Genomic DNA, 1,065,036 nt, shown 5'->3' with positions numbered 1-1,065,036 from the left:
TCCATCTGGCACAACCCATCCCTAAAATACAGGGGTAAGGTCCTAGACATGCACGATTGGTATAGTCAAGGGATATCCACAGCCAGGGACCTTAAGAACAAGGGCGCTGATGTAACATTCGACACCCTGAAGGGAGAGTACAGCCTAAACAGCGTAGAACTATACAACTTCCTGAAGATAAAAGTCGCAATAAGGAAGGCGAACCTCAACACCCAGACACCCTCGATAATACAGCTGGCTAACAGCCTGAACACGCTAGGACACCAGGTAGCACACCTATACAAGATCCTAGGCCCCAAACACACCAAACTTAATGACAAGGTCATAAACTTCTGGGGGGAGGCAGCAGGTCAAGCACTCAGTGAGGACGCTAGAGCAGAGCTATGGAGGTCCACGAGTCGGAAAAAAGTGACGGCCACACTGAACCAGACAAAATTCTGGCTGATACACAAGGCATACTGGACACCAGCCCGATTAGCCACCGTAGGCATCAGAGACAGCGACGTGTGCTGAAACTGTGATAAAGAAAAGGGAGACTTAGAACACCTCCTACTAAAATGCCCAAAAATCAAGGACTTCTGGGGGAAGATCAGAATACTCATCCATGAGATCACAGGCATAGACATACAAACAGACCTCGCAAGCCTGGCCCTAGGGTTCACGTCCCAGGCAATCACAAAGGCAGAGGACCGGGACCTCATTGATCTCCTGCTAACAGCCGTAGTCAAAATAGTCCTAACTAACTGGAAGGACACATCAAAGGCGGCTCCACAGGCGTGGCTCAACTGGGTCACGTTCCTCAGGGGGGCGGACAACATCACAGCAAAACACACACCGAAAACGCACAAGCAGTCGACCATGTGGGGGTCCTTAGACCACTACCTGTCATCACACAAGCCACCGTAGGCGTGAACAAGATACATCTGAGGGCGCTTGCTGTCACAGCTTTGTGATAACAGAACACCGTGCACATCTCCTACTTTATCTATATCTTTCTCCACTGTCCCCCCGGGGCGCGGGGCGCAAGACGATCGATCACAGAGACGTACAAATGCCATGGAACACCAAAGGACGGAACACGAACTATGAGACTATGAGACTACGAACTGGCGAACAATCTCAAGAGTACGGCCTACCGTTCCCCCCCCCCCCCCCCCGCCCCCCCCCCTTCTTTCTTTATGTCCTCCTTTCTCCTCTTTGGCCTATCTTCTTCTTTCTTCTTCCACTCATGTATAAGCCTCGTCCATGTATGTAAATTTATATTTTTCTATATACAATAAAGAATTTCAGAATTTAAAAAAAAGAAATATGCCATGCTGTTCGTCGGAGTGTACATTTAAGCACCAGTTTTTTCTGGGCACAATTTGTTTTATTTTTGAGTAGTTAACTTTCCACCCTGAAAGTATGATAAATGCACGAAAATGACCTAGAATTAGAAAAAAGCTGGTGTCTGTCCTTGTGCTGCGGTTCATGGAGTTCTCTTTCCAGAATGATATATTATTCATTAGAGGCGGAGCAGCCGGTGGTCACGCTCTATTGTGCGGCACGAGCTCAGGGTGCGGGGAAACGGCGCCTCCCAGTGAAACTATCTGGAGGTCAACTGCGGGCATTGGTTCCCACTCCAGCAACTTGCTGCTTCTGTACGGCATGAGCTCGGGGTGCCAGGAAACGGCGCCTCTCCGTGAAAACTCCTACAAAGAGGTCAGCTGCGTGCCCTGAGCATGAGTTTGGTCCCCACTCCAGCAGCGTGCTGCTTCAGAGGCTGTCCCCTCCTCTGCGTGTTTAGTGGCAAATGCAACCCCCGCGCTTGGTGAAGCCTACACACTATGCACAACCACTATGCATTATATTTTAGCCTTGTAATCTGATTTCTCAATGTGAATCTCGTTGTCATATGACAATCACTGAAATAACATCAGCTTGTGGGTTCTGTCAGAGCATCTGGTATAGGGAGGTGAGGTGCCCTCTACTGTGAGAACAGAAAATAATGAAATAATAATTAAAAACGAATCACCCCCACTCGGTGTAGTCACATTGACATGGTGCAAAATGAAAACACTGCAGCGCCGTGCCAGCTTTGCTGCCTATAAAAATAATAGGGCGTTGTGCCCCTATCAGTATGTGTACGAAGTTAAATAAAGCACATCTTTTCCCACTTTGCTGCAAACTTTGAAATATTATAGTCAGTGCAGCTTGTGATGATTAGTGTGATAGACGTGAATCCAAATTTGTAAAAAAAAAACTAAAAAAAAAAATATTTACGTTGAAATAAGCAGTCTTCAAACAAGGTGGACCCCAGACTCTTTACAAACACATTTCTTAACTTGAGGTATAGCGACGCGTATTGGCAAGCCAATTTTATACTGTGCTTTATTGTGAGCATAAAACTCCATCTTTGGTGTATAGACTTGTTTATATTCTCACTCGTTTCATTAAAATGACCCTGACTATCCCGACACGGGACACCCATCTACAGCCATAAATATTCGGTCTCGTTTTCTAAATGAGAGTCGCGCAGCTCCTAACAGCCATCAATTTGAGATCAGACAGTGCAATTCTAATGGAATTTGTCGGCTTGTCTTGTTTTTAGCATGCTGTGATCGGTGATATATTCAAAGTAATGATACATGTGTATTGGGAGACACATTTCTGTTCTTAAAGTGCAAACAGCAAGCTTCATATCTTTCTTGGAAGCCAAAGTGAACTCGTTTACATTGAATGACTCACAAGGTACAGTCACTCTTGAGGTTAATTTCTTTCCTTGGCAGAACATCGTGCTCAGCCAAAATGAAAGTGCTGCCTGCAGGTTAGGCCACATTAGTAACTAGTCAGAGAGTTTGTCTTTATATCCCCGTGTTATGAAAGTATTTATCAAAGTGCTCTTTCTTTGAACATGTTAAAATGATCCAAGGAAACTTAAAGTAGCTTTTCATGAAGAGTTTAATGCATGAATCAGAGTTGAAGCACAGCACATCATAACAGGTTCAGGTACAGGTATCATAAAATCAGTTGGCCTGGAATCTGGAACCCAGGATGTAAGATGCAGGCACGCATCATACATTCCAGGCAGCAGATCCAGACAGGGAAAGGCAATGGGACAGAACAAGGCAGAAAGAAAATACTACAGAATGCAACACATCTTACCCCTAAAAAAAAACATTAATCCAGATATCTGCTGGGAACACACTTTTGCCTATTGGAAACTTTAACTCTAGAGGCAACTGAGGAATCTAGATGAACAGAACTGGGAGAGGGTAAAAGAGGAAAAACATCAGGTCTCCTCAGGCAAATACCCTGAGTGGAGGAAGGAGAGAAACGTACATTTTCAGGATTGCAAAACTTAGCTACTCTGCGGACGTTCCATACCCTACCGTCTTGCGTGGCAACGCTATTTTTAAAGACTTTAACTATTTTGATAGGAGGGTAAAACTTAGAAAGACCCTTGACGAGAAAGCCAGGCTTTCTAATTCGTACCCAATCCCCCACCACAAAGTCATTATCTTTAGCTTTCATTTTGGAATCAAACAAGGTTTTCATTTGTAGTTGTTTGTTTTCAACCCGTTTGGCCACAGCAGCAAGGTCACAAACAGAGTTATTTACATCAAGTTTTACATCAAGTTTTTTAATCCACCAGGGACATATATCAGAAGGAGGCTCCCTACCCTTAAGGAGCTTGAAGGGACTAACACCGGTAACAGAGTGGGGGGTGATACGATATGTCCACAATCTTTTCCTCACAACATCCACCCAGTTATCATCCGAAGACTGCACAACATTCAAACAATCCTTAAGAACACGGTTAAAGCGTTCAACTTGGCCGTTTTCCCTAGGCTCATAGAGAGAGGTGGTGTAATGTTTGATACCACAAGCACTGAGGAATTTCTCAAAATCATCTGACACAAGTTGAACACCATTATCGGTGACACAGGTTTCAGGAAATCCTTCCCTGGCAAAGACTTCCTTAAGGAAAAGAATGACCGATTGAGAAGAAACAGAACTGACAAACTTGACTTCGGGCCACTTGGAGTGGTAGTCCACCAGAACTAAAGCATACCGAGCATTAAAAGGCAACTGTTTAAATGGACCAGATATATCAAAACCCACTTTCTGCCAGGGAAAGGTGGGCCAAGACACAGGCTTGAGAGGAGCAGAGGTCACATGAAGCATCTTATCACTGTTAACGCAATGCGAACAGTCTCTCACCAGCCTATCCACCATTTTGTCCACTCCCGGCCACCAAAAGCTCTCCCTAATTAGACGTTTCATCGATGACATGCCGATGTGACTCTGGTGAGCGAGAAGAAGAATCTTCTCTTGTAAGGATTGAGGTGGAATTAATTTACCAGATTTGAAGAGTAAACCAGAAAACACTTCAATTTCCGAAGAAACCTGGCAAAAAGGAGCTATATCTGGAGAAATACCCTTATGGGGTGGCCAACCATTCCTGACAAAATCAAACAGATGTTGGCAAACCACATCCTTGCCAAGTTCAAGAAACCATTCATCTTCCGACAATGAAATAAACTCCTTGGAAACACAATCTCCAACAGAGGCAACCACATCGAGGTCAATATCCATCTTTGGAGACTCCTCACAAGGAAACCTTGAAAGAAAATCAGCAGTCACATTACATTTACCAGGAACATACACAATTTCGAAATCATACTCTTGAAGGCGTGAGGACAAACGAGCTATACGCGCAGTGGAGTTCCATCCACCTCCAGGAGATAAAATCCCAACTAAGGGTTTATGGTCGGTACGTAGTACAAAACGATTTCCCCAAACATAATTCCTGAAGTGCTCAACAGCCCAAATGCAGGCCAGAAGTTCCTTTTCAATTACGGAGTACCTTCTCTCCGTGGGAGACAAAGTCCTCGAGGAGAAGGCAACACACCACTCATCCTTACCTGATGACTGACTTAACACACTACCAATGCCATAAAGGCTGGCGTCAACAGTAATAATGCACTTTTTATTGACACAAAAGGACTTTAAAGTAGGAGCATTAACAATTTCCTCTTTGATTTGTTTAAAAGCTTGTTCCTGTTTCTCTGACCAAATGAATTTAGCTGAACTCCTAGTAAGTTCTCTGAGAGGTTCCATTTTGTTCGCAAAATTTTTGATAAATTTGCTATAATACTCGCAAAGTCCTGCAAAAGAAAGTAACTTTTCCTTGTTGTCTGGGGAAGGAGCCTTAACAATAGCATCCACAAGGTTTTTTTTTGGTACAACTCCATCCCCTGAAAGCGAATGGCCCAAATAGTCTACTGTCTTACAAAAAAACTTGCACTTACTAGCTTTGATGGTCAAACCAAACTTCTCCAACCTGGAACAAACCTCCCTAAGGTGACCATCATGCTCAGAGATATTTTTAGAAAAGACAAGAATATCATCTTGAAAGCATTTGACGTAGACATTCAGATCCCTGAAAATGTGATACATTGCCCTCTGGAAAACAGAAGCGGCTGACGCTAAGCCGAAAGGCATTCTTCTAAACTGAAACACACCATGGGGAGTGATGAAGGCGGTGAAATGTTTTGAGTCTTCCGTGAGCTCTATCTGGTGGTATGCAGACCTAAGGTCTAAAGTGGAGAACACACAGGCACCATCAAGCATACATAACATTTCATTTATGTTAGGTAACGGGTGACAATCTGTAACCAAACATTTATTTAACGCTCTCAGGTCTACACACAACCTAATAGTTTTGTCGGGTTTAATCGCCAAAACAATAGGCGAAACCCATTCGGAGGATTCTACCTCTTCAATAACACCATCTTTAACCATGTTGTCAAGCATGACTCTGAGTTCCTCTCTGACACTGATGGGAACGCCCCTCAACTTCTGCTTCAGAGGCACAGTATTAGGTTTGACTTTGATTTTATGCATAAAACCAGTCAATTTCCCAAGTTTCTCGGAAAAGACATTGGGAAAGGCGATAGATATCTCTTTAGACATGGATGCTAGATCATAGTCCCCATCAGTTATAGCAAGAACACATACAGGATCCTTTAACCTAGGATTTAACGAGATCCCCAACTTAGCTTGGTCCCGCCAACCTAGAACATTCACACCTTTGGACGCTACATACATCTTGATGATAGCTGAATTATTTTTAACAATAATGGGGACTTCTTTAAAACCAATAAAACTGATCTTGGAAGTATCAAAATTGTAGGCATCGATATCAGGTTCACACAAAGAATTCACATCAATTAAGTTACCAAATGACTCCACACAGTAATCATGAGTGATTATGGTCCACGGTGAACAGGAGTCTACCATAAGTTCAAGAGTTTTACCTAGTATGTTCACTGAACTCTTAGGAGGAGGCAAAGTATCTGCAAGTGTCACGTCGAACGAAGATTGTATGGAAATTACAATACCAGACTCTCTGACTAGCAGATCGTCACTCTCTCTCTCCGCAACATAAGACACATTACTATTAGCACGTCTGGGAGTGGCATAGGAAGGTTTCTTGTAATCATTAACTGGCTTAATCGAAGTCTTACAATATTTAGAAAAATGTCCAGTGCGATTACACTTATTACATTGTCTATTCAGAGCAGGACACTGTGGAAAAGAAGCTATGTGATCCGGACTTCCACACCTAAAACAATAAAATTGTTTACCTTTGCCCTCGTATTTGTTAGAACTTTGAGTTTTAACATTCACAGTGCTAACCTCACCAGTGGATGTGGACGGGGCAGATTGAACAGAGGCTTTGTCTAAAGATTTGATCCATTTGTCGGACTGTTCTAATGCTTTAGCTGTACTAATGGCAGTTTCTAAACTAGGATCCCCTAAAATCCATAACTGCTCCTGTACTTTTTTGCTTTTCACATGCACCACTATTTGGTCTCTAATCATTTCGTCGGTTATAAGACCAAAATTGCAATGGAGAGAAAGTGCACGTAAAGCAGTTAAGAAATCATCAAAGCACTCATTCTCATCTTGTACTCTGGTATAAAACTTGAACCTGTTTAAGGCTACACTGGTTACTGGTTTAAACCTTCCCTCTATTCTGTGTACAGCCTCATCATAAACATTAGAATCCCCACCAGATCTCACAGGAGGTAAAGTTCTAAAGACAAGTTGTCCTTCTGAGCCAAGACAATGTAAGAAAATGTTCTTTTTCCTTTCCGCTGACATCCTTTCGCCATCCATGGCTTTAAGGTAAGTAAAGAATTCCTCTTTCCACCTAGTCCAGGGGATGGGTGGATCTCCTTTGGTTTGCAAAAACTTTGAAGGTGGGTCAAATTGCATAGTGGCTAGAGAAAGTAAGGGTACTTCCTCCAATCTTTAACTAATGAAAAAAAATTATCACCAAATAATAATAGACACAAAACGAATAACGTAAATAGGGCTTAACAATAGTTCTTTAAGTGGTACAGTCACCAGTTCGAAGAGAAGAGAGAAATCCTTTCCTTTGAATTGAATGAAAATGCGGCAAAAGTACTTGAAACTGAAATCAAAACGATAATAAAGATAAATCTGTTATTATTTTCCCATCCGGCGTATATATACAGTTTTATTTTACCTTCCGGCGAGTAGAAACGTTTAGGAAGCCTCGACAATGATTCTTATGCGTTGCCGTGTATTCCGTTGTTATGGCAACCAAGATGGCGCTGAGGCGTGCAGCGTGAAGGCAGGAAGAACGCGTCACGTGATCACGCAGCGCGTGATGATGACGCAGCGCGTGTAACGAAGAAGCCTCACAGCGCGCGTCTGCAGAGGAAGTCTCGCGCAAGCAAAGCCTCGCGCATGGAGAAATGTCGAAAAAGGCTTGAAATTGAATAAAAGCAGTTTTATACTTCACCGGATCGCCGGAGCAGAAGCGCAGGAAACATCCGGAGGAGCGCTGAATAAAACGGTAGAAGCGATGCTTTTTGAAGAATCTTTGTAGTTTTCTGTTTTCAGTTGGTAAAACGAAAAGTTTTAAAAATAGGTAGGAAAACACTGGTAGCTCGTAAATTTTCGTAGTTTCGATGTAGAAGCATTAACCAGTGCTGTCAAGAAGAAAAGGCTGATGAATATGTATTACAGGTTTCTTCCTTAGTACGTAGTTTCAAAATGAATAATTCTGCTCCTGTGCTCCAAGGATGGTGGCAGAAATAGTAGGGTTTACCTCGTCGCCAGTAAAATGATCCAAGGAAACTTAAAGTAGCTTTTCATGAAGAGTTTAATGCATGAATCAGAGTTGAAGCACAGCACATCATAACAGGTTCAGGTACAGGTATCATAAAATCAGTTGGCCTGGAATCTGGAACCCAGGATGTAAGATGCAGGCACGCATCATACATTCCAGGCAGCAGATCCAGACAGGGAAAGGCAATGGGACAGAACAAGGCAGAAAGAAAATACTACAGAATGCAACACATGTACAAAGGGAACCTCATAAAAAGGTTCTCGTTCACTCTGTCCTACTTGGCTTTAAGAATGAAAGATGGCACCCTCTGCATTCTGCTTGACTGATGCTGTGTGTTTGTGCAGTAGGCAGCCCCTGCTTCAAAGGGTTTAGAGCGCTAATTATCTCAAAGTGACACGGCGGAGAGGAGAATAGGAAAGCGAGATGGCCAGCTCGTTTGCCAAGGGGCCCGTCCCTGGATCCCTTAAGAGTCACAGGGAACACAAATGTGGACTAAGCTGGTGGTCTGAATCAGGGTCTTGTGACAGGTCAAAGGTTTTACCCTTCCCACTCCCTGTTCCTTTATTTGACTGTAACAGCAAAAAATATGTCGCAAAAGAAGCGGTGGGAGCGCTGCTACCAAATGCATCCTTTCAGACAAAAAGGTGGACACTTCCCATAGGAATGTTTACATATTTAGCTTTACGTAGTGGTATGGACAGGGCCTACACTTCTTGCCTCTATACATGACATGAACTTAAAGTGGGCTTAAGTTAGCCCCTTTGCACATGACTGGCTGGCTCTAGCGTCTATCTCAGTTGTCTCATCTTGATTCAGTGATTTTCTTCCTGTGTTTGTCCCACACAGAAGAATTTCAGTCTTGCACTGTTTTGATGGATGAGTTACATTTTTCTTTGGAACACTAGGGGCCTTCGTCGAAATCAAGGAATACCAGCTGAGTTTAATACAAACCATCACTTGTGAAAGAATAGCACACAGAGGCACAGATGGACAGAGCACGTGGTAGGCCGGCATCTGATATGCATCCGTTTAGACTGACAGTTTTGCCAGTCACTGTCTTTATTAGAACAGATTCACAATTGCTTTATTAACCATCCTGCTTTCTCAAATTTGCTTGAAAATGCACCATTTGCCCACTCTTTAAAAAACAAAATAGCAGTTGCAAAGCGCCCGAACCCCCTGTAGGTGGTTCGGGCTCAACCGCTATGCTCACTCACCGCAGTGCAGTATGCAAATTGCTTTACACTTCACCACTTTCAAATGTCACCAGCCGCCACTGCTAAAGCATGATATTATTGAGTATTCTTCTGGTCCGACGCCATGGCAGCGCCCAATAAGGACAGTGAAGGATCTGTACGTGTATGCGTTGACATGCGTCAAGCAAACAAGGCACCTGATAGAGAAAAACATCCAAGTCCACATATTGCTGACATGATAACTCAGTTAAATGGTTCAACGTCTTCTCTTGCTTTGACTTAAATAAAGGTTATCATCAGTAGGAATTCAAAGATGATTGCAGATAATTTCGACATTTTCTACACATGTTGGTCTATTTCGTTACAAGAGACTCCGTTTTGGTGTGTCATCGGCTGCAGAACCTTTCCAAGACGTCATTCGATGTATCATACAGCCTGTTGTGAATGCAATAAATTATAGCGATGTCAAATATGATTTTCGGAGCTACACAGAAAGAGCATAATAAAGCTATCACACAAGTATGTTGTTTACTTACTGATGCAGGTTTGACATTAAATGCAGGCAAATGTAAGTTCCACAAAACAAAGTTGAAATTCTTTGGCCATACCTTTTCAGATGGGGGCATGACACCTGATCCTGCAAAAGTCCCAGCACTATCAAATGCCAATCCCCCACAAGATGTTTCTATACTATTTTTGTTTCTTGGCATGGGCAGTTACTGTTCATAATAGATAATAGTCTTTGCTACTGTAAGTGTTCCAGTACGAGAATTGATGAAGAAAAATGTTTCATTTGAGTAGTTGCAAGAATGCGCAAAACGTTTTAAGAAAATCAAACAAGCCATTGAAAGTCCTGCTGAAATGGCCTAATTCAATCCACAGCTTCATACAGAGGTTGTTGATGCTAGCCATGTTGGGTTAGGTGCCTCTCTTGCACAGCACAGTGGACATCCAAATGCACGTACGCATATTGTGGCATGTGTGAGGTTCTGTAATTCTCGAGCCTGACTCCATTTTGTGTTGCCCTCACGTAGGCCTGTGAAAGAGGCCCGGCAAACACGTGGCCTGGCCTTCTGGATCGTGTATACAATAACTAGGTTTCTTTCGACTCTGAATGAACTGCAGAGAAACTGACCTCGCAAAGCCAATTTCCCTTGGTTTGATCCTTGTCTAAGATTGCCACTTAATGTTCAGGACCTCGTTAACCTTTAGTTTCCTTGCACATGTTTTATCTTGTTCAGCATCTATTACTGTTTCCTTTATGTTCTGACATTACATGGGTTGTGCTTTTCAATTATAAATGTGTCCGGCTTGCAAAGATTGAATTTGGGACATTCCTAATAATTTACTTTTGGGTTGGGTTACTGTAAATTGGGTTTTTGTTAATGTGATACTCAGTTAGAAAATGTGCCCTATTGGTTAGAATTTTGCGCAGTGGGTGTACATTTATAATGACAATATGGTGTTTAAAAGGAGATGTCTTGCCTTAGTAATTTGTCGGTCTCCTAGGAATATACATTGTGATGTATTGATGGGATTTCTGTTACTAGCTGCAGCTAATAAACTTGGTCTCTGACGCCACCCAGAAGTATTCCGTGTCTCTGTATACCAAGACAGGTGGAAATCGAAGATTTCAGGTTTGTCCCTGGCACCGCTGGGTTCTGACCCGGTTCTTCAACTGGCGCCCAAAGTGGGGCGACTTCAGCGGTACCGGTCCAAGCCCGAAGATTGTGAGGAGCCCCGTGAGGAAACTCTGGAGGAGGGCCCCCACTCCATCGACCCCTTTATGTCGAAAAGTGGACCAAAGGTCTTTTCTGCAAGGCTTCCCCCTTTCCAACGGCTATGACCCTCGTGTGACGATTTGTAAGGCGAGACGTTAGACGGTCTTCTGGTGGAGTGACAGACATTTTGGTTAAGTATAAGTGGGTCGCTCCCACAACTTTGTTTTGTTTCTTGGGTTTTGATTCGGCCATTGCAATGGTCGAAGCCGAGGGGTTCGTATATTTACGAGTGTATCATTTTTTGATACCCTTTGAAGTTTGAAACCAGACTAGTGAGCAAGATTCCTGGTCTTGGTAAACTTGGTAAATGATTTGTTTGTGGTCTTAATAGGGATTCCCGATTGGAGGATTCGTGTCCGATACCTCCGGTTGGAACTCCAACTTATGAGCTTTATTCGAAACATGGCGTGGGTTCCATTACCTTTAATGAGGTTTGGGTCCGCTACACTAGGAAGGACGGTGTTTTACGATGGCCCCCACATGGTAGTTTTGAAACAGAGATTTTAGATAACTTAGAAGTTGCGCTATTTAGGAAGAAAGCCCGGCCGCCGATGTTTGACTTTCCGCCTTTGGTGTAAGGAAGCCAAACAGCGAGAAATTAAGCAAGCGAAAAGAGATAGGAAAGAAAGGAGTATGTCAGTAATTCAAGCTACTATGCAGTTTAAGGACGAGGAAGAAGATCGTACGATTGAAGTGTCAGATAGACAGCATTGCATGGCCATTGACAAATGTTATCCGGCTTTGCCACCTCCCCTTTCAACTGTGACTGAAGACCCTGAAAAGGATCCTTTGATGTCGCATCTACTGAGATTACCACCCCCTTATGCGCAGAGTGCTACAGCACCTCCGTTACCTCCAGTTGTTGCACCCCCTGTTGTTGTTCAACCCCTGCTGTTGTTCAGCCATTTGTTGCTCCACAAGTGGTTCTTCCTCCTGCGGTGCAGCCCCCTCTAGGGCCGCCAGCTTTGTTACCAGCCTTGCCTCAAACTCCTTTGACTTACACTGCCTTATCTTCGTATTCTCTTACTTCTGTCCCTATGACTCCTATTCCTCAGACTACTTCGTCTCCTGTCCTTATGTCAGCTTCTTCTCCTTCTGCTCGACAAAGAATGACTGAAACTGTCACCAGTCTTTTGTCTCCTCTCTTTGGGTTACTGAATAGGACCCCTGTTTCTGAACGTAAGCAGAGACGTAGTCAGTTTCCTGGTCCCGAAGAGCGGGCAGTGTTAGATCTCCTAGCTCGTAGATGGGTTTCGAATGCTTCCAGGTACAGTTTACAAGCGGTTATGGATGTTTTTCTACAGTGGGAAGCACCAAAGCAAAGGTGTGTTTTTGATGTCATGTGTACCTTTCTTGGTCAGGAGTGGGAAGATAATGAGTTGGGTCCAATTCCGTTGGACTTGATTAATGTTCAGTCTGAATTTGCTAAGGGAACGATAGTGGGTTTAGATGTTGAGGTAGCGGTAGAGACAATACTTACTTTCAGGTCTAGACTTCCACCTCAGTCATTGTTCGAACCTGATCCTTCTGTTAGGAGAAAAGTGAAGCAGTATCCTATGCGAGAGGTTCCTCCAGTATGGAGAGAGGCAGTTGAGGCTGACATTCCTAATGGTGTTTTGGCTGCACCAGCACATTTTCAGCGAGTGTGAGTACATGTCCCTTGGAAGAGAGCAGAGGTTTTGGCACTTAAGCAGACATTGCCTGACCCCCGTAAAAATCCTGCTGGTTATTACAAGGAGTTGTCTCAGACAGTTGATGCGTGTGTTATGAATTTAGCTGACATCGATATGTTGATGCGTAATGTAGTTCCTCAACCTTTGTGGGTGAAGATCCGTCACGAGGATCATGTGCAAGAGTTAGGAGAAACATGGGTTAATATTACTGCTGCAGATGGTAGACAGGTAGGGGGTGCTAAACCTGAGCCTTTAGTTGCAGAACTACCTGGTAGGATTGTTAATTTAATGAAAACTTTGATGCCTCCTTTGCGAGTGAATTGGGACAAGTTAGCAGCATGCAAACAAAAGAAAGATGAGAGTGTGTCCGATTTCTTCACTAGGTTTGAAGAAACATTCATTGATCATAGTGGTCAGGACATGAGTACAGAAGGTGGTCAGAGGTTGTTCGTAGATAAATTTGTTTTTAATTTACTCCCCGAACTTTGTAATAAGTTAAAGGACTCTGAGAGTTCATGGGCAGTTTCTTCTTCGGCCCAGATATTGGCTACTGCACAATACTATGAGAATAGAGACAAAGATGAGAAGGATAAAGTAGAGAAGAAGACTAAAGAATTAAAAACGAAAGTTCTTTTGCAACAGGCTTATCCGCCTCGCCCTAATCAGCGTCAGTTTCAGCAACCCCCACAGTTTCAGAAACCATTGCAGACACCTGAGTCTTTTGTTCCACGATTTCCGCTAGTCCCTAATCAGTGCGCTTATTGTAAAGAGGAAGGTCGTTTCAAGAGTAGTTGTCCGGTCTTGCTACAACGTGTGAATGGTATGTCTGGTCTGAGAGGTCGTGGTGGTTACCAACAAGTACCTAGGGGTCAGGGACGTGGTACGTTTCCTCAGAATGAACGTTCCTTTTACCCCCCAGAATTCTGCAAATTATTTTGACCGACAGAATGTTCTGAACGTCCAGTCTGCGCAGTACTACGTTGATGAGTATTATGTTGGAAGCGAGAGTGCTGGTTTTAATGATAGCTAGGACAGCCATGGACAAAGAGACGGAGTAGTGTCCGTTCCAGTAGACCAGAGTGGGCCTTATGTTGAAGTGATTACATCAGGTGTGGCAGAACCTTTTCTTTTGGATACTGGTGCCACAAAGAGTTCTATCATGCACTCTAAACTCCCTGGCGCACATTTGTCTGGCTTGACGAATGTTTCGGTAGGATTTTCTGGTGTCCCAGTTAGCAACCCGGTTTCTAGTCCTTTGCCCCTTTCTATTGGTCCTTGTGAATTGGAGGCTCCCCTTATTCTAACGACTGGTTGTGGTGAGAATTTGTTGGGTTTCGACTTGTTGAAAAGATTGCATGCAACATTATATTGTTCTCCGTTGAAAAGTACATCTTACCTTGGGTAAGAAAGTGATCTCCCCGATGTATTTGTCTAAGGATTGCCTGCCACTGGAATAGCGTTCTCTCCCTGATACACTTTGGGCTACGGGTCCTAATGATGTTGGTCTTTTGCAGATTCCACCCTACGTTGTTATGCTTAAATCCAATGCTAAATTGCCACGCATTCCTCAGTACAAAATTTCCAGTGATGGTGAAAGAGCTCTTTTAGCGATTATTTATGATTTGGTTGAGAAAGGTGTGGTTGAAGAAACTTTAGGTAATGTGTGTAACAGTCCTGTTCTGCCTATTCTTAAGCGTACTGACTCTTCTCAGCCACCTGTGTATCGATTTGTGATCGACCTTCGAGAGGTCAATAAGATTGTTGTGCCACAGTTTCCTGTTGTTCCGGACATTACTGCTTTATTGACTATGGTCCCTGCCTCAGCCGCTTGGTTTTCTGTGATTGATCTGAAGAATGCTTTCTTCAGTATTTCGATCGCTGAGGAAAGTAGGGATATTTTCGGCTTCTCTTTAGGAGGCCGCAGCTTCCGGTTTAAGCGAGCTTCTCAAAGATATTGTGAGAGTCACTCCATTTATAGTCAGACTTTGAAAACTCAACTCGATACTCTTGTGTTGCCTTCTGGTGCTACTCTTATCCAGTACGTTGATGATCTGCTAGTGGCTGCTGATAATGAGGAGATTTGTAAAGAGGTTACTCTTTCTTTGCTACGACATTTGTCTGACCTTCATCATAAAGTTTCCCCTTCCAAGTTGCAGTATTGTCGACAAGAAGTGACCTACTTAGGTCATCTCTTATCGAAGGAGGGAAGACGATTGACCCCAGAGCGTATTCAAGCGATTGCCCAAATGACTGTACCATCCACACAGAGAGAAGTGCGTGCTTTCTTGGGTATCACCTCGTATTGTCGGCAGTGGATCCTGAACTTTTCTTTGCTAGCGAAACCTTTGTTGGCACTTACTCTCAAAGATACACCACACCCTCTTCCTTGGTCTGATGAATGACAGAAGAGTTTTTCTGAATTGCGTGATGCATTGTGTTCTGCTCCGGTGTTGGGTACCCCTGACTATAGTAAACCTTTTACACTTTATGTGCACGAGCAAGAAGGTTGTGCGTTGTCAGTGTTGACACAACAGTTTGGAGACAAGCAGCGCCCATGTGCGTATTTTTCGGCTACTTTAGATCCGGTAGCTAGGGCGTTGCCTGGTTGCCTAAGAGCTACGGCAGCAGCAGCTGTTTCCATCCGACAGTCTGCTGGTTTGGTATTGGATAATACATTGATTGTGATGGTCCCACATGCAGTGGATACCTTATTAAACAGGACGAAGACTCAGCACCTTACTAGTGCACGTCTGTCAGGTTACGAGTTGACGCTTTTGGCTAGTCATGTGCACATTAAGAGGTGCAACACATTGAATCCAGCTACATTGTTGCCGATTTGTGTAGAGACAGATGATCAAGAACAGCATGATTGTTTTCTTATGACAGAGGAGGAAAAAAAGGGTAGAATTGATGTGAAAGATACTCCTCTTGCAAACCCTGATGGTACCGTATGGGTAGATGGTTCATGCTTTAAGCTTCCGAATGGAGAGACGACTGCAGCATATGCTGTCACAACTTTGTACACGATTGTTGAAAGCACTTTTGTCCACAAGAACGACAATACATTCTCGCGTGGGACTTAGCCCATACGAGATTGTTTTTGGACGCCTGGCGAATGTTTGGGGTGTGCCGAGGCCAAGAGAATACAGCGATATTGAGTACCCTATGTTGGTTGACTATTTACATGATTTGACTGCTAAATTGCGTGTTCTTCACCAACAGGTTCATGATACCTTACCTTCAGCTTCTGTTGACGCGGGACATGCGATCCAACCCGGCGACTGGATTCTGATCAGGAACTTCCAGAGGTCCAAGAACCTACAGCCGAGGTGGACTGGTCCTTATCAAGTGCTGCTAGCAATGAGGACCGCTGTGAAAGTCTTCGGGAAAAAGAGTTGGGTGCATGCCACCCACACGTAAAGGATACCTCTGCCCTTACTGTATGATCAGTGGGTCCGGGAAGGTGTTGCCGATTCTGAGACTGAAAATGTCCCGAGATTTGTGCCTTTTAGTGATGCTCGTTTGAAATGGACTCAGTCGGAACGTGCGGATGATGAAATTTTGCAAGAAGCTGTGCCGCCGCATTTGAGACTGGACACTACGCATCCGGAGATTCTTTTTCAGGATCAAACTGTGCCGAATAAAGAACATTATAGTTTAAGGCCGAGATCTAAAAAAGTACAAATAAAGTAATATTTTTTTGTGTATTGTGCTCTCTCAGACAAGAGACTATTTTTCTTTTTGCTTTTTCGAACCACCATCCGGGTTCAGCTGCAGGGTCGTGGTATAAGACTTAAGGGGTGAACCGCGAATTGACGAAAGGTCTGTGGTTCTAGGTTGTCTAAGACGCCTGGACGCACACTTGAGTGAAGAAGGAAAATTGCCACAAGCAGCACGTTAGAGGATGGAGTCTTTTGTACCTGAGAGAGATGTTGAGAAAATAGACCTTAAAATGAAATTCTGTACATTGATACGTAGCAAATGTTTTATAATATCATGTTTTTTAATGTTTTTAAGTATTACGATAGCTTATGTGGGATGGATTGTCTATGCTACACAACAGACGTTTGCACCCACTTCCCAACCTATGCTTTCTTACACTACTGTTTCTTTGCATCAGTTCTATACGTTGCCTGAACATGAACAGACAAGGAGGTCGGAATTTGTCAACAACTTGGTCATACAGTTGTTGCATCAGCATCAGTTAGTAGTGAATACCACTAACTGTTGGGTTTGTGGTCTTATGCCGCATAAGACCAATAAGGGTATGCCATATTTGGTTTTGCCTTTTTCTTTTAATGGATCTGTGTGGGCTTTACAGACTATGTTTATCTATGCAAATGAGATACGCCCTTCACGTTCCCTTAAGGATAACTCCAGCAATAGTGCCTTGATAAAGGGAATAGTAGATATGATCCGAGATATCGATGCATATAATGCTATCCCTAAGGATGAGATGCAGGCTTATGTTGGCTGGAATTTGACCGGATATAGTACCAGCTTGACTGAGAAGGAGAGACGAAAAAGGTCTCCCCCGATTCGGATTGTGCCCCATCAAGGTTATTTTAGTTTGCAAGGCACTGGTCGAAATCCGAAAGCTCAGCCAGGTAAGAGTGTGTGTGTTCTCACCTATGTCTATTCGTCCCAGACTTCTCCACCGTTCGTACCAGCTAAAGGCACATATTTTGTTTGTCACGACAGAGCCTATACATGGTTGCCACCTGATTTTTCAGGTACATGTTATGTGGCATTTTTGCTTTCCCCTACATATACTACGGCTCCGGACTATCATAGAACTAGATATGGTAGAGGGGTCTTCGATAAGGAAGATACTGCAGGACAAGAAGCAGGAGATTTCTTCAAGGGTTTCCTGCCCTTTTGGGGTCCTATGATCAATAGTGGGCATATTCGACAGCTTGTCCACGTTGTTGAAGCTACTATTAACAAGACAGCAGGTGCTCTTAGTAATGTTACTGCTGAGCTTCAAGCGGACCGCCTTATGACGTTGCAGAATCGTATGGTTTTAGACGTCATACTTGCAGATCAAGGTGGAGTATGCAAATTGATCGGATCTAGTTGTTGCATTTACGTACCAGATAATGCTCCTACAGTGTACCAAGCCATCTCTAGGTTACATAAGATCTCTGAGTTTATCCATGTAGACAAAGGAGACTGGTCATTGACGTGATGGTTTTGGGAATTGCTGTCTAAATGGGGATGGAAGATTTTGACATTCCTTGGTATGATTTTGGCCATCCTTTTCTCTTGTTGCCTTTGCATCCAGTGTGGTCCCGCCATTTGTAGTCTTTGTGCTACTATGTGCGTTAGGAGACCTGTCCCGAGAGAAGTAGAGAATAATAGGATGATGCTACAGCAACACTTAGATGACCTAATGAAAATTGATATGGACCTAGATTCAGATTAACATGAGTTTAGGTTATTGCCTACGTAATGGCAAAAGGAGGGTCTGAGGTTCTGTAATTCTCGAGCCTGACTCCATTTTGTGTTGCCCTCACTTAGGCCTGTGAAAGAGGCCCGGCGAACAGGTGGCCTGGCCTTCTGAGTTCATGCATACATTAACTAGGTTTCTTTCGACTCTGAATGAACTGCAGAGAAACTGACCTCGCAAAGCCAATTTCCCTTGGTTTGATCCTTGTCTAAGATTGCCACTTAATGTTCAGGACCTCGTTAACCTTTAGTTTCCTTGCACATGTTTTATCTTGTTCAGCATCTATTACTGTTTCCTTTATGTTCTGACATTACATGGGTTGTGCTTTTCAATTATAAATTTGTCCGGCTTGCAAAGATTAAATATGGAACATTCCTAATAATTAACTTTTGGGTTGGGTTACTGTAAATTGGGTTTTTGTTAATGTGATACTCAGTTAGAAAATGTGCCCTATTGGTTAGAATTTTGCGCAGTGGGTGTACATTTATAATGAGAATATGGTGTATAAAAGGCGATGTCTTGCCTTAGTAATTTGAACAGTCTCATAGGAATATACATTGTGATGTATTGTTGGGATTTCTGTTACTAGCTGCAGCTACTAAACTTGGTCTCTGACGCCACCCAGAAGTATTCCGTGTCTCTGTATACCAAGACAGGTGGAACTCAAAGATTTCAGATGTGTCCCTGGCACCGCTGGGTTCTGAACCGGTTCTTCAACAGGAGACGCACCTTTTGCCTGGGTCTTCCTCCAGACTCCAGTCGCGCCACTGGGGAGAATCACACTCCTCGTTTTATTCCTCTCATGCAAGGGGGGTCTCCATTCTGATATGTAGGGGTCTCCCCTGGCAAACTATTCAGGCACTCACGGATCCCGATGGTAGATATGTAATTCTGGTTGGCTCCTTGTTATCTCAACCCAGGATGATCGCTGCTGTATACTGCCCCAATTCAGACGATCCCGATTTCTTCAATCACATATGGCATCTTATTTCTTCCTTTGGCCCGGCAGCTATTCTCTGGGGTGGTAGATTTTAATGTGACCCTTTCAGCGGTACTGGACCGCTCTGGTTCTCATCCCATCCACGCGCTACCACATCACTTCAGTCCATACTTACTGACAACTCGCTTTATGATGCCTGGCATCATGTGTGGCCTGATGCCCGTGAGGGCACTTGCGTCACCGGGGCTCGGAGCTGCTGGTCACGCATTGATCTATGGCTCACCTCCCCGGACGTCCTCACCTGGCTTATCACTGCAACCCATATGGCGCGTACCTTTTTGGGTCAAATCAGCCTTCGTCTCCCTAACTCCCCACAGCGAGCATTCACATGGCGGCTCCCTCCAAACGCGCTCCGCGACACTGTCTTTTGCGATGACATCCAAACAGCAATCACCAATTATTTTGATCTAAATGTGGGCTCCGTAGAATCTCCTTCCGTTCTCTGGGAAGGCTTCAAAACAGTAATAAGAGGCGAGTGCATTTCTAAACAGGCCGGTGTCCTCCGTTCTATCTGTACCACTCTGGCAAAGTTGGAAAATGAAATCCGGGATCTGGGTGCTGCCCAGGCTTCTAGCCCCAGCCCGAGACCCTCACGCTTTAAGAGGAAAGCACACTGAATTTCCTGAAGAGGCTGATAGAGAACCTGCCTTCTGGGCAGAGAGGCCCGAGCTCGTTGCTTCCGGGAGGGCGATCAGCCTGGAAAGTCCTTAGCCAACCCCCTATGCCCTCCCCGTGCTGCCTCGTATATTACTGCTCTCAGCAATGGGGGCCAGCTAGAACCACCTCTCCTGAAGAAATTAAGGCCTGCTTCATGGATTTTTACTCGCAGCTCTATACTGCTGCCCCTGTCACCCTCGCGCAAGGCCTTCTTACAATATTTCGAGACTATCGCGTTGGTATGGCTGGAGGATTATCATCGGAAATTCTTAGATGAGCCCTTTACTAGGGAGGAGATACTCGCTGCCATCAGCTGCTTGCCTGGTGACAAGGCTCCCTGTCTGGATGCTCTTCCAGCCTCTTTTTATAAAATGTATGCATCGCTTTTAGAACCGCATTTGGCTGCTATGTACAACAACTCTTTTGATAATGGCCTCTTTCCTCAGTCCCTCCGAGGCAATGATAACGCTGTTACTCAAGCCAGACAAGTCAGCCGACTGTCGCAATTCATATCGCCCCTTCTCTCTTATTAATACTGACAATAAAATCTTCGCTAAATTAATCGCCTCTCGCCTTCTTCTACTCTTGCCTCTCATTGCCCTCCCTGACCAGTCTGGTTTGATTCCTGGCTGGTCCACCAGATAAACCCCAGCCTCCCCGCAGTGGCCGCTCTTCTAGATGCCACTAAGGCATTCGACACGCTCAAATGGCCCTTTTAACTTTTTTCTCCTACCACGCATTGGTTGTAGCACTATGGTCATACCAAAGATATCTCTTCTATACACCCGCCCCTCAGCTCGTCTCCGTATTAATGGGCAGATAGCGGAGCCCATCTGTATTGAACGCGGCACTCGGCAGGGATGTCCTTTGTCACCTATGCTCTTTGCCATCGCGATGGACCCCTTGTGGCCAGACTCCAGCAGCATCACACTCAGAGGGGTATAGTTTTCTCAGCCCGCTCCCTCCTGGTCTCTATGTATATGGATGACATCACTTTGTATGTTTGCCAGCCTCAAGACAATCTTAGCCCTCTTGTAGGTGAGATAATATGCTTTGGTGGACTGTCTGGCATACAGGTGAACTGGAGTAAGTCCGTGTTATTCCCCCTTATGGATCCCACCAGACCATTTTCGCCTGACTTTCCCTTTATATGGGCCTCTGGCCCCACCCGCTACCTGGGTATCTGGCAGAGTAGGGACCTGGATGACGCCTGGAGATCTAACTTCGGGAACGCGGTGGATTGGCTAGAATCCCAAATTCCGCATTGGAGTCGGCTTACATTGTCTCTTGCCGGCCGCATAGCCATTGCTAGGATGGTGGTTTTCCGAAATGTACCTTTTTTTGAACATCCCTATCCTCCTCGCTGCTAATTTCTTTCCCAAACTACGTTCCTTGATCATCTCTCTAGTTTGGGCCGGTAAACAACCTAGAGTCGCGTATGATATCTTCACTCTCCCTATGTCGGTAGGGGGTATGGGTGCTCCTAATTTCAAGCTTTACGCCTAATGTGCTCAGGCCAGCTTTCTGCATTTTTGGATTCACCCCTCCCCTTATCAACCACACGTGGCTGTGGAGACTGATATTGCATCCCCCTGGCCGCTAACCACAGTCCTTTTTGCCCCGGCGTGTCGCCCGCGGGCAGAAGTGGACACGGTTGAGACATTGCGGTGGGCCTGCACCGAATCTCCAATCTCCAGATGCTGTCGGCAAATGCCATGCTGATTGTGCGTCATCCTGCTTTTCCCCCTCTCCAGCCTTCCAGCATGTCCAAACATGCATCACGTCTGGGCCTGTCGAAATTGGCAGATCCATATCCCGGCAACACATTCTATTCTCTTTCCGCCTCTTCTGGTCCGCTGGACACACTCTTGTTTTATCAGTTACGCGCTATATGCCGAGAGTTACATCCTACGTTCCCCTCAGCCTCCGCCTACGATGCCAGCCCTCAATTTCATATACACATCCCCGACTCCACACGAAATAGTCACTAAATTATACACCCTCACGTTGTCGTCCAATTCCATCTCCACTGATCGGGCGAGCGTAGCGTGGGGCGTGGACCTGGGCATGGACATCGCCCAGACCAACTGGCTCTACTGCTGCAATCAGACAAAGAAACTGTCACCCAACTACTGGCTTCGTCTTATTCATTTCAAGTATCTACATAGGCTATACCGCACTCCTGTCCAGCTTCACAAATTAGGGCTCATACCCAGCGATGGTTGTATGCGCTGCGCTGCCCCTGCTGCGGACTTTGCTCATCTAGCATGGCTATGCCCCAAGGTGTCAGAATTTTGGCAGGCGGTATGCGCCGCTATCTCCGAGATTACCTCCGCGGCGGTGCAGCCCAATCCTCAGCTGTGTCTGCTAGGCATAGTAAAATTCTGCCCGGATGCTACTCGCCACTTGATCGCAATGCTGCTTGTGTTGGCTAGGCGTAGGGTGGTCATGTTCTGGGGTCCACGACCAGCTCCTAAATTCGCTCATTGGCTTGAGGACGCCTCGAGAAGCCAGACCTTGCTATCGGAATTCTGGGACTTACTACCTGCGAGGTCTCTTGCAATTGACATATGGGGGCCTTTAGTGACATATCTCCATTCCCAAATTCCCTCGAGCCGTGCTGCCTCTCTCGCGCACCCCGCCGGCACCCCGCCAGCAGTGGACGCCGGTGCTGGTCAGTGACTGCCTCCATCTATCCTTCTGCCTCCCCTGTTCGCTGCACTTTCCACCATCACTGCAGTGGTGCCCACACCTCCTCTTAGCAGGGGATAAACATGTTCATTTTGTTGTCTCAACATTATCACACAGAATTTGTCCTTTGCATTTGGGAAATGTCTTTACATATACGATATTTGACTTGGAATCCACTGTGTTTGTTGATCTGATCTGATGCAAACGGTTTTCCGACTGTTTTGAACTCGTCAATAAAGGTTTTGAAATTTTAAAAATCAAACCAAAAAAATACCTTTTCTGGGCTGTTTCTTCGAGGTTAACTCTGTCAAAGGTGCTATTTTACTACCATAAACCTCAACAAATCTTCTGTAGTACCCATTCAAGTCAAGGAAGGCGCTGGCTTGGGTTTGTATCTTAAGAGCTTCCCAGGCCAGAATTGTCCAGATCTTGGGCTGGAGAGGTTGTACATGGCCTCCACCTACTTGGTGGTCCAGGAACATAACCGAACCTTGTTCTATCTGGCATTTGCTTGCCTTGATAGTCAGCATGACTGTTGTAGGGCTTCACTCCAAGAAACGGGGAGACCTTTTCCCCCCAACCAGGGCACAGCAATGTTATGCCGTTTGGCGTATTATACTCCATTTTCAACGATTTACATATTTTTTATTCCTGCGCTTCTCCTTCTTTTCACTCTCTCTGTGATTCAATTCCACACGGTGAAATATGCACCATTTTTCCAAGTTTCCTTTGTTCAAAATATGCCCATCCGGACCTCAATATAAGAACACAACAGAGATGCTATTCATAAGAGGCGTTTATTCAAATAAAACCCAATGCATTTCGGGGTAAGATTGCCCTTCGTCAGGGATCACTAAAAGATTAACAATGAGACCATAATCAGTACACAGTAATATTACGATGCATCACAAATGTATTAACTCAGTCCTGCTTCCATATTACGTCATCTCTCTATTTTCTTTTCCCCCACAGTTAAATCATATGTGAGAGGTACGTGCCCTTACTTTTCTACCGGTTACCTCAACAATCAAATGGCATTTACTTCCTCTAGTTTGTTGCTGTTTCTCCCTCAATGCTTAACAAAACTTTGTCCCTGGCTCAAGTCCTCTCTGAAAGGTCAATCTGCTCCTTGCAGTTCTGCCAGGTCAGGTAAATCTCTCAAAGAAGTAGCCTTCTGCTCAGACACCAGACCTTCTCCTTAGGGTTAGGCTCCTTCTGGGCCTGTGGACCTTGGGAAGTGGCCATGCCAGACTTCTTGTCCTTCTTCTTGCAACTAGGGCCTTGGAACATTTTTGCAGGCTCCAAGGTCCATTGACTTTCCCTTAAGCCTTCTGTGCTCTATTGGAGACACATACCCACTCGAGGGACTCAGCATTGCTGCATGACTACTGGTCTCCACCTCTTCCCAGGCAGACGTTTCAAGGTCGTTGCCCAGTAGACACTCCACTAGGATGGAAGGAGAAATAGACACTTTCTTAAGGTCAGTAACCATTCCCCACTCAAAGTTTACAACAGCTACAGGATGAGACTTTGTAACATTGTCAGAGTTTACTATCTGGTGCAACTTAGCAGATAGGATATGAACTGGAGAAACCAGCTTGGCCGTACCCATTGTGATGCTGGCACCTGCATCCTTTAGGACTTGGACCACACCCCCATTGATTCTTGCCTTGTCTACTGTCTACATGTTGCCATACTGACAGACCAGTGAACTTGAGTTCAATTTCCTCCCTACGCAGTGGCTTCAGTGTATCCCTTGCAACCCCCGTGGACAACTTCTGCCTCCATCCCTACACTTGCAATGCCTTTGGGAGAGTCACCAGATTCTATTTACACACAGTATCGCCCCCTTGAGTCCGGGTTTCTTACAGTCATAGCACACCCCAGCCTTTGTAGGGCCAAAATTCTTTCCCAGGTACCACCTCCCTTGGAATGGGATGTGTCACTGTTGTCCCCCTTTGGCATCTTTTGGGGATTCTTCGGGAGCATCTGACCTTTTATGCTTGGCCCCATCTTTTCTCTGAATGGGGGCCTGTTCTACTTTCTTGGAATCGCCACCTTGGGACCTCTTTGCACCATAGCTATCTTTTCCAGCTCTGTAGGGCTTAATAGCTTAGAAGACTCAAGACTCATAGAAAACTTTTACCAAACATTTTGTAACTTTTGTCGACTTTGTGACCTTTTACTGTAAGTCGGTAAACTACTGGAAAATGGGACGTAGGCAAAAACTTTTGAAACTTTTTCTCAGCTCTGAAAATGGCTACTATCTTATGAATTGCCTGTTAAAGCTAAACACATGTTTGGATCCCACCACTAAGCACCAATGTGAGGATTGTGATGTATTGTACCCTTACTGTATAATACATTGCCAAACTGTCTTGGGTAGAATCTGACTGGTTTGTATCCTCTTTAGCTCAGCCGTGGGTAGCTGTGGCTTTGAGTAGCAAAGCTTAAATAAAAGTACTTGTGTAAAGCATTTAGAAGGATGGCTCGGGTACTTGGACGGAGAGTGCAGAGACCCGGCTGAGACCGCGCAGGAGCAGGCGCAATCGGAGGAGAGAGCAGGGCAGGAGGTCACCTTCAGCTTCTCAAACTGCACAGGAAAGGAGAGATGCCCTGCAAGCGGTGTCGGACATTTCTGGAGTGGTTCATCAGACTCAGGTGGCGGACCCGGGCTCGAGACAGGATTCGGATGAGGCGGAACCAGGGGGGTCGGATGAGGCTTCGGACAAGGACATAGGGAAGCGGCTCCGGATCACGCTGCAAACGGCGGATGGCCTACTGGATGAGTAACTGCGAGCCGTTGAGTACCAGACAGTAAGGGGATCTGCGGGCCCAGTGGGGTGCACATACTGAGGGCTCCAGAGGCCCTGTGCTCTGGGCGCCCAGAGGGGCATCTGTGCTCCGCATCTTATGGAAGGAGATGGGCCTCGGGCCTGATTGTTGTTGCGGGGTGGTGCTGCCAGGGGTGGGGTGGGGGAGGACTGTTACTGGCCGGGATCGGCACCTCTGGTGGGATGGGTTTTGGCTGTCCGGGGGGCTGGTGAGTGGACACCTCCTCGATCTCACGCACTTCGTGAGTCTCTGGTAATTACCAGAGTTTCCCTCATATTCGGGGGTGGGGTTTGGATGGGTGACAACTGTTTGATGCCTGTTCTGGGGGTGGGTGGGAGGGGCGTTGGTTGGGGATGTTATGGGGCTGTTGAGTTGCTGGGTATTGTCAGTGTGCCGGTGAGACTGTGGGGGTTTGGACTGCGCTATGTGCCCATTGATGGCGGCTAGATTGGAGCTGAAGTGCATTACCTGGAATGTGCGGGGGCTTAACTCCATGAGGAAGAGGTATAAAGTACATGCATATTTGGTCCGGAGGGGGGTCCAGGTGGCTTTCTTGCAAGAGACGCATTTAACTCTGGCGGAGGGCCAAGCTTTGCAGCGGCGATGGAGAGGGCAACTCTTCTATACTACTTACTCTGCGCATGCTAGGAGGGTACTCATTTGGGTGAGGGCGGGTGTCCCCTTTCAACCGTTGATCACTAGAGTGGATCAGGACGGGAGGTTTGTGGCAGTGTTGGGGAGGCTGGATGGCAGGGATGTGGCGTTCTGTAGCGTATATGCCCCCAACTTTGATCAGGCAGCGTTCTTTTCCGTCTTGTCGAGTCGACTTTCGGATGTGCTTGTGAGTACGGTGTACATGGGTGGGGATTTTAACTCGGTGACAGACGTTGAGTTGGACCGTTCTCATCCGCCGCTGGCTCGATCGGTGGTGCGTAGAGTGGCTGCGGTCCGGAGAGACTGGCAGGACCGCTGGGGACTGCAGGACGCGTGGCGGACGTGCCATCCCACGGATAGGGATTATTCGTTCTACTCGGTACCGCATGATTTACATGTGCGTCTTGACACGTTCCTCTGCTCAAGTGGGGCCCAGGAGCTCACGCATGATTGCGAGTACTTGGCGCGGACCATATCGGACCATAACCCTTGCCTGCTTACGGTCATTTGGACCAGGCAGCGACAGCCGGTTCCTTCGTGCCTTGCTGCCGTTCGGTGCACTACAAGAGACGTTCGGGCTCCCGCGGGGTGACTTCCTGTTGCACGCGGCTTTGGTTGCCGGGATTCAGAGGCGTTGGAAGATGGGGCTGGTGGAGCCGCCCACATCACTGGGCTGCCAGTACGTAGTGATGGCGGCTGGCACGCATAAGGCCATCACATGCTTATATAGGAGAATGGCGCTAGCTGAACCCCCTCCCCTTGATGGGCTGCGGGAGCGCTGGGAGGCTGACCTGGGACGGCAGATACCGGAGACGACTTGGCCCCAGCTAGTACGTAGGGCCTGGAAGGGCACCCGAAATGTCCGGTTCCAGCTGGTTCAATATTATACGCTCCATAGGGCATATTGGACACCGGCCAGGATCCATCGAATCTTTGGAGGTGCGCAGTCGACCTGCCCACGCTGCGCTGCAGGGAACGCTGACTTTGCACATATGTTCTGGTCATGCACGGGGCTCGGCACGTACTGGATGGATGTTTCCGCTTGCCTGAACGCGGTCACGGGTCGGCAGATTGATGCAGACGCGGGTGCATGCCTGCTACTTTGGTTTCCCCAAACTCCTGCCACTAGGGTCACTAGTAAATTTTATGATTTGGGGTTCATAATGGCCAAAAGGGAACTTACCCTACACTGGAAATCTAGAGGGGGACCCAACTTCCTGAGGTGGCGGAGGTGTTTCCTGCAATGGGCCTCATCTGAGAGCACTCTCCGGTTGCAGTTAGCTAGGCGCGCAGCTAATGATAAGGCGATGGAGACGGCTAGGGCGTGGAGCGCACTAGTGATAGAGTTGCAGTCGCTAATTGAAGCTGATGATGGGGGGGAGACTGGTGAGCCGGCGAATAGGGCAGGGGACGCAGGACGGGGCGGGGTGGCAGCTGCAGGGATGGAGGGAAGAAGTTAAACTAAGAACCGGAGGCAGGGAGGGGGCGGATTGAGCGGATTGAGGGGGTTACCGGGCCCCGGGGTTGTGACGCTGGACTTTGACAATGCTGGATTATACCTGGAGCTCTATGTGGGCGGTGAATAAAGGGGAGTGCCACCTGCTGTTGTAATGTTGGACCAATCGAACCGTACTTGGGGATGTGAGGCACACTGACAAGGGGGGGTGGGGGTAGAGAGGGAGGTGGGATGCTATGTTTAGGATTTGTTGAATGGGTATGTGTGTACTAGGCGGGGAGGAACAGCATATGAGTGGGATGATCTGAGAATTGGAATTGTCTGTTTTGTGCACAAAATTAATAAAAAACAGTTAAAAAAAAAAAGTAAAGCATTTAGAAGCACCAAACAACGAAATAAGAAAAGCCATACAACACGTAAGAAATCCAATACCAATTAATAAATATAGATTATATTTTCATGAGTTTTTAAACACCAATGTGAGCAAAATATAACAGGGGGTTCCGAAGTTATATTTTTAAAAGCAAAATGCAAATCTCAGCTTTTTAGTTCAAAGCACAAACAGACATTGGTAACTGTAACATTTAGAAACTTTTGAAAAGTTAGAAAGAGTTGTGATTGGCTACTCAAGCCCGACTAGGGTGATCAATCTTGACAGGGAGATGGGCAAGAGGGCCATTAATTAGTATTTTGTAAGTTACCTGGTCACCAAAGTCCAGTTCCACACTAAACATCAAGACTTGCATAGACTTCAATGGAGTGGTTCTGATGCTGGGGATGCAGGATGCTGAAAGATGCTCTGTGTACTCCATGGTTGACGTGATTGTCCTTGCATTTATTCCTCCACTTATCGGTAAGGTGGGACAGCTTTAGCTAGAGGGGTCGGTGTCCTTCGAAGTTCCCTTTGTTCCAGTAGATGGCCTGCTGTGGTTGGGCTACCGATCTTCGTACACAATGGGCCCAGCGATCAATCAATCAATCAGTGAACTTGTACAGCGCACTACTTACCCGTGAGGGTCTCAAGGCGCTGAGGGGTGGGGGTGGGGGTGCTGCTACTGCTCGAAGAGCCAGGTCTTGAGGAGCTTTCTGAAGGTGAGCAGGTCTTGGGTCTGCCGCAGTTGGGTGGGGAGGGTGTTCCAGGTCTTGGCGGCGAGGAAGGAGAAGGATCTGCTGCTGGAGGTTGTTCATTGGATGGCGACCACAGTGGCATTGCCTGTGCTCCTTTGGTGACTCCGTTCGCCAGAATATAAGTCTCCCTGCGCTGAACTGAGAAAGCGCAGCCTGCTGAGGCCTACGATACTGCAGAGTCGAGTTGAGCCTCTGTGAGAAGCGCCATGGACGAACTGAGGCAGGTGTGAGATCCCACTCCGTTGCAAAGGTGACGAGTGATCTAGGAGGGTGGCAGTCTCCTCAGGAAGGCTTGGACACATTGTGTGGATCGCGCACGGCCTGGGCTGCGGGGGAACAGAGACCTCTTTGGGTGTCGGCCCGGTAGTGGTGACGTCGCTCTGCACCGAGGCCGAAGGCATACTTTGACGAAGTTGGACCTGTGCCGATGCGGAATACTAAGAGGGGGAAGCTCCCAGAAACATAACCTAGCTGCAGACAGGAGACAGGGATTACATACAACTGCACGGTCTAGTCTTCGAACAGCGGAATCCCTGGGGGTGGTGGCCCTGGTGTCGGGTGACCAACGGACACTGCAGCACTCCTCCGCGGCGAGTGCAGATACAAGTCACACCTTCGTTCCTCTCTGGATATTGTAGGTCTGATCGGGCTTCCACGCGTAGTGGTGGAGAGGAACTGGGACCGAGACATGCTCCCTACCCCACCAAACAAGGGAGGAATAGCCTGGGAATGGTACAGTGCCCAGCGGCAGCATTAGATTGGGGAGGAGACTGATGTCTCGACAGCGAGTGGCCTGGGGGCCTCAGTGAAGATCGTCCTGGTGGTTGAGACCTCCCTTTGGGGTGGCCTGCTAACGGGCCGTGAATCCGCATGAAAGCATTATATGGCTGCACTGGACTCAAGATAGCACAAACCCCCAACAACTAAAGAAGGAGAGAAGCAACCCCTGGGGACCGGAGCACCCCGCTATGAAGCTGGACGTGGTGCGAATCTATGTGCAGCCAAGGGACCTAATTTGTAAATCATAAGGCCCAAAAAGGAATAACTGCCCCAGTGCTGGTCGGCCTGCAGACACAGATGTGGTGTTCTATCGTATGGGCTGAAGTATACATAGAGTCCACCCTCCCGATCAGTGCTATTCAGCGTGGATGAGGCAATCTACCCTTATGCTTGATGCTGAGAACTGGCCACTGTGGAACCTAAGGCATGATTAAATAGGACACATCAACACAGGAGTCACTCACTATCGGGCAGCAGCGGCAGCAGATGCCCGGCGGCCTAGGTTACATGAAAGTGACAATCCAGAGGGCTTAGGTGGAACCCATAGATAAAACGAGGACCCTGCACTGGATCGCCAACAGACACAGGAAATTGTTGCCAAGTTGAGGTCGACTGCAGGGCAGACACCCCAAAAGAGTAGCGATCAAGGCGATTTTTGAGCGGGCCAAACAAAATGGATGAGCAGAAAGGAGACGAAGCAAGCTAAACTGCCATTCAACCCCAGAGACCGCCCGAACCCAGGGAGACAGTGATTAACAAATGGCAGACCAACCTTCTAGTGCTTCACAAACCTTCGATGAAGACCTCATATCCCTCTTAATAACAATGAAAAAAAACTTACCTCAGTAGACACCATAATGGACTCCATGTGCAGCTGTATGGACTCCATTGCCCAAAAATTAGAGAAACATGACAGCGGCATTGGGGATGTTGAACAGAGAATTTCCAACCTGGAGGATACAGTAACGGCCAGAAAGACACAACTAACTCAAACGGAGTGCTTGTTAAAAGTTATAGCGTGCCAAGCAACACTCAGTCAGCAGGGGGGGCAGGTGGTCAGGGGGACCACTCACCATCCTCGATGTCGGAGGCTGAGTAACTTACTCCAATGAAGATTGATGTCGAACATCTCAGAAGGCCAAATAAGGGACACCGCTACTGAACTGCCAAGACTAAAACACCGTTTGGAAAGTGTTCTGCTGTTGATATGAAGAATTTCCTCAATGTCATTGTGTTGGAGAGCGGGCTGGACAAACAGACGAGGAGGCTGTATATAGTAGGCCAGTTGGACTGTTTTTATTTAACACAACACAGTCAAGGTAATTTTTATCAGGTATTTTCTTTGGGGTTTTCACGGCTGCTGTTCCGGGTCTTCTTCCTTGACGGCTCTGGGACTCCTCCGGTTCCAGTGGGGGCGTCTTTGTGCTGGATGGTCCTTCCTGGGGAGGCTCAGAAGAGGAAAGAAATAACAAGGAGCCGTCAGTTGTTTCTGGGTTTCCCACTTTTCAGACAATACCGTCTCCGTCACCACACCAGGTTGGTGTTTAGGGATAGAAGGGTCTGGAAAGAATGTGATGATGGGCTGGAGAATGCAAGGGAAGGCGGTGAAGGATTATTCTGGAGGGTAGGCCGTGCACAGGGGTAACAGGTGAAACGAAGATGGGTGTGAAACAGAGGTGCCACAAATAACTTCTTGTTCTAAGATATGATACGTTAGTGAGGATGAAAAATAAATGCACCCCTCCTAAGGGCCTAATGAAATCTTGCTCTCTCACAGAGCGCAATAGTAAGGATAAAAAGGAAGAGAAAAAAAAACACGATATGCAAAACGGGGAAAAAAAAACTCCACCCTTTTTATCTCACGAACCTCCCGCCACCCTCCTGTACACCCTTAAACCTCCCGCTTCCCCACTCCCTCTTTCCCCAGATTCGGAACACTCAGCGGCTCCGCCGCAACTTTCCAGAGTTGCGGCCGCTCTTCAGCCACCTCCGGTTGGGCACACCAGTCCTCGCACCACGTCTCATCTTCTTCCCATTCTCCTCCGACTTCTCCTTCCTCGTCTTGGTTCGCTCTGCACTCCTTCTTCCTTCCGGCTTCTTCGCATCCGTTGTTGATTTCACTGGCCCTTTTCACCTCCTGCGAGGGTCTTTTTCCGGGGTTAGCCCCGCCTCCTTCCACTTCGACAGCGCAGGAGTCATGACGCGGTACAGGGAGAGGATACGGGGAAGGAGTTACTTTTGACAACAGCGTCTTCCTGCGTTTGAACCTGGTTGAGGCCATTTTGACTGTTAAGCCCTTGTGACAAAGTGTGTGTGTACAATCCGACATCAGGCACGTCAGGTTTGGTACCCCCTCACACATTGCATATCTGAATATGACTTTTTCAGCTTATTGAGCATATACTCCATTATGCCCGGGCACCTCCCTCCCTTTCTTTTATCACCGGTTGGGGAGGATGGGGTTCCAGTACCCTCTGGTAACACCTCATAAGGAGATTCCTTTACTACTTTACTACCTTTTCACCTGTGTTCAAGTTTTTCCTCCTCTTTCTCTTTTTTCTCTTTCTTTCTTTGTCTCTCTCCCCCCTTCTTTTCACTATTAAGACCAACTTTTTTGGCTATTTATGACTAGGGAGGGTCAGTCAAGACCTTTGCTTACCTTATTGTTATTTAACATTCTTGTTGGGAAGGGCGTGAAAAATAACTCCAACAAGTTTGGGTTGTCGCTGTGGGAGGGGGAAGGTAGGGGATTGTTTGTTTGAGCACACAACAAACATTCTGGTTAGAAATGCATTGCAGTCACTAGAGCATGTACATATGGGGATGCCTTTTTGGTGCCAGGGTGTAACTATTTACCCTCTCTTGATACTCTGATGAAAGAACAAAAGAGACTAGTAATAAGCTGTATGACCTGGAATGTACAAGGTTTGGGGAACACATGCAAAAGTAGGCAAGTCTTGGCTTATTTAGATAGACATGGTATTCAAATAGCTATGCTACAGAGACACATCTCCACTCAATAACACCTCCCACATTTGTTGCTAGATGGGCGGAGCATAGATGCTTTGCATCTTATTCTACTTATTCCAAGGGCACAGCGATTCGGGTTGAAAAGCATACACCGTACATACACGTACGTACATGGGATCTCTACAGGATTCTCAGGGGCGGTACAGCCTCGTGTGGGATAAGCTGGCCTCTTATTCTGTTACATTATTTAGCTGCTATGGGCCCAATACTGATGACCCGGTCTTCTTTGCCAGTTTATGGGGTACAATAATGGCCACAGGGTCTACTTACATAATCTGGGGAGGAGATTTCAATACAGCCTTAATACCCACAATTGATAGATCACATCCCCAACCTAATCATTATACTGCTACCCAACGCCAAGTACAGGACATTATTACAATAAACTGCCTTTTAGATGCCTGGAGGCATTTACACCTGGGTCGAAGAGGGGGAATCCACTACACCACAGTGCATTCTACATGGTCATGTCTCCACTACTGGATAGTGTCCAGAGGGCTGAGCCCCTGGCTGTCCTGGGTTGAACATCTTGCACATACATACTCAGACCATTCTCCAGTGGAAATGAGATCGGCCCTTACGGTCACTTACGCCCTGACTCGGCATGGCGATTACACCCAACAACACTAAAGACTTTTTTCAGCCTAATATAGACCCAGTCGATCACTTTTTTTTTTTTGGCATTTCCAAACATTACATCTTACAGTAAATATTACAACAATTACAGTAACTTTTCAGAACTCTACTGCATTACCACACTCTTCCTCCTTCTTGGCCTGTGTACAATTTATACTAGCACTATAACATTATACACTATTCGGTGACTCTCTGTTACCGTTAAATAATCCGTTAAGTATTGCCAGTAATCTTTAGGTCTTGATCGTGCTGGTAGGTCCTCCTCATACGTTTTTAAAGCGTCTTTACAATAGACCATGTCCTGTATCCATTGCTTGCTCTTGGGTGTTAGCTTCCCACCCCAGCACAGTGGCCCTCTGCGTTTGGCCATAAGTAGTGCTATAATACAAAATTTAGGCTTCAAGGCTTGTACTCCTTGCACTAGACCTAACAAGCACGTGCGAATATTGCAGTCGATCTGGCTGTCTACCATCTTCGCCAATAACCGTGTCACCATCTGCCAATACTCCGCCACCCCTCCACAGTACCACGCTAGGTGTATAAAATCTGCCTTTTCTGCTCCACATCTCTTACATCTAGAGTCAGCAAGTAGCCCAAACTTGAACAACCTTTTTGGCGTGTGATAAGTTTGGTGTAGGTACTTGATATGTATCATACGCAAGTTTCCATTTGGGGTCAGTAGGCCCATAATTATACCTGCCCTGGACCACTCTTCTTCTGTTAATGGTGTGTCTAGACAGTCATCCCATCTTTGTATAGCTTTATGTGCTGTGTTTCCTATCTCAGCCTGTATTGCCGTGTATAGCTTGGAGACTAGGTGTGCAGACTCCGGAGTCGTAATCAGCAGTTGCAGTGTTGACATAACTGGTGGTTCTAATGGGTGTAGACCCAGTCGATCACTTGACTACAGTGTGGGAAGCTCTTAAAATCACCTTAAGAGGGATTTGCATTGCTAATGGGGGAGGCGTTTCGAAGGATATACGCTCAACACTCACTCGACTCGAAGTATATATCAAACAAATGGAGTAAGAGCTCATCCACTCCCCGACTGCCACAACACGACTTAGACTTAGAGACAAAAAGTCCAAATATAGGGACACCATAGAACGTTAATGCTTATTTTAAAGCCCGCAGGTATGGTGAGGGGGAGCAGCCTGAAAAGGCACTTGTCGATCAATTCCGCAAGCCCTGGTTTTCCAATTAAATTCTGGAAATTCAGGAACCAGAGTGAACAATCCTCAGGGACACACCAGATATACTCCAGATGTTCACAAACTACTAATCTTCCCTTTATACCACGAAGAGACAACACCCAGTGGCAATTTCACCTTATTTGGAACAGGTAGCCCTAGGCTGGCTTGTGGAGGCGCAAAGAGACTTCCTCTCTGCGGAAATAGAGGAAGAGGAGATTTGAGTTGCGATAATGCAGCTCGGATCAGGTCTGGCTCCAGGGCCTGATGGACTACTGGACAAATTCTATAAAGTGTATGTTGAATATCTTGCCCCATCTTGAAGAAGGTATATGAGGAGGCCAAAGAAACTGGAATACTTCCCCCAACCATGTGGGAAGCAACAATCATTTCGCTATTGAAGCCTGGGAAGTCAGCCAATAAGTGCGAGTCATATTGACCACTTTCTCTGATTAATTATGACATAAACATTTGAGACAAAATACTGACCAATAGACCTAGGGCTAGATGTCGGTAATTTCCAATTACCGATTCCTTAATACCGAATTGTACCGATTCGGTATTAAGGAATCGGTATTTGCCATGTAGGTAAAAATTCGGTAAAAAATACCGATTCGGTAAAAATCGCTAAAAAATAGTGATTCCATTGAAATTGGTAACAAATTACCAAAAATCCGATACTGAATCGGTAAATACCGATTCGGTACATACCAAATCGGTAAATACCGATTCGGTAATTAAAAAATCCAGATTTTGTCGAATCAGCCAATCCTGAGCAAGCACATGAACTCTCAACAAGGAAGTGGCCACACCCATGCAGGTGCACTGAATCTGTAGCTGTTGGAGAGACAGGGAGCAGGAGCAACAGCAGAGGAGCTGCACAGCCAACACCCAGCTCACTCAGAGGAATTGCACCATGGCCACACCTGAGGAAGGGAAGGATGCTGCTGGGAGAACAAGGAAGCACAAGTTTAGTGAAAGGGAGTTGAAGGTCCTCATTGAGGAAGTAGTTAAAGACCATGACCAGCTCTTTGGAAAGAGATCACTAAGCGTCCCAGAGTCCCAGAAAAGGAGCATTTGGATGGCAATTCGGGAGAAAATAAATGCAATTGGGGTCACACAACGCTCAATTGAAGATTTAAAAAAGCGACGGTATGACCTGAGGGGACATGCCAAGGAGAGGATGGCTGAGCGAAAAAAACAAGCGGAGAAGACAGGTGGGGAAAGCTCCACAGCGCCTGCTCCTACTGCCCTGGACCAACTTGTAGAATCCATCCTCCAGCCAGAGAGCGTCAGTGGCATCGGGGATGTGGATAGCTCTGCGACACCATCCAAGAGACAAGGTAAGTCACATGCACAGCACAGCATGCTGTCTCCCCTCCCTAACCCCAATCCCCCTGCAACAATCCCACTCCAGACCATGTTTTATGTACCACCAGCAATGCATCATGGGGAATGTAGTCCCCATTAATGAGTAGCAAACCAGCCACACCCCAATAAGCATAGGCAAGTCACACACATCAATAGATGAGATAGCAGAGGACAGACAGCGAAAATGTGTATTGTGAAATTTATTAGCACACAGTTGCTGCAAGAAAAGTGAGTAATACTACATTCTGTATCCACAGGCGGAACAGCGCCACAGGCTGCAGAGGGGGAGACTGCAGATGCCCCCAGGGAGGAACATAGAAGTGAGGAGGAAGTCATGTCACCTCCAGACATTGCACCAACAACCCCACCACCACCACCACCGTCAAAGAGGTACACAGTGGCCCCACTCCACAGCCATCTGGGGCACAGTCCCCCGTGGTGGAAAGCATCACGGTGCCCGTAGACTGCGTCAGCAGTCACAGACTCCTGATGCAGAAGGAAGTGTCTTCTCAGGACTGGAGGGCCAAATGCTGAAAGTCCAGCGCCTGCCGGGGAAGGCAATGAGGGCCATTCAGAGACAGATAGTGGCAAACAACAGGAAGGTGGACAACATGAAGGAGGACATCTATTGCCTCAACAATACTGTTGCTGAGGGACTGAAGGAGGTATCGGAGGCAGTGAGAGAGCTAAGTGGCAGGATGGATGGGGAGCGCGCTGCAAGGCAGAGAGACAGGCAGGTGATTGCAGGCATCACCAAGTCCGTGAACAGGCTCTGCAAAGCGACCCACGTGCTAGGAGATCTGTGGCCATGCAACTTGAGATGGCAAAGTGCAGCCGTGAGGTAACCCAGTGTCTGGTTACAGTCACCAGTGCAGTAGAGGTGATGCAGACTAACCAGATTGCTGCCACTGGTTCAGGGGATGTTAAGGAGAGTGAGGAGGAAAGCAGTCATACCACTGAAACCCCCCCTTGCCAGAGAGCAGGAGACGCAGTGTGAGGCATGGGTCTGCTGCAGGACACAGTGCTGCTGACGAGAGTCTGCATGTAGGACGCAGCACTGGTGTACGAGGGCGCAGGAGATAGGCACGGCCCTCTAAAGACATTCTGTTGTGGGTGAAGTAACCCTTTTGGACTCATAACTGGTGTTACGGTGTGCTGGACAATTGCCTGTTGTAAGGTATATTAAACCCCCTGACACAAATGCATCACCTGGCTTTGTCTCATTACTTACTCAGAAATAATTTTGTGTGATCTCTGACCGTCTCTGTCTCCCATCTGCTGTTGCAGCACCGCCTGCTGCGCTGTGCTGTGGCTGTGTACCTTCCTCATCCTCATCCTCCTCTTCAGAATCACACATTTCCACAGGTGTACCCTTCTTAGTGGCAAGGTTATGTAGCATGGCACATACAGCTATTATTTTACAACACATCAGGGGCTTGTACTGCCGTGCACCTCCACTTTTGTGCAGGCAGCAGAACCGGCTTTTGAGGAGTCCAAATGTTCGCTCAACCACACTGCGTGTCGTTCTATGTGCAACATTGTACCTCCTTTCAATTGGGGTGGATGGGTGCAGGTACGGAGTCAGGATGAAAGAGCGAACCGCATAGGCACTGTCACCTGTGTGTGAGAAGTAAGTAAGTAATTCACAGTCTACAATCGCAGCAACAGGTGTATACTTCAGGGGGTGTCACATGTACTTACCTAGCAGGTAGCCTTCTCCAAATTCACCAGCAACGAGACGGGTATAGATCCCACTGTTCCTGAATATGTATGAATCATGGGTGCTCCCTGGAAATTTTGCGACTATGTGCGTGATAATGTTATACGCATCATATATGACCTGTACATTTATGGAATTTGTGGACTTGCTATTGCGGTAGATGTACTCAGTCGCAGCAGGTGGGCAGATTGGTATATGTGTCCCGTCAATGAACCCAATGACATGGGGGAACTGGGCCTTCTGATAAAAGTCCAACTTGGTCTTCAGCAGTTCTGCCTGTGTGCTGGGAAATTTGATGTAGTGTGCCATCCTTTGCAACATGGCATCCAGGAATTTCCTGAAGAAACGCGTCAGGCAACTCTGTGAGACTCCACCTGCCACAGCTATTACCCCTTGATAACTGTCAGATGCCAGGAGGTGCTGGCAACAGAGTACCTGTACATGAGTGGGTATTGCGTGCGCCCTTGGTGTCTGGTGCTCCAGGAGTGGGTGCAGGTCCCGTATCAGGTCCAGGATGGTGTTTGGGTGTAGCCTGCACCTCTTATGGATTTCAGCCTCAGTCAGTTGAAAGAGTGTGATAAGCACTCTGTGCACGTGCTCCTCCCGTCTCCAGATCCTCAGTCCTGCTGCTCACAAACGTAGACGCCTTGCTATCACGTAGAGGGCCGCCATTGTGTTCATACTGTTGCGTTTTGGGGCTGTTTTTATGCAGTGCACCTGATTACCACCTGCTTTGAGTCAGTGCTAATTACCGATTCTTAAATACCGATTTTCAGAAAATTCAGTATTACCGATTTTTGGTACATCGCATTACCGAATTTTTACCAATTCCTTATTTACCGATTCAGTATTTTTATCTGCCAATCGGTAAATAAGGAATCGGTAACTGGTTTTCCTTATTTTTACCGAATCCTTATTACCGATGCAGATCGGTAATACCTACATCGCACATGGCTATATACCGGTCGTAACGCTGAAATTTACCGAATTTCGGCGTTACCGACCGGTATTTGCCCACCTACATCTAGCCCTAAGTCTCCCCTTGGAATCACTTGTGCTACCAGACCGGGCTGGTTTTGTTCCTGGATGCGCGACCTCACACAACTTCTGCGCTCTTTTTTCAGTAATGCAGGACATAGACCAGGAGATGGCGGCTGTCGCAGTCTTTTTTGGACGCATCAAAAGCGTTTGATTCGGTGGAGTGGGATTATCTCTTTGGAATACTCCTACACTGCCTGGCTTCCTATCATGGATACAATTATTTTACCTGCAACCTCAAGCGAGATTATTAATAAATGGCGTAAGCTCAACCCCCTTTCTCATTTCATGTGGCACGTCCACTCTCCCCTCTCTTATTTGCGCTGCCAATCAAACTACTAACGGTCATGCTACAGCATTGCGAGTGTGCCTTTTGCTACCTCACTAGGCATATATTGGTATCCCTCTATGAAGATGATGTCACATTATATGTCCGAGAACCACAAATCAGTCTCAACCCCATGCTATGCGAATTTATAGCCTTTGGCATACTGTCAGGAGTCAACATCAACTGGAAGAAATCCCAGATATTTCCACTCACGGCAGACGTCCTCCCTTACACACTAGATTATCCCATTGGATGATGCTCCTCCAAAGCGAAATACCTAGGGATAATGATACTAGAGACAAGACGGAGATAATTAGAGCTAACTATGGAAAGTACCTTGAGGCCTTGACGGATTCAATTACTAAATGGATCACTTTAACTCTGTCCATGGCAGGTAGGATATCCCTGATGAATTTGTTATCCTTCTTAAACTGCTATATTTATTGCTCAATATACAATAAAACCCTGGCTGCAATTTCTTCAAAACTCTGAAATCTCAAATGATAAGACTTGCTTGGGGTGGTAAGCAGTCCGGGCTGAAATGGGAAACATTGACGTAACCCTTCCCACAGGGCAGCTTTGAAGCACCTGATTTAGAACTGCACTACCTATGTGCACAGAAACACTTTGCAACATACTGGTTCGAGCCTCCTCCATACATGCCACATCTCGAAGTTGGGCAACGCCATACAGAACTGACACCACTGTCAGGATTCATAGCAACGTGACCCAGGGAAAGAGAAACTGATCCCACCACAGTGGCATGCACCGTGATTGCCTGGCAGAAAATCGCGAAAAGACTCGGTTTTGTGCTCACCCCTGCTTCCACTTTTTCATCACCCCAACTTAGAAGTGACCCAGTAACTAAGATGTCATCAATTGCTATGTAAGGCCAATATTAAGACTTGGGGAGACCTGTATGCTGATGGGATCTTCCAAGCGAAAGAGCATTGCTTTCAAGATGTAGAACCCACATTGATGGATCTATTTATATATGTTAGATTAAGACAGAGTGTTAGGGCCCCTATGCCCATGTTCTCCAATGAACCACCTACATGGTTTCCATTGCACCGTCTGTTACAATGTGCTACCTCTACATGTGTGATATCCCTCTTATACCACAACATACAGATCTCACAACACGAGGACATAGCGAGTTCCCGTCTACACTGGGAGGCAGAACTGGGTCAATCCCTAATTGAGAAGCAATGGGATTACTGCTGTAAACAGAATGGATACATCTCGGCCAGCAGTCGTCTCCGCATCACACACTATTAAGTTTCTGCATAGGCTATACTACACACCTGCCAAAATGTGCACATTCCGGTTATGTGATAATGACACCCGGGACCGCTGTGGTCAGGAAGGAGCAGACTTCCTCCACCTTGCTTTGGACTTTGCACTCCTTAACCAATACTGGCATCAGATATTCAAGGTATTGGGACAAATGGCTATGACCCCATTACTGGCATCGCCTAACACAGCGTTGCTGGGCTATGCAGAAAAGCTCCCATCTACATGTAGGAAATACGTGGAGCTTAAGTTGCTGCATGAGAAACATTGGGTGGTATGTAGATGGAGCAGGGGCCGGGCACCTAAATTTAAGGAACGGATACTGGACCTTCTCTTTTAGCAAGAATGCATATTAAATTATGCGGAGTTACTCCCCTTTTCCTCCAGATCAAAAGACATATGGGACCCCTTGCATGCCTACCTGTTGGCCAATCCTGATATCTCAAGGGAGTGGGACAGATCCACCGGCAGGGATGCATGAAAGATCTGTAATCACATAGTTGGGGCGTGACTCCCAAGACACAGCAGCGAAAGCATACTCACTATTTCAGAGATAGTATGAAAGATCTATTCTTGGTGGGAGGGATAACCTTTAATTCGGCTGAGAATGCGAGCTGAGAGAACATTCTGGGTACATTCTTTCTCCTAATTAAACTAATGGAATACCGTCCCGTGACTGTGTATGCCATATACAGAAATGTGAATTGTAATACATGATTATTATGCAACATGGTATGTTGTCATTGTGTTCTTGGGGTGACATGTCCTTACAATTCTTATATAAACCATGCACTTGTCTGATTGTTATGTTTGCATGCACTTACCCAGATCTGCTTTTGGAGTGTGACTTACATTCAGCTACCTCCTACATATGATTTGTCTTGTTCTGTGATATATTTTGTTATATATCATCAAGATTATTTAGCAGAAACCAACATAGATTATCATCTTCCTATTGATAAATTACCTGTACTTAACACTTTTGAAGTAAGTGGTTGTTTTAGAAGTGCTATATAATTTTATAATACTAATACTGAAGCTAGGTGTGCAAAGAGTATATGTAAGTTGAGTGAAATAGAACTTGAATTTATTAGAGAATATAACAGGAAGCAAATTTGGAAAGAGCAGAGGAAATTAAATCTAGGTTCAGAGAAGAGATAGTGAGTACGAATTCACAGTTATACCTTAGACTTTGGAAGGAGAATGAAGGAAATGTGTGCATGCCATGAATAAAACAAAATGAGTAAGACAGACCAATGACGAAATATTGCCCCCTGAATCACTATCTGTCTCATCCTTCCTTTCATCCTTTCCTTTGTCTTTTTCCTATCTTAGGGGGTCATTACGATGGCAGAAGTCCCGCCACCGTGGGGCAAATCGAACCACGACCGTGGCGGGCACAAAGACCGCCCACCACGGATCCGCCAAAGGCAATCGTTAGAATTGCCTGGCGGAGCAGTCAGCATCAGTAAAATGGTGGTCGTGCCTAGCAGGTACCGTCCACCAGATTCGGATGCTGGCCGAAGCCAGCCTTTCCGTCGCGGGTAAACCGCCATTGAAAGGCAGGCGGGGATTGGTTTCAGGGGCCCGTTGCAGGCCCCCCTTGTGTGGGGGGAGTGTTTGTGCACTGGCGGGGGTACCCATAGTTCCCCCATACATTTCACTGCACTAAGTGGCAGGCACCGTGTGGTGCCTGTCACGTAGTACAGTGAAATGCACAACATGCATGTTTAACATCATAGCAGGTGCTGCAGTCAGCAGCACCCGCCTCCATATCCATACTAATATTATAAAGAGAGAGCCCAAACCTTTGAGTCGGGTAATCTCAGTAACCACAGCACCAATCACAACACCCAATACACCGTTGGAAAGGGCAGTTGCAGCAGAAGGACATAGGCTATGCAGACGGCCACCATATACATTTAAAAGGTAAAAGAACCGTGCCAGCAAAGTAGTCCCTTGTGGGCGTGTCTGCGTTGTGCTGTGGGCGTGGGCTGGGGACGTGACTAACGCTGGTGGCGTGTGGTACGGCCATCATATCGTGGGCTGTGGGCGTGTGCTGGGGGCGTGACAAACACTGGGGGCGTGACAAACGCTGGGGGCGTGTGTCCGCCCTTCATGCCATGTGAGTCGTACATACAAGCGCCAATTACATTGCTGCACAGCATAGAGGGGCATGCTGGGGGCGTGACACGCTGGGGGCGTGAGAAACGCTGGGGGCGTGTGTCCGGCCTTCATGTCATGTGAACGCAATTGCGCCGCATCAAGGGGCCCGCTGGGGGCGTGAGAAACGGTGGGGGCGTGTGCTGCGTTCCGCCCTTCATGCCATGTGGGTCGTACATTAATCAGAAGATCGTCTGCTGTGGCCGTGTGCTGGGGGCGTGACAAACGCGTTCAGCTGGAGGCGTGGTAAGTAACGTTACTGCAGCCTCTCCTGTGCGCTGTTACTGAACTCTCTCATTCAACGAAATTACACGCGCCTGCTACCATCAACCAGGGCTCTAGCCGGGCTCAGGCGGCGGATCAGTACACTAATTGCACGCGCCTGACAACATCAACCAGGGCTGCATCTAGGCCTCAAGCGGGGGAACACGCAAATGAGCGTGTCTGCGGGGACAATTACTCGCTGTCACTCAACTCTCTCATTAAACGGATTTACCCGCTGCTGATAACTCTCTCATTCAACGACATTACACGCGCCTGCTAGCATCAACTAGGGCTGTAGCCGGGCTCAGGCGGCGGATCACTACACCAATTACACGCGCCTGCTAACATCAACCAGGGCTGCAGCTGGGCCTTCTCCGTCCCGATTCTAATTAAACAAAAAATGTTGTCTACCGCGAGATTTTAAAATAAATTGCCCTTGCAAAATATACACATTACACACATTCTATTTCATACCCGGACAACGTCGGGACGGGCTGCTAGTTAAAATGTAAAATGCGACTGCCACGGTGGCAGTGGCATCCTAATTTGTAGTGCAGGACCGCCGCATGCACTGCGGGCGTTCCCAATCCACGCAACGATGGCTGTCGGACAAAAGTCGGACCGCCATTATAATGACCCCCTTTTAATCATTTCGATTTCTCCCCTGGCTCAGTGGTAATACCTGGATACAGCCTAGTTCCCTCAACTATAGCTTTCCTCCATCTCTACTGTGCTGCACTCCATCGAGCATTTGCATAATCACGCATAGCTCTTTTAGTCTTATCCTGGTATTTCATGCTCTTACTGTCTTGTACAATTTTTTCCACATACTTAAGGCTTCCAACTGTGGGGGTCAAGGTGGTTGCTTCAAGTAAGATAGCTTTTCTCTTAATCTATCAATATTTCTCAGTTGAGAGGTACCATATTTTGGAAAACTCAATGGACCCTCTTTCTCAGTAATCTTGCACCTCTGACGAAGCCACAAATGTATGTAGTCCCAATTCTGCAATCATATAATATGCAGGTGTACCTTCAAGTGGTGCCTCTTCACTTTTCTGTATCGGAATTGTCACATCACCCCTCACAAAACTCTTAAAGCTTTTAAACCACTTCATTTTTGTAACAATTCACCAATAACATGTTCAGCAATTCAATTCAATTGTATGTCAGATCTCTTTTCTCTATCCTTATTACAGTTTTATTTCTTGAAGACTTTTCAACCAATCTCAATGCAATATTCACACAACGGACCAATCACAGCGTGGCACTGTGTATCCTTTATTAACCAATTACAGCGCGACAGTATATCAACTAGCCAATCCCAGCGCAAAACTCTATGCTGTATCACCTCACTCCTTGCTGTAGTTCACCCTCCTTTACAATTACAGTTGTATTCACAATTCTACAAATGTAAACAAACGTAAATAAACATCCCTTGTCTGCTCCACTAATTCACCAATCAAAATATTAATGTTTTTACATCTGCTGACTTTTCACAATCAGACTTTCACATTCGCAAATGAAATCTTAACCAGCGGGAAATTACCTTTATCAATGCAGCTTCACCCTTTGCATAATCAGGTTCCGACAACATCAATCCTTATTACTGCAATCACAACAGTTTATTAGTGTCGCTTTCTCAATTGTGTAGTTGAACTATACCACAATCCTTTCCAGACAGGAAAAACCATGAAGTGTCTTCTTCACTTTTCTCAATATTGTATCTTAGACTACTTCTTAGTCTGACAATCTCTTTCAACTTCTTTACAAATAACACATAAACATCATCAATTCAATCCAATACATAAACTCCAAAATCTCACTAATTAATACATTAACCACTGCAGGCCTCGGAAAATCCTGAAAATGTTACTAGACTAACTTGAATAATCTACTCGACCTAACTGGAATATACTTGACCTGTGAACTTGTCTCAAATTGTGTGATCCTAGTCAAATATTTTGTCTTATGGAGCCGTATTTTTTGTCATTATCACATTCAAATATGCAAGTTCACTATTTCTAATGTACAAAAAAACTCTTTATTTACTAGACTAAACGTTTGCTTAAGGTATAATAAGAATCAAGACCACATATAGGGTACACATGATCCCTGGCTTGCCTCTTAGTTCACTAATAACATTGTTATCTGGACAGGAGCAGGAATATTTTGCAGCTCATGTTTAAAAACTCACTTTTTTATAAATATATTACTAAAGCATGATGTGGTAGTGCACTTTCATTTACAGATAGCCTATTTTCTATTGAAATGGCCACAAAACATTCCCCCCCAACATGTAGTTTTACTAATAAAACTATATAGAGCATAAACAATGTATGGAAATTGAGTTTCAGCAAAAATATTTAACGTTTCCAGATCATCAAGTAAAGTGTTCTGATTTCATTTGATTCTATAAAAATCTTTTTTTCCACCACAGAATTACAAATATCTGTCTTCATCTCTAGTGAAATATATTTGAAATTTTTGAATGTATTACCTTTTTCCGTGCTGTGTTAGAAACAAAATCTGAAATCCTACAGCCTTTCATTTCACATGCTTTGCACAGCAAAATTGTCTCACAGTTCACCTTACAAAATCCTCTGACTTCAGTCACAGAAAAAATAGTAAATGTTGGAAGACAAACTGACATTTGAGCTCTGTTTCTGAAAGCAAGCAAATGTGACAAGATAACAAGATTTAAATGCATCTTTATTGTTCATTCACTTTGTGAGCAAGCAGAACATCTGTTGTCAGTTCGACAGAACAGGAGTGTAGGAACTAAAAATAGCTCGTCCTGAGTAAATCTGGCTCGCTATAGCGAGTGGGTTTGTCGAGCCCTGATCACAATTTATGACGCATCACCCTATTAATACTCACTCACAACTCCAAAACAGTAACCGCCTTTGGAGTGTTTCCTTACTTCACTGCAATCGACCTCTGCCATTGTTTATGAGAAGATCAGGTGCTATACATCAGAAAAATCAGTATCAAAATACTATTTCTCAGTTCACTCTATGATGAGCGTTTTTTTGTTTTAAGGGTTTTATTTTAATTTTAAAAGTTTAGTAAGTTCTCATTTAATTAGTTAAATGCATCAATCAAATGACAAAATTGATAAGAAAATATGGTTAGAACAAGTCATAACAAATAATGCGTACAGCATGTTCCATGAAGGATTGGCTATATATTTTAGGGATTGGGGGGAAATGATGTCAGCTGAACGCATAAAAAGTTTAAGTTCAAGAGGCAAGAGTGAGATAAGGCATGAAGCTCAAATTCAATCAATCAATAATCTGAAGAACTTCTCATAAAGAGATGTTTAAAGGGGCTCAACAGACTGAAAGCAACAGAGAATAGAATAGGATAATGTGCATCAGCAGTAGCATCTGCAAACAGCAATAGGGCCTAGGAATCGGCTACAAGCTTGCTCTGGGCTGGGCCTACTCTAACAACACGCACTTTTATAAAATAGCAGAAATCAATGTTGCAATGAACATTACATCTTCTTCTTCTCGCCTCCAATAGGCTCTTTTTTTCCTTTTCCACACAATTGTGACATCCCTCACAGACTTTAATCTCCAAGTGTGCAGCTTCTATGTTTCAAAACTAGACTACCCATGGAACATGTTCTCATTCGAGTCGTTCGAGTCGTCAGCACTTAATTTCACTACATTTCTAACCTTCTAACAAGACAAACTGTATATTAGTTAATTAATTGAACTATGCAAAATAGAAACATCAGCTGCAACGAACATATTAGTCAGCACCGCATCGTTTCATTATGAGCGATGTGTTAATAAGTTTAAACAAGTTTAAGCTGCATTTTAATATTGTGAAATTCCCCTTTTCTCACTAATAAGCACAGCTTTTATTAACCCCTTTGCTGCGAGGCCCCCCCCCTCTTTTTTTGGCTATTTGAGGTAGTTCGCGCTTAGGCCCCTGTAACCTTTGGACCACATAAGGTATCCACGCTGAATTTGCGTCCTTTTCTTCCAATATCATGGGGATTTTTTGGGATACCCAGGGTTTGTTGATTCCCCTGGTGGAGACCCAGAGATTAGCCAGAATACAGCTACATTTAGTATTTTGGGGGAAATATTAGAAAAAAGTGCTGCAGAAGAAAGTGTCTGTTTTTTTCCCTGCAAATGGTACCAACAAAGGGTTTGTGGAAACAAAATATAGAGTTTAGAAACAGTAGCTATTTGCACATTTCCGAAATTGTGGGTACCCATACTAGCTTGTGAATTATAGGACATTTTTCAGTGAATTCTTTTTTACGCATTGTCTTACATTTGGAAGGCATACATGCATCAAAAGTCAATAGGTAAAGCAGTTACTCTACAATTCTGTGTTCCGCTAAGTCTCCAAATAAAAATGGTACCTCACTTGTGTGGGTAGGCCTAGTGCCCGCAGCAGGAAACGGCCCAAAGCGCAATATGGACACAACACATCTTTACAGTGAAAACTGACCCTTTTTTTGTAAAGTGCCTAGCTGTAGGTTTTGGTAGCTAGCTCTGCCAGCACCTAGAGAAACCTAGCAAAGGTATACATTTTTTAAAAATATACACCCAGGATAATCCGGAATGGGGTGACTTGCCTGGCTCTCATCAGGTTCTGTTACCCAGAATCCCTTACAAACCTCAAACTTTGTCCAAAAAATAACACATTTTCCTCACATTTCTGTGGTGAAAAGTTCTGGAATCTGCATGGATCCACAAAATTCGGCCCACCCCGCATTCCCAAAGTCTTCCAATTAAAAATGGTACCTCACTTATGTAGGCAGGCGTAGTGCCCGTGACAGCAAACAGCACCAAAACGCAACCCGGACACACCACATTTTTATAGAGAACACTGACCCTTTTTTTTTGCAAAGTGCCTAGCTATAGATTTTGAACCTTATCTCTGCCGGCACCTAGGGAAACCCAGCAAACCTATACATATTTGAAAACTAGTCACCATGGGGAATCCAGGATGGGGTAACTTGTATGGCTCTCACCAGGTTATGTTACCCAGAATCCCTTATAAACTTCATCATCTGATACAAATGATACCTCACTTGGTACTCAGACAAAATATCGAAAATAAAATATCGTAAAGACAAAATATCGAAGTTAAAATATCGAAGGTAAAAAATATTGGGAAGCAAAAATATCGGATACAAAAATATCGTAATAGGTAAGTAAGTATAAATATCGACAATAATAATATCGTATGACAAAATACCGACAATACAAAATATCGTGTAGTAATGGAAAAAATAAATAGTATAGGAAAAAATATAATAATTGTACATAAAAAATTGATTAAAAGGTCTATATTAAAAAAGTAAAATATATTTAATAAATTTTTTTTTTTAAACATATCTAGTTTTAGGAGCGGGTAATTGGGTTTATAGGGGATAAGGGTGGGGAGTGTATTAAAATGTATGTAAAAATACATAAAATAATAAAAAATATGAAAAAAATTTTTTTTTTTAAATAATTAAATTATTAATATTAATAAATAATAATAGATATCAAGTTTTAGGAGTGGGTTATTGGGTTTATAGGGGATAAGGCTGGGAAGTAATCTAAAAATAATTAATAAATTAATATATGTTTGTAAAAAATTTTTATTAATAATTAATTGGTAAATAATTAATATTAATTAGTTAATTAATTAATATAATGTTGTACATTATTTTATATAATAATTAATTGGTAATTAATGAATATTAATTATTAAATTACTAATTATAATTTTGGACATAATTTTAAATAATAAATAATTGGTAATTAAATAATAATAATTAATTGGTAATTAATTAATATTAATTAATTAATTAATATAATTTTGTACATAATTTTAAATAATAATTAACTGGTAATTAATTATTAATAATTAGTTAATTAATTAATATAAATTTTTACATAATTTTAAATAATAATTAATTGGTAATTAATTAATATTAATTAGTTAATGATATTAATTAGCTTCATTTAGTTAAATATATATTTTTTACTTATTGTAAATTAATTTGGAAAAAATAATATTAATAATTAAATTTATTTATTTACAGCTAATGTGCTAATATATTTACTTTATTGTTATTGTTAATTAATAATTAATTTGTAATTACATAATAATAAAAAATTTTGGGTAAAGGAGTATTGTTAGAGTTCAGGGTCAGTTTTCAGTTTTTGGGTAAAGGGGTATTTTTTGGGTTCAGGGTCAGTTTTCAGTTTTTGGGTAAAGGGGTATTTTTAGGGTTCAGGGTCAGTTTTGGGTTTTTGGGTAAAGGGGTATTTTTAGGATTCAGGGTCAGTTTTCAGTTTTTGGGTAAAGGGGTATTTTTTGGGTTCAGGGTCAGTTTTCAGTTTTTGGGTAAAGGGGTATTTTTAGGGTTCAGGGTCAGTTTTGGGTTTTTGGGTAAAGAGGTATTTTTAGGGTTCATGGTCAGTTTTCAGTTTTTGGGTAAAGGGGTATTTTTTGGGTTCAGGGTCAGTTTTCAGTTTTTGGGTAAAGGGGTATATATAGGGTTCAGGGTCAGTTTTGAGTTTTTGGGTAAAGGGGTATTTTTTGGGTTCAGGGTCAGTTTTCAGTTTTTGGGTAAAGGGGTATATATAGGGTTCAGGGTCAGTTTTGAGTTTTTGGGTAAAGGGGTATTTTTTGGGTTCAGGGTCAGTTTTCAGTTTTTGGGTAAAGGGGTATTTTTAGGGTTCAGGTTCAGTTTTGGGTTTTTGGGTAAAGGGGTATTTTTAGGGTTCAGGGTCAATTTTCAGTTTTTGGGTAAAGGGGTATTTTTTGGGTTCAGGGTCAGTTTTCAGTTTTTGGGTAAAGGGGTATTTTTAGGGTTCAGGGTCAGTTTTGGGTTTTTGGGTAAAGGGGTATTTTTAGGGTTCAGGGTCAGTTTTCAGTTTTTGGGTAAAGGGGTATTTTTTGGGTTCAGGGTCAGTTTTCAGTTTTTGGGTAAAGGGGTATTTTTAGGGTTCAGGGTCAGTTTTGGGTTTTTGGGTAAAGGGGTATTTTTTGGGTTCAGGGTCAGTTTTCTGTTTTTGGGTAAAGGGGTATTTTTAGGGTTCAGGGTCAGTTTTGGGTTTTTGGGTAAAGGGGTATTTTTAGGGTTCAGGGTCAGTTTTCAGTTTTTGGGTAAAGGGGTATTGTTTGGGTTCAGGGTCAGTTTTAATTTAATGTACGCTGGATTTGGTATAGTAATAATTAAATTATTAGAGTCCAACATATACTCACATTTAATATACAGTGCAAAATTTCTAATAAGATTGTTACATTATAGTAAGATAATGATACAAATTGTTCAACATGATTGTAGAAACATTATTTTTATTTATGTTTCACAAATAAAATGTTATTTCATAACAAAAATATTTTTATTACATTTGGTTTTATAAACATATTATATAAACACAATGATAAGCAACTATACAGAAGCATTATTATTTTCATCCTTTTTGTAAAAAAAAGAAAAGTATTTATTATCTGTTTTACATATTGTAATTTCAGAAAGAAATGTAGAAATAACAAAAGTATTTTTTCCACTTCATTTCAATACATCAAATATTTATTATATAATTCACACATTTTTTACACATTTTTCAATTATTATAATTTGTGACAATGTACTTATATTTCTAGATATTGTTAACATAAATATTATTCTTTTTTTAATATGTATTTATTACATTCATTTATATATTTGTTAATCAAATCATTGTAGGATTAAAGTAAATATTTCTTTACAATAATAGAAACTTAATGTTTATTTTTGCCTATTTAGTTAAGTATAGATATTATATTTTATACTTGGGACTATTTTATTGCATTTGGGTGCTTTATTTTGTAACCGGGTTAGGTCGTTTTGGGTTATTTGGAAGAAGGGCTGATCGCGGTTGGGAGACACTTCACGTCGCTTCAGTTAAGGTTTATTTTATATGTTTTATGTGTATTTTAATGATGTTTTGAGATTAGTGACCTTATATTTTGTGTTGTTGAATGTGAGGGAGTTATGTTTTAGATTTCGAAAACAGATAATTACTTATGGTATATACACGTAGTGTTAGTTAGTTAAATCATTATATATAGAGTGAATTTTAGTCTTTTACGGTATATCTACAAGTGAAATCATCAATTTTAATATGTTTGTACCTAATTACTAGCTAATTAATGTGGGTGGGAATGTCTGTTTTCTATGTTTTTGTCATAGGTGTACGCTACATCGGAAGTTCCGTTTTTTTTAAAGGAAGTGTTTGTTTGTTTAATTCAACACTGCTTTACAAACACTTCTTTACATTTTTCGGTTTTGCTGGAGCGATTCTTTCTATTTTTCCAATTTTTCGGGTTTTTTATGGTTATTCGATGGCTCTGGACAACGTGGATGTCTTAATTTTGGAACAGTTGTATTTTTACATTTTTTTGGGGGTTAATTTTGCACTACCTGGATTACTTTGGTGGAGAAGGACGTTATTGGATTGACAACATGATTGGTAAGTCCTTGCTTTCTTATTTTGTGTGGGTGGGTAATGTTATTTTTATTATGGAATTGTTTTTTACTTGTTATTTAGTTTTAATGTGTGCATATATTATAATAATATCTCTATATATTGCATACATTAAATACTTTAGAAGCTCACGTTACATATTTTTGCATACTTAGGTGATACTTTTAGTGTTTTATAACATTTTGGGAATTAATTAGAGTAGTGTTTTGGCAATGATGGTTAGGTATTCTATGCCTTTTGTACTAGGGTAAAGTTTAACTTGTTCTTCCAGGTACTTGTGCATTTGTTTATTTTGCTTTGATGTTTTAGGGACAAGTTCTGTTACAGATTGGTCCATTCTAAATTCCTGGTAGCTCTGTTCTTTCTGTAGGCATTTAATGAAATGTTCTAGAGTTTGTTTGGTTCTGCCAGTTGATTGTACAAATGCATTGTGCCAACCTTCCACTGCATTGTTAGTTTTTGATTCTCCGTTAAGGGTACTTCTGTAAACGTTCCACCAGGGTATGAGGAATTTGGGATTTCGTCTGTGGCCAGATCTGTGGAGTCTGCCTACCCAGGTGTCTTCAAAGTAGTCGAGAAATGGACTTAATTTAGCTTCATTTTGTTTGTAGAAGGGGCTGTCTATAAGAATGTTGTAGTGTTCAGCTACGTCTGTTTCAGGGACATAAGCAAGTGCAATGAGTTTTTTAATTTGGAAAGCAAAAGATGAGTTTGTAGCATATTCGACACTTAGGGTAGTTTTTTGAAGGTGTCTCCATAAACACTGGTTTAAATGATAATAGCAGCCTTGAATGCAGGTATGGGGGTGGATTTTTAGGATAGTTGAGAGCATTGCTTGCTCAAAATCAAGAATGATTTTTTCAGGAGAAAAATCATTAGTTTTTTGTTTAATTATATTTATTAATTCCATATATGTGGAATTATTTTTGTTTGGTAATAGTGCATATAGCAAAGGTATGTTGCAGTTGTGGTAGAGGCCATGTATTGTGTATATTTGGAAAAATGGTTTGGGACAGATGTTAAATGTTCCATCCATCATCCAATGTTGGCTTTGCTGCAGTTTAACTAAATTCATATTGGTACCAAAAATTATAAGCCTTTTGTCATTGTTTTCGTTGTCGTAAACTATAAATGGTTGTTTATTTAAAGTTATTATTTGGTTAGCAGTTAAATTTATATCCTGATATGTTCTGGGAGATGGTGTTGTAGCAGTAGTAGCTTTTTTAGTTCGTGCTATAGTTCTTTTTAAGGAGAGGATATTTGGCATTTGAGTTGTGGCAGTTTTAGGGATTTTAGGAATGACTTCTTTTAAAATGAAATTTGTTTGCTTTTGGGAACCTGTACTAGCTTCTTTTATATTTTCCAAAGCTGTTCTAACTTCTATTTCAGTAACATTAGGTGGATGATTGTGTTCCCTAGTATACAGTACTGTAGCTTCTCTAGTTGTTGCTCTGCCATAGCACTTGTTAGAATAATATTTACAACATTTCCAATTAACTTTCATGCTATATTGATTTTCTTGTGTATAAGTGTAACCCATGTAGCATAGTAATAGTTTTCCTTTCTGGCTGGTCACAAATTCGGCTCCTTCGGTCATTTTGTACTTTGTATATCTATAAAATATATATATAATAGTTAATGTCAAATTAAATGTGATAAATAATCTATGTTAGTGATAAGTAGGAATGTTTATACTTACGTGTTTTAGAATTTACAGCAAAATTAGGAGTTGCTTGCTTCTTTTGTTGGGGATAATTGTTTGTGATGTTGTTGTAGCTGTTATGAAAAACATGAAAGTAGTATATTATTAATTAATGTTTCGGTACATTTGCAATGTTAGAGCTCATTTCTACTACAAAAGTGTATCTTCATGATTCACATTGTGAATATACTTACATATTTTTTTAGGTTGGTCTTTGCCAGTATAGTTGTTTCTTCAGCTTCTGGAGAGTAGTTTGTAGTGTTATCTTAAATAAAAAAGGAACATATGTGTTAGAATAATCACCATGTTGGTATGTTTTTTAATAGATTATCTGGTAATTATGTTCTTTAATATACTTACTTTGTGATTAGTATCTTTATTATTCAGAATGTGGAGTTCTGTATTATGTCTGTATATCTATTCGTTGTGTTTGCTCTGTAAATAAACAATATATAATAGAAAATAATTAGAACAGTTCTAAATGTTTGTATTGTTTTTCCACATTTATTTCAGTTGCATAATACTTACTTAGTAAAATGTATTGGAGAAATAGTACTGATGTCCTTAGTTCATTAGTAGTGCAGTTTTCAGTAGTAGAATCTACAGAAAAAAAGGAATATGTGGGGCAAAAGTCATTATTTCTGTGTGTTTAGATTTATGTGCACATAATGAAACAATGTGAAATTACTTACATAGTTATTAGAATCTGTATTCCTATGCTTTGTTCACAGTTATTTTGAGTAGAATATTCAGTAGTCGTTGTATCTAAAAAAAATAGTTTCATATAATTATTTAGCATGTTAAGTAGTATGAATAGCAAAGGGGCACTGGGTATTTAGCAGGTAAGTAAGTAGTAGTAGCAAATAATGCAGTTTCTATTTTATTTACTTACTTAGAAGATGTGATAGTAGGTTGATAGTCTGGTTCTTCTAGTTGTTGTGCAGCAATTCGGATAGAGATAAATCTCCTTCAGTGACTTTTGGCAAGTAGTTTGTGTTTAGATTTTAATTGTTTATATAGGGGAGTGTCAGTAGTAATTACTTTGCTATTGGTTCATTAAAAAAATTAGGTTTGTGATTGGTTAGTTAGTATATTTGAATTTCAGTTGTGATTACTTTGTAATAGAAGTGAAAAACCAAAAAAAAAAAAAAAATTATACAAAGTAGTATAGAATATTTTTATATGTGTAGGTGATATAATTATACCAATAGGATATTTTTGACAAATTAATAGTGTGTCTATAGTATTAATTTAAGTATTGTGTGTTTATTTAGATGTGAAAACATATAAAACGTTAATTAATTATACAAACAGATGCATATAAAAAGTCGATATAGCTGATAATCCGATATTGAAGTGCACGATATTTTTGATGTCGATATTATAGTTAATGTCATTATTTTTTGTAGATAGCGATATTTTTGTTTTCCGATGTTAATGTAGTCGATATAAAAGTAAACGATGTTTTTGTATATCGATATTAAAAAATCGATATTTGTGTATATATCTAGTTAAGTATAGGAAGCCGATATATTTGATTTCTATATTTTTGCTCCGATATTTTTGTACGTCGATATTGTGAATGTCGATATTTTGTCAGACATTCACCTCACTTGTGTGGGTGGGCCTAGTGCCCATGACCGGACATGGCCCGAAAGGCAATGTGGATACACCACATTATTACAGTGAAAACTGACCCTTTCTCTGCAAGGTGCCTAGCTGTAGATTTTGAACCCCAGTTCTGCCAGCACCTTGAGAAATCTAGCAAACCGAAACATTTTAAAAAACTAGACAACCAGGGAAATCCAGTATGGGGTGACTTGTCTGGCTCTCACCAGGTTCTGTTACCCAGAACCCCTTGCAAACCTCAAACTCTGTAAAAAAAAACATTTCCCTCACATTTCTGTGATAGAAAGTTCTGGAACATTGGCGTCACTATGGGGATGCGGGGGGTGCGGACCGCACCGGGTGACCCCATCACATGGGGTGACTCCGTTCCAGTTTACATCGGACTCACCAACAAGTCGTAAATCTGTGTTTTTTAGTCTGAACGTGCAGAGGGCCAGGATTTCGGTGTATGGGAGGCCCGGGCTGGCCTCAACCTTGAAAAATATGTCAACAGCCCCTGCGCATCGCCCCCCACAGGCGCCCACCCCGGAGCTATAAGTCTGCAGTTTTGCGGCAGGGTGCGTATAGCGTGACAGCTGTTTGACCATTACATTTAAGCTGCGTTGCTAATTATTTTAGAAATAATGCGATTTATGTGGACAGGAAATGGATGTCTGCGTCAGGCTGTGGGCATGGAGGGGAAATTAGGTTGATATGGGTGGCACAAAGTAAAGGCCCGATTGGCACGCAGTGTGCTGGCAAAGCACTTGAAAGGTAATTACTAAACTTGGTGTTCGCGTAGAAAATAGATTCCAGCCTCCAAAAACCATCTCGGTCCCGCCCTCACTGCCCATGCCATAGGACTGTCACACTTGTGGCTGCATGGAATTCATTATATGTGTCTGCTTGGGGGTGAGGAGTTCAAAGAGTGTCCCTGTCAGTGGGAGGGTACCCCTCTGGACACAACCAGGAGCTCTCCGGCCAGAGTACTCTGCTAAGGGGGCCCCTGGAGCTTGCCCCTCCCCCCCACCGCGGGGGCTGCGAGGGCCTGTGTTACACCCCTGGTCCCTGTAACTGCATCCTTGATTGATGTAGAGTGTCACCTGCCCCGGTTTTAATGGGGACATGCCCACCTGTTTCCAATGCCACCACCTCAATCGAAATTCCGGTTGGCTTGATGGAAATAAGTTGTGATGGGCCCAATGCTATCGGGTGATGTTTGAACTTTGAGCGTATATGGAACCGCTTTGAAAAGGCATTTGGTTCCTTCATTTGCACTGGTCGTGGGTGTCTGGTGATGTGACCATTAGGAGACCCCTTGTTTTTTTCGCTGGACGAGTATAGTCCAGGATGCAATCCGCTTTATACTGTCAGTAGATTGACCTGGAAGAGGCAGCTCTGGGCAAACAGACATGTCTGGACCCTCACCCTCCCCTGAAGCAAAGGCCTGGAGCCGCCTGCTCTGGCCTCGGATTGTGCGCACCACCAGGCCGCAGCCTGCCTGTGCCTTCTGGTTTCGAGTGGTCAGCTGGGAGGATGCTGGGAGATTTCGGCAGATGTCGACGATGCAATCCCTGCTTGACAGTCTGACGCCACCTGTGATCGTGAGGCTGCAGAGGTGAGGGTAGTCCTCATCCCGGCTGCAGCCAGATAGTTTACCTTCTACCAACACCGGAAGCAACCTGTAGATTTCAGCAAGTTCTTCTTCAGATTTTCTTTCCAAAGGAAAACTGTACAGCCTTTCATTGCCAGTCAGAGAAAGTAATGTAAGATGCTGTAAGAAAGTATGTTGTGTTTCACATACTTCACACAGACATCGGGTTGTGAAACGGAAAATGAATACCACACACCCGGAGGCAGTGGGACAGCGGGGCCATGCAAATGTGGACAAAATGAAACTGTGTGGCTTTTTAGGCGGGGCTACTACTGAGGTGAATGCTACTAGAGTGACCCAACAAGGGGACTCGGAGGAGGTCCATCTTGGATTCATGATGTAAGTCGTGAGGGGGTGACACCATGAGTTACCCGCACTGGGTGACACCAACCCTAGTGACGCCGCTGTTCTGGAATCTGCGTGGATCCAGAAAATTTCACCCACCCTGCATTTCCCAAAGTCATCCAATAAAAATGGTACCTCACTTATGTGGGCAGATCTAGTGCCAGCGACAGGAAAGGGCCCAAAACGCAACGTGGACACACCACATTTTTACAGTGAAAACCAACCCTTTTTTTCAAAGTGCCTAGCTGTGGATTTTGAACCCTAGCTCTGCCGGCACCTAAGGAAACCTAGCAAACCTATACATTTTTTAACACTAGACACCTAGAGGAAACCAGTATGGGGTGACTTGTCTAGCTCCCACCAGGTTATGTTACACAGAATCCCTTGCAAACCTCAAACTTTGTCACAAAGAAAACATTTTCCTCTAATTTCTGTGACGGAAAGCTCTGGAATCTGCGTGGATCCACAAAATTCCACCCACCCTGCATTCCTCAGTGTCTTCTGATACAAAATGGTACCTCACTTGTGTGGGGATGGCTAGTGCCCATGATAGGAACAGCACAAAGGGCAACATGGACACACCACATTTTTACAGTGAAAACTGACCCTTTCTTGGCAAAGTGCCTACCTGGAGATTTGGAACCCTAGCTCTGTCGGCACCTAGGGACACCTAGCAAACTATACATTGTTAAAAAGTAGACACCCAGGGGAATCCAGGATGGGGTGATTTTTGTGGCTCTCGCCAGGTTTTGTTACACAAAATCTCTTGCAAACCTGAACTTTGTAAAAAATGAAACACAGATATCTCACATTTCTGTGATGGAAAGTTCTGGAATCAGTGTGGATCCACAGAACTCCACCCACCCCGCATTACCCAAAGACTTCCGATAAACATTGTACCTCACATGTGGGGGTAGGCCCAGTACCAGCAACAGGAAACAGCCCAAAATGCAACGTGGATACACCACATTTTTACAGTGAAAACTGACCCCTTTTTTGCAAAGTGCCTAGCTGTAGATTTTGAATCCTATCTCTGACGGCATCTAGGGAAACCTAGCAAACCTATACATTTTTTAAAACTAGACACCCAGGGAAATCCAGGATGGGTTGACTTGTCTAGCTCTCACCAGGTTCTGTTACCCAGAATCCCTTGTAAACCTCAAACTTTGTAAAAAAAAAACACATTTCCCTCACATTTTTTGTGATGAAAAGTTCTGGTATCGAGGAGGAGCTACGCGGGCATCCAAGATGGTCGCGTGAGCAGAGGGCTCCCGAGACCCGTGCCGCCCTTCCGCAAATATCCTTATCATATCCTTATTTTGAACTTGGGCCTTTGAAGATGAACTCTCGTGGACCTCAACATCCTTTTCACAATTGAATTTGGGCGTCAGGAGCTGTTTTTACATCAACTTCCATTTTTCCGGCCTACCCCGGACGTGGCCGGGGTGCTGGGTTGTTTCACTGGCCGGGGAGTAATTGAACAACAGCGGCTGGTGAGATCCTCCCCGGTCGGCCTCATCCCCACTTTCGGTTTCGCTTTTCATGAAAAGCTCCGAGTTGCTGACACTCTCTAAGACCTATTCCGGACTTGGCACGGCTTTGCCTTGCTGTCGGCCTCTGCCTCTCCAGAGGTTTTTGTCCCCCCCCTGCTCTGCTGCTATTTAATCATCTTTGGCTCCTTTCTTGTTTTTACTGGCCCCACCCGGTTCGGTCATTTTCACCAGGTCTAGGGGGCCCCTTCGGGGCACTGCTTCCAATATGGCCACCAAACCGGAGCTGGAGAAGCGCAAGACAAAGACGTCGGTCCGCGGGGGGGGCATACCCAGACTAACGTCATGGATAGATACACCCAACCGATGGGAACCCCCGGTGGTACCGGTCGTATTCTTGACGACCCCAGGGCTGACCCGAACGTGCCTGCAGATGTCTCTCTTCGAGAAGTCATGGCGGCCATTACCAGCATGCAGGCCTCTATGGGACAGCAATATGAGGCTCTCGTATCTAAAATCGACACTGTGGCGGTGGATGTCACGCTGATTAGAGCGGACATGGCCAAAACTAATGAGAGAGTGAAGGAGTTGGACTTAAAGACCTCCAGCCTGATCGCTGATGTCACGGATGTGCAGACTGAGATCGGCAACCTGAGATCGTCGCACGATTCGATGGCCCTTCGACTCGAGGAACATGACAACAGGGCCAGGCGCAATAACGTGCGCATCATTGGTGTGCCGGAAAATCCTGATAACTCTGCTGTCGATCTCCTGGTGGAGGACCTGGTCCTGAATCATCTAGCTCCCGCCGGACTCAGCAAGTTCTTTGCGGTTGAGTGTGCATACCGTTTCCCGGGCGGGAAGGTGAAGCCTGGTGCCCCCCCGAGACCGATTGTTGCTAGGCTCTCCCATTTTCGAGATAGAGACGCTATTCTCCAAGCATCTCGGGAACATGGCCCCTTGAAGTTCGACAATAACACCGTGAACTTTTATCCGGACTTTACTCCTCAGGTCCAGCGACAGCGACAGGGGTTTCAGGGGGTGAAGAAACGGCTACGAGACCTGGGCCTCAAGTATGCTATGCTGTTTCCGGCTCGGCTCCGGATAGAACATGGGGAACGAACCTTCTTCTTTGACCGTCCGGACAGTGTCAGTGACTGGCTTGATTCTTTGCCGAAGGGGGATGATCGATCTGAGCACCCCGGTGGAGCCGAGGGGGGCGCGTCGGATCAAGAGTAACATTATGATTCCTGACGTCTGTTCTTTATCGTTTTTCATCTGAGTTTTGCTATTTGCTCTTTTATTATTGCTTTTAATGGGCCCAGGGGTGGCGTGGGTGTAGGGGACTTTTCCTCCTCCTGGGGTTCTTTGTGTAGACTAGTTTAATGATTGGGCGACAGGCACACTGCAAGTTGGGGTGGCTTCTAGTTCGTATGCAGGGGTACAGGGTGGGGGGTGTTGTAACGGGTTTTTGTTGGGGGGTGGGGGATGGGTATGTTTGTTCCTTTGTTTCCTTCACAGGGCACCGTATTATCTGCTTAGCTCCTTCTCCTGCGGGACTTAGTGGGGGTGGGGCGTTGGTTCCTTCTTGGGATGGGGGGTAGTGAGTTGAGACTACTATCCTGGAATGTCAATGGTTTGGGAGACAGGATAAAGCGAGGGGTGGTGCTGCAGTTCCTTCGACGGCACTCCCCTGATATTGTACTACTGCAAGAAACGCACTTAATTGGGAATGCTTGCCAAGCGTTGAATAGACGTGGGTATCGATTGGTCGCACATGCCGGATTTACCTCTGGCTCCAGAGGGGTGGGGGTTCTGATTAGGTCCTCTCTTCCCCTCGAAATCGATGATGTAATGCTTGATGATAGGGGTCGCTATGCTGCTCTTTCTGGGAGATGGGAGGGTAAGACGCTCTCTGTAGTCACCGTATATGTCCCTCCAGGCCTACAGGCCTCTACCTTTACTGACTTAGGGCGGCTTCTTCTGGGGCTGCCTGAAGGTTTTCTGATTCTTGGCGGGGACTTTAACTCTGTGGTTTCCGGCACTTCTGATCGTTACCCCCCCACTCCCCCCCCCCACCCCCCCGGGACTTGCCTAGGTCCCAAATGTGGCTCAATGAACTGCTCGAAACCTTTGGGTTAACGGATGGTTGGAGGCTCATGCATCCTACACAGTTACAATATACGTGCCATTCCGGGGCTCATGGTAGCCTTTCCAGGCTTGATTATTTCCTTATGCCTGCATCACAGTCGTCCTCCATTAGGGAGATCCGCCATCTTCCCAGGGGCATTTCTGATCATTCCCCCCTTTGGTGTAGTGTTGAGGCTGGGGTGGGTACTGCAGGTAGAGTTGTTCCTATTAATCCGTGGTATCTTCGGAATCCTGCGACCCGCTCCGCCTTGGTAAAGGCTATTGCCTGTTACTTTACTGAAAATGTGGGGTCTGTTTCTTCCTCTATCTCATTGTGGGAGGCGTTCAAGACTGTGGTTCGTGGGCATTCATTGTCATTGATTGCTGCTGTTAAAAAGGCTAAATGTGAAGAACTTGCATGCATCGAATCTGAAATTACTGTGCTTGAGAACGATCTCGATGGTGATGTCTCCCCTGCTATTTTGCATTCCCTTAGCTTGAAACAGGCAGACTATAGAGCCCTTGTGACTGACGCTGCGAAAGTCATGAATAGAGAGCAACAAGGTAGAATTTATGATGTGGGTGACAAAGCGGGTAAGTTGATTCCATGGTTGGATAAGAAAGAGAGGATGAATCGGGTCGTGCCTGTGATTGAGAAGTTGACTGGTGAGTGCGTTACTGACCCGGTGGGTATTGTTGGGTGTTTTGTGGACCACTTCCAGACGGTGTATGCCTCGGTCAGTGACAGGGATGAACGTGACTCTCAGTTATTGCTGCGCGATATTGCCTTACCCTGCCTCTCTGATGAGGATAGGGCCTTAATGGATGCTCCTATCACGGTGGACGAGGTCGCAGTCTTCATCCGTGCCCTCGGTCGGGTAAGGCCATGGGCCCCAACGGCTTGCCCATTGAGCTCTATAAGCTGCGGCCGGACAAAATGGCGCCTCACTTAAGGAACATGTTCCTTGAGGCCCTTGAGTCTGGTGTCCTCCCCGTCGATCAGCGTCTGGCCACTATAGTTGTGATTCACAAGGAGGGTAAACCACGTGATCGTTGTGCCTCGAATAGGCCTATTTCGTTGCTTAACGCCGAACCCAAAATACTTGCTAAATTGTTGGCCACTCGTTTGATAAGGGTGATTGGTGATTTGATTCATCCGGACCAATCCGGTTTTATTCCGCACCGGAACACCGCCCTTAACCTCCGGAGACTACATGGAGTCCTCGCGAGAGCTGGGACTCTGACTGAGCCGGCCATTTTGGCGTCCCTTGATGCCACTATGGCTTTCGACACCATCGAATGGCCGTACCTTTGGGCTACTCTCGCTAAGTTTGGGTTCGGTCCGACATTCATCGCCTGGGTCAAGCTTCTGTACGAGCGGCCGCTGGCCCAGGTGGTTGTTAATGGGAGGGTGTCTGGCACTTTCACGCTTGGCCGAGGTACCAGGCAGGGCTGTCCATTGTCCCCGTTACTTTTTGCCCTTGCTTTGGAACCATTAGCTGAATGGCTTCGCTGGGAGCCCTCGTTGAAGGGCATCCGGTGGACTCCTGACTTTGAGGACCGAATATCGCTATATGCGGATGATATCCTCCTCTACCTCACATCCCCTCGGAAGTCCCTTAATGTGCTCTTTGATGTCCTTACCTCCTTTGGGAAGAACTTGGGCCTTGTCATCAACTGGAACAAGTCCTGTGATTATGTTTTGGCTGGAGAGCTTCCTCCGTTGCCCAGTAGATTCCCGATCCAGTTAGCTACCTCCGGCTTTAAGTATTTGGGTATTTACATCTCCTTGGATCCCGCCGTTCGATACGACCGTAATCTTCGAGCCCCCCCTCAGCGGCTTAAGCTTGATGTTGTTCGATGGCGCCGGCTCCCTCTGTCACCCTTGGGGCGTGCGGCTCTCTTCAAGATGATGTCGCTACCTAGATTTTTATATGCCCTCCAGAATTCCTACGATCCTATTCCCCCTGGTTATTTTCGAGAAGTGGAGGGCTTTCAGAGGCGACTGATTTAGGATGGGCGTGCGCGCATTGCCCTCTCCAAACTCACTCTTCCATGGTACGATGGCGGTATTGCCCTCCCGGATATCAGACGCTATTACTGGGCCTCTCAGCTGAGTGCTATTAACCACGCCACCTATGCCCCCGGTCTGACGCCAGCCTTTGCAATGGATAAGTGTCTTCTGCCTGGTGGAAATTTCAACAGGGCGCTGTACTCTAAAGAACCCTATAAGACTCTGCCGGACCCACTAAAATTGCTGTGCGAGTGTGGCGTGATGCAAATGCTGTTCTGGGTTGGAGAGATAGATTGACCCGTGCAACTCCGTTATATGACTCGGATGGTTTGGGCAATTTGTGGAGGTCGAAAGGTTTTGTTAAATGGGACATGATAGGTATAAGCAAGATTGATGATCTTTGGTCCAAAGGGAATGTTAAGACTTTTGAGGCGCTTAAGATTGAATATGATTCAGAAAAGGGGGTGGTGATGAACAGAGTGTCTGAATTAAGCAGACCACTCTTACTGAGTCCAAAGATCAGGGCTTGATCCATCACCGTTATTTAGCTCACTGCCCCATCCCAGCTCAGAACCTGGCTATATGCAAATTAGTCTGTCCCTGGCCCAGTGCATCATGGGAACAGGGCAGACCAAACTACCAAGCCAATTCTTCACCAGAAAGGAGACAAGCTACCGGGGACCGGTTTCTGGCATTTCAGCCTCGTCGGCCCGGCTTGCTTGAATCCTGATGGAGCAGTGAGCAAGGGACTCATGTCTGAGTATACCCTGCCACACCTATAGTGGCCAAAAACGATTCAGAAAAGGGGGTGGTGATGAACAGAGTGTCTGAATTAAGCAGACCACTCTTACCGAGTCCAAAGATCAGGGCTTGATCCATCACCGTTATTTAGCTCACTGCCCCATCCCAGCTCAGAACCTGGCTATATGCAAATTAGTCTGTCCCTGGTTCTGAAACTGGGATGGTGCAATGAGCTAAAAAACGGTGTTGGATCTAGCCCTGATCTCTTGACTGGGTGAGAGTACTCTGCTTAATTCAGAGACTCTGTCCATCACCACCCCTTGTTGTAAATAATTTTGTCCACCCTAAGCGTGGAAGGGTATACTCAGATGTGAGTCCCTTGCTCATTGCACCATCAGGATTCAAGCAAGCCGGGCCGAAGACGGCTGAAATGCCAGAAACCGGTCCCCGGAAGCTTGTTTCCTTCCCAGTGTAAGAATTGGCTTTTGTAGTCTGGTCTGCCCTGTTCCCATGATGCACTGGGCCAGGGACAGACTAATTTGCATACAGCCAGGTTCTGAAACTGGGATGGTGCAATGAGCTAAAAAACGGTGTTGGATCTAGTCCTGATCTCTTGACTGGGTGAGAGTACTCTGCTTAATTCAGAGACTCTGTCCATCACCACCCCTTGTTGTAAATAATTTTGTCCACCCTAAGCGTGGAAGGGTATACTCAGATGTGAGTCCCTTGCTCATTGCACCATCAGGATTCAAGCAAGCCGGGCCGAAGACGGCTGAAATGCCAGAAACCGGTCCCCGGAAGCTTGTTTCCTTCCCAGTGTAAGAATTGGCTTTTGTAGTCTGGTCTGCCCTGTTCCCATGATGCACTGGGCCAGGGACAGACTAATTTGCATACAGCCAGGTTCTGAAACTGGGATGGTGCAATGAGCTAAAAAACGGTGTTGGATCTAGCCCTGATCTCTTGACTGGGTGAGAGTACTCTGCTTAATTCAGAGACTCTGTCCATCACCACCCCTTGTTGTAAATAAGATTCGAATTTTTTTTCGGTATGTCCAGGTACGGCATGCCTTGTTGTCAGTCTTCCCCAAGGGGACGGAGATCCCCGAGTCCTCGCCTCTGGAGGACCGTATCCTTGATGGCTACGTACCTGACAGCACAATTTCGCTGATTTATAAAAAGCTCATTAACAACAGAGTCGACTTGCTTGTGCGCCTTAGGGCCTTGTGGACTGCTGATGGGTTGGAGCTGGACGATGAGGACTGGCAAACGGCCGTGTCCTCCCCTAAGGAGGTGGCCATCCCTGCTCGCCTTCGGTTCGTCCAGCTCAAGATCCTACAGCGAGTGTATGTCACTAGTCCGAGTCTGGTACGTATGGGGCACTCGGTGGATGGTCTGTGTAAGCATGAATGTGGTATGAGTGGCACCTTCCTTCATATACTGTGGGAATGCCCTGAGGTGGCTAGGTTACGGGGGTCACACTCCTGCCTGAAGCCAGACGCTGTCTCCTCAATGTATGGGAACCGAATGATTATAATACTGCACAGATCTGTTGGGCAACCCTCTGTAACATGATTGCGAAAAGGGACATTGCACAATTATGGGGTTCCCACAGACTGCCCACTGTATCTGCATGGAAGGAAAATATGGACTGGTGCATGTTCAGAGAAAAGACGGTGTACTTGTCCCGGGGCAGACCTAAGAAGTGGAACAGAATTTGGTCTCAATGGAATGCCTATCGTGGGAATATATGTGCTCCCCCTCTCGATTTTGCCCTTAATATCCCATTGTCTCCCTAAATGACATTCCTGGTCCTCGGACTTTAAATGTATGTATTCAATGGTTTCCTTGCTGCCCCCCACCTCATTCTGGAATTGATGACTGTAATCCTGTATGCATAAGACCTGAGATTGCTCCCCGCTCTTACACGCTTTCCGAAGATGACTCTTGCCCTGTGAAGTGTATTATGTTGTTTGTTATGTTTTAATTTCAATAAAAACTTTTTTTTAAAGTTCTGGAATCTGCGTGGATCCACAATATTCCACCCACCCCGCCTTTCAGAAAGTCTTCCAATAAAAATGATAGTTCACTTGTGTGGGTAGGCCTGTAGGAACAGTCCCAAAAGGCAAGGTGGACACACTATATTTTTACAGTGAAAACTAACCCTTTTTTGCAAAGTGCCTAGCAGTAGGTTTAGAACCTTAGCTCTGCCGGCACCTGGGGAAAATCAGCAAACCTATATATATTTCAAAACAAGACACCATGGGGAATCCAGAATGGGGTGACTTATGTGGCTCTCACCAGGTTCTGTTACCCAGAATCCCCATCAAACCTTAAAATTTGTAAAAAGAAACACATTTTCCTCACATTTCTGTGATGGAAAGTGCTGGAATCCCACCCCGTATTCCTCAAAGTCTTCCGATAAAAATTATACCTCACTGGTGTGGGGAGGCCTAGTGCCCGCGTCAGGAAACAGCCCAAATGGCAACGTGGACACACCAATTTTTTTTTATTTCCTGAGTTTTTAGACAAAAAAATATATGCAAACAATTACAATTGCAATAAAAGGAAGAAACAATAAGAGACAATCTGTCACAGTATACATATGTCTGATGCAGGGCAACTTCCTGCAATTAGTGTACAGAGGCGTTGTTCTATACAATAGAGGGGGGCGAACGGCCCCTGGAGGTCCTTTGTAATCGTGTCTGGAGTGGTCTGATATTAATACAGGGTTACACTGTGTGGAGACCAATTCCAGGCAGGGCCCAGTGGCGACCCACGGCTACCTTATATCTAGTCAGCACTTGGCAACAAATCCCCTAAGGATAAATCAATATTACCTTTCTATTGTCCCATGATGCATTACCGTTGTGAGAGGGGGAAGTTAGTACCTCAGCACTCCTATTTACTCCTTACCCACAGATAATCCTGGTATAGACTCCAGAAAGTCTAGGGGCGGCTTTTGGGGGGGAAGTAATTCACTATGTAACTCAGACTGTGTGTTACAATATAACATGTCCCGGGACCATTGTGCTATGGTGGGGGGGGGAATCCTCTGGCCCAATGTATTGGTACCACGCGTTTACCTATTAATAATCCCATCTCTACAAGTTGGCTTACTCCTTTACGTATATGTTGGGTGAATCCCAGGAGAGCCAACAATGGGTCTGGATTCAGGGGCTCTCTGGTAATGTCGCTAAGTTTCTAAAAAATAGCTATCTAAAAGTTGGCAACGTCTGGACACAGCCATGCCATATCGAGAAACCCTGCAGGCTCCATACTGCATCTCTCGCATTTCGCTGTGTCTCGAAGTCTGTATTTATGTAGACAGATTGGGGTATAATATACTCTGTTTATAAACTTGATGTGAATAAGACGTTGTTGCTCGTTCAGTGAAACGCAATGTGTGGCTTCACAGCAATAATACCAGGAGTTATCGTCTATTACTTGGTCTAGATCGGGTGTCCAGCCAAACCTGGCTTTAGTGAAGTAGTTCTTCCTATAGTCCTGAGCGAGAGTTTAAAAGTTTAAATACTGGAAATTACCTTCTGAGGGGACTCTGCCCGCAACAGAAGGGAGACGGGGGCAACCTCTAGTGGTTCGATCAGTTCGTCACCCAGCATATCGCGGAGCACGTGTCTAACCCTACAGTAATGAAACATCACCAACGGAGTGACCTCCTGCCCGTCCGAGACCAAGTCTTTCCATCCCCGCCCCATTCCATCCTCAAAGAGATCACCTATGCAGGAAATATTAAGTATCGAAAGTGCTCTCAGTACCTCTGGTTCAACAAGCACAGGTGGCCACAAACACAGGTCGACTGGAGTAAGGGAAGACTACAGAATAGAGGCCGCCTGTCGCTTCAAAATATTGCTCCATGCATGTGCAGTGGCAGTAATTGAATAAAGTGTGCCAGCGTGTCTATGTGGGGCTCGAAACAAGAATGTAGCCAGTGGGGAAGGCGTCGCCATGACCTTCTCTTTATGCAGATGAGGAGGGACGTTTGTTGATGTAGCCAATAAAATGCAGGGAGACATTGTGCCGCATGATAATAGAGTTTCATGTCCGGGGCGCCTAGGCCTCCCCCATAGCATATGGGAGTGTCAGAAAGTCCCATCGGACCCAGGGTTGTTTACCGGCCCAGGCTAAGTGGATCAACAAGGACCTAAGTTGTTTAAAAAAGGGAGCAGGGGGAACCATTGGTATGTTATTAAACAAAAACAAGAATTGTGGGAGGACCACCATTTTCATGAAGGCGATGCGGCACATAAGGGATAGCGGCAAACGCACCCATCTGTTAACGTCATCCTCCAACTTTGCCATTGCCTTACCATAGTTCTCTGTTAACACCACTTCAGAGCTGGTGTGTACCTGAATACCCAAATACCACACAGAGTCTGTAGTCCAGTGACGTGGGAATTCCAGCTCGATAGGGCCCAACGATGCCATAAGGGGTAAGACTGCGGATTTGGCCCAAAGACACACCACATTTTTACAGTGAAAACTGACCCTTTCTTGGTCAGCATTCTAGCGAATCAGGTCGATTCCCCTTAACGCTCCTCCCTATTTAAGGAGAGGACAGGGAAGCGCGAGGTTTCTAAGGTTACCCGCAGCGCGTCCCTGATTGCGGTGGGGGAATAAATTAACAGAGACAGCCCTGGTGACAGTCCTGGACGAGATGAGAATGCCTGCTGACACTGGCCAAGTGGTCATACAGGTATTACTGGACATGTCAGCCGCATTCGACACGGTTAATCATAAGATCCTACTAGACAGACTTAAGGAATCCGAAATCAAAGATATAGCACTTAACTGGTTTCAGTCAAATCTAACAGATAGACAGCAGGCAGTGGTTATCCCACAGTTTGCATCTAGAAATATTTCTATAAAGCATGGAGCCCCTCGGGGATCATGATCCTATTCAACATCTACCTATGTCCCCTCATCTCTATTATCAAATCTTTTGGAATTGAAGTAGTGAATTTCTGTGATGGAAAGTTCTGGATTCTGCGTGGATCCACAAAATTCTACCCACCCTGCATTCCCCAAAGTCTTCCGATAAAAATTATAGTTCACTTGTGTGGGTAGTCCTAGGGCCCATGACAGCAAACGGCCCAAAAGGCAACGTGGACACACCACATTTTCACTGTGAAAACTGACCCTTTCTTAGCAAAGAGCCCTAGCTCTGTCGGCACCTAAGGAAAACCCAGCAAACCTATACATTTTTCAAAACTAGACACCCGGGGGAATCCAGGATGGGGTGACTTGTGTGGCTCTCACCAAGTTCTGTTACGCAAATCCCTTACAAACCTCAAACTTTGTAAAACAAAAAAACACATTTTCCCCACATTTCTGTGATGGACCGTTCTGGAATCTGCGTGAATCCACAAAATTCCACTCACCCTGCATTTCCCAAAGTCTCCCGATAAAAATGATTGCTCACTTGAGTGGGTGGGTCAAGCACCCAAAACGTATTGTGGCGACATCAAAATTACCTATCACAAAAAGACCTGGTTTTGAAGCGGGGGCACCTGGGTTTTTGGTCCCGGGCTGAGCAGACATCTAGGGAAACCTACAACACCCACACATTTCTAAAATCCAAACACCCTGGGGAGTCCAGTGAGGTATGGCTTGCTTGGTTCACCCAATGTTTTCATGCCCAGAATCCTCTGCAAACCTCAAATGTAGCTGAAAAAAAATCAGGGGGGAGAAGAAAGACTGTCTGGGTCAAACTTTAATGAAGGGAGCAAAGGCCCTTGTCCAAGGGGCCGCTCCCCCCACCCTAGTGGCTAGTGGGTGAATCCTTGCTTGGGGATCGCCCTCCTGCGGTGATGCCCAAGCAGGGATGCACTAGGGAAGGGTACCATTGGAAAGGGGAGCGATACCTCTCCCAAGGGTTTCAGTTCTCTGGGGGCTAAGATAGCCACATGAGCACCGACACATTGAACCTGAAACTAAGTTTCAGTTTCATTTTCAATGCAATGACGTCAGCGCGCCACACGCTCAATCGTCATTGCATTGGAAATAAAAAAACGGCCTTGGGAGGTTGGGGAAGCTCTTCCCCACCTCCTGTTGGGGAAGATCTTCCCCACCACTGTTTGCAGAAGAGGTATTTAGTGCCACTGTATTTATGACGGAATGGTTCCGTCATGAGCACTGGTGCTCATGACGGAACCATTCTGTCATGAGCACCGAAAGGGTTAACTTCATGACTAGTTTAATGGCTTAAGCAGCAACATTATCCTAAGTTTAAATGAAACATTTATGCATAAAGAAAATATTTTCTGCACAATCTCAATAAAATAATATGCTAAAAGAGGTCAAATTCAAGTGTTGAGTGTGTACACAAATATTAATTTTTAATCAAAGATAAAGTGTTTCTAGCAAACATTTTAAAATGTTATTGTTATTCAGGAATTTCTGTAATGTGATGTAAGGCTTAAGTACCTGACCCGGGCCAGGCGCATCGAGATCGCCAACTCCCTGCAGCTGAACGACACTCAGGTCAAGATCTGGTTCCCTACCTATGCCGACTTCATGGGCACTCACGAAGATCCCAGAGAGGATCCACAGCGCCATCACCGTCCTGCTCACACCACATAGGAGGCACTTTTGACAACTAAGGCAAGTTTAATTTTCCTCCAACTTGGCTGCCTTGCATTTTGATAACTCGAACTTCAGTCGGTGACTTTTATTTTTATTTTATTTTTTACTTTCACTTTATTTATTTTACTGGCCCTGTATGTATTTAAATGCTATGGACTCCTCAACATAATTGTTTAATTTAAAATGGCCGCTTGCTGGTGTGTTCCCACTACCCTATGACAACTGAAAGAGGACCATAGTCCCTTCAATCACTAAACAGAGTAATAGGACTCACCAATGCTAGACACTAACAAAGGACTATATATCCGGGCAACAAGTCATACTAAGGATTCGGCCATCTTGGAATGTCCTCATTACATTGCTTTAGACCAGGGGTACTCAAAGTACGGCCCGCGGGCCAGTGGCGGCCCGCCTGGCCTTCTTTGGCGGCCCGCGGACCTTGTTCCCATTTCACCAACGTTTTTCCCAGGAAGTTAGTAAACCGAGAAGATGGCCGCAGGATCATACGTAGTGAATACGTATACAATACCTATTCACTACGTTTGTGACTGCGGCCATAGTCTCTGCTTACTGCTTGCCTCTAATTGGCCTGCCTCTGTGACGTCACATGCGTCACCCGGCCGGCGCGAAGAACAGGGCCTTTAAAAGTCAGCTGTAACTAGCGCTTTACAGCTGACTTTTAAAGGACCTTTGGGAAGCTTCCTGTATCCATGGTGACGACGTCCTTGCCCGAGCCCTGGAGGATCTTTGCCGCTTCACCTTGCTGCCTGCAGCCCCGGAGGATCTTTGCAGCAGCCTTCTGTACTGGAGAATATTCAGTGCTACTTTACCTGCAGGTATGTGCTCTGAGTCTTGCCGCCCGCCATGCTTCTGACACCCGCATGTTCCGCGATTCCCTCGTCGGTCCCCTTGTTTCCACCTCCCCACACTCACCCACTATCATTAGCGTTGTAAAGAAAACAAATTGTGAGCATGGAGGCGTCTGTATTGAGGCACGAGCCAGCCCTCGCCTGTGTGCAAGGTCTTTCTACAGAGGTCGCGAGGGCCTGGCTCGTGCCTCAAAACAGACACCTCCATGCTCACAATTTGTTTTCCTAACCTGCAGGTACTGTCCTGAGTCTTGCCGCCCGCCATGCTTGTGACCCCGCATATTCTGTGTTTCCCTCCTCGGTCCCCTTGTATCCACCTCCCCACCCACACCCACTGTCATTATCGGTGTTATGAACAAAAATTGTGAGCGTGGAGGCGTCTCCCACCTCACGGGGATGCCAAGGTAAGCACCGCAGCCACCGAGACAATGCACACCCCTTCCAGCCGGTGTTAATAGTGGAGGGGGAGGGGTGCTTTTGCATAGGAGTGACAAACTTCCCCTTCGCACCTCAAGCCTCGATGGTGCCTCCTACATCCCAGCACAGACATTATGGCAGCATTGTTAATCAGGATATCTACATGTGGTTCTTCTTCGTTTATCTTCTGTGCAAATTCACTGACAGATTTCAGAGATGCCAAGTCAAGGTGCTTTGCAAAAACGTTCTGACGTTATGGCTGAGAGTTTTTCCACGAATCTCTTTTGCTGCTTCTTCACATTTATTCATGTCCCGACAAGCCAAACTAATTTTGCCTCTTGAGTATGATTGTGCCGCCGATAGCAGTGCCTACCACGGACATGGGCAACAAATACTTATTCATGGTTGGGTGATCAGGGCACACCTCAAATCTCACTTATGTCTATCCTGCTTTCCTTTTTCCGTGATTCATACCCCATGCTGAATGAACTGCGCGCGCATGAGGGAAGCATTTTCTGGTTAAGATTTGCCTTTGGGCTATGACCTCCAGAGCAGAGGGTGTAGCCAGGATGTCATTTGGAAAACAAACAAATTGTGAGCATGGAGGTGTCTGTTTTGAGGCACGAGCCAGCCCTCGCCTGTGTGCAAGGTCTTTCTACAGAGGTCACGAGGGCCTGGCTCGTGCCTCAAAACAGACACCTCCATGCTCTCCAGGCATCTTCTGTGTTTCCCTCCTCGGTCCCCTTGTTTTCACCCCACTCACAAGACTTGAAGGGAAAAAAAACCTTTATTTATCCCATTTTACCTAGATATAGTTGTTTTTTGTTACATTCTTGCGCAGGAACATGCGTGTGTATGCAATGGGCTCACTAGACTTGCCAAAACAAATTAAGGAATAATTTGTAGCTCAGTAAATGCCAAATGTTTAGCGCTTTTCCATTAAATTAAATCAAATGTGTGACTGCATGTTACACCTTCTGTAAACAATGCAGTCTGTTGAAGGCTGCAATCATTGCCCAACCTGCAACTTTTACTGTGTTTGACCTCTGACGAAATGTTATCCAGTTACTATGGGTTGACAACTGATTTCATCAGGGAAACTGTGTGCACATTATTTCTATCTATCTCTCATCCCCCTCTCATCCCTCCCTCTCTCATTCCTCCCTCTGTGTGAGGTGGGTTCTTTTGACTACATCTGGCGTTTTTTTGGTTACTTTACCCATCTGGGAAAAAGACACTGCACCCTGGAAACATGCCTCCTGCACAGGAGGGGGATGTGTTGCTCTGTTTTCCACACGGTCCCGTTGTATTCGTGCTTGAATGAAATTCCGATTGCATGATCAATGCCTGGCAGTACATTTGTTGTAATGTGTTCGCTAAGATACCTATGGGTGAGCGTGCGCTGGTATGTACGTGTGTGTGCATGCCATTTATTGGTTATAAAAATGCTATCCTTCACAGACAGAGGTCAAAGTCAGGCTGTGTTTGGTGACCAGTTGTAGCTTGTTCTTTAACATCTCATCCCTCCCTCTCCCCCCTCTCCCTCTTTCCTTCCTCCCTCCCTCTCTCCCCCAACCCTCTGTCTCTCCCCCTCTCTCCATATCCCTCCCTCCCTCCCTCTCTCTCTCTCTCTCCATATCCCTCTCTCTCCTCTCTCCATATTCCTCCCTCTCTCACACCTCTCTCTCTCCTCCTCTCTCCATATCCCTCCCTCTCACACCTCACACATATCTCCCCCTCTCTCCTCTCTCCATATCCCTCCCTCTCTCACACCTCTCTCCATATCCCTCCCTCACACCTCTCTCTCTCACACTTTTATTTATATATATATAAAAAAGTGTGAGAGAGAGAGAGGTGTGAGGGAGGGATATGGAGAGAGAGGTGTGAGAGAGGGAGGGGTATGAAACCTTAGTGTGTGTATATATATATATATATATATATATATATATATATATACATACACACACACACTAAGGTTTCTTATCGAATACCTGTCAGTTATTTCAAAGCTCCTATTTCAAAGACAAGAGGTTTAACTCTGTATTATTATTATTTCCCATAATTCACATTAAGCAGATAATGATGTATTATGTGTCTCACCAATCCCCTCTCTACAGGCTTGACCATGCTATCTGAGCCTTTCAGATTCCTTTAGTTTGACAGCTACTCCACACCAAACAGCACTGTCCTAATTAGCTCCTCCCACATGTTTCTACTCTGTATCCTTGTACTGTGTGCACATGGGGTCTGGTGGCTCAGTGGACTAATGCGTCCACTTCAGGGCCCTGTGTTCTAGCTCATGGTCACAGGTTCAAATCCCGGCAGGTCCTGCCTTTCATCCATCTGAGCTCGATAAAATGAGTTGGGTAGCTACACAAATCTGTTATTCAGCGCTAAGATACCTATGGGTGAACGTGCGCTGGTATGTACGTGTGTGTGTGCATGCCATTTATTTCAAATCCCTATTGAGTGACACATTTCCTGCATTCCTTTGGTGTTGCTCACAGATCTGTTGCGAGAAGTGGTGTCGGTCCAGCGGTCGTAACGCGGTGTCGGTTCAGCGGTCGTGACGCAGTGTCGGTCCAGCGGTCGTGGGGCGCATCGGTCGTGGGGTGACGTCAGGTGGAAAATCAGATTCCTGGTCCTTGTTACTGATTTCATAGTAACAAACTAGCTGGAGAGCTCCGCAATGGCCTACAGTCCAGTTTCTAAGGCTAGCAAACGAACTAGATCAATACAGAATGAACACAGAACCTTCCGGGAAGCGTGGGAAGAAGAGTACTTGTTTGTGGAATGCCCAAAAGAAAAAGCCACCTGTTTACTTTGCAAAGAGAAAGTAAATGTTCTTAAGAGGTATAACCTTGAACGGCACTACAGAACGCGGCACTCTGGATTCACTGCGAACTTCCCACTGAACTCAAAACTTCGTTCTGCAAAAGTGGCATCATTAAAGCAAGCACTTCTTTCCCAGCAGAAGATCTTCCTTTGCCAGATGAAAGAATCTGAGGCTGTTACAGAAGCGTCTTTCAAAATATGCTACTTGCTTGCCAAACATAAAAAACCTTTCACAGATGCAGAGCTGATGAAGCAATGTTTCTTTTCAGCAGCAGAAATTTTATTTGACAGCTACACTAATAAAGCCAGCATTTTAAAGGAAATTGGTACATTGCAGCTATCAGATTCAACATGTGCACGCAGAATAGAGACAATGGGACAAAACGTCAAGGAGCAGGTGATCGAAGCAGTCAGAGAGTCACCGTTCTTCAGCATTGCCATGGATGAGTCAACAGACATAGGCGATGTGGCCCAGTTATTAGTTTGGGTGAGGTATCTGGACCAATCGCGTCATCCCAAAGAAGAGCTCCTCTGCCTTCTACCACTGCAAGGGCACACAAAAGGAGAAGATGTACTGGACAGTATGTGCAACTACTTTAAAACAAATAACATACCACTGAACACTCTTGTCAGCATAACAACGGATGGAGCTCCTGCCATGGTAGGCCATGACAGAGGCTTCGTATCTATGCTTAAAAAGAAGCTCATAGGACAGACTGTGATAGACTACGACTGCATTATTCACCAGGAAGTGTTGTGTGCAAAATTAAAACATGGAGAACTGAATGTCCTAAAAGGTGCAGTGAAAATTGTTAATTTTATCCGTGCCAAAGCTCTGAACCATAGACTTTTTAAAGCAATGCTGCAGGAATCTGAAGCGGAACAAACTGACGTCTTGATGCACACTGACGTGCGTTGGCTAAGCAAAGGGAAGGTTCTGGAGCGGTTCATCGCATTGCTTCCTGAAATTGTACTGTTTGTGAACAGTAGAGGCCAATCGTTCCCAGAACTAACAAATGTGAAATGGCTTGTTATGCTCCATTTTCTTTCAGATCTTTTCACACATTTTAATACTCTCAATTTGACCCTGCAAGGTAAACAACAGCTTGTGTGCTCCCTCATGAATGGTATTTATGCTTTTGAAAGTAAGCTTGTGCTATTCAAAGAACAACTGGATGATAGTGACTTCACCCACTTTCCAAAACTGTTGGCTGTAATGCAGAGGTTTCCAGAGGCACAAGAAATTCTGGCAAACCTTGACCCTGGTGCATGTCTTGAGGAAATTTCTGGGGAGATCAAACGACAATTTTCGCAGTTCAGAGCCCTCACCCCTCTGTTCAGGCTGGTTGAAAACTCCTGGATGGTGAGTGCACGGAATCTTGATGTTGTTGCCCTTATTGGCATGGAAAGGGCTCAAGCAGAACTAGAGCTCATTGACATGCAGCACAATTCAGCCCTTGAAGCATCTTTTTTGGGGCAAGCACCAGAAGAATTCTGGAAAATTGTGCCCCCTGACAAGTTTCCTCTTCTTGTTACAGTGGCCCAGAAGGTACTTTGTATGTTTGGGTCAACCTATGCTTGCGAATGTTCATTTTCCACAATGGGACTGTTGAAGAGCAAACTTAGAAATAAACTTACAGACATACATCTGGAGCAGCTCTTAAGGCTTGCCGTTTCCAACTTGGTACCAGATTACAGAAAACTAATTGGTGACATGAAATGTAAAATAAGTTCATAGTGTTTGTGCTTAACATATCTATTTTTGGGACTCTGAAGCCTGTGCTGCACTGGGCATGTGCTGAATATCCGGTTGCTGCAAATTGCCATGCAATCCCACTTAAGATTGCCCTTGTCTGCTAATAAAAAAAATATTATAAACCTGTGCTGCATGTAGTTACATCTGCTTTGGAAATACAGCATTGTCTAGTAATGTTTTGAAACCGGACCATTTTTTTTTACCCCCTCTAGCCCCGCCCCCAATGACCCCGCCCCCAAATGACCCCGCCCCCACCGGTGCGGCCCTCGGCCACAAACCACACTGCAAATTCGGCCCCCGAGAGAAAGTTAGTGAGTATCCATGCTTTAGACTGATATCTCACATAGGTACTCCAAAGACTAGACTTTTTGACCACCTCCTGATCCTCACTCTATTCTGGCGGAGTCCGAAATGCATACATGACTGACTCCTGGTGGAGCTGCTCCGAAAGCTATTGGGGAGACTGGCTCTGGCACACCGCTATGGCCGTCACCTACCCAGCCGGACTTTGGACATTTGTCTTGTTTTCTTCCCCGCTGCTGTCTCCACCTGTGGTTTACCAGCTTTCCCCGTTCTTTCTGATCTTGATTTTCATGTTCATCTGTTTTTTTGGAACCTTATGTAAAGCCGTTGAGACGACATGGCCATTGCCCGGTGGAGCTGCTTGGTTCGGCTATAGAGGAGTCTGGCGCCCGCGGCCGTCACCTACCCAGCCGGACATTGGTGCATGGCACTCCATGTCCTTTCGCTGCTGTCTCTTTATATCTTCCTCCGAGGACCTCCTCTCCCTCTCTCAGAATCCCTTTTCTTGTCCCCATCTCCCTTCTCACCCTCTCCTCTGATCCTGACCTGCCATCTTGTTCCGTCCTTTGTCCGTTCCTTTCTCCCTGCTCCCACTCATTCCCACGTTTCCCTTCTCTTCACCCCCTTTTCCCTGACCCCTATTTTCCCTCGCTCCCATTGCACCTTAATATCTTTTGTTTTTGTAATGATCTAATCATTAGATGTATCGGTATAACCTTATTTTTCCTCTTCCTCGCAACGATCTTTCATGTAAATTTTGTAACGTTTGTAATATGCTAAATGCTAAATTCCTCATGTGACTTGTAACTGGCGTAATTATATAATTTTGTGGAAACTTATGTAAAGACGTTGAGACAACATGGCCGATGCCCGGTGGAGCCGCTTGGTTCGGCTATAGAGGAGTCTGGCGCCCATGGCCGTCACCTACCCAGCCGGACATTTGTGCATGGCACTCCTCGTCCTTTCGCTGCTGTCTCTTTATATCTTCCTCCGATTACCTCCTCTCCCTCTCTCAGAACCCCTTTTCTTGTTCCCATCTTCCTTCCCACCCCTCTCCTCTGATCCTGACCTGCTGTCTTGTTCCGTCCTTTGTCAGGTCCTTTCTCCCTGCTCCCACTAATTCCCACGTTTCCCTTCTCCCTCTTTTCCCTTATCCCTATTTTCCCTTGTTCCCATTGCTCCTTAATATCTTCTGTTTTTGTAATGATCTAATCATTAGATGTATTTGTATAACCTTGTTTTTCCTCTTCCTCGCAACAATCTTTCATGTATATTTTGTAACGTTTGTCATATGCTAAATGCTAAATTCCTCATATAAAGCGCTCTGATACCTCCGGGTCTAGCAGCGCTATATAAAACTCTTAAAATAAAATAAATAAATAAATAAGGTCAGCTTTTAACATTTTATGCACGTCACAGCATATTTGGTCAAATCACTTGTAAGCTACTTAAGACATTTTAAGGCTATTACTAATAAGTAAAGTTGCATTCTACGTGTTGCATTTTTTAATGTGGTGTCAGTTCAATTTAAATTGCAAGATAACATCGCACTTGACTTTTGACTATACTATTTCACACTTTAATAAAAAAAAATCCCTTTCAACCCTCTTAAATAGAGCATCAACAGCATATTACCAAAGACACGAAATGCAACTTATTTGTGGTGACTGGCTGGTCAAGTTCTAGTGTATCTCTGTAATGTGTTTCATCCATCCACTCCTAGAAGGCTAGCTTCCACACTCACCCCTACACCCATATATCAGAGGACACGTGGCCCTGCCAATAAATGGGGCCGGGCGCACGTGCCCCTGTGCCAGTTCCAGATAGTAACTCCCTTTGTCTGTGTGATCATTATAATAAGTGCACGGGGTGGGGGGGGGGGGGGGGGGGCGGGTGTCTAGGGTAAAAGCCATTTTAGGAATTTGAACTCCGAAAAATTTAAATCTAACGAAAATGCAATGTGCAGAAAGCAAAATATATACATATTAGAATCATACTTGGGTAATGAAATCACGACATCATTAGTAAGTAACATTAAAACAAAATATTGTTTCAGTTGAGCATAAGGTCGGTTTTGTGCATTATTGTAAATATTTTGCTCTGCGACATTTGTGTATCATTTCTCCCGTTTAAGTGAACAGAAAATACACAATTTCCGTTTCGCGATTAAGTAACACACAAAACATCCCCCTGTATCATCTGCATACCAGTCAAGTGCCTCAAAAACCTGTCACTAGATGCGCATACGTTTCATTAGTACGTCACCGGATACAGGAAGTCCGGCGCGTACGTCCGCACGCTCCTGACGTGTGGCTGTCGGGAGCGTGCGCGCGCCTTAGGATGCCTGTCATGGCGGGTGGCGGGAAAAGGAAATCGTCAGGGTCCACAGAGCAGGTATAAATGCTTTGTGTACGTCACTGTACGTACAGGATCGTGACTGTCCGAGAATGGTGATTACGGGGCGAATGTTATGACTTATGCGCCGAGCGGGTGGGCGGTAGAAGCTTAAAGATCCCCAGCGGGTGTTTTTGACCGGAGATGTTTGTACTAAATAGTAAAGAATATGCTGCTTCATTATAGTGAACCCCTCTTCTAAGCAGTCCCAACTATGTTTTTGCTTACTGGAGTGGCATCGTTCGTGAAGAATGGCTTTAATTTGTAGCGTTCCTTAAAAAGTGAGAGTGCGCTCTCTATCAACATGTAACTAGGGTGTGTGGCAGTTTTCTTTCTTTCATACATGGGAATACATTGTTTTTCTTACAGACATGCGAATAAATTGTGGGTGAATATCATTGTTGTAAAGACAGAGGCTTCATTTGTTACAATAACCTAAGCGATTCATTTAAGTTGTGCCAATGTAGCATTGTTTTTAGCCTGACTCAATCAATTCAGTAAACGGGTTCTCTTGGTTAATTTCTAATGGTAATTGTATTCATAATGTATACTTTTCTTTGTCTGGTGTTAGCTAAGACCAATTGATTTTTAATATTTTTATATTTATGTATATATATGTGTGTGTGTGTGTGTGTGTGTATATATATATATATATATATATATATATACACGTTAATTACATTTATATGGCTCTTACTACCCCTGACGAGGCGGCAAAGGGCTTTTTCGGCGAGTAGCATGCTACTCCGGAACCCCTAAAGTATTAGTAGTGGATTAGTACAGTGAAAGTAATTTGAGCGGTGGATGTGTTAGTCCGTTATTTGGGTTGAGCAGGATAGTAGAGGGATAGAAGAGGGGAAACTGTTTGCATTTATATATTGCTTGCTACCCTTGATGGGGTGTTGAAGCACTTTTTGGGGAGTAGCATGCTACTTTGGACCCCATAAAGGATTAGCAGTGAATTAGTATAGTGAAAATGGGAAAGTCATTTGAGTGGTGGATATGTTAGTTATTTTGATAGTTTCACAAACCCCAGAACATCTGTTCACATTCACATTTTTCTGCAGCTCAGCATTCAGCAGTTACTCGGCTTTCTTCACTTATTGGTTAACGCCACTGATAGTGAATGCATTCTGCTCTTTCACAAGAAGCACTTCTACCCACTAAAGTAGATCTGTTTATGTTAAAGCTAGTGTACACTGTGTGGCTTTTGAGACCAATATTTTTGCTTTTAGACTTTTTTTTTTTTAACTTTTAACAATGATGAAACAAAACACTGTGTGAATGGAAAAAAAAGCTGGAAGTCCACACTTTGGTTTTGCCAATGCTTGTTATGTTTGCCCTGTAATGCTGCTTGGGCTTTCATGGCAAATATATTGTATTCTATAAAAACATATGCTCAAGAGGCTTTGTTTCATCCTCCTTTTAGTCTTTCGCCTGAAATGTTTAGCCATTGACTTGACACCTCCACAGCCACAGCTACAACTTGAATCAGCCCGGAGGATTATTTTCTTCTCGCCTTCTTTTGACTGTTTAGGTGTATCCTTCAACTTCAAATTGGTGCGATTAGTTTACACCTGAAAGTTGCTCTCGGATGTAAGATGTCGGACCATGTTCGGTGATCTAACGGGCAGACCAAGGCTACTAGGCCCAAACATGGTGGTAGAGGTAGTTTATCACTGTTACATACATTTTTTTTTGTCCTCATACGCCAATAAAGATATTTTCAGTATTGATTATACCTTGAATCTTTATGGAAGCTCTTTCTGCAGACACCCAGTATAAATCTCACGGTACCACCATGTAAACAGTCATCTCAGTCTCCCACTTTACCAGACCCTTAAACTGATCTTAGGGTGGATCCTTCCGCAAAAAGGCATAATCATTGGACAAAGTTGTTATAATCCATCGAGCCAAATTATACAGGGAGTCCAAAAATGCTTCCTTCTCTTCCATGCCATACTATCCAAACTAAGAGTATGCCTGATTGCCCTAATCCAATCTGCATATATCGGAACACTGGTGCTTACCCACAGTTTGCATATTTCCCTACGGGCTAAGACAATTAAATAAAAAAATAACTTGTTGCTGTCTCGAGGTACATTTTCATAATTAGAAGGAATTAAAAAAAAAACTTGTTGCGTACTAACCTGTATTTCATACCCAAAGAGGGCTTTCATACCTTCTTAAATTTCAAACCAAAATTCTTTAAGTGCGGGACAGGTCATGAACATATGCAGGTCATCTGCTTTTTCCAGATTGTACTTTGGACAACAGGGAGTAGGCCCCTTCGAACATTTAGCGAGCCTAGCTGGAGACCAATATACTCTATGAAGAGAAAACAAGTGATTCCGCTTTAAATTGGCAGGGGAGACCGTAAGATGTAGTAAATCAAAGGATACTTGCCATAAGTTCTGCAAGTCGACGTCCAGTACTTGATCCCTCCATAGCTGTTCTGGAAGGGCGAAGTCTCTATCTTCTTCCTCGAGTATTGTCCAATAGAGGACTGATGTTTTGAGTGATCTAGGTGTCTTCATTAAAAGCTCATCCAAAACAGTCTTAACACCTTTATCCCCTGTAACAGCCTGGGTCCAGCTTTTAATTTGTAAATACTTGAATTTAGATACATTTTTATCCGTAAGAACAGAAATGTCTTCCCAACTCAAAAGGTTACCTTCAGGCAATAACTGGCCCCATGTTCTGATGTTTGCACTCTGCACAGCTATAGATAGTAAATCTTTAGTCCATTCAGGAGAGCCAGGTGAGTCCCAGATTGGGGCGATAGCGGAGTAATATGGGATATTCAGCGCTCTCCTAACTCTAGCCCACACATATGCCATGTCTCTAAGGACCTTTAAACGCACTTTTTTAAAGTAACGCATGTCTCCAAACTTAAACAAAAATGCATTAGATCCTCCCTGGATCTCAGATAACATATTTTGAAACATAAAGTCTGTTTCTGTCTCCCCTAGGGTATCAAATAATCTTACTCCTGCCTTCAATAATAAGGTCCAGGCATATACTCTCAGATCTGGTGCGCATAGTCCACCCTTGCTTTTCTTTCTACAGAGCTTTTTCCATGAAATCCCTATGCCTTTTGAGGCCCAAATAAAGGAGTTCCATTTGGCTTGAATCTTAGTTTGTCTGGCTTCTTTAAAGGTGAGTGGAATATTCTGGAATATATATATTAGTTTAGGTAGCAGCATCATTTTTACTATATTGATTCTTCCGATTAAGGTCAGAGGAAGAAATGACCAGCTTTTTAAGGATTCCGCGATTTCTTTCTCTGTTTTTTTTTTGCATATTTTTTTTCGCAAGTTGATTTATGTCCTGCGTAATTTGAATTCCCAGATATCTAATTTGGTGTTTCAAAATTGGAATGGGGTTAACATGGGTTATGTTCTAGCACATACATTCTGATTTAGATTGGTTAATCAGATATCCAGAAACTTGACCAAACTTCTCTGCTGCTTTGTATATAAGAGGGATTGATTTGATAGGGTCAATAGTGTACAGCATCAGATCGTCTGCATATAGAGCGACTTTTTTCACCCAGTTATTATGTTTAAAGGGTAGGATGTCTTGGTCTTGTCTGATCTTCTCTGCAAATGATTCCATATATAGATCAAAGAGCAGGGGTGAAAGCGGACACCCTTGTCTTGTCCCTCTTTGAATATTTATAGGAGAGGATAAACTCCCGTTTATTAATAATCTAGCTATCGGAGCTTGGTAAAATGCTGCTATTGCCCTACAGAAGTTTCTGCCTAAATTAACCTTTTCTAGTACTTTAGCCAAAAATTCCCAGTTAACGCGATCAAAAGCCTTTGCGGCATCTAATGTGATAACTGCTAGTGGAACTTTATATTGAGAGGCAACATCTATTGCACCCACCAAAGCTTGTGTAAGATCTTGTATAGAGCGGCCTCTGACAAAGCCCTTTTGATCTAAGTGTAATAATTGCCCTGCTGCCCCGTTTAATCTCTCCGCTAATATTTTTGTCATGAGCTTATAATCAGTATTAAGGAGGTAGATAGGCCTGTATGAATCACATTGAGATGGTCTCTTCATTGGTTTTAAAATAAGGACCACTATGGCATCATTCCAAGAAACAGGAATTTTGCCTCCTTCCTCATATGTAGAAGTAAACAGCAATTTCAAAACTGGTATTATTACAGGTTCTAGCACTTTATAGATCTCGGAAGGTAGCCCGTCAGGGCCTGGAGCCTTGCTTCTCTTGGCAGAATCTATCGCCGAGGCTATTTCAGTGGAGCTGATTTCTCTGTTAAGATTGTTGGAAGCCTGATTATCTAAAGCTTTAACCTGGTATTGGTCTAGCCATGACTGTATTAATTGCTTTTGTGGAAGGAGATCTTCTCTATAAACTTCATCAAAATGATGGTAGAAAGCCTGATCAATATCTGTTCTTTTATCTGAGATCACATCCGTATTTACTATCTGTACTTCCTTAATAGAATTCTTTTTGATGTCCTTTTTTGTTTTCCAGGCTAAAAGTTTTCCGCTGGCCTCCCCATATTCAAAATGTGCTAATGAGCTAGCCTGCCAACGTTTTCTCAGCCTTCCATCTAAATAGCTGCTCCAACTGTAATTTACACGTTAACAGATCTTTCTTATTGTTCTCTTGATATGTCAGGCTGGGATCTAATACAGCTTGTTCAAGAACCTTGATTCTTGCTTCAATCTGTGAGATTTGCGCCTTATATGCTGTATGTTTTGCAATCTGAAATGTTTATAGACGCCCTCTCAAAAAGGCTTTATATGTATCCCAGACAACCGGGAGTGTAGCAGTACCTAAATTAAAAGTAAAAAACTTGTTTGATTCCTTAAGCAATTTATCTATTACTTCTTCTTCCAACAGAATACTTCTGTCTATAGTCCACCTCTTAACCAACTGTGGAACTGATAATTTTAGGGTTAGAGTAACCGCTGAGTGATCCGAAATGTGGGCGCCAAGATGTTTTATCTCCTCCACATACTGGCCTAGGTGTTCTGCGATCAAGAAAAAGTCTAGCCTAGATTTATGCCGTAATTTCTTATTATGGAATGTAAATTCTCTTTTTGTGCCATTTCTTTGTCGCCAAATATCTTTCCAACCAAACTGGGTGATCGCATTAGATACTACAGCTCTAGTTTTAGGGTAATGTGAGAACCTTACAGTAGTTGATTTATCTAGCTGTGAATCAAGTACTAAATTAAAATCTCCTGCATGAATCACCGGATCCTCATAATCCAAGAGTTCAACAAAAAGGTCTTTAAGAGGAAGGGTATCATCCAAATTAGGACCGTAGTATCCTACGATCGTAAATTTATAGGCATGTTGCTTTATTTTCGCTATAACCCACCTCTCCTTTTTATCAGACTTAGATTGTAGCAAAGTTATCTCAGAATTAGATTTAATCAATGTAGCCACCCCTTTAGTAGCAGTTTGTTGCGAAGTGGCTGTCACCTGCTGGATCCATTTTTTTTCCCCTAAAAATATCTCTTAATTCTTGTTCGGTGGAGTGGGTCTCTTGTAAAATAAAAATGTTTTCAGGTGCATCCTTTAAATACTGAAGAATTCTCTCTCTTCTGTGCTTGACCCATAACCCATTGTCATTCCACGAAAGAATCTTAATCTATGATGAATGTGCTACCCTATCTTGCGCTATTTCTCCTAATAAAGGTGTACACAATGAAACTTTGAATATGGCGAATTGGACATTTTTTTGTTTTCCCCAGATGCTCCCCACCCAGTGCCCTCACCTCCCTCCCCCCCCCCCCCTGTCCAAACCCTCCTGTGCTCCCCTGGAGAACCCCCCCCTCCTTTTTCCTGGCCTGCTTGGGCCATTGAGACTCTTCTTCCCGGGTGTCTACTCAATATATATTGAGAGCAGTGAAAATATATGGCTGAAATTAATAATAATTGATGCATGAGCTAAAATTTTCAGTAACTTCAATGTTTGTTGTTTTGCTCTCTTAGGTTGTCGTCTGTAAGTAATTGCTTTCAGTGATGCCAGAAATTTGAGCTGGGCGGTAGCGCCAAGTTGTTTGAAGGGCTCTAGCAGTTTACCAAGCTCCCACTGCCTAGAGGCTGTAATGGAGGACACATCAGATCTAATCTGATAAGAAAACCCATCTGTCAAGAGTTCACTGGTTCTTAACGCCCTGTTAAGGATCTCTTCTTTTAGGGTATAAGTCAAAAAATGTACTAGGATCTTCCTAGGTCTGCTTTTATTTGGATTCAGCCTGAATGGGTCTCTGTGAACTCGTTGAATATCTTTTATTATTTCTTTTTCTGATGTCTCAAGTTCAATGGTTTGTTTAATCAATCTGGCCACAAAAGCTTTGATATTTCCCCCTTCTGCCCCTTCCGGAACTTTTAACAGACGCAGATTATTTCGTCTTTGTGCGTTTTCCAAGGACTCACTGTTACATACATGCCAACATTTTGGAAGAGGAAAGTGGGAGATTTTTAAAACCTAACTGGGAGCGTGTATTTCTCCCATTGACTTCTGTTACGTCCTGCATTGGGTCTATTGCAGTGAATGGGATTTGCAAGTGTGCTAATGCAGGATTGGAAATCAGAAATTCAAATATAAGTTTTTTTCCATACTTTTCAGGAGAACAGAGAAATCGCTATGACCGGCAGAGAAAGTGTGGCAAAAATGGTGTGCACTTGCTTGCAGGAGCAGGTTATCAGTCATACAAGTCCATCCCCTGCTATCTGAAGCCCACTGAGGAATCGGGTTTTTTGGATGCATGAATCGGGAAGCGGGAGATTAGCCTTGAAATCAGTAGTCTCCCGCCTGAATCTGGAGGGTTGGCCAGTATGCTGTTATTCTTGGACTTACCCTATTATGGCTCTGCAAACTGTGCGAAGTATTAATAACCCTTCCTGATTTACATTTTAGGATAGAGAGGATTAGTTGTCACCGGTTTCTCAGAGAGGTAGAGTGGGGGAAAGGGCTCCAAGGAAAATACTATTAATAGTACACCAAAAATAAATATACATTATAAAGGATACAAAATACACAGTTGCAGAATCCTATTTTCTAACGGCGTGGGTACAAGCCCTTGTCTTTCCTGTAATTGCTCTCCTTCCTCAATGGCCAAGCTTCTCGCTATTATTGTTCTAAACCCGTCTGTGGGTTTAGGCTAGATTAGACTTTGGAGCAGTTCGCTAAGATGTCACTGTTTTAAGCATATAACTCAGTTAAACATGTATCATTCCTTTAGCATCAAACAGCAGTTTCTAGTGGATGCACTTTTATCATTATCAACCTGTGAACCTTTGTGACTCTTCCCCCCCCGCCCCCCTATCATGAGGTAATCCTTACATGGTATAACTGCAGGTTTCTAGTGACAGTGGGAGAGGTGTGGCGCCGCGGCCAGGGCGACTGACGCTGGAATCTGGGGACCCACGGTTCGATCCCCGGCTCCGGCGGCAGGTTAGCCCAGCACCATGTGACTCTGGGCAATAGCTCGCTTAATCTTCCCGACGGCCCCCCAGCGCCTAGAGACCCTTACGGGTGATTGTGCGCTTTACAAATGTGGACTTTACAGTCCTTGTGTGTTGTGGATGTGGTTGGTAATGTGGTCTGTTCATTGTACGCCTGCAACAATCGCCTTTCTAGATGTCCTCACAAGATGAATTTAATGGAACCAGAGGTAGAGGAGTGGGGCAGTGGCCGGAGCATCTGACTCCGAAGCGTGGGGATCAATGTTCGATTGACGGCAGCTCAGCATCATGTGACTCTGGTCAATAGCTCACTTAATCTCCCTGACTGCTCCCAGAGCTTTGAAACCCTTAAGGGAGAGAGCTTAAAGATGCTCAACAGCCTAAGAGGTGGTTACTGTTTCTGACAATATTTTTTGTGGTGATATCTTTGGGCAGTAGCAGCCCCGGGAAAAATTGGATTCTCTGCTTTGCGTTGAACCAGTCCTCCTGTCCTCATCGGTGGCGACGACACCAGGTTATCAGACCTGCAGCTAGATGACACGTTTCTGGCGCAAACTTGGTACAAATCACTTCATTAACGCAGAGACACAGGAGGACCTTTTTGACAGTGGGGGTTTCCAGGCATTCTCTATGGGGTCTTCCGCTTTTTGTGCACCCTCCCGCCCACCCCCCTGTTGGGAACACAAGAGCCTCCTTCCCACTCTCAGCAGGCAGGCTTCTAGGCAGACCCCTAGCTCCTCCATAACAAAGATGTCCCTTTACCTTGGAGAGACTGTCTCTCAGGCAGGTATCAGCCCAAGTTACACAGCAGCTCTGCGCGTACTCTGCGGAGCACTCCCGTTGTCAAGAAGTACTTCGGACTGTTTAGATCCAATTTTAAGCACATTTTCTGGACCGTGGTTGTGGATCCACAGTCTCCAGCTTCAAAACTGTTCTGTTGGTTCTGCGTATAAAGTGGTGCTTCTCACAGCAGGTAGTATGGGGCTGACTCCAAACAGGATAATTCACAATGTGGGCACATTAAAGTAAGGTTTCTGCACCTTACTATCATCAACCTTCATGAAGCAGCAATCTGAAACGGACAAATGTGCAGGCCTGGCCTACGAACTTCCTCAATTTGAAAAACAAACTGCAGTCCTAACCTTCCCCTTTGCTTATTTGCAGCCTGTTCTGCCGACTGGTATGTAGGGCAGCAATTGAGGTCCTTAACTTTTGTCTGTCTTGGCACGCTTGTGTACAAAACCCTAGCTGTGGTTCAGAGTCTTCATTTCTCTTTCCACAGTTAACCTCCAGATGTTCTTTGGCCTGCTCTCTTCCGTTTGCCTTCTAGGTTCCAGTGAAGAGCTGTTTGTGATGGAGTTTAGTTCTCTTCTGATAATGTGTCCTATCCATCTCCGTCTTTTTCCCATAATGACGCGTTGTTATGCTCTTTCTTGCATCTAGTGAGCAATTTCTAGTTGGAGATGGTTTGTGGTCTGAAAATGTGAATGGTTCTTCTCAGGTTACTGGTGTGAAAGGCTACCAGTTTGGTGATGTCACTTTTCAATATCTGCCACTGCTCAGATCTATACAAGAGTGGACAGAACACAGCTCTGGTAAAGCCTCAGCTTGGTGGCGGTGCGGTGCTTAGAGGATTTCCCCACATTGTCCACCCTCCAGAAGGCATTCTTGACCTTGTTCAGTCTGCTGTTCATGCCCCTATCTGCCAAGCCGTCATATTTGATAGCACTGACTAGGTGAGCGAGCATGGCTAGGTCTTCTCTAGCCACCTTGATTGGTGAAAGGTTTGGGATGTTGAGTGGCATGACTTCTGATTTCTTCATATTGATCTTCAGGCCCGCTTGCAAGACATCTTTTTCTGCATACGCTGGTGTATGTGAGAGGTCAAGGCTTGGTCATCCGCATAATCAAGGTCCTTCAGGTTTATAGAATAAGGTTCATATGATGCCGCTGGCTTGTCTTCAGTTGTGCGTTGCATCACCCAGTCGATAGACCAGGTTGACGAACAATGCCCACATTGCTGTCTCACACTGGTGTGTAACCTTCCCTTGATGTGAAAATTTACTCTGTACTACTACTAAATGGCAGCGCTCAGGAGAATTAATAAGCAGTCACTTGCTAACAGTCTTAATGGAATTTCTGCAGGTAACCCTATCTCCACCCTCCTCACTTCAGTGTCTGGGTCTCACCCTCCAACTTCCACTCTCTGGAGTTTATCCTCATTCTCCATCTTGTGCCAAGCTACAGTTCAGGGTATCCATGATGTATTCCACTGACTCCAGTACTCCGACTCACACACCGTCTAATATCGTGCATATGTCATGCTCACTGTAAACCCAGGATGTTAGTGCAAGGTTCTTTTTTTCACAGAACAGCAGAACTTTGCGGTAGTGGGGACAGTAGGCCACAATCTAATCGAGATTAATAAGTCTGGTCCCACTGAGGTTCGCTACAACTAGGGCAGAGCAGTAGTCCAGATCTATTATGAGGGCACGCTGAATGTGCCCCTCCAGGTCTTAGGGTAGGTACTGAACCACTCCTTGTCAGAGGTCAGCCTAGGCCTCTGGGCCCACACTAAATTACCTGTGGTCAGGGCCAGCAGTACATCAGGATGCTACTTTTACAAGCAATCTGTACTCGGGGAATGGCAACTTTTTTCTTTTTACTATGCACAGGAAATTCCCCTCCCAACATTAGACATTTAATTATTTCTAATCTGTGCACTGTTTACACTTAGGAATTGAATTTGACTTGCAATGGTGCTTGATCAATTAATGGAAAGCATATTCTGTGCATATTGTAAAGGACTTTTCTTTCAACCATTAGCTGCTTTTGCTAACGAACCCTCAGCCGTTCGCTTGGATAATGCGTCACAGCTTGGATTAACACACATTAGTATTTAGACTCTCTTTTCTATTGGTTTCTCAGCCTCCATTGAAATGCATGAGGTACAAATTTACATCCCAAAAGGACACTTTCGGAAAATACATAATTTACTCATTCATGCACTGTATGCCCAAAGCAACTCTTATTTTTTTTTGTTTTATATAGTCTGAGTGTTGAAGTATTGGCTTTGCTAAACCTAGTGATTCATTTATCTGTAGTAGACCAAGGAGCATTTAGTTCCGCTGCCCCAAATGTGAACTTCCACCTCTGCCAAGGTATTTGGCTGAAGTATAGAATGCACCCATAACTATTTCAATAGTAGTAAATAGGCTTATAAGAACATATATATTAAGTTGAAGTGTAGTCTTTCATGTTGTACCAGTCTGACAGATGGGACAGAAAATCATCCGACAACACGGAAGTTAATCTAGTGTATTTATTGCGATTGTTGGTAACGGGTAAATATGTGTTGCAAGCTATCCAAGAGAGAGAGCAATTCCAGTTTGTTACTGACAAGGTGGAGTTGGAGGCCAAAGGAAGAGCCAAGAACACTACTCTACCAAGTAACTACCTGGGAGAGCCCTACCCTTGTATAATATTGCTATTGTAAATCAGACCATTGCAGCTCACATCATTGTATGAGTATGTGTTTTTCATGATACTATTTTGGTAGAAGGCAACAAGAAGCATATGTAAAGAGTCAGGAGAGTTAACTTTGCATTGGAAATTATGGTAAGTGCTTTAGAAAACTATACTATGTTACTGTGTAACACTGTTTTTGTGTCTTTGTTATGCTATGCTTTTGTTACTCATGTTACTGTTATATGTTATACTAGGTTCCAGTAACTATTGTAATTTTGTAACTTGCAACTCGCTGATCTTCATGTGAAGCGCTCTGATACCTCCGGGTCTAGCCAGCGCTATAGTAAACTTTGCAAATAAATATACTGTGGATACTCTTTAATATATCTTCCACTTAAAAATGAGAAAAGAAGGTATATCTTCCACTTAAAAATGAGAAAAGAAGGTCTGGAATTCTGAATCAAACATTCTTCCAAAGCAGCAGTAGTCCGTTATTTGATTCTCCTGTGTTGTACGAAAACTTCCCCACAGAGCAACCATAGCAGCAACATACTGCATTCACTTGAATCGGAAATGTTAAATTTAAAGCCTGTTCTATGGAACAGGCTGAAGTATAATGTGCACTAAGGCATTTTTCCAAATATGAAACCTGCAATAATTGTTTTTATTTCACCAGATTTCTCTGTAGTTGGATCTCCGTGCATAAGCGTGTGCTGGTTTCATATTCAGTTTTGTTGATTACAGAAATGATAAAACGTATTTAAATATATCTATTTACTTTCTATGAAATGTATGTTTATGTTCCTTATAAGTGACTACGTTCAAAGGTAATACAACATTTAAAAAAATAGTAATATTGTAAATCTGACCGAATAATGAGGCAGCTATTTAAAAACTATAGAAAGTCAGACTGCTGAATTTTCATGCGTTGGAAACCCATAAAATATATAATACAAACACGCAAAAAGGAATCGTTTGGGGACTCCTTTATTTTAGGGACATTTAGAATTTAAGATGAGACATTTCATTTACATGGATATCCTGCACAGGAGAGTGAATGATTCTAAACCTGCCTTCTTCAGCCATATGTCTCCCAGTCCGTGCACTTTCTATGAGCTAGGTAAATACTCTAGTTATTTATTTTTATTGTTTGCTCAGGTTCTATCAACACAGCAAAAACAAATATTCAGCATACATCAAAATGCATGTAATGTATAGTTGATTAGAAGTCTGCAATCTTCACAGATATCTGTTAGAATAAGTCAGTGATATGTATGTTTATACTGTAAACTGCAGCATTTCAATAGTGTATAGCTGTCCAAATTACAAATGTAATTGGTCAAGCTTCAAAGTATAACCGTTTTGAAGTAACACAATGGTATCTCACATTATGACTGAAACACATTGGCAGCATAACTTAGCTTCATCACTGGGCGCCTAATAATATCCTTGATGTTTTACAACTTGTGTTCAGACATTCGTTATAAAAATAAAAAAAGGTGATATTAACATTTCTGTTTAATTTCAGTGTGAAAAGGCTGCTAAAAATGAAAAAAAGATGCGGTCAAACCAAGCTAGTTTTCCAGACACCCTGAGACAGGAGGTGGAAAGTCTGTATAGACTTGGGATGCCAGAAGATTTCTATCACTTTTGGACATTCTGTCAGGCTCTTGATCCAAAAAATACTTGTGGTAGGTGACAAATATAATCTATACCCCTTAACCCCCACTAAGTCCTGCACTTAAATCCGGGTAAAAGACAGGCTGAGCAGACCCCCCCCCCCCCCAAGAGTGGGTGGAGGGGAGTTTGCAAAGTGCTGCTACTGTGAATGTGAGGTGGGATTAACAAAGTGGTTGCTGCTGAGAGGTTTAAGCGCCCATGAGGAGTTGGGCATAGGGGACATGGAACAGTGACCCAGGCACATGGCAGGCTCCTGTTCAATACATCTAAAGTCTATTTAACCCTTTGCGGAAACATTGGTCTCCTCTCACAACGTTAAACTAGATCCAGGCAGCTCACCAAAGGTGATATCCTACATTGGTTGGGTCCTGACAATTGTGGAAGATCAAATAAAAAAAGTGCCCAGGGAGAATAATATGCTGTGTGATCCTGTGATCTTCTAACCTGTGCTTCTCTCCTCAACACCAAAAATGTGTGCAGATCACTTTGTGAGGCTTCTCCCACGAGTACCTCATGAGCTACTGATCGCTTTCCAGCTACCTGCAAGTAGCTCTCCTGTGTGCAGCTAAGCCTACTTAATTAGAAGTTTTTGATTTGTTGAATTATTTATTATATGTATCCCAAAATTGTAAAGTGTGTACTTGAGACAAAAACTTGTGTATTTTCAGAACCAATGAGCTAATCTTTGAAATGGTTCAGTTTCCAAAACATCAAGCAGCTTTGGGGAGACCTATTACTAATTATCTTGGTTCATTGGGCATTGTGTTATCCGTTTGAAGGCATTCCAAATTAATAATGCCTTTTTGCATTATTTCTGGCAACCTTGCCAGCTGCACTGAAGTGATCACAGCTGGTAATTTGCATGGGGTGGCACTAATGTAATCTTGTTAGCTGTGGTCATTATTACAGTACCAAGAATATTAGTAGCTTTGTATAATTTCCATTCAACAAAAATAGCTCATATTACTAAAAAGGTTGAAGACCCCTGCTTTCCATTCTGTGTTGACCCTGTAAGAATGCAAACTAGCTTTCTCTGCTTTGACATTAGCTTTACCCTCTACCATATTTCACTGTATAAGGCTAAACTATTAAACATTTTGCTTATTATCCTGTTTTGGAAAGCTGAAACTGTTCCTAATTGCGAGACTCCTTGCTCAAATTATGTCGCTCACCTTTTAGACCGAGAAACGCAATGTTCGTATAGGCCTCATTTTATGAGGAACCAGATGACCTCTCACTGTGGAGTTCTGTATAAATACTGGCCTTGTCTTCAGTCTCCGAAGGATTCTGGTGGTTGATGTTCACCATCGGTCAGCACACCACCTCGGCGCATACAATTAAATGTGTATTCTGGTACTCGTGGCGTACATTTCTTTTATCTGCAACACTATTTTTCTGTTCAAGAGTATATCTAACCCCCGCCTCTTCCAACCAACCCCCATTAGGGTTGTCCCTCCCACCTCGTAAGACATGGTCATTCATATCCCAGTAGTAGTCTCTTCTCTGCTTTTGTTGCCACACTTTAATTCTGCTGTGCCTCAGGGAAAACTATGTTCAATATACTCATTACTCTCCATTTAGTGACCAGTCAGTACATGACTGTCTATCCGGCGCAACAAATTCCAGAAGTTGCACCTCTAGGGTTATTTCACACTTCTCTGGATGGTAACTCATTGTTTATAGTTCTGATTGCTTTCTGTCAGCGTGCCTCATATGGAGAATATTTTTTGAGTTGCATTTTTTGGGACGTTTGGTGTCCTTACCCTCCAACTCCTGCTTGTACACCATAACGTTCAAAATATAGATACTCTGCTACCGGTATTGCATAAACCCTTGGAGATAAGGTTGGTCTCTAGGTGAGGCGTGTAGACTGATGCCTTTGGAGTTTCCCAGCTTTATGCTATTCAGTAACGTTGATGTACTAAATCCCCTGGCTGTAATGCACCAATATGCTTAGGAGGTACCTGAGGAAGTGAAAAATAGTGCAAGGCTGTGATAATGTATACCTTGTGGTCAGCATCAGCGCTAGCACCTAATAGTTCTAGGTTGCATTTCAGACTTCTATTATGTGGCTCTGTAGAAAGTTGCTGGCAGTTTGGATTTTGATAGCTTGAGCTTATTGCAGTGAGGATGTCTGGAAGGAGCATCATCCTAAATAATAGTGTTTCCATACAGTTACTAGGGCTGTAAGTCCTACACACCGAGAGCTGCTGGTAATTTGAAATGTTGTTGCTCTAGCTATGCAGATTTCTTTACATAGATTGTAGGATTGGTGTGTTTTAAAAAAAAAAAAAAAAAAAAAAAAAAAAAAAAAAGTGTGGCCCTGGCACTGTACAGGTAGATATCAAAGTTCCTTGTAAAATCGCATTTCCGAGCAATTAGAATTTGTCCTTTTATAGACACTTTGGCTGGCACAGCAGCTAGTCTTGCACTTGTATAGCACAGCTCCAGAATTCTCAAAGGTTTCCTTGATCAACAGGCGGTAAAGTGGAATTGTGCAGTTTATAACTTATTTGTAGGTGCAGAAAGCTTCTTCATAATGGGTCTGCAACTTGATCCAAAAAGCGCCTTGTAATGTTCCATGAGCCACATGACTTAGAGAAGCAGTGGTTACCATGTTCCTGCCTTCGGTTTTTTATTTGTGGTGCATGAATTTGCGAAATCAGGTTCCTTCTCATAGGTAAGTTAAAACTTTGCTATCTTAAGCATCCATAATCCGAAAAGGACGCCATTCCACTGCCATAGTGGACAGTGGTGGGGGAGCAGGTGCTACGTGGATGACCCCAAAGAGAACCCCAGCCCATGCCCTGCTTAGTTAACCTCTCTCACTCCCGGCCAGGATCCCTTTTGTTAAAGTCCCTCCACCTCTATTGCGCCAGTATATGCTCCTTTTATTGTTCTTTCCAGTTGTCCGATGGCTTGCCCTTCAATGGCGAATATCTTCATGGACTGAAAACAAACTAGTAGTGAGAGCTACTTAGTAATCCAATCATTAAGTGGTCAAATGAAGTTACAGTTAATGTGCCTCAGCTTGCCTAGTCCAAGACACTCCCATTACCAACTTTCCTTCAACTGTCTTCTAATCGGGCTTCTCAAGTTCTTTTCAAGCTGCCCCCTCCCTGAGATTCTCCCCAGTCCCCTGCTTCTGTAAGGTTTCTTTTGTTGTAGCTATTCCTCAGGCCTATGATGGCTGTTCTGGATTCCTCCATGCACTTGCCTTTGGGCTTGTCTGGTGTTTTTTCTTTTAGCATGGCGCTCCCTCCAAGAGCCAGTGACCCACCAGGAGGCAATTTTAGCCAGACAAATTGATGCTTTACCTATTTTGTAGTGTTTGCAAACTCTTTCATAGAAGGACTTTATAGCTTGGAATGACCCTTCACCCAGGAACTTTGGCGAGGCTCCTTAATTTGCCCCGATAGTTTGGCCCTATACAACTGCTTTATAGTAAGAAAGATCTCTTAATTTTGTTCATGTGGATTCAGCCTTCTGCTCCTCAGCTACTCTGTGAAGCCTCTGCGCTGTCCCAGTTAGGGGTGTTTCTGGGGCTCAGTCCTGTGTCACCTGAAGCTTATCCCCTTCCCTCTTAGAAATATCTTTTTGCAAGGGGGCTTGACAGGGTTTTTCACCATTCTGTTCGAGTTCCAGGTTTCCATCAAGATGTGCCTCAACTGTTGGCATCCTTTGGATGTGACTGTTTAAAGTAAAGCTTCTGAGAGGGATTTCTTTCACCGGAGAGAACCAAAAACCTGCAATACAGAAAAGTCTTTACTTGGTTTTAGATCTCTTAGTCACTGCAACAGACTGTGGTTAGCCAAAAAAGGACTCCTTTCTGCTGTGGCTTTCTACTTTATGGATTTTTGCTACCATGTATCTGGCTGAATTTCTAAAAGTTTATTGATCGTAATCCAGAGACTGGTTCATGCTACCCCAGTGGTGCCTGTGTGCGGTTTCCATTTCTAGATGCTTTCACAAACTTGTTGGTGCAACTCGTATTTTTGGTGGTTTGATATACTCTTATTTGGAATATTTTGATATTGGCTTCATTATTTAATCCCACTTGCGTGTTTAGGACTCCTGCCTGATGTGGTCTGTTGCCATGTTGGTTACTGAGAACACAGTGATTGTGTTATGGGGATTCCTTTCCTTCATGGGGGAAATCTTGTTTTGCATGTGCCTGTTATGTTTGACAGTTTTTGTTCGTCTTGCTGCCTCTTAATTATAAGGTGTACTGATGGCATTTGCTGTTGCCGGTGCCTTCGACCTAATGTTCTTTTTCCCTATATGAATGATGTGGTTCTAAAGGCAGCATTTTGTCTTTAAAAGTGTCCCCTGTGCATTTTTCTGGCTAGGCCAGGGTGCTTTGAAATCTTCCCACAGATGTGGAGGAAAGGGGTACTGGAGGTAAAAGTGAAACCAAAGTACCCACCTTAGTAATTCTTGCCCCTAACTACTTTTCTCCAGAATGCATACCAACCCGTTACATTCTTTGCGTGGCCAGGCTGCCCTCTAATGGAAAATGATGAGCAGACATCTAAGATGCCTGACATGGCACAACCACACATGGAGCCAGTTGTCTATTTTTCATAACTAGTTTTGATATCTGTATAAATACTGGTTTTGCTCTCCTGGTTTGGTCATTGCACGAGTCTGTGGAAAGAGGAGCGATGGACTGACGACTTACAAGAGACATCAGGGAGAGTAGGTTATACTTGTGAGTATGTAAATCTTATAAGTTAACAAAACATTAGGGTCTGAGCCCCACCCCCCTCAAAACCATGTCTGCAACATCCGATTAGCTTTCTTTCAACTCGGATGTTTTCATGAATTGAATTTCTGCTTGCACCAAGAACAGCCTTTGAAGACGTTCCATCCTTTAGAAAAAAAAATTTTTTTAATCTAGTTTACAGTGTTTCCTATCAGTATAAATTCCAATAGACCATTCATTAAAAACATGTTTTAGTGTGCAGTTTCTTTATAGTGACATCAGCGTGCTACAAGAAGGAACGGTAATGCAATTTTTGTTTTTTCAGATGCTCTCAAATCAAGCCTCGGGCTTCAGCTTGTTGGTCCTTATGATGTGCTCGCTGGGAAACACAAAACATCAAAAAAATCGGAGTTAAATTTCAACCTACACTATCGGTTTTTCTATGATCCTCCTGAATTTCAGACTGTTGTTGTTGGCGACAGCAAAACACAGTACCATATGGGATATTTTAGGTAAGACACTGCACAGGTGTTTTGCTTTGCCACTCTTTAGAAACGTATGTTTTGCTGTTACTTGCTAACCCAGTGCTGTGCAGATCAGGGTCATTTTTCATTTATGTGTACGCTTTGGGGTGTTTTACAGAAGTGAGGCAGAGGTTTACTTGCATGATGCTGTTTGCTATAAAGCTGTCATTTCATTCTACTTCATTTCACCTTAAAATAAAGTCTGTTAATCAGTAGTTATTGTCTGAGGTTAATTGGTTCAATGTTGCATATGTTTTGGTAAATACATAGCAATGAAACGTTACTTTCAAATTTCTGATGAAACCAAAATACACTCTGGGGCCTACACATCACTCCACTGATTACAAATATCAGTCTGAATGTAGACTCCGCTTCTGGAACACTTGGTTGAGGGAACTATGTTCTCAATAATATGCTTTTAAGCCCAAATCAAATTACTTTTATTCATAATTGCCCACTCGTTTTTTGCTCACAAGCGATTGGGCCTGAGGCACCGACAGACCAGTAAGTTTCCCAACATTTTTTCAGTATACCCACCCTGTGCAAGTTCTCCAGATTGTTGGTACATAGTTAATTGTTGAGGTGGCTCTTATATTGATGGATACATGGTTTAAGTGATGGTCATCTGAGACCGATTTAAGCGTTTCCCTTTATCTTTGTGTGGAAAGAGGGAAGATGGTGGTGTGTTTTGTACGCATATTTCTATGTGCGTGTCCTAAAACCTTTTTGGGAATGGTTAAAGTGACTTGGTAACACTACCACCTTTATTCTGATGTTTTGGCCCATGGTAAAAATAGTAGGATGGCACGTTTTACTGGTTTAAGGCTGCGTTGATATGTGTCACTGTATTTCTTGTAAAAGACACACAGTTGATGGACGGAATGCAGAACAAATTAAAACATTTACACCAGTCAAGAGATCTGTTTTAAATCCATCATTCTTTTGCTCACCATGCCACCCCAATTTAGACCTGGCAGTGGAATTAGTCCAGCCCGAACTGCCAAGCCAGGTACTCCCTGGACCAGAAACCAGCATCCTAGGACCGGTTTCGGGGTTTCACCCCATATCAGCCAGGATAGCTTGAATCCCGTGGCATCGTGAGCCCCGAAACCGGTCCTAGGATGCTTGTTCCCAGTAAAGGGAGGACCTGGCCTGGCAGTCCAGGCTGAACTGTTTCCATTGGGCGCAAGATCAAGACTGATTTGCATATGGCTGTGTTCAAACTGGAATGGCATGATGAGCCAAAAAACTATGGATTTAGGCCCAGATCTCGGTACTGTGGTGAATGTATGACCTTGTTCTGCATTCTGTCCATCAATTGTTCTTTTTGAATTTGTCTCACTGTATCTCTTATGGCAAATTTGTGAGGACCACTATTAGGGCACAAGCATGAGGTGTTGGCTTGAAAGGGGAAACAGGATGAAATTGAACAAACTAGTAGTAGGTTTAATTTTATCTGTCACAGATCCATTGATTAGTAGACTTGCCCTTGACATCACTTTTTACCTCGTTCAAAAAGTGTATCTTAGATCTTAATACACATAGTGAGTTGTTACAGAAAACTGTTTTTTCTGAAGTTAGAATTTCACTCTTATTATTTTTTATTTTATAGAGTTTTACATAGTGCTAACTAGACCCGAGACACAGGGTATCGGAGCGCTTTACATGAGCACCAGTTTTTTTGACAGATTAACACATCCACGGGAAGATTGTGATTTGCCCAGAATCACAGGTTGAGTCATTGCTGATACTCTAACCCGGTTCCCCAGCTTCAAGGTCGACCCCTCTAGCCGTAAGGCTACAACACCACAATAAGACTGTACCTGTCGCTGTCAATTAATGGCCTTCTTTATTGAGCGTCTCCTTAAACGAGCTCCTCAGAGTGCAGTATTATAATCCTCCACAGCAGAGAAAGCTCTTGGGGCAAGAGTTGTATCTTTTGTATGAAGTTTCATGTTCTGGCACTTTCTGTTTCCTTTTTTGCCACAATTAAAATCTTCAAACATTCCGGTATTTTTATTCTTCCAGAGTCTCAATCTGCTAAATTGGGTGTGGAGGTCACATGGCCTCTCAGTACTTGTGAAATCCTCCAGAAATGTTTGAAGCACTGTAAACTAAACCTTTTGCCAGACCCAAACCTCCCTTTTTTTAATGCATATGTCACCCCAGGGTAGGGCCTGAACATCACGGAGGGCAGAGTGCAGTGTATTTAAAAAGTGGACCTCTACTTTCAATATTTACATGTCCCAGTAGAGAAAAAAATTGTACATTTGTTTTTCACTACTGCAAGGCCGATCGTCCCAATAGGATAACATGGGGATTACCATATTACACTTTATAAGTGTAATTTCCAAATGGGAAGAGATGGTTGATTCACAGTTGGTGTTTCCGGAATCCCAATTTAAAATTCCAATTTATGGGGAAGTCTGATTTTAAATCACAATTCTGGGAATGTCACTTTTAGAAAGTGGCATTTTCTTGCCTAAGCCATTTGGTGCCCACAGCCAGTCTCTGGTCACATGACTTGGTGTAGATAACAGTTGGGCTTCGTTTATTCCTCCTAGACAGCCACACACAATAGGAGGGAGGACCAGGGCCCAGCCTCACGTAGATCTGAATAGGCTGTGTCCTGTCTCCACACAAAGGGCTGCATACCCCCTGCCGTTAGTCTGAAACCAGGGCTGGGAAGGCCAAACATCTGTGCACTTCTAAGGCACCACACTTGAAAGGCACAACTGTGTATAAAAAAAGTACCTTGGGCACCACCACTTCAGTACACTAGACCTGTGGATAATCTGCCAGCAAAAAAGACTGCCGTGCTGTTGAAGGACCTCCACTCTGATGGCTTCCTGCTTTGCTATACAGAACTGCTGCCCTCTTGCCTGGGTTAGGGAGAATGGAACTGCATCTCTTGAACCCCGAGTGACTCCAAGAGCTAGTTGACTGGCCTCCTGATCTGAAGCCTCCGTAACAGGCTTCCTTCAACCATGCACCTGGACTCTGCAATCTGTGATCTTACCCGGCCAAGTTGTTCCACCCCAGTTCTGACCCCTTGGATGTGGGCCTAATGTGCTTGCTAGCGGAACAACACACCTTCTCTGCGGAGCAACGTATCCCCGAGCAGAACTGATGCATCTCCACTGCTGAGCAGCGCATTTCCAAGCAGAACCAACTTATCACCGCTGCTGCGTGGATTGGATCCATTGCAGAGATCTGCATCACCTCGGCAGCCATCGGAACGGACACATCGTCCTGATGGCACGGTGCATCCACAGCCTAGATCCTCTCCGACGGCTGCCTCAAAGCTGCTGGATTCTGCATCGCAGCTCCTCGGAACCACTGTATTGCCCACTGGGTGCCGCATCCCCAACGCTGGTCTTAGCATCACAACCCCCATCAAAGGGATCCTCTAGGAAGCAAAATTGCCTTGCACTGCAGTCTTGCCTTATCCCATAACTGATACATTGCTTCAGCTGCACGTTGCATCTTCAACGCTAATCCACACAGGATTTATTGTACACTGTAGCTGGCCCATGCTCCATTACGGTTGGCCTGATCTCTTGGCGTTGCCTCAGTTCACCGCAACCAGATATCCCTGATTGGCGCTTTGTCGCTATTTTCACACAAAAAACTTTCAAATTCAGTATCTCCAGTTCTATTAAATGAATTTTTGTTGTTTTGGTCTACTTTTATTTTTTTTTTAAATACTCAATTTTTCTAAATCTGTTATGGGATTCTTTTGTGGTGTTTTCATAGTTTTACTGTTTGAGGTGTTTCACAAATGCTTTAAACATTGCCTCTGAGTTAAGCCTGACTGGACTGTGCCAGCTACCAACAGGGTGAGCACAGGTTAATTTGGTTGTGCCTTACACTGGCAAGGATTGTGGTTGCTTCTTGACCATACTTTACACTCCAGCTGCCCAACAACTAAACGTTTTACTGTCCCAAATTGAAGTATTCGAAAAAAGTACTCAAACGTTGTAAATCTACTCCTAGTTGAGATTTGAATGTAACATTGTCTGTTTTGCCAGTGCTCTAATTAACATTGTGGGCAAGGTGAAAAAAACTAAACTGCATGGTAAATTTGAGAGGACATTTGGAATTAATTTGTAGTGGTCTTGTGTTTCATAATCACCAATAGCTTTTAGAATAGTTTGGAATTATACATAAAATAGAATCTTATGCTCTAGATTGAGATTTGGCATGCCCTAATGCTTGTTTCTACACTGTTAATTTTCAGGGACTCTCCAGATGAACTACCAGTGTTTGTTGGGGCAAATGAAGCAACAAAAAATGGAACCATTATTCAAGTTGGCGATAACATTTTTGCTGCGGTCAGGTGAGAATGTAGCTATTTTGACTAATAATATAATGTTTCTTTGCTCCAGATCTTTTAGACTCGAACTCTAAAAGCTTGTCCTTCAATCCATTAAACTGACTTTTTTGTTCTCCTTTGCCAAGTGAATCCTTTTAATGAGAGCACTAGTGTGGGATTGTGAGCTTGTTCCTTAGTCCTGTCATTCAAAGAAGTCTGATACTGCTGCACTTTTGAACTGCCTGCTGCAACCCCCATGCTAGTTTGTGGCAGAAGTGTTTTTGGATTGCATAATTACATTGGTTTATTTCAGCTATGCTTGTTTCCAGCTACAGTTATTGTTCCATGAGTATAGATGTGTATGAATTGTGATAAATCTCTTAACTGATATCTAGTCTCATGCAATACTATGCTTTTAAGCACCCCTTATTAGCTTTTTTTTGTTCATATACAGCTGATTTCAAATATGCCATCTGGGGTTTCCAGTGCTGAGTGGCTCTCGTAGGTAGGAGGATTCTAGTACCAACATTGGTTAGGACTACTTGTGCTGTTCTAAAAGGCAGTTGTTTTAGAAATCACTAAACAGTTTGCCACATAGATGATCAATGTGTCGTAACCTTGGTCAGTTCTATTTACTCTGATTTTATAGATTCACAACACTGAAGAGGAAAGCCGATGCTCATCTTTACTGAATTAAGAGTTTTCCTGCAAGGGCCAGATCCTTCAAATGATGTAAATTTTTGGGACATGCAAATCCAGTGATGACTCTAGTAGTACAGAAGAGCTCTGCATTTCTGGCATCCATATGGAACAGCCAGGCGTATAGATTTCAGAGTTTATCTGTTGATGGTAGGCACCTGTATTCTGAGGCTGACCTAATTACAGGTTCTTCTGAGGTGATAAGACATTGGCCTTTCATCCTCTGTTGCCAAGCAAAATCTAGTTCTAGTACAGAAATGAAATGCATATGTAGTTCATGTTCAACATGAAGGAATAAGTCTGTTCGATGGCACTTGTGTGTTGCACGTTCTTCATCAATGCAATAACTAATTTTTCCTCGACCTTCACATGGTCACTCAGTGCTAAAAGCTGGTGGATGAGGAGCATTACGTCACAAATAAGGTCAGCACTGAAGACCAATTGTGTGTGTGTGTGTGTGTGTGTGTGTGTGTGTGTGTGTGTGCGTGTGTGCGTGTGTGTGTGTGTGTGTGTGTGTGTGTGTGTGTGTGTGTTTTTAAGAAGTCTTTTGGTATTTTTATTTTTTATAAAGCGAAGGATAGCAAGACAAGACAGTGGAAGGAAAGGGCACCACAGTGCCAACAACCAGGTTCAGAAATCCGTGTAGATCTACTGTTCTTCTCTAAAAGAAATTCGTTTGATATTTTTTTTCTTTCTTTTTTTCTCCTCATTTCATTATAACAGAAAGCTGTACATAACTGGATGTGATTTAGTTAGGAATGCTAATAACGTAAAGCCCCTGAGATCCCACTGCATCTTACGTTACATCTTTGCTAATGGAGGTCTCCATCTTTCCCAATTTATGCAGAATCCTTGATGTCTGCCATTGGACGCAAGTGTCTGACTTTATCTTTCTGAGAACTGTGAAAGCCTTAAGCCACTGATTGATGACATAGATACAACTCTTGATGCGACAGTCGTCTGGGTCAAATTTTTACTTTCTACTATGTCTATCTTCATTACAAATTGAATAGTGTTTTGAGGGACTACAATAACCTGTCTTGTATATTGAACTAAGTTCACTAGTCTCCCCTGTGGGTGGGAAATCACACTTTGCAGAGTTATGGCCAAGTCGTAACTTGAGCAACACTACTAAAATCTTACTTTGTTTAAAGGGGAAAAAAGCTTACAAAAAAAAGGTTAGGGATGGTAATATCTTACATTACATTAAAAAAATGTCACTGCAAACCAAACATTAAAGTGACCTGCATAGTTAAGGAAAAATATCAGTTAAACGTAACATTTTAAACAAAACTGAAATTCACCAGTTATAGTTTACTGAGCTAACAATAACTCACACCCCGCCATGCCCTGCGTATTGAATCACTCATGACATGTTCAATGACATAATGACATCATTGTTCTTGCCTTTGCAATATTGGCTTTGCTGATATTCTCTGGCAATGCAGTACATCATCAGTAAGAAGGAAAATGTTTTTCGCTGATGCTTACAGCATCGTCAAAAAGAAAGAAAAAAAAAAAAGCTTAGTGATGCTCATGTACAAATCTCAACATTAGTGGCTCCTACGTGTTTCTTTAATTTATTGATCAAAGATTACATTGCGTTTTGAATGGATACAAAAATGATGTTTGCTTGTGCAAAAGTGGCTTTTTTAGAATTGGAGCTTGCCAGCAGCAAATGGCAGTTGGCAGGTCCAGCAATTAAAAAAAAAAATAAATAAAAAAAAAAAATCCTATGAGGGTAGCTACAAAGGAATGGGGGGCGGGTGAAGCATGTGAGAGCGTGAGGCAGACTGTGAAGAAGTTATAAAAATATAAAGAAAGGCAAGGAGGAGGAAACAATGGACAGGTGTGGGTGATGTGGGGCACGTGAAGGGTGGTTGGAATAAAAACCAACAGACCGGGGCAGGGACTAAGTGAAAGATGGGAGCAACAGGGAGCACTCTGGAAAGTGGATAGGGGCAGGAATTTGTGAATAGGGTAAGATCCTGAAAAATCATGCGCGCTCATGAAGTGCTTTAAGAAAAAAGTAGTTCTCGAAATCTGAGCAGTGCAGGGACAAAGGGCAGCCAGTCAAAAGGGTGGTAAGGTTATGCTCCAAGGGAGGGACCACCACAAGAAGAGGAAGGAATGCCGTTGAACAAGAAGCAAGGAAATACGAGTTTTACCTAGCCAACAACTGGAAGCAATGGTCAAGCTCTAGACCCGTTGTAAGTATTTGGGTTAGCCCACAGAGTTCTTTGTCTGAAGAAAATTCTGAGGATTGAGTACTGTTATCTAACATCATCACTTTGAAACAATTCTACTTAGAGTGTAGACTAGTAATCGGACTCTTAGCTAGATTCATTCTATCCTTTACTGAGGAAAAGTTCTTCCCATATCATGTTGTGAAGCATCATGGCTTATTACTATTCCAGGGGTGGTGTAAAACTGATACTAATCTTGAAAGGTCAATAAATAGTCTAGTAATTGAATGTATTTATGGATAGATTTTGTGTGATCAGCAATGTAAAGAGATATAACCTAAATGAAAAATTGCCTCGTTCGTTATTGGAGATTTTTGAACACTGTAAATGTGGAATACTTTTATATGCATATAAACCGGTCGAAATGTACTGAGCATATATTTAATAAAAGGAATTTAATAAAAAAATAGACTAGTAGTATCCTGACCTTGCTTCCTTTATATAAAACCCAATTCTTTTTTTATCACCTTTTTAATAAAGTTTTCCATGGCGATTTTTCAGATTCACAGAAGATTTGACATCAACCTTTATTAAGGAAATTGGACAATAGTTTAAGCACAAAAAGGGTTCCTCCCAAATGTGTGGATTGCCGTTATAATGGACTCTTAACTCTTTCCCAAAATGTCTGTTTCTGATATTGTAAATTTTAGTCTAAAATGACACCAAGATCTCTTAAAATGCCTTATTTAATTCGATAAGAAAGGCGCCCGGGCCTGAAGTTTGCCTATAAATTATCCTATAAATTATCCTATCATTGCATTGTTGATTTTTTTCACATTTTTCCATGTTCCGTTTTTCTCTGTTTAGTGGGGGTAAGCATGGTATAGTAATCCTTTTTAGGTCTCGCCTAGTGACCTTTTGGAATCCGTCCGTACTTTTTTGGAAACTCGTGGATGTACTGCACTGTTTTAAATGAGCCCTCCTGCATGTACAGCATTTACCTTTGCGGGAGGGAGCAGCGGTGCCATCTGTTTGCAATTATCGCGCCTGCCGCTGCTCGCTCCCTTAAGGTAAACACTGCACGTGGCTTTAACTTGCAGGCCCACGCTTGTTGAGTCAAGAGGTTGCCAGGTATACATTACTGTTTGTCAGATGCAGAGATACATTACTGCCAAGCGAACATTCAGAACTGCATCGCCTAAATGTTTCCCAATGTTGTTGCATCAGACCCGTCAGTAACTCGCTGGGGCAGACGCACAACAAAAAAAAAAACAACGCAGGATGGGGGCGTGAGCCTCCTCACTCCCCCACCGCTGCTAAACAATAGTGCTGAATAGATTTTATTTTTTTTAAACGCTTAAATGCTGCCTAAAGCCCAATTGCAATCATCTGCAACAAAAACCTCATCAGAAAGAATAAAAAGAAAGCTGTCCGCCTCGAATAAACAGAGAATCATCTGGGCCCAAACGACTTTAGTTATCTGTGGAAGCCCTCGCCACATCCACTGCACTGGCAAAGCAGGGCCACCCGCGTTAGCAATTCCAGGAAGTGTCCGCTGCTCCCAATTTTGCCGGAAACACTGTCGCCCCTTATTAATGCTTGGAAGCCACAGTTACGCTCTTTAGCATGGAGAACTCTCAGCAACTCTCATAAATGCCTGGAAGTCACGGCTGCTGTAATTGGCGCCCAGACATCAGTTCTTGCATAAGCATTTGGTAGCCACAGCAGATTTAGTCACCAATAAAAGCGTCAGACACACTGGTAAGCATTTCAAGCGTTGCTTCTCTCGGTAGCATCCAATTGCGCTGTTACCTTTAAACATGTTGGACACACAATTATGGTAACAAAAAGTATGTTGCCTGTGTCCTACTCTTCAGAATTTCGAAACCTCTAGCTACTTGTCAGCAGCTTTAGTGCAAAGCTCAGCTTCTCTTGGCGACTTAAATAAGCATCAGACGCGAATGGCAGTAATGGTGGAATACACAACACATTTTTAAGGCCTGGCTCTAGAAATCTTTCTCAGTCAAACCAACCTATTATTACCAATAAGTTTATGAATACAAATTGTGGCATCTGACATCACTCCAAAGTAGTATTTCGATCATTCTCTTGCTATTGTCAGTTTGCATATGTTTTTACGCCTTCTATTGCAAACCAATATGCTCAGTAATCACTAATTTATCTCAAACCTAATACATCGACCCGTTGCCACTCAAGCTGTGCCCTTGCAGACATTCCAGCGTCCAGGTGCTGAGGAACCGCGGGCAAAGCATGAGGGTGGCTTATTACTGTTATCGAGCAAGGAAGCTTTCCTAGCAGAGGTGGCCAAAGAAGCTAGGCACCGAAGGACTAGCCTCGCAAGCTCACATGCATTGCCCAGGGACCTGATGATTTTATATTCCACACGTACTGGCCACGGAGCCTTTTAAAAAGCCTCCTGAGGGATTTGTGGTGACTCTGTGGAAGCCTTGCGCTGCTCCTGCTGGCAGTACCAGGACGAAGGTCAGATGGCAAGCAGTCTGAAATGTCTGTAATTCCAACTTTACAACAAGCATTGGCATAGCCAATAGGTCTCGTTTTTTGGGACCGTACAAGTTTTTAGTTATGCAGCACAATATCCTTGGTGCAACAACATCAACTGTTGCATGGCTAAACACTTATAAGGTCCCAAAAGCGAGACCTATTGGCTATGCCAATGCTTGTTTTAGAAGTCTTTTGTTTGCTTGTCATTGATGCCTTTTTATTTTTTATTTTATACAACCTTGTGTACATTTTCTGAAAAATCATTTGCAGTTGAGTCATCACTCGAAGTTGTTTCCTTTCTTGTCTCTGGTCATAGTGATAATGTTTTTTATTTACTCCTTTGTAAGTCTTTGTTAATAAACAAGCACACATTTCTCCTGAATCCCATATCTGCTTTATACTCATCAGGGTTTTTGCTTCTTTTAAGGTATACATTTTGTTTGCATCATATTGTTTTACAATGGGGTTTACACTCAAGTTGAATCTCCCCAGTGTCTTCACCTCTCTTTTTGGTCTTGCACTCCGTCTCCTCTAGTAATTGTTTCCTCAGTGAATTTTATCATTTCTCAACCGTTACTAATGTCATGTCTTTCTTTAGATTTGACATTAGGAAGATGTACATCAATAGGCCTAGAAAAGTCTACTTGCTATGGTAAGTAATTTTTCTAGGGCAACCTATTTTAGGGCATCCTGGTGAGAGAGTTTGAACTGGCGAAGAACAGGGGTTCTGTTCATTCAGAAAAGTGAATCGGCAATAAAAATGCCTTAAATCTTGTTTTTATTTACATTTGCTGTGTTCAAAGACAGAGGTCGCATGTCAGCTTATTCCGTCTTACAAATTACTTATTACTTTATCCTGGAGATTGGTGATTACTTTCCTGTCTCTGACTGCAAAGTTAGAGGATTTTGTGATCTGTCTTTAACTCGTGGGAGTGCAGGCAGAGTGAAAAGAGGCTGTAGAATTTTCAGTTTTGTTTTCTCTAAGACACAACATTTAAATAGATTGCAAATTAACTGTACAAATATTTCAAAATATATCCTCAGTAAGGAAATAACTTTTTTTTATAATTCTGAAGTGTGATGGAAACAGATTTTAATATGATCAGAACTCTTTCCTTGGTGATGTCCAAGTGTTCAATATTTGCTGACACCTGATTTAAACACATTGTTTGTTTGTAGCTATATAGTTTAATCATTAAAACTGCTTGTGAGTGGCAAAGTTTGTTGACATTTCAATAAAAAATGTGCTGCCTGTAAATGATTGCGTGTATCACATCATGCTTTAGTGATGTATTTTTTAAAAGTGAGTTTTAAAAATAACTCCAACTTCCTGCCCTCACCATGATGTCAAAGCTATTCGTGATCTAACCTCTTCAGTGCTCAGGATAGCCCCCAGCTGTCCGTCACGGTGGGCATGTGCGGCGGACGGCCCCTGGCCGACCGAAACACGCCCACTCAATAATTCTCCCGCACAGCGTCGAAGGGGCTAAAGAGGCAAGTCAGGAGTCCCATGTACACTATATATGGGCTTGAAACTTCTTATTCATGGAGCAAAAGTTGTCTAATTAAACAAAAGATTATTTCTACAGCAGATGTTCTGAACTCGTATATTTGAATGTTCTCATGTTATAATGAAAAAAAGGTTACTTGGTGAAAATAAATATTTGCTTCCAATAACACAATTTAGGCAAGTTTATGGCAAGGGCATTACAGTTAAGTCAAGTAGATTATTCAAGTCCCTAGACCTGCAGGTCTGGTATGTGTTCAGATTTGTTTTCAAGGTCTTCATCTAGTCTTTCAAAAATACAGTGAAGATAACCGAATACAGTAGAACCTGTAGTCCACTCACTCCCCTAGATGATATAATGGCTAGCAGAAATGTAGATTTCCTGGTAACAAAATGTCATGAATTTAAGGGCTCAACGTGTTGACTCATGAGAAAGGTTAGGACTAAATTTAGATCCCATTTGGAAACTGAAAAAAGGGTTTGGGGAAGCTTAGTCTGTATGTATGTATGTATTTAAATGTCATGCTACCCAAGACGAATATTTTTTTTTTGTCCTCATTTTGCCAAGTCTCATTTTTAGTCTCTTCCTATCTCTCTTTATTCGGTGTGAAGGCCATCGCCATCAAAGAGGAAAAGGAGAACTCCTTAAGAGGGATGTTGTTACTGGTCCCATCTCCACTTCTATCTGTGCGCCCCTGCTGAAAATGTCTGGAGACACCAGAGCCGCCAGCACTATTTGGCTTAATCATTGCACCCGCTTGTCTTTTCTCTCCATTCTAACAAAGTGCAGATCTTATCTCTACTTCCTGCATCACAGGCCATATCTGATTCGCTAGTTAATATAACACTCTTTAAGCAGTCAGTAAAGTTCAGTGGATTTTCGGATTTCCCCTTCACACATATTTTGCGCCTTGCCAATATTACCGCATAAATGGTAAACATAGAACCAACCTCCTTCTCCATCCCTTCTTCTTGCGAGAGCCATAAGAATATTAAATGTGGGCTTACCTTCATCTGTTTCCCCGGACCGCTCCTAAAAAATGACATACGTTCAACCAATATTGCGTAATTTTTGGGCATTCCAGGAACATATCTACTTCATGCTTACATCTTGGGCAGCAATACTGATTACCTGTGACCTTCGACAACTTCCAAGAAGAACAATAAACTCTCTGAACAGTAAATAAGTGATTACGCTTTAGTGAGGGAGGTTTTACAATTACTCGCAGCATAACGAAGGAGTCCATCCACAGAGTGTTTGCTTCCTCCTCCCTAAATTCTTCGCCCCATAGACTTCTAATATCCGCGTCAAAGGTATCCTCTGCTTCTACGAAGGACCAGTACCAAAAGGAAATGTCCTTCTTCCAATCATCTGTTCTTGTGAGCTGGTCTAACCTCCTCCTGTGTCCATTCTTGAGTTACCCACCAGGAGCCTAATTAATAATATTTAAACCTTGTCAGTTTCCCCATAATCAAGTTGCTGAGTTTCCCAACTCACTAATGTTATCCTTCAGAAGGTATCCCCAATAAAATATGCCCCTGCTTTTAATGGTTGGCTCAATTGATCTTTCAAGCATTCGGGGGTGCCCAGAGATTCCTAAATCGGTCTGTGTAGAATAGTATGTAAGTCGCAATTGTTTCCGGACACACATCCATGTTCTTAATGCAGCGCTTAAAACCTTCAATCTGACTTTATTTTTTTTAAACTTTGGGTCTCCGTACTTAAAAAGGAAATAGCGCTGGCCTTGACTAACATCCCTCGGCATTGCAGAAAATAATAAGCTCAAAGATGACCTATTGGGCTTATTTGCTAACGTACAGATTTTTTTTTTTAATGAAAGGCATAGCAATAAGCAAGCCGATCCGGTAATGCCATTCCCCCCGCCCCGATTTTCTTCATCAACTTCCTCCATGCTATCCTGGGTCCCTTTGCCGGCCATATATAACTCTCCATTTTTCTCTGCATCTTGGCTATATCCTCTTTCCTGAAAGTTAGAGGGATAGAATTAAAAAGAAAAGTGGCTTTCGGGAGTATAACCATCTTTGAGATTTACCCTGCCGTACATATTTAATGGTAAATTCACCCATTTTAACAATAAACTCTATCTCCTGGCTCACTTTCTTCCAATTCGCCCTCGAAATATCCTCCAACTTCTGTGTAATTATCACACCCAGGTAGCGCATTTGGGTTCTGTCTCCTTGAATATTTATTCTCTCATTCCATTGCATAATCTCTGTTTTAGCTTCATTTACTTTTTATAACCAGAGAATGAGCCAAACTCTTCCGCCCTTCTCATCTAAATGGGTATCGCCTCCTGGGGATTAAAAGTATATATAATCAAATCATCTGCGTATAACCCCAGTTTTACTTCAAATCTATTAAAGTTAAAAGGAAGAATCGCAGTGTACGCCCTGCGGAGACAGGTGACATCCTTGCCTTGTTCCTCTAGTTATACTAAACCAATTTGTTAGCTCTCCATTGATCAACCCTTTGGCTCTGGGATTTTGATACAAGTTTTTCACTGCCTCTACCATATTTATTGGGAAATTAAAACCGATTAGGACCTCCCAGAGATACTGCCAATTCACTTGATCGAATGCTTTGCACTACCAGCAGGGGGATTTTTCTTACTTCCGCCAGATCTACTGCTCCTAACATCTCGAAAGTTAGCTCATTAAGTTGCCTCCTAGGAATAAAACCCCTCTGAACCGGATGCACAACCCCTTTTATCACCTTAGCTACTCTTGAAGCCATTATTCCCGATTTGATATTATAATCTGTGTTTAAAAGGGATATAGGTCTGTAAGAATCAACCTTTAGCCGATGTTTATTGGGTTTTAAAATGAGTGTAATGGTAGCTTCTGACCAGGAGCTAGGAATACTTTCTCCCCCACTGTATAGCCTACCTGAAAGAGACACGTTGGTGATAGATTCCTTACCTTAGTATATCCCCAGGCGTCAGACTGGATCCAGAAAGTTTTGCTTAGCAGTACCCCTGCGCGTCAGTAGGTGGCGTCCTGCGGCTCTGAGTCCTTGACTGGTGTCGTCCGTTCCGAGATGACGTCAGAGAGTACTTGGGTGCCACCCATGCACGCTGACGTCAGTTCTTTCTTTTTCCGCATCAGTAAGCGCAGATCCGGAATGAGCACGTACCTTAGTCCCTTTTTGACTGCTATTTTGAGACTTTTGTCTTGCCCTTTTTCTCCTGGTGCACGTAGGGATGCCCGGCTTAGAATCTTGTGGGGCCTGTCGCCGTAATATGTCGGTGGCGGACTCCCATGATGTTTGCCTCAACTCCCTGGAGACCGACAACGACTCCCGGGACTGTCGAGCCATGGCCCCGAAGGCCTTGCGGGAGCGGCGTAGGAAATTGCTGGAGGTCCAGTATTCGTCACACCGCTGCTCTGGATCTAGTGGCCGCTCCCGGGACCACTCACGGGATCAGAGCCGTCGCTCCTCTGGCTCCAAGTCTTCGCCTTCGGATTCCGGTAAGCAACACCATAAAAAGGTCGAAGAAGCGTGTTCGCTCTCCTACGTCCCCCCCCCCGTCGCTCCTCGGAGGCGGACGAGGGGGACAGGGGCTTCGCCCCTGCGGCTCCTCTGGAGCCTGAGAGTCCCGCAGCCTACCCGCCATACCCGGGTCAGTCGGCAACTCCCGAACAGGTGCAAGAGTTTCTTGCTGCCATGGACCGCCTTTGGGCCCCGCGCTCCTGTGTCCACATCCTGTTGGCCCGGCGGCTCCGCCACCAGCTCCACAGGATCCTGCGACGTTGGCTCTGGCTCCGGCGCCACGAGGTGCAGCGTTGCCGCTCCGGCCCGACCTCTCCTCCACCCTCGGCGCCGCACTGGGGGCCGTTTATCCCTCCCTTTCCCCTGGTTCCTGGACCATTTTGTTCCGACCTGGGATGCGCATTGGGAGGGCGCCGCGACCGGCCCCCTCCACACCAGATGCGGCTGAAGACTGGGATGGGTCAGAGGATCCTCTTGCCCGGCAATGTGACTCGGAGAAAGATTGAGTGGACGACTTGGAGGATGCAGGCGACCTCAATGTCTCCTCTGATCCAGGGTTCGCCTCTCCCCTGCCTACGGTGGAGGAAGGTGCCTCCTACACAATGGTACTCCATCGGGCTGCTGAGGCCCTCAACCTTGACCTCCTCACAGTGGCCCTCAAGACCAATCTCCTCACTGAGGTGCTCCAGATGGCATCTACTTTGTCTGAGCCGTTGCTTCCCTTCAATGATGCCCTTACGGAGGTCCTCTTGGGCACTTGGTCAAGGCCAGCCAGGGGGGCCCCGGTGGATAAAAACCTCACCAGGCGCCACCGACCAGTGCCCGGTGACCCCGCCTTCTTGACCACTCACCCTACACCTGAGAGCCTGGTCATTCAGGCCTAGACGTCACAGAGTGCCTTTCCCACGGCCCAACGGATAAGGACTCTAAAAGACACGACCAGTTTGGGAAGCAGTTGTTCTCTTCGGCTAGCTTGGGGCTGAGGTTGGTGAACACCGCCTACTTGTTGGGCTGCTACTCCCACGCAGTGTGGGATGCCGTTGCTCATATGTTGCCTCAGTGTCCTGAGGAGGTGCAGGCTATCCTTTCTCAGGCGATTGCTGAGGGTAAGGATGCGGCTAAGTTCGCCATTAGGTGTGGATTGGACACTGCTGACTCATTGGGCAGGGCAATTTCTGCGAGACTGTGGCGTTGCGACGCCACACCTGGTTGCGTTCAACTGAGTTCTAGTCCGATGTCTAGAGTTCACTCATGGGCATGCCTTTTGATGGCACCCGCCTGTTTGGCGACAAGGCTGACAGTGCCCTAGAGCGCTTTAAGGACTTGTGGGCTACGGCCAAGTCCTTAGCTCTTTCTACTAAGAGCTCAGCCACTCCTTCCTTTCGTGACCAGGGTAGAGGCACCCAGGCATGCCCATCTGCCAAGCCTGTGCAGAACTGGCTTCAGCGTGCCCGTGGTCGTGGTTTCTGCAGGGGCGGGGAACCAGCTTGCGGGTCCGTCCACCTCCACCCCCGCTGCTTCCACCTCCAAACCTTCCTAATCTGAGCTTTGGGGAGCACCCCACGCCGGTGGGTGGTAGGATTCGCCACCACCTCCCCCACTGGAGCGAAAATACTTCGGACAAGTGGGTGCTGCAGATAATCTGCCAAGGTTACTCCCTTACCTTTCAGTCCTCCCCTCCAACCATGCCACCCTGGTGCCACCGCATGTCTGGGGATCATTTGGTTCTTCTCAGACAGGAAGTCACGGCCCTCCTGGCCAAGGGGGCCATCGATCCCGGGCAGGAAGTAGGGAGTGGTTATTACCACTTCTTTCTTGTCCCCAAGAAGGACAGGGGGGGGGGGGGCTTGCGCCCCATCTTGGACCTCCTGGGTGTCAGTCGATTCCTCCGGAAGGAGAAGTTCACTGAACCCTGGCTCAAGTCCTAACTGCTATCGACCCTGGAGACTGGATAGTGGCATTGGACTTGCAGGACGCTTATTTTCACATCCCTGTCCTGCCTTCACACCGGCGCTACCTGCGGTTCACGGTAGGCTGGGAGCATTTCCAGTTTGCAGTGCTCCCTTTTGGCCTTACCAGTGCCCCTCGGGTGTTCACGAAGGTGATGGCGGTGGCTGCAACTAATCTGAGTAGGTCCGGGGTGTCAGTCTTCCCCCTACCTCGATGACTGGTTGTTGAAGACGGGTTCGCCCCAGGCAGTCGTCAACCACCTCTAGACTATGGCCGACCACCTGCACTTGCTGGGGTCCTCCATCAACGTGCCGAAGTCTCACCCGAGTCCCTCTCAGAAGCTCCCCTTCATCAGAGCAGTTCTAGATTCGGCGGCGTTTCGGGTTTATATTCAGGCTATGATTCTGATCTTTCGGCCCCTATCCTGGGTTTCGGTCAGGATGACCCTCCGGCTCCTGGGCCTGATGGCCTCCTGCATCCTGCTGGTGATACATGCCAGATGGCCTATGCGGGCTCTGCAGTGGGACCTGAAGTTTCAGTGGGCGCAACGTCAGGGCAACCTGTCCGATCATGTTCAGATCTCGGAGGGCACTGCATGACAATTGCAGTGGTGACTCACGAATCTTGATTGGGTCAATGGCAGATCCCTCTCCCTTCCCCAACTGGAGCACACATTGGTGATGGATGTGTCCCTCCTGGGACTTGGGAGCGGCGGAGATCAGAGGTCTCTGGTATCTGGCGGAGTCCTGGCTCCATATCAACCTTTTGGAGCTTCGGGGGATCCGGCTTGCACTGAAAGCATCCCTTCCCTCTGTCCGGGGTAGTGTAGTGGAGGTGTGCATAGACCACACCACCGCCATGTGGTACTGTAACAAACTGGGTAGGGTGGTGGATCCTATGTGAGGAGGCGCTGTGCCTCTGCACATGGCTGGAACATCAAGGCATTACCTTGGTGATTAACACCTGGTAGATTACCTGAACGCCAGGGCAGACAAACTCAGCCGCCGGTGCTTGATGGATCACGAGTGGTGTCTGAACTCTGACGTGGCGCAAGGTCTCTTTCTGTGGTGGGGAGAGCCTTGGTTAGATCTATTCGCCGCCAAAGAGAACGCGCACTCATCAGTTCTGCGAGTTGGAATTTCCAAGGCGGCATTCGCTCGGAGACGCTTTTCGTCACGAGTGGAGCTGCGGTCTGTTGTACGCCTCTCCGATAATACCACTTCTGCCCAAAGTGCTGAAGAAGATCAGGCGCGACCGGGTCCATGTCATTCTGGTGGCTCCGGACTGGGCTCTTAGAGTATGGTATCCCGAGCTACTCAATATGAGCATCAATTTCCCCACGATCCGTCTGCCTCTTCGGGAGGATCTTCTGTCGCAGCAGCAGGGGACGGTCCTCCACCCGAACCTGTCCAGCCTCCACCTCCATGCATGGAGATTGAGCGGGGACCGTTGACTGCTTTCGACCTTCCTACTGAGGTCTGTAATGTCATTCTGGCAGCCAGGCGTCCCTCCACTAAAACGGTATACGCCTGCCGATGGAACAAATTTGTGGCATGGTGCACAGCAAAATCTGTGGATTCCCTTTCTGCCCCTCTTTTTGAGCTTCTTCTGTTTCTTCTATCTTTGGGCCAGCAGGGCTCTGCTCTGGGCACTCTCAAAGGTTATCTTTTTGCCATCTCCGCCTTTCTAAGGCTTCCCGATCAGCCTTCTTTTTTTAAGCCCCCGGTTGTTAACCATTTCCTCCAAGGCATTACACACAAGTTCCCTCCCGTGCCTTTCATAATGCCTCAGTGGTACCTGAATCTTGTCTTGACATACTCCATGTGCACTCCCTTTGAGCCCCTTCATAACTGTCCCCTACATCTTCTCACCTTAAAGACGACTTTCCTGGTAGCTATCACCTCTGCCAGAATGAGTGAGCCCCAGGCTCTTTCTTCTAAACCTCCTTTCTTTTCTGTTCATCCGGACAAGGTGGTTTTAAGGCCCCATCCTTCTTTCTTGCCAAAGGTTGTCACGCCCTTCCACATCAGGCAGACCATCACTTTACCCACCTTCTTTCCGCCTCCAGGGAGGAGGAGAGGCTCCCCGTCTGGACCTGAAATGTGCGCTCGCCTTCTATCTGCCGCGTACACAACAGTTCCGGGTGGATGATCAGCTCTTTGTTAGCTACGTAGGTGCCAAAAAAGGTCTGGCCGTGCACAAACGGACCATCTCCCGGTGGGTCGTTCTGTGCATCAAAGCATGTTACTCCTTGGCCAAGAAGGAGCCTCCTGTGGGGCTGCGTGCCCATTCGACCAGGGCAACTGCAGCCACTACTGCCTTGGGACGCGGCGTTCCCTTGCAGGACATTTGTCGGGCAGCTACGTGGGCCTCGCTGCACACGTTTACAAAGCACTACTGCCTTGACAGTCCGGTACGGAGAGACTGCTTCTTTGGCCGTTCTGTGCTCCGTGACTTTCTGGTGTAACCTTGTTCGCAGCCCCACCTCCGGGGTTGGTATTGCTGAGGTATCTATTCTAAGGTAAGTAATCTATCACTAACGGGTCTCTCAGATGCACAAGTTACTACTTGTGTGTAATGATATATCTGTAAGAGACATTAGTTAGTGATAGCTTCCTTACCGCCCCACCCATCCTCCCCGTTCTGCGGACTGATTACTAGGGTTAAGGTCATCCCTTTCAGGGCCCTAGTTTTATGCACCAATGGTCAGTATCTTGCATGGCTTTGCGTTCCTGGCGCAGAAAGTCGTGTACAAAACTGACATCAGCGCGCATGGGTGGCGCCTAAGTACTCTCCGTGATGTCATTTTGGCGCTGACGACGCCAGTGACGGATGCGGAGCCGCAGGACGCCACCTACTGACACGCAGGGTTACTGCTAAGCAAATCTTTCCGGATCCAGTCGGACGCCTGGGAATATTCTAAGGGAAGGAATCTATCACTAACTAATGTCTCTTACAGATATATCGTTACACAAGTAGGAACTACAGTAGTTAGAAAATATTCCTATGTTTTCTTTCCCAACTCTCGAATCACTATTTCATCTAATAATACGGTCCTGTCTAGCGTCCACCTCCTTAGCCCTTGCTTTTGATAAACATTTACAGACATTACCACTGCAGAATAGTCTGATCAGATTGCTGGAATATGTGATACTTTTTCTATGTCCTCATATAAAGCTTGGTCTACAAGAAAAAACTTCTATACAGGGGTGATGTCTATACTTTTTACTGTAGTAAGTAAAATCCCTTCTTTCCTTATTCTGCCAAATATCTACCAAATTAAATTCTTGCATCATACTCTTTAATCTTACGAAAGCTTTTGGTGGGGTAACATACTTCACGCGTGATGTTCTGTCTAGCTCTATATTGGAACTAAATTAAAATCTCCTCCAAAAATTACAGGTGCTTCTGTTTCCAGCAAACCAGTTTAGAGCTTTACAAAGGAGTCCTGATTCTCCAGTATTAGGGGTGTCTTTCATAGATTCACATGCCTGAATCATTCCCCGTCGTCGGAGTGGGAGTCCCACGGTACATAAAAAAGCAATAAAATGCTATAAATATATAGTAATACCAATAGAAATGAACCAGGAAGTAAAACAGCCAATGGTACAGTAGGCAAAAACTTCCCATCTATGACTATCACAGTCATTTTGTATAGTCCAAACTACAGCCAATCAGGCGCCAGCACCCACCAGAATGTTCTCCCCAGAGGCTCAGGCTCTCAGATTTTCTACCGCACGTCGTGTGAAGGGAGTCTCCCTGAGCTCTGCTCAGTTTTTCAAACTTCTAACTTCATCTGTGTCTTCTCTTCAGGATGTCTTCAAAGAAATCTCTCTTCAGAGCCTGTGACTGCTGTGGTAAGCCTCGGCTTTTTGAGAAGGATCCACACAAAAAGTGTATCTATTGTCTCTACCCAGACCACCAGGCCTCTGATTGTAAGATCTGCAGAACCATGCCTCAGAAGACTCTCAGAGATAGAGAGGGTCGTTTACTGCTGTGGTTGAAGAGGCTAAAGGATTCTTCTAATCCTGTTTCTGAAGTAGGCAGTGTCACCTCTGCTTCCACTTCAGCCTCCAGGAAGAGATCTGCGCCTGAGGGAATGTCATCTCCCAAGGCTAAACTGCCTAAAAAACAACCACCTGCTAAAGGACTGGATCAACCTTCCACTTCTCAGGCTGTCCCCACCTCCAGGGGCATGGAAGGCGCTTCTGCTTCCTCAAAGGGGAAAAAACTCAAGCTTACCCTATCTTCTGACAGGATGTTACCACAGAATTCATCTCCGCCTCCTGTGAAGTCTTCTTCAGCTTCCTCGTCGACGAGAACGACGACTTCAGTGACATCTACGGTAACATTTTCATCTCCTAAACCTAGTATGGTTATGTCCTCGTCTACGGCATCTCCAACGATGGTTTTTGTTTCTGTGAGGCCTATTTCGTCGACGTCCGTCGTCGACGCCTCGTCGTCGACGCCTTTAAAGGCTTTACCGCCGACGAAAAAGACTCCGTCGACGAGCTCGTCGTCAGGCTCTACGCCGTCGACGAAAATAACACCGTCGACGAGGAGTGACTCGTCCACGAAGACGGTCCCGTCGACGAGGAGTGTCCCGTCGACGAAGGGTGTCCCGTCGACGAAGAGTGTCCCGTCGACGAAGAGTGTCCCGTCGACTAAGAGTGTCCCGTCGACGAAGAGTGTCCCGTCGACGATGGGTGTCCCGTCGACGAAAACTGTCCCGTCGACGACGAGTGTCCCGTCGACGAAAGGTCTTCCGTCGACGACGAGTGTCCCGTCGGCGACGACTATTTCGTTGCCGAAAAGTGTCCCGTCGACGAGAGGTGGTCCGTCGACGACAAATCCATCGGAAGTTAACCCTCCGACGACGCCGCAGTTATCCTCATGCACGGCACTACAGGTGTGGTCTCCGTCGACGGTGTTTTTAACACCACGCCAAGCAGCAGAACAACTGCGCAACACTGTAATGAGGCTTTCACCCCTGCGTGTTTCACCTCACAAGGTGTCCTCTGAAGTCCCAGACCAACTACTGGATTCTGACAGTGACAATGAGATGGTCCAGAATACTTTTGGACAAGCCACTAGTCCATCGGAGTTACATATTAAACTTCAGGATGATGAATATGAGGATCCTCACTCTCCTGCTGAAGTATCGATGCCTGTCACTACCCCTGTTGCTCAAGTGCCTTTGGATTTAATATCCAACTTGCAATTTATGCTGGACGATTACTATCGGAGGTTTCCACCTTCGGAATCGGCAGGTTCTGGACAAGCAACTCCAATTTCGGAAACGCCTCCACCCGTGCTCCCATCGGTGTGCCCACCTTCACACCCACAACCTGCTCACGAAGAGGACCCGCAATCCTCGGAAGATGACGACCAACGGGAAGAAGGAGAAGTGGATGATTTATCGGAGTGGGAGGACTATCAGGTCCAATCTCCTTCAACATCTCCTCAGACTGCGTCGGCCTCCCCTCCTGTTGATGTAGCAAATTTTCACTTGCTGATGGAGCGTGCAACCGCACGTTTTCATATGAAAATGGAGCATACTCAACAAGAATGTTTCCTTTACGATTTTAAAGATCAGCCCAGACGACAAATTAGGACAATACCCATTGTGGAATTCATCTGGAAGGAAGGTGTTAAGGTGATGTCAACGCCGGCTTCCATTCCTCCAGTCTTGCCAAGAATTGATAAAAAATATAAAGCTCCAGACAAGACGCCTGCCTGTCTCATTGGACAAGCAAAACTTGACTCGGTAATTGTCCAGGCGGCCCAGAAAAGGGCCAGAAATCCGTCCTCTGCAGTTACGGCGCCGCCGGATAGAGATGGCAGACGCCTAGACTCAATAGGAAAACGAGTTTCCACCATGGCTGCAACGACTGTCCGTGCTGCCAACGCATTAGCCATCTTAGGTCGTTACGACCGTCAAATGTGGTCTGACATCTCACCATTTATTGATCTCCTCCCTGAGCCATCCAAGGCGGAGGCACTCCAGATTCTCAATGAAGGTCAAAGGACCTCTGAAGAGATAATTGATTCAGCTGTTGATGTGGCATCTACAGGTTTTCGCCAATTAGCAGGGGCTGCGGTTCTCCGTAGACAGGGGTGGTTACGTTCCACTGCCTTCAGACAGGAAGTACAAAACCGAGTTCTAGACATGCCATTTGATGGCGAATATTTATTCGGCCCCAAGGTAGAGGAGGCCTTACAGACTATCAAGAAGGATACCGAAACGGCCAAATCCTTGGGCACTCTACAATTTCACAAGCCGCCCTTTCGAGGAGCGAGAGGACGAGGAACGTCCTTCAATAGAGGTGGATACCAGCAACAACATCAACAATCCTCATACCGTCAGGGTAATCAGCGCTACCAAAATCAGCGCTACCAGTCTTATGGGCAGAAAAGATCTCAATACACCCCAAACAGGGGTAAGGCTACCTACCGCGGCAAGGACAAGCGACAATGATATTTTTCACCTGCCACCACCGTCTTTCCACCCTCTCAAAAGACTTGGCGGAAGAATCTCCAAATTTTACTCCAATTGGCAGTCGATAACAACGGACAAATGGGTCCTGGATATTGTCGCCAGGGGCCATGCCCTAGAATTCGAAAAATTTCCCCCAAATGTACCGCCAAAGGGCCCGCCTCCAGCTCACCTGAAGGAGCTGCTTACCCAAATCAAAATGATGATACAAAAAGGAGCTATCGAGACCGTTCCTCAGAGGATGAGAGGACTAGGATTTTACTCCAGGTTCTTCCTGATCAGAAAGAAGAACGGGGAGTGGCGCCCGATCCTCGATCTTCGTGCATTAAACAAATATCTAAGGAAATTGACGTTCCGGATGCTCTCTCTTCAAGAAATTTTGCATCTACTAACAGCAGGAGATTGCATGGTCACCCTAGACCTCCAAGATGCATATTTCCACATCCCCATCCTACCTCGCCACAGGAAATTCCTTCGCTTCAGGGTGGCTGGCAGGGACTACCAATTCAAAGTCCTTCCTTTTGGACTACGGTCAGCTCCAAGAGTTTTTACGAAGGTTTTAGCTCCAGTAGCTGCGCACCTCCGGCTGGAGGGAATACAAATTTTCCCATATCTGGACGATTGCCTTATAAAGGCCAATTCTCATGGCACCGTTCAACGTCACCTTCAACAGTGTCTCCACCTGTTTCAGTCTCTAGGCCTGACAATAAATTTCTCCAAATCCCAAATGCAATCGTCTCAAAGAATAGCATTCTTAGGAGCAATGTTGGACACTCACAAATGCAAAGCTTTCGTCTCCAAGGAGAGACAAATGAAAATAAGTCGGCTAGCACAAGATCTCATGCAAAGAAGGTCAGTTTCTGTCCGACTTTACAAATCCTTTCTGGGGATGGCATCGGCTTGTATTCCATTACTTCCAAATTGCCGGCTTCAAATGAGGCCGCTGCAGGAGGAACTAGCCTTGCAGTGGCAACAGGTTTCAGGCACTTTCGAGGACCTCATTCAAATCACACCACTCATGAAGGAGTCTCTTCTGTGGTGGACACAGAGGTGTCATCTCAGTCAGGGTCATGCGTTCCTTCAAGAACCACCAAGTCTCACCATCACTACAGATGCATCCCTCGAGGGCTGGGGGGCCCATCTGCAAGGCCTCACGATCAGTGGCAAATGGACTGTGCAACAGAAACTGTGGCACATCAATCGTTTGGAACTGAGAGCCATTTTTCTTGCCCTCAAGGCGTTTTGTGCCATCATTCAGAACACCAATGTGTTGATAAGAACAGACAACACAACAAGTATGCACTACGTCAACAAACAGGGAGGAACTCGATCTCTTCTCCTGTCTCAAGAGGCGCAGGAATTATGGACATGGGCTCTTCACCACAATGTACAGTTGCATGCGGTGCATGTTCCGGGAACGGAAAACGTCCTTGCGGATGCACTCAGCAGGACAACAATCACCAACCACGAATGGGAGCTTCACCAGAACACAGTGGACCACATCTTTCATCAGTGGGGTTGGCCAGACCTGGACCTATTTGCGACAAGTACCAACAGCAAATGCCTGAGCTTCGCCAGCTGGCACCCCCACAAGAATTCTCTGGGGAATGCATTCTCCCTCGATTGGTCCCTGAGGTTTGCGTACGCTTTCCCACCGATTCCGTTAGTCCCCAAGGTTCTGCGGAAGATGAGGAAGGAACCTTGCCGACTGATCCTGATCGCGCCCAGATGGCCGCGCCAATATTGGTTTACGGAGCTCCTCCTACTATCAGAGAGCAAACCAATTCAGTTACATCCAATCCCGAACTTGCTCAGTGTTCAGGAAGGTCAAATCTTCCATCCGGACCCAGCATCGCTGAGATTAGCGGCTTGGCTCCTGAACACCATGAGTTTGCACACTTGAACATCCCTGCAGACTGTAAAGAGGTGTTGGCCAAAGCTAGAGCACCCGCAACCATCAAGACTTACAGTCTCAAATGGAAACGCTTCTGTATCTGGTGCCGTTCAGCAGGTGTTCACCCTTTTTTGGCAAAGCCTGAGGAAATTCTTCCTTTTTTCTTGCAGTTGGCACGAACAGGTCTGTCCCATGCTACTTTGAAGGTATTTCTGGCTGCAATATCCAGATATCGACAGGATGGGTCCAATTCTCTGTATTCATCAAGAATTATCCAACAGTTCTTTAAAGGCCTCTTCAGAATGTTCCCTCCAGTACGTCGTCCACCTCCTTTGTGGCATCTGAATGTGGTCCTGGGTCAACTCATGCGTCACCCATTTGAGCCCATCCATCGAGCTGACTTGAAGTATCTTTCGTGGAAGGTATCACTGCTTTTAGCCTTAACATCCGCCAAGAGAGTTAGTGATATCCAAGCTTTCACTGTTCATCATCCTTTCCTCCAATTCACTAGCGATTCTGTCATACTTCGCACAAATCCCAAATACATTCCTAAAGTACCTTCGGATTTTCATCTGAACGAACCTGTTGTTCTTAAATCATTTTTTCCAGACCCGCAAACTCCTGCGGAAAGAGCTTTACACTCGCTTGACATTAGAAGATGTCTTAAATTCTATCTACAAAGAACTTCTGCTGTACGCACCTCTGACCAGTTGTTCATTACCTACGGTGCGATTCGTAAAGGGCAGGCAGTATCAAAACAGACTATTGCAAGATGGATATCTGCTGCCATTGCCTTTTGCCATGCACAGGCTGGGAGACCTTTACCATCTGCGCCCAGAGCGCACTCTACAAGAGCAGTCTCCTCATCTACGGCCTTATTCGCTGGAGTCCCACTTCAGCAGATCTGCAAGGCGGCGACTTGGGCGAGTCGCCATACCTTTACCAGACATTACTGTCTAGAGTCCATCAGCGAGGCTGATACTTCTGTGGGTCGAGCTGTTCTACGGAATCTGTTTCATTAAGGTGAGCCTCTGTTTCCCACCTCCTTGTTTTTCTGCTGTCAGACGCTTCTTATGTTATGTTTTCACATATTTTCTTGATTGCATTATGTTATGCTTTATATGATATGTGTTTATTCTCTTTGCATTGTTATTTGCATTACTAGCTGACAAGCTGGGTGTTATGAGCGTCTGTTCAGCAAAGATATGTACTGCTAGCTACTCTGATTCAGGCATGTGAATCTATGAAAGACACCCCTAATACTGGAGAAGAACAATAGTTACTTACCTGTAATCTGTGGTTCTCCAGTATTGGTGTCTTTCATAGATTCACATGCAACCCGCCCACCTCCCCTCAGAGGCTTTCTAGGCTATTATGGTTTACCTTCACTCCTTGCGAGAAAATCTGAGAGCCTGAGCCTCTGGGGAGAACATTCTGGTGGGTGCTGGCGCCTGATTGGCTGTAGTTTGGACTATACAAAATGACTGTGATAGTCATAGATGGGAAGTTTTTGCCTACTGTACCATTGGCTGTTTTACTTCCTGGTTCATTTCTATTGGTATTACTATATATTTATAGCATTTTATTGCTTTTTTATGTACCGTGGGACTCCCACTCCGACGACGGGGAATGATTCAGGCATGTGAATCTATGAAAGACACCAATACTGGAGAACCACAGATTACAGGTAAGTAACTATTGTTCTTATCTTCGTTCAGCCCGTAGTACACAGCGCACACCAAGGGCTCATCTTGTATTAGGATTGTGGCTACCAACCATCTTCCCATGGCATCCGTCTCATATTTCACTACTCTAATTCAAAAAGTACTCCTTATAATAATAGCCACACCTCTTGAACTTCCCCTTTGGTCTGAACAAAACACCTCTTGGGCCCAACGTACTTTACAAAAACACTGCCTACACTTCTCCCTCTCTAGGTGCGTCTCTTGTAGGAAAATAATTTGTGCATCGCTCTCCTTTTAAAAATTCTAGCATCCTATATGCCTTTTTTCTACCCCTTAGACCATTTACGTTGCATGTCAGAAAAAGTATTTTTTTTGTGATTACCCATACTCTACTTCTACTTTCCCCACAACTTTCCAACTCCTTTGACATATACCCTTTATTGTGCTTATTAGTCTTCATTTTCTCTTTTGATTTCAGCATCCTGAGGACATTTTTGTTCTTCTTCTCCCTCCCCCCCCCCCCCCCCTATGCTCACCATACCCTGCGCCCCCCCGGGAAACCCCCTTTTTACTCCCTGGGCACTGCAACCTGCCCTTTGTGGTCCCCCATTCCTGAAGAGAGTGAATTTTAGATGAGAAAAACAGCTCTATATATAACTTTATACAGTACTATATGAGCATTTATTTTTACTCCAGTCTACTATATCGCTATACTGTATCCAAAATGCTCAGCCCTCCATCTGTCAGAAAAACATCTACTTCTTCTTGATTTTGGAAGTTATACATCTTGTTAGGCCACATTACTTTCAGCAATGCAGGGAATCTCATCTGCACCTGGGCACCCTTACTCCGGAGCTCACTCATTCGAGATCCCAACTCCCACTGCCTCTGTACTGTTCTCTTGCCCAGGTCTGACCTTTATTTGGTAGCAAAATCCTTCATATTTTAAAGCTCCCTCTTTCAAAGCTCTTCCCAACACTAATTCTTTCACTGCATATGCTTGGAAATTGATCAGATTTCTTCCTGGCTGAATTCAATCTAAACGGGTCCCTATGGACTCTTTGGCTCTGATTCTCCAATTCTATGTCCCGTCTATCTCTCAGGACCCCCTCTCGTAATAGTTTACATATGACAACTTTAATGTCTTTTTTCTTAGACCCTTCTGGTATCTTAAGAAGTCTCAGGTTATTACGCCTAGCCTGCACCTCCAGCCTCTCCATGTCTTCCTCTAATGCTCTGTTCTTTCTTTTTAGTTTTTCTAATTACCTTGTTTTCTCAGTCATGGCCTCTGACAAAGTCTTCACTACACCTTCCAGTATGCCCGTCCGCTGTGCTATACCATCGACTTTTCCTTCTAGAGCCTCACACTTATCCTGGATTCCTTTCTGATTTGTTTCTGAGATCTCAAATTTTGTCAGAACGTCTTGTCTTAAGCTCCGGAACATCTTTTCTACCTGACTCTCCAACCCTCATACAGCTTTTTCAACCGCCCCTCCAATACCTGTACTTGGTCCTGGGGTAGTCTCTATACCCGCACCTATCTCAGCAACTGAGACTGAACCCGTGCCTGTCGCTGCGACTTGTTGATTCTCAAAGTCTCCAGAGTTCTCGTTTCTTATGGTGTGTCTTTGATCATGGGGGGGGGAGGGGACTCGCCATGAGTCATAGATGGTGTAATACTAGGGCGATCCTCTCCCCGTCTCTTCGTCCGCCTCTTCAACTCCCCTCTCAATCTAGTTTTTCCCCTGCACCTCCTTATCTGGCTTTTCCGATAGAACAGACAATCTATTTTCCAATAATATTGGGGTAGTACATATTACCCTCTTACTCCCCTATCTAGATGGTGCCGCAATCTGCTCCATTATCTTAAAGCAAAAGCTTAGAGATGGAAGGGGTTTTGTTGAATTACATGTCACCTTAGAGCTGCACCTTTTAGGTTTTCCTCCTGGTTTTACACCTTTTTTCTTCGGGGTGACCAGGGCCGGAGCCAAAACTCCCCCACTTTCCCCCCTTTCCTTTGGCTCTTCCTCCTTGTCCTCCTCCTCCACCAACTGACTCCTGAATTGAACGCAGTTTTACTCCCCACTCTAGAGACTCTTTCTACCATCGGACCCCCTCCAGATAGATTTTATTCCTTAGCTGGGATTGAAGCTAGGCTGTATCTGCATTGTATGTCTCTCCCTGCAGTCTGTGTACCTCCCCCTGCATGCACTCACCTACTTCAATGACCTTGTCACTGGATAACATTTCTCCTCCCGCCTACCATCTGGCGCAGTTGATACCTCCTAAATGGGGGGTGGGCGGGGGGGGTCATCCATCTCCTTCTGGGCTGTCCACACCCCTGCAGGGCCTCCGTTTCTCTCCTGGCTCCTCTCGTGCACTTGACAGGTCTCTCCCAATACCTGCTGGCCGAGAGCCTGGTCTTCCGCCTCGCTGCCATCCCAGCCACCGTCTTTCCCATCTCTCCATTGTCGGCTCCCCGCATCTGATGCTGACGTTGCCTCCTCTCACCCGGAACCTGACCAGCAGGGAGGCAGCTGGCGTCTTCCTCCAACGGTTCGGCGCTCTGCTCCAGGCTCCTCCACTAAATTTAAGGTCTACGCCGATGTGTGGTAGGTCTCCTTTTGTTTCGATTCTTTCTTTAAGTTCGAATTTCTATTTTATGACGAACTGCTTGATTCTAACATGGTGGTATATGCGTGTGAGTTTAATTCCTCAAATATCTGCCGAAATCCTCACATCGCTCCTGTTCTTTCCCTCCTGTCCCGCGACGGGCGTTAGCCTGCCGCCATGTTTTCCTGCCCCTCCCGATAAATCCGCCAACTAATATTTTTTTGCCTAGTTGGTTTAAAAGCCTTGATTATCTATTAAGAGGGACTAAAGAAAAAGTGCTGCTGTTAGCTGTGCTGGAGATGACCTGCACCAAAAGCTTTCCAGAGATGTGTTTTGGGACAGTTTTGTGCATCCGAGGGGCACAGTCTTTATTTTTGAAACTCAGGCTTGTCCTGGGTTAACTTAAGCCACTTTTTTTCCATCTGGATTTGTTGATCTGGAGTCGACCAAAATCAATGCTTTAGGGACCATGACAATTGCAGCCAGCACGTCAGTGGAGGCCTTGGTGAATATGGCTAGTATTTCCTCTTCAAAGGCTTAACCTACTTTCTGTGAGGAGCTTGCTTTGGAAATAGAGGATTCAATACTGGAATATGCATTTTTTTCTTTTTTGTTTGTTCCCATGCATACAGTAAACATTAACTATGATGTACAAACCACAAATCCAACAACTTAAGATACCCAGATCAGCTATGTGTTCCCAGAAGGATTAACAAATTCACTATTCTTGAATCATTTCTACCCTTTGGTTAGTGGACTGGCCTCTCAGGAGCCTTGCTACAGAGTTCTGCCAACATATTTAATATTTCCTCTCACAGATCTTCTGTGGGGTGCCTGTGCACTCACACTCTCTTCTCCATGCAGTGTTTTGGCCCTAGCTTTCACCCACTTCACCACCTTTCAATTTGTTATAGGGTGGGCCTTTAGGTTAGCACCAGTGCATCGCAATAGTCTCTCTTAGCCAATACGACACAAGGTCCAGGAACGTATTGCCAGCTACTTTGGCTTCTGGCCGCAAGTAGAGCTGGAGTGTGCATACCTCTAACTGGTCTTGCTATGGCGAGTTATAGGCCATTCTGGTGAGTTGACAAAGAACAGGTGTTCTGTTCAGTCAAAGTGAATGAGTAATAAAGATGCTAATAAACTTGTTTTTATCTTGACACATTTGCTCTGTGTTCTGAAGTACTGAAAATTATATAATCCCCTCCCAACAATTATCATTACATTACCAAGTCCCTTACCATTACCAATAAGCAGTCGGTCGGCAGTGTAGAAGGTTCAAGCGTTTATTAGACAAACACAAACTCTGCCAGAGGAGCTCCTTGCGACCTGACCCAAAAGGTCCGCCAAGAAGACTGCTGGCACATTGTCAGCACATCACATATATACAATTGCGTTGGCACCGGCATGGCCTAACATGGAAAAATACAAATTGGTACAAGCTAGTACAGTAATAGGAAAGCCCATATAAGGCACACAAAGAGCTCCTGATTTCGCTCAGGCAGCAAGGTCAGACGGGTGACTCCCTTCTGTCTTCCCAGAGACAAACCACCCTGCACCCCTCCCGGAATGTGCTTATCGGCCCTTCCTCGGCTAACTACGACCTTGCCGAGCCTACCGAGCTGAAACAGCAGTTTCTGCAACAGTTGGTTTCTTTCCCAGGAGCAGGGCTTTTAGAGCTAAGGGAGAATAAGGCCTGTGCATGTACGACATTAAAGAAGGCCATAGTATGGTATTCATATAGCGTAACGCGGCATGAAGCTAAGTGAAAGTAAATACCGTAAATACTAATTATGCATGTCTACAGTGTGAGTTTAGTGACACCATGCTAATCCTAACATATCGATTATCAATACTACGTGATCAGGAATCGATTCTGGTACCTCAAACCCTCCTTTTAGCGTGGTGGCGCTAAATGACAACAGACATCTACTCCTCGAATATTTCTTCATCGATGACCATCATATCATGTACCTCTTTCTGCAGCATTTGGGCTTTAACAGCAATAGGGGACGGCACACACAGAGTGGTGATACGGGAAGCACAGTAAGAACAGCAGGCTGGACCACAGTGCATCAAGACACAGCACGTAAAAATGATGGCAGCAGCTCCTCCTAAAATTAACATTACCTTCCATCCCCATGTGGCCAGAAGTCCCCAAAACCAACCTGACAATGACCAAGACCCATTGTCAACATGCATTTCGGAAGCAATGCGATGCAGTTTCTGGATGGCTAGATGGACGGAGGGGGCGGAGTCAGGAATATATACACAACAAGAACTGCCGATGACGCGGCATGCCCCACCCCGATCAGCTAAGATAACGTCTAGAACCATTCGATTTTGAAGCGCTACAAGGCGAGTAGCCTGAATTTCCACCGTTAAGTTTGCTAAAATATCAGTAGTGATATTAATGACATTCTCCACTATTCTAGACAGTCTCCTAATTTCCCTACTATTGAAAATAGGCCCCCAAAAGGGTACTAGACCCTTGCTGAAATCCGTAAATTGCTGCAAGGAAGTATCCGTCTGATCAACTTCAGTCATATCGAGCTGTCTACGTGCTCTGTGTAAGAGTGTACTACGGGAATGGCTCGAGGTCACCTCGGTGAAACTTGCTATCGGTGTGCTTGTGATTGGAGCGGCTGTATTCCCATGATACGACCGCATCGGGTATAACTGATGCATTTTATGATAGTTGGAGGGAGCCACATAAACAGGGGGAAACAGAAAGGACAGATAACAGCGTCCCCCCCAGTTTCGTGGTAGCCAAGTGTATGCATGTTCCCCACACACGAAGTACACATTGTGGGGAGTAATCAAAGGAGGGCTAATACGTTTTCGCAGTCGATAGGTATAATTGCAGATGCTATTCCCCATTTGTACCTTACCTATCCCTTGCACACAAAATCCTGCAGAAACATTCAAAATAGGGATGGGGACAGTGCGGTCTCTGGTAACATTTCGTTCGATGAAAATCTGAAAGTATTGAGTGGCATTAAAGTCTTTAAAATCATACAGTTCATCTTGTAACCAAGGTTTGTTCATTGCCGCTAAATACAGCTGTATACAACCTTGTGGGTCAATTATCACCTTATCCCCATGTCCTGTTCTATTATAAGCATAGTGCGTTCGAACATAATCAAGAATAATATTATGCTCATTGACATCTAGATCCCTGAAATGCTCACTCCCATGCCGGTATATCGCCAGAAACAGTTTGTACCATGCTTCACAACTACCTAGATAAGACAGAGGGCGGGAGAGAAATAGATCATGATTGCGCACTACAGTAGGCAGGAGTCCACAAACCCAACAATCCGTGGCGTTAGTAACATTGTGCGTCTGATGCAACATTTCTATGAATACATTTTTAGCATATTTTTGGCGATGTCTTTCTTTGTGGGGCGCTAGGGTAAACAGGAAATGTTCGGGAGGTGCGGCAGTAGTGGGCAAAAACTTTTGTAATGGGTATTTATGTTCTAGGTATACAAACAGACTCATGAACACAGCTACTATAACAGTTATAGTTACAACAAAAGCTATTTTGACCTTCGTGGTCCATGTGGAAAACATTGGCTCATAAAAAGGTATGCGTCTAGGCGCAATAGGAAACTCTTCTTCTAGGATTACACGACCAAAAGGGTACATTGCTAGCTAAAAGTCCAGAAATAGGCCTAGCAGTCCGACCTGCCAGAGGGTTTCTTCGTTCCTGCGTCCGTCAGAGTCTCACAGGCAGACTCGTATCCCTATTCCAAGGTAGAAGCCATATCCGTTTGAACAGAACCTTCTTTCTGAACAGAGCACAATGATTGAAAAGTTCCAGCTCTCAACGAGTTCAGTCCAGTGTCTTGCTCAGCGCTCAGACCGGTAGTCTAGCAAACCCTATCTTATGCAATGAAGTCCTTCCCTATCTCCTGACAATGTGGTCTGAGGCGCCGTGTGTCGGCCTTCTGGGCCGAAGATTGTATCGCTCACGACCCAACACTTCAGGGTCAGAAAAGAGCACACCCGGGGCTTTCCGTACTGGTGATGTTTGGTCGTCTGGGGTACTTGAAACAGAATTCAACGCTATTGCACGCTCACTTGCAACTTCAGTGGAGACCAAGTCATCTGATCTCGCCGATCCTTCCTGTAGCCTCCGCTCAATCTCGCAGGCGTCAGAAAAGGGCACAAATGCATCAGCTCTTTCAGTTTCCTGTGTTAGAATTTCCCCTGGACGTGACCGCTCACCAGGGAGTGGAAGTGGTAGCCGTTTCAGATGCGAAACATGTATCCAATGTTTGCGGCCATCCACTTTAACAGGCCGTCCGGGTGGCCAACAAAATCTGCCGTGGCTCAGACCATCTAGGAGCCAAGCTGGTGTCTCGCTCGAACTTTTTGACCAGGACCCACTGACCGGGCTGTAAACGATGACCGGGGCCCTCTGGCAGTGGCTGCAGTACAGAAGCTACCTGCTGATGAACAGAACGAAGGTCTTTAGTCAAAGCATACAGGTAATCAATCAACATAGGATATTCAATATCTGCAAAAGAACGAGGTCGAGGTACCCCCCACACGTTAGCAGGTCTCCCAAACAGTATCTCATATGGAGAGAGACCCGAACGTGAGTGCGGGGTGACACGTAAAGACATAAGGGCTAGAGGTAAAGTGTCAGGCCAGTTCAACCCCGTGCTCTCCTTTATTTTTGCCATTTTCAATTTTAGAATGCCATTGTACTTTTCCACGAGCCCTGCTGATTGGGGGTGTCGGGCAGCATGGAACTTTTGTTGTATGTGTAAGCCCTCGCAGATATGCCGCACAAGGGCCCCATGGAAATGTTGCCCGTTGTCCGACCAGATCAAGCGAGGCAATCCGAAGCGAGGCACAAACTCTTTCAGGAGAGCTTTTGCAGTTGCCAATGCTGTGTTCTCCTTAGTAGGGTATGCCTCAACCCATTTGCTAAATGCACAGACTACAACCAGTACATATTTGAGATTATTGACGCGGTCCATATGAATATAATCCATTTGGAGCACTTCAAAAGGCAATGCAGGTGGTGCGAAATTCCCGGCTAAAACAGTTTCTCCTTTTCCTGGATTATGCTGCAAGCAGACCATGCAATATTGGACCAAACGGACAGCCGTCCGTTGGATATTCGGATTATTCCAAACTGGATCTAAGATCCCACAGATACCTTTTGCTCCTATGTGTGCTGGTCCGTGTGCCATTGTTACCACAGCCTGTACTAATGCATTGGGCAGTAGCCATCTTTGCTTTTCAGTCAAGTCGATCCAACAATTATTTTCATCCAATCTCCCTATCTCTTGTTCCCATTTCTCTAGTTCCGCTGGGGTGGCTTCCTTCTGTAGTATTCTCACACTTTCCATAGTATTATCAAATAATCCACAGTCTCCCCCCACCCATCTAGTAGAGGAATGAACGTACATGGGTGACATCAGCGACTGAGCTGTCTGCTTGGCCACCTGGTCTGCAAAAGCATTGCCTTCTCCCACCTCGTCCACAATCACTTTGTGAGCACTGCATTTGATAATAGCCACTTTCTTGGGGAGAGTGAGAGCATCCAACAACCTCAAAACCAGCTGCCCATTCTGTATTCTCTGACCGTGTGAAGTAAGGAAACCCCTTTCTTTCCACAGCCGCCCAAAACTATGGGCTACGCCAAAGGCGTATTGGCTGTCCGTGTAAATGTTGACCTCTAGTCCCTCACTCAGCTCACAGGCTCGTAACAAGGCCATAAGTTCAGCGGCTTGGGCTGATCGGTGGGGTAGTCTGAGTGTTTCAACAACTGTTTTCAGGGTCGTGATCGCATATGCAGCTGTCGTTGTGCCATCTGTTAGTTTGAAACAGGAACCATCCACATATAGCTCTCCCTGGGGTTGGTCTAAGGGTGTGTCTGTGAGGTCAATTCTACCCTTGGTCTCTTCCTCTGTGCGATATATGCAATCATGTAAATTAGTGTCCTGTTCACTCGTATGGAGTGGTAACAATGTGGCTGGGTTCAATGTTGCACATCGAGTAATCGTAATATGTGGTGCAAATAAGGTCAGCTCATACCCAGTAAGGCGTGCACTCGTAAGATGCTGCGTTTTTGTTTTATTTAGCAAGGTGTCTACTGCATGCGGCACCATTACAGTCAAATTGGAATTTAAAACGAGTCCTTCTGACTGCCGGATGGCCACTGCTACTGCAGCCGTAGCCCTCAGACAGCTAGGAAGTGCTCTTGCAACATTATCCAATGTTGCTGATAAATAGGCGCACGGTCTTTGCTTACCTCCAAAGGCCTGCGTTAAAACAGACAATGAACAACCGTCGACCTCGTGTACATATAGTACAAAAGGTTTACGATAATCTGGAGTACCCAGAACAGGGGCAGAGCATAAAGCAGTTTTTAGAGAGTCAAAAGAGAGCTGACATTCATCCGTCCAGGGTAGGGGTTCATGCACATCTTTGGTAGTCAAATGCAACAAAGGTTTAGCCAGAAGTGAAAAATTAGGTATCCATTGGCGACAGTAAGATGTGATGCCAAGAAAAGCGCGGACTTCACGCTGCGTGCAAGGTACAGACATGTTAGAAATGGTAGCAATACGTTCAGGTGTTAGTCGTCTACCCTCCTTCGATAAGAGATGACCTAAGTAGGTCACCTCCTTTCGACAATACTGAAATTTAGATAAGGATACCTTGTTCCCCTTGACAGCCAAATGGTGCAGCAATTTAACCGTAGCTTTTTTACATCCATCCTCTGTGTCAGATGCAATGAGTAAGTCATCTACATATTGCAAGAGGACATTGCCATCCGGCAATTCTAAGTCATCCAACAGAGCCTTCAGAGCCTGGCTATATATACTCGGACTTTCAGTGTAGCCTTGAGGAGCGCGACAGAAGCGGAAGCTGCGTCCGGATATTGAAAATCCGAAGATCTGTCTGCTATCAGGGTGGATAGGAATGCTGAAGAAAGCATTTTTCAGGTCAATGACCGAAAAGTACTGTGCAGTCGGAGGAATCATGGTGAGAATGGTAGTGATATCGGTCACACAGGATACTGTGGTACCACAATTTTGTTAACGGCTCGCAAATCAATCACAAAACGATAGGCAGCACCCATCTCCCCTTGGTCATGGTTCCTCTTCAAAATCGGGAGGATCGGGCTATTGCAAATATTGGCGTTTGTTTCTTCTACAACCCCTTTGTCAATCAGCTCCTGAATGATGTGCAATAAAGCCCGTTCCCCCGCCGGTGCTATTTTGTACTGTGGGATGCGTGGTAGTTTAGCGCCTTGCTTCAATGTGATGTGAACTGGGGGTATGTCCAGTTCACCCACATCTGCGTCCCCTGTCGCCCAAAGGGAGGTTGGGACGCTATCGAACTCCGGTGGGAGTCGTTAATTTTTCGTAAAACATTGTTTAACAGGTGTTACAGAGGGACGTATAGTTAAATAGACCCCATCCGCAGAACAATGTATAGTAGCATTCAATCTTTTCAGCATATCCAATCCCAACAGATTCTCTCCACAATTCGATGTCAATAAGAAAGGAGTGTCCATAGTGGCTGGACCAATCGTAAAGGGGATAGGTTTAGAGATGGGGCTTACAACGGGGACTCCAGAAAAACCCACCGAAACATTGTTTTGCCCGGACAGAGCTGCCCCTGGAACCAATGATCGAGCAACGGAACTGTTCATTGCTCCTGTGTCAATTAGAAAATTTTCAGATGTCCCCAACACTTCCCCTCTGATGTAGGGTCCCCTCTGATTGACCGGAATTGACACATGGCCCCCCCTCTGTCCCTGGCTATCCTATACTGGGGCATATTCATCATCATTCCCTTCGGCATAGTCACCATGGTAGTATTGTCTGCGTTGGGGGTTATCAAAATGATTCCTTTCTGACCTGTCTTGTTGAACGTCTCTGTGCTCGTCTCTATGCATATCACCTCGGTCGGGGCCCCCTCGTCCTCTACCTCGTCCGCGAATCGCTGCGTTCTGGGCGGCCAAGTATGGACACTGAGCCTTCCAGTGTCCCTCCTCTTTACAATAGGAACACTGGTTGATGCCGATTGACGGGGCTCCTCCTGAACCCCTTCCTGTCCCCGCCCCTCTTGTCATTGGGCCCCGACTACCTCTACCTCCTCCTTGCCCTCGAACCACTTGCTGTAACAGTACTCGAGTCTTCAGATCCTTAACCTTTTTATCCACCTTATCCTTATTCTCATTTTCTCTATGCTCGTAGTACTGGGCCATGCTGAGGATTACAGACGGGGAAGAGGTAGTCCAGGTACTTTCTGCCGCCTCCAGTCGTGCTGAAATTTCCGGAGCCAGGTTCGTAACGAACCTGTTAACGAACAACCTTGTGCCCCCTTCTGTGGCCAAATCTTGCCCACTAAAATCAATAAAAACCTCTTCGAACCTGGTAAAGAAGTCGGACACACTTTCGTCCTTCTTTTGTCTACAGGCGGACAGTTTATCCCAATCGACTTTTCGGGGTGGGATCAGAGTATGCATAAAAGTTATTATTTTCGCTGGAAGAGAAGTTATTTCCACTCTTGGTTTGTCCCCTGGTTTGCGATCCTGGTCCCAGCCCCTTAACTCCTCCCACGTGCCACCAAATTCAGCATGATTAGAATCGTGCACCTGTCGCCATATATCAACCGGTACTAGTAGTCCGAAGAACAATTCAACATCGGCTAAAGTCATTACAGCGGACGCAGCTGCTTCGGTCAATTCTTTGTAGTACGCAGTAGGATTCTTTCGGGGATCTGGCAACTGAGATTTCAACGCCAGTACTTCACTTCTTTTCCATGGGGTATAAACCCACTGTTCCTGGAACCGAGCCGCCACCCCTTGTCGTATGATCGCCTGGTTACCATCTCGTTGTTCGGGGATTTCGGGATGATAGATTGGGTGTACTTCTCGCATAGGGTGTTGCGTAGTCCACTGTGGACTTTTCAAGAATAATCTGTCGCGATATTGTACCAAAGTGTCTACATTCTTAAATACTTCTTCCGGTGTTAGGCTAAATTTATGGGCCCAATCTCTGATAGTATACAGGATCTGGGGGGCTGTCCCGTCCCTAAAGTTTATTTCCCAAGACCCAATGAGCGAATTGGACATCTCGTATAACACATGTTGTTGCATGACCGGCTCTAAATCCTTCACAGTACTCCATATGTCAATCAGGGTATATACTTCATTCCGTACCCACTTGATAGCCTGGTCTCCTAATGCTTCTTTTTCGCCATATTCTACAGATGCTCTAGTGAACAATCGCTTGCTATCTAGGCCCCCTACAGCTCCCCTCGGGGTCGGGTCAAACCCCCTGGGTGTAATACAAACTCGGGGGGAGGATATCTCCGGCATAGGGAGACTCAAGTGCGTCTGAGGGGAAGTGATCAGTTGTGTAGACTCGGGGACAAGCGTAGCCAAGGCCCCACCTTGAGGAGAGGAAACATCGTTATTTTGTTCATGGGTAACGGAGCCCCGTTCCTCGGGCGCAGATGCCCGTTGTCTAATTTCTGGCTGGACAGGTATTGCAGGGTATATACGCTCCGGGGCATATGGTGGGGGAGGCCTTGCATTTAACAATTCCTCAATCTCATCTTCCGCCCCTTCTCTGGCTACATAACATTGGTCTACCTGAAGTTTAAACCGCCTGTCTGCAATTTCAATATTTTGTTCTACCTTATTTTTATCATATGCGATAGCCTTCTGGGTAATAGTCTGTCCCTGCTCTATCTTCATTAATTTTTCAGATCGAATGCGTCGTCTCTTTGCTTCTTTCTGCCATTTGTTAAGGGTGTCGAACATCGACTGGCGGCTGCGTTTAATAAAAAGACGTTCTTGTAAATATGCCAGTTTTTGTTCATCGAAAGACCCTGTTTTTGGCCACTGTAATTCTATATTGTCCTTAGTGTATTTATGCCACAGAGAGTTAAAAATGAGGGGGCCAATACCATGCTTACAATACATAAAGTGGCTAGGTGTCCCCTCTGGGGGGTTCGGCTGACTCTCGTCTAACCTCCCTTCCTCACTATGGACACAACCAAAACACAATTTGCTAAGGCACGGCATATCGTATTATCTCGTTTCTGGCTGAAAAGGAATTTCTCCGTTAGTACAAATTCAACAAAATTAAATATCACGTTATCTTTGCGCTCTCATTCTCATGGCCATGACACCCATCATCCTCACATCCGTATTTTCCTTATACATCAGACAAACGTAAAACGTGACACATAAGTTCCAGCAATTGCAATCGAAAAAGTGGAGCCCGTCGGCTCCCACTTGTGGAGAACTCTTCTGCTAATTTATTCAAAAGGCTGCAAAAACACGACCAACAACAGTCTCGTCCTCAGACTGCCTAAAGATAGTTACACAGGTTTTAAACCACAGACCGGTCTACAGGCCATCCGACAGCATTCATGGTTCACCTCCCGAACTGTTCTGGCTAAGCCCGCGTTTCAGCGCCGCTCCAGATTTGTCCGGGTGCTACCCAATCTCAACCATCGGCTTTCCCGAGAACAGTCCGGCCGAGCAGGAACCGCAGTTCCCCTAGGCGTATAATCCTTATCTTTAGTGTACCCAGAGCGTTCGCACGTGCAGTTCCACACTGCCCCCGTCGAACCTCCGACCAAATCCTCTCTGTGACAACTAATGCAAAGTCAGAGTTTCTCCGTGACCATGGGCCACCAAATGCTTAAATCCCGCTATTTAAATCTGCATATGCAATTCAACATATAACGAGACACAACACTCACCTGGTGCACGCAGGTTTGCCGGAACGTTCTTCACTGCCGACGTTTGCCCAGTATCAGCGCTGCAGGTTCTCGGGTTGCACCCAAAGGACTCCGGCGTGGGGTTACTAGCAGCTGAAGCCCTCCGGACCGGGAGGGCAGAGCAAAACCCCAATTTCTTATGCGTCTGGTCTGCAACTCTCCCGATCAAGAGGACCCCTTTCGATGTCGCCTGTGGCTACACAGGGACGACCCCAACGCGGAGTCCCGGCGGAGTCGCCAACTGTAGTACTGAAAATTATATAATCCCCTCCCAACAATTATCATTACATTACCAAGTCCCTTACCATTACCAATAAGCAGTCGGTCGGCAGTGTAGAAGGTTCAAGCGTTTATTAGACAAACACAAACTCTGCCAGAGGAGCTCCTTGCGACCTGACCCAAAAGGTCCGCCAAGAAGACTGCTGGCACATTGTCAGCACATCACATATATACAATTGCGTTGGCACCGGCATGGCCTAACATGGAAAAATACAAATTGGTACAAGCTAGTACAGTAATAGGAAAGCCCATATAAGGCACACAAAGAGCTCCTGATTTCGCTCAGGCAGCAAGGTCAGACGGGTGACTCCCTTCTGTCTTCCCAGAGACAAACCACCCTGCACCCCTCCCGGAATGTGCTTATCGGCCCTTCCTCGGCTAACTACGACCTTGCCGAGCCTACCGAGCTGAAACAGCAGTTTCTGCAACAGTTGGTTTCTTTCCCAGGAGCAGGGCTTTTAGAGCTAAGGGAGAATAAGGCCTGTGCATGTACGACATTAAAGAAGGCCATAGTATGGTATTCATATAGCGTAACGCGGCATGAAGCTAAGTGAAAGTAAATACCGTAAATACTAATTATGCATGTCTACAGTGTGAGTTTAGTGACACCATGCTAATCCTAACATATCGATTATCAATACTACGTGATCAGGAATCGATTCTGGTACCTCAGTTCAGAGACTGACGTCAGAAGTCAGTTTACAATTACTTTTACTACTCTGGCTGCAGAGTTCCAGGATTTTGTAACGTGAACTGTCTGAACTACTGTGCGGAGTGTGAAATGAAAGGCATTAGGTATCTGGTACACACATTTAATTAGCTAAGAAGTTCATCCGTAAAACTCTATATAAATACTATGGGGAAGCAAGATATAATCAGGAATTAGCCAAAGTCTCTGTGAAACAATATATATTAATGAAAGGTGATGTTGAACCCACTTTGTGTTTAACTGTTAGTTATCTTTTAAAAGACCTCACACGTTGGGAGCGTAGTCTTCTTTTCCGATCAGGATCTATACAATATCTGCTGTGTTTTCCTATAGGCTGCCAACCCAATATTGAGAACTTGGATTGTCCATGTGGGAACCTAGGGAAACAATCGATACTACATTTTTTGTTTTTCTGCTCCTTTTATCAAAATATAGTATGCAGCTGTTGATACCGTTTTTCAGAGCTAAGGGCATAAAGGACTTTAAAGTAGCCTATAAAACTATTTTCCAGCTTAACCCCTTCTGAGCGTAACGTGCCGTGCGCTGATGAGCTGAGCTCGTCATGTAACGCTGTAATTTGAAAAACGCAGTGGGAAAACCGCTAGCGCGCATGCGGTTAAAGATGCACACGATCATATATCGTGTGTGCACTTTCTTGAAAATGGCTATCCGCTCTCGTTCATCTATGAATGGATGTCTGTTAGACTAGGTTGTATTATAGCGATACAAAAGGGGATGATGGACGGAGCATTTGAGCAAATCAAACACTCACCCCCAGTCAACTGATCTGGGTTTAATCCATCACCATTCTTTAGCCCACTCAGCCACCCCATTTCAGACATGGCTATATGCAAATCAGTCGACCCTGTGCCTCACGGGAACAGTCCAGCCCGAACTGCCAAGCCATGTCTTCCATGGACCGGAAACAAGCATCCTGGGACCGGTTTCGGATTCATAATCCTCATCAGCCAGGCTATCTTGAATCCAGTGAGCAAGGGACTCACGTCTGAGCATACCCTGCCACACTTAGGGCGAACAAAGCGATACAAAAGGGGATGATGGACGGAGCGTTTGAGCAAATCAAATCAAACACTCGACCCCAGTCAACTGATCTGGGTTTAATCCATCACCATTCTTGTTTCAAGCCTGTACAATAAGTCGACGGCGTTTCGGTCCCACTACTTAGTCATGGGGACCATCATCAGGACATTTATATTTGCCTTTAACATTATAAGCCTCTAATGCCAGAATCGGGCGCTATTGAGGTGGGCTGCGCTTCATTGATTAAAATCCGCGGTACCAGGAGAAGACCGGTTCAGTCGGTAGTGGAATCTGTTTCCACCGTCGACTCATTGTACACCATATACAAATGCTTGATTTAAATGTTATATGTAATGGTGTTTAACTGATATTTCTGTACACTCAATACTTTACAGAAATCGCTGCTTTTGCCTTGAAAAGCCATGCTCTTTTCCTCTGTTTACCTTTTGTACTGATCTGACTCTGTTTGGGTACAGGCTTGTGCCCCACACTGGTGATTTGTTGAAGGTATTCCTGTGTATGAAATATTCCAATTGAGTAAAAAATTGAAGACCTCTGTCCGGCTGGACATGTCGCCCGAAATATGGAACTGATTCAGTCTATATATTCATTGCTTTGCATATAATTCTTTTGCGTGGACCGTTGTTGTTTCACAAAAAAAAAAGCAGGCCCACCAGTAGCATTTGCATTACTCGCCCTGGCACATAGTGTACTTTACTAGTAAAGCAAACATACCAATAATGGACAGCCAATCTCCATTACACTTTACACAGGGAGCACTTGCACAGTGACACTGTTCAGCAGTGGCAAAGTGTCCAAAGCATCTAAATTGGCAACACATGTCAGAAAAAAGGTTTAGGGGAAAAGCTAAAAGTTTAGGGAACTTTAGTAAAAACGGGCCAAGTCCCTCGGGTTCCTAATTTGGTCGGATGTTGACAGTGACCATTTGTGTTTAATAAAATTCTCTCTCTCGCTCTGTATCGGGTTACTTCAATCAATCAATCAATCAGAACATTTATATAGCGCACTACTCACCCGGAGGGTCTCAAGGCGCTGGGGAGGGGGGGTCCGCTACTGTTCGAACAGCCAGGTCTTGAGCTGCTTCCTGAAGGCGAGGTGGTCTTGGGTCAGGCGGAGGTGGGCCGGGAGGGCGTTCCAGGTCTTGGCGGCCAGGTAGGAGAAGGACCTTCCTCCTGTTGTGGCTCTTCGGATGCGGGGGGGATGGCGGCGAGGGCGTGGCTGGTCGACCGAAGCTGGCGGGTGGGAGTGTAGAAGTTGAGGCGGCTGTTGAGGTATCAGAGGGCCTTGGTTGTGTAGGGCTTTGTGAGCGTGGGTGAGGAGACGGAAGGTGATTCTCTTGTTGACCGGGAGCCAGTGCAGGTCTCTCAAGTGTCCGGAGATATGGCTGTGTCGGGGGGGTGTCGAGGATTAGTCTTGCTGAGGCGTTGTGGATCCGCTGGAGTCTCTTCTGGAGCTTGGCGGTGGTTCCGGCGTAGAGGGCGTTGCCGTAGTCAAGTCTTCACTGTGAGTGGAAAAAATTCTGCTCTTTCACAAGGGCCATATCTGCACATAAAGTAGTCCTGTTCACTGCCAGTAACTACTGTGGCAGTGTGTGCTTTGAGACCCAAAAACTATTTTTGCTTTTGCCAATGTTTGTTATAATGGTGAGGGCCCAGCAGCTCCCACAACAATAAGGTTTTACAAAAACCATGGCAGAACAATTCATAGGCACACCTAAAAAGCTGACCACCGATTTTAGACCTACTGGCTTTGCCAATGCTTGTTAATTTGTGTTTCACATAATCCTATTGAAACTGGTTACACTGATTTTCCATTATGAATATTTTGGGGAAATACTAGCATGCTTCAAAACATGTTACTAAATGATGCTGCAAAGAATTAGTGCCTGAAATTATTCAGTAGTTAAGCAAAATGTATTTTGTTGCTGCTTTCATTTTTTTATGAATATTTTATTTTGAAAGAAAAGAATCAATCTTGCGTTCAAGCTTCTGCAAATATTTGATTCACACCAGAGAGCATTATACATAGCCTCATATTGCTAAACATTGAAAACGTGTATACACATTTTTAAACTGAAACCACTGTCAGTAGTGCAGTCAGAGCTTACAACGTTTACTTAGAGCACTCGCACTAATAAATGCTTACAATTAATAAACCATAAATACCAGTCTGAACAGCATTAACATAAGGTGATATATTTGCCTATAACTGCAGACAGTGCCCTTCCCTGAGCCATAATGTGGTACTGCAAACTGGCAGCCAAAAGTTTATGCTGCAGGGAGTTGGGCCTGCTTGTCCCAAGGACAAAATACACATGAAACTTTGTTTCCCTTGAGCCCAAACAATATTTCCTGGGGCGTCCGGCTACAGGAATTCCATATCCTGGCTGAAAACATTGCAGTGAGCCATGATAAATGCATATTAAAACATTGGTCAGAAAAGCATTCCAAAGTTTCCTGAACAAAATTAGCTAAGTGATATAAACACCATTGAGAGCATACTATAGAAAAGCACACATTTGCAGAAAAACAAACCGGGCCTGGAGCCAAAAAACAAATTCCTGTATGACAAATAAGCACATTACCCAACTCCACCCAGGCTTCGGAGGGAAAACAAAACAAAATTGCTATAAATCAAACACTACTATGGCGCAATCTAAACCAAGTGAAGCCCAAACATACAAAAGAAAGAAACATTTCTTGAACACAACTAACCAGAAAAGAGGGAGACTAAGAAGTACCTATCGTTTCTGAAAGCCAGTTAAAAATAAACTAGAAGGATGCAATGATACCAAACACTCCCTCCCACTTTTTGAAAAATAGTGCAGCTCTGATTGGCTAAGCTTGTTATTCTGTGCTACAGAACTTGCATTCTGGGAATTGAAGCCCTGGGCTCCTAGTCAAAACTGCTGCATTCTAAAAAGAAACAGATCATGGAATAAATCGAGCACATAGAGCCAGGCTGCAAAAACGCACTGCACATCACAATCCAAAGTGATTAGCTAGCATTATCCTCTACCTTTTTGTGATCTAGTGGTGTTTTCCACCCATGGAAACCATGCTCCTAAACATTTACATGGGGAGACAACCTATGCTTGAGACTGCTCCCCCTGTTCACTAAATCAACCTGGTGGTCTAGTGTGTCCCTTCCTTCCACCCAGGAAAATGGAGGATCAAGCCAGGGAGGGATTGGGGGGGGGGGGGGGACCAAAATGCAACAATTGTCATCTGGTGGAAGCGACCCTTAGCCAGTGGGCTGCTCCCAATCAACAAAAGTACCCTTATGGCCCGGTGGGGGGGTGGGGTGGGGGGGTTCCTGCTGCAGGATCCGGTTCCAGCAACAATCCTGCAGCAGGAATGCACAAAAAAGGCTTTGGGTGAGGAAAGGAGAAACATTATTGCTCTGGTGTGATTCTTCCCACCTGATCCCTCCCTAGCGTGTGGATCCTATCCACATATGATCCTGCTAAGGGACATGTTGGAAGCAAAATGGTTCCCAGTGCTTCTATAAGCAGTATCTGAGTGCTGCCACTCCGTGCACATGCTGTCATGATTGTATCGCCAAAGGAGGGGTCTGTGGGGGCAAGTGTGAGGAAGGTCCGTGCTTTGGCACCTGAGACACAGTAATTAGGACGTGTCCTGCACCTGCTTAGCACTCAAGTGGTTAATTTGTGGCTCAGCGATCTTCATGGCTTGCAATGTTGACACAAAAGGTCACTTGTTAGGCCCTACTTTGTTTACTAATTGCAACAATATATCCTATAATAAGGCACAACCTGTGCCATGGATTGCTCATTTTCTAGTTTCAATTGGTTTTTTTTCTTTACCCTCCATAATTTTAAGGTCGCCATGTAAAAGGAATTGGAAATTAGTGCACCCTAAAAAAGTGGCTGAACAACTGAAGCAATATCTCACATGCATCTCGTATGCAAAATTAAACCTTCTCTAGAAAAAAAAAGTAATCCATTAAACCCAGGTTGGACTTTTCTGACTTAACCCGCTTTTACCCAGTATCTCTTCTACCTTACTGGTCAAAGCTGCTGGAAACATTTGTATTTAACCAATTACAATGCCATGTGAAATCTCATGCCCTTCTTGATTCTTTACTTGCTGGTTTCTGCCCAGGTCGGAGCATTGAGATGGTTGTCTTATCTATTGTCAATGACATCTGCACTTCGTTAATAACTGAAATCCTGGTCTTTTTTAACTTCTTGGGTGCATTCAACACTATCCTATAATCTCCAGACTTCGACGTAAGGATCTTATATTCTACACTTACTTGATTCTATTCCTATCTTTCGGTACCAAGTGATGGGAATTCCACCCTATTTCTCGAAGATCAGAGTATTCAAATAGGGTGGCCTACAATGTTCTGTACTTTCACCCTTGCTCTTTAATATATTTGTTTTCCTTAGCCCAATTACTATCCAAAACTGTTGTAAAATTCTATAAGTTCTCAGATCACACCCGGCAGTTGAACAGAGCTCACCCTCATTTTTTTTTGCCTTACCTCATACCCTCTATTGGAGGTTGGCGAAGAATTCCTCAGACTGGCTCCCTTCCAGACCAAACTTCTTGTGGTGCTGGAAGGCACATTGTCACAATGCCCTTAATGCTACTGTACACAATTCTTTGGATCGTCCTGGATTCTTAGATCACTCTCTATAAAAGTATGCCTCACCTGTTTCTACTATCTAAAAACCATCTGCAATATTTTGCCTTTCCTAAACCCCCCACCATCAAATAATCGTGATAAATATCCTGATTCAGTCCTGTGTTGAGTAGAGGAATTCTTTTCTGCTGGCTTCTCCTGCTACTTCAGTTAATCTTCTTGTTCAAAATGCTGCTGCACAGTTAGTCTACAACATACTGACATAACATCCTATTTCACCTGTCTTGAAGCAGTTACACTGGCTCCTTGTTGCCACGGATTATCTTTAAGGCTATGGCGATTGTTTATGGCGTTCTATATTTTGATTCTCCTAACTTCATGACCGCTAAATTGCGTATTACACCAAAGATCAAACAGCCTTTCCCTTTGGAATATTCCCAGAACTAAAACCATCAAATTTGGTGAGGTTTTGTTTTTCCTTTCATTTCCTTTTCCTTCACTACAGCACATCTGTGGAATTCTTTACCCCATCTCTTTACATTGAACCATCTTTGCTATGTTTTATCCATCGACTTAGACTTGCGTGATCCTCAAGCAACTAACTCTAAAGGTTCTTGTCATAGTCAGACTGCTCCCTGAATTTTTATAGTGCCATGAAACTTTGGTATGCATGCACTGTATAAATAAATTTAACATAACCGGATCATCCCATCACCTTCCAACCCATCAAAAGCCCAATTAAATCCTTGGTACTTAGTGCATCCAATCAAACAGATTTTGTGGTGCAGATGATAAAACTTGTGCAATTTGTAGTGTGAAACTAAACTCCTTAGTAAGCTGCTTGTAATTTCTTGAAAACACAAATTTCTAAGCAGTATAATGTAAGTCTCTAATTTGTGGAACGTGTGGATAGCATTTTGATGGATTCCAGCTGCCACGTATTGACACTGCACTATAGAAACTAAACCTCTAACCATATACTGCATATTTCGGTGCCTTTTCAGTGTAAACTGATCAGGAGAAATGCATCTGAAAACCCGGTCTCTCCAAGTGGCAGGTAAGAGTTTTTCATAGCAAGAAATCACTGTTTATAGGGCCTGTCTCTAGTGTAGGCATAGTAATGTTATTCCTTAATCATAACATATTTTGAGTTCTAGATCAAAATAACTAAATAATGGGAAGTTTTTCACTGAGGGATTTTGAGTGACTGGAGATTAGCGAGCTACAACACCGGTTCTCTAAAGCAATTAAGTTAGAGTACCAATATTGATATTCCCATTACAGGTAATAAGTGATGTTACAAATAGAATGGAAATAAATTAGAGACTTTATACAGGAATTGCAGGCTTCATTGTATTATGTATGGAACATGTTCCTTTTATTAATTCCTTTCATACTAGACCCGACTAGTAACCAGATTTCTTTTTGCATTATTCCATTTATGTAGATATTATCACAGTATGACTTGTACTATTAATTTTCTGTAATTAATATCACAGTAGGATTTGATTGTTTAGGAAATAAGAACACATTTATGAAAGTCTACTTAAACAATTTTAATCAGATTTTGTTTTCAGTAATCAAATATAGCAGTGTATGTAATAAGGCTGCAAACGCCACATCTGTAAGATGAATAACTCAGATGGGTTTGTGTTGTGTGATTTAGTAATAAAATGTCTTTTGTGCTTACATTGCATATTTAGCTAAAGATTAGGAATTCAAGACTTGAAGTGAAAGGACACTTCCTCAAAGAAATATCTTGTTGCTTTTGCTACAGCCGGGTCTGGTGGCTCAATGGACTAATGCTTCCACTGCAGGGGCCTGTGTTCGACCTCATGGTCACAGGTTCAAATCCCGCTGGTCCACTCAGCCTTTCAACCATCTGAGGTCGATGAAATGAGTACCATTGAGTTGGGTAACAATAAACATCTGTTATTCAGCACAACGATACCTATGGGTGACCGTGCGCTTTGCAAATACACGTTGTGTTGCAAGTTGGTGAGACCGTCGTTTGAAAGCACCACGAAACAAAGCTCCTACACATTTTGTGTTCTCCGGTCTTAGCAAATCTCTGGAGGTATACATAATATATTTTTACATTGTTTTATTCTACATTTCTTACATGTGAATTTATTTTTGTGCACAGATCATTGCTTTAGCTTCGGTCCAATTTGTCCAGACAGGCCTTTTCTTTAGTTACAAATTGTACCTTTTGTTTAACGATTAGCATTCGACCTCATGTAAATGTATTCTACATTGTCACTGAAGAATAAAGAACTATAAGAATCCTTAAAATGATAGTACTGTAATTTAGAATCAAAACTCTGGAGAGCCAACATGATTGATTTAATTGAGTTCTTCATGCCTGTCTTTGTTTGGAATCTCGTTGCCGTCTGATCATCCCATTTATAACCCATAAAGTATTGAGAAATTGATCATGCAGTTCGTAATAGAGTAACTTCAAGTAAGGTTTTTTTTCCACCCAGGTTGTTTTTATCTAAAAAGCTTAAAGAAGTGTCCGATAAAAAGACATGTACCCTTTTGAAAGACCTGGATGAAAAGCTGTGTGGGGCAGCTGAAGACTATGGTTATTCACTAGAACAGAAAACCCTCAAAATGAAACAGAGGGATAAAAAGGTAATGGCTCAACATTTACTTTTAAGCTAAAATTGGGTAAACCGTTGAAGACTATAAAGATGGAATTTTACAATCCGTTAAGGATTTCTCTTGTTTTGTGGGGAGTGAATAGAAACCCAGTTTTAGCAGTCTTTGTGGTTTTAACGTTGTCGAGTTTGGGCACTTCAAGGCTGGAATTTGTATGGTTTTCAATTGTTTGCTAAATATTGAAATAAGTTAACTTAATTCACATTGTTCCCAAAAAGAAATCTGGCTCAAATTTTTAACTTTTGAGACACGTCCCTCTGTTGCTGTCCATTTGAATGTTACACATAAAAAAGGCTCAACTGTTGAACTTTTGATACATATCCCTCTGTGGACGCTTCATCCTCCTGTAAACCAGGCTGGACTGTTAGCCGGGTAACCCTGCACATGTCCGGAGGGGTAAGAACTCGCACTGGGACTGGAGGTGTCCTGCCGAAAGGGAAGACTGACAAATCGCTCAAAAAGATGGCTGCCGATCAGGTAACCGCGAGATTGGATAGTGTGCTAGCCGCCATGGAACGCATGGAACAGTCGCTCCAATTGACCAGAACATCCTTGGAATCCAAAATAGACAGCGTCGCCATAGATCTCACCCACCTGAGAGACGACCACAGGAAACTAGCTGATCGGACCAAGACTCTGGAGGGAACAGTGACGGAACTCAAACCCAGAGTCACCCAAACGGATAAACAAGTGCAGGACCTCCTGAACAGAGTAGAGTTCCTGGAAGAACGCGCTGAGGACGCGGAAGGGCGAACGAGACGCAACAACATCAGGCTCGTGGGGGTCCCGGAAAAATGGGAGGGCAATAATCCTGCCCAACGTGTGGAAGACTGGCTCAGAGACATGCTACCAGAAAACACACTCTCGCCCTATTTCGTGGTGCAACGGGCACACCGCGTGCCCACGAGACCACATACCACGGGTTCTAACCCGAGACCGCTGCTCTTCAGGATACTGAACTATAGGGACAGAGACACGATCCTGAGAGAAACTAGACGACTCGGGGAGATTCGTATAGATAATGCCACCGTGATGTTCTTCCCGGACTACACTATTCAAGTGCAACGTCAAAGGCACAATTTCTTGGATGTGAAACGGAGACTCCGCACAGCAGGCCTCAAATATTCCCTACTCTTTCCCGCGAAGCTGAGAGTGGTGGCGCGGGACAGGACCTACTTCTTTAATACTCCTGAAGAAGTCCGCGAATGGCTCGACAGCGGTACGGACACGGCGCCCAGGCACTCACAGGGCTATGAGGCGCGACCACGGACGCGAGGGCCGAGGCGTCGTCACAGGAACAGGAACCAGCAGGCCCGCCACCCGGAGGAAGCAACGCTCCACTCCCCGCCAGCAGATCAAATGATCCAGGAACAACAGGATGCACTCCGGAGGGTCTCCCAGTTGAGCAATTCACCAACATCGGACGTCATACCGGACGCCAGCCCACGGATAGTTCCAAGTGATGATGACGCTATCTACGGAATACCGGACTCCCAGTTGTCCGTAGACCTGCCAGATGTCACACCGCAGACGGCTGACTTGCTCCACTGAAATCACACAAGTAGTCCTACCGAACCCTACTGGGGCGGCGGAGACGGAGCTGAGAGCCGGTTAGACACTGGGACGTTGCGAGTGCGGGCCATCGCCCGAGATGTCTCCTGCCGCCCCGGTGATGGATGGAGTGAACTTGACGCAGTGAGTATTCCCCCAGCCACATAGACGCTGAGACGGTAAGGCAGTGGTGGGAGCATGCTGCAGCTCTTCCTATTCTCTCCCCCATGCCCACTGCCCCTAACGCTCAGACTTTCCTATATCAGAAGCTTGGGTGGTGAGATCTGCTCTCCTTTCCCCCTGCGTGATTAGCAGACCTGAGGCCCCGCAACAGGGGGCGGCGCTGTATCCCCGAGCAATGACCTTGGCTGCATGGCGCACACAGCCTATGGCCCGGGGGAGGACCAACGATCTCCTTTCCTTACTTGACTACGTAGACCGCCGAAACTGCGACTAGCACACATTACCCCCTAGACTTGAGTATTGTTTCTTTGCCTTCTTGGGTGTGTTTGGACGGTGACATGTTGCGAAGCCGACCTTTTGGTATTTGTTACTGTTTTGCATTGTTTGGTCATTATGATTCTTATCCCGCCCTCACCCTCAGAGATTTGCCTAGCCTATTCCTCCATATGCCGGTACCTGTGTCTGATCTGAGTGGGGGGGAGGGGGGGCTGGGGGACTTGTGGACGTTCTCACCTGGGGGGTGGGGGGTGGGTGGGGCGGGTACTTCTTGCCGGAGCAGTGAGTATGGCTGAGATCAAGATATGTACGTGGAATGTCAGAGGCATGCACACACCGTCGAGGCGCTACCAAATCTATTCTTACCTGAAACGTCACAAATTTCACGTAGCACTGTTACAGGAAACACACTTAAACAGGGCAGAGGTACACATACTGCGCCGCAGATAGCGCGGACAGATTTACGCCACGGAGTACTTTTCTTTGCTCACGGGTCGCTCATATGGATCCGACCGGGCACCCCGTGGGCGGCCATAGACACACAGATAGACACAGAGGGTAGATACGTGATGGCCCGAGGCAGACTTGATGGGCGCCCTGTAGTGCTTGCCTCTTTGTATTCCCCGAACACTGACCAGGGCAAATTCTTTGACGGCCCCTCCGCGACACTGGCACCCTGGCATGGGATCCAGTGGATTCTTGGGGGCGACTACAACTGTGTCCTAGATGTGAATCTGGACAGATCTTCCGCACCCCCGGCCAACGCCCAGACGCACACCACCACGAAAACCATTCTCAATTGGGCCATGCAATGGGGTCTCCATGATGCATGGAGAGCACGCAACCCAACAGCACGGACGTATTCCTACTGGTCAGGTGCGCATGCCCTACATGTGCGCTTAGACCGATACATGATCATCACTGATATTCTCCCATTGGTCAGGGACACGCAATATATGGGCCGCACACACTCAGATCATAACCCCCACACACTGGCAATTGCTTGGGAAAATCCCCACCCACCTATCCCCACCTGGCGCCTCCAACCAGACCTCTTACTAGACGCGACCTTCCGCGACTCCCTGCTCACGCAGACGGCTCAATACTTTGAGCTCAATGCTGACACGGCATCCTCCCCCCAGACCGAATGGGATGCATTTAAGGTGGTGACCCGAGGACTCTGTCTGGGAACGCAGGGGCGCATGCGGCGACAGCTCGAAGACGACCTGACACGACTGGAGACTGAGCTGCTAGATCTTGAGCGCACAGCGGAGGGGGATGCAGGCAACCGACTGACGGAGGCCACAGCGGAACATGGTCGCCTCTTGGAACGCTTACGCAACATTAACTTCGCGGCACACTCTGCCCGCATGCACCGACAGGGCGATAGGCCTGGCAAGCTGCTAACTTGGCTGATTGCACGGGAAGATCGTTCGGCCCCCATTTCGGCAATACAGGCAGAGGGAGGTGGATTACTTTACACCCAGCGCCAAATCCACGGGGCATTTACTGGTCACTACTCGGGGTTGTATCGCTCCCGGCTGTGTGTCCCAATGTCTGCCATAGCCGAATATCTCACACCCTTGCAGCTGCCCACCCTAACAGCTACGCAGCAAGATGAACTCGGAGCACCGCTGGACCCCGAGGAACTCCGCGACACCATTTTCAATCTCTAGAATGGCAAGTCTCCGGGACCGGATGGCTTGCCAGCCGAATTCTACAAGGCCGCCTCGGACATTCTTATTCCCCATCTGGTGAAAATGTACACTGCAGCCACGGACGACTTCTCCTTGCCTCCGACGCTTAATGAGGCTACCCTCGTATCTCTGCTCAAACCTGACAGGGATAGCGAGCGGATGGGATCCTACCGCCCCCTAGCCCTCCTCAACACGGACTATAAAATCCTTGCCTCCACGCTTGCCCGCAGACTGGCCCCTGTGGTACCCGCACTGGTACACCATGACCAGAACGGGTTTGTACCGACGCGCCACACGTCTCACAACATCCGCCGTCTGTTCCGCATACAAGAGTACGCCACACGACGGTGGCCGCGCGCCGGGTGCCTGGTGCTGGACCTGGAGAAGGCGTTTGACTCGGTGGAATGGCCTTACCTGCGAGCGGTCATGGACAAATTTGAATTGGGGGACGACTACGAGACTATGGTTGGCCTCTTATACCGCAGACACACGGTCCGCGTCCGAACAGGTACACTGCTTTCTGACCCTATTCGTGTGCAGAGGGGCACCAGACAGGGCTGCCCCCTATCGCCCTTGCTGTTCTCTTTAGCTGTGGAACCCCTAGCAGCGATACTCAGGTCCCGAGGAGCGGAGTGGGGTATACCGATGGCGGATGGTCTCCATACGGTGTCATTATATGCAGACGATCTCCTCCTCTATATCAAAGATCTAAGTGATGTTCCGGAGTCCCTCACTGACATTTTCTGCACTTTTGAGGAAATGTCGGGTTTGAGAGTAAATTGGGCCAAATCAGGGGCCTACTCCTTTGACCCAAATGCTCCCGAGAGTGAGATACGCATCGGTGGCGAGAGACTACAGTGGTATCCCACGACATTCAGATATCTTGGGATTCACATTTACCGTGACCCTGCGGATATACTAGAGGGGAACCTGATGCGAGCAATCGCATCCATCCGATCGCAAGTTGGGTTCTGGAAAACTCTACCACTAAACGTTCCTAGCCGCGTGGCCCTGACGAAAATGATAGTCCTGCCACGGCTACTATACTACTTTGCTAATATTCCATCCTATGTCCCCAACCGGGTGTTTCGAGACCTCGAAGCTATACTACGAGACCTGATTTGGAATAAGGGTCGACCGCGCATTGCGCTGATGAAATTATATATGCCCACTGAAGCGGGAGGACTGGCTGTTCCCAATCTTGAGCTGTATTACCTGGCGGCGCAAATGCAGTGGGTGTCAGGATGGCTAGGTGGTAAGAACTTGGGCGACACCGCCACAGACACCGCTGTCTGGTCCCAGTTGCAGATTCAAGTGCTGTTTCACCCGCTGACCCAGACTCCCTGCCCCCGCAACTATATCTTGCAGTGGCGCGCGGATGTTTCTTACGCTGCCTGCGCCTGACCCGAACGACAATACCATATGCCCCGATACTCCCTCTACTGGGCACCCCGACTGCGACGGGGGCTCTGACGGTTGCAAAACTTGATAGCTGGACCACTGCGGGAGTGGAAACGCTGGGGGATCTGTACTCCGATGGCGCCCTCCTCCCCTTCGCCACTCTTGTGGAAGACATCTCTTCCAGCTGGACAGTTCCTCTTACACGCGTCCCTCACCCACACACTGACTGCCGCCTGGGGTGACATATCTGACGAGCTGCCCACACATCATTTTATACAATACCTTCATGTTATGAGTAATGGCACGCACATAATCCACTGGCTAGCACAGGCTCTCCTCCTTCACACTCATCCCGCCACCGTGCAACGGACAGAGAAATGGGCGACAGACAGGGGGAGGGATTGGACGGATAAGGAGTGGGCGATAATCCTGGTTGGCCCAGTTAATGTCCCACGTAACCCTCGCTTCAAAATTATACAACTCTACATACTACACCGTGCATACCTCACCCCAGACAAAATAAACAGATATTTTTTAGTCACGGACACTGCCTGCAGCCGCTGCTCCCTGGTGGGAGCGGACCTTCTCCACATGCTCTTGCTCTGTCCTGCCCTTCAACAATACTGGGATGGGGTGACTGCGCTGCTCACACATTGCACTACAGAACACGTGCCGAGGACTTGGGAGGCCTGCATACTGGGACACTATAAACGCACACAGCTGACTAAAGTCCAGGCCCGGTACTGGGATCTCGGGCTGATCACGGCCAAACGACTGCTCACCAAGCGGTGGAAAGCCGTCACACCTCCTCCACACATCCGACACTGGAGCCTATGGCTCACAAACTGGGCGCGAGCAGAGAGCACAGTCCTGAGACGAGAAGAGACAGCGGGCCTTAGGAAATTCCCAATTGCACAACAATGGGACGACATCCTCCAATCCTTTCAACAGAAATGTGTGGAACAGGGGATCACGTGATGAGATATATGCTACCCCCCCCCCCCGTACCCCTCCCGGCAGTGGACACTATGGGGAACACCTGCACCCAACAGACTTCCCTACTCATATGATTTTCCTTTCCCCCGCTCCCCAGCACCCACGCATCATTGCACCATCATATATACTACACTGATCGCTACCTGCGCGACTCCCATGTCTCGATCAGCACACGCTACATGCCTGACTGTTCCGCAACGACGTGTGCATTGCCCCTTCCGCGCCTACGCCCCCACACGTCCAACTATTGTCGGGGGTCCTGCCACGGGTTACCTCACGAACAGTACTGTACTACCGCACTTGACACGCCCTTAAGGTGGTGATCCCCCCCCTTGTGTACTTGACATGCAGGCGGGCCGCACACTATGGTCTCCTGCCTACCCACCCACTCGACCGCTACTGATACAATGACACCGCACTTCCTTCCCTGAACACATGGCTATCTTTACCCCCTTCCCCTTCAACGTATATTTCCCATGTTACTGTTTTGAAGTTTTATTGACGCACTGGTCCCGCCCCCCCTTTGGACCAGGCTTTTCGAAGTTGACTACTATACACGATACACCATGGGGCCTTTGAGAATAGCAGCCATAACCGAGGTGATCCTACCTGAACGCCAATACAAACATCAGACACCCTCGTTAGGGTAGCTAAGCTATATAGATATTCGCTCACCGACACGCTTAAGATGTCATGCAACCTCATCTTCCACTACCGTTGTCCCGCGCCCTCCTGGAGGGTGAACTTAACTAACATTCTTTCCCATGACCCACATGTGTCACAGCGGGACGCTATCCACCTGAAGACGTTGATGAGAGATAGCATGACTCGGTACCAAAGGTTCACACAAAAAAAGAGAAAACCCTACAGACCCATTCCACTATATTACCGAATGTTTGTATGATTGAGCAGTACTAAAATGGATCAATTTACGCCGCCGAACCTCAGGGTTGTCGGCCTTGAGGCTGTGTTCATCCACTACATACGATACAGTTCTCGATGTACGCGGCTGGCCCGGATGGGTTGTAAGCTGACTGCTGTGTATCATACAAGTTGTATAATAAAGGTCTTAAAATATTTAAAAAAAAAAAAAATAATGAATCATCAAACCAGCCAGGTGTCAACGTAAAACTGGTTTAGATTTGCTGAGTGCATTCTCTGACCTTTTTCTCAGTGCTCAAAACCACACGGAGCCTTTTAGATAAAATGCATTATCTAATCTAATGCATCTATTTCACCACGCCACTTCGGTCCCCCCAACCGCCTTCCATCCCTGTCATTGTTATATTGGAGTGCACTGATACACTGCATGCTAGGAATGACTTCCGGCACAAAGATGAAGTAGTCAGTACTGGAGTGGGTCAGATAACTCCCCCATTCATCCAAAAGAAACAAGAATACCGCTGTGGTCACTCCATTCCCTCCCTGCGGAAAGATACGTCTAGGCGATATTGCGTTTGGCTTATTTTATTGTAAGGGTAGTTAATACAATAAATGCCTTGATTACGCCTCCAAGGCCTCTGGGATTCTGTTCTGTTCTTCTCCCTTTATGGGGTGGTTTGTTGCAATCGGGTCTTGTTCTCCCATCTCCTTCTCAGCTCTCCATGTGCAGAGATGAGGCGGCTAGTAGTTCTCGAGGCAAACCACAGGGTAGCTATCCATACTCACACCTTCCGTGTTCACAGGGTTCTTTTTTATTGTGCCATCACTGTGATGTGATCCCCTAATCGTGCTCACAACAACCAGATGTGCCTTTCTGGGTTTAGTGGTTGCCCATTATCGTGGAAGGTTCCCTGAGGCCCGCCCACTAGCTCAGTTTGGAGAAAGCCCTACAAACTGATACTTTCCTGAAAACACGGCCATCCAGGGCAGCCGCGTCCGGAGGCACAGTGTCCGCTTGCTCTCTGGTACTGCTGGACTTAAGTCCACTGCTTCTGTAGCGGTCGTTCTTGTCCTCTTACTGGTCTGGCTCCGTTCTTGTCTCCCATGTTCTTCCCACACTCGCGATTGATGTCTTCTTCCACAGCAGACCTCCCGGCAACCTACGCCTACTTCCGTTTCTCCTACGCTACCATCCAGAACAGCTGCACTTGACCAGCAGTGCACCGCACACCATAGTTCTGGTCCTTCCATTATGTTGCCGTCTGGATCCCTGGACCACGTGACCTCCCGAGTCACTGGAGCATTCAAGGACCCGACTGCCATTGGCTGCCAAGTTGAAAGTTGCGGATGCTGGACTAAAACCACCTTTCATCTGAATTTTTTATCTGATTGCATCAACAAAACAGAGTCCTGTTCAACCCTTTACTGCCCACTTTTGCGGTCCCATTTTGCATCCTTGACTGCATTAAAATCTCCCATCACAGATTACTGATGGTGTCTCTGAAAATGAGTAGCTCTCCCTTTTTAGGTCTCACCTATGCAGCGCTTGTGTTGTCTCTTCGAGACATGGTCTATTCAGGATAAGGGCATGAAGGTCTGCCCACTTTCCACCCATCTTTTTAATTGGCTCCTGTTCCTGTCCTTTGTAAATGGTGGCTTTTCATTGGTCAATAGACTTAGTAGTCCCTCCTTAGTACCGTCTTTCCTCTTCTTGTAACCTCCCGTGAGGAGTCCCTGTTACATGTGTTGTCACTTAGTAGGCTTCAATTAGAGCCTACGAGCACTATTTGCATAAGTAGGTTTGTCCTGCCTGCACACAAGCGGGACACGCTCTCCCTTAACGCTTTTTTTTTTTTTTAAATCATTTCAGCTCAACTCTAAATTGAATGGGAATGCATGTCAATCAAGAAAAGCAAATCTTGACTCCAATTTAGTTATTGCGTTATCCCTGAGCAATTCTAGATACCTCCAAGGCAAAAGTCTATCCTTCTGATGACAAGTCTTTTTAGCTCTTCATCTGATAGTGTCCCAATCTTCTGACATTGACCGTCCAACTGTGAGAAATTTAATCACTCCTGGGTGCCATGGTATCATGCATTTTCCTGTTACCGAACAATAGAATGTATGTGAGATTGTGGCAAAAGAGGACCAATGATGACAATGTCAAGGAAATGGGAGGGCAAAGTCACACTAACTCCTCATGCAACCCAGTCTCAAGTGGTGGAAGAATCCAAAGAACCTGCTACATGGCATGAACTATCAACCAGTCTGAGATGTCCCGTCTCAGCTGATCGTAACTGATGACAAGATCACCGGTTGGGGTGCCTACATGGATCATCTGCAAATTCATGGAACTTAGTTTCATACGGAAATGGCAGACCATAGTAATCTACAGGGACTGAGGCAGAGCTTTCCACACAATTTTTAATACAGCCTCTTGCTTGTCAAGACAGACAGCATGACAACCATGCATTACCTGAACAAGCTGGTAGGAATAAGATCCAAGGCTCTATCTCTATAGACTCAGGTCTTTTGGAAGTAGTAGTCCGGAACTTGAAATTCACTGCAGTTCATCTTCCAGGAATTCAGAATGGTCAGACATACATTTCAGGATGACCACAAGTGGGTTCCAAACAATTCACTCGTTCCCAATGTCTTCTACCAATGGGATTTTCGTTCAGATCTATTTATAAGTGCAGACAAAAATAAAAAAGCCTGATGTCACCAAAAGAAATGACCAACCAGTAATGAAGGAGAATGACCTATGGATCCGACAGTAAAACTTCTTTATACTTTCTCACTGATGCCCCGAAACCAGCACTCCTAATTAAACTGACTTACTCAAGAGACAAAATGATCATGATAACCCAGAAGTGGCCCCAACAGTGGTGGTATATAGACCTTCTCCACCTGTCGGCAGAAGAACCACACAAAGCTGCAGTTCAGGCTGGATCTTCTGCACAAGTTCAGAGGCCATATGTTTTTTTTCTCAAACTGCCATCATTCAATATGGCTGGCTGACTTCTGAAGTCACTCTGTATGGTCACCTAAGCCTTCAATAGAAGTAGATGGACAGTCTGAAAGAACCTAAGCGTCCATCCACAAGTTCTTAGTATTCTTTTAAATGGAAGAGATTCTTCGGTGTTCTTAGAGCAAGTTTGCCCTATAGCCTGTTAAGAACAAGCACTGGCATAGCCAATAGGTCTCGCCTTTGGGACTTTGTAAGTGTTTAGCCATGCAGCACATTATCCTGGGTGCTGTGCCACACTGATTGAAGAGCTATGCCAAGCTCACATTCTGGTATTTGCAGGCCACATTAATAGCATGAAAAGTTAGTCCCAGAAAAGAATACATGGCCTGGCCGCCCTTATGACAGTGAGCATATTGGAAACTCGAGTGGTAATAGGGGAAAACAGTGGCTTTTATGTCGTGAGATTGTACATTAAATAAGAAAGCACTGGGTTCTAGGTGCAGGTGGAATTTAACGGATCTATTTGCAGCAGGCTTTAAATATTTCACGAAGGTTCCTGAGCTTGGACCAGGACCTCAAACATAGTGAATTAAAGACTTTGAAATTATGACTACTGGTCACACACTCCACTGTTCCAAGCACCTATACAATCCAGCTGAGTATCTACAGTTTTATGAACTATGGGCAAAACTTGCCAGGGTTAAAATGCAAACATTATTTTTTACTATTCCCTAGGAATGTGCTAAACTGTTTATTATTTTTCAAGAAATTCAAAATACATTTCACAAAATAACACTTTTTGAGCGAAGATGTTTGCCAGTGCCTTGCATAATTTTCCACGCGAGTGCACGGTTTGGTTGTAAAACATAAGGCATTAATACCCTTGTAAAGACCTGAAAGCAGTTTATATCAGAGAGGCAGGATGACTTAATTATATGATTTCTATTTATTTACTGTGCTTCAATAAAACTAGGATTATTACTAACCTTAAACTGTAGCTTGGCCCGCGCAAATCTGCAATAGGCATATTAACCCACTGAGGTATCTTGCTGGAAATAACATGGCAAAGACAATAGAAGTCCAGGAGGCTTAGCAGACTTTAATAGCTGGAGGTTCTTCAGTGTGTGGGTTTCAGCGGTTTCCCAGATAGGGGGCAATTAGTATGAGATTTCAGTCTAGAGCCAGCTTTAGCCTTATGTCCATAAGAGGTCGGGAAAATGGAGTACATAATTGGCTAATATAAAACACATATTTGCAGCACACGGAAACAGAAGCTCAAAATAAAAAGCTATATAAGAATAGTTATTTTGATTATTACAAGTAAAATACATCAAGAAGAGCACAAATCGAACGAAAGTGGGCAACTTATGGTTTGAAATAAATCAAAGACGTTTCCATCCCTCTAGCCCAAAATAATCTAGTAGCACTCCACAAGACCTCAGTACAGTCCACCAGCAATCAGTTGAATATAATAGCCTTCCATTACATAACCCACACCAAACACGTGTATTTGCCCCACCATATTTCTGAATTTTACCTTCGAGTCAGACTTCACATCTAGCTTCTCTAGACGAGTCCAAAGTGAAAGCGACGGCGATATTAAATAAATGAAGGTGCTTTGTCATGCTGTGTTGGGAGGCGGGAGGGATCTGAAAGTACCAGCGATGTAAATCAAGGCACTTCACCATGCTGAGGTGGGAGTGGTACTCTGTTAAAAAGGAACCAAGTGCTGGCACACATGGTCTCAAATATCCTGCCTTGTTTCAATAGGTGCTCATAATGCGGACATATTAAAAAAAATCTTCACCCTGTCAAGAAGTTTCCGTCCTCTCCTTCTGGAAAAAAGCAGCAAGGACAATCGTGTGTGTTAAAAAGCATTTTCAAATATCTTGCTGAGCACTCAACATTGAAAGTATCACGATTCCATAATTCAATCCAAAGTCATTAAAGTTGCAAGTCCATCTTCATACAATTAGATTCAAGACACCAAGGTCTAAAGGTACATGCGATGATTTCAATCCATTTCCAAATCTGGCCAGTCTGCCGAACACGGTAGGACGGAGATGGGAAACCCGAACATGCTATGATTAAGCTTTGAAACTTGATTCTGGACTTTGATATTGGGACGACGAATCTCATGGACTAAAAACTTGGTATTCGGGTGTTGAAAACTACATAAGATTTAATTTCTACATTTATGAACTCCAACTATATATAAAAACGAGATCTGCTTAATATAGCCCTGAGGAAGTTGTCTTGGCATATGATTGATGCCCGACGAAACACGTGTTGGCTGCAGAAGTTGCTTGAGATTTGAAAATAAAAGGATCTACATCACGTAACTTGGTGTTTTGATTTGGAACCACTATTCCCTGCAATTAGGTACCATACCTCCCCAGCCGGTCCCACGGGAGCAGACTGCGAGGTCCGTCAGGGAACCTTTTAGGGTAAGGTCACTTAAACAGCCCTCCTCTGATTACACAGCACCTTTTTGGATTTGTTTCTTTGTCACCTTCCACCGATGCATGGTATGGCATGAACTAGTTGGTCACATCAATGAGATGCCAATTTTTTACAATGTCTATGCTCGGTCTCTAAAGATAAGCACGGTTAGTGTGTGTGTGTGCTCTCACTATGTTTTGAGGTGAAACTTCATTTATGCAGTTATCCTGTATAAAGGCTTCTATTCCATTTCTACAGGTAACTATACTGCAGCAGGACCGATTGGCCTGCACCCCGGTATTATTGACTAAATAAGGTCGTATACCTATTTGCAAGTTTTTGACCCTTCACTTAAATATATTTTTTCACTGTGTGGTACAATCTAACTAGGTCCTGAAGAATTGCCACTAGGCATGAAACATGTTGACCAATAATTGAGGGTAGTAGTTAAGTTTACTCTGACAGTCTTAGGGTAATTTGTCTCCCCTCATACACCACCACCCTCTGTTTTTAACCAAGGGAGTCTACCACGGGAATAAAATTAGCGTGTGGACTGACTCACCTTTTTTAATTAAGCACTCACGTCACGACCACACTCCCCAGGCCCTCACACACGCATGCACCATATGGCGGGAACAAAAGATCTACGCTAAAGAGCCCCGGTTTCGGGAGCCCGTCAGACATTGCAGCGCCAGTCTGACGAGGAGCAGAGCCCATATGATGAAGCATGACACCTAGCTTGCTGGGTGTGTGAGGGTTCTAGTTCCAACTAGGGGATTCCCCCCACTTACTAGCACACAACCCCTCTCCGCCACTCTTCCCGGGGAACTTTGTACATCCCCTTTTTTGCTACAAGTCTTTGGACGAGTACACTGGACCCCGTAAAATATTGTCCTACCCCAGTCCCCCCCTTTTTTGTATTGATAGTTTTGCGCGAGAGCTCTCTCGTGGGACTTTGAGGTTACCTACAGTAATTCATTTTTACTGAGAGGACCATAGTGTGTCCACTGATACATATCACGTACAGTTGGCCTTCCGTATCACTTTCCACTACTATTCAATTACCTAGACCGGTACATACAACACCTCACTATGGAGGATGTACCGGGTCTGAGTTTAGATGAAGAAACAATCGAAGAGGCCTTGAGATCAGCTCCCTCACTCTTTGGAATGGGTGGAGCTACTGCCTCCAGTGCTGCTACTGAGGATTGGGTTACTATAACTACCCTCAAAAAAGAATGGCTCAGGATAACTATACACGGGGAAATGATGATGGAATATTTAAGAGCCAAGGTAGCCCCCCAGGGCCTTATCGTGAACATCATGCCGAGATTGTTCCTAGAAGACGGTCAATTCAAGGTGGACTGGTGTCACATTTCTTGGAAATGCACTAAAGACCTCTTGTTTCTGATTGTAAAAACTGCAAAAAGATTGGCTGACGCTTTATTAGTTAAGATCACAGCTATTGAAGCTACACTCCAAAGCACTATGAAGAAGACTCCATTCACCACAAAGTTGGCCGAGATCAACCAAGAGATCACTGACAACCGAGAGTATCTCATACAACAAAAAATGACTAAACTAAAAAAGGACATAGCCAAATTTGACAAGGAAAGGGTATATCCCTACCTTAAAGATGGTTACAGTAATAACAAGAATGGCTACTCCACTGATGGGAGCTCAGATAATGACAGCCGGAGGGGCTCCTCTGGCAGTGATTCTAGTGATAACAACCGACCCAACAATCGTGGTAATCAACCTCGTCCAGGATGGAACCAAATGCCAAACAATGGCCAAATGTTCCAAGGACCCCCACAGATGCCCCCGCCTTGGCAGTACCCCTTTTACCCTCAAGGACCCCCCCCAATTTTATCCAATCAACCCACCTTTTTTAGGCAGAGGCTGGGGCAGAGGAAGAGGGCGAAAGCGAGGAGGGCAAAAAACTGTCCAGTGGCAAGATCAACCATCTGCACAGACAGCGGTGGAGACCAGGAGCACAACCAGAGGCAGGAGAGTCTGATTGTGAATTTGTCCAGCAGAACACTTAGCACTCTGGAAACTAATATCCTTGAGAAAGGACTAGGCTTTGTGCCCACTCCAATACCTGATAGCTTCACTGAAACATGCGAAGTAAAGCAATTTTTCAGGAAGGTACGCCTACGATCCTTCTTTGCAGACAAACCAGAGCAGGACAAAACAGACACTGGTCTACGCAAACCATCTACCTTTACGCCATCAGACTCTATGGTTCCACCTGAAATACTAGCTTTTGAGAAGGCAGTACTTAGGAGCTTAGACAATAAACCTAACACTACCTCTTACAAGAATTTGACTAAAGCTGAGAAAGAAGCTGTTGTTGAACTTGGAAATGACACCAGCATAGTGATCAAACAGGCAGATAAAGGTGGGGCCACTGTGATCCAGAATCATGCTGATTACGACACCGAATGCAGATGTCAACTCTCTAACATCACTCATTATAGACCACTCAACATTGACCCCACTAAACGACTCAGGACTACTATCACGAGTCTTGTGCTTGAGGGCGAGACTAATGAGTGGATTTCCAAAAATGAAGCTGCATTCTTAGTCACTGCTGACCCGGTCATCCCGTATTTCTACACCCTCCCCAAAATTCATAAGGGTGTCACTCCAGTCCCTGGGAGACCGATTGTCTCTGGCATAGGCTCTCTACTTGAGCCCTTATCAAAATTTTGTGACTCTTTTCTGCAACCAGTGGTGAAGAGAATTCCTTCTTTTCTACAAGACACACGAGACGTCCTCCGCCTCATTGAATCCTTTGAGGGGAGGGGAAGTGTGGACCTCCTCCTCACGATGGATGTTGAGGCGCTATATACTAATATCCCCCAACAGGCTACTCTGGAGGCAGTAGAGTCCACCCTACTTTTGGAAGATTGGTCTTCTCCAACCCCGGTTTCATTCATCATGGCATGTGCTTCCTTGGCTTTGACTGAAAACTTTTTCCAATATGGTTCCCAACTCTACCATCAGATCCAGGGGACCTCTATGGGTTCTACATTTGCTCCAAGCCTGGCATGTATCTACATGGCAACCTTTGAGGAAAGGGTTATTCAATCTGCACTCAACCCCTATCGTGATAACATCACCCTGTGGCGCAGGTATATTGACGACATCCTTGTCTTTTGGAAGGGTGATCGCAGTACCTGTGAGGCCTTCTGCAGTTGGATTAATCTCCAAAATCAATATCTTAAGTTCACGGGAACAATGTCTACAACCACCATCCCTTTCCTGGACTTATGCATTAACCTCAATCCTACCAGTCTGAGCACGACTCTTTTTCGTAAAAACACGGACAGAAACAGTCTTTTACTGTTCCAGAGCCACCACCCACGGGCCCTGAGGGATAACCTTCCCTTTGGCCAATTCCTCAGGATTAGGAGGAATTGCTCAGATACAGCAGATTTCCAACGGGAAGCCACTCTGCTTCAACACAAACTACAGGACAGAGGGTATCCCACCAGACTAGTAAACCAGTCACGCAAAAGAGCCCTGAATAACCCGAGAGTGACCCTGCTGGAAGAACATCCTAAGGCCCAAGATGAGTTGATAACGTGTGTCACATCCTTCACCCCGAACTCTACATTTCTCAAGAAAACAATAAATAAACATTGGCCATTAGTCAACTCGGGTGGGCTAGGAATTCCAAACCCCAGATTCGCTTTTAAAAGAACTGCAAATCTTAAGGATGCCCTAATACACACACGCCCAAGACAAAACACCACTGAAAACCAAAGGAGGCTGTGGGACCTTCCCCCAGTGGTGGGTCATTTCCCTTGTGGCGGATGTGCGGCATGCCCTCAGACATCCCAATGTAAAGAAGTCAGAATTACTGATACATTCTTGTGGCAACTACGTAAGCACACTAATTGTAACAGCACCAAGTGTATCTATATGATTACCTGCCCTTGTGGCAAAAACTACATAGGAATGACCATGAGGCACATTAAAGTGAGGATTTTAGAGCACAAGAGCAACATCAGGTGCTTTAAAACACATACCAAACTATACGAACACTTCTTTCAAAACAAACACCCAGCAGACTGTCTGACCTGGTTGGTTTTAGAAGCCCATCCAGCCATTTCCAAGCAAGCCCTGTTCAGGATTGAACAAAGATGGGTCCATCGTCTCCGATTGGACCTGGTTGGGTTCAATGATTCTGTCCCTTGGATGTCCTTAGGCCTGTAACCTAGCTATCCATGTACTTATGCGAGATACATGCCATACAATGCTATGCCTTTCTGCTGTATCTCTCGAATTATGAAACTCATTGGCTAGTAAACATCAGGGTATTTGCATTGTTTCGCTTATTCCCTCAACTATATAGCTTAAGAGGGAACTGCTAGTATCCAACTTCTCTGTCTGTTTTATCTAGTGATCTTTACCTCTCAAAGATGGCCGCCACAGTCATCAGACCGCCCTGTGGTTAGGCTCCCACCATCGCAACACATGCGCAGTCATGGGGGGGGGGCGGGACCACAATGGCGTGTGACGCCTAAGCAGGCAGTGCCTATGGCACTTAAATATTGCCCCCGCGAAGAGCTAGTTACCAGCTGCTCTGCGTCATGAACCTGACGCCGCTCGTGGGGTAGGTGCATCGGTTTGGACTGCTGCCGCCGAAGGTGAGATTTTCTCAAGCAACCGCCCCGGTTCGCCGACCTCCGACCAGGTAAACTCTGCTGTGCCTTCTTACTCGGATCCACGAGTGTGTGGGTCTCTGGGTGGCCGCTTCTTGCTGCACCACGGTGCGGCTCGCGGTCCTGGTGTGCGGGCGGGCGCGGCCGCGGGGCTTGGCTGCTCTGCCGGCCCGCGCTGGGTCTCTGATGCACGGTCTGGGGCGCGGCGCGGGTACGGCGGGCTCTGGGCTTGGTGGTCGTTGCTCCCGCCTCACGAACGGTGTAGCCCTGGCCGAGTGAGGCAGTCGGGGACATACCGGATGACTCTAGTGCTCGGGGTACGAAGGAATGTACAATATCTTACCCTGTCTCCCGTTCCATGTGGTTAGTCAACACCTGGACTACAGTACTCCAGCTAAAAATTATAATAGAACAAACTATTATTAAGTAACCACTATTCCCTGCAATTAGGTACCATACCTCCCCAGCCGGTCCCACGGGAGCAGACTGCGAGGTCCGTCAGGGAACCTTTTAGGGTAAGGTCACTTAAACAGCCCTCCTCTGATTACACAGCACCTTTTTGGATTTGTTTCTTTATGTCACCTTCCACCGATGCATGGTATGGCATGAACTAGTTGGTCACATCAATGAGATGCCAATTTTTTACAATGTCTATGCTCGGTCTCTAAAGATAAGCACGGTTAGTGTGTGTGTGTGTGTGCTCTCACTATGTTTTGAGGTGAAACTTCATTTATGCAGTTATCCTGTATAAAGGCTTCTATTCCATTTCTACAGGTAACTATACTGCAGCAGGACCGATTGGCCTGCACCCCGGTATTATTGACTAAATAAGGTCATATACCTATTTGCAAGTTTTCGACCCTTCACTTAAATATATTTTTTCACTGTGTGGTACAATCTAACTAGGTCCTGAAGAATTGCCACTAGGCATGAAACATGTTGACCAATAATTGAGGGTAGTAGTTAAGTTTACTCTGACAGTCTTAGGGTAATTTTTCTCCCCTCATACACCACCACCCTCTGTTTTTAACCAAGGGAGTCTACCACGGGAATAAAATTAGCGTGTGGACTGACTCACCTTTTTTAATTAAGCACTCACGTCACGACCACACTCCCCAGGCCCTCACACACGCATGCACCATATGGCGGGAACAAAAGATCTCCGCTAAAGAGCCCCGGTTTCGGGAGCCCGTCAGACATTGCAGCGCCAGTCTGACGAGGAGCAGAGCCCATATGATGAAGCATGACACCTAGCTTGCTGGCTGTTTGAGGGTTCTAGTTCCAACTAGGGGATTCAGCGCCAAGAAACCGCATGGTAAAAGTGCGCTATAGAAATGTTTTTAAATTTAAATTCAAATTCCCCCCACTTACTAGCACACACACCCCTCTCCGCCACTCTTCCCGGGGAACTTTGTACAACCCCTTTTTTGCTACAAGTCTTTGGACGAGTACACTGGACCCCGTAAAATATTGTCCTACCCCAGTCCCCCCCTTTTTGTATTGATTGCCGAGTGGTACCCCTGATTAGAGTAAGCACCGAAGCGAGAATTATCGCGTCCACTGACCCAAGTCCACGACCCTGCCGCGTCGGGAATTGAACCCTGGTCCCGGGCCGACTTCTGCTCCCGGGTCTGCCGCCTCTAACCAGTGAGCCACACTACTCCACTTGCCACCATGCCAATACAGGTCTTGACTTAATCTGATCCTCGATAAAAGGGCTCCCTAGTTCGCTGTGTACAATTGCCGCTGAGGTACACTGAGGGACTTTTAAAATCCTTTGCATATATTTATTTTCCTCAACTTGAAATTGTTCCACATTCACATAACCCCAGACTTCCGACCCATATACTATTCTTGCACACCCTATCGAGTTGTAGAGATTCAGGATCTGTTCAGGAGACCAGCAACCCAGCCTGCGGCCGTAATTTGCTATGGCACCATTTGTGGAGATTAATTTTGAACATCGATCCTCCACTAGTGATTTTAATTTGAGTGCCCTGTCGAACAATAACCCTAAATAGGAAAAAGACTTCACCTTCTCTAGTGTGTGGTGCCCTATCCTATAGGAGAAACTTTTACACGGTTTTGAACCTGCTAACATCACAAACGATTTGCCCAGGTTTACTGACAGATCCAGACTCCCCATGAACTTAACAAAACCGTCGATTAGGCATTGCAGGCCCCTCGGAGTGCGTGCAAGCAGAACCGCGTCATCCGCATACAAAAGCACCAGGATATGATGCAATCCTACTTTTGGGCAGTCCGAGTTCAGGGCCAACAACGCCTTCTCTAGGTTATTTATGTAGAGCGAGAACAGAAAGGTGCTAGGATGCAACCCTGTTGCACTCCACTTGTGCAGGATAATGAATCTTTGTTCCCCCCCTCCGTGTTGTAACATACCCTAGCTGTTGTGTCCTGGTGTAGTTCACTCAAGATGTTAATCAGGCCTAGGTCTATTCCCATGTCCCTCATCAGGCACCATAACTTGTTCCTGTTTACATGATCGAAGGCCGCGGCCAAGTCCATGAAGTGCAACAGTATAAGGTCCTGCCTCCCTTTTGATGTCTCAAGAGATGACCCTAAAGCTCTTGCACCTGAGCTCTAAGAGATATGTTTTCACAAGAGCCCCTTCCTCCGCCCTTAAACCAACTGACCTCCCTCTGCTGTAGCGGTAATTGCTGACCTATTGTAGCCAATTACTACTTCCTTAATTAATGGCCCGCCTCCGCTCGCAGATGATAAAGCAGCCCTTTTCTGCTCAGGGTACAATGAGTGGAGAAGAACAGGGCCTCCTCAAAGTTTTGGGGAAGATCTTTTCTATTCAGTATGCACTTTGTTTCCTTTTGTGTTTTCAAGTTCCGGTACCTCTTTGCCCTGCAACACCTTCACAAATGAGGGTAAAATGTAATACTACTCAGCCTATTCTTGTGAGAGCCACACACCATACGACCACGATCCAATTAAAATGTGTCAAGATATGGGCACTAGAGAAGGCTATAATTAAATCTTTTGTTTCCTTCAAAGGGGTGTGGTCCGAATAAAAAGTTTGCACCTTTCATTGGAAAACAATGCCTACAATTAGAAAATGGACAGAGGGCTGATGAGCAGGGTATTAAGTGGGCCGGATCTTGCCGGTGCTCAGCACTGGTAGTTCTAAAAAGCAGGTGCTGTAATGGGTCTGTTTCGGGCTGTCCATTTTTGCCCTTACCCTTGGGGTGAAAAAAAACCTTACATCTGCAGCAATACCACCCTTCACTGCCTTTGAGGTAACTTCAAAGAGACTCATTATAGTTCTTTTAGTCTCATCATTTCAGAACTGAAGTATTTTCAATAATCTATGCAACTTAGCCATAGTTGTTGCTTATGTATCTTATGCAACTAACAGCCATTGACAAAGCCAATAGCCCTAGCTTGTTGTAATACATAGAACGGTTGATGGGATAGTTTTAAGTGTTAGTGGGCAGAGGTCAGATGAAAATGCTCATTGAATGATTTCAGTGAAGAAGCTCTTGCTCAGGGTAGAAGGGATGGAGGTAAGATATTTTTGGATAACGGTATGTTGCGGGTTTAACAGTATGAAAGCTTGTTGGAATTTCTGGATTGTAATGGCCTTCGATAATGTGATTACTAAAGAGAACAACATTGCAGGAGTGTATTTGATAGCAGACGAAAGGAAATGTTGGAAGGGGGTCAATGTTTAGGAAAAGTTTAAAGGACACATTTCAGTGAGGTGATGCACTGGGGGAGCCTGGCTACGTGAGCAATGAAGGGGGAGCCTGGCTACGCGAGCAATGAAGGGGGAGCCTGGCTATGCGAGCAATGAAGTCGGACGTGCTCCGAGTTCCATCACTGGCTCCCCTTCCCGGCCACATATATCCGGCTTAAAACACTTTTGGGGCTGGACGCTTACCTGCTCCAACCCGGAGCTGACCCGGATGGCGCTACGAAGTCTGTTGCTGCGGCAGACATCGGAAACCTTGCCCAGGCATAGATGAATCTGGGGAGGCCGGCTGCTGATGTCCTGGGGGAGATCCTCACACCAGACCGAGGATTCGCCCCGCCCAACAGGCCCAGCAAAATGGCGATGTATGGCGCTATGATTGCCTGATCTCCAGCCAGCAATGAATCAGACTTGGGGGGCGAAAGTAATTACCGATGCGGAGACCTCGTAGAGCCCAATGCTGCGGTCACCTCAGCACACGACAAGTAAGTATGGGTGAGTTTCCACGGAAACTGTCGGCACCCTGTGGCCCGATGCCGACGCTCTGCTGGGAGCCTGAACTACACAGTAATCAGCAGACAGTTGCGAGTATAGCCGCACTCTGAAGCTGTTTAAAAGACTGCCACATGCACTGGTGAGTGAGGCGGCATTGCTCAAGACCACCCGCGAAGTGCTAATGAGCCCGGAGTGGAGAAGGGAGCGACCAGCTGTGAGGCACACCATCAAACAACACAGCAGACTTATAGTAACCCACAATGCTCCCCCAGTTGAAACAATGTTTAAAAGCTTAACAGCGCCACTTGCTAGCTGCATATCGCTGACGGAGCCCGCAGCCTAAACAGGGAGTGTGCGGAGAGCACACAATGTCGGCAAAAGTGAAAGCGTTTCACTTGCGAGCAGCGCCAGGAGCGATATTTGCTGCCATATGGTGCTGCAGGCTCCCGCAAGTGAATCCCCACACGTGCATGCGTTGCCATTGACGGCAATAGAACGCATGCACGTTTTTGGCTGAAAAGCCAAAGCAATTGCAAAAGGTCTTTTTGCCTATGCAGCTCGTGCACGCTGCGTAGGCAAGACCTAAAAAGCACTATTCCCATACATTCTTGATTTAGCCAGGTTAGGCTTACAATTATCCTCAATGAAAGACTACTTTTATGGCAGTCATTACTGCCTGCAAAATAAAATGCCCTTCACAAACGTTTTTTTTCTTTCAATATGTCTCTAGTTTAGGAATCCTAAGGGGATTTAAAATCTTTCCTATTGCCCTTTCTCCAGAGTCATGTGTTCACCATTTGAACTTATTTGCAAGAGTTCCTTACAGCAACATTTGTCGCAAGCTGCTTTCCTTGTGGATATAGCATCTGCACATAGGGTCAGTGACATACAAGTATTATGTTTCCATGAGCCATATAAAGTTTTTAAAAAAGGGGTCAGCAAGACCCATCTGAAATTTGCCTGGAGGTAATTTTGGATTTTCACATCAATCAGACTATTTCATTACTGACTGTCTTTCAGAATCCCCTATTCCAGCAGAGAGATTGCTCCACATATTAGATGCCTACTGGAGCACTTCCCTCGCGAGAATTCTGCCTCGGTGGTCGCCAGTTCCATGGTGTGCGTGCCAGGCGTCGATCTCTACGGGTCCTAAGTGTCTTTTTTATTTGTATTAAACCATGCCTAAGCTACACACTTCTTGTCTTTGTACTCTGGAGATGGAAAAAAATTATACACGTTGTATGTGTTGGAGTGAGTTTTATTTAGTACCACACTGAGTGCACCGTCTAAAGAGGTCCTTCTGCGTCTCCATCACCTGGTCATGGTCATTCCCGACAGGCATGTGTGTACTGGTAGCCAGGTAGTCGGCTCCTGGCACCTAGGACCCTTGGGTGTCATCTACTGGATCTCTGGTCACGTGTTTTTATTTGCGGTAGGCTGCGTTCGTATAGAATGCTGCAGAGCTCCGATGCAGACTGTCCAAGCCCTATTGCGGAAAAAAACAAGGGAGCCGTTGAACATGGGGAATACGTCAGGTTGGGGGTGGTAACAACACAACACTGATCAAAAAACTTCCTCGAGAAAAACAACCTGCAGAGGCTGGGTCCAACACTAGATCGCAGGAGTATACATCTATGTGAATCTACAGATGTACACGCTCCGAATAGATTATTACAGGGTGAGTAACATACTCCTTTCAAAGCTTGAGGACTCACTTGGTTTCAAGTGAGACCTATTGTCCTCTTTCCCTTGACGCTTTCAGCGTGATGAAGTGTCATTCCACTAGAATAGCAAAATACAGTCCGAAACTGTTAGTCACTGACGTTTCCGTAACCCACAGTCCACATACTTTCATCCTTTTAAAAATGAAATCTAGGGTGTTCCTGCTTTTGTGTGCTGTCCCTTTTCGGGTCGAGCCTGCAGTCAGCGCACGTGTCGTCACTTGGTAACAACCTATTGTATTTAACAAATACAACTATAAAAGGGAGATTTAAGCTCTCTCTTTAGACAAATCCTCTCCAAATCAGAGAAAACAGATAACGATTTTGGTGGTTCTCGCTCTCTGACCTGTCAATTTATGGCCCCTTTTTTGGTTTCACCTCCAGAATCAATGTATCAAGTATGCAACATGTGTACCATTTTTTTATCAACTCATCAGTTGAACAAACTCTCTCAACCTGTTTTCCCATTTTCGGGATTCTTTACAAAATCCTGCCACATTTGCATTTTCTGCACTTGCTGCATAGATCACCATGTGTTGCATAATTTGCAGATTTTAACAATAAAAAAAATCTAACTCTAGCAAATCAAAAGTTAATAAACTAAAAGTCGTGTCATGCAGTTGTGGGGCCTTAGCTAGGGTACGCTGGTCACCTTTCAGTTTCTGATGGCGATAAACTGGCATTAATGATGTGAAACCCTAGCCTATGCAGTGTTTGTGACGTGATTGAAATACTAATCAGAATGTGACACCATTTTTCGTTTCTTGCTCTATAATTTAGTCAACCCTCTTCTAATAATAATGTGGCCGCATATAATAATAATAATGTGGCCGCATTATTCAAGGGACCAGGCATACATCTACATGTCACGTAATTATGGCAATGCCCTTTACCTAGGCCTAGCCAAAATTGAGGCATTAGTATTCAGGTGATACCGAACATGGCAACTTGCCATGTATTGGGTCTGCCTCGTAGAGCACACCTTTCAGCCCACATTTCAGACGATACGATGGCTCTCAAGACCCTGTCATTTGTGTCGTAGGCCCTTGCTCGACCCCTCTATTATTTCCGGGAAAACTTTTATTTCTCTTCCTGCTCAATTTACGGCCAGCTCCAACCATTTTCAATTCCGCTAGATTTGAGACATGGCTCCCCTTCTTTTCCTTTCCTGTAGAAAATCTTTGACATGTTAGCACTGTCGGTATCTGTAGCAAGGCGTTCATTCGCTGTTCAGATTTAAAGTTTTCTGTTACGGTTTTACAAAATAACGGCCAGCATGCAGCTACATTTGTTTTCTTCTTAAATTAGACCCTGCTTCCACATAAAGAACACTTGTGCCCTGTCGCGTAACCAACGTCCTACAATAAATGTATTTTGATCTAAATGTGTCTTGCATGTACAATCGTCTCCACCGTTGCACCTTTGTATTTAATTGCCACTGATTTCGTCTTTCAACTTAGGTGGTGACTAAATCATTTCATGGAGCTGGCCTGATGGTGGTGATAGATAAAAATGATGTTGGTTACAGGGAGCTTCCTGAGACAGACGGTAGGATGAAATTCAAAACGATTCAAAATGTTTCGGTTTCATGTTCGAGTGTATGTGGGTTTTAATGTACTTAATTGGAAACCAAGCCTGCTTTCTACCATTTCCAATTTCGGCATATTAATGTATTGGATAATTCATTTATTCTCATCATTGGACTGTGCATTCTCGCTGCTTTAATGTTGCCTTAGTAACCTTCCTGTCAACCGCCAGCTTAAATTCTGATGGCGAACCTAAGATTTTGCGTTGTTTTTATTAACATACTGAAGCATTTTGTCGCATTTAAACATCACAAATTGCTTCCCAATTGCTTCCAACCAATGCAAAAAAAAATTGAACTGTTTTAAAATGAGACTGTTATGGAAATGTGTGACTGATTACAAATCACCCCTGATGATTAATAATGAATACATGGCACACTGCATATGCAGAGTCTCCGAAAGAGTTGGAACACACCTCCTTTATCTATTTCTAACTTTTTGTAGCTTATTTATTTAGTTTTTGTTTATTATTTTAGTTTTGCAAGACTTTTACATGTGAAGTTTCTTTTGGTCTACCCTTTTTGCGCCTCTTTGCATGAGGAGTGAAGGCTTTATGGGGGTCGGTTGTGTTAGATCTCCTGTTCAATTTTAACTTTGTTTTGCATTCTGCCCTGGGAAGCTGCTCATTATAACACTTGTAGTCTTGAACCTAGCATTTGAAGTCCAGCAGAGGTCCTGGAGGAGAGCATGCTGACAGGATCAATTGTCTGTGCCGATCTGCACACTAGAAAATCTTAGGGTGCGTGTGCGCGGTATGCTGACCCGAACAGTTCTGAAGATATTGGACAACCTTCATGTTTCCTGCCATGCAGGAGTCATTAATTACCCAGGACTTGGCACTAAGCTTCTAACAAAGATTAAGATCACTGGGGTGGGAGAAGTTTTCTGAAATGCAATCCGGCATGTGTGTTGAGAAATTGTCATTCATATTTTGCTTCTGCCCACCACAGCATACAGCATGCCCACTTTAACCATAGGCTCCCTTCATTTTGAGTGACTGAACAAAGCGTGTGCACATTGTTTGACATCCACCCAAAAATACTTCCTTCTCTTCAGTGATTCACAGTTTTTTTCGTTTTAGTTAATTTTCTATATAAAGATTAAATGGTAGCCATTGATTTTGCATCCACTTCAAATAGCCAGTTAAATGAAGATTTACTTTGACTCCTTAAAATGTGTTTAGGTGATATTTTAACTTAGTAGATTCCTCCTATTTGAGTGCATGGTTACCTGTGATCTATTCTCTGTCCTTCATAGATAATAGTACAACCTATCCGCAGATCTATAGTGTTGGCCAATTTCAATAAAGTAGCATGATTCAAACCAATTCCTAATAGCGGTATTAGTTTGACTGCTATCTTAGTATACATCTTGTCAAATTCAATTGCGCTTACATTGCTCTTTAGTAAATCCTTCATAATTTTATGCAGATTAAATCAAGTTTCTGCTGTCATTGGTATCAGCGAAGATCATTAAAGTTATGCAAATTCAAACATACTTCTCTGTGTTATCCGTACCCCTCTATTGGCAAAAGGTTTCCCCCCTGGTGTGTACAAAGTGTAATAAATAAATACGATGATCCAGATAGTCCGGATTCTTCACACAATAGCTCATCCTTCAAGAAATACCATAGGAGATTATAGCTAATCCCTCAATTAGAATTAAGGATTCTAAAAAATCTGACCGTTCTTTAAGGAACAGTCTGTGTATGGGATCCCTATACTTGCAGAAGACATCTGCAGAAGTGGGCTGTGACACAGTGTTGGGGAGTGATTATCATCTAGATCAGCTCTACCAAACAACAGGTCTGCGAAAGAGTGCTATGATCATATATCTCGATCCTAGCCGCGTGAACCTATACAAGTTAAAACATTATAAAGTGAATAGGGTGAAAAATGTGTGACCCTCCACAGAGTAAAATCAGAACCGGAATCCCATGGAAAAGACCGTCATTTTAAATTTTTTAAAAATTCTTTTTGAGAATAGGTACAAACGTCATCACGTTTACAAAATAGTGAGACCAATAATCAATTTACATTACAATGTAACATTTATACATTGGTACATGCTGCCTTATACAATGTGGCACGAGTTTCATGTGGTTGGAATCAACATACAGTTCATGTTCAGTCACTGCTATCCACTGATAGATCGTCTGTCGGTAATAAACAGATATTACCTCTAAAAACGAAAAGACCGTAATTGACCCTCCTATGTTCTTGGTCCATTCCTATCTATTCTTTTTTATTATGTATGGAAGTGTGTGTCTCCAAAAGGAGGTTATTATCCTATGTGAGTGGCTAACTCCTCCCCACTGTTCAGTCCGTGTGGTATCTTAGTATTTAGATCTATTATGTATCTTGATTCTAAGGCACGTAAGGTACCTGCTACATAGAAATTAGATGGCAAGTATACAAATACAAAAAAACGTATTTTGGTAAACTAAGAGAGTATAAGTCACAACAGGCACACCCACACTTTCTAAGCTCTCAAAAGTGTAACCTGGGCAGCTTAAAGGAGCTGTTTTTTACCCCATTTTGTGGCTCAAACTTCAGAAGTAGGTGCTCCTAGCGCAATGTGCATGGAGAAGTGCAGCTCAGAGTATTGAACATAAACCAGCAGCAAATCCAGTCTTCAAAGTGCCCCTGCACTAGCAAGTGCACTAGTGCATAAACAACTTGTACCAGTAATGTTGCTCACCCCTGAAATAGCACCAGTAAACCCACTCATATTGGCACTTGCACCACTAATCTCATTTGCATTTCTACTCTTGCTAGTACTTACAACTGTAACTTCACTTGGATTTGCAGTAATACATTGCAAAGGTAACCTCAAATGCATCTGCTTTGGAACTTGCACTTCCATCCACATGCACGTGCAACCTCACTCCTACTCTTGCACATTTACTGCAACATGCACCAATACCCTCGCTTACATCTCACCCACGTATACTCTGGCACTTGTACCAGTAACGTCAGTTGCAAATGCATTCATACCTTCCCTGACATTTGCACCAACCCTACCACTTGCATTCACACCTATACTAGGGCTTGCACCAGTAACCTCACTTGCAAATGCACAAGCACGGGCATTATTATTCACACCAGGATTGATACTTGCACCAGTAACCTCTTTTGAACATTCATGCACATCCACTTTGGCTCTTGCACTCACACCTGCACTACAACTTGCTGCATTGTGGCTTTCAGAACACAGCCTAATGCACTCACATCACATGCACTCAAACTATCAGATGCATGGCATCTTATTGAAACTGGCCAGGATGACATTGTGGATCGTAAGGTGCTGCAGCACTGGTTCCATGGGAGGGAACACAGCACCCTATAGCCCAGTGGGGACAGCGTGTGCCGCAGACTTGCCAGGCAAACATTAATGAATATATATTTATTTTCCGTCTCACAAGTGCCACACAAAAAAACTTTGAACTCTTTATGACCGGTGCATCCAACGTGAGCGTGGCCTCGCGAGTCAATTTAAACCACAAGTTCCATCGGAACGAACTGGAGCACACAACTGGTTCTGCACAGGTAATTTATTCGACATCCAGCAAACACGTTTTGAGAATTCTCCTTTTCTCAATGCTGCTTAAAAAAAGAGGATGTTGCATACAAGTCGTTAAATACATCTTGAATAGCCCCCATTGGATAAACAGAGGACGCGGAACAGTTCCACCTGGTTCATTCCGACATCCCGGACAGAACCGGCCCCATGCTCATTCTGTATCTGTTTGAGTACGTTCTGTAGAACTGCCATCAAGGGAGTGCCATGACAAAGTGTGTAAACCGTGGTAAAAGTTGTCCCCCAGGAATTGTAGTCTGCGATAGTGGGAACCAGACCATTCGTTAAGCATATAGTAAGAATTCTGTGCTTGTCTTGGGTTTCTGGGCAATCCAAAAGGGAATATCTTTGTGATTAGTGGGCAGTTTGCTCCTAACAGAATTAACAACCTAAGGGCTGATTAAAGACCCAGCAGGTGGTTGAGCCTGCAGGCCTGACCAGCTATTAAAGCATGTAAAACAAACCATGTAAGACATCTATGTAGGCCGACTGCAACATTATACAAACCGTGCGTCTGAACTAAACTAACAGCATTTAAATCCGAATATGGGGTATAACCCGCTAACGTCGGCCATGTGGCCCCGTCATTACTTGAGGGGCCCATTCGAACATTACCAGGGACATGGGGAAGGGCGCCATTAAACCAGGTCTAGTGTTCCCAAACCGTAAGAGGAACTTCAAGAAGTGCATATGGATGATATGTAACCTGTGGTACGGTATAATCATGAAAAGTAGTGTCATAGCGTCCACAGCTGGAAAGGTGACCCACAAATAAACCTCAAAGCGGAACGCGGCGTCCGCCTCCGCTACAAAAATCGCAGGAGCTCCTGCATTAGGGACTCCATGCTGAAGCAAATGTTTAGTAATCAGTGGGTGGTGGTTAACATTAATGGCCACAGGATTAGCTGTAGCGAAATGGAAATGATTCAAATAGTAGCAATGTGGGTATAAAAGCTTTTATTATTCAAGCTTGAAAAACCACCAGAACTGGTAGTACCAAATCACCACAGATGTCTCCGGGCAAAGGTGCAAGGGTATTGTGGCCCAGCACACACACACTACTCTGGGTTCCAGAAAATAAGTACTTGACCAAACGTTGATGGGGCCATGTTGCTGGGATTCTGCTCTAGAACAGAACTATGCTTGGGACCATGGAACATCAGCATGTAGGGACTGAGTCATCCTACTATCTCAGTATACATGAACCCGAGTCAGTCTAGCTATAGTGCCTTACTTGCCCTCCTAACCATACCAGGGAAGCAAGTGAATTGGCACCCCAGAGCACAACGCTATACCCTCTCAGCCTTCGCAGTATCAGGCACACCCTTTCGCTGCCTCACTCGTACTTATCCACAATAAAATAAACAAGGGACACGAAGAAAGTTTAGAATATCCATTAACAATCATGCTCTGAAATGCGGTAGACGTGCCACAATTAGAAAACAAATGCATAATAAAAATACTGTTAGCTTGGTCATTAATTCATATACTATGAACAGTGCTGTCATTTTGAGACAGAATAACCTAACCCCTCCCCTGCTAGTATAGATAAATGATTGTATGAAAGATCTCTGGGATTTTTCAGCAGACCCTGTACCTCAGCATACACAGATGAACGCTCCACATCTCCGCAAATGCAGTGTTCTAGTCTCAGAATTTTCGTTACATCTGTGTTTGCTGCTCATGTACTTATCTATATGCTAGCACATGTATACACATAAACAGCTGCATTCTTGTGTTATGTCTTGATGCTAGTGCTTGGCTCGAAAGAATAACAAGGGACGTTGTTTGACCTGGTTGGTGGTGCCCAGACTAAATCCCAGTAAAAGAACAAAACGCGAAAACCTATGCAGATTCTGTGGAAAAGTACAACATGGCACAAAAGCAAGCATGTTTTTATACTAGGATGTGCAAAGGAAAAGGAGGCCTACAACGGGCACAGTTAGGCTAATTTAGGAAAAAGTACAATGGGCCATGCAGAAAACAATGGACGTGTTTGACATGGCTCATGTCACGGACTGCCCTCAACACACCTACTCTATAAAATCTGAACTATTATTCAAGTAATCAAAATGATTCCGATGGATTCTGTGAAATCCCTAAAGCATTATTAGAGAATCAGTGGAGTGGACAGTGTTCATTTAATTTGTTGGATTCTAAGTGATAATTACCTGGTTCTTCTGGCATGATTAAGAGTAAATGGCAAAGACAGATTGAGAATCATTACTTTGTTATGGGAGTTTGTCATCCTAGGGCAGCAGTAATCGAGATACCCATTACCTATTAACAATCTTATTTTAGCTATAAACAAAAGTCATAAACATGCCTGAATGAAAACCCTGCATGTCTATCTAAAACATTTTAGCAAAAGGTGATGACATGGACCAAAAGCACTGGGATAACTAAAAGTCAGGGGTACTATTAAACTGGCCACATAAACTGGTTGCAATTTGTGACCATTATTTTTCCTAACTATGTGGAATTTTGTAATCAGACCTACGTTCTTTTTTTTGAGTTTAAAAAGCTTTATTAAATGAAATTAAGCAACGTAAAACATCAATACATCTATGAACAATATCAAACAAGTAAAATGCATCCAATAATAAGAGTGCAAATTGAAAACGTACCCCAATAAAGGGGGGAACCTCATACCAATGAACAATGCTTTTATAGGTTTTTTTTTTTTAAAGGGAGAAAAAGAGAGTAAAGAGGGGGGTTAAAAGGGGGGAAGAAGAAGGGAACATATGATACAATATCACATTATCAAAATTGAACAAATAATCACTAGAGAAAAGATAGGGACAATTAAATATTCAGGAAGCATGTCTAGATAGATAATTCGTTAAGGGAGACCATAATAAATCTCTTTTGATTAGTAAAGGTACAGATGTGGCATAGGCACGATCAAGTCTGTGATGGTGACAGAACAAATTCCACCAAGCATTATAAGCAATTTTTGTAGTATCCTTCCAATTTGTAGTAATTATTTGAAGGGAAAGTGCAATACAAAGATCAATACATTTACAAACATGACATGGAACAGTCCATATGGAAGTCAACCCACCCAAGAAAATATGAACAATTTCAAATGGAACATCATTGGATAAAATATTAAGTGTGGACCACACGCGGGACCAGAGTAATTTAACCTTAGGACAATAGAAAAACATATGTAATAGATCACTATTATCGGAGGAACAAGACCAACACTTTTTAGAATCTAATAGTTTAAATGTACACAAGCCAGAGGGGGTATAATAAAGCCTATTATAAAAAAAAATAAAAGATCTGTGTAGTGCTAGCTGAGCGGGAGACTGTATGTATTTTAGACCAGATGGAGTCCCAGATTTGTGGGGAAAAGGCTTGGCCTAGATCCAGTTCCCAAGCAGGTTCCAATTTGGATTTGGGCCTATCGATAGGAGAATGTGATAATAATCTATAAATAGCTGAGGCTCTAAAGGGAGTAGTAAAATCTGGTGGAGAGAAGAGGAGGGAGGTATCAGAGGAAGATGAAATGTCCTGTAAAATAAGGGAGGATAGGGTAGGAGTAAGCAATTTGAAGTGTGAGGAATGTTTGCTAGTTATACCAAAGGAATCACTGAGGTCCTGAAAGGTTTGTTAGGAATCATTGGTGAGTAGATGTTCAAATGTAATAATGCCTTTGTCAATCCACTCCTTCCAGAAAAGCGCTCTGTTATTGAGTTTGAGAGATTTGTTGTACCAAAGCGGAGTATACAAGTGACTATCAGAAGGAGAGGAAAAGGAACGAAAAAGTAAAAGTGTTAGGGCTTTAGAATGCTTGAAAATGGGGGATATAAATTTTGCAGGAGGCTGAGACAACCGAGTTGCAGTAAGGAAAGAGAAGGGAGTAAGTTGAGCTAATTCTAAAGAGCTCCAAGCCGTTAAAGGAGAGGAGGACGAATCTGTGAGAAAGGGCCAAATCTGTTAAAGGGTAAAAGCAGAGTGGAAACGTGAGATATTAGGAAAACTGACACCACCTAGGTTCTTAGGTTGTTGAAGACGTAGAAGCAAAACCCTAGCTTTACGATTATTCCATAAAAATTTCACAAGAAGGCGATTTAATGGATTTAAAAAAATAGTGAGGAAGAGAGACTGGAAGCATGGACAGATAAAAATTAACAATTTAACAATGGGGAGCAACATCATTTTAATGGTTGATAAGCGACCCCACCACAAAAGAAAAAGGGGGGTCCAACGTTCTATGAGAGAAGAATGTTTTTTAAGAATATCCCAATGATTGATTTTGATGGTCTTTCTAATGGTATTAGCATACAAAATACCTAAACACTTGATAAATCTAGTATTCCATTCAAATCCCGAACCCTCGAACATATGAGGAAGGCATAACCTGTTAAGGGGAAGGACCTCTGATTTATCAATATTTAATTTAATTTATAGCCAGAAACTAAAGAATATTCATTAAGTAATGAAAAAAAAAGCGGGAAGTGCATCAATGGGATTTGAGATGTAAAGTAAAATATCGTCAGCGTAAGCAGTAAATTTAATATCAACATCTTTGTAGATAAAACCGGAGTAGGAGGGGGACCGTCTAATTTTTTCCAGAAAGGGTTCTAAAGCCAAAATGAAAAGGAGAGGGGAGAGAGGACAACCCTGTCTGGTTCCTCTATGGAGAGAGAAGTAATCTTATTGGGTGCCATTAACCCAGATGGAAGTTTTGGGGTCAGAATACAGTAATTGAATGTAACTGAGAACAGTAGGACTAAAGCCATGCCAACGAAGCGCTCCAAACATAAAGTCCCAATTAACTCAATCAAAAGCTTTCTCCGCGTCTAAAGTAATCGCGGCAACAGGGGAATCCATTTTGGCAGCAAGGTGAATAATATTTAGAATGGTTCTGGAGTTATCAGTTATGGACCTACCTTTAACAAATCCGGATTGATAAATATTGACCAGGTCAGGAATAACTGAATTAATACGAATAGCCAGAAGTTTTGCATACATTTTGCAATCCGTATTTATAAGGGAAATAGGTCTATAGTTTTTACACAGGGAGGGATCCTTATCCTTTTTGGGAAGAAGACAGAGCATTGCCGGTGTAAAGGAACCGCTGGATGCACCTGTAGCAAGGAAGTGATTAATTAAATGGAGCAAATGTGGAATTAAAACTGTCTTAAAATGGAGGAAAAATCGCACTGTAAATCCGTCCGAACCAGGGGTTTTATCCTTGGGAAGAAGAGAAAGCGCATTGAGAATGTCATTTCCCAAAATAGGGGCATCGAGGGAAGAAAGATCAACCAGGGAATCAGTCGTTTTAGGGATAGAATGAAAGAAGGAATCTAGTTGTTCAGGAGAAGGATTGAATTCTGGTGTATAAAGGGAAGAGTAATATTGAACAAAGCAATCAAGAATCTTTGCATCCGAGGACTGGGGAGATCCCTGAGAATCCTTAATAGCAACAATCTTAGACTTCTGCTTTTTGATTTTAAGGTAACTCGTTAACGATTTACCAGCCTTATTACGTCCGCCGTACATTTTGGCTTTAAATTTGAGAAGCTGGTTAGAAGCAGAATCCCAAGAATGTTTATTAAATTGCATCTTAGCCTTGATAAGGGAGGAAAGTGAATCAGGAGAATTAGTAGTGAAATAGAGATGTTCAAGGTCTTTAATTTGTTTAAGAAAAGAAGATGCATGAGTAAGTGCCTTTTTCTTCTTACGGGATACAAAATCTATAACACAGCCACGGGCAGCAGCCTTGAATGCATCCTAAATAAAGTGGAAATCGGAAGATGTATCCAAGTTGTTGTGAAAAAATTCATCCATAAATTGTGTAAAATGGCTGGTGAAATTAGGGTCAAGCAATAGTGAATTATTGAAACGCCATCGGCGAGAAACAGGATAGGGGAATGGATAGTCCATATCTAAAATGACTTGGGGTTGATCAGAGATGAGGATGGAGCCGATTTCAGAATGAGTCATAAATTGGAAGGCATGGTGTGAAAAAAAATGTAATCAATTCGGGAATGTGAAGCATGCACTGGAGATAAAAAAAGAAAACTCTAAAGAATCGGGGTGGGATATTCTCCATGAATCAATTAGGCCTCTAGAGGAAATGGACTTGTGGAATAACTTTTGCATTTTATTAGGGACATAGCGTACTTGAGATTTGCGATCCAAAAAAGGATCCATTGAGGAGGAGCTTCGCGCGTAACCAAGATGGTCGCGTGAGCACAGGGCTCCCCGGACCCTCGCCACCTCCACCGTCTATCCTGACTTCTATCCTGATTTGGACGACGGGTTGTTACTGGCACAGCCCTGCTGATCAATTATCAGTTTACAGAATTTGATTTGGACTTTGGGAGCCGGAGATATGGATCTCTGACTTTTTCAGGCCTGCTCCATGGCACTGCCCCGGGCTCTGCTTCTTTGCCAGCCGGACGGTAATTGAACAACAACGGACCGCCCGAGTCCTGTCGGCTCGGTTGTCTACTTTCGGTTTCGTTTCTCGTTCGAGGACCTCCTTGATTCAGCCTGAGTGGCCTGTCTCGATCGTCTTCCACTCTACTACTTCTCGGAAGTGTGACTTTGGCCTACTTTGGTTCACTGCCTGGCGAGAGGTGCTTATCTCACCCTTCTCCTTGACGCTGGAGACTTGGTTGTAGCCATTTTTACCCGGTACCAGGCTTCCCTCCGGGGCTCCAGATCTAAAATGGCCACCAAGCCTGAGGGTGAAAAACGCAAGACCAAGCCGGGTGTCCGAGGGAGTTCTGTGCAGACAAATGTCATGGATAGATATACCCTTGCCAAGGGCTCGCCGGGAGGACCGACTAAATCCCCTACTACTGCTACAGATGACTCCTCGACTGGTGAGGACCTGTCGCTGCGGACGGCAGCAATACGAGGCCCTGTCTCATAAGTTAGACACGGTCGCTATTGATGTTAATCTGATCAGATCAGATCTGATCAGATCTCGCGAAGACCAACGAGAGGGTTAAGTCCCTTGATCTTAAGACATCTAGCCTCACGACCGATGTCTCTGACTTGCAGGCCGAGGTCGGTAACCTACGATCCGCTCAGACTTATTTCTCGAGATGCCTGGAGGATTTCGAGAGCCGTGCCCGGCGGAATAACATCCGTCTGATCGGTGTCCTGGAAACATCCGGGGCCTCTTCGGTGGACCTACTGGTGGAGGATCTTGTATTGAATCATCTAGCACCCAAGGGCCTTAGCAAGTTCTTTGCTGTGGAACGTGCGCACAGGATCCCTGGAGGCGCGCCGAAATCGGGTGCCACTCCGCGTCCTATCATCGCTAGGATTTTCAACTTTCGGGACAGGGATGCGATTCTACAGGCGTCACGCCAGTCTGGCCCGACTGCTTTCGAGAATACTACAGTCAGTTTTTACCCGGACTTTACCCAGCAGGTCCAGAAGCAGAGACTTGGTTTCCAAGGGGTGAAAAAGAGGCTGAGAGACAGAGAAATGAAGTATGCTATGCTCTTTCCGGCCAGACTGCGTGTGGTCTACAACGAAAGGACATTTTTCTTCGACCATCCTGGGGCCGTAAGTGACTGGCTGGACTCGCTGCCTATGGGGCAGGATCACTCTGAGAACTTTGGACCTTCCGGAGGTGCGGAGGGCGGCCCGGTGGAACAGGAATAGGGATCGTTGCCGGCCCCTTGTCCATTGAATTGACTTTTCACTTTGGTTTGATGCCATGATTGTTGCTGCTGACACCTGGTCACTTTTGGGGGTGGGTGCCTCTTCCTCCTCTGGGGTTCTTTTCGTAGATTAGTTGGGTATTAGGGAGACAGGCACACTGCAAGTTGGGGTGGCTTTTTAGTCTCACGCAGGGGTGCGGGGAGGGGGGTGTGATGTACGGGGTTTTTCGGTGGGTTGGGGGGGTTGGTGTTCATGTTTCTTAGTTATTTACAAGGCACTGTAATGACGAGCTTCGGTTGTACTTTGTTGCACTGGGTGTGGAGTGGGGGCGGGTTTCACTATTGGGATGGGGGGTAGGGGACCTCGACTGTTGTGTTGGAACGTTAACGGGTTGGGGATAGGATTAAACGGGGTGTGGTGTTGCAGTCGCTGCGACGTCTATCCCCTGATGTTGTTCTGCTCCAGGAGACGCACTTGCTTGGTAATACATGCCACGCATTGAATAGGCGTGGTTATCGTCTCCTGGCGCACTCGGGTTTCACTTCTGGATCCAGGGGGGGTGAGCATACTGGTCCGTAACTCCCTCCCTCTTGCTATTGGCGAGATCATCCTTGATGATAGGGGACGGTACGCCGCCATTGTTGGGCGCTGGGAGGGGAAGTTCATAACTGTGGTCTCTGTCTACATACCACCCGGCCTCCAGACTACTACTTATGCTGATCTGGGGAGGGTGCTCCTGGGAGTCCCAGAAGGTCTGCTTGTGGTGGGCGGGGACTTTAATTCCGTAGTTTCGGGGATGTGTGATCGTTATCCTCCCCGGGAACTCTCCAAAGCTCAGTCCTGGTTGGGCGACTTCCTTGACACTCTGGGGCTCACCGATTGTTGGCGCTTGCTTCACCCGGGGACATCACAGTATACCTTTCACTCTGGGGCGCACGGCAGTCTCTCGAGACTGGACAACGTGCTGATGCCCTCCTCCCAGGCCTCCGCTCTACGGGAGGTACGACATCTCGCTAGAGGTATATCGGATCACTCCCCGGTGTGGTTGGTTGTGGATGCGCAGCTGGGGACGGGAGGTCGTGTGGCCCCGATTAACTCCTGGTACCTCCGTGATCCCAAGGTTAGAGTTGAATTGATTAAGACACTTGACCACTACTTTGCTGACAACGTTGGCTCCGTCTCCTCCTCAGTCTCGTTGTGGGAAGCATATAAAACTGTAATTCGAGGCCAGGCCCTCTCTCCGATTAGTAACATTAAGAGGAGTAGCCGAGCTGACATTGTCCGTATCGAGGGGGGAAATTACTGCCCTGGAGGGGGGAACTGGAGTCCGAGGTTACCCCGGACGGACTACATCTGTTGGGTCTCAAGCAATTTGAATATAGAGCGTTGGTCACAGATGCTGCGAAGGTAATGAGCAGGGAACAGCAGGGACGCCTGTATGATGTTGGTGATAAAGCTGGGAAGTTGCTTGCCTGGCTGGATAAGAGGGAGAGTGCGAGTGGGGTGGTCCCTGTGATTGTTGATGTGAATGAAGTGCTTCTTACTGATCCTGTGGAAATAGTTGAATGTTTCGCTGAGTATTTCCGGGGAGTATACTCCCCTGTGTCTGATAGATCTGAGCATGACTCCCACTTGCTTTTGCGTGACATTGCGCTGCCCTGTTTGTCTGCTCCTGAGAGGGAACTCCTCGATGCACTGCCCACGGTAGAGGAGGTTTCGACCGCCATTCGTTTGGTTCGCTCCGGGAAGGCCGCGGGTCCTAATGGGCTTCCTATTGAGCTCTACAAACTCCGTCCGGACACGATAGCCCCGTATTTACGATCGATGTTCCTGGAATCGCTAGAGATGGGTACCCTCCCTCCTGACCAGAGACTAGCTTCTATAGTAGTGATTCCTAAAGAAGGCAAACCCCGCGACCGCTGCGCCTCCTATAGGCCGATATCGCTGATTAACGCTGAACCGAAGATCCTGGCCAAATTGCTTGCCAATCGCTTGGTTACTGTTATAGGCGACCTGGTTCATCCGGACCAATCCGGCTGTATACCACACCGCAATACTGCGCTTAACCTCCGGCGACTACATGGTGTCCTCGCACGGGCGGAAACGTTGCGGGAACCGGCCGTCCTGGCATCCCTGGACGCCACTATGGCGTTTGATACGTTAGAGTGGCCATACCCATGGGCGGTCCTTGCTAAATTTGGTTTTGGTCCGGTTTTCATTAACTGGGTGAAGCTGCTTTACACTGACCCCTTAGCTCAAGTGGTCGTGATTGGTCGAGTCTCTGCTTCCTTTGCGCTGGGAAGAGGTACGCGCCAGGGCTGTCCTTTGTCTCCTCTTTTGTTTGCCCTCGCCTTGGAGCCGCTTGCGGCTTGGCTGAGGTGGGAGCCGTCCTTGAGGGGCATTAGATGGACTCCGGAGTTTGAGGACCGCGTATCCTTATATGCGGATGATATCCTGTTATACCTCACGTCGCCGCGAAAATCGCTGATTGTCCTTTTTGACGTGTTGACCTCCTTCCGTAAGAATTCTGGCCTTGTCATTAATTGGTCGAAGTCTTGTGTTTATGTTCTCTCGGGAGACGCTCCTCTTTTGCCCCGTGGCTGTCCTATTGCGGTAGTGCGGGAGGGATTTAAATACCTGGGAATCTTCGTTACCCTAGACCCGGGGCTTTGTTATGAACGTAATTTGTTGCCCCCTCTCCGGCGCCTTTGCGCTGATGTCCTTGCTTGGGGTAGGCTCCCTCTCTCTCCCCTGGGAAGGGCGGCGCTCTTTAAGATGATGTCGCTACCCCGGTTCCTTTATGCGCTGCAAAACACCCTTGACGCTGTACCTGCTAGTTATTTCCGGGAGATTGAAAGTTTGCAGAGACAACTGTTGTGGGGGGGCCGCTCTCGTATTGCTATCGCTAAGATGACGCTCCCGTGGTACGACGGTGGCATCGCGCTCCCTGATATCCGCCGCTACTACTGGGCCTCGCAGTTAGGGGCTATTAATCATTGTACCTACGGGCCCTCGCCAAACCCGGCCTTTGAGATGGATAGGTGGCTGCTGCCCGGTGGGAGCTACGATAGAGCTCTTTATGCAAAATCCCCTGGTGTGAATCTCACGGGCCCTAGCAGGGCGGCAGTCCAGGTTTGGCATCGTGCTACGGTGGCTCTGGGCTGGGCGGACAGGTTGACTCGTGCGACCCCGTTGTACGCATCGGACAAACTTTGCTCCCTTTGGCGATCGAAGGGATTTGATAAGTGGGACGTCATCGGTATCAGTAAGGTGAATGACGTTTGGATCAAGGGCAGGGTCAAGACGTTTGATGAGCTGAAAACTGAATTTGAGTTGAATGATAGAGAATTCTTCCGGTATGCGCAAATTCGACACGCGGTCCTGTCTGTCTTTCCCTTGGGCACGGATATACCGGAGGCATCCCCGCTTGAGGATAGGATATTAGATGGGTACGTCCCTGACAGCACGATCTCGCTTATTTACAAAAAGTTGATCAACTCTAGAACCGACCTATTGTGTCGCCTTCGTGAGGCATGGACTAGTGACGGGCTGGAACTTGATGACGAAGATTGGCAGGCTGCGATCTTCTCCCCTCGGGAAGTGGCGATCCCGGCGCGCCTCCGGTTTGTCCAGCTTAAAATTCTCCATAGGATATTTGTGACCGGCCCCCGTCTTGTACGCATGGGATTTTCTGAGGATGGACTGTGCAGGCGCGGCTGTGGTTTCGTGGGAACGTTTCTCCATATCATTTGGGAGTGTCCTGTTGTGATGCGATATTGGTCGCGTGTGCATGAAGTTATGAATGAGGTCACGGGTGTGCGGTCGATGCCCGAGGCGAGGAGATGTTTGCTGAACGTTTGGGAGCCGAATGATTATAGTGTGGCGCAGCTTCGATGGGTGACCTTAGGTAATATGATTGCCAAACGAGATATCGCACAACTATGGGGTGCCCAGAGACCGCCGACAGTTCTGCTATGGAAACAGAATTTGGATGGGTGCATGTGCAGGGAAAAAACAGTATATGTTTCTCGAGGTACACCTCGCAAATGGGGGAAGATATGGTCTCAATGGAATGTCTATCGTGGTGAGATATGTGCTCCTCCCCTCCTGGACTTGGATGCGGAACTGATGTCTCCCGGGCCCAACGTTTCCCCTACGACGAATTAGACATCTTGATTGCTTTTTGTCCCTCTGCCCCCCCCCCCACTCATATGATGTGTTCCTAAACTCGCTTTGTAGTGCACCTTCTGCCCCCCCGCACGATGCGACACTGTATAGTAAAGTGATGCCTTGTTTGTGTTTGTGTTTTTGTTATTGTTTCTGTATTTTGTTTTTTATCTTTAATAAAAAGTAAAAAAAAAAAAGGATCCATTAATTGTTTACAATCCCCCCCCCCCCCCCCAACAATCAGATCATCACGTACATTAGAAGAAAGAAGAGAAGAAAACTCATTCCAAAAGGATAGGTCAACACCATTAGGGTCATATACATTGCAAAAAGCAAGATGAACATTATTAACAATACTATCCAAAAACAACCATCTACCATTAGAATCAGAAATTTCATTTTGTATTTGAACAGACAAAGATTTATGAAATAAAATAACACAATTTTTGTTGTTAACAGCTGGAGAACAATATGCTTCTCCAACCCATTGTTTACGCAACGAGGATAAATCCTGTGAAGAAAGATGCGTTTCTTGCAGTAAAGCTATTTGACATTGCAGACGAGCAAGATGAGACAAAATGCGTTGTTTCTTAATAGGGTTTCGGAGACCCTTAACGTTCCAAGAAATAATTCAAAAACCTTTCATAATAGGAGAAGAAAAGAAGCATATACCAGTTAAGAAAGATGGAAGTGAGATAAGAAAAGTTGAAGTAAACAGTGAAAAAGGAAGAAATACATTGTAGCTTGATGAAAGGAATGAGAACAAGATGAAGCCACCAGAAATATGAAAATAAAGAAAAGGCAGAGAGACAATGCATTACCACTATAGAGAATAGCAAAAAACAAGCATTGGAAATGCAATAGGGCTCGCATTAGGAAAGTTTGAGCTACTGGTCTTATAAATGAGTTTTTTATTTATGTGTATTTTTTAAAATAGCTAAATTAATAGCTTTGTCATTTACAATGCCAATAGTTATAACTTTCGCAAATGTGACACCTATAGCATTTGTAATGCAACATGTTTTGTATTTACGTGACTTAGATGTATTGATATTACAAATAACAATGGCTTTTAATTTTTTTAAATAATTAATACTTAAATAATTTATTTAATTTGTAATGGCAATAGCTTAAATTTTTGTAAATAACTTTAGTGAAGATTATGTTCAGTGTTTTTTATTGTGACGAAAATCCAAGAACAGAAGTGAAATATTAACATCTTTTTGGGATTTGTAATAAAGCGTGAAAGCTTGAAAACAGTTTGAAACATTGAAAGAACATATTTGAACCAGTGATGCTGTGGTTGCGCTGAGTGATGCTGTGTGTGAGGGTGAGGATGAGGGTGTGTGAGGGTGAGGATGAGGGTGTGTGAGGGTGAGGATGAGGGGTGTGAGGGTGAGGATGAGGGTGTGTGAGGGTGAGGGTGGGTGAGGATGAGGGTGTGTGAGGGTGAGGATGAGGGTGTGTGAGGATGAGGGTGTGTGAGGATGAGGGTGTGTGAGGATGAGGGTGTGTGAGGATGAGGGTGTGTGAGGGTGAGGGGGTGTGAGGGTGAGGGGGTGTGAGGGTGAGGGGGTGTGAGGGTGAGGGGGTGTGAGGGTGAGGGTGTGTGAGGGTGAGGGTGTGTGAGGGTGAGGGTGTGTGAGGGTGAGGGTGTGTGAGGGTGAGGGGGTGTGAGGGTGAGGGGGTGAGGGTGAGGGGTGTGAGGGTGAGGGGTGTGAGGGTGAGGGGGTGTGAGGATGAGGGGGTGTGAGGATGAGGGTGTGAGGATGAGGGGGTGTGAGGATGAGGGGTGAGGATGAGGGGTGTGAGGATGAGGGGGGTGTGAGGATGAGGGGGTGTGAGGATGAGGGGGTGTGAGGGTGAGGATGAGGGGGGTGTGAGGATGAGGGGGGTGTGAGGAGAGGGGGGGTGAGGATGAGGAGGGGTGAGGAGGGGGTGTGAGGATGAGGGGTGTGTGAGGGGGTGGGTGAGGGGGTGGGTGAGAGGGTGGGTGAGAGGGTGGGTGAGAGGGTGGGTGAGAGGGTGGGTGAGAGGGTGTGTGAGGGTGAGAGGGTGTGTGAGGGTGAGAGGTGTGTGAGGGTGAGAGGGTGTGTGAGGGTGAGAGGGGGTGTGGGGTGAGAGGGGGTGTGTGGGTGAGAGGGTGTGTGGGTGAGGGGGGTGTGTGGGTGAGGGGGGGTGTGTGGGTGAGGGGGGGTGTGTGGGTGAGGGGGGTGTGTGGGTGAGGGGGTGTGGTGAGAGGGGTGTGTTGGGTGAGAGGGGGTGTGTGGGTGAGAGGGGGTGTGGGTGAGAGGGGGGGTGTGTGGTGAGAGGGGTGTGTGGGTGAGAGGGGGTGAGAGGGGGTGTGAGGGTGAGGGGGTTGAGGGTGAGGGGGGGTGTGAGGGTGAGGGGGGTGTGAGGGTGAGGGGGGTGAGGGTGGGGGGAGGGTGAGGGTGTGTGAGGGGGAGGGGTGTGTGAGGGGGAGGGGTGTGTGAGGGGGACGGGGTGTGTGAGGGTGAGGGGTGTGAGGGTGAGGGTGTGTGAGGGTGAGGGGGCTGTGTGAGGGTGAGGGGGTGTGTGAGGGTGAGGGGGTGTGTGAGGGTGAGGGGGTGTGTGAGGGTGAGGGGGTGTGTGAGGGTGAGGGGGTGTGTGAGGGTGAGTGAGGGTGAGAGGGTGGGTGTGGGTGGGTGTGAGGGTGAGGGTGAGGGTGTGGGTGTGAGGGTGAGGATGAGAGTGTGAGGATGAGGGGGTGTGAGGGTGAGGATGAGAGTGTGAGGGGGTGTGAGGGTGAGGGGGTGTGAGGGTGAGGGGGTGTGAGGGTGAGGGGGTGTGAGGGTGAGGGTGTGTGAGGGGGTGTGGGGGTGTGTGAGGGGGTGTGGGGGTGTGTGAGGGGGTGTGGGGGTGTGTGAGGGGTGTGTGAGGGTGAGGGGGTGTGTGAGGGTGAGGGGGTGTGTGAGGGTGAGGGGGTGTGTGAGGGTGAGGGGGTGTGTGAGGGTGAGGGGGTGTGTGAGGGTGAGGGGGTGTGTGAGGGTGAGGGGGTGTGAGGGTGAGGGGGTGTGTGAGGGTGAGGGGGTGTGTGAGGGTGAGGGGGTGTGTGAGGGTGAGAGGGGGTGTGAGGGTGAGGGGATGGAAGGGAGGGTGAGGGGATGGGAGGGAGGGTGAGGGGATGGGAGTGTGAGGGGGTGAGAGGGTGTGAGAGGGTGAGAGGGTAAGTGAGGGAGGGTGTTTGGGTGTGAGGGTGTGTGAGGGTGTGTGAGGGTGAGAGGGTGTGAGGGAGTGTGAGGGTGAGAGGGTAAGTGAGTGTGAGGGTGTGTCTGAGGGTGAGAGGGTAAGTGAGGGTGTGTCTGAGGGTGAGAGGGTAAGTGAGGGTGAGCGGGAGAGAGTGAGCTAAGGGGGCGGAAGAAACGTCCGCAGGGGAACAGAGACAGAAGAGCGATGCACAGAGACAAAGGGGATGAGACGAAAGGGCCAACGAGGGAGATACAATTGAAAGCTAAATGCAATTGTGCTGTCATTTACCTTGAAGCATTAGATTGGCACAATAACCAAATCTGTCTTGTTTTCCTCTGCCTTGCCTAAATACATTTTGTATTGGGGCTTTTATCACTTAGAGAAGTGAGTAGAGCTGTTGTACACATGGCATGACTGAGCATATAAGGCCACCTATGAGACTTTGTGAATTCAACTAAATACATCTGTCCCTTGGTGGCGTTGTTTCATGGCGTGTATTAAAGTTTCCCATTGCCATCCCACCAGCAAATTCTGCAGCCATCAGCCTATTCCATTGTTCGTTTTAGAAACTAGGTCAATAGTGAGCATAGGTTAATTAAAGTTTAAAAAGCTGTTCTGTGATACCCGACTGCAAACACCACCAATAACTCCAGGGGTTAATTGTAGAATAAAGCCTCACTAAAGTCTCTAACATGTCCACTTCGGAACCAAAAGACCAGAATTTTAAAAGCCAGCATAGCTTAGTGAGCAACTAACTTTAACTCTTAGTACCACACACCATTACTTGCCAAAATTGGGAGTAACTAAATATGTTTTTGTTTGTATTTGTGCAACCGTGTAAAGCTCTTTTATTCAGTTGCTCTTTACTTTTTCATGATTGTTTGACATCAGATTGATAGACTTCAGTCAAATTTAAGTAATGTTAGGCTAAACGTGCTTCCCGGTGGGGCAAGGAGAGTTAAGTGGAAAGGTAAAACGAGTATGGTACAGAATGGGAGAATGTGTAACAAAGAAATAAAATAAAATGGTGCAGTGGCATCTGAAGATATAGAACTTGGGTTCTGAAATACTTACAGATCAGAAAGCACCGTAATATCTTGGTAAGTTGTTTGCAGGAGAAAATCTATTAGGGTGCTCATCCTGTAGCCGGTGCTTCCAGCAGCCATGACGGAACCCAGAGGAGGGGGCAGAGGAGTGGAGGATGCCGCTGGTCTCCAGTTGCACAGGGGCCATGATGTTGTTGGAGCCCCAGAGGTTGAGTGCCCGAGGAAGGGACTGACAGTAACTCCAGTTACTCCTGTACCCTGCAACTGGTGCACAATTTTATACTACGCCCTCTGTCCGCTCCCTGGGCAGGGTACGGGATTTCTGCAGGCCTTTAGAGAGAGAGGTGGAAGCTGCTTGGAACTGGCCAGTAACAGCCTGCGAGAGGCTGCTGTCAGCCGGTACCCATGGTGTCCTAGTGAAGGCACCTCCAGTGCTGTATTCTGCTCTGTTGGACTGGACTGTGTGCCTCTCCGTGCCCTCTAGGTGGTGGAACGGCAGTGGAAAGGGCTTTGTTTTTATGACCGGTGTGCAAAGAGACGGTGCGGAAGTGTTTTTTTTACGAGCTCAGCTCATTGTCGAGAGATCGACATGCAACTGTGGCATATAGGAATGCTGCCCATGGCTACAGACTATGTACTGTATCTTTTGTTTACCCCCTAACTCGAAGAAATGAGTTTACTTAAAGCAAATTCCAGCTGTGTAGGAGTTTTACACGGAGATTGCACACACACACACCGACACCTCCGAAGGGTTCACCGAACAGCGCAATGATATTATTTACTGCAGGCTGGAGTGGCACTGAGAAGCAAAGTCTTTAACAATCTGCGATAGGGCATTTTATTTCCAAATAGGCCTCCTGCTGTCACAGTCAAGAGTCCAGTCTCACTCTCAGCAAACAGTACTCCATGTTTGCAGGTTCGAACGGAAAGTGAATAGAGGAACCAACGGGAAGAGGACACTGCCTGGCTCATTTGTTACTTTATTGCAAAGTAATATTTTAGTGGCGCAACCAGCATTAAATGTTAATAATTGTAAACACTAGACGGCACCTTTATGTTTTAATTATGAAGTTGAAATTGTAACCGTTTTTGGATGCAATTGAGCTCGTTACTTAAAATGTGAAAAATCTGATACTACGTCAGCTATTCTATATTAATATTGCTGTCTCTTCCCATGAATGAAAGTAGTAATTTTATTCCTTGAATTTGAGTATTTTATGTAGCGCTTAAGTTGAAAGTTAATTAAAACAAGCATCAAAGAGCATAAAAGGAGACTGAAAGTACGGCCGGCCGGCCGTGAATAATTAGGGGAGGACAAATGCCGGCCTGAGGCAGAGCGCACGCTGAGAAGCTTGAGGGAGGCTGGGCTGCCTTTGATGTGGTAATGCCAGGCAGGCAGGCGGCTGGTGGCATTGTGCACTTGCTTTTTAGGGCTTGCGCAATGACCTAAAAAGCACATGCACTGCAAGAAATCGCCAGTGAAATCGTGCTTGGTTAAACCCTGGATAAGCTACTATAGAGCTTCGCCAGCTATGCGCATCAGCAGGCAAGCCCTAAAAAGCCAAAAAGGAAGAAAGAGAATTAAAAAAGTAATAACAGGGAAAGAAAAGCAGAGGGAAATAGAAAAAGGAACATAGAGAATGAGAGAATCAATGGAGAGGAGGGAGGAGAAGAAAAGAAAGAGGAGAGGACAGGGGAAAGGGGAATAAGGAGAGGAATGGGAGAAAATAACTCCTGAGAGATAGAATAAGAGAGGAGATGACAAAAAGCCAAAGGACTTTAGCCATAAAAAAACAAAGAAAGAATGACAATGAAGTGAGGGGGAGCAGCGAGAACAAGACAACCGCACGTGCAGAAGTAAAGAAGAAAAATATGGTTACATAAACGATAATAAATGGGGAGAAACAGAAAGGTCATAAAAACCACAAGTAACCATTGAAGACAAAAGAAGGGAACTTACCAAACAGATGGGAAGGAGGGGCAGCAAAACGAAAGGCACAGTACAAAAATCGGAGCAGTACAAAGAGGAGTTTGTTCAACAAGGACTACAAAGGAGGAACCTATAAAACGAGAAAAAATAAAAAAGGAATAAAGACAGCAATATAACAGGGAATTAAATGTTGAACAACATTAATGAACAAACATGGAAACATTAAATTTAAGGTTTGCTGAATTCCATGGATTCCTCTTTGTGTGTGAATGAATTTACGTAGGTCAGCAGGATCATCGAAGCTGAAAGTTCTTTCTTTATAAGTCACTTTGAAAAAACAGGGATGGATGAGGCCATATCGAGCATTCATCAAACGAAGAGCTGGTCGCAAATCCAGAAACTCCTTACGTCGAGCCGCCGTTGGTTTGGAGACATCCTGTGTGATAAAAACTTTATGACCAGACCAAAGAAGCTGCTTATGCTGTTTAGCAGCATGAAGGATAGCCATGAGGTCGGAATAAAGAAGGAAATAAGCAATGATGCCCCAGGATTTCGCAGTAGAAGAGGAATTTTTCAGTCCAAGGCGATGCGCCCTTTGAATATTGACATCTAGATGCTTAGGATGGCCCGTAATGGGGAAGGACCGGAGTCTTCAAGAATTGGATAATGTCCGACCCCTCCGAATTTTCCGGAATACCATAAATGCGCAAATTATTGCGCCGATTGCGATTTCCAAATCCTTGGAGGTCCTTTTGAGCAGGTCAACTTCCTTGGTAAGACTGACAACCCTGGATAACACATCCTGAGCATCACTGACTTTTTGCTCCACATCAGTTAATCTCGAATCCAGACTGGACCATTTGTCGTCTAGTCTCTGGAGAGTTGTAGTAGTATCCGTCATAAAGGGGCGTATGAGACTCAACTCCTCCATAATGTCCTCCAACGTAACGGGAAGTGGGGACTTAGAAGGAGATGGGGTGTCTTTTTTAATGTGTTTAGCAGTAGCAGCAACATCTTTGTGTGAAGCAGAGGCATTGCCGTGGACCTTAGAGGTATGAGGAGGCTCCATTGCGATACAAAAGCGTGAAACACCAGTCAAACCAGAAGGTAATTGTAGCAGAGGATCGTGAAGAAACCATCAACAGGCGGGCAGAAAACAGACAGATCACTGAGGCAGCAACCGTGGTGTTAGGGTAACAAGAAGAGCAAACAAAGAGTGAAACCCAGCAGGAAAAAAATTTAAAAATACCCCTATTGTAGACCTGTAAGCGTGTAGCGGCACCTGGGAGACATACCAGCATGGTAGAGGGCCATGTCGCAATTAGAAGAGTGAGGTAAGTGAGCAAGTCCAAAACAAAAAAGAAGGTAGCAAGAGGGTTTTCGAGTAGAGCAACATAGACTGTAAGCTGGGGCAACAAGTCCAGAAAAGTCCATAAAAATATCACTCAAGTTGTGGTAGAACATTAAAAAAAGAAAAAAAAAACGCTGCGTGGAGGAAAGCTGGAAAAAAACCAAAATGGCGGCCGGAACCGAGTGGAGAACATTTTGGTCCCAAATTAGCAAAAAAGCGTCATGGTAGAAGCGGAAATCATACCCATTTGTTGGGGAGTGTTTCCGACATCAGAATCTGCCGGTTAGAGGCCAAAACGCTGCCGCGAAACGGACCCTTCCGGAATGTGCGCTGCTCGTCAGCACGGAGCCTCTCAGGGTGCGGCCATGCTTGTTCGCCGCGTCGCGCGACTCTCCCCAGACCTACGTTCTAATTCCTAATCGGGAAGAGTTCTAAATACATCTGCCTCATTATTATTTATGAGGTACTTTGCAAATTGTGATGCAGTCCGATTGGAAGTAATCGTGGGGATGATGGTCTACTAGAGTCCTTCCAAATATGGAATCAACAAGGAGTCACACACTCATTTTAAATATTACTGACTCCTAAAATGGATTTAGTACATAGTAAAAAATATTTTTGAGGTCGAAAACTGCAATTTGGACTTTAGTGACTTTAAAAATATTAGTACATCTGGCCACATATTTGCTCAAGATAAGTCAATCTGGTAAAGTGGGAGAATAAAAACTGCAATAAAAATTTTTGTTCCCAGGCTCTTTACTTAAAGTATACTGGGAGTGTAAACCATGAGAATGGGTGCTGTATTCAAATATGTAATATCCAATGTTGGGTGTCAGTCTAGTTTTCTTATTGCACACTTTTACAAGCTTTAAGCATTATTCTAAGTTCTTGCAAAAAAATACAGAGGACAAAAAACAGAAAACGAATAATTGTCCAAGCTCACACACCATACTCTCATTCAGAGTCCAGGATTAAAAAGCATACCTCCCAGTTCCATAATTTCTAACTTTCCCACTAGATCACACTTGATGTGGTTCTGATAGCAAGGCATAAAGAAGGCTGTCCCTGAGGAACTGCCACTGTTTGTGGAGCCAATATTTGAATGCAGCGTTTATTATGAGCATTTTTTGTTTAAGTGGTGCAGGTGGGGCTAGATGCAATATTACTTATTGCCATGGCTAAAATCAACTGACCAGCCCACATTGTATTGGCTGCAGTGCAGATGTTTGCCCAACCTAGTGATCGTCCATCTTGTTAGGGTTTCTCATCCGTTGTATTTTTACTGCACTTGCTACCTACACTTAGCTTGGTTTGAGTTCATAGTTGGCAGATAAGGGAATAATACCGGTAAGAACAGGGAAGCCTATTATCTGGTTTCTGAGACAGAACGTGGTTACAGGGCAGGAGTCTGTGTGGGTACTATAACTCATCACTGGTGTCTTATGGCCTAACGTATAGTTGCCCTACTATTGAATAACCCAATCACTCCCATTGACACTTGTCTCACTAAAGACAGTAAGAGCAAGAATTTTAGGCCAAATTCCAGGAAGTGGCAGAAGGAATGGATACAATATGAGGGGGCAATCACACTAGATAAACTCATTGCCTGGGCAGAGATGTACTTTTGTAACAGCTGTGTCCGGATGTTCTGTGGATCAACAATGAGATATGCGTTCGGCCAACTATCACATGTTTGAATCCCAGTTGTTTACTCCGCATTTCATTCTTCTAATGTCATTAAAATGCGTGACATTGAGTTATATAATGATAAACGGCTATTATTTTGTACTAAGTAGCTCTTCAAGGTGAATGTGCACTTTATAAATACATGATTATGCTAGAGACTTGGGGCTTTATTTTAAAGACCAAAATGAGATAAACTCAAAAAGGAATGCTACTTATAGTCCTCTCCCCGACCAAAAAAGATTCTGATGCCTTGTTGCACAAAATGTGAATTGATAATGGAAAGTTGGCCACTTGATAGCTTTCCTATGTCAACTACACAGCCCAAATCCGTTAAGCACAATACTAGACTGTGCTCATGAATTTGCCTTGGATGCCTATAAAGGATTTGTATTATTCAAGTGAATGTTGTAGCTAAAGTACCTAGATCCTTGCTAACTTTTCCAGTCTGGCTAATCCTCTTTTTTTCATGATTCTGCACCCTTCATGCAACTCTCATAGGAGCTCTCCTAGAAGAAATCCACTCCCCATCTGAAAAGGAAATCCTTGTGGTATTTGTCCGGTGTTGAAATTAAGTTTATGCCTGATGTAGGGTGAACAGAATTGAAAAGACTTTTCAGGAGCGAAAGGATAGCACTTGCGAAAGGCATCAGCTTAGATATCCGACCCAGGGAAAGTAGAGGGTCACAAATGTTCCATATGAGCAGTAGACCTGAGTTGAATCCACGAGGCCCAGGGGGTATCACGTGCCACAGTTAGACAATTCTACAAGGCAGAGGGAGGTTCAAGGTTCAAGCACCAGAGGAGGGGCCTCTCATCAAGCGTTTCCATGGCCCTATGGAAATGCAAAGGAAGCAAAGCAGTCTGAGAAAGGAGCCATTGGGCAAAAATAACAGGGCGTAAAATCCCCAACTCGCATTTCCTCTTACCTGGAAGTGCTTATATAGTGTTCTTATAGGAGCTGTGCTTTTCTGCTCTGTGGTGTTCATCACGTTCTGATGCTATATCCCTCTCAAAAGCAAACGGCAGTTTTATGCCCACTTCTGGGCTAAGTTCGCCAAACGGCCACCATGTTTTACCTGGGGGTGGGCTCAATTTGCTGCAGCCAATTAAAATAGTAACTGTAGTCACAGGCTTCCGGCATATCATAGGCCATCACTTATTTCACATGTTGAAGACATCCGCTTCTGATTTCGTGATTGACTGTCAGCAGGAGGATGTAGCAATTCTCTCGCTAGTTTACCGTAAATTCATGCCTAGTTGTCCCTCTGACAAAATAGACATTAAAACTGCTTGCCCTGAAAATAAATCTGGATGTCTCAGTAGATACAATTTCCCCAGATTCATGTTAATCCTTGACTGTGCTTTTCTGCTTAGTCTCCCAGACTCCCAGTTACATCACTATATATCCCCAACACAAACCAGAAATCCTTATGAAATAGACTCTCTGGGATCTTTAGAGAAGCAAAATTTGAAATTCTCATAGGAGGTGGCTTAAACCTTGTCATGGGTTTTACTACACAGTTATACAAACATGAGGAAAATAAATACAATTGTATAATCTGTGTAGTACCCTTGATGAATTTCAAAAGATAAAACTTTTTTCTATATATACCTGTGTTTTTATTATTTGTTTTGTGATTGGTTTATTGGTTCTTATGTCCTCACAAGGAACAAAAATATTTCTTAGATGACATTTTAATAATATCTCTCTGGCGAGTTTATCAATCATTCTTGCAGTTAAAAATATATATCAAGGGGGCGTGGCTAGCAGCCAAGCATGGCGGCAGCATAGCGTAAGAGCTCCTGAGGGCACTGTGGCCTAATCATCAATCCGACATAATAATCCGGCACATTGCTCACCTGAAGCGGCGGCGGTCGGGACCGGGTTCGAAGCGGTACCACCCGATCCGCTTTTGAAGACCAACGGAGTCTGGTGGCTGCTCCGACACCCACTGGCACACTTGGGCCTGCATCTGGAAGAGAAGCACCGGAATAGAGTGATCCTCTGGCCCCGGCGGAAGTGAGACCGGGCCGGCCTAATTGTGGAGGCGCTTCCCGGCGCCCAGCTTACACCGCAGACCCACTCACGGAGGAGACCGGCACGGCTGCTAAACCTCCTGAGACGCTGCCCGGAGGTGCGGCCACCAGATACGCCTGTCAGCATCTGCCCCTTACAGCCGAAGGAAGACGGACCCCGCAGAGGCGGACGGGGGCGAAGCAGCAGACAGCACAGTACAGTACGGGACCGTACCACACACCAAAGAGACCGTGATCGGCACGAAACGGTAGCAGATGACGGAGCGCGGCCACAACGAGCACTAAAAACACCGCTTGCCCCCTGGAACAGTCCGGGCCCACGTGACAGAGCCCGGCCGGCGACTGTGATGACAGGTACCCCCGGGGGACCGGCAAACACACCGCCGATTTGCAAGCAATAGCGGAGGGGGTGGCGGCGCCTACCCTGCGCTATTAAGAACGGCAGTCCAGACACAGTGAGGAACCAAAGGTTGAGACACCGAGTGGCAGGCACCCTGCCGAGGCCCCAGACTATCAAATTCAGTGCGTGGCCCACCTGTAGTGCGACGAATACCCAGCGGGACGTCCAGCTAGAGGGTGCAGCATCCACCCTGTTCCGGCCCGGTGACCTCACATGGAACACGTGGAACGCTTCCTCCTTGAGACAATGCAGGAGGCGGGCAGCGATAAATCAGACTGGACATTGCGCATTTACAGAGTAGGGAGCAGCCTTCATTGCAGATACTAGAGCGGAGTGCCGGTTTGCACTGAGAGAACCCTATCACCAATACATAGTGAAACTGCAACGAAACAGACTATGCGGTGGCAGGTGGATGAGAGAAAAGTTCCCCACGGCCTCTAGGCGACACGGTTATACATCGACCCACTGTTCCCTGTCCCACACGCGCCAGACGCAGTTCATTGCAACATCTCGCCGCGACACAGAGAGGGACGAATCCGATCCCCACAAACCACAAGGCATGGCGGGCAAGAATAATAGGAGTGGGTCCACACAGGCCAAGCTGGACAAATTTGCCTACAGCCAACATGCACAATCACAGTCCAGTGGGCGGAACTCCACGGGAACTTCCCAAGAAACAGACGGGACCAAGAAGATAACACTAGAAGACATCATGAGAACCCTCTCGGACGTCAAAACTACAGTGGGTTCCATCTCCACTGAAGTCACACTACTACGAGCGGATTTTCAAAAGATGACCGAAAGAGTGTCCCAGGTGGAGGTGGTCACGAAGTCTCTTGTGGAGGACACGTCGGAACTACAAACGGCCATGGAACGTATGGAGAAAGTCACCAGGCTTCTACAGGACAAGCTGGACGACCAAGAGGGGCGTTCTCGAAGAAATAATGTACGCATCCTCGGACTTCCCGAAACGGAAGGTAAGGGAGCCATGGACCTCTACATTGAGGACCTCCTAAAAACCAAATTGCAACCGAAAGGGCTGTCCCACTTCTTCTCCGTGGAAAGAGCGCACAGGGTTCCGGGCGGAGTACCCAAATCAGGAGCTGCTCCACGGCCTGTACTGGCTAGACTCTTCAATTTCAGGGACAGGGACGCCATCCTGCAAGCGGCAAGGGTCTCCCCGCCTGTCAAGATTCACAACGCAACTCTGGCCTTTTTCCCGGACTACACGGCGGAAGTGGCCAGACGCCGCAAATCATTCACGGAGGTGAAAAAAGCGCTGCGAGACAGGGAACTACCATATTCCATGTTATTTCCTGCCAAGCTACGGATTGTTGCCGATGGGAAGACGTCGTTTTTCGACACACCAGAAACGGCTCAAGACTGGCTTGATGGTTGGCGCCAGAGGGGGCAACAACATCGTCCACACAGAGAACGACCCAATCAGCGTAACGGCAAGCAACTGAGCGGACAGGCCGACCACTCGACACGTCAGGATGGCCCGGAAGAACCTGAGCTTATCGCAACGCAAGATCTCTTCGACTCGGGGCAACCAGCCCCGATCTGATGTCTAACTAAATCTGAGAAGGACAGGGTATGGCACGATGGACCTGGGCCCGGCGCGGCTGAGTAGGGTGGGCACAGTTAGTGCCTGTAAGGAACTCACCAACCCCACGAGCAAGTAAGATAGTTGGGGGAGGACTAAAGCACTCTGCAAAGTTGGGGTCACGGGCGGGGGTTTGTCCGTGGAGCAGGGGAGCAGGGAGGGGGGAAGGGGATAAAGTTATGTTGTTCACGTTTCTGTTTTTAGCCATCACTCAAACCACACGATACACTACCTCTCGAGGTATAGCCGCACGCCTGCGCACCATCATAACACATCAAGTCTGCATTAACCCAAGCGTCACAGTACAGGTAACACTATCCCGACGTATTAATGGCCCGACCACTGCATGCAACGCCCGCCGGGAGTGACTCCGGGATGGTAGAGGTACCCCCACTGCGCCTCTTAACTTGGAACGTCAGAGGCCTAGGGGACAAAATAAAGAGGGGGTTGGTATTGCAAGCCATTAAGCGACAGAGCCCGGATTTGGTCCTACTCCAGGAAACACACCTGGCGGGGACATGTAAAGCGCTTGATAGGCGTGGCTATGGGATGGAGATGCATGCAGAATTTACCACCGGTTCCAGGGGGACAGGGATCCTAATGAAAAAGCCGTCGCCCTTTATCATCACACACCGTGTGGCGGACGACCAGGGTCGTTTCGCAGCTATACATGGCCAATGGGAGGGGAGGCCGCTAAATGTAGTCTGTCTATATACCCCCGGCACTCCACTCCGTAGCGCTGCCTGCCCTAGGTAAATTCCTCCTGGACCTACCTGAAGGGGACACGATCATAGGGGGAGACCTGAATGCCATAATGGACCCGGCGATGGATGCCTTACCCACCAGAGACAGTTCAAGAAGGAATCACTGCCTGACTTTCTGGAAGCCTTGGGCATCCCCGATGTGTGACGACATCTGCACCCCGCGGCGACACAATACACTTATTACTCAGCAGTACACAATAGCCTATCTTGCATAGACTACTTTTTATTCCTGGGGGTTGGGCTGGGAGCTGTGGACAAAATAGACATCCTGCCCAGGGGTATATCTGACCAGTCACCAATCACTTTGTCTCTCACCACCGGGGAAAAGACATGCGCTAGAATCTACCCAATATATCCGAATTACTTAAAAGTCCCTAAGATCCGGAAGAAACTCAAACTAGCGACAACACATTACTTCACAGAAAACACGGGCACGGTAACCTAACCGTCAGTCTTATGGGAAGCATACAAAACGGTCCTCAGGGGCGCGGCAATAGCATCAATAACAGGACACAAACGGGACTCCCGGCGAGAACTCAGAGATGGAACTGACACTCAACGACGCGAACACTGCCCACATGGCGAATCCCACCCCTGCCACAGCGCACACATTGCAACTAAGGCAGCAGCAATACCAGACCCATCTCAAAACGACAGTTCAGGGCTACATCGCCAACACTGCACACAGAATTTATGATGTAGGTGACAAAGCGGGAAGAATGCTGGCATGGTTGGATAGGAGAAAGGGGGGTGCGAGGGGTATTCAGAAGCTTCACACTACTGACGGCCGAGTACTGACACACCCGGAGGAAATTGTGCACACTTTAGCAAATCACTTTCGAGAAATATACACCCCGGAACATACCATCTCCGCACAAATGGCATCAGCATCGCTAACTGCAATTGACATCCCCAGTATATCACATGAGGTTAGGCAAGACCTAGAGATGGACCCGACAGAGGAAGAAATACAGTTGTCGATTCAGGCATTGCAGTCAGGCAAAGCATTGGGCCCTAATGGACTACCTGTGGAGTGGTACAAAGCAATGGCCTCGGAGCTTAGTAGGCCCCTGTTAGCAATGTATAAAGAGAGCAGGGACAAGGCGGAATTACCGCTTGACCAATGCATGGCCACGATCATAGCTATACCGAAGCCGGGAAAACCACCGACTGATTGTGCTTCATATCGCCCAATATCCCTGCTTAATGTAGAGGCCAAGGTTTTGGCCAAACTTCTGGCTAACCGTTTGTTGCCACACCTGCAAGCCCTGATACACCCTGACCAGTCAGGCTTTATGCCTAATAGAAGTACAGCATTGAACCTACGGAGGGTCCATGGGGTATTGGCTCGTACGCACCTCCTCTCGGAGAAGGCAGTAATTATCTCTCTCGACGCCAAAATGGCTTTTGACCTAGTAGAATGGGAATATCTCTTTGAAGTTCTTGCACGTATGGGCTTTGGGCCGAAATACATAGCCTGGATACGACTCCTATACACGAAACCGGTGGCACAGGTGGTAGCCAACGGCCACATCTCGCTGACATTCCCATTGGGCAGAGGAACTAGACAGGGATGCCCCTTATCACCCTTACTATTTGCATTGGTACTCGAACCCTTGGCAATCCTGCTTCGGACGACACCCTTATTCAGAGGCATTAAATGGGAGGAAGGATGGGAAGACAAAGTATCACTATATGCAGACGACATGCTTGTCTACATGGTCGACCCTGATGTCGGAATCCCAGCCCTGCTGGATCTTTGCAACACACACGGGAGGTCCTCGGGCTATACCTTGAACTGGTCGAAATCAGTGATATACACACTGAAGGGCCCGGCACCAAACCTGCAGGAAGATTGCCCTTTGGCAACATCGACTTCCTCCTTTAAATACCTGGGTATGGTCGTCACACAGGATGCACCAACCTTCTTTATTAACAACTTGAAACCACCTATGGAACGCCTGCGTGCAGACGTTAAACACTGGGCAGCTCTGCCTCTGACCCTCCTAGGGAGGGCAGCCTTATATAAGATGATGGCACTGCCCAGGTTTCTCTATGTATTAGAAAACACCCCGCATCTTGTCCCACCACGATACTTTAAACAAATTGCGGCGTTGGTCTCCAACTTGCTCTGGAACGCTGGCCCGGCACGTATAGCCTACGACAAACTGGTAAAAACTTGGTATGAGGGGGGGATTGCACTGCCCAACATACAGCTATATTACTGGGCAGCTCAACTAAAAATAATCAACCAATGGCTCCACGCCCCGAGAGACGACCCAGCATATCGAGCAGACTGGTCACAGCTAGGGTCAGATTGCATGCTCTCGGTGCTATATAATAAACCGCAGCTTGGTCACCTGACTGGCCCGACGCGACACACAGCGACACTGTGGCACATAGCACAGGCACGACTGGGCTGGAAAGGGAAAATCACTAAAATGACACCACTGTGGGATACAAAGTCACTGGGGTCCCTGAGCATATGCAAAGGATTTGCACACTGGGATCTTATAGGCATTTCCACAGTAGGGGACATGTGGGACAAAGACACAGTAATAACGTTTCCACAGCTTCAACAACAATATAGCCTTAGATCCACGGAGACATATAGATATGTACAAATCAGACATGCACTGCTCCGGGCGATTCCAGCGGGCACTGACATACCGGAATCCTCGCCACTGGAGGATAGATTACTAACAGATTTTATGCAACACAAAGCGACCTCTCTTACCTATAAAAAACTAATTAACAACCTGGAAGACCCTACACTGAAACTGAAAGAAAAATGGGAAAGGGAAATAGGTGAAATGGATGAATCAGAATGGAATGAGGCATTAGCCTCCCCGAGAGAGGTGGGAATTTCGGCAAAATTCCGACTGGTGCAACTAAAAATTTTACACCGCATTTATTATACTAGAACATTTCTCCATAAAATACATAGAGCGCCACACCCCTTTTGCCTGCGGGGCTGCGGGGAGGAGGGAACACTGTTCCACATATTGTGGGACTGCACACGTATACAGGAATTCTGGAAACCAGTAATGCGTACTATCTCCCAAACAATTAAAATCACGGTTTTGCCTGCACCACGCACATGCCTCCTAAATATCTGGGATCCCAATGACCTGGACAGATATGGACTAATCTGGGCTACGCTGGCCATGACGGTGGCTAAGCGAGACATCGCGCAGAAGTGGGGGGCTCCGGAACTACCCACGGTGAACAGATGGGCTAAAAATATGGATGCGCTAATGGTTACGGAGAGGGCGGTTTATGTCCTACGTGCTTCCCCCCGTAAATGGAACAAGGTTTGGGCAGCTTGGAATGTCTATAGAGGGGAGATATGTGACCCTTTGCCTGAGGGAGAAGACGTAGACTCCGAAGGGGAGGATGAGTAATGAAACGACAAGGAGATGATCGCCTGTGAGGACCGAATGTAATGGTGGTCTAGAACAAGATGACGGAGTAGTGATGGGAGGGAATGCAGGCTTAGCTTTTGGACAGAAGGATAGGATATCGCAAATAGACGTGATGGCTAAGTTTGGGGGGGAGGGGTAGTTTCATTAGGTTCATTATGATGGGGGGTAATGTTAAGCAGCACAGTCGGGAAAATAATTGGTAAAATCCAGCGAATATGGATTGGACATATACGAATGGTTACACCCGCCTTAAGGGGGGTAGATAAAGTCACTGTTTGAAATTATATGTTACATATTACATGATGCGGGAAAGTTACTGTGACCAAAGGGGAATTATGGATAAATGTACCAAGATAAATGCTTGATATGCCTTCATGTCAATAAAGATTTAAAAAATATATATATATATATATATATATATCAAAAGTAATAGAACCAAGTATTCTAAATAAATCCCTTGAAGGTGCTTTTTACCCTTTTACATGGATTATATAGTGTTCATAGCCCCTTGGATTGAGAACCATCAGCTAAGGGACACAGTTGGGATGGCTCTTTCTTTGATGCCACTCAAAGCACAAAATGATAAATATTTGTCTTTTAGTTTCTGCGCATAAGAAAACAGTGCACCAGAATGGACGAAAACGTTCCTCATTAACTCTGAAGATTGTAAAGATTCTTTCAGCATACCATCTAACAAGTGGCAAGAATCTCCTACAGGGAAGCACTTCAGCTCAGGTATCAATTTTGACAGGTCATCACACAACTTTAAAGAAACCAAGGATGCTGGAGGGGCCATCCTTCCTGCAGGCAGGAGCACGTTCCCAATAACCAGTGATTGTTATGAACTTATTTTTACTGAATTTCATAAAGTTAATACACTTTGATTCCAATTAATTGTTTCTTTTTTAATTTGCATTCTGGTCACTGAGGACATCAAATTGAATCCATAATTCTTTATGCATCACGTTGTACTTAATCCATAGTATGTTCATATACCCAATGCATTTCGGGTCGGAACATGACCCTTCATCAGGGGTCACTTAACAATTGTTCTAAATATGAAACCAAAGACTTCATCATACAGCCCACGAGTATTTCGCTTTGATTAACACAAAGTACCTACATCCAAATAATGGAGGCCATAAACATTACATCAGTGATGAAAATAGAAGAGAAACCGTGTTTGCCGATTGTCGAAAAATGGTCAAATAAGGAAAAGAAGGAAAAAAAGCTATGCATGTGTGCTTAAACAAGCAAACTTTTTTTTATTTGTTTATTGACATTTTCAAAGACAATAACAATCTTACAGAAAGATGGAATAATTCGGAAATGACACCATATTAAGCAGTGCAGTGGACTTTAACAGTACTTTGGTGTGAAATAGAACATCATCACAAGATACGGTGCAATCAAAAGACCAAGTACGTCGTATAAGGGACATAGGCGAGTCATTTCAGGCAGGCACATAGATGATACATCACTTCATAATGAACAAGGAAACTTTTAAGTGCAAGTAGTGCCACGTTATCATCGTCATTAAAAACAGACGGCTGCCAAACGAATAAGAGTGGATCGTGAATACTTGCGGCTCATGCTTCTGTTACACTAAGAAGTGAATGTTCGAAATTGCGACGGTAATGCGTGAACTAAAGTGCTTAAACCGTTTGTGCTTCTTAGACGGTGACCGCTAATGCTTATCAGTCTTCCAAGCATCATTTATCCTGTAATTATTTTTTAAAAATGCCTGTATTCAGCGCTCGCTCACCCAGGCCGTGACCTAATTCAATAGCAAAAGTGCAGCAACAACTGCAAGGTTTTTAAAACTAAACGCGATTAATCTTTCCGAAATAACTCCGACAGTCTACGTGCGCTTTCGTGGAAGTTGATACGTGACATGAACAAAATCAAAAGTTAAATAAACGCCGCAAACGAAAACGTCTTGAGGGGGCAGTGTTTTTGTGTAAAAGGCAGTGAATAATACATTTATTGTTGAAAAGCCCAATAATAACAAGCAAATGTGGCTAATAGAAGCTGGATTCAGCTGCAATTTTCAGAAAATCAAAATTAACATCACATGCAAGTAATATTAGGTTTAAAAAATGAAACCATGTCAAATAAAATTAATGAATATCCGAAATTCCACGCATTATAGAAAGCATTTTTATTCAATTCTATCATTCATCCCATGCAGTTTCATGGCTTGTAATTTCTTGGTCCAAAGAAATTCATATCTTGCCAACATTTTTTGTGGATCAGTGCCTTGTTTTGGTTTGAGCGCCTCCAGTATAGTAAAGCGGAGTTGTGCAATGTTGTGTCTTCTCACACACTGACATAAGAGCAACATCAGAAACCAAAATATGAAATCCACTGTAGCAACCCATTGGATTGAAGCAAGACACAACATTGCCCAACTCCGCTTTACTATACTAGAGGCTCTCAAACAAAAGGAAGAAACAACCATATTTTAGTGGCCTCCCTAAACAACAAAACTCAAGCAGAATAATCTTAGTCCAGACTTTCTTACTGCTAGCTTGTGTAACAAAGTTACATTGTATTGGCCACTTCAGGAAGAAAATAAATGACTCTTCTATTCTTTTTCCTTTCTTTGAATGGCATTTAGTTTGTGGTTGTGCAGGTGTTTTTTCAGGGTTTGTTTTCACTGGTGAGGGCTATTTCTCTTTCAGTGGGGTTTTATCAGTTATTATAAGATTAGATCTAAAACCCAACAGCTTAATTATGGGGCATATGTACAAAGAAGTGGTGGAGTGAGGCGTTAACCGTCTGGCTTAACGCCGCACTCCTCCACTTCAGAAACGGAAGGCTGTACCATATTTACAAGAATATGGTGCAGCCTTGTGTTTCCCGCTGTGCTGGCGCTACACTTAGCTGCCTAGTGCCAACGCAGGTGCTCTTGCACTATAGTGCAAGGGAGTCTGTGTGCAAGGGAACATTGTTTATGTAGGAAGGTGTCCCTTCCTGCACATAAACAATCTTAAAATGCAGTTTTGTCATTTCTATGTGTGATGCAGCACTCATGGAAGTTACAAAATGTTTTTTGTTGTTTTTAAAGATTGTTTATGTGCACGAAGGGACACCTTCATGTAAATGGCTTTCTTGTTTGCAAGGGGAAGCTATGAAAGTGCATTGCCTCATGTATTGGAATTTTAAGCTATTCACTAGTTTCTTACACTGCACTGTGGCCTTTGATGAAGCCGACAGTCACTCGTAGGCAGAATTATTATAAAGACCTTACAGATTGAGATGCATTCCTACGCTTAGGTGGGTACGTGTGAAAATGTATCCTAGTTACAGATGGTTGTCTAAATCCATACTTCTCACAGACTAAAAGTAGGGATGAATTTCAGCACCCTTTTTTTTAAAATATATATTTTTTTTGCGTATGGGTGTTTTTACTTGCCTTCAAAGTAAAACTGCCCGTTTTCCACCGGTGTCGGTTTAAGATAAGAGCATCAATATCACATATACTGATGATCTTGTCTGTTTGTCTTTGATTCCAGTTCACCAATACAAACAGGCCAACTAATCTACTAGCAATGAATCTAGAACCAGAGTCATCAGCTGACTATCGGACGAGAATATGCAAAATGAAATTGCAGACCACCTCAGAATTACTCTTATTTGGGATTTCTATTGTGTTGAAAACTTTAGCAGAAACTGTGTATCTTCAATGCTGCCTTTACCTTGAAGAAACTCCTTTTGAAATTTAGTGGGGGATTCTTCTACAATTTGCAATCAGCACAGCATGCACACCAATTGCTCATTCCTTCTAAAAGTAACCTATGCAAGAGGAATACATTTTTATTTTCTTGGCTGTTCTTATTGATGAAGTAACCAGTAGTCTAGCGCATAAACATAAAAGCTCAGCTGATATAGTGTTTTTTGCTCCATGAAAGATCCCTATGGTTCTGGTTACAAAACCGATTTTTAAAATTACCCTAGTTGAGCAGCAGCTATTGTGGAATATTTTGAGGGCATGGGTAGTCATGCAGATAAATGGCACAGAACATTAGTGGAGAGGAGTATAAATGGCACTTTTCAAGAGTGAGTATTTAGAGCGTTTTGTGTCAGTAGAAATGGGATTTTGAGGGACCAACAGAATACTATTGGTCTGTATTTCATAAAATGCTAAGGTATTTAACATGTGTGAGATCAAAAAGGAATAGCCTATTTGTGAATTTACATAGATTCAAGACTGTAAGACAGGGTACAAACCCTTTGTTTGTTTATGAAGCCCTCACCCACCAACCTGGTTGGTGGCATGCTTCATCATCGGGCCCACCCAGTGACACTGAGTGTGTCCCGGATGTGCTTTGATGCCGGAATACAGCGGAGCAGATATGTTTCTGAGTGTGCAGTCTAGTGACATGAAGGTGAAATTTTAAATCTATACAGGGGTCCCAGTACCCGAGGGTAAATTATATTTTAATAACTGGGTCACTGTTAGCATTAAAAAAGGCTGTTGTATGTTATAGGAGTGTTAATTAGGGTCTCCTACATCCAGGTGTGGTCTACATGTTTCAGCCAGGCCTAAAACTGGCTTTCCTCAGGACCAAAGTGTGTAGGTGCAAATTACTTGATTTTAAGTGATTGTGTGATTTTGAATAATGTGTAGCACTCGCTAAGGTGCTTTACATGTGTGAGGGGGATTCCCTCTTAGAGCATTAGTTGGCTTGTTGCCAAATTTGCCCCATGGAGTAGTCTGGCAGAGGAGTGGACCGAAAATTTCGGTCAGTATCTGCATTGAACCTCTTGTTGTCTCTACGGCCTACGTGAGCTTATGGAGGCCGCAGAGACAACAAGAGGTTCAACGCAGACACTGACCGAAATTTTCGGTCCGTGTCTGGTATAAGGACTAGCTACCTAGTCCTCTCTCTCTCCTTTGATAGTGATATAAGGTATTTAACAGCACAGCTATATGTAGGAATGGAAATTTGCCTAGCACTGTAAAGGTAAGTTTCAATTCTATTAAGGACACGGAGGCGAAGATTATGCTTATCTTTCTTCGACTTTATTAACATTAAAATTTCATAGCAGCCAGAAAGACTTCATTATCCATTTTCTGAATTTATCACAAGTAAAACATGAAGAAAAACCATGAGTAAAAAAATGAATAAAAAACTGCAACTCCCATAACACCAAGGGAGGTTCCCACAATAAGTCCTTCTATAGTGTCCAAAACCAGCATATAATCCTTTCATTTTGTCTGTCCCTCCTCTTTCTTCGCGCAAGTCACGCCAAAGGCTCACTGGTCGTGCTTCGAGCCGTCATTTCCTAAACAGAGACAGCGCAAAGGTTTCCAATGAGCAAAACCCTACTCAAAGTAGGCAACAAAGTTTCAACAATTGCATGCGAGAAAAATCAACCTTACCAATCACAATACCCAACAAACATTGCCCTTCTAATAAGCAAAATCGGTTACTTACCAATATACGGGTGGATTTGCACGAGACCGTGCCCCGGGCGGGATAATCCTCACCTCCGTGTCCTCAATAGAATTGAAACTTACCTTTACAGTGCTAGGCAAATTTCCATCTATGTCAGGACCAGAGGCTCAGATTATGCTAGTTTAAAGCTTACCTACCACCCCCTTAGAGACGTCCAAAAACGGTTAGAAGTAAAATCTCTTGAAGGTAGAATCCAAGGAGCAATCCTCACCATGCATCAAGTCCTCTAGACTGGCCCCCAGGAAAAAAGCTTTGGAAGCCATTGCACCCCTGGTTGAGTGAGCCCCAAACTGCTTTGTGTCAATCTCCACTTCCTGCATGACCCAACGCACCTACCTTGCTATAGTGGGGAAGGAGACCGTTTTGTGCGGTTTTCTCAAGGCGATAAGAAGTTGTTGATCTTCTGGAGGGTGGAATTCCTGAGTTATTTCCTCATATGCCTTGAGACACTTCACGACACACAATTTTGGGACATCCGGAAAAGCCAGGTACGAGACCGTCCGAGTAAGAGACTTAGTGCGATGTCCCACCGTGAACACTACCCCATCCGGGGAAATATCAAACGCACGAACATTAGAAACTCTCCCACAGGAGATTAAACATAAACGCATTGCCAGTTTGGGCGAGATTTCTTTCAAAGAAAGATACTTATTTGGCTGCCAGGACATCCGAAATCACGGACCTTACCGCATTGATTGAACGGTACGCCAGGTTGTCCGTCTCTAAATCCGCAAGAAAGTTCAAAATTGGAACGACACCTGCGACCACGGGATCCAAATCCCCTCAAACGCAAACAAACCCATTTTGTCCAGGCGGACTGATAACACTTTGTGATGCTATCTGCCCATGCCTTTGGCTGAAGCTTTCCTGTCAGTCTCGAAAGGCCCGGGTGTGACCACCGCTGCCTGAAAGCAGCCATGCGATGAGGCGAAGAGACCCTTGGGTGACCAGGTGATGCTAATCCCTGTCCGGAATCAGAAGGAGATGAGGAAACCGGGGGAGTAGGATTGGAGAACCCCAAGAAAGTTCCAGAAGAACCGGAAACCAAACTTGCGACCTCCAACACTGTGTTACCACCACCACCCCCACTGCCTCTGCTCCCTGACGGCGAATCTGGGCCGCCGTCCTTATACAATCATCGAGAATGGGGGGAATGCGTAACCCTTCTCCTGACTCCAATCCTGAGAAACGCATCTGTGGCTGAAAAATCGCGGGACTTAGTGGTCCCGATGCGAAGAGGTCCACCGAAAAAGGTCCCAACAGGCTGTCTAACCACCGGAAGACTTTAGGGTCCAGTTTCTACAGACTGGAGTCGTATCGTAGAGATGTCTTGAGTGCCAAGTCGCAATCTGATTGTCTTGGCCAGGAAGGTATTCTGTCGTTACCGAGATGTGATGAGCCAAGCAGAAACCCCCAAAATCCTTTGCCAGGTTCGCAAAGGCCCGGGAACGAGGACCTTCCAGATGGTTGACGTACCGGACCGTGGAAACATTGTCCATCTTTAACAGGACACACGACCACACTCTGTCCACGGTCCAACATCGAACTGCGAAATAATCCGTTAGGAGCTCTAGACAATTGATGTGAAGGATCTGCTCTTCTAATGACCAAGCACCTCCGGTGGAGAAATCCCTGCACGGGGGCACGCCATCCTGAAATGCTGGCATCGGATTCTATGATCGGGTCTGGAACTGACCCGAAAAATGCTTGCCCGTTCCACGCCTCCATGTGCGCAACCACCACGCCATCTCTTACCTTTACTTCCACAAAGAGTGGGGCTGACTGATCGTACAACAAACCTCTCCCTAAATGTTACGCTTTCAGGCGTTGTAGGGCCCGATAATGCAGAGGTCCCGGTAAAATTACCTGGATTGAAGAGGAAAGGAGACCCACCAGCGGGCAGTTTGCCAGAGAGATGTATGATTTTTTATATGGTCTGACGCAACTCGGGACTAATCTTGACCATCTTGCGTGACGGCAGGCTCAAAGAGGAATGGATGGAATCCACCACAAACCCGAGTAACACTATACTCTGAGAAGATCTGAGGAGCAACTTGTCCTCTTGATGATGAATCCCAGCCCTTGCAAAAAAGACACCATTTGTTGGAGCTGTCTGGATAAAATCCTGGGACACTACGCCATGAGAAGAATGTCGTCCAGGTATACGATCATGCATATGCCCTGGGCTCTGAGAAATTCCACCGCTGGATGGAACACTTTTGAGAAGCACCATGGTGCCGATGAAAGACTGAATGGAAGGGCGATGTACTCTTAAATCGGATCTCTCCAGCAAAATTGCAAGAAATTTCAATGAGGGTTATTAATGGTGATCACCAAGTAAGCGTCCTTGAAATCCAGCCTCACCATCCAATCGGACGGCAGCAAAATATCCTGAAGGAGATGAATCCCCTCCATCTTGAAATGCCGGTATATCAACCATCCGTTGAATTCCTTGAGGTTGATAGCTGGGCGACGCCCCCCCATCAAACTTGTCCACTAAGAATATGTTGCTTAGAAAACCATTGGGATGCAGGGCTGCCCTTGCGAAGCAAAGCGGAGACTTCTTCATCTACCAGCTGTGCATCGAAAACTGAGAAGGAAATGGGGCGCGGAAAATTCTCCTGCTGAGGGTGTTCATAAAACTCGTTATGAAAAGCTTGAATGGTTTACAAGACCCAAGCGTCTGCTGTAATACCCGCCCAAGCGTCTCGGAAAGCTGCTAGCCTACCCCCGATGCGGGCCTGTGCCACTGGTAGTACACTTACCACTGGAATTGCCTTGTCTTGTGGGGTAAAAGTTACTGTAGTTGGCGCTGGTATTGTACTGTCCGCGACCGGAGCTTTGTCCAATGTTGGGAATTTGTTGGAAACCACGGCCCGCCGAGTGGCCCCTGCTTCGGTCGACCCCGTGGAAAACCCGGGGGCTGAAGACCCTTTTTATATTGGACTCTGCCTTCTCCAAAGAGGTGAATGTAGCCACGAACTTACCTAGCTCTTTCACAAAAGGGTCGCCGAAGAGGCTCCCTGCGCACTAGCCCCCACCTCCAAGGAGGCCAAATCCCCGAGTTTGAGGTCCAGTTTAATCAACTGGGAGCGGCGATGCTCTGTTGACAGGGCACAATTTGCGTTGCCCATAAAATTAGCTTGTTAAGCCCATTTGGAAAGCACATCGGGAGATATAGGGGATCCTGACACCTTATACTCTTCTGCCATATACAATATCATGGTCATAGGACCAATGGCATCTAAAAGTTTATCTTGGCAGGAACGCCAAGATCGATCAATGCCCTTCTGAGGAGCCTTCATATACTTTACCAGGAAAGTGGCCATTTTGGAGTCTAACTCCGGGGTGAAGGCAACCTTCCCCTCCAGAGTGGGCCTCGGGCACTCTGGCATTAAACACCCAGAGCCTCCTTTTCCAGGGGCTTGCGGAGGCGACCAGCGACAAATTTGGCTACCTTGTCACCAGGAGCCCAAGTCGCAGACTGGGGATGGATAATCTCATCCGGGTCTAAGATGCCCGAATCATCCCCGGAGTTGAGGGAGGACCAGCCAGGCACAATGGGTGTCAGGGGAACTGCCTCATCATCCGAATCCCCCTGAGAATCCTCATCAGGTTCTGGAGAGCCCGGGTCCGAAGTCCCCGGTCCGAGTCCCCTGGGGTTCTGTAACGGGGGGCAGGGGAGGCAGGTGTTACTTTGGCAAGGAAAGCTTTTTTTAAGGAGTGCGAACGTGTCTTTATCTACCCCTCCAGTACACGGTTTTCTTTCCCTCAAGGCAACTCTTTTTGTGAGGTGGTGAGCTCTCCCCAGATGTGGGGTCAGCAGGAGGAGTAGAAGGTTCAACACGGGCCTGCTCTAATTTTGGACACTCCTGAACAATCCTGTGTGACAGTCGTTGTTCCATGGGCCCAACCACTTTGTGCATTACCTCATAAATGGAGGAGTCCAGAGCCTCAAAAAATGTGCCATCCCATGGAAGGTACTCTTCGACCTCATCCTTCTCATACACATAATTTTGCTCCATAATGAACGAAAAAATGTGTTTATAATGGTTTAAAGTAAGGCAACCCTGTAGGCACAGTAAGCCAGAATTTTGGAGCTGGGAACCCCAGAATACTGTGAGGCAGACTGGAGGACTGCAAGAATCACCGCGCGGCCCCAAGGACCGCAAATAAGGCTGCACCTACCTTAGCGCGCACCATCACTCAGAAGAAACCGTCAGGGTTAAGCTGCCTCCCTGTGTGCCAAAACTCAGGATAGAAGTGCAAGCAAAAGCGTCCAGAGGCATCACCGCGGGACAGAGCTGCAATACAGACCCCTGCTGGTGCGTAAGTGTACTAAAGCAAGGAATACAGACCCAGCTGGGTGTAATAGGAGAGGATAGCGGGGGACACGGCTCGCCTAGACTCTACTCTCGCAGCGCGGCTCCTCTTCTAAAGAAACTGCAACGCAGGAGCAACGAGATAGGCGAGACCCCCCAGCGGGCCTTCAAAGCACCACAGTCAAGATGGCGCCAGTCGCATAAGGAGAGCAAACGCTCCTGTACCCGGCAGAGAATCTGGAATTCAAACAATGAATATACAAGGCTGCAATAGCGAACACTATTCCCCAGCGAAAACAGAACGAATAACGCCACAGGAAATGAATAAATACAGTAAAACCGGCAATACAACGCTTAACAGAAAACCAGAAGAAAAAGGTGTGACTTCTGGCTGCGAAGCAGCGAAGACAGAGGAGGAACAGACAAAATGGAAGGACTATATGTTTGTTATCGATGTGGGAACCTCCCTTGGTGTTATGGGAGTTGCAGTTTTTTATTCATGTTTCTTTACTCATGGATTTTATTCATGTTTTACTTGTGATAAATTCAGAAAATGGATAATTAAGTCTTTATGGCTGTTATGAAATTTGAATGTTAATAAAGGCTAGACTTGTTGGATTTGCCAATGATTGTTTAAAGAAGGGAACTGATTGCGCACATTAAATGAATATGCACTGTCACCACATATAGCTGGTTTAAAAGCTACAAAAACTGTTTCTGGCTTGATCAAAGCATGGCATTGTATACTCTAGTTGAAGGGTAACGGCGTTACAAGTAAGTTTACACATTCTCGGCATTCCTCCTACCACGTGACACGTCTTAGTACTTTAGCCTAACAATTTGTGAACTTACATAGGACCCTTGTGCATATAAAAATAAAGCAATCAATATGTATGTAATAATGGTGTTCCATCATTGACAGACTCTACACTTCATCCTTATCGTTTTGAAAAGAGTATTCGTATACTATAGTTAATTACTCTTTAAGGGAGCCAAGAGGTTGTTGGGTGTTGCCTTTTGTCTTGATGCGAGATTGGCAAAGAACGGTGGGTCATTGGTTCTGTTTTTGGTGCTAAAAGTCTAAAACAAAAACCTATTCCAATCATCCTCCTTTTGCCACTCCACCATAATGAAATTATTTTAACTGAGTACACAAGATACCTAAACTTGAGCACACCGAAAATGAGAACCCGGTGTTTTCTATGCACTATCATTCTAGCTTCATTATGTTCAAATGAACAGGAATCTACCGTTCTGAGGGGAGCACACTGAAGATATCTAACTCGTCTGTGTAAAATAGTTATGCAAGATATTTAAAACCATAGTGCAAAGGAAGAGCATCCTTCCGTGAATGTTGGGGTGAACTTGAGCACATGATGAAGAAGGTAAAAAGATGCATTTAGAGCTGCTTAGATTAAAGAAATGAATCTTCTTGGTTGGTAAGTTAATTTTTCATGGCAAATTGTCAAACTTCCGTTAGTTGCTTCATTAAGAAATTAGTTTTAAATTGGTCTCCAAAAAGCAATCAGTGTTTCGTAATGCAAGTTTTAAGTGACTTTGGTATCGTAAAGATGTCTTGTCATTTCAGCAAGCCTCAAAAAAATATGCAAGGCCATTGTCGAAGCACCCAGTGATGACCTACGGATGAAAGCGTTTGCACCCATTCAGGAAATGATGACTTTCATTCAGTTTGCAAATGACGAATGTGATTATGGCATGGGATATGAGCTTGGAATAGACCTCTTCTCCTACGGGTCACATGTGAGTATTACATCAGAGGACCTTGTACAACCTTGATGTTTAGTTATGTTGTTTTTGAGGGTTGACTTTTGCAGTGCTTTTTGTAATAATCCTTTTTTAGGTCTTGTCTAGTGCTGCAGCGCATGCGCTGCTCGATTTGCGAAGCAAGCTCCGCCCACTCCCCGCCGATTTTTTTAATTGGCTTGGTTTTCAAATGCTGCCTTCCTATGGGCCGTAGGCTTCTAAGTCCCCCCCTCTATGACGACCATGTCGTCATCTGTGTCCTTCCATGGCTACTGGCCCCTTTACTGACAGACTACTTTCCTCCTGTGCCCCCCTCCTCCCGCAGCACCGATGCCTTCTCCCGGCCGCCCCTCCCCCCTTTGTGCCTCTTTGCATGCACGCATTCAGTTTGCAATGCAATAGGTCTCGTGTAAATGCGAGTCCTATTGCATTGACAATGCTTGTTGGAACTCGCCCAGCTAAACTCCTTGGGTCACAGTGTCTCCCTTCCTCTAGCAAGACAAGAAGCGTCTTGATCAAAACGCAAAAAAATACTTTATCCAAACTTGTTTGAAGTTTCTTTTGTTTCTAATTGACCAGAGGATGCGGGGCAGCCAGAGCTTTCAGTTGTTTTTTGTGCCCCGTTCCTTGATGATTAGCGCATAAATCGAAATTGTTAGCACCATGATTGCCAGAAATGTCTAAAAAGAGGTAATACTTCCAAAGTTGTTGGGTACAGAGGGCATCAAATGATATGTTGCCCCGGGCTTCTAAAAATCTGTAAAATGGCAGTAAGAGGGCTAAAGGGTGCTGGAGCACTCTTGGAGCACGCAGTGGGTGGAAAATAGTTTTAAACATGTCAATGATGGCCAGACAGAGAGGACGAGCAAAGGGGACCCGCGATTGTGGAGACGCGCCCTGCTGGATGTCTGGAGTGTGCCAAGGACACGAGATGGATGGGAGTGAGGGTCATAATTTGCTTGAGGTGGTCAAGGTTGCTGGAGGCACGTGAGAATGTCGAGGAGTCCCCGTCACGAAGGAGCAGGGAGGAGGCTTGGCACCTCCACTGAGGGCAAGAGAACGCTCAAAATGTTTCAAGGATTGGAGGTTTGAAGAGCACTCTAGACAGATGAGGCTCTATGGATATCAAAGACCTCGGTACGCATAAAGTGAGACCAGATGGTACCCAAGTATGTAGTGGATGAGCGGGAGGTAACTATGACTGCAGGGGGGTACTAAGAGTGCTCAGTTGGGATTGTGTATGGAGGCCCAAATTGGCACGTTCTGAAAACCCTTTGGACAAGGGTTTTTGGAACTTGCCGACATAGGACTGCCAAATTGCGGGAAGTCGCTAGAAGCTGGAGCCGAACTCTGCAGAGGTCGGGTTCATCCGGGTTGGTGGCTCCGGATGCCTTCCCCATCACAGCTGGGTGTAAACTCTTTTGTGTGCATCCGTGGATGGCAGATTTGACCCCACAATACCAAGCATCCCTAATCAAACACTCCTGCCGTCCTGCTAAAACAGAGCCGGCCATGTGCAAACTGAGCCTCCTTTCACTGGTCCAGCTTTAATCCCTTTAGGCGGGGCGCGGTGATTAATGTGATGGAGCTGTTGCCTCATCTTCCATAGCCACGGCCTGTGGGTGTGGGCCTCAGAGGGGCTCTCGGAGACAGCACAGCTGTGTTTAGAGGCGGTGTCTGTCAATCAGGGGACTCCCAGATGTGACCCGTCTGAGGCTTGCCCGCCCAGGTATAAGAAGGTGCCTGCACCCCCCACCTAACACTTCTGTATAGATGCAGCAGTAGTTCCAGTAAGCACTGATACAGGATCCGTGCCCTCGGGCGCAAGCAGTCTCAGCAGAGAGGCCTAGAGGTAAGATAATTATTTTAAAACAAGCATTGGCATAGCCAATAGGTCTCGCTTGTGGGACCTTATAAGTATTTAGTTTTGCAGCACAATATCCGAGTTGCATAATCGGATATTGTGCTGCAAAACTAAATACTTATAAGGTCCCACAAGCGAGACCTATTGGCAATGCCAATGCTTGTTAGATACATGAAGCCAAAATTACAAGTGAGCATGTTACAAAAGCAAACGTTACGTTACATGAGACAATAGTGACAGTTGTGCAAGTATCAAGAGCAACAAAATACAAGAGGTAGCAAACGATATGTTCTTAGAGGAAACAAGCTTCTCGGCATTGCTGGTTGGGGGAGTGGGGGGGGTGGGCGGGGGAGCAGCAGGCAGATGCGAGTGGAGCGCGCGCTGGAGAGGGAGGGGGTGGGAGGACTAGGCAGCGGGAGAGAGGGAGAAAGGAGCGCGAGGGAGGCGTTTTTAGATACATGAAGCCAAAATTACAAGTGAGCATGTTACAAAAGCAAACGTTACGTTACATGAGACAATAGTGACAGTTGTGCAAGTATCAAGAGCAACAAAATACAAGAGGTAGCAAACGATATGCAATAGCATATCTGAGGGAACACGGCCTGGGGGAAGCTGGCTGGGGAGGGGGAGGAGAAATGAAAGGAAGGCTGTGTTTGCGGGGAGAGAGAGGGGAGGTGCTGGTGTGGGAGGGGGGAGGTGCTGGTGTGGGAGTGGGGAGGTGCTGGTGTGGGAGGAGTGCTGCTACGGCAAGGCTGTGTTTGCGGGGAGAGAGAGGGGAGGTGCTGGTGTGGGAGGGGGGAGTTGCTGGTGTGGGAGGAGTGCTGCTAGGGGAGGAGAAGCCCTGGCCGTGAATGCTCGTGCATGTTCACGTGAACTGCAAGAAAACGCCCGGCTGAAACCCCTTAGTTTGAAGAGGATTTTGCCGACATGAATTCGATCCTATCCATTCCTGCGGAATGGGACAGGCTCGACCTAAAGAACCTGGGAACCCAATAGGTAACTAAGGACGCTGGGTGTCAATTTTATATTGTAACAATGGTCCTTTGAAAAACACATGCATAATGGGAAAATAAATACAGACCAAGATGGGCGCTATATTCCACAGTGTCCAGCCGGACACAGAATTTAATCAAATAAATAAATGTTTCATCATTTGTAAGAGCAGCCAACAATAGAGTGGGACGCAGTCCTGCATCCAATACAGAAAACGGAAGACAAATACATACGAACAGTAAGAATATCAGGCAAAAGACAACGGAGGCTTTGATTCAATTAGAAAATTTGACAAGTTATCCATAATAGTATCCACACTAATATCACACAATGGTTTAATGCGTGGACGCCTGGATTGTTGAATATGGTGACAGCTAAGAACCTCATCTCAGCAATATGAAGCTTTAAAGAACCGAAGTCGTCCTGAAGACAAAATCACATTGGGAAGGGGACATACAGGAGCCTTTATCAGACAAATAATGAAATAAGGCATGCACCTAAGTAAGAGAAGGGTCTAGCAATGCTCGCCTAAAGCTTGCACATTTCTATATACTGCTATACAAAATGTACCCTACTAGGCCAGATATATTTCCTAGATGCAAGATGGTTGGTGCAGGGTTTCTACATATGATTTGGTGTTGCATTGAGGTGAAGCCCTATTGGAGGTAGATATTTAAGAAACTAAGGGACACGTCCGGTATTAATTTATTGGTCCAGCATTACCATTTGGGGGGGTTATCCCAGCCCCATAACTAAGAAAATGAATCAATACTTTGTTGCGCTCGGACTACTGTTGTCAAAAAGGAGAATAGACATTTGATGGCTGTCAACTTAAGAACGAACAATACAGGCATGGATCCAAGACATGTCTGAATGGGCAATGGTGGAAGAAAGACATACAAGAGAGACATGGATGGATGAAAGCACTGACGAAGACTGCATGATCTGGGCTGAATTGTTACAAAAAGTGGTAGCCTCTACATCGTTTGATTTCTACATTGGGAGCTCTTAGGGGAATCATTTGGCCCTGGAGGATAGGGGAATCACTTGGCCCTGGAGGAAAGAAGTACTAGTAGGCGGGAGAAATAGGTTTGGACCCAGGACACTGAGATACATCCGGGACTGGATGGAAATGAACCTGCATAGTGGTCGAGACATATGCCATGTAGACTCCATATGAATATCATACTGTGATCTGTCTAGACTGCTGTATGTGTATGTTAACCAGTCACTTGTGGAAAATTTTTATTTATGCACCGGGTGGATGGCTCAATACATATTGCTGGCATGCTATACACCCAACTGTGTTAGATTTGTTTTTGGTCACATTGAAAAATGTAATTATATTTTTTTTAAAAAGCACCGCCATAAATGCTAAGTAATGATCAGATGCTTCATAGCACTGTTGTCGTAAAGTGGATATTGTTACTAATGCACCTCTTTTGTGTTTTTCATGTTCACAGTATTTCCATAAGGTGGTGGGCCAGCTGTTGCCTCTTGCCTACAACTTGTTGAAGAGGAACTTGTTTGCAGAAATCATAAGTGCCCATTTAGCCAACAGAACAAAGGAACATATAGATCAGCTGACAGCATGACCCAAAGAGAAGCATATACCTGTTGTGCTTTAGATGCAGTAAAGATTATTATTATTTTTTGTTGTTAGTTTACTTAGTTTTCTAATAAAAATAAATGTAAAAAATGCAATTAATGTTCGGGTTGTACTTATGGCTTATTAACTCTATTTTCTCAGTGAAATTATTTCAGTGAATAAGCAAATTATTTTATTATTAATTCAAGCTACAATTGGATGGTTGAAATAACATACTCCGTGGCTCCACTCTGGCCCCATTTATGGGCATCCTATATGCTGCAGCATACTGCATCCATTGTCTGAAGAAATGTGACCACATCATCCCCATCCACATAGCATTCCATTGGTTGCCCTTGCCAACCCACTCCATCTTCAAAACCAGCTGCATCCTCTACAAAACCATCACAACTACCACTGCCTAGCTGTCTGGCAAGCATACCATCTCTGTTGGCTCTAGGCACAACAGCAGCCAGGACAATATCAGACTGATGACAAAGAAGTACAAAAAGAAAACACAAGACCAGGGCCCTTCTTAGTATATGCACCCAGGATCTGGAACAAATACCTAAACCCAACAGCGCTCCCCCAACACAGCTCCAATTTACAAGAGAGCTGAAAGCATACTTCCTTAAAGAATACTACATCATGATGCTGTAACAGTCCACCTACACATTAAGAAACCAGCAATATCACCAATCTCATGTTAAGTCTTTGCCTTGCGTCCTGTACAGCACATCACTACCTTTTGCGCCACATAAATACCACATACATACAGCTGACCAGGAACAATTTGGTGAACACTGGTACCATGTTTAAAATAATGTTTCACTCATTAAAAACAACAGTGTGCTTGTTATCCGAATGGTTATATTATGCTCTAGATAAGTATGTAAATGTGCTAAAATACACGGAGTAACTTTTTGTGTGTGCTAAAAATACTTCAGATACAAAACAAATCATTTTATTGAAAAGTAAGCTTACAGATTTTTAGCAATCTTCTTGCGCACCAGTAAGTGGTGTATGTAGTTCTGCGTGGTGTCATCCAAACCAGAAGTGACGTGCTATATAGGCTCGACCACCAGTACGCTCACCTTGGTTCCTTCTTTTCTGAGCGATCAGCACAGAGCCGAATAAGCTTCCCACAGTCCATTTTAGATTGAATATTTTCGACCTTTTGTCAAACTCAACCAGTGTACCTTTTTTTTCTCGATTTTTGGACTGTCCTTGCAGAAACTGACTGGTTTCAAGCTGTGTGGTGCCCAACACAGCCAGATGTCTTTGATGGATCCCCACAGGTGTCTGTGGTGCCTGAACTGTACCACAACTCCATGGCCTGCACAGATTGCAGGGCCATGAATCCAAAGGCCTTCCTAAAGCGGACCATGAGGATTCTGGCCGCGAACCACACCACACCCCACCGAGCATTGCTTCAGGTCGCATTCGCAAGGGAGGCCTCTGGACTGCTCCCAGAGTCGCTTGTGCCCATCATCGTCTTGATCCTGAACTTCTTCAGGTAAGACCAACAAGAAGTCATCAAAGCGCTCTTTGACCTCTCTGCGTCCGTCCTTTTCATCGGATGACACAGGGAACAACACAAAAAATCCAGCCCCCGCTCTTACGTGGTTCCTGTGGAGTCGGCATCTGGTCTACTCGTTTCCCGCATTTTCCAGAGTGACCCCTGTTCAACTTCTGAGTTTTGAGTCTCATATTTGGGCGGTCGAACCCCTGGAGCGCCTTTGGGCCCCATGGATTCAGAAGGGACTCCGACTGGGCGTCTGCCGGCAGGTCCTCCATCTGCACGAGTCAGGCCCTCCGCATTTGCTGGTGGAACCAGATCATCCCCAGCCGTGACTTTGCAACGTCCTCCGGGAACTCTTCCAGAGACGCCGTTCCAAGCACCACTGATGCTGATCCCTATTTTGATGGTGGTCAAGAGGGTGGAAGAGGTCCTGGACCTTCAGCTGCCCATGGTTGAGCTCAATACCAGTGTTTTGATGGAGGCGTTTCACCCTGGGGCTTCCCCTTCAGACCCCCTACTAACCCTTAATTAAGCCTTCACTGATGTCCTACTTGGGCTGGGCCAAGCCTGCACAGGATTATTTCTCAACCCCGCTGTCCTATGTCCAAGGATTCAGCCTTCTTCTCCCAGCATCCCACCTCCGAGACCTTGGTGGTCCAAGGCTCAACCTAAAGTATAAATCCCAGCATGTTCAACACCTGTCCACTTGATAGGGAATCCCAGAGGCTGGATATCTCTGGAAACTGGCACTGTTCTCCGTGAACACTGTGTGCTTATTGGGCATTATTTCCTCACTGTGTGGGATACAGTTGCACAGGTGCTACCTATGGTCTTAGATAAGGCCCGAGCCATACTTTACTGCATCTGTCCCTACAGCAATAGCCTGGGAACGTTCCTGATCTGATGCGGATTGGATATGACCCAGTCACTGGCCAGAGCCATTGCTTCCACTGTGGCTCTCCGTCGTCATGCCTGACTGAGGGCAACAGCCACATTCTGACCCTTCCATGGCTATGGTACAGGCTATCAGCCACATCTTTTTTTTTTTTCCCCTAGCAACCACAGCCAGCAGGCACCACAGTCCTTTCAGGACTGTGAACATGGCTCCCACAAGCTTCTTGGAACCAGACTCCACTCCAGGTATCACAGTCCCTTTGTGATTGTGGACGTGGCTCCCACAAGCCCCTAGGAACCAGACTCTTGTCCTGAATCCAATACCCCCGCAGCTGCAACCTCAAAGCCTCTTTACTTTTCCCTCCTACCATCATGGGCTCCCTTTTGATGGAAGAATTCTGCACCACCTACCCCAATGGTGGAAACGACTGCAGACAAATGGGTGCTTCAGATTGTCTAATGAGGTTATGCCCTACTTTTGCAACAGAACATGCCACCACCCAGTGATCGGCTGACAGAAAACCTCTTCTCCATTTTCCAACAGGACATACTAGCCCTTAAGGCCAAAGGAGCTTTTGCGACGGTGTTGGCATCAGAAGTAGGTTATGGTTGATATTTCTGCTAATTTCTGGTGCGGAACAAGGATGAAGACCTGTGTCCTATCCTAGACCTATGCCATTTGAACAACTTCCTAAAAAAATGAAAATTTTAAAATGCTCACTTTGGCTCTGGCACTTAAAGCCCTCGAGCCTGGAGACTGGATGGTGGTGCTGGGCTTGCAGGATGCCTACTTCCATTTCCCTGTTCTACCTACCCATAGACATTAACTGTTGTTCATGGTACGCCAAGAGCATTTACAGTTCGCTGTGCTGCCCTTTGGGCTCACCAGCTCCTCTAGGTTGTTCACCAAAATGATGGTGGTGGTTGTAGCACATCTGCAGAGGTCAGGGATTCCAGTCTTCCTCTACCTCGACCACTGGCTGTGTAAGGTGGGTCTTTCCATGCAGTTGTCTCTCCTACCTCCAGACTACAGCAGACTTCCTTCATTCTCTGGGGTTCCGAAGCCACGCTTGATTTGCTCTCAGATGCTCCCTTTCATCTGAGCTATTCTAGATACAGTGCAGTTTCAGGTTTATCCTCCGAAACAGCGATTCCAGGATATTATGGCTATGATTCCAATGTTACAGCCTCTATCATGGATTTTGGTGAGACTGGCTCTGAGGCTGCCGGGCCTCATAGCCTCCTGCATCCTGCTAGTAAAACATGCCCATTGGCATATGTGGACTCCACAGTGGGGCCTGAATTCCCAGTAGGCACAGCATCAGGGGAATCTCTCAAACTTGGTCCAGATATCCATTTGGGAAAGGTTGAAGTAGGAGAACTGGTCTCTGGCAGAGTCACACGGGCCAGGCACAGCATCAGGGGAATCTCTCAAACTTAGTCCAGATATCCATTCGGGAAAGGTTGAAGTAGGAGAACTCTGGTCTCTGGCAGAGTCACACGGGCCAGTTGCCACAAGTATTTTCTAGGGGAATGACCCTGAGCTATGACCAAACATTAAAACTGTAGAGTATAAGTGCATGGAAAAAGATACAGTATGCTAGGTTTTAAAGCGCACAATACTTTTTGATGCGTTTTTTTTCTTTTATCCCCCTGGATATCGTGGTACAAGAGGATAGAGTATCAAAAGGTAGGTGCATATACAGAAGTGTAGATTTACTGCTTCTAGAATGGTTCTGTCATGAGCATAAGTGCCAGTGTGCTCGTGACTGAACCATTCCGTCATGAGCATACATTAAAAAAATCCCTCTGTTGTAAACAGCAGAGGGATTTCACTTTTGTTTTGCTTTAGGAGGTGGGTAAGAGCTTCCCTAACCTCCGAAAGCATAGTGTCTGTTTTCATTGTAATGAAGATGGCGCAGTCGTCGTTGCAATGAAAACGAAACTGAAACTTAGTTTCAGTTTCATAGTTTTGGTGCTTGTGGGGCTATCTTAGCCCCCAAGCACCAAAAAACATGGGAGAGGTATCGTTGGAAAGGGGAAAATCTCCAGTTTCCAATGGCATCCTTCCCTAGTTCATCCCAGCTTGAGGATCGCCCTAGGAGGGCGATCCCAAGCAGATATCCACCCACTAGCCACCAGGGAGGGGGGAGCAGCCCCTTGGACAAGGGCCTTTGCTCCCCCTATAAAATTATGCCAGACAGCCTTTCTGCCCCCCGGAGGGGGCGGAAAGCACCCTAGGCACCAGGGATTTGTTTTTATATGCCAAGTGTGGGGGTTCCCACCTACCCCCCCCCCCCCAAAGAAGACACAAGACTTTCTGTCTAGTTTTCAAAAATTTACATGTTTGCTAGGTTTCACTAGGTCCTGGGCTGTTTGCTTTCGCTGGCACTAGGCCAACCCACACAAGTGAGTTATCATTTTTCTCTGAAGACTTTGGGGAGTGCGGGGTGAGATGAATTTTGTGGATCCATGCAGATTGTAGAACTTTTCACCACAGAAATGTGAGGAAAATGTTTGTTTTTTTACAAAGTTTGAGGTTTGCTAGGGATTCTGGGTAACAGAAACTGGTGAGAGCAAGACAAGTCACCCCATCCTGGATTCACCTGGGTGTCTAGTTTTCAAAAATGTATAGGTTACCCTAGGTGCTGGCAGAGCTAGGGCTCAAAATCAACAGCTAGGCACTTTGCAAAAAAAGGTCAGTTTTCACAGTGAAAATGTGGCGTGTCCACCTTGCGTTTTGGGCTGTTGCCTGTCGCGGCCACTACACCTACGCACACAAGTGAGAGAATCATTTTTATCGGGAGAATTGGGAGAACACAAAATTGTGGAGCAACTGTTATTACCTATTGACTTTCAATGCATTTCTGCCTTCCAAATGTAAGACAATGTGTACAAAAGTCACTTTGAAAAATGACCTATAATTCACATGCTGGTATGGGTACCCACAATTTCTGAGATGTGCAAATAGCTACTGTTTCTAAACTCTATTTTGGTCGCATTTCAGAAATACATAGGTGACTTTCATACCATTTTTTTCCTGTTTATATTTTTCCAAATTAATTGCTATATACCCGGTACACAATAAATAACCATTGCAAGACGGTGCTCAGTTACTGGCTCTGAGTTCCTCGGGTTCTTGGTAAACCTACAAGTCTTCTATATCCCCAAAACCAGAAGGGTCCAGCGGATGTAACGGTATATTGCTTTCAAACATCGGTCATACTAAGTAGAAGTTACAGGTGAAAATGTTGGCACAAATGGCAGTTTTTTTAAAAACTCATTTTCAATTTTTTCTATTTTCAACTTTTTCTGTATGAAAACCTTGAAGGATCTACACAAATGACCCCTTGCTGAATTCAAACTTTTGTCTACGTTTCAGAAATGTATAGCTTTCCAGGATCCATCATTGCTTTCATACACAGTTTTACCATTCTCCAGTATTAGGGGTGTCTTTCATAGATTCACATGCCTGAATCATTCCCCGTCGTCGGAGTAGGAGTCCCACGGTATATAAAAAAGCAGTAATATGCCATTTGTACATAGCAAATAACAGTTATAATAAACCAGGAAGTAAAGTAGCCTCAGCTACCAATGAAAAACTTCCACATTAGTGACCATCCAAGTCATTATGTTAGACCAAACTGCAGCCAATCAGGCCACAGCTCCCACCAAGGTATTCTCCCCAGAGACCCAGGCTGTCAGATTTTTTACCGCACGTCGTGTGATAGGGAGTCTCTATGAGCTCTGCTCAATTTTTTCTCTACTCTTGAAAGTTCTCACTTTCCAACATGGCTACATCTAAGTCCCTTTTCAGGGCCTGTGATTCTTGTGGCAAGGCAAGGCTGTTCAAGGAGGACCCGCATACTCTATGTATATAGAGAAGTGTGTATGTATGTGGAGAAGTGTGGCTCAGGGGTTAGAGGCGGCAGACCCGGAATCTGAGATCGGTCCTGGACCAGGGTTCAATTCCCCGCCCCGGCGGGTCTTGGGCTAAAAATTCCACGGACTCGATAATTCTCACCCCGGTGCCTCCTCGACTCACGGGTTCACACTCTGCGACTCTGGGCAACAGCTTGCTTAATCTCCACAACGGCCCCTCGCGGCGGGATGCCTGACTTTCACCTTGTGGATACCCTGCTATCTCACAGGGGAATATCAGGAAGGGTTCCCTAAGCAAGCACCGGGACACCTGCTTTGCGGGTAGCTGTGCGCTATATAAGCTCAACTACATACATACATATATACTGCTTGTATCCTGACCATCAGGCTAAAGAGTGCAAAATTTGTCGCACTTTTCCTACAAAAACCCTCAGGGACAGAGAGGGTCGCCTGCTCCTGTGGATACAGCGGAATAAGGACAAGGATTTGCCACTTTCTGAGGTAGGAAGTTTGGCCTCTGTCTTCTATGGGATCTAAGAAAAGAATGGCTGAGGGTAAGGTGACTACCCCTAAGGCAAAGGTGGCGAAGCAGGCCCAGCTCACTATTGACGCTGATGAGCCCTCTACCTCAAAAATGAAGAAAGCCTCTGTAAAATCTGTGAAGCCACCAGAATCTAAAAAGACTGTCTCTATTGTCACCTCAGAGGCCAGTTACCAAGGCAGCAGCTTCTCTGCCGGTTTCCTGTCAGACAGCCACTCCGGTAACTTCTACCATGACTTTCTCCTCACCTAAATCCTCCTTGGTGATGTCCTCGGCGTCCTCTCCAACTTTTGTCCATGTCCAGATTCGTCCCATCTCGTCGACGAAGAAGGTCTCTCTGACCGTCGACGAGCCTCCGTCGACGACGCACTCATCAGCGTCGACAAAAACCTTGCCGTCGACGACAGCTTTACCGTCGACGAAGAAGACCTTACCGTCGACGAAGGTGCCGTCGACCATCCCATCGTCGACGAACAAGACCCTGTCGACCATCCAGCCGTCGACAAAAAAGACCCCGTCGACGACCACGTCGACGAAGACCCCGTCGACGACGACGATGGTTCCGTCGACGGCCCCGTCGACGAGAAAAATAGTTCCGTCGACGACGAAACACATCTCGTCGACGAAGTCTCAACGACCACAGTTGTCGACGGAGCGCTCAACGACGGCCACTGCATCGCTCACAACAAACTCTAAGCCACAAGATATCCCAGTGGCTCAGGACAATCCAATAACCCCAAAGCTATCATCTTGCACGGATATCCAAGTCTGGTCAGCAAAAACTAACGTGATCTCGCTGCCATCTCCAGCCACCACTGCGGCACTACTACAGAAGCACCCATCCCAGTCTGCATGTATGTCGCCACTAACAATGCCAGACAGGCTCTTGGACTCTGAGGTAGAGGACTCTGGTGATGATTTATTTCAAGCCAAAAGTCCATCTGAATTGCTTATACTAGTAAAGGATCAGGAAGAAGAGGAGCAAGTGACACATTCACCCAGGTTGGATACTGCACCACCACCAGGGACGCAAATGCCTATGGAACTTTTCAAAAATTTAATGTCCATGTTGGACGATTACTATCGCCGTTTTCCGCCCTCGGAGTCTGGCGACTCACATATCTCGTCCCCACAGCCCAGAGTGGCCACAGATTCTATGCCTACTATACCTGAAGAAACGGGGCATAACCTACACATACCGGTGCCCTATAACCAAGCGGATGATGACATTACTGAGGAGGAGGCTCAGGAAGAAGGTGAATTAAATGAATCAGATTTGTCGGAGTATGAAGATTATCAGGCTGACTCACCTTCTCCAGATGACCAACCAAAGGCTGACTCACCAGCGGTGGATATTGCGAATTTCCTTAGGATTATGGACAGTGCCACCAAGAGATTTCTCATTTCCATGGAGACTAAACAGGACAAATGTTTCCTGTACGACTTTAAGAACTTGTCTCAGAGGCAAAGTTGGTCTATTCCTATTATAGACTTTATTTGGAAAGAAGGTCTAAAAATCATGGCCACACCAAATTCTTTACCTGCAGTCTTACCTCGAGTGGATAAAAAATACAGAGCACCAGCTTCTTCACCTGCTTGCCTGATTGGCCAGGCCAAGACGGAATCGGTCATTTCGCAGGCAGCTCAAAAGAGAGCAAAGAACCCGTCATCTCAAATCTCCACTCCAACGGACAGAGACGGGAGACGACTCGATACCATTGGAAAAAAGGTATCAACGATTGCAGCAACCACAGTTAGGGTTGCTAACTCTATGGCAATTCTGGGCAGGTATGACAGGCAAATGTGGTCTGACATATCGCCTTACATTAAGAAACTGCCTGAACCGGACTGGTCTGAGGCTATAAAGATCCTGCAAGAAGGGGAGTGTGCATCGTCGGAGATCATTGACGCTGCAGTGGATGTAGCAGCTACAGGATTCAGACAGTTGGCAGGAGCCGCAGTCCTTCGAAGAGAGGGATGGTTGAAATCTACATCCTTTAGGCAGGAAGTACAGGCCAAGGTGTTAAACATGGCTTATGATGGCGAGTACCTATTCGGCTCGCATGTGGATGAGGCTTTGCAGGCCATCAAAAAGGATACAGAAACTGCACGATCTTTGGGTACTCTGCAGTATCGCAAATCTTCCTTTCGTGGCGCAAGAGGAAGAGGAAGCTTCTCAAATAGAGGAGGATATTACCAACAGCGCTCCTATACAAACACCCAATACACCCAGAGGTACCAGCCATATAAGCAACAACCTTATGGCCAAAGACGAAATACTTATTCACAGCCCCGAGGAAAAACCACATTTTGGGGGAGAGACAACACCAACAAGAAGTGAGATTCACTTCCTGCCGCCAATGTGTCCCAGCCAAAAACGAATTGGAGGAAGAATATCCCTACATTGCTCAAAATGGTCAAAGATTACTACAGACAAATGGGTGCTGGATGTGGTGTCCAAGGGCCACATATTGGAATTTGTAAAAACCCCTCCAAATTCACCACCAAAGGGGCCGCCCCCAGCACATCTCAAGGAGCTATTCATCCAAATCAATGCAATGATTCGAAAGGGGGCAATCGAGAGAGTACCTCAACACCAGAGAGGAACAGGCTTTTATTCTCGTTTTTTCTTGATACGCAAAAAATCAGGGGAATGGCGCCCAATCCTCGATTTGCGTGCCCTCAACCAATACATCAAAAAATTAACGTTCAGAATGTTAACTCTCCAAGAGATCCTCCAGTTTTTGGCAGAAGGGGACCACTTGGCAACACTCGACCTTCAGGATGCCTACTTCCACGTACCTATTTTCCCCAGACACAGAAAGTTCCTAAGGGTTCAGAGTGGCTGGCAGGGATTTCCAATTCAAGGTGCTTCCCTTTGGACTACGTTCAGCCCCGAGGGTATTCACAAAAATGTTGGCACCTGTAGCTGCCCACTTACGATTGCAGGGTATTCAGATATACCCATATCTGGACGATTGCCTTATCAAGGCCAATTCCTACGACACAGCAAGCGAACATGTCCAGAAATGCCTTTGCCTGCTTCAAAGCCTGGGGTTTTCAGTGAACTTCGAGAAATCGGATCTGATACCATCACAAAGGAAGTCTTTCCTAGGAGCAACGCTGGATTCCAAGCTCGCTCAGGTCTTCATTTCAAGCGAAAGACAGGACAAGATCCGAACAATGGCAACTACCCTCCTCAGAAAAGAGTGCGTTTCTGTTCGGAGATTCAAATCTTTCCTAGGGATGATCTCATCATGCATCCCTCTCACTCCAAACTGTCGTCTGCGGATGAGACCCTTACAAGAGGAACTCAGTCACCAATGGGTGCAGGTATCAGGCTCCTTCGAGGACATCATCACCTTAACACCTCGAATGAAGAATACAATCCTGTGGTGGAGTCAGAAACGCCACCTGCAAGTGGGTTGTGCTTTCCTCGCAGAGGTCCCCAGATTCATAGTGACCACGGATGCCTCACTAGAAGGTTGGGGCGCTCACCTTCAAGGGATGACGATCAGTGGCAAATGGGACACTCATCAAAAGAAATGGCACATCAATCTGTTGGAATTAAGGGCCATTTTCCTCGCCTTAAAATCCTTTCAGGCAGTGCTAGAAGGCTCGACAGTGTTAATTCGAACAGACAACACAACGAGCATGCATTACCTGAACAAGCAGGGGGGCACCAGATCAGCCCGATTGTCTCAACAGGCTCAAGAGATCTGGATTTGGGCTCTGGATCACGACCTCAACTTGTCAGCGGTGCATGTTCCAGGAGTAGCCAATGTCCTGGCAGATTCACTGAGCAGATCCAAAAACAGCACTCACGAATGGGAACTGCATCAGCCAGCGCTGGATCGGATCTTCCACAGATGGGGTCACCCCGATCTGGATCTTTTCGCAACATATCAGAACAAGAAATGTACCCACTTTGCGAGCTGGATTCCCCACAGAGAATCTTGCGGGGATGCTCTGTCAATGAATTGGGAACGGATATTTGCCTACGCCTTCCCGCCAATTCCGTTAATTCCCAAGGTCATCAAGAAAATGAGGAGACAACCGTGTCGAATAATTCTGATTGCTCCACGGTGGCCACGACAATATTGGTTCACACAGCTTCTCCTTCTGTCAGAGCGCGAACCAGTCCAACTGCCTCAAATTCCGAATCTTCTGACAATTCAAGAAGGCAGGGTGTATCATCCGGACCCTCATTCTCTGAAATTATCGGCTTGGCTCCTCAACACCATGAATTTGCACACTTGAACATTCCACAAGACTGTCAAGAAGTTCTGGCCAATGCTAGAGCGCCTTCAACAAACAAAACTTACAAACTCAAGTGGAAGCGTTTTTGTGTTTGGTGCCAAACTATGAATTTACATCCCATGAATGCGGAACCGGAAAAGATCTTACCTTTCTTTTTGCAGTTGGCTAAATCAGGTCTGGCGCACTCAACACTTAAAGTGTTTTTAGCGGCCATATCACGATACCGTCAGGATGGTACGAATTCTTTATACTCCTCAAGAATAATCCAGCAATTCTTTAAAGGTTTATTTCGTATGTTTCCACCAATACGTCGACCACCTCCATCATGGCATTTGAATATAGTACTGGCCCAGCTTATGCGCCATCCCTTTGAGCCTATCCATAAGGTCGATCTCAAGTTCATCACTTGGAAGGTTGCATTATTGCTGGCATTAACATCAGCCAGAAGGGTGAGTGACATGCAAGCGTTCACATCTAAGCCACCCTTCTTGCAATTCACACATGACTCTGTGATACTGCGCACCAACCCGAAGTACATGCCCAAGGTACCATCGGATTTTCATTTAAATGAACCAGTGATACTGAAGACATTCTTCCCCAATCCGCAGTCACCAGCTGAGCGGACTTTACACACTTTAGACATTAAGAGATATCTTAAATTTTATCTTGCAAGAACAGCTGCCATCAGAAAGACGGATCAGCTATTTGTAGCGCATGGCAGACCAAGACAAGGCTGTGCTGTGACAAAACAGACTATCGCCAGGTGGGTCTCATCCACGATAGGGCTCTGCCATCAACAAGCAGGTAAACCCTTACAGACCTTACCTAGAGCGCATTCTACGAGAGCAGTCTCCTCTTCAACTGCTTTGTTTGCTGGTGTGCCTCTCCTGCATATTTGCAGAGCCGCAACATGGTCCAGCAGACACACATTCACGAGGCATTACTGTCTGAATTCTGCAAGTGATACCGATGCCTCGGTGGGGAGAGCAGTCCTGCGTAATCTTTTTCAATAAGGTGAGCCTCTGGTGATCTCTCCCACCTCCTTTTGCTCTTTTGACGCTTTCATATGTTGTTGCATTGCTTTATTTTCATGCATGGAAACTGTTCTTTGGGCGTCTAAGAGCGACATATTGTATTACTGCTAACTACTCGGATTCAGGCATGTGAATCTATGAAAGACACCCCTAATACTGGAGAAGAACAATAGTTACTTACCTGTAATCTGTGGTTCTCCAGTATTGGTGTCTTTCATAGATTCACATGCACCCACCCACCTCCCCTCAGAGTCTCACCCAGACTGTTAAGATATTTATATATATATATATATATACTCTGGTACACTCCAGTGCTACAAAAATCTGACAGCCTGGGTCTCTGGGGAGAATACCTTGGTGGGAGCTGTGGCCTGATTGGCTGCAGTTTGGTCTAACATAATGACTTGGATGGTCACTAATGTGGAAGTTTTTCATTGGTAGCTGAGGCTACTTTACTTCCTGGTTTATTATAACTGTTATTTGCTATGTACAAATGGCATATTTCTGCTTTTTATACCGTGGGACTCCTACTCCGACGACGGGGAATGATTCAGGCATGTGAATCTATGAAAGACACCAATACTGGAGAACCACAGATTACAGGTAAGTAACTATTGTTCTTAACTGGAAAGGGGTTGAAAGCACCAAAAATAGCAAGAATAGGCTATGTCCCAGAAAAATGCCACAAATGTGTAAACATTTTTGGTTTACTGACAAAAGTTTGCTTGTCTCTGAAAGCTGGGAATATGGTGATTTCAGAACCACAACCCCTTTGTTGATACCATTTGCAGGGAAAAACTAGACGCTTTCATCTGTAGCCCATTTTTCCCCAAAAAATAAAAATATTAGCGGTATTTTGACTAATTCTGGGGTCCCCTCCAAGGGAATCCACAAACTCTGGGTACCTTTAGAATCCCTGTGATGTTGGAAGAAAAGGACGCACATTTGGCGTGGATACCTATTGTGGTCAAAGAATTACAGGGGCCTAAGCGCGCACTAACCCAAATAGCCAAAAACAGGCTTAGCACTGGGGAAGAGGGGGGGGGGGCTTGGCGGGGTGGGGGGTAGGCCTAGCAGCAAAGGGGTTAACAATATTAAAGAAAATAAACTTTGAAACAACATTTTTGATATAATCTCTTTTAGAGAGTAGCCAATCAGGAGTTCATACTAGGACTCCCCTTTTTCAAGGTGTCATTCAGTAGATGTTTATAAGTGCCTGGAGTGGAGCACTACCACTACAGTACTGTGAATTTTGAGTTAAAAAGTCAGAACTGAGGAGTGCATTTTTGGAATTGTTCTATTCGTTTGAAAAGCGTGTTTTAAACATTTTAGAGCTGCAATAATGGGGAAACTGAATAGAATTTACACGTCATTTTACCGTGTAAATTGGAAATGTCCCACAATTAATATCACCATGAGGTGATGGCAAAAGATGGATAGTTCACTTAGATCTGATCGAAAGCACCAGTCAAGACTGCATGGACTTATAGCAGGCTTTGACATTGGCATACACCACTCATAGTAACAAGCAGGTTTTGGAAAAGGTGCTGTATAAAAGGTGACACTGTGAGACATCGACCAGCAACACAGGTAGTCATAATAAAGGATAGAGGACTGTGCAGACCTGAGATAGGTCCATTTGGGACCTGTGGCCTGGCAGAGGACGCTAGTTCCCTTGCCAGTTAGAGGAGCCATAGGGGGACAGGCAGCAGCACTCCCTCGAAGGCTCTAAATTGGGGATCTTCAACCAGTAGCTTGTGTGAGCTACTGTAGCTCTCCAGCTACCTCTGAGCAGCTCACCTGTGTGCAACCAAGCATATTGAATTAGAAAGCTTTCGCTTCCTTGAATTATACAGATAAAAGAATAGAAATTATCCAACATTAATTTTAGTAGCTGTCAATGCGTTTTCATTAAACATAAGTAGCATCTCAGTACAGAAAAGGTTGGAGACCCCTGCCCCAAGTGGCGATTTCACGGTTTACATCTAGAATTTTGCTTGCTCTGTGATGACCTCTCTTTCTGATGCTGCTTCTATATTAGAACCTATTTGAATACTACACAGTACTCCACTTCCAGAATTATAGATCTTCCCCTTTCTTTCCCATGTACTAGACTCCTTGCATAGAATCCTCAAGGTGGCATCCTCTACCTGCCGACCATTGCTTGGATGAGCATGCACTTTTCTGGGTGACAAAGAAAGCATCAAAGCCTGCCAGGTGTACTACAAATGGAAAATATTACTTTCAGAGGGATTGTTTGGCATTACTACAGGTGTGGATCAAAGCATGTAGTAACAAATAAAAAGGAGGTGCCATTGTTAAGCAATTATTTAAGCAGTAATTTTGATCAAGTAGCAATGCGTAGACCCTAATACGACTTTAAGAACCTCTATGCAAGGTGATTTTTGGATCCTACACGAAGATTCTTTTAAGAAAGTAAGAGGAAAAATAGTGCTTTGAAAACACATTGGGCCATCTGTATTGGCAAAAAATAAGCTATAAATTCCACTTAAAATCTCCAATCACCTTTTCTTTGTGTGTATCCTGCTTTGATTTTGCTCTTTGAGGCTCTAATTTACTTTCTCTCCATCTGTCCCCGCTGCCTCCCTCACACCTTTTCCCCACAACTACTTTTTTGCCACTATCTTCCCCTTCCTGTTTCTCCAACTCTCTTGCTTTTTCTATTAACGCTCCTTTCTTTTTATCTTTCGCCTCTCCCTTTCTAGAACCCCCTCTAGGTTCAGACTTTTGATTACTCTACTCTAACGCAATAGGCTAATCAAAGCGCTATGATGCTGTGGGGAGCGCAATTGCGATCCATTCCCAGTCACACTGCGAAAATGGATACATCATCCAACTTATAGTTCCACCTATAAATTTTCTCCATGTAAAACCATATTTCCTCCACGTTGTATACCAAAATCTTTGTACTCTTTTTAATCCGTATGCATGGTTTTTTGCATTTTATCTGCTTCTCATATTCTAGATGTGTCCATCCGGACCTCTTCAAGAACACGCTCAAAATGCAAGGTTTGTTCCAGACAGCATTTCTTTATTAACACCCAATGTATTTCGGGCCAATACCAGCCCTCCGTCAGGGGTCACTGCAGATTAACTATTTAAGAGAAAATACGCTGTTACTACATTATCCTTTATATGACATTTAAAGATTCAATTTATCACCAAAAAATGTTTTGCTTATGAAGCCATACAAACACAAAACCCCTTCCCACATCAATAACTTCATCCCCCCAACACCAATCTGTCCCCTTCCACCACTGAAATGTGCCATAATATATGAATCATCCCACGTTCCCCACTGTTACCTAACAACATCCTTTTAAAGTAGAACTTCCTGTGCCAAACCCCTCCATCATCTAATTAATCCCATTCTCCCCATTCCATCATTCCAATCGCCTATAAATCAATCATACTCACCGAGCTTACAACTCTCACCCATCCACCTCACTAGCCTCTCACGCATTCACACTTTCATGCAACTTCCTGAATTCATGTAATCAATCGTACCCCCCCACCAAACTCACCCGTCCACAACGCTAATCTCCCGCAAATTCGCCTGCTCCTGTTACTCCCAGTCTCCACTGATTACACCATAGCTTCTAACACTCACACGACATCCTCCAACCGCTTCAACTGTGAAAAACATACCTGCCAGAACCGTATTCCTCTTCCCTCTCAACATCCACCGCTATAAAATGTGATCTTCCACACGCAAAACCGCCATTTAAAGCCACTTACTCGCAAACAAATCTCCCACCTCCGTGTGAAACACTGAATCACCGGACTCAAGCCACGCCTCAACTCCTTAAATACTTCAACTCCCATAACCCACTAGGTCCCATAGTCATAATTGCCCAAATGAACTTAAAAACGGAACAAAAAAGAACGTAATTAATTATATGTATGAATGCAAATGTTAAACTAGCATAAGTAGTCTGTGTATCCGCTCCCAAAGTGGAACAGCCTAAAATATGTAACTGTTGTTCTAAAGAACATGCTGTACATGTGGTGATGGTAATAAATCTTTGCCAAAGTTATCAAATGTTCCGGGTGCAAAACCAACAGAGGGACAATTAACAATAAATAATTAGAAGCGGTGGTATGCACACCGTTACTTCCCATTCTTAATCCTTATATTTCAACAATCGTCCGGAAATTGCGTGGTTTACTGGGCATGTGTCTTGCCCTGTGGCACACTGTCATAACACGATGCTGTGGGGAGCGCAATTACGATCCACTCCCAGCCCACTGCGAAAATGTATACGTCATCCAACTTATAGTTCCACCTTTCTTTTTTCTCCATGTAAAACCATATTTTCACCACGTTGTATACTAAAATCTTTGTGCTCTTCTTTTTAATTCGCATGCATGTTTTTTTGCATTTTATCTGCTTCTCATATTCTAGATGTGTCCAACCGGACCTCTTCAAGAACACGCTCAAAACGCATGGTTCGTTCCAGACAGCATTTCTTTATTAACACCCAATGCCTTTCGGGCTTTTACCAGCCCTTCGTCAGAGGTAACTGCAGATTAACAATTTAAGAGAAAATACGCTGTTACTACATTATCCTTTATATGACATTTAAGTATTCATCTCATGACCAAAAAATGTTTTGCTTATGAAACCGTACACTTACTTTTAGACAACAGTGGTCCTTAGGAAGGAAGAAAGTAGAGAACAATAAAATATAGACTCAATCGTAGCTATATTTGTTTTGACATATCCAGCCGGACAGAAGTCTGATATTTACTTATAAATCAATTGTCAAGGTATTATACAATAATACACAAGGTGGAGCACAAGTCTGTGGCCTATTAGTCACATAAATACATACAAACAGGGGGCTTTTAGGCAAAAGCTTAGGGTTAGTTGCACTTAGGATTAGGAAAATGTCAAAGTACAACAAGAGTGAACCACAACACATTTAGTACATATGAATTAACTTGTATAAGGTGTTTCAAAAGTGTCGACGGCGTTTCGATCCGCCTTAAGCGATATGTGGATCATCATCAGGACATAATTACTATGCCTAAAGGTAGCCTCAATTGCCTTGGGAAAGGAAGGGAGGAAAAATACTAACAAATTGGGAGTTAGGAATATCCTCCATAAAGCACAATCAGATAAAGGTGAGAAAACGCTACATGCATAGGCATAAGGTGAGGAAAGTCATTTGATCAACGTTGGAATGTTAGAAGAACTGTAAAGCATTAGGAACCAATTCCATGGAGTGAATGCTGATTAAAACCATAGCTAGGAAATTAGAAGCTTTAGAAGTTACTATTAGCGACCAGTATGCCAAAAAAAACAAAGCTGGTACAATAACTCTGAGGGATTGAAAACATTGAGGGATTGAAAACATTTGAACAATGAGGGACTGCCTATGTAAATACAATCAATTAAACGATGATAAAAGCATCAAGACAATATACATAACATGCAGCAACAAGGTAACATGTTAATGATAGTAAGGAAGTGCACTCTGGAGTGGTACGTGAGGTGGGCCAAGTGAGGGTCATGCTGTCTTACCGGTTCAGTGGGACGGCAAGGACGAGGTGTTGCAAGAATAAAAGAATAAGAGAGTGCCCGCTTAATGGGGGACACAACATATGATGTGTTTGATAGGAACGTCCCTCGTGGAGGATAAGGAGCAGTGTCCTCGTGGTGGCGTGGATAATCGCCTGAACCGTACGAACACAAAACCCCTTCCCAAATCAATAACTTCATCCCTCCAACACCAATCTATCCCCTTCCACAACTGAACTGTGCCATCATATATGAATCATCCTACATTCTCCACTGTTACCTAACAACATCCTCTTAACATAGAACTTCCTGTGCCAAACCCATCCATCATCTAATTAATCCCATTCCCCCCCATTCCAATCTCCAATAAATCAATCATACTCACCGAGCTTACAACTCTCACCCATCCACTTCACTGGCCTCTCACACATTCACACTTTCATGCAACTACCTGAATTCACGTAATCAATCGTACTCCACGCACTCACTCATTTGCCGGAGAGTAGTGTTGTGAATGGGTGAGTTTGGTGAGTAAGATGGATTACGTGAATTCAGGAATTGTCATGAAAAGTAACTGACGCCAGCCTGCCGAGTTGGGGCCTATCACGGACGTCAATTCAGACTATGCCACGCAGAGCTGACTGACGTCAACACTGGCACACAGGCGTACTGCTTGCGAAAAATCTTTTGGATCCAATCTGAAGGAATCTGCAGAATCTCTACCAGATAAAGCCTGACAGAACGTTTGTAACTTGTTAGTGATTTTTATATATAGTAAGACTCATATATACGCATGAGACCGAGTGTCTCGGATGTACCTCAACAGGCATGGTTATTCTTAGGATGCAATTTGATGTCGGACTGCCAGGTCTCTAAGACTCTGCCTAGATTCACCTCCGTGGAAATGTCAACAGGGTTCACACAAACACGCTGATTGAACCCGCTGCAGGATACTGCAGTAGAGCAAGAGGAGACGGAGGTTGGAGGATAACCACACAGGGCATTCAGTTGACATGCCGAATGACTAGGACAGGGAGACTCATCTAAGGTACAGTCAAATTTGCATGCAACTGCCCTTACTGTGACTAGAAATAATTCACGGGGGAATTATCAACGACCAGCTCCACAATTCAGACCAAATTACATGAAAACAAGGAGCCAAAAAATGTGGGATTAAACCCGCTAGATAAAGCGCCAATCATTAATCCAATCCAATCATTTAATCTAATCACAAAGATTAGATTAAAACAATAATTTTTAAATAAAGACCCAGTAGAGAAAGTGAATAATTCAGGACTGAAGCCACCATCAATATGGACTCCGGCCCGCAATATGGTAAATAAAATTTTAGAACTTTTTGAAAGAGCAGTTGAAAAAGATATAGAGGATCTCCTTAAGGTAGAAATCAAAACATAACAACAATCTGTCCAGAAAATGTAGGGAAGCTCTAAAAAATTTGGAAACGTGAGAGTCTGACTATAAAACCGGGAGACAAGGGGGGGAAGTATAATCTTGTTAAATACTGAAGATTATAACAAAAGGATGCGGTCCCTCCTAGAAGTAAAAGAACACTATAGAAAGTCATCTCGGGAGGAATGGAAGAACCTTCAAATTAATATCAAAAGACTCCTGGATTTAGCGAAGGAGGATGACATTATTTGTGCGGATGAGTATGAATATTTATATAACTCTCACCCAGTTTTACCGGCGATGTATGGACTACCAAAAGTCCACAAGAATATACAGGACCCCCGATGAGACCCATTGTCTCGTGTCTAAACTCCCTAACAGAACCTCTAAGTATCTATGTAGACACATTTTTGAGACCCCTGGTGTCGCGACAGAAATCATATATAAAGGACACCACGGATATGATCAGAAAGTGGAAGGCCTGAAATTTGATGGGGGCAATCAATGGCTAGTATTCCTAGAAATTGAAGCACTCTATACAAATATACCGCAGACAGCCACAGTAGAAATAGTGAGGGAAATTTTAAAAGATGAGAATGGGGACCGGTCTGAACATTCCTACTTTGTAATAGAACTGACAGAGTTGATTTTGACAAATAATATTTTTATATTTGGAGATGATCTTTACTGCCAAATCAAGGGTACCAGCATGGGGGCTACATGTGTTCTGAGCCTAGCTTGCCTCTATGTTTGAAAAAAACAGATCTACAACGTGGCAGCCCCCTTCTATGAAAACTTTTATAGACGATATATTTTTTAATTTGGAATGGGGAAAAGAATGAATTATTAGAGTTCATTGAATGGCTAAATTGTGAGGATCCTAATGTAAAATTCCCCTCCACTATAAGTCAACATTACTGTGACTTTTTAGATATTAAAATATTGAAAAAGGAAGACCATTTGGTGGTTGATCTTTTCGTGAAGCCCACAGACAGGAACACCATCCTACATTACAATAGTGATCACCCCAAATGCCAAAAGGATAATATTCCTTTTGGCCAATTTCTGCGGCTGCACAGAAATTGTTCTGACAAAAGGGACTTTGAGAAACATGCAGAGAACTTGAAAAAGAAACTATCCACTAGGAGTTATCCTAATAGAATTGTAAAATAGGCCTACAAGAGAGCAAAATACTATAATCGTGACTCCCTATTTGAGGACAACAAGAGAGAACAAGCATTTACAATGCAATGGTTTCGCCTTTGGAAAAGTTAGAGCTATTGGCATTGTAAATTACAAATTTTGTATTTATGTGTTGGTTTTGGAAACAGATAAATAAATGGCATTGTCATTTACATTGCCATTAGCTTAATCTCTCCCAAATGTGAGACCTATTGTGTGTGTGTGTGTGTGTGTGTGTGTGTGTGTGTGTACACACACACACACACACACACACACACACACACACACACACACACACACACACACACACACACACACACACACACACACACACACACACACACACACACACACACACACACACACACACACACACACACACACACACACACACACACACACACACACACACACACACACACACACACACACACACACACACACACACACACACACACACACACACACACACACACACACACACACACACACACACACACACACACACACACACACACACACACACACACACACACACACACACACACACACACACACACACACACACACACACACACACACACACTCTCTCTCTCTCTCTCTCTCTCTCTCTCTCTCTCTCTCTCTCTCTCTCTCTCTCTCTCTCTCTCTCTCTCTCTCTCTCTCTCTCTCACTCACTCACTCACTCACTCACTCACTCACTCACTCACTCACTCACTCACTCACTCACTCACTCACTCACTCACTCACTCACTCACTCACTCACTCTCTCTACCATCCTTGTGGGGACTATGTGTGAATACCTGCCTTGTGGGGACTTACCTTTCCCAATGTTTTTAAAACACACAACTAACAGAAAAATGTTAAGAAAAAATTCATGATACAGGATCCTGATTCAAATTTGCAAATATATTGTTATTTAATTGTGCGCACAGCACCATCCTTGTGGGGACTTGAACACGTGCTACCATCCTTGTGGGGACCTAGTCCATAACACTATTTGTGATTGAATACAGTCGAAGGCACATGGCTAAATGTTTATTTTAGCAACAATATACACAAACAACATTATAATATATTCATATATGAATTGCTGCATATATAATAGGTGTATACATTAAAGGCAGATTATCTTAATGTGCCAGAAAATACCATATCATGCTTAACGAAAGACACTTAAAGCTGCATTTAACCTATTTATTAGTGCTTAAAATCTTAGGAGATAAGGGAACTAACCATAAAGAAATTAACATATGGAACAAAGGAATATGGTCAAGTGGAATCCAGAGCTTGAGGAGCTGCTGACATTTTTAGCAAAATAGATGTTTAAGTTCCCACAGAGATACTGAAATAGTGTGTACATTCAAAGCTTGAATCCCATTATAAAGGGTGTGAATCTAATGATGTTCAAGTCCACACAGAGGTTGTCTGTAATTATAGAAATGCTCAAGTCCCCACAGAGATAGTGTGTTATCATAGAGATGTTCAAGTCCCCACAGAGATGGTGTGTTATTATAGTGATTTTCAAGTCCCCACAAAGATAGTGTTGTATTACAGTGTTGTTCAAGTCCCCACAAAGATAGTGTGTTATTATAGCGATGTTTAAGTCCCCACAGAGATAGTGCATGAAGGTGATTGTGTTTAAGTCCTCATTAAAATAGGGCCCGATTCACAATGGTACACTTAGACAAAAATTCTAACTTTTGTACATTTCAGTTTCAACAATGTAAACTTAGACCAAAAGTCTAACTTTACTACTTTTCAGTATTCAAAAAGCCCCATACAGAGAATGCAAAGCTGGTGATGCTCAAGCCAAAACAGAGCTTGTGTGTAATTAAATGAATGTTCAAGTCCCCACAGAGATGGTGTGTGACTATAGTATTACCACGGTCACCAAATAGAATATGTGTGATGATAGACATGTCCAGGTCCCCACAGAGATAGTGTGTGATTATAGACATGCCCAGGTCCCCACAGATATAGTGTGTGATTGTAGACATGCCCAGGTCCCCACAGAGATAGTGTGGGATTATAGGGATGCCCAGGTCCCCATAGAGATAGTGTGTGATTATAGACATGCCCAGGTCCCCGCAAAGATAGTGTGTGATTATAAAGATCACAGGTCCCCATAGAGATAGTGTGTGATTATAGACATGCCCAGGTCCCCACAGAGATAGTGTGTGATTATAGACATGCCCAGGTCCCCACAGAGTTGTGTGTGATTAGAGATGTTTAGGTCCCCACAGAGATAGTGTGTGATTATACTCATGCCCAGGTCCCCACAGAGATAGTGTGTGATTATACTCATGCCCAGGTCCCCACAGAGATAGTGTGTGACTATAGTATTACCACCACGGTTGCCAAAGAGAATAGTGTTCTTTAGATAGTCATTGGAAGTTCATCCTGTCTTTGTATTTCACTTCAAAGGCAAGTAATGTTTGCATTGACCACACACTTCTAAAGCACAGGATTTTACATTGCATATCATAATAAGAAATAACAAGTGTTACACTCCCTTACCACCTTTTGATTTGAAATCTAGCCACAAACAGAACATGATCACCTGTTTAAAAAAAGACCTACAGAACTTCCCCATGACCCTATTCCATTAACTCTGCAAATTAGGTTGTTTATAGGCTTTTATTTTGCGATAAACACTCCCATCCTTGATAATAAAACCCAACTTAGATCCAAAAGTCCCCAGTAATTATCGGCTCATACCATGTTATCCCAAACTGAGCTAGATCATTGAGAACCCAGTAGGATCACCATTGCAAGTGTACTGCAACAAATACCAGTTATAAAATACCTCTCACGCTTGGACAGTATTACTGACTATTAGTGGATTTTCAGAATGATAAGACAGAGGGGCATCTGTACAAGCCCCTATTGCCACCACAATATCACTTTTTCTGACGTTGTGGTGGCGTTAGGGGCTTAGCCTTATTTACCAGGCAGCATTAAGCCACTTACCGTGGCTTAACGCGGCCTGGTAGATAAGACCCCCTTTTATGCTATTTTTAGTGTGAAAGGGTTGGGCAGTGGATGTTGGGGAGCGTCTCACCGCAACACCCATTGATTTTGACGCTGCCCTCTATGTACATAGCAGGCAGCGCCAAAATTAATACTAGGGAAAATCTGGTCTTCACTTGGCAAAATGAGGAGAAATGCATTATGTTCCCTCGTTTTTGCATTTTCCATGTGTGCTGCCTTGTGCAGTACACATGGAAAAAGCAAACAGCCATGGATTGTTATGTACAGGAAGGTCCCCCTTCCTGTACATGAACAATCTGTAAAAAATTGTCATTGTGTGACTTTTATGTGTGTTACATGAAGCAGCACACATAAAAGTGACAAAATGGCATTTTAGGATTGTTTATGTGCAGAAAAGGACATAGCCAATAGGTCTCGCCTTTGGGACCTTATAAGTATTTAGTTATGCAGCGCAATATCCTTGGTGCAACAACATCAACTGTTGCATGGCTAGACACTTATAAGGTCCCAAAAGCGAGACCTATTGGCTATGCCAATGCTTGTTAACTAGTGTGTTTTCTCTGTGGAGGCAACGGCCAGGTGAATATACTTACTCTGCTCTGACACCAAGAATTACTGTAAATTTCTAGCGATGGAATTGCTATTTGTAATGTGATAGCGCGAAAAGACTGCAGGGTATGTAGCTGTCTCAACACTTTAATTGATTTTCCTTTTTATGTTACAGCATACAAACTGGTAACTTTTATGTATTTATAATTTTACAAGTGCTTCCTCTATCTGCACAGACTGTCTCTTGGCAAAGCAACACTTGTTACCTCTGTGACATAGAAGCTTTTCTCGGGAGGAAGCAGAAACACATTAGATGCCCTGTTTTGGGCTCATTTTAAACCACCGTACTGAGGGCCAGATGTAGGAAGGCAAATACCGGTCGGTAACGGCCAATTTCGTCCGTTACCGACCGGTATTTGGAGTTTGGGATGTAGGTGCATGTTAAAATACAGATTCGGTAATTTTACCGAATTGGTACTTTTACCGTTTCGGTAAAATACCGTTTCGGTAAAATTACCGAATCTGTATTTTGATATGTAGGTAGCGGTTTAAGAATTCGTTATTTACCGTAAATAATGAAAACCCTTTAAAAAGCATGTTGTTTGCTTTTTAAACAGTGCCATGTTGCAGACATACATGCCCTAAAGGCATGTATGTCTGCAACATGTGCACCCATGCACAATTGAGGGGTGCAACAGGGTGTCAAAGTGACACCCTGCCACCCTTCAATGTTTCCCCCAATTACCGATTCGGTAATTACCGATTCATACCGATTCGGTAATGAAATCGGTAAAATTATCTACATCCCGATTGCCAGTTCTTAAATACCGAATCGGTATGATTCGGTATTTAAGAATCGGTAATCTGGGATTTCCTACATCTGGGCCACTGAGGAGTAGTAAAAGGAGTGCTTGGAGACGTGGGGGTCAGTGCACACTGAGGGATCATGGTTCCATATTTACTTATTTCTCTGGTCTATCTCATTTGTTTGGAGAGTGAACCCTGTGTCCTAGGTACGCGGAATGGTTCCCACAAGTCCTGAGGGACAAGAGATCCCAATGAATCAAGAGTGTATACTGCATACAGTGCAGAGAAGGAGAGAAGTGAGCTTCAACACCTGTGCCCTAGTTCACACCAAATTTCGGCTGCGCATGCACACGTGCTGGGGAATCCCGGTGTCACGGGGCGACATTAAGGACCAATCCTAGGGCATATTATATGTGAGACAGAAAGATCTCAAGGTGCTTTTACAGGGCGTCATTGATGTCCTGATCTGTGCTGCCCCGGAGTGTGGAGACGGCATTCACAGGAGGGGACCAAGACTCGACAACCCACTGTTTGAACTGCATCTACTGAGCGCAAAGGTATTGTAGCTGATGTCCGGTTCTGCCACCATACAACTGCCCCCACTCCCACCATCGCGTTATCAGAGCTGCAGGGCGAGCGGGACCATGCCGAGAGTCGAGTCGGAAGTCGCAAAATGATTACAATATAAAATGGGGAAAACACCAACACATATAGACGATAAATATGCACAGTACAGTTCCCGAGATTCAAGAGACAAAATGTACAAATAGTAATGCCCACATGGCTGTCGGAACAGAGATATGTGCATTTTGTTTTTAAACACGAACAAGTTAGCTCAACACATAGTCTGAGTGTTCTCCGGGTGCAAATACAAGAGGTAAAGTGGTTGCAAGAAATAGAAACTGTAAACAGAGAGGCAGGTGCTGAAATAGAATATACTAGAGGTCCACGATATAGTGCCGACCTGGATGCAGAGATCAAGGTGGCGCGTTACACAAAGCGTTGTAAAAGTTGTGAAAGTGCTGCCTGTGAAGGGAGGGGTCCAGATGACAGATTGCAGTAGTGATGGTTACAGGTGAGAGTATGTGTGTGTGTGGGGGGGGCTGTAATGTAGACAGTACTAGAAAAAACACTCCGCCGTTCGAATTTTGTATCCTACATACTCCAGTCACAATTGCACATGATAATGGTTTCGTTTTCGGGTACGGGGGGAGGGTGATTTGCCACAAATCACACAACGTTTTTGGCTAAAAGTTGGATGCCGGTACTCGAATGACAGAATCTTCAACACTAAACGTCACTCATAAATGTATCAAGAAAGAGCACCTCTATGCGGTGCATATTCCACTTTAAAAACGAACGTCAGGGCTAATTCTTGTAAAAGTTACTGCCCTACGTGGTCATGTGAATTTAGTTCAAACCGTGGCCACGGCCAGTTTGCATCGGCAGGATTTGTTTTCAAGACTTCGAAAAATTGTGTCGGAACATGCGTGTTTTCGGTAAACAGTTTAACTCTTATCTGTCGGGCTTGGAGCGAGATGACTGCCAGCTTACTGTAACACAAGGCTCATCACAATATTTTGAGTTTTCACCAATAACTCACGCCCGTTTATCCTGTTATTTAAAGAACTGCGCCCGACGTCAGCAGAAAACATTACACAGAACTTTTTTTTAGTTCACATTGTTGTTTCACTCAAGCTCCTAGTAAAACAAGAAAAAAGCGCTTGCGCTGGAGCAGGGGGGAGAGATTCACTCGTGGGAGCGATAATTGCGACCACATGGGCCGCGCGCTCCCGCGAGTGGATCTCCTGACGTGCATGCGATGCCATAGAAGGCAATGGCAACGCGTGCACGTGCTTGGCTGAAAAGCCTAAGCGCTAGGAAAAGGTCGTTTTCCTTTGCAGCGCATGCGCTGCGAAGGCTCGACTTAAAAAGAAAGGCCAAGAAACACCTACCATCGATGCCTTGAGGCTTACTGCAAAGAGATGGGTTACACCCGGAGTCCGATTGAAAAAAAGCCCACAACAGAGATTGCTCGAGATTCCTGGTTCATGGCCTGTACCGAGTAAGTAAGTATCCTTTGAGATACAGTTCTTGCATTCTGAAATTGCAATAATGTCCTCTCCTGTAGGATATATCTTAAAGCCATGGCTTAATACAGCAGGGCTTAACACCAGATAAAATAACCAGACGTGGTCTACAGACAGACAGCAGAGCCATGTTTCTGGTTACAATGCTCTGCTAGATGGTGCAGTTACACACTACAGAGCACTACTCAGGCAGCTGGATGATGAATGTTTTTAATCATTCTGAGTAGCAATAGACATAGAAATTAGAGCTAACACAGAGTCAGTGTTGTACGTTTTTAGAATGGAGGAATATAAAATAAGTCCTTAATGAGGGAATATGTTTGAACTGCTGGCTAAACCCATAGAAAGAATGAGGCTCACTTAAGAGGTATTTTCTTGAAGTGTCTGTGTGCCCATCCCTTTTCAACTCAAGGTTGATGGGCATGTGATACAAAGAGCTTGTTTAACAGTACAAAAATTCATTGGGTAATTTAAAATAAATGTTTCCCCTTTTTGCCCATATATGCCTTAGTCTCCAGGATTGTCATTTTTCAATTCCCCGAATCGCTCTATTTGTAGTGTGCATTGCCTTCAATCGGAGGACTTAAGAAAGTGCTCCAAAATAATGCTCAGCGTTTATCTTGTGAAGGGATCTGAGAGTTGGTTGTCACTATTACCTAGTACAAGTTCCTGAGACAGCTGCAGACACAGGCAGGAGGATTTTTGTGAATTAGAACATTTACTATAAACACACTGATGCATTTATTTTTACTATACACTTTAAAATCACACACTTGGCTTTATTGTTTTAACGCAAGATAGCGCCAAGCTGTAATCCGAGTTAGCCCAGTTGGACACCTGAGTCTCAGGAGTTCAGGAGCCCCCGATGTTCCTTCTTTCTCAAAGGTGTGCTGTCTTCACAGCAGGGCTATTCCCTAGTATGGAAATCAACTGACTTCAGGAGGTTCCAGCACACAGCCTGTTGAGGTGCTAATGGTTACTTTGGTTCCTTTGTTTTGCACCAAGGTGTATTTATTTGTATACAACTACTTAGTCCTAAGTCCTGCCTTATATTTCATCTTGAAGCAGGTGATAGTAACATCCAAGCTGCAGGACTGCAGGAAAGATTTTATCTACAGGGTGGAGCAAAATCTGTCTTAAATACTTTCATTCATCAAATTCAGTGTGAAAAATGACTCTTTATGAGTCATGACATTGTTTTGTTTCATGTTGATGTGCATTCATGTTTATTCCATGTGCTATATTTAATGCCGAAAATCTTCATAGACATTTATGAAATTGTTAGTTATTTCAAGAGGACTTTCAGATTATAATAAGGAATTATAATACAAAACGAGGGCACTTCGTATTTAAAATAATACCTAAAATATCGCATTTCATTTTTTTAAGAAAAAGGTTGACGGCTTCTCTGATAATGTGGCTCAGAGTGAAGCGGATTTACAATATATAGAAGTGCACCTTGAGGCTCTATTGTGAGGAATCAGGTGTGTCTAGATTGCTCCAGCCCTGACGAGTGGAGTTCCCAGTCTGGGAGACTGCGAGCAGGGAACCACATTGTTCTGGGTGTAGGCTATTGTGGACACTTAAATATTGCGCCCCAAGGATGGGGTCCCCATGGTGATCACTGGGCACAGATCTGTAGCCTAAGACTGGCACACATTTGCAGTCTCAATTTGGTACATAACACAGTATGGATTTTTGTGATTTTGTATTTAACAAAAGAATTGAGTAGCATAGTATGGTTATTCTTTGCTGTGAAATAAGATCAATGAATAACCAGTTTTATTTCAAATGCAGTGTCCATGGAGGATAAACACAACATAAACACATATATGTTTATAGCCCCAAAGACAGTGACATTAAATTGTCCATATATAATGATAGTGATAGTTATGGTGGGGCAAACGTGAACACACATTTAGAATTAATAAATAGTGGTGTATATCTAAGCATGCGCGTAGACATGGTTTAGTGAGTAATGATTCAAAGCTGGGCATGTAGTGAAGATTTCTAGGTAGTGGTGCAAATCTGACAATATACTAAGAATTAATTATCATATATGCAAACCCAAACAGGCACTGTTGATTACTGAGTCATGATGGACATCTCAGCATGAGCTGATGATTATAGAGAGATAGTGCAAATTCCAATACTTACTAAGGATTACTAATGGCCGGTATAACTATGAAGAAGCAGATCTGAATAAACAAATTAAAAGCCAGACCTATTGGCAGGTCAATTAATTATATTCCCTGCAATTCATACTTTCTAATTAAATTAAAAAAAATTCAATATTTATAGCCCTACTTTGACAGGTATGGGACAAGTAGCTATTACACTTTTGGAGTTGGCAGTACCAATGTTCAAAATTATGATTTTATATAGATCAAAAGCTATAAGCTTGGCACCCCACTACTCAGAAGCTTACAAAATCATCTCTAGGGTGCCTCGAGGTACATGACCCCTCTAACCACAACCATCAGCACATACCTCAGCATGCTTTCCTACACCAACGTCACACAATTCATACTCTCCCTCTCAGACATGAACCCCAACACAAGAAACAAGTTCATCACTTGCATGACGAAATCGCTAAGTGGATGAAAGCTGACTTTCTCAAACTCAACACCAACAAGACAAATGTAGTGATCTTCACCATACCATGGGACTCCACCTGTTGGATGGCTGCACTCATACCCACAACCACACCTAGCACCAGAACCTCGGAATCATCACTGACACCAAACTGGCAGTGACAGTACAAGTAAGCACAGTCATCCTGCTTCCACACCCTAAAGATGTTGAGGAATATTCTATGGCTCCTAAGTAACACCAGAAAAGAATGTCACCCTCACCACCAGCAAACTAGACTACTGAAACATTCTCTCTGGTCGTACGATCAAGCATTCATTCCGGTTGTATCACCAAGCATCTCACAAGAAGACAACAAACCATCCAAAATGTGGCAGCCAGACTCATCCTCAACCCACCACGTATAACCCACATAACATCACATCACATCACATCCCAGGGAGCTCTGACTCCCAATGCACAAATGTGTGCATTTCAAACTTCCCAAACACATGTTCAAGCCACTACACTACTTAGGCTCCACTTACCAGGTCACCCACCTCTCCTTTCACCCACCACCTAGTCACCTACACTCTGCAGTACGATTCACACACATTCTATGCATGCACAGAACCACAGCATTCTCTTACATAACACCTAAAGCATCAAATGATCTTCCATTTCACATCAAACAGAGTCTTCTATCTTCTTGAATTCCAAAAGAACCTGAAGATCTGTCTCGACTGGTTTCGATGCACAGACACCTGGTCCTCACTAGAATTCCATCATGGATGAGAGTACATTCTACAAATACACATACCATTTTTGTATATGGCACATAATTATACTCTAGAAAACAATAAATACATGAGATTACATACATACCACAACCTGAAGAAAATTAGGAATATTGGATTGAAATGTCTTTCCCGCGCACACACAATTTGATGTAGCGAGTAAGTTAAGACCAGAGCCTAGACTTCTGTCACAAAACATTGAATTCAGTAATCAAATTATTTCCTCCTGTACTGGCAATTTATATGAAAAAAATGCATTTATAGTATGGCATATGTAGCTGGTGAAGGGCCGAAATGCATTTATAAATGGGTATTGTGAAACTCTGTGGCAGTGCTAAGGATTGAAGAATGTGTGAAGATAAAGCTAAAAGTAGTGTGAGATAATGTGCTTAAACCTTAGTGTTAAGTCTATGGATGGGGGAAAAGTGAGTCGGTGCAATCTGGCCCATTTGGGAGGTGTTTCTGTTTTGATTTTTTTTTGCTGAGTTTTATATAGCACGAACTAGACCCGAACTGAATCGGGTATCAGAGCGCTTTACATAGCACCAGTTACGTTACATGAGGACACACATTAATTTTTGTTAGGCACGGGGAGATTAAGTGATTTGCCCAGAATCACAGGACGTTTGGCGTCGTTACCGAGACTCGAACCCAGTTCATCCAGGTCCGAGGTCGAGCGCCCTAGCCATTAGGCCAACTCCCTCTCTTGTGTGTATATGACAGCAGCTTTCCAAAATTTGTCACAGCAGCAGTATAGCTGTGTATATGCCTAGGTAGGTGGGAAAAGTGTTAGAAAAGATGTTGCTGTTCATGCATGTGGACAGTAGGAGTGTGAGAAATTCATGTGATTTGCTTTTACGCACTTACACAAACTTTTATGAAAATTATACGAAATGCACAATGTGAATCCGGCTTTTAGTGCTATATTTTAGCACAAAATAACCAATAAGTCATTTTTTGACACATGCACACATTCTGCAGCATATTATAGCTCAAATAAGACAATTGGCATGAGCAATACCTGCTCACGTTCTGTTTGTCCGCATTCCTCCTGAGTGTTCAACATAAATGTTTGTAGCAAATGCCACATAATTAGGTGATGTGACTTCATGGCATACTTTCAGGGATTTTACATCACAAGTGCAACACGAAATTCCCCAAATTACTCAAACTATGCAAGGGTAATTTACATTTTTCTCAGGCCTAGTGGACATCTACCATTTGGATTAGACTACCAAACAGTTTAAAGAACACTGAATTTTGGCATTGGAGGTGTCCAGATGTGAAAGAAGCTAAGATGCGAGGGAGCTGTGGTGGGGGTCAATCATGGATTAACTATAGTAAATACTCTTGCCTTCACACAGGACCATTAAAAGAGCTACCCATCAGAATGGCTATTTTCTAACCAGAAACAATATAAACTCTAATGAATTCACTGTGTACCAGCAGAGGAACAATCATTGTATGGTCAGCTATAGTCGGGGCCACTGGAATTATGAAATTGTGTGGCAGCAGCGATTTTAACATGAGTATAGATATGCCGCATTGGTCACAGAATCCACTCTCTACCGCATAATCTGCAGATTTTAACAAAAAAATTGTTTCTTGTTTGAACGATTCAAAAGTTACTAAAAAAGAAGCAACATCTATTGCCACGCAATGGAAGGATCTTTGCAAAGGTTAACTAGTCACCTTTCTGTTGCAATTACTATATTAGGGTGGTAAACTGGTTCCAAAGAGGCACAGCCAATGCACTGACAGTGTTACCAAGTTCACAAATGAGAAAAGAATCAAGTAATACTATTAAAAAATCAAATGGGCGGGACGAGAAGAGGGAATCTGCCCAGCTTGTAACAACTTTTACAACGGGGTAGACCCTAAGAACTCCTTGACCTAGGTCAATTAAACAGGTACATGTATAGATGGTCGGAGTCTGATATAAACAATAGGAATAATCTCAAAATAGCACTTATTTTTCTCAATGAAATACTTTCATTCTATCAAAGGCACCAATGTGGCTCAACAGACGAAAAACAGGTCAATATGTTCAGTGCATATTTATTTAGCACATTTTATATTTGTGAACTGCATAAATTTGATCCACAATGGTAGATAATATTGCAATTAATGCATTGACAATATAAGCTTAGAGACAGCACATTTCTATATATTAAGTGAATTCAAAAGTGTGTCAATGCGCTCAAGGTGCATAGAGAAAGGGTATTTAGAAGGGATGGGTAAGTGGGGGTGAAGGTGGGGACCGGGTAAAGGTGGTGTGACTGAGTTAAAATCACAGTGAGGAATGAAAAGCCTTTACAGCCTATATACAGATCTAAAGGTTCCAAAAACAATCTCAAACATAGGTTCCGTAGTTATACATTATTTAGTCCTATGTTTGGAACAGTGAATAGTAACAATAGTCGACGTTTCGACCCCTGACAGGTACGGGTGATTCAGAACCTCAGGATGGGGTCTTCATCAGGACGTAGGGGTATAACAGGAGCGCCTATAAATAATGCGAAAATAATGAATGTATCTCATACTCCTATAAAGTAATTAATGCACTAGAAATTGGGTGAAGCGTTACCTACTTCGCATGAGGCCCGTTTGGGCCTGCAGCCTGGGGACCTTCCAAGGTTCCTTTCTGGTGCAAGAAGTCTGTAATTAAGTAAAGCGGTATAAGTACAGTGGGCTGGCCCACCTGGGATGAAACACCAGAATAACACTATAATCAAATGTAAAAGGGGGAGAACTTACTGGGAGCTTTTCGTTCAAATGCGTGGGATTGTTATCCACTGGACCAGCCGGTCCGTGGTGGAACGCCGTATGTCTCTGCAAGAGAAGTAGGGCATCACGCTCAGTAAAAGGAGTTAATCTGTTTTGGCGCGCCAAAAAGTCACAGGGGATAGTTTCATAATAAGCGCGGTTAGTAAAGAAAAAGGCCATATGTCTCTGAGGGGAAAATGGGTCTCAGTACTTCGCGTGGAACAACATTAATGCACCCAACGTCATAGAGAAAGGCTTAATAACAGGCGCGGTTTCCCGCTTATGGAGTGAATGGGTCACACTCCTTTGGATAGATCATTGTTACAGTACCCAAAACGAGAGGGGAATGGTTTATAACACGCGCAGTGCGGACGTGTATAATTAGCAGCATTTATCTAATCACCCAAAGGATTCGGTCCGGGATATCCCGGGACGCCCGACCCGGTGAGGGCAGTGTCAAGGGGGGCACTGGCTCACTCCGCCGGTCTCAGTGTATTTGGGGCGCGCTTGATGGTAATGCGTGTAACAATTAAGGAAACGCAACCGCGGCAGGAAAAGCTTTCCGTCATTACAGGGATGTTAATCAAACACGCTTCATAGACGTGTAAGCCTAGAGCGGTAAGGTCCAGGAGGGAATGTGGCCAAGGCTCACCTGGTTAACCGCAGCGCTTGTCTGTCTATTTCCTCTCCTCTGGCTGTCAGCAGTGAAGGGAGCCGCCGCGCGGTGCCGGCGCTAAATGCTGCTGGAGGGCTCGCCCTGCTCTGGCCAATCAGCCACGAGTGGCCCAGGGGATAGGGAAAAAGAGTTGTTGTTCGCTATTAGGGGGCTGTTTCTGAGCCAAGGAACTTATGTGCAGTCAAAAATGGAGAGGCCAAGTCGGTTGGTTACTTATTGATCTAATATGTACCGGCAAATGACGTAATGCATTCCGTTTTATACATATGCCCTTACTGCAATGTCCCATGTAGGGCAAGTGAGACAAAAGCAAAACTTGTGCGTGGCCTAATTTATCAGGAAAGTATCCACATAAGCCACTGGGGGCGACACGGCTCGGTGTCATCATTACGGTTCGGAGGTGGTGATACATAACCAGAGCCAGGACATCAATTCATTACGTGTAAACATTGTTAAAATTGTACATTCGGTCAAGTGCAAAGGACCAATACATAAACACATCATTCTATAATATTGATTGACGCGGTGTAATACAGTGTACATAACAATGGGATGCTGTATGGGTATTCAAAACAAAGGCATCATTACAGCCTACATTAAGGCATTCAGTAGCTGGATCAATCCGGATCTAGAAGGGCCATCTGGGAGAAAGTGGTTTCCAGTTCATTAAGGCCCCTTTGCACAGAGTCAAAAGATTGCATCCATTTGCATTCACGCACATTGAGGATAGAGTTGAGATTACCACCCCGTGGGCCCAGTGTGATTTTCTCAATAACCACCCACTTGATTGATTCAGGTGTATGTGAGTGCTCCTGGAAATGCTCTACAAGGGGGGCTCCCACCGTTTTGCACCTTATTCTGCTGCAATGTTGTAGCACACGGTTCTTTATCTTTTGTTTAGTCTGGCCTATATATATCATTCCACAGGGGCAAAAGATTGCGTAAATCACCCCTTCGGTGTTGCAGTTTGTGAAAGTTTTCAAGGGCACGGACAGACCATTGTGTGTTACTGTTCCAGTCTCTAGGCACAGTTGACAGGCCTTACAGCTTCCGCATTTATGGTTTCCCACGATGGCCGGAAGGTTCCACATTGATTGTATTGTGGGAGCAGTCGAGCTATGTAACATGGAGCATACTACCGAGTCTCTAATGCTCTTTGCTTTCCTGAAAGCATGCATTGGTAGATTGGGCATCTGGAGGGTCTTTGCTACAATATTCCAGTACTTATTCACTATCTTGCGTACTGCATTGCTTTTACAGCAGTAGGTGGTCACGCAAATCATCCTGTCCTCCAGTGGTTGGCGCACCTTTGGTGTCAGCAAGGATTCTCTATCGCTGAACCATGCCCTTTTCCGCGCCCTCTTGACCAGCCTCTTCGGGTATCCTCTTTCAATGAGTCGGAGGATCAATTCATCAGATTCATGAAAATAGTCATCTTTCATCGTACAGTTCCTCCGGATCCTGAGGAATTGTCCGAATGGTAGGTTGTCTCGAAGGGCCCGGGTGTGATGACTAGAGTACTGCAGCAGGGTGTTTCTTTCTGTCGGTTTCCTGTACAAGGTGGTAAAAAGGACTCCCTCACTTTCCTTAATGGTTATATCTAGAAAGTCAATGGAATCGTTACTACAGGTGCTGGTAAACTGGATGTCGCTTGATTGAGCATTGAGCCAGTGCGTGAAGGCCTCCAATTCTTGCTTATCACCTTCCCATATTATCAGTATATCGTCTATATACCGACGGTACTCCACAATTCTCTCATGGTATGGATTGTTGGAACAAAGGACCCTGTGTTGTTCGTACTCGTTCATATAGAGTATTGCCAGATCTGGGGCAAAGGCCGCCCCCATAGCTACTCCTTTCATCTGCATGAAAAAGTCATCTTGGAATAAAAAGAAGTTTTTAGTCATAGCGATCTCAAGTAAATCAGAGATGAATTCGGTTGGGACTTCCGCTGGTTGTGGACGGGATTCCAAAGCCCTTCGTATGGTTATCAAGGCTGGTTCTTGGGGAATGCTCGTGTATAAGGACACGATGTCCATAGTTACCAATAATTGTTTCTGTTTGTCAAATGGACGTTGGTCTATCAGGTTGATCACCTGCATCGTGTCTCTCAAATAGGTGTCGGTGGCTTCTGCCAAAGGCTTCAGGAACACATCTATGTATTTGCAGAGGGGTTCGAGGATAGACCCACACCCCGATATAATCGGTCTTCCTGGTGGTTTGGTGGGGTTCTTGTGGACTTTCGGTAGGACATAAATCGTTGGTATGCGTGGTTGGTCCACATTGAGATAAGCATGTTCTTTCTCAGAGAGGAAGCCAGCATCCTTTGCTTTGGTCGTAATAGCGACAATCTGTCGTCTGATCTCGTTGGTGGGGTTGGTTGTCAGGCGCCGATAGCTCACGTTGTCCCTCAACTGTGAGTATATCTCCTGTTTATAGTCCTCCGTCCCCATGATGACGATTGCTCCGCATCTGCCGGCTTGATGACCAGCGATTTGTTGTTTTTGAGCCCATCCAGCGCTGCCCTTTCGTTCTTGGAAATGTTGTGTCTTATGTAAGGCCTCTCCTTCCACATCTTGAGTACGTCGTTCATCACAAGGCTTTCGTACGTCAGAATACGGTGGTTCGTCATGGCAGTGTGGGGTGTAAAGGTAGAGGGCGGCCGTAGCTGGGTGAACTATCTTAATTGAGTGAATGGTTTATTCAAAAAATAGCCTCGGAGGCGGACCTTCCGGAAGAACCTGGTCAATTCTGTTTTGATGGTGAAGAGATTCCCTTGTGAAGTTGGTACGAAAGAGAGGCCCTTACTCAGGACTGCTGTCTCTGCTGGGGAGAGTATCTGTTGAGATAAATTCATGATGGGGCTTGGTCTGGTTACCAGCGGTAAGTCTTCTTCCGTGTGCTGATTTCCCCGTGGTTGGCCTGTTGGAATCTCACCTGCTTGCTGGTGTTGTTGTAGCCTTGTTGCCTCGAGTCGTCCCAGTTCTGAGGGCCTTGGCCTCTGTTCGGTCGTCTGTTCCATCCACCACCTCTCCCTCGGGGGGGTCTCCATGAGTCGTTCTCTAAAAAAGGCTGTTGTTGTCTGTTGGAGGGATCCTGTGCCGGTTGGTACCATTGCTCTGGGTTTTGGTAGTTGCTTGGTCCTGCCGTCTCGTTGTCACTTCCTCCACTGTACGAGGAGTCTGAGAAATTGGTGTATCTTCTCCCTCCTCGCTGGCCACCTCGGTAACCTCCTCTGCCTCTGTAGAAAAAACGCCCCTGAGTATCTTGCTTGAAATAATCCTCAGCTAAGTAGGGGTACGTTTTTTTCTTGTTATAGTATTGTATGTCCTTTGCTAATTTCTCCAATTTTTTGTTCTGAGTTTCAACGTCAAAGTCTTTCAATGTTTTGTTGAGGCGATCAAGGGTATCCTTCGCGCTCACAAATGCTGAATGACTGGCGATCTCCTCCTTTAGTTCTGCAATTTCTTTGCTTAACTGTTCCACCTGGTCTCTTGCGGTCTCGACTCCTAGGACCATCCAATGGCGGGAACAGTTATTCGCCACAAAACTGAAGCCCTCTTTGAATTTTGGATCATCCACAAAGATTGCCGGCTCGTTGCGGACTTGCAATCCCGTGGGTATGACGTTTGCCCTGAGATATCCAGTGAGCAGGTGACCATGTAATTTGGTGCGCACTAATTTTTTCTCGAGACGTTAGAGTTTATTGATTTTCTCATTGAGTGAGAAATCAACTGTGGTGGTGTTGGTTGAGAGAAAAGCTGTACCGGTGTCCCCCCCGATTAGTTCTCTAATGTGATCCTCAGTGTAAGAGAGGGTTTCAGATTGAAGCATGATAAAGCCCTCAATTGAAAGTGGTGCACAAATGTCAGAAAATTAATAGAAAGAAAGAACCCTCGCAAGACAGCTCTTGCACAGAGAGTAGTGAGTTACAACGGGGTAGACCCTAAGAACTCCTTGACCTAGGTCAATTAAACAGGTACATGTATAGATGGTCGGAGTCTGATATAAACAATAGGAATAATCTCAAAATAGCACTTATTTTTCTCAATGAAATACTTTCATTCTATCAAAGGCACCAATGTGGCTCAACAGACGAAAAACAGGTCAATATGTTCAGTGCATATTTATTTAGCACATTTTATATTTGTGAACTGCATAAATTTGATCCACAATGGTAGATAATATTGCAATTAATGCATAGACAATATAAGCTTAGAGACAGCACATTTCTATATATTAAGTGAATTCAAAAGTGTGTCAATGCGCTCAAGGTGCATAGAGAAAGGGTATTTAGAAGGGATGGGTAAGGTTCTGAATCACCCGTACCTGTCAGGGGTCGAAACGTCGACTATTGTTACTATTCACTGTTCCAAACATAGGACTAAATAATGTATAACTACGGAACCTATGTTTGAGATTGTTTTTGGAACCTTTAGATCTGTATATAGGCTGTAAAGGCTTTTCATTCCTCACTGTGATTTTAACTCAGTCACACCACCTTTACCCGGTCCCCACCTTCACCCCCACTTACCCATCCCTTCTAAATACCCTTTCTCTATGCACCTTGAGCGCATTGACACACTTTTGAATTCACTTAATATATAGAAATGTGCTGTCTCTAAGCTTATATTGTCAATGCATTAATTGCAATATTATCTACCATTGTGGATCAAATTTATGCAGTTCACAAATATAAAATGTGCTAAATAAATATGCACTGAACATATTGACCTGTTTTTCGTCTGTTGAGCCACATTGGTGCCTTTGATAGAATGAAAGTATTTCATTGAGAAAAATAAGTGCTATTTTGAGATTATTCCTATTGTTTATATCAGACTCCGACCATCTATACATGTACCAGCTTGTAACAACAGTAAAGAAGATATGGTCCATGTCTTGTTCTTCTGCCCTGCCTATAGTGTAATACGGAGATCCTGGCTGGCACCGTTGTGCAGAAATTTGGGCTTAAAACAATGTGCTCAAGCTTGTAGAATTTTAAGATATGATACTTCACCTCCTATTGTGTTCTCGGTTTCCCGCTTTTTATATGGTATGTGGCGTAGAAGGTCTACTTTGAATAATCGTGTTAAATTGTGATCAATTGTAATGATTGTTATCTTTCATTTGATAACTTATTGTTTAATAATTTTTTTAACCAAGGTTCTTAACTATTTATGTATTTTATCTTGTATGTACATATTTTATTTGTGCTTTTATGGCCTTCGGCCGAAATAAAGTTATCAAAAATATATATTTTTTTTAAATCTGCCATCTTTTACTGCATAATTTCCCTTTTCTTGCTGCATAATCTGCTCAAGCCTGCTGCATAATTTGGTCCTCCCCTGCTGCATAATTCCTGTGCCCCTCGCTATAGCATATGCCTGAAGAGATCACCCAGGTATTCCGGGCGCAACCTATAGAAATGGGCATTACACCACTGGATGGCTTGTCTCTCGATTGCTGAATCAGTGCACTGCATTTAATCAACAAAAAAACAAAAATAATAGGAGACATAAGAGGCCTCAGTCATAACATGTCCAGGAAGACAAAATACAAATACTATTTCAATAGGTAGTGGAAATCAAATCAGTGAGCAACATGGAATGAAATGCATGTGCTTTGCTCTTTGTAGTACTAAATGAATTGCTTGGAATGCAGAGCGCCCTACATATATGATGGCCCTCCTCTAATTTAACAAATACAACTTTTTGCAAAGTATTGCAATGTCTCAAGAAAAAACAAACATGATTTAGAAGCCAGTGACTTTACAGAAGGTCACAAAAGCACTTTGACGCCTTGTCAGGGGTAGTAAACGCTATATAAATGCAATTAAATAAATAAATAAATAAATAAATTGCAAACTCAACTTGTTCAAATCCACAAAGGAAATTTAGCAGTCAACGCCTACAATTTTGCTCTGTGACGTTTTAAATACAATTTTAGTGAAGGAAGTAATACAAGTTTGAAATCTGATTTTGCAGGGAGTGCTTCACAGGTTAACTAACACAAGAGTGCCTGTGTTACTCTACACCTGCTACATAAGCTGTTACCTTTTTTGAATTGATCAGGGATGTGCATTGCCATCCACGGCTAGGAATCGTTTACAATTTGGCTTCCACATAGCGCTTTGCTTTTGACCTTGTATGTCTGCGTCCACTCTGTTTGAGAACAGCCTAAGTGGGGGGAATCCTCGAATTGTTTGAATATGGCTGTGCTCACCATTCTCTTTGATTATCTTATTCAGGCCTTAAATGAGGTGCCAAAGTGCGTTAAATTGGTTTCGGAATGTGCATAAACTAATGAAAAAGAAAACTGCTAAATTGCCTCCTGCTACACCATGTAAAACCACGTTATATTTTTTTTAACAGCAAGAGAACATGCTCATCATAATTCGGGCCCTACAAAACAGCTGTAAAGAAAATCTCTCCCCTTTCTCAGGCGACAGGTGCAAGAGCAGGGCGTTAGCAGTTCCTTCTGGGCAGAGGACTTCCTGGGCAGCCGTCAGTGTTAATGTATGCAGATCACAGCCTTTGTGTTTCGGCTGATCACAGAGGTGAGCCTCAAGTTAGGAATGAAAGGAACACCTCCCCTCCCCCAACCTCCAAACACAGGTTGCTTGCAACAACGAGGGCCACTCTTGAAAACATAATATGGACACTGAATTTAACAAGGCAACCGTGGAAGACCCATAGTTTGTTTTGCATGTGACAATTTGTACCATTAATAGGTATTTGACAAAGGCTGATACATGAAGCTGGCATTTCTTTGCTGTCATCCAATAACCACATGATTATGCACTAGAAATTCCAGGGTGACAACACAAAAACTAAAGTTAATAGTTTTTGGTACATTATATTTTTTGTTAGTGAAGCAAACGAGAGGGAGGACTTTGGTGCACTACATGCTGGCAAATAATTCAAGTCTAGTTATTCATCCTTCAATGTAAACATTGCAGGTCTAACCTTCCAGGACTCAAACCTGTGCAGGTTTATGTAGCAGAAACTCGACCCGAAGGCATTGAAGTGCTTTACACAGCACCAGCTACGTTACACAAGGACACATTAATGTTCCTAGCCACAGGGAGAATAAGTGACGCCCAGAATCACAGGGTGTTGAGCTGACACTGAGCGCCGAGAATCGAACCTGGATCCCCAACTATGGAGTCGGCATCTGCTTTCTTTTATTAAGCATAAATAGCTGAGCACAGGAAAATAAAGCATCGAGCCTCGAATGTACATTTCACTCAAGACAGTAAGAACGGCCCTGGGGAGGAAAATGGAAAGGGAATGGGGAAAATAGTAAGAGGAGCATAGGGAGAAATGGACAAAGTCAGAGAAAACAGAGAGAGATGGGGAGAGATACAAGTTGAATCAAGATTTAGGGAGAGAACGACGTGGTAAAAGTCTTGGAGACAAACAAGGAAATGGGGTAAACAGGAGAGAGAGATTTAGAGATAAGGAAAGTCAAACAAAACCAGGGAGAGCAATAGACAGGGAGAGAGAAAGTCAGAGATATGGGGAGACAGGGGAGGGCACAGGAATGACAGGAGAGGCAGATAAATTAAAGCTAGTGAGAGGCATCGAAAGATAGAGATACAGAGATAGACAGGGAACAAGAAAGAAAGACAGAAACAGAGAAAGACAAGAAGGGAGAGAGAAGAAATAGGGAAAGACAGCCAAATATGAGACATATGTGACAGTCAAGGAGAAACAGGGTTAGAATTGGCGAGAGAGAAATAAAGCCAGATAGTGTCATAAGGAGGGAGAGATAGGTAGAGACAAAAACAGTGGGCGAAAGACAGAAACAGAGATGGAAAAATAGGAAGAGAGAAAAAAAGAAAGACAGGGAGAGATGTGAAATCGAAATGGAGGGAGGAAGTGGGAGAGACAGTAAAAGACAGGGAAAGAGTAAGACAAGGAGAGGGGTGGGTTTATGAAACATACTAGAAGACAGGAAGGAGGACAGAAGGAAGAAAGGAAGGAAATACACACTGAACTGAATCTAAATGCAGTTCTATCTAAAGCTATTTGTCTGTCCATTAACCTCTATCTCACTCTCTCTTGATCCCTCTACCTGTAACAGAGACATCTTTAGCTACATAGATCGGTCTTTGTCTATATTTGTTTCTCCTTCAATCTATCCTTAGTAGTGCATCTGTCCATCTATATATCCCTTTATTTGTATGTACATCTGCACATCAGTCTGCCCATCCCTCTATCTAGTTGTAAATCTGTTGATCAGTCTATCTATCTGATTTATCAAAATTGTATCCACCATACATCTGAATGCACTTTCGGAAATGAGATCCCTGGCCACACAACTGGGAATGGGTGAATTTTACCCAGCAACTGACGTGAGAAGGGGGCTAGCAACCTCCCTCAGATTTTAGGAAGATAGGAACAGCCATGGATTACAACCATGCTGAGACATCGGAGATAGACAACTCCAGCTTAACACAAGCGGACCGATCATGCTTTGCAGTACAAGCAATGGATCCCACTATGCATCAATTCAGTACCCGCCATCCCACCCACATGAAGCCATGCACACCCCTGACCATCAAGTTGGCAAGACCTCTTGTGTCCAAAACATTACATGTACTTAGAGTGGACTTTGGGACAGCCACTTGCTCGTGATTGGACAGCCATTGTTGTTTATATCAGATGTCTTGATTCAATGGCTTTTCTCCCTGTCCCTGTTTGTTCCACCCTGGGGCATTTTGATCTCACAGTGTTGTGAGTGAATGTTTTTTTATCCTTCTTCTGCATACTTGTGGAGCTGGTTTTTATTTTAGATTTAACATTCCATGGAAGTGCAGGTATTTCCTTCCTGTCTATATTTATTGGTTTACAATGGGTTGGCATCTGCAAAATGCTTCTGCTCCATTTGCTTCCTTCTGTATATTGCACTCTTTTATTTTCACTTTATTTACATTTGAATTTACTAATCTAGCATGGTTGGCCGCCATGTTAGATTAGTACATTTAAAGCAGAGGCTTGTGTCATGACACATTCTTGTGTCATGAAGCTCATTCACACATGCATTAGGACACACATCACGGCAAACACTTGTGCATGTGGCATATTGCCGGCCTCCTTAAAATGAGGTTTCTTTAACCGCATGCGCGCTAGCAGTTTTCCCGCTGCGCGCTGCGATTCGCAAAAACCCTCGTTACGTGACAAGGTCAGCTCGTCACACGCGCAGCGCAGGTAACGCCCATGACGAGCTGACCTTGTCACGCGCGTCGAAAGGGTTAATAAAAACTCTATTGCAAGATTGTGAACCATACATCTGTTAGTATGTGGTGGCCATGATATTCAACTCCCCACAGAGGTAGTAGTTATGATATTCACATCCAAGACATGCAGAAATAGTGTGTGATGAGAGTAATGGCCAGGTCCCCAGGGAGATAGTATGTTATAGTGTTCTTATTCAAGACGTGCTGAGATAGAGTGTGCTGATAGCTGTACAAGTCCCCACACAGATAGTGTGATTACTGTAATGACCAGATTGTCTCAGTACATGATAAAAGTCATGTTCAAACCTTCACACAGATAGTATGTGATGATAGACAAGTTTAAGGTCACACATATATAGTGCACTAATCAAGTTCATGTCTCTGAAGAGATAATACGTGATTATAGTAATGCTACGGCCCCCACTGAGATAGTCTAATGATAGTCTAATGATTGTCCCGTCAGAGTTTATGCATCATGATAGTAATTGCCAAGCCACTTCCGAGACCATGACAGACAGTGAGATGGAGGCCTTTCCTGTGTGGGGACATCAAGGAAGATGAACTAGCAATGCCCTGGACAGTATGAGTAAGGGGAACGATAAGTATGATGATTGCTTTCCAGTTCAATATTATAAATTAAATAAAGCAAAGTTGGTACCACTATTATACAGGTGTACAAGGATGCAGTGGTGTTTTTTCTAGGCATATGAGCTGGCAATCACCTTAGAACCATTATACATCTACAGTGGCACGTAAAGAATGAAGCAAATGACAAACTAGCAATATTGCTGGTTGCAGAAAAGGCCTTTGACTATGTAGAGTGCAGGTATCTATTCATGGTAATAGGTAAATTGAGTCTGTGCAGGGATTTCATTGAAAAAGTGCAAAAGCTATATAAAGTGACTGACTCAGATAAACATTTGGAGCTTTATCTCACAACCGTTCCTCATCTTAAGGGGCACTAGAATGGTCTGTCCTCTGTCCCCACTCTTGTTTTACTAACTCTGTTTTTATTTGAGATGGCAATCACACAAAGCAGAGACATATGGAGCATAATAACACTTCTGTTTTATGCAGATGGTATTGTGGTTGCACTTGTAACGATCAAGGTTTCCTAACCAACATTAATGTCCTGATAACTTTTTTACAAAATGAACTGGTCTGTATGTAAAGCTCTGCCCATGACAAAAATCACAACAGCAGTGTTAGGCTGTGTGATGCTGAGAGCGTCGATCCACTGGTTCTGAGTGACACTGGTCCAGCTGTGGAGTGGGGCACTGGGGCAGTTGGGGGTGGTATGGGGGCGTCCATCTAGGGTGAAGTGTATGATGGAGTGGTCTGCCCAGGTGACTTCTGTGGTGTGGCTGTATCATATTCCGTTGATGGACGTGAAGATGGGGTCTAGCGTTTGTCCTGCTTTGTGTTTGGGGTATGTAACAAGTTGCTTGAGTCCAAAGTTGTCCAATCTTTCCAGTAGGTCAGTTAGGATTTTGTCTCAGATTACTTTAGTGAATCGGGCCCAAAGTGTTCAGATTCTATGGTGAGTGTGCCGTGTGACCTTACAATAGAAATATGCATGGGCTTTTTACTGACATAAGTGTCTCCAAGTGGTACTTCAGCATGTGTAGTGATACCGGGGCCCGAGCATGTAAAAGACTCACTCCCCTCAATTATGATAGTGTTTTACAGCATAACCTTTAAGCATTTAAAGTCTGACAACATTACCCACCCACACTTTGAGCTTTTTCGCAGATGTGCTTTGTGAGCCTGGGACTCTGACAAGTGTAAATAAACACTTGCGCTCTGGTCTTTTCTTCACCTCTGCCCTCCAGTGGCTGCTAAATGCATGGGCTGATGGAGGCCGGTCCCATTAGATGCTGTCGGTGTTTGCTGGGTTACATAATGAGAACCACGATTCCCAGATAAGGGGGATACCGCCTCAATGATCCCGAGATAAGAACGGTTGTCAGCAGCCCTGTTGTGACCACCTCAGCAGTCGCAGGTAAAATGTGATGGATTGAAGTAGGACAGGGGCCTTTTCAGCAAATCACCAGCAGTCTAGAGCAATGGGCCATCTTCAGGCCTGTGGGGCTCACTCTAACCTGCACCGTCACTCAACAGGGGCGAACGGCGTGCCATATGTCACCCTCCCTGATACTCCAACTGCCTCTCATTCATCAATCCATTGATGAAAAGCCTGATGTCAGCAAGGCATCAGCATTCATGGAGCACCCTTTTTGATGCTGCCTTGCTAGACTACATTTTGGAATAACGAAAGGTCGGAGCCCCTACAAGCGGAAAGCAAATTATTCCTACTGCCAGTGCTTTAAATGGCCCGGTATTCACCGGTACTGAGTATCGGCACTTCTCAGATTTATCACTCTGAGTACTAGCACTTCTTTACTGCCGTTGAGAGTACCAGTACTCACGAAAAAAGTAAGGCTCATTGGCTGTGCTGGTGAGCCGGAGTGGACTGTGCATTTGGCAGCCAAGGCGCCGCTTCTGCAGCCCCGATCTGAGCCCCAGCTGAGCTATTCAGCAGGGCTCATTTGAATAATGAATGAAAGGGAGGGAGGATGGATGGATGAAAGGGTGGATGATGGATGAGTGAAAGGAGGGGTTAAGTGACAGGGTGGATGGAATGAAAGGGTGGATGGAATAAAGGAGTGAAGGGGTTGATGGATAGATGAGCGAAAGGATTAATAAATGAGGAAAGAGTGGATAAAAAGATGGATGAGTGAAAGGAAGAATGGATAGGTTTTGAGTTGGATGGATGGATAGGTGTTTATATGAAGGGTGGACAGACAGAATGGTGAAAAACTGAATGATGGATGAAAGACAGAATAGACGACAGAATGTAAATGTTAAATGGTGGACATCAGCAGGTAAATGGTAGGATGAAAGGATGAATGGATAGATCTGTGGAAGAGACAAGAGATATCTTCTGAGGAGGGTCATGATGATTTGCTTCATTTGCTTGGTGCCATAAGAGCTTTGGTGTGACGTGGGGGTATTTTCAGTTTCTTTCTACTCATGTGCTGAAAAATATATGGTTTTGTGCCAAACAACAGCAATTAACAGTATGGCATTGAGAAGGTGCATCTATTGCAAAAAAAGGAAATGTTAACATATTATAGCATTTCTCTTTCATTTTTGTGTAATGAGTTAACTTGCTTTGTTTATATAAACACATTTCTCATGTGTTTTGATGTGTCCTGCAACTAATAATAGAAGTCATGAAGTATCATCAGGTCTTACCTTTAGCCCCGCCCCCTCACTACACCTCTAGCTCATTTTAATGAGTACCTGCACTTATTTTTCCTATTTAAAGCACTGCCTACTGCCATATAGGGATGTATGTTGGGACGTTTTCTCAATGTGAAAAACTACTTATATGATTATTCCCTGACTGTAAATGAAGAGGTAAGTTAAAAAAGGGTGCATTGGAATGTGACCATTGTAATTACGAGTGAATGAGATTCACTCAAGCATCCCATGTATCACTTTTTGTGCTGTTCAACTTGGAGGTTAGACCACTTCTCAAAAGTATAAAATTATATTATACCCCTTGGTACGATATGGCCTTGCGATACTTATATGGATTTGTGAAGAAGACGAAGGATAGCAACTATTGCTTTTGGAGAAAGTGGCTTGTATCCGCTTGAGTTACAGAAAACAAAATTGGAGCAGGATTACAAATGCTTGTTTTTAAGGCTTCTGTATAGTAGGGATCTAGTTGGTCCTGTGAGAGCGTAGGAAAGCGCGGGGAAGGAATTGGTCCAGTCTGTAAACTTGGATAGCCTCGGCAACCATGCTGGTCCATTAGTTCTTTTTTTTTTTTTTTTTTTAAAACCTTTATTGAGAAACAATATCAGTACAAGCGCAGGCCTACAACCACACGGGCCGGCCGCAAAATCAGGAGAGTCAAAGAGGAGCAACATCAATGTGTACGGTAAAAGAAAGAATACAGGATAAACGTGGAATAACATCGCTACATAGGAAGCGCCAGGATAAGAAAGGTTTCATTTTATAATATATAGAGGAGGCAACGGCCATATCTACCAGGGCGTCATGCAACATATACAGAAAAAGAGGGGGGGGGGGACGGGAGGGATACAGCCCCCCACGCAGTCAGATAATCACCGTATTGCGAGACCCAAACACAGGCTATGCCCCTAAAAGGGTTCAAATATAAAAGACAAATCATGGCAAACAATTGAATGGGACGCCAAATAGACAGCCCTCCAGCCCCGAAACAGGAGAAAGTGCCGACGCATACGAAATGAAGGAGATAAAAACAAAAGGACATAGCCCACCCCCTGGAAAGAAAGCAAAAAGGGACCATAGAATAAAACAAACTAAAATAACAAAATACCCTCCCCACCCTACATCACTGTAATGGCTATGGCCTACCCCACTAAACAGCGTGCCTGTCGCCCAGAGTCACCCGAAATATAGAAAAAGAAGTATATAAAAGAAAGAAAGAAAGAAAGAGTGGAGGAGGAGAGAAACAGACCCGCTCTCGAAGAGCACTACTCAGGCCGCCCAACCCCTGACCCCATCATCGATACAGGATACACTCCGAACATCCCCGACTAACCATCAGCAACCCAGCGGCACGAGTAACAACCGTCAGAACATAGGAGGAGACACCCCCACCCCACCCCCCCCCCCGCCCGGCGTAATGACAAAGTTCGCTTCATAGTACCGTCCTTCATCTCCAGTCTCAACAGTATACGGCATCACGGTGATTGAGAGGGAAAGATCAACCTTGTCCCCGGCGGTCAAGAATGTCGACGTGGTCCAGTAGCACCGCAGCCATCTTGAATGGAACAAGTAAACCGTGTAACCCCAGGAAATCAGGATATCGTCTCAGAAAATCTGTCCAATCCACTGTCAGGAGCGCAGCAGCGATAGAAATGTAGACATCACCCAGGAACAACCTGCCCAGCCCAGACGGCAGCAGCAGCCGCAGAAGAGCGTAGAAAGCGCCAGTAGTCATCAAAACTGGAGTATCCAAAGATGGCGTCCGTGGACGAGACCCCACACACTGAGCAAGCACCCATACATCCGACCGATGTCTCCCCGTCGCGGACAGCATTGGGGGGGTATCGAGAGCGCAGATCACTAGTCTCTCCGGGCACACCAGGGCAGGCAGTCCACCATAGTCGGGCACAGGATGAGACTCAGCGCCACACGGTCGCAAATGTGCGTGGGCAGGCAAGGACATAACAGGGAGAATCGAATCCAAACTGCGCTCTAGGTCACAGGCAGTTGTACACATGGCAGTGTGAAAATCCTCCAGGGCCATCAGAATATCCAGAAGTCGCACTGGCGCCACAGGAGAAAGGGATGCAACGGAGCCTCGCACGGGAGCCTTAGAAGCTTGGCGCAGCCCACAAGGTCTGCCATCCATTTCACCATCACCAAGCTGTGTACCTCCCCGCACACCGTAGAACACCTTCGGTCCAGGGGTACAAAGGGAACACCGCCCAAGTTGTACCAGACAGGCGTAAGTGCGGCCGTCGGAGCAGCCATGTCAGCAATTATAGCCAAGGATCATGAAAAAGGGGCTCCGATGACTCCGTCCTCAAGACGGCTCCCCCTGCGTCGCGGAGCGAGATCAAAGGCACTCAGAGACATACAGGAGGACGGGCGGTGAAACAATGTACCAATCGCCGTCAGTGTATCCCCTGCGGATTGAGAAGCCGAGCGGTGAAAGGAGACACACGGGATGCAGCCGCAGCATTCCGCCGGCCGGGCCAGTCCAGTGCCGGCCACAGCAGCCGCTGTAGTGTGTGTAATGGCGGCCGCACCCGGAGAACAAAGACCCGTCCACGCCGGGCAGCGCCAGGAAGAGGCGAGGGCGTCCCACCGCCGTCACCGCATGGAGCAGCGAAAGAAACGCACCATCGGAGTCGGGGCCCCCTCCCGCACCCGAAATCAGAACTTAGAATCAGGATCCATGCCTCGACAGGACACGGGGCGGGAGGGAAGCGAGAAGGTCGGCGGAGCCGAGGGATCAGGCGGCCATCGCGGCTGCAGGCTAGGCTCCTCCGGTCCATTAGTTCTTGATCTGCTGAATGCCTCACCTGGTTTTAAACGTGGCTGAAGGTGGCTGAAGGTGGCATTCAGCTCTACGCCACTGGCACATTCGCCCACTGAGCTATCTTTCTAGTTTGTGAGCATTAGCATTTTTAATGCAGTTCTAAGCCATGCTGCGAGGTTTACCCTGCCTAAGCCATATGTTGTGGAAATATGGAGATATAATTCACATCTATGGGCTACAGCATTTAGTTTCCATATGTATCGCCTCATCAGGGGTTCCTAAGTGCCATATAAATAAAAAGCAGACAATAAGCACTCCAGAACGGACCAGCTGACCATTTATACTTAGTGAACAGTTATTGTTTACTCCACCCATCAAGTCATAACCGTAGCTTCAGGAGGAGAGATTAAAGAGAATCTATTTACAATTAATCAATTGGGACTTGTACAGTGGCTAATCAACCTCGAGGGTATCCAGGCGCTAAAGATGCGTTTAGAATTAAAGGAGTGCGCCCTTTAATTCAGGAACGCGTTTGGTGTGCTGATAGCCGAAAAGCTGTATATGGCACTTTCAGTCAGATATTTAACATTTTAGCGAACTGTATATGTTAAAAGTGAAACTGCAAGTCACACAACACAATTTGCTGCTGGGTAAAAGCCAGGCTGACGTTGTCACTCATTACTAGTTAGCCCTATAGTCAGACTTATACAACTGTTCCAATTGTAAGGCACACTCCCTTTCCTCTCATTCTCTTCCTCTCTTTCTTGTCCGCTCCTTCTGTCAGTCTCTTTAACTTTAAATCTTGGTCTCATTTTCTTCCTCGCTCGCTCCTATCCTCTCTCGAGACCTCCCATTTCTTTCTCCTTCTTTGTCTTTGCATCTTTCTCCTCCTCCTTTCTCTTTTTGGATATTACTCCACCCTCTTCCCTTCATATTCCACTACCTCTATTTCTCCTTTCTCCCCTCTTCCTGTCTCACATTTTCTATTTTGATCCCTATATTTTTTTCTTCACTCGTGTTTGTTGTCCTTTTCTTTTTTGATGTTTCATTTCTCCTCCTCCTTTCATTTTACTCTCGCTCATTCTGTTGTATTTCACTTCCTCTATTTCACAGTTTCTTTCCTCTCTGTCTGACACTCTCTCTCCTCTTACCTTGAGCTCTATATTCATCATACTCCCCTTGTTATTTATGCTCCACTCTCAATACTCTATTCCCCTGAGCCACAGGTTTTGCGTGTTAGACCTTTAAACCGCGCATGATGAGCAACATAATTTTTAGTGCCGCAGTAAACGTACCAAAGTAAAGACGTGTTCACTAAATTACTTAATAAGACAAGTAGAAGAAAAGTAAATTGTGTTTACACCACAAAAGCCTTTGTGATTGGCTGCTTTTACTGCTTATTATAGGTAATTTTTAATTGTGTGCACGGTTTAGGAATTGGATGTGATGCAATAGTTGTTGTTGTTGAACTTCTATCATGAAGGGCAACATAGATCGGTTCTGATGACTTAATAAATCCCCAAAGTTTTTAAGATGGCATTCTCGCACCCCACCTATTGACTTTTGAAGTGTTATCAAAAATCGCATTTTGTGCAGAGATTTGTAACACCACAGTGCTGGGGTTTAATTGCCACTACTCATTTGCCCAGGTCCTAGCACTATGTACTCCTGTCTACAGAAAAGCGATGTAATCCTCAAACAAAATGGAAGCTGGACTGACTAAACTGACCATATGCATACTGATCCTCCCCCTTGACTCCATGTATGGTCAAAAGATGTAGCTACACCAATATGCATTCTTTCCAGTAAAATGTGTAGAAGTGGCCCTGAGGTGACAGTTAACTATGGGACAGACTTCTAATAAGAAAACCTGCTGTCTATGTAATCTCTATCTACAGTGAACAACACTGGCCTCACAACATTATAGGCAGCTTTATTTAATAAAAGCCAGATTGGTGTTAATTGTTCCCTTCGTTCCTAGCATCTAGAATTCAGTATACACACATTCTTGTTGTACATAGCCTCCTTACATCCTCATTGGCACATGAAATCACAGTAGATGTTGGAACACCCAGGATAACGTGCTGCATCACTAAACACTCATTAGGTGCCAAAGGCAAGATCTATTGGCTATGACAATGCTTGTTTTGTAGGCACTGGGAGAGTATGTGAATTGCCCAGAATAACAGAATGTTGAGGCGACATGTCCCATACTCTTCCAATAAATTTTAATGACAAATAAACCTCTGTATGAATTAATGCCTGCATCTCTAAATTACACAAACTGTTTTATTAATGTTTGTAAAATCGCTATCAGAGGTAGCCTGGGTTCAGTCTCTGGATGCCTAAACCTCGTTCTGCTCTCAGTGTCCCAGTCAGTCACAGCTCATGTTGCCTTTCCCTGCAAAGGTGCCGTCTTTTCAGCAGGGCCCATCCCCCAGTCTGGGAGAGTTTCCTGTTTCAGGTGACTCCAGCTCGCTCGCCTCTTGACCGCTAATGTCCCCTTTGTTATGCGCGAAGGTGCATTTGCATACCTGCGCCTGGCCATCCTGAAACCTTACAGTTTTTTTTTCTTCAGGCAGCCTGTATTACCATTCCAAGGGGCAGAGGAAAGGCTATTCAAATCGGGTAAAGTGATTTCTCTTTGAGCAGACTTGCAAAGTTGTTTTGCTTAAATCCTTGCGCATAAAGTTCACAGGCATGTTTTTCAAACCATTCATTTCACGGACTCCGCTTTAAAAATCACATGTTTCAAGTAAGCGCGGCATATTCAGTAAAGTCGAAAACATTATGCAAGGCAAATATCCAACAAATCGTACATTACTGCTCCTGATTTCTTCCTCGTAGGACTCGGAGATGCTTCAAAACCCCTAATACCACTGCAATTTAAACTCAGCACTAGTACAAGTTGTGGAGGGTAGCTATGCGCTTAGTAAAAACGAAACACCATTTATTACTGGTGTGTACATAGACAATTGTTTTCTGTGCCCCACACGAACTGTTTCAAGGTGAAAGTTAAAAAGGGCATTTTTAGGAAAGTATTACTCCATTCAAGATAAAAATGGAAGTTAAAAGAATCCATTAATTGTATGTGCAAATGATAAATAACAAGTTCTGTCCTTTTCTTGCAAACACACTTCCTTCATACCAATGTAAAATCTAATCTGATTTAAACGGAAAGAGGGCACACATATCTCATCCCAAGAATTTTTACTGGCAGAATTTTCATCAGGAAAGAATGGGGAAACATACATTTTGCACATTACCTCATCCCTCAGTTCTAAGTGCAAAACTGAGAACAGTGAGCACATTACTCATCAGTAATGACCGTACCCCTCGCGTGGTTTATTTATAGCTTTTTTATGCAGCATGCCTCTTATTGAAGTGGCATATTTGTGCACTTTGCAAACGAGACAAAGCAACAGTATTTGCTCTTAGATTAGCCCTCACATTAAAATAAGAGCAATAGGTTTAACCATTGGTTAAATTGATATGATTTCAAAATGAGTGCTGTGCACTTCAAGAATAGAATATTCTTTTTCTCCCTAAATGATATGTGTTTCGGATTGTCCAAACTGTGAAGGGTGTATATATGTAAATTGCAGGTGTGAGGGGACAACGGGCACAAAGGATGCAATAGTGGCCAGCCTGACATCCAGCACCGAAGCACCATGGTGTCTGCTGCATCTTACGAAGCACTACCAAGTATCCATGTGGCAATGTATAGTGCAAACCTAGAGCAATTGAGCTTTCAGCAAGGGTGGGAGCCCTACCTAATGATCTTGGATCAGTTACACTGAATCAGGAGGTTTGTAGACAGTGCATCCATCATGTGTAGAAGTGGGATGACCAACTGGCATTGGTGCAAATTCAGGACAGTGAGTGTAAAAATTCAGGACAAAGGGTCAAAATTCAGGACACAAATTCAGGACAGGAGGTCAAAATTCAGGACAAAACTTCAGGACAATAGGTACGTTTTACAGACACATCAGAGGTCGCACATTAGTATATAAGTAAACCCAGCCATTTCCAAACGTATTCAACCATTTGCAAACCTATCCATCATGTATCCTTCCATCTATCATTTCACTCATCCGTCCCTTCATCCATCCCCTCATCCATCCTTTCACTCTCCATTATCCATCCATCCACCCTTTCACCTGTACATCTGTACACTTATCCATCCACTCTTCATCCCATCCATCCATTCACTCATCCATTCAGCCATTTACCCTTTCACCAATCCAGCCATCCTTTCACCTACTTATCCTTCCACCCATCCACTCTTTTAGTCATCCATCCATCCTCCCTTTCTCTCTCCATCGACCCTTTCACTTAGCCATCCTTCCATCCATCCACCCACCCATCCATCTACTCATCCACTCATGAATCCATCCATTGACCCTATCACTCATCCATCTATCATTTCACTCCTTCACATATCTATTCATCCTTTTGTCCATCTACCCTCCCTTTCACTCACTCATCCATCCTTACATCCACCCTTTCACACATACGTTCATTCATTCACCCTTGCACTTATCAATCCATCAATCCATCCATCATTTCACTCATCCACCCACCCACCCATCATCCCCCCAACCATCCACCCACCCACCATCCACCCACCCACTCATCCATCCTTTCACCCACCCACCCACCATCCAATCCACTGATCCATCCTTTCACCCACCCACCATCCACCCACTCACCCATCCATCCATCCATCCTTTCACCCACCCACTCATCATCCATCCATCCTTTCACCCACCCATCATCCATCCATCCATCCGTCCTTCCCCTCATCATCCATCCATCCATCCCCTCATCATCCATCCATCCTTTTCCCTCATCATCCAACCATCCTTCTACCCACCCACTCATCATCCATCCTTCCCCTCATCATCCATCCTTCCCCTCATCATCCATCCATCCTTTCACCCACCCCCTCATCATCCATCCATTCCCTCATCATCAATCCATCCATCCATCCTTTCACCCACCCCCTCACCATCCATCCATCCACCCTTCCCCTCATCATCCATCCACCCTTCCCCTCATCATCCATCCTTTCACCCACCCCCTCATCATCCATCCATCCATCCTTCCCCTCATCATCAATCCATCCATCCTTTCACCCACCCATCCATCCATCCTTACCCTCCGTCCATCCTCTCATCCATCCATCCTCTCATCCATCCATCCCCTCATCCATCCATCCCCTCATCCATCCATCCATCCCCTCATACATCCATCCTTCCTTCCCCTCATCCATCCATCCTTCCCCTCACCCATCCATCCTTCCCCTCATCCATCCATCCTTCCCCTCATCCATCCATCCTTCCCCTCATCCATCCATCCTTCCCCTCATCCATCCTTCCTTTCATCCATCATCCATCCTTCCCCTCACCCATCCATCCATCCGATCCATGTATCCTTCCCCTCCATCCATCCATCCATACTTCCCCTCCATCCATCCCCTCATCCATCCTTCCCCTCATCCACCCATCCTTCCCCTCATCCATCCATCCTTCCTTCCCCTCATCCATCCATCCTTCCTTCCCCTCATCCATCCATCCTTCCCCTCATCCATCCATCCCATCCATGTATCCTTCCCCTCCATCCATCCATCCATACTTCCCCTCCATCCATCCCCTCATCCATCCTTCCCCTCATCCACCCATCCTTCCCCTCATCCATCCATCCTTCCTTCCCCTCATCCATCCATCCTTCCTTCCCCTCATCCATCCATCCTTCCCCTCATCCATCCATCCTTCCCCTCATCCATCCATCCTTCCCCTCATCCATCCATCCTTCCCCTCATCCATCCATCCTTCCCCTCATCCATCCATCCTTTCATCCATCATCCATCCTTCCCCTCACCCATCCATCCATCCTTCCCCTCATCCATCCATCCTTCCCCTCATCCATCCATCCTTCCCCTCATCCATCCTTCCTTTCATCCATCATCCATCCTTCCCCTCACCCATCCATCCATCCCATCCATGTATCCTTCCCCTCCATCCATCCATCCTTCCATCCATACTTCCCCTCCATCCATCCCCTCATCCATCCTTCCCCTCATCCACCCATCCTTCCCCTCATCCATCCATCCTTCCTTCCCCTCATCCATCCATCCTTCCTTCCCCTCATCCATCCATCCTTCCCCTCATCCATCCATCCTTCCCCTCATCCATCCATCCTTCCCCTCATCCATCCATCCTTCCCCTCATCCATCCATCCTTTCATCCATCATCCATCCTTCCCCTCACCCATCCATCCATCCCATCCATTTATCCTTCCCCTCATCCATCTATCCATCCATCCTTCTCCTCATCCATCATCCTTCCCCTCATCCATCATCCAGCTACCCTTCCACTCATACATCCAGCTATTTACATTTTCTCTCCATCCTTCCCCTCACTCATCAATCCATCCATCCTCTCTCATTATCCATGTATTCAATCTTTCATTTATCCATTCACCCTTTCACTAATTCATCCAGCCATTCACCCATCCCTTCACTTACTTACTCGCCCACCTTTCCGTATTAATTTTGAGCTGAGCCCTTTTGAGAAGAGGCCCATCAAGAACTTCACCCTCGCTGCAGGGGCCGTTCCAGGACTGGGACACAAGCCACCCAGGGCGGAGACAGGATCCACCACAGGGGGGGACAAGAGCCATCACAGGGGGGGGGACAGGAGCCATCACAGGGGGGACAGGAGCCATCACAGGCGGGGGGAGGGGGGACAGGTGCCATTACAGGAGGGGGAACAGGATCCACCACAGGGGGGGGACAAGAGCCATCACAGGCGGGGGTGGACTGGAGCCACAACATGGGGGGACAGGAGCCATCACAGGCGGGGGTGGACTTGAGCCACCACATGGGGGGGACAGGAGCCATCACAGGAGAGGGAACAGGATCCACCAGGGTGGGCACAGGGGTGGGCATGCAGTATTCTAGAATCATCTTGGGCTCCCCGCCCCCTCCTGCACAAGACAACGAGAAGACAAGCTCTCTGTCCAAAATGCCATTCCCCCACTGTGATGTACAGTACTTACAGGAGATACTCTAAGAGTCCACATTTGTAAAGCGCACAATCACCCGTAAGGGTCTCTAGGCGCTGGGGGCCGTCGGGAAGATTAAGCGAGCTATTGCCCAGAGTCACATGGTGCTGGGCTAACCTGCCGCCGGAGCCGGGGATCGAACCGTGGTCCCCAGATTCCAGCGTCAGTCGCCCTGGCCGCGGCGCCACACCTCTCCCCAGAACTGATTGAACTGATTGTCCTCCATACTTTGTTAATCAGTGTAGGTGCGATTGTGCCATTTCTTTATTTTCTTACATTATAGACTGCATGTTTGAAGAACCGAGGCTTGCTTACAATTTAGTGACAGTAATTAAGCTCGGTGGAGAGAAGCACCTGCTGCCTCGGTGTAATCAGGGGTGTAATCTGGCCGAGTCTAGGATGTTTGGGGCCCTGGGTAGAAATGGAATGTGTGAGCCCGACTCTAAATAGCATTGACATGATGCATTCAGGGCTGTTTGCATGTGAATAGATGTCGCTGCTCCTGAACCTGCAGCCCCTCCCTCTCAGTCACCTTCGAAGCACCTCTTAACAGGTCATCAAGGGCTGGAGGTGTGAGGGTGGCCATCCCGCTGTGCCTCTCCAATGCTGCTGAGTATCTGAGGAGCTTTGGTGCAGCATCAGAGTGAAGAAGGGAGGTGGGTGCAAGCTGTGCCGGCTTTAGGGTGAGGCAACCGGTGCCCTGTTAAAATGACGGACAAATGGCGTCCGTTAAAGAATCCTTCACCGACAACGGACAGACGGCCGAAATTACGGACTGTCCGTGAAATTTACGGACGGTTGGTCACCCTATGTAGAAGAGGTGTTCTCTGAAGAGATGTCAGGAGTGTGTGCTCCACAGAAGACCACCAGTAACAACACCTTTAAATACCCAGTGATTACTGTGTTTTTTCAGTCAAAGCAGGCAATAGGAACAGTACTCTTAGGTGATTTTCCATTGTTGATGCCTTCAACACTAATAAATGCAGTTAGACACCTGGCTAGAAAATGCAGAGCGGTGTGCCTTGAGCGCTCCTGAAATTTCAAGAGAGGCTTGAAATGCAGAAAAAAGAATGGTCTGAAGTGATGTAAGTCAGAGGATGTGAAAGAGACACAGCACAGTTAGCCATGTACATACAGTCTAGTGAAACCTAGACTATTGCGGAGAATGGATAATACCACTTGAAAATGAAAGAAGCCCCACGCTGGGATGAAAAGCCTGAGGGGGGGATGCTATCTACAGGACGGCTTTAGAGCGGTGCAGCTGGTGAAGCCACACCTGGCGCTGAGCTCAGGGATGGGCTGTGTTTAGAAATAAGGTATGAGCTTAAAAGCACCTGCTGCAGAGTTCTTTGTGTGTATATCAGTTGTCAGGCAACAATAAAAATATCAAGATAACTCTGGTGATTAATCTTCCTGCTGGAGAGAGTTCAGAGTTTTTTCTAGTGGTAGTTTTGATTCATCTGAAAGTAGAGCAGAGGGTTAATATTGGAGGTGGGCATAACTCGCGTAATTAGTGTAGCGGAATCAAGCGGAATTATCTAAAAATTCGGTGAGATTATGCATAATTACGCAAAAAGAGTAATTCTATGTTAAGTTCTATTTCATAATGCAAAAATACACCCTTGTGTCCAAAAATGAGTATAAGAAATCTTTTTATGTTAAGAAGTAGTGCTAAATGCAACAGAACACGAATAGCAAAGGAAATGAGCCAATCATGCTTACGAAATGTGCTCCTGGGGTGGGGTTTTCAAAACATTTACCTCCCCCGTATTTGGCACTATTTTCTTATTGCCAAATGCCCCCCAAACAGCCGTAACGGGCGTGAACAGGCATTTAGTGCTAAGCAGTAGCGCTAAATGTGCTGTTGCAGATGAATTTTCCCTCCAACTTACTCCCAGCTTCTTGTGCTAAATTCCATTTTGGACGCAAGGATGCATTTTACATTGAGAAATAACACTAAATGCAGCAGAACACGAATAGCAAGCTCAATCAGCCACTTGCATTCACTAGGTGTGTTCTCCTGGTAGGATTGTTTTTCCCCAAATGACTCTAAGTTACGGGAGCAGGTGTAATTGCATTATTATCGGTATTTCTACGTCAAAGAGTACCTACCAAAAAGGAATTAAAAAAAATTACTCTGATTAGCGTGATAAAAAATTATGCCCAGGCCTAGTTAATATGCCTACTGCAAAGAAAGTGTACCATGCAGACAAAAGGACTGTATTTTATGTGAGTTGCTCAGTGGATAACGGCTCTTGTTGCAGAGATCTTTTTCTTACTTGCAGTTCATAAATTACTATCTTAAATAGCACAGTGACCAATTAACTTTCATCAGAGCTGCATGCAACTGTATGGTATAGGTTAGAATGTTATGTTTTCCCCCAGACTTTCATTATCCTATTATTGCTAAAAATGGTTTGTTTGGATAGTAGTACATTTGGATTAGAAAATCGTATCCCAACCACTGTGGTATGTTTTAAATCCTGAGTTTGTGCGTCTCCAGAAAAAATACTCAATGGATGACATGCGATTCCTACACCTCGTAATCCTTAGTGTCTTTTGTAGCATTACCTACATATTAATTTAGAGTTGTATGATTCATTGTCTCTGTATAATGTGTGTGATGTATAATGCTCTGACAACCTACACTAGTATCAGTGGTGCAATAAAACAAATGCATGTGAGAGAGGGGCTATGAAGAGATGAGGGGCACATTTGAAGGGTTGTAGTGAGGTCATCCATGCAGAAGGAGGTCATGGGGGCGCACCAAAAAAGACTGTTGCACCAGGCACCATTAGCCCTGAAGTCGACTCTGGCTAGCTAGTCCGCCAAAGGATGGTCACAGTCTTGGAGTGAATTGACTTTGTCATAGCGAAAAAAGGCAAGGGCTCTGAACACTGGGCTTGAATAGTCCTCTAAGTTCTTTGCAAAACATGATCAGAATCATTTACTTTATATCACAGTGCAGTGCCCCATCATTCCTTAATTGAAGATAAAGATCACATGGCAATAGTGAAGTGTTCCAACTCAAATAGATTTTAAAAATGCTCATAAAACCACAATTTTCAGACACAAAACGACTAAATTCAATAGCAGCATCATGTAAATACGTTTTTTTTTGTAGAGAAAAGGTTAATTTACATTTAGAATATTTGGATGTATAAAGGATTATGGAGCTTTCCCTTTGAAATGTGCATCCTTTCTGCTGCTAGTATTTGTTTCTGGTGAGCAATGTGTGTTTAAATGCAAAGTGTGTTTAGGACTGCAGTACCACCTCCTGCCTACGGGGACAGAGCGAGCAAAAATATAAACACACTTTATGAAACACAGGTCCCCACAAGGCAATTTTTTCAAAAGTTGTAAAAATTGACACAGATGTTCCTGAAGTCATTTTTAATCATTTAGAAGACATTACCTTGTGGGGACCTGGGTTCAGGTCCCCACAGCGTGAGTGTGTTATCATGCCCAAGTCCCCACAAGGATAGTAACTAACTAAAGCAAACAAACAAACAAACAAACAAACAAACAAACAAACAAACAAACAAACAAACAAACAAACAAACAAACAAACAAACAAACACAAACACAAACACAAACACAAACACACACACACACACACACACACACACACACACACACACACACACACACACACACACACACACACACACACACACACACACACACACACACACACACACACACACACACACACACACACACACACACACACACACACACACACACACACACACACACACACACACACACACACACACACACACACACACACACACACACACACACACACACACACACACACACACACACACACACACACACACACACACACACACACACACACACACACACACACACACACACACACACACACACACACACACACACACACACACACACCCCCCCCACCCCCCCCCCCCCCACCCCCCACCCTCCCCCCCCCCACCCCGAGCCAGACATACACACACACACACACACTGCTTGCCAGCTACGGTAATCCTGGACCCACCTGTCGATGCCGGCCAAGGCCTCGCGCTCCGTGGCCGTCAGGCTGGGGCGGTCCTCCTCCGGCTCGCAGGCTTTTCCCTCCGCCATTTTCTTTTCCTCATTACAGAGAGTGGCGGAGTCGGTGAAAGCAGCGGAAATCGACACCCCACACGCCCTTCCACATGCGCAGCCAGTGATGGGCCGTTGCCACCGAGCACCTACGGGCACACGGACAGCGGGAGGGGGGCGGGAACGGACAGCGGTAGGGGGGGCGGGAACGGTCACACGGACAGCGGGAGGGGAGCAGGAACGGGCACACGGACAGCGGGAGGGGGGGCAGGAACGGGCACACGGACAGCGGGAGGGGGCAGGAACGGACAGCGGGACATGGCGCAACCCATCCCTGCAAACAACACTTTCAAAATGGCCAAAACAAACCTTAAAAAAAAAAAAATAAACCACCGCCGCATGACGTTGTTAAAGGGGCGGGATGAGTAAAAATCGCCGGAACGCCCACGAATCTGTTCCCACAATGACTGACTCATCTCTGTTCCAATGGCTAGCCTCCATTTATGGAGCTAGCCAATGGAACAGAGAGGCGGGACAAAGCCACATAATGTTGTAACATAGGATTTCGCCTGCGCGAACGCTGCTGCGCAGCGGATTGCCAGGCGAAACCTAAAAAGGGGGAGGGGGATTCTGGATCCTCAACCAGGGGAGGAGGGACTACTGGTTGCTCCCTCTGATAAAGAAAAAATGTCCAGGAGTTTTTGGGATGCTAGAAGCCATGTCAAATTGGACAGGGGCAGCACAGGCCCCAAACGGGTCAATGACTAGATCACCTTCACCCTGTAACAGCTTCTACTAAGAGGTCATTTATATGGAGACCCTCCCTGTCCACAGAGGCACTGCAGCCGGATGTACAGGACCTTTCCGTCAAAGCAGCCCCTGGGACCAGTGGAACCAGCGACTGGGCTCGAGCTGCCCGTTACTCAGATCTAACAATCAAGGGAGGACATACCGGACCACAGGTTAGTATTAGGCATTGAGGGCTCTTGCCATCATTCCTAGTCTCCTCACCTTAGGCTTGCCCTGCTGGACTCGATGCAGGGCTGCCAAGGGTTAAACCGAAGTGCGCTTTCTGGCCCCAGTGGCAGATCGGTCTGGCGAAAATAGTCACAATTGCCGGAAAAATTTACTTAATGTAACATTTACTTTTGTACAACAACACCAGAGAGCATGTGCTCCAAACGCATTGTGCCACTGGTACAAGTCTTTGAGAGGATACACAAAATCAGGGCTCATTTTAAACCAATATGAAGGAGTAGTCTTTTAGCACTGAAGACAGAGTCCTTGAGGGTCAACCACTGGCATCTCAGAGATTAATCCTATGAAACAAGAAGCTGAAATCAGAAGAAATGTACACAGAAGAAGCAACAGCAGCTCATTCAGTTATCGAGGAAGACGTTCCTTGTGGTGGACCTACAGAACCACTTACAGGTAGATTCATCAAGCCAAAATCGGCTCGCAAATGGCCAGATTCTGAGAATCTGGCCCTTTGCGAGCGCTATTTTTGCATTTGGGATTCATCATCCCAAATGCATAAATCGCAATTATAAAAATCGCTAAATTGCGAAGAATTGCATTTAAGGAATCTCAATTAGAGATTCCTTAAATGCAATTCATGAACCTTTTTAAAATTGCGAATTCGCAATATGGGGCCGCTATTTACCGCGAAGTCTAACTACGTGGTAAATAGCGGAAACTTAGAAAAATTTTCTACGTTGTATGTTACACACACACACACACATGTCCTTTGGACATGTGTGTGCGCAACACCAATGTACATTACCATTTCAGGGGTGCTACAGGGTGTCCTTTGGACACCCTGGCACCCTTGAAATCGCTTCTTTATTTGCGATTCGCTAATTGCAAATAAGGAATGACTCCCCATTTATTCCTATGGGCCCTGAGGCCCATAGGAATGAATGGGAAAGCCATTCCTTATTTGCGATTTGCAATTAGCGAATCGCAAATAAGGAAGCAGTAGAAATCGCAAAAAATATTGACATTTCTACATGCATCCCGTTTTGCGAGTCTTTAATGAATTCCTAAGGCTGTCTTGTACACAATCATTCATTCATATGTGTAATAGATCTATGCACCTATGGCAGACTCTCGTTTCAGACACAAACTTATACAAAGCGTTGTCAAAGGCAATAGTTCGAGCCTTAGCCAAGCAGCATTTTTAATTTATATTCATGCAGAGATATGCAACAGACATTAAAAATAATTAAAAAGTAAACCCGTTGCCATCTAAAGATGGTGTGCCTATGCTTGCCAAAAAAAAAAGTAATGATGAAATGTAAGTAGAGATTGGTGTGCCCACCCAGGCACCGAAGTGGACTACTTTATAGGCTGATGCCCAGATGTGCAAGAAAGAAATGCCATCACTCACAGAGATGGGAGCCAATCACTGAAGTGACCCGGTCAATTATCCCAATTCTGTAGGATGTGTTGGACGACGGTAAAATATGAATGACGCATGAACAGACCAATGGACGGAGAAGGCTGACCAAAAGCATGTGTGTAGGTATATATAGACATGGGCATTTATAGGATTATTATTGTATTTTTTGGGAACTCCTGTGTAAGGCGAGACAGCTAAAGCTGCTTCTGTACCAGAGCTAAACACGTACCATGCTGTCTTAACGCAGCACAATTACAATGCAGCGCATTCATGTTGGCGACAGCTGGTGGCGGCACGACCAGTCCCTCGCCACCGTGCCTGTCGGTTCGGAATTGATGCTAAATGAACAATGACGCCCCACTTACATTGATTTGTGCAGGTCTGCAGAGCCCCCTCATCTGCGCCTCTGAATTCCCACCAGACTAATTCAGACGAGAACAGACCAAGCGTGAAAATCAAAGCACACGCAAACCCATGTTTCACCAGACCGTCGCCAAACCACCCCCTCCCCCCACACAAACTGCAACTGTAAATTAGCTGGGCCGTCGGCTCCGTGAATTCACAGCAAGGTCATTTAAAACCCTGCCCAAGAGCGAATGGAGTAGACGCGAGCGCAGTCTGCAAGCGACAGACTCCCGATCTGAGGTGGGCTGTTCCTTTATTTCAGGGTGTCCGTCCCAATACCAAATGCGCAACAAATCAAGGAATACAGAAAAAAATGTTTCGGAATAACCGATTCATTTGTAGGAAAGCAGTCGGCAAACCCTGGTCTAAGGTCAGAAGTAACTTCACGTGAAGAGTACATCACCAAACGGAATCGCCCTTTGCATGGTCTTTCGTCATAAATAACTTGGAAATCGCCCCAACGCCTCTGTGCTCGCCAGGACAGAATGTCATGCTCACTTGGAGGAAACGGTGACGTTTATCAGTCTCAAACAACACAGACAGGCACCCGTGCATGGATAAATGTGGGGAAAAAATACTTTTAAAACAGTTCAGAAAAAATACCACTATCAAATGTGGAAGTACCAAAAGCAACACTCGTAAATTTGACACAAAAAGGGGGGCAGAGGCTTACCTCATGGCCCTGGTAGACGCTGCTCGGAAAGCACAGCGTCCTGTAGGGATTCGGGGGCGTGCTCTCCCCTTCCCATTGGCTGGAAGGTAAAATTCCAGCCAATGGGAAGATGAGAGGGCGGGACTTAAAAAAGGACCCAGAAACGCCCCCGAATCGCGTCAAGGCGGGCCCTGAACTGAGTGACGCTCCTCTCCTCCAATGGCTGGCCAGCATTTACGAGGCCAGCCAATGGAGAAGAGGGGCGTGTTCAGGCCCCCATACTTCTAACAAAAGATTTTGGCTCCGCCCACCCACTGCTTACGCAGTGGGACGGTAGCCGAAACCTAAAAACAGGGAATGGACAAAATAACATTTGTTACAAACTTCTCTACAGTCAGTAATAAAATTAAAAATATTAACAGGAATTGGAGTTTCTTGCAGGATAAGAACTCAGTACAGATAGAAAAACTGCTATTCTCCTTCAGGAGAAATAGAACTATTAGAAACAGATTGGTCAAGACATACAGAGAAAAAAGTGGAGCACAACCGAGAGGTATAGATACAAATAACAAAATAATTGCCACATTTCCCTGCATTACATGCTTAAATGGTAGGTCAGTACTAACAGGTCAGAAAATAACCCTTAATGGTGCTGAGCACATTTTTAAGGAAATGTTCAATTGCAGATCAAAAAATGTAATTTACTTAATCACGTGTCCCTGTGGGATGGGATACGTAGGTGAGACTATGTGAGAAATCTGTGTCCGCCTGAATGAACATAGATCTGCAATACAGGTTAACAAGTGCAATGCTCCATTAACGGAACATTGAAGTCAATATAAACACAAAGTGGAAGACTTACGCTGGTGCATATTAGAAAGAACCGAACTGTCCAAGAGAGGGGGTAATGTAGATGGAAAACTAAAAAATGCGGGAACAGTTCTTCATGTGTAAATTTAAAACATTTACACATGGTTTAAATAGCCGGGTAGAGTGGGAGAGGCTATACAGGTAAAGAAGTGGGTACTATGTGCCTTTAGTATAAAGGAACAGGGTGTATTAGCATCCTGATTGTCTAAACATTATGATGAATATAATGATAATTCCTACTAATATTAGTCAAAGAAGGGATTATTTAGAAGGTGGGAATAGGCACCATAGTGGGCATAACGAGTATTGCTCCTTTAAATCCGGTGACACTGTGATAAATAGATATGTTGAAGAGGAGTGGTAAGCATCACGTATTAACCTCAATGTGAGTTAAGATTAACATCTATATGAAAAGGGCAAGAGGATAAAAAACAGGCCCGTAGTTTGAGTGGATGAGTATTTACGTGCTGTTTAACTGTGTCTCTTCAATTATGGGTGGTAAAATTTAGCTCCGGGGATGTTGACGATGGCCCGGCCCTTGATAGACAATTGAGACATGAGAAAATACAAATTGGCAGCGTGTTAAAAAACCGAGTATCGGTCCAAAAATATTTATGGAGACAGCGTGGGCATAAAGCAACTAACACGCACCGTGAGATAGTAACATTAAAATATGTCCGTTGATTTAGAGGTGAGAGCTCTGAGGGATGGGTATGTGATTAAAACAAGGGTGTCCCGTGGGAGACATAAAGCGGAGCTTAGACTTGCTCCAGTAGGATTTTTATTTTAAGATAATCGTGTGAATAATAGGCACACACACGGAGAAGAATCCGGGAGTAAAGCAACATTGAGGGTATTGAGGCTGTGACTAGTGGCGTTTAGTGTAGCGGGACCAGTGCCGGTCCTAGGCCTTCTGAGGCCCCGGGCGAAAGGGAAGATGTGAGGCCCCTCCAAGTGACATCACAGAAAGTGACTTCGCAGGACTTTTGATCTTAGTTATTTGGCATCAGTGAAGCAAATTAATGTGGATATCAGTAACATGGACAAAAGTAGAGGGAATGGAAAACAGGTGAGCAAATATCCATGAGTGTAACACTTGGCGTCTCCTTGAATGATTTGTTGGACATGCCCCCAAATTCCTATATAAAAGGCTTTTTTGAGAGATTTTGAAAATGTAGTGCCTGGCGAAAGGAAAAAGAAGGGGGAAACTTCACTGATCTTTACAATGATCTCCCGAGGCACAATGTGAGTGCTGAATATTGGAGGTAATTCTAAGCCTGTGGGAGGGCCACAACAGCAAATGAGGGAGAGGTACGTATGGCATCAAGCTGGCTCTATTACCATAGAGGCTATTTGTGGCATGGGGGACTCGGGAAACAATGCTTGGCCTGGAATATTGCCACTCATTATTGACATATTTGGGGCACCGAGGGCAATTTAAAAAAAAATAGTCTACTCTGTGTAATGGACAGGTTTCCATGGCACACCATTAAAGCTCTAGAATATTACGGCGTCTATGATGCTTTAGCAAATGTTTGTGAAAATTGTCCTTTAAAATGCCCATTTGAGCCCTTTTTCAAAAATTTCTTGTAAGAGAACCCACACAAATTCTCCAAGAAAAAGCCTCTCTCTTTACTTAGAATTTGAGGCTAGTACTGATCCCACCACTTTCAAATGTTAGCAGCCGACACAGCCTCGCAGTGGACTCTTCGGGAGACACTATTCAAATCAAGCTTAATGTGAGATGGAGTTTTCTTTGACAGAAGTGATTCAATTATAAGTCTTTGGGGCACCAGTGGCCCCAAAATGCCAAGTCGGACCTATGGGTGGGGAACATGATACCTGAGTAAACAATTTGATGAGGAGACGTCTTAGGAGTGTGAGGCGACAAGCTAAAATGTCAACAGTACTGTAAATGTTGACCTGTCATATCTAGGTGGCCCTTTCCACAAAGAAAGGGCTCATGTCATGCCTTCAGACACAGATCAAGTAAGGATAACCCACATTAGAGCAGACATTAATGATAGAAAGTAGATGGTTGATCCTGCATTTTTTTTTTATATCTTACTCTTCCTTCTATGGTCTTGCAATTAATTTATTTGTTGTATACCAGGGGAGGTCAGGTAGCAGATGCGCAACAGGCTGCACGTCCCTGCAAGCTGTGTCTGTCTCGGCTTCCTCCCACGGGGTCCGAATCTGAGTGAGATGCCGCCTTTACGAATTAGTTCTTGTCCTCTCTTGACGGCGACAGACATAAGTGTGACAGAAACAGAAGGGACCGAAGCACAAGGAGACAGCACACTGCAGTGCATGCTGTATGTTAATTAAACCCCCTAACGCTGTTCAGCATAATAAAGTAGGCTGACAGGAAATATTATGAACATGATATTAGCACAAGATTAACTGATCTGAAGAGCACATTGTCTTTCATTTGGTGTGCTGCACCACAATCGCACTGAGCTACGATTTCATTCTTTGAACTTACAACTGCATGACTACCTCTTTGTAGTGCCGACAAAAAAGGCAAACCTTCAATTGTTGCAGTATGTTTGAGGGACACAGAAAGACATAGATCCTCATAGATAAAGGGTGGTCACAGTGCCCTAGCATGCCAGAGATTAAATTACACATTGTTCTTCTCAGCATCGATCGATCTTTAGACGACATTTTAACTTAAGTTTAGTGTATATAATAATATATAATACGATGGATTGAACTGAAGCAAGCAGGTCTCTTACCTTAACGTAGACAGTCTGACTCAACACGCGGACTCAACGAGGAGGATGGGGCCCGCGACGACGTCGTCCGACTCCTGTCTGCAGCTCTGCCCTGCCCACGCGGCCCGCCGCCCGATCCGAGTTAGTAAGTGACTGACTGACTTTCAGCCAGTGCCAGGTCACGTATGGCGTGTGCGCATGCTGAGTGCGTCACACTGAGCGGGGGCTGGCCATAAAAATCATGTCCTGGGCCGTCATTGGTAGCGCTTTCGCGCGCTACCAGATTGACGGCCCTGGGACCCACTGCCACTGTCACCTGCATGAGGAAGAAGATTCAAGGCCGGCGACGCCGGCATCACGTCACCACCACAGGGCACGCACCACCACCACCACCAACCAAGCTAGGTGGTGGGGGGTGCGTGCAGGCGTCTTAGTGTGGAGAACGAGGCCTGGCTGGTAACTGCAAATAAACACACACACTCGATATTATTGGACGGAAGAATGCACTGTGCTGTGCTCACTGCGCAGCGCTTTTCCCCATCATCATTTATTTATTCCCGCAACTGCGGGGCCGGCGGCCGGGCCCCCCTGAGCGCGAGGCCCTGGGCAGCTGCCCATACCGCCCATGGCTAGGACTAGGACGTAATACGTAAGAAATTAAGCCCAGACATAGCAGGGTTGTTCTTTCATGATGTGTTAAGAATAACGCGGTTGAGATCAGCAGTGATTATACGCTGCAATAACCGATCAGGATATGCATTTTAATAGGCAGTAAGCACTTACAAGCATCTGTCAGGCTATATATAAACAAAACGTAGAACATACTGAGAAATCGGCAGAAAGCATGCACTGTAATTATTTAAAAGCATATTTAAATTAGTAAACAGGAGGTATCTATTTGCCTTCCATGGGCCCATAAGGTGCCAAGCACACGATGGAGCCACTGGCCGGTTTTGAAGAGATATTGTAAGGCACACACCAGTGAACACCAAGATGGTGATAAAAATCCAGCGAATAAACTTGTGCATTATGCAACTAGTAGCCACATTAAAAATATAGGGAAGATGTGGTTAGTAGATAGTGCCACAGACATAGATAAACTGATGTTGTGTCTTTATCTTATAGCGGAACCCGGGGATAATTGATTAAATCCCTTGAAAGAAAAAGAAGTGGTGATCCGATTTTGCAATTTTTAAAGCCCTATGGTGGAAGATAAAACACCACATATCGAAGGGTGAGCGGTTCTTTCAGAATATGCTTAATATATATATTTGATTTAGGCCACTAACTAATTGATTTTAATATGGGCCTTGATAATATTTGATTCTGCATTAGGTTTTATGAATACATGAATAACTGACAAGATAAGGTTTTCATCAGTAGGAGATGAAGATTGAAATATCTTTTTGAGCATCAAATATAAGGGTGAGTGTATTAAGATATATCCCACTAGAGAAATGAATGGAGGACGTGAAAAGAAACTAAATAAATACATTTCCCTCTGCAGTTGCCAAAATTAAAAAAATTGGGGAATCTGACGGCAGTCTTCCTAGATGATCCATCAGGGACTGTACTAAAGTTTTTAAAGGTATGCACCAACAGATGAGATCAGGTCTGTTTGTGAGATTTGTGAGCACAAGTAAAAGACTAATGGAAATGTATAAATGTTAGGATGTGTAATACGAACTTTACCCTTGATTGAAGTAGGACAACAAACAGTAGATAATTAGAGGTGAAAATAAGGATTGTGCTTGACTTGATATATAATTGTACAATGTTTTGAATTATGACCCAATGTACATAAATGATTCTGGACTTTTGTATTTTCAGATTAATGTGTTTTTAACTGTCCTGAAGAAGGTGGTGCGATAGCAGGATCCACCGAAACGCGTCGACAATAAACCTCTGTGGTTTTTTAAACTTTTTTATAGATATGTTTGCAATTATATGTGGAAACTTAGGAATTATGTATTGTAATGTGAGATCGTGCAGCAAATGTGTTATTCCAGCAAAGACACTCACTGATTTGGTGGAAATTGAGAAAGGAAATACTCTAATCTGTTAAAATTGTTGAGTTATTTTTAATTTGTTTTAATAAAATAGAACACAATGTACAATTGGCATAGTGAGATTGTATATCCTTATTGAATTTAGCGCCTTTTTGTGGTTCTACTTACAAGGGGGTATGATAAGTCCCAGCATGATGGGTATGTGGTTTGAATAAAGAGTATTGGTACGTGGTGTGTAAGTGATTTGGTCAAACATAATATTCTTAGAATAGGTATAGTAGGAGCCACCAAGGGGACAATTTTATTTAACCACCACGTTCCCCTGGTTACAACCTCTTTTGCGATGAGAGAGAGTTGCTGCCCTACGGCTATACCTGGAGTTCAGGCTGATTTGGAGAATAAAGGGCATACCACTATGAATAAAGTCATTGAGAAGGAGCATTGAATTAGGGGAGTATCAAAAGAATTGCCCATCGAAGTAAGGGTCTGGAAGGGAAGATGGCGGATTGACTCCGCGCTCGAGAATGCTCCCTCCTGCAACCCGCTGTGAGCCCGGGGGTGAACGCTTCCAGATGCGTGCCTGCTCTTCCCACGTTGAGATTAATGAAAGGATAGGCTACGTGGGATAAAAACAGCACTAGAAAAAGTGAGCTTTCAGGCGGGGTAAAGAAAAAAGAAAATAATTTACTGCTAATATGCTGGATTACATTGCTCCAGAAAGTGGTGCACGCTGGTCGAGGTGTGGTGGTTCTCGCTGGAACTACTTCAAATGCTCTCACCTGATCCAGGGAGAGTCTTAGGGGGCGAGGCAGCAGCTGCAGATGAGAGAATGGCCCCGCAGCACACCGGTAAGGGATGAAGCGGTATGGAGTTGACCGCGGAGGTTGGTGAGGCTGTGGGGTGCCGGGATGAGAGAAAAAGGTGCAGTATTGATGAAGCTGCTATACCAGAAGAGCTGCTGGGGGATGGAGTGATACTTGGTGGTACTCCCGGCGGAGATGATGAATCTAACTTGCGGCCAAGGCTGGGAAAACCGATATTGAAGCTCCTGCAATCTGGTAAGGCTACAGACTTACTCTGGTCTTGTGATACTAAAAACTCCAGTTCAGGTTTTGCAATGGTTGAGTTATTGAACGCAGCGATACAGGAGGGTAATGGAGGCGAGGTAACATTAGACCCATCAGAAAACCAGGCAAGGAGTACTAAGGAGGTAGGGCATATGTCTGAAAGATTGCACAGCGAAGAATAGAATAACGCCTGCAATGTCAGCAATGGAGTTATAGACTTGTCTAAGCATTTGAATGGTAGCCTTCAGGGCACTGACTATATTTCAGTAACAAATGGTGACTCATTTACTGACAAAGATCCATTGAAGGCTGTTCAAGACTTGGTGCACGGTCAAACTAGTCCTTTGATTGAATTTGCCATTCAGCCGATCTCTTTAAACTACATTCTGAGAAGTCGTATCAATGATACAGGAGCTCCCAGTAGCCCTAAGATTAGCCCGCCTATAGGAGTGAAATCAAAGGGTCCTAAAGTTATAAGGACTGGCAAAGGAGGAAAAGGTTAGGCGGCAGAGCAAAGACCCAAGTAGCTAATATGGTGGGACGCTTGAAGGAGGTGGTTGCTTGTACTGCAAAGGTTGGCCCTGGAGTCAGTCCCTTATGCAAAAGTCGATGTAAAGGCTATTGTCTCGAGGCTAATTCTGGCAATACTGACATTATGACAGTGACTGCAGTAGCGGATGGAGAAGGAATTGCGCCCAACCAATGGCGTAACGAAATTTGAGGGGGCCCCCCTGCAAACTACATGGAGGGGGCCCCCCCTCCCATCCTCCGTGCCAGTCTAGAGCTCTCAGGCCAGCGACCCGCCATACTGCAGGGGATGCGGGCAATTGTTACGCCACTGTCACCAATACAGCCGTGATAAGTAACACTGGATGGTGGAGTTAAAGGTTGGGCTTAGTCTGCCCGCAGGCTATCATAGGTGGCGGTCCATTCATTACAGGGTCCCTGCCATCAGTACGCCAGGGAAGTTTGCCCAATTTTAGGTGGGTTTCCTGATGCAGACTCCTGTCATGATATACAACGTCGGGCCCACTCATCGTTCAGTTTTGACAAAAGTGCATCCACTGCTCCTTCTCGTTTCTGTTTTAAAACATTAGACAAAGCGACAATGCAGTATTTCAAAAGCAGATGTAACTACAAAGAGCACATTTTGATAATACATTTTTATTAGTAGACAATAGCAATCTTAAGAGGCATTGCATAGCTTCATTCTCACTTTGACCCTAATTCCATCACAGTCTCTCTCTCTCTGTCAGTCAGTCAGTCAGTCTCTCTCTCTCTCTCTGTCAGTCTCTCTATCTCTCTCTCTTTCTGTCAGTCAGTCAGTCTCTCTCTGTCAGTCAGTCAGTCTCTCTCTGTCAGTCTCTCTCTGTTTTTTAGTCTCTCTCTCTCGGTCAGTCAGTCTCTCTCAGTCAGTCAGTCTCTCTCTGTCAGTCTCTTTCTTTCTGTGAGTCAGTCTCTCCCTTTCTGTCAGTCAGTCTCTCAGACAGTTTCTCTCTGCCAGTCTCTCTGTCAGTCTCTCTCTCTGTCAGCCAGTCTCTCTCTCGCAGTCTGTCTCTCTCTCTCTGTCAGTCAGTCTCCCTCTCTCTGTCAGTCAGTCTCCCTCTCTCTGTCAGTCTCTCTCTCAGTCAGTAAGTCTCTCTCTGTCAGTCCCTCTCTCTGTCAGTCTCTCTCTCAATCTCTCTCAGTCAGTCTCTCTCCCTGTCAGTCCCTCTCTGTCAGTCTCTCTCTCTCAGGTTCTCTCTCTCAGTCTCTCTCTCTGTCAGTCTTCCAGACAGTCTCTCTCTCTCTCTCTCTCTCTCTCTCCTCTGTCAGTCATTCTCTCTCTCTCACAGTCATCCAGTCTCTCTCAGTGAGTCTCTCTCTCTGTCAGTGACTCTCTCTGTCAGTCAGTCTCTCTCTGTCAGTCTCTCTTTCTCTCAGTCAGTCTCTCCCTCTCTGTCGGTCAGTCTCTCTCTCTCTCTCTCTGTCGGTCAGTCTCTCTTTCTTTGTCAGTCTCCCAGTCTCTCTGTCAGTCAGTCTCTCTCTTTCTGTCAGTCTCTCTCTGTCAGTCTCTCTCTCTCAGTTTCTCTCTCTCAGTCTCTCTCTCTGTCAGTCTTCCAGACAGTCTCTCTCTCTCTCTCTCTCCTGGCAGTCATTCTCTCTCTCTCACAGTCATCCAGTCTCTCTCAGTGAGTCTCTCTCTCTCTGTCAGTGACTCTCTCTGTCAGTCAGTCTCTCTCTGTCAGTCTCTCTTTCTCTCAGTCAGTCTCTCTCTCTCTGTCGGTCAGTCTCTCTCTCTCTCTCTGTCGGTCAGTCTCTCTTTCTCTGTCAGTCTCCCAGTCTCTCTGTCAGTCAGTCTCTCTCTTTCTGTCAGTCTCTCTCTGTCAGTCTCTCTCTCTCTCTCTCCTAGTCTCTCTCTCTGAGTCTGTCAGTCTCTCTGTCAGTCAGTCTCTCTGTCAGTCATTCTCTCTCTCTCTCGCAGTCAGCCAGTCTCTCTCAGTGAGTCTCTCTCTCTGTCATTGACTCTCTCTGTCAGTCAGTCTCTCTCTCTGTCAGTCAGTCTCTCTCTGTCAGTCTCTCTCTGTCAGTCTCTCTCTCTCCTAGTCTCTCTCTCTGAGTCTGTCAGTCTCTCTCAGTCAGTCATTCTCTCTCTCTCGCAGTCAGCCAGTCTCTCTCAGTGAGTCTCTCTCTCAGTCATTGACTCTCTCTGTCAGTCAGTCTCTCTCTGTCAGTCTCTCTCTCTGTCAGTCAGTCTCTCTCTCTGTCAGTCTCTCTCTGTCGGTCAGTCTCTCTTTCTCTGTCAGTCTCCCAGTCTCTCTGTATCTCAGTCAGTCAGCCTCTCTCTCTCTCTGTCAGTCAGTCTCTCTCTCTCAGTCAGTATCTCTCTACCTCAGTCAGTCAGTCTGTCAGTAAGTCAGTCTCTCTCTCTCTCTCTCTCTCTCTCTCAGTCAGCCAGTCTCTCTCTCTCTCGCTCTGTCGGTCTCTCAGCCAGTCAGTCTCTCAGTCAGTCAGTATTCAGTGTCTGAGTCAGTCAGTCAGTCAGTCTCCTACTCTCTCTCCACTCTCTACTCTGTCCTCTCTATCTCCACTGTCTCACTCTCTCTCCACTGTCTCTCTCTCCACTCTCTCTCCACTGTCTCTCTCCAATCTCTCCCCAACCTCTCCCACTCTCTCTCCACTGTCTCTCCCTCTTTCCACTCTCTCTCTCCAACCTCTCCACTCTCTCCCTCCACTCTCTCCCTCCACTCTGTCTCCACTCTCTCTCTCCACTCTCTCTCTCTCTCCACTCTCTCGCTCTCCACTCTCTCTTTCCACTTTCTCTCTCCACTCTTCCCACTGTCTCCCTCCACTCTCTCTCTCCACTCTGTTGCCACTCTCTCTGTCTCCACTCTCTCTCCCTCCACTCTCTCTCCAATCTCTCCACTCGCCCTCCACTCTCTCTCTCCACTCTCGCTCTCCACTCTCTCTCTCTCCACTCTCGCTCTCCACTCTCTCTCTCCACTCTCTTGCCACTCTCTCTCCACTCTCGCTCTCTCAACTCTCTCTCCACTCTCTCTCCCTCCACTCTCTCTCTCCACTCTCTCTCCACTCACTCACTCTCTCCAATCTCTCTACTCTTTTCACTCTCTCTCTCTCTCCACTCTCTCTCTCTCCACTGTCTCCCTCCACTTTCTCTCCACTCTCTGTCTCCACTATCTCACCACTCTCTTGACACTCTCTCTCTCCACTCTCTCTCTCCACTCACTCTTTCCACTCACTCTCTCCACTCTCTCTCGCTCCACTCACTCTCTTCACTCTCTCTCTCCACTCTCTCTCTCTCTCTCTCTCTCTCTCCACTCTCTGTCTCTACTCTCTCGCTCCAATTTCTTCAGTCTCTCCACTCTCTCTTTCCACTCTGTGACCACTCTCTCTCTCTTTCCATTCACTTTCTCCACTCTCTCTCCAAGCTGTCCACTCTCTCTCCACTCTCTCTCTCTCCACTGTCTGTTGGGACAGCAAACAAGGTGTATTGCTCTACCGTGGCACATTACTTTTAATAAGTCCAAATAAGACGATCAAGACCCAAGACGTCTTCAACAAATATAGCGATTTTTGCCATAAGACTCACTCAACCCTCTTTGCAGCGCAGCACCCTTTCCTTGTTATCGGTCCTTCATTTATGGGAACTGCACACGTAGGCAGTGATTTCTTGACAAACACTTGTATTCCAGTTGCATCTAATGGTAACTTCTCAGATGTTTCTTCGTGCATCAGGCACTTTCTAACGACATTAAAAATTCTCAGCACAGAGAATCATTTTCAGAATTTGAATACAGAATCATTAAATAGTTGTTTCTAAACAAGGATCAAAGTGACTTTATTTCCCATCCACAAAGTCACATATTTATAAGAACACCGAGTACTGGAAAGAAAACCCAGGGCCACTTGCAGCCCCCCCTGAAAGCAATCAGCTCTATCTCCGGGTTTTGACAACTAATGATAGGTTGTCACTGAGTGTGCAGGGGCCATTACCTCGACAGCTGCTAAGACAGCTCAGCTGGTTGAGCACTTGCTGCTGAGGTCTGTAAGTGACCTGAAGGTCACAGCTTCCAAGTCGGTCAGGCCGGACTCAGCCTTTCATGCGGGAGGGGAGCAGCACACCTGCTCCCTTGGAGGGGAGCGCCCCATATCTGGTGAATGCTGCATGCACGTTCTGCGTGGGTGTAGGGTACACTACACACCAGCCCGTCTGCACCTCAAGTCTTTAATCATCACAATGTGAAACGCGAGGTGTAATTAGGGGGGCGGCGGACCAGAGTGCCCGGGCCGGGTGCCCTGCATCAGAGTCAGACAGAGGAGGCACCTGGCAGCACGACTGCACCATTCTACCCTCCCAATTCTGCTCCCATGACATCATCACATCGTCATCTACCTGGTTGAATCTCTGGTCCCATGGACACTTACCCTGGCTGTACTTCTTCACGGACACCCGAACTTACACTTCAGGGGTACACGTCACGTCCTCCGACCTCAATGCAAGCGTTCCACCTCACACAACCTCCCTACCCGCACAGACATCCAACGCCGCGCCAGTGCCATTCACCATCTCCCTCCCCCCAGCCCATTACCAACACCTGGTCCTTTGGAATGATAGTGATACCTTCCAGAGTTCACACACCCACCACCCACTGGCCCTATAATATATTTATTTATGCACCGACACGTGAGTAAGTTTGCATAACTTCTTTATTAGCCGGAGCGCCGGGTAACAATGACCGTTCTCGTAGCGGTCGGCGCCTCTACAAGATGGCCGCCTTCCGCTTCCTCCTACGCCCCTTCCTGTTCCGGCGACGGAACAACTAGACCGTCACCACATATCTCCCCCCTTTTAAACAATGCAACGGATATAACAATAGTGTCCTTACTTCCAGTTCATGTCAAAATCCTTGAACTTCTCAGGTACCTTTACAGTCCTTCCCGCTCTGGTTCTCGCCGCTTCATTACCACCTTCTCCCAGTTCCTTTCTGTTCAGACTGCCTTCCGCACTTTCTCTCTCTCTTTCAATCACTCCCTCGTTGCTCTCTTCCTTGCACCAGCTCCTCGTTCCCTCGTTCCTACCACCTTCGCCTTCACCGTCTTCCACTTGCTGCATTCCTTCTTCGACTTTCCCATTGCGCCTTCTGCTACATGCTTCTTCACCCTCATCTTCTACGTACTCCGCGCCTTCTTCCGATTAATTTCCCCACTTGATGATCTTACTGCATTTCGCCATTCTGTCCTGTGACCACACTTTCCCATCACTGAGTAGGGCCGAACGTGCGTAGGGCTCCAGCACTTGCAAAGGCGGTGAGAACTTGCTCTCCCCCTTTCTCTTGAGGACCGCTAGCTTCACCCTCACCCATTCACCCTTCTCCAGTTCTGCACCTTGCACATTTCGTTTCTTGTTGAAGTGCGTCGTGTATATTTCTTGAGCTCTCTCCAGATTTCTTCTGACCACTGCAGGTGACCACCTGCTCTGCACCACTAGTTTTCGCCACGCCAGGTTGTCTCTGGTGAAGGCCTCCCTTCCCCTCAGGACTTTAAACGGGCTGTATCCCGTGCTCCCTGGGGTGATCCGATAGGCCCAGATCATTTTCTCCAGTTCTTTCTCCCAGTCCAATCCATCGTTTATTGCCGCTTGGATGGTGCCCATGATTACTCGATTGAAACGCTCCACTTGACCGTTTCCGGCAGGGTGGTAGATGGGCGTGTGTTTGACTTCTATCCCATTCCTGGTTGTGAAGGCACTCCACTTGGCGGAGGTGAATTGCGGCCCATTATCGCATGTGACAACTTTTGGAATACCTTCCCTGACGAACGTGGAGCGTAAGAAGTTCACCACTGCTTCCCTGTCGACGTTCTCCGTTATTTCTACCTCCGGCCACTTGGAAAATCTATCGATGAGGACTATGGCGTACTTCTGTGTTCCTGCTTTGTTGAGGACAGGCCCCAAGATGTCCACTGACAACATTTCCCACGGGCCATCCGGGACTGGGAACTTTCCCAACGGCGGTCTTAGCATGCTCTGAGACTTGTCTGCTCTGGCACATGATTCACACTGCCGTACATATCGTTCCATCTGAGCGTCGATGGCCGGCCACCAGTATGCCTGTCTTGCGAGGGCCTTGGTCTTTGTGATGCCCTGGTGTCCTTCATGTAGCAAGGCCATCAAGTGATTAAGTATGCCACGCGGTGGGACCACTTTGTCACCTCGCAATAGGAATATCGGGTTCTCTGCCAACGACAACTCCTCTCTTACTTCCCAGTATTTCCTGAGTTCTTCTTTGAGGTGCCTCTTTTCCGGCCATCCATGGACCACGTACCCCTTTACGGCCTCCAAGTCGTCATCCTCCTTATAGGCTTCTTCCCATTCCTGGGCACTGATTACGTTCTCTGTTTCCTGGATGGTGGCTATGACGTATCCTTCCCACCTATGTTTCTCGTGGTTGTTAGCCCCTTCCATGGCCGCTGCTCTGCTGAGAAAGTCCGCTACCTTGTTTTGTGGCCCCGGGATGTGCTCCACTTCGTACACATAGTCCAATAACCTAAGTGTCATCTTCGCGATTCTAGGGGTCGCATGGGCATGACCGCTGGAGGTAAGCACCTTGACTAAGGGCTTGTGGTCTGTTCTGACCAGGAATTTCGCACCCCACAAGTACTGCCTGAATCTTTCCGCGGCCCACACCACTGCCAGCATCTCCTTCTCGATCACGCTAAACTTTTCTTCGTTGGGCGCGAGTGACCTCGAGGCAAAGCTGACTGTAGACGTGTCTCCATCCTTCGACTGCTGCATTAGCACCGCACCCAGCCCACGGTCACTGGCATCCGTCGTTAAGATAGAAGCTGCTGTTGGGTCAAATCCTTTCAGGGGAATGGCGGCTCCCATTTCCTGTTTGAGGTTGTCGAATTCAGTCTGTTCCTCCTGGCTCCATATGAACTTGTTCCTTTCCTTCAGCAGCTGGCGCAAGAGATGTGTCTTCGTTGCGAAATGAGGGATGAACTTGCTGTAATATTTGGCCATTCCCAGGAATGACCGAACGTCCTCCTTCTTGCTCGGAGTGGGAGCATTCAGAATGGCATCCATGTTGGTTTTCTTCGGTTCAATCCCTTTTTCACTCACCTCGTGACCTAGGTAGGTGACTGATTGCACTCCGAACTTGCATTTCGTCAATTCAGCCGTTAGCCCATTGTCCTGTAATGTGCGCAGCACTTTATGCAGTTTCTCGTTGTGGTCCTGCTTAGTTCTTCCCATGACCAAGATGTCATCTTGGAAGAACTGTACATTTTCCACGTTCCTCAGCATCCTGTGCATCATCTTCTGAAAAACTGCCGCCGCTGAGGCCAGGTCAAACGGCATTCTCACGAACTCGTAACAGCCGAAGGGCGTGATGAAGGACGTTAGGTGGCAGCAGGATGGATGTAGTTTTACTTGGTGGTAGGCCGACGACAGATCAACCGTTGAGAACCACTTGATGTTTTTGGTCTTCGCCAGCATCTCGTTTATGCGGGGAAGAGGGAATCTGTCGATCACGATATTCTTGTTCAGTTCCCTGAGATCGATACACAACCGCACTCTGCCGTTGGGTTTCTGGGCCACTACCAGTGGCGAAAGCCATTCTGCACTCTCTATGGCTCTGATCACTCCTTCTCTTTCTAGCCTGTCCAGCTCCTTCTGCACTTCTTCTCTGCAACGGAACGGGATGTTCCTTACCTTATGCACTACTGGTTTTGCCCCTTCCTTCAGTTTGATGAGGTGTCTGTACTTGGCTAATTCACCGATTTGACCGTTGAAAACTCTAGGGTACGCTCTGTGCCACGCTTCTGCATCATCATTCTCTTCTCTGTCCAATAGTAGGATCTTCTCAATGCCTCCCGGGTTGAGTTGTATTCCCAACGCACCCTGGTCCTTCCAGCTGAGTACTGACGGGCCTTTCTCTGCAATGTATAACTTGCAACTTGCGTGGCGCCCCCTGAACTCAAACAGTAGGGGGCAGTATCCCAACATGGGGATCTTCTGTCCGGTATATGTGACCGGTCTCAAGTCCATCGGACGTAGTTCTTCCTCCATGTTGGGGGCAAATTTTTCCTCCCACACGCGTCTCTGTATGATGGAGATGGGAGCACCGCTATCTGCAATAATTTCTATGGGTACCCCTCCGATGTGCATGTCCAATCTTGGCTTGTCCGACTCAGGCCCATCCATCTCTAGTACTTGCACGTCAATGTAGAGAATTTCTTCCAAGTCACTCTCTTCCTCTTGGTTGTCCACGTTCTCTTGTTGCCCTTGGTCGACGTATCTGACCATGGCCCCTTTGGGCTTGCGGCGGCACACTTTCTCATAATGTCCGAACACGTTGCAGTATGAGCATCTTACTCTGAATGCCGGACATGCCTTGTCGTTGCCGAGGTGCGACGTGCTCCCACATCTGTAGCAACTCGGCCGCCCACCTTTGCTCGTTCTCTGGTCCGATTGATTGGATGGGGCTGGACGTCGTCCCTCTTGATACTTCCATTGTTCTTTCTGCTTTGGCCGTTCACTCTTCCCTTGCGTCGTTATCTTGCACACTGTTTGCGATCCCCCTGTTTCCTTCTTGGCGGCTTGTGCACAACGTTTAGACAGTTCGACTTTTTTCACCATCGCCCAGATTTCTTTGAGGGGGGCATCCCCATTTACCCACAGTTTTTCTTGGACATGGGTGCTGGTTGTGTGCATGATGATTTGGTCTCTGATTAAGTCGTCATGCAGCGCGCCAAATTTACACGTGAGGGCTAACTTTTGGAGGGCCACCACGTACTCATCCACAGACTCACCGCTCCTCTGCTTTCTTTGGAAGAAGTTGTATCTGTCTATGGCGACACACACCACGGGCCGGTAGTGTGCGTCGAGATCTTTAATGGCGTGGCTGAACACATCTGTATCTGCGGCGTCCCTTTCCACTTTGACTATGGTATCGTATACCCTAATTCCTTCAGGGCCCAAGTTATGCAACAATATCTTCTTCCTCCTCTTACTAGAAAACGGGGCATCGCCTTCCTCCTCCAAAGCATCCAGGTAGTTCAAGAAATACCTCTTCCAGTCTTCCCAAAGTCTTTCCGGTTCTCCGCTCTTCGTTAGAAAAGGCACCAGCTGAGTGAGGGAGGTGGACTGGACCGCCATTGTCTGTATGCCTCTCTGGTTTGCAACAGCCGGGATGACCCGACCGGGTGGACTCCCTGGTGTGGTTTGCTCGGCTGCGTCCCCTTTGCTGTGCTCACCGTCGCTCTCTGCTCCGCCTTCCCTTCCAGGGGGACCTGGTAACGCCTGTAAATTTTTCCTCTTGGGTGGGTTTGAAGAGCCTAACGCCTCTTTGCCTGAACGCTGCTCCGCCAGCTTGCCGGGTACACCTTCTGTCGAGCCTAGGTGATGCCCTCCAGTGGGTGGCTAGGCACCCCCTGTCTTCTCTCACTGCTGCACTGCCTGTTACTCTGCAGCCCCTGCACCAACCCAGGGTGTGTGCATCAACGCTGGCTCCTTGGTGTCTCCCTTTCGTCTGCCTGCTGTACAGTGGTGCCCTATTTCCTCCCTTGGGCCTTCCCTTTTCTGGCAGGGCTCCAATTGCGTACTTGCTGCCTTTGTGGGAATAGTGCCTGAGAGCCGGCGCCGTTTCGCGCCCTTGCCTGCGCAGGTCGGGACCTCTGCCACGCTCCGGTTTCGGTTTCTCCCCAGGTGGCGCTGTGCTCGAGGGCGTGTGGTGCACGGGGTTTCACTTCCCGGTGTTCGTCGCCATTATAATATATTTATTTATGCACCGACACTTGAGTAAGTTTACATAACTTCTTTATTAGCCGGAGCGCCGGGTAACAATGACCGGTCTCGTAGCGGTCGGCGCCTCTACAAGATGGCCGCCTTCCGCTTCCTCCTACGCCCCTTCCTGTTCCGGCGACGGAACAACTAGACCGTCACCACAGGCCCCTGCCTTCCAATCCAACTACTGCTGCTCCCCTCCACATTTGATTTTACCTCACGAATCGATTAACAAACGTTCTCCTCTTATGGGCCGCTACCACACCTCACAGACGCCCATATATATGCCCCGTTCGCCCTATGCCATTGAATTAATTGCCCATTCAAAGTTCTACCAGTCCTGAGCTGAGCTCTACTAATACGCACAGCGCACACCATCCTGATGCGTCACACCCAGAGCGCAAGGCTAGCAATGCAGGACAGGGCAGGGGCCGGGGCCGGGCAATTTCAATCAGGATTATAAGGCCCCGCAGGTCAGTGTCACTGCTGTCAGGACGGTGACGGCAGGGACAAACTTACTTAAGTTCGGACAGTTTGTCTGAGCGGTGGGCGGCGGGCCTGGCTGGCTTTCTCTTCTTCTAATCTCTTCTCTTCTTGTCTTGACTATGGGTGGCTTGGGCTTGGCCTGGCTCCTTGGGGTGGGCGGGCTATGCGCGCCTCTGGCCCCTGATGCCACACCTTGTGTTTACGCCGCCGGCGATTGCGCATGTGCTGTGCCGAGTGCCGACAAATGTAATGAGGGCATCATTGGTCACTACTCACGACACCAGCCAGCCAGTCCTGCCCTCAGCCCCCCACACCCCACGCGCATACGCGGCGGAATTGAAAGTGAAAGAAAGTCAGGACTGGACAGGACCGACTGGGAGTAAACAAGTGTGTGTGCGCGCGCATCCACAGTCTGTCCCGCCGCCTGATTCATCGATCGATTCGGCATTTATAATATTTGCATCAGAGTGACTGTGCCCGGGGTGCCGTGCCACTGACTGGCCCTGCCTGCATCAGACAGAGGAGGCTGACAGAGTGCCCCGGCCGCCCCCCCCCCCCCCAATTCGGACTTGACTTGACTCTCGGGGCGCGGGGGCGGGGCCCGCCCCGCACCATTTCGAACTCTTCTCGAAGTCAGACTCAGCCCGCCCGTGCGTGCACAATAACATTTAATTCGAATTTTCGAACTAGAACGAAGAACTGCTGCTCAGTGCTCACAGTCGCTCACTGACTCCCAGGGCCCCGGCGGCTGGGCCCCCCGGCCCGCCCGCACCATTTAAAAAACGAAAGACTGAGACTCACTGGGGCCCCTGCCACGCACCGCCACCATTTCAAACTCACAGGGGCCCGGCTCGGGCCCACGCTGCGCACCATTTTTTCACAGCCTACTGTGTGCGCAAGTAGCATGCAGTCCTGTCAAGCGTCACGCAACAGGTGTGACGCTCACGCATTTCAGTGGGGTGATCCGCATCACCGCACTGAATGCATTTGTCACGCATTTTTGCACCTGTGCCAGCGCGCCAGCAGCTCCTGTGCCCAGGCTCTCTCTACTGAGTGCTGCTCTTAGCCCGACTAGTGCCTAAACAGTTAAGACTGCAGCAGAGCTCTCTGAGCTCGTGAGCGGCGCCGCGCTACAATGAATCACTCTGCTCTGCCAGTCCGACGAGTCTGTTGCCCTGGAAACTAGAATGCGAAATGGTGAGTCTGCAGGGGGGCCGGGCCGCCCGATCATCGATACAGCCTCAGAGCTGTCAATCACACTGGCGCACCACATAGGCCAGGATTAATCCGGATGTGCCGGCCTCGGATTAGGGCCGTCACGTCCGGAGGAAGCAGGAAGTCCAAAAGCGGCGGGGGATTAGAGTGCGGTGCACGAGACTCAGACGCAGTCTCGCATGATCATGGCCTATTTGAAAGCTAAGCGTCATGAGCATACATGCCCCGAGAGCCTGTCACAGCTCTGCTCAAGCCCTGTTTCACTGTCCGGTGCCCCGTGTGCCACCACTAAACAGTTCGATCCCGGCTGGGACTCCGAGGAAGATGTGTGAAAAATCTTCAATGGCCTCGAGCTCTATACAATCAATCATACGTCCACACGGCGTGAGTTAAACCTCACGAGTAGTGCTGTGCATGTGCTAGCCGCCATAGACAGGGCAGCGTCATTTTAGCAACCACTGGGGTGTTTTTAATTTTCGTACAAACTAAATCATGCAGGCCCGACCCCAGAGAAAGTAATTTCTGTCACCCGGGCATGCCTTCCGGAATGAATCCTAAGCAAACAGCTGCTGCGCTGGGCTAAATGAAACATGATTTCTAACATCATAATGCTGATAGGGACAACAAAGGCCATCGGCGAGGCTCTACTTCCTCAATGCTGGAATAAAACGCGGGCAAGTTGTCAAAGCAGAGACGGAAAGGTGCAGCCACTTACAGACTACAGGAGCACTGCCAGCAAGCACTCATGCTCTAAATCTAAGTTGACATCGTCACGTGCTGTTGCTGTACCCTGTCCATGCAGGGCCTAACTTGTGCCCCGGACTCCCCACTAACAGGATGAGTCTCATAGTAGGAGGCGGAGCAGGTGTCACAGGCTGAGGCAATGCAGCAGGGCTTGCTCTGATTGAAGAAGACACGCACGCAGGCAATCTCCAGGGTCCCGCAGCAGCAGCTCTTGGTGGATCATTCTATCAAGAGATTTAGTAAGTCATATTTTAATATAATGTACTCCTGCCATGATTTAAAATGTTTATTACAAAAATGGGGAGGGGGCCCCAGCACAGCATAGCGCCATGCAAATGGCACACTAAAGTTGTCTGTGTTGTAAATACAGGGCCATCTAAGGTGGGAGTTTTGTCTAATTAAACTAGCAGATGTTTTGATGCATTATTAGTTCAAAGGGTTTAATATCCGTGCTTGACAGTACAAAGCAGCCTGTTTTATTTTCACAACACTAAGAGACTTGCTTAGTAAAAGTCACAGATAAGTAGGGTTTTTAAAGTTCCCGCTGGATAGAGGTCATACTGTTCTCTACTTGCAGTTTTCACTCACCATAGAGTAGTGCAGAGGGTTAATATGCTTGCTATAAAGAAAGTCTACCAGCATATTGCAGAACTGTATTGTATGTGGATAGCTCAGTGGGTTGCTGCTTTTGTCACATAGTTCCCTTTGTTACTTGTGGTTCAGCTGGAGCGGAGGTTGGGGTGGAGGGTGCTGGTTATTTAGAAATTAAAAAATAGCTATAAAAGCACCTGCTGCAGCGTATGACTTTCATGTTGTACTAATGAGTGTGTTTTCTGATATTTGTCTGTTTCCATGGACTTCATTGCCTGATTTTGGTTGCAAGAAAGTGTCACTTTAAGTGTCACATTTAGTCACTGAATGTCTCTCATAAATCCACTGAATCTATGAAAATGTCAAACATAAGCAATCTGAAACATTAACAGCTGTGCTTTATTTTGTGTAATTTCTGATATTTATATGTGTCCCTTGTCTTCATTGCTTGATTTGCTTGCGTGAAAGTGTCACTCATATTTGCGGAAATGTCACTCATAATTACACTGAAATTATGAAAATGTCACACATAGCCATCTGAAACCTTGGCAGCTATGAGCATGTATTATACGTGAGGGGCCCCTGTGGGGCCCCCGGAGCCAGTGGCCCTCGCGGGGGCTGCGGGGCCTTGTGTTACACCCCTGCGCCCAACATGGATACATTGCCACTGGAAGCAATCTTGCAGGATGAATTTTACGACCAGGATGAGTCACTTAGCCGTTTGAATAATAGTTTATTCGATATACCAGTAACATCGGCAAAATTAGCAGTTCAAACAGTACAATTAGCACAAGCAGCGGAAAGTTTACCTTCCAGCTCTTTGGTATCTACATCATTGGCTACGAGTTCGTTAGCACCGTGTGTAGCCTTAGAGACAGAAAAGTTTATCAGTGGTCAGCAAATCGGCTGTGTGCGAGGAACCATCATTGGCTAAAATAATGCAAGCAATGGCAGCTCAGAGAGCAGAAGCCCAAGAAAATTACCAACAGGCTCAAGTCGATAGCCAAGAAATAAAGCAAGCTCTGCTGGAATGTTACATCTAGGGATACTCCGCTTTCTAATGAGGTCACAGAGTTACAGTGGCGAGTAGCAGCAGTTTAGGAGGCTAACACATTTACTGTTAAACTTGCAAAATCACACGGTTGTGAAAAAAAAAAAACTTGCAAAATCACAGGACTCTCAAATGAGGATTATACAAGCTAAGCTCGAAGGCTTGGAAAACCGGCAACCGTGACAGAAAGCTTTTCCTGACTTGGCTGATTGGGATATGAATACTTTAGTTCAGCGAGCACACTGGCTACCATTGTTTATTTCACAAGCGAATCAAAACAAGTCCAACTTTGCAAGGCCGATTTTGGTGTTTTTGGGCATTTTTTTGGTGCAACAAGCAATATATCTAAAGGCACGTTGATCTGCCACCATAATGGTGGACCCAATGTCAATATTTGTGAGATTTGACCTATGTAAACAAACAATGGACAAAAGATGGCGGCTACGTCAATTGATGGACCCGTTCAAGGAAGTGTGCCCGCAAATTTTTCTACAAGAGCCTGCGTCTACATTTTTTTCAGATGAAAATGAAGCTCAACAAGCCCTATCAGAATGGCAAGCTGCTGTCAAGAGCGGACAGAAAGGGCAGAAAAACTGAGGATACTAATAAGAATTATATAACAACAACAACAAAAATATTTTGTATTTATTCTTTCTGGGCTAATGGAGGGCTAAAAGAGAGAAACAATCTTTGCCTGTTTAGGCACATGGAAATTTACTTTATAACAGTATAATTATAACACTTACATAGTTTGATATCTTAAGTGCTGTTATCTGTTGTTATTAAGTATTGGTGAAAAAACCTCTTTTTGGAAGTTCGGGCGGGGCTGGGGGCTGTGGCTTGCAGGGTTTGCGGGGGTGTAGGGTGGGAGCGTTCTCCTTATGCTGTCAACGTGGGACAGCAGAGAAGGGGGCAATTAATTTCCATAGGTACAGGGGGGGTGGGTTGAGTGGTAGTGGGAGGGTCAGATGAGACTACCTGGCTGTTTCTGGTCAACGTTTTTTTAAGTGAACGGTGGGAAGGGGGCCAGGGTGGGTGGGGTATAAATAGTCATAGCATAGATAAGGTGGTACTGGTAGAGCACAAGGGAAACGGAGGCGCAAAGAAGGAGATGCATTTTGTTTTGTTGAAAAAATATGGTTAAATGTCTGATTTAAAATGTATGTGTTGGAATGTGTCTGAGCTTAACAATGCTGGCAAGCGTCGTCTGGTAGCAGAGGAACTTTGGGTATTTAAGCCTCATATATTGGGGCTATCTGAAACACACCTTGCTTTTAAGGACAGAAAGTATCTAATGCAGTTGGCATATGACATAATTGTTTATACCCCGCAATCAACTTCTATTCGAGGGGTGGCTATTTTGAAATCCAGAAATTGCCGTGTTACGGTGCTTCAAACAAAGGCTGACTCGATAGTAGCTATGCCCAATTAGCAACCATATGCCCATAGTCATTTGCTACGAATACACCCTGTTAGCCTTAGTATGGCCCCATGGGAGCCCTTGGTTATTAGTCAATTAGCTAACTTAATGCCACTGACCCGCAGATATCCAACTTTCAATTTTCCTTGACCCTAATGTATCTTTACTACCGTGCGAGGCAAGTACATGCAAAAGGGCCATACTCTTTATTTTCTCGTCAATACTATGTTGCATTTTGTGATCTATTCGATTGGATTATGAATCAATATCCCCGTGTAGTTATGCTTCAGCGCCTATGCCATCATGTTGATAGGCACGCCCTGAGTACACAGGATCAGGTTGTTGACCAGCTGATTGTATGGTTGTACCACATGAACCATTTCCTGAGTGTCACATTAGCACCTATGCCAATATGTGTGATAGGCACGTGTTTAATTTACATATGTAACTTTTTGTAATAATTTGCCAACTCCACTTGTGTAAATTTAAATGTTTTCTAAATGTTTGGCAATTGTTTGGTAATCTGGAGTCGATCACCTTCTGACACCTATGATTGACCTAATATGATTATGTGACAAGGCCCCCCCAGCTATTTTTTCACTGGTACATTTCCCAACCTTTTTCCAGCACTCAGCGCTTTTTCCACCATTTAGTGTTTATAGTGTTCTTGGCCCTTCATTAACCTCGTACATGATTAGTACTCCAGAAAAGGTTTTTACACAATGCCATCTAATCCGTAGCAAGACGTTCTTCGAGTCTTTCTTCATTGACCTTCACGCATTTGGCATGAGCACAACGTGCACACGCTCCGGCGGCTTTGTAAACAGCTCGTCCCGCTTCACTAATGACGGCCGGCATTCATTCACGACTCATCAACTAATCAGATACCGCGGGTAGCAACCAGCACCCGAGTGGTTTAATTGGATTGACTCCCTCGCATTTGACTAACCATGATGTTTAGACACCACGGGTAGCGGCTGGCACCTGGATATGTGTTTTTTGTGGATCTCTTGAAGCAACAGTACATTCTTTATCTTACACAGACTGCGTTTCACGACATAATACAACTCCCCCTAGTGTGAAACTTTGAGACTCACGAGACAGTGCCCTAGCTCTTTCCCTGTCCTGAGGAAGACCCTCCTGTAAAGGCTTACACATCCCTACCCTGTCGTGGGATCGATACATCAACAACAGATCCCCCCCCCCCACCAGCTTCTACCCCGAGCTTGAAAATTGTATTGCCCTTTCGATAGAAGCATGGTTGTCTAATTCTTGTGTACATTTATTTGCAATTGTTTCTGGTTCTTGCTATTTCCTTAAATAAGAATTTGAATAAGGATATTTTGACCTGTGCTGTAACACACTACGTAACCTTGCACTATCTCCCAGGATTTTACCCTCCCACCCCTATTTCCCCTCTCTTGGGCACCTAATATTGGCATTATGTTAACATGAGCTGTGTGCGCAGTTTTTTTGTTGCGCAGGTACTTTGTGATTAAATAACAATGTACACTTTATCTGATTCTATGTGTTTATGCTTCCACTGAATTGTTTTTTACTGTGCATTGTATCCTGGGACCCCTCTTCCCTTAGTACTATCGAAAGGGAGGTGGGCGCTATCACAGTTTTTGGTTATGGATGTAAGTTTACAGTATGTGCAGTATATGGCCCTAATATTGACTGTCCTGATATTTTTGTGTATTTGTGTTCTGAAATATTGGATTGGGGTGGTGATCATTTGGAAGATGCTTGGAGGAAATTAAACCCAACGGTGCCGTACACATTTTATTCTCACCCGCATAAAATATATACTAGAATAGATATGATTTTTATAAACAATAGGGCTCGTGAAAATGCATATATTGAGATATGCCCAAAAATAACATCCAATCACAATCCAGTGATGCTGACAATACAGGCTCGATCTCTTCTTGGCAATCCAGAATATGTTAGATACATGCAAGGAATATTGGGGGAATATATTAAGAAGAATTTAGGCACAGCACCTATAGCAATAGTCTGGGACTGCATGAAGGCCTTTGTTAGAGGGGTCACGTTGCAATATATTATGAAGCAGAACTGGATAGGGTTACGTCAACTGGAACAAGAACATACGCTCTATTTAGATTTGGTGTTATACAAAACAGAGCCACCCAATATTCCCAAAGGGACTGGGTATATTACATAACAAAATACAAAATGTCCCTGTAGGAATTATTCCACCATTAATGTTTAAATTATTAGTTAGTCGCCTAAGCGATCAATGGTTTCACAGAAGCAAGGAAGAAACAGAATTAAACTGTTCCTTATTATTCTGTTAAAAATAATGATATTGAATAATTTTTCTCTTTCTCACACACAATGTAAAATATGGCAACAGAAAATACTACTACATTTGCAAAATCAATTAACAGTAGTATATGACAACTTTTGCTAATAACATGGAGAAAACCAATACCATATTCTAGAAATTACTTTCCATGATACAATCAATAGAAATTCAAATGATGATACATCCATAAGCAAAAAGATGTCGAGCGTCGACGTTTCGGTCCCCGTTGGTGTACATCATCCATAGGACCATCATCAGGATCATACGTTGCACATATAAATCTAAAAGTAAATGTACATATAAATATAATATAATAGTATCCTTGCAGAACCAGCATCATCTACTTATCCCAAGGAAATTCGACCTCTGACCCATATCCTACGTGTACGGAGTAGATCAACCTCCACCAAAAGAAACCAACAATTATGTGCCTACTACCAAAGCAATTAAAACTGTGACCTATACCCTCAGTGTATTGAATAGATCAACCACCACCAAACAAAAGAAAAAGCCAGCACTCATGTGCCTACTACCTTAAGATCAGTGAATTTAAGTCAACAAAATCTTACCAAAGACCTCCAGCCGGAAGTCCTAAGACTTAAAACTCTAATATCCAGTTGTCTAATGAAAATCCAGTTGTCTAATGAAAAGAAAAGAAACCAACAACAGCACAATGTCAGTGACATGCTGTCCAACTCTAAATTATCAAACATGTATAGCATAAATCACTTAGGAATCCGCACTTACAGATGAAGTCACAGTATCTTCACCTAAATCGTCCTGAACATCGGAACCAGACTGCCACCCAAAGGGAGGAGCTTTGCACGTTACCTATAAATAAAAAAAAAACACATTAGTGCCGGGCACAACGCGCTCTATGAAAGTACACTTGTTAAACCCCAAAGCCTCGTTATACAACTTGAGGTTAAGGACCGGCGATGTCACTTACTTAATAACGCAAGGGGAGCACCGCCGTTACTAAACACTCGACTACCGCGTCCGAGAAAAGAATGCCGCCACTTCCGTGTATATATGCTGAAGGCGTAATGGCGTCATGCGTGTGTAAATCTTGCGCCATCTTGGTGAAGCTAGTAAAGTAAATGAAAGCCCCCTATGAGTCAAGTCAAGTCATAAAATTTATATAGCGCACTACATACCCAGAGGGTTTCAAGGCGCTTAGGAAGGGGAGGAGGATTATTTGTCAAAAATCCACGTTTTAAGCTGTTTTCTGAACGCTAGGTGATTCTGGGTGAGGCGAAGGTAAGCGGGGAGTGAGTTCCATGTTCTGGCAGCCAGGTATGAAAAGGATCTGCCTCCCATGGTGGTCTTGTTGATGCGAGGTACAGTGGCGAGGGCTTGGCTGGAAGAGCGAAGTTGGCGGGAGGGGGTGTAGAAGGACAGTCGATAGTTGAGGCAATCTGGTCCGATGTCGTAGAGTGATTTGTGTGCGTGGGTAAGCAGACGGAAAGTAATCCTCTTATTGACGGGTAGCCAGTGGAGGTCTTTAAGGTGACCAGAGATGTGTTCGTTGCGTGGGATGTCTAATATTAGCCTGGCTGAGGCGTTTTGGATTCGTTGTAGTTTCTTCTGGAGTTTAGCGGTGGTACCTGCGTAGAGGGTGTTTCCGTAGTCCAGTCGGCTCGTGACCAGGGCATGGGTGACTGTTTTCCTTGTTTCGGTGGGGATCCAGCGAAATGTTTTTCTGAGCATGCGAAGAATGTTAAAGCAGGAAGAGGATACGGCGCTGACTTGTCTGTTCATAGAGAGTGAAGAATCCAGGATGACGCCAAGGTTCCGTGCGTGGTCTGTCGGGATGGGTGCATTTCCGAGGGCTTCCGGCCACCAGGAGTCGTCCCATGCAGAGGGAGATTTACCTAAGATGAGGACTTCTGTTTTGTCTGAGTTTAGTTTTAGACGGCTTTGTTTCATCCATTCGGCAACTTCTTTCATTCCTTCGTGTAGGTTAGTTTTGGCGGTGCTGGGGTCATTGGTGAGAGAAAGGATTAGTTGAGTGTCATCCGCGTAAGAGATGATGTTGAGGTTGTGTTGGCGGGCGATGGCCGCGAGGGGGCTCATGTATACGTTGAAGAGGGTGGGACTGAGTGAGGATCCTTGTGGTACGCCGCAGATGATTTCAGAGGCCTCGGACTTGAATGGTGGGAGGCGGACTCTCTGGGTTCTTCCGGTGAGGAACGAGGTGATCCATTCCAGTGCCTTTCCTTGGATTCCGATGTTTCTGAGGCGTTGTAAAAGGGTGCTGTGGCAGACTGTGTCGAAGGCTGCAGAGAGGTCGAGGAGGATGAGGGCGACTGTGTCTCCATTGTCCAGTAGAGTTCGAATGTCGTCTGTTGCTGCGATGAGGGCGGTCTCAGTGCTGTGTTTGGCTCGGAAGCCAGATTGTGAGGGGTCGAGTGATTTGTTGGCTTCGAGGAAGGCGGCGAGCTGGTTGTTGACGGCTTTCTCGATGACTTTGGCCGGGAATGGAAGGAGCGAGATGGGGCGGTAGTTTTTGAGTTCGGTGGGGTCTGCTGTTGGTTTTTTCAGAAGGGCGGTGAGTTCAGCGTGTTTCCAGTCTTCTGGGAAGGTAGCGGAGTTGAAGGAGCAGTTGATGACGTCTCGGAGGTGCGGAGCTATGATGGAGTCTGCTTTGTTGAAGATGTGGTGAGGGCATGGGTCTGTGGGGGATCCAGAGTGGATGGAATTCATCAGGCGGATGGTGTCCTCAGTGGAGATTGGGTTCCAGGCGTTAAGGGTGTTAACGAGGGGAAGATGGTCAGCTGATGGTAGGGTGGGTTGGCTTCCGGGTTGGTTGTCAAAGCTGTTGTGGATGTCAGCAATCTTGTTGTGGAAAAAAGAGGCTAGGGAATCGCAGAGGGTTTGAGAGGGGGTGATGTCGTTGGAGTTGGCCGAGGGGTTGGAAAATTCCTTGACGATGTTGAAAAGTTCCTTGCTGTTGTGGGCGTTGTTGTCAAGTCGATCCTTGAATGCTGTTTTCTTGGCTTTTCGGATCAGTTGGTGGTGAGTACGGATGGCGCTTTTGAAGGCGTCCTTGGTGTTGGTGGATGGGTCTTTTTTCCAGGCCTTTTCAAGGGAGCGGCACAGTTTCTTGGAATTCTTGAGGTCATCGTTGAACCATGAGGCCTTCTTGATGCCAAGTTTGTGTTGACGTTTTTTCAGTGGTGCTAAGGTGTCGGCGGTGTTGGATAGCCAGAGGGTGAGGTTGGAGGCGGCTTCGTTGGCGTTAGAAGAGAGGGCTGGGGAGGTTTGAAGGAGCGATGTGGAGATCTGCTCCGTGGTGATTTTGTTCCAGTTTCTTTGTAGAGTTGGTTGGAGGTGGATGATGGGTTTCGGCTTGTTGTAGGTGAAGTGAACGCAGCTGTGGTCAGTCCAGAGGAGATCCGTAGTGTGGCTGAAGGAGACATGGTTGCTGGAGGTGAAGATGGGGTCGAGTGTGTGACCTGCGATGTGGGTGGGGGAAGTGACCAGTTGTTTAAGTCCGAGGTTGGCGAGGTTGTCCAAGAGGGTGGCGGTGTTGCGGTCGTTGATCTTTTCAAGGTGGAAGTTGAGGTCTCCCAGAAGGATGTAGTCTTTGGAGGGGAGCGCGTGTGGGGTGATGAAGTCCGTGATGTCTTCACTGAATTTTGCGCGGGGTCCTGGTGGTCTGTAGAGGAGAGTGCCTCGGAGTGTGGTTTTGGGGTCGATGTGGATCTGGAAGTGAAGGTGTTCGGAGTTAGCGAGGTTGGCGTCAGAGCTGGTTGAGATGCGGATTGATTTCTTATGGACGATAGCGATTCCTCCTCCTGTATGGTCTGTGCGGTCCTTGCGTGTGATCTTATAGTCATCAGGGATAGCGATGGCGATGTCAGGGGCAGAGGAAGCGTTCATCCATGTTTCCGTTAGGAAGGCGACGTCAGGAGAGATGGTGTCTAGTAGGTTCCAAAGGTCAATGGCGTGCCTGTGGACCGAGCGGGTGTTGAGAAGGATGCATTCTAGGTGGTTGGGGTCGGTAATCTGTGATGTGGTCGCAGCGGAGATGTTGTCGGTGCCGCTAAATTTGCAGGAGAGGCAGGAGAACGGTCCATGGGTGCGTCCAGGAGCGGCTTGGACGCAGTTGGGGGCGCGACCGGGGTTAAAGGCTAGGAGGGTGGCGGCATCGTAGGTAACGCGGGGGGGCTGGGCAGCGCGAGGGGCAGGGGGACTGGCGCTGGGCGCGGTCCAGGCGCGGACGGGCGTAGACGGGCTTACCTTTGGCGCACCTTCGGCGCGCAAGGAGCGCGATCGCTGCGCGTTATCGCTGCGCGAGAATGCATATGTCATATATGGAGGAGGGGGAGGGGGCGAGGGAGGGTCAGCAGGGAGGCGGGGCGGGCTGTGGGGGCCAGGCTCTGAGGCACCAACAACAACAAGCGTAATATGGCGTCAGCGTAGGGAAAAACGAAACTGGAGGTAGGCTGGGGCTCAGGAAATTGACTAGGCTAGTTGCACAATCGCGCTCCTCGAATCAGGGTTCCAGATCAAAGCGCCGTGACTACAATGCCCCCAGAGCGTTGCAATGCCCAGATCTAGAAGCACCGTGTAAATAGTCCCCCAGGAGCTATTTAAATGTCTCAGTAGCGTCGCAATGGCACTCGCACTGCAGCGCTATGTAGAGAGCTTAGGCGCTAGAAAAGGCAGAGCACAAATACAAAGCAGCTGATGAGTTAAATGTAGACGATACCTCGCAGGAGCAGGACACAGGGAGCGACCGTTTCTGAACTAGTCAGGACGGTCACCTGAGTGTAGTTCTTCACATGAGTGAAGAACTACACTCAAACAGCCGGTCATGACCGATGCTCTTAGCGTACCAAAGATGGACAATACAACATAGGACAAGGTTGTCAAAAAATGCCGTGAATAGTGCCTTCATCATGTAGGCGGCCATCCTGGAATGGGTCCCCGCTCCCATAGATCGACATACCAGCCACTAACTCACACAACAATGACTACATTTTTAAGATAGCCACGCTATACAATTTATGACAGACAATCACAAGGAAAGCCGAAAATCTAAAGTTGCCAAATCATAAGGTGGCCACAGTATGCCACTCAATCAAGGAATTCAGTCCTTTATCAACAGTGTTACACATCCAGATCCATTTATTTTCCCTTAGGGTAAGTAGACGATCCACATTATGGTAATGTTTGTTATTCTTGATTACATCAATTACAAACCATTGCATTTCATTCGGCAAATGTAATTTCTGCTGGTAATGTTCTACCAGAGGAGCAGTTGTAACATTGCATCTTATACGGGACTGATGCTGTAATACCCGTTTTTTAACTTCCTGTTTGGTTTTGCCTATATATGACAACATGCAAGGGCATTGTATACAATAAATAACATTTTTAGTGTTACAATTTGAATGATGGAACAGTTTGATTTCTTGTTCATTCACCTTACAGCTTTTCGTTGATTTCGTGGTCGCACATGCCGCACAATTACCACAGGGGTAATGCCCCGTTACTGGTGGCAAACCCCACTGTGATTGTATCGTGTTGGACGCTGGCTCCTTATAGGCTTTCACCAAGAAATCTCTTAAGTTTCTACCTCTTTTGAATGCAAACCGAGGTTGCGTCAAATGAGTTTCTACTTTCCTGATCAGATGCCAATTGTTATTAATGATAGAACCAAACGTAGTGACACATGTGAGGGGCTTGGTGCCAAACTCAGTCACATCAATCTCCTCTTTTTTTGTCAATAGCGCTTCACGATTGTAATACCAAGCGCGCTTCATGGCATGTTTCACCAATCTACAAGGATATGCCCGCATCACTAATTTAGATTGTAGGATTTTAGCCTCGCGAAAATAATCATCCTTCTTGGTGCATTTGCGCCAAAGGCGCAAAAACTGCCCAAAAGGGAGGTTATCGCGTAAACTACGCGGATGGTGGCTATCATATTTTAAGAGGGTCTTCCTTGATGTCGGTTTGGTGTACAGACTCATAGCTTAGGTGTTGTGGTCATTATAAATGGACAGATCTAGAAAGTTAATGGAGGATCTGTCACTTTCTAATGTGAATTGTAAATTGCTATCCTGTTGGTTCAACCACTCATGAAAGCTTTGTAGTGCTTCTTTTGTGCCATTCCAAACTAGACAAACGTCATCAATGTATCGGAGATAGTGGCGTAAATTGTCAAGGTAGGGGTTATTGTTGTATTTCACCCTTTCCTCGAAGGCTGCCACATAAAGGTTAGCTATATCTGGCGCAAAAATGGCGCCCATGGCCACTCCTTTGAGTTGGCCATAGAAGTCCGCTCCAAAAATAAAATAATTCTCATTTAGGGCAATCCTAGCACATTGGACTATAAATTCTTTGGGAACCTGATGTGGACGTGTCCGTGTTTCCAGAATGTCATTTATTATTGAGAGAGCATCCTCTTGCGGAATGCTTGTATATAGGCTGTTGATATCCATTGTGACCAAAATGTCACTAACTGGATCAAATGGTTGGCCTTAGAGTTTCACAATCACATCTCTACTGTCTTGGGTGTATGCTCTAGTCAGAGGGACGAATGGTTTTATAAAGTGGTCTACATATTCAGCTAACGGTTGGAGGATAGACTGGCACCCTGCCACAATAGGTCTACCGGACGGGCTTTGGCTATCCTTATGAATTTTTGGAAGCGTATAAAACGCTGGAATGGAATAGTCATTTTTATTCATATAGTCAAACTCTGTTTTGCTTAACCACAACCCCTCTACACCTAAAGTTGTTAGTGATCGGATCTCTCTCCGTATTCTCATAGTAGGGTCCCCTCTCAATTTTTGGTAATGTGTTGGATAGTTAAGTTGACGTAACACCTCACTGTCATAGTATGTTTATTTTGTACAATGATCCCACCCCCCTTATCAGCAGGTTTCACTATAAGATCATCCCTGGTACACTGCTTCTTCCCAGTGGTGGTAGATGCAAAGCGGAAGTGTGCCTGGGATTTATTGAGGCTTAACAGCAGTGCAAGGCATAACTCAGACCGACCGTCAAGGGGGAGCAGGGAGTCTGGAAACACATGCTTCAGAATATGAGCATAAACTGTGTGCTCCTCAGAGCTGACAACATTATGCTTAAATGCCCCCTCACCCGCCCCACACACACACACACAACGCCCCACACACACACACAACCACATACACACACACAACCCCACACACACACAACCACAAACACAACACAAACACAACACACACAACCACACGCATAACCACGCACACAACCACACAGAACCAACCGTCAGTGCACATTTTCACCAAGCACAGACACCATCAGTCATCAGTGCACGCTTTCACCAGGCACAAACACCACCAGCTGTCAGTGCACGCTTTCACCAGGCACAAACACCACCAGCCGTTAGTGCACGTTCCCACCATGCACACACACCACCAGACGTCAGTGCGCGTTTTCACCAGGCACACACACACCACCAGCCGTCAGTGCACGCTTTCACCAGGCACACACACACACCACCAGCCGTCAGTGCACGCTTTCACCAAGCACACACAAACAGCACCAACCATCAGTGCACGCTTTCACCAGGCACACACACACCACCAGCCGTCAGTGCACGCTTTCACCAGGCACACACACCACCAGCCGGCAGTGCACGCTTTCACCAGGCACACACACCATCAGCTGTCAGTGCACGCTTCCACCAGGCGCACACACCACCAGCCGGCAGTGCACACTTCCACCAGGCGCACACACACTACCAGCCATCAGTGCACAATTTCTACAGACACACACCACCAGCCATCAGTGCACAAATCAATTGTTAACGCATCCACAATTAACTATTGTAACAATAGCAGTATGGCGCACTTTACTTTTAAACATATTCATTTAAAGCGCAGCATGCCACCATTGCTACAAAAATACAATACACATTTTTTTGGCCTACAATTTATAGACTTTTGTTGCAATTGGTGTTGCAATATTTAGCAATGCCAATAGCTCAAACTTAGTTAATGCGAGACCTATTGGATTGTAAATGCTTGTTGTATCAGGTGGCCTGTGGCCCAGACACTGGGTTTTTGCTATATAAAACGGCTGACCCTAACTACTATAAGAGGGTTCGTTTTAAGGTGGTTAGGGACATTGTTAGAATATGGCAGTATGTTGCTATGGCATATTCTTTTCCAAAGCTACATGTGTATATCAGGCTTTGGGGAAACCCCTCACTACCAGAGACATTTCATGACTTTTGAGAAAAGGTGGCAAAGTAAGGGTTTAGTACAGCTTGGGCAATTGTATGATGTGCAAGGGTTCCGGACGTTTGCCGCTTCAAAAGAAGAGTATGGAATATCGGACAATACATTCTATAAGTATTTGCAAATTAGAGAATATTTTATTCAGGGACTTGGTTTATTACAAATACCCTTTTCATCTGAGGTTTTGTCCGCGTTTCTTCAGATTATAGGACGAGGGCAAATAGGTAAAATATATCAGGCACTGCTAGCTAATGCAAGTGATGATGGGATGCAGATTGCATGAAAGGTAAGTTGGATGTTCAATACAGTTATAACTAAAGAAGATATACAGGAATCGTTGGAGACTATAGATTTAGCAGTCGCATCCATGAATCTGAAATTGCAGCAGCATCGTGTTTTATTCATGCTATACTACACTCCTGAATTTATCGCCAAATGGGCTGTGAACCAGTCATTTTTACCTAAATCATATTGCCCGAAATGTCAGGCATTCGCTGCCGACTTAAGACACATGTTTATTAGTTGTCCTAGGGTTGGGATCAACCATGTTTTTTCTTTGTTAGTAGGTCACGATATCCAGATGACTGAAAGGGAAATAATACTGGGGATAATTGAAGATCGGGGTTGTTTTACTGGATTATCGGTCCTCGTTTGTGTATTGCTCGAGTGTGGATCGAAACAACCAGTCCTAGTATTAAGGATTTTTGGGTCCTGCTGAGAGAGATATATATGAAATGGAGATGGCGCTCGCAAAACTTAGAGGCTCACGTGCTTGTTAAAAAATTCAAACGAGTATGGTCTTGTATTCAGTGGGATTGATGATTGTGCTTATATTAACAAATTTAAGTTCATGATTCCTTTCGATTGAAATGTGTATTGTAAGCTTTGTCCCATGTGCTCTTTCGTACTTATGTTGGATTGTGTTAATTGTAATTACTTACGTACTTGTTTCTGATGTACTGAATTATGCTATGGTTAATAAAAAATGTTTAAAAAAAGAATTAGGGGAGTATCAGTGCGAAGAGAAAAATAAGGATACCTCCACAGCAGTGAGGAAAGTGCAACCAGCAAATCTAGAAATCAGACAGAGGGAGATAACAAAAAATCAACACAATACTAGACTTCTGGAAAATATGTCTAAATATGTCTAAAATAAACCTAAGCCTATAAAATAACACACAGCAGATTGAAGCCCTGAAATGACAAAATAAGCAATTAACGGAGGCCTTGGAGAGGCTCAAATTACACACGAGAAGAAACATTTGAATGCTGGGTATACCAGAGAGCGCCGAGGTCAGCAACCTTAAGGAAATAGTAGCCAGAGGGCTGGCACAAGGTCTCTTAAAAGACAGACAGGATGTTAATATAGAAGCTAAAATACAGAGAGAGCCCTATAAGCAAAGGAAATTTCCTGGAGAGTCTTAATTGATTTTCACATCTTTGCTATAAAAGATCTAATCATAAGCAACACATTTAAAGAGAGTTCCTTAACTTTTCACAACTTTTCTTATCGGATTAGATCAGATGTTGGAAGGATTACTGCTCTTAAACAATGGGAGTTCGGTACTAAAAAGGATGAGGTGAAAAGCCAAGGGTCAAGAAGTTTCCAGCCGTCCCGAAGGTGATGTAGAAAAACGAAATGACCAATCTCAGAGAAGGAGGCTGATGAGCTAATTAAGAAAATAAAGCTTTACCCCTAATCTGATGAGTATATATGATTGAATGTAGGGTAGACACTGATGTTTAATTTAATGCATGAGGCACATAAGCGCTTCCAGGTCCCTAATGGACTACCACCACTAATTGACACATGAATGCAACAACCCCCGCACCCCTGAAAAGAACCTAAAGGTGAGCAGATGACGCCAATTCAAGCAGGGCGGATTCCTCAGGGTATGTGTGGGTGGGAGGATGGGTATAATGGGGAAGAAAAATAATAATCAAGGCACCGACCAGACAGGCTTATTTTTCAATGGGAACTAGAGATATGGCTCTGATCATTACCCACAGCTGTCTTCTGGTGAAAGGAGAATCAGAGGGCTGTGTCTTAAGATAGGATGACTTTCAAAATAATAGGTAAACAGATAGATGTCCTCACACAGAACATAAACGGTCTAAAACGTAAGAAAATACAGAGATTAACTGTGGAATATCTTCAGGGCAATAAAACCCAAGTTATCCTCTGGGAGATACCTTTAGAGAGAACTGAATGCAGGGCCTGTTTTGAGAAACGTAGGTGGATACAAAACATAATTTGCACAGATCCGGTGGTTAGTACAAAGGGAGTAGCCATAATCATTAAAAAGGATGCAGGTGACTCAAGCATAAAACAGAGCGATCATACCACCCTAGTAACAGCACACAAAATGGAGCTACTACGGTCCTAACAGTGATGATCCATCGTTCCTAAATGCTTAACAATTCCAACTGCTAGAAGCAACAGTCCAGGTGATTATAAGAGGATGGGGTGGCTTAATGTTATCTAAGATAAATAGCTGGATCGAACCTCCAAATGACATTTTATATCTACTCCCTAAACAAGAGTGTATCTGGGGAATATTATACAAGATCTAGGGCTAGTATATATTTGGAGAATGATGGTCGGTGGGCAGAAAAGCTTTTTTATTATTATTAAAAGAATGGGCATCACTTATTGACTACTTCCTCATAGAGAGGCGAAATTGTTCAAGTTTGTTTGTGACCCACATTCCAGCAATATTATCAGACCACTCGGCAGTGGCCTTATCCCTAGAATTTCCAGCAGTGTTGGGCAGTACTAGATTGGCTCTATAAAAACCATACTTCAGAACAAAGGTGTTATTAAGCACCTTAAAAAGCAGTCCAAAGAATTCATAGGAGAGGTAATAATGAAAATTTCATATGAGCATAGCAAGGGGAGAGCGTCTGTAGAAGACAGTTTGTTGACAGAAATTGCTCAGAAAAAAGGAGATTAAGAGTTTTTCAGGTATGTCACCTCTTGGGGTCATTAATTTGGGAACTTAGTTCGAGCTGCAAGGTCAGTTTCCAATGGGGGCTATATAAAGGATTCGGGAACGGTGAAAAGCCAATGAGCTACAACACTTAGAATATGGTGAAATAGAGTGGGACACTCCTGGCGTGGAAGATGAAATATGACAAGGCCAGAAACAATATTGACACATTGAGAGACCCAGAGAATGGCCCAGACAGATCAGGAAATACAAGCAGTTATGTTAACGCACATCTCACATATTTATACGGGGGATATTAAGTCAGACCCACTGCAGGTTAGAGAATAGCTGTCAGATAAGAACTTTTTAGCGTTGGGGAATCAAGAAATTGCAGGTTTGGAAAGAGAAATTACAGAGGAAATACTGGAACAATTGGGAAGACTGTTATGGCCACAGGCCCAGATGGGATTACTGGAGTATTGTACAAGACTATTACTTTTACTAGTCCTCGTTTGGAAAATCCTTTTTAACCAAATATTCTTAGAAGGAAGAGAGATCTACCCTCCTGGCAGCTAGGCACAATTGTCTTGACCCTGAAACCCAAGAAAGATCTGGCTAAACTGGACTCATACAGACCCACATTTTTCCTTAATCGTGACCATAAAATTGTCACCAACATTATAGCAAAAAAGATAGCAGGTGTAATTGGGATAACAGTTCATCCAGATCAAAAAGGCTTTATTCCGGGCAGGTAGCTCAATGAGTTGACACATCTTTTAATTGGAGCGATTGATGTGGCAAAGATGTACAAGAGACCATTGACAATAGCAAATTTAGATCTCTTTGACTGGGGGAACTGATCATACGTATGGAGGGCTTTAATTGTCTAGAGATTTCATACAAAGTTTATTAATGCAATTCAAACCTTGTATAGATCCCACCCCTGCCAGAATATTAATACATGGGGAATTAACTAGTTCTCTATCACTGTTTTTGTTGAACCACTATAAACTATCATGTCCTGTGTTCATGCCATTTGGCTACTAAGATTATGCTATTTGCGGATGACATTCTATTGTATAATGTCAATCCAACATCTTCTATTCTTAAACTTCAAGTACACGCTGAAACATTTGGGAGCGTCTCAGGCTATCAAATAAATAAGGAGATTACTAATGTCATGACAGGGGCTAATAAGGAATATACACTGGGGCGTCAAGATGCAGATTCGATACTTCAGGATTTTCGTTTCACAAAGCCTGGAACATCTGTCTAATCACAATTTGAATAAGGCTTATTGAGCAATAGCAGCCCTTTTGAGGAAATGGGATAACCTTCCTTTAAGCGTTTATGGAAGAACCAATTTGATTGAAATGATGGTTCTCCCAAGTTGTCTTTTCTTTCCAATACAATACCCGTGACATTTCCTAAGGATCTTATCAAAAAGATACCGGGAAGGGTGAGAAGCTTGATATGGGCTCCTAAAGGAGTTAGGCTTCCGTGGAAGAAATTGAGGGAGTATATAAGGAAGAAGGGCTACCACTTCCAGATTTTCAGATATATTACCAAGCTTTTCAATTTAGGAATTGTAGGGGCATATTCTCAGGGAACTATTGCCTAGTTAACGGCACTTTATCGCAGCCAAAGTCACGATAAATGTATTGCCCCATTCACAAGCTAGTGCTAACAGCCCATAGCACCAGTTTACCTGCGATTGCAGCCGCAATAAACATCGTCACAGATGACCCCCACAACTATCGCTAATGAGATGCAGAGTAAGCGTTCCCGAGCAAAAAGCCGCAACAACACCACTCCCCAACATTCTCAACGACCAGCCAAATCAGCAATATGATCACAAAACATGCGATAAGGCACTATAGCAGCAGGAAACTAACACCTGCTCTGACCTGGTGTAAAGTCGCACCACAGCCGGCACCACAAAAGGGAGCCAAGGCCAGAGCCACACCTGAAGAACAACAGATGCCATGGAGCCACTGATCATGCAGCCCGGACACCCAAGAGGGCCACAACACCCCCCTCCTCCCCCCAGGACCCTTCCTCCCGCCCCCCCCTCCTTCCTGGACAAAGACATGCCACATCAACTACACGAATCATGTACCAAATAGTCTGCCTGATGTCGCACAATTATATCTGGTTACATGCATGTGTCGACACAAAAATGAGCATCACCCATTCACCTTCGAAGCAACAAATGAAAATGTATTAAACCAAACAACACAGAAATGAAGACACATGGCAGCACCCCTCGGGACACTCCGTAGATCACAGCCTGCAAGACAAAAATCATGATGAGAAGGTGTGTCCTGCACACATCAAGGGACAGAGAAAGGGCGGAGGAGAGAGAGAGAGGGAGCGAGCGAGAGCTAGACGGACAGAGAGGGGGAGAGAGATAGACAGAGGGGGAGAGAGAGATAGACGGACAGAGAGGGGGAGAGAGATAGACGGACAGAGAGGGGGAGAGAGAGAGATAGACGAACAGAGAGGGGGAGAGAAAGACAGAGAAAAGAAGAGAGGGACAGGGAGAGAGAGTGCTGACACTGCGCACCCAGGCCACATTGCCCACCTGCTGCCACCGGTGTGTCTCCAACCACGTGCCGTTATGTAGTGCAGTTCACCAGGTCCCACATCTGAGACTGACCCGTCATCTTAAACAGAGTCCAGATACATGAATGGCAAAGTACATACAATTGCACACAACATCATCGCCTGTTCGCACCTGCGCACCCAGGCAGCTGCACCCCAGCCGCTCCCGTTGCCAGCGGTGCATGTTCGCCCCTGCGCACCCAGGCACTTGCAGCCCAGCCCCTCCCGCCGCCCAGCAGTGCAGGCCCACACCTGTGCACCCAGGCCTCACTGATCATCTTCCGACACTGGCGTCTGGAAAAGAGGGCCCACCACGTGCCGCTGCAAGCTACAAGCCCGGGGCACACGGACATGGCATCCTCCACACCATGCAGCCCCCCCTCTGCAGGCCACCAGATCTCACATTTGGTGCTGGGTCTTGATTTCTCCATGGAAGAGGACATACAAGTGCACCCGGTATCATCGCAGGCGGCATACCCGCTCAGCCTCATCCGTGCCACTAATTTTGATTCAGGAGGCGACATCACGTGGCAGTAGGCCCGCGCTGCCCGCTGGCTCAGGCCTACACTGCGGTCCAGCAGGGTACACAAAACCTGAGCCGTCCGGACAGTTGGGACAGGGCATCATCACAGGCTGAACACTCGCTCAGCACTTAAGGTGCCCCTACCTCAGTGCACCGAAAGTCACCGTCCCGTGGCGGTGTGCCTGTGCAGGCCGCAGTGTGTCCGGTGCCATCAAGTCTGTGCCTTGCTAGTCATGGACCCTCTATGAATGGGTATCGTGGTGCGGATGCCTTCATGTCCCCTCTGGGCCTGCAAAATGTGATGTTGCAGGCACCTGGGCCCCCATGCCTACATGTACACCACATGGATGCACCCCGAGTGAGGTTTGAAATGGCGTCGTGCACGTGCGCCCGACCCCTTTCATTAGCAGGGTCACATGTGCTGTGACGCGTGTGCTGGATGGGTGTGGTGTGGTGTGGGTGTATACTAGCCATGAGGGAGTGGCCGTGGTATGCTGACAACTGGACCTGTGAGCAGCAGATCACTACAGGGAAGTCCTGGCACAAGTAGCGTTGTTGTTCCCCCCCTGGAGCGTAAGCATAGTGGGTTGACCTGCATATGCCAGTCCAGCATGATGGTTTGAACAATGACCCCGGGGCTTTGGGCGTGGTTCTGTACGGGGCTCGACAAGGAAGTAACTAATGCGTGTTTCGCTGTTATTGCGTTGGCACCACCCGGACAACATTCGGCAATGTGTCACCCTGTGACCCAAGTCCAACGGCATGAGCCACATGGACGTAGGGGGAATTCACTGACCCTACATTCATCAATACTACCACACATGAAAGACCATAGACATGACACATCTGTGTAATTCGGAATGTTTAATGCACATTCAGTGGAGTGTTGCATCTGGAGCAGTACAGGGCCATACAAACCCCACTTTACAATGTTGGCCCATGGAGGGCCAGCCAGAGTCCTTCAGGGAATGACAAGTCCAAAGGAAGAGGAAGAGTTCAGTCCGCAGTCTGTTTGCTGTGACATTGGCGATCAAACAGAATATGACAGTCCATTGCAAGGTCCAAGGTGAGTGTTGCAGAGTATATCAGGGGACAGTGGAAGGTGATGATGCAGAGGGAAGAACCAAGCTGAAACCGGCCATATGGCGGAGATGAATGCTACTGCGTCCTTACCACGATGACGCTTTCATCCGCCTCTTCGTCCTCTGCTGTTCCATGTGCCTCACGTGTGGGTGGTGCTGGCCTTTATCCAGCACTGTGTGGCAGTAACACCTCAGGGGCCGGAGGTGGAATGTCGGCCGCATTGTGTGGCACTGACACTTCAGGAGGCGGAGATGTGGATGTAGTGGTAGCAGCAGCATGCATCAGCACCAGGCCTTGTGGCAGCAATGCCATGAGGATGGTTTTGAGGTCATTGAAGAACCCAGCTACCACTCGTTGGTGTGCAGCCGTGGCAGCCGCTCTTTTGGCCCGCTTCATGGTCTCCATGAGTCTCTGCATGTTTCCCACCTACCGGACGAGCTCGATGGAGCCACTCTGACTAGTCCGTTATTCTTGTCTCGGAGTCAGGACTCTGGCGATGTCAGCCATGGTTCATTGGAGAGCATGGAGCGCACTGTGGGTGTACGTTAGGGACTGTGAGTGGTCCCTGATGGGACTTAGACACCCACGTATGGCATCTAGTTTGTCTGCCATGCGGTCTAAGCCCACTCGCACCTGTTCAGCCAGCTGCTCCTGGCATCCCAACACACGGCGTTGGAAGGCCATGTGTTCTTCGTGGGGGTCCTGGGAGGCAGCCGTAGTGGTGGGTGCTGCCTGCTGTGTGGTCTTTGCAGGGGGTGGGGTGTCCTCATTGCAGCTGGGCTGCCCTGCTCCTGGAGGTGGGCTGCTGAGGTTGTCAATGAACTCTTGGCGGGCGTCTGAGTTGAAGCTGTGGTGGTCCTCTTCATCATCAGAGAAGAGAGGTTCGGGCAGCTCTGCAGGAGGTGTTGATTGTCCCTCTGCAATGTGAAGGGGAGATGCAGTTTAACAATGTGTTCACATGTGTGTTGTCACATTTGACATGTTTACATACATTCTGCATGACTGTGTACATTGTGGCTGATTGTCAGGAGCTGCCTATTTGATGGGGGACAGTGGACATTTCGTGTGTGTGTTTGTACTTGTACATAGTCATCTCACATTTCCCTGCAATGCCACTTGTGATTTGCCAGTGTCTACACCCCTTCGGCACCAGTTGTGTCCTGTGTTCTGTTGTGGACGTGTTGCGGTTTGTGCCATATTGTTGTCAGTGTTGCTGTGATCTGCATGTTATGTGTGTGTGTTGCATTTCGGGGGGTGGCCCCTGCTGCTTTGTTTTACTGCCCCTTATCCCTTTTCTGTGATGTGGCTTTGCCTTCTGTGTTATGCAGTGCTGAGATGTTGCATACTTGGGTACATTGGTCACTTGGTGGGAGTTGGGGTCTGGGGCATGGTTTGTCCGCAGATGTCCTCAGCTCAATTGTGCATGTGTGCCATTGTGCCCATCTCCCCCCAGTCCCTGGTTGTTACTCACCCTGTTGCTGTTGTGTCCGGTCATGTTGAGCTGTGTCAGGCCCCCCAACTCCAGTCACCGTCTCCCCACTGATGACTGTGGACACCATTTCCTCCATGTCGTCCAGCTCCTCCTCTGGCGCAGGACTCCCACCTCCAGTCTGCATTGCTGCCTTCCGGTTGTTGGCGAGTTTCAGCTTGGTTTTGAGCTTGAGGTCATCCCAGCGCCTCTTGTCCACTCCCACTACATTCACCTTGTCCACGATGGACTGCCATAGTCCATTTTTGGTTGCCAATAAACACAGGGGAGTTCACGATAAGTTGTTGAAGGTATTCTACCACCTCCGTTATCAGGATCCTGTTTTCTTGCGGACTGAAGTGTTTCTTCCTACTCTTCTTCTCCTTGTCCTTCCCTGATCCCGAGGTCCCAGGCAGGTCCTCCAGGGGGCTTGTGAGGTTCTTGTTCTCCTCCGTACTTGCTCCGGATACATCCATTGTGCTTCGCTGTTGTTTGGCATTTGTCCGTTTTTTTTTACTTTCATGGGGATTTTTCCCACCTGACGCGTGTGGATTGCAGGCCTGTTGCTGGTTTTCGCTGATATTAGTATTGCGATTGGCCTCATCGCAGATTTTTTTGCGTTCACGTTTCGCATTTTTGCGGCGTGGCGTTGATTTTAACGTGGTGAGTTGATGTGTTATCTGGAGACTATCACATGGTACCGCCGTGTTGAGAATGCTTGGTTAACACAGCGTGATTTTCCCGCGATAGACTGCGATGTTGGAAGTTGCATCAAGTAACTTTTGTGATTACCGCACATTCTTGAGAAAATGCCCCATAGAATGGCTATTAAGCCAGGCAAGTCACATTTTTGACATGTTGACACAGCAATGTTGGGGGGAATCTAGACAGGAGAATTCTCATACAAATTTGAAGAGCCGAAGTTTTTCAAAAAAGCGAAACTCAAGGTCTTGTTGGCAGATCTAAAGCTCTGGTGGAAAGACCTTTGACATCCATTACTATACTTCCCTAGCTCTGATATTAGACTCACCTGGGATGCCTGAAAGGGATAAATTGAGCATCCCCCTCAGACAAGCGGGGCGACATACCTAGGGTGACCTTAGGAACTGAACTAGGTTGGTGGATTGGGAGAAGATGTCAGAAATATGGAAAGAAAGTTGTCAAGGTTGATATACTGTCATGGTGGTCAGAACAAATGTTGACAGAAGAGTATGACCAGGAGCATGACAAAATACTAATCAAAACAATTAGGGTACAGAAGGAGCTTACCTTCTGGTATAGGGAAAGTGTCTCACCGGAGAACAAGCACTTGGCAGAGCTGTATCAAGTATGGAAAGGAGACTTGTGAAGAAGACCTATGGCAAGTATCTTGGAGCTTACTTTGTTTTACAGTAAGGGCTGCTGCTTTAAAGAAGAACCATTTCTTTACTCTGCAAAGGGTATACTGGACTCCTCAAAGACTCGCTAAGCTACCTCTAAAGTAGATCGTAGTGTAAGAAATGTAAGCTCCCACGAGCTGACAGCCACCATAAATCCGTGGATTGCCCAAATCTGCATTCTTATTGTGAGGCAGTAAGTACAAACATAAGTGAATTAATGCAGTGGGAAATTAAGGTAAGCCATATTTTAATTTTGATGGGCGTCGACCCATCAATCAGTGGTCGACTGAATAAGCCCCGGCGAAGACTGATGTTTTATTTAATCCTGTTGGCAAGGAGAGACATCTGCAAGAAATGGGTCTCTGAAGATCCCCAATAGCAGCTAAAACAGCCAAATTATGTAAGTCAAATGAACATAGCATGTGACCCAAAAAGCTTTTATAATATCTGGAGGAACTTTACTCTATGGCAGCTTATCCAATAATTACACTGTTTACATTGCGGTGCCCGGGGTTAGGCTCTTGTTTATCTATGAGCAGCATCTGCACGCTAACGACCCTTGTAATCAGTTGTTCCGACGATTGAAGACACAATGGGCACAATTGGAAATAGTAGACAGTGAAACAAAGACAAAAATAAAAAGAGTGTTTCCTACACAAATGAAAACACTGACGCATCTTCCCATACCTTAGATGTCAGTTGAAACTGCAAGCCATCCTCACACGCATAATCTCCAAGCTTGACAATGCAGTCTATACCTTGGTGCACCGGTAGTCATACTATTTAAAGTATTCTACTCATTCATCCAAATTGCTGCCACAAGAGTTATTTTCTGCCTTCACCCTAGAGAACACTACTGCAGTCTTGTAATCTAGCCACGGTCTACCTACAGTTAGAAGGGCAATGTTTAATGCACTTTGCATTGTCCACAGAGCCTCCCAAGGACAAGGACCGCTTCACCTACAAGTTAAGTTCAAGCAACACAAACAAAATAAGATACTGCACTCCAGGTTTAAACTACTTATCATACCACCTTACAATAAGAAATCCGTAGGAGGCACTGCTTTCCCAGTAAAAGCCAACATGTTCTTGAACTCACTACCAGTCAGCATTCAAAGAATCCAAGACCATAAACACTTTAGAAGACAGTTAAAAGCAATGGCGATCAGCTACATTTCAAAGTGGTGGAACGTGCAAACTTCCACTGAGAGTCTATCTGGTGGTGCCTGGCATTTATTGTTTAATCCAAACTTATAAAACAGGTTACCCCATCTCGGCTGAGCGGTTTATGTAAAGCGCAAATCACAGAAGCTAAACTGCAGCTTCCATTGACAGTTTATATCGAGCGCCATGTGGTTTATACACCGAGACAAGCACGCGTGCACAGTTTATACTGGTCTATAAAGATCTGTATCTGATCTACGCTGACTGGTTTAGTGCACAGTACCTACCTCCTGTTTTTGATGGCACCAACCATTTGTTTTCCTCTAAACCAATTGAGGATGAATGGTGAGTTGGTACTGGTGTCCGGAGAGTGTAAAGCACACAAAAGCTCAGCACTAGGGTTCTGGGCCTTCCTCCAGTCCTCCAAGCATGGCATGAGTGAGGTCCCCAGAGCTAACTCCCCTAACCAATCCCTATGCTGCTCTTATGCTGATAACCAGCATGAAAGCAGAGCCAAGATGGGTTGGCGCTTGTGGGCTCAGTGCTCATAATCGCACTAGGGGCCTGTGCTGTCTATAAACCTAGCTCTCTAACACAGTCCTGAGTTAAAGAAGTTTAAATAGTGCATGTCAGGCTGACTGTCAGACTGACTGTCACAAGACAGCTGGCCAAAGTGACATGCGCAGTTTAAACTGGTGTAGCCAGGCACCACTCCTCGCTGCTCCCAGTCTGCAGTGAAGCAATAGCCCGCCCTACAATGCCTTCACACTCGCTCCATTCTTGTTTCATCTGGCGGTCTCTGGAGTGACTAAATAATTTTTGAAGCATATGGATTACGAAGATGGGATACTTTTATTGGATTACTATGGATCACTTGGGTCAAAATGTGAAAGTATGGTTTAATTACGAGGAGTGTTTCCTCATTTCAACAGTGCAGCAGCTGGGGACGCAAATGGCGTCCTCTTCTTATATCTTCATGAAAGCTGTGTGGGGATGAGCACAGCGCTGTTTTGCACGCATCATTTTGCAGCCACAGCAGAAATTATAATATTGAGTAAAGGGAAGGTGTGCACACGCAATCTCACGTCAGTTTAGTTCACACTTCCACGACCAGCCAAACATAGTTACTTCTAAATTTATGGACTTAGCCCTAATACTTGCAAAGTGTGAGATTACAATGAAATGGAAGGCCACCAGGAGCCCCCAGGTCGACAGATGGAACAAGGTCCTACTCTTATGCGCTGGCTACGAAAGTGTAGTCCTATTCCAAGAGGCAAAGAAGGGGTGCAGCACAACAGATAAGGCTAGAGCTTGGAACACCTTAGTGGAATGTCCAAAAGCATCTGATACTGAGTCCCCTAATAGTTCCATACTTTCTGAGCATACCCCTGGGGATGCCTGAGTGTTATTGGACATGAATGGAGGATACCGGGGGCTTAATACATAGGAGATGAGTGGTGGGCCTCTACTGCACAGGGAACATAAATGTTCATTTGCTTATGTCATTGGCATGGGGGCAGTGGTTGGAAGATGAGGGAGGTAGTTGGGTAGGATGGTTTTCATGCTCCTGGTGCTAGGGAGGATGCTACTGCTGGTGACAAGGATGGGATCTGTTACCGGAAGAAACAAGACTGCTCTCCTTGACAGTTTACCACACTCCAGCAAACTGCTTGTGCGTGCTACATGCACCCACGTGGATGAGAAGCAAGTCGACATTGGCGTGTGTGGAATCAAAGCTCCACTCCAGCCCATATATGGCCCTTGAAGAAGCTGAAGGCTCTGCAGAGAAGTGCATTAAAAAAATAAAAACACCAGTGACCCAATAGTAAGGCCGAATAAGCGATATTGCACCACAGAATAACATGAATCCATCATCGATACAAGGCACAACACTAAAGGCAGCCACAACCATGTACAATGCAGAAAGCTAAAGGCAGTGATGAACGAGCACGAGGGACAAAACTGTTACTTTCCGTCAAGATGGAAGATGACGCTTTACGACCGCCGATCGGGCGTGACGATCCAAGTACAAGCACATGGCCAATGCTTGCATAAGATACCAGCCCAGAATAACAGCTGCCGTCGTCTGAAGAGCATATGCTCTCGCCAGAAGTAGAAAAGAGTGCAAAGTACAATGCAGCTGCATTTCTGAAACCACCACCTCCATTCGACACCGCTTTGAAGCAGAATACTGGCATCAGGTGGACTGCATGGATGGAGAAGTTTGATGACTTTAAAGATTCCCTGATGTAGCTGTGTTTCTATAGTAATATTTAATTGTATTATATAAGCATTTTCTCATTGTTTACAGTTAAAGAATTTTATTTAGCAACGTTTATCTCTTTAGATATATTTTAGGCATCTTGCATAATGAACTGTTATTGTTTTCCTGCCCCATCCCTTTTCTTTCTTTACCTTTTTTCTTCTTTTTGTCTTTCATCCCTCTATTTTTTTTCCCTTCCTTTTCCCCTTCTATATCTTGTGCTTTATTATTATATATTGGATTGCTGTTTATTTTGTATTTTGATTATAATGTACGTTTTCTGGTTGCAATCTTTTCTTGAAATAAACTTCCTTTTAAACTAAAGATTCCCTGAAGAAATAGATGATAAGAAAATCATTAAATATTTAAAGAACCTTGCCCGTGATGAAGGAAAGAAGTGCTGAAGAAAATCTCGCAGACCGATGCAATATCATTTTTTTTAAAACAATTTTTATTGGGTTTTACAATATCCACATTGCATAATCACCATCACCACCAATCAATTCAAAAGATCGATCCCCACACATGCTGGCTGCCTACATTCTTTAATATCCCCAAATCGTTCCATTATGACTTCTCTGTGGCGCCATATGTAGTAAATATTGATACCTATATCCCAATGTTACACCAACCCCCATACAAATAATACTCCCCCCCCCTCTTCCCCCTCCCCTCTCCCTCTCCCCCCACCGGTGTGATGCATCATATAGTGTTCCGCTCCCAAGGTACAGGAGTCCCTATCCTGAGATTCAGTCATTGCTCCTGGTCAGGTTCGGGGCCGTCTAGTAAGGATGTCACCTCTTCCCCAGCGCCCTCCGTCTGGTAATATCGCAGAGCTTGCACCAGCGTTTCCCATGCCGTCGCTGCCTCCAGTCCCTTCTCATTGTTCATTCTCCTAGCCTGCCGGTATCGAAGTATGCTTTCGCTGCCTGCCCATTTCAGGAACTCAACTCTCCACCACCTGCCTCTTGGCCCTATTGTCGCCTTCCAATGCCTCGTGATTTCTCGCTTCGCTAACAGCAGCCCCATGTCCACAAACTTGCTCGATATTTTAGTTTTCGACGTATGGGGGAACCAGTGCAGGATACTAGTGGCCGCGTCAAAAGTCAGCTGTCTCTCCGTAACAGAGTTTCCCCTACATCTCCCAGTAGTCCCCTAACTCGGGGCATGACCACAACATGTGCATTAAGTCTGCTCCTATGTGTGTGCATCTAGGGCAGGCCGCCTCCACAACTGCAAAATATTTTCGGATTTTCCCCGGCGTCAAGTATGCTCTATGGAGAATGTAAAAGTGTACTAACTGGAATCTCGCATTTCTTGTGCTCTTCCACGCCCTACGTACAATGTGTGACCAAGCCGTTTCGGGGATAGCCCTACCTATGTCCACCTCCCACTTCTCCTTCAGTGTTTCTAGGGGCATTAGGCCTTCCGTAAGCATTCTGGCATAGAGACATGTTACCGCCTTAAAAGTCCCAGTGGCCATTGTGGTGTATTGGCATGCCATAGTCGTCGTGTGTTCCACCTCCTACTTCTCCTTCAGTGTTTCTAGGGGCATTAGGCCTTCCGTAAGCATTCTGGCATAGAGACATGTTACCGCCTTAAAAGTCCCAGTGGCCATTGTGGTGTATTGGCATGCCATAGTTGTCGTGGGTTCCGCAAGTCCTACTCGCCAATGCGTCTGTATTGCTCTAGTCAGTGCCGCATGTAGCAAGCTATCCTGGCTGAAGACGGCTGATAGCCAGAAACCGGTCGCAAATTTTTTCACTGCGCTGCAATTATCGTCCGTTAATCCAAGGCCAATAAGTGTTGTCCCTTGTGATCACCATAGAAGGTTATATATCTGGCATTAAACCTTGTGTCCTGAAGATGGTCTAATGGACTGAAGCCAATGAGACCGAAACGTCGACATTGCCGTCAACTCCAAAAAATGTTGGTATTTAAACCATATTTATTGATCACAGGATAATATTGGTTTTGTTATCTTTAGGAGCTGACGTCTGGTTATGAATTGTGTGTTCAAATTTATTTGTACATCTCTTCCATAACTTTTTTGCTGACATTCATTGTATTGCTTTGTACCCTTCTCTGTTTTTTCAGATAAAATTCTTCTTTTGACTAGGATCCTCCGTGTGCTTTGCTTCTCTTTTGTGCTTTGTTAATTATATATATATTGTTTTTGGTTGTCTTGCTGGACACCATGGAGTCTGATGATTTTGCACTGACTCACAAGCCACTCTTTAATTATAACCACTTTTTGAATTAAGTGAAATCCCTTGTAGACATCCTCCTACTTGAGCATGTAGCAAGAAGCCCCCCTAGGCAGATCATATCTCTCCTGCAGTGTCTGGAATGGCATCAGTGTCCCGTCCTCATATAGGTCGCCTATTACTTGTATCCCAGCATCCTCCCAATCTAGCAATGATGTCCAATCTCCACCATGTGGAAGTGCCGTCACCATTCCCAGCGGAATCTCAGGTGCATATGGATGAGGTATTCCCGACCTGCGCTGAGAGCGGTTCCAGCAGAGCCGTAACGTCTTTTCCTCCAAATGGAGGTCTTTAGGGTTCAATTTCTGCTGCATCACTATAAAGGACAGGATAAAGCGCAGAATTCCTCTGTTTCTCTGTTCCGCAGGGCCCCTAAACTCGCATGCTATTGCCTGCGTTAGTATCTGAAGGTGAGCCGCTAGATAATACAACTCAAAGTCCGGGACTGCCAATCCCCCGTCAGCTTTGGGCCGGATGAGCGTTGCCTGTGCTACACGGCGTCTCCCCGTTCCCCACAAAAAGCTTCCTACCAGAGATCTCAGGGACTTGAACATAGAGCATAGGATCTATATTGGGAGAGTTCTAAAAAAATACAGTAGCCGAAGGAGCGCTACCATTTTCAGTAAAGCTACCCGTCCTGTTACCGACAACGGAAGAGTGGACCAAAATGCCATACTACCCTTCAAGGCCCTCGTAGTCCTGCCAACATTTCCGTCAAGCATGTCGGCTGCAGTGTGGTAAATATGGACTCCTAAGTATTTCAAGCAAGTGGGTTCCCATCTCACCTCTCTCTCCGTAAGCGGCCAGCTCTCGCCCTGCTTCACCAGGAACAGACACGTTGTCTGCCAGTTTACCCTCAAACCCAATATAACTCCAAAGTCTGACAGCAGGGCGTCCGCTCTCGTCAGCGCCCTCCCTGCATCTTCTAGGAACAACAACAGGTCATCAGCATATAGTGATATAAACTGTCGTTCTCCTCTACACTGAAGTCCTTCATAGTGATCTCCCATTCGAATCCTGGCCGCCAATGGTTCTACAGCCAAAGCGAATAATAAGGGGGAAAGCGAACAACCCTGTCTGGTACCTCGGGCAACCGAGTATTGTGCGGATATCAATGTTCCCACTTTCACCCTAGCCACAGCAGACGCATAAAGTATAGACGTCCATTGCACAAAATCCGATCCTAGGCCGAATCGATTCATCGTCCCGTAGGGGTATCTCCATTCTAGACTGTCGAATGCTTTCTCTATATCTACTGATAAGACCATGGGTTGTGGGGCCTCCCGCTGATCTTCCTCCAGCAGTCTCACTAGTCCCCTAATGTTTGTGGATGTGTTCCTCGTTGGTATGAAACCAGCCTGGTCCTCGTGAACCAGCGCGGTCATATGGTTTAAGAGACGGGTCGCCAAAATGCTGCTCAATATTTTATAGTCCGTTGTCAGCATCGAAAGCGGGCGGTAGGAAGCGGGCTCGTTCCCTCTCGACCTGGCTTTAGAAATGGGATCACCAATGCCTCCTGCATCGAGGAGGGCAGTTGACCCAGTTCTTTTGCCTCCGTATAGACTTCTAGCAGTCTCGGTGCCAACAAGTCTATGAACTGCCCATAAAATTCTATTGGCAATCCATCCACTCCCGGTGTCTTGTTCCTGGCCATGCGTTTGATGGCGCTCCGAATTTCGCCAAGTTCTATCGGGCGGCCTAAGCATATTGCTTGCTCATGCTCCAATTCCGGAAGCGGTATTGCCTCCAAGAAGGAACTTATTTCTAGGTCTTCCGCCACTAGCAAGCTCTCGTAGAGCCTCTCGTAGTACCTCAGAAAGCAGCGCAAAATCTCGTGTTGAGTATACACCGTTTCCCTGCTTTCCGATTCTAGGGCCAAGATGGCAGATCCTCTCTTCTCTGGGTTGGCTAGCCATGCTAATAGGGTTCCTGCCCTGTCTCCTTCTGCATGTGTTCTCGTCATGTACGCCTTGTAGTCAAAACATCTCAATTGTTCTACCTCTGTCGCTACTCCCTCCTTCGCTGCCAGGAGGGCCTCCTGTAGCTCTGGGTGATTAGGTCTGGCTAATTCCGCCTTACGTAGCTCCTCCTCTGCTCTGATTAAATCTTGTTGGAGCACCTTTCGCACTCCCACATATTTCCCTATGCACAGCCCCCTGATGACCACCTTGAAAGCATCCCATTGATGATGCTGAGCCCGCATTCTCCGAGAAGTAATGAACGATCCCCTCACCCACCTCTTTTTGGAAGATCGGGTCTTGGATCGTGTCAGGGCGTAGCCTCCACGTGGGAATGCTAGACACCCCAGGCATTCAGTGTAAAGTGAAGCGTAACGGGTTATGATCAGAGATCATTCTGGTGAGGTATTCGGTCTGTGTTATGGCAGGGAGCACTATCGGGGAGCACACCACCGTGTCTAGCCGGACATGTAGGTCGTGCATTCCGGAAAAGTAGGAGTAATCCCGGTCGCGTGGATGCTGGATTCGCCATGCGTCTACCAACCCCCAACTATTTTGCCATGCGAGTCTACCTTTAGTCAACCTATGTATCGGAGAGTCAGCTAGCGGGGGGTGAGATCTATCAAGCGCTATGTCCGTCACAGAATTAAAATCACCCCCCATCACCAATGAGCTTGCAAGATAATGTGCTAACGAGCCAGAGGGCTGCGTCAGAAAATTCACCTGGTCCACGTTAGGCGCATACACACTACAGAAGGCTACATGTCTGCCCCTTAACCTACCCTCTACAGCCACATATCTGCCTGCTGGATCTATTGCTTGCTTTGTGACTTGAAAGGGGACCCCCGCTCGGACCCAAATCAAGGTTCACCGCTCAAATGCAGAATAGGTAGTATTGAAAACCTGTCCCCTCCAGCGTCTTTGCAGGGCCAGGTCCTCCGTCTTAGTTAAGTGAGTCTCCTGGAGCAACGCTATGTGCACCCCTCTGCGAACCAAGAATGCGTGTACCTTATGTCGTCGCATCATGGTGTGTAGGCCCCTCACATTCCAGGTAATGCAACATAAATCAGCGGTATCTCCCATTTCCCCGGAGCAAAATCTGCATTCCCGATCTATTTTTAGTTATCACACCGTTGAGTCCCCTCCCCTAATGTACTCCCCAACTAACTCCCAAACCCACCCCCCCAAGAACAGGACCTAGTGTCTCACCGCTAGTCCCCATCCAAACAAAACACTTTCACACTCCCTACTAATCCCAACAGCTGTCGCTGAGGGCACACCTTAAGGGTGAAGAGGGGGGACTGGGTGCGAACAAATGACCTCCCAACCCCGCATACCCCGCATGCCCAACTGAGCCCTGGATAAATATCAGAATTATGTTAAACGGTCCCTCCCCCTCCCCCCTCCCCCCCTCAACCTCAAACCCGAACTTGCAGCAGTGGTTCCCCCAAGTTCGTCATATCTTGCCATGATCAGCTCCTCATCCGCCTCAGCCTTCGTCCAGCATCCCATCCGCCGTCGCCGGCGTGACCTCTGGCAGGTGCGAACTATCCATTTCTGAATGTTCAGCATCGGACGCATCTTTCTCCTTTTCAGAGTCTGTTCTTCCCGGAGACAGTCGTCCCTGGGAACTCGACATTGCTGTTACCGCTGCAAGGGCTTCCTGTCGCTCTGCCTCCGCTCCCCGCGTCAGCGTCCTCCGCAGGCCTCTCTGCTGACGTCTCAGCCTCCTCGGCTTCCTCTGGAGCAGGAGGTCCGCAGGCACTTGCCCCCTGCGCCCCACACCATCTTTCCCTGCTCTATACAGTTCCAACCAAGCAGCGGCATCTTCCGGGGTGTCATAAAAGGTCTTGAGCCGTCCACAATGATTCTCAATCTAGCCGGAAACAACATCAGGTACTGTAGGCCTTCCTCCCTCAGTTCTCATTTGATAGCCAAAAAGGAGGTCCGGTGTCATTGGGTCTCTTACGTGTAATCCGGAAATAGAGTCACCTTACTGTTGCCGCGCTCTCTGGAGCAGGTGGTCTCGGTCGGGATAGTGTAATAGTCTCGCCACCACTGGCCTCGGGGGTCGTCCTTGTTGTGGTGGTCTGGCAGGTACACTATGCGCTCTCTCCAATGTGTAGAAGGTCGATAGTCCCTCCGGAGCCACCACCGTCCTGAGCCAAGTTTCCAGGTATTGTACCATATCTCCCCCCTCCGTTTTTTCCGGAAGTCCCACTATACGGATATTGTTCCGGCGATTGCGCCCTTCTGCCTCCTCAGCTCTTTTCTCCAGCGCACCAACTCGATCCAGGACATCAGTCATAGCAGTCCTGAGGTCATTCTGCAGCGGTTCGATAGTGTGTAGTGTTTCCTCCACTGCTTTGACTCTATCTACGAGCTTGCCATGGTCAGCTCTCAAGAGGCCCAGTCCCGTGGCGACCTGCGCTATATCCTGCTGTTGCGCCTCCCTGGAGTCTATCGCTGCCAGGATTTTGTCCAATTGCAGTTGTAGATGGGGGTCACGTGGGTGGTCCTGCTCGTCTTGCTCGCCGCGGTCCGGCTGTTCAGTGTCCGAATGCTGCTGGGCCCCTTCTTTCCTGCCTTTAGGTTTCCCCATGGTGGGACTCTGCAGGGACCAGTGCCCTCCGCGTTTCCAATAAGGTAGTCACCTCGAATTCCCCACCAATAGGGTCCCGTCCAGACCCACCTTGATAACTGGCTCGGTGTTACAGGTCGCCCCTCAGCAGTCCCCGAACAGTCCCCGGTCAAGTACCTTCTTCGCAGTGGTCCCTTCTTGGCAGAGTTCCCTTCAGCTCCTGGGCGCCACTTCCACCTCCTTGCCAGAAATGGGGAGCTCCCCCAACCACAGCTCAGTGTGTCCTGTCCCTCGCCCACCGTGTGGCTAACATGCGGGACCCCTGGTACTGCCAGTTCTCAGGGACGGTGGCGTAATGTCCGCAGTGTATGAGGCATCGCCGATTACTGTGAGCAGGCTCCCAGAGGGGCACATGCCACCTCGTCCATGCTTCCTTGCTTCCCCTCCTTGCCAGGGGAAAGAACGGGAATCGCCTGCCAGTCCCCGGCACCCTAACACAAGCTGGTGGGGTTGGGTTTTGCCGCCGCCATCCCCAGCAATTCTTCAGGCCTCAGGACACTATCCCCAGTCCGTCAGCAGTGACCCTCGACCCCTTGGACTAATCAATCCGCCCGAGGGGCCGCTTTCCGGCCCCCGCTCTTCTCCTCTCTGCTGCTTGGGCGGTGCTGCTCCTTAATCATAAGCAGGCCTTCCGCCTACCTCTCCAAAGCCTTCGCGCCGTCCGCATCATCGGAGGGGTTGGTAACACCACCAATCACACAGCCACAACCGTGCCGCGGAGGTGCCGATGCGGTATTCCAGCACTTTCTTCTTCCGCGTCACCGAATGCACGGGGCAGTTGAGAGGCCTCCGCTGTCCGGGGGAAGGAGGGGTCCACTTCTTGCTCCCTCCTGCCGTGCCAGCCCGCTCACGCTGCAAAGCTCGCTGCCCCTAGTGCGGCCGCCGCTACCATTTCCAGCGAAGCTCCGGTAGCGGGGTAGTTCGTGTTCTCTCCGGTTTCGCTTTCTCCTTTAAGCCGCCATCTTGGGCTGCGCCTCTCTACTCGCCCCGGCCAAGCTTTCATCCGCCGTATCTCGAGGGGCAGGCCCGGCGTGCATGCCAGTTCCGCACCGGGCAATCTCGATCCCTTCACCCGTCACCTCAGCAGTGCAGGGGGCTCGGGGTGCCGGTTGTCAGGAGTTAAGGGGGCTCAGAGACGGAGCTCACGAGCTAGGCGGCCTACATCCGTGGCCCCAAGCCACGCCCATAGACCGATGCAATATCATACCATCAAATATCAAGGAAGCAATAGAAGTCACGTTCAATCCAATGCAGAATGTCAAATATGAAAGATACATTTTCAGTCAAGCGAGACAGCAAGCTGGTAAACCGATGGATGACTTTGTTGAAAGACTTGAAGTGCTGATTAAACACTGCAAGTTTAGTGAATTTAATGAAGAAGACATGCTTCTCCAAGGCATCGATGGATGACTTTCAGACTCTGCAGAAGCTGCGTATTGAGAGAGACACTCAGCATACAGAAAGTACTAATGGCTGCAAGAACTGCGTAAGAGCAGATCGACAAGCCGCTGATATGGAAGCTGGAACAGTGAAAAATGAATCCGAGTGGTCATGAAAAGCAAGCACAAGAACAAGGTAGATGCATGTAAGTCACTGCCTCAGAAGAAGAAAAAGCTGTGTTTCCAATGTGGATTTTCATTTCCCCATGAAGGCAAATGTCCAGCCATAGGAGATATGTGCAAAAGTTGCAGTAAAGAAAACCATAACTGTTTGCAAAGCGAAAGAGAAACTAACTTTGTCACAGAGAGATGAGAAAATGGACACCAGAAGGTTCCAGAAGCATTCTCGCCACACCCAGAAGGCCAAAAAGCTTACGACAAGTAGAAACCAGACAAAGTCGATCATCATCAAGTTCATCCTACAAAGGCTCATCAACATAATTATCGAGCGCCAGTGAAGAACATGATTTTGCAATGATGATAGCAACCAAGGAATGACAGGCACATGTAGGTTTGGCAGAATATGCTCTGTGGGATGCAGGAAGGGAATGGAAGGCACTGCTGCAATCCTCCTCACCCCAGATAGGGAGGAGGACTGCAGCAGTCCCTGCAGAAACAACCATCATTAAGGATTGTCCTATCGCTTCCTGCATCCCATGGAGGATATTCAGCCTCTATTTAAAGTCATAGGCAAAAGTCTGCGCCTATAAACCACGTCAGCTTCGAGCAACTGTGCTCACTGATGAAGAGTGGTAAGTGACTCACTTTACCCATACTATACATCTAGTACTCTAAACTCTAGACCACTCACTTACACTCTGGTCTTGATGAAGACCACCTGCCCCGAATGGGGCATTCCATGGCCGAAACATGTTGACTTCTCACTAGGTGTTGTGACCGATAACTTATCCACTCCAGTACTGCTGTTTCTTTTACTCTTATCTCTTTCCTGACTAATAAATGACTGCACAGGAAAGTAGCATCTTTTATTCTCTTCACGACTGTCACTACCCTGATAGTCTCCCTTCTGGTGGAAGATGGTAGATCACTTGGCGGACCGAATACTCAAGTAATAAGACCCAATGATGACACTATCCACCTAACCACACGAGTGGAGAATAATCATCTACTGCATACTATGAATATGTGGTTGAGGGCTCCAATACAATTCTCTTGAGACTCTGGAATACTGACACAAGTGATTCATTCCACTTTGATCATGAGACTATGCCAGTAAAAGCCTGTCTGACACAGAACATGCCTATTCTCAAGCTGGAGAAGGAGAGCCTGGCTGTTGTGTGGGCCTGCAAAAATGTTCATGTGTTTCTATAGGTAAAACATTTCACTATCATCATAGATCAGTAAGCACTGCTTACTATTTTTGGAAAGCCAAGATGGCCCCTCGCTTTAAGAGGTGGGGATTGCGACTGCAAGAGTATGACTATGCAATTGTACCCAAGCTGAGTAAAGATCAGAACCCTGCTGATTACTTTTCACAAGTACCGTCATAGTGGCACAGTTCGATATCTAAAACCGCTGAGGAGTACATTAACTTCATTGTGAGGTTCAGCACACCAGCAGCCCTATCCATTGAACAGATCATTGCTGCAACTAATGCTAATAGGAACATGCTTATCTTCAAAGACATAACTTCAACTCAATTGTGGAAATAGTATGCTTGACCTTTTGCTGACAAAGTTGAATTAAAAACATTTAAGAATATGCAAGAGGAACTGTTGTTGCTAAGGAAAGTGTAGTATTAAGAGGGTCATGAATCGTTCTACAAGAGAGCCTAACACAGCAAGTCATTGAACTAGCCCATGAAGGAGATCAATGTATTGTAGCCACCAAAAAAACCCTAAGGGATCAAGTGTAGTTCTCGCGCCTAGACAAGTGTGTGGAGAGGGAACTGAAAGATTGCCATCTTTGTAACTGCCTTTCTCCCAAAGTGACACAACATCCATTGATAATGTCTGACCTTCCTGCACATGGGTGGGAAAGAATTCCAATTGATTTCTTTGGACCTTTAGAAAAAGGACATAATCTAATGGTAGTTGTTGATGAGTATTCACATTTTCCTTTAGTGAAGGAGTTTTGTCAACTACCCATGACAAGTTCATTGAGCGGCTTGATGACATCTTTAAAGAGAGGGGTTTTCCCGTCATTCTCAAATCTGACAATGGTCTGCCGTTCAATAGCAAAGAATTCAAGGAGTTTCTGGTCAGACTAAATGTCAAGCATCAAAAGAGCACATGTTTGTAGCCTCAAGCTAATGGTGTTGTCTAATGATTCATGAGTACCCTCAAATGTAGTTCAATGAGCATCGACGGAGGGAATCAAGTTAAACCATGCCCTGTGTCAAGCCCTCCGTGCCTATCGTTCAACTCTTCACTCCACAACTGGTGCGAGTCCTGCCACCTTGCTATTTGGGAGAGCTATAGGAACCAAACTGCCACAGTGGACAGTAAACCAATTCTTGAATGCTGATAAGGTTTGTGTCATTGACACTTCTTGGAAGTACCAGATGAAAACATATGCTGATCGTTGTCGACAAGCTTGGGAAACCGTCTTCAATGAAGGTGACTGTGACCTAGTCAAGCAGAAATGAAAGCAGAAAAACAGACACTCTTTTCGATGTTGATCCTCTGAGGATTGTGATGTGCAATAGACATATGGTGACGGCGCATCGTCCCGGAAAGTCCATTACACAGGACTCGTCACACTTTAAGCACCTACCTCAAAGATCGTCAGCAACGGCAATCATGAATGAGGCGACCCTGTCTGACACTCCAGATCAAGCATCAGAACCTGTGCAACCTCTACCATCTCATTCCACTCGATCTGGCTGCTAGTGCGAGCACCTCAACGCCTTATTAAAGAAATATGATGTGACTTTTGTTTGTACTTTCTATCTAACAAGGGGGTAGATGTTGTGTCGTAAGACTATGCGTGTTTCAACCATTGTGGTTCTGTGCAGACTAAACAAGGAATTACCTAACTTGCTGGGAGATGTTAAGGTGTGGTTATTAACGGTTATGATGTAATGAGAGTGCAGTACGTGATTGTATGCTGAGGAATACAGATGTACAATCCAGAGCTCCTTGTGTGATGTATTCCTTTACATGCTCCGGGGGCTTGGAAGGATGCTACAGACCCAACATGGAATCCCTAGTCCAAAACTTTGAAACCACTGGGGTAATACTAGGTAAGGCCTTAGAAGCCACAATTACAGTAAAGCACAAAGATGGGAAAGATCGACTAGAAGTTAAAACCTTCAGGCCCATTTCCATATTAAATGTAGACTGTAGAATGTATGCAAACATTTTAGCGATGAGACTGGAAAAGATCCTTTCATCCCTCATACACCAAACTCCAACAGGTCTCATTAAAGGCAGCCTAGGATTTGACAATGTCAGATTGTTCTGCCACATAATTGAAAGAGCAAAATCATTATTATACTCCACTTTTTCCATGGCCTTAGATGCCGAGAAGGCCTTTGACAAGGTCTCCTGACCCTTCCTACACACACACACACGAATACACAACTAAATTTAGGTGAGAACTATATTCACCAGGTTTTTACCCCATATGTACAACCTTCACCCACATGCAAGTCAACGGACGTCTATTAGACAAAATAAACCTGGCTCAGGGGACAAGACATGTCTATCCCCACTACTGTATCTCCTAGCCATTAAACCCCTTCTAGCGGCAATCAGATCTAATAGATACATAAAGAGAAAACCATTCGGGAATAACAAATACAAAATCGCTTCCTATGCAGACGAAATTTTTATCTTCTCTCAAGTTGCTGAGACTGCAATCTTAGAAAAATTTTCATCAGACTCGACAGTTTCAGGATACTCTCTAAACTTTCAAAAAACAGAAGCCTTCCCACTAAACAACCTAACCATGCCCTCCATAGTGAACAATACAGAACTACGTTGGAAACCATCCCAAATACTAAGGGCTCAGTTAAAAAAAACAACCAAGACAACACATGAAATTAGCTGAAAAAAACCTCCTCAAAAAAGTTAAAGACCTACTCTCATCGTGTACCCCTAAATTTATGACACGGTGGAGTCGAGCAGAATGCATCAAGATGATGATGATAGCCCGGCAAATGCATGTTATCACTTCCATACTACTCCTGCAGCAATCACCCAACTTTTTCACCAGCATAGACTCCTTACTATCTGATTTTCTGTAGAAAGGGAAAAGAGTTAGGATCTCTCTTAAGAAAACTAGAATTAGACAATGGCAGACTAAATACTGCAGAATTTCCAAAAAATACCAACTTGCCTTTCTAATCAAACAAGCTTCTCGGTGGCACTGCCCTCTCCCTGATGACAAATGTCTATGGCTGCACATGGAGGAACACCTCACAAAACCCTTCTCCCGATTATAATCACTAACTATGAAACCGCTCAATATACAACACTCCCAGACCATATTCAGCGATACCATAGCAGCCCTTAAAACGCTTGATAAAAAATTCCCAAACAACATTCAACACTCGGAATTCACATCACTCTGGAACAACACTACACTTTCAATCTAAGGGAAATCCCCCATATGGACGTCAAGGCCAACAAAAACATTCTGCATCTTAGGGACCAAGTTTCTGCAGGTATACCCATATGATTTGCAGGCATATGAATATTCAAAGAATGAGCTGGGAGTGCTGAATTGTCTCAGAAACGTCCAATCATTTAATCATCAATGATATACAAATGAATCCATCATCAAGCGATACACATTAATATTCAAATAATATTTCAATCACAAAAGCAATGTAATTCTTGTTTTCTTTATATTGACCGCAGCCGACGCGTTTCGTCCTATAGGCAGGACGTCATCAGGGCTTGCATGTTAGTATTAAATCTCTTCTATATCTGCGTATATTTTTGAACCTTTAATCAAGGAAGCTCGCTACATTAGGCCACACACAACTTAGACAACATTGGCTTCTACAAAGTCCTCAAACTCAAGCTCGCCATAAATAGGTGCAAATCAGACCTTACTAACTGTTTTACAAAACTATCTAAACTATCTCATGCAGCAGCCATCACTAATAAAATCTTAAATTCATGCAACGCCAACAATAAACTGACAGCTGAGATCCAAAACAGATGGGTCAATCCACAACCGTTCAACTGATAGCATGACCATAACAGAATAAACAGAGAAGAAAATCTGGACCTTCTTCCACAGGAATAAAATATCTCCCATCCTCTCACAATGCAAATATTGTACTATATAAAGCTCTCTGGACACCAGAAAAACTCTTTGACTCATTGGTCTCCTAGAGTCAGACCAATGCTGTAACTGTCACGAATCATCAGGCACCCTCAACCACATGCTATTCAACTGTGAGGTGCTAAAAATATTTTGGAAGGAAAACCACAACATAATAAATGAAACTTTCGACCCTGAGATTCCTCTTAACTTCCATACAGTGATACTGGGCCCTGGGTCTCACAACCCTGAAATAAAGCTAAACGCTGATGACATGAGTCTCTTAGACCTCCTGCTAACTACGGGAGTGAAAAATATTCTATGTGCAGTGCTTGTTTGTAAAAAAAAAAAATACGTTCCAGGGCCCTAGTTAGCAGGCCACTTTCGCTTGCACCGCCCATTGCCACTGTCAATTACAGTAACAGCATATCTAATAACTGTCACAATCCTACAAGTGTGACACATTCTGACAATTCCAGGACCCCAAAGTTAAAAGAATGGCTTTGGCAGCAGGTATTAGTCATTCTTAATGTATATTGAATAAACAAACAAATGTTGTGCTTGTCTCTAAAAATGTGGCAGTGGCAGACTGTCATAGGTACGGTACTGACAATGAAGTGCCGGTGCCGAGCACCGGGAAAACCACCCGCTAAAATTAAGCACTGTCTATGTGAGTGGAAATCGTTACAATATCTAACCCACCATCCCTGGTAGGCATGGGTATGCTTCACAAGAAGTGCGGATGACTCTTTACTTAATAACAATTTCAAATCCCAAAACCCGCACAAACTATGGAATAAGTTAGATCTATATATCCAAAAAGTTAACCTACCTTAAGACATCTCCTTAACAGATCTCCTAGCATACCCTCAACAAACACTGCACACGAGTGAATGAATGTTTAGGCCTTGTCTGAACTATAACAAGTTCTTTACCATTCTGAAAGTCTGGGGAGGGAGTCCCAGGGCGAGGAGCCCTGTTCACAGAGAAATCTACCATCTGCTCTTTTATGCTTCGAGAAACACTGTGTATCAAGCATATCTCAGATGCCCGGTCAGGTAACTCGGAGCACAGCCATGAAAAGGCTTGAATACAACGCGAAGCTTTTTGAAGTGGGGTGGATGTCTTTGCACTGGTAGCCAATGTAGTGATATTGAGGACATAATCATGCATCATAGGCTAGAATGCAAACTATTTGCAGACTTTGTAACAAGTTCTTAGGGAGCGTAGTAAAAATACTGGTAAAATAACCCAGATGAGAGAACACTAGGGCAAGGATTTGCACAATCATGTGGCAGAATAAGACGGAAGGGAGATGCCCTGATGTACTTGTACTTGATAAATGCCATGCTTGGTGAATGAAGTCGAATGTCCAGTGAAAGCAAGAACACTGTCGAAAGTCATACCCAGATTACAAACCTGGACTGGCAATGAAGGAGGGCTCATGATGTCTGGCGAAAGGTGAAGGGTCAAGTGGGCTCACAAGAAAGATGTCAAATGTCTGACTTTCAGACAATGCCAATTACTGTGCATTCAATTTTGAACTTGCGTCAAGCAATTTTCTACCTGATGGCGAACTCAGGGAAGATTTCCGAAAAAGTCACGCAGCGCAGCCCCCCACGAGGCTGCACTGCGTTGCACTACGAGACAGTGAGGGAGCAGGAGAGCGCCATATCTGCAAAGATATAGTTATCTCCTGCCCTTTCTCTTGAGACAGCACTGATTACAGCTGTTGTGCGCCATGCACACACCTTAGCACCCAGCGCTAGGATATGTGCATGAGTCCAGCAGAGGTTTTGTTCAGGAAGGGTACCCTTCCTGTACAAAATACTATGCCTGACACAAGGGAAAGCTTTTCCCACTTTGTATGCGTACTGCAGAAATAAAGCAAGTATGCAAAGTCGGAAAACGAAGGAGAAATGCTTTCATATCTCCTTCCTTGCGCCTAGTTGAAAAGAGTGCTGTTTTCTCACGCTAAATCCAATCTACTGTATTTGGTAAATTAGGTTTAGCATGAGAGACCTTGGGAGGTTGCATGGGAACACCAATGCACCACCCTTGGTACACCCCTATGGTGCAAAGTAATGCGGGAAAAAAAATTGCATCGTTTTGCGTAACTTTTGTGATGCAAACACAGTGCAAAAGCTTAGTAAATCTCCCCCTCTGTATACTTCTTTCAGTCTGATATCAATTTGAGTGTCATAAGCATATATGTGGCAGCTGACAATGAACACATTTAGATTTCCTTGTAGCACACACTGGGAGGCCTAGCTCCTCCAATGTGGGTGCCACTTTATCGGATCACTGAAAGAATATCGACGGACAGAATATCGACCATCAAAAATATTGTTGAGAAAATATCGACAGTCAAAATATCGAGTTTCTATCTACAAACAGGTAAGTACAAAAATATCGAGTTAAAAATATCGTTTACAAAAATATAGTTGTAAAAAAATATCGTATTTACTAAAAACAGTGTTAAATTAAATTAATATTAATAATTAATTACTAAAATATACTTAAAATTACTTAAATTAACTTATAATAATTAAATAATTAATGAAAGTTAAATAAATATTTTTTTATTTCATATTTATTAAACATATATATAGTAATAAAATATAATAAAATAATACCCAAAAACTGAAAACTGACCCTGAACCCTAAAAATACCCCTTTACCCAAAAACTGAAAACTGACCCTGAACCCTAAAAATACCCCTTTGTACCCCTTTGCCCAAAAACTGAAAACTGACCCTGAACCCTAAAAATACCCCTTTAACCAAAAACCCAAAACTGACCCTGAACCCTAAAAATACCCCTTTACCCAAAAACCCAAAACTGACCCTGAACCCTAAAAATACCCCTTTACTCAAAAACCCAAAACTGACCCTGAACCCTAAAAATACCCCTTTACCCAAAAACCCAAAACTGACCCTGAACCCTAAAAATAAAAACGATATTACTTCACTTACCTTAAAAACGATATTACTTCACTTACCTTAAAAACGATATTACTTCACTTACCTTAAAAACGATATTTTGGCTGTCGATATTCTGTCCTGTCGATATTTTCTCCAAACGATATTTTGGAGTCGATATTATGTCCAAACGATATTTTGGAGTCGATATTATGTCTGTGTACCCATTTTATCAAAGGCTTAATCCCTTTTTTTAATAGATTTTTTTTGTTTTCTCCCTGTTAGTTTGTGTTATGTTACCAGTATTTCCTTCTAACAGGGGAGCCTGTTAAAAGGACCTGGGGTTTCTGGACTCCCGTTAAATTTCTACTTTGCCCTTTCATTTTTCTGCCTTGCTCTAGCGCCTATAAGTACTGAGGCCCTTGTTCATGGCAGGTTATTTGAAGGTGCTCAAAGAGCAACCGCGCAGCTGTACTGGACACCACAACTGAACTGCCCAAATCATATTGCATTTTGATTTCCTTGTAGCACACTACGTGCTCTTTACTGGCAGGTGGCTGGCTCCTACAACGTGGGTGCCATCTTATCAGAGGATTAATCAATTTTTTTTAATGATTTTATGGTTTTCTTTCTCACTGTTTTGTTAGTTTGTGTTATGTTACCAATTTTTCCTTCTAAGAGGGGAGCCTGTTGAAAGTATCTGGGGTTGCTGGACCCCCCCTTGACTTTTTACTTTGCCCTTTCGTTTTTCTGCCTCTCTAGCGCCAACAAGCGCTGTGGGCACATCCCTGTTCATCGTGAGCTATTTGAAGGTACTCAGAGCTTGTCCACACAGCAAGCCTGCCGGCGCCTGGCGCCAGACCTCTTACATCTGTTGGTCTCATCACAGCACAGACTAAGCTATACAAACTATCAACTCACCACTTTCAAAGGCCCAGGTGAGAACACTGAATGCTTGCCATTAAAATCATTAGCTTTAGCGGATGACTCCTCCATTGTATGTCGGAGGTGCGGCATGGTATTAAGGAGGAGGACAGCACACTACCAGCAACAGCGGAGAGGAACTATCGAAATACGCCTAGCCCTTCACGTACAATAGCAAGAATTCCTCAGACAACAAAATACGAAGGGGCATATTATCAACAAACAGCGATGATTATCGCTATGCGAGTTTAGCGTGGTTTTTCTTATCGCTGGATTTGATCACAGACATAGCGCGTTATTATCAACACTTATGTCCAAGGCGATAATACCTCCAGCGAAAGCAGGGAAATGCGGGAATATTGCATGAAATCCAGCGATAAAAACTCAGCGATAGGTAAATCCTTGATAATACGACATGGTGCACTTAGCAAAATTATCCCACGGGAGGTGGATTGTCAGGCTAAGTCAGGAATTTTGCAGACGTTAGATTCCAGCGTTAATGGGGGCTTTAGCATGATTCTAATTGTCGCTACGCGGGTCCGGGGCATCGTTGTAAATATCGCTAATCTGCGTTAGCGATGTATTACCATGAAGTGATGTGAGTAACGCCTACTTTGAATCTCATTAGCGATGCGATGCAAGGCGTTAGTAAAATGGGTGCTAGCACAAGGAAACACGCGCTAAAGCCTGTTAGCTTGTCCTTGATAATACTGCGATAAAATTATCGCCGATTTTCGGCTGCTAAAGCGGCGAAAAAGGGCTTGATAATATGCCCCAAAGTGCATTAGTTAATGCTAGATCCCTAGTAAAACATAAATATGAAGCGACTGACTTCATTGAAATACAAAAGTTAGATATTCTTTTTGTCACTGAAAGCTTGTCTGACCCTACATCAGGATGTCCACAGGGATACAATAATTACAGGGTGGATAGACTGGAGAAAAAAGGTGGCGGTCTACCCATAATTTCCCGCACCAACATGGCTATTAATTAGCTCTTTTTATCTGCAAGGGTCTTTCTTTCTCCATTGGAATTTCCAATGCCCAAACCCTAAACAGTGTTCTGATCTATCAGTCGCCATGCCATAGAAGAACTTTCCGCTAGACCTGAGCACCATACTGTATCAGGCACAATTGTAAAGGACTTTACTTGGAGACCTTAACTATCACTTGGAAGACCTCTCAGACAGAGATACAGAAGCCCTATGAGCTTAACATCTAGCACTGGGCTCAATCAGCTAGTGTCAGGCTCAACTCACTCTACAGGTCACTGTTTAGACTGTATCTTTTCAAATAATACTGAGCTAAAGACCATAAATACTTTGGCATTAACGTGGTCCGATCATCATGCAGTTCTACTTGACCTGTTTCGGCCACCTACAGAAGAGTTACATATTTCACCTACTACGACGCCTAAATATTGCCCTTGGCATAACATATCCTCAGGCCCTAAGACATTCTATGCCCATGATAACAGGACCTAGACACTGCTGTTGATGAATATTCATCTTGGATCAACAATACAGTGTATACCCTGGCTCCGAAAAAAATAATTTCCCAAAAGACAGAATACCTCTACAACGTGGTTCAATGAAGAACTCAGAGCACTAAACAATGGTGCAGACGGCAAGAACAGAAATGGAGGAAAACTACCTACTTTAGAAAAAGCGGTACATAAGCAACTCATGAACGAATATAAAAAAACTCCTCATTAAAAGTAAATGTACCTATTTCACCCAAAAGATCGAAGCTGTCAAAAAGTTGGTCAAAGAGCTCTCTCTCTTACGATCAACAGGCTATTCCTAGCAACAACTCTGCAGCCAGTAGTCAACAATTTTGCAACACACTGGCAAGCTTCATCCAAAGAAAAGTGAATATAATCTTTTCTTGATTTTCCTCCCCTAATTCTGGTCTCCAGTCAAAGGTGCCCATATCCCCCATCAGCCCTGTGTCTGAGCCTCTTCTCTTTATTTTTTTTTAAAAATGTAAAATCTTTTTATTAACAACCAACAATACAAAACATCAGGTAACATTAACCTCTTTCTTAATTGTCATAATTAAAATTCCATATCATTCAAAATAATAAGCACAATATATAGATAATGTATCAAGGAGATGTATGCACTTCCACTTCTACCACATGCATCGGGGGCGTACATATGTCTCCACGGTATTGATTCCAGTCCCCCCAGACCGTACCCCATTTCTCAGGACAGCCCCGTGTCACGTACACCGACCTCTCCCTAAACATACACCAGTCTAAGTCTTCCACCCATTTCCGGACCCGGGGCGGCTGGTTGGCACCCCACAGTTGAGCAATATTATGCTTTGCTAACATACATGCCTACGTAACCCATTGTTTCCAGTGCATATTCAAATCCGTAGGCTCCCAGACATTTAAGAGACATCTGCGGGCTTCCGGCCGCAGTTCCACCCCCACGACTTCCCGCAGTGTATCATGGATTCTCACCCAGTACTCCTGCACCACCGTGCAATGCCACAGTATATGCATGAAAGTTCCGCTCTCCCTGCACCCTCTCCGACACTCGTCACTCTCCACTCGACCCATATGGACAAGGCAAGGTCCAGTGACATACGTCCTGTGAAGAATCTTTAATTGCACTAATCTAAGCCTCATCTGGACCGCCACCACCCGCGGCGAGGTAACCGCCTCACGCCAATCTTCATCATCCATCTCAACCTCGTCTGCAGTCCAGTGGGCCCTGACGCGTACTAGTGGGTCCTCCATGCAATTTATAAGCTTTTTATATATTAATGAGATAGTCTTCTCCGGAAGATGGCCATCCAGCACTCGGTCTTCAAGTGGGGAGGCCTCAGGAAGCGTTGTGTCTCTAGGGATATGTGTGAGTAGTGCATGCCTAACCTGAAGGTAGCGATATTGCTCATTATAATGAAGATGATACTGTTCTTTGAGAGAACTAAAAGCGTGTACCGTGCCCTTCCCCCAAATATCTGTGATCTGTGTGATCCCAATGAGATCCCATTTGTCAAATCTCTTGGACTTCCATAAACTCACCAGCTCCTCCGAGTTCCACAACGGAGTGGCTAGGGTAAGCTTCCCCTCCCACTTGAGATGCCTATTCGTCGCATGCCACACTTGCACAGCGTGTGCCGTTGGTCTCGCAAGGGGGAACCGGCGGGGTCTGGTGTAAAGTGCCCTCGTAAAATCGCCCCCTGGCACCTGCCAACGGTCCATGGCATACCCGGGATCCCGGGGGGGCCCGTACATGGCATGGTTCATCGCTGCTAATTGGTAATCCAGTAATATTTCCGCAGGTCCGGCCATCCAATCCCCCCGTCATACCAGGGGAGAGTAAGTTTAGAAAATGCTATACGGGATACACCGTACCAGAGAAGCGGTCTCTGAAGGGCTTCTATTTCCCTGAATTAGGATGCCGGCACATGGGTCCATTGCGTTCTGGAGCGCATAGAGGAATCGGGGAAGGGACATCATCTTAAACAGTACCGCTCTTCCCAGGAGAGAAAGTGGAAGCGCCTTCCAACGCGCCACATCTCCTCTGAACTGAGCCAGGGGAGGTCCCAAGTTATTGCCATATCTTAACTTCTGGTCTAGTGTGACATAAATACCTAGATACCTAAATCTCGCCAGCTCGATTTTGTATCGGGCAAGTCTCTGGGATGATCGGTGGGTCACCTCTGAGAACAAAAAGTACAGATTTCGACCAATTTAACTGGAGTATTACAATCACAAATATGGCAAGCACATCAAGAAAACAGATCAGGGATCCCCTTGGGTTGGTGAGCTAAAGCAGGATGTCGTCGGCGTACAAAGAAATGTTGTCCTCCCATTCCAAGTTGCATCCTAAGCCTCTAATGGATCTATCCCACCTAACCCACGCCGCCAAGGGCTCCAGGGCCAGGGCGAATAGGAGCAGGGACAAGGGACAACCCTGTCTCGTGCCTCTACCAAGGAGAAAATCGGCCGACTTCCTATTATTTACCACCAACCTAGCCAGGGGATTTGCATATAGGAGGCGTACCCAATCAATAAACTCTGATCCAAAACCCATTTTCCCCAGAACTGCGAACAAGTAGGGCCACTCAATCCTATTGAAGCCATGGTGGCGTCCAATGACACCAGTACCGCAGGCTCCTGTATCGGACTGATCCGGGTGTATCAGCGTGGTGACGACTTTAACAAGCCTCGTCGCTAGCAGCTTCGCCAACACCTTAGGCTCAGCGTTCAGCAACGAGATAGGCCTGTAAGATGAACATAGCGTCCTGGGCTTCCCCGCTTTGTGGATGACCACTATGTTGGCCACACGCTGATCATAGGGGAGCTGACCCTTTTCCCTACTTTCTAGTTTATTGGCACTCAGTTTATATAGCTTGATGGGAATTCCGTTCGGGCCTGTGGCTTTGCCGAAATGCACACCTCTCATAGCAATCGCCACCTCGTCATTTGTAAACGGAGAGTCCAAGTATTCCCGAATGTCGTCCGACAACGTGGGCATCTGGATGTCCTTAAGCATTTCACTGTTTTACGCCTCAGATCATACCCCAGCCGAGGTATACACCCCTCCAAGAATTCGTCCGCAATATCTTGTGTGTCCGTGACAGTACTGGAGTTTTCTCGCTGCAATTCTGGCACCAGCCTCGAGGCCCATTCCCCCTTTTCCAGCCACGCTATCAGTTTACCAGCTTTATCCCCATGCTCGTAGGCTCTGCTTTGAGTCTCCTCGTTCTGCACCCTGGCTTTATCTCTAGCTAGGCCCCTATATTCATCCGGCCTCAACTTTAGCCGATGGACACCCTCAAGGGTTGTTGCCCTGGAAACCTCCCCCTCCAACCTCTCCACTTCTGCCTCAGCCCTCTCTATGTCTGCCTGTTTTATCCGCTACCAGGGATAAAACCTCCCCCCGAATAACGATTTTATATGCCTCCCACAGAGTCTGCGCCGAGTCCACCGTAGCTATGTTGTCTTGGAAGTATCTCTCCGTGATTTCAACTATCTCTTTCTTGGTGGCGGGGTCTTTCAAGTGCCATGCGTTGATAGAGGCCACCCTGCCTACGTCCATTTGTCCCACATCCACCCATCCACCAATCCTGTAGTTTCTAAAAATCCGGAAAGCCACCGCTGCGCCGGCTGCAGGGCCCGGGCCGGGTGTCTGTCCACCTCTCCATCCACCACTGCCATAAAGCCTCCCCCTATTACTAAGAGGCCCAGTGGCAAAGTCAGGAAGATGGCCCCAGGTACCTGAAGGTGTCGGATTGGAGGGCGGGCGGGACTTACACAGAGATGAGAGTAACCGTTCTCCCTTCCCACTGCCCTGACACCCCACGTATCAACTCCGCTGGTCAGCCCAATTAGCTTGGACATATAGGGGAAAATAATTATTCACCAATACACCAACCCCCCTAGAACCCGTAGTGAATCCAGCGTGTGCAGACAATTTATACCCCCCCTTCATGCAACGATTGTCAACAAGATGGGTCTTCGGTAGCAGCACAACTTCAGGGGAATGATGTCTAATCAATTGGCTAACCATTCTCCTCTTAATTTTATCACCAAGGCCGTTCCAGCTAATCACATTTATCCCCGATCCTCGTCTAACATTAAAAATTATCTTGATATGGAATCCTCATTGTCATAAAATTGTCTCCTGATGTAAAAAAAAGAAAAAAGAACCGCATTGTGCTAACAATTCTGCATACTATAAACCATCAATACAAGGTAACCCTGTCAAATCGGACTCCCACCTCCCCATCCTGCACCCCTGCATACGGTTGACGCCCATCCCCAACTAGCAGTGTGCCTGTCACCCAATAACTAACCTACGAACTAGCTAAAGGATGTAATGGGGTGGAGACCAAAATTCCTGCCCCTCCCCAACCCCAATACCACAATCCCGGAACCCAGGGCAGTCCACAGCTGTCTAACTGTCAACAGGATACAGCTAATAAACTAGCTGCGGATCAGCCTCACCAACTGACAATCCAGAACCACTAGTACGCTCCAGCGGCCCCCATCACTCCTGCTCCTCTCCTCCACCTCGGTCCTGTCCCTCTTGATCATTCGAGTGTCTGCTGTCAACCCATTCTGATGCCACCTCAGAGTTATCGAAAAACCAGGCCTTCCCTCCAGTTTCCACACGTAGATGAGCTGTGTACATCATGGCGTATTTAAGTCCCTTGTCTCTAAGTTTCTTCTTCACCTGAAGGAAACATTGCCGTTGTTTCTGCACCAGTCGGGTGAAGTCTGGGAAAAAGGAAAGCATAGCGTTTTCATTTCGCAGTAAGGACCCCCTCGAGCCGCCTGCAGGATCACATCCCTGTCGCGGAAATTCAATACTCTTGCAATCATCGGGTGAGGGGGAGCCCCATGCCTGGCCCTCCCCCCCCGGGACTCTATAGGCCCGCTCGATCATGAAAAGGTTGCTCAGTCCTTTAGGCTTGAGATAGTTGGGGATAATATCCTTCTTGAACACGTCTGGCGCCGGGACCTCCGCTCTCTCAGGGACCCCAAGGATGCGTATATTGTTGCGCCTGGCTCTTCCTTCGTATTTGTCAACCTTCCGGTCGGTCAGGTCCCTGGAAGCTTTAAGATCACGCACCTCCTGTTGCAACAAAGCCACATCATCAATTAAGCTGGCAGTCTTGATGTCGAGTGATTTCACTTTTTCACTTGCTTTTGTAAGATCTGCTCATATGAGGTTGACCTCGATTGTGACGTGCAATTGTGATTGTGTCAAGTTTATTGCCCAGCGCTTCCATTTTAGAACCCAAGGATGATTGGACACCGTTTATGGCAGTCATTTTTTTTTTGAAGACGTAGTTTATTAATTTTCTGAACAATGCATACAAAGATACATTTCTGTCAAGATATTGTGGCAATCTGAAACTAACTGTAAATCTCCTCACATACGAGGTATATGATTTGGTTACGTTACAGCGTCACACGTTTATTGCATTTAGTTAACCCACGCTTCTGCGTCAAGTGTTCACCCTCAACTCCCTTTCTTCATGAACTTTTCCCACCCTCCTCCCTCCCCAACTGTTGTCACCGACGCACATGGTGATAATAATCCTTACTCTTAATCATACTCAGGAGTCACTGTGTTATGTTCCTCTCGATGTGCCTTTCATGTCCCGGAGCTTTCTCCCTGTGATGGGGGGTTCCATCTAACCTTCGTGTGTCTCATAGTCCTGCAATGCCTGTACCAGTGTCTCCCATGCTGTGGCCGCTTCCAATGCTTTATCGTTGTTTAGCTTGCGCGCTTGTTGGTAATGTAACATACTTTCACTGTTTGCCCATTTTATGAACTCACCCCTCCATCTCCTGCTGCTAGGCCCTACTGTTGGTTTCCAATGTTTAGTGATTTCCCGCTATGCCAATATTAGGACATGTCCACAAATTTACTCGTTATCTTGTTTTTGGATGTGTGGGGAAACCAATGTAACACGCTAGTGGCCATATCAAATGTCAGCTGCCTTTCCGTTGTGTCATTCAGTGTTGCTCCCACCTCCTCCCAGTAAGATCCAATCATTGGGCATGCCCAGACCATATGACCTAATTCTACTCCTGTACGCGCACATCTAGGGCATGCAGACTCCGCTACCCCAAAATATTTGCGGATTGTACCTGGTGTCAGGTACGCTCTGTGAAGTATATAGAAGTGCACAAGCTGGAATCTGGCGTTTCTTGTACTCTTCCAAGCCCTGCGCACTATTTGCGTCCAGGCCGCATCAGGGATGTCTTTCCCTATGTCCATCTCCCACTTTCCCTTTAGTGTCACTAAGGGCGCTAGTCCTTCATGAATCATTCTGAAATAGAGGCATGTGACTGCTTTGAACGTCCCTGCTGCCATCATAGTGTATTGGCAAGCCATCGTTGTCTTAGGCTCCGAGAGCCCTTCTTTCCAGTGTGCTTGCATCGCTCTTGTCAGTGCTGCATGTAACAAATAGCCGCAGTGATTGGAAGGGCAGTAAGACTCCATCTTCGTAGAGGTCTCCCAATACTTGGAGTCCCGCTTCCTCCAAGGTCTGCAATTGCGACCAGTCGCCGCCATGGGGTAATGCCGTGGCCATTCCCAACGGAATTTCAGGTGCATAGGGGTGTAGGACTCCCGCTCTACCTTGTGATCGGTTCCAACATAATCGAAGCGTTTTCTCCTCCGTTAACAGATCTTTAAGTTCTAGTTTTTGTTGCAGTGCTATGAACGACAGCACATGGCGCGGCATACCCCTGCTTCTTAGTTGTTCTGGGCCTCTAAATTCTCTTGCTATAGCCTGCGTAAGTACTTGTAGCTGGGCAGCTAAATAATAGATTTCAAAATCTGGGACTGCCAGTCCTCCTTCAGCTTTAGGCCGTATTAGTGTGGCGTATGCTACCCTGCGCCGACCCACACCCCAGAGGAAAGCTACTACTAGTGATTTCAGTGATTTAAACGTGGAGCTCGGTATCCATATTGGTAGTGTTCTGAAATAATACAATAAGCGAGGTAGCGCTATAATTTTTAGCAGGGCTATACGGCCCGTCACCGATAACGGGAGGGTAGTCCAAAAGCCCATGCTGCTTTTCAAGGCTCGCACACCCCTGCCAATATTCCCCTCCAGTATGTCCGCGGCACTGTGGTAGATATGAACCCCCAAGTATTTCAGACATGAGGGTTCCCATCGCACCTCCCAATTTGTGGTGGGCTGGGTTTCGCCCCGCCTCACCGGGAACAGCCATGTCTTTGACCAATTTACCCTTAGGCCCGAGATGTTGCCAAAGCTCGTGAGTATAGTCCCTGCCCCCGTCAGCATTCTCCAGGAACAATAACATATCGTCAGCATATAACGATATATTCTGCTGGTCATCTCTGCCCCTAAGCCCCCGTAGCAGTTTCCTTCTCGTATTTTCACCGCTAGAGGTTCGACCGCCAATGCAAATAATAATGGGGAGAGCGAGCATCCCTGCCTTGTTCCCCGTTGAACTGGGTATTGCGCTGATATCAGCGTGCCCACCTTTACTCTAGCTACAGCCGACGTATACAGCACTTTCGTCCATTGCATGAAGTCGGACCCCAGGCCAAAGCGTCCCATTACTCTGTATAAATATCCCCACTCTAGGCTATCGAAGGCCTTCTCTACGTCCACTGATAGTATCATTGGTTGCCGCGCCGCGGCCACCCTCCAGTAGTCGCACTAGTCTCCTAATGTTTGCGGAGGTGTTTCTCGTCGGTATAAAACCAGCTTGGTCCTCGTGGATCAATGTGGTCATAAATTGTAAGTCTGGTCGCCAATATACTACTTAATATTTTGTAGTCAGTGGTCAGCATCGAGAGCGGTCGATAGGAGGCTGTATCCGTACCGTCACGCCCCGGTTTCAGTAGTGGGATCACCAGTGCCTCTCTCATAGACTGGGGCAGTTGTCCTAATTCTTTTGCTTCCCTATAGAGCTCCTGAAGTCTAGGTGCCAGGAGATCGACATATTTCTCATAGAATTCTATAGGTAGGCCATCTACCCCCGGGGTTTTATTACGGGCCATGCTCTTGATGGCTCTCCGAATTTCGCTCAGTTCTATCTCCTTTCCCAATTCCTTTGCCTGCTCTGGATCTACGTCGGGCAGGTGCATATCCTCTAAGAAGGTGTCGATGGAAGGGTCCCCTGCCATTATTGTGTTCTTATATAATCCTTCGTAATAGCGCTGAAAGCATTGCAGGATCTCGTTCTGGGTGTTGACCACTGTTCCCTCCTCCGTGTGCAACGCCAGTATTGGGGAGCCTCTTTTAGCAGGGTTGGCCAGCCAGGCCAATAGAGTCCCTGCTTTGTCACCCTCCGCATGAACCCTCGTCATATAGGCCTTGTGGTCGAAGCTGCGCAGGCGCTCAACTTCTGCCGCTACTGCCTCCTTCGCTTGACTAACCTCTGTCTGTAGTTCCGGATGTCCGGGTCTGGCTAGTTCCGTTGTGCGCAATTTATTGTCAGCTATAGTCAGGTCATTTAGGAGCACTTTGCGTACACCCGCGTATGTCCCTATACAAATCCCCCTCATAACCACCTTGAAGGCGTCCCACTCTGTCGCCCTCGTGGTCGTCGAGTTAGCGTTCTCCGCAAAGTAATGAGTAATTCCCTCTTTTAGTGCCTCAGAAAACACCGGGTCGTCTAATGTTTCTGGACGCAGCCTCCAGGTGGGTATGCTTGATGTTCCAGTCATCCAATGCAATGTGATCAGCAATGGATTGTGGTCTGAGATTGTCCTGGTCAAATATTCGGACTGTACAGCGGCTGGCAGCACTATAGGGGAGCACAGCACTGCATCCAATCTGACATGCAATTCGTGCATCCCAGAGAAAAATGAGAAGTCTCTATCCAGAGGGTGTTGCTTGTGCCACACGTCTATCAGGTCCCATCTCGTTTGCCATTCTAGCCTACCCTTGGTCAGCCTGTGTATTGGGGAGTCGACCAATGGAGGATGAGACCTATCCAGCGACACGTCCATAACGGAGTTGAAGTCGCCACCCATTATCAGCGGGCCTGCTAGGTAGTGCGCCAGACATCCTGATAGCCGTGTCAGAAAGCCCAACTGGTCGACATTGGGTGCATAGACGCTACAAAGGGCTATGTCCCTACCCCTAAGTTTCCCTTTAATGGCTACAAATCTGCCTTCAGGGTCAATCACCTAACTATTTAACTGAAATGGGACTCCCGCCCTCACCCAGATCAAAGCACCTCTAGCATATGCTGAATATGTAGTGTTATAAACTTGGCCCCTCCATCTCCGCTGTAGCGCTATGCCCTCAGCTCTGGTCAGATGAGTCTCTTGGAGTAACGCTATGTGCACTCCTCTACGTACTAAGTAGGCATGGATTTTGTGGCGCCGCGTCATGGTATGAAGCCCCCTGACATTCCAGGTTATACATCTCAAGTCCGAAGTGTCACCCATTCTCTAACAGTGGCCTGTGCAACACTAAAAATGATCCTACATGTGCGTCGATGACCGTCCCTCCCCAACTAACCTTGGAATTCCCCATTCCTCCCTCCCCCCCAAGAACAGGACCTAGCAACAACCATCTAGTTCCCATCCAAACCATAACACAATGCAACACACTTCTAAGCCCAGCAGTAGACACTGCGGGCATGCCTTAAGGGCAATGAGGGGGAGCTGCACGCCTCGACAGTCCTGAGTGTTCCGCTAAGCCCCCTGGAATTAGCGCCTCCAAAAGTCCCCCCACCCCCTCAACAGCGTTCGGTCACTCAACTACCTTCTCAGATACTCATCCCAGGAAGTCCATTGTGGCGACTGCTGCACAATTCAGCCGCCTCCCAAGTCCAGCTACTCTTCATCCAGCATCCCGTCGGCTGTCTCCAGTGTGACCTTCGGCAATTGGTCGCTGTCCGCCTCTGAGTGTTCAGTGTCAGAGCGGACATTGTCTTTTCCCGATTCTGTGCCATCCAGAGACGGCGGTCCTTGCATGCTTGATAGCGTGGATACCGCTGTTAATACATCTCGGCGCTCCGCTTCCGTCTGCGAGGAAGAGGGTCCCCTCAAGCCCCGTCGCCGATTGCGAAGCCGTCTCGACGTCCGTGGCAGAAGCCCTTCTGTGGCGGTTCGTACCCTCCGCTCAGTGTGTCATCTCTTCCCGCTACAGTTCCAACCAGGCACAGGCATCGTCCGGAGTGTCAAAGAAGATCGTTTTGCCATCCACGATGACCCTCAGCTTAGCCGGAAAGAGGAGAGAATATTGCAGCCCTTCGTTACGCAGTTCTCTTTTAACAGCCAAAAAGGAAGTGCGGCGGCGCTGGGTTTCGTAGGTGTAGTCTGGAAATATGTTGACACAGCTATTCTCCACTTGGTAGGGGCCATCCACTCGCGCCTTCTGAAGAATCAGGTCCCGATCCCGAAAGTGCAGCAGCCGAGCTACCACCAGTCGCGGAGGTCGCCCCTGGGCGGGCGGCCTGGCTGGAACCCTATGAGCCCGTTCCAAGGTGTAGAAGGTGGATAATACCTCCGGCGCCACCATAGTTTTAAGCCAAGTCTCCAGATAGTGTACCATATCCGAACCTTCAATTTTCTCTGGTAAGCCCACTATTCGGATGTTGTTCCGGCGATTGCGCCCTTCTGCATCCTCCTCTCTCTTTTCCAAGGCAGCCACTCGCTCCAGTATGTCCGTCAGGGAAATTTTGAGGTCTTTTTGTAGTGGTTCAATGACCTGCAGCGCTCCCTCTACTTTTGTGACCCTGTTGGCCAGCTTGCCATGATCGGCTCTCAACAAGCCCAGTCCCGTGGCCACCTGCGCTAAGTCCTGCTGGAGCGTCGTACGGGTGTCCGTTATCGCCTTTAGGATTTTATCTAGCTGCTGTTGTAAGTGGAGGTCCCACACTTGCTCAGTGTCTCCCTGTTCCTCGCGGTTGGGTAGGCTCTCCTCCGCTGGTGCCTGAGTGCCGCTTTTAGTCCCTTTTGGCTTCCCCATCATTAGGCACCCCTAGTTCGGTCGGGGCTGGCCTCCCCCGCGGGTGTTGCTGATTAAGCACTCCTCTGGTAGTGTCCCTCGTCGTCTCACTCTCCGTTCGCGGCCTTCCGCCTCCGCCTATTAGTGGGCCGGCAGTGCTCACGAAGCGACCCACGCCAATCGGCGTCAAGTATGGCCGTATGTAGGCAATCGCCAGCTGGGAGCACCCCCCCCCCCGGTCTCTCTCTCGCCACACTGGTCTGTGTGCTCAGCTTGAGGTCTTCCGATCCCAGCTGTCGGAGGTTCGACAGTCGCCCACTTGGATCAGTTACTTGGATTAGAGGCCCGCTATTTGACCACCAGCTGACTTTGCCTCCAACATCTGTTGTGGCTTCCAGCACCCTCTGTGTACCTGATAATAGGCTGCTCTGCGCTCCTCCTGCTGTTTCCAGCCACCCGTGCCTCTGGGTTGCTCCCTAGGATGTCCAGCAGCTGCGTCCTGTTCGCGTCCTTGCCCCTCTGTGGGCTCCCTGCTGCTACTCCTCCCCTCGCTTCCTTCACCTCATAGGCCGCCGTGCTCGCGTCTTCGCCATTTCACAGGGGCGCTCTTTAGAATTAACAACCTCCGGGTGCGAGCGTAGGATTCTCCGGGGTTAGCTCCGTCGCGGATCAGCCTTCCCTCCTCATTGGTCACTGCGGTGCATCAGTATACTGCGGGCTGGAACGGCAGGGAAGGAGCCGACTTAGTCACTCGTGGGGTTTGGCCCCCCCCTCTCTCGATCCGCGGATCACCGCCTCCGCCCTTCCTCCGCAGGCTGTGCGTGCGGGTCTTCAGGCTGTCCCCACCACTGGCCCTTCAAGCTATGGGAGCCTCGTGCGCTCCGGATTGCTCCATTGGCACTCCGGTTCAGGGCGCCAGGCCTGATAACATGAGCGCTATATAGAGGGCCGTCCTCGCGGAGCACCAGCCTGCCTGCTAGTCCGTCTCCTCAGGCTCGCCGGGTCTCCTCTGCCCTCGATTCGCTTCTATGAGGGGGGGCCTCCGCTTCTCCTATCGCCGTGTACAAGGCGGGGGTCTCGAGGTCCGGTTCCGCAGGATTTCTACGGGCTGGATCGCGGAGCTCTCCGCTTAGGCAGCCGCCATCCTCGGCTGCAAGCCACGCCCCCCACCGTTTATGGCAGCCATGACGTCAACGAGAGTGGGTTCCACAGGAGAGCCCAAGGTAGTTCCACCCGCCGATGGGGTCCGACTCGAGTCTGTAGGGGAGCCTTTCGGCATCATGTAACGATCCATTTTGATCGACTGAACACTTTTCGGCCCCCTATAGGATCGGGGCAAGGCCTTATCTGCGTTGGGCTTAGCCTCCATCGGGGCGCAGATCACCCCTCTTCCTCACTCTCAATTTGTGAGAGCTCCGCCAGAGTCCAGAATCTCAGGCCCGCCTCGTGACCCCAGGCCATCCCGTGACTGTCAACACTTCCGCCACAGAACAGATACCCAATGTTAGTGGAGGCCGTCACATCTCAGGGAGCATGCAGGAACTCCACAATTCACTCCAACTCCAGCGGCGACGATGGTCTTTCCGCGAGGCGGCCGCCGGCCCACCGCCACAAAGGCACCCCACCCCAACCACAGTAGAATACCTGCATCACTTCTCCGATGGTCAGTAGCGCGGGGGTCAAAGCCTGTAATCATCCCACCGCCAAGCACTCTAGAGGTCGCACGGCCGCCTCCCTGCCCGTGAAGGACGCCCACGGTGCCCCGCTGGCAATGCCTGCGGTGCAGTGCGCAGACATTTCAGGACAGTCCAGCACGCACCAACAAGCCACAGAAAGTGCGTCTCCACATGCTAAGACCCGATATTGCACTTCGGTCCTTCACTAGGGATGACTGCTTCTGCACCGGAGTCTTCTCTGGGCTCCTCGCCCGAGCGCATCACCTGTCGTGCTCCACGATCGGGTGCTTCAATCACTGCCAGTCTCCCTTTCACGCAATGCCTGTGGAGCCCACAGGGACCCTAGCTCTACATTTCCTGCGGCCGCACTGTTATGAGCTCGTGCCCCTTTGCAGACGTGGGACCACGTAGCTTGCCATCACTAGCCCCCAGTGCCTTTCGCAGCAGGTTGTCTCCACATTGGGTCCTCCTTAGGCTGGGAGCCGGAGCGGAGCTTCACTCCGATAGCAGGGCTCGCCTGCACAGCTTCCTAGCACAGCGCAGGGCGGACCTCCGTCATCACACTCTCCGATGCCCAGTTAGTTCGGGGCTTCCACGCGGGGTCGGGGGCCTCCCCGCTGCAGTCAGGCCCCCTCTGCGCCACCTTCCCTGCGACTCCGACTACTCGTCACTGGCTCCGCCATTCCGGGGCCGGACCAGCGACTTCCGGTTTTCAGCCTCGGTGTTTCCCTACTTGGGGTCAGCCGCAGTCAACGCGCAAGTCCCCGGATCGGGGGGCAAGCAGTCCGCAGGTTGCCGCAGCTCCGGCTCTAGACCTCACAGGGAGTCCGGGAGCACCTCGGACAGCGTCGCTTAAGTCCGGCTGCCAGCTGGTGGGGTCTGACTTCAGGATAGCGTTCAGGATACTGTTATTGGAGGAAGGGGTCGGCAGAGTTGAACCCTCACACAGCCATCTTGGTCTCGTGCGTGGCTCCTCCCCCGTCTGAGCCTCTTCTTAATTTCACACATGCCTCCACTGAGCAGGTCCCTCAGCATATAAAAACCCCAAAGTCAGGATCACCCTTGGACCCTTGTCCTCCAATGGTAGCAAAATTACCACCAGAAATCATAGCTGCCCATCTAACAATCATGTTCAACCAGATGTTTGCAAAAGGATATTTTTCTAAGTAATTGAAGACCGAGTCAATACTTCCCTTGATAAAACACCAACTGCGCCCCCTACCGATCCCAACAGCCCATTTTTCGGCTACTTTTCCCCGCTAAGATTGTTGAAAAAATAATGAATCAACAACCTACATAACAATGAATGAACTATTGAAACCCATTCAATATGGGTTCCGTGGTAGCCATAGAACTGAAATTACACTTTTTTTAAAAAAATGTCTTTATTGCGTTTGAATGGAGAACATCATGATAAAATAACAGTCCCACTCAGTATCCCCCCTCCCCCCGTCTGACATTTCTGACTACATCCGCGTGCACACTGACATTGCATCCCACTGATTAATATATACACAGCCATTTAGCCAACAACCCATAACAGGGCAGGCGGCACTTCACTACAATTGCAAATTATACTTCTATTGTGAGACACCTTGTGTAGTTCGTAATGGCAATGCAAAGGCAACATTTTGATCCCCAGCCCCGGTCACATCCGTCATTTAAGCACACTGTGCACTATCACTCTGTCACCCCTTCGGTTCTCTCTCTGTTCCCCAAGTAGATTTGGTATAGGCCCCAGAAGTTCTTAGGTCTGCTAGTGGGGGGCTGTAGCTCACTATAATTTTCAGATTGAGTGCAGCAATATAGCATGTTGCGTGCCCAGCGCTTTGGAGTGGGCAATGGGCCTCTCATCCAACAACAGGCAGCACCCGGCGGGCCACAAGCAGGCCCATGTCTACCAGGCTTCTGATCGCTCTTGGCAGCTTTTTGGTGTATCCTAATAATGCCACCAGGGGGTCAGGGGTGACAACCACCTCCGTCAGTTTGCGAATATCGGCAAATATTTTCCTCCAAAAATCCCAGACACCAGGGCACTGCCAAGCGAGGTGTAGGAAGTCTGCATCCGGGGCGCTACACCTCTCGCAACGAGCCAAGTGAATTAATCTATGTCTGCCATTGAGCGATATTTTCTTAGTGATAGTACAGCAATATCGCCACGTGTCATCATCCATTACAGTGTCTAAATCAGTCTGCCATGCTAAACGCGCCCTAGTGTACGTGTGTTGCGTGTTCGCTTGCACTAGTTTATATAGATTGGACAACAGTTTCCGGGGAGAGGCAGTTTTAAGTACATATGTGAGCTCAGGAACCTCAGGGGGCTCTGCCAAGTCCCCGCCCAGCAAGTCCCCAAGAGCGGGGCGCACCCTGTGGTACTGGAATCGTGTCAGGAGAGGGGGCATGTCATTGGTCCCCAGGGCTTGCTCCCATGTCTTTGCAACCCCATCAACAAATAGGTCTCCCGCCTTTTTTATGTTCAGTTTCTGTAAGGCAGAAACTACTCCCTTTTCCTTAAGCGGGGGCAACCATCAGGTACAGTCTACTGGCATTTTGGGCGAATACAGCAGCACGCCGTTTTGCATCTGCAAGAGACTATGCCATGCATGATTTGTGGCTGTTAAAGAGTCCAATAGACCTGTTCTGCAATCAAACGATTTGAATATTGTATGGGGGAGTGAGATAGGGCTAGCAAAGAGAGTTTCCATGCGGACATGTGGTATGTTCCAGTCCCCATGTAGCCAAGTGTGTAAATGTGACGCCTGAGCCACGCGGTAGTATGTCTCTAAGTCCGTGGCCCCAAGCCCTCCCATTGAATATGGCATGGTGAGTATCGCCCACCGGACACGTGGTTGTCCGCCCGCCCAGGCCAGCTTGGTCATCTGCTGCTGCAGCCGTGCAAAGAATGATTTGGGGAGTGCCATCGGGATGGTCATGAACAGAAACAAAAATCTAGGGAGCACTACCATTTTCATTATTGATATTCGTCCCATTAAGGATAGGGGAAGCTTACTCCAAGTTATTACGTCGTCTTCTAGATTACTGACAGCAGTGCCATAGTTAGCTCTAAAGAGGATTTCCGCATCCGTGTGCAACTGAATCCCCAGATAGCGGACCGTATCCGTGGTCCACTGGAGCGGGTATTCCATTGGTGTGGGTTGAGTGATCGGGGTCAGTGGAAGAGCCAGCGATTTGTTCCAGTTAACCCTCAAGCCAGAGAGTGCCCCAAAACGAACTACTTCCCTGAGCACCGAAGATAGATTGTTATCGGGGTCACGTACATACAGCAGGGTGTCGTCTGCATACATCGACACTATGATCTTATAGCCCGGGAATCCTATGTCCTCATTACCGTGGTATTCTCGCAGAGCACACGCCAGTGGTTCAGCCACAAGGGCGTACAGGAGAGGCGCGAGAGGGCACCCTTGCCTGGTGCCTCTACTAATAGGAAAAGAGTCCAAGACCAGGTCTCCCATCCGGAGCCGAGCCCGCGGACCGCAATACAGTGCCCCCATCATCTGTAGAAACGGCTGCCCTAGACCCATACGCTGAACTGAAATTACACTTATCAAGCACACGTATGTTGTCAGAGAATCCCTTGATCAAGGGGAAAGTGCTGCTTTTATCTTATTAGACCTTAAAGAAGTCTTCGATACTGTCCACCACGATCTCTTGTTTAGCCGCCTATGAAACATTGGGATTGGTGGACCTGCTCTTGCCCTATTAAGCTCTTTCCTGCATGATTGAAAGCAATCAGTGACACCCATCTAATTCACCGCAGACTCCTTTTCCTTTCCCTGTGGGGTTCCCCAGTGTTCATCGTTGAGTCAGACACTATTTAATATTTATGTTTCAGGTCTGGTGGAGTTAATTAGATCTTCTACATTCTCACTTACATCCCAGGCCGACGACACTCAGATCATGGTCTCTCTGACCAAGAGTGAGAAGGACACTGGCATAAGATTCCATGCAAGCAGTTAATGTGTGGTTGGCTAATAACTACCTGAAACTCAACTCCACAAATACCAAGGTCATTCTATTTGGAAATTCAACATCACTCTGGTCTCCTTGCTGGGGGCCACCTAACTAGGATCTCTTCCCACTCCTGCAAGAATGGCTCATAACCAGGGAGTGTTGTTGGACGACAGACTCACCTTCAGAACCCAGATCAATACAGTTACATCATCTTCCTTCTACACTCTGAGAGGACTTTGAAGAAAGTTCAGTTTTTTTTATACCATTATACCATCAGAGCTTCAAAAAACAGTACTGGCATCCATGGTCCTTTCCAAAATTGACAACTGCAATGCTCTATACATGAATATGCAACAACAGCATATAAATTACCTGCAATGTCTCCAGTATGCTGCTTCTCGACTGCTTTTGGACATTCCAAAATTTCAATCTGTCTCACCAGCATTTAGCTGCTCCATCTACCTGTCAGACAAAGAGTAATCTTTAAAGCTCTTTGCGTCACATTTAATTCCTTACCTGGTGTAGCACCGGACTACCTGAAGAAAAGATTTAAGTGGCACTCTCCCCAGAGAACCCTAAGATCCTCGACTGCAAAAAGAAGTCTCTATCTCAAGTTTTAAGTTAGCCTCCTGGGGAGGAAGAAGCTTTCCCAACAGTGCCTCCAATACCTGAAATTCACTACCTGTCTACCTAAAAGCCTTCAGCAATCTACTCCTCTTCAGGAAAACTCTTAAAACGTTTCTCTTCAAACATTAATTGTACCTGTGCTGGAAGTTATTAGGTTTCGGTTGAGCTAGTGCCAAGCCACCTTCAGGTATAGGTACGCTCAAGAAATTAATTTAGCATAACGTAACTAAAACATGCAGGATTGTTTTCCCCTCCCATCTCTGGGATGGGCTTCAATGCCCCACCTATATGAAAATGTTTTCTCTCCTCCCCACTTATTCTACAATGGTGTTTCTCTCCTCCCCATCAGCTATACATTGAGTAGGCTCTACTCCCCACCAACTCTATATGGGGGATGTGATCCCCCATTAACGTTTTGAATGCCTCCCATGAGGCACAAATGGTTTCTCCACAGTCCCACAAATACTTTTTTTATAACTCTATAGGGTTTTACAAGCAGTATAGCATTTTATATGACGACAGAAAGTATCTCTGATATGATATTTCAGTAGCAGTTGATTGTAACAGACAAGAAAAAGAGAAACGAAAGGATTACAAGCAATCACTATGCATCATTTCGATTTGATCCTGCTCGATTTGTCTGCAGCATTTGATACCATTTCCCACAAGATACTTCTGGCTTGAATAAAATCCAGCTGCATTTCAAATACTGTCCTGACCTGGATCAAGTCCTTCCTGACCAGCCACAGGCAAGTGGTCTCCTTGGCACCTTCCTTTCCCCTGAACGGTCCATCACAGCAGGAGTACCCCAGGGCTCTTCACTTAGGCCGCTCCTATTCAATATACACATGTCCCTTCTTATCTCTCTCATCTCGTCATTTGGGATTGAAGTTACATTTTATGCCGAAGATTCCCACCTGATTCTATTTCAAGACAAAGATCCTACGACGGCAGAAGCAAACTTCATGCTCTGCTTCTCTGTAGTCATCCAGTGGATGAAAGATAATCATCTCCCATGAAATACGGACAAGACAGAGATTCTCCTGATGGGGAAAGATAACCCCTTTCAACCCAGAGCCTGGTGGCCGGATGATGTTGTACCCCTCCCCTGCTACGGTTGACGTTGCAAAAAATCTTCGAGTATTATTTGATGCTCCCCTTTCTTTTAAACCTCATGTACTAAAAGTGTCAGGAACCTGTTTTGTTCTAATCAAAACACAAAAAAGATTCTTTGATTTGATCCCCCTAACAGCTAGGAAAACAGTGGCAGTAGCGTTGATCCTGTCACGCTTGGACTATTGTAACAGTCTTTTGGCAGGGATCAATAAATCAACACTGAAGAGGTTACAGGTGGTCCAGCACGCAGCAGCTCGTCTGGTTCTGAAACTTCCACGTAGGGCCTCCGCGGCTCTTAAAGCTCTCCATTGGCTCCCTTTACACAAGACAATTTTATGTTCTTAATTACTTTTAGAGCAGCACACAAACAGGGTCCAACTTACCTGTCAGCAAGATTCACCCCTTATACCACAACTAGGACACTCAGATCTTCCTCAGCGCATCTTCTTAAAACCCCCTGCTATAGATGCAAAACCAGGGGAGGAAAATCAGTTACAGACTTAGGAGCCAGAGCTTGGAACCTTATGCCAGACAAACTGAGATGCCTCGAAACAGACAATCAGTTCAGGAAGGCTTTAAAGACCTGGATCTTTGCTATACCAGACGAAGTCTGTCACTCTCTTATATAGGTTCCTCCTTCTTCAGCAAGCTGAACTTAACTGTATAGCACCAGGATGCTCCTTTCAGAGTGACAGTATGCGCTTTATAAGTTCCACATTCAATTAAATTCAAACATGTTTGCATTGTATAGACAAAAATTAAACCAAAACTATAACAAGCCAGTAGTCCCTTGCATCCCAGCTCCATGTTATCTCCTACCCCAGCCTCCCCACCTTTCACAGTGGGTATTTATCAGGTGTTCCCTTCATAGCTACCAAGAGAGAACACGTGGAATAAACACAGTCCCAAAGGCACTAGAGTAAGTTTCTATGATCTCCATATAAGTGGTGCCTACACACATTCAGAAGTATTCTCTCTTCACTAAGACCCACTATCTTACTATCAGGTGGCTTTCTTCAGACCCAGCATGTGGGTGGATAGGTGCCTGTGTTAAGCTCAAACTGGGGAGGTGAGGGGGTGTCGGGGTGCCTACGTATCTCTCTAACTATAGCTTAAAAAGGGGGGTTCTCAACGTAGCCACCAACACTGGGCTGAGAGTTCTACCTGACCTCACCTTCACTTTTTACACCTGCTATACATCCAGGATGAGGGCTCTGTACTCTTGTTTAAGATGGTCTACTCACCACTGCCGTAGGATGTCTTAAGTCTCTCGCCCCCAAGGCTGGAAAATAGGGGTATTTCACAGATTAGAGAACCTCGCCTAGTCTAGTGCTGGGCTGCTTGTAACGCTGCCGCGCTGCCTCTTTTCTTAACACGAGCACCCACTTCCTGCTAGAGCACTTCCGGTAGTTTTAAGGTCTAGTGTCCAGTGAAAGCCAGCTGCTGCACAGCAGGGCTGAGTGGTGGGTGGGTGGAGTTTAAGGCTACATAATCCAAGCTGGAGCAAGCGCGTGCAGATCAGAGAGCCTCGCCTACGCTAGTGGTGGGCTGCTTGTAACGCTGCCGCGCTGCCTCTTTCCTTAACGCTGCTATTTTGCACATTACTGGAATCTTTTTTTTAAAACAAAAGCTTTTAAATTGTTGCTCAACTGTGCCTCTGCTTGGTGATCCTCCCTCCCAGCGCGCCGTCACTTCCTGCTAGAGCACTTCCAGTAGTTTTACGGTCTAGTGCCCAGTGAAAGCCAGCCGCTGCACAGCAGGACTGAGTGGTGGGTGGGTGGAGTTTAAGGCTACATAATCCAAGCTGGAGCAAGCGCACGCGCCTAAGGCATGCCCGTCTGCGCCCGTCCGCGCCCTAACGGGGCCTGGGGCCAGGACCCCTGCCCCCTGTACTCCCTGAAAGATCTCCATCGCCTAATTCAAAACATAATGCCGCTTAATAACAAGGTAGCAGCTGCCCTCAAGTCGGAAGGGATGCTAAGGCTACAAACGCACATAATGACCCTACCTTCCACCCGAGGCGGCCTGGGCCTGTTAGTGCCTCGGGACTTAGATTAGCCACCCTGAACACCTGGTCACTGCAAAAACACAACCTAAAGGTCTTCCAACTTCTTCTTGAAGACACCATAGATATATTAGGAATCACAGAGACCTGGCTTGAGGAATCCTCAACCCCAGATCTGGTAGTCACTATGCCCCAAAACTACACAGCCCTCCACCATAACAGACCGGGTAGTTCCAGAGGAGGGGGGGGTTGCAATTTTCTATAACCGCCGTCTTAAGGCGGAGACGCTGTGTGCAGTTAAGTATTGAAGGGGCTGAGGTGTTAGGAGCAAAGTTTTGCTCCCAGACGGCCTTTTTTGTAATTCTGAATGTGTACCGTCCCCCGCGAATGCCGCCAAGGCTCGTGGAACTCCTGACGGAACTTGTCCACGACACCCGCTCACGATACCAATGTATTGCAGTACTGGGGGACTTCAATTTCCATTGGGAGCCGACTCCCAAAGAGAGTCAAGCTAAACTATTGGAAGAGGCACTGACTGCGCTGGAACTCCATCAACTTGTGAACGGCCCCACACATGGGAAGGGCCATACACTTGATCTGGTTTGGACCTCCCAGCCACATTTCAATCCTCTAACTATTAGTCCTTGCCCTTGGTTGGACCATTCAGCTGCCTTTTTCCGCTCCCAAAGCAAAAAACCCGCTCATCCCCGGAATGGAAAGTGCTACGGAGTTGGTATAAAATCAGAGCCGATGACCAGGTCACAATCCCTTAGCAAATCAACCCCCCTGAATATAATTCAGGGAGACCCTGACGCACAATGCGCCGCCCTTGTGTCTAGGCTGAATGATGCTATCAACACGCTAGCGCCAGCACGTAGGGAAAGAATAAGGGACAAAGGGAAAGGGGCGTCCTAGTTCAATGAGTCTCTATGTAGCATGAAACAAACACTCCGTCAATGTGAGCGAGCCTGGCGAAAAGCTTACGACCCAGGCGCGCGACTAGAATACCACGTGAGGTTTGCAGCCTATAAAAAGGCAATCCTGACAAGGAAAGCAGAATTCTATGCTGCTAAGATTGCATCTGCTAATAACACACTGAAAGAGACCTTCAAGATTCTGAAAGAACTAAGACAAAATAAGGAACAGAGCCTTCGCTCTGTAGGGAAGATAGTAATAGGTTCCAGGCTTTCTTTATTTCAAAAGTGGAGGACCTTCTGACGGAAATACAGCTCATCCCTACACTCCCCGGTCTTTCTGTACCTGTACCCCGTCCCCCTCCTTTGATCAACCTCTCACTACCTTCCCCCAGCTCTCGCATGATTCCCTGGCTCTACTAATAGGGTGAGTGAAATCTGGGTCACCGGCTGACCCCTGCCCACCAAGGATTTTTAGGATGGATTTCCTTGGGATAAAAGCAGAGATTTTAATATTCTTCAACCAATCCTTGGCAGCAGGGCATGTCCCTAATGACTTTAAGGAGGCACGAGTCATTCTGCTCTTGAAAAAATCTGGGGCTGATACAAAGTATTTTAACCCCTTCGATGCTCATGACGGAACGGTTCCGTCATGAGCTACGGTTGAGCTGTGCTCATGACGGAACCGTTCCGTCATGACCACGCCCGTTTTTATTAGGGCCCAGCACCGGAGGGGGAATCGCGGTCGCGCTGAAAAGGTTAAAAATTTCCGGCCAATTTCCCAACTCCCATTTCTGGCAAAAGTACTGGAACAGCATGTACTACTTTCATTGTCAAAACACCTAGAGGACAACCATCTCTTACAATTCAACCAGGCGGGATTTAGGGCCCACCATAGCACGGAATTGGTTCTGCTGTAAGTACTTGATGAACTAAGACTGAGGGCAGATAAAAAGAAACCTTGTGCCCTGATTCTGCTGGACTTATCCGCGGCATTCAACATGGTCAACCACGACCAACTTGTGTCGCGTATCACAGATCTGGGCATCCAGGGTACGGCCCTAGCATGGCTGACATCTTTCTTGAAGGGCCATTCCCATAGAGTACAGCCGACTGACTATGGGTCCGACCCAGGCACACTTTTCTGTGGAGTACCCCAGGGCTCGGCATTGTCATCCTTCCTTTTCAACACCTACCTCCAACCCCTGATAGCGGCGCTGAATCAGATGGAGTGCCAGATCTAAAACTATGCCGATGACACCCAAATTATCATCCAGATAGATAATTCCCCGACTGCCCACTCAAGACTTCACAACATTCTAAAATTTACGGTCAATTGGATGTCGGCCAATTCCCTTAAAATCAATCCAGACAAAACAGAGTTTCTGGCAGCCAATACTGATGTAAACCCCTGGAATGTTCTCTTCTGGCCACAAGAGCTAGGCAAATATCCAGAGCCAGCCTTGGCTGTATCAAAATAGACGCTAAGTTGTCCATGACTCAGCAGGTGTCAGCAACTGGGCACATGTGTCGGCTTGCTGAGACAGCTACGTAAACTCGCCCCACTTCTCACCTTTGACACACTCAGACTGGCTGTATCAGCCTTGATCATCTCGAGATTAGATTACAGCAACTGCCCGTACATCGGCCTGCCGGGGACACTATTGGCCAGACTACAGGTCATCATGAATGATGCCACCCGACTGATCTTTAGAGTACCTAGACAAACTCATGCCACCCCCCTTTTACGGCAGCTACATTGGCTCCCAATCAGGCAGAGAACACATTTTAAAGGCCTCTGTAGTGCACATAAGGCCATTTATGGTCAAGCCCCGAGGTATATCAAAGATAACCTAGTTAAATACAATCCAAGTAGAACACTAAGGTTATCAGAGGCCAGCCTGTTGGTCTGCCCTCGCTTCTTCCTGTCCTCCTTTGGACGAAGAGCCTTCTCTACTTGTATCCCCCAAATCGGGAACAAGCTGCTAGAGAATGTACATAAGGAGCACTCTCTGCTTCCCTTTAGAAAGAAGCTCAAGACAGCGCTATTTTCGGAGTCTTGGGGCGCGTTCTAGTTCATACCACCTCCACCTGGGCGAAGGCAGTACCCTCTCACAGCGCTTAGAGACCTGACGGTGATAACGTTCTTTACAAATCACAATTACAATCCCTCATCCAGCAGCTATTTCTGGTCGGATCTGGTATCCAGCCTACTCAGGGAAATATGATGAATTTGCCCTGGTGTAATATTCCGACACCAGGACACAATTCAGGAGTACCCGCACATTGTCTGCATTCCATTCAGTACAGCAACCTGCAGGTAGTGAGGGGGCTTTCTTCCTTTCACTTACAGCTTGGCCCAAAACAAATGCCCGATTTAAAAGGCATGGGCGCTTCTTTAGTTGAAGTATTATCCTGGCTAAGAGCAATCGGAAACCTAACACGTAGACACTAATGCAATGGAAGCAAACAAGGGCACACAGCTAACAACTTCACAAGTACTTTAAAGAAACTATGACTTGGAGGCAGATTTTTCACTTTCTTAAACACCCCCCATGTAAGAAATGTGCATGTGTCTGTGTGCAAGAGTAATTACACAAATAATGATTTAAATGAAACCAATATTTGTTTAAATTAAATTTTTTTGCATAGCGTTACCAATCCCAGTGTATGGTGTCAGAGTGGTTCATATCACACACCAACACAATAAGTCATACAAGTGCGTAAATCAATAATCAGGAAATGTTGCTTTCAACAATTAGGGTTATAACGTATAGGAATCATATTTGATCTGTACTGGTAGACATCATGGGGCAGATTTACTTTCAATTCATGCAACACAGTGCAGCAAGACAAGTCACTCCACTGCATGAATAGCAGAGAGCTAAACGCACTGCATCTACTAAGATAGGGAGCTCTTCAGATCTCGCCCTGCGCTAGTGCACTTGTGGCTGCATATCCCCAACGCAGGCACCTTTGCACCATAGTGCAGGGGTTCCTGTGTTGCAGGCAAGGTTATCTTCGTAAATGTAAATGTACATGTATTTATATAGCGCGAATCACCGACACGGTATCTAAGCGCTTGCTTAGGGAACCCGTCCTGGTATTCCCCTGTGAGAAACCCCGGTAGGGTGTCCACAAGGTGAAAGCCAGGCATCCCGCCGCGAGGGGCCGTAGTGGAGATTAAGCAAGCTATTGCCCAGAGTCGCAGAGTGTGACCCCGTGAGTCGAGTAGGCACCGGAGCGAGAATTGTTGAGTCCGTGGAATTTTGAGCCCGAGACCCGCCGAGGCGGGGAATCGAACCCTGGTCCACGGTCGATCTCAGCTTCCGGGTCTGCCGCCTCTAACCACTGAGCTTCTCTTCGCGCTTTTTTCGTGCAGGAAAGGCCTCTTCCAGCGCTAAAACAATCCTTTTTTATGTAAATCTTTTTATTGAGTTTATTCAAAACAAAAACTTGCAGGCACTGAAATAACAATAATAAATGACATCCAATGAAATATGCAAGTCAGTAGTGAAAATAGGTATTCGCGAACATCCTAACATGCAAATGAGTATATGCATATACAATGTCATATAAACGACAATGTCACATGTGCCTAAAAGGGCAATGAGGAACCAAAAGCACAAAAACAATCCTTAAGGGTGTTTTCCTCTTTCTAGGAGTGCTGCAAAATGCAACACGCATAGAGGAGGAAGTAAAGATGAGAAATAAAGACACTTCTCCTTATTACGCCTGCTGTAGTGAGGCGTAGCTTTTTGATGCATTCACAGGTTTACAAGTCTTTGCCAATCTGGGAATGTGCCAAAACCCTTGGGTGGATGTATGGGAAAACCCATACTCCACCCTGGAACGCCTCCCTGATGCAAAGTAACACAAATCAGAGCTATGCGCTGCCTTGAGTTATTTTGTATTTAATAAACCACACAAAATGGCTTTGTGTGGCTTAGTAAACGCCAAAAATGATTTTGCATCAGACTGCGTGATAAAAGTGATGCAACCCAGACACAAAACCCTAATAAATCTGCCCCTATGTGTTAAGAGTGAATGGCCGGGAGAAACACAAAGTCTGGATATATAATGTAATGAAGTGGTTGGAGCTTTCTGTACTAATAAGAACTTATTACTTCCTAAAAGACTTCTTCTTTGCAATCTTAGAATAACAACAGATTGAGGAAAAAACAATAAGGATCTAAAACAGTGTTTCCCAAAATGTGGGTCGGCAGCACATTTTTGATGGATCGTGAAAGGCTAACCAATATAGATGCCTTCCAATTCTTTACTTATCCTGCCACATTTGATGCACTTCTAAGACAGATGTCAAGTGTCAGGATATGTCTTCTAAAATATTGCTGCTTATTCTTTTTTTTTACAGTGAGGATTGGTGTTTACCATCTCCTCTTCCTTTGCAGTTTTGCTGTCCGAGAAAGAAAAGAAAAAAGTGAATTATGTGACAATGTTGCTGGGGTATAGAGAGTGTGAAAGGAGAGGCTGTAGGATGTACATTTTGTTTTGCATTTCAGAAGAGTGATGGAAGAAAAGATTTAAACAGGATCAAAACAAATCAAGACACTTTACTTGGTGATGCACAAAAAAAGACATTCACTGAAACACGGTTTCCATGCATTATCATTTGTGTGCAATATAGTTTTATTAGAAAAACTGGGCAAATGTAGTGACCATTTTAAGGGAAAACATGCTGTCTGTAAATTACAGTGAGCTGCGACCCACTGCTTTAGCCTGCCTCATGATTCCTAGAGCTAGGAGGGCGCAAAAGTTTGTTACATAAAAATGGGTCATGGTTCTAAACAGTGTGGAAGGCACGAATATAAACATATGACTTACAGTTTTCATGCAGTTCCTTGATGCCAGTAAATAGAACACTGTGCTGTATTAGAAGGATTGTAACTAGGGCTCCTGGTTTAAGGTATTAATTTATTGGACATTTGTCTCTATGTATCCATATTTAATTTTTGGCGCTTTTATCAGTATTTATCCATATTTCTTTAGTGCTTATTGTAAAATAAATTGTAGCTGCATTGTGTATATTTCCACATTAATTTAGCAAAAAATGTTTGCTTATGTTAGAATGTCCAATGGATTTTAACCAGTCACAGTACAATATAGTCAGTTGAAACCATCGCATTGTAGAACAGCCTAAACGGCTGTACTGCTGCAGTTAATTAAGCCTCATTAGGAAATCTTTTTTTTTTTTAACTTCCCTCCCTGTCATCTGAACACCTAGCACTCATGATTGACAATAGTGAGTACTGTCTAAAGTCAAGCCTATTTTATAGGATGGAAAATTGATGGTTTTCTGTCTGTGTTAATCTGTAAAAATCAGTATAAATGGAAAACCGGGAGCCTTAATTATAATATTATAACTTATGAACTGGAAGTAACAAAATGGTTTCTGTGATATACAAGCATTGGCAAAGCCAATAGGCCAGGTGGCGCTGTCCGCAAGCATTTTGAGGGTGTGGTGTGGGTGTTCTTTTCTCTTTTGAAAGGAGAGAATGCCGTAACTAATTTTGAAATCAGCCAATGGCTGAAGTGGACTGACACATTGTCCTTTGATGCATGCTTTAGTGAACTGGAGAAAAATGTGAATGACACAACCAAAGACAAATGGATGAAGTGTGGCTGAAAACCCCTATAAGTAATTACATCACACACATCATTTTATTAAAATGAAAAGGTCTTAGCTAACACAGACCTAAAAGGTGATTGCATGCCAGCCTCTTGCCTTTGAAAAAGAAGGAAGGAAAGAAAGATGGAAAGAACAAAGAAAAAGAAAAACAGCAAACAAAAGAAGGATAAAAGAAGTATAAACTGAAAGGATGGAAAGAACAAAAAAAAGGACAGAAAGATGGAAAGGAGAAGGAAAACAAGAAAGAAGGAATGAAAGTAGGAGAGTAGGAACAAATGAATGAAAGAAGGGAAAAGGAAAAATAGAAAGAAGGAAATAAAAAAGAAAGGAAGGAAAGTAAAGAAGCAAAATAGAAAGGAAAGACAGGAGAAAAAAAGACGGAACGAAGGAAGAAAAACAGGAAACAAAGCAGAAAAGTAGGTAAGAAAGAACAAATGAAAGGAAGCAGGAAAAGAAGAAAAAGAAAGGAGGCAAGAAAGAAGGAAGGAAGGCAATAAAGCAGGAAAGAAGGGAAAAAAGCAAAAAAGAATGAAAGAAAAACCGAAATCAAGGAAGAAAGAGAAAAGGATAGAAAGATGGAAAGAAAGATAGAAAGGAGGAAGAAAAGAATGAAAAAAGAAAGCAAAGAAAGTAGGAAAGAATGGAAGAAGGCAAGAAAGAAGGCAATATGGAAAAGGAAGAAAGAAGAAAAAAAAGAGGAAAGAAGGAAGGACAGAAGTATAGAAATAAAGAAGGAAGAGTGAAAGAAACAAAGAAAGGAGGAAGAACAGAAGCGAGTGAGGTATGGTGAGGTTGTCAATGCACATGTAAATAAAAGCAGTAGTCAGTCAAGTCAGGATGTATAAAGGAACATTGCGTTCAGTTGATAATGTCTGAGAGCAGCCTACTGCATGCATGCCTGGAGTACCAGATAAGAGCTGAGTGCCTTTCGTTGTGGTCTCAGTCCCTTCTAAATTTCCAGCCCTGGGGAGGATTAGGAAGGGGACTCCGACAAGGCATACATTGACACAGAAAAAGAGGTAGCAAAAGGCCAACTGAGTAAAGTCGCGTAAGTCTTCCCATTAAGTGGGTTGAAGTGTCCTTCATTCTCCTTAGGGGTGTGACCCACTGTGCCAGAAAGGTGGGGGTAGTGTTGTGAAGGTCTGGAGCACTATTAATGACCTCTTTGATGGGATAATAAACTGAGTAACAAACTCTGAGGCATATTCACAAGCCCCTATCACCACCACAACGTCACTTTCCTTCCCTGTACATAAATAAACCTATTTTTAAAAATGCTATTTTATAACTTATATGTGTGCTGCATAAAGCAGAACACATTTAAGTTACAAACTGGCATTTTAGGTTTGTTTATGTGCAGAAAGGGACATCTTCCTGTACATAAACAAACCTCCATGCTTGCAGACACCCTTCCACTGTGGTGCAAGGGTGGCTAACTTAGCGTCATCGCAGAGCGGAAAGCAAGACAACACCATGTCCTTGTGAATATGGTGCAGCTTTGCTTCTCCGAAGTGGCGAAGAGAGGCGTTAAGCCAAGAAGGCTAACGCCTCTCTCCGCCACTTCCTTGTGACTATCCCCCTCAGGTTCTCGTCTACTTGCACATCTCACAGCCCTGCTGTTAGATGTGCATGTAGACAGGACTCTGGAACCGTGCAGTGTGAAACTGGGAGAGGATGTAGCCTAACGGTTAGGGCGGTGGACTTAAATTCTGGGGAACCGGGTTTGAGTCTTGGCAACGACGCTCAACATCCTGTGATTCTGGGGATTCTTAATCTCTCCATGCCTAACAAAAATGTATGTGTCCTCATGTAACGCAACTGGTGCTCATGTAAAGCGCTCTGATACCTGATTTCGGGTCAAGTTTGCGCTATATAAAACTTTGAGAAAAAAGAAAAAAAAGTAGTTTGGAGGACATTACAGGGGCTCATTTCCCTCCATGAAGGACTCCCCTGTATGGTTTCCCAGAGTGGGAAGCCCTGGTTCAATTTCAGCAGAGGGGAAATCATGTCTGCCTTGGCTTCTTCCGAGGAGCCAATCACGTGATTCCGTTGGGGTTGGGTGCGCCATGCTGGGCTGAGCTTAGTTCCGTCTCAGCAGTGATCCTGTGCTTGTTCCTCAGGTGCCTTTTCCGAAGAGAGGCCCAACAGCGTCTTTGCCTCCCGCAGAGGGGACATCACTCTCTGTTTGCCATTCCATTGAAACACCAAGCAGAGGGGGTGGCCCCACTGGTATTTCCTATTATACTCCTTCAGGGCTGCTATGGGCTGGAAGTCTCTATGTATCCTGATGGTCGAGAGCACCAAGTCTAGGAAAAGTTGAAGTCTTGGAAAAGTTAGACTGTGACTCCCCTGAAGATTAAGTCCGCCTTGCCTCGGGCCACTTTCATGATTGCTTCTTTTTCTTAAAATGGTGTACTCGTGGGGGCGTGGCCTAGCGAGACATCATGGCGGACGTGTGCTACGAGAGCTTTGTCCAACCTGCTCGAATATCCTTCATTCTCCTGCTTCCCCGGTCTTTTCCCCTACCTGAATGGTGTCCTGAAGCCATTGCGATCTGAAGTCTGCCAAGGTAGCCAAGTTTCAGACAGCTCCGTGCTTTGGAGCAGGCGCTGCCGACGAGGGCCTGGACCAGGCCTCTTCTTGTGGAGTTCAGGCGGCCAGCAGCTGGGAAGATAGGACGGCCTGCGGCGGCAGTCGGAACACTAGACTGCGCTGCGGCCTTGCCGCACTCGGGTGCTGGGGCACGGCCTCTGTGGCAGACTGCCTTGTAAGTCATCCCGAGTGTGGCAGACTTTACCAGGGTTTGAGAAGCGGCCGCCGGGGATGGTTGTGAGCCCCCCTGCCTGCGGAGAAGCGGTAAGTGAGGCTGGTCGGCGGCTCCCTCGGACCGCGAGGGGGAGCTCATAGTCTCGGGCTGAGCGTCAGACCCCCAGGGTTGCTCCGGGCCGCAGATTGTGGCTCCCCTGGGCTGGAGGCCTTGCTGTGTGCGGATGCCCTGATGCCCCTTCTCCCCCCCCCCCCCTGGTGGGGATTCGCATCAGTGGCATTATCCGGCCGCGCGGGACCTGGTGGGGTGGCAGAGGGACTTCCTGGCGCCCTTGGTGTGCTCCCCAGCCGCCCCTTGAGTCTCCTGGGCCGCGGGCGGGGCAGTGATCGACATTCCGATTCCGGGACAGAGCTCCTTGGCCCTGCTGGCGCCTGACATGGGGCCTGTTGTGCCTGCCCCCGTGCTGCTGTTGGGGACCTGATCCACAGGAGCCGTGCTGGACGCTCTGTCGGTAGAAATAGGGCCGGGCGTGGTCCTAGGGCTCTGGTGGGGGTCTACCTGCCGCTTATTTCTCCCTCCCCCACTGGAGGAGCGGCTGCGTGAGCCTGCCGCCGGTGCCATGCGGATGCTATAGTGACGTCATCTATACCATGTGCGAGGATCTCTGAGGTGCTGTGATGAGGCTGCCTTGTACCCCCCAGGCCCCTGGCTGTGGGGGTTGTCCAGAGTGGTTTATTTACATTGCACGGCTGTGTCCCTTGGCGGTGTGGAGTTCCGATGCACCCCCACATCTCACTCTGGTGGCCATCTTGTGCTTGGTGGCCCGGCTACGACAACAGGAGAAGACTTCCCTGGCCGGACACTGGGCCTGTGAGGTGGGTTACTTGGTACCTTATCAGAACTGGGAAACACTTTGCCCCCCCATGACATTCTACAGACCATTCTTTTCTGGACTGAGTCGCACAAGGGGCTGGCTCAACACTCTCTAACCCACAGGGTCCTTTAGTGTCTTCCATGATGAGGGATCGGCCGGGCGGGGGTGTCGTCCAAGCAAAGCACAATGGATAAGTTCACCGACCCTGGGGCCGCTGCAGTGGCGTCTGGTGATGTGCCTGATAATGCCGCACTCCTGGCCGCCATCACCCAGTCGAGGGATGCCCTGGATGCCAGAATTGGAGCAGTGAGATCTGACGTCATGCTGTTGCGCCAAGATCTTCGCAATGCAGTGGCACGGAGCACGGCCTCTGTGGCAGACTGCCTTGTAAGTCATCCCGAGTGTGGCAGACTTTACCAGGGTTTGAGAAGCGGCCGCCGGGGATGGTTGTGAGCCCCCCTGCCTGCGGAGAAGCGGTAAGTGAGGCTGGTCGGCGGCTCCCTCGGACCGCGAGGGGGAGCTCATAGTCTCGGGCTGAGCGTCAGACCCCCAGGGTTGCTCCGGGCCGCAGATTGTGGCTCCCCTGGGCTGGAGGCCTTGCTGTGTGCGGATGCCCTGATGCCCCTTCTCCCCCCCCCCCCCTGGTGGGGATTCGCATCAGTGGCATTATCCGGCCGCGCGGGACCTGGTGGGGTGGCAGAGGGACTTCCTGGCGCCCTTGGTGTGCTCCCCAGCCGCCCCTTGAGTCTCCTGGGCCGCGGGCGGGGCAGTGATCGACATTCCGATTCCGGGACAGAGCTCCTTGGCCCTGCTGGCGCCTGACATGGGGCCTGTTGTGCCTGCCCCCGTGCTGCTGTTGGGGACCTGATCCACAGGAGCCGTGCTGGACGCTCTGTCGGTAGAAATAGGGCCGGGCGTGGTCCTAGGGCTCTGGTGGGGGTCTACCTGCCGCTTATTTCTCCCTCCCCCACTGGAGGAGCGGCTGCGTGAGCCTGCCGCCGGTGCCATGCGGATGCTATAGTGACGTCATCTATACCATGTGCGAGGATCTCTGAGGTGCTGTGATGAGGCTGCCTTGTACCCCCCAGGCCCCTGGCTGTGGGGGTTGTCCAGAGTGGTTTATTTACATTGCACGGCTGTGTCCCTTGGCGGTGTGGAGTTCCGATGCACCCCCACATCTCACTCTGGTGGCCATCTTGTGCTTGGTGGCCCGGCTACGACAACAGGAGAAGACTTCCCTGGCCGGACACTGGGCCTGTGAGGTGGGTTACTTGGTACCTTATCAGAACTGGGAAACACTTTGCCCCCCCATGACATTCTACAGACCATTCTTTTCTGGACTGAGTCGCACAAGGGGCTGGCTCAACACTCTCTAACCCACAGGGTCCTTTAGTGTCTTCCATGATGAGGGATCGGCCGGGCGGGGGTGTCGTCCAAGCAAAGCACAATGGATAAGTTCACCGACCCTGGGGCCGCTGCAGTGGCGTCTGGTGATGTGCCTGATAATGCCGCACTCCTGGCCGCCATCACCCAGTCGAGGGATGCCCTGGATGCCAGAATTGGAGCAGTGAGATCTGACGTCATGCTGTTGCGCCAAGATCTTCGCAATGCAGTGGCACGGAGACGGAAACGAGGATCTCTGGAATGGAGGATGTGGTGGTGACCCTACAGAGGCCAGTGGCCTCTCTGGAGATAACGTGGCTGGCATCCCAGGTGGAGGACACGGAGGGGAAGGTCCGCTGCAACAATCTTCGCTTTGTTGGATTTTCAGAGGAATGCGAGGAGGGTGGTATGGAGCGGTTCCTCACCCAGTAGCTCGAGAGTTGGCTCCCTCCCGGGTCATTGTCTGCGTGCTTTGTGGTGGAGCGCGCTCATAAGGTGCTGACCCAGAAGCCCCCTCCTCGCGCTCACCTAAGGCCTGTCATTGCGAAGTTACTTCACTATCACGATAGAAATATTATCCTGAAACAGAATAGGGCCAAGGAACCATTGCTGTTTAATAATGCCCATATCCTGATATTCCCGGATTATACGAAGCTGGTTCAGCAACAATGGCAATCCTTTATGAGAGCAGCAAAGGCCCATCTCCGAGAGCTCAAGCACCCCTATGCCCTGCTATACCATGCCAGATTGCGGGTGGTTTATCGATCCCGCACCCATTTTTTGATTCACCAGAGGAGGTCTTTCAATGGACAGACAAGACTGTGCATCTGCATCCACACACCCTGCCCCGGATGGATTCAGATTCTTCATCGATCGAGATGATGCGCAAACAACCCACGCAGAGGGGGAAAGGGAACAGGCACTCCAGGTCCAGACGAAGATCTTTGTTGTATAACGACTCCGCGGCATCGGCTCAGCATCTACCTACCATTTTGAACTGACTTATGGGGAATGTTGTATTTCACAAATTTCTCGTCATGTTTGCCTTGACCAGGGAAGCACGATTGAGGGCCGTTACCCTTGCAGCACATCTGCGGACGGGGGCAGAGCCTACGTACTGCTGTACTAAGCTTAGAATAGCAGACAGCAAGTATCAGAAATGTTTAAAAAAGATAATGGATTGTATCATACTGTCTCCGTTGTGGAGAAGAATTTCAAGAATAAGACCAATAAGGAAGTTGAAAATTACTTTGGTTAAAAGGAATACTGTGGATTACCTGGATGAACTTGTTACATTGGAGGGAGTTGTTCCCACTTATCGCAGTGCGACAGTAAAAGAGCTTAAGGACAGAGCTTGGTTTTTCAATACAGAGCATGTTTAGGCCCACTTTCAAGGGTCCAGGACCGGGGTAGCACGATCAGGTAAGACTAGTTTCTCTAGGAGTAAATTGAGAAGCGTCGCTAGTACTTTTGCTAGAATTTTTGTATCGCTATTGAGGAGCGATAGAGGTCGATACGAATCACAAAGCTGTGGTGGCTTACCGGGACATTATTTGTGCTTCCCTCATGGTGGCAGGTAAACGGCCCTCCTCCAGTGCGGCATAGAACACTACTTTAGGTATGGGTGCAAGGGTAGATACAAAGGCCTAATAGAAGTCAATAGGGAGACCGTCCGATCACGGCGCTTTCCCGGACGACATGGTCAGAATAGCTTCTGTAATCTCGTCCACTTCCAGGTCGAGGGCCAAGAACTTGCGCTGCGTGTCCCCCAGCCACGCCAAAGCAGTGTCTTCCAAATAGCTGTTAAGGTCCAGCGGGGTTACCTCGCTGCGACGTATAAAGCTTTGTGTAAAACCCCACCAGTGCCTCCATTTGAGCTGGGGGGTTACGATGCACACAACCCTGGTCATCTTGTAGTTATGGAACCTAGGGGCTCGCACCGCTCCTGCCAATGCTTTGCCTGATCTATCCCCCTCGCCACAAAAACGGGCCACAAAATGTTTCCCCCGGAATTTGCATTCTCTGTCCGCCACCCTATCATATTCTGATATTTTCTCTCTCAGTTTAGCGCGCACCTCCACGGGTTCACCATGTGCACTAATTTCCTTTTCCAGTATGTTCAGTTCCTTTTCTAATTTGTGTAAGTCTCGCCTGAGGTATCGAATTATGCTGCCCCCCTTGGCTATGCACCATCCACGTACTGTCACTTTGAATGCTTCCCATACCGTCGTTATACTAGCCACTGAGTCACTGTTCCTAGCAAAAAAGTCCTGAATGTCTTGTTCCATCTCCGTTTTGAACACCTCATCCTGCAGGTGTCGAGGATTTAGCCGCCAGCTCTGAAAGGGGGAGAGGTCTACCGGTGGAATCATCGTCACCATTACGGGGGAATGGTCAGAGTATGTGCGGGACAGGTATATTACCTTACCTATCCAGTGTGCCATCCCCCTTGCCATCAAAACATAATCCAGTCTGGCCCATGTGTTATGCACTGCTGAATGGTGTGTCCCCTCTTTCCCGGAGGGGTGCAGATGACGCCACGCATCCAATAAACAATCAGATTCTAAAAGGTCGCGCTGTGCAGTGGTGTAATGCGCTGCAACTGCCTGTGAGCGGTCACATTTGGGATCTACAACTGTATTAAAATCCCCTCCTCATATGACATAGGTGAAGACTAGCGTGCGAAGCTTGCCTCTCAACACAAGAAGGGAATGCACATCATCTATATTAGGGCCATAGCAATTTGCAATCACCACATCATGAGAATTCAGCCTCCGGCACATCAAGCAGTACCGCCCCTCGGGGTCAAGATCCACCCCACCCAACACGAATCTCACCCCCTTTTTAAGAAGGATGGCAACTCCCCTGGAATAACTGGAGTATGAGGCAAAGCATCTATGAGAGGCCCAGCGCGCAGCAAAAGGGGGTGAGTGGGAGATGTGTCTCCTGCAACAAGGCGATTTGGACTCAGTGGCGATCTAAGTAGCCCAATACATGCCTCCGCTTCCTTGGATCATTTAGCCCCCGTACATTCCAGGACAGAACATTAAGTTCATCAGCAGTACCGCTACTATTAGCCATGATTCATGTCCGACTCACTCAGCCCATTGCAACAATCCCATCCGTTATGCTCAATCTCGTGGTTTGCCTGTACCCTCCATCCCCCCCCCCTCCCTCACCCCCCACGCCACACCGGCGCCCTCAACTTGCCAGGAATGACCCTCCCACCCTCCCCACTCAATCAACCCCCCCAACATACATCCTCCCAATGCAAACGATACACAAACTCTGAATCATGGGAACGCCCTTCTGAGGGGACTGCTAGGGGCTCCCGCTCCTTTACTCAGCCGCTCCTTTACTCAGCCGCTCTATTTCAACCATCCGTACCCCCAATTAACTTGGGGTACTCTATGACAGGATGTCGGCGAGTGCCCAGGCGGCAGAATCTGTCTCAGCTTTCAAAAAATAAACCGTAGTAATACATCACCAACTCGGAACAGCAATAATGAGTCTCAACAGTTTTGGACTGCTATTGCTCGCGGCTACAGGATTACTCCATCAGCCAGGATCTGACAGAAGTGAGTGGTATCTGGATCGCCTGCGGGAGGCCTCTTCCCTCAGTTCAGCGCTGCGGTCTCGTTTAAAAAAATCTTCAACTTGCTGAGGAGAATTGAAGAAGTGCTGGTTTCCCCGATGGGTGACCTTCCGTCTCGCAGAGTAGAGCATGGCATACGGGGGCCCTTTTGCCTGCAGTTTTTTCTTCACAGTTAGAAACTTCCGACGTGCTTCCTGCACCGTCTGGGTAAAGTCCGGATAGAAAGCTTAGGTGGTGTTGTCATAGCGCACTTCCCCTTTCTCACGGGCCAAGCGTAGCACAGTGTCCCGGTCGCGATAATTTAGGAATCTTACGATCACAGACCGGGGTGGGGCACCAGGTGGAGGGTGCGCCGCCAACGATCTGTGCGCCCTCTCGATAGACACATGGGCGGAGAAAGAGTCTTTTCCAAACAGTTCCCCCAGCAGGCGCTCCATAAAGTCCTCCATTCTGCTAGTGTTGGTCGATTCTGCCAGGCCCAGTATCCTTACGTTGTTCCTTCGGGAACGAGCCTCCAACTCCTCATTTTTGTCTGCGATGACTTTTAAAAGTTTGTACATCTGCAGCATGTGTTGTTTAATAGTGCCAGCCCCATCTTCCAATCCCGACACCCTGTGTTCCACCTCCTTCAGGCACTCATCGTGTTGGTCCAATTTCTCCACTACCTTTTCCAACCGACTGGTCATTGCATCTATTTTGGAGTCAATGGAGGTTAGGCTCTGTTGCATCCCTACCAGGAGCGCCTTCAGTCTTCATCCCGTGCACCTGGAGGGTCCGGTTCAGTCTGTTCTTTGGAGCTGGAGCCAGGTGTCTTTTTAGCATCGAAGGTCAGCTTCGCCTGTTTGGGCTCAGTGCGCCCCATGTTGTGCCGCCAGTAGGGCAAGCGCCCGTGTTGTGCGGGGGTGCTATGGTAGATACAGAAAGGGTACGTCTTCGTTCTAGTCCTCATACTTCACAAGCAGTGCCAAACCACAGGCACTCAGCAATCCTTCCCAACTCCTGGTTCCGAGGTCTGCTTATGTCCTTCTATAACTCAGTGCAGCACCAAAAGCACAGGGTTCAGCCCCGGTTCACACCACAATAGCGGTCTCCTCCGATGCCTCCAGGTGCTCTGTCCCTGCACACAGCTTCTGAAACCCAGCCACGGGAAGCTCACTGCCCCTTGCGTGTCTCTCCTGGAGCTCGGGCCCTCCTCACAATGCCACACCAGGATTTCACTCCAGCAACTGCATGCACTCACTTCAGGGCGAATAAGGCGCTGCGGTTCAGCCGCTCAATGTGTTGTCCGCTCTCGCCGCCGAGCGGCCAGTCTCAACTCTGTCTCAGCAACCGCCACGGTCAGGCCTGCTCATCCCCGGCCTCACGTAGTTTCAAGCGTCGGTCCGGCGCTCCGCCACCAGCTCCACCGCGCCTCCCCTCCGAGTATCGCAGCTCACCGTTCCGCAATGCGCCTATGTAGAAGCCTCAGAGTCAGCTCCCCGGCCGCTGCAGATATTCCGCTGTCCGATTATGGCAAAATCAAGCAATTATGTCACCAAGGATGGGGTTTATGAGGAAAGGGCCGCCTGGTTCGGCGGGAGCCCAACAGTAGCGCGGCCATGACGGTCAAGCGCCACCTAACGCCCCCCTTCTCTCCATCTCATAGTTGAAGCCCAGCCCTCCTCTCCAAACTAGACTAGCTTGGATAAACGAAGGACTGAAAGAGGCCAGCGCCTGAGCGAGAGACAGGGAGAGGAGAGGCAACGAGAGAAGAGACAGCGAGAGAAGAGGCAACGCATCGTCCTCTCTACAGCAGATTCCACATCTGACTTCAGTAGGAGGCAACTCGGTATTCTAGACAGTTGAGTGGGTCTTTCCTTAGAAACATCAGTATCCGCGCATCTCACATCATGACTCCCTTTAACATAGTTGTACTGTAAAGAACGCTGGTAGTTCGGCCCTCAGATTTGCCCTCGCTGCTTCCCTTTAAGCCTCAAGACGCCCGCTCGATAAAGTCACCCAAGCTTGTCACCCCTGCCCCGCCCCCCAATCTGCAGGACCAAAAGCGGTTTACAAAACGCCACTTTTACTGGGTTTACAGAGGCGAGGATAATTAATCCAGTCAAAAGCACCTGCACAAGTTGGAATCCTGGCTTATCAGCAGAGCCAGGCTGAGCAAACAGCGCCGGGGCCCTGGGCAGCTGGTGGAAACGCACCCTAGATACACACATTCTCTCGGCGTCCCCTCTGGATCTGTGCAGTCACGTTTCTGCTCTCTCTACCGATGACCTTGTACGAAGGCTTTTCACGTTTTCTGCCACTCTCCCCCCCGCCATTGCTATTCCTAAAAAGGAGAGGCTTGGGACAGGTAGGTCCACGCGCAGATCTGTCACTGACAGGACTCCAATTTTGCTGACGTCCCAGAGACATTGAACGGGAAAAAGGCACAAAGCCTGGTTTTAATGGTTCTCTTAACCGTCCTGTAGTACAGCCTGGTACATTTCTCGAGATTCCATCGAGTACAGCATGCATGCGTGCTTGCTTACAAGTGACGTAACGATGAAAGGAGCGAATGGCTAAGCAGCTGGCTTGTTGGAAGGCACAGGTGGAATGGTCAGTCAAGTCGTGTAATAAGGGACCCATATAAGCTGAGGGCTTCCCTTTATATGTGCAGTTTTTGGGGGGTTATTTTTCATTAAAGCCGGATGCACAAAGCCCATGTGTGCACAGGCATATTTGCGTTTGGCGCCTATTGCTCATTTTCAATTGTATCGGTCAGTTTCTATGTGCACGTTTACAGTAAGATAACTCTCTAGTACGTTCCTATGTTAATGAAAAGCGCCTCTCTTCAGCCCGTACTCTCACCCCAGCTCTCAGGAGGACCCTCGTTGTGAGAACAGACTCGACAGGAGGTGGATGGAATTTGCCCAATCGTTGGCAAGTGCGAGGTAAAGCAGGCTTTTAGCTCTGATGGTCTCAGAAAGCCGGCCTAACAGGTTGTTGTTTGCCAAGAGAACGAAAATAACGCCATGCATCAGAGAGCTATTTGTTAGCTACACAGCTCGGGGCACAAATAATCCTGCGCTTTCCAATGAAAACGGGGATACCAGTACATACGCTTCATTGTTTGTTTCTTCAAGTTGTGTAAGTCCGTGCTGGAGGATGCTTTATAACTCTTGCAGAGAGCATGTTTGAATCTGTGCGTTCCCTTTACAAAACAAGCATTTACAATGCAATAGGTCCCGCATTTTCAAAAGTTTAAGCTAATAGCGTTGCAAATGACAATGCCTTTTATTTATGTTTTGGCTTTTAAAACATAAATAAAAAGCATTGTTATTTACATGGTCAATAGCTCAAACTTGTCAATTGCGAGACCTATTGCATTGCAAATGCTTGTTTATCAATGCGAGGAGTCATTATTATTGCTTTATTGGTTGTTTGAAAATTTGATCTGCATGAAGTGTCATACGTTTTAGAAGTGGTAATTATTATTTCCCTTTTTGTGTATTAGATAAAGTTTCAAAGAGGAAATCCTCCTCTATTGAGTCCTTATTTAAAGTTAACAGATGAAAAGTTGCTGCTTTGGCTATGAGATCCTGATAAGCAGATGTATCATCAGGTGGTGATGGACAGCTAGGGTATAAATCAGGATCAGTGTCTAATGAGGATCAATACTCCCAAGGAACCCCTGGTTGTGTGTCATCTGGGATGTCTTGATCTTCATCTATTATTGACTGAGGAGACATATTACCAGCCTCACACAACTTTGGTGAGTGAGGTGGTGGGGTGGGTGGGAGGTGGAGGTGTTGATTGTGGTACAGGTGAAGAAGGAATGGGAATGTGCAATGAACTAGTTGCAGTATACTTTCTCTTCTTCTTAGGAGTTTGTTGTTCTGGTGGCTGTAAAATACTTTTCTTTGTTCCAGGCTGAATTTGAAGTGTTTTGAGTTTTGGATCCGGCTTTTAGTGAAATTGTTCGGAGATTGCCTTCCGGGGTGATTTCGGACCGAAGACTAAGCATTTCAGTGGAGGAAGCCTAGTGTTTAATGGAGCAAGTCTTTTTTTTTTTGGTGCCAAGACCGAACAGGGAGATGTTTTGGTCTCAGATGGAAAGGATTCAGAAGCTGCTGCTGTAGTCTGAACTTTCGGTGCTGAGCCAGAGGGCACAGTTCCAAGTTATGTTTTCGGTGCATGTCATGGCTTGTGTGCAGTGGCGGCCGGTGAGAAGTTTTCTCAGTGGAGGCTGAGGATTTTGATTTTGGAGTACTCACAGTACGTTGTTTTTGTGCTGGCTGAAGAATGGCTGAGTCCTCTTCTGATTGAGACTCCGAATCAGAGTCATGTATGGAAAGGGATTCTTCTTGTGCCGCTGAAGCCTCTTCCTCCTCCTATTGTCGACCGAAGATGTTGGGGACATCGTCCATTTGCTTGTGCTGCATCTCTTGTCGTCTAGCCCTTCAATCTCGAAGAGTAGTTTTAGACCGAAAAGACTTACAGGCCTCATATGTGTCTTTTTGATGTTCAGGTGAGAAACATAAGTAGGGGGTTGGTCAGTTTGAGGGTATTTGGAGTGGCACTTCGGACAGAAATGGAATGGAGAGCGTTCCATTAGTAGGTCTTTCTCGATCTCGTTCGAAATGGAGAAGTGTTGCCCGGCTGGGTGTGGCCTATAGGCCAAAGAGACTAGTCGAAAACCCGCTACGAATTCTAGTATGAGATGTATACTATACCGATCAAAAAAATACTGCAGAGATATATATCCCCGGACCGAAGGAGACTGAATTGGAGCACGAGATACTACATCCGCACCCGTCAGCGCAAAAAAACTATCTGAAGATGGCGTTGATAACCATGCACAGTATTCTCAAGAGAAGGAGTCACACAGCCTCGTGACTCGAAGAAAACCTCTTGGAACAAAAACAACTTGTAATCATCCGAGCCCAACACTAGATGGCGGACATATGCAAAGCATGTGTATCTACAGCACAAATACCTCAAACATAAGTTTCCCTTCCAAATAGCTTACTTAATCATTGTGACGATGACTGTCTGAGTCGCCCTAACACTCAAGATGTATTACAACAATTTTTCACAAGGAATATATGTAAAAGGTTTCTCTGTACATACCATTATAAACTGAAAAGTCCAATTAACATAACAGATTCTAAAGGTTTTCTTTCGGAAGCATATTGGGGCTGGCTGGAAACAGTGCGGACATGCAGAGTCTTGTGGCCATTCTTATCTATTTATATCTAAGGTTCACGGGGACAAGAGGGGTGTCCTTGAACGGGATAAGCAGTCCAAAGGCTTAAATCTATGGAATAGTAGAAAGCATATTGAAAGAAAAATATTGGGGTTTATGCAGAGGCATGAGAGAGACACCCAACCATAATGGATATGACAACACTGGCTACATAAAACCTAACGGTCAGAAAACAAATACAATGTGGATTTCAATTAGATCTGCAAAAAATGGTGATTAAAGAGGCAAATAGACTTCTTCATACATTACATTTTATATCTTATTTTAAACTTTGATCATTACAGTTATAAGAGTGCTTGTCTGTAACAATCGTAGCTCTAGCATACTAGAATAAATAAAAAAAAACATATCAATATTAAATACAGCTCTAGGCAACATCCACAGATTAACAAACTATGCATGTTTGAGAAACCAACAGTTTTTTAATGAACAAAAAGATACCCACTGGGTCCTCCTACCACATCTGCAAATATTAGTTTATTTCTTTGAACAGTACATTTTAGGCACACCAGAACGCTTCAGATGAACGTACCTTATACACCGTTTTCCTTGTCAGGGATCTACTATACAACAACCAGACAACATGTCTTACATGTCAAGCAGGAAAGCACATTAAGCATCATTGTAGCTTAATGTGACAGCACTGTTCTAATTTTTTCACTGTGGTCTTCTGTACAATTATGCATGGGGTAACAACAATGGATCGTCCAATGGCATACTCATTTGTTTCTGGCAAGTATCACGTCAATTGGTGCAGACCAATAAAAACAATCTCTAATTACAATGGTTTCTGAGACTGAATTAAGAACTTTGAGTGCTACAGAACATAAAAGCCTTTAAGGACAGTATGCAGTTTTTTGTTTTGCCTAAAGAATGCCACAGGCTCTGAACCATGACCCCCCTCCCTCCAAATACATAATTAATGAAAAGTTGTAACTATAGGTTTTACATCTTTAGGATAGCTTGATTGTGTAGTGCCAGCAGAGCAGCAGAACAGGTTGTTCTCATGATAATTAGAAGTCCATATCTAAAACAAGATATAAACAGAGAGTGGACCATCCAGGTATTCAAGGGATTTTTTTTTCTCTCAATTAAACTGTCAATTCATTAGCTGCATCAGTGGGATTTTCAAAGTCCCTACCTAACAAACCACAGATGAGAGAATGAGATGATAAACTGACTTATATTTGTATAGTTTTAAATTCTTAAAAAACATAAGTAAAGTCTTCAATGGCCATGGGGAAAAGTTATAACTTAGTGCAAGATGTGAAACATATTTTGTCAGTGCCAAGAGTTGCACTATCATTTTCGTTTGATTTGTTTGTAGAAGAGAAGAAACTGTAGTTTTCAGAAAAATAGGATTATGAATGAATTTTAGCATGCTGTTAGTATAACACAGATTTAATGAATTCAAGGATGTATTCACATTATTTAAGATCACTAGTAGTCTGTATAAACCAGCAGAACACTGAAGTGCATCATAGTGTTTTCATTCACAGATAGCTGTAAAACAAGTATGTATTATGCCACATTATGACTTAGCATAAAATGCAAAAACATGAACAATCCAAAGTAAAACAATAAAAAAGATCAAAACAAGTCTTTTTTTGCGATTCAAAATGCTATCCAGTTTTAAACACGGCTCTCACACCATTTGATCTTTGAGAGTTCATACAGTTTGCCTATAATGCCCCTTGCTCTCCCCCAACATATAAACTACCCGTTGCGAGGCACCCAAGAGCCCCTTCTATTCCGCAGTGTGTCTCAATATGAGAAACTTCTGCTTCAAAGGACACCTTTCTGCAAGGTGTACTTCTGAGATTTCTAATTTCTAGAGAAAAAGAATGACAATGGAGTGAAGCAATAAAACTGCAATTTGTCAATGCTGCTAATGAAAGGAGAAAAACACTGCAACAGTATATGATAAGCATGAAAACACTGTCTATTAAATCACACTGGTAACCTGTAGACTGGACAAAGTGTTTGTGGTGAAGGAGATTCTGAAGGATGCAGGATTCCCACTGTGGAGAAAAAAGCAACTAAATTATATTTCCTTATAGCCAACTCAATAAGAGGCATATTCGAATTTAGCCTTTGGCACTTTGTATGTTGTCCAGACCATACTGCTGAATTCCAGGACATAAGAATAAAGGCCTGAGAGCAAACTCTTGAAGTAGATCCATAAATCTGCCCTGACAACAGCATGGAAAATAGTAAGACTTGATCAGAAACCAATATGTACCAGACATAGATCAACACAAAACTGAAATCAATTAACCACCACTGGCATAAGTTCAAAACTTGAGCAAGGCATTTAACCTCACCCAACATGAAACCATCATTCTGTTGCCTTTGTTTGATGGCTGTACTGTTGAATCTATAGGGAGTGATGATAAATGTGTATTGTGACAGGGTTTGTATTACACGAGGATGATGACTGTTTGCCATGGTAGTCAACATGTCAGTTGCTTGCAAAATTGAGTGGTTTTAATGTACTTTAAGCTCCCAATGTTATTATATTAACTCCTTCTGTGCATACACGAGTGCTGCAAGCTGTGCACACAGTTAGACGGGGATGTCTATGACACAGAGGTGCAAATTAATAAAGTAAGCACCGTGGAGAGATGTTGATATAAAGAGGTTGTGAGGTATCGCAGATTATTTTGGCACAATAAAATCTGAAAGTAGCATAAAATCGAAACACATTCACTAGATCACAAGATCAAAAATGTCAGATAGAAGGGTGAAAAAAAATTCAAAAATATATTTGCTTTTACTTCACTTGATTCATCTTGTTAAGGTATATTGTACATACAGGTTTGGTAGTGAGATGACTTATGGAATATTGAAATTACTATCCTTTGCTAAGGTTCTTAATTTATATTTATTTGTAAAACACTACTTTTTTTAAACCAATTGACAGTTTTGTCTTCAGTGGTATTCTGTGAGCTGAATTCCTTCAGCAAATTAGATTGGTTTGTCTGGGAGCATGTAATAGTACCTACTAGGATGAAATTGGTTGCAGCAGCAAGAGCAATCTGTGCATAAAAGCAGTTTGTTTTTTGCAGAAGTAGTCAAAATATGCCTCTTTTTGTTGTAGTAAACCTAAAACTCAAAATCTCAGAAATACACCGTAATGAAGTTTCAATGTGACAAAGGAGAGAGGGAGAAAGAAAGACAACTTATGAGCCCATCTGGAATGTTGAAAGGTAATAATGTTACACAGATACCCTGCACAATGTTATAAATAAACATGTATCAATTTTGCAGGAATACAAGGGGTGGTTTCACGCAGACTCTTCAAGATAGCTCCACTCTGTGTAATTCCAGTGGAAAGCCAAAACAAGTGTGTCTTTTGAAGGCCCCTCAGGCACAGGACAGCCCCATCTCTCAACAATGCACCATCATTGCGTATTATATCCAGTGCAGGGCAGGAGTGGCAACCCCACAATAAATATGAAAAGTACATCACTTTTACTCCCCAGTAGCTGCTGCATTAGTGCAGCACGATTGTGCAAAGAGCTGCCAAATCTTGAGTGTTTTTCTGCTGTCAGGAGATGTTGTCCGGCTACTGTGCTGTCCTCATTAACAAGTGAACTTCCTCTTCTGATTCCTCTCTCTCCTCTGCAATGGCGTTCAGCTGAACATTATGGACTCTGGGTCGTGGTTTGCCATCTGGGCCATATGACGGAGGATATCTTTTTTTGATATAATGCCAAGGAGGCGCCTAATGGGAGGTAAACCAGTTGATAAATGTTAAAACATAAGAAATGTGGTAGTTTGTTAGTAAAGAGACAATAAAACAGTCTATAATTTCTTGTGTATAAAAAAGTGCCATTACAGTGCTTTTTAAAGCACAAACCAGCTTAAGTACAAAGTGTGTAATAATATAAAAGCAGGTACATGCCAAAAGCTTTTCTAATCTTGATTAGAGGTGGCTTTTTGATCCAGAGATATACCAACAAAAAAGCAAGGCGGCAAAGGTTGGAAAAAAGCTATGTGATCAGTATAGGTAGAGAGTGATATTGAACCTATTTCAAAGAAAAACCAAGCAAAATTCTGCCAACAAAAAATAAAGCTGTGTACCTGCCAATGGAAGACCCTCTTTTGGGTTCTAGTTTGTCAGTTTATTTACCCCCTCTTAAAATACATTGTATCCAGTCTACTTCAAACAGGACTAAGTGCATGACATAATTTAATGCAAGTACCCTTTCACAAATTACTAAATGTTAGAGGAAGGTCTACAGCCATCTATTACAATTGACAAATAACCAAAATTACCTCCCATTTTTTTTTAGTTTTACAACTTTTACGTGTGAACTCCCAAATGCAATAACCCTTATCTTTTTTGCCCTACTTCACTTCGAACTCAGAATCTGTGCTGTGGTTTTATTCAAAACAGTCAATATCACACAGAGGGTAAACTCTGCCCAAGGATCACTTTGTGACAGTTAAAATGAACTGTGTTCAAGAGAGGTGCTCATTCAATGTGCCCAGAAGAAATCAAATCTGTAGATGCAAAAATAAAAAGTTACGTGAGGCAACTTGAAGTGGTGAAAGCTGCAGCCCTAACAAGGCAGTAATACAGAAGAAGCAGAAAGAAAATCGAACGAACTGCTGAAGCATGTTATACTGGTTAGTACGATTACTGCTGAAAGGAGGCATGAAATACTTGTGAAATTTTAGAAAAAGTGGCAATGCCCTGCATCATCATGTTCTGCTGCACGATCACTGGTATTTGTTTTGGGGTTGCAATACTGACGCATCTCAAAACCATCAAGGGGGGTTATCAGAATCCCTAATAAGCTCCGTTTCTAAGGGCTTTCTAGATCAACTACATAACAAAATGTGTTGCCATTGCATCAGCAGTATTGTCCCATGGCTTCAAATGCATCAATTTCTCTTCAGAGACATGAAATGCACAAGAGCCTGAAAATATTCGCTGAGTCTGGTAGACCATTCACTAAGAACTCCCTCCCAAGATTTATGCATGTTGTACTTCCAGTCAACAATCTTTGTGCAAAGTCACACCTAATTTAATGTTCAGACCTGGACCACCCAAACTGCATACACAAAGTGGTATTTTCTTACTACTTTCGGCAACAACAGAAAAAACTGAAAGATATAAAACTTCAATTGAAAAAGAATTTATAAGTAGTGCCTACCTGCATTCATGGCTCTTTTGAACAATGAGTACTTGTTTAGAAAGCTCCTTTGTTTGCTGCTATGAAAAGCACCTTATTATCACTGTATTTATTTAAAACAAATGCCTGATCATGTGTATTTTGAGACTCGCCCACTGCTTTTATACCTTAGCAGTGTTTTGATAGGAATATGGTTAGACACTTAAATCTCTCTTTCTCCTTGTGGGCACGCAATTGAAAAGTTGCAATTCATACAACCCTTTTATTATGTGGATCCCTCAACCCCCTAAATAGTGTTTTCTTTTGTTTATCTTTTTTTTAGATGTCGTCTACATACAGTTTTTAGCTAATCGTTGTCAAGGACTTATTGTGGGGGAAAAACAATACTGACAGTGGGCTTTGGGTCAGTTCATTGCCCACCATTAGTTGGCTTTCTTGTCACTCATTTGCTTGCTTCTTTTATTTGTAAGGTCCTTCCCTTTCCTTCCTCTTCTTGTGTACGTTCATCCCCTTGAGCACAGCTTCTTTACCATATTTTGTATTGGATGGCTTGTACCCTTCAACAGCTCATGTTGGAAAGCTACTTTATTTTTTCTTTGAGCATTCCATGGGAGTGCACGTTAGGTTAATCTCCCCCATGTGCTTCTTCCTGTGCTCTTGGTATGCTCGCCACCCTTCACCCAGGTCTTCTGTAAAAGCACATTAACAGGTATATTTTTTGCTGGGCTTTGACAAAAAGACATACTCTATAAGTTTGCTTTTGTTTTAGCTCCTGTGTTCCACATAATACATCAAAATCCAAGCTAGCGTTTACAAAGGCAGCTTTTATGACTCTGGGGAGGGGCATGCTTATGTACCTCTGAAAAGGAGCTGTGCCTTCTCCTGGAGGCGCATAAACCTGCTCCCCTGGGTGATATACAGAACCAAATGACTAGTCTGAGTTCAGTGTCTTGCGAAAAGTAAATTAGGCGTTGGAAAGCTTTTAAATGACACTTCCTTATTGATGGGCTCAGGCAGCTGTTATGTTCTTTTAAGTGCTGCATCTAGCCATCTCTGTTATTTTTAATCGGGATCTCAAGCAACAAGCTTTTTACATTCTATATTAATAGTTCCTGCTTGATACAAATCTTTAGTTGATATTCAGTTTCGAGATACAGTAAGATATGTTTGCTCTTCCTCCAGCACTTTGACCCGTTTTCGTCTCGTAAGTAGCTCTATTTGCAGGCACGGGTTTCTTTACTCTGTCATGATTCAGACATGCCGACAGCCTCCGTCTGAGCAGCTGAGGTGCCATGGTGGGCATTAAGTTCCACTGAGACTTTTAAATTGATTCATGCCATTCAGAATCACGCCAGATACCTGGCTCTTGTTATACCCTTTCCTTGTAATTGCTCTCAGGAGGCCTTTATAGATGAATGGCCGAAACACATTGACTACAATTATGGAGGAGTCAATCAATGACTAATGTGAATTAAACAACTCTTAAGTTTCTAAGGACAAAGACTTGCCTAAACAACATGGAGTGTGTTGACACTATGGACTACCTCCGAGTGTTAAAGTGGACAAAGTAATAATTTATAAACACCCTAAAATTAGGTTTCCAGGATGGTATAATAACGAGTGTTTTAATTTTACTGGTTCTGATCAGCTTTTTATAATTAAATATGTGCTCTTTAGAATAAAGCACAATACACATGTGATGGCTGCTTCATTAGGAAATTGGAATATTTATCACACCTTAGTCAGACAAATTCTAGAAATAATTGAGTCCAAAATAATTGTTTGTAACACCCAATAATGACTTAACCATTATTCAGGGCATACCGAACGTGCATTGATGCATTCCCTAGGGAACTCTATGTGTGTGAGGTATCTGCACTGTGGTCAAGAGCAGCAGCAGCTTATGATGCCTGGATCAGGTCGACAGGATGTTCCTCGTGCAACACTACTCTGTGAACATGGACAGTGTAGAAGTTACTGTGAAGGCCCAGCATTTGTTTACACGGTGGGATGGTGGCTGAAAAGCACAAGTGAACTGCACAACACAGCTATACAAGAATCCTTATCTTTACAGACGCTAAGAAGGAATGAACATCTGCAGTGAAATAGCCCTGACCAGTGGATTGTTTTCTCCTGCATTTTTCTACGGGCTCGTCTATTTTTCCTCTATATCAGCTCCCTTTACCTCCCCTCCCCATGTGGGAGGAAAGTCTCAAACTATAGGCAGGGTCCCACATTCTCACAACAATGCCTCTAAATGGTTTAAATCAGCCATCTTAGAGGACCTCTTGAAGAATTTGAGGAAAGTTTAACAGATACAGCCACAGGCCTCAGCTTGCTGGTGTATCACTTTCTTGACCCAGATCAGGTTTGCACAGATGTTGTGGATAAATATTGTGCTCCGAGATATAGGTTGATATACCCCAGTGGTAAAAGAAAACGAAATGATGCAGATTGGGGACATCCAGCTTGCAGCCTCAGAAGTAAGAACTCCATATACAAGACTTGCTTAACCATGACCGCATTGTCTATTCTGGATCTTCTGAGTAGACCTTGTCACCAGTGGTATGCCCAGTAAGACCTTTGCAAATAGTTCCAGAATACTCTTAGTGCACAATGCCTCAATCCTTCCCTGGAGGGCCGCATGGCATCTACCCTGTATACTGACCCAAAGATTATCACACATTTATAGCCAAATTTGATGTGATCCCAAAAAGGGATTAATCTGCCTTGGTGAGCTTGTGAAGACAATATCATCAGTCTTTCAGAACCCCTCACCAATACCTTGGATCTGACCCTTACATTCAAGAAGATGGATCTCTCATTCAGCCATAGGAGTGTGAAATTATACGCAAACTGCAATCTGTTGGGTAATGTGGGTTGTGCGATTTCTGCAGAACGTCATTACTTCCTTCCTTTCCAGATTAATCCCAAACTCGGAGTTTGCTATGGCAGACGTTCACCATGGGGTGAAGGGATACCCTTTTGGTGATCTTTTCGTGAAGGACCTAGCCAGATTTTTTCACATTCGTCTAACAATTAACAGGTTGAATAAGGCTTCCATCCAAGGCCTTTTAATGAAGGCTGGATGAGGATGGGTATGCTCTATTCAGCTGATGTTTCACATCAGCAGGGCTCTAAAGAGTTGATTCCAGTCGCAACTTTGAAGGATGATCTGTCCATCAACAGCTCAACTCCGCGTTCCCCTCTCATCCCAGAGGTCCACAAGGACAGGCCTCAAGAAGCTCCTTCTACAGTGTAACTAGTTCCTACTCTGATTTCCAAGGTGAATATAATATTTTCTCCATAGATAGGTCTGGAAGGCAGGAGCAACATGGTTCTCCACAACTGGCACTACGTGTGATAGGACACTTGAGTTGTGGTGACATTTCAGGTTTTTATTTATAGCTTTACACTTTCCTGTCCAAACCTCTTATGCTACAGTTGTTTTTTTCCCTCATCAGCAAACTTCTGGTGGTCAAAGGAGAAGTAATGAAAGGTGTCCTTTAGGAGTGTTTCTGTCACCCCAAGGGCATCAGAAGCCATATTGTTTTTGCTGAGAAGAAGGGAACGTTGTCCACTTAGACATCAATCTGTGTGATTACAACAACTGAATTGTTCACAGACATTTCAATATACAGGGCCCCTTGTTCTATGGAATCAGTTAATAGAAGGAGATTGGATGGACTGCCTGAACCTCAAATATGACTCTTTCGTAGTCACTATCTTTCCTCTGCCATTTTCTGGCTGCAGTTCAGTGGGAGGGCTGCATATTAAAGTTCACGGTTCCCCCTTCAGACTCATCCGTCACTTGGTGTTTGACCAGGCTTTTGACTCCGCTGATGAAATTTCAAAGATAGCGCATGGTTCCAATGTAGACAACTTGATTCTCATGTCACTTTCTCTTGCAGAAATTCATATGAAGGTCTGCCTTCTCCAAGATCTATGAGCATGTAGCCCAAAGTTCAGATGAAATTCTTGAGTCACACCATAGATGCAGTTTCCACCACCCTTCACTTCCTTAAAGGGAATTGGTTTTGATTAAATGGGAATAGAGGAGCGTACGGATGAGAGCCCAGTTACCTTTGATAATGCTAGCAAGGACAGAGTGGCTATTGGCATCCACTCTTCAGTCCAACTTTCCAGTAAGTCCAGATTTTTGACTTACACAGGGGTCTGTCTAACAGAAACATCAATGGTGACTGAAACATAAGGAATATCCTGGACATTTTCATTTCATCATCAGACGTTGTGAAAGGCAGATGCCAGCTGTTGGGACTGAGAGGTTCACTGCTGTGACTTTATTATGGAAAGCAATTGGATCCCAAAGGAACTTTGGTATCACACAAACAGCCTTGAACTGCTGGCGGGATATTTCGCCATTCGATCTCAGGCTTCTTCCTAAACACAATGGAGCATTCTGTTACAAATGGATAATACATCTGCAATAGTAGTAAATCACCTGGGAGTTACAAAGTTCAAACTATTGGCAGAAAGTGAATTTTACACCTCTGTATTGAACACGACTTGTCAGTGATGGTGGAATACCTCATATAAAAAGGGAGAATGAAGTGGGCTTCAGATTTGTTAACATGGAAGCTAGACAAATCTGTTTTTCAAGCTTAGCTATTTCAATGGTGTGTCCGTGCAGGGTGAATCTGTTTGCTTAAAGGCTGGGCATCCAACTTCCCATCTTCTCCTGCTGGATGCAAAATTCAGCACCTCTACCGTAAATCGCTTTCCTACAAGTTGATGAGGAGAACCAATGCCAAGGATTTTCCACATTTGCCAATATTCTCAGAGTGACATCTCAAATCAGGAGGCAAGTGGTGGGCATCATTTAGATAATCCCATTTTGGATGCGTGAAGCATGGTATACAGTTCTAATGGAACTGTGGGTTTTCTAATCCGTTTCACACCAATAAAGGCCCAATCAGTCTCCATTACCCCCAAAATGAACTAATGGCCTGGAAACGTTCCAGGAATCTGGCAACACCTGGTCTTTTGGAATGACCAGCCCCCGTCATTTGGCTATCAACTCTCTTAGGTAAGCCATTTCTGCTGAACATTTTCCTACTAGCTAATGGGCATTCAACTTTCAATAACATTTAAACCTAGATACTATAGTTTTATGTTAGACTAAGCCAAAGACTATGTTGATGATGCTGTTTTGTCTGATTTCTTGTAGAAGTGCGTCAAAAATGAGGTCTCTGGACGGAACATGTATAGTATCCATGCCACACTGTGTTTCTTTCCCTCTGTCTAAGAGAACCAAGCCCAGCACCAGATCCATCCATTACATATCCTAGTTTTTCATATCATCCCAAACTTCGTGTAAGTCATTGTCTCAAAGCTTATAAGAACATGACTACAAATTTAAGGTCTTCACAAATAAGCCGCATGTGTTCACCCCAACACTGGCCGCTGGATTGGCAAAATCATGGCTGAAGAATGTACTGATGTTAGCTCCACTGGAGTGGATTCAAGGACGGAAGCCATGGTTTCCAAGTCCTTTGCACTAGTTTAGAGGATATTATGCATTTGGGTGATCGTTTGACCAGATCTACTTTTAAATGGATTTCTTTTATTCCCATTGGGGATTCGGCCTCTATGGTCATTGATAACCTTTAAATAGCCTAATTATTGCCTCCAGACCCGACATAAAGTAACATTTTCTAACTACAGCAAACAAGAATCTTCAACTTTATTATGGATGTGGGAGCAAGAATTATCCCATCTAGTAATCAGATCTGTTGTTTCTACTATTGGTTATTAAGGTTTGTAGATCTAAAAGGAACATATATTTATTGTGATACGTTGTTCTTGTGCATCCTCTGCCTGTTGTGTGTCTGTTTACCAACTGCTTCAGCTATCTTTTGCCTCAGCTAATGAAGTCAAAAAGACTTGTACATATCGAATGGTTACACTGCCACTGACTACATTATGTCACTGATAATATGGATAAAAGTAATTTACTACTTCATCTGCATTTAATAATGGCACACCGTTGGTTCTACTGTCTTATATTACAAGTATAAATTGCAAGCCAGGAGCACTGGCTTTGACAGTGCTGGTTTCCTTTGGTGATTATGCCTTAGTAATGTTAATTTAAGTGGGGATCCTTATCTCATTGTTCTTTTCTACTTTAGGGGCAGCTCAGAAGCAGGACGAAGTTCTGAAAGTGGACTCTGCTGACTGGCGACATGGGGACATCTTTGCAGCAAGGAAAAGGAGTGAGAGTGGAAGCTCAAGAAGGATATGGACTTGTTTGGGTGTGAATGTCAATTTCAGCTGCATGCCTCATAGTTTCACTGTTGGAGACTAATGAAGGTTAACATTAGTTTTTATTTCTGGCTGTTGTCCTTAACAGCTTTGAAAATCATTGTTTCTCAAAATCTTACTTTTTCCTTGCCACACCTCGGGTTTAAACAATGAGTGAAATTAAAGCAGGGGGCTCCATAATAATGACCTCAGTGGGATGTCCCTAAAGCTCATTAAGCACTCTGCACTGCAGATGCTCAGCGCAAATCTCCATCTGATTCTGGAACATTAAAACATCCCAAATTAAATCCATATGACCAGGTAGCTAAGAATGTGGGAACACGTTTAATACATCTTTAAAGATAGATTCAAGGAATAAGTCTAGCAAGATATCCCTAAATCCACAAGGAAGAGTACGGTGACGTCTGAAGCTGAACTAAGTTTCCAATGTATTGCTTTTTTGAGTTTCTTTAATAGGGACTCAATCAACGGTTGAGATAGACTGGTAAAGTTATGTCAGGACAAGTTATGTTGAAAGCCCAGCTTCTCTGGTAAAATATTTGATTTGACAAAGGAGACTTTAGCAACATAATTATAGGTTGAATATTTAATATCAAGATATATATAAATTTTGCATTTTTAGCTAAGGGAAAGAAATACATTCTCATACGACTGTATTTGGTTACCTATGAAACAGGATCATCAGCGGTTTTGTTTTTGTTTGAAGTTGAATTAATTGAGGAGCAAGGAACATCTTACAGTTTGTTTGACAGAACACAACTTTCAATCATGGACAGTCACTGGATGGAAGGATTTCTCAAAAGATTGAAAAGACTCAGACTCCTGCTTATTCACATCCAGATTAGATCCTGAAGTAAATCAAAGACTAAACAATGTGCACTGCGCTTTCACCAGAGGTCATATAAGATCTACATTTGGGTACAATGGTCACACTAACATGCTAGCAGTTCTTTTTTTCAACACCGTGAAATTAATCCCAAATTATTTGGCTGTTTGTCCTCTTTGCAGCAGAAAATCAGCATCACAGCCATGAAGCATGATCTTAGGCTTATTTTGGAAAAGAGCAGGTTGGGTGCTGTGGTCTGTCTTGACCTCTATGCAACCTTTGATGCTGTCTCCCAGTCAGTACGTCTAACAAGGCTGTCAAAACTTAGAAACTGTAGACAAGCACTGTGTTGGCTATACACTATCCTCATAAACAGAATACAGATTCTTAGCCACCAGTCTCCCATTTTTCCATCTGTTGTGGAATACCGCAGGTGTCCTAGCTGAACCCCTAGTTGTTCAACATTTATAACTCTACACTGGGGTCTATTGTCAAATCCTTTGGCTACAATTTTAATAACATATGCAGATGAAAAACCTTTTGAATAGCTGAAAACGCTTATGTAACAAAAGCTAATTTTCTGCAACACATGACAGAAGTTGAGATATGGTCCAATTGTTTAAAGTTAGAGAAAAAATCAGAGGTACTGATTTTTGAGAAACATTTAATTGGCTGCTCTCCAATCGTGGTACTCCGAACTTGACCGTTCCCTCCTTCTCAGATGCTTTAGCAAAAAATCTAGGCATTACGTTTAATAACCCAGTTTGTTCTCGCACATTATATGTTGGCAACCTGCTTTTTAAGATTCTCACACTTATTCTGTTTTCCTCACATAAGATAGTGGTCCGAGCACTGATCGCTTCAAGAACCGATTATGGTAATTCTTTGGACTAGGGGCCAACAGTAGCTCCTGCAACTGTTACAGATTGTGCAGAACTTGGCTACAAGACTCGTTCTAGGTCTACCCATATTTCTTTCCATTAAAATTCACCTTCATGTCCTACACTGGCTTCCAGAATGGAAGAGCATCTTAGTTAACATTCTTTGCTTTACACGAGTGCTACATAACATGAGCCCTATCTCAGGAAGAAATTATCATCACAGTCCCTTCATTCTGCTTCAATTCATCTCATAAAGATCCTCAAGATCAGAAAGTGAGGATCTGGCAAAAAAGCCTTTTCCTTCAGGCAGCTAACTTGTTGAACTAAATTAATGGTTGTCTGAGAGATATTCAGAACTACCTTCCCTTTAGGAAAAATCGTAAAGACAAGGCTATTATAGTCTCCTCAGGAGTCTTGCTCCTCTACCACCTTCTTTCCCGTTGGTATCTCTCAGGTTCAGGCCTGTTATCAGTGCCCACAGACGCTATTGTGTATTAGCTGCACTTTATAAATCCATATTCATTCATGAAGTCTTATGACATACAATATGTAGTGTTCTTCAGGTACAATTTTGTTATTGCCACAAAATATATTTTTCCTCGGGAAAATGCTTTGTTAGTGCAACAAAGGGGATTGCATAAAAATGAATATTTTCAAGGGATGTAACCAAGACCCCATTCGTGTTTGAACTTCATTGAACAATGAGTTTTTTCAATGCTTTTCCATTTCCTGAACATGGGAATACAATCTGAACCCCAACTAAATGATCTTTTTTCCCCAGAGATAAGTGAACTCTTTTCAAAACAATATACTTCTCCCTGAAGAGGAAAGAATAAGGGATACTCAAAAATGAAATGCCCCGATGGTGTGATATACACTTCCCCCACGGAAATTGTCGACACTTTCGCCAACTACTATGAAGCAGTCTACACCTCCTCTTCGGGTATGTCCTCTGCTGAGGCGCAGACCTATATTAAAGATATCCAAATGCCCTCCCTTTCGGACGCAGATGCTGAACTTTTAGAGTCCGACCTTACGACGGATGAGGTCATGGGTGCTATACACTCTTTGCAGTCGGGCAAGGCTGTGGGGCCAAATGGAGTCCCAATAGAACTAAATAAGCGTGTTTCTAGTCAAGTGGCCCCGTATCTGTTGCAAATGTTACAAGAAAGTTTAGCCACATGGGGAGTTGCCTCGAGATCAAAGGACGGCTACAATTATAGCTATACCAAAACCTGGTAAACCCCCGGACGAATGTACATCGTACCGTCCTATTTCGCTACTGAATGCGGAAGCAAAGATATTGGCCAAAATGATCACCGTACGCCTCACCCCCCATCTGGAGACTCTGGTGCACCCGGACCAGTCCGGGTTCATGCCGAATAGAAGTACTGCTCTAAACTTGAGACGAGTTCATGCGGTAATGGCGCAAATATCGGCTGTATCGGAGCCGGCTGTTATCTTGTCCTTAGATGCGCGAATGGCCTTCGACATGGTCGAATGGCCGTATTTATTCACGGTGTTACGACATCTAGGCTTTGGGCCAAAGTTTTGTGCTTGGGTAAAACGCCTGTACACACATCCACTTGCACATGTTGTTGCTAACGGACATATTTCCAGGGATTTCCGGTTGGTCCGCGGTACGCGTCAGGGATGCCCCCTATCGCCTTTTGCTTTGATTTTGGAGCCATTGGCAGCATGGATACGGTGGGACCCCATGATAAAGGGTCTCAACTGGACCGAGTCCTGGAAGGACCGCATATCGTTGTATGCCGATGATATTCTTCTTTACTTAACTCTCCCCAGGCGCTCCCTCAAGGTTCTTCTTGATACCTGTAGGATTTTTGGGCGGGTCTCTGGATACACCATCAACTGGTCCAAGTTGGTGCTATTTGTCCTTAAAGGGCCCCCTCCGGTCCTTCCAGACGACTGCCCCTTGCTGGTCACTGATGGACCATTTAAATACCTGGGGGTATATGAGTGACACCGAATCGGGAGGTTTTTTATCATCGTAATCTGCTGCCACCACTTTGGGCATCGCGCCGCCTCAGCCGTCTCTGTAATAGCCGCGGAGAAAGGTTCTACAACCCTTAACCTTATGATATCCATGTTAGGTAGCTTTTCACATGTTGGCCATGTGCCACTGGGCAATTGGAAAATGACAATTAGCGCGTTGGTAGCACACTCACTTAGAAAGCTGGATGGAAGGCAGATCAGCCACGAGGAATAAGACGTTGCAGGTTTGCAGGCTTAAAAGGCAATATGCTTTAAGGAATTAGGTAGAGTGCACATTTCTAAAGGTCTAGGGTAATTTAATGGGCGTTTTTCTAGCAGAGTGATGGGGCGTTGGAAGATTGAAGGCATAACATACTTGTGGTACTATGTAGCATAAGCATTAAGATTTCTTGTAGTTCTTGAAAGTAGAATAAGGAGGTAAAGGGGCACTATATTTATAAAATTAAGTAGTTAGGAAATTATTTCATTTAAGATTACTTTAGAAATTGTGTGAATGCTGCATATTTTTATATGGAATCTAAAACCTAAAAAAGTAAAAATTAAAATACTTCAGACTCCCATCCGCTGAAATTCCAATTTCTAGTTACCAATAAGCATCATTACCATTTAGTTTTTACCTCCATTTTGGCAAAGTGTGCACATTAGTTCATGAAACAGGCAAAAATAAATAAAGCTTTCAAGGCCTTCTACCCATCTAGGAAGGGTGATATGCAAAGAAAAGCTTTATTCTCCTGACTGGTGTTTTGGAATCTATACATTTTAGTTAAAAATAATTAAGAACTAAGTTTGAGGTTTTCGCAATGCTGCCGGCTGGACATAAAATGTAGATGGGCTATGTTAGCTTTAATCCTCATTTCAGTAAAAGACAAAGCTGGGAAACATCCTTTACAACGCAACTTTTACAACGCAGTGCCTTTACGACGCAACTATTACAACGAAAACCATTACAAGGCATTGCGCTGGGGGGCGCTCTAAGATAGGGAATAGATTTAATTTACTATCCAACACCTTCCCTAGTGTCCACGGGGACTGGAGTTGGAATAGTAAATTAAACTATTCACTATCCAGCTCCCCAAAGCACTATGCGTTGTAATGGTTTGCGTTGTAAAAGTTGCGTCGTAAAGGCATGCGTGGTAAAAGCATGCATTGTAACGACGTACATCCGACAAAGCTGGGTAGAGAGAGAGTTTCTTGCTATGTTTGGATCAAATGTATAATTAGTTATTCACAAAAGATCCCAGGTTCACAAAAGAACCCCTAGAAAATATTTTTTACTTCCCATTTACAAAAACTTGAAGCCATTTTAGAGTACCTATGAGCACATACTGTACATTTACACATTACTTTACTTGCACTTTGATGTTTTTCCTACATGAGGAAAGATATTGTTCCCTGTTAATGCTAACATCGTACCCTACTCCCCCACTAACTTTGGCCATGCTCCCTTCCTATTCCCATCATGGAAATGGATTAACTCCTGCCCTCGGCTATCGAAAAGAATGTGAATACCCACACAAGCAAGTGTGGTCTCAATTGTTTCAGGTGCATCTCATCCTGGAATGGCCAGTCCAAACCTCTGGCACAAAATTTACTCACCCCAAAATATGATGTGCAAGTAAATGATTTTGCAAGTTTAAATCCATTTTTTGTAAACATAAAACATGGGTAAAAGAAAAAGCCATTTGCATTGATAAGTTGAATGTGTGTGTTCAGTTGGTGTAAACTGGTCACCAGTGTCTAGACACGTTAATTACTGTGATTTCCTCGAATAATAAACACATTTAATTTCCCTCTAAATTCTGACATCAATGTAAGAGGAACCTTGTAAGCCAGTACTCATTGTTATATAATGCCATGAATGTAGACTTGAATGTTCAACATTCTATGATCCATACAACAAAATCGTTTACTCAAGTGTTCTTTTGCTATTGTACACTATTTGCCTCCAATGACGGAGTAAAATTAGGATTTTCTTTATAGTTAAAAAATTATGTATATGAAGCGAATCTTTAATATACCCTAAAACTGAATATCCATAAGAATATTTTATCAACACAAGAATCGTTTTAATTTACCAAGCTCTATGCCGTATCAAAAAATGCCTGTGGCGTTGAGTAACTTACATATATGCAAACTACAGATAAACATCTGTGATTAGGAAAGGAGGTGTTTTTTCTGTATTCATATATACTTTGCTGCTGACCACTAATTTAAAAAGGAAAAAACAACACTAAAATACCTAATTACAAGTAGTGTAGAGCAAATGTATTAGTTGTTCATGAAAACGTCTTCTGTGTTTATAATGCAGGTATAGTAACGCCTATAAGAAATATTGCCACCTAGCGATGCCTTAGCCTATATCTGTTTCATTGAGTATTTGTGTATGTCTCGTTAAATATCTATCAGATACACTAAATCAACTTGATTAAAACTAAATGGTGCTCACATGATCCTGCCTCAACACCCCTGTGATTTTGATTTATTTAAAACTACATTGAGAGCTAACCCATGCATTGACTTACCCTCCCCAAATCAGATTATTGACAGGCACTTAAGTTGCAAAGGGCACATGCATGGTTTAGACATACATGGCATGTGCTGCCGTACAACTGTATAGTAAAACAAAACAGTGGGCTCACCTTTAAAAGGCACAGCCTTGGACTTGCATGGATGCATAACAAAGAAGGTAGTTAAAGTTAGGAGTAAAAACACACATTTTCAGTTCTGGGTTTCATTCTATGCAATGCTGGGACTGCAACAGTTCGATAGGAACAAGAATTGCATGGCTAACATGATAGGTTCTAATAAAAGTATCTTGTGATCTACTGATAAAATGGGGAGTTTTTCTGCCTTGTGGTGGGGTGCATTTGCCTCACCCCATATGTAACTTAAAGTAATGTTAACCAACTTCAGGACTGGTTTGTGACAAACAGCACTCTCAAGGAAAACAACTCGAACATGATTGCTGATAGTCCTAGTCACCTTCATAACTGCGGGAAAAGAGCACAAAAAAAATAACTATTTCTGTTAACGCCCATCTCACTGTCAATGGAGTCTACTGCAATACAGCGTCTCCTACTGGTTTGTATCTTTAAGAAAGGTCTAGTGAGGAGTATAGTTGGAATATAAGTATTTGTCAAATTAGGTGTTCTCTTTTAAATATAAGAGGGCACAGCTGATGTGTCTAGTTAGAAACACAGCAACAGGCAAACTCGTAAATCAACTCATTAAAAAGTTATTAGAATGTAAAAACAAATTGGATTTCTTACAGCCCTTTCCAATCAAATCCTAAATACATGAAGCTTATACTACATCTTCAGTTTCTTACAAAGCAGAAAATTTGGCAAGTCTGTCTAACAGACGTAATTGTTGGTTCAACTGCAGCACAGTTAAGTTACAGTCTTTGTCCCATTCCTACAAATAATTACATTCAAAGAACTGTAGGATATGCTTGCTGCATAAAGTAACTTAACGACATGGCGCCAGGTCCATGCTGTTCAGCGGATGTCAAAGGAACTGAACAGTTCACAAGTTTCATGCATCCTGACTTCTAACGTATCTAGTAAGGAGGAGGAGAAGTAGGAGGAAAAGGAGACGTTGTAGATCTAATCACCAGGGGCTCGATGTGCTGCTTTAGTTGCTCGAGATGTTCTAATATGTTCTTCTTTGTGATGATCCCCAAGACAATCCTGAAACAGATCACGTTATGCTAATAATTGTGTCGGAACGAAAATGCAGAAACAAATTAAATAAAGATCCAATCACACAGACAAAAATTCAGAAGAAAGGAATGATAAACAAGAACAACAGGAATGCTAATAAGGAAATTATAGTTTAAAGAATGGGAAAAAATAACAGCTGTAATTATGAACAGTCCCAAATGTTTCTGAAACCAAGGATCATTAATGATCATCTTTGAAAATCTCAAATTAAAGTGAATGGCAGCTTTGGGTTAAACATTGATTAAGTCTACATACATCAACACTGGGTTGGTGAACTTTTCTATGCCACTAACGACAGCTCACTATTAGCTGTTAAACAAGACTATGACGGTAATGTGATTTATTGCAATTTATCATGTCTTACATATTATGTCAACAAGCACTACAACAAAATCACTAACACTGTAATATTATTTTAAGTACTTAAACTCTCAACCGAATGGTACAGAATAGTGAAAAACGTGATTTAAAAAAATCTTTGGGGCTTTTGAAAAATTACCACAAAAAAAATAGATCCCTTGCATATTACTTTTAATTTTGAATATTACATTACATAATTTTGAATACTGACCCCATGAAAACATTCTGAGGGCATCTTACTTACCGTTAAAGAAATAATTTGCAATACGGGTTTTGTTTAATGTAATAAGGGTTTGTTTTCTCTTTGTATGCCTTGTCTTTGTGGAAAAGGCTTCCCAAGAAACAATTTTTCAAAGGCATTAACATTGTGTTTAAAAACTTGTATTTGTGATTGTTTAATGTATACATTGAACCACAATCCTTAATTACACTATAAAATACTCTGGTTATTTGACTGACCTCGGATCTGAGCGGTCTTCAACTTACCCCTCATACATACAGAACATCTCCGGACGATCCTAGATGCCGGCCAAAGTGCCGCGCTGATCCTACTAGACCTCAGCGCGGCCTTTGACACGGTCTCCCATAACATCCTTCTAAATCGTCTGGCCACAGCTGGTATTGCGGACCGTGCTTTGGAATGGTTCCGCTCCTTTCTGGAGGACAGAGCATTCAGGGTCTCAGCCCCACCATTCCTCTCACAGTCCCACTCTATCGGGCAGGGGGTCCCTCAAGGCTCTACACTCAGCCCATCCCTTTTCAACCTATACGTACAGCCCCTCGCGGCTGTAGCCAGAGAATGGGGCCTGTCGCTGGTGTCCTATGCTGACGACACTCAGCTGGCTGTCACTCTAACTGAGGGCCCCTCCTCCTCTGCAGCAAGGTTCAGGGACGGGCTGGCAGCAGTAGCCCAATGGATGACAGACAACTGCCTACAGCTCAACGCCGGCAAGACGGAGGTGCTGCTCCTCGGTAAGAACACCAGTCACTGGAACCAACACTGGTGGCCATCTTCACTGGGCACTGTCCCTCCCCCCAAATCACTGGTCAAAAACTTGGGCGTATGGATGGACTCATCACTCAATTTTCAAACCCACACTAAAAGAGTAGCGGCCACCTGTGTGGGCCTGATGAGAAGCCTTAACCCCATACTCGGATTCTTTGATCCCAAGGTCCGCCAAATGATCATCCAAGCTACAACTCTGTCTCGCATAGACTACGCTAACGTCTTACTCTTGGGCGCCAATAAAGCAGAGATTGCGCGTCTGCAGCGCATACAGAACACCGCGGCAAGAACCTTAGTCGGACTTCCTCGCAGATGTTCGGCCAGGGCCACAATCCGTAAACTTCATTGGCTGCCTATCGAATCCCGAATCAAGTTTAAAGCCCTCGTCATGATCTTCAAAATCCTCAAGACGGGCCGCCCAGAAATCCTCCGGCCTCTCCTTACTCCGTATGTTCCACAGCGTAATCTGCGCTCACTTGGACAACAACTGTTGAAGATCCCCCTCACTAAGCTGGCTCGCACTGGCGGACGCTCCTTCCGAGTATTAGGAGCCAAACTTTGGAATGATCTGCCCCTCAGCATCCGCTCACTGGAAAATCTATACGCCTTCCGAAGAGCTGTGAAAACCCACCTATTTCCTCCCCTCTAGGCCTTGCCGAATATCTACCCCCAGGATGTTATGTGAATTATTAGCGCCGGGACGCCCCTTTGCTGGGGCAGCTGTTTGCGCTCTACCAATATCGTAACATAACATAACATAACATACAGAGCACTTAAACGATGAATCTCTGAAGCAAGAATACCACTTCACATTTATATCCCCCCGCAACAAAATGACCGCTGCCTGAATGACTAGAATATGGTGTTATGGTGTACTACTATGCAGCTGGACCATGGTAAGTACCCACAGCTTTTACTTTGGCTGCTTCTTTTCTGGACAAAGTGCAATAATTTGCTGATGACGGATGGTTTCTATACCTCCTGAACAAGGAAAATCTATTTTTGTCACACAAATTCTAATAATGTAGCACTCAGACCTGTTTTATCTCTTTCATCAAGGAACTATTACGTTATTGCGCCTTCATATTCAAATCACAAGGACTTAATACGCTGTTTTGGAGGTATCCTGAATGTTATCAGTCTTTTATTTCAATTTAAAGACACACCTAGCCATTAATCCTTGAACATTCAATTTCTTGGAGAATCTCCCTTAGAATATGTTTGGGAGAAGACACAGGTTCCGTGCTTCACATCTTAGATCCTTTTGTAGTGAAGACAAAGCTGTAACATTCACAAGGTCCATCTGATTTCTTTGGGCCAGGTTATATTCCTATAACTACGGAATTATGGGGTCAAATCTGGGCAGTTGCTATTGGAAACATGGTCCCAATACAGTGCTGGACAGAGATTTTAGGAAGTTGGATTTAAATACTAAAGGGTACATTTAGCAGTTTAAGCTACTCTTGGACTAGAGCATCATTTCACCTTAACAACAGGAGCCATGCACTTCTGAGATCACCGGTTTTGACAGCTTTCCACACTGTACAACTGTAAAAGTCTATTTATTTTAATCAGAAGGCAGGTGGTTATGAGCTTAAAAAAACAAGTGTCAAAGACAGTAGTTAAAATTAGTCAATTTAGCCCAAACGGGTCACTTTAGATACAATCTCATTCCTTAAGTACATCAATTCTCTTGAAGTCCTGGTTTTAGGTAAAGAGGAGACTGAATAGGGCTTAAACTCAACAAATGATTTGATGAGGTCTATTGTTGGTAACTGATAATTAGTAATTGTCCGGCTAAAAGACATCAGTACAGCAGGAGGGATCTCCAGAAATGTACAAAGACTGAGTGAAAGTGTCATCAAAAAGAAGATAGATTAAAATAATTTACCCTCCGGTGATACAGACATTTCTTTGCGAATGCAATTGTTTTCTTGAGACATTGAAATATCCACAGCTTTTGCCATCTCATTAAAAAAATCTTACTTTAAGATGGTTTTAATGAGGAGGGTCAGAATCTAGGAGACATCCACACTCCCCTCAGTAGTTTTTCTCCAAGGCTTTATGTAAGACGCCCAGTATGATTTTGGGAGGACTATCTTTATGTGCTTACAAGTTGCTAGTTACTGCAGAATCGCTACTATTAGCTATTATTCTCTTCAGCAACAGAGAGACAGAAGCAGCTCCTGCTGTGGAAATATGGAAAGCTTCCAGGAGCAGATTAAAAATACCTGAAACACAGATTAGGATTCCATAACCACAACAAAACTCAAACATTAAACCCACATATAAAACAACATCTGCAAATTAGGTGCACTATGAAAAGTAAGGACTCAAGAAGGGACTGGCGTAACTTATCTAACTGCGATGTCTTGCTGACTAGAGTAGGGCACTTAGTGTTCAAATAATTGCCACCCAATTCAAGCAAGGGACCACTGACAAGTTCTCCACTGTTTGGAACAGTTCTCTCAAAGTTCCAGTGGAAGACATTTGGAATGGATGAACCAACTGAGGAGGACAAAAGGACTCACTCTGTTCCTAATGCAACCAGCGGAGGTGCCTCAAAAAGTAATGCTGGATCATGGAGGACACACTTAGCAGTGGCTTGCCAACCCAGACTGCCATTCCCATTTTTTATGCTTTTCTAGCTGGCACAAAAGTGTGCTGGTTTTTATAAACGAGAGAAGGCCAGATAAAAGAAAAACACATGTAGAGTAGGTGGAATATTAACGGTTTATGACCACAAGGAGTGTGAGCTGAACAAACAGTAGTACAGTAAACATAGTAATTGCATGTCTTCCATTACCAGCTTCTTAAAGAGGTCAAAAAGAGTTCACAAAGAGTAACCTTTCTCATAAGACACAGACACATGACAGACATTCTAAGTGAAACCAAGTCAATAAGTATATACAACATGACCCAAGGATGCCTCATACCAAAGCCCATTGTCTGCATCATTTAACAAGACAGCTGAAGATTAACATAAATAACCCTTCATTAATGGGTACATGTTAAAGATGTTGCTTCTGGTTAATTCAGAGTTCTTCCCAGTCGCTTGGTCCATGGGGCATTCTGTGCAATCCCACAGTCTACTATGGGAATGAATTCGGTCTCCGATCTGTGATGAATCTATGTTATTCTCCTATGAATGATGTTGCTTTCTACCTGCCACTAACAAAATCAAATCCCATGTAATGCAAACTATGGTCAAATGTATGAGGTGAGAATAAATTACTTGAGTATTGTCAGCGCGCTGTTTTAGCTAAATATTTATTTTTTAATTCAACCACCCAACAACATATATTCTAAAAATATATATGTCCGTGGCGATTGTGAGAAAGAACAGGAGCTTTTGAAAACACACAGTAAAGGAGCAGTGCCAGTTTAGCACAGCCTTCTAAAGACCCGTGAAGGGGAGACAAAACAAAGATGCCTATAATTTTTGCAACTTCACTCATATTCCACTTCCTAATTCGCATGGTGAACATACAGCGACTTGAAGTTATCCTTTGGGGAAGCCAAAATGTTACTAAGAAGAGTTGATGCAATACATTCTAACTTTTAAGTGACGGTAGCCAGTTTGTCCCACTGAAAGAAACATAGTAGCACTGTGTCTGCTGTGAATGATAGCTGAATCAAAAAAAAACTGAAAACCAACATTGATCAAGTGTGATCTCAGGGATGCATTCTTCAAAAGATCATCTGAAAGGATATCCTGTATTCTCTTAGTAAATATGGAACATATAACAAAGTCATACTGTCATAAAGCCAATCATGAAATGCCTGTGGTGCCCAAGCCACAAGCCAGTCTGGGGTAGATTTTTTCACCACCAATCTGCCTGTGCCGCCCTGTCCCAGGCACACTTAGGCTGAACCACGGTCATCCATAAAAAAAGAAAGGGAAAGTCTAGGAGGGCCAGGTTTGCGTGACTTTGAATGGCAAAGTTCTGCAGAGTCCAACTGCACAGCCCAGCCCTTCTAGAACATCTACAGGGGTAGCGGCACAGGTCTTTCATTACTAGTGTCCCAAAATAGTATATAGAGAGATACTCCAGTTAGGTCCTTTTAAAATCCCCCCTTTCTCCTCTGGAGTAAGGTTAGTAGCAGTAAAAAGAAATGCAAGGAATGAAGCCCAGTGCTCTTGGTAACAGATGATCTGATAACAGTTATCCCCTTCTAGTTATAACAACGCTTATTTAGAGTGCACCTAAATTGTAAGACTGTGGTAACAAATATCAAGTAAAAACTAAACACAAACGTGCCACTCCTGTCTCTACCGAGGCGTGCCCTTAGTCCCAGAGTTATGATGGGGTGGTAAAGAAGGATTCTACCTTCCTAGAGCAGAGAGGGTGAGATCTCTCCAAACTTCGTTATCCTTTTTCTTAGTAAGCCTCCTCTTACCCTTTCATTGATGAAGAAGGGCTAAAAGACAGAAAGAAATGTGCACTCTTTAAATAACAAGTATACGTTATTTTGACATATTGGAGGGGCGTATTGAGCTAAACAGCAGCAGCACCCCCCAGCTTAGGGAATCTTTGCTACCCATTTTGCAGCACTTCTACTTCTAAAAGGAAGTCGACTGACTTTGAAGATGTTTTCTTTACCTTTTAAAGCACAAGACAACCATTGCAAGAATAGTAATTGATTCCCGGTACTGAAACTGAACTGCTTTGGTTGCACTGCGAGACGAACGCATGATGTACTTAACTTTTGTTTACTCCTCCCCTTGTGGAAACTGTAAAATATAATATTTGCTAGTTTTGTTTTAGGAATCCTGCCGGCTTTGAATTTACTGTTGAAGTTGCTTTCGGTTTACAGATGGTCCTAAAACATCGTGGCTTTAGTTACCCTCTTGGATGGGGAAGATCAAAAGACTTATAGAGAGTTCTGTACCGGTTCGGGGAAATACGACCCTGCAGTCACCAAATGCGGACATCCATCTTGAAATGGAAACGTATAAATTCAGCTTACTTTAGGAGTTCTGTCTTTAAACCAACCACGTCTTATTTTTTAAATTTATTTTGTTGTCTTTCAAAGTGCAATTTACAAAAAATTGGGTTTGGAAAGCACGGTAAACTGGAGAGGTGTGAGATCACTGTAGTGTGGGTGGTCGTCAGACAAACAGATCCAGCGACGGGCGTGACAGAGTAGGAAATGCAGCGAGGGGCGGAAGGTTGTGGGGGACACTGAACGGGGAGATTAAGTGAAATGCACTGATGGACAGAGGTGGTGGGGGGACAACTCCGCGACCGGAGGCAAAAGAAACAAGACGTGCACGGCGAGTGCCGGTCCGGCGAGAAGGGGCGGGACAGCGAGAGCCGATTCAGACGAGCGCCTTCGGATTGGGCCGCGCGACGTCACATGAGCTGTCTACGTTACAAGCTCACGCGCGCGACCCGATCCCAAGGTACGCGTCAGAATCCGACGACGCCATAGGGAATGCTGGGCGCGCGGCCAGCTCTAGTCTCCCCTTCGTCGCGTTTTTTGCATGAGACGCCGACTATAGTTCTCTGGCGAGAATCCGCTTCGCGCATTAGTAGCCGAGACCTGAAAAGGGCACTGATGTGGCCAGCCTTAACCGTGTCATATCGCTTTTTTCCATTTAAGTCACGTTGCACAGCAGCCTGCGCTGTTCTGCAACATGTAAAAACAAAACAGTAGGAAGGTGTTGGGGGCTGGACAACACATCAGAGAGCGTAAGGAGAGCGGGAATGGGGGAAAACAATGTAGTACAGAGGTGGTGAGGAAACACGGATGGGATGAAGTACAGTTACTTTTGTAAATGCGCTCATTTAGGAGATATGCGCGAAAGTAACAAAAGAGTACCTATAGGAGCCTGTGGCCAGTGGAAGGACACTAGCCACAGGAAGCTGAATTTGGGCAATGCTCCATGGCATGGACACACAGAGAACCCCCAGGTGGAAGCTGAGGTGAGGAGCAGGTGCTGAACAATGGTAAGTAAAGAAACGTGAGTGACGTGGGACTAAATGAAGTTGAGCAACTACTGCAGGTCTTTTTCAGTCTCCTCAGAAACCCAATGGATTTCTATAGGTTCAGTGGTACTTCAGGTTCCCTGCAGAGCCCGCATATGCCTCCTGAGCCCAAGCAGGAGGCCAAGAGGCCCAGAAGCCTCAGAGCCACACTCACTGAGACCCAAGACTGAAACTATAGGATCACAGGCAAAATGCCCTTGATTTGTTGTGGTGGAAGGAAGGATTGAAACTGCACCGTACACAGGAACGCTCCTGTGAAACTGAGCTTTTGCAAAGGTTGGCACATTGAGAGTAAACACCAGCATTGTTAGGAGGTTTGCAGTTATCTGGAGTTGTTATATAACTCACTGTGGAGAGCGTGCCTTCAACAGCCAGCCCTCGAGGTAGAGGAAAACTGGAATCCCCTAACCTCCGAAGATGTACTGCAGCCACCACCATCCCTTTCATGAACACCCGAGGGGCACTGGCGAGGCCGAAGGGTGCATGGCAAACTGAAAATGCTCCTGGACTGCAGTTGCATCTGTGGGACTGTTGAGTTGAATGGGTACATAAAAATAGGTGTCCTGCAGGTCCAAAGCCACCATCCAGTCATCTGGATCCAGGGCAGACATAACCCCGGCGAGTATGAGCATTTTGAATTTGTCCTTCCACAAAAATGCATTCTGGGCGGAGATCTAAAATGGGACAAAGGCCTCCGTCCTTCTTTGTCACAAGGAAATCATTGTATTAAGAGCCAGTCCCTGTTTCCTAGGCCAGAACCCTTTATGGCTCCTTTGGACAAATGAGCCTGCACTTTTGGAGCAAGATGGACAGGTGTTCCTCAGAACGATGTTGTGGAAGATGAAACGGGTCAAGAAGAAATGGCAGGGCATAAGTTCTTTGGACATTCTAGAGGACCCATTTAATTTTGCCACCCTTGAAGGAAACATCCGATCCAGCATCCCATAATGTAGTTATGTGTTACATAGAGCAAATTAACTGAAGCGGTGAGCCTTGCCGTCGGCGGTATGTCAACTCTCTGGGGTAGCCTTGAAAGGGGTGAAACTGTTGAAGAAATTGTCTGGCAGGGGTCGAAAGGCCTAGAAAATGTGCCTTGCCCCCGCTTTTTTTTTAAATGTTCCAAAGCTGAATTGTTCTTCTCACCAAAAGTCAAGACAAATCGAAGTTTAGAGGCTTACACGTCTTGATAGAAACCCATGGATCTCATTCACGCATGCCACCAAAGCACCACAATAGTGCCATCTGCTCTGCCCAAGCAGTTAGTAGCGTCATGTCCAGAGCAGATGATGGAGCATCCTGACCATCTTGGATAGTTTGAAACAAACTGGCCAGAAATTCTGCAAGAAGTACTGGCAAGATCTTGTCAACCATGTCCCATAACACATTCGTATATCTCCTCAGCAAGCAGCTGGTACTGACTGACCAGAGGGCTAGACTGGCAGAGGAAATCATTTGCTACCTGAATGGAATGTCTCAAGACATTTTGACTGTCAGGAGGAGTTGCGGTGAAAGAATTGGGGTTCACTCCACTGATGGAAGCTTGAACCACTCTCTAGTGTTGGGTGCTGTGCCAAGAAATCAGGGTCACTTGGCACTGGCCGGTGGCGTCTGGCAAGCTGCCTGTTCACTGGCAAACAAATTCAGGACTTAGACCGGGTATCCACAAGGGTGTCAGTCAGGCCTTCATTAAATGGAAGTAACAGATTTGACACAGCACGATCCAGGCTGCCGAAAGTCTATTACTACATTGGTTTTGACTTCCACAACCAGCAGATGCAAGTCCAAGACCTCTCCGGATCCAAGATGGACTTGGCTTGGAGTCTGAGAGGACTAATGGAACAGAGTATTTCAGTACAACAACGGTGCTGGGTTTGATAATACAGGGACCAGCTTGGATTGTGGTGCCTGAATGGGAGTCGACTCAGGCATCAGAGCGGAACAAGAGGTGGGTCCTGGAGGCACAGACACTGCCAAGGGCGGACTAGCTGGCGGTATCCTGGTTGGAGGTCTCCGCAAATCCTTGGGGCTTACAGGCATGACAAAGGGAGCTGTAAGGGTGCCGACAATTCACAACATGGCCTCTGTAAATGCCTCAATCTGTTGGGATCACCAATGGACCTGAAAACTTGGGCTGCCTCAAGATCATTTGTAGAACCGGCGCTTCAGTAGGGGACTGAGACTGCAAGGCACCCTGACATTCTTGCGACTTTTCAGAGCATCTGGACTGGGACAAATGACGCTTGAGCTTCTAGTGCTTCTGAGTCAAATCCAACTTACCAGAAGACTTGGACCATGACACAGAACGGTCGCTGGAACATCCTTAAGGACCGGAATGGGTCTGTGCTCTCTGCTCTGAGCAGGGCTTCAGAGGCTTCTTTCAGTGTACAGAGGGGCACAGCTATGCATCCTCAAATGCTTTTGGGCTCATACGGTTAAACACTTTGCTCGATTAGAGACTGACCTCATGGAGTTCTGTCTCAGAGATCTGTTTGCCATAGTCCCTGCAAGACTTAAACCCTGTAGTTTTAAGGAGGGGCATATTTCTCTTGCCTACTGGGAAAAAATAATTTGAGCCAAAATCTTGTCAACTGACAGAAATGTTTGGGAGGGAGCTCTGGATGTGCATAAGATGACACAGAAGGAAAGGAACTGACCACAGTGCGCAGAGGATGGCACTTATATGAGGCTTCATTCATCACTTCTGTGGCAGAATGAAGTCTGCTTGGAGCCGTACGATGCCACCTACTGGTGTGCGAGAGCAACGCTATTTAAATCTTCTGGTTGTAGTCTGGCACTTGGCATATTTAAGGGTTAGGAATCTTCAGTTAGAAGCATCAATTGGAAAAGAGAAGGTGGAGTACATTGTTGGCCTAATACGGAGTTGGTGGGGTGACTAGCACAAGGACGAGGCAAGGTTGCTTGTTCTGTTTGCTGTAGAGATATGTTTGCACTCAAGAAGATGTGTTTTATATGTACCAAGCAAATAGTAGCATTGTTAACACGTCAATGGCTCTGTTAAGTGTATGTGTTAAATAAATTACTTGTTGCTTTGCGCATTTCACTTATAATCTCTGCATGTGATATTGCATTAAACATTTTCTAAAGAAAGACATATAACATTTGTCCATGTTCAATTTTGAAAAGTGAGCCAGGACCACAGTAACAATCAAATCTTTAACCCCTTCCATGCTCATGACGAGCTCAGCTCGTCATGCAGTACACTGCTCGTGTGCTGATGACGAGCTCAGCTCGTCATGAACAATGGGAAATCTGGAGTAACAGCGCTCAGGGGGAATTGCCTTAGCTCCAATGTGGTTAATATGTTCACTACACAGGGTCATGCATTCACTGCCTACACTTAGCTATGTTGTGAACTCTTTTGGTCACGCTGTTACCTCTATGATCACGTTGATTAATCTCCTTAGCCTCACTACCTCCAGTACTACTCAAGCATTATTACAAAAAAAGTAAAAATTGCTAAATAGGGTCTATATTCTTTTTTGGTTCTCAGACCCATTTTTGGTACCACTAACTTAAACATTCACCAGTATGAAATGTTCATGCACTTGACGAAGCTGGAGAAGAACCTGGCAAATGCACTTGCTGAAGAAATGCAGTGACGGAAAAAGGCAAGCACTCTGTTCTTGAAACAGACATTGGCAGGCTTGGTGCATTAGTCATGCAGAGAATGAGTTAGTCATGCTAGGGTCAGAAGCGAGTGCCATGACTGTACACTACTATTCCTTAACTCCAAATGTTTGCACACTGTCCTCTTACATTTTGTTATGGTCAGCAAATCATTTTTCTCCGGAGCCGGCTGAATACAGAAGAACAGCCAACACACAAGGAATAAGACATGGAACAGGATTCTGAAGTTTCCCATGATGAGAAGCATATAAATCAGATATATGAAGGGGGATAGGTGCTGAGCTGACCATGGTTTACCAGTCATAATTTGGGTCTCGCTAAGCCATATACTGGTGCTTCTGTATTTTCGATCATGAATTCATATGCATAGAAAATGGACAAGTCTGAGAAAGAGCATGTGTACCACTCAAAATATGTAAACCTGTTAGTAATAATGTAGCATAAAATTGAAATACTCTAAATTGATAGTTACTACACTGTTTCTTTCGGGAACTGGCTGGGGATAGCATCGGACAAAAAGCCCCAAAAAATTTGACCCAAATAATAGCTAGATTTTCAGACAACGTGTACTCTTAACATTTTAAATTTAGAATGGGTAAAAAATGAATCCTGGTAACCAGTTATTGCACCTTGCTTCTACTCTCTTTATGTTTAAAAGAAATGTAGAAATGGGTACTGGGCTATATCAATATCAACCAAAGAGGTGCGTTGGCTAAAAGATTTTCACTGACAAAACAACTAATGGTAGGTAGAATAACAGAATTATTCACGGACGCTAGTAATTACTCTGGGCTGCATTTACATAATGCCAAACCTTTTTAAGCTAACGCTATTTGTTGACAGAAAAGATGCTCTGGACTACGACCCACTGCTGTTCCACCAAAGCCATCTACGCACAGCTGAAGGTCACAAGGAGCATGCTTTGGGAACAAGGCCGTGTCTATGCCAAGGCCCAGCACCCATCAAACCCTCACTAGCTGTTTCCTGCTCTAAGCCTATGTGTCCACAGTGCTCAAATGTGCAGAGCATTCACCCCTGCACATTTGTGCTGCGTTTTTTCCAGGATTCGCAGCTGAAAATAAAAAATAAAAAAGATTTTAATTTGAGAAAAATGTATGGACTCGGACGGGATCCACAAATGCAAATCCAAAACAAGATGTCCCCCTTTCAGGAATTGTGAATCCATGAGTGCACAAGTCAATTCCAGGACACAAGCTACTTTTTAGTGTTTGGAGAGAGTGCCTCCTGGGATGCTTAAACCTCTCATCTTCCTCCCTGGAGTCAGGGGGATGCTGCCCTTTTCCAACATTGTTTTTAGGATGAAGGCACCCTGAACTGGTGCCTCAAAAAATATCACATTTGGCTGGTCAACCAGAAAGTCCCAATTTCCTTAGCCAATAAGATTATTTTTTTTAACAATGTTTCATTGCCACACTTGCCAAATCCAACATGGTGGCTTATAGAAAATCGGGCGTGAAGGTTTCCCCCACCACGCGCCTAAGGTGAAAGTTCACCACTAGTAAACAGTGAGTCTTTTGGGGTTTTTGTTTTTGTTTTATAGTAACGAATCTTCCATTGTTTTTATGAGTATGTTTTACTATAGTTTTGGCACGTTTTTTCCGAGTTAATTGTTATCATGATTCTTGTGATGACCTTTATAGTATGCTCTAGTTAATATGCAGAGCATGCGCTGGTAGAGTGAAACTACTCGACACAGCCTAACAGTGGGCTCTTGGTAAGCACCTTATGGAGTGGTGACAAACTGTTTGATCGCGAGCGATTGATTCAGGAGCGTCTCCACTGTATGGTGTCTGTAAATGCCCCCTCCTGGAGATTTTATAAGTCTATCTAATTGTCTCCAATTAATCGGGTGTTTTTTGAACGAAGCTCTATATTGAGTTGGTGCTCCAACTAAACACACATACATTTAATACTTGGCACTTGAATGCTCCCACCGGGAAGTATCTATTGCAAAGTCGTATTTCTCATACCATGTATTTAAAAATGTTACGTTGCATTGACCGTTTTTGCAGATTGGAGACCCTTGACAACACAAGGAGAGTCTACACGGGAATTCCGTGAGTTGCTATATACAGTACATGTCCCTATTGAGAGGTCACGCCTTAGCGTGCGAGGCCCCGTAGGGTATGGATTTTTGGTCCTGATGAAAGCTGAGCCTAATGAGCTCTGTATAGCAGAAACATGTCGACCATATTGATCTTTTAGGACACACTGGTTCAAATTTGCCTAACCTACAGGTGTCCACTTTCACTTTGTTTTTATTGTGGGCGGGCTATCCCTCTATTAAAATATTTATAGGGTATAGCTATGTCCTCTTTTAATCTTCACTAACACACACTTGGGCACAAATTCACAAGCCCTCGAAAATGTACCCAATGATGAAGCCAGTCGAAAGCTTGTTTGGTGCATGAGGGTTCTTTTCGAATCTGTAGTTCATTCACCTGGTACTTTGAGTTAACCTTTTCACGATTCATGATATGTGTCCTTGAAGTATGTTGCACTGGTTCTGTCACTCTTTCGTTGTTTGTTGAGACTTGTTTAAGGGGTATGAGAGTGACCTCCTGACCCTTTCTCTCTTGTTGTTGAACTAAACTGTCAAGCTACCTATATATTTTGTTAACCTCATTTGAACATTATTTCTTTCGGATTTTTAGTACAAAAAGGTTAACATATTTTCACAAAACCAAATAAGGATTGCAAGTTCGATTAAGCTGCTTCACCACATCTATGTTTGTAGAAAAGCCATCCAGCAGTAGTTGCTGTAGCTGCTTTCCAACTGGAAATTAATATGGGTTTCAGCACTTCCCTAAACATCCTATTCTCCCAGACAGAAATGTGTGAAACAATCCACAACTGAATGAATGTGGATGAATTAGTCTTTAAGATACTTTTTTTAAACAGCATCAAAGCTAATAAAGATTTTCAAAAATGCCTATCCTATGGGGAGAGCGATGCACCTGTAACTGTAGAGTAACTATTAAGATATGTGTGTGGGTGTGTGTGAGTGTATTTATGTTTAATTGTAGAACAGGTGTTTTACATCCTTTTCAGACGTTCTAATTAAATATCTGTCCCCTGTATTTTTTTAGACTCTCGGGTTTACCACCTGCTAATTAGTGTATGACTGGGGCACATTTTAGTCCACCAGTCCTCAGGTTTCCCTAACTGTACAATGGGAGGAATTATAAGACGAGAGTCCTGGTAAATTAGTATAAAAATAAGGTCATGGGCCCGCTCTTCAAACTTCTTAATTATCTCTTAGAGGTATTCATAGTGAAATTAAGGGCTGTGAACTGCTGTGCTAAACCTCACTATGGCACCCACTCCAGAATGCAAACAGTATCATGCCTAAACTTTCCCTGACCTCCATGGCATAAACCTGCAGTCAGTGAATTGTGTTCACTTTCTAGTTCTCTACTTACCCATTGTGTGTCACAAGGCATTGCCTTAGCCCCAGCTTACGGAATATATCCACTACTATCTCCATGGGCGTGTGGTCAGTCACTGTGAAAGGGCTCATATCAAGAATGCTCCGCAGCTTAAGTGGGCGAGGACTTTCTGCTGGCAGCGAGGGTGTATGCTGAGCAAAGCAGACTCTGGAGCTTCCGACTATACCTTCTTGCTTTTTTCTTGCGTTTTCTAGAAAAGTAAGAACAATGCCACACAAGTCAAAAACATTCAGGTCTTTTAGCTAGAGATTGTTTTATGTTTATACGAAGATTTCATAAAAAAAAAAAATAATGGTGTTAACTTTGAAAAACACATGAGACACATTATATAAAGGAGGTAAATTCATCGTAATACAAATATCCACGAGTGAGCTCCTGGTTTAATACTGTCTTCTGTGCCAGCATGTCTATGAATTTCATGCTAACAGTTTTGTCAACTCAGGCGCATCCAGTATGGACTAGGATTGGGGTACAACTACCAACAATTTACGGTTTCCATTTTCATACTATTAAAATATTACACAGCTAATCAATGACATTCTTAACTTGGGTCTCCTTTTTAGGTACATTCCAGTTCCTAAACTGAGACACTATAAAAATCTGACTCTAATTTTGACCACTGTTGCAATAACTTCTTCCCCCAAACTATTCTTCGAGTGCTTATTATGCATTCACACAACTGCTTTTTCAGGCTTGCGACAGGTTATTTTTTCCACAAAGATGACGTCTCAGAACAAAAAACATCAACCCTAAAGCATCCCAATTTATGACCTACAAAACCTCCTATGAATACAATGGAGTTCACTTGAATGCAAGAAAGAAGCCAACGTTTTAGCCTCATCTTTGTCCTGAGAGTAATGAGAAATGTAATTGAGATATATTGCTGCTTTAAATTTTATATACCATGCTTATGTTAGAAACAAATCAGTGTACAACAGAACACAAAACGTCTCACCTATTGCAAGTGTCAAGTCTCTTCTCAACGCAAATCCTACCAATCTCTGGGATTCTTTCGACATGATGACTGGAAATCCGTTGTAGCTGGTTTCGTTTATTACGCTTTCAATATCATCCACAGTCATGTTGTCTTGAGTCAGCACGACAAGAGGCGGTTCATTCCTTCTCGGCCTCATGACATCACGAGCCAGGGTTGTGTGCGTGAATTCCTCCTTTGCATCCAGAAAGGGATAACCATTTAGGCGGATGTGTGCTTCGTAAATACCTTCCCTGCCGAAGGCGTCACCTACCCATTTGCTCGTCATCACCGCTGCCATAAGAGGCACAATATACTCTAGCCCACCAGTGAGCTCAAATACAATGACGACCAGCGAGACAGTCATCCTAGTCACACCACCTAAAGAGAAATAACGACTTATCAGCAACCGATTGTATTCATTAGTCATAAAACAGGCAACATTCTAAAAAGCATTGGATTATAAAATCAAACAAGCGATCCCTTCCTCCAAAAGCAATTGTTATCTTCATAAAGACAAGGTTTAGCCATAGCGGTTTACTTGCATAAAGGTCCTACCATAGAAATCTAACAAAAGCCGCTTATTCTACTTTTAAGCCCAGTGATTAAAGTAAGCTTTTAAATTAGTGTGTCTAGCGCTGCATTCACCATTTGTCTTCTTATCTACATTTGGTGGCTCTCTTTTAACCCAGATACTACCTAGTCTCATTCCCTAACAGGCACGATGGGGTATGGGGCGTGGATTCACAGATCATAAGTCTTAGCCCCTCATTTCCCATCATCGTAGCAGAAACAGAGACAAAAATTACATTGTTTTCTAAAAGGATTTTTTTCTGCCTCTCTAGAGCTTAGAACAGTTGAAGCCAATTGTAGGAATTGTGTGCACTGTAAAAGAGCAAAATTCGGTACGTATCCAATCAAGGGGCTAAAATGGTTGAAAAGCAAACAACACACTTCCTCGTGGTCTGCTCACAGGGGTGCTTGGGTTGACCATGGGATAAAGTCGCCATCACCCACACCACTAAGAGAGGCCGAAAGCACAGCAAGTCTTTCTCAGAGTTCATAGGATGATGGGAGGGACCTTGTTTTTTGCCTTTGTTTAAAGAGTTCAGCAATCCAGCCTTTCTCGCAAGAACAATTTAATGTAAAATAAATGAACTGCGATGTGAACACATGCTAAAAAGAATCGGCAAAAACGAATAAAAAAAGGGAAAAAAAACATAGGATGAGTTAATCACTAACTGTATACTGGCGGATATTGAATAAGGGTGGGAGTAACTCGGATAAATCAGTTTAGTATAATCACTCAGAATTAAAAAATGTTAATAAGATCACCAGGAATTACGTGAGAAAAGTAAATCTGCATTTAACACTATTTTCTTAGAGCTAAAATGGCCCCTCACGTCCAAAATGGTCACAAGGATGCAATAGCGCTACAAAATAGTGCTAAATGCAACAGAACATAAGCAGCAGTGCAAACAGCCACTTGTGCCATCTCGGTGGGAACCCCCGTCCCCCTTACTCTTAATTACACAAGCAGGCGAAATCATGTTATTGTCAAAGAGTAACTCAGAAGTACCAAAATTCCTCCTATTACTCCGGCGTTATTGAAATTTCCCTTAGGCCTAGTATTAAAACCCAGAGGGTAAAAAAACACAAGCTACACATATATAAATACTGATCTTCTCACAAAAGCATAGCTCATTACTCAACAATACGCGGCAGAATAATGTAGTATAGAAGATCAGCCCTAAAAAAAGGACAAATAAGGTACAAAACTGCCAAAGATAAGGAAGCAAAGAAATGTTTTAATAATCATTTTTATTGCATTTCATTGGTAAAGCAAGCAGCAGACACAGAAAAGTAAATGACAAAAGACAGGGAGAAACAAAACCAATCCAGCAACACATCACCGTACTCATGAGGCAACCAAAACAGAGGGCCTATTCATGAATGTAATTAAATACATTACACTGAGCCATATGGAGATGTACAGTTGATACTTTAAGTGCGACAGGTATGCCCCGACGTGGGTCCCAGGCTCACAGTGCCACTGGAGCCAAGTTACACCCAACTGAGGAGCCCCAATCATAGCGAAACCAGACTTGGGTTGCTTGTGTTCCGGTTCAGGGAGGGACTGACCTGTAAGTTCGGGCTGGACTGTTCCTATTGCAGCAGGGTCAAGACTGATTTCCATATGGCTGTGTCCAAATTGAGGGGGCATGGTGGGCAAAAAACAAAGGACTAGAGTGCGACCGGAGCGGTTGCCACTGGCTGAAATTAATTTAAGCATTCCATCACCTTGTTGTTGCACAGCATCATAGGGGAATGTAAAATTTGCTCCAGTGGTGACCAGAATCCTGGAATGCTTGCGAGGACAACACCATGACTAGTAAATAGCTTCATCTAGTATTGAACACCAATGTATCCATCACAGGCACTTCTCGAATTGCTAAACAATTAAGTATTTGGTAATATTTCCATTTTTTACAGTAGGAGCCTTATTCAAACCATCCAGCAAGCCCCTCTTGGATAGTCTTCCATGATGCAGACGCGATCTAGGATGGGCAATGAACTGCACCTTCAATCCCTAAATCTGGGGCAGGGGCCATTAAACTTTTCACCCAGAAATCCTTACACATCACACTCCTACCATGTTTGTAAGAATTCAAGGACATGTAAGTAGCAACAGAGGCAGCATGGACACAAGACATTTATTCTTTTTTCAGAGCCACTCCAGAGTATAATATCTTATGTTACGATATTTAAGATAAATTAACCCAAATGTAGATGAGACAGGCAATTCACAAGGACTCATCATAAATTTATCCTCATCAAGGTGCCCCATGTCCTTCCCATGCATTGTTGCAGCACCCCAAACAAGTTGGGAGCATTAAATAGCAAGGTCCTAGAAAATCATAGAAAAGTAGGATATACTTTTTCTGCCCATCCTAAGCACCACCAATTTGGCTTTTAATTGACTAAATTCAGGAAGGACTCTCCGATCTGGACAATGCGACTAGCAGACGTGAAGTAGCTGAGGTATATACAAAACTGAGATTAGTGAAGCCCAAAGTCTGCCCTTAGATTCTCAAAGGACTCCATATTGTTACATTACCAAAACTCCCATAACTCTCTTATACCTTTTAGTCCCAAGGGTGGAAACCAGAAAGTCTTACCATATGAGACACCCAGTTTCCACACCATCAGGGAGTTTCCCGGGTCATATAGCAGCCAGGGAAAAGCAATCACCTTAAATAAGGCCATACTCCCAGGCCACACTCCCAAAAATGGATATTGGGAGTGGATTCCATTTCCAGGTTTCAACAGATGTAACTAATAAGGGTTTCACATTGAATTTCCAACATGTACTAGAAGTGCAAATGCATATCAAAGTATTTAAAGCTATCCTTTATGGCATACAATCGCTTATGCCAATCGGTGCCAGATTCCCTGCCTTGAAGAGGGAAGATAACCAATCTGCCCCTGTTAATCCGTGGGTCGTATATGTCATCAAACTCGTCCTGTATCTTCATCATGCTCTGACCTGTGTATCAGACAAAAAGTAGCATGTTGTCTGTGTAAGGGGATACTCTATTATCTGTGGCATCATTACACTCAAAGCACTGAACAAAGTTCCTGCTCTATTTCACGGCTTCTATCAGCTCCATAGGCAAGGTAACCAAATATGAAAGGTTGGCACTCAGGAAGAGAACTGTCTCCTGTACTTTGGACGCAGGGTGGTAATACAAGACTATCACATGAGCCAACACTTTTGGGTCAAAGTTATAATTTCAAAAGTCCAGAAAAACGTCATAACTATTTAGAGAATCAAAGGACTTTTCAAAGTCCACTCGCACATCGGCCTGACATATTTGGTCAGTCCGACGACTATCAGAGCCTTCGAGGCCCATGGGTTCGGGGGGTAGCCACCATCAGATTTACATCAGCGAGTTCGCCATCGGTGCCAGTCTGGCCCCTAGATCCAGTACGACTCTGCCCGCGAGTGTGCGACCTTCCGTGGAATCGCTCACAGGAGTCACTCCGGCTCCGGGAAACTCTGTGAGACGCAGAGCAGACTCAGCCACAGGCTGTGTGATAGAGCTGGAAGTGGAGCCTCGATTTGACAGCGGGAACGTACATCGGAGGCAGCTCCCGAGTGGTCCTGGGACCTTCTGAGTGACTGGGAGTGTCGCGGAAGGGGGGGGGGGGGGGGGGGGGAAGTCGTCTGACACCGGATGACAAGGAGCTTCATGGAGTGCTCCTGGAATGTCTTTGGGTTCATGGCGTGGCAGGCCTTGCCTTGCAGGTTTTGGAGTTGTGGTCCTGCTCAAAGCACCATAAGCAAACCAAGTGTGAGTCTACCGCAGACATCTGCTTGTGACAGACACCACAGGGTTTGCACTCCGTAAGCTTGTTAGGGGACATCCCGATCAAACCAGGAGACAAAGTCTCAAATGAAGGCTTCAAAAAAACAGCAAAAAAAGTCAGTTAAAAACAAACTGAGGTAGCTCTCACCGGATCTGTGCTGACAGGCACAGAAAGTAAAGAACTAAGGTCAGCACGCTGGGATGGTGCCTATATAGGCACCGCACACGTCACTTCTGCCGTGCATGACACTGAACAATGCCACCTAGTGACATGTTAAAGTACTGATTAAAATGTTTGCGGATCCAATCTGATGGAAGTCTCCTGAGATGTAACCCAAGGCCATACAACAAGTAACCGCATAGTGAACCAAATTTGTAGTATAGGAGAGCTCTTGAGAACCCGTGCAGGACCCAAAAACTGTACAACTTGTACGTGCAATTAGCAGTTACTGAACCCAGCGTCATTAAGCAGATTTCAGTTCAACATCAATCTGTACCCTCGGCTGAGGAGCATCCAGTGGTGCACGATAGGAGTCTGAGCCTTCTTCCCAACCTCCCAGGATATGTTTGTACACGAGTCACCATCAGGTTCCACTTGTGAAGCCTTAGCCCAGCAACAGCTTCACCTCCTGAATATACTCTCCCTGAAAGGACAACTTGATCCTTTTGTTTGGCCCATAGAAGGAGCCGTCTTAGAAAAAGGTTCAACTGCCGTCTTCCCTGCAGAGGCCTCGTTTAAAAAACAGTACTTCCCTTGGAATAGGACAATCAACTTGACAGACACAGTAGCCTACAATTCAGATGCATTGCACACTGCTTACCTTTCACCTCAGTAAATGACTTCTGTTGTCTCTAGACTATCTGTGTATAGTCCTAAAATAACACTCGTCCTTTCAATTAAGCAGCTAACAACCTGTCTTGGTCCTGGAAGTTGAGGAACAGCAAAGTCATCGGCCTAGGTAGCACCCGAGGAGGGGATTCTGACATTAAATTGTGGTGGGCACATTCGCTAAGGAAACAGGGAGCAGACTCATTGGACACAGCTTCCCAAGACAGGGAAACAGAAACTGCTTAGAATAGCCAACCTCCACTCTTTAAGAATTCTCAGGGTATTGTTCAAACCCCCCCCCCCCCCCCCTCCCCCAATACCCATCTAGTCCTAAAGGCACATTCATTGTGCCTGTCCTATGCTTAATGGTCACCTGAAGCCCACAGACTGCAGTCTCCGGCTCAGACCTGTGGCCCTATGCCTCATTTACCAGATCCACTGAATTGCAGAGGCTTTGGCACAGCAGTGAAATGTTTTATCAGACATCCCTAATCTTTTCTTCCAGAAAAGCATGGGTACCCAGGATTGCCTGGAGAATGACATCTGTGGAAACAGTGGAGGTTGCTTTGGTCCCCACCTCACCAAGGTTACCCACCACCAAAGATTCTTTCTAAAGGGAAGGCTTAGTGTAAGCTGGACAGACTCACCATCATGGCATGAAACCACTGTGTTCCTTTGTATCAATAGCAGGACCATGCCACACACAAGTAGACAGGAGCCCTCAAAAAATGTGCCAACAGTCAGCTCCATGAGGTACGAGTCACCAGGGGAAGTTTAGGCTAGGCAAATTGTCCAGACTCATGGGAAACTATTTTCTTGGGCAAATAGCTCCATGTCTAGAGGGAACTCGAAGCTTTGTGATCTCCCAGCTCCACAAGAAACTCAGATACTTGCACTAGCAAGAGTTTTCCCCCTAAAATGTCTTTCTTTATGCAAATTTCAGAACAACAATGAACAAACCTATTTCACACTTTTGACATTTTCTTACTGTGCCCTCTCAAATTATATGCAAATAATAGAACGTATCACATGAGTACCCACATCCCACCTTCTTCCCCCCTCCGTCAAGCTCACACAGTGTATGGATAACCACAACTATCAGCAATCATTAGACATAACAATGCACACACTGCAGCAAATGTGTCTATCAGCAGGGGTAGATTTTATAGAAGCACTTCCCATGCTCACCTTCCCTGGTGCGCGTTTTTGTGCCCCGACCTTCAGCGCCCCCTCTCCCAGCAAAATTCACCATTGTGGATCCCCAAACTAGCGAGTCATTCTGCACTTTTTTGTCCATCCTGGTCAGTTTTATATGTATTTCTTCTGCGAGGGCCCATTCCAGCCTATTGTGTACCCACAACTCAGCACTGGGACAGTGCGTGCCCAGCCATTTTTCTTTATTTATTTCCAAAGTTTTATATAGCGCTGGCTAGGCCCGTAGGTATCAGAGCGTTTTAAATAAGGATCAGCAAGTTAAAGATGACATAATTACTTCAGTAACAGATTCCAAGTATAGACATCAGAGAAAGATAGAGGTAAGGAAACATAACGGGGAGGCAAGGAAAAACAATGTCAGATGTCCGGCTGGGTAGGTGACAGCGAAGGGGGTGAACCAGGGCCAAACTCCTCTATAGCTGTATAGGGCAGCTCCACCGGGCATCGGCCAAGGTTGTTCAGACTCCGCAGTGAAAACAGGCAGTAGAAAAACATGCTATTACCCGATAGCATAAGTTATTTTCGCGTTACGTAGCAAAGACAAAACGTCCTATGTGGAATTGAAGGAAGAGGGGGAAAGGCAAACATGGGAAAAAGGAATGCAGATAGCGTCATACAGACAAGAGGGGGAAGGGACTTCAGGGAAAACAGCCAGTCAAAGTGAAAGATAGACAATACTGTGAAGCACCGTTAAGAACAATGTCCGATGTCCGGCTAGGTAGGTGACGGCCGAGGGGGTGAACCCTAGCCAGACTCTTCTATAGCTGCATAGGACAGCTCCACCTGGCATCGGCCAAGGTTGTTCGGACTCTGTGGTAAGAACAGACAGTAGAAACACATGAGCTTACACGACAACATAGGTTATTTTCGAGTTATCCTATGCATCCCTGGGGTCTGTGAAAAACACAGTGGTCCCATTGTGTATTTTATTTCAAAAGTCTTTATTTCGATTGAAATTTTTACAATCATAAAAAGTACATGTTAAAAAACACTTCAAGCTTCTAGAAAAAGTTCTCACGTACAAATTTCTTACAGATAAAATTAATAACATTTCAGTTTAAAACGATAGTTGATGTCTACTAGCACAGATCAGGGAATATCTCTGGTGAGCAACTATACTGTTTGTGAGCGAATTTTCAAACATGCTTTTAAAAAACAAGCTATGCTTTTAGCAGCAAATTGAGTTTCTAGAGACTGGAACGCCAGGAGCGCAGGTCTACATCTTCTCAAGCCCATTTGTCGGAGGAGAGGGATAATCCAGCGTTTGCGGGGGATCACGTAATAATTGCAAAACAGTGTTACATGCAAAGTTGACTGGTGTGCGATTCCATCGCAGGGACATTTAATCAGTTCGTGAGACCAATTTGAAACTCCGGGAAAAGAAACAAGACGAAAGAAGGAGTCAAAACGGAACCTAGTTAAAACAAACTTTTCATAATTGGACAAAAAGAAAGACAAATACAACTGAATGCCAGGTGAGGTTTGTACCATCAGTAGGTGAGTATTTGTTCGTTTGCCTATCTCTGTGCATAAACGAAGATCTCTAAGATGGGTTACGCACAGATTTTTCAAGGCCTTCCTGGAGATATCAAAAAGTGATGGGGGGTCTGTGAAAAATACTAAACAATTTAAGTCTTTCAAAAAGTTGAAAATGTACAATAAGCATGGGATCTTTTTCCAATGAGCCAAGGATAAACAGTCAGTAATTAATGAGCGAGTGAGATGACATTGTTGTTTGGTCCAGATACGGTGCCATAAGAGGATCGGCTGATAGCTGATGGTATCCGATAAATAATCAATGCCTAACTCGATATGGCAACCGTAGTGTATTATCTTGAGGCGGATGGGGAACAGTAGTGAGTATTGCACTCCTTGTTGCCAGAGACGATTCTTGACCTCCAGGAAAGAGGAGCGCTGAAGTTGGATGGCTCTACTGTAATCTAAAAATAGCATTACAACTTTGTCCTTCACTCAAAGTGGCCACACCAATCTGGCCGCTTGGAGTATTTAATCTCTGTCCCTGAAGTGCAGCAGTTTCACCAGCCTAAGGCAGGGAGGGGAGCCCGAGGGCGGGTGCTGCGCCGGGATGTGATGAGAAAGTTCTAGGGAGTAGAAAGCAGTGAGTTCAGATGCCAGGGTGAATGGGTGGACAAGGAGTCCGGATAGGCGAGTGGATTTGATCCCTCAACACCCTCTGGTTGACCTAGAAGATGAATGTTGCTTCTACAGGAGCGGTCCTTCAGATCCTCCGCCCTGTTCTCCAACTGTGCGACTCAGGTTTGTATGTCAGCAATGCCAGATTGGTTCTACTTAGCGAGCCGTTGCAGTGCCGCAGGGGTCCGCATCGGTGACCAGGTCAGCCAATTTGAGTTGGCCATCTCGAAGGAGCGAAAAAATATGTTGCAAAAGCGGGCCTACATCATGATGCGGGAGTCCTCAGTTGTTGCCAGGACCCTGTCCAGTTTCTCTGACGTGGTGAGGGATGAGACACCCTCCTCCCGCTGGGTGCCAGTCACTTCAGCTTACTGGCCTGTTGAGGCCAGGCCCCAGAAGCTGGCCCCAGCCTTCCAGTCTCAACGATCAGGCCCGTGTCAGGGGCTCAAATGTGATCTGGTGCTGAGGGTGTGCAAGCGAGTCAGGGACCCCCCCTCAAGGCCCCTTCAGTCAGCAAACTTAGTCGGATGTGGGCCTCCAAAGCTCTCGACAGATGAGGGGCCGCCCACTTTGTTAGTGTGAGGTCACCTCACTTGTGAGGTCACCTCACTAGGGTTGTTTGATGGTGTAGCTGCTCCAATTGCCCTAAGAGAAGCCCAAGTATGGTGGACCCACAGTGAGGGGCAGACCCAATGGGTGACTGGCAGCGATATGGCCTTGGACGGATTCTGACACCAGGGTGGGTCCCTTCCTGAAGCGCTGGTTTGGGGCCCGATATGCCAGTTAGGGTTTCTTTCCCACCACCCAGCAGGTTCAAGGTGAAATGTGCAGCCAGGGGTAGGGAAGAGTGTTATGAGGTCTGGCGGGGCCACTCACTGTAGGACAGGCCCAACAGCTTACAGGCAGAGTAGGGCAAAGCAAGGCTACTCCATCTGTGCGGTCTCCTCACCCCGCCCGGGCCTCCTCTCGCCCCCCCCCCCCACCATCACCATCTCTTCTTGATGCGCCTTCTGCCAGGGACTTTCCCCGAACGCCTCCCAAGGCAGTGACTAGATGGCCAAAAACTTCCCCCACAGTCCAACAGGCCAGAGGAGAGGCCACTGGTCGGGGGAAAGGTAAAGTCCAAAGGGGCCCTCCACACCAGTTGAGGCCTCATAACTGCCCTGGTGGGTCAAGCCGCATGGGTGGGGGTGGGGAGGGAAATAACTTCTTTCAAGCGGCATGCTCAGCCTTCCCCCCCCACTCGCGCCATCCCGCACATCGGAAGGCCAATACCTGGCCTTGAGGAAGGAAATCACGCAGTTCTCCTCAAGCCTTTCTCGCCGCTGCTCCTGTGCATTGGGCCGGTGCTCACCCTCATGGTGCAGTAGCTGCGGCCCGGTACTCAGAGCTCCGACCACTCATCGTTTGTTTGGCTGGACCCTGCAGAGGGTCACAGCCAGCCGGGTCAAGGGCTGGCACTAACGACGCCTCTAATCTTATGCGGCGGGGGAGACCACCTCCCTTTTAGAGGCCACACCACACCTGTGAAGATCCCCTCACCTCACTCCGGCTTCACAGCCCAGGAGGGAGGAGGGGGAAGCTACTGCACCACTCCTAGTGCCCAGGTGCCAGCCGCAGGGTCCACCACTAGCCGAAGGCGGTGCAGAAGCGGTGCAGTACTGAAGGCTCGTCTTCAGCATGGCTCTCTCAGCACTCGGTCAGTCCACGCCTCTCTGCGGCCTTCCATGTCTCCGCCATGTTAAGCGCAGTCACCACTCCCGGTAAGTACCCGGTACAGCTGCATCTGTCTGGTTCATTCTATGGGTGCCAGATGTGGAGAGGAGGGTCCAAGTGGATCACAAGTGCCAGAGTTCCTGCAGCTATTGCTGTATAGCTCTGATGGATGGTGATGGTTGAGCTAGCTGGCGGAGCCCTACCAGATCGCATCCGCCATCTTGGCTCACCAAGCTACGTCCCCGTATATATCTCAAGTTAATAGCTTTGAGTTATTGCTCGACTTCTAGGTGCGACTTCCACTGAGTCCGTAGCATAAGTGTATAGTCTGGATGAACGGCAATGGTGCAATTTTCGTAATGCAGTGTTCCAGCCTCCCAGGCTGCTTTCAGACTGCAGTATCTGACTTTGCAATGAAAGATGCAGGCAATGATCACTCTCGGAGGAGCCGGAGGGAGCCAAGCAGCCTGCGCTTGATGCAAGTGTTCCACCATAAACGTTGCTGCGAGGGCCAATGGTTTTAGCGTTTGACGGATCCTGTCCTCCAGGAAATGCTTGGGAGATGGCGCCTCAGGCCCCTCTGGAAATCCTAACACTTGGATGTTATTAGGCACTGAGCGCCCCACCACATCCTCAGCCCTGGCCTCCAGTGATTTTTCACCGTTTCCAACTTTGCAACGAGCTCCTGCATCTCTGTAGCTTCTTTTTGGAGCACCGCAATGGACATTTCCACTGCAGTCACTTTCACAGTCCCTTCCTGGAGGTTTGCCAACAGCAAGTTGACATCTACAGCTAGTGCCACTATAGTTCCCTCAAGGGCCGCCTTCAAGCCCTCTTTGGCAGCCACCAGGTCACCTACACCATCCGGCAGGGTTCCATCATGTCTCAAGTTAACTAGATTGAGCACTGAGGTATTGTGTTTTTATCTAGGAACCTAAATCAATATTTTTATTTTATGCCTTTGTACGGTTATAATAAATAATATCCCTACCCAGGCATAGGAATCATATCCATATTTAGTCGTAGCCCATGCAGTCACAGTAAGCAAGGCTACTTCCCCGGACCCCTAGAAAGCACAACGAGTTCTCTAAACAAACCAAACATCCAGCAAACTCGGAAATCCCCATTGCTTTTGTTTTGATTTCGTCCTAAAACTCCTGTGAAGCCCTGTAAGAACAGCCAGTTCTTAGTGACATCTTTATTGACGTCTCATGTCCAACCTTACGTCAAACCCGGCACCTTTCAGGTATAAATATACCAACGCTGCCCTAAGCAAACACACGGTGGTGGTTTTGGAGCAGAGCAGCTATCTACTTGCCCGAGATCCCAGCTGATGGGAGAGCCCACGGACGCTGCCCCTCCTCTTTGACGCACTGAGAGAGACGCTGTCTTTTCTCCTGCCGAGGAATCCAGCTCCGGTGTTTCCAGATACCTTTGCGGGTTACTGGGATATCGAGTCCTGAGAGAGAGATACAAGACCTCCTGCTTTCTAATACCCAGGTACGGAGCCGACTAAACCCTTTGAGAGAATTCTTGAGTCAGATTCTTGGCAAAACCAGCTTAACTTAAACTGCTACTTACTTACTCCTTCCCACGTATTAGGCTTAGGTCAGGTACACCGGGGTAGGCGTATTTAGAAGCACCAGTTGAGTATGTTAGTCAATGTATATATTTTATCTATTTTAAAGTATCTTGTGGCTAAGAAACCATATCAATGCTTTTACAGTATTATTTCTTAATCCTCCTTTTACTGTACGCACTTTACTTTACTATGAGTATTGCAATTGTGGCAATTCATTGCTCTTGTATGAGAAAGAAGACTGCTCAATAAATAACAACCTTTTATTGAAAACGCCCGTCTCTCTTTTCTCTGCACTCTGTTGAAACTAAGTATGCACGATTGACTGAGTGAAATAGCTGTCTATTGTTTTCACACGACTCTAGAGATACACTCTTATTCTGAGGGAGCAAAGTTGTCATGTTATATGGTTGTCAGAAGCTAATCCCTTCTTGTCTATCCAGGGAGGTTAAACTCCTCCTCGTTTATTCGAGAAAGTTTCTAGTGACCTCTGAGCTAGCTGGCAAAAACTTAAGTCTAATATAGTCAGTAGAGACCTAGTCGACCTCAGTCCTACGTCTACACTGCTGAATATATTATTCCAATGCGCAGAGCCTATTGGGAATATAGGAACTACACTATATGGCGCCCAACGTTTGGTAAGGCGATAAATCTAACGCAATACGTTAGAGTAACTCAGTCGTGCTTTTTCACACAGAACCCTTTTCCCGTAAATACTCCAAAAGACGTCTGGAGTGGGTAAAAGGTTAAAATCCGCCGGAACTTAGTAGGAAGAGATTCCTATGTATAGTTTTTGGTTTAGTCAACGTTGAAGGATACAGTGTTCCAAAATATTGTGCACCTAATCTTTGTTTCCTTGAAACTTGATCTGCAACGAAAACCTTTCTGTCAGTAAAAAATGTCAGAAAGTGAAAGCGAAAGGGAGGCAGCTAGAATAGCAGCTCAACTCCTAGCGGATGACACAAGTCTCCGAGACCATTACCCGAATGTTATACCCATTCCGGTCAACATAAGGAAAACTATAACTCTTAAACTTATAGAAAATGGACTGACATCACGAGGTGGTGAATATCAGCAGACAGAGGTATTCTATTCATGGATTAACTTTCCAGCAGCAAACGCTGTCACACACGAGTTCCACTATTACAAAATAGAGGTACCTCCGGAAGAGTAAAACCCTTTCGAGGAGGTGGAAATACCACTAAATTACCAAGAGCACCTGCTCTGGTTTAATGGCGCCCTAAAACATAACAATCACATAACCAGGCTTGGTCCACTAGGTAGACCAGGAGCAACGTGGCCGGTTCTAGCCAGCTACACACCACATCCAGACATCGAAAAAATGTCAGTACCAGAACTTTTAGCACAGCTAAAACAACTGATTAAAATACATAGACAATTAGTCCAATATGTAATGCGGACTACAACAGTCCTACCAGCAATTAACATTCCACAGCTGACCCCTCATCAGGGCAACACAAACAAAATAACACCACAGAACATACAATCCTGTCTTGGTAAAACACCCGCAAAACGGGAACAAATTCCATTCTGGTTAACACAAAAAATCACTCAAATAGAGGCAGTATTTCTGGATACTACTCCTACTGAGAAACACAGAATTCTGACTATCTGTCTTCCAATGGGGATCGCACCACATGTGGAGGACTGTGACACTTGGGGCACAGTCTTTGCTTCCATTTACACTAAAACACATGGTGTTCCGTCCATGGCGGTAATACCAGATGTACTAAGACAGATTCAAAATGAATACATTCCAGAACCTGGTTTAACTCTGGGTATGAAACTACTGAAAGACTTCAAGCAGGTCTCAGCTATATTATTAGGCAACATGAAAGGAGAAGCAGAATCTGTGGCGATCCACCTGAAATTGCGAGAGACAGATATAGCAGAACAACCATTTGAACTTGTCAGAATCATAGAAAAATCCTATGAAGAACTAGGTAGAGATAGTTTGGGTGGGAAACCAGTAAAACCCCAACTAACTGAAAATCTTGAAAAGATATTTATTAAAAATAATCTAAACACTCCAAAAAAGAGCTGGGATGGAAATAAACAATCCACTCCCAAAGAAAAAAGATTCCAGTCCAGAGGAAGGTCTCCTCGGCGGAGAGAAAGATCTCCGGACCAAGGACACAAGTCTCCCCAGAGGGAGCCCTCTGAGAAAAGATACAACCTTAGGAATAGGGATAATCTGAAGAAACCTGATAGATATCAAGATATTGATACACGTCCCTCTCGATCTTTTCAGACTTCCTCGCAGAAATCGGAAAGAAGAGGACGGTCAGAACACAGGGAAGAGCACGTCAAGTCCAAAGACAAAGAACCTGCTCATCAAAGTAAAACATTACAATTTCCAAGAAAGAAGGTAGCCATTATTAAAATAATTAAACATGCCGTGGATACTGAGGACACAACTGAAAAACGGAGAGTGGGCCCAGACAATGCTAGACAGCGCAGCAGAAGTGACCATAGCTCGCAAGATCTTGATGAATCTTCTGGAGACAGTGGACACGAATGAATACATTCAGGTGGAAACTGCAGATACCAGAGTTAGCAAACCTCATAAAATATACGAAATAACATTACGTATAGAGGGAGATAAGACTAGGAAAGTAAGGGGTCTATTTTGGGATAACCTTTCAAAAGGCTATGACATCCTTTTAGCTGAGAAAGACTGGCCACCAGAGTTTGTCAGGGAGTGCCCTCCTGGCGAAGAAATGATTATGCCTGCCTTCTCAAATAATATTCCAATGCATAGAAAATATACATATGCAAGAAAATGGGCAGTAGCCCAAGCTCCTGCATTATACAAAAATCATGTAGGATGGGATGAGGACTCTCCTCCTCACAAAATCCAGTTAAAATGTCAACCCACTGCACAAAGGCAGTACCCAATCAAACAAGAAGCTAAAAAGCAAGTCATTGAGATCTTAGATCAACTTGAATACCAGGGGGTGATTGAAACATGCACCTCTCAAATGAACAATCCTTTGTTTCCTGTCTCCAAGCCAGACGATTCATATCGTCTAGTTTTGGACTACAGACATCTAAACTCATGTTGCAAGACATTTGCAGTACAAAACTCACACAGTGCAGCACTAATGAATAACATCGTGCGCAAAAAATACAAAACGACATTAGACATCTCTAATGGATTCTTTTGTCAAAACATTGCACCTGAAAGCAGGTATTTGACCGCTTTCTCAATAATGGGGTCACAGTAACATTTCTGTCGACTCCCACAGGGATTCAAGAATAGCCCAGGATTATTCTCAGCAAGGGTAATAGAGTTACTACAAATATATGATGATGAGGCATTATCTTATGTCGATGACATCTATCTCACAGATGATGACTTGGATACTCACTTGAAAAGGGTAAACACCATAATACTTGAGTTTGCAGCAGAGGGTTACAAATTCAACTTTAAAAAGTCACGAATTGCCCATCTAACAGTCCTGTTTTTAGGATATGAATTATCAAGTGAAGGCAAAAGCCTAGCGGACAATTTCTTAGAGAAATGCGCAGTCCTCCAAGCACCAAAAACGCTGAAGAACTTACAATCAATACTAGGTTTCCTGAATTTCGGAAGAACTTGCTTTCTAAATTATGCAGAGAGGGTTAAACCTCTCTATGAATTAATAAAACCTGATTTCAAACCAATCAATTGGACTCAGAAACACACAGAAATTTTGAGATCATTGCAAACAGACATGTTAGCTAAAACAAAATTACAAACACGCGAAAACATACGCAACCTTGTAATCCGAGTCATCCCAGGAAGATGCGGATTCACGTACCTGACCTCTAATGAGGGAGAAACGGTACCAATAGCTTACAAATCACATTTGTACACACAAGCTGAAAAAACATTCAGTCTTACAGAAAACATTGTAAATGCGGTTCAAACTGCTGTAGCAAAAGAAAAAGCCCAAGCACAAGGCAAAAGAATAACTGTTTTAACAGCAGAATCAGCCTTTGAGGCATTAACAAGCCCACGCAATTTGACTACCGTGGCATTAGATCCAAAATGGATCGAATGGGAAAATTCTCTTGCTGCAGAAGACGTGAAATACTATTTTGATCCAAACATGAAAAAACTGAAACATATAACATATGAAAAAGAACATCCTCTGCCAATCGAAATTCTGCCCCTACAACTTTACGCCTGTGTAATATATACAGACGGATCAGCACAACCCACAGTTTGGGGTAAGCGAGCTTACAGTGCTACGTGCGCGGTTGTTAAATGCCGGTGGCACGGAGGTAAATTGAGACCACTGGTAACTATGTCTCAATCTGTGAAAGACAGTTCAGGTCAACGTACTGAACTGCTAGCTTTAAAAATGGCGCTCGATATTGCCGATCGCGAATTCCCGACACTAATAGTGTGCGATTCGCATTACTGCGTCCAATCTTACAATAATGACTTGCAGAACTGGGTTCAAAACGGTTACAAAGATGACACAGGTGCCACAATAAAGCATAAGAAGCTTTGGGAACAAGTAGTTCTTTTGCAGAAGGAACTACAAAAGACTCAAGTGATACATACACTGAGTCATCAGCGTGATGGCGTTCACGCTGCAGGGAATTCATTGGCTAACACAGCCACAGCGGAAGCAACTAATCCGGCTTCCGTAGCCACAAAAAAGCATTCAGAAAACTACATAGATGGGGAAACCATGCTGGCGGTAAAAACGTCTTCAAAAGGCGACCGTGCAGCATTACCCGTGAACTACCACTCAATTATACATACATAATCGATGCAAACTCCGTTCCTTTTGCTCGAATCCCTGGAGTGGGGGATAGAGTAATTCCAAACATGAACAGGAGAATCTTCTTGATTCAAGAAGTACATATGGGATTAGGTCTGAGGCACCAGGAAATCTTGACATCTCTGAAAGAATTACAATCAGAATACTGGTAGCCGGGGATGAGCCTGCAAAACTACAAATTTGCAATGGGCTGTCAAAACTGCAACAGAGATCGCAGTGGCGAACCAGCTGAAGTAATGCCAGGACCCTTCTTTTAGAAAGCATAAGGCTATCTATACGCAGAAATCCAATAGGAGAAATACGTCCCATTTATGTTTAAGACTAGATTCACTTAAAATGTAGACCCCAGCGGTCGGCTGACGCCATAACTGTTATAAAAGATTTGCGAGTCCATATCGGCACATACGCAATTGGCATGCTACATTCTGACTAGGGTCCTGCTTTTAGCTCTCAAGCTTATAAGGAGGCCATGACCAGCATGGGCATTGCATTGCGGTACTCTTGTCCCTTCCATCCTGAGGGAAATGGGATTGTGGAAAGAAAAAACCGGGACATAAAGCAATCTATAACGGCGAGGGTATTAGGCTCGGGTGATGGGTGGGTCCAACATTTAACAAGTGTCCAACATAGTCCTAATAATAATCTGCCAAGAAATTCTCTAAAAGGTTTCAGTCCGTACGAACTATTGTTCGGGACTAGAATGCATATTCAGGACTTAGATAGTCAGACTTCAGTGGTAGAAGAAAAATGCTTTGATATCAAAGATCGTTTGGCTATTTTACAGGACTTAAATGAAACTAGAAAAGGCCTGAGCAACGTAAAGTTAAAACAGCAGCCAACAGCCACTGAAGATAAACCACCTGTCCCAGCAAGGCCTGTCTGGATTCCAAAGATTGGGGATCTGGTCAGAGAGAAGATCGCGGTGAAGAAGGAATTTGGGCCTTCTTACAGAAAAGCAGTACCTGTCTTAGCTATCAGCGGAACGAGATCAGTTGTACTACCGCCCCTTGCTGGTAAAAAGGAGAACCAAGTTGTATCTATCGACCTGGTAAAACCACAATCATGTGGCCAATAATAAGTAGTAGGCCCAGTGGACTCCCAAGAAGTAGCAGAGTACCAAAACTTGCTACAATACAAGAGGTTCAAACTGAGAGACTAATCACATTTGATAAACGTGCAGTGAATAAAAAAGGACTATGCAACAATGCCATGGAACTTGTGCCTCTTGAAACCCAAATTGCAACAGTTCGTCAAGAAACACCTGTCTACAACGATGTAGCCTCAGACTATGCTAATGAATCAAAAGATGCAAAAGCAAATAAAAATCCGGAAGCAATTCCAACAATTGACAGAACTGCATCTGGCTACTTCATCAATTTCGACAACTTTTCTGAAGATCCAAGCGAGCCTAAAGAAATACCAGCAACAAAAACTTTTCAAAACAAAGTAACAGAACTCTTTCATCAACTCAAAGAAACTTATCTGATTTCTCCATGGATTGAATTTTGGATTGTGTTAGGTGTACTTTTCCTCCTACTTTGGCTCATCATGGTTCCTTGTTTGGGACAATTCATTGAAGGAAAATACAGTACAATGGACACAGCAAGTCAGAACATCAACTTGGTCCTAAAGCCACACAAGTCATCTCACATCGAGAAAAGAGAACTATCATCAGTGAATGTCACAGCCAATCCAATACCCGGTGGGGTAGCATGGGACAAAACGGATTACGAAATCTATGGCCCGGTCGAGCTCTTGAAATATCCACACCAGTTCATGGTTTCATTAAGTTACTTTGTAAAACCGAGTACATTCTCTGATGATTGGGACTTTGAAAGTATTAATGATATGATGTCAGATTTAGTAATGTCAGCAAAATTTACAGAACATGAGTACTTACAGGGTTCATCAAATTATGAGGAAATGTATTGTTATAATCACTTTGCACATCATTATTTGCATAAATCTGCTCAACCTAGAAATGTTTTTAATTATAATCAATGGGAACATTGTGCAACTCCACCTCAAAGCAGTTCGAAAACATTTTACGGGAAATTCCCATATTTTTCAGGATTTAACACAAGTGATGCAGAAACATTTTATTTCAAACTGTTAAATAAGACAGGGGTAAAAACAATGCTGACAAACACTAAATTGATCTATTCGGAAACATTTTATGAAAAAATGATTACATTTGGTTTTGATTTCTGGAAAAACAACATTGAAACAAAAACCATCTGGGGTACCAAAGATTGGCAGGTCCAAGGTTTAGAAGCATTATTTAGAGCCTGCATGATCCCAGAACAAATAATATTCTTGAATGATACCATTCAACAGACAACCTAACCTGTCTTGGCTTAGCCAAAATTAAAGACTTAAACAAACCGTCTATTCCAAAGCCAACACCTGACAGTACTAGCACTACAGATGTTGAGATAGACGTAACCCATATTTTAAACCACAACAGAACACATCCTGATTGGAAAAAATGGTTGATCTGGCCCACAGACACAAATAACTGTCAAGATAGATTCCTGAACAAAACACAGGGGTTAACATTGACCAGGCCAGACCCAAGATACTCCCAGAGACAACGTCCAGGGATAGTTACAACATACAGTGTAGGGAAACTCTGCCTTGAATGGCTACAAAAATCCACACTGGCTGAAATTAAGCAACACTTGACTTTACTTAAAGACGGTGCTGACTTACGTGATTTCGTAATGGGACCACGCAAACAGCGTCAAAAACGTTTCATGGCGGCAGGTATATACGCTGCATACAACGAAGCTTGGAAAGTGATGCAAATTAAAACAGCAGAAAAAATACGAGAAATTGAGTGTATTAATTTGGAAAAATCATTTTCTGTTGTAGACAATGGGTTAATGACTCTGCCCTCCAGAATATATTCACTGGACAGTATTGTATCCTCTGCTATTGATATAATAGAGCAGGACTTACTAATGTTACAACACGGTCAGTCCCAATTACGTTCTATTGTACAGCTTGGCTGGACGTTGCAAAATCTGCGTTCAGGCTACGTGCCCTGGCGTTTAATCAACACAACGTCATTATTCTCTATCTTTAACCTTACTGATACACAAATCAGTTTGGCACAAAAAGGAGCAGACTATACGATTCTGAGCATTGGAAAAATTGAGAGATTACCATTGACAATGTCAGACAGACCTGTCATTGAATGGATAATACACGAAATAATCACAATTCCGATAACAACTTTCCAATTTAAATACTGCCAAGAGTATATAACAGTGGGCCAGAATGAAAGGTTGGGTAAAGGGTACATTAAGTCATCATGGAAATTACCTTATACACACACATGTTACAGTGAAAAGAAACAGAATGTATTTCTTAGTGGAAACAATTGTAAACAATCACTAAGCGGTATACTTCTGTGTCAAGGTATTAACCTGCATGGGGCCTGTGAGGGGACGTCAAATAACCTTTCATGTCACCAGCACGGCACACCTGCAACACAAATAGAGCCATTCTTTAGACGACTTTCTAACGGGAGTTACATTCTAATAGTGGACCACAGCTGTTGTGGCATGGTGCCAGTGAAAGCCTATCTCGTGAGCGTGATTTCCATGGTCACTTGCTGTATGCAAGTATTGTATCAAAACAGCACTCCAGATACGGAGGCAACAATTTGGCCTTCTTTGAATATCTCTTCTATTCGAATTGATACTTTAAGCAGAATAAAGTCTGTCCTAATACAGACAACTGTGCCCTTAACGTCATCAAAAGAAACGTATGATCTGCAAGTTGCAAGGACAACGGCAGAGATACATAGCCTTTTATCAACAAATTGCCCCGTGCATTTCGTAGAAATGCGAAGCCAAATTCTAAATATGTCAGATACCAGTGGTATCCCACATATATTTAAGACACCCTTCGAAACTGTTCTGGGCATTTATCCTAATTTTGTCCATTCTGTCTTTGGCGGCCTACCACTTCTGTTGGGACTCGTAGCAGGCATTTTATTTTTGATCCTTCTGCTCCGATATGGCAAGGCAAGTCGCAGACAAGACTCCAGCAACGATGGAAGAAACGATCCTAGCTATACGCTATCGGCACCGCATAACTAAAGTCCTTGGATTAGCCCGGCTAAGAGATCTGAATATGACCTGGTTTCTTTCATTCAGACCCATCTGGCAGAATTGCATCTTACCTGTGCTTCGATGTATGCTATGTGGAGAAGAATGTGTGTTGGACGTCTGTCTTACACTACCATCAGCAGTACCATTGGATACAGATACTTTTCTAAGTCCGATAACGGTTCATGCATTGTGTTGTCTCCAGCGGCTACCCATTCTGATGACGGCATTCGTTGAGACTTCACCACTACGATTAGGGGGTAGTGAAGTACGAGGTGAGAGCAGCATCACCCAGGTACGACCTTCTGTGAGCATTGCTGATCCTGACATCTATGATAGCAATCATTCTCACGACTGCACTGTTGCGACATTTTCAAACTTGGTCGAACTTTCACCTGAAGCCGTAGACCAATTTTTTTAAAGTCTGTCTGAAATTATGTTCTCCCCTGAACAGAAAGAATAACTTTTTAAGCAACAAGCACAAAGCGTTCCCTAAACTCTGAATTCGGCCTTCAGCTTTGATAAACAAAAGCTACTGAAAATATTTGGAACTATTTTTTCTCCTGAGGCGAAATAATTTTTTTCCCATTTCCAAAATATTTACTTTTTTTGGCACATGTACTCTGCTTAAAGTAGAACTATTCTTAGAGAACAGAGCTTCTATTTTTAGGAACTCTAGAGACAATATTTTACCTCAGCCTCTAGCATATGTACAGAATTTGTATTATTATGTGATGGAATGGTCTCGACCTTCTTTTCTGTATTAAGAGCCATTTCATGTGTAAATTTCGCAAATCATTCAGCTGATATATATATGCATCCTTTTAACTGAATAATTACACTGCTTGAATAGCGTACAGTACCAATAATCGTTCGTGTATTTCGTATACACCATTTCAAATGCAATAAATGTATTTTGGGGTGGGTTGAAATACACATGCACCTTTCTATGTTTACTATTGCTTAGTTTTAGTAATGATGGACATTAGATCGTGGAGTGGGTATTGTGTTTTTATCTAGGAACCTAAATCGATATTTTTATTTTATGCCTTTGTACGGTTATAATAAATAATATCCCTACACAGGCATAGGAATCATATCCATATTTAGTCATAGCCCATGCAGTCACATTAAGCAAGGCTACTTCCCCGGGCCCCTAGAAAGCACAACGAGTTCTCTAAACAAACCAAACCTCCAGCAACCTGGGAAATCCCCATTGCTTTTGTTTTGATTTCGTCCTAGAACTCCTGTGAAGCCCTGTAAGAACGGCCAGTTCTTAGTGACATCTTTATTGACGTCTCATGTCCAACTTTACGTCAAACCCGGCACCTTTCAGGTATAAATATACCAACGTTGCCCTAAGCAAACACACGGTGGTGGTTTTGGAGCGGAGCAACTATCTACTTGCCCGAGAGCCCAGCTGATGCGAGAGCCCACGGACGCTGCCCCTCCTCTTTGACGCACTGAGAGAGACGCTGTCTTTTCTCCTGCCGAGAAATCCAGCTCCGGTGTTTCCAGATACCTTCGCGGGTTACTGGGATATCGAGTCCTGAGAGAGAGATACAAGACCTCCTGCTTTCTAATACCCAGGTACGGAGCTGACTAAACCCTTTGAGAGAATTCTTGAGTCAGATTCTTGGCAAAACCAACTTAACTTAAACTGCTACTTACTTACTTACTCCTTCCCACGTATTAGGCTTAGGTCAGGTACACCGGGATAGGCGTATTTAGAAGCACCAGTTGAGTACGTTAGTCAATGTATATAAGTATGTATATATTTTATCTATTTTAAAGTATCTTATGGCTAAGAAACCATATCAATGCTTTTACAGTATTATTTCTTAATCCTCCTTTTACTGTACGCACTTTACTTTACTATGAGTATTGCAATTGTGGCAATTCATTTCTCTTGTATGAGAAAGAAGACTGCTCAATAAATAACAACTTTTTATTGAAAACGCCTGTCTCTCTTGTCTCTGCACTCTGGTGAAACTAAAGTATGCACGATTGACTGAGTGAAATAGCTGTCTATTGTTTTCCCACGACTCTAGAGATACACTCTTATTCTGAGGGAGCAAAGTTGTCGTCATGTTATATGGTTGTCAGAAGCTAATCCCTTCTTGTCTATCCAGGGAGGTTAAACTCTTCCTCGTTTATTCGAGAAAGTTTCTAGTGACCTCTGAGCTAGCTGGCAAAAACTTAAGTCTAATATAGTCAGTAGAGACCTAGTCGACCTCAGTCCTACGTCTACACTGCTGAATATATTATTCCAATGCGCAGAGCCTATTGGGAATATAGGAACTACACTACAGAGATAAACGTATATTGCGTGATAGTGTTGTTCTGCTGGGGCCCAGGCACCTTATGTTTACCCATATCGCTTCAGTGATAATCAGCTCAGGGGCACACCCAATCACCAGGACCTCCATAGACATAGCCACCAGGCGTGTGCAGCCACACCCCGCCGGGCAGTAGGTCAACAGCAAAGCAAGTAGGGGGTCAGAGCTCAATAGATTCCCCCACATGCGCGAGGGTCGACGCTCTATCACTCCAATTTTACTGAGGGCAGTGCACATCTAAGCGGGGGCCTGCTGGCATCAGTCCAGGCGTAGGTATGGCCTCAACAACCCACACAAAGTCACAAAGTCCAACACTCAACAGGGGAGCAACAAACAAGAAATGGGATCCAGATGAGGGCCTAGCTCGTCAAAACAGCCCTCTGCAGCATGCTCCTCCGCATCAAGGTCAGCCACAATCCGCCACTGCCAAGGAAGTTGTCCACACTCCCAAAAGGGCAGCCAACAATCCAAACACACTCTCTCAGGCACAATGTCCCGACAGGGCTGAACACAGTTCTTAGTGCAGGCCAGGCGAAACTCGAGCCACTCAGCAACAGTACAGGTTGGCCTCATTCCAATTAGGGCACCAAGACGTCTCCGTCCACTCCAGGGACCCCCGCTGGGCGCCAACCACATCTCAAGCCCCGTCCAGCACTGCCAGCAACTGCCGTTCCGCTCAGTCTTTCCTGGTCCCGTGGCTTTTACCACGCCGGTCTGCAGCATCTTCCCCGGTCAGAGCCATTCACCACTCCTAGCGACCACCTCTCAATCTGCCCCCTACTGGTAGCGAAGCAAGGGCTCCAGGCCACTCTCTTCTCCTCATGCCTGGTGTGTAACCCCCACCCCCTTGCTGGTTTCTTTCCACCCCGAGGGCACCTCCAGGATCTGCGCATGATGCAGTCACAGCCTCCTGTTCCTGAACTCAGGCACTGCAATTCACAGGCCTCTGTTATATGTAGCGTGTTGGTCATTGGACACTGCATTAGGGGCAGCTCCTTTAATGTCTGAGATGTGTAAAATAACGGAGGATTGTGCAGAATATTAACAGGGGTGCATGAGAGTCTTAGGAACACGTCCAAGTGGCCATCTTGCTAGGCCTCCCCGGCAACAGGATTAGTCGAGTCTATACACTCTTAGCAACCAGCCACTTCATGAGACAAAAGGGATTGCATGTTGCTCCCCTATCACCTGATGCCACAACACATCACTACATACTGTAATGGTCCTGGCCAGAGGCAAGATCTATGCAGCAGGCTTTAATGGAGCTTCTTCATGGGGTGCTGGATTTCCACCCTGCCAATGCAAGCTCATAAAGGTGATGCCACTCATCCGTGGGACCCCAGGGTGGAGAATTTCACCCTCCCACAATGCAGGTCTACACCCCAGCCGAAACATGGGGAGTTGGGTAGTCAAGAGTCAGAGGTACATGCCATCATCACTGTCATCACTCTGCTCTGGCCCTGTGGCCTCCATCAACAACGTCAGTCACCATCCAGGCCAAGGCAAGCAGGTCGGTGGGCTACAAGCCGCATTTGTCCACCATGTGGGGTGAGACCAGAGTTGCTGTCTTGTTTTCTTAGCAGCAGCAGATAAGAGTCACCCAGCTAAGGCTATGTTACAACGGTGAAGCGCCGCAGCAAGATCATGGTCACATATAACATCCCCAAAGCAGCTGTAGCCGGTCCCGAAAGGCTCCGCTGCAGCAGACAGAGCAAGAATCCAAAGGAGAAAGCCACAAGACCAACACCATCAGTACACTAATCCAGAAAGGGCATACCACGTTTGCCTTGCCTTGCTCTGGAAGCCACAGCAGGGATTCGTACATCAATAGGTAAGGGCCAAGTCCAAGCCACTCAAGGTGTGCTGGAAGCAGATTTTCTAGGTTGAATGGGAAACAAAATAATGAAAGGAGTATTTATGGGCTCGGAGCTGTAGCTCACTTGCTGCGTGTACCCTATGTTTCTGTATAGGCCATGCTCCAGCAAAAATACAAGTTAAGTGAGAAATGTTAAAAATGAAGCAACGGTAACAATATATAAAATATATTTTTGACTGACCAAATGAAGACAAAAGGAAAGCGCACTGCAATCAAATAAGTTAGGTCTCTAAGATCGATGTGAGAATAGTGAACTTTAACACAACTAACGCATTCAGAGCACATAAGGTAGCAATATGGGCAAGGCAACAATACGACAAAAGCAAGATCTCAAATGAAACATGAACTGCAATAGAATTGCGTAAACATATTTTGAAAGGCCATAGTATCAAATACTGAAACAATACCCCTTGCTGTAATGGCAAGTACTGTTTTCACACTACCCAATTAGGAGCAGAAGGATATTGCATACTGCAGATATTATCTACTGTTTTCTTATTGTTTCCAAACAGATCGACAGCCGGCAGACTGCTGCCTGAATCCAATGTGGTCAGAAAACATATGAAAGCATGAAACTTATCGCATCACGTTGGTAGTGTGTTATCTGCAGTATTGGTCTTGTAGTCTAGCAATCAATAATTGCGGCATGAAGTTTATCTATCCTTTAAAAGGTTTAGTTCCACAGTAAGCACTGCTACCAAACATGTATGCTCCAGACCAAGTTCCACAAATCTGAAAAATATGTATGGGTATTAAAATACGAATTGATCTTTTCAAGGTCCTACACTACATACTCGATATTTCTTACTTTTTCTTTTTTCAAGTTTAATGCAGAAAATACCCTTTAGAGCGAGGACAATAGGTGTTACATTTCTACAATTCTGAGGGCCAATGTGTCCTGTTGCATTGTGCTTTTTATTATGACTGCAAGCAGCTTTCAGTTAAACAATACCAGTTTGCACTCAGTATTGCATTTACCTAGACAAGCGGCAGCCCCGACCATGGCGTAGAGTCCTGGTGTAATACAATCCGCTCCAACTTCACACCACTCCTTAAAGATAAACCAATCGTGGTGATAGTAAGCCAGCTGCTCCACTGCAATGCCTACAATCCTTCCTGCGATGGCTCCAATTGCCATGCTAGGTATGAACAATCCTGAGGGCACCTATAGGAATAGAGACCAATACGCAATATTAACCTCAAACACACTCATCGTCTCTACACTCCATTGTTTATTTCTAAAAACAAAACAAAAGAACACTTTACCGTGCAAAATTGATTGATCAAAATTTAACAATCAAACATTCTGTGATGTGAACTCACTTTATGTGACCTTGCAATTCGCATGTATTACAACATCGTTAACTATCATTCCAGACACTTGCAAGCTAGAGATTACATAGATTTAGCTTAACACATTCAGTAATTTTACAGATTTGTCATAAATTACTCTTTTTATGGTTCAGCCGTACTTTCCTTTGAAAAAGTATTTTTGGTTTGCTTCTAACTTTGTCGTTGTTTGGCAAATCTGCAGTTTGGTACAACCTTGAGTCAGGTTAAGTGTCAGTTTCTTAAGTTTCATACAGAACTGTGCTGTGGAAAAAGCTAAAGGTATTTTAACACGCATAGGAAAATCTTGCTGCTCGCTACTGCACACTTGCTGACCGAACACACTTTCTGCAGCCAATAAAAAGCAAATGGGACAACTCAGAGAAGCGTGCTCGCTGTTGCCCTCGATGTTAGCACTTGCAACTTACTTGCCGAGCCACAGAGGTAAATAAGATACAAACTCCTTGCAGGAAGGCACGCTCGCATTTGCCTCCTGCCCATTTAAGTTTCAGTTTCTCCGGGCTCAGTAGCAGGCAAGTTTATTCTGCGCCCTTAAAAAGAGGCGCAGAGCCGCCCTTTCGTACTCGTCAGTTCCCTATGCACTCTTCCAACACCAGTGTCCCCAAGCTCTGATGCTCATGCCGCCTCCAATTTGCAGCTCGCCACCTTGCTCAACGGAGGTATGGGAAGTGTTCAGGCCCGATCTCCCTCCTATGGGGTGTGCCTGCTCTGCTGCAATTCACCGCAGGCCGTCGCTGATCGCCTTGCTTCCGCACCCGTTCTTATGCTGATCTTTCCCATTCAGGTAAGATTATCTTGGTGGCGGTAGAGGTGTGGTGTGGGGGAGGTGGGTGGGTGGTGGTGAATCTTCCTCAATCCTCCGCAGTGATACCAGCGACAATAAACTCTCCTCAAGGCGACAATGATGTGGGCTGCCCTGCCCAGTTGCCCTTTGCTCTGGTCGTGATCAGACACCCTTTGCCTGGATTGGCCATTCAAAGAATAACTTGTTCTTGGTCACTCTGCTGTCAACTCGATTTATTGTGCTTTTCTGCTGCTGTGCCCCCTGGGTGCCCACCCCCAGGCGGGTAGAGGGTATGGGGCAGGGAAAAGAGTGACGGAGATTATTACCTGCCGTTCCTCTAGGGTCCAAAAGGAGGTGGTGATGGACGGAGCATCTGAACCAATCAAACACTCACACCCAGTCAACAGATCTGGGTTTAATCCATCACTGTTCTTTAGCCCACTCTGCCACCCCAGGTCAGACATGGCCATATGCAAATCAGTCTGACCCTGTGCCTCATGGGAACAGTCCAGCCCGAAATGCCAAGCCATGCCTTCCCTGGACCGGAAACAAGCTTCCAAGGACCGGTTTCTGGCAGTTCAGCCGTCTTCAACCTGGCTTGCTTGAATCCAGTGGCAAAGTGAGCAAGGGACTCACGTCTGAGCATACCCTGCCAACTTATGGCGAACAAAGTGGTACAAAAGGGGGTGGTGATGGACGGAGCATCTGAACCAATCAAACACTCACACCCAGTCAACAGATCTGGGTTTAATCCATCACCGTTCTTTAGCCCACTCTGCCACCCCAGGTCAGACATGGCCATATGCAAATCAGTCTGACTCTGTGCCTCATGGGAACAGTCCAGCCCGAACTGCCAAGCCATGCCTTCCCTGGACCGGAAAAAAGCTTCCAAGGACTGGTTTCTGGCATTTCAGCCGTCTTCAACCTGGCTTGCTTGAATCCAGTGGCAAAGTGAGCAAGGGACTCACGTCTGAGCATACCCTGCCAACTTATGGCAAACAAAGTGGTACAAAATGGGGTGGTGATGGACGGAGCATCTGAACCAACCACACACTCTCAGGCACAGGGTCAAGGCTGATTTGCATATGGCCATGTCTGAACTGGGGTGGTGTGGAGTGCAAAAAAACGATGGATTTAGGCCCAGATCTCTGTACTGGGGTGAATGTATGACATTGTTCTGCATTCTGTCCATCAACTGTTATTTTTGCGTTCCTCTAGGGTCAGCTGCACCTCCCGATCCAGCAGGACCAAGTTTCAGCGAAATTGCAAATACACAAAATGCACCACTGTAAGCAAGATTCAAGGGCAGAGTACTGGATTACAATACTAAAAGACACTTTCACGTAAAACAAGCTTGCCAACAAATAATTTTAGAGTTTGGAATAATGAGTTTCAGGAAGTACACCAATTTAACAAATGTTTTTAAAAAAATGATTACGTTTTAGGTCAGGGGATGGGTACAAGACCTGAAAGAACGTAATAACGGTTGGAGCCACTTACATATTTAAGCCCTAAACCATTATAAATGAACAAGAAAATAACACAAAATAAACAAACTGATATTAGTTTGTGTTTTTTATGATGGTTGGGGTTACATTCACCTCTTAACAAATGAATAGGAGTGGTCAGAACAACGTGGTGGAGAGGCTTCTGATAAAATACAACCTGAGCTACACAGATGTGGCGGCGACCACCTGTTTGTCCTTTTCCCACAGTGAGGTTAATAATTCTTTTGAGAGAAGAGCGAAGTGCTAATAGCGCACTTTCCCGTACCTTAGGGATAATTAAAGCCTGTTATGTATCTCCACTCATTCTGGGCCCTGGTCTGTGGCTTAAGTGCACAAGAGCAGGGAGTGTGATTAGCAGGTGCATGTGGCCACTAACAGTTAGAGCAGTGGGAATAGTGAATAGAAGAAAAACTAAAAGACATTCATGGCTGATATAGGAGCCTTGTGCTCTCACACGTGTTTTTTTTATACTATCCCCCGTGGGTGGAATGTTCTAATGGCATTATTTATAGCTCTTCTGCCTTGGGTTAGACTGGTCATTAAGATTCTTTTCCTCTATCTAAACTATTGTTTGCTGCTCAGGTCTAAAACTTGAGTGTAGCTTAAGCTCCTCCATAGAGTTTATTATGCTGGTGTAGCGTTGGCCAGGATGGGCATATTAAGCTCCCAACAGTGTCCCAGTGTTTGTGGCCATGTGGGCACGTATTTACATCAGTGGTGGGAATGCCAGACTATATAGTTATATTGGAAGAAAATAACCTAAAAAATGAGGTAAGTTTGCGGGAACAGTATGGAAGTCACCCCGACTCTGCCTTCTTAACATATGAGATGTGATTGACTTGATGGCTAAAGAAAGGATCTGGGTTTCCCTTGGAAATATAGTTGCGTAACATAATACAGCCAGAGCTTGGAGGGGAGACACGGCACCTAAACTCCGGGACTGGGAAGCCGATATGGACTGGTGTATGCAGACGGAGAGGGTGATCTATTAAGGGAGAGGTTGCCCCGGAAAATGGACCAAGATCTGGGGGGAATGGAACAAAGCGAGGGGAATGTTATGTGGACCGTTTATTGATCCCTCTGTACAGGAATGTATGACTGTGAATTACTGGTCACAATGTAAACTTGACGATATGTAATGTAACGGTAATGTTGTAATGTATTGATAAATTGATGGTGGTTAACGTACGAATGCCCTGTGTCACTATTATACGCTGTCATATTTTTGTTTTTCCTATTCAGTAAAAAGATTTTCTTTTTAAACTTGAGTATAAAGGACTTTAACAATTGCTCTAGCCCTCGGCAACTAGCGGTATATAATAATACAATCTATGAGATATACTAGCCTCCCTATAATCACTGTAATATTATTTTCTTGTTATAGGGCATGCTGCTGTCAAATAAGAAAATGGTGCTACTTGTAACAACTTGTCACAAGCAACTGGTGACATTTCGGTAGTATGAGCATGCAAGTATTGGTAGGGATGAGCATGTATCCCAATTATGCACCAAAGCCTCTGATAGGCAAGAGTCCTTCCACACTCTTGACAGCCATCTGTTGCAGCCTCTGAGGCATGAGAGTCCGGCCACCCAAAGGCAGCCAGCAGGCATGGCCTCAAAAACAGGAGAGGTTGATGAATGCTTTGACACTAGCTTGGAGAGGCTTCTCAGCCAGAAGAGAATGCACATGACACTTCAGCTTCCAGATGCAACGTAAGACATGAGAAGTCTCAAATGTGAGGCAAGACAGGAGCTAGAGTCTGTTGAAAGAATGGTAGGGCCCCTGCTTGACTCAGTCTTTCAACCAGGAGAGGGCAAGCAATAATGCGCCCACTAATTACACAGCAAATTGTACGACCAACTTGTTACATTATACAAATATGATAACTCACCTTGGAGTTCAATGGCCTTATAAAAAGCAACCAGCCCTCAGCCTCGTGTTTCTATAGGCCACATACATAGTTGGGACTCAGAATATCCTTTCAACGTCCAGCTGGATGTACATTTTCATGTATATAGTAACAAGCACTGGCAAAACCAAATAGGTCTCCCCTATGTGAGAGCTATTGGTTTTGCCAATGTCTTTAAGCCGTGTTGCTCAGCTACATGGCTGCTCTTCAGTTTGGCTAAACGTTAGCGGTGTGGTGTTAAGTAGAGAGAAGTAGAGTGGCAAAGAGTGAAATGGCATAGAGTGGCATGGTCTACAGTGGAGTGGCATAGAGTAGTGTGGGGTGGCATAGAGGAGAGTGGTGCAGAGTGACATGGAGCACCATACGGTGGATAGGCACAGAGTAGAATGGTGTTGAGTAATTGGAGCGGTGTAGAGGGGAGTGGCGTAGAGTGTAATGGAATAGTGTAGGGTACAGCGGCATGGGGTAGAGTAGTGTAGAGTACAGAGGAGTAGGGTGGTACTGTGTGGACTGAAGTACAGTGGATGTGCATTGAGTGGAGGGGAGTAGAGTGGTACAGAGTAGAGTGACAGAGGGGAATGACATTGGTGGAGTGGCATACGGTGGTATAGATTAGAGTGATGTAGAGAAGAGAGGCGTGGAGTAGAGTAGCATGGTTTGGCACAGAGTGGCAAGGGGTGGCGTACAGTAGAATGGCTTAGAGTAGTGGGGCGTGTCGTGTCAAAGAGTGGAGTGACGTAGAGTAGAGGAGCGTAGAGTAAAGTGGTGTTGAGTGGGGCACAATGGTGTTGAGTGGTGTAGAAAGTCAGAGTTGGGTGGCATAGAATGGAGTGGTATTGAGTGGGGTGGCATAGATGGTGTATAGAGAAGTGACATGGTGTAAAGTGGAATGGAGTGGCGTAAAGTGGAATGAAGGGTGTAGGGTGGAGTAAAGTGGAGGTGCGTGAAGTGGTGTAGAACTGAGTGGCGAAGGGTGAAGAGACAAATGGTGATGTAGAGTCGCATACAGTAGAGTGGCGTTGTTTGGCATTAAGTGGAGTGGCGAAAGTGGAATGGAGTGGCAAGAGTGGAATGGAGTGGCAAGAGTGGAATGGAGTGGTGAGGTGTGGTGTAAAGTGGCATGACGTTGAAGGGCGTGGAGTGGTGTAGAGTGCAGTGGAGTGGAGTGGCGTAGAGTAGTACAGTTGTGGGTATAAGTTACCATAAAGCATCAATGGCAGATAGGGTGAAAGCAACATCAACATAAATAAAAAGCCATATGCCTGTGTTATAGAAAGAAAGCACACTGCACGTCTAGGAATAATACCGAAAGGTTTATAAAAAACAGTGTGTTGAAAAAAAGACAAGAAAGAATAAAGAGGTTGAAAAACACATGTACCTAGTCCATGTCCCAGACAGAATCCAACTCCAGAAAGCAAGGGAAGCCCACACGACCTAAGCAACGAAAACAACTAATGGTATGCTGTGGTCAGTTGTAAGCCCACGGAATAGTAAACAAAACGTCTCGCAGCACATTGCGTGTGCTGTGTAGGTGTGACCTAAAAACTGCCTAGAGAATGTCCCGAAAATCTGTTTTACTGTATGTGGTCTCCTTTCTTATCTTTATTTAGACCCTCTGCAGAGAGGGTAAAAAACACCCCATGCCCAAATATGGAAATTGTCAAATTCATTAGGTGATTGAATCCAGTGCCAAGGCAAATCCTGCTAACTTGTTACTTTCAAGAACCATTGCTGCTGAGTCTATAGACAAACTCACAAAATTTCATGCAGTGTTCCAATTAAGAGTGACAGTGTCTTAGTTGGTATAGTCCCATATGGTTATTGGTTTGTGGTTTTTATTAACGCATATAAGCAATATTTCAAAACTACACTGGTGTCTACGATTTACCTAAAGCATTACATTTCTGTGCCACAAACATTTTTAACTGTGCACCAATGAGTTGAGGAAAATCATAAAATACAATAAATATATTAATAACAAGCTTACCTTGATACCAAACGTGAAGACTGTCATGATAATTTTAAAAACAAGGGCCAAGCACAGTTGCCAAATGGCTGAATAGACACCAGTGCCTGCTGGCCGATCAGGGATGTCATCTACTGACTTGGTTGAATTCATGTCATTTTTGTAGTCGCATAGTGATGACGATTCCAGTGGCCCGCAGTCTGTGAATAGTTCTTTGATGAGTTCACTGGTGTTAAGCCTGGTGTATGGGTTAGGGAATGCAATAACGGCAGTAATTGCTGCCACAAGGATGACCTCTAGGACAGGGTACTTTCCAAACTTGGTGGTTTTTCGTCGCCGACACCAGGCAATATTTGCACGGATGAAAAATGCTCCCCACAGTCCACCAAATACTCCCAAGAGTATAAAGGGTAGCAGTTCAAAAAGATACCATGGGGTATGATATTCCACATAGAAGAGGACCAGGCGGCTGTTGCCAAATGGATTGATGGATCTTAGAACAAATGCAGCAACCAACGCTGCAAAAAATGACCGCCACAAGGTCTTCAGAGGAAAGTAATAGCTGACCTACAAATAAATGAAATGTTAACAATCAGAAAGGTGTAGACTGCAGACATCTCGAAGATGAAGTCTAGGACCATAAAGACACTTACGCTCACAGTGATTAATAACTTGAAATAAAGCGGTTAATCTTTTCAATTGAACCAAATGTTATTCATTCTGTGTTCATGACTTTGCTGTAGAGGATGGAGCATCCTTTTGACTTTCGTTACTTGTCAATTTGACTGTAACGTAAATCGCTCAAATTCAGCCTACACCTTTTGTAATCGAATAAGCACTTGGCTACTTTAGCCTCCTGTCATTCCTCTTAATTGATTTAGCACACATCACAGGCCACACATTTTCACTATTCTACGACTCCCTCTCTTCCACTGGCTTCCAACTTTCATTGTATCAGTCAGAAATAGCTATATACGAGGGACATTTTAGATGCATATATTTACAAATATCACATTACATTATAACCTGTGCCTCCAATGTGCAATTTTCTTGATGACTACTTTTTTGTTTACTGCGCCTATAAATATCAATGCAGTTAGCTACATTCAGGAGTGGGATGTGTTCTTGGAAATTAATCTTGTTCCCACGCATGAAACCTCCAGCCTTCCCACTGTTGCCTGTAAACTCTGCCATGTGTATTTGCTCAACGAGAGAGAGATCCAACTTACTAGAGTGATCAAGTAATCTTTTTAAAAATAAACGAAGGCACTGCCTTCGATCTTTACATGCCATCCCTATTTTGTGTTTCAAGATCAAATGGTATGGTTGACTCAACTGCTAACAGTTTATGACTTATGCCCACCTACAACAGAATGAATAAGTCAGTGAGGGTTTTCCATCTGTGGCTGATCTTGGCAGTGAAAGGTGGTGCTGGCTCTTCATTACTTCTCCCATGAACGGTTGATTATTATTATGATTTTGGCATGTTACAATGACTTAAACAACTACAGCCCCTGACCTAAACCAGAAACGCACAGACTGGAGACTTGGTTGTGTGCTGGTACACAGCAACGTAACCCACCTACCTATCTGGCAGTTTCTTTATGTTGTTCTATGTCAAGAACATAACAAAATTTCAACAGCCCCCAAAAGCAACCTGGATTAGGTTTGACTATTGGTGACTGGAGACACTATATGATGACATAATACAGGAACAGCTCTCAATTTCAGCACTTCACTGGACGGCTCTGCAAACTGCGTTTGCGATCATACTTGTTTGTCCATCTGACCCAGCACCATTTCTTTTGCATTGGTTCATACAAGGTCTTTCTTTTTTTTTTTTTCCAGCATACATCAGGTTTCATTTATTTAGTAGTGAACCTGGTGTTTTTTTTGTGTTGAAATTTTTTATTAAAAGATTTTTAGATGAAGCTACAGAGATGCACACGTGTGAATAGATAATAAAATAAAATATGAAAATGAGATAATTATACATAGGATATTTTAAATGTGGAAAAGCAAAAATAGCAATTATTCTATAAGCTATAAAGCGAAAAGGAGCAGAAAAGAAGATAGCGAAAGAATGAAAGGAAAAGAGAAAGGAAAAGAAAAGAAAAAGGAACAAAGAATCCCAGAGTAACAAAAGAAAGAAGAGAAGAAGAGGAGACCAAGACAAATGAAAGGATTAAGGAGCAGGATAAGACCAGTAGGAGTACACGAACGTAAAGGAAAAATGAAAATAATTAAGAAGGGATAGCAGACGTTGGGGAGGAAGGAATGGAAACAGAGTCACTATCCACCGTGGCTTCTATGAATGGGGACCATGTTTGAAGGAAAACAGAAGCCTGATCTTGCAAATTATAAATTATACGTTCATAAGAGGCTGTTTGCATCATGGCCACCAGCCACTCTTCCTGAGAAGGAGATGAGGAAGACTTCCAATGGCGTAATATACAGATTTTGGCCGTAGCCAAAGCAGTATGAAGAAGACGAGTCTGTGGTTTTGAGAATGACGGGAGACCTCGGAAATCATGTAAAATAATATTTGCAGAAGTAAAGGGTAAAGGTAATGACATGATAGATGCCAGAGTCTTTCTAACAAAAAGCCAAAATGATCTAGTACGGGGGCATTCACAAATAATGTGTGTAATATCACAGCCAGAAGCAGAACATCTCCAGCACAAAGAGTGTGTTATCAATTTAGCATGATGTAGTTTAGATGGAGACCAGTGCCATTCATGGATGATTTTGAAAATGCAAAATTTGAGACGAGCCTCTCGGACAACTTTATGTAAACCTTCCAGGATTTGATTCCATTGAGTAATGGAATATGTAACTGATAAGCGAGATTGCCACTTTAATTGAAGAGCTGTCGAGAGGGGTTGCGAAAAGAGAGGATGCAGGAAAGTTTTGTAAAGACCAGAAGTCACACCTTTAAGATTTCCCCACAAATGTAAATAAGATAAAATAGGAGATACAACCAACAAATCGGGTGGAGAACCTAAATGTTTTGTGATTCAAAACAAATTTGGTAATGCGCCTTGCATCGCAAAATGCGATGCAGTGTGTGCTACGAAATTCGTTTTATTAATTAAATTGTTTACTTACCTGCAATTATCCATATGCCGGTTTTTAGCTCCCTCCACCCCGCCCCTCCCCCTCCCCGCCTCCTTGCCCCACCGTAACTCCCTCCACGGCCCGTGGCTGGAAACCACATGTCCCAGAATGCATATGATGATAGTGAAACACCACTCAAAGTGGTTGCTTTTTTTAGACAGAGGAATGATTGGTAACATGTACATAAACATCCTTTGACAAACATATTGCTTTCAAATATAAATGTAAGATAGATTCTATGGCAGGACACGGAGGCGAGGATTAGGCTTTACTTCCTTCGCTTTTATTACCATAATCAAACTCCAGCAGCCATTTCATTAGGCTAAACATGAGTAAAAAACTCAATTTCCCATGAAACATAGGGAAGAAAAACAATCACAAGTCCACCAGTCAGGATCCAGCCCGCAGTATATTGTCCCTTGAAGCCTCTCTAGCCTCCTCTTTCTTTGCTGCTCCAGCAGCACGTCAGTAAAGAGATTACTCGCTTTTGTTATCTGTGTTTTCTGGTAATTACCTGGCGCAGCGGGAGCTTTGAGGCTCCTACGCGGTAGCTTTTTTGCATGCTAATTGCTGTTTGTTTATGTTAAAGCCACGGGAACTCCCAACACTCCTACGCAGCTTTTGGTTTGTGGCTCGTGGTGCGGTCTTCCGACAAATAGAGGGCCCGCGCCTCTAGGGACGCGCGCAGTGCGCGCCTCTCCCCCCGGCAGCTGGAGCACGTCAGGCGCGTTAGTTTCCTTGATCTGACAGCATGAGTGCTCCGGCTGCGGCGTGTGACACGGGGGAAGCCTTTCAGTATCTCTTAATAAGCGGTTGCTTTTTATAGAAGTTTGAAAGTCGGGTGCCTTAATTAGTTGGGCTCCTCTCGCATGAGGAATTTTCCTGTCATTTTGCACAGTCCTGAGTGCGAGCCAGCGCCTGAAGGGACAACATCCCACGGGGTAAGACCTGTCGTTTTCTGGGACACCCCATGTGCCATTAACCCCTCCGAATACAAGGGGGTATTCCCATTATTTTTCTTAAAATTCCAAATTGGTCCTTACCTGTAAAATCCCTCGTTGTCTGTGGACTTGGTTGTTCGTTGGTGTTAACGAAGTCCATGGATTACGAGGAATCTGGTGATTATTTGGAGGAGGAAGAGGTTACTCACCTCCGCATTGACAACCAGTTCTGTGAGGTAATGGACGCTTCCATCCTAAGGGCTGTGTCGCAGGTGGTAGTCCCCCTGGAGAAGAGATTGGGTCACCCCAGGCGCATTGCCAGCAACCCCTCAAACCGAGGTAAGATGTTAATAGGTACCCGGCCCCACTACCTCCAGGGCAGGTACTAGCTATGCAGGCTGCCCCACCCCGGAGCGAGTGGACGACCCTGGGGTCAATCTCGACACCTTTGTGCGCCTAAAAAGGCTTTTTTGGACACACACCGAGCTCTTCGGGGTCGGCTCCACTGGCTCCACCACAGATGAACCAGGGGGATGGGGATGACTTCCCCAATACTTCTGACGTGGATGGGAACGGTTCTCGACTGTGGCGTCCGGTGCCTGCCCCTCTAGAGGGGCCGGGCCCTCCCGAGGACTTCAGTCTCACGGCGCAAGATGATTTGCTGGACCGGGATGACCTTTTGCATCCCAGATCCACGGATTGGTGCCCTGCGCCCAATGTGGCAGCCTACATGGGCACCAACAAAACAGTTCAAGGAGGGTCCAAGGGATATAAAGTTTAAAGACCCGTACCTGGTTATTATCCCCAGCTACTAGTATATGTATAACACTGAAAACACAGGGGGTCTATCAGCTTAATTATGTAGCTGCACTGTCAGTCCGAGTCACCATGATCTCGGGGTGTACAAATCACATGAAGACAGCATATTTCAATATAAGGTGAACACCATATGTATAGGAAAAGCCAACACAGCACAGATCATTCATACATGGCTGACAAATCCAGAGCAATTAGTGAAGGGTTTCCATCAAATTGACTCAGTGATCAGTCCTATCATTTGGCCAAACCCAAGTGCATGTCAGTCTGGTCCCCTGATCATTGGGACAACAAACACCGCACCATTTATTGCTGGTTAAGGATTTGGTCCACAAACATACACGAACCGTCAGTGATGGCTGATCCTTGATGGTCAAGTGAATAACAGTGCAACAAAGATATAGTGACTTTAAAATAGGATGGAAGTGTCCTCCTACAAATAACTTTATTCTGCGGACGAACCACACCTCCTAATTAAAAACCCAGAACAGTGCAAGAGAGACAGTCAAACAAATATCTGTCTAGTAACGGGCCAACATGTTTCTGCCTATCGGGTAAAAAATCCCATGGCATTCGTCAGGGCCTCTGTTCTTTCAGTAGTTGCACTAGTAGTAGTGAGACAAAAGAAACACCACCACCAAAGTGAGAAAAATAAAAAAAATAAAAAATGGGAATGGTTAAATAAGGTACAACCTGTAACAACCGCAGACATTAGCCCTCCATATCAATTAGGGAGTACGAATTCTATGGAGGAAAATGTATAGTCGTTAATTATAGACTGGCTGTGTCAGTTACCCACACACCTGGTATCACCAAAAATAATTGAAAAAATATATAATATATTTATGCTCACCCTCCATGGTAGGGAAAAGGACCTCACCTCACCTTGCTCAGGTTGTACGAGACCCCGCGCTACATAGATACAAGAAGGAAGACAGAAATAGAGCACCCTAAAGCGTAAATTACACAGCCTTTTGAAATGCCCATTATAATTCCTGTATAAAAAATCCCCTTATATCTAGGGACCAGCATGTGATGAGACTCCAGCACTCAAACTTAGTGCGCCCTGCCTCAAAGACTCCCAGGTCTATCATCTAACACAAATTTGCACTCAGACAGATTCATTACATGTTCCTAGTGTCACTAGTAATAAGCTACAAACTCTATCAACAACATTCATTGTGGCTGTATTTACCATAATGGGATTAGTAGGACTCCTAATTAGTCTATAGACTCACCTATCCGTCTGTACCTCAAGCTTCCATCTGAGTCTGGGGGGAGGCACCAACTTGTAGATGGTCTCTTCTTTAATAGTGTCTCCGGGGGTTGTTAGTATGGTAACCCTCCGCCTCAGTTATTTATGAAAGTTTCAAAATGTATATATTTTGCGATCACAGAGTAGTTTGGTTAGTCCCCAGAGGCATCTCCCTGCTTCTTTAGTAACTTGACAACAGGAGCATTGTTATTCACCCTGTTTTTAATGAATTTAGGAGCGCACTACTTTGCGCTCGAAATCGCACGGGAACTCGCGCTCAGGACTACTGGATGAGATCGTAAACTCCATCTTTGTAGTTCGTTTCATTTCAGTTGCTATGGGTAATAGAGGGCACATTGGGTGTTGCGATCAAACCCGACCATGCTCGGTTTTCATCATCCTGCCAATGATCTCATCTAAAGCACACAGATAGAGCGATCGACATTGCGCTCAATGAAGGACCGAAATCACCAACGTTTTTTTGGCTCCCAAACCACTTGTGATCAACTCAAGCCCGGAACTACTAGATGAGATCATCCACTCCATCTTTGTAGTTCGTTTAGTATCAGTTGCTATGGGTGATAGAGAGCACTCTTAATTGTGCCAATGATCTAAGGCACAGAAGTAGAGCGCTCCACATTGCGCTAAATAAAACGCATTAGAAACACGGCGTTCTACATTGCAGGACGTTCTATGTTGTATTACAAGTCTCACGGGATCTTGAAAGATCTGACCTGAACGATGATGTCGTCTTGCCCATTGTGATTGTATGTTTGCTATACCGATGACAGCAGCAATACTGAATGTTATCCAGTCAATTATCTAAATACCCTAACTTTGTTTTAAGGGATAGACCATATAACGTGTCACCCAGACTATAAGTGTTGCTGTATAGAATCATTGTATCTACAATATTGGTTCTCGCCAACGGTGTATTTACAAAAAACAGCGGCTAACGGTAGATGGAGAAATATTAGTGATACAAAGTCCACTCCACCTGCGATGCACATACACTTCTTCTGAAGGTCATATTTATAAAGTGTGTGTTAGTCATAATAGTGCATGCCGCAGCAATACTTGGCCTCGGCCCTCTTTGTGTTGGTGAAACATATGTCACCACCGCTTGTATAGTTACACTAGTTAGAGTATAACACCCATATATAAACTAAAAGTATATATCTCAGTTCATATTAGAATATATATAAGTTCATATAAAGCGGGGGGCTTATGCTGAGGTAAGCTAAACCCGAGGGTGGAACCCTATAGCAGGGTCCACGGAATATCATCGTTTAATCCACATTTATCTGTCTGGAGCTTGTAAATCCATTTTTGTTCCTTTAAGAAAAGATAACTCGACACATCACTTATGTGTCCAGGTATATAGGGCTTCTCAAGGACAGCCCATTGGAAATCAGTTTCATTATGCTGTTTCTCCAAGAAATGTCTTGTGAGTTTCGTGTGGGACTTCTTGCAGCGAATAGAGCTCTTATGCTCTAACATTCTTGTGCGGACTTTTCGGGTTGTCATGCCCACATATCGAATGGAACATATACAGGTCAGCATGTAGATTAAATTATTGCTGTTGCAATTGCTGAAATTTCGGATTCACAATCCTCATCAGCCAGGCTATCTTGAATCCAGTGGCCAAGTGAGAAAGGGACTCACGTCTGAGCATACCTGCCACACTTAGGGTGAACAAAGCGATACAAAAGGGGATGATGGACGGAGCGTTTGAGCAAATCAACTGGGGTGGTGGAGTGAGCTAAGGAACGGTGATGGATTAAACCCAGATCAGTTGACTGGGGGTGAGTGTTTGTATTGTCAACGCTCCGTCCATCACCACCTTTGGTTTTTCTTTGTTCGCCCTAAGTTGGCAGGGTATGCTCAGACGTGAGTCCCTTGCTCACTTTGCCACTGGAGTCAAGCAAGCCCGGCTGAAGACAGCTGTAATGCCAGAAACCGGTCCTGGGAAGCTTGATTCCTGTCCAGGGAAGACACCGTTTGGCAGTTCGGGCTGGACTGTTCCCATGAGGCCCAGGGTCAGGCTGATTTGCATATGGCCATGTCTGAACTGGGGTGGCGGAGTGAGCTAAAGAACAGTGATGGATTAAACCCAGATCAGTTGACTGGGAGTGAGTGTTTGTATTGTCAACGCTCTGTCCATCACCACCTTTGGTTTTTCTTTGTTCGCCCTAAGTTGGCAGGGTATGCTCAGACATGAGTCCCTTGCTCACTTTGCCACTGGAGTCAAGCAAGCCCGGCTGAAGACGGCTGTAATGCCAGAAACCGGTCCCAGGATGCTTGTTTCCGGTCCAGGGAAGACATGGCTTGGCAGTTCGGGCTGGACTGTTCCCATGAGGCACAGGGTCAGACTGATTTGCATAATGGCCATGTCTGAACTGGGGTGGCTGAGTGGGCTAAAGAATGGTGATGGATTAAACCCTGATCAGTTGACTGGGGGTGAGTGTTTGATTTGCTCAAATGCTCCGTCCATCATCCCCTTTTGTATCGCTTTGTTCGATCATAAACGTGCACCCTTCAAACTTCTCACACAAACTTATAAAGCTCTGCATAACCTTGGCCCTACCAACCCCAACAATCGCATCTTCCACACACCCATCAAACACCTCCACTCAGCCAGTTGCCTACTTACCCATGTCCCCTACATATGTAGAACTAAAGCCAGTGGTCATTCATTCCCCTACCTCACTCCCCAAAGCCTGGAATAACCTCCCCTCCCCCCCACCCGAGACTCCTCCTCAGTACCAGAGTACGCAAGAAACTGAGGCTCTTCACCTAGACACTGCACAGACAGTCTGTAAAGCACCTGTTTACCAGCATGAGGATACCCGTGTGTCAGTAACATACAACATAACATAACCCAAGAAAAGTACCTAATCCATTGAAAGAGAGCCAAGGTCTATTGCCTTCGAGAACCGAGAAGGATAAGCCTGCACCCTTCCCAACCCTCATCATACCCTTCGTACTTTCTTTGATATCTAGTTGAGATAGCTTTCTTCAACCACTGGTGTCTATTTCATTGGCTGGGGGAGGTTTTACTGATTCCTCAGCCATTGAAATTCTCTTTTTAGTTGCTAGGGGTATGGAGATAATCCTAGTTGAGCACATGGTCTTCCACTGTTTGTATCACTGGGTATGGTATATTGTCTACCTACAATGCTGAGGACATTTCTCATTCTCAAATCACTGTCATTGATTCAGAGGTCCACACATACCATAGCACTAGTTGTTACAGTGTATCGTGTGTGACACCACTGCTCTACTGGCTGTGATCCAAGCCTGAACAATTTCAAACCCATCCAGGTTGACCCGAAGCATCCCCTATTATTTAAATTTGGGTACATGGATCAGTGTTAACCGCAAATGTAGCACCTAGCACAAGGGAGATATAAGCAGATGAACAAATGTAACTTCAGCCCCTAGGTTGCTTGGACTTCTAACTTCTTTGTAGTCCCTGTTTTTAAATGCACTGGTTTTCACTTACCTGCTATTGAAGTTCTTTCCTTTTAAAAGTAAAGAAATGACAGGCCAAACAATGTATTAACTAATCTAGTGTGTCACTCTGTGTTGACTCTTTAAATCTGCCCCATCTTATATGATTTCACTGCTTGTCTCGGCTACCCCAAGAGAATACAATACTGAATGAGTGTACCTGTTCTTTCAATAGCGATGCAATAATATTGTGATCCAAGGAAAGCAGTGATAAATGACTGCAGGTTAGGGCTGTAACCCCTGACTCTCCGGGTCACATTACATGCATCACACATCCCTCAAACCTCTATTTATAACCTAAAACATTCTAACTAATGCATTTTTGCAAACATTTCATGCTGAAAGAATCCGTTTACGGCCCATTAGAAAGGCTTAGGTATTTAGCTACCTGCTCAGTGACAAACTTATTGCTAACTCCTACGATATTTATCTACGGTTTCAAAATGCACTCTGCTCTTCTTTAATACATACCTCCTCCAAACTAAAAAGAACTCCCCCAATTGGAGCTCCAAAGGCCACTGAAACTCCTGCAGCAGAAGCAGCTGAAAGTACCTGCAGAGAAACAAAAAACAATGAAATGGAAGAGTTTTTTTGTTGCCTGTAATAAATACAAATGTTTAAATAGAGGTAGATTTTTGCCATCATTTTTTTGCTTGAAATGCAATTGAAAGATACTGTGAAATGTCAACCTTTACCTCACGAATTATATTTATGTGTGTTTTTTTAGTGGACTAATACACGTTGCCTCAAGGGTGTTAAAAATCCTGGGCTCTAGGCCCACATGCTGTGGAAACTGACGGACCCAAACACAGTGATGATAGTTACTAGTAATGGCCACGAGCACTCGGGCTCCTTTATTGGCAGGGCACCTAACTGGTGACACCTGTGATGGATGGGTGTGGAGTGAGCATATAGGCCTTGCCCTTGAGGGTGTGGCTGGCAAAACACTAGACTGTGTCCAGCAGGTCACAACATTCCTCCCAAATCTTATTAAAAACAAAAACAACAAACAAGAGTCCAACCTGCGAGAAGGAATGAGAAAACAACTAAAATAACTAAAGTCTCACAGTGCTGAGATGCAGTCCGCAGGACAGAGGTGGAAAAGTGCTGCTGGGAGCACCTAGGCATCTTGGCGTGTGTCCATACTTTAACAAGGTACATCTGGACACGAACACGGTGTGGATGAAGTCTGGCCCTTTCAGCTTTGCGTCAGTTGAGTGACAGTCCACTTAAACGATGTTAGTCGGTCCAGCGTACTCTTGCTGTGGGGCAACTGATGTTGTATAGTTTAAACATAGGTGCATCAGAAGCGCAGGTGGAGTCCATTATAAACACCTGATGATGATGCTCGATCCTCAACACCTGCTCCAAAATGTCGTGACAGGCCATACATTCTCACAGGGACCTCCTGCTCACTCCGTCATGTCACTTGGACTATACATCTTCTTCTGTCACGGACCACTTATCGGTCCAGTCCTGTCAATAGGACTGGGCGTCTTCCAGGTGCGTCAGCCATTTCAGGGACGGTAGTGGAGGTAGGTGTACGTTGATGGATCTGTTCTGTAGTGCCTTCCATACCCTTCTTCCCCTTGATAAAAGTATTCCGGTGGCAACTCTGGATCACTGTGGGAGGTACAGAGCTCCCTTCTCTTTTTTGCAGTTGTGGCAAGCCATTAGGAGTGTGGGAAACTCCTTGGTGCTTCACAAATGGCAGGTAATCCCCCTTCCGCCTACTCATCATTCTCTACAAACAAAGCATTCTCTAGAAATGACGAAAGACCCATTTGGAAACCATGGTAAGGAAGCTCAATGACACTGCAGCGAAGACCACTGGGAGTGCTTGTTGAACCACTTCTGAAGACAGACAACTGGAACATCATACTTGGTAAACAGGTTTCAGGTTGAAATCGGGATGTGCATTGCCCCTTGAAATACAACGCATTGACGAGGATGAGCCTGGTTAGAGCGCGGTCAATAAGCTTCGATGCAATCAGACTTTCAATCATACCCCTTGTTTCGTTTTGAACCCACTGGTTTATTATGGTCGGTGTTGCGCGGCTGTCCCCAAAATCCACACTTCTGACTTCGCTGTGGAACACCTCTTTGTTTCGTGCCATGAAGAGAGCTTGCATTTTAAAACCCACTCTTCGAAAACACTCCATTGGCATTTAAAACAATGTCTTTATTCTTTTTCGAGACAAGGATTTTGTTGATCTTCGGCAGGATTTTACCAACTCCGTGAACATTGTACCTCATCACCATCGTCAGCTGCTTTTTCGTCTTGCCATCTGCTCAAAACTGAAGCATTCCCAGCACTGATGCAATCCCATGGGGTGAAAGCACAACTTTCTACTGAGGATCAGATTTGATGACTTGATTGAATACCTGAATTCCTATACCAGATCTAAACTCCTCCAGGGATAACAGATTGAAATGAGGTTCCGAGCATAAAGTCACTGTGACCAACAAAAGAAATGAGAAGAGCTCCTCCAGAAGCCTGCCCCATGAAAGCACTACCTTCCCGAGGGCTTACTCTTTCCTCACTGCAACTCCCAGTTTCGGAGGGTAAAAAACACACCCTGAAACGCAGAGTAAAGTAAACATTCCGGTCTCCCTTCTGAGCAGCACTTTACTCCCATGGTATATTCCACAATCGGATTTGCGTCCTCTCTCTCTCCGAAGTGCAGACCGCACTGATACGCTCAGCTCGAGACAGTGTGGTGTGTTTTTATCAGAAGGGACAGCAATCAACATGCTGATAGTTCCACCATTTCAGCATGAGCGAGTCGCTTACTGGGCGTGTGATGTTGTAGAGTGGCCGCAAGGTGGCGTTTCGACCACCTCTCCACTTCCTGGGCTACAGCATCTCTCCTTTTGCAGTGGACTGTGGCACCCCTGAGGGCAATACTGAGCTCCAGCCGCAAGGCTTAGTACAGGTGAGGCTGCTTTCTCTGGCACAGCTACTGGCTCACTCACCGCTCGGTGGGGACTCCTTGGTCATAGCAGTTACTGCCTCGGCCTGAGCACAGCAACGGGCCCTTGCAGGCTCCCACTAGCATCAGGAAGGCTGCTAGGGGTGGAAAATGATGCTACCTCATTGGGCCCACCTCTGCCCCTCCACAACAGAGGGCTGCAGCGGCAGTGTAGAGTCCACTCTCCTCTTCGGGGCAAGCCCTGCTGTGCCGTCTCACATTCGCCCTCCCGCTGGGATGAACATTGACAGCCACAGGCACTTCACACGGCACAAGGCCCAGCAACCACGGGGGCCCTGGCATACCCCTCTGTGCATGTCCTCACACGAAATCCAGCAAGCGGCACCGCTTTCAGTTCCGGTCAATGGACATTCAGGCAAACGGTAGATGGGTGCCTCTGACATAGGCTACCAGCCCCCAAGCGAGGAACAGCAAAAACCAGCAGACGCGGGGAAAGACCCGCTTTGTCGCCAATGTTAAATCCTGCGCTCTAGTCCCACATGCTGTGGAAACTGACGGACACCAACACAGTGATGATAGTTACTAGTAATGGCCACGAGCACGTGCACTCGAGCTCCTTTAGTGGCAGGACACCTAACTGGTGACACCTGTGTTGCATGTGTGTGGGGTGAATATATGGGCCAGCCCTCGAGGGAGTGGCTTGCGAAACACTAGAATGTATCCAGTAGAACACAACAAAGGGCACTTCAGAGTGCAGTTGCATACACTGGTGTACCTTGTTATTTAATACATTTAGAAGGAGTATGGAATCTCTTGTGAACTGTCAGTATAACATGAATGGTGAATTTTGTTCCTAATCTATAGTTATCTCACATTATCCTGCTCTTAGTATGGAAATCAGTTACCCTAAAGTCACTTTGCCTTAATGTACACAAATTACTGCAAAGGAATACAGAAGATAAGATGGCCAATGGTCAAGGAGCTGTTTGAAAAATAAATGTAAACCTAAACATAATGTTAGGAATGGAGTTTCTGGTTGGCAGAGGTGTGCACTTTGTCAAAGGAGGAACCACCACTCTAGTCAGGGTAAGCTAGATACACACTAGAAGATATGTTATGTTAAAATTTATTTATTAAGCGCACGTACGCCCGTAGGCTTCATGGCGCTGTCGGAGGGGAACATAACACAACTAAAATACCCTAGAAATAAGCCTGTTTAAAAAGCCAAGTCTTAAGAGAATGTCTGAAGGCAAGGAGATCTCGACTTTGCCTTACAGGCAGTGGTAGCGAATTCCAAAAGGTGGCTGCAAGATGGTCAAAGCAGCTACCACCCAGGCGTTTTTTCTTAAAAGTCGGAAAAACTAAAAGAGCTTTGTGAGCAGAACGAAGATTTAGTGAGGGATTATACCTAGAGACAAGTTTCTTGATAAATTTTGGGCCTGCATTCTGTAGGGCTTTAAAGTTAATACATCCAGTTTTGAACGCAACCCTTTGCATCACAGGTAGCCAATGTAATCTTTCCAGACCAGGTCTGATAGGCTGCCACGTGCAACCTGTGCTCACCTTCTGGCTTGACACAGAGCAGTCAGGTTTATCTAAAGAGGCAATTTGGCAAGTATCTGAGCAACACACTGACACACACACAGTAACACAATGAATACATCACAAATATACTCCACATAGGGTTAGCAAAATAGATTATATTTCTTTGAGTAAAATTAGACCAAAATGACAAACGTGCAATAAATACAAGTCGAGATATGAATTTTAAGATAATAAGGGGAAAAATGCCGCTTTGATGGTTACTTGAGGTCACTTCGGACCGTGGCTAAGTCAACAATTCAATCCGAAAGCAATGAAGTGCAGGCTGGGCACAGGAGCCACACGGGCCAGGGTAACATAATACCTTGATCATGATTACAAACCCAAGATGCAGGGTCGATGCGTCAATGTCACTCCCGCAGATGAGGGGATGCGCTAATTTCACACACATGTTGATAGGGATGCTTTGGTTTCCAAAGACAAGCGTTGAAGCCGCGATGCGTTAATTTTGAAACCACTACGCCAGGTTCCTCTATGCTTGTTGAAGGGATGAGAGGATCGTCCTTCTGTGGTGGCGGTGATGCGTCAGTGGATGTGGCAGTTCCGGTGAAGCCGCTCGGTCCCCAAGTGTGATGCGCCGATATGTGTGCGTCTCTTGTCCAGTCACAGAGGAGGAGAAGGAGTAAATTGGGGAAATAAAACCTTAATATTATCAAATCTAGTGGGTGTGCGTCTCTTGTCCTGTTACAGGCCATCTTAGCAACTCTACATTCTTTATCAAACCAACTGGGCCTTATGATATCTGAGCGTTGGTCACGATTGTAATAAAGGATTTATAGTTTTTGAAGGAGGTAATAACCTCCAAGGTGGATCAACATGACTTAAGAGATAATGTATAATCAACACAGATTTGCTTTGATAGCTTTAGCTGCTACTAATGAAGACTGAGATCTCTATCCTTGGCAGTCAGATTTATAACTCTTGTCGATTAGGTTGGTTGCTCACCTGATGGCAAGCTAAAAAATCACTTCTATGGGGCTAGGGTCACTATATCCACCGGTTACAGTATCCTCAGCAGCTACACAATTGGCTAAAGCCCTTTATAAAAAGAAATCTATAATATTACCTTGCCCCCAGCCCATAAAAGTCGGAATATGTGTCCCTTGATGTCCCCCTATTTCAGCCAAATTACAAAGGTTTATACAAATGATTTAAAAGTAAATATCCTCTGTGATCAGCCAGAAATTCGGGCACTACTGACGATTCCACTGCGAAGGGGTCAGACAGTGTCACATATTACAAGTTTGGCATTTAAGTCCACAATTACAATTATTGAGAACCTACCTATTTTGCCTTCTGCTCTATGCTTAAGAGTCTTAATAATATCCAATAAACTCATAGTTGACAGCCCAGCTTCGCGTTATAAAAATGAATCAAGAAATAATTAAAAGTACTCGCCTGGACAAACCAGAGAATCTTTCATTTTAGCTTTTGCCTTTTTACATGTGATCCCGGTCATAGGGCATCCAATGACCTTAGACCAACATTTCCTTTTACAGCTTCAAGGTCCCCCACTCAGAGAAATCATTTTTTTTATAGTCCTTGTGATGGTTTCCCATTGGTGGGCCATCTGCTGAAGAGGACTGTGAAAGTGTCTATAACCCTCCCCCCTTTCACCTAAGAAGGTGAATGTGGTGGCTGATTGCACACGTCCAAATAATTGCTTTGGGCCCCTAGTGAAATTTAGGTGGAATGTACCTACCTTTTTCATTTAACGAAAAGAAAGAAACCCTGCTCTCGCTCAAGGTGACAGAGGGACTGCTGTGAGAGCTGCAGCCCTAGGGGAGGAGCCCCGGGGGCACCACAGGCTGTCAGTATATGATGGTAGAGCAGCAGCTACCATCCAGGACGTGTGATAGTGTAGGAGAAAGGTGGGAGGTGTCCACAGGAATCTTCAATAGGAATAGTCTGCATCTGGTGCACCCACAAAGAGCTTTTCCAGAAGCGCATCCCAGGTACCAGAAATTGGATATTTACAAAGACCCATCACATATTTCCTATGCAGTGCCGCATTCTCCGCCTGCGCCCATCCCATCATGGATAATACCCATGCGAGGTACCAGTGGGGGACGGGTCACCACCTTCAATTTACCAGTGATCCCTTGCTTTGCAAAATAAGGGCTAGGCCTGCAAATACCAAGAACAGATGCTTACTGGGTAAGTGACAATCTGTTCGAGGCATGTATGCTGTAGATACACATGCTTTGCATAGACTATATAGCAGTATTCTCCCAAAGCGGTGCCTAACAAGTAGATGTTGTAGTTGTCTGAAAGATTGTCTTTAGCACTGCTTGGCCTACATTTGCCTGTTGCCGTGCTAATAAATCCACACAATAGTGTTTGGTAAACGTGTGTGGTGTAGACCAAGTTGCTGCTTTACAAATATCACCTATAGGAATGTTATCTAAAAAAGGCCATATATGCCCCTATTTTGCAAGAGGAATGTGCTCTAGGCTTTATAGATAAAGTTCTTTTAGCTTTTACGTAGCAAGTTTGAATGCACTTAACAATCTATCTTGAAATGCCAGATTTAGAAATAGGATTGCTTTTGTGAGGTGGTGTAAATGAAACAACCAGCTGCTTTGTTTTACAAAAGTCTTTTGTTCTTTCGATAATATACAATATAGCTCTTCTGACGTCAAATGTGTGACAAGCCCGTTCTGCTACTGAATCAGGTTGAGGAAAGAACACAGGTAACTCAACTGATTGGTTAATATGGAAAGCAGAAACCACTTTGGGAAGGAATCTGGGATTGGTGCAAAGAACGACCCTGTCTTTATGGAGTTAAAAGAAGGGTTCTTCTAAGGGTAATGCTTGTAGCTCACCAACTCTCCTTAATGAAATTATTGTAATGAGGAATGCAACCTTCTATGAGAGAAACTGTAAAGGACACTTGTGAAGTGGTTCAAAGGGAGGGCCCATAAGTCTTGTAAGTACAACATTAAGATTCCACACTGGTGCAGCGGGAATTCTCGGTGAAATTACTCTATGTAAGCCTTCGATAAAAGCATTAATGACAGGAACTTTGAACAAAGACAAATGCTGTCTGTTTTGCAAATAGGCGACTACTGCTGCTAGATGCAACCAAATTGATGTGTAAGCTAGCCCACATTGCTGTAGTAGCAGAAGGTAACCAACAATGTTCTGAACTGAAGCATCTAGAGGTAGAATGTTGCTGTTATTACAGTAGACAATAAATTGTTTCCATTTTGCTGCATAGCAAGCTCTGGTAGTGGGTTTGTTTGCTTCCTTCAGAATAGTCATACAGTCTGGTGGCAAATTTAAATATCCAAACTCTATGACTTCAGCAGCCAAATCGCTAAGTCGAGCTCCTTGGGATTTAGATGCTTGATTTTTCCATGGTTCTGAGGGAGGAGACTGGAGGTGAGATGTAGCGTTTGATGAGGAACTACTGAGAGCTCTAACAGGGTGGTGTACCATGGTTGACGGGCTCATGTGGGAGCTACTAGAATTAGTGTGAGGGATGTTCGCCCGAGCTTCTGAACCAGAAATGGAAGGAGAGGGAGAAGTGGAAAAGCGTAGGCAAATTAAGGATATGCCCATTGTTGAAAGTATGGAAGGAGAACTTGGGGATGAAGTTCCCACTCATGTATTTGTTGTCTCCTTCTGCTGAGGAGGTCAGCAATTTGATTGTTTACTCCTGGGAGGTGTTCTGCCAGAAGGTGAATCTTATGATGGGTTGCCCATTTCCAAATTGTCTGAGACAGTTGGAGAGAGTGTGTCCCACCCTGTTTTTGTACATAGTACATGGCTATCATGTTGTCCGTGCAGACTAGGACAACTTTGTGTGTGAGATGAGACTGAAAAGCTTTTAGCACTAGAAATACTGCTAGAAGCTCTAGATAATTGATGTGGAGTCATTTGTGTTTGTCATTCCAGAGACCCTGAATTGCGTAATGATGGAGATGTGCTCCCCAACCAGGGAGAGATGTGTCTGCTGTTAGCACAAGTTGTGGAACAGGGTTAATGAATTGCCGCCATTACGATAAATGTTGTGGGTTCCACCACTGCAGAAAGCGATGGGTGCGGCTGTCTATCAACACTAGATCGGTTAACTGACACGGTGACTGATTCCACTGACGTGATAAGCATTCTTGTAGTGGGCGCATGTGTAGTCTTGCATGAGGCACTATTGCAATGCATGACGCCATCATTCCTAGTAGCCGCAGGAAAGTTCTGGCTGGGAAGGTTTGGCTGGTTTGGAACTGCAGCAGTAGAGTTTGGAAACTGGAAATCCTGGCTGCATTGGGGGGGGCTAGAGCTGTGTTAGTGTTGAGAGTGGCTCCTAGATAGGATTGTATCTGGGAAAACTGTAGGTGAGACTTCAGAATATTGACCATGAAACCCAATTTGTGGAGTAGGTGTAGCGTGGTCTGAGTGTGTTGTAAACACTTTTGGTGTGTGCTGGCTTTGATGAGCCAGTCGTCTAGGTACAGAAACACATGAATTTGCTGTCTCCTGAGATGAGCTAACACTTACTTCTAGACATTTTAAAAACACTCGGGGAGCAGTAGTTACTCCGAATGGGAGTACTTTGAACTGATAGTGTTTGCTTGCTATCACAAACCTGGAATCTTTGCGATGAGCTGGATGAATGGAATGTGAAAATATGCATCTTTTAAGTTCAGCATGGACATAAAATCGCCTTGCTGTAGAAGTAGAAGGCCCAGTACAAGCGTTACCATATGGAAATGTTCTGACAGTATGTACTAGTTTAACTCTCGGAGATCCAAAATTGGTCTCAATGATCTGTCCTTTTTGGGGATCAGAAAATAAAGAATAAACCCCGGAACCTTGATATTGTAAAGGAACTGGTTCTATGGCTCCTTTTTCTAAGAGAGATTGCACTTCTTATTTGAGTAACTGTAAGTGGTCTGACGACAGTTTGTGAACACGAGGTGGAATGATTGGTGGTGAGCTTCAGGCAATAACCATGTTGGATAAGGTTGAGCACCCATTGATCAGTTGTTGTAGATTGCCAAATGGGGAAAAACTGCTGAAGTCTTCCCCTGACAGGTGTTAAGTGATTGGGGGGAAGTGTGTGCAAGTCTCTGTTTATTAGGGGAAGGGGTGTTATGCGGTGTGGTGCCTTTACCCCTACCTTTGGAATTGTTTCCTCTATACCCTCCTCTATAGAAACCTCTAGAGGGAGAGGATTGATTGTTGCCTTTATAAGAGGAAGCATTTGGGTCTGAAGAAGTTGTTTTGGACCTGCTCTCTAAAATGAGCAACAAAAGGAGCCTCTATTAGATGGGGACTGGAGCGCTCAAATGGATTTTACTACTTCAGTGTCCTTTTCATTTTCTATAAAGACTGGTCGACTACAGGACCAAACAGGTGTTCCTTGTCAAAGGGGCTGTCCAAAATAGACTGTTGAACTTCCGGCCTAAACCCCTTAGATTCTAAGCCATGCATGCCTCCTAAGGAGAATGCTGAAATTGATCTCTCTAGCTGCAGTGCCAGCTGCACCTACAGCACATCTGATTGAGGAGTTTGAGAGGAGTTTCCCTTCTTCAACTACCTGCTGTGCTTTAGTTTTATATTCATCTGGGAGATATTGGAGCAGTTGCTCCATTACATCCCAGTGTGCACTGTCGTACCTATCTAGTAGGCCCTGTGTGTTTGCGATGCACCAGTGGGTAGCAGCTTGAAGAGCTACTCGTTTTCCTGAGGCATCTATAAGTTTAAATTCCTTGTATGTGGGAGGTGCATTCCCAGACGTTTGTGAATTCGTTTTTTACGAGCAGTGGACACTACTAGGGCGTCCAGGGGTAATTGTACTTTAATAAATACAGGCTCTGATAGTTAAGGTTTATATTTGTATCTACTCTTGGAGTTAAAATACTTGCTCTGACACAGTCTTTAAAGATAACGTCTGCATGTCTTATCATGCATTTAAGCATAGGAGTGTTTCACTAGACCTCTGTGTGGACTCGAGTGTTTCAAATAAAAAAGGCCTCCTCTAATGTCTCTCTATGTAAGGTCACCCCGTGATACTGTGCTGGTCTAGCAATGAAGTGTTGATAAGCCATACTATCGTCTGGTGGCGATGGCTTTGTAGGGTAAAGGTCTAGGTCATTGTCCACTGGAGGGTCAATGGTGAAGTCATTCAATGGGTCTACAGACAAATGAGTTTTAACATCATCATAATGATCTCTATCTGGGTTTGTATGTGGAGATCGCTGAGGTGTTATATGCAAGGTATCTTCAATTAACTGAGGAGAAGATGGTGGAGGAGGAGAGGGTTGTGGGGTAGGATAAACAGGGCTGGTAGCCATGGCCTTCTTCTTAGGAGGGATTGTGAGGGATTCGCCGACCCACCCAACCCAAGATGGCCGCCGGACGGGACCACGCCGGAAATGAGGTTAGCGTTACAGGCTTGCAGACAACACCAGCCACGACTCCATCCGGCCCTCGCATTCAAATGGCCGGCTACGCGGGGAAGGCGGTGTGTCCGCCGGAGCCGGAATCCCGTTACGAGGACCCGGAAGCCCAGTCCGGCGCCGCAAGGATGATTTGGGCCTGGTTGCTCCTGATCTTCTTCAGAACCCTGGGCAGGAGTGGTATGGGCGGAAATACAACAGGCCTGAGCTCCACTTGCAACAAAACCCGTCACCGAGTGATAGCCGCCAGCACGCAGTACTGCTGACATTGCGCGTTCTCTTTGGAGGAGAACAAATCTAACCAATGTTCTTCCCACTGCTGAAAGAGACCTTGTGCCACCTCCGACTGGAGACGCCATTCGTGATCCTGAAGGCATCGACGGTTGAGATTGTCCATCCTGGCATTCAGAGAACCTGCCAGGTGTTGAATCATCAGGGTTATGCCTTGCTGTTCCAACCATGCCCAGAGATGCAGGGCCTCTCGACAAAGGGTCCACGACCCCACCCCGCCTTGCTTGTTGCAGTACCACATGGTGGTATTGTAGTCCGTGAACACCTGCACTAACTTTCTCTTGAAAGAGGGAAGAAATGCTTTCAATGCCAACCGAATCACTCGAAGCTCCAACAAGTTTATATGGAGCCCTGTCTCCACCGGAGACCAGTGGCCTCTCCCATGTGGCCCCCATCCCAGAAGCAACGCTCCGTCACGACTGTGAAATCTGGTTGAGGAAGGGAGAGAGGTCTGCCGTTGACCCAATCGCGGTCCGTTAACCACCACTGCAGATCCTTTGCAGTTCCTTCCGAGATCTGAACCACGTCGGTGAGACTTCCCCGATGCTGTGCCCACTGGAAATTCAAGTCCCACTGCAGAGCCCGCATACGCCACCTGGGGTGTCTTATTGGAATCATAACCTGAATATCCTGGACTCGCTGCTTGGGAGGATAAGCCCAAAACTGCACGGTGTCTAGAACTGCTCCGATGAAAGGGAGCGTCTGAGAAGGATTCAGGTGTGACTTCGGCACGTTTATAGAGAACCCCAGCGAATGCAAGAGGTCCGCCGTAGTCTGAAGATGGGAGATGACTATCTGAGTGCGAGGGCGCCTTCAACAGCCAGTCGTCTAGGTAGGGGAAGACTGAAATCCCTAACCTGCGCAGATGAGCTGCAACCCCCGCCATCACCTTGGTGAACACCCTAGGGGCACTGGTAAGGCCATAGGGGAGCATGGTAAACTGAAAGTGCTCGTGGCCTACTTTTTTTTTTTACATTTTTATTGCCATTTTATAACTGTTAATATTAATTACATACCATTAAAGTTTACGGATACATAACCGATATACTAAGAAATCATACATTACTTGTTTAAATTTCCTTACTGTTCGTCGATTTTATGTCCCCTATTCATTGAGCTTGTGACCTACCTTGAAACGCAGGTAACGCCTGTGGCCCATCAGGATGGGAATGTGAAAATATGCATCCTGCCGGTCCAACGCCACCATCTAGTCTCCTTGGTCTAGGGCAGGCAAGACCTGAGCCGTCTAGGGCAGGCAAGACCTGAGCCAATGTGAGCATTTTGAATTTCTCCTTTTTGACGCACCAAAGATCTAAAATGGGCTGAAGCCCCTTGTTCTTCTTCAGAATCAGAAATTAGCGAGAATAACTGCCATCACCTACTTCTGAAGCTGGGACCCTTTCTATAGCTCCCATGGCCAACAGAGCTGTAACTTCCTCTTGGAGCAACTTCAAATGATCCTCCTACAGCCGTTCCTGAGTTGGCGGAATAGCAGGAGGAAAGGAAAGGAAGAGAATAGCTCTCCTGGACGATCTGCTGTTGTTATAGATCTCCAGCGGGGGAGAAGACCAATTCTCCCACCCACTGGGGTAGTGTGGTCCTGCAGAATCAGCCTAGGAGTGCTTTGAGGCAGTGGCTGCTGGGGGCAGTGTGGCTGATGATTTCTGGCCTCCATTCCGAGGACAGAAGGAACCGCGTCCACGTCCACTCACAGCTTGGGTAGTCTGAGAGGGATGGTGGCTAGGATAGGGCTGACGCGACTGGAAACCACACCTGTTGCCACAAAAGGAAGACTGGCCACAAGGAGTGGAGGAGAGGCCCAAGGATCAGGCGTAGCTCGAGAGTCCTTGAACCTGACCAGGGCAGAGTCTGCCTTTTCCCCAAAAAGGCGGGTTCCATCAAAGGGTATGTCCATCAAATTGGACTGGACATCCCCCGAGAAGCTAGTTGTACGAAGCCAGGCATGGCGCCTCAAGGCCCAGTGAATCGGTCGTATCCAAACCACACTGTAAAGCGAAATTTGCTGCGTCTCTCCCGTCCTTGACAGCTTGGGAGAGCACAGCTTGGGCCTCCTCCGGGACTTGTGGCAGCACCTCTGCAACCGTTTCCCCAAAGAGAATGGGAGAAACAGCCCAATAAGCATGCGGTATTCACCGACTGCAATGCCAAACTGGAGGAAGAAAACATCTTCCCGAATGAGTCCAGTCCCTTGGGTTCCGTATCCGGAGGGGCGGAAGGGAATGCGCCCTGGGAAGTAGAGGCTTGCACCACCAAACTTTCTGGGGTGGGGTGTTGGCTGAGGAACTTTGGGTCGCCCAGGGCTGGGCGATGGCGGCATGCAAACGTCCTATTCACAGAAGCCTCTGTGCTAGGCTTGGACCATGTTCCTAGAAGGACTTTCGTTAGCGCCTCATTAAAGGGCAAAGGGGGTTCAGAGGTGGAAGCCCCAGGTTGAAGCACTTTGGTCAGGAGATTAGTCCTGACCTGCACTGAGGGCAGCTCCAGTCCAAGGACCTTAGCGGCCCTCTTAACCACCATGGAATAGGACGCCTCCTCCTCCGTAGCCACTATAGGTGGAGACAACATTCCAGTGTCTGGGGATGTATTCAGACCACTGGCTTCCCCAAGTTCCCCATACCAGTCCATAGTCTCCTCAGAGACATCCTGGTTCTCGAATGGGTCTCCAAACTCCTACCATTCCTCTTCTGAGCCCAGCACATCCACAAAGTGCTCAGTCAACAACATAGAGCCCCTGGGTTCTGTCAACATCGGAATCGGCTTCGCTCTCCGCCATTCCGGCTCTGTATCGTCAAGGATGAGGAAGGGGCTTGCGCCAGCGACGTCGCAGGCACAGACTTCGACGCCGTGGAAGGTCGCATTGGCACGACCAGCATCAAACCGGATCCGGGATGGGATGCCTGAGGCCCCACCGGCACTGTGGCCGAAGCCTTAGGCGTTGATCCCGATGGGGCCCCATCCAACCCAGCGGGCCTGAGGGCTCACCAACGGGGTTGTTCCACTCAAATATGCAGCGCATGGCCTCGTAAAAATCTTTCATTTGAGCGGGAGTCGCTTCGGCTCCTGGAAAGGAAAGGAGGCGTGAAGTAGACTCAGGCTCTGGCTCCGTAGAACCGTGCCTAGAGCATCGGTACTCCTAACCTCTCTCGACGACGGACGCCAGTTGAGGTGAAGTCGAAGTCCGTTTGGACTTCTTCTTCTTCTTGTGCCTCTTCCCCGAGTGTCCAGATGACCTTGAATGGGAGAAAGAGGACTTAGGGCTCGTTGAGCAATCCCGCAACCTTTTCTTCCTCGAACGGGACCGTAACCTCCTCGAAGTCTCGCTTAGCGGTGTCGACTGCCGGGCCGCAAGCAACTTCATCACCTGCTCCCTCAAGGTCTTCGGAGCCATCGCCCGACATGCTGAACACAACTTCGAAAAACACGTTCAGGACACCACAGACATATGCGGTGGGGCTCGGTAACCGACATCATGCAGAAACTAGTCCTGCATGGTTTAAAACCGGTCTTCCTACCAGACATCCCTCGCACACAAAGTCGTACTCAAAAATGTCGACAAAAGTCAAGAAAAAAGCCTGCCAAAAATAGGCAGAGGGGTAGCTCTTCCCGGATGGGCGCTTAACTGGCGTGGAAAGAAAAGAACTGTCCTGGGTGGCGTCTATGTAGGCACTGCAGCGTCATAACAGACGCTACCGGCGCCTACGACGTCACGCGGAACCGAATGGAGCCACCTGATGTCGGGCGCAAGGGGTATTGCTCAGCAAAAGTTTCCGGATCCAGCCTGACGCCTGGAAAATTCAAAGGTGACGAATCTGTAGCTAGAAGTCCCCATCAGATAGGCATTGCCACCATCCAAACACAGGAGTACAAGGGCTTTAACACCAGATCTTAAGTTCTGGAAATTTCTGAGAGGAACATTGTCACTTTCTTCAGTACAGTCAGTCTGTTTCTTTGACAATGTATTCCTTAAGAGTGTGATTGGTGTCCCGGATGATTCTAAGTGACTTGGCACTGGGTTGAAGTTGGGGTTTAAAGCCGTCAAAGTTCAAGTCAGTGAGCCAGGTTTGTACTATTTCTTATTTGTTTTTCAAGGCAAATAACAAAAACAAAATCTTGGTGGGGTCAAGCTTCAGGTAGGTTATGAGCCATCAAAGTCTAGATGAGGTGCAGGCAGTATTTAAGGAACTGGATTCTGGAGCAGAGGAGTCTTAAGTAGATTTGTTTATCAATGACCTACTGGGAATGTTTTAAGCAGTTATCTCTATAATGGTTTAGGATGACAGGGGACAACATGGAGCTCTGGAACACACACCTGGCTACAGGGACCTTTTGCGACATGGAGATGCCCAAGTGAACAAATTTGTGTTGGTTGAAAAGATAGAAGGAGAACCACGGAAGGATGTTTCCATTAACTCTCATTCGAGATTTCAGGATGAGGGTGGGGTGGTTGGCAGTATCATAGGAAGCGGAGAGATCCAGCAATATCAGGAAGCAGAGGTCATCTTCATCAGTGGTCATGAGGGTGCTGCCTACGATGTGTAAGGTAGCTTGTTTCTATTGTCTCCTTGTGATTGCTTTATTCGCCCCAAGTTGGCAGTGTATTGCCAGGCATGGGTCCCTTGCTCACTTTGCCACTGGATTCAAGCTAGCCTGGCTGGTGAGAGGTGGTACCCCCGAAACCGGTCTTAGGAAGCTTGTTTTATCCAGGGAAGACCTGGCTTGCCAATTCGGGCTGTACTGTTGCCTTTGAGGAACAGGGTCAAGACTGCTTTGCATATGTCTGGATCTGAACTGAGGTGGCACAGTGAGCTAAAGAACGATGGTGGATTTTACTCCGATCTAATAGTGACTTGGGGTGAGTGTCTGAAATGTTTCTGCACTCAGTCCATCGTCTCCTTGCGTTTGCTTTGTTTGCCCTAAGTTGGCAGGGTATGCCCGGACGTGGGTCCCTTGCTCACTTTGCCACTTGATTCAAGCTAGCCTGGCTGATGGTATTCTGTCTGGTTCATCGTGCTGTTCACTGTTCTCCCCCTGACTCCCTTGGCTTCTCCTTGCGCCCCTTGACCCCCCCGGCCCCACGCTTCAAACCATCAATAAACAGCTGACTGCTTTCCTCGAGGCAAACAACTCACTCGACCCATCCCAGTCCGGATTTCAAGCCAACCACAGCACCGAAACCGCCCTCATCGCGGTCACCGACGACATCAAGACCCTGATGGACAACGGAGAAACAACCGCCCTCATCCTCCTGGACCTCTCGGCAGCCTTCGATACCGTATGCCATCACACCCTAATAACCCGCCTCTTCACCACTGGGATCCGAGGAAAGGCCCTGGACTGGATCACCTCGTTCCTCTCTAACAGAACCCAGAGAGTCCGCCTCTCTCCCTTCAGCTCAGAAGCCACTGAGATCATCTGCGGCGTACCCCAGGGATCCTCGCGCAGCCCAACCCTCTTCAATATCTACATGAGCCCCCTCGCAGCCATCGCACGCAAACACAACATCAACATCAACATCATCTCCTACGCCGACGACACCCAGCTGATACTCTCCCTCACCAAAGACCCAGCCACCGCCAAAACATACCTACAGGAAGGAATGAAAGACGTCGCAGAATGAATGAAGCTCAGCCGCCTGAAGCTGAACTCAGACAAGACGGAGGTCCTCATCCTCGGACAATCCCCTTCCGCCTGGGACGACTCCTGGTGGCCCACCGAGCTGGGCACCACACCAACACCCTCGGATAACGCACGCAACCTGGGATTCATCCTGGACTCGTCCCTCACGATGATCAAGCAAGTCAACGCCGTCTCGTCATCATGCTTCAACACCCTACGCATGCTCCGAAAGATCTCCCGGTGGATCCCTACCGAAAGCAGAAAGACGGTCACCCAGGCCCTCGTCACTAGCCGACTGGACTACGGAAACGCCCTATACGCAGGAACCACCGCCAAACTTCAGAAACGACTACAACGCATACAGAACGCCTCCGCACCACTCATCCTCGACATCCCTCGCCACAGCCACATATCCGCCAACCTGAGAAACCTGCACTGGCTCCCCGTCAACAAGAGGATCACATTCAGGCTCCTCACCCACGCACACAAAGCACTCCAAGACATGGGCCCCGAATACCTCAACAGCCGCCTCTCGTTCCACACTCCCACCCGCCAGCTCCGCTCCGCCAGCCTCGCCCTCATCCCACGGATTCGCAGAACCACCACCGGAGGAAGGTCATTCTCCTACCTGGCGGCCAAAGCATGGAACGCCCTCCCCGCACACCTACGAACGACCCAGGACCATCTCTCCTTCAGGAAACCCCTCAAGACCTGGCTTTTCGAGCAGTAGTATCACCCCCCCCCCTTCAGCGCCTCACGGGTGAGTAGCGCGCTCTATAAATGGTTTTTTGATTTGATTTGATGAGGTGTTACCCCAAAACAGGTCCCTGGAATGCACTTATCGAGTCCAGGAAAACCTGGCTTGGCAGTTCAGGCTGGACTGTTCCTTATAAGGAATAGAGTCAAGACTGATTGGCATATGGCTGGGTCGGAACTGGGGTGGGATAGTGAGCTAAAGAACAATAATAGATTCAAACCAGATCTAATAGTGACTGGGGGTGAGCGTCTGAAATCTGACGGCAGATTGAAAGTGGTGTAGTTGATGGCTGGCACTGATGTTTCCCTAGTGTTGAGGGTAGACTGGCGTTCCAATGATCTTGCTGATGACGGGTATCTGAATGATAGGCTGGTAGCTAACAAGGTCATTAACGTCTAGTGTAGGCTTCTTTAGAAGGGGGACGATTTGGTTTGCATTGGGAAATTATGAAATGAAGCGGAGTAACAGAAGCATTGTCAATGGTGAGTAGGGGCGAAGGAGCTCCTACAAAGAGAGCTTTGACAAAGTAAGAGGGTAAGAAAAGATCATCTCCATAAAAAGTGGCTCTGAAGGAATTAGGTAAGTCTATGAGATCTACGAGAGAAAGGGCTGTAAAAGGTGACCAATATGGTATGCTATGAGAAAGGTGGGTCTAAGAGGAGAAGCAGGCTTGTGCTTTCAGAATTTCTGTATTTTGTCACTTGAGAAAAGTTTGACGGCATTGAACCTGTCTGTGGAATAGGATAGTAAAACTGTTGGCAGCTTCATAGATGATGTTAGTAATCTTTGCATAGCACTTTGCTTTAGTTACCATATTCTTCAAGCAAATTAGCACTACCTTTGGGTACAGCGCCCGAAAGAACGCTACCAAAACCAATTGTAGTCTCCTACACTCCAACCAACTGATCGGTTTCTTCTTTTCTTGGGGACTCCAACAGATTTGGATGGTCACTCCTGGGTGTACACTCCCTAGCCTATGAGGAAGGCCCCTGTATTGATGGTGATTTGCAGCTAGGTAGAGAAAAATGGTCTGCCTTCTATTAAAAATTGATTGATTCCACCACTTCTGTTGGGTAGAACCCTCCTCCTACCAACTTAAATCTTCCCACACACTTATAGCTGGTGGTCACTATTGAGGTAGACACTCCTTAAAAGACGTTTGGATCTAATGCTTTGCAGAAAGGGATCTGTTCTAACAATTTCTTCACGGTCAGGCACATGTTATCAGGTCAACCGCTATAAAGGAAACAATACACAAAGACCTAAAAAAACAATCTTGTGTCACAGGGAACATCAGGAGGTGTTCCTCAGGGGGCACACACATATGGCCTCCTTGAAAAGGGGTGGAAGTAGGAAAGTGGCATTTGCATCAGGAGAGGGCAGGGGAGATTTGCACTGTGTGGTACTACAGGGTGTGCAGTTGGAAGCACAAAGGATTGTGCAACCAGGGAGCAGAAAGGTTGTGTCCAAGGGATAAAGGGGCAGATTGTGCAACCAGGGAGCAAAGGGGTTGCGTCTATGGGACCAGTAGACCTGGGCGGGGCCCAAAGGGTTCTGCACCCATGGTGCATAGGAAGTTCTGTCCTTGGCGAGCACAGGTGGCTGAGAAGCTGGGGAGAAAAGGGATTTATATCTGTGATGAGTACAGGGTAATGAGCATCAAATGAACATAGTGTACTGTACAGCAGCAAGCACAGTGTTTCGGCATCAAGGAAGTTCAGTGTCCTGTGCAGCAGAACACAGGGTGGTGTACACTGGAGCAAAGATTGATAAAAATAAGGGGTGCATTCGCTGTGTGGTAGCATGAAGAAAAAATGCAACTTATGTTATGCACTGCTTCGGTGACTGCAGTTGTAGTTTTTTTGCTTTCATGGAAGAAATAAACTTCTCTTTGGAACTGGTGCAACAATATAGATTAAGCAAACATTGGCAAAGCCAAAAGGTCTCAGCCCAAAAAGGCCGATCTACTGGCTTTGCTATGACAAGGGAACAGCAGGGGAGATCAGGGGAAAGAGGGAGCAGTAGAAGTGAGCAAACAGATGCAACAAACAAGACAAAGGAAAAGAACAGTGTTGTTCTCTCCAGTGCTAAAAGTCAAAAGCCAGAGTGGCATGCATGAAGAAAAATAGTTTTCTGACATCAAAGATGGAAGCATACAAATAATTCAATCAAACTTAATGGTGGAAGCGGGAGAGGTGGGGTATTGGAGAGAGCGAGCAGCCAATACACGAAACAGTTCTATTAAATGGAACAATTAGAGGTCAAATAGCCCAATTCATAGACACTAATAATACATGCTAGTAAATTAGCACTATAGATGTGCACCTACATCTAGGTCAAAGATGTGATTTTAATGGAACAGAGAAACAAGTTAAGGAGTTACCCTAGATATCAAAGAACAAATAGGTGGGCATTTTACATGCAGAGGTGTGAAGCACAAAAGTGCCTTAACACTTTAAAACTCCATATGAAAATCATAATCCCAATGCAGTAATCTTCCTTCCACAGCCCCACCAACTTTGTGGGTGTTCTTTCTAAATTCTCACCTGAAAAAGGATTTATTATGTGCCTCAAAGCAGTAGATCAAAAAAAGTTCAGGGTAGGAAACAACTTGCAAAGGTCTGATAAACACTCACAAATCTGCAAGTTTGTGGGTGTTCAATGCTTTTGCTGGTTGATATACCCCGGAACACAGACAAACCTTTCTCCAGGGGAATATTTGTTCACACAATTCTAGCACAATTAATACATTTCTGTTAAAAGTGAAATGCCTTTTACAAGGGCAATAGCCAACTTTTCCGGCACAAGTGAAATATTACCTTAGGTAGCATAGAAAAAAAATGATAGGATCATCCAACAGAATAAAGCATACTTCCCACCCAATACCATACTTATTCCAAGTTTGAAATGATTAAAAAAACTATTCTTCAATTTAAATAATACAATAAAATTGGTTATCTGGGAGAAGATTTATAATATTTTAAAATTCTTACAGTTGAAATTATTATTTTGTTCAAAGCTCATTCAATAATGCAAATGCAAACTATGCAATGTTTAAATGAGAAATTGTGTTTTTCCGTAAGGTGGAGGCTAGCAGATGCATGAAAATGTACAGAACATGTAACGCATTTGTCTAAAATTTGACCACAAGTAGTGAGGAAGATAAGTCCTTTGCATTTAATATTCTACTAACAAGCTTTTTAATATTTAATCACATTTACCATCAATAAATCTTATCAAATCTGGATATTTTTCAATATCTGTTCTGAAAAAAGTCAGCCAAACTGGGAAAGCATTTTAAGACACGTACCTCTCTTTTCTTAGCTTCGTTTGTGCTGTACTTTGGAAAGAGGTAAGAAAATATGTTACCCCAGCAACAAGCAACATGTACCAGGGGCCCCTCTTTCCCAAGGCTCAATCCGGATGCCACGGCCAGCACCAGAGTCACTGTTTTTATGAGCAGGGTCCATTTGCCCAAGTATCCACGGATGATAAATCCACTTAAAATTGTTTTGATCTGCAAAAAAACAAGATACATTCACTAATCCCCCAAAAATTAATGTTAAATATAGGTTATCATCACTCAATATAAGTGGTAAAAACAAGGTGCTTTATCCAAGACTGAGGCAAAGGGTGCTTTATGGTTGAAATCTTTTTATTGTTGTAAAAATCTGCGATACATGGGTTATCAGCACTCATGATATGATGCATACATAGTGTACCTAACAAACCCCAAACTCGCCCCTGCCCACGTAGGAAGCATGCAGTTTGTGAAAAAGGATTAAAGTGTAGCTTATTGGGTGTAAAAGTGTCAATTCAAACAACGCTTCCTTGTATAGAACTATGAGGAGCTTCTGTTAGTCGGAGAAGGCATAGATATCGAGGGCAGACGAGCTGCCGAAACTCTGCAGATAATAAAGCCAAAAGAGGCCGCCATAATTCAGGGAAGGAGGCATCCTTATCCAAGAGAGAGAGAGGGTAAGACGATCGATACCCAGAATGTACCAAAGTCGAAGTAACCACCCCTGGTTAGTAGGGAGCTGACCTGTGCCCCAGTGTGACAGGATATTCTGCAGTGCTGCCCCCAGATCTCCAATTTGTCTTCCTCAACAGGACTTGAGAGGGAACATAAGTGCATGGGTAATAGCAATATGATATAAGCTGGGAAGTGAGAGTGTTGTGTGTTAAAATACATATCAGTGTCGTTCAGCAAGTGTGTCCAGTAGGAGGTGAGTTTCGGGCAATCCCATAATAAGTGTATAGTGTGCCTAGGAGCCACAGTTATGCCGGCAAACCAGTTTTTGAGCAGGATTGACTTTGTGTAGACTGGTGTGTGTAAGATTGTAAAATATGGCGATCCTGGTAACACTTTCGAAACTTGCTATGTTACCGGCTGTGAGTGTATCACAGTATGTCCCCCCATTTATTCGGTGTGAACAGGTGGCCCACCTCTGTCTCACTGTTTCAGACTAGCGGGTTTAGGCTGTGTAGTGATGGAGCGAAGGCAGCTGTTATAAGGCATGTGTTTGACGTTTTGAAGAGCAGCCATTTCTCAAAGGGGGTAAGGAATCTTTGGGCTTTAGGGTGAGTTGAGGGATGCATCACCCAGTGTCTTATTTGAAGATAGTGTAACCGCTCTATTTCAGGTATGGTGTGATCAGAACATAGGCAGTCAAAGGGAATTGGGCCTTCCTCGTCTAATAAATGACCGATTAAAAGGGGTCCTATCTGGCATCACTGTTGAAAAGCTCAGAGATTCAGACCTGGGGTAAAATCTTCATTATCAGCAATTGGCGTTAGAGGGGAAGAAAACTAGGTGAGGCCGTCGCGCTCACTACTCTGTCCCAAACCACCAGGAAAGGTTCTAGTGATAGAAGAATAAAGGCTTTCAGGGCACGCACTCCTGTGGAGGAAAGGATACCTCCAGGGGAGTTGTCCCGCCACCGCCCTATCCATGAAAAGCCAGTGCTTTTCAGACTCCTCATGGGACCACTCTACAGGAACCTAACTTGGGCCACTGGTAATAGCGTAAAAAGATTCGGGATGCCTAGGCCCCCCTAGTCTGGGGGTCGGTAGCTAAGTTCCCTCCGCATGCGAGGGCGACCATCAGCCCACACAAAGCAGTTGATTTTACTTTTAAGGGTCTGAATTTTCCTGGGAGGAGGCTTTACAGGGAGTACCTGGAAAAAGAACAGTATTTTGGGTAGAATCAACATCTTTACAGCTGGGATTTGGCTAAGTCAGGAGAGGCAGTAGAGCCTCCATCTATTCAAGTCTGATTTTATCTGGTGTGTCAAATTCCTATAGTTAAGAGCAGTATTTTAATTCCCAGGTATGGAATAGATGTAGATGCTATACATTGTATCGGAAATCGGTGTGTCAAGTCTTTCTGCGTGGGTAACAAGAGGCTTTAGGCTGAGGGCCTGGGATTTGTGGACATTTACTCGAAATCCTGCAGCTTGGCCAAATGTTTCAAATCCATTGAGAAAAGCAGAGAGCAAAATAGATCGGTCATCCAATGCCACCCGAACGTCATCAGCATAGAGACTGAGGGTGTATTCCTCTCCCCCAAATAGGATGTTTGTAATAGAAGGATTATCTCGAATTCTCTGAGCCAGGGGGTCCATGTATATCGCAAATAATAGAGAGGGGCGTGGCTGCGGCGCGGCGCGGAATGGCTGCCTGGTGAAGGAGCTCTGCTAGCCGATAATGTCATCCTGCACTAACATCCTGTAGCAGAGCCCCCAACCGCAGATAAATCGTGGCGTGACTGCGGCTTATAAGTTGGGAACCGCGTCGGTGGTATTACGGCGGTCACAGTGGCGCAATAGCGGAGTTATCGTGATCGAAGGCCGGAGTGGGCTCGAGAGAAAAATGGCGGCGAAAGGACAGTGACGGCCGAACTCCGGAGCTGGAACCCCCTGGAGGTGTGCAGTCTGACGGACATACCCAGGTGCTGAGCGGTGGCGGACTGAGAGGGGCAGAAGCGTCACGTTGTGTGCCCAGGCGAGGACGCCGTATGCGGGGTCCGTGCCTCCTACATCCTGTACGCCGGAGCGAAGCCTGCGTTGTGACCGGCAGTGAGGGCTCGCGGCTTGGAGCACTGTCGAGGGCGGAGTGCGGCTCCCCTGAAGCGGAGGCCCGAGGCGGCATCGAGGCACAGCAGGGCGGAGCGGAGACGGGGCTCTTCTGAGGGGCGCGGCTGGAGGAGCTTGGCAGGGGTAAGTGAGACGACTGTTTGGGCTGGGCCTGGGCTGCTGAGTGGCGAGGCTGGTGCCGGGCGCCATTTCACTGGGGCACGGTGCGGCGAGGGCCGCTGAGCGATGGGGGGCACTGGCCCATAGTTGAGCTAACAGGGACCCAGGGGGGCCGGGGGTTGACCTCCGGAAGCTGGGGGTCTCTGACTGTGGGCACCGGGACCAGCCCTGATTCATTTTCGGGTCGGGGGAGTCTGGGTGGCCGCAGAGGGCTGCCGGGCAGACGGGGGAAGACGCTGGCTTGGCGTACCACAGAGCTGAGGGGCACATAGCTTTATGTCTGGGCTCCGAGGCCGGCTTATCGGAGGGCCCTACGTTGCTAAAGCCCTAACGCTGCTGCACAGGAGGGACCGGGGCTGGAAACTGCGAGACTGCGTAGGATCTGGCATTAAAAAACTTACACTGCAAAGTGGAGACTTGGTCTGCGCTGCCTTGGATAGGGTGCCGCGGAGGGGACATCTTAGCCTGTGACTGGTGCCATTTAGGCTGAGACCTATTTATAGAGGCAATTTGAGGCACGAATCTGCAGAGTTGCCTATCATGGGGAAGTCGGAACCTCAGCAGGCCAAGTTACAGTTTGAAAACAAGCGCAACACAAGAACAGCGGATGGCATGGGCGACGGTGGAGCGCTAGGAGGGCATCAGGGCTCGGAAGAAGATGCAGCTGATGACACGCGTTCTATATTATTGGAACTCCGAACTGGTATGAAAACTATTGATGGGAAGATAGACGCTCTAGCTGCTGGGTTGGATGTGGTTTAAAAAAAGGTTGAGAAACACGAGCAACGGTTGGATGTTCTCGAAAACCGGGTCTCGGGCACTCATGATGCGCAGGCTGGATCCAGAACGCAGATTCTGCAGATGGAAAAGATTCTGGCGGTCATTAGCGCTAAAAATGAGGATTTGGAAGCGCGCTCTAAGCGCAACAACCTGCGCATTGTAGGCCTATCGGAGACCACACCCATATCCAAAATGGAGACATTTGTAGAGGAGCTGCTGCGTGAACTGTTTGGCCCTGCACTTTCCGCTGTTATGATAGTAGAGCGGGCGCACAGATCCCTGGGGCCCAGGCCCAAGCCAGGTGCACCGCCTCGTCCTATCATAGAGCGCCTTTTGAACTATGCTGACAGGGATGTGGTGTTGCGTGAGGCAGGGCCAAGGAACCGGTGATGTATAAGGGCGACAAGTTGTCGTTCTTCCCTGATTACACCCCAGGAGTGCAGGCGGCGAGGAAGGAGTTTGTGCCGGTGAAAAAACTGTTGCGAGAGGCCTCTGTGCCGTACGCCATGTTTTACCCAGCCAAACTGAAGATCACACTCGAAGAACAGGCGCACTTCTTTACGGATGCAAAATCAGCGTTGAAATGTACAAAGCATATCTGCAAGGGTAGAAAGGCGACTCATCTGAATGACAAGACACCCGAAGACTCTGGTCTGAATGATGCGGACTGAGTGGATAGCGATTTGTAATGAACAAGTTGGCACAGTGCGCTGACAAAAGGGACATATGGAGGCATGTCGGATGTGGTACAGGCACTACTACCTGCCCAGTGTGGGGATAGGATGATTCGCAATTCATTGTCAATATACACTGTTGGTTTGATTGATGTATAACGTTAGCCCCTATACTCAAGGCCTGACTCTGAAATGGCGGGGGGGGGGGCATTTTGGGTGTAGTTCGGCAACCACACTACGGTGTGGGTGTTCGCTGCTGGCCCACTTCCCCTAGCGGGAGATCCCCGATTGGTGGTTTGCATGGAGCTTATTGACTTTTGTTGGGAGGGTGAAGGGAGTGCATCTCGACCTGATTGGGAGGTTGGAGTGGGTGGCGGGTGGGCAGGATTGACAGGGGGTTCATTGTACATTGTATGTTTTATGAATTATATTTTGTCATTCCACATGAGTACTTCGATACGCACAGAGAATGGTTGTGCCGGCATGAGAGGCACCCTGATGGGAATAAACGGTGTAGAATCAGATATCGCTACTTAGCGTGGCATGGCGGATGCATGTAGGCTGTTGACTTGGAATGTCAGAGGATGGAACTCATCGCAAAAAGTCAGGCAGGTGTTGGCGTATTTAGATAGACATGCGATTAACATAGCACTCTTGCAGGAGACACATCTCACCAAATATACGGATGGGGGAGTGGACAGTAGATGGGCGGGCTTCAGATTATCGGCTTCATACTCTTCCTATGCCAGGGGGGTCATGATCCTGATAAAAAGGGGGTGGACTTTCAACCTCTGCACACGTATGCGGATGACGAAGATAGATGTGCGATAGTCTGTGGCAGACTGCAAGGGAGAGTGGTCACCATTGTGAATATCTATGGCCCCATTGCAGACGATGTGGCCTGTGTACGGCGAATGAGTGGGGTATAGAGAGAGTGGCCGGAGGCCCCAGTGTTGCTGGGTGGTGATCTCAATACCTATTTGGATGCGGAACTGGACAAATCCAATCCTCTGTCGCACCGTACCCCCAAGGTGGCCCAGATGTTGCAATGTGTAGCACAAGTTACTACTTGTGTAACGATATATCTGTAAGAGACATTAGTTAGTGATAGATTCCTTACCTTAGAATATCCCCAGGCGTCAGACTGGATCTGGAAAATTTTGCGTAGAAATACCCCTGCGTGCCGGCAGGCGTCGTCCGCGGCTCCGCGTCGGTCGTCGTTAGCGCCAGAATGACGTCACCGGAGTACTTAGACGCCGCCCTCACGCGCTGACGTCAGTTCTAATACACAGATTTTCCGCGCCAGATACGCAGAGCCATGATAGAACCAACACTGATGCCATGAAACTAGGGCCCTGGAAGGGAATGACCTTAACCCTAGATATCGGTTCGCAGAACGGGAGGATGGGTGGGCCGGTAAGGAATCTATCACTAACTAATGTCTCTTACAGATATATCGTTACACAAGTAGTAACTTGTGCATCTGAAAGAGACAGGTTAGTGATACATTCCTTACCTTAGAATAGATACCCCAGCAATACTAACCCCGGTAGTGGGTCTGCGAACCAATAATCACACCAGTAGGTCCTGGAGGACCGAATGGCCAAAGAAGCCATCCCTCCGGACTTGGCTGTCCAGGCAGTAGTGTCTCGCAAACGTGTGCAGCGAGGCCCACGTAGCTGCCTGGCAAATGTCCTGCAAGGGCACACCTCAGTCCAGGGCAATGGTAGTCGCTGTGGCCCGAGTGGAATGAGCCCTCAATCCAACAGGGGGCTCCTTCTTGGCCAAGGAGTAACACGCCTGGATACACAAGATGATCCACCGAGAGATGGTCCGCTTGTGCACCGCCTTTCCCTTCTTAGCGCCCACGTAACCAACAAAGAGTTGGTCATCCACCCGGAACTGGCGTGTGCGATTCAGGTAGTAAGAGAGCGCATGTTTTGGGTCCAGACGGTGGAGCCTCTCTTCCTCTTTCGAGGGAGGCAGAAAGAAGGTGGGCAAGGTAATGGACTGCCCGATGTGGAAGGCCGTGACAACCTTAGGCAGGAAAGAGGGTCTTGTCTGCAACACAACCTTGTCCGGATGGACAGAGAGGAAAGGCGGTGTGGAAGAAAGAGCCTGGGGCTCACTCACTCTCCTGGCAGAGGTGATGGCAACCAGGAAAGCAGTCTTCAAAGTAAGAAGACGGAGAGGACAGTTATGGAGTGCTCAAAGGGAGCACACATTAGGTAAGTAAGAACAAGGTTCAAGTACCACTGGGGCATCACGAAAGGAACAGGAGGGAACATGTGTGTGATGCCCTTCAAGAACCTATTTACAATCAGGGACTCGAATAAAGAAGGCTGATCAGGAAGCCTTAAGAAGGCGGAAAGGGCAGAAAGGTAACCATTGATAGTGCCCAGAGCAGAGCCCTGCTGGGCAAGAGAAAGAAGGAAGAGGAGTACCTCAGAAAGGGGTGCAGAGAGTGGATCCACAGCCTTTGCTGTGCACCATGCCACAAATCTGTTCCACCTGCAGGCGTATACCGACTTTGTGGAGGGACGCCTGGCTGCCAGAATGACATTACAGACTTCAGGAGGCAAGTCAAATGGCCTCAACTGTCGCCGCTCAATCTCCAAGCTTGTAGGTGGAGACTGGACAGGTTCGGGTGGAGGACCGTCCCCTGCTGCTGCGACAGAAGGTCCTCCCGAAGAGGCAGACGAATCGGGGGATCGACTGACATGCTGAGTAGCTCGGGATACCAGTATCTTCGTGCCCAGTCCGGAGCCACAAGGATAACCTGGGCCCGGTCGTGCCTGATCTTCTTCAGCACTCTGGGCAGAAGTGGTATAGGCGGAAAGGCGTACAATAGACCGCAACTCCACTCGCGACGAAAAGCGTCTCCGAGCGAGTGCCGCCTTGGAAATTCCAAAGCGCAGAACTGATGACATTGCGCGTTCTCTTCTGTGGCGAATAGATCTAACCAAGACTCTCCCCACTGCTGAAAGAGACCTTGCGCCACGTCCGAGCTCAGACGCCATTCGTGATCCATCATGCACCGACGGCTGAGTTCATCCGCCCTGGCGTTCAGAGAACCTGCCAGGTGTTGAACCACCAGGGTCACGCCCTGATGTTCCAGCCACTGCCAGAGGCGCAGAGCCTTCTGGCATAGGGACCACAACCCCACCCCACCCTGTTTGTTGCAGTACCACATGGCGGTGGGGTTGTCCGTGAACACCTGCACTACACTCCCCCGGACAGAGGGGAGGAATGCCTTCAGTGCAAGTCAGATCGCCCGCAGCTCCAGAAGGTTGATGTGGAGCTGGGACTCCGCCGGAGACCATAGGCCTCTGATCTCCGCGTCCGTCACAACCACGTGCTCCGGGTGGGGTAGGGAGAGGGATCTGCCACTGACCCAATTGCGGTCCGTGAGCCACCACTGCAACTGCCTTGCAGTGCCCCCTGAGATCAGGACATGGTCGGACAAGTTGCCCTGATGCTGGGCCCAATGAAACTTCAGGTCCCACTGCAGAGCCCGCATCCGCCACCGGGCGTGATGCAACAGAAGGATGCAGGAGGCCATCAGCCCCAGAAGCCGCAGCGTCAACCTGACTGAGACTCGGGATAAAGGCTGAAAGGTCAGAATCAGAGCCTGAATATCCCGAACCCGCTGTTCGGGAGGATAAACCCGGAACTGCGCCGAGTCCAGAACCGCTCCGATGAAGAGGAGCTTCTGAGAGGGACACAGGTGTGACTTCGGCACATTGATGGAGAACCCCAGCAGGTGCAGGAGGTCGACCGTAGTCTGAAGGTGGCTGACGACTGTCTGGGGCGAGCCCGCCTTCAACAACCAGTCGTCGAGGTAGGGGAAGACTGACACCCCTAACCTGCGCAGATGAGCTGCGACCACTGCCATCACTTTCGTGAACACCCGTGGGGCGCTGGTAAGGCCGAAGGGGAGCACGGTAAACTGAAAGTGCTCATGGCCTACCGTGAACCTCAGGTAACGCCGGTGGGCCGGCAGGACGGGGATGTGAAAATATGCTTCCTGCAAGTCAGACGCTACCATCCAGTCTCCGGGATCCAGGGCAGCTAAGACCTGAGCCAAAGTCAGCATCCTGAACTTCTCCTTCCAGAGGAAGCTGTTGACGTTCCGTAGGTCCAAGATAGGGCGTAGGCCCCCTTTGCCCTTCTTGGGTACCAGAAAGTAGTGGGAGTAACAACCACACCCTACTTCTGGCCCAAGAACGCGCTCGATGGCCCCCTTGGCCAAGAGGGCCGTGACTTCCTCTTGCAGAAGTTGCAAGTGATCCCCCGACATGCCGTGGAATTGCGGTGGCATGGCTGGAGGGGTCGTCTCGAAGGGGAGGGAGTAGCCCCTTTGGACGATTTACAGCACCCACCTGTTCGACGTGACAGTGCGCTAGTGGAAGTGGTGATGGCGAACCCTGCCCCCCACTGGCGTCACATGGGCCTGAAAGCACTGACTAGGAGGGTTTTGAGGCAGGTGCTACGGGGGAAGGTGTGGACTGGCCTCGCCGTTGTCCCCGACCACCGCTACGGCGGTTTCCACGGCCGCCACCGCGCTGTTGAACATTCTGCGGTGCGTGGCTGGCAGCCCGTGTGGGGGCGCCCCTTCGGTGGCCACGAAAGGCACCCGTTTGCTGGCATGGAGCAGAGAGGCCCAAGGACTTGGCCGTAGCCCTGGAGTCCTTAAAACGCTCAAGCGCATGGGTCTGCCTTGTCGCCAAAGAGGCGACGGCCATCAAACGGCATGTTCAGGCCTGGACATCGGCCGAAAAATTGGCGGACCTCAACCAGGCGTGGCGTTGAACCGCCACTGTGGTCGCCATCGCTCTGCCCAGTGAGTCCGTGGTATCCAGCCCACACCGGATGGAATATCGCGCTGCATCTCGACCCTCCTCAAGGGCTGGGGCGAGTTTAGCCTGGGCCTCCTCCGGGCATTGTGGCAGCACGTCCGCGACTGTGTCCTACAGAGTGTGGGTGTAGCGGCCCAAGAGGCATGCGGTATTGACTGACCGCAGTCCCAAACTCAGGGACTAGAACACCTTCTTCCCGAATTGTTCATACCTCTTGGATTCCCGATCGGGCGGAGCCGTCGGGAATGCGGATTGGGAAGTGGAGGCCTGGATGACCAGGCTCTCGTGGGTGGGATGGGTGGAGAAAAAGCAAGGGTCGCCCGGGGCCGGGCGGTAGCGTCTGGCCACGTTCCTATCCACAGGCAGACCTGTGGCGGGCTTGGACCAAGTGCCCACAAGAACGTCACACAAGGCCTCATTAAACGGCAGCAGAGGCTCAGTGGAGCTTGCCTGCGGTTTAAGGACCTCAGTGAGGAGGTTAGTCCTCGCGGCCGCTACGGGGAGCTCAAGGTGTAAGGCCTTGGCCGCCCGCGTCAACACTACACTGTAAGCAGGCCCCTCCTCCGTAGCCACGGTGGGAGGGGAGACAAATCCAGTGTCTGGCGAAGTGTCAAGTCCACTGTGCCAGAGGGTCCACAGACCCCTCCCAATCACCCTCGTCACCCATCTCCTGCAACTCAGGGTCAACAGATGGGGCCGGTTCGTGGAAATAGAAATCTCCAAACGACTTTGAGAGCGCGCTCAGCGGCGCCGCTCCGGCACCTGAACCGGACAGAGGGTAGGATCGGGGGCGGCGCCCATAGCAGGCGCCGGGGGCGACACCCACAGGGCCAGCGCCGGCGAGGTCGTGAGGTCGACCGGCGACGACCCGGATCCAGAAGCGGATCCAGGGAGGGCCTGCGGCGTCGGGGCAGAAGCACCCGACGGCGTCGGAGCCGAAACACCCGACCCGCTAGGCCCTTCAGCCGGGACCGTTGGACCCGGAGGCGACACGGAACCCGGCTGAGGAGGGAGGGACCTCATGGCCATGAGGTACCGCTCGACCTCCTCTGGCGTCGCGTCATGCCCAGGGACCCGAAGGTGTGGGGCAAACGGCGACGTCCGCTACTCCGTCAGAGCCGAGTGGGTTGTGTCACCCGAACCTCTGGCCGCATCGCGTGAGCGTCGGGGTGGGTCGGAGGAACGATGACATCTCTCCGACCTCTCATGCCTCTTACCTGAGGACTTGGATCCGGACGACCGATGTCCACTCCCGGAGCTGCGAGGGCTCCGACCCCGCGACCGGTCCCTCGACCTCCTGTGGGACCGGGACCTGGAGCGGCGCGGGGCCGACTGCCGGAGCTCAAGTCGCTTGCGGGACCGCTCCCGCCTAGCTTTAGACGTCAGGACCCGGCAGTCGGAGCAGGTGGGGTTGTCGTGGTCGAGGCATAAACACTTGAGACACCGGCAATGGGGGCCGGTAACCGACATCAGTCGGTCGCACTTGGAACAGGGTTGAAACCCGGGCATCCCTACCGGCACCGTGGGAGTCGAAGACTCGAGTAGAGAAATGATCAAAAAGTTTAGTCAAAAAAGACTAAGGGGTAGAGCTTCTCTGGATCTGCGCTAGCTGGCGCAGAAAAAAGAAGAACTGACGTCAGCGCGCGAGGGCGGCGTCTAAGTGCTCCGACGACGTCATTCCGGCGCTAACGGCGCTGACAACAGACGCGGAGCCGCGGATGACGCCTGCCGGCGCGCAGGGGTATTGCTACGCAAAATTTTGCGGATCCAGTCTGACGCCCTGGGGATATTCTAAGGTAAGGAATCTATCACTAACGTGTCTCTTTCAGATATGGAAGAATTTGGAATGTTGGATGTATGGCGTGTTAGGAACCCACAGGTGAGAGTGGGTACGCACGCGACACCTGCTCATGGTAGCTGGTCGAGGTTAGATTATTGGCTAGTGGGGGAAGAGGTAATGTGTTGGGTACAGGAGATTCATCCACTGGCTCGTACATTGTCAGATCATAATCCCATCAAATTAGAAGTGATCTTCCCCTCAACGCGACGTCCCCCGTTTACGTGGCGCTTGCGTTCTGAAGCTCTGCTAGACCCAGTATATGAGTCGACGGTCAGAGCCGCAATTACACAGTACTTCGAACTAAGCAAAGGGTCTGTTGTTGAGGCTGCCACCTTGTGGGAGGCCTTTAAAGTCACTATAAGAGGGGTTTGCATAAGCACAGCGGCGGGCATATTAAAAGATATACACTCGCAACTGGGGAATACGGAGGCTGCACTGCGCGAGCTGGAGCGTAAATATGAGGTAGACCCTAGAACGGATATGCTGACTGAGCTGCAGAGGTTACTCAAGGAATTTGAGGAACTGGCAGACACGGAAGTAAATTACCTGTCACATAGGCACACAGCTAGACGATAAGGGGAAGGAGGCGGACCGGGGTGGGACTTAGCGCTTAGGATCAAAACACGATTGGAGCAACCGAGAGTGGACAGGATTGTGGATGCCCTGGGGAATGACCACATTGAACAAGGAGACATATTGGAACAATTTTGGAGGTTTTATGCAGATTCATATAGGTCCCGCGGGAAAGTGTCGGAGGCAGACATGGATGCATACCTGGATGATGTGGCATGCGCCTGGCTATCTGATGTTCACAGAGAATATTTGTGCTCACCGATAGATGAACAAGATGTGAAAACCGTGATCGCAGCCTTGGCTAACGGGAAGGCGCCTGGTCCAGATGGACTGACGGTTGAATTTTATAATAAATATGCAGACATTTTGGCGCCACACCTCCTTGAAATGTATGCAGAGGCTCATGAGTCTGGGGAATTGCCTCCCTCACTACGGGAGGCGATGATGATAACATTACACAAAAAAGATAAACCGACGGACAGATGCATTTCATATCGCCCACTATCTTTGCTTAATATAGATACTAAAATTCTGGCCAAGATCCTAGCGACTCGCCTACAACCACTGATGCAGAAACTGGTTCTGCCTGATCAATCAGGTTTCATACCCGAGCGATCTACATCATATAATCTACGTACGGTCTTCTCCATGTTCCATGTTCTGGAGCCAGATTTGCAGGCGGCGGCGGCGGCCGTGTTTTTGGACGCGTCCAAGGCACTTGACTCGGTCGAATGGCATTATCTTCAATATATATTGCGTCGTATGGGATTTCCACCACTATTTCTGCAGTGGATTGCGGTGCTGTACTCCAAACCGAGTGCGAGGGTGCGAATAGGGGGTCTCACGTCGGACTCTTTTCCTATTACAAGGGGCATGCGGCAGGGGTGTCCCCTATCACAATTAATTTTTGCTTTGATATTAGAACCACTGGCGTGTGTGATCAGACAGCGGCATCGTGAGGCAGCACTTAACTTTAACCATCGCCCGGTGGGTATATCACTCTATGCAGACGACATGGTTCTCTTTGTTCGGGAACCGTCCAAATACTTAGCACAACTGCTTAGAGAGTATGTCCGGTTTGGCTGCCTGTCCGGGCTTACTATAAACTGGGATGTCTTTTGTAATACCGTTGACCACTTCGACTACCTGCCCAGACTTGGAGTTTCCGTTGGTGTGGACCGCAGATTCAGTTAAATACTTAGGAGTCTGGATACAAAGGAACCCGCAGATTGTGGTCAGGGAGAATTATGGCAGAGCCTATACGGTGCTGGAAACGCAAGTAGATAATTGGATAACGTTGCCGCTGCCATTGGCAGATCGCATTGCATTGATAAAGATGGTGGTGCTGCCGCGGTTCCTTTATTTATTCCTTAACATTCCCATAGTGCTTACACAACAGTTTTTTAAGATGCTGAGAGGTCAGCTGATTCGGCTGGCGTGGGGAGGTAAACATGCTCGAGTACAGTGGACGATTCTGGTTAAGGGGTACAAGAGAGGCGGATTTGAGGCCCCAGACTTCTATGTGTATTATCTAAGTGCACAAGCTCAATATTTGTATTATTGGTACAGGACGCATGCCTTCATGCCGCATGTTGCGGTGGAAGAGGGAGATGCGGCCCCGGTCCCGCTACACAGCGTGATCACGCATCGCCGGCGTGGTACTCCGAGGGCAGAAATCAACTCGGTGGATGCTACCATATTTGCCTGGTGGAACATTGGACAATTGGCACAGAAAATGCCACTCTATGCACCGGCTTTATACCTGGAGTATCATGCTGAGTTCTCCGTAACACAGAAGAAGCCGTCACTCTGATTGTTAACTGAGGCAGGACTCAGAACTATGGCAGATGTTTATGTGAATGGCTCAGTTCTGGCGGAAGAAGATCTGACCTACATCAACAACCAGTCGCTGTTGTTTCGGTTTGCTGTACACAGGTTGCGGCATGCACTCAAAGTGCACTACCCCACATACCCACAGGAACCACCTGCACTGACCTCATTACAATACACACTCACTGCCCCCAGAAATAGAAGTTTAGTTTCAAAACTATACAAAATGATAAAGCTTGAAAGTGTGGAGGGCCAGGATCGTAGTTGGGAGAGATTGTCTGCTTGTCTGCCTGAACCCATTGCGGAGACGGACTGGAAATACATATGTGGTCTAACGGGAACGCTGAGTATGAATGGCAATTTGAGGAGAATTAATTTTAAATATATACATCAGGTATAAAATACTCCACTGAGACTGCATGGGTACGGACTGCGTGCATCTGCGGAGTGTAAGCGCTGTGGCCGTGACAATGCAGATTTTATGCACCTGGTCTGGGACTGTCAAGCGGTATGGGAATTCTGGGGAAAAGTGGTGAACTGTCTGAACGAAATGGTGAATGTGGGGCTAAGCTGTGAGCCACTTGCCTGCTTACTATGCTGTGTGCCACGCATCAAAGGAGTAACCGGCAAGTTTGTGCGCCTTGCATTACTGATGGCGGCTCGGAGGGTGGCTATGACATGGGGGGCAGGAATAGACCAAGAGTGGGTTTATGGATCAAAGACCTGGTATACTGCAGAGACAATTTGGTGGCCTATGCTGTGGAATTGCCTGAGATTTCGAAGCCCAGAGACATTTGGGAACCATTAAGAACGTATCTACTCAACCAAGAAGAACCTGCAGCTGTTTAATAGTGTATGGGGAGGGTGGATTTACTCGTTATGCGTGGTTCAGCCTACAGGTATGATGGGCTTGCAGAACTAGACGAAGTGCGTGGAAGCGGATGTAGACAGCTTATTTTTATTTCTCTTTATTTTTTCTTTTTGTTTTCCTCTTTGGTTCGAGGGGTCCTCCTTGGTTTTGTGGGGGAACATTCTATCACTGTTGGAAGTAATTTATGCCTTGTTATAATGCTTAGAATATGTGATACAAGGTACATATGCTTTTCAGATATTAGATAATGTGGGCATGCATTTTGTACACATGGCGATGGAACATAGTGATGGTGTAATTGCCCTTTCATTTCTTTAATAAAAAGTTTTAAAAAATTAAATAAAAAAATATATTGCAAATAATAGGGGCGAGAGTGAGCACCCTGGCGCGTGCCTCTACAGATTGGGAACAAAGCTGAAGGGTAGCCATTCACTCTCACTATTTGAGGCTGGATAACCAAAATTACTGAGGACCCACGAGCAAAAATGTTTCCCAAGACCAAAGTGTTTAAGTGTGGCAGTCAGATATGGGAAATGAACTAGTTCATATGCCTTTACAGCATCAATCGCAAATCGCATGCGTTCCCGGTCCGAACGCTGGGCTTTATCAATGAGGTGCAGTTACCTTTTAGTATTATCACTACATTGGCGGTGGGGTATGAAGCCTGCTTGGTCTGGAGCAATGAGGTCTGGTGGTAGGGGGCCTAAGCATGCCACTAGGATGCCTGTAAAAAGTTTAAAGTCAAGTTTAGGAGGAAGATGGGCCGGTATGATGCGCAGTAGCGCTGGTCTTTGTAAAGCTTTGGGGTCACAACTATAGAATCCGCTAACAGAGATGGCAAGATTGAATAAGGGCTGTTGACCGCGTTGAACAATCTAGTAAGTAGGGGGGCCAAGATCGAGCAGAATGTTCTATATAAAAAAAAAGAAAAGAAAAAGAAACACTGTAAAGCAATCCAGACCCGGGGTTTTGAGGAGTGTCTGTTGGGCTATGCTGGAGATAACCACTTCCACTTGGATCAGACGATCCAGGTCTGCTGCCTGCTCCGATGTTAGTTTTGAGGTGCGGGCATCCAAGAGAAATGCCTCTGGTCCATCTGTGGGCAACTGCTCCTCTGCATATAAATCTTTGTTAAAGTCCTGAAAGGTTGACGCGATTTGTGGATCTTTACTCTGTTCCAGACCCTTAGAATTAAACACCGCCTAGACTCCTGCGCCTGACGTTGTATTCTTAGTCTATTGGCCAGCTGACGTCAACATTTGTCTCCACCAACATAATACATGTGGCGAAGCCGGAGAGCTATGTATTTTGCTCTGTCTAGGTCGATCCCAGACAGTTGAGAGTGGGTCCATTCAAGTTGCCCCCATATCCGGGGGGCGCCTGTGAATGTACTCTAGCTCTTGAGTCAAATTCTTCCTTTTGTCCTTACGTAGCATGCTGTCAGCCACAGAGATTGTGATCAGTTCACCTCTGACCACTGCCTTCAGCATCTCCCACAATGTAAAGATGAAGACATCAGGCACATCATTGATAGCCAGATAATCTCCCAGCACTTTGGTACTTTATTTAACAACTTCAGGGCATTGTAACAGGGTTTCTCTCTGTCACCGAGATCTTGTGGGGGCGGGTTGTAGCAGAGGGAATTTTAGGGTAACTGATAGCACGGCCTGACTTGATAAGGAGCGGGGTTCTATCACAGAAGTCAAGGCCATAGAATTGCCACATGATGAGCCTAAAAATAGTCCAGTCGAGCGCACGTTTTGTGTGCATGTGAATAATATGTATAGTCTTGTGTTCATGGGTGTATTGATCGGCAAATGTCAGATAACCCCACTTACCCCAACCAGAGCACCCCTTCTCGAGAAAGGGCCCCAGCCTGACAATGATGGTGGGCTAATTTGTACGGATCATTATCAAGGATTAGGTTTAAATCCCCTCCCAAAACAATCAGCCGGTCTGGGGTGATCAGTAACTCGGTAACTGTGCGGCGAAGGAAAAGTTCCTGCCCTTCATTAGGTGTGTAAATGAACCCTAGGGAAAAGGTATGGGCACCCACTGTCACGGAGTAAGCCAGCAATCTACCTCTAATTTTGGCTTGTTAGGGGCCTATATTCCCTGGAAAGAAGGCAGAGACCAGGATCGCTAGCCCAGCAGGTTTGGTGGGATTTGACAAAAACAATTGTTGGGGGGAATGTCTTGGACCAAAACCTATAAGTGTCACTGGTGAGTAGGTGCTTTTCTTGGAGGCAGCTGTGGGCCCAGTGTTCCAAGTAAGACAATAAGGCACATTGCTTAGTGGGATTATTTAAGCCCTTAACATTAAGGGTGAGAATCAGAAGGTTGCATGACATGATACTTAATAAGATAGAAGGCTATGGAAAGGTCTCGGGAGTGGACAGCGAGATGGGTATGAATCTCGCAAGATATATTGGAAGGCAACCAGTAGTAAAGGCAGTACCAGCCAAGATAATACCGCTACTAGTGGGTTCCCAAAAAGAAAACAAAAGAAGAACAAAAACAAAATAAGTAACCATTGTAACACTTCATATAGAGTCAATGTCAAGGGTTTAGCGCCCAATTCGTGAAGTAGAAGAGAGGGTGTGTAGTTGCCTAATGCTCCCCTCCCCACCCCCGCCAGGGCCCCTCAACTAATGGAGAGAAAGGAAGAAAGGTACAGCCAGCCTCATAACCCTGCTGCCTCAGTCAGATCTCCAGTGAGTGATTCCAGCACCGCCTGGCGCTCCTTTGCTGTTGTCTCTGGATCTGGGCACATTTCTGTAGGAGGTATTTTGGTGATCTGTCGTTTACGATTTCTCACTGTTCCCTGTTCACTCCGCAGAGCTCAGGATGGCTCGGGTGAGGGTTCGTCAATGCCCAGCAGTTGTCAGGCCTCCAGCGAACAAAGCTGATGAAGTTTCCCAGGCAGGCGGAAGACAATGCTGAAAGGATGACCCAACTTCTGTTGAGTGGCGGCAGCAAGGTCCTGGTATACCATTGGGATGAATCCCCAGAATTATATTGGATGTTTGTCTCGGGCTGCTTGAAGGATTTACTCCTTTAATGGGAACTCATGCACACAGGTCAAAATGTCTGCAGGAGGGGCCAAAGCTGGTCTTTTGGGGTCCACTCTATGGGTCCGATCCAGTTTGATGACAGTCTCTAGGGGACCCTCTAAGATCGAGCAAAGGAGTTCAGTGGCAAATACTGTGATGTCAGACCCATCCGCATCCAAGGGGACCCCTTTATTGCGAATGCTATTGCGTCTCAATCTACTGTCTAAATCTTCTGCATGTGCCTAAAGGTCTAGGTGTTGGTCACGGAGTCGGAGGACCTTTGTTGGAGTTGTTAGATTTCTTCATCATGACTCAATTCTGGGTCCTCGAATGATGAGACCCTGTCCCCCAGGCTGTCTATATCTCTGTGCACATCCTTAAGGTAGTTAAAGAGATCCTTTTTAATGGTCTGAAGTTCATCTTGTAGAGAAGCAAATTTTTGATTGATGTTGATCCAAGAGTTGGAAGTTCTTATTGTAGATGCAGAGTTGAAAATGCATGCATTTTTCCAGAAGTTTCGCCAGAGTGGGGATGTTGGAAATAGGGCGGAAGTTGTTAAGATCAGAACCGTCTGCATTAGGTGTTTCTAGAATGGGGGTAAGCTGCCCTACTTTTATACAGTTTATGATAGTGCCTTGTAATAGTGAGGAGTTAACAATATTAGACCATAAGGGGAGAATGGCAGCTTTTATTTCTTTGAAGATTGGAGGTGGTAGTGGGTTGCTGAAGTGGTTAGATGGGTTGATCACTAGAAGAAAGTTATAGATGTCACTTTTGTTGAGGGGAGTGAAAGGGTGCCCGGAGGCATTGTTCTTGGGGACATCTCCATCGGGACCAAACCAGTCAGAGCCCAGAGAAGCAAGTGTGGAAGCGAACCCTGTAGTGGGGAGAAGATCACTCTTTGATTCTAGGTCAATTTCAAGGATTTTTGTTTTTCCCAAGAAGAATGCTGCTAATTCCTTGTATGTTGGGGGAATGATGTCATCATGGTCTGGCCAGTTAAGTACGTTGAGCGATTGTTGCTTGACGTTTTCAGAAAAGATTTGGTGATGTATTTTGGCTTGGTTAAGTTGAGTTCTAAAGACCGCTGCTTTTGCATCTTTGATTTTTCTGTTGTAAGAGTTCCTAACTGATCTAAGGTGTTTATGTGTTTGGTGGAGAGTAAGGATCTCCAAGTTCTTTCGGGTGAACTTAGACAGCGACGTTCAGGTTGTCATTGAACCAAGGATTGTGGATTTTGGTTGAAACATTTGTTTGTTGAAGAGATGGAATCAAATATGTCCGAAATAGAGGAATTATAGAAGTCTGTGAGGTCATGTACATCCATCATGCCTGCTTGGGAAGTCAGGGCAGTGTTACATCGGGTTTGTAAGTCTTTGGGATTAATATTTCTGAGGTTCCTGTTCCATTGTTTTGCTTGGACCCTCTTCGTAGTACCTTCCAGGTTGATAAAGAAGATGATGCTGTAGTGGACCGACCAGTCGCAGGGAATAATGGTTTCCAGTGTGATGTTGTTCCTTTTAGATATGATAAGGTCCAGTGTTTCACCCTTGTTGTGGGTTGGGCTGGTGCAGAATTGGGTCGGCTCATTGTCAGATAGGAAAGATATTAGACAGTTCACTGCGTAGCCGTTCTGGTTGTTCCAGTGGAGGCTGAAGTCTCCAAGGAAGATTTGGGACACTTGAGGATCCTCGTTAGATTTGATGATTTCTGTAATCCCTGACTGCCCTCGGGATTGGGTGTGTAAACAGACCTCAACACAGAAACACGGAAATAATGCAACCAAGACCCCAATGTATGTGGAATAGGATTTATGAGTTGCTCGAATACAAACTGGACTCAGTCTTGCACAATCCAGCTAGAACAACACGGGTTAACACCACCCTATGTGTTTCTATACGTTCACACCGTCCTCCGCATGAGTGCCAGTCCTGACACTCCCCAACGGAGGGCACCGTGCTAAGTAGTGGCCGACAATGCGACTCGAGCCTTTCGCTATTCACACAATTGTCTATGCAGCCTTCTGAACCGTCCCCCGCAAGAATGCCGGTCCTGGCACTCACCAACGAGGGGTACAGTTAGGCCTGGGTGAGTAGTACAAGAGGCCTATGGAACTATGGGCATCCAGACTGGGGTGTTCCTTAATCAGGGTTTGATTTGGGTATCAAGTCAGGTTTAATAGGGTGAGCAGTTGACCGCACTGGCTCCCCTATGTTCAAAGTCAATATTCACAGGGCAAGCAGTTAATCTCACATGCTCCCCTGAGAGTAGGCCACACGGTACTAGCGCTGAGGTACATGGTAAAACACGGGAGCAGCCGCTCACGCGCTAATGTGAACCAACAAAGTACTTGGAGGACCTCAGTCTACAAACAAAGTCCTCTGACAGCGAGCGTGATCGGAATCGCCAAGCAGAGCGGCCGCTCCAACTCCGCTCCGAAAGTACACTCTGGGATCCAAAGTGTTCAAGCGAGAAAGGGTCGTAGTCCCTTACCTTGCGGTGTTTCCCCAGTCTGATGGTTCGGCTCGAAAATATCCGATGGGTTCCACGGGTGCCGCCATTGCTTATGTACTGCCCCTTAGTGTGCACATGTGCCACGCAGCGCCTCAAGGGAACGGTAGTTCCTTCCGGGGTCGTCAACCCGGAAATGTAGTTCATTCCTTTCCGGGATCGCGATGTTGTGTCTTCTTCCCGGTCTTCGTTCCGGGACATATGACAATTTCCATGAATTGTTCAACGAAGGACAGATGTGTGTAGTTTGCTAATGAGGCTGTTATTGCTTGAGATGCTGATGCAGAGATATTCACAGGTGGGCAAGGTGATGGTTTCTAATTTATAGTGAGTGTGCTTCGGTATATGCAAGCTATTTTCCCACCCTGTTTAAAAGTTCTGTCAAGCCCAATTATGTCATGGCTGGCAGGGACTAGTTGGTCAAGTATACGAATGGAGGAGCGGTTTAGCCAGGTTTCCATGAGAATAAAGATATCAGGCTCATTGGTTAGAATCTGAAGTTGAGAAATACGCATTTCAGTTGACTAGTAGAATGGGTAGTGGGAGTCTGAGGTATGTTAACGCACTTGAGGTTAACGCTATTAATACTTCTGTGAGTGGGTTCTCTCTAGGGGCTAGCTTGAATGGCTTGGATTTGACCCCAGTAGGTCTGGTTAGTGTCTATTAGGTTTGTATAAGAGAGGTTTCGGCTGTGGATGTCGATGTTAGATAGATCAGCCTTCAGTCTTCTGGGAAGCAATAAATATTTTGGGAAGGGTAACGTTTTTGAGTTAAGATGAGAGGTGTGCGGATCTAGGGCAAGATATAAGCTTGTTTGGGAGCTGGGCCAGGTCCCCGGGGTACTAGTATGCGTACGCATGGGCAGAAGCTCGATAGTGATGGCTGTCATTTTCTGGAGTTTGTCCGTGAGGTGGCGCAGGCAGAGATCTCATCCAGGCGTACGGCCCGGTCAGTGTGGTGACAGTTGGTTAAGGGTTATGGTGTGAGTTCCAGTAGGGGGGAGAGGATGCGTGAGAGAACTGATTGAGCAGAGGCAGCATTATTATGGTCAAGGATAACAAGTGAATCATGTAGGTCTTGTGGAGGAGCAATCTATGTGGAGAAGGGAGCAGGGGTTGGGGGAGGGAAGGTGGGCATATCGGCTGCGAGTAGGGTGTGGGCAATAAGAGGTTGAACGATTTGGGTGGTATAGGTTCTACGGATGGTAGCTTCCAGCATCGGTACGAGCTCAAGGCGTGCTTGGATGAACCTTGCCAGGTAGTTCCACAAGAGAGAAACAGAGCGGGAGAGGGAAAAACGGTGGGGGGCCCGTAGTTTATCTGCATAGGGGCCAGAGGGGTATGTGTCAGTGTAGCGCAACTAACCATTTGATTCAAAGGCCCTGCTGGGGAAGAGAGCTCTGGCGTTGCTAGGTCAAGAGACTGGCTGGGGTAGAGATCGGGCCAACCGGCGTGTTAGGATGAAGGCAGTCGGTTCCTCGTCTATCAGGGACCAGACCACCGTCTGTGCCAGGATCTACAGAATGGTGATCCTGAATGGAGGAGGTGCCTGCTCAGGCACCGCTGTCAGGAACCCGACCTCCATTTCACAGAGCCTTTTCATGGCGGTCTCACTGCCATAAAAATGCTGTTGGAAAGGGATTTAAGGGTCCCCAAGCAGGGCCCTCCCCCAGGCCTCTGCTAAGGGGGCACTTGTAGTGCCCTTGCAAATATCCATGTACCGTGTGCCAAGCACCACATGGTGCCTGGCAAATGGTGCATGGATGTCTGAAAATTGCCCTTTTCTACTGCGGCTTGTGCTATGGCCCCCTTTCCGGCTGCAGCACAAGTCACAGTAGAAGAAGGCACTTTACGACCGCCTACTTGACAGTCTGATCAAACTATGGTAGGTGGGACTGCTGACTTTTTGTCAGATGGAATTAATCCTGCTTCAATTGCAGACAGACACTTGTCTGACTGCCATCGTAATGAGCTCCTAATTGAGGAGTTACAATACCTCATTACTCAGGACTTATTCTTTAAAAAAAAGTTTAAATGTCCGAGGCAAATACTAGAAGTTAGGAGAATGCAGAGGATGTGTATCTACAGCTACACATGCTACGAACATATAGGATGCTGGGTAAACCATACAGAGCCATAACTCTATTGACAACAAAGGAGCGAGTTTAAAGGGGAAAAACTGGAGGCTCAAGATCAATCCAGTACCCTCCTAGCTTGCTGAAGTGTATGCCTGGTTCAAACACATCTTGATAGTTGTGTTAGCATTGAATTATCGTTAAACCCTCTTTTGAACCTTCTTGAAGTATGCCTCGGGTAGATGATTAATTTGAGATTCAAGCTCATTCAAATAGATAAAGTTATATTTTAGAAGACGTGTTTCAGCTTAATAATACTCCCCAACTTCTTACTCTCCTTTTCCAAGGGTGGATCACTGATAGGCACCATGTTTTGTAAAGGTTTTCATGCAATTGTGATAATAAAAGAGGTGACCAATAGGTAATGCAAATAATATTTCCTAGAGATATGGGATGACATGGGGATTAGCTCCAGGCATTTGGAAGTTCCTTTAAAGGCTTTACCTCATGTGATACCATGAGTAGGATAATAGACTGTCTTTATAGGAATTTAGACTTGTCTTCAAGTCAGTATTGACCACCATCTCAATAATTTCAGCATGTCCTAAATATCAGTTGGTGACACAAGCCAGGCATATCAGCCTCAAATTTTGGATTCTACCTATAACCTATGTAAAGATTCTCATGCCTTTGTGTCTCGTCTTCTCAAGGCTCACTACAATGGGAGGTATAAGACTCTTGAGAGTAGCAGCTTTTAGATACATTTTGGAATTGTGCAAGGAACCACAGGTGTAAAATTACTATTGCCAGATACCCAGGACTTATTGTTTGGGTTCAAGGACGAAAAGCTTTCATGGTTATGTTGTCCACTTGATAAATAGGCCAAAGCCTCTGCAGCACAAATCCTTTGGCTGCTACTTTTCAATAACACAGTTTGGATCTGTGAAAAAGGGTTCTCTGCAATGAAGCCAAGATTTGTATCAATATGTATACGTTATTCAAACAGTATGTATAGGATTCATAATGCAAAGCCTTCAATATTAGGACTAGTGCTATAACGAACTACAGGGCCCTGTTAGCTCAGCTTGTGTCACTGACCGTGGTTTCAATACAATAACAATGTGTATGAATGTTGGCAAAATTTAACAATTTGAAACTACTTATAATGATCCCACATTGCATAAAAGCAAGATCGGTGATTGATTGCTTTTAAAATAAAATGCACACAAAGGCAATTTGTAACGTGAAAAAATGATTGTACAAGTACCATTTCTCCCAGTCATCATTTAGTAAAAGGTGTGTAATGCTGCCAATATTTACAAAAAGATTAAAATGGAGAATCAAAGTAAAAGCATTATGAGCAACATGAAAATAAATTAGGGGACCAGCTCTGAAAGAAAAGCCACAAAAGTGAACCCGCGTGTACGTCTCTTTCCATTGGTACAGATTCTGGACTTTCATGAATTCACACAACTTTACAGTAGCAGGCCTGGAAACCATACTCCTAGCAAACATCTGATTTCAATTTCCGAACAAGTAAATACACATGTGTAGATTCGCTTAAGAGAAAATCTGCACCTTGATTTCAAAATCACTTCATCACACACCTTTTTTTCCACACTGGAAAATGTTTTATGCTTACCCATACCAGGAGTAAATTTCCAAACTTTTCTATTGTGGGAAAAGATTGGGGAGGAATGAATACCCTCAAACATGTAATTGTGTTGGTGTGCAGAGACACGTAAGGCAAACAAAGCATGGAACTACCGCTTCTGGCCAGCTTCTAGCCCATGTGTAAATTTGAGATAATGTGACAAAATCGCAGTTTTGCTGGAAAGCATACAGATATAACATAAGCTCTGCAATATTATCAACAGGTGCTATTATCAAAATGCTGATAAAATGAAAATGCTTCCATAATTGGTCATCGCAATACATGGCACCATAAGGGAAAAGTGGATTATTCTGCAGCCAAGTAAGTTTCTGCAGCATTACGTCCCTTGGATAAGTAGAATTTTATAAATGTTCACACCCATGAGGACTATAGTTTCTGTTGGTCTGTTCTCGGACTGATTGTTATTAGTGACTTGCATATAATATACTTATGGGTTTTCCAGAATGACTTAAGTGCTTCCTTAAATTTAGTCTAGCAATATTTTAGATTAAGAAATTTTCACCTAGAAAGATTTTGATTGCTGCAGAATGTGTTTGTGCTCTTGTTAATATTTAATGATGAAGTCTTTGAAACCTGCACCAATATCTAGTCTCATACAGTGTTAGCCTGGCCAGTTGGAAACTATGTCACTCCTAGATGAGCCAGTTTTAATGGGCCAGCGTGTGGGACTTGTTTTTTTGGGGTTTTTTTTTTTAACATAGCTCATAGGACCAAAAAACTGATCAACACACTGGCCCTGTCAAGCCTGCTCACCTGGTAGTGCAAAAGTAACAGACCACCCAACAGAGCAGCCCAAAACTGGTTGGAGATTCTGTATCTCAGATTGTTTTTAGATATAAGTACCTCAAACCTCCTGTCAATGAAATCTTTTTCAAAGCTAGCACTGAAACTCTTCAAAAAAAAGAAACGTATCTGACACTATTGTTTGTTTCTCTGTATTTAATACAAGCAGCCCGTCCCGACGTTGTCCGGGAGCAATTAGGCTTCAGGGCCCCCGCCCGCCCCGACGTTGTCCGTGGGTCCCCCGGAGCCTTCCTCCATATATTGCAGTATTATACCTCTATGTTTACTTTGTACGCTTTTGTAACCTGCACACGTAACTTTTTCCTCCTGTAATGCACCGTTTGGCTCACTTTTTTAATGCTCCGTTTGCTTCCTCTTGCTACCTGCACACGTCACTTTTTCCTCCTATACCTCTATGTTTACTTTCTACGCTTTTGTAACCTGCACACGTAACTTTTTCCTCCTGTAATGCACCGTTTGGCTCACTTTTTTAATGCTCCGTTTGCTTCCTCTTGCTACCTGCACACGTCACTTTTGCCTCCTATACCTCTATGTTTACTTTCTACGCTTTTGTAACCTGCACACATAACTTTTTCCTCCGGTAATGCACCGTTTGGCTCACTTTTGTAATGCTCCGTTTGCTTCCTCTTGCTCACGATGTACGCTTTTGTAACCTGCACACGTAACTTTTTCGTCCAGTAATGCACCGTTTGGCTCACTTTTGTAATGCTCCGTTTGTTTCCTCTTGCTCACGATTTTCATTTTTGCTTCATTTTTCCGCCGCTCACCGCTCCTAAATAAATAAATAACCTACCTCATCCGCCGCTCACTGCTCCTCCCCGCCTGTCCGCCGCTCCTCACCGCGCCATGTCCGCCGGTCCTCCTCGCGCTCCTGGACGCCGCTCCTCCTCGCGCTCCTCACGTCGGGCACGCACGTGGCGGCCGGCGCTTCTTCCAAGGGACTACTTTTTTTTCCAATAAATTTTTTTAATAACGTATATTTATTACGTTTATATAGCCTATGTCCATCTGCACACCCTGACGATTACAACGATGTATCGGGTGTGTGGGTTGGCGCTGTGGTTCCCGAGTTTACCCGCCTCAAACGTTCAAAGTTCTTCCTTTATAATAGTAGTATAGATATAGATTTCTATTGTGCAGTTAGGTGACAGATTTGCACACAATAGTGGTAGGACAACTGTGCAGTGGTACTAAGTAGACAATTGTATTCTTAACAGGATGATCTGCTGATTAGAATCCAGGTAGAGGGTGGAGAATTAGGCATTTTGAGGTTTACATTAAAGTGTTAGGTACATTAATTCTGCCACGCATTTCAAGTACCAATTTGCGTTCATGGAAAACAATTTTGAAAAATATACCTCTGGAATTCCTGAACCACACGCATAAGGTGCAAACACTTTCACAAGGGAGACTGCCAGGAAGGCAAAGCTCAAGGCCCAGAAAATGTACACAATGTAGTTCATGATATAGGATCCTGGGCCCTAAAATATCAAACAAAAAAATTCAGTTTAACAACCATTCAAAACTGAAATGTAATATTATATTAAGGAGAAATAATTTATAACTCAATTTAACTGACACATTAATAGTCCCATTTACATCAAACCTTCACATAAGTTTTATAGAGGTTGTATGATAATGCATCAATGAACAATTGCAATTAGAGACAATGTAACAAATGTGGGACAAAGATTGGAGCAGATTGTCTACCACAGGACTAGCATTAGTAACTTAATAGAAAAAATTGAAGGAAACTATAATCTGTTGTAATAGTGCTTCACATCAATTAACACGTAAATCAACGCCAGAAAACAAACACAAAAAACATTTATTTAGCAAAAATATGTTTTCAATTGGCTGTTCAAAAGCATACAATTGAAAGTTAGGTAATCACAAATGGCAGTAACTGCAGATACCCTCTGACTGGAAACAACACCAAATTGTTCTGTTGTAAACATATTTATTGTTGTAAACATATTTATTTTTTATGAAAAAGCCAAAACATCACATGCACCCTCCAGTCTACATCCCTTAAATATATATATATATATATTCAAGGAATCATGAGGTTCCGCACGAAGATAAATCAGTGATATGAAAATCAAACATATATATGAATTGGAGAGAAATGCCTTCTCCTACGCCCTACACAAATCATCTCTTTCATGCAGAATCTCGTTTTTCTTAAGCATAACAAAAGGAAGTCGCCTGTGGCCACCAAAGTTGTGCTATAATCTTGGCTTATCTATGAATGCATTTCTTTCTCCTAATTCCACATAAACAAGTTCAGTGCCCTCTGTCGTTTTGGACACGTGAAGTGCCCTCAATTCCAGAAATGTAGCTAAAGTAAGATTTCAGGATCGCCTTATTTTTCTGATGTGTAATCTGTTCCATTGCTTGTTGTTCAGAGTTTTTAGACACACCGCATGACTTCCACAGAACTCTTTTTTTCCATTTAACGGCTATCCTTTTTCCGCTATTACCAGTAAATGTCGCAATATCTTTTCGTAGCAATGCTGGTAGTAGAAGCTGCTAACCAGTCCCAAGACACATAATCACGATTAGGCCCGCAGGCTCAATCCATTTAGTTCTGAAGAAACTGGCTGAACACCAAGTTCTGCACATGTAAATCTTTAATACTGGAGAAATGTAATTAATTCAGTACAATATGTTGTCGTCTAACAAGGCATCCCTTGCTTTGAAACATATCTTCTCCAGGAGGAACGGATGCCTTGTAAGAACACAACATATTGTGTTGTATTGAATGAATTACATTTTGTAAGTATGTGCAGAACAGTGGTTATCAGCCAGTTTAATCAGAATTAAATGGGTTGAGCCTGCGGGCCTTTGCCACATTATGTAATTGCTCTTAATTTCATATTGTGAAGGCCTAATCAAACAATATTTAAGGCCAATGGGATAAGGAGGCCCAAATCCTATGATTTCTTTCCAAAACGATGCCAACTTGGGGAAATTCAAAGAGATATGCAAGACATGAACTTGTTCTCACGCTGCTTCCAAGATAGCACAGAGAGAAACTAAACATCTGAAAGACAATACATTGTCAGGCTCTTGAGTAGAAAGTTCATAAGTGTAAAAGAAGCAAGTTACAATCCACATTATAGGCCAAGAGTATAAATATGTCTACGCATGCACGAGCGGACTGCGCACAGCTTCGCTCAACAGCAATAAGGAAAATGTTTGTAGTTAGTCTGCAGCTTATAGATCAAAAGCTTGCACACTCCTGCCATCTAGTGTTGGGCGCGGTTGTGACAAGCCATTTTGCGTCGAAGAAAAAGTTTCAGGTTTGAATGTCTCGTGATCCCTCGATGTAAACCACAATGAACAGGGATAAAGACTTCTTAGATTATGCTTTTCCCATACAGGTGAGATAAAGGATATGAAGTGAAGCAGAAAATGAGCATTGATGCATCAAAAATGTGATTTATTATCCCAAACAATGTACTATAAGCTTGCATGGGAGGTGGGAGGGCACATGTGAATGTAGCACTACAAGCTGCTAACTGATTTATGCATGGTAAGTAATGTTTTCCGTTTGCAGCATGTGCTACACAGATCAAAAAGCAGTATCCTCCGCCCAAAGTGGTGGCCTGCAAGCAGATGATGTTTGAAACAAGCATTTAAGGAAAGTATGCCCAACGGCTGAGCCTTCTAACACGCATGAATGTTGACAAAATAATGCTTTGTGGAACCGTGAGTTGTGGACTGTCTTGCAGCTTTCCAAATATCTGCAAGTGGAATGAATGTTGCATAGCATCTCCTTTTCATAAGCAAAATGTGCCCTTAATACAATATGCGCTTAACTATCCATACTGCAATGCTCAACTTGGAAACAGATTATCTCAAGTGGGGCTGAGCAAAACCTACAACTATAGTTGCTTTGTTTTCCTGATGGGTTTTGTAAGATCAATGTCATACATCTGTGCTCTCTTAACATCTAATGTGTATAAAGCTCTTTCTCCAAATGATTGTAGTGGTGGAAAGAAAAGGGGCAACATAATGTACTTATTAACATGGAATGGGGAAATGACCTTAATCAGAAGTTTGTACTAAGGACAACCCGATCTATATGCACCTACACCATTACGGCATGCAACTCAATAAATGTTCATACAAAGAGAAAAGTAAAGCCACTTTCCAAGAAAGAAATGGTAATGCACACGAGTGCATCAACTCAAAAGCACCCCCACGAGTTATGTGAGTACAATGTTAAGATACCATAAGGGAACAGGCGGGGCTCTCGTAGGGATGACTCCTAAGGTCCTACATGCATTCACAGCTGGAATTTTAAATATAAAATGGTACTACCTATTCTGTATGCAAGCTGATAAAGAACCCAAATGAAGTCTAATCGGGGAGTACACCAAGTCTTTCTTTTGAAGGTGCGTAACGTAACAAATGTCTTGTACTGAAGCCTGTCAGGGCTGTTTATCTTTACCACTACAGCAGTGAAGAAATCTTTTAAACGTCGATGTGTAGCAATATCCTAGGCTTATGAGCGTACTTAAGAATGAGCATGTATTCTTGTGGCAGGGTACGGCACCAGAATTCTAAGACTTCAGGTGCCAAATCACAAGGTTACACTCCTTGACAATGGTGTAACGCAGCTGACCCAGATGCTGAGAGAGCAGGTCTGCACGAAGAAGTATTTTTTTGTGTGGGTATATCGACATGTTTAGTACTGTTGAGTGCCAAGGCTTTCTCGCGCTTTAATGTGCGATATGAATGAGCCGCACGGCGCCAGTCTGATTTTACTTATTACGCACTGGATCAGTGGTAGTAGAGGGATCGTGTTGGCAAATATCCTTTGATCAGTTTATACATACAACATTGCCCATGTACTGTGGCTGTGGGTACCTGAATGTGTACTTTAGGCATTTTGCATTTTTTGAGTGGAGAAGAAATCAATTGCGGGTGACTCCTATTGATTAAAGTACTGTAGATGTGCTTGGGTTTTTATCTCCCATTCGATTGTTTGGTGATACAGTTTGCTTAGCAGGTCTGCAAAGTTATGGTAAACTCCAGGGATTTGTTCAGCAGAAAAAAACCCGATGATGTATGGCTCACTGAACTATTATGTAGTATCCTGTATATTATGTGTATGCATATTTCCCACTATTCCATCTGTAGAACACTCTGGTGTGATGTCATTTGGAGTGTTGTTCTATGAAGCTGTCAGTTGGAGTAGGGCTGAGTGCCTAGCTGGGTACTCCTGGTGGGGCTATCTACTGATGTACTACTGAACTCCATCTATCTTCAATAAATCTACCTGAATATCACCAACCTGCGTGGATTCAGTTACTACATTTATTTGGGGACGAGGATGGGAGGAAGGAATTCTAGATTGCTTTTCTCTTCTTCTCTATCATCTTATATTCTCCTGATGTGATTTACTCTTTTGTGTACTTTCCTGGCCAGTTCGTACACAGAGGGTTCTTATTGATGGTTTCTATTTCTTCTCTTTATTTCTTTTCACATTCATCAGAAAGGAGGATAGGAAACAGGTTTAGTATTTCTGTTTCTTATTATCCAACTTTACTTTGTTTCTCTAGTTCTCTTCTCTTAATTTCCATCCTCTAGATTTTAACTTTGTTTTCACACGTCTTCTCTCTTTATTTCTATATACGACTTTGTTTCTACACTTCTCTTCTCTTTAATTCTGTCTACATGATTATACACATGATTATGTTCTTTTTGCTTTTATTAGAAAAGAGGATATGTAGTATCCTGTATATTATGTGTATGCATATTTCCCACTATTCCATCTGTAGAACACTCTGGTGTGATGTCATTTGGAGTGTTGTTCTATGAAGCTGTCAGTTGGAGTAGGGCTGAGTGCCTAGCTGGGTACTCCTGGTGGGGCTATCTACTGATGTACTACTGATCTCCATCTACCTTCAATAAATCTACCTGAATATCACCAACCTGCGTGGAGTCAGTTACTACATATTGTCTTTTTCAGGGATGACAGTGGATGTAATACAAGGTGAACTTGTCTGTACATATGAGCACTGTCTTCCTGTGGATCATTGTATAAGATGCCTAGAGAGCAAGTCGTATTGCTATAAGTTCCAACAGACTGATATGTAGAGTTTGTAGTTGTGGAGACCCTTTCCCTTGAAATGTTAGATTGCTCAAATGTGCTCTCCACGTGTCTATTGTAATGATCACCTGAGGTTAATGGTTGAGAAAGGACCTGCCCAGTAACACGTTCTTGTACTGTCAATTTAATTTGTGGTTTGCTCTGCACTCTAGACCTTCCCACTGATCAGTCACTTGTGTCCATTGCCAGACAAGATAATCCTGTAGTGGGCACATCTGTAAATGCATTTAATACTATTGCACTGCTGGATGCCATCATTTTCAGCAATTGTATGATCATTTTCACAGCCAGAGGATGCAACGTCTGGTAAAAGGGAAGCAGCCTTTGCAATGTTGTCACTCTCTCGTTGTTGGGATAGGTTTTGCCTGTTAGCATGTCCAGTGTAGCTCTCAAGAAAGGTTGTGTTTGCTCAGAAGAGAGGTGCAACTTTTCCTACTTAATGTGAAACCTAATTTATGGAGGAGAGGCCCAGTTGTGGAGAGGCCCAGTTTGTGGAGTGTGAGCATTGCTGTGGACTTGCTGAATCGAGCTGTGACAGAAATAAGCCATCATCACTGCCAAACATTTGGTAAAAACTCCTGGAGTTGTGGCCGCATTAAGTAAAACATTGAATTGGTAATGGTTGCACCTACCACAAGCCTCAAATACTTGTGATGTGGAGGGTGAATGCAAATGTGGAAGTAGGCATTCTTGAAATCAAGGGTCGCCAGGCAGTGCCCAATGCAAAGCAGTTAAATGATGTCCTTTAGAGATTTAATTTTGAAGTACCCTGAGATGAATTACCAGTTGCGTGGCGGTCGGTCTAGTATCTGTCTTAGCATCACATCTTTTTTTTGAGGTTGAGGAAGTATAGCGAGTAAACGCCATTGCCCCTGTGATGTGGTGAAACAGGTTCCATCGCTCCCTTTTCCAGTAAATAACTGCACGTCCTCTCACAACAGCCTTTGGTGTTCCTGGCTGATGATGTGCTGGTGTGGTGGGATATTGGGTGGCATGGTGTGAAACTCACAAGCAACAGCTGCTGCTAATATGGATAGTACCACCTGTCTGAAGTGATTTTACCCACTGGGGAAGATATAACACTATTCGTCACCCCAACAGGTGTTGTACATCAGGGGGGAATCTGAGTTAGGTTTTTTTCTGTGGCTGAGGAGCCCCTCCTTTGGGGGCATGGTTGACTTTCACAGCTGCCACAATGGTATTCACCTGTGGTGTAGGGTTTGCTGATTCGGTCTTCCAGGAAGAACTGTGATGTGGTTGATACTGCTGCCTTTGTCCAGAGGCTGCTGGCAAACTGGAATGATAGGGCGAGCAAAAAAACGATGATTTAACCCAGATCTGTAACTGGGGGTAAATATTTTATTTGTTCAGCATTCCGTCCATCATCTGTTCTTTTTGCATTTGTCACCTTATGTGGGAAGGGTATGCCCAGACGTGGGTCAAGTGCTAGCTATGCCACCAGATTCAAACTAGACTGGCTAATGAGGGGTGGTTGCCCTAAACCAGTCCCAGGATGCTTGTTTCTGGTCCAGGGAGGACCTGGTCGGGCAGTTCAGGTTGGACTGTTCACAGAGTTAGGGATGTGCCATTGAGATGCAGCTCCCACTGTCAACCATTTTCCTGCATCATCTATCTTCTTGCTCTCTTTGTTTGGGGAAGTGACAGCCTTTTCTATGCAGGATATGGACCACAAGCGACTCCGGTGGGACATGACTGCATATGTATATTTGGTCCTGTGAGGCTGTCTTATACTTTAATAATGCTCTTGAACATTGGTAAAAATCTTACTTACTGCTCATTCTTTGAAATGGTCTCAATAGGAAACCATCTTCCAATTCTAAAACATACCACTTTACTTTGAGATATTCTGCTGCTCTTTGTATGACGGCAAGATATGCTGTTGCATCATTGTATGGTGAAGCCTTTAACGGGTATGGCTTGGAAGGTGGGGCATCTGTAGGGTTCATTTGTGATCAAGCCACAACACTGTCCCTTCTCATACCTGTTTAAGCCATACTCTGGACTCCAAATATTGATGCTGACATGTGAGAGGCGCGGAGGCAACCAATGATGGACAGAATGCTGAATGAATCAAACATTCACCCCCAGTCAAGAGATCTGGGTTAAATCAATCTTTCTTTTGCTCACTACGCCACCCCAGTTTGGACCAAGCCATATTCAAATCAGTCTTGACCCTGTTTCTCATGGGAACAGCCCAGCTCGAACTGAAAGCTGGGTTCTCCCTGGACCGGAAACAAGCAACCTGAGATTAGTTTTGGGGTAACACCCCTCATCAGCCAGGCTAGCTTGAATCCAGTAGCACAGCGAGCAAGGGACCCACATCTGGGCATACCCATCCCACTTACGGCAAAAAGTATTGTGTCAACCAATGAAGGATGGATTGCGGAATGAATCAAACATTCAACCCCAGTCAAGAGATATGGGTTAAATCCATCGTTCTTTTGCTCGCTATGCCACCGCAGTTTGGACCAAACGCATGAGAGGCAGCCACATACGCCTCTCACCTCTCATTTGAGTATTTTAGGTGGAGGCAGGTGATCCATAATGTGTTCTCTTCCCATCTTTTCCAACAATGACTTCAACACTGCTGGCTCATCATTCCAACTTGAATATCCAGCGCTTACCTGAAACTCAGCCTATAACAGAATTCCTGTTATATGCCAAAAACAACACACCAGAAACAATATACAACTGACTCAATGAAATGAATCTTGACTGCTGTGAACCCCAGCTTCCACTGAATGCCTTGACAGTTGGATTCAACCTGGACACCTATCTCACCCTCAAGGAACACATTGCCAAAAAACACAGACAGCTTGGCACCAGCTCTCATCTAAAAAAAAAGTGAAACTGTTTCTTCCAGTAAGCAACTTCAACACTGCTGTTCGAGCCCTTGTACTCTTTCATCTGGATGGCAGCAACGCCCTGCTCCATGGCCTCCCAGACTCTATACTGGCACCTCTTAAAAGCATTTCAAATGCCATGCCACAGCACGTCTCGTCTAGAGACTGAAGAAACATGATCACAACACCCCTCATCTGCTACCCAGGCCGGCCCACATACTCTTCAAAACCAGCAGCATCCTTTACATAACTTTGACAACTAGCAACACCCACTAATCTTCAAGAGAAGTTCGCCATCTCTTGTGTTGTCAGCACACCAGCAGCCAGGACATAATTAGACTGCAGGCTAACAAGTTAGATAAAACATAGAAATATTAATGCACTCTGGATCTGAAACAACAGCCCTACATCCTTCAGGGCTGCCCTAATGCTACTCTGATTTAGAAAATGCACCCCTTTGAAGAACACTACATCACATTGCATTAACAGTCTACAAACCAGCTACCCTTCTATAGTGCTATATACACACATATGTATTGGGATCATGTGATGACCTTTAACTACCATTGTTTTAATTGACTATGTGTTTTAACTTACTCTATATAGAATGTACGACATAATTTGTGTGCACTTGAAATTTTGACTTGTGATTTAATTTCGTGTCTCCTTACAGCTTCAGAGTAGGAGTGTTTACTTTCTCCTCAGCACAGAGCAAAATATCCTTGCCTGGAACAGAACGTGTGGGATGTGCGTTTGAAAGCATGAGAGAGAAATGTGTGGAATGTACTTCTCTGTTTCGGAGTGTAGTGCTGTAGACAAAGGTGCACAAGGAATATGCTACTTACCAGTATGCATCTGTTCTTGGCATGTAGGGTTGCTGACATTCATATCTGAGCATAGATCGCCGCCTAGTGTTGGGTCCGGATGATTGCACCTTGTTGTCCTGGAAGAGTCTTCGAAGTATCACGAGATAGGTGACTCCTCCCCTTGACTACAGTGGCATCTTCTCCATCCTCGGATTGTTTTTCGCCATTGTGGCAGAGATGGAGATAGTAAAGTAAGAGATGGCCATGCAAAAGATAATGCTGCAGCTGCGACAGGCACCGGGGAGGAGGGCGGGCGATATGAATGTCAGCAGCCCTACATGAATCTGAGGTATTTTCTGTGAGCTGGATGGATGGGTATGTGAAAATGCGCATCCTGGAGGTCCAGTGTTGCTAGGAAGTCCCCTTGTTGTAGCAACGGGAGCACTTGCGTGTGATCATATGGAAGTGCTCCGGCAGTATATATTGATTTAGGGGTCTGAGGTCCAATATTGGTCTGAGGGAACCATCCTTCTTGGGAATAAGGAAGCATAGGTAGTATACTCCTGTTCCTCGGTGTTGGAAAGGGACTGGCTTTATGGCCCCCTTTTTCAGCATGCATTTCACCTCTTGTTGTAGCAGGGTGATGTGTTCTTTGGACATAGGACGGTATCTGGGTGGTATGTTTGGTGGAGTAGAAGTGCGTTCTAGGCAATAACCATACTGGATAATTTGTCTTACCCACCTGTCTGTGGTAATTGCGTTCCAGACAGGTAGGAATTGTTGGAGTCTGCCTCTGACCGGTGTTGGGTGGTCTGGAGGTAGCGTGATGAAGTCACTGTTTTGTGGCAGTGGAGGCTCTGGTGTTATTGCCTCCACGTCCTCTTCCCTTGTTATTGTTTCCCCTATAACCTCCTCTGTTGGAGTTCTTGTTAAAGGAACCTTGGGTGTTGCCTTTATATGTAGATGAGGTCTGTGAAATATTGCCTCGTGTAGCTGCTCTGTATGAGGAGCGTCGAAAGGAACCTCTGTGTTGCTGAAACAGCAATGCACCCATGGATTTTGCAGTTTCTGTGTCTTTCTTCATTTTATCTAAAATGGTGTCGACTGCAGGGCCAAAAAGGAAGTCTTGGTTGACTGGCTGGTTAAGAATGGTGGACTGCACCTCGTTCATAAAGTCCAGAATACGCAGCCATGCATGTCGTCGTAGTAAAACGCTAGTGTTAATAGACCTGGCTGCAGTGTCGGCTGCGTCAAGCGCACATTTGATGTAGGCGTTTGTAATAAATGTTCCCTCCTGTATGAGGTCATTAGCTTGGGCTTTAAAAGGCTCAGGCAGGTGTTGCATTAAGCCTTCAAGCTGATCATAGTGTGCCCTGTCGTAACGAGCTAGCAGAGCTTGTGTATTCGCAATTCTCCATGAATTGGAGGCCTGTGATTCTACCTTTTTATCGGAGGCCTCTAGTATTTTGGACTCTTTATCAGGAGGAGGAGCCTCCCCTGTTGTTTTTGAGTTGGCCCTTTTGCGTGCATTAGCCACTACTAGTGAGTCTAAAGGTAACTGACCTCTGATATAGGTAGGGTCTGTAGGGGCTGCTCTATATTTCTTTTCAGTCCTGGGATTGATTACGCGTGCTCTGGCTGTATCTTTAAATATATCAGGCGCGTGTTTTAACACCCCCTTTAGCATAGGAAGTGTTCTTACTTTTTTCTCCGAAGTAGGGAAAGTGTCAAATAAGAATCCTTCGTCTATAGGGTCATTGTGCATGTCTACGTTGTGGTACTGCGCTGCCCTTTCTATTAGTTGGTTGAAGACAATAGTGTCGTCAGAAGGTGACGGCTTTGTTGGGTATGAGGGGACGTCAGGGATGGGATGCGTGTCATATGGGTCAGTTGGCTCTTCCCATGGTTCATTTTGGAGGTTAGGATCCTCAGGATAATAATAATCATGCTGAGGATCTTCCCCTGTGTCACCCTCATTGTCCCCATGGTGAGAAGGAGAGTAGGGAGCAAAAGGAGTAGTAGGCGTAGTGGGATAGAAAGGAATAAAGGGCCTAGAGGGAGAAGTCCCAAAGTCCTTTTTCTTCAGAGGAATGGGGGAATGAGAGTCCGTGTCCAGTGGTCTCTTCTTCCTGTGTAGGATTGTGGCTTTACTAGTCTCAGGATTAATATATATTTTTGCCTGGTCGTTTGATGGATCCGAATGGAAGAGTTCTTCTTCCACTGTTCGTGGTTGTGTCCTTGACTTGTTGGGCGTAGTCTGTTTTGGATCGACTATCGCCTCTGGGTCGATATCCCCTTCTGTATCGACGACTTTCGGTGCCTTATTGTTCTTCTTCGGCTCGGACCCTTTCTTTGGGTCGACGAGTGATTTCGGATCGACCGGGTTGTTCGGTTGGACACGCTTCTTGTGCTCGACAGGTTTTTTTCAGTTGACTGTCCTTTGCCGAGTCGATGGTTTTCTTTGGATCGACCGGTCTTTTTGGAGCACTTGACTTTGGTTCGATAGCCTTCTCCGGCTGGGTTACAGGCTTCGATGCAGCACCCTTTACGTCGGCGACCTTCTTTGGTTCGGCGACCTTCGGCACAGCAGGCTTTTTTGGGTTGACGGCCTTCTTCGGGTCGGCGCCCTTCGGCTCGGTGGGCTTCTTTGGCTCGGCTGCCTTTTTATGTTCGGTGCCTTTAGGCTCGACGGCCTTCTTTGGAACGGCGCCCTTTGGGTCAACGGGCCTTCTTTGGGTCGACGTCTTTAGGCTGTACGGCCTTTTTTTGGTTCGACGCCCTTCGGGTCGATGACCTTCTTGGGTTCGAGAACCTTCTTTGGGATCACGTTACTTGGACCTGGGGTCTCTGAAGGCTTTATCTTTGGTTTCGGAGCCGAGCCGGATGGCGAGGCTGGCAAATGTTTCTTCGGATCTTGGCTAAGGCCTTTTGGCGATGCCTCGACCGGAGCCTTTGGTAACGGGCTAATCGGTGTCGGTGGCAGTGTACTCACGATTTGCCCCGGTGGGATCTCGTCGTCGGAGTCCGAGTAGTCCTCAACGGTGACGATCTCTAGGTCCGAATCTGGAGCTTCCAGCAGTTCTTGGGCATCATCGAAGATGTTGTCTGGTTCCGGTGCTGTCGCTGCATCTCTTGCCTAGCGGCCCGTCAAATCCGGATGGTTTTCTTCGACCGGAATTGGGCACAGGCTGGACAGGTTTCTTCCTTATGGTCTGGTGATAGGCACTTGTTGCATACTGAGTGTTTGTCAGTATGCGAGAACTTGGAGTGGCATTGTAGGCACCTTTTGAACGGGCTCCTTTCCATCGACAGCAGGTCCACGTGGCGTTGAAAAGGCCCAACGGCCCGCGTCGACGACCGGTTCGAGATGGAAAGTTCGATCGAGCTAATAATTACCGAGCGAGAACAATACCATCTAAGTCAAAGGCCTTTTGGCCTTTAGAAAAGTTTTGTTTCGATTCCGAAGTTGGAGCATAGGATTAACATCAGTACCCAATGGCGGAAAAAAACAATCTGAGATGGAGAAGATGCCCATGCGCACTGTAGTCCAGGGGAGGAATCACCTATCTCGTGATACTTCGAAGACTCTTCCAGGACAACAGGGTGCAATCATCCGGACCCAACACTAGGCGGCGATCTATGCTCAGATATGAATTCAGCAGCCCACATGCCTCGAACATATGCATTATGTTGTATATTGGGAAATTAAGTTTTGGCCATTAGCTTTAACTTTCTCTAACTCTAACTCCTTCTTCAATTCTGACTCTGACTGGCTTGAGTCCTGCACACACAAGCAGGCCTCACTGTTATTCAGGTTATTTGCAATCAAGATTGTTTTCCTCTTTGAGAGTGTTTTACCTCTTTGGGAGTGTTTTTGTTGGAACCTACCAGGGATCCACAGCAGCCTCAAAAGCCGATCGCGGGGCTTCTTTTGGTGCCTGGAAGAAAAATAGACGCACCACCCACGGCCGCCATCTTAGGCCTCGCAGGTGAAGCTGCGTGAAAGGAGCAGCTTTACCCCTATCCTCCCCTTCCAGCTCCAAGATTCATCTGGCCTAGGGGGCTGACTCTGATCCTGCGACTCGCCCGGGGCTATTGCAGGGACAGGACCGCAGCCCACCTGAAAGGGAGATTAGCTGGAGGCTTGCCAAGCCTGGACGGCAGGCCGTGACCTGCGCGGCCGCATGCATCGCTAGTGCTGCAGCCCGGGGAGCGGGCTCCCTGGCTTGCGAGTCCTGCCACATCCCACTTCCGACGTCATGGGAGGGCTGTGACAGACAGTATCTCCTGACCCGACCAGGAGCATTCACCCGGTGTATGGTTCTGCAGCCGCTCCCTGCCCTTCTCATTGACGCCGCCCGTCCTGCCTATGACCACCGGCCTATGCTGTCAGAGGTGAGAGGGATCAGCTGCGGGGCTCGCACAGTAGGGCCTTTTGCCACCCCCTCGACCTTCCTGGTGGGGCTTTGATGGGTCCCTGCTGGTGATCTGAAGCCCGACCTCCCTGCCTGCATTGAGGGGCACATGTTGATTGGGGTGGTCCCTTTACCAGGCCGGGGTGTGGCTGTGCCTGGGCCTTGCATCCGGACCCTCTAGGCCACAGTGCAGTGGCCCCAGCCCTTGGAATCTGTGACTGGGGGACCGGCTGCAGGGATCGCGCAGCGAGTCCACACACTCCTCACCTTCCTCTGCCTGCTCAGAACCCCCCTCTGCTGGGCCCTCCCTGGGGATCGGGGGACTCGCCTCTCTGCTGCTGCAGGGGCATCCGCTGTGATCGGCACAGTGTTGGGCCCGCCTGAGTGGTTCGCCTGGAGGGCAACGGGGGCTTGATCGGTCACCACAAACCACAGTGCAGCGGACGTGTGGCGCCTCCCACGGTATTGACGGGCTCCTGCGGGTCCACCTGAAGTGCTCTGCCATTGCGTTGGGTGGGCCAACGCTACGGGGTTGATGCGTGATGCTCCGGGCCCCAGTTATGGGGGGTTTCTTGACGGCTGGAGGTGAGACACAGGAATTGGCTGCTCCTCTGAGTCCTCGCTGGGCCCTGTTGAGATCTCTGGACGCCTGAACTCCAATTCATCAACAGGCCAGAATGGATAGATGGCCTAGGACTATTACTGCATCAGCTTAATGGACCTGGCTGGGAACTCCTCTCTCAGTCATCCCGCAGTCTTCGCCTCCCCTTCCGCCACCTGACGCTGTCCACTGGGATCCAGTAAACATTCTCTTTCATCTTCTAGGTAGTTCGGCCCCTTACAGCGACCAGCAGGATCCCGCTGAGTGTCCCCGGCCCTTGAGCCCACCTACCTTGTATCGTCTCCCCTGCAGCGCTGTTGTCCCCCCATCGCTAGCCAGTGCTGGACCCCCGGGCGCTGTCTGGGCTCTCTTTCTGGCTGTATAGGTCTTTAACTGCGTAAAGTCTCTCCTGTCAGGCCCTTGCGCCGCCGAGGTCATACCGTTGGCTGTGCCACGCTCAAAGCCTGGGAAAGATCCGATCTCCACCCTGGCTAAGGACAATCCTGTTGCCTCCCTATAGCTGAAATCCAACCCTCTTCAGCTGCCTGCCTATGACCCCCCAGGAGTTATGGCTGCTGAGGAACCATCATCTGCCCGATCATTCATATGCTCATTCTTGCAGGAAATCAAGTTAGAAATCGGATCTCTCAAAAACGAGTTCAAAACTTGTCTGCGGGAGATCTGTCGGGCTGTTACAGAGATGGGGGCAGTGTGGACGACCTTGAACGCACGATGGAAGCGCGAGCGGAGGATCAGGAGATCTCTGGTGCAGGATGGCAGAGCTCGAAGACCAACATATCCACCTCTAACTGAAGCAGGAGGATCTGAAAAACAGAAGCCGACGTAATAACATTCACATCAGGGGGGTCCCTCGTGGAGCGGAGGGGCAAGACATTATGTCCTTTACAGCAGACCTCCTGCAGACAATCAGGGCGGATGATGATGCCTCCACTCCAGCTCTTGAAAGAGTCCACTTAGTCTCTGGCGGCGCCCGGACTTTACCCCGTACAACCTCACACGAGTCCACTTTTTTGTGAGAAGGAAGCCATACCTACAGAAGATGCGAAGAGTCACAGACTTAGTATACAACGGCTACGCGATTCAGGTCTTTCAAGACATTGCCCCAGTTACTCTTCAAAGGCGCAAAGACTTCAAACCAGTCACTGACAAGTTACGCCAAGCAACTTCTCCAAATCTCAACGTAAATCGGGGATGGTGAACTCTTCACCACGGGCCCAGAGTAAGGAGACATCCCGGCTGGAGTGGTCCACCATCCCCCCAGCACAGATCTCGAGCTAAAGAACAGGATTCTTCCCAGGCGAAGGAAGCCATCATCAAACATCTTCGCCCCGTGACCGCCCCTCATTCATATAGGCCCGTTCTCCCACAGCTTCAGATTACGTTGCACCTGATCTGGTGATGTCCCTGCCTCACTCCCCCTGCATGCAGTTTTTTGCTTCTGGAACCCTAGGGGGCATACACATGCACCACCCCAGTACATATTGAACCACTGTGTCCTATGCGCTTCGCGAATTTCTCACCCGCCTAGTGCCTTCTTCAGATGCTGCGGCTCTACCTTGCAACCCAGAACACATTAAGTTGCCTCCTTTACTGTACGCAGGCGGAATGACAGCTGGTGATTTCCACAGCAACCCTAGAGTCTGCCCGCTGGATGCGGAAACCGACCGACGGCTGCCTTTGACTACTGCACTTCCCACAATTGCAGTGTCTTCTAGAAGAGTGACTTCTTCAGAATGGCTCTTGTTTCGACTTATGAGCTATTCCAAGAAGATGACATTGAACTATATAGGCCCTGATGGCTGCTTTTTGTTGGTATTACTGTTGTCTCCTCTCCTCATCCCCTCCCTCACGCTTGGCCTTAAGCAAGTACGTTCAAGGGGACCTCTCACTATTCTCTCGATCCACTGTACACCATGGAGGCGCCTCACCCAGCCAGACATATGTGGCATGTTCCTACAAGCCTGCCCCTAGCATCCATGCTCTACTCTCTTCTCAGTGTGTTACAGCCCCCTCACCTCTAGCCCTACTGACGCCTTCTATCACAGCCCCCACCATGATGGCCGTGGCTCCACCCATTAAGCTTCTCTCCCTTAATGTAAAGGGGCTTAACTCCCCAAACAAGAGGCGACAGGTCTAGAACTATTTACTCCTACATGACCCTAACATTATATTCCTGCAAAAAACCCATTTGACGCCCACTGACATGCGCCTCATGACGCACCCCAAATATCCATGTCACTACTGTTCTTGCTCTTCTTCTAAATCAACGGGGGTTGCAATACTAACAAAAGCCATGCTGGGAAAGGTGCTCACCACGCCCGAGTGGTCCAGGACATTGAAGGTCGCTACCTAAAAGGTCCAAGCACATATTGGCACCCAACCCCTGACCTTTCTTAATATTTACACACCCAATCAAGTACAGGACATCTTCTTGAGGACTCTCCTGGGAGAAATGCAGCGCGCCCCGGATGGAGCGGTCATTCTTGGGGGTGATTTTAACTTGGTTTGGAAACTGGACCTGGAACGCAGCGCCCCCTCATATCAAGGCTCCAGGGCTATGTCGGCTGCCCTCGGGGGGTCTTCATTCACCTGGGCCTCTTTGACACTTGGAGTTATCTATTACCCGACACCAGACTATTCCTTCTTCTCCCACGTCCACAGCTCATATTCACAGATTGATTATTGTTTTCTCTCCCTTTCCAGAGACTATTCCTTCTCCTCCCACGTCCACAGCTCATATTCACAGATTGATTATTGTTTTCTCACCCTTTCCTTGATCCGCTCCTTGGAATCAACTGAGATATCTGACATTTCTATATCCGACCATGCCCATGTCGCTGTAACCTTTCATGTCCTACATAGACATCGTGACAATCCCATCCACTGTAGGCTCCCGCCCACTGTTTAAAACAACCTGGTAGACTTAGTTGACATCAGTCGGAAGATTGAGGCATTTTTCAACACCAACGACTCCCTGGAACCGTCAGAATCCCATTAGATGGGACACCTTCAAAGCGACCATTCGGGGAGTTATCGCCTCTATTACCACTGCCCGGGCCCGAGAAGTCAGCCTTGTTGAAACAATATTAAGGCCCTAGAACACAGAGACCATAGACTGCCCTTAGCTCAAAACAAGCAGCGACTTACTGTGCTCCGGGGGCAGCTGTGTCTCCTCCGCACTAACAAGGCAGAACACTTCCTTTTGTTTTTTAAACAGAAATTCTACGTCGGGGATAAGGTGTGTCGATGTTTGACGCGCTGTCTGTGCGTTCAGGCAACAAAAGCCCATATCTCCAAAATTAAACAGGCAAACAGTTCCTGGGCCACGTCTGAGCATGACAAAGACCCGGCATTCTGTGATTTTTACAAGGATCTTTACGCCGACAACCCCTTTGAGCCAGAAGAGATTACCTCCTGCCTCTGTACTAGCCCTTGGGAGCACATAAGCTCTCACCACGCACACCTCTTAGATGAGCCAATCACTTTAGCCGAACTGAAGAGGGCACTAAAGCATCTTCTAACATGCAAAACTCCCGGACCGGACGGCCTTCCAGTCACCTTTTATCGCATTTTTCTCCCCCCGCTGCAATGCCACCTTTTGCACCTTTTTAATAGCTTCTCTGAAATCTTGGGCCTCATTAGTTACAGATTCCTTACCTTAGAATTACCCCCAGGCGTCAGACTGGATCCGGAGAATTTTTTCTCAGCAGTACCTCTGCGTGTCAGTAGGTTGCGTCGGTCGACTCCGCATTCGTCATTGGCATTGAGATCGCCGGAATGACGCTGCGGTATCTACTTAGACGCCAACTCGGACGTGAGTTCTTTACACGGCATTCCACGCCAGTAGCGCAGAGCCATGCAAGACATTGACCACTGGTACACAAAACTAGGGCCCTGAAAAGGAGTCCCTCACTCCAGAAGTCAGTTCGCAGAAAGGGGAGGATGGGTGGGGCAGTAAGGAATCTACAACTAGTATACGTCTCTTACAGATATAGCGTTACCGAAGGTAAGTAACTTGTTGATCTGAAAGAGACAATTAGTTATAGATTCCTTCTCTTCGAATATATACCCCTGCAATACCAACCCCGGAGTTGGGTCTGCGAACCAAGTTCACACCAGAAAGTCCTGGAGAACTGAAAGGCTAAAGAAGCCGTTACCCCTGACTTGGCTATCCAGGCAGTAATGTTTAGTGAACGTGTGCAATGATGCCCACATGGCTGCCTGGCAGATGTCACAGAGGGGTACTCCACGTCCCAAAGCAGTAGTGGCTGTCGTTGCCCTGGTGGAATAGGAGCGTAGTCCTACCGGAGGCTCCTTTTTAACCAAGGAATAGCAAATTTTGATGCAAAGTACAACCCATCGAGAGATGGTGCATTTTTGCATGGCCCAACCTTTCTTGGCGCCCACATAGCCAACGAAGAGTTGATCGTCCAGCCAAAATTGTTTTGTGTGATCCAGATAAAATTATAACGCACGTTTTGGATCCAGATGGTGGACTCTCTCTTCCTCCTTGGAAGGATGCAGGGAGAGAAGAAGGTAGGCAAAGTGATGGTCTGTCCTATGTGGAAAGAGGTAACCACTTTGGGAAGAAAAGAAGGTCTAGTTAGGAGGACAACCTTGTCCGGATGGACAGCAAGGAAAGGAAGTTTAGAAGACAGAGCCTGAAGCTCACTCACCCTGCGAACAGAGGTGATGGCAACCAGAAAGGCAGTCTTTAAAGTCAAGAGTCTGAGAGGACAATTATGTAGTGGCTCGAAAGGAGCACACAAAAAGTAAATAAAGGTAAGATTCAAGTCCCACTGGGGCATTAAGAAAGGAATAGGAGGAAAAAGGTGAGCTAATGCCCTTAAGAAATCTATTTACAATAGGGGACTTGAAAAGAGAAGGCTGATCAGAAAGGCGAAGAAAGGCAGAAATGGCCGAAAGATAGCCTTAAAGAGTGCCCAGATCAGAGCCCTGCTGGGCCAAGGAAAGAATGAAGAGGAGAACCTCTGAAAGAGGGGCAGAAAGGAGATCCAGAGCCTTTGCTGTGCACAATGCCACGTTCCATTTAAAGGCGTATACCATTTTGGTGGAGGGATGCCTGGCTGCTAAGATAACATTACAGACTTCGGAAGGAAGGTGGAAAGCTGTCAACTGTTGCCGCTCAATCTCCACGCAAGGAGGTGGAGGCTGGACAGGTTCGAGTGGAGAAACGTCCCCTGCTGCTGCGAAAGAAGATCCTCCTGAAGAGGCAGTCTGATCAGAGGGTCGATGGCCATGTTCAAGAGCTTGAGACATCATACTCTTTTTTTTATTTTGTCGCAAAAAGCAATCCACATGTTAAAGGCAAATAGCATAACAAGTACAGAAATCGGCAGATGCCACAGGTAGTAACACATGTTGAATAATGGCGTACACAGTAGGATTGAAAACTGATCATTTAGAACGGATCAGAGGAATACATTTTTAAGTACAGCAACATTAAACCATAAGACAAAAATCAACATCACAACAAAAAGGGGAAAGAGAAACATCGCAAAAGAAAGACAAAATCATATCGACGAGATTGCAAGATCAGTACAGCCAGCCAGTGAACATAGTATCCTTATAGTACAATGAGAAACGTTTTCAGTAAAGGAATAACAAATGCTACCATAAACCACACATACCGTGAGTGGGGATCAATAAAGTACAATCGTGAGCTTGTATAAAAAGGGGCAGTGAAATGTACAGCTAAATGCACCCTGGCCCACCGCCATAGAGCACAGCACGAATTGGGCCGATGGCGGCAACGCGCCATACGCTACAGTAGGTAAAGTGTGTGTAATGAATACTGCCGGAACACAAAAGTTGAAGTAGATGACTGTGTGCCACAAGACAACACGCACACAGTCGCCTATCGCATGGGGCAAGCGCAAGGAACACGCATAGTAATACTATGCCGAATGCGGCACCCGTAACGCGCCCGCCCTAACCCACTCCTGTCGGTGTAATAGGATGAAGTGACTGGGATGGTGTCTTTTGAGTGAGTTTCGCGATGTATTGTCGGTATGGGCCCCAAATATCAGTTGGGCGGGAAGAAGTCGGAAGTTGTTCTGAATATTCCACACTATTCACATTGCTGTAGGCCACACTCCTAAACCACGAACTGACTGTCGGAGCGCGCCGTGCGCACCAGAGCAGCGCCCCCTCCCTTTTGGCCAAGAGAAAGCAAATGGACGCCAGCCTTCGAAGAGGGCGGGGGAAATTCGCAACGTAGCCAAGCAACGCAATTTCAGGTGTAATATGTAACGTCAATCCTAATATGTCGCCCAAACCCGGTGGACCTCCAGCCAGTATGTGTGCAACCGTGAGCATGTCCAAGACAGATGGGAAAAGTCCGCCTGTGGGGAGTTGCATTTGGGGCAGCAGTGGGGCCTACTAGCGTCAATTATAATACATTCTCCTCAGGAATTTAAAGTGTATGAGCTTGTGTCTGCTGTTCATGGACACGTCCCTGGTAATAGCACAGCATGCCTCCCACTGGTCATCCGTAATCTGTGTGCCCAGATCACGTTCCCATGCAGCGTGCACTGCTTCGTCTGATGATGGAAGAGAGGCCAAGCACAGTTTATAGAGCTTAGACACCACATGAGCATCCGACTGGTTTTGTATTATAAATGTGAGTGTAGGGTTGTCTTCAGGAGGAAGGGGGAACGTGGGAAATTCAGCTCGTAACATGGAGAGGAGTCTCATTAAAGTGAAAGCATCCATGAATGTGCGGTCGGTGAATCAGGAGTCTTCTGTGAGAGAGAAAGCATGGCCATCCGGAAATAGGTCACCGATCGTGAGTATTTGGAATTTGGACAGCGTGCGACGAATCACCGACTCGCCGGTGATGGGGAGCCAGTGAGGATTAGGTAATGGAAGTGCAGAGGAATACATTTTGTCTATGCGCAGTAGCCGTCGCAACTTATCCCAGGCCGTGGTGGACAGCGGCTGGATGTCCTGGGGGTCCCGGGGGAGCCCTTTGGGAAGGATGGCGTTAAGTGGAACAGGGAGCGCCGCATCAGTCTCAGGCCTCAAATATGGGATTCTAGCATCCGGGTGAAACCAAGGATGTGCATACGAACACTGCGCAACCAAATAGTAAAGATAAAAATCTGGCACCCCAATCCTCCTCTCTCGTAAGGCAGCGTAAGTGTGCGCCAGGCCACACGTGGGTTCTTACCGCCCCACACAGGGCAGTGCGGAGTTGGGAGTAAAAAAATCTTAGTGAGAGGGATCGGGATGTTATTGAATAGGTATAAAAACCGGGGGAGGACTACCATTTTGATGATAGCGATCCGGCCAGCCATAGACAATGGGAGACGGAGCCACCGGTCCGTATCATCCTCCAAAAAATCCAAGGCCTGTCCGTAGTTCAAACGGATAATGGACACTGTATCAAGGTGGACGTGGATCCCCAGGTACTTAACAGAGTCCACGCACCACTCTAGTGGAAAGGAGCAATTCCACTGCGCGGTGGCAGAGGTGAGTGGGAAAAGAAGCGATTTGTGCCAGTTGATATGGAGGCCTGAATATTCGCCAAATCGAGCGATCTCTGATAGTAAGGGTTCCAGGCTGGCCTCAGGGGTACGGACATATAGGACCATGTCGTCCGCATAAAGCGACACGAGGAGTGGGCCGGTGCGGAATTGGAGACCCCTATGGAGATGTTTCTCTTGAAAATGCCGCACTAGAGGGTCCATAGCAAGGATGAACAGGAGTGGGGAAAGGGGGCAGCCCTGTTGGGTGCCCCTGGAAAGTGTGAAACTATCAGTTATGGTGCCATTTAAGCGTATACGAGCAGTGGGTGCCGAGTACAGCAGCTCCACCGTGGCTACAAACATCGCGGGCATGCCCATCCTCCTCATGACTGTTAAAAAGAAGGGCCACTCCAGTGTGTCGAACGCTTTTTCAGCATCGAGAAACACAGCAGCTGCCGGGGTGGCGGGATCAATCCTATGTAGGACTGAGAACAGTGTACGAAGATTCAGGGAGGTAGACCTGTGAGGGACAAAGCCGGATTGGGCCGGTGAAACTATAGCATCCACAAGCAGCGCCAGTCGTATCGCTAGAACCTTGGCTAAAATTTTATAGTCTAGGTTTAGGAGCGATAGTGGGCGGTAGGAACTACAGACCGCGGGATCGCGACCCAGTTTAGGCAACAAAACAATAACCGCTTCTCGGAGCGTGGGGGGGGAGGACGCCTCATTCCAGAGCCTCTGCATACATCTCAACGAGTCTGGGCACCAGTTCTTCCTTGTATTCCTTGTAGAAATCCGCCGTGAATCCATCAAGACCAGGCGCCGAAGAGCCCTTCATGGAGTCAATGGCTTCAATCACGGAGTCCGGTGTAATGGGATCGGCCAGAAAGTCCTGCATGTGTTTTTCCAAGTATACCATGGCATTCTCATTTATGTACGACCCTGGGTCTCGGCGGTCCTCTGGTAGTGCAGAGGTGTAAAGGTGGCGGTAATAAGACAAAAAGGTATCACTAATGGCGGGGGTAGAAAAATGTCGCGTGCCCTGCGAGTCAAGTATGTCAGTGATGTATGCTGCTTGTCGTGGTGGTCGGAGCAACTGCGCCAGTAATCTGCCCGGCCTATCCCCCTCACCACATTGACGCGCTGTGCGGTATTTGCCCAGAAATCGCAGTTCCCTGTCTGCGGCGTCTCGGAACTCCAAAAGCAGCTCGAGTCGCTTAGCTTCGAGGATCGGCGAGGGGTCAGTAAGTATTTCACCTTCCACCGCCAATAGTGCCGCCTACACTCGGTTCAGAGTAGTGCGAACCTCTCGCAGAGCCCCAACATGTTTGGTGATACAGACTCCTCTAATGGTGGCTTTGAACCCCTCCCATAACGTGGCCCAAGTGGCCACTGAGCCAGTGGTAATGTCAAAGTAGTCCTCAATGGCCGAGCGGACCTCTTCAGTAAATACCGGGTCCGTAAGGGCTCTGCCCGGGAAACGCCACTGCCTTTCGTATCCACCCAACCTCGGAACCGCCAGAGTCAACACCACTGGGGAGTGATCGGAAAGTGTGCGCGGAAGAGTGGCGAGATCGACCACCCACCCTGCCAAACCCGGGGAGAGCAGCCAATAGTCAAGTCTAGTGCTAGTGTTATGGAAGCTGGAGTGGTGAGTATAAGCAGGGGCGTGCGCGTGCAGTCTAGCCTCCACATCTATTAGGGAGAAGTAGGAGCAATTGTCCGCCACCGCCGCGAAGTGGCTTGCGATCAGGGGAGGAAGAAGTGCTGTCTCTCTTAGGGTCCATCAAAAGGTTGAAATCGCCCCCCAATGCCAACAGCTAGATGTCTGAGTGGAGTAGTGTAAGATGCAGGTCATGGAAAAAAGCCGGGGAGTCTGTGTTAGGGCCATAAACTCCTACCAAAGCAATTTTGTACCCATACAACACTCCAGAAATTAACGCATATCTGCCCTCTCCATCTGCTTTACTGCCAGTAAATACAAAGGGTACTCGCTTTTGTAAAAGGATCGCAACCCCCGTGCATACCTGCTATAACTGGAAAATACTCTATGAGTGCCCCAACCCCTAGCCAGTGAGATGGTATCAGCCTGTACCAGGTGGGTTTCTTGTAGGAAGAGGATATCCACCTTATGATGGTCAGCATATTGCAGAACCTGTTTACGTTTCCGAGTGGTGTTCAAGCCATGAACATTCCATGACAGCAACGTCAGCCTGGAAGGACCAGACTGCAGACCTATCCTGGCCATAGCGCCGAACCAATGACAGCAAACGGTGAGTATTCACCTAACACGCCAATACTATGAATCTCGCAATCAAACACAAATAAAATTCTGCACACATACAACATACACCCCATCCCCCACCCACCACCCAGCCTCCCAACAACCCAGGAGAGGCAGATCCCAAACAAGCGCTGAACAACAGTGCAGAACACAAATTGCAGAACGCATATTGTGGTAGAACATATCTGCAACCAAAAGAATATTAAACCCCAATAGAATCGAAGCAAACAGGCATTCGCCATAGGGGGAAGCAACGCCACCCCATGCGGGCGACCCAGCAAAGCGACCAACAAATTACTGGCCTTGTAATCGAACCCAGCAGAGCAGAACCTTTAACAACTATATAGGAGGACCCATGAATGAGGTGACAGTGGATAGTCAGCCTAGGCCAGTTTCAGCGAATAGGTCAGCACTGGAATGTGTGTCATCCCGAGGCGGAGAGTGAGGCCTAGAGCCGGAAGCCGAGCCCTGTTGTTTCTTGTAGCCATGACAGAAGTCCTGTGCCTCCGCCGGAGAGTCAAAAATGCGGAATCGGCCGTTCACCTCAACCTTCAGTCTTGCCGGATAGAGCATGCCGTACTTTAAGCCAAGATTACGGAGGGCGGACTTGACACCAGTGTACTTCCGACGTGCCTCTTGCACCATGAGCGTAAAATCCGGAATGAAGGACAGTTTGCCACCCTGCCACTGCACCTCTCCCATTTCACGTGCAGCACGGAGCGCAGCGTCGCAGTCGTGAAAGTTCATAATCCTGGCTATGATAGGCCGAGGTGGTTGTCCAGGGCGCGGCTTGGGCCCCAGTGACCTATGCGCCCGTTCGACTACAAAACCAGCCGTGAAGGTGTCTTTTCCGAATAGCTCGATGAGGAGATGTTCTACAAAGGTATCAAACCGGCCCGTGGCAGTTGTCTCCGCCACACCAAGGATTCGAATATTATTTCTCCTGCTACGCGCTTCCAAGTCCTCATTTTTAATGGCCACATCCTTGAGAATTTTTTCGACTCGTTCCAGGCGTTTCAGCGTTTTTGCGGCCCTGTCCTCAACATCTGAGATTCTGGACTCCGCCAAGTCGAGTCGACGGTCGTGGGCCTGCACAGTAGAACCAATGTCTGAAAGTTTTTGCTCTAGGCTATCGAAGCGAGTGTCCAAGGCCTTGAAGCCAGCGCGCATCTCTCCCATCATGGCGGCGACCATGGACGCCGCGTCGCCAGTGTCCGATGAGCCAGTAGCTCCAGAGGCTGCTCCAGGCAGGGGGTCTGTGGTAAGGAGGGACGTTTTATCGAAGCTGAGCTTCCTCTGGTTTGGATCCCTTTTCCCCATCACCAAGGCCGTGTGGTAAACACAGCAGCAGCAGCAATGGTGTAGGTGGCAAGCAGCTGGTCAGAAGGCAGGGCCAGATGAATCCTCCGGCAGCCTCACCACAGGTGCCACCCGTGCGCGGGAGGGCTAGGCGACGGCAGAGGAAGGGAAGCAGGGCCAAGCCCTCGGGGCCGGGGTCCCTGTCGATAGTGGCTGGGACGGTCCAGGGCAGCAAACTCAATGCGGGTCAGGTTCCTGCAGGCATATGTCTTCGTATTCCGCTTCGCAGGACGGGGAGCAACCCTCTCGCGGTGAAAAGCACCGGAGGAAAGGGGAGATACCAGGTCTCCCAGCTGGCGTGCGTAAGGCGGGCCGCTGTGTGGTGCCAGGGAGCGCCGCCGGAGTCCCCAGCCACCCCGCTCCCAGCCCCCGCCGCCACCGGCCAAGCCCCACTGCCCACCACCCGAATACCAACGCGGGCCCGAAATCGAGGCCCCGGCGCGCCCCCCAGGCCAAAGGCCGCAGTCGCGCACCAGGAGCCAAGCGCCCCAAGACGGGGGCCGCGGAGGGGGGGAGATGCGCGTGTGAGCCCAGCGGGGGGAAACAGCGGGGGAAGGAGGCACGGCGGCCGAGAGCCGCGCCGCACTCACCCGGCGCACCAGCGCAGAAGAGAAGATGGTGCCGAGGTCCGGAGGCCTCGATTCCCCTCCGCCGTGTACGCAGCCGTAGGTTGCTCCCGCGGTGCGGAAATTTCACCCAGAAGCACAGGGCGACATCAGCAACAGGTTCCGGGTGGCTGGGGAAGGCTGGATTAGCGGATCATGTCTCGCTCGCTGCCGCCGGGCGCTCGCATGGAGGAGCTTCACGGCAGAGCAGCCATTTCGCTTGCCGCCGTGGCCACGCCCCCCGAGACACCATACTCTTAGTACCCAATCCAGAGCCACAAGAATGACTTGGGCCCAGTAGCACTTGATCTTCTTCAGCACTCTGGGCAGAAGTGGTATAGGCATAGGCAGAAAGGCGTGTAGAAGACCACAATTCCACTTGTGACAAAAAGTGTTGCAGAGTAAGAGCCGCCTTGGAAATTCCGACACGCAGAACTGCCGACATTGCGTTTTCTCTTCAGAGGCAAACACATCTAACCAAGGCTCTCTCCCCTGCTAAAAGAGAACTTGCACCACCTCAGAGTGAAGACGCCATCATGTACTGGCGGCAGAGTTCGTCTGTCCTGGCTTTCAGAGAACCTGAAAATGTTGAACCACCAGGGACATGACCTGATGTTCCAGCCACTTCCAAAGGTGAAGAGTCTCTTGACATAGGGTCCATGACCCCACCCCGCCCTGTTTGTTGCAGTACCACATGGCAGTGGTGTTGTCCATGAACACCTGCACCACCCTTCCTCTGACAGAAGGAAGAAATTCCTTCAGTGCAAGACGATTCGCCCAGAGATCCAGAAGGTTGATGCGGAACCCGGACTCCCCCGGAGACCAGAGGCCTCTGATCCCCGCCTCCCCCATGTGGGTGCCCCATCCCAGGAGTGACACACTTGTCACCACTATGAACTCTAATTGGGGAAGGGAGAGCGATCTGTTGTTGACCCAATTCTGGTTCGTTAGCCACCACTGCAATTGGTGTGCAGTGCCCTCTGAGATCTGGACGCAATCGGAAAGATTCCCCCGATGCTGCGCCCACTGGAACTTGAGGTCCCACTGCGGAGCCCGCATATGCCACCTGGCATGACCCATCAGCAGGATGCAGGAGACCATGAGGCCCAGCAGCCTCAGTGTCATTCTCACCGAAATCTGGGATAGCCTGAATATCCTGGACTCGCTGCTCGAGAGGAAAAGCCCAAAACTGCACTGTATCCAGAACTGCTCCAATGAAAAGAAGCAGCTGAGAGGGAATCAGGTGTGACTTCGACACGATGATAGTGAACCCCAGCGAGTACAGGAGGTCCGCCGTAGTCTGGAGTTGGGAGACAACAGCCTGAGGCGAGCTTGCCTTCAACAGCCCAACGTCGAGATAGGGGAAGACTGGAACCCCTCATCTGCGTAGATGATCTGCGACCACCGCCATCACTTTCGTGAACACCTGAGGGGCTTTTGTAAAGCCGAAAGGGAGCACAGTAAACTGAAAATGCTTGTGGCCTACTGTGAACCGTAGGTAACGCCTGTGGGCTGGCAGGACGGGAAAGTGGAAATAAGCGTCTTGCAAGTCCAACGCCACCATCCAGTCTCCAGGGTCGAGGGCAGACAAGACCTGAGCCAATGTCAACATTTTTAACTTCTCCTTCCGGAGGAAGAGGTTGACGTCCCTGAGATCCAAGATAGGACGCAGGCCTTTGTCCGTCTTGGGCACCAGGAAGTAGTGGGAATAACAGCCACAACCTACTTCTGGTACAGAGACTTGCTCGATGGCTCCCTTGGCCAAAAGAGCCGTAACTTCCTGACGGAGAAGGGTCAAGTGATCCTCTGACATGCAATGAAGTGTTGGTGGCATGGAGGTAGGGGTAGTCTTGAAGGGGAGGGAGTAGGCCCTTCGGACTATCTGCAAAGCCCACCTGTCCGACGTGATGTTGTGCGAGTGGGGGAGGTGATGGCGAATCCTGCCGCCCACTGGCAACTGGTGGCCCTGAAAGGTCAGACTAGGAAGGCTTGGAGGCTGATGCAGAGCGGGTACTGGTGGACTGACCTGCTCGCTGGCCCCCAGACCCACAGCACTGAGTCCCATGTACCCGGCCACGCAAGGGTTAGTAGCTAGCGCCGGCCTGTGGCCTTGGGTGGAACATGGTGGGACACCCCTTCTGTAGCCACGAAAGGGGTGAAAGGCGCACTCAAAGGGGCGAGAGGTGGCAGCAAGGCCCAAGGATCTGGCCGTAGCCTTAGAGTCCTTGTCCGCCTTGTCGCCGAACAGGCAACGGCCATCAAAAGGCATGTCCAAAAGGGTCAATTGGACATCCCCGGAAAAGCCAGTGAACCTCAGCCAGGTGTAGCGTCTCAAGGCTACTGACGTAGAAATCATTCTACCTAACGAGTTGGCAGTATCCAGCCCATATCCAATGGCGAACTTCGCTACGTCTCTACCCTCTGCAACCCCAAGGGAGTGTACAATCTGGGCCTCCTCCGGGCACTGTGGCATCACCTGCGCAACCGTGTCCCACACAGAGTTGGAGTAGCGGCCCAAGAGACATGCGGTGTTCACCGACTGCAGTCCTAAGCTGGTGGAAAAAACATCTTCTTCCCAAGATGGTCCAGCTTCTTGGATTCCCTATCTGGGGGAGCAGTAGGGAACGCACCTGGATGTCGAGGGTTGGACCACCAAGCTCTTGGGGGTAGGTTGTTGGGAAAGGAAAATTGGGTCGCCCGGTGGCATCGGGCAATCATCCTATCCACAGGAGCCCAAGTGCTGTACTTGGACCAAGTGCCCAGAAAGATGTCTGTGAGGACCTTGTTGAACGGCAGCATAGAAAGCACCGTAGGAAGGCCCAAGGCCTCAGCCGCCCTACGCAACACCACAGCGTAGGAGGCTCCCTCCTCCATGGCCACTGGCACCACCCAACGCCTATCTTCAGTCCGGCTCTTCTAGCTGGTCTGCCAGAGCACCCACAGGCGCCTCCCAGTCCTCCTCACACTCCTCTGGCTGCCACTCCGGGCGAAAAGGAATGCCAGGATAGAACAGTGGTACAAAAGTACCGGTCCAGCTCCGTGTCTAAGTCGAGGGGGAGGCCGGGGTCAACACCGGGTGGGGACAAAGCCGGCGTCAGAGGTGTCGTCAGAGGAATCGGCGCCGGGGAAGGTGTGGTGAGGTCAACTTGCGCCGATCCGGATCCAGGCCTGGATCACTGGGGGCCCTGCGGGGCCGAAGCCACAGGCATTGAATGCCTAGAACACCCAGCCAAGTCCACGTGGCCCCAAGACGCGCCGGCGGAGTCGAGCTGCCCAAAGAAGGAGTGAAGGGCTTCATAAAATGCACAAAGCTGTTATGGGGACGCTCCGGCTCCTGGGAAGGGAGGAAGGCTTGGAGCCGTCCCAGCAGGCTCCGCGGGTAGAGCCGTAGAACGACGACGATCCGCGTTGCTTCGCTGACGGATGGGGAGAAGGTGAAGAGTGACGGTGCTTCTGCGCCTTCTTCTTGTACTTCAACTTAACTGAAGATAAAGACTTTAAAAATAAATGATGACCAGGACCTCAAGTGGCGCTGAGCTGACTGCCAGGCCTCCAGAAGCTTCAGGACCACTCCCGCAAAGACTTCAGGTTCATGGGTGACAATCGAAGCACAACTTCGGGTCGTGGTCGCACTCAAGACACGAGGTGTGGATCCGTGAACATCAATTTGTGACAGGAGCCACAAGGTTTGAAGAAGGTACGCTGATGGGACATCCCTACTTGCACCAGGAGTCAACAACTTGAAAAAGATGTCGACAAAAGTGAAAAAAGAGCTAGTAAATTAAGACTAAGTGTACCGCTCTCTTCGGATCTGCGCTCGCTGGTGCAGAAAAAGAAAGAACTGACAACAGTGCGCAGGGGCGGCATCTAAGTAGATACTGCAACGTCCTTCCGGTGATCATGATGCCAACGACGAATGCGGAGTGGACAGACGCCACCTACCGACGCGCAGGGGCACTGCTGAGAAAAAGTTCTCTGGATCCAGTCGGATGCCTGGGGGTAATTCTAAGGTAAGGAATCTATAACTAATGGTCTCTTTCAGGTATATAAAATAGACCTTGGCCCGGTCATGATCTCTCAATTAATGGCACCTTATATCCGCCCGACCAAGCGGATCCAAATTAATGGCCGGCTCACACCCACCCCATCTCCATGCACAGGGGTACCGGGCAAGGCTGTCCACTCTCTCCCCTCATCTTTGCCTTGGCAGTAGAACCCCTGGCGATTGCAATATCGTCAGACATATCTGGTATTCCCTTTGGAGGCTAGGAGCACGAGGCTTCTCGCTTTGCCGATGACCTTCTCTCATTAACGGTCCCCAACTCCTCCCTACTAGCGCTTGCCTCGCTTCTCCGCTCTTTTGAAAGAGTCTCGGACTTCAAAATTAATATAGCCAAATACCATGCCCTAAATCTAACCTCTCACAGACGCGACATACGCCGGTGGAAGAAACTCCCTCTCTCTTGGTTGGGTCGCCTCAATGTGATCAAAATGTCTCTTCTTCCAAAAGCACTCTACCTATTTCAAACTCTCCCCACCCCGATACCACAAGTAGACATCCAGGGCCCTCCAACAAGACCTAAACACCTTTATATGGGGCAAAGGTCACTCGAGATTACCAAATCTATTACTTATGCTCCCCGGCGACCGCGGAGCCCTGGACTGCCCCAATCTTCTAGAATATTACGGGTCATGTCACCTCTGCTACATATCGGAGTGGGTTGTTCGTGAAAGCGAAAAACTCTGGCTCCACATGGATCACGCGGTCTCCTGCAGCCTCCTGTGGGACCTTACCTAGCTCCCCAGATAGGCGTGCCCCGCAGTGCATATACAGTTACACCCCCCCCCCCCCCCGAAAACAGTACTTGACATCCGAGACAAACTTGTGGTCTCTAGAGGCTTTAAATCATTCCCGTCTCCAAAAGCCTTGCAACCTAATGCCTTCCTCTCATGGTCAGAGTGCTGCATAATTCAGGACCTCTTTGGACGAAACACTTTCAAAACTTTAGAGCCATACAAAAACTCCTTTCATATTGCAGAATCCTCGAGGTTACAGTACTATCAACTGGCTGCTCACCCCAACTATATCCAGGGTACCTTTGAGGGCTCCTGGTCTTAATTTCCCGCACATACAGGGTCCTACAACACTCACACCAGATCCAACCCCCCACATACCAGAAAAAATGGAGGATGGAAACTTGAGAGGAGATGACACCAGAAAGCTAGGAACAGCTCTGGCGCGATATTCCAAAAATTTACAGAAGCATTCCCCAACGCGAATCAGCCTATAAATTAAATTATGCTATGGTACTATACCTCTGTGCGCCTCCAGAAGGTATGCCCAAACCTTTCACTGATCTGTTGGAGGTACCAAGCTGCACTAGACGATTTTATCCATATCTGGTGGACCTGCCCCAGCCTGGTGATATTCTGAAAAGGGGTCCAAAGTCACATTAAGGACACAGTGGGCTTCTCCAAAGCCAGCTCTCCCATGGTGAACCTACCAGGCATTAGACTGTCTCGGCTTGTTGCCATGACCCACTCTGACTGGCGCCTCATAGCGCAGATGCTGGGGGCGGCAAGACAATCTATAGCCCTTTACTGGAAAACCCCTCTTCCCTACCCACATCGACATGGTTTCTGCGCCTCTGACATGTTATGACTCTGGAACTATTAACTGCCCGTCTTAATCACACGGACACTAAATTCTCCCACACCTGGCAGCCGCTTATCTCCTGACTTGAGAATTCTCGCTATGCTCCCCCTCGGCTGGTGGCCCTGCAGCTATTGAAAACTCTCTTCTGCCGTACACTAGGGAGGCGCCCTAACTAGACTGCCCCGGCAAACTGACCTGATGGGACCCTCCATCTCCCATTAACCTTCCACCTGACCCTTTTGATCGAACTCTATGCTCGCTCCTCCCCCCCCTCCTATCCCCTGTTTTGATGCCCCCGCTCCCCCAGTTACTTGCTTAACCGAAATATTTTCCTACTTGGTCATCATCAACAAACTTCCATCACCTACTGCAAATGTTATGCTCGCTCCACTGGTGAAATGCTGAGCCTTCTACCCAAACAAGCTTTATGGTTGACGATACCAGATGCATATGTTATAGCTACTGTATGTTGCTTGCCCCTGGCTTAGAGATACCTGATGATTTACTACTCGTAGTCCAACACTCTTGCTATCGTAGGACCCTCATAATGTCATACGCTGACTCAGTGTTTTATGCTGCTTGTAATGATCTCTGTTCTCTTCAAAATTTTAATAAACACATTTCAAAGTTAAGATATGGGGCTGGTACATGTAGTGTGGGAGTGCGAGGAGAATGCATGAGGAATGCTTTACTTTGGAATGCTAGCAGGAGCCTGGCCAGCACCAGTCAGTTTCCTTGACGTGTCATTTTCACAATTTTTCATGCATTGAGAATATTATAACAAGCATTTGCAATGTAATACGTCTCGCATTCACGCAAGTTTTAGGTATTGCAATTGTAAATGACAATGCCTTTTATTTATGTTTTGGATTTTAAAACATAAAAGGCATTGTCATTTACATACTAATAACTTAAACTCTGGCAAATGCGAGACCTGTTGCATTGCAATAAAGGGCCTTCTCAAATGTTAGTTTGTAAATATCAGAGGAAGAAACCGGACCGCAACGTCTTCAAAGTAGTGATATATAGTGCAGTGAAGATGTGTAAGCGTTGTAAATTACACAGACCCAAAGTGTGAAGTGAGAGTTACATATGATCCGACCTATGAACACTAACAATTCGCTCAAACACCTTTTGCTCTGTGATAACACTCTCACGGCTCATGAGAGGGGGGGGGGGGGGGGTGGTGTGGCGTGGCTGCCCTCTCCGTGATTTGAGTGTGCAGTGTGGCATTGCATAATGTCATGGTATCTTTGGCCTGATAAAAAAAGACTTCAGCTCTAGTAGGGCCTCGCTTCACCTCCTGGTGTAGTGGTGGTATTGGTGGTGGTGGTATTTGTGGCACTGGTGGTGGTGGTATTGGTTGTGGGGGTGGTGGTATTGGTGGTGGGGGTGGTGGTATTGGTGGTGGTGTTGGTGGGTATTGTGGTGGTATTGGTGGCTGTATTGGAAGTGGTGGTGTTGGAGGTGGTGGTGGTATTGGTGGAGGTGATGGTGTTGTTATTAAAACAGGCTTTCAGGTGGCTTTAGTACAGATGACATAAAACACAGATGTGCAGTCAGCTTCAGCCCATTAGCACATGATTATGGGCTACCTAGAATTCACATGACTTAATTCACGAATCATTTCTAAATCCATTTTACTTGGGGGGTAAAATGGATTTAGAGAGTTGAAATAGACACAAGATAGTGCCGGGTTAAAGTGATTGAAAACAGGCGCCCGTGTTACGGGGGTGGCCGTGCTGCTTAAAAAACACACAAGCGGTTTCAGCTGAAGCAGCGCATGTCCGGCCTGCAGTAAGAGAAATTCATTAAAGTAAATAGTGCTTACAGACTAAATACTGGGGCATTTGGGGCACACAAGAAATATAAGTGAGCTGCCAAAGACAGAACACGCAAAAATATTTTGCTGGTGTAACGGAAATTTCTGCTGGAGGTTAAGGTACATGCAGCGCACTCTTTTTTTTATTTATTTTTTTGATCAAACATAATTGACAAGAATGATAACTTTCTCCCAAAAAAGTAGGAACTGTCCTTCGAGACAGGTGGTAACAATCCGAGCAAAGTGCCCTGCGAGAAAAAGCATCACTAGCTTTTAGTTTAAGCATACTACTACAACCCAACTCACTCCTATCGTATCTCATAGAGCGAAGTTTATTTAGGTATGTACAAATAAAAACTATTAAGCTCATTTATTTATTAAATAAAAACTATTACATTAATGTTGATGTTTTTCTCTATATTCGCAATAGAAATTACATTGACGATCCTTCTGCAAAACAGATTTCAGCACCAGAATGAAGCCGATCAACAACAAAAATGCTGCCAACGTCTGAGGACCCCCAAGGTGATATAAATCACTTCTGGCAGAAAATAAAAATGTCTGCATTCTGAATGTGTGGGTGGGGTAAAAGTGTTGTGTGGGTTGGGGGCGGGGGGTGTGTCAGTTGAATTTTAGTGTTGACATACCAAGGGCATTAAAAATAAAATCCTGAAACGCGAACGGGGCAGAAGTCTAAATGCAACAGAAGTGGGGGCTCCTTTGCTCAGAGCGTGGCTGTGCGGTGTGAAGGAAGCACCCACCAGCTCCCAGAACAGCCCTCATTTCACGGAGGTTTTTGTTTCCACACCTCAGATTCTTGCCTAAAGCTCTGTGTCAAGCTTTGCTCTGCCATTTGGGAAGCTGTGTCCGAAGATGATGCTCTGTCCTCTCTGCATACCCTTCATACCCCTGAAATGATGTAGAACAAATGACACCATGTCGCGGCTTCCCCGGAAGTCTGAGGAGCGGAGAGAAGGAACACCACGGTCAGAGCCTCCTACCTTCACGTCCGTTTCTGCGCTAAAGACGTTTAAACAAATAAATATTTGCAATCGCATTCAAATGCAAGGCCTATGGCATTGCAAACAAATGGCCGCCATTGTCCCTGCTTCGAAAGTGAAAGCGGGCACAGCCGCTAAAAGTAAGCAAAGCACGCCATTGTGCCTAATGCAGGAGAAGCTTAATAAAGTAAAAAAAAGTACACGTACCGTGTAACAACAATGTAAAGGGGCTAGCAGCCATGGGAGGATGCAAATGACGACATGGCTGTACTAAGGCGGGACTAACAAGCCTATTAAGGAATCAAACACCAGCATTTACCAAGGACAAAGACACAAGCCAATGAAAAAATATTGTCGGGGCTTCTCCTCTGTACTTTACCTGACTCAGGCTCGACCTAAAAACCGGGGTTTCTTAGCTCGTAAATTGGGTTCGGTCCTGAGAGATGGACGCATCTGCTCAGTGCAGCATTTCCCGGCTTGAGGAGTCACTTGGCCCAAGGGACTGTAATTTGGGATCCCCAAGTCTTGTGAGGGCTTAGATGAAGATATTGCAGCCGGTGAGGTATTTTCTCTGATCACTGGCATTGATATATATATATATATATATATATATATATATATATATATATATATATATATATATATATATATATAAATTCTACATGTGCTTTCGTCTGTGTGCTGAGTGACCAGCCTGTGAAGTATTTCGGGACTTTACTACATATTTATGTACATACAGTTATTCTCCTAGACGTGTATTATTTGCTTGTGTTTTACTTCCTTGCATTTCACTTGTGAAGATATCATTATTATCTGACTTGTGTTTATTGTTTGCATGTGTTTTACCATAATTATCTGCTTGTGTTTTAACCCATGCATTAGATTATTTTGTGTGTTTCATCATTATTTGCTTGCACACATATAGAAGTATATTTACATTTGCATGTTGTTTTATCTGAGTCATTTGACATGTGAGTAAGCCTTTCTGTTATAGAGTGTTGAATTAAAAAAAAAAAACGCTATATTTCTGAAACTGTCTTAAGATGTGCCTCATTTCATTAGTGTTGAGCCCCCTTTCCAGGTGCTTTCTTGGTTTACGGAGTGCCTCTGCTGGGGAGTGCTGAATTACTTTTATTTGTGAGTGCAAAGCAAGACACCCTCCTATCTCTAGGTTCGTGCGGCAAAAATACCACATACATACATCTTCTCATCTGTGCTGCTACTTTACTCCACAATCCTCTGATTCATGGTTAAGTCAATATCTCCTGCAGAGGTGACCTTTCACAGGTTAACAGGATGCCACAGAAGACTTTCTTCCATGCGGACTCTAGTGACCACGTGCCATGCATGGAGGCATTGTGTGTCCAGAGCTTCCTGCCGTTAGGGTCTAGCGGCAAATATGTGGACTGTCCAGTCTACCATCAGTTGCTGGACTGAGTAGATTGACAGCAAGTGGACACTTGTCATGGAGCAGCAGACGAACATGTAGATTCTAGCTAGGTATATAGCTTCTGTCTGGCTTTCTTCTAGGTGACATCTCGTGGTGCAGCGCTGGTAGGTCAGTCCAGTCAATTCAACTTCTCTCCTAGAAATTGTCATAGTAAGGCACTGTGGAAGTGGGCAGACTGTGACGTTGCTTTGACATCCAAGGTTAAGTGTTGTAAAGAGGCGCTGGACAGGCCAGTCACTCTTTCAGACCTTCCAACAAGATGACAGATATGAGTGAAATCATCAATGCTTCTGTGAATCTGCACAGGGTGGTGATTCATGGATGGGACATGTTTCTCAGCTATAAATCAACATTGTCAATAGACCCCACAAGTTTGTCAAGTACCTTTCGAGTATAGTTTTTCAGGTTCTACTGGTCCCACTGTATTAGCTAGGCAAGGCACGTCTCCCGTTTTCTGTGCAACTAGATTTGCACATGATCTATTATCCTGCATCTCTCAAGAATCCGCTCTGTACTACCTGCCTGACCCCTTGGACTATTTGTATTTCTTGTTTTATCGACTTAAGTGATTGTATACGTTCCCTCTTTGTACATTTTTATACTGTCGACGCACCTGTCTGACTTTGCATACTGTACCTACACACCTCAACTTTCCCTACTCTTGTACTTTTGATGCACCTGTGTGACTATACACCCTGTACTCATCTCCTACCTCAACTATGCCTATCTTCATGCTAAGTATTTTAAGATCGCTTAAACAAGTATATGCTCCTTATTTTTGTACTTTTATATTATTGGCACAACTGTTTGACTATGCACCTTGTACCTAATCTATGATAGAAGACACTACCTCACCTTTGACCTACCTCTTGTGACCTACCTATGTAACTATGCACCTTGTACCTATCTACCTCAACTACTACAGTCTATTAGTCTATGACCCCCTTGTCCTTGTAAAGCGCTCTGATATCTGCAAAGATCTTGTTCGCGCTATATAAAACTCTCAAAATAAATAAAATAAATAAAACTTCTCTTCAACCCAGTTTCTTGATTTACCCCTCTCACTCCTTCACTCTGTAGCTGCGGCCAACTCTGACAAACGAGGAATGTGTATTTGGGGCCTGGCCACTAATCCAGTTATCTGTGTGTTCCAACTGTGCACTTTCTTCTCCCCACTCACAAGGCAGCCCGGCCCCTGCTGAGTTACCCATGCAGAAGGCAGGTGCAGGTGATCCTGTGAAGTACATGGTGCCCACTGCTTAGTATCAGTTTGCTTGCTCGGCTCGTCCCTATTGCCATGTTTGCTTCACACAGATGTAAATTTACAGGCTTACTTACCAGCCTGCACAATACAAATTGGGAATTTCCAGCTACGTTACTGGTTACCTTCATGCTTGATTCTTTTTGTGGTGCTGACGGGGAGCTACAGGAGTGCATATGTTGAGATGGTAAAGGTGGCCTGGGGATCACAAGGAGCACATCTATTTTCCTGATCATACGGCTGCATTCCATCCAAAGCAATAGTTGGAAGAAAATGTAACGCTGTGCATATTTTCATCTGCTATTACAAAAATAAGAACAAAATGTCTTGACCCATTTAAAAAGGTTGCAGTAATGATTTGTTCTGCGTTTCATCAGTTAGCCAACTGTTTGTAGTTTGTAAACATTTACATTTGGTCTATTCTCCGATCTCTCATGAATGCGTGCACTTTTGTTTTCCAAAAGTTGTCGTGTAAGATGTAAGAAACTCTATTGTTCAGCATAAACTTACATGTTCTTCACCAATTATAAGTTCAGCCCAGGTTTTCCACTCCGGACATCTGCCTCTTTCCACAAAAGTCTCATTGGATCCCCAGCAACACTGCTCATGGTTGAACCACAGTCTCTCCAGGCAAATCCCTTCTTTCAGGTCGGTCAGCCAGTCGGCAGCAATGTCTATCAAACCAGCAAGGGCTCCTGTAGACCAAAGTTCAAGAACACAAACAGTTATTTCCAATTTAGCTTTTACTTTTTGGTGCTTACACCCACTTAAATAATAACTGCGAATTTCAACACTGTTTATCAGGAACTTATTCAGTATACTAACTATAATTATTTTCAGCTAAAAAGAAATATAGCTGCTTTGTAATAATATCCTAAAAGGAATATCTGAAAACCTTTAGCAAAATAGTCCAGACAGCTTACCATGCATAATGCAAAAAGAACATAATTCAAAGTAACATCATTGTAGTGGGCGTTTTCTCTTAAAATCAAGAGAAATTGTAAATACCACATTTTAATGTTTTGACCTCAAAACACAGAAACATTGGGTGGCGGTGCCCTTCGTCCCAATCAACTTGCTTAATGGTAAAACTGGAAACATAACATTTATATCTCTCTGAAACTGAATCACTGTAAGTGGAGGAAGAACTTGTCTAACCCAAAGTTATGATCACAAATCAGAATTGGATAGTTTAAGGTAAGTAACAAAAATCTGTTAACTCAAAAGTATCCCTGAAAATAAGCTAAAAATTAATAATAAAATCTAGTCAACATCTTTAATGTAAAGACAATGCCACTTGGTTCAACAAAGAGTGGAGAAAATGTGTTTTGCTGAAAATACCAGTAGAACAGTTTTGAGCCCTGTGCCTTTACCTATATGTACAGCTGTCCCATCCCCACCCACAAATTGGACCCCACAAGAGTGGTGGTATTAAGCTAGCAAGCGGCGCTCCTCTTCATAAATCAGGATCACAAACTCATGAAAACCATATGTTCCAGCTTGAGGGATTCAGTCAGTGGGGCAAGACTGGTATCACGTCCCTGGGTGATGTGTGGGGTGGCGCTCACATGATCCCATTCGCTGAATCACAGATGTATTTTCAGCTTTGACACACACAGTTTCACATATACCCGAAGGTCCAACATGCACTGCTCAGATCTTACAAATCTCCCTGAATACAGCCCACTGCAAGGGTGCTTGATGACGGGCAGCATCGCCCTTGGGAGTATCCAAAATATACAAGTTCCTCATACATAATGCCCCCGATACGCTGGGCTCCTGAATTAGAAATGGGAGGGCTGGGTTGGGGAACTTGATAAAGCAGACTGGTGCAATATGGTTATGGCCTCCATAGAGAAGGTTATACTGTCCAGGCTGCGCCCTGTTCAATTAAACTATCTCCACATGACATACCTGACCCCCCACAGTCTCTGGCAGGCAGGAAGCCTTCGCACACAAATGTTTATGATCTACTTATGTAGATTTCTTTCACGTAGTTTGGCAAGACCATGATATTGTGCCATTTTGGGGATGCATAGCTAGAATAGTTCCACAGGTGTTAGGAAGACACATTGACTTCACGCCCAGAGTGGGTCTCCTGGAGTTACTGGCAGACATAGGAGGGAACAGGGGTGAGCTGACATTGGCGGGTGTTGCTTTGGACCTGCCAAGCATCATATCGCCCAGAAATGGAATTCCCCAACTCCACTTGAGATCTCTGAATGGCGAAGGGCAAAGTACTGGTGCTTTAAGTCAAAAGAGACCATCTAAAGGGCGTACGGGCTGCACACAGAAACATGCTTGGTTTGGTATGGGGTAAGTGGTGGCACTATTATGGACTGAATAGCGAGGCAGAATTGGATGGGCCGATATGGGTGACTTTATAGATTTTGTTTTATTATTGAGGGGTGGAGGGCGGCAGAAAGAGAAGGAGGGAGTGGATTTTGCACAGCTGTATTGTTTAAATTGCGAATAAAATGGGTTGATTAAAAAAAGTCTTATATTAAAGTGCACAGAATTTTGTTCCTGGAGTTCCTTTGGTTTCATGGGTGATTTTCATGCATCTTTCAACTAGATGGATATAGCAGAGTGGTATGTGTCAGATGGCACAATGCCCGTTTTAGTGTCTCTGGGTAGCAGACAACACACTGGTGAAGCCCTCTTAATTTTCCATGATTGTGTGCATTGTCCTACATCATCAAGGCAAAATTGGAGGCACAAGTATTTTATACTTTGCTGTCAAGAAAGAAAGGAGGCATGACATGCAGAGCAATAGTTAGCTTTATGTCTTTCTTTAACCAAAAAATAGAATGATTTCAGGGATACATTTCCTTAAATCGTTGGCACAAGAATGAATTTAAAAATGCTTTTTTTTTAACACAGCGTGAAGGCTGGAATATAAAATGTTTAAATCCCAAGGATTAGCCAGATCCAGTTCTTCTAAGACGCTCTCTATTGTCCGGTGCCATGGTGTTTTTGGGTAAAATTAGAGTCTTACATTTTTTCCACAAAATGCCCTTGATGCCGTTTGGAGCAGCTCTTTTCATGGTAAAGACAATATCTTAACAAAGCACCTTTGACTCTTAGCTTTTGGCCGAGATGGAAGTGTGCTGGGTTTGTTGATTGGAGGAGGCCAAACATTGATCAAAAATGTTTACTTTGTGACATGTTTTGCTAAACATGCAGTTTACCTGGAAATGCTTATTCACCATAGTGCAAGGATGGCAAATACCAAACTTTCATCACATTTAGCAGAGGCTTAATTAGTGGGCATCTACGTTTTGATAATTTCGTAAAAGCAAACTTCAGTACGGTTTCTTTCCTTTTTAATACCTCTACGGTGTGCTTTGTGGTCACCAGTCTTACAGAGTGTGACTCTCAGGAAGGTGCATCAATCTACATTGTTCAACAACTGTCCTTCTACCTTCCAAAAGGTGGCCTTTGTTTTATTTATTTATTGAAAAAAGTTTTGTTTTCTCATAATTGGTCTGCAGTTGATTTTGATCACAATAACAAAATACATTTCTTAAGGCATGTTATAGTCCAATACTTGTGTGGTCCAATTTGACAGTATCATCTTCACACTGAATAATATGTGTTCGCTGGTCATTCAATTTCAGTGGACAGGCTATTGAATTATTAAGAGACTCCTCAATGTCAGATATATACAGGCTAAAGAGAGTTGATGCAGGACGAAATCGCGTTTTAATCCTTCATTGTACTAGCATTTTGTGCCACAAACTGTTGTTATTGTCTTATTTGTCCTGAATCCAGTTAGATGAATAAAAACTTCTAGTGCCCTTCAGGAATTTCTCTGGGAGTCACCACTTGGCTAATTTCGTCCAGAGAAGGTTCCTGTTAATGGAATCGAGTTTTTTCTTAAAGTCCATAAAGAAGCACACAATGTGCGTTGTGCCTGGTCAGCTTAATAGATTAATAGACTTAATGCTATTACTTTGTCTTGCATACTGCAATTTCCTTGGAAACTGGTTTGAAACCATGGTATTTTTTTTCCCGTGCACATGATTTCATATCTTCTAATGGCAAATATGCATACCATTTGGATTCAATGTCCAATAAGGTAATAATTCTTTGATCAGATGGATCTTGTGTACTGCCTTTTTTGTAGAGTGGATAGAAATATGTTCCTTGCCATGAAGAAGGTACTACACCTACAATGTAATAACAAGTATCAAAAAGAGCTTTCATTAATTATGGCCAATATTTGAGATCATATTTAGAAATTGCAGGACCGCATACAACTACGGCCAAGGGCTGAGTCTTTTCTACTTTTGATAGTTATTTTTACATTTTTGCTGATGCTTGTCCATTTAGTTCCTGCCAGAACGGCCTTTGGGTTACTGTATGCTTGTAAAATAGTTGAGTCTGTACGGGCCCCACAGCAGGGATTAATGATGATTCTCTTACCTGTGCAAGGTTTTTTCACTAAATCTTTCAGATTTCCTTGAAGGTGCAATGAACAAACAAATTATCAGCTGTTACGCAGTTAGAAATTACAGATAAATTACTAATGGAATGTTTATATACATATGAACAAAAGAGTCTAGTAGTCCTGGAACTGCGGAGCCTTGTACAGGTCTATCAACAGATGGTCTTTATAAGCACTCTTAGATTTCCAAATACTTTTTATATTTTTTTCCTAAGAGTTTTCAGTTCCATGAATGCTGTCAGGATATCACTGTTAAAAATTACATATACATTACTAATGGAATGTTTATATACATATGAACAAAAGAGTCTAGTAGTCCTGGAACAGGAGGGCCTTATACAGATATTCTTTATAAGCACTTTTAGATTCCCAAATACTTTTTATATTTTATTTCAGTTCAGTGAATGCTGCCTGGATACCATTCGTTGTTTAATATTTTTTAGCTTTGTTTATAAGTTCCCTCTTCTTGAAAAGAAGCTCCAGGGAATACTAATCATTTGTAGATTAAAATACTGATAATGAAATGTGGGAACCTTTCCTTAGTAATTCGATTTTCAGCTGAATCATCAAGTTGTCCCATAATGCTAGTTCCATATTTCCTTGACAACCACAATTCATTATTATATGGATTCCCACCATCCAAAGCTACCTTTTGTAACCAATTAGTCATTTATTTTTCTATATTTGGAGACCACTTAATATTGACCAATTTCTTTGTTTCCTGCAGTGGCACTAATGGGTTTAAATTGGGTGTATATATTTAGCTATGTCAAGTCAAGTCAAAAATTTACTTTATTTGGTTTATCACAACCATAAAGCATACATGTACACAATTTCAATTAATAGCAAAAGATAAAAATTCACTTGCTTAAAATATATTTTCTCATTCCTTATTTAAAACATTATATTTCAGACCCTGTCTTTAGTCTGTTTCAGCTTTTAAAAACTGAGTCTCTACAAAATTCATGAATTTTACCCAGCGGCATATTAGGATGTTTGAACCTGCTCCCATCCAGCTGGTGACAGCTTGCCTGCAGGTACGGATCTGCAGCATATTTAAAATTGGTTTCAGCAAAGCTCTTCTCTCGTCTTTGGTGGAGTCATATGTACACAGGAGATGGCACAAAGTTTCCGTGTGGTAATCACATAGTCTACATCTTGGTCCCTGGTGTGTGTCTTTCCATGACGGGATCAAGTCTTTTGAAAAATGGTCACCCATTCTGAAGGCCATAAATTTCGTTTTTAAAGATAGCCGGAAGTGTGCCACGAGGTAAGGTTGTGGTTTTAATCGTTTATACGAGTTTAAAACGGTCCATGCGTGTCGCCGTTTGGCCAACGTCTTTTTATCTTCTATCAATGATAGGGCTTTTGCATTTAGCTTGCAAATCTTTTTAAAGGATGATTCTTCTGGTTGGCTGATCCAGATCTCTTCTATTTTGAGGGTTTCTAGTGATGCTCGCAGATCATCACCCCATGAATTGGGTTCCTGTTGGTCATATTGTTTTTTAATTTCTTGCCAACATAAGTTAATTAAAGATCCTATTTCCGCGGATCTCAATTTCCAGCACCATTTCACTAGGACTGCTTTCCTTTGGTATATTTGATTTTGCAAGCCAAATTCCAGCCTTATTTGTGCCGGGGCTGATCCTTTGTAAAGATGAAACACGGATTTGTATATTTTTGTCTGGAGGGTGTTTAGGGTGGTCGCTTCTTTCCCATGCCATATTTCCAGTCCGTATATTTAGCTATGGTGTCAGTAGCACTGTTTGATGAAAGTGGTAACTCTCTAGCCGTTACATTTTGAAGCTAGAAAATTGATTAACTACAGGGCAGCACATCTTGAGTCTGCTCTAAGGTAAATGCTGTTGGGGTAGCATCAGGCTTTCGGTCATTAAGTATTCATAGATTCAGTGTATCTTGGATGGTTTTTAGTTTGTTGCCCAATTGGTCTTTTCTGTAAGGAATAGCACTTTGATCTTTAAAGTTCAAAATTAGGGTTTGATCCCAATAAAACTCATCCTCAAGGCCTCGAGACATTAGCTTTAAATTAAAATCACCAGTAATTCAGTCTAGCAAACTACTTCGTCTTTTAGAAATAAAACACATTTCAAAAAGCTCCGATAACTAATACATATCAAATTGACTCGTAACATTTGCATCAGTAGTGATGCAAATGTTACGAGCCAATTTGATATGTATTATTATTTATTATTGTGTAGACACTGTTTTCATTTTATTAAATGCAAAAACCTCGTGGGTATAGTAAAGTACCAGAATCACGGAATTAGCACTTTTTAAAATACACATTTATCCCAGACACGAGATATCCGACCGTTGCCTTGGTCACGGGTACACACTTTCGCCGATACATACATCAGCCATCATCTATGTTTACCACGCTTTTATACCACGTGATCATCTACTCGCACCACGTGATTACGGACCTTACCCACAGAGTCCAGAACGATAGAGCACCGCCGCATAGAGCGTCGCACGCTGAGGATAGCGAGGAGAGAGTTACCGATGTAATTATTCACTCGGTAAGATACGATCGATATATTTTAGCAGGTACCGTTAGATCAAGACTCTTATTGAATGCCGATTTATGAGTCATTTATTCTTGTACTTATTTTTGCAGCACATTTTCTACGCTGTATTCCACCAACCGAGGTCAGTACACATGTCCGTGACCCTTATCTTTCACGACCCACGTTTCTTAGCACAAACATACACGGGGATATAAAGGGCAACTATCCATTCTAAATAGCGCCCCAAGCTAATTCAATTTAATATTTGAAATGCCATTTTTTCAGAATGTTACAGGCAAAATGCTTAGTTTTGTTTACATTATAATACCAGTGACGACATATTACTGTTTCTAGATATAATGGAAGTCCCCTGAAGAAGGGCTATATGCTTGAAATGCATTGGGCAATATAATTATTTTGGAATATGATAGAAAAATTATTCTTGAAAAATATGAAAATTTTGAAAATCTTCGCTATCAATAAAACAAATTATCCAACAAAGAATAACGATTTTTTGAAAATTTTATGAAAAGTGAAAAGGAGTGCATGGATGGCATGTGTCTTGTGATACAGGATTCATATCTTCATTCAACTACAAATCCTGCATCGGGTGTATTACCCGCGCACTCACCTGTTTGCTTGGGGTAGGAGTCTGTCCCCGCTGTGTGCCAGGGGGTGTCGAGGAGAGGGCTCCTTTTTCCATATTCTTTGTGTCTGTCCGTACATTGTGCAGTTCTGGACAAGGGTGGCACATACAATGGCAACAGTGGTGGGCTCACCGGTCCTGGTGGACCCTAGGTGGTTCTTGCTTATGATTAAGGGTCCGACAGACTGGTCACGCTACGCTGAGATATGGCTGGCCCTGGCGGCAGGGGTGGCTAAGAGGAATATTGCTCGCCTATGGGGGGCGCCGGAGCCTCCACAATGGGACCTATGGCAGCGAGACCTGGACTGGTGTCAGAGGGCGGAGGAGACTGTTTACAAGGCAAGGAGTTGTGTAAAGAAATGGAGGAAGGTCTGGGGTCCCTGGCGCAAATACAGAGCTCAGAGAAGGGGGGCGGGACAGGACTGATTAGCATTGTTGTCCTATGACACTATATTGTTTGCTCTCACGGGCGTACTGTGTTGTTATCCCTGCACATGCCATGTATACATTGTTGTGTATTTGCTGAGTCACTGAGCAAAGTTAATAAAAAGATTTACCAAAAAAAAATTAAACATCTGATTTTGGTTGGTTTTTTTTGGTAAAATAAATATTTCATAATTTTGTATTTATTACTGTACATTTGTTTCTGTATTTTTGTGTATTGTTCCGAGGTTCAAATCGTAGAAACTGCGTTCACCAAGGTCCTCTGCATCAGATATGGCTTCATTGAGAATAAGCCGAAGTCAAAAGGTTAAGAATCACTCGGCTGACACATTCACCATGCTGGTTGTGGTCCGAGAATGGCACTGCTCTACACTGATGTCATATGGAATTCATTTCAATTGACCTTGAACGCAAGTCAGGATGTGTCTATTGCACACACCTTTCCCAACTGTGGGCTCACATTAAGCAGTGATCAAGGGTGGACTGTGTTCCGAAATATGCCATTGCTACAGATGGTTTATTTACCCTTTTTTTTTTTAAAGAAATACTGCAAACCCTCTTGTATAAGTGAATTGAAATAGTGTTTTTCTTTTTTGATGGGAATGCAAGTTATTTTTTTTACTAGGACAATGTATATTTCTGTTAATTTTAAGTGCTACAAGTATCTTTAATATCAAAGTTGAAGGTGATGAGAGACATATACATTTTTGTACAACACCAACTAAGGTTGCTATTCTCAGACTAGTAGGAGATGTAGATTCTGATAAGACCTCTTTCCCATTTGGTCTACAATGTTCTTTCTCTGGAAAGTTATCAACAACAAACCAGTAGCATTATAGAGAACATATAAAGCTATTACACTATATTCAAGTTTCAAATGGTTATACTTTCAAATGTATCAAACATTATTAGAAAATGTCACAGTAATGAAACAAACAAGCAGAGCAAATTAAAAGTGGCTAGCGCCTGAAAATCAAGGAACGTCAACTTCCAGTGGGAAGAAATCCATCCAGAAGCATTACTTGATATACCATTTGTACAGCATTGCCACATTTCAGTCTTGACAAAGACAACGACTTACAACTTGATCAGTCAGTCAGACTTGATCTTGACAGTCAGAACGCTCAACTTAAAAAAAACATAATTGCAAAGTGATGGAATATGAACCTATTCTATCAATATAAACTTGGGGCAAGTGATGTGCATACAGCACACCTCCAATTGCATCACCCAATGTTATTGGCATAGCTAGGTGCCAAGCAGAGAGAGGACTATAGCAGATGGAGTCAACAAACAACAGAAATAGTGGTGAAAGTACATGGGGAAATGACGAGAAATGTAAATATGGTCAAAGAAAAACACTAGGCAATTCATTATTAAAGCTCCTCAACATTAGTTCTGACCCACATTATAAATCATCATTTATTTTGATTTGTAACCACTGTTTCGACACGGAATAGACCAAAAAACTTTAATTCGGCAAGCAGTGTACGGAGACAGCTTTCAAATTTCTCGCTAAAGACAGGAAAACTGTAATAGCCATTTTAATTCATACAGACAAAAAAATCTCTCCCTATTGGCAGTGCCCAAAATCAAAAGGATGATAGGAGGAGGTCGCGCGTTTGGATACCTCGCTGCTAAACTATGGAATTCTCTTCATGAACAACTTGGATCCCACAACAATCTACTAAGCTTCAGAAAATAACAAAAAGCCCATCTTTTCAGATAATGTTCCAGCTCATTTTACGTATTCCGTTACTACCTCCTATTAGAGCTGGGAAGACCACTTCTGGGTATCTGTTGCACTTTACACGAGCGGACATAACAGACTATATACAGTAACATTCAAATTAAGTAGCATCTGTAACTGTTTATGTTCATGACAACTATGAAACAATAGACCAGCTGTGTACAATTGTGACTTGTGCCAGGTCGGAGGAAAACCACTGCCACAATAAATGTATATGTTATGTGTAATGTAATAATAATCCAGCAATACTACACAAACGAGAATACCAGAACTTCACATACAACTTTCACTATCAAGCAAAAATATACTGTAGTGTTCCACATGTAAACAATGGTTTCTATGGAATTGTTACGAAAAAAAAACGTTTACAAAGCGCAGAGAGTCTGAATCAGTCCTCTCCAAATAATCAATTTTGGGTAACAATAGGCAAAGTCCAACATATAATCAATTATTAGTGATTAATAGTGCTCCAAAAAACACATTTATGATGGTACAGTGCACGAGAGTTGTGATTAAAGCAATATATAATGTACAAAGTCAACTCAGATTGAGGAGCAGTCTGTTGACTGCTACAGGAGCATTTGAACAAAGGGATGATTGCAATATTCCATATTTGTCCTCTAAGTGCAAAGTGTATAAAAAGCAGTTCAATAATAACAATTCTGTCAACGTTTTGACCCCAGAGCAATTAATTAACAAGCATTGGCATAGGCAATCGGTCTCGCCTTTGGGACCTTATAAGTGTTTAGCCATGCAACAGTTGATGTTGTTGCACCAAGGATATTGTGCTGGATAACCAAACACAAGGTCCCAAAACCGAGACCTATTTGCATAGCTAATAGGTCACGCCTTTGGGACCTTGTAAGTTGATTGCCAGAGCTATTGGCTTGGGCAATGTCTGTAAGCTATGTTCAAGAGCAGTGCGGCTGCTGTAGTCATCTGTAGAAAAATGTGTTCCGTCTTTTGGGGTAATTAGACTGGCTAGTCGCACCTAGCATTCATGCTGCAGCGATGGGTGTATTCACAAGCAGCATTCAGTGGTCATGCTTTGTGTGTGGATGCCAATACTGACCTGCAGCTTCTTGTGCACATTGTCTGTTGGGACATATTCAACTGTAGCACCCGGTGTTCATGCCCTGAGGGTAGGATAATCTGCAGTACACTGTGGTCATACTCTGGGGATAAGGGTAGTGTCCTGAAGCATCTGAGTTAATATTCAGGTGTAATAAGATTGGCCTGCAGCACAGAGTGCACAAACTCTTGAAGTACTAATATTGGGTTAAATAATCAGAGATGGGGGGGGCGTGGCTTGGTCGAGGACCAAGATGGCCGCTAAGTAAAACAGTTCCTATCCAGGCCACAAAATATCCGGGATATATCCTGTAATTCGGGGGCATCGAGTCACAGGGAGCAGCGCTGAGTGTGCAGCCAGCAGAGTCCGACCTCATGAGCGGAACGCAGCTGGTTTGGCGATTATCAAGGCAGCAGGAGACCTCCATGACAGAAGGGGGTTGGTGCACAACGAAGCACTGAGCTGGCATCAGGGAAGAGAGCTGCGGCGTCAGAGCCAACCTGACAGTGCAGCCGACGTAAATTGGAGCCGGATAAGGCTGGAAGAGCCGGGCCGGGATCCGAGGCTGCTGCATATGGAAGTGATTGAGAGCATGGCAGTCTGTGACCCGCGGCCTACGGATGGTGTGAAAAAAAAGCAAAAGTGAAAGCGAGAGCAGTCTTCACGTCAGAGCCAACTCAACAATGAAGTAGATGTAAATTGGAGCCGGAGAAGACTGGAACAGCCGAGCCGGGATCCAAGGCTGCCGCTTAAGGAAGTGAGTGAGAGCGGGGCAGTCTGACAAAAGCAAAAGTGAAAGCGCAGACGTAAATTGTAGCTGGAGAAGGCCGAAAGAGCCGGGCCGGGACCCGAGGCTGCCGTGTAAGGAAGTGAGTGAGAGCTGGGCTGTCTGTGACAAAAGCGAAAGCGCAGACGTAAATTGGAGCTGGAGAAGGCCGGAATCATGTGTTTGCTGGCCCAGGAGCGGTGCGCGCGTGTGTGCGCGCGCGCAGTCTGCTCTTGTTCGAAGCACATACTCGTGCTTGTGGCGCGCCCCTGCTCGCTCCCGCTAGGTGGACGCCGCCACAAGCACGAGTATGTGCTTCAAAAAAGAGCAGAACAACGGCTAAAGGTCCTCCTATGTAGCGCATGCGTGCCGAGTAGGCGAGACCTAAAAAGGGGGCTCAATCAGGACAAAATAAGATGCAAGCTCCATCTTTGTGCTACTAATGCCATAAAAACTAGAAAGGAAGATAAAAATCATTGGGGGTTGTAATCAAGGTCTCATCACTGGAGGCATAACAAAGGTTTGTATGATGATATGATATGATTTCAAATCAACAAGACAAAGAACAAAAGAGGAATTTGGTACAGAAACATTATGGGGAGTAGGTACAAAAGTCTAGTTTTGGGTAGGGTCAAGCCCATAATCAGAGGTGACATATATTAATCATAATTAAGTTGCTTATGCCACATTAAATTAGAGAGGGGCAAGTAATACCCGCGATTCTGTAAATCTCAACAATATTGAGAAAAATAGTGATGCATAATGCCTTATTACTGCAGTGGGTGTACGTGAAATTTCTTGCAGCAGAAAAGACATCACATTGGCTTACCAACTCTGAAGGCCCGAATGGGGCAAAAAACTCCCAATACAATTACAAAGCGAAGGAAAAAACAAATGTGCATGGTGTACTTAAATCAGCTCAAAATGTAACTAAGAAACTAGGCCAGAAATGCCCTCAACTGGAAACAAGCATTTGCAATGCAATAGGTCTCGCATTTGCGAGAGATTAAGCTATTGGCATTGTAAATGATAATGCCTTTTATTTATGTTTTAAAAACCATTACATAAATCAAAGGCGTTGTCATTTACAATGCAAAGAGCTCAAACTGTTGCAAATGCGAGACCTATTGCATTGCAAATGCTTGTTCCATGAAGTCTCTCCTGTCCCTTGAGCAGGCTGTCCCCTTTATCCCTGCAAGCCCCACACTGCGCCTGGTGCACGATCCCTCTTCTCCCCAGTGCAGCTCCCCTGCTCTACCTACTGTTCCCAGTCACCCAACTTGCTGCGCGCTGGGGCACAGTGACCAGAGCCGGAGCTCATCTACGGGTATGCAGCAACCGCGCACCTGCTAATAATGCAGCTTTGTCACACGGTTTGGAGAGGCTCGCTCCTCGATTCTGTGAAAAAGTCAGTGTAGGTTGGGGGCTCCATGGGGAGGGGAGGGACAGTCATCCACACTGAAAAGCTGGCACACCGGAAGCGAGGGCTGGGGTCTACATCAAGGTCGCTTAAATCGGTGGGGAGGTGGGGGCTGCTGTATTCAGGGACCCGCCCGGGCTTGTGAGTCAGTTACGATATTGCGAGGACATTGGAGTGGTCTGGTCACTGCAAGGAAGAGGAGGTGGGGAAGCGCTGCATCTTTGGGGTTGCTCCTTCATCAGAGCGGCCTAGTTACCCCCACCCCCATGATCTCTCAGCGACATCCTTACCTCTGTCTGAGCCTGGCACCGTCCTCTCTGTCGGGCAGAATCTCGATCTATCCCCCGGATTCGCCTCGAGCATCCTAACAGCGGGACCATCATATAAGGACTCCGCCTCGGTCAGCTCTCCGACACGCTAACCATCTTTTCGACCACCAATGCATCTTAGATCAATGCACCTAAATCTGGTGGACCATGCAGATACTGTACGCCACCCCAGGCTGCACCCCCCTCACATAGTACCAGGCCTGGACAGTTCAATCAAAGCACCACGATGCCTCTGGGACTGTTAAGACTATTGCATTTCATAAATAAATAGCGCAATCAAGCACAGGAGGCGGACAATGGCAACGAGCAGGCAGATTTGATGGCACACAAAAGCAGCGAGCAAACAGTACAGGGGTACATCAATGTGAGCACTTGGCATTTCATTCCGCCCCCCTCGACACGTTTAGTGGACTCAAAGATGAGAATTGTAACGGAATGATGGAAGGAAAAGGAAGAAGATCCGTGAGATGTTGTGCCTCCAAATTAACACTTAACAACGATTGCAGTTGAAACGCGGACACTTACGAGGCTGCGGGTGGGGGGGGGGGGGGGGTGCTGGAGAAAGTCAGCGGAAGTAAAAACAGTAGTTTTTGATGTAGGCAGGAAGTAGACAAACACACATCTCAGTCACAACCCAGTGTTGCATGGCCGTCCACGCAGTACTGGAAATAGAAAAAAGAAATCACCGCCGCAGGCTGCGTGAAAACCGGAAGTCAGGCACTTTTGGCTCAGACGGGGGCGGGGCCTGCAATCCAGCAGGAAGTCCCACCCGCCGCCGCCGAGGAAGAAGTGAAGCCGGCCGACTGATGGACTCTGCGCAGCCCGGGGCTCCCAGGTGCTGGAGGGAGCCCCAGAAGTGAAGTCCTACCCCCTGGTGCCGTGACGAGACGAGACTGCCGCAGAGAGGAGCCCGATGCCCAGCAACAGCCCGGTGAGTGCCCACGGAACACGCCGAAAGAGCCCGGTAAGTGGGGAGTGGGGGGGGGGGTGTGGTGGTGTACGCTCGTGTGTCTGTTCGTATGTGTCTGTGCGTGTGCCTGTGTGTGTGCGCGTGGGTCTGCGTGTGTGTATGCAGTGTGTGTGTGTGTATGTGCGCATGCGTGAGTGTAGAGTGTTTGCGCAAGGGAATGAGGCACGAGAGGGGCACGGCGCCGTGCGCGCTCACGAGGTCAAAACTGAGCAAATCTGCGCTCGTGCACCCTCTCGTGTCCACATTCCCAAAAACGAGTAGCAATAGTTGTCGAAGCACTGCAATCAATGCTTACGCATTGAATGCAGGTCGTGCTTCGACCTAAAAAGCGGCACTTCCTGCGTAGCACAGGTTTTTTCCAACTAAATAAAACAGCTGCGGGGCACACAACTACATGTACGCCGAGGCTATGGGTGCAAAGCCATGCCAAAAATAGGCATTCAACATGCAAAAGCCAAATAGCAAAATATTAATTAATACATTTAGTGGAGCATAAAGTAGCATTAGATTCCAAAAACAGAGAAAAGACTCCAGCACTCCCATAATAAATTCAGATGCAGAGCAGCCATTGGCCCTTGCTACATAAGGGCATTGAAGTCAAATGTAGTCCATAGTCAAAAAAGAATACTTCGAAGGGGATAAAATGCAACAAACAATTCTAATGATACCCTAAAAGACAAGGCAGTAGAAAACAATGCAGAAAATTACTTATTAAAATAACGATACTTTTCGTAATCAAGACAACACTGATTGACAATATTTCTATTTCAATTTGGTACTTTATTTCGGTCATTGACCATAAAAGTAACAGTACATCAATATATACACCTTAGATTAAAAAAGGAAAAACAATTCATATAGAATTAATATATTACATACTCAAATAATAACATTAATTTGATAAAAGCAATAAAGCTATACAGTACAATGTTATGTCTTAATATGTATGTGGTCGGGGCCAAAGTGCTACCTAACAAAGGATTGGTCAGGGAGTCTGGAGCAGGGATGGAGAGAATTTTACGCTAGATAGGCCAGATACTCTCATGATACTCAGCTACAGAGAAAACTATGACAGGAGATGTGTCTGCTCTGTAGGACCTTATGGCTATCTTATACAGGTGGACACCTATGTAGCGGCATAAGGGAACTATCCAATGTTACCACAGTTTGCAGTAGATGGGGCAAAAGAACAAGAGATGATCAGACGTTTCTACACCCCAGCCACTTGCAGGATATGGTTTACAGCCTCTTTGGTCACCTTTCCATTTAACTGTAACTACAGCATGAGGAAGTGAACCGAAACTAAATCTTAGAGAAAGAGCTTTAGTGAATGGAGGGTCTATCTCATGTATATAATTTTCAAACACGGGAACGGGCTTAAACTCGAGGAAGTTTTCGGTCAAGTGCTCTATGCGTTTCAGATTACATCATTTAGCCTCCTCATACTCCCAATAGGCGAGCTTTCGCTTTTTTATGGCAAGGGGAGTAATAGTGCTTGGACCACGCCAATACTCTTGCAGACCCCTAGCAGAAAAAAACTGATTTAAATAAGTCAACCACTCAATTTTCGCCCCACACTGAGACCTATTCAAAACATTGCTTAAACCCATCCCTATATTGCACCAATTGTGGGGTAAGACCATAATTGGCACCAATAGAGAATTTGTATCAAGCGGATTGCAGAAGCAATACAGTGTCTTCCTAGATCTTGTTGGAAGACTAATGGAGTACTTTGGGGTGATTTGAGGGCTGCTCTCAGGAATTTGTTCTCGGGTATTTACAACCTGTTTAGGCTACCTTGGCCTCAAAGTTCAGCAGCTACGGGTTCGGCCCTCCATACTTCAAGCTGAGGGAAAAGTGGATGTGAGTTGGTCTTGCTTGCAAATTTTAGAGTAGCAGTTGCCCTGTGTTTCAAAATAAGAGTGCTTTTCGCCACTTGGTTGGCGCACGTATTAGTGCTGCAGCGGCGAATGTTGGTTGACAATACATATACAATGTGCATTCGCCACTCAGGGAAGTGCTTAGCAATCTTCCCCATCCTTCATATTCATTTAGTCCTTAATCAATGGAGACCATAGTGTCTATCCATTTGCATTGTAGTATGTTATAAATGGCAGACCCGTCTCCACCACGGGCATTGGAAACAACCTTCTCGGCCACTTGCCAACATTTATTGTTAAGAGTGTGCTGTTGGTTCTGGAAATGTTCAACCAGCAGTGCTCCTGATATCCCACATTATATCCTGCTACAAAGTTATATTTGTACTTTTACTATCTACTTGTTCTGCTCTACGCATACAAGATTACAAACCCCATTTGGAGTATAGACCATTTAAGGCATTCAATTTGTAAAATCTTTAAAGATGCCTGTGGTGGTCATTCGATGGTATCATTCATTCTTGTACACCACCTGCGCCTTGCAAACCCCTCAACAGGGGGAGACACAGGCCCAATCCCTGGCCCGCTCTGCCAGCATTGCTGTAACTCAATCAGCCTTTGGTCTTATACGTTTGGCAAGTACACTACACTCTCACACTGCCTGCTACTCTTCATCGCATATGAAGCAGTTAGCCCAAGTGACTGGGCTTAGGAAGCTATGAAATCATTAAGTTAGTATGAAGGTATCATAGTTGTTCATTCAATGGACCATGTCCTTCAAGTACCATAATGTGAATGGTTTAGATGTATTAAACATTATTTACTTAACGTGGGACAGACAAACATTAATACCAAATTGAACAAATTAAATTATTTTCTATACTGAGTTTGTTTTTGTCCTGTATAATAATTAATTACTGAATAAATGACATGGTCTATAACACACTTCAGATCCACCTTCACAAACAGGGAATAATATCCCAATATAAACTCAATCTAGCTTTAAACCTAATCTCACCATATGTGCAGATAAAATGTAAAGGTATATATGGGTTAAAAAAGTATGAGGGAACTCATGCCACCTGCATGATAGAAGACTGCTCTCCATCTGTACATTAACGATATTCCCCATCTGGCCTTTTTAGGGTGGTCATATAAGGATGTAATTTGTTCCATCTGGCGGCTGTTACAGAATCTTGTGGGGTACTACGTATCGACTTCCTGTGTAAGCGTCTCCACTGACCCCAGGGGCTAGGTGCACGCTCTATACAGGACCTCAATAAACAAGTTAAAAATACTTTCTGTAAAAAAGCAAAAGGTATGCTAAGTGGTGACTGTATGCACATTATGTTTTGAGCAATTCAGTTCATGCAACAAGTCTTATGCAAATCAAATGAAAGCTGTTATTACAACAAGGGCAGAATTGCTCCATCTGCAGAGAAAAACGGTCTTTATTTTCTTACCTGATGCTAATCCAGTTAGTGTAACTACCAGCCACCCAGACCATGCATCATAGAAACCTTTTGTTAACTCCCAGGCGGATTCTTTTTTCTTACTATTAATCTGGAATTAGAAGAATACATTCACGAGATTATAGTCAGCTTTACTTACAACACACACCACAGCCAACATTTAAACTCAAGAAACAGTGACCCCACACAAGAGAAGGATCTTGACATTAAATGCATCATTTATTCTTTGAAAAGATGAATTAAGCACATCATTATATTTCCTGAATGCTAACAGTCAGACTTGCGTTATTAGTTATCCTCATATTAAACATTAGGTGTACAGAGTCTCTTGAAATATAACAATCCAACGTGGAAAAACCATTGGGTTTCACTCCAGACCATTCCTATTTCATGCATGCATACATTTGCCAAATGAGAAATGAGTAATTTCTTTTTCTTAACATAAAAGAACACCACATTACAGAAAATAAATTGAAAGCAGCTACCCATGCCTTACTCATCTCAAGAATCGCCTGCACTAATGCATTCCCCACTGATCTCCTCTGCTAAACTCTAGCTCCTATCAAGGCTAACTGCATCACTCCATTCTTCACTGATTATCTTAGGAAGCGAGGATTAGTTTTAAAATATACTACCAGGTGTCTGCACCAAGTCAACAAAACTAACCGCTTTAACCTGTCAACTTACCATATCACGGGGTGAGAGCTTCAAGAAGCAAAGTGCATTAACACGCGAAAACCCTAGGCCCAAATGCAGATTGGCACAGGCCTTGAAGCAAGCCTTTGCTGGTCAGCTAGAACCATCGGAACGCCCTCTCAACAGAACTGTGAAAGTTACCGGACAGGCTTATCCTGCATGAAGGGCTTAAAGATCTACTTGTTCAAACAGACGCCAGACACACTGATGGTTTCCCCAGAGGTACCGTTACCTACTCTATGGTGGATCTCTTTGCTATTCGGGAGGCTTTAAGCCCTTGTAGACATCCTCCATGTATTTCTCTGGAGGGACCGTTTGCTGTTTAGACTGTGGCTTTAATTCCTGGACTTCCTCTGTACGCCCCTGTCTTCTTCCTAGCACCAGCCCTAAGACTAAACTTCTTAGTTTAAATTGTCGCTCCTTAGTCAAACATTTTGCAGATGTCCACGACTTGTTACAGGATGAAGCCCCGGATGTTCTCTTTTTAACCGAGACATGGCTGTCTGAGGATAGCGTGGCCGAACCAGGTCTGGCGCTTTCCCCGGGTTTCAGTATTAAGACGCTCAATAAAGAGTTTTGAGGGGGTGGTATTGCAGTTATTTTTAAACCATCTTACCCCTATAACTTCGTTGAGGAGTCCCTGTCTGGGTGCGAAGCTGCGCGCTTTGTGATCTCATTTAATAGCAGTTACTCCTTGTCGGGCCTACTGATTTACCGCCCGTCATGGCCCTTCAAAGAGTTTAGAGATGCACTTGTCGATGCTGTGAGCCCCTTAGCCATGAGAGAGGCCAATTTTACTATCATTGGGGATTTGAATTTGCATCTGGACAATCCTCAGGATGCTGACATGTGCAACTTTTTGGCCGATCTGGCGGCATGTCAGCTCTCTCGATTGGTGCAGGATCATACACACTCTGCGGGCCATCTATTGGACCCAGTTTTTTCTAACCTTGCTCTCCTGACTGTCCATTCCCCTTCCCGTTGTGCTGATCTGATCACTACCTTATAACGATGACACTCTCCGTGGTTGTGCCCACGAGAAGGGTGTATCTGAAGCTCTCACTCAGGCGCCCCTGGCATAAACTCAACATCGCTCAATTTCATGGTCTTCGCTCCACAACTATGCCCTGCATTCCAGATGATTCAGAATCCGACGATACATCCCTGTTGGACTGGATCCTTGGCATTCTGGACTCTCTCATTCCTGTAAAGTGGTCTAAAAGCAGCAGTACCAAATCAAGCTCCTCGTACAATGATAAGCTTACCTCCCTGCGTAAAGAGTGCAAAAGGCTGGAGAGAGCATGGAGAAGGGACTACGACCCAAACCTGAGGAGGCTTTATCAGTCAGCAATCAAGAAATATCATAGGTCTATCCAGTCGGAACAGGCTACCTCCTATGCGGAGGAGATTAAGAGCAGTGCTAATCCATCTAAAAGTATATTTTCGATACTGAAAGGGCTTAAATCATCTACAGCCCTTGATGCGACCCTAATATCGTCAGATGAGCAATGTGACGCTCTAGCCTCCTTCTTTGTAGAGAAGGTGGATAAAATCTATAAATCTTTCCCCCAGGATGCGCCAGGTTCTGACTCCGTGCCTTGACTTCCCACTCAGCACACTCTGAAAGCTTTCCCTCCTATTTCCCAAGAGGAGCTAACTGTGCTATGCAGCAAAGTTAATTCTGGCTCCCCAACAGACCCTCTTAAGCCAGCCCATTTTATGAAACTCCTACCTGTGCACATTTCTCCTTTGAGCCAGGTGATCAATCTATCTTTCTCTACGGCTGTTGTCTCCAGAGCCTGTAAACATGCAAGGGTGGTTCCCCTGTTTAAAAAAACAATTTCGACGCTGCCAAACCTGAGAGTTTTCGTCCTATCTCCCTCCTGCCTTGGGTCTCTAAGATCTTGGAGGCCTACGTAAATTCCATCTTGACGTAGTATCTGGAGGAAAATAATATTCTGGACCCCTCTCAGAATAGTTTTCACTCTGGTTACAGCACGGAATCTGCTTTTCTTGCTGTGCCAAACATCTGAGATGGGCCCTGGACAAGGGTGGTACCTTGGCACTGATCCCATTAGATCTTAGTGCCGCGTTCGACACGGTCTCCCACCAGATCCTGCTGAAGCGGTTGGGGGAGGTGGGCATTGTGGGCTCTGCCCTGGACTGGTTTGCTTACTTTCTTTCTGAGAGGACCTTCCAGGCAGCCGCCCCCCTCCCTTTTGTCTCTAGAGTTCATATCACCAAACAGGGGGTGCCACAGGGCTCAGCTTTGAGCCCTACCCTCTTTAACTTGTATGTTCAACCGCTGGCAATGGTGGCTAACAACGGAGGGCTTACGGCAGTATCTTAAGCAGACGATACACAGTTGGTAGTCACACTCTCCTATGACATCACTCGGGATGCTTGTAAGTTCTTGAGTGATCTTGAGGCCATTGCTGGGTGGATGACTGCCAACTGTCTCCAGCTCAATGCCAGCATGTCTGAGGTACTGCTGGTATGGAAAGTCTCTGAGATGTGGAGGGAGCACTGATGACCTGCCATGTTGGGGTCAGCACCTGCCCCTAAACAGGTGGTAAAGAACTTGGGTGTCTGGATCGACACCACCCTAAGTTTTCGGACCCAAGAAGGTGGCACGGACCTGCGTTGGGCTACTGCGGTGGCTCAAACCACTGTTGGGGGTTTTTGACCCCCCCATCAGGCAGGTTATCATTCAGGCTTCGATTCTGTCAAGACTGGAGTATGCCAATTCACTCTACCTGGGGTCTAATAAGTCTGAAATTATCAGACTGTAAAGGGTCAAGAATGCGGTGGCTTAAACTCTTCCTGGCCTGCCTAGGATGTGTTCCACATCTAGTGCTATTTGTCGGCTCCACTGGCTGCCAGTGGCCAAACGTTAAGAGTTCAAGGCCCTTTGCATTACATTTAAAATGTTGAACTTTTCATCCTCAGATATTCAGGCCAACCTGCATTCATTATACATCCGTTCCCACCAACTTTGTTCGATGGGGCAGCATCTGGCAGTTGTCCCTCGGGTGAGGAGGGCCCGTGCTGGAGGGCGCTCTTTTCGTCCTTTGGCTTTGAAACTCTGGAATGCGCTCCCCATTTCTATCAGCAGCCTACAGACCTGTTTGGCATTTTGTAAAGCTGTCAAGATGTTCCTCTTCCCTCCGTTGTAGGCCGTCTCCCTGCTAGAAGTTGTGCAGTTTTCAACCATCAGCGACAGGATACCCCTTTGCCGGGGCAGCCCCGCGCTTTATAAGTCTGTACAACATAACATAACAGACAGCACTCGAGACAATCTCCTTGTTACCATATACCAGACTACTCAAACCACTCCCTCAGCCCCCTAGTTATGGTCCCCTTCCACTTTTATAGTATTTTCAGGCCAGATATAGCACATTGTCTTTCCTTAGTTGAATATATCTAGTTGTTATATAAAGGGTGCTGAAACAATTTTTTGGCACATCAGCTCTGTGTAGCACTGTTAAATAATACATTTCAGATTTGCTTAATTTTGTTAAGGTTCCAATTTATGATATATGAGCGGAAACGTAGGGTACTCTAGTGAGCAAAGATGTGAATGAAAAGATGCAGCACCGCCTATTTTGTAAAATGGATGCTTTCTGCTAACGTTCAGTTTTTATTTACTTCCTGAAACTCGAAACTAAATGTCTGAACAATAATTTGTGCAAATTATAGATCAAATGTAAATGTGGAATGTCATAAGTCAAAATACGAACAAAAATAGTGGGTTAACGTTCACATATACAAAGGGAAGTAAATTCTCCTTTAAAAGTTAAGAGTGCATGCATCACGAAATGGCGCCGAGTGCATCACGAAATGGCGCCGAGTGCATCACGAAATGGCGCAGAGTGCATCACGAAACGGCGCTGAGTACATCACGAAACGGCGCCGAGTGCATCACGAAATGGCGCCGAGTGCATCACGAAATGGTGCCGAGTGCATCACGAAATGGCGCCGAGTGCATCACGAAATGGCGCCGAGTGCATCACGAAATGGCGCCGAGTGCATCACGAAATGGCGCCGAGTGCATCACGAAATGGCGCCGAGTGCATCACGAAATGGCGCCGAGTTCATCACGAAATGGTGCCGAGTGCATCACCTTCAATTTCTTGGCACTAAATAAAATAACAAAAATATTAAGCTTTTGATTAATGTAACTAATTTCCTTATTGTGTGCATTTTCAAAATACTCTATTCTAAGCTCAATCGCGGCCTACGAAGCATTTATCCTAATGGATTCTTCAACCTGGTCAGATCTTGCTGCAGCCACTTATCTAAGGTCTATCATCTGATACCTTGTTTTTATGTGTATGAAAGTACTGTTCCAACTTCATTACATTCATGCAGTGAATTTCAAGTTGCTCGTTTTTGCTGGGCCACTTGTAACATTTAAGTGCTCATAAAGGTTGACTACTTTTCTAATACAGCACTACATAAGTGTGATTGGTTGGTTTACCACGAGGTGCAAGTATATTGCATGCGAGCAAAAAATATGAAATTGTTATTGTCTGAGAAGGGATCTGTGCATATAGCGGTGAATAGCACAGAGTGTATCCAACTGAAAAATCTAACCCCATAAACTCTGCTAATTCAAAACTGAATCTGGAGGTCAGAAATATTCCAATCTCGGTTCGAGATGACCCTTATAGGGTGTTAGATCGTGAGAAAGGTCTTGCGGTGCCTAAGGAAAGGAAACAGATTGTTTGGTCTGGCAACACATTTTTCATTATCTAAGTTTATTCACGGACTCCTTCGAACAGAAGGAAATAATGTAATAGCATAAATGCCCTGGCATCAAACAAAGAACCGTTACACTATGGCAGAGGTCTTCAAACTTTTGTAGGTTGAGCCCTCTAGCTGAATTTTTTTAGATGTTGGGCCCCCCCACCACCAGACAGAAATTTCTGAAATCTGGTACACTACATAATCGACTGCCATGTGCATATCACGGGCCATATTCAGCAAATAATGTTTAACACAATAAGAGTGTTTAGTAAACTGCAGGTTTGTGAAGGGGTGTGGTAAAATGACAGGCTTATTACGCACCTTAAAACACAATTTTCCAAGATAAAATGTGCGCAAATTCTTTTTACTAGGATGCTTTGTTTTACACATGACCTAGATTAATAATAACACCACCAAAATAAATGTGTGGACCCGTTTTGATCTAAAATAAACCTTTTTAGGGTTGTTGCATGAAACAAAAATATTTCTCTGCAAATAGTAATAGACTCTCTCACATCAATCACATTAAAAAGAAATTAAAACAGGGTGAGCGGGTGATCAGTGTGAGTGCCTGGTGATCAGTGTGAGTGCATTGTGATCGCTATAAGTGCATTGTGATCGCTGTGAGTGCAGGGTGATCAGTGTGAGTGCAGGGTGATCAGTGTGAGTGCAGGGTGATCAGTGTGAGTGCATTGTGATCGATATGAGTGCAGGGTGAATGGTGTGAATGCATGGTGGTCAGTGTGAGTGCATTGTGATCGCTGTGAGCGCAGGGTGATCAGTGTGAGTGCAGGGTGACCAGTGTGAGTGCAGGGTGACCAGTGTGAGTGCAGGGTGATCAGTGTGAGTGCAGTGTGATCAGTGTGAGTGCATGGTGATCACTGTGAGTGCATGGTGTTCAGTGTGAGTGCATGGTGATCAGTGTGAGTGCATGGTGATCAGTGTGAGTGCATGGTGATCGCTGTGAGTGCAGGGTGAATGGTGTGAGTCCATGGTGATCAGTGTGAGTGCAGGGTGAGAGGGTGAATGGTGTGAGTGCATGGTGATCAATGTGAGTGCATGGAGATCACAGTGAGTGCAGGGTGAGCATGAAAGTGAAGGGCGAGAATGAGGAGCGAGTTGTCTGAATGCAGGGTGCATTCCCAGACACTTGAGCTAACTCAGCAGGTTATTGACGGCAGCGTAGGGTTTCAGATATGTTAAACTATTGCTATTATGGCATTAACGAGGGATCAGGGTGGAGGAAATAAAGGTGCTGATCTTGCAACAAACTTCCAGTTTTTTGGTTAGGGTTGCCAGCTCATTATTTTGATGGCTCCACAAAAACAACAGTCACCTAAAGCTGTATTGTCAGCACTTGTGTTTGCTTACTTTGAACAGCAAATATAAATAGTAGCACTTTTAATTGTGTTCTATAGCTGCCTGAATGGTCCAGGACTGATAATAAAATGGAACAAAGACAGAAACATTACAAATGTTTATTTATAAGCATATTTGATGTCAAGACAAGCAGGCTGTTTAAAATACACATGGCTCATTTTTCTGTTGGTAACTTCAAGCCCTGTGAGTGTTAAAGCACCTGCCTGTGTAAATTTAAAAGAAACTTTGTCTCCTTTCCACGAAGTGCTTCCTCCCAGGACGGGGATAAACTGGTAGAGCTGAAATGTTTCAGCTGCTTTGGGAGGCAAGATGTCTCCTTTGCTAAAACTGAAAGCAAGAAAATACTGTCCTTTCAGCAGCAGTGTGAGGCAAGGAGTCTCCTCTGCTTTGAAATCGAACGCTGTCTGTTTGCTTGCTTTCGTTTTTAGCAGAGGCCACCCACTGCAGCTGAAGCATCCAAGCTCTAACAATTAACCCCCTCCTGGGAAGGTTAACTGTTAGCTATTTACGTGACAAAAACACACGTCCTGCCTTTATTTCCTCTTCCTCCCCCCTCCAGCCCTCAGTTACCGGAGAATTCCCATTTGACGCCTTGGGACAGTAAAAGACTCTTAAAGGGAAGATCTTCGTGTGGAGTGTGTGCCCCCCCCCCCCCTGAGATGGTGTCGCGCCCCACAGATTGAAGAACTCTGCACTATGGTCAGGAACATCCTTGCATTGTTTCAGTAGCCCACTTGGACAGATCACCATATTAACACAATCCAGAAAGCTTAATTATTGGAGCTGCAATACTAAGAAACAAAGACCTCTCACTTAGCATGGCCAACCATCAACCAAAATGGCAGAATACTCCAAAGCTACCTGAGGTACTCTGGACATTTGAGGAATAAACACTTTGAGTATCCAAAAAGTGTATGTATGCAGCCCCCTCAAACAGTTGGAATGACCTATGTGATCTGTTTATGCTTCTTTTATAGTCTATATATGAGGTGAGAAGGGTCAAATCGTGAAACTAGAAGAGGATCTCCATACAATGTCTCAACTCCCCAGGAAGTCAACCGCTGGGGATTTGAGATACTGAACTGATGGATGGCTAAGCAAGTACCGGCGAGAGTGTATCCTGTTATGGGTTGACACCCAGGGACTAGGATACAGTTAGAGTTAGGCCCCCAGGTAGGAATTACTGCCCCCAGGCGCCCCCTATGGGAGCACCCCTATGTCTCTGTTTTTTTCTTTTTCTTCTTTACTGTTACGAAATGATAGCACATTGCTGGCCCCAGTTGGTTGCCACCAATCAACTGTTTTTGTTGACCTTTTTGGGTGGGTTTCGATATGCCGGTACGTTTGGGGTGCCGTTTTGGGTGGGGGTGGAATGGGTTGTGCTGAGCTTCTGCGGGGACTATTTGTTGCAGTGTTTTGTTCTAGGGGGAAGGTATAGGGTGGGGATGTTTTTAACTATTTCAGTACATATAGGATAATTGCAGCTAGACAGGACCACCAATATGTAAATTAACACACCGCTCTCCGACATTGGCAGTTTCAACACGAAACACCGCTACACCTGCAGTGATGACACAAACTGATCTCCCTTATCTAAAATTGCTCACATGGAATGTCAGAGAACTCCACGACCCTCGCAAACGCCGGCAGGTATTAGCATACCTAGGCAGGCACCACATCCAAATAGCCATGCTTCAGAAAACACATATGGATCCTAGGCATTCCTCCTTTCTTCTGCACTAAATGGGCTTCTTCATGTGTATACTCATCTTATTCCACCTACTCAAGTGGCACGCTTATACTAGTTAAGAGGAACACATCGTTCATAGCGGGAGGTACATATAGTGACTCGTCTGGCCGAAGCTGTATACTCTGGGGTACACTAGCTACACAATCTGTCACCCTTGTTTGCAGGTACGGTCCTAATACAGATGACCCTAGCTATTTCATCACCCTCTGGGGACACATAAAAAGAATAGGCTCCCTGCATATCCTATGGGGTGGGGATTTCAATACTGCTTTTTGCCCATCAATGAACCACTCCAACCCCCTTCCGCATCACTATACTAACATAAGGGAGATCCAATCTGGCCTGTTTGAGGAGCATGGTCTTGTTGATGCGTGGAGATATGTCCATCCCACAGAGAGGGCTCCTATTATACTGCAGGGCACTCCACTTGGTCTAGGCTGGACTATTGGGTTTGCTCCCGGGGAGTGACACCCTGGATTCGTAATGCTACTCACTTGGCTCGCACACACTCTGACCATGCGACGGTATACCTGGAATTACTACCCCCCAACTCTATTGTTACCCAACATTGCTGGAGACTTGTACCAGAGGCGCTACTAGACACAGTGTCTCAAAAGGAACTAGGGGAAGGGATTACAACCTTTTTTGATAGGAATAAAGGCCCTGTCGACGACTTGAGTGTGCTCTGGGAGGCTTTCAAAGTCACGATCAGGGGCAAATGTAGCTTTGGAGTGCTCCGAGACATTAGGAATAGACTGCGACGCCTTGAAATCGAGATAAAGCAGATGAAAACAAATATGTGGGCGGCTAACTCTAATACCCAACGGGCTACCCTCCGTACAAAACTCACCGACTATACTGACAGCGTCTAGGGCGGTAACGTTTTGAGGGAAATACATCACTGCCCGCAGATACAGCGAAGGTGAGAGGCCTGGGCGAGGATTGGCACGCCCCATCAGGAAACCTAGGTTCTCTAGCTTTGTACTGGACATGGTGGACGATAACGGGAAAAGACACAGAGACAGTCTTCACATACTTAATATTTTTGCTTCATATTATAAGGACCTATATAGCTCACAACGCTCACTAAACCCACCCCCCCCCACCCCCTCATTTTGCTCCTTACTTACAAGATATAACTCTTGGCTGGCTGGGAGACTCTCAGCGCAAATTCCTAGCAGCATCTTTTGAAGACGACGAACTGCGTGAAGCCATAATGCAAATGGCGTCCGGGAAGGCTCCAGGCTCAGATGGCCTTCCCATTGATTTTTACAAAACATATATTGATCAATTGCTCCCCGTGCTAAAGGAGGTCTTCCTAGAGGCCCAGGAGGCGCAGATCTTACCTACATCAATGAGAGAAGCGTTGATTACATCACTGCTGAAACCGGGCAAAACTGCTGATCGGTGCGAACCTTACTGGCCCTTATCTCTTATAAATACTAATACTAAAATTCTGGCCAAACTACTGGCAAATCGTCTTCGTCTGCTGATGGACAAGCTGATGCTCCTAGACCAGTCTGGGTTTATCCCAGGGAAAGCCACGTCCCATAATCTTAGAACGTTATTTTCCATTCTACAGGTGGTTGACCCCAGATTGAAGTTAGTGGCGGTATTCTTTCATGCCTCTAAGGCGTTTGACTCGGTGGAAACGGGATTACCTCTTCACCATCTTGCAAAATATGGGTCTTCCTGTGGGTTTTATCTTGTGGATTCAACTCCTATACACTGCACCCACAGCGAAAGTCTTGATTAACGGACATACCTCCACCTCAATTTCTCTTTCTCGTGGCACGTGCCAGCGGTGTCCACTCTCTCCCCTCCTTTTTGCCCTAATTATGGAGCCCCTTGCAGCAAGACTTAGGCAGTATTATAATCATATAGGTCTTAGGCGTCTACTACGCCCGATACTCGTCTCGCTCTACGAGGCTGATGTTACTCTTTATGTTAAAGACCCATGTCATGATCTAAATTCCTTACTGCGGGAATTTGTCAAATTCGGTGGCCACTCGGGTATCCATATCAACTGGTCTAAGTCACAGATATTTCCATTGACAAACTATGTTATCCCCTTTAAGACCGACTATCCACTCAAATGGTGCGATGCTGATGTCAAATATTTAGGTGTCCACATCTGCGCGGACCAGGATGATCTTATGAGGACAAACGATGGACGTGCAATGGAACACACCACAAGTTGCACCACTCGGTGGATTGCCCTTCCATTGACTATAGCTGGACGTATATCCCTTATAAAAATGGTGATTCTCCACAAATTTTTATATCTTTTCCTCACCATCCCCTATGACCCTGGACAACATTTTTTTGCCTAACTGAGATCTGAATTGATTCGCCTGGTCTGGGGCGGCAAGCAACCACGCATACAATGGGACACGTTAACGAGACCTTACTCGCAAGGAGGCTTTGACAAACCCAACTTTGAATTGTATTATCTTAGCGCCCAGGCACACTATGCACACTTTTGGTTCCATCAACCTCGTTATAATCGCCATGTGGCCACTGAACACTGGCTGGCTGACCCTACCCCACTTAATAGAGTCCTCCTACCTAGCATCACCCCTCGAGCGTGCTGCCCCTCCTTAGTGGATTGTGCGGTAATGGCCTGGTCCCGTATCTGAGATCGTATGCAAATGCCTTGCTTATATTCCCCTCTCCTACAACTCACTTATCATCCGGATATATCCCTGTTACAGGAAGGCATCTTCAGAAAGACAGCCCGTGCAAGGAATTTCCATTGCTGGGGAGACCTGTATATTAATGGGAAATTTCGCACACTCCAACAACTGTGCCCTGATCCACCACCATCCACCATGGAAACTTTTTTATATGCTCGTCTTCGGCATGGCATTCAAGTTAGCACCACTACATATCCTTCTGAGCCTGCAACACTGGCCCCTTTACATAATATTCTACGGGCACCCACTGCTTTACATTTAGTGTCCACACTATACCACACTTTATATAGCGATGTTGAGTATCCTTCATTTACGGCGCGTACCAAGTGGGCGCTGGAACTAGGGCAAGACATTACTGATGCACAAAGGCTGCTTTGTTGTAAGCAGACAGAGCAGATCACCTCTAATAGCCGGCTTCGAATTATCCATTATAGATTTTTGCACCGTAGCTACCATACCCCGGCTAAGCTCCATAAATATGGGTTGAGAGACTCAACTAGATGCGATAGGTGTAAAATGGAACACGCCGACTTCTTGCATTTAGCTTGGGAATGCTCAGATATACATAATAATAATTACTATTATAATAAAGGAGTTTATATAGCGCCTGGTTACGCCATCTCGACGTGTCCCCGCGCTGTAGTGGGAAGAGAACCTGTCAGGAAGGAATACGCCATCACAACTCTTTGATGACGCTAGTTGGTAAACATAACTTATTTTAACATACTAATTGGAGTCATGTCCTTGCCGCACTGGATGCTATGATCTGGCTACCCATTCAACAATCCCCCCTTGTGGCCCTGCTACGATATACTGAGCAAATCCCACCTCAACACCGTAAATTTGTCTCCTTCGGCCTCGCCATAGCCAAGCGGCGATTAGCTTGCAGATGGGGACGGGGTAGAGCGCCTAAATTTAAAGACTGGTTGTCAGATATGATTTTTTGGCAGGATAAACTCTGCATCTATGCCGAACTGCTCCCAAGATCCTCCCGCCCACGTGACATCTGGGGCCCGCTACTGACATACCTATTGGAGTACTCTGGCAACAATGCACATTTATTCTAGGGTCTAATCTCTCTTCCCACTGTCTCCATCAATCTGTGCATCTTAGGCCCGCCTACATGGCGACACCACCAGATCTTAGCGGATTCCTTCATTGTCATTGTAATCTCCCTGATGTTCCAAAGCTGCTACAGTGTTGATGACATATTGTGGGTGTGTTGGCTTGCCCCCTTTTTTTTCTCCTTTTCTTTTCCTCTTCTCTATGTGTTTGACATTGAATTATGGTCACTTCTCTGTAATTGTATAATTATTCATGCAACTGACCCAGATAGCTGTTTGATGGGCCTTATGTAACTAGCCACTCTTTAGGAAACGTCTTTCCTATGCTCTAGCTGTATGAATCCTGCATTTATTGAAATGTGCTGTATGTTCTTTAAAAAAATAAAATATTTATTAATTTTCCATAAAGTACCGCAGGAGGGGAGACACAGTGCATCAATGAAGGAGCTAAACACAGGCTCGGCCATGACAGAACAGCCCTGACTTGAAGCAAGACTGACAAGTACAGTTACAAGCCAGGCAAAAGATGAGAAGCATCCCATTTTGCCAATTGTGTGGTGAGGTTTTAGGCCATACATCTCACACAAGCCCAAGGCAAATTTAGCAGCAGTGGCCACTCTGAATATGTACAATAAAGTATAACTACCAATGTGCAGTCACAGGGAATAAGAATGGAAACATCCAAAAGTAAAGGGAAGGAGCTGGGGTCAGACATATTTTTCTTCCTCCACCCAGAATAGCAGACTAATACCAAACTTTTGCTTAATGATTGCTCACGCCCAGTACCAAGTTACCAGAGGTCTATTCCATAATATGCCTGGATTTTTTATAGAAACCAACTGGAGGTGTGGCAACAATTCACATAGCATCCAAACAACTCAAAACTATCAAAATGTACCAATTCCCCACATTCCAATGTCTAGATATTGAAGTAAAAACGGCAGAAAGTAAGCTAATCATTTTCTGCACCAATTGCCTACATTGGTGTAAACAAACGCATTATTTATCAAACAAATATTGGAGCTGATAGCTGATAGAATGAAATCTTTGTGTACGTTTCAGCCACAAATTCAAATATCACTCCATTGGGAAGACTTAAATGATTACGGGACAGCACATCACACAGTAATGTTTTCTAAAAGTATATGGTGTGGACCAGGTAGCTGCTTTACAGATGTCGGCTATAGGGATATCCCCCAGGAAGGCCATAGAGGCTTCATTTTTCCAGGTCTAGTGGGCTCTGGGAGGAATGGGAAGGTCCTTTAAGTTTTAGCAAAGCATGTCTGGATGCATTTTACAATCCATCTAGCAATGCATGATTTAGATAAGGATTTCCCTTTGTGGGGAGTGATGAAGGCAACAACGTGCTGTTACTTCTACTTTAAGGGTTCAGATCGGTCAATATAGTACATGAAGGCTTATTAAACATCTAAGATATGGAGAGCCTGTTCCACAACTGTGTCAGGTTGAGGGGAAAAACAGGAAGTTCAATGGATTGATTGAGGTGGAACTGTGGGACCACCTTTGGGAGAAATATGGGGTTGGTGCAGATAACAACCCTATCCCTGTGTATCTGGAAGAAAGGTTCTTCCAAGGTTAGTGCTTGAAGCTCAATGACACGCCTGAATGAAGTGATAGTGACAAGAAACGCTACCTTCCAAGAGAGAAACTGGAGGGGGCAGGAGTGGAGGGCTTCGAACGGAGGGCCCATGAGTCCTATCAATTCGATGATGAGGTTCCATGTCTGGGTTGGAGGAACCTGAGGAGGAATGACTCTTGAGACCCTCCGTAAGAGCTTTGATGACTAAAATTATTAAGTGGGAGACATGCTGTCTATTCTGAAGGTAGGTGGCTATAACAGCCAGGTGTAGCCGTATGGATGTGAACGCTACGCCACAAGTTTGCAAGTGGAGAAAGTAGCAGATAATATCTTGCACTTAGACTACTAAGGATGCATTATGTTTTGAATGACAATAGTAGACTAACCTCTTCCACTTGGCAGAGTAACAGGCATGAGTAATAGGCCTGTGCGCCTCTCTAAGAATGCTCATGCAGTCCGATGGAAGATTAAGGTACCCAAACTTTAGGACTTCAGAAGCCACATCACAAGATTGAAAGACTTGGTGTCTGGGTGGCTGATTTCTCCACGGTTCTGCTGAGAAGGTCTGGCCTACTGTGGAGCCTCTCGTGCAGAACCACTGAGAATTTGATACGGGTAACGAACCATGGTTGGCGTACCCAGGTGGGAGCTACCAGGGTAAGTGTGAGAGACATCTGCAGAAGCCTCCAAGCCACAAATGCAAGTAGTGGGAAAGGAGGAAAAGTGTAAGCAAATATCCCTGACCAGCTAATTCTTAGGGCATTGCCCCTGCACTGTGGGTGTGGGAACCTAGATGCTAAATTTGAGCATTTGGCGCTTTCAGCCATGGCGAAAAGGTTTATCTACAAAAGTCCCAAACACTAGAAGTACTGGAGAAGACTTGCGGGTGGATTTCCCACTTGTGGACTTGTTGGCATATCCTGCTGTGGAGGTCGGCAGTCGTTGTCCACTCCCAGAGGGTACACTGCTAGCAAGTGGATCTTGTGTCAGAGAGATCACCGCCTGATGCTTTAGGCTAGGTGAGAGAGCTGGGGAGATCTGGTGCCACCTTGCTTTTGAAGATAGCACATGGCTGTCACGTTGCCCATCTCGATGAGGACTACTTTGCCAATCAATTGGGGAAGGAAAGCTTTCATCACAAGGTGAACAGCTAGACGTTCCAGGTAACTGTTGTGGAGGCCTCCGGGTAGTTATGCGCTATAGAAGTGTAATTTTTCATTTCATTTCATTTCACTCTGTTGTCTCGGTTCCCAATGACCTTGGACAGTCAGATTCTATTAATGCAGACCTCCTCTCGTAAGGGAGGTGTCCGCTGTAATGGCCCTTTGCGAAACGGGGTGGGGAAAATGACGCCCCTACAACAGGTTGCTGGTGTTCCACCTTGCAGAGAGCGACAGTGGGGAGGCTGATCAACACTAGATAATCCCAATGACATTCCGCATGGGAACACTGGTGCGCCAAGCACTCCTGCAAAAGACGCACGTGTAACCTAGCATGGGGTACTATGGTAATACAGGATGACATCATGCCGAGAAGGCATATAACTGTCCTGGCCGTGACTTGGTTGCCTGATTGAAAGTTAGGGATTCATTCCTGGAAGGACTGCATCCTGGCAGCTTTTGGATAAGCCATGTCAACTTCTGAGTTGAGACTTGCCCCTAGATAGGGCTGTACCTGGAAGAGTTGGATGTGGGATTTTGTAGCATTGATGGTTAACCTTAGTTGGTGAAGGTTTACTGGGAGCTTAGTGCGTTTACGACAGTTTCGATGGGTGGCACTCTTGACGAGGCAGTCGTCCAGATAGGGGAACATAAAAACGCCCTGTCTGCTCAGATGAGCAGCCACCACCGCAATGCACTTGGTGAACACCCTGGTTGCAGTGGTGACCCAGAGGAGAGCACCTTGAACTAGTAATGCATTCCGCTGACTACAAACCAGAGATACCAGCGATGTGCTGGGTGGATTGGTATGTGAAAATAAGCTTTCTGCAGGTCGAGAGCGGCCATGAAGTCACCTTTTTGTAGCAGCAGGATGATATCATGTAGAGCAACCATGTGGAAGTGCTCTGAAAGAATTATTAGTTTAGGGGCCTAAGGTCCAGAATGGGTCGAAGAGAATCCTCTATTTTAGAAAGGAGAAAGTACAGTGAGCATACTCCACTGCCGAGCAGATGGTATTGGACAGGTTCTGTGATCCTTTGAAAAGGAGCTCTTGGACCTCTTCCCTGAGTAGTCTTAGATGTTCTGGGGAGAGTTTGTGTTTGCGAAGTGGAATGGCGGGAGGCGTATACGTGAGCTCCAGACAATAACTATTATGGATAATATCCAACACCCACTGGTCAGAGGTGATGTTCTGCCAAGCGGGAAAGAACCTTTGAAGGCGCCCCTTGACAGTGTTGTATGACTTGAGGATGGGGGAAGGGGGAAGAGGCAAGTCAGGTCTTAGTAGTGGTGGCAGCTCTTTTGTGGGAGACACCTTTACCTCTGCCTTTTAGTTATACCCTCTTGAGGACCCTATAAAGTATCCTTTGGGAGAGAACTGTTAGGCATGTGGCTGTTAGTATAAGGTAGAGGCCTCCGGCTCAGGGAAGGCGGTCTTTGAGTCTCAACGGTAGGACGTACAGAGAAAGGCGCTGCAAGGGTTAGGTGTTTGAAGGGCATCTATCTGTTTCATATTCTCAGTTTCTTTATTTTTTACAACATCTGGTCAACCTGTGTTCCAAACATATGTTGGCCATCGAAAGGCAGGTTGTGAAAGTTTTGCTGGACTTCAAGCTTGAAACCCGAGATGCAGAGCCAGGCATGCCTGCGCAGAAGAACAATCTGGTTGACCACCATCCCCCCCACCTCCCTTGCAGCAGTGTCCGCGGCATCTAGTGTGCAGTGGATAGTGGTGTGGTAGATCTGGTTTCCCTCAGAAACTATGTCATAACCCCATTTCCTGTGCTCTTCTGGGAGATGCTGGATGAGCTCCGCCGTTTTATCCCAATGGGCACAGTCATAAATAGAGAAAAGCCCAATGGAATTGGAAATCCGCCAATAGTTGGTTGATTGCACAGCTACCCTCTTATCTGCAACATCTATTTGTTTACTCTCTTTATTTGGTGGAGGAGCATCGCCACTAGTCTGAGAGTTAGCCCTGTAACAGGCGGTAGTGACCACTAGAGTCAGGTGGAAGCAGGCCACAAATGTACATAGGGTCAGTAGGGGAAGCTTTCAAATTTTTGGCCACCCTAGGTGTAATGATTCTGGAGCGGACGGGGTCGTGAAAGATGTCTGGGGTGTGATGGAGCATGCCTTTAAGCATGGGGGGTACTGAGCGGAACGGTGGGTGGAGAGCTGGGTCTCAAAAAGCAAGTGCTCCTCTAGAGGTTAAGTGTGGTCATTCGCAGAGTGTTTTCTTAAAATGGAAAAAGCAGCAGATGTCGCAAGCAACCTCGTTATGCTCAGGAGCCTGACACAAATTACAGACCTGATGGAGATCGATTGAGGATATTACGCGTGCCAGCAGCGAAATGCTATCCCTTCCTTCATCTTGAGGACATGGTCAGGAGACAGAAGAAAGCCCCAAAAGGGTGAAGGCCTACGTGGGGTCGAGGTCGACGGAGACCCACCTGATCAAAGCTGGAATAGTCGACCATAAACTAAGGGAAAAGAGAAAGCGATCAAAACAATACCTACAGAAGAAAGGAACCCATGTAAACCAAGCAAAGCACCATGACAGTGTCGAACCGTAGAACGCGTCCGAACCAGATGGCAGAAAGAAAACAATCTTACAATGGAGTTGATGACCATGCGCATTACCAGCAATAGATTGAGTCTCAGTACCTAGTGACTCGAAAGAAGACTTCTTAGAAAAAAAAATGCATCTGGGCCCAACACTAGATGGTAGGAATAGGCAAAGCATGTGCATCTACAGCCACACATGCCTCAAACATCAAGTTCCCCTCTTGAAAAGCAATAAATTACATATGAGAATATGCAGTACAGTGCAGAGGGAGTTGAGACATGCCTATCCAACCACACCCTACAAATAAAACAAGCACTGGCAATGCCAATAGGTCTGGCTTTAAAGGAATGTTGCATAGTAATATGAAGGTTGACAAGTCAATAGCATGGGAATTCATATGTTTAATTATATTGCTGTAGGTTAAAGGACCAGGTGACAATTGCACTGTTAAGCTAGACCTAAAAATCCATGTTAATGACTGCTCTCATTCTATAAACAAAATGATCACAGCTGTGTGGAGGGCAAGCACTTTTTTGTGGCAGCACACAACTGCTGCCCAATTAAAACATGTACTCCCAACTCCAAACATGTGGGCGGAGCCAAAGCCCCTCTCTGGTAATGCTTGCATTGTTTTCTAGAGACGGCTTCGATGTCAAGCCAGACTATAACTAGCAAATGTCCTATCATGATCTTTTCCACTTCAATATCGCAGGGTCTTATCTTTTAACTAACCTTGTTTAATCTGTAAATGGTGCACCACTTCACAGTGCAGAATCAAACAAACATCTCCTTACACATCTATGCCTAAGATACTCAACTCAAGTCGAGAGATTCTTTTCTAGAAGACATAGTCGAGCTTGCCAATAGCATAAATTCCCTACCATCCCGGATGTTGCATCACCACTACAAACCTGAACCCTCTACAAACATGGATCCAACCCAGACCTCTCCTGAGAAGCTCCAATGCAATCCAGGCCTGGCTGGGTGCAACAAACATACTACATTGCAAACCTATAGTCTATCATTGCAGACTGTGAAACATCTTTATGCTTTACCCTGCTAAAAACTCAAATATGCAGGCTTACATTTATTAACTTGTTGAAAACATGTACTTCCAAATCAGGCATCAACAAAAAATTAAGTACATCGCTTCTCCAGATGATCTCAATACAGTGGTACAAGCGCTAGAGCCCTCAAGAATTGAGAACGGCTTATAACTGCAAATTGAAATTCTGAAAATCCACCTTACTCGCTTAAAAGTAGATCTCAATGTTGAAGCTTACATGAACATGAGGCTACATCACTCCAATATTGTGCTTGTTTAATTGGCATCCCATAGAGTTGCTGAGGCTATTAAATCCGTCCTATATTGTACATTGTCCATAATTATATTCACAAGAACTCTCCTACCTATCTAACCAATAAAAGTGATCATCGCTGGTAGATCACATGCCCTCTGGAGCATAAACTCTCTGCCTCGAAACTGCAGCATTCAAGAAATTAATATCTTTCAAGCAAGCTTTCGTTGATTGTAGACGGAGTATGGATCACCATCCATCCGCTAGGAGGACGATCTCTACTTCTATCAATTTCAAAAGACTCAAAATGATTCTCTTCTAAAACCACTACCAAAAGAAAAATCCCTTGATGATTTCACAACCAAATGCAGATAAAAGGTCTTGACTTTCCTGTTTTGAAGCAACTTCAGAAAGAAAATGTATTAGATATACAGGAAAGAACATTTGGAGAATACAATCTGATAGAATCAAATTATGGTTCTATGGCTGCCAGAGTAGAGAGAAGCAGCCTGCCATATTTTTTGCCAAGTGGGTCATAGGCTGGAGCTGGACTCACTAAAGTGAGGCATACAGATCTACCTGACAAGAGAAGTGAAATTAGCCTTTTGGACTAAATTGCTGTAGCTATCGGAGTGATGTACGGCCCTCAAAAAAGCCAACCTCGTGTTGCAACCATAGTGTGCCATCACGGCCAAGATGCAGAAACTGTCAGTGATTCCGGAGGAACTTTGTGTAGATGCGCAGTGTGGAGTGAGGGAACCCGACAAACTGGAGTGATATGAGCAGGAGAGAACGGGCAAGCACACACAGGTCCTATTTCAACCACCAAATCAAACCTTTTTTTTGCAGGGTGACCAAGGAAAGTTGCCTGTAGCTGCGTGAAATGATTTGCTTTCTTAATAGGAGCGAGATCTTGATTAATCCTGAACCATATCATTAATTCTTATTGATATTGGAGCTATTAATCTGCATTGAAAAAACTGAAGACCCTATGGTCACTCAACTTTCATCACATAGCACTAACCTGGTCTTAACTTGACTAAGTCAAAGAAAATATCCTCTACGTCAAATAATTATTTTAGGAAAGCAAATCAAGTCTCAGGTGACTCTCCTAGAACTGCTTTTTCCTCTTACCGTGGTTTTAACTGTTCCTACAATAGCTATGCAACCTTCACAAACTGGTCACTATTGTGGATAAGCTTGCTCCCTTGAAAAAGCTAAACCCTCCTTCATTCTCCTCTGATTTGGCCATTGTTAAACTAGAAGTTAGAAAAGCAGAACATAAGTGAAGAATAGATTATTCCCACAATTCAAGCTCATTTACAAAATCAAGTTGTTAGTCTACAACAAAGCCACCTAAATTAGCTGCAAATCTTTTCTAGTCCACTCTCGTCATTAACACAGCCAATAAACATAAGATGTTGCAAATCAAAGAAATTTCTAATGGTATGAATTAAATCAGTCAGTACACAAACTGTTTATTGGGAAGTGAATATGATTTAATTCATCATATCAAGTAAGTATTTATCAATATCTCTTATTTATTTATACTTAGTTTCATAAAGCACTCGTTTACCCAAGGGTATCATCGTGCTGGTCAAAAAGTGGCAGCGGCGATCTCACCCAAAAATTGTACATGGTCCCCAACTGCAAGATGGCTATTTCGCAATCTATTACTCTCACCTACATAGCCAGGTTTCACAGACTTTCTGAATTTTAACAGATGTGTTTCTTCACTAGGTTCAATCGTAAGTAAATTCCACAATTTGAGTGCTCAGAGTAACCAAACACTTCAAAAGGTATTCACTATTAATTCTATGGATTATAAACAGAGTCCTGTCTAAAAGATTATGTCCGCGTTGTTAAGGGTTATACCACTAGCATTCAAGGATTCATATTCCCCATTCCATTCTCTGACATCTCTTCCAATTCAATTAGACCCAGATGTATATATATATATATATATCTGTCTCGCTCTCTCTGTGCATGGACATCTTTCACCTAAAACATAGAGATCCCCATGGGAAGTATTGGTACTGCTTTCATCCTGCATCATATTTTGACTCTCAGCATTTCTTACATTTGTCTGACACAGAGGTTCCCCAAGTAACGACTGGTATTGCTCCCATTATACAACATCCATTCTCTCTCTCCAGTCTCAGCATTTGCCTGAAACATATGTTTCCCAGGCAAGGATTAGTACTGCTCCCACTCTCATTGGATTTTACAGAAATTATCTCCTACTTCCTTCTTACCCTCCTACTTTTTCCAGGTATCCATTGGTCACCACCTTCCCTGTTCCCCACATATACTCCTCTCTCCTGCACCTACTGGTCCTGCATGCTTAGGCTCAACCCCCTAAACAAACCATGACCCTGGCTCCGTCCTGTCACAGTGGAGTCATGGAGTTTCTGGTGTGTTCCCGGTGGTGTGTTTAATATTCTGGCTTCCTGGTCATATTTCTGCTTTCTTAGCAGATAAGGAACCCCGCACATTGTTTTGCTACTCTGCATGTTGCCGGGATCGAGACCCTCTTTTGTTCCTCCACCTTACTTTGTTACAACACCACTGTGACGGGGACTCCCATTCCACCCATTTGAAGTCACCCCACCAACAATGGGAGACTTGTCTTTTCTCTAGGCACCTTACTGGACTACTGACTAGGGACAAGAGGTGTGATAGGTTGGATTGGCACGATAGAGCACCTCCCTCACACCTATTCCAATCACTCCTCAGTGATTTTAACATTACATCTCCCTGACTCACCAAAAAAATACAGGGTCTGTAGGTTCCAACCCCTCATGCTACTGGATAGTGCTTTTAGATTGGAGATCAGGCAGGTCATAAACACCTATTTTCAGACAAAAAAAAACCTCAGTACCGGACCAGTGGATGGTCTGGAAAGCCTTCAAAGCAATAGTGAGAGGAGGGAGAGCATTGCCAAAGGGCATGGGATCTTAACATCTATACAGACACTAGACATTCTAGAGTATGAACTCCAATGGTTTGAACAGGCTTGCCCATCTTATCCCAGAAGGGCCAACACAGATACAGCGTACATTATTGGAGTACAGGGAGGAGGCTGACCGAGAAGTACACGTCATGGGGAAATATGTGGCGGCAAAGGGTAGAGGCCAGGGGGAACACTAACACGATTAATAAGACCCTCGTGTGCAGGGGGCCACACTGTCACACTTGACACAGAGCAGGGAGACAGCATATATCAATCGACTGAAATCCTAACCGCATTCACTGACTTCTACACTAAATTCTATGGGTCACAATACCCGAACCAGGCAAAAGACATTCACCGCAAGCAAGCTTGAGGGGGTCAAATTGGCGTCGGTCAAAGCACCAGAGAGGGAGCTATTACTATCACGGAAGAGGACATTAAAATGGTCACAACCGAGCTGTAAAACACCAAATCCCTGGGCAGTGAAAGCCTGACAAAGAATACAGTGACCAGCTCACGTCCACCTACTAGATATGTATGGGGAGGCAATCCAATAAGGGCACTTGAAACCAACACTCAGGGAGGCAACAGTGATCACACTCTTGAAGCCGGGAAAACACTCAGACATGCACCTCCTTCCGCCCGTTGTCACTCATAAGCATTGACAATAAGATACTTATGAAGATACTGGTGACACCGCTGCTTCCCTAATGCAAGGGGTGGGATTGCCAGACCAGTCTAGTTTTATCCATGGCAGCTCAACGGCAGATAACCTAAGGATGCTGCCACAGTGAGACATCAACTGGAGCCAACAAACAGTGTGGTGGCTGTCTTTCTGGACACCATCAAAGTGTTTGATTGTATCAAATGCGTGTTTATGATTCTTACACTTGAGAGATTAGCCCTAGGCAGAAGCATACTACGTTGGCTTGGGCTACTAAATTAACATTCCATGGCCCTCTAGCAATAAATGGACAGAATTCGAATCCCACTGAGATTTAGAGGGGAATCAGACAGATCTGCCCCCTGGAGCCCCTGGCCTGCATGCTTTGTGAAACACACAGCCACAGAAGGATCCGATTTGGCATTCGGCGAATAAAAATCTCACTCTATGACAATGACAGCCAGTTAATAGTGAAAAACCTGGATGTTAACCTCCAACCAATAATATCAGATGCAATAAAGTTAGGGAAATACTTTGAATTGACCATAAACTGGTCGACGGAGATTATAACACCACTCACACCTAGCACCACGCTGTACATGGCTGACATACCATCAACAATGGCAGCAGACATTACTGAGGTACCTGGGAGTGCAGTTCCACTGAGAGATCTCAGTGATAGTTAGCGATATCTATGGCACAACAATGGACAGAATAACCAATAATATTGAAAAGCATTTGCAATGGAATAGGTCTCGCATATTTGAAAGCTAGAGCGCTTGATGTTAGAAATGACAATGTTTTTTACTTTTGTTTTTTGTATGTAGTGGAGTGATGATATTTGCATAGCGCTATTGCCATTTGTATCACCTTGTGGTGCTGGAGAACTAGAAAATGGGAAATAGGTTATGAGGGAGGGTAGACAGAGTAATATCATGTACTGGCTGGTAAAAAAGGGAACAATAATGTGATTCTAGGCTTCTAAAGCCACAAGATTTTAAACAGGACTATGTATTTCACAAACATGACACTTAATCCACAACCTAATACATAATCTCAGATTACACAACAAACAAATCGGAGCTCAAACGAAAAGCAAAAAAAAGCCTGACACGTGGTACTGGCATGGTCTCTTGAAAGTTTAATCTGTTACCATACAGTTCCTTATTGTTGAATTCAAGTATTAAACTGGCATTCATTATGTTAATCTTTTCCAAGCCAGTAGTTACTCTCACAGACATTGCTTTTAGTAAAGCGCTCTCACCCACCCCCTGGGCCTTTTAATGTCAATAAAAAAAACGTTAAAATAAACATAGATGCACAGATAGACACACAAATGTGCAAGCACAGATAAACACAGACACAAACACAAACATAGACATGCACACATTTGGAAACAGCCACCAGCAGCCGCATACACAGAAAGAAGCAACCACACAAGCATGCACCCACAACCATTATTTTGGTTATCTTTTTTACAGCACTTTGGTTGAGGTAGGGGACAATAGGGTTGGGAGTTAGGCTTGTTAAAAATAATAGTCCAATGATTAAGGTCTTGGCCTATCTCGCTGACTGTTTTTCTCCCTTGATTGGGGATATACAGATAAGGTAGTGGTCGGCAGGGGGTATTAGTTTCATAGTCCCCGGACAACTCAGAAATGAGCGGTATTATCCACTGTCGTATCGCACAAGCCTAGGTCTGTAAAGTTGGCTAATGAGATACAAAGCCCATGGGCGGTACCGTGTTGTTTTTGAATTTGGGTGGCGAAAAGGCTAATGAGGACAAAAAAAAGGAGAAAAAAAAAGCATGCACCCACACTCACATACACATACGCATGCAAGCATAAGCACATACAAGCAGACACAGACGTGCACAAAGACATGCACATAAGCAAGCATGCACATACATATACAGCATTACCAAGAGCAGATACATTTACACACTCACACATGCATGCACATATATACAAGCACACAGGCACTCATACATACCTGTGCATATGTGCACGTGCAGGTATGCACTCGCACATATACATGCACACACTCTTGTATGTCTCGTATCACCCCAGTAAGGTAGCTTGAATGTATTTATTTTGGTCATTTATTGAGCGCAGCGAATCATCCCTCGGGGGATTTCTTGGCGTCTGAGAAGAGAACAACCTATTGACAGTGGGAACCAGATTAGAAAAGCCAGGTTTTAAGCAGTTTCCTAAATTGAAAGAAACTGGAACAGGCACGGAGCTCTTCGGGGAGAGAGTTCCAATGACTAGGTGCCAGATAAGAAAAGGCACGCCCACCAATTTTGGTCTTCCTTATTCTCAGAGTACAGAGCAGGTTGCGTTTGCTGGATCAAAGCTGTCGAACGGGTTGATAACGATCGATTTTTTTTGTCAGATATAATGTCCCCATACCCTGGAGGGGCTTGAAAATCATACATAACAGCTTAAAAATTGCTCGTTTTCTAATGGGGAGCCAATGCAGTTGGCGCAAGAGAGGTAAAGAAGGGGTTCGAGCAGGCTTATTGAGGGCAAGACGGGCTGCGGTGTTTTGAACCACTTGAAGTTTGGCCGCCAAGTCCTCTCTTACTTCCACCAACAAAGAGTTGCCATAGTCCAGTCGACCAACTAGGAGTGACTGTTTAAGAGTCTTTCTGGCATTTAGCGGGATCCACTGAAAGATTTTTCTGAGCATCCTCAAGGTACCAAAACACACGGTCTTCACCTGCTGTTCCATGGATAATTTGTTGTCAATTTTGATACCCAGATTCTTAGCCCATCCTCTAGGGGAAGGGGATTCTGCTGGCCACCAATCTGGGGTCCATATCTCCTCCGCACTGCCAAACAGTAAGATCTCTGTTTTAGAGGAGTTGAGTTGGAAATATTTCTTCTTCATCCAGCTTGCTATACTGGTCATGTAGTTTATACATTTAAGTTTGGTTACAGAAGGGTTAGCCTCAAAGGGGACTATCACCTGTGTGTCGTCTGCGTAGGATATAGTTTCAAAACCACAATTCCTAATGATGGCAGGTAAGGGGGCCATATATATATTGAACAAGGTAGGGCTCAATATTGAGCCTTGTGGGACTTCCTTATCTACCACAGTGTTTTTTGACACAAAATAGTCTAACTGGACACTCTGTGTTCTATCAAGCAGATAGTTCTGAATCCATTTAAGGGCCATGCCTCTGACACCAATCTCTCGGAGCCTGTCCAACAGGATGCGATGAGAGATGGTGTCAAAGGCAGCCGACAGATTAAGCAGCACTAACATCACAGGGATATCCTTGTCCAGAGACATTCTTAAAGTGTCAGTCACCTCCAACAAAGCGGCCTCCATGCTATAAGAAGCACGGAAGCCCGACTGGGATATGTCCAGTAAGTTATTCTGTTCCAAGTAGCATGAAAGGTGCCGGTTGACTAGTGTCTCCATAATTTTTGAACAACAGGGAAGCAGGGAAATCGGTCTAAAATTCTGTAAATCCGTAGGGTCAGCTAATGCCTTTTTAAGCAAAGGTTTAATACGAGCGCATTTCCATTTTCGTGGCACCGTTGCTGTGCCTAGTGAGATATTAGAAACTTGAGCAAGCACATCAGATAAGACTGGAGTTAGTTCGGACATAACAGCAGGCAGCACCGGGTCTAGCGGGGAACCGGATTTCATCTGCGTTAATAACAGGCTTACTTGTTCCCCCAAGATGTTGGGAAAAGATTCTTGGCTCGAAGGACAGTGGTTTACGGGCACAGGGGCCTTTTCAAGAACTCCCTCTTCAGGCCCAAAGGCGCAATAGATCACGTTGAATTTATTAGTAAAGTGGATGAAAGTGAATGAAATATTTATTTTACATTTTTGGAAAATGTAAGCATTTGAAGTGCTCTGACGGGGGCAGCGGATAGATGGAGATAAGAGGCAGATAGGGGGCAGACAGACAGATGGAGATAAGAGGCAGATAGAAAAACAAAAGAGAGAGGAGTATGTGAGATGGGGAGAGCGATATGGAAAGCACAGACGGGAGTAATTGAGATACAGATGAGAAGAAACAAGATATGTTAAGAACAGAGAGCGAGATGGTGGCAACATGGGTGGATGGCACAGAGAGAGTGTAAGATAGAAAGGGGAGAGAGATGAAAACAGACGTGAGAGAAAGGGGAGAGAGATGAAGACACAGGTGAGTGGGTGAGAGAGAAAGAGGAGAGAGATGAAGACAGAGGTGAGTGGTTAAGGTGAGAGAAGGAAGGGGAGAGAGAGAGAGAGAGAGAGAGAGAGAGAGATATGGTGAGACTTGGGTGAAGGAGTAAGACAAGGGAGCAAGAGGGGGGAGAGATAAGACAATGGAGTGGGTAACATGAAAGATAAATAGAGAGGGGGTGAGATATTGCGTGAGAAGGATGGGTGGGTTAAATAAGAGATAGAGGGCAAGAGTGGGATGAAAAGATAAGAGGATGGGTAAGGTGAGAGACAGAAAGAGAGGGAGAGAGATGAGAAGGGATAGGGAAATGTGAGAAAGAGAGAGGGAGCGATTGGGAGACATGGGTGGACAGGTAAATTGAGAGAGAGAGAGAGAGAGAGAGAGAGAGAGAGAGAGAGAGAGAGAGAGAGAGAGAGAGAGAGAGAGAGAGAGAGAGAGAGAGAGAGAGAGAGAGAGAGAGAGAGAGAGGGAGGATGGTAGAGCGAGATTTTGAGAGACACAAGTAGAAAGAGAGCATTATGTGAGATTTGTAGCACACAGATGAATAGTGGTGTGACGCAACCTTTGAGTTTACAAGCTGTGAGAGCTGCAGACGCGCATGGACATGTGCCAAGAGGACGCTCGGTGTGGCACTGTGCATGTCTATCCGCACCCACTCTCCCGAAGAGCTGTCGAATGTGCAGGCTCAGGTATGCAGTGAGTCCCCCCAGCACACCCCACCTCTCGAACCTTATTGGCATCTCCAGGGTGGGGGATCTCTGGAAATTGGGCGAAGTCATACCCTTGCCCCTGACTACAGCAAAATTACGAAATGGCCAAATCTGAACACTTCCGGTACCTTCAAATTAGGCATGCCCTGCTCACAGTTCTCCCAAAGGATACTGTCCTCCCTGACTCTAATCCTTTCGAAGACAGCATCCTAGACGCTACCTACCCGAAAAAGCTGTATCTCTTATCTACAAAAAGCTCATTAATAACATGACAGATCCCCTGATCCGTCTGAGAAGTCAATGGGACCACCACGTGGCCAGCTTGAATGATGAGGAGTGGTGGGCTGCGGTGGCTTCTCCCGGTGAAGTTGCCATTTCCTCCCAACTCCGACTGGTCCAACTAAAGATTCTCCACAGAACATACTTATCAGGGCCCTCACTGGTCCATATAGGTTATACCCAAGATGTTGGCTGTGTGCGACGGTGTGGGCAGGAGGGCACCTTTATCCATACACTCTGGGAGTGTGCAGTGATTCAGAAATACTGGGAAGGGGTGGTACTCATGATGGAGGAGGTATTGGGGCAACAGATACAATGTAACATCAAATTGGTTTTGTTGAACATATGGGATCCTACCGACCTTAACGCCAAGGAGAGATTTTGGGTTACTTTAGGTTTCATGGTTAACAAACGAAATATTGCATGTCTGTGGAGGGCTCCGAGTCCGCCGAAGATTGATGATTGGGCTGGCAATATGGACTGGTGTATGGTAACTGAGAAGCCCATTTATGAATCCAGAGGGTGTCCGAAGAAATGGTCACAAATATGGGGGCCATGGAATTCTTACTGGATGGACATTTGTGAGCCACCAAAGGTCCGGGTTTATTCCAATGTTGAGATTTGACTGTATAAAACTACTGTTGTCAACCCTATGTTATTGTGTCTACAATCTTATGGACATATGATCTGAATGATTACTACTGATTACCTGGAAAATGCTGCATTGTAATATGCCTTGTCTATTAATCAAAAAAAGAGTTAAAAAAAAAAAGTGCAGAAAGCGAAGACACGCAGTCAGGGCATCTCAGCAGGCCAGCAGCCTAAAGTACCATATGTGCTTCCTATGAGGAAGGCAGGCTCTATTTCAATTAAAGGTGCAGAAAACGAAGGCACACAGTCACTGCATCTGAGGAGACCAGCAGCGGTACTGTACGTGCTTCCTTTGAGGAAGGCAGTCAGTCTGACTCCATTGTATTACAAACACACTTGGGTGGCTAGTGCTACAGTCTATATTTACTTTAACTTTGCAGCGCCAGTCACCGTAGCAATTGAGGGGTTGGTACCCGCCTCCTGAGTCCACAGCCAGAGTCCTGGCCGCTGCAACAGTCACAATCTGTCTCTCAGGAGCAATTGAATTAGCGGGGGCGCATTGATTTTAATACTGCAGCTCAGCTGACAGCTGCCGGAGGCTGGTGCAAGCACTCAGGCAGCACTGCCAGAGCCATGACTGCCAGGAGCAAACTATCCAGCCATCCTCCCATAACAAACTCCGTCACTGCAGCAGGATATCCCCGTGGGACCAGAGACTGTACCACACAACTCTGTAGCAAGCACAGCGGGTGCCGGCACCAGGAAAGGATCGCTTGCTGCAGTAATAAAAACAAGCAGCGACAAGCGGCTGAAGAAAATACCAATTAAAACAAGGAGCGACGGGCGGGTGGCAATGGGGCACACAGAGGGCAGGTGGCGGTGGGGGGACGACTGTGGGGAGGACGACACAGACCTGCATCAAGCACTGTCACAAGCAAGAAGCAATGCAATAAACAAAACAAAAAAAAGAGTTCCCCAAATAACAGTTAGGCTGTCTAAGCTTAACAAACCTGTACTTGGTCGGACCTGCACGGGGAAAAATGGAAATGACGTTGGCTGGCTAAACCAATTACACGGCAGCAAAGAAGACCGACACTGCCCTGAACAAATAGTATTTTTAACAACCACAGGGGCAGGCCTGTACACCTGAATCAGGGACAATCAATATTTAGCCCAGACAACGATTCAAGATATTAAGAAATTACAATTGCACAAACAAATAATAGCAATAAACAATTATTTAGGACAAAGAGCATCTGTGCACGCATAAAAAAGTGGAACATGGAAAACAAGAGAAAGGCCCATATAAGAAATATTTAGAAAAGTATACAAAATGTATTAAATATGTAGATAAAAACAAGTTTATAACATTGAGCTCAGGAATGCATACCGGTACACAACATTTGTTATAAAATACAAGATCAGACAGGTGACGAACAGTAGAGATTACATAGAGGAGGGAGTTTCAGAACAACACCGAAACAACAACAAACAAAACAATGCGTCCTTCATTAATTGCGGCCACAGTTGTGTCTACGGCATTTCGACCTTTGTTATGAATACATGGTCATCATCAGGACAAAAATTTAGCTCAACACCCAACCAAAAAAACTATAGAATACAAAAATGACAAATATATAAATATTTATTTATTTAATTAAGCTACGTCTGGGCCAACATAAGAGTCGCATTCGATGTAAAACCGAGAATGCTCCTTTAGTAGCTCATTTTTTGGAACTGAACCATGCGCCCTCTGATATGCGGTGGCAGGTCATTGAGGTTATATGGACTCCTCCGCAAAGCGGCAACATCTCTAATATCCTGAATAAAAGCGAGTGTCGCTGGATGCTTCGTTGTGATAGTATCAACAGGGGTCTCAATACAATGGAGGAATGCCATTCTTTAACTTTCGGCTAAGAATCAAGGAAATCACTGAGGGTATATCATCTCCTAAATAATTGTTTATTGCTATTATTTATCTGAACACATAGTAAGCAGCAGACGGGAGCTACCTCAGTTTACTGAATACTACAGGTCTTGGCGAGAGCGCATGCGTGCTGCCTAAGCTCGACCCAAAACATTTGATAAAACTGCTGCTTACAGTGGTTGGCAGAATTGGTCTCATGAAAATGGTGATACTAACCCATATGCTATACCTCTTCCAGACTACACTCACCCCTATCACCAGGGCATCCTTCAACACTCTCCAATTGTTAATGATACAGCTCGTTTGGGCTGGCAAACAGCAGTGGCTCATATGGACAACTTTCCAAGATCCTTGCAAATAAGGTGGCTTTGCTGTGCCAAACTTTGATGTGTACTATCTTGTCATAATTCACCTCACACTGTTTCACAACACCAGACAGACCAAATAGAGGGCTGGAAAAAAACCCTCTCCAGCTGAACTGGGCTCAATACTGTGATGCTACCGGTCCTGACCAGGCCCAAAGGAGAAATCTACACGATCAACTGCACAGTATGGACATGGCACAGACCAGAAAAACTAGGTGCAATAAATACAATATACTCCCTGCACATACTACTGGAAAAGAATCTAAAGTTTGAACTCCCTATTGAGCCACTAGCAGGTAAACGACTAAAAGACAGAGGATTTCTCACAATAGGAGACACAGACACCAACTTTATCTCCCTGGTGGAATATGCAATTACAGAGTAGAGCATCACCCGTGGACAAACGTATGTACTACAGATTACATGAGATAGCAAAGCATGGATTTCCCTAGAGAAGTAACGACTTGGAGTTGCTGTCGCTAGTAGCGTCAGGCCCTGCACCCAGGAAGCTCATTACACTAATATACACTATAGTGATTAGGATAATGATATCCGAACCCAGCTGGGCTAGGGCACAATGATACCGGGACACTGGGTTGGAGCTTACAGATGAAAACAGGGGATACATGTGAGCACACACCAAGGACAAATCCATGAATGGCAAACAGACCATGGCACTACAGATTCTTGTACAGCATGTACTGTACACCAGCTGACACATCGAGGTTCGGAGGGCATGGTAGCACACACTGTGTGCACTGTAGTGTCCCTAGGGCTGATTTCTTCCACCTAGCATGGATCTGTCCACAGATAACCGACTATTGGGGCAAGCTATTTAGGCAAACTGAATAGCTTGACAGATCTAGCACTGGGACCTGACCCGGATTTGTCAAAAAAGTTCTGACGGGTGTGAGGTAATCTGTGGGTCTAGGATTATTATTGGGTAAAGGCAGTGTGGCAAAGCAGTGAGGCAGAGGTAAAGTTCACACTGTAGCAGACTGCATCGAAGACCTAGTAACCTGACACACTCAGGTTCCTACCAAGAAAGTTTCGGACCCAGGATATATGAAACCCCTTGAGATAACACTTAACTAGCAAAGGAGCGAAACACCTAGACAACGTACACTTGTCACTAGCCCACCTGCATGTTGGTAGAGATCCAAATGTATCCAGTATCCGTCCTGATGGCCAACTGTGTGAAATGTGTGTTACTTAATGTATTATGTCATACACAGTACTGGCGATTGCTAATATGCTGGCTAATTGATAAATAAAGTTAAAAAGAAACTGAAGCAGCGACTATTGTTCTTCCCTGACCTACATCCTTCTACTCTAGCAGGAAACAAAAGTGTTACTGGTTATCAAATGAGAGCTAGGGACTCATGGCATTGGTGAGCTTACCTTCCAAACAAATCAAGTTGGGAGATGTTGTGGTTTCACAGGTTGAATCAGAAAGTGCAATTGTAAATAAATTAAGCCAAGAAAACTGGGTGTATAGTTTTCCAGTGTTGAAGGGACCTTGAGGTCTACTGGGGGAGTGGAGAGTTTGAGAAGTCTTGGAAGAGCATTCCAGAGGATAGCTCTACCTAGAGAGGGGTAAGTAGACACCAGTATAAGGACTGCTGCTCAAATTGTATTGTATTGTAATTGCATTTATATAGCACTTACTACCCCTGATGATGCATTGAGGCGCTTTTTCAGCGAGTAGCATGCTACTCGGGCACCCATAAAGGATTAGTGGTAAATTTGTATAATGAAATATGAAAGTAATTTGAGTGGTGGATATGTTAGTAAGTTATTTGGAGTTAGAAGGAAGAGGAAAGGGTCTAGAAGGTTGCTTTTTTAGTTTATAGCAGTAGGGGTGGTGGGTGTGTATAGGGGAGGTGGAAGGGTGTTAGTATAGGGAAATATGAAATTAATTTGAGCGGTGGACATGTTTTCTGGATTGCAAAGGAATAGTGGAGGGATAGAAGAGGGAAGGAGGGACAGAAAAAGGAAGGCTCTAGAATATTTTTCTGAGTTTCCTAGCAGTAGGAGGTGGTTTGGGATGAATAAAAAGGGAGGTGGAGGGGGAAGAGTCTGAGGGAAGGGTTTAGAAAGGCTAGTTTGGGAGAACTGAATAGTAAAAGAGGAATGAAATGATGCAAGGAGGGGTGGAGGAGGGAAGAGTCTAGAAAGGGTTATTTCGGGGATCATAGTAGTGGTATGGGGTTTGGGATGAATGAGAATGGAGGTGGAGGATATATTGATAGAGGTATAGGGTGAGAATTAGGGTAGTGCATTGGAAAGAGGAATGAGATGAGTCAGAGTTGAGGTAGAGGATATATTGAGAGCGGTATTGTCAGGTACCCCACAAGACTCACCTGGGCTTGTGAAGCAATCCCGCAGAGATGACAGAAACCACCGCCCCTGATCCCAACAAACCGCCGCGGCGAATAACACCCGACAAGGATGAGATGGATCCAGGGATGGGGGCCAAAAGGAACCAAGGATGTGGCTTTGGTGGTAGGGACGTTGGGAAGGTTCTTGGCACAGCTGAGGGAACAAGAATACCTGATTAGGGCTAGGTACTACGCTCGTGCTGAAAAACACCCCACAAGACACATGCAGACAGGAGCCCCTGTTTCTAAGACTCACCACAAATTGTTCTTCGGGTTGACCCAATGAAGAGGTCAGTGTAGTGTCGTCCAGGAGCCTTACGTCCTTGGCAAGGTAAACGAAAAGGAGGCGCATCTGCGCCAGGACCACCAAAGAACCAAAAGAACTCAAAGGAAGGCGCTTCTGCGCTGAAAAAGAGGCATGAACAAGAACTCCAGGGTAAGCGCTATAGCGCGGCCCAAATGTACACTGCTCCTACGCTTTATGCGTGTAGGAGCCAAGCAGTAGCGATCCTGCGCCACCGCCAAAGCAAGGTAAATCCAAAGTATAAGTTAAAGCGCTCCTGCGCCACGGGCAAAACAACTGAGGAACCAGGGTGTTGAAGGTTAAAGTGCACCTGCACTTCCTACTACAGACAAGCAGTAGCGCTCCTGCGCCACTGCTAACAAAAAGAACAAAGGCAGGAAAGTAGCAGCGTGCCTTCGTAGCTGCTTCCTAAATGAGTTATCAGCAGCGCTCCTGTGCGGCTGACATCCAAAAGTACAGACGGCAAGCAGTTACGAAACGCGTGAGGAATTGCAGCGTTACCGTGACTCGAAGTAACCTCCGGCGTCTGCTGGGCTGAAGCGCGGCTGTCGGGAAGTATCAGAAGCACCGATCCGGCGGCTTCACGCATTTTAAGCGTGTTCCCCCGGAAGTACTTGTTGTGGTGGAGGACTAGACCGGGACACCACTTCCGGTCGGAAGTGAGTATCCCGATGTCTGCATGCATCCTGTGGCGCCCGGGACCGCGGAAAGCCGCCACATGACAGTACCCCCCCTACAAAACTGAACCCCCACCGGGGAGTCAGAGAAAGGAAGCAGGGCGTGGGCTCAGTGGGTGGCTCAGATGGAAAGCTCGGACCAGAACAGGGGCATGACGAACATGGGATCGGGGTTCCCAGGACCGTTCCTCAGGACCGTAACCCTTCCAGTCAATGAGGTAGAACAACCGCCCCCTGGTACGATGGGAACCCAGAATGGCCCTGACCTCATACTCCACATGGTCCTCCACTACCACCGGAGAAGGAGGAGAGGAGACGGTGCAGTCAGGATGGACCGCACGCAAAAGAGAGACATGGAAGACCGGGTGCATCTTCATGTGAGCCGGGAGCGACAGTCTCATGGCCACGGGGTTGATCACCTTCTCAATGACAAAAGGACCTACGAACCGAGGCAGCAGCTTCTTGGGACCATGCACGTTGAGATGTCGAATGGAGAGCCACACTTTGTCGCCGGTGCGATACTCGGGTTGAAGAAAATTACATACTTATATGTATTTGTGCCCCCAAGCGCTACCCTCTCACCATCTGCCATGTTGAATAAAAAACCCCTGCATTACTTCACATTCAGAGGCCTTATTTCTCTGTCACCAGGCCCCTCCATGCCAGACCCTGAAAAAGGCACACGTTACATTTCTCTGCAGCACATTAGATATTTTGCTGAGCAGTCACGGAGAAGAGGCCCAGCCCGGGGTGTCTTAACAGTGTCAAACAAGGGTCGACCTGATAAAGCTGCATTCCGGCCCTGAGCAGGAGGCGAGCAGAAGCCCCTCTGCAGAGATAAGGCCCAGTTTTGCTGTCGGCTCTCAGAGATAAGTGGGGCCCATGTCAAGGGAAACCTCCAAGACAGTTACACAAGGGGTGGACAGGAAGGGCCAAACCAACTGCTAGTATGAAGCAGCAACACTTCTACAGATGAGAGCAATCTGCATGCTGCCCCGAGCTAGAGATAAGACCAGACATGCTAGTCACTCTGACACCCAGGGCCCTCCCTAACCAATAGAAAGGAAACAGCCCTCGTGGAAAGTCTGATAAAGTTACGCAAACAGGCAGTGCGAGTTTAGCTGACCTTGCTGCCCCCTCTATGCACCCACCCACCTATGACTCATTACAGTGAACGCCTACATGCTCATATCTTTTTCTTTCCTTCTGCTTGGAGGGCTCCTCCCTATGTATGCAAAGAATGTATAAATATTGTACTCTGTGAATAAAGCTCAGAACTCTCCTGTGCCCGCTTGGCGCTGGAGCTCTCCCTTAACTCGAGTTAATGCAATAAAGCCCATTGACTCCAACACCACGGACTCTGCTCCTCATTTATATTTGACCCTTTTTGGATTTATAGAAATTCTGATAGTGTAAATAATTTATTTACCACATTTTCTGGCGCCCGATCAGGGACACATCCCCTTCCCCACGCGCCGGCGATGTAGGTCCGGCCCCTACCCCCTTCTAAAGCCTAGACGGACTTCAAGTGTACACGCCAGCGGGACTTCCCGCCAACTCCCTCAGGCCCACGGAGGAGGCGTACTGCGACCAGACATCCACACGAGGCGGTGAGGAAGATTGCGGAGCGTCCTGACCCAGAGCCCAACCCGTGAGAGAGCCGAGTCCGAGGTCTTCAGAGGTCCGCCATTCCTGCGCAAGCGTCAAGCGTCCGATGACCAGGTCTTCAAGTTCTGCTTCCCGGTGAGTACCACTGAGAACGCATAAAGACGGGTTCATTTAATGAACACGGTAAAGACGTGTCTCCTTCACGAGACCGGTATGGTTGTACTGTATTTCAGTGCATAGGAATATGTTATATATGTTTTAGGTTTGAAATTGTTTTAATTGGGTTTTAAGCATGCCGCTGTTTTCAAAATTGTGTAAAATAGGCACTAAAAAGGGAATATTAGAAGAGGCAGTTAATGTCCCGCCAAGATATACTCCCGGCCATTTTATGTATAACAAACATGGCATCAGCGCTATTCTCTATTTAGATCTCTGGGTAGATTACACAAAGGATCTAGAGACGGTGCATAGATGGCCTGCTACCGGCACATGGGATTCAGAATGTATTATGAGAGTAGAGGAACAACTATGGAAAAGGAAGTCGAGGCCCTCGCAAAAAGAGGCCATTGAATTATGGCGCAAAGAGGCTAATAGGAGGGCCCTGAAAGAACTTAACAAAGCCGAGAAAAGCAGGCAAATGTCAGAACAGGCAAAAGAAAAAGAGTTACTAGAAGAGGGTGAACAGGTTCGAGCGGAACAAATGGATAGGGAAAGAAATACTCTTGTTGCTGGTATGTACCCTGTACTCTCAGAGGAGATTGCGGAGGAAGTTCCCCAAAATGTACCCCTTAAAATTAAACCAACGGCACCAGAGGCGTTCCTTTCCGCCTACCTAGCAGAGCCACCCCCAGCCTACATAGACGCACCATTTCCCCCGCTCCCATCAGAGGCCGTGCCCCAGCCAGTCCAGGACCAACAACAGGCTTCCGGGGGTGCGGAAGGGGGAGGGGATAAGGAAATAAAGGATGACGTCGAACTCCCTAGATGTGTATATGATTTACAGCCAGGTATTACTGGTCCAATGCGCGCCATATCAATACGATTAAGGCAAGCCATCGCAGAACTAGATGGACTGCCTGATATGAATACACATTTAGATGCCTTGTATGAGTTCATCAGAACAGGATGGAACCATGAATGCGTAGCTCAAGCTATGGAAAATAGAAAAGTAAAAGCTAAGAACAACATCCTCCGTTTTATTATCAACTGTCTGATTAGGGAACTTGATGGGGGTGATGGGGACGTGGAGGCTAGTTTAATAGAGTGGAGTGACAGCATCAATGACGGTAAACATGATAAGGTAGCGCAGACAGAAGCAATGACGAACAAGATTAAAAAGAAAATACTAACAATACGTAACGCCGAGAAGGAAGGCAGGGATAGTGTGTCAGAGGAAGGGGACAACAACGAGACGCCAGACAAAATGAACTTTCTGGGCATAGCACGGCACTGTAATGGCACCAAACACCATCGACCTCAGAAAACAAGGGTTAACAAGGAAACAAACATCTCTCCTGAGGATTTGTTCCAAACAACTGAAAAAGCCCTAGACCATTGGATGGACGACGAGCCACCCCTCACACCACATGAGAGGGAGTTGGCTCGGTTGGCCACCCAGTGGGTGTCCCAACATCATGTATATAATCCCGACATAGTGGCCCAGATGTTCCTGAGCCTCCCACCACTCGAACAACGCCTGGCCAGCATCTATATGGTGCAACACTTGATCACGTTGTATGAGAGCCAATATCACCACCCTGGCAAATTATATAAAATACTGGAAAAGGTCATACTAGATAGATGGATGAAACAGGGCCCAGAACTGATTAACACCATTTTAGACTTGCGTCTCCAATATGAACAATTCCTGTCCGCCTCAATGACACCCGACCCTCGCCCCAGAGGACAGTACCCTCTGCGAGAGGTCCACCCCATAAGAAAAACAGATGGGACTGTCCAGCGGGTATATGTCTATACCCCTCTCACCAAGCTAGAAATACTGGAAATGAAGAGGTTGTTACCTTCCCATGATAAAGACCCGGGGGGGGTTTCACAGAGAAATAAAAGATATACTCCGTATAGGAGACTATACTTTAACCGTGGGCGGCCAGCTACGCTCCGTGCACGGAGTGCGCGTAGTGCCGTCTCCTACGCATTTTGCGTAGCGGGCGTAGCCAGGCGGCACTACGCGCGCTCCGCAGACTGTGCGTAGCCGGCCGCCACCCGCCTCCCTCCCGCCCTCCCTAAATATGTAAATAACAGGATAGAAAGGTTTTAAAGACACTTACCTTGTCCGCCGCGTCCCCGGGGCTCCCTCTCGCCGTCCCTGGATTCGCGCTGCCATTTCGGATACTAATGCGCATGCGCGGGCGGCCGCGCATTGCGCATTTCTCATGAGAAATGTGCATGCGCGGGCACCCGCGCATGCGCATTAGTATCCGAAATGGCGGCGGCGCGAATCCAGGGACGGCGAGAGGGAGCCCCGGGGACGCGGCGGACAAGGTAAGTGTCTTTAAAACCTTTCTATCCTTTTATTTACATATTTAGGGAGGCGGGCGGTGTGTAGTGGGGCTACGCGGAGTGCGCGGGTGGGCGTAGTTTTGCGCCCACTTCGCGTAGCTCCGCGAAGCCCTACTCCGCACACTACGCCCAGGGTTACTATACTTACCCTGATATCCTAAGGTTACTAAAGGTCTTGTTACCAGCAGGCATTTACGAGAAACTTAAAGAGAAAGACTGGGATGTGGGAGATAAAACTTTGAAATGGGCAGAGTTGCAAGCTGAAGATGCAGGTAGGGCCCCGGGGGATGGCCTTGGTGAAAAAATTAAGGAGCTCCCCGAACTCCTTATACAAATTTTACCAAGACTATTGACGACCAAAAAGGAAGACTGGGATGCAATTTCAGCATGTAAACAGAAACCAGAGGAAGACACGAGCGATTACTACACTAGGTTGGAGAAATGCTTCGCTGTCAACAGTGGTTTAAAACACAGTAGTGAAGCCTATCCCTACCTTTTTGTGACAAAACTGGTAGATAACGCCCTTCCTCAGATTAGGAATAGAGTGCTGAAGGTTGAGAGCACTTGGCAAGCAAATAGCCCCTCACAAATGTTACAGATGTTGCAATACCACCAAAATAGAATAAGGGAAGAGCAAGAACAAGAAAAGAAGCGCATGAAGGATACAAAAATGAAGGTGCTAGTTGCCCAAACAGTACCTGCAAACACTAACAAGAATGGTACTGCGCCCACTAAAGGGACCTGCAATTATTGTAAACAACAGGGTCACTTTGTAAGGGAATGCCCCGTCCTAAAGCACAATATAGCCACAGGTAAAACAAAGGAACGGCCCTATACACCCAGACAGTACAACACTCAACAGACACAAGCCCCCACCCCGCCGCAGGTCCAGACGCCCGCTGCCGCTGCACCTCAAATGTATCAGTACACGCAGTCAGACTACCCAGAATACCAATCTTTTTCATGAAACAGCCTCGAGAGGGAAGATCGCTTGCCCCTTATCCCAGTTCCTGTGGACCAAGAGGGTCCTTATGTACATGCTCGTTTGCTGGGGCAAGATAGAAAGTTTCTGATTGACACAGGGGCAAGCAGGACTACCATCAGTCATGACGAGGTCCCAGGGGCACCTCTCTCGGGCTCACAGAATATATCCCTGGGATTTTCTGGAAAGCCAATTGTCAACAAAGTATCAGAACCAGTCTCTTTAGGGGTGGGTCCACTGACACGCACCACAGACCTACTACTCACTAAAACATGTCCAGAAAATGTACTAGGTACAAAGACCCTAAAAGAACTGGGAGCAGTTATTTGTTGCTCACCAGAAGGAGTAAGACTGTTTTTGCGTGATTTCAAAGGGCATTTCACGGTTAGAGATTTTGATCCCAGACTTCAGGATGTCCCTCAGTATCTATGGGCACAAGGTTCGACTGACGTAGGTTACATGGATATAACACCACACAAGGTCACTCTTAAGGAAGGAGTAGTCCTACCCCGAATACGACAATACAGGATTCCACCTGAGGCTGAAACAGCCTTATTAAAAATAATTCAAGAACTCATTGAACAGGGGGTGGTGGTGGAGACAGACTCGAATGTGTGTAACTCCCCCGTCCTCCCTGTTCTTAAACGCACAGACCCTCAAGCACCCCCAGTTTACAGACTAGTAGTTGACCTTCGAGAACTGAACAAATGCGTGGTCCCACAATACCCAGTGGTCCCAGACATTTCCTCATTATTTACTGCCATTGATTCTGAGGCAACATTTTTCACGGTCATTGACCTGAAGAATGCATTCTTCAGCATTCCAATACATCCTGACAGTCAATATCTTTTCGGATTCAGTTTAAAAGGACGCAGCTTCAAATTTACAAGAGCTCCCCAAGGCTTTACAGAAAGCCCAAGTGTTTACAGTCAGGCATTAAAGAGACAACTTGACAGTATTAGTATGCCTACTCACACAGCATTAATACAGTACGTGGATGACATTCTCATCACAGCAAGATCAGAAACTGACTGTGAAAAGGCTTCCCTCATGGTCCTCCATTTTCTGGCGGACAAGGGGCACAAGGTGTCCCCTTCGAAGTTACAGTTCTGTGAACAGCAAGTGGCTTACTTAGGGCACTTGCTGTCCAAGGAGGGTAGGCAGCTGACACAAGAACGAATTAAATTGATTTCCAACATTTCACAACCCAAAACACAGAAAGAAGTACGTGCATTCATTGGCCTTACTTCCTATTGCAGACAATGGATTGCCCAGTATGCCCACATAGTCAAGCCACTCACACAATTGACTACATTGGAGGAGGCCACCTCTAACGTCCTCCCTTGGACATCAGAGCACACCCTAGCATTTGAGGAACTAAAACGGGCATTATGTCAAGCGCCAGTTTTAGCCACTCCTGATTACAAGAAACACTTCACCCTGTTCGTGAAAGAGCGGGATGGAACAGCACTATCTGTTCTCACACAAGACCAAGCAGGGAAACACAAGCCATGTGCTTATTTTTCTAGTACATTGGACCCTGTAGCACAGGCTCTGCCAGCATGCTTGAAATCTGTTGCGGCCACAGCTTTGGCCATAAGACAAAGTGACTCGATAGTGCTGGGACACTCTCTGACAGTACAAGTACCACACGCAGTGGAAGTTATCCTGAATAGGACACAGACGCAACACCTGACTATAGCAAGATTGACAGGATACGAGCTGACACTATTTCAACCCCACATAGAGATTAGAAGATGTAACATATTCAACCCTGCCACTCTTTTACCCTCAAGCACAGATGACACCACACCCCATGACTGTGTGGAAGTAATAAATGTAGTGACGAAGCCAAGACAAGACTTGACAGATGTTGCACTCCCAGACCCTGACATAACGTTTTATGTAGATGGATCATGCATGAGACCAGGGGCAGGAGAATTAGTGGCAGCATACGCCGTAACTACTGACCATGAGATCATAGAGACACAAAGAATAGATACCCTGTCAGCACAAGCAGCAGAGCTCATTGCTTTGACGCAAGCCTGTAAACGAGCAAAACAGTTAAGGGTTAACATGTACACTGATTCACAATATGCGTTTGGGGTAGTTCATGACTTTGGGGTAATATGGAGGGAGAGAGGTTTTCTGACCTCACACGGGGCCAAGATACAGCATGGCCCTCTCATACAGGCCTTGTTAGAAGCAATACACCTACCTACAGCCATAGCGATCCTGAAATGCAAAGCACACACCAAGGCCACAGATGTCATTTCCCAAGGTAATGACCTGGCAGACCGAACTGCTAAACAGACAGCTCAGACTCCAATTGACATAACAAACTCACAGGTATTACCACTGACAAGGACTATGACAGTCAGGGATCCCTCCAAAGATGTACAAGATATACAGACCCATGCCACTCCAGATGAAATAAAGAAATGGACTGAACAAGGAGGGGTCCAGACTGACCAGGGTTGGATGACTAAAAACAAAAAGACATGGTTCCTCCCAGATTCTATGGTACAGGTGATAATAGAGACAGCACATAGCCCGGCACACTTGGGAGAGAAGGGAATGTTGGATGGCCTGCAGAATATCTGGTTTAACAAACACTTGCGAGCGGCAGCAAAACAGAAAGTGAAGACTTGCATGATTTGTTGCCAATTCAACCCTGGAAAAGGCATCTCAGTGGAACAGGGTGGATTTCACCCCCCTGATCACCCTTTTGAGGTTCTCCAAATGGATTATATCCAAATGGACAGATGTAGAGGTAACAAGTATGTCCTGGTAATAGTGTGTGCCCTAACCAGATGGACAGAAGCTTACCCAGTCCCAGATTATACTGCAGTTACAACAGCCAAACAGTTGGTGAGGGAGTTCTTCCCGAGATACGGGTTGCCACGTGTTATTTACTCAGACAATGGCCAGCCCTTCTCCTCTGAGCTCATGAAACAGGTGTCCCTTCTGTTGGGATATACCTGGAAGTTCCATTGTGTAAGGCATCCCCAAGCAGCAGGTCTAGTAGAGAGACATAACCAGACCCTCAAAACAAAATTAGCTAAAGTCTGTGCAAAAAAGGGCGTGGATTGGATGGTAGCCTTACCGGTTGCCCTCTTTTACATGCGCATGGTAGCTCATTCTAGAACCGGCCTATCCCCATATGAGGTGGTCTTTGGAAGACCGCCGAATATGTGGGGTACACCAATGCCTAAAAGAATAACTGATGTTGACAGTACTATGCTCACAGATTACCTGGCTTCCTTGATGTCTGCACTACTCTCTTGCCGTTCGCAGGTTGCCGCTGCCTTCCCTGACAACACCCAGGTCGAGGACCATGCCATAGCCCCAGGGGACTGGGTGCTAGTGAGGAACTTCGACCGGACGAGCCCTCTGGACCCCAGGTGGAAGGCACCAAAATTAGTCCTGCTGACGACGAGGATGGCCATCAAAGTCGAGGGAAGAAAGGGGTGGCTGCATGCCAGTCACTGTAAAAAATACTTTGGGACTACCGGAACATTTGCTAAAAACAAAGACAGTACAGACTTTGAGCCCCCCTTTTTGGAAAAGACTCCCCAGCAAGAGTACACTTCCAAACTGAGATCTAGAAGGTCAGTCGACGTTTGATTGTCTAAGTCCACTCGGTGGTGAAGCGGTTGAACATGATGTCTGACTTGAATAAACTAGTGAACAGTAAAGAAAAAAAGGACTAATATGAGAAAGAAATACTGCAAGCTATTACACAGCAGATGTATAGTGTCTCTGATTATTGTACTTTTTATGAGCATTGTGGTAATAAGTATTGGCTGGTTCTTACATGTTCTCTATCCACCTGCTGTCTCACAGAACGCCACCATAGTACACTCACATGTTGAGCTCCCAGTACACTTAGAGAACAGAAGAAATGAATTTAAGAACAATACTTTCATCACCCTTTTACAACAACATCAACTGGCCATAAACACATCCAACTGCTGGGTGTGCGGTCTTCTTCCCCATACAGTTGCCAAAGGCATGCCTTTCATCACTCTCCCTTTTTCTTATGAAGGCTCTTGTACCGGTTTGTGGGAAACAAACAAAGCTTCCTATATGGCCAATACGGATACAAAAGAGCAGTCTCAGCTCAGATATCACCTATACATTTTATGTTGGCGAGGTGAAAAGAACAGGGCATGTGGTACCCCACTAGAGCAGGAAGCCTATGCTGACCACGGTAACAGATCTAATAAGTTATATTATCATTATATGGACAGGAGAAAAAGATCCGTTTCACCTGTTTTTGTGGCATCAACGAAAGCCCCTTTTTGTGTCCAAAGTAAAGGAAAGATACGTATGGGTGATAGCATCTGCAATCACACAGTCAATTTGAATGGAACAAACAATACACGGCTTATAGCCGCACAGGGCACCTACTTCATATGTGGGGATAAAGGTTATACATGGCTCCCACAGGGCTGGTCCGGCACTTGTTACATTGCTTTTCTCCTTCTCCCCACCTACACTGCCCTGCGGACTATCATGAAATTGAGCCTCTGACTGTCTATAACAGACGGCGAAGGGGGGGTCATAGATACAGAAGATACAGCAGGGCAGGAGGCGGGAGACTTCTTTGCCGGAGTCATTCCATTTTGGGGTCCAATGGTAAACAGCAGGAACATCCGCCACCTCACACGAGTGGTGCAAAACACGATAGATGCAACGGCAGGTGCCCTCTCTAATCTCACAGCCGAGGTGGTCGCGGACAGACTCATGACCCTACAAAATCGCATTGTTTTAGACATCGTTCTGGCTGACCGTGGTGGTGTATGCAGATTGATCTCAACGAGTTGTTGTGTGTTTATTCCAAATAACGCACCTACGGTATACCAAGCCATTGCCAAGCTACACAAGATGTCAAGCCAGCTAGACATGGATAAAGGAGAATGGTCCTTAAGCAGCTGGTTGTGGGGATTAGTAGCAACATGGGGATGGAAAGTGTTGACTGTAGTAGGATCAATACTGTTTATCATCTTCAGTTGTTGCCTCTGCATCCAATGCGGCCCGGCCATCTGCGGTCTGTGCACCACTGCCTGCATTCCCCGTCCACATATGCAGAGCAGAAAAAATGAAAAGATCATGTTGCAAGAACACATTAACGGCCTGATGAAAATAGAGGTGTATTAGAGGGGTGCGCTTGGGGACAAGGAGGGAATGAAGAAAATTACATATTTATATGTATTTGTGCCCCCAAGCGCTACCCTCTCACCATCTGCCATGTTGAATAAAAAACCCCTGCATTACTTCACATTCAGAGGCCTTATTTCTCTGTCACCAGGCCCCTCCATGCCAGACCCTGAAAAAGGCACACGTTACATTTCTCTGCAGCACATTAGATATTTTGCTGAGCAGTCACGGAGAAGAGGCCCAGCCCGGGTGTCTTAACAGTGTCAAACAAGGGTCGACCTCATAAAGCTGCATTCTGGCCCTGAGCAGGAGGCGAGCAGAAGCCCCTCTGCAGAGATAAGGCCCAGTTTTGCTGTCGGCTCTCAGAGATAAGTGGGGCCCATGTCAAGGGAAACCTCCAAGACAGTTACACAAGGGGTGGACAGGAAGGGCCAAACCAACTTGCTAGTATGAAGCAGCAACACTTCTACAGATGAGAGCAATCTGCATGCTGCCCCGAGCTAGAGATAAGACCAGACATGCTAGTCACTCTGACACCCAGGGCTCTCCCTGACCAACAGAAAGGAAACAGCCCTTGTGTAAAAGTCTGATAAAGTTACGCAAACAGGCAGTGCGAGTTTTTGCTGACCTTGCTGCCCCCTCTATGCACCCACCCACCTATGACTCATTACAGTGAACGCCTACATGCTCATATCTTTTTCTTTCCTTCTGCTTGGAGGGCTCCTCCCTATGTATGCAAAGAATGTATAAATATTGTACTCTGTGAATAAAGCTCAGAACTCTCCTGTGCCCGCTTGGCGCTGGAGCTCTCCCTTAACTCGAGTTAATGCAATAAAGCCCATTGACTCTAACACCACGGACTCTGCTCCTCATTTATATTTGACCCTTTTTGCATTTATAGAAATTCTGATAGTGTAAATAACTTATTTACCACAGGGTTCCGGCTGCCTGTGAGCGTCAGCGTGTGCTTTGTAGGTGTCCTTCGCTTTGGCTAGCTTGAACCTGGCTCGTTGCCAGAGCTGACACAGTGTCTTGTGATAAGCCCGAACCGTAGGCAAAGGACTCTCCGCTGGAACGTCCCACGCCGAGGTGCGGGGGGTTTCCCTTGTAGGCAGAAAAAAGGCGACATCCCTATGGCGGAGTGTTTGCTGTTGTTGTAAGCGTACTCTGCCATCCATAGCACATCGGACCACTCCCTCTCGACCGTGAGCAACAAACAGCTCAGGTATTGTTCCATGGTGTGGTTGGTTCTTTCCGCTTGCCCGTCTGTCTGGGGATGGTAAGCAGAAGAGAGACGAACTTCCATCTCCATGAGTCTGCACACTGCCCTCCAGAAACGGGACACGAATTGTGACCCCCTATCCGTTATCACCACCTCAGGAACGCCATGGAACAATACCACGTTGTTCACGAACACCATCGCCAGTTCCGCCGCCGTGGGGACTTTGGGCAGTGGTACGAAATGAGCCATCTTGGTGAGGTGGTCCACCACGGTTAGCACTGTGGTATGGCCAGTTTTGGTCAGTGGAAGCTCCACCACGAAATCCATAGAAATGGTGTGCCAAGGATAGGGTGGCACCGGGATGGGACGGAGATGGCCCACTGGGGACTCAGACCTGTTCTTGCCTAGTAGGCATATGGTACAACGGGAGACGTGGTTTCTTGTGTCGGTTTCTACTGTTGGCCACCAGAACTGTCGTTGTAGCAGATCAAGCGTTTTGTGGTATCCCGGATGGCCAGCGATAATATGGTCATGACACATCTGGATCGCTCGTTGTTGACAGGGTTCCCTCGGTAGGTACAACTTGTTCCCTTTCACCAGGAATCCGTTTTCACGAACCACGCCTCTCTGTCCATGCACTAGAGCTGCTGGGTCTATTCCGTCCGTGTCCTTCCGTAACTGGGTCATGAAGTCCGTGGAGGCCACTACTCCCTAGAAGTGGTCATCCGAGATGACGGGAATCGGTTCTGTGTTTTCGGTGGCGTCTTCGGATTCGTCCAATCTTGAGAGAGCATCCGCCTTGGCGTTGTCCTTTCCGGGTCGGTAGGTGATGGTGAAGTTGTATTCATTAAAGAACAGGGTCCATCGTAACTGCCGGGCGGTCAGGGCGCGTGCTGAGCGTAAGAACTGCAAGTTCCCGTGGTCCGTGTAGATGGTGACCGTGTGTTTTGCGTCCTTCAGGTAATGACGCCATTCCTCGAACGCAGTCTTGATTGCCAGGAGCTCCCTGTCTGACACCGTGTAGTTCTTTTCTGCCGGCTGTAGTTTCTTGGGTGATGACATGACCCAGGAATTCCACGGAGGTAACGTGGAATACGCTTTTTTCCAGTTTCACATATAGTCTGTGTTTCCCTAGTTGTCGTAGGACCGAACGTACGTGCTGTACGTGCTTGGTGATGGTCTGGGAGAAGATCAAGATATCGTCTATGTACACGATACAGAAGACGTCGAGGAATTCCCTCAATACCTCATCTATGAAGTACTGGAACGCGGCGGGGGCATTGCAGAGTCCGAAAGGCATAACCTGGTACTCGAAGAGGCCGAATTTGGTCCGGAAGGCGGTCTTCCATTCGTCACCCTTCCGGACCCTGACCAGATGGTAGGCACCCCGCAGATCCAGTTTGGTATATACTGAGGCGTTCTTGACTTGGTCCAGGAGGTTGGAGATGAGCGGAAGCGGGTATCGGTTTTTTACCGTAATGGTGTTCATTGCCCTGAAGTCGATGCAGGTCCTCAGGTCCCCTTCCTTCTTCGAAACGAAGAAAAGGGGAGATGACACCGGGGACCTGGAATGGCGGATGAACCAGTTTTCCAAGTACTCATCCAGATAGGAACGTAGATGGACGTTTTCCTTTTCGGTGAGGGAATAGATCCGGCTACAGGGCAACGTAGAGCCGGGTATTAGATCTATCCGACAATCGAAGGAACGATGTGGAGGTAAGGTGTTGGCTCCCTTTTTATCGAACACTTCTGCCAGATCCTGATAGTCCTCCGGTACTTCGGCCTGAGACACCATTCCCATGCCTTGTCCTGGTAACGACTGTGCTTGTATGGAACGAATACCATGCATATTGTCCCCTTCGTAGCAGGTGCTACAGCAGTGTTCAGAATCCAGATTGATCACCCGAGTTACCCAGTCGATTCGGGAATTGTGGTTTACCAGCCATGGCAGTCCCAGGATGACCTTGAACTGAGGTGCGTCTATGACGTCAAAGCTGATGGCTTCAGCATGATTGTTCGTGAAGCACATAGTCAAGGCTTCGGTCTGATGCCTGATGAGACCGGAGGTCAGATCCGTCCCATCGACGGCTTTTACAGTTTCTGGTTGTTTTTTGGGCACCGTGCTCATTCCCAAGGTATGTGAATAGACGGTGTTGATGAAGTTGCCGGTGGCTCTGGAATCAAGCATCGCGATGACATTCCAAGAGGCGCCTGTTTGGTTCCGCAAGGTCACTTCCATGCCTATGTGATGGTTGCCATCGAAGACTGCAGGGATCGCGGTAGTGCAGGGAGAAAAACCCAGAGGACGGACCCCTATGTCTACTGGGTTGTTTCGTTTCCCGCCTTGTTTCCTTCGTCGATGGGCAAGGCGAAAGGCCGTTTGTTCCGTGTGCGGCTGGGTTTCACCGGGCACTCCCTGACGAAGTGACCGCTCTTACCGCAATAGAGGCACTGGTTCTGTTTCCTCCTTCTTTCTCTCTCTTGGCTGGTTAGGGCCCCTCTGACGCCACCTATCTGCATCGGTTCCTGGGAGTCGCTAGGAGAGGGGGCATCCTCCTTGCCTTTGTCGGAGGCCTTCTCTGTGATTGGGAGGAAACGGTTGTCGCTGTTTTTCCCTTTTTCGGTTTTCCTCTCTTGCAACCAGAAGTTCATCTTGACCACCATGTCGATGAACGGCCCTATTATGTCTGGAGGGTCGGGGTGTTGGGCGATAAGGTCCTTCAGGTCATCCTGCAATCCTCGGTAAAACACCGACACCTTTTTGTCCTCAGGCCATTGTGCCTCGATAACCAGGCGACTGAAGGTCGTGATATAGTGAAGCAGGTCACTGTTTCCTTGCTTTAACCCAAGCAGCTGGTTGTCGGCGGCTTGTACAAACGTATGGCGAGCGAACATCCGTTGCATGGTCTCTTTGAACGTTGGCAAGTGGTTTAGCATGGGGTCGTCGTTTTCTACCAGTGAGATGGACCACTGCGCTGCGTCCCCGCCCATGTAGGACAGTATGAATGCCACTTTTGATGCATCGTCAGGGAAGGCAGCTGTTCTGGCCATGAAATGCAAATGGCATTGGTGGATAAAGACACCATACTTGGTGCTGTCGCCATAGAAGCGTTCGGGTGGAGCCAGTTTCACCGGATGGGGCGTGATGACCTGGATAGCCGTGTCCTGACCGGTGGCAGAGGAGGACCCTCCAAAGGAGAATGTAGGCGGTCTAAGCAACCCCGCTGTCCGGGTTCTGGGACTCGGAGTGGTTCCCCAGGGATTGGTGAAGCCTGCCGCCACTTGGCCCTGTAGGGCCGTCATATCTTGGCGTAAGCTGAGGTTCTCTGCCTGCATGGCAGCCAGCAAGGCTGCTATGCCCTGCAGGGTTACCTCTGGTTCTCCCATGTCGTCTGGGCAGGATGTATGAACGTGGGCTTCTGATTCTGTCAGGTACCCCACAAGACTCACCTCGGCTTGTGAAGCAATCCCGCAGAGACGACAGAAACCACCGCCCCTGATCCCACCAAACCCCCGCGGGGAATAACACCCGACAAGGATGAGATGGATCCAGGGATGGGGGCCAAAAGGAACCAAGGATGTGGCGTTGGTGGTAGGGACGTTGGGAAGGTTCTTGGCACAGCTGAGGGAACAAGAATACCTGATTAGGGCTAGGTACTACGCTTGTGCTGAAAAACACCCCACAAGACACATGCAGACAGGAGCCCCTGTTTCTAACACTCACCACAAATTGTTCTTCGGGTTGACCCAATGAAGAGGTCAGTGAAGTGTCGTCCAGGAGCCTTACGTCCTTGGCAAGGTAAACAAAAAGGAGGAGCATCTGCGCCAGGACCACCAAAGAACCAAAAGAACTCAAAGGAAGGCGCTTCAGCGCTGAAAAAGAGGCATGAACAAGAACTCCAGGGTAAGCGCTATAGCGCGGCCCAAATGTACACTGCTCCTACGCTTTATGCGTGTAGGAGCCAAGCAGTAGCGCTCCTGCGCCACCGCCAAAGCAAGGTAAATCCAAAGTATAAGTTAAAGCGCTCCTGCGCCACGGGCAAAACAACTGAGGAACCAGGGTGTTGAAGGTTAAAGTGCACCTGCACTTCCTACCACAGACAAGCAGTAGCGCTCCTGTGCCACTGCTAACAAAAAGAACAAAGGCAGGAAAGTAGCAGCGTGCCTTCGTAGCTGCTTCCTAAATGAGTTATCAGCAGCGCTCCTGCGCGGCTGACATCCAAAAGTACAGACGGCAAGCAGTCACGTAACGCGTGAGGAATTGCAGCGTTACCGTGACTCGAAGTAAACTCCGGCGTCTGCTGGGCTGAAGCGCGGCTGACGGGAAGTATCAGAAGCACCGATCCGGCATCTTCACGCATTTTAAGCGTGTTCCCCCGGAAGTGCTTGTTGTGCTGGAGGACTAGACCGGGACACCACTTCCAGCCGGAAGTGAGTATCCCGATGTCTGCATGCATCCTGTGGCGCCCGGGACCGCGGAAAGCCGCCACATGACAGGTATCGAGTGAGAAGTAGGGAAGTGCATTAGATATGCTGAATTAGAAGAAAGTAATAAATAGATACATAAGTACATGCTATGTATATATATTATATTATATATATATATATATATATATATATATATATATATATATATATATATATATATATATATATATAAAGAAGATAGTATATGTAGATTAAAGATGCATTCAATAAACTCTGACTTTCAAGTGTTGTACTTTAAATTAATGTATTTTGATTTTTTGGTAATTCAATAGTGAAGCAATTGTAGATAAATAGTTATGATAAAAGATGTACTTATTTATGCAGTCACTTATATACATGTTAAAAACATAGAATAATGAAACTATCAGTAATATCTACATCCATTAAGGAGAACTAACAAATATCTATATTTTTAAAACCTCATTATTATACATGTTTATACAAAGCAATACACATATACAGGTACATATCTATAGGCCAAATAAATGCATATATACAGAGGGATATGCTGTACATTTCTGTCTGCATGTGGTGGTTATGTTGGGAAGAGCCAATACTTAAATCGTTTTTTGAAGATGAAATAAAGAGTTCCATAGTTTGGCTGCTTGAACAGAGAAGGATGTGCCACCCATGTTTTTTTTCTCTTGTACGATGGGACTTTGAGGCGAGGTGCCACTCTAGAGCAGAGGTTCCTTTCTTGAATGTGTTTGGTGATTTTATTCTTGATGAAGAGTGGTTGTGTTCCATGTATGACTTTGTGGGTGATACAAAGCAGCCTGAATCTGGATCTTCTAGCAACCGGTAACCAATGCACGGCTTTCAAGGCCGAGGAGATGTGGTCATGTGGCTTTATATGTAAGAGTAGTCTGCAGCCGAGTTCTGAGTCCGTTGTAGTATTTTCATAGTCGCACTTGGATGCTAAGGCACTTGGAGACTCTTCATGCAAATTCCATTGAAATTAATGGGCTCTTCATGACGAGTTACCCTTGTCATTAGCATCCAAGTGGTTTTAAAGGTGATTTGTGGTAGAGGCTATTGCCGTAATCGAGAGCACAAGAGAACAAGAGAAATGGTAGACTGGACCTTGTGTGGAAATCCCAGGTGGGGGAAGATTTGTTGCTGAGTTTTAATAGTAACAAAACCTGATGTTGCTAGTTTGTCCACTTGGGCATTCATTGATAGCTTGGAGTCCATGGTCATTCCGAGTTTTCTTTCTTCCTTTAATACTTTAGGCGGTCTTCCCAGATCATCAGGCCATGTGGCAAGCGGGTCATAATTTTTTTCAATTGCCACATGTGAGTATTTCCGTTTTGGAAGCATTTAAGTTGAGATGGCTCCATGTCATCCAATGATCCACGGCTCTGAGACAACTGAAAATGAGCGACTTTCCAATGTCTTTGGGGCATTTCAGTTGAAGGAGTATTTGCATGTCACCTGCATAGTTATAGCAAGTGAGGTGAAATCTATTGATCAGTGCTGGTAATGACTTAATGTAGATGTTGAAAAGGGCAAGATGATAAGAGCCTTGAGGGACCCCTGCATTTGTGAAGTATGGTTTGTCGAAAAAGGGGGAGTATGGATGACATTAGCTCAGTTGCGAAGGTAGGATGTAATTAAGTCTAGAGCAGTCCCCACTATGCTGGCTTCGTAGAGTCTTGGTATCAGAGTGTCATAGTCAACCATGTCAAAGGCAGCCGTAAGGTCTAAGAGAATTAGTGCAGCAATCCCATTGCGGTCAACTGTGTTCTTCAGGTCATCTCAGATGACAAAGAGGGCAGATTCTGTGCTTCTTCCTGGGCGGAATCCTGTTCGGAAGTCAGAAAGTATGGCATTAGCTTCAATGAATTGTGACATCTGGGGGAATGATGCTCTTTCTATAAGTTTGCCCAGGAAAGGTCCATTTGTAATTAGTCTTTAGTTGTCAGGGTACAGCGGGTTCAAGTTTGTTTTCTTCAGTAATGGGCGTATGTATGACTTTTTCAGTTCTTATGGAAATATTCTGGTAGCTAAGCCATTGTTGATTCTTCTTACTGGTGTGGCAGAAGAGGTTGTTACAAGAATTCTCTTGAAGGTTTGCAGTGGACATGGCTTAGAAGGGCTGCCGGCAGGCCTGTTTGCTTTGACCAGGTCCATAAATTAATTGCGTGAAATATGTTAGAAGGAACAGAGAGGCAGAATTAGAGTATTCTTGAATTGTTGTTTTGGAAAAGGGTATGTGCTGGTGCTTTGTCTTTCTTTTAAATAGGAGTCCAACGTTCTGCTTGGGCCGTCTAATGATTTGCCAGTTTGTCTGTGAAATCCTGAGTAACAAAATAAGCTCCATCTAGGCAATTTGTTTTTTTAAATTCATTGAGAATATAGAATTCTTTATTTTCACATTTAGAATTTTGAATTCTGTCTGAATAGTACCTTTTCTTAGCTTTTTTGATAGGTGACTTGTATAATCTGTTATGTTTCTGTAGGAGAAGTTTGTCTTGATTGGTGTTCGTTTTGAGCCAGGCACATTGCAGCTTTCTAATTTGTTGTTTATAATTGATCTGATGTTTCTGTGCTTATTTTACACCCTACATGACACAAGAAAAACTGCAAAATGATAATATTAATCATAGGCATACATCTTTTCAAAATGGATGCTATTACTATATCATGGTTCAGTGGAATGAACCGGCCCATTGTGATGCAGATACCTTTTCTTGCTATTGTTTTCATCTGAGAAAAATAACTAATCATAAAGTGAGTACAATATCAGGCAGAAATGTAGGACACTGGAATGCACATCTGATCCCAGGTAAAATATATTTGTTTTGTGCTAGAAAGGTGTGGTAATGGTTATAAATAACCAAGCCGGGAAAGATGGAAGTAAATAAACAGTCTTTAATAGATGCGTCAACTCCCGTGACCTCAGCCACAGCCTTGCTTCTCAGAGCAGCCTCACACAGTCCCCGGCGCTCGCCTTGGAATGCTGGTCGCGGTGACATTCTAAGTGATGTCACCGCGAGCAGCTCCATTACATGCGAGGCACCGGGGGAGTTTATGCGTGGAAGATACCACACATCCCCCTTCCCTGCGGAAAGAAAAACATAAACATAGCAAACACAGTTAGATGCAACAGGTGGCACAGAAACACCCAACTGGGTGTGGAACAGTCAAGTTTACCTAGGCCAAGTGGAATGGTTGAAAATATGGACAATGCAAATAACATCACATCATTATATACTGATCAAAGTGTCTAGGTGGTCTGGCCACCCTCTTGCTAGGCCTGACTGTAGAGTGGGGAATTATGGTTTGCCTCTTCGTGGTGGAACTAAGGTCCCTCTCAGGGTCTCCCTCCCGTCCCCTTGGATTCTCAGGAGGCTGGTACTTCACGACCCTCCCAAGGTTCCATATTTTCCCCTCTTGTGTCTTGACAGCATTGTTGAATAGTTTGGTGATCTTGGTGGGGTCGGTGTATGCTGACCAACTAGCCTTCCCGGTTGGAGCTTTGATTTTGATACTGTCTCCCACTTTGAATTCTACTTCCTTTGTTGCGTTGTGTCGGTCATATTCTTCTTTTCTCTTTTCCATGGCTTCCTTTTGTTTCTTCAAGCTTTCAGCTTCTTTAGATCGGTCTGACCGCCCCTTGTGCCACTCCATCCATCCTGGGGTTAGCTTCGTGTTGGGTATCCTGGCGCGGAGCAATTCAAACGGGGTGACCCCCGTCGTCTGATGAGGCGTGAACCTGTATGCTTCGAGCCGTCTCCACGCCTCCTCCTTCCAACTCATACCGCTGGCTTTGGCCAATTGGATGCTTTCTTTGAGGGTTTTATTGAAGCGTTCGACCATGCCATTGGTTTCGGGGTGGTAAAGGGCGCAACGTTTGTGTCTGATGCCTCTTTCCTCCAGGAAGTCTTCCATCTCCTTTGAACACAGTTGTACACCGTTATCCGTAAGGATGTTGCTGGGTAGTCCTTCCCGGATGAACACCTCCTCTAGAAACCTGATAACAGTTTTGGTGGTGACCTCGCTGACAAACTTTATCTCAGGCCACCTGGAATACATATCCACAAGCACCAAAATGTAAGGTGTCCGCTGTTCTCCTGACATGGGGCCCACGATGTCCAATGCCAACTCGACCCACGGTCCTGAAGGGGCCGGCCTGCACACCATTGGGGGCGTCTGTTGCTTCAGGACTTTGTCGCTGTTACTGCACGGAATGCACTCTCTGATTCTCCTTTCCGTGGTTAGATCCATGCTTGGCCACCAATAGCTCTCCCTGAGTCTTTGCTTGGTTTTAGTGATGCCCAAATGTCCTTCGTGGGCTAATTCGACCAGGTTGTCTCTCACAGTTGCGGGAGGTACAAGTCTCGTGCCCCTGAATAGACATCCGTCAACCACGGACAACTCGTCTTTGATGGCCAGGTACGGCCGCAGGTTTTCATCCTGTTTGTCACCGTGCTTCCAACCGCTTCTTACTCTTTTGTAAACCTCCTCCAAAACTTTGTCCTCTTCTAGCGCCTTTCTCCAAGTTTTTTCTCCTAACGCCCTCTGGATGGTGCAGACATCCTCCATCTGAAGATCCTCTTCCTCTTCATCCGCCAATTTCTCTCTCTCCCCTTCGTCGCCAACGAGCCTAGATAGACAGTCAGCTGCGAGGTTCTGTGTCCCGGGGACGTATTCGACGTCAAAGGTGTATTCTTGTAGGCCGACTACCCACCGCCTTATCCTGCTGGAGATGGCATCCAAACCCTTCTTGCTGAACACCTCCACCAACGGTTTGTGGTCAGTGCGGAGGGTGAACTGGGTTCCCCAGAGGAAGTCTCTGAATTTTCCTAACGCCCAAAACACAGCCAAAGCCTCTTTCTCGATCACCGAGTAGTTGTTCTCGGACTTTTGGAGTGACCTCGAGGCAAATGCTATGGTTTCTTCTCCTTCTTCTCCAATTTGGGTGAGGACAGCTCCCAAACCCTTCGCACTGGCGTCGGTGGTGACTATGGTTGTCCGGTGGGGTATGTAAGACTTCAGACTGGGGGCTTCTGCGAGTGCCTTCTTTACGTCCTCGAACTCCCTCTGGCACTCCTGACTCCACTGGAACTCATTCTCCTTCTTCAACAGCAGCCTGATGGCGTATGTCCTTCCTGCCAGGTTCCTTATGAACTTTCCGTAGAAAGAACTAGTTACTTACCTGTACACTATGGTTCTCCAGTATTATCTTTCATAGATTCACATGCTTGTATCTTCCCCGTCGTCATGGTGGGAGTCTCCCGGTATATAATAACCATAGCAGTAGAAGAAAAAACTGCCTGGAAGCCATAGAGTAGTGAAACCACTAGGTAACCTCTCCTCCTCATTATGTGGCCCAAACTACAGCCAATCAGCAGCCAGCACCAGCCTACACCATTCCCAGCAGAGCCACCATACCTCAGATTTCCTACTGCCCAAGAGTGAGCTATGCAGGAAACCAGAGATAAAAAGGTGGTCTGCCTAAAGGAAACGGGGAGGCGGGAGGGCGCATGTGAATCTATGAAAGATAATACTGGAGAACCATAGTGTACAGGTAAGTAACTAGTTCTTTCTCCAGTATTCAATCTTTCATAGATTCACATGCTTGTATCAGAGTAGATAGCAGTATTTGTAGTTAGAGCGTTTCTAGGCTAGACCCCTTTCTTTTCTCGGGGCTGCGTGCCATAAATTCCTTTCAGAAAAAGAAAATACTAACAATAAAACTTTGCTATTTCAGATATTAGCACATATGGAAAAACCACATTATATAGAAAAAACATTTGAATAACATTCATAAACATGTACCTTATTTAAAAAGATGTCGTAGAACTGCCTGTCCCACTGCCGCATCTGTTTTCCATTCCGTGTCCAGACAGTAATGTTTCGTGAATGTATGCACATTCGACCAAGTCGCTGCTCTGCATATGTCTGGAAGTGATACTCCTGCTAGCAATGCAGAAGACGTCGCCATCTTCCTTGTATCGTGGGCACGGACTTTCATGTCGAGAGGCCTTCCTGCTTTCTCCTGACAAAAAACAATGGCGGATGCAATCCATCTGGAGATGGAGGAACGTGACAGGGCCAGACCTTTTCTGGGCCCCGAGTAGGAGACAAACAGTTGGTTTGATTTGCGAAAGCTTTTAGTCTTTTCAATGTAGAACTTTAGGCATCTGCCAATGTCTAAAGTATGGAGAGCTTTCTCAGCCGCTGTAGAAGGATTTTTAAAATATGTAGGTAGGATCACTGGTTCGTTTAGATGAAAAGACGAAGGTATTTTAGGTACAAACTTCGGATTAGTTCTTAGCATCACCTTATCTGGCCTGAATTGTATGAAGGGATCCTGTATAGAAAAAGCTTGGATCTCGCTAACCCTTCTGGCTGATGTGAGCGCCAGCAGTAATGCAACTTTCCATGACAGAAATTGCAGTTCAGATTTGTGGATAGGCTCGAACGGAGCTTTCATAAGTTGTGACAAGACTGTGTTAAGTTGCCATGTGGGTGGAGGACGCTTAATTGGAGGGAACCTTCTGAATAGTCCTTTTAAAAACTCCTTGATCAGTCTGTTAGACCACAAAGATGGACATCCTGGAGATCTTCTGTATCTAGATATTGCTGCCAAATGGACTTTAATAGACGAGTGCGCAAGCCCTGATCTGGCTAAATGCAATAAATAAGGAAGAATTTGCTCTGGAGAAGACGTCAAAGGATGTACTGCATGAGCAAGGCCCCAAATACAGAATCGCTTCCATTTAGCGGAATATGTTTTGTTGGTAGACAGCGCTGCGGAACTTTGCAAGATTTCACGACATTCCGGGGTGATATTTAATGACTGGAACTCGTGCTCAAAAGGTTCCAAGCCGACAATTTTAGAGATGTCAATTGCGGATGAAGTACTTGGCCTTTGTTCATGGAAATCAAATCCCTGGTTGGTGGTAGCTGAATTCTTGGCTCCACCGACAACTGGAGAAGCTCTGTATACCAAAACTGCCTCGGCCAGGCTGGGGCTATCAGTATTATTTGGCAAGGTTCTGATCTCATTTTCCTCAATAATAAGGGAATTAGGGGAAAGGGAGGGAAGGCATAAGCAAATATCCCTGTCCATCGGAGGTGAAGAGCATTCCCTCTCGAGCCCTGTTGGGGGAACCTGCTGGCATAATGTCTGCACTTCTTGTTGTCTCGAGTTGCAAACAGGTCCAGACTTGGCTTGCCCCACACATTGAAAATCCGATTCAGCTGGATTCGACATAGTTCCCATTCGTGGCAAATGTCGGATGACCTGCTTAACAGATCCGCTTTTGAGTTGTCTACTCCTGGAACATGTTCCACTTGCAGCGATATGTTTTGACACAGCAGCCATTTCCAGATTCTTTGTGCCTGAATCGACAGAGGTTTTGATCTCGTTCCACCTTGCTTGCGCAGGTAAAACATTGTTGTCGTGCTGTCCGTTCGCACTAAGACCGATGAACCTTGGATCCTGGGAAGGAATGCCTGAAGACCCAGGAAGACAGCTTTCAATTCCAAGAGATTGATGTGAAGTGTTGTCTCCTGAGGAGACCAAAGGCCTTGAACCTCTAGGTCTTGTAGATGTGCCCCCCAACCTCGTAATGAAGCATCTGATGTCATGACGTAGCTTGGAGATTGAGTTTCGAATACCAGGCCCTTTGTTAGGTTGCTCCTGATACCCCACCATGACATTGCACATTTGATCTGATGGGTTATGACCAGCTTGTCTTCGAAGGAACCCAGGGCTTGGACCCATTGTTTGTCCAGGGCTTCTTGCAACGGTCTCATCTGTAAACGGCAATTGGGAATCAATGGGATACAAGAGGACATCATTCCCAGTAATGACTTGAATATTCTGATGGAAGTGAACTTTTTTGTTGCTAGAGATGCAGTCAGATTCAAGATTTTTGTTACCCGTTCTTCTGATGGGTAAGCTTTCATTTCCTGAGTTTTCAAGATTGCTCCAAGGAATTGCAGAGTACAAGTCGGAAGAAAACATGATTTTTCTTTGTTTATCCGAAGGCCTAATTTGTGGAAGAGATCTGTGCACCTCCGAAGGGATCTCTGTGTTGCCTGAAACGATGGTCCTTTTATTAACCAGTCGTCCAGATATGGAAACACCTGGAGACTTTGTTGTCTTAAATGCGCCGCTATTGGAGCCATGCATTTTGTGAATATTCTGGGGGCAGACTTCAGGCCGAAAGGCAAAACTCTGAACTGGTAATGGCGCCCCGCCACCATGAATCGCAGATACTTCTTGTGTTTTTTGTGTATCGGAATGTGGAAGTATGCGTCCAACAGGTCTAGAGAGACCATGTAGTCTCCCTTGCGGAGCAGTAGAAGAATTTCCTGCAAGGACAGCATACGGAAAGAAATTTTCTTTATGTATGTGTTCAGATCTCTGAGATCCAGTACCTGCCTCCATTTTGATGATTGCTTTTTCCTTATAAGGAAGAAGTGTGAATAAAACCCTGTTCCTCGCTGGTCTGATGGGACTTCCTCTATCGCTCCTTTCAGAATGAGTGATGAGATCTCTGCTTTGAGAGCTGCCATATGTTGATGAACTCTGCAGAGAGGAGGACGATCTGGAGGCCTTTGCGAAAATTCCAGGGTGTGACCCTGTGTAATGATGTCTAATACCCATCTGTCCGATGTTATGGACTGCCAATGCGGAAGAAACTGAGAGAGGTAGTGGAACTGGTCGATCTGAAGAGGAATTGGAGGCGCCTGATAAATATCACTGTCTGCGACCAGAGTCTTGTTTCCCTCTGGCGGCGGACCTTCTTCTTCCTTGTTGTTGGAAAGAAGAGTTCGAGGACCGGTATTGCTGGTTGGAGGAGTATTGGCGGTATCCCTGTTGGTTGTAAGGTTGGTACCGATTTGATTGGTAAGAGGAACGTTGCTGTTGAAAGCGTCCTCTGGATCCTCGTCCACGAAAGGACTGATAACGACCTTGCTGTAAAGATCCCAAGGATCTAGCAGTATCAGTATCTGCTTTTATCCCTTGTAACGTTTCATCAATCTGTTTACCAAAGAGGCTTTCGCCATCGAATGGCATGTCCAATATTTTAGCCTGGACTTCCGGCCGAAAGGACGTAGCCTTGAGCCATCCTTGTCTCCGTAAGGTTACCGCCCCTGCCATCTGGCGGAAAGCTATAGACACTATGTCCATTGCCACGTCTATGGACTCCGACGCCGCTCTAGCCCCATCCTGCAGGATGGTAGTCGCCTCCTCTTTCTTGTCCTCCGGAAGGTGCGACAGTAACGGAGCGATGTCAGACCACATCTGTCTATTGAATCGGCTCAGAAGGGCCATCGCGTTGGTAGCCTTGATAGAAGCTGCTGCCATGACTGCAAAACGTTTACCTATGCCGTCCATCTTCTTGCCCTCCTTATCGGGGGGCACCAGACATGTTGCCATAGGGTTCTTGGAGTGCTTTTGCGCTGCTTGAGTTACAACTGAGTCCGGCCGAGGATGACCAATAAGACATGCTGGAGCCTTCTCTACAACACGATACTTTTTGTCCAGCTTGGGTATGGATGCTGGGACTGATGCAGGATTCTTCATTAGTTTGAGCCCTTCATCCCATATATGTTCAATAATAGGAATGGCTCTTACCGACTTCCTGGAGGACTCCTTGAAATCATAAAGGAAGCATTCGCTTTCCTTGATTGGCATATCCAGCTTAAATCTCTTTGCCGCTTTTCCCATCAAATCATGAAAGCTTGCTATGTCCTCTGGAGGAGAACTTGACTGAGGCAAAGGTGAAGCCGGGGACGTTGGAGCAATATATTGATCCCACTCATCTCCAACTTCCTCATCCTGAGGAAGTTCCCCTTCCTCCTCTTGATCATCCTGATCGGAATCATTTAAGTCATCACGAATTGTAATAACGTTTTGGATCTCCTTCTGAAGAGGAGGAGGCGGCGGCTGAGCCAGTGGTATTTCCTTTGCAGGTTGAGAGATTTTTCCAGTGGCCGCAGGAGCATTATCTTCAGGAAAGCGACGATAATAACTATCAATCATGCTTCTAAGGTCCGATATTAAAGAAATAGGCACCGACATGGCCTCTTCCCGCACAGGCGTATCCACCTCTTCTTCCTCATCATAGTGGTAGGCCTGGTGAAATGACTCGTATCTCATCTGGCCTTTGACCGGCCGCTCCGTAAAAGAGAAGTGTTCCTGTGCCTCCTGGTGGTCTTCCTCCTCGGAATCCTGATGTTTAATATGGAGTTGCGAAGGACTGTAAGCAACACCACAAGAACCTTCCTCCTCTGATTCCTGACAGTCCAGAATGGTAGAGGGCAGCAAGGGTGAAATTTTGGGCGTAGAAAATTCACCTTTTTTGCTCGTCAACGCTCCCGTCGACGGAGCAATGCTCTTTATAGAAATATATGTTGATGTTATTCTTGTTGGAGATGGCATCGCCAACGATTTTTTCATCGTCGACGGGGCCGTCGACGGGGCCGTCGACGGGGCCGTCGACGGGACAATCATTCGCATCGTCGGCGGGATACTCGTCGACGAAGATCTTGCCGTCGACGAAGGTCTGGCACTCACCGTCGACGGAGTCGTCGTCGTCATCGTCGTCGACGAAGCTGTCGTCGTCGAGATTGTCGTCGTCGTCGTCGTTGACGAGACGGTCGTCGTCGAGGTCGTCGACGGCCTCGTCGACGGTCTGACTGAAATTTCAGTAGATTTCGTCGACGGAAGCGACGACGGAGCCTTCTTTTCTGAGGAAGGCTTGAGAGGAGTTGGAGGGAGTGAAGTAGAAGGTTCACCTTCCTTAGATCTTCCTGATTTTTGTTTCTTCACCTCACCCTTTTCCTCAGAGGACCCTCTTTTCAATTTCTTAGAGGTGTGTCCCTTGGCTTCTCCCTCAGACTCCGAGTCATGAGTTTTCCTTTTCTGAAGCCATAACAAGAGGCGCGCTTCTCTATCCTTCAGTGTTTTAGCAGAGAAGGTGCGGCAATATTTGCAGTCCTTAGGAATATGCTTAGGGTACAAACAGTACAAGCATTCCTTGTGAGGATCTTCAGAATACAGTCTGGCCTTGCCACAGGACCTGCAAGCTCTGAAAAGGCTCTTCTTGGGGTTTTCAGCCATATTGAAAGAAATCAAGTTTGATAATGAAGAACAGTACCTGACTTCCAACTGTGAAAGGTCAAAAGTTCAGTGAAGAGAGAATAAGCTGAGCAGAGCTCAGGGAGACTCCTTCTCACACGAAGGCGGTTGGAAATCTGAGGTATGGTGGCTCTGCTGGGAATGGTGTAGGCTGGTGCTGGCTGCTGATTGGCTGTAGTTTGGGCCACATAATGAGGAGGAGAGGTTACCTAGTGGTTTCACTACTCTATGGCTTCCAGGCAGTTTTTTCTTCTACTGCTATGGTTATTATATACCGGGAGACTCCCACCATGACGACGGGGAAGATACAAGCATGTGAATCTATGAAAGATTGAATACTGGAGAACTCTAACATCCCCATAAATGACTTGATCTCGTCCTTGCCCTTGGGGGATGTCAGGTTCACGATGGTGTTTTGTAATTCAGCTTTTGGACATATGCCCTCAGTAGTCACCTTGTGTCCCAGGAAGTCCAATTCAGCACAGCCAAACACACACTTGTCTCTTTTCACTGTGAGGCCTTGTGACAGAAATCTCCTCAGAACGCTTCTTAACCTGCCATCATGCTCCTCATGGTTCTTTGCAAATATTAGCACATCATCCTGGTAGCACATGACGCCTGGGATGTCCTTCAACATGTTGCCCATGATTCTCTGAAACACGGCGGCCGCCGAGACTAGCCCGAATGGCATCCTTTTGTATTTATATGCGCCCATGGGTGTCACAAATGCTGTGAGCTCTTGGGACTCCTCGTGTAGTTTTATTTGGAAATAGGCTGAAGTAAGGTCCAAGGTAGAAAAGACTTTGGCCCCTTCTAGCATGCTCATCATCTGGGTGATGTTGGGCAGGGGGTAACGGTCGACCACGACTTCCTTGTTTAGTGCCCTCAAATCGATGCAGAGCCGGACCGAACCATCCTTCTTCTTGGCTGCCACGATAGGGGCCAGCCATTCTGTTGCCTCCACCGGTTCGATTACTCCGGCCTTGCACAGTTTCTCCAGTTCGGCCCTCACCTCCTCCTGGATGGCAATTGGAAGCTTCCTGACTTTGGCCACGACTGGCCTGGCGTTCTCCTTCAGTCTTATTCTGTGGCAGTAGTTTTTTAGACATCCCAAATCTTCCCTGAATACTTCTTGGAACTCCGTTACAATGTCTGCTTTGTGTTCAATAATTTCTTGTACCAGGATCTGGGGAACACAGTTGGGATTAAGATAGACCCCTAACTCTTTCTGTGCCTGCCACCCCAAGATGTTGTCTCCTACAGTGGACACATATACCTTTGAGACCGTTGTTCTGTTGCTGTATTCTACTTTCCCCAGGAAATACCCCTTCATGGAGATGGGGCGACCGGCATACCCCCCTGGCCTCAGATCCATTCTTTTCAAGGTAATAGTTCCCTTTGACACTCGTGAGAACTCTTTAGCATTAATGATGGTGATTCTAGAGCAAGAGTCAAATAATGCTTCCACTTCAACCTCCCCAACCTTTATGGTGTCCTTGGGACTGCTGACTTGTCCTCCCTCGACCTGTACCACTATTTCCGCACACACGGGGTTGCTGGGACTGGGGGCTAGTAACTCTTGTACTTGCACAACAAACTCGTCACACACCACATTCGTTCTGTCTCTACTCTGCCTGCTGACTCCCTGCCCACTCTTGCAGTACTGCTTGAAATGTCCTTTCTTCCCACACTTGTTGCACGTGAATCTGAGAGCAGGGCATACTCTGTCGTTAGCTAAGTGCCCCTGCTTGCCGCACCAATAGCAAGTGCCTTTAAACGTTCCTCCTAACTTGTCTTCTTTGTGTTCTCTACTCACAATTTTCTGGCCTTTTACTACAGACACTGCTTCACACTCAGTCACCACCTCACTGACATTGGTCTTTTCATCATTTTTCTTCTCCCCTGCGTCTAGCTTTATTTCTTTGACGCATTGGAGCATATGCTCCACTTGTTTGGCTATAATGAGGACCTCCCGTAAGGGCGGGTCGTCCTTGAGCCATAGCTCCTCACGCACCCTTTCCATCCTACACGCCAACACAAATTGGTCCCTGATTCTTTCCTCACTCGCACCACCAAACTTGCAAGAGGCGGCTAACTTCCTTAGGTCGGACACAAAGTCTTCTATCGATTCCCCCTCTTTTTGTGCTCTCTTACCAAAGTGGTACCTCGTATCCCATCCTCGTCGCCAGTGTGGTAATGGTTATAAATAACCAAGCCGGGAAAGATGGAAGTAAATAAACAGTCTTTAATAGATGCGTCAACTCCCGTGACCTCAGCCACAGCCTTGCTTCTCAGAGCAGCCTCACACAGTCCCCGGCGCTCGCCTTGGAATGCTGGTCGCGGTGACATTCTAAGTGATGTCACCGCGAGCAGCTCCATTACATGCGAGGCACCGGGGGAGTTTATGCGTGGAAGATACCACAAAAGGTAATTAGTAAGAAGAATTAAACTTTAGCAGTGATGTGTTTTGCCTAAATTAGCTAAATACTGTAAATTGTATTTTGATAGTTTCAAGTTAAACAAAACAAAATAAATCTCACATTATATTATATTATATTTCATATAGCATGAGGTAGGTCCTATGGAAGAGGCTGCCATGAAAACATGCATTAGAAAACCACGTTATAAGGGGCAAATATATAATTCACACCTACTCTCCATATCTGTATAGAGAATGTGCACAGAGACAGCGGCTTTAGGAGTGACAGTTGCAGCAATTTAGAAGGCACACGTGTACTTTGGAAGCACATGTGGCTAGATCGGGTTAGCATGCAGGACACACTGTGAAGATGATCAAAATACTCTATACGTCCAGACTAAAAAAAATGAGGTGAAACACGTAAAAAACATGAGGTGAACACGGCCTAAGGCGGATTTCCCTACCTACGACAACTGAATACACCTCCATAAAAATATACCGTACGGTAGGAATGACAGAAAAAACATACTGAATCGGCAAGATCATTTAAATTTGTAGAGTAACCAAATATTGATATTCTCCTTCCTTGCAACAAAGAACAGAGCCATGGGACTGTGTCAATATACTTTTCATATACCAGGTGCAAAATGCTCACAACCATACTTTATTATGCCATTTTAGCTTAGGCTGCAGTCGCCTTGTTTCAAGTCCGCTGCATTTATTTTACGCAGAAAACCTGCTGTGTGCTTTAATGTTATAAACTATAATGGATGTTTGCGTCAATTTACAGAGAATACTTTAGTGCAAAAAAAAGTATCTCACATGTTTTAATATTATGATATGCAGGGTCCTGACCGAATACATGCCCTACGTGACAGGTGTGGATAGTGTATGTGGGACAAGTGTAGACAAAACACTGTACAATTTGTATTTACATTGTGTCCTTACATAAATTCAGTATTTGAAAATCAGGGTGATAATGTCCTTAAAAGATCACACTATGTTTGGGCTAGTGCCAACGCTAGACTTAGGGCAGGGGTCCCTCTGTGAGCAACTTTGATACCAACTATCCACAGTCTCCTTTATGATACAATCGCATTAAATATACGTTCAATTGTTGATGCTGCATACCCGTCTGTGTCTCTCGCGGTCTTTGCACTTTTCGCGCACCCAGTCGATGGTGTGAAAGTCGTCGTACGTTCCGACCCCCGGGATAGGCTCGTCCAGGAGGTCCAGCAGGTGTGTCGTGCTGTTTACAGACCCTCCGTTCGTCATTGTGTAGTGAGTTCCTGCAATGTCAAAAGAAACCACAAGTCACACCAGCCTAGAAAGACGAGCGCCGGAAAAGCACACAATACTCACAATTGAGAAAAACAATGAATTCGTCACTGTAGTGCGCACTACTATGCAACATGAGATGCGTGTGGTTACAGCAGCTGTGCTGGAGTGAACGGGGCACTTGTTTTAAAAGACTCGCTAACAGGCAGGTTCTAGGCATGCGAATACGTTTATACATTGTTATACTGCATACACAGTTCTAATTACACCATACTACCTAGCCCAGCCCTCGAAGGGAAAGAAACAGCGATATAAACACCTCCCCTCTCTGACTCTTCAGTGCGCAGTATAATGACCCTGCCGCATTCGCCCGCCCCCTGACACCTGCTGGGCCCGTCAGAAACAACTTCCGGCCTCGGGAGCGCGCAGGAGAGACAGACAAACACAGCATAAATCGGCTAGCGCGCCACCACACTATAACTAATTTTAACACGCAGGTTGAAAAGAGGAGTACTGCATTTTACCTTAGAGTGTATTAAATAAATACACGGCAAATCAGATAACCCACACAGGCCCCCTACCTACGCTCCTTGCCCAGGGCCACCATGAGCCTAGAGCCGGCCCTGACCCACAGAAAGTTCCACCCCTTCTCTAATTCTGCAATCCCCTTCACATTGGTAACGCTCTTTGACTGCAGTCGTTTTACCTCTACCCTCCTACAGCCAAACGTTGAGTGCGGCTAAATTTGCGCTAAAAAGATATTCACACACAAGCCATGAAACTGAAAGAGTAATCCACAACGCTGTCACCCCTAACTAGAAACTGGCGCGGGCCTTCAAAATCCACTAATAACACTAAATCCTGCCCTGGTTGTGCAGCCCCCAACGAGTAAGTATAAAGCGCACTTCTACCCGGAGGCCTCGTAGCGCTGTATTCATACCGCTGTGGAACCCTTCCTGGCTTTCCTGTGAAATGTCCACTCCTGGGCACCCCCAAGGTGAAGCCAGGCATCCAAGCGCTGCTGGGGCCGTTGTGGAGATTAAGCAAGCTATTGCCCAGAGTCACAGAGTGGGACCCATGATTAGACTAGGCACCGATGCGAGAATTATCAGGCCCGGGTAAATTGAGTCCAAGAGCCGCCGAGGCGGGAATTGAACCCTGGTCCCGGGCCAGACCTCTGCATCAGGGTCTGCCGCTCAAACCATTGAGCCACGCTTCTCCACTAGGCCTAACAACTGGCCCAAATGCAGCGGGTGGGGCCAGGGTTTTAAGTGGGCTAGGTCCGACAGTTCTAAAAAGCAGATGCAGAAACGTGTCTCTATTAGTCTCTCTATTTTCGCTCTCACCCTAATGGTGGCAAAAAAAAAATCTTAACTCTGCAGCAGTCCCCCCAATCCCCTTCACTGCCTTTGAGGTAACTTTAAAGAGACTCGTATAGTTGTTTTACAGTCTCATCATTTCAGATCGGAAGTATTTTCAAAATTATATGCAACAAAGCCATAGTTGTTGCGTTTGTATCTCATGCAGCTAATGGCCATTGACAAAGGCAATAGCCTTAGGTTTTTGTACGTAATCTTACTTTTTGTGTTATATATCTGGATTCAATCAAAGAAGCAGCAAAATGAGAGTCAGGTTTCACACTATGCCAAGTACAGTTTTTTAGCTTAGGTGTTTTAAGCCATGCCCATAACTGCATCGACCACGCCCCTTTGAGACCCACCCCCCCAAGTATTTTTATCCCACTTAAAGCCCTGAGTGGGGCTCATTGCTTTCACATGGTAATGGGGTGTGGTGGTGGGGGGTTAACACATCGTTAATTTCTGTAAAGTTGTATGCGACACAATTGAAATAACTGTTCCAATAAAGTTGTCCCAACTCCAACATGTCTATAGTACATACGTAACCATGGCCGGCAGTAGCACTGGTGGCGCAACAATCTTTTTCCCTCACTACCACCATTCAACAGTGCCCCTGATCTCTTTATAGCCCATCTCGCAAATGCATTTCATTTGTTTTATATCCCTATTCATACCAGTGTAGGGTGCTAGACCACTTTATATCACAGAAACTATACAGAGACAATGAATCATACATGTGTAGTCTATAGGAAATGTTACATAAGAATGACGATAATAAGGTGTAGAAATCTTTTAATAACATAACAGGTGTATTTGTAAAGCGCACGTTCACCCCAGCAGCAACGGGGCATCTTGGCGCTGAAATAACAGATGTATATAGTTACCCAACTCAATGGTACTCACTCATTTTATCAACCTCAAATAGATGAAAGGCTGAGTGGACCCGCCGGGATTTGAACCTGTGACCATGAGGTCGAACACAGGGCCCTGCAGTAGATGCATTAGTCCACTGAGCCACCAGACCCGGCTTCATAATCCATACTAGTAGGCAGTATATCTTAAGAGTGTTTGGTATGAAGAGCATACACTTAATATTTAAAACGTACCACAGTGGTTGGGGTTGGTTTTACTAATAAGAATGCATTTCTATCCAAACCAACCCTTTTTTTTGCAACATTAGGGTAATGAAATTCTGGGGGGAAAACATAACGTTCCAATTAATCTATTCTATACCATGCAGTTTGCATGCAGCTCTTTGACAGTTCATAAATCAATGTGCTCTATTAGGATTGAAATTTGTGAACTGCAAGTAACAAAAGGTTCTCTGTGACAAAAACAGTAACCCACCGAGCTATCCACATAAATAGACTTCTGTGATCTACATGGTACACACTCTTTGCAGCAGATTAATTACCCTCCTGCGCTGTCTTATGATAAGTTAAAACTGTCACTAGAAAAGCGAAGTTATTTCTTATCATGGCACCCCCTGAACTCAGGCCTCTGAACTTAGCGCCAGGTGCAGCACCACCCTAAAGGCGGCCCTGCTCCTAACGCATATGGATAATTTCGATAACAAAAAGGCTAGACTGAAACATATTATACTAACAAGGCGTAGGATCACCAATTTTAGACGAATGACTGGGAGATTTAAATAGCAGTCAAATGAGAAGGAAATTAGGTTGCTGTATAACACAAAGTATGATAAACTGGCAAGTATGATAAAGATTGACTGTTCTAAGCTACAGCTGACTATGGTGGAACTTGAAGGAGATTGAAGCGGCTTTGACCGTCCTCATGGCCATGTTCAAGGAAGCGGCTGTCCGCGCTCGAACCGTCGGCTGCAAACGGGAAGTACCACGGCCGCCACCAAGCTTCACCTCCTCGACTAGGGTTTTCTTGGCCCTCCTGTCCAACCCTCCTTTTTGCAGGGCCCCCATGCTAGCCCTGCAGACTTTAACAGTCTGCCGCATACAGAATCCAGCTTTAATCGAGGAAAGTCGGGAGGAACGGTTTCTCCATAGGGGCGAGGGAGGGTTGACTACCTGCTTGCCAGCAATTATATTTCACACATTATGCTGGCAGACAGAAGGTGTACTGCTGCGAGGGGTGATTTATTTCGGTGACCAGCTAGGGTTGTGTATCTGAACTGCGCATGCAAGTTGGCTGCTATTTTGCTTGTGGCCAGCCACCTGTACAGTTCTGGCTTTCCCAGTCATTGTAGACCGACAGCCCCATTGGTCTAGTGGGGAGCGCTGTGTTAGGCTATCTCAGCCAATCCTCACAGTGCTCTTATGCTGTTTACTTTTATAAAAAGCATGAGAGCACTGCTTTCATTGGCTGATGTGTGTGTTGCTAGTTTCCCCATTTGCCAGGCTTACGCTGAGTTTTGCTACTGCTGGAGCACCGTGGATGGATTATTAAGCGACTTTGACCTCCCGGTCTTGGAGCGAGTTTTTTTCCCGCCTCGTCTGCACTGTTAAGCGTGTTTGTTGACATCCTTGCGCCTCGAACCAACAAGTGGGCACGGTTGTTTTACTTGTAAGTGTTGTGGATCTGTGGCCCAGAGGAGTACATAGTTTTCCACCCACTTGGGGGATCTGTAGATTAATCGCTATTGACTCTAAGTACCCTTGCCCTGATGAAGCCATAAAGAGACAACTGGCGGAAACGCGACCGCGACTGCGTCGACACCATTGTGTTAAGGAGTCCCTTTATTGTCTATTCGTGTTTTTTTAAATTCATGCGCCCTACACGAAATAGTCTTTTGAGAGAATTTGCATCTCAGGCGCTGTGAGGATCTTCTTGACAGATATATATCACTCGAAATTAGGAGTGTATATTTTGAGATAGGTCTTTCTTTAGATCTTTCGTTGGGTACACTTTTGTATATGTATATGTATTGTATATAGTGTAATTGTGATTTGTATATATTTGATTGTATTGTATATAGTTGATATGTGCCTTCTCTATATATTTTTCTGTGCGTCACTTTTTTCCTGTACCATGTCTATATGTCTTTAGAAATTTGTGATTAGTAACCTCTATACATTAAGTTGTACAGAACAGGATAATTAATTTTTTTCTTGGTCGAAATTAAATGTTGAATTAATCCCTCAGTATCATCTTTTCTAATTTTTCATCGTTTTGATGCTCCTTGCCCAGATATGGGAGGGTGATGTGGGCAGAACCCCTGTAGTTTTTTCAGTTTCCCCATGTGCAGTATTCACAGCTCTTCAGTGCAGCAGATAGCAAGTGGGATTTGAAAGTCGGTCCGGGGTGTGGAAAGAAGAAAAGGTAAGATGATTTTTTTTAATTATTTGATGCCTGTGTACTGTAAAAGTAACTGGTACTCGTGTAAAGCGCTCCCATACTGTCAGACTGTGCTCCCATACTGTCAGACTGTATTTGCGCTATGTAAATAGTGGCAAAAAAAACAAACATTTGTAGCAGCTGCGTGATGCTTCTAATGGCCTTGTGACAACAAAAATGTATACTCTGAATGCCCACTATTTTCAAGAGACACCAGCCGCCACTGAACGTCGGAAGGGACACAAGGGATGGTAAGTATTTGTAAGTGGGCCTCCCTGCTGTGCAAGTAGTTGGGCAGCCCTCCATGCTTGCCATCCTGCCTGAGTCCCCCTCTGTCCTTGACAAAAATAGTTTGTGGGCTATCCAAAGAGGGGGCGCTATGGGGTTGGGCAGTGGAGTTGGCCGGCTGCTCTCTGGCAGAGAGTTAAGTGCTCCTAAGGTGAAAAAAGTGCTTGGTAATACCTGTGTAGGTTGAATCCTGGGCAATACCTGTGCAGATCCAGTGGCTGCAGAGGCGGCACATGGTGCGGCTTGTGACTCATACCGACAGGATCAGATGTAAGTCCTAACTTTCTCCTGGAAATCAGTATATTTGGCAGAGGATTGGGTGCACCAAAATGAGGGGAAGTGCTGGGCGGCGTTGTGTATGGTGTGGTCTGTGATACACACATCATTTGAAGTGTAACTCCTCTCCTCAAAAATCATACAGCTGGGATTTTATCTTGCTTTCGCAAGTTGGCCTGGTGGAGGATTTAGTCCGGCTGGTTGACCACCCTATTGATGAAGACCTTTTTTCTTTGCATCCTTCTCCCTCACCTTTTCCCTAGAGCAACACAACAGTGAAAGAGTAATTATGACTATCAAAAAAAAGAAAAAATAGAAACATTTTTGTGAGGTTTCCACATGCGTCATGAAATTATAAACATACAACCAAGGTACACCGGTGAGCCCCACATATTGTAGCATAGCGAAATGTGTTACAGATGCCAACCCTTTTCGAATTCAATTTTGTCTTTGTTCGATAATTTTTCAATCATAAAAGACACATATACGAACATTATATAAAACCAAGTGTGCCACACTTTATAGAATACAACTATTATTAAAAAAATAAATTAATGATATTAAAAAAAACACGTAAAATTTACATTCATTGCAAAGCATAATTATGTCAGGAGGGAGCCACATAAAAAGAAAAAACAATATTAGCACATAGCCATCAGAGAAAAAAAAACATCAAGCACAATCCTCTTCATTAATACAAAATGGAGCCTGCATTATCTTTCAAACTACTCCTTCTAGGGGCCCATGACCAGCTCAAGAATTTTGCCATAGCTATGACTACAGGTTCCCTTGCGTCTGTCTTTAAGATACTCAATGCTGTTTGGAATGATGTTTGGAATGATCTTGTACCAATATTGCGGCATATCGGCTTAATCTATTTATTACAGGGACCCTTATACACAGGGCACACAAACAATACATGGAGTATGGATTCATCCTGAGATGTACACACAGTGCATTTTGTATCGCCATCTCCCCATTTTGCCGTAAAGGTTTTCAAGGGGAGGGTACCCACTCTAAATTGGTGATACAGTTTCCTGTCACCAGGTCTCGTGATGACATCCCAATAGGCCTCCAACCTACATTCATACTTTTGATCTAAAAAGAGGCAGAGGGATGCACTATCCACCAGTGACAGGGACTTAAGACAAACCATGTCCCAATAAAGAGATTTCAAATAATTTTTAGATGAGAACTGATTCCCTTCTGGGTACTCCCACAAGTGCCTAAGCCCCATGTCGACCAACAAGCCCTTAATTTTGTTCAGCCAAGTAATTTTTGAAGACATATCAGCTTCTCTGATATGCCTAACTGCTTTGGCATATGGTACTAACTCAGGTGTTGTACAAAGTCGTCTCCAATACGCAAGGGGTCTAAAGCCCGCTGCCTCCTCAATAGAAATACAACCCAGATCTAAAAGTAGGTGTTTGAGGGGGGACGATTGGGGAAGGCCAGTCAAAGATCTCAGAAACTTGTTTTGGGCCAGGACTAAGGGGCCTAGGTTATCGAAGCCCCAGAGTTCCGCACCATAAATTATGGAGGCCCTGATTTTCCCACTGTGTATGGCAAGTGCTGGACCTACCGATTTAGTATAGGACAGCCGGTACTCTTTTAAAAGGGCCCCTGCTAATTGATTATGCGTGAGGGCTAGTAAATCTATCTGAGGCTTCCAATTCATCCTCTTGTCCATTGTTACGCCCAGGTACGTAAAGGTGTCAGTTTGCTTCAACGGTGTGTTATTCATTACAACTCTGCCTTTCAATTTTTTGTGTTTGTGAAGCACCATGAACTTAGTCTTATCAACATTAACTATAAGCTCATGGTCATTACAAAATAAAGTGAATTTGGCAAGGGAGCACCTCTTGCTTGTCCATTGACCATATGATGTATATATTTGATCCAGTTTTTCTTGTGACATTTAAAAATGTCTGCTGGGATACCATCTGGACCCGCGGCCCTACCTGCGACCACGCTATTCAGTGCTCTCTCAATTTCCCCTATGTCAATGGTTAACACAGTGTCACAAATTACTTGTGGGTAATGGCTTGGACTACTATTCGTTGAGGCAAACTGGGTCTGATAGTGCATGACCCATGCTTCAGGAGGGACATTATTCGTTGGCGAGGGCCCTGTATCACCACTGGCCCATTTCACTGTTTGCCAGAACCGCACCCAATTTTCCCCATTATTTGCATTTGGTAAATCCTGCCATCTTTTCTCATCGAAGGTCTTCTTTGCCGTTCGCTGGGTTTCCTTTTATGCAACCCTAGCTTCCCTAACTTCTTGCGGCAAATCTGACCTAATATCTTGGAAGAGGTGACTAAAAGCAGCCCTGCATGCCCATCATACAATTTTGCAGATTTCTGCATGACCTGCTTAGAGCTCCTTTTATTTTTTTGTAAAAAAGGTTTTCAACTTTATGAATAGCTCCTCATGAACCTTTGTAAGGGCAGGAAGAGAAGCCTCATGCAAATCAAGCTGTGAGAGAACAAATAGGGTATCTTCAAGGGTTAACTTTATCAGGTCCATAGTACCTTCATCCTCTGAGACCAGTGCCCACGTTAATCTACGGCAATCATTTGACATAGTCACTTCAGCTGTGGCTATTTCAATACCTGCCCTTGCTGTAGAATGACCAATTGTTTTAAGAGTTAAAATTAAGGGGTCATGATCATTCTCCAGTCTACTCTTGACCTTCATATCCTCTAGCCTTACCCACAGTTCCAAATTGATAAGAAAGTAGTCGATTCTGCTATTTCTTATCCCATTGTTAAAAGTATGAGTATCCTCACAGTCTGATTTCGACCTTCCGTTTACAGCCCTCAAGCCTAATTCCAGAGATAAACTTTTCAGCTGGAGGACTGCCTCTGACCATTTGTTAATCGGAGTAAGCTCCAGCAGTGGTGTACCCCAGGTCGCATCCTCATCCGTGGACAGGCTTCCATTTTCTATGCCCAGGAGCTCAAAAGTACAGTTAAAACCACCCGCTACTACGAGGTGGTTTGCCCCCTTCAATGGTTTGATGAATAGATCAAGTTTAGAGATAGTAGGAGAGGCTTTCCCCCCGCTAGCCCTCTTGCATAAACATTGGCAAATATGAGATCTAGCCCATGTTCAAAACAAATTTTGACAGCCAGGATGTCAGGGTCATCTATTAATAGCTCTTCCACCTGGCAACATGCCTGCTGTCTATCCCAGATAAGCAAACCCCCAGATGGTCTCCCTTTATGACTGGAAATAGCCGATTTAACAAAAGCCAAATACCCAGGACTAAAGATCATGTTCAATGACTAAGTCTCCTGGAATATAATGATGTCTTGATTTCCATAAAGCACGACCACTCACTAGAGATAATTTTTATTTGAAGACCAGCAATGTTCCATGATATTATATTTAATAAGGGGGAGCAATGCTAACCCCCCTATCTGATAAAGACCTAATCGCACTGCTCTCTGGGGAAGGTGGTAAAGCTCGCTGGGGACTCATATCATTCACAGGACAGGGAACAGTTCGGGCAGCAGTATTCTCTAACATTGACAAGTTTCTGGTTGGTAGTCAATCACAGGCATCTAAACCAGAAAGAGGAGCAAATCTATTAACTAAATTTAAGTCAACTGGTCTGTGTAGGATTCTGTGGGGTACCCTTGAGTGGTTCAATGCATGTGGAATCGCCCAACCCATCAAGGAAGTGTGGTGGGGTCTATAAAAGAACCCTAGGGGCAGAAGAGAGATGTTTTTTGTATGATACTCTAAATTAGTGCTACCTAGGTGGGCCAAAAGAAATATTTACAACAATCTTGTTGTCAAAATTAGCAACTGTACAGTCCCCTGTCGCCTCCTTCGTAGAATGACCTATCCATGATGATCGTCTGGCCATAATCATCTGGTTAAAGATATCCCAATTCCCTACCCCAGCCTCCTTCAGTTGTGTTGTAAGCCACTGCATGGTTTTAGCCATCAGCTGATCGGTGGTTTCGATCTGGTCGTCCTGTAAAACTGGGACATTCCTCAGAACCACCACCAAAGGGGCTGCAGCCGGGGGAAGGTGTAAGACTCTAGAGCCCTCTTAACGTTGGGGTATTGTCTAGTCCCTCGTGCATCCGGGGGTACTCTCGGCTATGTGGCCCTGTATAGAGCGAACCCGATTTATTGGTGCACGGGTAGTTGACTGTTGTACAATTTCACCTACTAGCCTAGCCCTATGGATGGTCTACTTTCCTCCCCTCTACAAGCACCCTGGTTAGCTAGACCAGAACCACTAAGCACCTTCCCTATTTCACCCACTTCTCTTCCCATATTCGTTATCCCAGCTTCACGGTTAATGGGCACAGTACCATTGTTCCCCGACGGCAATAACATAAACCTAGTTGCCGGTAGATTTGACCAGTTGGAATTGGTTACTACAGCATTTCTCAGCTCTGAAGATGTAGATAATCGGATGGCTTGAGTCAGTAAACCTTCTATAGTACTGTGATTTGTCGTGACCTTCTGTTCAAAGCTATTTAGTCTCTCCTCGATCTTAGTCAATCTGTGGATAATAGGAGTTAAGGATGTTACAATTAAATCCCCCAATTTGTTCTACATAGCCTCAATGGCTTAGCTTAGCTTGGTTGGAACACTGAGTTCCCATTGGACCATGTTTCTAATCAATCATGCGGTCTGAAACGGAATCCGGGTTTCAGCTAGTACCGCGTTATACGGCGTTCGGGTTACCAGAGCAACGTAGCTCTGATTGGATAGGATTTAGCCAATCACGAGGCTATATTGGACCACTTTTTAACCACTCACGCGATCCGAAACGGAACTTGAGTTTGAGTTAGTATCACGTAATGCGGCATTCGGGTTACCAGAGCAACGTAGCTCTGTTTGGATAATATTCAGCCAATCACGAGGCCAAATACATTTGGCGGGTTTCAGTAAACATAACGGCAAAAGGCGTTATGGTTGCCGCGGTTACAGAACTCCCATTGTTTTTTTTTGACCAATCACCAACCTGCAACGGTCTTGCCAATCGCAACACGACATATAAAAACGTAGGAAATCACAGACAAACTATCCGTTGTTTCGCACAAAAGAATACGGATCGGGCGTCGCTGTTGCGAGAAGGAGCATGGGGGGCCGCTTGAAATTGTAAAGGTAGGCTTGATGTAACATCCTCTTTGTAAGATGTAGACCCCTAACGCTGCAATCAGGGGAGAACTTTTAAAATAAATTGACAGCAGAAAGAATAGCTGCACTTATAGTCCACATGCTGTCGATAATAATGCAATGACCTGAGGGAATATTCCCTTTGCAAGACTAAGACCCCTATTGCTATACTCAGAATTTTTTTTAGAACAAACTGATAGTAGAGAGAATAGCTGCAACTATAGTATGCATGCTGCTGACAAAAATGTAAAATTCAAATATAGCACAACCCTTTGGCGGCAAGAGTGACATGACACATGACAACAATCAGTATGCTTTTTTGTCACAAATCGAGGGGGGCAAAGTCTCTCACCTACGACTCCCATGCGGAAAAGCAGTGGTATATAGAATTGATAAGTGAAGGCAATAGAAATCTTCAACACAAATCTGCAAGGTTGTTAGAAGAGCATCAGCCATGACAATAGACTGCAGGGTTTTGAAACATAAAAATGCCTCGCTGAATACATAGATAGCAATATGAATATCCAACAACAATAACCAAAACGAGCTAGATAGATATAATATTTAGCATTAACCAGCCTAGAAGAACAAACTAGGAATAACTATCAAAAAGTGGGAGGTAATATATAACACTTACAGATTTGAGTGTGAAACGTTATTAAGACGGGAGGTCAACCCCCGAGTCTTCGTGTGCCGGTGACCAAATCAAGAGAAGGTCATCCACTGCAGCGATTCGCTCAAGTAACAAACGGTGAGTGCCTGCACTGCAACACTAAGTTTATAACATAATCCAACCAATTAGATGATGCATTAAATGGATCCCTCCATCATCTCTCTACAGAAATACCTGTAAGAAGTATTTTTCTCATATCGGTGGCTCCTCCGAACAGTGTGTAACACTATATGTACGACTAGCAAAGGTACTAGTAAATCTAGCTCTCTCTAGTAGACAAGAAAGGTCTAATTAGACAATTTAAACAATATTGTGTTTCTTTTTCCTACGGTATAGATAGTAGCTATTTCCAGCAAAGGAAGCATTGATAGCCAACAGACCCACAAGATTGAAGGGATACTGAGGCAGAACGAACCATAAAATACAGTTGGGTTCAGAACCAATGATTTTAATACCTGTTAACTCTGAGGTATGTGACACCCTGGGTTCTTTGCTAATATAAAAATACGACAAAGGGGGATAGTTTGATACAGATATCTTCTGTAATGACTAGGACTAAGGAAAAGGCAACATTCTTTGATGAAATGTAAAACAGAATTTTTCTAGATAAAATGTGTTTGTTGAAAAAATGGCTTTTATAAAAAAAACATGGTTCACGAGAAGGTCAATAATAATAATGGTGTTTGGATACAAAAACTGTGTGTGCTTGTAAAATAGTTATATCAATAGGGCAAAACACAATTTGTAATAATGTATACAGAAGAATAACACTATGATTATCAATGGTTGGTAATTTTGTGTTTTTTTAAAATCTAGAATCAGTCCTGAAGAAGGTGCTCTATAAGAAAAAAACGAAACGCTGTGTCGACTTTTCTATGATTCTTGTTTTATGTATTATGTTTTACTTTTTATAAATTGTGTATGAAATTGTGATGTGCAATCACCCATGTTTTTAAAATATTTACAATTGTTACTGTTTGTGAAATAATAAAAATCTGTATACATTTTTTACAAAAACCATCTGTGATTAGCCTTGTTAATTGACCTTTGTACAAGCAACAGTAAGATTAAACCTGTGGATATCTATAGCACCTTTATAGTGTTGATATACCAGAACCTTTTTGCCTTTTACCTTTGTCCATACCCTAATGACACAAGATAGGTCCGCTTTGTGCTTTTAGTTTTGATACATCTAAATGTATAGATAGTAGCCCCTGAGTTTAGCTCTTGGGCCTGTAGAGTGGGACACCCCGTGATTTTTGCATTTTTCCCCCTGGTTCCAGACAAACCTGAAGAGGGGGGCCTTCTTACTTTTTCTAACAAGATTTCTAAAAACGGCTTTTGCTAAACTGGTATTTAAAATCCAACTTCACCATAAGTTGTGATTTTAAATTGTAAGTCCAGTGACACCAAACTTGAAAAGTCTATCTCTTCATAATTGGGAATTACACTTAAAAGATGTAATAAATCAATCCCAATGCTATCCTATGGGGGAGAGAGAGAGGCATTGGAGTAGTGAAAAACGAAATTGGGTGTCTTTCACTGCCAAGACATGTGAAACTTAAAAGTGCATGTCCTGACTTTTAAATACACTTCACCCTGCCCTATGGGTTATTCAGGGATTACCTTAGGAGTTAGTTATATGTATAGAAAGGGAAGGGTTAGGGTTTGGAAAAGGATTTACTTTTCAAGTTAACATGGCAGTTTAAAATTTCACACACAGGCTCATGCAGTGGCAGGCATGAGGCATGGTTATGGGGCTCCATATGTGGGTGGCACAATCAGTGCTGTAGGCCCACTAGTAGCATTTAATTTACATGCCCAGGGAACATGTAGTGCATTATACTAGGAACTTATAAGTACAATAAATATGCCAATTGGAGAGGAACCAGTATTTCCATGTTTCAGGGAGAGAGGACAAGCACTTTACCACTGTTAAGCAGTGGTAATGTGCACAGAATACTAAAGCCAGCAAAAACGAGGTCAGAAAAACTGAGGTAGGCATGCATAAAATTTAGGAAAGACCACACTAAGGCTGTCAGGTCTAACATAGATCAATAGAAAGTTAAAGGTTTTTAGTTTTTATACAAAATTCTAAAGTACAGAGGTACAAAGTCAATGCATCAAGGCTCTCAATTAAAGGGCAATACAGAGAAACGAAAAATCATAAACTATCCTCCCCAAGTGGGCAGCAAAATTGGGAGAATAATAGACAGCATCCGTAGTAGAACAAGAAAGTCTTCGAGCTCATCCCCAAATTCAAGCATTTTATACATTATTTACACAGATGAAATTAACAGAAACTGCAGAATCACTGTGGTGTGAGCACATGTATCACTTCATCAGCAATTCACAGCATTGAAAATATATGACATATTGTTTTAAATCCTAAGCACTATCCCAATACATAAATATTTATTCTGTACCCTCTATACGGATGTTGTCCAGAGATGCTAGAACCAAATAGATACATACAGCAAAGTTTGTTATATGAATGAATAGGGCACAATGAATGAGCGGAAGGACCTGGAGGTTAAAATTTCTGGCAGTGGGAAAGCAGGATAGTATGATTTATCATTTCATAAACAGCTTCTCCAATCTCAGTATGCACACTGTCTAGTAGTCTATTCATGAGACTTTCCAACACTCAGGTGAGCGGTAGAAGTGAGCACAATTGGAAGATCCATTAAAACACAAGAACAACAATATCATGTCCAGTGTCCAAAGAAAGATTGATCTTGGCAATCACTTCCTGAAGTACTGAGCAGCAACAGATTTTATCTGGGAGAGCTATTTTTAGGGTCTACTATACTTCTGGTGAGCTGATAATAGGTGTTCTATTCACTGACAAAGTGACTGAACAATATAGATGCCAATAAATCTTGTTTTTATTTTGTCACATTAGCTCTGCAATCAGAGACAGAGGTCACAAGTCAGTTTATCTTCTTACATTTACGTTTCTTTCTTGGACTGCTAAGTATAGAGGATTTTGTAAAGTGAACTGTCTGACAATCTGTTGTGCAAAGCATGTGAACAGAAAGGCTGTAAGATGTCTGGCTTTTTTTGTTACACAACATTTAAATAGCTAATAAGTGAACTGCAAACATTTTCTAAATATATTACAATAGTTATGAAAGCACATTTTTGTTATTCTGTGTGGTAAAAAAAGATTTGCATAGGATGAAAACAAATTAGAACACTTCACTTGGTGATGTGCAAATAATAAATAGGTTTTCTGAAACCCAATTTCCAAACATTGTTCATTCATTATATAGTTTTATCAGTAAAATTTCATGTTAGAGGGAAAGTTTGTAGCCATTTCAATGAAAGATGCGCTGTCTGTAAATGACCATGCACTACCACACCATGATTTAGTAATATATATTAAAAGTGAGTATTTAAACCTGAACTGAGAACTATTCCTGCCCCTGCACTGATGATAATGTTATAGTGAACTAAATGGCATGTCAGGAGTCATGTGTAACTTATATGTGGGCTAGATTCGTATTATACATGGAGCAAAAGCTTAGTGTATTACATCAAAAAAGAGGGGGTTTTCTACAGCAGAAATGCTGAACTCGCATATTTGAAGGTGCTCTCATATGTGATCATGAAGGGAAAGGAGGCTCCGTAAAATAAAATATTTTCCTAAAATGCCACAATTTGAGACTGGTTTACCAGTTAACTACATTACAGTTAGGTTGAGCAGATTATTCAAGTAACTAGATCTGCAGGTTTAGTAACATTTTAATGCTTTGTGTAGGCCTGCTCACGATTTGTTTAGCAGGAACAGCATTGTTATTTTATCATGGAATATGACGGGGATAGATGAAAGGAAAAGAAATGACCTTAAATCACACAATCCTGCTTTGATTTGCCTCCAAGAAACATGGGTTACAGAAACGTTAACAGTCATATCTTACTATGTATTTAATTGCCCTGCTATGCCAACAAATAGAGGTCATGCCGAGGGGCCTTGGCCATTTTACTTTCTATGGAGTTTGACTGAAAACTTCGAACTATTCCGCCTTAAAATAAAAACATTTTAATGCTTAAAGGTCTCATTTTCAAACACACCACAGTATTGCAGTCATTCTTTAATCATTTTAATGTATATGCGCCACCAGGTAGTTAGAACAAATGCATATTTATAGACATTTTGCAAACATAAAGGAAATACGACCGAAAATAAAATCTACTTGGCTTCTAATTACAGGAGACTTTAATGCAAAAATGTCTAACGCGTTGTTAAATCTACACCAGCACACTCATCTTGAGGAAAGCTGGGATATAACAGAGGCTTCTTTTCCCAAATACATTATAAGCCACAGGCGTGGTGCTTTTCTTTTGGAAGAAATAAATAAGCTGGGAATGGTCGCACTAAACGGACGAAAATATGATAACATCCCAGCCACTGTACGTGGGCCCTCTAGCACTTCTATTAATGACTAAGATTACATTTTAATGCAATTTTCCATCTAATATCTGACTTTTATGAAACAGATACTCTTTATAGTAACCATGCTCGCCTTTCCACTACAACGGAACTAACACCTGAAATTGTAAATGACTGGTCAATGGAAGATTACAAAGGGACGGTGGAGATCCATTTAAATATTAGAAAACTAGTTTGGAATCTCATTAATATAGCCAAGTTTAATGAAAAGGCAGCTGAGCTGCTTCCTTACTTGCTACGACCATGTCTACAATCAGAATCTGATTTTTTTTTTTATTTCTCTTAAACAAGACGGACAACCACATGAAAAAAGCAAAAACACCACAGATAACGGGTAAAAAATAAACTGATATATGCAATATATTTCTAACCTCTGTGTACATAAAGCTCCTCATCCATGTTTAATCCTGAAGGCCCATTACTGTTAAGTAACAAAATATATCTGGATTCGCTGCATCTCAAACTGTTTCTACAATCCTCTCAAAGTGGATTGGGATGTACCGGATCTATTGCAAAATATTCAAATTCCTCACGTTTTCCATTATGCAGTTTCTAGAATTGCCTGAATCCTGGATATGATTCGTCCTAATTTTTAAAAGCCCTCGAATACTGTGATACTCTCTTGTGTACAGGTAAGAAGGTGCTACCTATGTACATTATAGAGCAAGCTTAAGTAATCAAAGAGATAGGGAGGAGGAATGAGTGTCCATTTGCTTCCCCTGGGTACGTATTGAAGTTATCAAATGCAAAAACTGGATTTTCGCAGAGTTTTTAAGCAAAAAAAGGATTTTCGCAAAAAATGGACACTTGTAACAAATCTAAACCATTGGATAGATAATTTGTGGTATTCTCAAAAACGCAATGTGTAAGATGCTATTGCGGTGTATATTTTTCGTCCGCCCCTACATTGCAGTTGTGGCAGTTATCATCGAATACCACAAAGTGTAAGGTGCCTGCCTCATCCAGAGGCTCCTCTGGTCTAGGTTCGCAGTATCCAGAGATCCGTAAGTGAGGTAAAACAAAAAAAGTGGAAACCCCAACAAAAAGATTGGATTCTATTAAAAATAGATCCACTCCAAAAACCTTAATGGTGGTGAGGATCTACAGAATGTAAAAAGGTGGGTACTTTTACTAGATCGAGTAACTAGATCTAGAAGTGTAATTTTTATAATATTGAAAGAGGTGTCGACATGTTTCAGCCCCCTATGGCTCAACGGAATCTGTAGGGCTTTCGTCAGGACTAAACAAACAAACACAGGTAGTTACTTACACCATTTGTGTAGTTACTGCGATGGCTTACTGGTTCAATTTAATCAGTTGCCAAACGTTCTCTTTTAACCTGCAGAAGAGAGACACAAAATAGGGATCTATCCAATGGTTTAGATTTGTTACAAGTGTCCATTTTTTGCGAAAATCCTTTTTTTGCTTAAAAACTCTGCGAAAATCCAGTTTTTGCATTTGATAACTTCATTATAGAGCAAGGTCAGATTAAGACATAAACCAAACAGTCACTTTTGCAAGTAACAATATTTAGTGAGCGTAATTTCTTGCCCGTAAAAGGATTTGTGAAAAAAAGGTATTATTCACACCAGGTCTACAAGCTACACACTTCTTTCAACAAAAGAAACACGTTTTATCTACAAAAACCTAGACTGGGATGGACAGAGCTGGTAAAGTATAATAGTCAATCCTCTATCTCAATGGCTATCTAATGAAAAACAGTTCACAAGTCCTTCACAGGATGGAGTTTAGTTAGTCAATTTTTATTCCAAGTGATTTTTGTCGAGCCAAAGCGTAAAGCATGCGAAAAGTGCAGCTGAAACGTTGTTTCGCCCCATGTGGCGTGCAGGCCTGGGGCTTTTTCAAAGCATAATATCCGTAATCCGGTATTAGGCATGCATAGAAAGAAAAACGCGAGTATTTCAAAGTCTCTTGTCCCTTGTGAAAAAGGGACAGATTCGGGGGTCCTGGGTTGCTTCAGTGCAGATTGTCTCAGCGTGATACTTCATGTTAATATTCCTGAGACCGAATAGGAAACACTTGAACACCTCGGAATGTGGGTAGAATTTCTCACTGCTGGGAGCAATGAAAGTGAAAACACCTACTGAAACCACCAAATGTAGTTATGATTTTCTGAGGGGAAATTATTTAAAGATCTGCCATCATAAGAAATTCTGATCGTGATCAAAGTTTTTCCAGCGAAAAATAATTTGAAAAGTTCATATTTTCAAAACAGCTGCTTGTACTGAGCTTCCCCTTTACAGATGGGGGCTACCCCTCCTTTTGGGGGCACAGAGGGAACATAACATGAGCAGCAAGTTCAATTGGGGCTATATTGGCAACCGCTACAAGATTTTCACACTGCATTGTTTTACTCCAGGAATCCAGTGCACACTCCTTCCAGGGTCAGTCAAGCAGTGCCTCCCCAAGGCATGGGGAAAATTCAGGGGCATGGAGTCTCCAGTCCAGGAAAAGGCACAAGAGAGGTACAAAGATCATTGAACAGTTGACTGTCATTATCGGCGATGCAGCGACCACAAGGTAAGGGGTTTTCTTTTATTTTATCCTGTCTGTCGACTAAACCCGCCCGCTCTTACCTGCACCGGGCGTCACTGCCATTTACACTTTCACTCGTTCACCTACAGAACTACTCACACACCCACTAACTCAACCATAAAGCAACTTAAGCTAGCACACACTAGCCCATGCAGGTACTCCAACAACCTCTTATACAGTCACTCATATTAGCACTCACTCACCTATGGAGCTGCACACACATCTGTTCACTCACACATCTGACTAACACGCCTATTCACTCACCCACACAGCAATTGACAAGACATTGACTTACCCATACAAGCATTCACATAAGCATTTCCTCACCCATACACCCTCTCACACAGGTACTTTCTCAATCATATAGCCTCTCATACACCACTTACTCACTCATACAACCAGTGACACAGTCACTCACTCACCCATGTACCTACTTATACAGCCACTCACTCATCCATACAGCCATTTACACTACCACATGCTGACCCATACAGCTACTCACACACCCTCTCAAACACTCATACAGCAACTCACACTAGCAGTCACTCACCCATCCAGTCACTCACAGTAGCAATCACTCACTCATAAGGCCACTCACTCTCAAAATACAGCCACTGACACTAGCACTCACAACGCTACTCACACACCCACACATATGTAACCACTCACTCATCTATACAGCCAGTCACACAGCCACTCACTGATAGAGCACACTATCTTTTTTTTAACCACAAAAGGCGGTTCTAACAAGAATTAATTTTTCCTTCTATGTTTTTTTTTTGGTTTTCTAACATTTTGCATTGTTGGCATTTTTAATCAAACAAAATTAAAATGAGGGGGAGAAACAATTAGAACAAGCACCACTAAAGTAGTCGAAAAACTAGGATAAATGAAAAAAATAAACATCTATGTTGCTTTACAGGTTCAATGATGGTATCAATGGGCTGATGGTGTTGTATTGCAGTCCAGGCGATACGAACCTACACAACTCAATTCAGGAGCTATTTGGGACACCGCCTCTGTACTACACTGGAAACTCTTTCGCCTGGGACGGATGGAACAGCCTAAGATGTAGAGGGCCCCTCTTCATCTCTCTCCTTCCTTATTCTCTTCAAGCTTTTTAAGCGATACATTTTTAAATTGTACAACATGGAAGATGTACCACATGATTACTTTTTATTGGAACATGTAGAGAGGGAGGGTCTTCCAAGAAACAAGCTGCATTTGACCAATTTTGAAACTGTCTTGGATTCTCCAGAGGGAAATTGTGAAAAATTCCCAAGCAATGCTTTGTTCTTTTGGTGCAGGCTCTTCATCAGCACTCTCTTCTTATTCCTGCTCCTGCTCCTCTCCGAACCTCCTTGTGATGATCTCCTCCTGGGAGCTGATACTCTGACTTTTTCCAGGCGCTATATTGGATCCCTTCTCCGAGATAGCTCCAACCAGGATTGCCACTGGCAGGGGCCAGTGTTTTTGCCAGTATCATCATTGTGGCAGGGGGGTGCCGCTGCGACCACCTCGTAGCTGCTGGGGACTCAATATCCCACAACCCCCTGTGCTTAATCACTACCAGCTGACCTGTAGCAGTGCATATAAGGCACTGTCCGGAAGAGGCTGGGCTGGGCCACCCCTCTTGGCCCAAAGACCTTGCTCTGTAAACTATCTTAGCATGTGGTACAATGGATAAGCGTAAAGCCAAAACTGATGTTACTGGTCATAAGCATAAATTGGGGGCTGGCACAATCACTAATTACTTAACCACTGCCATGACTGAGATGCATCTTGAGATAGAATCTGTGGAAGAGAGATTGGGGGCCTCAAGGAAATGTTTAGCTGTATTACCCTCTACTGACCATGAGTCCCTGGAGAAAGCTGCTGCAGGTGGGAGTCACATCAAACGGGCTGTTAGCTAACCTGGTATTTTGGGTGGTAACCCAGAGGAACCAGGGAATTGTTCTGTACTCGCTGGAAAGCTGGATATTTCTGTGGTGAAGACGGACCATCAGCCATCACAAGATAAAAGCCTTGTGCCAGATCTACTTATCTTTCCAAGTAAGAAAAAAAAAGATGGGCTCTTCCCATGTGGATGTGGGCAAGAGAAGTGGGAGGAAACATACTGTTTTAGATCATCCTATCAACAGAAGAAGGGGTTTTGATCTTAAGGCCCAGAATATGAAGGATGTGGCAAGCGTGTCAAATACAGTCACCATGTGGGGAGAGCTCCGTATTTTAGAAGGAGTTTTAGAATAGCTGCTGACCCCCTTGACTCTTGCACTCAACAGGACCCTGAAGGAGTTGACTCTGTATGATATACAATAAAAAGGTACCCCCTAAGAGTACTTCCAGGTCCAAGAATGAGGGGGAAACGACTCAAATAAGTATAAGAATACTCTTGCGAGACCTACATAATTTTTTAGAACGGCCAAATAGGCTCGTTACCTGGGCATATTCACATAATAGAAACTTTACAACACATGCAGTACAACATTTATAGTTTTTTTATTAAAAAGTTTTTTCATGTGTTTATAGCATTTTTTTAGATATAATATATTACTTTTTTTTTATACATTTCATCTCTTTAAACATGCTTAGTTTATCTCAATTGTCCCATAATTTTGAAAGACAATAAAATAGACAAACATAAGGTGCTGTTAATTACAACGAGAAAAATGTAGTAACATAAAGCCATTACAGACCAACAAAAATACATGTACGAAATTAACAGATAAACCTCTTATATGTAACCCCACACACAAACATCCATCAATCTCTCTCACCAATCCATCGACTCACACTCTCACAAACCATTCACACACAGAAACATTACTCTGGGAGCTTCTGTTTCCTCCTATGGACATACACTATCATGAAAGTATGTGGGTTGAGAAGTTCACCCTCTGCACAGAAGGAACTGGACTCAGGCATATACCAACACACCATCAGAGTGGTGAGGCGCAATCCTATTTCATACATATATGACACGCTTGTATCAGTGTGACATCGCTCGCAAACGACCTGATATACATAGTACAATATCAAGTAGAAAGGAGAATGGAGAATTCTCCCCACTTAGCATTATCAAAATAACCCCTTTTTTGACTTAATATTGATTGCATATGGTCCTAATGATGGTGGTCACTACTTCCACCCACCGAAACGTACGTAGTCCGACCTTTTGAGGGGAATCTTCTGAGGAAAACACATTAGTGGTCATCTTTGTGATGCAATGACAGAAACAGCAAAATACAAGTCTGGTGTCACACTATGCTAAGCACAGTTTTTAGCTTACATGTCTTTAAACCACGCCCTTAATTACACTGGTCACGCCCCTTTGAGAGACCCCCGCCCCCCCCAGTTTTTTCATCCCACTTAAAGCCCTGCAGTCACCGATTGTGGAGGTTGTGAGATCTGCCTGTTGTGCCAGCACACCCAGGTGCCAGGGTAGACTGTTAGATACATAGATATAGGTGACGGGTGGCTACCTCTAGACGTCCCTTTTTCTGGAGACAACCACTCCAGGCCACATGCGTATTTCTGTGAAAACGTCTTCGTTACTCGAATCTGCATATTTTACTGCAGATGAGGTCTGTCGAATGCATATGTGAAGCCTATTACGATAGTAACTGCCAGGGCCGATGAATAGGCGCATTTCCAATCAGAAAGTGACATCAGGCACAACAATTTCCCCATGTCAATTCAGATAATGGCTGCCAGACATGCACCAATGTATCAAGTCTGCTAGTTTCCCTCCAATAATGTTACCTGGCTCATCCTATATACCCAAATTCCACACATTGCGGCCATCAGGGATATCCAGTCCGCCCGGTCCCTGGTTATAAGATGATCCCCCAGTTTACTTCCTGCCCTTTTGCTGTGTTAGAAAACACTCAAGCTCTGTCTTTGCTGTCAAGCTATCCTATCTCCTTGTGCTTGTACTAGGCCTTTCACCTCTGTTTTCGCCATGCACCTATCTGATAGACCTCTGTCTTGATGGTTTAGAAGTTCCCCTCCTGTTACTCTCTCCATCCTTTCCTTCTTTCCTCTTTGTGCTCCTCGTTACCATAGCCACTGAGTTGTTCCTCCCTCCAGCTTCCCACTAGTGCTTCTAGGGCTGTTTAATTTGATTCTTCTAGAATTGAAAGGCTGTCTATATTGAAATCTCAGTTACCTACAATACAGTCCTGCTTTTGTATCTATCAATTGAAGACCAAGTGGCAAGGGTGCATTCATAAAAGTTTTCCCTTACTTTCAACGTCATAGAAACTGAATGACTATAATTCAACCTCCTAGTCTTTTAACTTTTATTTTACTAAAATAACAACAAGACAGTATTGAAGGAGGAGGAGCTACGCTAGCAACCAAGATGGCCGCATAAGCTCCCGGCTCCGTCGACCTCCGTCGCTGGTGGATATATCCTGAACTTAATCCTGACCTCCCGCCAGACTCCCGTGTGTCCGAATCGTCACTGAGTCCAGGAACGCAATCCCGGAGTCTTTATCACCTTTTTTGACGAAGTTACACCGTCTGTCATTTTCGGGCCTTCGCCAGACTGTAAGCCGGGGCCTCGAGTACTGACCCAGCCGGGTTTCAGTTGAACAACATCGGCCGCGGGTACCTGGCAGGGTCCGGTCTCATTGGAGTGACACAAATTCTCGATCCTGGTGGTTGTCTCGAGTCCCTGCGTATATTCGCTAGACAGCGACGAGACGTGGATGCCGTGGTGAGTGGGGGTCCGGTTCCTGGGACCCTGCTGCAGCCCTCGGGGTCCGCGGGGGGGCCCCCCGCTCTCGGCAGCGGTGTAACGAGCGCACAGCCTGACAGTCGCCAGTCGACTTCGCCCACCCCACTCCAGTTGGTTTCCCCGGAGTAGCCGACCTCCGGGGTTGATGACCTGCTTTGTCATCGATTAAGCGGAGATGGATCGGACGGCGTATAGACCGACGCTGGGGACCGTCATGGCCGCCATCGGGGCTCTTCACTGGCAAATGGAGGCTGCTCTCCACAACCTAACCGTACGCATCGAGACTGTTTGTTCGAGACCGGACCCTAGCCCAGAGTCAGACCCGCACCATATGGTGACCCCCGCAAAGTTTGATTTTATCCGGGAGGAGAACCCCGAGCATCGTTCTAATCTGACGCCTATTATATCTGCGCAACTACAGCGGCCCGCGACTGGAGCCCCTAACCAGCCAGCAAACTCGGCAAAGTCATCGCCCTCACAGGACTTTTTTCTTTCTTCGTTTCTGGGGACCTCCATTGATATTCATTGGATTGACTTTCGTATCCCTGATAGACTTCGAGAATTGACTCTTCTGACCCTTTCATGCTATATAGATCTTCTCCCCTTTCTACAACGTTCTGACTCCTTTGCTATTGTGCTGGTCCTATTGGAGAGGGTTTGTGTGATGGATCGTAGAGGCCAGGGTTGAACTTGACTGTTTTAATTCTGTACAGAGACTTCCTTTGACACTGCTGGGTGGTATCGGTGGGAGTGAGGGCCTTATGGGATTCTTCTTTTTTGGCTTTGGTGTACTGACTGTGTTCGAAAATGGGATTTGCTGCCTCTGTTATGTCTGGGGCTGGGCGGGATGGTATTTTCTCTCCTGGTGATTTCTCCATCAGTTTGCTTATAAGTCTGCTTTACCTCTCTTAGTACCATGGTGGGGAACATCTGTTCGCGGCGGGGGGAGGGGAGTCCGGGAGCCCGCATTGGGTCGTAAGATACTCCTCCTCCGTCTTTTCCCTTCCTTGGGGTGTAGTTTAGGGGGCGACAGGCACACTGCTAGTGGGGTTAGGTCGTAGCCATCCGCAGGGGTGCAGGGTGGGGGGTTGTGGGGGGGGGTTTATTTTTCCTTTCTTTTGTTCTATGACCTATCTTTTCCCTTTTCCCCTCTCCACAAGAGATGTGGCATATTCTCCTGAGCCTGTTGTTATGCATATTCGGGTGTCGAGTGTCTAATTTTATATCCTGTATCCTTGGTGAGCAGATTCTGATAATGTTTGCTTATGATTATTTGTCTTGTATTGTTTTGACCCAGCTTCGGCTGGTATTGATGCTTTCTAGAGGCCTACAATTGGATTGTATTTCTTTATTTCATCTGCCCGTTCGCCACTGTAATATGTTATACCAATGATACCCGAAATGTACATTTCTACTCTTGTGTTATAATTAATAAAAATATATATATAAAAAAAAAAGACAGTATTGAAGACAAGGGGTTCAGCTGGACGAGAGAGGCTGTGCGATTCCCCACATCCTTAAAAAGCTTCCAGGCTTTGACTTGGGCCTTCCAGCGACTGAACAAAAACTTTCTATGCAGGGACATTAGGGTGGTTCTTAATGTCATCAACTGCAAATTGATACCTAGCCAGGCCTGCTTTTCTAGAACCATCCAAAACAAGTTGATACCTGGCTGCACAAGTTGCAATATAAATGCTTCTGTGGCCTTTTCATGCTTCCAGAGTGCACAAGTATTTTGCAGATCAGGTTAGAAGTCAATCTGACAAGGCACCACCTGCTATTAAAAACCAGACTCCTATCAAACTGTGCAAAACTAAAAACTGCATCAGTGGGTTTACTCAATAATGTCATATGGCAATCGATAACACAAGCAAACTCTGTGTAGAGCCTTTGATTCCACGGTGAACAAATTGGAGGCTGGTTAATTATGGAGGGCGCGCCAGCCCCACCTGCAAAAACAGTACACTATGCTGCTGGCAAAGTAGACAAAACTGATAGATGCAAATCTTGATAAAAAGGATCTGTTCAGCATGTTCCATGGCAGCTGGGCATGCAAGCTGTTTGATACTCTATTTCAATCGCTTTCCAAGGTGCAGAAGAGGCTACTAATGTGGCTTTGATTTAGATTAATTCCGTTGAAAGCCTACCAGTATGGTAAGTTAAGTCGAGGTACTGATTGGATGTATGGGATATGTGGCCTGGCGACAGACTCGCTTAGCTACGTGGTGTGCATTTGCAAGAAGCTGTTGCCTATCAGGAAATTCTGGTTGTGCCTGATCTCAGGATTCTGAATCTTCGTACATGTATTGCGGCAACTCATTGCTGTCTAAAAGGAGAATCAACACAGTGGTCAGCGCAGTTTCCTAAATTATTATTAGTGACAGTGAAGGAACTCAATGATGCCTACACCCACGTGAATAACTGGAAGGAATAAGATACAGACATCGAAGCTTTCCAGGAGCCCCCCATATTGCAAGGTGTACAGCCCTTAGTAATGATTTCAATTGGAGGGGGAATCCTATTAAGGTGAACCTATTAAGAAAAATCCCGCTCTAAAAGCACTCTGTCTGTTTATAGCTGATTGTTTTAAACATGATATGAGAGGTCGTAGCCTACTGTGTACGCGGGTCCTTTCCGCCACCAGGTGGCCGCAGAACACAACAGGATAGAGGGATTACCATGGGAAAAGCGTGATGTGTTAAGAAACAACTTCCTTCTGCTACCAAGAGAACAAGCGCGGCCACGCTAATTAGAAACAAACGGCCCCTGCGCGCTGCTGCTTGCTCACGCAAGGTGGATGCCACCACAAGCACGAGGGTAGGAAAGTGCAGACCGGTTTCGAAAGGTCATCTCCTAGAGCAGCGCATTTGCACTGCGCTAGGCTCCACCTAAAAAGGAGAGTCCAAACGGATGAGGTAATCCTGAATGCGATTTCTGTAGATCAGCTGAACCAGTGAGTTAGAAAGGAACCCACCTTGACTGTCCCTAAGCCTACTCTTTCTGGAGTTAGTGATATTGGAAACCCCCAGATTCTTTATCTTCCTCCGCAGTGTACCCCGTCTTTCATACTTCTAAAGAATGTCCCTCCCCTGGCTCCTGTTCAATGGGAGGCAGTCCTCCAATTAAAGAAGAAAGTGATCCATTAGCTGAATACTAGTTATAGGCAAATAAGCTGTGACGTTTTTGCAGACGGAATAATTGGTGTTTGCAGGGTGCAATGGCTGGACAAATCTTGTAAAGTGGAACCAGTGACTGCATTGTTATTCATTTTCATAGTCCAAAGCTTGTGAGGCATATCTTGGAGGGGGCTGGTAAATCATGTGGGCATGCTGAAAAAAATCTGCCTGGTCCCTCTGGGCTATTTTTATAAACCCAGCAGGGTGCATCATGTAGAACAAAATAGGGGTTTTTCTGTCCCAACCCAAAATCGATACTCTGTTTTGGAGAAGGTAGATTGACTTCCCAGGGGGAAAGAAACCTAGTTCTGACTGGCAGTTAGTGAGGATAACAATGCACTTGAGATGCCTCTAAGTAAAAACCATGATCTTGTTAATTTTAGTTTACAGAATACCATTTTGCGCCTGATACAGCAACCTCCGTCACCTGACATCGAAACTCAGGGGTTGGACTTTGATAAATCTCAATCATTTATATCCAACCTAGTGGTAATGTCTGCTGGGACGGATCACACTAAGTTGAGTGGCCCAGGCTCAAAGGGCGAGGTTAAGCCTACTAGCTCACCTGGGAGGGCTGATTAAATGGAGACTAAATCGAGCAGGGAGGATTGCATTACCCAACATGTCATTACTTTCTTGGAATGTTGCAGGGGTGCGTAACAAATGACCGGACAGTGGATGTTTAAATTTAATCTCATCTCACCCCATTGTGTGTCTCCAGGAGACTTGGTCTAGGTCCACAATACAGGTAAATGGCTTCCTTTTAGTGTTTATCACTGCTATTCCATCCAACCTTAAACTCTACCCTATGTCTGATGATAATGTCTGTGGTACCTTTGATGACGATCATTCAAATTTTCTACATTTAACCATAATCCATGTGGAGCAAAGCTGAACAGGATGTTGGCTCTGTATGATCTTATGTTCAGCCATGAACTGGTGACATTTGAAGCCTCGCAGCAGATGACATTTACGGGTAGAGGCAAAGGTTCATTAATTGATTTTTTTGGATTTAAAGCTTGGGCAAACATGGTAGGTAATTTTTATTTAAAAAATTGTGCCGTAAGTGACAATAACCCCTTAATTATTGGTTTAACTCTTAGGCTGAATCGAGCTGCTTTTGATAAAATGAGTTGCCCAATGAAGAACCCTTAAAATGGGGGGATTCCGTGGAAATGGAAGGATATCGAGCCCAGCGAATATCTGGAGCAGCTGGTGGGCAATTGTATGGTCGGAGATTGAGATCTGTTTAAACAATACTCCTGATACTGAGGCAGTTCTCTGGGCCTTTTCTAAAATTTGTTGTCATGCACAGGCCCAACTAGCCGTACCTGAAGGTGACCGCTCCCAAAAACAGACCAAATGGTTTGATAAACATTGTTCAAGGGTCCACAGAAACGTAATAACATAACATGAGTATTTGTAAAGCGCACGTTCACCACTACGGGCATCTTGGCGCTGAAATAACAGATGTTTGTTGTTACCCAACTCAATGGTACTCATTTTATCGACCCCAATGGATGAAAGGCTGAGTGGACCCGCCGGGATTTGAACCTGTGACCATGAGGTCGAACACAGGCCCCTGCAGTAGACGCATTAGTCCACTGAGCCACCAGACCCGGCTAATAACTGCTTTGAAAGCTGTCCCGAGGGTTGCATCATTCCATCAGATATTAGGACCTATAAAACTGCCCTTACACGTAGGAAAAATGAAATTAGAGAGGAAGCATGGAAGAAACTGGCCAGTGCTTCTGCCAGAAATTACGCTGTTCAATTTTGGAAAATAGTTAGTGCCTCCTTTTTCTCAACTCAACCCAGAGTTGGCATTAAGGTTACCATCCCGAACATGAATGGATTGCGCATTTAAAAAAACAATACGACTCTGTAGAGCAAGTACAAATCACAGGTCGTACTTTGAATGATATAAGGAGCCTAGTTAGCACCAGAAGATCTTTAAATCTCCCTTGGGGATGTTATTTCTGCAATAAATAGATATCAAAACCATAATGCTCCGGGGCCTGATGGAGTTCCCGTCGATATATTTAAGGGTAATTTGGCACTGTGGCCCCGATTTTGGTGAACATTCTCAGGAGCGCGAGTTAGGACATCCCTCCTAAATGTTGGCCACAGGCAACAATTGTCCCCATCTTAAAAAGGGAGATAGAGGTGATCCTAACTGTTATCGCCATATATCATTACTAGACTCTTCTGTAAAGTTACTGGATAGAATTCTGCTAGATCACTTGGAAATATAGGCAAAGGAAAATCAGTCTGTCACCTGCGCAATATGGTTTTAAACAAGCGCTGGGGACAGTCCCCTAATCTCCACTTAGTCCTTAATAAATATGTGACCGCCAGGAAGGGCTGTCTCTTCCTGGCGTTCATGGAATTAAGCGCAGCATTCGATAACGGTCTGAGGGGAAATATATGGTCCATGTAATTGAGTAAGGGGCCAATCCTAAAATTGTCCATTGCCTTTCTCAAGTCCACACAGATGTGGAAGGAAGTATTAGGTTTGGGGCACATGGGGAATGCAACCCTGTTATTAAGATTAAAAAAGGGGTTAGGCAAGGCGTGTGTTAGCCCCTTTTTCGTTTCAGTTTTTACATGAATGAGCTGGAAAATTATATAGATCCTCCTAGGATAGGGACACGCTATCTCCCCGTTTTAATGTACGCAGATGATTGTGCACTTATGGTTTAAACAAGAAGGGGACTATAGAAACTGTGAGATTTATTTATGTCTGAGTTGGGTCTGTCCACAAACAAAACTAAATCATATGCCATATTATGTGGATGGGCGAGCAGCAGAATATCTACATTTCACATTGGCGATACTACTCTTAAAACTTTTCCTATCTTTACGTATTCAGGGATTCCTTTCAATTCACGTGGTACATGGGTGCACCTGAAAAGCGTAAGGGTCACACAGCTGGAACAGGCAATTGTGGCCCTTTTTAGGTTTCGACCTGGCGATCTGCGCAAGCAGTTCGCGCAGGCGAAATCTATTGTTTACAATATTGGCTCTAGGAACGTCCCCCGGCTCCCATTGGCTAGCTCCATAAATGGAGGCTAGCAATTGGAAGCTGATCTGTCCGTCAAGGCCGGACCAGATTCGGGGGCGTTCCCGCGATTTTTCCCCTCTCCGCCTCTGCGTTGTCGTCATCGCGGCGGTGGGCGGAGTTTCTTTTTTTTTTTTTAGGGTTTGTTTTTGTCATTCCATGCCGACCACGGCCGCCGGAGGAAGCCCAGGTGAGTGCTTGTTTTTAAATCTTGCCTTCCCGCCCCCTCCTCCCGCTGTCCGTGTGTCTAATGACTCGACGTTAGAAGCAACTGCTTCCGCTCATTGAAGCCCCTCCCCAGGCCCCGACTGCCCGTTTTTTCTCGCCGGGAATTTCCCCAGTGGGCTCGAGTTGATGGAATCCTGTTTTTAGGGAAGGGTTCCTTTGTTGTCGCCTTTTTGACACTTTCTCCAGCAGACACAGCGGGGGAAAGAGCGATGAGGGAGGCAGGCGGCGCCGAGGCTGGTTTGAATTTTTTCCCTGGGTTACTTCTGGTTTCCAGTCCGGCTCCCCCGCCCTGCGAGAGCTTTTCACGGCCCGTCATTTTTGGAGACATCCCCGCTGACCCCTTTTAGTAAACTTGTATTTTCTGTGTGTGATTATAAATATTATTTCGCCCAAACAGCCTTTCCTTAATGTGAAACTTGCTTGTCGCCTCGTGCCCTCTTTTCTTGTCCCCACGCCGCATCTCTCCTTACTCATCTCCACCTCTTTTGCGCTTTCCAACATCACGGCGCCTTAGTTACGAAAGGCAAAACCCTCCTGTTAACGACGTGGGAAATACATTTGATGTCAGCAACATGTCTTGTCCACCCTTGCTAGCTTTCTGTCATTACAATACCAGTAAATTACGTTTTCGTTAAAAAAAAACAAATCTGATACCCCCCCTCACACACAGCTTGCGTGTATGTACTTCACCGCCTCTGTGCAGCGCTTAGAATCCCCGGCGGTGCATGAGTGAGGCGCACACACGAGGGCGGGCTTACGTGTGTGTGCAGCGGGTGGGTGTGTGCGCTCTGGGCTGTGCCTGGGAGGGAGCTGTCAGGGAGCGACACATTGAGCCTGTCTGTCTCCTCCCCGCTGCCTGTATTTATATCAGGGTCTCGGGTCACTGCGTGCCTGTGCTCTGCACACCTCACCGCTAAAGCATGTCTCGCTGCACGCGCCGGGCCCGGCCCCTGGAAGGGGGTGGGCGAATATGTATATTTAACATAGAGGGGGAGGGGGCGGGGCAGGTCCAGCTGGCGTTACAGGGGTGTGTCTGGCTAATCTATTTATATTGTTTTCTGTAGCGCAAACCCATTCTACACCACCCGTTTTATTTATATGTATGTTTTCTATAGCACAGACTCCACCACCAGATTGAGTGTGTCTGTGAAATAACAAGGGCGTCGAAGCGTGCGGTGATAGTTACAGAGCATGTGGACACCACTGTAATAACAGAAGGAGAAGCCATTGACCTGAGTCAGTGAGCGGGATAACATTAGCATAATCGGAAATAATAGTTGTTTTAGTCTGACCCAGCGGAGGTCTAATAGCAAGAGCAACACGCACATCATTAAGCAGTTTCAGAGTGCTGTACAAAGCATCTCCAGATGTAAGCTCGCAAAGCACTGCGTGGAACAATTTTAGAGTGCTGTGAACGGGCTTTTGTAACAACTGGAGTAAACGATACATCAGTGGGACATTATCTTGAGGCGTGGAGTGCAGAGCGATTATAGTTTCTGCACCATAGACACGGATCAAGGCACAGTTGTCACATAAGAAGCACTCAGATGTGCGACATTGTTTGCCACGCCCCCTTTAAAGCACTGACGCTACTGTTAAACTCCAGCCCGACTGATCGCCCCCCCCCGTGCTCCTCTCTGCTTCCTGTATGACTGGTTATACCGTTTCTCGCCTGACTTCGCTTCCCGGATGACCCCAGGCTGCCATGCCCAAGAGTTCTGGGCTCTCCGTTTACTGACCACAGTGATTTTGTAGCTTAGTCAAATTAGTTTCACTGATGGGCAACACGGTAATAAGCACCAGCATGTATTATGAAGTTGTACCTATGGATGGTTTTGTGGTATGTCTGTAGAACTAAACCAGGCAAAATGTAGGGGGGGCAGTGTACAGGGTCAAAGAAAGGAAAGATTAACAGTGAGAAGGTGCTTAGACAGGAGTCTGTTTTCTGATAGGTATGCCTGTTATATGTTTATATTGTGTAAATCTAGCCAGAAGAAGCGGGGCTACTGGAATGTTGTATCCTTGGTAACCTAGATAGGAATGTTAACTTTAGTTTGGGAACTATTCTATCTATTTCCTGTCTAGGATTTCTGTGTTTCATCCAATCTACTTTCTGTCTGGGGTTCAATCCATCTACTTCTGTGTGAGGTTTTATCCTGCCTTTCTATCTCGCAGGCAGGCGTCATTCTATCTGCTTCTTATCTGGGATTCTTCCCATCTGTGGGCTCCCGCTGCATTGTCACTGGGATTTGGGCCTCTTAAGCCTCCCCACTGGGGTTCAGCCCCTTATGTGTCCTGCCCACCTGAGATCCGTCATTTCCTTGTCAAGTCTGAAATTCATCCCTTCCACTTTTTCCCCATTTGGGATTATTCTAATTTGTGGGCCCATCTGAAATTAACCCTTTTTAGGTTTCGACCTGGCGATCTGCGCAAGCAGTTCGCGCAGGCGAAATCAATTGTTTACAATATTGGCTCTAGGAACGTCCCCCGGCTCCCATTGGCTAGCTCCATAAATGGAGGCTAGCCATTGGAAGCCGGATCTGTCCGTCAAGGCCGGACCAGATTCGGGGGCGTTCCTGCGATTTTTCCCCTCTCCGCCTCTGCGATGTCGTCATCGCGGCGGTGGGCGGAGTTTCTTTTTTAGAGTTTGTTTTTGTCATTCCATGCCGACCACGGCCGCCGGAGGCAGCCCAGGTGAGTGCTTGTTTTTAAATCTTGCCTTCCCGCCCCCTTCTCCCGCTGTCCGTGTGTCTGTTCCGCCCCCTTCCCCATGTGTCCGTTCCGCCCCCCTCCCAGTGTGCCCGTTCCTGCCCCCCCCTCCCCTTTCACTCTCCGTTGCTTGTTTTTAGCATACCATAGTTACACAGACGTGTACACAAACGTTTGTGAGTAGTGCATCGGTTAGTCGGTTTTTGTACTATAGTATGCCCAGATGTGTGCCCAAACTGCTTGTACTACAGTTATTTAGATTGCACATCACCGATAAGGTCTTATGTCTGGAATATCTTGTCTTCCCACTCACATAAGATGCTGATTAGCAGACTTGGATGGGCTGCAAAATGGAGTGGCATGCCTCGAGAGGAGCGCCTTACATTTGAGCATCAGGGACAATTTCTTAATTCTTGCCTTCCCTAGCCCCCCTCCCACCCCGTCCGTGTGTCTGTTTCGCCCCCCTCCCTGTGTGTCCGTTCCGCCCCCCTCCCCGTGTGCCCGTTCCCGCCCCCCTCCCCTTTCACTCTCCGTTGCTTGTTTTTAGCATACCATAGTTACACAGACGTGTGCACAAACGTTTGTGAGTAGTGCATCGGTTAGTCGATTTTTGTACTATAGTATGCCCAGAAGTGTGCCCAAACTGCTTGTACTACAGTTATTTAGATTGCACATCACCGATATTGTCTTATGTCTGGAATATCTTGTCTTCCCACTCACATAAGATGCTGATTAGCAGACTTGGATGGGCTGCAAATTGGAGTGGCATGCCTCGAGAGGAGCGCCTTACATTTGAGAATCAGGGACAATTTCTTAATAAGTGCAGAGGGCTCCTAGATGGGAGTAAGGAGTCACTTCTCTGCGACTCGGCAGCCCATGAAAAAGTGCTCCCAGAATGAGAAGACGTGCACACATTGGCAGACTTGTCAACTCACCCGCATCTGACCTGTGCCAAGGTTTTTTCACCGCCTAACAATCAAAATGTTTCCAAAGACTTCACTAGAGTTGCCTGCTATTCAAGTCAATATCACCATTCAAAAAAGTGTCTATCCTCCGTCGACCTTAAAGGGAACACACATCACTCTCTGAAATGCCTGACTTCACCTGCATTTTTGAGGCAAGAGGTTGACAGGCGTGTGTGAAGCTCCCAAAATAACGTCGCATCTTTCTTCTGCACCACACCACCAGCCTGATCTGCCTGGTCGGCACGTGCTCGCACAGCTTCCGGTGTGTTGTCAAGCACTGTCAATTCACACAAAAGTCTTCTGGAGTTCATGGCAGCACCTAAGAGGTTTTAAGAACCCAAAGCCACAGAGGGCGCTCAGCTTTGACTTGCTGCTACCTCGTACCCCGACATTCAGCAAGCTCTGTCCTACTCAACCCTTTATTTCTGTCTGTTTCAGGGGAATTACTTTCTTTCTCTGAGTTAATGTATATACTGTCAATTCTGCGATTAATGTTAGCAAGGTGTTGTCATGTTTCTCAGTGAATGTGTGGGGGGACGCCCCCCCCCCCCGCTCCACATCACGAGGGAGCGCACGTTGCTTCTGGTATGCTGCAGCACATGCAGGTTCACACCGACACCTTGCAGTGTTCGGTTCAAGGCACTCAGATAAGGCTGCAGGAGCACGCTGGTACTCAGGGACACACTCTTTGACCTATTGCCTCCATCAGGACATGACTTTTGACAAACTCTGTCCCTCTCACCTATGTATTTATTTCTCATTTATTTAATGGTTTCAAGTGAACTGTTTTGTTTTTATGGCTGTACAATGGTATCATTTGGTACACTCATACCTGTCAACTTATTTGACAGGTGCCGCACCTTTTTACTTCAATGCACCCTCCTGACGAAGAAAATTTCTCCATAAAATATAATGTAGCCACCCGCATTTCAAACCTATATCACCCTCCAAAAAAGTGTTAATTCCCCGTTGAACAATGATTATCAGTCCATGTTAGATAAGTGCAGCATCTTTTAGGCAAGACTGGTACATCACAATGCCTTTTGTTTATATTATAACACAACCACAGACAGACAGACAGCATGCTACTCCACTGGGACTCAGTGTTATTAGGGAAAGGTGTTTAGTAGTTAATGGTGTATTGCCTCAGTCAGTTTCACTGTTAGGGGGGAGTGATTAGTGTTTTGTTTTTGTTTGGTGATTAGTTTTGTTTGGTAGAAATTAGAAGAGCGAGCTGCTTACAGTATTGGCTGTGCGCGGACTATTAGGTTGGGTTTATGCAACCGGCTAATGTGTGTTTTTAGTTTGTTTGTTACACCTTTGCTTGAGTGAATGCGGCGCTTGTTTAGGATGCATGTTGGTGGTGGTGCCTCTGAAATAACCCGGACGTGGTTGGGGAAGGTTTGGTTGGTTGATCTTGTATGAGTTTATTTCTGATTCTGGTGCTCTGTGGCGTGACTTGTACAGTCAGTTGATTCCAGAGAGTAAGAACCAGGTCTTTTCTGCCTTCCTGAATGTCAGGTGAGCTTCAACGCACCCTTCATCCACTGGGAGTGAGCACCATCGTTTTGCTGCCTGCACAGAGAAAGATGTGCAACCAATGGTTTTCTTTTTGTAAGTCAGAAAAAACAGTTTTGGTGTCAATCTACAGCGAGGTAATCTTTTCAGGTAGTGTGTGTTGATCTTTTGATGGAAGGTTGGTGCTGTTCTATTCACTGCTTTGTGTGGCATAAACAGGGTTTTGAAGGTGGCTCCCTTTGTAATGGGCAACCAGTGAAAGGCCTTCAAAGCAGCAAGATGTTCTCTTATAGATTTATGAGCAGAAGCTGTTGTAGGGGCTGACTCCTGGATTCTTTGTAAACACCTCAAGACACAGAATCTTTGGTTAGGCTGGTGGCATAGTTGTCATGGATGTGCTCTGCATTATGAAGTCAGGAGTATTGCTGACATGCCATATATTTTCAAAAGCTAATTTTGCTGGGGCAAAGTCAGACACTTATAGGAGTACTTCTGGGAAAGTTATGTTGGCTCTTAAAGGCCAGTGCTGCAGAGGGGGGGAGTTGACCCTCTTGTCAGGCAGCCTGGACAATTCCTTTATAAATGATAATTTGGTCATGATATTTCTGGCAAACACTATTGTTACTAATGACCACTGTCTATGAGGTTGCCCGAGTGGGCGAAGCAAAGGTATGCAGTCCCAGAGTGCTGCTGGAGAGTCATGGGGGCATTGCATCTACTTTGACTCTCATGGCGTCTGCTGACCAAGTTTTCCCCTGTCAGTTAAATACTAAACCCTCTCGCCCACCATAACAATGCAGGATGGGAGAGGAGTGGGGAGTGGCCAGAGCAGGTGGATTAATTTACAAATATATTCGAAATTCTCCCTTCTTTATTGATGTGAGCACAAACACGCATATACTCACAGCAATGCATATTGAAAAAGAAGAACTACTCAACATATGAGCTCTTACACCTGTTTTTTCGATTATCAGCCCTCATGTCTAACAAGTAATGGGATCTTAGGTGAGAATGATGGCAGCACATTCCTGGGAGAGAATAAAAGGGACACGTGGAAATGCTTGATTTACTCAAAATCACTAGCAGTGCATTCCATGCTATCGTTTTAGCTCATCACTATCATTTCAGAAAGAACCAATCACTTGGGCCTTGGTTTTGCTCCTCGTCGCCCCCCACCCCATTTCTGTGTGTGTGTTTGTGCTCTGTGTGTGTGTGCAAATGCAAAAGGTCTCGCATTTGTGAGAGATTAAGGTATTGGCATTGTAAATGACAATGCCATTTATTTATCTGTTTTCAAAACCAACACATAAATACAAAATGTGTCATTTACAATGCCAATAGCTCTAACTTTTACAAAGGCGAAACCGTTGCATTGTAAATGCTTGTTTAATTTGGGTCTCAATTAGGGTCTATCCCGCTGGACACTGCACTCACTATTTATAAAGCAAGACCTACTGCAGTGGCTACCTATAGTGCTAGTGTATGGGGGTACACCGATTCCAGTGTTACAAAATAGTGAGAATAAATGTCTGCACAGATTATGGTCATTCCCTTGCAGTACACAATCATCAAAGGCCCATATGGATTTAGATCTGCAATTCATTAAGGATATTATAAAATGTACACCCACTTTGCCTTTCAATTTGGTCAAGACCAGAGGCTGCACTGACAGTCCATAATTAATGATTGCCTAAAACTTTCAAAAGCTCATAAGATCAAGTGGCTGATTTATGTAAAGAGTGAACTATATGCAATTGATAGGACAGAACTATTTAACAACCTCAATGAATATTGATAGTCACACACTGTTACTGGTGAAAAAGTATTTATTGGACTGTATAATGGAGAAGAGATGGGAAGTTATGGGGAGAAAGACTAGGGTAATGGTATAGATCCCATTGCGAACTAGACAGAGCATTGAGCATACTCCTGGAAGGTGCCGTGCCATCAGAGATTTCTTTTGCTGAGGTTTAGATTGGGTTTGGCACATTTTTTGGTGTCCTATTTTTATTTTTATTTATTTTATTGTGAAGGTTTTATATAGCGCTAGCTCCACCCGAAGGTATCAGAGCGCTTTACATCATCAATGGAAGTACACAATAAAAAAACAATCATGGTAGTTGACCAAAAACGGGTTATACCGATGTTAAATAGTGATTAACGGCACATATAGGAAGAGATAGAGCAACAAGTTGCAGGAACCAGAATGTTATTGTAAATAGGAAAGAGACAGGGAGGGAGAAAGGGGGCAACAAGATGAAAATGGGGGGTGAAGGAGGGTAGTCTAAGGAGGGAGGAGAAGAGGTAGTCAGAAAGGGGATATGGGATTTAGTTTCCCCAGCATGTAGTGAGCAAATGAATTTTAAGGTCTTTTTTTAATCTGGGGTAGTAGGGGTTGCATCGAAGGTCTTTGGGTAGGGCATTCCAAATGGTTGGGGTTTTACCAGATATGGAGCGGGATTTTGAAGCAGCTTTTTTGAGATGGGGGGGAATGAGAAGAAGAGTGTTGGAGCTTCTCAGTGTTCGGGTACAGCCAGCTTTTTTAAGTTTATTTAAGTTTAGTTGAGAGGTAGGAAGGGGTCTTCTGGTACAGGGCTTTGTGAGTAATACAGGCAATTTTATAGGAGGATCTGCCTTCTATGGTGAGCCACTTGAGGGGCTTGAGGGCAGGGGAGATGTGGTCAAAGCGTTTACAGTTCGTTGTTAGCCTGGCGGCGAGGTTGAGAACGGATTTGAAGGGGGCCAGGTGGATTTTGGGGGTGCCAGAGAGAAGGGCATTACCATGGTCTATTTTGGATAGAACAAGAGACTGGATAATTAATTTGAAGTCTTCAGCTGGGATAAAAGGTTTGATTTTTTTGAGATGCCGGAGAGTGAAGAGTGCCCTTTTTGCAGAGTTCTTGACATGGGAGTTTAGTGTGAGTTTATTGTTGATGGTGATGCCTAGTGATTTAACCGAATCGGCGAGGGAGAGAGATCAGTTTAGCGCATTAAGGTCGGCGATCCATGTTTGAATGGGGAGAGGGTTGTTTTTGGGAGAGAAGAGGATGATCTCAGTTTTGTTAGGATTTGAGTTTGATGATTGTTGTGAAACCAGGTTTGGATCTTGGTCCAGGCCGAGTTAAGGTGCAGGATATCAGCATGGGATTTTATTTTATAGTACAATTGGGTGTCGTCAGCATATAGGTGGTAGTTGATTTTTTTCTTGTTTGAGTATCCGGGTAAGGGGTTCCATAAAAAGGTTAAAGAGAGCGGGAGAGAGGATGGATCCTTGAGGGACACCAAGGGCGACAGAGGTTGGGCTAGAGAGGCAGTTTTGAATTTTAATTTGTTGGGTTCTATGTTGAAAGTAGGAAGTGAACCAATTAAGGACAGTGCCACTGAGGCAGAATCGATTTTTGAGTGTGTGGAGTAAGGTTGGGTGGTAAACTGTGTCAAATGCCGCGGAAAGGTCAAGAAGGATGAGTAGGTAGGCATCACCCTTATCCAGGGCTAGGTGAATATCATCAACTATGTTGAGAAGCGCGGTTTACGTGATGCACCCTTTGCAGAAGCCAGATTGGAGGGGGTCAAGCAGGTTGAATGTGTCAATGTGCTTGTCCAGTTGGAGGAGGGCACATTTTTCCAGGGCTTTGGAGAGGAGGGGGAGGCTGGAGATGAGGCGGAGATTATTAGGGTCGTTGGGGTCAGCTTTGGGATTTTTGGGAATGGGAGTGATTTGTCCGAGTTGAAGGGATATGGGTACACTCCCTGTTGAGAGGGAGGAGTTGATGATGTTGGTCCAGTAGGGGACAATGACATGTTTGTGATCTTGGATGAGTGCGGAAGGGAGAGGATATTTGGTGTGGGAGGAAGGTTTAATTTTGGCTAAAATGTTGAAGACCTCCTGTTCAGATACAGGGTGGAAATTATGCCATGAGGCGTTATTTTTAAGCAGAAGGGAAATGGGTTCAGGAGGGGTAAGAGAAAGGAGGGGGTCTGGGAAGTGTTCTGAGGGGGAGGTGGAAGAGGTGCGGTGATCAGGGGTGGTTGAGGGGTGAGCGAGGGAGTATTGAGGAAAGAGTGGTCTATTTTTGCGATTTTTTCACAGAAAAAGTTGGCAATTTCTTCACATTTGTTAGTGGAGGCTACCAGGTTAAGGGGTGCAAGGGCAGTTTGGTTTCTAATAATCATTAACAGTTCTCTAGGTCTGTTTTTGGCATAAGAATGTTGAAGACGAAAAAATGACGCTTTCTCTGAGGAGATGTGTTTTTTGTAAGAAGATCTCGCAGTTCTAAGGAGGGAAAGATGGGATGGGGAGGGGTGTTGTCTTCATGTTCTTTCCGCCAGTCTCAGCGAGTGTCTTTCTTTATTAAGGTCTAGTGTGAACCAAGATTTAGAGGGGGCATTTTTTTAATGTTTTAGTTTTCAGAGGGGCAAGTTGGTCTAACACCTCCGTTACAGTTTTGTTGAAATGTTCCGTGAGATCATTAGCATTTGTATTGGGGGGGGGGGGGGGGGGGGGTGAGACTAAGTTGGGATTGGAGTTTATGTTCTTGTGCACCAGGAGGGATTTGTTTAACATTTCTAGCTACGATTGTAGCTTTATTTATTTTTATAGGGTCAGGAGGGGCTGGAGGAGATATTGTGAATAGAATGAGATGGTGGCCAGACCAGTCGATAGGGATGATGTTGGATAGGGTAGTAAGATCTGGGTTGGAGATGATTGCGTCTAGGATAGCTCCTTTTGGCGTGGGTAGGGGAGAGGCAAAGTTGGTGTTGTTTTAAAAATGTAGGTTTAAGATTCTTTTTGACATTTTTCGAAAGGTAGGGAGGATATGGAATGGTCCAGGAGATTGGTCCGTGTTTGATGAGGGCAGCCTGTTTCTCGGTAGGGGTCTGAGGGGGGGATGGTGTGTTGGTGGTATTGAGGGGGGACACGGTGGTGGGGTTAGGCTAGTAGAGAGAGGGGGAGCAAGCGAAGGGGTTGGGGAGATATTATAGACGAGGGGGCTAAGGATACGAGCGCGGCTGGAGAAGGGGAAATTTTAAGAAGAAGGGGGCTAAAAGTAATGTTATTTCCGAGAAAACTGTATTTATGTCCATGTGATGCGGTTACCCCTCAATCCCAATTGATCATGTTTTTTGTGTGAACTTCATAAAAAAGAAAGAAATTGGTTTTTAAAGCCACTTTTGAGACTTTTAAATATTAGGAAATGTAGAGAGGTATTAGAGTATTTGCACCTGCTCCAGACTGATCAAGTTTTTATTACTTTATAGATTTCTTGCTCATGCTATAAAATGTAGGAAAATAATGATGAACTTTCATGTTGTTTTAAATTTCATTAAATAAAAAGTTTTATTGTTATGATTACGGTCTTAATTCTGCCTGAAGAACTCTATCTGGACATTTATATTATAATTAATTTCCTTTTGTACATAGACCACTATATTGAATGAATATTTCAATGTTTTATTGTATGCTTTTAAAAAATTTTTAAACTGAATTAAGTATTTCTGAATGAATGAATGAATAATGTCCTCCTGTTGCCATTTTGTTTGGGGAAAAAAGCAATGAAGAACACCAAACAGTACAATAAGAAAAGCACAGGGCAATTCTTGAGAATAATCCAAAATAATTGGAAGATTCAAGAACACAAAAATGGGTGGAGACTTCCTATTAAGATAAATGAAAACTGTCTTGTCCAATCAAATCTCTTTCTTACATAGTCACATGATCTTCATGACTACCTACATCATCGCGGCTACCGGCGGCGGCCCGAAAACAGGCAATACCATTTTAAAGTGGTTTTCTCTAAAAAAAAGATTGCAGATAGAGAAGTTTAAACAGTATGCAAGTAAACCGCTATTCTCAAATATTGTTTAAAATATGTACATATATGTGTTTTACACTTTTTGAAAAACACGCGATCTTTGCAAATTTTCCTTGAGATCAGAACATAAGTATTGCAATAAATTGTGTCGAGCTCTCAACGATTACAAAATAAAAATTTTAATAAGTTTATAATGCATTGAAACAAATGAACACAGAGAAATACAAAAATGGGTGGTCTATTATGCAACTGTAGTATATATTATACAGTAGACATTTGCACAATAACAGAATAGTAAGTAATTTCACAGTACAAAGAAACGAAGAAGAGTACACATTTTCCACAAAAATTTAGACTCTTCTTTAAAAAAATTGTTTTCAATCAGAACATCATGTTTATTTTAGAACAATTGAAACTCAACAAGAAACCTTTAGAAATATTACCATAGCACATGCCCCAGGTAAACCTCCACTTGAGAAAAATTGAAATGAGTTTATCTTCTTAGGCTGTACGAATAGAAACCAAAAACGTTTCCTTTAAAAATCCATATTGAAAAATTATCTAAAATCCATAACAAAAGTGAATACATTGAAAATATATTGGAGTACAATCTGAACTTCAGTGAGTGTTACAACTAAATACTTTAATGACATCACCCCTTAAGACCAGAGAGCATGGGTCCGCTCTTTAAATACACTAAGTATGGAAATGCATAAAAACAACCACATCATTCACACAATCAACTGTACACCCATAAACACACTAACCTATGCACTGAAAGATCCAAAGCAGCACTCACAGTGCCACTCATAGATACAGACAGGCTATGATACAACCAGTGACAAATCCAGAAAGACATTCACGCAGAAACAAGCATCCTGGGACAGGTTTCGGGGTAACACCACTCATCCGCCAGGCTAGCTTAAAGCCAGTGGCAAAGTGAGCACTGGACCCACAACTGAGTATACATACCCTGCCAACTTAGGGCAAACAATGTAAACAAACACAAGGAGATGATGGACAGAGTGCTGAAGTTTTTCAGGCACTCACCCCCAGTCACAGATCTTGGTTGAATCCATCATCGTTATTTAGCTCACTTTGCCACCCCGGTTCAGACCCAGCTATATGCAAATCGGTCTTTGCCTCATGGTAACAGTCCAGCCCGAACTGCATAGTCAGGTCTTCCCTTGAACGGAAACAAGCATCCTGGGACCAGTTTCAGGGTAACACCCCTCATCAGCCAGGCTAGCTTGAATCCAATGGCAAAGTGAGCAAGGGACCCACATCTGGGCATACCCTGCCAACTTAGGGCCAACAAAGCAAACACAAGGAGATGATGGACGGAGCACGGGTGAGTGTCTGAGAGGTTTCAGCGCTCCGTCCATCATCGCTTTGTGTTTACATTATAGTTAGGCCCAAATTTTATTTGTACAAAACCACAGACATTTAGCAGTTCTAGTTGCCTGAGCTATGCCCCCGCAATGCACTGCTTATGACCTAACGTGACATCACTGATGACATCTCAAATTACATCACTGATGACATAAATCACAAAACCACAAACATATCCACTCACACCCTTTTTGAACCATTGATATACCCACTCCCACACTACCTCTCACATACCCATTCACAGAATTCACACAACCAATCACTCATGTATACAGGCACTCACACATCCAGCCTTACAGACAAACACTTACACACTTACTCACCCTTACAGCCACTGCCACAACCATTCATTCACCCATTCACTTACACACCTACTGATTCACCCTTACAGCCACTCACATAGACATTCAGTGTCCAATACAGCCACTCATACCCACTCACTTACCTATACACAAACTAAAACAGCTCCTCACTCACCCATACAGCCACTCACTGCCACCTATGCAGCCACTAACTCACCCATACAGTCATTCACACACCCACTCACTCACTCTGATACAGCCACTCACACAGCCACTCTCTAACCCATACAGCTACTCACATACCCAGCAATACTTCCATACAGCCACTCACACAACCATAAAGCCAATCAGACATCCATTGGCAGTCATTCAGACAGTCAAATAGGCACTCAGATGAGATATGTTAGAAATAGTATGACTGATTATTAGTACTGAAAGCATAGTTATTTAACTTATGCTGTGGCTTAAAATATATCTTTAAGTGGCAGGAACATTTATGAAACAATTACACTCAAGGGATTATCTCATAAGTGATGTAATTTGAGATGCCATCAGTGATGTCACTGACCATGTCATGAGTGACATAATATGTGAGGTCATAAGCAGTGCGTTGTGGGGAATAAGTTATAGTTAGCTCAGGTAACTATAACTACTGGATTTCTGTGGTTTTGTATGAGTAAAATGTGAGCCTACCTCACTGAAAGAAACAAAGTTTACTGGCTCATTATAGTTAGGCTCAGAAGGTAGGCAAGTGTTATAATCATTTTGATCTTCTCAACAAGTTGTGCAAAATCAAATAAACGTATGACTTTATTCTAAGTTGGAGACTCCTATGAAAGGGCTATATGAATGATCATATGGAATGTTTACTTTGTGTTGTGCCCTCAGATGGGTGGTTTTCTTAGCTAGAAGCTAAATACATACTTGCTTTAACTTAACTATTAGCAACACTATTATAGAATCAACAACAGGATGGGTGAAAGGGTGAGTGAAGAGGTTCTGTTTTTCGTATAGCAATTAAATGTTTTTACCTAATGTACTTCAGCACCCAAAATTGTGACAAATTTAAATAATGCACACCTTTTTACTAATCACCACATTGTACAGTCAACATGAAGTAACTTTGCCTGAGCACAAGATGTCAGAAATTAGATTATGTCATACACAAAAGCTTCGAAGAAAAGCAACTTGCCTCCTTCACTGACTGTGCGCTATGTATATTACGCTGGATTGCCTTGTTGTTGAACAGGTATTGTCTTAAATATCTGAACATTCTTGTTGCCAAGGGACTCCTTACTGCTGGTACTGCACTGTATAATGTAATATGTTTTAAAAATACAACTTAAATACAAAAAGAACTTCATTTTTTTTTTGAAAAACAAACTGATGTATTTTCTTATTATTTTCTCATGCATTGATTCAACATCTCCGTATTGTTAACAATTTAAAGCTCTGAAACGTACTTTCTTAAACTGGCTTACCTGAACAGCACACAAACGTAAGGCTACTCGATGTAGTCCAGATGCTTCACTGAGAGACTGGGGAGTAGTGCTAGGTACCCCACTTAAACAAATTTCGTAATAATAGACAGAATAAACTCACTGAGCTTAGATTCCCTTAGAAACACAGCAACCAAAAACATTAAGTTTTGAGTCTAAAATATCTGGACATTCACAATGATACAGATAGCCCTCAAATTGTTGAGAGCACAAAAAAGATTGGCTCTACACTGCACAAAAATGAAAATGATTGATTCATGTATTGGTGAATTTATAGAGTACTATCAGCTACTTTAGGAAAGAAGTGTCCTGGAGCTAAAACAGGAAGAGAAGATAGACAACCGCGTACCATGGTCATTCAAAAAAAGACATCTGGAATTACATGGTTTTCTTGAATGCCATCTCAATACAGTCAGGTTACCTTGAACTCATAAGGGTGTCGCTAATGCATTCCAAGTTTGGTAGTAACTAATGGTAGAATTAGATCTTTTATTAAACTTCAAGATCTTCACCAAATGAGCAGACTGGGCTCTGAGAGTGCAAGCAGGTGTATACTGAAAAATAACAAGGCCATGTAAGAACCCTCCCCACAACTGTAGATGGTTTTGTGGCATAGGCCCAAAGCTTTAAAAAACACAGCTCTTCTGGACGGGGAGGAAACGTAGGTTCTTCTTGAGCTTGTTGGAGATTAACGAGGATTTCTTCAGACCTAAGATCAGTCTGCTGATGCATTCTGGAGGAAGATCTTTAATTGTAGTTTAAATAACATCAGGTTACCTTAAGCTCATAAGGGTGGCAGTAATGCATTTGAGGCTTTAGTCATAACTAGTGTTTGAGCGCACATCCCAATTATGACTTTTTTTAAACTTCGGGGTCTTTACCAGACAAGCAGGCTGGGATCAGAGTGTGCAATGAGGCTTTTACTAAGAGAATAATGAGCCCACGTTAGAATCCTGCCCACGATTCTACAAGGTTTTGTGGCATTAGCAAAGAGCTTTAAACAAACATATTTTTCTGGAAAGGGAGCCAAAGTAGCTAATTGGAAACTGACAAAGATTTCTTCAAGCAGAAGGTCATTCTGGCTGCCGCATTTTGAAGCATCTGCATTTTACATAAAAGATATTTCAGCAACACCACCAGCACTCCTTTCTGGTGAACACACGGGTTTGAATCATAACTTTTCTAGCCGAAGTTGGAAAGAAAGGGAGAATTTTCTAATTATGCTCAAAAGACAGAACCCCGCGGAGCACACAGTTGGAATATGTTTCACAAAAGACAGATCAAAGTCCAAAGTCACTCCTAGATTTGGAGTCCTTATCGTCTCCATCTACAAGTCCTTTGACAAGGTGCTGACTGCACCAAAAAGCTCAATTTCAGTTTTACTGTTTTTAAAGAGCAGTGAGTTAAACTCATCAACATTGATTCTCCTTACAGGCAGTCCTTGCGATTCTGTGCAGTCGGTTTTGGATTGTTGTCTAGTCTAACAACCCATTGAGTATCGTCAGAAGGACTCTATAGGTACGCAAAGGGTGCCATGCACAGATTAAAGAGAGTAAGACTCACAACCGAGCCCTGTGGGGCCTCAGTCATAATAGGCTTAGTTAGGAGCAGATCTAAAGTTGGCCAGGGCGCTGTTTGTGTTCAATCCTGTAAAAGCGGCCTTGCCGAGAAGATGAAGGGGCATAGCTCCCACTGGTGTAGTTTACTGCGAATTATCAAAGTATGCCAGGGACGTTAAAAAGCTAAATAAACTGATCAGCAACGTGCAGGCAGCAAATGCAGCTTGTTACAACAAATGCCTGAATAATTTAGAATGAACAACCTGGAGCAATAGCTCACATGACGTTAAGGAAACATTTTATGACAGCCACTGAAAGTGCTTGAGCAAAAGAATCTGTGCAAACATGAACAACGTGTGCGCCAAACACGGCGAGAAAAATGCAGATAAAATCGGTCGGCAGTTTAAAGACGCAATAGAGGAATACGTGGGTCTCTGTATTTTAAGCTGACAGTGTCACTCTACGCCGCCTCTGTAGAGAAGCCACACAGATAATTCCACAAAGACCTTTAAACTCCAATATAAGGGTGTGCGTTGGCGTTTCGCAACCAACCCGTCGTGCAGGTTTCCGAGACAGGTTTACAACTACGCCCGCCATTTTCACCATATTGCACAATTTGTGTAATTTTGTATGAAATTTGTCAAAAAAGACAGTGTTTCACGGGAAACGAAAAAAAGAAATAATATTACAAATTTAAATTTCCACAAATGTAAACATATAAAACATTTACATATGTGCAATGGCAGCACATTAACCAATTAGATTATACCTTTAATCCGCTATCTATACCGAATCAAAGAAAGAGCATGATTCCATTTCATATACCTTAGACACAATTCGATTCACCGAGGGCCGTTTTAGGGCGGGCAGGTAGGTGAGGGTGACCGAAAAGGAAACGGGTCTCGACTGAAAATAATTCAACGTTCTTCTCTTCAGATAATTACTACATCGGAATGTGAGGCGAGCAATCATCGATTGGGCATCGGAGTGTACGTGTATTCCCTGGGGAACTGAGAAGGAAGGAAGGAAAGGACGGGAGGGTGCTGGAAATGTCATTCAGCTTTTACGCATAAGATGGAGTCTCGGGCTGCTGGTATGTGAAGCGGCACTAATCGCCGACAGATAAGGGGTGGTTTAGTAGCGGGGGGAGAGAATCCTTCCGCCTAGATTGCGTAACGAGCGCATCTAAATAATAGAAGAATGATCTAAAAAAACAACCTCGTTAAAGAGTAAACCTCACAGTTCGGTAGCTCACAGGCAGGGCATACAAGCAGCTGAGCTCGGCACTTTACGCGGCGTACCTCTTTTATGTAGCTCCCTGAGAGGAATCCCGTCTCCGCCCCCGTCGTAGGGCAAGTAGGGGTCGGATGAGATATCCATAGAAACTCAGAACAAAGAAGCAGTGGTGTTAGTTAGATGTGGACATCCGCTGCGTGTCCGAAGCCAGCAAGGAGGGCCGCTGCCATGTTTGAGCAGCCGCTGCACTGGGTGCTGCTGCTGCTGCTTGCAGTAACCCGGCGCTGCCACAGCTGATGATGTCACCAGAGGGAAAGGATTGCAGCCCTGTTGCTAGTGGCTACAATCTGGCCGGGCTTTGAAGGCGGAACAGAGATCATCTCAATCAGCAGGCCTGCTGCGTGTGAAGATGACTAAGCTAGACGTGTACCAGGAAAGTCTCGGTCTGGGAAACCACTTCAAGGACAGGTGCGGGGGCGTCACTGGGACAGAAAATAAGCCTGGGCATCAAAAGAAATGGGGCATCTATTAGCTAATCAGATAGCTAAAAAAAAGTGGCCCACACTAGCAAATCAAGGCAGGTTTAGACCGTTTAAAGGCAGGCTGTAGCAGTGGCGACACTAGGGTAGGTGTCACCTGGTGCGGGTAACTCATGGTGTCACCCCCTCACGACATAAACCAAGGAGTCACAGCACTTCAGTATTAAAATAGTTTTATCTACTCCAGATCATAAGTTACAAGTTGCCGCACAAGTAACAGCATTCCACGTTATGCAGCATTTAAGGCATCCGTGTCAAGCTGCCAGCATACACATACACTAAAATCACGAAACTATGACATCATCCATATGAAATAGCTCTACCTTCTGTATTGATGGATGCATACCCTTAAGACTGGGTAGAGGCGATATTATAAAAGTTGTTATTGAGTATATTGTGATATGCTATGTTTGAATATATGGGATGCACGTCATATGATGTCAGATGGTCGATTTGTATCCAAGGTTCCATGTCTTCATGGTGTCCACTTCTAAGCCTTCCTGGGCCCACCACCTCTGACTCCATGACCGTGTCCCATGCCTGCCTGCCTCCCTGTGCCTGTGCGTGCATGACTCGATATTAGCCTGTGCCACTTGCCCCCTCGGTGTCAGGCTTGTCCCTAGGCACAAGTACTTGTGTCTCTGTCCTAGTGTCCATGTTTTTCTGGATCTCCTGGTTTCTTTGTCGACACAACCTTCTACTCCACTGTCATGAGCAAGTGACTAAAGAGACTGCTACTCTAGGAACACATCTTGTTTCTACTCTTTTCTTAAATTTGAAAGAGCAATTTGACCAAACCACACAATACAAGGCTGTTTGTTTCCACTGCTTAGGCACATATTGTTTTTTTGCAGTGGGCTTTAGTCAAAGGATTTAAAGTAAAGAAGGAATTAATCCAAAATAAACACGGACCTAGGAGAAGAGTCATACTGATGGTTTAATGACTTCTGGTTATCATTATCCTTAGTAATTACTGTCCTCGTATTAGTCATTACTTAGGAGGCGTTCTCCACCTCTAGATTGGAGAGAAAGACTTGGAACTATGCTGTTAGCTGACACTACCCACCCGTACGTCCTATAAATGGCTTGCACTCCCAAAATTGTTCCTGATGTTACCAAGTCTTATTAAAGACCAGCAATCGAAGGTGGGTGTTGTGTGGTAATGGATGTGGCGAGGGCGATAATGACTAAAGATAATGAAGATTACCGAAAAGTAATTAAGTTTTTAAGCCAACATCCACCGGGCTTGTGGCCAGTCGTTATTTAAGAGGACTATCAAAGCCATTAAATAGCCTTTGAAAGCAAAGTAAAATCAACAAACAATTTAAATGCAGTAAAGAATTATATACGAATGGTCTAACGGAACAAAATAAATAACTGATTGTGGAAGAATAGAATTCAAGACACCTTGCTCAAGTAAGCAACCTTTCAACCCAGCATTTTGAATACGATAATGGTTGGCATGGCAAAGGTGTTTGGAAAGGCCCAAGCGGCTGCTCAACAAATCTCAGAAACCGACTCTCCATTCTACCCAAGAAGGCTCTACCCCATAGATCTATCCTAAACAGATTTTGGAATGGAATTCCAGAGAGTTGGCCAAAGAAATGGTAAATTTTTGACACAGCAGCTTATGGAATAAGAAGAAACCTTGTACTGAATCTGATTGTGTGCCACTGCACTGCCACATTTCTAACTTAGTTCATCATATTTAATTTATAAATGATATTTCTCTCTCTCACCGACTGCCTCCGGAGTCCGGACCCAGGAAGTCAGTCCCAAATTTGAAGGGGAGACGACGGCGCTCGCCAGATATCAAAAAGAAGATGGTGGCGATGTCGGTGACACGAATGCTTTATTCTAGCACGCACGCACTCCCCTGCGCTGCCGTCTCGTCTCCTCCCTGGCGCGTGACCGCCGCGACGCGTCAGAGCACAGCGCGCGGGGGCTGTCCCAGGGCCGTCATTGGTACTAGCGCTAGAGATTGACGGCCCTGGGACCCACAAACTGGGTACGCTGCGCATCCGCATCGCACCAGCATCTTCACATTGGTGCGTGCGTGCGTGGCGACGTGCTACAGTGCAGTGCACACTGACAGCAGTAGCAGTATTTTAATTTGTAAGCAGGTGTGCAACTGCTGCGAGTGCGCACCGTGATGGCGTGCGCTTGCGGCTTGCACCGTTGCACGCACTGGCAGCAGAGCAAAGGTGATGCTGAGCCGAGGGGCTGCACTTCACTGTGCAGTGAGCCAGCCAGCGTAACTAACCAGATTGGTGTCAACCCTGATGGGGTGACACCTGGTGCGGTCCACACCCCCCGCACCCCCTAGTGACGCCACTGGGCTGTAGAACTGTTTTGCAAGGTGCATGAGGCATTTGTGCTTGTTGCAGGTAATGTTTGTTTTAAGATCAGGGAAATCAACCGTAAAAAGCACTGGCAAAGCACATAGGTCTCGGCAGTGTTTGAAATGGAGAAAAAAGGGAAGGTACCCTGTACCAGAGTATCTGCTTGTTTCTGAGTAGTGCCGGTACTCTCCACTTAAAAGTATCACGTCACAACTTGAGAAGTGCAGGTACTTTCCTTTTCAAATTAAAAAAAATATCGTCCCATTTAAAGCACTGTATCTCGGCATTTCGAGAGCTATTGGTGTTGTCAATGACAATATCTTTTAACCATGTGTCATGGAGTGGATGTATGTGTGGGTTGGATAGGACATGTTTGTTGTGGAATTGAGTGGCATGGAATTGTGTGGTGGTGAGTGGAGTTATGAGTAGTGGAATTATGTGGCATGGTTTGTAGTGGAAATGTGTGGATAGTAATTATGTGGTATTGAGTGTACTGGAATTATGTGGAGTGGGATTGTGTGTCATGGAGTGTAGTTATGTGGAGTGGTATTGTGTGTGGGAAAGTGGCATGTAGTGGAGGGAAATTATGGGGTGTGGTGTGGTGTTGAATTTTGTGGTATGTGGGATTCTGAGTTGTGGATATATGTGTGGTGTGTAGAGGAACTGTGATGTGGAATTATGTGGTGTGGGATGGAATTGCGTGGAGTTCAATTGTGTGGCATGGAACTGTGCGGCATTGAGTGTAAATATGTCGAGTGGAATTATGTGGCCAGATAGCCCACTCCTCATTCACTCAGGATTTATAATTGAGCTGTTATGTGTGCACTATTTGATTCAATGCCTATTATACTTCCCATGTTTGACTCATGTTTTGATTGTTACCTTTCCCTATAACTGTAAAGCGCTCTGAAATACTTCGGGATCAAGTTCCTGCTATATAAAACTTTATAAATAAATAAATGGTGTGGCGTGAGGAGACTAATAATTTGAATTTAATGTGGCAGTGGCCACATGGGCTGCCAGGTGTCAGCCAAAGAAAGACAAGAGGTTAACTTCTTTCCTGTGGAGAGCTTTATTTGATTGTTTAGTGGCAGAAGGACAATGTTTTTGTCATATGCTGCTGCTATTGATGGTTATGGCAGAAGGAAGAATTGATGTGTGCGCATGTGTGATTTGTGGAGAGAAGTAAAGGGGGCTGGCAGGAAACAAAGATGGTACATGTCACAGTGACAATGTGTATTGTTGTACTAACTACGGACAGGGATGTTACTGCCAGAAGAAAGGTGTGACTGGGACAGTTGTGGAGTCCCCCATGTTACCATATCCATCAAAATACGGCTGCATGTCTTCTGTTAGGCATCCCTAGGCATTTGTGAATCCGAAATCATTTGAATAAGCTTGATTAGCTCCCAGTTAGGAACCATATCATCTTCAAGGCCCTCTGCATTACTTATAGAGCACTTCATAACACTGGCCCTATGTTTTTGAGACAACTACTTTACTGGTATGTGCCAAAAAGGCATTTGCGTTCCGAAGGAGCTAAACTGCTAGCAATTTTGAGAGTTTTCAAGGCCAGATGGGGATGGCAATAGCTTTAAGGCAGCTGCCCCCAACCTCTGGAATACACTCTCTCTTTCTATCAGAAGTCTTCCAACTCCATTTGCCTTTAGGAAGGCCTTGAAAACCTGGCTATTTGAGCAATAGTCATTCTCTTCTTTCGTCTTAAATATATTGGCATAATGTACCGCTCAGCGCCAAGACACCCTCAGGTATTCGTGCGCTCAACAAATGTTATTAACATTAACATTGAGCGTTTGAATGGCAATACAATGCATTGTGGGTGTTGTAAATTTTGGTTCAACCTAATTGGACTACTACACTTCAAAACAATAATCTGTTAAAGGAAAGCCCATGGCTGGAATATGTGGGCCGAAATAACAGGGAGCAACCAGTAGCCCTAAACTGGAGAGTAAGAGGCATAAAAAAGATGGAAAATGGGCAAGCGACAAACAAAACACTACAACTTTTGAAATGTGCGTAAGGAGCTGTGTTATAAGTTGGAGAGGTGGGGTAATTTCCCAGAAGTGGTGACAAGAGACGCCAGCTTGTTTTTGGTCAGGTGTATCCCGTTCAGTACTGTATTTTTTTGGTTCTTATTCTGGGATATGCATTTTAATAGGGTGGGTAGTGAACTCACTAATACAGAAAAGAAATTGCTGGGTGAAATACACCATCTGAATGAGGAGAACTTGAGATTTTATCGGACGCAGCATTGATTAGCAATTCGCTGTGCAAAGCTGCAGCTGTACTTTTCCTTCAGAACTATAATAAAAGACAGTTCCACAAGCAATTCACAACCGTGGTAGCTATTTACAAAGGAAAACTGATGCAGGGTGCCCACTTTCTTACCTCTTGCTCATCAATAGCATTTCTTTTTAACCATGTCCAGTCTCTTCTCTCTATCACCACCCAGTGATTGTTTGACGACTGTTCTCTACAGCTATACCAACCCTGTCATAATCTATGTGATTGTTTTCTTATCCTGATTTACAAAAAAAGGGGTGACCCGGTGTCCCTCAGAACCTGGGTATATAATAGTTCATAAAATGTTTGGTTCTGTTGGGTGAGACAGGTTATTTGGACAATGCTCATAGATGCATAAAAAATGAATCAACTCTCTGATACAAGGAAAAGTGTTTCGATGAGAAATCAATTACTCAAAACATGAAAAAACCAAGGTTATATATTCCAAAGTATTGTATTGTACATATTAACACATCTTTGCTCCTTTATAAAACTGAATTACTTCATTCATAGAACAATTTATACAAACATAACAAGACCATGAAACACAAATTTGTGACTTGTTGTGAAATAAGTGCTTAGTGAACAGGGAAATATATACAGTGCTGGGAATGAATCTATACAAGTATATATACAGGTACACTTGGGTTTTTGGTCAGATGGTGGTTTGATTTCAACCAAGGATTCCTTCGATTACTGTGGGAATCCTGGTGATTCTGAACCTTTAAATTCGTCGATGTTTCGACCCTGGTGTGCCCCAGTGGGTGGTCACGTCGGGTCTTTCTCAAGACAGAAGGGAAAGGGGTGGTTTTCAGATCAAAGCAGGGGAACTTTTCAGTTGATCTGGTGTGGCTCCGTGGCCATTCGCATCTGTTGCTTGTCTGGCGGGGAGAACAACGATTTCTCCACCCAGAAGCGGCATCAGTCTGATGCCGCTTCCGGGTGCAGAAATCGTTGTTCCCTTCTGTCTTGAGAAAGACCCGACGTGACCACCCACTGGGGCACACCAGGAATCCTTGGTTGAAATCAAACCACCATCTGACCAAAAACCCAAGTTCTATGAATGAAGTAATTCAGTTTTATAAAGGAGCAAAGATGTGTTAATATGTACAATACAATACTTTGGAATATATAACCTTGGTTTTTTCATGTTTTGAGTAATTGATTTCTCATCGAAACACTTTTCCTTGTATCAGAGAGTTGATTAATTTTTTATGCATCTATGAGCATTGTCCAAATAACCTGTCTCACCCAACAGAACCAAACATTTTATGAACTGTTGTCTTATCCTGTCAGAACTGATTCTATGTCAGGATCCAGAATTGTATGCCTCTGCCTGCCCCTGGTGAGTAACGCCATCATTTGGGGAGGGTCTGTACCGGATATGAAGCCTGCTTTTGTATTGAGACACACTGTGCAGCACCAGGGTAAGTTTGAATATGTTCTACGCCCTCGGGGTCTGTATTGACTGGCAGGTAGCTCTGCCTTGACGGGACACGCTCACAGGTGGCGTAGTTTCCATCATAGACCTATATTTTTCAAGAGAGGGCAGTGTCCCCGGAGCTTGGACCTCTACTGGCTGGTGGCTCTGCCCAATATTGATTGCGGGACCCCAGCATTTGAATTTGCAGTGCTCTGCTCTATATTGCTTCGCTGGTCCCCAGCCTCAATTTTATAGTTCTCAACCGTGCTTGGTGGTTATTCCATTAAGCAGCATGATTGCTTCTTCAGGAGCATCAGTGAAAGCACCACTTGATCGCTCTGAGGGCTGTCAGCATGTCAGATCATGGGGATATGCAATCGGATGAAGATCCCCTGGCCCAGTTACCCAGGGATAATGAGTTTTACGATGCAGTAGATGCATCCATTTACAGAGCAGGGCCCCAGGGAGCAGCACCTGGTGCAGCAAATTGCACAGGAATGCACCAAGTGGGCCCAAAATCCAGCTATGCCAGCTCCCAACCCCCCCCCCTCAGCTACGGCCCAACCTCAGGATGGCCAGCCTGTCCCACCCAAACACCCATAAAAGATGGGGTGGATCAAAACGCCTTTGGGTGTCCCTGTGAGGCGTTTCTGGTGCAGAATCAGTCTCTTGTGGTGCCCTTTGGCACCGCTCCCTTGTCCAAGGCAGCCTCACCCGCTCTTCAAGCCGATCAGCCAAGGGGTGATCCCCAAAGAGACACAGATGAGGAACCTAGCCCCTCCAGATCCTGGTGCTCTTTACCTTCTCCTCTTCTCATTGAGCCCCAAGCCGCTGAAGAGGGGTCAGACATGTTGGACCCAGAATTATTCCTTCATCCTCGATCATCTGAGTGGACAACTTGCATAAAAGTGACTAATTACGTTGCAAGCAGGATAAGGACCGCAATGGGGAAACAGGCCCATAGCTGTCTCAGGATGGAATGCCAGCAATCCTCTCTGGATGGCAAGGTGGCACAAACCCCAGAGTTGGATCCCAGGATGGCCACCTTTTTAGTCAAGTTTATTAAGGACCCAAAAGGAATGCTGAGATTGATAGATTTGTTTCATATCTGTACTGACATTAGCCTGTTTTGTTAGTTACTTACAAAATTCTTATCCTTCTGACATGTGCAGCAGCAGAGCCCATAGTGCTCGACTTTTCGTACATACATATGACGTTGTAATATGTAACTGCTGTCATTTACTATGCAATCTTCAATAAATAAATTAAAAAAAAAAAGTTTATTAAGGACCCGAAGAAGGGTATAGGCAAATCCTGAAAGGCTTGCCAGGACAAACTCTTGGACATCCCTGGCCCCATTAAGATGATCCTGGATATAGCAGAAGATGCAAAAGCTTCAGGCACCCTCAGTTCCCCGGAGACTCTCTCTAGTTGGGCTCAGCAGGCAGTGGTTTTCCAAGGAAATGCCAACTGTGCGCTTTCTCCCGAGCATGGTTGCTTGTTCCTCATTAAGGTGGACCCCAAGTTAGGGGATTTGGCAGATTCTGAAGGAGGGGCGGTGGCGCAAGGGGGACTGTTTGGTGAGCCCTATATTAAGGAGCTCGGTAATTTTGTGAATAAATGTACTTCTTTAGATAAGGACCTGTCCTCGATTAAGCGTGTGTTCTCCTCCCAGATTTTTTATGGGGTCGGTAGACGGAGGGGCCGTTCGACCGACCAGTTCTTCCAAAAGTCCAGAGGACACGCCTCCAAGTGTGGGCAGTTGCATGATCAATCCGGCTATGGAAATGTCTGTCCAACCAGTGCCAGAAGGTCAGGAGGCCGAGGTTTCAGAGGGGCCGATGCTGCCTCAAATTCCAGTAAGTGTCTCTTCTTCTTCCCTCTTAAAAGTGGGGGGGTCAGCTGGCAAATTTTGTACATGTGTGGGGGAGGCTCACGAGTGATGCCTGGGTCTTACATACAGTTTTGCGGCCAACCCTTTCAGGAGACATGTCGCAGGCCTATTCAGTTTTCAAGGCACGAGGCAGACTAGATGGACGCAGAGGTTTCCTCACTCCTGGAGAAAGGAGCTATTTGTCTTACCTCCCCTTACCCTCAGGGTTTCATCAGCAATATGTTCTTAGTCGACAAAGCAGAAGGAAGGAGAGGCCGGTTTTTAATCTGCGCAAATTCAACGAGTGGCTGGTTTATTGCCATTTCAAATTGGAGGGGATGCATCCCCTTTGGGATGTCTTGTGCTCAGCGGACTGGATGGTCTGACTGGATCTGAAAAACGCGTACCTAGCCATTCCGATTTTTCCTCCTCACAGGAGGTTCCTACAATTTGTCTGGTGGCAGCAGATGTTCAATTTCACGACTCTTTCTTTCGGTATGTCCTCTACTCCGTGGTGCTTCACAAAATTGCTTTGTCTCGTCGTGGCGTTCTTGTAGGCGCAGGGGGGGGGGGCACCTTATTGTGTACTTAGGCGATATGCTTCTTTTTGCTCAAGATCCCCAGCAACTGATGCAACAATCGCATCAGGCGGTAAACCTGTTGGAAAGTCTTGGTTTTGTGATGAATGGGAAGAAATCCCTTCTGGGGCCTTCTAAAACTGTAATCTTCTTGGGGTTTTTCATAGATTCTACCGAGGCCACCCTCAGTCTTCCTTCTCGGAAGATATCCATGATTAAACACAAACTTCACAGGACTCTGGCCAAGCAGAGGGTGACCTTAAGACAAATCGCACAACTGGTTGGTCTGCTGTCAGCCTCCATTCAGGCCATTTTCCCGGGACCTTTGAATTACCGGGAATTGCAGAGACTGAAGGCAGTGTATTTGAGGAGAGGTCTCTCATATTATCACTCATTGAATCTGTCCGGTGAAGCACAGGAGGAAATCCATTGGTGGCTCTCCTGCATGGAACAGAAGAGGAATTTTCGGCTGGGTTCCCGACCTGGTTATAGAATCCGATGCTATGATGATACCAGGGAGGCAGAGCTGGTTAGACTTGAAAAAATGGACAGGGAAAAGGGGTGCTAAATACTCATATTAAATACCAAATCCGAATTAAGATACAGGATATGAGGGATATAGCTGAAGAGAAAGCCAGGGCGCAGGCAAAGGGGGAGGGGGAGGGGGACAAAGCCAATAAACTGATGGCCCGGCTTGACAAAAGAGACAAAGAAAGAAGTTGGGTGATGGAAATTTGTACCTAAAGGGGGAGATTTGCAGGACGGGAGAAGAGATAGCGTCAGCGTTTGCTGTGCATTACGAGAGGCAGTATGTGTCTACCTCGAACAGAACGGGATCAGATTGTGTTGATCTCCTTCAAGATGGCAGACTACCCACGCTATCCCTAGAAGAACAGACAGACCTATATAAGGACCTCACTGTGAACGACATAGGGTGCGCCATCAGAATACTACATCCAGGTAAGGCAGCCCGACTTAACAGCATCCCAGCCGAATTGTATAAAGGAATGGCGACGGTGGTGGCACTGCATATGTTGAATATGTACCGACAAGTGTTTGTGCGGGGTAACCTCCATGAGGATCAACGGCTGGCCACTATTGTGGTTATTCGAAAAAAAGGGCAAACCACAGACAGATTGTAATTCATATCGCCCAATTTAACTGTTAAATATGGAGGCAAAAGTGGTGGCAAAGGTGCTGGCGTCTAGACTTAGTAAAGTCATAAAGTCCATAATACACCCTGATAAAACGGGTTTGATGCCACACAAGAGCACCGGCTTAATTTATAACTTCTATATTGAGTAATGCATCTTATGGCGCAAAGGCCAGAAGATGACGCTTTGCTATTGTCATTGGACGTCCGCATGGCATTAACAGCATTGATTGGCCGGACTTATTCACGGTGCTATAACGGTTGGACCCAAAATTCTGCGCCTGGGTCCGACTTTTCTACACAAAGCCGCTCGCCAGGGCGAGGGTGAAGGGGGTGGTGTCGCGGTCAGTAGCACCGCATAAGGGTACAAGACAGGGCTGCCCGCTCTCCCCCATGCCTTTTGCCCTAGAGCCCCGGGCAGCGTGGGTCAGAGGTGACTTAATGATACAAGATTTACCAGGAGGGAATGAATGGGATGAGAAAATATCATTATATGCGGATGACATACTGCTATACATCACGAACCCAAAGTCATCGATAAGCCAAATACTCCATATATTAAAATTGTTTGGGGGATACCTGGGATACCAGATAAATTAGGACAAATCCCTTCTCTATGTGCTCGCTGGTACCCCATCGGCACGGCCATCCAGGGCACGTACTTTAATAATAAGAGACAAGTTTAGCTATCGTGGAATAGTGATTAAGGACAGATACTGTATTCCTGAAGGATAACTTATTCCCTCAATTAGACAAGCTCCAAAGAAATGTGCTACACTGGAGACAGCTACCATTGTCTCTAATAGGGTGGGCCGCACTATTTAAAATGATGGCACTGCCATGTTTCTTATATGTTTTACACAATACGCCCTGTAGGGTGCCAACAGACTTCTTCTATAAAATTGACAGCGGAATCAGACTGCTTTTATGGGATGGGAAAAGCCCTAGATTAGCCTTGCACAAACTACAGAGGGGAGTGTTTGAAGGTGGACTGGCCATTCCAGACATCAAAAAGTACTACTGGGCGGCGTAGCTGGTCACAATTAATGCATGGGTGTTCATGGGACACGATGAACCCGCCCACAGGGTAGATCATCAATCGATGGGACAGAGCGGATACCCAGCGGCACTTTACCATAGACGGATGGGGACCCAATTACCACCACATACCCAAACAGTAATACGTATATGGAGGGAAGCAACAAAATTCCTGGGCTGGGAGGGGAAGCTTAAAGGAAGGACTCCGCTGTGTGTTAGTGACCTCCCAAGGGAGGTCAGTGGATTAAAGGGTTTCAATAAGTGGGGACTACTGAGGATTGAATATTTATAAGGCGTATGGAGGGAGCAAAAGGTTATTGACTTGAAAACTTAAAAATGGAATATAAAAATCCCCCACTAAGAGCAATACAGATAAATAAAGCTGAAACATGCACTGCAGCACCACAACCGAGAAGGCAAACACATAGCTGAGTACAAACCACTCGAGGTCAGGTTACTAGATCCCATGGCTGACAAGGCCACTTCCCTCATACATAAAAAAAATAATGAAAAATATGCCAGACCTCCTAGAGACCCCCCGTGAGTCATGGGAAGCCGAGCTGGGAAAGATGGAGGATGATGACTGGACAGAGGCCATACAGAGCCCTAGTGAAGTGGCAGTACGAGCGCGATTTCGCCTTATACAGTTACAAATTCTTCACAGATCCTACACCTTAAGGGCACTTTCACACCAAATGGGCTGCAGCGATACGGATCTGTGTAACCGGGTTAGGGGAGAAGGGCACTTTTTCCATACGCTATGGAACAAGAGGTCCCAATGGAGGCCAGGTGCCACATAGTATGTGTGAAGGGTGAAGACAGATGGCCCAAATACTCAACACTCTGGCTCAAGATAGCACACATACCCCCAGATTCATGAAAGCCACATTCTGCGAATTCCACATTGCGAAAATTACCGAATCGCAATTTAGAATTCGCAGGATGGGATTCATGTAGAAAAGCGATCAAAAAAAGCGATTCGCATTCGGCCGCAATTGCCGTTTGCGATTTCGCATAAATCGCAAAAAAAAAATCAAAAACATTTTTTTTTTTAAATCGCAGAATCGCCCTTTTTCCGTGTTGAAATTGCGATCTCGCAATTACCGAAATCGCTAATTGCGATCTCGCTAATTGCGAGATCACAAAAACGGTAAGTCGCATTTCGAGCACAATGATGACATCACAACCAGGAAGTAGGCAGTTTCCTGCCTCATTCTGCTCACTGAGCCTGAAAGTGGAAGCAGCACTTGCCAGAGCTCCACAACAGAGCACCTCCAGCAGCAAACCAGAACACAAGCAACCCCAGAAAATGTCCCAGGAAGCAGCAGGGAGCAGTGCCCCTGGAAGAAAAAGGAAGATCAAGTTTTCTGAGCAGGAACTAGAATATTTAACTGAGGGAGTCACCAAGGACCATGACCGGCTCTTCGGGAAGGATTCAAGGAGGGTGCCTGAGGCGGAAAAAAGGCACATTTGGCTGCGCATCCGCGCTAAGGTCAATGCAGTGGGAGTGACCCAGCGCTCCATAGACGAACTCAAAAAGAGGTGGTATGACCTCAGTGGGCGTGCAAAAGAAAGAATTGCAGAGGTTGGGGGAGCGAACTGCAACCGGAGGAGGAGAGCCCACCGTACCACCCAACACCCCACTGGAGGACCTTGTTGAGGACACCTTGAATCCCCAAGCATGCGTGGGGGTCACCCGGCTGGACTCATCCCGACCCACCCACAATCCCAAGGTAAGTGCCATGCGACTGCCACCCTGTCCCCTGACAATGGCCATGACTCCAGAGCGAACCTTCAGAAAACCCAAGTCATGCAGGCCATGCACACCAGAAATGCCCAATTGCATTGTGGGACTTGTAGTGTGACCACAATTTCCAGATAGCCCCATACAGCCAGACCTGTCAAGTGAGGGTCATTCCTAAAATCAGTCAGGGAATGCTAGCCTGCATGCATGTAGCAACCTCCCATGTGCAAGAAACATGTAATTAATCACGGTCCCATTTACATCACAGGTGGCACAGAACAACCCAGCTCGGACAGTGAGGCCCTATATATTGACGACAACCTTCACACCAACCAGGACCATCAAAGGCAGCACCAGCAGCAGTAGTACCACCACCTGCCCCTGTGGACAGTGCCAACCCTGCAGCCACATGTGCGCCACAACCAGCCGGTGTAACACCCATGGCAGTGGCACAGGCCACAACAGTTGCAGCCCGGAGGCAGACAAGGCGCACAGCCACTGTGCGTTCACAGTTCAGTGGACTGGTGAGGGAGCAGCGCGACACAACATCACGCGCTGGCATGGGGGGAAATATCCGGGATCCTGGCCTGTCCATTGAATGTCGCATGCTCCGAGTCCATCAGAAGCAGGCACGTCACTTGGCTGCCATCCACCTGCAGCTGCACAAGACTGCTCGTAATGTGGGACAGCTCACTGACAGAATGCAAATCATGACCGCTGCTGTCCAAGAAAACACCCAGGTCCTGATGTCCCAGCAGGATGTCAACCGCCGCCGCCACCGCCAGCTGCTGACCCGCCTGTCAGCTTACACACGCTCCAATCACATCATCGGGAATGCCACCTCCCAGCTATCGCGTCGCTCCCTAGAGATGCAAGTTCGAATGGTGCAGTGCTGCCAGGACGTCGCTAGGGCACTGGAGCAAGTCACCACAGCAGTGCAGGGTCTGCAGGCGGCTGGCCATGGACCAGCTGGTGGGCTGGATGATGCCAGTGAGGGCAATTCCAGCCACAGCAGCCTGTCGTTGCCGCTGGTGACGGTACCCCGCCCACTGCAGCCTCACGGGCTAATGTTGAGGTGGAGGAAGTCGAAAGGCGACTGGGAGTGTCTGTCTGGAGGCGCCACTGCAGGGCCATGCTGATGATACAAGCATGCCCTCATCACAAACATGGGGATGCATGAGTCAATACAGCTCTCATGCAATGTAAAAATAATCTGACTACTTTATTGTGAAAAAAACAATAAGGTTTAATATGCACAAGTTAATCTGACTCATGTCATTATTTCATTTATCATGCATGAGTCAAGTGTCGGGTGAGGGGAGTGGGTGCACTAGAAACAGTTCACTGTGATTTGGTTGCAGCGCCTGTGTCCTTCAGCAGGATTCTCCCCCGTGCATGATGCACATGTGCAGGTGGGCGGTTGTCCCCGTCCGACTCACTGCCAGAGATCTCTACAGGTATCCTCCGCTTGGTAGCAATGTTGTGGAGTATTGCACACATGGCCACGATGCGGCAGCAGACTTCAGGCTGGTATGTGAGGGCCCCACCAGTCTTGTGTAGTATGCGGAATCGGCTCTTCAAAAGCCCAAATGTCCACTCAATGCAATTTCTTGTGCGGATGTGTGCAGCATTGTAACGCCTGTGGTGTGGTGTGGCAGGGTTGAGGTATGGGGTGAGGAGGTACTCACGGAGACCATAGGCGCTGTTACCTGAATGAAAGGAGCAGAGGGTGAGTGCCTGTTATGCGCAGCTACATGGTCGCGATGTACTGTTTGTTGGCATGTGTACTTACCTAGAAGGTGTCCTTCGCCAAAGTCTCCCCTGGCCAGTCGTGTGTGCATGCCGCTGAATATGAACGAGTCATGTGTGCCTCCCGGGTATTGTGCCACTACGTCCGTGATGATTGTCTTAGCGTTGCAGACCATCTGGATATTCAGTGAGTGGTAGCACTTGCGGTTCCGGTACATGTATTCTGTTTGTGCTGGTGGGCAGATGTTGATGTGGGTACAGTCAATGCATCCAATGACATGGGGGAATTGTGCAATGTTGTAAAAATCAAGCTTGGTTTGATTCAAGTCCTGTTGGGTGGACGGGAATTTGATGTAATGGTGTAGCCAGGTCAGCATGGCCTCCAGGAAACTGTTTAGGCAGCGTGACATGGTGCTCTGGGAGATCCCCCCTGCAACGGCAACTATCCCCTGGAAGCTTCCCGAGGCTAGGAGGTGAAGGCTGCACAAGACCTGGACATGGGTGAACATGGCATTGGTCCTCCTTGTTGGGTGCTGCATCAGGGGATCAAGGTCCCGGATGAGCTTAGTGATCATTGCCCCATTCAGCCGGTACTTTGAGTAGATTTGCTCCTCAGTTTGGCTCAGAAGTGTGATCCGCTGGCAGGAAATTCGCTCCTGGATCCTGCGTCTGTTCCTTGCTACAGCCTGGAGCCTTCGCCGCCTAACCACCATGTATAGTCCTGGCATTGTGAATTTCCTCATGCTCCTACTGTGTCTCCTTAAGTGTGTTTGGTCAGGGCTGCACCTGTGGCTAGTTTAGGAAAATATATATTTTTTTATGGACTTCATGGTTACCACCTGGTTTGGGTTTTCCTTAATTTGCGCCTCTCAAATTGCAATTTTGAGGTTTTTTGCAATTTGCGATTTTTTATGAATTTGGTTTGCGATTTTTTTGCGAATTCTCTAAGTAAATCGCAGTTTCATTGGAATCTCGCTAATTCCGATTCACTAAGGGGGGTTCCACCTTGGATCTGCGATTTTATTTGCGAATTCGCTAAATATATTTCGCGAATTCACAAATTGTTTTTTTTTCCCTATCATGAATTGCAGATCATTCAATTGCGATCGCAATAACTAATTCGCAGCTATTGCGATCACAATTTTGGATGATGAATCTGCCTGATAGTGGCAAAAAAATATATAACAAGGGAGTGGGGATGCAACCAACCACCGGGTGTCACTGAATTGGTGCTGATTGGCCGAAAAAGTAGGGTACCAAAATAAGGGGAGAAACCCAGGGATGTGGAATTTCCTATAGCCCGACATGCAGGACATATTGTTTAGGGTCAGGGGCAACAAGTTTTCATGAGTATTTTGTCCTTGGGACAAGTAGGCTCAAACCCCTGCAGCACAAACCCTTTGGCTGGCAGTTTGCAGTAGCACATTATGGATGAGAGAAGGGCACTGTCTGCAGTTATTTTTGTCCATATGTTAACGTTGTTCAAACTTGTATTTATGGTTCATTAAGTGAAAGCCTTTATTATTAGGGCGAGCACTCCAAGTAAATGTTGTAAACTGACTGCACTACTGACAGTGGTTCCAGTATAAAAATGTGTGTACACGTTTTCAAAGTTTAGCAATATGAGGCTATGCTTAATGCTTCCGGAATGCTCTCTGATTTGATGTAAATATTTGCATAAGCTTGAAAGCAAGATTGACGATTCTTTACTTTCAAAATAAAATGTTCATAAAAAAATGAAAGCAGAAAAAAAACCATTTAGCTAAACTACTGTACAATTTCAGGTACCATTTCTTTGCAGGATCATTTAGTTACATGTGTTGATGCATGCTAGTATTTCTTAAAAATATTCATAAAGGAAAATCGGATTATGGGAATCAAAAATATACAAGCATTGGCAAAGCCAATAGGACTGAAATTGGTAGTCAGCTTTTTAGTTTTGTCAATGTTTGACTTGTTTTGGCATGGTTTTTGTAAAACCTTATTGGTGTGGGAGCTGCCGGGCCCTCACCATTGCAACAAACATTGGCAAAAGAAAAAAATATTTTTGGTCTCAAAAAGCACACTCTGCCACAGTAGTTACTGGCACTGAACAAAACTACTTTGTTTGCCGATATGCTCCTTGTGAAAGAGCAGAAGTCTGTCACTCACAGTGAAGCCAGCCAATACAGATAGGGAGACAGAATTTTAATAAACGCAAAAGGTCATGGTCAACGCAGACCAAATCAGGGGCCCAATTATTAAAGTCTCAAAAGTGCACCCATGGTATATGTCCTTCCATTAAGTGCAGCTATATAGCTTTCGTGAATTCCCAAGAAATTACAGAAGTAGGACATGAAATAGTACTCCTAGAAAATACTTGTGAACTGCATTTTAGCATGAGCAAATATGCTATGTATATTTGCTCATACGAAAATCTGAGAGTTTGCAAGTCCACTTTCCCTCCAACCACTTTTTTCCCAACTCTGGAAGAAGGTTTACGTCTGCCATGGTCAGGAGTACATATCCAACATTTCTCAACATGGGAAAAGATTACAGAAAGAGATGTTGAAAACCCTTAAAACATGCAAGTTTGTAAGTTTGCACAGAATCAAAAAGCCATTCTACTCCTGGAACTATTGCTTACCACTACCTTCAGGCCCAGAATGTAGATCTGCAGAAACGTGGTAACAGAGGATTGCAAGTATTAAAACACTACTATGGTATGAGCCCTGGCATAATCAGAGAGGCCATATCAGAGCTCTTATATAATAAGATTTCTGCCATAATTTGTCGGCACACTACATGGCACCAAAGGGACAAGTGGATTTTGTTACAGGACAAGTGATTTATGGAGTAACCTGCCCATGGACAAGTAGATTTTTTATTAAATTCAACATCCCTGCGAAACCTATGTAGAATTTTTTTACAGGACGCTCTTACAGGGTTAAGAAAGGATGTGCAACTTTCGCTATTACTGACTCTACTAATGTAATATTGTAATGAAGCAAGTGTTGAAGGTGGAAGATGTCCCAGACATTCCACTGAAGACTGTACTCTACTGATGATTTAATAACTGTATTACCACGATTTTTTTTAAATAAAAAGAATGTAAAAAAATAGTTATTAAGCTTTCTCTGAGCATGTGGAACTCATGCATATTTGATGGTTGTGACGTTCTTGAGTCCATTTCTGGTACTGATTACACTCATTTGGTTCCCTGCCGGGTCACTGGAAAGCAGGACGCGTAGGAAAAGAATGATGGCGTGGTTTGCGCGACAAAAGAGGATTGTCAGAACAGGGGCAAGGGACTACATGGAGGACCCTGGCTCCTGATTGGTGGATGGAGCTGACTGGACTATAGTTGTCTGTTCTTTGTTTTGCCAATTTTCCAGTGGTTTCTGGGAAATGTGGTTCTTGATATCTTGAAGATGCTGCTACCAAAAATAAAGTGAAGAAAGAAAATCATAATCCTCAATACGCACCTCCGAGTCCTTAATAGAATTGAATATTTCTGTTACGTATCATTTTTCATTATTTCTGGTCCATAGGCAGGGATGAATACATTTTCTGCTCCCCTTCCAAACAATGATGTAATCAGTTCTGCACTCCTTCCACTTTCTAATAACCTATTGTACAATTGCGGCGTGCTCTCTAAGAATTAATCTCGCTAGGGTGGCATACGTGCCAACACTCTGTGACCAAAAAATAGAATTTTCAGGCCTTTACTAATAAGCCTGATAATTACTACTAAGCATAATGAAACACTGGAAATCACATAATATGAACCTTGCCCCTATTGTTATAGCAGAAAAGTACTTGTCTTATCTTTCAGGAAGGAGCTCCCTACCTAAAATCCCAGCACATGCTGCTAGAATAGATGTTTAGGCTCGTAACAAATGCATTCGGAGGTACACAAACATTTCAGGAACATACTTTGCACTCATACCTCAACATGATCACACACAACCTAGGGGTTCACATGCAAATTAATAATAATCTCTGGCTCTCACAAGCAGCGAAGCCAACAAGCCTCAAGCCTGACCTGCAGCCTTGGAAGCATTACCAGATGCCCCATGTCAGTGGAGACAACCCATTCCAATTCTGAGCCTTGATAGTTGTCTGTTGTGTTAGTCCCGAAAAGCATTTTCTTGAATGTAGTAAGTTGTTCAACAAAACAGTCAGTGATTGCGAAATGCAGTCCCATTTGGCATTAAACCTGCTATTACAAAAATGTAATCTTAACACCTCAATTCTTACTTGCAACACCTCTGCTCTTGCAGAATTGGGGGGGACAAGCAAATCTGACAATGTTGCTTAATCCTGACCTGCAGCATCATCACCCAGCATTTCAAAAACAAGTGCCCGTATGAGTAAACTTTCCAATGCATGTCAACCCTAACTTGCAGCAGCATTAGCCCTACTGTTTCAAAACCAAAGCCCTTACAAGCAGCTCTACCAAAGCACCTCAATCCTAATTAGCTACAGCAGGTATGCCAATGCACGTGAGTCATGAATTGCAGCACCACTGCCCTGCTGTCTTAGAACCAGGGGGCAGATGTACAAAGACAGCTGTGACAAAGAATAGGATTTGCCCAATCACAGGGTTTACGTTTTTAAATATACTAATCCCATTTTGTGATTCAGCAAGTGCTTTCTGAATATCAAAATGGGTTTAGAAACGAATAACGAATTGCAATTTGGAAGGGCATGTTTAGGGCGTACCTTCCAAATTGCTAGTTGGAATGCTATGTATCAGTTATTTGTGACTGGAATTTTGATTGCAAACGATAGGTTACCTTCTCCTCAAAGGAGGTGGTAACCCATTTGCAAAGGGGAAGGTGTTCTTTTTTTAGAGAAGGCAGTGGTTCACTGTTTACTCTTAAATAACCTTCTTTAGAGCCGGATACAGTACTGAGACAGCCCTTCTGGAAGTCACTGAAACGATCAGGGAGAGCGTGGACAGAGGCGAGGTAGCCATGCTGGTGCTCCTCGATCTGTCCGCGGCGTTCGATACTGTTTCCCACTCCATACTACTAGACCAGCTTCACCAAATAGGGATACGAGACGTACCTCTGGCCTGGATTAAATCTTTCCTGTCAGATAGAACCCAACAGGTGTGGTGCCGTCCTTATTTCGCTAAAGACAAAAAAAACCTCAGCTGTGGTGTTCCCCAGGGGTCGGCACTCATCCCCCTTTTGTTCAACGTTTATCTGGCTCCCTTAGCAGATGTAATAGAGGCTCACGGAGTCAGAGTGGTCTCGTTTGCTGATGATACTCAGCTTATTTTCACCTTTAGAGACCACTCTGACAACACTCTCGTGAACTTCAAATCCTGCCTTTCCGACATCGTCGCTTGGATGACACGGAACACCCTGAAATTAAACACTGATAAAACTGAGGATTTATTTTTTAACCAAAAGTCCCCTCTACCGCCGACAATGTGGTGGCCACACGAGCTGAACCCCCCCCCCCATCTCCGGTGCAAGTGGCACGTAACCTTGGCGTCCAAACTGATAATGAGTTGGCTTATACAACCCAAATCCTCAAGGTTACCTCCGCTTGCTTTGGCAAGTTGCACATGATTAGGAAAAAAGCGCCCTACCTGCCAATGGACTCACTAAAAACGAATGTTCACGCTCTCATTACTTCCCACCTGGACTACTCCAACTCCCTATATGTGGGCGCCTCAGCCTACCTCCTACACCGGCTGCAGATTGTCCGGAACGCTGCAGCCAGACTAATCTTCAAGGTACCTTACTGCCATTCTATCTCCCCACACTTAAAGAATCTTCACTGGCTTCCAATATCCTCCCGCATTCAGTTTAAGGCCCTAGTCCTTACTTTCAGGGCCTTGAACGGGAAAGGCCCTGGATACTTAAGAAATAGGCTGAAGTTAGTGCACTCATCCCATGCACTTAAATCTAACCACCTCTGCCTCCTGCAGCCCCCCCGCTTCCTCCGCTCCAGAAAAGGAGGAAGAGCCTTTGCGGTGGTATCATCTAATCTGTGGAACTCCCTCCCTTTAAATATTCGATTGATTGAGCTGGAATCTCAGTTCAGAGGTAAGCTCAAGACATGGCGGTTTTCCAGCTACTAACTCCTGTTTTTTTGCCGTTGCCGTTCACAGCGCCGGGACACCCCCGTTGGGGGTAGCCGTGCGCTCTACAAGACTCATAAATAAATAAAAACAAGCATTTACAATGCAATGGTCACTGCATTATTAAAGGTAGAGCTATTGGCATTGCTCATGACTTTTTTTTTTTTAAATCATAAATAAATGGTATTGTCATTTACATTGCCAATTCTTAATCGTTAAATAAATGGCATTGTCATTTACAATGCCAATAGCTTAATCGCTCGCATATGCATGACCTATTGCATTTACACCCACACAGAGCCACACACAAAAAGCCACCCACACACACATACAGAGCCACCCACACAGAGCCACCTACAGTCATTCACATAGAGCCACCTACACAGAGCCACCCTCACACAGACAGAGCCACCCACACATAGAGCCACCTACAAAAAAAGCTATCCACACAGAGCCACGCACACACAGAGCCACGCACACAGAGCCACGCGCACACACACACACACACAGAGCCACGCACAGAGCCACGCACACATACACACACACACACAGAGCCACGCACACACACAGAGCCACGCACACACACAGAGCCACACACACACACACAGCCATACACACAGAGCCACACACACACACACACACACACACATCTCCCACAAGTAATGCCGAGTCTTAACGTGAGGCCCTCACCGGGGAGGACGTCGGGTCTAGGATCGTACACACTGAGCTCACACCACACTTACGAACGGACACCACACCGTAGGTTTTCAGTAACAAGTTCTTTATGAACAGTAAAAAGGAATCAGCACTCTTATTTACAAGCGATCGAGGGATCGTAAAGTCTTAGGAATTCGGGAACAGGGAAGCGGGACAGTGTCAGTCTTTAGGCCAGTACGAAGCGTACCCTGCGCACAGCTCTCAATCCTCGAGCCGGGGGATACGGAAGATGATGGTCGTACTGGCTGCTTCACTCACTTCGAGTTGACTCAGGTCGTGTTGGTAGCGTCGATGGTCCAGTCGGACCAGAGTACTCCTCGAGCCGCGACGAGGTCAGCAGGGCTCGATCCGGAGGTGTTCTTGAGGAGCCGCGACAGCGTCAGCAGGGCTCAGGAGGTTTCACGAAGATCTCTTTAGAGTTCAAGCTCGAGCCGCGACGAGGTCAGCAGGGCTCCGAGGTTATGGTTCCATCTTTGCGAGGACGAGCCGCGACAGCGTCAGCGGGGCTCCGATGTTCCAGTTCCGTGTTACGAGAAGGAGCCGCGACAGCGTCAGCAGGGCTCGAAGGGTTCAGAGGTTCAGTTCTCCCCAAGGTTCAGCCGCGATCAGATCAGCAGGGCTTTCTTGTCCAGGATACAACTGCCCGCTAGTTGTTGGGCGGGCCTTGATATAGTCCAGTGGCCCTTTGATGTCCGGACCCTCGCAGGCGGAGGTCTCAGGCCTTGGGGGCTGGTCGTAGGAGCGGTCCGTCGGTTGGCCCTTTGATCCTTTTGAAGCTGCGTCCGGGAATTCCCAGACGCCAGCAGGGTCTGGAGCCAGCTCTCGGGAGGCCAGAGGTGCGATTGGAACCGGCCCATAGGGGAGGCCAGAGGTGTGAGAGAAACCAGTCTCTCAGGGGAGGCTGGAGGTGCAATCGAAACTCCTTAGTCTTATCTCACTCAGGAAGCCCTCTACCCCCCAGCCGGGACTGGCGCGCCTTGGAGTCTAAGTTTCGCTGGGGCCGGGGTCATGCTAGGCCCAGGGAGTCAGGGACCTCGGGAAGGAAAAATGGCTGCCGGGGGCCCTGTGGGGTGATGCAGGTTCTGGGCGCTCGGAGCCGGGAAGGAGGCCAGGGGCATGCGGGGCTGGTCGTCGGCTAGCGGGGTCGTGCAGGGAGTTTGGACGTACAGGGAGCAGGACGACCAGGGGCTTCTGGGTGCAGGGCTAGGCTAACAGGGTGCTGAGGAACGGGGGGAACCACGCCACGAGGCGAGGTCCAACACGCATCCCCCCCAGCTGAAAGGCGGAGAGAACTACCCATCCCCCTGGGGGTTCTCTTCACTGAGGCGGAAGAATCGGAACAGGCCGTCTGCGTTGGCGTGGTCAACACCAGGCCGGTGCTCGACAGTGAAATCCATCCCCTGGAGGGAGATGGACCATCGCAACAGTTTGGGGTTCTCTCCTCATTTGCATTAGCCACCGGAGGGGTCGGTGGTCGGTTTGGACCCGGAAGTGAGTACCGAACAGGTAGGGCCTCAGCTTCTTCAGGGCACAAACCACCGCGAGGGCCTCCCACTCGATGGTGCTCCACCTTTGCTCTCGAGGGAGTAACCTCCGGCTAATGAATGCCACTGGCTGGTCTAGCCTTTTTCGTTCATCTGGGACAGGACCGCTCCGATGTGGGGCCTTGCGCCTCCCTCCGCTCTTCCCGCTGGCCTGACACGTGGGGCAGGACTTACAGTGGGCCTCCACATCGGAGCGCATGCCGGGCCAGTAAAAGTGAGTGACCAGGCGGTGGTAGGTTTGGTCTTGTCCCAGGTGTCCCGCCAGGGGCACATCATGGGCCAGGTTCAGGAGGAAGCCGCGGAAGCGTAGGGGTACCACCAGCACCCAGGCTGACCCTAGCTCGGCGGACTTCTGTTCACTATATAACAGGCCGTTTTCCCAATAGACAAGGTGGGAGCCGGTCTGGTCACCGGCGGCCTGGGCGGCGGCCTGCTGCCGCGGCCCAACCAGGAAAGGACAGGAGGTCTGTTCCAGGCAGAATTCTTCTTGGGAAGGTCCGCCTTCCTGGCGCCACTGTGCTAACTCAGGAAGGTCGTCCAAGTTTGTGGTCTGTTCGACGACAGGGCCTAGGGGATCTGCGTCGGGGTCAATGTTCTCACTGGGAGGAAGCTCAGGGACTTCGGATGGCCCGCCGCCCTCCGGGTCGTCCGAGACCGGGCGAGGGTTCTCGGGTTCCACCCCCTCGGGGGTGGACAGTCGGGCGGTCATGGATCGGGTGTTCACGCAGGCCCACTCGGGCAGGTCCACCATCTCCAGGTGAGTTCTTCGCTCTATCTGCTTCCACGGGGAGTTCTCCAGGTCGTTACCCAGTAGGCAGTCCACGGGCATGTCGGTGCGGACCGCTACTCGTAACTCCCCGGAGACGCCCTCCCACTCGAACGGGACCTGAGCTATTCGGCAGGTGCGGACGGAATTGTCTGCTGAGATCACCCTGCAGGAGGCGTGGGGTACAATTTGTCCTCTGTGACTAGGTGACACCTTACTGCAGTAATGCTGGCCCCTGTGTCTCGGAGCGCCCCTATGCGGTGCCCGTTGACAGTCACCTGCTGTTGGTATTTTTCAGTGTTGTCTGGCAAGGGGGCTCCAGGGACCATTTCCCTATCACCCAGGGAGACTAAAGTCATGGCTGCTGGTTCCCACCCTTCTGGATCCTCGATCTCTTCCTCCTCTAAGGCTACTGTGGCTAGCTGGCGTGCTGGGGGAGCTGCAGTAGCGGGTTTCCTGAGCATGGGGCACAGGGGGTCACTGGCATAATGCCCTGTTTGCTGGCATCTGTAGCAGGCGGTGGTAATTCTGGGTCCTTGTCTAGCTGGGGGGAACCCTGCTCTCGCTGCGGGAGGAGATGTTCCGGACTGGTTTCTGGGGGGGCTTCGTGGGGGCCCTGCCTGGGACCCCCTCTGTCTACCCTGACCTCCCCCTCCCCTCTGGCGGGAAGATCCTTGCTCGTGTCAGCCACAGTCTTCCTCGGGCCCCCGGGGGACTCTGGTGCTCACCCAGCGGTCTGCTTCGACCGCCAGCTTCCGGGGGTCGGCCAACTTGCTGTCCAGAAGGTGCTGTCTCAGTTCCACAAAGCAGTTGGTGGATAAATGTTCATAGGCGATGAGATCAATGAGTCCTTCAAAAGTGGTCACCTTGCTACCCTTGATCCACCCTTCCAAGGCCCGGCTGTAGAAATTCACATATTCTACCCATGTGGTGTAGGGGATCTTCTTGCAGTCTCTAAACCGTTGTCGATACATCTCTGGGGTGAGCCAATATCTCGTGAGGAGGGCCTCTTTCATGTGCCTGTAGGAGGTTTGCTCGGAGGATGGTAGATCGAGTAGGGTGTCTCTCCTCTCGCTCAGGAATTTACCCCACAGCCCGGTTCCCCAATCCTTCTGAGGAACTCAGTGGGAGGTCATGGTGACTTTGTAGGCCTTGAACCATTTCTGGATATCATCGTTCTTGTAATACTCTTTTACCACATCCTTGGGGATGTGGACTTTTGGGTCTGCCGGGGGAACGGCTTCTCGGTTCTCCGCGGTTCGGTTGTCTCCGCTCCGGGCTTTTAGTTCAATCTCCTTCAGGCCGCGCTCGTGCTCCAGCTGGAGTCTCTTGCCTTCGTGTTCCCTCTGGAGCTTCTTCTCATCCAGTTCTCCTTGCAGCCGTAACTGCTCGATGGCCAGTTTCTTATCAGCCAACTTGAGCTCTCCTTCCATTTTAAGGCGTGCCAGTTCTAGCTCGTGGCTTCGGTTGCGTTCTCGGTCTGTCATCTCCTCCGGTGACAGACCTCTCTCCGTGCTGGGACTCTGCGTCAGGGAGTCAGTTCCCTCACCCTCTTGATCGCGGGTTTCGGTCTGTGCCCCTCCTTCTCCACCGTCTCCTTCTGGCGGGGGAAGATGGGCTCCGGCCTCTACCCATGCTGTCAGGGCTTTTTGGAAGTCCTCTTTGGTACTTAACCCAGTGGTAGCAATATGGAAATCTTTGCAGAATTGCTTCAGTTCTCGGTGGGTGTACTCTTCCAGAAGATCCTTCTGGAATGTGGTCTTTTCGCTTGTCACAATGAGACTCATGGTTGTTCTTCGTTCAGGTAGTGTGTCAGTCGTTTACAGTACGATCCCTAGACGTAGGTTCTTATCCCGTCGCTTGCCACCAATGTTAGAAGGGGCGATCTCAGAGGGCCAGGTTATGCTCACCCGACCACCCCGGGATCCACCTCTCCCACAAGTAATGCCGAGTCTTAACGTGAGGTCCTCGCCGGGGAGGACGTCGGGTCTAGGATCGTACACACTGAGCTCACACCACACTTACGAACGGACACCACACCGTAGGTTTTCAGTAACAAGTTCTTTATGAACAGTAAAAAGGAATTAGCACTCTTATTTACAAGCGATCGAGGGATTGTAAAGTCTTAGGAATTCGGGAAGAGGGAAGCGGGACAGTCTCAGTCTTTAGGCCAGTACGAAGCGTACCCTGCGCACAGCTCTCAATCCTCGAGCCAGGGGATAAGGAAGATGATGGTCGTACTGGCTGCTTCACTCACTTCGAGTTGACTCAGGTCGTGTTGGTAGCGTCGATGGTCCAGCCGGACCAGGGTACTCCTCGAGCCGCGACGAGGTCAGCAGGGCTCGATCCGGAGGTGTTCTTGAGGAGCCGCGACAGCGTCAGCAGGGCTCGATCCGAAGGTGTTCTTGATGAGCCGCGACAGCGTCAGCAGGGCTCAGGAGGTTTCACGTAGATCTCTTTAGAGTTCAAGCTCGAGCCGCGATGAGGTCAGCAGGGCTCGGAGGTTATGGTTCCGTCTTTGCGAGCACGAGCCGCGACAGCGTCAGCGGGGCTCCAATGTTCCAGTTCCGTGTTACGAGAAGGAGCCGCGACAGCGTCAGCAGGGCTCGAAGGGTTCAGAGGTTCAGTTCTCCCCAAGGTTCAGCCGCGATCAGATCAGCAGGAATTTGAATTTGAATTTAAAATTATTTATTGAGCGCACGGTCACCGGCGGTTTCATGGCGCTATAACTGGCAAATAACATGGTGGGAAAAGTGAAGGCTAGATTAGGGGGACTAAAAACTAAGAAGACTAATTAAAAGCTTTGGTAAACAGATAGGTTTTTAACTGTTTCCTAAATTGCAGATAAAGAGTGGAGGCTCTAAGTTCTGGGGGTAAGGAGTTCCAAAGGAGTGGGGCCAGAGTCGCAAATTTTGATCCTCAAGCAGGGCTTTCTTGTCCAGGATACAACTGCCCGCTAGTTGTTGGGCGGGCCTTGATATAGTCCAGTGGCCCTTTGATGTCCGGACCCTCGCAGGCCGAGGTTTCAAGCCTTGGGGGCTGGTCGTTGGAGCGGTCCGTCGGTTGGCCCTTTGATCCTTTTGAAGATGCGTCCGGGAATTCCCAGACGCCCAGCAGGGTCTGGAGCCAGCTCTCGGGGAGGCCAGAGGTGCGACTGAAACCGGCCCACAGGGGAGGCCAGAGGTGTGAGAGAAACCAGTCTCTCAGGGGAGGCCAGAGGTGCAATCGAAACTCTTTAGTCTTATCTCACTCAGGAAGCCCTCTACCCCCCAGCCGGGACTGGCGCGCCTTGGAGTCTAAGTTTCGCTGGGGCCGGGGTCATGCTAGGCCCAGGGAGTCAGGGACCTCGGGAAGGAAAATTGGCTGCCGGGGGCCCTGTGGGGTGATGCAGGTTCTGGGCACTCGGAGCCGGGAAGGAGGCCAGGGGCATGCGGGGCTGGTCGTTGGCTGGCGGGGTCGTGCAGGGAGTATGGACGTACAGGGAGCAGGACGACCAGGGGCTTCTGGGTGCAGGGCTAGGCTAACAGGGTGCTGAGGAACGGGGGGGAACCACACCACGAGGCCAGGTCCAACACACGCGCACACAGAGCCACGCACACACAGAGCCACACACACACACACACACACAGAGCCACGACCACACACACACAGAGCCACGACCACACACACACAGAGCCACGCCCACACACACAGAGCCACGCCCACACACACAGAGCCACGCCCACACACACAGAGCCACACACACCCACATAGAGCCACGCACACACACACACACACACACACAGAGCCATACACACAGCCACGCGCACACACACAGAGCCACGCGCACACACACAGAGCCACGCGCACACACACAGAGCCACGCGCACACACACAGAGCCACGCGCACACACACAGAGCCACGCGCACACACACAGAGCCACACACAGAGCAAGGGCTGAGCTTGCGGTCTCCGGCTCTCACGTCCTGGCCATCCTGCGACAACAACCAGCCAAGGCAGGCTCACAAGGAAGGGGGTGCGGAGGGCAAAGGGCACACAGCAGCCGCGGGTGTCTTCAGACGTTCTGGTGCCAGTCCACGCGGGCCATGTGAACGCACGCACATCTTTGAGCAGGGAGGACGCCTGCAGTGGACTGAGTCTCCAGACGCAGAGACTCGTTGACCACCGATGCTCAACTCCATGCAGACACCAAGGCATTCATGCTCCAAGTGCCAATGGCTGGCTGAAGACGTGTGGGCAAATGCTCTGTACAGACACATGCTGCAGGTGTGAGAGGGGGGTGGGCACCTCTGTGCCATGTTGCGCTGCAGGTGCTGTAGCAGGTTGAGCATCTCTGCCATGTTCGGTACAAACACCTATGCTACAGGTGTGGGTGGGCATCAGTGTGCCTTATGTGATGACGGAGGCTTGGCACCCCTGTGCCAGGCTTAGTACCGACCCTCGCACTGCAAACGCTGCTATGTGTTACATGTGTGCATCTCTGCCTTGAGCTGCATTGCTAGTAGTAGGGCGAGCACGTATGTACAGGCACTCGAGCTGTAGGTGTGGGTGGGTACCACGGTGCAAAGCGTTGCGCGGGCACCTCTGCCACAGTACAGGCCCTCACGCTGCAGGTGCGGATGGCGAGTTTACACCTCTGTGATATCGCAATTGATGGCGGGTGAGGACCATATCCCGCAGAGACGAATGACTGGGTGGGCATACCTGCACCTGAACAATATGATACAGGCCCTAGTTAGTGTTTGTTATGTTTTCTGCGCCATGAGCCTCAGAGGTTGATGGCTGGGTGGGCATATCTGTGCCATGCTCCCTACAGGCACTCTCAATGTAAGTGTGTATGGCGGGTGTACGACTCTGCCATACGATACGGGTGATGGCGAGCGGTATGCATCTCTGTGCCATAGGCGAAGAGGCTGGTAACTGGGTGGGCACCTCTGCGCCATGCGCGTAAAGGCACCCGCGCTGGCGGTGTGAGTGGCGAATGTACATCTCTGTGCCATGTGATACAGGTGTTGATACAGGTGTTGATGGGAGTGAGCACAACTGTGCCATGCTCAGTACAGACACTCACACTGCAGTGTGGGTAGCCGGTTTACACCCCTGTACCCTGTGATACAGGGCTTGGTGCTGGGTACGCCCCTATGTGCCAGGGGCCGCAGAGACTGACGCGGGGTGGGCACCTCGGTACCACAGGTGGTGCCGGCGGGTGTGCCCCGCCGCCGCCCGCGCGCTAAACCAAGGCAGCCTCTTCAAGGGCCGCCGCCGCTCCTCTCGCTGGTAATTCGGCCCTTTGTGCTAATTCCTGCCGGCCTGTCATTGAGAATTACTCATTACCATATTAACGGGAAATGGAGGGTCTCGACTTCACTTAACCAGCTCTGAACAAATTGGATAAAAGGGTTTCACACCAGAGGAGGTCAGGAGGGGAGGAAAACGCCATTTTGTAAATACCGCTTCAAACAAGGCTAATGCTCTAATGGCACTCACCAGCGCCCCTGCCAGCATCCCCAACTCCTTTAAAGCCTGGCTCTGGAAATATGTACACAGGTTTTAATATAGTGCGCTGTTTTAGTGGGGACCAGGCTTTTCTGCTACTTTTAATGCGAGTAATGCGGAAACCCGGGGGCGCACATTCGCTGAACAAAACGAAACCGCCCAATAATGTTCAAAGGTATTTTGCACAATATAGTATTTTATGCCTCAAAGGGGCATGAACGTTTCTCAAATCGACATGTCGGTGCCCGATACATATAATGCAGTGTGCGCCCTTGATACTCTGTGCCAACGGTTGATCAGTGATGATGACGGTAAACAAAAACATTGATTACAAAATTGGAGGGGCGCTTTTGAATGTTTAGGTACATGTTGTGTGGAGGACTCTATTTGATTCATTCAACTAAATCGAGGTCTCGCATTTCAGCTTCTTATATATTTATTTATTGTACATTTTAACCTTGATTATAGGGGTATTGTGGTCAATGTTGCGGGCATAAAGGACTATAATGCTGAATCGTCTATTAAAAATAATTTTAACACCAAGATCGAAAATGTTTTTAAATTAAAATGCGGAAGACTAGACGCCGATTTTCACAATATTTTCAGTTCCTTTATTTCTGTAAAAAACATTTTTTCAATATAAAAGTATATTTACACAGCATATTTTTGTGGTGAAAATGAATTGAAGCAGAGCTGAAGATGGCTGGGACTGCTAGGAGACCAGAGCTGCTATGGGACGGGAGCTGACGCGGCCGAGGCTGCTAGGGAACGGGAGAGCTGAAGGGACCGAGGCTGCTAGGGGACCAGAGCTCAGAAGGCTGGGACTGCTAGGGGACGGGAGTTGAAGGGGGCGATGCTGCTAGTGGACATGAGCTTGAGGGGTAGGAAGCTCTGGACTGCTATGGGACAGAAGCCAAGAATGCCGAGGGTTCTGGGAAGGCCCGTGCTGCTAGGCGAAGGGAGTTCTGATACGACTGGGAGCTGCTAGGGCGTGGGAGCTTTAAGGGCCAGGACAGCAGCTGTGAGGCAGCCTACCTGTAAAGACAAAGGGGGGTTCGAGAAGATCAGGGCTGCTAGAGGACGGGAACTAAGAGGACAGAACCGCTCTTGCGCCGATAGGGAAGAGGTGTGGGAGAGAGAGCATGACGGAGCCGCTACTGCACCGATGGGGAACAACAACAAAACAAAAAAAAAATGGCTGCCTCAAGCATCCGAAAATTTCGGATTCGGGGGCGTGGCTAAAAAGTGGAAAGAACAGCACGAACACGCCCCCGAATCCGAAAGAGACGGAGCTTCTTTCGAGGGACGCCTCTCTCCTCCAATGGCTGGCCTCCGTTTAGGAAGCCAGCCAATGGAGGAGAGACAGAGGAGAGAGGGGGGTTAAACTGCCCTACTGAAGATCATTAAATCTCCGACTTCCGGCTGGCAAGCCGGCCGTCGGTCCGAGACCTAAAAAGGAAATAAATAATTTTTTCTTACACGCAGACCAGTTTCCTTTAAGGAAAATGGGCTGCATTTGAAAACAAACTGTTCAAAAACTGGGAAGATATGAAACAGTAAGTGCTTAAATGACTTAAAAATTATTAGACAGATAGACAGACTGATCGACAGACAGATAGCTACATAGATAGATACGGTTAGATTAAAGACGGATAGATAGATAAAAGATAAATATAAAGATAAAAGATAGACAGATCGATAACAGATACATATATAGTTCAATAGGTAAAAGATAGTTAAAACAGATAAAAGATAGAAAGATACAAAATACATAGCTAGATAAAATAAAAATAAAAGATAGATAGCTAGATAGATGAAAGATTAGATACATAAAAGAGAGACAGATAACAGATAGATAAAACATGGATAGATAAAACAGATAAAAGAAAATAGATATCAGATAGACAGACAAAAGATAGATAGATAAAAGTTAGATAGATAACTAGATAGATACCTAGATAGTTCAACGATAGATAAAAGACAAAAGATAGATAAGGTAGATAGATAAAAGATTGATAGCTGGATAGATAAAAGATAGATAAGGAGTCTTTTTATTCAGCGCTATATACATATAAAGCTGTGATTGTCGAATTTAATGTAAAATATACTTTCACAAAGCCTCCCTCCAAAATAAAGGCTGAATACATATGTCTAGCATTTCCCAAAATAAAACTGTTGTTTGCAGCAATGGGGCTCTTGCGTACTTGAATTTCCAACAATGAGCTTATTTTATATAGGAAACAAATATCACATAATCATCCAAGGGGCCCCCATTAACATGTATAGGTATTGTAGTGGAAGCGAGATGTACACAGATACAATGTGTTCCTGACGGTCTCTCCCGGGCCATATCCGCGCAATATAAAATTGTACAAATAAAATAAAATAAATAAAATAACCATATGTGGATTGCAGGAAATCGGCGTAATGCCCACCCTAATGTACTTGCTCTAGCCCTTTAATTGTCTCCTAAAAAAGGAAACAGCCCACCTAGATCTCAAAGTTTCGCAGGTAGTGGTCACCTTATGTCGAATTAAAAGGCCTGCTTTTTTTAGGAACTCTGTGAGGAACATGTGTCCTTACTCCACACGCATCAGCAGGAGAGAGCGGTGTACAGGGATAAACGCGCCTTCTGCTATATCTTTGTCAGCGGTCAGGCGCGGGCGTCCATTAGGGCGAATGGGCGTTGCCCCACCGAGCGTTCCCGTCACTAACTCTGACTCTCTCTCTGACTCACCACAATGCAATCCCTGTATCCAGTCCCTGGCCAATGGAGGCAGTCGTCTAAGAAACGGGGCGGGGCAGCTCTACACCAGTTCAGCTGCAAGTGTCTGATTGACGTGACATCCACCATAACAACACATAACAGGTGGTCGGGGAGCACACAGCAGGAGTGCGCATGGTCTGCTTAGGGCATAAACATTTTGCACCAGCCCTGAGCATGCGCACACTAGGCTGCTCATTAGAAGAGCGAGGGTTGTTTCATGCCACTCTTCTAATGAGCAGCCTAGTGCGCATGCTCAAGCTCGTCGCAAAAAATGTTAAACCCTAAACACAACATGCGCAATAGTGCTCAACCTAATCCTGGCGCTGCTGCTGGAGCAGCGTCTGGATTGGCAGAGAGGGTGGTATTTGCCAAGGCACCAATGCAGGAGTCGGACCTCGGACCAGGACCAGGAGGACTAGCAGAGGCGGTGCGGATCCGGTAAGTTTATTTTTGTTTATGATGGTGTTTTTTTAATCTCCCCGCGCGATCCCCGACACCCCCCCTTCCCCCCCTCCCCCGCGAGTATTGTAGCGTGAGCCATGGCCCGCCCGTGACTGCTGCTGCTAAAGCATATTTCTGCGCAGTTTGCTGTGAGGACACTGCTCTGGCCGACAATATATTTTGAATACGAAAGAAGGGCCTCATGTACATTCCTCTGAGAACTGTGAGTGGAGTGCTAAATCCAAATGCCCCTTGACTCTGGCTGGATTCTTTCAAACCGAGCAGGACTGCTTTAGCACCAGTTTTATGGTCTCGGGTTTATACTTTTATATTCTAACTCTGCCTTTCCGAAATGAAAATAAATGGCCTGTCCTGCGTTTGCTTCCAGTTTCCATTTATGATCATTTACGATCATTATCTTAGAATGTTTCATCTTCCAGCTCTCCGAGACCGGGCTTTCTCACACATTTCCATATGAAGGCCTCAAAGTGCTGATCTGTGCGCGCTGAATGGACACGGCAGTTTTTAAGCACAGGTAGTGTGAGTTTATCTGTCTCAATATATCTTTTTTTTACTTCAGTTAGAAATTAGAACTACTAGATAGGTTTGTATTTTTGTTGGCTAATCTGTAGCTGAAACAAAATTGTGCGAGCCTTAGCTGAATAGTTGTTGTGGAAATTCAACAGGTCTTTCTTATTTAAAAAAAAAAACATAGTAAAACTAAGGGTTTTGCATTTTAAGATGCCAGATGTATTGGTCGGCTGTATAGTGCCCCAATCATGATATTACTTAGAGTACCACAAGACAAGATGTTATATTGGCAGAGGCCTATGGTGTGCCCTTACTGCTATTGCAGGCACTTCCGCTGTTAGGAATTTAGGTCACTTGTAGTGTGTGTAACCCTGATCTATGTGTCAGGGAAGAATATGCTATACCTGTTGTATGTTTATGGGTGAATGTGTTTGTGTGAGAGAGAGTGAGAGAAGCTTGCACAATGGCGTCTGCTTGCACTGTTCCTTGCTGTTGGCAGAGCTTTGTCTGCTGCTGTGCTCCCTGTTACTGAATCTAGGTAAAGCTCATTCAAGTATACAGAAGCCAGACCTATTGACTTTGTTTCCATTTTTTACCATGCAGATGTGGCCATTTATGTTTTGTTCTGGAATTGCGGCATCCCTGACTGTAATCTATGGTTGGCAAGCATTAGTACATTCAGAGGCACGGCGGGCGATGGTTGACCTGCGGCACCCGGGGGCTGCAGACAGAGAAGGGACAGGAGAGGGAGGGAGCCCATACTGTGCGGTATCCCTCACAGCTGCCTTAAGCATGGTCTTCATCACTATACTGTGCCTTATCACATGAAACTACATTTTTGCATGGACTTCTACCACCATACTGTGCCTTTTCTGTTACAGCTGCTGTTAGCATGATTTACCTTTACCTTACTGTTAGTTATCCCTCTCCACTACCTTTAGCATAGTCTTCCATCACCAGGAGCTTTGAGGGGCAGAGAAGGAGCTACCTGAGGCTGAAGCTCCATGTGCCTCTTACAACTGTCAGTCTCATTCGCTACGCTCCCTCGCCAATGGGCACTCGTCCCGAACTTTTACACCTCACCACTTTCAAATGTCACCAGCCGCCCCTGTCAGCGGTACGGCTTTGGCATACGGGGAAGGGCAAATGTATGATAAAGCGGGGACCGCGCCCCAGGCTTGCTCTGGTGTGGACTTTGGTGCCGAATAAAACGTCTGAGATAATTAACGAGCGATCTAGAGTTTCCAAGAGCTAAAGCACTCCCAGCGACTACTAATGCACTTCTTCGCCCCGGGGCCAACTCCCAACAAACACGGATGTCCTGGCACACGGGACTGGAGGCTATTATCGTGCTACAGGCAAATAATGGCTTTCGCAACTCGTTTAAAAATACTCCCGATAAGCGAGGACCGGGCTGGTTTGGGAGCGAGCGTGGGTCAGCGGAAAGGGCGACAAAAACGAGCGCCACAGTGAAGCAGCTATGTTTGTGTTCGTTAGCTTTCAAATTTACAAAGTGCGAGGTGACCACGAGCGTCTTGTGCGGCTTCATCACGTCTTTGCATGAACACCTGCGCCACTCCGACTGACCTAAAAATGTCACTTTAGATAAACTACTGCAAAGCAGCGTTTTAAAACCGGGTCCAGGTTACATCCGTCCCAAATTACAGGGGGTTGTTTAGGACGAAGCAATCTATGTCGTAGTTCACGTGGAGGGTCACAGTCTCCCTGGGGAAGAGCAAGTGAAGGGGAGGGCGAGATGAGAGCACGTTACGCATTTTACCCACTGACTAAGCGACCTATGGCTGCAGGAAAGAATCGCTTTCCCTTAAATACGGTCGTCTGTTACATAAAACAAACGTATATTTCTTCAAAGAAAAACCTTGCAAATAGGATGGCCCTGTAATGAACGAGCCACATTACGAAAACCAGCAGCAGGGAAAAAATAATATTGTTGCACCACTTGGTCAATGCAAACAAAGCTTCCCCACTGTATGATCGGTGTAAAGGTCTTTGCAAAATTTCACCGCACAAGCTCGAGAAGATATAAAAGTCTGTAGATGTTCATTCTAGCATTTCACTTGTCAGCTGATGGTAGCCTTGCTTATCGATTTTTGTTGGCTGTGTTGCCAGTAACTCCTAAAAACGCAAAAGCCACCTGCAGTGTCTCCCGTGACACCCTTTGTGATTGTTTCATGCTATTTTGTTTGCCTGCTGCCTAGAGATCCCTCGAGTCAGGCTCAAGATGCCTAAGGTGCTGACGCAAAGCACCTTGAACTCTTTTGAACACCCCTCAGAAGCCCTGCTCACAAGTGCATTTGTACAGCAACAACACGCTTTCTTCAAGAGTAAGTGACCTATAACCTGGAAGAGATGACTGTGTCTGATGATCACGCTTGCCTCTCCACCAACATTTGCTTCTTATTTTCTGTGGCACTCTTCCCCCAGCAGCATCCCCGTATCTCCTTACCTGTAATTCCGCATCCAAGAAGCACTGAAACATCACCATCTTTTGGTCTGGGTGTCCCCAAAAATGGATTCACATATGGTCTAAAAAGGAACGAGTATAGTGAAAACATTTGTGCTCCCCCCTTCTTCCTACCCCTCCTTGACGAACATGTACCTGCTGAAAACACTGTGAAACCTGAATGTAGATAACTGTGTAACACTTATGTCATCCAGACAACTGTTAGTGAGAATGTTACTTAATCAGAAACAGACAATATTTTGATTGTGACTACCTTACTGTCCTTAATAAACAGCTTTAAAAAAATGATATAATGTAAGCGAGATAAATTATAGAGGTTTGCCTCATAATTTTGTGATACCATATTAAATATAGGTTTAGTGATCATCTACAGTGGTTTGAGATCCATTTTAATGCTTCTTAATAGAGAAACTTGTTCAGAGATTGGGTTGAATTGATCAGTCAATGTGTTGGTCATATGCATTAACGAGGTACTGATGCCACAAATTGCTGTGAAGACCGGATATACAGGAGGGATAACATCCTCTGTAGGAACATTTCAATGTACTGGACCAATAGAATCTACCGGTGCGGATGATTTATATGAGTTACAACATTGATGATGCTGCCCAGATAGGCTTACCAGTTCACCTATCAGAGCAGAATCATCTATAGAGCTGTCCATTTGTGGCACACTCATGCTTGACTTCCTTTCTATAGTATACTAGCTTACCCGTCGCGCGTTGCTGCGATCTCAGAAGAAAGGACATTTAAGGAAACTTATGATAACATTCAATTTACATTGTGTCATTTTTATTGAAACTTATTCATTTTAATATGGAAAACATTTTAAAGTGTTGTTTAATTCTGTTTATTTATTCGAGTACTTGTGGATACACGTTATTTTTTGTTTTTCCGTCTGGTGCGTACACAAATAAATCCGAAGGTTTTCCGATGCGTGAGCTGGCCACATACCGTTGTCTATGTGATAAGCACGGATTCTCCAAACCTAGTCCACACACTTGCAGCGATTGTCCTTGTGCTTTGTTGATGGTCATTGCAAAAGCAAGTCGCACCGGAAACTGTAAACGCTGCGTACACGAATAAATCAGAAAGTTTTCCGACGCGTGAGCTGGCCACATACAGTTGTCCATGTGAGAATCACGGATTCTCCAAATCTAGTCCACACACTTGCAGCGATTGTCCTTGTGCTTTGTTGATGGTCATTGAAAAAGGGAGTTGCACCGTAAACTCTAAACGTTCAGTATTGGAAAGATTATGAGGGCCCTGGGTTGAGGGGGGCCGATATTTAACAATTTTTTTTTTTTTTTTTTTGCCAGAAACCTTCACGGGAGTGTACTCAACAACTTCACAAAGTTTCATGCCGATCGGATTAACAGTGTAGTAATGCATAAAGGACAAACTGACATACTTTGGTTTTTATATATTGAATATGCTACTTACCAGTATGCATCTGTTCTTGGCATGTAGGGCTGCTAACATTCATATCTTAGCATTAGATCGCCGCCTAGTGTTGGGCTCGGATGATTGCACATTGTTGTCCTGGAAGAGTCTTCGAAGTATCCTGAGATAGGTGGCTCCTCCCCTGGACTACAGTGCGCATGGGCATCGGCTCCATCCCCAGATTGTTTTTCGCCATTGTGGCAGGAGATGGAGTGAAAGTGTAAAGGATGTCCATGCTAATGAATAAATACAATAGTATGTCTGCAGCCGCGACAGGCACCGGGGAGGAGGGCGGGCGATATGAATGTTAGCAGCCCTACATGCCAAGAACAGATGCATACTGGTAAGTAGCATATTCAGTTCGAGGCATGTGGGCTGCTAAATTCATATCTTAGCATAGAATACATAGCAGTCCCTCCATCAGCGGCGGTTGCCTGTGCCGGCTGCAGAAACCTGAAAAAGTGTCTTGAGAACAGCCTGTCCTACAGCTGCTTGCTGCTTGGAATGCACATCAACACAGTAGTGTTTTGTGAAGGTATGTGGTGTGACCCACGTGGCTGCTCTGCAAATATCCTCTAAAGGAATGTTCCCTAGGAAAGCCATGGATGCCCCCAGTTTGCGTGTGGAGTGCGCTCTGGGGGGTATTGTTAAAGTGCGCTTGGCTTTCTGATAACATATCTGGATGCACTTAACAATCCACCTGGCTATCCCTGCTTTAGAAATTGGGTTGCCTTTGTGTTGTGGTGCGAAGGCAACAAAGAGTTGTTTTGTCTTTCTAAAGGGTTGTGTTCTGTCTATGTAGTACATCAACGCCCTCCGCACATCTAAGGTATGGAGCATTCTTTCCGCCACCGTTTGCGGGTTTTGAAAGAATGCTGGCAAGTCAATAGTTTGATTAAGATGAAACTGTGACACCACCTTAGGAAGGAATTTAGGGTTAGTGCGTAGCACCACCCTATTTGGGTGAATTTGAATGAACGGCTCTTGTATGGTGAGCGCTTGCAGCTCACTGACACGCCTCAGAGACGTAATAGCTATCAGAAAGGCCACTTTCCACGTAAGGAATTGGAGCTCACACGAGTGCAGTGGCTCAAATGGTGGCCCCATCAGTCTGGTGAGAACGACGTTGAGGTTCCACACCGGAGCTGGTGGAGTTCTTGGGGGAATGACTCTCTTCAGACCTTCAAGGAAGGCTTTAATGGCGGGCACCCTGAAGACAGAGAGGTGCTGCCTGTTCTGAAGATAAGCCGCTATGGCCGAGAGATGTATCCTAATGGAAGTGTACGCCAGATTGCACTTGTAGAGATGTAACAGATAACAGATGATGTTGGGAATAGATGCATCTAGCGGGTTGATGTCATTGGACGTACAGTAGATGACAAAACGCTTCCACTTAGCAGCATAGCATGCTCTAGTAGTAGGTTTCCTCGCCTCCTTGATGATACTCATGCATTCTGGAGGTAGGTTAAGGTATCCAAACTCTAGGACTTCAGGAGCCAGATCGCCAGGTTGAGCTGTCGTGGATCTGGATGCTGAATGTCTCCATGGTTCTGCGTCAAAAGACTGGGTGTGAGGCGCAGTCTTTGATGCGGCACCACCGAGAGTTCGAGGAACGTGGTGTACCAAGCTTGGCGCGCCCACGTTGGAGCAACCAGGACGAGAGTCATGGAGTGCTGCCTTAGCTTTCTTGCGACCAGCGGTATTAGAGGGGCTGGCGGAAAAGCGTATGCAAATTTGCCTGACCAGTTCATCCATATCGCATTCCCCTGCGACTGTGGGTGAGGGAACCTGGCGGCAAAGAGTCGGCATTTTGCGTTCTCCTTTGTTGCGAACAGGTCTATCTCCGGATGACCCCACTTTTGGAAGAACGGGTGGAGAACAGAAGGGTGTATCTCCCACTCGTGCATCTGATGGCTGTATCTGCTGAGCAGATCCGCCATCTGATTGTCCTTGCCCGGGAGGTGTTCTGCCATGAGGAAGATGTTCCTCTGAATGGCCCACTTCCACATGCTCTGAGCCAGATGAGACAGCTGTGGCGAGTGGGTGCCTCCCTGCTTTTGAATGTAGTACATCGCGGTCATGTTGTCCGTCCGGACTAGCACGACCTTGTTGCTCAGATGTACAATGAAGGACTTGAGCGCCATGAAGATTGCCATCAGTTCCAGATAGTTGATGTGCATCTTCTGTTGCTGCGTCGTCCATAGTCCCTGCACTGTGTAAGTGAGCACATGAGCTCCCCATCCCTGGAGAGATGCGTCCGTTGTCAGGATAATCTGCGGCACAGGCTCTTGGAACAGTCGGCCCTTGCAAAGGTTGTGTGGAGTCCACCAATGCAGAGAGTCGTATGCCCGACTGGTAACCAACACTAGGTCTGTCAATTGCCCACGAGCCTGTGTCCACTGATTCGCTAAGCACTCCTGGAGCGGGCGCATATGCAACCGTGCGTGAGGGACTATGAAGATGCAGGAGGCCATCATGCCTATCAACTGCATGAACACTCTCGCTGGCAGGGAGTGTTGTGGTCTGAATCGTTGGATCAGCGACTGAATGCTGTCGATTCTGACTTGGTTTGGCTGAGCCATGGCTGTCAGGGTGTTGATCGTAGCACCCAGGAACTGCCGGACATGTGCCGGCTGGAGATGCGATTTTGGGTAGTTCAGGGAGAAACCCAGATCGTGAAGCAGGCGAATTGTAGTCGACATGTCTGCGGCGCACTGTTGCTCTGACTTGGCTTGTACGAGCCAGTCGTCTAGGTAGGGGTAGACATGGATATTCCGCCTCCTGAGGTGCGCCGCCACTGTCGCTAGACACTTGGTGAACACCCTCGGGGCTGTTGTGACTCCGAAGGGTAGGACTTTGAACTGGTAGTGCCTGCCTTGAATAGTGAACCTGAGGTATTTCCTGTGTGACGGGTGTAGTGGAATATGGAAATAAGCATCCTTGAGATCTAAGGTTGCTAAGAAGTCTCCCTGGTTTAGCAAGGGAAGAATCTGCTGCAGTGTAAGCATGTGGAAATGTTCCGATAGTATGTACAGGTTGAGGGGACGTAGATCGAGAATGGGCCTGAGAGAACCGTCCTTTTTTGGAATAAGGAAGTACAGGGAATATACCCCTGTGCCTTCCTCCCCCACCGGCACGAGCTCGATTGCGCCTTTTTGCAGCATCGCCACTACTTCCTGCTGCAATAAGTGCAAGTGCTCTGCGGACATAGGCCTTTGCCTTGGTGGGATGTTGGGTGGAGTGGACTTCAACTCTAGGCAATAACCATACTGAACTAATTGTCGCACCCACCTGTCTGTGGTGATGTTTCTCCAGACGGGCAGGAACTGCTGCAGTCTCCCCCCGACAGGTGTTAGGTGGTCGGGGGGCAGTGACAGAGAGTCACTGTTTGCTCGGAGTAGAGGTGCGGGAGCTGTTGTTTCCTCTGCCGCGACCTCTGTTGCTGTTGTTCCTATAACCTCCCTTGGTCTGCTTAGTGAACGAGGCTTGCGCCCCACCCTTGGAGAACTGGGATTGTTGACCCATCTGTCCTCTGGTGACTCCACGTGCACCTGAGCGACGAAAATTGCCGCCACGAAACTGTTGGGACTGCAGAGCCCCCATAGATTTAGCAGTTTCCGTGTCCTTTTTTATCTTCTCTAAGGTGGTGTCAACATCCGGACCAAACAGACTATCAGGATTGACCGGCTGATTCAGAATCGTCGTCTGAATATCCTGCTTGAACCCTGAGATGCGGAGCCAGGCTTGTCTTCTCAGCATAACGCTAGTGTTGATAGCCCTAGCAGCTGTGTCCGCAGCGTCAAGTGCACACTTGATGGCTGCGTTTGATATTAGCTTCCCTTCCTCAATAAGCATCTTGGTGCCTTCTTGGAACTGTGGGGGCAGGTGTTGTATAATTTGTTCTAGGGTGTCGTAGTGCGCCCTATCATAACGCGCCAGGAGCGCCTGTGTATTTGCGATGCGCCAAAAGTTTGCCGCCTGTGCAGCCACTCTTTTGCCTCCTGCCTCAAGCACTTTGGACTCCTTGTCCGGGGGAGGAGCTTCACCCGTTGTCTGGGAGTTGGCACGTTTCCTGGCATTGGCAACCACAAGAGAGTCCAGTGGCAACTGTCCCCGGATGTAGACGGGGTCCGCAGGAGCAGGCCTGTACTTCTTTTCAATGCGAGGGTTGACCACTCTAGCCCTCGTAGGCTCCTTAAAAATGTCTCCAGCATGTTTGAGAACACCTTTCAGCATAGGAAGTGTTTTTACTGTCCTCTCAGATATGGCAAAGGTGTCAAAAAGGAAGTCTTCCTCAACCGGGTCGGCATGCATGTCCACATCATGATTGGCCGCCGCCCGTTCAATTAGTGCATGAAATCCTGCTGAGTCCTCAGTCGGGGATGCACGTGCATTAAAGGTCTGCGGGTCTTGGCCCGCCCCCTGGGTGTTTTGGTCACCAGAGTCGTCGTATGAATCTGGTTGTACATCAGGGTCATCGATGGGGAAATTGTACTGTTCATCCTCATCATCTTCCTCACCCACAGAGTGTTCTGGGGAGGGAGTAGGGCTCCGTCTTGGAGGAGGCTGAATCGGCTCCGTGAGGCCTACGGCGTCAAGGGGCACCCTCTTCTTCTTCAACGGGATGACGTAGGGGTCCACCGGCTCCGAAGTGATCTTCCGTTTATAGAGGGTCAGCTTGCCGGTGGCAGCATCGATGAAATGCTCTGAATCGTCCACCGATTCGAGTACACGACGTGGAAGAGGGTCTGGCAGTGAGGAAACCTGCTTCGGAGCCGATTTCGTCGAAAACGCTTTCGGCGCCTCCTTAGGTGGCAAGAGAAAAAGGAGTTTCCCCGAAGGCTTAGCCGGAGCGTCCTTTTGCGGCTGCGGTGATGGCATCGGAGCCGATGGAGCAAGGGCCTTCTCCCTGATTCTCTGCAGTGACTCCGCAATAGGGGACGGTACACTGCCAGTTGGTTTTGTCGCCGACAAGGATGCTTTGAGCGGTCCCGCGGATCCGACGCCCTCGCGGGCCTTGTGCGGTTTGGGCGCGGAAACCTTCTTCGGGTCCTCCGAATCTTGAGGCCGGGGCGCCGACTTCTTGGGCGTAGCCTCTTTGGAGCCGACCTTGGCGGGCTTGGACGGCGCCGGAGCCGTTGATCCGAGCCGACTATCTTTCTTGGGGGGCCCTCCATCGGGCGTCGGCTTCGATTTCGGAGCGTCGGAATCGACCGACTTCCTCGGCTTCTGCGGACCGGAGGTCGACGGAGCCGACGGGGTGACGGGCACCGACTTCTTCACAGGCACGGCAGCCATCTTAGGATCACTCGAGTCCTTTGGTTTCAGTTTCGATTTCGGGTCGGCCATTTTAGGTGTTGACGACCCCGACGGTTTCAGTTTCGGTTTCGAAACATCGTGCCCAGCAAGTGAGTCCGAAGCCGGGCCTGAAGGCGGGGCTGTGGCTTGCGGCAACGGGTCCAGGGTAAGGCCGACAGGCGATCCCGTGTCCCGGTCGTCCTCGAAACTTTCGGGGCAGAGCTCGTCCGCAGAGCTGTCCGCCGCGGCCCCATAAATTTCATCGTCGTCTCCTACCTCTTCGACGTACTCGAGGACCGGACCCGCGACTCCGTCGTCGTCACCCGGATCCGCCTCGACCTCCGACTGTGAGGGGGAGATTTGTAGAAGGTGACCCTGGACCTCTTCTTCCGGGTCGCCGAAGATGTTCTCCGGATCCGGGGCCGCTTGCCTAGCTTCCAAGCGCACCGCGCGCCGAAGCTTGAGAGTTTTCTTGGAGCGGAACTGTGCACAGGCCTTGCACTTGCCGTCGTCGTGGTCCGGTGAAAGGCACTTGTTACACACAGGGTGTAGATCGATGTGTGGGTACTTAGACCCACAGAGCGGGCAGTACTTGAACGGGCTCCGCTCCATGTCCGTAAAGGCTTGCTGTCGTGTCGCGATGAGAAGGCCTCAAAGTTTAGAAAGCGAAGAAAACTCCGCTTATTCCGGCTTCAAGAGACGGAAGACTCGAGACCGAGCGCAGACAATACCGACGCAAGAAAATCGAGGCCTTTTGGCCGGTAAAAGATAGTTTTACTTGGTTCCGACAGTAAGACGTCGAAACCACATCCGAACCCAATGGCGGAAAAAAACAATCTGGGGATGGAGCCGATGCCCATGCGCACTGTAGTCCAGGGGAGGAGCCACCTATCTCAGGATACTTCGAAGACTCTTCCAGGACAACAATGTGCAATCATCCGAGCCCAACACTAGGCGGCGATCTAATGCTAAGATATGAATTTAGCAGCCCACATGCCTCGAACATAGATGGATTTGTTTATAGAGCTTAGCTCAGATAAAATATGGGAATCAGAAGTTTATTATAGAACTTTAGTGTGGGGCTAGATTGGTACCTTGATCTTGGACTATGGCACCACCTGGCCAACCGCCCCATCCTGTTGAGACATAAAATCCTTGCATAAAATGCCACCAAAACTGCATGAGGGCTGGGTGCACAATGAATTATTGCTGTGGTTGTGAATTCTGCACACTCCTTGAGTAATACGTTATCACCCCATTGGCTTGTTGTTTTTTTTCTCCAAGGTGACAAAGCAAAGATGATACTCTGAAGCATTCCAAAATGAATAACTGTTTAAATGCAGTTTTACTCAGATTTTTTAAAGCTAGTAAATCCTTGTTCGATGTTGGCTGGGGTACCTTCACATTGTCACCTAAATCCGAGTCTGATGTTTCAACCCCTTCCGAAGAGATACCAGGGGTGAGGCTGAAGAAAGAGTGGAAATTGCGAGAACACCCATTTTAAGAGAGGTATTAATTTATTTATAAAGTTTTATATAGCGTGAACATGACTCTTGCGGGTATCTGAGCACTTTCCAATAATCAAGGCGACATGTATAAAAATAACAACAATAACAATGAGGGATAGGGTATGGGAGAATCCCCTAGAGAGAAAACAACAGGTTCAATCAAGGCAGACAACAACCCTTAGAACAGCAAACGAACATAGCCCGACAGAAATAAGCATGCATGCTGGCTAATTGATAAATCATGTCCTGGAATAAAGTTCATGCGCAGATAATCTGGCCATCGGAGAACTTGGAAGAGACTTAGAAACTGTATGACTACTATGGGCTCCATTTTTGTTCATCTTTATTTAGGTTTTTATGTGACCTGGTTTTCATACCGTTAGAAGCCAAAAGACATCAAATAGTTTTAATAATATATATATATAGTGAGTCAACAACTCCTGAAGCAGAGTGTCTGTATGTGGTTGCATGGGGCTCGTAGCTAATGTCCATCTACAAGAAAATAAACTAAAAATCCCTGGAAGAGGCGAACGTCCGCCACCTCACTGCTCGCCTCACCCAGTAGAACAAGAGGACTTAAGCAGCGAAATGCAGGCAAAACGCATGCAAACCACAACCCCCCAACTGAGTGTAGTACTCCAAGGCTCTGCATTACCAGACACCACCACAACAGACCCCGTGGCCCCTCGTCACTAGCCTCACCCTTCCTAGCACCGTACCAGGCAACCCCATGGCAGCGCACAGCGCAAGTCAACTTCTCGCTCCCCTGAAGAATCAGTAGTAGCAGCAGCCTAGCCAAGAAAGGCCCGACTCCTAGCATTCAAAGACCAAGCAACTGGATGCCCTGCCACGATCTTCAGGTGGCGGCTGCCATAATTAGCAGGGTAAGGCACCGGGAAGCCGAAGGCAAACAAGCAGGGAGACAGGTCGTTGTAGGGACTGCGAAGCAGCGAATACCACAAGGACAAGCAAGGGGATAGCACAGGAATAAGCACGGACTCAGACATCCAGAGGAGCAGCAAGTTGAGTACACCAATCTTGGATGCAAATGAACCCGAGTTGTAATACTAAGGGTACCTTACGAAGAACGCAAGAAAGCTTGTTCCAAAATTTGGCAGCCCTGACTAAGAATGATTTACCACCACAGCGAGACCGCCTGATTCTCGGTATAGTAAGGTGCCAGGCCTCTGAGGATCAAAGGAAACGTGCAGGTACCATAATTGGTCAATTGTTACTTCAAGCAGTATGGGCCTGTGTGGTGAACAGCTTTGAATACAACACAAAGATTTAAAGACAATTCTGTTTTTTCACTGGAACAAGCGAAGAATCTTTAAAGCAGCTGAGGTAGAAGTGAATAATGGAAGTCCAAATTGTAATCTGGCCACTGCAATTTGAACCATTTGTAACTTCCGCATCCATACCCAAGAAGAGGTATTGCAGTAATCCAAGCAACTAAATGAAATGGCCTAGATTACTTCCCAAGGGCATTCTTCGGTAGAAAAAGCAAGATCTTCATAAGGACCTTCAAGACAAAGCAGCAATTGGAGGCAACATGCCAGACCTGCCTTTCTAACCAGCGCTCCAGTTTAAGCTATTCACCTAGGTATTTACTGCAGAGGAAGGATCAGGCTAAATAGGCCAGGAGGGAGTCCTGCAGCCATGGGCTCGAAAGCTGAGATTATCTTATCCAAATCACCTCCCTTTTATTAGAGTTGAACTTCAAAGAGTTATGCTGTAACCAATTTGACACCACGTCATGCACTGATGGCAAGATTCAAAGGGGGCACAGTCCTGCCTGTCCGTAGTAACTATAAGCTGGATGTCATCTGCATAATTCATGTAGTGAAAACCAAAAAATGTATCAACTTAACTAAGGAACGAAGGTACATGTTAATAACATGTCAGACTTAATCTTGACCCAAGAAGGACGCCTTGGTGCAAAGACTGGTATTCTGCCACAAATGAGGGTAGATAGACTGCCTGAGACCTCACCTTCAGGTAGATCTACACCAATGGAGTTCTTACCCCACAATGCTAATCTCCTGCAGTCAGGTTAACAAAATGATGTGGGACACAGTACTAAATGCTGTGAGAAGGTCTAACAGCACAAGAGTCTCTGACCTGTCCGTCAAAGTTTGCACGTCATCAACCACAGCCACTCTGTGCTATCAAATGGATGGAAACCAGACTGGTCAAGGTCTAAAATCTGTCCTTGATCCCGAAAAACCAGACATAAGTTGGTTGACATACTCCTCCATAATCTCAGCCGCAAGAGGCAGCATAGATATTGGTCGAAAATTTGAGGGGTTAGATTTTTTGGCAAGGGCACTATCTGAGATTTTTTTCCACACTTCTGATAAACAACCGCTCATTAGGGAAGTATTGCAAACATTAAGCAATGTTGGTGCGAGGGCTGACCTTCACTGCTTTCCACTGTTTGGGAGGCAGAGGATCTAGAGGGGAGCAAAACAACATAGATCTACCAATTAAAATAAAATGTTCTAAAGATAGAGCCTCCCAATGGTCCACATCGGAACCCTGATCTAAGATGTCGATTCTAGTAAGTCCCTCCCTTGCCTGAGATCCTCCTAGGCTAAGCAAAGCTTCCAAAACTGGCTTAAGTGAGGATGAAATCTCGTTATCATATGCAAGAGAGTTTAGAATGGCAAATATCTTATCTGTCTGACAGTTCCCAAATGTTCTCAATTGTGACAGAGGCACATCTAGGAGAAGATCAATGACAGACAATATGGAAAATGTCTTCAACAAAATTTTCAGCCCCCAAAATTGTTATGGTATATTTGTACCTATTTGTAGAGCCAATGAGTTTTTTTTAATATTCTCCCTCGCCGACAAAGAGTAGTCATCAGCACCATAGACTTTCCAACTTTTTGCTGCCCATCTTACCTTCTCTAAGTGTGGGTATGCACTACTGGGCAGTAGATGCAGCCCCTTGATAGTGAATGTTTTATGGACAGAGCTACATCTAAAGTGGTCTCTACCCACTCAGTATATCTATTATTGTTGAGGCAAAGTTACTTCTGGGATTTGAGTCTCTCAAATTATGAACAAAGTCAGAAATGTAAAGTCTTGGGCAGGGGCATTTTGTCTGTGTATTTAACGATAGTCTGTTCTTATGCACTGCTCTAGAAGCAAGCTTAAAGGTAAAAGGACCTAGAAAGTGGTCCATCCACACCAGCACAACACTATCCTTACAGTCTTAATTCTTAAAGATTAAATCCAGTGTGCAGCCTTTAGAGCGAGTTCGACCATGTACTAACACTGACAAACAAAACCCGGCCAAGGTACTAAAAGATCTATCAGCTAAAGAACTTAAGGAATTGGCCCAGATCTTAAAGTCCTCAACTACAACGAAGCTGGCATGCACTAAAGAAAGTGGATTAGCTAGGTCAAGAAACAGATGAATGAAAGAATCCACTGGACCCCATGGCCGATAGTAAACAACCCCATAAAACAATGATGAGGATAAAGATAAGGATGAAATAACAAACGCAAGGTCTCTGTATAGGGAAAATCTGGCAAGTCTAGTTCCCTAATCGAATATTTGGCCTCAACTGTTATAGGGATGCCACCATCTTGTTGAATAGGGCAAAGCTGGTGCATTATAGTAAAACCTATTGGACACATTGCTACTATCTCAAGGCTACTTGTGCCTAACAACCAATTATCTGTAATGAACAAATGTCTAGTTGCTCCTGAATAAGTTCGTACATTTCTACTGAGTGATTTAACGGCAGACTGTGCATTAATTAAGACACACTTAAGACCCTCATTGGCCAACATCATCCCTTCAGAACATTCTCCAGTCAGTCCTAGTGTGAGCAACCCTAATGTGTACCCTAACTTCTGTTCATCCTGTGTCGAAAACTATGACATAACATATATCAACTCCAAGTCATCCTCTGCTTAATGTATGTCTTAACCTGTATACACACCAGCACTTTCCCCAATGTGAAGTGATCCCTGTTTACTGTATGTATAAATCCCATAAATAAAAATAAAAAATAAAAAAAAGTAGTCCAACTCTCCACCCACAGAACCATGATTTAGAGGCCAGGAGATACAATGACACATTTTCAGAAATCTGACAGGACCCAGCCAGTCTTAGTGCAGCGTTCTAGTCACTAGCCCTATAGTCGGAGGGCAAACTGGTGGTCAGTACAAGCCTGCGTGTACTCTGCATGGGTCCATCTATGAAGTGTGTTCTCCTAATAACAAATTAGAGATTTTTTTTTTCTAAAAAACAAAACAAAATACAACAATGTAAAAAAACTTGTTATCATGGTCCGAATAGTCAGTCAGTGAAAATATAACCCCTTCGATGCGTGCGTCAGTCAACGACTGTCGCAAGCACTACCTCGGTAGTGCTGCATATGTCTGTTGGCCGACGAGGCCCCGCCCACTCATTCAAACCGCCGCACCGCAGCGGAATTCGCGCCGCGGTTAAGCAGATAATCATTTACACAGCTAGAACTAAATTATTATTGCAACTGCTTATTATGTTGAGGATTCACTCTGCTATTGGGGTGAATTTTAAATATAACATTCCTTCACGTTTAAAATTTTATAACAAAAATCACAATAAAACCTTGTTGCATATTTCATTGTGAACATTCATATTTTCAGTCCCTTAACGTAACAAGCATTGGCATAGCCAATAGGTCTCGCCTTTGGGACCTTATAAGTGTTTAGCCATGTAACAGTTGATGTTGTTGCACCAAGGATATTGTACTGTATAACTAAACACTTATAAGGTCCCAAAGGCGAGACCTATTGGCTAGGCCAATACTTGTTGAGACTAGGATATTACAACGTTAATAGTGAAGCTATTCTATCCAAAGTTGGCTGCCTCTCCGGTGGCATCACCATATGGGTTAAAAACTCACCAGATGTAATTATAAAAAAGCTGGATATCCATAGTAATGATTTTTTCGACCAGTCGCTGAGGGGCTGCATTATAGATTTATACAAGGTTTACAATCGCTCAGTATCACGTAGCAAGGAATCTCCCACTCTACACCTACTTGCCCACCATCTTGCCATGAGAGCAGGTTGTTCCCCACTCATAATCCCAGGTGATTTTAACCCCACCTGAGAGCCATTGGATGGCCTAACATCTGTTTATGCTCAGGAAGATGAGGCTCGAGGCATTCCCTCATTAGTGAGAGAACTCCTACTTTTCTGGTCGGTGGCAGCCACCTAACTCCTTACTCAATATGAATTTTGGCCACCGCGCATGCAATGGGAGATTTTCATCTGACACCAAATGTGCCCACACATTTCCAACAAGGTCCTACCTTAAGAAGAATTGATTATGTTTTTTGGACCTCGATTTATGGCACCTTGCAGTTGACTTTGAAATTTTGACATGGATGGGCAGTGATCACAGTGCTTTGAGGCTTATGTTGAGCGGCCCTTTCTTGTAGAATTTTGAAACTATGCCTCTATGTGGGCACCTTACTAGGTGTCTACGATGATTTGAAAACAATCCTCAAATTGATCAACCTGGGGAGGTTTCCCTACTAGCAGGCTATCATTCGACGCAGTTCGCTGCCCTAGAGCTTCACTGCACTAAGGACCAAAAATGGCAAAAAAACCTGCACTCGCACAGACTCCCTCATGGTAAAGCAAGGAGCGCTGCAAGCCAACGAGCCTATTCATAGCAGTCCACATGGTAATTCGAGCTGTCCAAATAAAGCATAAAAGGCTGATAATACGGACCAAACAGAGATGAGTAGATTTAAATTGGTGATCCCTAGTACAGACATTATGTAACAATGATCTGGTGCATCATTTCACATGGATGCCTGCGCTCCAGGAGTCGTATAGAATTAACTATTCAACCCCAGCAGTGGGTGGAACACTTCACTGAAATCTATGCCCGCTCCAGCATCGGGCTGGAAGCCCCAGTGCAAAGAGTACTCGATCTGGAAAAAGGCAGTGATCGCTCCGCTTCGTTTTACTCTCTAAAAACACTTTGAGCTATCCTGGCTATGCACCCGGAGAAGGCCCCGGGCCCTGATAAAATCCCTGGAGACCTGTATCACTCTGGTCCCCTGCGTTAACGCCATTTCAAATGAAATACTGGCAGGAGGATACGAACCATAGTCACGGAAAACGAGGAAATTGTGCCTATCTATAAAAAGGGAGTTAGAGGCACACCAAATAACTATCGACCCATCAGCCTTATTGATAACTTGCAAACAATCTTCTGCCTCCACATTTAGGCTGGACTACAAGATTGGGTTGAGAGGCTGCTATTTTAACACTTTTTCAGGTGGGATTTCTCTCCAAGATGTGCACAATCGATTACATTTTTGGCTTCGACCTCATGTGGTAAAATATCTTAGGCTCTCCAGGGATCACTTATAATTGGCCTTTCTGGACCTCAGGGCAACCTAAGATCTGGTTCCGCATTCGCACCATTGATCCACCCAGACCACTATGGGTATAGATCACACTCTGTTAGACACTCATATCAGGCTTCTTGACAATATTTTTGCGCAAGGGAGATGGGGTGTAGTGTAGTTCCTATATTCCCAATAGGCTCTGCGCATTGGAATAACATAAACGATAGTTTAGACGTAGGACTGAGGTCGACTAGGTCTCTACTGAATATGTTAGACTTAATTATGAATGCCAGCTAGCTCAGAGGTCACTAGAAACTTTCTCGAGTGAACAGGAAGGAGTTAACTTTCCTGAATAGACAAGAAGGGATTAGTTTCTGACAACCGCTTAAACATGACAACTTTGCTCCCCCCAGAATAAGGAGTGTATCTCCAGAGTCGTGTGAAAACATAGACAGCTATTTCACTCAGTCAATCGTGCATGCTTAATTTCACCAGGAGTGCAGAGAAATAGAGAGACGGGCGTTTTCAATAAAAGTTGTTATTGATTGAGCAGTCCTCTTTCTCATGCAAGAGAAGTGAATTGCCACAATTGCAATACTTGTCATAAAGTAAAGTGCGTACAGTAAAAGGAGTATTATGAAATAATACTGTAAAAGCATTGATATGATTTCTGAGCCATATGATACTTAAAACGGATAAAATATATACATACATAAAATCATTGACTAAACGTACTCAACTGGTGCTTCTAAGATACGCCTACCGCGGTGTACCTAACCTAAGCCTAGTACTTGGGAAGGAGTAAGTGAGCTGCAGTTTAAGTTAAGTTAGTTTTTGCCAAGAATCTGAATCAAGAGTTCTCCAAGGATCTAATCAGCTCCGTACCTTGGTTATAGAATGAAGGAGGTCTTGTATCTCTCTCTCAGGACTCGATCTCCCAGCAACCCGCAAGGGTGACTGGAAACACTGGAGCTGGATTTCTCGGCAGGAGAAAAGACAGCGTCTCTCTCACAGCTGGGCGTCGGGCAAGTAGATAGCCGATCTGCTCCAAGCCACAGTGTGTTTGCTTAAGGCAAATGTTGGTATATTGATACCTGGAAGGTGCCGAGTTTGACGTAAGGTTGGACATAAGACGTCACTAAGAACTTACAGTTCTTTCTGGACTCCAGGAGTTCTTGTACAAATCAAAACAAAAGCAGGGGGAATTCCCGGGTTTCTAGAGGCTTGGTTTGTTTAAAGAACGCGTTGTACTTTCTAGGAGTCTATGGGAGTAGCCTTGCCGTATTTGGACTGCATTGGCTATGACTAAATATGGATATGATTCTTATGCTTTTATAAGGATATGATTTGTTATAACCACATAAGGGCATGAATCGGGAATATTTAAATAGGGTCCTAGATACGTTTACAACAGGGGCTGGATGGTGACTTAACTGAAACCACATATCGGTCCAACGAGGGGTGAGGCAAGGGTGCGTACTTACACCAACTCTTTTTAGTTTACATCAATGATGTTGTGGCATTTTTGGGTGAGTGCGGCCATGATTCCCCTATATTCACTGGTTGTTTTATCTCAGAAGTTCTTTTTTCTGACAACACTCTCCTGGACTTCAAAACCTCCTTAACAAATTCTCAGAGTTTTGTGACGCCGGTGGGCTGGAGGTGAACACTACCAAAACTGAGATTAAGATATTTAGACACACCAATCGTGCAAAGGGACTTTTTTAGTGAAAGGGGAACCCCTCCAGGTGGTGGGCAAATTTAACTACCTGGGGATTGGAACAGATAAGAGTAGGATATGGAAATCGCAAACAGAGAAAAGCAAAATGGTGTTGCTGCTTCAGTAATTGTAAAAAGGTTTAAGGCAACAACACCCAAATTTGCATCCCCAGACTTAGAGGTTTAAAAGGCAAAAGCGCAGGCTGCTGCTCTCTATGGTGAAGTAGTCTAGGGAATCTTGGATGTTAAAGGCTTGGTTTCTGAAGAAAATTACATTTTGAGCTCTCTATTCAGCCTCAAACAGAGCACACCCGCGCAACATTATATTTGGACATGGGACTAAAAAGCGTGGGGTATCTAGCAATGTTAAAATCTCTTCTGTATTGGGTGAGGTTTGGTCTCCTCAGAGCTCCACCATTATAGGTTGGCGATGGAGGAAATCCTGAGCCATAGCAAAGTAAATCTGTTCCCTTAATTTGTCAAATACTATCTTTCCGACCTAGGCCTGGGTGTGTATTGAAGAACCCTTCCACTATTGGGGCAGGGACCAAGGGTAGGGTCACAGCAAGCTGTGTTTTGGTATAAAAAAAAAAAGTCCGCTGACAACACCATAAAGCCAAATCTGGCTGATTGATTGAAGCACTCCCAGCCTGCAAAACCTCTCCAGCTAAAGAAGTGTATCTTGATCAGGTCCAACCACCCATTGCCCGCACACTATGCATGACATTTAGGCTCGGAACCTTCCTAGTTAATACATTTGTAAATAGATGGAAGTCCCGCCAGCCTACTCTATTGGCATGCAAATTCTGTAAATATGCTAGTGAGGACACTGAACATGTGCCATTCTTCTTTTTGCCCAAAATATGGCAGGCCTATGCAGAAATGGCTCAAACAGTTATGTATTCTATTGGCATAAGACACTATTGGGAGGTCTATTGTATCAAGAGATCTGATACAAGTCAGGTTGTGTTTTTCGGAATTAGCCAATACCTTTAAGCAGTCTGGTTGAATAGGAAAAAGCAGACGTGGCGTTTTAAATGCATAAGCACTTCTCTTGCACCTGCCCTAGATTCGTGTATATCATGTGACCCTCAGGACGTGATGGCTAAAATGGCTTGAAAACTGCAGAAGTTTCTTTTAGGGAAATTTATCTGTTGCTATATACATGTTTCATCATTTCTTTTAATATGGCCATTATATTTACTCTTTTTTATTTTGTACCAATATATTATTGGTACTATATGTTATGTTATTAATTCATATTTTATTCGTCTTGCTCTACACTGACCTGTATCTCAAATCTGTTTTGTCCCCTGACATTTTACACGTGTTATACAATGTGCTTTTATGGTTCCATGAACCGGTATGAGGTCGATTTTTTTAATAGTCCTACTACTATGTGGACTATTTTGGTTTTAATCTGGTCGCCCTAAAAGTTACCCAACTATGTATTACTAAACACTTTCCCCACATAAAAAGCCAGACCTGTTGGCTATGGCAGTACTTTAAAAAAATTATATATTATATATATATATAAATATATATATACACACATATATATATATACACACATATACATATACATATTATATATATATATATATATATATATATATATATATATATATATATATATATATATATATAAATATATATATATATATATATATATATATCCAAACAAGCTCCTTCACAAGAAAAGAGTGGAGGCCACACCAGGGGACAGTATGGAAGCATTTATATTTACAGGTTCGGCGAATGCATTTCGGCTTTGATTTGCCTTCATCAGCGCCACAAGTATCCTGGAGGCCTCCATCCACGCAAAAGTGTTGTCCTGCTGCCTTATGTAGCCATGTGACTAAGGCTCCGCCCTCGATGTTAGAGCCCCACCTGTTGCAGATCATAGGCGTAGTCCTGAACTGCAACTCCCAGAGTGCTGCGCTTTGCCCCCAGGTAGGTAATGGAATGGAATGTAAATCCAGTGGTCGGGCGGGAACGCAGATTAGTGAAGATGGAATGCAACCCAGCTTGTAATAAAAACAATGTGCCTCCTTGTACCCCTATACCGCTTCAGCCACGAAGTTCAACTCCAATATTTCACCGGGGCAGCAGTGTCCGTGCACGCAGCCCAAGGCAAGGATAACAAGGATAATATCCCTGCAACCGCTTTCATCATCTCCAAACGTCGTGGCGGGCCCAGATCATACCAATCCCTTGGTGTCATAGAAGAGCCGAAGCAGAGCCAGAGAGGGTCCGGGCCCATTTGACGATGCGGGGGCCTCCTTTCTGCGTCTCTGGCACACATGCAGAAAATATCCAAACAAGCTCCTTCACAAGAAAAGAGTGGAGGCCACAGCTGGGGACAGTATGGAAGTATTTATTTTTACAGGTTCGGCGAATGCATTTCGGCTTTGATTTGCCTTCATCAGCGCCACAAGTATCCTGGAAGCTTCCATCCACGCAAAAGTGTTGTCCTGCTGCCTTATGTAGCCATGTGACTAAGGCTCCACCCTCTATGTTAGAGCCCCACCTGTTGCAGATCACAGGCGTAGTCCTGAACTGCAACTCCCAGAGTGCAGCGCTTTGCCCCCAGGTAGGTAATGGAATGGAATGTAAACCAAGTGGTCGGGCGGGAACGCAGGTTAGTGAGGATGGAATGTGTTATATCTTTGCCGTTAAGTGTAACATTCCTCCTGAGAATGTGGTGACATCAGGGAATGTTAGAGGCTGAGCAAGGAGAGTCAGTTGTTATCTCCTGTGCCGCACACCGGAAATGCGCCCCAGAATGCATTGCGCGCTACCCAGAATGCACAGCGTAGTCAGAATTCCTTCCACCAAGACGACACGGTGTCTTCCATATAAGAACACTGAGGACGAAAATTCTGCAGCACGAAGATGCTGCACAGAGATGCCGATGTTATTTTTTTAAATAGAGGTTCACAGGCACAAATATGGTGACAATCACATAGAGATGCTGCAACATGCACCTCCAGACAACAAATGGCATCAGATTTCACGCGAAACATACAGTGTCTATCACTCATCAGAGGACTGCCCTTTATGCTCCCCAGGCAAATGGTCTTGTGGAGAGTATGAACAGATTGGTTAGAGCCTCTGCTCAAACTGCTCTGGAGTTGAGAGTTCCACTTAAACCTGTTCTTAGAGAAAAGTTGTGGGCACATAGGAATACACCGAACAACATTTCGGGTTGTTCTCCTTTTAAGTGTTTAAAGGGTAGGATGGCTGGCTCTAAACTTAATCCTTTATGGTTATGTGTGAAGGATAGGGGTTGTTTTGTCAACAATTGGAGAATTAGGAACTACCAGAGTAACTACAAGAGGTTTGATGTGAAAATGGGAGTGAAGGAAGATGTATGGGAGGCGGGTGATCTAGTTTATGTTAAAAAGGCAGTGTGGTCTCCTAAGGGGGAGTCAAAATATTTTGGACCTAGGCGCATTGTAAAGGTCATGAAGAATGTGGTCATGCTTGCTGGCGGGGATGTGTGGAGTATGTCTGGTTTGGCAAAATGTAGGGAAGGGGATGCTGATGTGAAGTTAAGATCTAAAAATTCGGATGAAGTTTCTGTTGATACTTCTTGTTTTCCTTCTCGTTTTCCTCCTCGCAGTTCTAGAGCTAAAAGATTTCCTTTGAATTTGCAAGATTATCATCTCAAATGAGATTTTATTTAATGTTTAATGGAGTTTTGATTTCTTTTAAATTTGTAGTTTTGTTTTCACATTTTGTTTGATGAATTGTTTCTGTTATTTGTTTTATGTTCTTTTCATTATTTGTTTATTATTATAAAAAGGGAGATGTGTTATATCTTTGCCTTTAAGTGTAACATTCCTCCTGAGAATGTGGTGACATCAGGGAATGTTAGAGGCTGAGCAAGGAGAGTCAGTTGTTTTCTCCTGTGCCCCAAGCCTCTCCAGTGTGTGTGTGTGTGAATAAAGACACTTCTATCAAGATTAATAGATTGCTTGTTTTATTAGAATGCAACCCAGCTTGTAATAAAAACAATGTGCCTCCTTGTGCCCCCATACGGCTTCAGCCACGAAGTTCAAGTCCAATATTTCATGGGGCAGCAGTGTCAGTGCACGCAACCCAAGGCAAGGATAATATCCCTGCAACCGCTTTCATCATCTCCGAACGTCGTGGCGGGCCCAGGCCATACCAATCCCTTGGTGTCATAGAAGAGCCGAAGCAGAGCCAGAAAGGGTCGGGCCCATTTGACGAAGCGGGGGCCTCCTTTCTGCGTCTCTGGCACACACGCAGAAAATATCCAAACAAGCTCCTTCACAAGAAAAGAGTGGAGAGCACACCTGGGGACAGTATGGAAGCATTTCTTTTTACAGGTTCGGCGAATGCATTTCGGCTTTGATTTGCCTTCATCAGCGCCACAAGTATCCTGGAAGCTTCCATCCACGCAAAAGTGTTGTCCTGCTGCCTTATGTAGCCATGTGACTAAGGCTCCACCCTCGATGTTAGAGTTACATATATATTTGTCCACCTTGCATTGAAATGAGCAGATGCACTCACTCCAAACGTAATCACCAACTCCGAATTTGTTGCAAAAAAATGATTTTATTTTACTAGCACAGTGAGCCAGGAAAAAACACCCTACGCGATATATATATATATACACACAGTTTTTAAGGGTGTGTGGGTTCCACTAGCCACCTGCATTTGTTAGTATGGAGGTGTCCCCATGCTCACTCGGAAGCTCATGGAAATGCATGGATAAACAGATTCACAGAAACAATACCAGATATATTGGTAGATGTCTATTTTTACACACCAACGGAAAATGAGTGAGAGTTATGGTGCATTTATTATTTGAAACGAGACCCAAGTGGCCCCTTGAAGGAACAAGACAATATTGTGCAGCACCGCGACACGGAAGGCGTGGAGCAGGTGGAAACTCGGCCCAAAAATACAATATACCGGGGTTTCCGCTTCTTCAGAACACTACTGGCACATTTTGGAAAGCTTTCATTTAAAGATGTCACACTCGGATACACAAATTATGTGATTTTATGCAATTTAAATGGATTCTCCAGCTGGTGCAACAACCAACTAAGCTATCTTCAACCCTCGGTGGCCGAGTTCTCTTTTCTTTTCCAGACAAACAAGATAAGAAACAGCCCTGTTATAATGTTTACCTCACATTGGGGAGAAAGTCGCCGATGATGAGAAAACGTGGACACACTGGTGAGAACCTACCAGAAGCCCCAATGGGAAACGCACGTAAGGTACTTTCTCCCCTTCACTCACATTTTTCTGCAAATATCTTTCGCTTGCTGTCATACACCTTCTAAGCAGGGGGGCATATTTATATGGAGATGTCTCATGAACACATTTCATTTTTAAAGAAATATTTGGGCATTTAGGACTAGATAAGACTGGTAAAGGTTAAAAACCAGCAGTTGTGCCGAGGTATTAGCCCCCCCCCCGGCTGTGGTCCTATAAAGTAGATCAGTGGAAGCCCCTTTTTCAATCAGGTCTTTGTTGTTCATTGTGGGTATTGGGAGGGTGAAAAAATCCCTTATAAATTGGCTCATTAGTAGCGGTGCCTCCCCCACTGGCTCAGAATCAGCAGCAGCTGAAAAAGAAAACAATATCTTACTATTGTTGTATTTTTTAGCTGCTGGCTCTGGGCCAACTTGTGCAGTGAGGGGCGGCGCCAGGGCATGAGAGGGGCAGGATGACTGGTTTGTGCACTTCTAAGCTTGGAATTGGGCCCTGAGTGGCAAGTTGTGTTCAAAAGTTTAAACCTTTTCCAGATTGAACCACTAGATGGCATGGCAAGGCAAAGCATGTGAACTTACATTTGGTTATACTGAAAAAAATATGGACAAAGCCAATAGATCAGAGATCTGTTGGCTTTGGCAATATTTGTCTGTATTGTATATATAAAAAAAAGGTGAAAGAAAAGAAGGTATCAAAATACCGAAGGAAAAGCAAACATCGTATGACATAACACAACTGAACACTCAATTTAATGCTTTGAAACTTTAGAAATGTCATGGTCTATTTTTCAGATACTTTTCAATCAGGAAACGGAGCATAATTTAAAAAGAATAAATAAAGTATCAGAATGTAAAGGGAAATGCCTAATTTACTCCTCCGAGGATTCAACCACTTGGTCAGGGAGCAGATTTATGGATCTCTAGGAAATGGGTCTTGATGAGAACACCTTCTGCCTCAGATGTCAGCTGAGTGAGTGCAGCTAATTACCTTCTCCCCGGCGCCAAAGAAGCCTTTGTGTGCCGAAGCGTGTGCTTTCATGCAATATGTTGAATGCAGGTGATACAACAAAATAACCCCTAAAGACTGCTCTTCAGTCATACCATAGCAAGAATATGGGAGAGGTGGGGAGCAACCCAGCGCGGGTGGGTACAGTGTGCAGTTCCCTAAATGTGAGCAGTGGAAGAACACAAGTCAGCCAATCAGAAGGATCATAAAGAGGGATAACTGCAACAAATGATGGACGGAATGCTGAATGATTCAAACATTCTCCCCAGTCAAGAGATCTGGGTTAAATCCATCATTGTTTTGCCCACTACGCCATCCCAATTTTGACCCAGCCCTATGCAAATCAGTCTTGACCCTGTGGCTCATGGGAACAGTCCAGACCGAACTGCCAAGCCAGGTCCTCCCTGGACCGGAAACAACCATCCTGAGACCGGTAAAAAGGGATTAACACGAGAAGGCAAACAAATCAAATTAGAAGCAAGCAGCTGAGAGCGACAAAGTCAACACATGGTATGCAATGGGCAGACAGCAAGTCCACCATAAATTCACAATAGGTCTTTCGCAAACAGTTCGTACTATCTGGTAGGCTCAACCTAAAAATGCACACATTGTATATTGCCAGCCACATCAAAATTCTTCTGACTGGGGTGTCAATAGCAAAACAAATATAAAACACCCTGCGGAACCCAGAATGCGTTATTCTCGCCTGAGGGCCCATGAACAAAATTATTTTTTGCAAGAAAACAACTTGCCTCGTGTAACAGAAGACAGTGAGGCACGACCAACGTTAGAGTAGGATATACTGATCATCTGCAAAATGCAGAGGACTGATTTGTCTCAATGAAATAGGAGACTTTGGTAAAGGCACTCTTGTCTTACTTTCTTACACACCTTTACAAAGTGACCAACCACCCCACAACCTGAACATCTTTGGTTCCTTGAAGAGCATCTCTTGTCGCTAGCCAAATGCCATTTGCTTCCGCACCTAAAGCATTTGCCCTTAAGCGTAGTCTGCACAGATTAATATGTAACTTTCCCTTCTTTCTTACTACTAATGTATGCATATTTATAGATTTGTTTTTAACCCGTCTTTTAGTCCCTACGTCTTTAGCTTTATCCACACTAGTCTTTTCCCCTCTAACAGGTGTAACCGTTTTGGCGCATCTACCCATTAATTCTGCTTTTTTCACATCAACTATTTCTTGAAGTGTTGATTCTCCCATGGTCCACAACTTGTCTTGCATGATAGCATTCAAAGCACACATGACTATTTGTCACGTATTAACTCATCATGCAAATTTGCAAGTTAACGCTAAATTCTTTAATGCTGTTACAAAGTCTTCCACAGACTCATCTTTTTCTGGCTTCCTACAGAAGAACTTGTTCCGGTCTACTGACACACAAACTGTAGGATTAAAGTAAAAGTTTAAATCCTCCAATGCTTTTTTTTAGACATCACCCAGTCCCTGTGGCCTGGTTGTCTTCTTTATGCGATTATAAATCTTTAGCCTACCAGGTCCTAAACAATGCAATAAAATCTTCTTTTTCTCAGAAGTTAATTCCTCATCATCCTCAAATGTAGAAATATAGTTTTCAAAGTACTCTGTCCATTCATTCCATATTAAAAGTGGCTCCTCTTTAGCTGCTAAAAATGCTTGTGGAGGGGATAAATTCCACACGTTTCCTGAAGCCATAATAATTAGAAAGGTTCACAAGTAAATTGAAACAAAGAGGACTATTTCCACAGTACCTGAAACTAAGTGCAACCACAACTTAAAGCAAGCGTGCCTGTCGCTGAAATTCCTAACAGGCTTTTAAAGTGAAATTCCTGTTTTACACAAGCATGCCTGTCACTAAAAAAAAAATATAATCAATTTATTTGCTACGCTTAATGCACATGTAATGCTCGTGTCTGCCGGTTATTATTCTGTTGTCTTCGCAAAAGATAGCTGCCATGCGTCGTTGGCTGTAACTTTTCACAGTTGGTTGGCCTTGTGTACCGGTACACGCATACACGTTCAATCCACAGCCGATGGAGCTTGCTTTGGAAACAGTGTGTGTGCACCGCGCACCTCGAGTTGAGGCCACGCAAGCCTGCAAGACTTCCTCGTGTTATTCAAAGACGTTAAACCAACGGCTCCGTTTAAAGTAAGTAGGACCAATAAAAGTTACCTTCGCCACATGAAAAGGAGCTGGGTGGGAATCAGGAGTAAAAGAAGTCTTCCTTACGGCATTTGTGATGTACAAGGCCTTCTTGGACCACGCTTGAAGACCGAGCTCAACATCAGGTATCAACATAGTGCTTTATCTTGTTTTTAGGTTTCGCCTGTTGAAAACTGCGCAGCCTTTTGCGCAGGCGAAATCTTATGTTAGAACAGTGTGGCCTTCGTACCGCCTCTCTCTTCCATTAACTAGCTCCATAAATTGAGGCTAGCCATTGGAAGAGAGAACTGTCCGTCATTTCCCGAGGCGATTGGTGGGCGTTCCGCCAATTCTTTCCCTCTCCGCAACGTCATGAAGACGTGGCCACTGTGGGCGTGTACTTTTTTTACACCGATATTTGTGTTCATTGTTAACCTTGTCCCTGTCCCGCTGGCTGTTTTCATTAGATTCGGAGAGATTCACGCTGCTCTCTCCCTCCATCACTCCGCCCTCACTCCTGGAGCTCCCGCCAGCCCCTCTCTGGCCATTGGCGCCCATCGACCTTGGTGCTCCTCATGCCAGCTGTGTGTGCCAAGTACAGTGACTGTTCTCTTACAGTCTGCTTGCCTGAAATGCATGTACCCCACTTTGAATTTGACTCTGGTTAAACCTTCACGTACATCTAGTTGAGTGCGCCATGAAGCTGTCATTAGCGGGCAGAATGTTTGGCGCTACAATATAAAAAAAAAACGGAATCCTTCGAAAAATGAAATAATTCCTTTAGACACAGTTCTTGCAGCCAGCAGGGTTGTTTCCCGAGGGCAGGAGCGGTCCCTTCAGCTGGCCTAGTTATCACACGGTCCTAGGCTGAGCGGTGGCGGAAGCCCCTGCCCAGGCCTGGTGGGTAGGATTGGTGCTGAGCCCAGGAAGCTTCTACACTGATCAGGAAGCGGGCACCCTGCTGCTTATCCATGGATCGCCATGTATCCCACCCACAGCCCACTCCGCACTCGCACACGCTCTTAATAGATATTATGTGTACACACGCCCAACTCAATGTGTTATTTTAAAAGAGCTAATTTCTTGCACTGCATTAAAATGTAATTTTAAGAAAAGCTATAATTATACACTATTTTCTAGCGGATCTAAAAACACGTGCACACGTTTTCTTATTTTCCCATACAAGGATAGTGTGCTAAATGTATTTCTACGAGGGATTATTCCCTGACCCTGCTTACCCCTGCTTACAGCTGCGCGGTAAGTATACAAAGTATACAGTTTGTCCAGTGAGCCGTACTGGGGTCCCAGCCGCTGGGCGCACCTGAAGCCCCTGGGCGGTGCCCGTGCTGTAATGCACGGTAGTGGAAGTGTGTGTGTGGTGTGTGTGCCCGCGCTCTGCGGCTTCTGACTGTGCAACATCTCCTCTTCTCTTCCTTTTCAGGATCAGGCTATTTTTGGTGCCTCTATCGCAGGCTCCGGTGAGCGTGAGATCATCGCCGTCCAATCCCGAGGCCGGCAGCACGCCCCAGCCCGGGAAGCATGCATTCTTTACAGCGTGCAGCTGCCTGCAATTGTGTACTCATTATAGAGCGTTGGAGCACAGTCCTCAACTTATTTTCTGTACTGTGTGTGTTGGGGCTCTGTGTGTGTTGGGGCTCTGTGTGTGTTGGGGCTCTGTGTGTGATGGGGCTCTGTGTGTGATGGGGCTCTGTGTGTGATGGGGCTCTGTGCGTGATGGGGCTCTGTGCGTGATGGGGCTCTGTGCGTGATGGGGCTCTGTGCGTGATGGGGCTCTGTGCGTGATGGGGCTCTGTGCGTGATGGGGCTCTGTGCGTGATGGGGCTCTGTGCGTGATGGGGCTCTGTCTGTGTTGGGGCTCTGTCTGTGTTGGGGCTCTGTCTGTGTTGGGGCTCTGTCTGTGTTGGGGCTCTGTCTGTGTTGGGGCTCTGTCTGTGTTGGGGCTCTGTCTGTGTTGGGGCTCTGTCTGTGTTGGGGCTCTGTCTGTGTTGGGGCTCTGTCTGTGTTGGGGCTCTGTCTGTGTGGCTAGCTTTTTTTGTAGGTGGCTCTATGTGTGGGTGGCTCTGTGTGTGGGTGGCTCTGTGTGTGGGTGGCTCTGTGTGTGTGGGTGGCTCTCTGTGTGTGTGTGTGCATGTGGGTGCAAATGCAATAGGTCTCGCATTTGCGAGAGATTAAGCTATTGGCATTGTAAATGAAAATGCCATTTATTTATCTGTTTTCAAAACCAACACATAAATAAAAAAATTGTCATTTACAATGACAATAGCTCTAACTTTTTCAAAGGCGAAACCGGTGCATTGTAAATGCTTGTTCTAAAAGGCGACTAGGGATTGTACCCTAGGGATGGTTGGGAGTCACCTTCTTCAAAAAGACGAGAAGCTCAGAGTAAGATTCTGCTTCTTTGTTACTGGACAGTGATGTGGAAACATGCAATCGAGAAGAATAGATCAGACCTCAGCAGGAGGGTGTGTGGCCAGATGGGGACTAATGCATATTATCTGAGATTGTGTTCAAGGCCTAGACATCACAAATCCCAGAATATCTCCATAGTTTCCTGCTGCCTGAGAAAAACTGTTGAGAGGGAAGAGGGAAACCAAACTGCTTAATTCAGGGGGGGTGGAGGGTCGGAAGGGGTGATAAATTGACCTGTAATGACATGACTGTTTTGTTGCCATATGATAAAATGAAAATAAAAATGTTTTCCAAACTGCTTAAATTATTGCAGTGATCTGCTGAACAGTCCCTTCAGGCAAGATGAAGGACCACAACCCCACTCCACCCCCGAACACCTATATCTAGGACTAGTACACCATATTTGGTACATGCTAGGAAAGGAAAAGATCATTTGTACTATACGCTGCTTAGACCACCTATCAGAAGATTATTGAGCACTGATGAGCCCTAGGTCCCTACAGTCATTGCATATACCCACAAAAAAAACTACAGAGAGAACAATGAAGAATCAGTTTTAGTGATCATCATTTGAAAAACTAATGATGCTTATCTACAGAAATTAGGATCCTCATCATCGTTGAAGGGTGGAGTAGTACAGAAATGTTGGTTTATCATGCAAGCAAAATGGTCATAAAAACCTTAGTAAAAATCTTATTGAACATAAAAACCGTTTCTTAAGACATCCACTTAGGGAGCATTATGGCTAATCTTGGTTAACTCAGCAGCCTAGCTGTAATATCCTCTGCAAATCTTCCATACCTTTCTGACCCCCCATGGCTAACTTAGTACTGCTTTGCTAGCTGTCACCTATATTACTCAGAACCTGATTTCTATCTCTGTTCTTCACACATTTCAGTGCACAAGACTTCAGTACATTTACAAATAAGCATACAGAGAAACATGACAACGGGAGAATAATAAGTATGCCTTGCTTAATTACTTCATTGGACAGCAAGTTTCTACGCATTTGCAGTTCACAAACTAAAGCACAGTGTTTGATGATGGACTGCAACGTGTTGTGTGGTATTCAAAATAGCTAAATATATGTAGGTGACCTAATTACTACAAAAGGTATAAAATAAGGTTCTTGTACTATACTTGCTTTGTATATATTTGCAGTGGGGTATAGGTATGAACCATAATTTACCTCTCTATACTTCCCATTGTACTTGGTGACCTAATTACTACCACAATATAATCAAGACAGGCAGCAACGTGTTGTGTGGTATTCAAAATAGCTAAATATATGTAGGTGACCTAATTACTACAAAAGGTATAAAATAAGGTTCTTGTACTATACTTGCTTTGTATATATTTGCAGTGGGGTATAGGTATGAACCATAATTTACCTCTCCATACTTCCCATTGTACTTGGTGACCTAATTACTACCACAATATAATCAAGACAGGCAGCTGTAAATTAAAAAATAAATCTATGTTCTATTTGCGCCTACCCCTTCAGACTAAACTATTCTAGCTAAAATATACAATAATTTCTACGTTATAAAGTAAGTACCCATAGGCCATGTTTTCAGTTTCACCCACTGAAAATGGAAAATACTGGATCAACTATTTCCTACACTATTACTGACTTGCCACAACACATTTGCACCCGATAGACAAGGTGTTCAAAGCAGCACTAGTTGCATGACACATCTATTTCAAGTTTATATACCATATGCATACAAATAGCATACGTCAACTGTGCCCAGTTAATTGAATATTACTATTTTTATATATTGTGCACAAATATTGAATAAAATAAAAACGGTATCAGATGATGAATCATACAATCTGCAGAACAGTATCAATAATATCCAGGTACACTAAGCCAAAGCCTCAACTCACCACTTGACGCATCACCATCTAACAGGTTGTCATCTTCGGAAGTGTGAAAGTCCATAATAATTCCAGCTCCATCGAGAAGTTCTTCATCGCTACTTGCACTGGTGATACTGTTATAACTGTTTCGATAGTAGGTTCGATGGAACAGCTGCTCAGACTCCATTTAGCTACTTAGCTTACCTTCATAAGAAATAAACAATAAAATTAAAAAAGCACTTTATGGTTTTCTCTTGGAATCACAGATGTATTCTGTTTCTGAAATACACGTCTGTCATAATTGCAAGGCCCACATTAATTAACAAGGTAATTTATCTTAAAAAGTGGACAGAATATTCAGATTTCGGAACCTGCATGTGTGTAACAATCAATTCAATTTCATTGAAATTTAGTTTTTTGGGGGAAACATTTGCATACAAATCAAAATAATACATCGTTAAAATAGTAGTCACAGTTATCAATCGTTTTTTATCTACACAAAGTACAGTGCTATTTGTCAAACACACACACACAAGTAAAGACTGAAAACGGGCTGTTTTACCAAGCCTGCCCGACTCCAAGAAAATCATATTTTGGCTTCCTGTCTTTTACAATTACTCCTAGCCTAGGGAACATAACAAAAATACTTCACACAAAAACAAGGGTAGAGGGTCAGCTACTCATCTACCCCAAACCTCCTTATTCAACATACTCACACCAAGAGGGGTAGAGAGGAAACCGAAATGATACACATGCAGTGGCACAGATTGTGTTAATGAAAACTGCCCTCACTCACACAAATGTGTATGACACGGCGGTGATGAGGCAAGCCCGATTGGTGTGAACCACCTTTGGGACTGTTGTGTTCTTAGGGGTTCTCCCTGCCTGTCGCCATTTTGAGTTTTTTAAATCAGTAAACTCGTATTTGCATCCTGTGCTAGGGGAACTGCCGCCGCACGTTGGGATCGCTCTATGTTTTGAACCCCGGTAATTGACCAGACTAAGATAATGGGGGAGCTTGCTTGGGACGGATAGGAGTCCTGAGGAAGACCGACATGACCCTCTATTGTGGGCATAATAACAAGGTCGAAACATGTTGACATTGGCAGTTTAAGGAGCTGTGTTGTGAGTACCTAATAATCTCTCTAACACGCCCCTCCTTTACTATATTAATCCGGATCGTGGGACCCTGGAATATAGGTGATTGATAGGTTACCCACAAGCCAATTTTAACCTCTTTTTTCACTGCACTTGTTTCTATCACTGTCCCCAGTATGTGGTGGTAGCACTTTGTACAAACCCTTTTGATTAATTTTTATGTTGTTTGTCTCCCCCCTCCCTATGCTCCATCCTGTGTGAGGCTTCGCCAGGGTGTTTTGTAAGCAGACCCGATGATGAAGCATGTCACATACATTTGTGTGTGAGTGAGGGCAGTTTTCATTAACACAATATGTGCCACTGCATGTGCATCATTTCGATTTCCACTCTGCCCCACTTGGTGTGAGTAACATAACAAGAATTCCTTCATTTTATTGTCAGGACAGGATTCTTTAACGTACTTTTCCTCTGCAAACATTTCTACCCATCCAATTAATCACTACACTGGAAATTCACTGCTGGCAAATATTTGCAGCATTATGCGTTTAATAGATATATCCAAAACAAGCATTGGCAAATCTAGTAGATCAAGGATTAGGCATTAAGGCCGGCCTCAATTCACATAGACTAAGTGTGCCGGGTGTAACTTGCTTTATGACACTGTAAACCTGGGGAATAAAAATAGGTGGCAGGCATAGGAGACAAAAAAGATTCATTTTTGCTAATGTTAGTTTGCTTTTCTCCGTGACACACCTTAAAGACATGGTTCCCTGCTGGCTCTATTACAGACCTTAAGATGATTCTAAGTGATCAGGCCCAACAGGTTGAAACTGATCTACGTTAGCTTTTGTTCCCATTTAGTGCCTATACAGTTTAGAAGTTTGGCTGGACTGCTGTCGTGATAGGAGGACGTAGGCAAATTTGCATATCTGTGGTCTTTGTCTGTAGTAACAGAGTGAGCAGAATACAGCCCAGTTTAATTATAAATGATCAAGATTAAGTCAAGTTTTCCACTTATCACTTTTTAAGTGCTAGCTTGACAGCCCAGCTGTCACAAGATATTATGTGATCAATAGAAAAGGAGTTTTGCGAAGCACTACTAAGAGAGAGGATTTGGCTTGACACAATGGTTGTTTAGTCAGTCAGTCAGTCAGAATATCTTTATTCGACTTTTTCCAAGTCATACAAAGAAACAAAAAACAATAAAACATGACATGCAATACATATTTCTACATTTATCTAAAAAGCAACAGTCTAGATGCACATTTAAAAAGCTATATACATAATTAAAAAATAGATTTACATTTCATGTCAAGAAGAACTAGTAACCATTCAATTTTAAGGCGAAATTTGGCCAACAGCTTTCGCCCTAGCAGCGGCCACTAAAAAGTTAGCAGTGCAGAAAGTAATGCGAGGATTTGACAGGAGCTGTAGGAAGAGCAGCGCCGGGCGCACCTGTGTGAAGCCCACTTCTTTCAGGATGGGAAGCAAATATTTTTTCCTCTGCTCATGATACAAACTACAAAACATGACAAAATGCATTGTGTCCTGCACGGAAAAATGGTCGCAGCTACAAGGAGGGGCTAAGTCTGGCTTCTGCCAGCACTTAAAGGAACCTAAATAAAAATGTAACAGGTTAAACCTAAACTTAATTAACAAAAACCTGTGATAAGGGAATGTAACGAAGCTAAGATAAGGTGCGAGTGAGGATGCGCTAACCAAAAGGCTGTGTGCCCTTACTGCTGGTTTCAACAGTTCGTGTTCCTCGCGGCGCGCTTCCTTCCTTTCCCTAAATGACTTTTTTATATAGTCTATGTCCTGAGCCCTAATTTTTTCTGGGCATGAGAAAAGTTCTGGACGGCCCAAATCTGTAAATGATTTGACTAAATAGGCCAGCCATGGAATGCTGCTGTATTTGTCAAGCGATAAAACATCGTGTAAGATTTTATGGTTCAAAGGGAGGTCTTCATTCAACCACATTTTCAGCCACAGGGTCAAGGGGGCTAGACTCAATGTATCTGACAGGTAGGGTAGGCCCACCTCTTTGTGAATAGAATAGGTTGGTGTTGATTGTGGTACAGAGAGGAGAGATCTAATAAATCTATTTTCTGCTCTCTGAATAGGGTCAAGATTTACATACCCCCACAAAGGGGACCCATATAGTGCGATAGCCACAGGCTTACACGTGTAGATTTTTAATAGGGCTTCCATGGGCCTAGCTCCTAACTTGCCAGCAAAACCCAAGAGCGCTGAGGATGATCTGATTACGGCCAGCCTCTTTGCTCTTATCTGTGGCCCCCACGATCCTTTTTGGTCGAACAATACACCCAAGTAGGGGAATGTGGTTACCTTAGAAACGGGGACCCCTCTGCAAAAGAATGATTTATGTCTTTTTTTAGTACACTCACGCCCCATTACCATCGTGTGTGACTTAGAGACATTAACCTTGAGGTCCAAATTATCCATAAAAGAACCGAAGGCGTCCAGAAGGAGCTGGAGGCCAACGCCGGTACGAGCAATCAACACAGCGTCGTCCGCGTACAGGAGTGCCGGAATTTGGACACCTCCTGCACGCGGGACATCCGCTTCCTGGCCTCGCAGGTGTGCCCCCAGGCCATTAATGTAGATGGTAAAAAGCGAGGGGGCTAAAATACAACCTTGCCGTACCCCCTTTAGAGATTTAAACAGTGGGGTACATCTGCCATTATTTGACACTCGAACAGCTGCAAAAAGCTCCTGATGCAAAGTGGCCATGAACACGACCAAAGCTTCGTCGATGCCCATCTCCAACAGGATCGACCATAGTTTTGACCTATTGACCAGGTCGAAAGCCGAGGAGAGGTCCATAAATGCTAGAAACACGGAACCCTCCTTGGCCACAGTGTATTTAGAGATGAGTAAATGCAGATTGATACATTGTTCAATGGTCCCTTTTCTCTCTCTAAAGCCATATTGCAGTTCGGACAGCCCACCGCAACCCTCAACATTCTCCCTCAATCTGGATAAGAGTACCCTACCCAAGATTTTTATGGTGGAGTCCAAAAGGGATATGGGCCTATAAAACACAGGATCGTCCCGCTGACCTTTGTTTTTAAAAATAGGGACAATGGTGGATATGGCCCACGAGGCGGGGGCTGGATTACCATTAACTGCGTTAAACACATTTGACATAACCTCCGCCCACAGTTTAGGTGAATACATAAAAAAGTCAGCAGGGACTCCATCGGGTCCAGGAGCCTTGTGTTTGGTGGTTGCCAAAAGAGCTTTTTCCACTTCTTGGGGATTAAAGATGATAGGATGTGCAACTGCGTTGGGCAGTGGGACCTTTTTGATTCCTTCTTCATCACCCCCATAGATGTTTTTGAAATGAGACAGCCATTTTTCATCGGTAATCACGCAGTCCCTGGGTGCATTTTTATCTTCAGAGAATAGGGGCTGTTTGATGATCTCCCAGAATCTCCTACTGTCCTTCAACACTGCCGCTGAAAGGAGATTTTCCCATGTTTCGCGTTTGATGGTATCTTTACGATTCTTTATGGCTGCCTTATAAGTTTTCCTTAGTCTCGAGATATCATCTTTAACCCTAGGAACATTTTTTAGGGCTACCAACAGTTCTCTATGGGCTTTCGAGCATGCAGAGTCAAACCAACGCTTGTATCCTGGGGCTCCCTTTATAGGTTTGGCTAAAAGATCATTTGACACCTGGTCGCATATTGCCTCATATGCTGCTATTATTTTTTTCCCTTGGGTGCCAGATTTTTTACAGAACTCTACCTTGTCTTTAATTTTTGGGAAGTTTTTTTCATAGAAGTTTTCCGGGATCACTTTGGCCCACTTCACTCGTCTATCTTGATCAGTGGTCCTCAGGGGATATGCAAGTTTTGCGGCTATTGGTGATGCCCCCATCAGAGCTCCCCAGGCCACTTCAAGTAATACGGGGTTATGGTCGCTATGGTGTGTTAAAACTGTACGATAGTCCGTGGTCCGATTTAGAATGCCTAGTGAAACAAAGATGTAGTCAATCACTGTTCCGTATTGGGTGCCAGTAAAAGTTGGCATTCTCAGGCCGCAGTCAGGTTCGTACAGGTCATAGTTAGCGAGTAGTTCTTCAAGCTCCTGCCCCTGTGCGGAATGTTCAAAGTGGGGTCCCTGTAAGGCCGCATCGTCAACCTCGTTTTCGCTACTTCCCTTACAGGCAAGGTTACATAAATGTATGTTAAAATCGCCTAATAAAATAAACTCAAAAACAAACTTGATATTCTGAGATACTGTGTTTAAAATACTGTCTAGGTTAGCGATATTGCAACCTCTATAATCACTATTCCCAGAATTGTAAAAGTTGACATATAAGGTCCTGCTGGTATTATTGATCACCCTTTCAACCATTAAGATATTATCAGAGTCAGTACTAATCTGCCTATAGCTTCCTTTTAAGTCCAAGGAGAACAAAATTACCAAGCCACCTTTAGCTCTACCCACTCTGCTAGGGACTGCAGGTTTAGTGAAACTAGTGAACCCATCCCACCAAAGATTGTCGGATGTGTCCCAAGTTTCTTGCAGGGCGATGATGTGATGGTTAGAGACAAAGCTCAGCCAAGCGTTATCCTGACGTTTTGCATTTAAGCCTGCTACGTTCCAGCTTATGATCTTACAGGAGTCAGTGGGTGTCCTAGATTCATTTACCCCCTCCGAGTCCCCTTCAACTATTTGTTGCGCTAATGATCCCTCATTAGATTCCACTTGAGGGAGGCTCTGTGTATCCTCACTAATCGTGCTCGGTTTAGCACAAGCCTCCGTCCGAAGTAAAATCGGAGGATGGTCGAGAATTGTCGGCGCTTGAGACTCTGGTGCTTCCTTGTGAGTAGGATCACTAAAGTGTTCGACAGTGTTATGTCGACCACTTTTTAATGTTGGGTTGTTCAGCGCCTCCCTTTCATGATCGACTCCTACTTTAAGTCAATCACAGGTATTTAGATCAGATAAGGGACCAAACCTATTTCCTGTACCAAATCCCCCCTCAAAGGGAGTGGCTACCTGACCCTGTCCGTAAAGTGCTGCGTTCCACATAGGTTGTGGAGTATTTGGGCGTATCGAAAACTGATCGTTTCTCAACCAGTGTGTAGACCTATTGCCCCGAGCACTATGATCGTAACCCAAGAAGCCAGGACCCCAACCATTTGTTCTTGGCTCATGTGCCAAGGCAGGCCTGATGTTTAACTCATTCGGGTAATTAAATCTTCCTGACTCAAAGTTTGCTGTGGGCTGAAAACGATCATTAGGATATCGTGGTCTGGTGCCCCCTCCCCAGCTACTGGTGTTAGTATAACTCTTATATCTGGGGATGTTGGGGAAGGTAGCAAGCTGAGTCTCATTATAGAAAAATTTAAGGGTAAGGGGAATTATGGAACCACTACGACGTTGGGGTGGGAAAACATTAGTCAAAATGTCTGGGAGAACCTCCGCATTGGCAAAGTTTAAAATTACACAGTCCCCTTTAAACTTTTTGGGCTTACTCCCAATCCAAGATACCCTCCTGGTCATAACGATATCCCCTGCCAGTTTATCGAACCCTTGATGTGCCATGTGCATGTTGTTAGTAAGCCAGTGTAGCGCTTTGTCTTTCAAACCCTGATTGGACTCTATTTTGTCTTGTGATAGAACAGGGACGTTTGCCAATACCAGTACTACTGGAGAGGCTTCCATGATGAATTGGGCTGAGACATCCTCTTTTCGTGGTTCCGCTATAACAGCAGTTGTACTGATGTGGGGGTCTCCAGCTTCTACATCCTGTCTAGGTACAGGTAGTGATGGAGATGGTGGCAGTGGCAGCGGCCCTTGTTGGGTGGGCTGTGGATTACTTTCAGTTGGGGTAACCTCCACGTCCGTGACTGCTAGATTTGTAACAAGGGAGGATAGATTTGCTACCTCGTCGGCCAACTTGCTGTGCACCCCGCCCAACTTTTTAACCTCAGATGTTAATTTGTCCAGTTTCCCGATCAGGGGCTTGATTATAGTCCTGATTTTGATGTCTATCATATCTTGAATCCTATTAAATAGGTCGTCGTCAATAATGCGTCTTGACTCTACATCAATGTCAAGCTCCGCATATTTCCCTTCACGTCTTGGGGGTGGGGTGGCGGGCTTTTTCCTACCTTGTTGTTTCCCCCCCGCTTTGCTGGGAATTTTCTACAGGCTCTAACAGCCCGTGTTGCAGGCTGCAGGGGTGATAGGACTTCGTCCGTTGTGGCTATCTGGTGATTTGAATCAGCAGTAGTATTATCTGATAAGTCTATTAGATCGATTAGTGGGTCAGAGTCATCAGCCTCATTGCCATTATCTTGAGGAATATCTTGAGAGATAGGATCTGCTAGATTAATAGGGGGATTTTCTAGCAGTATATCAGATGTCGTTATGCTTGGTACACTTGTGGGAGGGCTTTCTGGAGGCAAAATAGGCGATTGGCTCAAGCCAAGGGATTGCCTTCTCTTGTTGTTAATGTTGCTGACCACTTGTACTAGATAGGAGTCTAAGGTGTTCAGTGGCTCAGTGGGAGCAGGTACCAGTTTCTTCCCCATGTTTGCTGCAGTCTATTGAAGGCTGTCTGGGGCTGGTCAGTCTATCAGGACTAGGCTCGGGTGAGTTCAATATATAGTAATAACGGTACAATGGGGTATAAATATCAATCAGCGATGGCGATTTGACGAGCCAATATCATCAACGCAGTATTATATGCAAGGATGTCAAACTGGGAACAGTACCTTGTTGTCCAAACGGTAGGTGTCGGTAGATGTCAGGGGGGTGGCCTTGCCTAGCCTTTACGTGCCTCTGAGGGCCACAGAGGGCCCGCCCTTTGCCCGGGCTTCTCCCGCGTGCTCCCGCACAGCGGTAGTGTGGCTTAGTTTTATTAGGTATGGACCACTCAGGGGGCGGGGCTAGCAGGGAGAGCGGGCCAGGTGTTCCAGATTGGCCGTCAGGGACTCCTGGGAGATGGAGTCCCCGCGCTTGCTCGCAGCCCTGCACTGCCCCTGGACACCCCAATGAAGTTTGCCAGATCCGCCGAGTCCTCCTCCTCAAATGCGGGACCCGGGAAGCGGGTACCGCAAATTGCAAAGTTCGAAGTGCAAAATCACGGGATTGTAGCTCCGAGGGTCACAGAGCAGCCCAGCAGCAAGGTTCGCCGCACAACAAAGTTCGAGGTGCAAATTAACAGGATGTAGCTCCGAGGGTCACAGAGCAGCCCAGCAGCAAGGTTCGCCGAACAACAAAAGAACAAGGGATCCCGCCGGTCACTGTTTGGGGTGGGCTTATCTGACGTCCAATACTCAGGGGGCGGGGCTAGCAGGGAGAGCGGGCCAGGTGTTCCAGATTGGCCGGCAGGGACTCCTGGGAGATGGAGTCCCCGCGCTTGCTCGCAGCCCTGCACTGCCCCTGGACACCCCAATAGAGTTTGCCAGATCCGCCGAGTCCTCCTCCTCAAATGCGGGACCCGGGAATCGGGTACCGCAAATTGCAAAGTTCGAAGTGCAAAATCACGGGATTGTAGCTCCGAGGGTCACAGAGCAGCCCAGCAGCAAGGTTCGCCGCACAACAAAGTTCGAGGTGCAAATTAACAGGATGTAGCTCCGAGGGTCACAGAGCAGCCCAGCAGCAAGGTTCGCCGAACAACAAAAGAACAAGGGATCCCGCCGGTCACTGTTTGGGGTGGGCTTATCTGACGTCCAATACTCAGGGGGCGGGGCTAGCAGGGAGAGCGGGCCAGGTGTTCCAGATTGGCCGGCAGGGACTCCTGGGAGATGGAGTCCCCGCGCTTGCTCGCAGCCCTGCACTGCCCCTGGACACCCCAATAGAGTTTGCCAGATCCGCCGAGTCCTCCTCCTCAAATGCGGGACCCGGGAAGCGGGTACCGCAAATTGCAAAGTTCGAAGTGCAAAATCACGGGATTGTAGCTCCGAGGGTCACAGAGCAGCCCAGCAGCAAGGTTCGCCGCACAACAAAGTTCGAGGTGCAAATTAACAGGATGTAGCTCCGAGGGTCACAGAGCAGCCCAGCAGCAAGGTTCGCCGAACAACAAAAGAACAAGGGATCCAATGGTTGTTTTTTTTCAAGTACAACCTTTGACTGGGCAGAATTTGTGTACTTACACTGAAAAAAGTGCTTATAATGCACCTTTTGCCTTGCACGAAAGCTGATGAACAGGACTGAGTTGGTGATGGTGAAATGTTATTGATCAGGGCTTCATGGCATATCATCTGCATATAAAAAGTTACGACACAAGCAGTACACTTGATTTATTTATTGTGAAACGCACATGTTAAAGCTGATATGCCTTTAGGGAATAGGACACTTTACAACGCACCGGTTACAACGCGTGTCATTACAACGCATTTTTTACATCGCGAAATCCATATGTCGTTATAAAGCATTTCGTTACAATGCATAATCCATTACAACGCAATTACTATTCTAACTCCGCCCGGGCGTTACTTTGGGGAATGCGTTGTAATGGATTATGTGATGTAATGACATGCGTTGTAATGGATTTTGTGTTGTAAAACATTTGTTGTAATGACACACGTTGTAACGTGTGCGTTGTAAGCGATGTTTCCCGCCTTTAGGGGGTGGACTGCCATTGCACAGTGTTAAAGCTTGTAGACAATATTTTGTTACAGAGAATCGCTCACACTGTAATAGCAAGCGATCGTTACACCTTGTGACAAACTGTCATGATTGAAAATCTTACTTTGAGAATCCTGGTTAAGCCATTTTAGGAGAGGTTTAACATTTTTTTGTCAACAGTAATTTTGAATACATTTGTAATTTTATGACTGCTGAGCGTAGGGCATTGTGTTTTTTCCCAAATGCTGATTTCTTTCCGTACAGATATTTATTTGGCAAAAGTTGTGCCCTTCTGCTGGAAAATAGTGCTTGTTTGACAGTTTTTGCTTTGCAGGAAAGTTTATGTTCAATACACTAGGACTGAGTTGGTTATGGTGAAAAGTTATTGTTCAAGGTTCAAGGCCACATCGCTTGCATAAGAAAAGTTACGACAAGGCAGTCAACTTGACTTACTTATTGTGAGAAACAGGTTAAAGCCAACTCGCCTTTAAGAGTGGATTTTCCTTGCAATGGGCCAAAGCCTGTAGACAAGTACTTTGTTATAGTGAATCTCGAAATTTCCATAACAGACAAGAGTTTTGGTGTTGGTTATCCATTAAAAAAACATAGGTGCGGAAGATTTACACTTTGAGAATCTTTGTTATAATGTTTTAGGAAAGGTTATATATTGTTCTGCCAAATGTAATTTTGTACATATTTGTATTTTTATGACTGTATATCGGAGGTTGCTTTGTGGCTAAACCTGTGCTCAATATAACAGGCCAGTGATTTTTACAGTGACAAGATAATGATAAGGCTATAGGGCCTGATTCCTTTATCATGAAGAGTTTTGTGTGATTTTTTAGTTCTGATCAGTTTACTATGAACATTTTTGACAAAAGCATTTAGTCTGGCTTATTTGTTATGACATGCACCCGTTAACAACTTTTGGCATTAAAGGGTGGACAGTTACTCTACTGTGCTAAAACCTACAGACTGGTATTCTATTTCATGAACCCACAGATTATTATAGTAGTCAAGGATTATGTGTGGTTTACCTCCTTTCAAAAGCCCTCAGGTTGATTTGTACTTTGAGAGTCAGCGTTAGATCTTATTAGGAGGAGATGCACATTTTTTCCACAAGTAATCCTTGTGTAAATACTTTAGTATTTTCACTTTTAGTATTTTATGCCTGGGGGGGGCGTGGCTTGCGCGCCGGACGGAGAAGACGCTCTTCCCGTGAGCTCCGCGACGGACTTTCCTCACGGATGTCGTGAGAGCGGTGTCTGCTGTTCTTCGGACATTAGAAACAGTCCCATTGACGGCGGAGGGCGCAGCGACCCTGATGTTGCCGTCGGAACGGATTTTCCTGCAGGAAGGACTTTAAAATTGATGCGGTAAACTTTCCTTCAGGCGCGACGCGGGTGGCCGCCATTTTGTGCGCTGCGCCCGTGTTGCCGTTTTAAATCACTGCTGCATCTTTCCTCCTTATACTGGGCGTTTTTCTTCAGCTTTGCCCATATTTTGTACCACCATGACGTCTTTTTTGATGTCCATGACCATTTTGGTTGCCTCCTGTGTATGCTTTTGATTACCTCTGTGATCTCTCTCCGGAAATGATGCCGCCATTTTCCTCATGCCACATTTGACTTGACTCTCTTTCCTCTTTCCATTATGTCACGAGCTTTGCCTTGCTCTCCTCATGGTCTACGCATTTTTTACTGCTATTTATGAGGTTGGGTGCCTATTTTTTTTTAACTTTAACGCTGTCTTTGGATGTCATTTCCTCCTACTTCAGTCCACCATTCTTTCCGTGTCCTGCGATTTTCCTCCAACTGGCTTAGGATATACGCTCCTACTCCTTGATAATATCTGCGGTGCAGTCTCTTTCTTGAAGTTCATTGTTGACAACATCTCCTGCTTACATTCTTAATATGGCCACTGACTCTAAGCTGTCTCAAACTGGCACCAAACCAAAAAGGCTTAAAAATGACCCGCCCTCCCCTATTAAGTCCTCCGCTAATCCTATTCTGGACTCAATCCTCGAAGAGGTTCGTGGCCTTCAACCATTTATGAGTGCTACCAATGATAGGCTCAAACAGATTGAAGATCGTTGGGTCCTTATGGAGGGCAAGGTATTGACTTTGGAGCAAAGGGTCAGTGATATTCAAGATGTCTCTAGTAAAATCCCTCTCCTGGAGCAAGAAATCCATAAACTTAAGCTGCACACTGAGGATTTGGAAAATCGCAATCGGAGAAACAACCTCCGTGTTTATGGTGTTCCGGAAAATTTGGAAGGATCTGATATGGTGTCTTTCTTACAAAAATTCTTACGAGAACTGTTGGATCTCCAACCTACGTCACACCCTCTGAACATTCAAAGAGCTCACCGCCTTGGACATCTGACCTCTGCTTCAAATAAACCTCGTGGCATTATCATGCTTTTTCTAGTATTTACAGAGCTGATGACTGTCTTAAAAGCTGCCAGGCTGAAACGTCGCCTTCAGTGGTCCGGCCATAATATTTTCATTTCCCAGGACCTCTCGACTGCGACTAATGCCAGACGTAAAGAGTTCTTGAATCTACGGCCTATGATGCGTCATCTCAACATTCAATATGGCATTCTTCACCCTTGTTTCTGCAAGATCACACACAATGGCCGCACCCGTTCCTTTGATGATCCTCAAAAACTCCATACCTATCTTCAAGCTGCGTCCTCGTCGACGATGGATACTGTGCCTTAATCATCTTTGCTTCTTTTCTTTTCTCGTTGTTCTAGCAAGTTCCTTCCTGTTTCTCTATTTCTATTAACGTGTTCTTCTCTCCATTGTTTCTGTATGTATCTTTTTGTTTTTCTGTTTCATATCTAATGCTCATTTTTATTATCCTACCATTCGCTCTTACAATTTTCTTTTCACAGTTTTCTTGTGTCCTTTTTCTCGGTTGATCATGGGGTTGTCTCCTCTACTGGTGTATCCTCACCCCTGATGCATTTGTTCTTTGCTTTCTCTCCGATCAGGCATACGTGCCTTGATCTGTTTACTTTCTTCTACCTTTTACCTGTTCTCTTTTCTACCTTTCCACGTCTTTCTTCTTTCTCTTCTCCACTTTCTTCCTTTCCTTTTCTTCACGGTTTCATGTTTTTCGTTACCCTGGCAGTCTCTTTTCCGATTATTTTACTTTGTGATGTATTTTGTTCTTCTGACCGGATTTTCCGTTTCTGTTCTGAGTTTATTGAGAGCTTTCCTTATTTATTCTTTATGTTTATGTCATTGTTATTTCCTTTTTTGTAGTGCATCCCTTACCATGTGTTCTCTTCACGTGTCGCCCATCATCCCTCTCCTCAATGGTGTGTAATTTTGTCTCGTGGAATGTGCGAGGTCTTGGTCACCCTGTCAAGCGTCAACAGGTATTGTCTCATTTATCCAACATTGGCTCTCAAGTTGTTTTTCTTCAAGAAACGCATTGTTCTGATGTTGAATCTCTCAAATTAAAGAGACAGTGGGTGGGTCAGGTTGTATTTTCTCCAGCTTGTCTCAAAAAGGGAGGGGTTGCTATTTTATTTCATAAGGCGTTGAATGTACAGATTATATCCTCTTAACATGATGACGAAGGACGTTGGGCAATGGCTAAGGTTGTTATCCATAATAAGACATTGGTTTTACTCAATATTTATGGCCCGGTACGTCCTGACCCTAAGTTTTGGTCTGCTATTAAAACCCTGATTTCTTCTATAGATTGCCCTGATTTTATTGTTGCAGGTGATTTGAACCAATGGTTGGACCCGTTTTCTGACAGATTATCCTCCAGTAAATTTCAGCCTGTAAATTTCAGCCTGACAAAACCCATAAAAGTTTTCAATCTGCCATTGCCGCACGTCCTTTATATGATTCTTGGAAGTTATGTAACCCAGATGTGTTGGAATATACTTTTTTCTCCCCTGTACATCACACCCGCTCTAGAATTGATTACATTTTGATTAGTAAATCCCTACTATCCTGTATTCAGAAGTCTACCATAGGTTCCATTTTTATCTCTGACCATGCCCCTGTATCTACCTCACTTGATTTGTCCCTTATTTCCTCTAAATTTAGTCGCTGGAAATGTAATACCTTTCTTTTATCTGATGCTGTTTTTCTGAAGGAAAGTGCTGAATTTTTCACTGAATTTTTTACCTTTAATGATCCATCTGATACCTCCATTCCCAATAATTGGGATGCTTTTAAAGCTGCGTTCCGAGCGTTTACCATATCCTATGTTGCTAAGAAAAAGAAATTGAATAGGGATAAGTACGATGCCCAACTCCGTAAGATTAAACACCTCGAGCATTTATATTTTTCCTCTAAATCCCCCTCCTCCCTTCATGATTTGATTCTAGCCAAAACAGACCTCAATAAGATTTGTTACCAATGAGGCTTGTAACACCCTTCTCAAAATAAAATCCAAATTTCATGGTGGCCAAAATAAAGCAGGGAAAATGTTAGCAAACTATTTGAAAATTAAATCTGAACGTAAGACTATTGGCCCCATCTTCAATGATTCTCTAAACAAATTAGTTACAGCTGATGAGGATATCGCTGATGTATTCCATTCCTATTATCACTCCCTATATACTGACGACACCCGTCCCTCTGATGTAAATCTTTCTTCCTTTTTTGAGAGCCTTCCCCCTCCCCCATCCCTCCCCGAGGAGTTTGCGCTCCTGGAAGAGGAAGTTTCAATACAGGAGGTAACTCGAGCCATTCACTCCCTCAAACGCTCAAAAGCTCCTGGTCCTGATGGCCTTCCTGTAGAATTTTATTCTTCCTTTCATGCCTTTTTTGCCCCTAAACTCCTCCAACTCTTCAACTCCTTTATTAGTAGTGCGAAGGCTTCTGGCTCATTTTTAGATGCTCTAATTATCATTATTCCCAAACCGGATAAAGATCACACCCAGTGCAAAAATGATCGCCCTATTTCCCTTATAAATTATGATTGCAAAATGTTTGCTAAAATACTTGCTTCTCGCCTTGATTCCCTTATCCCCCGCCTTGTTAAGACGGATCAAGTGGGATTTGTGAAGGGGAGGCTTGCTGCGGACAATGCTCGTTTATTCTCTAATGTCATTGCACACAGCAAACATCTTAAGGTTCCTTTAGCAGCTCTGTCCTTAGATGCTGAAAAGGCTTTTGACCGCATCAATTGGCAATATCTCATGCGCACCCTACATTGGTTTGGCTTCGGTCCTTTTTTTATTTCCATGGTTAAACTCCTTTATTCCTCTCCCCGTGCCAGTATTTTTGTCAATAACCAATTCTCCAAATCATTCTCCTTATCTAGAGGTACTCGTCAGGGATGTCCCCTTTCTCCCCTGTTATTTATTCTTTGTCTTGAGCCCTTCTTAGAGAGAATTCGCTCTAATCCTAACATAACTGGTTTTAAATTGGCTTCTACAGAAACCAAATTATCCGCCTATGCAGATGATGTGCTGGTATACATGTCTAACCCTGAGACCTCCCTTCCACCTTTCATGGATGAGGTCCGTTTATATTCCTCTGTTTCGGGATATAAATTGAATTTATCCAAAACTGAAGTCCTCCCACTTAATTTCCTTTGCTACCAATACATGTTTAATATTACTGATTTTGCTTGGTGTCCCTCTAAACTTAAATACCTTGGCATTTGGTTCGCTCCCTCCTTGAAGGATACCCTTAAATTTACATTTGATTTTCTTATAAAGAAAATCTCCTCCCTTCTTCAACTCTGGTCCCCATTATTTCTTTCCTGGTGGGGTAGACTAGACACAATTAAAATGATGATTACTCCTCATGTTCTATATACAGTGTCTATGCTTCCCTTCAAAATTCCTATGTCCTATTTTTCCCGTATAAACTCTATTTGTACTAAATTTTTGTGGAATGATAAGCATCCTCGAATAGCACTACAAAAACTGACTCGTCCTAAATCTGAAGGTGGAGTTCGCTTTCCCAATTTTAAATTGTACCATTCTGCTTTCCTGATCAAACAATCCTTCTCTTTAGCATATGATTTTGATGACACTCCTGTACCTACCTGGGTCCTTTTGGAACGTTCTCTGTTGAAGGACCTTTCATTTCAACATGTTGTATTTATGTCGAACTGTTCTTTTTTGACTAAATACCCTATCTTAAAATTTTCCCAAACAGTATCACACAGTGTCTTCTCCTCTAATCTTTCTCCGTTACAAAGTTTTCTATTATCTGTTGTATGGTATAACAAATATCTTCGTTATAAAGGTAAATCATTTTATTTTAAACACTGGAAAGAGAAGAATGTTGTGTTTGTTCATCAGTTTTTTGATAATAATTCTCTCATTCCTTTTTTGAAATTACAAAGTTTGTTTGATTTGCCTTCATCATTTCTCTCTGAATATACCATTATTACGCATGCCATTCAGTCGTATTTAGCCTCTCTTACAATTCCTGATGTCTTCCCTTCTGTAGTCCCTACCTCTACCCTTTATCCTTTGTTTTCCTCCCAACAACCTAAAGCTGCCCTCGTTTATACTCTATTATTGTCACCTAGTTCAGAACGTTCTAAATCAGCTGTTGAGATTGCTTGGGAAACGGACCTTACTATGTCTCTCTCTATTTTGATGTGGGATCGTGTATGGTCCAAATTGTTTAAAGTTTCTCCTGCTGCTCGTATTACTCAATCGTTGTTGTTCATTTATCATAGAGTCCTTATCACTCCTGTAACTGTTCATAAATTCTCCCCTACTTCCTCTTTGCTGTGTTGGTCCTGTTCTAAAGAAACTGGGTCTCTTAAACATTTACTGTTTGAATGTTCTCCTGTTTTGTCATTTTGGCAGAAAGTTTGGAAGACATGTATGCGAGTATTTAATTGTTCTACCCAGTTATCTGTACAGACTACTTTCCTAGGATCATTGTCATCTGATATAGATATTATCTCTTCATCTGCGAAATTGTTGGACCTGTTTATTTCCCTTGCATTTAAAGTTATCTTGTCATGTTGGAAAGATAATTCCAAAATTTCTACTCACACTTGGTGGAACTTTGTTTGTGATGAGCATAGGATCGCTATCGCTTCGTCCTATTCTATCCCCTTGAAAATCAAATCTGATCTCCTTTGGCTTCCCTTTACCACTTATCTTTCCTCCAAATCTCTTCTTTACTGATTCTCAGTTTTCCCACTTCTCTTTCCCTTCTTCTCCTTCTCTCTTCCCTTCCCTTCTCTTGCCCCTTTCTTTCCTTTTGTTCTGTCCTCTATCCTCTCTTCTTTTCCTCTTATTTCTCCCTTTTCTCCTTTCTGTCTTCTCTATCGGATCCTTTCATTCTTTATTTTATTATTCATTGCATATGTTTTAGTACTTCTTTTTGATAATATTTTGTTTCACATTTCGTATGACATATGTATTGTATCCATTCTAAAATGCTAATAAAAATTTCTTAAACAAAAAACAACAAAAAAAAAAGTATTTTATGCCTGATGGTTGAGTTGTATGAAAGCTTTCTAATGTGGTACATCTCTTTTTATCCATATTGATTTTAAAGCAAATGAATTGTATGCAATTTTAGATGTACTTTTAAGGTCAAACTGACCGAAATAAAGTTATTATTGACTTGGTACATTTTTCTAATTTTATGATTCTATATAAGATGGCTACATTGTAGGAAAGCTCATGCTCAATATTGTAGGATTACGTTGGTTATGGTAGTGAGCCAGTGATAAAGAGCATAGTCCTGATTGTGTCATTAAGGGAAGTTATATCAGATGCCACATGCCTAATTGGTTTATTATAACAGAGGCCGTAGGCCGGACTTCTTTACTGTGAGAATTGTATATCAAAGGCAAAGTGCTTTTTCGGGTGAATTAGGATTTCACTGTATTAATACCTGAAGACAGGCATTTTGTTACATGGGGTCTCACAGATTACTGTAGATCCTAAGTATTTTGGTGATGGTTAATTCCTTCGACAAACTGTGAAAATCTTTGTTAGACCATCTTAGGGAGGACTGGTAGGTGTAGGTGTAGTTACCCAAAGAAAAATTCAAGTACACACGTACTTGTGTAAATGTGTGCGCAGCTCTATGTATTTCAACAGTTTCAAAATAATACTTTTATATTTGTATCCAAACAAATCACAAGCAAGTACTCATTAGTCCATTTGTATTCATTCTTCTTGAATTACACATTTTTATAAATACATACACAATCTTGTGTGATTTAACATTCGAGTGCTGATTCAAAATGTACAATAAATCAACCATAAAGCAAAATAATATTGTAAATCAAAGCTATTTTAACGTGACTCCTTTATCCATGTGTTGCCCTATGCATTTCGGGACACAAAGGTCCCTTCCTCGTGGGCCTCTAGAAAAAATAATAATGAAACCATAATTATTCAAAAGAGGTTCTCCATGACTTCTATAGCTACCAATGTCTTCCTACAGCACCGAGTGTCAGTTTACCTTCACTCCAGTGGCAAACACATAAATGATAACCTAAATGTGGTGAGTGAGCATAACTTGCCATCAATCGCGAAAGATACATTTTCTCAAGAATTGAGAAACTTGGATCCCCCGTGTCTCAATACCACCACGAGTCTATTCAACCACTTCTAGTTTTCAATCAAGTGTCATCAGTGCTTTTAAACATGCTTACATGATACTAGGTACGAAGGTACTCACATTTCAAGAGGACAATTGAGGACAAACAACTCCTTCAAGAAAAAGTAAAATTACATTCAAAACAAGTTTGGGCCAAAAAACGGGAGCAAATTAAAGCAAAATGGCTAAAGATTTTTGGACTATTGAGCCCCAGCAAATCACAGGAGTTCTGGCAATATCTTAACACCATGAATCAAGGGAGTTCACAGAGGGAGAACTCAATTGACTCAGAGACTTGGATAGCCCACGTGAAATCCTTGTACACAGAGGAAGGCAGTTCAATTGTACCAAGTACAGACCTGGCCAAAGCAACACAAATGACTAATTCCATCAACTTATCAAAAAACATGAGCCAGGTGACCCTTTTGAAAAAAAAGCTAGTTAACACAATTCAAACAAAAATTAGACCCAATAGGGCGCCAGGGCTCAACGGCCTGCCAGGTTCCCTATTCAGGCAAGACAGACTTCTGGACTGAAAACCTGACGGTGCTATATACCGAATGCCGAATGACGGGGAATGTCCCGGACTCCTGGCGCGGGTCGCTCCTGCACCCCATTTACAAGAAGGGGCCGAAAACTAACCCACAAAACTACCGCATGATTGCTCTCCTTGATATTGAGGGAAAGGCCTATGCAAACACTCTACTAGCGGACCTCTCAACCTGGGTCTACAAGGAGGGCCTTCTGCCCTTTTAGCAAACTGGGTTCAGACCAGGAGCCTCAACAGTGTATAACATCATAGCGCTCTCATATCTAACATACAAGGCTGTAGCATGAAAATCTCTTCCCATCTTTGCCTGTTTCATCGATTACACGGCGGCCTTTGATGGCGTTGACCGCTCTATTCTGTGGCAGAAATTGGAAAACTGGAACATCGACCCTATTCTATTAAAAGCCATTATATCTCTATACTCAGGAACGTGGGTCAGAATCAAACTCTCAAATACAGCAGCCACAGAGAAAATCGATACCAATCGCGGACTGAAGCAAGGATGCGTCTTAGCCCCGATGTTATTCAACTTATACACCGCAGACATGGGAAAAGCTTTGACAGGAGCATCACTGGCAACACCACGGCTTGCCCACACCAAGATCCAACTATTGCAGTATGCCGACGATTTGGTATTACTAGATCATACTAAAATTGGGCTTCAAAAAGCGCTAACGTCTTTGGACAATTACAATGCAAAAAACAAACTGACTGTGAATGCAGCCAAATCAAAAATAATTATCTTTGGTGTTAGAAAGGCGACCCCGGGGGAGGCAGAAGATGTCTGACTGACCACCCCTAGGTCCACCTCTCCGTCGAGAAGTAGCCGAGCGTTTACCGAGAGGCCTCCTGAACGAGGGTCCTCTCCTAGGATCGGACAGCAGAGTAATCACAACACTACAGAGGGACACCACACAAGAGGTCAAGTTCTTAAGCTTTTATAGCTAGTAAAAAAGGTTGCGGGTTTTTGGTAGTCTGTACAAGCAGATCGAGGGATCTGTAAAGTCTCGTAAAGAGGGGTAAGGTAGCGGGACAGTCTTACTCTGGGCGGAGGACGGGATACCCTACGCACAGCTCTCAATCCTCGAGCCGGGGGGTTCCGAGAGGTCGAGCCGCGGCAGCGCCAGCAGGCTAACAGATGGTTCAGCAAGGTAGGTCGCGGCAGCGCCAGCAGGCTCTCAGATGTTTCAGCAAGGTAGGCCGCGGCAGCGCCAGCAGGCTCTCAGATGTTTCAGCAAGGTAGGCCGCGGCAGCGCCAGCAGGCTCTCAGATGTTTCAGCAAGGTAGGCCGCGGCAGCGCCAGCAGGCTCTCGGAGGGTTCAGCAAGGTAGGCCGCGGCAGCGCCAGCAGGCTCTCAGAAGGTTCAGCAAGGTAGGCCGCGGCAGCGCCAGCAGGCTCTCAGAAGGTTCAGCAAGGTAGGCCGCGGCAGCGCCAGCAGGCTCTCAGAAGGTCGTCGGGTTACGGATGAGTTCGTCTGGTGTCGGCCGTGACAGCGTCAGCAGGGCTTCCAGTCCAGGATACAACTGGCGTCCTACTCCGGGGCGGGCCCAGATATAGGACGGAGGTCCTTTGATGTCCGGACCCTCGCGCCTGGGGGCCAGAGGGGCCGAGAGGATGGTGTCCAGACACCCAGCAGGGGGGTGGAGCCAGCGCCCAGGGAGGCCGGAGGGCGATCGATACCGGGCGTCCGGGGACGGCTGGAGGGCCATCGAAACTCCTCTCCCTCCGGATCTGTCGAGTGGCCACTCGACCACCTGGGTGGATCTTGGTGCCTCGATGTCTGGGCTTTGCTGGGGCCGAGGCCACGCGGTCGTGACGTGGTGGGCCCAAGATGGAGTCGGGCCCGGCCTCGTGCTTAGGTCGTGAGGGGCCTACGCTGGGGCCAGGCCGATGATGGGGGTCCGGGATGGTAGCCGGATCGGTGGTGTTGGGGCGTGCAGGGTCGGGCAGAATGGGCCGCCCGAGGTCCGGAGGAGGGCTGATGTCGTCCGGGGCCCGCCATGCGGGAGGGGTAGGACCACGCCATGAGGCCGGGTCCAACATTTGGGTCTTTTCCGAAAAAAAACCTGACAAAATGGAGGATAGGAAGGCTGACGTTAGACTGTACACAACAATATAACTATTTGGGAGTTTGGCTAAGCGAGACAGGGGGCCCGGGAGTTCACCTGGACAAAATACGGGCAAAAGGGAAATGCATCTCATACGCCCTTGGGAAGCTGCATGCAACTCTACACAGCCCTACAACAACAGCAATTCAAAGAGTAGTAAGGGCTAAGCTAATACCGTCATTGAATTACGCACAGCAGGCTTTCCCGGGAAAACTATCCAGTACCTTGGAAAAAATACATTGCTCGGCTTATAAAAAACTATTCCATCTACCCTCTTGCACCAGAAACACCTTAGTGCGGCTTGAATTTGATCTGAGGCAACAAAAATTAGAAGAATTGGCCCTAATGAGTAAATATTTTTACCTCACTACAGCGGCACCAGAGAACTCCCTGAAATCTAGTATAAAGAATATTTTTCTGGAAGCAGGAAATCCGTGGTCAAACAGCCTCGCCGCCGCCAAAGAAGCCTTGAATCTTGCAGTGGATAATTGGGACCCCGAATTAATCAAATACGCTGCCATCAAAAGTGCGACAAAAAGACAGGTTCGGCTTTGCTCGCGTTAAACTGACTTGGAAGCATTGGAAGCAAAAGGCTTCCATGAGTCCCTAACACTCCCGCAGAGAGCACAGACTTCGAAACCCCATCTTACTCAAGCAGTGGGCAAACAAGCAGTAAATAGGATCCTAGCGTTCAGATTACATCCTCTCCCCCTTAAAGACCTTTATCTCACAAAGCCAACTGCGACAAGGCAGTCGGAGTGTCGCCTATGCAAATATAAACAAGAGAGCTTCGCACATATCCTATTTTGCTGCCCGGGGCTGTCTTCGGAGCGCAACCGCTATTTAAAGCCAATTTTACTTAGACACGGAATTAGATCTATAAAGGAAGCCGTTTACCATTTATTCACAATGGAAACAGTGAAGGACGTGGCTGTGTTCAGTAAATTTATCCAACAGGCACACCAGAAACTGATGATCCCACACAGTTAGGTCACTAGCCTAGAACAATGACTCTAAAACCCCCGTGACTGGCAAAAATGGACTAACGAATCAAGTTTTTAATTTTGTTTATGTTTTTAATTACTTTTACTTAAAGTCTCATCGTTGTGTGGTGCTATATTTAATGGTTTTGAGTAACCACAAATAAAGTTTTATTCATTCATTCATTCATTCACATTTCAAGAGGAAGTCTACTTGTTGCTGTTATTTAAACAGCAACCTCATACACAGAATCTGTAAAATATATAAACTTTGTGAATACACTATTTATCTCCTATGCCCACACACCTCACCAAACATGTGGTGCTACGAAGTGCCTTATATCTCTAGTTTGGTAACCAGCGTCTATGTCTATGCACTGTACCTACAATCAAAACGAACCAGCAAACTTTCAAATATACAGATGACAACAATAAACTTTCGACCTCAGCAAGATAAGCCCATATACCGCACAGACCGCTTACCAATATAAATCTAGATACAGGTGTAGTTGCCTGCCAGACTCTTGGTAAAACAAGCATTGGCATAGGCAATAGGTCTCGCCTTTGGGACCTTATAATTATTTAATTATGCAGCACAATATCCTTGGTGCAACATCAACTGTTGCATGGCTAAATATTTATAATGTCCCAAAGGCGAGACCTATTGGCTAAACTGGTTAGGTGAAGAGGCCGTATTCAGCTAGCAAGTAAAAAATGGTTCAGTGACACCCTGAGGAACTCAGATGAAGCACTGGGATTCCCATAACTACATCATGTAGGTAATTTAACATCAAAACTAAAAATGTCTTCCTTCGTCATCGGAAGCAAGATGGCGGCTGAGTGAGACCTCTGGTAACTCACCTCCACATCACCACTCTGATCTCTGCGTGCCATCCGAGAAATGCACCCTGGCCCTGGGACCTGGAACCGGTGGATCCGCTGGTGTTACTGGCGAGGAATCGATTGGCGTGCAAGGCGGCTCTGTAGCTCCACGGGGTCATCGACAGCGTATTCCAGGATACAGCTGGCGCTGGGAAGCCCTTCTGACAGTGATCCCCGGCTGGGACGAAACTGACGTGAGCGGTCCGTGGTTGCCTAGCAACCGAAGCTTGGTGCAGGACGCCAGCAACGCATAAACGTCCACGAGGAGCGCAATGGCAGCCCGAGGTGGAGCGCAGATCTAATCACGCTCCACAGTACCAGTTCCAGCCCCGATGTTACGGCCAGAGGCTAAGGAGACGAAGGACAGCAAAACAAGCGCGGATCAGCATGACACCACGTCAAACACCGGTAAAAAAAGAACACTTGGAATAAAAATGGTAAGACTACTTTAGCGAACCCAGGCAGTGCCCCCCTCTATCATAAAAGACAAAAAACAGACTGCAATTACAAGCCTCTTTACTAGCAAAACAAACAAGGAGCTAAACAAAGATTCTGTATGTGTGGGGGACCTGGCACTAAAACAGAGGGGGCACCTGAGAACATGCCTAAAAATAAGAGGGAAAACAGCAGAAATATGGATAATTTAGATAATAATGAAACCCGGAAATCATGGGGGTCAAGCGCGGAGGTCACGGTGCAGAGCGTTGATAATATGATTGAAAACGCATCACAGAAAGCGGAAAATTAATTAAATGATTTAGGGGTCATCAATCAGCAGGCAGATGATACTCCGGATATCCCCGCAGACATTGTAGAGCTGGGCTACATGTCCCCAGATCCCACTGAGAACTTTTTTTCTTTAAATGAAGAGTCGGAGGACTCAGTAGGTATGCACCTACTCAGTGGAAGCAGCGATGAGGGATGCGACGATTCCTCAACAAGTAATGGTAGCCCACAAGGTAGCCAAAGAAAGCCAAGAAAATCAAAAAGGACTTCAGAGGGGCGAAGGTCTAAACAGAAAGTGGATACTGAGGAGGAACATGAACTCAGATGGGATTACTCAGACACTCAACCACTTGCCCTGACAGGGGGGCAGGATGCAATATCCGGGGATAAAAGATCCCAGGGTAAAATCGACGATCATAAATACTCAGGACAGACATCTGAACCCACGCTGGCGATGATTTTACAATCTCTAAACTCATTTCAGAGCGAAGTCAAGTCAGAGAATCGGCTTGCTCGAGAAGCAGCGAAAAAACTCTAGGGGTCAGTGCGCAAAATTAGGAAAACATGCACGGATATCGCGGAAAGATTGAGCATGGTTGAAAGTCGGACTGAAATACTGGAGAATACAGTGGAAACCTTGAAAACCCAGGAGACCTCACAAGGCAGCGCTGTGACCGATATCATGTGGAAGCTGGAAGAGGCAGAAAATCGCCAATGCCGGAACAATCTGAGGATTCTTGGTATTCCAGAGAATAGTGAGGGGAGCGATATCCGGGCATTTACCAACAACCTCTTCAGGAACGCATTTCCCAGACTGACACACTGGGATTGGGACAAAGAAATCCAGCGGGTGCACAGATTTCCGTTTTCACCCCCTAAACATCATAGCGGAGGTCAATCCTTTCCAAGAGTCATCCTGATTTTTTTTTTGGTAACTTTTTATTAAGGCAAGCAGTATATGACCTTGCAAGGCCAAATAAAAAGCGGAATTGGGGGAACTTTTCTTTCTTCGCCAAACCAGATTGTGCACATGCGAAGGTGGAAAGACGATGGAGATTGCGGCAGCTGATTACACCCTTCCAGAAAGCTGAGGCCACCGCTTTTCTACAAAATCCTGCTAAGCTAAAAGTGATATCGCAGGGCAAAACAATGTTTTTACCTCAGAAATACAGGCGGAGCAGGCTCTGAAGGAAATTATTGCTGAGAAAGCAGGGGCTGCAGGGGGAAGCAGATAATACTGTTGCGCCTGTCGCTCACTGATAAACTGGGCTAAAAGGACTATTATCGTAGTAACTTACAATGCAGCTCAGGGGTTTCCTGTTTATTCCTCTTTGTTTTCTTGTTTTTCTTTTTTTTTTCCTTTCTCTTTTATTCTCGGTGCTTCAACAAAGGTGGGGGGTTAGCGAGAGTGGGGGAGACCAGGGCCCAAGATGTCTACTTGAGGTGTTCAGAAGGTAAAGAAGGTATAGAGCGGTATAAATATGGGAAAAGAAGTCACGGGGTAGCACTATGGCTTAGAAGACAGCACAGAAACCAATCGTGAATACCAGTATGGCTAAGCTAAAAATACTCTCAATCAATATATGTGGCTTAAGTGATTTAAAAAAAAAAGACAGAAAGTAGCGGTGGGACTCCAGCTGACTGGGGCGAATATCATACGTCTCCAGGAGACGCACATAGAGTGGTCACAACAACATCTGCTCAAAACACTTGGGTATCGACTCATCACAGCCTCAACACAAGGGACTCGTACTAGGGGTGTCGCCATTTTGGTAAAAGGAGGGGGGTACAATTTACGCGATCAGTTGCTGACAAATTCGGACGATTTGCAATAACCGAATGTTGTTATAACAACGGGGAAAGTAAGTTGACGCTGTGTATTATCTATGGCAATGTTAGTGATGACCCAGATGTATTGATCAGTGTCTCTAACGAGTTGGTACATTGGCCTCTTCCTCTGATTGTATGCTGGGACTTGAACATACATCTACCAGGAGAATGGTCCATTGGCACAGATTTTAAATTTCAGGGCAGGAAACAGAAAGTTTTTCAGGCACTAAAAGATCTTTGTGGGTTACATGGGTTAATTGATGGATGTTAAAGAGAAGAGATGCACTCCCTGGTAATCTTTGTGTTAAACATATGTAATCCTTTTTCGTTTCTTAATGGCGTAGCAAGCCTGCTTTGCGCTCGTCTCAAAACGCTGTTTACAATATACTGAAACCAATCTGAACCTGCGGTATGATTCATCAGGCTGCACAGCCGAACTCTGACGTTTGAATCAAATGAATCAAATGCGATATATTTACTCTTTCTTTCTTCATGGGTACACTGACCGTTTTATACTTTTAATCCTAATTTCATCCTCAATTCATTTTACTCAATATTTTACGCTGTATATTTATTCACAAAAAAGCTCAGGAATCCGAGGTAGGTTCCACATGCCATGATTTTATTTCGGTAGCCCAATGCATTTCAAGAACTTAAATTCTCTTCGTCAGGGGCATCTATAAATACAAAATGAAATGCATTGGGCTACCAAAATAAAATCATGGCATGTGGAACCTACCTCGGATTCCTGAGCTTTTTTGTGAATAAATATACAGCGTAAAATATTGAGTAAAATGAATTGAGGATGAAATTAGGATTAAAAGTATAAAACGGTCAGTGTACCCATGAAGAAAGAAAGAGTAAATATATCGCATTTGATTCATTTGATTCAAACGTCAGAGTTCGGCTGTGCAGCCTGATGAATCATACCGCAGGTTCAGATTGGTTTCAGTATATTGTAAACAGCGTTTTGAGACGAGCGCAAAGCAGGCTTGCTACGCCATTAACCTCTTGGATGCTATGGGAATTCCCCTGCTGTGCTGGGATTTCGCGATCCTCGCACATTCATGACGAGCTGGGCTCGTCATGAGCGTAGCAGGAGGCTACTGCATGACGAGCCCAGCTCGTCATGAGCGTCGAAGGGGTTAAGAAACGAAAAAGGATTACATATGTTTAACACAAAGATTACCAGGGAGTGCATCTCTTCTCTTTAACCTTCAATTTGATACATTCGTCTCACCTTGAGATTGCACCCACGAAGATAAATAAGAATTCAAACTAAAACACATGCGACTTGAACTACATTCAAACAGAACTATTGTACGGAGAATGAGCACAGGACTGCGGTTCGTTACCTTGCCAGCTCACGAACATAAGAAATTAAATATGGATCGCCCACAGATTCAAAATGTTATTCAGAATATGAAAGACTGTTTTATAAAGATTACCATAAACCATTGAAAATATTAGCACTACATTGTGAGCTCCGTAGATGGATAACGAGTGGAGTAGACATTGCACAGGATTTTGGGAATTGAAGTGTTATGTAAATGATTAGTGAACGGGAAGGGTAGAAGTCCGTTTACGGTTTTTCGAGTAGAACTAGCCTCACTCACCTGAAGAGAATAATTAGTCATTTACTAGGGAGGGGATTGTAAGAGAGTAAACTCCGAACTCTCAAACAAACTTCACTTTGTACCAGAGCACGGTTACAAGCCGAATAGGGAGGAGACTCTCATTTTAATAAACACGGGGATTTGCAAGCCATGGTAAGAGCAGAATAGTTCATGTTTAGAAGTACGTTAAAATCGTGTCAAAATGTTTTGTCAAAGAAAATGAAGCACTATAGATGAGGAAACCCTAGAGTTTTCAAATGGTTCTAAACGTGGGATAGAATACTTTCCAGTAGGCTGGTGAATACGTTGTTGAAGCATAACTAAATAATTATGTTATAGTTATTTAAGGAACATTGATCTGAATACTTTTTGTGACTGTTACTGAAGTGCTATTCAACATTTCACATAGCGAAACATGTTAGCTAAAAAAATTTATTTTGTATTTATAGATGCCCCTGACGAAGAGAATTTAAGTTCTTGAAATGCATTGGGCTACCGAAATAAAATCATGGCATGTGGAACCTACCTCGGATTCCTGAGCTTTTTTGTGAATAAATATACAGCGTAAAATATTGAGTAAAATGAATTGAGGATGAAATTAGGATTAAAAGTATAAAACGGTCAGTGTACCCATGAAGAAAGAAAGAGTAAATATATCGCATTTGATTCATTTGATTCAAACGTCAGAGTTCGGCTGTGCAGCCTGATGAATCATACCGCAGGTTCAGATTGGTTTCAGTTAATTGATGGATGGACATTAAAACTCTCTGGGGATCCCGGCTTTAGGTATTATTCTCACCCACATTCCCGACATGTAAGGTTAGAATATATGCTTATTTCTAATTCCCTAAAATCTACTTGTCTAATAGAAAAACTACCTAGAGTCCTTTCGGACCACAATCCACTAGAATTAAGCTTAACATGTGGTCCAGACAAATCCATTACAAAGACATGGACATTTGAAAGAGCATTATTAAAGAATGAGAGATATTGCCAGGACATGAGAACTTGGATTCCGGCTTTTCTGGCGGACAATCTAGGCTCTACCACAATAGGCATGGTGTGGGATACCCTGAAGGCCGGTGTCAGAGGCAAAACAATGCAATTCTCCTTTCGGTATAATAAAGAAGGGAAACAAAAGATGGCAATATTAGAACAAAATCTGCGCAGAGCGGTGGAAGATCTGATTAAGGCGGTACAGGAGAGAAGGGTAACAGATAATGAAGTGAGTAGTGTGGCAATTGCCAAAAATTATATTTCGGAGATATTAATTGAAAAGGCGGTCACCAAAGCTAATACCCATAGAGAGAAAACTTATGAATTAAGTGAAAAAGTGGGACACCAGCTGGCGGTACGAACTCGGGTAAAAACATCAATCAATCTAGTAAAAGAAATCATGGACCCAGACCTCGGTTTGAGATCTGAACCTTCTGATATAAGAGCTTCATTTCAGGGATTTTATCGAAAATTATATCATGAAGCTAATAATGAACAGATGGATCCTGAGGCGTACCTTCACCCACTTACAACAGATCGACTGGAAACAGACGATCAGGACACACTAGATTGTCCCCTTCACTGGGAGGAAATTCTACTCTCTATGAACTCCCTAACCAGTGGGAAAGCAGCTGGGATGGACGGGATCGCAACTGAGTTTTATGTCAAATTCGCACCCCAACTCAAGACTATTATGTTAGAACTTTTTTTAATATATCTTTCAGGGGGGGAATCCACCTTTGTCATGGTCATCAGCCAAAATAGTTGTTTTTCCGAAGAAAAATAAAGACCCCCAGGAAATGGGATCACATTGACCTATCACCCTGATTAATGGGGATTCGAAAATATATTCAAAACTATTAGCCGCACGGCTGGCGCCAATGATACATAAAATTGTCTCAGACCGCCAACATGGTTTTATACCGGGAAGATCTACAATTGATCACGTACAAAGAGTTATTTCTCTCTTTGACTACACGGGAACAACAGGGGACCTTATGGCGCTTATTCTGCTCGACGCGGAGAAAGTGTTCGATAGGGCCTCCTGGAAATTCCTATGGGCCGCTATGTCAAACTGTGGCATCGGAGAGAGATTTATAACAGCGGTTCAGAAGCTACATGTAAACCCAAGTGCCAGCGTATTGATTAATGGGGTTCTGTCTGAAAAATTTACAATCACCAGGGGGACAAGACAGGGGTGCCCCTGTTCGCCTCTTTTGTTTTCAATCTATATTGCGACATTTGTACGAAGGTTAGAAAATAATGTACTAATTCCCCCGATTCGAGTGCGCAATCATGACACCAAAACTCTAGCATATGCTGATGACATAGCTATTGTTACCTGTGATCCCAACAGTGCTATAAGATTGATTGAAAAAGAAGCCCAAACCTTTGGTATTGTCTCCAGGTATAAGTTAAACTCCAGCAAAACACAGATTGTGCTTAATGATAAAATTGAGATGAGGGATTCTAGAATAACGGATAAAGCCATATACCTGGGGGTCAGTATTAATGCTAGTATTGATAATATAGTTAGTGACAACGTGGAACCACTTATCCAGCGTACCAAGAGAGAAATGATTCGATTAAACAATCTACATTTAACTATCGGTGGTAGATGCAACGTAGTTAAAATGCTTTTTTTTCCCAAGATTTTTATATTTCTTCTGGGCAATATGCTTAGAATTTTCTCCCCAATTATTTAAAACTATAGACACCATCTTCTCACGGTTCATATGGGGGTAAAAGAGACCTCGTAGGGCATTCAGATGGATTACACTACCAAAAGAAAGAGGAGGATGGGCATTGCCCAACTTTAAGTTATATTATTGGGCCCCTGTATTAAGATATAGCGTGACACTTATATCTAAAAAACCCGAATGGTGGTAACATACCCACTCCACAAGAACTTATTCTAGGGGAGGGCTGTGAAGGGTGCCTATGGCGCCATGTAAATGATAGCTATTTAAAAAAAGAAATTCAAGACTATTTCCAGTGTCGCCAAAGTTTGGGGGAATGTCAGGAAATTACTGGGTCTGGGGCGTTATTCTTATTATACCCCCGTGAGTAAAAATACGGATCTTCCAGGGATTTTCCACGACAAATGTATGGAGAGATGGATCGAGGCAGGGGCGCGACAGCTCGGGTGCTTTTTCTCGGCATACGGACTTAAACCGTTTGACGAGTTGCGGTCCGAATTTAATATCGCCCACAGGGACTTTTTTTAATTTTTGCAGCTGAGAGACTTCTCATTAAAGAAAGGAGGAGGCCGTATTAAATTTCAAATCTGCCAAGCTATAGAAAATCTCTGTAAAGATTCTCCCCCTAAAATTGGGGGAATATATGAAGTACTGACTGCATCATTTCCAGATGACATGGATAAACATGCGGTAGCATGGCAGACTAAACTAGGGGTATCTCCCCAAATTCCTCCATATGCATACGAACTGTCGCTCACTTGTTTGATGTCTATAAAACTACAAGCGCAATTTTACAAAACCTTCTTCTCACTATACTACACCCCATACAAAATAGCAAAATGGGGGACGGGGAAAGGTACAACATGCCCACGCTGTGCATTATCCAAAGCAGATATTACCCACATGTTTGCCTCATGTAATGCACTAACAAATCTGCTAGCGGAAATCTCTGGCTTTCTTTCTGACATAGGCGGAACAAAAGGGGGGTGGTGATGGACGGAGCATCTGAACTAATCAAACACTCCCACCCAGTCAAAAGATCTGGGTTTGATCCATCACCGTTCTTTAGCCCACTCTGCCACCCCAGTTCAGACATGGCTATATGCAAATCAGTCTGACCCTGTGCCTCATGGGAACAGTCCAGCCCGAACAGCCAAGCCATGCCTTCCCTGGACCGGAAACAAGCTTCCGAGGACCGGTTTCTGGCATTACAGCCGTCTTCAGCCCGGCTTGCTTGAATCCAGTGGCAAAGTGAGCAAAGGACTCACGTCTGAGCATACCCTGCCACACTTATGGTGGCCTTTCTGACATATCCCAAATCAAGGTGAATATTACAACTGAAGAGGTTATCTTGGGCACAACTAGCAGTGCTCGACCAAAACAGGTACATGGGTTGATCTTTGTGGCAATGGCTGTCTTTCGTTTGTGTATAGCATCATCATGGCTGGATCCGATGACATCGTCATTTTTGCAATGGAGGGCTAGATTACTTGCGACATGTAGCCTCGAGGTCGCTATATAAAAATAAAGGGCGTAATGCACGAAGGGGTATGAACATTTGGGAACCTATGTTAAACTGGATCCAAGATCACTAACTGGATTCATTAATATTATGTTTTATAGCTCTACTGTATCTGTTCTCTTCTTTTTTTTGTTTTTTTCTTCTCTTTTTTCCTCTTTGTTTTAGAATTGATGAGATGTCTAAGCATCTAAGATATGCCTTTTTCTTTTCTTTACTCTTTTTTAGTATCGTGACAAAATGAATGATAATGTGGTTTATACCAATGATTGTAACAGATTTGGGGTCCTGGTCTCAAAGGGGGAGGAGGAGTGTGGATAACGTGTAAAAAAATAAATAAAATAAATGTGAATAAAAACTGAAAATGTCAATGAAGAAGAGTTTATATTCAATTGGAATACATCTAAAACTTTCTCAAAGAGCCGTTACCAGATATAATTAATTACTGGCCATGTCATAAACATGTGGACCTTCCAAAACTACAGTTCAAGAGAAATAAAAGAGTCAGTTATAAAAAATAAAAATAACAAGGGTGTATGTGGACTCTGTCACTAGCAATAAAAAACAGTGTGTCTCTACTTCAAATGGCCTCTGGAATGGTAATGTCAGCATAAAGCAATTTAACGTCTATTGAAAGCAGTAGAGAAGAGTTCTGAGGTGGATGACTCCGTACTGAGTACAACAAAGCAACCCATTGTTCATTTTCTGGAATGACCTTCATGCCTTGGATAGACTATTAAACTGCTGAATTTATGCTGCCTATATGTAATTCCTATAGAATACCAACACCTACCATTTCTTCTGCCTGGGCTATCTTCAGCACATTTTATTTGGATTTCTATAAAGAACAGGGTACTTACTACATTGGACACTCGGGATCCGTCAGAGGCACGTATGTGGTGTGTCATTACTCAAACCAGTTCGGCTAATTTCGGGAACACCCTTAGCCTTTAGTCTTTTGCGCTCGGGAAACAACTGGTTCGGGTAAATTCATGAATTTCCAACGAGTTGTGAACTTCAGCAGTTTCCGGTGGGAGTCGCAAGAAGATCTTCGCTTGAGTTCGGTAGTTTCCGGTAGTAGTCCTCTGTGTAGTTCAGTTAATTTCGGTGATCGACGCTCGGACATCCTCGGCCGAGCTCGGGCATGGGGAGTCAGACTCGGCTGCGAAGGAGCTGGGTCTGGCGGAAGCAGCTGCCGTGAGAGCGGCGGAGGCGGTACCTGCAAGGGCAGGGAAAGAGGAGGAGCATTGCCCATACCTGGAGTCCGAGGTCATGGGAGGTACTGCGCACCTGGACCTGAGCGCTGAACTCCACACTGACGGGTCCGAAGAAGCCTATGCAGGCGAGTGATGTGGATAGAACACTAGTACACGAGAGTAGCTATAAAGCAATTACGTTACAAAACCCCAAAGGGAAGTCATATACCAGCAGTACCAGGCGAGACCTAAAAAGCAACGGGTGAAAGAGGAGAATACCTGAATGGTAGGGGAGACGCGTGCAGGCTGCAGCAGTAGGAGAGAGAGAGAGAGAGAGAGAGAGAGAGAGAGAGAGAGAGACAGAGAGACAGAGAGAGAGAGAGACAGAGAGAGAGAGAGACAGAGAGACAGAGAGACAGAGAGACAGAGAGACAGAGAGACAGAGAGAGAGAGAGAGAGAGAGAGAGAGAGAGAGAGAGAGAGGCGGAGGGGCGCATGGTTGGGGAAACAGAGAAATAAGTCAGGTGCCAGGAGGAGGGAGTGATTTAATTCGAGGAAGAGGTGGTGAGAGAGAGGGGGAGCAGGAGGTGAGCACGCAAGTGGTGCGCGAGCGCTTGGGGGAGCAGGCTTCACTTTTCAAGCACTGCACTTGTGCTTGTGGCGCGCCGCTGCTCGCACCCGCAAAGTGGATGCCACCACAAGCACGAGTGCAGAGCTTTAAAAGTGAAGACCGATGGCTAAAGGCCCTCCTAGAGCAGCGCATGCGTGCTGCCTAGGCGAGACCTAAAAAAGTCTCCATTGATAGAGAGAGGATATTAGGGTCAGCCCTTTTCTGTCTGCTTGAGTGGCATTCACATTTTGCTTTTCCTTCTCCCCATGACAGCACACTGCATGGGGCAGTGCTGTAGACCACATCTGCCATTAGCCCTATTAAAGGCATTTTACCTGATCATATATGCATATCTACCTGAAAATGAGTGTGCTTCAGAGTAAGTGAGGTGATCATTCTGTTTGCCTTCATTTTTCTTTGTACAGGTTTCCTATCATGTATTTCCTTCCCCTTTTTTTAGAGGGCCCTGCAGCTCCTCAGGCAGTCCAACTTGGACACTTGATTGAAGCCTATTTCATCTACAGTGTGCTGAATCGTGTGCTGCCACTATTCCTAAACTAGGCGTACATCTTGGAATGGCATTGGTCACAAAGTATCAGTGTTCTACCATTCCAAGATGGCCATCATGTTTTGCAGCATTATTTTGGCCACCTTGAATCATCAAAAAATGATACACTATACTTGTTTGTATTCAAACACGGCCTCCTCGTGTGAGGTTTATTGAACAGCCATCTTGGAATGGTTTGAGCATAGTGCATAATTTTTTTTTACCGCCTCAAGATAGTCAACAAGTTGCTTGTAAATGTGGCTACTATATTGGAATTGTAATGGTATTTACGTAGTGTATTGTTGCTTTACAATGCAGCCATTTGTTACCATGTTTCATTTGAATTTTGTATTGAAAGCACACGCCAAGTGTAGTGGTGGACTGTTTATTTTTTTCTACTTTTATTCTTTTAATTTACTTTCCATATGCCTTTTGTATTTGTGTCACAACCACAACAAAGGAGTCAACAGGGGAAACTGAATTGGAACCCTCTACCCAAACTGAAACGACACCCGAAATCCCAATCAGATAGCTTCATGGATTCATATATATTGGTGCATTAGGAAGACAATGCTATTCCACTAATTATTTTCTGAATAGCTTCCAAATAAAACATAGGCAGCAATATTCTTTAGAATCCCACTCTAAAACAAGTCTAAAAAAATGAAAAAAATGAAGAAGACAACTCAGATGCAACCAAGACGAACAGTAGTGATAATGCCAATCACGTCCCCAGCTTCTCATCATTGCTGAACTCACTCCCTGTATATGATAAGTGAGAGTGAGAGTGAACCAAAGAACATTTTGGGTAACACCCATAGCCTTGTAACCCTGGGAACATGAAAAAGTTTTGTGATGTATCCCTAAAATACCCATGATCCATATGGGGCTGTAAGGGTACTAGATACTCTAAAGATGTAATGAGGTCCTTATCTATTAAAATCAGAAACTCTAAAAACTTATCAGGTGAGTAAATGGGAGCAATTTAAAAGTGCTAACTCACTGTTCATATTATAAAATGTTTGAACATGATCAGCAGTTCTCTTAAGACATATGCTTCAGCAACAAATCCACCACAACACGGAGACTAAAAAAGAAGCAGGACGTCTCCAATAGTGTATATAAAAGAAACAAGCATTTACAATGCAATAGGTCTCGCAGCATTAAAGTCGAGTTATTGGCATTGTGTATGACAATGCGTTGCATACATTTTTTGCCAAACTTTGAATTGGTGAGCAGTGAGAGTGTGTGCAAGAGTATGCTGTTGCTCACAGCTGTTATTATTCATACAGCTCTGATGATGCACCTCATGCACGGGGCTGACGCAGTTATTATTCACACAGCTCTGATGATGCAACTCGGGCACGGGCTCACAGCTGTTATTATTCACACAGCTCTGATGATGCACCTCACGCACGGGCCTGACACAGTTATTATTCACACAGCTCTGATGATGCCCCTCAGCCACGGGCTCACAGCTGTTATTATTCACACAGCTCTGATGATGCACCTCAGCATGGGGCTGACGCAGTTATTATTCACCCAGCTCTGATGATGCACCTCAGCACGGGGCTGACGCAGTTATTATTCACACAGCTCTGATGATGCACCTCAGCACGGGGCTGCCGGCAGTTATTATTCACACAGCTCTGATAATGCACCTCAGGCACGGGGCTCACAGCTGTTATTATTCACACAGCTCTTATGATGCACCTTAAGCACGGGGCTGACACAGTTATTATTCACAGAGCTCATACATCCCAGACTTCACCTGCACCACACAGACTCGACGCTCAGACGGGACAGTAAGAAAAAACAAGTGGAAACCCCCCCTAATCCGATTGGTGACGGATGGAAGTACCTGTGATTCTTGCGCTCGGTGTTAGAGCCTGATGGCTGCCTGTGAAGGATTCAGTGTCCCGTGCTCCTACAGCCGCCCTCCATAGCAAGGTCTTGACAAGACGTGAGCGAAACCGAAACCTTCCGTGGGGCGGGACTTCCGTCTTCGGAAGCCCGCGCACGCGCCCACGGTGTGCCACAGAGAGAAGCAGTGCTGGTGACGCGGGGCTCCCATGCCCGAGGGAGAGCCCCGCGGAGGCTGCAGAAGTCCAGAATGGCGGAAAGTGGCGCTTAGTTGTAGGGGGAGCGGGGTGCGCTTGTGTGTGTGTGTGCGCACGCCTGTGTGTATGTGTGCGGGGGGGGGCGGGGGTCTATGTGTGTGTAGGTGCGCTTGTGTGGGTGCGCATGCGTGCAGGGGGAGGTGTGGCTGTGTGTTACAGCTTTCCAGGAGACAGGAGCTGGCCACAGCGAGCGCGTTCTCGTGCGCGTGGCCCGCTCAAATCGCCTTCTGGCAGAGGAAATACGCGCGGCCAGGTGCTGTCTCCTGGAAAGCTTCGTCGCTCACAATAGGTATCTGGCGAGACAGCGCTTCGCGCTGTAAATCGCCACGAGACCTAAACAGTATAACCATAACCGCAATACATAGGGTAGTAAGAAAAACTTACCAGTGAGTGTTCTGTAAGTAGTTACTTTAGTTACCTCAGGGTGCTGATCTTTTAGCATAGGTGCCAGGGGAAGGTGCCTGGGGTCTCTGTACATGGTGCCTACATCTTACAGCTCGTACATAATCTCTTACAGACACAACTTGACAAACCTAAAATTTTTTACTCAAAATAATAGTTTTTTCTCTTAAGCACTTATGCAGAGTATAAGCAGAGTGTTTTGTTTCCTACAGGGCTTTGTCCTCGAGGTGTTAAGTTTCAGCTACCTCCCCTAGCCAGGATAAGACCTGAACAGAGGGAGTGCTGCTGGCACTTTAAGGGAGGCATTTGTGTAAGGTCCACAGCTCAAAAGGACAAATTCCACAGAGGAAGGTGTGCGTTCCTTGGACAATTGAACATTTCATCCTGTCCTTTGTTCGAGTACATTCCGATGCCCCCCTGTATTAGGAACAATCTATTGATTCTGTACTTGACTGCAAACGATCTTACTTCAGCGCCAAGAAGACTAGGTGCAAGGCCCTCAAACAATTCTGGGGGCCTATTTATAAAAAAAAACAATGGGTGTCAGAGGATGGTGCCTGGAGTCTCCGCCCATGGTCCCTACTCTCAAGAACCGTCCCGACGTCAGGGGCCCGAGCAGGAGTTGTTTTATCACAGATACATTAAATTAGACCGCCTAACACGTCGTAGCGCTTAGAAACCGCCCAGGGTTTTCTCTCTCGATATATTCACTTATTATGATCTTTGCACATTAGTTTTGCCTTCCAGCCAGTGTGTATTCACAGTTGTTTGATGGAAATGTCGTGCAGATTTTGGCAGATGTACTGTTAAAAAAAAAACTCAAAAGTTTTGGGCCAATGTTTTGTTCGTTGGAAGTAGTAACAGACCAACTGCAGTTATCTACGTTAAATGTACTTACGAGATTTGGTGCTTTAATGACAACTGCATGCAGGGCATTGGCATAAACTGCACGTGTGGCCGGTTTTGGCCCAGGCCTGACTTTCGAAAGCATCGGCCTATCTCGAAATCTTTGCGGTTTTACCACAGCGCAGGTCACCTCTAGCGGGGACGGCACTTCCAAGAAATGCACTCTGCTAAAACGGATATGACCTCTCCCCACAGTTTATTAAAACCCCTGCCATGCAAACAAGCAGGCGAGGGCCAGGGCTCGAAGCGACCGAGGCTGCACTATCCTTTGTGAATACAAACCTGTGTCAGAGTGTGCTTGATTGTGAATAAAGCCCTTTATTGTGTGCCCCCGTGCCAGAGTAGCATGTCTGTGAATCAAAACCTTTATTGTGAGCCCCGTGCCAGAGTGGAGTCGAGTATAGTGTGCATGTTTGTGAATAAAATACTTTCTTGTGTACCCCGTAAGGCCCATACTAGTGACAATATACGCTTGTCAATATATAAGATTGTTTGTGAGTATAAACCTTTGTGTGCCCTGTACCACAGAGGAGTGTAGTGTACATGGTTGTGAATAAAATACTTTATTGTGAGCCCCCGTGCCACAGAGAGGTAAATTGAGCATGTTTGGGAATAAAAACCTTTTATTGTGAGCCCCGGTGCCAGAGAAGAGTGTAGTGTGCATGTTTGTGAATAAAAACCTTTATTGTGACCCTGGTGCCAGAGAAGTCGAGTGTGCATGTATGTGAATAAAATCCTTTCTTGTGAGCCCCCTCCCCCCCTCCGTTCCAGAGAGGAGTGTATTATACTTGCTTGTGAGTATAACCTTTGTGAGTGACTTGTGCCAGAAGAGTACGGTGGGCATGTAGGTGAATAAAAACCTTTCTTGGGAGCCCCCTCTGCCAGAGAGGAGTGTGGTGTGCATGATTGTGAATAGAGGCTTTGATTGTGAGCCCTTGTGCCACAGAAGCATAGCGTGTATGTGTGTGACTACAAACCTGTCCTCGGAGCCCCACAACCCATCTCCGAGACGAGTGGGGTGTAAATGTCTGAATATAAGCGGTGACTCCAGTGCCAGTGAGGAGTGCAGCGCGCGTGTCTGAATAGAAACCTTTCTTCGAGCCCACGTGTCAGAGATGAGTGTAATGTACATGTTTTCTCTCCTTGTTTCTTTTCTTCCTTGGAAGGCTGGCAGACGCCTGGCACTGCATTTCAGCTGAAGAGCCGGGACAAGAACCAACAGTAGCCGGATTGATCTAACCCAGATGGGCCCCGGGGGGAGCGGTGGCTTGCACGCCCTCCCAGCGGAAGTGGCAGTCTAGTGGTATGGATGCGACGGGCCCTCAAGCGAGCACTACAAGGGCCCCTCCTGGCCCTCGGCTCGGCAGTAAAGTCTAGGTGCCATGGCCCTCGGTGCCGGCTGCTGCTTGAGGGATGGCGGTGCCAATAGAAGTGGTGGTGAAAATGAGTAACTGATGATAACTCTGAAGCGACACAACGCACGCATCGATCACTCGCCGACCTCTCGGTGGGATCTACAGGTTAAATGCAATTCATGCAAGGGGCGGACTTGTCACTTATCCCTTCTGATGTCGATTAACTGAATGCTAGCTAACCGCAACATCTTTTATTTACAATGATCATAAACAGTCGCAAGTACAGTAAAGAAAATGAAGGTACCACTGGGTGGCACCTTTAGGGCTCATTGGGGACCCTACCTGGAAACAGCAGTGGCTGCACGTGTGCACGCGATAATACGAGCAAAAGTGACCACTGTTAACGTCCTAGCACAGAAACCGGAGTGAGACCAGGACAAAGCAGGAGGCACTGAACTGAAAGTGCCACAGGCCGCTGGCATTCACTCCACCACAAGAGATGCAAAAATACAATGAATGTACTTCATAAACGTGTAAAACTGAAGTAAGGTTCACAAGGACAGGTTGTAGCTGGAGATGGGGCACAGAAAGCACGGAAGCTGCCGGCGCTGCTTACTGGGGGAAACGGTGATGTCAGAAACTCACTAAACACATAAACAGAATGCCAGCCGCTCCATCGTTAGTGCAAACTCTCTCAGGCTTCCGTGGGGCAGGACTTCCGTCTTCGGAAGCCCGCGCACGCGCCCACGGAGTGAAGCAGTGCTGGTGGCGTGGGGCTCCCATGCCTCAGGGACAGCCCCGCGAAGGCTGCTGAAGTCCAGAATGGCGGTAAGTGGCGCGCGTATATGTGTGTATGTGTGTGAGGCGACGGCGGCGGCAGCAAGGGGGAGGCGGGCGGGGGTCTCTGTATGTGTGTGTGCGTGCGTGTGTGTGTGTAGGTGTGCTCGTGAGTGTCTCTGTGTGTGCGCATGTGTGCAGGGGGAGGAGACAGGAGCTGGGCACAGGGAGCGCGTTCGCGTGCGCGTGGCCCGCTCAATTCCGAGCGCGCGGCCAGCTCCTGTCCCCTCTCCTGGAAAGCAGAATCCCTAACAATAGGTTCTCTGGTGAGACCGCGCTTTGCGCGGTTCAACGCCACGAGACCTAATAAAGGAATATGCTACTTACCAGTATGCATCTGTTCCTGGCATGTAGGGCAGCTGACATTCATATCTATGCATAGATCGCCGCCTAGTGTTGGGTCTGGATGATTGCACATTGTTGTCCTGGAAGAGTCTTCGAAGTATCACGAGATAGGTGGGTCCTCCCCTGGACTACAGTGCGCATGGGCATCCTCTCCATCCTCAGATTGTTTTTCGCCATTGTGGCAGAGATGGAGTATGATACAGTAAGTGATGTCCATGCTAGAGATTAATTCTGAGTGCTACAGCTGCGACAGGAGGGCGGGCGATATGAATGTCAGCAGCCCTACATGCCAAGAACAGATGCATACTGGTAAGTAGCATATTCCGTTCGAGGCATGTGGGCTGCTGGATTCATATCTATGCATAGAATGGATTTATTTTATTTATTTGTATTTATTTATTGCCATTTATAAAGCGCGACAAATACCCGCAGGCGTCTCGGCGCTAGACCATTTGCATAAATTCAGCTCGGTGTTATATGCTCCAAACGATTTCATTGTTCTTTTAATGGAAGCTATTGATTAAACAGCCAAGTCTTTAGTCTCTTGCGAAACTGGAGGAGTGAAGGACTTAGTCGAATGTCTTGAGGCAAGGTGTTCCATAATTTAGGGGCTGCGACCAGAAAACGGCGATCGCCCCAGGACACTGTTTTGGAACGTGGGATCACTAGCTGGTTTAGATTGGAGGACCGGAGCTGTCTGGAAGGTTGATAGGGAACCAACTGGTCCATTAGAAAGTGCAGACCTTGATTGTTTAGGGCTTTATACACTATGCAAAGTGATTTAAACTTGATCCTGTTCTGGATTGTCAGCCAGTGGAATCTTTTAATAGTTTCTGATATGGCCGCGAATTTAGGTGTTCCAGAAAGCAGACGTGCTGCGGCATTTTGTATCGACTGCAACTTCCTCGTGACCCTAACCTGAGTGTTTAAAAATAGGCCGTTGCAGTAGTCGAGGGATGATAAGACCAAGGAACTAACCAGAGTTTTGGTGGCTGCCGCTGGCAGGAACGGACTGATTTTCCTAATCATGCGTAGTTTAAAGTGGGCTGTAGTTGCCACTTTGTTCGCATGATCCATAAAGTTAAGGCCCTCATCAAAGGTAACTCCCAAGTTCCTAACCTTAGCTGCTGGAGTTGGAGGTGCTCCAAATGTGGGTGGCCACCAAGATGATGACCAAACTGGTGATAGAGGTCCGAAAATAACTACCTCAGTTTTTTCGGAATTGAGCTTCAGGCAATTTGTTGCCATCCACTCTCCAATTTCCAGCATTCCGTTTTGGAAGCGTTGGGCCACCTCCCCTCCATCACCTTTAATGGCCAGTACCAATTGCGTGTCGTCCGCATAAGAGGTTAGGCTCATCCCATGTGCTTTGATGACATTAGCAAGGTCCGACACATAGATATTAAATAGTGTCGGACTAAGGGATGAGCCTTGAGGTACCCCACATGGCAAAGAGAGCTTAGCAGATTGGTAGGGCCCTAGAGTGACAGCCTGAGTTCTATCTTTGAGAAACGAAGCGAGCAGATCTCTTGCAGTATGGCAGATGCCCATCTTTCCGACACGGTCGACCAGGATCTTATGGTCGACCGTGTCGAAGGCCGCTGATAAATCAAGCAATACCAATACTGCTGTCCCACCCTGGTCTCGAATTGCTCTCACATCATCTGCGGCTTTAATTAAGGCAGTTTCGGTACCGTGATACTTTCGGAAACCGAATTGTGTATCGTCCAGCAATCGGTGTTTCTCGATATGCTCCGATAGTTGTAAGTTCATGGCTTTTTCAGCCACTTTAGCTACAAAAGGGAGGCTAGCTATTGGCCTGTAGTTTTTTAATTCAGTTTTGTCCGGGCTTGGTTTCTTTAGAAGAGGTTTCAATAGTGTATTTTTTAGAGAGTTTGGATATGTCCCGGAACTCAGAATGAATTGCAGACTTGTGTGATGACCGGAATAATAGAATCCATCACTGGAGAAAGAACTGAGAAAGGACAGGGGTCCAAAGCTGATCCTGTTTTAATAGTGGAAACAATGGTCCTTATATAGTCATTTGTTAGAGATTTGAAGCTAGTAAAGGCGATTGCTGGATGTATACTGGAAGGAGAGGGGTTGTTTATAGTGGAATTAGAGGTAAAGGCTTGGTAGATAGCAGTCTCCCCTTTAGCGGTGGTTGCCCGTGCCAGCTGCAGCAGTCTGAAAAAGAGTCTTGAGAACAGCCTGTCCTACAGCTGCTCGCTGCTTTTTTTTTTTTTTAAATATATTTTTATTGCAGAATCAGGAAGAAACATATCCAACAAGCCAACCCATACACCAACGGTACCCAGCATACAGTACGATAGTAATACAATACACAGCCAATTAGCCCACATCCCGGAGGCTGGGCGGCGCGTCAATGAGTCAGTTCACTGGAGGTACCTCGGTGCGTGCCCTGTTCGGGACACAGGTCAAGTGTAGCACTTCGTTTCCGCTTTTATCCCAGAACAACCAACCCCCCCTCTCCCTCCAATCCTAGGCCACTCCAATGTTATATCACGAACTCAACACGACTACCTTCCTGGGCTATCCAGTTCCGGGAGGTCGCCGCTGGCCGGCAAACCACCCCCTTCTACGACTCCTACTCTGAACCCTCCCCTGCAACTGCTGCTAATGCGGGTACCACCACCCCCCTCCTGCTCTAGGGTGACAACTATCAGGAAAGTGTAACAAGCTAGTAGTCACATGGAGTCCCTGCTCATGACTGATCAGTGTCTTCGCCTTCAGTGATGTTGTCCCGTAATGCCTGCACCACCAGCTCCCACGACCGTGCCAGGTCCAAGCTCTTCTCATTACCCGTTCTAGTCGCCTGGCGCATTCGTGACACACTCTCACAGCTCGACCACTTCACCAATTCATTCCTCCACCTCCGTACAGACGGCCCCTCCTTAGACTTCCAATGCCAAGTGATTTCTCGCTGTGCCAGTATCAGTCCCAACCCAATGAATTTACTCGTAACCTTGGTCTTTTTGGTATGCGGGAACCAGAGAAGCAGGCAAGTGGCCATGTCAAAGTCCACCTCCCGATCCGTGACAGCATTCAAGAGGTCCCCCACCTCAGACCAGTAGTCCCCCAATTTCGGGCAACCCCACAGCATGTGGTCAAGATCCGCCTCAGGTTCTAAGCATCGCGGGCACGTGGCATCAAACACCCGGAAGTGACGACGCAACCTCTCCGGGGTCAAATAAGCCCTATGAAGCACAAAATAGTGCACCTGTTGGAATCTCACATTCCTTGTCCCTTTCCAGGCCCTGTGTAACACCTGACCCCATACAGAGTCCGGGATTTGCCTACCAATGCTGGCCTCCCAGCGCGACTTCAACTCGGCCAACGGGGACAGACCTTCGTTTAACATCCTATTGTGCAGGCAGGTCACCGCCTTGACTGTGCCCGCTGCCATCACCACATATTGGCATACCGTCGTCACCTCCGGTTCAGCCAATCCGCCCCCCCAATGCTTCTGCAGAGCCGCGACAACCGCCGCATGCAGCAAGAAGGTACCACTCGGCAGGCCTAATTGCTCATGCAAGGTCTGGAACGGGGCCAGCGTCCCATCCACATAGAGGTCTCCTACCATCTGCAAGCCCAGGTCCTCCCACTCTAATAATTGGGACCAATCACCTCCGTGCGGCAAGGCAGTGAGCATGCCCAACGGAATCTCCGGGGCGTACGGCCGGCGCTTCCCAGCCCTCTTCAGGTACCTGTTCCAACACAATCTGAGTGTCCATTCCTCCATCGTGACGTCCCTACTGGCCAGCCTCTGTTGCATCACAATAGATGACAAAACATGCCTCTGAGCGCCGACCCCCCGTCCATCCTCGGGCCCCCTGAATTCTCTGGCCACGTTCTGTGTCAGGACCTGGAGCTGCGCTGCCAGATAGTATAACTCATAGTCGGGGACGGCCATCCCCCCCTCACACTTGGGTCTCATCAGGGTGGTCAATGCCACCCGTCTGCGACCGTGGCCCCAGAGAAAGCCAGTCACCAACGTCTTCAGCTCCCTAAAGATACCTTGCGGGATCCACACCGGCAGCGTTCTAAAATAATAGAGGAGTCTCGGGAGTGCCACCATTTTCAACAGCGCCACTCGGCCCAGTACAGACAGCGGAAGAGAGGCCCAGAAGTCCATACTGCCTCTCAGAGCCCTAATACAGCGTCCCACATTCCCCTCAAGGAGGTCCGCCGTGGCATGGTAGATGCGCACTCCTAGGTAAGTAAAACAAGAGGGTTCCCACACCACCGGCCTCGTAAGCTGCGGACAGAGCGTGGTCTTCCGCAGCGGAAACACACAGGTCTTTGCCCAGTTCACCCGTAGGCCTGAAAGCCTCCCGAACCTACCCAACATATCCACCGCGCCTTCTAGAGCCTTTTCAGCATCCGCCAGGTACAGTAACAAGTCGTCGGCGTACAGCGATATGTAATGCGCGTCAAGGCCCTGCGCAATCCCGTCGAAAACAACTCCCGACCTTGCCTGCGCCGCTAATGGTTCCATCGCGAGAGCAAAGAGCAGAGGGGACAGCGAGCAGCCCTGCCTCGTGCCCCTACAGACCGGATAAACCGAGGAGACCAGTGTCCCCAGCCGCACCCGCGCCTTAGCCGAAGAATAAAGCACTCTCTTCCAGCCCCGGAACCCCTCCCCAACCCCGAACTTCAACAGCACGCCATCTAAAAAATCCCATTCCAAACTATCAAACGCCTTTTCAATATCAACCGTCAGCACTACTGGGCCTGGATCCGCCAAGGCAGCACTATCAATGACCCCAATCAGCCGACGGATATTCATCGAAGTGCTCCTAGAGGGGATGAATCCCGCTTGATCCCTATGCACCAAAAAGGTCATCAGTGGCAGGAGCCGGGTGGCCAGGATTCGGCTCAAAACCTTATAATCCACAGTCAGCATGGACAACGGACGAAAAGAGGAGACATCTAAAACATCTCTGCCTGGTTTCAGCAGGGGCACTACCAGCGCCTCCGTCATAGAGTCAGGCAACCGCCCCAATTGTTTCGCCTCCGCATACACAGCCTGCAGTCTGGGCGCCAGCACATCCATAAATTTGACGTAGAACTCGATCGGCAACCCATCAACCCCAGGGGTTTTGTTCCGCGCCATATGGCTAATCGCCCCTCTGATTTCGGACAGGGTGACCGGGCCCCCCAGATCCCGGGCCTCCTCCTCATCTAATACTGGCAAAGGGATCTGATCTAAATAATCGCCAATATCCGTAGATTCCACTTCGAGGTGGCTGGCATACAGACCCGCGTAATAGGATTGAAAGCGCCCCAGGACCGCTGACTGCGAGCAAACCACAACCCCATCCTCCTGTCGCACACTCATAACCGGACATCCTCTAGGGTTCGGATCGGCCAGTTTCGCAAGGAGCGTGCCCACTTTATCACGCTCCTCATGCACTCTCACCGCATACAACTTATAATCATAGCACCGCAATCTCTCCGTCTCAGTCGCCACCGCCTCTTTAGCACGCAACAGGCTGTCCTGCAGCTCCGGCTTCTCTGGTCGCTGCCGCTCCACCCCTCTCAGCACTTCCTCCGCCTTCGCGAGGTCATTCAACACCGTTCCTCTCACAGTCAGAAACCGGCCCATGCACAGCCCCCTCACCACCACTTTCATCGCGTCCCATTCATTCGCTCTGGTCGCTGTCGACCCAGCATTGACCGCGAAGTAGTCATCTATGCCTTGTCGGACCGTGTCACAGAACGCCGGGTCATCCAGCGTCTCCGGACGAAGTCTCCATGTGGGGACCGCCGATCTCGCCAGCTGCCATTGCACAGAAATCAGCAGTGGGTTATGGTCCGAGATGGTTCTAGACAAGTACTCAGAGTGCATCACCTTGGCGCTAGAGACTCACAACACAGCACCGAATCCAATCGAACATGCAGATCATGCAGCGCCGAGAAGTAGGAGTAATCCCGAGTTTCGGGGTGCTGCGCCCTCCATACATCCACCAAGCCCCACCTCTCCTGCCAGTCCCGTCTATGGGTCGCAAGTCTGCGCACTGGGGAGTCTACCAAAGGCGGGTGCGACCTGTCCAACAGCACATCCGAAATGGAGTTAAAGTCCCCCGCCAGCAGGATAGGGCCTGCCAAATAATACGCCAGTGAGCGCGATAAACCCTCAAAGAAATGCGCTTGCTCAGCGTTGGGGGCATAGATGTTACACAGCACTACTTCCCGTCCACATAGCCGTCCCTCCACCACTACATAACGACCCTCCGGATCTATCTTCTGACTCGTGACTTGGAATGGCGTGCCCGCTCTGATCCATATTAACACTCCCCTAGCAAATGCCGAGTAAGTCGTGCCAAACACCTGACCCCTCCTCTGTAACGCCCCACATTCCTGCTGTGTCAAGTGAGTTTCTTGAAGCATTGCTATCTGAACGCCCCGCCTCACCAGGTAGGCATGTACTTTGTGGCGCTTAACCATAGTGCGAATACCCCGGACATTCCATGTGACACATTTCAAATTAGGTAACGTCCCCATAGAGCATCAATCCCAACAGTAGTGCACGCCAAGAAATGTGACCCGCATCGCAGCAATTGTACAACCCCCTCAAAACACACCCCACAACTCCCACCCACCCCCTCCCCAGGACAGGGCCTAGTAACCCAGCTTCAGCCCCGTTCCAAACCGTAAACACCCAACACATCACACTAATCTGTGGTCGACACCACAGAAGACCTTAAGGGTCTGATGGGGACTGTGGAGCCCCGAACCAGGACGACAGAGCAACCACCCCGCGCCCACAGCCCCGTGTTGCGGATGCAGCCCCATACCTGGCAGTCTAATAAAAGTCAGGAGCATCCAGGCCTTGCAAAAAGTTCAGCGGCCACAGGCTTCACCCATTAAAGATACCATCCGACGTTTGTGGGGTCACCTCCGGCCCTAGCGCTCCCCCCAACTCCGAGTCCTCGTCGCCAGTCTTCTCACCTTCACCCTCCGAAGCCGAGCCTCTGGAGGCGTCCTCTTGCTGCGAGCCCGTGATGTTCGCCGTGGCCTCCAACGCACTCCGTCTATCGACCAGCATTTGCGCTTCACGCTCGGCCCGTTGGCGCCTGTTCCGGGAGCGGATGCGCTGCGACTTCCTGACCCTGACCGGTTGCTCCCGATCCCTGGCGGGCCTGTGCGCTCGATCTGTCCCTGCCCGGTACAGTTCCAGCCAGGACCAAGCTTCATCGGGTGTTTGGAAAAAGTGGGTCCTGTCATCAACGACGACCCGCAGCTTGGCTGGAAAAAGCAAGGAGTATTGAATTCCCTCCTCTCGCAGCTCTTTCTTCACCGACAGAAAAGAAGCCCTGCTCCGCTGTACCTCCTGTGTGTAGTCCGGAAAGATCGTCACCTTGCTATTGTCTACTTGGAAGGGCCCCCGATCTCTCGCCTTTTGGATCAGCAGATCCCGATCCTTATAGTGCAGCAGTCTGGCCACCATCGGTCGGGGCGGTCGGCCCTCCAGGGGAGGCTTCGCGGGCACCCTATGCGCTCTTTCCAGGGAGAAGAAGGGGGATAGGCCCTCCGGCGCCACCACTGTGCGGAACCAGTCCTCCAAGTAGGCCACCGCATCACCCTTCTCAATTTTCTCCGGAAGCCCGACCACCCTCACGTTGTTCCGGCGATTGCGTCCTTCCGCGTCCTCCGCTCGCCGCTCCAGAAGCGCCAGTCGATGGATAACATCATCCAGTTTATGCTCCGCCGTGACCACCGCCGGTTTCAGCTCCTGGAGCAGTTGTTCGTTGGATTTCACACGGTCAGAGAGCTTGGCGTGGTCCGCCCTCAGCAGGCCGAGCCCGGATGCCACCTGCGCAATATCCTGGTGCAGCTCATCCTTTGTAGCGGTGATCGCGGCCAAGATTGCATCAAGGCGAAGGTTTAGTCTCTGTTCTTGTGTTGAGGGCTCCGTCAGGGCACCGCCATTCACGTCTTCCGGCCTCCGGCCTCCCGGTCCAGGCGGTTCGGCAACGCCATTTCCCAGCGCGGCCATCTTGCGTGCCGGTATTCAGCTGCTCGAGCAGCCCCTTCGGACAATGGCCAGGCCCTCCAGAAACACCCAGCGGAGGAACCCCAATCCCCAGGTCAAGCGGGAACCCGCAGCGCCAGCCGTGCCACACTCACGGTCCTCCGACTATATCCAGGCCGGAAGTGCCCTCCGCGCTGCCCCACAGTCACCCAGGGAACGCCCGCAAAGCCCACCAGGGCCAGGGGGAGCAAGCTCCACTGAAGAGGTGGCCAGCGGATTAGTCAGGGTCCTGGGCAAGCCGGACTCCCTGCCCCCGGCAGCACCGGCCCCCGTGATGCACCACGCGCGGTGGGGCCCAGCTCCACGCTCGCCCGGCGCATCCTTGCCCTCCACCGGGCGGGTCTTCCACCAGAAACCGGGCCGACGGCCACCACCTTGCCTGTCCGTGTCCAGGGATGCACAGGCGCCTCGGGCGGCCGCCCCCCCAGTGCTCCACCAGCCCACCACACACCTCCGTGGCCCCTCGGCTCCTACCGCGATCCAGCCAGTGGGTGGGCGGCCTCACAGCCCAACAGTGCCTCGGCCGGCTCAGCGCAACTCCAGGCTCCGCTCTCCAGCCGTTCTAGGGACCGGGTGGGGGAGGGGCGCCACTCTTGCCGGCAAATCCCCGCCGACCTCCTCCGCAAGCCGAGGCCCGCTCCTATGGCCCACCGCTCTGCTCACCGCCTCACAAGGGCCCCGCAGGAGCCTGCAGCTGCTCCGGGACTCCCCGCTGCTCCGCTCCCGGAGCTTTCACGCAGTCGGCGCCGCCATCTTTCCTTTGTCCGCCCGCAGGACGAGCCGATCGCCAGGTCCTCCGGCGCTCAGCAGCCAGGGCTCCGACCGGGGTCAAACGCTCCCCAGGAGGTCAGCGGCCCCTCCGGACCACGATTCCAGCCGCCAGGCGACTCGGGGCAATAATTACCAGGAGGAAAGACGGGACATGGCGCGGAGCAACTCGCTCACGCAGCCATCCCGGTCGGCGCTGAAACCACGCCCTACAGCTGCTCGCTGCTTGGAGTGTACATCTACACAGTAGTGTTTGGTAAATGTATGTATGGTAGACCATGTGGCTGCTCTACATATTTCTTCTAGAGGAATGTTTCCTAGGAAAGCCATGGATGCCCCTAACTTGCGTGTTGAATGCGCTCTTGGGGGAACTGTTAATGTGCGTTTAGCTTTCTGATAACAAATTTGTATGCCCTTAACAATCCATTTGACCACACCTGATTTGGAAATGGGGTTGCCTTTATACTGTGGTGTAAAGGCAACAAACAGTTGCTTAGTTTTCCTGAAATGTTTTGTCCTGTCTAGATAGTACAGGAGAGCTCATTTGACGTCTAGTGTATGTAGAGCTCTTTCTGCCACTGAATCTGGATTTGGGAAGAACACTGGCAGTTCTATTGTTTGATTGATGTGGAACTGGGATACCACCTTTGGCATAAATTTAGGGTTTGTACGTAGCACTACCCTATTTGCGTGAATTTGGATGAATGGCTCCTGAATAGTTAGGGCTTGCAGCTCACTAACTCTTCTAAGTGATGTAATAGCCACTAAAAAAGCCACTTTCCACATTAGGAATTGTATTTCACACGAGTGTAGAGGTTCAAAAGGTGGTCCCATCAGTCTGGTTAGAACCACGTTCAGGTTCCAGACAGGTGAAGGTGGGTGTCTTGGAGGAATCACTCATTTGAGTCCCTCCATGAAAGCTTTAATAGCAGGTACTCTGAAGAGTGAAAGGTGCTGCCTGTTTTAAAGATAAGCTGCCACCGCAGCTAAATGTATACGTATGGAACTGTAGGCTAGATTGCATCTGTGTAAATGTAACAGATAACATATGATGTTTTGAGTTGATGCATGTAGCGGATTTACGTCATTATTGTTACAATAGATGACAAATCGTTTCCACTTTGCCGCATAGCATGCTCTGGTTGTAGGTCTTTTTGCCTCCTTCATAATATTCATGCAGTCAGGAGGCAAGTTCAGGTAACCAAACTCTATGACTTCAGGAGCCAGATCGCAAGGTTCAACTGTTGCGGATCTGGGTGCTGAATGTCTCCATGGCTCTGCGTTAAAAGACTGGGTGTTAATTGCAGCCTTTGATGAGGCACCACGGAAAGTTCTAGGAACGTGGTGTACCACGGCTGCCTCGCCCACGTTGGAGCAACTAGGATGAGGGTCACTGAGTGTTGTCGTAGTTTGCGAGCCACTAGTGGTATGAGCGGGGCTGGTGGAAAAGCGTACGCAAATATGCCTGACCAGTTCATCCATATCGCATTGCCCTGAGACTGCGGGTGTGGAAACCTGACGGCGAAGCTTTGGTATTTTGCGTTTTCTCTTGTGGCGAACAGGTCTGTCTCTGGGTGACCCCACCGCTGGAAGTACGGTTGTAGCACTGAGGGATGTATCTCCCACTCATGCATCTGGTGGCTGTGTCTGCTGAGCAGATCCGCCATCTGGTTGTCCCTACCTGGGAGGTGTTCCGCCATGAGGAATATGTTCCTCTGAATGGCCCACTTCCACATGCTTTGCGCTAGATGTGACAACTGTGGAGAGTGTGTGCCTCCCTGCTTCTGTATGTAGTACATGGCAGTCATGTTGTCCGTGCGGATCAACACTGCTTTGTTGCACAAATGTACTTTGAACGCCTTCATTGCCATAAAGATTGCCATCAGTTCCAGCAGGTTGATGTGCATCCTCTTTTGCTGTGTCGTCCATAGTCCCTGCACTGTGTAATGGAGGACATGCGCTCCCCATCCCAGGAGAGATGCGTCCATCGTCAGCACTATTTGTGGTACAGGCTCTTGGAACGGTCGTCCCCTGCAAAGGTTTTGTGGGTTCCACCAATGCAGAGAGTTGTATGCGCGACCGGTCACCAACACTAGATCTGTTAATTGTCCCTGAGCCTGGTTCCACTGCCGTGCTAAGCACTCCTGAAGCGGACGCATGTGTAGTCTCGCGTGAGGGACTATGAAGATGCAGGAGGTCATCATGCCTATCAACTGCATAAACACCCTTGCTGTGAGCGAGTGTTGGGGTCTGAATTTTTGAATCAGTAATTGAATGCTGTTGATTCTTGCCAAGTTTGGCTGCGCCTTTGCTGCCAGAGTGTCTATTGTTGCTCCCAGGTACTGTTGTACGTGGGCGGGTTGAAGATGAGACTTTGGGTAGTTTAATGAGAACCCGAGGCTGTGTAGGAGGTGAATAGTGCGGGACATGTGGCTGGCACATTGCTGGGCTGACTTTGCTTGGATAAGCCAATCGTCCAGGTAGGGGTAGTCGTGAATATGGTTCCTCCGTAGGTGCGCAGCTACTGTCGCTAGGCACTTGGTAAACACCCTGGGGGCTGTTGTCACCCCGAAAGGCAGGACCTTGAACTGGTAGTGCTGATTTTGTATGGTAAACCTGAGATATTTCCTGTGTGCTGGATGTATCGGTATGTGGAAATATGCATCTTTCAGGTCTAGTGTTGCGAGGAAATCTCCCTGACTGAGCAATGGTAGAACCTGCTGTAGAGTGAGCATGTGAAAATGTTCTGACAAGATGTATTGGTTTAGGGGCCTGAGGTCCAGTATTGGCCTGAGAGACCCGTCCTTTTTGGGGATTAAGAAGTACAGCGAGTATACCCCTGTACCCTGTTCCTGTACAGGTACGAGTTCTATGGCCCCTTTTTGCAGCATGCTGATGACTTCTTGCTGCAATAAGTGTATGTGCTCTGCGGACATAGGACGGTGTCTTGGTGGTATGTTGGGCGGAGTGGAGGTTAGCTCTATACAGTAGCCGAACTGGATAAGTTGTCTCACCCACCTGTCTGTGGTAATGCTTTCCCAGACTGGCAGGAACTGTTGTAATCGTCCCCCGACCGGTGTTACATGGTCTGGAGGCAGTGACAAGGCGTCACTGTTTAGTATTGGCGGAAGATCTAGTGTTGTTATTCCCTCGTCCTCTGCCTTTGTTGCTGTTGCCACGGTATCCACCTCTATTGTTTTTATTAGGTCGAGCTGGTAAACTGCATCCGAAGGATGCAGGTGTCCAGCTGGAGACCTAATGTTGCCTGTCGCGGGGGAAGGAAGGACAAGAGGGTGTTACGAGCTTGAAAGCGGCCGGATTTGGGTGCGCGAACGCGCACGTTCCGTCCCGCGCCGTGCACATGCGCGCGCATATACACAGACAGACACTCGCTCACACACACCCCCTCCCCCCCCTACAGTCACACACACACGCACTCCAAGACACATACACACGCACGCGCACGCACGCTCACACACATACACAGCCCTCCGCCGCCGCACGCGCGCGCACACACATGCCCCCCGCCCTCGCAGCTCAGCAAGCACTGAGGCGAAGCCCCACTCACCGGCTTCCTTGGTGCGGCAGCTGGCTCTCCTCATCGGCAGCTGCAGGGTCCGGCAGCAGGACTCTTCCTCCCTCCTTCGGCACCGGGGCGCAGGGTAGGCTCCTGCCTGCTCCGGTGCTCCAAACAATCGCGGCTCTTCCGTGGGAGGCGGGGTAGGCTCCCGCCCTCCTACTTCCTGTTTCCGGTTGTCGCGCCGGCCTGCCTGACTTCCTGGACGCAGGCTGGCGGTGCGAGCTCTGGACGGACTGCAGCACGCGCTCTCGCGAAGATTTCCCTGCCCTCGCAGTTGTTGTAAGGTAAGAGAAAACTGCAATCCGAGTGCTCGGCCTTTCTCTTTAAGGCCTGCTAAAGGAACTAATTCACAATGCTTTCAGTTCATGGGAGGAAAACCCCATATCTAGGGCCTTGTACTGTGCCTTTGTTTAACTTGACATTTCTTTCAGACAGTGGTTTCAGAAAGGATGCCATGATGCTCGTTTTTCAAAATGAAAAGTGATATGACATTGAAAGGAAATGTAACTATGGGGGATAAGAAATCTGCAACAACGGGGCCTCGAATTGTATTCTGCTTTGGTCTTGATGGCCTTGACACCCATCCCTCCTTAGGCCTCACTCTCCTCTGCCCCAACTGCCCACTTATAGTCTACTTCAGAGAGAGAGAGCGTCTAATAACAGGACTGACCTCACCAGCTGCACAAGGGGAGGAAAGGTAAGGACTGTGAGTAATAACAAGCTGTAAGGTCGCTTGCCTACTCAGCAAGGCCTTAAATAAAAACACACTTCTTACTGTTCTTTCGAGATCCGGTGTTCAAACAATGAAAACAAAGAGGACGGCCTAATTATAGATTTAGAGGAAATAAAGCTGGCCTCTTCTTGGATGCCTGCAATTCTGGCTGTATGGCCCCTGTAACTCACTGCGCACCTTTCAATCAAAGCTCACATTCCACCACAATAGGCTGGTGCAGACATGCCAGGGAGGCTGACTGTTATCATTCTAGCTTATGTATAAATTACTTGTTATACTAAAATGGAGGCTAAATTCTCCAGCCGATTCAGGTCGAAGAGAGAAAGAGTATAAGAGAGGAGCATGGCTTGAAGGGGAGGGCTAGTCCATTTTCTTTTTTCAAAGCTCAATGTATGCTAACATTTTCAATAAAGAGAAAGTAATAACATTTATAAAACCACTTCTACGATGCCGCCTGCATCTCATTATGATTCTCACTTAGCGTTCGAAAGCAAGGTGTGGTTGGGAATTGCTGATTGACTTTTTGTTAATGGACAGGATGAAGTTAGTAATCCCATTTTAGTCATAAACTCGCGCGTGCACCTGAAACGGGATTAAACTGTGCAATTATTAGCATGGCGCACATAGTTCCCCTTTCTGGGGAATCAGTCTTGGAAACGGGTGCAAATTGCGCACCTGCTAATTAGCGCCGCCCCCCCCCGTCCCCCCCCCCGCCCTCACCGGCGCTAATTTTTTGTGTGTGCTCTTTCCATTCGTATTTTCCCACCCCATTTTTCCTTGTGTGCGATTTGCACCTGTATTTTGCCATACCATCATGATCGCTAGTTTTCTTGTGTGCGATAAGCAACTGTATTTTTACAGCAGGCATTGCAGGTGACAGGCGATCCGGGGCACAATCACCGTATCTTTTGAAGCAGACAGTCACCTGGACATGGTTAACCTTGCACAGCAGGAGGCTTTGCCTGGGACAGGCCTGCGACCTAGCCGAGGTGGATGTTTGCTTTGCTCTGAACAGCCTGAGGCTGGGGACAGTGTGGATGTCCAGTTGGGGGCTGTTTCAGTGACATGGGGCTGGTGGAGGAAAGTGCCTGTGCTTTCTCTTCTGCACTCGGTCCTGTGAACCACGAGGGGCGTGTGATCAAGAGTGGCATGATAACAGGACAGGCACCGCGGGCCCTGTGGGTGGGTGCAAGGCCTTCGGGGCACTTGTACCCGAGACACAGATTCCTGAAAGTGATTATGGCTGGCACTGGGAGACAGCCAGGGTAGGCCTTGCAAGTAGGTGGTTATGGACTGGCGTGTTTTTAGGCTGAATAAGACCCAACCGGCTGCATTCTGAGCTATTTGAAGTCTTTGTGGACAGTAAGGCTTGCTTAGAACCAAAACAAATATATGACCTTAAGACATACAGTGCCTTCTCTACTGAACAGGCCTACCAGGCACTGATAATGACCATATCCATGGTTAACAACAAGAAGAGAACCACATGGATTAATGAAAACATAAAAAGAATGGACATACAACTCAGCATTCTACAATGCAAGTGGAGGGCATCAAGGGACGAAAAAGACAACTTTATATTATACCAGTATAATAGAGCCTTCACACAGCCATCAGCACCACATCAATACAAATTACTCCGTACAAATAATTGAAGAGGACTACCCATATAATGTACCTCACCAGATGCTACCAGAATTCCACAATCCAGAATTCCAAAATGCAGAAACCCCACTATTGGAAACCTTTTGTGACAAAATCTCCATGGAATTGATCGAAAGATTGAAAAGAAAGAAAATGATCTAATAATAACATATCTTACACTCTACCATACATGACTCATATGCCCGATGTCCTGAGCAAAGAGGGTGGAGTGCTACCACCCTCACCCGCATGATGAGCAAGGCCAGATCTTTTGACTGGCTGTAAGTGTTTGATTGTCCATCACCACCCCCTTTTGTACCGCTTTTGGCCACCATAAGTGTGGCAGGGTATGCTCAGACGTGAGTCCCTTGCTCACTTTGCCACTGGATACAAAACATATTGCATTACAAATGCTATAGGTATTACATTTGCGAAAGTTATAACTATTGGCATTGTAAATGACAAAGCTATTAATATCGCTATTTTCAAAAACAACACATAAATAAAAACTTTGCCATTTACAATACCAATAGCTCAAACTTTCCTAATGCGAGACCTATTGCATTGCAAATGCTTGTTATAGCTGGTCTGCGTGCTCCCTTTATTGTATGGAGTCTGCTGGGATGCCTGGCCTCGTGCAGCTCCTCTGTTACCGGAGCGACGAAAGGAGCCTCCTCTGAACTGTTGTGACTGCAAGGCACCCATAGACTTGGCTGTCTCAGTGTCCTTTTTAATCTTCTCTAATATGGTGTCCACATCAGGACCAAATAAATAATCAGGGTTCACAGGCTGATTTAATAATGTGGTTTGAATCTCAGGTTTGAACCCAGAGATGCGTAACCAAGCATGTCTCCTGAGCATGACACTTGTATTGATGGCCCTGGCTGCGGTGTCTGATGCGTCTAGCGCACATTTAATAGATGCGTTAGATATGAGTTTTCCCTCTTGTATTAGTGTCTCTGCTCCCTCCTTGTAGGCATCAGGCAAATGTTGTAGCAGTTGCTCTAGTGTGTCATAATGAGCCCTATCATATCTGGCTAATAGCGCTTGTGTATTAGAAATTCTCCATATATTAGCTGCTTGAGCAGCCACCCTTTTTCCCGAAGCTTCTAATATCTTAGACTCCTTGTCTGGAGGAGGAGCATTACCAGTGGTTTGTGAGTTGACACGCTTACGAGCATTTGATACCGCCAAAGAGTCTAATGGCAGCTGTCCCTTAATATATGTAGGGTCCACAGGTGCCGGCCTGTATTTTCTTTCGATTCTGGGATTAACAACCCTTGCTCTTGTGGTTTCCTTGAAAATGTCTCCTGCGTGTTTAAGGACACCTTTTAACATTGGCAATGTTTTGACTGATTTCTCTGAAGTGGAAAAAGTGTCAAATAGGAAGTCTTCTTCAATTGGGTCAGCATGCATTTCCACATCATGATTGTGTGCTGCCCTTTCTATTAATGCATTAAACGCAGCTGTATCCTCTGTTGGCGAAGTCTTGATAGGATAAGAAGGAGTGTCAGGAATAGTCTGTCCAGGCCTGATCCGTGTCCACAGGGTAATTAAATTCTTCATTGTAGTTATACTCCATATCCTCATCATTGCGTGTGGGTGAGTATGCTGAGGTGCCTTGGCCATGGTAACTTACAGTCTCGTAAAGGACAGGTGATGTGGAAAAATCCCTTTTCTTTTTGAGTGGAATTTTATATGTTTCAAGAGGATTTTCTGACCTGATCTTCCTCTGATAAATAGTAAGTCTGCCTGTGTCGGAGTCGATATGTAGCTTAGACTGGTCGTCATAGGAGGGCTCTTGGTACACAATGTCCTCTTCTAGAGAATTACTCCTTTTTCCCATTGACACCTTTTTGGACGTTTCGATCCCTGTCTTCGGATCGAGCGCCTTAGGCCGTGCAGTTGGGGGCAGTCCGAATTTTATCGGTGGCATAGTATTTGTCAACTGACTGACCTTCTTTGGGGCTGGCGTCGTCATCGGTCCGACCGACTTTGTCTTTTCGCCAATACGTTTTTGGCCTTGCGTTGACTTAGGCGCCTGTTGCGTTGGAGGCGCTGTCTTTTGCCTCGACTCGATGTAGTCCTTCGAGCCGGTCTTGGACTTCGGCTTGAGGCCTTTGACGAACTGTGGCCTGTCGACTCATTGCTTCGGATCGAGAACCTTCCGAGACTCGAGTCCCTTGTTTGTGTCGCTGTCCTTCGACGTCGACCTCGTCGGCTCGACGTGCCTGACTTTAGATATGGACTTCAGCGTACCGATCTTCGGGTCGACACCCTTTATTTGTGACCCCGCAGGGTTGTCGACACCTTTTTTCTTTGTCGAACCCGATGGATCCGAACTCTTCGATCCGAAGACTGTCTCCAGCAGTTTTGGTTTCGTTTTCGACTCCATGACTTTCGGTTTCGATTTAACCAGCGACTGGTAACGTTCGACCGATGGCTCGTGTGATATATTTTTAGCCGGGCCGAGACGCGGGGATATAGAATGTTCGTCATGATCTTGGCTAAGGCCTGTTGGCGATGCCTCGACCTGAGCCCTTGGAAGTCTTTCCGTGTCCGTATCGGGCCCCGTACTCACTGTTGGGCCTGGTTCATCGCTCGAGTCGTCATCGACGGCTCCGATGGCCGATGCGTCGTCCCTTACCTCGACGACGTTTTCATTCTCGACGCTTCCTTCCTCGTCTTCATAATAGTTGGAGTCATGCACCGAACCGGGATCCGACTGCTGTTCTGGATCCTCAGTCTCGACGACCTCATCGTCTTCTTCATCGAAGATATTCACCGGGTCGGGCGCTGGCTTCGCCATCATTTGTCTCGCTGCGCGCTGAAGTCGAAGCGTCTTTGATCTGAATTTGGCACAAGCTAGGCAGTTGGCCTCATTGTGCTCCGAAGATAGACACTTGTTGCACACCGAGTGTACATCGATGTGTGGGTATTTAGAATTACAAAGGGGGCATTGTTTGAACGGGCTCCGTTCCATCGACGATCGGGCCTCTGGTGTCGAAAAGGCCACGCGGCTCTCTTCCACTTCCTGCTCGAAAAGAACTGGAACAAGTACTCGGCACCGATCGAAATAACAATACCGACGACCCCGAAGGCCTTTTGGCATTTAGAAAAAGTTTCCGAACTTGAGTAAAGAAAGTACATCCGAACCCAATGGCGGAAAAAAACAATCTGATGATGGAGAGGATGCCCATGCGCACTGTAGTCCAGGGGAGGAGCCACCTAACTCGTAATACTTCGAAGACTCTTCCAGGACAACAATGTGCAATCATCCGGACCCAACACTAGGCAGCGATCTATGCATAGATATGAATTCAGCAGCCTACATGCCTCGAACATACCATAATGACGTTTTCAACATTTTTACTCACAGAGCCCATATGTGTTGCAGTATCACAATAAACATTCATGTTATGAATACCTGGACACAATGGGCTAAGAACATATCAGGTCTACTTAAAGGAAAACGGGAAACTTTTCTGTTAAAGAGTAGGCTTTCGCCCGTGGACCACTGCCTGCTCTTAAAAAATATATAAGCACACACTCACAAAGGGGAATGGGTCCCCTGGGGACCCCTTCCCATTTGCGAGTGGTTTACTACCTACTTGAAGTAGGACTAGGAATACTGAGCACCAATGATGAACCCACCCTGAATTTTAGAAAACGATTATCATTGGATGGAATCATGATTATATATAACAAATGAGGTCAGAGATCAGAAAGGAGGCATGTGTGCAAATTGGGGGCAAGTGTGCAAAAGAGAGACGCTACAAATGAGTGGACGCACGCCCAACTGAGAGGAATGTTTGCAAACGATAAGTCAGCGCGCAAGTGAAATGCATGTTTACAAATGGAGGACGTTTGTGCGAACGAAGTACCATGTCTAAAATGAGACATACGTCTGATGTGAGATGTGTACCTAAATGAGGGTGTGACATAGCTCAAAAGAGGCTTCTTTGGAGGGTTTCACTTCATTTCATAAATAGCCAAAAATGTCCACTTTCCTGGCTGGTCCGATACCCCTAAACTATCAAAAGTACCCTAGTTAGGAAACGGAAGAGTTGAGAGCTACAGTGATGGACGTGAGTGCAAACGAGAGACACTTAAGGACACAAGGGTCATGCATGAAAAGAAGAGTCAATTGGGAAAATTAAGAACACGCCAGCTAACTATGCAGGGACAGGTAAAAAACATTCAGGGGCGTAGCTGGGGGGGGTGCTTTACACCCCGCTAATAAATGTATTCTGTAGTAAATAGTGGGATACAAGTGCTTTAAGTCGGGTAGGGCGATGTGTTTGCGGTATTTCACTTGGGATTTTTACATGCAGATTAAAACCCAAACACACACCCTAGTTTCTGTTTCAAAGAAGTGAGAAAATGGTTATTTTACAAAATATTGTAATACCCTGTCACAATCTGCACTCCTCTCACTTTCTACTGTTTCTTAAGACCCCCTCCCCTGCTTTACGTATATTTTACACAGAGTGATTGATGGGAAATCTGAAGCGCACCTCCCACCACTCCCCTCCTCATACTGACAAAGTTACGCCCCTGTGCACACGTGGGAATGTGTGTGAATGACAGAACTTTGTGCAAGCAAAGCATGTGCAGGTAACTTGATATGGATAATGTGAGAGATGTGTGGAAATGTGGAGCAAGTGTGAAAAAGAAGGAAAGAGGGTGTGGGGGAAGTACTATCGTATGAGCATGATAGGGCATGTTTACAATTAAGGTGGTTTCTGTCCAATTCACCAACGTGTGCAAACAAGTACATTTAGCTAACTAGGACACATGTATGTGCACATATCAGTGCATAAATGTCGGGGAAGGACGTGTGAAATAAAAGGCAGGCTTCCAAATTATGGTTATGTGTATCAGGATCAGCCTGTCGCACGCGCCCACGCTCTGCTCTGCCCAGCCTCCCCTCCGCCTCGTGCGCCCGAGCATTAGCTGCAGGAGCAGCTGATGTCTGGTCTGAGCGTAGCCAACATACAGAGAGTGCGGCTGCTAACCGGAGGAGCTGACAGGCACCCCCGAGTCAGTAAGCGAGGGGCTAGCAGCCGGGCTTGGGAAACAACCTTTACAACGCAACTTTTACAACGCACTACCATTACAACGAAACTTTTACAACGCAACATCCATTACAACGCATGCATTTACAACGCAACAATTACAACGCATGACACTACAACGCACACCACTACAACGCATGTCATTACAACGCATGTCATTACAACGCATACAATTACAACGCATAGCATTACAACACATAGTACCCCTACACTATCCAACACTTACCCTACTGCTGCACCCCCTGGAGTTAGAATAGTAATTTTTACCCCTACACTATCCAACACTTACCCTACTGTTGCACCCCCTGGAGTTAGAATAGTAATTATTACCCCAACACTATCCAATACCTTACATGCAAAGTAATATTATGCGTTGTAATGGTATGCGTTGTAAAGGTAGTATGCGATGTAAGGGAGTGCGTTGTAAAGGTAGTTTTTAAAAGTTTGTTGTAAATGCATGCGTTGTAATGGAATGCGTTGTAAAGGATGTTGCGTTGTAAAAAATGCGTTGTAAAGGTAGGCGTTGTAAAAGTATGCGTTATAACGTCATACATCCGCCGGGCACAGCACCGCATAGTCACTGCACAGGTCCACTCGTTTAAAAGCACTCACCAGTCATAAAACTTCAGCCGCGGAAAAAATATCTTACACCAAAGATTATGCCAAGGAATTTTTCAGCACCAACATTTATGTTACAAAATTCACCCACCTAAGTGAGTTTTCTTGAGATTTTGCTCCACAAATCATGCCTTTGTAAAAACAAAACAAGCGAGAGAAAAGCAAAATGAACTAGTGGTGTGCCCACACCACAGAGGAGCGGGGGCTAGGGAGCGCAGTAGCGAAGCGAAGGCGCGCTGCTGTGTGTGCTGGCCACCGAAAGGAACGGGCGGAGCAAAGGCGGGACATGCAGCCGCCTTTGCCCAATTGTTTTTTTGTTGTTTTTTTTTAAAAGCACGCGAAAGCCAATGGCAGCCTCAGAAAGCTGCTCACGCGCACGAGCGTGTGAGCAGCTTTCAGAACCCCATACAAAAAGGACTCTCGCTGCGCAAGCAGTTCTGCGCACTGCCATGCAGGCGCGAGCCCTAAAAACCAACTGGATTCCATGTCTGTCTATTTCATTCTCGAAGCATAAACAATTGTTACATAAGACCCCAGATAGAATGGATGTAATCAACTTTATCATGACATGAAAAAATCTGCATTTCAGTCTTTTCATGCCAAAATCTCACTCAAAGATGTGGTCAACCTTTTATAAATAGTTTTAAAGCAATTAATAGTTACTCTAGGCACACAGGTGAAAGGCAGAGTTGTGTGTTGAAACTTTCAATGAAAGGGGACTGGCTATGCAAGGGGTGGTGGGGGAGAGATCCCCAGAGGAAGGGCAGGTTGTGACTAACTGGATCCAGTGGGATACAAGGGGGCAGGGTTGCCTTGGACCCTTATGCTCCCACCCAAGTAACACCCTCGTAAGCATACTAATCGTGCAGCACTTCATATGTGGTGCATAGTCAATGCACCTCCTGACTGCCTGTTTGCCTATGGTCCTGCATCTGCACCACAGCACATGAAGAGGGGTAAAGGTGTTCCCTTATTTGCATAGGACCCCACGATGCTGATGGCCTACTTATGCTGAATGTTTGTAAGATGATTGAAGAAAAGTTAATAAAATCTGTTTTAAAAAAAAAAATTATTTGCATAGGATCACAACTCCATGCAATGCTGGAATGTTCCCCTTGGGGATCACATGAGAGCAAAATGTGTGTCAGCGTGATTCATATTACTGAAGGTGTCACAGAAACGTAGGTGTCCCCTTCTGTAATACTAAAATACCACAAGGTGCAAAAAACATACTCAAAAACCAGTTGAGCAACCCAATGTAATATGGCCTCAGATCATCTTTGAAGCTTCCCATATACTGGCTAATTTCCCCCTCTGCCCTAAGTTCCTTTCCTATAGAGAATTCAAATCTGCCAGGAGTAACATGCCTAATCTAGCCCTACTTATAGCCATACGATCAGTATAAACCCGAATTCCAACTAAGTGTTGCACCAATAAGCTCTGAGATTATCAAAAGGTAGATAATATATAATGTATTGTCTATCCAAATTAGATTTCAACCTTTCTCCCTGAATAATAGCTATTTTCCTAGTATTTCTTTCATTATGATTGAAGGTTTAGCAAAGCATTTTTGCAAATCTGATCTTTCAGACAGATGTCTAAGCCATCAACCGTGAGGGTTTCAGAGTATTGCCTAGTACAAGTAAACGCTTTGGCATCAATGGGGAGTTTTTGTTATTAGGTTAACCAATAGACAGCTGGAAGAGTTTCTAATAGGTCAGTTCGAAGAGTAATCCAAAATCCTGTATTGAATGTGACACTTTACTGAACACTCACTAGTGCTTTAAAGAATGTTTTGTGTGTCCTGCTGAACATGTGAAAATAGTAGTAATGCTACCGGCTGTCTTTGATTGTGCTCTACCCAATTAGGTTTATTTATTTATTTATTTTATAAACACCTTTACTGCCATTTCCATAAAGTAGTTAGAGCCGACTCAATTACATATAAAATGCACAAGACGTAACAGTATTTGCATTTCTTGAGTATGCACACATAAGTTTGACACCATGGTATGTGTTGAGGGTATTGTAGGTAAACATAAGTACTCTTTCACACACAGATTACCTAAGTGGCTACCCCTAACTAACAGTATTATAAGTAATATATCGTATGGGGAACATGGAAGACTGGACTGCATGAAGGGCGCAATCGCTGGGAGCTCCGAATTGAGCACCCCACTTGACTACCCCCTGAATGGCCCCCGGGCACCAGAGCTCCTCCCGGACCAATGCAGTGTGAGGAAGGTCTCATTGAGGGAGTCATTTGGTGTTCAGCGACGGTATGGTCTCTAGGTTACCCATTTAGCCTCTGGCCTACTTGCTACATAGAAATGCAGTGAAAATCCATCAGATGTCCCTTTGGTTGAGGGGGTTGTGAATCTACCGCCTATGGAGGTGGACGCTGTAAACGCAGTCTTTGCTGGCAGAGGGTTGCCTCTATTGAGGTCCTGGCAGAGTGCGTGGAGCTGCCATGCGGACTGTGGCCATCATGAAATCGTGAGTGAGGACCTAAGGACTGTTTCTTGAGCAGTAAACTGCTCCCTGATGTCAATGATAGTCAGTACGGCAGGTAAAGGGGAGGAAGGTAGATGACTTACTTTCCGGGACCCAACGGAATTCCGTTTGCACTTTATAAAGAGGACCCCGCTCTATGGGCTACTTATTTGACAAAGGTCTTTAACGTAGTTATCCAAACAGGGCAAATACCGGAATCCTGGAGAGGATCATTAATATCTCCTGTCAACAAAAAGGGTAATTGGCAACTACCCGAGAACTATCGTTTGATCACTCTCCAAGACACGGATGCAAAGCTATTTGCGGGTCTTTTATTATTAATTCTGTCAGATTGGGTCAAAGAAAGGCTAATATTACCCCCAAACCAAACAGGGTTCATTAAAGGCTTAGGAACCACAACTAACATTTTAATCTTATCCGTTTTAACGGATAAAGCACTTTTAGCTAAACAGTCCCTCTATTTTTGTTTTGTCGATTTTTGATCGGCCTTCGATTTTGTAAATAGGACCCTTCTATGGAAAAAACTTGAAGATTACGGAATCTCTGGCTCACTACTGAACCTTATCAAACTACTGTACTCTGAAAACTGGGTCAAGGTGCGGATCGGAGATGGCCGATCATTATCCAATAAAATACCGGTGACACGCGGCCTTAAGCAGGGTTGCGTGCTTGCGCCATTACTTTTTAACTTATTTGTAGCCGACCTCACCAAAGCACTAAACGAAGTCAACTCACACCCGCCTAGGCTAGCCGGAAAACAAATGTCGAATCTGCTATATGCAGATGACGTGGTGTTGCTGAGTCACACAAAAGTGGGACTACAAAGACTAATTGATCGTACACTTAAGTATGCAAAGGATAACCAAATGATAATAAATGAGGAAAAACCAAAAATAATGGTTGTCACAAGGAACAGAAGACAAAAAAATAAATGGATGCTTGGAAAAACTCACCTAGAGCAAGTTGATAGCTATCGGTACCTCGGTGTCCTATTTAATGAGAGTGGAAGTTTTCTCCCCCAAAGGAACGATATTACCAGAAAAGCAAATAGCTTGATCGCAGCATTTAGAACCATACAAAAGAATCTAACTGCACGGACATATGGACCTTTATTAAAAATCATATCTGCTAAGCTATTACCAGCTTTAACATACGGTGCCGAAGTCCTAAACGGTAAGGATGCGGAGTTAATTAACAATGCAGTGGCCTCACAGGCACAAATAAGGCTGGAATTTGGGATAAATAATCAGCAATATGCCCGGCAAGGCCAAATTTTAAAAGTTTGGAACCGTGTAAAAAACGATCAGGACAATCAACTGTCTCGAGCATTATGGCAAGAAGTAAGAGTCAACCAGAAACTTCAAGCATGGTCATACTTATATAAGCAAAAGAAGAATTTGGAATAACAGCAATTTGGGAAAACACAATCACCCAGGAAAGCTTTAAAAAAACAATTAATAAACTGTTTATTCATCTATCGCTCCTAAAAGACAAAGAACTATTGGTAAAAAGAAAGCACTCATGGCCAATTGTAAACGACTATAAAAAAAAGCAAATCCAAAATTACCTTCAAACTCCCTGGTCCGTCCAAAGTAAGCGAACATTTATAAGAGTACGCTTTGGTCTATGGCCAGGTTTGTGCCATCTTCCACCATGGAAGTCAACTGAAGGCAATACGATATGTAGGCTATGTAAACGGGGACAAGAAGATATTTTGCACTTGGTATGTCTGTGTCCTGCAATAGAAGCAGAAAGGAAAGTAATCCTCAGGCGGAATTTAATGCTCGAGGTATAAGAACTTGTAGACAAGCAATATTGGCATGTCTAAACCCGAACGATCTACTAATGAATGCTGCTTTTGTAAAAAATTTAACTGTGATTGCGAAAGGCCTTAAGGAAACTTTTATGTAGATTTCCTCTTTTAAAAAGATTAGCATTATTATTTGTATGATGTTCTTAAACTTTTTTATTGTTGAAGATATTTTAATGTGTACTTTTTTGTAAGATTTTAATTAATCAAACAAATAAAATTAAACTTTAAACTTGAAACTTTCAGAGGGGGAAGAAACCTAGGAGCAACAGAAAAAAACGATGTATCTGAGCAACTTGGAGGGACTGAGATTAGGGAAGTGAAGAAGGCCTTTCCCCTGTCAATAGCTGATTTGAGGACTGACCTCCATAAGAAATCTGGGGAGACTGAGAAGGCTTTTACAGAAACACAATGGATCTCAGAGGGTAAAACTAATTGAGTGTTGAAAGTAGAAAAGGTGAGGAATAACTGGGATTGTCTGCGAGTGCATTAGAGAATTTGACTTGGACTACAGATAGTGTGCAGGAGTTGGAATCTTATCAAAGGGCTGAAGTGGATGCCCCAGTGAAGAAGGAGGATAGATACAAGTGGCTGAACAATCAATGAAGCAATACACATCACATTGTACTGAGGGTTCAGGCGGACATGTCGCAAAGTGACATCCTACAGCACACAGGAGAGATTGTATGTGGACTTTTGAACTTACATAGGGAGGAAGTTGGTCCTAAACATCTATGGAGTTCTGCTAAAGTTGGAGAAACTTGGAACCAAAATCAGGACAGACAGTTATGGTGGGTGTTTATTCTGTGGAGTAGAGGAACAAAAGGGTGCTAGCAGCAATGCGGAAAAATAAAGTACTGGTGAGGGGTAAGAGGAAACTGTTGCTCTTGCCAGATCTGAACTCTCCCACCTTGACCAGCAAAAAAATATTTGATGAGCATTAAACAAAAGCTGGTGGCAAAAGGCCTCAGTTGACTTTCTAGTGCATTTCAAGATGGAACATAAGTAGAAGAAATTGCTTTTTGACATGGAGAGATTCATTTTGCGGAACTTTGAAGGAGATCGAGGAAGACCTGAAATTATACTGTCCATAGGATGCCCTGCTGTGTCCCAAGAGACTGGTGTGCTACTTCATCTTGCAGTGTTACCAGGCCTGGTGACTGGATGGACCTGAGGGCAGAAGGAGGTAACTATTATTATTTGATAACTTCAATTCATACCTGTTCTGTCCTTGTTTGGGTGCCCGCAAGGACTATTTGTTGGGAACCTATGAGAGTATTCACCTACAGAGTTATTTGGGATTATTCTTCAGATTTTATCTTTATGTTGATTCGGATAATAAACACATTTCAACCTAAAGTGAGACATTTCTGGACCCCATAATCTGTCAAGCTTCCGTGGGGAGCCTCTTGTACAAGATGGGGCCCCCATAATTCATGAATCGGTCCATACCCCTGATTCACTCACCAACTTTCAGTGCCTAACTGGGTCATTTGTTCCTGGCAACATTTTGTTTTGTAATTAGCAAACCCAGCGTGATGGATTCAAATCACTCTCACACGCTCGATAGACGCGGATGAGAAGCATTAAAAAGCGTATGATGATTGAGACAAAGGGTCTCATTGTGGTCCTGCCTGAATACTGTTCAAGTTTGCCCAACCCTGGATGAGCTCTGCTGTCACAGAATAGGAGGCTGTATGAGGTGCCTTTACTACAAGTTGGAACAACCCAATACTTTCTGATTGCCCAATGTAAAACATCCTAAAATACAGAAAGGACTCAACAAGCTCTTGGGACAGACTGCAGGATCACCAGCTCAAGTGTAGGGCGATAAGGCGTCACAAAAAGTAGGAAAGTGGGCAGCCGTGACAAAGGAATACCAACAGATTTGCCTACCGGACATTTATGATAGGATCACAAGCATGATCACTACACAAATTCAACCTTTAAAAGTGGATTGGGCATGGGGCTTTTCTGACGTAATGGAAAAAAAATCCAAGTCTCAGGAGACAAAATGGACACTAGCAAAGACAACATCATGGCAATAAGTCAAGACTGTGAAAAGATGCGGGATACCCAAGCAAAAATGAATAAGGACATCAAGGCGTTGAGGGAGAAATGTACTTGGAAGAGAGATTACAAAGGGATACTGCAAGACCTTATTGTGGCATGACTTGAAGGAGGTTCAAACATTCAACATCCCGGGGGCGTGGCTAGAGGCCGAGCATGTAAGACGTGAGCTGCTCTAGCTCCGTATAAAAACCCTGTATTCGCTATTTATCCTGAAAATCTTGGTACAAAAAACCCTATCCCTGCACATACCTGGCAGGGGGCATCTGCCGTTGCAGCGAGGAGGAAACTCCGGTCTTCGGGAGCTACCTGACGCAGGCTCCGTTCTGAGGCGGCGGTGAGGCCTGGAGGCAGAAAGACATCCCCGGCCTGTAGTGGAGGAGGTGGCGGACCAGAAGTGAGCCGGAGTCGGGGAAGGCGCGGGCCCGCACGCCCCTCCACTTGCACCAGGCGGGGGTTCCTGTCGAGCATCGGGGGGATTGAAACACGGGCCCCAAGTACCTTACGCGCCCACTCAGGGGCAACGATCGCACTGGTACGCAGCTGAACGGTGTGAAGCCACAGCACCCGTGGACCCGGGAGACCCGTCGCCGGAGGCGCGACAAGGAGGAGCGCGGGCCCTCGAGGGCCGGATATCCAGGCCCCTGCGCGCGACAAGGGACACAGCGCTACGCCTTGTGACACGACATTCAGCCCGGAGGCCATAGCAGGAACAAACCGGAGCGCCCGTTCAGGCCACGCCCACGAGCAGAGGCGGCGGACATTTGCCTCATGGTGGAGTGGAGGACTGCCTGGCTGCTGGGATCGGGGGTCTAAAGGAGCAACCTTGAGAGAAATTAGCGGAGCGGTACCCCCTTATGGTATACGCCCGCAAAGTCAATTGCTGGTCAGTACAAGCGGGGCGAGTGTGGACGGAACGCTTTTCGCCTCACCCCCCCCTCCCGCCTCTCTCCTCTCTCTACCATTGATGACAGCCGGCGAGGCCTCTCCGCGTGTAGAGCAACTGCACGCACTGAGCCCATACTGTGGACCGAACAGATCAGTAGGGGAGTACCCTGCATACAGGTCAACGTCGAACTCATCCAAAGGGATCAGAAACGCAGGACTCTGGTGGCTTACTCGCAATCTAGCAGCGAAGGAGATGCAGACCTTATGCTAACGCATGACCGAGACTGTGGCCACTACGACCTCAGAGCGACACTTGAAGGTACTGGGAGCATCCCTCAGGCGCTGTCACATTACCACCTACAAGCGCCCCCAGAGACTGTACAGTGAGCACGGGAACGCCTACCGGCGCAGCGGATGATCTGCTGAAGCGCGCAGTGGAGCTGGCTTAATCCTGGACAAGTGAGGAGGCGCACACATTGGGGGCACTGTCTGGAGGAGAGGTGAGAGCACGCGACTCGGAGTCTCCGCATAGAGGATGAAAACAAGTTGAACAATGGGGCAGAACAGGCTCCGCCAGCCCGACCCGGTGCCGCACACTGTGGTGCACTCCTCTGAATCGGATGATCCCCTGGGTTCCTCAAATGAGGACATGATCCCTCCGACAGGACTGAGGGCACAGGAAGCCAAGCTGGACCTTATACTCACAGAAATCAGGACCTCCAGAGAAGCCCTTGAAACGAGGATGGACACGATGTCAACGGGCCTCTCACTGTTGAAAGATGACCACAAGAAACTGTCGGAAAGAGTAGCTGAGCGCAAACTTGCCCTGGCGGATCTGATCCCCCAGCAGACTGAACACTCTGCGAGGCTTGAGGAACTGGAGAGACAAATTAAAGGCCTGAGAGAGAGGGTGGACGATGCTGAAGGGCGCTCACGCAGCAACAATATACGCATTTTGGGCGTGCCGGAACGCAGTGAGGGGGCAAACCCGACTAGATTCGTGGAAGAGTAGCTGAAGACCATTATGAACCCCGAGGACCTCACCTAGATGTACAGTGTAGAGAGACCCCACAGGGTGCCCCCCGAGACCACCGAAACCTGGAGCCCCCCGCGTCCGCTTATTGTACGACTTTTACATTTCAAGGACCGAGATGCAATACTGAAAACTGCAAGAGAGAGCGCCCCAATAAAATATGAAAACAGAACAATCTCCATTTACCCGGATTTTACCCAAGCAGTACAGAAAGCTCGGGCGTCCTTTTGGGAAGTGAAACGGTCTCTACGGGAACGTAACATGAAATATTCGCTCTTCTTCCCAGCACGCCTCAAAATCATCCAGGACCGCAAGACTTTTTTCTTCGACACCCCAGAAGAAGCCTCAGAATGGATGGAGGTGACGCTCACGCCGCCCCCGTCCCAGGGTGATCGGCCGGAAGAACCAAACAAACAACCACCGGACACTTCAAGAACGCACTCGGACCAACAAATAACAGTGGAGGTGGAAATCCCGCAGTCTAAAGGCCAGGACCGGTCAGGTGCAGGGAGCTCCTTAGACATCGCAGTACTGACGACCGCCGCACTGGCAGCGCATTATGCGAACAACGACATGGACACGACCAGCCAAGCCAGCTCCCACACGGCAGCATCAGACACGGATGCTAGCATACAATTGTTCCCACGTATCACGGCTCAGATGGCGAAGGACCTATGAACAAAGGTGACGAGGATGCAGTTTGGTAAAGTAGCCACGCACCTACCTGGCTGATTGGAGGGAGGGGAATGGTACCAAGATGCATATTGATAATGGGGTGTTACGCAGATGAGACTTTTGATAGATAACTGCTGTAAGACAGCGACTGGGCGCACCCCCCCAGGCGTAGGCACAATCGTGTTCTGTTTATACCACAGTTGGGTACTCTCGTTTGGTCCCCCACAGTTTAAGGGGAGGGACCTCAAGGTTGGGGAGTTCAGCACAAATGTAGCACTTACACTATACAGCAGGATGATATATATGTTGAGATTTAGGGTAATGGCTCCCGTGAGAAATGCACTTAGTCATGTCGACTCCTAACGATTATAAGCACTGCACCTGGAATGTGAGAGGCCTGGGCTCAGTGCACAAAAGACATAGAGTTCTGGCACAATTGAATAGGCGTCTAGTATCCATAGCATACCTTCAGGAAACTCACTTGAATAGAGAAGAGGGAACTAAATTGCTACGGAAATGGAGGGGCCAATTATATGCCACGGAATACTCAGCATTCTCCCAGCGGGCGGCCATCTGGATTAGAAATAATGTCCCATTCAAAGTCTTAGAGCAAAAGGTAGACAAGGGAGGGAGATTTGTGTTCATAAGAGGGATACTGGATGGCTTGTGCATAGTCCTGGGATGTATCTACGCACCCAACTCGGAGCAATCGAAGTTTTTTCAAGATATTAGCGGGGTCTTATCGGGATGGGTAGCACACGATTGGATAGTGGGAGGGGACTGCAATGCAGTACTAGATGTTACTCTTGATAGGTCACACCCCCCCTGCATGCAACAGACAGTAGAAGGCAAGCTGAGGCGCTAGCGTCCTGGGCAGACGGCTGGGAACTTGTTGACACGTGGAGGATAATGAACATGGCTAATAGGGAATACACGTTCTATTCTCCACCTCACAAATTACACACTAAAATTGACCGTATATTTTGCTCTCGACCGTTGACTGGGTCCATCAAGTCAGTACTGCATATGGGTAAGACACTATCGGACCATAATCCAGTGGAACTAACGATACAGTGGGGGAGGCTCCCTACCCCAATACCAACATGGCGCTTATCGCCAGGTTTGTTAGAGTACTCGGTATTTAGGTCCACTTTACTAGATGCCAGCATCAAGTACTTTGACGAAAATGAGAACACGGCCAGTTCCAGACAAATCGAATGGGACGGGTTTAAGGCGACTGTGCGTGGAGTAGCGATGGGCACGAAAGTAGGTGTCAAACATATGGTTTTGGAGAAACTCACGACAGTGGAGGGTAGCCTGGTGATGCTCGAGAGCGAAGCTGCGGGCACGGACGATAACCTCACTCAACACCAAGAAGCGCATATCCAACATGCGGAACTGTTAGAGGAATTGCGGGTGATTGATTACAGGGAATACACAAGCAGACAACACACACAGATCGATAGAGCGGGCCCTCTACTGGCGCGCTTAATACGAAATACTTTAGAGGGCGTTCCTATAACCGAGATGACAGACCGAAGCGGGACGATAATACGAACTCAAATAGATATAAATAACACGTTCCGAACTTATTACACTGCTCTATACAGCCCACACGCCCCGCTCTCGGAAAAGAACACTTCCTTTCCGGCCTATGCATCCCACAACTAACACCTACACAACGGACTGAGCACTCAAAACCCATAACATTGGCGGAAATAAGACAGGCCATTAAAGGGCTGCCACGTAACAAAGCTCCTGGGTCGGACAGTCTACCGGCTGAATTTTACCTGACGTATATTGACACTCTGGCCCCCAGATTACATACGCTATACAGGGAAGCACTGGAAGGTAACGCCCTGCCAGGTACGACACTGCAGGCACTGATAGTATCCCTGTTGAAGCCGGGTAGAGACGCCCTACAACTGGAGAACTAAAGGCCACTGTCCTTATTAAACACAGACTATAAAATCCTCAGCAAACTACTAGCGGCCCGACTCTCCCAATGCATAGCGGACATAATACACCCAGACCAGTGTGGATTTGTGCCGGGTAGAAGCACCGCACTAAATCTATGGAGACTGAGTCAGTTGATGACGCAAGACAGTAGGGGTGGAGACACTAAGGGGTGTGTCTCCCTGGACCTCAGACAGTCATTTGACTCCCTGAGATGGGATTACATGTTCGCAGTAATGGGCACATTTGGCATACCACCAGAATACATTGCATGGGTAAAATTACTATACCACGGTCCCACAGCACGTGTCCGAACCAATAAATGTATTTCTGGGCAGTTTGAAATAGCGAAGGGTACTCAGCAGGGCTGCCTGAAGTCGCCCTTGCTCTTTATCATCGCTTTAGAGCCCCTATTAATAAAAGTATGTACCATGGAGTTAACACGGGGATAACCAGTCTCAATGCCCATCATGTTATTTCCACTTATGCGGATGACATATTATTGTTCCTCAAAGATATGACGAGCCCACTGACACCACTACCAGAGATATTCAACGATTTCCGGGGTCTATCAGGTCTCATGATAAATGAAAACAAATCCTATGGGTACTGTTTTCATAGGACTCTTGAGGTATCGCACTTGCAGTTTACACCATTCAGCTTCCAAATAGCGCCTGAGACCTTCAAATACCTGGGTATACAGATATACCGGCGACCGCGGGATCTGCTAGAGGGAAATTTAGGTAAAGCCCTTAGCACCCTGAGGACGCAAGTTCGCTTCTGGAACACACCACCGCTCTCAGTGTCGGGTACACTAGCGATCTCAAAAATGGTGGTACTACCTAGACTGATATATTGTTTTACAAACATACCGATTCTGATACCATGCCCTTTTTCAAAGCTCTGAACACGGTCTTAACAGAACTAGTATGGGGCTTGGGCAGGAGACGCATCAGTCTAGTAAAACTACAATTACCGACGGACAAGGGCGGTATGGGGGTGTCAGACCTGATTGCATATGGCTATGCGTGCCAGCTTCAGTGGCTGGCCTACTGGCTAGCGGGACGCAACCTACATGAACTGAATATGTCTGAGGCTGACAAGGCAAGGGGCGATATACACCGCTTGTTGCTCCCACGCGCTAAGATACCGGACTCCGCCCCACCCTTGCTCAGGTTAGCGATTAGCCACTGGAAGGCGGCGGTAAAATACACTAATAAACATTCCACATACGCACCCACAATACTGTTACTGGGAATCCCCCTAGGGACTGGTACACTCACGGAGCGCAGGCTGCGACCATGGCACGATGCAGGAGTTATGCATGTGGGGGATTTTTTCTCGGAGGGAAGCCTTTTGACGTACACAGACTTTACCAGACTGCACCAAACCCCGAGGGAGTTGTTCCTCACACACGCGCAGCTCACACATTACATAACCACACACTGGGCACGAGACGGGGCGGAACCAGTTACGAACACGCTGCTCACAATACAATACCTAATGGGGACGGGTTGTCACCTGACGAAATGGCTGACCAACGGTATCAGAACGGATAGAGCGGTGTCACTGCAGCCCCTCCGGACACGCTGGGAAGTGGACGCAGGCAGAGCTCTCAGGGACAAAGAATGGGAAAAAGTGCTGAAATACCCCAAAAAAGTGGCGCGCAATCCGAAGTTCAGGTTTATCCAGTTAATGATCGTCCATAGGGCCTACCTAACCCCGCACAGACTACATGCAATGTTCCCAGAGACAGTGGATAAATGCCCCAGATGTAGCATAGATGACACTGGCCTATTGCATATGTTCTGGGACTGCCCCAAGCTAGGGTATTACTGGGTAACGGTCCATGAGATTCTCACAGTGGTAGCCCCGGGCAGGCCTTATACTTCGCTGTTGTACGGCATCCTGGGACTGGGCCACAGAGAAAAGAAAAGGAGTGTTGCTACTAAATTTGTAGACCTAGCTCTGCTGTTGGCAAAGAAAAGCGATAGCGATGAGATGGAAATCAGCCAGACCGCCTGACATCGAGAGCTGGCACGGGGAGGTACTGAGGTGGGGGAAGGCAGAAGGACTGGAACTGCAAAGGGAGGAACGTAGGGGCCTCAGGAAAACACACACATCATTAGATTGGAACTCGTTAATGGAGGAGTTTGAAACATGCGCCAAAGCGCACTTTGAGTGAATGCCCGCAGTAGAAAAACGTAACAGGAGCGCTGTAACCGGGCTGAGTACCCCCATGACGCATTAGTTCTGAGCATGGCGAAGCACCGCTAGTACACTTGCAGGCCAGGATGCAGAACCTGCTCTCATGATATGCAACATACACAAAGACAGGGGAGGAGTGAGGGCAATTACGATAATCGCAATGTTTTAAGGACATGAGACATTACCAGAAAGTACACAAATGATGTGATTTGTAAGTGCTGAGGGTGGGGGGGGGGGGGGAGTTCGAAACCGTTGTATTAATGAGAAGGATAGAAAATACACATGAAAATTGCATTGTTTAATATTTATGAACATGCCAAAAGTTGTATACTTTGTAATAAGAATAATTTACTGAATGCATGTCTGGAATAGGACCATTAATGCAACAATAAAAATAATTACAAAAAAAAAAACATTCAACATCCCCATAATACATACGCACAGGGTGGGTGATCGGAGAAATGGTGGGGGTATCTGCCGATACATAATAGCCAAGTTGGGTTCCTCCCAACTAAAAGACAGGATTATAAGGGATATTAGGAAGGGTGGTGATATAACATTGCAGGATTAGTCTCTTGAAAATGTACCAAGATCTGTCACAAATAGTACTGAATAAGCAATAAATGCTAGCATCAGTAACAGTGGAGCTACATAGAAGGAAGATCCGCTATAGGTGAGTATTCCCCTTTGCTCCCAACTAGATTCAAAATCATATGCAACCCATCTGTTGAAAGAGCTCAGGAAATCCTGAGCCTGTCCCAGGAATAGCAGTCATCCCCACCTAAAGAGGAAAGCACCCCGGTTGGTAGCCAAAAGGAAAATGCGAAAAGGCTGGATTGTCACAACAATCAAACCACACACAGACCCTCTTGCTAAAGCACTCACTGCTCAAGGAACACGAGTGATGATCACAGGAACGTCCAACTAAATTTGAATTTGTTTCCCGTGTCCAAAGTGTTTCCTTGCTAAGGGTAATCAAGATTTGATGAACAAAGACCTACGATGAGGGTCTGCCTTTTTCTGAAGATGACCGTCAGAATGTGGTGATCGGCCTTAAACTCAAAATCTTATATTACACATTTATTTGGCATGATTGGCCGAAGTTGTTTTACCGGTGGGAGACTTCCCCTTTAATATTCATTTTGAATGGGTAAGCCTTCGAGGTCATGAGGAGGCGTATCCAGGACAGTGCTCGATCCATATGCTGATCAGTATCTAAAGTGTAAGTGCTCCCTGTGTGGTTCTCCATCATTGGCATATTTGATTTACTTATAAGTCCCTAGTAAAGTGCACTGTGTGTGCCTAGGGCCTGTGAATCAAATGCTACTAGTAGGCCTGCATCACTGGTTGTGCCACTCATATGAGTAGCCCTGTAAACATGTCTCAGGCCGGCCATTGTGGTGTGAGCAAGTACAGTTTTAAACTGCCATATCGACCTGGCAAGTTTACCCACTTGCCAGGCCCAAACCTTCCCTTTTACTACATGGCAGGGACCCCTAAAGTAGGCCCAAAGTACCCCCATGGGCAGGGTGCAGATTATGTGAGACGTAGGGGACAAATTGGTCTTCTGGCCATGGAGAGATCGGAAAAAGCACTTTTATTCCTTAACCCCTTCGATGCTGATGACGGCCCCCAGCCGTCATGCATCACGGGGCTCGTGTGCTGATGACGGCTGGGGGCCGTCATGAACCCGCCCACTTTGAAAAACGCCGCACAGGCGCAGAATCGCAGCTGCGCCCAAGGGGTTAAGCAGCAGTTATACGAACATACAAATAGAACGGGGTTACTCCGGGCCAAACGCCTATGATTGCAGACATTGAAGAGACGAATCATTACACTCCTACACCAAAAAAGCACCACCCATGGAAAACAGGATACATTTAAAGCGTTTCATGCTCTTTACATTAATCTTTACTAAGAGGAAGCAGCTGACCCAAAAAGATTGCAGCAAACATACATAAGGCAAAACTACCCAAACTGAAGATGGCTAACAGGGAGGGCCTAAATCTCCCTATTCCATCACGCAAGATTACTGGGGATATTCATTAACTTCACCCCAAAAGAGTACCAGGAGCTAATGACCTGTCCAATAGGTTTTATAAACACTTTGAATCAGAGTTAACACTTCAACTGGTGACCCTCTTCAACTCCATTCTCCGATCACAAATAGTTTCAACATCAATAGTAGAGGAAATTTAGAAGCCAGGCAATAACAATCAATCAATAAATCAATCAATCAATCAATCAATGTACTTGTAAAGCGCGCTACTTACCCGTGAGGGTCCCAAGGCGCTGAAGTGAGGGGGGAGTGTGCTGCTACAGCTCGAAGAGCCAGGTCTTGAGGAGTCTTCTGAAGGTGAGTAGGTCTTGGGTCTGCCGTATGTGGGTGGGGAGGGTGTTCCAGGTCTTGGCGGCGAGGTAGGAGAAGGATCTGCCACCGGAGGTCGTTCGTTGGATGCGGGGTACAGTGGCGAGGGCGAGGCTGGCGGAGTGGGGGGGTGGAAGCGGAGTCTGCTGTTCAGGTAGGCTGGTCCGGTGTTGTGAAGTGCTTTGTGTGCGTGAGTGAGGAGCTTGAAGGTGATCCTCTTGTCGAAGGATAGCCAGTGTAGGTTTCTTAGGTGGGGGGTGATGTGGCTGCGGCGGGGTATGTAGACGATCAGTCGAGCGGAGGCGTTTTGGATGCGTTGTAGTCGTCCTAGGTGTTTGGCTGGGATTCCTGCGTAGAGTGCGTTTCATTAGTCTAGTCTGCTGCTGACGAGGGCCTGTGTCACCGTTCTTCTTGTTTCGGTCGGGATCCACTTGTAGATCCTGCGAAGCATGCAGAGGGTGTTGTAGCAGGAGGAGGAGACGGCGATGACCTGCTTAGACATGGAGAGGAAGGAGTCGAGGATGAATCCTAGATTGCGTGCGTGGTTGGTGGGTGTTGGTGCTGTTCCCAGTGTGGTCGGCCACCAGGAGTCGTCCCAGGCTGAGGGGGTGGATCAGAGGATGAGGACCTCCGTCTTGTTCGAGTTCAGCTTCAGACGGCTGCTCCTCATCCAGTCGGCGACGGCCTTCATTCCTTTGTGGAGGTTGGTTTTGGCAGTCTGTGGGTCCTTGGTGAGGGAGAAAATGAGGGGTGTCGTCGGCGTAGGAGATGATGTTGCGGTCGTGGTGGTAGGCCACCAGTGCGAGGGGGGCCATGTAGACATTGAACAGCGTCGGGCTGAGGGATTAACCCTGGGGGACGCCGCAGATGATGTTGGTGTCTTCGGATCGGAAGGGTGGGAGGCGGACGCTCTGGGTTCTGCCGGTGAGGAAGGACGAGGTCCAGTCAAGGGCCTTCTCTTGGATTCCGGCTTCTAGGAGGCGTGTCTTTAGAGTGCGATGGCAGACCGTGTCGAAGGCGGCTGGCAGGTCCAAGAGGAGGAGGGTTGATGTTTCGCTGTTGTCTAGTTGCCGTCTGATGTCGTCTGTGGCGGCGATGACGGCTGTCTCGGTGCTGTGGTTTCCTCTGAATACGGACTGGGGTGGGTCCAGGATGTTGTTGTCTTCCAAGTGGCAGGTCAGTTGCATGTTGACGATTTTCTCGATGACTTTGGCCGGAAATGGGAGCAGGGAGATGGGCCGGAAGTTCTTGAGTTCCTTGGGGTCTGCTTTGGGCTTCTTGAGGAGCTTTGACCCTGCAAGCAGGGTCAAAGGTCGCTCCTGATCACCATCACTCGGCCACTATTAGAGGATGCCTGGGAGGGAGGCGCAGCTGGGAGGCGGGAGCGGGGCTGCCAATGGGTGTGCTAGGGGGCAGGGCCGCAGGGAGGCAGCGGCGGGAAAGGCCGTTAGGGAGCGGTGGGGGGCGGGGGGGAAGACGGCGACAGAACGGGGCGCAAGCAGCAGTAAATGCAGCAGCAGGTGGTGAGTGGGGTGTGGGGGCGACCTGCCTGCAATTTCGACATTAAATGTGGGACTCATTAGCCTATAACATTATTGGAATAAGATGTAAAAATGCTCAGTCCTAGCTAATAGACAGATGCCTCACCTGCCCTACCAAATTAATTCAGATTAGTCGGGCATCATACTGCATCATCAAGCAGCTGGCATTAAGCGAGTGCTTCATGTGGCGTTTTATAGGGCCAAATGGGTGTTGTCCTCTCACGTGCTGGGTGCGATAGGTCTGGGTCCCAATATGCAAACCTGATTTAAGGAAGTTATAAGCAACATAGCCTGATACAAGGAGAGAGATCAGAGGAAATTCAACTGATTGCTGAGGGCACGGCAAGGCTGCCCCCTCTCTCCATACGGTGTACCTTGGTTGTAAGGCTGAGTATACCAATCTAGCAAAGCTGATGTATTGTGGTCCAAAGTTCATCCTGGCAAGTAGGGAGAACAAAGAATCACACCCCAATGAATCAAAAACTTTGTGAAAGTCAACCGGAAGCAGCTCTCAATCACCAGGCAGTCTGGCAGACACTGCCATGGCATTTTGCACCCGCCAGATGTTGTGCCTGGTAGCTTGGTTGGGGGTAAAGCTCGACTTATCTGGATGAACCAAGAAGCCTACCATTTTAAGCAAAGGATTTGCCAAAGCCTGCTAATTTTAAGGTCCTGATCAACCACAACATAGGTAATGGGCTTCCAGGTTGAGATGTTCGAGCAGAGCTGATTTAAGGTTCTATTAGTTTTGTGTCCCCATTGGTAAACAAGATTTGCTTGCCATGGGGTCCCTACTCTGTTCATCAGGGTTTGCTAGAGAAATGGACTGCATGTGTGTGTGTATGGGGCACCCAAGGAAGCTTGGCTGCGAGGTTCGCAAGTATTGCGTTTCAAAGAATAAGATGCATGCCTCCAGATCAGTGATTTCTTGTTGCTGCCAACTGCCTTCCAACTGCATGGCAATTAATGGCTTACCTTCTCAATATCACCTTGATCACCTCCCAAAGCACCTCCAGTGAGTCGACTGACCCCTTAACTATTAGGTAGATGTCAATAGCCTTCATTACATGGCTCTGCTTACAGTTTCTGAGAGCAGTCATGCACTAAGCGCAAACCCCCATCACGTTGCAGTCCAAGCTTGTAGGAAAGTGGGTTTTTGTTGCAGTAACCCCCATCCCCCACTATTTGCCAGACTACTGATGCACTTTTGCTTGGTGTGCCCTGGGTCCCTGCCATTCAAGGTACCCAGGGAACTGTGTTCTTTCCCCAAAACTAACCCAATTGGCACCTCTGGCCACAGGTCAGCCCCTGGTAAATGGTACCACAGGTACCCAGGGAAGACCTCTAAGGGCTGCAGCACTTATTGTGCCACCCTTAGAGGGTGGACACACACAGACACACCCCACCCACCCCCCCTTTGCAGTTTGCATGTTTTGGTGCAGAACAAAGTAAAGAGTAGACATGGCACACATCCCTGTGTGCCATGCCTACAACCCAGTGCCCTGGCATAGATCAGTCACCCCTCTAGCTGGGTGCCCTATGCCAGTGGTGAGGGTACAGGTGCTTGAGTTCTGTACCCCTACAGAGCCTAAGTAAATTTTTAGGCATTGTAAGTGCAGTGCTGCCATTAAGAGAATATGGTACTGGGAGCTTGTCATTACGAACTCCACAGCACCATAATGCCTACACTGAAAACGGTATCAAACTTCTCAGCCCATTAAACCCACACTGATGCCAATGTGGGCTTTAATGAAAAATGCACACAGGGCATCTCGGAGATTACCCCTGAAAAACGACCAGCCGCTGGTGGATTCCCTGACTGGTACACACCAGCATGTCACCAGGAGACATGTTTCTGGACCCCTAGGGTGGGAGCCTACTCTCCCTGAGCCCTGAAACAAAGCCTTTCCTGGACGGAGGTGTTCACAAGTCCCCCAGGCCAGGAAGAGCCATCTGTGTCAGAGAAGCTTCAAAGGCCTGGCAGCCTTTGTAATGCAACCCCTCAGCCTCTCCTGCTATCAGGAGCAAGCCCCCTTCATGTCTCCCACTCCCTTTCAGAGGGAAGACGGGCGGGAATAACTAGCCAGCCCACCCTTCAGGTGGGGGAGGCGAGGTGAAGCCCACTCTCCAGTGCCCGCCGTCTGGCAGATGGCAGGTACTCCCCAAGCAGGACTAGGGATTGTGCTCACTCCCCCACATGGAGTGAGCACACCAAGGGTGTAGTCACCCTAAGGTCAGTAGCCCATTGGCTACGACCTCAAGACCCCTAAAAAGTCCCCTAAATCCTGTATTAAGGTGGCAGCCCTGAACCAAGAAGGCAGATCCAGAAACAAGAAAAGAAGATAAGAAGAAGGACTGAAGCGCTGTGCAGAGCTAACAAGAGGAAGACGCCCACTGATTTGGCCCCAGCCCTACAGGCCTGTCTCCCAGCTAGCAGTCCCCTTGGTGTTACTACCGTGAGGTGCCTCCTTTCCGCTCCACACTTTTTTTCATGCACTTTGGGTGTACTATGATGGTATAGGTACTTTTTTAGAATTGGAATACACCACAGCTGAGGGACCTAGTTAAGTCCGGGAGTGAGATATAAAGTATAGGTGCCACTCCATTTCTGGATTTATAGAGTTAGGTATAATACTGATTGATCAGGCCCCTTGTTGATTTATATTACGTTGAGTGGGGGGCGGCCTGGTTTTTCTTCCCCCTGTAGCTCCTATTGTGTGAATGACTGTATCCCATCGAATCTGCTCCTGCGAAAACCCGGTGTGTCCTGCAGCCAGCAACCTCAAAAACCCCAGAGGACTTGCCTGCCCTCACTTCAAAGACTGAAATCTCCCATGAACACCGGACTTGTTCTGGTGCCAGCCAGAAACCACATATCCAGCCCACTCTGCACCTGCCAAACCGGGCCCAAGCTCAAGTGGAAACACCACGAGGAGGTCCCCCCGGTGATCCTGACCCGGGATCCGGTGACCCCTGACCTGCCTCAAGCCCATAGACAATGCCTGCAGCCTCAATCCAGACGACCCCCCCACCGCAACAAGAGCGGGTAAGAAGATCCAACGTCCAAAGGCACCCTTGCACCCAATGCCCAAACCAACGGTGCCTAACCAACCCACAACATCCCAACTTACCCCTCGAAGTGGTGGTCGCACCCAGAAGATCCTCGTCCCAGAGCCTGCAGTGTTTCTTTGTCCCGGAGGTTCTCCATTGAAAACGACAGGGCACCTGACCTCAAAACAGCACCCTGAGCCCGGCCACGCTAGGGCCGCTGAGGGTGCACCTTTGGTGCTACTTTGGTCCCCAATGTTCCCTGAGCGTAACCCTAGGAGCTTTTCTCCCACAGCCCAGTGGCCTGCTTGCCAGCAGCCACCAACCGGAGACCCCCCTATCCCTCATTGGATAACATTGGGCCTCAACACTCTGCACCCGGCCGCCCTAGTGCCGCTGAGGGTGCAACAACAGTGCATCACTGACACTAGGGGACTCCTGAGTAAGGTTCTATCTAACTTTAACCTCTGCCTACCTCTAGGGACACTCGGACTCTATACACACTATACCTCATTTTGATGTGGTGTGTATAGAGCCAGTTTCTTACATTAAGACTCATTGTGATTATGACTGGGGAGTGATCTCAGAGACCACGGGGTAGGATATGGGTATCCACCAATCTGGAGGCCTCATTATTAGGCAAAATAAGGTAATCCAGCCAAGAGAACACCTTGTCTGCCCCAGATAAAAATGTACCTTTTCCCCAGGATGGGGAAGCCACCAGGCATCTTTGAGACTTATGGTTTCAAAGAATTTGGCTAAATGTGTTGGGCCTATATGCCTCCCCGATTTATCAGTGGATCTGCCCTTCAACAGATCTCCAACTCCATTCAAGTGTCCCCAATACCCAAGTTGCCCGAGGGAGCTGCATCAATAAATTGCTCAGGGTACTAAGAAGTTCTAAGAAGTTCTGCGGACAAGGGGATGGGACATACACGCTAATTACGGATATAGTTATGCCCAGGAGAAATCCAGGGACAGCTATGCATTTGCCCAAGTTGTCTTGACAGATTTATGAGGCTTTAAAGGAGATTTAACTACGAAACACAATGGCATCCCCGTTTGACCCGTAGAGAAACCTGTCAGGAATACCTGGGAAAACCACTTCTGAGCAAGAAAGGGGCATCGATTAGGAAAACAAACTTTACCATGCAGGCATTAACCATGCATTACACTTACTATGCAGCCTTTACAATGTATATGCCTTTACCACACATTTTTTGCGTACGTATATAGGTAAGTATGAGCAGGTTTCTTTTCAGATTTTGGTTAGTTTTTAGGTCTCGCTGAAGCCATCCCTTTAGGGATGCTTTGGCGAGATTAAAGTAAGGGCTTTGAAAAGTGCACCCAAAGTGCGGATCGGGTACAGTGCATGTGAGCACAACCACGCGCATTGTGCACGGCTCCCATTTGCCACCAGACACTTCCACTTTGTGCGAGCGCCGGGATCCGCCTCTGCTGCCACACGCATTCAGCACACCAGGCTGCACACCCCTTCACCCCCCATATGCTCGCTCGCCAATGTGACTCCCACCCTTCCTTTGATCTCCGCCGCAAGTTCTCACAGGCTCCTCTCCGCCCCTTCCTTTAATGGCCCTCCCCCTTCCTCAGCACAGAGCGTGCATTGCTTGTTCTTTTTGCCTCTGCTAATTTTCTTTGTTCATGTTGCCTTTGCTCCTGCTCCTGTCCCCTCCGGTTGTCTGAAAGAGCTGTGGCAATATACAGAAGATGGACTCCTTTCTTTGTGTCAGGGGAAAACACGCATAGCAACCAGAGCGAAAGTGCTGGACTCGTACCCCATCCCTTCTTGCATTTCATTGCTCATCCAAGAAGGGGTGCATGCGTGTCTTGAAAAATGGAACAATCCTGTTCCTAGCCTGCCCCTTTATCTTCTGTGTGAACTTATATCCTAGACCATCTATGTTATGTCACGATCCATAGCATACTTACTAAATTGACTATCTTCAACAGGGTGGAACTAAATCAAGTTGGCTGGGTAAACTAATTTATTTATTTTTGAAGTGTGCCTTGGTATGTGTCTATTTTACAGGGGGTCTTTCTACATTTCCGCGTCACGTCCAAATGATAGTTTTTACTTTTTTTTCTTTACTGATTTTTTATGATATTTTGGGCACATTTACTAAGCGTATGTAGCTGTAGCTGCGGCGCTTTTGGGGCTCTGTATGCGGAGGCACCGGGCTTTAACGGGCTGTGCTCCTGTGTCTACCGTATTTGCTCTTTAACCCATGCTTCCTGGCTCACGGTTGGTTCCCTCTGCTTCAGCTTTCAAAACTCAGAAGAGATTATTTTAGCTTTCAGTACACTAGGTAGTTTCAGTTCATTAGCTCGTTGTGCCAACCAGCTCGCCACAACTCTGTTTTGTACCATATTAGCAGCCCGGGATGAGCCTCAGAAAACCAGACCGCCATTACTGCTGATGAAGGATTGCTTGTAACAGTAAGGAAGCAAATCTCGTCATCACACTGCGCCCTCACACACTGCCCACTCACTGCGCACTCACACACTGCACCCTCACACCCCGCACCCTCACACATCCTGCACCCTCACACACCCTCACACACTCTCTTTACACTGCCCCCACACACACTGACCCCACACACACTGCGTCCTCACACACACTGCGTCCTCACACACACTGCCCCCTCGCACACTGCACACTCATACAGACCACTCACACACTGCCCCCTCACACACTGCCCCCTCACACACTGCCCATTCACACTCACACACTGCCCACTCGCACACTGCCCCCTCACACACCCCCCCCCCACACACACACAACCGCCACACGCAAAAAAAAACACACGTGCAACCCCCCCCACACACACACAAACACACACACACAACCCACCCCACACCCAAACAAATACAACCCCACACACACGCAACCCCCCCACACACACAACCACCCCACACCCAAACAAATACAACCCCACACACACGCAACCCCCCACACACACAACCACACACTACACACACAACCACACACACACAATCCCACCCACACACACAACCCACACACACAACCCCCCACACACACAATCCCACACACACACAATCCCACACACAAACAATCCCCCCACAAACAACCCCACACAAACCTTCCCACCCACAACCCACCACACAAAACTCCACACATCATCCCACACACAACCCCACACACACAACCCCCCACACACACCCCACACACACACAAAACCCCACACACAACCCCACACTTACACAAACCCCCCACACACACAAACCCACACACACACATACAAACCCCCACACATACAACCCCCCACACACATACAACCCCCCACACACATACAACCCCCCACACACATACAACCCCCCACACACAACCCCCCCACACACAACCCCCCCACACACAACCCCCCCACACACACAACCCCCCCACACACACACAACCCCCCCCCACACACACACAACCCCCCCCACACACACACAACCCCCCCCACACACACACAACCCCCCCCCCACACACACACAACCCCCCACACACACACAACCCCCCCACACACACACAACCCCCCACACACACACAACCCCCCCACACACACAACCCCCCCACACACAACCCCCCCACACACAACCCCCCACACATACAACCCCCCCACACCCAACCCCCCCACACACACACAACCCCCCACACACACACAACCCCCACACACACACAACCCCTCCCCCACACACACAACCCCTCCCCCCACACACACACAACCCCTCCCCCCACACACACACAACCCCTCCCCCCACACACACAACCCCTCCCCCCACACACAAACCCCCCCCACACACACAAGCCCCCCACAGACTACACACACAAGCACACACACAGCCCCCCACACACACACAACTCCCCCCACACACACAACCCCATACACAATCCCACACACCCCACACACAAAAGAAAACACACACAACCCACACACAACCCCCCCACACACACCACTACACACACACAACATAACACAAGCACACACACAACCCGACACACACAACCAACCCCCACACACAACCAACCCTCACACACAACCAACCCTCACACAACCCCCCCACACACACACAACCCCCCCCCCACACACACAACCCCCCACACACACACAACCCCCCCACACACAACCCCCCCCACACACAATCCCCCCACACACACAATCCCCCCACACCCACAATCCCCCCACACCCACACAATCCCCACACCCACACAATCCCCACACCCACACAATCCCCACACCCACAACTCCCCACACACATAACCACCTATCTATCGCCCTCACTCTATCTATCGCCCTCACTCTATCTATCTATCTATCTATCTATCGCCCTCACTCTATCTATCTATCTATCTATCTATCGCCCTCACTCTATCTATCTATCTATCGCCCTCACTCTATCTATCTATCTATCGCCCTCACTCTATCTATCTATCTATAGCCCTCACTCTATCTATCTATCTATCGCCCTCACTCTATCTATCTATCTATCTATCGCCCTCACTCTATCTATCTATCTATCTATCGCCCTCACTCTATCTATCTATCTATCTATCGCCCTCACTCTATCTATCTATAGCCCTCACAATATCTATCTATCGCCCTCATTCTATCTATTGCCCTCACTCTATCTATCGCCCTCACAATATCACTCTATCGCCCTCACAATATCACTCTATCGCCCTCACAATATCACTCTATCGCCCCTCACAATATCATTCTATCGCCCCTCACTCTATCGCCCCTCACTCTATCGCCCCTCACTCTATCTATCTATCGCCCTCACTCTATCTATCTATCGCCCTCACTCTATCTATCTATCGCCCTCACTCTATCTATCTATCGCCCTCACTCTATCTATCTATCGCCCTCACTCTATCACTCGCCCCTCACTCTATCACTCTATCTATCTATCGCCCTCACTCTATCTATCGCCCCTCACTCTATCACTCGCCCCTCACTCTATCACTCTATCTATCTATCGCCCTCACTCTATCGCCCTCACTCTATCGCCCTCACTCTATCGCCCTCACTCTATCGCCCTCACTCTATCGCCCTCACTCTATCGCCCTCACTCTATCGCCCTCACTCTATCGCCCTCACTCTATCGCCCTCACTCTATCGCCCTCACTCTATCGCCCTCACTCTATCGCCCTCACTCTATCGCCCTCACTCTATCGCCCTCACTCTATCGCCCTCACTCTATCGCCCTCACTCTATCGCCCCTCACTCTATCGCCCCTCACTCTATCGCCCCTCACTCTATCGCCCTCACTCTATCGCCCTCACTCTATCGCCCTCACTCTATCGCCCTCACTCTATCGCCCTCACTCTATCGCCCTCACTCTATCGCCCTCACTCTAGCTATCTATCGCCCTCCCTCTATCACCCTCCCTCTATCTATCGCCCTCCCTCTATCTATCGCCCTCCCTCTATCTATCGCCCTCTATCTATCTATCGCCCTCTATCTATCTATCGCCCTCACTCTATCTATCGCCCTCACTCTATCTATCGCCCTCACTCTATCTATCGCCCTCACTCTATCGCCCCTCACTCTATCGCCCTCACTCTATCGCCCTCACTCTATCGCCCTCACTCTATCGCCCTCACTCTATCGCCCTCACTCTAGCTATCTATCGCCCTCCCTCTATCACCCTCACTCTATCTATCGCCCTCCCTCTATCTATCGCCCTCTATCTATCTATCGCCCTCTATCTATCTATCGCCCTCACTCTATCTATCGCCCTCTATCTATCTATCGCCCCTCACTCTATATATCGCCCCTCACTCTATCTATCGCCCCTCACTCTATCACTCTATCTATCTATCGCCCTCACTCTATCGCCCTCACTCTATCGCCCTCACTCTATCGCCCTCACTCTATCGCCCTCACTCTATCTATCGCCCTCACTCTATCTATCGCCCTCACTCTATCTATCGCTCTCACTCTATCTATCGCCCTCACTCTATCTATCGCCCTCACTCTATCTATCGCCCTCACTCTATCGCCCTCACTCTATCGCCCTCACTCTATCGCCTCACTCTATCGCCCTCACTCTATCGCCCTCACTCTATCGCCCTCACTCTATCGCCCTCACTCTATCGCCCTCACTCTATCGCCCTCACTCTATCGCCCTCACTCTATCTATCGCCCCTCACTCTATCTATCTATCGCCCTCACTCTATCGCCCTCACTCTATCGCCCTCACTCTATCGCCCTCACTCTATCGCCCTCACTCTATCGCCCTCACTCTATCGCCCTCACTCTATCGCCCTCACTCTATCGCCCTCACTCTATCGCCCTCACTCTATCGCCCTCACTCTATCGCCCTCACTCTATCTATCGCCCCTCACTCTATCTATCTATCGCCCTCACTCTATCGCCCTCACTCTATCGCCCTCACCCTATCGCCCTCACCCTATCGCCCTCACCCTATCGCCCTCACCCTATCGCCCTCACCCTATCGCCCTCACTCTATCTACCGCCCTCACCCTATCGCCCTCACTCTATCTACCGCCCTCACTCTATCTACCGCCCTCACTCTATCTACCGCCCTCACTCTATCTATCGCCCTCACTCTATCTATCGCCCTCACTCTATCTATCGCCCTCACTCTATCGCCCTCACTCTATCTATCGCCCTCACTCTATCTATCGCCCTCACTCTATCTATCGCCCTCACTCTATCTATCGCTCTCACTCTATCGCTCTCACTCTATCGCCCTCACTCTATCGCCCTCACTCTATCGCCCTCACTCTATCGCCCTCACTCTATCGCCCTCACTCTATCGCCCTCACTCTATCTATCTATCGCTCCCTCTATCTATCTATCGCCCCTCACTCTATATATCGCCCCTCACTCTATCACTCTATCTATCTATCGCCCTCACTCTATCTATCGCCCTCACTCTATCTATCGCCCTCACTCTATCTATCGCCCTCACTCTATCTATCGCCCTCACTCTATCTATCGCCCTCACTCTATCTATCGCCCTCACTCTATCTATCGCCCTCACTCTATCACTCTATCTATCTATCGCCCCTCACTCTATCTATCGCCCCTCACTCTATCGCCCTCACTCTAGCTATCTATCGCCCTCCCTCTATCACCCTCCCTCTATCTATCGCCCTCCCTCTATCTATCGCCCTCCCTCTATCTATCGCCCTCCCTCTATCTATCGCCCTCACTCTATCTATCGCCCTCACTCTATCTATCGCCCTCACTCTATCTATCGCCCTCACTCTATCTATCGCCCTCACTCTATCGCCCTCACTCTATCTATCGCCCTCACTCTATCTATCGCCCTCACTCTATCTATCGCCCTCACTCTATCTATCGCCCTCACTCTATCGCCCTCACTCTATCTATCGCCCTCACTCTATCTATCGCCCTCACTCTATCTATCGCCCTCACTCTATCTATCGCCCTCACTCTATCTATCGCCCTCACTCTATCTATCGCCCTCACTCTATCTATCGCCCTCACTCTATCTATCGCCCTCACTCTATCTATCGCCCTCACTCTATCTATCGCCCTCACTCTATCTATCGCCCTCACTCTATCTATCGCCCTCACTCTATCTATCGCCCTCACTCTATCTATCGCCCTCACTCTATCGCCCTCACTCTATCTATCGCCCTCACTCTATCTATCACTCTCACTCTATCTATAGCCCTCACTCTATCTATCGCTCTCACTCTATCTATCGCTCTCACTCTATCTATCGCTCTCACTCTATCACTCTCACTCTATCACTCTCACTCTATCGCCCTCACTCTATCTCCCTCACTCGATCGCCCTCCCTCTATCACCCTCCCTCTATCTATCGCCCTCTATCTATCTATCGCCCTCTATCTATCGCCCTCTATCTATCGATCACATTACCACAGCATCACTCAGCACCACCACAGAATCACTCAGGGTCACCACAACTTCACTATGCGCTACCACAGCATCACTGAACGCCACAGCATCACTCGTCCCCACCACAACATCACTCAGCGCCACCACAGCATCAATCTGTGCAACCATTCAACAACAACTGGTTCAAATATGTTCTCTCAATGTTTCAAACTTTATTACAAATGTAACAAAAAGATGTTAATATTTCACTTTTGTTCTTGGATTTCCTTCACAATAAAATACACTGAACATAATCTTCACAAAAGTTATTTACAAAAGTTAAAGCTATTGCCATTATAAATTACAATAACTTTTATTTAAGTATTAATTATTTAAAAAAATTAAAAGCCATTGTTATTTGTAATATCAATACATCTAACTCACGTAAATATAACACATATTGCATTACAAATGCTATAGGTGCCACATTTGCGAAAGTTAAAACTATTGGCATTGTAAATGACAAAGCTATTAATTTTGCTATTTTCAAAACCAACACATAAATAAAATATTTGTCATTTACAATACCAATAGCCCAAACTTTCCTAATGCGAGACCTATTGCATTGCAAATGCTTGTTTTAAAATTGGACACACATATATATATATCCTTTTCTCCCGTTTTCGCTTCTTTCATCCACCAAAGGACCTCGCGCAGACACCATAATCTCCAATTTCAATTTTATTTCATGTTTTGCTTGTCTGATATATATTATAACGTCCCTGTAACTTTAGCTTTTTTCAGTGAATATATATACTGACAAAAACAGTTACAGGGACGTTATTTTTAGCTTCAGGTTTTACGCCAACAAAACCATATAACTTAAGCAATTACCGCTATCTCAAGTAACAATAACTTGTGCCCTAAGATAACTACAACTCGCGCCCCCACCATGCACGGTCTTCTTATCAATAATTTCCCTGCAAATGTTGCAGTGATATTATCAATTATGTCATAAGTGAAGTGATGAATTATGTGGGATAATTAGCAGTGCATGGCAAGAGCAGGAGTTATAGTTATTTTAGAGCACACGTTATAGTTACTTGAGATAACAATTTCTGTAGTCAGCCAATCATGACATTGCTGTTGGCGTTTGCTTCGCGAATCCAAGGAGGGTCCGCGTCCCTAGATATAAAAATGTGGATTTCGGTTAATATATCGAAAACTACTGAATGGATTTACACCAAATCACAAAAGGGTTGCTTTCTGGGCCAAGGTCTACCTTTGAACCAAATGTGGTGCAATTCCATACAGCGGTTCGGACAGTAGTCGTATCTAAAGTCCCATTGGGAATGAACATCTCAGCCCCTGCTTGACGAATCACACTGAAACTTTCCATGCACAATTAGAATCAACAGCACACTATCTTTCGAGAAGATTTGTCACACGGTGTCAAAGATATAGGCAAGTCAAAAAACATGTTTCCTATGGAAACTAGGACCGAACTATAACTACCTACTGGCGACTGCCAGCATGTAATAAATAAATTAACGTAATAGTTTTAGGGGTAGAAGGGCATTGGTTGGGGATGTGTATTAAAACTCAGGTATTAACTTTAATACATGAGTATTAATTCATAATACAACTAATTTTAGGGTTTATATCCTAAATTATTTTTAGAAAAATAATAATAATACAGTTTTAGGGATGGGATCAAGAGATATAGGGGTAATGGGTGGGGAGTGTATTAATACTCGGGTAATAATTATAATACCAGAGTATACATTTTAAGAATCATTTTAATGCATACCTAATATACAAGTAGGATATATATATATATATATATATATATATATATATATATATAGAGAACATGCTAAACATTTTAGGTAATCGTACACTATTAACATGAATTTTTGAACATAGAAAAAGTATTAGAAGAATCTTATAGTAAACGAAAAAACCACTGCAAGTTTAATAACACATTTTTTTACTAAACTAGTCTTTAAAAATCTGAGAAAATTTGTAAAAATACTAACAAAGATAACGTATTTAAAAAATAAAAAAAAGAATTGTAGAAATATATATATTTTAATTTTTTTAAACATTTTTCCACGATTTCCCATAGACTTCAACTGGAGAAATCGTCTTTTTAAGTTTTTAGTGTCCGGCTTGACGTAAATGGTTTTGCATCTGTTTCTACAGTTGGTGGAGTGTCGCGGTCATTATAAGATGCACGGAGGAGTTGCGTCAGGTTAGAAAATTGTTCTTCGCTGTTTTGAATATATTGGTGCCCAAATTTATTGTAAGAAGGGATGAGAAAAGGTAGATAGTGTACATTAAAAGAAAATATGTTTTTGTTGTTTTAACCACTTTTTATCTCCATGCAGGTTGTGCTCGTATGCACACATCTGGACTTTTTTTTTCCAACCCCGATAAATCGGTCCTAGTTCCCCTCCATCTGTTCCGTGAATGTTTCGACTGGTAGTCCACTATACCGCTCTGCTGTCAATCATTCAAATATGGATAACTTTGCTCCCCGAGCTTAGCTGGGCCCTCAACGTAGCTCCCCTGGTGAGACGGGCCAAAGCGGACCTCCAGAAGTGGCAAACACTGCCCCTGAACCCCATGGGGAGGGTTACCCTCTTTAAAATGATGATACTCACTCGGATCCTTTATGTTCTTCAAAATACCCCCCTGTGCTCCCCTAGGACCTGGTTCCGCAAATTAGATAGCATGGCTAATAGGTTCCTTTGGGGGAAAGGTAGGACCCGTCTGGCGATGAACGTCTGTAGGACCCCATCATTTGATGGGGGTCTGGGGATGCCCCACTTATATCTGTACTACCTCGCCACGTGCCTACTCTGTATATACGACTGGTTCAATGGGGGATGGTCCGATCTGGCCCAAAGGCTAAAACTGGGAGTACTGGGCCTAACTAAGGTTCAATCCATGTTGTATGGGACTCCTATCCCTTCCCACTTAACAGAGGTCAAGCGCTCCGCGTTATTGGCCTGGCAGGCCGCTTTGCGACACACAAAGTGGACACACACACTGACTCAATGTACACCCTTGTAGCAGGGGACCTGGATCAAAGAGGTTAATGGGCTGCAGGGCTTCCGAGCATGGGACCTCATAGGTATCTCACAGCTAGGCGATGTCTGGGTGGTGGACCACATGCGGTCCTTCGAAGACCCTAAAAATAGATACTCCCTGCACCAATCGCAGTTTTATAAGTATCTGCAATTGTGGCATGCTCTCCATACGCACCTCACAACGGGTTCACGACTTCCTGACCATAGCCCGCCTGAGGCACAGATCATGTTTGGGACCTGGGGAAGAGTGGCATTTCCCGCATCTACCGCACACTAATCAATAATACCCCTATTTCCCTTGAAAAACCGAGAACCCAATGGGAGGAATGGGTGGGCACCCTGGAGGAGGAGGACTGGCGCGACGGTCACCACCTCCGCCAGGCTACGCTTGGTGCAGTTTTATTATTTACATGCAGCCTACCTTACTCCGACGCGCCTCCACCGAATTAATCGAGCAATCCAACGTAACAAGGTCATTGGTCTGGACAAAGTTAGCTTCAGTTTTTCTTTGTATTTTAGCTATCTTCCAATAGGTCAGACTTAGGGTCTTCTCTGATGAGTTGATGACGAAACCGAGGAAAGTCGTCTGTTTGGACGGGGCCAAGAGAGATTTTGTCTTGTTGATGACAAAACCCAATCCTTCCAGCAGGTGAACTGTCGTTTGCAACTGCTCCCTCAATCTGTTGGGACACTGATTCATCAGAAGAAGGTCATCCAAGAAGATGAGACGGAATCCTTGCGCACGGAGGACCTCCAATGCTGGCTTCAGCACCTTGGTTAAGCACCACAGTGCCGAAGAAATTGTGAAAGGTAGGGTCTTCAATTCATATATTTGATCCCTCCGTAGGAATTGCAGAAACCTGCAACGGGGCACAAAGATGGGAACCGTCCAATACGAGTCCTTGAGATCTAAGCGTACCATCCAATCGTCTGACCGCAACAGAGCTTGCGAGAGACGGATGCCTTCCATCTTGAGATGGTGGTGAAAACTCACCCATTGGACTCGGAGATTTATCACAGGTTGCTGACCACCATCTCACTTCTCCACTAAAAAGATGTTGTTGAGAAAACCCCTTGGGTGGAGATAAGATGGGGCAAGTGTTTTTGCGAATCATGCCTGCCACTTCTGGGTCTACCAAGGTAGCCTGTTCCTCAAAAAAAAAAACAGCGGATGTGGACGGAGACATTGTACTGGAGAGCATTAAAACTCAATGTGAAGAAACCCTGAATCGTCTGCAGGACCCACGAGTCAGAGGTGAACACCTCTCAATTGCGTAGAAAGCATGCCAGCTGACCTCCCACCTTTTGTCTGGAAGAAGGGCGAACACTCATCTGACTGGGCCCAGTAACAGTGTCTCTGAAGGAGCCTCGTGCCCCTCGACCTCAAGGTCACAGGATATACCACTCTTCATGCTGGCCCATGAACAACCACAATCTTCTCCCAGCGCCACTGTACCCTGTGCTGTTTCGGTTTGGGGAGGTACAGCAAGTTCAGCAGCATTGACCACTAAACAAATGGTCCGACTGGGATGCTGATCTCAATTCCATGCATCTTTTGCGCTTCATGTACCACCAACAACCAATCCCTTTCGAATACTTGCATCTGGTCGGGCAATGTGCTGCACTCCAGTCAAGCTGCTATTCACTGGGCCCAAATAAAACCAAATGCTCCTTGGAGCTCCAACTGGGATCCACATCACCACTCAACCTCAGTGCTCCGGACCCTAGAGCAGTCTCCACACTTCTTCCACAGCAATCAGGTTCAAACAGCTCCATGGCTCCCATGCTCTGCTAAGTCAGGGCAGTCCTCATCTCCAAGAGGCCCCGGCAGAATACACTCAATGTCAGCCAACATTGTTTAGGTCTGATGCACTTTATCAAGTGTCACCAGGCGTGCCCTGCATTTGGTGCACTCTGGCCTCCTGGTCTATGCCAAACCCCTTTAAAATTCAGGTAAATTACTTCAGGGCGGACCCTGGATCATTCTTTGGAAGGGGAGTTCCATCCTGCATTGCAGCATGAATGCTTTCTAGGAAACCACAGTATTATACAATTGCTTGGCTCAGCAACCAGCCTTCCCATCAAGAGTTGGGAAGGCTGAAGAGACATGCCACGCTGCCAAACTTAGTATTTCATTGAGCCACTGTCTGAGCACGGCAGCAGGCAAGCACCACCATAGAGGCGCCCTCCTTTTGGGGCCCCACAGCCTGCGTGTACCCAGATTATATCCGATGACTAAGGGGTGGAAGACAGAGCTCAACAAGCTGCGACCAAAATCTTCAAAAGCTTCCACGCAGCCTCTTCTTTGCCATTGTTGCTGAACCATGGGCAGCAATGATACAACAGCACCCAAACATTAAGGGAATGACCTTCGGGGAAGAATCCCACAAAATACACTAATTTGCGGACAGTGCATGGTTAACGTTGATTGACCCCCAACTTTCCTTTGTAGGAGTAATGGAAATATTGAATCAGCATGCACAGCATAGGGGTTTCAAGTGAAACTAGCCAAATGGGAAATGTTAAAAGTAGGGCTTCGCAGGCTGCGGCGAAAGTAGAGGAACTGGAGTCTCGCTGCGGTGCGGCAAGCGACGATAGAGGAGTGCAACAGCTGCTCCTCGCGCAACAGTCCTATGCTTCTATATTGATGGATGAGGCGCGCCAGGTTTGGCTGGCGACAAGAAGCAGAATCTATCAGTGGGGTGATAAATCAAGTACGATGCCACACAGACTCTGTCAAAGCACATATCACCCGCAGGTGCTGCCGAGCCTCAAAACTGACACTGGGGAGCTGATCTCAACCCCCAAGTCTCTTGCAGATAGCTTTGCCGAATACTATGCGGCCCAATATGCCCCGCAGGAATGTCTTTCTCCACTAGATGTCGAAAAATTTCTTGCAGATCTTCCGCCGCATACGCTGCCAGAGGCCGCGAGGGATAGACTGGAATTACCACTCTCGGCGGAAGAACTGGGTACAGCTCTGGGAGAACTCAACACGGGCAAGGCCCCGGAACCCAACGGGTTCCCGAGCGAGTTCTTTAAGAAATATAATCTCCAACTGGGACCACACTACCAGAAAGCCCTCGAGGAGGCGAGAGAGCACGGACTCCTGCCAGTGGATTGGAGACATGCAGAGATTGTGGTGTTCTGTAAGCCGGGCCGGCCGCCTGACAAGCATGAGTCGTACCGCCCGATCTCTCTATTGAATATCGAGGCCAAGATACTGGCCAAAGCCCTTGCGAACCGACTCCTCCCTTACATAACGGAACTAGTTCACCCCGATCAGGCCGGGTTTATGCCCCATAGGGCTAAACGGCACAACATCAGACGTGCACATATGGCGGCGATGGGCAGCACTAGAACCCCGGTGCCGCTGCTCTTGGCAGATATAGATAGAGCGTTCGACTCCCTTAGCTGGTCCTACCTGTTTGCTCTGCTCCTGCGGCTTAACTTTGGGCCACACTTCCTGTCATACATAAAGCTTCTGTACACTAATCTAACGGCTTCCGTGAGGGTGGCTCGGGCCACGTCAGTGGCCTTCCCCATCGGGAGGGGCACAAGGCAGGGGTGTCCCCTCTCGCCTTACCTCTTTGCGCTGGCCATGGAGCCGCTGGCGGCATGGGTCAGGATGGACGCTCAAATATGTGGTATTGAGTGGGAAGCGTAGCCGTCGGACAGAATTGCCCTATATGCGGACGACGTCCTGTTCTTCCTCACGGATGTGAACAGATCGGGCCTAGAATCCTAGAAACTATGAGAATCTTCGGGGAAGTGTTGGGACTATTTCTAAATCCGCTGAAATCTACTATCTGGTCGTGGGGAGATAGACTGCAGTTGGGTCAGTGGGCGTCGCCATTGCAAATAGCAGTCGGAGGCCTTCAATACCTAGGGGTGTTTTTGACGACTTCGCCCGACATTTCCTGGGACCGCAACGTGGTGCCGGTCTGGGACCGAGTCCAGTCCGACATGAAGTCCTGGGCTCGAATGCCTCTTAATATCTATGGTAGGTCGGCGATTTTTAAAATGGTGGCCCTCCCACGACTTTTATACCAGCTACAGAACCACCCGTTCCCAATCGTGCCGCGTTGGTTTCAACAAGTGAACTCAGCTTTGGGCAGGTATCTGTGGGCCGGAGGGGCCGTACGAGTGGCTCTCCGTACCGGTTTTTTGTCCACATACTGTGGAGGTTTGGTCACGTCGGATATCCTATCATATTACCAGGCGTCCCACCTCCTTGTCCTAAACGAATGGTGGTATGGGGACAGAGAGGACCCGGCATATGCCCTTGAGCGCTATTGGATGGAGCCGCAATCGCTTCACACTATTCTGTACTCGGCGCAGTTGAGGAAAGGCTTGCCTAATGCCACACAGGTGGTCTTTCAGATTTGGCGACAGGTGCTGCGCAGGATGGGGTGGTGGGGCAAACTTACCGCAGAGACCCCGCTCTGGCGTAATGGCCGACTCCCAATGCTGGCGTCCTTGCAAGGTTTCCAGGGGTGGGATTCTATAGGAATCTCGAACTTGGGCCATGTTCTGCGGGGCACATCCCTTAAATCGTTTCAGGAGCTTAGCCAGGAATACAGCATGCCTCAGACACAGTTTTTTAGGTACAGTTTTTTAGGTACCTGCAGTTCCGCCATGCTATTACATCCGTGTTGGAGGGCCTGGACTCTCTGCCCGAATTTAGCCCACTGGAAGCAAAGGTGTTCATGGGAGATCTAGAAGACAAGAAGATCTCCCGTATTTATCAGACCCTGGTCGTACATTGTTCGTCGTCCTTACAACGTCTACGGGAGGCCTGGGCAGGGGACGTGGGACAATTGGATGAAGACGACTGGCGGGAAGCTCTGGAGGCCCCAAGGGGAGCAGCTATCGCTGTGCGCTTGCGCTTTATCCAATTCAAATATTTACATAGGGCTTATTACACCCGGGAGAGACTATGGAAGGCAGGTCTGATTGCGTCCCCTGAATGCCTGAGATGTGGTCAAGCGGTTGGCAACTTCCTGCACACGGTATGGAGCTGTGACAGGTTGACACAATGGTGGATGGGACTGCCTGTTGGAGGTGCTGGGTTGGGAACTTCCGCGCACCCCCAAACTAGGGCTTCTTCATGTTCTTGAGGGAGTGGGGGGCAATATTTCCAAGAGACATTTGTCGTTGCTGGGCCTAACGATTGCGAAGAGGGATGTAGCTCAAGCCTAGAAAGACCCTCGGGCTCCCAGGGTGACAGTATGGAAACAAGGTCTTGACTTTTGCATGGGTCTGGAACGACCGATTTATGAAGCCAGAGGCTGCCCTAAAAAACATTACAAAATATGGAAACGATGGGCAGATTACCAGGGGATATGGCTGGAGCCGCCGTCAATATCTAGAGACAATGAGGGGCCAGCGTGATGGTGCCGGGGGGCAATATAGCACACGGAGTTTGGTGTATGTATACTACTTCTGCATTATACAAGGACATGGCAACACTGTGCGGGGGGGGGAGACTCAGGGCAGGGGGGGGAAGTTAAGGGGGAGGGGGGATCGTTGGGTGGAGGGATGTTGGAGGACTGGGGGGTATAATCCAATGCTTTACAGATCGTAATTGATGAAATGTCTTGATTGCAGTGCCTCCGGGGCTTGGAGTGCTGCAGTGATATTGTGATCTTTCAATAAAAAGAGGTGTTAAAAAAAAAAAGTAGGGCTTCCACCAGCACTCATACATAAACTAACAGACAAGACTCCTTTTTTTTTTAAACATGTTTTTATTGGTTTTACAGCAAACTTTAAAGCAGCAGTTTGTAAATATAATATATCCATTTACAATTTTTGCATGACAATTCGCACAACACTTCTCCCATTTCTCATTCCTTCCCATGATAATCATGAACAATCCTAACAACTGCGGTAACCCCCACACCCTCTCAATCCTCCCCAGAATCCTCATTGGGGCTATCTTGTTCAGAGTCTGCAATAGGATCGCATATATCCCCTCTGTAGGTGTTCCAGGCAGCCCATATTTTAGTCCATTTTCTAGGACATTTCCTATTGACATATACTGTTCTTTCATTGATCATTGTTACATCCATGTCTCTACACCATGATTCTAATAGTGGTCGGTCCGTGGCTCCCCATTTCTGCGCTATGTTCCGTTTTGCAACCATGAAGCCCAGTGTCGCTCACGTTTGACCATGTCGTGTTAGATCATTCGGATCCCACACGTTGAGGAGACATCTGCGTGGCTCAGGCAGCAAAGAGGTTTGCAAAGTCTGGGATATCGTTCAGAGGATCGTCAGCCAATAATCCGCTATGAAGGGACAATCCCACACAGTATGGAAAAGGTACCTTCTTCCCCGCACCCTCTGAGGCTGAATGGATGTTGCGCCCTGCCTATCTTGTGGAGTGTAGGTCTGGTGAGGTAAGAACGGTGCAGGATTTTGAGTTGCACTAGCCTGAGTCTAGCCGGAATTCCCACCTCCCTGGGTGAGGCAAGGGCCTCCTGCCACTCCGTCTCGTCCATGTCGGCAATATCCGTGGTCCACTTCTCGTTCAGAGCAATCGTGGGATCTGGTATGTTACTAAGCAACTTACGGTATATGAGTGATGGTGCGCGTTTGGGCATGAAATCTGTGAGCAGCCTGTCCTCTAGGGGAGACGCCTCAGGTATGTCCACCTCCTGTGGGAGTATCGCAAGGAGTGCGTGGCGAATTTGTAGGTATCGGAATGTTTCGTATGTGCCAGCTCGAATTGCTGCTGAAGTAGATCAAAGGGAATAACCGTGCCTTTATCCCAGAGGTCGCCCACTGTTGAGATGCCGAGACTGTCCCAATGTCTGAAGCCCCTGCTATTTCTGAGTGTGCCTAGTCGCTTTGAGTCCCAGAGCGGGGTGAGTTTGGTGATGGTGTCTTTCCAACCCAAACGCGTCTGTGCCGTGTGCCACAACATGACCGTATGTCTCGTTGGTCCCGTTAGTTTCTGCGCCCGACCTCTATTGTACAGAGCCGCCAATATATTGTCTGTTCCGAGTTGCGTTCTATCTGCCCTATATGCCGGATCCGTGTGTGAGGCGTGGAGCCATTGGTTAATAATTTTAAGATGAGCTGCCCAATAATAAAACTGGATATCTGGGAGCGCTATGCCACCATCGTACCAACTGCGATGCAATTTAGCCTGCGCTATGCGTTCTGGCCTATTGCTCCATAAGAGCGTAGATATCAGTGCCGCTATTTGCCGGAAATATTTCAGTGGCACTGGGAAGGGTGTATTTTCCAGCGCATATAAAAAGCGGGGCAGGGCCATCATTTTATATAAAGCTGCTTTTCCTAATAATGTCAAGGGCAGAGCTCCCCAATGGGCCACATCTCTACTCAGGCGCTCTAGAGGGGGGGCTACATTTTTGACGAAGAAGGCGGCTGGGTACCTGGTGATATGGATGCCTAGGTATTTAAACGAGTCCTGGGAGAACGCTAGCGGACAGTCTGTGGGGAGCCACGGTTCAGGGCACTTAAGAAGGTAGAGAACCGATTTGGACCAATTTATCGTGTAACCGGAGATGGACCTAAAAGTACGGCAAATCTCGAATAACACCAGGAGCGCACCTTCTGGGTCCGTGAGATATATATCAAGATATCATCCGCATAGAGGGAGATGCGGTCTTCCCAGTCCTCTGTCCATTGAATGCCCCGTAAAAGAGGGGCCTTTTCTAATTTGGGCCGCCAGGGGCTCCAACACCAACGCGAATAGGAGTGGAGACAAAGGACAACCTTGTCTGGTATCTCTTGTCAGTGATATAGTTCCTGACAGGTGCCCGTTCACCGCCACGCACGCCACCGGTGCTGTGTAAAGGAGCCGCACCCATGCACAAAACTTCGGCCGAAGTCCAAGAACGGGAGCGTTGCGAAAAGATAGACCCATTCCACCATGTCAAATGCCATTTTCGCGTCTAGGGATAGGACAGCCGACGGTTCAGTCAATAAGTGTTCCCGTGCTAATGCGCTATGCAGACGCCGGAGATTGAGGGCTGTGTTTCTGGTAGGCATGAAGCCGGACTGGTCTGGATGAATTAACTCAGGCAAGTGTGTCTGTAGTCTATTAGGGAGTAGCTTGGCCAAGATTTTCGCTTCCACATTAAGTAATGATATCCGGCGGTAGGAGAGACATTCCGATGGGGGCTTCCCGGGCTTCAGAATCGCCACGATCCTGGCTGTCCTTAGGTCCTCAAACGGTATGCCCTGTTCCTGACTGTCATTATACATCGCAAGTAGATGTGGGCTCAGAGATTCTGACAACAGTTTGTAGAGCTCCAATGGGATCCCATTGGGCCCCAGTGCCTTTCCGGATTGTAATGATTTAATAGCAGTGGTTATCTCTTCTACGGTTAAGTCCGCCTCCAGCTCCAATATGGCTTCAGGCTCAAGGCTCGGCATTTCTATGTTTCGCAAGAAGCACGTCGCATTAGCCTCCGAGGCACTAGAGGAGGAAGTGTATACCTCCCTAAAATGCTCCACTAGGGTGTGTGCTATGGCGTCAGGGTCTGATATAACATGAACTTCCGTCGTCTGTAGGTGTGCTATCGTTCTGCTACCCCGTTCTCGTCTGTCCAGCCAGGCCAGCAGTTTCCCGGCTTTGTCTCCCACCTCATATATCCTGTGTCTAGTCGCTTCAATAGCTGTCTTTGTCTCTTGTCTAAGGTGTTCCCTTGTAGTGTAGTTCCTATCTTCCCAATAGGCTCTGCGCATTGGAATAATACCTACAGCAGTAAAGGCCTAGGCCAGACGTTAACTAGGTCTACTACTGTCGATACTAGACTTAAGTTTTGGGTTTGCCAGCATAGCTCAGAGTTCGCTAGAAACTTTCTCGAATGTTCAGGAAAGAATTAACTCCCCTGATTAGACAAGAAGGGATTTAGTTTCTGACAACCATAGAACATGACAACTTTGCTCTCCCCTAATCAAGAGTGTATCTCCAGAGTCGTGTGAGCACAAGGCAATTATTTTACTCAGTCAGTACGTGCATTCTTAGTCTCATCAGATTGTAGAGAAAAGGAAGAGACGGGCGTGTTCAATAAAAAGGTGTTATTTATTGATCAGTCTCTTTTCTCGTACAAGAGAAATGGATCGATATTATTGCAATACTTATAGTTAAGTAAAGTGCATACATTAAAAGCAATAGTATAAAATAATACTGTAAAAACATTGATATGGTTTCTGAGCCATATGATGTTTAAAATGATTAAAATATATTTACATACACATATACATTTGACTAAACGTACTCAACTGGTGTTTCTAAATACGCCTACCCCGTGTACCTGACCTAAGTCTAATGCGTGGGCGGGAATAGAAAGTTACAGTTTAAGTTAAGTTTGTTTTTGCCAAGTGAATAACTAAAGAATTCTCTGTGAGGGGTTATTCAGTTCTGTACCTGGAAGTTAGGATGAATGAGGAATGGTATCTCTTTCTCTGGTCTCGATATTCCAGGCTGCCTGCGAGGGCTGCCCGAAAGCGCCGGTGCTGGGTCTCTCGGTAGGAGATAGCAGCGCGTCTCTCAGCGCGTCAGGAAGGCGGGGCTGCTGCCAGCGGGGTCTGCTCTGCTTCTGGGCTTCGGCAAGTATGGCTGCTCCGTCTCGTCACCACGCGTGTGTTTGCATAGGGCAAGATCGGCAATATTTATACCTTAAAGGTGCCGGGATTGACGTAAGGATGGACATAGATACGTCAATAAAGATGTCATACGACTTGCTCGTTAGCACATTCTTTTACTGAAGTTCTGTGAAATCAAAACAATGGCCGCACGGATTTTCCAGGTTGTCATAGGTTTGATTTGTTATGAGAACGTCGTATGCCTTATCAGGGGCTGGAGGAATGTCGCTTGTCTAATTAGATCTCAAGCGTTATGACCTAATCAGATAACACGTTCCTGTGCCGTAGTGTGACTGCGTCAGATAACGGTATCTGCATCATGGGGGCTTTTCTTGCCTCATGGGCTGACTGTTAGTTAGTTTAACCAGAATAGGGTCAGGAATAGGGGGATCGATTCAGAACCTATAGGAATACATGACACCCACTCCACGCTAACTATGGTCATATTTACTAATCTATGCATAGTATAACATAGTACAACATACTATAGAGTATAGTGTATACCTCACCACCCCAAAATATATTAATGCATTTTGAAATTTTCAAATATACTGAAAAATTGCAGTCATATATATTGTATGCACTTAAGCTATGAATTAAACGCTAAAGTAAACACGCATTTGTAGACATTATTGCTTAATTGGTATATGAGAAATACACATGAAATGGCTCTTAATATGGCTATACAGAAAGAAAGTTCGAGACCATTTCATCACATAATAAAATATTTGTGAACATACCAGCGGGCAACTAAAGTTTATAAAGTATCTAAAAATAGAAATCTTAGTTCTCTAGGAATAGTTTCTTACTTTAAGCAGAAGATAAGTGTCCCGAAAATTTTGTAAAAAATAATTTGGGGCTGCTAAAAAATTGTTGTCCGTGAACTGGTGGGAAAAATTGTTCATGTGACTTTATTTTTAAAGTTGAAGGCGAATTCAGGGAACGCCGTGTGCGAGCTTGCTCAAAAGTCTCTATTTCTGTTCTGGAGAGAACATCATATCATTAAGGCTTTCGAAAAAACTGTCAACAGCTTCATGGGAAAGTTCCACTAAGTCAGAAATTGGTGTAACCATGCATTCGTGCGCATGATTGTCTCTATTGACATTCTGATTCGCATTGCTGACAGAAGGTCGTACCTGATCGATGCTGCTTTCATCTTGAACTTCACTACTCTTCAATCGTAGTGGTGAAGATTCCACGAATGCCGTCATCAGGATTGGCAGCCTTTGAGGGCAGCACAAAGCGTGAACCTTGGTAGGAACCAACAATGTATCTGCATCCACTGGCGCATCCGATTGTAGCGTCAGACAGGTGTCTAACACGCATTCTTCTCCGCATAGCAGACACCTCAATACAGGTAAAACACATCTTTGCCACATTGGTCGAAATGATAGAAACCAAGTCATGTTCAGGTCTCTAAGCCGGGAGAGTCCCAGGATTTTTGATATCCGGTCCCGGTATCCAATGGCTAGGATTGTTTCTTCCATTGTCGCGAGAGTTTGATCTGTGACATGGGTTGCCATAACGAAAAATAAGGACTAAGAATAGGATTCCTGCAATTAGTCCCAGGATCAGGGGAAGTCCGCCAAAAATCGAATGGACGAAATCTGGAAAAATACCCAGTATGGCTTTGAATGGTGTTAATGCCATCGAAAATACTGTCTTAAATACCTTTGAGACCCCAGTGGTATCAGAAATATTTAAGATTTCGCTCAGGATTTCCGCGAAATGTACGGGGGAATTAGTCGATAATAATGTATGTATCTCTGCAGTCGTCCTTGCGACTTGTAGATCATACGTTTCTTTTGATGACGTGAGCCTTGTAGGCGTCTGAAGAAGCACTGTTTTCATTCTGCTTAAAGTATCTATTCGAATAGAAGTAATTTTCAAACTGGGCCATGCCCTTGCCTCCCTGTCTGGAAAGGAGCTGGGGAACAAAGAACGTCCACAGCACTTGACCTTCGCAGTCGTAGTGACTAGATAAGGAGTCCCGGGCATAAGACTACAACATTTGCGGTCTACAATAAGAATGTAACTCCCATTATAGAGTCTTTGAAAGAATGGTTCTATTTCAGTTGCAGGTGCGCCTTGCTGGTGACATGAAAGGTTGTATGAATTCCCTTCACAGGCTCCATGCAAACTAATTCCGTTACACAGAAGCGTGCCGCTTAGTGACATGGCACAATTGTTGCCACTAAGAAACACTTTCTGTCCTTTATTACTGACACATGCATGTGAATAGGGCAGGTTCCAAGTTGTTTTAAGGTACCCCTTCCCCAATTTCTCGTACATGCCAGCCTGTATATATTTTTGGCAGTATTGAAACCTGAAGGTTGAGATTGGAATATTTATGATTCCGTGGATTATCCATTCACTGACAGGTCGTTCTGACATTGTCATTGGTAATCTTTCTAGTTTTTCAATGCTCAAGATTGTATAATCAGCACCCTTTTGCGCCATACCGATTTGTCTATCAGTAAGGTTAAAGATTTGGAATAGTGACGTTGTGTTGATTAAACGCCAAGGCACATAGCCTGAACGCAGATTTTGTAACGTCCAGCCAAGCTGTACAATAGAACGCAATTGTGACTGACCATGTTGTAATAACAGTAAGTCTTGCGATAATATATCGATTGCTGAAGACACAATGCTGTCCAATGAAAAAATTCTGGAGGACAGAGTCATTAACCCATTGTCCACTACAGAAAGTGATTTTTCCAAATTAATACGGTCAATTTCCCGTATTCTTTCTGCTGTTTCAATTTGATTAACCTTCCAGGCCTCATTGTATGCTACATATACAGAGGCTGCTATGAAACGCTATTGACGCTGTTTGCGTGGTCCCATTATGAAATCACGCAAGTCAGCACCATCAGTAAGTAAAGTTAGGTGTTGCTTAATTTCAGGCAGTGTGGAAGTTTGTAGCCACTGAAGGCATCATTTGCCCACACTGTAGGTTGTTATTATCCCTGGGTGATGTCTTTGGGGATATCTAGGGTCTGGCCTGGTCATTTTGAACCCCTGTGTTTTATTCAGGAATCTGTCTTGACAGTTATTTGTATCTGTGGGCCAGATTAACCATTGTTTCGAATCAGGATGTGTTCTGTTTTGGTTTAATATATGGTTTACGTCCATCTCTTCATCCGTATCAGAGCTATTGCTAAACATTGTTGGCTTTGGAATAGACGGTTTATTTAAATCTTTGATTTTGGCTAGGCCAAGACAGGTGGTTTGTTGAACAGTGTCATTTAAAAATATCATTTGTTCTGGGATCATGCAAGCTCTAAACAAAGCTTCTAAACCATGTACTTGCCATTCTTTTGTACCCCAAACACTTTTCAAATCAACATTTTTGTCCCAATAATCAACTCCAAAAGTATTCATTTCTTCGAAGAATGAATCTGAATATATCAACTTTGTGTTGGTTATCATGGTTTTCATCCCTGTCTTGTTTGACAATTTAAAATAGAATGTTTCAGCATTACTTGTGTTAAAACCTGAAAAATATGAATATTTGTCGTAAACGGTTCTTGAGCTCCCTTTTGGAGGTGTTGCACAATGTTCCCATTGATTATAATTTAAAACATTTCTAGGTTGTGCAGATTTATGTAAAAAATGGTTACCATAGTGGTTATAGCAATACATACTATCATAATTTGTAGAACCTTGCAAATAATCATGTTTTGTAAATTTAGCAGACATTACTAAGTCAGACATCATGTTATTAATGCTTTCGAAGTCCCAATCATCAGCAAATGAGTTTGGCTTTACAAAGTCACTCAAGGAGATCTTAATTTGGTGTGGATATTTCAGGATTTCGACCGGACCATAAATTTCATAGTCAGTGTTGTCCCAGGCTACCCCACCAGGTATCGGATTGGCTGTGAAGTTGGCTGAAGAAAGTTCTCTTTTCTCGACGTGTGAAGATGTGTGTGGTTTGAGGACCAAGTTGATGTTCTGACTTGCTGTGTCCATTTTAGCATATTTTCCCTCAATGAAGCGTCCCAAAGTTAATACCATGATGAGCCAAAGTATGAGGATAAATGCACCAAAACCCACCCAAAATTCAATCCATGGAGAAATCAGATATGTTTCTTTCAGTTGGTTCAAAAGTTCCTTAGCTTTGTCTTTAAAGGATTTTGATGATGGCTGTGTCTTTGATTCACTGAGGCTTTCTGAGGACTCATCGAAGTTGATGAAGTAGCCGGATGCAGTTCTGTCAATTGTTCCAATTGCTTCAGGATTTTTGTTTCTTGAATTGTCACCTGGTACTTCATTATAGATTGGTGTGTCTCTGCTAAATGTTTTTATTTGGGTTTTCAGAGGTCTGAGTTCTATTGCATTGTTGCATAGTCCTTGTTGTTCTTCTGTAGGCGTTTCGAATGTGATGAGCCTCTTCGTTAGGACCTCTGTACTGGTAGCAAACCTTGGTGTTCTGCTACTTGTTGGGAGTCCACTTGGCCTACTGTTTGTTATTGGCCACATGTTGTGGTTTTACCAGGTCGATGGATACAACTCGGTTCTCCTTTTTACCAGCAAGTGGCGGTAGTACAACTGATCTTGTCCCGTTGACAGACAAGACAGGAACTGCTTTTCTGTAAGAAGGCCCAAATTCCTTCTTTACCGCGATCTTCTCCCTGACTAGATCCCCGACTTTTGGAATCCAGACAGGTCTTGCTGGGACAGGTGGTGATTCTTCAGTGGTTGTTGGCTGTTGTTTCAACTGTATGTTGCTCAGGTCTTTTCTTGTTTTGTTTAAGTCCTGCAAAATAGCCAAACGGTCTTTGACATCAAAGCTTTTTTCTTTAACCACTGAAGTCTGACTGTCGAGGTCAGAGATAATCATTCTAGTTCCAAATAATAATTCGTACGGACTGAATCCCTTCAGAGAATTTCTTGGCAAGTTATTTAGACTACGTTGGACACTTATTAGATGTTTGACCCACCCAGCTCCCGAACCTAATATCCTTTCCATTATAGATTGCTTTCTGCCTTGGTTTTTTCTTTACACCATCCCGTACCCTCAGGAAGGAAGTGAGAAGATTCCCGCTGTGCTATGCTCATTTGGCCATGTTTCCCCCCCGGCCGGAGGGCTTGAGTGAAAACAATGGTCGAACGTAGCATGCTCTTAGCGTATATGCCATTTAGACTCGCAAATCTTTGTATAACAGTCCGGACGTCAGCCGAGTGCTGAGGATCGACATTATAAGTGGAAACTAGCCTGTATATGTTAATCGCAAGCCCTGCTTTTTATTGGTCATATTATCTGCCTTGATACGACGAGGTATTAAACTGTTTCTCTCCCCACTGCGATCTCTGTTGCAGTTTGGGCAGTTTTTTACAAACATGGTGTGATGCAGGCTCATGCCTGGCCACCAGTACCGTGATTGTAATTCTTCCAGAGAATCTTTCAGTTTGAGGTGTCCAAGACCCTCACCCATGTGTGCGTCTGCGATTAACAAGCTTCTCCTGTCCATGTTTGGAATCACTCTATCCCCCACTCCAGGGATTCGAGCAAAAGGGACGGAGTTTGCATCGATTATGTATGTATAATTGAGTGGATAGTTGATCGGTAACGCTGAGCAGTCGCCTTTTGATGACGTTTTCACTGCCAGCACTGTTTCACCGTCAATGTTTTTTAATGTACGCTTTTTTCGAACTACGGGAGCCGATTTAGTGGCTGCCGCTGTGGCTGTTTCAGCCAATGAATTCCCTACAACGTGAACGCCATCACGCTGATGACTCAGTGAGTGTGTCACGTGAGTCCTTGGTAGTTCTTTTTGTAAAAGAGCTATTTGTTCCCAGAGCAATTTCTGCTTTATTGGTGCATCTGTGTCATCTTTGTAACCGTTCTGAATCCATGTCTGCAAATCCTTGTTATATGATTTGACGCAGTAATATGAATCTGACACTATAAGTGTCGGGAATTCGCGATCCGCATTATCTAGCGCCATTTTCAATGCTATTATTTCAGTTTGTTGTTCTGAATTAGTTTCTACTGAGTGTGTTTTTGTTAATAGAGGTTTTAGTTTACCTCCGCGCCACACTTCTTTTGTAATCTCACATGTGGGGTTGTATGCTTGTTCTCCCCAAACGGAGGGTTGAGCATGTCCGTCTGTATAGATTACACAGGCGTAATGTCGTAGAGGCAGAATGTCGATTGGCAGAGGATACGTCTTTTCATATTTTAGATTTTTTACTTCCTCTAGTTCTGGATCAAAGTAGTAGTATACTTTGTCCGTTGTGATTGAATTCACCCATTGTATCCATTCCGGATTCAATGTTGTTGTTGGTAAATTACACGGTGTTGTTAGTGCCTCAAAGGCTGATTCTGCTGTTCTGACTGTGATATGTCTACCGTCAGCTATGTCTTTTTCTCTAGCTATTGCGGTTTGAGCTGCACGAATGATTTTTCCTGTATTACTGAATTTCTGTTCAGCTTCTGTGTACAAGTGTGATTTGAATGCAATTGGTACCTTTTCTCCCTCATTAGAGGTCAGGTATGTGAATCCGCATCTCCCTGGGATGACTCGAATCACAAGATTGCGTGTGTTATCACGTGTTTCTAATTTTGTTTTAATTAGCATGTCTGTTTGTAAGGATCTCAAAATTTCTGTGTGTGTTTGAGTCCAATTGGATCTTTTAAAGTCTGGTTTAATTAGATCATAAAGGGGTTTGACCCTTTCTGCGTAATTTGCAATGTATGTTCTTCCGAAATTTATGAAGCCTAGAATTGACTGTAGGTTTTTTAGTGTTTTAGGAGCTTGGATTACGGCACATTTCTCTAGGAAATTGTCTGCCAGGCTTTTACCTTCACTTGATAACTCATATCCTAAGAATAGGACTGTCAGATGGGCAATTCTGGATTTTTTAAAGTTGAATTTGTAACCCTCTGCTGCGAACCCAAGTATTATGGTGTTCACTCTTTTCAAGTGAGTATCCAAGTCATCATCTGTTAAGTAAATGTCATCGACATAAGATAATGCTTCATCATCATATAGCTGTAGTAATTCTGTTACTCTCGCTGAGAATACCCCCGGGCTGTTCTTGTACCCCTGGGCTAACCGACAGAATTGTTTTTGAGTGCCATTTACTGAGAATGCAGTTAAATATCTGCTCTCTGGTGCTATGTTTTGACAAAAGAATCCATTGGAGATGTCCAAGGTTGTTTTGTATTTTTTGCGCACTATGTTATTCATTAGTGCAGCACTGTGTGAGTTTTGCACTGCAAAGGTTTTGCAACATGTGTTAAGGTGTCGGTAATCCAAAACTAGACGATATGAGTTGTCTGGTTTGGAGACCGGAAACAAAGGGTTGTTCATTTGTGAGGTGCAAGTTTCAATCACCCCCTGGTATTCTAGCTGATCTAGTATTTCATTTACCTGTTTTTTAGCTTCTTGCTTAATTGGGTACTGCCTTTGTGCAGTAGGTTGTGATTTTAACTGGATTTTGTGAGGAGGAGAGTCCTCATCCCATCCTACATGATTTTTATATAAAGCAGGTGCTAAGGCCACTGCCCACTTTCTAGCAAGTGTGTATTTTTTATGAATCGGGATTTGATTCGAGAAGGCAGGCATAATTACTTCTTCGCCATGAGGGCACTCCCTGACAAACTCTGGTGGCCAGTCTTTTTCAGCTAGAAGGATGTCATAACCCTTGGAGAGGTTATCCCAAAATAGTCCCCTTATTTTCCTAGTCTTATCTCCCTCTATACGTAATGTTATCTCGTATATCTTGTGGGGTTTGCTAACTCTGGTGTCTGCAGTTTCCACTTGAAGATATTCATTCGTGTCCACTGTCTCCAGATGATTCATAAGGACTTTGCGAGCTATGCTCACTTCTGCTGCGCTGTCTAGCATTGTCTGAGCCCACTCTCCGTTTTTCAGTTGTGTCCTCAGTATTCTCGGCATTATTAACTACCTTGATACTGGCTACCTTCTTTTTTGGAAATTGTAATTTCTTTTTTTGTTGAGCAGGTTCCTTGTCTTTGGACTTGGCGTGCTCTTCTCTTTGTTCTGATCGTCCTCTTCTTTCCGATTTCTGCGAGGAAGTCTGAAAAGATTGAGAGGGACGTGTATCAATGTCTTGATATCTATCAGGTTTTTTAATATTATCCCTATTTCTAAGGTTATATCTTTTCCCAGAGGGGTCACTCTGGGGTGACCTGTGTCTCTGGTTCGGAGATTTCTCCCTTCGCCTAGGAGACCTTCCTCGGGACTGGAATTTCTTTTCTTTTGGATTGGATTGTTTGTTTCCATCCCAGTTCTTTTTTGGTGAATTATTATTAAAAAATATTTTTTCTGGACTTTCAGTCAGTTGCGGTTTTACTGGTATTCCACCTAAACTATCTCTACCTAGTTCTTCATAGGATTTTTCTATGATTCTGGCAATTTCAGCTGGTTGGTCTGCTATATCTGTCTCTTTTAACCTCTGGCGGATCGCCACGTTTGCTGCTTCACCTTTTATATTGGCTAATAATATAGCCGAGACCTGCTTGAAGTCTTTCAGTAATTTCATACCAAGAGTTAAAGCTGGTTCTGGACCATATTCATCTTGAATTTGTTTTAGCACATCTGGTATTACCGAAATGGATGGAACACCGTGCGTTTTTGTGTAGATTGAAGCAAAGACTGTACCCCAAGTATCACAGTCCTCTATGTGTGGTGCGATTCCCATTGGGAGACAGAGTCAGAATCCTGTGTTTTTCTAGCGGGGTGGTGTCAGGAAACACCGCCTCTATTTGGGTGATTTTCTGTGCCAACCAGAATGGTATTTGTTCTCGTTTAGCCGGAACTTTACCTAGGCAGGATTGGATGTTCTGTGGTGTGATTTTATTTGTGTTCCCCTGGTGAGGGGTCAGCTGTGGAAGTTTAATCGCTGGCTGAATTGTTGAAGTCCGCATTACATACTGGACTAATTGTCTATGAATTTTTAGTAATTGTTTTAGCTGTATTAACAGCTCTCCAGTAGACATCCCTTCGATGTCTGGTTGTGGTGTGTATCCGGCTAAGACCGGCCACGTTGCTCCTGGTCTACCTAAAGGACCGAGCCTTGTAATGTGATTGTTATGTATTAGGGCGCCATCAAATAAGAGCAAATGCTCTTGGAATTTGAGTGGTACTTCCACCTCCTCGAAAGGAGTGTAAATGTCGGGTGGAACCTCTATTTTGTAATAGTGGAAGTACTTTGTTACAGCATTTGCTGCTGGAAAATGTATCCATGTATAGTATACCTCTGTCTGCCGATATTCGTGTGCCTCAATTCAAATATGACTGTGCCACCTCTAGGTGTCAGTCCATTTTCTATAAGTTTTAAGGTTATAGATTTCCTTTTGGCGACCGGGATGAGTATTATATCCCCGTCCGCATCTAGTGCTGCAGTATCAGCTGCTGCTATTTCAGCTGCTAATCTAACTGCCTCTCTTTCTTCATCACTTTCTGCCATTTTACCGATAGGAAGCTTATTTTGTTTGTTTGCAGATCAGGTTTCTTATGGAACAAAGATTAGATGCACAATATTTTGGAACAGTGTATCCTTCAACGTTGACTAAACCAAGAACCTTACATAGGAGTTCCCTCCTGCGAGGTTTTGGAGGATATTACCTTTCACCCACTCCAGACGTCTTTGGAGTATTTGGGAAAAGGGGTCTGAGTGAGAAAGCACGACTGAGTTACTCTAAATGTCTTACGTTAGTTTTATCGCCCTTTCCAAACGCGTTGGGCGCCATGTAGTGTAGTTCCTATCTTCCCAATAGGCTCTGCGCATTGGAATAATACCTACAGCAGTAAAGGCCTAGGCCAGACGTTAACTAGGTCTACTACTGTCGATACTAGACTTAAGTTTTGGGTTTGCCAGCATAGCTCAGAGTTCGCTAGAAACTTTCTCGAATGTTCAGGAAAGAATTAACTCCCCTGATTAGACAAGAAGGGATTTAGTTTCTGACAACCATAGAACATGACAACTTTGCTCTCCCCTAATCAAGAGTGTATCTCCAGAGTCGTTTGAGCACAAGGCAATTATTTTACTCAGTCAGTACGTGCATTCTTAGTCTCATCAGATTGTAGAGAAACGGAAGAGACGGGCGTGTTCAATAAAAAGGTGTTATTTATTGATCAGTCTCTTTTCTCGTACAAGAGAAATGGATCGATATTATTGCAATACTTATAGTTAAGTAAAGTGCATACATTAAAAGCAATAGTATAAAATAATACTGTAAAAACATTGATATGGTTTCTGAGCCATATGATGTTTAAAATGATTAAAATATATTTACATACACATATACATTTGACTAAACGTACTCAACTGGTGTTTCTAAATACGCCTACCCCGTGTACCTGACCTAAGTCTAATGCGTGGGCGGGAATAGAAAGTTACAGTTTAAGTTAAGTTTGTTTTTGCCAAGTGAATAACTAAAGAATTCTCTGTGAGGTGTTATTCAGTTGTGTACCTGGAAGTTAGGATGAATGAGGAATGGTATCTCTTTCTCTGGTCTCGATATTCCAGGCTGCCTGCGAGGGCTGCCCGAAAGCGCCGGTGCTGGGTCTCTCGGTAGGAGATAGCAGCGCGTCTCTCAGCGCGTCAGGAAGGCGGGGCTGCTGCCAGCGGGGTCTGCTCTGCTTCTGGGCTTCGGCAAGTATGGCTGCTCCGTCTCGTCACCACGCGTGTGTTTGCATAGGGCAAGATCGGCAATATTTATACCTTAAAGGTGCCGGGATTGACGTAAGGATGGACATAGATACGTCAATAAAGATGTCATACGACTTGCTCGTTAGCACATTCTTTTACTGAAGTTCTCTGTGAAATCAAAACAATGGCCGCACGGATTTTCCAGGTTGTCATAGGTTTGATTTGTTATGAGAACGTCGTATGCCTTATCAGGGGCTGGAGGAATGTCGCTTGTCTAATTAGATCTCAAGCGTTATGACCTAATCAGATAACACGTTCCTGTGCCGTAGTGTGACTGCGTCAGATAACGGTATCTGCATCATGGGGGCTTTTCTTGCCTCATGGGCTGACTGTTAGTTAACTTGATAGTTAGTTTAACCAGAATAGGGTCAGGAATAGGGGGATCGATTCAGAACCTATAGGAATACATGACACCCTATGCTGCTGTTGCTTTATGTCAAGGGTGTGCGCGGATTCAGACGTGGGATCACTTGTATGTGCGGCGTCTGCTGCATGTAGTTCCCTTTCTAGATTTACTAGATCTTGGTGTTTGGAGCGTTTATGACCTGTGATGGAGGCTATAGCCTGACCTCTGAGCACCGTCTTGTAGGCTTCCCAGATGGTGGTCGGGGAGCTAACTGATGCTACATTCTCAGCAAAGAAATATTTTGTGGTCTTGCGAAGTTCTTTCCGCACCTGCGGGATCTGTAAATAACCTGGGTAGATAGGGTATGTGCGCTTTCGAGAGGTGTGATGCGAAGTGTAAACTAACACCACTGGTGAATGGTCGGACACACCCCTAGGCCCAATAGTGACCTCTTGTATGTATGGTATGCTAGATTCCGAGGTAAGGAAGTGATCTATCCTTGAAAGACTGTTGTGCACTGTAGAATGGAAAGTGTATTGTCTCGACACCGGGTGCCTGTATCTCCATGAATCTACCAGGCCCAACGCCTCTGTAAAGCTCTTTAGGCGGGAAACCCCCGGTGTCAATGATCTCACTGGGTGGCGGTCCATGCCCTCATCCACCGTTGCGTTAAAGTCTCCCCCAATTAGGAGGTCTCCCTCCGGAAGAGACAGTAGAAAGTCACTGAGGGCCAGGAGCGCCACCGTGTGGAGTGCAGGGGGGATATAGACCGACACCACTGTTACAAGTCTGCCCTCCCATTGTCCATGTATTGCCCCGAACCTCCCTTGATCGTCATGTTTCGTGTGTAAAACCAGAAATTGGGAGTTTTTTCGCAGTAGGATACCTGTGCCCCGTGACCCAGTTGAGAACTCAGAGTGTACCACCATTTTGAACCCCCATCTATCCATCGCTCTGCATGCCGAACCAGTGAGATGTGTTTCCTGTAGAAGCGCTAAAGTGGGAGCTTGACGTTTCAGAGATCGCAACACTAACCCTCTCTTAATTTTGTCACCTAATCCGTGTACATTCCACGTCAACAATGTAAGCGGAACAACTGGTACCCTTGGGGTCTCTGCCCCGGTGCTAGTGTGGGGTGTGCCTGTCTCCAGTGGGGTATCGGGACGTGCTAAGGAAAAGTGACCTCCCCATGTCAGGTAGGGACCAATCGTGTTGCAGATGCCATGCTGCTGTAACATTTCCTGTAACAATCAAAACAAGGGAACAAAAAACAAAAGTCACCCAAACCCCGAATCCCCCCACCTCCCTGCCTCCCTGCCTGACGGACTTCCAACTGCCCGCCACCCCAACTCAGCAGAGTGCTCCATCCCAACCCAAAACATTGTACTTGCGTGTAAGTGGTAAGAAGTCCAGTGGAGGGGGACCCTCCCTTTTCCCGGCAGGGCCCGCCTCAGCTCAGTGTCCATAGACGCTTAGATAGAGCTTCTGGAATAAGTAGTCTTTGTTACAGGGCTTCGCACACTGGACCGGATCATCCGTGGCCTACGTCGTCTGCAGCTATCCTTTGTGAGAGGCCACCTTCTTGTTGAAAGAGTTCTTGACTGTATGCCTCGTCTTCTTCGGTCCGACGGCGTTGCTCTTTGTTTCCGCGCCTGGTCCCGTCCGCCTTCCGCCATCCCTCAAGCCAGTCATACGCTCCTTTGGGCGTCTCGAAAAACCATGTTTTTCCTTCAGCCACGACCCACAGTTTAGCTGGAAATAGCATTGAGTAGGGCACCTCTCGGGCTCGCAATGCCTTCTTCACCTCTATAAAGCTACGGTGGCGCCTTGAAACCGCTGCCGTATAGTCTGGGAAGAAGGAGATTGTGGAGTTAAGTACACAAATTTGTGGGGAAATGCACGCCGTCTGGAGGATCACATCCCTATCACGGAAGTTGAACAGGCGCGCGAGCACCGGTCTGGGGGGCGCTCCTGGTTTAGCCCTTCCACCCGGTACCCTATGGGCCCGCTCCACTGAGAAGAAAGTGGACAGTCCCTTCGGCTGCAGTCTAGTTTTTATCAGTTCCTCTACGTACAAGTCCATCGCTTGCGTGCCCTCACTCTCCGGAATGCCCAGGATGCGTACGTTGTTGCGGCGTGAGCGCCCTTCCTGATCGTCCAGTTTGTCAAACAACACTTTGTTTTGTCTCTAGGCGCAATACAGTTTTTTGTAAGGCTACTGTGTCAGTGGTCAGAGTCTTCGCCGAAATATGAGGCCTGTCCGGGAGTGGTCGAGGATCACAGGCACGAAAGGAGGTGTCCCAAGGTGTGGGCCGTTGCAGGCTGGCAAAGCGTCGCTATAGGGGTGCATACCTCAGGCATTTTATTTATGTCCCGGGACTTGCTTGGCCACTGCACTGTCCCATATAATGAGGCCTCTGGAAATGTCAGTCGGCAGGTCCGGGGAGGCGCGGGGTCTCCACCCCTCAAGACTGGGCAGTGCGGTTTGGTCAGGGGGGTCAGCAGTGTGAAGGGGCAGTCCCCGCGATAATAATCTCTCGTGGTCCCGATGATTCAGGCCGTTCCGCCGCTCATCCCCGTTGTCAGACCGGAGAGGGGGTGAGGGGACGGTATTTATTTGCCTCGATCTGTCTTTCTTCCTGTGTCGGCCCCCGTGTCGCGGGGCTAAGTTGCCGGCTACACCGCACCGTCAGTGTATGTGCTGGTATTCCGCCCAGTCTGTGCCGGCATACTGTGGGTCCCCGTCGCTGTGCCTCTCTGCCCATGCACCCGGCCGGGCGCGTTCACCAATGGAGGCTCCGGCTGCTGTGGAGACGGAAGGCCGTTGTCACTCGGTCGCTGCAGTTCTGTAATAGCCCATCCGATTTTGACCGGAGCAGCGGCAGCCGATGCTGCTCGGTCACTGGCGTCCGCGGGGGGCCCCACGGCTCAGCTACTTTACAGGATGATTAAACGGATTGCCAGAAGGGTCCCGCCTCGCCGGAGCCTCTTCAGCAAGCAGCCATCTTGCCGGCTGCTAGCCACGTCCCCACTCCCTTTTGTTGGGCTACTAACAAAATAAAATATTTGGATATATATATATATATATATATATATATATATATATATATATATATATATATATATATATATATATATATATATATATATATATATATATATATATATATATATATATATCCACAGTTTGGCTCAAGGTTTTCAGTCCAATGGCGCTCTGTATCACCGGTGCTCGACTTCCAAGCAGAGCCCCGCTTGATTTTATTTCACAACTCTCCTTAGAAAAGGGAATAAGTCGGCACTCACAAGGCTTTTTCCCAATCTTCTTTTATTTCGTTGTAATCACTCCAGCATAGCAAAATTAACCAACGCGTTTCGCAACTGAAAGTCGCTTGATCACGGTTAGTGCAACAAATTGTTTGTCCCTCTTATATTTAGAAGGACCCATCGGTAACTTTCTGATATATATATATATATACACATACACACACACATTCTATAGGCATGGTGAGCAAAAAAAACGAAGGATTTAGGCCCAGGTGTCTGTACTGGGATGAATGTAAGATATTTTTCTGTATTCTGTCCATCAATTGTTCTTTTTGCATTTGTCCCCCCAAGTGGGACGGGTATACCCAGACGTGGTTCCCTTGATCTCCATGCCACTGGAGTCAAGCTATCCTGGCTGATGAGGGTTGAAAGCCCGAAACCGGTCCTAGGATGCTGGTTTTCAGTCCAGGGAGGACCTGGCCTGGCAGTTCCGGCTGGACTGTTCCCATTGTTATATAAGAGAGGGGTCCCAGACAGAGAACTGATAATTACAATTTTAAACAATTATTTCCAAAAAAGGCAAATAAATGAATGCAAAATAATTTATTTCAAATTTGCATTGTTACCATTCATTGGTTGGATTTCATCAACATCACAATACAAAATTCTTATATATGTGCCCACATACACAACAGGGAGGGGAGTGAAGTGAGGGAGAGTGCCAAGGTTAAAAACGGAATAGGGGAATAGTCAGATTCGCTCGTGATAAGTATTCATCAAAACTCAAAAACAATAGTTCATGTGATTCCTTGATCCAAGGTCCACGATATTATGCTCTTATAGAGTCCACGATAAAATGGGTGTAGACCACCTAACTCGCCTTCAGCTGCTTAAGTCTAGCTTGGGGGTAGGAGTTGGTGGAGATATTGGCGTCTACGTTTCGACCCACAAGACGCGTAGGATGTTAGTCCTTACAACGGGGTCTTCTTCAGGACGGGATGGTTGTGGGTGGGCAACCTCCTAAAAAACAGTTGAAAGATTATTTAGTACACAGCTACCTTGTTGATACATACAAGGCAGGTGGATAATTAAAAAAGGGAGAGGGGGGGAAGGACATGTTGTCTTCTATCCACTGAACATATCGAGTGTGGAACACTGCGATTGGAGGAGCCCTCCAAGGTCATTAAAGTGTATTGAGAACTCACCTATCATATACAGGAAGATGAACCACATCAGATTCTTGATCCTGATGGTTCACAGAACTTTAGGTTGTATTCCTAAACGGAAATCATAAGAGAAATCATAAACATTACCGGGTCATGCACAGACGCCCCAGAGCTATCTCAGTCGCCTCTCTTAGGTTTACTTTAACGTAAAGGCTACCACTAAGGTTGTGCCAGCTAGAATTGACAACCTACCCATTAGTAAATTGGTGCCGGTGGCGAGGGAATAGGCCTAACAGGAGCGTTTCTCAAAAAGGAGTATAATTCAGCCGCGGGGGCTTCGGCGTGTTGTTCAACAACCTATTGTGAAGTATGATTCAGAGAAAATTAAAAACATCATACTGCATCTGCATACACAGTAAAGTCAATATGCCTGTATTACCGCGGTGTTGTTGTGACCATACACACAGAGATAATCGTACCTTAAGTATACAATTCAAATTGTAAGCTGTCTGGGCTTTACTGGAAAGGTGGCCTATATAGCTCACGATTAGGGTAGGATCGTGTTCGGCGGCTCACTCAGGTGCCTGCTAGTCCAAAGAAAATATATACTGGTGTTGTTATCGTAGTTACTAAAGGAAACATCTTAAATGCATTTTGTTTCAAAAAACAAAAACACATACCGCACCTTGAGTTCAAAAGATTGTGATTGTTTTATATCGCCCTCTATGTCCTTAACAGAGCCCTGCTAAAAACGGAGACAGTCAAATATAGGCTAACTTTACTATTTGTTGACATACATTGTGATCATTAGTGAACCTGGGAAACCTAAAAGTCTCACCTGAAAAACAAGTCAAATTATAACACGGGGGTCATCTGTGTTTTTTTGCAGTTGGTCACCGCCGATACCCTCTATACTGGTGGCGATTAATTTAAGGTGAGCTGCAATCCTAATGCGCTTTGAACACGCTATGCTTAGCAAACTGCTTTTTTGCATCAATAGTTTACCTGCATTTCTGCTATCTCGATTTTTTCAGAAGTATATCACATGGGGATCCATTGACAATGCAGCCCATGCGCTAAACGACAAATAATTTTTTGACTTGTTTTTCAGGTGAGACTTTTAGGTTTCCCAGGTTCACTAATGATCACAATGTATGTCAACAAATAGTAAAGTTAGCCTATATTTGACTATGTCTCCGTTTTTAGCAGGGCTCTGTTAAGGACATAGAGGGAGATATAAAACAATCACAATCTTTTGAACTCAAGGTGCGGTATGTGTTTTTGTTTTTTGAAGCAAAATGCATTTAAGATGTTTCCTTTAGTAACTACGATAACAACACCAGTATATATTTTCTTTGGACTAGCAGGCACCTGAGTGAGCCGCCGAACACGATCCTACCCTAATCGTGAGCTATATAGGCCACCTTTCCAGTAAAGCCCAGACAGCTTACAATTTGAATTGTATACTTAAGGTACGATTATCTCGGTGTGTATGGTCACAACAACACCGCGGTAATACAGGCATATTGACTTTACTGTGTATGCAGATGCAGTATGATGTTTTTAATTTTCTCTGAATCATACTTCACAATAGGTTGTTGAACAACACGCCGAAGCCCCCGCGGCTGAATTATACTCCTTTTTGAGAAACGCTCCTGTTAGGCCTATTCCCTCGCCACCGGCACCAATTTACTAATGGGTAGGTTGTCAATTCTAGCTGGCGCAACCTTAGTGGTAGCCTTTACGTTAAAGTAAACCTAAGAGAGGCGACTGAGATAGCTCTGGGGCGTCTGTGCATGACCCGGTAATGTTTATGATTTCTCTTATGATTTCCGTTTAGGAATACAACCTAAAGTTCTGTGAACCATCAGGATCAAGAATCTGATGTGGTTCATCTTCCTGTGTATGATAGGTGAGTTCTCAATACACTTTAATGACCTTGGAGGGCTCCTCCAATCGCAGTGTTCCACACTCGATATGTTCAGTGGATAGAAGACAACATGTCCTTCCCCCCCTCCCCCTTTTTTAATTATCCACCTGCCTTGTATGTATCAACAAGGTAGCTGTGTACTAAATAATCTTTCAACTGTTTTTTAGGAGGTTGCCCACCCACAACCATCCCGTCCTGAAGAAGACCCCGTTGTAAGGACTAACATCCTACGCGTCTTGTGGGTCGAAACGTAGACGCCAATATCTCCACCAACTCCTACCCCCAAGCTAGACTTAAGCAGCTGAAGGCGAGTTAGGTGGTCTACACCCATTTTATCGTGGACTCTATAAGAGCATAATATCGTGGACCTTGGATCAAGGAATCACATGAACTATTGTTTTTGAGTTTTGATGAATACTTATCACGAGCGAATCTGACTATTCCCCTATTCCGTTTTTAACCTTGGCACTCTCCCTCACTTCACTCCCCTCCCTGTTGTGTATGTGGGCACATATATAAGAATTTTGTATTGTGATGTTGATGAAATCCAACCAATGAATGGTAACAATGCAAATTTGAAATAAATCCTTTTGCATTCATTTATTTGCCTTTTTTGGAAATAATTGTTTAAAATTGTAATTATCAGTTCTCTGTCTGGGACCCCTCTCTTATATAACACTTAATCACCCAGGTCCCTTGACTTTACTGGGTCTAACCCTTTGTGTATACCACGGACTGTTCCCATTGGGCGCAGGGTCAAGACTTATTTGCATATGGGTGAGTCCAAACTGGAATGGCATAGTGTGCAAACAATTGATGGATTTAGGCCCAGATCTCTGTACGGGGGTGAATGTTTGACATTGTTCTGCATTCTGTCCATGAACTGTTATTTTTGTAAGTTCAACATGACAGCACAAATCGACACAGTGAGCTCTCCCCGCTTCCACACCCTGTGAATACAGTGGAAATCTTAAAGTGGCTGCCACAGTATACTAGACATACCCTCAAGCAAGCTCTCATCACAAGCAGACTCGACTACGGTAATGCGTCTACGCCAGAATCTCCAACTATCTCCTGCATAGACTTCAGGCCATCCAGGATACTGTGGTAAGACTCCTCTTCAACCTCCCTTATCGCACACATCTCACCTCACTGAGAGAGCTCCACTGGCTTCCCATTCACAAAGGTAGCCAATTAAAACTCCTCATGCACACCTACAAAGCCCTGCAGAACACTGGACCAACGTACCTGAACAGCCGCATACAGTTCCACAATCCTCCCCGACACCTACGCTCAGCCTCACTTATTTGCATACATCCTGCATCCACAAAAACTAGAGCAGGAGGCAGCTTGTTCTCCTAAATCGCACCCAACATATGGAATGACCACCCCCAACTCATAAGAGCCACGCTCTTTGAATAAGTCCACGGGGCCACATGCCTACACACCCTCAATCACCAAAATACCCTCATGGGTATTAAGTGCACACTCCACAAATCAACATAAAACAGCAGAACATAACATAACTTTGATACAGCTAGGTAGAATCCACCCTGGTAGATCGAATGCATGCCCTAGATGTAGGAAAGATTTGTATCACCTCCTTCCACCGCACTTGTGATACAGTTACAGATTATTAGAGGGAGGTGTCCGAGAAACTACATATAGCTACTGGTGCAAGCATCGCACTTTCTCCAAGAAGCGGCTTGCTGGATATCATTACTAAACCAAAGCATAAATATTCAATATGCATTCATACAGCAGGCGTTAGTACTGGCATAAAGAATAATAGGCATTGGATTGCTTTATCAAATTTCCCAACCTGGAATGCTCTGACCCGCACTCTTATGTCAAAATCTCGCACCTGAGGGGTCTGTAGATTTGCTCGGGTACAATGTGTCTCTCCACAGAGTTAGAACTTGCCATGTGACCAACTAACACAGGTCTTTGAGTTTTGGCAAATCTCTGTGTGATACCCAACCATCTCAAAAGATGGACACTAAAAAAACACAGCGACTGCCTGATTTCCAGATGTAACTGTCTATCGTAGAGTAGAAGACATAGCCAGGGGTCCGACAGCAAGCCATAAAAGCCCAGACAGGCTCACGGTTATGATGTAAGAGCAGGAGAAGGCACTTTCAGCATCAATACTGGAGCACCAGCGCAGGCTCACAGAAGGATTTATCATGTAATCACCCTCTGGGGGTGCCAAATCCTATCCACATCTTCTACATGGGTGCCTAGCTATCAGCGTACTGGGGCACTCTATCATTGGAGGAAAAATGGGTCTCTAACAGTGGTGCTGGTATGGGGTGACTCTATCCCAAACCCCTCCATGTTTTGTTTTCCATGCAGCCCCCTCCTCGGACTCGAGGCATCTGGCAGTGGACTGAGGGGGAATGAGTTGCCCACTTGACCTGCCCGTTGTGGACTGGGAGAGTACTGAAGACGTTTTGCACTGTGACAGTGAGGATACAGCTTAAGTTCTACCAAAAAGCATCTGCTACACTACTCATCTGAGCCCCTTCCCCACTCCAATTTAGGGTTGAAGTAATCTTAGAATTCAAACGTCTCTAGCTGTCTGTCCATCCATCAACAGCATCTTACCAACCTTTTTTTCTTTCTGCCAAATAACCATTAATAGGAAATATCTACTTCTGCAAAAGAAAACAGTAATTTCTGTAGCAAAGATCACAACGAGGTCTACAAATAGCAGTGGAATTCTCATATCACTTACCATTGGAGCATCTGAAAACACTTGCCTAACGCATTCTGGCAGGTCATTTAAATATAAAGAACAGTAGTGAGACAAGGACACAGCCCTAACCTACACCGCTGAGTGGAATATCATTTGCGAAGTGTATATTAGTGCAATATCTTTACCTTGACCTGTTATCACTTTGAAGAATCATTGTGTAATTCGGCAACTCAGGCTCCACACTTATCTCTGTGTATACTTTCCATTATTTGGCTCTATTAACAGAGTCAAGAACTTTACTCAAATGTATATACACTACAATGACGTTCTACTGTGGCCCATTTGTGAAGCTATCAATAAAACTTGAATGCACCGATCTCTTCGAAACTTACATTGACACGGTTTAGTGATGTTTCTCTATTTCACCCATTCATTGAAACGGTCATGAAACATTTGCTCAAAATAACATCATGGTGATTAAAGATGTTTGGCTAAAAAAGGTTGGATCTTTGCGATCACCCATTTTAAATAGAACCTCAATAGCATTCTTCCATGATTCTGGTATCTGAAATTACAGTGTTTCGATCAAAATACTTTTAGTAAGAAAGGGGCCCGAGTATATCATAGTTGGTAGTTCCACCCGATATCCTACAGGGTCCTGGGGCTTATCCCGATTTTGGTGCTTTTATCACATAGGCCATTGCTTTGTATGGCTTCCAGATGTAATGCTTGTACTGTGCATATGTATCTTTAGTAGCACAAGTGAAATAAGAGCCAAACTGTGCCCTTTTCCCCCACAGTTTTATGGAGCGTGTACTCGACTCGTAGTTAGTTACAGAGCACTTTACACCAGCACCGGAGTTCCATTACACAAGGTCATATCCACTTTTGGGCACCGGACGATTAGCTGATTTGCCAGAACAGCAGGATGTTGAGCTGACACCGAGATTCGAACCTGTTCCCAAGTTTTAAAATCGGCAGCTCTGACCGTAACGCCCCCAACTCTCCCCTAATGCCTATCATGAATTGATAAAAGCAAATCAACTGTCCGGATGAAATACATTGAATTGGAAATCATTAAACTTGAAACTACTAAAACATAACCTATGCATGCCTTGACCCATTAAATACTTTTTGAAAGGTAGCTTTGCCAGCTTCGTGTTAAAGAATGATGGTTGGTCCCATGTGATTTGTTGCATGACCTCAGTTTTCATCACGAGATTACATTCCGTAGGGGTTTTCATTGAACTGCAACCACATCTGAGAGAAAATCGCCGCATTCTTATGGCGAGGCAGAGAGAGTACGAGGAAGTCTAACACGAGGTTTTCCAAAAATAAACCAGTCAATCCATGTGAGTCTGCTGACGAGGAGTGTGTGGGTTAAAACAAAGCCGTTTGCTTGCCGTGTGCTGTCACTTTTTACACACAAAGCATGCATACACAAAAAAGTCCCTTTCCGCTCCGAGTAATGAAGGAATTGTACTGCCCACAAGAATCGGTGTTTAATGAGGGCATAAGAAAGAAAACCCTTGCATGTTTGAAGCTGGCGAGCCTATCCGGCGTAGCAGTGATAACACGGAGAGAGAAAGGCTCTCACGGAAAGTGTTCTTTGCTCCTATTTTAGTCACTGATGAATAATTTAGCACCAAGGTGGCTAAGTATCAGAGCGTTGCACAGACTTTAATGGAGCTGTGCTAAGAGAGCTCTGCCAAGGCAACAAACGTATATACAGAAGTAAAACATTCACACACGATCACACGAAATTGGAGGTGTGCCTTCAAAATATAGTCGAGGAGCAGGGATTGCCGTGATGATGGATACTAATGCAGCAAAGGACGGCACACAAAAGAGGAAGTTAAAACTAAAGAAGGAAGGGGTTTCCAGGGGAGGAAGGAGCCATGCTAGACAGAAAATATACAAATAACAGAACTGAGGCAGAAGTACATTTACAGCAACAGACCCAATGGTGTGCTTGAATCTCATAACTGAGGTGTGCTCAAGTAGGGTCTTAGCACCAGAGCCCAGACCAGCATCCCTTGGACGGGGACACCACTCAGGCCAACTAGGTGTATTCCACCACGCAATCGTGGGTTCGGAAGCAGAAGACTTGGGAAATCCACACTCACTGAAATTCAAGATGACTCCTGGACAACGCTCTCCCTGGCCCCTGCACAATGTGAGAGCGGATTCCCCAGCAATGCCCTGCCTTGTTGTGCCCTCACCCATCCCTGACCCTACTCCCCAGCACTAAATGACCAGTTATTGAGCCTGGAATAAGGAAGGCCACGTGGAAAAGGACCTAGTAATAATGAGCCACATATTGGTCCCCATTCTAGGGACAATAAGTTGAAATGCCTCTAAATTGGTGCAGGAATACCAACTGGAATTGGAGGCTCGGTCGAAGAGTAACCCTATATCACATAACAGACTACTGGTAACGAGGCCTATAGATTGATAAGCGAGGGGGGCCAGCTCTAAAAAAGACACAAATTATTAATTCATTAAAATAGTTCCACGTCAGGGGGATACCACAGGTATGGGACACAGCTAGCAGAAAGCTTTATTCATTTCCGTGTACGTAAAAAATCTTATGCATGAACAAACACAAGGATTCTAAAAAAAAACAATAGGAATTCCATATGGTTTTATGCGAGACAGTGTCCACCTCTTCCTAATGCTTGGGGTTCTCCACATGCTCATTTTATATCTCGCTCCACATGCTCATGCCGTTGCATTACCTGCTGGAACTGCACTCACATGCAGTGGGTAAACCTTAGGTTTCAAAAGTTGTTGACTCGTAAAAGGCCACAGGGGTCCAGTTAATAACCTCCTTGTACTAAATCCTAAAAACAAGGGTAACAGGCATGCCACTTCTCACATTTACTTAAGAATTTTGGACGGAAGGTAGAGTTTTCACTGGATAGCAAGTTTGTCTTCTAAAATGCCACCACAGCTTTAACAGGGTTGATGCAGACAGTTCAGCAAAGGGCCTGAAAGTAGGCCAGGTGATGCAGCCAATTCCTGCTGCCCACAGTCAAATGTTGCGCCCAAAGTATTAGGGTATATTTTCATAAACGTTGGATGCAGTATATGATTTAAAAAAGAAAAACAATATACTGATAAAACTAAAACTAAAGTAAAGCTACGGCTAGGACTGGTAATAGTGTAATTAAGCGTAATTACAGTAGTTATATTTGGAAATCAACTGGGAAAACCGCTGACATTTTGAAGTTGTCAGCTACACACCATAATTCGCACCACAGCTATGTAAACCATAACTAGAACGCACTCAATGCTGAGAACCTCACAACAATTATACCAATAAGTAATACCATCTAATAGGTCAAAGTAGTTAAATAACTGCTCAAACCAATAAATAATATTACATTCATAGTCGTCTCTTTCATAGTAATAAACGTTATAGGATATGTAATCTCACCGGCATGATTATATAGGACATTTGTAATTGCATAGGTCAAATCAAGTGTGCGGTCATGAGCATTACACTGATGTTATGGTTTACACGGCTGTTTGAGTTATGGAGCGAGCATCTAACCACGACTTTCTATTTTTAGTGGCTTTCAAGTTTAATTCACAATCGGGACTGCACTTTGACCGTGGGTGTAACCAATCCTAACCATTCATTCTCTTTACATGTTTTTCAATATATGAGAGAGGTAACCACAAAAATATGGTCCAATATTGCTACAGATGGATTCGGTAGACATCATAAACTTGAGGCTGAAAGGCATAGTGGTTTGTAAATGTCACCAGAACACGAGATGGCAATGTAAGACCATTATTACGTGTTACCAGTTATATTTTGTTTATAGTACATGCTTATTTTGTGGTTAGTTCGAAAAAGGTGTTTTTAATAAATGAAAATGTGTATTGAAAATAGTAAGTGAAATGCTGAACTACATGGTTTGGTTATCTGCTGTAACAAAAAGAGCAACACTTAATTATGCAGTTAAAAATATAGACTTTTAGAAAGAAAAAAACACTCATTCGGTCTGCAAAAGGAAGAGATTTTTTGAAGTGGTACGTTTCATGCTGCACATGACAATGGCTAATGATTGGAATCAGAATCTTTAGGTTTTGTTTACCATTCAGGATTACGTTTTTATTAAGCTTGGCAATGGTCGAGGCCAGTATAATATGCAACCCTGTAGCTGCATAATGATGTATTTACCACACTTGCCACACAACTTGCTGTATAAGTTGCACACTTCCAACAAAAAATGTAATTGTCGCTCAAATGGATCAAAATACTACTACTGCTGCATAGTTTATACATATTCTCTAGAAAGAAAAGTTGAAAGGGAGTGAAGTTTGAATAGTGGCTGCGCATTTAAAAAAAAGTTAGAATCACACGTTAAAGGGCTACCTTCATCTCATGTTTCATCAGCCTCAAGTGTTACCCCTCTTATTACTTGATAAAGCTTGTGTTTTTAACTGTTGTGTTGCGAGCGTGTGATCTTTGCACTTTGGGGAATTGACTGTGGGGGGAAAATTGATGGTGTTTTTTAAAAGCCTTCTACTTTTTAAACTGGAGACTGCACTGAATGGTTCTGGCGCACTGTACCCTTAAGGCTTCGCCTTTCATTTCCCTGTACCTCCTCGGATAGCCGGTGTGTGGAGGGAGGCGGCTAGAGGAGGCGGGGCAGAGTTAGAAGCTGACGGAAAGTAGCGACTATTTAACCTGATGCGAGCGCGCAGTGGGCAAGCAGCTTGCACGCCCCGTCTGCGCCCGTCCGCGCTTGTTCTGCGACCAGCGTCAGCCACGCTGCCAGCAACATTGCCGGTACACAAATATACTGGGCTTGATCCAAACTAAGGGATGCAGGTTGTAAGACCCCGTCACTCTGTCGACTCGATGGTTCTCAATCAGCCCATTTTGTTTGTGCTGGGTGTTAATTTTCATTTAATCCAGGTCCCAGCGGGGCATTCACTTCCTCCCCCTCTGCCGCCTTTCCTGATTGTACCTCCCCTGCTCCCAGCATCAAGGCATGTCTGCTTAACTGCAGATCATTACCCCGCCATGCGGCTGATGTCTGGCTCTCTCTCACTATTCAGGCTTGGGACTTAATGTTTCTGGCAGAAACGTGGGTCACTCCTCTAAAGACTCCTCTAATCCTGACCTCAATCTGGCTATTCCCCCTGAATATCGGTATGTTGGGATTAATCGTCCTAGTTCCAGGGTGGGGGATGGAATTGCGGTGATTTTATGCTCAGGCTGGAAAATTTGCTCGAAGCTTTCTAATATTGACCACTTGGAAGCCATGTAATTTAGTATTTCTGATGATTCACTTTCTATTTTAGCAGGGATTCTCTTATATCGACCTCCCGGTACCCCCTCCCAACCCCTTACTGAGTTTTTCACCTTGGCTGCTGACCTATGGCTCAAACACCCCTACTTCACCATTTTAGGGGATTTTAACCTTCACATGGATAACACCTCATGTGCTAAAGCTAGTCTGCTTCTGGATACCATGAATGGCCTTAACCTGACACAGGAAGTTAGTGGCCCAACACATATGGCTGGCCCCACGTTGGATGTATTGTTCACTAACTATCCTAATTTGGAAACCTTCTCCCCCCTTCCCCTCACTTGGATAGATCATTTCCTTATTCCTTTCAGTCTGGCCTCCCCCTGTGCATTGTTATTCCAGTTAAAGCCAGGGCCTCTGGTATGAAGTGGTGTAAAATCACCTGTGCCTCAATGGCCCTGCTCTTGCCCATGCTACGAAGCAGTTAGGAGGGGATTTAGACTCTGACGTCTCAAAGTTGAATGGCTGGCTCTCCTCTGCCTTAGACGCCGTTGCCACTCTACGACCGATAAATTCTTGTAGATCCAAACCCTCGGCCCCTTGGTTCTCTTCTGCCCTGAGCTCTGAGAAGCGCCTCTGCAAAAAACTTGAGAGATCCTGGAGGCTCTCTTATGATCCTGAGGCAAAAGCTATTGATAAAGCTGCCATTAAGAATGTCCACAAACTAAAACGGTCCATAATGAAATAATTTTTTATCAGAAAAATCCGCTCAGCCAACAATTCTTCCAAAACACTTTTTAATATAGTGAAAGAATTTTATAAACCAGCCGTACTCACCAGTCCTGTTGCCCCCAGCCAAGTACTTTGTGATGGTCTCTCTAATTTCTTTTATGACAAAATATTAGATATTTTCTCGCAGTTTAAGCATTCTGGGCATTCCCCTGCTCCAGTTTTAAGGGCAACCAAGAAGGAGGTGTTTAGCTCCTTTAAGGCTGTCCCCGCAGAGACTTTTGCTCAACTAATGTTGACATGTAAATCAGGCTCCCCTCTTGACCCCTGTCCGGCTCAAGTGCTCAACACTCTTGCTCCTCTCGTCCTGCCCTCACTGAACCGGATATGGAACACTTCCTTACAAACGGGATACTACCCCGTATCCTGGAAACAGGCCTTACTTATCCCCATCATCAAAAAACCTGAATCCGATCCCTCGGCATTCAGCAACTATAGACCCATCTCCCTCCTGCCTAAATCAGCCAAAATCCTGGAGAAAGTTGTGCAGCAACTGCTCTCAAACTATATTGAGTCCCACCAACTCCTCCACGACTCGCAATCCAGATTCAGAGCCAGCTACAGTACCGAATCTGCACTTCTGGAAGTCTCAGAGACCATTCGCAAATCTGTGGACGCAGGCGAGGCAGCAATGTTAGTGCTGCTCGACTTGTCCGCGGCATTAGATACGGTCTCCCACGATATATTGATTGGGAGACTGTATGATATCGGAATTCGGGGCACCCCTCTGGCCTGGATCAGATCTTTTTTAAATGACCAGACCCAACAGGTTTTCCTCCAACCATTTGTTTCGGAGAGGAAACCGCTTAGTTGTGGGGTACCACAGGGCTCTGCCCTGAGCCCGCTGTTTTTTTTAATGTTTATGTCTCACCTCTGGCGGCAGTTGCGGAATCTTGTGGATCTCCTACGCTGATGACACACAACTTGTGTTCTCATTTCGAGATTACTCTGATGCTAGCTTCCTGAACTTCCGCCGCTTTCTCTGTGACATCGATGCCTGGATGTCATGCAATACCCTCAAGCTTAACTCAGATAAAACTGAGGGGCTGTTTTTAACTATAACCCTCCCCCCCTTCCTCCATACTTTGGTGGCCTCCTGTATTGAATCCCCCGCCTGTTCCGGTAGCTTCAGCCAGGAATCTGGGATTTTGGCAAACTCTGTATGATCCGGAAAATTCTCCCTTTTCTTCTTGTGGATGCCCGACGTACCGCCATCCACGCCCTCTTACTTCACATCTGGACTACGCAAACAGCCGGTATGCCGGAGCCCCAGCCTATCGGATTAAACAACTACAGATAGTGTAAAATGCACCTGCAAGATTGATTTAGAACATCCCATATCGCCACTCAATCTCAACGCACCTAAAAAAATTACACTGGATGCCCGTGACGAGCCGCATTCGCTTTAAATCCCTAGTTTTGGCAAACAGAGCTTTGCGGGGTCTGGGGCTGGCTTACCTTAGAGCTAGACTCAAACATGCTCAGGCTTCCCGCTCCCTCAGATCCAACCATCTTCTTCTCATACGTACTCCCCGGTTCCGCCGCGCAAGAATAGGGGGAAGAGCGTTCGCAGTCATCACAGCCCAAGCTTGGAACAACTTGCCACTATCTCTCCGTTTGACAGAATCGGAAGGCATTTTTCTACGCAATTTAAAAACCTGTCTGTTCACCTCCCTTTAGTTGCTGAGTGTCCTGTATGAATCTATGCGGCTCGCAGCGCCGGGACAACCCTGTTGGGGGTAGCTGTACGCTTTATAATATTCTTCTAAATAAATAAATAAACTGTGTGAAAGATTACATGATGGCATCATAATTTTTTTTAAGTTGCACCGTTTAGCACTGTAAATCGGAGGCTGTATGGGTGCACAATGGTTAGTGCAATAGTATACAATGGTTGCAACACAGGTGTGAGTCATTAGTTGTGCGTATGTGAAGGGTATCTGTTTGGAATTGTGTTGAGGCATAATTGTAACTGGGTGAGTATATGTTGCAACTGTGTCACCTCTGTTATTCCTTGCGCAAACATGCAAAATGATGTGACTGAACCAATTGTTTAAAATGTTTTTAAGAGCGTAAAATTACGTATGATTAAGGGCCTGATTACAAGTTAGGCGTTAAGGGAACTACCATCGAAGCGGAGTCTGATTCCCTGTTGCACATTTGCCCACTGAATTACTATGTTGGCGGTCTGTTGAAGGAAAGAGAGCAGAAGTCCACCCAAAACCACCACCCATTCGCAGACCGCTGCGACGACGGTGGGGGAAATCAGCTGAGGGCAGTACAGACAAGTTTACTGCCATCAGAATTACGAGTTGGCTTTCCGTCAAGTCGAATGTGGCAGGAAGACCCTGCTTCGAGTCGGCAGAATTTAAGGAATTGGGATGCATACTCCCCCATTTCCTTTTCTTCCCATCAGCCTCCCACATGGACCCCTTCCACCAGGGCCCCCCTTCACAGCAGCTTCTTGACTCCGAAGAAAATTACCCTCTTGGCACCGAAATACAAGTAAGTCTGTTTTGCACTATTTACCCACCGACTGGACCGGACACATATGATCCGGACTCCAGCAATGGGAAAGCACTCGTAGTAGTTCTTTTTTTCAAAAATGTTGTGCATATGTGTACAATTAACATGTGTGCAATCAAAATATACACGCCTGCATCAACACATATCAAAAAATATTGCCCACTACTAGAAACATCGCCGCAGCCCGGCAGTGACATCGTAATACGGTGGGCAGGAGACCGCGGCAGTCTTCTTAGGACCGCTGCTGCAGCAGTATGACGGTAAGACTGACAAACTCCTAGTTAGGCCTTAAGTTCTTGAAGTCACATTCTATAGAATTGGTAAATGGTGGCGGTATGGGTGAATGATATTTGTGGTGTTTGAATATGATAGTGTGTGTTGCTGTATTAAGGTTGTTGTATGTACTAGTGTGTTTTGATGTATGGAGGTAGTTGTGTTGGCGTATAATGGTGAGTGTGATAGTATAAGCTGGTGACTGTGTGGCTAAGTGATGTTGGTTATATAGATCCATGTTGGTGGAAGTAGGTGTATGACCGTAACAGTGTGGTTGTATAATAGCGAGTGTGTCGTCATATATAGCTTTTAGTGTGCACATTCACTGTTCCTTCTGAATCCTTACGTGATGTTGGGTTTATAGAAGTATGAATGTGGTTGTGCTATCATATATTGAGTGAATTGTGTGATTGTGGGTTGTTGGTATATGAATTACTTGACACTGATATGATATCGATATTTTTTATTATGTAGGGTGTTTTTTTTATTAGTGTAAATAAGTGTGTGATGTGTGAAATGCTGTATGCAAAGGCTAGAATTAATTGAGTGGTATGAATGCATGGTGAGTATAGCATCTTAACTTTAAAAAAATGTATAGCAAAGCCATGTCATTCTTATAGCCATTTCAACTTTATTTAGGTTATTTACATTTTTTAACTTACATTTGTTTTAAACAAAAATGTATTTTACGTCAACCTTAGCTCCCACCCAGTTATTACCTTACTAGCAGCCCGTCCCGACGTTGTCCGGGTATGAAATAGAATGTGTGTATTTGGCAAGGGCAATTTATTTTAAAATGTCGCGGTAGACAACATTTTTTGTTTCATTAGAATAGGGACGGAGAAGGGCCAGCTGCAGCCCTGGTTGATGTTAGCAGGCGCGTGTAATTGGTACAGTGATCCGCCGCCTGAGCCCGCTACAGCCCTGGTTGATGTTAGCAGGTGCGTGTAATGTCGTTGAATGAGAGAGTTATCAGCCGCGGGTAAATCCGTTTAATGAGAGAGTTCAGTGACAGCGAGTAGGAGAGGCTGCAGTAAATGTCCCCGCAGATATGCTCATTTGCTTGTTCCCCCGCTTGAGGCCCAGATGCAGGCCTGTTTGATGTTAGCAGGCGCGTGTTCCCCAGCTTTCGGCCCAGCTGCAGCCCTGGTTGATGTTATAAGGCGCGTGTAATTAGTGTACTGATCCGCCGCTAGAGCCCTGGATGATGGTATTTATTTATTTGTTTATTTATTTTCTTATATAGCGCAGGATTCAACCCCCATAGGGGTATCTCCGCGCTTGCGCATAGATGCAGGTGCTGGACTGATAACTGAATAGTAGAACTACCAGCGAACTATGAGGTAGAGTATAGATGGGTTTTAAGGACCTTCCTAAAGGATTGGAAATTTAAATTAGTCTTTAGGACAAGTGGAAGTGAGTTCCAAAGAATGGGACCTTTATAGGAGAGGGCACGTCCTCCCTGTCTTGCCCTCTTGATCCTGGGGACCTGAAGCAGTTGCTGGTTGCTTGAGCGCAGGGAACGTCCATGACTATAAGGGATGAACTTGTCTGTTAAGTATTTAGGGCCTATACCAAAGAGACATTTGTGTATGGTACAGCAAATTTTATATTTAACCCGCTGTCGAACCGGCAGCCAATGAAGGCTGTCCAGAAGCGGGTAAGAGGGGGTCCTGGGTAAAGCATTAAGTACCAGTCTTGCTGCGGTGTTCTGGACCACTTGCAGACGATTCAGTTGTTCCTCATTGGCCGTGATGAACAGGCCATTGCAGTAGTCTAATCTACTGATCACCAACGTCTGGACCAGAGTCTTACGATGATAGTCAGGCAAGAGTGGGAAAACACGTCGCAGGCGTCCGATGGTGCAGAAGCATAGGCCTGCAACCTGGTTGGCATGTTCTTTAAGCACCAGTGCCTGATCCAAACGTACTCCAAGATTTTTAACGGTCTGTTTAGGACTTGGCACTGGCCCGAGATCTAAAGGCCACCATTCTGGGGACCACAGAAGCTGGGCCTCTCCGAATAACATCACCTCTGTTTTGCCTACATTGCATTGTAGGCAGTTTGTAGCCATCCAGTTAGAAACTGCCCTCATACCATCCGCAAAAGATTTCCTTATTGCTGGAGTAAGGGACTGGAAAGGAAACAGGAGCTGGGTGTCGTCAGCGTAGGACACCGGGGTGAACCCATATTCTCTCACAATGCCAGCCAAGGGTGCCACATACACATTAAATAGTGTAGGGCTTAGACATGAGCCTTGTGGCACCCCCTTGTGAGCTCCCTAAAGATGGATTGAAGGGAGCCCAATCTGACACCTTGTGAGCGGCCTGTGAGAAAACTCTCTACCCAGGACAGCGCCACACCCCCTATGCCCACCTCCCGCAAGCGGCCGAGAAGAATCTCATGTGACACCGTGTCGAAAGCCGCGGACAAATTTAACAGCACCAGAATCATTGAGCCCCCTCCATCTAGTGCCATCCTGATCGTATCGGTCACTGAGAGGAGGGCAGATTCGGTGCTGTGATTGGGTCTGAAACCCGATTGCGAGGGGTCCAGACCTCCCGCTGTCTCGATGTATTTTGACAGACAGGTGTTCACATGTTTCTCGGCCATCTTGCTAAAGTATGGCAGGAGGGAGATGGGTCGGAGGTTGGAAAGATCCGTCCATGGGTATGCCGTGTTCTTACGAATAGGGTTCACCACCGCTCTCTTCCATTCCATAGGTACCCGCCCTTCCTTGAGTGAGAGATTTAATACAAATTTAACCTCGGGTCCAATCAAGGTACTCAAGGGGGCGATCATTTTGGCAGGTAGAAAATCATCCGGGGACCCAGATTTTATGTGACTGATAAGATTGAAAAAATCAGCATCATTGATAGATGGAAAGATGGTAAATGAATGGTCACCAAGTATGGATGATTTAGGTGGATTAGGAGAGCTGTTCATATTACTGGAGGTTAGCATGATTTTATCATAGATCGTGTTTATTTTGTTTTAAAAAAACAATGAGATGTCGTCACAGAGAGGTTGAGAAAAATCATCCGAACTTTCACAGGCCATCGGTTTTACAAAGGTCTGTAGTATTTTGTAAAGTTCTTTAGAAGAATTGCCAGCTTCATCAAGTTGCTGGATAAGACTGTTTTTCCTAGCCTGCCTTATATTTTTATAATAGTTCGATTGAGCCTCTTGGTGTGCCCTTTTATTCTCCTCAGTTTGGGTTTTCCTCCATTTCTTCTCTATCTTTCTACATCCCTGTTTCTCTACTCTAAGTGCTTCGGTGTACCATATTTCTTGCTTAGAGATGGGATGTTGTTTATGCAGTTTTTAGGGGTGCTAGTGTGAGGGAGTCGATAAGTTTGGAGAGAGCCGAATCCACGTTATCTATCTCAGTGAAGATTGGTCTCTTCCATACCCTCTCTAGCTCTTCTACTGTTATTTTATGCCACTGTCGTCGCCAGATAGGTGGGAGAGGTGGCTTATGGGAGGGTTTAGAGACACCCAATAAGGAAAATTCCACTAAATAGTGGTCAGACCAACTTATTTGGGTAGCAGGGTAGCATCGTATATTGGGGCAGTTGGAGAAGAGTATGTCTAATGTGTGACCTCCTTTATGTGTGGGGCCCTTGTTATACATTTCAAGGCCTAAAGTGGAGAGATCAGCTAAAAATGTAGAAATTTCTGGGTGTGAGGGGATGTCAACATGAATATTAAAATCACCCAGGAGAATACAATTTTCTTTTGCTTTAAAATGCGGTGCCAGTGCTTCCACCAGAAATAGGGTAAAGCCCGATATAGGTCCTGGTGGGCGATACACTAGGGCTCCTTTCCAAAAGGCTTTAGCATCAGAGATTATTTTAAAAATCATAATTTCCATTGATAAACAGTGGAATTGCTCCAGTATAGCGACCTTCAACTCTTCCTTGTATAGGATGGCTAATCAACCCCCGGTTTTATTAGGCCGGTCAAAGTGTAAAAACTTATAGCCTGAGGGAACCCCCAATGTTATTGCGGGAACAGTATGGGGTTTCATCCAGGACTCAGTTAAGAAACATATATCAGACTGTAAGGAGAACACAAGGTCCCATAATTCCGAGTGATGCTTGGGCAAAGAGCGCACATTCAATAAAAAGCTCTTCAAGCCGCCTTCTAGCGGAGGTTTTAATGGTTTAACCCTAGCAGTTGGAACAATGTGGGATGCCTGAAACTGACAATTTATGCAAGAAAACGGACCCTCTGGGCATGGCCAAGAGTCTCTATTGCATCCTTTAAAAGGGACAGGACATAGGTGTTTTAGGAGATTACTGGAGTACCTTAATCTAGGCATCCCTGTAATTGTAGCGGATCTTCGAGGAGCAAAGCCCAGGCCCCTGGCCCCGTCCAGGCGCAGACGGGCTACTCTTTGGCTCCTCTTAGGCGATCCCTTAGACGATCCCCTGCACGCGACCGCTGCGTGCTCAGTGCAGAGGTAGGGCTTTATGTCCCTCGCACTTGGGGAAGCTAGAGCGCTAACCGCTCGTAAACCGGAAGTGTGTCTGGCTCTTGCCTGTCCGCCCTCCGCTCAACGGTGCTAAACACCGAGTCGGAACGAGGCGTGCAGGCTGGCAATTGAGCCCAGATTCCAAGGGAATATCAGTGCGTTTAAGTAGATGCGTGTAAGTAAATGGTTTTAAAATATTGCAGGAATGATTAAGATTTAAAATACGTCCGTTTAAAATATATACAGCAGATCTACCAATTCATGCAGTCTTCCGTGCATCAGCAGCGCTAGCTGGTTCCTCAAGCGGAAAGGGGAGACTCTGCCACCGTCTATGCCTTTAGCGCAAGCGCCCGCTGCTCCTTTCTGTCTTTATGTCCCTCGCACTTGGGGAAGCTAGAGCGCTAACCGCTCGTAAACCGGAAGTGTGTCTGGCTCTTGCCTGTCCACCCTCCGCTCAACGGTGCTAAACACCGAGTCGGAACGAGGCGTGCAGGCTGGCAATTGAGCCCAGACTCCCAGGGAATATCAGTGCGTTTAAGTAGATGCGTTTAAGTAGATGCGTGTAAGTAAATGGTTTTAAAATATTGCAGGAATGATTAAGATTTAAAATACGTCCGTTTAAAATATACACAGCAGATCTACCAATTCATGCAGTCTTCCGTGCATCAGCAGCGCTAGCTGGTTCCTCAAGCGGAAAGGGGAGACTCTGCCACCGTCTATGCCTTTACCGCAAGCGCCCACTGCTCCTTTCTGTCTTTATGTCCCTCGCACTTGGGGAAGCTAGAGCGCTAACCGCTCGTAAACCGGAAGTGTGTCTGGCTCTTGCCTGTCCGCCCTCCGCTCAACGGTCAACGGTGCTAAACACCGAGTCGGAACGAGGCATGCAGGCTGGCAATTGAGCCCAGACTCCCAGGGAATATCAGTGCGTTTAAGTAGATGCGTCTAAGTAAATGGTTTTAAAATATTGCAGGAATGATTACGATTTAAAATACGTCCGTTTAAAATATATACAGCAGATCTACCAATTCATGCAGTCTTCCGTGCATCAGCAGCGCTAGCTGGTTCCTCAAGCGGAAAGGGGAGACTCTGCCACCGTCTATGCCTTTACCGCCGTAGCAGGCGAGTCTAATTTCGTTGAATGAGAGAGTTCAGTAACAGCGCGCAGGAGACGCTGCAGTAATGTTACTTACCAGGCCTCCAGCTGAACGCGTTTGTCATGCCCCCAGCACACGGCCACAGCAGACGATCTTCTGATTAATTTACGACCCACATGGCATGAAGGGCGGAACGTAGCACACGCCCCCAGTGTTTCTCACACCCCGCGTGCCCCTTGATGCAACGCAATTGCGTTCACATGGCATGAAGGCCGGACACACGCCCCCAGCGTGCCCCTTGATGCTGCGCAGCAACGTAATTGGCGCTTATATGTACGACTCACATGGCATGAAGGGCGGACACACGCCCCCAGCGTTTGTCACGCCCCCAGCACACGCCCACAGCCCACAATGTGATGGCCGTACCACACGCCCACAGCGTTAGTCACGCCCCAAGCCCACAGCACAACACAGACACGCCCACAAGGGACTACTTTGCTGGCACGGTTCAATAAAAATAATAAAAAAAATATATGGTGGCCGTCTGCATAGCCTATGTGCTTCTGCTGCAACTGCCCTTTCCAACGCTATATTGGGTGTGTGATTGGTGCTGTGGTTACTGAGATTACCCGCCTCAAAGGTTTGGGCTCTCTCTATATAAAATTAGTATGGATATGGATATGGATAAAGCTTAAAATTAGATGTGTTTGATAGAATCAGAATTTTCTCTGTTAACTACACAGCTCGATGTTCTATCTAAAGCGCTCTTAAACATCGGTGCTTTTTACTATATAAAGCACATGTATGAAAAAATAAACTATAATTATATGCACCTCAATACACCTGGGGCCTCTGTGTGCTGCCCTATACTGCCATTGCTGGCCATTTGTGTGCCTTTTAATCTCCATACAGCCTTTCTATGTGCCGACACCCGCAGGCTCACTGTGCCAGTCCACCTCCCCACAATGTGCTTCAGGTCCCCTGCAGCTCCTGTGTACTCCCAGTCCATTCTCACCATGAACTGCCCTGACCTGCCCTGTAGCCTTGTGTGTGCCCCAACCTCCCCTCTTTGAGACCCTGTCACACCTGAAGTGCCTCTGTGTGTTCCGTTTCCCCAGCAGCCCCTTGGTGACTCCTGGACCTGCTCCTATTGACTGTCTGTGTGTTTCTCTACACCATGTGGCCACTCTCGCCACCCTGCAGGCCCGGTGTGTGCCACTGAACGCTCTTCCAGACCCCCTAGGTGCACCTGGCCCATTGCCCCTTCTGAAAGCTGTGTGTCACCCTGCCCTATCAGCTCCTATTTGTGCCCTCCCAGCATCCTGCAGATCTTCTCTGAATTCTTCGCTTCCCTCTATGCATTTGTGTGTCTTGTGTGTGTGTCCCTGTCCTCATTGTAGCCCCTACATAGCACCCTGCCCTTGTTATGTGCGCGCCCCCCACCCCTTGCAGTCCTTCTTTGGCAAATGGATCAGGGTGCAAGGGTGGATGACCGATGCTCCTGAAACTGCTTCCAAATGGCCAGCAACTGGTGCAAGATGAGGGGAGAAAATTCCAATTTCCACCTTTCACTCATGAGCAAAATGAGAAGAGTGTAAAACAGAGCGCCATCTGCTCTAAACCAGTGTCGGTAGAGAGCAAGGAGCAAGTTCCCCACTTTAATCTAGGGCATGCTGTAGGGATGCTTAAGGTTTAGACCCTTCCCCAAGCTTGGAGAAAGCCCTCCAGCCTTTGGGCAAAGTGAGCAGACATAGTCCCCATTCCCTCTTAATCGGGGGAAGTAAATTAACCCCCACAGCTCTTGGTGAAGGCAGGGGAAAGTGTGCGAATAGCCACCTAGGCCTATAAAGCGTTGGGGTATCTGAGCAAGTCCATATCTTTTTTTTTTAATCCCTCCCTGTCCTATCAAACAGGACAAATACATTCATAAATGGGCAGCCTTAACTGCCCGGTTATGAATAATGCAGCATTGGGTTTCCAAGCCTGTCCCATTTTATTTATTTATTATATTTTTTTACATTTTTATTTTTTTCTATTACCACCCGATGTATCATGAACACTGGGAGGAAAACACTTTTAAGTGTCCAGTTTGTATGCACACATTGTTGTGCACGTCCACTGGGGCCCATGACAATTTCTCTTCTTAAAACTGACAACATGTAGTAAAGAGTGTATTTAAAAAAATGTTGTCTAGTGGATAGGATGCATGGTGATGGCCCCTGTCATTCTCAGGGCTGGGAAGCAAAGTAAACATAGGACTAAATGAATCTGCTTTACAAATCTGCACAAAGCACCGTTGGATTTAATGAACTTGCTTTACCAGCCAAACCTAAAGATGTTTGAAACAGAAACTGAACATACAGTAAAGGTATCATATTCAATAGACAAAAAGGCCTGATCTCAACATCAGAGTACCTTGAAAGCTTAGAAGCATGATAGGTCTCAGAACAGTGACACATTATCTTTCAACCAGCAAACGGACGTTACTACAACAAGGAACAAAACTTAATAGGACAATAAATCTGATGATGTCCCCACTAAGCAGAGCCTGTCAAATAAGCGGCCAGACATTAGGTGAATACTATCAATTGCTGAACAGATTAAGCATCAGAAAACCTTCCAGTGAACACAGAACTAATGATTTCCACAACTCTAGCCACTGGAGAGAAGACCTCAAAGGTTTAATACCACACCTGCTGGGCTTTCATAATAGGGACTGCTAACCTCTTTCAGACACTTGGGGAAAAAATAAGAGAATGAGCCAACAACTTTCTCTAAGCACCATCACTGGAACAAAACCCAATCATATGTGTAAGAGGAAACTGGATTAATATTTGGGGTGGGGGACTATGCTCCTCAAAGAACAATCCTAACCCTTCTTAGGGTGAACCCTCAAAGTCAGTACATGAACCTGAGATCAACCCCCTGGTAGCTATGGCACAGAGTACAGGCTTAACTTAGGGCAATGTGTAAAGTATTTATGCAGTACCAAAACATCAATATGTCAAAATGCAAAACACAGGGGTGTGGAATTTTTTTAATAATCTACTTGGCCAAGGGACAAAATGGTACTGAGATCTACATGTCCTGTAAAATCCACTTGTCCCACCTACTCCATAAATCAATTATAAGGGCTGACCGAGAAACAACTGTCTAGTTTATGGGAAAATATGTTCTTTTCCCACTGCTCGCCACATACGCAGGATGATATCACAGTCCGCTTTATGTGAGGGCAGAATTAATGATGGATTCATTTTCTCCAGGAACCAGCAGCCTCTCCTATAATATTCAGACCAGGAATCGGCCCCGCCACCTTTAAACTGGGCTCAAGAACCAACACGCTCTCAGCTTAAAGTGGGCTCAGAAACCAGCACCCCTAGGCCATTCAACTCCTAAGCTGAGCATATGCACCAGTGCCTCCCTAATTTTGTCCCTCGAGCCAGAGCCCTCTAGAGCACACCCAGGGGTCTTCAGCCACCTCTAGAGCACGCACAGGAGTCTCCAGTCTATTGACAAGGCCCAGGAGTCTCCAACCCTGCAACAAAGTTGAGCCTTTACTCCCTAAACCAGACGCAGAAGCCAGCATCAGCACCCAACCTCCCTCCCAAACAAGGCCACAAGTCAGCACCCCATTCACACCCAAATAACTCAGGCCTACAAGCCACCATACCTACAGTCAAATAAGGCCAATAAGACTGTTTCGCCAGCCCTCTAAAACAGGCTGAGCTGCCACTGTATTACTCCTCTAAAACACAAGGTCAAGAAGCAAGCGTCCCCCCCCCCCCGAAACACGTCCCAGGAGCGAGAATTTCCTCTAAACTAGTCACAGAGGGAGCAATGTGCATAAATAATTTACAGCTGGAAAGTCTGCACTGTGCACATGTCCACAGATGAGGAAGCAGGCAAGCATACTGGACCGAGAACTCACCGATGATCACAGAAAAGAGAGCTGAAGTCTGCTATTCCAGCACACAGGGGACTGGAGCCAAAAAGCTAACTTCTGCAGGAGGGAAAAGCAGCCAAGAGCATAAACTGCCTACTTGCACACAATCGGAAGAATATATACATTACAACCATCAATCTAGCAACTTTGGAAGGATTAAAAGCATAAAACACACATCAACTCCCCCTTATTTGTGTGTGTTGTCCCTCTTGACATCACTATAATTCCACATAAAAAAAAGCTGAAAATTTACAAGACTCCTACAGCATTCCCCAAACGCAGAATTTACCCTTTATAAGGAGGGGAGGGGGGCAACAACTTACTTAAATTTCACAACTGAAACTGCATGTGATCCCACAAGCAAGGGGTGTAAATAAAGTAAATGAGTATAGAGAACTGGAGAACAGAGCCATCCAATTAGAGACAGGTAAAAGCGGACAACCAACAAACCAACAAACCAACAACCTGCGCAAAGGAGAAAAGTTTGAGAGATATGAGGTAAGGGACAGTCCACCCCTGCACCCAGAAGTGGGAATATGCAGCAAGCACTGAGCAGGTGGAACCCTTCTCCCTGCTACCATCCGGATCAGAGGGGTCAATGGGACAGACACAAAGCTTGCGTCCCTGCACTAAGGTGAATGTGATGTGTACAGAGAGGCAAGGGGGAGGGGACCATTTCCCTGACTCCTAGAGAGGGGTTAGTATATGAGGTGTGTACAGAGAGTAGGGGAAGACCTACTCTCTCCACCCAAAAGACAGGCGCATTAAGGGGCCCATCCTGCCTGAATCAGGGATACACAGGTTAGAGAAAGACGCACAAAGACTGTACATAACTGAGGGTATAATCATTTTAAGCATGATTACATTATGTACTGGGAAGAACAGATCCAACAAGCCCTTGCACGAATTGCAGGAGAGAAGAGGCAGACTGGGAAGCATCTTTCAAAAAGCGAGGAATTCTGCTGTGAGACGTTTGAAGAAGTTAGTGCTAGGGAAGGCCCCTGTTATGGCTGGATTTATAGCACAGTCTTTGAAACTGAAGGAGGTAGCTGGTACCAGAGACGGGTTTCAGGTAGGGGCTGGAGTTGGTTCTTTGGTTAGGGCTGGTAAAAGGGAAGAGTCGGTAAACGTGGGACAGGCAAATCCCCCGAGGATAAGGGGAGATCGCAAGATTGGGGTGCGAGTGGAGGGTCATGGAGGACGGGTCGGTGCCAAGTGAAGATGGTCTGTGAAAGGAGGTGTGTCCTATGCCCCCACTGCTACAGCCGCATGACATACTGCAGGTTTAGGGTGATCCTAGCATTGGTAATGTGTCTGCTCCACAGCTGCATCCCTGGAAGTCCCTTAACTGCAGCCTCTTCTCTCTGTTCAGTGGCAGGGCCAGAGCAGCAGTGCTTAATTTGTGCCGGTGGTTAACACCGACACCTAATTAGCAGGGCTGGGTCTACACACGCTGTTGCACGTAATTGATGTACAGTAATTTCCGTGCTTAGCTATTGCTACGGGACTTGCCAGTGGCACAGTGTTACTGTTGAACTACTCCTCGTCCAGAGACACTGGCTACCAATATGACTTCCTTCACTTCTTAGAGACACCCCACTCATGCTCAAGAGCTGAGATTTTAATCCCCTGCTGCACGAAATATCCTTCATACTCCCTAAGGCACTTGCCAGCCCTTTCTAGGCGGCTGAGCGCCGGGCGCTGGTGGTTCAAAGAACAGGCCGGGGCAGACACCTGTTCAGAGAGAAATAGAGGCACGGAAGGAAGGAGCAGGGTCTCTGGGAATGGAAGGAATGGAAGAACCATGTGGGAGGGAAAGGGTCGCCCTCCGCACCCTCCTCTTGACACGGGAACATCTGGACCAAGAAGCATGCAGTTTTTTTTTTACAACAGAAAGGCACTTCATGAGAATTCATTAGTCGCAACTGGAACACACATGCAAACATTAACCTGGACATGCATAACACACTCATACAGGCAGACACACAGATACATAGATGCCCACACCCCAGACACAAATACTTCCATACACAGTCCTAAAAACTCCCACCCAAACCTAAATACTCGCGCACAGACAAAGACACAGCAGGCAGACACGCACTCAAAGACATATAGATAGTACCATGCACACTTACATACACTGGAGCCAAAGACAAGTAGGTGTGCCTCCAACAAAGATTTGAGCACCTGCACTTCAAATTTGACAAATTAAGCACTGCAGAGCGGCTGCCTCGGTGTCTCTCTCCTGTCCCATGCTGCCGGTTCTCCTCCTCTGGTGGCTGCCCCTTTCTCCCTCCCCAGCTTCAGCCCCTCCCTGAGGCCGCCCTGACAGGGAGGCACACCTATCCCCGTTCACTGGCTGCTCTCTGCCGAGCCCGTCTGGTTTGTAATTCCCGGAGCTACCTCTCTCGCTCCACCCGGTTCTGACCCTCGGATAATTTCTTCCAGGCCTTCCCTCTGAGCAGCCTGCCCACTGCTCCGATCATAGCTACTGTGAGCCTGTCTCTGCCCCCGTGGCCAGCCTCTTTCTCCCGCAGCCCCAGGCAAACAGCCTCTTCTTCCTCCCACCATCCTAAGTACACCAGACAGCGTTTGTCCTCTAGGCAGCCTCAGGCCTGGTCCTCCTCTCTCGGGGGTCTGTCTCCGAGCCTCCATACCCGGCCACTGTCTTCCAGTGTACTGGGGTCTTGTGTCTGCTGCCCCCCGGCCCCCTCTCACGGGCCAGTCTATGTCTCCAGCCCCGCTCCACTCTTGGGGCCCTGTGCCCGTCCACCTGCTCCTGCGCACACTGGCCTCTACCTGCCAGCAGCTGCAGAGACAGTGCAGTTCTCTGCCTATCTCTGTGTCAGCCCCACAGCTCCACTTCTGGGGCAGCGGCATCGCGCTTCCAGATCACAGAGTGAGGGAGCTGGAGGGCAGAGACCCGTGTTTAGTGATTTAATGTCTTCTTGTCCGTCGGACAAAATAGACATTAAATCTTCTTGCCCATTATAAAAATCTATGGTTCGGGCGTCGGGCGATATTATTCCCCACCCCTGAAAACAGTATAAATCCCAAACCAAATTAGAAAAATAGAGTAACATTGAATCACAAAGTGGCACCAAAATGACAAACATCCAATAAGGGGAACCAGTGATATGATTTAAAAAACGTTCTATGTTGAAATAGCACCAAGAAGCACAAACTGCCAATGATAGTCCATGGTTGCTGTAGACCAAGACCTAGGAGCAATTTGACGCTGGCCACGATGGAGTGCCACTTACCAAGTTCGCCCCGGTCAATGATTTTACTTTCTGGCATAGTCTTTAAGTCCCAATCCACCACAGGAGTATACTTCTAAAGCCTCCCCGGACCTATGAGTAGGCACTTCGAGAATATATTATTTGTCATTCGTCTTTCACAAATCTTTTTTCTTCTTTATTCTTGTCTATTTTATTTTCTTTTGTTACCTTATTCTCATGTATATATAATTTATTGCTGAATATGACATGGGGGGTTTTCAATTGCACAGTGTGACAATTGTTATGCTAAACGTATGATATCTCCGAAACGGGCATACTTTTGTTTTTCGGTTTTTCTTCTTTGGTATTTTTTGTTTGCTGTCTGTTCACTGCTATTGTTATCTCAGCCTTGAAAAAGCCCTGGCTCACGGCCCACAGGGGTCGAGACATGTGTTGGCTGTGCTGCACAACAAGATTGTTTTGTTATGAGCATAAAAGACTCTAAATAAAACTTTGGAACTATATAATTTACCAGTTTTGCAGTGCCGATGTCTATTGCTAATTGATATGATTGAATCTAGATAAAAAACAGTACTTGTCTAAGTACCTCCTCCTCTGCACTTCCAAGGGTCCAGGAACAGGATTTGGCACACAACTTGGCAAGTCAGGGCTCTCAGCAGAAGACCCCAGGCACTGGTAGGTGAAGTCTTTGATGGCCCTGAGACTTAACAGGAGACAAGCACGCACAAGCCCTAGGAGAACCTTGAAAGCAGGATGTAGAAAGCAAAGTCCAGTCTTTTCACTACCAAGATAGAAGTAGCAAGCAGCAAAACAAGGCAACAGCAGAGTAGCAGTCCCTCCTACATCATCCAGCTCATCTTCCTGGCAGAATGTCCGCAGTCCAGAAGTGTTCTGATTTTGGGGTGTTAGAGGTCCAATACTTCTACCCCTTTCTGCCACTGAAGTAGGCAAACTTCAAAGGAAAATCTTTGTACCGCACAAGACTCTGCCTTTCCATGATCTGGCTCCAGACACAATACATGGGGTGCAGACAGCTTTGTGTGAGGACAGGCAAGACCTATTCAGGTGTCAGTTACAACTCCTCCCCCACTCAAGCTCAGGAAGGCCCGTCAACATGGTGACGGCCCATTAGGATATGCAAGGCACACCTCAGCTACCTTTGTATGACCGTCTAGAGTTAATGTACAAGAGCCCAACTGTCAGCCAACCCAGTTGTGTAGAGGCACAGAATGGTTAAGCAAGAAAATGCCCACTTTCTAAAAGCAAGCCTACTCCATGCTGGCAAATAAACTTAAGCTGGAAGAAACAGGTGTTCTGTTCATTCATAAAGTGAATTAGCAATTAATACACATTTGCCAACTGCTAAAGGTCAGAGGTCAAATGTCAGTAGGTCTTTTTACTAATTGTTGCTTATTTGTTCCTGGAAAATGGTGTTTACTTTTCTCTTATTACAATTAATGTTTTTTGTCAAGTGAGCTATCTGACAATAATTGTGAAACAAAAGGCTGTAGAATGTCACTTTTTATTCTCTATCACAACATTTAAACAGCTTGTAAATGAATAGTATAAGTATTTAAAACTATATTAGGAATTGAGAATTTTTTTTTGTGATTGAGAAGTGTGATGCAAATAAAGATTCAAATAAAAACAAAACAAATCAGAACACTTTACTTGGTGATGTGCAAATGACAAATATTGAACTTTATTTCCAAACATTGTACTCTTGTAGTTTTAAAACCATGTCAGTAACAAATTATGTGGCTGTTTCAATGTAAAATCTGCTGATTGCAAATGACAGTGTGCTGCTACTTTATGCTTTAGTTTATTATTTATTAAAAGTGATAGTTTTTAAACATGATTTGAGAAAACATTTCTGCCCCTGCCCTGATGACAATGTAGTCAATGAACTAAGAGGCAAGGCAGCGCCATGTGTCTCCTATATGTGGCTAGATTTGTATTCTATATGGAGCTAATGTTTAGTCTATTAAATCAAACAAAAGAGTTTTCTGTACAGCAGATGTGCTGAACTCACATATTTGAAGATGCTCTCATATGTGAAAAAGAAGAAAATGGCGTCTCAGAGAACTATAATACTTGCCCAGGATCACATAATTTGAAAAAGGTTTATGGGTCAAGAGCATTATAATTAGGTTAAGTAGATTTTTTAAGTCACTAGACCTGCAGGTGTAGTAACATTTTTAGGATTTTTTCGAGGCCTGAAAAGTGGCATTTGCAAATACACAATTTAAAAACCAACTTTACCGAGCAGGTTGGTGGGCCCCACCTAGCGATACCGGTTCCCCTCCACCTGTCATGAGTCACCAGATTGTAGACACAGACATGACCTATACAACAACATACTATGCCACACACCACCCTTAAGATACTGACCCTAAATGTGCGGGGCCTCAATAACCCTGTTAAACGATGTGCTATCTTATCCCACCAGAAAACACGCAAGCGGATATATGTTTGCTACAGGAGACACACCTGTTGGCCCGAGATTGCCATCGACTCCGCTCACGTAAATTTCCAGGGCAATACTTCTCTTCTAGTCCTACCAAGACAGCAGGTGTGGCGATTCTGATGGCACGACACTTCAAGGGGGAGGCCCTCCATAGGAGTGCGGAACTGCGGGGGAGGCTGCTTGCATATCACTTTGCCCCAGGGGGTCTCACGTTTACGGTTGGGTCCCTGTACGGCCCCAACGAGGGCCAAGAACGATTCCTGCACTCAGATCTCACTGAAGCTACCGCCACATCAGACAGACATATTGTATTAGGGGGTGATCTGAACATGGTCTTTGACGCTGTCCTGGATAGACCAGGCCAATGCACTCACCAGGCGGGAGCACTCTCGTCCAGGAGCATAGACAGGCTAAAGGACCTAGATCTTCCGATCTCTGGCGCCTAAGCCACCCGCACGAGAAGGAGTATTCCTATTACTCTAACGCACACAAAACATATGCCAGATTAGACCACCTATTAGCTTCAAGCCCAGTGTGCACTCTTGCTACCTCCACAGACATAGGGGTCATTTCACTGTCGGACCATGCACCAGTCATCACTACACTCACCCTACCACCTGCATCATACCCCCCTATAGTGTGGCGGCACCGTGACACATTATTGCATAGGAAGGAAGTAGTGAAACATGTTCAAAACGCTATTCAAGACTACCTGTCTCACAATGCCAACACAGACACCACCCTCGCGACTCAATGGGCTGCCTTGAAGGCTGTACTCTGCGGGGAGCTGATTGCTCTCTCCTCCGCTGAAAACAGGGATAGGCAAAGCAAACAGGACAAACTTACACAACGCGTACATGAACTAGAACAAATGCACCAACGAACTGGGGCCCCAAGACTTTGGAAACAACTCAATGCAGCACGGCAACTTCTAGCGGCGCTAGACATGGACCGCGCGGAATACGCAGCACTGAGGCTCCGACACACCTACTATACCGCAGGGGATAGATGCGTCCGCCTGTTGGCAAACCGGTTGCGGGTGGCACGGCAACAGCAGAAGGTCAGGGAGATCTCCCGACCTGACGGGACCATGGTGACAGACGATGCCCAGATCGCAGATATTTTCCGCAATTTTTATGCTACTCTGTACACAGACTGCGGCAAATTTCTTGGACTCGGTCACACTCCCTTCTCTTGCCCCAGCCCAGACGGAATATCTGGAGAGGGACATCCGCATTGAAGAGGTGGTGGCCGCTATCGCCCGGCTCAAATGAGGGAAAGCGCCAGGGCCTGATGGCTTTTCACTATTTTTTATAAGACCTTTTGCACCACACTCACCCCGCTTTTCACCTGCCTCTTTAACACCTTCGCCAAACCTGGTGCCATCCCACCTGATCTCCTCTGTGCATCACTATCGGTCATCCCAAAGCCAGGGAAGGACAGGACTAAATGCGGAGCCTAGAGGCCGATCTCATTACTCAATGTCGACCTTATATACAGGCATCCTCGCGGCACGACTGGCCCCCCTATCTACCAGGCCTCGTAGACCCAGATCAGGCGGGCTTTGTCCCTGAGCGTCAGACGGTGGACAAAACCAAACGTGTAGTCCACCTGATTGAAAAAGCCTCCCGAATACCAGGGGAACGTATGATGTTGGCGGTCGACGCCGAGAAAGCGGTTGACCGGGTTCATTGGCCCCATTTAGAACTGGTTTTGGCCAAGGTGGGGATTGGAGAGAAGTTCCATACTTTTATCTTTAATTGTTACAAATCCCCCACTGCAGTAGTACGGGTTAATGGCTACAGTTCGGCCAGTTTTGGTATCGAGAGGGGGACGAGGCAGGGGTGCCCACTGTCACCCCTCTTGTTTGCCCTGTACATGGAGCCACTCGCTCAGAGGATCCGTCAAAACCGAGCAGTGACTGGGATAAAGTTTGGAGGCTTCACACATACTATCAGTCTCTACGCAGACGACATATTGATCTCCTTAAGACCACCCACGTTCTGCGCTGCCGGCCTGCATGGTCGAGCTTGACGCCTTTGCCACGGTGGCCGGGTTCAAAATGAATGCGGGTAAATCAATCGCCTTGGATTTGTCTCTATCCCCTTCTACTAGAGCCTATCTGCAGGGCCTCTTCCCCATCCAGTGGGCGTCGGACACTGTTCCCAATTTGGGGATTCAGCTAGCCCCCACACTTTCCACCATGATCGCAGCGAACTATGCTGCTCTCCGCTCTCCGGGAGGAGATAGGCCGATGGAAGCATCTCCCTCTCTCCTGGTTGGGAAGAATAGCAGCGGTCAAAATGACCATCTTGCCACAAATCCTTTACCTCTTCCGAGCCCTACCGCTCCGACCACCCTCGGGATGGATTCGCCAAACACAAGCTGATCTTGCCTAGTTTATCTGGCAGGGCAGGAAGCCCAGACTGAAGAGGACGATAGCCATGCTGGCCTCAGAGGCTGGGGGCTTGGGAATCCCTGATTTGCATAAATATTACCAGGCGGCGCAGCTATCTGGTGGAATGGAGGAGGTGGGAATCTGAAAAGCACTGGCTCTTTCAGGACCAGGCTGTAGCAGGGCGCCCATTGCTGGAAATCCCCTTTCTTCCAAAGACCCACAGACGTGCAAATCTTTACGCTTCATATGTCACCCGGGTTCCCTTGGAGGTCTGGGATGCCACCAATGTCGCCCGTGAACTTACCACGTTTCCCTCTCCACTCACGCCGCTAGTGGATAATCCGGACTTCACCCCGGGTACGGAGAAAGGGACCTTTGCGCACTGGCGCCCAGCGGGATGCCGCTTCCTGTACCACATTTACGGCCCGGAAGGGGTGCCTTCCTTTCCACTTTTCAAACAAGAATATGGCTTCCCCGAGACGGAACGAATGCAGTATCTTCAGGCGAGGCATTGGGCACTTCAACTGCAGGTGCGGGAAGCCGCAGACAGACGACTCGCGCCATATGAACAGTGGCTAATATCCCGCACCTCGGATGCCAAACTTATTTCAGATCTCTACAAGATGCTACAGACACCGCCAACACACATTCATAACCCGGGCAGGGAACGCTTGGAGAGGGAGCTGGGCAGGGCCCTTAGCCATAAAGAAAGAAGATATCTTACATTCCGCGTATCACACGGGGCTCACCGAGACACTCACGAAAATCACCACATATTGGTATTACAACCCAGAGCGGTTACACGGGATGGATCGTAATAAAGATAAGCTCTGCTGGAGAGGCTGCGGCCAAGTTGGCAACCTGGTACACTTACTATGGGAATGTCCTCACCTCCAATCATATTGGGTACAAGTGCTTGACGATGTAGACAACCACTTCCAAACAGAATTACCACGTCTCCCCGCATATGTCCTGTTAGGTCTTCCTAACCCATTGACATATCCCTTGCGTTCCCGTAGGGGACGTCAAATAGCCATTGCATTAGGTTCAGCGGTGCAAAACATCCTTGCACACTGGCGCACCACCACAGTCCCCTCCACTACCGGCTGGCTGCACAGGATGTGGCACGTGCTGGGTATGGAAAAACTATCCCTCACCTTAGCGGGAGATAGGGACCAATTTGAAGAGCTCTGGCAGCCATTTCGATCCCTGCTACTCACGGAATTCAGGGAGATCACTTGTCCCCAATACCTTCGGCTGCTGCGGCTTACAGAGCCAACAGTCACAGGTTCCTGAGGCAGTCGCCTCTAGAGTGACCTCACAGACACGGGAGTTAGGTCAGTTGGGGGAGGGCATGAGCACTGGACTGGGGCTGGGAGGGGGGAGAAACCAAGGGGGGGGTAGGACATGGAGAGGGGAGAGTTTTCCGGGGGTTGTTCTTAAAGGTGATATTGCATATTGCTGTACTTTCCCAGACAGGACGGACTTTGTCGGTAGTGACAGGGCCTTCTTGGGCCTGGTTATCTACTCGTTGCCTCCTTTTAGCAACTGCCTGTATGACTAATGTGGAATGTTTCCCTTGCTGCAATGTCCTCCAATAAAAAGATTTAAACCTAAAAACCAACTTTACCAAAAAATGTATTTTAATATTGTGAATTCAGAAAGCCCAAACTCCAAATCTCTATCTGCTCTCAATGGGAAATTACACTTAAAAGATATTGCAAGGCAATCCCCCATGTTACCCTATGGGAGAGATCGTCCTTGCAAGAGTGAAATACTAAATTAGCAGTATTTCACTATTAGGACATGTAAAACATACCAGTGCATGACCTATCTTTTAAATACCCTGCACCCTGCCCATGGAACTGACTTAGCCCAACTTTAGGGGTGACAAATGAAGTAAAAGAAAAGGTTTGGGCCTGGCCAGTGGGTGCACTTGCCAGGTTCAAAAGGGAGTTTACCACTGCACTCAAAGACACTGCAGTGGCAGGTCTGAGATTTGATTTAAAGGCCCTGGGCACATCTGGTGCACTTTACTAGGGATATACTAGTAAATCAAATATGCCACTCATCGATAAACCAATCACCAATACAACTTAGACAGAGAGCATATGCACTTTAGCATTGGTTAGCAGTGTTAAAGTGCCCAAAGTCCTAAAGCAAACAAAAAATGTCAGAACAATAGGAGGAAGAAGGCTTAAAGTCATGGCCCTAGTAGTAAAGACAACCTGCGGCGGCAATCTTCGCTCTGCCTGATGACATAAGGTTAGCATACCTCATTGCTGTTCCCGAGAAATTATCTTCTGCTACATAGATTACTGAATAAAATGTGTATGCCTACTCCACATCTGGAACCAAGACTATAGCTTGTTCCTGAACAATTGTAAATACTGCTTTTCAGGACACTTTCACTCCAAGGGTTTCTCAGCCACAGAGTCAATCGTATTACTAAAGCGCCATAGCATTATTATAGTGTACACGGATTGGGAGACGTCCAATGGCTCAGGGGTTTTTGGGTCAAAGCAACGTTTTTGCTGCTTTGATCAGAGTCTATTTAGAGTTGGCTTGGCAGTTTAGGTTGAACTGTTCCCATGGGGAACAGGGTCAAGACTGATTTGCATATGCCTGGGTCTAAACAGGAATGGTGTGGCTTGCAAAAAACGATGGATTTAACTGGGGGTGAATGTTTCAATAATTCAGCATTCCGTCCATAATCTGTTCTTTTTACACTTGTCACCCTAAGTGGGAAGGGTATGCCCAGATGTGGGTCCCATGCTCGCTACGTCACCAGATTCAAGCTAGCCTGGCTGATGAAGGATGTTACCTTGAAACCGGTCCCAAGATGCTGGTTTCTGGTCCAGGTAAGACCTAGCCTGGCAGTTTGGGCTAGACTGTTCCCATGGGGAACAGGATCACTACTGATTTGCATATAGCTGGGTCTACACTGGAATGGCGTGCCGTGCAAAAAAATGATGGATTTAAATCCGATCTGTAACTGGGGGTGAATGTTTGATTAATTCAGCATTCTGTCCATCTTCTGTTCTTTTTGCATTTGGAGTATGATAGCATCTTCAGAGATGAGCAATGAGACAACAGGAGATTTGGGTGAGTCTGCACTTCACACAGGAATGTAGACACAAAAGTATATTGATTGATCATAGATACCCAAGACAATGTACTCAAACAGGGTGGTTTTCTTTAGAATTTCCTACTTAGGTCCTTTGTGAGGTGTTGTGAAAAACTGATGCCGAAATACCCAGAATTAAAAATAACACAGGTTTGGTAATTACAAGGTACAGAATTACCTCACTATTATGGGTTTTGGCCTATAAAATAAAGACTTACTCTGGATATTGTCCTTGGCAGAAATAAAATGGTGTACAATGTTGTGGTGCAGAGTAGATTGGCGTAGAGTGCAGTGACACCGAGTATTGGTTTTGTGTCAGTGTCGTAGTTACAAAGCGTAAAGCCAATGGTAAACAAAGGGCGGAAGGCATTCCCAGGAAAGCCTTCCGAATGTCATCAAGATGTCGTTGGCAAACACTTCAACCTAAAAACTATTGAATGGATTTACACCAAATCGCATGTTTTTTAAGCAAAGTTCCAACCTTCTGCTACATTAGGTGTACTTGCATTCACCTATTTTTTCTATGTAGGAGAGCAAAGTTTTCAATGGGAAAAAAAATCAATCTTTTTCTTGGCTTCTGTTAGACGAATCAGCGCAAAACATTCTAAAAGGGAGCCAAAGTAAGAGCACTTTTTATGGGAAAGTTGCACGCAGACTCATTGAAAAGCACCTCGGTGGAAAGTCAGACTTAACTATATCTACACTAGAGCAGCACTGGCATATGTAATAAATGTATATGTATACATAAAGAAAAACACCCAAAGATTAAAATAAGCATTGACAAATTCAACAGGTTGAAAGAGAGCAACAACAAGAAAATGTGAAAGGGACAGGAGAAATCAAGAGAATGAGTAAAAGAAAGCTGAATAAAGAGTGAAAGAGACCCTCAAAATCAAATGAATGCTCCTTGAGAGGGAGGAAGAAAGGACAAATAAGCCATGGAGAGAGACCTTATGAATTTTGAGTATTATAAAAAAGAATTGATTTGAAATAAGTTTTCCTTGTACCAAGAATCAATATATGTCCCGCAGAGGAAATGAAAGAAGACCGAGATGCTAGTTGTTGTTGTTCAGTGGAATGGTGCTTGCGAGAGCGTGGTAATGATAGAAAACCTACAAGAGTGAAAGAAATCCCTTGAACTTTACCATCAGAGAAAAGTGAATAAAAGCCTCACTAGGAGGGATGAAGCAAGTCCACAGAGAATAATTGTGGTAGGGCCACAGGGGGGCAGAAAGTGGTGCAACTATAAATGCACCATCCATAAGGCTTTATATCAATGAAACACCCAGATCAAGAAATACCGAATAAACCCAGAGAGGGGAAGTAAACAATAGTACTAGCAAAAAGAGAAGGAGTGAAATTACCCCACAAAGAAAGCATGTACATAGCCCACATAGGAAATGGGTGGAAGACGCCTACACACAATGGAATTAAAAGAGAGAAAGGCAAAGAAGGGAAGTGAAGAAAGAGCTTCAGAAAAAAAAATTAAAACTATGTAAAAGAGTGAAAAATGTGAAAGAGAAATTCACAGAAATAAGCAATAAAGGAACCCCACAGAAAGAAAATAAGTATAAAGGAAACACTGAGGCAGATTAACCCAGTCATTTCTTCACAAATGCTGGTTGTCAGCCTTTAGTGCATGTGCAGTGTGCTGGATTGGGAGTATAGGGGCCACATATTCGGAGTACATTCCAAACCATAAGTAAAATCCTACTCTGTGTTGGGTATTAAATCTTCTCATACCAACTTGACAACACTTATAACACTGAATATTTGGCGGCAGGGCAGCAAAATTATCATCATACCAAGCAACTTGAATACACTTTCACTCAATCCTGTTGCATATAGAATGTGTTTGTTTATAAAAGACAACTATTTGGTGGCATATTTTATTCTGCTTGATATATTGTGATCATGGCTTTTTCGTAAAAAGATGCTTTTATTCAATCAATTCTCCTTGTAATCAGTGATTATTATTGACATAAGCTGTTCAGAATTTTACTTGTGCTCATGAAATATTATTTTAACAATGTTAAATTTAAAAAAATTAGCAATTCTCATGAGCTTTTCAATATAAATTTCTTTTCTGTGACTACTGGAGAACATACTTCAAACCAGAAGACAACAGCCTCTCAGACACCCTACAGGAGGAAACTGCCATGAGGGGAAGGTTGTGTTATAATTTCAAATACACTTCTATCTTCAAGAGAAGTTTCATTTAGCTCTGTCTTTAGAGGAATTTGGAGAAGAAGCCTTAATCTGTTTTCTGAAGTAGAGTAGGCTGGGGTAGAGCTAGGTCCTGAGTTCTGGTAGAATGGCTATGAAGCTGGAGTTGGAGAAACAGGCAAGTTGAATAGCGGTCGCAAGGTGGGTAGGTAGGTATTAGCATATGAAGTTTGAGTTATATAGTACTAGGTTGCATTGGTTCAGGTGCTCTTTGGGAAGTCCGTTTTAGGAACTGGAGCCAAGCATTAAAATGATCAACCCTCTTACTTTTTTGACTTTGTCAATTTGGTCCTGATCAATAGTGGTGTACCTCAGTAGTTGCCTTTTCGTGTGGTAGAGACAAGCTTGAAGAAGGAGCCAGAGTACTTGTTAGTATGCAGGAAACACAACAATGAACTATCTAAATACAAAAACAGTGATGCATGTGTTAAAACCTTAGCACTACTTGATTTCTATACTACATTATCAGTTAGAGTACTGACACCAATGAAATAGTAAAATGAAATGGCAGCATTGAGAGATTCCAAAACCAGGTTTGCTGATCTCACAGCTGATAGAAAATGCTGGCAAACCTATTCCATGATTTAGAGAAGGCTGACGTCTCGAAGATGAGCAGAGTAAAGATCCTTGCGCTCCTCTTCTAGACGACAGGCTTCTCCTCTCTCGAACCCCATCTGGGTTACAAATGTTACTAAATAAATTTGAGGACTTCTGCCCCTTAAAAGGGTTGAAAATCAACACACCGAAGACCAAACTCATGGCCTTTAGACCCCATAGAAGCTTCATAACCAACTTACTTTTGGATTTATTTCTAAAGTTTTATATAGCGCAAACAAAACCCGAAGGAAATCAGAGCGCTTTCCAAAGGAATCGAATATCGCCAACAGGAAAAGATTACACAACCGAAAGACATGCATAAGTACAGACAAATAATCGCAAAAATCCCAAACATATAAATCAATGAGAGTAGTACCATAAACGGGTATGTAGCAGGCTACGAAAGGGGTGCACAATGCGGAAAAGAAGAGCATAGACCCAATATCGACATTAAGTAGGAATACACAATAGGAATACTCGCTTGTTTCCCAAACAAGAGAGTCAAGGAGAGTAATACGATAAGCATGAATATAACGGGCTACGAAAGAGAACACACAATGCGGTAAAGAAGGGCAGCATCACATGAGGGTACAATGGTTGTAGGAACAATGATTTAGAGCAAATTATCCTGGGCCAAGTTAAGGTAAAAATGTGATCATTAAGAATCTTTTGGCTTCCAGTTTGAAAGCAGTCGTTGAGATGAAAAGGAAATCAGTTTTGGAGGTGTTGAGCAGTAGATGGTTCTCAGTTAACCAGTTTTGCGTAGTAATTAGGGTCGAGTTGAGTGAGATGATGTTGTCCGGGATGAGATTTTCAGATAGAGTTGTGTGTCATTCGCATACATATGGAAGAGAATGTTCGTGGAATTTAGAGAGTTAGCTGGAGGTTCCCTGCAGCTGGTCCATATTTTTTATTACCTTGGGCTCAGGATCTCTACCTCTCTTTCTTGGTCACACAGGATCTCTAAAAGCAGTTCGACTATTCCTCATACTTTGGCTGGCATTTTAAAAATACACAACCTTCCAAACTGTGTGCTATTTCCCCAGCTCTGAAGATCTACCATACCAAGACTCAAACAGATGCACTCTATGGTACTGAGCTATGAGGAAATACAAATCTTAACATGTTAAAATATAAGGAGTTTAAGTTTTCCAAGTCCCTGCCCAAATTGCTCCAGTTTGCCCCTACCTTACCTGTTATCTTGGATATTGCTCATAAAGGTATAGAGCTTCTTGCTGACCTCTCCTTTATTGGATCAGACTATGGTCCAACCCGGAACTGGACCTGTACATAAGGGATGTGCTGGGAATCAAGAGACTAGACTCAGGCAATACAATTAAGTGGTTTATCCATTTTAACTATTGGTTCACAGAATTAGGTCTGCGGCTCCTTTACATCTTTCCAGAGTGTATAACTACTTTATTCGAAGGCCATTCTAAAGAAAACCTACTGGGACTTTTTAGTAGCTCAGTAGCACCGAACATTCACCAGCACCTAATTTCAAGGCTTACCTTGACGAGACTACTCCTCCCTTGTCAAAAAGCTTATGTTTGTCCTCTTTGCCTCAATTTGGGTATTTATAGATTCCTGGTGGCTCGTAGGATGTGTATATCTGATTGTTCTAGGAACCTAGTACTTACCATCAGTGGATATCTATTTTCAGCCTGGTCTATACATTCTAGACTCCTTTCTTCTGCTAACACAAACTTCATCTAATCCCTACAAATGTATTGTACTTTTTTTTCATTTATTCTTTTAAGCGAATTGCTGGATTTTGTGTTTGACCTTTAAGCACTTTATTTGATCCCATAATGGTAGATGTGTGTTGGTCCTTTATATACTTTTAATCAACCTGTCATCAGCGCACTGCTGCAGTTTAGTTCCTTGACGCTCTCACTGCTTACCTTAGCTTAGTGAGTTCCACCTCATCGTTGGCAAAGCAGGGGGACAACGTGGCATTCATCTTCGTGTTGTGGTTTGCATCTTCAGGTCGCAAACAACACAATAATCCTGCTTCTATTCTTAGCTGCCACATTTGAATTCCTCTCCACGTGTAGGATAGTTAGTCCCAACTACTATAAAGGTCAGAGCAAATAAAGGACCCTTACCTAAGGCTTTTTCCCTCCATCCCTTTTCCCTTCTGGGACTTATTCTCAAACATGCAATTTACTTAATTCTGGCACTTTGTTCAAGAGGTTTCCAACTGCTGAAACGGTATTACTTATTCTACTGGTTTAATAAATGTTTTAGATTCCTTTGGGGACTAAATGTACATTTAAGCTCAGTGTGTATTTGATTGTACTATGTTATTTTGCCAAGAATATTTTATTGCTGCACGATGTCACATCATTATATATTTTATTTGTATATTATTTGCCTTTGCTCTTAATCCATTACCATAATTGCAACCTGTGGCGTTTATATATTGTGTTATTCTTTGTCTAAGCAATCCCTGTTAATTTGTGCATTTTACATTTAATGATGTACTTGTATTGCCTCTTGGCCGAAATAACTATTCTGAAGCTTTTAAGGTTTGATATGCGGCTAGATGTAACACACAGAATATAAACGAATAAACTGCTCGTTAGTGAACACTGAGGGATTTGGAAAAATCATGACAAGAAAGAGCAGAGTTTCAATGCAGCACCTTGAAGAAAACTGCAACTAACAGCCTGATGTCCTTAACTGTCGCGCTCTGCTGTACGCCCAGCTCATCGTCTTGTTTTTGCAGTCTTGTACTTGTGTTTTTGTTTTCCTGCTTTAAAGCAGACCTCCAGTACCCGAAAGCCAATAAAATAAGCTAGACAAGAGTAGCTATTCATACCTAATGCCCACCACGTGAAACAAATCTCTATGAGGGCTGCAGTAAACCACATTATGCCTCCAAGGGAAGAAATGTTACTTGAAAAAACACGATCATGTGTACAGCCAGACGTGAGATTATATCTTAAATTTAATAAAGGAATATTTTAGGACTTGATCAATGTGATTTAATTCGCCGAAACTGATAGTAAAGATGTGACAAGTGGACAGTTAAAACAAGAATGGGCACCACAAATGTTTAGGATACGACGTTATGTTATTAACTCACAGCGACTACAGTACCAGACTGTTGACGCAATATTCCCTCTAGAGACAGTCGTTTCAGATGAACAAAAAAACAATATTAGACTCAAAAATAGTACTAATGAAAAACTAGCGATAAACAAGCAGGCCATGGGAAAAAAGGTTGAGAAAACCTGCTCTTTCCACAAGAGCACAAATACGAGCCATCTACGGGGAGCGGGGGCAGACATGATGTACCACTGGTCCTCTCTGACGAAGAAGGGCCCGTCGGCAGCTCTGAAGAGCACCACGCCTCCTCCCACTGCCGTACGGAGATGCCCTAGCTAGAAGGTATGCTATACATCTCATCACATACCTGTCAGAGTGCCCTGGATAGGGGCGTCGGTCTTCTGCACGCCCCTCCCGCCCCATCATGGTCTCACCTGTGCCGTGGCGCCGCCTGCTCTGCCGTAAGCAGGTAATCCCACATTCTCCTTCTCCCTTGGGCTGCCTGCAAGAAGCGGCGCCAGCTTCCAGCTCGGGCCGCTGCTGCTGTTGGGGGCGTGGCTACATGGGGTTTGTCGCCGAAGGTCCGTCTCATCATCTGACACCCCGGCAGCAGCAGGAGGCGGGCCTGGCCGAAGCTCCTCCCCATCTGCACACGGGGGCGGTAACTGTCGCAGCTGTGATGGCGTCAGGAACTGAAACAGCTATACGGTTGCTGGGGTGATGAGCGCTACCACAGCGTTTTGTTATTACTCTACGAGGTGCCAACAAGTTGTGACCGCTGACGTAATTTTTTCTCCCCAAAATGTCTTGTGGCGAGGAGGGTTACCGCATCACGAGGACACCTTGTCTCCGGTTCGAGGCCAATTATTGCCATAGTGCAAACCATAATTGGCAAGGCTTCAGATTGCTGTGACAGTTTCATAATTTCAGGGTAATTATGAGTGACACTTCCTCACGAGCAAAATCAAGCAATGAATACGATGGACACATATAAATATCAGAAACAACACTGCTCTGCCAAGTACCACGCATCAGGGTTGGACTAATGCATTTTAGTGCTGGTGTCAGCATAACCGCACTAAAATGCATCAGTCACGCATTATAGCGCTATGAGATACCCCTACGAGGTGCACTTTACGAGGCTGCATTTAAGTGTCCAGCACTCTAAAGTGGACATTTCAGGCAGTGCCAGCGCTGCTGCCAAGAGCCTGCCTCTCGTTTTATAAACATAAAATACACTTGTTAGAAATGGGAATTTTGGTTACAGCATGTGCCAAAGTCGGGCAGAAACCACCACTCTAGTCACGATAAGGAAGTTACACTCCTAAAATAACCTCTGCTCACCCCCTTGGTTGGTAGCTTGGCACAAGCAGTCAGGCTTATCTTAAAGGCCGCCTGTAAAGCATTTGCACATAACCAACAGTAATACAGTGTAAGCACTACAAAAAGACACCACACCAGTTTAGAAAAATATCCAATATTTTTATATACTTAAGACAACCAAAAACGATAAAAATCATCAACATAGCCTTGAAAAATAGTTCTTTGAAGTTGATAGCTCCGTCCGGGGCTCTCACAGCGTCATGAACAAACCAAATCCAAACAGTTCTGGCTGACCGCGGCGTCGCAGGCCAGCTACTGTGTAGGGAAGACCCGCAAACAGTACCTTTTCAAAATGCAGGGCGTGGGCTACCTCTTGTTGAGCTTCCGAAAGCACGGAGTCCTCAGGAGTCGTCGGGCCCTCGAAGTTACACGCATTGCAGATCAAACTCCTCTCTGTTGAAGTCAGGTGCGCTAGGGTCGGCAGGCTTGCTGTGGGGCGAAGTGCAATGGTGTGGCATGCGGTGCCCTCAGGTCGCGGTGCAAGCAGCGGCTTGGTGGCGGCGTCAGATGGCGTCGTCGGTGAGACCAGGGTCGCGGTGCTAAGTGAATGCGGTGCTGGCAGGTCGTGGTGCAAGCAGCGGCATCGTTGTTGCTGGAGCGCTGTCGTCTGGAGTCAATGGCGCCGGCAGGCCAAGGCTGCGGTGTGGGATGAGGGCGGTGCATCGTGTAACTTTATGAGCGGTGCCCTCGAACCACGGTGCAAGCAGCGGTGTCGATTTTGGCATGGAGTGTCATCGTCGGGGAGAAAAAGGCGGCGTCGTGAAGCGAGGCAGTGCGGAGTACAGTGCCCACAGGTCGCGGTGCGAGCAGCGGCTCAGTGGCGGCATCAGCAGGTGTCGTCGGTGAGAACAGGGTCGTGGTGCAGCATTGCAGCGGTGCCCTTTGCTGTTCCTTCAGGACACGGAGTAGGCAGCGGCCGCGTAGACGGCGTCGGGTTGCTTTTTCCTCTGTTGCAGCACAAAACCGGCGTATCTTTGCCAGTGAAGATCCGCGGTGTACGAAGGTGGATCATAACGCTGCGGGAGCTTATCGAGCCCAGCATTTCCCTTTTATAAGAGGAGCGCCAACAACAGCCAACATTTGAATGATTTATATGTGGCTGACAAGTTTAAGAGCGCCACAGATATAAGATCATTGGTTAATTACCAGGGATGACAGGATAAGACAGTCACCCAATGTATCTGGATACCAGAGGTGTTATTCTACACGAAGATTATTTAACTCCTTCATGCACTTATGTTGAGGGATGCGCCCTTGTTAACGTACAGTCGGCTTTTAAGTATTAGATCGTCTTGATTTCAATACATGACAGGAGTCAAACTAAGATATACATCTTGAACTTAAGGAAGGAACAGTAGTTATTCAAGTCCTGAAGAAGGTGGCATTATCAAGTTGACCCCACCGAAACGCGTCGATGCTCAATATTTCTGTTAAATTCGAATTGGGACATGAAACACAAAGGCAAGATTTTACTGCCCCATGCCATGTTTACAGCTATCTCGAATTAACCTTGCAAAGGGACAGTTGATTGCCTTCTCTATGATCCTTCCATGCAATTTTTAAGTTGCGGTATATTCATGTTTTGTTCTATGTAGGATATATGTTTTGAAATATCTGTTAGCTTTTCACAACTAGAGTGAAATTAGTGAAATGTTTTTATGATGTATTTTATTGAATGATTTGAGATTGTGATTTTTTACCTTGATGTTTCATTAAATGTATATTTTTTTTAATCACTCTTTCTCTGTATTACTTATGGAGGTGTTCCAAGTATAAAATATATTTGAGTGACTGCATTGTGAGTGAATGGAGTAAATTGAAACTGGTGAGTCCAAAGGGAATCTTTTTATTTGCTTGTCAATATAGGTACTCTGTCTCTCTGGACTATTTGAGCCCCTCTCCTTGTTTTCAAGGTATAAGATGTTATAAACAAACTCCCCATTCTCTCCTATGGGGAACAGGTCGCCTTGCAATAGCGAAAAACGAAATTCACCATAGTTCACTATCAGGACATGCCACACACACCAGGGCATGTCCCACCTTTCACATACATGCACCCAGGGGTACCTTGGGCCTACCTTAGGGGTGGCTGACATGTAAGAAAAGGGAAGGTGAAGGACTGGCAAGTGTGTGCACTGGCCAAGTTGACATGGCAGTTACAAACAGCGTGCAGACTACACAATGGCGGGTCTGAGTTACCTTTTACGGGGCGTTTGTGTGGCTGGCACAATCCCGTGCTGCAGCCCACCAACGGCACTTGATTCACAGGCCTGGCACATGCAGTGCACTTTACTAGGGACTGACACATAAATCAAACAGGCCAATCATGGAAACACCAATCCATAACACATTTTACCACAGGAGCACTTGCACTTTACCGCTTATTAGCAGTGAGAAAATTGCTCAGAAACACTAAGCCAGCACAAACAGAGTCAGAACCGGGAGGTCAGAAAGCAAAAAACGCAGGGGAAACACGCCAAAAGATGCCAAGTCTAACGCATGTCCCCTTCAGCTGAAAGTAGGGAGAACTACCCACCCTCTTGGGAGCTCTCTTCAAGAGGGCAGAAGAACCTGGACAGACCATCTGCATTGGCATGCTCTGTGCCAGGACAGTGTTCCACTGTAAAGTCCATTCCCTGTAGGGAGATGGACCACCTCAGTAGTTTTGGATTCTCACCCCTTATTTGCATTAACCATCTGAGGGGCCTGTGGTCTGTCTGAACCCGGAAGTGAGTCCCAAACAGGTAGGGCCTCAGCTTCTTTAGTGCCAAGACCACAGCGAAAGCCTCCCTTTCGATGACACTCCACTTTTGTTCCCTAGGGAGTAGTCTCCTGCTAAGGAAGACTGCAGGCTGGTCTATGCCCTCCTCGTTCAGTTGTGAGAGCACCACTCCCATGGGAGACATCCTTTACAACGCAACTTTTACCACGCAGTGCCTTTACGACGCATTGCGCTGGGGGGCGCTCTAGGATAGGGAATAGATTTAATTTACTATCCAACACCTTCCCTACTATCCAAGGGGACTTGAGTTGGAATAGTAAATTAAACTATTCACTATCCAGCACCCCTTAGCGCTATGCGTTGTAACAGCATGCGTTGTAAAAACTGCGATGTAAAGGCATGCGTGGTAAAAGCATGCGTTGTAATGTCATACATCACACTCCCACACCATGCTCTGAAGCGTCAGTCTGCACAACAAATTCCTTGGAGAAGTCTGGTGCCTTGATCACGGGTGCCGTGCACATGGCGGCCTTCAGGGCATCAAAAGCCTTCTGGCAGGACTCAGTCCAGATCACCTTCTTTGGCTAACGCCAACATCTTAGAGACCACCCCTTTGATGATAGCCTTGACCCGGTCAGGCAACCTGTAAATCTTATGCTTCACAAGACTGTCACCGGTGTCCATGTTATGGGTACACCAGTGAGTAACACCTGGGGTCAGAGAGAATAGTGGGGCAAACTGACCCAACACTTGGCAACAGTTGCTCTGCTGCTTGGGGGTCAGGGTAGGGCAGAGGATCACACCTTCCACTGACCCATCGTGCTCCTTGGCAGACAGGAGGTCAGGGAGAGGTTCACTCTATTCGCTAATACATGCAGTAGACCTGTATACTATCTACCATTCCTATGTGACTCTTAGAGTATATCCATTTGTATCCCTTCCTTATGTATATAGAGATAACTCTAATCACTAGTATATGCAGTAGACCTATATACTCTCTACCATTCCTATGTGACTCTTAGAGTATATCCATTTGTATCCCTTCCTTATGTATATAGAGATAACTCTAATCACTAGTATATGCAGTAGACCTTTGTACTCTCTACCATTCCTATGTGACTCTTAGAGTATATCCAGTCATATCCCTTCCCTATGTATATAGAGATAACTCTAATCACTAGTATATGCAGTAGACCTTTGTACTATCTACCATTCCTATGGGACTCTTAGAGTATATCCATTTGTATCTCCTCCTTGTGTGACTTTACATCTTGTACATTTGCAATTTTTTCTGTTTGTATCCTTTATGTAACGCATGTAATCCTAAGTCCTTATGTTTCTCAACTGGTTCTTATGTAAATCACTCTGACACCTTCGGGTAAAGTTTGCGCTATATAAAATCGCATAAATAAATAAATAAATAACTCTCCTCTTCCATCCCATCATCTGTCGCCAAGAGCATGCTCACTTCAGACCTCTCAAAGTGGGGCTTGAGGCGGTTCACATGGAGGACCCTCAAAGGGTTCTTTGGAGCCTGCAAATCCACCAGGTAGGTGACATCACTTTTGTGCTCCACCACCTCAAACGGCCCAGTCCACTTGTCCTGCAAGGCACAAGGTTCCACTGGTGCCATAACACAAACTTTCTGCTCAGGTTGAAATTCGACCACAGTGGCATTCTGGTCATACCACTTCTTCATTTCTTCCTGGCTAGCTTCTAGGTTCGCCTTAGCGAGTTTCCTGAAGCGGGTAGTTTGGTTTCTGAAGGTGAGCATGTAACTAAACAAATCCTGGGGAGTTTTCCTGGGAGTTGTCTCCCAGCCTTCCTTCACCAAACTCAGAGGTCCTCCCACCGGGTGACCATACAGAAGCTCAAAGGGACTCAACCCAAGAGACATCTGTGGCACCTTCCTGTATGCAAAGACAAGGCATGACAAGAGAACGTCTCACGTATGCCTCATGGGTTCAGTTAGACCCTTAATCATGTCCTTCAAGGTCTGGTTGAATCTCTCCACCAGACCATTACCTTGTGGGGGGGTAAGGGGTGGTGAACTTGTAGGGTACACCACACTCCTTTCACAGGGATGTCATATACATGGATATGAAATTGATCCCTCTGTCAGAAACCACCTCTCTGGGGAACCACACCCGGGAAAATATCCGCATTAACGCCCGGCCCACCACTGGTGCGTCGTTGTTCTGAGAGGGATTGCCTCTGGTTACCGGTTGGCATGGTCCACCAAGACCAGGATGTACCTGTTGCCCATGGCTGTCTTGGGATCCAGTGGCCCCATAATGTCCATCCCTACCCTTTCAAAGGGTGTTCCAACGACTGGGAAAGGCTGGAGAGGAGCTTTGGCCTTCCTACCGATCTTACCACTTGCCTGGCAAGTTTGGCAAGACCTGCAATGTCCATCTGACTGCCTTCGCATTTGGGGCCAGAAGAAGTGGGTGACAAGCCAGCCTGTCAAAGGTCTTGTCTTGCCCCAAATGTTATGCCAAAGGTCTTGTCCAGACCCAGTAGGAAGGTCCTGAAACACTGGGGTAACACCAGCACACAGGCTGACCCAGGCTCAGCGACATTAGGATCACTATACAGGAGATCATTCTCCCAGTAGATCCAATGTGATCCGGACTGATCACCAGCTGCCTGGTCTTCAGCGTGCCACCGCAGACCCTCCAGAGAAGGGCACTCTTCCTGCTCCTTGCAGAAAATCTTTCTTCCCTAGTGGGACTCCCTTCTTGCTGCCAATGGTTCAGCTCCGAGATGTCCCCCAGTTCAGCTACCTGCTCCCCTGTAGGCACCGGGGTGTCCCCCTCGAGGTCCGCCTCCTCCTGGTCCGTGGAAACGTCAGGGGCCGGTTTCCCTTACCCCTTGCCCTTTCTCTTGGCCGGGACTTGGGCCACTGTTTCAGGCTCGAAGTCCTCTTGAACACCCTCTCTGTCCGCCATTGACCCAGTGGACACACATGCCCTCTCTGGCAACCCAAGCATCTCCAAGTGAGACCTGCGCTCAACATCCTTCCATAAGGACTGCTCCCGGTCGTTACTTAGCAGACAATCTACAGGCATGGAAGGGCTCACAACCATGCTCAAGGGACCTGAGACCCCCCAGTCAAAGGGAACCTGTGCCACCAGACACTGGCACTCTGAATTGCCCACTGCAATTACTTGGTGGAATGCCCCGGGGACTACCTGCTTCTCAGAGACCAGGTGACACCGGACGGAGGTCACACTGGCTCCAGTATCTCTGAGAGCCTTCTACCCTTTTCCCATTTCTTTGTGTTAGGGGGCACCTGGTTTCCTGGGACCATCTCACTGTCCCCTAGTGAGGCGAGGGTCATTTCTGTGAGATCCCCACACTCCTGTGGGTACTCTTCCTCCCCAAGCGCTACACTAGCCAACACCTTGGACTACCCACCGGTGGGTGGCTGTGTCCCCTCAGGGCACTTGGGGACCCCTTCATGTGGCCCACCTGGTCACATGAAAAACACTTGCGGGAGCCGGTCTCAGCAGGCTTTCCTGAAGAGACCCCTTGCTTCTTATCTCCGGGGGAATGGGAACCTTTACCCTGGGTGTTAGTTTGGGGCCCTTTAGAGAACTCCTGTGTTTTACCCTTGTCCCCCCACTTTTCTGCTGGGGACACTGCCCACCTTTGGCTGAGTCTCCCCAAAAGCTTTCTTGTGGACCCGGGTACTGTAACGGAGCGGGTGCTCCCCAGGTGCATTTACCAGTCCCCGCCCCTCTTCTCTGTCCTGCACAGAACGAACTTCCTACGATGGAGTACTGCGCCATGTCAACGGATGTCGAAGAGGTACACTGGCCCTTTAATTCAGTTCTACAGGACGAGTGGGCGGAGCCAGCAGACGACGCTGCGACGTCAAATGCGGAAGCAGAGAGAGACGCCGTGTGCTTGTACACCCGGAGAGAAGGAGACCGGAGAGGAGAAACGCGAGAAAACAGGAGCAGAGTAGCTGAAGAGAGATTGGAGAGAACATCGGAGGGAGAAGAGCCCAGGCGTGAAACCGTACCAGACCCGGAGAGTAAGCCAGGAGGCCACCGTTCCAACGAGACGCCCTGCCACCCACCCGGGGGAGGTGTGTGGCTGACCCAGGTACGTGGAAGGATTGCGGGTTGGTTGGGGAGAAGGAGCGGGCCGACCGAGTAATTAGGGCCCCCCCTTTGTTCCCGGTATCCCCTATCCCTGTGCACAGCCCCTTCACAAGAGAACGCTGTGTGTGACACGGGTGGAATCCTTCACTCCCTTTCCCTCTGCACCTGTATTATATGGACACGTCCCCTGATTCCCGTTTCTTTTGCTTTTGGGCTCCGGCGGAGAGGCACCACGGAAGAAGACGAGTCCCATCCTCGAAGGACCCCCGAAGGTCGGCGGAGGAGCGACTCTACCAAGGGGAAGACGAAAAGAACCAGCCGCAGTAGATCTCCACGTCGGACCGTTCATATTAGGAAAACGTGCACAGACTTTCTGTTCGCTTCGATAAAGCCTTCCTTAACTCGCACACGTCTCCTGCCCATTCCTCCCGCCCAGGTTACAGGTACTCACCCAGCGGTCTGCCTCCATAGCAAGCTTCCTGGGATCAGTCAGCTTACTATCAACTAGGTGCTGGCTCTGATCTGCAAAACATAGATTAGACAAGTGCTCCCATGCAATCAAATAGTAGAGCAACTGAAAATCTGTCACATTACCTCCCTTCACCCAGCCATCCAGTGACCTGCAAAACATATCTACACATTCCAACCAAGTTTTTGCCATCAGACTTCTTACTGGACCTGAACTAATCTCTGTATTTTTCAGGAGTGAGACCATATCTAGTGAGAAGTTCCTCCTTCATGTCAGCATAGGTGAGGTTATACCCCTTACCCAAAGCTACTAAAGTATCCCTAGCTTCTTCGGGAAACAGAGGCCACAATCCTGCTCCCCAATTGTCCTCAGGGACCCCATTCATGTGTATTGCTGCCTCGTAACCCTGAAACCACCTATGTTTGTCGTCCCCCTTCTTGAATTCCTTGGCTACATTCTTAGGGATGTGCACAATTCTGTCCGCCTGTCTTGACGAGTTGCTGCCACCATCTGAGCTGGCTCTATTCCTTAGCTCCAGCTCCTTAAGACTTCGCTCATGATCTAAGATCATCTTCCTTTCCTCCATGGCTATACTTTTTTCATCCCTTTCACTTTCTATTCTGAGTTTCTCCAACTCGAACTTCCTTGCTTCCCGCCTGTCCTTCAGCTCCTCTTGGGACAGGCCACTGCTGCCTGGCCTGGAGGGTTCCCCCCAAAAGCACATCTACCCTAGGAGTAGGCTCCTCTGCCTCTCAACTGAGATCACCAGACTGCTTGCTGGCATGTCTGGCTGCTACCCAGCCCTAAGCGCCTTTTGTGGCTCCTCCTTCCTAGTGAGGCCTCTGACCTGGACTTTTAGGTTTTTGCAAATTGATTTCATTTCCCTAACATTGTAGGATTCCAACCTATACTCCTCAAAGTCAATTTCCAGGGATACAACAGATGATGCTCTTGATTCATGCATGATGAAATAGCAAGTTCAAAGTGGCAAGATCAAAATTAGGCCAAAAAGAACCATTATGTGATACGTAATGGTCTGCGATATGGTAGTAGTGCACACCAATCACTGTAAGTCAAGTGCAAACGCAAGTCCTGTCCTCACCGCTGACAACCAATGTTAGAAATGGGATTTTGGGTCGGCTAGCGCATGTGCCAAAGTCGGGCAGAAACCACCATTCTAGTCAGGATAAGGGAGTTACACTCCTAAAATAACCCCTGCTCACCCCCTTGGTAGCTTGGCATGAGGAGTCAGGCTTATCTTAAAGGCAGTGTGTAAAGCATTTGCACATAACCAACAGCAATACAGTGTAAGCACTACAAAATTACACCACACCAGTTTAGAAAAATATCCATTAATTTTATATACTTAAGACAAGACCAACAATGATAAAAAACTACAATACAGTACTTTGAAATCTTCAGTCATCAACATAACCTTGAAAAACTGTTCCTTGAAGTCGATAGCTCCGTCCTGGACTATCACGGCGTCGTAAACAAACCAAATCCAAACAGATCTGGCTGACAGCGGCGTCGCAGGCCAGCTACTGTGTCGGGAAGACACGCAAACAGTATCTTTTAGAAATGCACGGCATCGGCGACCTCTCGTTGAGCTTCCGAAAGCACGGCGTCCGCAGACGTCTGTTCCAGAGGTAGGTGCAGGAGTCGTCGGGGCCCTCGAAGTGACACGCGTTGCAGATCAAACTCCTCTCTGTTGAAGTCAAGAACACTGGCAAAGTGCAGTGGTGCGGCGTGCGGTGCCCTCAGGTCGCGGTGCGAGCAGCGGCTCAGTGGCAGCATCAGATGGCATCGTTGGTGAGACCAGGGTCGTGGTGCAAAGTGAATGCGATGTTCGTCGCGGTGCTGGCATGTAGCGGTGCAGGCAGCGGCGATGTCTTTGCTGGAGCGCTGTCGTCTGGAGTCGATGGCACCGGCGTCGGTCGGCCAAGGCTGCAGTGCGCGATGAGGGCGGTGTGTCGTGTAACTTTATGAGCGGTGCCCTAGAACCACGGTGCAAGCAGCAACGTCAATTTCGGCATGGAGTGTGATCATCAGGGAGGCCAAGGCGTCGTCGTTAAGTGAGGCAGTGCGGAGTGCGGTGCCCACAGGTCGCGGTGCAAGAAGGAGCTCGGTAGCAGCGTCAGCAGGCGTCGTCGGTGAGACCAGGGTCACGGTGCGGCATTGCAGCGGTGCCCTCTGAGGTGCCTTCAGGACACGGAGTCGGCAGCTGTGTCATAGATGGCGCTGGGTTGCTTTTTCCTCTGTTGCAGCACAAACACACAGTCCCCAGTGCTGAGGGCAGAAGAGCTTGAAGTCTTTGCTGTTCCTGAGACTTCTTGAACAAGGGGCAAGCTCTACCTCAAGCCCTTGGAGAAACTCACAAAAGTAGATTGCAGAAAGTTCAGTCCAGACCTTCACTGCCCAAGACACAAGCAGCCACTGTAGCCCAACACAGCAAAGCACACAGCAAAGTGGTAGTTCCTCCTCACAGCTTCTCCAGTTCTTCTTCTTGTCAGTCTTCTTGATCCAAAAGAGTTCTAAAAGTCAGTGCTCTGGGTTCCAATATTTATATCCCAAAATACTTTGATCTCTTAGGCAGAGAGTGTCTGTGCCCAGCCAGAACCAGTTCTGCCTTCTCTGGTGTGACTTCCTGGCAGGAGGTTGAGATGGCATGGTCAGAGGCAGACCAATCCCTTTGAGGTGCAAGGCAATCTCCTCCCCCTACCCCAATTGCAGCCCAGGTCTATTCAGCCCCTTCCTGACCCACTTAGGTATCTGGAGCGACTCATGCTCCCCAGCCTTCTGTCATCCAAAATCCAGACAGGCAATCCACATTCCAGAAGAGGCACACAGGATGACTGAGCAAGAAAATACCTACTTTCTAAAAGTGGTATTTTCAAACACAGAATGTAAAAATCACCTTCACTAAAAGATGCATCTTTAGATTCTGAGTTCAGGCATACTAAACTTCATTTCCCTACCTAATTCCCCGGGCCAGTTATGTTTGTAGGATGTTACACACAAACTCCCCATTCTGTCCTATGGGGAACAGGTAGCCTTGCAATAGTGAAAAACGAAATTGGCCGTAGTTCACTATCAAGACATGCCACACACACCAGGGCATCTCCTACCTTTCACATACACTGCACCCGGCCCACAGGGGTACCTTGGGCCTACCTTAGGGGTGGCTGACATGTAAGAAAAGGGAAGGTGAGGGACTGCTAAGTGTGTGCACTGGCCAAGTCGACATGGCAGTTACAAACTGCGCGCAGACTCTGCAATGGCGGGTCTGAGTTACCTTTTATGGGCACAATCCCATGCTGCAGCCCACCAACGACATTTGATTCACAGGCCCTGACACATGCAGTGCACTTTACTAGGGACTGACACATAAATCAAACAGGCCAATCATGGAATCACCAATCCATAACACATTTTACCACAGGAGCACTTGCACTTTACCACTGATTAGCAGTGAGAAAAGTGTGCAGAAACACTAAGCCAGCACCAACAGAGTCCGAACTGGGAGGTCAGAAAGCAAATAACTCAGGGGAAACACGCCAAAAGATGCCAAGTCTAACAACTGTACACACCATGCACTGGTGCGTCCATGTGTTTTAAAGTGGCACTGCCTTGGTGGCCAAATGCGACATAGTATGGCGTGGATCTCTGCCTCCATCTTCGACAAAGCCCGGCTTCCCTGCTAGCACGGACTGGTAGTAGCGGAGACACAGAGTGGAGTGGATAGAGAGGCTGGGGAGCCGAGGGTGCTCCCCTCAGGCAGGCGGTCTCGGTGAGCAATTTGAGGCTCAAACAAGACGGGCACAGCTGAGGCTTATAGTCGCGGGTCTGGCAGAGAGGAGCTCATTGGAGGAGGTTCCCTGGAGTGGAGCAGGCCACGCTCTCGTTCGAGGACTGTGGTCGGAGTAGACAGTGGGGGCTGCTGGCTGATCCCTGGCCTTGAGAGCTGAAGGAGGCTTCCACCTGCGAGTGAGGACAGGCAGACGGAAGAAGACCACATGGTGAGCCTGAGCTGAAATCCCCTGCACAGCTCCGGTGGGAGCAGGAAAGAGGTAGACAATTTTCCCAAGCGAATGGCAAGACTTCTATTACCGGGCGCGACACACAACCTCTCATGCCTCCAGTATAGAGACAGCAATAAAAGTCGTCACATATTGGTATTTAACCACAGTACGGTTACATAAGGGGCACCCTGAACGCAGCAACATGTGCTGGAGAAGTTGTGATTCCCGTGGGGCGCTAAAGGGCGCACAAGCAAGATGGCCGCACTTGCGTGAGGCTCTTGCAGCTCAGGGACCATAATCATAAATATCCTCCTCATATGCTACACCAGAGATCCCAAAAAGCGCCACAGAACGATTGGAGGACTGCCGGCAGGTTTCGAAGTAGACGACACCAGCGAGATCGCCCTGACCGGTGTGTAAATCTCCTCTGAGATTGGCGCTGCCATTCACCCATGATGGCGGCCACGCACCTCATATAACGGCCGTTATCATAAGAAAAGTGCCCCGGATATCCGCAGAGTATAGTGAGTTGCCGGAACGTCACACGTTGACAGGGGGGACAGATCAGGAGAGGTACAACGTCCCAACCCTAGTGGGAAGGCACAATACCAAAGCAAAGCAGTCATACGCAAACAAATGATGGACGGAATGCTGAATAAATCATACATTCACCCCCAGTCAAGAGATCTGAGTTAAATCCATTGTTCTTTTGCTCACCATGCCACCCCAGTTTAGACCCAGCCATATGCAAATCAGTCCTGACCCTGTGCCTCATAGGAACAGTCCAGACCGAACTGCCAAGCCAGGTCCTCCCTAGACTGGAAACAAGCATACTGGGACCGGTTTCTGGGTATTACCCTTCATCAGCCAGGTTAGCTTGAATCCAGTGGCACAGTGAGCAAGGGACCCACGTCTGGGCATACACATCCCACTTAGGGTGAAAAGTGCTGCGCAGTCCAATGCACCCCGAGAGCCCTTGAGACTCCGACATTCAGACCCAGCCACCATTCCTACCGGAGGCTCATGCCCGCCACCACAGAGGCCGGCGGCCGGCATCACCATCGGACGCCGCCAATATGACCGCTGCAGTCGCGTTGCAACTACCCGGCGAGTGGGGGTCGCTCTCAAATACACCGCTGCACCGAGGAACTGCGGCACACCCAACTTCCCCCCTCCTGCTTCCTCCCGAGGCCACCGCAGCAACTCACCAGTGCGAGAGCTCCGATCCTGCATAAGTCTGCTGCACCGAACAACTGTGGGCTGCGAGCGGGCTCTGGGCTGCACAACAACCCATGATGCACTGGCCACCCCCTACTACCTGATTGCAGGGCGAGCGCTGTCAAAGCGCCTCTACAGACCCTTGCACTGACCACAGAGATCACTGCGCCAGACTCACCAGGGCTATCATGCTCATTCCAGCAGGCACCCGAGGGACAACCTTACATACAGCAACACTGCCCTGAACAGACGTGGTAAACCAGAGCCTAAAATGCTGCGGAAACGTTCAATCACTGCTGTGACTTCCTTAACTGCGGATACTCTGCTTCAGGGCCCGCCACACTTGCAGCTGCGACTGGCACATCCCCTGCAGCACCTTCTAAAGCAACAGAGAATGGAATTAAACGGGGCAGTGTAAACACCACAATCCAGCACAATGGATCTCCCCATGATGCTCAAGGTAGGCACTGACGATCAGACCCACTCACGAGGCAGAGCCTACAATCGATTGGCACCTAAACATTCAAAGCCACATACTCTCCAAACAGGCAGTGCAAACTGGGTATCCGGCGCACTGCTGCTGAGTGGACCCTTGAGTACCGGTTATAACATTCCAAAGAGAACACACTCACCATTGCCATCATCCTACAACACCGGGATCGACGCACTGTCTCATACACTACGCAACCTCTTCCCCCCAAATCGTTCTGCAATAAAAAAGAGGGAAAACTAGACGCGCAGAGTCTACCATGGGGAAGACAGAAGGGGAAGCAAACCAAAATACTATTTGAGGCCCGCAAGTTCTCCAGGATGACGTTTGAGGCGGACGAAGACACTACAGAGGCTCCCACCACAGGAGTGTCTACATCAACTGAAGATCCGAAGGAACTGCTCCTCACCATGAAATCTAGTCTAACCTCAACAGAAGCCAAAATGGACTCCATGTACACGCAACTAGACAATGTCACACACAAATTTGATCAGCACGAAGAACGCATCAAAGAAACAGAGCAGCGCATTTTGGAGCTAGAGGACACTTCCACTGACAGCACAGAGAAGATGCTAAATATGGAGAAAGTACCAAAAGTGATAGCTGCCGAAAATGAGGACTTGGAATCTAGATCGCAGAGAAACAACTTGAGAATTATTGGTATCACGAAATCCACAAACACTGGCAAAATGGAGGAGTACGTGAAATGCCTACTCACCATGCTCTTTGGCAGAGAAGCATTCTCCGCAGTGCTAATAGTGGAAAGGGCGCACCCATCGGTGGCCACCCAAACTCCACCCGGAACTCCCATGAGGCCAATAATCGCCAGGCTACTAAACTACTGTGACTGAAATACTGCCTTATGACTAGCGAGAGAGAAACAGAAGCTGTCAGTTGAAGGTATGGAAATAGCCATATACCCGGACTTTACCATGGCGGTTCAGGAAGCCCGCAGAAAGTTTCTCCCTGTGAAGAAAAAACTCCAACAGGCGAACATTGCATTCGCCATGCTATTCCCGGTGTACCTGAAAGTCACATTCCATGGCAAACAGCATTTTTTACCAACCCCCAACACGCTAAGGAAATCCTTATCCAAGATACCCTCTGGACAAGCGTCTCCCTCCAGTCTGACCACCACTGCTGCAGCGCTATCGGATATAGAATGACAGAAAAATCTAAATAAATTTGCCAACCACCCGTGGGTGCCGACTGACGCAGAGCCATGGGACACACACTCTATATACTTAACCCATACAGCAAAAGACACACCGCCCCTGCTGTGGACACCATGCGGGGAGACGTCCACCAACTGCCATACGACGAAAGGAAGGAACACCCAGTATTATGAGGCATTATACTTGCCCCTGAGCACCCTCCCACCATCGAGGAGACTCTATGTCGCCCTTTAGACTCCACCCAACAGGAAATCCCTAAACTGACTTGGTTTTTTGCTGTTACAGGTGTTGTTATATGCTCCCCTGTTGGGAGCCTGGTTATGGGACTGAGTGGGTGGGGAGGGAGATCCATGCACCACAGCAGATTTGGACTGCTGATGTGGTAGAGGGGGAGAGGGGTCGTTTTTAGGTCTCGGGCCTAGCGTACACTGCGCAGCAGTGTCGCGCAGCCAGAGTCCTTTTCCTGGGGTTTTGAAAATGGACCTGGAAATTCCACGCAGCTCGTGCGTGTTATTTCCTAGGTCCATTTTCATTGGCCTTTGCGTGCGTGTACTTTTAAAACAGAACACGCAATAGGCCATGGGTTGTCGCGTAGCTCCGCCCATGGCCTATTGGTGTCTGTTACGTGCACCAGAGGGCATATGTCTTCAAGGCAGGCAACCTTCCACCCGCAGGCCAAAGCCGAGCACAGAGACACTGCAGCACTGTAATCGAAAACTTAATAAAATGCCTAGGTTTAGGATTATATTTTACTTTATTTTTCTTTAAATTGACGCGGTTCACTTTATATTCATCTTTTGGTATTACGTGTCATTTTTGGGAAAAGCTGCAGAGAACAGTCCAGGGCTTGTACTGCAGAGCAAGCTGGACATTGTAAGGCAGTTGTTAATTCAGGTTTTGTTCGGCAACAAAAAAAAATGTACCATAGAAATTATTTGTCCGTCAATGTGAGCAGCGTTCAACATTCCGCAGCTGGAGAAGAAAAGAAAATAGCAGAGCTAAAAGTGAGAGGCATCGGGTGTAGAGCCCAGAAGGCGCGATTAATCCAAGCACATATTAATCCTCTGGCCTGCTGTTCAATACGCCGGTTGTATCCCCGCAGTAACGTGGGCGCGAGGGAAGAGGTGCACTCTGGGAAGCCATGTGCATTGTCACTAGCAGTTCATCATGGCGCACGGAGTGTAATGGGAATCAGATGGGCGAAATTACTGCTGCAAAATGAGCGCCGGCGGATATGGTCTGGGAAGGCGATGTGTCCCGGGGGTCTCCGCCATCAGTGGGCCTGCGGCTTGCATGCCATTTTCGGTGGGCTGCAACGGGATCAGTGCGGTGTTTGTTAATGAGCCTCTCAAATGAGAATACGAGTGTTAGCACAAGCACCCAGATACGCAGAGGAGGAAGCCATGGTTTGGAGGCAACAAGCTCGAGGCTAGGAGTTCTCAGAGTACATTTTATATGGAGACAACATGGTACAGGGCTTTAAGTGGGATGAAAAAACTGGGGTGTCTCTCATCGGGGCGTGGCTAAAAATAGTAAGCTACAAATCTGTGCTTAAAGTGTGTCGCTCTACTGGTATTTTGCTGTTTATGTCGTATCCAGATATATAATGCACCAAGTAACATTATACCTACAACAAGCCAGGACTATTGTCTTTGTCAGTGGTTGTTAGCTGCAAAAAAAAAAGCTACAACTGTGGCTTCGTTGTATAGAATATTGAAAATGCTTCAGTTCTGAAATGATGAGACTCCGAAAGAACTATACCAAGTCTTCTTGAAGTTACATCACAGGCAGTAAGAACAATAGTTACTTACCTGTAATCTGTGGTTCTCCAGTATTGGTGTCTTTCATAGATTCACATGCCTGAATCATTCCCCGTCGTCGGAGTGGGAGTCCCACGGTATATAAAAAAGCAATAATATGCTATAATAACATTGGAAAAACCAATAAATACCAACCAGGAAGTAAAGTAGCCCAAGCTACAGTAGAAAAAACTTCCACACTCATGACTATCCTAGTCATTTTGTATAGTCCAAACTACAGCCAATCAGGCGACAGCACCCACCAGAATGTTCTCCCCAGAGGCTCAGGCTCTCAGATTTTCTCGCACAGGAGTGAAACTAAAAACATCCTAGCCTAAAGAGCCTCAGAGGGGAGGTGGGCGGGTTGCATGTGAATCTATGAAAGACACCAATACTGGAAAACCACAGATTACAGGTAAGTAACTATTGTTCTTCTCCAGTATTAGGGTGTCTTTCATAGATTCACATGCCTGAATCAGAGTAGATAGCAGTACCGAAATAATGCTTGGAAGACGCTTTTTTGTAACAAATTTGTACATAGCAAGTATATACATTCACATAATAAAATGCCAACATTCATATATGCATGAAAAAACTTGCAAGCACATGAGAATGCATCCATAGTAGGTCTGGAATAAGCGTCTGGAAAGCAGTACAGAGGAGGTGGGAAAAACAGAGGCTCATCTTATCTGAAAAGATTGCGTAGAACCGCTTGACCCACTGACGTATCAGCCTCGCTGGCAGCATCCGAACAATAATGCCTGGTGACAGTATGTCTGTTGGACAAAGTCGCTGCTCTGCAGATTTCCTGACGAGGAACTCCAGCGAAAAGAGCAGTCGAGGAAGAAACAGCTCTTGCAGAGTGAGCTCTTGGAATTGTCTGTAAAGGTCTTCCAGCTCGAAGATGGCAAAAGTCAATAGCTGCAGAAATCCATCTAGCTATGGTTTGTTTAGACACTGCTTGTCCTTGCCTTATCTTTCCATAGGTAATAAACAGTTGATCAGATTTGCGAATGGCAGAGGTCCTTTGCAAATAGAATTTTAAACATCTTCTGATGTCAAGGGTATGTAATGCCCTCTCCGTAGGGGATTGCGGATTAGGAAAAAACGCCTTTAAGATGACTGGTTAGTTCAGGTGAAAAAACGAAGGCACCGTAGGCATAAACCTTGGGTTTGTAGTACCAACACCGAATTGGACGTGAATTGCCAGAAAGGTGAATTGACGGTGTCAGCTTGAACATCACTGACTCTTCTAGATGAAGTTAATGCTACCAAAAAAGAAACATTCCATGTTAGGAATTTGAAATACACCCTGTGAATTGGCTCAAATGGGTGGCGCATGAGCTGCGCTAAAACTACATTAAAATGCCATGATGGAGGCGGACGACGTACAGGAGGAAACATTCTGAATAGTCCCTTAAAGAACTGTTGTATTCTTGAAGAATAAAGAGAGATGGACCCATCCTGACCTCACCTTGAAATGGTTGCCAAAAAGACCTTCAACGTTGCATGAGATAAGCCTGATCTTGCCAAGTGCAAGAAAAAAGGTAATATCTGGTCCAGCGTTGCATGAAATGGGTGAACCCCAGCAGATTAACACCAAATGCAGATTCTTTACCCTTAAAGTCTGTATGTCTTTAATTTAGCAGGTGCTTTCGCGTAAGCCAGTACCTCCTTACAATCCGTCAAGATTTTCAGATGAGCTAATTCAAGGTGCTCAGAACGCCAAGCGGCTAATTTTAGAGAAGCCGGATCCGGATGGCACATCTGACCATTCTGAATGGAGAGGAGATTCGGTATTGGTCGAAACTGTATTGGATCGCACTCAGAGATGAGAAGAAGTTCAGTGGACCAGAATTAGCGAAGCCACCTGGGGGCGAAGAGAATAAAGTGACATGGCTCTTTCTTCATCTTCCGGAGAAACTCCCGGAACCAACAGTATCGGAGGAAAGGCGTAAGCATATATTTGAGACCAGGTTATCGAAAAATGCCTTCCCTTGCGAGTCCCTGTGGTTAAGCCAGCTTGCAAAGAAACAGGCATTAGCTGTTCTTTTTCATCGCAAAGCGGTCCAGAACGGGATGACCCCACTGCTGGAAGATTCAATCCGCTGTTGGCTGATGTAATTCCTATTCGTTGTTGGACACCGTTGACCTGCTGATGGTGTCCGCCAGCACATTTGGAACTCACAGCACATGAACAGCCAAGAGATTGATCCTGTGTCGTATCGCCCAAGCCCATACCTCTTGGGCTTCATAAGATAGAAGAACCAACCTCGTTCTTCCCTGTATGTTTAAGTAATGCATACTTGAAGTATTGTCTGAGCGAACCAATACTGTGGCCCCTTGAATGATTGCACGAAAGGATTTGAGGGCTAAGAAGATGGCACCTAGCTCTAGCAGATTGATGTGCCAAGCCTTTTGTTGAGGGTTCCATTTCCCGCTGACTTTCAGCCCTCGAAGACATGCTTCCCAACCCTCGAGGGATGCGTCTGTAGTGATTGTGTAATTTTGGCGCTTCTTGAAGGAAACGCACACACCTTATACAAATTTCTTTCTTGGACCCGCCAAACAAGAAAGGCCTCTTGCATCCGAGGAGTGATTAGAATGATATGTTCGGTTGAACTGGAGACCTGCAACCACTTCTTGACTAGCTCCTCTAACAATTTTATCATGTGTAATCTGTAGAAGCACCACCAAGTGGGAGCTGCAGGCCCGTCGTTCGTGTGAGACAAACACCTTTGCTAGGTTTGTATGGATTGATGCTCCGAGAAACGTTCATATTGGAGTTAGTACTAGTTAGGACTTGTCATGATTTATTGAAAACCAGGTTTTGAAACAGTGACTGACAAGTCTGGGTGTGCTGGACTGCTTGTAAATAAGAGCGAGCACCTATTATACAGTTGTCTCAGTAGTGATGAATTTGTATGCCTTGCAGACATAGATAGGGTGCCACTGGTGCCCGGATCTACGTGAAGACACGTGAAGCCGACCTAAGTCCAAAAGGTAGGACTTTAATTGAAAATGTTTTGTACCTATTGTAAAGTGTAGCCACTTCCTGTGCTTAGGAAGAATTGGCACATCAAAATAGACATCTTGGAGGTTGAATGTAGTTATAAAGTCGTTCTGGCATAAGAACTTTAGGACTTTCTTGAGGTACAACATTGGTAAAGTTTGCGCAAAGATCTAAAATCATGCGCTACTTTCCTGAGTTGCTTGTTGAGGAGGAACTGAGAGTAAACCCTAACGCTGTTGGAGATTCGGAACCACTCCGACGGTCCCTGTTTGTATCCATATAGACACTTGTGCAAACGACTCCCGTAGATGAGAAAGGTGGAGGTCCCTTTGGAGGTGTAGAAAAAAGGAAATTTGACAAATTCTAGAGTGTGCCCTTGGGCATGACGTTTAAAAACCCAACGGTCCTCTGTCACCTTTGACCAATTGGAATAAAAGTGAGATATTAGACCTCCGATGTTTTTTGGAGGGAATAAAGGTGGGTTCAAGGTAATCCATTGTTTCTTAGAAGAGTTGCCTCGGCTGTACAATGATTTTCTATGTAGGAACTGTTGGTACTTTGCCCATATGACTGTGTTTGATTTGAGTGACGCAGTTGGTTTTGATTGTAGGAGCCAATACTGGATGGAACTCCCTTGAAAAAAGGACGTGGATCTACGTCCTCGGCACCCCGAAAAGGCTGCGATTCTATATCCAGAGGGTGCGGGCAGTATCTGTGTGCTGGCCAGAAGGGATCCTCAATCAAAAGGCAAGTGAAGTATTTAAGTTGGAAACTCCTTGCGAAAGACGTAGCATTGAAGCAAAAAAGTCTTCGCCATGCTGCCCCTCTTGCGAGCTGTCGAAAAACTTGTACACGCAATGTCCGCTGCACAGTGTATTATTAATGATGCACTACACTCTCTCTCTCCCTCCTGCAGGATCTTCAAAGTGTGAGGCTTGGAGGATTCTGGAATACGTTCTACTAGCGCCAACATGTCAGGGCACATCTGGCGGCATACCTGCCCACTGGCTTGCAAGATAATCGCTGAACCGCCTGAGTAATGACTGAGTCAGGGTAGGCTGAGAGACTAGAAAAACAGGTGAATAGTGGCGAGCTTCACACGTCTTGTCAAGGCGTGAAAAAAACGCTGGCACAGAGTTTTGCCCCTGCATGAGTTTAACACCTTCTTCCTAATAAATTCTATGATAGGAAGTGAACGAACTTGCATCTGTGGTTTCCCCAGGACGAGGGGAAAGGGGAAAACCGATTCGCCGCTCTCTTAATAAGGAGGGGAAAACCTCCAATATTCTCCAAGAAGAATAATGGCGGAAGTAAAAAGCCATCACGCCATCACGTGGATGTAGCGGACAGCTGCTGTCGACGAAATAAATCGTCTACAAAAGCACTGTGTGAAACCAACTGTCAACGGGTTCAAACGTCGACGAATCCAACAGTTGACAGGGTCATCTGTTAATGAAGTCAACTGGCGTCGAAGCTGAATGTTGACGGAGCTCACCGTCTACAGAGCTCACCGTCTACAGAGCTCACCGTCTACAGAGCTCACCGTCTACAGAGCTCACCGTCTACGGAGCTCACCGTCTACGGAGCTCACCGTCTACGGAGCTCACCGTCTACGGAGCTCACCGTCTACGGAGCCCACCGTCTACGGAGCCCACCGTCTACGGAGCCCACCGTCTACGGAGCGCACCGTCTACGGAGCTCACCGTCTACGGAGCCCACCGTCTACGGAGCCCACCGTCTACGGAGCCCACCGTCTACGGAGCATACAGTCTACAGAGCCTACAGTCTACAGAGCCCACCGTCTACGGAGCTCACCGTCTACGGAGCTCACCGTCTACGGAGCTCACCGTCTACGGAGCTCACCGTCTACGGAGCTCACCGTCTACGGAGCTCACCGTCTACGGAGCTCGCCGTCTACGGAGCTCGCTGTCTACGGAGCTCACTGTCTACGGAGCTCACTGTCTACGGAGCTCACCGTCTACGGAGCTCAACGTCCACGGAGCTCACCGTCTACGGAGCTCACCGTCTACGGAGCTCACTATCTACGGAGCTCACTGTCTACGGAGCTCACTGTCTACGGAGCTCACTGTCTACGGAGCTCACTGTCAACGGAGCTCACCGTCTACGGAGCTCACTTTCTATGGAGCTCACTGTCTATGGAGCTCACCGCCTACGGAGCTCAACATCCACGGAGGTCACCGTCTATGGACGAGCCTACCGTCTACAGAGATCACCGTCGACGAGCCTACCGTCGACGAGGCCACCGTCGACGAGCCTACCGTCGACGAGCCTACCGTCGACGAGGCCACCGTCGACGAGGCCACCGTCGACGAGCCTACCGTCGACGAGCCTACCGTCGACGAGCCTACCGTCGACGAGGCCACCGTCAACGAGGCCACCGTCGACGAGGCCACCGTCGACGAGCCTGCCGTCGACGAGCCTGCTGTCGACGAGCCTACCGTCGACGAGGCCAACTGTCAAAGACATTTACATCGACAAAACTCCCAGTGGTCGACGAGCCTGCAGTCGACAAGAGGGCACTGTCCTCACTGTCGTCGACGAAAGCCTGGAGGCGGTGTCGTTGCAGAGCACCAGTGACGGCAGAGATTGTCCTCTGAGAGTAAATCGACGGTATCGTCGACAAGCTGGCACATTTTTACGTAGAAAAGTGCGCAGAGTGAGTCTAGACGCCTGAGAGTAAATCTCGTGGGCGTAGATGTGGGAGGCACAGACTCAAAGAAGGCCAGAGACCCATTACTGTGTTTGATTTGAGTGACGCAGTTGGTTTTGATTGTAGGAGCCAATACTGGATGGAACTCCCTTGAAAAAAGGACGTGGATCTACGTCCTCTGCACCCCGAAAAGGCTGCGATTCTATATCCAGAGGGTGCGGGCAGTATCTGTGTGCTGGCCAGAAGGGATCCTCAATCAAAAGGCAAGTGAAGTATTTAAGTTGGAAACTCCTTGCGAAAGACGTAGCATTGAAGCAAAAAAGTCTTCGCCATGCTGCCCCTCTTGCGAGCTGTCGAAAAACTTGTACACGCAATGTCCGCTGCACAGTGTATTATTAATGATGCACTACACTCTCTCTCTCCCTCCTGCAGGATCTTCAAAGTGTGAGGCTTGGAGGATTCTGGAATACGTTCTACTAGCGCCAACATGTCAGAGCACATCTGGCGGCATACCTGCCCACTGGCTTGCAAGATAATCGCTGAACCGCCTGAGTAATGACTGAGTCAGGGTAGGCTGAGAGACTAGAAAAACAGGTGAATAGTGGCGAGCTTCACACGTCTTGTCAAGGCGTGGAAAAAACGCTGGCACAGAGTTTGGCCCCTACATGAGTTTAACACCTTCTTCCTAATAAATTCTATGATAGGAAGTGAACGAACTTGCATCTGTGGTTTCCCCAGGACGAGGGGAAAGGGGAAACCGATTCGCCGCTCTCTTAATAAGGAGGGGAAAACCTCCAATATTCTCCAAGAAGAATAATGGCGGAAGTAAAAAGCCATCACGCCATCACGTGGATGTAGCGGACAGCTGCTGTCGACGAAATAAATCGTCTACAAAAGCACTGTGTGAAACCAACTGTCAACGGGTTCAAACGTCGACGAATCCAACAGTTGACAGGGTCATCTGTTAATGAAGTCAACTGGCGTCGAAGCTGAATGTTGACGGAGCTCACCGTCTACAGAGCTCACCGTCTACAGAGCTCACCGTCTACAGAGCTCACCGTCTACGGAGCTCACCGTCTACGGAGCTCACCGTCTACGGAGCTCACCGTCTACGGAGCTCACCGTCTACGGAGCCCACCGTCTACGGAGCCCACCGTCTACGGAGCCCACCGTCTACGGAGCTCACCGTCTACGGAGCTCACCGTCTACGGAGCCCACCGTCTACGGAGCCCACCGTCTACGGAGCCCACCGTCTACGGAGCCCACCGTCTACGGAGCATACAGTCTACAGAGCCTACAGTCTACAGAGCCCACCGTCTACGGAGCTCACCGTCTACGGAGCTCACCGTCTACGGAGCTCACCGTCTACGGAGCTCACCGTCTACGGAGCTCACCGTCTACGGAGCTCGCCGTCTACGGAGCTCGCTGTCTACGGAGCTCACTGTCTACGGAGCTCACCGTCTACGGAGCTCACCGTCTACGGAGCTCACCGTCTACGGAGCTCAACGTCCACGGAGCTCACCGTCTACGGAGCTCACCGTCTACGGAGCTCACTATCTACGGAGCTCACTGTCTACGGAGCTCACTGTCTACGGAGCTCACTGTCTACGGAGCTCACTGTCAACGGAGCTCACCGTCTACGGAGCTCACCGTCTACGGAGCTCACTGTCTATGGAGCTCACTGTCTATGGAGCTCACCGCCTACGGAGCTCAACATCCACGGAGGTCACCGTCTATGGACGAGCCTACCGTCTACAGAGATCACCGTCGACGAGCCTACCGTCGACGAGGCCACCGTCGACGAGCCTACCGTCGACGAGCCTACCGTCGACGAGGCCACCGTCGACGAGGCCACCGTCGATGAGCCTACCGTCGACGAGCCTACCGTCGACGAGCCTACCGTCGACGAGCCTACCGTCGACGAGGCCACCGTCAACGAGGCCACCGTCGACGAGGCCACCGTCGACGAGCCTGCCGTCGACGAGCCTGCCGTCGACGAGCCTACCGTCGACGAGGCCAACTGTCAAAGACATTTACATCGACAAAACTCCCAGTGGTCGACGAGCCTGCAGTCGACAAGAGGGCACTGTCCTCACTGTCGTCGACGAAAGCCTGGAGGCGGTGTCGTTGCAGAGCACCAGTGACGGCAGAGATTGTCCTCTGAGAGTAAATCGACGGTATCGTCGACAAGCTGGCACATTTTTACGTAGAAAAGTGCGCAGAGTGAGTCTAGACGCCTGAGAGTAAATCTCGTGGGCGTAGATGTGGGAGGCACAGACTCAAAGAAGGCCAGAGACCCCTTAATTGTGATGTTACTTCAGCTGGTGAAGTAGAGGAGAAGCATCTCTTAACATCTTAACGTGCAGGACAAACAAAAAATCCTCCCACATCAGAAGGGGGGTATAGTCTAAGCACAAGAACAACCCCTTCTCCTCCTACCATGTCAGAGACAGGCAGAGTGCTGGTCCATATACTCTTCATGAGGGTTCACAGAAAAATCTCAGCTTTCCACAAGTCACGCAGGGCCTGAAGGTAGACTTCATGTAAGAAGACATTACAAAACTGTGATATTTTGAAGAAAAAATTGAGAAAAAACTATGAAAATTGAAGAAAACTGAGCAGAGCTCAGGGAGACTCCCTTCACACGACGTGCGGTAGAAAATCTGAGAGCCTGAGCCTCTGGGGAGAACATTCTGGTGGGTGCTGTCGCCTGATTGGCTGTAGTTTGGACTATACAAAATGACTAGGATAGTCATGAGTGTGGAAGTTTTTTCTACTGTAGCTTGGGCTACTTTACTTCCTGGTTGGTATTTATTGGTTTTTCCAATGTTATTATAGCATATTATTGCTTTTTTATATACCGTGGGACTCCCACTCCGACGACGGGGAATGATTCTGGCATGTGAATCTATGAAAGACACCCTAATACTGGAGAAAGGGTGGTACTGCTGCAGAGTTGATTTTTTTCACCCTGAGGGTGAGGGCAAAAATGAAGAGCCCGATAGGGACCTGTCTCAGCAGCTGCTTTTTAGAACTGCCTGCAGGCCCCGGCCCACTTAAAGCCCTGCCATGACACAGTTTTGGTGACTCAGTTCAACTTGCTTCTACAAAGTGATTATGTATGTGAAGTTGGTCTGTGCAGAAATGCTGAAACGTTGCCCTATTCAGGCTGTCAATATGTGCAGAGTGATCATTGTGCTTCAGGGAGTACACGCTAGAAGGTGATTTGTTGACCCTGATGAGGACCAAGTCCCTCTGTCCCAGTATGACCCTCGACAGTATGCAAGCACTAGATGAAATTACTGAACAAACTGTTGTGTATAGTGGCCTCTACTTGGCTGAAAGAAAATGAGTCTAATAGGCAGTAGCAGCTGCTACCGGACTCGGGTGGTGGGGTGGGGCAGGGGCAGGGTGCGAAAAAAACGTAAAAAACCACTTACCTTTGATGTACGGCCGGCAGCCGCCTCTCCTCCATATTCTTCTTCCTGCTCCGGTTCTGCAGCAGGAAGCACAAGGCTCCTGATAGCCAACCACAATGCTGCAATGCAGCGTTGTGATTGGTCTGAGCGCCTTGGATCGGCACTCAGCCAGGGAATGGGGCCTGGGTATGTTCTCCATGCAGGCTGTAATGCAGCCGCCATGCAGTGCAGTTATGATAAAGGAGAGATCCAGGCAACAGTTGTTCAGGAAGAGTAGAGCAGAACACATATCACCTCCAGGCGCTTCTGTGCTCTGAAATGTTATCTTGCTGTGCATATATAATTAGTGACAAGTCTGTTGCATTGTTTGCATCATCAACGCCCAGATGTTTTTTTTACCAAAATAGGCTCTTGGACTGAGGAGAGGCTTCTTTGCTGAATAAACAGTTACATTTATAAATAAATAAATAAAAAATGTGTAACATTCTCATTGCAGGTCCCACAATCTAAACTTTAAAGGGCCTATTCAGTGTAGGGAAAAATAATTCTCTTTCCCTAGTCCTCAATCTCTAACAGTAACCAACAATAGGCATTCTAGAGTGTTCCTTTATGAGATGAAGTCATCTTTAGTTGTGATTTCTGCTGTGAGATCATTCACCAGATAGGCTCTTTCAGCTCAAGGATGGGCACTTTTTTAGGGAGACTGGCCACTCTTCAAGGCTAGCAGTAGCATCCTAATACATATCGGCAGGAGTTGATCAAGGAATTGTTCTGACTTAGAGTCCAGAAAGATGCCTTGTCTTCTTTATCACAAGACTGATGCAGCTCCGCATAGACATTTTACAGGTCCGTCAGTTAGCACTAGGTGGTACCCCGATTCTATTATTCAGAGATAATTTGTAAGAAGGTGTGTTTGACAACTGTGTAGATGACTCTCTGGTTAAGGAGGATGATTTTTCCCTTTGGATATTAACTTTTCCATTATTTGTTTCAAATAATTGCAGGGTGTATAAGCTTGTGTACATTCCTCCAGTGCCTAATTTGTAAAAGGATGAGTGCTAACTCCCAAAGCTCTGCTCACATGATTGTGGCCGGTGCTATTAAATATCCGAACGGCAAATGCATATCCACTGCCAGACACTCCTTGCCCCATTTCTCTTTCTTTCTTGCAGGTTCCTATATTTCTCTCTTGGTGATGTTTTTTCCGTCTTTCTCTTCCTCATTCTTTCCCCTGTGTTTGGTTTTTTAGGTCGAGCTATTTATAGCTCTGACCTATTGTAGGGGAAAAAACACTCTTGAACAAGCGGATTCCTCCCAATGCATGTTGTTCATTGAAGCGCGACGCTTCGCCAGGCGCGCGCTTGGCCTCACTCACACCCCATATGCTCGTTCCCTCCCACTCGCTTGCTCCCCTGCTCCCCCGCGCCTCCCACCCGACTTGAAAGGAAGCCTCGCACACCAACATCTGTCTCTCACACCACCAGACATCAAAGGCTGCTGCTCCCCCGCTCACTCCCCCCACAGCAATGCCGAGAGCGTTTTTTATAAGATTAACCCTGTCTATTTCTTATCCCTTCCCTCTCCACCTTGCTCCCGTCCCTACTTTACTTTCGTTTCTCTCTACTTATTTCCCTCCGGACTTTCACAGCCAATCTTTGCCTTCTTCCTCACTCCTTCTTTCCTACCAGGTTTCTTGTTCTCTTCCTTCCTTCCTCCCCACTTCCACTCCAACCGTAGTCCTCTCTCGAGACCCTGTTTGCGTCTCCGCCACGCTGGTGTTTTTTTAACTATGCGCGTGTTATACTGTAAATGGGTTTAGCGACCCTTGACCTTCTGGTAGGTCGCTCCCCCCTCCGCTGCAGCGCCACCAACTCCTGTGCCAGCCTTGCCTTGCCGCCTCCACTGCCGCCTTCACTCCCTGAGTGCCTGGGCCCTTACCCCTTGCTTCCCTGTACCCCGTCTGCCTGTGACCCCTTTCTCTGTGTGCCCCGTATGCCTGCCAGCCTTGCCTGCTGCCCCCTGCCGCCGAGCGGGCTTGCCTGGTTCCCTGGCCTCGCTCTTCCTCCGCTGTTTCTTTGCCGTTTTTCCACCGTTTTCCTTCCCGCCGCTGCCTCCCCTGCGGCCTCGCACCCCCCGTGCCCATTCGCTGCCTTCTTTCCCGCCTCCCAGCTGACCCTCCCTCCCCACCTCCCCCTTAGATGGCGGCCGCGCAGCGGACGTGCCGCTGGCACGCCAAAGGCCCGCCTAAGGCAAGCCCGCCTGCGCCCGTCCGCGCCTGGACCGCGCCCAGCGCCAGAATCCCTGGCACCCACGCTAGCGACGCAGCAAGACTCCACTACAACGCCAACACCCTCGCCGCACTCAACCATGGACGGCCCTCCAACTGCTACAAAGCCACCCCTAAGCGCACCCACGGCCCTTTCACCTGCCGAAACTGCACCTTCACCTGCACCAACGACGCCAAAGTACCAACAGCAACGGGACCCAACCAACTGCGATGCATCCTGCTCAACAACCGCTCCGCACGCAAGCACGCCGTCGAGCTCTGGGACCTACTCATCACCACATCACCAGACATCGCCTTCCTGACCGAGACCTGGCTGAACGAAACCTCCGCACCAGATATCGCAATGGCCATCCCCGACGGATACAAGATCTCCCGCAGAGACCGCGCCAACGGAGTCGGAGGAGGAATCGCCATCATCCACAAGAACACCATCAAGGTCTCCACTAACACCGACTACACCCTCACCACCCTCACCACCACCGACATGCACTTCAAGATCCACACAGACCCCAAGACCACCCTCAGAGGCACCCTCGTCTACAGACCACCTGGCCCACGCCCCCAATTCTGCAATTCCATCGCCGACTTCATCAGCACGCACGCACTGACCTCCGCCAACTACATCCTGCTCGGCGACCTGAACTTCCACCTGGAAAACAACAACGACAGCAACTCCTCCACCCTGGTCGACAACCTCGCCACCCTCGGACTGAAACAGATCATCACAACCCGACCCACACCGCCGGCCACACACTCGATGCCATCTTCTCCTCCAGCCCACACGTCGCCTTCGGCCACGCCTCCGAGCTCACCTGGACCGACCACCACTGCATCCACTCCACCTTCCAGAAACCCGTCACTCACCACCGCACCCCACAGATCCCCCGCCGACGCTGGGGCCAAGTAACCAAGGAATTGCTGGAAGATCACCTCACAATCAACCCACCGACCAGCCCCACCGACCCAGAGGAGGGGGCCCGCACCCTCAGACTCTGGAAGGAAAACTGCGCCAACACCGTAGCACCAGTGTGACTACCCACCGACAGAGACACCAGCCAGAGAGCCAGCTGGTTCACCCCGGAGCTCCTGGCCTTCAAGCGCACCTGCCGGAAACTCGAAAACATCTGGCTCCGCGATAGAACACGTGCCAAGCACGCAGCCCACGAAGACGCCAGTCGCAACCATCACCGCCTCATCAGGACCACCAAAAGAGCCTCATTCAAAGACCGCCTCAACAACAACGCACACAACAGCAAAGAGCTCTTCAACATCGTGAAGGAACTCTCAAGTCCCAACTCCTGCACCAACGACATCCCGCCGTCGCAAGCCCTGTGCGACACCCTCGCTACCTTCTTCCACCACAAAATCACCAACATCCACAACAGCTTCAACCCCCAGATGAACCCAACGAACCCCACTACGACGAACACACCCAACCCCACCGACCACAACCTTCTGACCACAGGGACCAACGTGAGCACCGAACACATAATCAAGACCATGAGCACCATCCACTCAGGCTCCCCTTCGGACCCTCTCCCCCACCACATCGCCAACAAAGCCAACAGCCTCATTGCAAACTCATCAAACTCTCCTTCGAAACCGCCACCCTGCCTGAGAGCTGGAAGCACGCCGACACCCAACTGATCCTCTCCCTCACCAAGGACCCCCTCATCGCCAAATCCAACCTGCACCAGGGTATGAAGGCCGTCGCCGACTGGATGGAGGCAAGCAGGCTCAAGCTGAACACGGACAAGTCGGAGATCCTCATCCTCGGGCCCAACCCCTCGGCGTGGGACGACTCCTGGTGGCCTCCATCCCTGTGAACCCCCCCAGCACCGACCAACCAAGCACGCAACCTAGGGGTCATCCTCGACTCTACGCTCAGCATGACCAACCAAGTCAACTCCTCATGCTTCCACACCCTCTACAGATGGATCCCGACAAACACACGGAAAACAGTCACCCATGCCCTCATCAGCAGCCGACTCGACTACAGAAACGCCCTCTACGCCGGAGCCCCGTCCAAACTCATCAGCAGACTCCAAAGAATCCAGAACGCCTCCGCACGCCTGGTCCTAGACGTCCCACGCAGAGACCACATCACCCCCCACCTGAGAGACCTACACTGGCTCCCCGTCGACAAAAGAATCACTTTCAAACTCATGATCCACGCACACAAAGCACTCCACAAGACCGGCCCAGCCTATATCAACAGCAGACTCTCCTTCTACGTACCCAACAGGATACTCCACTCCACCGACCTTTCCCAGGCCGCCGTCCCACGCATCCACATAACCACCTCCGGGGCAGATCCTTCTCCCACCGCGCCGCCAAGACCTGGAACGCCCCTAACCTCCTCCTACGACAGACCACAGACCTCCCGGCATTCAGAAGACTGCTCAAGACCTGGCTCTTCGACCACTAGCTGCAGCTCCCCCCCTACCCACCCAGCGCCTTGAGACCCTAGCGGGTAAGTAGCGCGCTTTACTAATTCCTTGATTGATTGATTGATTGATTGATTAGAATGTTTTATAGTTGTAATTTCTGGGTTTACCAATTATCAATGAATAGCATGCCATGTACCGACTGCGTAAGGATGGCATGGTGAGTTGATGTCAGAATTAAGTGCCGTAAAGATATGATCACACTTGATGTCAGCAGTGAGCGTGAAACTTGCTGATCTTTTAAATTGCACATGCATTTGTACAAAACAAAACATTCTTATTTTAAGCTATGCTGGTGTTATAGTGTATATGGGCTGATTGGTTTGTTTTTATTTTAGGATAGTGCTTGATTCTTTTTACTTTCCGGCATTTCACGGAGTGTTCTGGGTCCGTACCTAATGTACATGGGCACAGCATTTGGTTTTTAGTACAGTTGTTGCCAGCGAACGGCACGCTATGTACCTATTGTGCTATGGTTATGTTCTAGTGTTTATAGGCGCCTATATATAGTGTATATAGGCGCATCGCTTACCGGTTGTTTTATAGTTGTGAGGTTTGTCCTTACCAATTACCAAGAAATGGCACATTATGTACCGATTGCGTAAAGATAGCCGAGTGAATTCATGTCAGAATTAAGTGTTGTAACTATATCATCACACCTAATGTCAGCAGCGAGTGTGAAACTTACCTTATCAATTTTGAACAAATGGCATGCCAATGACCAAAGAAGTATTTGATGCATTACTCTTACTGCTATCACGCGCTTTGTTTTTATTTTATGGATAGTGCTTGTTTCATTTTTTTTCCAGTCATTTCACGGAGTCTCCTAGGTCTGTACTTGCAGAGTTTGACGCATCACTTCTACTGCCATTGAATGCATTCTTTTTTATTTTGTGATAGTGCTTAGTTCGTTTTATTTTCTGGCATTTTATGGAGTCTTCTGTGTCCGTACTTAATGTTGCATTTGGGGAAACATGAAGTATTCTTTTTTCTGTACTTTAACAAAGTAATTATAAATAGCATGCATGTTAACAGATGTAGCACCGCCTCCTTATTGTCTAGAACAACATGTAGCCCTGGGTGATATCACCCCTTAGCGATCACTTGCTGGCTGTCTCTTTCGGCATATGAGATGATGTTGTAACCTGTACTAAGAAACTGTTTCCTCTTTTTATTTTGCATTTCCTGACTGCGGCTGTCCATGTAACTGTACCCCTTTTTACTTTGTTTGTTTCACAAAAACCTGAAAAATAAAGTTAAAAAAAAATTATATATAGCATGCATTTAAAGGTATGTGAATGCGAAGGGGATGTTGGTTTTGTACCCCTTACTTTAGCAGTGATCTGCTGTTTTTTTAAGGCCCTTAGCATCATGCTGTTTGTTCATTTGCATCTCACAGATGTTGGGAACGAAGAGATTACAATCTTTACTGCAAGGCTTAAACACTTAATTATCTTGTCCTGATTTCTTTTCCCAACTGGCGAAAAAAACAAGTTAACATTTCACACTATACTAGACTTTGTCTGTCTTTTTTTCCCCATTTTCAGACATTATTTACAGTTGAGGGATAATGCCGAACTGGCTGCATGCACTTTGCATGGACGCGGGTAGAGGACACTGGAGCCAATTCTTTGTGGTTGTGAACATATGATCTGCTTCCCAAAGTGGGCCTAAGTTCACTGCGCTGCATCATTAGCATACATGAAATTGTTCTTCAAATGTACACCTTGTCGCATAATATATGAGCAGCATTAATATTTTTATTTTAAGTTATGCTTGTGTTATAGGGTACAATGGCGCAGCGCTTCAGGCTGTTTTATAGTTGTAACCTACGCACGCACAACTGGCACGCCATGTAGCGACTGCGTAAGGATAGCAGGGTGAGTTGATGTCTTGATTAAGTGCGGTAAATATACTATCACATCAAATGTCAGCAGCGAGCGTGAAACTCGCTGATCTTTTACAATTGCACGTCCACCTGCATAAAACAAAACAATCTTCTTATAAGCTATGCTCATGTTATAGTTAACATGGGCTTAGCGCTTGAGTCTGTTTCATAGCTGTAACCTCTGGCCTTACCAATTCCCTACTAATGGGTTGCCATGTACCAACTGCATAAGAATAGCAGGGTGAGTTGATGTCAGAATTAAGTGCCATAAATATACGATCACACTTGATGTCAGCAGTGAGCGTGAAACTCGCTGCAGTTTAAAATTGCACATGTATCTGCACAAAACGAAACATCCTTATTTTAAGCTATGCTCGTGTTACAGTGAACATGGGCTCAGCCCTTAAGGCTGTTTTGTAGTTGTAACCTCTGGCCTTACGAATTCCAAATGAATGCCATGCCATGTCATGTACCGACTGCGTAAGTATAGCAGGGTGAGTTGATGTTCCAACCACGTGCTGAAACTATACCATCACACGTGATGTCAGCAGCGAACATAAAGGTAACTGATCTTTTACAATTGCACGTCCACCTGTTTCTTTTCGTGGCTTGCTTATTGTCTATTGCAGTGTTTCATGCATCAATCCTACTACCCCTCTCTCTACACACCCTCTCTCTCTACACCCCCTCTCTCTCTACATCCCCTCTCTCAACACCCCCCTCGCTCTCTAGCCCACTCTCTCTACACCGCCCTCGCTCTCTACACCCCTCTCTCTACACCCCTCTCTCTACACTCCTCTCTCTACTCCCCTCTCTTTACACCCCCTCTCTCTCTACACCCCTCTCTCTCTACACCCCTCTCTCTCTACACCCCCTCTCTCTACACACATCTCGCTCTCTACACCCCTCTCTTTCTACACACCTCTCTCTCTACACCCCTCTCTCTACACCCCCTCTCTCTATACCCCCCTCTCTCTACACACATCTCTCTCTCTCTACACCCCTCTCTCTCTACACCCCTCTCCCTCTACATCCCCCTCTCTCTCTATACCCCTCTCTCTCTACACCCCCTCTCTCAACACCCCCCTCTCTCTACACACCTCTCGCTCTCTACACCCCTCTCTCTCTACACCCCTCTCCCTCTACATCCCCCTCTCTCTACATCCCTCTCTCTCTCTACACCCCTCTCTCTCTACACCCCTCTCTCTCTACACCCCCTCTCTCTACACCCCCCTCTCTCTACACCCCTCTCTCTCTCTACACCCCTCTCTCTCTACACCCCTCTCTCTACACCCCTCCCTCTCTACATCCCCCTCCCTCTACATCCCCCTCTCTCTACACCCCCTCTCTCTACACCCCCCTCTCTACACCCCTTTCTCTTACACCCCTCTCTCTACACCCCTCTCTCTACACCCCTCTCTCTACATGCCTCTCTCTACACCCCTCACTCTACACCCCTCACTCTACACCCCTCTCTCTACACCAGTCTCTCCCGTCTCTCTACACCAGTCTCTCCCGTCTCTCTACACCAGTCTCTCTACACCCGTCTCTCTACACCCGTCTCGCTACACCCGTCTCTCTACACCCCCTCTCTCTCTACACCCCTCTCTCTCTACACCCCTCTCTCTCTACACCCCTCTCTCTCTACACCCCCCTCGCTCTACACCCCCTTCGCTCCCTACACCCCCTTGGCTCTCTACACCTCCTTCGCTCTCTACACCCCCCTCTCTCTCTCTACACCCCCCTCTCTACATATCTCTCTCTCTATCTCTCTCTCTATCTATCTATCTATCGCCCTCACTCCATCTATCACCCTCACTCCATCTATCGCCCTCACTCCATCTATCGCCCTCACTCCATCGCCCTCACTCCATCGCCCTCACTCCATCGCCCTAACTCCATCGCCCTCACTCCATCGCCATCACTCCATCTATCTATCACACTCCCTCTATCGCATCACTCAGGGGCACCACAACATCACTCAGGGGCACCACAACATCACTCAGGGACACCACAACATCACTCAGGGGCACCACAACATCACTCAGGGGCACCATAACATCACTATGCGCTACCACAGCATCACTATGCACTACCACAGCATCACTCGTCGCCACCACAACATCACTCAACGCCACTACAGCATAAATCTGTGCATCCATTCAACAACTGGTTCAAATATGTTCTCTCAATGTTTCAAGCGTTATTACAAATGTCACAAAAAGATGTTAATATTTCACTTCTGTTCTTGGATTTTCGTCACAATAAAATACACTGAACATAATCTTCACAAAAGTTATTTACAAAAGTTTAAGCTATTGCCATTATAAACGACAATAACTTTTATTTAAGTATTAATTATTAAAAACAATAAAGCCATTGCTATTTGTAATATCAATACATCCAAGTCACGTAAATACAACACATATTGCATTACAAATGCTATAGGTGTCACATTTGCATAAGTTAAAACTATCGGAATTGTAAATGACAAAGCTATTAATTTAGTTATTTTCAAAACCAACACATAAATACAAAATTTGTCATTTACAATACCAATAGCTCAAACTTTCCTAATGCTAGACCTATTGCATTGCAAATGCTTGTCCTCTCTTTCTCTTAGTCAATGTCTTGAATGAGAATAAATAAGTGCTGTTCCCCATAAATGAGTACCGTGGGCCCCAGTTGCAACCACTGGCTCAAATTAAGCACTGCATTTCACATTTTCATGTCCCGTCCTAACATGAAGCCCTCACCTTATCACTCGCTTTATTCTTGGTGACTGTCCTTCTGGATAACTGTAAACACCTCTATCTCTCACTACATACTCCAGCATCTCTACTAATGCCCTCCCATATCTCTTACAGGACTTGAAGAAAAAATTTTAAGTTCTGGAACGGTTATCTTCATTTCATGTTCAGTTCCATAATCATCCATTCCAATCTTAGACCTTCCCCCTCAAGAACAAATGGTACATGAGCTGTCTACTTTGCTATATTTAGGGCCCAGTCAATGGTGTGTTGTGAGAGACTGTGTGAGGGATTGGGAAAGGGGGTCAGTTACTTCCAATAAATCCAGCCTGCAAACACAGACACATTTTCCGGCGAATAGCTAGGGTTTTCCTTATATGTGGAGCAAACATGGAGGCTGTCACTATATGTCAATGTTCAGTGCTAGGCTCCTAGGTCTAGGTGAACGATAGGACGCTATAAATGTAGCTTTTAAATAACATCCAACCGTAATTGGCAAAGTACAAACGGGGCAAGTTAGCTCACGGAGCGTTGAACATTTAATAGTTCTGCTCAACCTAACAGGATCCACTTTTTTGTTGATAATGCAAAAAACACTCGTTAGATATTGAATGTCAGCCTTTCTTGAAATAGCTCTGGGCTACAGTAAACTGCTCACAAAACAGAAAGAGGAAATAAACGAAGATGTTTGTATCTTCAATATTTCTGAACTCACTCTATTTATTTGGTTGAAGTGCCGCTTGTTTGAGAGGGCTGCTGGGAGTGCTGACAGTAGTTTTTAGGTCTCGACTATTCTATCCTGCAGGGATAGATAGGCGAGTATATAGTAGGCAGTTCAAAATCTCTACCAACTGCGGATCACGTACTGTTCATGTGGACACAATCACGCGCATTGTCAATAGCTGCCACAACCACGTGCATTTTTTTAAGAGCTTCCATTTGCTCCCAGACACTTTGTGCGCGCGCGCCGCACTCTCCCTCTTTTGCTACACGCATTAAACTCACCAGGCAGCACTCCCCCTCCCTCTCCATATGGTCGCTCGAGTTCACGTCGGAGTGCTTTCCCCGACATGCTCTGCCCCAATGCCCCATTTGTCTGTGCCTCGCATCAGACTTCAAAGGCGCCGCTCCCCCGCCACAGCAATGCCGAGAGGTTGTTTCCTCCAGTTTCCTCCTTTTCAGTTTTTTTTCTTACAGTTCGTGATTCTCTTCTTTCTTCCTTTGCCACTCCAACCTCCGCTCTTGTTCCTCCTTTTTCATTATATCTCCTGCCCCCTTTCCACCTCGTGTTCTTCCATTTATTTATTTACTTATTTATTTAATGCGCTTTTATATAGCGCAAATTTACCCGAAGGTTTCCTTCCCCTCCCTTGTTCCTCCCCTCCTTCCCGCATGCACCATGCAGTCCTTCCGCGGCTCACTTCTTTCCCCACATCCCACATTCTACCTGGGCCGTCTCTAATCCTGTAACCACACTCTCCACTTTGCTGTCTCTTACTCCACGTGGCCTGTCTCTTTTCACTCGTTCTCTGACTGCCTTTGTCCCAGTGCCTCATGATGCACACCATCACACACGTCACTCTCTTGACCTCTCTGCGCAGTCTCTCATGCTCCTTCTCTCCTTCTGCTACGCCATCCTTTGCCCCTCCACCCTCCGTTCTTGTTCCTCCTTTTTTTCATTATATCTCCAGCCCCCTTTCCACCTCGTGTTCTTCCATTTATTTATTTACTTATTTATTTAATGCGCTTTTATATAGTGCGAACCTTACCTGAAGGTTTCCTTCCCCTCCCTTGTTCCTCCCCTTCCTCCCCGCGTGCACCATGCCGTCCTTCCGCGGCTCACTTCTTTCCCCACATTTCTACCTGGGCCGCCTCTAATCCTGTAACAACCCTTTCCCCTTCCCTGTCTCTTACTCCACGTGGCCTGTCTCTTTTCACTCGTTCTCTGCTGCCTTTGTCCCAGTGCCTCCTGATGCACACCACCACACATGTCACTCTTTTGACCTCTCTGCGCAGTCTCTCGTGCTCCTTCTCTCCTTCCGCTACACCATCCTTTGCCCCTCCAACCTCCGTTCTTGTTCCTCCTTTTTTTCGTTATATCTCCTGCCCCTTTCCACCTCGTGTTCTTCCATTTATTTATTTATTTAATGCGCTTTTATATAGCGCTAACATTACCCGAAGGTGTCCTTCCCCTCCTTCCCGCGTGCACCATGCGGTCCTTCCGCGGCTCAATTTTTTCCCCACATTTCTACCTGGGCCGCCTCTAATCCTGTAACCACCCTCTCCACTTCGCTGTCTCTTACTCCACTTGGCCTGTCTCTTTTCACTCGTTCTCTGACTGCCTTTGTCCCAGGGCCTCCTGATGCACACCACTGCACACATCACTCTCTTGACCTCTCTGCGCAGTCTCTCGGGCTCCTTCTCTCCTTCCGCTACCCACTCCCCCTCACTATACCATTCCATTGCACCTACTCCTCTACCCTCCCCCCCATCTCTGGCTACGTCTCACTTCTTCCACATCATTACTTCCCCAGCCCTCCCTTTGCTCCCTCTCACCACCTGTAAGCATCTTCAGGTGCACTCTCTTAAGTGTCCACACACCCTTTTCATCCCTGTCCTCCCTCTCCTCGTGTACCCTCTAGAGCAGCACTCTCTTTTATAATGTTCTCTCATCCACTTTCTTCACATCACTTCTCTTTGCCTCCCATTTCTTACAATATTCTACCCTAGAGTCCTCACCCGTCACTCTTTCTTTCCTTCCCTTCTTACGCATCCACATTTCATTCTTTTCTCTCTTCCCTCTGCTTCTCCTTTCTCTTCTCCCCTCCACTATTCCCTCAGAAGCTTTTTCCCTCCTTCTTCCTATGCTCGCATCCTCACTCTTCTCCCGCCCTCCATGCCCTTCACTTCTCCAGCCTCCGTCGCATCCTATGATCCTTGTCTCATTGTTTTCGTCCCCTTTGCCATCGTCTCTTCTGTATCTCGTTATCTTCTCCACTCTCGCCTCATTTTCTTTATTTTCTCTTCCTATGCTTATCCGTCCTCATCTCCTTTTGTTCTCCCCACCCCTCTTTCTCATCTTCCGATGTTCTTTCCTCGCCTTGCAGCGTCCTTCTTCCCCTCTTCCTGCGTAAACCCCTTCTCTTCTCCACATCTGTTTTATTCTCTCCCTGCTCGTCATTTCTAGCATGTTTTCCGTCCCCACCGCCATATGTTCACCTCCTCTCTCCCCTCTCCTTCGTCCCTTCTCATCTCTTTCTGGCCTCACCCCGACCTCGCACCTTATTTTCTTCAGGACAGTCTGGATGCTTCACAGCTCCTCTGGTCTCCTTGCCCCCTCCCCCCTGATCTCTTTCTTGCTCCTCTCCTCTCCTCTCCAGCCTCCTGTTCCTCTAGTCTCTTTCCACTCCCATCTCTTTTGAGTCTCTCTCTTCCACCTACATCCTCGCCATTATCTCATCCACCCTCTTCTCTCCACCTTCCATCCTTTTCTCCTGGTCCTTCTATCCCACTCTTTATCCTCTCACCCCCATCTCTTTCCTGCCCACTCCCCATGCTTCTCCATTTCTTCTATTTTCTTTTCTCTCTCCTTCCACAGCTTCTGCTCTTTCTGTACTCTCCCCTCGTGATCCTGCCTCATCTTATCACCTTTTAGTTCTCCTCCCTCCATCTTCCACTTTTTCCATCGATGTTCACTCATATCCCCGCACCCTTCTCTCATCTTTAGATCCCATGCCATCTCCCACTCTCCTTCCCCCTATCTAGTCTTGTGTTTCCTAGAACTCGCAGGTATTCAGAGGGTAGGAGGCTTCTTAGTTTCTAAAAGCACTTTGCACTTCAGGAGGTCTAGCCCACACAAGAACACTCATCCCCCTTGAAAACCATCCTTCATGTGCTGAATCGCGACTCTCCAGTTCAGGCGTGTCTGCTCTCTAGGGCCCAAGCATGATTAATTGTTGGCAAACTGGCCTGACCCCTACCTAGGCTAGTGACCTCTCTGTGACAAAGAGCCATGCCTTGTGGACTACCAGATCCTGTACACCTGTGCTTGCATTCATTCAGTTCATAGTGGGCACTTCACACAAACACAGCGCACCCTCACACACACTGTACACACTGCACCCTCACAAACACTGCACCCTCACACACACTGCACACCTGCACCCACACACACTGCTAACACTGCACCCTCACACACACTGCACACACTGCACCCACACACACTGCACCCTCACACACACTGCCCGCACTGCACCCTCACACACTGCACACACTGTACCCTCACACACACTGCACACACTGCACTCTCACACACACTGCACCCTCACACACACTGCACCCTCACACACACTGCACTCACACACACTGCACCCTCACACGCTCTGCACCTTCACCCACACTTCAAACACTGCACCCTCACACACACTGCACACCTGCACCCTCACACACACTGCACCCTCAGACACACTGCACACACTGCACCCACACACACTGCACCCTCACACACACTGCCAACACTGCACCCTCACACACTGCACACACTGCACCCTCACACACACTGCACACACTGCACTCTCACACACACTGCACCCTCACACACACTGCACCCTCACACACACTGCACTCACACACACTGCACCCTCACACGCTCTGCACCTTCACTCACACTTCAAACACTGTACCCTCACACACACTGCACCCTCACAAACACTGCACACACTGCACCCACACACACTGCACCCTAACACACACTGCACCCTCACAAACACTGCCCACACTGCACCCTCACACACTGCACACACTGCACCCTCACACACACTGCACACACTGGACCCTCACACACACTGCACCCTCACACACACTGCACACACCGCACCCTCACACACTCTGCACCCTCACACACACTGCACACACTGCACCCTCACACACACTGCATACACCGCACCCTCACACACACTGCACCCTCACACACACTGCACCCTCACACACTCTGCGCACCCTCACACTCTGCGCACCCTCACACTCTGCGCACCCTCACACTGCACACCCTCACACTCTGCGCACCCTCACACCCTGCACAACCTCACACTCTGCGCACCCTCACACTCTGAGCACCCTCACACTCTGCACCCTCACACTCTGCACCCTCACACTTTCTGCAGTGGAACATACACTCCAAATACCACTCAGTGCCACATATTTACACTGCACTCAATGCAACATACACTCCAAATACCACTCAGTGTCACATAATTACACTCCACATAATTACACTGCAATCAATGCAACATACACTCCAAATACCACTCAGTGCCACATAATTACACGCCACATAATTACACTGCACTCAATGCAACATACACTCCAAATACCACTCAGTGCCACATAATTACACGCCACATAATTACACTGCACTCAATGCAACATACACTCCAAATCCCACTCAGTGCCACATAATTACACGCCACATAATTACACAGCACTCAATGCAACATACACTCCAAATACCACTCAGTACCACATAATTACATGCCACAAATTACACCCTACTGAATACAACATGCACTCCCCATATTACCACTCAGTGCCACATAATTACACGCCACATAATTACACTCTTCTCAATGCAACGTAAATACACTCCACATAATACCACTCAGTGCCATATAATTACACATCTCATACTTACACTCTACTCAATGCAACATAGATACAATTTATCTATCTGTCTATCTATCTATGGCCCTCACTCTATCTGTCTATCTATCGCACTCACTCTGTCTATTGCCATCACTCTATCTATCTATCGATCGCCCTGACTCTATCTATCTGTCTATTTATCTATCGCCCTCACTCTATCCATCTATCTATCTATCTATCTATCACCCTCCCTCTATCTATCTATCGCCCTTACTCTATCTATCTATCACACTCACTCTATCTATTTATCGCATCACCATAGCATCACTCACCACCACCACAGCATCACTCAGGGGCACCACAACATCACTATGCGCTACCACAGCATCACTGTACGCCACAGCATCAATCGTCGCCACCACATCACTCAGCGCCACCACAGCATCAATCTGTGCAACCATTCAACAACACCTGGTTCAAATATGTTCTCTCAATGTTTCAAGCTTTATTACAAATGTCGCAAAAAGATGTTAATATTTCACTTCTGTTCTTGGATTTTCGTCACAATAAAATACAATAAACATAATCTTCACAAAAGTTATTTACAAAAGTTATTCCCATTATAAATTACAATAACTTTTATTTAAGTATTAATTATTAAAAAAATAAAAGGCATTTTTATTTGTAATATCAATACATCTAAGTCACGTAAATACAACACATATTGCATTACAAATGCTATAGGTGTCACATTTGCGAAAGTTAAAACTATTGGCATTGTAAATGACAAAGCTATTAATTTCGCTATTTTCAAAACCAACACATAAATACAAAATTTGTCATTTACAATACCAATAGCTCAATCTTTCCTAATGCGAGACCTATTGCATTGCAAATGCTTGTTTGCAGAGCAGGTGAGTTCTGCTTCCCTCCCTTTTTGCTGCCGCTAGTATCAGCATCTCTCCCAGAAGCCACTAAGCAACCACCTCCTCGCGTCTACTGAGCAGCTCCTGCATCTCCTTTTGTTGCTCTGAAGAATGTCCCTGGGAAAGGCAATGGCCCCCTCTTCTTCCGCCATTCAGATTAGCCGGTAAGGTGTCTTCGGAACATCTGTTCTTTCTACTGTCTCCACACACGGGGTACGGGATGACACAGACTTGTCAAATGGGCCACGGTTGGACTGCTCTCCGCATTCTATTGCATAGAGTGGTCTGGATCCTCGCCCGCGATATTGGAGTGGCGTTTGTTTAATTTAAAGCAGTCGGATGTTCTAGTTAAAAGAGCATGTGTAATAACAAGCATTGGAAATGCAATAGGTCTCGCATTAGGAAAGTTTGACTTTTTTTATTTATGTGTTGGTTTTGAAAATAGCAAAATTAATAGCTTTGTCAGTTACAATGTCAATAGTTTTAACTTTCGCAAATGTGACACCTATAGCATTTGTAATGCAATGTGTGTTGGATTTACGTGACTTAGATGTATTGATATTACAAATAACAATGGCTTTTAATTTTGTGATTAATTATTACTTAAATAAAATGTATTGTAATTTATAATGGCAATAGCTTAAACGTTTGTAAATATCTTTTGTGAAGATTATGTTCAGTGTATTTTATTTTGCCGAAAATCCAAGAACCTTGCATTTGCACCTCCACACACACAGAGCGACATACACACACACACACACACACACACACACACATATAGATGTGGTGGTGGTGGATCTGGGGGATATGGTGGTGGTGGATGTGGTGGTGGTGGTGATGGTGGATGTGGTGGTGATGGGGGTGGATGCGGTGGTGTTGGTGGTGGATGTGGGGGTGTATGTGGTGGTGGTGGATGTGGTGGTGGTGGATGTGGTGGTGGTGGATGTGGTGGGTGTGGTGGATGTGGTGATGGTGGATGTGGTGATGGTGGATGTGGTGGATGTCGTGGTGGAAATGATGGTGGTGGGTGTGGTGGGTGTGGTGGATGTGGTGGTGGTGGATGCGGTGGTGGATGAGGTGGTGGATGTGGTGGATGGGGTGATGGTGGATGCGGTGGTGGTGGATGTGGTGGTGGTGGATGTGGTGGATGTGGTGGTGGAGGTGGTGGTGGATGCGGTGGTGGATGTGGTGGTGGATGCGGTGGATGTGGTGGTGGACGTGGTGGTGGGTGTGGTGGTGGGTGTGGTGGTGGATGTGGTAGGTGTGGTGGATGTGGTGGTGGATGCAGTGGTGGTGCATGTGGTGGATGCGGTGGTGGTGCATGTGGTGGATGTGGCGGTGGATGTCATGGTGGATGTCGAGGTGATAGTGGATGTGGTGGTGGATGTGGTGGTGGATGTGGTGGTGGATGTGGTGGTGGATGTGGTGGATGTAGTGGATGCGGTGGTGGTGGTGGATGCGGTGGTGGTGAAAGTGGTGGTGGATATGTTGGAGGATGTGGTGGATGATGTGGTGGATGATGTGGTGGATGATGTGGTGGTGGTGGATGTGGTGGTGGTGGATGTGGTGGTGGTGGATGTGGTGGTGGTGGATGTGGTGGTGGTGGATGTGGTGGTGGTGGATGTGGTGGTGGTGGATGCGGTGGTGGATGCGGTGGTGGATCCGGTGGTGGATGCGGTGGTGGATGCGGTGGTGCATGTGGTGGTGCATGTGGTGGTGGTGCATGTGGTGGTGGTGGATGTGGTGGTGCATGTGGTGGTGGTGGATGTGGTGGTGGATGCGGTGGTGCATGTGGTGGATGTGGTGGATGTGGTGGTGGTGGATGCGGTGGTGCATGTGGTGGATGTGGTGGTGGTGGATGTGGTGGTGGATGTGGCGGTGGATGTCATGGTGGATGTGGAGGTGATGGTGGATGTGGAGGTGGATGTGGAGGTGGATGTGGTGGTGATGGTGGATGCGGTGGATGCGGTGTTGGTGGATGCGGTGGTGGTGGTGGATGCGGTGGTGGTGGTGGATGGGGTGGTGGTGGTGGATGGGGTGGTGGTGGATGTGGTGGTGGATGTGGTGGTGGTGGTGGATGGGGATGTGGTGGTGGATGTGGTGGTGGATGTGGTGGTGGATGTGGTGGTGGATGTGGTGGTGGATGTGGTGGTGGATGTGGTGGTGGATGTGGATGTGGTGGTGGATGTGGTGGTGGATGCGGTGGTGGTGGATGTGGTGGTGGATGCGGTGGATGTGGTGGTGGACGTGGTGGTGGGTGTGGTGGTGGATGTGGTAGGTGTGGTGGATGTGGTGGTGGATGCAGTGGTGGTGCATGTGGTGGATGCGGTGGTGGTGCATGTGGTGGATGTGGCGGTGGATGTCATGGTGGATGTCGAGGTGATAGTGGATGTGGTGGTGGATGTGGTGGTGGATGTGGTGGTGGATGTGGTGGTGGTGGATGTGGTGGTGGTGGATGCGGTGGTGGTGGATGCGGTGGTGGTGGATGCGGTGGTGGATGCGGTGGTGGATGCGGTGGTGGATGCGGTGGTGGATGCGGTGGTGGATGTGGTGGTGGTGGATGCGGTGGTGCATGTGGTGGATGTGGTGGTGGTGGATGTGGTGGTGGATGCGGTGGTGCATGTGGTGGATGTGGTGGTGGTGGATGTGGTGGTGGATGTGGCGTTGGATGTCATGGTGGATGTGGAGGTGATGGTGGATGTGGAGGTGGATGTGGAGGTGGATGTGGTGGTGATGGTGGATGTGGTGGTGGTGGATGCGGTGGATGTGGTGGTGGTGGATGCGGTGGATGTGGTGTGGTGGATGCGGTGGTGGTGGTGGATGCGGTGGTGGTGGTGGATGGGGTGGTGGTGGTGGATGGGGTGGTGGTGGTGGATGTAGTGGTGGTGGGTGTAGTGGATGTGGTGGTGGTGGGTGTGGTGGATGTGGTGGTGGATGTGGCGGTGGATGTGGCGGTGGATGTGGTGGTGGTGGATGTGGTGGTGGTGGATGTGGTGGTGGTGGATGTGGTGGTGGTGGATGTGGTGGTGGTGGATGTGGTGGTGGATGTGGTGGTGATGGTGGATGTGGTGGTGGATGTGGTGGTGGATGCGGTGGTGGTGGATGCGGTGGTGGTGGATGCGGTGGTGGTGGTGGATGGGGTGGTGGTGGTGGTGGATGTAGTGGTGGTGGGTGTGGTGGTGGGTGTGGTGGATGTGGTGGTGGATGTGGTGGTGGATGTGGTGGTGGATGTGGTGGTGGATGTGGTGGTGGATGTGGTGGTGGATGTGGTGGTGGATGCGGTGGTGGATGCGGTGGTGGATGCGGTGGTGGTGGATGCGGTGGATGTGGTGGTGGATGTGGTGGTGGTGGATGTGGTGGTGGATGTGGTGGTGGATGTGGTGGTGGTGGTGGGTCTGGTGGATGTGGCGGTGGATGTGGTGGTGGATGCGATGGTGGATGTGGTGGATGTGGCGGTGGAGGTGGTGGTGGATGCGGTGGTGGTGGATGTGGTGGTGGATGCGGTGGTGGATGCGGTGGTGGATGCGGTGGTGGTGGATGCGGTGTTGGTGGATGCGGTGGTGGTGGATGCGGTGGTGGTGGATGCGGTGGTGGTGGATGCGGTGGTGGTGGATGCGGTGGTGGTGGATGTGGCGGTGGATGTCATGGTGGATGTGGAGGTGATGGTGGATGTGGAGGTGGATGTGGTGGTGGATGCGGTGGTGGTGGATGCGGTGGATGTGGTGATGGTGGATGCGGTGGGTGCGGTGGTGGTGGTGGCGGTGGTGGATGGGGTGGTGGTGGTGGTGGTGGTGGATGTAGTGGTGGTGGGTGTGGTGGATGTGGTGGTGGATGTGGCGGTGGATGTGGCAGTGGAGGTGATGGTGGATGTGGTGGTGGAGGTGATGGTGGAGGTGGTGGTGGAGGTGATGGTGGATGTGGTGGTGGAGGTGATGGTGGATGTGGTGGTGGAGGTGATGAAGGATGTGGTGGTGGATGTGGTGGTGGATGTGGTGGTGGTGGATGCGGTGGATGTGGTGGTGGTGGATGCGGTGGATGTGGTGATGGTGGATGTGGTGGATGCGGTGGTGGATGTGGTGGTGATGGTGGATGTGGTGGTGATGGTGGATGTGGTGGTGATGGTGGATGTGGTGGTGATGGTGGATGTGGTGGTGATGGTGGATGTGGTGGTGGTGGATGTGGTGGTGGTGGATGTGGTGGTGGTGGATGCAACAAACACATGCACACTCAACACTGCACACTTTCAAGGCTGATGCAACGGTGTACACAATGTCACCTCTCCCACTGCACAACTGGACAGTCAGTGTACAGAACCGCCTTTAAATAAAACCCATTTGCACCTCGAAAACAAGTCCATCTTCTCCCGTTTCAGCTGGCTCTTGGAAGAGGCACAAAGGAGAGGGGATAAGGAAGGGGTAGGGCAGGAGGCTTTAGCAAGCGCGGCCACACGAAAGCTAAAAGTGAAAGTTTATTTCACTGCACTTGTGACTCCTCTCCCCCATAGCCACCTAACCTTACATTTAAGACCATACAGTGGAGTAACTGTTATATTTTAATGGCATTTCCCCATGTGCGTACCGGTAACCACCGGCTCAAATTATGCCCCTCTCCAGGTGCCTGCGTTACGCCCCTGGGTTAACAGAACCCCAAAAGCCTGGAGTGTAGACACAAAAACCACTCAAATAAGTTGTAAAAGAAGAGACACACGGTAAACAGCGTAAATTCGTAAAGGCGAGGACGGGGCAGTAAAGGCAGCGTAGGCAGAAAAAAAGAGAGAGATGGGGGGGGGGGGCAGAGTGTGAAGGGAGCATGGGGCCGAGAGAAGGAGTGGGTAAGGGAGGAGAAGGTGTTGGAAGGGAAGAAGTAACAGGGAGAGAAGAGCCGATGAAGAGGGGAGAGCATGTGTGTTAGGGGGAGTGTAAGAGGTAAAGCATGTGGGAGATACCTTGGAGGGTAGGACATTGTTAAAGGGTGAGGAAGGTGGGAGGAAGCAAGCGAGTACGATGGATGGAAGGCTTGGGCTGTGTGTGAGGGGGTCGTCGAATGACAAGTCAGGGAGATGAGGCAGAGGGAGGAGATGGGAAGGGAAAGCCGGAAAGATGGGACTAAACAGGTATAAATGTGAGAGGACGAAGAGGAGTCCGACAGGTGAAGGAGCAGGGAAAGCGAGTGAAAGTGTGGAGAGCCTGCGTGAGAGGGTGTAGTGTTAGAGAGTAGGGAAGAGTAGAAGTGCAGATGTGGAGAGTTGAGGCGTGGGGGTAGCAGTTTGTGGTACAGAGCAATTTGCGCAGTTAGTTAAGAATTAACAAGCTCTTGGCACTGCTGTGGGGGGCATGGCGGGAGCGCATTGCTCCAAATGGTGGGTTGTGACGTGGCTGTTGTTGTGCTGAAACAGTTTCACCGACCAGAGACTTGGAGACCAGAGTTCGAGCCTAGGCGTTGGCTCAACGTTAATCTCCTAAACTACTAATTTAAATACACAAATCACGGGAATCGACTAATTAAATAAAAAAAAAAAAGATAACAGCGATCTCGAAGTGTTGGGGTTAGGGGGAGACGAAGTAAACAAGCATTGGCCGTGAAAGAGACAGGCCTTGAAAGTGCGGCCTTGAGACTTGGTAAAAGCTTGCGAGAATGAGAACAAAACAAGGAGAGCGAGGGATAGAGAGGAGGCGGGGCGGGGAGCAGAGCCGGGGAAGTACATGCGAGTCATGGCCTGCGGCCGTGAATAAGTGACGGCTCAGGATCGGGGCCAGAGTGGTGCCGAAGGGTGTGAAGGAGGGGGGTGGGCGGGGAGCGTAGGGATGGCTCAGGCTTGGGCCGAAGTAATGACAAAGGGTGTGAAGGATGGGGGTGGGTGGGGAGCGTAGGGACGGCTCAGAGGCCTGAGGCAGAGCGCCCCATATGGAGAGGGAGGGGGGTGGCAGTGGGATGTGATTGATGGGTGGGGCAGTGCTGGGGAAGCCTTTGATGTGGCCTGGCGGCCGTGGAGAAAGTGCCCTGAAGAAATGCGACACGGCAGACAGGGGAGGGGGCGGAGCGGGGGTGTGGGAGGAGTGCGGCTGAGGGAAAAGACATGCAAGGCAGGCGGCTGGGGGCATGTGCACGCGATTTTAATGTCAATGCGCATGCGCATTGAGCTTGAATTTCACGGGCACTGCAAGGAATCGCCACGATTCCTTGCAAGTTGGTTAAAGACTGTTTAAGCCCCAATAGTCTCGCAAGCTCGATGCGCATGCGCATCGACAGGCGAGACCTAAAAATGTGTAAGTAGATGTTTCGTAAGAATGCATATGCTTATTTATAAATTTGTAGTATAATGCGTTCCGACAAATACTTGCTTAAAAGTAAAAAGTAGGCTTTACTATTCGGTAGCGCAAGTAGGCTATAACTCCGACTGACTCATACTTTCGTGTATTAAAATTATAAAGACAAAGCTGCGTTTCCTGCAGAATTTCTGCCGGTCTCGGAAAATTGCTGTTTTGCTATGGCCGCCGTGCTCTAACAAAGGTGACCGGGCCTCCGAAGACTAACGCTGGGTTCTTTCTATTTCTGCAGCTGGGTAGGCAGTGTGTGAGTGTGCAGGGTGAGCAGTGTGTGAGTGTGTAGGGTGAACAGTGTGTGAGTGTGCAGGGTGAGCAGTGTGTGAGTGTGTAGGGCGAGCAGTATGTGAGTGTCCAGGGTGAGCAGTGTGTGAACATGCAGGGTGAGCAGTGTGTGAGCGTGCAGGGTGAGCAGTGTGTGAGTGTGCAGGGTGAGCAGTGTGTGTGTGTGTAGGGTGAGCAGTATGTTAGTGTGCTGGGTGAGCAGTGTGTGAGTATGCAGGGTGAGCAGTATGTTAGTGTGCTGGGTGAACAGCGTGTGAGTATACAGGGTAAGCAGTGTGTGGGTGTCCAGGGCCAGCAGTGTGTGAGTGTGTAGGGTGAGCAGTGTGTGAGTGTGCAGGGTGAGCAGTGTGTGTGTGTGCAGGGTGAGCAGTGTGTAGGGTGAGCAGTGTGCAAGGTAAGCAGTGTGTGAGTGTGCAGGGTGAGCAGTGTGTGGGTGCGTAGGGTGAGCAGTGTGTGAGTGTGTAGGGTGAGCAGTGTGTGTGTGCAGGGTGAGCAGTGTGTGAGTGTGCAGGGTGAACGTTGTGTGAGTGTGCAGGGTGATCCGTGTGTGAGTGTGCAGGGTGAGCAGTGTGTGAGTGTGTAGGGTGAGCAGTGTGTGAGTGTGCAGGGTGAGCAGTGTGTGAGTGTGTAGGGTGAGCAGTATGTGAGTGTCCAGGGTGAGCAGTGTGTGAACGTGCAGGGTGAGCAGTGTGTGAGCGTGCAGGGTGAGCAGTGTGTGAGTGTGCAGGGTGAGCAGTGTGTGTGTGTGTAGGGTGAGCAGTATGTTAGTGTGCTGGGTGAACAGCGTGTGAGTATACAGGGTAAGCAGTGTGTGGGTGTCCAGGGCCAGCAGTGTGTGAGTGTGTAGGGTGAGCAGTGTGTGAGTGTGCAGGGTGAGCAGTGTGTGTGTGTGCAGGGTGAGCAGTGTGTAGGGTGAGCAGTGTGCAAGGTGAGCAGTGTGTGAGTGTGCAGGGTGAGCAGTGTGTGGGTGCATAGGGTGAGCAGTGTGTGAGTGTGTAGGGTGAGCAGTGTGTGTGTGCAGGGTGAGCAGTGTGTGAGTGTGCAGGGTGAACGTTGTGTGAGTGTGCAGGGTGATCCGTGTGTGAGTGTGCAGGGTGAGCAGTGTGTGAGTGTGCAGGGTAAGCAGTGTGTGAGTATGAAGGGTGAGCAGTATGTGAGTGTCCAGGGCCAGAAGTGTGTGAGTGTGTAGGGTGAGCAGTGTGTGAGTGTGTAGGGTGACCAGTGTGTGAGTGTGCAGGGTGAGCACAAATGACGTGCTTTGGTGCCAGTGAAGTCCAGTGCTTTCACTGGGACGTTGTTCTAGGCACCTAGAAGACCTGGCACATGTTACTTGAGGCACACTGGTGTGGTGGTGTTAAAGACAGGGTCACTGCTTTCAGAGTCTTTGGCTCCTAAGGGGGACCCCAATCACCTGCCAGCTCTCTCACAGGAGCGCAACATTTCCATGCTCCCCCATCTGACCAAAGCTACCATTCCAGACGACAGACCCCGGTACCTCACAGAGGATCACACAACACCACACAGACACACACACACACACCACACACACACACCACACACACACACAACACCACACACACAACACTACACACACACACAACACCACACACACAACACCACACACACACAAACACCACACACACACAAACACCACACACACACAACACCACAACACCACACCACCACACACAAACACAACACCACACTACCACACACACACATAACACCACACACATAACACTACATACATAAGACCACATACATAACACCACACACACCACACACACATGACACACACAACACCACACAACACCACACACACACCACACACACACACACACACACCACACACACACACACACACAACACCACACACACAACACCACACACACACACACGCACACACTCACCACCACACACTCACCACCATACACTCACCACCACACTTTCACCAGGCACACACACACACCACCAGCTGTCGGTGCACACTTTCAACAGGCACACACAACACCAGCCGTCACTGCACACTTTCACCAGGAACACACACACACCACCAGCCGTCAGTGCACGCTTTCACCAGGCACACACAACACCAGCCGTCATTGCACGCTTTCACCAGGCACACACACCACCAGCCATCAGTGCACGCTTTCACCAGGCACACACACCACGAGCCGTCTGTGCACGCTTTCACCAGGCACACACACCACCAGTTGTCAGTGCACGCTTCCCCAGGCACACACACCTCCAGCCGGCAGTGCACGCTTCCACCAGGCACACACACCACCAGCCATCAGTGCACAATTTATACAGGCACACACACCGCCAGCCATCAGCACACACATCAATTGTTAACGCATCCACAATTAACTATTGTAGCAATCGCAGTATGGCACACTTTACTTTTAATCATATTTATCTAAAGCGCAGCATGCCACCATTGCTACAATTCCAATCCAATCCACATAATTCCACTACACACCACATGCATACACTACATAACACATGGCAAAAAAACATTGCCATTTACAATGCCATTAGCTCAAACTCAAATAAATCCGAGGCCTATTGGATTTCCAATGCTTGTTTTTTATGCCACTAGATGACAACATGATGAAAAATCGTTACACATATGCAGCCCGTTCATACGACATGACTATGGCACCCACTGCTCAGACCAACACACGCGTCCGGAATGAGCCGCCAGAACCCCCAGTTATAATATCCTAACATGGAATGTGTGTGGTCTAGGCAACCCCCGCAAGCGCAGGCATATCCTAGCATACCTAGACAGACACAACATACAATGTGCTATGTTACAAGAGATCCACCTTGACCCCTCTGCCCCGCCCACGTTTGCAGCCCAATGGGCGTCATATCGCTGCTTCTCCTCGTATTCCGCATGTGCCAGAGGCACCACCATGCTCATCAAGCACAGTTTCCCCAACACCGCCATTGACTTGCACACAGACCCATTAGGATGTTACTGCATCTTATGGGGATGCATGGCCTCCTAATCCATAACATTTGTCTGCTGCTAAGGCCCTAATATCGACGATACCGAATTCTTCCATATCTGTGCGGGAAAATCCTGGACATTGGCTCCGAGCACGTGGTCTGGGGAGTTTTTTTTTTAATATTACACTAGACCCGTCTATGGACCGATCACACCCGCAACCGCACCACTATTCAAACGCCCAACACCATTTAAAGGATATCATCATGGATCACGGGTTGATCGATGCCTGGCGCAGATTTCACCCCAATGGTAGAGAGGGTACTTGCTATTCCACAGCACACTCCTCAAGGTCACGCATTGATGGATGGATCCTATCCAGGGTTTTGAAACTGTGGCTCTCCCAAGCAATACACTTGCCGCGCACCAGACCATTCCCCGTGCTAATAACTCTCACTCCCTCTTGTGAGAATTCACCATACAGGTCTTGGCGCCTATCCACACATGCAGTATTGGATCCCGTCTTTAAGTCTGAGCTTGAACAAGAGATAGAGGACTTCTTCCCATGAAACATAAACTCAGTGACACAATACTCCACCATGTGGGAGGCCTTTAAAGTCACCATCCATGGATTATGCATCGCCAAGGGAGGTGGGATATTGAAAGACATTCGAAGCACACTTTACCAACTAGAACAAGACCTAAGACACCTAGACTATCAAATGCAGAGAGCACCTACCCCAGAGCTGCAGGCGCGGACGAGAGACACGATAACTGAATACCTAGAAACTGCGGATGGAGAATCTACACTCAGGGGGAAGCACCACCAGGCCACCACAGCATCAATCTGTGCAACCATTTAACAACAACTGGTTCAAATATGTTCTCTCAATCTTTCAAGCTTTATTACAAATGTCGCAAAAAGATATTAATATTTCACTTCTGTTATTGGATTTTCGTCACAATAAAATATAATAAACATAATCTTCACAAAAGTTATTTACAAAAGCTATTGCCATTATAAATTACAATAACTTTTATTTAAGTATTAATTATTAAAAAAAATTAAAGCCATTTTTATTTGTAATATCAATACATCTAAGTCACGTAAATACAACACATATTGCATTACAAATGCTATAGGTGTCACATTTGCGAAAGTTAAAACTATTGGCATTGTAAATGACAAAGCTATTAATTTCGCTATTTTCAAAACCAACACATAAATACAAAATTTGTCATTTACAATACCAATAGTTCAATCTTTCCTAAAGCGAGACCTATTGCATTGCAAATGCTTATTTGCAGAGCAGGTGAGTTCTGCTTCCCTCTTTTTTTGCTGCCGCTAGTATCAGCATCTCTCCCAGAAGCCACTAAGCAACGACCTCCTCGCGTCTACTGAGCAGCTCCTGCATCTCCTTTTGTTGCTCTGAAGAATGTCCCTGGGAAAGGCAATGGCGCCTTCTTCTTCCGCCATTCAGATTAGCCGGTAAGGTGTCTTCGGAACTTCTGTTCTTTCTACTGTCTCCACACACGGGGTATGGGATGACAGACTTGTCAAATGGGCCACAGTTGGACTGCTCTCCGCATTCTATTGCATAGAGGGTCTGGATCCTCGCCCGCGATATTGGAGTGGCGTTTGTTTAATGTAAAGCAGTCGGATGTTCTAGTTAAAAGAGCATGTGTACTAAAAATGTGTAAGTTGATGTTTCGTAAGAATGCATATGTTTATTTATAAATTTGTAGTATAATGCGTTCAAAATTGAAATTAAAATATTTATAAAGCGCACATACACCAACGCGGTTTCTTGGCGCTAGGACATAAAACCAAGGGGGAGAGAAGAACCGGCCAACTAACATGGGAAAGCTTGGGTGAACAAAAATGTTTTTAAGGATTTGCGGAATTCTGAGTAATGAATGGAAGATCTAAGGGAGGGAGGAAGGGCATTCCAAAAGGTAGGCGCTAGCGTAGAGAATTTTGCGCCACCTAACCTCTTCTTCTTGAAACGAGGGACAACCAGAAGAGATTGTGAAGAGGAACGCAACTCTCTGCTAGGACAGTATGCCTTGATCTCAGAGGAGATAAAGTGAGGGGCTGTCCCTGCCCTTGCCTGGAAGGTGATACAGCCCATCTTAGACAAGGCACGCTCCCGGATAGGCAACCAGTGCAGAGCTTTGAGCAGCGGGGTAACATGATAGGACTTGGACAGATTGTAGACAAGTCGGGCTGCCTGATTCTGCACTAGTTGGAGTCTCCGAAGATGGTAGGCGGGGACACCGTTATACAAGGCGTTGCCATAGTCCAAGCGGGAGATCACCATCGCAGACAGAATAAGTTTGAGGGCACAGAAAGAAAAAAAACGGGACACCTTACGGATAGTGCGAAGAGTGAGGAAGCACTAAGAAACAACTGAACTGATCTGAGAGTGCAGTGAGAGGTGCGCATTGAGTTTAATCCCTAGGGTTTTAACCGAAAAAGAAGGGGTGGGAGGGGGACCCAGGGAAGAAGGCCAAAAGGAAGAGGACCAGGGACTGGAGGAGCCTCCCGTCAACACCAGCTCGGTTTTGTCGGGGTTAAGCTTCAGATGATTAAAGCTCATCCAGTCCCTGATAAACAACATAGTGGAGTGAAAATTGTGAATGGACTCAGGGGAGGAGGATAAATTAAAAAACAATTGGAGATCGTCAGCATAGTTGTAGATGGTGACGTCCATCTGCTGAAGTGCAAAAATAAGAGGGGAAATGTACAAATTAAACAATAAAGGAGACAAAGAAGAACCTTGCGGCACTCCGCAGTGGACCAATTGAAAGGGAGCAGAGAAATTGGCCAGATGGACGGCCTGATTGCGGTCCTTTAAAAAGGATGCAAGCCAGGCCAGGGCAGACCCCCTGATGCCGACCACCTCGACACGGGAGAGAAGGATGGAGTGATCCACCGTGTCGAAGGCGGCGGATAAATCAAGGAGGACCAAAGCCTGGGGCCGGCCAGCATCCATGCCCTCTCTGAGGTTGTCCAGCACAGAGAGGACAACAGACTCTGTAGAGTGCGCCGGGCGAAACCCAGCCTGACGAGAGGCTAGGCAGCCGTTCTCCTCCACGAAGATACTGAGCGTTCTAGTGATATGACGCTCCAAAATTTTACCAAGGAAAGGGAGGAGGGAAATGGGGCAGTAATTAGTAAGTGAGGACGGGTCAGAACCAGGCTTTTTTAAAATGGGAATATAGTTTTGCCAATTTGTGAGTCTGGCGAACAACACCATGAGCCAGGGAGTTATTAAGAAGAGTGAGCGGAGGGGAAGGACAAGCCAGTTAAATTTGTTTTAAAATGTGTGCAGGGCAGATGTCAGATGGAGAGCCTGACTTAACCGTCGAGATGAGAGACAGGAAAGCTTCTGTAGTCAGAGGGGGAAAGTGATCAAGATGCATCTGAGGAGAGAAGGGCTGTGGATCCGAGTAAGAGGGGGGGGGGGGGACAACGTTAGACTTAATAGCTAAGACTTTGTCTAAAAAATAGCTATTAAGTGAATCGCAGAGGGTCTGGGAAGGGGAGGGCTTGAGGGTTACTCTGTCAGAGAAGGCCAGATCTTGTACAATAGAGAACATTTCTCTAGGCTGATTTTCAGCAAGCAAGATTTTAGAAGAGAAGTACTCCGTTTTGGCCAGAAGGATGGACTTCTTATATTGGTTCAGACGAGTTGTATACACAGTTTTAAGAGTGGGACAATAGGCACGTCGCCAGACACGCTCCGCTTGCCGGAGGGTCAGTTTTTCCTCTTTCAATGCGGTATTGAACCACCTATTGGCGTCATAATTGCGCCTGGCAGAAACTTGTCTGAGAGGGGCCACCTGATCGCAGCCTCTACTGAGCCAATTATTTAGAAAGTCCATTTGACAATGGAAAGGGAGATCTTGAAGGTTGGGCCAGGAGGCAGAAAGGGAGGAGCAGAGTGATGGTACGTCCACATGAGTCCAATTCCGGGCCCATGTGTTCCTAGGGAGGGGAGATTTCCTAACAAGACTGGGGTACAGAGAAAAAGAAACTAAAAAATGATCAGACCAAGTGCAGGGGGAGACCACCAGGGAAGAAACAGGACAATTGAGCGACCAAACCTGGTCCAAAATATGGCCATGGATGTGAGTGGGGCAGTGAACTTGAGACTCCAGATTAAAAGAGGAAAGAGAATCAGAAAATTCTTTAGACGAAAGACCCTCAGCTGGATCAAAAGGCCAGTAATTAAAATCGCCAAGCAGCAGGATGGAGGAGTTATTGACTGCTAGGGTAGCTAGCAGGTCCTGGAAGGTGTGAAGGAAGTGCACTGTGGTCTGTGGGGGACGATACACGAGCAGGCAGGTGAGAGGTGGCGAGAAGGAAGCAGAGCGAACAACCAGATAATCAATCATAGCAATGGGGGGAGCTGGTAGTGTCTGGAAGTGAAGGTCCGTGCGAGCGATGAGAGCCACCCCACCGCCAGCCTTACCAGCCGGACGATCTGCACGGATGGCATAATAGGAAGGGGGGAGGGTGGCTAAAAGTGTTGGGAGGGAGTCCGGGCAGAACCAAGTCTCCGTAAGAAACAGAAGATCAGGTTGGTGTGTGTCTAGCAGAACAAAAAGTTCATGAAAATGCTTGACCGCCGATCTTGTGTTCAAAAGGAGAACCGAGGTTGCCGGAGTCGCAGGAATAGAAAAGAGGGCGACGCTGGGAGGCCGGGGGGGGGGGGGGGGGACGACTGGGGCCAGGATATTGGGGATAGGAGAAATCGGCATGAGGCCGAGTTTGGAAATTTTGGCTACAGTAGAATCAGGCAGAGCCCACGGACCTTGCATAGTACGAAGCTGGGCCGATAAAAAGGTTAAAAATTGGGCAGAGTGGAGTGCCCCTAGCCCCGGTCGGCCGCGGACGGGCGCAGACGGGCTTAACTTAGGCGCAACTTCGGCGCGCCTTCGTCGCGCCCGCTGCGCACGTCCGCTGCGCGTGCGCATGGGGGTGGGCTTAAATGGGGTCTCGAGCGCGATGTCAGGAGCGCTGACCCAGCCTACACTGCCCTCCCAAGATGGTGGCCTGCTAAACCCGTCAGCCCTCCGTGTAGCGGCACACTGCCAATCCGGACCGGGGCTAGGGGTGCAGGAAGATGGAATGGGGAGAGGCAGCAGGTAAGCCCAGTAGAGGATGCACACAATTAAAACACAACACCGTTTTAAAAAATTAACAGGAGCCCAAGCGCCGCTGCAGCGTTCACCGTCCCGCTGCCACTAGGATTAGTGTCTGCTGCGCGTGCGCATGGGGGTGGGCTTAAATAAGGTCTCGAGCGCGATGTCAGGAGCGCTGACCCAGCCTACACTGCCCTCCCAAGATGGTGGCCTGCTAACCCCGCCAGCCCTCCGTGTAGCGGCACACTGCCGATCTGGACCGGGGCTAGGAGTGCAGGAAGATGGAATGGGGAGAGGCAGCAGGTAAGCCCAGTAGAGGATGCACACAATTAAAACACAACACCGTTTTAAAAAACTTAACAGGAGCCCAAGCGCCGCTGCAGTGTTCACCGTCCCGCTGCCACTAGGATTAGTGGCAAATACTTGCTTAAAAGTAAAAAGTAGGCTTTACTATTCGGTAGCGCGAGTAGGCTATAACTCCGACTGACTCATACTTTCGTGTATTAAAATTATAAAGACAAAGCTGCGTTTCCCGCAGAATTTCTGCCGGTCTCGGAAAATTGCTGTTTTGCTATGGCCGCCGTGCTCTCACAAAGGTGACCGGTCCTCCGAAGACTCACGCTGGATTCTTTCTATTTCTGCAGCTGGGCAGGCAGTGTGTGAGTGTGCAGGGTGAGCAGTGTGTGAGTGTGTAGGGTGAACAGTGTGTGAGTGTGTAGGGTGAGCAGTGTGTGAGGGTGTAGGGTGAGCAGCGTGTGAGTGTGTAGGGTGAACAGCAAAACACACAAGATGATGGACGGAATGTTGCACAATGGCAAAACATTCACCCTCAGTCACAGATCTGGGTTTAATCCATTGTTATTTTGCTCACCAAGCCACCCCAGTTCAGACATGGCGATATGCAAATCAGTCTTGACCCTGTGCCTCATGGAAACAGTCCAGCCCGAACTGCCAAGCCATGTCTTCCCTGGACCGGAATCAAGCATCCTAGGACCGGTTTCTGTCTATCAGCCGTCTTCAGCCAGGATAGCTTGACTCCAGTGTGTAGAGTGAGCAGTGTATGAGTGTGTAGGGTGAGCAGTGTGTGAGCGTGTAGGGTTAACAGTGTGTGAGCGTGCAGGGTGAGCAGTGTGTGGGCGTGCATGGTGAGCAGTGTGTGAGCGTGTAGGGTGAGCAGTGCGAGTGTGCAGGGTGAGCAGTGTGTGAGTGTGTAGGGTGAACAGTATGTGAGTGTCCAGGGTGAGCAGTGTGTGAGCGTGCAGGGTGAGCAGTGTGTGAGCGTGTAGGGTGAGCAGTGTGTGAGCGTGCAGGGTGAGCAGTGTGTGAGTGCGTAGGGTGAGCAGTGTGTGAGTGTGCAGGGTGAGCAGTGTGTGTGTGTGTGTGTGTGTGTAGGGTGAGCAGTATGTTAGTGTGCTGGGTCAGCAGTGTGTGAGTATGCAGGGTGAGCAGTATGTTAGTGTGCTGGGTGAGCAGCGTGTGAGTATGCAGGGTGAGCAGTGTGTGGGTGTCCAGGGCCAGCAGTGTGTGAGTGTGTAGGGTGAGCAGTGTGTGAGTGTGCAGGGTGAACAGTGTGTGTGTGCAGGGTGAGCAGTGTGTGGGTGTGTAGGGTGAGCAGTGTGTGAGTGTGTAGGGTGAGCAGTGTGTGTGTGCAGGGTGAGCAGTATGTGAGTGTGCAGGGTGAACGTTGTGTGAGTGTGCAGGGTGAGCAGTGTGTGAGTGTGCAGGGTGAGCAGTGTGTGAGTGTGTAGGGTGAGCAGTAGGTGAGTGTCCAGGGTGAGCAGTGTGTGAACGTGCAGGGTGAGCAGTTCGTGAGCGTGCAGGGTGGGCAGTGTGTGAGTGTGCAGGGTGAGCAGTGTGTGTGTGTAGGGTGAGCAGTATGCTAGTGTGCTGGGTGAGCAGTGTGTGAGTATGCAGGGTGAGCAGTGTGTGGGTGTCCAGGGACAGCAGTGTGTGAGTGTCTAGGGTGAGCAGTGTGTGAGTGTGCAGGGTGAGCAGTGTGTGTGTGCAGGGTGAGCAGTGTGTGGGGTGAGCAGTGTGCAGGGTGAGCAGTGTGTGAGTGTGCAGGGTGAGCAGTGTGTGGGTGCGTAGGGTGAGCAGTGTGTGAGTGTGTAGGGTGAGCAGTGTGTGTGCAGGGCCAGCAGTGTGTGAGTGTGTATGGTGAGCAGTGTGTGAGTGTGCAGGTTGAGCAGTGTGTGGGTGCGTAGGGTGAGCAGTGTGTGAGTGTGTAGGGTGAGCAGTGTGTGTGTGCAGGGTGAGCAGTGTGTGAGTGTGCAGGGTGAACGTTGCGTGAGTGTGCAGGGTGAGCAGGGTGTGAGTGTGCAGGGTGAGCAGTGTGTGAGTGTGCAGGGTGAGCAGTGTGTGAGTATGAAGGGTGAGCAGTATGTGAGTGTCCAGGGCCAGCAGTGTGTGAGTGTGTAGGGTGAGCAGTGTGTGAGTGTGTAGGGTGACCAGTGTGTGAGTGTGCAGGGTGAGCACAAATGACGTGCTTTGGTGCCAGTGAAGTCCAGTGCTTTCACTGGGACGTTGTTCTAGGCACCTAGAAGACCTGGCACATGTTACTTGAGGCACACTGGTGTGGTGGTGTTAAAGACAGGGGCACTGTTTTCAGAGTCTTTGGCTCCTAAGGGGGACCCCAATCACCTGCCAGCTCTTTCACAGGAGTGCAACATTTCCATGCTCCCGGTGCCTCACAGAGGATCACACAACACCACCACACAGACACACCACACACACACACACACACACACACACACGCACACACACACACACACACCACACACACACACACACACCACACACACACACACACACCACACACAACACTACACACACACACACACAACACCACACACACACACAACACCACACACACAACACCACACACACACAAACACCACAAACACACAACACCACACCACCACACACAAACAGAACACCACACCACCACACACACACATAACACCACACACATAACACTACATACATAAGACCACATACATAACACCACACACACACCACACACACAACACCACACACACACCACATACACACCACAGCACACACACAACACTACACACACAACACCACACACACACACACACTCACCACCACACACTCACCACCACACTTTCACCAGGCACACACACACACCACCAGCCGTCGGTGCACACTTTCACCAGGCACACACAACACCAGCCGTCATTGCACGCTTTCACCAGGCACACACACCACCAGCCATCAGTGCACGCTTTCACCAGGCACACACACCACGAGCCGTCTGTGCACACTTTCACCAGGCACACACACCACCAGTTGTCAGTGCACACTTCCACCAGGCACACACACCTCCAGCCGGCAGTGCACGCTTCCACCAGGCACACACACCCTCCCAGCCACCAGTGCACAATTTCTACAGGCACACACACCGCCAGCCATCAGTACACACATCAATTGTTAACGCATCCACAATTAACTATTAGTAGTATGCACACTTTACTTTTAAACATATTCATCTAAAGCGCAGCATGCCACCATTGCTACAATTCCAATCCAACCCACATAATTCCACTACACACCACATGCATACACTCCACAACACATGGCAAAAAGACATTGCCATTTACAATGCCATTAGCTCAAACTCAAATAAATCCGAGACCTATTGCATTTCCAATTCTTGTTTTTTATGCCACTAGAAGACAACATGATGAAAAATCGTTACACATATGCAGCCCGTTCATACGACATGACTATGGCACCCACTGCTCAGACCAACAACACGCGTCCGGAATGAGCCGCCATAACCCCCAGTTATAATATCCTAACATGGAATGTGCGTGGTCTAGGCAACCCCCGCAAGCGCAGGCATATCCTAGCGTACCTAGACAGACACAACATACAATGTGCTATGTTACAAGAGATGCACCTCGACCCCTCTGCCCCGCCCATGTTTGCAGCCCAATGGGCGTCATATCGCTGCTTCTCCTCGTATTCCGCATGTGCCAGAGGCACCACCATGCTGATCAAGCACAGTTTCCCCTACACCACCATTGACTTGCACACAGACCCACTAGGATGTTACGGCATCTTATGGGGATGCATGGCCTCTGAATCCATAACATTTGTCTGCTGCCAAGGCCCTAATATCGACGACACCGAATTCTTCCATATCTGTGGGGGAAAATCCTGTACATTGGCTCAGAGCACGTGGTCTGGGGAGGATTTTTTTAATATTACACTAGACCCGTCCATGGACCGATCACACCCGCAACCGCACCACCATTCAAACGCCCAACACCATTTAAAGGATATCATCATGGATCACGGGTTGATCGATGCCTGGCGCAGATTTCACCCCAATGGTAGAGAGGGTACTTGCCATTCCACAGCACACTCCTCTCGGTCAAGCGTTGATGGATGGATCCTATCCAGGGTTTTGAAACTGTGGCTCTCCCAAGCAATACACTTGCCGCGCACCAGACCATTCACCCGTGCTAATAACTCTGACTCCCCGTTTTGAGAATTCACCATACAGGTCTTGGTGCCTACCCACACATGCAGTATTGGATCCCGTCTTTAAGTCTGAGCTGGAACAAGAGATAGAGGACTTCTTCCCACAAAACATAAACTCAGTGACACAATACTCCACCGTGTGGGAGGCTTTTGAAGTCACCATCCATGGATTATGCATCGCCAAGGGAGGTGGGATATTGAAAGACATTCGAAGCACACTTTACCAACTAGAACAAGACCTAAAACACATAGACTATCAAATGCAGAGAGCACCTACCCCAGAGCTGCAGGCGCGGACGAGAGACACGATAACTGAATACCTAGAAACTGCGGATGGAGAATGTACACTCAGGGGGAAGCACCACCAGGCCCGACAGTACGGGGAGGGAGAGAGACCACCCAGATTCTCGAATACCATACCAGAAGTTACTGACGGGGAGGGTGCCCTACATAGAGACACCTCAGGCATCTTAGCTATATTTTGCAACTTCTACAGCACATTATATAAATCCCACAGAACGCAACCTGTAGACTTTATCCCCTTTTTAGAAGACACCGCAATAGGCTGGCTAGGTGACCCAAAGGGAGTTTCTCCTAGCAGACTTCGAAGATGATGATATAAGGGCTGCAATCATGCAACTACAATCTGGCCAAGCCCCTGGCCCGGACGGACTTACTGACAAATTTTATAAAACGTTCAGCACCACCCTCATCCCAATCCTTCAACAGGTTTACAAGGAAGCCAGGGAAACAGGGACTCTCCCCGAGACAATGCGCAAATCGCTCATCATTTCTCTCCTAAAACTGGGCAAACCAGCCGATCAGTGCGACTCGTAACTGTCGATGCTAAAATCCTATCCAAAATAATAGCAAATTGCATTACCCCCCTTATGACAGCCCTGGTACTGCCAGATCAGTCAGGCTTCGTTCCTGGTAGACGGATGTCACATAACCTCAGAACCTTATTTGCCATCCTACAGGACATTGACCCAGACATAAATGTGGTGGCTGTCTTCGTAGATTCCACCAAAGCTTTTGACTCCCTGGAGTGGGACTATCTGGCTTTTGAACTTAGAAGGATGGGATTCCCCATACCCTTTCTGGCTTGGATTCAAATGCTCTATACTAACCTGCAGGCTAGCATACTAATTAATGGCACCTGCTCTCCCGCTTTTAACATAGCTAAAGCAGTGGTCGAAGTGGGCGGGATCGGAAGGGCACGGCGTGCCCCTACTTCTTTTATTAAAACAATTCCGTTCCCCTACTTTTTCTTTTCAAAACTGTGGTTTAGGACGGGAGAAATGGCAAAGGCATTCAGATAAGGTTTGGCTTGCTTTCGTGGACGTTCAGGGACGGGCAGAGAAGGAAAAGGACTCTGTCTCTTCCTTACTGCCCAGAGAAGACACAGACTGTGTCCTCTTCTTTTCTGCGCAGGCAGCTACACCCCCCCCTTCCTATTATTCCCTCTCTTTCTGTCTTGCTCCTCACTTACTGAAAACCGTGACTTGAAGAAACGGTTCACAACCTCTTTCTTTCTTTCATTTAGTTGCTTCCCTGTGAAATGGATCCAAAACAGAAAAACACTTGCGGGAAATGCTCTTTTTCTGACATTTTTCTATTCCAAAGTGCAGCCTCGGGATGGAGAGTAATAAGTGTTTGAATTTGAAAAATAAATACATAACTAAATAAAGCAAGACAGAGTGGTTGCGAAGTGGCCAGATTGGTTTTATTCACATTCAAACACATCAACCTCATTTTACTCTGAAGCGCTACTTTTGTTTTCTCGTCTTTCTTTGAACTGCATTGTTGTCCCCAGGTGGGGTGCACCATTCCTGGATGTATTGCAATACCTGGTTGATGGGTGGATTGGAAAACAAAATGTGTACCATGGCTCTGTGTTTATGGATGTGGTCTTTTTAAACCATACTGCTAACGTTTTGTAAGGATATAAGCAATGGACAATGAAACGGTTCTCTTCAGGGCCCTGTAGTCATGTCCTTAACTTTTCAGGTAAAACCACTCGCTGATTTCTGAATAGTGAGGGAGAGATCGTTAAGGTAACCATATTGTTTCTGCTTACATTTCACATGCTTTACTTAATCTTGCATTCCCAATGAGTGTTTGCTTTTTCTTTTTTTATACAGCATATTACTCTTAACAAGTGCATAATTTGAATTGAGCCACATCCAAGTGTTTATAGCAGGCACAATTAGGTTGTAGCTGAAGGCAGTGCGAGTTTCTCTCAGCTGGGCAGTATGGGGTTCTGTGGGGGAGAGGATGTGGCCACTATGGCCAGAGCTGTCGAATTTGGAACTGGAGAACCGAGTTCAGCCTTTATGACCAGTCCACCAGACCACTCTACTGAGGGAGCATATTCCCATGCTAGACCTTAGAAGGCCCAACTAGACCTTAGAAGGCCTGATGTCTTAGCACCAGCAGGTGTACCCTAGTAATGTCAATTGTAGGTTAACTTTGAAGGCCTGTCCACCACAATCCATACTGAAGTTCATCTCCAGTCTTGTGGGCAGGCCTACTAAGCAGCACACCCTATAGCAACAGTGATCCAGTCACTGTGACTCTGTCACTGAGGTCGCATGAACCTTGAGCAGGTTAGGGCGGTGCGAACGGTGTGACCGCACTGGGTACCTATTTCAGGTGGGTGCTTAGTATTTGCAAGTATATTATGGTTTTAAAAAACTTACTGCCTCCTTCCTGGCCTCCAGCAATTTTCGGCAACAATAAAAATGTCATGATAACCCTGGTGATTAATGTTCTTCCTAGAGAGAGATCAGAGTTTTGTCTAGTGGAAGGGTTGACTCCTGGAAAGGTAGCACAGAGGGTTAAAGTGCCTGCTGCAAAGAACATGTACCATGCAGATCACAAAGTGCACATAATGCTAACTAGGTTTAAAACTTTATAAATAAAAATAAATAAATAAGTTAAAATCCTAACATAGAACAGTGAGCTATTAAACTATACTGCCTACTAGTATGGTTGTCATGTGGCTTCTACACCTTGTAGTCCTTGGTCTTCTGTAACTTATCCTATACAGTGATTTACACACACATAAATAATTGTCTCTGTGTAGTGTAGCGACCCTTGACCCCACCTGGTAGGTCGCTCCCCCTCCACACAGCACCGCCTGTGCCTCCCTGCCCCAGCTGCCGCTGCTGAGGACGTTCGAGGCCCTCCACCACCCGCAGGCTACCATCTGCGCCTCATCCCTGGTGGCCAGTGGTAGGCCGCAGGTAGGTTTGTTCATCCTCCGCTTCATTGCTTTTATTGTACTGCCTGTATTTTCATTGTTGTGTCTGTGACTGCTGTTGTCTGTCTTCTCCCGCTGCCTGTACGTGGTCGGTGCCCCTTTTTCTTCCCTCTGTTCCCCTTGCTTTCCCGTGCTCTCTCTGGCCGGTCTTTCCTTCTGTACCCCTCGCTGCCCCTGTGTCTCTGCCCGGTTTTCCCTTCTGTTCCCCTCGCTGCCCCGGGCCTCTCTGCCCATTCTGCCCTCTGTTCCACTCGTTTTTCCCTAATTTTTTGTGCCTCTCTGCCCTCTGTTCCACTCGTTTCCCCTCGTTTTTTGTGCCTTTCTGCCCTCTGTGCCACTCGTTTTTCCCTTGTTTTTTGTGCCATTCTGCCCTCTGTTCCACTCGTTTTCCCCTCGTTTTTGTGCCTTCTGTTCCACTTGTTTTTCCCTCATTTTTGTGCCTTTCTGCCCTCTGTTCAACACGTTTTTCCCTTGTTTTTTGTGCCCTTGTGCCCTCTGTTCCACTCGTTTTTTTGTGCCCTTCTGCCCTCTGTGCCACTCATTTTTTCCCTAGTTTTTTGGGCCTCTCTTCCCTCTGTTCCACTTGTTTTTCCCTAGTTTTTTGTGCCTTTTTGCCCTCTGTTCCACTCGTTTTTCCCTCGGTTTTTGTGCCTTTCTGCCCTCTTTTCCACTCGTTTTTCCCTCGTTTTTTGTGCCTTTCTGCCCTCTGTTCCACTCGTTTTTCCCTCGTTTTTTGTGCCCTTCTGCCCTCTGTTCCTCTAGTTTTTCCTTAATTTTTTGTGCCTTTCTGCCCTCTGTTCCACTCGTTTTCCCCTCATTTTTGTGCCCTTCTGCCCTCTGTTCCACTTGCTTGTTGTCCCCTCTGCCCACTGTGCCACTCGTTTTTCCCTCGTTTCTGTGCACCTTTTGCCTTCTGTTCCACTCGTTTTTTTGTGCCCTTTTGCCTTCTGTGCCACTCGTTTTACCCTCAATTTTTGTGCCCCTTTTTCCTCCTGTTACCTTCATTGTCCCTCACCGCCCCCGCCGCTGCTTCCCCTGCGTCCCGCCCCTCTGACTGCCCACTGCCCATTCGCTGTCCCAGCTGCTCCTCCCTCCCACCTCCCCATATATGCCAGCCGCTGCGCGGCCGCGCCGCTGGCACGCCTGTCTGCGCCCGTCCGCGCCTAGACCGTGCCCAGCGCCAGAAACCCTGGCCCCCCACCAGCCACGACAACTAACGCCACTACGACGCCAGCACTCTGCACGCTTTCAACTCTGGACGTAGCTACACCTACTTAAAGGCTCCCGAAACGCACACACGGCCCCTTCACCTGCCGGAACTGCAGCTACACCAGCCTCAGAGCCGATGAACCACCTGCCAAGAAAGACCCCAACCACCTCCGATGCATCCTACTGAACACCCGCTCCGCACACAAGCATGCCGTCGAGCTTTGGGACCTGCTCGACACAACATCTCCGGATGTCGCCTTCCTGACAGAGACCTGGTTTAACGACTCCTTCGCACACGCCATCGCTATAGCCATCCCAGACGGCTACAAGATCACCCAGAGAGACCGCACCAACGGAGTCGGAGGAGGAATCGCCATCGTCCACAAGAACAGCATCAGGGTCTCGACTAGCACTGACGCGCTCAGCACCGCCGAACACAGGCATTTCCAGATCCACACAGACCCTAAAAAAAAGGCTGCAGCGTAATGAAATATATTTTCTTATACTTTATTATTTAGACATTTTTACTCATGTTAAGTCTCTGCAAAGATTCTGCCTCATTAAAATCAGTATAACATACAAATGCAGCAGTGAGAAAGGTGATCAGACAACCTTTGCAAAGGGCCGTCCACTTTGAAGCAACTCAAGTCACGTTTGTTAGTAACTTTTTACCCGTTTGAGCTACAAAAATGATTAGTTAAAACTGTAAGATTTTGCAGTGAATGATGTATTGTGTGGAAAATATGGCAGAATCATAATTATATATAAAACATTTGCAAACTAGGATATTTTGCCATCATGTTTGGACTGCTCTTGTGGAAGAAGGGAGGAGAAGTGCTAATGAGAGAAACTGCATGGCTTGGAGAGAAATGGCTTGTGATTCCACTTTTAAGCGTATTTGGGACATTGTGTGATTGGAAATATATCCCACTTTGTGAATGTATTTAAATGCCAATAACTCCTATTAAACCTTAAATAATCAAGTGTATCCATTGGTTGAATTAAATAACACAATAAGCTGTAACTGGTCGGTGAAATTCCAAACAAATACTAAAAATTGCGATGTTTGGCACATTCTGGCCACACTTCTGACTCTGCCCACTGATCCAAACCTTGGGTTATCCCTGCCCTCGGAGTCTCCGCCGACAATTCCCCTACTTGTTTTCCCCCATTTCGACCACTGAGCTAGAGGCACGAGACAGGGGTGCTCCCCGTCGCCCCTCCTCTTTGCTCTCGCGATAGAGCCCATAGCAGCTAAAATAGCCAGCATTATCAAGAATAAGCCCTTATCAATCCTGAGCAACAAATTCTAATCTCACTCTACGCCAATGATCTTACGCTTTATCTCTGTAACCCAGAAGACAGCCTCAACTCGATATTGCGCGTGCTCATACTCTTTGGGAGACTATCTGGTGTTAACATAAATTGGAGCAAATCCCAAATACTCCCCCTCACTGCCGCAACGGCAAAGTTTGAACCAGTCTTTCCCCTCGCCTGGTGCAATGACACAGTCACATACCTGGGGATCGTGCTGACAAGAGATAGGGAGGAATTAATAAAAGCCAACTACGGGCGGGTGCTGGACATCCTGACTGACAAAATCACAAGATCGATTGATATGCCGATCTTGATGGCAGGGAGGGCATCGCTGATAAAAATGGTAATACTCCCTAAGTTGTTGTACCTATTTATCAACATTCCATACGGCCCCAGTGGATACTTTTTTAAAACCCTGAAGTTCCAACTCATCCGTTTCACTTGGAGAGGTAAGCAGCCTAGATTAAAATGGGAAACCCTCACTCACCCATTCAGTACCGGAGGGTTTATTTGTTTATTTATTTTAATTTTAGGAGTTTTGTATAGCGCTGGTAGACCAGAGGGTATCGGAGCGCTTCACAACAGATTTTAGAGCAGAAGACACATATACAGAGACAAAAAAGACAAAGTTATATATAAAAAGTTCGACGGACTCCTTGAGTTTTGCGTCCTTGAGGTAGGGAGGTCCTGAGATAGCGTTGATGAGTGCACAATGTCCTGGGTTCAACCTCTTTTCATGGGGAGGGAATGATGAGGGGGTTGGGGAGCGGGGATAAGGTAGATCGAGGGGGAATAGTAAAAAAGGAAAGAGAGTAACCCTTAAGTAACCACAAGGGAACAGGGTAAAAAGCAAATAAAAACAAATTATTCCCTTGGTTGTACCAACTTATCTTATATGTTCCTGCCTTTTTGGAGTGTGAAACTCTAAATCAGTAGGGTTGCATACATACAGTCATTCACCATACCGATATAAGGATACTTGGCTAGAAGCAAAACCCCAAAAGGCACTTACAGTCTTAAAGAATGGAATACATAACCAGAGAGAATCCTTTTCATCATTTTAATAATAAAAATAGGGTACAATGGCAAGCTCAATCCGCTACATAAAGTTCCTAATGTTCAACAGATCATACTTTCAATACATAACTAAGATTAGATCTAGCCTACTTTGTATTGCTCTAACACATACCCAAGATCAACGTTTCTAAAACCACTTCATATTCAACAATGTGCAAATAAACAAATTTTTTTTTTTTTACAGAATTTATTTTTTTTAAAACAATGTCGACGCGTTTCGGTGGATCCTGCTGTGCACACCACCTTCCTCAGGACAAATTAAAAACAATCTTATTAAAAGCCGTAAGATATTCCGATTATCAATTGTTCTGGTCACTCCGCTTTTTACCAGCTTCTTTTTATGCTATCTGAATAGGGGCTATGCCTGCTACGTGTTTGCCAGTAACCTTAATCAATTAGTTTGGCGGGGTTCGGTGTCACCATCACTGTTCGGTCTTATCTATACCATATCACTCTCTCTGTAGTGAAAAGTCTATATGTTGGTGCTTTATATTCGGTTTTATGCTGCCCGATATTAATTTATAATGCTCAGCTCGGGAACTCATTAATTATCCCAATATCCGAGTCCTGATGCTTTCTGGTTCACCGTCTGTCTCAGTTTTGGATTCCAGATAAACACTCGTATGCTCGCTCTCCGGCTTTTTGAACCCTCCTCTTGCCGCGGTTATTAATCACTTCCGGGTCTTTGACGGAAGGGTAGATTGAGGGGGAACATTGTCAAGGGGTTATAAAGTGTAGTAAGAGGTAGGATTGTGGTGGAACATTGTCAGGTGCCAGCGGACTTCCGGTTTGTGCGTTTCATCTGTAATTCTCGTTTCGGGAAGGCACGTTGAGGTAGAGGTCTTTTAGGAGACTTTTGAATTTTATAAAGGAAGGGATAGTCCTGAAATTGACTGGGATGGAGTTCCAGATTTTGGGTGCGTTTCCAAAGAAGGATCGTGCAGTGGATTTTTGTTTGTGTGTTTTCATCAGGATGAGTAGGAGGGTGTCGGAACTCCTGAGGTTTCTTGTCTGGCCAGCTTGCTTGAGTTTGGAGGCCAGGTATTCCGGTTTCCCTGTGTGCAGGGCTTTGTGAGTGAGGCAGGCAGTTCTGAAGCTGGCACGCATATCAACTGGGAGCCATTTTAGTTCTCTGAGGGCGGGAGATAAGTGGTCATATTTCTTAACCCTGGAGACCATTCTGGCAGCTGCATTGAGGGTTGTTTTGAGGGGCGCTAGGTGGGATTGAGCTGTACTGGTGAGGGCTGCGTTCCCGTAGTCGAGTCTAGATAGCATTAGAGATTGCGTGGCTTGTTTGAGGTCCTTGGGCGGTATGAAGGGCTTAATTTTGTTGAGCAGCTTTAGATTGAGGAAGGCACTATTTGCGGAGATCTTGATGTGGTCGGTCAGATTTGCATCAAGGGTGATTCCTAGAGATTTTACTGAGTTAGCTAGGGTGAGATTGCTGTTGAGAGCATCGATTGATTTCAGCCATTCAACGATTAGGGGGTTCTCTTCTTTGTTGGAGATAAGGAGGATTTCGGTTTTGTCTTGATTGAGTTTAAGGTGGTTTGTTGCTAGCCACTGTTGAATTTCTTTGAGAGTGTTGTTGAGTCTTTGAATGTCGTAGATGGAGGAGGTTTCCAAGTAGATCTGTGTGTCGTCTGCGTATAGGTGGAAAGGGATGTTGGCTTCTTTGAGGAGGGCGGTGAGAGGTTCCATGTAAATGTTGAACAATTGAGGGGAGAGCACCGAGCCTTGGGGGACACCTCTGTTGACGGGGTGTAGGTCGGACTAGGAAGATTTGATTTTTACCCTTTATGCGCGGTTGTGTAAGAAGGAGGAGAAACATTCTAGGACCACCTCATCCGCACCTACTCTGTCTTGAAGAGCCTTGATGAGTACATTGTGATCCACCGTGTCAAATGCTGGTGATAGGTCTAGGAGGATGAGTAGGCAGCATTTGTTAGCATCAAGGGATTTGTGGATGTCGTCCACGATGTTAAGGATCGCGGTTTCAGTACTACAGCCTTTTCTGAAGCCCGATTGGTGGCGATCTAGTAGGTTGATGTTGTCTATGTGCTGCGTCAGTTGTTTGAGAACACACTTTTCAAGGATTTTGGATAGGAAAGGGAGGTTGGAAACAGGTCTGAAGTTGTTCAGGTCGGTGTTGTCAAGGCCTGGCTTTTTCAATAGAGGCGTGACTTGGCCTACTTTAAGGCATTCTGGAATGCTGTCAGTTTTCAAGGAGCTGTTTATGATTTCGCTCCAGAGTGGGGCGAGTGAGAATTTCAGCTTTTTGGATAATTGGGAGGGTAGAGGGTCAAGGCTGTGGGATGCAGGCTTAGTGGAGGAGATTAGTTTAAGAATCTCCGCTTTGGGTACAAGGTCGAAGGATTTCCAGGCTTTCGAGGGGGGATTTTTCGTGTAGCTTTCGGTTGTTGGGGTTGGGTTTTTGCAGGGGGGGTAGAGGTTGGTGTCAAGAGATAGTTCAATTTTGGTGATTTTGTCGTTGAAAAAGTTGTCGCACAGATCTTTGGAGGCCTGGACTCGGGTTACAGAGGTCTTGGAGGTCTGTTGCCTGATGATGTTAAAGAGTTCTTTGGGCCTGTTTTACACGTTGTTAAGGGCGGTGCAGAAAAAGTTGCTTTTTTCCTTGTTGATATGTTTTTTTGTAGTACCTTCGAGTTGCTTTGAGTTGCTCGCAGAGGTTTGAAGAAGGATTGTTTCTCCATAAACTTCCTGTAGCTCTAAGTTGTCTCCTTTCAGCGTTAATGTCCTTGTTAAACCAGGATCTTGAAGGAATATTCCTAGCTTTTTTCAGTTTCAGGGGGGCAAGTTGGTCTAGAATGGACTCCATGGTTGTGTTGTAGTGTGATGTGAGTTCTGTTGTGGAGCGGCCGTCAGGGGAGATGGGCAGGAGCGTGCTTATTTTTTCTTCTAAGTCGCTCATGTTGATCTGTGATAGGTTTCTCGTCCATGTGTGAGGATTTTGGATGGGAGGTTGATACATGATCGGTTGCATGATGTGGAATATGATTAAGTGGTGATATGACCAGTCAACTGGTAGGATGTGATCTATTGTGATTGCGTCGTGATGATGGCATCCAGGATAGCCCCTTTGTTATGTGTACCTTCTGATCAGTGCTGGGTAAGGTTGTTGGTTTGTAGTAGCTCGTTCAGGTTTTATATAGGTGGGCTGTTTTTGTCATTCCAATGCAGGTTGAGGTCACCCAGAATTAGGTTGTTATTGTTTCGGAGTGCGCAGTGTGCAATCAGGTCTGACAGGTGTTCAGTGAAAGTGTGGGTGTTGCCTAGGGGATGGTATAGGAGATGGCATTACAGTACTTTGTTGTTGCTGGTGTTGAAGTTGGCGGTTAGACATTCAAAGGTAGTTGAAGGTGTCTATTTGGGTCACAGATAGGTTATTGTTGTAAACGATTGCTAAGAGTCCACCTCTTTGGTCTTTTCGGTCTTTGTTGATGATTGAGAAGCCTGGGGGTACGAGGGTGTCCAGGATTGGAGGCGAGCAGTCATGAAACCATGTCTCTGTGATGCAGGCTATGTCATGGGTGAGAATGGATTCAGCAAGCTCTGTGGCACGTTTGGTGGCTGATCTGCAGTTTATGAGCATGCAGTTAGTAGATGGTGGCTCTATTATTGTTTTTAGGTCTCGCCTGTCAATGCGCTTGCGCATTGAGCTTGCGAGAATATAGGGGCTTATCCAGAGCTTAACCATCGGGTGATTCCATGCAGTGCCCGTGAAAAGCAAGCTCAATGCGCAAGCGCATTGACATAAAAAGCGCGTGCACATCAAAGCCAGCCATCTGTTTCCCAGCTTGGTGCCTCCAGCAGCTCTTCAAAGGTATCCGCTCTGCCCCTTGCTGCATCAAAGGCTTTAATTTCGCGGCCGCGTTTTTTACTTTCATTTCGCGGCCGCGTTTTTTTTTCTGCCCCTGTTGTGCCGCCCGACTTGTTTTTATTTCACCCTCGTTTAACTTGTTTTATTCGCCTGTTGTCCATTTTGCCTTTGGTCCCTCCTTCCCTTCCTCATGCTGTCCGTGTTGTTAATTTAATTGCCTGCTGCCGCCCCTTTCCCGTTGTCGTTGTTGACCATCTCCCTCCTCCCATCTGCTCGTGAATGCTGGCATGCTTGCCCAGCCCCTCTCCCAGCGCTCGCCCCTCGTTCCCTCCCACTCGCTCGCTCCCCTGCACCCCCGCCCCCCACCCGACTTGAAAGGAAGCCTCTGTGATTAATTTTGCACGTGAGTGTATTTGTATACATCGGATCTCGAGTTCACTACTTAACATGTCATTGCGCACGGACACACTTTTCTTTCGTTCAAAACACTTGCTTTAGATATGCTATGTCATAATTCCGTAAGTGAGTGCATTTCTTGGCGGCTCTTATTTTCCATTCAAGGGGAGAGGGAGCGTGGGGAGTAAGCACCACCCTAGGGGCTTCACAAAGTTGCACTACGCCAGAAGACCTCCCAAGTACATATTTAGCACTGTCAGTGTTTCTTGTTTCGGTTGAGCTCATGATCTAATTTATGAGCAGAACAAACGTAGCTGCGTCTGCCCCCGTTTTACATAAAAAGGGCGTCCTGGGATATGTTAATTCTGCTCTTCCTAGTTGTCTCTGTCCTGGCTTCCGGCTTTGTCTGGATACACAGTCCGTCTCGTGCCGCATTCCACTGGGAGGGAGAAACACCACTTTTCATTGAATTTACAATACAAAAAAAAAATGCTGTATGTTTGAAATCCAGAGTCTCCCAAATTCCAGGGTACATCCGTGTTTTTGCAGGTTTTCTTTTATTTACTTCAGGCTGTCGGAAGGACTTGTTTTAACATGGCCACTGGCAGCTACACACGTACTGGGCGAAGCGCTTTTTAAAAAAAATTGCTGCCACCTAAAAATGCTCCTCCACCCCAACAATTACCTCCTTTTAAAGGAAGAACATTCTCTTAATGGCCTCGTCTGGCTGGGTTACAAGAAACTGCGGTGGTTCGGGGTGCAATTAAATCTCTTCCCGTTTACCGCCTCCTGCCTCTGAGGGTGACGCAGCTTAAGAGGCAATAGGGCGCATTATCAAGTTGTACCCACGCATAATCTATAGAACTGCCCTTCCATTCTCACACAAATGTTCATGCTCCCCCCCCCACCCACCCAACTAAGGCCTCTCTAGTCTCTACTCCCACTGACACCTATATCAAAATAACGCACACGTCACAGATTTTAATCACAGCACGTGTGTACGGTGCGGGTATAAGAATGTATGTTCTCGAGCGCTGTGGATATTCTGCACGGCGTCCACTTTTAAAAACATTTATTTAATGGTGCACACAAAACTTGTATATATTCAGGCGCCGCGCTTTATATTTAGCAGATCACTCACTGTTATGGGCAGTCGCAGGGAAGATTAAGATAAGGCCAGCCGTGTCCAGTCCTGCAGCGAAGCACACACGACTTTGCAGAAGCTGGAAGCTTTGGCTCTCACTTCTTGGCACTGCATATTTTCCCTGCCGTACTGTACCATTCAACATGTCAGGCTGCAGCAACTGGGCATGGGGGCGGTGGTTGAGTGGCACCCAGACTTGGCTGCTGCTAAATAATAAAAGTGGACATTTTAAGGTAATTCTGTTAGTTTCATTTTCAAAGGCACATACAGTAACTTTCTCCACATTCGTTTTTATGTGGGATGTAATAATTAGTGAAACCGTTTCAGTTTCTGAATGTTAGCCTTTTATTCAGGTTAAACATCAATGATGTAGTATGCCACCCTGGAATTACTCGGCGCACTGACACACTTAACGAGCTCACAGGCCAGAAGGAATTAATGCTAATTTGAAGGCAGCCTGCAGGAAAATTCTTACACAATGACACACACATGGTGCAGGCTACAAATATCTCACAAGTCACTCACTGAGAGCAGAAAACCCTACCTAGGTGGTAGCCCTGGAAACTATAGCTCCATTTTTACTTTTCATATTTTTGCTACCAATTATACATTTATTTGGCTACTTCATTTCAAACTAACATGAAGCTTTTTGTCCACTTAAAAGAATAACACACAAGGCTAAACTGGTGGTTAATCTAATTAATTTAGACAAAAGAATAAACAGCCCTGTTATAAAACCTTAACAGTCTAAAATGATTTTATCAAACACGTATCAAACACGTATGTCCTATACGTAAAAGGTTCAGTTGCAAAAGTCTGATGTTTGAAAATAAGTCCTAGTCCTTAAAAACGACGGCACTTATAATTGGGGCAGATCACTAAAAAGAAAGCATTTAAAACAATGCAATAGGTCTAGTATTTCAGTTTGCGCTATTGGCATTGTAAATGGCAATGCCTTTTATTCATGTGTTTTGAAAACCTGCAAGCGGTGCATAAAAACGCACTAAGTACGGATAGTCCTTGCTTCCGAGAAGCAAGGCTAGCAATAAAAGAGGTGCAGCTACTGCCAGCCTTGCTTCTCGTAAGCAAGGACTATACGTACAAAGTGCGTGTTTATGCACCGCTTGCAGGTTTTCAAAACAAATGAATAAAAGTCATTGTCATTTACAATGCCAATAGCTCCAACTCTAGTTATGCCTTTCTGCCCTCTGCATCACAACATCATCACTCAGCGCCACCCCAGCATCACTCAGCGCCACCCCAGCATCACTCAGCAGCATCACTCAGCACCACCACAGCATCACTTAGCACCACCACATTATCACTCAGCACCACCACAGCACCACTCAGCATCACTCAGCACCAGGCCATGTCTCTCGTTTCTCCTCCCCCCTTCCCCCTCCCCACAGCAATGCCAAGAGCTTGCTTGCAGTCATTGCTTGCAGTCATTGATGTAACAGAGTGCCCCTGTTTTTAGGAGCATGCATTATTCCGTTATCAATTGTGGGATGTTGTGCTTTCCGAGAGAAATACCATTTATTTTTTTGTCCACACATTTGGGGAATAATATATAGAGAGCAGAAAAAAACAATGCGAGAAAACGTCCACCCCCTACAAAATTCTGCGCATTGGGTTTGAGAGAAGCAGAGGTTATATCATTTTTTTCTAATATCTGCGTACAAATCCTCGGCGCAGATGTCCAGTTGTGTGTCTAACACACGCACTAACACAGTATTTTTCATAGGACACCTAGGCCTTTGCATAGAGTGGGCATAGAGATGTAAGGGCACCTGTTTTGCACATATTGTATGCACAAAAGTTATTTACAATACTTTAAGCTATTGCTATTATAAATTACAAGAACTTTTATTTCAGTATTAATTATTTAAAAAAATAAAAATCCATTTGTATTTGTTAGATGAATACATCTAAGTCAAGTACATACAAAACATGTTGCATTACAAATGCTATAGATGTCACATTTGAAAAAGTTTAAAGTATTGGCATTGTAAATGACAAAGCTATTAATTTGGATATTTTCAAGACCAACACATTAAAAAAAATTGTCATTTACAAAACCAATAGCTCCAACTTTTCTAATGCGAGACCTATTGCATTTCCAATGCTTGTTTTGTTTGAGGGTGCAGTGGGGATGTTGACGAAGGAGGCTGGGGGTCTACAGAGTTTCTGAGTGGAGTGGTCTCTCCTAAATCCAGTGATTACCTGAATCATGGATTGGGAATTGGAAGCAGCGGGGGTGTCGTACGAGGAGGCCAGATCAGCTGCTTCATCCGAGGACATAGCCTCCATTGTTCTTTTGGGCCTCAGTGTATGACTCGAGAGAGGGGGGTGAGGTCTCGCTGGGTTGGGTGGCCTTGACATGCCTTTGGTGTGCAGGGTTCGAGAGTGGGGGTACTGTGGTGGTTTTTGGCTGGATTGCATAGTGAGTGTATGTTGTTGAAACCCTGTGTTATAATAGCTAATTGGCTTTCAAGCAGGGAGAGCCGACGCCCCGTCTCATCTTGGGTTCGGGTGGATGGATTCTGGTCGGGGTCTACCTGGATGGGCGAATGCCTGACTATGTTGTGTTGCCTTCTGGTCGTTCTTGCGTTATCCGTGGGGGCTTTGGGGAGGGACGTGGGTGTGGGGTGCAGGTGGTCCAGATGTGGAATCTGCTTTCTATTGCAGGAAGGTATAGGAGGGTTATTGGAGTTCTTACGTTTGAATAGTGAGCGCGGACGGAGTTGCTGGAGGTGGGTATTGAGTGGGGGCAGTTCGCGGGGTGAGCCTGTGGGGGAAAGGGAGTCTTGCTCATGGTGCCAGAGGTGCTGGTGGTGGCACGAGTAGGAGGAAGGGGGTTTATGATATCGGGTGAAGGAGTGTAGTGGGAGTTTCTCTGAGGGGTTTGGATGTCGGGGTGAGAGGGGTGGGTAGGGTGGGCGAGATGACTATGAGCGGAGGCAGTCCTAAGTGAGGGGAAGAGGGAATCAAATGTCTCAAAGTTGTCGTTATTTGCTTGGATCAAGACTGTTCCATTGGAATAGATGGTCATCGAGGTGTTCTCCCTTCTTTTCGAGCGGTTAGGGATAGGGAAAGAAAGTTTGCAGCTATGGGGTGTACTCGTAGTTTTGGTAATGTGGAGTTGTGATCTGAGGGTGGAGATCCACTTTTCAGGTCTTTCCGTGTGAAAGATGAGGTCCATTTTTACTTGGCATCTATGGGAGCAGTGATATATGTCTGCAAATAGTGATTCAGGGAATTGCCTGATCAATTTATGTTTGAGGTTTTTTCTCGATTTAGGTTGGAGGTTGGGGGGAGATTAATCGAGAAGGAGTTTGGGCGGTGCGGTTTGATGTAGCTCGACGTGAGGGGTTGGCGTAGGTATGTTTGATAGAGGACATTTTGACTAAGCTGGGGAAGGGGTTGGTTCCTGTAGGGATTGGTGTGTTACACTAACATAGGAGTCATGTGGGTTGGGAGGTGGCCTGGGCTGGTGGGGAGGTGGTAAGCTCTGAGCTGTAGTGCTAGCTTTTTCTGGACGAGGCCGGCAGGGACAGGGGGTAAAGGCGTGTTTGGTGTGAAAGGTGGCTCACCGGAGAAGTCAGATCCTCGGTGAGAGGAACTCCTTCTGAGTGGCCGGCTTGGGAGCAAGAGTTGTAGAGATCGTGATTGCTCGCAAAATGGAATGCTCAGTGGATTGGTGTGCTTTCCTGGGGTTGTTTGTCTTGCGCTTCAGTGTTGGAGTGCTCTACAAGGCGGCTGTTTCCGTGCAGGTATCCTGCCTGCTTGTAGATTGATGGCCCAGGAGATTAGTGAATAACACAGAAAATGAACTTCCTGGGGATGTTTGTTATGAGCTTCAATATTGGGAAGCTCTTCAAGGTAGAGGTTTTTGTGGAGGACTCACAAGCTGTCTTAGGGCAGGCGTTGTGGAGCTCTGTGTGGTGCTTTGAGATTGCGTGCAGTCTAGTGATCCTGGGGGGTTATCATTGTCAGGTCCACATGGGGGCGGCCATTTTGGGTCCAGGCACTGCGAGGTTCAGCAGTAGCTTGTAGTGCCCTAGCTGAAGACCCCTTGATAACCTTTTATTGACCCTTGTAGGTAGGAGCTCTCAATTGCCCCGGTTAGAGTGATTTTTTCACTTGTAGTCTGCTGGCCAAACTTGTTTTCTTGAGTTATTCAATTTCCGGGCGGCCATTCTTGGATCAGGCGTAGCGGGGCTCGGCAGTGGTTCACTCTCCTTTTTCCCCGTTCTTCCGCTTTTTATAAGGGGTCTCAGTTGCTAGTGCTCGCTTGTGTCTACTGTGGGGTGTTTAGTGACGCTTGTGTCCACTGTGGGGTGTTTGGTGACGAACAGGGTTACTTCTGTCTGCTTCACAATTGGGCAGCTATTTTGGGGACAGGCACTGTGGGGGCTAAGCAGACTTAGTCGGATGGTTGTGGACCCCCCCAGTGACCGGTTGGTGGTCGATTGCAGGTCGGGGTTCACTAGTGTCCACCTGTTAAACTAAGGCTTACTTGCAGTAAGTTTGAGCAGCCAAGTTAACTTTTTGCGATTCCATACCTTGTGCGGCCATTTTGGGGTCAGGCAGAGCGGAGTTCATCAGCCGTTCATACTCCGATTTTGTTCGGTTCAGCCAGCTGTGAGGATGCAGCGGTCCGGTTTCGGGGCTGTCTGGACTCTCGCGGGTCCCAGAGGGATGTCTCCTTGAGTCGGCAGAGGTCTGAATCGTCGCCGATCACTTACGAGGTGACAGTTCCCTCGTAGAGATGTTGGGGCGCAGAACCTCCACACTTCGGTTCCGGCTGAGGGCGGGAGCTCTATTCAGGCGTATTAACCTTGGGTTGGAGCGGTAAGTCCTCGTTCTCGGGCTGCAGAGATGGCGGGTGGGGGCAGCATGGGTTAACCTTGTAGCGGTGGTCCAGTGCCCGGGAGCTCAGTTTCAGAGCTCACTGCCCGCGGCCATATGGAATTGTATTTTAGCTGTGCACAAGCCCACTATGCTGCATACTGGATGGACCCACCACCCTACATGCCCCCCTAGCAGTGGAGAACAGGCACATGGCCCCAACCCCCTACTCGGCTTACCTAAGCTCGCCCACTACCCACAAATGCAACACTCTGACCGCAGTCGACTGCACAAACAGAGCCTGGAGGGATCTAGCCCACCGCCTTAAGATTAAAATAATGTATTCCCCCCTTTTGCCTATTCAAAGTAGACTAGACCTCCCAGTTACACAGGAGGGAGGATGTCGGCAAATGCTTCAGAAATTCTCGGCCTTGACCTGGGAGACCTGTACAAAAATGCGAAATTTTGCACACAAGAGAATTCTTCAGAGAGCACTCACCCACTTCTCTAGAGCTCTTCCTGTATGTTAGACTCCGACAGGATATCAAGACCCTTACCGCAGACTTCCCACATGAACCCCCCACCATGGCCCCATTACATGCTCTGCTCCAGAATTCCAACCCCACACATATAGTATCAATGCTATATCGGAACACCCACGCTGACAGCCCACATGAAACCACGACTGTGCGAGTACACTGGGAGGAAGAGTTAGGTCTCCCCTTAATAGACGAGCAATGGACTTACTATTGGCAACAGACTGGGAAAATATCTGCTAGCAGCAGACTGTGCATTATCCACTATAAATACTTGCACCGCCTATACTACATGCCTGCAAAACTTCTGCGCTTCTGCCTAAGAGACAATGACCGCTGCAATAGATGTGAAAAAGAGGGCACGCACTTTAGTCATCTTGCTTGGGACTGCGCTCCCATCCAGCGATACTGGACGAAGTACTAGAAACGCTTGACCAGATGACCAGATTACACATACCCGAAAATACACTTATTACAGTATTAGGATATACTAAAGACCTCCCTGTCCCAGTCAGGAAATATATATCTGTGAGCAAATAGAGGACGAGCGGGACTCATCCCTACCTTTTACCGCCGATCTTGCCAGTAACGGAAGCAAAGAGTTAATTTCCTCACCTCCCTCCGTCCCACAGGAAACAACGTCAGCCGCCATAGGGCCGGATGAATGGGAACGGAGGAGAAGACCGGAAGAGGCGGGAGAGCCGGCTTTTTGGGAAGTGACGCGAGAGGAGGGAGGGGATCCCGAAGAAGAACCAGGAAGATGCAGAAAACCACGAGAGTAAGACGGAGAACCGACCGGAGTCTGAAGGAAACGGGAGGACCGAAGACATCTAGCAGCGTGAAGAAGAAGGGGAGGACGTGGACCGCTGGTGTGAAGCCTGGTGGATGCCCCAGGAGGACGATGAAAGGCCGCCGCAACTCTGGAGAGTTGCGGCAGATGCGGTGAGTGGGTCAACTGGGGAGGGGGGCTGGAAGGGAGGGCACGCAATCCCTGAACCTGCACCACCCTAGAAATCTCCTTTAACCCCTACACGGTTTTTCCTTGTGTCAGTGAGAACCAGAATTGGAATAGTGCACACAACTGCATATTGAGTTTGTTTATTGTTGGACATTTGAATAGTGCTGGCAACTGCGATATTGAGTTTGGTTACTGTTTGGGCATGAGAATTAGACCTTTACACCCTAAGATTTTGGGGGCCACTGCTCTTTATGATTATTGGCCCGAGTAGACTGTATGCCCTAGGATTTTGGGGGCAACTGCTTTGTTATAATTTTGGCTGAATCCTAACTTTCCCAGATTAGAAGGCAGGGGGAACATACACACTGTTCAGGAACAAAGAACCTAGTTTTTCCTTTCAAATAAGAAGGGGGGGATAAATTCCTTCCGATTTGTTCGTTTTCTTTGCACTTTGGGTGTGGTGACGGCAATATAATTACACCAAGAAAAGGCTTTCTTCAGGACCTCTCCAAAAAAGTGGGTATAGGTGAGAGATAGTGAGTGGTAAAAAATTACCACATGAATAGCACATTCACACTCACGCTAAGGCCCCGGGGATGCCGTAATAGGTCACGAAGCGGGAACCTTTGCAACTAACAAATTGTGAATAAAAAGAGGCACCAAACCTTCGTTTACTTCCCCTACCCCGGGACAAGATTAGAGAACCTAACACTGGACAAATGTATTCTACATTTTCATGAGGACACAAAATGCGCAGTCCTCTGTGCATGAGATACACTCCTTAGCGTGAGTGTGAATATGCTATTCAAGTGGTAATTTTTTACCACTCACTATCTCTCACCTTTACCCACTTTTTTGGAGAGGTCCTGAAGAAAGCCCGCCCCATTTTTTCCTAGGGCTGAAACGTGTCGACCATCTGATAATACACACAGCTACACATAGTATCTGTAGTATATTGTCCACTCTCTATTGATTTTAATCATACCCCACGGCTCCGAGAATAAAAGTACCTGGCAGTTCTCTGGAGGTATTTTTAATAGTAAATTCACGCACATAATCACACATCACATCACCTCAAAACAACCCGCTCCACTGTAACCAGGTGTCGCAGCACAGCCAGGTAGCATTCGGCTGCCTGGCTGGGACCCGATGATGAAGCATGACACCAACCAGGTTGGTGTGTGAGGGTTTTATTAATAAACCTTAGAAGTGCCACCACAGTACATTCGTCAGACATTAATTTGCTTCTGGCCGTCTGCTTTTGTTTATCAATACATAGTTTGGGACACAGACGGCCGTCTTACAGTCCTAACTCTCCTCATTGGTTTTCAATATAATTACAGACAGGACTGTCCACTGACCACTCTTTCTTTCTTTTGGAGACACTCTGGGAGGCCACCCAGACCCTGAAATGCCGGAAGAAGACGACAAGAGGACCAGATATCTCCTCACCCCGAGACCAGCACCTCTTTACAACTACCCAATAACATCCTGACTTTCTTGTCTCATCTCTGTAACTCTCAATAAACCAACACCATTCCACCCCCACTACGGCCTCTGAGTTTCTATTTCCGCCCATTCTTACGACAAAATCCTTAAAGCTCCTGCTGGCCAAACGTACGGCAGCCTGCAGATGGGGAAGAGGGAGAGCACTCAAATTTAAAGAATGGTTAAATTACCTCATATTTTGCCAAGACCAACTGAATACATATGCTGAATTATTGCCTCCATCATCCCGCCCACAAGACTTTTGGAACTGTCTGAAACTATACCTCCTAGCACAATCAGAAACAGTGGAAGCTGAGGAGGCCGAGCCAGTTAATGACTGAATCCCGAGTGTGGGGCACTAGGGCCTGCTGAGACTTTGGAGTATCTGAAATGCAGATTTTAAATAATGATGCGGATGGGACTGTCAGTTTTTTTAAGGCACTGTGTTGTGACACTGATTTTATCGTGATTCAGTAATATGTACAAGACTGTATCAGCTATATCGTGTGGAATGTTTTCACATGTTCCTTTTTTTAAATTTCTTTCTGTATAATCAAACCTAATAAACCAGATTTAAAAAAAGTTGTGATTCCCAGGGGACACTGGTGCACATACTATGGGAAGGCACTAAACGGAAGCAGTTCTGGGATGAGATTCTATCGGAAATTGACGCACATTTTGACACTCAGTTACCCAGGTTCCCCTCTTCCATAGTGCTGGGTCTTCCCAATTCACTTACATTCCCGCTTAAATCCTGAGGGGGCAACATATCACTTTGGCACTGGGGGCAGCACATCAATCCTTACTAGCTCCCTGGGGGACAGACAGGGTGCAGTCCTGGCAGAATTGGCTACACCGGATATGGCACCTTTTGGGGATGGAGATGCTTTCCCTGACATTGACATAACAAGGTGACTCAAATAAAGAAATATGGCAGCCGTTTCTTAAGCTCGTCTCACAGGAGTTCACAGAGCTCACCTGCCCAGATATTTGAGATTGCTATGCCTGTCTGCACCACCGGAGTGACCCCTCTGGTGTCCTTTCATGGGATCGGCTACGATGATCTATTGCTGGTACAAATACTGACAGAGGTTGTATGAGCACCCACAGGGCAGGAGGGGTTTTGAGAGGGGGTGGGGAGTTGTTAACAGAAAAGTTGCTAAGGAAGATCGACGCTGATGTAGTTTGATATTGATATGGCATGAGGTATGTACTGCCCTGCTTCTTGTTCCAACAATAAAAATATATTTAAACAGAAACTGGTACTGCCTGACAGCGAGGCGCGAGCCCAGGCTTCAATGAAGCCCTGCCCAGCGTCTAAGTGTCTGAGCCGACGGCCAGTGTATTTCTGTCACTTTAATTCTGTTTAAGGAGAATCTAGTGCATAACATATAATCAATAAAGAGCCGGCAGTAAAACACATGTGCGCCATGATGCCGAATCAACACGAGCCGTCTCTCTGCAAGCGGAGGTGTGGTAAATAAAATATTACCCTGGCATAATTTCTAGTCATTAACAATTAGCATGCATCAAGTGAGAAGCAGAGTCCGTGGTATCTGAGTTAAAATGGGCTTTATTCCAATAACTCGAGTCAAAGGGAGAATATGTTCCATCACCACAGAGGTTCAGGAAGAGTCTTCTAACATTTAATAACAAAACATTATATTATATACTTTTTACTCCTTGTACATAGGAGCAGTCGCAAGACAGAAAATGAGATAAGAACATGTGGGTGTACATGAGGGTGTGTACTTTGATGAGTCATAGCGAGGTGATAGGTAGGTGTCATAGGTGGGTGGGTACTTAGAGGAGGAGTTGGCATGACCAGCTCGAACTGTGCCCTAATTGTGCAACTTTGAGCATGACGTGCAATTGACGTGTAACTGGGTGGAGGCTGACTTTCAACCTAGCAGAGAGATCTTTTATGTCAAGGCGACCAGCACATCTAGTACAACTGATATCTAGAGTCAGCAAGCAAAAGAAGCAAAGGTTGTTCGTCACTAAAAGACAGAGAGGGCATATTTATTCGTTCATTGCATGAGCTTTCTATGGGTGCAAGCACTGTGATTTACTTAAATGGAGACAGAATGGCTAGGCCTATCTCCCTCGGACGGGTTCTGTGTACTTTTCCTCTGATAACTGTTATTCATAATACTGTCTTGGCCTCTTGCTGGGCTTCTCTCGGCTGAGCTAGAAGTATGCGAGGTCAGAGGGACGTAACTGCAGCTTCAGTGTGTCAGGAGTCATGAAACACCCTTATTTCAGAAAAGTGGCTCGGGCTGCGCCACAAAATGGGTTCATTACATATTTATTTAAAAGTGCACAATGCAATGCAAATACACGGGCCCTATGCTAACTTAATGTTTGGGAGACTTTGATGACTGGCATTTCTAATGCAGGACATGATTGCAGAGGCCTAGTGATTCAGGCCACTACGGGAAATATGCATGGGTGACATGCACATGACATGTAACATAGGGTATATGTAGAGGACATATTTGGTTAGGCAAAATATCATTTTCCTCATTCCCTCCTTGTTCCCTACATAACCCTTTAGGATACATCTATATTCATGAGACCGTATAGTTCATCATACAGAATCATTTGTTCATCTTTAACTCTTTGTTTACGTGGATGGGGAATACAGGCAGTGGCACACAGGCTGCAAATCACCGGACCACACTGCAGACAGAGACAGCAACCAAATACCATAAGCAGGGCCATTCCTAGGAAGGACATAACTTTCCATCCCCATGCAGATATTACACCCCAGAACCAACTGGACCAAGTCCATGTGCCTGGATCTTGATGTATGGCATTAGCAATCTTGTGGAGTCTTGTTATTGCTTCGTACACAGATGGTGCATTATCTGGGATGAAAACGCAACAACTAGATCGGATGACTCTACAAGCTCCGCCCCTATCCGCCAAGATGACGTCTAGAACGAGGCGGTTTTGAAGAACGACAAGCCTAATAACAGACTGTTCCTGGGTCAAGTTCGCCAGGGCAGATGCAGTTACATTTACAACTGTTTCAAGAGTCCTTGTTAACCTGCGTATCAGTTTACTGTTTTGGACGGGACCTATGAAGAAAAAGAATCCTTTGTTGAAATCTGTATATTGCTCCAAAGCTGTTTCAGTCTGATCGATACCTGCAGAATCTGTCTCTCTCTTTTGTCTAACATGTTCTAGTCGTGAATCTCTATGATAATTTGATGGGGCTAGAAAAACGGGTGGCAATAAGAATGCTATATAACAAGTCCCACCCCAGTCTAAGGGCAGATGTACATAGGCTGTCTGACCGCAAATGAAATAGGTATGGCGTGATGTTTTGAAAGAAGATAGTCCGTTATCATCAAACTCTACTACAGTGTTACACTTGCTGTGTCCCATATGTACTGAGCCTTTCTTACTAACACATAAATCACCTTTTGCTGGCAGGACTGATATAAACGGTGGACCTGTGTTTTGCTTGGGCTGAACGTTTAACATTATAAAATTAACAGATGCATTTCTCTGTTCGTACTCTTCATTCTCTAAATCGGATCCCTTTCTTTGGGGGAATCCGTCTTTGTCTGGAAAGCATGCTTCATTCATTACTTTATTCAGGTTTCCATATATCCAGCCACCTGGATAAGCTATGTACCTTCTATCTATTGATGTCATTAGAGCAAACCATGCTCCACACGAACCATTGTGTGAGAACGGTAAAGGGTAGAATGGCAGAACTCCCTTCGTTTCTTGATAAGGAGGCAGTTGGCTACATACCCAGCAGTCAGTTGCATTGCTGGTCTGGTGAGAATGGTGTAACATTCGAATAAAGGTATTGTTACGTAGTGCAAGTCGATATGACAATTCATGGGGAGGCAGGTCACTAAATGTATGCTCTATGGTACTGTTACTGGAAGAGTGTATATGTGAGGAAATGGGAAAGAAAACATGTAGCAATAAACTGACACCAATTATAACAATGCACAGAATAAAAAGGATGATCAAAGTAACTATACATCTACTGCGTAATACCTTGCAGTACTTTTCCTTCTTACCTCTCTTCTTGCTATTCTCATATGTGATCTTATACATGTCAGAATCGAGTCTAACCGATTCACCACCGGGTGGGCTTAAACAATTAAACTACATCTGACTTACTAGTTCTTAACCTATACTCTTGCTGAGGGGTATTTTCTAGCAAAGGTCTTCTTTATTAAAAGTTTAAAAGTTCCAATGTTCCAAAGTTCCAAATAGTGATGAAGGTGAGTTCGGCCTTTACGTCCTTCCACCAACTTCGGCGTCTTCCAACGTGGCTCAAGGGGACTTGAACGATCAAAAATCCGGACACAAGTATAGAATCCTCTGGTGCTATGGCATGTTCCTTGACCTGGGTGTCAGGTGTCAGGGAAGGCAGCAGCAACCTGTGAATGAAAAGAGAGTAGTGCAGACATCAAGGAAGCCAGGTAATCTGTCAGCATATTACTGTCAACATCAGTTATTTTTCTTTGGCATAGGTTGTACCCCACATATATACTCCATAAGGAGATAGGCCTGTTCTGGAATGAGCTACCATACGCATGTAAAAGAGGGCGACCGGCAAGGCCACCATCCAATCCACGCCTATTTCTGTACAGTTCTCAGCAACTTTTGTCTTAATTGTCTGGTTTGTCTTTCTACAAGGCCTGCGGCTTCTGGGTGTCTGACACAATGGAATTTTCTCGAAGGGACACTTGTTTCATTAATTCAGAGGAGAATGGCTGATCGTTATCTGAATAGATCACATGAGGTAGATCATAGCTGGGGAAGTACTGCGCACTAATTGTCTGGCTGTTGTAACAGCAGTATAATCTGGAACTGGATATGCTTCTGTCCATCTAGACAGTGCACAACTACTAAGACATATTTGTTGATTCCTTGACATCTGTCCATTTGGATATAATCCGTCTGGAGAACCTCAAAAGGGTGGTCAGGAGGATGAAATCCGCCTAGCTCCACCGGAATGCCTTTACCTGGATTGAACTGACAACAGATCATACATGTTCGCACTTTCTGTTGCACATAGGTGCTTGTTAAACCAAATATACTGTAAGCTGTCTATCATCATCAATCATCTTCTCTCCTACGTGTGTTGGACTATGTGCTGAGAAGAAAACAATGTACCTTTTCCCTTAGTCATCTAACCTTGGTTAGTCTGGACCCCTCCTTGTAAAGTCCATTTCTTTATCTCATCTGTTGTGGCATGTGTCTGTATGTCGAGTACATCTTGTGTGGGATCCCTGACTGTCATGCTTTATGTCAGTAATGGTACCTCTGTCCTTGTCGTGTCTGGTGGTGTCTGTGCTGTCTGAGCCATTACACTGGGTAATGGTGTCTGTAACTTTGGTATGAGCTTTATATTTCAGGATAGAAATGGCTGTAGGTAAATGTATGGCCTCTAACAGGGCCTGAATAAGCTGGCTATGCTGAATCATGGTCCCATGGGAGGTCAAGAAACCTCTCTCTTCCTCCTCAGGACCCCGAAATCATGAACAACGCCATAGGCATATTGTGAATCTGTATAAATGTTTACTTTCAAGTGCTTGCTGTTATGCAGGCTTGTGTCAGAGCAGTGAGCTCTTCTGCTTGAGCAGACAGTGTGTCTATTTTCTGTGTCTCTATGGCTTCAGTGGTCACGGAATACGCTGCTACTAAGTCTCCTGTACTTGTTCTCATGCGTGATCCATCTACATAGAGTGTCAGGTCTGGGTTTAGAAGTGCAATATCTGTCAGGTCTTGTCTTGGTTTATTCATTACGTCCACACAGTCATGTGGTGATGCATTTACTGTACTTGAGGGCAAAAGCGTTGCAGGATTCAGAATGTTACAACGTCTGATCTCTATGTGTGGTTGAAATAATGTCAGTTCATATCCTGTCAGACTCGCTACAGTCAAATGTAAAAATAAATAAAAATAAAAAAGCATAAAATGTTTACTGTGACATGGAGTCGCTTAAAACTGGCGCTTGACATAATGCTCTTTTTAATTACTCAAATGCCAAGGTGTGTTCTTGTGTCCAAGGGAGAACAGTCAAAATGGCTGCCTCCTGTGTAGTTAACTGTATGAGCGGTTTGCTAGATATGCATACTGTAACAAGTGAGGCCAATAAAGGCACGTACTTCCTTTTGTGTCCTGGGCTGTGAAAGGTTAGTAATGAGCTGTATGGTTCTTGTGTTAGCTGTCTACCTGGTGTACCCTCCTTGGAAAGCAAGTGTTGTACACCACTTGCTTTACACAGAAAGTACAAGACTGTCAGAGATGCAATGTCACAGTCTGGTTCTGATCTTGCTGTAATTAGAATGTCAGTGCTGTGTTGGTAGGCATGTGAATACTGTCTAGCTGTCTTTAGTGTCTGACTGTAAATGCTAGGGCTCACTGTCATCAATCTAGCAAAAATAATTATATAAAAATAAATAAATAAATAAAAATGAATTCTCAATTCAAAAGCACTATTTTATATTGGGGAACCTCTATCCAAAACCTCTGCATTTTTACAATAAATCCTACTCTAAATCCTGGTAATAGTATGACCATACTACCTACAATATGTTCTCTAAATGTATCTGAATAAAATCAAAGTATTCTTGTCATAGACAGAAGGCCTAGAAGCCTCGATACTCCTTTGAGAAGCAGCCCCTCCCTCTAGAATTATGTTCGCGCTCGGAGCTTTGAATCAACTCCAAGCCGGGCTACACTGTGATCTAAAATTGAATGACTGCCAGATGCTGAACTCATTGCAAGAGCAAGACTCCTGGCAATTATTCTGTTTACACTACTGGGGGAATAACTATCCATTTGCAAGCGTGACTTTATCTGAAGTCAATGAAGCTTATAGTGTTGACTGTAATGAAGAACACTTTTTCTGTACACAAGTCAGAGGGGCTGGGGAGGTAACTTTGCGACGAACTCACTCCTTGCTCACCTACCCCTCCCCTCAGAGCCAGGAGCTGGCTCAGTGTCAAACATCACTAAGAGGAGACAAGCCTCTCACTCGTCTCTGCTTCTCTAAAATTGGGTCGCTGCCAACGCTGAGCTCATTGAAAGAGTCAAGCGTCTGCCAAGTTTCTTAAAGAGTGGGCTTGGTTGGAATGCAAGCTTCCACCCTCTACAGGCGAATGAAGCTAGTGTAAGTCTGAGCAGTAGCCCTCCCTTCACATAAACATTTTCTCCGTGGCTCGTCATGTATTGTTATTCTGCTTGCGAAGGAAGCCTGACTTAGCTGGAGAACAGCCAATAATCGTCCGCGGAAAGGAATTGGAGGATGGCCAATATCAACAGACAGGCACTCCAAGAGAGAAAAAGCCCTCCCTTTACATAAACAATTACTGGGAGCCAGGCCATCTCGGTCTCGGACTGTGTCTCAAGGTCAAAAACACATTCCTTGTACTTCAAAACATATCTGTTCCCAGGCCAGAGCTTTTCTAACTTTAACTGAAGCAAAATTTAAAACGTGGTAAAAAGTAAATTAATAAAGACATATATTTTTCTGTAACTGAGTGACATGCTAGCATTTTAAATAATTCTGTACTGCTACTAGCTGCAAGGGAAAAAATAAACAGAACAAAACAATCATGGCATGGAAACACACCATATTTTACTTTTTTGAAAATAACATGTCGAACTCCTTAATTCTGCATTGCATAACCAATATTTTCATAAGTAAGTGTGTCAGCTTTTCTATTCTACCTATTAAAAGGGCCAGATTCATACTTTTTCAAAAGGCCATCTTTTCTAATTTTAGTGGGGACTGTTCTCTGCACATATTAATTGAAGCACCCTGTCAAAGTACATAGGTGAGCCTTGAAACTAAATGAATGCAAATCAAACTAATGTAGGGGACTCTTAGCAATGCACTAAGATGGTAGTGTATTGTAGCTATCAAAAAGGGCCACGTTCATTAATTTCACAAATAGCCATTTTCCTAAGTGAGTGTGCTAACATTCACACGCTATTCTAAAGGGCAGCTTGCATTGGGAAAAATATTCTGTAGAAACATTCCTATTTAAAAAACACACTGTTCTATTACACTAATTAAAGCACATTCTAAGATGGGTCTGTTTCATATTTTCTTTCCAGCCGTGAAAACATTGAAGCACCCTCCGTGCAAAACCCTTATCACAATCCCACTGGTCTATTTACAACTTTACCAACCTCTGAGCCAAACACATTAAATCAAGCGTTCCAAGGCATTTACCATTCAATCTGCAAACTGAATACGCCCATAGGATAACATGGCAAATCGCACCTCCACACAAAACATGCTTTTTCCACCACTTCCACAGCTCAGATCCTTTTCAAATTTTGCATCACAGTAGTCCAAGCTATTCCCTAAATCCTTACCAAAAAGCAACCAAATCCCTCCACTGGAACGGGTACGAATTTCCGCTCAAAAACACGCCCCCCCCGCAAACACCCAAAAAAAAACCCGCCAAAATTCCTCAACACCTTGTTAAAACAAATACTGCCTTCTCAATAAAAGATATTAACTCTTTGGCAGCTGAAGCACAATCATTCCCCAATGACTGCAGTACATGGGAAAGTCATGAACACATCTCTCCACGTTATCACATAACACATACGCACATCTTCAAAACATTGTCTCTAAGCACTTGAAAGAGATCCAGCTCTCTCCTGCCTAACGTAATGGCTAGGGACCTGATGATAACATGCTCTGCACAAAACATAACCACATGGCGCTATTTACAAGCCATATTTACAAGAAACTCAACAAGTCACAAAAATGACGCGCTATTCACAAGGCATATTTACAAGGAGCTATACTTAAGAAAATTCAACAAACTACTCACAAGTCTTAATCTCAAGTCGCTATTCACAAGCAACTACAAGCCATTCACAAGGCGTTACACACATGGATGTAACAAACTATTCACAAGTCTTAAGCACAAAGCGCAATTCACAAATAAACCAACTAGTTACTCACAAGGCACTTTCGCAGTCCAGGACTCGTCTAGATACAAGGAAATGAACTCTTCAGATGTTGTTGGCTTTAATTCTACATACTCTAAAGGGTAGATATCAATAGATAGAAGGAGGGTACAGGTGGTGGCGTTCTCTACCTACTGGGTCTTTCTGAGGTGGTCACTTTAGCTAGTATTTCTGACAGAACGGGATAAATACCAGTTAACAACGGCATTTCTTGGCTTGTTTAGTTCTCTCTGCTTTATTGAATTCATTCTTTGTTCTCCTATGTCACTCTTTGCGCCATATCTCAATGGCATCTTTCTGAGAGGGTCTTGACTTCTTTTTCCAAATGGCGTTTAGCCCATGCTTATTATGCATAACATGACCAGGTGTGTCTCTAGGCCGTATTTTAACTGTCTATTCTAGTAAACCTCTTCTGGTCCCTATCTGACGTAATTTTGAAAACAGAAACCAATACAATGGAATCACAATACACAAAAATAGACTGTAACAATCAACAATCATTCACACTAAACAATTTAAACACTGAAACAGATACAGATACAACCTAAACTGATACAGAGAGTTAAACATGTACTTGAAAAACAGTTTGTGCACTGAAAATACAGTACAACCATACCGGTCTCAAAAAAGAGACACGTCTTTACCGGGCCCACCTTTTACCGTGGGCCCGTCTTGACCGTTCTCATTTAAAATGAGCCCGTCTTGAAACTTGATACATTTCCCATAGTGGTACTCACCGGGAAAGCAGAACTTGAAACTTGAAGGCCTCGGAAACTTGACTTGACTACGCTTGCGCCTTGGAACAGGTGGACCTCTGGAGACCTCGGACCTTGCTCTCTCACGGGCTGGGCCTCTGGTTGAGACGACCCGCGTTCCTCACCGCCTCACATGGATGCCTGGTCGCAGTCCGTCCTCCTCCGTGGGCCTGAGGGAGTGGCAGGAAGTCCTGCTGGTGCGCTTTGAAGTCCGTCACGGCTGTAGAAGGGGGCAAAGACTAGACCCACAACTCCGGCGAGTGGGGAAAGGGATATGTACCTGTTCGGGCGCCAAATTATGTGGTAAATAAAATATTACCCTGGCATAATTTCTAGTCATTAACAATTAGCATGCATCAAGTGAGAAGCAGAGTCCGTGGTATCTGAGTTAAAATGGGCTTTATTCCAATAACTCGAGTCAAAGGGAGAATATGTTCCATCACCACAGAGGTTCAGGAAGAGTCTTCTAACATTTAATAACAAAACATTATATTATATACTTTTTACTCCTTGTACATAGGAGCAGTCGCAAGACAGAAAATGAGATAAGAACATGTGGGTGTACATGAGGGTGTGTACTTTGATGAGTCATAGCGAGGTGATAGGTAGGTGTCATAGGTGGGTGGGTACTTAGAGGAGGAGTTGGCATGACCAGCTCGAACTGTGCCCTAATTGTGCAACTTTGAGCATGACGTGCAATTGACGTGTAACTGGGTGGAGGCTGACTTTCAACCTAGCAGAGAGATCTTTTATGTCAAGGCGACCTGCACATCTAGTACAACTGATATCTAGAGTCAGCAAGCAAAAGAAGCAAAGGTTGTTCGTCACTAAAAGACAGAGAGGGCATATTTATTCGTTCATTGCATGAGCTTTCTATGGGTGCAAGCACTGTGATTTACTTAAATGGAGACAGAATGGCTAGGCCTATCTCCCTCGGACGGGTTCTGTGTACTTTTCCTCTGATAACTGTTATTCATAATACTGTCTTGGCCTCTTGCTGGGCTTCTCTCGGCTGAGCTAGAAGTATGCGAGGTCAGAGGGACGTAACTGCAGCTTCAGTGTGTCAGGAGTCATGAAACACCCTTATTTCAGAAAAGTGGCTCGGGCTGCGCCACAAAATGGGTTCATTACATATTTATTTAAAAGTGCACAATGCAATGCAAATACACGGGCCTTATGCTAACTTAATGTTTGGGAGACTTTGATGACTGGCATTTCTAATGCAGGACATGATTGCAGAGGCCTAGTGATTCAGGCCACTACGGGAAATATGCATGGGTGACATGCACATGACATGTAACATAGGGTATATGTAGAGGACATATTTGGTTAGGCAAAATATCATTTTCCTCAGAGGAACTAGGAGGGCATGTTTGTAGCCCCAGGCATGAAATGCACATAGTACCATCATGGCAACACTCCCCACCCCCAAGCACATAGCATGCATGCAAATAAATACACACCACACAGATTTTGTTATTGGGAAAAATTGCTGCAGGTTTATTACATACAACGTTATGTAATATGGTGGGTTATCTTACGGGCGATCCAAGGGCAGGCAGCATTCTCGTCACCTGCCCGTCTGATGAGCCAAGCAGCACTGGGGCGAACCCCATCTGTGCTGCCCCTTCTAGTGATCCTCCTGCCGGAGCACGTGACACCTGGTCCCTTATTACTCATGCCCCTTTCAGGGCGAAGCGTAGCAAGGCAAGCCCCTGGTTGTTCAGGCACACAACTGCCGAAAGGACTAACGGAGTGCTTACACGGTTTCCAGGAACCTCCCATGAGGCTCCTGGGCTCTGGCACCCCTATGTGCCGCGCAGAGATATCCTTCTGTACCCATTTGCTTCCAGGTCGCCCTGTAACTCCGCCACAGCTCTGGCGGCGGCGACCGTCGCCAACAGAGCCCCCACCACAACAGCTCCATTCTCACCTGCAACTTCTCATTTACAGGCCCCCTGCCAGCAACGGGAAGGAGACCCCATCTATATTCCAATGGCCCTTGACGATAGACCGCCAGAGTCTCATGAGGAAAGCCTATCTGGCAAGTAAACTTTGCCAAGAACTAATTCTCCCATGGGAAAGTTCCATTGCTTCACATGACTCTGCCCCGTGCCACTCGGGCGGGGCGGATTCAGGCACTATGGCTCACATGGCCCCCTGAATTTGCTGATCGCACCTGGCTGCCGTCCAACTAGCACCGTGTGTCTTGCACACCTGTGCCCCACATCTAAGGGGCAGCAGCCCACTTGTTAGCTGACCGCTCCCACACCCGCCTGCCTACTTAGGCTGTTAGGGTGAAAAGGATTATACTTTAGCATTTGCACAGTCCTTTTGCTTTTTAAAACATGCCGCACCTGATTGTCCATAACTAAGTATGTGACAATGAGCAAGGGGGGCCCTCTTGCCCTTTCCCGGCATCCCTTAATCCTTATGGGGATCGCCATCTCAGCTCCCTCTGTGGTGAATCCCCCTGGGCCTAATGACTCACAGAAAGTCTGAATTTATACCATGCCCACTGCCGGTCTTATGGTGCATAACTTTAAGGAATGACTAAGTCCTGCTAACCCCCACCCTAGCATATTCACGAATAGGGGGTCGGGGGGCTTCACCTGCCCGCACTGAGCAGCCCCAGGGGTGGAATATAACCTGCCCTGCTGGATTTAAATACTTGTAGCACACTGGACGTGCCACATGCTCTATTACATAGCTTCGTGCTAGACACCTTGTTTCCCCATTTCTTGGGACGGCAGCACAAGATGACCTTGGACAGTTCGCTTGCTGTGCTACGATAAACCACAGTGGTCATGAGTACCTTGAAAAGCACCCAATTTCCACCTGGGCGTACCTCAAACTTGAGGATGGCTTCACACAGCTGTAAGGCCATAGAGATACATCTTACCTATTTACTGGTTGTTGCCACTTGGCACTTTCCGGGTATGCATTGAGACATTCCATGTGAGGTGCAGACTTTGAACAAAATTTTTGCTTCTGAGACACGTGAGTTAATTTACCGGCGGGTAGTTCTGCCAGAGAATGTATGTTCTAGTAGAAGGTAAACCATGATGTGCTTAAAATATGCTCTGTTGGGGGAGGGGTGGGGGAGGGGAGGGTGGGTTTACAATGCTGGCACATTGGGGACGCTTCAGTGGGGGGAGTGGGCGGGAGTGGGAGTTGTAGAGGTGTTGGTTAATTTGGATTGGAAAGACGGTTCCGACACCAAGCTCACAGAGATAACAGATAGACTATGAGTGGAAGGTATGACAGGCAGCATTGCTTTGCGAAAGGGCACATGTGGTTACAGTGGCGAGGTGATGCAGAGAAGTGGTTTGACCATTATCAAGATACGGGCATATGACTAACATAGACCTGACACACCTAAATATTATTACGTGGAACTTCAGGAGACTGGGGGATCCGAGGAAAAACGACAAATACTAGCTTATCTAGACAGGAACAGGACTCACATAGCCACGCAAACATAAAGAATCGTAAAAATAGCGATTCCTAAAGTTGTGTCCCGGAGTAGGGAGGGATGTAGGACCAGCACCCAACACTTCCTGTGCAGGGGGGTTAGAAGTAGATAGAGAGTCGGACCGTTTGAATAAGGTTTTAAGTGAAGGCTTTATTTGTCTATACGATTTTCTTCTGCGACTGGTAATCCTCTCTCTTGCAAAGGCGGCAGGGTCGAAGGCAGGCTTCCTGACAGGATCCAGCTTGGATGTATGACGGTACGACGCATGGTTTTACCACGCGTACCGTTACAACGTGGTTTTTACAACGCAAGTCGTTACTACGACTTGCTTTGTAGGGGTGCAGACTTTGGAATTTTTTAATTTACTATTCCAACACCAGCCTACGTACAGTAGGGAAGGTGTTGGATAGTAAATAAAATTATTCCTTGTCCTGTTGCGCCCTCCAGCGCAAGTCGTGGTTACGACTTGCGTTCTAAAAACCGCGTTGTAACGGTATGCGGAGTAAAATCCGCATGGTAAAGGCTGTTCTCCTCCAGCTTGCTCGGGAATTGGATCTCAGCTTGTCCCGCCAGTTCCGTTGTTGTAGGGAGAAAGGAGAGAGAGGGCGTTGTTAGGTCAGGGTATGGGACCAATGCGCGCAGTAAGGACCGGAAGTGAAGGAAACCAGTGCAATCGTGAATATATACACTCTGTGAGGGGGAAAGAGTGCTCGTGGGGAAGAGGAACGTGTTTATGGACTGTGCACGGGGCTATACAACTGATCACTCTGTAGGTTGGACCCGACGTCCCACCCAGCCTGCCACTCTGCCCCGTACCTGTTGGAGCCACGCTCCCCCCGTGGGAACGTGGCGGGGCGATGCGTAGATACGTTGGCCTCCTGGCTTCTCCAACTCTGCACAGTCCTCTCGCGTCTCGACCGCCTCGCTCTCCTCACGCTCTCCGCTGCTGTAACCTCCACGCTCTCCGCTGCTGTAACCACCTTTCGCCTCCTGGGAAACGCCGTCCGCTGCTTCCTGGTTCCGGCCCTCTTTTGACGCACTTGTGACGCTATGTAAGGGAGGAGCTATGCCGTCCGAGGGATCCCTCTTAAAGGAGCATGTGCATCTGGGTGTTCTTGTTCGGCCAGCTTTGTCCTGTGGCGGCCCACTCAGGGGCGTAGTGATCAGGCGGCTGTTGAGAGGGAACGGAAGCAGGTAAAAGGGGGGTGGCGGACCACCAGTCCACTTCTGTGTTCGGTTCCTCCCCCACCCTGTTACACACCTCCCGTCCTGGTTTCTCCCGATCGGGGAGAGGAAACACCCTGGACAGAAAGTCTGCGTTCCCATTCTCTGTTCCTTTTCTGTGGACTACTGAAAAGGAGTAAGGTTGTAATGACAGGAACCAGCGGAGGACCCGGGGATTGTGACTGCTGTTTTGGTGCATCCATCTTAACGGGGCATGATCAGTATGGAGGATGAATGGTCTCCCCTCTAGGTAGTATTGTAATTTATATACAGCCCATTTAATGGCGAGGCCCTCCCGTTCAATGGTGGAGTACCTACTTTCTCTGGGGAATAACTTCCTGCTGATATATAAGACCGGGTGCTCCAGCCCATCCATACCCATTTGCGACAGGACAGCCCCAATCCCCACGTTAGAGGCATCTGTGGCGAGGGTAAAACGTTTGTTGAAATCTGGCGACACTAAGACAGGGCCTGTAGTCATGGTGGTTTTGAGAACCCTGAAGGTGTTCAGGGCCTCCTGAGGTGGTTGGGTAAATTCCCGGGGCTTCACCTCTTTTTTTAGGAGGTCGGTCAGAGGAGCGGCTACTTCCGCAAACCTTGGTATAAAGCGTCGGTAATAGCCTATTAGGCCTAGGAAGGCTCTCAAGTCCCTTTTATTCGCAGGAAAGGGGATCTTGTCAATCGCTTTTACCTTCTCACTTTGGGGAGATATGGTTCCATCCCCCAAGATATACCCCAGGTAATTGACACAAGTGAAGGCTGCCCTTGATTTCTTGGCATTAATAAGCAATCCTGCCCGCTGGAGGGCTGTAAGAATGATTGGTAGGTGGGTCATGTGTTCCTCCCAACTGTGGCTATAAATAACAATGTCATCCAGATATGCTGAACTGAAGGACAAATACGGCCGTAAGACTGTGTTCATGAGGCGCTGGAAGGTCGCTGGGCCCCGTGGAGGCCAAAGGGAAGGACCGTGAAATCATATAATCCGTCGTCCGTGACAAAAGCGTTTTTCTTCCAGTCTTCCTCACGAAGGGGCACCTGCCAATACCCCTTCGTGAGGTCCACGGTGGTAATGTACATGGCGTCACCAATTTTCTCGATTAATTCATCCACCCGAGGAATAGGGTAGGAGTCGAAGTTGGAAATCGCATTCAAAGCCCTGAAGTCCATACAAAATCTTTTGGATCCGTCGGGTTTAGGGATCATCTCGATCGGAGAGGACCAGTTGCTCTTTGAGGGTCGGATTACACCTAGGTCGAGCATGTCGTGTACTTCTTTCCTTACTGCTTCTCGTCTGGCCGCAGGGATCCGGTAAGGTCGTAGCTTTACGATTTTTCCTGGCTAAGTCTCGATGTGGTGTTCTACGAGGGTAGTCTTCCCTGGTAAGTCAGAAAAGATCCCGGAAAAGGGACACAGAGTGGTCTGTAATTCAATTCTCACGTGGTCAGTCAGCTTTGTGTTTACCACTAGCTGTTGTTCCAACATCGAGGTGGTTGTCCGGGCCGATGGGACGGCCAGATGGGTCCCCAGGGGTAAGGGTCCCAACCATTCCTTCAGTAGATTAATGTGGTAACATTGTGTTTTGGTAGAGAATAGGCGCAGTCTGTAGGTGGTATCTCCTATTGTTTCAATCACCTGAAAAGACCCCTGCCATTCGGTCTTGTTATTGCTGCTCAATGAAGGTAGTAGCACGAGGGCCCATTTCCCTACTGTTAACCGTCGCAACCTCTTCCCTTTATCGTAGTTCTTTTTTTGTTGTCCTTGTTTGTACTCCAGGTTGGAGTATGCAAGATTTCTTAGTTTACCCAGTTTGGCCCGTAGATGTGCGGTATATTCCAGCATAGACTTTTGTTCTTGGGCCTCCTCGGACTCCCACATGTCTTTGGTCATCTCTAGCAGAGATCTAGGGAGGCGTCCGTACAGGAGCTCGAAGGACGAGCATCCTAAGCTGCTCTGTTTTTGTGCACGCAGCACGTATAGGGCCAGTGGTAACAGACGGTCCCAATCTTGTCCCTCTGACGTCAACATCTTCTTCAGGGTAGACTTAAGGGTCTGATTGTACCTTTCCACGAGGCCGTCTGTTTGGGGATGGTAGACAGACGTTTTTAAGTGTATTATGTCCAGTGTTTTGCACAACTCCTTCATTAGCCTAGATGTAAACGGGGTGCCTTGATCCGTCAGCACTACTCTAGGAAACCCCACTCGGGAGAACAGCTCAACAAAGTTCTCTGCAATAGCTGAGGTAGTGGTGGACCGTAATGGAAATGCTTCGATGAACCTGGTGGCTTAGTCCACTACAACGAGAGCATATAGATGTCCCTTTGAAGATTTAGGCAGGGGGCCTATTAGGTCCATGCCTATTCTCTCGAAGGGCACTCCGATTATTGGCATTGGTTGTAAAGGGGCTGCGCTGGGTCGGTGCTGGTTTCGCCTCTGGCAGATTTCACATTTAGCGCAGTAGTCCTGTACGTCCTTGTATATACCTGGCCAAAAGAAATGTCGTATAATGCTTTCGGTAGTCTTTTCCTTTCCGGCGTGACCAGCAGTGAGGTGGGTGTGTGCAAAGAAGAGCACTTGTTCCCTAAAGGAAAGGGGGACCAACAACTGGGGAGTGATTCTGTCCTGGGACTGCCTGTATAACAGGTCGTTTTTGATAATGAACCTGGGATATGTCTGTGAGGGAGTTCCCTGGCTAGCATGAGCACTTTCCCAAGCATTGTACAAAGTCCTATCTTCGCCCTGGGCGAATCGGAAACTACGGTCCATTGTCCAGGGCTTGGGGGTTAGGTATGCTGGAGGGGAACCCACCTCTTGGGGTGTAGGAAGGTTAAGGGTATTCCTAAATAGGGAGAGGAACTCAGGGTTGTCAACACCCAGGATCATGTCTTCTGGAAGTGAATCCACCACCCCACCCTGACCTTGCATGGACCCTTATCCTTTGGGATTATGTCAATGGAGGCCAAGGGGTAGGGCTTGACATCTCCATGTACGCAGCGTATATACACCACGGTCTCGGGTACATATTGGTTGGGAAGGACAAAGCGCTCCTGTACTACGGACTGCCGGCATCCTGAATCTAGGAGGGCCCTCACCGTGAAACCATTCATCCTCATAATTACATAAAAAGAAGCCCCCATTTCTGCGGAGTACAAGACCGTCTTGGGGAGATACCCTACTTCCATCGGTTCCTCAGCGGGTTGTTTTCGGGGGCACATCCTTGCGATGTGGCCCCACTCCCCACACTCAAAGCATTGTGGCCCCTTCACCATCGGGGACATCATTCCGGGGGGGTGGGGGGGATCGGGGTCGCATCAGTTCCACGTTTGGGCTTTTTGTCCACTTTAATGGGCGGGGGATGTCTGTTAATTTTCTCGCTCTCCCAGCCGCTGTTTTTTGGCTGGGCCCTAGCATAATTGGCGGCCATCTCAATGGCTTGTTCTATCTCCAGTCCGGCATGCTGTCGTAACCACCTCTGGGAGGCATAGGGCAGGGCCTCCATAAACTGCTACAAGTAAATTTTGTTTAGGATCTCCTCTTTGCTGCAAGAGTCTGGCTTTAGCCATTTATACGCGGCCATTTTTAGATGAAAAAACAAGTTTTTGGGGTTCTCCCCGGGTACCCCTCTCTCCTTCCGAAATCGCACTCGGTAGGCCTCTTGATCCAATCCTAGGTGGTCAAGAATCACCTCTTTGATGACTGTGTAAGGGGTGTTCCCCAACGGATTTGCAGCCTGATAAGCCGATTGGGAATCCCCCGTAAGAAGGGGGGCAAGGAAGAAGGGCCACTTTTCTTCGGGGCACCCCAAGGCACGGGCGGCTCTCTCGAAGTTCAACATGAATGCGTCCGGGTCTTCGCCGTGCACATACTTCTGGAAGGCAATACCCGAGGGATGAGGGTCATGGGCTCGGGCTTCTCCGGTCACTGCCAGGGCTGGAGGCGGCACATTCTTAAGGCTCTCTATGTGGGCTGTTATCGTGGTTTTGAACAATTCTCTATCTGCATGTGCTGATGACAACTCTCTTTCAACAGCCCACTCGAGTTTCTCCTGCCCTTTTATCATGTGTTGAATTAGGGCATCCATCTCTTCTCCGCAGACGGACTGTGTTGTTAATCCCACTTCTGACACCACTTGTCCCGAGGTAGGGAGGGACGTAGGACCAGCACCCAACACTTCCTGTGCAGGGGGTTAGAAGTAGATAGAGAGTAGGACCCTTTGAATAAGGTTTTAAGTGAAGGCTTTATTTGTCTCTATACAATTTTCTTCTGTGACTGGTAATCCTCTCTCGAAGGCGGCAGGATCGAAGGCAGGCTTCCTGACAGGATCAAGCTTGCTCGGGAATTGGATCTCAGCTTGTCCCGCCGGTTCCATTGTCGTAGGGAGAAAGGAGAGAGAGGGCGCTGTTAGGTCAGGGTATGGGACCAATGCGTGCAGTAAGGACCGGGAGTGAAGGAAACCAGTGCAATCGTGAATATATACACTATGTGAGGGGGGAAGAGTGCTCGTGGGGAAGAGAAAAGGGTTTATGGACTGTACACGGGGCTATACAACTGATCACTCGGTAGGTTGGACACGACATCCCACCCAGCCCGCCATTCTGCCCCGTACCTGTTCCCGTGGGAACGTGGCGGGGCGATGCGTAGATACGTTGGCCACCTGGCTTCTCCAACTCGGCACCGTCCTCTCGAGTCTCGACCGCCTCGCTCTCCTCATGCTCGCCGCTGCTGTAACCTCCACGCTCTCCGCAGCTGTAACCACCTTTCGCCTCCTGGGAAACGCCGTTCGCTGCTTCCTGGTTCAGGCCCTCTTTTGACGCATTTGTGACGCTGTGTAAGGGAGGAGCTATGCCGTCCGAGGGATCCCTCTTAAAGGAGCCGTGCATCTGGGTGTTCTCGTTCGGCCAGCCTTGTCCTGTGGCGGCCCACTCAGGGGCGTAGAGATCAGGCGGCTGTTGAGAGGGAACGGAAGCAGGTAAAAGGGGGGGTGGCGGACCACCAGTCTACTTCTGTGTTCGGTTCCTCCCCCACCCTGTTACAAGTTGCAAACCAATAAATCTGCGAATATACTTGCGAATTCCTAAATTGCGATTTTCAATTTGTGAAATTTGTGAAATCGCAATGAAATGTATGAAAAATTAACAAATAGCGATTTCACGAAATTCGCAATTTTGAGAATCGCAATTAACACCAAGTATGAGCAGGTGGTAACCAGGTGCAAACTAGTTAAGGAGTCCCACAATGCAACAGATTTTTCCACAATGGCTGGGCTGTATGTGATAGCCAGGAGGCTGCGACTCAGAGCTGCTGCACAGAGTAGGAGACGCCAGGAAAGGATCTTCCGTGCACGCATTAACCTGTTCCAGCGGACTGAGGAGGACATCCATACAAACTGCAGGCTGGATAAAGAGAGCATCCTTGATTTAATTGAGGAACTCAAATTTATACTTGAACACCCCACACGGAGGACACACACCATCCCCACCCACATCCAGGTTCTGTTCTCACTGCACCTCTTGGCATCAGGTAGTTTCCAGGGGTGATAGCCTCAGCAGGAGGGGTGTCACAGATTGCATTGTCGCGCTTTTTCCACACGTTCCTTGATGCCATGGTTCAGAGGCTGCCTCACCACATCCACATCCCCTGCACCCCACAGGCACTGGATCAGACCAAGCAGGAGTTCTATCAAATAGCACAATTTTCCCACGTCATTGGATGCATAGATGGGACACATGTCGCCATATTCCCCCCTTCCAGAATGAGTATGTGTTCAGGAATCGCAAGTCATACCATTCCCTGAATGGTAAACAACCTTTACAACTAAACTTTTACAACGCACTACCATTACAACGCGGTCATTACAACGCAAACCATTACAACGCATTGCGCTGGGGGGCGCTCTAGGATAGGGAATAGGTTAATTTACTATCCAATAACCTTCCCTAGTGTCCACGGGGACTGGAGTTGGAATAGTAAATTAAACTATTCACTATCCAACACCAAAAAGCACTATGCGTTGTAATGGATTGCGATGTCAAAACCGCGTTGTAAAGGTAGGCGTTGTAATAGCCTGCGTTGTAACGTCATACATCCCCAAAGGTCCGCTCAATGGTACTGCGGGTGGCAGTGTGGGCACTGTTGTACCTCCGCTCCCTAGCGTCTCCAGGATTTAGGTATGGGATCAATATGAAGTCCTGGACTGCATACGCACTGTCACCTGTGAGGCGAGAGGAAATAGGTTACACACTGTCCTGCCACTGCTGTACGTTACTATTATGTCATTGTTTCCTATGCAATTACCTTGCAGGTAGCCCTCCCCAAACTCCCCATTTGTGAGTCGACGGTGGATCCCACTGTGGCGAACGATGAATGAGTCATGGGTGCTGCCTGGGTATTTAGCTACAATGTCAGTGATAATGTGCTTGGCATTGCACACCACTTGTATATTCAGGGAGGATGTATGACGTTACAACGCAGGGTATTACAATGCCTACCTTTACAACGTGGTTTTTACATCGCAATCCATTACAACGCATAGTGCTTTTTGGTGTTGGATAGTGAATAGTTTAATTTACTATTCCAACTCCAGTCCCCGTGGACACTAGGGAAGGTTATTGGATAGTAAATTAACCTATTCCCTATCCTAGAGCGCCCCCCAGCGCAATGCGTTGTAATGGTTTGCGTTGTAATGACCGCGTTGTAATGGTAGTGCGTTGTAAAAGTTTTGTTGTAAAGGTTGTTTACCGCTTGCTATACCAGTAAATCAGATGACTGTCGTTACAGGATTTCCCCATAATGCCCTGAATGCATTAGCAGGTAACACACAGGGAGGTGCACCATACATACAAGCACAGCCCACCTATAATAATGAACAACAACAGCCATGTTATGGTAACCAGTAGAATAGGCCTAGGAACACAGGGATGCAGGGTAGAGGTAGAAGACTGGGTCAACAAAGGGCCACAGAACAGCCAAGACCCCAGGTATGGTCTCATTGGGAAAAGGTTTAGTCGTCCAATTGGAGAAAGGAAGGCTCTCTTGTTCTTTCAGGTCCAGCTGATACACAAGCATGTATTGGTCAGAACAGCCAATCAGGTGGCGAGGTGCTATCTGCACCGGCGGATTGTTGGGGTAGGGGGAAGAAGAAAGAGTCTCTCAACCAACTTGCAATTCAGATTTTGTTTGGACGGAGAGGTGAGTCCTGGCCTTGAACACTTTGTACATCAAGGGAGAGCTGAACTATTGGCAGACGGTCTGAGTTGTAGTTTGCCATCACCGGTCCACTTTCACCTGTCTGCTCACTGTTTTAGTCAGATACCACTTAGGCTTGGCACCCTGTGGTTGGACCTCTCTGAATCTCAGGACGATGTGATATGTCCAGTTTTGTACGGAGACCCAATGTCCTTCCGGCATGGGCAGCGGGTGCTATGTCAATACTGTAGCCCCAGGGAACAATGTATGCATTTACCCTGATTCCCCTCCTACCAAGGATTATTATTGTTATTATTAATATTAATTAATTCTTGTTGAGCGCATGGCTACCCGTAGGCATCCCAGCGCTTACGCAGCAACAGACAGCAACCTAGAGTCTTACTGCAGGATGTTACAGAAGACCAGAGGGGAGGGAGTCAGAGTGATTCTAATGAACCCCATTCTGGCACAGGCACCCGTGGTTCACAATTCTTCTCAACATGTTGAGGGGAGAGTTTTTCCATCTTCCAATAGATCTACCTCGGTTGCAGTTTCTTCCCCTAACAGTTCAACAATGCAGCCGTCTCGGTCTAATGGCCTGGTTTTTGAACGGTTAGGATTATTTGGTTTAGGATGTTCTGCATAGGTGGCTATGGAGATTCATTCCTCTGGAAAGAACACTACTCTTCGTTCATATTAAAAACAGTGGAGTGTGTTTGCTTGGTGGTGTGCAGAGACATCTGAGAATCCAACAAAGTTGACCGTTTTCAAATTTTGGATTTTTACAGAGATGGTTTTCCGAAAGGTCTCTCCCTTCAGTACTGAATACCCAGTGGGCTGCAATGAAAGCTTTTCATCAGTTTTCAGGAGACCTTTCCCAAGTGGCTCCTTTGGTATCATGACTGAGAAGAAGCTTTAGGGTGAAGACGATGACAAGTCAGAGCCCATTGCCATCAAGGGATTTGGCAATAGTACTTAGGGTTTTCAGGAGGATCCATTTGAACCTCTGAAGTCAGTGTCTCTTACATGGTTACCTTCTAAAACTCTGTTTTTGGTGGTTATTACTTGGGCTAAAAGGTTGGGCAAGTTGGGAGCTCTAACCGTTTTTCACCCTTACTTAAGAGTTTTCAAAGATAGAGTGATTTTTAGGTTAGACCCTAGGTTTATTTCCAGAATCTCAACTCAATTTAATTTGTATCATCAAGTGATCCTTCCCCTTTTCTAAGATGACTCCTCCAGTTCTGTTACATCTTCTTAGGATGTTAAACGGGTGATAAGTGTTTATCTAGATTGCACCAGACCATTTAGAGATGTTAGGGCCAGATGTACGACCTTTCCAATTTGCAGGTTGCAAATTGCATTGTTTTGTGACTTGCAATTTGCGTCTCGCAAATTGGAATTTACAACAGTGTCTCAGACACTGTTTGCAATTCCTAATGGCGTTGCATGCATTTAAAAAAGAAAAGTGAAACTTTACTGTTTAATTTTTTAAGAGTGGGCAGTGGTCTGTGGGACCACTGCCTTCTCTTAAAAATAATTTTCAATGTCAGTCACAAAGGAGAACGGGTCCCCTGGGGACCCTTTCCCGTTTGCGAATGGCTTACCAAACTGAGAGTGTTTTTCGGCCGCAATTGCTGCTGCGAAACAATTGCACATTGAAGTGTCAGTCGCTATTAGGAAGGGACACCCTTGGCACGCCCTTCCTAATAGCAAGTCGCAAACCCTATTTTGCGAGTCAGTAATAGGTTACTGACTCACAAAATACGGTTTGTAAATAGGGCAGATCTATTTTGCGGTCGAAAACGGTCCGATTTCCCATTAGCAACTACAAAAAACAGTCGTACATCTGGCTCTTTATTCTTTGTTTGTGATTTATAGTTCGGTAGCCAATGGAAAGGCAGTACAAAAGCTACCCTGAGTAAATGGATACGTCAGGCCATAAATCAAGTTTGTACTATTGAAGGTGTGACTCTTCTCCCAGCCCTACTCCCGTTTTAATTGAACGTAGTAGCCCGCCTGGCATGGTCAAGATGTTATACAACCTTCGCTGCAGCCCGTACAATCACCTATGATTGACCCCAGAGGAGAGTCTATTACAAATAAGGAAGTGCTGCTACCAGCCTCTACTCCTGGCGACCAAGCTACCATAGCCATTACCGTCGCCGCTGCTACTGATTATTTATTTATTTTTGTTTAAATTTGTTTATTGAATTTTCACATATCACGACCCCCGGAGAAGGGGGGTAAGGCACAAAGAAAAATGAATTACACATTATCGCACACAGTAGAAAATTACATTTCAATGAGCAGTAGTACATGTTGTATCCAACTAGTGCCACGTAGTCACAACTTCTCCAGCTCTCCGTACATGTCTGGGCCAACAGTCTATGCTTCGGGGGCCTAGTAGCCCTGCGCTAGGGTCCACGACCCCGTGCCTATGACCTCCTGTGTCGGTGGGGGTGTGTGTGAGTATTGTCTCTGTGTGTGTCGTTTTAGTGTGCCGTTTGCAATCCCTTGATAAATACTAGTGAGGGAAATTTACGCCGGTCCCGGAACTGCCGGCTTCCAATACGATGAAAAGAACAATTTGTGGGGTAAACTTTTCCTAGTGTAGTATACTGTGCGGAACGCCTGTGGTACCTCAGTCAGGGTCAATGGGCATCGTGCAAATGGGGAGATGCGAGTCGCCGGGGACAGTGCAGCTTGTCCTCTAGGGGGGGTCTAAAGTCGGTGTGTCTCGTTGTGTGTGCGGGGTACTCAGGTGTCAGGCACTGGGCCGGGGTGACGCGGGGAGGCCGGAGTGTGTGGTGGAGAGGGATCAGGGACAACCTCCGGGGTAGTTTCGTGTCAGAACTGTATGAGTAGGTGTGCCCATTCTAGTGAGATGGGGTTCTTGCGCATTCCTCTGACCTCCTCGTCCCGCAGGAGTTCCTCCTCGGCCGCCCCCCATTTCTGCACCGCTCCGATCCAGGCCGCCTCCGGGGGGCCCGCGTGGGGCCTCCAGTGCATTGCAATGGCTCTTTTCGCTAGCAAAAGGGCAAAGGATGCAAATTTCCACCGCACTTTCTCTGTCTTTTTCCTGTGATAGGTGCCCAACGCCGTTACCTTCCAGGATTCGACTTGTGGGAGGTTGACCAGCGTGCCAAGTGTCTGATATATTGTGGCCCATTATTGCCGGAGGGAGGGGCAATCCCAAAATATGTGTTTAAAGGGCGCTGCAGACAAACTGCATCGCGGGTACTGGAATGGAGTGTCTGGGTAGTAGCGTTGAAGTTTATCTGGCGTGAGATAAGCACGGTGTAGGATATTGAACTGAATATTCTTAAATCTCGCATTTCTGGAGACTTTTTTGGTATATTCTAGGGCGCGTTTCCATTCCGAGTCATGGAATGCCCTGCCTATATCGTCTTCCCAAGTCTGTCTCAGGCTGTCTAATGAGACGTTGGTCGGCTCCCTGATGGCTTTGTAGTGCCACGTCACCAGATGTCGTCCAGACCCCATCCGAAGAATTGTATGGAGTACCGGGTGTGTCGGTGGCTCTCCATTTCTCAGATCCCAACATTGTCGAGTATTCTCTAAGAGTTGTCTATATGTGAGGAATTGGCCCCGTGGTAGGTCATACCATTCGACCATTTGCTCAAAGGTGCGCAGTTGTCCATCTTGGATCAGCTCCGCCACCTCCGTTATGTCATGATCGGTCCAGGTTTGCAAGCTCCTGGTAGTGAAGTGGTGTTCCCCGCGAGGGAGACCCACCAGTGGCAACTGTGGGGAGTAGAGCAGTGCGTCTTTGGAGAGGCGGTAAATCCGCATCATACATTTGCGTGCCACGGACACCTGGAGCGGGAGGGAACGGGACGGTCTAGTGGCCGGTAAGAGCATACGTCTGATGACCGGTAGGGGTATCTTTCCGGCGACTGTCGTGGTTTCCACTATATGGCGCTCCGCCGTGCAGTGGGACAACCATTGTAGTTGCGCCGCTAGGAAGTATGACTCGAAGGACGGGGCGCCCAGGCCCCCCTCCGTAGTGGGTAGCTGCAGTTTTTTGAGTGCCACTCTATGTCGGCCATTGCCCCATATGAGTTTCATGAGCAGTGTGTCCAGTTCACGGAAGAAGGATCTGGGAGGAAGCACCGGGAGATTGGAAAAATGATAAAGCAGTCTGGGTACCATTATCATTTTCGCTAGCGCCACTCGGCCTATAGGCGCTAGGGGTAAAGTTCCCCAGAAGGCCACTGCTGATTGTAAACTGGCTAGTACCTTCCGGTTGTTGCCCTTGTATAGGTCCATCGGGAAGTGGTACAGTAGTACTCCCAGGTATCGTGGGGCTGCCCCATTCCAGTGGAGCGACTGTGTGCCTAGCGTTACCTCATGTGGCGCCAGATTGGGGTTTAGCGGGTATACTGTCGACTTTTCCCAATTTACTCGGAGCCCAGAGATGGCGCCAAAGGCTTGTAGGGTGTCCCAAATTGGGGTAAGATCTTCCGTGACATCACGGACGTAGATCAGCAGGTCGTCTGCATACAGGGAGCCGCAGTGCATCGTCTCAGCGATTGGTGTCCCCCAGGTTGCACCCTCCCCACGTAGCCGTATGGCCAATGGTTCAACCGCTAGTGCAAATAGAAGGGGAGAGAGTGGGCAACCCTGCCTGGTGCCTCGGTCCATTGGGAAGGGGTCGGAAATCAATTTTCCGAGTCTCACCCGAGCGGTGAGCTCCTTGTATAATAGCCGCATGTAAGCTAACAGAGTCTGACCATATTGTAGTGTCTGAAGGACCGCGAACAAGTGCGTCCACAGCAGCGTATCGAACGCTTTTTCTATGACGAATATCAGACACGCTGCCCTGGGGTACCTGTCACACACACTGTCTTGAATGTGGAAAAGTCTCCGTAAATTATGGGAGGTGTTGCGCCTGGGCACAAATCTGCACTGGTCGGGATGGATTATCGTGGGTATGAGTGGGCTGTAGCGGTCAGCTAGTATTTTCCCCAAGATCTTACAATCCGCATTGAGGAGCGTGATGGGCCTGTAAGAGGAGGGGTGTGTGGGGTCTCTGCGTGGCTTTAAAAAAGTACCCATAATGGATTCTCGAAATGAGGCAGGTAGAATCCCCACACCCAGGGCTTCTTCCAGTACGAGAGCCAGCCGGGGCACCAGTTGAGCTTTGAACTTGCTATAATACTCTAATGGGAACTCATCCATTCCGGAGCCTTCTTACGAGCAAGAGACCCTATGGCATGTTTGATCTCTGAGGCCGTGATTTTCTTGTCTAGATCCCTGCGGTCTTCTGGGGATATGACAGGAAGTGTGTGCTCACCTAGGAATTGTTGCAAAGCATCTTGTGGTGCTGGCGTGGGATTGTGGTAAATTCCTGTGTAGTAGGTGCGAAATGTATTAAGGATACCAGTTTGGGTGTAGTGTACGTGGCCTGTGCCATCTGTGAGCTCTGTGACTGGGTGTGGAATCGTGTCCTGTTTGGCCATCCATGCTAGGAAAGCGCCCGCCCTGTTACCCTCCCTATGTGTGCGGGTTGCATATTTGGGGAAGTTGAATTTCTGTAGGTCCCGGAGTGTCTCTGTATATTTCAGCTTTGCTTCACCTATTCGCTCCGGGGGGGCCCCGCCTTGGGCAGAGGCGCGGGAGATCGATGCCAGTGCCTGTTCCGCCTCATTGAAGGCCGATTCTAATGTTCTCCTTACCCCCACTATTTGTTGGATGCAGTGTCCTTGTGCCGAGACTTTATATGCGTCCCACTTCAAGCCCCAAGTGGAAGCTGTACCCGCGTTGTCTTGGAAATGAGCCTCGATGAACTCCCCAAGTGTGTGGCTAAACACTTGATCAGTAAGGGACTCTGGTGGAAGTCTCCACGTTGGAACCGGTGGGTGCGGTGAGCGCCAGTGCAGTGTTACCACATGTGCGTCGTGATCCGAAACAGTGTGGCCCAGGTAGTCGGGGTGATGTATTAAGGATAATATTGTAGGGGAGCAGAGGAATCTGTGTAAGCGCACTCTAAGATCATGCGGGATGGAGTGGAATGAGTATAATCTGGTCGTTGGGTGTCGGGACCTCCAAATGTCAGTCAGTGCCCAACGTCCCACCAGTTACGGAAACCTTCAGTTTGTTTGTGCGCTGGGGAGCTCCGGGGGGGAGGGTGTGATCTGTCGAGGAGTAGGTCCAACACACAATTGTAGTCTCATCCCAGTAACCAAGGGATCGCAGTGTAGCGGGCCAAGACTCCAGTTAGCTCTTCCCAGTAACAATCTTGTTCAGTGTTTGGGGCATAAATGCTACCTAGTAGAATCGGTTGTCCGTCTAGTAGGCCGCTAATGAAGGCATAACGACCACTATTGTCCACTAAACTGGTGTGTTCCTTGAAGGGCACTCCCGGTCTAATCCACACCAGTGCCCCTCTCGCGAATGCTGAGTATTTTGTGGCACAAATGATGCCTTGCCACTTACGTTGGAGGCGACCTACCTCTAGGTTCGTCAGGTGGGTCTCCTGTAGGAGGGCTACTTGCGCCTGTTGTCGCTTTATGTATGCGTAAATGGAATATCGCTTAGTGGCAGTGTGCATTCCTCTGACGTTCAGTGTTATAATTTTAAGATCTGAGTGATGTGACGTGTGTGTCATACTATAGCTGTGTCGTGTACAGAGCGTGCGGGCCCCTCGTGCCCCTTTCTCAGCCCCGAACCCCCGTCTCTCTGGCCCCCACCGCCCTGAAGGTCCTTGTTCAGACTGCGCTCCGCTATTGCCATATGGGGTACTGTCACTAGGAAAATTATAACCATAGGGGAGAACTAGGTTCAACTTCGGGAAACAATCCCAACAAAGGGGACCTATTGCACGGGGCAATACGTCCAAACTGCAGAACATATAGGTTTGTTAGTCTGTTGCAGGGGAGGCTACGACCAGGTTCCCTCTCAGGCGCAGCCGGCTCCACCATCAATGTGTATGTGAGTTCTAAGTGTCTCCATAAGTAACTTGGGTACTGCTGGATATCACCGAAGGTGTGTGAAATCAATCCGGTGTTCTTCGGGCTCTGTCCGTTGATCTGACCTCATGTCTTTTATCCTGCGTCGCCTTGGGTCTGTAGGGGCTGGATGTCGCGGGCTTGGGCGCTCCGATGTGAGTTATCCATACACCCATCATTCGTTACATCAGCAAGTCCGAGGTCTGAGGTGTCACCCTTGGGGGTGTCTGCGACCCTTCGCAGGAGACCCGAGTGTCGCTAGTTTCGTCTTCTGAGCTAAATGAGTGCTGGCCATTGTCAACATCCGACGCCTCCTCCGGTGGGCCCAGTGCAGCCACCGCCTTGAGCGCTTTTCTGCGTTCCTCCATAATCTGGGTTAGATCCGGGGAGCCTTTCCTGGGCGGGGTGGAATGGGTCCTGAGTTGCGTGAGGGTGATCCTGCGCCTCTGGCCACGCAGCCGCCCCGATGGTGGATTGTTTTGTGAGCCTGCCGGTGTTGTGCGGGGTTGCGCGTGTTGCTCTACCCAGGTGTCTGCGGCTCTTGGGTCCGTGAAGAAGTGGGTGGTGCCGTCGTGGATTATTTTGAGTTTGGCTGGAAATAGAAGGGCATATTGAATGTTCTTGAGCCGGAGCGCTCGTTTCACCGCCTGGAACGTAGCCCTCTGTTGTTGCACCGCCCGGGAATAGTCAGGGAAGAGCATAACTTGTTTGTCTTCCACCTGCAGTCTGCCGTGTGTCCTGGACGCTCTTAGGATCGCATCCCTGTCTTGATAGTGGAGGAGTTTCATCAGAAATGGTCTTGGGGGTAGTCCCGGCTTCGGTTTGCGCGCCGGGACTCTGTGCGCCCTTTCAACAGAGAAGAAGGGGGTCAGGTCCGCGGACGTTGTGAAGGTGTTAATCCAGTCGGTGATGAACTGTATGGGTAAGTTCATGACACGGATGTTACTCCTACGAGAGCGCCCTTCCAAGTCTTCTGTCTTGTTTTCCAGGGTTTTGAGTCTTGCTTGGATGTCGGCGATATCGCTGTGGTGTTGTTGTACCTGCGGATGCAGCGTTTGGAGTTTCTGCTCTCCCTGGGACACTTTATCCGACAATTTCCTATGGTCATCCCGTAGTAAATTGAGGTCTGTAGCTAAGGAATCGAATTTCTGTTCCATAGTCACCCTGGAGTTTTCTATTGCTGCGAGCACCTGATCCAGTTTCCTAGATGTGGGATCTCTTGCGTCCAGTTCGTCGCGTTGCGCTGTCTGGATTGGTGCCTGGCCTTGCGATTTCTGCATGTCTGTGACTGGCACCGTTGACGCTGTCCGGCGACCCATCTCGGCCGATGAGGGGGCCCTCGGGTGAAGTTGCTGGGGTGGTAATCACTCGTAGGAGCCGAGTACCTGAATGTTGAGGTTTAAGTCCTTCGCGCTATTGTTCGAGTTCACCCCTGATGCCAGGTGTTGTGGTCTTCCAGCCGGAGGGAAAGGGGGGCGTCCCAGGGGCACGGGCACTCCGATCCCCGTTGGGCTAGTGATGTACTGCCTCTGTGGATGGGCGGCGGTAGAGGCGGTGTGGTGGCCTCGGGGAACCGACGGGGGTGGTCTCTATTCCCCGGTCCCCTGGTCCTACCTCGGCCTGCTGGTCCTGGTCAGGTGGCTATTGATGGTGCCCCTGCGACGTATTGGGGGGGGGAATCAGAAGACGCTGTCCGGGCGGATCCCTGTGACGGTGCTGGGGGGGCGAGTGTCCCGCCTAAAATGTCCTGGTGGCCCAGAGGAAGTGCCCGCAGGAGGGAGGGGGGCGCCTCCGGTTGCGGAGGCTGTCTGAGGTATGCCGGGCCTCCAGGCTAGTGGTGTCTCTGGCGCCCGCTCACCTGCCCCCGCAGCATGGCCCCTCACCTGCTGCTCACGTCGGGTGTCTCGCCGGGGGTCACTAGCCCCCAATCCGGGAGAGAGCCACGTCCGCCTCTTGGGCCAACGACCGCCTTTCAGGGGAGGCCGTGCATTGGCGCTGTTCTCCGCGGTGGTGGTGGCAGTCTGGGTGTCACTGGTAGTCGTGCGTCTCTCCGAGAGGGACGGGCAGGTGGAGGACTTCTGCGGTGGGGGGATGGGCTTCACCCGCCTCTCGGTCGATCACACTCCGCAGCCTCCGATCCCGTTGTGGTTATCTGGCAGCTCCCCCTCATTTTATGTCTGGGCCCTCCATTGTCGGTCAAAATTGCACGCAACGGTGCCGCAGCAGCACCCCCCCGGTCATCGCGCAGCTTCCGGTGCGGTGGGCCCTCTAGCGCTGCCGATGTACTTGCCGGCCGCCATTTTGCCAGGTCGCCACTGCTACTGATGATATTACCCTCACTACCACCTCTACTGTTCCCACTTCTATCGACCTTGAAGCCGCAAAAGGGATATCTGGCAAGGATAAAAAGGTTGCAGAAAATGGTCTTGAAAATGTGAATCATAGACCAACCGACCCACAGACCCCAGACTTAGTGAATGAAAACTTCTTCTGCATCTCAGATGGCTCTCTATCGGGGACAGGTGATGAGGCATCAAGCTCATCAGAAAGCAGTAAGTCTGAAGGGAAGCAAAGCGACTCAGTGGCGAGTACAATAAAAAAAAGCCTGAAGCAAAAGAAGTAGTCAGCTGATCACTCAGATCTACAAGGCACTTTATCCTCGGAGTCACTAATCCGCAACATGGGGTAAGTCCACAGCTAACCTCCGCAAGTATGCACGAACCCTCGTTGCTATCAATTCTCGAGTCCATCAAACAATTCCAGGAGGAAGCTAGAACAGATAGTCTAGCTGCATGGGGGGCCTCCAAAAAACTTCAGGGCGGCATCCGAAAATTAAACAAAATTTGCACCGATATCGGCGACAGGGTCTCTATGGTGGAAGGAAGAACAGAGACTCTTGAGACTGAAGTAATGCAAGTAAAGGAACAATCCGCAACTCACAAGGCTTGCCTTACTGATATGATGATAAAGCTGGAGGAGCAGGAGAATAGGATGTGGAGGAACAACTTGATACTACTAGGGATACCGGAGGGGGCTGAGGGTGAAGACCCTAGAGCAGTGGTTCCCAAACTTTTGACTCCTGAGGACCCCCATTGAGTCACCACTGGAAGCCGGGGACCCCCAAGCAATTTGTATGAGTTAAATTTCAAATATTAAAACAGTAATTCGAAAAAAAAACACATGTGTGCACACAAAACAAATACTCCAATTACTAAGGATTTTGGGGCCAGGTGTACGACCATTTCATTTAGTGCCTCGCAATTGGCGACACATTGCGAGTGGCTAATTGCGAATCACTAAATGAAATGTACAACAATGTGTTTAACACTGTTTGGGATTCCCAATGGGGTCGCAAATTGCAAGGCTCATTAATATTAATGAGCTTCTCGCAATTTGTGAGCCCATTGGGAATGCCAGCCCTCCCGCAGGCCCTCCCAGGGATGGTGGCCAGTTAGGCTCAGCAGATCACCGTGTCTGGGACTGCTTTTAAATAAAGCAGTTTTCTTTTTAAAAATTCAGCTCGTTTTCCATGCATTTAAAAGAAAAGAAAATGAAACATTTTCAAATATTTTTTTAAGGGCAGGCAGTGGTCCCTGGGACCACTGCCTGCCCTTAAAAAATTATTTTGCATGCATTTGCAAAGGGGAAGGGGGTCCCTGGGGACCCCTTCCCATTTGCGAATGCATTACCATCTACTTGAAGTAGGTGGTAATTGCGAGTGTTTTGCGTCCGCAATTGCAGTTGCAAAAAATGTGTACATGGTTTTGAGATTTGCTATTTGGAAGGGAGTGCCCCTTCCAAATAGCAAGTTGCAAAACCTATTTAGCGAATCGCAAAAAAATTGCGACTCACGAAATAGTCTATTGACATGGCCCAATAGGTTTTCGCATGCTCAAGCGTGTTTGCGAATCCGTTTGCGCTTATAAAAACAGGTCGTACATCTGCCCCTTAGTATTTTATATTGAAGGAATAGCCCCTCTGTCACATGTATTTCATTTGTTTTATAGTATCTCTCATACCATTGAAGGATGTCAGAGCACTTTACATCACACATATATAGAGACAAGGAATCATACATGTAAATCAGTGTATAGAAAATGTTACAAAAGGTAAAGGGGACTACAAGGTGTAGTATTCACATGTCGTTCATATTGGTAGGCATTTTTAAATAGTGCTTGGTCTGGAAAAGCACAAACTCAGGTTTCAGAACATAACACAGTGGCTAGCACGGACTTTAGCATTAACAATGTATTTCCATCCAAATACATCTTTTAAGCAGCATCAGGATAATGAATGACTGGGAAAAAACATGTTACTAACTGGTACCATGCAGTTTGCAAGCAGCTCTTTAATGACAGTTTATAGGTCCCTCTGCTAGATTACGATTATCACTTGTGAAGTGCACAGTAACAAAATAATCTCTGTGACAAAAGCAGTAACCACAGACCTATGCACATAAAATACTGCTTTTTAAAATGCAGGTTACACTTTCTTTGCAGTAGGCACATTAACCCTCTGTGCTACATTAGTTAAGTCAGAGCTGCCACTGAAAAAAACTCATCTCTCTCCAGCAGTTACATAAATCACTGGCATTTTCTTGACACTTTTATTGTTGCTCAAAAGCTGCTAATTATACAAGAAACTTTTCTGTGTTTATAATACTGCTTCCTGCGGACCCCCTGGGAATGTGTCACGGACCCCTGGGGGTCCGCGGACCCCAGTTTGGGAAACACTGCCCTAGAGGGTTCATCGTGAAACTTCTCCGGGCAGCTTTTCCCTCACAGTCTAATTGGAACTGGTGTCAGGAGATCCAAAGAGCTTACCGTTTCCCTTTTAACTTGAAATCAAAACCGGACGGTAGTAACCTCCGAAATGAGAAACCTAAAGCTTTCTTAGTTTTTTTTGGGAACTTTCTCTTAAGGCAAATAGTTTACGACCAGGGGAGGCCTAATTCTCCGAAAGAAGCAGATGGGATAAAGTTTTTTTCCAAACCAGATTTTGGTCATGCAACAGTCGAGCGGAAATGGCGTCTCCGCAATCTGATAACACCCCGACAACAGCAAGGTCCTCAATTATACCTGATGAACCAGGCAAGATTGAAAATAATTTTTGAAGGATCAACTCGGGTATTCTTGTCCGAGATCAAAGCTGGAGAATACTTAAAAGAACTAACCGGGAGGAAGAAAACATAAGTAACGAACTCTAAAACTCTGGCAAAGATTTCCCAAAACTGTCACTTTAAGTTGTGGTGGAGACCCGACTGGTACTCCTAAGCTTCACTTTTTCTGTTTTTTCCTATAGGTACACTTGAAATTATCTGTATCTTTCTTTTTTTTTCTCTCTTCTCTTGGGTTACCAGGTTAGCCTAGGCCAGGCCACCAAACGCCGAACTACAAAGTGGGGTGGTGGTTGGGAACTCACACATGCTCACCATCATTCAGGTTTTCCCTGACTGTCTATTTTTTGGTGGTTTGGAGGGTGACAGGGTCCGCAGCAAACACAGCAGGACTAAAGGTTAACAGGCTGACTTCGACTTTATTTAAACCTTAAACTTTTGTATTATTGTAGTGTAGGAGAGCAGGATGGATGTTTTTTTGGGGTAGGTGAAGTGGATTGGGGTGTGCACGGGGGTCGGGATGGTGGGGTGGGTGCTGGGGTGGGGGGGTGGGGACGGTCTCGGTCGCCGTAAATCAGATATAGGCCACCATTAGAACCAAATAATGAATTCACTAAATAAACTTAGGATTGTGTCATTAAACATCTGTGGTCTGAACGATCTATCAAAGAGGCAGAGAACTGCACAGAAATTACGTTTGATTGGGGCACACATAATATGTCTCCAAGAGACCCACATTGAAGGGGGCCAGAAACTCCTGCTGAATTCTCTTGGGTTTAAAACTATTGGAGCTACGTCTCAGGTGGCTAAGGTAAAGGGGGTCGGGATTCTGGCCCGGAAAACATTTCGCTAGTACTTAATAAAGTTAAATCTGACACATTAGGGAGATGGGTTATTGCAAGGTGCTCTTTATCTTCTAAATTCACATTTACAATATGCTCTGTCTAGCCCAGCATCCTAGACGACCCAGGGATAATAAACCAGGTAAACGAAGAGCTTTCTCACTGGCCACTTCCGGTATGTCTATGCTGGGACTTGAATTTACACCTGCCCAGCACCTGGGAATCAGCAGGGTCATGGATTTATCAAGGCAGGAAACCTAAAGTGTTCCGAGCATTGCTTGACTTGATAAATACTCACGGCTTAAAAGATGTCTGGGTCTGTCTGAAGCCGGATCAGAACAGCTTTACTTTTTTTTCCTCTCCTCATCTGTCATTAGCCAGACTCGATTATTTGTTTGTCTCGCCTGCCTTAATTCACGATTGCTCCATTGATGTAGCCCCGACTACTGTCGGATCACAACCCCCTTATCTTAAATCTAGACGGTTGGGCTAACCAGGAGTAAATTTCTCATTGGACCTTTGAAAAAGCACTACTGCATGATAACAGCTACCGAGAACATATGGCCGGGTGGATACAAGAATTCTTGAATATAAACGGGACAGCTTCCACCATGGTTGTATGGAACACTCTCAAGGCAGGTATAAGGGGCGGACATTGCGTTTCTCTATTAGGAGGAACAGAAAGGAGAAGATGCAAATCAACTTGCTGCAAGCACAGATGATAGAAGCGGAGAGAAAATTAATACAGGCGGTCCTGGCAGGAAAGGGAGTAGATGAGGCACAGTTAGCGGTCTCAGTGGCCAAATCAGAGATGGGTACAGTGTTGGCAGAGAAAATAGCCATTAAATGGGCAGCATCAAAAGAGAAATGCTACAAGCTGGGAGAACGTATTGGTCATCAGCTTGCCATTGCTACTAGGAAGCAGGCAACTGCTAACTTCATCACTACAATAAATATAGATACCGAAGGAACAACCTCTGGCCCCAGAAAAATAGAGGAAGCATTCAGGAAATTCTACGAGAAACTTTATTCGGAAGAAACTGAAGGAACAAATTCGAACACACAAACTAAGGTCAGGGATTACCTAGCAACAATACCCGCTGTCAAACTTAATGCGAATGCATACGAGTCAATAGAAACCTCTCCAACGGGGGACAAGATTTTAACAGCGCTCACTAGCCTTCCAGATGGCAAAGCCGCCGGGATGGATAGTATACCCATTGAATTCTACAAAGTTTTCTCTCCGCAAATAAAAGAGGTTTTCACTAAGGTAGTAAGATCTATCTTTGAGGGGATCAAACCACCAGACTCTTGGTCATCAGCCAAAATTGTGATTTTTCCGAAAAAGGACAAATCACCGTGTGACCGGGCAGACCTGCACCCAGAGTCACATGAAGACATGAAGGACTGTCTTACCTCCGTCACCCTCTCTCTTTCATCCCCAACAGGAGAATTGGTCCTGGGACATGGATCAGGATACATACGGAGAAAAAGAACAGGGTGCCTTTAATTGGGCTTTCTTCTGTGCTGAGGCTCCGCCCCTGAATACGTCACCGGACGACCACTGGATATAATCCAGGAAATACACCACAAGGCGTGCGACGTCACCGTCGCGGAGGAGGAGAGCAGTGGAGCCGCGGCTGAGTCGAGAAACAGCGTGTTACTTCCCGAGAGCAGTGAGGAGCAGCATACGGCAGGAGAGCCATCGCAGATGGAGGCAGAGCCAGGAGGCCAATGACTCCTCTCATCCCAGAGCCACGCTCACGGGAGAGCGTGGCTACTCCAGGTACGAGACCGTCTCTCGGGCTGGGTGGGGAGGCGGGGACGCCCGTAAAACGCCACTCGGAGCGCGCCGCTCCTTGTCACTCGCGGAACCCCTCCCGTATTCCTCACTCTCTTTCCCTGTGTTCCGACACCTCACTCCCTCACCGAATCGCCACTGTAAAAAAAGTGCACAGATCACACGAGTGCAACAGGTGTCTCCTCACTCCCGGCCCTCTTAGTAGTCGTAATCAGTTAAACAGCATCAGTGACCACTTCCTCTCTCTATTTCATTCTTTTGGGGCTGCCGTTTCTTCACTGGACTGACGAGGAAGTTCGAGACCTGATCCATCAGCTGCCCGGAAGACCTGGGTGCCTGCCGCCATCACGGACCCTGCAAAATTCGCAGCTGAAAGACTGACTAATAGACACAAGCGTGTTCTAAAGAAAATAAAGCCTTACCTACCTAGAGCCAGTTTCCGCCCTGTTCATTCTACGCCGCCACAGACCGCTGGAAATGTCATCATACATTAATCAACAATGACTCTAAAATTTTCTCTAAAACTAATGCCACCAGACTCTCTGCCAACATCGAGCCATTAGTCTCCAACTGGCAACAGGGTTTCATACCAAAAAAAGGTACTACCGAGCACGTCTGTCACACTATTACCTTATTTGATGCCGCAGAGGTGTCAGAAGACCCGATCTTACTAATCCTTCTAGAAGCTGAAAAAGCGTTTGATTGGGTCTCCTGGCAATTTCTATGGGCTATCATTAGGAGGATTCGTTTCGGTCCGAGAATAGTTCAGGCGGTGCAGGAACTTTATCAAGACCTTACTGCTAAAATATTCATTAATGGTCATCTGACAGAGCAAATTAAGATCCCGAGAGGAATGAGGCAGGGGTGTCCTTGCTCACCCCTGCTCTTCGCTCTCTACATTGACCCTTGATAAAAAGAATTGAGCTAAATCCCTCTATCTTGCCAGTGAGCAGGTTCGGCATAGACACAAAGATTATGGCCTATGCCGATGACCTAGCTATAACTCCTGAACCCTAGTCTGCCATCAGGGTTCTGGAACAAGAAGCTCAGGAATTTGGATCAATCTCTGGCTATGCCCTAAATAAGAAAAAAATGCACATTGTCGTGAATGGGAAAATAAGCTGGGCTGACAACAGAATAACAGAGAAGGTGATATATTTAGGAGTCAATATAGTTTCAGACCGAGACACGTTGGTGTCAGAAAATCTGACTCCTCTAGCTACCAATATGGAGAAATCACTCCGGAAAATTGATAACTTACATTTAACTATCGTAAGAAGATGTAACGTTCTAAAGATGACATACTTTCCCAAGCTACTTTACTTTTTCCGGACAATCCCGCTTGTTTTTAATAATCACACACATGCTGTTCTATTCGCGGTTCATCTGGGCCTACATGCAGCCAAGAAGAGCCTTTAATCTCCTCTCTATCAATCAATCAATCAAGACATTTATAGAGCGCACTACTCACCCGTGGGGTCTCAAGGCGCTAGGGGGGGGGGGGGGCCGTTACTGCTCGAACAGCCAGGTCTTGAGCTTCTTCCTGAAGGAGAGGTGGTCTTGGGTCAGGCGCAGGGAGGGAGGGAGGGAGTTCCAGGTCTTGGCGGCCAGGTAGGAGAAGGACCTTCCTCCTGTTGTCGCTCTTCGGATGCGGGGGACGGCGGCGAGGGCGTGGTTGGTCGATCTGAGGTGGCGTTTGGGAGCGTAGAAGTTGATTCGGTTGTTGAGGTAGCTCAGGCCTTGATCGTGTAGGGCTTTGTGTGCGTGGGTGAGGAGACGGAAGGTGATTCTTTTGTTGACGGGGAGCCAGTGCAGATTTCTCAGGTGTCCGGAGATGTGGCTGTTTCGTGGGATGTCGAGGATGAGTCTGGCTGAGGCGTTCTGGATCCGCTGGAGTCTTTTCTGGAGCTTGGCGGTGGTTCCGGCGTAGAGGGCGTTGCCGTAGTCCAGTCGGCTGGTGACGAGGGCCTGGGTGACAGTCTTCCTGGTCTCGGTGGGGATCCACCAGAAGATCTTCCGTAGCATGCGTAGGATGTAGAAGCATGACGAGGAGACGGCGTTGACTTGTCTGGTCATGGAGAGGGAGGAGTCCAGGATGAAGCCCAGGTTGCGTGCGTGGTCCGTCGGTCTGGGTGCGGTGCCCAGGGCGGGGGGCCACCAGGAGTCGTCCCAGGCGGAGGGCGAGGAGCCCAGGATGAGGACCTCCGTCTTGTCTGAGTTCAGTTTCAGGCGGCTGGTCGCCATCCACTCGGCTACATCTCTCATCCCTTCGTGCAGGTTGGCTCTGGCGGCGGCGGGGTCGTTGGTCAGGGAGAGGATCAGCTGGGTGTCGTCGGCGTAGGAGATTATGTTGAGGTTGTGTTGGCGTGCGATGGCCGCGAGGGGGCTCATGTAGACGTTGAAGAGGGTGGGGCTCAGCGAGGATCCTTGAGGGACGCCGCAGATGACTTCGGTGGCCTCTGACTTGTACGGTGGTAGGCGGACTCTCTGTGTTCTTCCGTCGAGGAAGGATGTGATCCATTCCAGTGCCTTCTCCTGGATTCCGATGTTGCCGAGGCGCTGCACTAGGGTGCGGTGGCAGACGGTGTCGAATGCCGCGGAGAGGTCCAGGAGGATGAGGGCCGCTGTGTCTCCGTTGTCCATCAGGGCTCGGATGTCATCGGTGGCAGCGATGAGGGCGGTCTCGGTGCTGTGGTTGGCTCGGAAGCCAGACTGTGAGGGGTCGAGGGATCCATTCGTCTCGAGGAAGGCGGCCAGCTGTTTGTTGACGGTCTTTTCGATGACTTTGGCCGGGAACGGGAGGAGCGAAATGGGACGGTAGTTCTTGAGTTCGGTGGGGTCCGCTGTAGGTTTCTTGAGTAGAGCGCTGAGTTCGGCGTGCTTCCAGCTCTCAGGGAAGGTGGCGGTGTCGAAGGAGGTGTTGATAATGTCCCGTAGGTGGGGTGCGATGATCGCGTCGGCCTTGTTGAAGACGTGGTGAGGGCAGGGGTCGGTCGGAGATCCGGAGTGGACGGAGTTCATTGTGCGGATGGTGTCTTCGGTGCTGATCGGAGTCCAGGCGCGGAGGGTGGTGGTGGGTGGCGTTGCTGCGGTTGTGGCGTGCGTCGGTTGCGTGCTGAAGCTGTTGTGTATGTCCGCGATCTTGTTGTGGAAGTAGGAGGCGAGGGAGTTGCAGAGGTCTTGCGATGGGGTGATGTCGTTGTTTCCGGCGTTGGGGTTGGAGAGCTCTTTCACGATGTTGAAGAGTTCCTTGCAGTTGTGTGCGTTGTTGTCCAGCCGGTCCTTGTATGCATTTTTCTTGGTGGCGCGGATCAGTTGGTGGTGTTTCCGGGTGGCGAGCTTGAGGGTGTTCATGTTGTCCTTTGTTGGTTCCCTTCTCCATACTTTCTCGAGGGCTCGGCAGTTCTTCTTGGAGCTCTTGAGTTCGTCGGTGAACCATGGGGTTTTTCTGCTGCCGGGTCTGCTGGGCGGGGTCCTCAGGGGGGCGAGTTCGTCCGCGCAGTTGCTGATTCATTTCGTGAGGTTGTCGGCGGCCTGGCTGGGGTTCGCTGAGCCGGCAGGAGGGTGCTGTCTCAGGGAAGCGGTGAGCTGGTCGGCTGTGATCTTGTTCCAGCTTCTGCGGGCAACCTGTTGCTGGTGGTGGTGGATCGTCGTTCTTTTGAAGGTGAAGTGGACACAGCTGTGGTCCGTCCAGTGGAGTCCTGTTGCGTGGCTGAAGGCGATGTCTTTGCTGGATGAGAAGACGGCGTCGAGTGTGTGTCCGGCGAGGTGGGTGGGGGTGGATACCAGCTGCTTGAGTCCGAGGTTGGCCAGGTTGTCGAGCAGGGTGCTGGTGTTCCGGTCGCTGTTGTTTTCCAAGTGGAAGTTGAGGTCCCCCAGGAGGATGTAGTCGGCGGAGGGGAGGGCATGCGGGCTGATGAAGTCGGCGATGTCCTCGCTGAATCGTGTGCGTGGTCCCGGGGGTCGGTAGATCAGGGTGCCTCTGAGGGTGGTCTTCGGGTCGGTGTGGATCTGGAAGTGCAGGTGTTCGGCGGTGGTTAGGGTGTCGTCGGTGTTGGTCGTGATGCGGATGGTGTCCCTGTGGATGATGGCGATGCCTCCTCCCGTCTGGTTGGCGGTGCGGTCCCTCCGGGTGATCTTGAAGCCCTCTGGGATGGCGATGGCGATGTCGGGCGCTGAGGAGGCGTTCATCCAGGTCTCCGTGAGGAAGGCGATGTCAGGGGCTGTGGTGTCGAGGAGGTTCCAGAGTTCGACGGCGTGTCTGTGGACGGAGCGGGTGTTGAGCAGGATGCACTTGAGGTGGTTGCTGCTGGTGTTCGGCTTGGCGGGTGCAGGTGCAGGGTAGGTCCGGATGCAGGTGAACTTGCAGGCGTGGCAGCTGAAGGGTCCGTGGGTGTGCCTCGGGGTGGCTCGGTGACATCCCGGGATGCCGCCGGTGTTGAGTGCGATGAGTTCGGTGGCGTTGTAGGTTTGTCGGGTCGGCTTCCGTCGGTGGGGGCCAGGGGTCCTGGCGCTGGGCGCGGTCCAGGGGCGGACGGGCGCAGACGGGCTTACCTTTGGCGCGCCTTCGGCGCACAATCGGCGCGCCCGCTGCGCGTTCGCTCGGTCGCCATATATGGCGAAGTGCGCGGGTGGGCGGAGCAGCTGGGAGGCGGGAGCGGGGAGGGAACAGAAGGAAGAAATGGGCGGGGTCTGCGGTGGTGGCGGGAAGCGGGGAGCGGGGATGGACGACGGAGGGCGGAAAACCAGTCAAACAGCGGGAAAATAAACCACAGAAATACAAATACAGCGGGGGAAGCCCCAGTTAGGACAGATACAGCGTGAGATAAACAATTAGGACAAATCCAGCGGGAGAAAAGCAGTTAGGAAAAATACAGCGTGGGAAAAAACAATGAGGACAAATACAGCGTGAGGAAACCAATTAAGACAATGACAACACCAGGGGCACAGGCGGCAGTCGGGCAGCAAGGCACAGCGGAGGGGGAAGCGCACGCAGCAGCTGGTGGCCGTGCGGCGCGGGAGCGTCCTAGGATTAGGACACACTCACCTGCGTCGCACGGTCGCCATATATGGCCAAGTGCGCGGGTGGGCGGAGCAGCTGGGAGGCGGGAGCGGGGAGGGAACAGAAGGAAGAAATGGGCGGGGTCTGCGGTGGTGGCGGGAAGCGGAGAGCGGGGAGGGACGACGGAGGGCGGAAAACCAGTCAAACAGCGGGAAAATAAACCACAGAAATACAAATACAGCGGGGGAAGCCCCAGTTAGGACAGATACAGCGTGAGATAAACAATTAGGACAAATCCAGCGGGAGAAAAGCAGTTAGGAAAAATACAGCGTGGGAAAAAACAATGAGGACAAATACAGCGTGAGGAAACCAATTAAGACAATGACAACACCAGGGGCACAGGCGGCAGTCGGGCAGCAAGGCACAGCGGAGGGGGAAGCGCACGCAGCAGCTGGTGGCCGTGCGGCGCGGGAGCGTCCTAGGATTAGGACACACTCACCTGCGTCGCACGGTCTCCATATATGGCCAAGTGCGCGGGTGGGCGGAGCAGCTGGGAGGCGGGAGCGGGGAGGGAACAGAAGGAAGAAATGGGCGGGGTCTGCGGTGGTGGCGGGGAGCGGGGAGGGACGACGGAGGGCGGAAAACCAGTCAAACAGCGGTAAAATAAACCACAGAAATACAAATACAGCGGGGGAAGCCCCAGTTAGGACAGATACAGCGTGAGATAAACAATTAGGACAAATCCAGCGGGAGAAAAGCAGTTAGGAAAAATACAGCGTGGGAAAAAACAATGAGGACAAATACAGCGTGAGGAAACCAATTAAGACAATGACAACACCAGGGGCACAGGCGGCAGTCGGGCAGCAGGGCACAGCGGAGGGGGAAGCGCACGCAGCAGCTGGTGGCCGTGCGGCGCGGGAGCGTCCTAGGATTAGGACACCTCTCTACCTAGGGAAAGGGGAGGCTGGGCTCTCCCTAACCTAAAATTATATTACTGGGCTGCGGCACTACAACACTCCTGTGAACTATTATACGAGGACTGTGTTTTAAGTCCATCAGGATTGCCCTCTCCTTACCTTCATCTTCTGGTGGAGAATGTAAGGGGCTGTCTTTGGCATCAACTGGAACTCGGCTACTACAAGCAAGTTTGATTTAAGACTATGCTCAGTGCTTACAGGGTCTTCTGTAATGTTCGCAAGGTATTTAGAATATCCAAGCTAAACTGTTACACCCCCGTTAAACATAATGATAACCTGCCGCTGATATTTAAAAATGCATATCTTCATCAATGGTATTCGGCAGGCATTAGCAGATTGGGGGATCTGTTTAACACCGGCCGCATCCGATCATTTCAAGACCTGCAAACTTAATATAAGCTGGGCAATAATCAGATTTTCCAATATCAGGCTATCACGATTTATCTAACACATAAAACTGGGGGGTCTGCAGGGTTCGCAGCGGTTGGCCTTATTGATAAACTACTAAGCCCTAACTTGCCAAGGATAGGAAATATCTATTCTACCTTGATTGAACAGCGGCCAGAAGACATTAGCAAAACCGACGCTAAATGGCAGCTTAAATTGAACACTCCACCGAATGCTTTCTGCTCTGCTCTGGGCCTAGCACAAACATATCTCTTATCTTCTAAATTGCAAGTGCAATTTTATAAAACTGTTTTTTTTATACATAACACCCAGTAGAGTCGCTAAATGGGCAACCGGTCCCGGTGCTAACTGCCCACGCTGTACAGAATATAGCGCGGATGCAGTACATATGTTTGCTACATGTCCTAAACTTAAGCCCTTAATTGTAGAGGTTCAACACTCTTTAAGCAGAATTCTCTCTTTAGATATTCATCTTACACCTAGTACCATTATGCTAGGGCTATACGACCGATTAGATCCGAAAGAAGGTGGGGCATTCATTTTTGTCGCAATGTCCATTTTGCAGATATGTATAGCCACATACTGGAAAGATCTGAATCCCCCCTCTTTTGGCCATTGGCAAGCGAGATTGCTTGCTACGCATAGGCTGAAATGAGCAATCTATGCTAAAACAAGCATTTACAATGCAATGGTTTCGTCTTTGGAAAAGTTAGAGCTATTGGCATTGTAAATGACAAAATTTGTATTTATGTGTTGGTTTTGTCATTTACATTGCCATTAGCTTAATCTTTCGCAATGTGAGACCTATTGTACCCTACGGACGAGCTCAGCAGACAGCAATTACTACCACACACACACACACCCAGAGCCACACACACACACCCAGAGCCCCACACCCACCCAGAGCCCCACACACACCCACCCAGAGCCCCCACCCAGAGCCCCACCCACACACACACCCACCCAGAGCCCCCCCACACACACCCACCCAGAGCCCCACACACACCCACCCAGAGCCCCACACACACCCACCCACCCAGAGCCATCCACACACCCACCCAGAGCCCCCCCCCACACACCCCCACCCAGAGCCCCACACACCCACCCAGAGCCCCACACACACACTCAGAGCCCCACACACACACACACACCCACCCAGAGCCCCACACACACCCAGAGCCCCACACACACACACCCCCAGAGCCCCCCCACACACACACACACCCAGAGCCCCCCACACACACACCCAGAGCCCCCTACACACCCACCCAGAGCCCTCTACACACACACACCCAGAGCCCCACACACACACACCCAGAGCCACACACACACACACACCCACCCAGAGCCCCACACACCCACCCAGAGCCCCCCACACACACACACCCAGAGCCCCACACACACACACACACCCAGAGTCCCCCACACACACACACCCACCCAGAGCCCCACACACACCCACCCACCCAGAGCCCCACACACACCCACACACCCAGAGCCCCACACACACCCACCCACCCAGAGCCCCCCCCCCCACACACACACACACACCCAGAGCCCCACACACACACACACCCACCCAGAGCCCCCCACACACACACACCCACCCAGAGCCCCACACACACACACACACCCACCCAGAGCCCCACACACAGACACACACCCACCCAGAGCCCCACACACACACACATACCCAGAGCCACACACACCCACCCAGAGTCAGGGCAGCCCAAATCTCACTTCTTGCTGTTTGAACGATATATTTGGGGACTAAGAGTGTATTGCTACTTTCTCCCTACCTCTCTTTTTGTTGAACTGCATCTTCAAACCACACCAAACTAAATAATCTGCTAGAGGAATACTTTCAAATAAAATGTTATGATGTTATGTTACAGATTAGCAGAGGTTATATACTGCATTACAGCGACGCCGCTACTTTAAAAATTATGGCTTTACCACCAGTGATAGGACTTTCAATATTTAGGACTGGCCGCAGAAGGCACGGCTCGAACGGAATTAACAGTGCTTACTGCACACAATTTACAAGTTGGAACCAAAGTAATGCGGGCACATAACCTGTTCTGACGTGCGAGTTTGACTTTCATTTGTACCGATGCACGTCCAGGACATAAATAATTCAAATTAATAAACAGAGCACCTGCGTCACAGGGCTGGGCGCTGAGGGGGAGGTGTGTGAAAAGGGTTTGAACCAATACACCTGCCACGATAGGGAATGCGTGCTCCGCTTCCCTCCACAAACATGGACCACGCTAACAGGGGGAGGGGAGGGGAGGAGAGGGGGGCAGGGGGAGGGGGGGGGGGTTAGCCGGCCCAGGCAGGGCTTCCGGCTTTCAGGGCTGCGGTCACTTGCTTCGGATGCAGTTTATTTTAACCGGCGAAACATCTGCTTGCTGGAACAGCTGGGTAACATTTAGGAGTTTTACATCAAGGCACTAGTGCTATTCGACATTGAATTTCGGGAGTGTTTTCACAGGTTACTAACCACAGTTTAGAAATGTGGTTTCATCACTAATCATGCGTTTTCGCTGTCAAGATGGAAAAGGCTACCCTTCAAGCTGTTAGCAGAACTAACAATATGCATTGTTTGTACTGGCAATCACTTGGCCTCCTGCTGTGTGATGGGGTGGGGGGGGGAGAATTCAACGAGGTTTTCTGGTGTGCAGAGGGTACCATGGACGCCGCGTCCCTTCAAGTTGCGTTACTATGGAAGAGAGCGAGTAGAAACTCCTGTTACAGAATCTATTACCCTCCTTCGGGAGTAAAAGGACGCACGCACACCCATCCTCATTTCCGCTGGTGTGTGTAAAACTCGCAGCTCTGATCAGTTTGTATATATATTACACACACCAGTCTGTCTAAATACTTAATTTCGATCACATTGATCGGTAGAATTTGGGATTCAAGCGTGTAGAATGGCTATTCGGAAGTAAATTACTTGCACAAACCATACAGCGTATGGGTAATCCAAGTTAACGTGGAATCTCAGAACATATACAATATAAGGATCATGACTTACTACCACAAAATAAAATAGAAAGCTATCAAGCCTGCGGCCTATATGCAAGATTAGCGATTCGGGGACAGTGCTGCCTTTATTTATTTAAAAATAAGGATAAATGCAAACTGTAGCGGGGGCTCCTCTGCGGCGGCTCCCTTCACTGGCTGTGGGATCTCGTGGTTCTTGTGGCCGGACTCCTCTCTCTGGATGCGGAGTTCACGGGATCACGGAGGCGATGCAGTCTCTCAGTACGCCTCCAGCGTACTCGGCGTCCTCGAGGCACTTTGGAGACCCGGAGTGCGAGGTGTACTGGGCAGGTGATTGCAAGGGGGAACGTCTCATAGGGTGTACCGAGGCAAGTGCGGAACTGCCCGATCCTTGACACCATGATACGGGTGTCATATCCAAACTAGGAAAGCAAGAGCAGACTTCCGGAGAGCTGCGGGCAGAGGGAGAGGGGGAGCGGGACTAAGGAGAGCTGCGGGCGGGGGGAGGGGGGGAGCGGGACTAAGGAGAGCTGCGGAGGGAGGGGGGGAGCGGGACTAAGGAGAGCTGCGGAGGGAGGGGGGGAGCGGGACTAAGGAGAGCTGCGGGCGGAGGGAGGGGGGAGCGGGACTGGAACAGAGCAACAGGTCGTTTCGCGATTCGGGGGCGTGTTTGCGTGCTCTCCCCTTCCCATTGGCTGGAAGGTAAAATTCCAGCCAATGGGAAGAGGAGAGGGCGTGACTTAAAAAAAGACAGGGAAACGCCCCCGAATCGCGTCAAGGCGGGCCCTGAACTCAGTGACGCTCCTCTCCTCCAATGGCTGGCCAGCATTTACGAGGCCAGCCAATGGAGAAGAGGGGCGTTTTCAGGCCCCCATACTACAACAAAAGATTTTGGCTCCGCCCACCCACTGCTTACGCAGTGGGATGGTAGCCGAAACCTAAAAAGGTCGGAGGGCAAAAAAAAGGGGCTTGGTATGACTAATTGGCTCGGAACTATGAATACCCAGGTTGGATAATGTATTGGCCTTTCTGTATTACTTTGTGTTCTCTCCTCTTCCCCTCGGACTCCGACCCCCTCTCCCCGCTCCTCCCCCCGTGGCCCCCTCCCGGCTCTCTGCCACCCCCCTCTGCCCGCGACTCATCTCCTATTTCCGCCTCCCCCTCAGTTTCTCTCCTTTCTGTGTTATTATGCTGGTTTTATTAGGCATGATCTGTTTTCAGTTAACTTTTTGTTTGACTTAGTAATTATTGCCGAGCTAATGTTGAAACATTTATATGTTTAAAAAGCCTAGCTTTAGAGCATGTAACGCTAACAAGCCTGAAATAGTATGTTTCCATTTTTTCTTTGTTTTGTTTTTTCCGGACCCGGGGTGGGGGGTGGAGGGGTCGTCGTCTGAAGATGTAACAATTGATTTTGTAAATTGCCGGAAAAAATGAAAACTTTAAAAAACAAGCATTTACAATGCAACGGTTTCGCCTTACAGAAAGTTAGACACGCTTTCAGTTTTAGTAGAGGAGACCCCTTGCCTCCCACTGCAGCTGAAGCATTTCAGCGCTGTGAATTAACCCCCTCCTGGGAGAGTTAGCTCTACTTTTTCAGAGAACTTTTAAGGCATCTGCAAAGTGGACTCTGGCCCAGGGCCCCAGCCTTTCAAAGGGGGTGGGAGTGAAGGGGAGGTGTGGTGTGAAAGAGCCAGCTCTGTTCTACAGATTTTTGCGCTCATCACTTAGATTAATTTTTAAAGACAATCTTGGAAATAGTTTATTTTTTTATTTATTTTTAATGTATATTACAGACATTTTGCAGACAAAATGTGTTATACAAGGAAGCCATAGCTGGATGGATTAGTGAAAGTATGAATGGATGAGTGAAGGGGTGAATGGAATGATGAGGGAAAGGATGGATAGATGAGTGAATGCAATGGGGGGCTGAGCAGAGAGTGCATCAGTGAAGGGACGGTGCAAGGAGAGGCTGAGGAGAGTGCAGCAGTGAAGGGACAGTGCAGGGACAGTGCAGGGAGAGGCTGAGGAGAGAGTGCATCAGTAAAGGGACAGTGCAGGGAGAGGCTGAGCAGAGAGTGCAGCAGTGAAGGGACGGTGCAGGGAGAAGCTGAGGAGAGTGCAGCAGTAAAAGGACGGTGCAGTGGGGGGCTGAGCAGAGAGTGCAGCAGTAAAAGGACGGAGCAGTGGGGGGCTGAGCATAGAGTGCAGCAGTGAAGGGACGGTGCAGTGGGACTGAGGAGAGAGTGTAGCAGTGAAGGGATAATGCAGTGAGAGGCTGAGGAGAGTGCAGCAGTGAAGGGACGGTGCAGTGGGGAGGAGGAGTGAGTGCAGCAGTGAAGTGACGGTGCAGTGAGAGGCTGAGGAGAGTGCAGCAGCGAAGGGACGGTGCAAGGAGAGGCTAAGGAGAGAGTGCAGCAATAAAGGGACGGTGCAGGGAGAGGCTGAGGAGAGAGTGCATCAGTGAAGGGACGGTGCAGGGAGAGGCTGAGGAGAGAGTGCAGCAGTGAAGGGATGGTGCAGTGAGAGACTGAGGAGAGTGCACCAGTGAAGGGACGGTGCAGGGAGAGGCTGAAGAGAGTGCAGCAGTGAAGGGACGATGCAATTGGAGGCTGAGCAGAGAGTGCATCAGTGAATGGACGGTGCAGGGAGAGGCTGAGGAGAGAGTGCAGCAGTGAAGGGATGGTGCAGTGAGAGACTGAAGAGAGTGCAGCAGTGAAGGGATGGTGCAGTGAGAGGCTGAGGAGAGTGCAGCAGTGAAGGGACAGTACCGTGAGAGGCTGAGAGAGAGTGCAGCAGTGAGTGATGGTGCAGTGGAGGAGTGAGGGCTGCAGCCTGGATGGGGGGGGCTGAGCAGAGAGTGAAGCGATGGCGCAGGGAGAGGCTGAGGAGAGAGTGCTGCAGTGAAGCGATGGTGCAGTGAGAGGCTGAGGAAAGTGCAGCAGTGAAGGGACGATGCAATGGGGGGTTGAACAGAGAGTGCATCAGTGAAGGGACGGTGCAGGGAGAGGCTGAGGAGAGTGAAGGGACGATGCAATGGGGAGCTGAGCAGAGAGTGCATCAGTGAAGGGACGGTGCAGGGAGAGGCTGAGGAGAGTGCATCAGTGAAGGGACAGTGCAGGGAGAGGCTGAGGAGAGAGTGCAGCAGTGAAAGGATGGTGCAGTGAGAGACTGAGGAGAGTGCAGCATTAAAAGGACGGTGCAGTGGGGGGCTGAGCAGAGAGTGCAGCAGTGAAGGGACTGTAACAGGGAAGAGACGGTATAGTGGAGCTGAGGAGAGAGTGAAGGGATGGTGCAGTAAGAGGCTGAGGAGAGTGCATCAGTGAAGCGATGGCGCAGGGAGAGGCTGAGGAGAGAGTGCAGCAGTAAAAGGACAGTGCAGTGTAAAAATAAAAATATGCCTTACCTCTAACATAAACTAAAATCAACATACATACCTGTCTGAACAACTCCATGCACAGCGGTGCACATCGCTGAAGGGAATCGCCACGGGCCATGTTGAACCTAGAAAAGAGAGAATAAACATAAGATTAGCAAACAAAAAACAAAATGCTTACCTCTGAACGAAAACAGAGACAGAGAGTGAGGTAGTGAAAGAGAGTGAAAGTGACTTAGTGATATAGAAATAGAGAGAGTGAGGTAGTGAGACAGAGAGAGTGAGGTAGTGAAAGAGTGAGTTAGTGATGGAGAGTGATTTTGGTGGTAGTGAGATAGAAACAATGAGTGATGTTGTGACATAGTGAGATAGAGAAGGACTGAGGTAGTTTAAGAGAGAGTGAAAGTGACTTAGTGAGATAGAGAGAGAGTGAGTTAGTGAGATAGAGAGTGACGTAGTGAGTTGGAGAGAGAGAGTGAGCTAGTGAGATAGAGAGTGAGTCAGCGAGAGAGTGTTGTAGTTATTTTTTGAGTGAGTGACTTGTGTTATAGTTGAGAGTGATATGGAAATAGATAGAGTGATGTTATGGAGAGAGTTAGTGAGAGAGAGAGTGAGATAGTGTTATAGATATAATTTGAGTAGTGATGTAGTTATTTTTGTTTTGTGGGAGAGTGAAGTAGATATAGAGTGAGGTAGTGAGAGAGAGTGAGGTAGTGAAAGAATGAGGTAGTGAGGGTGAGAGTTGTGCTGTATTGAGATAGAAACAGAGAGATGTTGTGAAGTAGTGAGCTAGAGAGAGAGTGAGGTAGTGTATGAGAGAGTGAAAGTGAGTTAGTGTATTTGAGAGAGAGAGAGAGAGAGAGAGAGAGAGAGAGAGAGAGAGAGAGAGCGGTAGTGAGATAGAGAGAGAGTGAAGTAGTGAGTGAGAGTGAAGTAGTGAGTTAGTCTCATGCGCTGTGGCTGTGTCTGATGGCACTCAAACACTCAACCCAACCCAACTTGGAACAGCCCACCTGGCAGTCAGGGTCCAGCAGCAGGTAGGCAAGTACCAGATCAGGTTTCTTAACGTATTTGTCACCCTAGAGAATCTGAAGTTTCCCTTAACCCTGGAGGCCACATTGTTCCAAAGGTTACCTAAATAACTTGGCCTGTGGCCATTTGAAGATACCTCGGTATTCCTAACACAATACACAAATTCCCCATAATCCCAACAGAGACAAAACATGTGGCTACGATTAGCCAGTCCTAAAATGCATGCAGAGCCACTAAATTATGTGATTCTATAGCGTGGACGCAGCGCTTTCAACATAATTATAGATTTGCCTCTTTTGCCACATATTCCATCATCTTCTGCATAATTTACAGATTTGCCAAAAGAAATAATTATTCTAGCTCAAACAGATCATAAATTAACAAAAATGTGGGGGCGCGAGTTGCCACGCAGAGGAAGGCCCTACCTGCGAAGTTCCACTGATCACATTTCGATTGCTTATTGCTGCATGTGAGTGATAAACTGTTACTAATAATTCGGAACCTTTGCCCATATAGTGTTAGCATGAAGCAAAAAGACAAAATAATGCAAGAATACTGTCACAAGATGCGCTTCATTACGCCAGATAATCTGTCTTTTCTTGCTATATAATTTAGTTAACACTGAGCATAATTTGACCCCCGCCACTAAATTGCTGGTGCCCATGATACAGGATGATGAAAAAAGTTGCTCACGTAACCCGGAGCCCTGAAAACAAACCTTAACAGAACTGGCCACTTGCGACCTATTGGTTTATTTATCCACTTGGTAATCCCAATCGGGAACTGCAAGCCTTGTAGGCCCCTCAGCACCGTCGAACAGTTACAAAATATGCACACAAAAAATCCAAAGCCCTTTTAAACAAACAAGCAACTTTCAAAATAGGTTTATTTGACTTTTACTAGACTTATGGCTCAAAACATCACAGAAACATCTGAACCAATTGAGGTGCCACGAATGCCTAGTTTTGATGCGCCTGTCTTGTGCACTGAGACACATTCTATTCTTTGACTGACTCTCAAAGTCATTCTCAGAGTGATTCTCAAACACCTGAGCGGTTCTCAGTGACCGGAGGAACCAATAGTTTAATGTTAGTATTGTTTTATAATAACTGCTCATCTATCAATAAATAATAATAAAGTACCACTGGACTGCACTAGTAACATATTAGGGTGCAATGGGCCTCAATTCAAGCAAGAGAAATTACTCCTCCAGCCTCCGCATGTGGAGTGAAAGAGAGACATGGTGGTGGTTCAGTGGACCCATCATACACCTGTGCGCAGGTGCCGCTGCACCTGTTGCACTAATAGCAACTGCTGCACTTAGGTAGCTGCGTCTCTGCACAGTGCCAAGGATGGACGTCCGACATTTTGTTGTATGCAACATGATTCGTCTAGTTTTCAGTTTTTCACTTTAACTAGTCTAGATTTTTTACTATATATAATCGACGCATTCTTTTGCTGGCGAATTCCCAAGGCTGTACTTTCGCCATTGCTGTGACAACGTATGTTTGAATATGTAGTGTAAAGTATATTCGTAACCAACGCTCACGCCATCGCCTCGCAGTAGGCCCTGGCTGCTCGGCTACTGCTAACCCCGGGGTGTGAGGGGGCTACCAATGGAAACTAATGGAGGTGTCGTGGATAACCTTCCCAAGTGGTAGTACCCGGTCACCGGGGCGAGCGGTGAGAAAGGACCGTTGTATTACAACCTGATAAGTGCTCCCCTTTAAACCCCCATGCTTATATATAAAACCTGACTCTTCTCCGCAACCCCCAACCCCGGTGTCATCAAATAACCGAATCACCGCCCTCCTCACCACCGCTCCCCTCACGCCACTACCTAAAAATCGCCCTCCTTTGCCCTAGCCACTTTCCATCTCTTTATCCTATCTCCAGCAAATCACCTCCCTGTTTTCACACAACCATCTCACTGCACCAAATCAGTCTCTCTCCTTCGCCCACCCCCTCATAGTACCGCACTTTCTCACTCCTAAACCACGTCCCTTCCTCTTCCCTACTCTCCCTGACCACCATGCACCCTACCACACCACCAAACCAGACCCATCGCCCAAAACTGACAAAACATCACTACTACGGCCTCAGTTCGCCCCCCCCTCCTCCACCTCCCCTGTATATCTGTCCCTTTTCCCTCAGTACTCCCTCAGTACTCCCAATAGCTCTTCTTCACCACTCCTTTCAACTGTCTCTTTCATCTCCCCAAACAAGTCTTCCTTTGCTCTCTCAAACCTATTCACCACTTCTCCCTTCATCCTTCCTTCTCCCCGCAGCCCCACACATCCCATTTCCTGCAACTTGCTCGAGACACCCACTACTCCTTCTACAACATCTTACATCACTTTCACGCCACCCCTCTCCTCCTCTACCACTCACCGCGCTGATTTACTACCACCAACATCCTTCCGCCATACTCCCATAAACTACCCCTCCATCCACCCCACTGCTCCAAGTCCAGGTGAGCCTGCCCTTCTGCCCCCACCCCGGATATATCAGGCATTCCCCATACTCACCGCTCCATGGGGGCGCCGCTGCCTTCACACGAGAAGAAGGGTGGAAACTGCCGCATGTAATCCACAGTGCGCCTAGAGACGCGCTTCTCTGCGCCCCAGTGTCTAAGCCGCCAGTGCCCGCCTCTCTAGCTTCGGTGGCTGGGCCGGGAATGTGCGCGCGCCCACCTGTGGACCGCAGCAAGGCCCCCCGGGGTACGTTCAGGTCCTCCGCGCACCTGGCTCCCTCCTCTCCGGATCGCCTCGCGCTCACTCCACCGTTTCCCAGTCAACTGCTGCAGAGATAGCGGGGAGGCAGCCGCGCGCGAGGGTGGGGGCAGTGGGAGAAGACAGGAGCGCGAGAGGGTAGAAGGAGAGAGCAGCACGCGAGGGGGCGCCGCGCGCAGGAGGGGGCAACAGAAAAAGCTGCAAGGAAAGAGGCGGGAACGGCGGGGATTGTGAAGGAGAGGACCTGAGAGGCGGGAAAGAAAGGGACAGATGGAGAGGTGACTGCACGAGAGAAAGAGAGAAATGTGAAGGCAACAGTATGGGAAAGAAGCGCACAACAGAGAGTGAGAAGAGACGGGCGGTAAATAAAAACAAGTCAGGTCCCGGGCCGCGCTGTGATTGGCTGACGTCACGGGGGTGTCCCGGCCGGCAGCCAATCACAGCGCAGCCCTGGAATGACGTCACGGGGGTGTCCCGGGCCGGCAGCCAATGGCAGCGCGGCCCGGGACAAAGGGGCGGGGCTTAAAAAAAGCACCAGAAACGCCCCCGAATCGCGTTTTCGAGAGAAAACGCGATTGACAGCCTCTGCCTCCCAATGGCTAGCCTCCATTTATGGAGCTAGCCAATTGGAAACAGAGGCTGTCCTAACCTCACTATTAGAAACAACAGATTTCGATCTGGGAGTGGCTTCGCCCCTCGCCAGGTTACGAAACCTAAAAATAAACAAGCATTTACAATGCAACGGTTTCGCCTTTGGAAAAGTTAGAGCGATTGGCAATGTAAAGGACAATGCCATTTATTTATCTGTTTTCAAAACCAACACAAATACAAATGTTGTCATTTACAATGCCAATAGCTCAAACTTTTCCAAAGGCGAAACCGTTGCATTGTAAATGCTTGTTCTCATTCCCTCCATCCAATGCTATCAGGGGTTACAACTTGTGACTTACAACAATCCAAGCTTTCCCACCACACCCACATTCTTTACTTCCCTCTCCACGCCATGGATGTTCTGCAGTGAGCTCGAGTCGGGGTTCTGCTAAATCAGAATGATGACAGCACTCTCATAATTCCTATAACTCTGCTCTCCCCTGCTTAGACTCCGGTCTTTCTTTTATGTCTGGTGCTTAGTTTCTCGTTAGGTGTAATTTCATATTCATTGCATGATTTCGCTCACAAGAAAATGTCACTCATAGTCATTCAAATGTCACTCATAATTATACTGAAAATATGAAAATGTCACACATCGCAATTGGAAACCTGGGCAGCTATGTTATTTATTTACTGATCCAAGATGTGGGTGCTGTAAATAAAAAAAGGAACCAAAATCAAATGCGCAGGAGGGCTTTTCTGCAAGCAGAGACTAGTGACCCCTTGCCCTTACCTTAACAGTCCGTCCGACGACGGTCACGGTCCTCCTCGCCCCCCCACCCCGGCCCGAACCACTCCCTGACCCCTGCTTCAGTGCTGCTGCCTCTATCCTGGGTCAACTCAGACCATGTGTGAACTGAAGCAGAGGAGACTCACTCACCTGGGCTGGGGGCCTGCTGCTGGACCTGGCCTGAGGAGGCTGCAGCTCAGACTCTCTAGGGCGGCGGGAGGCGAGCTCAGGTTATGGGCAGAAGGCGGGCACCGCCACCGGGCAGAACTTGAAGGCAGACAGGGGTTGAGGCGGGAAGGGGGGCGCAATGTTAGCCAGGTAGGGGCCGGGCCACAGCTGCCGAAGCGAGGAACGAGTCACTCTGATTTCCACTTACTTGTGCTGGGATTTAAAATCTGAAGAATTACAACTTGGTAAACACATTTGTCTTAAAAATGTGTGTGTGTGCCTGCACGTGTGTGTGTGTGTGCGTGTGTGTATGTTTATATAGCGCTGTGGGCGAGCCTGGCGCTATACGACCCAAATGGGGTGGGGAGGGTTTTGAACAGGGTGGGTGGTAACTAGCACATTGGCATACTGAACACAACTTCTCTAAACACTTAGCAACGCTATCGCTTCCCCCTAACAAAATTAGACCCCGAGAAATAATAAAAGCAGTGCCAGGCAGAGACTGGGCGGCGTCATATATTGAGGTGAGTGCGTTTAAGAGGCTCGTGGGGGATCGCACTTCATACATCTACTTTCTCAAACCACCCCATCCCTTTTCCAAAAATATAATCTCGGCCCAAAGAAGCAAGTGCCGTGCTGTGCCAGCCTCTCTGCGCGATTCGGCGCCCATGGGCAGAGGGTTACTCTGTGTAGAGAGAGTGCATGTGCGTGAAAATAACCCGCTGTGTACCCTAAAAAAACAGCACCTAGACTTCTATGAAAGAGCAGGTGGCAGCTGTGCCAACTAACTGGCAAAATTCACTGCCAAGGGCACAGTGTGTGAGTGTGACCACAGAGCGACACCACAAAAATCGAAACCGTCGGTTCCACACCCCAAGGCCTGCCTGATGAATGGCGGACGGAGGCGAACATTGCCCAGAGCATTAAAGATACATAAACTAACAACGGAGACTGAGCGTTATACACTTCACAACGCAGTGCGGGCAGACAACATAAGTGCCACTGCCGCAGCCTGCTCACTCACACGGCTGACGGCCCCCGGCAGGGCACCCCCCACCATTTCGAACTTCAACTAGACTCTCGTCTCTCGGGGCCCCGGCTGCACCGCACCATTTAGAATACTCGCGCAGGGGCTCCGGCCGGGGCCCGCACTATTTTGAAGACTCCCAGGGGCCCCGGCCGCACCATTTCCAATGCTCGCAGGGGCCCCAGCCGGGGCCCGCGCTGCGCAGTGCGCGCCATTTTTCAGAGCCTACTTTGTGCGACTGCAGCAGTGCCGGCACATGTATTAAGTAATGCGGGGGCTTGTGTTACGCCCCTGAGGTGGCGTAACAAAACGTGAGCGGGCCCCCTGCAAGGTATGCTGAAGGGGCCCTCACACTCACATAAGCAGGGGCTGAGGGGGCCCCCTCCAGTATGCGTACGCCTGGGGGCCTTTGGCAATGCTCCCGAGCAGAGTTACTTTGGACGACCGCTTGCAGGTGGATGATGGCACAACCCACTTTCTCGGAGACAAGCACTAAGGCAGCTTGAATAACCTCACATGCCCGCCGCAAACACGCACCTGTTCACAGCTTCCAAGAGCAGGGTAGGAGCGAGGCAGGGCTCTGGCAAACGGCGGCCCACACGGACTCACACGCAAGGAGACAACTCTGCCGAGCGACGGGCGGTGCAAACCTCAGAAAGGCGGCGGGAAAGCGCGGGGGTTTGGGTGACAGACGCTGTCGGCCTACCTACCACGAGAACCGTGAACAGCGCGGCTGCATCACTCATCTGAGGTGCGCAGCGTCACCGACAGCTCCTGTGAGGGGAGCGGGTGATGCCCTTGTGACGGAAGAAAAGCACTGCTCCTCGCTGTGGTGTCACCTACTACAGATCTGCTTCAGACACAATGTCCCTGCCATAGTCCCAGTGCGTGAAGCAGGGGTGGCGGCCGCGTGCTGGCACAAGAGACGGCGCCTTTTCAAACCCGAATGTATTCAGGCGACGAAAAAAACAAGTCAGGTCCCGGGCCGCGCTGTGATTGGCTGACGTCACGGGGGTGTCCCGGGCCGGCAGCCAATCACAGCGCGGCCCGGGAATGACGTCACGGGGGTGTCCCGGGCCGGCAGCCAATCGCAGCGCGGCCCGGGACAAAGGGGCGGGGCTTAAAAAAAGCACCAGAAACGCCCCCGAATCGCGTTTTCAGGAGAAAGCGCGATTGACAGCCTCTGCCTCCCAATGGCTAGCCTCCATTTATGGAGCTAGCCAATTGGAAACAGAGGCTGTCCTAACCTCACTATTAGAAACAACAGATTTCGATCTGGGAGTGGCTTCGCCCCTCGCCAGGTTACGAAACCTAAAAAAAGGGAATGGTGCACGTTAACCATTCTTGAATGTCTATCCCGTTTTAGTGAGAAGGGACAGTGTGCTAACAGTTTATATTTCTCTTTTAATTCTCTGGCCTTGGTGTTCTGTTAATGACTATCTTGTTTCAGATAGAAGGGATGAGTTACCTAATATCTGATGCACCCCTTTTTAATATCCTTTGAGTTTTATACTCAGTCATGCCCAGCTTGTTTCATTTTGGCGGGACCAGTTGCTGAATTCCAGGTAATTTATTCTTTGAATGGGGAACATCCTTTACAACGCGGATGTTACCCCGCAGTGCAGTTACGACGTGTCTTTTACAACGCAAGTCGTTACTACGACTTGCGCTGGATGGCGCTGTGGGATAAGGAATCTGGTAATTTTATATTCCAACACCTTCCCTACTGTTACGGGGACTGGTGTTGCAATGTAAAGTTATAAGATTCCGAAATCCGCACCCTCCAACGCAAGTCGTTGTAACGACTTACGTTGTAAAATCTGCGATGTAAAGTACCGCGTTGAAAACAACCGCGTTGTACTGACATACATCCCCTTTGAATTATATGTTTTATGTCTCTGACACATGAGAGTGGAGTGCCATGCTTTTATGGCCCCTTTATTGTAATAGATATGCGACGTGCGTAAAAGTGGATTGTATATTGTGCCATCAGGAAAACTGTGGTTTAGAGTTTGATACCATGGTTTATGATTAACTGCTTGCCTGTTCGGTCCTGGACCCGGTGAGTCGGAATTAATTTTTGTGGAGCACGTATTTGGAATAGCTGATTTACTATTTGTTGGCAATATTGTTAAAACTAAGGATATATCACGATGTGTGTGACTCTTGCGTTTAGGAAGGCCAGATGGAGCATGGATACATTTGTTTGCTGTTAGGTCGCAGCACTTTGTCAGATTAAAACCCTCTCAGTGGTAGTGACGGCATCCCATTTGCACTATAACATTGAGAATTTAAATTGTGATTTCGCCACAACATACTCAATTCAATATTCTTTATTTCGTTTCAATTGCATCATAAAAGATATACAAAATACATAATAAACATGACCACATTATTATCGACAGATGTACAAAAAAAATATACACAGTCTAGAAAAGTGCTGGTGCATAACCAAATAATTACCATAACCCTACACAGATAAATCGTGAGTTGGGGCTTGAAACACACTTCAATAAATATGGTTAAAAAGATTGTTAAAATATTTACAATGTTAAAAAAAGCATTAAATTGAATTATAACAGCCAGTTAACAATTCTCACTAGATACGCTTAAAATGGCAGAGACAATTTTTGTCTAATGAATTTTACAGCCAAGAGAAATCTACTGATGCCAAACACAATTACTTGACTAGTGTCCGTAATTAATATTCTACCAGCTTCCTTATACGAAGTTGATCCGATATTACGGCACAATGGCACTATCCATTTCCTTCTTGTTTCTATATAGCATGAACAAAAAAATAGAATGTGAAAAATGTCTTCTCTTGCATTATTTGTGCATAAAGTGCATTTATCGTTGCTAATTTCCCCCCATTTTGTCTCGGTTTCCCGAGTTCTTAGTATGCCATACCTATATTTTAGATACAAGGTTTTCGTCAATGGTGGCCGAATCTCATCAAGAAACATTTCAAACTGGGCCACATTTTTTACCATTAAAAATGTTTCAGTTATGGGGCCATGCGCTCCAACGTATACTGCGTCATGGCTCACAAGGGCCCAAAAAGAAAGTTTGACTATTTTCTTTGAGGACACGGTCAAAGATTCTGGCTGGCTCCAAAAAATGGGATAGACCCAATTTTGTTAACCATGTTTTGACATGTTTAAACCAAGAAATCTTATTACCATTATCTAATTTCAGAACTTCAACCAGTCCATTTTTATATTCAATTAACTCAGGGGTAATCCACAACCTGACCCATAACAATAACGGTCTTAATATTGCATGTAGATCAGTGCGTCGTATGTTCATATCGAGGAGTAGGGGTAGTAATGGAGTGTTATTAGGAACCTTTAGTAATCCCCTTATGAACTTGTTCTCCAAGATTTCAAAAGTCTTTCTACACACTGGTCCCCAGAGTTCTGCCCCGTACAAAACTGCTGACTGGACCTTGCATCTAAAGAGCTCTAATGCTGGGGTAACTGCCTTATTTGCACATTTATTATATCTTTTCAGTATCGGAAGACAATTTTGTTTGAACACAATTTTTGATTTTTCTAATTGGGGTCTCCAATTTAATGATGAATCTAATAGTACCCCCAAATAAGTAAAACTTTGTTCATAATCAAGCTTTTCTCCATTCAGCGTTAGGTTTTTTTTTAAACTTTTATGAGGATTAAGAGCCATATATTTAGTCTTTTTTATATTAATTTCTAACCCTTTTGTGATACAATACTGCTGGAACCTATCTAATAGGATCTGTAGGCCCCGTGGGGTTTTTGAAATGAGAATCGTGTCATCCGCAAAGAGGAGGGACGGAACTCGTTCCCCCCCCAGGCGAGGTGAGTCATTGTCACAATTCTCCATATAAACTGCAATATCATTAACAAAAAGGGAAAAGAGTGTAGGTGCCAGCACACACCCTTGGCACACTCCTCTCTTGATAGGGATTGGATCTGTGAGTTCACCATTTGGGCCCCATCTTACCCTAGCATAGTTATTCTGGTGTAACCCAATCACTAGTTTCAATAGGTCACCTGGGAACCCCTGCTTTTTCAGTGATTTCCACAGTAAATCACGAGGAATAAGGTCAAATGCTGCTCGTAGATCTACAAAGGTAACATATAAATTACCTCTGCGGATGATGACATATTTCCAATACAGGCAGCATAGCCTTAATACCTGATCGATGGTCCCTGTCTTTTTCCTAAACCCTGCCTGATACTTAGATAAAACCGAGTTTTCCTCCAGCCACGTATTTACGCGGTTTAGAATGTGCCTGGCATAAATTTTCTGTGTTATATCTAAAAGACTAATGGGGCGATAGTTCGCTGGCTCATCTCTATCCCCCTTTTTAAAAATAGTGATAATTTCTGCCCCGTCCCATGTATCAGGGATATGGTCACCAGCTGCGACGACATTAAACAAATGATTTAAGTAAGGTGCCCAGATATCAGTATTATGCTTATAAAGATTTCTGGGAGCTTTTCCTCTATAATTTGGGCTGCATATAATGATGTAAAGTGATCAACCCACAACATACTCACATTGGGCCACAGTTTATCTGACGCCTGAGTTCTGATACCATTGAGAGCGATAAGACCTCAGGTTGAGGGTGTATACGTCATTTTGATGCAAGGCCCACACCACTGCTACTGGAGCAATCTCTGCTACTTTGGAGCCAAGATGGTCGGCATAGACGTTCTGCACCATCCACCTCAGGTCTCCAGTAAGCTCATTCTACAATACTGGTTCAGCGTACCAGTGGGAGACTCATTGGAGGTGTAGTCATTCCAAGGGGGCACCAATATTACAGACTCTAATTGACACTATTCAGAACTACTAGGGTAACAACGGACTCTGCATAAATCTAGATAAAACAAAAGTGATGGGGCTAAACCTGAAAAAGAATGTACACAGACATCGCTGGCAACTGGGAGGTTCCCACTGAAAACTGTTGAAGAGTACACGCACCTGGGTGTAATAGTGGACAGTAAATGTACGTTCCAGCAACAAAAAGAAGCCACAGCAAGGAGAGGCAATGCAACGGCGGTTGCAGTAAAGAATCTTAAACTCAAAATGGCTGGCCCACGCCTCAACTCTTTGCTACAGGTTTTCCAAGCGAAGCTTCTACCCACCATCACCTGTTGAAGAGTACATGCACCTGGGTGTAATAGTGGACAGTAAATGTATGTTCCAGCAACAAAAAGGAGCCATAGCAAGGAGAGGCAATGCAACGGCGGTTGCATTAAAAAAATCTTAAACTCAAAATGGTTGGCCCATGCCTCGCCCCTTTGCTACAGGTGATCAAAGCAAAGCTCCTACCCACCATCACCTATGGGAGCGAGTGCCTACAAGGAAGAGACGCTGGGATCTTGGACAGCACTGTAGCCAGGGCAATGAGACTTATATTCAAGTTACCCAAAATTAAGGGAGCGGCACTTGGGACTTTGAACGTCCACCTCTGGAACAAGCTCAAGTCAAAAGGCAGCGCGGCCATGACTTATTTGCAAGACAATAGACTGCCTGGCCCTACGAGACCTCTGGGAGAGTGCTGGGTCCCACAAAAACTTCAAAGAGCAGGTAAACAAAATAGTAAAAAGTATGTCCCTATTGGAGGATAAAGAGGCATTAAGGAAAAGGGCACACAGCTGGTTTGTCCTACAGAGCTACTACAAAGGTTGTCCTCATCCCTACTTAGGCGCTGGCTTTAAGAGAGCGACAAAGGAGAAGTACCTTCACCTGCAGTTGGGCATCCTTGCATCACTGTTTCATTTGCCCCCTTGGAAACGTGCACAAACAACAAACAACTGCCGATTATGTGGAGAATCAAAAGAGGACATGTTACACATATTATGCATGTGCAGGAGATTAGACAAGGAATGAAGATACATATTAAAACCTTCCCTGAAAAGAATGGGGATAAGAAGATGTAGGCAGGCAGTGAAAGCATTTTTTCAATGTGGGGATGTTCAGCTAGCCTGTCAACTAGTATAATTTATACGCAAAGTAGGAAAAATGCTTAAATCCGAATACTAGATGTCGGATGGGCCACCAGACTAGGCACTTAGACACTTAAGATTCAACCACTCTTCGCTAGCAACCAATAGAACCTGTATCCACTAGCCTTAGCTACTTGGAGCCATTCTTAAGACCTTGCGGTGCCTGAACTAGCAATACAGGAGGAAGAGTTCAGAAACAGCAGGTTCTACATATTGTCCACAACCCCGTTTTGCAATGCACTGCAGTTTTAAACTCTTCACCCCTAATAAACCCCATTGAAATATGTCAGAACGTTTCTCCGGCTTATGGAACTGAATACGCTAGCACACACTAATCGTTTTTAATTTGGACAATTATACTAACACCGTTTTACTTAGGCCTAATCTAAAGTATGGTTTTATTATATGAAATAAATTGATATGATGTTTTACAGTTGCAATGGTTTTAAGTAATCACACAAATAAAGATATTGAACTTGATATTGAATATCACAGACTCCACCCAGCCAGACCCTGCCTTTTCTCAAAAGGTGTTTGGCATCTGGTAAAAGTCCTAAGATGGCACATTAGGGGCAGTGTGCCCCATTCACGTCAGCACCAGCTAGGCATGTTTGTGAATGCAGGTATTAGTCCCACCCCTCCAACCTCATTATCACCCAGGCTCCGTATAATGGAATAAAATTGTACTTTCAACAGGCCTGGCCAAACAATTGTAATGCATGTTAGTCACAACTTCAGCCCGCTGATCTCATTTGAGTTTCAGAGGCTGAGGTATTGTTACTTCCATGCAAAATGTTCCCAGTTCATGACCAGGTGGAAGCAGATTTTGGGGCAAGTTAGCATACCTCAAAGGTGTCTCTGCAGGTTTGATGTGTCTTTCTGGCCATTATGGCTGAGTAGAGGTATTCTAATCTTGCATACTGCCTTGCGCTTGTGTTCTTCAGCTGCCCCACCTTGAGTCATTTAGAGGTATGTCCATGGTTACATTTTGTGCTAGTAATGTTCTCATGATCGAAGCGTATTGTTGTAACTTTTTTTGAAGTTGCCTTTGCTATTTTGCACAATGCTCATTTGCTGCTCGGAGGGGTTTTAAAAACGAATCTGGTTTTTAAACAGGAGGGACGGAGGGGTTTTAAAAATGAATCTGGTTTTTAAACAGGAGGGAATCTATTTTAATTCATTGTTGCATTAGTGTTTGGCACATTTACTGTGTCTGAGGCTTCCCGGGTCCGCCACGACTTTGCCGATTGTTGCGGAGGGAAGACCTCAGTTCGCCTCACTTTTTTTTTTTTGCAGAGTTTTATATAGCGCGAACTAGACCCGAACCGAATCAGGTATCAGAACGCTTTACATATTTTACAGTTACGTTACATGAGGACACACTTTCATTTTAGGCACGGGGAGATTAAGTGATTTGCCCAGAATCACAGGAGGTTTTGGCGTCGTTACCGAGACTCGAACCCAGATCCCCAGGTCCGAGGTCGAGCGCCCTAGCCGTTAGGCCAACTCCTCTCCCTTCCGGGCGCCTTCTTCCGGCGAGGTCAGCGTTCCAGTCGCCAGGCGCGACTATTTAGAGGCGTGCTGGGCTGGGCGCTCTGCGGTTCTACACTGCTGGTGAGTAAACTGAATTCTGCCTACAGTTGATTTTAAAAACTATTTTAATACGAAGTTGCCTTTGCTATTTTGCACAATGCTCATTTGCTGCTCGGAGGGGTTTTAAAAACGAATTTGGTTTTTAAACATGCGGGACGGAGGGGTTTTAAAAACGAATCTGTTTTTTAAACAGGAGGGAATCTATTTTAATTCATTGTTGCATTAGTGTTTGGCACATTTACTTTGTCTGAGGCTTTCCCGGTCCGCCACGGCTTTGCCGATTGTTGCGGAGGGAAGACCTCAGTTCGCCTCATTTCCGGGCGCCTTCTTCCGGCGAGATCAGCGTTCCAGTCGCCAGGCGCCACTATTTAGAGGCGTGCTGGGCTGGGCGCTCTGCGGTTCTACACTGCTGTCGAGTAAACTGAATTCTGCCTACAGTTGATTTTAAAAACTATTTTAATACGAAGTTGCCTTTGCTATTTTGCACAATGCTCATTTGCTGCTTGCTGGGGTTTTAAAAACGAATCTGGTTTTTAAACAGGAGGGACGGAGGGGTTTTAAAAACGAATCTGGTTTTTAAACAGGAGGGAATCTATTTTAATTCATTGTTGCATTAGTGTTTGGCACATTTACTTTGTCTGAGGCTTCCCCGGTCCGCCACGGCTTTGCCAATTGTTGCGGAGGGAAGACCTCAGTTCGCCTCATTTCCGGGCGCCTTTTTCCGGCGAGGTCAGCGTTCCATTCGCCAGGCGCAACTATTTAGAGCCACGCTGGCCTGACGCGCAGCGGACGCGTGCAGCGCGCGTCGCGAGCGCGCCGGAGGCGCGCCTAAGGCAAGCCCGTCTGCGTCCGTCCGCGCCGGGACCGGGCCTAGGGCCAGTTATGCTGTCGGTTTCGAGCAAAGGGATACCAGCTGGCGCCCTTACAGTCGGGCTGCTCTACTATCCTGGAACCCTGGCACTCATGCAGGTCAGAAACTTTGTGACTTGGCAACTGATAGCGATTGGGGGTGCCCTGACTGCAGCTTTCATTTCTCCTCTCTCCAGCCTAGAACGCTCTTGACGGATCAGCAAGGGCCGACCGTGCTGGCAGCCCTGATTAACGCACGTTCCATGGTGAAACATGCAGCAAACATTTACAAGCTTATAATTGACAACAATTTGGATATTCTGTTTATCACAGAAACGTGGCTCAGGGAATCCTGCGCACCGGTGGTTGAGCTGGCTGTCCCTCGAGGATATTGCCTAGCTCGGGCCGACCGCAGTTCAGAGAGAGGGGGAGGTACTGTTGTGGTATTTAAGGAATCGTGGGCATTTGTATGTGAAAAATCTATGAACGTGTTGGAGGGGGAAGCTCTTGATTTCTCCTTCATCATAACGCCACATTTTATGCTAGGGGCACTTTGATTTACCGCCTCCCCGGGCAGTTGGGGTCATTTCTAAAGTCCTTAGGCGAGGCTCTGGCGGAGCGAGTTCTTCGCTTTCCCAAATTTCTCCTCTTAGGAGACTTCAATATTCACTTAGAATCCCCGGAGGCCCCAGACACATCGTCCCTTCTGGACCTCTTGTGTTTAACTCAGTTGACCCAGTGGGTCTCCAAACCCACTCATTCTCAGGATCACTTGTTAGATCTGGTGTGCTCCAACTTTGCACTAGATGTTAAAGATCCACTGCCGGTGACTTGGTCCGACCATGACCTGATCACCTTTTCATGGGCCATGGGTAAGCTGTCTCGTCACCCACCTCTTCCCTCGGTGTCTCTAGCCCGCAAGATCAATATTCCAGGGCTGGTGGAGGCCCTGTCTAATTCGCAGGTAGCCCCTGCTGCTGATCTGGAAGGGCAAGTTGACCAATTTAACTCTTGGGTCAGCCAAGGAGTCGAATCCACTTGTAAACCCATGTCTAGAGCACACCAGCGTGAGTTGCCCTCTCAACCCCGGTACTCGCCTATGCTAAAAGATCTGAAGCTGAACTGTAAGACGTTAGAACGGCTCTGGAGGGTGGCTTACTGCCCTTTAGCCAAATCTAAACTACTCTCATCTCAGAGAATATATTACACGCCGGTGAGGAATGCTAAAAGCGAGTACTATGCGTCTAGAATCCTGAAGGCGGATAACAACAGCAAAGAGATCTTTGCCATTGTACAAAACTTTATGTCACCTCGAGCAGAGCTCAAGTCCATCCCCGTCTCCGCATGATGCTGTGAGGAGCTTTCGTCTTTCTTCATTAACAAGATCAAACGTATTGAAGAAGGATTAGCCTTGTCTGCCACCTCCTCATACCCCTTCCCAGATCATGCGATCTGCTCCCCCCCCAGTAGGTGTCTCTCTCAGTTCGACCTGGTAGAGCTGCCAGATATTCTTACCATCCTCAAATCACTAAAATCAGGATCTCCCTCAGATCCCTGCCCAGCCAGAGTTCTGGCTGGAGTGGCTGATATTGTAGGCATGTGTTCTGCTCGATTTTTGGGCTCTATTTAGGAGTGATGGTGACTTTAAGCTTGCTACCATCCTGAATCTCTATTCTTGCCTTGTGTTGGTCCTTTTAAGGCCTTTTTGCCATACCTAGAAGCATAAACTAGAGGATAGCTGCTTAATATGATGATAGATCCCTTATTGTTGACTCTAATCCATCTATTGCCTATTGGCTTTGACATAATTATGTGTCCTTTCATGATTCTACCTATAGTAGAGGGTGGATCCTGTTGTCTTGACTTTATATTACATATTGGTATGGTTTGTGTAGGTACTCTGATAGAGCTAAGTGTTATTTCATCCTTCTCAGGCCTACAAGGCCCAGAACTAGAGAGACTCCATTTTACTTTCTGTCCCTGCAGACTGAGATGCTTGCAGGGTAAAGGTGATGTTTTAGTTATGAGGTGTTGTTCGCTCTTTGCAAACCAGAGAGAACCGGCCAGAGCTGAATCTAATCAAGAAGTGTCCCTGGGCTCAAGTCTCTAGACGAAACAAGCAGCTGATCACTGTGAGAGCGTCTAGCGCAAGGAGCCTGGTGCATGAAATTGATGGGAGGAGGCTATTGACTGGAACTTTCCACTAGAGGAGAGCATTCCATATTAGCGAGTGGCAGAAGAGGCGGAGTGTCAGTTGGTGTTTGGGACCGTTCAAGTCAGTTGCAGTGGATTCTGTGAATGGAGAGAGAGAAGGCAGATGATTGCTGAAGTTGGAGAAAGCAGTCAGATGAATCTTAGAACAAAGTTGGAACTGTCAGCTGGAGCTGCCAGTGTATCCGGATGCATTAAAGCAGTTACCAGTCAGATGGAGGAGTGGAAGTTGCCAGCTGGGGCAGCTGAGCCAGAGGAGTGAAGCTGTGGTGATGGAGGGAGAGAGAGAGAGCCCTGATTCCACCAGAGAGAGAGAGGGAAACAGTCCTCCTAATAGGGTGAGGTGTTCTAAACTAGTTTGCTTTACACTTACACCTTAACTTTGCTTTTATTTCCTAGGTTAGATTCCCTACTGTAATGTTTTATTGCATTGCTAATCCTTTTCCTTTCAGCGGTGTGCAGTCTATTTACAGTTCCTGTTAGTTAGATGTGGATGTGGTCTTTACAGAGACCCTGCAGATCTGTGTATGTGTCTATTATGTGTTGCTATTGTTGTTATTGTAATAAAGATACCCCAGTTCTTAGTGAACCAGTGTGCAGAGGTTGTTATTATTAATGAGGCTAACCTTCCTTCTAGTCAGGCGCAGTCAGGTGAACGGATGCATCTCCCGTCCATGTGAATGGTAACTGAGCAAGGGGGTAGAGGAGAACTTATATTTGATAATAACCTTTGCATAGTGAACCAGTGTGCTTCTTATTCTTGCATGAAAAGGTAACCTGTTCTTCTAGTCAGATGCTACTATGTGAACAGATGCTAACCCTGATCAGGTAAGGGGTAACTGAATAAGGGAGAGAGGAGCCCTTGAATTGAAGGATAAGTTGTACATCATCTAATTTGGCAACTATTGTGTGATCCAGAATATTGTAGTACTATACCCCTGATGAATAGTGAGATTGATCCCTTTATGTAATGGTAATCATAGGATATGCTGCAGTTTGGGTAGGTTGTCTGGGTTCGTCTGGGACCGTGAGATCGCCGCTGATGCTGCCGTCTGGGTAGGTTGTCTGGGTTCGTCTGGGACCGCGAGATCGCCGATATTGCTGCTGCTGTCTGGGTAGGTTGTCTGGGTTCGTCTGGGACCGCGAGATCGCCGATATTGCTGCTGCCGTCTGGGTAGGTTGTCTGGGTTCGTCTGGGACCGCGAGATCGCCGATATTGCTGCTGCAGTCTGGGTAGGTTGTCTGGGTTCGTCTGGGACCGCGAGATCGCCGATATTGCTGCTGCCGTCTGGGTAGGTTGTCTGGGTTCGTCTGGGACCGCGAGATCGCTGATATTGCTGCTGCCGTCTGGGTAGGTTGTCTGGGTTCGTCTGGGACCGCGAGATCGCCGTTGCTGCTGCCGTCTGGGTAGGTTGTCTGGGTTCGTATGGGACCGCGAGGCCGCCGATTGCTGATATTATAAGAGGTCTGGGTATGTATCTTAGGAATTCCCTGTCCTTAGGTGGTAGATATATGTTGTTACCTATTGTAAATAGGCCCTAGGGAGGGGGAGGTGGTAACGTTCTGGCTGAGTTGGTGATGCTCTGATGAGCTGGTCCTATCTAATCTGAGAAATCAGGCAGAACAGCATGGAAGTCACGGACATTGTTAACAGGTCACTGCAGTCAGCAACAATGCCGAGACAATGGAAACAGGCCAAGCTCCTTCCACTGTTAAAGAAACCATTGGCAGATCCTCTTATAACGGCAAACTACCGGCCTATTTCCCTGCTACCAGCACTAGCCAAAGTCTGTGAGAAGGTGGCTTTTCACCAACTAAATGCATTTGTAGAAGCCTCAGGGGCTCTTCACCCAGCTCAGTCAGGCTTCAGATCATCTTACAGTATGGAGACGGCTCTGGTAGAGGTGACGGAGGCTATTAGGGAATGTCTGGACAAGGGTGGCAGAGCGGCTCTGATTTTATTGGACCTCTCTGCCGCCTTCGACACGGTACCTCACCAGCTTCTCCTGGCGCGCCTATCATCCATTGGCCTCTCCGGTTCTGTGTGGTCGTGGCTGGAATCTTTTCTGAATTCCCGTTCCCAGCCAGTCTGGATGCCCCCTTATTCATCTTCGGCCAGAGAGGTTCAGACGGGTGTCCCTCAGGGCTCAACGCTGAGCCCGCTTCTTTTTAACATCTACATGACCCTGTAGTGTAGTTCCTATATTCCCAATAGGCTCTGCGCATTGGAATATTATCTTCAATAGTATAGACGTAGGACAGAGGTTAACTAGGTCTTCTACTGACGATATTAGACTTAAGTTTTGTGTGCCAGCTAGCTCAGAGTTCACTAGAAACTTTCTCGAATAGGCGAGGAGGAGTTTAACCTCCCTGGATAGACAAGAAGGGATTTAGTTTCTGACAACCATAGAACATGACAACTTTGCTCTCCCTAATCAAGAGTATATCTCCAGAGTCGTGTGAAAACAAAAGACAGCTATTTTACTCAGTCAATACGTGCATACTTAGTTCCACCAGTTCGTAGAGAAAGAAGAGATGGGCGTGTTCAATAAAAGATGTTATTTATTGATCAGTCTCTTTTTCTCATACAAGAGAAATGAATCGCTACAGTTGCAATACTTAAGGTTAAGTAAAATGCATACAGTAAAAGCAGGATTATAAAATAATACTGTAAAAGCATTGATATGGTTTCTTAGCCATATGATACTTTAAAATGGATAAAAGATATAAATACATATATACATTGACTAATCGTACTCAACTGGTGCTTCTAAGTACGCCTACCCCGGTGTACCTGACCTAAGCCTAATACGTGGGAGGGAGTAAATAAGTAGCAGTTTAAGTTAAGTTTGTTTTGCCAAGAATCTGACTCAAGAATTCTCTGTAAGGGGTTAGTCAGTTCAGTACCTGGGATTTAGAAGGCAGGAGGGCTGGTATCTCTCTCTCAGGACTCGATATCCCAGTTACCCGCGAAGGTAAGCCGGAAACGCCAGAGGCTGGATTTCTCGGCAGGAGAAAAGGCAGCGTCTCTCTCAGCGCGTCAAAAGGGAGGGGCAGCGTCCGTGGGCTTCCTGCATCAGCTGGGCTCTCCGGCAAGTAGCGCTGCTCCAAGCTCATCACCACCGTGTGTTTGCTTAGGGCAGCGTTGGTATATTTATACCTGAAAGGTGCCGTGTTTGACGTAAGGATGGACATAACACGTCAGTAAGGATGTCATAAGAACTGGTCGTTCTTGCATTCTTTACAGGAGTTCTCGAACGAAATCAAAACAATAGCTACGGGGGATTTCCCAGGTCTGCTGGAGGTTTGGTTTGTTTTGAGAACTCGGTGTGCTTTCTAGGGGGCTGGAGGAATAGGGCTTGCTTAATGTGACAGCATGCGCTATGACCTAATCTGAAAACGGGTTTCTGTGCCGTTGTATGGACACTAGTGAATTAATAACCGGACAAGGGTCAGAAATAGGAGTATCAATATAGGTACCTAGATAAACACACTACACCCACTCCACGTTTTTATGTCCATATTTACTAACTAAGCAATAGTAAACATAACTAATAGTGCATGTGTATACCGAACCACCCCAAAATACATTTTTTGCATTTGAAAAATGGCATATGCGAAGTACACGAAAATGAGTATAGGTACTGTATGCATTCAAGCAGTATAATCATTCAAAAAGGAGATGCACATTTTATATCAGCATGAATGATTTGCGAAATTACACATGAAATGGCTCTTAATACAGAAAAAAAGTGCGAGACCACTTCATCACATATAAATACAATTACTTGCATATAAGCTAGAGGTTGAGGTAATGTTTCGTTTCTACAGTTCCTAAGAATAGAAGCTCTGTTCTCTAAGAATAGTTTTACTTAAAGCAGAAGATAAGTGCCAAAAAGGTAAATATTTTGGATCTGGAAAAACTTTTCTTTTCAGGGGAGAAGAGAAATAATAGTTCATAGTAGCTTTGTTTTCCCAAAGCGGAAGGCCAAATTCAGAGTTCAGGGAACGCTGTGTGTTCGTTTGTTTAAAGTTATTCTCTCTGGTCGGGTGAAAACATCATTTCAGACAGACTCTTGAAAAAACAGTCTACCGCTTCTGGTGAAAGTTCGACCAAGTTGGAAAATGTCGCTATCATGCAGTAATGCGCATGTTCGCTTTCAGTGATGTTTAGATCAGTACTGCTTACAGAAGGTCGTACCTGGTTGATGCTGCTCTCAACTTGTACTTCACTACCCTTCAATCGTAGTGGTGAAGTCTCCACGAATGCCGTCATCAGGATAGGTAGCCGCTGGGGACAGCACAATGCATGAGCCTTTACTGGACCCAACAAAGTATCTGCATCCAATGGTACTTCTGATTGTAGTGTAAGACAGGTGTCCAACACGCATTCTTCGCCGCATAGCATGCATCTTAATACAGGTAAGACACAATTCTGCCATATGGGTCTGAACGAAAGAAACCAGGTCATATTTAGATCTCTTAGCCGGGCTAATCCAAGGACTTTAGTTATGCGGTCCCGGTAGCGTATAGCTAGGATCGTTTCTTCCATTGTTGCTGGAGTCTTGTCTGTGACATGGCTTGCCATAACGAAGCAAGAGTAGCAAAAATAGAATGCCTGCTACAAGTTCCAACAGGAGAGGAAGTCCGCCAAAGATGGAATGGACGAAATTTGGAAAAATACCCAGGACTGCTTTGAATGGCGTTAACAGTCCCGAAAAAACGGTCTTAAATACACTCGCGATACCATTTGTATCAGAAATATTTAAGATTTTGTTTAGCATTTCTGCGAAGTGTAGGGGGCAATTTGTTGATAACAAGGCATGTATCTCACCCGTTGTCCTTGCAACTTGGAGATCATACGTTTCTTTTGATGACGTCAAATGGGTTGGCGTCTGTAGGAGCACAGTCTTCATTCTGCTTAAAGTATCAATTCGAATAGAAGAGATATTCAAACTTGGCAAAATTTTTCCCTCCCTGTCTGGAGTGTCATTTGGAAACAATACTCGCTCACAGCAAATGACCATGGAAGTCACGCTTACTAGATAAGGTTTTCCTGGCAGCAAGCCACATCTGTGATCTACAATTAGAATGTAACTCCCGTTAGAAAGTCTTCTAAAGAATGGTTCTATTCGTGCTGCAGGTGTGCCGAGCTGGTGGCATGAAAGGTTATTTGAAGTCCCCTCGCAGGCCCCATGTAAACTTATGCCCTGACACAGAAGTATACCACTTAGTGATTTTTCACAATTGTTACCACTAAGAAATACACTCTGTCCCTTATTACTGTAACATGTGTGTGTATAAGGTAAGTTCCATGTTGACTTAATGAACCCTTTACCCAACCTTTCATACTGGCCTGCCTGTATATATTTTTGACAGTATCGAAACTGGAAAGTTGTTATCGGAATAGTTATTATCCCATGTACTATCCATTCAATGACAGGTCGCTCTGACATTGTCAATGGTAATCTCTCAAGTTTTTCAATGCTCAGAATTGTATACTCTGCACCCTTTCTCTGGGAGTATCTAGGGTCTGGCCTGGTCAATGTGAACCCCTGTTTTTTGTTCAGGAATCTATCTTGACAGTTATTTGTGTGTGCGGGCCAGATCAACCATTTCTTCCAATCAGGATGTGTTCTGTTTTGGTATAAAATATGGGATACGTCTATCTCAACATCTGTAGTGCTATTACTGTCGGGTGTTGGTTTTGGAATAGACGGTTTGTTTAAGTCTTTAATTTTGGCTAGGCCAAGACAGGATGTCTGTTGAATTGTGTCATTCAAAAATATAATTTGTTCTGGGATCATGCAGGCTCTAAATAATGATTCTAAACCTTGTACCTGCCAATCTCTTGTACCCCAGATTGTCTTAGTTTCAATATTTTTGTTCCAAAAATCATAACCAAATGTTTTCATTTTTTCAAAAAATGTCTCTGAATAGACTAATTTTGTGTTTGTAAGCATGGTTTTCATTCCTGTCTTATTTAATAGTCTAAAATAAAACGTTTCCGCATCACTTGTGTTAAACCCTGAGAAGTATGAAAATCTATCATAAAATGTTTTTGAACTGCCTTTTGGTGGAGTAGCACAATGTTCCCATTGGTTGTAATTTAAAACATTTCTAGGTTGAGCAGATTTATGCAGAAAATGGTTACCATAGTGGTTATAACAATACATCTGGTCATAATTAGATGAACCTTGTAAATAATCATGTCCTGTAAATTTAGCTGACATCACCAGATCTGACATCATATCATTAATACTTTTAAAGTCCCAATCATCAGAGAATGTGCTTGGTTTTACAAAGTCACTCAATGAAATCTTGAATTGATGAGGATACTTCAGGAGCTCAACAGGACCATAGATTTCGTAATCAGTTTTGTCCCATGCTACCCCACCGGGTATAGGATTGGCTGTGAAGTTTACTGAAGAAAGTTCTCTTTTCTCGATGTGTGAAGACTTGTGTGGTTTCAGGACCAAGTTGATATTCTGACTTGCTGTGTCCATTATAACATATTTGCCCTCAATGAAATGTCCCAAGCATAGTACCATGATGAGCCAAAGTATGAGGATGAATACTCCTAGTGCCACCCAAAGTTCAATCCATGGAGAAATCAGATAAGTTTCTTTTAGTTGTTGAATGAGTTCCTTTGTTTTGTTTTTAAAAGATTTTTTTGTCGGCTGTTCTCCATGCTCACTTGGATCTTCAGAAAAATCATCGAAGTTGATGAAGTAGCCTGATGCTGTTCTGTCAATTGTTTCAATTGCTTCTGGATTCTTTTTTGCTTTTTGAATTTTCTTTGTTTCATTAGCATAGTCTGTGGTTACATCATTGTAGATTGATGTTTCTTGATTTAAGATTTTAATTTGGGTTTCAAGAGGTTTAAGTTCCATGGCTTTGTTGCATAGTCCTTGTTGTTTCACTGTAGGTTTATCAATTGTTATTAGTCTCTCAGTTTGAACCTCTGTATTTGTAGCAAACTTTAGTGTTCTACTACTTCTTGGGAGTCCACTTGGCCTACTACTTGTTATCGGCCACATGATTGTGGTTTAACCAGGTCGATGGATACAACTCGGTTCTCCTTTTTACCAGCAAGGGGCGGTAATACTACTGATCTTGTCCCGTTGACAGACAAGATAGGTACTGCTTTTCTGTAAGAAGGCCCAAATTCCTTCTTTACCGCGATCTTCTCTCTGACCAGATCCCCGATTTTTGGAATCCAGACAGGCCTTGCTGGGACAGGTGGTTTTTCTTCAGTGGCTGTTGGCTGTTGCTTCAACTTTATGTTGCTCAGGTCTTTTCTCTTTTCGTTTAAGTCCTGTAAAATAGCCAAACGATCTTTGATATCAAAGCATTTTTCTTTAACCACTGAAGTTTGACTGTCGAGGTCCTGGATTAACATTCTAGTCCCAAACAATAGTTCGTACGGACTGAGACCTTTCAGAGAATGTCTTGGTAGATTGTTAAGACTACGTTGGACACTTATTAAATGTTTGACCCACCCAGCTCCCGAACCTAATACCTTTGCCGTTATAGATTGCTCTATGCCTTGGTTTTTTCTTTACACCATCCCGTTTCCCTCAGGAAGGAAGTGATAAGAGTCCCGCAATGCAATGCCCATGCTGGCCATATACCCCCCATAAGCTCGAGAGCTAAAAGCAGGGCAATGGTCAGAATGTAGCATGCCCCATGCGTATATGCCATTATAGACTCGCAAATCTTTTTATAACAGTTCAGACGTCAGCCGAGAGCTGGGGTCTACATTTTAAGTGATGATAGTCTCTATATGTTAATTTTGCGCATTAATCCTACTGTGTTTTATATATTTATTGTTTAATCCCGTCTTGAGCGAACCGCCATGGTAAAACACCGTCTCGGTCGCCACAGCGATCTCTGTTGCAGTTTGGACAGTTTTTTGCAAATATGTGATGTTGCAGGCTCATTCCTGGCCACCAGTATGTGGATTGCAATTCTTCCAGAGAATCTTTTAGTTTGAGGTGTCTAAGACCCTCACCCATATGTGCGTCTTCTATTAACAAGCCTCTCCTGTTCGTGTTTGGAATTACTCTATCCCCCACTCCAGGGATTTGAGCAAAAGGAACGGAGTTCGCATCGATTATGTATGTATAATTGAGTGGATAGTTGATGGGTAGCGCTGAGCAGTCGCCTTTTGATGACGTTTTCACCGCCAGTATTGTTTCCCCGTCAATGTATTTTCCTGAACGCTTTTTTGTAGCTACGGAAGCCGGCTTACTTGCTTCCGCTGTGGCTGTCTTAGCCAATAAATTCCCTGCAGCGTGAACGCCATCACGCTGATGACTCAATGAATGTATCACGTGAGTCTTTGGTAGTTCTTTCTGTAAAAGAACTACTTGTTCCCAAAGCGATTTTTGCTTTATTGTGGCATCTGTGTCATCTTTGTAACCGTTTTGAACCCATTTCTGCAAGTCTTCGTTGTATGATTTGACGCAGTAATACGAATCGCACACTATTAGTGTCGGGAATTCGCGATCGGCATTATCTAGCGCCATTTTTAACGCTATTATTTCAGTCTGTTGTTCTGAATTATTTTCCACTGAGTGTGTTTTTGTAAACAGTGGTCTCAATTTACTTCCTCGCCACACGTCTTTTACAATCTCGCATGTGGCGTTGTAGGCTTGTTTTCCCCAAACTGAGGGTTCTGCATAACTGTTTGTGTATATTACGCAGGCGTAAAGTTGTATGGGCAGAATGTCGCTAGGCAGAGGATATTCTCTTTCATATTCTAGATTTTTTAATTTTTTCATTTCCGGGTCAAAATAGTATTTCACTCTGTCTGTAGCAAGAGAATCTTCCCATTGTATCCATTTTGGATTTAGTGCCATAGTAGGTAGATTACATGGGCTTGTTAATGACTCAAAAGCCGATTCTGCTGTTCTCACTGTAATCCGTCTGCCGTCAGCTTGGTATCTTTCTCTTGCTACAGCTGTTTGAACCGCATGAACAATGTTTTCCTTGATGCTGAATGTGTTTTCAGTTTCTGTGTATAAATGAGATTTATATGCTATTGGTACCGTTTCTCCCTCATTAGAGGTTAGGTATGTGAATCCGCATCTTCCTGGGATGACCCGAATCACAAGGTTGCGTGTGTTGTCGCGTGTTTGCAGTTTTGTTTTAATTAACATGTCTGTTTGTAACGATCTCAAAATTTCTGTGTGTTCTTGAGTCCAATTGATTCTTTTAAAATCTGGTTTTATTAAGTCATAGAGAGGTTTAACCCTCTCGGCGTAATTTATAATGTAAGTTCTTCCGAAATTCAGGAAACCTAGAATTGATTGTAAGTTTTTTAGCGTTCTTGGTGCTTGGATTATAGCACATTTCTCCAGGAAATTGTCTGCCAGGCTTTTGCCTTCACTTGATAATTCATATCCTAAGAATAGGACAGTTAGATGGGCAATTCTTGACTTCTTGAAGTTGAATTTGTAACCCTCTGCTGCGAACCCAAGTATTATGGTGTTCACTCTTTTCAAGTGAGTATCCAAGTCATCATCTGTTAGATAGATGTCATCGACATAAGATAATGCCTCGTCATCATACATTTGTAGTAACTCTGTTACTCTCGCTGAGAATAATCCTGGGCTGTTCTTGAACCCCTGGGGCAAACGACAGAAATTTTTCTGCGAGCCATTTATTGAGAAAGCGGTCAAATATCTGCTTTCAGGTGCTATATTTTGACAAAAGAATCCATTAGAGATGTCTAATGTTGTTTTGTATTTTTTGCGCACTATGCTATTCATTAGTGCTGCACTGTGTGAGTTTTGTACTGCAAAGGTTTTGCAACATGAGTTAAGGTGTCTGTAATCCAAAACTAGACAATATGAATCATCTGGTTTGGAGACAGGAAACAAAGGATTGTTCATTTGTGAGGTGCATGTTTCAATCACCCCCTGGTATTCAAGTTGATCTAAGATCTCCCTGACCTGTATTTTAGCTTTTTGCTTAATTGGGTACTGCCTTTGTGCAGTTGGTTGAGATTTTAACTGGATTTTGTGAGGAGGTGAGTCCTCATCCCATCCTACGTGGTTTTTATATAATGCAGGAGCTTGGGCTACTGCCCACTTTCTTGCAAGTGTATATTTTTTATGTATTGGAATGTGATTTGAGAAGGCAGGCATAATCATTTCTTCGCCATGAGGGCACTCCCTGACAAACTTTGGTGGCCAGTCTTTTTCAGCTAAAAGGATGTCATAGCCTTTGGAGAGGTTATCCCAAAATAGACCCCTTATTTTCCTAGTCTTATCTCCCTCTATACGTAAAGTTATTTCATATATTTTATGAGGTTTGCTAACTCTGGTATCTGCAGTTTCCACCTGAATGTATTCATTCGTGTCCACTGTCTCCAGATGATTCATCAGGATCTTGCGAGCTATGCTCACTTCTGCTGCGCTGTCTAGCATTGTCTGAGCCCACTCTCCGTTTTTCAGCTGTGTCCTCAGGATCCTCGGCATGTTTGATTACTTTAATACTGGCTACCTTCTTCTTTGGGAATTGGAAATTTTTATTCTGATGAGCAGGTTCCTTGTCTTTGGACTTGACGTGCTCTTCCCTGTGTTCTGACCGTCCTCTTCTTTTCGATTTCTTTGAGGAAGTCTGAAAAGATCGAGATGGACGTGTATCAATATCTTGATATCTATCAGGTTTCTTCAAATTATCCCTATTTCTAAGGTTGTATTTTTTCTCAGAGGGCTCTCTCTGGGGAGACTTGTGTCCTTGTTCTGGAGATCTTTCTCTCCGCCGAGGAGACCTTCCTCTGGACTGGAATTTCTTCTCTTTGGGAGTGGATTGTTTATTTCCATCCCAGTTCTTTTTTGGAGTGTTTAGATTAGTTTTAATAAATACCTTTTCAGGATTTTCAGTTAGTTGGGGTTTCACTGGTTTTCCACCCAAACTATCTCTTCCTAGTTCTTCATAGGATTTTTCTATGATGCTGGCAAGTTCAAAAGGTTGTTCTGCTATATCTGTTTCTTTCAATCTTTGGCGGATCGCCACAGTTGCTGCTTCCCCCTTTATGTTGGCTAGTAATATTGCAGAGACCTGCTTGAAGTCTTTCAGTAATTTCATACCCAGAGTTAAAGCAGGTTCTGGACCGTATTCATTTTGAATCTGTTTTAGCACCTCTGGTATTACCGCCATGGACGGAACACCATGTGTTTTTGTGTAAATGGAAGCAAAGACTGTACCCCAAGTGTCACAGTCCTCCACATGTGGAGCGATCCCCATTGGAAGACAGATAGTCAGAATTCTGTGTTTCTCAGTAGGGGTAGTGTCCGGAAACACTGCCTCTATCTGAGTGATTTTTTGTGCTAACCAGAATGGAATTTGTTCTCTTTTAATGGGTACTTTACCTAGACAGGACTGTATGTTCTGTGGTGTGATTTTATTTGTGTTACCCTGATGAGGGGTCAGCTGTGGAATTTTAATAGCTGTTTGGACTGTTGAAGTCCGCATTACATATTGGACTAATTGTCTGTGTATTTTAATCAGTTGTTTTAACTGTACTAAAAGTTCTGGTATTGACATTTTTTCAATGTCTGGATGTGGTGTGTAGCTGGCTAGAACCGGCCACGTTGCTCCTGGTCTACCTAGTGGACCGAGCCTGGTGATGTGATCATTATGTTTTAGGGCGCCTTTAAACCAGAGCAGGTGCTCTTGGTATTTGAGTGGTATTTCCACCTCCTCGAAAGGAGTGTACGCATCCGGTGCTTCCTCTATTTTGTAATAGTGGAACTCCTTTGTTACAGCGTTTGCTGCTGGAAAGTTTATCCATGAATAGAATACCTCTGTCTGCCGATATTCATGTGCCTCAATTACAAATATGACTGTACCACCTCTTGATGTAAGTCCATTTTCTATAAGTTTTTAAAGTTATAGTTTTTCTTATGCTGACCGGGATGAGTATTGCCTCCGGGTCTTGCTGTAGGAGACTTGTGTCATCCGCTAGGAGTTGAGCTGCTAATCTAGCTGTCTCCCTATCTCCTTCACCGTCTGACATTTTACTGACAGGAAGGTTTTTTGTTGCAGATCAGGTTTTCACGGAAACAAAGATTAGATGCACAATGTTTTGGAACAGTGTATCCTTCAACGTTGAATAAACCAAAAAACTATACATAGGAGTCTCCTCCTACTAAGTTTGGTGGATTTTAACCTTTGACCCACTCCAGACGTCTTTGGAGTTTTATGGGAGAAAGGGTCTGTGTGGAAAAGCACGACTGAGTTACTCTAATGCCTTGCGTTAGTTTTATCGCCTTACCAAACCGTTGGGCGCCATGTAGTGTAGTTCCTATATTCCCAATAGGCTCTGCGCATTGGAATAATATCTTCAATAGTATAGACGTAGGACAGAGGTTAACTAGGTCTTCTACTGACGATATTAGACTTAAGTTTTGTGTGCCAGCTAGCTCAGAGTTCACTAGAAACTTTCTCGAATAGGCGAGGAGGAGTTTAACCTCCCTGGATAGACAAGAAGGGATTTCGTTTCTGACAACCATAGAACATGACAACTTTGCTCTCCCTAATCAAGAGTATATCTCCAGAGTCGTGTGAAAACAAAAGACAGCTATTTTACTCAGTCAATACGTGCATACTTAGTTCCACCAGTTCGTAGAGAAAGAAGAGATGGGCGTGTTCAATAAAAGATGTTATTTATTGATCAGTCTCTTTTTCTCATACAAGAGAAATGAATCGCTACAGTTGCAATACTTAAGGTTAAGTAAAATGCATACAGTAAAAGCAGGATTATAAAATAATACTGTAAAAGCATTGATATGGTTTTTTAGCCATATGATACTTTAAAATGGATAAAAGATATACATACATATATACATTGACTAATCGTACTCAACTGGTGCTTCTAACTACGCCTACCCCGGTGTACCTGACCTAAGCCTAATACGTGGGAGGGAGTAAATAAGTAGCAGTTTAAGTTAAGTTTGTTTTGCCAAGAATCTGACTCAAGAATTCTCTGTAAGGGGTTAGTCAGTTCAGTACCTGGGATTTAGAAGGCAGGAGGGCTGGTATCTCTCTCTCAGGACTCGATATCCCAGTTACCCGCGAAGGTAAGCCGGAAACGCCAGAGGCTGGATTTCTCGGCAGGAGAAAAGGCAGCGTCTCTCTCAGCGCGTCAAAAGGGAGGGGCAGCGTCCGTGGGCTTCCTGCATCAGCTGGGCTCTCCGGCAAGTAGCGCTGCTCCAAGCTCATCACCACCGTGTGTTTGCTTAGGGCAGCGTTGGTATATTTATACCTGAAAGGTGCCGTGTTTGACGTAAGGATGGACATAACACGTCAGTAAGGATGTCATAAGAACTGGTCGTTCTTGCATTCTTTACAGGAGTTCTCGAACGAAATCAAAACAATAGCTACGGGGGATTTCCCAGGTCTGCTGGAGGTTTGGTTTGTTTTGAGAACTCGGTGTGCTTTCTAGGGGGCTGGAGGAATAGGGCTTGCTTAATGTGACAGCATGCGCTATGACCTAATCTGAAAACGGGTTTCTGTGCCGTAGTATGGACACTAGTGAATTAATAACCGGACAAGGGTCAGAAATAGGAGTATCAATATAGGTACTTAGATAAACACACTACATACCTCACTGATCTTCCTGGCCGAAGAATTGGGTGCCAGGATTATGGCCTACGCCGACGACACCCAGCTTTTGTTTACCTGGGACGACTCGGATGTTTGCACTGAGGCCGTGTTCACATGGCTTGCTCAGGCTAAACTAAAATGTAATGAGGGGAAATCAGAAATCTTATTATATGGACAATTTCCCTCTCATTTTACAGAGGCTTTGTGGCCCCCTGATTTTCCCGGTCCTCTATCTGAGGGTGCCCAGCCAAGAATCTAGGTATTTGGTTTGGAGCAGACCTTAGGTTCACAGAGCACATTAAAAGACTCACTGGCGTCTGCTTCGGGACTCTCAAGTCCTTAGGCAGATTCTTTCCCTTACTCCCTCAGCCGGCCAAGGAGATGGTCGCTTGGGCACTTATCTTATCCCGCCTGGACTATGCCAATGTGCTCTTTCTTGGCATCCCGGCATACCTGGTTAACAAACTTCAACTTATTCAGAATGCTGCAGTGAGACTCCTCCTTGGCATCTCTAAGAGAACCAGCATAAGACCACAAATGTGCACTCTCCACTGGCTGCCAGTGAACCAGAGGGTACAGTTTAAGGCTCTTGTCTTAGCACACAGAGCCTTACACGACTCTGGTCCCTCCTATATCAGGAAAAGAGTGGCCTTCTACATTCCTCGACGATCTCTAAGGTCGGCTGCCCAGCGACTGATGGTAATTCCTCATTTTCGTCGCGCCAGGATGGGCGGCCAGTCTCTTTCGGTTAAAACAGCCATTCTCTGGAATGCCCTTCCTATAGCACTGCGCCACATTCAGGACTTAAGATGCTTCAAGAAGCTCCTCAAAACTCACCTTTTTAAGCAGGCCTACTAATTCAATTTTCTCTTGCCATCTGTTTACTACTGCATCGCGCCAGGATACTCAAGAGTGGTTGTGCGCGCTACAAATTCCAATATAACATAACATATAATATATAACATAAGTTTTCGGGGGGGGGGAATATAAATTAAAGCAAGTACCTAATTACGTACAACAAAGCACATTAAGGTGGGTGGCATAAAAAATTTAAGTTGCAACTATTAGATCCACCCATTAATGTCAGCAACCATTCACATTGTTATCAGTTAAGCAGCCTGGGAAGATTGGAGGCAAAAAAACACAGATTAAACTGTATGTGCCAAATCCTTGAAGAAATGAGGGACATTTGGCAATTACATAAGGACACCTGATGCTTAATGTCACGTATTTCTAAGCTCATCTGAAGTTGAGCCGTCACACATTCTAGTGCGATAGTCACCAATGTAGAACGGGCTGTTGAGTCTGCCTTGTCAAGACATTTACACACACTTTATACAAACTGAAGCCTCTATAGTGTATAAAATACAGAAGATGAGGGTTTTTGCTCTGAGCTGTTAAGCAACACAGGTTTTACTGGCAGCAGCAGGATCCATTTATCTGCTGGGTCTGGTGATGGGTTCAACCTCATGGTCATAGGTTCAAACCCAGTTGGGTTCAATCAGCCTTTCATCCTTCTGAGGTTTTTAAAATGAGTATCAGTGAGTGGGGTAACAACAAAGATCTGTTATTCAGTGCCAACATCCCTACAGGAGCACATGCACTTCACAAATACACAATTGTTATATTGTGCTCCAACAAGAACTATACACAGACAGCTGGAAGAGAGGAAAGTAAGGCAGGCTGGATATAACTCTTACTTCTACTTTCACTGACACATCTTGTAGGGAGTTGCTTGGGCAAAGGTATTGCAATACAGCCAGGCAACATGGACAACCCATTGGGGAGAGGAGTTGGCCTAACGGCTAGGGCGCTCGACCTCGGACCTGGTCATCTGGGTTCGAGTCTCGGTAACGACGCCAAAAACCTCCTGTGATTCTGGGCAAATCACCTAATCTCCCCGTGCCTAAAATGAATGTGTGTCCGTCCTCATGTTACGTAACTGGTGCCATGTAAAGCGCTCTGATACCTGATTCGGTTCGGGTCTAGTTCGCGCTATCTAAAACTCTGCAAAAAAAAAAAAAAAAAACATCCAGACTAAGCTGATTGTTTAAGTTTATCCAGGGCCACATATACACAGCCCTGTAATAGGCCCCTGAGGTTGTCAGCACCGTGAATTACTAAAATTACAACTGAGAAGGAGTAAATGGGTTAGCCAAACTAGCAGAGGTGTCACAAGATGGAACTATGCGCACATGATGGGTTTTTATGCAGCACGGCCCTCGCTTTTGACAACATCATGTATTTACTACAAATTAACACTGAGAGGGAGAAATTTAGGTATCCCAGTTAGCAGATTAATTTAAGTATCCAAGCTGTAGAGATTGAATGGGAGGACATGCCACCATACAAATCCTGCTTTAAATTTCAATTAATTTTACCACTGGGACTGGTGCTACAAACTCCTTTCATGGTGCAGTCGGAGGAGGAAAAGAAAGTGTAAAGAAACCGCAAGATTTTCATACAGTTAAGCAAAGCAAGGGATTGACTTAGGGATGCACAATAGACAAATATACACTGGAACAGGATTATGACACAATATTGGTTCAATGGAGTTGCATCAATAAAACGGTGTGAGGTGATTTGTGCTCTCAGCAAAACCAGTGTGTGCCACAGGATGCTTCACTTAAAGTTAGAGACTGCCTGCCCTATGGCTGTTACAGCCAGGTGGTGTAGGAGCGTTTGCAGTGGAAAGAGGGCAGGGTTCTCAAGGTATTGGGAACACTTGTTTAAAGGACAATGGCTGACAAAGTGTATTAAAAGAAATTCACATTTCCATAATTTAGGAGAGAGCAGACAAGATTTGAGTATTCAGTTACCCAACATTTTCTCCAGCACAAAGCTTTCTTGCTGTTTGCATCTCGGCAATATCTGTATCAGAATTTGTGTGGTGGGCAAATAACGCCAGGGTTGGTACATCAGTACGGCAACACAGCAACCATCAAAAGACCGTAGTAAGACTGGGGTTGGTTTCCAGACAATGTAGGAAGTTGGCTCTGTACATACTATACCAGAAAGAGGTATAGTGTGCACAGAGTCCAGTGAGTCCCCAGAGGTATAGCGGAAGCTAAAGTAGATTACCGTACTCCCTTGTGTGGTAGTGTACTTAGAAGATAGGCTTATCAGGGGTAGTGTTAAGCATTAGTGTAAACACTCAGGCAAGAAAGATCACACACTCAAAGACAAAACCAGAACAACTATTTGCCTACCCAATGAGAACATAAAGTGAAGCAGAGCACCAGAGGAGCAATTACAGGAACCTCAGGTCTCACCCCTGTCTCAGGTCCACCTTTGCCTTGGCGGTAGAGGCACACTGGGCATCCATGGAAGGACATGACACAACCCCAACATCGGGGGACATGTTAACAACTGGCCAGGTTTGGGTAGGGCTACGCCTCAAGCGTAAAGGGAGGTAAATTGGTAAAGATAATTGAATTCTGTTGACCACAAACAATGACTTATTAACAAATATAATAATGGCTTTGGAGATGATCACCTAAATGCAGCAGAAAACAGCGGGTGAGTCCCCACCCCACAAGTTAGTAATTCACTGGTTAGTTTGCCTGTTGCATATGGTTACCAGTGCACCCCATATTAGGGGCCTCAGCACTGTGGAGTACATTCAGGGCATAGTCAACCCCTAATTAGCAAGGCACAACTTAACACACAGGCCACCATAGGTTCATCACAAAGAACTGGGGTTAAAGAAGAGAACAGTAGTTCCCAACTGGGCCCTAGGGGTCCGCTGATAAATTGGCAAATGGCAGTGAGTGTGGGTGAAGATAACTGAACGTTGTGGACCACAACCGATAATTTATGAACACAGATACTTAAGACAGTTTGAGGCTTCCTTCTGCACCCAGACAGCAGGGCTGGTTATCCCCCAGCAAGTATCGGCGCAGTTAGATCACAAAGCTTCATCAGAAACTAGCATGGGGCTGGCCCCCACCCCATAACTTAGAAATTCACCTGGGTGGCTATGACCTCACCTCACTGGGGCATTGCACGCTAATGAAGTTTGCCTTAGGTAAAACCAGCAATTCATGGGGCACTGGGAGATATGGCGTTCCCTTGATGCGGTTTAGTGAGATCATCCGCACAGAGTATGGCTTGAAGCCATGTCCACGGAGGCCATCGAACAATTCAACAGAAGGGTAAACGAAGCCCTGTGCAAGCTCACCAAGCAGAAGGGCTTGGTTCAAATGAAATTCAAAATCACATAAAATAAGAAGGGCTTGGTTAAATAGGGCGTGGCCTCATTAGTGCAAACACCACAGGGCACTCTGACAGGGACGGGGTACACCTGCCAGAGGTGGATAGGGATGTGGTCCGGCTAAATGGACTAGCCACATCCAGGGCATTGGCAGAGTTACAGGCTGATCCGGAGGGCACAACAGGGGTGCCCTATGCCAAACCCCAGGAGTCTTTACTGCAGGACCCTGGATGAAAACGTCGGCGCCCCGCTAGTCCTTCGGGAGGTTGGAAGCCTGAGGAACCGGGGGCTTGTATTGCGATGCTCCGGCCCTAAAAATACGTGAGTAAGGTCATGGACTGGAAGTCCACGGTAATTATTGGGGCTAAATCCCCCGGGTAGATGGTAGCACCTATTAGATTGAAAAAGGTGCTGTTTGGCTCATAATGCGTTCAGGGAAGCTTAGGTCAGTCACCGCAGCCTGCCTTTGGCTCGGCCGTAAGTTAACCCACCACGTTGGCATACTTCTTGTATGAAATAAACCTGCAGCAAATTGTTTTCCAACAAACCTGTTTTTGTAGGATTATTTATTGCAGTCCGTGCTATGTTCATCATGTGTGGGAAGGGTTGCCTATATCGACATTAATGCAAGCGCGGTAAGCGGGCACCGTGCTTATGATGGTGTAACGGCGTGGGTCCATCACAGGTTCAGGGGTGTGACCAGGGTTCATTTCATCCGATGTCCACTATCTCATCTCCTTCTTTATACTTCCCGCAGAACGTCGATATTGACTTTGAAGAACAAGAGAAGGAAACAGTACAATGGCCCTTTAACTCACACTGGAACAACCAGTGGGAGGAGTCACAGCCAGACGTAGAGACGTTATATACGGAGAACGACGAATCAAAAGTGTGCTTGTTCACCCGGAGGGAGAGAGTTGTTGAGCGGAGCGTGGAGAACGGAGGAAGCAAAGCGGAGGAGAGTTTGGGAGGATTCGAGGAAGAGGAGACGAGAGGCGGAGAAGGGAAAGCGGAGAAGGAGAAGCCAGGAGGCCACCGATATTACGAGTCGCCCAGCCATACACCCGCGGGAGGTGTATGGCTCACACAGGTACGAAACAAAATCAAGGGCTGGGTCAGTCGTAAGAGTGTTTCTACCGCGTAACCTGGGTATTCACAGATCCCCGGTTTTGTGTTCCCTACCCTGAGCACTGACCCCTCACTTCGGCACTGTATATAGACGTGTTACACGGGTTGCTGTTCCCTCACTACTTTCCCCCTAGAGTGGTAAAATAAAGAGGACATTTGACTTACACCGTATTATCTCCTTCTGTTTGTACCGAGCGGCAAGACGGAATCGGACGAGACTACACCCCGACGGAACCCGGAGAGAACCCGTCATCCGGAATCTACAGAGCACTGCCCACGAAGAGCCGAGAGAAGCCGTTCACCGCGTCGGACTGTACATTTCAAGAAGAAAAGTTCTGATTTGTTGTATAGCAAAATAAAGCTCAAGAAAACCAAAACACATGTGTTACCTTTTCGTCCTGCGCCCGTCACAGATGGTAATACATTTAAAAAAATTAACATAAACACGGATTAATTTAAATGTAAGGCTAAAATAACGAGCACGGCTTTTGTTCCGAAAGCAGTCAGAAACAGAAAAAGAAGTGCAAAAGTGTACCAAAATAGACAGAGGGGGAATAACACGTCACAGTGCCAGTCACCAGGGAAAGAGACCACCAACCAAAAGGAGGGACAAATGCAAAATTTAGACACTGAAAGGAAGGGGATTTTGACAGGCACACACAGGAGCTAATGGGGAGTGAGTGAGTGGTGTAATTAATGTCCTTTGAGGAGATTCAGCATGCCTCGCAGATAGGCTCGACCTAAAAATTTATATTTGCATTTCCGATATGCGCTCCAGCAGCAGCACTGCACTTGCAAGTTTCATGCATGCCAATAGACCCGATGCAGGCCGCAACAGACGTTAATGGGAATATAATTTGTTTTAAAGTTTCCACGTACCTCTTTC

At 46.2% G+C, this 1,065,036-nt stretch overlaps 3 protein-coding genes and 1 pseudogene across 8 annotated transcripts; 2 read left to right on the top strand and 2 right to left on the bottom strand.

The window, feature by feature from the left end:
• The first annotated feature begins 73,238 nt into the window (after window positions 1–73,238).
• LOC144820361 (general transcription factor II-I repeat domain-containing protein 2B-like) lies at window positions 73,239–75,122 on the top strand. The gene has a single exon (XM_078677922.1). The coding sequence runs from the start codon at window positions 73,239–73,241 to the stop codon at window positions 75,120–75,122; it is 1,884 nt and encodes a 627-aa protein (XP_078534048.1).
• A 2,559-nt stretch (window positions 75,123–77,681) lies between these two features.
• HPF1 (histone PARylation factor 1) lies at window positions 77,682–218,693 on the top strand. 2 transcript variants are annotated; one of them, XM_078677059.1, is made up of 8 exons: window positions 77,682–77,837; window positions 90,290–90,452; window positions 95,472–95,658; window positions 99,911–100,009; window positions 144,967–145,117; window positions 169,617–169,704; window positions 213,957–214,129; window positions 218,453–218,693. In XM_078677059.1, exons 1-8 carry the CDS (start codon window positions 77,784–77,786, stop codon window positions 218,582–218,584), a joined length of 1,047 nt encoding a protein of 348 aa, XP_078533185.1. In that variant the 5' UTR covers window positions 77,682–77,783; the 3' UTR covers window positions 218,585–218,693. The 2 variants fall into 2 exon arrangements, with proteins under 2 accessions (XP_078533185.1, XP_078533186.1); XM_078677060.1 differs by having other exon boundaries at window positions 77,790–77,893.
• Window positions 218,694–388,463: 169,770 nt separating this feature from the next.
• CLCN3 (chloride voltage-gated channel 3) lies at window positions 388,464–897,997 on the bottom strand. 5 transcript variants are annotated; one of them, XM_078677053.1, is made up of 14 exons: window positions 897,784–897,997; window positions 741,121–741,297; window positions 630,085–630,242; window positions 565,437–565,536; window positions 548,232–548,416; window positions 511,321–511,443; window positions 485,472–485,678; window positions 465,009–465,089; window positions 454,917–455,462; window positions 448,356–448,542; window positions 422,365–422,763; window positions 421,383–421,599; window positions 406,824–406,899; window positions 388,464–391,788 (listed from the first exon to the last, which is right to left on the bottom strand). In XM_078677053.1, exons 2-14 carry the CDS (start codon window positions 741,278–741,280, stop codon window positions 391,630–391,632), a joined length of 2,598 nt encoding a protein of 865 aa, XP_078533179.1. In that variant the 5' UTR covers window positions 741,281–741,297; window positions 897,784–897,997; the 3' UTR covers window positions 388,464–391,629. The 5 variants fall into 5 exon arrangements, with proteins under 5 accessions (XP_078533179.1, XP_078533180.1, XP_078533183.1 ...); XM_078677054.1 differs by lacking the exon at window positions 897,784–897,997 and adding an exon at window positions 897,717–897,732; XM_078677057.1 differs by lacking the exon at window positions 406,824–406,899.
• On the bottom strand, window positions 466,268–475,371 carry LOC144819156 (glia-derived nexin pseudogene; annotated as a pseudogene).
• Window positions 897,998–1,065,036: the final 167,039 nt, after the last annotated feature.

The sequence above is a fragment of the Lissotriton helveticus genome, chromosome 2_1 (genome assembly GCF_964261635.1).
Source record: "Lissotriton helveticus chromosome 2_1, aLisHel1.1, whole genome shotgun sequence".
NCBI lineage: Eukaryota > Metazoa > Chordata > Amphibia > Caudata > Salamandridae > Lissotriton > Lissotriton helveticus.
Note: the sequence above shows the minus strand (reverse complement) of the source record. Positions and strands in the feature narration are given on the sequence as shown.

What these genes read in the sequence shown, in the direction of transcription:
- CLCN3 (XM_078677053.1), bottom strand. Translation starts at nt 741,280, where the DNA reads ATGGAGTCTGAGCAGCTGTTCCATCGAACCTACTATCGAAACAGTTAT. An exon ending in AGATGGTGATGCGTCAAGTG is followed by an intron (nt 630,243 to 741,120) that starts GTGAGTTGAGGC and finishes TTGACATTGCAG; the next exon opens with GAACTCACTACACAATGACG. An exon ending in TTCTTTTTAGTTTGGAGGAG is followed by an intron (nt 455,463 to 465,008) that starts GTATGTATTAAA and finishes ATTTATTTGTAG; the next exon opens with GTCAGCTATTACTTTCCTCT.
- HPF1 (XM_078677059.1), top strand. Translation starts at nt 77,784, where the DNA reads ATGCCTGTCATGGCGGGTGGCGGGAAAAGGAAATCGTCAGGGTCCACA. An exon ending in TGATCCAAAAAATACTTGTG is followed by an intron (nt 90,453 to 95,471) that starts GTAGGTGACAAA and finishes TTGTTTTTTCAG; the next exon opens with ATGCTCTCAAATCAAGCCTC. An exon ending in AACATTTTTGCTGCGGTCAG is followed by an intron (nt 100,010 to 144,966) that starts GTGAGAATGTAG and finishes TTTTCCACCCAG; the next exon opens with GTTGTTTTTATCTAAAAAGC.
- LOC144820361 (XM_078677922.1), top strand. Translation starts at nt 73,239, where the DNA reads ATGGCCTACAGTCCAGTTTCTAAGGCTAGCAAACGAACTAGATCAATA.